Source organism: Tursiops truncatus, chromosome 2, assembly GCF_011762595.2.
Source record: "Tursiops truncatus isolate mTurTru1 chromosome 2, mTurTru1.mat.Y, whole genome shotgun sequence".
Classification (NCBI taxonomy): Eukaryota; Metazoa; Chordata; class Mammalia; order Artiodactyla; family Delphinidae; genus Tursiops; species Tursiops truncatus.
Window position 1 is genome coordinate 29,811,993 of NC_047035.1, and position 874,665 is coordinate 30,686,657.

The 874,665-nt window shown below is 42.9% G+C and overlaps 2 protein-coding genes, 3 long non-coding RNA genes and 1 pseudogene across 24 annotated transcripts in view; 4 read left to right on the forward strand and 2 right to left on the reverse strand.

Moving 5' to 3' along the window:
• Nucleotides 1–71,527: 71,527 nt before the first annotated feature.
• RGS6 (regulator of G protein signaling 6) lies at nucleotides 71,528–657,087 on the reverse strand. Of its 6 annotated transcripts, none has more exons than XM_073800295.1 (18): nucleotides 656,179–657,073; nucleotides 622,977–623,080; nucleotides 257,542–257,641; nucleotides 177,078–177,128; nucleotides 173,991–174,097; nucleotides 172,655–172,706; nucleotides 167,177–167,241; nucleotides 163,527–163,603; nucleotides 160,792–160,873; nucleotides 159,278–159,352; nucleotides 157,701–157,799; nucleotides 156,004–156,065; nucleotides 142,127–142,237; nucleotides 129,574–129,699; nucleotides 121,262–121,448; nucleotides 106,037–106,126; nucleotides 102,265–102,318; nucleotides 71,528–75,580 (listed from the first exon to the last, which is right to left on the reverse strand). In XM_073800295.1, the coding sequence occupies exons 2-18, from the start codon at nucleotides 623,058–623,060 to the stop codon at nucleotides 75,530–75,532; spliced, it is 1,473 nt and encodes a 490-aa protein (XP_073656396.1). In that variant the 5' UTR covers nucleotides 623,061–623,080; nucleotides 656,179–657,073; the 3' UTR covers nucleotides 71,528–75,529. The 6 variants fall into 6 exon arrangements, with proteins under 6 accessions (XP_073656396.1, XP_073656398.1, XP_073656394.1 ...); XM_073800293.1 differs by lacking the exon at nucleotides 71,528–75,580 and adding an exon at nucleotides 101,022–102,121 and having other exon boundaries at nucleotides 656,179–657,082; XM_073800297.1 differs by lacking the exon at nucleotides 102,265–102,318 and having other exon boundaries at nucleotides 656,179–657,071.
• LOC141277946 (uncharacterized) lies at nucleotides 102,049–106,592 on the forward strand. Its single transcript, XR_012329916.1, has 3 exons — nucleotides 102,049–102,138; nucleotides 105,979–106,063; nucleotides 106,333–106,592. It is a non-coding gene; the product is annotated as an uncharacterized lncRNA (long non-coding RNA).
• LOC141277945 (uncharacterized) lies at nucleotides 111,210–112,878 on the forward strand. The gene is made up of 3 exons (XR_012329915.1): nucleotides 111,210–111,345; nucleotides 112,327–112,436; nucleotides 112,645–112,878. It is a non-coding gene; the product is annotated as an uncharacterized lncRNA (long non-coding RNA).
• On the forward strand, nucleotides 172,988–200,954 carry LOC117311031 (uncharacterized). 2 transcript variants are annotated; one of them, XR_012329914.1, is made up of 3 exons: nucleotides 173,231–174,024; nucleotides 191,970–196,564; nucleotides 197,741–200,954. It is a non-coding gene; the product is annotated as an uncharacterized lncRNA (long non-coding RNA). The 2 variants fall into 2 exon arrangements; XR_012329913.1 differs by lacking the exon at nucleotides 197,741–200,954 and having other exon boundaries at nucleotides 172,988–174,024; nucleotides 191,970–197,383.
• Nucleotides 572,852–575,561, forward strand: LOC101337642 (protein phosphatase 1 regulatory subunit 14B pseudogene; annotated as a pseudogene).
• Nucleotides 657,088–837,843: 180,756 nt separating the features above from the next.
• SIPA1L1 (signal induced proliferation associated 1 like 1) overlaps nucleotides 837,844–874,665 on the reverse strand; it is a 522,661-nt gene continuing 485,839 nt past the window's right edge. For 12 of the 14 annotated variants that reach the window (XM_073800310.1, XM_073800301.1, XM_033850956.2 and 9 more), the window contains 7 exons: nucleotides 870,011–870,244; nucleotides 868,831–868,996; nucleotides 863,123–863,369; nucleotides 852,393–852,539; nucleotides 843,245–843,359; nucleotides 840,542–840,626; nucleotides 837,844–839,865 (listed from right to left, as the gene is read on the reverse strand). In XM_073800310.1, the coding sequence (XP_073656411.1) occupies nucleotides 839,722–839,865; nucleotides 840,542–840,626; nucleotides 843,245–843,359; nucleotides 852,393–852,539; nucleotides 863,123–863,369; nucleotides 868,831–868,996; nucleotides 870,011–870,244 (1,138 nt within the window). In that variant the 3' untranslated portion in view covers nucleotides 837,844–839,721. The remainder of the gene's footprint in view (nucleotides 839,866–840,541; nucleotides 840,627–843,244; nucleotides 843,360–852,392; nucleotides 852,540–863,122; nucleotides 863,370–868,830; nucleotides 868,997–870,010; nucleotides 870,245–874,665) is intronic. The other 2 variants (XM_073800311.1, XM_073800309.1) reach the window with 1 other exon arrangement.

Here is an 874,665-nt window from a genome sequence, read left to right on the forward strand (position 1 = left end):
TCATTTCACAATGAATAAATAATAGACCATATGCTAGTTCCACAGTTATTTGTATCTATTTTATTTATGTTTTCAGCACATACCTAGCAAGATAATTTTTTTTCTGGAGCTCTAATTTAATCAGTGATGTGGCTTAGCCTAGTCCAAATTAAATATTGGCAATGATGTAATGAAAAACTCTTTTAATAAGGATCATAATGTAAGAGACACATGTCATAGCCATTTGTAGATTTCTTTTTGCCCAGGGTTTGTTGAAAATGAACTGTGTTTCTCTCACTGTGCTGAGTATCTATAGCCTGACACTGACTGGTTAATGGCTCTGTTAGCTTCTAAGTCACAGTTGTAGTGTGAACTCAATCAACAAGGTATATTTAGATATTTTTGTCCCTAAAAGGTTGGAAATATCCATGTGTGTGGGCAGTTGTGTATGAGCATGTGTGGAAGTAGGCAGCTGTAAATATAAAACTAACGCTGGTTTTGCCTGGATATTCATCTGTGTGCCTTCTCACTCAAATACCGCGAACTCCTGTTCGCTGTCCCTGAACATTGTCAGTGTCTATGCACATGGGTTCTGGAAAGCCATGACGTGTATCCTTCAGGTGGCAAGGGGGCAATCCCTGCTTTCAGACGCCTGCCTTCTCTTTTTCACTGAGTTCAGTAGACTGCAATTTCATACATACCAACCTCATGAACAATCTTCTTTCTGAGAAGCGTCTCACATCCTGCTGGTTTCCCTTTTCTACCCAGCTGCTGAAATAGCACCCCAAAGCCAAATCTCTGTTGTCTGAAAGCCCTGTCCAGAAGTCAGGTCTCCGCACATGGTGGTCATGGGTTACATTTCCTGTTTCAACTTGTAGGGAAGATTGAGGTCCGTTTTGGAAGGGATTAGGGCTGGATTAAGAATGTCTCTTTACACCAAGTTCACCACTGGACCAACTGAACAAACGGGCAGAAGATTTATTGAACCCTCCTAATAGAACAAGTTTGGAGGAACACTCAGGAAGGACTTGGTTTTTAATGATCTAGCTGGGATGAATCATGCACACCACGCCACTTTCTAAATCCATTTTGGTAATTGAAATCTTATAAATGTCCTGTTGAATCATCTCACCCAGGGGACCCGGGAAGTGTTGTTTCCCCTTCACTCCATTGGGCTATTTAAATAGCAATGCAGGTATTCCTCACTTTAAGAAAACTGGATATATGGAAAATCTAGATTTCCAAGCAAGCACTTTAGAGAATGATGGTTAATTTTACAAAACAGATTAAGACAGGAATCTTTAAGTAGTGGGTGGCCATAAGTAAATTGCTTTACTGCCAAGGTGCCTCTTTATTTTCTACCACCCTTGAGTTGGAAAGACTATTATCCACTTACTTCCAAGGATTTTAGAAATTAGTTCTGGGCAAAAATAAGGACTTCTAGCAGTAAAACTTAGATATGGGCTTCTAGCACTTTCCTTAGCAACTTTTCCTTTTGTCCAACAGTATGCTTTATTCCAGTCATTTCCATGGTAGATAAGAAGTCTTATCCCTATAGTTTTATCTGGGAAATGACTTTTCCAGTTTGTAGAGAAAGGCAGCAGACAGGCAACGTGTTCTGGTGGCACAGAAAGGAGGACTTAGTTCTGGGCATAGTTTTTGCACCTGCTAATGGCAGCTTGGGTGACTTAACTCTTTGTGTCTCACCCTCCGCAGCTGAGAAGTTGCATCCCCTCCTTTCCTCTCCCACTTGAGTCTGAATTCTGAACTGAAGGAGCTCTGTAGCCAGAGCTGAGGCTAATCTTAGTCCTACATTTTACCTGGGGTGGAGGCTGTGTGAGCTTCGTTCCCTTCCTTTGGGTGTGAAGGTCTTTGGGGGGAGGCTGGTGACTTTCTCAAAACCGGAACACAGAGAAAGTCCATGGGATTTTTTGAGACACTTCCAACAGGATTTTCTCAAGCCCACTTGCTACTGTTCACTGGTCCAAAGCTATCCCAGAAAATGTCTTCAGTGGTCGAGAGGTCTTGAAAAGAGAGTTGGCTCTCAGTAAATATTTGGGGAGTGTTGTTGGCTTCATGAAGCATGCACCCCCCCCACCCTCACCCCCGGAGGCATCCAGAGGCCAGCTGTGGAGCTACATGTCACGCTCTGGAATGTGCTGACCTTCCTTCCCGGGGAAGGTGACACTGCTGAGGGTATTATTATTAGTAGGGCAACTTCTGCTCAGCTCTGTCAGCAGGCCCTCATTCAGGGTCCTTATCGAGCAATGACAAACTCATGAACCTTTGGCAGTCAACACCGCTGACCACCCTCTCCTTCTTGAAAGCTCTTCTCTGGGCCGCTGAGACCCATACTTGAACGGTTTGCATCTTACCTCTCTCCAGCCATCCTTCCAGTTTCCTCTGTTGGTCCTTTCTTTTGATCTTCAAATGGTTGAGTTACTCAAAGCTCAGTCCTAGACTTTTTTCTTTCTTCTTTCCTCTTCCTTTCTCTTTTTTCCCTTTTCCTAGATAATTTCATTAACTCTCATGGTTTCTATGACCACCTATTTAGCAAAACCTCCTAAATTTATGTCTAGTTCATATTTCTTTTGAGCGCTAAACCCCTATATTCGACCATCTGCTTGACATTTCCACCCAAAGTCTCACAGACTTCCCAAATTCAACATGCTCAAAACAGAGTTCTCCTCCCCCTCCCCCATTTGGTCCCTATATGCTTTCTGTAGTTCCTCATTTGAGTAAGTTTCACTGCAACCCACCTTGTTTCTTAGGTCGGAATCTTGAGACTATTTCTCATCATCTCTTTCCCACACTCCCAATGCTCAAATAATGGTCAAGTCCTGTCAATGATTTCTTTAATATTTCTCCAAGCTCCACCTCCACCATCCTTGTCTCTCTCCTAACAGCAACATCCACCTCCAAACTAGTTTCCTGGCAACAATTCTTACATCTCTACATTCCCTCTGCCCCCCGCCCCCAGTTCTTTCCTTAGACAGCAGCTCCTTCCTTCCTCCTTTCCTTTCCTTTCCTTTCCTTTCCCTTCTTCCCTCCCTCCCTTCTCCCTTTCCTTCCCTCCTTTTTGATGACTTAAATTTTTCTTTGTGTTTTCCTTATTTAAAAAGACCTTTTCAACTTTTTATATTGAAATAATTAGAGCTTCATAGAAAGTTACAAAATATATTACTGAGAGGTGCCATGCACTCTTCACCCAGTTTCCCCCAATGTAACATCTTCCGTAACCATAGTACACTATCAGAACCAGGCACCTGACACGATGCAATCACAGACCTTATCCATACGTTATTGGTTTTACATTCACACACATGTGTGTTTATGCATGTATGTGTACACTTCTATGCAATCTTATCAATACGTAACTCACTGCAATCAAGGTTCAGAACTGCTTCACCACCCAAAGATCCCTCGTGCTGAAGGAATGCTCCTTTAAAAACACAAGGCAATTCAGTCACTGCCTTGCTTAAAATGCTTTAATGATTTTAGAGCCCCAGATCCTTAAATGAGGGCCACAAGGGCCCATGTAACTTGTCTGTAGCTACCTCTCTGGGCACTTCTTGCCCTCCTCCTTTTGCTCGGCAAGCCTCTGCCTACTGGCCTTTCCCTTCCGTTGAATTTGCCAAGCTCCTCCACTGCTCAGAGCCTCTCCACGTGCTGTTCTCCTCACGTGGAATCCTCTCCCTCGCCCACTCAGCTAACTCCCCCTCATCTGCCAGGTATCAGCTTAAAGATCTTTCTCAGGGAAGGTTTCCTTGACATCTCAGACTAGATTTGATTCTCCTGTGATTTTTTTCATTGCCAATTGTGTTTTTTCTTTACAGTACTTACACAATTATAGGTAAATAGGTATGTGTGTAGTTTATTAATTTGAGTTCTCTCTGACCAGACTAGAAGGGTTTGGGGGTGGGGGTCTTGCCCACCACTGTATCTTTTCTGTCTAGTGCCATGGCTGGCCTAGCAGATGTTCAATAAACCCTAGTTCATGAACAATTACTGTAAGCTGGCTGGTTGTGGCTGGGTGTGCCCTAAGGCCGCAGAACAGGGCAACATCAACCTGCTGTTCTAGGTATATACTCCATGAATTCATCTTCAACCTTACCAGATGCCCTATCTGAGAACCTGGGCATCTATGGCCCAGACCACCCAGAATCTCAAACTGGTATTTTCTCTCCTATTCCCATCCCAGTGTTCTGTGTGAGAGATCAGAATAGGGAACAACCCTGGCTAGTGTTCTTCTTAGACAGATCTTTGAGATGCTGTCAGGAATATCAGCTGGATGTTCATCCAGGCTTTTAATGTAAGCCTTTGCTCTCCCCAGAGTCGCTGGCATGGTGTCACTTTGAGAGGGTTATTCAGAGCTGTGAGGGTCTAAGTTGCATGGCTCCTGAGAAGTCCTAGAAATGCTTTTAGATCAGTCCTCTCCTCAATGCTCCCACCTGCTATTTGCTAGGTGTCCCCAACTCCCCTCACCATGAGTCATTCTGTCCCCACTCTCACTCTCAGAGATAACTCAGTGTGGTTTGCATTGGTGGCGGCCCAGATCTGAAGGGTCCTTATAGTGACTGAATAGACAGTATTTCCCCCAAAGGACCATGATAGAACTCTGTGAGGGTTTGGAAAAGAAGAAATGGGGGCCTCCTGCTGGGATGTGGCTTTGCCAAGGAGTGGTGGTACCGCGTGGGATCTTGACTGTGGGGGACACTGGGTTGGACACTGTGTTGGTTGCCCCTAATTGGTGCCCCATCTATACTATCCTTCTTTAGAAGCTCACAATCCCTCATGTGAAAGAGGCGACACATGCACTATATGGTGGATTTGGCAGAATTGGGAGAAGGGTGAACCCCTAGCAATAGGCAAAACTATCAATTCTTTTGTGACAGAGTCAGTAAAGGGCTTTGCCCGGGGTGTCTGGGCAGATCCCTGTCTGATTCACAGCCCTGGGAAACCGGGGGTCATCATCCAAGTTTCCCTTCCCTGCCAAATAGGAGGTCAAGGTCTTCACGTTCTGTGGCTCACAGCTGTCCTCCTGCTGCTGGTGTCTCTCTTTTGAGTGGGCGGTGGCTGAGAGCAGAGCCCAGCCCCAGTGTAGGTCTGCTGGGGCTGGGTCCTCTTAGGTCACATTAATGTCCCTCCCTGCTCTTATTATTGGCTTGGCTAACGTGATACATAGGATGGAGAGAAGAGTTAGAGCCAGTGACGAGTCCTTTCAGGATAGACCTGGCTGTCGTGCTCCCTTGCAGTGGTGCTCCACTTCTTCACCCTCCCTGCCAGGCTGCTTCCCTCCATAGGGCCTGTTACTGTGCAGGGCGTGGACTTCTGCTTGTCCCCTGGGCGTGGGCATGGACACCTTAGGTGGCAGTGTAGTGCCTCCCAGTGCCCCCTGAGCTCTGTTCCTGGGAGCCTCACATGTTCCCTCTGATCTCCTCCCCGGTACCCTAAGGCAGTGTGCACAGCTTTGCAGGTCAGAAGGCTCAGCTGCAAATAGCCCATATGTGTTACCTCCCACCACAATCGATGCCGGGGAGGTAATGCTGCTGACTGTCACGGTGTCGCCTTGTGCTGTGCGATTTCCTTTCTCTTTCTCTCTGATCACCACTTTCTGTCCTCATCAACTGGTTACGTCTCTGGGGGAACATGGCTCTTAGGGCAAGAGGACTTGGATGACATCTCTCCTCAGCAAAAGGCTTAATACCTATTTCTCTCTTTGAGCATTGATCTGATGTAACTGTGGGTGGTGGTGAGGATGGTGGGTAGGGCTCCAGCCAGGCTCCCACTTTACTCCAAAACCCGTGCTACCCCACCCTCCCTCCAAGTTGGCCATGATGTTGTGGCATTGAGGGGTGACAGGCCAGACCCTCTGGCCCTAATGCTGCCATTTCTGCTTCCTCCAGGTCACCCCACCTGCCTGCAGTTCACCCTGAACATGACCGAGGCTGTCAAGACCTACAAGTGGCAGTGCATAGAGTGCAAATCCTGTATCCTCTGTGGGACCTCGGAGAATGATGTGAGTGTGGGGCTTCCCGCATGGGAGGGAGAAATACAAGGAGCTGGGAGTCCTTCGAGGATTGGAGAGGAAGGCAGGATTCTCATCACTGGACTCCTGGGGAAAATATCCATCAGGACCTCCTTCTTGACTTTTGCCCCGAGGACCCTTGGGACCCTTGTGCTCCAGGGACCTTGGGTACTCTTCGTGCCTGTGGAGAGAGGTGCAGGAAGTGATGGCCAGAGGCTGCCTTGCTGGCCGTTAGCCCTCAAGGGTTCATTGATAGACAATGGTGCCCACTGCTTACGGTCGGGATGTGCTTGGCTCTTTACACCACGTTCTGGAGTGTGTCATCTCACTTGGTCTAAATGTTAAGTATAATAGATGCAGAATTTAAAAAACCCACATTTTGTTATGGACAATTTCAAATATATACAAAGATAGAGAAAATAGTGAAACTGAGGTACCCCCATGACTAGCTTCAACAATGATCAATACATGTCCAATCCTGTTTTTGTAAATATTGCCACCTCTTTCTCCACGATATTATAGTCCTAGTCATAATATCATTTCACCTGTAAATACCATATGTGTCTAAAAATATAAGGATTTATGTTTTACAGCTTGTGAATATATTTATTTTCAAGTTAAAAAAAGAGATAAGGACTTACTTATTAACAAATATAACTAAAATATTAACAATAATATTTTAAAAAATCAATGATTCCTTAATATAATGAAACATCCAGTCAACATTCCTATTGCCTCAATTGTCTTAAACATTGTGTTAATAATCATAAATTGTTTTAAAACGTTTTTATTTACAATTTATTTGAATTGGGATTCAAATAAGACTCATACATTGCAATTAGTTGATATGTCTTTAAAGTTTCTTAATATATAGGGTTTCCTTCTATTTTGATCTTTTTTCCCTTGATTTTTTTTTGTGTTACGCGGGCCTCTCACTGTTGTGGTCTCTCCCATTGTGGAGCACAGGCTCTGGACGCGCAGGCTTAGCGGCCATGGCTCACGGGCCCAGCCGCTCCGCGGCATGTGGGATCTTCCCGGACCGGGGCACGAACCCATGTCCCCTGCATCGGTAGGCGGACTCTCAACCATTGCGCCACCAGGGAAGCCCTCCCTTGATGTTTTTGGTTGAAGAAATCAATTTATTTGTTCAATAGAGTTTCCCATGACTGTATTTTACTAACTGCATCCCTGTGGTGGTGTTTGACATCTTCCTCTGTCTCTTGTATTTCTTGTACATTGGTGCTTAGAGCTAGAGGCTTGATCACATCCAGGTTCTCTTTCTTTTTCTCTGTCTCTTTCTTTCTCTGTCTCTAAAATATATAAATAGCAAGACTACTTCATAAATAGTGAGGTATACTTTCATCAGGAGGTATGTAATACCTGGTGTCTCTCTTTTCATGATGGCAGCATCTTTGACTACACTGACTATTTCATTAGGGGTCGCAAATAGTGATATTCTTATTCCATAATTTCTTCTTTGTTTATTAGCTGGAATAATTCTATAAAGAGAAACTTTTCCAACCTCATATTTGGTTACCTTCATGTATAGATTATATAGAAGAGGCAGGATAAATACTAGATTCTTTCCCTTTATTTATCAGTTTTCAAAATAAGGGGTGGATTCAACATGTATTCATGATCAAACCCTCAAGAAAATAGAAATTGTGGGATATTTTCTTAACATGATAAACTTTTTACACCTTAGAACTAAAGCCGTTGTCTTATTTAATGGAGAAATAGTAGAGGCATTTCTGCTAAGATCAGGAACCAGGTAAGGATGCCCACTATCTCTATTACTATTCATAATTTTTCTAGAGATATTAGCTAATGCAATTAGGCAAGAGAAAACAATAAGTATAAGAATGGCAACAAAGTAGAAAGTTTTTCTCTATTTCATAACTTTAATAGTATATCTGGGCAAGTCTAGAGAATGAATAGTAAAGCTAACTCAAACATTAAAGGTAGCAGGATATAAAATTACCATACAAAAATTAATAGCTTTCATATGCACAAATAATAACCAGTTAGAAGACATTATGGTAGAGAAACTCCACTTACAGTAGCAACAAATAAGAAATATTTAGAAATAAACTTAACAGTAAGTATGTAAAACCTAAATAAAGAAAAATTTTAAATGCTTTTGAAAGGCATAGAAATAGATTTGAACAAATGAAAAGACATTGTGTGACCTTGGATAGAATGACTCAACATTGTAAAGATCTCAGTTCTTCCTAAGTTAATTTACAAATTTGATTCAAACCCAATAAAAGCACCAACATGCTTTTTAATGGAACAAGACAAGTGATACTAAAGTTCATATGGAAAAACAAACATGCAAGAATAGCCAAGGAAACACTGAAAGACAACAAATTATGGAGGGAGTCTAGCCCTGCTAGATATTAAAACATACTGTAATGCCTCTGAAACTAAAACAGTATGGACAAAAAGACCAGTGGAATGGAATAGAAAACCCACAAATTGACCCAACTACATATGGACATTTAGTATAAAATAAAGGTTGTATCTAAAATTACTGGATCAAAGATGGACATTTTCATGAACAGTGCTGGGACAACAGGGTAACCATTTGGGAAAAGATAAAATTAGGTCCATATCTCATGTAATATGTAAGAACAGCCTTCAAGTGGACTGGGAATATAAATATAAAAAATAAAACCATACTAGTAATAGAAGAAAACGTGGATGAATTTCTCTTTAAATATAAGGAAAGATTTTCTGTGACTCAAAATTCGGAAGGAATAAAAGAAAATGTTGACAAATCTGACCACATAAACATTTGCATAGTAAAAAACACAATAAAGTAAAAAGACAGCTGATAAAATGGGAGAAAATATTTGCATCATATACCACAGATAAAGGTGGCAATATATAAAGAACTCTTAAAATTTGAGGAACAAGGGACCATAAACCTGATAGAAAATGTGAAAAAGGTATCAAAAACAGTTCACAAAAGATATAAAAATGACCCTTACATATTTGCAAAAAAAAGTTTGAATGCACTCATAATTAAAGAAATTAAAATGTAAACAAAACTGAGATATCATTTCTTACCCATAAGAATGGGAAAGAAAAGTATGGCAGTGCATTCTGTTAATGAAGCTGTGGGAAAGGTGGCACCGTTATATATTGTCAGTGGGAATACAAAGTGGTACAACCCTTCTGGAGGGAAATTTAGCAATACCTAACACAGCTACTGTGCACTTGACTTTTGACTCAGCTATCTCACCTATAGGAATCTACCCTAAAGATATACCCACAACTCTATGAAAATACATATGCGTAAGGTTATTCATAGTCACACTGTTTATAATTGGAAAATATTGGAAATGACCTAAATGCTTATACACAAAATGGTTGAATAAAGGATGGCACAATGAAGTACTAGGCAGTTGTAAAACAACAACAACACGATGTAGATCTTTATGAATTAATATGGAGCGATTTCCAGAATTTGTTAAATAAAAAAGCACAGTAAAAATGATATCTACAGTAAGCTGCCATTCTTGCAAGAAAGGCATAAGAAAATATACATATATCTATTTACTTGTGTGAAAGAAATACAGGAAGGATAAGCAAAAAACTAAAGAGATTGGTCATCTACAGGGTAGGTGGGAATGGGGTAGAAAGAATGGGGAAATGGGGGTGGGATAGTAGGGATGGGGGGTAACACTTCTCTGAAAATACCTTTTGTATAGCTCTGACTCTTTGAACCAAGGTATTGTTTCACATACCCTCAAGATAAATACTGAAATTCAGCCAGGAGTTGGGGGAAGCGAAAATGGAATATGAACAGTAACAAATGAACTTAACTATAATATAAATAGTAACATGGCCATACTGAAGGGTAGGGAAGGAAAAAATTAACCTAGATAACTTTGGAAAGTAGTATTTGACTGTGTATTTTAAGGCTAAAGACAGAAATGACTATACACATATTATATGCTAGTTAGTAAATTTGTTTCTCACAGGCATGTGAGTTAGTCATTCTGAAACTACTTGATGTGTCTGCAGGTCTGAACTGATACATATATATTGTGAATAATGAGAGCCAGGTTTCCCAGTGTCCGAGAAAGAAAAATCAAATAAAGGGGGAAGGCTAGACTGAACCCTGTGGTCCTGGGTTGGAATAGGGGGTATCAGTATGAATTTATGCTTTTAAATATAATATATTTTGTTTATATATCTATAACTATTTATATGTACACACACATGTGGATAAATACAGAAATAAATATAGATGTGCACCTACACATACATTTATTTCCTAACTCTGTCGTAAGGGCCTAGAAGCAATGACAACCCAGAAGCAATGAGGACCTATAGCACCCAGATATTGGTTTCTAAATACCATTCTCCAGTAAAAGGAGTCAGGGATTCTTGGAGAAATAGCTGGAGCTGGGAAAATGTAAGAGGAGGCCGGAGCCTCCTGTGGTACTAGAAAGTAAGGAGGTGCTAAAAAATTGGTAAAGGACACAGGAACCAACTTGAAGGAATTCCTAATGGCCCAATCTGGAACAATTTGAGCAACAAAGTAAATAATGATAGTATTGGATTATAACCCAAAGACAAAATAAATATTCATATTAACATTTTAAAAATTGAATAAGTGAATGAATTAATGAATGAATGGGGAAGAGGTAAACTCTTCCTTAGAGCAGAATTACAATTAATAAATGTAGAGGGCAGAGGGAAATCACCAGTAGACAAACATCATGGTATGGTTGTTGTAAGCAAGAGTCATCAATTGATGCTAAAATTAGCAGGCAAAAGTATGATGAGAAGCAGAATATTTGCTTGATCTCAAAGTATCTCCCCTACCCGATTACTTATTAATATGTTACAAAGGGAAAAACCATAACTTTACCGTGGAAAAACTACACTACAGATACTATACTACCTTAACTATAGGATCAGAGTAACATTACTAGTAATAAGATACATTGGTGTCCGTGCCCCCCGATAAGGTGCACTGAGAAGATCTCCTCTTATGGAAGAAAGATCAGACAAACTCAGACTGAGTGACATTCTACAAAATCACTGGCCTGGACTCTTCGAAAGTGTCAAAGTCATGAAAGACAAAGAAATCAAGGAACTGTCACAGATTCAGGGCACTAAGAATACCTAACAACTAAATGGAATGTAGGATCCTGAATTGAATCCTGGAGAAAAGGACTTAAGTGGGAAAAAAAGCTGGTGAAATTCAAATGAGGTGAGGTCTGCAGATTAGTCAATAGTGTCATGCTAATGGCAATGGTGATTCCCTGCTTTTCATGATTGTGCTGTGGTAATGTAAGATGTTAACTTTAGGGGAAGCTCAGTAAAGTGTGCGCAGAAACTCTGTATCATTTTTGCAACTTTTCTCTAAGACTAAAATTATTTCAATATAATAAATTAAAAAATGATGGGATGTTTCCCTAGCATCTAACAAAAGTGACAAAGTTTTTAGAAAATAGTATCTATGGACTCGAGGATTTATACATACTTGATTTATTTCAATCCATTACAGTTAAAATTGTCCCATATTTGGGACAGTGTTCCCACTTTTGTTCCAGTGGGAACACAGTTTGGATCCTGAGTCCTTCTGACATGACCTCAGTAGTATTTGTTTTTTTAATATTTATTTATTTTTTGGCTGCGTCAGGTCTGCACACGGGATCTTTTGTTGCAGCGCGCAGGCTCTTTGTTGAGGTACAGGGGCTCCAGAGAGAGCGGGCTCAGTAATTGTGGCATGCAGGCTCAGTTGCCCCGCGGCACGTGGGATCTTAATTCCCCGACCAGGGATCGAACAGGCGTCCTCAGCATTGCAAGATGGATTCTTAACCGCTGGACCACCAGGGAAGTCCCTATCTCAGTAGTATTTGTTTCCTTGCTTTCCAATATGTAACGATACTTACACATTTCATGCTCCAGACCTGGAATCAGCCATTTATCCAATGACTCCTGGTTCCTTTTAGTGGGCAATGGTTTTTAGAAGATATAATATGGGTGATGGGGTGCTAAGTTTTACTGCATTAGTCATTGTTCGGGAGCATTTTCAATGGACAGAGCTAGAAAATAGGTTTTGCTTGTTTTAAAGATAAAATACACTGTGAATTTACACTGATACTTCCAATTCATTGCCAGAACTAATTATAGGGTTTTCACTTAACCTTATCACTCTTACATCTGTATTTTCTTTTAACCATGTCAAAATTTTTGCTACTCATTACCAACATAACCACTCATTTGATACACACATAGAATATCAATTCCACTATTAACAACACTAATATGATTGCTGAAAAGAAATATATATATATGTATGTATATGTATATGCATATTTGCACTTGTTTCTGTCCTTAAGATATATTTGACTGAGGAGGTACAGTCCAACTACTTGTTTCCAAGTCACTTGGAATAGTTTCTTTCTGTGTGGTTATGCCACCAACTAGTACGTGATTAGATTCATTTGTTTCATTTTTTTTTTTTTTTTGAGTGACAGTTACCCTGTGAATTTTGCTTTATGACCATGTAAAATATTTACTGGCTCCAGAGTCCAATTTTTAAAATAAACAGTATGTTCAAAGAAATCTAACTTCTATCCCTACCTCTTTTACACTCTGCTTATAGGACCATTTTAAAAAATTATGGTTTATCTTTCTATTGTGTTAAATGGAAACGTGTGTATGTGCACATGAATCCATAAGAAAGTGGATGCATTTTCTTAGAAAATGGTAGAAAGATATACCTGTTTTCTTTACTTTGCGTTTTCACTGAATATCCCGGAGGTTACTCCACAGCAATGTATAGACATGATCTTAACTCCTTCCTACAGTTGCATGGCTCTTCATTAGTTTATTCAACCAGTCCTTTATTGATGGACGTTTGGGTTGATTCTGGTCTTTGGCTTTACAAATAGTGTTAATGTAAAGGTTTTTTGTTGACTTGGCAGAACCTTAGGGGAGGAATCAAGGAGTGAGGCTGCTCGGGCAATAGGGGGTGCCTCTCACATAGCCAGGGATTTACCCTGCACATCCCAGAAAGGGATTCCCATTCTCCTGGAACTGTAGCCATAGGTGAATTCTGGTTCTTGACTACTTGGGAGTAAGATGTCCTGAAATTGTGTTTCTCATGGGGGTCCGCATGGGCTGGGGTTTTTTTGGTGGGTTTGGCTGGCAATTATCTGAGAAGCAAATGGAAAAGAAGAGAATATGGTGCTAGACAATGGTCAACCCATGAAAGAGACATTTAAACCCACAGATGCCTTGGTTTCCCTTTGGGAAAGTCCAATCCAGTATATTCTACCTCCTTGTATTTCTCGTGTCAGCACTAGAGTAGGAGTTATCAGTGTATTTCGGATATTAATAATACTGTTTCTCACAAGTCTCTCCCTGTTTTCTGTCCCTATCCTAACTGGTTTCTCCTTGTATTATCCCTAAATCATATTGTCATTTAGCTTATTTCAGCTCCAACAATAATGGTGTAACTCTTTTGGAATAAACCACACTGTTCTGGTTTTCATCCTACCTTTCTGACTGCTGTTTCTTAGTCTCTTTCTTCTCTGCCTGGGCCTTAGCTTTGGTGTTCCCCAAGGATCTATTCTTGGCCTTCTCCTCAGTAACTTTTTTGAGTCCTTGATTTTTCAGAAAATTCAACGAAAGCTATGGATTTACCCTTTGCTCAGAAAAATGTACCTCTGTACCTATACACAGAGCTGTGCATATAATTTCTAGGAGTTCACGAACACCCCTCCATGAGCACAAGTTCAAAGACATCTGCTCTCACGTACTCTGGACTTCCCTTCCCAGGACCTCCAGTGCCATCTCATCACCAGTGACTCCCCAGTCCATATCTTACGCCCAGGCCTCTCTCCCGACCTCTAGCTGCCTCCAGGCACCCTCACCAGGTGATCTGTAGACCTACAGATCATGTTCATAGCTGAGGTTGCCTTCTGCCTCCCACAGGTCTGCTCCTCTGCCCACGCCTTAGTGGATGGCTACATCGTTTGGCTTGCCGACCAAGCCACCACCTAGAAGACATCCTTGATTTCTTCCTTATCACTCTCTACATCTAATCAATGACACTCAGATGGAAGCAAGCCCCTTTTCTCTCCCCCAAGCCACAACCCTAGTTCAGGCCACCATCATAAGTTATCTCTTACCTGGACGACTGTAGTAGCCTCCTAAGTGGCCTTCCAGCCTCAAGAACCAATCTCTCTCCACCTGGATATCTTTTCTTATACAGCAGCTAGTGAGATCTTTCTATACTGCAAGGCTGACCATGTTATTCCTCTATTGCTAACTCTTCGGAAGCTTCCCGTTGTCCTATTGAAAGGTCTTAGCATGATATAAAAAAAAGATCATTCATGATCTCTCCTGCCCCATTGGCTTGCTCACAGGGGTTTTCAACTTCTATATCTACTTTTTCTAGGATCTCTACACTGGTGAGAGCCAAGGTGAGATTTGATACAGAACTTAACTTTGCAGACATCTTATAAGCCATCAAAGCAGGCCCAAAGGTCACTGAATAGAACAGGGCTGAACCTGGAGAATGGGGACCAGATCACAAACGCTTACTGAGTAGCTACTATGTGCAAGGAAGTTCTGAAGGAGATGCGGAGATGAGTAAGACAAGGTTCTGCCCCAAGGGCCTTGCAGTCTATAAAGGAGTGGACAAAAGAGGCATGTTCCCGATGGACTGGGTGTACATGTCTACCACATGCCAGGCTTTGTAGCATAAAGAAAAGTACAATTAAGTGTCCTAAGGAAGAGAAAGTACTATGAGGATGCAAGAGGGGTCAGAGAAATTCCATTTGACGAAGATTAGTGAAGCTTTGTGGAAGAGAAGTGTTTGAAGACTTGAAGGGTGGGTAGGGAATGGTCCAAAACAGAAGGGGTCAGGCACTGGGAGAGTCTCCAGGCAGAGGGAACTGCAGGAGCCAAGGTGCCTACTGTGTCCTTGGAAGTTAACCACAGCACTGGAGGGGACAGTTCTCACCTGGCTCCAGCCTCCAGCCCCCGAAGAGGCTTTTGAGAGCTGAAAGGTGGCATTGCATTTCTCTAAACTTGCATAATGAAACCCTGAAAAAGTTCTGACGTGTTACGGATGTTACCAGCAAGTATGGTTGCTGCCCGTTGCACAAATGGGAAGAGTGAGGTTGAGAGGAATTCAATTAAAATTTGCAAACATTGAAAGTACTTTCTAGGCACTAGGCAATCATCCTGGAGAACACAGAAATGCATGAAATTAGTTTTCCGCCCTTATGGAGGCAGAATTATTGGCTATGTGAGTTCAGAAGGATAAAGAATCCCTTTCAGCTTGGGTGTGAGGTGGTGGTCTAGGAAGGCTTCTTGGAGGAGCTATGATTTGAGCGGAACTCTTAAGTGGGAGTAGGATGCGCATAGTTTGGGAGACAGAGGGGGAAATTCCAGGTGTGGGCAAAGCACAAGGCATGTTCAAGGGACAGTGAGGACACTAAATGGGGCCTGGAAAGGGGCGTCCAGGGAAGTTGATCAATGGAAATAAGGCAGGCGGAGTAGGTGGGGGCCAGATGTTGGTTCTAAATAATTCAAACTTTCCCCCTCTCCTCCTACTCTGCATTCCACCAGGACCAGCTCCTCTTCTGTGATGACTGTGACCGCGGCTACCACATGTACTGTTTAAATCCCCCAGTGGCTGAGCCCCCAGAAGGTAATGGTGATGAAGTCAACAATAACAACAACAGCTACTTCTACCACTTACTGAGCCCTCACTAATGTGCAGGCCTTGTGCTAAGGGCTTTACGTGTCTTGTCTCATTTAGTCGTCACAACCCTACGGAGCAGGTATGACCACTCCCATTTTACAGATGATGAAACTGAGGCACAGCTCAACCAGCTGACATTTCAACTTGAGGGCCAAGGAGGTGTTTCCCAGACATATGGCTGAGAGGGCGGGGGAGGTGTGAGCTTCTAGAGGAAGTGGTCCAGACCCGGTGATGCTGGTTAAGAGGCACAGCCAAGGAGGGAGGGTCTTCACTGCAGTTCAACCAATCATCTCTGAGCACTTTCTGTTTCCCGAGCAGCTGAGCGACAGACTCAGAACTGGGACTCGGTCTCTGAATCGTGAAAGTCAAACTAAAACAGGGCTTACGAAAAGGTTAGGGTCGAGGGGTGGGGCTTGAGGGTCGGGGGCGGGGCTGCTAGTAATGCCATCTCATTTCTTGTAGGGAGCTGGAGCTGCCACTTATGCTGGGAACTGCTCAAAGAAAAAGCCTCAGCCTTCGGCTGCCAGGCCTAGGGCCCCAGGTCACAGAATGGGGCTTGCCGCCGGAGAGGCTGAAGCAGAGCCCAGTTCAGATCAGATCGAGCCCCTACTCCTGTATTTCCAGACAGACCAACTGTAAGGAACATCAGTAACCACAGAGGGCGTGGACACGTGGAACCGAGGGGGCGAGACATCTGCTTAACTCCTACACACAGGTTTCCGTTCTTCAGCCAGCCCCTCCTGTTTCTGCCAGAAAGATGGTAAACTTTTGAAGAAGGACCCCAGCCACAGCCCTGTGGACCCCCCTCACATTTACCCTAGCACTGCGGCCCTCTCACTGGTTCCCATGTAAGGAGCCACTGGTCCCATTTTGTGACCACCCATCAGTCACTCATGCGTGGTTTGGTGTTTCCTATCTATTGTGTTCCAAGAAATCTTCGCACAGCCTCCCTGCCCCCAGCTTAGCCTCTTCATCCTGAACCCAGCAGAGGAGCAAAGAGCTGTGGAGAAGTTTTTATTTATTACAAGTCCCGCTGGAAACTTCTAGACTCGGAACCTAGAGGCTCTCTAGACGATGGAGCCCTGAAATCCCTCCTTGTTCCTTGGTCCCCGTGAAGAGGAAGAGCTGCTTCCCCAGCAGATATCCAGTGGCATCCACAGCCAGGGCGATCTCTTGATGGGGCTGGGGGTGGGGGGGAGGCCCTGAGGGGTGGATGGAAATGTTGTGAAGATAATTCTGAGGCCCCGCCATAGCCAGTCAGTATTTGCTGTCCATCAGGAATGGCCTGGCAAGGCACCGGACCTTCAGAGCTGGGGCATCCTTGAGGAGAGACAGGCCACAGCCTGTGGCAGAGGAAGAGACCTAGACGCTGCCTTCCACTCAGCCTGGGTCTGGAGCTTTCCCTGGTGGGACTCAAGAACCAGGAAGGTGAGTGAAGGCTGCCAGGTCAAGAATCTGAAGGTTGGTCCCAAGGACTGCAGCTCTGAGAAACCCTTCAGTATTGATGTGACACTACGAATTCCTTTTCCCGAGTAATTCCTTCCTTCCACATAGTGTATGTTTGCCATTGTCTACTGAGACCTGACTCTTGAAATTTCAGGATGGGGGAGAAATGATTGTTCCCTAAACAAATAATTGGGGTGATGTGATTATTTATGACCAGGGCGACAATCACACAGAAGCTTCAGCTCGAGGGCTGCTCCTGTCTCCTAAGCTCCCCAGTACATGCTGGACTCTCCTTTTGAGAAGCCAGAGTTGGGGAGGCTCAGTTCCCAGAAGTCTGTGTTGGAAGTCAGCCCTGTGGGCTGGAGCGGACCGGGCTGCCTTTGACTCTCCGCAGCAGTGGCAACAGCAGCAACACACAAAAACTGACACATTTCTGGAAAAATCATTTGCCTAAAGGACAGGTCTCGGTGAGCAGGACCCTGGCGCACGCTCAGCTTCCTTGACATCAGCTCCATCTCTGTGGTCTGGCTGCTTACAACAAAGGCCCAAGTTATTTTTAGTCCTTCAGCTCCTGAAGAAGCCCCTGGAGCCCCAGAGGCTCTGGCCGCTTGGGCTACCTCTGCCGGGCTGCGGCCTTCTCGCCGAGACTTGGCAAGAGCCCTTCTTCCTGGCTAATTGCTCTTGGCCGGCAGACTCGGGGCAGCCTGGCACACAGCCGAGCTGTGCTGGTCTCCCCCAGGTCCTCTACGGGGTGACCTGTGGCCAATGACGGGAGTCAGTCTCCTGCAGGAGCCTGTGGCCTTGGAGGGGGTTCCATGCATACATAAGGACCTCGTTTAAAGGGCCTGACCAGATGAGATTTTCATCTTCCTCATGAGATATTTCCTTCCCCCTGCTGGTTGGTGAACCCGTTTTGGATTCCGGAGGCCCAGGGAGGGTCTGGGAAGTTGCTATGTGGTCTCATCGTCCATTTACCCCGGGCGGGTCATATCAGAGGGCCAGATTTCCTCTCCTGACCACTCCGGCTCTCTGTCCTCCCACAAAACCCAAAGTAAGCGTCCTCAAAGCCTGGTTATTGGTTTTGAAAAATCACCTTGATTTAATTTTAGGAAAAAAGTCATCAAAATGTTCTCAAAAGCCACAAATGGCTTAAAAGTTAAAAAAAAGCAAATCTGAAACCAAAATAGTGACCCTACAAGTGACAGACCCTCTTTGGAGTGTGTGCAAATCTGTTCCCCACCTCAACGCAGATGATGGGGTGGCTCTGTTCTCTCTCCAGCCACACTTGCCGCCACAGAAGCTGAGAGGGTAGGATTGGGTCTCGCAGACCAAGGACGGTGCTGTAACCTTCCACAGGGATGAGGGTGGCCAGGAGCCTGGACCAGACATCAGGAAGGCCCATAGTTCCCTTCCCAGTTTCACTCCCTGAAGGATGGGCCCAACCCCTTCTTCTTTGGAGACCTCAGTTTCCCCGTCTGGAAAATGGGGACAGCAAAGCCAGCTTGTGAGGTGGCACTTGCAGGACACTGCAAGCAAACAGAAGTCATGGTCACATTTATCAACTTCTGTGTTGAGAAAAGGAAAGTGTTGGTCAACAATTGCTCTTTCTTTGAGCCCCAGAGAATGAACTAGAATCACAGGGTGCACATGGATGGTCAGGGTTTTTGTTTTGCCCCTGCCATTGAGTAGCTGTGTGACCTTGGGCAAATCACTTATCATCTCTGAACCTCAGTTTGCCCAGCTGTGAAATGGAGAAAATACTTGTCCTGCCTGTCCCACAGTGACATCAGGAGTCTTAAAAAGCATAATGTTATATAAATCATCACTGGAGAGCTGGGCTTGTCAAGTAGGGACCCCAAATGATTTCTACACCCCCTTTCTTGTGTGAGTTAGCCAAGGTTAGACGCCTTCTTGGAATCTCCATTTTGACCAAAGGGGGTTTATGTTTTAAGGAAGAGGCTGCCTGTGGTCAGGGCCACTAGGTCAAGCTGTGACAAGAAAACTGTGACTGAGCATGGATCTGTGGTGGAAGGTGAGAGATCTATCCTGGGGCTGGGGATTTCAGAATGAAGATGCTCCCTTCTATAAGGGCAACACAGCCTAGAATGGGGTGCTAACTTCTGGAGACGGCTATAATTCAGCTCAGTGTAACAGTCACTTAAAAACTTTGGTTTAAAGCCCAGCTCTGTTAGTTTCTAGCTGGTTGACCTCAGGCAAATGACTTAACCTCTCTGAGCCTCATTTCCCACATCTGTGAGGCAGGGAGATATGGCTTCTCCGGCAGGGTTTTTGCGGGGACGAGAGGTAATGCTGCTGAAGGTCCGGGCATGGGCTCTGGCATGGGGAGGGACCCACACCTTGGTAGTTCTGGTCACTGGGTCCAGAGGCCACCACGTGGAGATAATGGTGCTGTTGCCTCACAGCTCAAACCCTGGGAACAGCCAGGGTGCCTTTCTTCTGCTTCACCCCGATGTTGTGGCTCCCGCCGACCAGAGAGGAGGTGAGGCTGCGGGATCCCAACCGGAAGTTGAAACCCTCTGTTTCCTGTGGGTATTTTTGAAACTGCTTTTCGGGCCTGTAGCAAATCCAGTTGGAGGCACTGGCGTGAGGAATTAGAGACAAGGCCCCTGCCAGGAGATTTACCTTCCGGCGGCTTTCCTTCTAAACCCCCCACTGGCTCAGAGCCCCTAAGGCAGGAGCCAGCAGGTCCCAATGAGCCCCTGCTCCTGTCATTGCCCCAGGGTCAGGTAGGGAGCCAGGCAGGCCTAGGAGAGCAGCTGCTTCCCCAGGCTCAGCGCAGGCCGTCTGGGACCATGTAGCCAGCCCGCGGGGGTGGGGAGGGAGGGAGGCCAGAGTCCTTCAGAGCTGGGGAAGATAACAGGTTTTAAGGTTGGGGGAGGGTTTGGGTTTCACGGTGATGGTTGCATGCTACCCTGGAGAGTTACACTCATGGTGCATCTTATTTAGTCTTTGTGCTTTGAACACAGCATGATTCCTTTTGGCCCTTCCCTTTAAAAGTTCAGATATTTTAAGGAAGAAAAATTAGAAGATTATTATTACTTTTCCTATGGGGGCAAGTTTAGGAGAGAGATCTGTGCTCTCGAAGAAAGATTATGGGCACACTTAGGCTTCCAGACTCAGAGAAGAGGGGCCCCTAGTATCCTCTTTGAGTCGTGTGTAGGGGGTTGGTGGGGAGCTCTGAGGACCACCCACCTTCCCTGCCCCTCAGGTGGTTCTCAGACTGAATGCAGGTGCTGGGACGGCAGCCTCCCTTCCTCTCTTGCTCCCCGACCCCCCAGCCTCTCCCCTGCTGCCCACCGTGGGCCCCTCCTTAGGGTGTGCCCGTGCCCAACCCAAGGGAGACATGGCTCCCGGGGGGCAGAGCCGCGCTCACACTCCCAGTGAGGATGCCCTGACCACCACGCCTGCCTCCTTTTCAGAGCTGGGCACCGCTGTCACCTGTGGTACGTTCCCATCCCTGGAGATGGGGGAGGAAGGGGCGGCCCTGAGGGAGGAGTGGGGAAGGTCAAAGATCTTTCAAGTAAGGTAAAGAGAAGTGAAGAGAAGTAAAAGGAGGGGGACCTGAGGAGGGGGCCAGAGACCTGGTTTCCACTCACAAAGAAGTCCTGCACCTAAATAACTAGAGGGCATGGAAAGGAAGAGTTATTATAACCCCACCCCCCCTCCCCGCCCTTTTCTTTCCTCAGGCCTGAGTTCCTGGCAACGTGCTTTTCTTTTTTTCCCCCAAAGGCCCAGCCTTTGTCAGTTCTGGACACCAGGACAGCTCTTCCTTTTTCAAGGCCCCCTGGCCTCTGGCTCCCCATTGGTTGGGGGGCTTCAGAGGGCAAAGCAGGCAGGAGTGGTGCCCCTCACCCAGCTGGAGGTGGGAGGTACAGAGGGTCTTCCGGTCGATGTGGATTTTCCCAACCCCACAGAAAAAGTGTCCTTCGAACTTAGTGAGATAAGCTGTTGAGGTCCTCCTGGTCTGGATGGAAGGACGGGGCTTGGTGGGGAAAGAGGTGGCAGCAAAGGACGGGCTAGATCACGGCCTGCAACCCTGGGAACAGAGGATTTCTAGGCGCTGCTTCCAGAGGGGTCGGGCCTGGGAGGCCCTCCCCATCCAGTCCCCGAGTCCAGGATGCCAGCATCTGGGACACCAAGAGAGGGGGCACCTGACCAGTCCTCCCCACCGCCCGGCAAAGTGGATGGGGTTCCTCCTACCCCTGCTGTGTACTCCCCTTTTTGCGATCTTACCCCCACCCCCACCCCCAAAGGATGCGGTTGGATTCCTCTGGATGTCAGGTGAGGAATGGGGAAGTGGTGGGAAGCACAGATACTTTCATTTGCCTCAGGCCTACAAGCCTCCCCACCTGGGCCCACAGCCCTGCTGGCTTCCTTGGGTCTCACTGGTCAGTGGTCAGAGGTGGGCTCTGCAGCTGTCAGTGGGTTGAGTTCCTGAACATTCCAGGGCTTGGGGGTCTGGTTATGATTCTCTGCAGCCACCAGCCCTGGGCGGGGCGGTGGGGGGGAGAAACAGCAGAACAGATGGGTTAGTTCAGGGCCTTTGAGGCAGCTAGAGCGGGGCTTTGACCCTGGGGAGCTGGGTCCCTTTCTAAGGAGGTGGGACAGCTGAGGTAATTGTTCTGAGAGGGAGGCCAGAGGGAGAGGAAGATGTCCCTGGGTGCTGCCTGCCCGGGTGCCCTGGCTGTGAGAGCAGGGACGCCCCCTGAGCCTCTCAGCAGCGGCTCCTGGGAAGCGTTGGCTGCGTGGCGCCTTCCCCAGGCTGCTGGGAAGAGAGGCCCAGGGAGCGCCTGCAGGGGACTGGGACTGGAAGGGTCTGGGCCTGCCCAGAAGGAACAGGGGCTCCCTGTGTGAGCGGAAAGCTTCGGAAGGGGCCGGGCTCCCGGAGGAGGCGCTCTGGGCTCTGAGTGAGCCCTGGTCGTGTCCCCTCAGATGGCTGAGGGGGCAGGACGGGGGTCAGAGGGCGCAGGGACGCCCCTGCTCACGGCCTGTGTTCCCAGCCCCCTCCCTGTCTTCGCTCCAGTGTTTTGAAAGAGGGTCATTGCAGGCTTTCCCCCTCTTTGGCCCCGCCAAGAGAAGGAAGTATTTGTGCTGATGGTGACATTTCCCAGGCAGGCCAGAGGAAGGCAGGGACCGGGACTGGCGGGCAGCCAGAACCCTCTTGGACAGGAGATACAATGACTAATCCTGACCTCTAGCCCAGGCAGCGAGCAGAGTGGCCATTCAGGATGGTACCAACCCAGTCTGGCAAAAAAGGCTGCTGTGGTGGGGAAATGAAGGGGTAAGTGGTCGCTGTAGGAAATGGGGGGGGAGGTGGGCCCCCAGGACCTCTCTTCTCCCTCAGCAACACGACCCCTCAAGTCTCCAGGTTATCTTCACACTCACTGCATCCCGTTTGCTTGCCTCTCTGCACCCCTATCATTCCTATCAATGTTATTAATATGGATGAGAACAGAGACGTGCACACACACACACACACACACACACACACACACACACACACACGCACGCACCCCTCGCATAACGAACTAAAGCGAACCTTATGTGTTGCTCCAGGACAAGAGGGAGAACTGCCAGTAACCAGGAGCTGCCAGACAAGATGCTTTCTTTCCCCCGGGTTCTCCCAGGCTGGCTCCCCCAGCTTCTAGCCCCTGCACAACCACAGGGAGTTGAAAAGGGAGCCTCGTGCTTGGAAAACCACTGGCTGCAAGGACTCTCTCATCTCTCCCCTTCACTCTCCCCTGCTTCTTTGGGGAAGACGTTTGGCAGTAGTTGGGAACCTGGAAAAAAAAGTCTCGATTCTGCTTTGTCTAAGGGATTGCAAAGATTTTATAGGTAGAACTGGGGCTGTGGGTTTTACTGACGTTGCCCTTTCATGATCATTCCCCACCGAGACCTTGGTTCTCCTCTTTCTTATCCAGCCTTCTCCCTTCCTGCACCTTCCCCCCCCCACCACCACCCCCGTCCCTCCTGCCATGCCGGATGTTGCAGGACTGGGTGGTGGTGGAAAGAAACAGTAGCACAAAAGAAAAAGAAAATAACCCCCCTGCACATTTTCACCACGTAGTTGAAGAGGCCCAAATTAGGTACTAGTAAAAAAGGAAAGAAACACAAATATGTGAGTGAGAGCATGAAAACAGAACAATCCCAGAGCAGAGGCGGTGGGGGCAGGTGGCTGGAGAGAGGCGGGGTAAGGAGGCAGAGTCCCAGCTCACCGATGCATCTGGTCCATGTGGCATTTGGGAAAGCAGAGAGTCACGCTTTGGCAAGAAATGCTCAGATGCTTAGGGAGCCTTTGTGCCTTGGACCGGGAAAGGGAGTGTGTCCATCCTCGCCCACCCCTCATGTGCCATGTTGGCCCACTCTGGGCATCTTTCCTCCAGAGGAAAATGAACACACTTCTTGCCTGCCATGATTGGTTGCTGGGCAGGCTGGTGCTGGCTAAAACACTTGGCCGGGTATTTCCCCAGATGTGCTGGGGAAATAAAGCACACCTCGGCCCAAAGTTGCTGCTTTTCAGCCCCCAAAATTACACTCCCCCAAGGGACCCTGGTCACCCTGGTGTGCCGTCAGGGGAGGTGTATGTGTGTCTGGGTCTCTCTGTTTGGGACCCATGTTCATCAGTAGAGGATGAGGCTTAGGTGTCCAGTTATTCTCACCCTCTGGGGGTTGGGGAGAAGAGAGCAGTTGACCTCAGCCTGGTTGCTTTTAAGTTTCCCAAGCACTGGCTGCCCTTGGAAGACGAGCATCCTTAACATGAACGGGAGTGAGACGATGAAGCCACCTGGGCTGGAGTATGTCACCAGCCAGAGGGACTCTGAGCCTGTGCCGCCAGATGCTGCCTTTCCACTCCTGGGACGGCGGGCAGGCAGGTGCGACTGGCAGGGCCTGATCAGAGGTAGAAAGTGACCCACGCAATGGTCTAGTCCAGTCCCCACTGGAGGAAGCAGAGATGAATAGTGGTGGGATGGGGGCCTCATGCATGGGTTGGGTGGACTCCCGTGGAGACCCCAGCCCGGCTGTCTCAGCTGTGCAGCGTTTCTGGCTTGGTGTGGGTGGGCGACGTGAAGGCATTTTCAGTAAATCTCCTATGCCCTCCTTTGGCCAGGTGTCCGTCAGATCCGAGTTTCATGCTCCGTTAGACTCCCGTTGTCTGTATTGACAGCACCAGAAATTGGCCATTTGCTCCAGCTCCCGCTTCCTCTGCACATGTCACAGCCAGATTCCAGCTGAGGAAGCCGCACCAAGTTGGCTCTCAGGCTGAGCGCCTGGGCTGGGGGAAGGCACATGTCTGCCTCCGGGTAGGTGTCAGCTCAGAGATGGCCTAAAGCAGCCTGCGCTTTCTCTTGGGGGCAGGCTCTTCCCTGGACGGCACGTGGCTCCCAGCAGGCGGTTTTGGTGATTTCTGTGGAGAGTCCAGGGACACGAGGCTTTCATGATGCCTGGCCGGGAGTCAGGTTTTAAAGTGCTTGAGAACCCGCAATGCATTCTGGAACTTGATCCATCCATCCATTTGAGAGCCTGTGGGCGAGGCTCTTCCAACTGACCCAGCTTCACCAGTCTCTTTTGCTGGCGGGAGGAGGGAGGGGAAGCCCATCTGACTTGGATCCCAACCAGGCCAGACTGGCAGCACGGCCCCCAGGCAGCTGGCCTTGGACCCTGAGCTCACAGCGCCCGCCCCCCACCCCCCGACCGGCCAAGGCTCCGTGAAGGGTGGACATCGCTGGCCCAGTGGGCTGAGCCTTAAGACGGTCTCCCCTCCACCTCCACTCGTTTGCTCTCAGGCTGCGAATCCAGTCTGCTCAGACCCCTTCCCAGCCTGATGCTGACCCACTGGACCAATTAGGAAATGGAGGCCTGGGGGAGAGGCTGTCCCATCCACGTCACACAGTCCACCAGCATGAGAGCCAGAACAAGTCCTCAGACAGGTCTGTGCCTCCCTTCCCAAATGTGTTTAGACTGAGGGCAATTTAAAAACCCGGTTTCGATAACATTCCCCTCTGAGAGCCAAAAAGTGGAACATCTCTGCCAGGAAGCCTAGAGAAATTGATTTTCTTCTCGTAGTTGCCTAAAGCCCCACTGTGTTTCTCCTCAGAGAGAGGCTGGTTCTGGCGGCTTTGGTGGGCTTCCTGGGGTTCCTCTGGGTGGGCTGTGGCCCCTGGGGTAGGAAGGCTGAAGGGGTCCCTCAGGAGGGGATGGCAGGAAGCTGAAGCCTCTGCAGGCTCCGGTTGAGTCAGAGCGTGAGGAACCTGGGAATGGGTCCGTTTAGCTTCCACACTGCCTGTCCCAGCCGGTGAATAGACCGTGGGTGCCTCGCAGCCTCAGGCATTTACTGTCCCCAGATTGCTTTGGGCTGTGGTTGGAAAGGGGACCCCTGGAGGAGATGTTCCAATGATCTCCAGTTGCTGAGGATGCATTTATATCTCTAGACCTGCAGATAAGATGCAAATTCGGGGTCATTTCTTGCAGGTGTGGGGACAAGAGAGGAAGCCATTTTCACAGTGTATCCCCGTCATTCCGAAATGCTTTCTTGTCTCTTTCACCGTGCCCATCCCCGCCCCCTGCCCCCCCGACCCCCGCCGCCTCAACCCTTTCTAAAACTCTTAGTCATAAAAGAATGGCCAAGAGAGTTGACCTCCAGCAATAGAAATGCCTGTTAACAAGGGTCTTCCTTGTTTGCTCCCTCGAACGCCCTCCCCACTGGACCTTGGGATCCAATACCCCATTTCCTCCCACTGATGAGACAGCTTAGAGTCGTCCAGCCCTGAGCTGCTCGGGTGCTCTGACAGTGTCCAGGGCTGAGGCAGACACAGCTTTCACAGGGTTAGAGAGACGGGCTCCAGACTTAGGGAGCTGTGTGTAATGGTCTGAAGGAGAGATCTCCGTTGGCTCCTGTAAAAAGCCACCACAGTGGGGCTTCCCTGGTGGCGCAGTGGTTGGGAGTCCGCCTGCCGATGCAGGGGGCGCGGGTTCGTGCCCCGGTCCGGGAGGATCCCGCGTGCCGTGGAGCGGCTGGGCCCGTGAGCCGTGGCTGCTGGGCCTGCGTGTCCGGAGCCTGTGCTCCGCGGCGGGAGAGGCTGCAGCGGTGAGAGGCCCGCGTACCGCAAAAAGAAAAAAAAAAAAGCAACAGACAAACAAAAGCCCCCATCCCCTGACGATTTCAGGTGATTGTCACCCCTGTAGGTGCGTGTGCTCCACTCTTCTCCTCTGCCTTCCGGGGCTGCTCCTTTCTCCTGTGTGTTAAGTTTCCACTCTTTTGTGGCTTCTGGTGTGAAAAGTGCTGTGACATTTCTGCCCTGTCTGAGGGATGTTTTGAGTCTCTCAGTGTTTCGGTATCGGAGATGAGGCTGTGCCACGTCTCCCAGTGTCCTGAGAGGACGCGAGGGTCCTGTGACTGCCCAGAGAGCGGGTGTACTGTGAGTCTCCAGGAGGATCTCCAGGTTGGAAACAGCCCACATCTGGATTTGGATCCATTGAGGAGAACTTGCCCAGAAGTGGAGTCCACTGCTTCCTTCAGAAGAGGGCTGGCTGGGAGGACTGCCCATGAACCAGGACCCCTCCCTCTGCCCCTGCCTTCCTCCTGTCCTGACCGGCTGCTGGGAGGGGCGCCTGGGAGATGTCAAGTCCCGTAGCCAAGTTGAAGTGGGCATCGAGCAGCCTTTATCTTGGGGACCCCTGGACCTCAGCCCCTCCGTGGAGCCCTTGCACGTCCACAAAGACTGAGTCGCAGGCCCTGCCCCTTCCTTGCTGTGGTTGTATCCTCGTTCTGTGGTTGGTTAGCAGTGTCGGTGATCTACGTAGCGAATCTTTTTGTCTGCAATTTAGAGAATGTGGAAACAAATAAAAGCCTTCAAAACTCCTGGCAACTTTTGGTTATTCTCTCCCCCCCACCCCCCGCCAACCCCATCTTTAAAAATCCATCGCAAAGGCACAGAGCCTGTGTGAGTAGAGCCCTTTCATTCTGTGGTGTCCAGTGGGGCTACACGTGTGAGCGCATGCGTGCATGTGCGTGTGTGTGAGCACACGTGCGCCTGTGTGTCAGGCTCCAGAGAAACACTGGAGCTTACATGTTTGCAAGGAGACCCGGAAAGCAACACATTCCAGGTCCCAGTGGCTCCTGCGGGTGCAATTCTGACCCCGTCAGACACAGGCTCCAGGGAGGCCACGCTCACGGCGGCTTTCGCGGGCACAGCAGGCAGCACCGCCATGAGCTTCATCTGAGGGGCCCTCTGGGACCAGGGCAGGGCATCCTGAAGAGAAGCCCCCGGAGCTTCTGGGGGAGGTGAGGCCGATGACTCACAGCTGAGGTGGGGACGCGGTGGGGGAAGGAGGGACCTCAGGACCCATCTAGAAGCCAGCTGAGTCATTGCCCCTCCTTCCATCAAAGGCAGTGAGGTGGCTGCCCAGGGTAAGGAGCAAGAGGCTTTGCAGGAGGCATATCTGCCCTGAGAGTCCCCAAGCCTGCTTAGCGACCTCCACAAAGGAACAGCCTCTGGGGGCAGGACTTCTGAACCATGTGGAAGTGGTTTCCGGAGGCTGCAAGTTGGGAGTCAGTTTCCCCCACACACATTTAAGGTAAATAAGTAAATAAAGCCTCTAGCATGTGCTGGGCACTCAGGATACAGCAGAGAAGCAAGACCCCACTCCCATGGGGCTTACGAACCACACAGGTAATAATGATACGACATCTGATGGACACAGCCCAGGGAGACATCCGGGGAGCCAGACCCCAACCAGGGACTTCTGGTCTCAGTCAGTGCGCTGTTAGTCAGAGTCTGCTTGTGCTTTTTTGAAGACACAGGTGGACATGGCAGCAGGGGAAGACGAGGTCTCTTTCAGTCCCTTTGCTGATTAAATGCTCCATTGTCCTTGAATAAGTCATCGTGTGCCTCCAGGCTTTCCCTTCCAAGCAGAGTGTAGGGCGGTTCTTTCTAGCAGAGGAGCTGTTGATTGTGGCTGCAGACATGGGCTGTCGAGCAGGTCGGTGGGCCGTCTCTGCGGAGGGAGTGATGTGCCCACCCAGGGGCCAGAGCAGAAAGGCCAGGCCTTCATCCGGTGTGGTGTCAGGTGGGAGCTGGGCTGGCAATGCTGAGTTGCTCATTCCAGCAGCGAGGGGACTCAGGCTTGTGACCAAGTTCAGGCAGGAAAAGATGGTACAAACACCCACGCACAGGCCTTTCATCCGCATGGGGGGCTGTGATGTTTCTGCTTTGACCCCAGGGAACCAGCTTTGCATCCCAGTCTCAATCCACAGTTGCTGAGAGAGGGCTTCAGGGGAGGCAATGGGTCTTGGGGCCTGGGAAAGTGATCTCACACAGACCAGACACTGATGTGGCTCTAGGGGGTCGCAGGGATGGAGGAGTGAAGGGGAAACCAGAGGGACCCAAATTGTGTTCAAGCAAATTCAGAGCAGAATGGATTTCCTTTGTTCTTTCCTTGGGGAGAGGAAAAAGCATGGGGCGGGGGTACTAAGGAGTGACCAGTGGGATAACCCCTCATGTTAGAGAGTCTAAGGGGGTGGCATTGTGACAGAGATAGTGTGAGTTCCCCTCCTTGGGGGAGCAGAAAGGAGTCGGAAGTTCTCAGTCTTGCGTTATCTCCCTGGGTGACCTTTTGTAGATACAGGCATGAGAGTCTATAAAGCCATTCCCAGACTCAGGCAGGCTTGGGTAAGGAGCCAACAGATCAGGTAGGTACCCGTGCAAGCATCCGTGCGTTCTCCTGGCCTGGGTCAGAGGCCCCGGGACGTCCAACAATGCCTGACTCCAAGCAGCCCCTGGGAAGGACATGATTTCATGCCAGACACAATGAAGCTGGAAGTCTAGGTCATTGTACAACACTCTTTCTCCAAGTGCAGAGGCCTAGGCTTCTGGAAGGGGCCTTAGAGATGTCCAGGGGCCTCAGGGGGCAGGGATGGATAAAAGGGTCCTAAGCCCCAAACCTGAACTCAGACGTTGACCAGCTCTGATTTCATGCATTTCATGTACTTCTGTTCAGCTGCTTTGAACACACACACACACAACAATGGGAAAACGCCTTTGGGCTTCATGGCAGGAGGGGCACGAGGGGTGTCCCCTGAGGCTGCGGGAGGCCGTCGTGGGCCCACCACCCTCTGCCTGGAGACAAATGGACACAGTCTCTGCTCCCAGCTTTCCCCAAAGTGGGCCTGACAGGCAGGGGCGCTTCTCCCTTGGGTTTCTCTTAAGCAGCGCGGAGGAACATCCTTCACGACCAGGAGGTTTCACTTCCTCCTCTGCTGGGGGTCCCTGCAGCCTGCAGCTCACACTACCCTCCCTTCCCCCGGCGCCCCGCGCCTCCCTCCCACCCTGGCCCGCACTGGCACTCTGTTGTCAGCTCCTCCGTCACATGCCTCAGCCCATCCATGCTCCAGCAGGGCCGGAACAACAGTGTGTTCCCAAGACGGGTGGGTTGAGAACGTTCCCGGGCTAAACTTTAGGTAATTAGCATTGTTAATGCTCGTTCTGTGATATTACAGCTTTGAGCCTCATTAAAGTGTTCTCCAGGGGGAGGCAAGCGGAGATCCAGGTGTCAGCTCTGCCGCTCACGCCATCGCCCGCCCATCTCCGAGCCTCTGCTCAGAAGCCCGGTTCAGCCCCGTCCCTCCCGCAGCGCCCCATCCCTGTCTGCTGGCATCTGGGCCGGGCCTGCCGCTCTCAGCTGGGACTCGCGCCTCCAGCCCCCTCTCCAGCGCAGCAAGTGCCGTGCCTGCTCTCTCTCCCTTCCACCAGAAGAGAAACGTGCCCCCAGGAGGGAGCAGAATGGCTGCTCTTGGTCCCTGTGGTCCCAACCCTGCTCTGAAAGAAAGGGGTCTGGCAGGAGCAGGCAATCGGAGCCTGCCCTCCGCGCCCCGGGGCTTTTTATCCAGAGCTGTTCCTTCCTTCACTTCCCACCCCCGCAGAGAAAACCCAAGGCGCTGTGCCCCCCACCTGCACCACCACCTCCTGGCTCGACTGGCATCTGCTGTGGCAGCCCCTCCTCGGAAAGAAACCCGAATCCCTCTGGCTTTAATTTCTGAGATTCCTGATTCCTGGGAGGGGAGGCAGGGGATGAACTATTTGCCAAACAGAGAAACATGAAACGCTTCTCAACCCCCTTGAAACCTTGAGGAGAATAATGCCGGCCCCTCCAGGGACTAAACACAGGCTCAACCCCAAACAGAGGAAAAACACAATTCCACAGAGCCTCCCTGGGGGCTGGGGGGGCTGAGGAGGGCCTGACACAAGGCCAGTCTCTCAGTCACCTCCCCTTTCTGATCCCCTCACACCTCTGCATGCTCTGTGTCCATGGAGATGCTCAGAGGGGTCATCTAAGCCAGTTTGATTAACGCAACTTGAACGTCTACTGTGGGCTGCAGCCTTGAGGGTCACGTAGAGCTCTGTATCAACAATAGAACCTTCCCATGGGAACAGCATGCCAGCGGAGGGGGCTGGCATGTGCACAGGTGGCTGTAATTCAGGATGGAATGAAGGATGTATAGTCCTGAGTGTACGCAGTGGGGGAGAACAGATGCAGAAAGCCTGGGTGCATTGGAGGAGAACAGAGAGGGATGTGCAGGACTTCGACAGCAGTGACCTGGAATTTGGGAGCGGGCCTTCCAAATGGAGAGGACGATGGGGGCAAAGACCCCCTGCCACTTTATTCTAGGGACACTGGGCTGGTCCAGGACCTGTGTCTTAGGCCCTGGGACCCAGGCTGCCTCCCAGATCTAGGGCAAACTCTTCCGTGGAGCCCTAGTTGCCATCAAGACTGCACAGAGGGCCTTCTTCTGCAGATGAGAGCTGGTGTTGGAGGCTCTGAGTCCTTAACCTGCGAGAGATGAGTCTGAGGTCTTCCAGCAGCTCTCCTGTCATTATGTTTGGAATGTGGGCTTGGATCCTTGCAACCTTTACGCCTTCTCCCCACCCTCCATGCACCCTCCTGAAGGACAGCTCCTTATCCTACTCTCAGCTCTTTACATCTTAGTCTCTATCCTCTCTAGGTGGTTTCTTACAATCCTCCCTTCCCACAGCTACTCAGAGCTTCTCCACCCTTCCATTCTGTCTTTGGTCAGTGTATCTGAATTGTGTTCTATCTAGAATGTCACTGTCCTCCACTCCCCACCCTCTTGCACTCATACTCTCTCCACCTGCAAACACTTTTAAGGCTCAACTCAGCCCTCTCCTTGTGGAACCTTTTCTGACTTGCCCGGGGAGCAGCCATCCTCAGAGGCTCCACCATGTTAGGTACACACCCCTCTGTAGCGCCTGGCACTCCTTGCCTCATTGGCGAGCTTTCTCGTTGGCACAGACTGTGTCTTATTCACGGTGGAATCCCAACTGCCCTGGTCTATATTCAATGAATGAATGGATAGATGGGTGGATATGTGAGTGAGTGAATGAATGAGCAAATCAGAGGAAATAAAATAGGGTGGGGTATGGAGCACAGTCCGCCTCTCAGACATAGGTCTTTTTCCTTCTGGGGAAAGGCCCTGGCAAAATTAGCAGCAGATCTGCCCTGGGCCTTGGGCCCTGTCGGGAGAAGGCGGCTCTGTTGGATGGGAAGGATTGGGTGGCTGGGCCTTTACTCATCTCTCTCGGCTGGGTGACTACAGCCCACTTAAAACCTGAATCCTTCAAGTCCCACTGCATTATGCACAGGATCTGTATTAAGTGGGCCACGCTGTGCTCCTCTTAAGGGAAATCCACTCTGCACTTAAAGAAATAATAAATTATGAAAATGATCTCTATGCTTCTCTGGGGTAAAAAGACCAGGGTTTTCCTTAAAGAGCTCATGAAGGACTGTGAAAAAATACGTTATTACATTAGTCCCTAAACAGACAACCACAAGCTAAAGCCATTGATAAAGAGCACCGAAAAGTACAAGGTTTAAAACTGGTGATTTGTAACTACTCTTTGATTTTAAAGGACTAGATAAGAATCAAGGCCCATCTTCCTCCAACTAGAACTGACTTTGGAGAGGAGTGGATGCAGCTTCTGGGGAGATCTTCTAGTTGTGCCTTTGTTGTTCAGTGGGTTGTGTAGGCTTCCTGGTGGAGGGGACTAGTGCCTGTGTTCTGGTGGATGAGGCTGGATCTTGTCTCTCTAGTGGGCAGGTCCACGTCTGGTGGTGTGTTTTGGGGTGTCTGTGGCCTTATTATGATTTTAGGCAGCCTCTCTGCTAATGGGTGGGGTTGTGTTCCTGTCTTGCTAGTTGTTTGGCATGGGGTGTCCAGCACTGTAGCTTGCTGGTCGTTGAGTGAAGCTGGGTGCTGGTGTTGAGATGGAGATCTCTGGGAGATTTTTGCCGTTTGATATTGTGTGGAGCGGGGAGGTCTCTTGTGGACCAGTGTCCTGAAGTTGGCTCTCCCACCTCAGAGGCACAGCACTGACTCCTGGCTGCAGCACGAAGAGCCTTTCATCCACACGGAAAAAGAGGAGAAGGGGAAAAAATCATAAATCTTGCTCTCGAAGTCCACCTCCTCAATTTGGGATGATTCGTTGTCTATTCAGGTATTCCACAGATGCAGGTACATCAAGTTGATTGTGGAACTTTAATCCGCTGCTTCTGAGGCTGCTGGGAGAGATTTCCCTTTCTCTTCTTTGTGTGCCTTTGTTGTGCCATAAAATCATCAGCTTTCCTCTAGTTATGCCATTTAAGAATATACACTGTAGTCCTGTATGCTTTCCGTTATGTCTTGAGGCCAAAATTATTATCCCTGGGAATACAGTTCCAATTACCTAATGGAAGTCAGGAAGAAAATACATTTCAATTACAAAAGTCACTGGACTCGGGACTTCTGGGGTTGCACAGTGGTTAAGAATCTGCCTGCCAATGCAGGGGACACAGGTTCAAGCCCTGGTCTGGGAAGATCCCACATGCTGCAGAGCAACTATGCCCGTGCACCACAACTACTGAGCCTGCGCTCTAGAGCCCACGTGCCACAAGTACTGAAGCCTACGTGCTCTAGGGCCCACGTGCTGCAACTACTGAGCCTGTGTGCTGCAACTACAGAGCCCATGTGCCTAGAGCCCATGCTCCACAACAGGAGAAGCCACCACAGTGAGAAGCCTATGCATTGCAACAAAGAGTAGCCCCTCGCTTGCCACAACTAGGGAAAGCCTGCGTGCAGCAATGAAGACCCAACACAGCCAAAAGAAAAAAAAGTCATTGGACGCTAACACTTGGGGGCCCATTTGTGGACTGGAGGGAGGCACCAGGAAAGCTCATTGCTGCCTCAGTGAACACTGTGAAACTTGAAATATTTGGTGGAGGGGTTTTGGAGCCTGAGAATGCTTGGAGGGAAGACTAGCACTGTCACTCACAGTCACTGTTGGCAAGCATGTTACATTACCTCTGGGAGCCTCAGTTCTCTCATCTGTAAAATGGGTATAATGACACCCACTTTGTAGAGTTGCTGTGAAGATTGAAGACAGTGGCATGTGTGTAGTGCCTGGCACATAGGGTCCTTCTCCTTTCTCCTCCTACCACCCTCTCTCCCACCATTTAATGACAGCTGTGACAAAAGCTTCCATCTAGGAGAAAAGGTGAATAAGATCTTGTCCCTTAAGAAACTTAGTCGGCACAATAGGGCCGAGGAAAGTACATGGCTGGGGAGTCAGAGAGATGTGGCTTTGCCTCTTTGTCTCTTAATGGAGATAATTACCTCTACGTTTTATCTTGCATTTGTAGGAAGGTGAAATGAAATGACTCAGGTAAAGCACTTGGCCTGTACCTGGCACTCAATAGATGCCCACTAAATAGTTGTATGGTCGCATATGGTCAAGGTTACTCACAGAAATGAGGGGAATGTGGCAGAGGCCACAGAGGCATCAGATAATGTGCCACGAGAGTTCAGGGGGAGAGGACTTCCAACTGGAGAGAAAGCTAGGAAGGCTTCAGAGAGGAGGTGGCATTTCAACTAATTGGGACATTAGGTGATGGGAGAGAGATTATTCCAGGCATGTGTGGAGACAAGAAAATGTGGCTGGCCGTCCATGCTGGCCAGTGTGGACAGGAGTTTTAGGAGCTGAGGCAGGAAAGCCTGGGGCTGCAGTCTGACCTAGAAAGCCTTCAGTGAGAGAACGGAGCTGGGAGCTTCGATGGAGAGCTTCTAAAGGGTCACGAGCAGGGGTTGCTGTGAACTGCGCTGAGCAGGCTGGATTTGAGGAGGGGCGAGGGAGGTCCCTGGCTCTCCAACCAGGGCCCTGTCAGTTAGAGCCTGCCGTTGACTTCAAGAGGACAGACCTCCTGGGCCAAGGCCAGATGCCAAGGGTGTGTGAGCGGGTGTGCCCAAGCCAGGGGGTTGGGGTTGAAAAGGAGGAGCGGGAGGCTGCAGCCCTTTGCCCCCCGCCCTGTCTACTGAGGGCCCCCCTCCCCTCCCTTCCTTTCCTCCCTTCCTCTTTCGTGGGGATTTTGCAGGCTGCGGGAGGGCTACAGATGAGTGCTGGGGAAACTGTGTCAGGAGCACAGGAGCAGACCTCCTGCCACGGGTGGGGATAGGAGAGGCTAGGGAGCTGGAACAGCCAGCGTGGGTGCAGTTGGCCTGGCCCCGTCCTCCTGTGAATCCTTCGGGGTCTGCAGCCCAGGGCAGGAGAGGTGTAGCTAGCGTGGTATCAGGGAGCTGGGCCCAGCCTCCGAGACTCAGAACTTGAGTGTGGTCAGGACCCTTGGATAACCTTTCTCTAGTCCGTGGATGGGCTTCCGACTTGGCTATAAAATTGCGTGTGTGCGTCTGTCTGCCTCAGGTTCTCAAAGGGATGGGTAGCATCCCCAGAGCTTAAACACCTCTTGTCCATGCAGCGCCTTCATTTCCCAGATGAGGAAACTGAGGCCTGGCGAGCGACAGTGACTCATTGGGTCCCACAGCCGGTTAACTGTCATCCAGGGCTAATTGCCTTTTCTTCTGAAAAGGATGTCTGTCAGGAGAACAGTGATGCTGGGAGCTGGCCCAGAAGTGGAAATAGAGAGGAGAGAGGGAGGGGGAAGGAAAGAAAGGAAAGCCCAGAATTGCCCAGGGATTAACCATCTGTGTGTTTTGTAGGGGCCAGTCCCCCCAGGATACCTGATCCCCTTCTCCAGGTATTGTTCAAGCTTTTTCCCAGGGAGGGACTGGGCTGGGCTGGGCGAGTGGGGAGGGAAGGGAGAGAGATTGAAGGCAGCAGTGAGTGAGAGTGTCTGTGTGTGTGTGGGCAGCAGCCAGGGAAAGAGAAGAGGACCCCGAGAGCACAGGAGGCGGGCAGGCCCTCCTCTGCCGCCATCTCGGGCTCAGAAGTCCTCCCAGGGCCTTGGGGCCTGGCTGACGTGGATGTAGGCTGAGGGCCTCCACCAGGATTTTCCTGAGGGCAGTTCCACAAACACGAACTTGAGGGCTGGCTGGCTGGTCTTGGGTGTTGCCGTTAGTTCAAATCCTCTTCGCCCCCCTCAGTCCCACTGTCTCTTCTTCCCCACACTCGCCGGGCAGCCTTTACTGGCTTTGAAATCACAGACTTGGGCAGCAGGGAGGGACCTTAGGGACCAGCCAGCCCAGTGGTTTTCTTTTTTTTTTTTTGGCTGCGTTGGGTCTTTGTTGCTGCACGCGGGCTTCTCTAGTTGCGGCGAGCAGGGGCTACTCTTCGTTGCGGTGTGTGGGCTTCTCTTGTTGCGGAGCACGGGCTCTAGGCGTGCGGGTTTCAGTAGTTGCTGCATGCGGGCTCGGTAGTTGTGGCTTGCGGGCTCTAGAGCGCAGGCTCAGTAGTTGTGGCGCACGGGCTTAGTTGCTCTGTAGCATGTGGGATCTTCCCGGACCAGGGCTTGAACCCACGTCCCCTGCACTGGCAGGTGGATTCTCAACCACTGCGCCACCAGGGAAGCCCCCAGTGGTTTTCAAAATGTGCTCTGACAGACCTGGGGGCTCTGTGAGATGAACAGGTCGGGGAGAGGCTGACGGACCCCCATCTCCCCCAATGCTGTGGCAGTCGGAGCAGCACAGCTGTGACTGATTGGCAGTCCATCTACATTTTTGTTGGGGAAGGAGCTCCTTGGCTAGGAACACAGATTCTAAGCTCCTTGCCCCCCTCCCCCACCTTATAGAAGGGGAAACTGAAGCTGAACTTTGCTCCAGGTGACAGGGAGTCCAATGGCCAAGCTGGGGCTCAGGTCAGGCCTCCCAACCTCAGGCCAATTGTCTGGTCTCTTCCTTCTCCCTGCGTTCCCAAGGGAAGGGAAGGCCTTGCAGAGGAGAAGCGATGGGCCTCGGTGGTTTTAGAGGCAGAGAAAGGGTGATGTCTGAGCCCCAGAAGGAGTGCGGCTCTCCCACCAGCAAAGCCTGGGCCCTGCGGCTCCTGCCCAACAGAGAAATGGGGGTGGGGGGGATGGGCCAGGGCCCGAAGGGAGGCCCCGGTTTCACACTGTGGAGGTTTAGACGCTATGCTCCTCCAGCCCAGGGGTGTTGGGATGATTCTGTGTCCTCGTCAACTTGGTGGGAAGCTCTGACAAGCTCGTCTCTCTACCTTCCAAGGCTGAGTAGACAGATGAAAGCAGCCCGAGCCGCTGAGCTGGGTGCTCCAAGCAGAGGTGGCTTCTGGGCAGCTGTGGAAGGCCTCATTTGCATATATGCAAACGATGCCTGGCTCCTCTCTTTTCCAGCATCATCCAGGCAGACCCAGGTGCTGTTGGAAGAGGCTCAGATCCTGCATCAAAATTAGCTTCTTGAATAGGTTTTTTGGTCTCCCAATGTGAAATTTCCTTTGAACTCCTTCTAAAACCCTGGGACCCTTCCCGGCCTCTAGGTTTACCCTGCTTCCAGTCATGTTAGCTTCTCAAACCCTAGGCATTAGAGCTGAAGAAAAAAAAAGGATTTGGAGGCAGCCAGATGTGGAAGGCAGAGTTCAACCCGGGGCAGCCAGGAGGTTCTAGGTGCTGATCCTGGCTCTGCCTCTGGTTCGGTGTTACCTGGGGTCAGCCTCCTAACATCTCTGCACCGCGATGCCTGGATGCGTAAACAAAGAAAGGGGCTGAAGGTCCCTTTCAGCTCCAACAGTCTGCAAATGTTTGTGAACATCTGTGTGTTAAGGCTCTTTGGTTGTAAATAACACACATACCAACTCAAGGTCACTACATTGAAATAGAGCAACATATTAGGAAGACACGTGGGTATCTCAAGAACACAGCAGTGGCAAGGGGGCAGGTTCAGAAGGGGAGGGGAAGAGAGGTGTGGCGAGCTGTCTGGTCCCTCCATCTCTTAGCTCCTTTCCGGGCAACGGCTTTAATCCTGTTTCTTGAGACCGATTATTCTCTGTTCCTCAGTGAGAATGAATGTCCCACAACACCAAGTCCAGGGAGAGTAACTCACAGAGACTGAGTCAAATATCTGTCAGGCATCAGATTCCAGATTGCTGGGAGAGAGCATCTTTTGGTCTGGCTTGAGTCAGGCGATCCCTGCTGGTCCGATCAGCCATGACCAGGAGGCCCGGGACATGGAGGAGAAACATGGCTGCCTGAGGCCCATAGTCTGACTCTGGGGGAAGGTTTCCAGGTGCTGGGCAGACACCCAAGGAGTCCACCACATCCTACTAAGTGTAAGGTGCTGAATTATAGTGAGAGCTACTGAGCCTTTACAATGAGACAGGCACTGGGCTAAACATATTTGCTACAAGATTTAACAAACCCATGAATTAGATGCTATTATTATCACATTTAATCCTCATGACTATCCCTCCAAGTGGGTTCCATTATTCTACCCATTTTACAGACGGGGAGTCTGACGATCGGTGAGGTTAAGTAACTTGCCTAAGGTCATGTAGTTAACACCAGGCAGAGCTGGGAGTCTCATCTGAGTCTCTCTGAGCATCAAATTTATCTTCTCTAAAACAGTAACTTCTATACAGTAGGACTGTTGTGAAGACTGGTCACGTAAGGTATGACAAGCGCTTAGCGCAGGTGCTTGGCAGGTAGTAACCACTCATTTAGGATGAAGTGGCTCATTGACCAATGCTTGAAGCCCTGTAGGGACTGGGGATTCAGTATCTTCAATAACAGGCAATTCTGCCTCTAGGCAGTCCTGACTATTAAAAAGTTCTTTATTTCCTGAACTTTTGGACTGGCCTGAAATTGCACTCTCAGTAACTTCTATCTGCTGGCCCTAACCCTACCAGTTAGGGGCTGCAGTAGGCAGAATCATGGCAACTCAAAGATGTCCATGTCCTGGTTCTCAGAATCTGTTATGTTACATGACAAAGAGAAATTGCAGAGGGAATTAAGGTTGCTAATCAGCTGACCTTAAAATAGAGATGGGCTTAATATAATCGCAAAGGTCCTTAAAAGATAGAAAAAGGAGGTAGAAGAGTCAGTTTCAAAGTGATGTGATATGAGAAAGACTCAACCAGCCATTCTTGGCTTTGAGGATAGAGGAAGGGGCCAAGAGTCATGGAAAGTGGGCGTCTCTAGAAACTGGAAAAGGCAAGGGAGTGGATTCTCTCATAGAGCCTCCAGAAAGGAATGCAGCCCTGCTGACACCTTGATGTTAGGACTTCTGACCCTCAGAACCCAAAGATAATAAACCTGTGTGGTTTTAAGGTACTATGTTTGTCACAGCTATAGAAAAACAAATGGAAATAGAATAGAAAATAGAACCATTGAACAGAAAAACGAATACAGGGGCATTCCAAGGAACTCAGATCCTTGAAGCCAGCATTCTGTTCACTTGAGTGTCTTCTCCTCTAGGCTGTATAATCCTGGTTCCTTCAAGTTCTCCCCACATGCATGTTTTAGAGTTCAAGCCATATCAAAACCAAGGAGAGATCATTAAGTTTAGCAATTATTGCTTCAGTGGTGACTTTCCACAGAGGCAAGCAAACTAAGCAGCACAGGATGGATGGATGGCGTCTCGACTGCAAGGGTTTGGGACTGTATGATGGCAGTGATGATGGAGGAGAGTAAATGCAGGTATAATTGATCACTTCTCAGCCACTCCCAACACCCTGCTAAATACCAGGGTAACCTTTAAAGAAGGCAAGAGGCCATCAATTAAATAAACAGATGCCTTGGTGGAGAATGAAAGTGTAAACACAGGCACCATCTCATAATTTACTGATGGTAAATCAGCCTATTCTTCAGTGGGCTGCTCTCCGTCTGCACTAAAGACAAAGGAAGAAATCCATCACAATGTTGTGAGGACCTTCATGAGACCTGCTAAGCAACAAAACAGATTACAGGAAAAGGTTGGACATCTTCCTGGGGTTAAAAATTATTTTAAACAAGTGGTTGCATATGACTTTGTCTGGAATGACTTATGCAATGCCTTTGGAGACGCAGGGGGATGCATTAGATGACCTTTGGACAGTGTATGTCATCTTTTAATTCTAGGATCAAAGGTTGTGATTTCGGCCTGCACATTTACACTCATGATTAAACCATATACACAGGTTGTTTGATACAGATGGAAAAACACACTGAACCATAGTTCCAGTGACCTGAGGATATGTATGACATATTTAGCAAAATCGGGCCAGGGATTAATATTGCTAAGGTCAGTGTGGTCGTTTTGGGCATGCAGTGGGTAATCTTTCATAAGGGTTCACTACTCTTCCGTAGAGTTCACCTATAATGGACTGGCAGAGAGAGGTGGTTATTAGAAAATAAAATGCACTTAGAGTTGCTCCATGAATCATTTATGAAAGACGCCATGCTTAGCAAAGACTACGAAAATATGGCTAGTAAGGGCAACTCAGTCACTATTTCTGGATGGCTTTCAAGCATGACTACTGACCAGAGAAATGTGCCTGGATGCACTGGAAGGATTTAGGGTGGAAGGGAAAATGTGTGGGTGGAGAATAAGCCCAAGGGGCCAGCCTTCAGGAGTCACCCTGTGGTGGTACCCACACTGTGAGTGTCCCTCACGTGAGAAGGTGTCCCTCGCCTTACAGTCCTTCATATTCCCACTCTAGGCCAGAGGAGGAGAGGCCAGCTGGAGAGGCAATTAATTCAACAAAACTGAGGTTTGGACAATTAACTCCTACATATGCAAGCAGCTCAGCAGAGGGAGGAAAGTGGTTTCTCCTTAACGCAGCCGGCGAAAGATGGTGTGATGTTATCAAGGCTTTTGGGTAACCAGCAAAAAGTTTTTCAGTCCCCACTCTGCCCACACTCAGAGTATCAGAGCCATGATACTCTTAACAATATGGGCCTCAGGAGCCCAAAGAAGGAGAGAATCAGCTCTCTGGGTCAACTATAAATAGAACTTGTTAAGATCTTTCTAGAAGGCTGGGGGAAGCAATCAGCTAACTGAAGAACTGTCAGGAGTGTGCCCAGGGGCACAGTTGGACCTAGGTTTTTTGTTTCCTTAACAGTCCATAACTAAGGGGAATTGCATTTGCTTCTTGCAGGTGTGTCTGAATCGCAGCGGGCCTCCTGCTGGGGAGGGGGTGTGGAGGGAGAAGAAGAGGACGGCTACACCTGGGGGCAGGAGGACCCTGCTTTGAATCTTTGCTCCACTGTACTGGAGTCGTTCACTTTACTTGCTCTGGGCGCCTCTATAAATTAAGGCGCAGATGCTGTCCTCACAAAAATCCTACCCTGTTTTGAGAATTGATAGATGGTTAATAAACACACACTATTTGGGGGGCTTGTAGGGAGACAAACTACTGTCTCGGGAAAGTTAGATCTTGGTCCCATCTCCAGTATTAACATGTTCCTTGATTATAGATCAAGTCCCTGGGTGACTCAGCTTCCCAGGGCCCTCTCCTGGAAGTTCTCCTTCAGAAGAGGTAGGGTGGGCTGGGGAATTTGTTTCTTATCACCAGACGTATTTGGGAAACACTGGATTAACTGACTGTCTCCTGAATGTATCAGATCATAACAGTTATAGGGTGGATGTAAAAATACAGACTTCTAGCACCTCTAGCAATGAAGCTTAGAAAGTTGCTTTTTTTTTTTTTTTTTGCGGTACGCGGGCCTGTCACTGTTGTGGCCTCTCCCGTTGTGGAGCACAAGCTCCGGAGGCGCAGGCTCAGCGGCCATGGCTCATGGGCCCAGCCGCTCCGCGGCATGTGGGATCTTCCCGGACCAGGGCACAAACCCGTGTCCCCTGCATCAGCAGGTGGACTCTCAACCACTGCGCCACCAGGGAAGCCCGAAACTTGCATTTTTAACCAGCACATGAGGTGATTCATATGATCAGGAATGTTTGGCAAATACTAATTAAATTGATCTCTAGGGTCAAAATCTAGGACTATTTCCACTCCAAGCTGACGTTCAGCTAAGGTGTACAGGTCAGGCCATATTGTGGGTCAAAATTGTAAACGCTTCCAACCGGGTGGTAATGGCTGCTGCCCCCGCCCCTGCCTAGTGTCCCAACCCAGTGTCCTTTCTTCCTCTCTCAGGGCCCTTGCCCACCTCTGCACAACCCAGTCACTAAAGGGTAACACCCGACACACAGGGGGTCTCCAGGAGCCTGTCTCATTGCCATGGCCCAGCATCTCTTCTGACTGATGGGTGCGTAACTGCTGTAAAATATTTTTACATCCCTGCTTACCCTCCTTAAAGCAATAATAAGTCCTAGACTGTTAAATTTTGTGAGGAGAAGCAGAAACCAAGAACAGCTCATGAGTTGCTTAATTTTTCCCTGCTTCGATCAGGTCTTGGTGGCTAGCTCTTTCTCTGCTGGTCGTGGTGCTGGCGGGGCATCTCATACCTTCCCAGATGTCTGTGTTACACTCTTGAGTGTGAGTAGTGGCCCCTTGGCTAATCTCGACACAGTAGAAGATCATTCCTACTGGTGACCACAGCCTCTGAGGTGTCCCCATGACTATCCACTACACTCTGCACAGGTCTGTCCAGATCACGGGGACCAGTGTCAGCAAGTCACTCACCGCAGTCACAGCTGAGCCTGGCTCTGCCCATCAGCCTACACTGGACGCCACTGCACTGGGTAAAAATGTAAAAAAAGAAATCCTTTCAGAACCATCTTTTTTAAAAAATGTTTCTGGCATAAAAATGCTTGTCTTCTAAGAAGGAACTCACTGTGAAGATACATGGAATAGACAGTGGCAGGATGGCAGTGTGGCTTCAGTGGTTAAAAGAACAGACTCCAGAATCAGGTTGTCGGGTTCAAATTCTCCATCACTACGTCTGACCTGGAGCAAACTGTTACTTAACCTTTGGAAGCCTTTGTTTCCTCATCTGTAAAATTCCGTTAGTGGGTGGACTGGATTAATCTCTCAGGGGCTTTGTGGGAGCTAAGTGAGATTTTTCAAGTAAAGCACTGAGAAGAGCATCTGGCATATAGGAAGAGCTCAATGATGTGTCACCTGAAGGCAAACTTTTTATGGAAAGCACCAGGGGGTAAATATTTCAGCCTTTATGGGTTATATGGTCTCTGTCGCAACCACTCAGATTTGTCATTGTGGTGTGAAAGCAGCCATAGAAAATATTGTAATCGAATGGGTGTGGCTGTGTTGCAATAAAACTTTATTTACTGCTACAGGTGGCAGGCTGGATTTGACCCACGGACCATAATTTGCTGATGCTTCCTCTGAAGGAAGACAGGTACCTCATAGGAAGGCAAGAACAGCTAAGTCGCTAGGCTTCCTGGGTATTGGAATATAGCTCAGGAACAGGCAGGCTCTGCTGGGCCTTTAGGACTGGATAGCGTAGGCTCTCCTCAGCAGCAAGAATTGTTGTCCTTTTGCCATTTTGGGGATCCAACTCCTGTTTCCACTTCCTGCAGCCGCCCCTGCCACTGCTAATCAACCAACTCACCCCCTGTTCACAGCCCTTTTCTCCTGTTATAACTTCTCCTTTCTCTGGTTTCTGCTTACTCTGCACCTGCATGGAAGCTTTTCTGGGTGTACCTTTTGGCTTCTACTCCCACACCTCGGTCTTGACTCTTGCCCTGTATTGGAGAGAATCCAGTTGAGCTGGTTAATCCCCATTGTCCCTGTTTGGATAGAAATTTTGTTTCAGATGTATGATGGTTGATTTTCTGTGTCAACTTGACTGAGCCAAGGGTGTCCAGACTTTGGTAGAACGTTCTGAGTGGGCCTGTGTTGGTGTCTTTGGATGAGATTAACATTTGAATGGGTAGACGGAGTAAAGCAGATTGCCCTCCCTAATGTGGGTGGGCCTCATCTAATCAGTTGAAGACCTGAATAGAACAAAAAGGCTGACTCAGTAAGAAACTTTGCCTGCCGGACTCCTTAAGCTGGGACACTGGTCTTTTCCTGCCCTTGGACTGGAACTTATACCACTGGATCTCCTGGGTCTCAAGCCTTTGGACTCAGACTGGAACTATACCACCAACCCTCCTGGGTGTCCAGCTTGCTGACTGCAGATCTTGGGCCTTCTCAGCCTCCATAATTGCAATTTATTTGCAATTTCTTATAATAAATCTCTCTAAATAAATATATCTATATCTATGTCTAATCTCATATTTGTTCTGTCTCTCTGGAGAACCCTAACTAATACAAGATCCCTTCATAGGCCTCTGACCCTTGGGTCAATCAACATAGTGGTTGGGGATGAGGGTCAAGGAGTCCTGGATCTGCTTCTCTCAGCAAAGGGCTGTGGGAAGGAGTGCTTTAGCAGGGGCCCGGATTCTGGGGCTTGGCCTACCTTGTCGTGGTAGAAAATTGGTTTTCTGGCATCACTCATAGAGCCATCAGCCAAGCATCCCATAGCCCCTTGCATTACATTGCCCATTAGAGTCACTGTCTAAGTATTTAACAATATGAGAGGCAGCCTGTTATGGTGGAAGGTAGATGGGCTCCACAGACAGACAATGACCAAGAGCAAGTCACTTAACTTCTGGATTCCCAGTGTCTCCTCTGCAGAATGGAGATGATGGTATTACTTTGCATAACAGTGGCAAAAATTAAATGAGAGGATGTGTGTAAAAGTTACTGGTGTGTGTAAAGTGCTCACCAAAATACTAGTTTCATTCTTATCTTCTTCCCCCTTACCCCCAAATTGTAATTCTATCCATGGTTCTTTCCTTTTGGTGCTGCTGGTAGAGCTGGTAGAATTTTCTGGACCTCCTGTCTTAGTACTACAGAATATCCAGGTCCTCAGAACAGTAATGGCTGCTCCAACGGCCTTACACCCTCCTTTGCAGGGTTCCCCACATTCACAATCCTCCTTACTTTCTCTGGGATCTCCTCTTCTCTCCCTTTGAATATTTCCATTAGCCAGCCCTTGCTCTATATAAAGGACCAGAACTGAGTTTAGCTATAAGGAGGGGCGATCTTTGGTTTTGGAGAAGCCATGGATTCCATGGCAGAGAGAGTGATAGGCTTTGAACAATCGAGATCCCTGAGATGTAAGTATAAAACAACGTTATTTTCATTTTCATTGTCCTTTTCAAATGCACTCATGGAGGAAAGTTCTTCCCTTACCCCGGAGGAGAACTCATGCCAGTTCCATGACTTTCCTGCTCCCTCTTAGATAATAAAAAGTCCTGCAGTCATGCTAAGTCACCAGACACTGTCTCAACTCAGAAATTAGAATGCCCAGGCCCATGTAATAACCCAAACTCCACACAACCCAATAGCTAGGGCTACTACAGGTGGGAAGCCTGTGGGTGGTGAAGGGGTGGGGACAGAGGGTCTCTTCTTTCTTTCTCAGTTCCTCCTCTTCTAACTCCCCAGTTGGACTTAAGGTCCTGAATTAGAGCAGGCAGGGGAAAAGAGAGGAGGGGGGCTTGGGCGCTCTTGCTTGACTAGCAGTAGGGAAGGTTGACATTCTTTCTTGGGTGTGGTTGGTCCATAGGAAGCTCTCCATCACTGGGACTGTTCCCTGCAGCTCTCTTGTCCAGGGTGGTCACTCTCCTCCAGCTCATCACAAAACTCTTCTCACAGGTCATAGGACCTGGAGATCATTTCAGCTTCTCCCTGTTGAGGACTGTTCACCCCTGAGGAAGCCCCTCTTGGACAGGGTCCAAGGTGACCACACCTACTCTCTCTTGCACCACTGGCTCACATCTGGTCCAAGGGAAGCATTCAGGTGCCCCTGCCCAGACACACTCTGGGAGTTCCTAGGTGAGTCCCAAAGCTGCAGCAGTATCTCCTTCCATCCACGGTGGGAGCAGCCAGCCAGCCCATGTCTCTCTGCCTTTTAGATTTCTGGGCAGGAATCCAACATGGGTCCACTCTGTCCCCCCCAATCACAGGGCACACTTACCAAGTTTTCTCAACGGTCTCCCTGAAGCCCCTTTCACTAGATTTGAGATGAGGAACAGGCCCCTCTCACCCTCCCTCTTGGTAGGGGTGAGGTTCACAGCACATCAATAATTTTTTTTCTAAATTAGTCTTCTCTACAAATCCTCTCCCTTGATCTCTAAAAGCCAGAGCATTTTATGCCTTCAATGTGAGTGTAGGTGAGAAATTTGAGTTCCATAACAAATTTTTGGACCTTCCCTTAAAAATGTGCGTCTTATTTTGGCACCAAATTGGAATGTCATGTCCATTGTGTCATGGTGCCTTCAGCAAAACTTTCCGTTTATCATCTTTTTATATTTACTTTGGTCTTAATGCAATTGCAGGTGGAGACAGAGACAGCCAAGGAACTTCTGAGGCTTGAAATACAGATACTAGGTATCCCTGTCCAGGCCATGCATTTCTTTTTGTTGACAGTCACTTGGGAGCCAATAACTGTGACTTACATCATCAGAAAGTCTTGTGGACACACTTGGCCAGAGAACACTGTTAACCTCTCAGCCTGCCCTTGGAGAGCATTTTCAGAGAGAGCTCTGGGTCCTCTTGATTTTCCTTCTTTCTGGCTTCTTGGTTTCTCCATGGGAAGACTGAGTAAGCCTAGCTCGCCTGGAGTCAAGTGTGGTTGGATGGTGAAGAATTCCAGGTGTTTGTTGCTATTCATCCTTATCTTGGATATTTGCAGGATGCTCACCTCCTGGGGCTGGGGAGGAGGGGGGACCTGGCTTCTGCAGAGTCTCTGTTGGAGGAGGGGAGAGGAAACCTGCCATCTAGGATTCCACCAAGGATACCCATCCCTCAGGCTAGATTGCTGTTTGTTGTAGCTCTAGGCACATTTTCCATCTGTTTTCACCTGTGGGTGTTTATTCTTTTCTGCAAACTGGTCTGCCACACAAGATCAGGCACCCCCTCCATTTGCAATACCCACTGAGCCCCTCCTGCAGGTCACAGGACACAGTAAGCACTGGATGAATGCTGGGTGGGTGACTGAAGCCAGTCGGCTCAATTAGAAGCAGTCACCAGAGAACCTCATTTGCATTTAGTTCTGTTAATGCCACAAGTCTGAGGGCCTTCAAAGTGTCAGCACCACCCCAGAGGCATTACATAGTTATTTTGGCCTGAAGCCAATGGAAGAGATCAAATTTACTTCTCCAGCCAAACCTGGATTAATATGCTTATTATGAAAAAAATATGTTGGGAAAAAAAGGAAAGATAAGACGAAAAAAAATCACCCGTATTCTACCATTAAGATAATTACTTTAATATTTTCCTAAATCTTTCCACTTTCATGCATATTGTTTTAAATAATCAAATTCATTTTTATGTGCAAATTTGTTTCTTTCACTTCATTTCCAATATCATTGAAAAGTTGTCCCTAAATGTCACTTTGATTCTTTATATAACATTTTTTTCTATTTATAAAAATACTGGATGCCTATTATAGAAAAATTGGAAATGGAAAAGTATAAAGACTAGGCTAAATAACATCATAAAACTTCCACCCAGATTTAGCTACTATATTTCCTTCAAGTCTTTTTTTTCTATGAATTTATTTGTATATATTTTACAATATTGGCAACCATATGCTGTGTATAGTTTAGTTAAATGTTTCTTTTTTTAATTTTGGTGAAGTAATATGTGAACATAGTTAAATAAAAATGGCAAGTGTAGAAGAGCTCAGGAGGAAAATCTGTCCCCAGTCCTGATCCACAGAGGCAGCTGCTTTTAGCCCTTCTGGTATTTTCTTCTGGTGGTTATGTCAGCCTGTATCTCCAGTTGACATGGGTCTACCGCTATTTCCTGCTTATCAGTGTTAGAAATTATCTGCTAGACTTCCTGCTCTTATGGTGTGGCCTCTCTGGCCTCGTCTCCTGCATGGTGGGAATTCCTCTGTGGGTTACTTTTTACTGTAAGCAACAAATATATCTTTTTATTCTTGTTCTATCAACTATATACAGTTATTTTGACCCTTCACTTTCTACAGGGAGGATATTAACCCCACACCCCGCCCCCTACCAAACACACAATACACACACACACACACACACACACACACACACACACACACCCCTTTTTCAGCTCTCCTCCACATATTCCATAGATCAACGTCTGTCTACAGTACTTTGGCTTTTCCCATGTCAACATGTACATGGTGGTCCACAACCATTAAGTTTTCCATCTTTCCTATAAATTCATCTGGAAAAGTAAGAATCAGTAAACAGTGGGTAAGGCATGGAGGCTATGTCACTGCGGTTCTCTGCAGAGCCAAGCAGTGCTCCAAGGGTACATTTGCTGCTTGGACAGCTCTCTGTTTTGCGTACGTTTTTGTTGTCAATTTCTTTACCAAGTTCTCTATCTCACCCCCACTTTTCCATCCAATCAGGTAATCTAAAGTTTGCTGTTTTGGAAGCTCTCTCTCATCCAGGGGCCGCTATCCTGCTCCAGTCTAGACTGACTGCCCCTGAGCCTGCTCCACGGCCCCAGCTGAGGCTTCCTGACACTCTTTTCCTGGCGTGGTTCCTCTTTTTCATGGATCGCATTCTTTCCTTTATTTAGGCTTCTGTTTGGGTACCATACATCAAGTAACTTCCAAAAACTTGGTGTGAAGGTGGTACATTTTTTGAGTCCTTGACTATTCTACCGTAACGCCAGATTGATTATTGTGTCAGGTATAGAATTCTAGGTTCAGGTAGTTTACTCTCAGAACATTGAAATCATTACCTACAGTGCTGGTGAGAAGTCAGAGGCCAGCCTGATTCTGATTCCTTTGCAGATGACTTTTTTTTTTTTACTCCCTGGAAGCTTTTAGCATTTTCTCTTCAAGCATAGTATTCTGAAAATTTACAATAATGTTCCAAGTAAAGGTCATTTTTCAGTCATTGTGCTAGGCATTTTGGGTCCTTTTATTCTATAGGTTCATGTCCTTCAGTTCTGGAAATTTTTCTTGTATTATTTCTTTGATCATTTCTTCTCTTTATTTTCTCCATTCTCCCTGGAACTCCTAATATTTGGATATGGAGTTTCTCAACTGAACCTTGATTTCCTTATCTTTTCTGTTTTTTAAAATTTTGATTTACTTTCTTAGAGGGTTCCTATAATTTTTTTGGGATTTTTTATATCGATCTCTCTCTCTCTGTCTCTTTCTGTGTGTGTGTGTGTGTGTGTGTGTGTGTGTGTGTGTGTGTGTGTGTTTAAGAGTCGAACATACTGATGTTTTATTGGGGGTGGCATAGGGGGCACTTGATTGCTTTCTGTGCCACAGCATGGTGGGGTATGAGAACAGACTGTTCCACCTACAGATATTCAGTTACTTCTTCTGCAGTCACCCCCTTGATTCATTCTTGCCCTTATTCACACCTGGCGTTTCTGAGTCCCCGTCCTTCTTCCTTTGGCCAAATCAACCAGTGAATGTGCTGTAGGTTGAGGGACACATCACCCTGCTGGGTCAGTTACCACTCCTCCATCAGATTTCCAACTTGACCACATCTTTTCGAAATTGGGTCCCCTACTTGCTCTTTTTTCTTTACTGTCATTTAGTGGGGACTTGGAAAGAATGCATGTAGTTAATGTGCCATTTTTTTTTTTTTTTTACTGGAAGTCTCTACTTACATTTTTTTAAACAAAAAAACTTCATTGAGATACAGTTAAATGAAATAAAATGCACGTCTTTTAAGCATATAGTTCATTGAGTTTTAACAAATGCTTCACAGTCAAGATATAGAACATTTCCATCTCCAAAAAATTCCTTTGTGTCCCTTCTCAGTCAATCCTTACATCCTCTTCCTTACCCAGCCCCAAGTAATTATGATTTTTGCTTGTCCTACAGTTTTATATAAAAGGAACGTACAGTAGTACACTTTTGTGTCTGGCTTCTTTTTCTTGGTGTAATGTTTGTGAGATTTTTGCAGGTTGTTGTACATATCAATACTGTATTCTTTTTATTTTATTTTATTATTTTTTCTTTTTTCATTACACAGGCCTCTCACTGTTGTGGCCTCTCCCATTGCAGAGCACAGGCTCTGGACGTGCAGGCTCAGCGGCCATGGCTCACGGGCCCAGCTGCTCCGCGGCATGTGGGATCTTCCTGGACCAGGGCACAAACCCGTGTCCCCTACATTGGCAGGCGGACTCTCAACCACTGCGCCACCAGGGAAGCCCTGTATTCTTTTTATTGCTGAGTAATATTCCTTTATATGTAAATGCCACAACTTGGTTATCCATTCACCTATTGGTGAACATTTGGGTTTTTGTCAGTTCTGATGAAGTGATGATGAGTGTTCCTGTTCAAGTGTTTTTTGTGGACATATACTTTAATTCTCTTGGTTAAATACCTAGTAGTGGGATTGCTAGGTTATGTGGTAAGAGTATGTTTAACTTTATGAGAATCTGACAAACTGCTCTCCAAAGCTGGACTATTTTTAACTCCTACCAGTAATAAATGAGATTTCCAGTTGCTCCACGTCTTTACAGTGTACTTAGTATTATGCATATTTTTAATGTTAGACATCCTAGTGGGTGTGTAGTAGTAACTCACTGGTTTAATTTGCATTTCTCTGATGATTACTGATGTTGAGCATCTTTTCATATGCTTATCGACCATTTGCATAACTTCCTTTGTGAAGTATCTTCAAACCTTTTGCCCACTTTTTAATTGGATTATCGTCTTATTTAGTTCTAAGATTTTATTTTTGGAGACAAGTCTTTTGTGAGATAGTCCCATGTGGTTTTGAACCCTGTGTTTTCCCAACTTAATATTGTAAGCAATTTTTCATGCAGCTACTTTCTTGGAAAACATACTTATTATTTGTTAATATTCTGCCATACAAATGTATCATTATTTATTAAATAGTTCTCTTTTTATTGGACATTTCTGTTTCAGCTTTTCTTTTGTGATTACTCTAATACATATCCTTTTACAGAAATCTGGTTTCTCCTTAGGATAGATTCCTAGAAGCAGAGTAACAAGGTCAAAAGTTAGAGCACATTAACGGCTTTTGATATCAAGTGCCAAACTGCTTCCCAAAAGTTTGCACCAATTTAAAGCGCCACCAGTGACAGGTGAAAACCACGCTTTATACCGCTGCTGCCAGCTCTCGATATCCTTATTTGATTTTTTTTTTTTTGCTAATTTAATGAGTGGTAATGGTGGCTAGTTTTAAGCTGCATTTCTTAAATTTTTCGTGTAGTTGGATATCTTTCCAAGTGTTTAGTAGTCATTTGGTTTTCCTCCAGTGTGAATTGTTTATTCATCTCTTTTGTTCTCAGATGTGTTTCTGAGTCACGTTTCCCAGCTCTGCAAAGAACTTGCAGGGGATGAGCGCTCGGCATTGGAGTCAGGGGAGGAGAGAATTGCCCTGGCAGCTGACCAGAGAGCAGGGCGCTGGCTCCATGGGGCACCCGGGACGCCCAGGGACCCTGCACACTCCTTCCTTCACACAGGGCAACTAGTTTGTGAAAGCTTGCATTTATTTCTGTAAATAGTAAGAGGGCAACATAGTCCCCAAAAAATGCAGCACAAAAGCTTGCCTTCTGAGAGTTAAATTGTAACTTTTTGCCTAATGGAGCACAACAGTGATATGCAAGGTCACCAGACAGGGTCAAAATGGCTCCCAGGCCAGCACGTTTTGATAGCAACCTCAACAAAAGAATTGCCAGACCTAAATAATAAGTTTGTCCCCCAGGAAGAGAGGGAAGGGGTTCTGTTCTCAGTAATCAAAATGAATGTCAAAATGCTCCCAGGCCTGTGGGTAAAAAGGTCACATGGGTCAAAATTCTCAAATTTCCCTGAATCCTGCCTCAAACTGACCATGCAGAGTGTCTAACCCCTGGGAAGGGCCCCCTGAATTTTTGGAGCCCAGGAGTGCCTCACATATTCTTACACTAGTTCCCCCACGTAGAGGTGGGAGTCCCCAGGGATGTGTCCCATGAGCTCATGAATGAAAGGCCCTCCCAGGTCTTTCTGGGAATCCCTAGGGCACGTCCCACATGTGCTTACAGTTGAGAGACCACTTGATGACATTTATGAGAGCCCCTGGGAAACCCCCATACATCAGTTCACAAACAAGTCTTCCCCAAGTATCTCTCGGAACTCCCAGGGGGGATCTCACAGGGTCTCACAGATAAGAGTTCCCCCAATATTATGGGGGTCCCCAGGTAGTGTCTCACCTCTGCACCCCAGCATGTTCCCCTGCCCAAATACCCCTGGGAGTCCCCAGGGAGCGTTGCATCTGAGCTCACAAATGAACCTCCCACTGCCAGCGCGGCCACTGCTCCAGCTCTGTGCCCCGTGAGCTCTAGAGCGTCCCACTGGCCATCGGATGGGGCACTGCCATCTCTTGGTGGGGGATGACACTCCCCTCTAGTGGAAGCCTTTGGAGCCTTTGGGAGGGCAGAGCTGCAGAATAATTTGAAGCCAAGCGGGGTAGCATCCATCTTTCTTCTCTGCTGGAGGGTAGTCAAGCTGGGCTGACTATGCCTCAGTGGTTTACATGGTTTTAGTCGACAGTTCTTTCTATTTTTACCAACAGTTTCGTTCTTAATGGGATTCAGATAGGAGTCTTGGTTTTGATGACAGAGGTTTTCTTGCTGGGTTAAGCTTATCACATGGCTGCTTCTCCCCCCAGGATGAACGCTTGCCAAGGAAAATCCACAGGCTTCCTTGTAACTGAGTGTATTGTTCAGTTGCTAGTTTAAGGATAAAGGGATGTATTAAAAGGTGTGGTGTCAGTTTTACCAAAGAGTCAGGAAACCACCCAGGAGAAACACCCAATGACCGTTGGAGCAGAAACTCACTGCTGGGCCTACTTGGACACACTTTTTTTTTTAATCACCGAGGCAGGGACCAGGGAGTAGGACTTCCACCACGGCTTTTCCAAAAATCCCAGCACCTCTGTCACCTAGTTCTGACCTCCCAGCACATGGCTGCCATCTCACATGCTCACTTCCATTTTCCGAATGTCTGGTGGAAAGTAGGTCACATGAGATCTAGAAATGGATGTGGTTTTCAGTTCTCAGTCTCTGCAGTGCAGGAAGGCATGGGAGAAGGGGTTTGGCATGAGTGTTAGGTGAGCCACAGTGAGTCTCTCATGAACACAGCCCACCAGCTTACCAGAAACACAGACACTGCTGACCCTCAGTTTATGTTAAACCCATGCTCAGGGATAACGGGCCATCATGGTTGCACACAGTCCCAACACTCTCTGGGAGCTGTTGCCCTGGAACGAGGATTCAATCTGTCCATTCCTTGTGGCTATCATATCCCTGTTGGGTGGATAAACCCCTTAAAGCATCTTGTTTTGGTGTAAAATAGACAACATTACTAACTTATTCTCTTAGTCTCATTGGTTGACCACTTGATTCATTCATCAGATATTTACTGAGTGCCTATTATGTGCCACATACTGTGGCAGTAGTGGGGGACAGTATAAAGAATATGATACAGTCTTTATTCTTAAGGGTCTCAGTTTGTCACAGGGAAGGGGAGCAAGGCATCAGGTCATTATGAGAGATCTGTGAACGCTGGGGTAAAGGGAAGACCACGATGACCTGGGGGTGGGGTGGGGGACTGTGGATGGATGGTGATGGGCCTATTATTTCAGGACAGAGTGAGCCCTGCAATGAGTTCTAAAGGTCAAAGAGGTAGAGATTGGAAAGGCTTTCCTGACCAAAGAGTCAGGTGTCCAAAGGGACACTTAGGAACCCTAAGTCATGAAGAAAGGCTGAAGATAATGTCCAGGTGTCGGGGGTGGGGAAAGAGGAGGACAGAGGCGTCAACAGGGGCCAGGTCCTGAAGGCTCTTGCGTTCTATGATCTGAAATTCAAATTTCATCCTGTAGAGAACTCAGATTGTATTCTGAAGATAGCTGCTGAAGGGTTTTAAACTGTAGAGTAACAGGCTCAGATCTGTCTCAGAAACATAGGACAGTCATGTGGCAGCCATGTGGAGAGGACCAGGGAAAGCAGATTGAAGACCTAGTCCAGGTGAGAAATTTTGAGACTTGGATTAGTGGCAAGGTGGAAGGAGAGAAGAGGATGGGTGGGAGAGATGTAGAGAAGGTAGACCCCCAGGACACGTCTCACCTTTAATGGAATGGTGGGGATGAGGCAAAAGAGAGAAGAAGTAGATGCTTTGATGTATCACCCTGACCCCTTCAGGACTGAAGGACTTATTCCTCCAGCTGTTGGGAGAACTGCTCTCGGCTGAAGACAGTTTGCCTTGTCCAAGTTCACTTTGCTTTCCTAGATAGCCTGCATCCAATGACAGGTCAACGTTAGGGTACAGAAGCGGCAACTCAGACCCACCTTGAGACAACTCTAAGGGCCTTCCCAGCGTCAGAGCTCCCTGAGGGGTTGGCTGAAACCTTGGTTGAGACTTCACTGCAGCTCAACATCTTCTTTTACCTAATCCTGCTTTTCTCCTTTCCCTTACACAGGTGGAGATCACAAGAGCTCTTTCTAGTACATCTCCTTATGCTAACCTTCATCTAAGAGTCTGCTTCATGGAAAATGCAAAACCTGCAGTGGATGATGTCCAGGCTCCCCGGTTGTGAGCAGTGTAGATGCAGACGTCATTCACTGGGATGTGGGCTTCAAAAAGAGGAGGTGATTTGAAGGGGATAGGACGGACCTCATGAGTTTAACTTTGGAAAAGTTGAGCTTGAACTTCCTGAGACTTTCAGGAAGTTGGGACTACATTTCAAAAGAAATGTGTACATTGCCAAGTATAGATTTGAGAGTCAGTAGTGTTCTGGGGTTAGTTAAGTCTTGGATTGATGCCTCCCAACAGGAGGCTTATACCAAATTTCCTGGAAGTGGAAGTGCCACGATCTTTGGATTTCTGCCTATTTGGCTTCACATCTGACTCATGACTGCACACTGAATTCCTGATCCATTGAATTATTCTGCCTTTCAGCCCTGCTTCCCTAGATTCTGACCCTGGGCTTGGTTCAACCCCGTCGTTCAGACATACCTCAGCTCTAGCCTCTCCTGTACTTGCCTACTTCCTTTGTAGCCTCAACCCAATGCCCCAAGACCTGGCTTTTCTCCCTGTCTCCACGATCCAATGCCAAGCCTACTCCCGATGTGAATCCCTCTAGAATTCTGAGTATCTCAATGGTGAATATTGTTGAGCTAGTCACTGTCAACCCCTGCCTTCTCCAGACTCTCTTGGCTGCACATGGTGATGTTTTCGACACAGGCCTATATCGGTTTCTGGACCCTTCCACTGTCAGCCAGAGGTTTACTTTCTGTAGGATCACCCATTGTCAGGATACTGTTATTCCAGCTGTCTTTGGGCATCAACCTGTCTCACCTTGAGCCTTCGCACTAGCTATTTCCTTGATGCCAATGCGGTTAGTTGGTTCCTCCTTCTCATTCAGACTATAGTTTCAAATGTCAGCTTTTCAGAGAGGACTCCCTTAGTCATCCAACCTAAAGTAGCCACCACTTACCCTCTATCACATCGCCCTTATTACTTATCTAACATTTTCTCATTTGTTTGTCTTTCTGTCTTCCCCTGACTGGAATGTAAGTCTCTAAAAAGCATAGCCCTTCTAGAAACAATAAATGGTGGAGAGGGTGTGGAGAAAAGGGAACCCTCTTGCATTGCTGGTGGGAATGTGAATTGGTACAGCCACTATGGAGAACAGTATGGAAGTTCCTTAAAAAACTACAAATTGAACTACCATATGACCCAGCAATCCCACTACTGGGCATATATAAGAGAAAACCATAATTCAAAAAGAGTCATGTACCAAAATGTTCATTGAAGCTCTATTTACAATAGCCCAGAGATGGAAACAACCTAAGTGTCCATCATCGGATGAATGGATAAAGAAGATGTGGCACATATATACAATGGAATATTACTCAGCCATAAAAAGAAACGAAATTGAGCTATTTGTAATGACGTGGATAGACCTAGAGTCTGTCATACAGAGTGAAGTAAGTCAGAAAGAGAAAGACAAATACCGTAACACATATATATGGAATCTAAGGGAAAAAAATGTCATGAAGAACCTAGGGGTAGACAGGAATAAAGACACAGACCTACTGGAGAACGGACTTGAGGATATGGGGAGGGGGAAGGGTAAGCTGTGACAAAGCGAGAGAGAGGCATGGACATATATACACTACCAAACGTAAGGTAGATAGCTAGTGGGAAGCAGCCGCATAGCACAGGGAGATCAGCTCGGTGCTTTGTGACCGTCTGGAGGGGTGGGATAAGGAGGGTGGGAGGGAGGGAGACGCAAGAGGGAAGAGATATGGGAACATATGTATATGTGTAACTGATTCATTTTGTTATGAAGCAGAAACTAACACACCATTGTAAAGCAATTATACTCCAATAAAGATGTAAAAAAATAAATAAAAAATAAAAAGTATGGCCCTTATGGTAATTATTTACCATACTGTCCCCAGACTCAGAATAGTGCCTGGCCCGTGGTAGGCGTTCAGTAAATGCCTGGCACATATTGGATAGTCAATAAACATTGAATGATTGGCTGATTGAGTCTGTTTTTGGCAGTTGTGGACGCTGATTAGCTTGAACGTCATACACTGAACACCCCTAGATACTGCCTCAACTGGAATTAAATCTAAAGATCCCCACACTGTGTCTCCAAGTTTCTGGCCTGCTCTGAAGCAAAGCCTGCCTGACATATGACCATTTATGTTATGGGAATCCAGACTCATCCCCTGCCTCCTTGGCTACCAGTTCATTTCACCTCTTGGATGATGATTCTGTCTCATTTTGTTTTCTCCTGCACCACTGTCTTGATTGGTGGTGATTAGCAGAGGGTAGTCCATTTATGTGAAGCACCTGTTTCCCACCTGTGTCCCCATGAGCAGTCAGCTTTGGACCCAGTGCAGGAAGCCAGTGGGTGTCCTTCATAGCTGAGTGGGCTTCCAGAATTTTCTCCAGGAGTCAGATCCAAACTGGCACCGTATGGGTGACCATCTGTAAGTCATTTTGCCAGCATTGTGTTGAAAACATCTGCCAGCTTATGAAAGAGACCTGGGGAGGCCTGGGGGCACCAAGGAGGATTGACAGAAAAACTGGCTCAAGAAAAAGCCTGAGCTAGACAGAGTAGCTTCTACTTTGTGAGTCAGGGTTTAACTCATTTGCCTTCACTTGTTCGTGAAACCAGCGAATACCAGCTCAGAAGACTGTGTTCTTGCATCCCTCCCATCAGCCCAATTGGATTAGAGTGGACAACTGCATCAAAGGTTATTTTACCCAACCCAGGGTTGAAAAGCACATGGCGGCACATCAGAGTCCCCATGGAAAGGGGACTATGTTGGGTGGAGGCTATGGTTATGCTCCTAGTCTTGGCATCACGGCTGAGTCATTCATGCCACACTAGTCAGCCTACACTACGTGCTAATTACCAAGTGTTATTCCTTGGTCAATGATAAGGCTCACAGAACCAAGAGTCAACACATTTGATTGGGTGGGTCTAGGGGGAATGCACCCATCAAAAGTGAGGGGAGACTTTGAGCTGAAGCTGAAGGTACCTCCTGTGAAAACATTTCTTAGTTCTGCACGTGTGATTTGCATGTGTGATTCTCCCATCTTAATCTCCAACTACACTCACCCCAAGCTATTGGCCCTTGGGATCACTGAATGACTTTCAACCTCTTCCATTATTTTATTTTACGAATGTCACCATTTGATGCTTTTGAAATGCTTTTTAAGTGTTACATGCTGTAATAGGCATAAGGGGTACAAAATTGACTACAACAGCATCCTTGCCCGGAAGGAGCCCATAGACAGGCAGGGGAGGGAGATGTGCATATCATATACTGTAACAAGTCCATATAAGAGGGACCTCTATCCCAAACTTGGGGGAAAAAGGGATCAGAGAAGACTCCTGGAGAGGGGGGAAACCTGAGCCTTCCCCTGAGCCAAGCTCTGAAGGAAGAATAGGATTTAGCCGAGTAAGGAGGAGAAGAGAAAGCACTCGAGGCAGAGGCGGCAGCATGTGCAAAGGCTGCTAGTGAGAGAAAGCAGACCTATTAGGTGAGCACTTTCAATACGGCTGCAGCATAGGCCGCGGAGGTAGAAAGAGTCAGATAAGGCGTTTGGACAACATCCTAAGGACGAGAGCTATGGAACATTGATCAGAGGTGTTGGAGGGTCAGACCTGAAATTTCTGGGAGATGATTCTGGCTGCAGTGTGGACAATGGCTTGGAGAGAGACAGAACTGCACGCAGAGGACCCGGGTAGGCTGCCGTGGTGGGAACCAGAAGCAACTGGAGTGGAAGTGGGGAGGAGGAGAGTGGTTGGGCTGAGAGATGTAAGGATAGAGTTGGTAACTGATTGTCTGTGGAGGAGGACGGTGGAGGGAATGAGCCTCAGACTTTAGGCTTGGAGAAATGGATGGCTGAGGGCGCTGTGAACGAAGAGAAGGACTCACGGAGGAGCAGGTGGGGACACGCTGTCCTCTTTCTTCAGCCTGAGAAGAAGTGGGCCTGGGCAGGAGGCTTCATCTACAGGGGACGCTGAGGACCCCTCTCTCATCAGGAGACCGTCCCTCGAAATGAGGCCGCTGTCGAGTCCCGTCGGGAAGCCTGAAGGGGCTGGGCTGGCCATCCTGGGCACAGGACGTTGCCCACAGAATGAGATCACCTGCCTGTGAACTGAAAAGAAGTACTTGTGAGCCCACAGGGTCTCTGGGCCCGGACTGGGCACGTGAGAAGGGCCACGTGGCTTGGACTTACTCTCACAGAGCGGTGGAAGAGGTAGAGGGCAGGGCTCTGGCTGGCAGGCCCTGATCCCTTTTGAAGGTCAGAGAAGTGTGCAGTCTGACTGTGGTTAGCAGGGGACCCGAGTCCTAGCTTCTTGGACGTGTAAGAAGCTGAAGAGCTACTTGAAAGAGATCATATGCATAGATTATACCAACACAGGCTCTGCTTTCTCTAGAAAGCAATATCAAAACGGCTTCATTCTCCACCTGCATTTGGCCAACAGCCTGATTATAGCCACACTAATAACCTTCAAACACTCTCGGGAGGGCCTTTCGCTCTGAAAGGTGCTGCCCCCCCCCCCCGCCCCCTCCTTGCTCCCTCCCTACTTCATGCTTCTCTGGGACTGCAGGGACAACAGCTGTTTATTTCTCCCAGGGCCCGAGTTACTTGGAGGAGAGGCAGATGGCTGTGGGCTCATTCCTGAAGTGCACTTCTGGGGATCGTTAGCCCCAGCTCCCCGGCTGACAGCCCGCACAGGGCTACAGGTCAGAGCATGAACAATTCCCATGAATACGGATGCCGAGGATGGAGGCCGATCGCTTCCGTCCTGCAGGGCAAAGCTTTCGCCCTGGGTGGGGATGGTATTTGTGCTGAGATACAGGGTCGGGGGAAGGGTTGTCCCCTAAGCCCCAAAGCAAGACATTTTAAGGCTTAGGATTATGGCTCCTTGGAGAAAGATGTCGCTATCAGGAGAGGCAGCACAGAGAGAGATCTGGGTCTGCTGCAGAGTCTCTCCATTCGGTGCCTTTCTGTCGTGCCCTGACAGCACCCGCTTAGGAGCCTAGGTGGTCGTGGTACTGCAGGAGGGTTTTGTGATGGCTGAGAATTTGGATGGGCGAGCATCAGGATGTCTTCCCGTTCTGAGGGGCTACGCGTCCAGGCTCATGCATTAGCCGATGGCGTTCCCCCAGGTTTGCTCTTTGTCTTTCTTTCTTACTGTCCCACTCCCACCCAACCTCCGTGGTTCAGCCCGTATCCCGCTCATCTACTCCTTGAACCCACCCCGATGACTCCAGCCCACACCGGTGACTTGACCGTCTGAAGAGCTCATTCCGCTATGCCCCGCAGTTGTCATATACTCACTTCGTTATACGCTGCCGTCTCACTTGGTTCTCTGCATGAGTCTCATCTATGCATTGAGATTGTGAGGACTTTGTGCTCAGGGACAATGTCCTATGACGTCTGTCTCTGGTCTCCTGTGGCACTTGGTTAGTGCTGAGCAGACAGCATTCTGAGGGATGAGTCTCCAGAGCTTCAGTGGTCATTGTCACTGGATAGCATCATCCTAGGGCTGTGGGAATGCCTCATCCCAAGAGAGATGCCACTGAAGACTGGTCCATGGGCTTCCTTTTAGTGTCTCTGGGCATCAGGGCTGGACATTTCCTCCTCTTCCTGCCCTTCCATAGCAGGAAGCTCTGTAGGAAGCGGGATGCGTCCTGAACTGGGTTTGTTATTTGGATGACGGGCTTCCCACCTGGTGGGACGTGCCGCACTCTGCCCTAATCTTGATGGTCTTCTGCTAAAGATGGTACATGTGGCACGTGACAGTGATGGCCAGGGACAATGATTGCCCATTTGGAGGCCTTGAATCATTCAGGGGCTTCCATATTTTTTTTGTGTGTGTGTGGTACGCGGGCCTCTCACTGTTGTGGCCTCTCCCATTGTGGAGCACAGGCTCCGGACGCGCAGGCTCAGCGGCCATGGCTCACGGGCCCAGCCGCTCCGCGGCACGTGGGATCTTCCCGGACCGGGGCACGAACCCGCATCCCCTGTATCGGCAGGCGGACTCTAAACCCCTGCGCCACCAGGGAAGCCCTGGCTTCCATAATTTGATGTCTTTGCCCGTCATTTCTTTTTCCTGAACGATCCCTCAGTGTCCCTTTCAGCAGTGTCCACTTGACAAATGCCTATTTACCCTCTACGCCTCAGCTCAAATGTCACCAGTCTTCTGTAGTTTCTTCTAATCCCTGGCTCCCAGAATTCCAAATGTTTTATAATTCCTTTCACTTGAGTGCTTTTCCCATGAAGCCACATTCATTTCAGTGCCCATCCCACTGGCAGACCCTGCAAATCCTTCCAGGCACAGACTCTACCTAGTTCACCTTTACATCCTCAGCACTAGGTTGACGCACCGTGAGTGCAAGGTACACATGTGCAGAATTGAACTGAGTGAATTCTGACGCCCATAGGGAGCCATCGAGGTGTTTGAGGCAGGAAGTGAATATACTGGGATGGCGCTGGAGGCCTTCGGTCGCAGACAGGGATGTGACTGCAAACAGCCACGTGCTGGACCTCAGCCCAGGCAGAGGCAGGGAGAGCACAGCGAAGCAGAAGTTACAGGATTCGATGTCAGGTGGGGCGTGGAGGCTGGAGGAGGGAGGGGGCATCAGAGGCTGACGGCCAGACGTTAGGAGGTGGGGTCCTTGGGTGTCGTCAAGAGAGGCATTTCACAGGGGAGGAAGAGGATGCGGGTGTGTCGCAGAAGATAGCGGAGGTCCTCCCAAGCCAAAGAAACATTCGAAAAGCTCTTCGCTTTCCAAATCAGTAAAATGTCTTTCAAATGAGGGAAGTTAAGTTCTAATGGTCAGAATGGTAGGTTGGCCGTTTGTGTTCTGGGCTGGAGAGAGGTGTGGACAAGCTCTGAGTCAGAACCCCGGTGTGAGGGGAGGGTAGCTAATTTCAGCCGCTTGCTGTAAGGGTCCGGTGGTTGCAAGTCAAGAGTTCTGACCCCTAGAGGGAGAGGAGAGGATTTTACCCCGTGCCAATTCCCAGGCCACTCATCCCGCCTCTGTGCTTCATTTGACGATGACACACTTCAACTTCTTCGATTTCAAGCAAGATATGATCGGGGGTTTGAAAGTAACGTTTCTCTGTTACCAGGGCTGATGGCCTGCCTTAGATCGCCACTAACCTGAGCTGTTTCTGTGTCCCTCAGACCTGGCAATAGCAGGTCGGTGACATGAGGAAGTGGCTTTCTCCTCTGGGGGCTGCCCTGGACTCCTTCCAAGGACACGGGGACACGTAAGTCACCTTTCAGCCTTGGGTGGTAGGTGGTGCTTCGGATGGCAAGGGTGCCTGCAGCTCCAGGGTCACAGTCTAGACAGGTGTGTGGTGTGAAATCACTTCTCCCACGGTGTGTTTTTATTATAGATGTGGGCAACCTAACCCAGCTTTCTTCAAATTATGCTGGCCTAGATGTTTCCTGGTGACATTTCAGCTACTGCCCTCTCACCGTAGGAACTGGAGCTGCACTAAATGTATGTGCTCCTCGGAGGTGGGGCTAAAAGGGGCCAGCTGTCGAGGGAGGCTGGGAGGGAGGGACAGAGGTAAGAGGTAGGTGCTAAGAGCTGGCGAATGCTACAGGAAGGTATAACCCTGGCCGTGTTTACATGCAGAGAACTTGGTTATCTCTTTAGGAGATTTTGTTCAGATGTCTGGAATTTAGTCACTGTAGACCACCCTTTCAAACTTGCCATGTATTTGCTCAGGAAATTTTCATATAGATATGAATTTCATATGCATATGAATATAGGATTCTGGGCAAGAGAAAATTACTGTTAGCCTTGGCATCGCTCTTGAGTTAGAGGCAGTTTAGGGCTCTGCTGTGAGTGTCAAATAATACCTCTGCCTGTTACAGCCCCATGTTGGGAACTTCAGTGCAGATATGCATGAAGGTGACCTTCACAGACAAAACAGGGGTCAGCCTCGTGACCCTGGAGGCCCTCTACCAGCAGCCTCACTCTTCAGATCACACCAATGGTTCCAGAAATAAAGGGAGGCGCTCTCTAAACCGAGGTCAGCGCTGTCACAAAGCCCATGTATTTATCTCACCTGAAAGGTATAAGGCATTTCAGAGCCTTAGGCTCTCAGATTAATATCACTAAGACATTTGCTTGATTTCAGATCTCCTCTGAAAATCATTCATTCTTCCCAAGGCATAGAGGACGGCAGGTTGGGGGCTGTTGGATCCACACTGCTGAGAAGCCCCGATTGACAGGAAGAGGAGAGGCGGGTTCCCGGTCTCCCAGCCTGCCTGCATCATGGGACCGCAGGATGCTCTAAGGACAGCCCTGCAGCACAAAGCTGTATGGTTACGGATACTCATTCTGATGACATTTCTGCAAATGAAACGAAATTTCTGGTCCAGATGGTTGAAACAAACAGACAAAAGGGTTTATGCTTCAAGGTGCCGAAAGCATCCTATGAAATGAAAGGCGTGTCCTAATCTGCTGCTTTGGGCGCATTAAAGGAATGGCGTTATTGTGCTGGAGACCCGGGTCCTTTTGCTATAAATTATCATCACTTTAGAAAAACGTTTATTGGAGTCTAGTTGATTTACAATGTTGTGTTAGTTTCAGGTGCACAGCAAAGTGAATCAGTTATACATATACATATATCCACTCTTTTTTGGATTCTCTTCCCATATAGGTCATCACAGAGTATTGAGTGAAGTTCCCTGTGCTATACAGTAGGTCCTTATTACTTATCTATTTTATATATAGAAGGGTGTAGATGCCAATCTCCCAATTTATCCCCCCGCCGCCCCTTCCCACCCATCATCACTTCTTTTCTTTCTGTTACAGATTACAGGGTGATGTTATTCAGTGAAAACTCTGTATGCACTCTTTGGGGAGGAGAACATTACGATCTTTTAGCTGTTGTTGTTGCCGGGAACCCCACATGTGGTGGGCCGTGTGCATAGATACCCACCTTTACGTGGCCAGAGACCTGGAGGAAATGCCTGGAACAGAAAAACTGGAAGAATAAAATGTGTGCTGCCTGTGTGGAAGAGAAAGCAAAAGGTGACAGGAGAACCTCAAACCAAGGGGACTCTTTCCTCAACTGTGTTCACGAGACTGAAACTGGGTATGAGGCAGTTCACCTTGAACCCTATGGAGGGGTCTAATGACTGAAAAGTCAAACGGATATCGTCACCAGACCGTCCCCCTGAGAGGCCGTCCCACCAGATGGCCCTTAAAGACCCGGATGGAGAGCCTTGAGCTGTCCGAGGACGCCTTCTCAGGGAGGAGCCGGGCAGATGGGAACGAAGTCCAGAGCAGAAGTCAGCCAGCCCAAGGACTGCTGTGTGCAGAGCATCACACGCGGCACTGGCTTCCCAAGGGGACCGGCTTTTATTTCCAGAAGTCATGGAGGTTGGGGAGGAAGGCTCAGCCCAGATGCACTTCTGAGGGCAATCCGGATGAAGCTGGAGGCTGGCATGCCCTTGCCCCCTTCACCGCTGCCTCCCAGCCACCCACCTGTGAACTCTGTCCCGGACCCTTCTCCTGCTGAAGGGACAGCAGGTGGCTATTCCATCATCGCCCCTCCTTAGTGCCCTCATCTGTGGACCTGCAGGTCACGTCTCCGGATTCCCTGAGGATGAGGACTCCAGTTCTCGACGCCCAGGCTCGCCCTCTACTGCACCTCCTGCGGTCATTCCAAGTGACCTCAACATCCCCTGGGATGACCCTTACCTCCACCCCGCTGTCCTTCCTGCTTCTCTCCAGTTCAGCTGCCTGACACCCCACGGCCACACCCTGGCTGCCTCAAAATTGCTCCACCTCTGATAGAATAAACTCGGAAAGGCCCTTCCTAAACACCACCTATTATCATTTCACCTCCCTCACGGCTTTTATTTCCAGGAAACCTGCTCCTAGCCTGGCCGCTCTGTCCTTGTGCCCTTTTGGATCATTCTTAGGTCTACTGACCCCACACCATTCTTCCCTGCTGACTCGAGCCCTCTGAAATATTCAATACCCACCTCTTGCTTTCCGACCCCCATATTCATTGAGTCACCAAGGGGCTCTATATACTACCACAGCGTCGTGTGAATCTGTCCCCTCCCTCCATCCTCACTGCCAGGCCCTACCCTGGTTTGAGGCATCATGATGTCTTTCTTTGGTGTCTAGCTCTGACCTTTCCTTTTCCTTCACACCCACTCCAGTCCTCCATACTCTGTATGCTCCAGTCATGGGGTCCACTCACTGCTCGCTGAACAGGTCAGCAATTTTCAATCTACCCCCTTCCTCATTTCTGCTCAGGTAGTATTAGTTGCTCCTTACAATGTGCGTTTTATTTGTACCTGTGCCCCTCTGCCTTGTGTCACATTTGGTTAGTTACATGTCTGTCTCTTCTACTAGAAGGTGTGGTCTTGGAGGACAGAACCCCCCTTTTTTTAATTTTTTTTTATTTTTGCGGTACGCGGGCCTCTCACTGCTGTGGCCTCTCCCATTGAGGAGCACAGGCTCCAGACGCGCAGGCTCAGCGGCCATGGCTCACGGGCCCAGCCGCTCCGCGGCATGTGGGATCCTCCCGGACCGGGGCACGAACCCGCGTCCCCTGCATCAGCAGGCGGACTCTCAACCACTGCGCCACCAGGGAAGCCCCAGAACCCCTTTTACTCAACTCTGTAAGCGTGGCAGCCAGCACCACACCTGTCACATGGCCAATCTCAGTAAATATTTATAGATGTAAATTTCCCAGGACATGCCTTCCATCAGAACTGGCTCCCTGGGTCCTTTATCAGGTCAGCCACCAAATCCTGTCTTAGGGCCACCTAACTTCTTTGGGGGAGACGCACTCCTGCCTTCCTTCTGCCAGATGCTCCCTTCCTCTGTGGTCATTCTGACTCTGCCAAACAAGAGGCTGGGCTGTGGAGGGGGCAGCAGGGACTGGGGATGGCACAGAACCCTGTGTGAGTGAACTGGCAGAAGTTCTGTGGGCTCGCCAGCTGGTACCATGGGGGAGAGCCAAAAGGAAAGTTCGTTTTTTCCTGCCCAAAGCTCAGAATCCTGAGTGCAGTCGCGAGTCTTAGTGCTAAAGGCTTAGGAGTGAGAAGTGTCAAGGTCACCTCTGCTTCGTGCCTGACCGGGGAGGGGGCTTGTGGATGCTCTGCGTGTGTGTGTGGGTGTTGCCAGCCACTGGGCATGTCCAGACAGCTAATAACATGCCTCCACAGCGCCGCGAGAATGAAAGCCACTGATCCAATTTGTAATTTATCTTTTGGTTTGATCCCAGTGTTTTCCCTTTGTTTCTGACTCGATGCATTCATCTTCAGGCTCAGTGAGTTCCCTCTGGCAAAGTCTTGCATGAATAGAAGCATTTAGCTACTCAGTAGATTAGTTCGTGGTCACGTGCGTGGATACGTGTGCGTGTGCATGTCTGTGTGTGTGTGTACATACATGGAGCATCCTTAATCCCTAAATGAGGGACTTTCCTTCCAGAAGGGGAACCCAGGATTGGTTGCTTCTGTGAGGTTGGCAAGCAGAGAGCCAGTAGAGGGGGGTTGGAGTCGGTTTAGGAAAATTCTAGGCGCAGCCAGACTGCAGTGTATGGACCTTCACCCTGGGGAAGATGGAGGTAAGCATCTTTGGTTAGAGAAGAGGTGGAGAGGATGTCTTTTCTGGACTTCAGTCAGATCTTCTTCCCTTACAGTTCTCAGGCTGAAAGAAAACATAGGAAGCATCTAGTCCGGTGGTTCCCATCTGAATATGTATCCGAATCACCTGGGATTACTTTTGTCCCTATTTTTATTGAGATTTAATTGACATATACCATTGTATTAGTTTAAGGTGTGCAGCAGAATGATTTTATATATGTATATATTGTGAAACAATCACCACAGTAAGTTTAGTTAACATCCATCACCTCAAATAGTTACAAATTTTTTCTTATGAGAACTTGTAAGATCTACTCTCCTAGAACTTTCAAATATGTAATACAGTGCTGTTAACGATAGTCTCCATGCTGTACATTAGATCCTCAGAACTTATTTATCTTATAATGGGAAGTTTGTACCTTTTGACCCCCTTCACCCCATTCCCCCCACTCCCTACCCCCACCTCTGGCAACCACCAATCTCTTCTCTGTATCTATGAGCTTGGGGGGTTTTTTTGTTTGTTTTTTTTTAGATTCCACATATAAGTGAGATTATACAGTATCTGTCGTTGCCTGACTTATTTCACTTAGCATAATGTTCTCAAGGTCCATCCATGTTGTCTAAAATAGTAGGATTTCTTTTTTTTATGGCTGAATAATATTCCATTATGTATATATACCACATTTTCTTTATTCATTCATTTATTGATGGACACTTAGGTTGTTCCCATGTCTTGGCTATTGTAAGTCATTTTGCGATGAACACGGGGGTGCATATACCTCTTTGAGATAGTGATTTCATTTCCTTTTGTTATATACCCTGAAGTGGAATTGCTGGATCATATGGTAGTTCTTTTAATTTTTCAAGGAAATGTCATACTGTTTTCTGTAGTGGCTGCACCAATTTACATTCCCACCAACAGTGCACAAGTGTTCCCTTTTCTCCACATCCTCACTAGCACTTGTTGTCTCTTATCTTCTTGATATTAGCCATTCTAACAGGTGTGAGGTGACATCTCACTGTGGTCTTGATTTGCATTTCCCTGATGATTAGTGATGTTGAGCGTCTTTTCATGTACCTGTTAGTCATTTGTGTGTCTTCTTTGGAAAAATGACCACTCCTCTGACTACTTTTTAATTGGATTATTTGTTTTCTGTTATTGAGCTGTATGAGCTCTTTACATATTTTGGATATTAATCCTTTATCAGATATATGATGTGCAAATGGGTCCTTCCATTCCATAGTTTGCCTTTTCATTTTGTTGATAGTTTCCTTTGCTGTGCAGATAGGATTACCTATGAAAAATGGAGATTCCTGGGGTTCTCAAAACTCCCCATTTGGAACCTCTGGAGGTGTGGCGTGGCAGTCTTTAACATTTGCCCTAAGGGGTGCTGGGCTACCATGAGCTGCCTAGGGCCACACAGCTAATGGTGGCAAATCCAAGGCTAGAACCCAAGTCTTCTGACTCCATCCAGGACGTTGCCTCTTACAGCCCGAATGTGTCAGGGGCTTAAAGCTTTGGGAAACAAGGCTCATATGGGATGCAGGGGAGTGTGTTGAGTGGATCGCTTATCCTGCAGACTGCTAATCTGCCTAATTTAATTAGTTCCCTACAAGGGGGCTTGAATTCTCAGAGCAGGCAGAGATGGCTGAAATGGACCACTCGCTCTGGGATGACCAGGCATCTGCTGACCTTGTCTTTGATACTAGGCAGGATTTCAAAGTCCTCTGTGGCTCCCTTCACCTGCTCTCTCTAGGGACCAGCTCTGTTCTCTTGGCTACTTAGAAAAACAGGCTTCGATTTCTTCCTGGTCTACAGCTATTGCACCTCCCTCCCTTCCTCCTTCCCTTCCTCTCCTCCCCACCAACTCCCCATCCCCCCACGTAGCTTTACTGGAATAGGACTCATATACCAAACAATTCACTCATTTAAAGTATACAGGTCAATCATTTTTAGTATAGTCACAGAGTTGTGCAAACATGACCACAATCAATTTTAGAACATTTCATTACCCCTAATAGAAGCCCATACCCATTAGCAGTGACCGACCGTCTAACCCTAAGCTATCACGAATCTACTTCCTGTCTCTATAGATCGGCCTGTTCTGTGCATTCCATCTAAGTGAAATTATACAATATACGGTCTTTGGCGACTGGCTTCTTTCACTCAGCATGTTTTCAAGGCTCATGCACGTTATATTAGGTATCAGTACTTCATTCCCTTTTAGAGCCAAATAATATTCCATTGTATGGATATATCATATTTTGTTTATGCATTTATCAGCTGACAGACATTTGTATTATTTCCATTTTTTGGTCATTACAAATAATGCTGCTATGAACATGAGTCTCCAAATTTTTGTACAGCCATATGTTTTCACGTGGGTACATACCTAGGCGTAGAATTGCTGGGTCATATGGTAACTCTACGTTTATCTCTTTGAGGAATTGCCAACGCCAGACTTTTCTAAAGCGGCAGCAACATTTTACATCCCACCAGCAGTGTATGAGGGCTTCAATTCCTGCGCATCCTCACCAACACTTGTTATTATCTGTCTCTTTAATTATAACCATCTTAGTGTGTGCAGAGTGGCTTCTCATTGTTTTTGATCTGCATTTCTCTGATGGCTAATGAGGTTGAGTTTTTCTTTTCATGTATCTGTCGACCGTTTGTCTATTGTCTTCGGAGCAACGTCTATATAGATCCTTTGCCTATTGGTGGGGGGTCTATAAAGCACTACTTGATAACGGAATAAATGATGCCTTGCTCCAATATGTACTATTGCTTCCCTTTGTTTCCAAGTAAGTTGCTTCTGTTACATAAGGAATCATGCATGGTCTTCAGTGTGCAGGTTCTGTGATCATGTGCCTCAAATAGGGGCTCATGGACTTTGGGGGATTCAAATGATAACTTTTTACTGAAGAGGTTGTGGCCAAGGGGCCTGAGGGGTGGGTGGCAGTGAGGACCTGGCCTCCAGACCTTGATATTCCACCTCCTCTCGGCCTTCCCCCTCTGGGCCTTAGTTTCTTTATGTATAAAAACAAAACACTGAGGAATGTACCACTGATGTAGGCAACAATGTGCACTGGGCTGAGAAGCCAGACTCTAGAGACCAATACTGTATGATCCCCTTTATGTGCCTTTCGGAAAAAGGCAGAACTACAGGATCAGACAACAGACCAATAACTGCCAGGAATGTGGATGGGGGAGGGGATTCACCATGAAAGGGCGCGAGGGAAATTTGGGGGGTGATAAAATTACTCTCTTGAGTTTTGGTTGGTGGTTACATCATTGTATAAGTTGGTCAAAATTCATATCTATATTGAAAAAGGGTGAATTTTACTGTATGTAAATTATACCTCAATAAACAAACAAATGTAAAACACACACACACACACACACACACACACACACACTCACAATTGGACTAGAAAATCTCTAAGGTCCTCCAGGGCTGATACTCACTGATTCTGTACTGCGGGTGTGGGCATGGGCAGGGCGGCAGCAAGAGATACCCAGGGCCTCCTCTAGTTCCTAATCTTTCCTTCCCTGATCCCTCCTCCTCTCCAACTCAACAGTCTTGGTGATGTAATGGAAGAAAGAGGGAAAACAGGCTTCCTTGGCTTGCTTGGTCATTTTAGGAATGAGGCCCTCCCTCCAAGAGGTAGCTGTGTCCATGTGGCTGACAGATGTTCTCTGAGGACGGTGGCCTTGCCCAGCTGCTCATCCTGGGTCCAAGGTCTGAGCAACTGGCCCCAAGTGGACTATTTCTGAACAAGAGCTCTGACTCCAGATCCTATGGAAGCAGCCCTGGAGGCTTGTCAGACAAATAGGAATGTGGACGGAGAGCTCACACTTCCTCCAGTTTCCGTCCGGGGTCCGCAGGAGGAACGCCACACGCACCGCCCCCGACTCTGCCCAGTTATTTACTGAGGCCTAACGTGGGATTATTGATCGAGTCCATCCAGGTTACACACAGTGAGGGAACCAGGCCCTTGCTGGGAAGACGAGAGCGAAGGCTTGTCACAGGCAAGAGAGAGACTGCTACCTGCGCAGGCAAACAAAACCCACACCTCCCGGCTGGCAGGGAGGGCTGGGAAAGCTGCCCAGCAGCGATTTGCAAACGTGCTGCACCTTCACCATCTGAGGGCCCCTCTCAGATGCAGCAACTGCTAACATCGGCACTTGTTTCGTGAGCACTTACTAGGTACCAGGCACAGGCTAAGCCCCCTCTATATGAATTCACAACCACCATACGATTCTGAAATTCCCACCCTTATCTTACAACGAAGGAAACGAGCGCTCAGACCGAGGTGTGCGGCCGAGCCACCGCCATCAGGGGCTGTCACTGGATTTGTCTGCTGAAAAAAGCCAGATCCGGCTGGGCCAGTGCCCAGGCTCTGAGAGGAATGAGCCCGTGCCTTAAGGGCAGTAGCATCACAGAGAGCTCCGCGCCAGACGGAGCTCCTGCCGGTGTACATGCCCTACCCCAAGGCCTCTTTAAAACAAACCAGAGCCTGCAGCCTCTCAATGGCCAGGGAGGCGGGCCCCTCGATGTGCAGGGTCTGGGACAGATCCTGTAACCACCACTGTGGGTGCTGACGGGCTGGGGGCAGGGAGGGGGCCCAGGCCCGGGCGTCAGAAATCCCAGTAAGGGGAGCCAGGAGTTCATGGGCAGAAGCACCCTTGGGAAAGCAGGTTGGGGGCAGGCATGCTCTGTGACCCAGCAGGGGACACGCCCTTCAGAGGGCCTCCAGGATGTTTCTCCAGGCCAGAGTCTGGAAGCCGTCACATCCTAGGAAGAGTCGGAGGATCGGAGACATCCATTTGAGGCCCTGAGCGATTGGGCGCTGCCACCAAGGTAAGGGACAGCCTCGTGCCCTTTCGGCCACAAGTCCCCAAGAGGAAGTGGGGAGAGAGGAAGCACACGGGGGGTTGTCAGACAATCGTGGGTGGGCAGAGCTCTTACTGTTAGAATGGGCAGCCCCAAATCTCCACCTCGGATCTGAAGCAGATCTCTGTCCTTGGTGGTCAGTGGGACCTTGTGCACAGTGACAGCTTGCTAAACACAGATCTGGAAATAAGCCAGAGAAGGAGCTGCAGACTCCCTGGAGGAGGTGGCCATGATCAAGGAGGACAAAGAAGTGCAGCTCTTTTGTGGTGGGGCCACGACCTGACAGTGGGCTATGCTACAGACTGGACACTTCAGCGGCTACTGCAGGTGTGATCTTGGTCTTGACCTCGTGAGGCAGGAGTTCTCGCTCTGGGAGATGGCCCAGGGGTTCGGAGGCAAGTTGGGTCCCATGCAAATGTGGCCGAAGACCCATTGCCACACTTCGGAGCTCACTCTTGCTTCCAGGAGCAGAATTTCTGCACTGAAGCAAACTGCTAGGGGCCGGCCTCATCGTTAACAGGATTGCGGTACCGTGGTGCCTTTTTACCTTGTTCTCTTTCTCCTCTTGTCAGCCTGACTTCCAGGCTCTCAGAGTCCCGCTGCTTTGGCGTGATTGGAAGATGAGATTGTCTGTCGCTCAGGAAACCAAGACTCCCCATAAAGAGCCCCGTCTGTGTGTAGCAGACTTCCATCTTGGGACTTTTATTTAAGAGTGTCAGAGTGGTGTCTGGCCACTGCTGATACCAGGCCACTGTGCTTTGTGGTGCCGCACAGAAAATGGGGCACAGACACCACCCGGCCAAGGACACCCTGGTAGTCAGGGGCATCAGCCTTCTGTGACACTGTTGTCCCAACCAACCAGGATGTATACCCCACCCCAGAGCTTTCCCAAGCTGCTCAGCATCCTGCTTAGGAGCGAGGGGGAAACAGGCTGTGTGTGTGTGTGTGTGTGTGTAATGGTGTGTGTGTGTGGTGTGTGTGTGTGTGAGTATGTCATGGGGCAGGGTAGGGAGTGGGGAGCGGGGATGGGTGATAGATTTTTTTCTAGTGGTAAATCCTACCCAACAGACCCCCCAAACCAAGGAGCCACACAGAGTGAGCTGGATTATAGTGGGTTCAAGTCATTTATTTTTAGATGGTACCAGCATGTTTGGTTCTGGAGTCCAATCCCCAAATTCCAGAAAAATAAACTAACGAGAACCACATGCACTATGTGAAGGCCATTCCGACGTGTCTGTGATCATGCGTCGAGTGGGCACAGAATACAGACCCGGAGCCCTTGGCGCGGCGCAGGGCCTCCCTCCTCGGACAGCTGACAGCCTCTGGCTCTGAGCCCTCATCTGGGACGGGGGAGAGGGCTGAGGCCCGGCCATGAGGACCCTGTCCCTTTACGGCCCTGGGCCCCTTATTGCTACATTTGCTACTTTGCTACTTTATGGCCCCTGGGCTGCGCCCAGGGGATGCCTTATCAGCGGGTGGTGCTAAGGAGTAGGCTGCTGGCATCTGCCATTGCCATGGTTACACGAACACAGACCTCTCTTCAGAGGGTCCTGAGGTGAGTTCTCGGGATCCATTTGGCCACTTTTTGACTGTGCCACACACGGTCCTTGCTACGTACTCAGCTCAGACGGCCCTTTTGGAGGCTGGTGGCATGTCACCTTCCCCCTCAGGACCTTCCAGCTCCTGGACTTTGCTGGAACACCTCCCTTCACTATGTTCTGCAAGGCCCAAAGACCAACAGCCCTCAACTCTTTCCAGCTGCTGGGAAAGCTTGCTAGTGGCGGTTTTTGAAGCCCATGCACTTGGAGCATAATGCGAGGGGTGCATTTTTAGAAAAACATCAACTTCTACAACTAGCCAAGGAGCTGGACGGGTGGCAGGCTGCTGCTTCATGCCCTGCTGGTGAGGTAGTTTGAACACAACAGGGACCCTACTACAGGGAAAGCCCCTGGAGCACGTCTCCATGTGTTCACTGGTCTAAGAAGCGACTCAGGGTGGTGAGAGGTCCCTCCTGGGTGCTGGCCTGTACCTGACCCCTGGGCAGGGGTTGGTCTTGAGCACGACGCAGCTGACTGCACCGGTGGGCTAGACCCTGCTGCATTCCTGGGGCACAGCAACCCAGAGTGTCCCTTCCTGGAAGGGCAGGAGCCCTCTCTCCAGCCCAGAGAGCCCCTGCTGCTCTGGCCAGGCTCTCTGGCTGCTGCTGGGCACTCACATGTGCCAACCTACAAGCCTTACTCTTCCCATGTAGGCAAAGTCTATGGCGGTCAGATGCCCAATGCCTGGTGCCTGTGTGTCTGCCCTGATGGGTGGGTGGTCACTTCTGAGACTGCCCTGATGCTTTGGCTGGGGGGCTGCCAACATGGTATTTGCCCTGTGCATCCTTATTGGGAAGAATCCCAGACCCAGAGACCATGCCCAGTCAGGGGAGCTAAGGCAGGACAGGGCAAAAAAGCAGTTTATTTCGCTACAGAATTGCCTTCGAAAGTCTAATCTGGTCTGAATTTTTGGCTGTGTCCACCAGGCCAATGGGGAACTGGCCGAGACCAGATTTTCCAAATGTACTTGCATTCTAAGGTCTGCATGGTAGACTGACCTTGGACTAGCCCGCTTGGGTGGAGCGATCCTGTTCTACCCCCCATTTCTGGGTGTGATCTGCTGGGGGGTACGTGGTGGCAGTCACAAGACCGAACACGCCTTAGTTGGGAGGCGGGACAAGGCGGGTTATTGCTCTGGGTTTGAATCCATTTGAAGCGCCCTTATGTCTGTCGAGCCGGCTGGATGTCCCCAGAGGTGTCTGGAAGCCTTCATCCTGCTCCATCTCAGGGCTGCAGTCCATCTGGCTCTGAGTGGGCCTTCTGGGGACCTCCAAGGTGGGTCAAGCCTCAGGAGCTGCAGCCAGGGGGACACAGAAGTCCTGGCCAGGGAGACTACCCCTGCCCCGGCTGCAGTCACAAGGAAGGACAGGAGGCAGCCAGCCCCTTGCTCTCGATAACTGAGGGCACAGAGGCACCTGCTGTCCTAGAACTGCCTTTGCCCACCGACCCTGTGTGTCAGTGTCAGCATAGCCTGGGCACCTCGGCAGGGAATAGCTTCCTCTGGGCAATGCTGGGTGCAGAGGAACACGATCGGGAATTTTGTTCTGAAACAAGAGGTCTGTGTGAAAAGCAAGGGGACAAAAAAAGGATGGGACGAGAAGAGGAGGGGTCAGAAGACCCCACACTATGGGAGCGGACTTCACCAAACTCATTTACTCATCAAGCAGTGGCCAGCTGTCTGCCAGGTGCCAGGTTCTGAGCCCAGGTTGTGTGGCATGAGGGGGAGGGAGTGTCTGCCCAGGATCTGGGTCTACAGCCCCCCCTTTGGAGGCACTCCGAGGACTCAGCATAATGTCTCTAATTTCCACTGTACCGAGAAGGGAGAGCAAACACTGCCATGGGGGAAACTGAGGCGCAGGGGTCAAGAACCCACCACGGTGCAACTGTAATCACGACTCCTCATGCCCTCGGTGGCCCCGCTGGGAGGGATGGAAGCTGGTGCCCCGGGGACAGGGCACGAAGGTGGGCTTGGAAAGATGGTCCTCGGGGAGCGCCCAGGAATCAGCGTCTGCAGACAAGCTTATGAGCCTCACCGGCTGGTGAAGTTGCCCACACAAGTATAGAAATACTGATTGCTGCTTTGCTTCTGTGTTTGCTGTTTATACACTCCCAGGGGAGATTTTTCACCTCCGGCCAGAATAGATCAAAGGAGGATGGTCATAGCAGGTGTGGAGGCGGGGGTGAGTGTCTGAATTCAAAAGCACGTTGCTTATACCGCTCTCTCGGAGGGCTCGTGGGAGTCACAACGATGACAGCGACAACAATGAGCCTAACAGCTACCATTTGCAAAACACCTACTACGCGCCAGGCACCCGACTCGGTGCCCCGTATCACTCCCTCACAGCCAGGTGGGCGGATGGTCGTTTGCACGTTGAGCTCTGTGCTGGCGTTGCCCTGTGATGATTGGCATTGTGGAGGGCATAGCCTTTGCTGGGCCATCAGAGGACCACTGGGCCCTGGCCTCGCTCTGGGCACAGATTCCGCCCCAGCTTCAGACACAACTGAGACCTGGCCGCAGGGGCCCAGCCACGCCTGGGACTGCCAGCCTGGGGCCCAGCCCCTCCATCTGGGACCCTCCCAGCTCCCACCTGGAGCTGTCGGAGGGGAGGATCCCAATGGCCCCCGAGTTCACCGCTGTGTTTATTTTGAGTAAGACACGCGGGGACACACCAAGGAGCAAGGGGCCACAGCAGAATAAATTACGAAATAATAAAACATGTAAAAGATGGTCAGAACCTTCACGGCTGTTAAACCACAAGCTCTTTCATCAACACCAGTGCTTCCTCTGGTGTTGGACCCTCGAGACGTGTGGCAGGATTAGAGGGCAGCCGTCAATGCCTGTGGAGACCTCCTTGAAAGGTGGCCTCCGAGGGGGTTGGAAGAACTTGAGGTGCTGCAGTGCAGGAGATGGCTCAGTGCTGACGATGTGATTGGGGCGCGTGGCGTGAGGGCAGCCTGGCCCCGGGTCCTTGCACGCAGCGGCCGCAGAGATGGGGGAGGCGGGAGGCGGGAGGTGGTCGGGACACAGTGGTGTAACTAGGGGGGTGCCGTGGGTGCACCAGAGAGGCGGTGGGGTGTAATACTGGATGTGCTCAGGGCCAGGGGTCCTCTTGAGTTTGCTGGAAGGCGTGATCCCCGGACGGCGGGAGGAGTGATGACAGCCAGAGTCTAACCTCAGCTGACAGTCACAACGGGAGTCCCTCCGGGTGCTCTGCCCTGAACGTGTTAGGGGCCAGGACCCCCTAGAGAGCGGGGTGTCGGCACACGACTATACAAGGAAGAGAGGGTTGTAAACAGGGGCCTCTACCTGGCTGACCCCAGGCTCCGTGGACTCGCCTTCTGGCCTCCCTCTGGATCACCCACCGCGTCTCCCCACCGTCGCCCATCACGGCCCTCACTCTTTCTCTTTCACAGTGACCAAATCTCCCCGCAGGGAAGCTCTGTCTGCAGATGTGGAGCGCGGCCGGCTGCCCGTGTGGTCCTCGGGCCCGGGCCCTGCGGGGGGCACTGTCAGGAGGACTGCATCAGGCCGGTGAGGCGCTTGCCCGCCAGCGACTTTCCCTGCAGAGACAGCGACACAGGGGCACCACAGGCGCACACACACAGAGGACAGACACAGAGAGTCAGACAGGTGGATTAATTGTTGGCATGAGCCACGAGGCCAAACGACTTAGCTCACCAACCCCTTTCATCTCTCGGTTTGGGCGCCTTAACCACAGACAACTGAACAACCGGGTCTTTGGGGCAGGTTAGGGGGTGAGGGTGTGTCGCTGGTACACTTTTGGGGGCGTGGGGATTTTACTTACTCCAAACCAGGCATTTTAACCTTTAGGTAGAGTGTCTCTTAATGCCCGTGGGCTGCCCCTGAACTTGATTTTATCCAAGTGAGGAAGGAAAGGTGGCCTGGGGACTAGTAAGATCACGGGGGGTGGGTTGACCCAAATAGATGATGGCTAAGAATCTGGGTGACTGGGAACTAAGGAATTAACTAGTCTGAAGAAGGCAGAAGACCTAGGAATCCTGTTTAAAATGCAGGATTGAGCTCTCCTTGGGTCTTCCCAACAACCTGTTCTGGGACTGGGAAGGTCTGGGGGCGCTGCCGAGGCTCGGAGCCTGGGCTGCAGGACACAGGGCAACGCACTCCTGTGTTCTTGGTCCCCATCTCTGGTACCCGGATGATTCCACATCAGGAAGTCTTACAAGCCCTTCGCTTACAAACTATGAAGCCGTTCTTGTCCTTTCAAAAACAAAAAGGATGAACTCTATCATGAGGCCTGGTACATGGGGCATAGAGGTCCTGAGAGAGGCCAGTTGCCCACATGCCCAGGAGGAGCCTCTGATGTGGGACTGGGCACCAACAGGAGGATGGAGAAGGCTCAGTCCTTTGCTTATTTCCCTATAGCCATAGTCTGCACCCATTCCCTGCTCACCCTCTTCAGAAATCCATAGCATTGGACAGGCGTCTAGAGGAGAGTATGGCTGGACCCAAGCAGATTGATCACTGTGCCTGAGAAAACACTCAGAACCCATCTTAATATTGACAGTGGGTCAGCGCCATCTGCCTAGGGTAGCACGCGGTCGCTCATCAGCACGGGCTGCAGCGTTTGGTAGCGTGAGGTTTCAAGGGCCAGCAATTCCTCATGTTCATTTCCAAGTGGGGTGTGAGGGCTCATCCTGTTTACTGGGCTTGGCTGCGAGTACGCTGGATGTAATTAAAGAAAATTGATCAGGTTTGTGATGCCTGGTAGGGTACTCAATAAACCTGCTGATTGATGAATTGATGGATAATGGGCATTTCCAACAAACGAACAACATGGGCTGTGAGTTTGCTGGATGCAGGACAATATGTCATCTGGCTTAGCTCTCCACGGAGGGACGTGCCAGCTTGACTTTGAGAATTCCGATGGCAGGGATGGGAGCTTGTCCAGAAATGCAAATGCTCTCGGGGCAGTTGGGAAGTCTGCATCTACCTCCCCTTTGCTCTGTTTTTCCCCTTTCATGCCTCATGCTAGTGAGATGAAACTTTTCATTTCTTTCTTCCCTACAGACACACACACACACACACACAATCTCCCCATCAGCAACCTTATCTGAATCTTCAGATACACTAAACTTCGCCTGCAGCCGGATACATTTATACTGGGCTACGAATTTTTTAATCAGATTTTTTTTTTTAATCCTAGAGGGTTTCAAGTGCCAGTCTTTGCAAGTCACTAAAAGCAGGATGGCTACTCCTCTGTGTGGAGTGAGTTAGGTACAACAGTAACTCACAGATGGCAGAGGCTGACGGCCGAGGACTCCCTCCAGCCCTGGTTTTAAGCACACATGGAGCCGGGACTTTTCCTTGACTGCCCTTTCTTACACGGAGCTGTAGGCATTTGTCATCCAGGGGGTGGACCTGGGAACGGGCCTTCTCCATGCAGTCTTGAAGGCAGGAAGCATGGGGAAATGTGGAGCTGATGAGTCTAGGGGCCTCCTGGTATGCGGGCTCTACCAAACCTCCCCCAGCTCCTTTCACCCTTTTCCATCCCTGCTCATGTGAAAGGCACCAAGGAAGGCTGCTTTCCTCCTGGGTACCGCTGTGGAAACCACGCACCAAGTACCAGCTCCTCCCCCCTCCTTCCATCGCTCCTCCACCAGGGCCACAAATTACACATGGTTTGCCCTACAATGGCATTTGGGGCTCTGATTTAGCTGGCGGGTGTGAAAGAAAAGGAATCACTAACGCTTCTAAATAACAGTCCGTTGCCAGCGCAGATGTTAAAAGCCCGGAGACAAAGAGGGTGAGGTTTACCAGGCATCCAAACCCTCATTACAGCTTCATTCTCATTAGTGAGGTCATTTTGGCTGGAGAAGGGGCTGTGGTTGAGGGAGGTTAGAGGTTCTGTTTCTGGGTGATTGTGTGTCTGTCTGTTTTAGGTGGATTTGGCCCTGAGGATCCCTGCCCTCCACACCTCCCAGTTCTGTAGAGCAGGCTGGGCTGGGAGGCGTTAATTAATCTCTTCCTGCCTAAGTCCCGGAGCTCAGCCTCACAGCTCTGACTGCAAAGACCTGTGGCCAGCCCATCAATCCTTCCCCTCCCCTCCCCCAGCTGCTTGCCGCGCTTCACAGTTGGGGGCGGGGCTGCAGCTGACAGCCCTGGGGGAGAACACACCCTGAGACTGTTCCCAACCTCGAAGCCATCCAGGTGGTACTCCTTGGCATTTCTGTCTCCCTCTCCCGCTCCTGCCCTCACACATTTACCAAATGCCAGTTCTGCTGCTAAAGGAGGTCATGATGGCTCAGGTCGGCTCAGGGGGCAGCTCAGCCCAGCCGCAATCTGTTCACTAGGCAGTGACCTCGTGGGTGAGGCTGGAAGGTGGTTACTCATGCAGGGTGCAGGCAAGGCTAGATGCTGGCCTCGGGCTTTGGGGAAGAAATCCTGCAAACACACTGGCTCAGCAGCTGCCTCTCTTCTGAAGAGCTGAGGCTCTTATAATTTTCAGGGATCAAAGTGAAACCTGACAGCAGAGGCTACCGGTGTTCAGAGATGAGCTGCCCCAAGGTGTGTGCTGCTAGGGGCTTGCTGGGAGCTCCTAGCTACTGCTCTGCGCACAGAGAGGGGAGCTCCCACCCTGCACCTTCTAGGGCTCTTTCCTTCCTCCTCTTCACCCCCATCCTCGCCTCCAGTTTGGACGGTTCTGCAGGAGACACTTAGGAAGGGGAGTGGTAATTCTGCCTTTGCCTGGCATCTTGCTTAGTTACAGGGAAAGGAATTTTTTCAGGGTGTGAATGTGTGCTGTTCCTCAATGCTGGTCAGTTGGGAACAGATCATGGTGCCAGGAAACTGTAGCCAGCTCAGCCTGAGGCCTTGGCGTAGCTGAGCGAAGCAGCTGAAGGTGGTTGAAAATGCTATTAGCAGGCAGCCTTTGTCCAAGTGAAAAAATATACAGTGATTAAGAACTGAGCTGCAGAAGGTACATTCCAGAGACAGCAAAGCTTTGCATTCAGACAAAGTACTTTTCACCTTCGAGACATTTGGCCAAGTTTAATCCAATAGAATTTGTGATCCTTCAATTTCATGGACCGCAGGCTCAGTGCTGGGTTCACAAACACCCACACGTTCAATTCCCACCCTCCACCCTGACTAATCATTTCAGCTCTGCAGCCATCCTGATGGCTAGAAGCCTGGAAGAAGGTGGTCACGGAATCCTTTGTTTCTAAAAGGAATGGCTCCCTTTTGTGAGGTGCTTCAGGAAAAATCGACATGCTGCTTGACATGCTGTGGCTCTGTGCATCGCACTTCCAGATATTAATCAACAAAGCATGCACCATCCGGGTTACCAAGAGCTTTCGCCACTCACTTACCTGAGAGACTGACGCTAACCTCTTTGGCTGAGAGAAGGGCTGTGGCTCAGAGGGTAGCCCTGGGGGTCACATGGCATACTGGGGGCAGCGGAGCCAAGCACTAGTGGCTCAGGCAGGACCTTTTTCAACTCTAAGAAAGTAGAGACATCTGAGCTGCTGATGAGATTTTCTTGCTAATTTGCTCAGATGACCTAAGACCAAAGTTACAGATCTCAAGTCCACTAAGTCTAAACACATGCTATGAGGGGGATGGAAATCAACCGTGGTTGTCTCTAGGGGAGAGAGATGGAATTGACTGGGAAGGGGCATAAGGGAACTTTATAGGGTGATGGGTGTAGGTTACACTGGTGCATACATTCGTCAGATTCGTCGAACCATACATTTCAGATCTATTCATTTTGCCATGGGTAATTATGTTTCAGAAGAAAAAAAAAAGATTAGAAAAAAATCCAGCTATCATATCTCTGCTTTGAAATGTCCCACCCCTTGCTCTTTTTCAGTTGCTGTCCCAGCAACTTTGCCTTTTGGCTAAATTCAAAGTTTCCCCCTCCAGTATAGGAGAAACCCAGATTCCTCTGCTAGGGGAACTAGAACTTGCAACAGAACTAATTTGGAACATGATTTCTAGTCTCCATAGATCCAAACGGATCGCCTTGTGGTGACACACAGGCATTTTTCATCCCTGCTAATGAAAATCGGTGTTCTGCTGAATAGGGCTCACCAGGTGCCCTCAGCAGGCAAGAAGTGGGAGGTCCCAGAGAGAAGCTGTCCTTTCAAGGAGGCTGAAAGTTCCCTATGAGTAGACGATGCTCAGGTTCATAAATGATGAGTGTGTGTGAACTCACAGGCCTGTAGGGGACTTGCTGGGGAGAGCCGTAAGCCCTAAGAGCCAGGGAGAAAGGAAAGGTCCCAGCTTGGGTTTGTTGGGAGGGGGAGGAGCCAGGGATTCCAGCCAAGTCAGGACTGCCTGACATCATGGCGTGACTTCCCTGGAGGTTGGTCCCCCTGGTGCCGCCTTCTCCACTGAGCAAAGCGAAAGGGATGATTTCAAAAGGAAGTGTAAGGTATTCCGTGGCATCTCCTTTCTCAACGATGTTTAAAATTGGAGAGAGAGTGCCATTTGCTTGGGATAGTTTAGAGGGCTAGAAGCTCTGGCAGGGGATGGTAGGAAAACCCATACTTGATAGAGAATAATTTGAAAACACTGCAACTCTCCTCTTTCATCATCAGCAAGATGGGCGGATGAGATGGGAACTAGGCAATGGTTACACATGGCTGATCCATGGCAGAGCTAGGCTGGAGCAGCAGCCAGGAAGCAGAGGCTGCTTCCGGCTTTGTCACGCTTCAGGGAAGGGGGAGGGGTGGGGGGGATGCCCTGTGACAAGATCCATTCCTGAGGTCTGTATTACTCCTGGGTCCTTGCCAAGCTTTCTGATCTCTCTCAGGAGCTGAAGGGCATTTTATTTGGTATTGAAATATTCTCTTTATTTGACTTTTTAAAAATAGGATACCACAGACATCCGAGACGCAGCCGGGCCGGTGACTCGGCTGTGGGTGGCGCCCCGGAGTCCGGGTAGGCAGCAAGGGATGCAGGACACTCTCCGAGGTCACCCCCGGGGAGAGCTGAGAGGCTGACATGGTCTTGGTGCTCCAGCCGGGTGTCAGGCCTGAGCCTCTGAGGTGGGAGAGCCGAGTTCAGGACATTGGTCCACCAGACACCTCCCGGCCCCACGTAATATCAATCGGCAAGAGCTCTCCCAGAGATCTCCGTCTCAAAGCTAAGACCCAGCTCCACTCAATGACCAGCAAGCTACAGTGCTGGACACCCCATGCCAAACAACTAGCAAGACAGGAACACAACCCCACCCATTAGCAGAGAGGCTGCCTAAAATCATACTAAGTTCACAGACACCCCAAAAACACACCACCGGACACAGTCCTGCCCACCAGAGAGACAAGATCCAGCCTCATCCATCAGAACACAGGTACCAGTCCCCTCCACCAGGAAGCCTACACAACCCACTGAACCAACCTTATCCACTGGGGGCAGGCACCAAAAACAACAGGAAGTATGAACCTGAAGCCTGCGAAAAGGAGACCCCAAACACAGTAAGTTAAGGAAAATGAGAAGACAGAGAAATACACAGCAGACGAAGGAGCAAGGTAAAGACCCACTAGACCAAACAAATGAAGAGGAAATAGGCAGTCTACCTGAAAAAGAATTCAGAGTAATGATAGTAAAGATGATCCAAAATCTTGGAAGTAGAATGGAGAAAATACAAGAAACGTTTAACAAGGACCTAGAAGAACTAAAGAGCAAACAAGTAACGATGAGCAACACAAAAAATGGAATTAAAAATTCTCTAGAAGGACTCAAGAGCAGAATAACTGAGCCAGAAGAACAGATAAGTGACCTGGAAGATAAAATAGTGGAAATAAATACCGCAGAGCAGAATAAAGATAAAAGAATGAAAAGAATTTAGGACAGTCTCAGAGACCTCTGGGACAACATTAAACACACCAACATTCAAATTATAGGGGTCCCAGAAGAAGAAGAGAAAAAGAAAGGGACTGAGAAAATATTTGAAGAGATTATAGTTGAAAACTTCCTTAATATGGGAAAGGAAATAATCAAGTCCAGGAAGCGCAGAGAGTCCCATACAGGATAAATCCAAGCAGAAACACGCCAAGACACATATTAATCAAACTATCAAAATTAAATACAAGGAAAAAATATTAAAAGCAGCAAGGGAAAAGCAACAAATAACACAAAAGGGAATCCCCATAAGGTTAACAGCTGATCTTTCAGCAGAAACTCTGCAAGCCAGAAAGGAGTGGCAGGACATATTTCAAGTGACGAAAGGGAAAAAACTACACCAAGATTACTCTACGCAGAGCTTCCCTGGCTACGCAGTGGTTAAGAATCTACCTGCCAGTGCAGGGGTTTAGGGTCCGAGCCCTGGTCCAGGAAGATCCCACATGACACAGAGCAGCTACGTCCGTGTGCCACAACTACTGAGCCTGTGAGCCACAACTACTGAAACCCGCATGCCTAGAGCCCATGCTCCACAACAAGAGAAGTCACTGCAACGAGAAGCCCGTGCACTGCAACACAGAGTAGCCCCCGCTTGCCACAACTAAAGAAAACCCGCTCACAGCAACAAAGACACAACACAGCCAAAAATAAATAAATAAATAAATAAATAAATGATTTAAAAAAAAAAAAAGATTACTCTACCCAGCAGGGATCTTATCCAGATTCGATGGAGAAATTAAAACCTTTACAGATAAGCAAAAGCTAAGAGAATTCAGCATGACCAACCAGCTTTACAACAAATGCTAAAGGAACTTCTCTAGGCCAGAAACACAAGAGAAGGAAAAGACCTACAATAACAATCCCAAAACAATTAAGAAAATGGTAATAGGAACATACATATCAATAACTACCTTAAATGTAAATGGATCAAATCCTCCAACCAAAGACATAGACTGGCTGAATGGATAAAAACACAAGACCCGTATATATGCTGTCTACAAGAGACCTACCTCAGACCTAGGGGCACATACAGACTGAAAGTGAGGGGATGGAAAAAGATATTCCATGCAAATGGAGATCAAAAGAAAGCTGGAGTAGCAATTCTCATATCAGACAAAATGGACTTTAAAATAAAGACTATTACAGGAGACAAAGAAGGACACTGCATAATGATCAAGGGATCAATCCAAGAAGAAGATATAACAATTGTAAATATTTATGCACCCAACATAGGAGCATCTCAATACATAAGGCAAATGCTAACAGCCATAAAAGGGGAAATCGACAGTAACACAATCATAGTAGGGGACTTTAACACCTCACTTTCACCAATGGACAGATCATCCAAAATGAAAATAAATAAGGAAACACAAGCTTTAAATGACACATTAAACAAGATGGACTTAATTGATATTTATAGGACATTCCATCCAAAAACAACAGAATACAGTTTCTTCTCAAGTGCTCATGGAACATTCTCCAAGACAGATCATATCTTGGGTCACAAATCAAGCCTTGGTAAATTTAAGAAAATTGAAATCGCATCAAGTATCTTTTCCAACCACAACACTAAGAGACTACATGTCTATTACAGGAAAAAATCTGTAAAAAATACAAACACATGGAGGCTAAACAATACATTACTAAATAACCAAGAGATCACTGAAGAAATCAAAGAGGAAATCAAAAAATACCTAGAAACAAATGACAATGAAAACACGATGACCCAAAACCTATGGGATGCAGCAAAAGCAGTTCTAAGAGGGAAGTTTATAGCAATACAATCCTACCTCAAGAAACATCTCAACTAAACAACCTAACTTTACACCTAAAGCAGTTAGAGAAAGAAGAACAAAAAAACCCAAAGCTAGCAGAAGGAAAGAACTCATAAAGATCAGATCAGAAATAAATGAAAAAGAAATGAAGGAAATGATAGCAAAGATCAATAAAACTAAAAGCTGGTTCTTTGAGAAGATAAACAAAATTGATAAACCATCAGCCAGACTCATCAAGAAAGAAAGGGAGAAGACTCAGATCAATAGACTTAGAAACGAAAAAGGAGAAGTCACAACCGACACTGCAGAAATACAAACATCATGAGAGATTACTACAAGAAATGATATACCAATAAAATGGAAACCTGGAAGAAATGGACTAATTCTTAGAAAAGCACAACCTTCTGAGACTGAACCAGGAAGAAATAGAAAATATAAAGAGACCAATCGCAAGCACTGAAATTGAAACTGTGATTTAAAATCTTCCAACGAACAAAAGCCCAGGACCAGATGGCCTCACAGGTGAATTCTATCAAACATTTAGAGAAGAGCTAACACCTATCCTTCTCAAATTCTTCCAAAATATAGCAGAGGGAGGGACACTCCCAAACTCATTCTATGAGGCCACCATCACCCTGATACCAAAACCAGACAAGGATGTCACAAAGGAAGAAAACTACAGGCCAATACCACTGATGAACATAGATGCAAAAATCCTCAACAAAATGCTAGCAAACAGAATCCAACAGCACATTAAAAGGATCATACGCCATGATCAAGTGGGGTTTATCCCAGGAATGCAAGGATTCTTCAATATATGCAAATCAATGTGATACACCATATTAACAAATTGAAGGATAAAAGCCATATGATAATCTCAATAGATGCAGAAGAAACTTCTGACAAAATTCAACACCCATTTATGATAAAAACGCTCCAGAAAGTAGGCATAGAGGGAACTTACCTCAACATAGTAAAGGCCATCATTCTCAATGGTGAGAAACTGAAACCATTTCCACTAAGATCAGGAACAAGACAAGGTTGCCTACTCCCACCATTATTATTCAACATAGTTTTGGACGTTTTAGTCACAGCAATCAGAGAATAAAATGAAATAAGAGGAAGCCAAATCGGAAAAGAGGAAGTAAAACTGTCACTGTTTGCAGATGACATGATACTATACATAGAGAATCCTAAAGATGCTACCAGAAAACTACTAGAGCTAATCAATGAATTCGGTAAAGTAGCAGGATACAAAATTAATGCACAGAAATCTCTTGCACTCCTATACACTAATGAAAAATCTGAAAAAGAAATTAAGGAAACACTCCCATTTACCATTGCAACAAAAAGAATAAATTACCTAGGAATAAACCTACCTAAGGAGACAAAAACCTGTATGCAGAAAACTATAAGACACTGATGAAAGAAATTAAAGATGATACAAAGAGATGGAGAGATATACCATGTTCTTGGATTGGAAGAATCAACATGGTGAAAATGACTATACTACCCAAAGCAATCTACAGATTCAATGCAATCCCTATCAAACTACCAAAGGCATTTTTCACAGAACTAGACCAAAAATTTCACAATTTGTATGGAAACACAAAAGACCCCAAATAGCAAAAGCAATCTTGAGAAAGAAAAACAGATCTGGAGGAATCAGGCTCCCTGACTTCAGACTATACTACAAAGCTACAGTAATCAAGACAATATGGTATATAGCTGATTCACTTTGTTATAAAGCAGAAAGTAACACACTATTGTAAAGCAATTATACTCCAATAAAGATGTTAAAAAAAAAAAAGACAGTATGGCACTGGCACAAAGACAGAAATATAGATCAGTGGAACAGGATAGAAAGCCCAGAGATAAACCCATGCATATATGGTCACCTTATCTTTGATAAAGGAGGCAAGAATATACAATGGAGTAAAGACAGCCTCTTCAATAAGTGGTGCTGGGAAAACTGGACAGCTACATGTAAAAGAATGAAATTAGAACACTCCCTAACACGATACACAAAAATTAACTCAAAATGGATTAAAGATCTAAGTGTAAGGCCAGACACTATCAAACTCTTAGAGGAAAACATAGGCAGAACACTCTATGACATAAATCACAGCAAGATCTTTTTGGACCCACCTCCTAGAGAAATGGAAATAAAAACAAAAATAAACAATGAACCCTAATAAACAATGGGACCTATTGAAACTTAAAAGCTTTTGCACAGCAAAGGAAACCATAAACAAGACGAAAAGACAACCCTCAGAATGGGAGAAAATATTTGCAAGTGAAGCAACTGACAAAGGATGAATCTCCAAAATATATAAGGAGCTCATGCAGCTCAATATCAAAAAAACAAACAACCCAATCCAAAAATGGGCAGAAGACCTAAACAGACATTTCTCCAAAGAAGATATACGGATTGCCAACAAACACATGAAAGGATGCTCAACATCACTAATCATTAGAGAAATGCAAGTCAAAACTACAGTGGGGTATCACCTCACACTGGTCAGGATGGCCAGCATCAAAAAAATCTACAAACAATAAATGCTGGAGAGGGTGTGGAGAAAAGGGAACCCTCTTGCACTTTTGGTGAGAATATAAATTTATACAGCCGCTATGGAGAACAGTATGGAGGTTCCTTAAAAAACTAAAACTAGAATTACCATATGACCCAGTAATCCCAATACTGGGCAAATACCCTGAGAAAACCATAATTCAAAAAGAGTCATGTACCACAATGTTCATTGTAGCACTATTTACAATAGCCAGGACATGGAAGCAACCTAAGTGTCCATCAACAGATGAATGGATAAAGAAGATGTGGTACATATATACAATGGAATATTACTCAGCCATAAAAAGAAATGAAATTGAGTTATCTGTAGTGAGGTGGATGGACCTAAAGACTGTCATACAGAGTGAAGTAAGTCAGAAAGAGAAAAACAAATACCGTATGCTAACACATATATATGGAATCTAAAAAAAAAAAAAAAAGGTCATGAAGAACCTAGGGGCAGGACAGGAATAAAGACACAGACGTAGAGAATGGACTTGAGGACACAGTAGGGGGAAAGGTAAGCTGGGACGAAGTGAGAGAGTGGCATGGACATATATACACTACAAAATGTAAAATAGATAGCTAGTGGGAAGCAGCCGCATAGCACAGGGAGGTCAGCTTGGTGCTTTGTGACCACCTAGAGGGGTGGGATAGGGAGGGTGGGAGGGAGGGAGATGCAAGAGGGAAGAGATATGGGGATATATGTATATGTATAGCTGATTCACTTCGTTATACAGCAGAAACTAACACACCATTGTAAAGCAATTATACTCCAATAAAGATGTTAAAAAAAAAATAGGGTACCACAAACATAAAACAAAGCTTCCCCCCCTCCAAATCAAGAGATAGGTGAAAATTGAATTATATTTAAAAAAAGCTCTCTGGATGAAGACTTAACATACACTAAACCTATGTAAAAAGTAAGGAGTATGGTCAAAATATAAACAGTGGATTCTTTTGCAATAGCCCACCATCTTATGTACAGTAATATAAACAATCAGGTTTTTCCACGTCAATCGTGGGTCTATGGAATCTGCCTGCAGTCGTGTCTGCTGAGAGCAATTCCCACAAAATGTTACTGGGATCATTAGCAGGTCCAGACACCTTACTCTAGCCTGGCAACTAGCAGTGCTTTTTTTTTTTTTTTTTTAATTTTTACTTAATTTTTTTTGTTTAATTTAGAAACGTTGAGTTTATCTGAACTAAATGTGAGAGGACCAACCTATATCCCCTATCTCCAGGGATTTTCTCTTTGAATTTCTTGTTCCTGCCCAACGGGGTGGCATCGTTATCTCATGCACCTTCCCTTCTCAAGTGCCCTCCTCTTCGACTCAACCAGACCTTGATGGTGGCAGTGTGGGGACGGTCCCCTTACCAGGGACACAGGTTAGCTGCCGAGGAAAGTTACTAACGGCCACCCATTGATTGAACATAGAACAGCGCACTAGACATTTGAGAGACACCTGTGCTAATGTCCACAGCATCCTTGCCAGTTAGGTATTCATTTAACCCTCACTGGACACATGAGGTTGAACCACTAGCCTGAGTGCACACAGCTGGTCAGTGGCCTTCATGGCCCATCCACCTTCTCCCTTGTACATGACTGTCACTCTCAAGGAAGGAGGCAGGTGGAAAAGCTCGGGACTAAGGATTCCTCCACATCTACCCACACCAGACTATCTCTCTGGGCGGTGCAGGGTGATTTTCTCAACCTCACTGAGAAAGATGCTTCAGCTCTTGGGCACACTTGAGACCATCCCAGGCATTTCTGTTCTGCCTAAGCTGCTTCCCTTCCTCACACTGGGGACTCCTGAGAAGGAAAAGCTGCTACCTTCTGGCTGTCAAGCCTGGCAAAGTGGGACTTTGGCTGTTGTGCTGAGCTGAGGTGCACGTCACCGCTGCTTGGCGCTCATGGGTTTAAAACGGTGGCTACTGGACCGGCCAGTGAAGCTGCCACTTCTGTTTGTGGCCCTGTGTTATTGGTGTCGATGCCGCTGGGATCTCCATAGCAACAGTCCCAGGGAGGAGAGAAGCAGGTGTGATGTTTACCTTCCTGAGGAAGGGGGGGCGGATGCTTTACTCCAATTAGAACCAACCCCAATTAGAACCACGTGCCCAAATCGAGCTGGCTGGGGAAGCCCTCCCCGGCTGCCCTTCCTCGCACTTCTGACTCCCGCCCCCTCATCGTGCTCGTCACTTATGGGGCTCTGTGCAAAGTCCGACCTCTACCTGTTAGTTTTGGTGGGTGATGGGAGACCTTCCTCCATGGTCCCCAGCTGTGCAGGGACAAATCTGGAACCGGGAAGGCATGCCGGATGCCGGGAGTGACAAGCGCTCAGCAGCTGTGCCCGACACTGGTGGCACAATGCCCAGTCCCCGACTCCCCAGCCTCCTGTCCAAGTTGTGCATTTCCATTTTCCCTGCTGCTTTTTTCACCTCATGCAGGAGAAATGCCCCCCTTTTATTACCGGATCTCTTATCTCCTTCCTCTCGTTCTGACTGAAAAACCCTGGTGCTCTTTCTGCACTCAGCCTGCAGCAAGTTCTTGGCGGACACAGGGGTGGAGCGGAGGTGGGTATCCTGTTCACAAGGCCCCCCGATGGCACGCCTTCCTTAGCCCACGCTGTGCTTGCCTCCTCTTCCTTAAATGTACTCTGGCATCTCTGCGCTGGTTCACCCCAAACTAGGCAAGGGACCAAAGACTCAAGGAAACAGGAACATGGCTGAGTTGCTATCGGCAACAACTCGATGCTGCTTTTTTTCCAACTAGGAAGTTCGAGTGACCCTTGACTAGGGCGACAGGGGAGAGCGCTGCTGAAGTCTAGTGGATGAGACAGCAGGAGGGATCACTTGCTCGGCAGTGTGTGAGATCCTTCTCAGGACCCAGGAGGACTCTAACCCCACCCTCCCAAGGGCACTTCTCATCTCCCGCGAACACGTTCACCCAGAACACATCCATGGCTTGGGGTCCTTGGTTAAGCCGGCTGCCAAGGCAGAGTTTCGAGGGCACAGGCTGCCAATATGCTGACTGTCCCCACCGCCCCAAAGCATAATCTTTCCGTGAATGTCCAAGTCCATTTGGATACACATTCAAAGAGGGCTGGCTCATTTCTCTTTTCTCCCTACTCTCAGGAATGCAGTTTGGCGGGCATTTATCAGACATGTATTTCTAACCTGAAAAAGTGCAGCAGGGGACAGGTCAAGCAGCAATTTTCAAGACATCTCTGGACAGAAACGTGGGCTGATGGAATTCTTAGCCACAGAGGACCTTCTTACTTCCCTACAAACCCTTTTCACATGTCGCTGCAATGCTCTCCATCCCTGTGACACAGGGGATGGGCGGTTCCCTAGCCCTCTTCTCCCCTGGTGGTCTAGCAGGTAGAAAGGTGAGATTTCCAAGTTTCCCACAGGACTTGGCCCTGGACCACAGAGGAAGAGCAATGGAAGCTGTAAGTGGGAGACTAAGCCTCAGGATGCTGCTGTTGGGTCTAAAAGCATCTTCAAAGATAGAGGGCATTTCTGCTAGGGGTCCAGGAGAAGCGAGTTACAGGATCAATACCTGAAGACATTATCTGTACATTGCCTCTGGGACAAGGCACTCATCTCCATGTCATTTCTAGACCCCTCAGCTTCTTGTTTCTTAGGAAGAAAAAACTATGGGTGTAAAAAAAAGAGGCAGGAGAAATGGGCACACTAAAAAATGGGTGCCACTGTCCATGGAACTAGGGTGTGAGAACAGGAGGGGCGGGCAGAGATGAGGCCACGGACAAACAGATCATCTCTTCCGGATTTGGAGCACCTTCTGGGCAGAAGGATCCCAAAGAAGGTTAGAGAGTTCGGACGCCGGGATCACTCACCCACTGCTGGAAGGAAGCCACCTCGGGGGTGAAATGCAGCGGCCATTCTGACTCTGCGCCAACAGCACTAGGCAATTGTGTTTTTAGGAAGGGAAGTGAAGAATAACTTATCCAGCTGAAACCGTGAAGACCTGTGGCTTTAGGGGAGCCCCTGCCCAGACACGCACACAGCAGCAGCGGGCAGGCGGTCCATGCGCAGAGGCACATGCAGGTCTGCAGCGTATGTTACACACGTACCATACACTGAACACGGAGGCGTGTTATCAGGCAGGTAGCACATGCACCTGTGTATGCAGCTGTGCACACGCTCATGTGAGTGTTTACACCACAGGCACTTGCAGAAGCATCTCATGCAAGGTTCACGAGCAACCACACGATTGGCTGTAGAGCTTCACGTCAGGCTCCTAAGATGCCAGTCTTTGACAGACACTGCAAACTTCAAGCATTTACCTTAAGATACATATATAAACCTGACTTTCCCCAGGAAAAAGCCATTCGTGTCAGTGGAAATGGCCTCTCTGCTTCTGTTTCTGTCAATACTGCAAGCAGTGGGAGCGTGCCGCCCAGGGGGCTGGCTTCCGAGGGATTTCAAAGCATCCCCTGCCACTTGGTTCTGACTCCTCCAACCACCCCACTTTGTAGCACGCAGTTAAAAACTAGAAGCCTCTGTTTATCTGGCAGATGGAGCAACCAGACTTGGTGAGGTTGTACTGCTCAGGGTGGCTCCAGGCAGGCAGACAGCTGCCAGGTGAGGGTTTCTGGGAACGAGGCTTCTGCGGTGCAGAGCGCTACGTCCGCAGGACTGGATTTCATGCTCTTATAGGGGAGAACCATCTCCGATCTGTGTCTGGAAGCAGGAGGCATCTTAGGGTCCCGCACCTCAGGAGTCGGGGCAAATGTCAGATCCTGACAACGTAGGCAGTGTTTCCTTGGTGGCCCTCCCCACGTCCTGGCACCGCACTGCTACAAGCCCCTAGCTCCTACAGCTTCCTGGGAAGTGCACAGGGGCCCTGAGAAATAGACCACAGGGCAGAAGCTGGTGTGCTGGGTACCACAGTCCCTCCATTCCTAGGGAAAGCAGAGAAACTGGCTCTCCGAGTTGACTTTCAAAATAAGACAGTAATAATAGCTACCATTTATCGAGTAGAGTCATGAGCCGGTTGCTGTAATAAACGAATGTGCTTTGCGCACAATTGTCGTATTTGAGATACACGTGTCACCATCCTCAACTGCAAAATAAATACAATAATACCTACCTTGCAGGACGTGGCTGGAAATCAGATAAGGTAATAAGAGCTAATGGGCTGCAGGTAACATCATAATAATGAAAATAATAATACAAAGAGTTATACTTAAGCATATATACTGCAAACACTACGCTAAGCACTTTATGTATTCTTTCCCTCTTAATCATTTACTCTTATCTTTTTTACAGATGAGGAAACTGAGGCTTGGAGTCTGAAACGCACAGTTAAGTGGTGGAGCTGGGGGAGAACCGAAGTCCCTCTCAGGCCAAGTTCTGCATGACACAGATGCCCACAGTGCGACAACGTGAGCGCCCAAGACATGGCAGCTGTCCTTGTTATGCCCTCATTTAGTGCCAACATCCACCCAGGGCAGCAGGCATCATTGTACCCATCAGGCAAGTGAGCGGCTTGCCCAGGGTCTTATACCAACTTCAGGTGGAGAAACAGGATTCAACGGGGGCTGCCCATCCCTGACCCTGAGCCCATTCTCTACATTCCGGTGGCCCCTAAAGGGATGTTGCTCTCAGGGGGCGGAGCCAGCAGGTCATCTTCGGTAGGGGACGAGGATGCAGTTGGGGGAAATATCACTGCCAGGTTTTTGACATTTGACCTCTCATAGGTAGTGCTGTTCAGTCACACCCAGATAGCTGGCTGAGGAGCAGTGAGGACAGCTCAGGGCAGGGCGAGGGGCCAGCTGGAGCCTCTCAAAACAAACTCCTGCCAGGGCAAGATGCACGTCGCTGTGCAGTCCTCCGTGCAGTCCTGGGGAGGATGGAAAGAAAGGGGACCCTGACATCAAACCTACACAAAGCTGCTGAAGGGCAAGCTGGGGGCCCTAGTGGCCACCACCCCAGCCGCACGCCTTCCTGGTGGCCCTCATAACGTCCTACACATCTAGGAAGAATTCAGCAACGCTCTGACTGAGGGCTAGCAAATGAGGGGCTCTGAAGCTGTGTCGTTACCAAGGAAACCGCCCTTGAGGACATGACCACAGGGCGGTGACCGCTCACAAATACTCATGGTTGAATCCTTTACATAGTTAGAATGATGGAAGCCCTGGAACCTTCCAGGATCATTCAGGACAGAGGACCCATCAGAACTTCCCCTCTACTTTTGCCACAGCTCACAAGGTTGGCTTGAGTTTTGTACTGGCGGCTCCACCTCCATTTCCCAACTTAGTATGCTATGAGGGAAAGGGCAGGCCCTCTACCCTTACTTGATGGTCTGTCTTCTCCCATTAGCTGTGGGGATTTGGATGCATGTGCTCTTGGTACAAATGAGAAAGGCCAGGGGCATGGTGTAAATCAGTTCTCCAACCCTGGGAAAGAGCATGGGCACCCCCTGGATCCCCATACCTCTCTCTGCCCTACCTCTTATATCCAGGCATCAGTCACGCCCAGCAGAGTTTTAAAGGCCTGTATGAGGGAACACAGTAACAATCAACTCTGACTGGGCTTTCTTTAGCTTCAAAAAATGTCCTATTAAAACTTTGCTGACTTTATCGGGATCACCATGTTTAATGAGAGGCCTCAAAGAATTTGAAAGCAAAAGATGAAGAGAGGAAAAAAGCCATAAGCTGTAATCACCATAATTATACAATCCCATGATGAGTTGAAGGCAGCCCTGGCAATGCCCGAGAGAGGAGGGAGTGTCATTTGCAATCAGGTTGGTCCTCGGGACAGCTGGCAAGAATGTGACACGAGAGCCCTTCCCTTCCCCTGAGTTGGGCTGAAGATGAGTCCTCACGGAAGGGCCCAGGAGGAGGGGGCCCACGAGCGCAGTTTCCCCGTGGTCTAAGGTATCAGGGGGCGTGTTCTGTTCCTGGCCAGGCTGAGACAGTTTGGGGGCCAGCTTGTCTGCCTGGAACCTGCACTGGCATCAGGTAAAAGGCAACTGGCTTGATCATCTTTTCTTTCAACAAAACACCCTTTCTGGATGGAAATGATGTCAGGCCAAGCCTTCTCCAGCATAAGGCCAGGGCACCCCGCACACGCCAACCCTGGCTGTGCTCAGCCTCCCTAAGCCAACGGGCACCGGAGTCCTCCGTGCACTGATTTCCTCCTGGGCATTCAGGCGAGAGAGGCCTGTTGCCCAGGGCTCAGCTGCAGCAGCAGCAGCGATTGGCTTAAAAAACCGAAAACAAAAGGCCAGGATGACGAGTGAAGGGCAGCAATTCCACTTCTTGACAGTGGCCTGGCCTTGCCTTCATCGTCATCTGGCTTTTCTCCCTCAAGGTAAAATCTAATCTTCTCCGGATCCCTCTCCTCCAGTCTCAGAAAACTCCCTCCATGTGATCTGTCCTCCTTTTCCGTAGCTTATTTATAAACCATATGATAAAATGCAGTAGTTCACAAATATTTAATGCATCCGAGGATGCCATTTGGAAGAGGTGATGGAATCCAGAGCAGAAACCTGCTCTACCATATCCTTGGCCACGCAGCTTCTGAACGTTTCCAGGGAGCTCCTGTTTTCCTTGGGGTGACATATTCCATCATTGGGAAGCTGCTACTGTTAGAATATTCTTAGAATGAGTGACCGTCCCCATGTCTTCTACGCATGGGTTCTAGCTTTGTCTGGAACAATCCAGAAATGTCCACTCACTCTGGGAGACGAACACACATATAGCTCTAGATGGTTATTGAATCTCTTTAGGGGCAGGACGCCTTTATCTCCTTCAGTCTCATCTGACATGGCTTCCAGAGTCCCCAGCTATTCTCTTCTGAATTTTCTCTAGTTTGTTGAAGTTCCCGATAAAGCGCAGGGGCTTAGAACCAAGATCAACACAGTCTAGAGCAACACAGAGAGCAGTGGAGCACTTCTTTTCTGACTGTTCCACTTTTGTTATTACAACCTAAAGTTGCTTAAAAAAAAAAAGTGATCGCATCCTGCTTTTGCTTCTATCAGGCTTGTAATCAATTGCAACCCCAGAATTTTTTAAACTTGAATTACAGTGAAGGCTAGGAATGCCACCCTGTAGTTGTGAGACTGAATTTTTTTTAACATAAATTTTATCTGGTTAAATTATACCTGGTTGTTTGGACCCATCATTCTACCTGAAGGAGATGGTTTTATGGTAATTCCATTACCTATCCAATGAGCAGTACCTTCCAGGTTTGCAACTTTGAGTGTGACTGACATGTTTGTCTCTCCATCTGAGTCATCAAAAAGGATGTGGATAGGACAGGTCTATGGCTGGACCCTTGTGGCCACAACTAGAAACTGCATTTCCCATGGACATAGATCTGTTAATTCACCATCTTATCAGCCATTAAGATGCGATGAATATACTTGCTTTCCCTAATGATGGGCAAACATAGAGGCAGCGGAGGTGGAGGGGGTACAGGGGACAGGAACCGATAGTATTTTCAACCTTATTGCACTGGTATCTGGTCACAAATAAATATTTTCTGGAGCAAGGGATGTAGTTATGACGGTCATCCATCTACAGTAAGCCAGGCTTGCAAGGAGGGTGTGGAAAGTTCCTGCACATATTACACCAATGAGGCCCATTCTTGTCTGGGGCTGTGGTACCATTGCTCAGGCCAAAATGAATCGACCGTGACCGGCGGGTGTGGCAGAACTCTTGCCATTTGGACGCTGCCACTGCCCGGGCAGCTATACACTCCCAACCCCGTCCCACCTTCCCATCTGTCAGGGAGCCAGCAAACAAACACTCAAGAGTCTTTCTCTCATTGGCCTTCAGGTAACATCACTAAACTGAAGATCCCACTGCTCCAAGCTCTTTTCAGCTCCCCTGCGGTGTCCCAGTTACCATTCTGCTTCATAGCAACATTTTAGAGATTGTTCCTTCCTACAGATTTGTATCCTGCCCTCCTTCCAGAATACCATGGTTCCCAAACTCGATTTGAACCAAAGATACTCATTTGCTGCTCAGAAACAGGGGAGACTCCCGCGTTGCTTTCACCAGGAGCTCATTCTGGGGGAATGCCGCGGCTGGCTTACTTCTCAGCCTTTGACCTTGAGCTCTCTGACTTCTAACCGTCCTTTGACCTTGAGCTCTCTGACTTCTAACCGTCCAGTCTGGACACAGGCAGAGTTGGGTCTCTTCTCCCTGACCTTGACATTGGCAGCTTTGTCTCCTTCCTAGGTTCCTGCTATTCCAAAGCCTGCCTAATGCCTGGAGGTTTGTCTCCTGCCCCTTGCGTGGTACCGCTGCTCCCCTGGCAGGTCCGAGGCGGATTCTGTCCTCTGGAGAAGCGGGCGTCCTGTCCCCTGCGTGGCCTGCACTCCCCGCCGTTCATCCCGCTGAGGGCCCTGTGGTCGGTCACCTTCACCCTCTGCCTTCTCCCTGGACAGATGGGAGCCCATGGCCGTTCTCACGTGGCTGCCTGGGGACATGAGCCAGAAATCTGACGGTACAAGCAACAGGGAACGGGCTGAAATCCCACAGCCCCATCAGCCACTTCTAAAGAGAGAGATCCTTCTAGAAGGACGTCTTTCCTGAGTGGGGGGTAGGAGGAAGGCTCTGTTACGGCAAAGGGCTGCAGGTCAGCTCCCGAAATAGCTTCCCACCTGGCACATCCATCCACAGTGTGCCCCCAGCCTGCCTCGCGGGAGACTGGCAGGGATGCGATCTGGATCGGAATCACTGGCTGTAAACACACAGCTGTGCCTTTCTGCCTCATGGGAGTTTTTCACTTGACTGCTCGGCACACTGGGGTCTGGGGAAGGCAGGAGAAGCCCGGGGCGGGGGAGAGGGAGGGCCGGCCAGAGGAGGAGGGAGTAGTTTTGCAGAGCCTAGCTGTCCCCTGGGTCAGGAGGCTGAGTCACTGCCGCATTTCTTCTCGAGTGGGCACTCCGTGGGGAGGGCGTTTTTGGCTGCTTTTGGTTGACAGGTTGAACCATCAGCTGGGGGTTCCTCCTTCCAAGAGGACTGGCAGTGTCAAAAATGACAACCTCTGACCCTTTTTGATAAATAAAAATCTCACCCTTCCCCAGAGTTTCAGAAAGAACCCCTCCCAACACCCCCTTGGAGAGCCGCTTTATCTCTTTGTCTTCTCTGTATCCTGCCAGCTAAGCTGATTCAGCTGTCTTACATTTGATCGTTGGTTTATAAAAAAAATAAACTTTTACATTTTCATTTTCCAGCTACAAAACTATAATATTAAACATGCTTTTTCAAACTTCACTTGGACCCTAGATGGAGAGAGAAGGATCGAGACCAGAGGAGACTTAACCTACCACTGACTATAACCAGGTTAACACGCCCTCTGTGCCCTCTTTTTGGGCATTAAGAGAGGACAGTGGAAAGCCGGCCCGGAGTTCTCCAGGGAACTAGAAAGTGTGGTAGCAGGAGAACAGCAGAGTGATGCTGAGGTCACCAGATACTCAGAGTCTATTTTTCCCACCCTCCCACAATGCACGGGGTGATGTGGCAGCAGCCACGCAGAGCCCATCCCTCTGCCCGACTGACCTCACCCCCACCTCCCGACACACATCCAGCTGGGCATCCTTCCTGGAATGGCGGGGACTGCGGCACCGGCAAGACTGACAGGGTGCGTGGTGCCTACCCTGCTCTTTGCGACCTCTCCCTCCCTGCCCTCCAGGGGTCACAGTGTACAGTGAGCCCTGAGCGATGGAGGGATGGGGCCTGTGCGTCAGGTGCCAGTCGCACTCAGTTCTGACGGTGCTTTATTGTCAAATCCCTGTCAAAGGATTTTAAATACATACCCAACTCAATTCCAAATATGGTTTCCTTCCCAGTGTCAAGGGCGGGCAGCCACTTCCCAGGCAGGAAGGCAGCTCCTCTCTCACTCTGAGGGACGATTAGCACGACTCGCAAATCTCAGGATAGAGAGAAGCACAGACCTATAGAACATTCCAGCTGAAAAGTCCACAGAGATGATCTAGTCCACACCATTGCTCACAGGAGAAAACCAGGGCTCAGAGAAGCACAGACCTATAGAACATTCCAGCTGAAGAGGTCCACAGAGATGATCTAGTCCACACCACTGCTCACAGGAGAAAACCAGGGCTCAGAGAGGGCAAGTGATAGGCCTGAGGCCACACTGTTAGCAAGCTGAGCCTGGAAGCAGGAGCCACCCTGCATGGAGCTGCTGAGGAGTTTCCCAGAGTCCCAGGGGAAGTCCTTGCTGCTCAGGACAGGCAGGTTTCATGTTTTCCCTCCCCAGCACTGCTATGGAATCCACCCCCATCTCTAGGCAGGCCCGGGTCTCACTGCTGCTGGATCTCAGCGCTCTGAGATGGGAGAGGCTGGCACTACAGTCTGCGACCCAGACGTCCCCATGGGGCCCAAGGACTGTTTGCAATCAGAATCAACTCTAAAGAATTTTTAGCCAATCGTTCCTTGCTGGAGGCCCCGAAAGGATTTTTTCAACTGAGGTCAAGGCCCTCTGGGGGTTCTGCTGAGTCTAGGTGTTTGAGAACTCATTGCAGCAGAGTGCACGGCTCTGCCCCTGACATGCTGAGGGGGAGGGGGAGACAGCCTCCCTGGGGAAGGAGCTGCTGTGGGGGGGGGGGGGTGGGCGGAGCACCCTGGCTGCCGGCCCTCTGCCTCGCCTGCCAAGGGTCTCAGCCTTCCACTTCTGGTTCAGCACCTGGGCCTGGGGCTGGAGCTGCCTGGAAGGTGGTGGGAGGTGAGCTGCAGACTTTTTAGCCCTCATTAGCTTTTCCTTGGCTTTTGGTTGGGGCGGGAGGAAAGGGAGAGGGAGGGAGGGTGACAGCTGGCTCCCAGAACTTCCTGGTCTCCATCTGACTTTCCCGCTGCATTCCTTGGCAGGCAGGACAGAAACGCTTGGAGATGCTGCTTGGCGCACGCCAAGGCTCCCTCAGCTCCCGGCCCTTGCTGCTTCAGTTCCAAGGAGCACCTCGACAAAGCCCAACTGTGATGCTCTCTTACGAGAGTGATGAACACCTGGCTCTCATCTCTGCTCTCCTCTGAGGCTTCCAGCGTAGCTCAGGCACCAGCGACCCCATTGCCCATCTCGGGAGCCCGAGGCTACAGCTGATGAGGCTCTCAAGAGGACACCTGGGGCTTTGGCTGAGCGCCCAGGCAAAGGTGTCCAGGGAGGCTGATGCCACCGTCACCCAGGGCTGCCACTTCTGCTAACTCAAGTGCTATCCCTCGCAGATACCATGCAGAGGACTTCTTCTAGCGTTTCCTCCCAGAGCTCCTCCTGTGGAGTTCTCACCAGATGGCTTTGGCCACCATGTGAAAAGGGCAATCAAATCGCTGCTGTTGAGCCTTGGCTAATGGCCCTTGGCTAATGGCCCTCCTCCCATGCATCCTTGCTGTCCTCTATGTCAGAGTCGCCCCTTGTGGGGCCCTCCCTACTTTGCGGTAGACCCTGAAGGAATGAGCACGCCTAAGAGAGAGCAGGGGGATGGACAGCCTTTCCGCTCTGGCCACCCTCATTGTCATCTGTCAGCCACAAAACCAGGAAGATGGTGGAGAATGGCAGACTGGTGGGCACTGAGCAGTAGCAAGCAGTCTCTAGTTAGAGAAGACCCTCCTCCCCCCCTGCCCCCCGTCAGCAGTGCCTGGGACCTCCCACCAGAGAGTCTGCAGAGGAGACGGAGGGTGATGCAAAGGCAACCCGCAGAAGTTTCCTACTGTGGCTTTCATATTCTACAGCCACTGTGAAAGGAAGCTTCCCAGTGGACAGGACTAGGGAGAGAGAGGCTCCATTCATTTGACCCGAGGCCACGTCTTAGGCCCCCTTTGAGAAGCCGCTATGGGTTACAGCTCTTCCTGGGCCTGGAGCTCTTGGGACCGGGGCCACCACGTTCAGTGATGTGAGTCATCCACTGCACAAGGGCAGCTGAGGGTCAAGGAGGGGCTGAAATCCAGCTGCGCGTTGCTTGGCCAGCTGGGCATCCGTGGGGCTGGGCTCATCAGAGACAGTCCTGTTTTCTGCTCTGAATAAAAATGCGATGTGGGCTGGCTGTGCCACGCCATGGACTTTGAGTGACGTCTGCTTCTGAACCTGGGCCTGCCCTGTCAAAAGCAGGCCATTATGCGAGCTCCGTGGCTCTAGGTGGCCCAGCTACACAATGCCTTGGCACAGCGTACCCCCCACTGGCTCTGATGTTCAAGCTCTGCGTGACTCAGAATGATGCTTCCATTGGAAGGAGCAGCTCACCCAGCAATGCCTCTGATGGGGATCGCAAGGTTCCTTCTGCACCCAAACCAGGGTGGCCCCAGCAGCTTCCGTGAACCACCATGAACTACTCCCGAGGATCTCACGTCAAAGGGGGCCTCTGGGGCCTTCAACAGATAATCCCTCCACATCATGATACACCTGAGTCTGGGAAAGAACGACCTGCTTTCTCCACATGTTCCTCCTTTACCAAGAAAAGAAAGGACACTGGCGTGGGAGAAATTCTGGACCCAGATTCAGTTTTGATAAGAAGTGAGCTGACTGAGATAACTAACCATCTGGGTCAACACTTCTTGCCACTAGTTAGTCCTAAATGGCAGCGGCCTCACATCCTTGGCGCACGGACTGCCCAGCTTCACCCCCTCATTTTCCCATTATTGGCTCCACGACATGGATGGTCTTTTTTACACATATTTCCCAGCACCATGAGAATGCTATTGAACAAGTCTTTCACTGAGTTTTATAGTTTGCAGTATGTAGCAGATGAAATATTCACGTAGACCTTCTCTTAAAGAAATCAAGCACTTTATGTATATTACATCCAGAAGATGGCCATTAAAGTGCAAGGCATTTTCGTTGGCTGGTTAATTGCGTTTGATTAGAACACTGGGCTGTGGAGACCACGTTCTCGGGTTCCAGCCTGGAGTACTCTGAGAGTTGCTACTATTCTACGGCCACGGGCAGTTTCCTCAAACTCAGCCTCACCTTGTTACCCCAAGGGGTGTTACCCCAAGAGCACAAGGAACAAGGATGGATCAATACAAATCCATCTCCACCTCCACCACCGGAAACAAAAACTCAGAACGCCCCACCCCTCAGAGTCTTCAGAGAAAACATAGCATGGCATTTAGGAAGTTTTTGGTTTTGAAGTTCGGGCCTTCTCTCATATAGATTCTAAAAATCTCAGGAACGTGGCAGAGTTTTCTCTTTCAGCCGGCCCTGAAACATCTCTGTAAGTTCTCCCATGTGCACACTTCAGACGCTTGGAAGGTGGTGTCTGATGCTTTCTCGTTCCAAACGCTTTGTTAACAGACCTTGGAGAACCACTGAACCAACACCACTTCTGGGATGAAGGAACATCAATAAATGCTCTTCACAGAGCTTCACTGAGATCATGCTTGCTTTCCCAATACCCACTTCTCATGAAGAGCAGCCTGGAGATGTTTGGATGCCTCATCCAAGTACCAGGCTTCCTCTCACACCCTCAGCCCACGCAGTCAACCTGAAGGGCCTCCGTGGGGCTGCAGGTGTTCTGCTTTCTCCACAGTATACTCTGGGTTTGTCAACAAAACCCCTAAACATCTTCCACCTACAGCCTCCGGGCCTCAAAAGAGAGGGAGGGGTGGGTTCCCACCACTCTCTATCAGCCATCGGGGGTGAAGGAATTCCTGTTGGCCTTGCCTCTAACAGCCCGTGGCAGCTTCTTGGTGTATGATGTTACGTGTCCGTGGCAAACCAGCCATGAAGACAGACAGGGGAACCACAGGTCTTACACTGTGCAAGTTCTGATTTCTCATGAGGAAAGGCCATGGGGAGAAAAGACCAAAGAAGAGATGGGATGAGCACGCCTATGTTAATTGCCACCTCCTAGAGTTCCTGTGATGTTTACATCTAGCAAATTCAAAATGATGTTTAAGTTCAGTTAAGATGCACCTAGCTATGACAGGTAAATGACCAGGTTTTTTTCAACCCAGAATTCTTAGACTTTTCATTAAAGGGATAAGATAACGATACTAATCACACAGTAGTCAGGTTTACAAGGACTCTCCTCTTCAATAGAGGGAGGAAAAAGGCAAGTTAGCATCAGTGGGTTTCCACCCTTGGGGAAGGGAAATTTGGCCAGTTCCACACGTGGGATCCCTGCTCCCTGGCTGCCATGTTGGTTCTCTCTGGTTTGACGTGAAGAGTGCAGGCTGGGCCCCATGAACTCAGCAGCTTGGTTTTGACGAGTGAGTGAATGAGCGGGACTGAGTGCTTCCTGTGCATCAAGCCCTATGCCCCTGCCTTACAGAGAACATCATGGAAAGGGGAGATGGGTCTGTGCTGTTCTACAGCTCATAGCCCAGAATCTCCACCAGGCACCGTGGGGAAGACCCTCCCACGGCCGCTCCACCCCATGGCTACTGCCCTCCTCTCCCTGTCACGCTGTGCAAAGAAGGCTGACAAGGGGCTGTCAGGGATGTGGGAACTCATGCAGAGGCCACTAACACACACACACACACGCGCCAGCTGTAGACCGCATCGCCACAACCCATGCAGCACGGCCGCCTTAGGCACACGCAAAAGCCGCCGACACAGCAGCAGCGGCAGCCGGCCTCGGGCACCCGCACGGTTGTCAGAGTCCACAGGGGGAAATTTGGATGTTGTTTTAGATGAGCTATGGTTCTGAGCCAATTTATTTTATGGTCCGGTTGGACGGCCTTCTCCCTGGGCTGCTGCAGAGGGTGCACCAACCGCGCAGCCCCGAGGGCAGGGGGGAGCTCCTCCCTCCTCAAGGCCACAGACAGAAGATCAAATGCCAGGCCGGAGGCTGGGCAGTTGCCCCGTGCACCGTCTGCAGAGGGAGCCGCCGGGCCTTTTGTCTTTTGCAGATCCATCCCTAGGAGAGAAGCCGCCGACCCTCGACCCTTGCAAAAGAAAACAGGTGGGTGTGTTGAGGGGAAAGCACTGGGCTCCCTCCCATCCCAAAGGAAACGACAACAATCACCACCGTACACACAGAAAACAAAACAGAGAAAAACAACCACCAAAGAAAACCAGCTGAACTTACCACACTGCGAGTGAACTTTTCTAAGGAAGTTCTACGACCTTGCTCACTTTCTGGCTTTAGGGGGGAAAAAAAAAAAAAAGATAGGGAGAAAAATACAGAAAAAAAAAAAAATCTTCAGCTTACACATCGTTCCCCAAGAGCAGCAGCGGCAGCTAGTGAACCAAAACAAAAGCAAGACAGGGCGGGGGGGAAAAAAAAACGGGACAAGAGAAGCAGCCAGAGCTGTGTGCAACAGTCAGTGGGAGAGACGGAAAACAGAGCCTCCCTGGAGCTGCGAGGAGAGAGGGGTGTTTGCTTCTAGGAGAGCCATTAATCGTGCTTCGGGGCTGAAGTAGGAGCCACCGGGCTGGGAGCCGAGCCCTCGGTCAGCAGTTTGGAACTGCTTGCTCACTGCTTTTGAGGGGTCGAGCCCACGCGCAGGAGCCAACTGGGGGCCCCAACGGGGGCCCCAAACCAGACGAGCTTCCAGGGCCAGCGGGGCCTGTGGGGGAATCCTGCTGAGACGGCCAAAGCGGCCGTGGGCGAGGTGAAGTCATCGAGTCCTCCATGAGTCTGGGTTAGGACTTTCTCTGAGATTTTTCTGCTCAGATGCAGCCAGGAAGTTTGTTAACTTCCTCAACATCCTCGTGGCCCCTAGTGACTCTCGTTCTGTGTCCTTAGACCAAGGAGGCTCTACCCAGGTCTTTTGCAACCACGAAGATCTTGGGCCTCAGAGGGAGCGTTCTGGACAGAAAATGCTCTTTCGGTACTCGGGCAGGTGACCCCTTCCAAGGTTTACTCACGGCAGGTGACAGCAGGCTCAGGAACCTCCCAGGGACTCCAGGCTGAGCGTCTCCCCACACAGGGGGAAGAGGAGGCAAAGCCCCTGGACGCTCCCCCCAGGCCTGGCCGTTCTCCTCTAGTGGAAGAGGAGGGGGTGTGGTGTGACCTGACCCTCTCCTCAACTTTCCTGCTTTTCCAAGGGGGGAGAATTACATCCCAAATACCTGCTAGTTTATCCCAGAGCCCAGTTCCAAGGTCCTGAATCCATGCCTGGGAAATCTGGAGAGCACACACACTCACGTGGACACACACACAGCAAATAATGGAAATTAGAGAGCTGAAGAAGCAGCCAGGTGTCTGTGGGTCTGCAGGATGTGCTGGAAGCAGAGGGGGCCAAAGGTAGCCACTGTGGGTGTGGACAAGGTCAGAGGGCTTCCTCGGCTGTCATGCCCCATCCCCTCAGCTGGCTGCCGGGAGACAGAGAGGACGCTGCAGAAGGAAGACACAGCACAAAGGACACACCGCCGCAGAGCCAGGCTGGTCTTTCTCCTTCAGGCACAGGGAACTGAAGGATCCGTGCTTGGCCTGGCACCATACTGAGTCTCCCCACTGGGGACGGCAGGACTCAGCTTCAACCCAGTGGGCAACCCGGGGGCTGTCTGTGCAGCTCAAGTCAGGCCAGTCCTAGGCCCCGCAGCTGGCATTCTGCGCCTGGCATTCTTTTCCCTTGGCTCCTGAGCTGTTGCCCACAGAGAGTGGCCACTGGCCTGACTTATTCAGGTTCCTCTGCCTTGCACAGGTCCTCCGAGCTGCCCTGGAAAACTGTACTTAAGTACTGGTACGTAAGTGTTCTGGAGGGGCCCCTCAAAACCCAGCGCACCTGTCCTTGAGACCCGGCTCATCAGAGCAACTACCCTGATCTCTGAAAATACTAGGATAGACGAGGAATTAGGGAGGAAGGACTGGACGGCTATGCCTCCAGACTCCATCAGGAGCCTTCCTGAGCAGAAAAGTGAGGCCGATTTACAGCCCTCCTCTTAGCTGGACCTCGTGGCTCACCTCCCTTCATGACCTGGACATGCAGATCGCATGGTAAGCCCATCCCTGACATCAGAAGACACTCTAGGCCTACCTGGAAGTGCCGAGTTACAAATCCAGTCCATGCCTGGAGACTCAGGGAGAAATGGAAGAAGAGGTAGGCTTGTCGCTGACTTTGGAAACAATTAACCCCTGGATATTGAAAGGGCTTTGGCATCTGCAAGAGCTTTCTGCCCCAAGGACACTCCTTGGTGTAGGGGCTGGAAGGATAATTCTAATGAACTTCATCTGGGACATTTTACGGGCAGGCCGTCCGTTCCTTCCTCATTCAAGTGACCTCCTCCGAGAAGCTTTCCTCGTACGGGAGGATCTGTGGAATCTCAGCCCCACTCCCTGTGCTGGGGTGCGTTTTCCCTTTGTGCTCAGACCCACAGGGAGACTGAATGGCCTCTGGCTTCTTCTGGGTGTGTGGACAGGCCCAGCTGGGTCAGACTGCTAGAGGCTCACAATTTCCCCACACCGGGATCAGTTCAGGGTCTTGAGCCGCAAGAAATAAGGAACAATTACTTTGCCTTCTCCCCTGAGATCTGGGCTGGAGGCACCAAAGGTCTCCACAACTTTTCTTGAGAAACTGGGTATCAGAGCCATTACTGGTGGGGATGTCCGCCAGCTGCATCAGGGCCTCTCCACCTCCACCCTCTGGCAAGGGAGCGGGCTGGAGGTCAGGCTTCACATTTTCCATCGTAGTAGTGACACCTGATGGAAGGGATGCAGGCCAACAAGAAAGCTGGGTTCCTCACACTCTGGGAGTCCCCAAAGTCTCCTTCTCTTTCTCAGGCTCTTGGGGATGTCCTCAGGGCTACCTAAGGGCAGGCAAGCAGGACATAAATGCTCTTCTAGACTCGGGAGTGCTGTGGGACCAGCCAGATATGGAGACAAGGATGCTGGCACGTGAGGTCACAGTACACAGAAAGAGGGGCTGTGTGGCTGAGAGAGGAAGCCCGACAGACAGCGTGTTGCTGGACAACCACAGGCTCAGGGACTGCTGCCGGGAGGCTGAGAGGGAGAAGAAAGGGATGCGCACAGTCCTAAGCGGCATGGCACGGGAGTCCCGGGACTTGGTGCAAGGAGAGCCCCATTAGCCACACGTGGGCCTCAGATGAGAACCAAGACGAGCAGAGCGTTTGCAGGCATACTGGAACCTTGAGCCGTCCCTCCTGCCTCCCCTTTTCCAGACCCCATGTCCCTCCTGGCTCTTCCTTCCCTCCTCCCATAAATCCAGCTGAGTTCATCCCTGCCTCAGTCACTCCCCACCACCCTGCATGCTGAGGGTCCCTGCACCCCCAAGTCCAGACACTGAGGGCCACAGGGAACGAGGACTTCATTCAGAGTGGAGGAGGAGGAAGGAGCTAGGATGCCATTACTTCTTGGTTAAAAGAAAAAGCAAATGCTGTGGGGCAGGTGAGGGAGAGGGAGGGGCAACCACCCCAGGAAGGACTTCAGATGCCAGATCGCCCCCTGGAAACCTATAAGCGTTTCTATCCAGAGGGGGGCGCCCCAATCCTTGCCTCATACTCGTCTCTGAGCCGGTTGGGGACAGAAAATCTGTGGGGAGGGGGCTGGACTCTTCAGTGGTTTCCTAAGGGATTGGCTGATGTCACTGCCAGCCCTGTACTCCTGGGCTGAGCCACTGCGGCCTCAGAATTTGGTCACACTCTCTGCTGTGGGCAGGACACGCAGATGGAGATGATGGGTCCAGGGAGACAGGATGCCACACCCTGGACCTTGTGGGGGGGCTGATGTGGTGACAATCCTAATTATATTCTATTGGAGTGGGACCAGGTACAGAAGGGAAAGAAGAAAAGAGAAAAGAAATAAAACCCAAGGGATGACATTCTCATTTCACACCGGCAGGAAGCAGCAGGCAGAGGTCAACAGTGCTAAGAAAGGCAAGGCTGCCCCTCGCAGGTACCTTCTTCCTGGCGAGCAGCAAGTCCTGGTAAGCATTTGACCGGAGGAAGCGGGCATAGCTGTCGCTCTTCATCAGCTTGTAGATGTGCTCCTGGAAAGGCGGGAGGTGGGAAGACACAAGAAAGAACTGTCAACCAGTGCTAAAGGGAACTGCGACCCAACTGGCCACTGTGTTAGGAAAGAAACAAACAAACCGAAATATGCTTGTCTGTACCTGGAAAAACATGTAACATGTTGGCTTTGTTTCGTTTTTTTCCCACTCAGAAAACACCAACCAAAACCTATTTTCTCTCACAGAGTGAAAGATCCCTGAGGATCATGTCGCAGAGGCTATGTAATTGGGCCTTGGGGCCACGTTGGGATGCAGTACTGCTTAATGATTAAAACCACGGCACAGCAATAAGAAGGAAGAAGTTACTGATGCACCCAACCACTTGGATGAATCTCAAAGGAATTATGATGAATGAAAAAAAGCCCCAGAAGGTTACATACTGTATGATTCCACTGGTATGACATTCTTGAAATGACAAATTATAGGAACAGACAACAGATTAGTGGTTGCCAGAGGTTAGGGACAGGAGAGTGGCAGGGAGGGGAGGGAGGTGTGGTTATAAAAGACAACAGGAAGGGTTTTTGTGGGGCTGGACTCGCTCTGTATCTTGACACATCTTACACATGTGATAGAGTTGTATAGGACTAAACAGATACACACACATACGAGTGCAAGTAAAATTGGGAAATCTGATAAACTCGGGGGATGTAGCAATGTCAACGTCACGGCCGTGATATTGTAGTATAGCTTTTGCAGATGTTACTGTTAGGAGAAACTGGATACATGGGATGTCTCTATATTATTTCTTATAACTGCTTGTGAAGCTAAAAGTATCTCAAAATAAAAAGTTTAATTAAAAAAAAAGTCTACAGGCAACGATGCAATTGGGTCAGTTTGTGCATGTCAGGGCCACCATCCCATCCTGGAAGGGGACCCTTAGAACCAGATCGTGGGGGCATCTGGGCAAATATGCCAGGCCTGAGTCTTCCATCCAGGAGGGGCAGATGCTGGGGCATAGTGCCTTCCTGGGCTCCTAGAGGCGTTACATTCTGGCCATGGCAACGGATTCTGCCCTTCACTTCCGGCTAATTCCTATAGCCTTGTGATCCCTTCCTAATAGATCTGTCCTCATTAAGGGCAGGGAAAGCCTGTTTCATTAAAAGACGGAGCTTGTCCGTTGAAAAAGGTTATTTATTAGTGGAAATGGATGGTAGCTCAGCTGCACAGGAAAGCCTGGCTGTCCCAAGAGAGGACCTGTTAGCAGGAGGGTGGGCTTTCCCTAGGGAGGGTGGAATCATCAGGCAGGGAAGCATCTTGCCTGATGTACACTCATTGTTCATCCCACGACGCTGGACAAGGGCCCCAGTGCTCAGGGGAATGGAGAGCTGGTCAGTGAAGAGAATGGTCAGCAAAGAGGCTGGACTGGTCATTAAGGACCTCTTCCTCGGGTACTCTTCCCAGGGGAGGAGGAAGGGGAGGTAGAGACTTCTCCTCAGCTGGGGGCACATTTAAGAAATACCTGGCCAGACTGCTGGTGCATCCCAGAGGAAGCTGGGTGATGACGATGGCTTGCCAAGACCCTCTTGCTACCCACCTCAAAAGAAAGTGAAGACAGAAAGCAAGAATCACCTTGCTGACATGTGGACCCCTCTCAGGCCATCCTCAGATGGACCATATGCAGACCTATTTGGGCACCAGCTTCATTCTTGCCCAGATGCCCCCATATTTATAAAAGCGGGTGCAGCCCTACTCGTGGGAATGGGGCCACTGAAAGGAACCCAGTGAAATGAAACACTGGCTTCAATCTGAATCTACTTTGATGATCCAGATGTGTTCTGAGTTAATAAACTTAGTGGGAACACATGTCGCTGAGTGTTTTTCTGCAAATTTCAGACAAAAACCCAGCCCACTCTAGTTTAAGCTCCTTGAGGGAACAATGTGTTTTTAATCTCTTATATGTGCATAGCGTCCAGCACAGGGTTAAATGTTAGCGGAATTTATGTTGCTTTTTGGTTCACTGAAATGCTGGTCTGAGTTTGCAAGTACTGAGCAAGTTTGCAGGCTCCATACTTGTTTTAGTTTATGATCAGATCCTGCTCTCTGTATGGAAGGAGAGTGGGGATCACACTCAACTCAAAGGAAGTCCCGATGTGGGCCACGTGGCTCAGCCCTAATGGCCTCAGGGCCTAGACCGAGGGACATCATGGTCTTTGCATTTGCTGTCCCTTTAAAGTGGTCTAACATTTACATCTTAGGTACAAATGTTAACCCAGAGAGAAACTATCTCGCTGTCTCCTTCTTCTTGTCTCAGGCATGGCTTCTGTCTGGCCCACGGAGCCAGGTTGCTCCTGAGTCATCTGGAAAGGCCTGGCCCTCAGGCCTGGCCCCTCTCCAAACCCCTCTCCAAGGCAACAGCCCCATGCTTCTTGTTCTGACTTCTCAGAGGAATCTAAATCCCCAAGTATATCTCACAAAATACCCCCTGCTCCCCCAAGAAGAGGAAGGAAGCCTTTCCCAGCCCAGCCCTCTGGCCTTGGCAACAAATTTCACCCCTGATCTAGCTAATTCCTCCAGCTCATCGTGGGCAGGAAAAGCCACTGAAAGAAAGAACTTGTCAATTGAGAAAGAATATAGGATAAAGCACATGCCTCAACATTTGATCCCCAGAATATTTGTTGAGCATCTCCTAGGTGCCAGGCACTGTGTCAGGCACTGAGATTCCGGCATCGCCAAGACAGAAGAGGTCCCCGCTGTCATAAAGCTTAGAGTTCACTGCATAAGGGCGTGCGTGACCAGCTGAGCTGAGGGATACAAGGAAGAAGAGCAGGTTCAGGGTGCTGTGAACGGGTATAACTGAGGATGACCTACCCTGTCCGAGGTGGGGAATGGCTGTCCCTCAACCAGAAAGAGCCTCATCAAGGTAGGAAGAGCTGAGTAGACAGGAATGTGTCTCCCAGTTCCTAGTCTGGTCAACCAGAGCAAGAAGGACAACCCAGGGCTGAGGAGTAGCAGGCAGTGGTGGTCCCCTCTCGGGGGTCGGGGGGGCAGTTGATGTGGGTCAGAGGGGCAGTTTGGGCACTGCTCTTGTCCTCTCTATGTCACATGCCAACTTGGCAATTCGTTGCCAAGGCCAGAGCCAAGGTGAGGACCTTGTGGGGAGAGAGTATGGCCTGTTGGATGTGGGCTGCATAAGGCAGTCTCACTCTGCCAACCTCGTTGCTAGCCCTTGGCCATCATTATGACCGTCTCAGATTACCCTGTAAGGAAACAACCACCAAAACAACACTAGCATGTGCAAGGCATGGTCTGAGCAAAACAGAATCCAAGAACCTCTGTAGATTGCTCATGCCCCCCACAGGGCCCGAGGCTCCAGGCCCCTCTGGGGCCTCCTCTCCCACAGCCTATGGATCCAGGACTCTCCTCTACCCTCCTCTCCTCCCCCAAGCAGAGAAGTGCAGCCTCTGATGTACCCAGTTATGGAACTCTGTGCCTTCTTCCTTGCCAGCTTTGTCTAAGAAACACAAAGACAGTAAACAGTGGGTGGGGGAATGGAGTGCTGAGGTTTTTCTGGGAATGAGAATTAAGATAGGACTCAGGGTCTTTGGCCAGTTCCCAAATGCAATGAGTTTATCACTGCCAGGGACAGCAAGTGTACAAAGCTCTTGGCAGTGACCCCTACTGATTTATGAGGGGTTCTGGTTTGTTTCCACTGCTTTGCAGACAATCAGTCTTAAGGAAAATGTATATCCAGAATCTGCAAGAAGCAGGAGAGCCACTGGCGAAACCAGCGAGCGCTCACCGACAGAATGAGAGAAAGCGCCAGAGAGAAAGAAGTTTGCATTTCTCTTCTTTGCTTTTTCTTGTCTTTTCTTGTTTTATTTCCTTCCCTCCCTCCCTCCCTCCCTCCCTCCCTTCCTTCCTTCCTTCCTCCCTTCTTTCCTTCCTTCCCCAGACCCCTCCCTCCCCTACTCCCTCTCTCTCTTTCTAAAAAACGGATGATTGAGTTGACTGTGAACAAGCAGAACTACCAGAGTCCACATCTGCCTTCCTGACACGTAGGGAGGCACCTGCTCCAGGGAGGGTGAGGATGGTTCTCCATAGGTAGGGAAACTGATGCCCTAAGGCCCTAAGTCATACTGGACATCTTAGCTACAATTCTCAGTGGCAGGAGGGAATCACACCCCATGGCGGTTGACAGTTACAGTACATGGATGTCACCCTGATGAGACACTCCATCCTCATCCAGGGCCAAGCCCAAGGTGGGAGCTTTGCTTACCTGGGACGCTAAGGCAGAAGCAAAACCAACTGGAACCATGGGCAAGATTTTATAATAACTTTAAATGGAATGTAATCTATAAAAATATCGAATGATATGTTGTACACCTGAAACTCATATAATATTGTAAATCAACCATACTTCAATAAAAAACATTCAGGAAAAAAAAAAAAAAAGCAATGGAGTGAAAGAAAAAAACCCTAAACCCAAAATGACTGGAATCAGTGGAGTCCGAGACATGCGGGAGGAGGAGGGAGTGAGCAGTGCAAGGTGTCTCAAAACCACACCTGCTACAAGTCAATGTTTTGCAGTGAGGGTCCTCATCTGGAAATCTCCTTTGGTTTTAGACAAGACACGGTGGGCCTCACAGCGCTGGGGAAGGTAATCAGATAAATGCCTGGGCCTTGGGCCCCAAGCACGCTGGAGCAGTTAGACTACTTCAGAACACCCTTACGTCCTCCTCTTTGCTGTGGGTTCCTGAAACAGCTACGATCTCATCCCCCAGCTTTAGAGCATCCTCCTGGAGTGGGAGGCCGCTCAGCTGGAGCACTGCACAGCTGCCAGGAGCTTTTCTTGGGATTTTCAAGTGTCCTGTTTTTCTTTTGCAGATGGATGTGTCTCTGTCCTCTGTCCTCTTGGGAACACCCAAGCTTCCTGGAACAACATCCAGCCTTTGGGAACTGTTGGGTCCCTTGTGGTCCCTTGAAGGAAGATGACGCTGTGGGGCAGGATGTGACATTGCCGTGTGAGACGCTGGAGGAGGGGCTGCGCTGGGGGCCAAAGGTTTGGATTCAGGTCCTGAGTCTGCCTTTTCCAGCCCCGCCGAGCACACAATTAACCGAGGAAATACAAGGGAACACATGACAAAAACTATACACATGTAAAGTAATGATGATAACTGGCCTTCATGTTGGGACTGTCCTTGCCAGGGATGACATGGGAAGGAGACCAAAGACCAGAAGGTTCCCGGGGAGGAGGAAAGGTGAGCGGAGTCCAGCTGTATTATTTCCATTGCTGTTGTTGTTTGCTCTGAATCAGTGCTTAGGTTTAAACAACCCCATTTTACAGACAAGGACACTAAAGCTCTACAAAGTTGAGTGACTCGCCCAAGCACAGAGCAAGGATTTGAGCCCAGGGTTCTGTGACCCCAAAGCTCACACTCTTCCCTTGGTACACGGTGCTGTTCATGGTCCTTGAGTTGGGGTTTTGAGGGAGTCAGGTTCTGTGGCTGAGACAAAGTCCTCAGCGTGTGGTTAGCAGAAGCGTCAGGGGCCTCCTTTCAATCTTTAATCTCAGTCATCCCAGGGGTAGATGCAACTGCCATTCACCATCCCCTTTCGGGAACTGTTCACCACCACGTTGTCAGTGACAGCAACGGCCAAGTCTCCCAGGGTGACACAGGCTCTCACCTCACAGGTCATGTACGACTTGCCTTCCGCACCAGAAGGAAGGGCCGAACTGGCAAAGCTCTGAGGGCTGGCCGGGCCTCTGGGAAGTCACAGGCAGTGAGTCTGTGTCACAGAAAGTCACCCAGAAGATGTATGAGTCTCACCTTTCAAGAGACTCTTGAATATCTTAAACCAAAGGTCTTCAGACCTTAGGCATGGTTAGCTGAAGCCTAAAGAAAATGAACACTTTTCTCATCATGGGTCCTTCAGGAGGACAGAGGGTGGGACTGCCCAGTGGTAGGGAATTGATGGGGATCCTAAGTCAGTATCTGCTTAATAAACGTAGAAAAGACTCACTTGAGTGCGTACAGACGCTCATCGGAGTGAAGGACAGTAGCTTGTCCTCGTGGATGCGGCTTCGGGTGACCATCCTAGGAGCCTGTGGATCTTTTCTTCCAGGTTTTTTCCTTCTTTTTTAAAATGAAATATAGTTGATTTACAATGTTGTGTTAATTTATGCTGTATAGCGAAGTGATTTAGTTTTATATATATATACATTTTAAAAAATATTCTAGGATCCCGTGGACCTTAAATGAGAAGCTCCCATTTGGATTTCTTTGTCCTTCTAAGTGGGACGTGGCGGACACTGTTTCCATGGAATGCAACATTCAAGTCATAAGAGAGTGTAAGAGTGAATTATCTTTTGCCTTTACATTGCAAAGCATCTGTATAAACACGTTCAATTTAACTGGCCAAAGGGCACGGTATTTTGATGCTGTTCAATCCCTATTCTTAGATAAGAGTAGCTTCAAAGACAGCTTTGCATATTTCCTTTCACCTACCCGAATACCACGGGTATTAACTTAGACAAATGTTTCCTTCTCCTCTTCAAGGTCATGGGGCTTGGTGCAAGAAATCTCTGCTCTGAAGCATCAACAAAGACATTTTGGAATTTAGTTCTCTGACGCCTTCTCTTCAAGAGCTACTCCTCTGTGTGGTAACAAACAGAAACCGCTCACAAACAACTGATTTGTTCTTTTCAAAATGCATCCCTCCCTCTGCCGTTCATTTCCCTAAAATAAAACCACCCACAGGATAAAATGAGTAATTCCTGGAGTAAGCATGCCACGGCATTTTTTATTAAGATATGTCTGGCATGGGAAGCCTACTAGGAAATGCCTCCAAACGAGGATTAATATCAGGAAACTTGGTGTAGTCTCGTGATACTGGCCCACGACGCCACCACCTCCACCACTGGGGCAAAGATTAACAGCCTTCACCAAGCTAGGAAGACATCTGCTTCTGAGTAATCTGGGGCAAATGTAAACGTGGGCTCCACTGGACTCTGGCTTTTGAACAAAGCAAATGTTAGAGGCCTTGCATTCCTTAATCAAGTTGCTTTTAAACATCTAAGTTTAGGTAAGAATAGAGACTGTTGACTAGAGGCTTCTTGTCTGCTCACTGTGGGTGTCACTCGATGGTGTATTTCTCAGCTCTTGTATCACCCTGACCTCATTTTGACCTCGAGGTTGCTCTTTGATCACTCCATGCATAGATGATGGCCAAGCGGAGGTTTGGTAACTTAGATTGGGGTCTGCTTAAGAGGAGAGCTTATGTATCTGTATATTCCCAGAGCCTAGAACATCTGGCCCTTAGTGGATATTCCAAGTTTTGCTGAATTGGCATGTTATAGAAATTGGATTTAACCAGTATTTATTGAGCACCTACTATATGTGCTCCTCAAGGTTGTGTGGCAAGATTTTTCAAAGTGGAAAACCAAGGGACAAATGGCCTTTTATTTATTTATTTTAAATGATAGGGACAGCTGAGGGTATTATTCTGGACTGAGTTGTCAAGGGAATTTTTTTATTTAAAACAAAACTGTGTGCAGAGCATTATTTTAATGTTGTAGGGATTTACAGAAGGTAAGGAAGGCCAGATGTCTGCTCCCAGCAAAGAACTTAAAATCCAGAGGCACTGGAGGCCAGACACTGCAGGTACAGGTCTGGATGGGGCATCTCAGCAGCTACTGCAGGTCAGGAAAGCAGGGTGGCTTGGACATGTAGGAAACCTACATGGGAACCTGCAGGGACCAAAGTCAACAGGCTGGATTGGTCCATCAGATTCAACTGTCAATCCCTTTGATGGACAGATTTCCAATCCAATCCAATCTCAGTGAAGTGGTTTCTTAGGCCTGTTTTGTTTTATTTGTAAAGAATGATGTGCTCGGGCTTCCCTGGTGGCACAGTGGTTGAGAGTCCGCCTGCCGATGCAGGGGACACGGGTTTGTGCCCCGGTCCGGGAAGATCCCACATGCCGTGGAGCAGCTGGGCCCGTGAGCCATGGCTGCTGAGCCTGCGCGTCCAGAGTCTGCTCCGCAACAGGAGAGGCCACAACAGTGAGAGGCCTGTGTACCGCAAAAAAAAAAAAAAAAAAAAAGAATGATGTGTTCTTGGATAAGCTGTGCCCAATGGCAAAAAGCCACCTGGGTCCTTAATATCCTTTGCAATTTCCCTCAGTGTAGAACTTCACAGCCCACAGGTCAAGGTCTCCCAACTCGAATGGGAGAATGAATGTTCATGAAATGGATGGATGGGGAGATAGACGAATGACTGAATGGATCCAGTGACACAGTCCTCGGAACATCCTAGGATACTCTGAGACTTTAAAAATTGAAGCCAGGCAGCCACTGCACCAGCCTGCTGACTCCAGTCTCCCTCCTGCAGCCTGTGGAGGCTCTGGAAAGAGATGAACGCCCTGAGAGGAGGTCTCAGGCTCGCGATACTTCCTGTGGTTTCATTCTCTCCTCCAAAAACCACCAGCAGAGCTTCGGACTCCATGCCCCGAGATTCAGATCTCTCTCAGCTTCAGCCTGCTCTGCTCATCACCATTTCACTCCTCCTCTTTCAGCTCTAAGCCTTCAATGTTTTCCTACTGTCTTCAGACTGAGAAAGTTCAAATTCCTTAGGAAGACACTCAAGGCCCCCCAGATTTGGCTCCTACATACTTTTTATTTTTGAATTCCCCCCCCCACCCAAGAATCCCTTCTAAGAGCAGACCCTTCTTGGGAGAACTCATTTTAGATCTAGCTTGGAATTTTGAGATCTCAGGGAATACTAAAGCCATTAATTTTTGTGAGTTCACACATATAAGTATATAGCACTTTACTTATTCAAAGAATTTTCAGTGCTATTAGCTCATCTGATTTCTAAAAAACCCTTAGACGGCTGTAGAGAAGACATCATCCCCATTTTACAGAGGAGAAAACTAGGGCACAAAAGGTCAAGATCCTTGCCTAAGACCACATAGCAAGTAGGTGGCAATGCAGATCCTGCGGATGCCCCAAGATGCAGAACAGAGAATTCAACCCCTAGCATAAAGAACTGAGCCCTTAAAAAAAAAAAACCATGGCTCATTTTTCTTGTTTTTTCTCCCCTCACGAGGCTAAATCTGTGAAACTGGAACAACACAGCAAACAGCTGAGGGCTATGGTCACAGCCCACAGATCTTTATGGAAGATTTGGTCTTGGCCCAAATTTTCAAAAAAGCCAAATGGATCGGCAAAACACAAGTGCAAATGCTGGGCCCATGCTGACGGGGCATCTTGTGAGATATTTCCACAGGAAGCAAACACAGGCAATTAACTTTGCTGTAACAATGCATGTGGTCAGATAAAAGACAAAACCGTCCGAGGGAGCCTGCACCCCACCCCCAGGCCCCATTTCAAATGAATGCATAAAGCTGGCTGAGCCTTCACTCCGGCTACTGACCCCTAATAGCTGGACATATACTCAACATGTCTATTGGCATTTTGACCACTGTTGGTTGGCTTCTGAGAACCATGTGACCGGCTGAGGAAGCCACCCCAGAGCTCCTGATCCCAATAGGGGGATGGAGGGGGGCATTCCAAAGGGCTTGGGTGTTACCATTCCCACTTTTCAGATGGGCAGACTGAGGAGAGCAAGCTTAAAGGACTTACAATCTTACAATCCTAGACAAAGCATATGGCTGAAACAGGATCAGAGCCTGCTCCCCAGCTTGGGGACCTTCTCTAGGGACCTGGAGTTTCTCCAGGTCTCTGCATGACAACCAAGCCCTCAGCTCTAATAACCCAGGGGCAGTGTGATCTGAGCTGCAGACTTGACCAGCAAGTTGGGAGATCGGAGAGCAAGTCCTGGCTGGGTCTTAGCCTCCTCTCCTTACCTGGAAACTTCTAAGTCACACCCGTGCAGCGGGTGCGGGCAGCATTGCTGGCCAGGAAGGGTAAGGCAGTGTGAAGATCATGGTACTGGCTGACTTCCCCTTGGTCGGTTGGCTCCGTAACTCTCGACCTTGATGCAGAAACATTCGCGGAGATTGGTGGGCTGCTGTTACTGCACCAACATGGTCTACTCTAACCTACTCTCCCATATAAATGAAAGATTAACCACTCCCAAGTCTCTCTATCTTCTATCTTTCTGATGTGTTGAAGTGTTTCAATGATTTTCATGATATATTGTTCAGCACAGTGGTCTCAAACTCTGTCTATTTCTTTATGTTATGTGAACTAAGAATGGTTTTTCTATTTTTAAGTGGCTGAAAAAAAATCAAAAGAAGAATAATATTTCATGAACAATGATAAGAAATTGAGCTTTCAGGGTCCATAAATAAAGTTTTTCAACACAACCATGCCCACTTATTTATGTATTTTACATCGTGACACTGTTACGGTGTAGCTGTTTTTATATGGCAGAATTGAGTCGTAGTGACGTAGATCACATGACCCACAAACCTCAAAATTTAAACTATCTGGCCCTTTACAGAAGAAATTTAGCCTTTTAAATGAACTCTTAGTTTAGTGTAAAAGGCAGGCTACAGAATCACCCTATTTGCATAAACACTCTTTACACATAAGTTGAGAGAAACAAAACACTAGAATAGGCGTTATCTCTGGGTACTAAGGTTATATGCAATTATTTGAATTCTTTCACCAAACTTCCTAAACATAAAAGTATAAGAAAAGAGTATTGATGACATTAAGGAAATAATATCATAAATATCTTATCTTACTGTGAGCCAGACACTGTTAGCTGTTGACATGCTTCATTTCACTTCATTCCCTTTCTACAGTATAGGTACCATTGTATCTGTGTTCTACAGATGAGGAAAAGAAGACTCAGGGAGTTGAAGTAACTTGCCCAAGGTCAGAGGGCTAGTGAGAAGCACTCTGTATATTTATGATGAAAACACACTTAAGAAACAAAAGGGGACAAGCTGAAAAGAAATTGGTTTAGGAAGAGTACTTTATTAGAATTCAGAGAGTCCCAGTCCTAGCAGACACTGAGGAGGTTAGAGATGCTTTGGGTATCCTCAGTAAGGTGATACAATATATTTGGAAGTATGTACCTGAAAAATGGCAGAGAACTGTGCTAATGAAGGCTGTGTATCCAGAAACATGTCACGGCACAATGTGCTGACCTCCCAAGTTTTCCCATCAACTATTTCTTGACTTAGTAATAACATAAATGTCAGGAAGAGAGGACTGGTTGACTAAACCATAGTACTTCCACACAATGGAATACTATGCAGCTATTAAAGAACCAGGCAATAACCACATCACTGCTGTTAGGTGGCACTGCGATTTTGAGACTGCTCTGTGGTGATGCAGGATAAAGCAAATAACGTGAAGTACTAATGCTATCATCTACGGCGTCCTTGAGAACCAGGATTCTCAGCATAGAGAAAGGTGACACAGACATAAGAAAGAAGTTAAATAGAATCCCCTGTAGTTTTGAGTTTGAATGCAAAGTATCAGTATGTACTCGTGATGTATTTTTATCAGAAATAACAACTACCTATTTCCTAGCTCTGGCCACTGGAAAGGCCTAAAAATGATGACCAACCCAGGAACAATGAGTGCCTCTAAGTGCCCAAATTATGGTCTCTAAAAACCATTTCCCCCTAAGAGGAACCAGTGATTCTTAGAGAACTAGCTGATGCCAGGTCTGGGGACTGGCCTGGATCATCTTAGTTTCCTTGGTGTTTGAATGACATAAAAGACTAGTAGGGTCATGTCAGAAGGAGCCAACAGGGCAGAGATGGCACGATCCAAGCATTGATAAAAATAATAAAATGGATAAAACACATCAAATATGTTTAAACCCACAGGTTTACAAGGATACGAAAAGACAGACACACAAAAAACCCCTCATTGGTCACCACTGGATGATGACAGTAAACCATTCATTATTTTTTAAATTGGCAAATAAAGGGACTGCATCCAACACACATTCCATCTTTCCTATGTGAACTGTATTACTAGATAATCAAATGGTAGATGCATTTGATTATTTGTATTTCAGTTAATAAATGAAGAAAGAATGATAGAATTAGAACAGCATTTTGTAACCCCTAATTAACTAATGGATTTAAGCAATAAGCATCAATAGCTGCTAAAACCACAAAGAGAGACAACTAGACATCATGTGCCTTCTGACAAGACAGCACAGCACAGTCTAGGAAGTAATTTTGCCCACAAAAATCAAACTTAAATCTGATTAAACACCTCAGTCAAATTACCAGTTTATAGGAAATGCAGATGGTAGAAGGACACGTTAAATAGTACCACAGCGTTGCAGTCAGAAAAATCCAGACATTGGAATCTCTCCAGCACAAAGGATCCAATTTCTTCATTAAGTAAATGGCAAGGGGTTGGGGGGGGTGAGTGGGGAGGACGTAAAAGGAACCCGTAGATTACGAGGCGCTTAAAAGACAAGGTGATCTACTGTGATGTGTGGGCCCTGTTTGGATTCTGATTTTGAATAACGATTTTAAAAAGGCATTTATGGAACTACCATAAATTTGAACACTTGCACGACATTTGATGATATTAAGAGATAACTGCTAATTTGTTAAGGCATTGTGGTAATGTTAAGACCAAAGGGTCAGTTTCTCTTAGAGAGATACACACCTAACTATTTACAGTGAAATGATACAGTCTTGGGTTTGCTTTAAAACAAAAGGTGAAAAAATAGGTGGGGACACAGATAAAAATGAGATCAGTCTTGTATAGACGATTGCTGAGTCTGGATGAGGGTCCACAAAGGTTTGTTTTTCCATTCCTTCTACTTTTCCGCATGTTTACAAGTTTCCATAATAAAACATGAAAATAAATCCTTCCTGATATCATGATCAGAGCAATAATACTGGGCAGGGAGCATCATGGTTCTGACCAGTCTCCCTTTTCTCGTGTTTCATGAATAATGGAGAGTTGAGCTTTGTGCTTCAGATTGTTCATCTGGGGAGTTTCTCCATCACCCATGGGGGTTCTCCATCACCCATGGAGCTTCTCCGTCACCCATGGAGCTTCTCCACTACCCATGGAGCTTCTCCATCATCCATGGAGCTTCTCTATCACCCATGGGGATTCTCCATCACCCATGGAGCTTCTCCATAACCCATGGAGCTTCTCCACTACCCATGGAGCTTCTCCATCACCCATGGGGGTTCTCCATCATCCATGGAGCTTCTCCATCACCCATGGAGCTTCTCTATCACCCATGGAGATTATCTACGACCCATGGAGCTTCTCTATCACCATGGGGTTTCTCCCCTACCCATGGAGCTTCTCCACTACCCATGGAGCTTCTCCATCACCAATGGGGGTTCTCCATCATCCATGGAGCTTCTCCATCAGCCATGGGGGTTCTCCATCATCCATGGAGCTTCTCCATAACCCATGGAGCTTCTCCACTACCCATGGAGCTTCTCTATCACCCATGGGGGTTCTCCATCACCCACGGAGCTTCTCCATCACCCATGGAGCTTCTCCACTACCCATGGAGCTTCTCCACTACCCATGGAGCTTCTCCATCACCCATGGGGGTTCTCCATCATCCATGGAGCTTCTCCATCACCCATGGGGGTTCTCCATCATCCATGGAGCTTCTCCACTACCCATGGAGCTTCTCTACACCCATGGGGATTCTCCATCAGCCATGGAGCTTCTCTGTCACCCATGGAGCTTCTCCATCACCCATGGAGCTTCTCTATCACCCATGGAGATTATCTACAACCCATGGAGCTTCTCCATCACCCATGGAGCTTCTCCATCACCCATGGAGCTTCTCCACTACCCATGGAGCTTCTCTACACCCATGGGGATTCTCCATCACCCATGGAGCTTCTCTATCACCCATGGAGATCTCTCCACCACCCACTGAGATTCTCTATCACCTGTGGAGATTCTCTACTACCCATGGAGCCTCTCCATTACCCACGGAGTTTCGCCATCACTCTCCTCACCACGATATGTCGCTATGTGCTTGGGACACATACACACACATACAAAAATCTATTGGAAAAAAAAAAGATTTCTCATGACTTAAATATTTTGCTTTGAAGGTGCAAAGGGTGCGAGGGACTTCATATAGCAAAGTCACTGAACTCTACAGAACCAAATCTACCTGGCACAGGTGTTCAGTGGAGCTCATGACCAGGGGGAGAGAAATGATAGTCGTGGTGTTGAGGTTGGTAGGTATTTCCATTCTGAAGTTCTGAGCAAATCTGGATGATGAGACACTGGCTGTGTTCTCATGCCATTACCTGCATCGGTGACTGTTTCCTAAATTATGTAACGTCTGTGGGAGGGCAATCTCGCTAAATTCTCACCTGGGGACCTTACAAGTGAGAGAAATGAAGAGGGTCGAGGGGACAAGAGCAAAACCTTAAGCCCTGTCATGGAGTGTAGGACGGCGGAAGGAAATAAACGTTAGGACCCAGGAAGTGAGAAATGGGTCTGATGCTCATCTCTAGAAATGGCCCCTCCCAGCCCTCAAGTTAAGCTTGCTGCTTAGGAGGCTTCTGTTTCTTTCGTCAGCCTCACCAGCAGTTGTGTGGTAACGGTGCTTAGCAGGGGTGTGTTTCCCTCCCCCAACCACCAACCATGGGTCCCTTAAACCCTAGAGCTCATCCTGTTGAAGCACTTCATTTACTGGTGACACTGCCCATTTCCTTGTCTGTCTCTCCCACTAGGCTTTAACTCCCTTGAGGGCAGGGGCTTTGGCCTGTTCCTCGTGGTATCTCATCACATGGCACAAAGCTCCCCAGTCACCACAGGGTTGGGAGTCACTGTGGAAGCAGGGCAGGGTGGTAGTTATGAGAGTGGGCTTGACCCCCGGCCCCGCCAGCTACTGTTCCCAGTTTGCCAATGTTGTGCTATGGTGTCCAGATTCTACTATGACTTATTACAGGACTTCAGGTTTTGTAAAACGCTCTGAGGTTTTCCTGGAAAAGATACCACGTGTAATGGTAAATTTCTATTTCTATTGAACAACGTAACTCATCTAGGAAAACAATCCTCCTGGAATTTTTCTGTGCACCTACCTGGAATGGTCTCCACTGATGGCCTTATAAATAACAAAACCTGAAATTGTGACTACATACAGCGCCTTGGATGTGTGTTAAAGGGTGGGGTGGTGGAGTGGAAAAGTGAACATCTTGGGACAGAACTATTCGACTAGACAAGCAAACCTGGGCATCTTCGAATGTGTATCTCCCTCCATCTTTGACGTTTTGACTGGTTATCTCGTAGCTGTGAGAATCCAGATTGATTGCACTTGGGGCTCCGGGGGCCAGAAACTCTTGCCAGATTTCTTCCACCCTCTTGGCCACATCTTGTAGGGGTTGTTTCTTGAGATCTTGGACAGCCAACCAGAACCTGAAATGGAAGCACAAAGACAGTCTGTTCCATGGGCTTAGTCAATAGCTGCTCTGCTGGACATGGTCCCAGAACTGACCTCCCATGGCATTCACTCTGCTGCATCCCCAAGCCTTCCCAGTGGCCACTTCACACATCACGAAGGCCGCAGGGCCTGCTGAGAATACAAAGGCGTTCCATTATTGCACTAAATGCATGTTAGAAGATCACTGTGCTCCTGATTACCAAAAAGAGATTTCTCTCCCTCTACATCAAGGTTTCTCAGCCTCGGCACTATTGCCATTTCGGGCTGGATAATTCTTTGTTGTGAGCGTTGCCTTGTTCATTGAAAGAGATTTAGCAGCAATCTTGGCTTCGACCCATAAGATGCCAGTGGCATCCCCTCCCCAGTTGTGACAACCAGAAAATTTCTGGACATTACCAAATGTCTTCTGGGAGATAAAATCACCCCGGCTGAGAACTACCGCTTGACATAGATGCCACGCCACAGACAATGTGAGTCCCTTTGCCATCTCTGGTTGGGATGTGGCGGCATCCAAATGAAGGAGAGGTCAAAGAAGCAGATAGAATCTGGGCATCATTAAGAATATTCGAGCTGGAAGGACCCAGTCATTCATATTATAGATGGAGAAACCGAGCCTGTTTGCAACACCAGTATCAGGCATGGTGCCTGGCATATAGTAGGTGCTCAATAAATGTCTGTTGGAATGCAGATGGGCTCATCTGGAACAAAGCTGAAGGGACATACGTGGGGAACCTCTCTACTAAAAGAGTCTCCAGGGATCACTGGAGAGAAAAACCTCGTGCTCACATCCATATTTGCCTCCCACAAATCCCTCAGCAGCAGCATGGTGTTAGAGAGGTGGGCGCGAGCTGTGAGCTCTTTTCTGCTGAGAGCAACAGTAGCCAGGGCCAAAGCTCGGACAACAGCTCCCTAGGTCATGAGGATGGTTCCCGAGGCATCCCTGGAGAGGGCTTTCAGCAGGACTCAGGTCTGGGTGGCACATTTCATGCCCTGTGAACAACAGAGTCCAGTTTCCCCATCAATGAGACATGAGGACAGGCTCCTGGCTATGTGGTTCCCACAGCCACGGGTATCACGCCTACTCAAGCCAACAAAAGGGCAGGGACAAGAGAAGCTGAACCACGACATGGAAGAAGGTGCATTCAATCTGTCATCGAATTTCACCCACAGTAAGATGTACTCTGTTTTTTAAAGGGTAAGCATATTTTTCTGTTGCTCTTCAGAGAAACGTCTGTGTAGTCAAGTGCATGGCCTAAAGGTGCCACCCAGTGGCCAACTCAGGTAATGCATCTCCATTTACACAAGGACAGAAGACTGGAGAGAGTGTGTGTGTATCCGTGTGTGACACAAGCTCTGTGAGCTCCAACTCTCCCCCTGATTTGCCATTAGTGATTCTAACGATCTCCCTGAAGAAAACCCTCATGGTTCCCTCGCTGGTCCTGAAGAGCGAGAGGCGGGGAAGGAGACAATCACTTCACTCGACCAGAAGATAAGGAAGTTCTCATCCCCGCTGTGCTGCTGTCTCGGAACTGCTGTATCTTTCTGGGCATCTCTCTCCTCATGGCACAGTGGGTACAAAGCAGGTGGAGGGGTACGTGAGACAGGTCTGGTCTGAGCACTTCCTATCTGGTGTAACTCTGAAATGCTTTCAGGCCCTGTGGGTGGGAGCCGTGGAGGGAACTGCAGGGCGGCCACAGGCTCAATCCTGGGCCACTCTGATCCCTCAGAGCTCACCTCTTCCTCGGGTGGCCTGGGTGGAAGGTGCCTGGGGTTCCTGCCACTGCCATCTGCCATCACCTGCCCTTCAACACCAGCCCTCTGTCTTTCTGCCCCAGGTCTTTGGTGCTCACGTCCTCTGGCTATGCAGGGAGAGGGAAACTAGTGGCTCTTTAACCGGAGTCTGGTGGGCAGGGGGTAGAGTTTGAAGGGGGCTGTTAACTGTCCAATTGTTCAGATGGGTCTTTGAAACTCAGCTGGGAGTGGGTCTCCTCCATCCCCCTGGACGTTCCCTAGGCTCCTCGGGTCTCTCTGTCCCCCTGCTAGGTCTGCCATGAAATGAAGGAGGTGGCCAAGTATTTAAAGGTGAAAATGGTCATCTGGCGATGACAGTACCTGTAAGGTTTTCTTCTCCTGGAGGACCGTGTTTGATGGGCAGGTGAAATTTAGGAAACCAGTCCTAAAGAAAGGAACTGGCGTTGGTTTTTCAGAGGACTGGAAGGAGGGCTAACGGCAGCTCGCTGAGTCCTCTGCAGCCCCAGGGAGCCACCTCGGGCTGAGGGCCGGGCTGGGAGCAACTTCTCCGGGCCAGTGTCCTTCCCAAGACCACCAGACCCGGCAATTTCTCACACAGATGACATCTGGGCGATTTCCTGCCCCCCTCGGTCACTGTCATGTGGGCGTCCCCTTCTGTCCCTTGTTCCAGTCTGCTCTGAGGAGCAGCTCTGGGGAGGCTCTGAGGCCCCGGCAGCTTCTGAGCGCTGCAGGCTCCCCGTGGCCCCTGAGGCCTCAGCGTCCCTTTGGCAGAATGACTTGGGAGCCACATTAATGCACATCGCTCAGCTGGGTATACAGAAGGTCTGGAAATTTCGGAATCAAATTTAATAAACTTTTACATAAAAAATTAAAAGGTTCCCTTTACCAGATAAAACCAAGAATAAAAAAAGCATAAAAAGAAACAACAGGCATGCTGGAGGACAGGAAAGAACAGGAAGGGGAGGGGCGGGGATGACATTCCCCAGACAGCAGCTTCCTCTCCCTGCGCGCACGGGGACCCGCTCAGCCCTCTGTCTGCCTTGGAGATGACCTGTCTCATCCCTCTCAGGCGACAGCAAAAATGCTATCACAGGGGCTTCCCTGGTGGCGCAGTGGTTGAGAGTCCGCCTGCCGATGCAGGGGACACGGGTTCGTGCCCCGGCCTGGGAAGATCCCACGTGCCGCGGAGCGGCTGGGCCCGTGAGCCATGGCTGCTGAGCCTGCGCATCCGGAGCCTGTGCTCCGCAACGGGAGAGGCCACGACAGTGAGAGGCCCGCATACCGCAAAAAAAAAAATGCTATCACAACAGCATCCTGACATCCCATATGTGTTTACCATCACTGGCTTCAAGGAACCTTTGTGTCAATTAGAAATTCAGAACAGGCTTGCTTTGTATTTGTCATCTCTGAGCCCACGGGCCTGAGCTGGGGGCTCTGATCCCCGGATGTCCCGTCCCCCACCCCTTGAAAGAGGCCCTGAAGCTCCCCTCCCCCATCTACTGAGGATGGGAGGCCCACCGAGGCCTGCACAGCTTCTGCTCTTATCAAAAGCCTGCAGGTACCGCTGCTCCTCCAGGACACCAGCAGGGAGGAGGGTGCCAGTGGCGGCGGATCAGTGCCCACCCTGCACTAAGCCTCCGTGGCTTCTTGCGGCAGAAGGGCTGTCATGACTGGTAGGCCACGAGGACACGTGGGTATCAGGGAGACCACCTGTCCTGCTTTGCGGGAGTCGGCAAGGTGGGGAAGCCAGCCCTATGCCAGCATGTGATCCGTGTCATTGGCTTAGGAATGCAGGTGGCAACTGGCCTTCGCGGGGAGGCAGTCTGGGCTCAGACACCCCCGGCGCCAAGCAGCAGGGGATGGGACTTGAGGGCGGTCAGGGGCTGCCTCAGGGGGCCTCCTATCTCCTGCAGGGCTGGGGTGCTGACAGGGAATGGGGTTTCCTCACCAAGGCTGGCTGCAACAAGGGGAACCACGCAGCAGCTGGACACTCTCCATCCTATCAGGAGGCCTGGGCAGCCCTTAGTTCCTCGTTTAGCTATCTTCTCATCAACTAAGATTTTCATGGATTAGAAAAAATCAGCTTTTAGTTCGTTCCCAGGGAAAAGCCAACTCCATGCAGAAGGAAGGGTTTCTGTGCCCTCTGCTGGTCAACAGACTCGGGCACAACGGACGCCACTTGACTTGGTCTCTGGTTGGGCTGGAACCCCACCACCAGCAGCACCACGGAAGCCGAGTGATATTCGCCAGGCAGTGGCTGAAATGCCACAGATTGTCCCAGTGTTGTGTGAACACCTCTGTTTCCATTAACCACGTGTTTGCTTCGTGGGGAACACTGCCAGGCCTGGCCAACCTTCCGAGGTCTTCCTATGACTCGGGGCAACTGTGGGAGATGGCAGCGCTCCAGGCCAACCTGGCGACTCTCCTGCGTGCTCTTTAATTGCTTCTCCCTTCAGCTGACACTGTGTGGAACAGGGGTAATCAATCTGCAGGTTAGAAGAACAACCACATTCTCTCAGGAGAGCTACAGCTCGTAAAAGATGTACGGGGGATGCATGCTCTTTGCGGCAGGTTTTGATTTTTAACTCGTGCCCTGCTGAGCGGCAGTGGGTGTCAAGCCAGGTAGGACAGAGATCTGTGCAGGGGAGATGGAGGGGGGCAAAGGTGGCAAGGGGCTCCTGTCACCCTTCTAGGAATACACACAGAGAAAAGAGAGGGACCAGGTCACTCTCTGGGACTCCCTGCTTCAGCACTGGGAGGCCCCACCTCGGAGGCATTCTAGAGGCCCTGAGCAAACAGCTGTCTCCAGGGGGGCCCACCGAACGGAGCCCCCGGCTCGGCCCAGGGTGCTGTAGAGAGCATACAATCACATGCTGTGCTGTCTGCAGCAAAATGCCCTGGTCGTGCCCCCTCAAGTGCCTGGAGATGCCGCCCCTCCCTCATCTCACAGGCTCACCCCAAAGAAAAATGATGAAAAGGGACGTCAACTTACACTGTATGATCACATATGTAAGGCATCTTTCCTTAAAGGATCCAGGGTGACCTTTCACTGTGGTGAGAGCAATACCTATGTCTCTTTGGAGCTCCTCTGCTCTGTATTCTGAAGCTCTGGTATAGTTTGAACCACTTGGTTACTTAACTGACAGAATTTTTCTAGGTGTCCTGCAGAAATGTCTTGCTCTAAATACCCCTTTCACTGGAGAGATGCAAGGGAGTGCGGGAGGACAGATGTGGAGAGGCCTTTGCAGTGTATCCAGTTGAGTTCTGGTCAGTCTCTTTTCCTCCCCTGCTCCAGTGCCAGATGCCTGGGCTTGGCCAGTCCTGGGGAGAAAGGACAACCCCGGGGTGGCCAACACCACAGATGAGCAGGGTCCTCATGTTGTGCCGCATGGCACGGCTCTAGGGACCGCCCTTCACAGGGACCAACAGCAGAGATGCACCTGCAGGGCTGCTCGTGGCCGCCCTGGACAAGGGGTGAAACGCATTCAGCTCTGTGCCCTCAGGACCTGAGTCACGGTGGGCGCCAGGCCAATATCTGTGGCTACAGGAACGACTGCAAAGGGAAGGGAGGGAGGTCCTGGTTCTGATGACCGAAGAGTCCTAACGTTGTGTGATTTCAAACCAAGCTTCCCCCCATATATCCAATTACGCTGAATATCATAAAAGTAGAGTCTGGGCTTCCAGAGAGGATTTTAGAAGCTCTTGGGCTATACTTTTTATCTCCAGCTGTTCTATTTCCTTTATCCGCTCTCCTGTCACGGATCAGAGGGGACCCTCTTTAAGTCTGGATTTATGCATCCACGCTGGGGGTGGAGATTAGTCCCTGGCACGCTCACGTGCGCTCACACGCATTCTCTCAGCCAGGACTGAACAGAGCCCTCCTGGCGCAGGAGCAAAAGGCGCTGGTGCAGGAGGTAAAGCAGGATGAGGTGCTGCACACCTGCCAGGGACACACTCCTCTGTGCACTCCCGGCCTGAAATGCACAGCGGATTTCGTGGCCCTGGATATGCTCGGACTGGGCGAGGCAGTGCTGAGTCAGCAGGTGCTCCCACCCTGGGGCCCCTCACGAGGACCAGCACCCTGTGGCCATCCCTCAAAGTCTCTGCAGTGGTGCAGGTGGCTGAGAAATAGTCAGGTAAAGGGGGCCTCTATACCGCTCCATCTTGGGGACCTGGGGGACAGGGATGAGAAGGGGACGTGGAAAGGGCTCCCAGGGGTTGCTCATGGGGACCAAGCTGGGGGTAGGACCTGGGGCTGAACTGGCCACACAGAGTCTGCCTGGGTGCATGATGGTGGCCACAGGGGGCGTGGCTTCCCACGCAGGACCCACCCGCAGGCACAGCCTGGGAGGCTGGTCTGAGCACCGTCCTGATAAAGAGTTTTAGAGTCAAGTCTACTGTCATGAATACTCAATAAGGAACTGAAGCGCAGCTCTGAGATGTGTTTAGTACAATGCCTCAGCACAAGGAGAGAACTCTTTTGTGTCATAACCTGAAATCAGATATTCAACCTTACCTGGTTTACAGCAGGCGCATGGCTGCCTGGAAAGTCATCGCTATTACGGTTAATCGGCATCTACACGTCCTCCCAGGACTTCGTGGTGTGGGAGGGTCCCCCTGCCACATCTTTGGTCTCAGGGTCTTCCAGCGTAGAACACTCCCCCTCCCTCTTTCTTGTCTATGTCAATATCTTGTACACTCTTCAAAGTCCAGCTTATGATTTGCCTACCCTGGTTTACACTCATCTGTCCCTTTTTAAAACACTTCCAGAATGGTTCTTAGAGGGCTTCCCTGAGGGCTTCCCTGGTGGCGCAGTTGTTGAGAACCTGCCTGCCAATGCAGGGGACACGGGTTCGAGCCCTGGTCTGGGAAGATCCCACATGCCGCGGAGCAACTAGGCCCGTGTGCCACAACTACTGAGCCTGCGCGTCTGGAGCCTGTGCTCTGCAACGAGAGGCTGCGACAGTGAGAGGCCCGCGCACCGCGATGAAGAATGGCCCCCGCTTGCCACAACTAGAGAAAACCCTCGCACAGAAACGAAGACCCAACACAGCCAAAAATAAAAAAAATGAATACATTAAAAGAAGGCTCAACATTTAAAAAAAAAAAAGGTTCTTAGAGTTTACACTCATTTATATTCATTTAATGACTTAAGAGTTTCTTGTGTCTTTTCCTCAAGGACCTACAAAGTCGTTGCAGGCAAAGATCACGCATCTTGACTTTCTCGCATCCCTTAGCAGACTCTTGGGGGCCGGGTACAGGATAGGTGTGTAATAAACATCATTTGATGGACGTACGGGACCGACATGGTCTCTAACCCTAAATAAATAACATGGAGTTTGCACATTGACACTGGAGCAGACAGTCCTTTGCCCACAGCATATGCTCTTTTTAAAGTAAAAAAATAAAAAAATTTATAAAGCCACTCTTTGGAAAAATGCCATTGGAAGATGGGAATTAAACTTGTATATAAAAGAGAGCTTGGGGCCAAGAAAACACTGAGATTTCCATCTAATCCACTGAGAAGCCAGCACTTGGCTAAGATCAGTAAGGGTCTTAGATAAGTCACATTTTCTATGTGTCTCTGTTTCGACATCTAATACACTGAAAGCCTGTAAACCACATTACCAGATTTTTCATGACCATGATATCTGCCCCTTTTAATGTGCTCCCTTTCCTTTCACTTACAGTGGGCCCCATGTTTTGAAAGTTTTCATTTTTTCTACTAAACAGTAACTGTAAGCACATTAGACGTTTCCCCTCATCTTGATTAGTCGTAGCCCAATAGAAACAATCAGATGTTCTCAAGGGCATCAAGTGACAAAAGTAACCACTACACGAAGTTGCTAGAATTCCTCCCAAAAGGAAAAGCATGTTTTAATTAGCTTTTACAGTTGTGTCTCCAGGTCTTGAATGATATTTACTTTGGCTTTCTGAAATGAGCCCGCTGACCATTCTTTCTTCTGGTTAGCCTGTCCAGTATTCAGGACCCTGGACTGGGAAGTTTTGAAGGGGATGGTCTCTGAACTGCCTTTCCACTGTGGATTTCCATGGTTTTATGGTTTTAGTTAATGGACAGCGTCATTAAATCCATTTGACCATTGACTTATCATTGGAGACATGTTTCCAATAACTTGAAAACATGACATCTGGACTTAAAGCACAACAAATGCTGGTATTGGTCACTGCTAATCTGCACATAAAGTTTGTTCTCTGTGTCAACCTCAGCCAGATTAACTGGAATTGGAATCTGAACCATAACATCTGATGGACAAAGGGAGGTGGAAAGAGGGATGCAAATTTCTTCATATACACTCTGCACACAACTCAAACCTTGGAGAGATTTACCTGAGGTTTTCGGAACTGAATTCCGACTCCAGAAATCGTAGAAACTGGTCCCGCCCCACCTGGTCCTTCAATATCTCGTCGAAAGAGAAGCCCCATCTCTTTACTTGGTGCTGGCTGGGCTCTTTGCTTTGGGAGGGGGAACAAAGGTTTAAAAGGTGATCAATACCAGGCAAAAATCTGTGTCATATTCTCTTCAGCAACTCAAATTTATTTTGCTGCCACGGGCCAAAGGGAAATGTCTCATATTTAAGGGACAGATTCCATAAAACCTGCACAAATCCCAAATGCAGACTTTTGTGCACCAGCACTAGCCAACAGTGAAAAGTCTCTTTAAAGAAGGTATTTGAAGGGGGCCACATTTAACTGACGGTCACCAGGATGCCCGCCAAGTGGCTGCTCTACAGGAACTACAACAACCCCACTGACTCGGCTTCCCTGGGCCACTCCTGTCAGTTCTAAGTCCAACTCTTAAGGCCATCATTTTTTTCACTTAAAAAAAAATAAAGAGGATGCCTTGTGAATCTGACCTTTCATCAAAGGTGTAGCCCCCCCCCCCCCCCCCCCGCCCCTTCCTCAACCCACAGGGGAAAAACAGAGTCCAGTTTAGATCCAGTCGGTCAGAAATGCATCCACTCATCCAGGATAAACCTTATTCAGTTGTTTAGAAGCAGATGCTGATGACGGCCTAGGTGTTGTTCCCAGCACTTCACATCTGTTAATTCACTGAGTCCTTGAAACTACTCTGAAAAAGGTACTAGTATTGTCCCCATTTTGCAGATAGGGAAACTGAGGCCTAGTGACAATTTGCCCAAAGACACACTAGGAAGGGATGGAGTGGAGACTCTAGGTCAGACAGTGTGGCTCCGGAGTGCAGCTCTTAGCTCTGCTGTGCTGCCTCACACCCATGGGACCCTCTCCAAACCAAAGCATGGGGGAGAGGGGGATGGGGAATTGCTCTTATTCATTTTGTGTTGGAAGATGAGAATATTTCCTTCAGCTTCTGTCCTTTCCATTTACAGTTCACTTGCTGTATTTATTCCTCTGACTCCTTCTAGCAGCAATAGGGTGCTAGGTCACAAGCTACACACTGCCATCTCCCTCTCACACGGTGGTCTGTGGACCAGCAGTGGAATCTCAGGCCCCACCTCAGACACGTGGAATTGGAATCCACAGCTTAACAAGATCCCTGGGTGATTTAAGTGCACATTAAACTCTGAGAAGCACTGGCCTAGCAATATTTATTTCCCCTCTTTTTTTGATATTCATTGATAAATTGATGTTTAATTTATGTCCAAAAAGAAGAGGAGGTTTGCAAGAATACAATTACTAAAACAAAACAATAACAAAAACCCAAAACTCTTAAATATAATAATAAGAACAAGTGATGACAAGTCATGGTAGGGGATGATTATTATACCAGAAAATCTAGGCTAGGGAAACTGCTGCAAGTGAACAAAAAAGTTTTGAGAGCTTCCTTGGAGCCAGGACAAAAAGAGATTTGAATGGATTACATAACTCTCAACATTCGAAAGAGCTAGCTTATGTTCGCCAGTAAAGACAACTTTTGCTCTGGTATTGAATTATAAGAGGAATTATCTCACAAGTCTTTAACATAAGAGGCACTGAAACACAATAAATGATGTTTCTGATACTTTTCTTACAACAAAAAGTGCAGGAAACTTTTACATACAGCTACTTTCAACAAAAGCCAGAAGCATAATTTTAAATTCTAGGGTGTGGTGAAGTTATTTTTATGGAGAGCCAAATAATGAAGTACATAGTTTCATTGTCATCCGGCTTGATACAAGAAAATTATAGAAACTGGAGGAGAAAATAGCATAATATTCCATTCATTTTCAATGGTCGCACTCAGGCTTTTTGCAGGAGCTCAACAGTAGCCGTCTCTCCGCTCCCCACAACCAAATTTGGGTTATTCTCCCAATGCAGCTCTGTTGCCAAGGACAGAAGGTGGAGATAGAAAGTGTGTAGGTGTGGAATGAAAGCTAGCCACATTGGTTCGCAAAGGCTCCTGCCCACAGGGCTCAGAATCACTGCACAGTAGCGTCAACAAATGATGCAAGGAAGGTACATTTCATCTGCAAACACGAGTGCTGTGAGCGCTGCTCTGTAGTGTAGGGTACAGTGATCACATCCAAGTATTCCCCCTCTTTTTAAAAATGGACACAAACTTTTTATTATCTCTAACAGACATTAAGTGAATAAAATGATGTTTCTTTGTGTTATGGAGTTGACATATTCTCAATATTTATCTCAGGAGACTACACTTAGTAAAAAAGGGGAAGAGAGCACATGTGTGGAAGGGTTTGGAAAACAAATAGCTCTAGACCAGTGCTACCTGATAGAACTTTCTGCAATGATGGAAGGATTCCATATCTGTGTTCCAATATGGTAGCCACCAGCCACATGTGGCTATTGAGTCCTTGAAATGTGGCTAGTGTGACTGTGGAACTGAATTTTAAATTTTACTTAATTTTAAATAATTACAGCTTAAATTTAAGGGGCTACCTGTGGCTAGTGGCTACTGTATTGGAAATCATAGTTCTGGAATGAAGTGATTCAAACCCATCTCTTCTATTTCTGCACCGTTAGGTGTAATCATTACCTGCAGGATCTTCTAATTCTGGGGCTTGTCCTCAGGGCTTGGGGAGGCTCTTGCGAATCTCTAGGGATAGCTCAATAGGGTGACAGTGGAAGACTAAGCCTACCAGGTCAAACAATGGGGAATTCCATGAAAGATCTCTTCCAAAGGGCCAGGCTGGGCCTTCTGCAACGAGCCAAGAAGACAGATCCTGAATTCTCTCAAACTCAAGCCACAGAACCAATCAAATTCAATAGCTTTCCAGGGCACAAAAAAATGCTGTTTATATAATAGAGAAATCCCCCCTGGGGTTGAGGCTAGCAGCAAATATAGGACCCAGAGAGTTGCAGGAAAGCATCTCTTTCTGCCAGTGTCATGCTGTGACCTGGAATGGGCTCAGCTATCTGCTCTTTGCCACCAAAGTTGCAGGGCTCTGCAGGGATGGTGCTGGTGGCAGCTGCACCCCAATCGAAGGCTGTGCCCAGAGAGCCAGGTGTGGAAAGTTGCTTGGTCACTGCAGTGACTGCCTTAAGGACACACACCTACCACTAGCGTCACCACTTTCTGGTACCCAAGCAGCGAGACCGCATTCATCCTGCCGGGTTCCTTGGTGGTGGCAGGAGTGGGATAAGGGCCATTTTGAGGGTAAGCCAGAAAGCTTGGGGTGTCACAGTAGAGGCAGAATCGGAGGCCTAGGACAGAGGTCGGGACATCCAGAAAGCTGCAAGCTCAGCCTTCAGCAGAAACAAGGAGGTCTGGAGAAACAGGATACCCTGGTGTGGTAGTTTCCTAGGGTGGCCACAACGAAGTACCAACAAACTGGGTGGCTTAAAATAGAAATTTATTCTCTCACAGTTCTGGAGGCTAGAAATCTGAAATCAAGGTGTTAACTGGGCCGCTCTCTCTCTGAAGGCTCTAGGGGAGAATATGTTCCATGCCTTCCTCTTAGCTTCTGATGTTGCCAGCAATCCTTGGCATTCCTTGGCTTGCTCATACATTACTCCAGTCTCTGCCTCCATTATCACATGGTGTTCTCCCTCTGTATCTGGTTTTTCATTAGACATTTACTGTGTGTGTGCCTGTGTCTTTGTTTTCTCTTTTTATAAAGACACCAGTCATATGGATTAAGAGCTTACTCTACCCGAGGATGACCTTGTCATCTTAACTAATTGCATCTTTAATGGTCCTGTTTCAAATAAAGTCACATTCTGGGATTGTGAATTTTTAGGTGACATTATTCAAACTAGTACATCTGGGTTCTTTCAATTATCCATTATTCACAATCCTATTTCTGTATCTGGACACTTCACATCTGCTCCTTTTCTTCTAGAACATCTGGTCATTGGGATCTATTCTATTAAAAGCTTCTTGGATACAACTTTTCTATATTTGTCTTTCTTGTATCGGTTATTTCCAAGCAACGTCCCTTTTAAGGTTTAAGATCAGATTTGAACATATTGCTACCACGGAATGGTCTCTGCAGTTATAAAATAATTCTGAAAAGTAAAATATCTCTGAACATCCATCCCCAGGTGACCAGGTCAATAATTTTCCCTTGGCCCAACTCAAACAAATAATCCATGGAACTCACAGCTCCTTTATTTCCATCCATGGTGTAGGAAGGCTTCCTTATGACATATTTCTAATTATGGTTTTATACCATCATTTAGCTTCTTAAGGGTTTATGTCATTGTCTCTCCAGGCTATCTTGTGAGCTCTCTGATGGAAGAGATCACATATCACGTGTCTTTGTATTCATCATAGTGCTTTTCACACAGCAAGTATTTAACGCTAAGAGGAAATCAATAGGATGTGTATAATGATGTGGATGGTGTGACCTTATACTGACAGTATTTTCTAATCGCTAGCTGGATGCTTTTTTCTAACTCTAATTTCTCTTCTGTGTCCATTGATCCTCATCAAATTCTGCCTCCCAGTGAGCGGCCCAAACCAACATATAGCAAAGACAGGTGGCTCTCCAAGGGAGTCTGTCATTCCAGTTGATCTCCCAACTAAAGAGCATGGAGGAAATCTCCCAAACTGAGAACAAGAAAGCCAGATTCACAAGAAGCAGCTATCTATAAAAACACTCAGCTATCTTCAAAAGATATTTGAGTTATCAGAAAAATTATGATACAAGGGATTGTTCCTTGACCCCATCTCAGGACCAGGGCGGTTGAAGGAACAATCGCAATTTTATTTAATGCCCCAAGAAAACCTGAGGGTCCTAAATACTTCAATGGGGAGTGGTCCTATTATTTGTTGCTGTGTAACAAACCATCTTCAAACTCAGTGGCTTAAAACAACAATTTATTCTTCTCTCTCAGTATCCCATGGGTTGACTGGGCTCAGCTGGGTGGTTCTCACTTGGGGTCTCTCAAGAGGTTGTAGTTGGATAGCAGCTGGGGTGGTGTCATCTGAAGGCTGGACTGGGTTGGACATCCACAATGGCTCATCACATGGCAGATGATGCTGGGTGTTGGCCAGGAGCTCAGCTGAGGCTATCAACCTCACGGTCTCCCTAATGGTTTGGGTTTCTCACGGCTTGGCCAACAGGTTCTAAGAAGGAGTGTCTTAAATGACCAAGGGCTGCTTTATGACCATTTTCTCAGAATGTTACTTCTGTCATACTCTGTTGGTTAAATAAGGCACCAAGGCCAGCCCAGATAAAAAGAGCAGGAGGTGTCCCATCCTGATGTTAGCAGCAGCCCAGGCATACCAAGAGAGAAGGCACCGACGGGGCCATATTCGGAGACTGACTGCCACAGTGAAGGAACTTGACTAATATCCTGGATGAACAGTTCTATTAAACTTGCTGGGCACGGGCAGCTCAGGGACGGTCTCTGCCTCTCAGCAGGTCAGGCTAGTTGGGAGTGGATGCCATTGGCCAAGCAGGATGAGCCGGCTTCCTTGTAGCTCTTTGCTCATGCACCTTTGCCCAGCATAGAGAGAAAGCCAAACGTATATCATGTGGTGAGAGCAAATCATGAACCACAATCCTGCAGGCAATGCCAGGTTCTTGTTAGATCCACTATCTGGCTGATGGCATATTCAGGAATACTTCCCAGAGACACTCTCCTGGTGGTGTTTAGACTACAGAGCTCTCTCCAACTGAGATCTGGCAATCTGGGGCTTTTTTTCCCTCAATGACGAGCCCTGGCAATCACTACTTTCTTTATCAAACCTTGATTTCTCAGAATTTCCATGAGATAGACTTGAGGCGCATCCTTTAAAAGGGCAGCCTTGTATTGCCCTCTGAACATGCCCTTTCTCATTCTTGGATTTCTAGATCTAAACGTTTGTCTGAGAAGGAGACAGGATTAAAGCACAATTTTCTATTATTTATGGTACAAGGTGCATCATCCTGCCAATGATTCTGTTAAACCCTGTCACCATCTTCCACTGGGTTGTCTGAAACCTCCACAAGGCAGAGACAGCATGTTCATCTCTGTGGAATCCAGACGTTCTCTGTGATGCCCTCCGCCCTGGACATCGTAAAGAGTCTGTACCCATTTGCTCATGCCCAGTAGAAATCACAGCCCACCTCAGATGAACACGAAGTCCAAAGGGACTCCTGCTCTCTCCCATGCTGCCTTGACTCTTCCACACACCTTCACCCATCTTTACCAAAAACCTCCTTCGCACAGTGTTTGGGAGGGTAGAGCCTTTACTGAAATTGGAGGGTCTTGAGAAGGGGGTACACATTGCCCCATCCAGCCGAAGGCAATTTAAAAAAATCACTGAGTCTATGCGCCAAGCGACATTAATGTCCTTTGCCAAATGAGGAGGAATCCTGAGGCCGGGAGGTAAGATAGCACGTTTATTCACCTCGCTACATGAGTATCTTGAGAGACCTTCTTGCTCAGAAGGTAGCACATAGTAGGTTCACAATACTATTTGTTGAATTAAACTGAAACTGAGAAAAAATAACCTTAGATTATTTTACTGGTCATGTTCAGCCTTTCTTTCACGGACAAAGGCTGTTTCATCTTTAGACTGAACCAGGATGTTGGCACTGATCCCCGACTCCGTGTCACCAAAGGCAGGTACCCAACCACTGCCAGCATCTGACTGGGTGGGAATGTCCTACTGGGAGAAGAAATCGGGCCTCACAGCTTCTCTTCATTTTCACTTGTATCTAAATAACTTGACTCTGCTTGAAGGTAGACAGAACACTGCCGGTGTTAGGTCAGGTGTTATGATTAGAGTAGAAGCCTGAGCAGTAAGAACAGAGCCAGAGCCTAGTTGTGGGGGCAGCTCATCCTTTGGGGACCAAGCTGATAGGCTGGGATAAACCAACAGGCCAGATGACTGCCATTTTCCCAAGCTATCACATGTTTTATTGCTGACTTTCAAGAAAGAAGGAGGAAATCCTGGTGTCATCATGGTGAATTCAATTCATGCCCTTACCTCTCCTCCTTTCCCAAATACCAACGAAATGGCCAACAGAATGGTCACTTCTCCACCTATCCTCCATCCAACCTATACCTTTTGAGTACCTACTATGTGCCAGACAGGGGTCAAGGCACTAAAATAATTTTAAGTCTTATCTAGAAAGAGAACCAGGGGGAGGATGGGATATAGAGTGACTGGATGGATGGGGTGACCACTACAGATTGAGTGGTCATAGAAGACCTTTCTTCTTTTTTTACATATACATGCATCTATTCTTCTTCAAATTCTTTTTCCATTTAGGAGAAGACCTTTCTGAGGAAGGGACACCAATGCTGAGTGAGACTTGAATGAGAAGGGAAGTCAGCTGTGTGACGGTCTGCGGAAGTGGTCCAGGAAGAGGGAACAGGCAAGAGCCTGGAGTTCCATGAAATACTAAAAAACAAGACAAAACATAGTGTGTAGAGGCAAAGAAATTTCCTACCAGCAGATGACAAACGCTGAGGAATTTCGTGAAGGTATGAAGCAGTTGGACTCACAGAACTGGTGACAAAGCTGATTGAGGGTCGCCTATGCTTCTAGTGGGGCCATCTGGGAATAAAGTAACTTAGTGTCCCCAGCATAAGTCTGGGAAAACCCCAAGCCCTGGGCAGCAGGACTGGACATAGAGGCAGTTGGTGGGCACTGAACAGGGGACACAGGGAATAAACTCAGAAATATGGGACACAGGCTCCCTGGGGCAGAGAGGGTCTCCTAAGTAAAGGGGGGTGTTTTCTGGCCAGCTTCTCATGTGGGCAGTAAAGCCAGAGGGTGATGCCTCTGTAACCTAGGGGTGGTACCTCTGTAACCTAGGGGTGGTACAGCAAATATGGATGGGAAAAACATCTCAGCAAGGCAGGGAGACTTCGAAAGATGCTGAGGTCTTCCCCTACTTCTCATAGGTTTCTGCAGATCTATCTAGGTGTCCCTAAGATCCCTCAGCAGAAGGGAGAAAGGGTGGCCTTCTTGGGAAGCACCATGGAGAGGAAACTAAAGAACTTCAGAAAACTAATCAGGGCCTGAAACACAGCAGCACGCTTGGCTGCAGGGACATTGGGCTAAGGAAAGTTGGGGCTCAACCACCCACGGACCCCCGCAGCCACCCATCCCACTTCCAGAGAGGACCCAGTCTTTCAGTCTGTTCTTGGACCGTATGTCCAGAACCCAGAGGAGAGCCCCGCCGATTTACCTGTGCCCTCCTCCTATTAATACACTCAGGTGAGGCCGTACAGCCACGTGACCAGAGGAGAGCCTGCCCCAGGTCAGGGGAACTCAGGAGCCACATCAGGATTTCTCAACCTGTGCTGTGCCTCAGAATCACTCAGAAGGCTTGCTAAAAATATAGGCACCCAGAACCACCCTGGGGCATCTGTATTTGAATGAGCACCTGCAGGTGATTCTGATGTACCCCGTGGTTTGAGAACCAGCCTCCCAAACAATTACTGAGGGAACCTCATCAGCTACTGGTATAGTCCATCTGGACCAGGGCTGTACATTAGCATAAAAGTAAGAAAAAAACGCCCCACTGCCAGAAATTCTGACTTAATTGACCTGGGGACGGGACTGGACATTGGTATTTTTTAAAATAAGCTCTCCAGGTGGTTCTAATGTATGGCAAAAGTTGAAAGTCAAGACCTTCATTTATGAAAACCAGCAGTACCCCAAATTTCTGGGTCTCTGAAAGGATTGATCTGCTCTGAACAGTGATTGGAGTAATGAGACAATGAACAGAAACAATGATTCTCTGATCGATGATACCCTGTGAAATAGACTAAGTGGTAGAAATAGAGGGAAGATATGAAAAAACATCTGTATCCCATCCTCAGGGCGATTCAAGAGGATAAACATCACTAGAACAGAGCAGGCTACTAAGAACAAGTAGTCCAAGAAATATTACAGATTCTTGGAAATAAAAAGCACGGTTGTCAACCACTCTTCTCAACACTTCGTAGGAAAAGAAAAACTCATTAAAGTATAAAATCACAGAATGGACACCACTGAAACTGGTGACTCTGAAGAGTAATTCAAGGAATTCTATCCTTGAATATAGAATAAAAAGACGAAGAGATGGAAAAATAGTAGAGAAAAGAGATAGGGCTGCTATACCCCACATGACCAGAATTCCTACAAAAGGATTTCCTGAAAAGAGAGGGGAGAATGGAGAAAAGTGTAGCAATAATTGAAAGAAAGAAAGGAAGGAAGGAAGAAGGAAGAAGGAAGCAAGGAAGGAAGCAAGGAAGGGAGGAAGGAAGGAAGCAAGCAAGGAAGGAAGCAAGGAAGGGAGGAAGAAAGGAAGGAAGGAAGGAAGGGGACCCAAGTTAAAGAAAGATTTAAGTTCTTGGATCCGATCAAAGGGACTACCGAGGGCATGTCAGAAATATTAGAAAGAAGATACCCATCTACATACTATATTCTTTTAATGTTGATTGAGAAATATGTCTCAAAGTGTTAGTTTCAAATATATCAGGTTGGGACTTCCCTGGTGGCGTAGTGGTTAAGAATCCGCCTGCCAGTGCAGGCGACATGGGTTTGATTCCTGGTCCGGGAAGATCCCACATGCTGCAGAGCAACTAAGCCCATGCGCCACAACTACTGAGCCTGTGCTCTAGAGTCCGTGTGCCACAACTACTGAAGCCTGTGTACCTAGAGCCCATGCTCTGTCACAAGAGAAGCCACCGCAACGAGTAGCCCATGCACCGCAGTGAAGAGTAGCCCCCGCTTGCCACAACTAGAGAAAACCCACACGCAGCAACAAACACCCAACGCAGACAAAAATAATGATTTTAAAAAAGAAGTATATATATCTATATCTTTATCTATATATATCTATATATCTATATATCAAGTTAACAAAGCTCTGGGGAAGAACGGGATTTGGAGGAGGTAAAGAAAAACTTCTAGTTTTCATTTTTTATACTTCATTATTATTTGCTTGAAGCAATGACATTTTAAAATAAACCCCTTAAAAGTATGACTAGACTAGAAACTAGAGTAACAAAAACTAATACAAAACTTGATTAATAAAGCAAAAGTCAAGGAATAGAAACAGAAACAAGAAGAAAAATTAGATTCAGAAAACATAAACTATCAGGAAAAAGATTAACTATATGATCCGAGTAAATGTGACTGTTTTCTATCCCAAAGTCTAAGGCAAAACATACTAGAAAAATGGGCAAAAAACACAAAAACAGGCAAGCCACGAAAGAAAAATGAGTATCTAGTAATCACGAGAAAAGATTCTCAAGTATGTTAACAAAGAAATAAAAGTAAAATATTTTTATTTTCATCTGTCAGATTTGCAGAGATAAAAAAACTTGATAATGCTTGGGTTGGTAAGGATGTGGGGAAATGGGCACTTTTAAGCTGAGGGCATGAAAAAGGTTGTTATTGTTTTGCTCCAGGGGAATCTAGCCATATGAACTAAAATTAAAATATGCATACCATTCTTAGCAATTCCAACACTGGACATTTATCCTGAAGAAATAATTGGACGTGTACATAAGGATGTTCCTTGTATCACTGTTTATGTTAACAACAACAAAAGGTTATAACCTAAATATTTTTTTTCCCAAACAGTGACAAACTTTATCATGGGGGGTTCCCACATGGGATCCCACCCTCTTAAATAAAAAGGTGCATAGAAAAGAAGGGATTTAGAAACCTTTGTACGATACCTACATCCTGGGCCCCAGGGCGAGAAGGGGGCAATTGCTGGGTGGGCTGCAGGGGTGGAGGCAGGGCACTTGCCACCTGCATGCCCACATCCGCCCTGAGCATGAGGGTGAGGGAGAGATGCTCTGGGAGGGACGAGGGCGCTCCCAAGTTTGGGGCAAGATGGCTGCGGGCGAAGTGTTATGACCTGGGCATTAGTTAAATAAATTACACTACAATTATGTAAGTGGACATGATGTAACTATTAAAAAGCATAGGCGGATCTATACGTGTTTACCTGGAAAGATTGCCATGGTATATTGTTAATTAAAAAATTACGGGACAATGTATATGTAAAGGACCTATTTATCCAAAAGAATATGATATTGTATATACAAATAGATCTAAAGGGATAGACAGTGAGTCAAAGGTTTTCACTCTTCCTTAGTTCATGGTGCTCTTAATGTCTCACTAAGTTTTTCATGGAGCCCCTGGGCCAAAACAACAACAAAAACCTTAACAGTTTTTTTTTTTTTTTCCTTAAAAAGTCAAAGAGCGTAATATGTATCTATGTCCTAACAACTTAATAGCTATTTGAAATACATATAAATTGAAAGAAAAAATAATATGTTTACTTCATTCCTAATGACCGCGTGTGTGCTGTGGAGTACTGCACATCTTCTCAAACTTTGGAATCAGACTGGACCTGCCCCCTCATTTCCTAGTCCATGTTGATTTTTGTCCAGTACTTGCTTTTTTTTTTTTTTTTGCTGTACGCGGGCCTCTCACTGCCGTGGCCTCTCCCGCTGCGGAGCACAGGCTCCGGACGCGCAGCCTCAGCGGCCATGGCTCACGGGTCCAGCCGCTCCGCAGCATGTGGGATCTTCCCAGACCGGGGCACGAACCCGCGTCCCCTGCATCAGCAGGCGGACTCTCAACCACTGCGCCACCAGGGAGGCCCCAGTACTTGCTTTTTATCACAACAACTGCCCTGAAAACCCAGATTTGCAAAGATATGACATCACATCACAAGAAGTGTCTATGACTTCTATTACTTCTTATAAGGTTTTCCATTTTAAGAAAAGAAGCCAGAAAAAGAGCAAGAATGAAAGTGAATGAGAGAGAGATAAAGAAATGAAGAACAAATAAAGAGTTGTCTCACCGAGGGGCAGAGGGTACAAAGGCACACCACACTGGGTTTCCTTTTGTAATCGTGAACGTGGTCTAAGTCTCCCTGGGCTTCGGTTCCTCAGCTACGAAGTAAACACACTAGTTTCTCTCATCGATAAGGAGCTATGGGATCGAACCATTGCTGCCCGCTATTCCAGAAGAGCAGAGTGATGAAAACCACAGCTCTGGAGCCCTCTGCCTGGGTTCTAATCCTAACTCTGCCACCTACTTGCTGTGTGACCTTGAGCAAGTTCACTAACTCCTCTGCGCTTCAGTTCCCCATCTGTTCAATTGTGAGAATAATAATGTTTACCTCTTGTGGGGATTCAGTGGAAGACACTTACTGTGTGGCCAGCACAGAGTAAGGGCTAGCTATTATTGTTGCTGCTGCTAATGTATAAAAGCTAAACTGACCCACAGATTCTTGCCCTCCAGCAATCAGAACTAGGAAATGTGAAGGACTGTCCCAGTTATCATGACATCTACAGGGTCATAGAGGGGTCAGAGGGAAGCCACAAAGGATCCATGTACAAAGCTATTAGGAGGCAGAAACCATGGGTAAGGAATCCAGTTGGGTGGTTACTTGAGGGGTTTCTGTTCTATTGATAAAAAGAGTCAAATTAAGATAGGGTGTAACATAATTTCACGATCTCATGCATTGCCCCCCGCACTCCCAAACATTAAAACATTTTTTTTTTTTACCTCATCTCTATGTCCCATAAAGCAATATCGTCACTGATCCAGGGATTGGACGGCTCAGCTGGCGTGACCAAAGGGTCATATTCCACATACTGTTCTGTGTAAGCAATTAAGCTGCAGGAGGGAAGCAGAGCCAAGAATGCCACTGATTTCCTATAAAAACGTGTATTCTGCTTTACACAAACATTTTATCAGTCTTCATATAATTCCAAGTTAAAGGGGAGAAAGTTTACCTTCACGGCCACTTCCAACAAATCCAACTGTTTTCATTTGTCCCTGCTCCCTTCTCATGATGAACATGCTGTTTTTGCATCATTGCAGTCACAGTACACATGTGCATTTTATATCTTTTTCCCACTTAACTCTTTTGCTGAACCTTGGTGCATCCTCCCACGGTTATGCTAGCTTTACTGATACACTGGTCCAAGCCTGCCTATGTCTCGTCCTCCCACATGGACTACAGATCTCAAGGCATCTGGGGCACACAAAGGATGCTACAGTTTTTCTAGGCTGCCAGTGCATCATTCTCAACTGGAGGACTTCTTTATTGTAAAGACTTTAAAATCCTGGCAGACCAAAAGGAGTTAACATATTATAAACATTTTCCAAAAAGCAACTTAGTTTTTCTAGTTAAACAGCCACAGAATTTAAATAGCCACATAATCTTTTTAAACAAAATTTCAATTTTATCAAAATGCATGTCGATAGTTAAAACAATAAAATAGTACTAAATGATTTCTTTTACAAAAAAGCAATAGCAGTGTTTTCTCCTAGCCCTTCTCACAGAGGCACTTACTTTCAGTCCTTATTTCTTTTAGCATTTACCTGTATATTTCTAAATTATATGTTTTTATAGCTGCTCTTGATTATCAATTTTAGACAAGGATTAACTTTTTACTCACCAGTCCCCCCGACTCCACCATTTCCTCCCATGATCCTCCAAATATAACACTTTTTGTTAAATCAACAGTCAGTGTCCACATTATTAAACTGGGTAAAGACTGTCTGCTGCTGAGCTAAGTAGCATATTACCTTTTCCAAGTGTTCTAACAAATCTGTAAAACATCTAGCAATAATGTTTCACAGCTTAAACACATCAGATAATCAAGCAGGGTTGTCTCCCTGTCTCCTGGAGGCCCTCTCCCCAAAGTCTGAAGTCCTCTCGCTCGAATCTGGACTGTTTGCTCTATAGGCTTGATGCAGAACCATCATCCTGGGCCTTCCTTCACGTCTATGTTACAGCCCCAGTTTCCTGGATTCCACGTCTGTCTATTGGTTTTACCTCCTGGTTGTGCTGAAGCACATCCTTTAGTAGTTCCTAAGAAAGGATGCATAAGAGCTAAATATTTTGAGTCCTTGCAGGTCTAAAAATGTTTTCTTTTTATCTTTACACTTGACTGACAGTGCTGGACATAGAACCCTAGGTTAAAAATCATTTTCTTTCACAATTTTGAAGGCATTGCTTTACATTTTTTGATATCCAGTGCTATGCTACTGTTGAGAAGTCTGAATCCATTTTAATTTTTGTTCTTTTGTTTAGTTTCTCTTCCCTCTGGAAGCTTAAAGTCCTCTCTTTATTGCTGTAATGCTCTCAAATTTCACCATGACCCTTGCCGGTAGTTTTTATTCACCTTGCCAGGCACAACGGACAATCCATAAGTAAAAAAACAAAATTCCCCAAAATCTTATGGTATTTCTTTGCTAATTTCATAACCTTCATTTCCTCTGTTTTCTCTTTTTATAATTTTTTAAATTAAATATTGGAATTGATAATCCAATATTCCTAAATTTTCCCTCCTAATTTTCATCCTCTTTTCTTTTTAGCTCATGGTTCTTCTGAACTTTGTCTTTATTTTTTTCAATTTGGACTATTATTTTCTTACGTTTCCAGAGCTCATTCTTTTTTTTTTTTAAAAGGGCTTCAAATGCTTGGCTTTTATTTATTTATTTTTGGCTGTGTTGGGTCTTCATTTCTGTGCTAGGGCTTACTCTAGTTGTGGCAAGCGGGGGGGTCACTCTTCATTGCGATGCGCGGGCCTCTCACTGTCGCAGCCTCTCTTGTTGCGGAGCACAGGCTCCAGACGCGCAGGCTCAGTAGTTGTGGCTCACAGGTCCAGCTGCTCCGCAGCACGTGGGATCTTCCCAGACCAGGGCTCGAACCTGTGTCCCCTGCATTAGCAGGCAGATTCTCAACCACTGCGCCACCAGGGAAGCCCCAGAGTTCACTCTTGTTTATCATAGTATCTAGTTCTTGTTTTATGGATGAAATACCTTCTCGTATCTCTGAGGATGTTAAATCTATATTTTTATTGTCAGTTTCTTTTGTTTTTTGAATAGTTTTTGGTTCCTCCAAGTCCCCTTTTCTGTTTGTTTGTTCTGATCACACTCCTTTGTGTTGGGGCTCCCTCCGAGAGTCTGGAACATCACTGGACATCCATTTGTGCTTAAAAGTGAGGGACTAAAACCTGCTTGGAGGCTTAGAGTGTGTGTGGAAAGGATCTGCCAACTGATGGGCTTCGTTGTTGGGTCAGGGCAGCTTGCCTGTCATTTCACTAAAGCTCCACATGAGAGATTTGGAGTCCTTCCTCGGGGGATATCTACTTTGCTCTAGAGCAGTGGTAGGCAAATATTTTTCTGCAAGACCCAGATAGTAAATATTTTAGGCTTGGCAGACCAGATGGTGTCTGTTGCAACTGTTCTGCTCTTCTGTTGTAGAACAAGAACAGCCATAGACAATCCATGAATAAATGCATGTGACTGTGTTTCAGTAAAACTTTATTTGCAAACATAGGGAGTGGCCCATTGGTTGTAGTTTGCCAGTCTCTTACCCATGGGCATCTACATCTGGCTCCTGGAGGGCTGAGAGCAGGACAGGGGAGTGGTAGAGGGTCCCACAGCTCAGTACACAGCTCGCTCAGGAATTCTCTTGCTTTCAGCTGGCCCTTCATAATATGATGTGCCTGAGTTCTGAGCTGATGTGACTCAGTTTCTCCGGAGAATAAAGTGCCCATCTCCCATGGTGGTGGTAAGAGGGGAGAGAGGGTCTCCTCATGCGGCACGGATCAAGGGATTCCAAAAGCTCCGGAGACAGACTACCCATTCCCCTGGGGTTATCCCCATGCCTCCTTCTTGCCTTCCATTGTCCCTGGTGCCTTCAAGAGCCAAAGCCAGATTTTGTTGGGCAAATTGGTTTTGTTATAATTCTCCCACCCCTAACATGGAGGTCATAATGTTTTTCACTCTGTCCCCATTCACTTTCTTTTTTATTAAATTTTGAAATATTTCTTGCATTCAGAAAGGCATAAAAACTGTAAGAGTATCACCCTTGTACTCACCACCCAATAAAAAGAAACAACATTACAAACAGAGACAGAGGTCTGCAGTCATGCTCCCCAATTCTTTATACTTTTGACCTTGGAAAAATGTGTGGAAACTGTTAATCCATCCATTTGTTGACCTTGTGACTTCATACCATTTTCATTCCTTTAGTGACATGTTACTTTTGGGAAGGGAGAGAAGACTAACGTACATCCACAATATTACCTTGAATGAATTTATTATAATTTATATAATAATTTGCTTTATATTGGACATAGACTTCTAATTTCTTTTTTTTAGTATATGTAGTGCTGGCTAGAGTAGAACACCATTGTTCAGAAAGGTTTTTCCATCTTTTGGGTTATTTATTTAGAATTAACATCCATAAGTGGAATTATTGGGCCCAAAGATATGAATATTTTTATGGTTATCGATCTACAATAAAACTTTTCCCTAAGCATCACCAGCTTGAGTGTCACCAGTTTCCTCTGCAATGGCAGATTCAGAGCCACAATTCCTGCTACTGAATTGCAAAGGGCAAGCATGGCCAAGTAGCTTACTTCTGAGAATGTGAAGAAATTCACTGGCAGCTCCATCTCACTGCTACTCAAAAGGTGGTCCACAAACCAGCAGCAGGGGCATCACCTGGGAGCTTGTAAGAAATGCAGAAGCTCAGGCCCCACCCAGACCTACAAGTCAGAATCTGCATTGGTAGTAAAATTGGCCAGGTAATTCATATGCACATTAATGTCTGCAAAGCACCACATCCCGTTCTTCAATTTTCTGAGAGGCTCAGGACACAGGATATTTTATTCATCAAATGAAGATGAAGGAGCCTGTGATACTTTTGGTTTTAAATTCGGTCGCAGGCTTCCTAACACCTCACAACGTTCTCACTGTCCCAGGCGTGGACCGTCCCCCTGCGGGGTGGGAGGAGCATTGGTCTAAGTTGAAAAACCTTGCTTCTAGCGGTGGGCTGAGCCATTGAACTGAACTTTGTCAGGTTCACCATATGTTACATAATGGCCTTGATGAGTACTCAGGACCATTTGACAAAAAATAATAGGAAAGCATTTCAAGAGTCTTCCAAGTACCCAAGAACTGTGAGACAGATGACTGCAACCACCACATGCAGCGCAGGCCCACCGTCCCGTAAATCTCCTGCTGGATGTGCATCTAGTGTGAGCGAGGCTTCATCCGTATGAGCCATACAGCATCTCAGGTAAGAGCGAAAGGGAAGGGAGCTCTAAGTGAGCACCGTGGCAGGAGGGATCAGGCAATAATTTGGTGCTGTGACAGCTCCAAGGGGAGTTACCCCTTGGCCACTTGGGCTAATTTCATTCTTCCTGAAAGAAATGGGTTTCCACATTAAGGAATATATCAGTTTCTTAGCGTTACTAGGAAACAAATTACCACAAAATTGGTGGTTTAAAACAACAGAAGTGTATTCTCTCACTTCTGGAGGCTAGAATTTTGAAATTGAGGCCACGTTTCCCTCTGAAGTCTCTAGGGGAGTATCTTCCTCGCCTCTTCCAGCTTCTGGCGGCTTTAGGTGACTGATCACTGGCTTGTGGCTGGATCACTACAATCTCTGCCTCTGTCTCCACACGGCCTTCTGTGAAGACATGTCTGTGTCTTCTCCCCTTCTCTCTCTTTATCAGCACACTTGTCATTAGATTTAGGATCTACCTGGATAATCCAGAATGATCTCATCTCAAGATCTTCTGCAAAGACTCTTTTCCTAAATAAGGTCACATTCATTCCCGGGTTCCGTGGGCTAGGGTTGCACATATCTTTTCTCTATTCAGTCCACTGCAAGGAATGTGAAAGCACCCGGATGTGAGGATGGGGAAGGCACAGTTGACACCTGACTCCTCTGTTCAGATGGACACAGTAACAAACCAGCAGCAGGTAACCTAAATCCTATTCAAGGGATGACAGGCTACACTGAGATGCTCCAGAGTGTCTGAGGCATGATGGGGTATTGGGAGCTTTCCTGATTATGAAGGATTCGGGCACCCACAGTGTTCTCAAAATCTGAGATGGAGTGTGTAGTCCATGGGGCTCTGCTCAGCTGTGACCCCTTTGTCCTCCCGGATGTCTGCCTCTGGCTGTTCCAGTGACCTCAGCCTCGGGTGACACTGTGTCTCTAATAAAGGACTTCTACTTGAGCAACCCAAGGCAAAGGCTGGGCCTTCATCTAACTAGTTAGTTACAAGTTATGAGGAAAAAACATTTCTTAACCAGAAGTGGATTTCCCAGAAGTAAAACGTAGGGATGGGAAAAAATTTTCCTCCCCATCTTCCCCCGCCCTGCCTCAGATTTCTGTGAGACAGGCTGGAGGTTTTCCCAGTAGACACCCCTGCACCCCCCAGCTTATGTTTTATTAGACCTTGCACGTGGCCAGGCCTCCTACCTGGGAAGCCAGGTCCAACCAGCCAGATCAGGTCCCGGACCCAGAAATGAGTGCCTGGGGCAAGGGGACAGCGGGGAGGCTCAGGAGGGGCTGGGAGAGTACAGTTGACCCCTGAACGACATGGGTTTGCACCACACTGGTCCACCTGTAGGCGGATTTTTTCAATAGTAGATACCACAGTACTACACGATTGGTTGAATTCACAGATGCAGAAATGGATGGCAAGAACAATGGATATGGAGGGCCAATTATACTTTATATAATTTTCAAGTGCATGATGGTCATATCCCTAACTCCCGAGTTACTCAGGAGTCAGCTGTACTCGGGCACTCGAGGAGACTGCACACGGCTGCCTTCTGCTGCAGGAGAGGCAATGAAGGCAGCGGTCCACTGCCCAGCCCACGGCAGCAGAGGCTGAAATGGCCAGAGAGCAGCTGTGAGCACCACAAGCCAGGTCTCTTTTAGAGAAATTTGGGGCTATTCAGAGGAGCGGTTGGAGGAGAGGTGGTGAGATTTAATAGAGATGTTAGTTCAAGAGAAGTGGTCAAGAGCCCGAGGTGGGATTTTGTAACCACACAGGGGCACAAGACATGACTATGTAATAGGCATTAAGCATGAATGAAGATGTTCCTATGACCTAGCCCTACGTCCTGCCTTCTCAGAGCAGGGTCCAGGCAGGTATCCAGGATATAAGTGGAGGACCACATGAAGAAAGAGCTAAGAACTTCCTGCAGAAACGCCCGACAGTCTGCACCAAGGCAGCAGCTCGTCAGTAGGGTCACCAATCAGTCAGCCAGTGCCAGTGGTAGCCAGTATTGGTCAGCAGGGAAATTTACTGTAGGAAGAGGAAAAGCTGTTTTGTTAAGGTACAGTTACATAAATAAAGTTGGTTAGAGGCTTTGTAAAGGAAACAGTAAAATTATATGGGCATATGTATTTTCAATGTTCTGTCTTATTGGTAGAATTAGGATGTATTGAATCATCAGAATTACTTATATACCTCTCAGGGGTATAACAGAAATTTTTGATCAGCAAGGGACTCGGAAATGCACACACTTTAGAAAGGAGGATGTGCAGTTCGATCTTCTTGAGATTCTAAGACAAAGGGAGAGATTCGGTACTGTATTAGTTTCTAATGGCTGCTGTAACAAATTGGCACATACTTAGTGGCTTAAAATGACACAAATGGATTACCTTCCAGTTCGAAGGGTCAGAAGCCTGAAGTGGGTTTTGCTGGGCTGAAATCAAGGTGTCAGCAGGACTGTGTTCCTTCTGGAGGCTTTAGGGGAGAATCCATTTCTTTGCCTTTTCTACCTTTCAGAAGCAGGCTGCATTCCTTGGCTCATGGCCCCCTCCCATCTCTAAACCCTGCAAACCCCATTCAATGTTTGGGTTTTGACCCCGGTCCCTGACACAGAGCTCCTGAAACCCTTGTAATCTCCTGAGTGATAGGAGTCTTTTGTTCTAATGAGGTGACTCTGGGTGGGCTTATGGATGGCTCCTGGATGGGGCCGGTCACCAGAAAGACCAAGCCATGATTAGAAGCTTGGAGCTTTTAGGCCCACACCCCATTCTCTTGAGAAGGGAGAAAGTCTGGACATGGAATTAATAATTGATCATGCCTACATGAGGAAGCCTCCAAACAATCCCCATAGTATGGGATCCAGGGAGCTTCCAGTTGGTGAACATATCTACATGGGGAGGGTGACGCACCCCAACTCCACAGGGGCAGAAGCTCCTGTGCTTGGGACCCTCCCAGACCTCACCCTGTGTATCTCTTTGTCTGGCTGTTCGTCTGTATCCTTTATCATATCCTTTAATAAACTGGTAAGTGTAAGTAAGTGTTTCCCTGAGTTCTGTGAGACACTCTACAGATTAATCAAACCCAAGGAACGGGTTGTGGGAACCTCTGATTTGTAGCCAAGTTGGACAGAAGTTGTGGGTAACCCAGGAACCTACTATGACTGGCATCTGAACTGAGTTGGGAGCTGTCTTACGGGATTGAGATCTTAACTTGTGGGATCTTACACTATTTCCAGGTAGAGTGTCAGAATTGAGTTAAATTGTAGGACACCCAGCTGGTGTCAGAGAATTGCCTGGCGTGAGGAGAAAAATCCCCACACATCTGGTGTCAGAAGTACTGTGACACACTGCTATATATAAGATAGATAACTAATAAGGACCTACTGTAGAGCACAGGGAACTCTACTCAATACTTCGTAATGGCCTATATGGGAAAAGAATCTAAAAAAGAGTGGATATATACACATGCTTAACTGATTCACTTTGCTGTACACCTGAAACTAACACAACATTGTAAATCAACTAGACTCCAATAAAAATTTTTCAAAAGTACTGTGAGTGTGGCAGTTTCAGAGTAAAGGAAAAACACAGGAAAAGGAAGACTGGAGTTTTCCCTACACAGCATCCCAAGAGTGAAGTATGTATGTGGGATCTGGTTTACAAGGCAGGTGAGGGGAAGATGGAAAGATACAGTTAGGCTCCAGGGAAAATGGGCAGTGAGGGACGGCTTGCAGCTGTGGGAAATGATTAGTCAAGGAAAACAAAGGCATGGGATACAAAGCCTTATGGGATAGTGACCATCATTCTTACTTTAGAAATACAACACAAATGTGCTACTGGATTCCTTAGGAAACTGGGGGCCTCTCAGCGGGAAGCAAACCTCGAGACTGAATGTGAGAAGGGGTGAAAAGGAGAGTGTGTTTGCACACCCTTTGATATATGCACTTTCTAAATGATGATGCACAAAAGGGAACCAGGTAGGAAGAGCATCTGATTAGGAAGGAATGAAAAGCAGAGCAGCACTTCAGACACGGAAGAAGAAAGTTTGGTTCTCATTAATTCATTCATCTATTTTTTTTCACGTTGGAGAAGATGGGGAGGAGAGACAATATGAAGAAATAATTCCTTAATTATGGGTCACCCAGAGAAAAGATATACAATAGAGAAACTCAGGATGAGGGAAGGGACACGGAGGTGAATTTAGCCCCTCAGAAAGAAGAGCATATACCAGGCCAGGTATTGCGACCCTTCTAGATCTTGGTCTGGATACAGTCACCCTGGCTACAGTGTTACCTCTGATGGTTTCTCTTCTATCACCTAACGTGAGAAGCAAGGACCCTGCGGTGTCTGGAATCACATAAAAGCAATGTCATAATGACCTCTTGGGTCCCTTTTATTCCTCCCTGAAACTATCATTAGACATTAAGTTCACGGACCTCTATCACCCTAGCATGTTTTTAATAGACCCTTAGGGTATGCAGTCCCTTGCTGTCTTATCTCATTTCATTAATTACATTTCATGATCACAGAGGGTCAGGAAGCAGAGGAGGAACCAGCTCCAATTTCAGGGTGCAGCAGTGATCTCTGACATGCTCAAGCAAGGTGATGGTAAAAATTCAATTCAGCAGTCAGCTGTGATGCACAAATGGCTCCCAGGGATGGGGTAAGGATGAGCCAAGTACAGGAGCAGCTATAAAATGACACAAAGCCATCTTTCCATGTGGGGCAGCACGATGTGATCCAGGCAGTGACCGGCTGGAGCTCAGTGCCACTAAGGGTGGGGAAACATAGCAAAATATAGAGACTTTTCGGACAATTTTGAACTAAAACATATAGATTTTTGCATTCTCAAAGTTGGTTTGTCCAGTGCTGTAAGGCTGGGGTGAATAAAAAGTGGACCCCTTGAGGACTCTTGCAAAGAAGACTAAGACCTCATCTATTTGGCAACTTCAACTACTGAGGAAACACAGGTAAGTGACCAAAAGGGGCTCTGAGCAGAGTCTACAATGAAATAAACTCTATGCCCCAAGGCTCACTGTCTGTTATTTGGAAGAGCACACCTCACGAAGACTCTTTCCTCTTGCTTTAGGATGGAGAGTAAAGAACTTGATTATTTGATTTCCTGGTGTGTGTAGATCAGTTTTAAAAATGGAGTCTATTTCCCCAGCTCTTGAATCTGATCTGAGATTGTGACTTGCTTTAGTCAATAAAATGCAGCACAAGTGTCAGAGTGCCACTTCCAAGCCTCAAGAAGCTTTGCATGCTTCTGCTCCCTCTTGGAATCCTACTATCCCCAGGTGAATAAGGTCAAACTAGCCTGCTGGAGGATGGGAGACCATGAGAAGGACTGCCCAATGGTCCCAGCTGAGGTCATCCTAAACCAGCTGAACCAAGCATGTGAGAGACCCCAGGCAAGATCAGTAGAGCAGCCAACCCAATCCATGGAGGCACGCAGACAAGAGGGTGGCCCAGTGGACACAGACATGTGCACATAGACGTGTGAGCACACAGACTGGCACATAAACATGTGACCAGTAGTAAATGCATATTGTTTGAAGACACTCAGTTTTCAGGCTTTTTTTTAGGCGGTTTGTTACTCAGCAATAGCTAACTGATACACCTGGCCTGGTACAGGTTGGAAACGGGAGTTGTTTAGCGAGGAAGAAGGGCTACTGGAGATAAGTCATGTTGACGGGAACAAGAAGACAAAGCAGCAACTAAAAAGCATAAACAGAGACTCAAAGAACATAATGGTCTGGGGCCGTTTAGGGGAAGGGAAGCATTTTGTGGCACTTGATTCTGATCACTGACTGAGTTTTAAAGCACAAAATAAGAACGCTGACCCTGAGTTATCCAGAAAACTTAACTGAAATGCAGTGTCCTTTCTTTAAGAAGGCAAGGGCATGTTTAAGAAATATTTTCATTCAACACAGTTAAAATGAAAAGCTTAAGGTGTTAAGCATTATTCATCTGGAAAATTCATCTGTGTGTGCAGGGACCATACTTTCTGAAGCAAAAATTGGGTGACATTTCAGACAGACTTTTGTGCTGCTTCCAGGAAATGTAGTTTGGTTGCCATGATGTTGCAATTTTGGGGACATTTGACCACTCATAGGGACAATGAGACAAAATAGGTGAAATCAGGATGACCCAAGCAAGTCTGTGCAGAAGAGCCAACCTCTTCACATAGGGCCCCTCCTTCCTCAAAGGTGCCGGGTTAATGGTGCCATAGGAGGCACCCAGGGGAGACACACAGATTGCAGGCTGCAGGGCCAGCCTTCGGCAGCCTGCGGGGCTCTCTGTGCTGGAGACTGCAAAGAGAGAGGGTGGGAAGAATTGCACTAACACAGAGCTGCCATCTGCGGGGCCAGCCTCATTCCTTGGCCTGCCCTCTGCTCCTCTGGACACCACACACCTAGTTCATGCAATTCCGCTCCTCGCCAAAGCACCACACTGGAAAATAATAACAATCGTTCACATTCATTGAATGCGCTGTGTCAAGCACTGGATCAAGCTCTTGCCGTGGATTCCCCCGTGAACCCTATTAGTTAAGTACTACTGCTCTCTCCCCTTTCAAGAGGTGGAACAGAGGCAGAGAGAGGTGAAGCAAATTGCCCAAGGTCGCACAGTTAGAAAATGGCAGAGGCAGAATCCACACCCAGATGACTGGCTCCGCACCCACCCCCTAAATTGTTCTGTTCTGCTCCTTCCGTTTGCAAAGTTTCCTTTTTCTCTTCCCAGCTGGGTCTGGCTGCACCCTTTGGCCCAGCCTTGACTCTTGCCTTTTTTAGAACTGGACCTTTATGATCACCAGCCCTCCTGCCCTCTCCCCAATTTCAGTTCTCAGGGAACTAAGTGAAAAACGATGTGCACCTGTTCTCAAGGGGCTGCGGTCCTTTGCCTGATGGCCTCTGGCTAATTACCACCATCACCTGGAGCGGGCCCAGGGAACCCAGATCCGTCAAGGGGAAGTGGCGCCCACCTGAGATAGCTCAGTTGTCACCTCTGGCGAGCAGAGCAGTCGCACCCAAGGCCAGCTGCCAGTGCCACCTCCCTGTCTCCACCCCTGCAGAGCTGCTGACAGAGAGCAAGGCTCCAGGCTGCTTTATCTCCTGCTAACACCCGTCTCCTCTCCCTCCTCCTCTATCTGGGGGTTTCCTTGTGGCTCTAATGAAAAACCCTTGTGTCACATTGAAAAGTTGCCAGTTATTGCTGCTGGGAATAAAGCGCAGTCTCTGCTGGGTGGGGACTCGTGAAAGCTTCGAGCTGCGGAGAGAGGAGCGCAGGGCTGGCATGAATAATCTCTTCAGTGTGAGCAGCCCCTGAAGCATAATTAGATGGTACCCCGTGGTAAACAAACCAACAATAGGCGCGTCCAGCTCCCCTCCCCCACCGCGGCTGTCTCCTTTCCCGCCTTGCACACCTGCACAGCTGGCCTCCCTCGTGCTGACTGGTTTGGGATCTTTCCTTATACCCCAAAGATAAGACCAAGCTGGGTGTCCCCTGTGAGGTGAGCTCTCAGGTCACTGTGGGTGGTGGGCAGTGGCTTCCCCAAATCCTCGGAGACCTGGTCAGTCCACCGCAGAGAATTCAAACTGCAGGTTCCTCGACCTACTCGGAATCACTGAATCCAATTCCCTAGCACTATGGCTTGGGAATCTCCATTCTTAACCCTCTCGTTCACCTGGATGATCACGCTCAAAACCACTGGCCCCAGCAGCCAGACCCAGGGAAAGATGCTCCCGCGTGCATGCTCTCCTAGGACTGCAAACTTTAAAGTGCCCTGGCAAGGCTAGTAGCTCTGACCCTCACAGTACCCCAGGACAGCCATTTCTGGCTGTCCCTTTTTCACAGAGAAAGAAGCTTGTAGTTCCTCACAGGCTATGACACCAATGGAATCAAGGTCCTCCCAGCTACCTCACTAACAAGCACTCTTCTGGGACAAAGGCAACCACAGTGAGATCTAAAAAGCAACCTGAGAGCCTGTACTCAGGAAGCCCCACATTATGATAATGGGGTGCGGTGGCTCCCCAGCCGCCAGGCTAAAACTTGTGACCCCAGAACACTCGCCTAGTTGTGAGCTGCAGCCATGGCAACGTTCTCAAGCACATGCATTGGGGAAAATGGGAATATCAGTGATTCTCAACGGGGTCGATTGTGTCCCCTCCTGGGGACATTTGGCAACGTCTGGAGACATTTTTGGTTGTCATAAACTGTGAGGTGGGGTTCTGGCACCTAGTGGGTAGAAGTCAGGGATGCTGCAAAACATCTTATCATGTACAGCGCAGCCTTCTGCGACAAACAAGTATTCGGCCCAGAATGTCAATCGTGACACTACTGAGAAGTCCTGGAAGAGACACAAGATGCCATTAAAGAGATGAGCCCATATCCAGGGATGTCCTTGGCCACCTGAGGGCAAAGTGTGAATTCCGGTTTGGCGTTGGGTGTGGAGTTTTCTTTGCCTCAATCTGCTGTTATTTATCTAGAAAGAAGATGTGATGAACCCAGGGGCCAGCAGAGACAGGCTTACAGGTTGAACACACAGCCAGCCCTCTGTGTGAGGTGGGCTTAAAGGACCCACTTTACTGTTATAGCCAATAAATACTAAGACCCGGCTTAAGCCCTTGAGCTTTCAGATATTGGTCATTGCTTTACCAGTAGCATCTGGATGAATAAACCTTCAGCTTCAGATTTATTCCGTACAGACTCCCCAGGTGGTCCCCCCTCTTCACGGAGAGTCCAAACACAGACCGTTTCGTTGACAAAATTGAGTTTCCCACGAGTGAAAAAGGTGCGACGAGCTCCTGGTGCAGATTGTAGCACAAATGCCCTGGCGGAAGCCAGGCTGGACGTCCCAAATATTTTCTTTACAGTTGAGTCCATGCAGTTGGCTGGTTGATGGTGTGTGGAGGTGGAACGCCTCCTGATGGACCGGTCCCCTCCTGTTTGCGCCGCCAGCACCTCAAAGGGCATACGTAATTTCTTTCCCCTTATAAAGTGAATCTGGGCATTTTATAGCCGAAAAGGGAGCAATTCCATTTGAATTAATCAAGAGGCTGAAGGTAAAAGTGCATTAGGTCGCTTTTAAGGACGTTCTTCCTTGATTGACAAGGTCCCTCGGCCACCCCCCTCAAAAGCTTTAGCAACAGAACATTTCTTGACATCACTCAGGGGAGGTCTGCTATCTCAGCTGTACCCACACAGGGTCTGTGGTTTTTTCACCCATCAGTTTAAGAAATGACTGTGGTCTGCCTCTTGGTACACGCTTGTTAGCCATAACACTGTAACATTTCTCCTTTGTTAAATTAGAAGAAAGTAGTAATATTATTAAGGGGAAACATACCTTTCAGCCACTTTGGACATTTTTAAACGATGTCTGTCAATCTGTGCATTCAAAAATGTTATCTGGGGAAAGGCAGAACCGAAGTGTTAAGACCAAACTGGAATTTCCCCCCTTCACCCCAGGAACCCAAAACCCGTATTTCTACCAAGATCCAAACACCTCCTCTGGACAGACTTCTCCAGCCCTCCAACTCGACACTCCAGCAACCATTTTGCCCTTTTGGAAATTCCTACCCCACTAAGAAACACACTCTACAATTTAGCCTACATCACATATTCTCCTGTGTTGTGTTACAGCTTAAGTTTTTTGTTTTTCTTAAATAGATCTTTATTGGAGTATAATTACTTCACAATACTGTGTTTCTGTTCTACGATAAAGTGAATCAGCCATATGCATACATAGATCCCCATATCTCTTCCCTCTTGTGTCTCCCTCCCTCCCACCCTCCCTATCCCACCCCTCTAGGTGGTCACAAAGCACCGAGTTGATCTCCCTGTGCTATGCTGCTGCTTCCCACTAGCCAACTATTTTACATTTGGTAGTGTATATATGTCCATGCCACTCTCTCACTTTGCCCCAGCCTCCCCCTCGCCCCACCCCGTGTCCTCAAGTCCATTCTCTATGTCTACGACTTTATTCCTGCCCTGCCACTAGGTTCATCAGTACCATTTTGTTTTTTAGATTCCATATCTATGTGTTAGCATACAGCATTTGTTTCTTTCTTTCTGACTTACTTCACTCTGTATGACAGACTCTAGGTCCATCCACCTCATTACAAATAACTCAATTTCGTTTCTTTTTATGGCTGAGTAATATTCCATTGCATATATGTGCCACATCTTCTTTACCCAGAAGTGAATGAAAACTTAAATATAGTACATATTCTACAAAGCTTAGCAACAGCATGGAGGTAACACATACACCATAAGGATCTGGTTTGGCTAATCTCCAGTGATCTCCTACCCAGCTTTCACACCTACCTCATGCCTATGTGCTTGGTGTACTTAACTGGCACTGAGTAGCTATTTTCCATACATCTGTTTCCTTTTCCCCACTCAATAATAAAGTTGTCAAGGGAAGGCACCTCACAGTTTATGCCTTTGGGTACCCCCTAGAAGTCAGTAAAGCATAATGTAAAGTCAAGTCACTTCATTACCAGTGAACCCCTGGAAAGCAGTAATGTAATTAGGCATTGTCTGTGACCTGGGTTGACCAGTTAACTCCTCATCATGAAGGAAGATAACATGGAACCAAATAATGCTGAAATGGCATCGTGGGTAGGGTTTGCTTTATCTGTCAACCTTTGTTTTGAATCAGAGCAATAAAGCTGGTGGTCCTGAGCTGGCTCACTCTGGAAGTGCAATACAATTTTAAGGACGCTGTGACACGAGTCCCTCCTGCCTCCAGCTCCCACAGCATCTTGGGGGAAACCCGACTACGGCAGTCAGCCCATGGTGTTGGGGTAACTCATTTATGTCCTTTTCTAGTAACTGCTGGAGTAACTTGGTGGAGAATTTGTCTTCTCGAGGCTCCGTGAATTATTCACACACAGTGCCCAAAGGTTCAAGTCACCCACAGCTGGGTTCCACTGTGCTCTCCAGGAACTCAAAGCTCACTCAGCCTCCAGAGGTGGACATTCAAAAGGTTTTCAAGCTGGCCACATCTCCTCCTTAGAGTGCAGTAGCACATTCATTCACCTGTTTCCGGATGTCCTCTTTTGTAGTTTTCCTGATTGGCTGACTGGGGACGTGCACTGGGCTTTGCGACTGGGATTCTTCAGTCACGCCGTACACTGACTAGAGAAGAAACAAGAATATTAAATCATGCACCCTCAGAGTTGAAGGGGGTCCGAAGGGTCAGCTAGCTCAAGCGCTCATCTGATGCTTCCAATCCCCTCCATGACATCCTGACAATAAGTGAGTGGCCTCTGCTTGAAATTCTCCAATAATGGGAACTCTGCCTCTTGAGGCAGCTGGTCCATCTTTGAGTTACCACTATTAGAAAATCCTTCCTTTCATTGAGCTTAAATGGTCTCCTTGTGTATCAGTGTTTCTCCAGATACAGTCCATAGACCATCTGCAAAGAGTTATCTTGGGTACTCGGTAAACAGGTACATTGCCGAGTTCTATCCAAGACCTCCTGAATCGGAATCTTCATGGGTGGGGTTCGGGAACCTGCGCTTTCATCAAATGCCCCAGGTGATTCTGAGACACAGGAAAGTTCAGGAACAATTCCTGAAGATTATGCAGGAAGATAAAGATCCCCTCTAGATTTTCTGTTTGTCAGCAGATGACATGCCTGTCTGGTACAAACTTGAGATGGCAGGGTTTCCAATTTTTTCCTTTTAAACTGACCAGTTTTCTGGACACAGATTTTCCACTTGCCCACAGCTATAGCTACTTTTTAATCTGTTCCTTTTGTTAGAGACAGAGTAAAGACCATCTTTGTTCTGGGAAAGAAATAAAACACTGAAGGGTGTGCAATTTATAGCTGAAATCTGTAAAATCAAGAAAGGCTCAGGGTGCATGTGGGCTCCATGAGATTCTGGAATATTAGAATTAGGGGGCCTTTAAAGACTAAATGGGGACATTTTAAGACGAACATTAAAGTATAATACAGTGGGCATCAATATCTCAAAGAAGAACAAAATATATAAGTAAATTCAAGAAGCTGATATATATGTCATGTCACATATATATTGATAGAGGAGAGAGAGCCACTGCCCCTTCCAGTATAGTGAAACACAAATGATCACTGGCTCATTCACATTTGGGTGAGATGGTGATTTGACTTTGGGAGATCTAGCTATACTAAAAGACTTGCATTTGTGTCAAAGTACCAAGCTGGCCTTCGCCTGTGGTGTTGCCCTACTTTTTGTTCCTTATGTTTCCCTTCCTCTCTGCTGTCTCCCCAGAGCCAACTGCTACTTACCCTTTAGACCTCTGCACCCTCGAGCCTGCTATGGAAACCCTTGGGAAGCCCCCGGTCTGGGGCACCCTCCTGGTCTTCCTGAACCATCCTGTACTTCCCACCGTTGCCTGCTGGCTGGCTTCATGCCTACCAGGCTGTGGGCTTTGTTAAGACTTGCCACTATATTTCCACAGCCAGAACGGTGCCAAGCACACGGCAGCCACTCCATAGATATTTGTAGAATGAATGATATGGTTTCAAAGGATGAAACGGGGAAGAACTACAAATAGTAAATTATTATTTGAACAGTACCGGAAATGGAAGGGTGATCCCAAGAATTTTTAATTCAGCTAAACTAGCGAACCTTTTTAACCTTTTGCGGGTTCTTCAAACGTCGACATTTTCTGATATCCATTTCTGTTGTGTTCACACAGCCTGGCTGAGAGAAAAAAATCATCATATAAATTACTAAGTGAACATCATACTTTCCAAGTTGGCTCAAGTGACACTATCAGAACCAATCTTTATCTTTTCCATTACAGATAATACATGACTACCCCCATTTTGCCATTTACAGTCTTTTTTTTTTTTTACAAAGGTGTTTCACCTTCAGTATGTGTTCCTCCACAGAGTTCTCATATGAATTAAAACAGCTTACCTCATATTACCTAAGGATGATAAATAGAGAGTACAGTGTACAGTTTATAAGCGTAAACTTATTATTTAAATTGGTGGATGGCTTCAGTCAGAGCCTTTGTTCTTTCATATACCTAACCATCTAAAACCACTCCACTATCAGGATAGGGAATTTTTTTTTTTTTTTTTTTGGTTTTGCTTTTAATCAGACTTGAGGAAGGCTGACATAGCTTATTCGTTTTAGTTCCATTTCATGAGGAAAATGTAAGACTTATTTTAGTAATACAAAATTAGAAATGCGTGAAACCTCATTATTCGTGGATTTTGTATTTGTGATTTTGCCTACGTGCTAAAATTTATTTATAACCCCCAAGTCAGGGCTTGTGGTGGCTTCATGGTCACTTGGGACGTGCGCAGAGCAGGAAACATGTTGAGTTGCCAGACCCGCGTGTTCCCGGTGAGGTGCCTTATTTCATCTCATGCTGCAAACAAGTGTCCTTTGCACAGTCTATTCAGCACCAGTTTTACACATTTTTGTGTTTTTGTTGGTGATTTTGCCCAAGCCCAGTGCTGATGTGCTGTCGAGCATTCCTAAGTGCAGGAAGGCTGGGACGTGCTTTATGGAGAAAATAGGTATGTTAGATAAGCTCCATCTAGGCGTGTGCTATAGCGCTCCTGGCTGCGAGTTCAATGCCAGGTGGTCAACAATACACATTAAATAAGGTGTCTTTAAACCGAAACACACTTCAAACAAGGTTATGCATTGATCAGTTGATGAAAATGTGACTGGAGGCTTGCAAGAACCTAACCCTGTATCTCTCCCAGGATAATGGTTCAGCATCCGCTAATTCAGTGCTCTCGGCGACTTCATAGAACATAACCACCGTAACAACAACGGTTGCATTTGAAAGAGAATATTCTAGAAGTTGGAATTGAATGACAGTAGAAATGGAAATTGCTTAACTTAGGACTGGAAACTTCAGGGCCCAAAGTTCCCCAGGTGGAATTCCCACAGCTCCCCATTTCCCATTCCATATTTTCATGGATGTATAATTTTTAAAAGGTGGAACTGACATATATTCCAGAAAATCTACTGAGATGATATGAATGGCAAAAACCAATTTCACAAAGCTTAGCAATTTTCTTAAAAGTGAGACGCCTGGTGGCTAAAGACAGTCTTTTCTTTTAAGCGAAGGAAGAGAGAAAACATAAAACTTAGAGAACTAAGCAGAGCTTCCTCACCACTGGCCTGTGGACATCCCAAAAGGCTCGTTCTTGACTATCCAAAATTTTCCTCTCTGTCTTGTCCTTTTTCCGATCAATCCTGAAAGAGTGAAAAAGGGGAAATCAGAGGCTTTTAATTCTGTTTTTCCTCCATGACCCACGTGTCAGCTCTGTTCTCCCTTTTTTAGGAGCTTTGCGTGCACAGGGCTCCTGGCACCTGCGTGGCCCCTGCTCTCTGCAGAGCTGTGCAATATGGGTGTATGGTTCCCTCGAGGAAGCCTCAAGAAGCCCACACAGGGTAAGAGAGCTTGTTATCAGCTAGGTTGCAAATGACCAATTATGTGTAATGAACAGGGTGAGCCTAATGAGGGTTCAGGAATGCAGCTGTCCATTTGAATTACTAAGAGCTGCATAAGTTGTTGACATGCCCCGCATCAAAGTGGCTACTATTGCATATTCAGATTATGGGAAGGAATATAACCATAGGCTTGTAGTGTTTCATCCTCAAACTTGAAATTTTGCTTTAGATTCAGAATCAGTAGAAATGTCTTCAAAATGCTGCAATTATGTGTTTTAAAAGTCACTTAAACCATCTGGCTTCCTAAAAGCAAAGTAATAACCCTCGTGTGTGACAAGATCCAGAAGGCAAATACCTCTGGCCTCAGCTGGGGGACGGACAAATTGCAAGACAGACAGACAGACAGATTCTTTATGTTGTGATCGCATAGATAAGAGTGTTTAAAAAAAAAAGCCTGTATTACTTCATATTATCTCTCTAAGTAAAAAGTAACTCGGATTAATTGCTTTGTAACTGCTGGTTCTTGGCTCTCTTGGGAGTACTTTCGTTTATTGGATTGACTGAAATAAAGTCATACTGTGATTTTTGTGAGAGTTACTGTGTACTTAAATGGCCCACAATTATAATGTAATCACAGAGTTCATCAAAAAAGTGAATCGAGAAATACCGTATAGGTACAAAGTGGCACTTTTCCCTCCTTTTATAACATTCGATGCCGTGTGATCCCGAAAGTGTAGATCAGCCCTCCTCTTCACTTCCCAGAGGCGTCTGAGTGCACTGGCTCAATCCTGCCTTCTTCTCACCTAGTCACCCACCCTCCTGCTTTCTCCTTCCTCAGGGGCCAAGGCTCTTCCTGATGCAGCTCAGCATCCAGTGTCTGGTGTCCACCACCCTCGGGGGTTTCTGGGAGAACCGGGGTGGTGGGCAGACCTGTGGATTCATGGGTGGGGAGTAGAGACTGCAGAGGGAGGGGGAGAGCGATGACACCATGAGGCCCACTGGACCCAGTGACTGTACCTGTGATCAATGTCACCCACACTGCCCAGAGAGGGCACAGGGGGTCCTCTGAAGACCCACGGGGGCTGCTCAGGTGCAAGCGGTGCCCAGAGAAAAGGTACTCACCTCCTCCCAGCTCAGCATCCCTTTCCCACCCCTCCTCTGTCCCATTTCTTCCATTATCACTTGAAGCTAAACAAGAGCCCGTTGCTAGAAAGGACAAGAGAGAACTGCACCTGAGCAAGTCCATTTCCCAGAATCAAAAGGATCTGGTTGATGACCATGTTTGTGGGGTGGGGGACATTTACAACCCACTTCTCCTGTTTCCTTAGAGAGGAAGAAATTTCCACTACACTCGCTGGGAAGGAAGAATATGGGAAAAACACTCCAACTTCCTCCTCCTTTCGTCTCTTGTAGACTTTAATTTACTGGCAGATTTGAAAGAAGAAAGCTGGGGCTTCCCTGGTAGCGCAGTGGTTAAGAATCCACCTGCCAACGCAGGGGACGAGGGTTCGAGCCCTAGACCAGGAAGATCCCACATGCCGCGAAGCAAGGAAGCCCATGCGCCACAACTACTGAGCCTGCGCTCTACAGCCCATGCTCCGCAACAAGAGAAGCCACCGCAATGAGAAGCCCGCGCACCGCAATGAAGAGTAGCCCCCGCTCGCCGCAACTACAGAAAGCCTGCGTGCAGCAGCGAAGACCCGACGCAGCCAAAATTAAATAAATTAAAAAAAAAAAAGAAATTTAGAAAAAGCTGAGGTCGGTCCTTCTGGGCCCTGTGTGGGTCAGCCTGTTCTCAGGACACCTGTTCTCTGCGTGCAGTAAACTCACAGGGCTGGACTCTTCCCTGAGGCGGGGACAGCCCTGCAGATACCCAGCTCTGCCCAGGATGTTTCATTCCAGGGTAAAGATCTGTGGTCACAGGTCCAAAATCATGTCCTATTACTAGTTCATCAGTAACAACCTGACATTTCAGACTCCAGATGTCTGACTTCTCTGCCTTAGTTTTGATTAGTTCTGAAACCCTCCCCCTGGGAGATACGGTGGAGGGGCCACTTGTTGGCCTGCCTAAAAACTCCAGTATGTTTTCCTATGAAGACGAACTCTCCAGACCGACAAGTAAAGTGGGTCTGATGGTTTCTAGTCTCTGAGCACAGAAGAAGGTTTGGAAATCCCCTTGGGAATTAGGTACATCTTCTCAGGACCAGAGCTCTACGTTTGGGAGGAACCCCATTGCCTGCTGAAACACACGCTTTGGGAATTGTTTTAGAGTGCCATGGGTGACAGAGATGCAACTTATCCATCCTGAACTTGATTTCTACTCAGTTGCTGTCATGAGAGAGACAGTGACTAACCAGAGCTGGCTGGCCATGGAAGGAACCCCCACTCTCACACCACCTCTGATTTCCAGAGAGTGTTTCTCTCTTTGCAAAGGGTCTCTATTAAGTTCACCTACTTTACTTGTGCTTCTGCTTGCATAAAGATGAATTCCCACTTCCTTGCAAAGGCCCTCTGGAGTCTTGCTAAGTTTTCCTAATGAGAAATGAAAATCAACAAGAAGGCATTAATCATCGTAAGTTTGCGCACCGACAGCTATGCTTATTACAAGGCAGCCATCTATTTCGGTTACTCCCAACAAAACAGTAGGGCCCCACTTTAAATCCACTGGATGTGAACCCCATCTGACTTTGCACCAGACCCTGCTGTACGGAGCAGAACTATTAATATTCATTTACGCACCCATTAAGTCTGACGTCTCTGTGGTTCCCGATTCCTCTTTCCTTGTGTGTTTTACAAGAACACGACTCACACAGCACTTATAAAGGCCACTGAAGATAGGGAGAATTGGTTGTGGTTGTTCACGCAGGATTTAGGGAAGGCATGAGGGGTGTTTTTGCAACTGATTGCAAAACCAAGAATGGATGTCTCAAGACTTGTCTTCCAGCAAGCAGAGGGCTAGGAAGGTGGCAGGAAAGGAGAACCCAGAGGACCTGGCATTAACAACTTGGAAAGTCCAGACTCAAAAGTGGGAAAGAAGGGAGTGTTTAGGTTTGTGATGGTCATGAAAGGAAAACCCCAAAACAAAAAGAAAGAAAAGGCATCCAGGGTCACATTTAGAGGAAGAGGGAAGAAGTCTTTTCTCAAAGCCTGTAGAGTAGCCTAGCAGCACAACAGGACGGTGCGGGGGGGGGGGGGGGGCGTTTGACAGGTTCCCTAATGACCCGCCTAATCCTGATGGAATGCGAGGCGAGAGCCCACATTATGCTGTGTATTTTCATAGAGCTCATGCCAACACTAACTGATTACCCTCATTAGTGGATTATTAACATGAAAGGAGCTTCAGGTGAAGACCAACACACACGTGAACTCAGTTATCACCAAGGCTTGCTGTACGAGTACCTCAAAAAAACTGTCCCTTAGATTTTCCCACTGTTCACAGGAAGCAAAGCTGGTAAAGCCTGAATGTCAGTCAACTGGGGAGCAGTCACATAAATGATGACACAGTCATACCATGGAGTACTAGGCAGCCATGAAAAGTGAGAATGTAGATGATTATTACTGATATGGAAAGATTCTCAACATCCTCACAGTATACAACTGGAAAAAGAAGCAGCTTACACTATAATGTTTGTGGTGTGATTCAAGTTTTCTTGTTAGAAAAAAAAATGTATGTACAGAAAAAAGCTTAGGAGAGAAGGATTGCAGGCTATTTTCTCTCCTTTCTTTGCTGTTTGAATTGTTTTTACAAAGGGACGATGTAATCAGAAAAAATTAATAAAATTAGTGAATTTTGAAAACAAAATGTCTTTTTAGTATCTAACCACTTTTAGACAGAACTTCAACCTGAAAGAACATCTTAACACCATATTCTTTACAGATACCAAAGCAGAATATTGTAGGGTAAGAGAAAAGAAAACAGAATAAAATATGTCAGGAGTTGGTGCTGTCTTGTTTCCGTTTAGGCGCTTTTTTAAACAAGGGAACTACAGGGAAGGGAGACACGGGATGGAGGGGCCACATGCTCCTGCCGTCTGGGTTCTTTCTGTAGGTCATATTCAGGAAGTGACGTAGTCATGCCAAAGTTAAAGCACTTTGCACTGTGCGCACAAAGAGTCAGACAGCAGTCTTCTAGAAGAGGGGTGATTGCTGGTGCACGAGGGCAGATAGGGCAGGGACTGGGTGCCTGAGATGCTCAGAGCCACAGAACCGCCATGCTAGGGATGCTGGGGAAAATTAGAACGTTCCAACAGATTTATGTTTCACGGCTCCCTTGGATAAGCAAACTTTAGCCAGGTCCTCACACTCCCAGTAAACTCTTGCACTGCAACCTGCACTGCCCATTCACAGGTCCTGTGATGCCAGTGGGATCAAAGAGGGTGGAGGGCCATGCACCGGTCCTGCTCTCTGATGGCATGCACATTCCATTTGGGCTGCAGAGAGGGGAACGGTGGCTCAGTGCATTGGTGGGCTTGGGTGTAGGTAACCGAGGGTGACAAGGTTTGGTAGAGTGGGGCCTCACACTTGGTTTGGAAGACTGAGACAGCAAAAGTGGGAGGGACATTGGGGAGGTGGGTGGATCTGAGGAGCTGTTCATGATGGATTATCCAGGGGAGGATTCTTCACTGCCCCTAACGTTGCCCCTCCTCCTAGCTGCCGGCTCTTCAGTCATTCCATGGCTCAGCAACACCTCCTCTGGAGGGTATAAGAAAAGTTGGCCAGTATCCTAGGTTTTCTGTGACCCATACAAAGTGTGGTTTCGGGGGAAGAGTCTGCAACCCCAAATTTTAAATATTTAAAACATTATCTGTGAATCTTCAAGTTCTCTGTGCCTTGGCTCTGTGAAATGGGAATGGATATGAGTGTGGCTGGGTCTCCAATTTCTGTAAGAAATCACACCTTGTAGAGAAGGTGGAGGCGGAGGAAAGCTGGGAGGGTACATTGCCATCCGGCATACATCTTATCTTCTGGATTGGATTTGGTCCTTAGATTTTGCATTTACTGCCAAGCACAGGTGAATCGGGTATGAAGATGCCATTAAAAAAAAACGATCATATATTAAACGAAAAAATTATCATACAATAAATGTGTTCTTTTCTTCTCGTGTATAGTACTATACATTTTAACACATGTATATATTCACGTAACCACCACCACAATCGGAATACAGAATGGTTCCACCACCCCCCAAAACTCCCTCCTGGAATCTCTTTATAGCTGCATCCTGGAAGCCACTGATCTGTTTTCCCTCGTGATAGTTTTGTATTTACAAAAGTGTCACATAAATGGAATCACACAGTTTGAAATCTTTTGAGATTGGCTTCTTTCCCTCAACATAATGTCTTTGATACTCATCCAAGTGGTTAGATTAATAGTTTATTCCTTTTCACTGAAGAGCAGTATTCCATTACATGGCTGTAGCATCGTCCATTTAGACATTCACCTGTTAAAGTGCATCTGAGTTGTTTTCAGCTTTGGGTTATCACACATAAATCTGCTATGGACATGAGTGTACAGGTTTTTGTGTGAACGTAAGTTCTGATTTCTCTAGGGTGTGTATGTAGGTATGTAAAAGTGGGATTACTTGGCTGTACAGTGTGTGTGTGTTGAACTTTATGAGGAACTGCCAAACCATTTTCCCGAGTGGCTGCACCATTTTGCACTCCCGCCAGCAATATAGGAGCGCTCCCGTTGTTCACCACATCCTCACCAGCACTTGGCATTACCAGTACTTTTAACTTCAGCCATTTTAATAGGTGTGTAACAGTATCTCACCATGGATTTAATCTGCATTTCTCTAATGGCTAATGATGTTGAACACCTTTGTCATCCTTATGTCCTCTTTGGTGAAGTGCCTGTTCTAGTCCTTTGCCAACTTTTAATTGAGTTGTTTTTTTTTACTGCTGAGTTTTGAGATTCCTTTATTTAAAGAAGCAATTTATTGTGATGGTAAGAGGAGCTGAGAACAAAAGAGGGAAAATAGAAGAGACTGTCTTTCCACTGTCTGAAGGGTTGGGGAGAGAAAAAGGGAAAAATACAAGCTGAGAAAGAACTGAAGGTATTTTATACTCTCCTCCCATACCTTTCCTGGAAAATAATCGTACTTACTGCTTCATAATCCGCCAGTTCCAGCCTTGCTTTATTCTGCATTGTCCTCTTACAGAGGTAGATGGCTGAAGGAAGAAGAGAAATTACAACATATACAAAACCAGCAGGGTGGTGGAATCGTAAATTCATCCACCCAGTTGTTCATCCACTCATCCAGTCAGCCATCCATCCATCCAGCCAGCCATCCATCCAGCCAGCCAGCCAGCCAGCCAGCCATTCCCCTCTATGTGCTCAACCCTGTGCAGTCAAGAATACGTTTCTGGGCTTCCCTGGTGGCGCAGTGGTTGAGAGTCCGCCTGTCGATGCAGGGGACGCGGGTTCGTGCCCCGGTCCAGGAAGATCCCACATGCCGCGGAGCGGCTGGGCCCGTGAGCCATGGCCGCTGAGCCTGTGCGTCCGGAGCCTGTGCTCCGTGACGGGAGAGGCCACAACAGTGAGAGGCCCGCGTACCGCAAAAAAAAAAAAAAAAAAGAATACGTTTCTATGTGGAAGCCATGACACCTGACCTCTGGGAATCTGTCAGATGAGGGCCCCCATCTTCCAATCCTGACAACCCCCTTCATCCTCCTCACTCTGTTTCACCCCAAGCAGGGCAGAGGCTGTGTCCTGCTCAGCACGAACCCCTGCACCTGGCACCAGGGCCTGGCCTGCCAGGTGGAATGAGTGGACAGTGGAAAGGGAGGACAATTTAGGTGTCTCTTCCCAGGCTCAGGAAGGGCTCTTAGCCCTCAGTTGCCAGGATATTCTTCCTCAAACATGGCCTTCATCACTTCCTCTCCTACCTCTGCTTCTTCGGTATCTCCTTCCTTCTCTAGTGCCAAGTAGAACGAGCCAGGGGAGATAACAGGTGAATGGTAGGAATGAACAATAGAATGACCAGGAGGCAAGGTCAGAGAGGACCAGGGCTGACCTGCTGTTTGACAACTTAATTATACCAGGAACTCTAGTCAACTCCTTGCTGGGTTAACCGACCTCCTCCATGTGGTCTGAAAAATTTCCTGATGCAGCCTACGATATGCTGGAGCCTTCTGGTAGCAGCCTACTCTGTATGCCCACACCTCTGCTCACACAGTCGAGTCTGTGGGTGAGAGTCAATTGTGTTTGTTCTCAAACCTGCTTATGTTAGGCATACTTGTTATTTTAATAATGTACATTCACTTAGTATTACACGCACTGGTGAAATTAATGTGAAAAGAGAGAGCGTTGTTGTTTCTATGACGATCCAGTTGAATGGCTTTTGAATAACCTGAGAAAGGAGAGTCAGCTAAGACAATTGCTGATGAATTTGGTATAAGTGAGAGAACTGAAAAAAACGTGAAAAAATAGTAGAAATCTGAGCGGGGCCAACATACAGTTGCTTTAAAAATATTTTCAAAATTCTTGATGCACTTTAAAGATGTCAAAACTGGGTGGTTTAAGTGTGGCTTATTTAAGAAAGAAACTCAAATTATGGGCAACAATAATCAAAGAGAATCTTTCATCCTACCTCAAAAGGCTGTTGAATGAATGTTTCTTTGTACATTTTACATTAATTTGAGGTCATTAAAGTATGTATGTATCACTTTTTCATACCAACTCACCAACTTTTCCAATGAACCAAACAGCTACAGCTCTGCACTGTGTCAGATAAAGGGGTATCTTCTCTATTACGAGGTACCTCCTTTGTCACCAACTAGGCAGCCTGTGGAATCGGGGCAACCTGCAGCAGAAAGCCTGGCATGTCACCAGCCCCAGCAGACCTGGTCCCAATGACCCAGGAGAGGTGGAGGTCAGCGTGGGTCGCAGCTGCTTTGACGACACTGCCTCAGACAGTATTTTGTATTGGCCAAATGTGAAACTCAGGAAAGTGTAACCCAGATTTGGTTTTTATTTAAGCAGAATCATCCCAAGAAATTTCCAACCCATCTGGGTCAAAATGGGCCAGCTAAGTTGAGAAGTAGAGTACCATGCGTGGAAGGCAAAGCCGGTACCTCTACTGATGACCACGAGCTACGTGATCAAATGCTGGTGGCCCCCTTCTTGTACAGCTAATGTCACACGTTGGGCAGTTGGTTCACCATAACCGGGAAGGCAGCAAGTAGCTATTGAGGGAAGCTTTCTCTTGGCACAGACCTTCCCTGGGGCTTGTCTGTCTGCACTTCCTTAGTGCCTCAACAGCGCTCCCTCTGACACCCAACTAATCACGTGACCACTGGCAACAAAGCCAAGTCCTCGAACAGGGCATCCAGGGGACTTGCTTTAAGCTCAGATGTTGGTTTTTCCTGGATGTGTAATTTCTCACTGAAAAATCTTTGTCTTCTTGCCCTCATGCTGGCATCTCATTGCCATCTCAATCTCACCAGCATCCTACCACGACAGAAACGGAACACAATTAAAAACTCTACAAAGTCAATAGATTCATGGGCTACATGTGCAATTAAACATTTACAAAGTATTGAACCTATCCTATGTCAATGACCTTAAAAAACTCACTCCCTTTCCAAGCTTTCTGTCTTTACTAGTGACATCGTAATTAACCTCAATCTCCTAAACTAGGGAACATATAAATCACTTATTTCTCCGTTGTCCTCATACCCTCTAACTACTCCTTAGAACAATGGATTCTTAGCATTGGAAGTAACCTCGGTGACCATCAAGTACAGACACCTCATTAACAGATGGAAAAATTAAAGGCTCAGAGAAGGGAAGTGATTTACCCACGGACTAGTTAGTGGTAGAGGTGGAACTAGAATTGAGGTCTAGTTCAGAGGAATGTCTCCACTATGACATTCACTGCCCCATTTACTCATTCATTGATTCATTCATTCACCCATTTAAAAATCTGAGTGCCTCTTATGTGCCAAGTAGTATTTTAGGTCTGGGGAAGTCACCACAACAGCAGAGCAGCTACCACATGTAGGGACGTCAGGCAGTGTTCTAGGGACTTTCCAAACGTCCACTTATTTATCCTCGTTATAACCTATGAAGTGAGTTCTGTTATTAGCCTCATTTCATAGATGAGGGAATTTTGCAGGTTATTCCCCATTGCTGGGGACCCACAATGGCTCTCTAAAGCTGCTGAACCTACTGTAAACGTCTCTCCTTGACTACGAAGACCTTTTAATAAACTTGCCCATTCCAAATTATTCAACCTTCGTAATCACTCTTCATCAACATAAGATCTCTGAGTACTCAGATCAGACTCCTCACCATCCTCTTCTTGCCCCCATCACGCTGCCTCTCCCAGCCCGGGATGCTTGGAGGGTAAGCCTATAACTCACTCAAATCTGTGACAGAGCAACTGACACAGAGTGGGTGGCCAGTACATGTTTGCTGAATGAGTGAAAGTTTCCTGGTTCTTCATCAATCCAAGCCATACCTATTCTGAACTCTTAGCTCTGGTGTCACATCCTTTCTGGCAAGAAGGCCACCACAGAACAAGTAAGATAGAACATCACGCTGGAGGTAATAATACCAACCACCACCATGGTTTTTATTGACTCCTTACTACATGCCATACACCTAAACTTATACACATTTCTAATTAACAAAACAACACTGAGAGACACGTACCATTATTATTCTGGTTTTAATATGAGATTTCCAAGGCACAGAGAGGTTAAGTAACTTGCCAAGATCACACAGCTAGTGGAGCCAGTCAACAATGGGCCCACTGTGCTGACATCTCTCTTGGTAAATTCTGATTTGCTGGCTAAACTGGAAATGGCGATGAGTAATTTGCATCCTGCACTCTAAGTTCTCCATCCGATTTGCCAAAATGGAGGTACAGGAATTCAAAATAATTTTGCTTTAGGGAGAGCCTGACGTTAATTGTTATTTTCATCCCTGTTCCTGCTGCACGACTAAAATTACAAAAATCTGTAGAGAAAGGGAAATTGTGCCCTGCTGTATGCAGGGTAAGACGGCTGATGGTTGTGGGTTTATATTCAAGTAAATATTTGAATCTTACTTGGCCTCAGTTTTCTGGTCCCACTATCCTCCCACGCTCTCCATTGCCTGAAAAAATACTGGTTTTCACATTCACAAGGGCACACGGCTGCTGCATGGAACTGAGCTACAATTATTCAAATTCCAAGTTGGGCTTTTGTGAGCAGTATTTCAGCCCCAGAAGCACTTATTTTATGAGCAGCCAAGTGCTGCTCCCGTTCTGAGCCAGAAACCTGGCTGGACCCACTTATCACATCATTTAGGGCACAGCACAGTTCCAGAGGGACCCGCACTGGTGCCTGCACACAGCTGATGAGACAGTCACAGGGACCTGTCCTCTGCATCAGGGCTGTGCTCCAGACTTGAAAACAGAACAACTGTAGCCTTGTAGGGCAATGACTTGCCAGGATTCTACCCTCAGGACTGTTCCCAATTGCCGGTTTCCCACCCCTCAGAAGTATAATCCGGAGGGTATAGCTTATCACAGGGTCTCAGGGACAGGCTCCCCAGAATACCACCCAGCTGCAGCTGGCTCTGCCTTCCTGTGAAAAGCATCCTGCAAAGAACCCACGGAGAAGGTGCAGGTCTCATCACGCGCACCAGTCCCAAGGAGAGCTGCTGTGGGCTGCCCCCAGCAGCTGAGTCGGTGATGAGGGCACTGTGCAGAGGGACAGAAGGAAACGAGCATCTGAGTTCAAATTCTGCTGTGTCTACTGAGTGTCTGTTAATCACCTTTAATAAAGAGTCAGAACGCTCAGCAAATATTTACCGAGTGCCAACTATGCCTCAGGCATGCACTGGGCACTGGATGATAAGAGAATGACCAGCCTGCCCTCATGGACCTTACAATTGACCAGGCATCCAGACGAGTAGCATACAGTGTGAGAGGTATGAGGAGGGGGCCTCTCTGGACCTCAGCTTTATCTGAAGTATCGGGATAATGTAACTTTAGAAGACTGACACGTAGATGTGTTAAACAGTCTTCACGGAGAGAATATGGCAAGAGACTAATAGATCCCTGCCTGGACAGAGGTAATTCCCTGCTTACCCAGCTCCCGGCTTCACCCACTCTGTTTTCTTAGGTAGGGTAACTTTTGTATACCCCTTCCACGGTCTGTTACACTTTCCCTCTAATGTCCGACTATCAAAAACACCAATGAATTATTAAAAAGTCTTAACAAGTCTGTGAGAAAGGAAATGGACAGGGGGAGGTGGCACCTTGATCCAGCCCTCCCTGAAACCCTGTCCCAGGAAGGAGTGGTCAATAGCCCCCAGCACAGTTCTCCATGGCCCCACAGAATGAGCATTAGCCACACTTGATAGAACTTTTCTTCCCTTCCCCTATTCCCTTCCAATGCCTGCACCTTTCAGCGTGCACTGTCTTTCATCATTATGTGGAACAGGAACCTTAGTACATGTCAACAATATGAGAAAGGGTTAAGCAGGGCAAAGACCCTCCTCCTCACGCACCATGGTTGCCCAGACAGCAAGGATTTGCCTTCTGCATTCCCAGGAGTAACACTAAGTGTGGGCCGTGGCTTCAGTGCTTACCGTAGTCAGTGTTTTCAGGCTCCCAGCAGTTCGAAGGCCAGAAGTATGGGGCCTGCAAAAGAGCACAGGTGTCAGGACTCAGAACGCTAGCACTTGCCCTCCCCTGCCTGGGGCCCAGGGGCAGCCCTCCCCTGCACCCAGTAAGGACCCCTCCCTATGACAGGCTCTGTCCACGTGCTGACACCACACCCTAACTCTCTCCTGTTCTTAATGCAGCGGAGGCCAGTCAACATTTTAATCTAGGTGTTGAGAAATGAAACCTGAGGTAAGCCAAATAAATGCAAAAACGAGAAACAGTTTACAGGGCAAAACCTTCTTATCCCGAGGTAACAGAAGTCTAATACAGAAGTCAGACAAGCACTGTTTGCTGGGGCACAAGCCCCAAGTTCCTTTGTCCCTTTGCCAAGGACTGAATGGTGTCCTCCTAAATTTCTATGATGAAGCCTTAACCCCCCGTGTGACTGTATGTGAAGTAAGGAAGTAATTAAGGTTAAATGAGATCATAGGGTGGGGCCCTGATCAGATAGGATTAGTGTCCCTATAAGAGGAAACACCAGAGAGCTAACAACCTCTCTCTCTCTCTCTCCACCCTGTGAGGACACAGTAAGAATCAACCATCTGAAAGCCAGGATGAAAGCTCTCCTCACAAACTGAACCCTACTTGAAAATCTTAGACTTCCAGCCGCCAGAACCGTGAGAAATACATTTCTGCTGTTTAAGCCACCCAGTCTGTGGTATTTTGTTATGGCAGCTGAGCAGACTTAGACATCCTTTGACTCTGTCTGAAGAACTCCACTCCTAAACCCTTAGGTTAGATCTTGACACAACCCCTTATCCTCTGCTCCAATTCACTGTGGGACAGGATCTGAGGAGTGGGAATGGCTGGGAAGTGTTAATAGGTAGTGAATAGAAACTTCACACCAGGAAGGCAGCATGATATAGTAGAAACATCAAGGACTCTGCTACCAGGCTGACCTAGGTTCAAATCAAGGCTGTCCCCTGGATTTACTCAATGCCCTGTTAATTCTCCAAGTACCTCAGTTTTGCCAACTGTAAAATGGGAGACACTAATCCCCCCAAAGTTTGTTCTTCAGAATAACTGAGGAGATAATGTGTAAAGCACACAGTGAATAGTAGGTTCTCCATGAGGGATTTTTACTACTATGCGGGTAGGGCAACAAATGGCCCAGACAAAAGTTCGCTTGGTTGTCCCAGTGCTGGGACAGTATTTAAGGGTTGCTCCCTTAAATACTGTCAGTTTTTTAGGTAGTTCTAATCTGAGATCAGACAATGATGAGCAGAAAAGTTTCTTCAGGAGGACAAGCTGCATCCCTACCTGGAAACGATAAAAGGTGCCATCGTCCTTCATGGTGAGAACGTGGTCCGAGATTGGGAAGACGTAGCCCTGGGCAGCCACGAGGCTTCCCAAGTGTATTGCTTCAACTTCAGGGACAGGGCAGAAGACAGAGAAGTAATTAGGAAGCTGTCAGAATGCAGGGCTACTTAGCTGAAATGTAATTGGGGCGGGGTGGGGGGAGCAGAAAGGCAACCGGAAGTCAACTATCATCACCCCCAGATCACTGCATGATTGGCTGATTGATAGCTTCCGATAGGGCTGCACTGGGCCGGCGGGGGGGAGATGTCAATGGTTGGGGAGGGCCACATGTGTCTGGATCCCCTGGGTCCCAGCTCTGACATTGTTAATGTCCCTAAAGCTTCCAGAAGAAAGTCCACCTTCCCAGTTAAGACCATGGGCTTTGGTGTGGATAAGCCTGTATTTAATTAAATGAGATGCTTCACATAAAGTGCTTAGCAGTCTGGTGCAGGGTAAGTGCTCAGTAAGTGCTGGCAGCCCTGATTCATATTTTTAGTTTCATCCTTTCTTTTTTTTTAAGTCACCACCAGCAACGAGCACGCAGCCCATAGAGTCTTCGGACTCACACTGCATTTCCGGACATGACAGTCCCGCCAGCGATGAGGAGTGTGTTACCCTTCTTTTACGGACATAGAGGGAAAGCTCAGTATCTTAGAGAATTGGAGGATGGGCAGGCAGTGCAGTGGGCAGTAGCCCAGGGAGGCCAACCTAATAGAAATACTTATATTTTTGCCACAATCAACCTGTTGTTTTGTTACTTTAGCACCAGCCATAAATAGATTCACATAAATGGTTACAAATTTCTATTTACTCTGAGCAGAGCTAAGAAAAAAGAAATCTAAATGGTTCTATCATACATGATAATCTTTCACAAATATAAAAGTACTCTAACTGATAAAAACTAATTTTTGGCTGTAGAAATTATTTGACACACTCAGGGAGACTCTAGGAATTATTAATTTCATAAGCTCTGAAGTTTTCAAAGTGACTTGTATTGGTTTTATTTGCAAACTCTTCAAGAGTCTTAGCAAATAATTAAACCTCAGGTGTGGATCAGGCAATGTAATTTTAAGAGCTGGCTCCAGAAGGCTGTTCCGTGACAATGCTACAACTTTCAAGACGTTGTATATAATCCAGACATTTTTCATATTTAGAACCTGCTCTTCTCCTCTGGAAGGAGCGTACACTTGTAACTGGGAGAATCAGAATGAATGGAATTGTATTTTACTTGCTTAGTGGTGACCAGTTGGCTTTTGAAGTCTATATGCTTCAAGAACCATGGGTCCAGCAGAAAAGGGAAGTTTCATCACCTGCAACTGCTCCTTCTCCAGGGAAGGAAGAGTACAATCCAGTAAGAAGGGGACTTTCATGTCACCAATCTAGGAGCTAGAAGTCTCACTTCATTCTTCAAAAGGCTTTCGCTTGGAGATGTGGCAGATGGGAAGGAAGAAGAGGTGTTGGATACCCACCTTCCCAGGGCTTTTGTTTGCCTCATTTCTGCTGGTGAATTGTTCTTAACTTCTCCTGCTCATCTACTTCTCAGAAGCCCAGACAGGTCCCAACACCTTCATGTCCTCCCAAGGGCATCAAAGTATAATAGACCGTCATAGATAAGACTCTTATCATTCGGGACCTTTCACAGAAGCTTCTCGTACCAGCACCAGTGGATTCCTGAAGCCTGTTCTACCACTAGGGGGTTCAGGGTTCTCTGAATATACCATTACTGCTGCTACTATCACCACTGATGATAACGATAAAATACTTGTCAGAAATAGGATGACTGTTTTAGAAGGGCAAAGAAAACAGTGCTCTTGGAAGAGAAGAGACCACCACGAAGAAGGGTGACTCGACATACATGTAAATGAACTGGTAGAGACTTATTCAGTCCAGTTTTCACAAGTGGACCATCAGAAGTCCAGGCTGTGTAAGGCAAACACGTAGGGTAGTTGATTTGGTTTTTTTTCCTTAAAAGGATTAGCATTCATAGTTTCCCCCTGAGGATTAAGAACTTGACTAGAATTAAGAATTTCCACTACTCATGAAAGTGGCCATTAATCATGATGGGGAAAAAGGCTAGTGTTCCGTTCATGACCTGCTTTTCTGGCACTCAGATTTCTGGCGCCTATGTTTAATTGAACTCTATGTAAGTTGTATTGTTTCATAGTCAATAGTCTATTAGGAGCATCAGATTAAAATATAGGAATGACCGAGCTGACATACTGACCCCGGCAAGGAATCACAGCTGAAGGTCAGACACCTAGAATGGGCACTTGAAAAAAATCTTTAAAAAGCATAGCAATTGAAGGGCATTCAATTTGAGGCAAATAGGTCTAATCCCCAAGAACATCAGAATACATTAGTGGATGTCTGTAAATACGACCTTCAGGCAGCAAGAATACTTAGTTAAGATGGGGAGTATATAATAAATTCAGAAAAGTTTTCTCATCTAGAATTTTCATTTTACTCTGGAACCCTGCATTTTCTAATTCTGCTATGAAAATAAATTTTACTGCTTATTTGCTGGTGGGAGGACAGATTTGGAAACCGTTTTACTGGCCAGGGTTTGCTGTTGCTTTCCTGGTGAGGTAATTGCATTGCACAATTAAAGTTGAAAAAAAAAAATCATTCCTTCACTTCTTGCAGAAGCAGAGAACAGAAGGAGTCTTAGCAAATAATTAAACCTCTTAATTGTGGATCAGGCAATCTAATTTTAAGAGCTGGCTCTAGAAGGCTGTTCCGTGACGACTGTGCTACAACTTATCTTTAATTGCTGTGGCTAACCAGAGTCCATCTCATTTCCCATGTTATTGTATTGGGCTCCCTGGCATTCTAAATAGTTGCTCATTTCCTCCGAGGGTGATTTAAATTTAAAGATAGGAATTCAGTGGAGAAAATAAATAATTCTATTTGTAAATAGAGGGATTCTACATCTTGGAATTCACGTGTATAAGCCCAGTTCTCAGGAGGGCAGGAGAATCTGGTTTGCAATTTGGTTGTGGGTTGGTCACTAATATCATGGGGGTAAAGTCAGGGTCAAGGGTCAGGTACCTGGGTCCTCAATGGAGAGGTTCTTCATAAGCCACTGCACAATGTCAGTACCTGCAAGGATAAAGCAATGTCAACTGAAGACCTCATGGATGTTTAACTCTGTGCCAGAAGAAACATGGTTACCCAAGAGACTCCTAATTCCAATTAGCACACACCTGGAGAGCTAGGTAATATTGACACTTTTGCAACCTAACCAACCCATTCCATCCATTAGTATGCTTCTGTAGTCACAGTCCCATTATTTCCCCCCCAAAGTCCACTTCTGATGACTCAGGATGGTCTTGTATCCACATTTCCCTAGGGAGCTTCTGGAGGGGCCTTCCTGAGAATACATATTTTGATGACAGGCTAGAGGAAGTCTTATCACGCCTGGCCCCAGACCATTTCCTGAGGGAGGAGGCTCCTTTTATCTCACTATCCTCAACTGACGAGGCCTGCCCAACACAGATGACCTCACAGGTTCCTGAAAAAAATCTCTAATTTCCTCTGGCCTGGGCTCATCCGGAATGAATAAGCCCCTGTGTCTGTGGGAGAAACTTCTATGTGTTCACCAGAATCTCTCTCCTCTATCCCCTGGGCCACAGCTAGATTACATTTCTAGACTCTCCTGCAGCTGGGTATGCACTGAGTTCTGACAATGGAATGTGAGTGGAAACGCCATAAGCAATTTCCAGACTCAGACCATAAAACTCCTGTGTGACCCTCCACACGCCACACCATTCATCTCCATCTGCTGGCTGAATGGAGAGAACTCCAGGGGCCATGGGGAGGGCAGAGCCATGTGTGGAAGGAGCCTGGGATCCTGAACAGACATGAAGATTGAGGCCCATTTGGGTGACCTGATTGAAAAATAACTTGGTCATGTTGAGCCCCGGATATTTGAGGGTTATCTGTTTTGGCATCTAGTAATGCCTTAACTAACATAAAATCTTAAGAATCAGAAGGGACTTTTAAAGCTTATCTACTCCAACCCTAGCCAATACACAAGCCCCACCCACGACACCCTGGACAAGAGGTGCTGTAATTTCCATTTGGAAAAACCCTAGTGCCTGGAAGCTCACAAATTTCCTGTTGGCCAACCTGTCCCAGTTAAATCATCTTCGATTTCTCTCAACAGAAATTTGCCCTTCTCTGAATTCCTCTCTTTGGTCTTAGTTTTGCCCCCTGATGACAGAAAAACGAACTCAGACCTCTCACTCTGTGAGACAATCCTTCAACTATTTGGACAGTCCGTCCAACGTATTATCAATGTTCTCCTTGAGTTTCCTCCCCTCCAGGTGAAACATGCCTGGATTCCTCAGCTGTTTCTTCTGATGACATGATCTGGGGTCCCTCCTCATTTTGTTCACAATTCTCAGAATATATTTGCTTTTGTTTGCCTCCCTTTAAATGTGGCACCTAGAGCCAGTGTTCTTAGGCCAGTGCAGTTCATGTGTGGGTAGAGGAGCCCAATTTTCTGGGAGGCTCTGAACTTCTGTGCAATCTACCTTTGTCACCCCAAAATCTCACTTTAAACCAGTTCAGATCTTCGAAGGTGGCTTTGTCACCTCAGGATGAAACGTTTGATGGAAAACAGCCTGAAAAGGGCAGCATTTCTAGATATCCGAGTCTTGTCATGGGTCTGAGGCATGGCGTGAGGGAGAGGGAGTGCCAGAAGCTCTCCTGGGATGGACTCCCAGCGAAAACACTGGAAACCCCAGCAGAGGGGTTGAACGAGTATTGCCCTTTTTCCAGGATTAAAATTGCTCAGAAATTTGACTGGGGTTCAGAAGTGAGACCAGTACAGGCCTGAGTACCTAGACATTTTGTTTCTCTCTGGCTCTCTGGAAGGTGAATGAACCCCACACAGTAGACTGTCCTGCCCTTTCTGTGCTGTCCCCCAATCCCAGGACTAGCCTCCACTGACATGGCCCTGCAAGTTCCCTGCATTTCAACCTCAAAAGCAAGACTTCTAAGCATTTCCCCACTCCTTCTCCCAGATGGCATCTATGAACTAAACTTTGGATCAAAAACACTCCTTTTCATTCACATTCTTAGAGAGAAAAGGAGAGTATGTTTCCGTGTGTGTGTGTGTGTGTGTGTGTGTGTGTGTCCACTTCCTCCAAATTATACAAGTTCAACATTTGTCCTAGGAAATGAAGAACAAAGCAGAAATCAAATACAAACTGTAATCCCAAGTTGGGGGTTGGGGGGAGAGACTCTAACCTGTTTTTCCCTCAAAAGAAAAACAGTCCTTTTTTTTGTGGGTTGCCTAGAAACGGAGAGGTTTCCAGCATCAGCAACAGCTCTCCCCCGGGCAAGAGGATTATCTTTCTGCTGAGCTTGCTGCACCATTATTTATCACCTGCCAAGATTGATTAGTCACCCTGGGACAATGACAGCCCTTCCTTTCCCCTGTTAATTACTGTCATCATTAATATCCATGTCACTAATTAGTATTCATTCACATTGAAACTCCTTCCTTGCTATCATATCCGCTCCCCCCTCCACCTCACCCCAGCCTTCGGTACCATTGTCTGGGTTTCTACCCCCTTTGGCTTTCTGCACTCATGTCCGGCCTAATTGTTCTTCCCAGTCCCCCAGGCTCCAGTTTGCATTCACAGAGCCGAAGATCACATGTAAGCATTTTTTTGGTAAAGAAGTGAAAGTCACAAAAGTTCCTGGCCTTCTCCCCTAGCACTGCGGGAACCACAGACCTGGGTTTCCTGTCGCTGGTGTAGCCACCATGACAGTCACTGTCTCATCTGGGGACGCGTGTAACCGTCCTCAGGCCCTAGTGGGGCTGGGCTGCTGCCCTTGGCTGTCCAGGCCACTGTCTTCAGTCTGTAGCAGCACCCACGCCACCGCCATCCCTGACACGCATGGGCACTGCTTGGGGGACCTGAGCACACACAACGATGTCTGCGGCTGTGGACAGTCTCATTCTCGTGGGCGTGGGGTATTTTAGGCTTCATTGGACTAATCCAGGAAGGGCCAGCCTCAGCCTTGTGAGCAGGCGGTAAGCCGTTGCAGGTTCAGCCTCAGGAACAAGTAAGGAAGGGAAATCTGTCATAATATTATGTCCTTTATAAGACCTACAATTATTACACTGTAGAACCAGGCAAGAATAGTCCAAATAACAATCAGGAGAAAACTTTTTTTTTTTTTTTGTGGCACGCGGGCCTCTCACTGTTGTGGCCTCTCCCGCTGTGGAGCACAGGCTCCGGACGCGCAGGCTCAGCGGCCATGGCTCATGGGCCCAGCTGCTCCGCGGCATCTGGGATCTTCCCGGACCCGGGCATGAACCCGTGTCCCCTGCATCGGCAGGCAGACTCTCAACCACTGCGCCACCAGGGAAGCCCAGGAGAAAACATTTTTATTCTTCTCTTTTCTCTTTCCTTTCTTCCTTCTTTCCTCCTTCTCCCAATCATTCTTTCCTTCTTATTCTAATAAGAATTTGCAGCAGACTTTTTTTTTCTGTTCTATCTAAAACTGATTGTTGCCTTTTGTTACTACTATTGGATTCTGGTTCTTATCTTTGCCAAGCTGCCCTGCCTGCCAAGGACTTAAAGCCAGTATAGAAACATTAAGAACAAGTGCACGATAGCTGCTCTTTATTCCCAAAGATCCCAAAACATTTGGCTGAAAGTTTTCTTTTTGAGGCTAATTTATCAACATTTATACTAGGAATATCCATGAAATACACCAGAGGGCACCTGAAACACTTCTTCACAACCTGCATGGATGGTTAATATAGTTCAGTGTATATTTATTATATGCAGGTATGCTTTATGTTTCTGTATGTGTTGTAAGCCCGTATTTCAATGACGTCTTATATATGTATATAATTATGTTTATTGGCAGGGCCTTTGGACACAACTTGGGGATTCAATACATAAATTATGGCTCATCCATACAACAAATATTTATTGAACACCTACCACATTAAATGAAAAAGCATATTGAGAACAGTGTATATCGTAAAATGACATTTTTACAATAGAAAATATATATTTATATTTGTATTCTATTACTTACGTATGTATAGAGATATACAAATGTGGAGGAGAAAAGTTCTGGAAGTATGTTTATTTATTTATTTGTTTTATTTATTTATTTCTGGCTGCATTGGGTCTTTGTTGCTGCATGTGGGCTTTCTCTAGTTGTGGTGAACGGGGGCTACTCTTCGTTGCAGTCTGCGGGCTTCTCGTTACGGTAGCTTCTCTTGTTGCGGAGCACGGGCTCTAGGTGCGCGGGCTTCAGTAATTGTGGCTCATGGGTCCTAGAGCACAGGATCAGTAATTGTGGCGCATGGGCTTAGTTGCTCCGCGGCATGTGGGATCTTCCCGGACCAGGGCTCGAACCCATGTCCCATGCATGGGCAGGCGGATTCTTAACCACTGTGCCACCAGGGAAGCCCTGGAAGTATATTTAAACTGTTAAATTTAGGTTATCTTGGGGAGAGGCGAGGGTCAAATTATGGGAAATTTCTGTTCTTTACATTTCCTTATTATTTGGAGTTCAGAGAACATTCATATATTACTTTTGCACTGAGAAAAATCCTTTTCTGTTAAGGAGCAGAGAGGGAAGAATTGGCCTCTGAGCCTGAAGTGGTGCGAACGTGGAGAGCCAGGGCTACAGACCCAAGTAGAGAGGCTATATGGAGCACAGCCTTCTGCTGCCCCAGGCCCTGTGCTCTCGCTCCACTCCGGGGAAAGGGCAGAGGGATGAAGGCAGGACTCGCAAAGCTGTCTTCCCTCCTGAGGAGTACAGAGCAGGCGGCTTGGTCATGGGCCTCAAACTGGTCGCCGTCTGGCCATCTGGCTGGCTCTGAGCCTCGGAGTGGCCTTCTGTAGACTCTAATAGGGCTGTTCACCACAGTCCTGGACAAAGGGTGACCCCCAGCACCGCTCCCTGGGGTTTGCTTACTTGTTTACTTGGGTAGAGTGAGACTCAGTGACCTCTTCCCAAGTTGTATTAACTCTAGATCAATATAAAGTGGATTTGAGTAAGCTGGTAAGATCTTCCGAGATTTTAGAAAGTTCTTTCTGGCTTGGGGGAGACCCTTACTATAAAAGTGTTCTATTCTGGGCTTGGCTTCTGGCGTTTTAAGCTCCCCTAAAGAATGAGGGATACCTGGATCTTCTTTTGAAGTAAGTCAAAACCCAAGCAGATCCTACTATGAAACTCTTCCTTCATTTTCCCCAAAGTTTTGTATCAATCTGAGCCCAAATTAGATTATGCAAACTTGACAAAAGATGGCTTCCAGTCACCTGCAAATTTCAAGTTACCTGCAACTTCGTAGCTTATATATCATGGTTCTGGTAACTGAAGCAATTGATAACTTACTCATCAGTCCTTCCCACTGGAGAAAGACACTTCCACTTGAGTAAACTATTTTTCTGGAGCTCAACCAAGGATAAGACAGTTCCTGGGCTTCCCTGGTGGCGCAGTGGTTGGGAGTCCGCCTGCCGATGCAGGGGACACAGGTTCGTGCCCCGGTCTGGGAGGGTCCTGTGTGCCGCGGAGCGGCTGGGCCCGTGAGCCGTGGCCGCTGGGCCTGTGCGTCCGGAGCCTGTGCTCCGCGGCGGGGGAGGCCACGGCGGTGAGAGGCCTCCGTACCTCAAAAAAAAAAAAAGACAGTTCCTGCCGTGAGCGAGCTCACAGTACTCCTTAGGCAAGGTTATGACTCTGTCCTCCATTGGATGTTCACGTATCTGCCAAGGTCTCTGCTGCACCTGTGAGTAGAGCGGGTAGCTTTGTGCCACCTCACCACGCATGCAGGTGCTACGTGCAGGCCAAAGCCCGCCAAGAAGGATGACATTCCCCAGTGCCCACTGTGCACCAGGCCACAGCTGGACACTTAACCCTGTTGTCACACAGCATCTTGACAATAACTATGTAAAATATAATAACTCTTATACCTGTTTTAAAGATTAGGCCCAGAGAGGCCCCAGGTCACATGCTAGTACCTAATAGAGCCAATCTTGGAATACAGGCAATCTCATGTGAAATATTATTTCCACTACACCATTCTGCCCCCCTTATCTCTGAATAACTTTCCTAGTACATAGAAGAATAATTGGAAAAGTTATCTTCTGTACTCTATTTCTTCCTTGAAGTACAGACACTAATTTAGTGATAATAATAATTATTACTGTCAGCTATTGAGCTAATAATTTATTGAGCACTTTCTATATTCCAGCCTTGGAATGATTCTACTATAATAATTATATGGTGTAAATAGATTATTATCTCCATTTTGCAGATGAATTGAAGGACACCCTAAGTAGGGAAGTTTTTAACAACTTTAGACCATTCTTTTATGACTTTGTTAAAAAACAATAAAAAATGCACAATTAGCTAGCAGAGAAAGCTTGTGAGCAAATGTTCAACTGGGTTTTGGGGGGGGGGCGGACACAACGAATAGCTGGCAGTAGATAGAAGGAAATACAGGTGGCAGAACTAGCGTGATAAAAAGTCTAGTGGCATTTTTTGAGAGGTATTGTTTGGCAATGGGCTTGAGTTTTTCCAAGGAAAATGGTGACAAATGTAACAGATATACACTTGCTTCCCAAGCATATGAAGCAATAAAGCACATTGTTTATAAAGTCAGGCAGATAGGAGCTCAACTCATGGTATGCCATTTCCAAGTTGTGTGATCCTGGGCAGGTCCTTTAATTACCACCCACCCCAATCTCCATTTTCATGGGTCACCCGGGGGAAATCCCACCTACTTCCAGGATAAAACAAGGTCATGTATACAAAACTCTCTCCAAAAGCCTGGCCCATGGTTTTGCTGAAATGGCCTGTTTATTATTAGGTAACCTACCTGCTCTGTGCCCTCATTTCCTCATATGAAAATGAGGACAGTAATAAAAGGACCTGCTGCTGAGGCTCTGGGGTTAAAGGAGATGCTGTATGCGCAATGCCAGCACAGCTCCTGGAACGTAGTAAGCAAAACACACATGAGCTACGGAGAGAGTCTGTGTTTTACATTCGTATTGGAGCCAAGTGTCTCACCAAGTCATCGGCGTGGCTCAGAGAAGCAGCAGCAACTTGAACTTCTTGTCATTTGCCTGCTTCTTCATTTTAGGCCTTAGAGAATCTCAAATGTCTTCTGATGCTTTTAGGAAGGGATCTGCTGATGGACAGCTTGTTGGACAGAAGGAGAAACAAAGGAGGCAGTTGCAGCAGGCAAACTTTAGGAGGCTGACAGGGCCTCGTGGAGGGGGTGGGACCCCCGCCTGACAGCTTTTGCGGCTTTGCTCCTCTGGAGGACATTTTCCAGGAAGCGAGCACCTTCTCTTGGAGCACTTATCTGGGTTTGGAACTAGACATCTACAGCGTGATGATTTGGTCAGTGTCTGCTTCCCTCTCTGTATCAGTTTCCTGGGACTGCCTAACAAAGTGCCACAAACTGAGCAGCTTAAACCACAGAAATTTATCTTCTCACAGTTCTGGAGACAGGAAGACCAAGATCCGGGTGTGGGCAGAGCTGGTTCCCCTGAGGGCTGTGAGGGAGTTGTCTCAGCCTCTCCCCTCACTTCTGATGCTTTGCTGACAGTCTTTGGTGTGCCTTGTCTTGTAGAAGCATTACCCCCATCTCTGCCTTCACCTTCACGTGGCGTTATCCCTGTATGTATGCCTCTGTGTCTAATTTCTCCTTTTCATAAGGGCATAGTGGATCATGGCCCACCCTAAACTAGTTTATCGTAACTAATTACACATGCAACAACCTTGTATCCAAATAAGGTCACATTCGGAGGTATCAGAGGTTAGGACCACAACATATAAATTTTGGGGATGACACAATTCAACCCATAACTATAGTTCTGAGAGAGCAGGACTCTGTTATACTGTTTATCTCTGGCACCAAGCAAAGACCTGGCATGAAGCTGGGGTTTCATAAACGCTCATTGATCAATAGTTATATTCAAATGGGCATCACATAATACATATCCATTCATATGCACATATTCATTACATTTAAAATTTTTTTCTCCATTTTTTATGGCCCATGGAAACTTCATCACAGACCAGCACCAACCTTGGTTGGGCCTTTTGCAACTACTGCTTTAGAGGAAAGGTTCAGGGTTTTCCACCCATTGACACTTTCTTTCAAAAACCACATCTCTCCTTGTAAAAAGAAGTCTCAACAAATGAATGCCTTAAAAAATATAAGGCAGGGCTTCCCTGGTGGCGCAGTGGTTGAGAGTCCGCCTGCCGATGCAGGGGACACGGGTTCGTGCCCCGGTCCGGGAAGATCCCACATGCCGCGGAGCGTCTGGGCCCGTGAGCCATGGCGGCTGAGCCTGCGCGTCCGGAGCCTGTGCTCCGCAACGGGAGAGGCCACAGCAGCGAGAGGCCCGCGTACCGCAAAAAAAAAAAAAAAAAAAATATATATATATATATATATAAGGCAAATATATAAACAACAAGGATTCACTGCATAGTACAGGGAATTATATTCAATATCTTGTAATAAACTTTAATGGAAAAGAATTTTAAAAGAATATATATATATATATGAATCACTTTGCTGTATGCCTGAAATTAACACAATATTGTAAATCAACTGTACTTCCAAAAAAAAAACAAAACAAAACCCATTAGGCAGCAATCTGAACTGCCTCCTCCCCGTTCAACCCTGGCTGGCACCTAAAGAGGACAACGAGTAGAAGGAGAGGTGAAGTCTTCAACTCTCTTCTCGAGGCAGAAAGACCTGGTGCCCCTTCCTCCTCTCACCTGTCCTTGCTGTTGGCCTCACTGGCTCCCAGGCTGCAGAGTTCAAACTGCCTGCGACTGGCTTTGATCCAGCCTGTGATTCTCCCTTCTAAATCGGAGGCTTTTGTGTCAGTCTGACTCAAACAGTTTGGAACAATTAAATCCAGACACACAAGACTGTCATTTTGAACCCAGTGATACCCAAGCATCACTGCCTTATCCTGTCCTAAAGCAGGGCAGGCCGGGCCCACCTCCCTGGGGTCTTCTTCCAGGCCAGGCACATCGGCTTGCCGGCCTCCGCGGGCACGTGGCAACTGCGCCCCTCAGCGACTCACAGCGTACACAGCAGGAAAGACAGCCAGCCCGGCGGACGGGAACCCCCTGGTGGACTTTCTTCCGCCAGCCACCCCCCCCCCCCCCCCCCCCCCCCCCGCTCAGACGGCACTTTCCCGCTTCCCCGCACATTATAAAAAATAATAGGGGGCAGGAGACTGGGCGAGGTTATTACCAACTCATAAATCAACTGGGAGGCTCTGAGTGTTGTGGCAAGGTGTCTGGGACGGGCTCCCCCGGTTTGTTATCTCACTCGGGCTCCCACGATTGATTCATAACCTCATAACCCTCCCGCGTCCGAATCCCAAGTCTTCTATCTAATTGTCAGCAGCCAAGTACATGATTTGCAAGAGGATGCAGCCAGCGGCAGACGTGAGGGTGGAGGAGAGATTAGTTTTGTCAATCAAAAGCGTCCAGCGCCGGGAGGAGCACACCCGGGATTTAGCTTATTAAAGGGGAGGTCGGATACGGCTACGCAGATGGGCCTCACGCAGGGAGATGGCGAGTCTCGGCCACTGTGGGTGTAGCCTCTGCTCCCGGCGGGTGGCTGCTCCCATGACCGCCTCGCGCTCAATCCAAAGGCAGAAATGAAAACCAAATAAGCAGATTTGCAGCTTCTGGGGAGAAGTGAGCGAATGCCAGGTGTCCTGAGCCTTTCCAGGAGGGCTGGAAGGTGTCGGGGCTTTACTGCCTTCCAGTGTTGTCTAACGGCCATCTCATTTGTGCACATTTGAACCTGAAATGTGGTTTGTGAACATTTGTATTTAAATTCATCTGAGGGGTTAAGGCTTTCTTGAGGGGAGTAGGAGAGGGAGCCTTTGTGACGCCCAGGTCTGCAGGCTGCAGTCACTTTACCTGGAATCTGACCCATCTAACCGCACTGTTAGGGAATAATGCTGACACACTTCCCCAGCGTGCTTTAAGGCTTAAGTCTGCAGAGCGTGCTGGACACCTGCCACCACCTTGGGACGGGCAAGGTGTGCATAGCAGGCAGTGTGAGCAGGCCAGGTTTTAAGCGGAGTCTGGGACACACAGGTGCTTGGACAAAGACTTGATTGGTGTTGCACTCATGCCAGCTCCGGTACCCTGGAGCTCTGGCTTCATGGAACACACTCGGCTTTTGTAAACAGACCTGGGTTCAAATCCCGCCCGGCTCTGCAACTTGCTAGTTCATCACCTTGGACGAGTTACTCAACCACCTTGAGCCCCAGTTTACCCACTTGCAAAATGGGTCGATCACAGAATCTACCTCAGACTGTGTTATGAGTATTTAAATAAGGAAATGGAGGTGGGCACTTAGCGTAGTCCTGGGTACCGACTGGGCACAATGCTCAATGGCCATTTTGGTTCCTTTCCACTTATAGGTGATGCACACCTCTATCAGCCCAGAGTGGAATGTGGCCTGGGACTGATCTCTTGAGCAGAGAGCCTCAAGTAGGAATCAAGTCTTTCTCCCAGCTCTTCCCTGGGCCTGTGCTGCAGGCCTAGACTAGACAGTTCAGAGCTGGCTCTAGCTTCGATCTCTCAAGCTTCTCTGTTTCATTGAGATGAATGAACCCATCCTTTTAAAAATTGGTCTGGGACCTTCTCTATCAGTAGGGGATCTACTCCCAGTTCAATTTCCAGTTCCTGAGGCAAAACGTCAGAAGAACCCCAAGGAACCCCAACATCTCTCCTTCTCCATCCCAGCTACAGCCAAGCCCTTAGCCTGGCATCTCCCACAGGAGTGGCCACGAGGCAAGCAGCCTGTGTCTGAATCCAGGTTTCCCCTCCCGCCAGCTCTGTGACCTTGGGGATGTGCCTTACTCTTGCTAAGCTTCAGTTTCTCTAAGATATGATAAAAGCACAGTCTGAGAGTGTGGGCATGGGATAATTCCTGTAAAAAGTTCAGCCCTGTGTCCTTCAGTGCAGAGCACATGACCAGCATGTGCTGGCTTTATCATCATCATTATTATTATTGCCATTACTACTGACTGGACCACTTTCATTCATTTATCTGCAGTGATGATTAAGACGGCTCTGTCCTTAAACAAAAAAGGGCACTGGCAGGCTGCAAGGGCTAGACTGGAGTGTTTGTGGGATGCTTTGGGCCACAGAAAGAGCATGTAATTCCAGCCCACCCAGTGTCGGGAGAAGGTTCACAGAGAAGGAGGTGCTTAGGATCAGTGAGAAACAGAAGATTGAGGAGGAAAGCACTGGATGTAGGGCCAAGAACAAAGCCATCCAAAGCAACCACACCAATGGCATCATGTGACAGCTAACATTGATTGCAGACTGGAACAGCAAGTCGCTGTGAAAGGGAAAAGAGTCCTAGAAGGGCAAAAGTCACAGCACGCTCCGGCGTCACTTAGGTGCAAAGCACTGAGCCAGTCACCAGGGGCTGAGAGTCAAGCATGAATCAGAAAAAGAATCAGGCTTAAAAGCTACAGGGAGATGACGTCAGAGCTGCCGGGGAATGAGCTCATGCCTTCCTGGCGTCAGGATGCTCGCCTTTCCCCCCATCCCTCCCTCAACCCGGGCCTCATGGCCACTGCCAGAAGTGCTGTGGTCCCTTCCTGCAGTTGGCCTTGGGAGGTGATGTAACTGCTTGGTCAGCCTGCATCCCCTACACCTCTGCTGCTGGCTACCGTCCCAGATCCCTGCTCAGCTGCCTTCAGCGAGGCGCCCCAAACCCAGAGGGGCTCATGTGCAGGACACCACCACTGTTTCCCCTCCCTGTCGTCCTTCAGGGGAGGGCGCGGCCTTGGGCTTCTCTGGGGCCTGCTGCCATCTTGCCTTCAAGGACACCTCCCCCTTGACCCCCACTCCCAGCAACGGCCTTGAGTCCTTGGGACTTGGCTGTCTGAAGGGGTGGACGTTGAGGACCACAAAACAGAAGCAGTGGCAGGAGAGACAGGAGCCGGTCAGAGGCCTGTGTGTCCTGACCTTGCTGAGGGCGGGGGCGGGACCCGGAAAACAAGTCATCAGTAGGAAACGGGGGCACAGCCCACGGGGGAGCAGGTGGCAGCCAAGCCACACCACCCGCCTTCCCTGCCGCACTCTCTCCTCCTGAAATCCCTAACTCCTTTTCTGTCTCCGGCATTTAGGTAAGAAAAAACAGTGCAATAGTGAAGACAAAATGGGGTGACGGAGAGAGGGGACTGGGGGCTGTGAAGACAGGGAGGTGAGTGAGGTGACATTTACACGGAGGCCTGAGCAGCAGGAAGGATGCAGCGGTGCATCTGGAGGAACAGCAGTGACGTGGGAACCTGCAGAAGGAAGGCACGGGCGCCTGGAAGGGAGATGGGAGACAGAGGGGTCGCACCCTCTGGAAGCCTCTGGAGGGCTGGAGTAGGGGAGGGTTTTGTGTGTTTTTAAATGATCTCTTTGGCTGCTGGGTGGAAAAGGGATTGCAGAGGGCCAAGAGAAGCAGGAGACCAGCCAGCAGCTGTTTTCAGTGGGTGAGAAATCTAATGCTGGCTGGGCTCTGTGGTGGCAGCGAGACGGAGAGGAGCAAATGGGTCCCGGGTCTGTCTCAGAGGCAGGGCTCCTGGTCCCCTCTAATGCACGGGACACGGAGTGTGAGAACAAGAGGAGTCTGGCTTGACTTCCGGCTTCTAGCTTGACTAATTGGATGCAGGGGGAGCTCAGCCTACCTGAGATGGGGAAGCAGGTTGGGGAGGAAACATGGGTTCATTATTGGCCGTGTTCTGTCTGAGACAGACGTATACTGTAGCCATCCAAGAGGAGATGTCAAGTCTGCCAGTGGACATAGGAGGCTGGGTTTTCAGGGAGAGAGCAGGCTGGAGATAGTATTTGGGTGTCACTGGTGTGTAGGAACGTCCCTTAAGCAGCGAGGCTGGGTGAGGTCACCCAAGGAGAACATGTTGACTGAGAAAAGAGAGCAGCATTGGAGCCAAGCCCTGGGCCTCGCAATGGCACAGCTGGCAGGGGACCCAAGCCTGCCCTCCCTCACTCTGGAATGCCTTCCGTTACCCTGAACGCCTGGGCTTCTCTCTTCTGTGACTTATCCTGCGATCCATTCCCCTTCCTTGGGATACAGCAAGAAAAATGAGCTCAAACCCTGGACCTTCCCCCAGGCCCTCTCGGAACCTGCCCTTCGAGCAACCTCCCTTTCTTGCTCACGTCAGGGAAAAATTGACACTTACCACCATGTACAGCACCTGACAGCTCTGCCCAGCGCCCAAGCCAAAGAGACAGCTAAGGGTTTCTGTGCTCTCTTCTGATTTATAACAAGTTTAAACTCGTTTTCTGGCTTTTCTGTCACTACGTTCCCTGAAAGCACCTTGTGGGACTGTGGAGCTGGCCCGTGGCCGAGCACTGCTGGGTGAACACAGCCTGGGACTGACTTCAAGCTCCAGATCCCACCCGGGTTAGAGGCTCTGGGGTGGAATGTCGTCTTTCTAACGTGCAAGCCTCATTTCATTCGCATCAACTCCAGACCAAGAGAAGCTGGCTTTTGTTCAGAGAACGTGTTGAGAATGTTTCAAATGGAGAAACCCTGTAACTAGGAAAAGGACAGACTAAATATAAAACCCATCATGAGTTTATGCTTTCTAGACCCATTTCTTCATCATCGCCCCCGCCCCGAGTGCCGGCTTCTTCCAAAATGGATTAGACTTGAGGCAGTGAATACTTAATGATATTGCTAGAATTAATAAAGAGAATATAAGATTCACACAACGAATGGGAGAGAGCCATATGAAGAATGCCAGGGAAGGACGGCTGCTCTAAGTGATCAGAGAATTTAGTTTATGGTTCCTGGAAATAATAAAACAGTAAAGGATAGTGCTCTCATTTCTTGGCCTGTCTCTCCATTAGCACATACAGGGTCCTTAAAGAGAGAGACCCCGTCCCCTCAGCTGTGCCTCCCTGACTCACTGCAGATTTTCAAGGAAGACCTGATGACTATAGTTAAGAATGGGGGCCACAATCAGTGATTTTCATTTTGGTGTCGTCACTGTGCTGCTTTTTCTTCCAGACGTTGGTTTTGCTGGAGCTGGTTACTCCTCAGGGTGGCTTCTGAATCTTGAGAGTAAAACAGGCCAGATCTTTGCGATGGAAAGTCAGCTTGCTGCTTGCTATTGCAGATCATTGACACGTATGTTAAAGAAGAGGGGTCAACACATGCCCCATTTTAAGGTATTCAGGACTAGAACTTGGTATGTCAGTAGCCCATTCCTGCCCACCCTGATTCTCCAGGTGGTATTACAGTCAAATACGGTCAAACCTTTGAAAGAATGTTAAAAGCCCAGATCAATGTTGAGGTTTGTACGGCTCAGCGTGCAGGCAGAACTAAAGGCTGGTGTCTGATCAGATAACACGATAAAAACACTGTCCGTTTTACTAAAATATTTTCTCAGCAAAGGTCATATTCATGCCATTGGGAGGGTAGTAGATTGAGAGACTCAGACTTGGAGTTTATTTATTTATTTTTTGACTTGGAGTTTATTAAGGAGTGAGTTGGGAATAGTTTCGAGGGATTGGGATTAGGTTCAGATGCACATTTTAGTAAAAAAAAAATAACAGCAGGGGCTTCCCTGGTGGCGCAGTGGTTGAGAGTCCACCTGCCGATGCAGGGGACATGGGTTCATGCCCCGGTCCGGGAGGATCCCACATGCTGCAGAGCGGCTGGGCCCGTAAGCCATGGCTGCTGAGCCTGTGCGTCCGGAGCCTGTGCTCCGCAATGGGAGAGGCCACAACAGTGAGAGGCCCACGTACCGCAAAAAAAAAAAAAAAAATAATAACAGTGGCTTAAACAAGATAGAAGTATATTTGGTAAAAGAAGTCTGGAGGTGGCTCCATGGGGTCCTCAGGAATCCATACTTTAATGTTTCTCTTCCATTTTCCAAGTGCTTGACTTTCACCCCGAAGGTCACCTTATGGTTCAAAATGTCTGCTGAAGCACCAGCCATCATGTCCCAGCTTCAGGCAGGAGGAAGAAGGAGAAGCAGAAGAGCTAAAGAATGCCTTTCCCAGGTGAGAAGCATATGAAGCGTATTTTCCGGAAGTTCCATATTCTATTCACATACTGTGACACACACAGTAACGGCTCCCCAAAGATGTCCATGTCCTCATACCCGGAACTGTGAGTATCTACTTTACATGGCACAAAGGACTTTGCAGGTAAGATTAAATTAAGGTCCTCAAGATGGAGAGATTAGCCTGGATTATCCAGGTGGGACCAATGTAATCACAAGGCGGTTTATGAGAGAGAGATAGGAGTGTCAGGGAGAGAAGGAGTAGTGAGGACAGAAGCAGAGGTGTGTGTGGGCTCCCACACGTGTGTGTATTCGAAGGAGCTCATGGGGAGGGGTGGAGGAAGAGAGAGGGGATGGGGTGGGGAGAGCGCTAGTTAGCTGCTGGCTTTGAAAACAGACGAAAGGACCACATGTCAAGGAATGCAGGCAACCTCTAGAAGCCAGAAAGGACAAGGAAACGGATTCTTCCCTAGAGGCTCAGAAGGAACATAGTTCTTCCAGGACCTTTACTCCTCTAAGGCCCGTTTCAGACTTTGGACCTCCAGCTCTGCAAGATAATACATTTGTATTGTATTGTTTTAAGCTGCTAAATTTGGAATTTGTTGTAGCTGCAACAGGACACGTATACTCACATGACTCAGACACCAGAATTCAGTCACTTGACCACACCTGGCTACAAGGAACTCTGGGAAATAATCTTATTGTGAGTCACAGGGTGCTTAGCCAAAAGTGGGGCAGTGTTACTGATGCGGAAAGGAAAAGTAGATGCTGGGGTCGGCACGGCAGACTGCCAGGCGGGGCTGTTACGCAAACGCAAGGCTCTCCAGTTAGCATAGCAGAAAAGTATTCTCCTCAAAACAGAACTGAATCCATAGTGAGGAAACATACCTAAGACGGTAGCATAAACAGCTTTAAAAGTATCGTGGCAACTGATTTAAAAGAGGATTCAAGTAATTCTTTAGGTAGAACATTCTCTCTAACGCCTATTTCAGCTGCAAGTTCCTAATCAGATATGCCTGAGTCCCGCTGTGAAGTCTGTAGTCTAAAACAGGGGTTTGAATTTGAGAGAAGCAACTCAGTTATCAGTAAGACTCTTGGTCTCCAAAATTTCTCTTGATAAAGTCAGACTGTAAGCAATTATAGCTTGAAATCTACCTTCTCTCTTTGTCCTAGCTAAATGCAAGGGCTGACACAGAAATTATAGATAGAACAACAAAAAAAGTACTTATAAAAAATACCTGGTATGTCACAGATGTTCAGCGGATTTTAATGACCAAAGGAGTAAATGAGCAAGTGAATAAACCTAGGAATTTGACGGATTTCAGTACGGTTTCATCCATTCATTCTATGTCCTAGGATTAAGTTAACTGCTGGGTGCAAAGCCCAGTAAGATCTTCCTATGATCAAGGAGCTCACAGCATCAGGGGAAGATGGACCAGTAAACCAACAACCGTACTTCAGTGCACTGAGTGCTATGACAGATACATTTGCAGGAACTGGGAACATGGATGAGGGAAACTACATCAGACCTGGCTGCCAGGAGCATTTTGCTGGAGGAGATGTTGCTTGAGCTGAATCTTGGAGGACAAGTTGGAATTAGCTAGTAAGTGGGGGGGACTGCATTCCAGGATGAGAGAACAACATAATCAAAGCCACAGAATCATGGCGAACAATATCAGCAAACATTTATATAGTGTTTACTCTGTGCCAGGCATGGTTCCAAGCACTGTATATATGTTAACTCATTTATATGCACAGCAGCCTGATGAAGCAGGTACTGTCATTATCCCATTTTACAGATGAAGAAAGTGAGGCAGAGAGAGGGTAGGTACTTGCCTGAGGTCACGTGGTCTGTAAAGTTAGGATTTGAACCCAGGCACTTTGGCTCCAGAGACATTGCTTAGAGTCAATCATTTGGCGTGGTTCCGGCTTTTCAAGCCAGAACTTAAAAGTTATAGGAGACCATTTAAGGATGAGCTTCCTCTAAATCCTACTTAAGATTCTCTCTTGCCGAAAAGACATTTATAGTTAGGCTTTTCTCGGTTCCCTGCACTACCCTTACCAAACTATAAGAAATATAGTGGCTAGTCCCCAAGCTGCCTAGGAGAGGGAAGTAATTTCTAGTTTCAACCTATGATCTGTTCACAGGCAAGGCAATTAGGACAGGTCACACAGAAAACAGGCAGAATGTGGCAAATTATTGGCATTACAGGAAACCTCTTTATCATATCTGACTTAATCTCAACCTTATAAACACCTCTTGCCAGTCTAGCTATGTGTGGTGAATTGGCAGGTACAAAGTTAAAGAAAAGAACGAGACAATCACTTATTATTATTACTGGCTGCACCGCATAGCTTACGGGATCTTAGTTCACCGACTGGAGATCGAACGTGGCCCCCGGCAGTGAAAGCACTGCCCTAACCACTGGACCGCCAGGGGATTCTGAAGACAATCACTTGTATTTCTAAGACTTCCATTCCCCAGATGCAGATGAGCTGGAGTGGAATGATGATCATTCTGACTGGGATGGGGAATGACACTCCCTTTCCAGAGTAACCCACTGGCTGCCATTAGTTGCAATTGTAGAATATGGCTAAATATTTCTTCCTTTTCAAGTGGTTACGCCTGGAAGCATGGTTCTGAGGTCACAGAAATTTTGTTAAAATAAACAACAACCCAAAACCCAGCAAAGGGAGCACATAGCTTATTTACCAGGATTACAGCTCTCACTCACCCACCCTCTCTGGAAGCAGAGGTGCTTTAACCAGAGTGAGATGGATACCTTTCTCCTGTTTTGCCCACCTGGAGAAGCTGGGAGGGACAGGAGCAAAGACAATGTGGGATCCTCAGGGATGTATTATGAGTTACTATACAAAGGAAAGAATAGTGTTTTCTGACGTGGACTAAAAATTATAAATAGATCTGGTTAAGGCAAATGATGCCAGGCCTTCCTTACCCTTGGATGTCTTATTTTCTCCACTATTTTTTCTCTTATGTACCATGGCCATGATCCCAGATCATAGCTGCCTATTTCTTGAGATACGTCTTACCTCAGAAAGGTGAGAGGTCAGGGACGAGGCTGTCTCCCTCTCATTAAATGACAACTCTCATGTCCTTGGACCATGTAGAGCTCTACAGAGCCTGCCACGGATGAAGACTGGAAAACAGGACCTGAGACAAGGCAACTGGAAAAGGCCCATCAACATGGCCCAGAAGAGGCTCTGGGGAGGAAATTCCTCTGTCCCTTATATCCCTGGCTCCTGAGTCAAAGTCTGCCAGGGGCACATCTGGTTGGCAGAGCCTGGAACACATCATATGTCCTGGCTGTACCGAGAGCTGGGCAAGAGAATGTCTAATATTTCCCGCTTCTGTAGTTGGGAGTGGTCTTTGCCCCCAATGACACTCATTATTTGGGAATTTCCTAATCAAAGCAAGACATTAAGATGTTGGATAGACAAAACGAATGACAAACATCCTTTATTCTTCCTCCTCTTAAACACAGAATGGGAAAATCCCAAGGCCAAGACCAGGGTGAGGTCTTAAGGGGAGGAAAGCAGAGATTTCCTGGACCACCACCAGCATAAAAGGAGAAAAGGTGGCCCAACTGGGATCACCACTGGAGAACAAGGCAGGCATTTGACTAGAGAGCCCCGCCCTGCCCACTGCCTCACCGTGCGAATCACTCAGGGACCTAGAAGTGGTGGCAGGAAGCTTGGAAAGCAGTTGGATGGATTCAAAGAGCTAACATCTGGTAGGGAGAAAGATAAATACAAAGATCTTTACAATACCATGAGAAATGTCATAGTAGGAGCACTAGACTGCAGAGAGATTAATCTGGATCAAAGAGAAGTAAACTTTCGGACCCCAAAATAATTTGGGGCAAGAGATTCTTAATAAGTAGGGTCAAATATTTTTTTTTCTTTTGCAGTACGCGGGCCTCTCACTGTTGTGGCCTCTCCTGTTGCGGAGCACAGGCTCTGGACACGCAGGCTCAGCGGCCATGGCTCATGGGACCAGCCGCTCCGCGGCATGTGGGATCTTCCCAGACCGGGGCGCGAACCTGCGTCCCCTGCATCGGCAGGCAGACTCTCAACCACTGTGCCACCAGGGAAGCCCTGGGTCAAATATTTTAATCCAAGTAGCTTGACCCTCTTAAGAGCCAAATGAATTACAAAGGCTACGGGTGCCAATAGCTGGGCCAGTCCTCCATAACATGACCTCAGCTACCTCTGTAGCTTTGTCTACTTCAGCCCATGACTAGACAAGCTGCTCAACACATCTGGGGTTTCCCGCCTCCAGGCCTTTGTTCCCGTGGCTCTCTCCACTTGGAATGCCCAGTGCCCACCTCCGAGAGAGGACATCAAGGGAGATTTATCCAATGACCATCATTTCCACGAAAGACCCTACCCCACAGAACCTTCTCCAGATTTGGGGTTGTCCCACAGGACATACGAACACTGTCACATGTGAGTCTCTCTTGTAATGATTACATCTGAAAGGTTTGGTCATGGCTCAACACAGAACAGGACGTTCACCTAGGATGCAAAGTCAGAAGAGAGCCCCAGGATTGCTAAGGCCAATTTCAAGAACAAACCAGGCCCCAGGGAGAGCTGAGAATGTTCAGTGGGGGGGCCCCCCTTGATCATCCACTGCTTACAACATGCTATGAGGGCCTGGGAGAGACCAAACCCTGCCAGAGTTCTCATAGAAACACCATCGTTCCAGGGTGAGGTGGAGCCTTCCAGAGATAAGTTCCCCCAGCTGTCCATCCATCCATCCATCCATCCATCCATCCTTCCATACAACAAACCCACAAATACGTACTAGATTACCTCTAGCTTGCGCTGTCAGAAATGTTGATACCAGCTAATTCCCCCTCATCCTTAGTCAGTGGGTAAAACCCAAGCGCCACTGGAGCCCCATTATTTCTCAGTTCATCTCCATGTTGCTTTGAGCTACCTCTTCCCTTAATTTGTCCCTGACCCATTCCCCATGCCCACATCTGGAACCTCTGTTCTCTGGCTCCATTGGTGAAAAAAGTTCCCGCGGGGCCTTCACCAATGCGCAGAAGGATCCGTCTACCTCCTGGTCTACACTGACCCTCCCCCTGCTGTTGTTTCCAGCGCCCTTTGTTCTTGTGCCACACACCACCCCCCGGCACCACCACCGAATTTGGGCCTAGGAGGGAAAGTAGGCATCATCTTGCCCATCATGATATTTCTCCTTTTTCCATGTAAAAATTCCTGATTATTTGAGGTTTATATATTCTACCAGTTTCCTCTCTACTCCTCCAGCCTATCGTCTCTTTATTTTTGTTAACTTCTCATTCATGGAAGACTTTGGCACCTGGATCACAATCTTGTTTTCCACCCTAAATCCTGCCACTCTCCTTGGTGACATCATTATCTATGTGTGGGACCCACTGACTATATGTCAGCTTCTCACTTCCCCGTCCTCTACTCCAGTGATCTTCAAGTTCAAATCATCTTACTCTTCCCGTTTGTAAGTTGCACAGAGATTCCATGTGGAGCCACAACTGAGTATGGTGACCAGGATTCTGTTCCAGAGCCCTAGAATTTAGAAAGTACTTTATCATGATTTTTAAAGGTTGTGCAAATACTTAAACATCTTTTTTCTCTTAGGAAATAGCATCTTCCTCAAACACATTCCAACCTCCAGCCAAGTGGGAGAAGTCCTATTTTTAACAGGTAATGTTCAGGACTCTTAGCAGGACCTACAGAAGGCCAAGCCTATACCCCCAGCCTCTCCCTGCCCACCCCTGGGCCTTTGCCCATGCTGGTCCATTGCTTACGGCACTTGGCCTCTGTATCTCCAACACTGCCTTCCGGGCCCAGCTCAGATGTTACTGCCCACCCCTGACTCCATGTGGTCCCACAGCCCATACATGTGCATCCCTATCAAACTGCTTGTCACACAGCATTGCTGTTGCCTGTCCAGCTATCTGTTCCTCTCACTATACATAAGCCATCTTCAGAAATGCACTGTTTTATCCATTTCTAAATCATCAGTGCCAAGCTCAGTGCCCACCACACGGTAGCCACGCGATAAACATTTGTGGAACAAATGAGCCTTTAAAACCCATAAAGTCCAAATGCTGGCGAACACAGATCTGACGCCCCTCCTCAGCGTCTTCCCCTGGTACTAACACAGTAGAACGGACTCGCGACCTTCCCCACCTCTCACTCCTACAGTCCTCGCATGTCTCAGCTGAGGGCTGCTCCATCCTTAGAGCTGCTTAGGCCCCAAATTTCAGAGTGATCCTTGAATTCTCTCTTCCTCTCACATTCCACATCCGATCAGTCAGGAAATCCATTCAGGCCGACCTTCCAAACTTAGAGTATGGCCTGAAATCTAGCGTTTCTCAGCACCTCCACTGTTGCCACCTAGGACTGAGCCTCTGTTTCCTGCCTGATTCCTAACTGGTCTCCCCGCCTCCATCCTTGATTTCCCATGGTGGCTCTCCACATGGCGAAAAAGTGAAGCTTTAAAAATGTCAGTCGGGGGCTTCCCTGGTGGCGCAGTGGTTGAGAGTCCGCCTGCCGATGCAGGGGACACGGGTTCGTGCCCCGGTCCGGGAAGATCCCACATGCCGCGGAGCGGCTGGGCCCGTGAGCCATGGCTGCTGAGCCTGTGCGTCCGGAGCCTGTGCTCCGCAACGGGAGGGGCCGCAACAGTAAGAGGCCCGCGTGCCGCAAAAAAAAAAAAAAAAAAAAAAAAAGTCAGTCAGGACAGATCTGCTCAAAACCCTAAAACGGCCAAAGTCCTCACAATGGCCGACAAGACAACATGATCTGACACCCCTACTCAGCGTCCTCCCCCAGGTACCAACAGGGCGGACTTACATCTTTGCTCAGATGGCACCTTCTCCTTGAGGCTTCTCTGACCACGCTGGTAATACAGCAAACTGCCCTAACCCTGCTCTCCTGATTCCCTTTCCCTGTTTTACCTTTTAAACTTTCAGAAGCATGTGTCCCCTTTTGCATACTAGATGCTACTTATTCATTATGCTTATTATCTAGTCTGCTCCCACCGTGAAATACGAACTCCACCGGGGCAAGGAGCCTCGTGGATTTTGTTTGCTGATACTCCCGAGCACCTGGGAAAAAATATCTGGCACATCGTAGGTGCTTAATAAATATGAATATATTTTTCACACAAAATTAATTTTAAAAGTGTGATTCAGTTCTTTGATGTATCAGTCTTTTATTGCTGTCTAACAAAATGCCCCCAAAATGGATGGCTCAAAATAATCATTTATTTTGCTCAGGGATCTGAAATTTGGGCAGAGCTTGGTGGGTTCAACTCACTTTGCACATTGCAGCATCAGCTGAGGTGGCTTGACTAGGGGCAGCTTTCAAGCTGAAAGTGAACTATGGCTGCAAGTTAGCTCTTGCTGATGGCTGGGAGTTCAGCCAAGGGTGTGAGTTGGGGGAATTCAGTTCCTTTCCAGGTGGGCCTCTCCATGGGCTCCTTGGGCTTCCTTACAGCATGGTGGCTGCATTCCAAGAGCAAACATCCCATGACAACAGGGCAGAAAGGCATGCAATTTTTATGACTTCGCCTTGGCTCACATGAAGTACCATGTTATGAAACGTTACCTCAGCCATACTCTATTGGCTCCACCTTTTGGGATGGAGAGGTGACAAAGTTCTAGAAGAGCATGTGGGATAGGACATATTATTCCAGACATCTTTGGAAATACAATCTGGCACACAGGGTTAATCCCAAAGCCTTGTTAATTTGTGACAACTATATTGAAAGGGCACTTAAGAGGGACTTAAGCCAATCACAAGCCTTCAGGAACACAATAGGACAGACTGAGAGATGTTAAGGAAATTAGAGCTTATTATGCCAAACTCAAGTGGACAGAGCAAGGGACTTGGACTAAAAGCATGTTTAAATCCCAACTTCCCCACTACTGTGTACAACCTTGGGAAAATCATGGAACATCTCTGAGCCTCAGCTTCCCCATCTGTAAAATGGGAATATTAAATTTATCTTGCCTGCTTGACACTAATAATTGAATAGGCTCATGCTTGGGTAAGTGTTCCCAAAACTACAAAACAGTTTGCTCTATACCTTCATGTAGACCAACAATGGTCTAATGGTCCTTTGGATTTTTGTTCTGAAGCAACAGACCACAGAGGAGGGAGCACTTACTGAGCTGTGGGTGTGGCACCCTGGACTTCACGCATCAACTGTGCGATATTAAACAGCCATTTACCTATTCTGAGTCTCAGTTTTGTCATGTGGAGGGATAAGGCCACCTGCCCTGCTTAACCCTGAGAATTATGGTAAGGACTTGATAGAGGTTAACTCAGGGGCTTACGGTAAGGTCTCAATAACATGGGTTATATCACTTGGTAGTAATCATATTATTATCTAAGCAGCCATAATTTTTTATTTTAGAAAAAAATACATTTTTGTGAATACAAAAGTAAAAGATTTTAATTCAATAAAAACTTTAGAAAAAACAACTAAGCATAAAGAAGAAAATAAAAATCACACAGAATCTCCCTCTTAGATTCTATCATCTCTTTCTCCTCTTTTTAAAAATAAATTTTTATAGTTTTATATTATATCTAGTTCCCTTCAAAGAAGTAGTTTCCCACTTTTGGTGGGGGGCAATGATAAGCAATAAAGCAATAAGCAGTTGCGACTTTTCATACCTCCTCTGACTGCCTTAAGACAAATCTCTACAGTTGAAATTTCTGCTGGGACGAAATGAGATAGTGACATGGACATATATGCACTACCAAATGTAAAATAGCTAGCTAGTGGGAAGCAGCCGCATAGCACAGGGAGGTCAGCTCGGTGCTCTGTGACCACCTAGAGGGGTGGGATAGGGAGGGTGGGAGGGAGACGCAAGAGGGAGGGATATGGGGATATATGTATATGTATAGCTGATTCACTTTGTTATAAAGCAGAAACTAACACACCATTGTAAAGCAATTACACACCAATAAAGATGTTAAAAAAAAAAGAAATTGAAATTTCTGGATCACTTTCAAGGCTTCAGAATCTATGGCATAATTGGCCTTCAGAATATGCTGAACCAAATTCTCCTCCCTCTGTAAGTGCACACTTATTCCTCTTTCCCTATAACCTAACCAGCATTCTTGTTTATCATTGCCAATCTGATTGGGAGAAATGATAGCCCATTTAAGAAAATCACTTTTTTTAAGTTTAAATGTTTCTAATACATTTATTCACCATACATATTTCTTCTGTTGGGGTACCCAACTTTTTATATTGATTAATAAGAACTCATTAAGTATTAAGGATATAACATTGTATCTGAAATTTGTGCTGCACAATTTTCCCTCCTCCAATTTGTCATTTACATTTAAGGTGCCCCTAGAGGTAGTGTTTTAAAATATTTTATGTTCACATCTATCAACTCTTTTCTTTATGGTTTCTGCCTTTGCTGTCATGCTTGCAATATTGTCTAGATTTTAAAGAGATGAGTTTTTATAAGTTTTTGTTGAATTCGTTTACTCATTCCTTCAACATATACTTACTGGATGCTTCCTACATGCCAGGCACTGTTTTAAGCACTGAAGCATCATCTAAAACATAGATCTGAACTCAAAATGAAAACATTTATCACGGAAGGGTTTATAAACTGAAATAAGCAAAACCCCAAACACATTCCACTCTATTCAAAGACCACTTGCACAGAAGGCTTTGGCCCTGAGCAGAGATTATAGCGATGCCACCCGGAACTCCAATTCCTGGCTCTCAGAGCGTTTTACAGTGAGTAGTGTCTATATAAGCATGATAATTGCTAAGGAGACAGCTATAAGAACATCTGTGAATGAGAAGGCCTGAAATGACACTAAAGAAAGGATTAATAGCATTTGTTCCACATCAAGGAATAATCATCAATGATATAATTTTTCATTTCCTTAGTAGGTTAAAGGCAGATATTATCTCTGCCTTAAGACCCTTTTTCGAATCTCTCTGAATCACAGAATCTTAGCGGGGGAAGAACTACCCTTCTTTCAAGAGTTTTCACTGCAAGAAGCTTATAAATAGCATTTCAGGTTTACTGCCCTTGGCTGGACCTCATCAACTCAAGAAAAGTCACCGTGTCCTTATTTGCCACCCCTAAACTGAACAAGCCTTGGATTATTTATTTGTTACACTTCACTTCTTTCTATTCCATATTTTTCTTTTGAAGTGAAACTTCATAAACCCGTAGAAAACTCACCCCAAAATTAGTGCCTTGCAAGAAATGTGAAGGACTTGAGCCCACAGTACTTGGGACATTCTAGCAAAGACAGTCCAGGACAGGGAGACACAGGCTTGTCTAGGTACAGACAAAGCACTGGGCCCTACCAGGAAAAGCCCCAAGCAGCCGGCCACCCAAGGAGACCTCACACCTTTGTTTACTGAAACCAACTCATGCCTGAAATGCCACCTGTGTGGCTTCACTGCCTGAGTAAATGTCGCCAGGAGACTGGAAACCACCTGCAGAGAGGGACAGGCTCCACTTTTGTTCACCATAACCCCAGTCCAGCGTGGAGTGAATGAATGGACGGGAATGAAGCTTTCAGCTAGTCTGAATCCTGGGGGGAGGGAGGCAGGGACCTTCACTCCTGACTTGTATGTGATAACGGATCTTGCAATGACTAAATTGATGTTATTTCTATTTCATATTATATCTTAGAATTAGGGGCCAGACATTTACTTTCGAGAGGAGAAAGCCAGCCTGAGGCCGTTCAGCATATGCATGAGAGACAGGCAAATATTACATGGAGGAAACATGGGTGGAAGAGAAAAGGCCCTATAAATGGGACAGATTTCTGCCTATTTCACAATCTGGTCTACAGCCAGCAGCCCCGACAATGGTTCCTGAAAGAATCCTTCCGAAGTTGTCTTTCTCACTCAAAACATTGCTGAAGGATTGCCTTCTGGAAGCCAGAAGCTTGAAACCAAAGTTTTGGCAGAGTTGGTTCTTTCTGGAGCCTGGGAGGGAAAGTCCGTTCCATGCCTCTCTCCTAGCTTCTGGTGGTTTCTGGCAATCCTCGGCATTCCTTGGCGTGTAGATGCATCTCTCCAACACTTATCCTCACGTGGCCTTTCTCTCAAGCCTCTTCATATTCTTAATAAGTGACTCCACTTGTATTTGACCTCCCACACCGATTGAATGGCAAATTCCTCCATGTATGACCCCAGTTTACCTGTCCCTTTGATACTCCTCAGTGTGACAATCCCACACCCTTATACGGGTACCCACTCCTGAGTACACAGGGCATTCCCATCCTCCTGGACTGGCCTACTGACCTGGAACTGAGTTCTCCTGAGAAAAATGAGATTTCTTTCTCTTACCCAACTCTAACCCGAGGGCCATCTTTCCACAGCAAACGGTGACTCCTCATTTCTCTAGATTTGGTTTTTCCAAGGAGGTAGACACTAACAAGAAATTACTAAGTTATTTCACTCCTTTATTATAATAGATAACAAAGATATGTATCTTTTATCTTTTATATTTATTTATATAGTATATCAGATATGAAGTTGCATATTACAATAACAACGATATAAGAATTTCATTCTCACACCCATTTAACTCTTGAAACGATTCTGTAAGGTCAACAGGGAGCGTTTTTCTCACTTTTCAGATGAGGAAACTGGAGCCCCGTGGCACGTGACGAGTAGTACTGTGTGCTCCAAGGGAGGAAACAGTGGGAGCTGTAGGCGTGGGCAGGCAGTTGGGGTGCATTGTCCACAGAGAATTTAAGAACAATAAAGACTATCAGTGATGAATATCGTCTCCCCTCTGATGCTGGGAATAGAACCCAGCCCTGGGGTTTCAGGTCCAGTGCTTCTCCTTTTCCACCACAGCCCCTCAGAGGTCAGGGCAAGGTGATTTCAGATGCAGCAAGAGGGGCGGCATCCACACACTGAGCTCACAGTCAGGAGAAACTAAATCCTTTCTCAAGTGGGTGTGGAGAGTCAGCTTGGGGTGGCAAGGCAGCCGCCAAAGGCATCAAACTATAGCAGGCAATTCTGGATTCTGGCGACAGCACTTCTCCATTCTGGGTTGCAAGATATTTCTGTGCAGCCTTTGATTTAGTTTAAAATACAAACGATTGCATGTTCCATAATTCTTACTACCAGGTAAACCTCACTCCATCCTCCCTGTACTCCCCGTCTCCCAGCCCATCCTGCCACTCCTCATCTCTGCACTGATCTTCCCTCCCACCTACCAGCTCACCCCTCTTTCCAATCGCATCCCTTCCACTCGCCCCACACTTTCAAATCATGGAAATGATTCCAACCCATCCATGTGGCTCTGTTTTTGTTCCTGGTTTCACAGGAATGAAAAAAGAAATCCTCTTCAAATTTTAAGACAGAATATCAGCTCAATAAAATCTAACTGAACTCATCTTTTTTGGGTACAAACATCCTGTTGATTTAAAGCAGAAGTTATTTGCTGGTGAATTGGGGTCCTCGCTTGAGGCCAGCATTTCTTCCCGCCTTGAGTTTTCAATTGCTCTGGGTTGCAATACACAGATTGGCCACACCGGGGCGCTGTTGCTCTTGAAAGCCACAATGCTTCCCAGGCTGCATCTCCGATTAGGAAAAAACGCCAGGATCCGGGATTATGAAATTGATTTTTAATTTCTTTTAAATTAATAACCATCGGTGTCCTGAATAACTGCTTAATTTCTTGCTTCCAGAGGTAAAGATCTGAAATCTGTTTGATGTCATTTATAGCACCTTCCAGAGGCAAATAATGAAGGCCAAGGGAAACCTATGGTTATAGCGAAAAGACACTTGTAAAGGCTTTTCACGAGTTTAAAAGTGTTCCTGGATCTTCCGGTTATACGGATTACATCAACATGCTAATTGTGGCGGTCCAAAAGATAAAAGGGAAAAAGTGAGGAGGCAGGAAAGAAAAGTTGTAGATTTACTAAAGGACAGTGGGAGGGGGCAGCAGAGTGAGCTGAGGCTCGCAGGAAGCGTTTTGCACCAGGCCTCGTAAATTATGCAGCAATGATGACCGGTTATTAAAGAAGTGTAACTGAGCCAGCGGTCTCAGTGGATCGGAGGCCCCGCTCCTTCAAAGTGTCTGCAGCAAACCCTGGGTCCTCAAATCCTCAGCTTCTCCCAATATATGTGGGTGCTGATCCTCATCTGCAATACTGGGTAGTATTTGGCTAAGACTAACTCCAAACACAGGCCATGTACTTGGAGACCCTCACAGAGAACGTGTAATTAAAAAGTGAAGCTTTTCTGGCCTTGTGAGATCCTTGTTACCCACATGTTTGCACTGGGTGGAGAGTACAAAGAAAATCTGGGGCAAGCCCTAGATTTGAGACTTAATTCTGCCACTAACTAAACCCTGCATTGTTCCAGGCACTTGGCCAAGTCTTGGGTCCATCATCTGTAAATTGAGGGGTCTGGCTAAGCTGACTTCTGAGTCCATTCTGATTCCGACCAATACCCCTCCTCCTTCCACCTGGCCCACTGCTGACAGCCTTCCTGGTCATCCGGTCCATCTCTCTGTCTCACAGCCACAGGCAGCCAAATTGGATCATTTACTGCACCCTGAACCAACCTCTTTGGCTCAACTTGCCCTGCCTGGAGGCTCCTTCCCTCCCTCCACTCCATTTCCAAGTTTTACTCCTATTTCAAGTCCTACCACAAAGGCCATCTCCTCCGAGAAGCCTTCCCTGATACCATGGGTGCAAAGAGTCTCCCCGCCCTTACTGAATTTGCAGTACTTTATCTATACTTCTCTTTAAGTATCTACCATTTTCTCTCTTGCGTTATAATGATTTGTGGAGACTGTTTGTACCAACTGGGTCTTTAGGGCCATACTTTGCATCTGATTCTTCCACCTCACAGAGTCCAGCCAAGTGCAGCACACAGCAGGAACCCAGGAGACAGGTGATTGAATTAACAGTCACATGTGCCCATACACACTGTATTTTGTGTAAAGGATCTGGACTTGACTTAAACACTCTGATGTCCAGCTGACAGGACTTGGTCTCTGGTGTCCTCATGCTGTCTCTCGCCTACAGCACAAGTGGGCTTACGGCATGGTTAGTGCCCAGTCTCTGGAGCCAGACTGCCCAAGTTCATAGCCTGGCTCTGCTACTAACAAGCTGTGTAAACTTGGGCAAGTTACAGGACTTCTCTGTGCACCTCCATTGCCTCACTCAGGTATTGAAGATAATGATAGCAGAGACTTTCTATGGATGCTGTGTGGATAAAACCAGCTAGTACTTGTAATGTACTTGAAAAAGTATGCCATGGAAAGCAAGCTGCTAATAAATGCTAGCTTTGAATAGTATTTGTATTATCACTAATTACAATACAAACACCCTATGACTTCTTGCCAATTAGCAGTGTCTTTCTTTCATGGTAAGAAAAAGAGCCCTTGTGTTTATTCCTATGCCTGCTCATCTGTCCAGCTAGCTTCACTGGTGTCCACTGCAGCGGGCTGGGAAATGCCATCTGAGCAGCCTGCTCCCTGGGTTGGCTCCAGCTTTGCGTCTTCAGAGAGAACCTCTGTTTGGCAAAAGCCTTGAGTGCATGGAAAACAGATTAACTCACTATCATTCCAGCCTGCCACCGGACATCTGCTAAATCGCACAATTTGATAATGGCAAGTGTTCCCCCCACCCCCTCCCAGGCCAGCCTAGGCGCCAGCCTGGGTCTTATCTATATGGAGTTGTGGCTGTCATTCATCTGACCACTTGTGACATGCATCTTCTCAGCAGATTTGTGCTTTTATCTGTTGGGATTCATGGACAGAAGAAGACAGTGAAAGGGATGAAGAGAGGTGAGAAAGAATGGCAGCCTGGCAGGATAAATAAGCTTCCAGTTGCCTTCTGAGAAGGGAGGTCTGGGACATTCTCTCTCAGCTGTGGGTGTGCCTCCTATCCTTGGGCCCGCTCAGTCTGCATCCTGGCTGCACTATTATTACAGAAAAACAAACAAACAATTTCCCTATCTTTCTGACCCTGCTCTAGTTTCCTTCTACCCCCCTTCCCAATTCTATTTCCTGGCAAAGAAGTTTCAGTTTAGACACTGGCATTAAAAGAGGAGGTTATATGTGCCCCATGGACGACTCCCACACTGCCTGGATCTATAAAAGGGCTTCTGCAGGGAGGTCCGGGCTGGGGGTGGGGGACAGAGGGAAGGAGGGATAACAGTGAAGCCCGGGCAGCCTCCAAGCTCCTGTACCTCCTCCTGGCTACCCTATAACCACCACCACGTTAAACTGAAAGCACAGCCTTAGATCTGCTGATCAGAAACCTGAGTACGAAAGGATGTGAAAGTATGCGGTCCATTTGCTTCTCATTACAGATGTGGAGACTGAGGCCCAAACAGGTGAAGGATAACAGTTAGCACCAACACAGCTCTGTGATGTGCCAGGCACCATGTGTGCTTTACACAGGTAACTCCCTAAGCCTCATAACAGCCGTTAGGTACTATCGTATGTGTATTTCATGTATATTTCGGTGGCGAGGAAACTGCAGTACAGATTTGCTAAGTCATTTGTCCAAGATCACCCAGCAAATGAGTGGCGGAACTGGAATTTGAACCCAGAACCAGCTCCATAGTCCATACTTCCCACGGAGTTATCCTGCCACCCCAGGGGTGATTTCTTTGTAGGAGCAGTGTTAATAGAGTGCCAGAGGGTCTAGAAATCTCCAAATCCAGGCTCCCTACGGTCTGGAAAAAATAAATAAACCCAAAATCTTCAGCCTGATTTTCTGCCCCTTCCCAGCCTAATGCCAAATCGCCTTTCCAGGCTCAGCTGCTGCCTTCACCCAAATGCACTGAACCCTGGTCAGCTGTTGGCTGAGTGAGGGACTGGATATGAATGAATACATGGAGGAGTTGAAGGGCTGAACCTTTCCAGGCTTACCGGCCTGCAGGTCTTTCCGTGGACCAGGAAAAATGTTTGACAATGTCATAATCCATATCTCAATAAATCTTTCCAGAGTCTGGTGCCTGTCATACAGTTCAGCTGGCAGGGAGCATTCCTGAAACCAGCACACTGGCTGTTGCAATCATTTCTTCCCTTGATGCAGATGTCAAAATCAGGATGCAGTGCTGATCCGTGCCTGAAGGGTTAAGTGCCTTTGTCCGTGCAGGCGGCAGCGGCAGCAGTAGTAATAGTGAAAGAAATTACCATGCTAGCAGCTAACATTTACTGAATGCTTATGTGCCAGGCACTGTTCTAAGCATTTTACATGTACCCATTAACCTGTCTAATCGTTACACTGTTATGGGGATATTCACATTATCATCGGACCCACTTTGTGGTTGAGGCACTGAGGAATTAAGAGGGTCACATAGCTAATGTCAGAGGCAGGATTCGAACCCAGGAAGCCTGTTGTCAAAGCCCTTACTCTTACCCACACCCTCTAGTTGCCTTGGAGTGTTCAAAGAGAGAGGTGCTTACATCTTCCCGAGCCTGGATCTGGGGATGAGTTCCCTATTTGCAGTGGGCAGCTCCTGACTCATGTTGTATTAGAACCAGAGCCTGAGGTCAGGGTCTACTACTATTTCCTTACAGCATCGTGGAGTCCACTAACAGGTCTAAGACTCTAAACAGAATGATTTAGGTTTAATCTTGGGCGGGGGGGGGGGGGTTCCCTTTATACTTTGGGGTTAACTTTATGAACTGAAAACACTTTGAGGAATTAAAATTAAGAGAATCAGATTCACTTACAAATCTGATGCCTTATGAGTTTGAGGCTTAATACGCAGTGCTGGCATATTTGCAAAACCCCCATTCAGAGCTGAGAACAGGTGACAAGAAGAAAAGGACACCAGCCTTAAAGCCTGTTGCTTGGGGTCTGCAGAGGATAGAAATATTCAGCTCAAGGTTTCTCAAAATTGAGTCATGTATCTAGAGCTCTCCTGGCGCTCCAGCACTGATTTACATGATTTTTATTTCAATGTTACAAACACTGAACTAGGCTTAAACTTTTTATGCTTTTAGTTCTTATACAAGTATACAACAAGTGAATGCACAACTAAGTACAGAGATACAGATGGGTAAAATTCAAATTAAGAATTTATTCTTGTGATGGAGGCTGTTGTGCTCTGAAGCCCAACCACACACAGCTGCCATTTCTGTAGGGCATAAATAACAGTGGCAAAGGATGAATTCATGTGTCTTATTTTTGCTGACTTCAGTCCTTGGACTCTGAACAACACAGACCCCCCTCACTGGAGTCTGCATTATTATTCCTGCTATTATTTTAAAATAATGTACTAGTTTTTACAGAACCAATCCAAGTGTACCCTGAAATACATGTTTAAAAACTTCGTTTCACAATCTCGTGGTTACCAAGGGGGATTAACAGACACACACTACTATATATAAAAAAATGAACATCGAGGACCTCCTGTAGAGCACAGGGAACTATACTATATTTGCTATCTAATGGAAAAGAATCTGAAAAAGCATATTTATATATGTTATATATATGTATATATCTGAGTCACTTTGCTGTACACCTGTAACTAACAGTACACTGTAACTTAACTATACTTGAATTGAAAAAAAACCAACTTTGTTTCATCAAAGTAAGAGTCTTTCTGTATTTGCTGCTAAAATGGCTATGTATCCAGATGGAACCCAGAAAAGATACCTGCTAGCAAGGTAAACCAGGGACGATGCCACAGGGCCAACTCCCTGTGATGACTCAATTCCCCCATCATTTTATCCTTCCAAATTACTGTGAAACTTCTGTTTGTTCAGCCTGCCATGACTTCATTTAGCAGAAATGTACCAATTACCTAATATGCCCTTTTCTGTCCCTTATCATTAGACTGTGACACTTCAAGTCGCATGTGACTGTGAGGGACTATGTCATTTCCATGATGCCAAATCGATCTATTAACTGCCCTAAGAAACTAAACTCCCGGTCTATAAAAATGTCATTTAACTGTACCTATCATGGCAAAAGGGAAGTTTCACCCGGTGATAGATTCCAACACAGTACAAAATGAGTACAAGACAGATGCTGTTAACCAAATGACAGCCAGATATGCCTTGCAAATATTTAAAGTTAAATGATGTTATTTTAGATGAAGTCTAGGTTACCTGCAGGACTGAGAACAGAGACATGGAAAACTCTCGGTAGTACTTAGTTGTTTAGGTGGTATTAGGTTATGTGTGTATATATATATATATATATATATATATATATATATATATATATATATTACATTAGGTTAGGGAATCATTTAGGTTATATATATATATATACACACATATATAGTTATAAAATTGAAAAGATCAGAAAAACTGAAAACAATTATCATAAAAAATAAAACCACAAAAATTTAAAAAACTTAATAGAATCTGCAAATCCTCAAGTCACCTGAGAGCCACTGGGGGTGGGGGCGGGTCTGTAGATCTTAGTATATAAATAGCCTGGATTCAATCTAAAAATGCTTAGTGCAAGTCTGTCTTCATGATGGAATGACAAAAAAGGACTCTCAACATTTCCTTTAAAAAGGTTATTAGTGGATTAACCAGCATGAATTGGTTTATTAAAACTTGATTTAAATACAACACTTTCGGAAGCATATCTTTTGCATAAAGCTTCTTCTCTCCGGTGGTGTAGAGGGGAAGACTGGCTGCTATCAGTAAGCAGAGCAATTCCTGTGGTTTAATTAGTTGGCTGTAACATTTCAAGTCTAGGGTCCCTGTTCCTACACTGGTCACCTCCTGGTGAACACAGACTGCAACAAATATTATGGTAACAGTGGAGCATAAGTTAAGAAAATGCCAATGGTAATGGTGTTTTTGATCTCTTGAGAGGCTGTGAGATGGTCCCTTCTCTTGAGCCTCAACTGCTGGGGGAATTTTAATGTCATCGCATTAGAAAGGTCACAGCATCTGTGTTTCCATACAAAGTCAGCTTCTAAAAGGAAGTAGTGTTTCTTGACACAGGGGGCTTTAAAAGGAGGCTATTCTAGATCACTGCCTGGAAGAGCACTGACTGTGCTGGGGTGAAACTGGCAGCTAAGGAATACAGCAGTCAGTGGAGGAACAGGGAATAGCAATGCCGGATGTCCTGGAGGCTTTCCACAGACAGTAACCAGTACAGACTCACTGCTGCAAGATGGTACCCTGCACAACTGCACAAGCAAAGACTAAGAGGGTCACACACACACACACACACACACACACACACACACACACAGAGGCACCCTAGCACAGGTGGCATGGGGCAATGCTGCATGGGACATATAGGAGAGGACCCAGATCATTCCAGAACTATCAGTGCTACGCCATATAAGTTAAAGGTGGTCACCAGTCTTTAAGAGAGCAAGACCTTGGGACTTGGTATTAGAATCTACAACACAATATGACACGATACAATACAAATCAATATAATTGATTATGAATAGTATATAACAACGTCAATGTAACAAAAGAAAATTGCATATAGTTTTCATTACCAAATGTGACCTTAGTCATCTTCGTGAGTTATTTTCATAGGTCTGAGTTCATGTTACCTGTAGATATCTGAACAGCATGGACCAGCCCATCTATGAAATCAAGACTGGATGCCTGTGTTGGGCAAATCCCAGGCGGCAGCTGCTGCCAGCCCGCCACCCTCCTTACCGAGGCTGATTTTCCTGAGGCTATTACCTGTAACCAACAGACACCTTCTTGTGTCGTTGGTTTGTGAGTCTTGGCCCTGAAATACTCAGGTAAAAATACCTCTATAGCTGCACCTCAACTACAAGGAAAGAACAGACATGTCAAACACAAAGAAAACACAAAATTGGAACTTGTCACTATAGATGGGGCTCTTTACATCTTTGGGATAAATCTGACAGCTGGTGATAGAAAAGAGCCCCAGCCTATACTCCACTCATAAACAATCAGCAGCCTCTGTGCCGTTCCAGTCCCCGGTCACCTACACCCACAGACAACTTCCTCTGTGTCAGTTTTCACAGCAAGAAAAACTCAGATGGCCACAATAAAGTGCTTGGCTGATGTTTTGCTGAGTAGCATTTTCTTTTGCAGTCAAAAGTCTTTTCCCCAGGCCTCTGCATACCTTTAAACCCTAACCCTAACCCGTTCCCCCCTCCCATTTACTGACTATAGTAACATTAAGACCTGGCATACATCCTCAGCAATCCAAGGACACCTGGAAAAGAGAGGGCCCTGCTGTACCAAGAAGACAGCAGCCCTGAGAAACTGAACAACATTCTGATTTTGGAAAGAAGCTACAAGGCAGAGACCACAACTGGAAGTGAAAGCTGATGACATGTCAGTAAGTAGAAAATTAAACCCCATCACCAAAGGACATCCCTGGCAGTGAATTCCTTCAGCTGGGGTTGAGGGGACGCAAGGAGACCCAGTGTCAATGGTGAGGTCGTGCTTCCCCAAAACTCTGGTCACTGGGAGCTTCAGTGAGTTTACATGTGGTGACATGAGGCTGCAGGGGTTAGAGGTGGTCACCATTTCTACATATTCACATCTGAATATATACATATACAAATATTGTCTATGTCATCGTGTGTAAGCTCTCAACAACCAACCTAAGTGGATGGGATAACTTTACCAAGAGGGAAGTTAAGACTTGGGTGACTGCCCAAGGTGACACAGTTAGTCATTGGTGGAGCCAGACACTGAACCCAGTTCTCCTGAAAGCGAGTTCTTTTGTCTTTGCTTTGTTAAAGTCCTTTCAGAAGTTTAAATAGCTAAACAAATGTAAATGATGATGATGATTGTTATTTAGTAGTCATTTTGGGTCAGTTTGCCACCCACCCTTCTAAGAGTAGACTGACTAGTCACTTTTTCAGGGAAAAGGAAAGGTGAAAATAACATGAGAAGGTCCTCTTCCCTCTCTTTTCCATGTTACCTTCCTACCGCCCCTCACTATTCAGAGGCTCATGAACAAGTGGATTGAAGGCAGTCAAGACCTTGCAGGGATAAATTCCAGCCTCTCTGACAGGTGTCATCCAGCTCTCTTCCCATATTCTCACTGTAGTGACCCCATCCCAAAGAGCTGCTGATTCCATTTGGAAACATGTCACATTGTCAAGGATTTTTTTCCTTACACTGATCTTAAAATCGGTTTCCCTGCAACCTCATCTCACTGAAGTTCAACTTCTTGTGAACCCCTTTCAGTTTTTCTCTTCTCTGGGGTCCCCATTTCCTTTCACTGGTCTTCATGTTGACAGATTTTTCTAGCCTCATCACTGCTGGTCACTCTCCCAGTGAGACGCCGAGATGCGTCATTGTTTTCTGAAAATGGATGCCTCGCCATATAGACAGCACTTCGGGTGTGCTTGCCCTGTCAGAATACAAGGAGACTGTCACTTCTCTTAACTTAGGCACTGTATTTCCACCTGTGGCAGCAATAGCAGAGGCAGCCCTGCCACTCTTTCAGCCTTCATTCTGGCTCATCTTCAGCATATGATAGACAAACTAGCTCCATAAACCATAAAATTCCATTCCATAACATTTCATTTAATTTGGTCCATCAGTTGAGATCTCTAAAAATTTTTTCATTTGGCCTATTTGTCATGCTTGCCCTATGGGACCACAAAGACAGAGTCCTGAGGCATGCAAGGCTGCTAGCAGCATCTCTGCATTCATGGGGACAGCTCTCACAGCATCCTGATTGGAGGCAGAGCGATGGGCGACAGGGGTTTCCCTGAGGGATGAAGAGCCATTCTTAGGATCCGGAATCTGGAGCTCAGAAGCAGTGCTCGTCCAACAGAGAAGGAACATTCTGGCTGTGATTCCATCCAATGCATATCAGACAAACTTCATCAAACACCTTCCCTCAAGCTTCAGGCAGTATTTTTCCATCTATCCAGAACTCCCACCCCTCCCATACCCTGAGGCATCTTAACTGAGTCACTCAGAATTGCTTTTCATTTCTTGCTTTGAATCAGTCATAACTCTGATATGAGTATACGTCTTCTACAAAAACGTGTGGGCCAGAGAGAGGATCCTGTGCCCTCTCTCCTCTATGCTATGTACACTTCACTGCTAGTTAACATTCACTGTGTGTTACTGTTCACCCGGGGTAGGCCCATCTTTACTGTACACCACCACTTCCCCAGCAATATTCCCGGCCAGACTGTGCAAGGTGCCATTGAATATTCTCCGGAAGTCAGATACTTGAGATCTTAAACATTCCTTCTAACTTCAGTAATTTTATCATAAATGCAACAATACACTATTTTGACCCTCTCTGGAAACTGAACATAAGTTTTTTCAGCACTCCTAGATAAAAATTCATATAGGCCCACAGACTGAGCGGGTTTGAAACGGGTAGGTGTTGGTTGACCGTCTTGATCATTTTGGCTTCATTTTGCCTTCAATCCTGTTCCTTCCTTACCAGTGAGATCATTGTCTCTGATAGAGAAGATAAACATGAAGTAGACACTGAATTCATCTGCTTTCTTATTGTCAAGTACTGTAACAACTCAACCTCTTTATGTAGTAAGTAATTCTGTCCCCTCTTTGTCCTTTTTGCTGGATGTCTTCAACTTGTCTCTCAGAATCACCACCTTTCTCCACCCTGCTCTGAGCCTGGAGAGGTTCCTGGATGGAGAGGATTCATGGGTCTTCTTGCCCTCTGGTTTCTGGTTTGGTTCAGCCAAAGGGAGGTAGCACCAGAGGGAGGTGGGGGAATGGAAAGGCAGTGGGATTAGCTCACTCCCTGCCTGATTCCATAGGTTGGCTGAGGTCCACCACTGAGAGCCACTGCTTCTGTCTTGAGTCCTCTCCCAAACAATTACTCTCAACAGGTTCCAACTTGCTCCATCCCTTGTTACTTTCTCTATACTCTTCCCATACCTTTAAAAAAACCCTTTCATTAAAATAGTCAGCCACTATGGAGAACAGTATCGAGATTCCTTAAAAAACTAAAAATAGAACTACCATATGACCCAGCAATCCCACTACTGGGCATATACCCTGAGAAAACCATAATTCAAAAAGAGTCATGTGCCACAATGTTCACTGCAGCTCTATCTACAATAGCCAGGACATGGAAGCAACCTAAGTGTCCATCGACAGATGAATGGATAAAGAAGATGTGGCACATATATACAATGGAATATTACTCAGCCATAAAAAGAAATGAAATTAAGTTATTTGTAGTGAGGTGGATGGACCTAGAGTCTGTCATACAGAGTGAAGTAAGTCAGAAAGAGAAAAACAAATACCGTATGCTACCACATATATATGGAATCTTAAAAAAAATTGTACTAATGAACCTAGTGGCAAGGCAGGAATAAAGGGGTAGACATAGGGAATGGACTTGAAGACACGGGGGGCGGAGTGGGAAGCTGGGGCGAGGAGAGAGTAGCGTCGACATATATACACTACCAAATGTAAAATAGATAGCTAGTAGGAAGCAGCCGCAGAGCACAGGGAGATCAGCTTGGTGCTTTGTGATGACCTAGAGGGGTGGGATGGGGAGGGTGGGAGCGAGGCTTAAGAGGGAGGGGATACGGGATTTATGTATACATATAGCTGATTCACTTTGTATACAGCAGAAACTAACACAACATTGTAAAGCAATTATACTCCAATAAAGATGTTAAGAAAATAGCCTCAAATATCATCAGTGAGCCATCAGCTTCCTCTGAGACCCTCATTCACCCTTCTTGTCACTCCAAATATGTCTCTTTTTGTTCTTGTTTTTGACCTCAGTATAGGTCACAAGACTCTAACCCTTCTCAGCATTAACCTAATATCATTCTTTCAGCTTTGGATACTCTACGTTTATTTCTCCTTACCTTCCTTGCTTTGTTACATTCATCCTTCTAATATTTGGGCCCTTCAGAAGGTTTCCTATGTAGCTTTCTGATTTATTTAGATATTTTTCCTTTTCTTTCTCATTCGAATCATTTGGAAATCCCAAACTGCCACGGAATCTCCAGGTTGGAAGTGTCCTGGGAGGTGACCTAGTCAATCTCTTCTCATCATCCTCTCATGTGGCAACATCTCACATATATAAAATCGTTTGTGAAATTGGCTCTTTATTTCTAGTAACAACATAGTTGTGATACCCTCACAAATGACTGAGTGGGTTGCAATAATGAGTCTTGTGAACCTTGCCAATTATCAAAGATTCTCCCATCTGCTTTGGAGCTCTTCAGAAGAACAAACCTGGGCTGGAAAAGCTTACAAGAGACGGAGTAGAAATTATTCTTCAGGAGTTGATCCAACATGACGCGGACAAGGAAAATTTAGTTAACATATCTTTCTATCCCTACTCCAGGAAACACATTATGGTTTGATTTTATATCAGGGGTTTGTGTTCATAATGGTATTTTAAAGAGTTAGACTGTTGGTAAAAATAAGATAGCAAAGACTGATCATAACGTTTCTCTAATTTACTGATACTTAATAAGCTGAACAATAATAACATCAAAATAGTGAAAACCAATCAAAATTTTTATCACCAGCAACCAAAAAGGGAAAGGGACATAATGCAATGTCACATGCTTCCAAGCTGGCAGCCAAGGCAGTTCTGCAGAGAAGCAGGAGAGGAAGCCTCAGCCTACAGCTGCCGCCCCAGCCCCGCCTTCCGCCTTAAAATCAAACCTGGGAGTTAGCATGATGGGGAAACTTTCCCTATGAATCTGGAAAGGAGAGAACTTTCCCTTCTCACGAGGCAGAATTGGAGAAGTATGTGGTGAGAGATGAATGTAAGAAGGTATGTAAAGGATGGGGCTGACTTTCCATGACAAAAGTTAATTTATAGTATCACCTCATTTTCATAAACGTGTTTTTGGCTATCTGTCTAGTATGCCAGACTTCTACCTATACATAAGCATCAAATGAGTTTGAATATAGAAACGATACTGAGCAATTATGAGACTTACGGCTAGTGAACAGAATCCGCACAATATCAAAACTGTAATTTAGGGCTTCCCTGGTGGTGCAGTGGTTGAGAGTCCGCCTGCCGATGCAGGGGACACGGCTTCGGGCCCCGGTCCGGGAGGATCCCACATGCCACGGAGTGGCTGGGCCCGTGAGCCATGGCCGCTGAGCCTGCGCGTCCGGAGCCTGTGCTCCGCAACGGGAGAGGCCACAACAGTAAGAGGCCCGTGTACCGCAAAAAAAAAAAAAAAAAAAAAAATTGTAATTTACTTTTTCCTCTCTATTAAAATGCAAGGATGATGATGGGTGAGAATTTTGTCTGTTTTGTCTACAGCTTATAGCTATTGGCCCAGCACCTTGAGAGGGCCTTGCACAAAGGAGACCCTCAGTGAACATATATTAAATGAAAAAATGAGAATAAACTACAAAAATTGGGAGGAGGGAGCTAGAGAAATGGGAAGAAGTTAATATCCTTCCATAGCAGGGGGTCGATTGATACTATATAAAACTGAACCATGTAGTTAATAAAAATTTTATGACTACAATGACTTTTATAATCATTTTTGTTAAGGCATGTTTAGGGAAACCATATGTTGGGTAGTAAAGAAACATATGAGTTTCAGAATTCTTCCAGAGTTAGTTCAGTTTCCTTTACTTCTGTACATAAGTAAAATCAATCTGAATATATATATATATTTAAATTTAAAAAGGGCCTGAGAGTATGATCCCAATTTTATACTTCGTCTATGTAACCAGCCAGCCAGCTTCTCTCTTTCTCTGTGTATCTGTGTATGTGTACACACACACACACACACACATGCACATACACACACACACTCTTTGAAAGAGTGTAAACTGATGTCTACCTAATGTTCAATGTTGCTATGTTTGGATGGTGAGATTTGGAAGATTATTTCTTTTCTTTGTACTTTTCTGCAACTGTTGAATTCTTTAGAAGGAGCACGTATGGTTTTTATAGAAACAAGACTGCAATTTTTCTTCAAGCTAAAAAAATGAGATAGTAAAAGTAGATACTGGTATAACATGTTATTGCCATAGATTGAAAATGTCCAATAATTTGATTTTGTTTGTTTTAGAAGAAATAATGATACTTATGAGGACAGAGTGTAGGTTGAATGTTGCTTTGTTAATTTACAAAAGTTTTCTAAATCTGATTCACCATTCCTACAGTCCTTTTTGAAGCAGGCTGTCACAGAGGCTCTGGGCTCCATTTTTAGGAGACCTAATTATTGGCTATTAAGGCTCTCCTGTAATTTATAGAATCATTGCAGAATGCATTCCACTGAACAATATATTCCTAGACTTGTCTCTTTTTCTTTTCTCTTCTCGTGCTATGGACATGGTAAATGAATCCGCTGGGTCTGCCAGCATTAGGATCACAGGGCCGTATGTGTTTGTCTATGTGCTTTAGGAGTTTGAATGAATGACTGAGCACTAATCTCACCACCTGTCTTCATAAATAACATATTTTCAAAATCATCACATTCTTAGGTCACAGGAGAGAATGTAGTTTTACTTTATGTTTGACCTCTAGAATATGGAAGGATACCCAATGGAAAGTGATGAGTTTCAGAGTTAGGAGACTTGGGTTCTATTCCTTGTGGCCCTGTTGGTCAACACACCTAACTTCTCTACAACTCAGCTTCATTATCTGGAAACAAGAGGACTGGAACCCTGGTTCTTGACCCTGATTGCATGTTAGAATCACCTGAGGAGATTTACCAACTTGTGATGCCTTGCCCCACCCCAAGCTCTGGGGAGCTTGGACATTGGAAAGGCTGTAAAGCTATACAGGTGATTCTAAGATACAGTCAGATTCAAGGACCACTGAGCTACTGATAACCAAAAATACCCATCTTACATCACAGAATATCCTGCTGCAGGCTCCGTCCTGGCTCCCTAACACTCTGAGAAAAGAGGTGGCCAAACTGTGTCAGATCCTCTCGTGGTGTGCAGCTTGGAGAGCCTCAGGCAGGAGAAGGTACAAAAACACCCTAGCTATCTGAGCAGACAAACCAAAGGTGGAATGATGTCAGACTCTTTGTTCCCAGGACACGTCACGTAGGGTTCGGTATTATCTTCAGAAGCCAGCCACTCTTTACTTGATTTGGCCATTAAGAGAGTCTCCCCGCTCCACTTGCTCTAGTTGTGATGGTGGGAGCTTGCACTGCTGCCAAACGGACTTGTAATGTTATTAGCTGCTGCTTCCCTATCTCTGCCTGTTGGCAGCTCACCTGGGAATTCCAAATTTTCCCCCCTACAACTGGCATGCAGAGTGGAGAGGTTACGAACCCTGAAAGTGCATACCTGACCCAGGAGACTAGGGTAGGAGCTGCCAGAGAGGAATGTGGAAGGCTTTGCGCACTCTCTCCACACTGTAGCCAGGCTGCCTGAGTAGCTTTGTAAAGCTTCATCTTGGCAAGGTTGAACCACCTTCCCCAGGCTGCCTTTCCCCAGAGTTTCCAGTTAGGGTGGGGCCACAAGGGACATTCCTGTGCCGAGAGCAGCCGTGAAGCAGCAGATAAGGACACGCATGTTGTCCATTATATGGGGGCTCATCTCATTGGGGGGTGGGCAGCATCCAGGCTTGCAACTGTCCCACATTCCCCTGGATTTTCCTTTGGATCTTCTGACTCCTGGACTGGGTGTGTGTTTATCTCTATGATGACGGGAGCATCGTCCAGCAGGACCACTGGATCATCAGGGAGGCAACAAGAACTGACATGGTTTCAGTCTTATAGGGTCCAGTGTGTGCATGTGGGTCCCAGCTATTCCTCACTCTCCCTACTTTACATCCATCTTCCCTTGCTGACTGCCCATCCTGTGGAGTACGAGCTCCATCAGGTGATCAGATGTGAAGGCAATACTCTTACAGAGACCGCTTATCCAGCAATCACAGTTGGGTAATGTCAACTCCCTGTAACAAACACATATATTCATATTTATACTTACAATGATATTCATAAACGTACACACAGTGCTATATCCTAGTGCTTCTGCTTCTCTGACTGAACCCTGAGCAACCTTTTCAAAATTCATATCTGATCACGTCATCCCTATATAAAACCTCCAGTGCTTTCCCACTGCTCTCAAGACCAAAGTCCCTATGCGCCCCTCCAGCCTCCCACCAGGCCACGCTCCTCTGCCTTCTTCTGTTCCCACCACGATCATCCTTTAGTCCCATGAGCTCGCTGTGCTCTCGCCCACAATAGGCATTTTGCACATGCGGTCTCCTCTGCCTGGCTCTCTATAGCCATCTTTACCTGGCTAACGCCAACTTATCTTTCATATCTCAGCTCGAATGTCAGCCTAGTGGAATTCTCCTGTGGTCATCTCTTACATCACTGTGTCCCCCTCCTCTGAGCATCATCACATGCCCAATAGTTCATTTATTTGTGGGATTTCTTGCCTCATGTTCCTGCCACCTGGATTATAAGCTCTGGAAGGGCAGGGTGGACTATTTTGCTTTCCATTGTGTGTTCCTTACACCTAATACCTTGCCTGGCATGCAATTAACTTTTCTTCCTGGCACAAGAAGTATCAGTGGAATAAATGAATAAATAAAAGATGCTAGACAGATGAAGAAGGTGGCAGAGGGGGCTTCCCTGGTGGCGCAATGGTTGAGACTGCGCCTGCTGATGCAGGGGACACGGGTTCGTGCCCCGGTCCGGGAGGATCCCACATGCCGCGCAGCGGCTGGGCGCGTGAGCCATGGCCGCTGAGCCTGCGCGTCCGGAGCCTGTGCTCCGCAACGGGAGGGGCCACAACAGTGAGGGGCCCGCGTACCGCAAAAAAAAAAAGAAGGTGTCAGAGGAGCAGGAGGAAATGACTAAGGGAACAAGAGGTAAAGGAAGGCAAGGAGCCCGGCCAGCCCTGGGGGTTCTTCAGGGTCAGCCACTGTGGCGAAGCCAGTCCTGATGGCACACGGTTAGGTGCTGTGCTTTTCTCCAACGCGAGGTAAGGAATTATTAACTCGTGTCAGATGGATGGTTGTTGGGAACTAAACGGATTTCCCTTTTTCACGGCCAGTTTTTGCTAATGATTTTTCAAAGTCATGAGCACTGATATCCTTAACTACTGAAGCAATCACAATACCAATACAGTGCTGAACTTTTTTTTCTCTTGAAGTCTGAATTTCTTTAAAGTAAAAGCAGAATATGGAAATGAAACGTATCATTCCCTTCAGAATAAATTAGTGAGTTTCCGTGGAAGAAAAAAACAATTATCACATTCATGAATTATGGTTAAGTGTTCACCTTTCTTTCCAATGGCAATTTAAATAAGAAAAGCTTTCTGCCCTGATTTCAGCTGATTTTTCCATGTGCTTGCATTTGCCAAAATGTTTGAATTTCACAGTCTCTCCCTTCAGCCAGGACAGCACCCTCCTCAGCTCTGGATACAACCCTGGCATATGAAGCCTGATAGGAAGGTTCTAGAAGATCGGTGCTTATCTGTGGCCCCAGAAAGAAGTCGCTACCAATCTGTGAGGGTCGGGGCTACATCTCAGCCCTGGACTGAGAGCCAGACGCCTGGTTTTAGTCCTTGATTACACCACTAACTCGTCACGAGACCTTGGAGAGTCCAGTTAGCCAACTTCTCTGCGTCCCGAGTTCCTTGCCTGTAAAATGAATCAATTGGGCCAGAAGATCACAAAGCACCTTTAAACTCTAGTATATTATGATTCTACACTTACACTTTCTGGCAGCTATCATGGTAAATGGCTTTTATTAGACAAATACGATGACTTTTGGGAAGACTGGTGTAATAGCTAAATTTATGAAATTAGTACTTATCTCTACCTTTCCCGTGACAATGGGGCTTATAATTGAAACGTTTTGCAACCGTCCCAACGTTCTCTTTCTTTTCCCCATTAAACCTCTTCCTCACATCCATACTTGGGACTTTTCCAGGCACTGATATAGCTGATGTGAAAGGCTTCACCCTCCACTGAGAACCACGGCTCCTTAAAATCTTCTGCTTTATTTGGCAATAGAGGTTTGGCATTCATCTCTTTTGAGGACCCATTTATTTTTTAAGAAAAACCTTTTGCAGTTTTCCTGCACTTTGCTGTTCCTACCATCTGTTATTGAGTCTTTAACTACGCAAGTATGTTTATTCAGCGTGTGCTCTCCTTGGACCCAAACTTTAAATTCTAGTTTGACTTTTACTGTTAATTTGAGGATGCACGAGTGACTCAGAAGAATTTATGAAAATTAATTCATTAGGCTCATTTCATTAACGTGACTCCAAGATTTTAATTCACATGAGATAGGCTTCAACTTCATTAATTTACACAGAGCATTCAAACTTGACTGTAAGCTATCCAAACAGTTCTGTTGTGGGATTTTTTTGCCCCCTGAGTCTCAAAAAACAGTTTGTGTCTAAATGACTAAAAAAACCAAATTAACCAGCCATAATTATTGGTGGACCTTGGGAAGTAAACAATTATACCACCGAGGAGGTTACAGCTCTCACAATCAGTTTCCAAATATTCCCTGGACCGTGTGTCAGGCTCTGGGGATCTGGTGGTGGGACACAGGTAACAGAGTTTCACGTTCGGATGTTGCAGGGACCTTTACAAAGTTTCCCTGGTGTTGTCTGGGAATATTTTGGTGCGTCAATTTAAAGGATTTTTGCCCCACCACACTTTCGTCACCCAGCGTGTGTCCTGCCCTTTGCCCCAGGGAGCAGTCAGAGAAATCTCACTTATTGCCTTGGGAGGGAGTGACTCAGCAAAACCAGTCGACCAAGAGTCATATCTCTGAGTCTGAGTCTCAACAGCCCATTCATTCTTTGAGGACCTCCCAGGAAAAGCAGTCTGTGTGTGGACTGCTGGCAAAGGAGAGAAGGGAAGGAAGCAGAGGGGCCGGGGTACCTAGCCGCACAGTTGCTACAACAAAGATTTGGGCATCTGGGACATAAATAATTTGCATCCCTCCACCTCCCAAGGGAAATACAGAGAGTCTGGGAAGTCCCACATCCCTCTGCACCCTAGTCTGCACAAGCTGTGTTCCCAGCATGATGTAGGGGCAGAAATAATGTGTCTGGCAGATGGGCCCAAGACTCCCAGTAGAGTTTTCACAGCTAACGGGTAAATCCAGTATTTTGTGTGCTTCCAAATAAAGGACCAATGAAGCACATGAAAGGTAACAAGAACAATACTACTGCTGATACTAATAATTGGAAACATTTTACAGAATATAGCTCTTACCATGGGGCAGACACTATTTTAAACACTGCTACACATTAACTCATTTAATTCTCCCCACAATCTTACAAAGTAGGTACTTTTATTATAAATACGTCTAATTTATACATGAGAAACTGAGGCACAGAGAGATATAGTAAAGTGGCCAGGACACACAGCCAGTAATAAGTAGAGCTGGGATTCAAATCCAGGGAGTCTAGCTCCGGAGTCAAAACCAAAGAGGTCTTAGAGTTGGGACAAAGAGGATGCAGCAGTGACACGTGTGGACAGGAGGACAAGTAGGCAGGAGGCTATGTACAGGATACCGTCCTGGAGGAATGACCACAGACTGGCAAAGGTCCAGAAGAGTTGCCCACCTTCCCTGCCGGAAACCACACCCCACGCCTGCCCCCACAAACTCACATGCAACTGAGAAAAGGAGTGTCACAGAGAAATCAAGTTCAGTCACAGAAGAATAAAGTTATAATTTTTGCACAGCCGTGTGCAAGGACTGTACGAGTTATGGCATCCGCGTGGAGCATAACGGATACAGTTTACAAGTTACAAATCATGGAGACCAATAAGGAGCACAGTCTACTGAGCTCGTCGGCACATATTTGGGTCTATAGATTACCTCTGCTGTATTTGAAAAAAAAATATGTATGTTTCTCCAACATATATTCTTTTTTTTTTTTTTTTTTTTTTTTTGCGGCACGCGGGCTTCTCACTGTTGTGGTCTCTCCCGTTGCGGAGCACAGGCTCCGGACGCGCAGGCTCAGCGGCCATGGCTCATGGGCCCAGCCACTCCGCGGCATGTGGGATCCTCTCGGACCGGGGCACGAACCCGTGTCCCCTGCATCGGCAGGCGGACTCTCAACCACTGCGCCACCAAGGAAGCCCCAACATATATTCTTTAAGTTATAAATACATGCTCCTGGTAAAGAAATTCAAATATCACCAAGGTGAGTAAATTAGTAAATAAAGAACCTCAGACACCATTCCTCATCTATCGTGGGCTGAACTGTGTCCTCTTCCTGCCAAATTCATATGTTGACGTCCTACCCCCAGAACCTCAGAATGTGACTTTATTTGGAGATAGGATCTTTAAAAAGGTAATTAACTTAAAATGAGGTAATTAGGGTGGGCTGTAATCCAATATGACTGATGTCCTTATAAGAAGAGATTGGAACACAGACACATACAGAAGGAGCTGATGTGAAGACACAGGGAGAGGATGACCATCTACAAGGCAAGGAGAGAAGCCTCCTGAGCTGGGACTTCCAGCCTCCAAACTGTGAGAAAATACATTTCTGTTGTTTAAACACCCAGTGTGTGGTACTCAGTTACGGCAGCCCGAGCAAACGAATATGCCATGTCTAACTGTTCTTACGCCCTATAGGTTTCCATGGATCAGACTTCTTTCTTCATTTCTGTATTTGGGGGGAGGGTAGAAAGAGATGTTGTGTATATTATATATATTTCTATTTAAAAAAATATTTTAAAATTTATAAAATTTTTATGCATAAAAATTATATGTGCAGTTGTATTGTAAATTCACTCCTGTAAGCATACTATTTGATGAACATTGGTAACTGTATACAACTGTATAACCACCATCACAATCAAGATAAAACAGTTCTCAAAACTAAAAGAGTTTCCCGGTGCCCCTTCATCGTGGATTCTCTTCCCAACCCCACCTGCAGCTCCAGGCAACCATTGATCTGCTTTCTGTCACGATAGTTTTGCTTTTTAGAGAATTTCAGATAAATGGAATGTTTGCTGTATCTTTGCGATTATCTTGTAAAAAGGCAATGCCACACCTTAGATTATTCAATTATACTTCTTATTTATAGGGAGCTAAAGATAAAATGTAAAAGGAAGCATGAGTTAGGGATCTGACAAACCTGTGCTCGAATCCCGGTGTTGCCCTTGTGACCTGCTGGGCAAAGACCTCTCGTCCGTAAGATGCTGCTGCCACGGCCTCCTCTTTGGGAGGATTGTGAGAGGACGGTCTTGATGTATATCCACAGTCTTCTCCATAAACGGTCGGTCTGTTTTCTTTATAATCATGGTGTGCCGAGGACTTAAAACCAGTTCCCTTCCTCTGAGTTTATCGGTGATCACAAATAGGGCAAGTTCCCTGGTATTTGCTGTTCACAAAGACATTGCCTCAAGAGGGCCACCCACGAGAACTCTTTGGAATTCAAAACCCGTGTGAAAAATGAAGACTCGGGCTTCCCTGGTGGCGCAGTGGTTGGGAGTCTGCCTGCCGATGCAGGGGATGCGGGTTTGTGCCCCGGTCCGGGAGGATCCCACGCGCCGCGGAGCGGCTGGGCCCGTGAGCCAAGGCCGCTGAGCCTGCGTGTCCGGAGCCTGTGCTCCGCAACGGGAGGGGCCACAACAGTGAGGGGCCCGCGTACTACAAAAAAAAAAAAAAAAAAAAAAAAGACTCACCCTATAGTTTAGGCTATGTAGTTTAGGATTATATGTATATTTATAGTTTTAGGCCAATTTTGAGACAACAATCAAGTTCCTTTCTTTTCTCATTATACAGGTGTGGGGGGAGGAGGACAGACCATAGGGGTGGGCGAAATGTTTTACTTGGGTCAGGAGTGACCCAGATGTTGCGTTCCGGAGTGGTAAGAGAGGCTTCCAATGATTCTGCCTTAGAGGTGGGCCCCAGTGGCAGTCATTTCATTTCCTGTAAAGAGAGATAGATGGCTCGGCTCCTTTCATAATGTCGGTGGAGATGGTGATAATGACCCCGGAGGCAGCTCTTGGTAAACACACTGTGCCGGGCTTGAAGGACACTTTCTCAGTTACTCTTCATGACAACTCTATGCATAGGTTCCATCGGCCTCCCCTTCCAGAAGTGGAAACAGGGCCACAGTCAGATACCCAGTGAGAGGCAGTGGTGAGGATCAGAGCCCCATCAGTATCACTGAATCCGGGCTCCTGCCCTCGTTGATATTATGTTGGCCCTTTGTTCATTGCCTTAGCTCATGTACAAGAGCTTCCCGATGCTCTGGGAAAATCCTCCCAATACTACTCACTACAAAAGTTGGCTGCCATCAGATATGCCTCTGCAAAGACTTTCAGATGGGAGGAAGTGAGACAAAAAGATGAGGGATGCCATCAGTGCCGGGACTGGAAATAGAAGGCAGGCAACCCCTGCTGCCCAAGATGCCAGTCAGCTTCCTTCGATCGCTTCCTGCTCGTGTGTGACCTAGTAAGAAAACCCCATGACTACTCTTGTAGGAGGGGAAACGCTTATCTGACAGCACCAAGTTCCGCAGCTTTGCCAAGCCCCTGGCACAAACGAGTTCTCTTTCAGCACATCCACGAGGAGCTTCTCTGTGGCAAAATGAAAGGTCAGCTTGTGACAGAAGCTTTCTCCACCCTCATTCGTGACTGAAAGAGTACAGGTTGAGAAGAGATTTTGGCCGTGTTTACAAATTAAAAGGCAGCTCAGGAAATGTGTTGCCTTCCCTACTTGTCCCGTTGGAATCCTTTGTCCAGCATCATGCTGAAGGTCAAAGCCAGCTCTAAATGCAGGACAGAGGAGGTGGCGGGGATGCCCGTGGCCGACTGCGTGAAAATCTCAGCCCACTGCCAGCCAGCCTGGGGTCCCACAGCAGAGCGAGTCAGCCCCGACCCCCAGCCTCACCTTCATCAAAAAGGGCTCCACACAGCGATGCATCACTTCATTGTTTGAAGTATTAAATAAGAAGACATATATCAAGTGCTGGTTCACCAGGAGCAAAGTCCCAACAGCAAGACTCTCCACTATGCGATCTAAGGAATACATCCCAATTGCCTGAAATTTCTTTCTCAACAGTTCTTTGGTAAGAAACACTGAGGAGACTTGGCTACTGGCTGTTGAAATCCCTCCAAATGTGCACACTGTCTGCTAACATTATCTTACAGCAGCAGTCTTCAGAAACTTTTCTTCCTCAAGTCATCATTTTGCAAAGCGAGCACCCCCTTACATATTTTTAGCATCTAAACATTTAGAAGGATACTGAAATGGCTGTAAGGATGTAATTGCAGGTGTAATGCATATGCCACCCAAGCTTGACATACATTTTTCACAAGGCCTTGGAGATCTGAATTAGTTTACAGAAAAGGACTACCGTATAAGCAAAACAGCGAGCAAGGTGTGTTCTCAGGTGGGCCACGTTTAGGAAAAGATGTGCAAGTTGAATATTCCCTTAAAAACACCAACCAAGTCCCCTCCAGTTAAAGCACCCCTCTTCCTCCTGCCCAAAACACTAGATTTCCCACTGACCTCCTGGGGAGCTGAAAGGAAAAGAGGATTCCAGAGTATACCTATGTATCTGATACCCAGGACAGATCATTTTTAACACCCTCTCCTTACTGACAATGACCAATAAGTGAACGTTAATAAAATGGAAACATTCACAAAAGGCACAATTGTGGCCAAATCGCCCCACTCAGTCACATAATGTGTCACTTCTTGATTTGTGTGTGTGTGTTTTACTTTTAAAACCAAAAAATGACCCAAAAGAGAATAAATTTAATCATGAAAACTATTTCTGAAGTTCAGTGACTGTTTCATGCATGAACTGAAACTTACATTTACCAAAGAAAAATATTACATTTTGCAGTTTTCACGGTTCTCACTGTTTTCAATTCCAGACACAAAATTTAAACTCCAAGTGGCCACACGGAATGGCAGAACTGACATAACTTAAGTTCTGTTTCTTCATCTTTACAATTACTTTGCTATCAGTGTTTATTTTCACCTGTTGTTTAAATAGTGCCATAGAGTTTTGAGACACAGACTGCACCTAATACCAAACGGTCATGCATTAACTCTCCCAGTGAATGCTTGCCACTAAGTATGCTGGGAGGCCCCTGAAACTCCTGGTCCTCTGAGTTGATGTCCGTGTAGAATATGAAGTGTTTTTTGTTTGTTTGTTTTTTATTTTGTTTTTGTTTGTTTTTTTGGCTATGCCACACGGCTTGTGGGATCTTAGTCCCCCGACCAGGGATGGAACCCAGGCCACAGCAGTGAAAGCGTCGAGTTCTAACTACTGGACTGCCAGGGAACTTGAATATGAGGTTTTTGAGGATAGGTAATGAAAATGTGCTAATTTGAAGCTTACATATATATTAATATGTATATTTTTATATATATATAATTTTATTCATTAGTAACTGTAGCAATTAAGAACTCAGACCAAAAGAATAATTTTGGGGGGAGGCATATGATAACACCAACATTATTTAGAATTGCGGATGATAACACAAAGAAGAATGATTTTTATTCAGTTTTATTATTATTTTAAAATTCTCTACAGACCGTGTCCCCCGCTTCCCCACACCCCCATCCTCAAGGCCTGCCTTTGGAGTGGATGGCTCCCACAGCCCTGCCCTTGGTTCTCCACTGGAGGATACATGACCTTCCTTGGGAAGCAATGAAACAGAAGGAATACGTTGAATTAATCTCATAGAATGAGGTGAGGAGTGATCTGTCTTTTTTCTATTGTTTCTAAGAGTTTATATAAGATTGAAGTTACTTGTTTCTTGAATGTTTGCCAGCCTATAAGCAAAAACCTGGGACTGGTATTTTATTTGTGGGGATATCTTTAAACAGTCATTAAAAGTTAAAGGAATATTCATAAAATTTTTTTCTTCAGTCCTTTTTGGTAATTTAGGATATTTTTCTAGAAATATGACCATTTCACATAAATTCTCAGTTTTTGGCATTAAGTTGTTTGAATCTCGTTTACACCTCTGGTTGTATCTCTTTTTCATTCTGATATTTATGTGGTCTGATAGACAATCTCTTTTTTCTATCTCTCTTGACTGATCTTGCCTGAGGTTGATCAATTTGGTCAGTCTTTCCAAAGGTGATTTGGGCCCTTTTGATCTATTTTTTCTGTCTTATTAATTTATCCTATCTTTAATTTCTCTCTCCTTTCTATGGGTTTATTGTTATTGTTTTTTATATTTCTCAAATTAGAATCATAGCCCATTTGTTTTCAGCTATTAGTTTCCAAGTACCATTTTATCCAGATCCAATAAGTTTCGATACCTAGTGTTTTCATTATTGTTTAGTTTTAAGTATTTACTAATTTCTATTATAATTTTCTCTGGTCTGAGGTATTTAGAAGTATGCTTTAAATTTCCAATCTTATTTGTTACTTATCTTTTTATTAGTAGTATTACCAGATTAATTACATTCCTGTAACAGAATATGGACCCTATAATATCAAATTTTTGAAATTTATTGAGACTTGTTTTATGGTCTGTTATTTGCTTAGTTTTTAATAAGTGTTCTGTGTGAATTCTGAGTTATTGGCTATGTTTTTAATATATATCCATTTAATTGAGCCTGCTAATTTTGCTGTTCAAATCTCCTGTATAGTACTTTTTCATTTACTCTTTGCTTATCTGTCAATTACAGAAACATGTATATTAAAATTTTCCATCATAATTAGGGATATGTTAATTTCTCTTTGTAGGTCTATCATTTTTGCTGTTTTATACATTGAGGCTATGTTATTAGGTATACACAAATTTAGAATTTTTATATCTTTTTGGTAAGTAAAACTTTATTTATATTTACTCACCTTTGTTTTCTCTAGTCATTTTTTTTTGTCCTAAATCCTATTTTTTTCTGATATTAATATACCCATGCCAGCTTTCTTTTATTAGTGTTTGGTCTATTTTTCTGTATTTTAGGAAAATCTCTTATAAATAGCATATAGTTTGATTTATAAAAAATGCAGTCTCACAATTTTGCTCTTTTAAATGCAGAGTTTACTATTTATATATATTGCAATTATCCATGTATTTAGACCAATTCTCACTAGCATATATTTTTCTTTGAGTTGCTTTTTCTGTTTGTTTATATATATGTACTTTCCTTTTTCATGCTTGTTGGATTGAGGTTTTTCTTCTCTCTCTGAGGAAAAAACGTTTACATTTTATTCCTGTTCTTCTAGAAGTTCCCTAGAAAATTTAAGATACAATGTGGTAGCTAGTAGAATAATGGTTCCCTCCCCTCCAAAAAAAAGATGTCAACATACTCTTCTCGGAATCTGTGACTATATTACCTTATATGACAAAAGAGACTTGGCATATGTAATTGGGGATCTTGAGATGGAGGGAGATTTTCCTGAATTATCTGGGGGGCCCAATGTAGTTACAAGGGTTCTTTAATGTGGAAGAGGGAGGCAGAAGACTCAGTGGCTGAGTCATGCAGCCTAAGAAGGGCTCAGCTAGGTGTTGCTGGATTGGAAGATGGGGGGGGGGGGTCATAAGTCAAGGAACATCGGCACCCTCTAGGAGGTGGAAAAGGCGAGAAACACATTCTTCCATAGAGCTTCCAGAAGGAACACAGCCCTGCCAATACCTTAATCTTAGCCTCATAAGACCCATTTTGAACTTCTGACCCTAGAACTGTAAGATAGTAAGTATGTGTTGATTTGGCAACTCTGCAGTAATTTGTTACAGCAGCAATAGGAAACTAATACATATATAAAGCTCAAAGTCCAGAGCAGTGCTATCCAAGAAACATTTCTGCAGTTATGGGAATGTTATACTTCTGTCCTGACCACAAATGGCTATGGAGTCCTTAGAATGAAACTAGTACAACTAGAGAACTGAATTGCTATATTTTATTTAACTTTAATTCTGATTTAAAAAGCTATATGCGGCTAGTAGCTACCATATTGGACAGTATCAGTCTAGAAATACTAAATGTCTTTATCCTGTTTCTAAACAATTACAGAAACTTTATACATGATAACTCATCAACCCCCTCTCAATTTGCATGCTTTTATTTTCCGGTATTTAAAAGTGATTTTGCCTTTCTATCAATTCCTTCACACGAGAGATTACTGGTTTTGGAGAGATTACTGGTTTTGCTTTATATAGCCCATGTTTGTTTAGATTAATCACCGTGTTCCTTACTTACAGTTCCCTTTTGCACCTTAGACTTTCCCTGGGCTAATTTTCCTTCTTCCTGAAATATATTCATAGAAATTCCTTTGGTAAATGTATGTTAATAATACATTCCCTTCATTCTTTGTGTAATTCTGCTCTCATTGAAAGATAGTTTCATTACATGTAGAACTTTAAGTGATTGTTACTTTCTCTAAACACTTGGAAGATTTTCTTACATTGCCCTGTAGCTTCCATTTTTACATATGAGAGGTCACCTGTCAGTCATTTTTTGGATAAGCAATCTGTCTTTTCTCTCGTTGTTTTGAAAATCTTCTTTTGGTGCTTCTCCAATTTGATGTCAATGTAGCTAGATATAAATTTGTTTTCATTTATCCTGTTTGGAATTTGTTTGAGTTTTGGAAGCTGAGGACTGATGTTTTTAATCAACTCTGGAAGTGTCAACTATTATATCTTCAAATCAAGAAGGAAGTAATAGAGCAAATGGGGATGAACTGCCCTTCCCATTTTTCTATTATTTCCTTCTCAACATTTGATTAGGTGTTACAATTTCTCACTTTTTTCTACAACCTTTCTTTCATATTATTTCTGTTTTTGCCCTTCCATACTATATTCTGTGAACTTTCATCTGCTCTATCTTCTAGTTTATTATTTCCCTTTTTAGCTAAGCCAAATCTTCTGTTGAACATTTCTGTTAAGTTTTTAATTTCAGTTATTATATTTTTCATTTCTAGAATTTTTGTTTGACTCCTTATCAAAGCTCTTAGTCCTTTTTGAGAGTATACAATGCTTACTCCTTCAAGATACTTCCAATACCCGCTCATTTCTTTAAAAATATTAGGTAAAATATATGAAATTGCAGATATTGACCAGTTTTGACTTGCAAAAATGACAATTTCATATACTCTGACCTAACAATTCATCTATATCTGTATGTGATAATTCCAACATCTGCAATCTTTATGGGTTGGATTCTTCCAGTTGTGCTTTCTGCTGACTTTCACTCATGCTGGTTTGTTCTCTTATATTTCTAGTGATTTGGGGGGTTTTTTTCTGGGAATTTTTGAGGTCCATATTTAAAATGTGTTCCTCCAGAGAGGCGATGTGTTTGCTTCTGCCAGGTACCTAGGGGTAGTACTGAAATGCAGAAACTTTATATTTTTTTGCTTGGCTTTTTTGGGCCACATGGAGTTTGGTGAGACACATTAGCTAGAGGAGATTTAGGATTTGAAATTAGAAATTATCTAGGGAGATATTTTTTCTCCTTTCTTTCACTCTAATAATAACCAAGGCTGAAATGATTATTCCTATCATCTCCTTTTCAGAGGCTCTTTATCCCTAGTTCACCCAATAATGGCATTGCCCCTCAGGGGTCTCTGAAGTGACCGTCTCCCTACTCAGTTTTGTTTCTTGACACCCACATGCATAGGCTCTTAAAATCCAGGTCCTGGACTACGTGGGATTGATAGATGTCCTCTGAGAAAAGGCTAATCCTATAATAGTTGACTTTTCTGGATTCTCACTTTCTACCTTATAGCCTCAAAAGATTTCTCTTACTTTCTTATCAGTTCAGTGTTCTGACCAAAGGGTGTTCTTCTGAAATCTAGTTGGCTATGTAACCAGAAATAGAAGCCCTGATTCTTTTTGTCACTAAGTATTATATCCAGTTTATGGCACAATCTGAACTTAATGAGGTACAAACATGAAATGATTTTACTTTTCTCTAATCACTGCCCTCAAACATGAAAAGTCAGATCTCCTTTGCCACTGTTTAATGGCATCTTGGGTAGACCCTTTAGCTTTCCGGTTACTTGCATTTACAATTTAATCCCAATTTAACTCATTTCTTTTCCTTCTTATTACTTTTATTATCTCTTATCACTTTTCAGGGGGACGTGTGGAATAGGGTGAGCTCTGATCCTTTATTTCTCCTCTTTCTACCTCTTTTTCAGTCTTCACAGAGATACTTCCTTGAGCCTCCAAGGGTCACAGGTATCCTGGGGGCCAGGTTCCTTATCTTTCTCCTTGCATATCATACCACACTATGGTCCCTATTTGCCTGTTGGTGTGGGCTGCCCCATCCAGCCTCTTAGCTTCAAGAAGCAGACATCACTCTTGGTTCACATACATCCACAAACTCAAAGAGATACCTGCCAAGCTTCCCATGAATTTTTCCACGTTTTCCTTCCTGCTGGCAGAAATAAGAAAGAACTATGGCTTAAAGAGCTCAGTAAGAATCTAGTTAGGGAGAGGATCCACTGTGCCCCTTCTGTGGCACTCCTAACCATCACTAGTGATTTTCCTGGAGCCCTCCTCACCTGGTTTAGAGGGAGAAATGCTCGGATTTAGGAAGTGTTGTTTAGAAAAACCTACAACAGTGACTCTGAAGAGGGGCCTCTTTGGACTCCCCAACCCACTCTCCATCTCAGCAGTTTGCCTACATACCTCAGGATAAAGGTGGGAGTGTTTCAGCCAATATAGATAGTCCACAAGTGCTAGCTATGATGAGCTCAACCAATATTGGGTGTCATCATTAGTGTTCAGGAAAATAATACTCTATGGGCATCATATCTGAAGAATCTATAGGGTAGAACCCTGTAGAAGATTCTGAGCCAATGATATGGTTCTTGGATCTAGAAAATGATGTCTTAGAGCCCAAAACTATTAGGTTAAGTGTCATAATCCAAGTTGGGCCTCTCACTGTTGTGGCCTCTCCCGATGCGGAGCACAGGCTCCGGACGTGCAGGCTCAGCGGCCATGGCTCACGGGCCCAGCCGCTCCGCGGCATGTGGGATCTTCCCGGACCGGGGCACGAACCCGTGTCCCCTGCATCGGCAGGCAGACTCTCAACCACTGCGCCACCAGGGAAGCCCTATAATCCAAGTTTTATATAAAAATAACTCCAAATTTCCTCTGGCCGCAACTGAGGGTAGAAGTAGGCTTTATCTGTGTAGAGAATGCCTTATTAATGTCAATGTGCTAAGGAAAAAAAAAAACCCTTTATGGATGATACAATGACAACTTCTAAATTCGGCTTAGATTTTTTTGAATACATAATACATGCCATAATTATTTTAATATGCCAGTACAAATGTTTTGTGTTTCCATAAATTAAAGTTTTATCTGGTACAACTGTCCTCAGTAGAACAGAATGACAAAATCAACTGCGAAAGCAGCTAAGCTGAAAGTTAATGGTCTACATGTTCACAATCTTTACATAGACTTCCTGCCAGCAATATGATTTGCTAGAGTCTTCCTACCAGCAACACATCCAGCCAATTTAGAGTATAGAATTCTGTGCTACAACAGTTGATTCCATGAATTCAATAGTCATTGTTGCTAACATACCACCCCTTGTTACAGGCACTGTGCCCATGATAGTTTCTGATTCTTTCTTTTAAAAAGACTCAGTGAGGGCTTCCCTGGTGGCACAGTGGTTGAGAGTCCGCCTGCCAATGCAGGGGACACGGGTTCGTGCCCCGGTCCAGGAAGATCCCACATGCCGTGGAGCAACCAGGACTGTGAGCCACAACTACTGAGCCTGCGCGTCTGGAGCCTGTGCTCCGCAACGAGAGGCCGCAATAGTGAGAGGCCCGCGCACCGCGATGAAGAGTGGCCCCCACTTGCCACAACTAGAGAAAGCTCTCGCACAGAAATGAAGACCCAACACAGCCAAAAATAAATAAATATTTAAAAAAAGACTCAGTGACCTCGGGTCATTTACAATAAATTTGGACTTCATTCTCTCAAATTTTATCTCACTCTGAAACAGACTTTTTAATAGAAGTGTTTAAAAAGAAATGTTAGAGTCCAAATTAGAGGACTGTGTGGTGTATTTTCACTTTTAATAAATGAGCTGTCTTTTCCTTTTTCATACCATTTCTTCTCGAAGGAAAAAAAAATCAAACAAGGAAAAATGTGAAAAGATGAATTAATATGACATTTAGAGTAAGATTTTAATGGCACTAAGGCCAAGAATATTATGCCTTTTGCTTTCACAATTACAACTTGACAGAATTTCAGGATGTTGTTGCTGAAGTGAACTTCAGAAGAAGAAAGTGAAAATGCATACATCGAAGCAAAATGTGTTACAGAAGAGTTATATTTGTTAAGACAAACACAGCATAGTCAATATTTAATTAAGCATTGTCTTTTTCAGAGCTGGCCCCTCAGAGCTTATACCCTCATTTCAAGCAGTACTGGCTTGAAATAAACAAATATTTTTGGAAATCCTCTTTGGAAATAAACTTATGCACCAGTTTCTAAGGACAGCAAGAAAACCCACTTCGTTCATTCAGTCATACCTTATTTAAACCAAAATAGGCACTCTGCCCTGGCAACTGGTCTTACCCAGACCTTATTCACCAAACTGACTTCAAACTACTTTTTAATAAAAAAGGAAAACCTTTTTTTTAATCATGAAATATTACATACAATATGTACTGTTTAAATTCTTTAAAGAAAACATTCATGTTACCATAACAGAGATTAAAGAAATTTCCCTAACATTCCAGGAGTTCCTTGAATGTCTTGCTCCAATCAATACCTGCCTGTAAGTAAAGAGTAGTCACTTCCATCCTTTTCCTATCACTTTTATTACTTATTATATATTCCTCAATGCTATCATTCCATAGTTTGGTTTTTGAATGTTATATAAATGAAATCATACAGTATATATCCTTCTGCATCTGCCTTCTTTTGCTCCATATCTTGTTTATTAGATGCATCTAAAGCAAAAGTAGGCAAACTATGGCCTGTGATCTATTTTTGTAAACAGTTTCATAGGAATACAGCCATGCCCACTCGTTGACATGTTATCTATGGCTGCTTGTGCATTACAATGGCAGAGGTGAATAATTGCAACAGAGACTGTGGCTCACAAAGTCTATAATATTTGCCACATGGCCTTTACAGAAAAAGTTTGCCGATTTAGATATAATACTTGATTCAATTTGCTAATAGTTTGTTTCAAAATTTTGCATTTATTTTTGTGAGAGACATTGTACTGTACTTTTCTTTTTTGTCATGTCTTGGTCTATTTTTGGTATCAGGATAATCTCAGCTTCATCAAATGAGCTGGGAAGTACTCTCACCTCAATGTAGAATGGGTATACTTCTTCCTTTGAATCTTTATGTAGGAAAGCAACTGGGACTATAGTTTTGTTTGTGGGGAAAATTGTACCTATAAATTCAATTCCTTTAAACAGGTATACTTCTACTAAGTTTTAAAATTCTTCATGAGTCAGTTTTGGTAATTTGTGTTTCAAGGAAGTGTTACATTTCATCTAGGCTGTTAAATTTGTTGATATAAGGATATTTTTGCTTTGTAAAGAATTTTAGATCAACAATTACTTGCTTTCAGCTTATTATCTTTCAGCTTCTACTGTTTCTCAAGAAAAGTAGCTGTCAGTCTAATTATTGCCTTTTTGAAGTTAGATCTGTCCTTTCTTCTCTTGCTGTCTTTACAGTTTTATCTTTGCCTTTGGTTTTCTGTAATTCTTCTACGATGTGTCTCAGTGTAGATTAATTTTTTCTGCTTGAGGATTGTTCGGCTTCCTGATTTTGTGGGCTGGTGTCTTCCATTAGTTTTGAAAAGATTCCCAATTTCTCCTCAAATATTGGTTCTGCCTTACTCCCTCTCTCTTCTACATATGACTCCATTAACCATTTGTTTAACTTTCTCATATTTCTATGTCTTTTACCCTCTCTTCTCAACTGCTCATCCTATTCATTTTCTGTCTTTATTCTGAATTATTTTCTGAGTTATCTTCCATTATAACAATTCTCTTTTCAGCCACATTTAATATGCCATTAAACCCATGCACCGAGTTCTTAACCTTGGTTATTAAAATTTTCTGATTCTAGAATTTCTATTAAAAATGTTATATGAGTATTTTTTTATGGTCTGTAGTTCTCTGCTGAAAGTTTCCTTTCTGCTTTCTATCTATGTCATGAACATAGTCATGACAGCTATTTTAAAGTTAGTGTCTTAATAAGTTCACTATCTGGAGTTCCTTTGAGTTTGTTTCAATCATCTATTGTTTCTACTAGTTCTCATTCCTGTTACTTTTCTCCTTATGTGCCTGGTATCTTTGATTGTTTACTGTCTTTATATTTGGAAAGTCATTGGTGGAAATGATTTGAGAACTAGAATAAAGTTATCTTCCTCTAGAAAATGTTTTTATCTGCTTCTCCGAAGTGCCCGGGGTACTAATGATCTGGAATCACTTTTCACCAATGTCAAGAATTTAGAATTTTCTGACCTATCCTGATTACTGAAAGTTGGTCTTCAGTCTGTATGAAGATTGAATATTTTCATTTCACTTTTCAGTCTTCCACAGTCTTGATCTAAAGTATGGTGAATTTCTCAGGGTCCTCATCTTCAGTGGTCTTCAGACTTCAGTTTTAGTTACCCTCATCCCATGATGTTATCAAAAGCACTGCTCAGCTCTGCAATTGCCTGTTTGGACTGTCAAATGTCCCCAGGGTAAAAACTGTCCCTAAATCGAAGATTACATCTATGGATTTTCATACTATTGTGAATCTTGGCCCAATAATTCTTTACTCTCTTATTAGGTCTCCAGTGATATCAAGTCAAAATTCCCGCCAGCATTTATAGTTGCTCTCAGCCAGATGGTTGGTTTGAGTAGGCTAGTCCCCTAGTTCCCAAAGCAGAAGTCTCAAAATCAATTATGACTATATATGTATATGTAGGTGTGTGTATATATACATAGATGGATTTATGGCTGTGCTTCTGCTGAGGACATTTTAACAAACTCTAGAAGCTTTAAAAGTTCTTATCAAAGAGAAATTCTGGAAATAATCAAATCAACTACAGTACTCTTGAGATAAATATGCAACTTTCCAAGGTGACTATTTGAAGGGAATAATACCTACATATGTATATATTCTGGCATGCTAATTAAAAATATTATATTTATATATTATTAACTGGTTGAATTTAATTCACCACGAATATAGGAATAGTAGGATTACTGAGGCTATCTGAAAGGTATGTTGCGCTACATTAGGACGTCGATAAATAAAATTTGTGTTATAGCATCATTAAACAATTTAGGCTTACTACTTGTGGAGTAATTATACCACATAGGTACGTCAATACAATTTGTTTTCAAGATTACTATTATAACATATTTTTCCACTAAAACTTTGAAAGAAACCATTTTAAACTTGTGCTTGTTTCTTTTTCAATTAATAACACCTTAATTTTCTACGATGTCATTTTCTTCACGCTACAATATGTGTGGTGCGATTTTGGCATTATACTAGCTCTCTGTGGCTGCTGTACAAATCACTACAAACTTTGTGACTTAAAACAACAGAAATTTATTCTATCACAGTTCTGAGCCAAAACCAAGGTGTTGGCAGGGCCACACTCCCTCTGGAGGCTCTAGGGGAGCTTCTGATGGCTTCTGGCACTCATTGGCTTGTGGCCACATTGCTCCAATCTCTTGTTTCTGTGGTCACATGGCCTTCTCCTCTTCTGTGTCAAATCTTTCTCTGACCCTCTTTTATAAGGATACATCTGAGGGCTTCCCTGGTGGCGCAGTGGTTAAGAATCCACCTGCCAATGCAGGGTACGCGGGTTCGAGCCCTGGTCTGGGAAGATCCCACATGCCACGGAGCAACTAAGCCTGTGCGCCACAGCTACTGAGGCTGCACTCTAGAGCCCATGAGCCACAACTACTGAGCCTACGCACTTAGAGTCTGTGCTCCGCAACAAGACAAGCCACCGCAATGAGAAGCCCGCACACTGCAACGAAGAGTAGCCCCCGCTCGCTGCAACTAGAGAAAGCCCTCGTAGAGAAGACCCAACACAGCCAAAAATAAGTAAATTTAAAAAAAAAAGGATACATCTGGTTGCATTTAGGGCCCACCTGAGTAATCTAGGATAATCTCCCTATCTCAAGATCCATAACTTAATCACACTTGCAAAGACCCTTTATCAATATAAGATAATATTTATAGGTTACAAGAATTGGGACCTGATATCCTTGGGGGCCACTCTTCGGTCTGCTACAGGCAACCAACAAATTATCCCTAAATTGAGTCATTTTTGTCAGTTCCTTTCACTTTCAATGATACAGAAGCAGAACGAGAATAACAAAGGTCAAGAATGTTGACCAATTTGGGGTAATGCTCCAGTTGCCTAACCCAGTTCTCTTGTTTTCTGATCTGACAGAATCACAGTTTAAGAGAAAACTGATGACTCGGATTAACCCAGGGATATATTCAATTAGACCATCTAGAGGAGTGAGTGAAAAGAACTAACTTCAGACAGGCCTTCCTACACATTCTTCATACACTGAAGAATCGCAAAAGGTCAGAGCCAGAATGGACCACAGATACTGCTTAATCCAAACCTATTAATTAACAGATGAGGAAACTGAGGCCCAAAAGGCTGATGACCAGGTCAATGGTCACACAAGCAGTTTATAGCCCTAGACTCTTTCACCCAGACTGCACTGCCAAGAATCCATAAGGAAAATACATTTAAATGCTTATGTCACCATAAAGCCATTAAAAAGAAATTTGTGGACTATGAAGAGATAGAAATATACACATGAAAAAATGTGTTGAGATAAACAGAATAAAAATCCATGTATACACCTAGCATTACAATCTGAAAATTACTGTATCATAAACATTTACAAGGAGAGCTATGTGGGGATATTTTTTTTATAATTCTTTTTAAAAATTGATTTTGGCCACACCTTGCAGCATGTGGGATCTTAGTTCCCCAACCAGGGATCGAACTCGTGCCCCCAGCAGTGGAAGCATGAAGTCCTAAGCACTGGACCGCCAGGAAGTCCCTATGTGGGTATACTTTTAATCACGTTCATTCCTCTGTTTCTTGATTGTGAGAGAGAAGTAGAATTGGGACTAATGGGTTGAAGCAACAGGGCTGGCTGTGGATAAGTTTCAGTTCACTATAAGAAGAAGTTTCTAAAGGTCAAAGTTGTCCAAAGTGGGAATGAGAGATGATGACATTCATCCCTGGAGGTTATTAAAGCTGAGGCTGCAGAGCACTTGGCAGGAATGTGGAAGTTGTACTGATTCCCAAATTCAAACAGGCTGTATTAGATAATCTGGGCAGATGCTAAAACCAGAGGTTCCTGAGACCAGGCACATAGGGATGTCCTTGGATGTGTACTCTTAATAAGCTACCCAAGTGATTCTCGTGTTTGGGGGGAATGCATCAGACACCTAAAAGGAACTGTTCCAATTCAAGAGTCTATAATTTTCCTCATAAGGTAATGGAAACAACACTGTAATTGTAGCAAGGAATCCAGATTCTTTCTTGGTTTGGTCCCTAGGAAGCTGTGTGATTTTTGAGCATATGACATCATGTCTGTGGGACTCGATTTTCCTGTCTGCAAAAATAAGTGAGACTAGATATATCTTATGGCTCTTAGATGGTAGGAAATTGTGTTTCTGAGGGTGGCCTGGAAGAAATTAATCTTCAAACTCCCTGGAAAATTCCTCATGACATTCAGATGACAGAGAGCTGTCCTGGAATGACTGCCTAAGACAGCTGGGCAAGGCCATGCGAGCTGGCTGTTTTCCTGGAGTTGGCAGGCATTAGGCCCAGGACATGTCTGTCACATGCAGGGCAGGTGGGGAGTGGAGAAGGCTGGCAGGCTGGAAGTTGGAAACTCAGAAACCTCCCCATTTTGGCTCCAACCACCATCTTTGTAATCTATTTACTGTTCAAAAAGGAGGGTCCAAGGAGGCTGATCTGCTGTCCTGAAAGGGAGTGATAAGGTGATCAGGAAGTGCCCTTTCTGTGGGCACCCTGCCCAGAAATAACTAAGCCTCTGGAAGGTGAGAGGGGTTGGCAACTATTTTTTCTTATGAATGAGCCTTCCCTCCCAAAAGGCAATGAGCCTTGGCTTTTGATCTAATACTAGGTTCTCTTTCTTCCCTACTTTCTTTCTCTAATTCTCCATCTGTGTTCCCTGAAGGTCATTTATTTGCTAAGCCTCACCCCTTATACCTCTTACTTTTTCACTATTGAGGGAGGAATTGTGTTCTAATGGCTATCTCTTGTGTTTGATCTTCCCCTAAATATACCCATTCTTTATCTCAGTACATTTACTCCCTGGGATGGCCTTCCTAACCCCGAGACATCTGATCCACAGATGAACCAATGGACATTCCTCTACTCTCTTCATTCTACCAAGGTCTGTGAATTAACCTATGAGTTCCTATCTGAGAGATGACGATGACTTCCTGATGTTGGCAGGGAAATTTCAAATCAAAATCATAGAAGATGGGAGTGGGTTAACAGATTATCTCAGGCTAAGTAAGGGACAGACTGGTACACAGCTTGCAGATGAAGATGTACAAATTTTAGTACCGAGTCATGTTCCTGGAAACCCCTGCCACTAAGGCTCTGATGACTCCCAAATCCATATCTCTTACAGAAAATGTTCTCTAGAACGTCGAAGTCCCTCATTTCCAGCACCACCTAAATGCCCATTTAAAACCTCCTACTCAGCATGACCAAGTCTGTTCCTGTGTCTTCTCTCCCACACCTAGAGCTTCCTCAAATTTTTATATTAGGTTAGGTCAATAAAGGTTATCGTTACTTTTGCTAAATTTATTTATTTAAATGTATTATGTTTATTTTTATAAAATATTTATTATTAATAAAGATCTGCCAGGACGTGGAAGCAACCTAAGTGTCCATCGACAGATGAATGGATAAAGAAGATGGGGCACATATATACAATGGAGTATTACTCAGCCATGAAAAGAAACGAAATTGAGTTATTAGTAGTGAGGTGGATGGACCTAGAGTCTGTCATACAGAGTGAAGTCAGAAAGAGAAAAACAAATACCGTATGCTAACACATAGATATGGAATCTAAAAAAAAAAAAAAAAAATGGTTCTGAAGAACCTAGGGGCAGGACAGGAATAAAGACGCAGATGTAGATAATGGACTTGAGGACATGGGGAGGGGGAAGGGTAAACTGGGACGAAGTGAGAGAGTAGCATTGATATATATACACTACCAAATGTAAAACAGATAGCTAGTGGGAAGCAGCTGCGTAGCACAGGGAGATCAGCTCGGCGCTTTGTGACCACCTAGAGGGGCGGGATAGGGAGGGTGGGAGGGAGGTGCAAGAGGGAGGGGATATGGGGATATATGTATACGTATAGCTGATTCACTTTGTGATACAGCAGAAACTAACACAACAATGTAAAGCAATTATACTCCAATAAAGATGTTAAAAAAATTAAAAAGATCTGCCCACTAAAGTTAGATCAGATATTTAAAGTCCAGCAGACAGAAAAGAAAATAACACGATGGGAAAAGGTTTTATTTTTAAGCATCAACAATCCAAATAGGTGTTTTCTATCCAGGCTCTGTATAGGTCCTGCAGGAATTCACCAGATAAATCTAATTTGTAAGGTAGAAGGTCAAGAAATGCCTACCATCTCTTATGTCACTGATTCCAACTGATATATACCAACACATTAGGAAGGTTATAAACAAATGTACCACAAAGCCTGCTTCAAAAGGGACTCATCTGAAAAAAACAACATGCACTCAACTCTGATCTTTTTGTGTCAGTGGGTTCCATGGGTCCCTTTGATGGCCACCTGTGAATTCTAGAAAACTTTCAGTGTTCTGCTCTTCTTACAGCTACATCTTTCCCCCACCTCTATGCTCATTTCTCAATAATTCTTTTTCTCAAAGTCCATATCGCCCAGGTTTTTTTTTTTTCTCAAATACATTCTTGTTCTGGGACCACCTTCTTTACTCTAAAACCTTCAGTTTGGAGTTTCTCACCCAGACTCACTCGTTTCATCCATTACAAATGTATACATCTGCATATTTCTGTGTATTATGTTTATTTGGTGTAGATCATTAACAGGTGCTTCTTCACTTTTTTAACCTTTGAGATGATTTGGGTAAGTTGGGGAGATGTTCAACTCAGCACAGTAGCTGGACAGCACAGAGGTGGGCCTCCCAGCAGGGCTACTTCCTGCAGATGAGTATGATTCTGATCTTTGATTTTTACCAGGCTGCTGAGAAAGTGGTGATCAGTAGCTTTGCAGGGCTTGTGTTAGTGAGGGCATCTTGAATGCACTGGGACACATGCTCCTCATCAATATAGTCTTTGGGAGGAATCTTGCACTTCTCAGCTTTCACCAGAGGTCCCTCACTGTTGTGTTGTCTCTTCTTCCTCACTGAAATCACTTTCAGTTTACTCAGGTGGTTGGCCACATGTAGGTATGGACAGTTTGTTGTCCAGCAGTGGAAGAGAGAAACACTGTGTTGGTTAAACCAGCCTCATTATGTCCATCATTCTTAACCTTTACGTCTCAATCTTTACTAAGGAAATGGGGTCCCAATACAGAAGAGATAAAGCTACTCCCAACTGCTGGTCACAGAGGGGAAACTCTGATGTTGGTGATAAAACTGCTGACATGTTTGAAAGGGTGTTTGCTGGTTTGTGATGGGAGACTGGCTACTTCACAAATGGTTAGAAAGATCGGTGGAGGCTGCTGAGGAGGAGCAAAGGCTGCGACGTAGGCCAATGACTGTTCTGTAGACACAGCTTCCACTGGCGCAGTAACAGAGCGGCCGCATATTCATGGATTTCTACTTGGGTTTGGTATGATGTCAGCGATCGAGATTTTCTCTGTATGTGGCTCTCTACTCTAGTGCCAGCAACTTTAGGAGGATGAAGAGGAACAATGATTTCCTGAAATACCGTCCCAGGGCTTTTCTCTCGGGGAGGTTGGTGGGGGTTAAGAGCTAAGGGCTGCTGTGCTGGTGCTAGCACTCTGGCTCTGGGTCTGAACATAATGCTCATGGGATTGGCTGCAACTGTGACTCATCCAAAAGCATTACAATGGAATTCTTCATTGGTGTAGACTGAAGTTCTTGGGTATTGGCTGGAGTTGCGAATGACTTTCCTGTGTTCTAATGGTTTTTTTTTCCTGTGCCACGGCAGGTGCTGGCTGCATGACATGTTTGATACTTTGAACAGGTTGAGCATGAGATTTCTCTTCTGTCATGGGCTTGACGAGCTACCTCAGCCCCCAGCCTGTGCTGTGCTGGTTGTATGGGACCGGATATTGCTGGACAGTAGACACTGAGTTAGTGTCTGGTTAAGCGGTGGTGGTTAATCAGAAGGTGAGTATGTTGGCAAAATGCATTCTAACTCAATAGAATGGTCTGCTGATGCTACTAGCATCCGAGTCTTTTGAGAACTCCATCATTTAAACAGAGTGGTTTCTTAGCTTTCCCCAATGACTGGTGATGGTTAAGCATGTCTCAGGGCTGTTGTTAGTTACCATTCATCCATATGCTTTTCAGATCTCTGAATTCTGTGGTTATTGTCTCTTGCGTTTGGAAACAATTCTCCATGGATCTCTCACACAGTGGTACATCTTGAGAGTGAGGCATTGCTTGCCCTTTATATTGGACTATGTTTTCAAGGACATTTAGTCCAAGGATGATGTTTACTTTCCATGTTCGATGATTATAATAACGGCCTCCAACTTCGGGATTACATCTTTTAAAAAATCCTTTATTATGATTTTGTGGCATTTCAGAAGAGAAAAGATGTATGTATTCAATCCATCATGTTAACTTGGATCCAATTTTGAATGAGTTACATTATGCCTCACATTAGTCACCAAGTCCTATCAATCTTATATTCTACCTTTTCCTCAGATGTCTGGTATCTTACTATTCTTTCACAGTGGGCCCTGGAGGCACAGGTCCTGCCACTGACAAGGTGTGTGACCAAGGAAAAGTAATGACTGCTCTTGAATTTGCAGTTTCCCCGATTATAAGATGGAAAAGATACCAGTTCTTCTCTTAAAGGATTTCTGTGAAGATTAAATTTGGTGTGGCTCTAAAGCTGTGGTTTCAGCTGATGCTGTGGTGGTTACTCCTTATTTTCTACTTAGACTCCCTCATCTAAAGCTTCCCTAAGTAGTCTCAGATTCCCTATCTCTTCCTGCTCGATCTTTCATCCACTTCTAACACATAGATATGATTTCTCCTCCTATTTAAAAACCTCTAATGGCAGCCCATTACCTTTGGGATACAATCCACAAGTCAAAGTTCATTTTTAATCTAATTATGGTGAAAACTCATATCCTTTTTATAAAAAAATATCTTTATTGGAGTATAATTGCTTTGCAATGTTACGTTAGTTTCTGCTGTATAATAAAGTGAATCAGCTATACATTTACATATATCCCCATATCCCCTCCCTCTTGCACCTCCCTCCCACCTTCCCTATCCCACCCCTCTAGGTGGTCACAAAGCACTGAGCTGATCTCCCTGTGAGATGCGGCTACTTCCCACTAGCTATCTATTTTACATTTGGTAGTGTATACATGTCCATGCCACTCTCTTTGTCCCAGATTACCCTTCTCCCTCCCCGTGTCCTCACCTCCATTCTCTACGTCTACGTCTTTATTCCTGTCCTGTCCCGAGGTTCGTCAGAACCTTTTTTTTTTTTAAGATTCCATATATATGTGTTAGCATACAGCATTTGTTTTTCTCTTTCTGACTTACTTCACTCTGTATGAGAGACTCTAGGTCCATCCAACTCACGACAAATAACTCAATTTTATTTCTTTTTATGGCTGAGTAATATTCCATTGTATATATGTGCCACGTCTTCTTTATCCATTCATCTGTCAATGGATACTTACGTTACTTCCATATCCTGGCTATTGTAAATAGTGCTGCAATGAACACTGTGTTACATGTCTCTTTTTGAATAATGGTTTTCTCAGGGTATATGCCCAGTAGTGGGATTGCTGGGTCATATGGTAGTTCTATTTTTAGTTTTTTAAGGAACCTCCATAATGTTCTCCATAGTGGCTGTATCAATTTACATTCCCACCAACAGTGCAAGAGGGTTCCCTTTCCCCCACACCCTCTCCAGGATTTATTACTTGTAGATTTTTTGATGATGGCCATTCTGACTGGTGTGAGGTGATACCTCATTGTAGTTTTGATTTGCATTTCTCTAATGATTAGTGATGTTGAGCATCCTTTCATGTGTTTGTTGGCAATCTGTATATCTTCTTTGGAGAAATGTCTATTTAGGTCTTCTGCCCATTTTTGGATTGGGTTGTTTGTTTTTTTGATATTGAGCTGCATGAGCTGCTTGTATATTTTGGAGATTAAATCTTTGTCAGTTGCTTTGTTTGCAAATATTTTCTCCCATTCTGAGGGTTGTCTTTTCGTTTTGTTTACGGTTTCCTTTGCTGTGCAAAAGATTTTAAGTTTCATTACGTCCCACTTGTTTATTTTTGTTTTTATTTCCATTTCTCTAGGACATGGGTCAAAAAGGATCTTGCTGTGATTTATGTCATAGAGTGTTCTGCCTATGTTTTCCTCTAAGAGTTTCATAGTTTCTATTCTTACATTTTGGTTTTTAACCCATTTTGAGTTTATTTTTGTGTATGGTGTTATGGAGTGTTCTAATGTCATTCTTTTACATGTAGCAGTCCAGGTTTCCTAGCACCACTTATTGAAGAGGCTGTCTTTTCTCCATTGTATATTCTTGCCTCCTTTATCAAAGATAAGGTAACTGTATGTGCGTGGGTTTATCTCTGTGTTTTCTATCCTGTTCCAGTGATCTATATTTCTGTTTTTGTGCCAGTACCATACTGTCTTGATTACTGTAGCTTTGTAGTATAGTCTGAAGTCCGGGAGCCTGATTCCTTCAGCTCCATTTTTCTTTCTCAAGATTGCTTTGGCTATTCGGGGTCTTTTGTGATTCCATACAAATTGTGAAATTTTTTGTTCTATTTCTGTGAAAAATGCCATTGGTAGTTTGATAGGGATTGCACTGAATCTGTAGACTGCTTTGGGTAGTAGAGTCATTTTCACAATGTTAATTCTTCCAATCCAAGAACATGGCATATCTCTCCATCTGTTTGTATCATCTTTAATTACTTTCATCAGTGTCTTATAGTTTTCTGCACATGGGTCTTTTGTCTCCTTAGGTACATTGATTCCTAGGTATTTTATGCTTTTTGTTGCAATGGTAAATGGGAGTGTTTCTTTAATTTCGCTTTCAGATTTTTCATCATTAGTGTATAGGCATGCAAGAGATTTCTGTGCATTAATTTTGTATCCTGCTACTTTACCAAATTCATGGATTAGCTCTAGTAGTTTTCTGGTAGCATCTTTAGGATTCTCTATGTATAGTATCATGTCATCTGCAAACAGTGACTGTTTTACTTCTTATTTTCCAATTTGGATTCCTTTAATTGCTTTTTTTTCTCTGATTGCTGTGGCTAAAACTTCCAAAACTATGTTGAATAACAGTGGTGAAAGTGGGCAACCTTGTCTTGTTCCTGATCTTAGTGGAAATGGTCTCAGTTTTTCACCACTGAGAATGCTGTTGGCTGTGGGTTTGTCATATATAGCCTTTATTTTGTGGAGGTAAGTTCCCTCTATGCCTACTTTCTGGAGGGTTTTTATCATAAATTCTTGTTGAATTTTGTCAAAAGCTTTTTCTGCCTCTATTGAGATGATCATATGGTTTTTCTCCTTCAATTTGTTAATGTGGTTTATTACATTGATTTGTGTCTATTGAAGTATCCTTGCATTCCAGGGATAAACCCCACTTGATCATGCTGTATGATCCTTTTAATGTGCTCTTGGATTCTGTTTGCTAGTATTTTGTTGAGGATTTTTGCATCTATGTTCATCAGTGATATTAGCCTGTAGTTTTCTTTTTTTGTGACATATTTGTCTGCTTTTGGTATCAGGGTGATGGTGGCCTCGTAGAATGAGTTTGGGAGTGTTCCTGCCTCTGCTATATTTTGGAAGAATTTGAGAAGGATAGGTGTTAGCTCTTCTCTAAATGTTTGATAGAATTCACCTGTGGAGCCATCTGGTCCTGGGCTTTTGTTTGTTGGAAGATTTTTAATCACAGTCTGAATTTCAGTGCTTGTGATTGGTCTATTTGTATTTTTCCTGGTTCAGTTACCTTGCTACTTCATCTGCTGTGTATTTCTCTGTCTTCTCATTTAGCTTAACTTACTGTGTTTGGGATCTCCTTTTCGCAGGCTGCAGGTTTGTAGTTCCTGTTGTTTTTGGTGTCTGCCCCTAGTGGGTGAGGTTGGCTCAGTGGGTTGTGTAGGCTTCCTGGTGGAGGGGACTGGTGCCTGTGTTCTGGTGGATGAGGCTGGATCTTGTCTTTCTGGCGGGCAGGACCACCTCTGGTGGTGTGTTTTGAGGTGTCTGTGAACTTAGTATGATTTTAGGCAGCCTCTCTGCTAATGGGTGGGGTTGTGTTCCTGTCTTGCTAGTTGTTTGGCATGGGGTGTCCAGCACTGGAGCTTGCTGGTGATTGAGTGGAGCTGGGTCTTAGCGTTGAAACGTAGATCTCTGGGAGAGCCCTCACCAAATGATATTACGTGGGGCTGGGAGGTCTCTGTTGGTCCAATGTCCTGAACTCAGCTCCCACATCAGAGGCTCAGGCCTGACACCCAGCCGGAGCACCAAGACCCTGTCAGCCACACGGTCTTCCCTCTTGCTGCTGGACTCTGTGTGGACCACCACCCTGTCCTCATCACAGAGGGATGCTTTCACGTAGGTAGTTGTGGAAGGAATGCGTCACACACTGGTGGAGAGGCGGGGTGTTGGACAACCCGACGGGCTCCAACAATGGGTGAAACTCTGTTAATCACTTTTTGTGTGGAATCCACAGCTGTAAGGATGAGAGGGACAGAACTTGAAGGGTATACAGCAGGTGCCTCGCTTGTGTCTTGCTGTCCCATAGGCTGTTAGCCGTCAGCTTTGGATTTCATTCCTTGTTGCCAAAAACACTTGTGGGTCCACATCCGGCGGTGGTTGGGGATCAGGGTCTCTCACGGAAGCCGTAGTCCCCTGAAAGCACAGCTACCGCATGGAAAGGAGTGCCACCTCAGCTCCTCGCCACTGGCCTCTCCACAGGGCTCCAGGGATTCTTAAAGTGGCATACTGCTTTTCACATGAGAAATAAGCATGTTTTTGAAGATCTGCTAGTATTGTAGGATCCTCTGTGGAGGTGGGGGGTGGCTGTGGCTCACTTCAGGGACAGACACTGGCAGCAGTAGTTCTGGGAAGCCTAAACTTCATATCCTTTTAATTCCTGTGGCTGCTCTGCCAGTGTGTTCCTCTCCTCAAACACATATATTACCGTATCTTAAACTCCAGCCACATAAACAAGCTCGTCCCTGCTGAAACCTGGCATAGGTTTCCTGTATTTGAGCCTCTGGAAATTCTATTTTCTCCACTTGAAATGACCTTCCTCCATTTCCTCCTCATGAGTAAGGCCTAGTTCTAAAATTATTTCCTGTGGTAGATCATTAGAATATTGACCTCCAATGAATCATGTCTCCCTATTGTCAATGTGACACTGCTACTCCTACACCAGGAGATGGAGTTGGTTTCTCCATCCTCTTCAATCTAGGCTGGTCTTGTGACTTTCCTTGAAGAATAGATTGTGGTGGACTTGACATTGTATGAGTTCTAGAGGCTGGGCCTTAAGAAGCCTTTCTGTTTTCATCCTCTGTCTCTTGGAACTCTGAAACCAACAGGCTGTGAAGCAGTCCAGTCTAGCCTACTGGGGGATACGAGGAGATGTGGAGGAGAACTGAAGCCTCAGCGAAGAGTAGGCACCACAACCAAGCAAGTGAGTGAGGCCATCATAGACCCTCTAGCCTCAGATGAACCATCGGATGGCTAGGGCCATATGGGTGAGACCAGCAGAACAACTGCCCCAATTGCTAATTCATGGAGTCATGATCGTGAAAAATGAAAACAATCATTATGGTTTGTGGTAGTTGGTTATACAGCAATAGATAACTGATACACATCCTCAGAGAAATATTCTAGATATACTCAAGAAAAACTCATGATTCTCTCCTCTGGGCTTTGTTTATTCTTCTAGTATAGTGCATAGCTCATATAACTATTGGTCTACCTGTATCTGTTTCTCTCACTACATTAATAGCTTTTGAAAAGCAGAGATCAGGTTTCTACTCAGCATCATGTCTCCTGTGCCCACCCTAGCGCGTGGTACAGAGAAACCATGTGGGTTTATCACCCAGGTCATATACTCACCATTTCCTGAAATGCTTTTACCTGCTCTCTGGAACACATGGTCAATCATAAGTAAGATTTTTTTTTAATATCCTCAACGTTTTCAGTTAATATTCCCTTTATCTTCTTCTTTTTTTTTTTTTTTTTTTTGCGGTACGCGGGCCTCTCACTGTTGTGGCCTCTCCCGTTGCGGAGCACAGGCTCCGGACGCGCAGGCTCAGCGGCCATGGACCACGGGCCCAGCCGCTCCGCGGCATGTGGGATCTTCCCGGACCGGGGCACGAACCTGTGTCCCCTGCATCGGCAGGCGGGCTCTCAACCATTGCGCCACCAGGGAAGTCCTCCCTTTAACTTCTTGTTCTTACCAAATAGGACTGCTTCCCTGTAGCCCTCTTAGGTGGTGCCTATCCTCCCTGCCCCATGCCTTATACCCCTCGGGGTTTGAAGGCAGGTAAGCAACCTCTTTGTTTCTCATGGCTTCATTCAGACTGTCTCCAATCCCTCTCTCTTCTCTAAAGAACACTCAGCTTCGACTCCCATGACATCGGGTTAAACCACCTGTACCCCTTGCTGTGAAAGTCACGTAGTGATACCTGGGTCCCAGCCTCTATTCCGTAAGGACTCACAAGCACCCTCTCTAACACTCCCCAGTAGTGATTTCAATATCCAGAGAGCTCAATCTTCCAAAATCATGACCTCTTAGAGTTCCTTGACCTCCATTCTATCTCACTTATTCCCATAGTCATACCTTCCATCTTGACACCACCAATATATTGCAACTCCTCTACAATCTCAATTTCAAACATCCACTATCTAATCACCACCTCATATATTTCCAGCCCTCTTTCTCTCACCTCCAGTTCCGAAATTCCTTTGTCATTGGAACCTACAAATTTATTGTACTCATTACTCTTCACTGTTCTTTACCATCTCATGTTCTCGCTTCCCTCCTTAGTCAGTTAAAATTTAATGGTCAGGAGGGAGGGAGACGCAAGAGGGAAGAGATATGGGAACATATGTATAACTGATTCACTTTGTTATAAAGCAGAAACTAACACACCATTGTAAAGCAATTATACCCCAATAAAGATGTTAAAAAAAAATTTAATGGTCAGGACTTCCCTGGTGGTACAGTGGTTAAGAATCTGCCTGCCAATGCAGGGGACATGGGTTCGAGCCCGGGTCCGGGAAGATCCCACATACCTTGGAGCAACTAAGCCCGTGCGCCACAGCTACTGAGCCTGTGAGCCACAGCTACTGAAGCCTGCACACCTAGAGCCCATGCTTAGCAACAAGAGAAGCCACCTCAATGAGAAGCTCATGCACCACAACGAAGAGTAGCCCCCACTCGCCGCAACTAGAGAAAGCCCGCATGCAGCAATGAAGACCCAATGCAGCCCAAAATTAATTAATTAATTAAAAAAATACAGTGAGTTAATGTTTAATAAAAAACTTAATGGTCAATCATTTTAGTTATTCTCTTGCCTCTCTTTTGATTTATAACACTCTCATACTTGCTTTAGCCTTTTAAGGACTTTTAATGAAGTCTAATTTTCTACCTGATACATGCCTGAAATCAAGGGAGCTAAATGCGGCTGGAGAAAGATTTGCCTCTCTTTAAATTCATAAATATTAATAATAACCAAGAGGGTCTTTAAGCTACCTAGAAGTCAAAACTCTGTTTCCCTAGTCCAATCTCTTTACTCTCCTAAATGACTAATTCATAGCTTCTAATCTCTTCCCAGTCCTTTAACATCTCTACTGTCTTTGCTGCCCATATTACTAAGAAAATTAAACAATTAGAAGAAAACTTCTACAAGCTCCCACCACCTCTTTATGCTTATTTGTACCTCTGTGCATTTACTATGCTTCCCTCCTCTTCCTATGAATACACTGTACATGTTTCTAGCTAAACCTACCCATGTACCTGTGCATCAGATTCAATCCCTTACCTCCTTGTCGAAATCAGTCCTTGAATTTTCCCTCTTTCTCCTGCACCATTTTTTCCTCTTTACTGAATCAGTCTCATCATCATACAAACATACTGTGACTTTCATATTAATTAGAAAACCTACATATTCTAATCTCATTTACCCATTTAGATACTACTGCACTTCTTTCTTTTAAGGAAAACTCCTACGAAGGCTAATAATATTCACTACCTCAACTCACTCTCCTCCCATTCTGACTTGAACCCACTCCAGTAAGGCTTTTTGCTCTCAATGCTTCACGGAACACGAACTTATCAAGGTCAGCAGTGAAGTCAATGTTGCTAAATTCAGTGGTCGATTCTCAGTCCTTATCTTACCTGACTATCAGTTACATTTGATATAGTAGATCAACTCTACTCTTCCTTGAAATACTTTCTAGAAAATGTGGCTTCCAAGAAACCATATATCCTCCTGATATTCCTTGTCTCCAGCTACTCTTTCTCAATTTGTTTTGCTGATTTCTTCTTTTCTCCATGTCCTCTATATACTAGCGTATCCCAAGTTTTAGGCCTTGGACTATGTTTTCTACCTACACTCACTCCTTTGGTGAGCTCATTAATTCCATGCTTTAAATACCATCCATATGCCAATGACTTATGTCCCAGCTCAAACTCTCCCTGAAAAATCTAGATCCACAAACCCAAGTGCCTACTTGTTATTTCCAGTTGAATGTATAATAGGTCCCTAAAATTTGACATGTCTAAAAATTAAGTTTTTACAAAAACAGACATATAGATGGAGCAGGTTAGAAAGCCCAGAAATAAACCCATGCACTTATGGTCAATTAATCTACAACAAAGCAGGCAAGGATATACAATGGAGAAAAGACAGTCTCTTCAATAAGTGGTGCTGGGAAAACTGAACAGCTACATGTAAAAGAGTGAAATTAGGACGTTCTCTAACACCATATACAAAAATAAACTCAAAATGGATTAAAGACCTAAATGTAAGACCAGATATTGTAAAACTCCTAGAAGAAAACATAGGCAGAACACTCTCTGACGTAAATTGCAGCAATAGCTTTTTGGATCCATCTCCTAGAATAATGGAAATAAAAATAAACAAATGATACCTAATTAAACTTAAAAGCTTTTGCATAGCAAAGAAAACCATAAACAAAATGAAAAGATAACCTACTGAATGGAGAAAATATTTGCAAATGATGCAACTGACAAGGGATTAATTTCCAAAATACACAAACAGCTCATACCTCTCAATATTAAAAAAACAAACAACCAAATCAAAAAATGTGCAGAAAATCGGAATAGGCATTTCTCCAAAGAAGACATACATATGGCCACGAGGCACATGAAAAGATGCTCAACATCACTAATTATTAGAAAAATGAAAATCAAAACTACAATGAGGTATCAACTCACACTGGGCAGAATGGCCATCATCAAAAAGTCTACAAATAATAAATGCTAGATAGGGTGTGGAGTAAAAGGAACCCTCCTATACTGCTGGTGGGAATGTAAATTGGTGCAGCCACTATGGAGAACAGTATGGAGGTTCCTTAAAAAACTAAAAATAGAGTTACCATATAATCCTGCAATCCTACTCCTGGGCATTTATCTGGATAAAACTATAACTCAAAAAGATACATGCACCCTAATATTCATTGCAGCACTATTTACAATTGTCAAGACATGGAAGCAACCTAAGTGTCCACTGACAGATGAATGGATAAAGAAGATATGGTATATATATATATATATATATACACGCACACATACACATACATACACAATGGAATATTACTCAGTCATAAAGAAGAATGAAATAATCATTTGCAGCATCATGGATGGACCCAGTGATTATCATACAAAGTGAAGTAAGCCAGACAGAGAAAGACAAATATCATATAATATTGCTTACATGTGGAATCTAAAAAAAAATGATACAAATGAACTTATTTACAAAACAGAAATAGACCCACAGACATAGAAAATAAACTTATGGTTACTAAAGGGGAAAGGGTGGGGAGAGATAAATTAGGAGTTTAAGATTAACATATATACACTACTATATATAAAATAGGTAACCAACAAGGACCTGCTGTATAGCACAGGGAACTCAATATTTTGTAATACCTCAATATTTTGTAATAATAATAAAATAATATACATATATATGTATAACTGAATCACGTTGCTGTACACCTGAAGCTAACACAACATTGTAAATCAACTGTACTTCAATTAAAAAATAAAAATGAAAATAAATTTTTTGATTTCTTACACTTCAGCTAAACCAACAAACAACCCCCCTGCCCCATTCACAGTCTTTGTCATTGAACTTAATGGCAACTCTGTTCTTCTAGTCACTCAAGCCCGAAAGTGTAGAGTCATCATCAATTCCTTTCTTTCTCTCATATTCTACATCAGATCTATCCGCAAATACTATTCTGCCTTTAAGCTTGAATTGGAATCTGACCACTTCACATATCTCCAATGCTGACAGCCTAGTCTGAGTCACCATTTTTACAATAGCCTCCTATCTGGTGCTTAACCTCCCAACTCCCCAGAGTACGTAGAAAGCAACAGAGTGATCCTGTTGAAATATAAGTCAAAGCATGTCACCCCATGCTCAAAGTCCTCCGGGGGCCTTATAATGACCAAGACGCTACACGATCTAGCTCACCATTATCACTCTGACTTCATCTCTATTATCCTTTCTTTTCTTCACTGTATTCTAGTTCCCTCTTCTTAGTTCCTCAAAACACCAGGAACATGCCTGCCTTGGAGTTTTAGCACTGGCTTTCGGGAATGTTTGTTCCCTCAATATCCACATAATGCAACCCCTCATCTCCGTCCACCTTTACTCAAATGTTACCTTCTCAGGAAGTTCTTGCTTGGCCACTAGTTCCAAAATTTTAACACTCCTATCCCCTTTTCATACTTATTTTCTTCATTGGTCTTTATCACTATGGAAATTCTGCAAATTTTCCTTATTTATTTTGTTATCTCCTCTACTAGAATCTAAATTCCATGAGAGCAGAAATTCTGACCTGTTTCATTTACTTCTGAATCCCCAGTGCCCAACAATGCTTAGAAAATGGTAAATACCCAGTAAATATTTGTTGAGTGAATGACCAGGTATACTGAAAGAAGAACCAGATGGAACTTTAATAAATAAAAATAGGATAATTGAAATAAACACCTGAAAGCTAGACTAAAGGTAAAATTATTTTTCAGAGAACACCACAATGTCAATGAAAGAGATATATGCCATTGTTCATCTTATGAAACTAGCATAAATTTGGTACTGAAACTAGCATAAATTTGGTACCCAAACCAGCAAGCAGGGTAAATAAGAAAACCAACAGACCAATCTTGCCCACGAAAATAGATACAAAATCCTGAACAACATTTTATCAAGCAAAATCCAGAAATGAGTGAAAAAATATAATATATACTAGCCAATATTAGGGTATAATTCCATTTATATAAATTTCAGAATGAGAGAATACTAAGAATGCAAGCATCTTTCATTACCCAAATCTACTTGGTACTTGAGTTCAGACAGTGACAGTCTGAATAATAAGTTGGGATACTTATGGGTATCTCAACTGAGTACATTTATTTTTTAAAGTAACATATAGTATATTGACTCTTTTGGGGTTTTTTTGGTGTGCTGTTCTATGAATCTTGACCTATGTATAGATTCATGTCACCAACACTAACCCAATCAGAATACAGAACTGTTACGTCACTCCAAAACTCCCCCAACTCCCAATCCCTGGCAACTATTGATCCATTCTCTATCACTATAGTTATTTTTTTTGGTTTATTTATTTTTTAGAATGTCCTACAAATGGATTCATATAGTATCTAACCTTCTGAGATGGATTTTTTTCATTCAGACAAATGACTTCAAGATTAATCCAAGTTGGTACATACATCAATAGTTCTCTCCTTTTTATTGCTGGATATGGATGTACCACAGTCTGTTTATTCATTCACCCACTGAAGGACATCTGGGTTGTTTCCAGTCTTTAGAGATGATGAATAAAGTTTCTACGAATATTGACAAGTTTTTGTCTGAAGGTAAGTTTTCATTTCTCTTGGATAAGTACCTAGGAGTGGGATTGCTGGGTCACATGGTAAGGATATGTTTAACTTTGTAAGAAACTTCCAGAGTAGCTGCATCATTTTACCTTCCCACCAACAGCATATGACAGTTCCAGTTGCTCCATAACCTCACTGACACTTGGTATTGTCAGCATTTTTATTTTAGCCATTCTATTGGTGTGCAGTAGAAACTTAGTCCTTTTGTTTCCCCCAAATGGGAAAGCAAATAGCTAGATTTTGATAGTTAGGGAATCATCTAAAATTTTATCTTAATTTATTTGGTTATTGGTTTGGATAGTAAAGGATACACACCTATGTGGAAAGATTGTGAGGAAAAGCAACAATTTGCTTAATATAAAAGTAGATAGTGGTTCCTCTGGTGGAAAAGGAGGTAGATGCCATCCACTACGTTCCCTAGAGGATCTAAGGTACGAGGATGTGTTCTTTATGAAGCAGCATGGTGGTACATGTGACCTGTTCTATTCTTCTTGAAACTATACGGATGTGTTTGATAGATTTCACAATTAACAATTTTTAAAGAGATATTTGAGCACAGAAAACACACAAAAACCCCGAAGTAATGCAGAAAAACATTTTAAAACCACTTCTTTCAAGAGTTCAAGTACAATGAGTTAAAACACTATAAAGCATTTTGTAGAATTTGAATATAAGACTTTTTTTTTTTTTTTTTTTTTTTTTTGCGGTACACGGGCCTCTCACTGTTGTGGCCTCTTGCATTGCGGAGCACAGGCTCCAGACGCGCAGGCTCAGTGGCCATGGTTGACGGGCCCAGCCGCTCCGTGGCATGTGGGATCTTCCCAGACCGGGGCACGAACCCGTGTCCCCTGCATCAGCAGGCGGACTCTCAACCACTGCGCCACCAGTGAAGCCCCATAAGACTTTTTTTTAAAGCTTGTTTAAAACTAAAATAATTTCTTTAATATTTCTGCGCTTGTGTACACCCCATAGGCCAAATGGCTGATGGGCTAGCCAGTTTATTAAGGAGTTTGTTTCTTTCCAGAAGCCTCAACCATAGGCTGGTCATGGTTAGACCATTCTTAATGACTGGCAAACAGTAGCTTCTTCCTAGAAACCAGGATCAGAGCTTGACTTTATATAAGAAGCACGGTGAACATATCATCTTTGCTATTCACAAACTATTAGACACCTCCCAGGTCACAGTCAAAGCTACACAACACTTCAGCAACACTTCCTTGTTGCCATCAACATCTTGTAAGGAGAACATTTACCTGTGACAACACTGGGGATCTTGGAGAGAAAGCTCTTGACTGTTCTGATAGGCACACCACCTGTCTTGTCATCTTGCATCTTTGTAATGATGTCTTCAATCTGAAAGAGAGGAAAGCAAAGAAGAGTTATTGTATCTCACAAAGTAATAGTAAACAGTACCTTTATAAACAGCCAAAATGTGGGCACATGGATGCCAATAAGAGGTATTAGGAAAAGACTCTGCCTCAGCCAGTAAACTTAGTAGCAGGATCTGCTATGGGCCAAGTGCTGGGGAGAGGGAGGCCAGGGGGTTATATATAATAGCATAAAGCATGGTCTGTAAGAACAACCGCTTGCTCCCAGTTCAGCAAGTAAGGAGAAAGAAATTCTTGACAGGATTGGATCCAACATGCAATTCAATATGTATGTGACGAAATTCCTCCTCTTTCCTGAATTGGGTTTATATATAGGTTGAACCATATGAAGTTTCCACATTCAACCTAAAAATGGCAATTTCCTATAGTTTAACCTAACATATTAACATGCTGCTGTTAGAAGTATAGGCGGGGCTGCCTCTGGGACCAGAGAAGGATTCAGCCAGAGTCACATCGGGGAAAAAATAAAAGAGTATAAATCAAGATATGCAAAGTGCTGATCTGGAGAAGTTGGAGGACAAGTGTCACGGTTGTGAGTGGTGGCACGAGGGGGGTCATCTTTAGCCAGGACTAAGATGGAACAAGAACAGGATCCTCGGGCTTCCCTGGTGGCGCAGTGTTGAGAGTCCACCTGCCGATGCAGGCGACACGGGTTCGTGTCCCAGTCTGGGAAGATCCCACATGCCGCAGAGCGGCTGGGCCCGTGAGCCATGGCTACTGAGCCTGCACGTCCGGAGCCTGTGCTCCGCAATGGGAGAGGCCACAACAGTGAGAGGCCCGCTTACTGAAGAAAAAAAAGAACAGGATCCTCTCCTTTTGGACTAGAGAAGACCACACTATCATGAGAAAGACCATGGTGGGCTACGGCTTGGAGCCAGGTGAAATTGTATTGACGAGACAAGATACTGTGTACATAGACTGAAAACAGAACAGAGAAGATGGACTACCAAGGAGGTAGGTGCCTAAACTGGGAAACCAATCTGTAGCTGAGAATTTACAAGCCAGATGCAATTTCCTGGGCAGAAATATTCGGAATAGGATACAGAGCAAACTGTAAAAAGGACATAGATCTTTTTGTTTGTTGAGTGGTAGGGAAGGGCAACTGGAAAAGGGAAGAAGATAGTGCTTAGTTTTATCACATATTTTGTTCCCCTGAGCAACAGAATGTATTTGAAACATCAGGATGGATTCTCTGAGTGCTTCCAGAGTAGAGTCACATAATTTTAAGTCTAGACATTTAAAGCTGGAGTTCACCTAGTCTAATGTACTAGCATAGCAATTTGTGAGTAAGTTTCTCAAATCACATGACTAACAACTTATTTGAAAGAAATAGGTAACTTGTTAGAGACAAAGTTAGCATAAGATATAACATAATAATAATGATAATATATAATAGCCAAAATATATTAAGAATGTATTATGTAGGTACGATTCTAAGTACTATAGATATATTATCCTATTTAATTCCCATGATTACTTCATAGCCTAGATTCCACTATTATCCCCATTTTCAGATAAAGAAGCTGAGATTTAGTGAGGTGTATCCATCAGGGTAGACTAAGTTAAGCTGTGGTAACAAATAACCCTCGAAATCACAATGGTTTAATGTAACCAAGTTTATTTTTCTCTCATGCTACAAGTCGATCGGAGATCACCAGCAGGACTCTGTTCAGTGTAGTTACCCTGGGACCGAGGCTGACGGAGTAGCCACCATCTCGAATGTTGTTGCTCATTGTGTTAGAGAGACAAGAGAGAATTCTGGAGACTCTTGCATGAGTTGTTGCATGTTATAGCCCAGACGTTACTATAATAATATCACATTTCTTTGGACAGGACGAGTCACCACCCAACCACAAAGGAACCAGGGGGTCCAGTCTTCTGGGTGCCAGGAAGAGAGGGGAGAGGACCATCTGTGAGCAGCATCAGTGACAGCACAGAGATTAAACCACCTTCCCAAGGTCACACAGCTACCCAGTGGTGGATCTGAGCTTGAACCCAGCCACACATCCCAGAGATCAGGCTTCTAAACCTGGGGTGCTCTGTCATCCAGTAAGAGTCTCAGAGGAGCAGCCAAGCAGGAAGACCATTCTCCCCTGGATATTTCTTGGTTTCCCAGAGAAGAACTGATAGTGAGAAGCAATCTTAAGCTCCCTGCCCTTAGACAGTGGTTGAATATATCACACCAGGAAAAAGGGTCATTCTCTGAAGACCTGTATTCTGTTAGATGACAGGATAAGGAGGAATTTCAACCACATTCTTGTTAATAGTCTCAGCTAGAGCCCCACCTTTTGTCCTCTAAACTCAACTCAACGATTCACAGTAGTTTGAGTATTTATTACTTACTGATAGTTAAGGAGAGTTATTCCTAGAAAAATGATCAGATTTTCAAAGTAATCTATGCTTTTGATCTAGTGTGCTATGTGAAACCAGAAGTATCAGTTACATTGCTGCTTTTTACGAAATGGCCAGAAAATCACTGGGAATTGGAGGAAAGCCAATATTTCAATTCAGTTAGACCCCTGACTTGACATTAGTTGGTAAAGGTTCCAGTCTGTTCTGATGTGGACTGGATTTAAAAACTGACAGAGGACATCTCCATGATTGTTTTTTCCTCTGCTCTGTTTAGTTGCTTTATCACACCATTGAATCTTAAAAGGACCTGTCTACTAAAGAAGAAGACCTATCCTCTTATGTTGGCCCACAATGTACCAAGAGGTAGATCACTCGTCAGAGGTTACAGCTAGATCCAAAGGACAATCTCCTTAAATGACCAGAGAGGGGATAACGTTCTAGCAATAGTTTACAGCATCAGAGGTGTAGAAAAATGTTTCATTGAACCCCAATTCTTGACTCCTTCCCAGCATTAATAGACACCCAGATCCTTGTTCTGGCCTCATGGTGGGTGGAAAGTCTGCTTCTTGACTTTGGGGCTTAGCCATGTGACTTGCCTGGCTAATGGGATGTTATTGAATGTGATGTGAGCAGAGGCTTTCAATGCACCTGGATGGTGATGCTTACCCGCTTCCCTGGCCCTCCTGCATCAGATAGTTGTTGTTCCAAGGAAGGTGAGAGACATCTAGAGCAGAAGGGACCCAACCCATAGCTAGACAGTCAAAACTCAGCTGACCTGCAGACTCATGAGCGAGAAACGCATGTTTATTGTTGTATGCCACTGAGTTTGGAGTGATTTGCTATGCAGAAAAATTGTGGCTCTAGCTGACTGATACACAGGGCTCTGAAAAAAATGCATTTGTCAAAATTGATGAAGCCACAACAAATAATAAGAATCAATAAACCTTAGAGGTAGGGCATCCTAGAATCCAACCCTTTTAAAGAATGCAGAAATTCCATCTACACCATTCACCATGTGCTTAAAAATTCTTAGGGTGTATTCTACCAATATTATGTCAGGCAAATTTGTGATAGCTGAGTTTGATTCCATAGCATGGTCCACTGTGACATCAGCTAATAATACTGTCTCTGAAATTTTTTTCATGGTTTCTGGCGAAATGCTAAGAGTACAGACCTACCAAAAGATCAAAAGTGGGCTCCCAGGAGCTTATATAAATTATAATGACAAACATTTTCAGAACATCTATGTTATGATCAATACTGTCCTAGGTATTTTAAATCAATTATCTGATACTTTTCTCAGTCTTAAAATTTATTTAACAAAGATATTGAAATTAAGGCTCAGAAAGGTTAAGTCATTTATCCAAGGACACACAGCTATTAAGTGGCAAAGCCAGGATTCTTACCCAAGTCTTCCTGTCTCCAATGCCCAAGCTCTGTCTATCAAATCTAAGGTTCATCTCTTATCCTCAACCAGTGCCTGCCAACATGCTTTTTAGATACAAGGCACTTAATACTGTTTGCATTAAAGGGAACGTTTAGTTCAGTCCTAAGAGGATAAAGGAGAAAAAAGAGAAATTGATCCAGATAATCAGATTCTCAACCATCTCAAGGTTTATTTTGGCCCAATGACTGTTGATGTCTGGTTGCTCAGCATTTTCTCTCTTTGTCCCAGGGGCTTGGTTGGACTTATCCTCTATTGGCAGATCACAGCTCCTGGGTTGGGAATGGGGAGATGGGAGGTATATACTTTTGTTTTCTTGACTGTTCAGTTCCATCTAACTTCTGGTACCTTTTGTTCCTGAGGAAGAGCAACATCAATTCCCTGAAGTTCTGTGTCATCAGGGAGCATGTTGGACCTAAGTTACACTGTGCCAATCAATAAGCAGGTGGCCCTTATCTGACAGCCAAGTGATGCGGAGAAACCACGTGGCCAGCTCGGCCAGTTCTGCCTGGATGGCTCACAACAACCAAATGCCCTTCTCTAAGGAGCTCAGAGCTCAGCACTGACAGGCAGGTAAAACATCCTTCCAAACAGCAGGAAAAGTGGAAAGCACTGTACCATAGAGTGGGTTTTCTTTGAAATGAGGAATATTATGAGGACAGTAGACATAATTCACTGCAAGAGCCATGGGGTATAAGAGAGGAGTGGGGAGAAGCAATCCTCCATTTACAAACTGAAGCCACAGAAGGACAGTAGGAAGAACACTGGTCTGAGGCCCGAGAGAAATGCCAGCCTCAGCTTCACTGTTTTGCTGTGTTGACCTTGGACAAGCTACTTAACCTCTCTGGACTTCACTTCCCTCATCTCTACAGCGATAGCTCTGGTTGCTAAACTAAGATTTCTATTTCTAAAGCATGAGAGACTCCTCTAACTTGACAAATGCAAAGCTGTGTCTGCAAGGAAGGAATAGGACCAGTAATCAGGCCCCTGGGTCACCATTCTGCCCGTCTGTCAGGTGGAACCATGCAGAACGCTTCCCAGTGCTGAGCAGTGCAAGGTGGGGGAAAGGTGCTGGGCAGGACCAAGGAGTTTTGATGTTTTTAGAAATCATTTCAGACAGATGGCATCAGAAGTCAGACAGAGACATGATCCAAAGAGGCCTTGACACTGGCGTTTCTTGCCCAGCTCCATCTCTGTTTGGATAGATGGCATGCCTAACAGAAATGACTAAGGGCCAATATTAGTTTTGTTTGTGTAAATTAATTATCTGATAACTAATTTATTTAGCTCCTCCAATCTTTCCTCAGTGGAAGATTAGAAAACATCAAGAATAGGCAAACTATGTTGCCATTATTAAAAAAAGAGTCCACCACTACTTCAGCAAAGAAGGCAGAGTATGCCTCAGGCATGAAGGTCTTTTTTATTGAAGCATTTCATCTTGACTTAGCAATCAGTTGCCTATTTCTAGCTACTAATGACTGTTACTTCATCTCCTGCATTCTTGAAAAACCCCTTCTGTTTTGGTGTCTGCAAATGAGTGAAAATGAATCTTTGGACACATCTTATCAGCCCAGAAGCAGGAATCAGAGCTGGTAAATGATAATCATATTTCTTAATCCAAAATGGGCATGCTTCACTGAGTATGGTCTGTCCCATATGTGTGCCATAAGATCAGGCCATTTCTCACTTTTATTTTTAAAAACACCGCACACTGCTATTCTCAACATTTAAATGTCCTCAGCTTCACCTACTGGTTTAGTGGACATTTAATGAGCATCTACAAAGTGCCAGGCACCGATTTAGTTTCTATGGTTACAAAAAGTAGGTAAAAGAGAGAATCTGTTCCTCTTCATCATGGACTATTAAATTTCAGAAAGACTCAGGGATGTAGGCTGTGTTGGAGACAGCAGAGCCAAGTATGAGTTCCAAAGAAGCTAGAAACACTAAGGAATACACTTTCAGAGACCCTCAGAGGGGGAACCATCAAGACTTCCGCCCTTTTCCTCCATCCCATTCAAAAGACTGATTTCAATGTCAGGAGCAGACTTTTGAGATTCCTTGTGCTATGACAATGATTGCAATGCCTGCTAATTTGTATTCAGTTAAACTTACTTTTGAATCACTGTATCAGCCTAGAATGCTTTTGACGGAAAGTTTTAAAAAATCCAAACTCAGAGCAGTATGGAGGTTCCTTAAAAAACTAAAAATAGAGCTACCATATGATCTTGCAATCCTACCCCTGGGCATATATCTGGATAAAACTATAATTTAAAAAGATACATGGTGCGGAAGGGGAGAGGCAGAACGTGAAAAGGTGGGCCTCTGGAGTGTGGAGTTCCGGAGTTTGCAGGTAAACTTATAAAGTAATATAAAAATATTGTCATATGAGATAGCCTCATCCACCAGAGGGGAGACAGCAGAAGCAAGAAGAACTACAATCCTACAGCCTGTGGAAAAAAATCCACATTCACAGAGAGATAGATAAGATGAAAAGGCAGAGGGCTATGTACCAGATGAAGGAACAAGATAAAACCCCAGAAAAACAATGAAATGAAGTGGAGATAGGCAACCTTCCAGAAAAATAATTCAGAATAATGATAGTGAAGATGATCCAGGACCTCAGAAAAAGAATGGCAGCAAAGATCAAGAAGATGCAAGAAATATTTAACAAAGACCTAGAAGAATTAAAGAACAAACAAACAGAGATGAACAATACAATGACTGAAATGAAAACTGCACTAGAAGGAATCAATAGCAGAATAACGGAGGCAGAAGAACGGATAAGTGACCTGGAAGACAGAAAGGTGGAATTCACCACCATGGAACAGAATAAAGAAAAAAGAATGTAAAGAAATGCAGACAGCCTAAGAGACCTCTGGGACAACATTAAACGCAACAACATTCGCATTATAGTGCTCCCAGAAGGAGAAGAGAGAGAGAAAGGGCCTGAGAAAATATTTGAAGAGATTATAGTCGAAAACTTCCCTAACATGGGAAAGGAAATAGCCACCAAGTCCAGGAAGCGCAGAGAGTCCCATAAAGGATAAACCCAAGGAGAAACATGCTGAGACACATAGCAATCAAACTGACAAAAATTAAAGACAAAGAAAAATTATTGAAAGCAACAAGGGAAAAATGACAAATAACATACAAGGGAACTCCCATAAGGTTAACAGCTGATTTCTCAGCAGAAACTCTACAAGCTAGAAGGGAGTGGCATGATATATTTAAAGTGATGAAAGGGAAGAATCTACAACCAAGATTACTCTACCTGGCAAGGATCTCATTCAGATTCAACAGAGAAATCAAAAGCTTTACAGACAAGCAAAAGCTAAGAGATTTCAGCACCACCAAACCAGCTCTACAACAAATGCTAAAGGAACTTCTCTAAATGGGAAACACAAGAGAAGAAAAGGACCTACAAAAACAAACCCATAACAATTAAGAAAATGGTAATAGGAACATACATATCAATAATTACCTTAAAGGTGAATGTATTAAATGCTCCAACCAAAAGACAGGGTTGCTGAATGGATACAAAAACAAGACCCATATATATGCTGTCTACAAGAGACCCACTTCAGACCTAGGGACACATACAGACTGAAAGTGAGGGGATAGAAAAGGATATTCCATTCAAATGGAAATTAAAAGAAAGCTGGAGTAGCAATACTCGTATCAGAGAAGATAGACTTTATAATAAAGAATGTTACAAGAGACAAGGAAGGACATTACATAATGATCAAGGAACCAATCCAAGAAGAAGATATAACAATTATAAATATATATGGACCCAACATAGGAGAACCTCAATACATAAGGCAACTGCTAACAGCTATAAAAGAGGAAATCAACAGTAACAGAATAATAGTGGGGGACTTTAACACCTCACTTACACCAGTGGACAGATCAACCAAACAGAAAATTAATAAAGAAACACAAGTTTTAAATGACACAATAGATCAGATAGATTTAATTGATATTTAGAGGACATTCCATCCAAAAATAGCAGATTACACTTTCTTCTCAAGTGTACATGGAACATTCTCCAGGATAGATCACATCTTGGGTCACAAATCAAGCCTCAGTAAATTTAAGAAAACTGAAATCCTATCAAGCATCTTTTCTGACCACAATGCTATGAGATCAGAAATCAATTACCGGGAAAAAAACGTAAAAAACACAAACACATGGGGGCTAAACAAAACGTTACTAAATAACCAAGAGATCACTGAAGAAATCAAAGAGGAAATCAAAAAATACCTAGAAACAAATGACAATGAAAACACGATGACCCCAAACCTATGGGATGCAGCAAAAGCAGTTCTAAGAGGGAAGTTTATAGCAATACAATCCTACCTCAAGAAACAAGAAACATCTCAACTAAACAACCTAACATTATACCTAAAGCAATTAGAGAAAGAAGAACAAAAAAACCCAAAAGTTAGCAAAAGGAAAGAAATCATAAAGATCAGATCAGAAATAAATGAAAAAGAAATGAAGGAAACGATAACAAAGATCAATAAAACTAAAAGCTGGTTCTTTGAGAAGATAAACAAAATTGATAAACCATTAGCCAGACTCATCAAGAAAAACAGGGAGAAGACTCAAATCAATAGAATTAAAAATGAAACAGGAGAAGTACCAACTGCCACTGAAGAAATACAAAGGATCATGAGATTACTACAAGCAACTATATGCCAATAAAATGGACAACCTGGAAGAAATGGACAAATTCTTAGAAAAGCTCAACCTTCCAAGACTGAACCAGGAAGAAATAGAAAATATAAACAGACCAATCATAAGCACTGAAATTGAAACTGTGATTAAAAATCTTCCAACAAACAAAAGCCCAGGACCAGATGGCTTCACAGGCGAACTCTATCAAACCTTTAGAGAAGAGCTAACACCTATCCTTCTCAAATTCTTCCAAAATATAGCAGAGGCAGGAACACTCCCAGACTTATTCTACAAGGCCACCATCACCCTGATACCAAAAGCAGGCAAAGATGTCACAAAAAAGAGAAAACTACTGGCCAATATCACTAATGAACATAGATGCAAATATCCTCAACAAAATACTAGCAAACACAATCCAACAGCACATTAAAAGGATCATATACCATGATCAAGTGGGGTTTATCCCAGGAATGCAAGGATACTTCAATATACACAAATCAATGTGATGTACCATATTAACAAATTGAAGGAGAAAAACCATATGATCATCTCAATAGATGCAGAGAAGGCTTTTGATAAAATTCAACACCCATTTATGATAAAAATCCTCCAGAAAGTAGGCATAGAGGGAACTCACCTCAACATAATAAAGGCCATATATGACAAACCCACAGCCAACATCATTCTCAATGGTGAAAAACTGAGACCATTTCCACTAAGATAAGGAACAAGACAAGGTTCTCCACTCTCACCACTATTATTCAACATAGTTTTGGAAGTTTCAGCCACGGCAAACAGGGAAGAAAAAGAAATTAAAGGAACCCAAATCAGAAAAGAAGACGTAAAACTGTCACTGTTTGCAGATGATATGATATTATACATAGAGAATCCTAAAGATGCTACCAGAAAACTACTAGAGCTAATAAATGAATTTGGTAAAGTAGCAGGATACAAAATTAATGCACAGAAATCTCTTGCATTCCTATACACTAATGATGAAAAATTTGAAAGAGAAATTCAGGAAACACTCCCATTTACCACTGCAACAAAAAGAATAAAATACCTAGGAATAAACCTAGTAAGGAGACAAAAGACCTGTATGCAGAAAATCATAAGACACTGATGAAAGTAATTAAAGATGATACAAACAGATGGAGAGATATACCATGTTCTTAGATTGGAAGAATCAACATTGTGAAAATGACTATACTACACAAAGTAATCTACAGATTCAGTGCAATCCCTATCAAACTACCAATGGCATTTTTCACAGAACTAGAACAAAAATTTTCACATGTTTTATGGAAACACAGAAGACCCCAAATAGCCAAAGCAATCTTGAGAAAGAAAAACAGATCTGGAGGAATCAGGCTCCCTGACTTCAGACTATACTACAAATCTACAGTAATCAAGACAGTATGGTACTGGCACAGAAACAGAAATATCGATCCATGGAACAGGATAGAAAGCCCAGAGATAAACCCATGCACATATGGTCACCTTATCTTTGATAAAGGAGGCAAGAATATACAATGGAAAAAAGAGAGCCTCTTCAATAAGTGGTGCTGGGAAAAACTGGACAGATACATGTAAAAGAATGACATTAGAACACTCTGTAACACCATACACAAAAATAAACTCAAAATGGATTAAAGACCTAAATGTAAGGCCAGACACTATAAAACTCTTAGAGGAAAACATAGGCAGAACACTCTATGACATAAATCACAGCAAGATCCTTTTGGACCCATCTCCCAGAGACAGGGAAATAAAAACAAAAATAAACAAATGGCACCTAATGAAACTTAAAAGCTTTTGCACAGCAAAAGAAAACATAAACAAGACGAAAAGACAACCCTCAGAATGGGAGAAAATATTTGCAAATGAAGCGACTGACAAAGGATTAATCTCCAATATATACAAGCAGCTCATGCAGCTCAATATCAAAAAAACAAACAACCCAATCCAAAAATGGGCAGAAGACCTAAACAGACATTTCTCCAAAGAAGATATACAGATTGCCAACAAACACATGGAAGGATGCTCAACATCATCAGTCATTAGAGAAATGCAAATCAGAACTACAGTGAGGTATCACCTCACACTAGTCAGAATGGCCATCCTCAAAAAATCTACAAACCATAAATGCTGGAGCGGGTATGGAGAAAAGGGAACCTTCCTGCACTGTTGGTGGGAATGTAAACTGATACAGCCACTATGGAGAACAGTATGGAGGTTCCTTAAAAAACTATTCTGATCTGCCACTGCCAAGCTCTAGAAGCACTTCTTGAGCCAAGGCCCTGGTCCCTTGGATTCACTTTCAGTTCTTAAAATGCAACTAAGTCAGCTTGGAATGGAAACCTATTAACCTATTACCTGTGGCCTCCCAGAAAGTGTTAGTCCATCAGATGAGCTAACTCTCACCAGAAAAAAACCCATAGAGCAGGGTCACCCTAAATGGCTGGGGACAGGGGGAGCTGGGGGTGTGGGAGGAGGGGTGGAGTCTGAGGCTTGAATTCTAAGGTGGGTAGGCCCGGGTGAGGGGCTGCGGGTGGAAGGGGTTGGGTGGGAGTGGGATGCAAGGGCCCCTCTAGAGCCAGGGGAAGCCTGAGATTGACAGGCCGCAGGGGGAGAGTGTCCGGGAGGGTGGGGAGATGCTTAATTGGGTGGGTGGGGCGGGCAGGGAGGTGAAGTTCTTATCTCAAAAAGCCTTCAGAGTGGCTTTTTTGCATGTGGTTCTTACCCTTGCTTTGTCACAAGGAAATCACGCCCCCTCTGAGGCTCTCAGTCGCCTTATAAATGAGCTAGGTGAGCTCCATCATGGAACACACTTTTGCAGAGAATGTTTAAGACAGACATCCCTCATTTTCCTGAAATCCAAGTGCCTCTGTGGGTTCTATTTGGATTTCTGGGTGTTTCCAGGCCAATCCAGACCAGGCGTCTTCCCTTCTGCCTTCAAGGTGAATGATGATTCCAAGGCGAGGGGTGGAGGAGTAGGGAAGGAGAAACACTCCCCGACTTGCCTACTGTGAGGGCTTCACCTCTGTGCCCTGCCTGCGGCTCCAGGTTAGTGCAGGGTTCAAATGAGCCATACGTGGACGCTCTTTCAAGAGCTGGGAGGAGGCGTTCTTGGCCCAGCTCCTAGGCCCCATTGCCCTGGAGAGAAGAGGGGTTCAGCCTGAGCCTCAGGGCAGGTGGGCTCTGGCATGGCTGGAGGGCTTTCCCACACTGGGCCTTATGGGGAAGGACAGCACCATTAAAAATATGGGTGAGTGGCCATAAAAAAAATGAAATCATGTCTTGTGCAACAACATGGATGGACCTAGAGATTATCGTACTAAGTGAAGTAAGCCAGAGAAAGACAAATATCATATGATATCACTTATATGTGGAATCTAAAAAATTGATACAAATGAACTTATTTACAAAACAGAAATAGACTCAGACACAGAAAAGAAACTTATGGTTACCAAAGGGGAAACATGGGTGGGGAGGGATAAATTAGGAGTTTGGGATTAACATATACACACTACTATATATAAAACAGATAATCAATAAGGACCTACTGTGTAGTACAGGGAACTCTACTCAGTGTTCTGTAATATGGGAAAAGAATCTGAAAAAGAATCTGAATCACTTTGCTGTATACCTGCTAATACAACATGGTAAATCAACTGTACTTCAATTAAATATTAAAAAAATATATGGGTGAGTGCCCTAGAAAATGTCCTTTTTGTCCCCCAGGGGCCTCCTTTTGGACACCAATTACATGCTGGTCTCAGACATTCTCCAGGGGCATTCAAGAGCCTGGGGTGTGGGGGAGGGGGGGAGGGTTTAGGGGCGGGGACTGGCAAGGAGAGAAAATGGTACCTGCATTTGTGATAATGTGTGTGCAGCGGAGAGAGAGAGAGAAAACTTCCATCTGACAATGAGTTCTGACAGATAAAAAGCCTTTGCCCACATGTAGGTCATTCTGGGGTGCCAAGATTTGATGGGAGTAGAAATCTGGTGTGTGTGTGTGTGTGTGTGTGTGTGTGTGTGTGTGTGTGTGTATGTGTGTGTGAACTTATTACCTTGCAGGGCTAGAAATAAAACTCAGCCAGTAGGTGTTTAGCTTTCAGTGCCTTCTCTGGCGGGGAGAGCACGAGAGCCCTCAGGGAGTATGATGGCAAAGGTGTCGCCTCCCCATGGTCACAAGGCACGTTGGGAAGGGCCCTTTCCTGGGTCTCTAGCACAGGGTGCGGCTGCTCTGTGGGAGCCCAAGCCAAAGCAGTCTGCGGTTTGAGCCCCTGACACCAGCAAAAGACAGTGTACAAATCAAGCAACACAGTGAGTGGCTGCGAGAAATATGATTTTGACAGCGGGAATTATCAATGAGGTAAATAGAGCAGCGGGGACTGTGTCCGGAGGACAGAAAGAAGCCACAGAGCTGCCTAGAAGTCTGAGCATCTGCAGAAGCAGGCGTGACAATGATCCCCATCCAACTGGGAGGCAACAGCATCCTCCCAATGACATACCGATTAGGTCCCCTCCCTTCCTTTGCCTCCCCCGGAGCTGCCCTATGGCTCAGGCAAGAGCTGGTTATATTCCCAACTGTTCAGAGTTGAAAAAGCTCAAGGACAAAGCATCAGCAAAGACCTTTATGTGACTCAATTTCATGATAATAAAGTAAATTATAATTTGCTACGAATAGAAGATGACTGTGCATCCTCTACGCCTATCCCATTCTGGGGGGGGGGGGTAGATGTGATGGGGGTGGGACTGGGGTCTGAGACCCACAATGGGTGGAACCCCCATGGACCAAGAGGCAGTATAGGCCTCCATGGTGAGGTTCACAGGAGGGGGCCATGCGGAACTCAGCCTTGCTCCTAGCGAGCTGTATAACCATGGGTGAGCCCGTGCCTCAGTTTCCTTCTGCAAATAAAAGCATTTCATGGCTTCCAAAATCCTCTCCAGCTCTATATAATCTCCTTCCTCCAAATCTTCAGCTTGACCCATCCCCTTAGGACCTGCAAGGAATGCTGCGTTCCCAGGCGAAGGCTCCCCTCCAGATGCCTCTGTCTTTTGCCACAGCCTCTACCCTCTCTCTTCTCCTGGGAGAGGGAGAAACTTACCTGAAAGATGGGTACAATAATCCCTCAGTATTTACACGGGACTGGCTCCAGGACCCCCACGGATAGCAAAATCTGAGGAGGCTGAAGTCCTTTACGTAAAAAAGCTGTATACGGTCAGCTCTCCATATCCGTGGGTTCAACCAACCTAGAACAGAAGTCCACTGACACGGAGGGCCGACTGTATGGGCCACAAAATTGGTCCCTGGCTGCTGCTTCTTGGGAGCCTGGTACTTACAGAAAATATGGCTCATCTCTGCTCCCTGCCCCAGGGTAAAAGGCGCCAGGATCCTGCCCCACGGGGTGAGGCTTATGGCTTCCTGCACCGGGTGAGGAAGTGTGCGTCCATCCTGGGGTTCATAGGATGTCCAGTGCCATTGTCCCCCATGTTCTCTGACAGGTCATTCAGTAATACAGGTGCTATTTTGAACTTCACCTGCCTCTACTCCTCTCTCTTTCCCTCTCGCATTGGTTCCAAATCCAGATGGGGACTGGTGGTGTTATTAAATGGACTCTCTGAAACCCCAACAATAATCCTTGAGTCCACAGTGTCAGGGCGAACCTACCACCCGGACTGAAACATTGCCAACTTCCTTTTTTGGAGAAGCTTTCGGGACTTTGCAAAGCTCCTCTGTAGTTTGCAAGCCATCTGGACCTTGTAGGAGCTAAGTTCAAGTTGTTCTCAAGGAGAGCTGGTGCTGGCAGCAGCCCGCAGTGTCTGTCAGATGGTTTCCGCAGCCAAGTGGAAGCTGGGGCCACAAACGGCACCTCCAAAGTAAGTCGGGTTGAACCGTGTCTAGCCGGATGCAGAGCCAAGAGCCCCTTTCCTTAAATAATTCACAGGCCGCCTCTGGGTATGTAAACACAGCCCCATCTAATGGGGGCTGACAGGTGATTTCATGCATCATTTAACTCTGCATTGCCGAGGAATGCAACAGCGATTAGACAATCAGAATAATTTCACATCTGCAAACGGCATTTTTCTCTAAGGAAGAAAATGTTGCAAACACGAATTGTAAAAGAAGCATTCATCTGGAGAGCCCATGGAGAAAAACAAAATTGGGTATTTGTTACAGTGATAAATTGGACACACTGCCCTTTTCTCTCCTCTGCCAGGGTTAGGGATGGGTGAGTAGCCCTAAGAGAGGTTCTCAAGGCCAGTGGGTGTACAGCTTGTGCTCTGCTCCAAAGAGAGTGCCAGAAGCCATCGAAGAAAAGGAAGGAGAAAGAGTGAGTAGAAAGGAGACAGAGAAAGAATGAGAACAAAAGAAAAGGGCAGACCACCCTTGACCTTGGAGCTTTGGTCTGAAAGGACGCTTGAAGCCCCAGGTCAGGCAGCCCCTGGAGGACACCAAGTGGAAATGCAGCTCTGTAGTCTGTCCTCCCAGACAATTGTCTCCAGGGATGACTTCATCCTATCCAGCCCTCTCCAGTAACGACTTTGCTAGGCAGGCCTATCTCACCAAGCAGAGGACATTAACAGACCCCTCAATACAGCCTGTTGGCCTCGTGTATATTCCTCGATTGCAAATAAAATCGGATGCCTGGTCACTTCTCTGACACACTGCTACACTCAGCTAGGAAAGTCGTCGAAGTCCATGGGCAAACAGCTCAATTTTCTTGAACAACAGGGTGGCTTTCAGCCTCTGGCGGTTTCCCACAGCAAGCCAGTGCAGGTGCACGTAACAGGTGGATCTATACCCCACCACCCCCACCCCCTCCTTGAGTCTTCCTGATCTTTGCTTTTGGCCAGGCAGCCTTCTCTCTGTGTCTAGCAGATTCCTGGGCCTGTTGGCTGCCTTCTCCAGAGTCACCCTCCAGATGGTCTCAGCTGAAAGCCCTTGCTGGCCTGGGCCAGCAGCCTGTCTGCATTGTCTATGAGAAATTGATTAATCGAGGGCAGGGGAAGCCCCGCTCCATGACAGACCACGGGCCTTGGAAAGCATGCGGACTGATGGAAACTCGAATGTCATCTGGGAAGACGGGACACACCAAAAACTTTTACATGTCATCTCAGAAGAAAAAATTCTTGCAGGTGTTCAGTTGAAAGCTGAGATGGAACCCATCACCCCCATCTGGTCAGGGGTCTCTAGGTCCCATGCAAGGCTGCTGCGAGAGGGTCTGGAATTCCTTCTGACAAGCAAGCATATTAAGTTTAGATGTGGGCCCTGTGGATGAGAAATTAGATATCCTGTCACTAACACGGGTTTTAAAATCCCACTCAGCTGAGGCATATGAAAAGTTAATGCCCTTGCAGATGAATCAAACTCAGAGAAAAATATGGCAGAAGCCTTGATTTTTCAACCTGCCAACAAACTCCCTGGCATGAGAGGGGAAAATATGCTAAGAGGGTATTCACCCCCCTTGGGTGCCCCATCTCCCCAGTTCATGATGCTGAGAGTGCTGCTGGCCTGAGGGATTCCCAAAGGCTCCCAAACATTCCTCCTTATTTACATCGACCCCTTACAGAGGAGAACACGGCAAGGTGCACTGAAATTACAGACGTGCCAAGCAAGGACAGAAGTGCAGTTCCTTCTGCGGGGCCACCCGAACACCCACTGGCTGTGTGTTACACGCACATGGTAGGCATTTAATACATGCACTTAATGCATTGTCCAGGGCTGGTAATGCATTCATACCAGTCCTGAACAAAGACTGGTAACTGGGGAGAAGTGGACTGGAAGGTTTAAAACCATCATCTGGGATAGGGAGCCTGACGGTAGATCCTGGAAAGGCTCCTGATGCTGGAGAAACATTTGCACCTACAGTATTGGTCCTGCACTAATGTTTACAGCACACCTGCTATGTCTGCTGCTGTGGAGAACACAAATTGTGTGATACCATCAAGAAGTTTATACTTCACCACGCAGGAAGGAGTCTTTCCTCCACTTACAAGTTTGATGTATTGGCCTCTGATGCTGGTTTTACTCTTCCTTGGTATTCTGGCTACAGTTAGTCCACGTGGCCACCGGTTCACTGGTGATAACTCTATCAGTCATGCTTACCCTCTTCAATTCATTTTCTACCACTAAATGGCTTGGGCCTGCAGTCATTTGAGTCATGGTTTCCTCCTCCATATTCATGTGTAAGGATTCTGAAGGTAGGAACCATTTCTTGGTCCTTGCACATAGTAGCTGTTTAATACTCTTCCAAAAATATTTGCTGAGTGCCTGGTATGTATCGGGTGCTTTTCTAGACAGACTGACTTTAATCCAGACAGCACGTCTGCGTGGTGGTTGTTCCCATTTTAAAGTGATGCTATGGAAGGGCAGAGAAGTAACAAAACATCTCCAGCGATAAATGGCCACCAAGTGGCAGTCAGGAGTGATGGAGGCAGGGTTTGAACCCAGGTATCTGAAACCCAAGGCCAGTACATAATTGTGTTTGGCAGCTTTAGTCCTTCAACCTTATTCTAGTGGTGCCAAGGACTGGTTAACACCTAGACTTGGCTCTTAAATAAACAGTGTTACTTTTACAGTGGGAAAGAATGCCTGACTGGTGATGTATACTGCTCTCCCTCTTACTTAATTGTGCCTAAGGAAGCCATATGTTTAAGCCATTCGTGTATTACAGAGAAAATTTAAAACACAGCAAAGCCCAATAATAGTGAAATTACTGCAACTTACTTTAATTCTCAGGGGAAAGAGGTGGAGGGCATTTACTAAACAATTACATGTAATTGGCAGGCTCTGTGCAGTCTGCGTTCCCATGATTATCTCATGTAGCTCTGATCGCAACCTGGGAGGGAGTACTGTGATCATGCCTGCTCCACAGAGAGGGAAAGCAGGGTATGATTTGCTCAAGGTGAAGATAGGAGACCGTAGGATTTGCACTGGGATTTAAATTAAGTCGATTAACCTTTTGAATAGGTAACACATATACAGGATACGAAATTTAACAGATAGAAAAGGGGCACATTAGAAAGGAAGTCTGCTTCTCAACACAGACCCCAGGTCACTCGAGTCCCCTCTCCAAGGCATTCACTGTTATCAGGTTCATGGGTATGCTTTCAGTGATGTTTTTTATTCATATGTAAGCATACATTTTATATATAATAATCATTATTACTATTATCGTTATTTTACAGCAGTGGTGTCTTACCCTGTAGTACTGTCAGCACTTTGTTTTTCTCAGAAAACATACTCATAAAGAATATAGGATTCCTTTGTATAGGTTGACCGGATCTTTGTGGTAATGAGTCTATATTGATCACCATTCAATTTATAATCTTTTGCTCTTAACAACGTGGCGATGACTAGTCTTATACATACCTCATTTCATACAAGTGCATGTACGCACAACTGCACACAGGTGCAATGTAAGGTAAACCCCTAGAGGTGGAATTTCTTAGTCAGAAGATACATGCAAATTATATTTTGGTAAATATTTGGCAATTTGTTCTGAATAAACATTGTAACAATTCATGGTCCCACCAAAAATCTATGAGGGCACCTTACTTCCCTAGTGTCACCAACAATATGTAACTAAGCTTTTTGATCCATGTCAATCTGAAATCTGGTAGGTTTTTGGGAAACTGGCAGTTTCTGTAGTCTTAATGTACAATTCTCTTCTTTTGAATGGGATTGGGCATTTTTCAACTGTTTCCATCATGAGTATTTCTTTTTGGGAAGTACCAACTTCATTCATTGTCCGTTTAATTCTATTTTTTTTTTAAAAAACAGCTTTTTTGAGGTATAATTGATACACAAAAAACTAGACATATTTAATGTATACAATTTGATAAGTTTGGAGATATGCCTCTGAACTGTGAAACTATCATCACCATCAAGTTAATAAACATATCCATCACCTCCAAAAGTTTCCTCCTGCTTCCTTTTATTCTTCTATTCTTTTCATGTGTGTATGCATGTGTGTGTGTGTGTGTGTGTGTGTTAAGAACACCTAACATGAGATCTACCCTCTTGACAAATATTTAAGTGTACAATACAGAACTGTAAACTAGCATTTTTAATATGTTAAGAAGAGAAGTCCTTTGCAAATTATTTTTCTCAGTAAGTCACTTTTTTATTTTGTTTATGGTGTGTTCTTCAACACAGCAATTTTTTATAGTAGATAGAATTTATTAATATTTCAACTTATGGTTTTCGCATTTTGTGTCTAAAATAGAAAGGTCTTCCCCAAAACAGGCTAATAAAATTTTTCCATTTTTTTATAGTGCCTTCATGATTTTCTTTTTTATATTTAAATATCTGAGTCATCTGACATTGCTTTTGGTGTAGGTTTTGAGGATGGAATCCAGCTTTATTTTTTTCCAAAAAGGTATCCAATTGTTTCAGTAGCAGTTTTTAATAGATTATCTTTTTTTTCCATTGATAGGTAACACGTCATCTATCACATGTAGTCTGGTTTATTTCTAAACAATCTTCCATTGGGCTTCCTGGTTATGCAGGTATGGTACTGTGTCTATATATCTATCTATCTGTCAATTTTTTTTAACTTCTGTAGCTTTACAATGTATTTTGTAAAATATGTGAAAAGCTAATCCCCACTCTTAGTTTTCTTTGTCAATTTCTCAGGCTGTGCTTATTTGTATTTGAGATTTAGAATCATCCTGTCTTCTCAGAACACCTATTAGTGTTTGATTCCACTAGTTTAGTTTAGCTAAGACATCTTTAGGTTAAATAGGGTATCTCTTTGCATTTGCTTAAATCATCTTTTATTCTCCTCAGTAGCATTAAAATATTTTATTTGGCACATTTCTTGTTAAATTTTTCTCAATTGTAAATGGGATCTTTTCAGTTATATTTTCTAACCAATTTCTGTTTGTATTGGAAGGTTTTTAGTAGTAGTATTTTTATACTCCATCAACTTAATGAGTTTCCTTATTGTTTATAACATTTTTTCCATGATTCTTTGTGTTTAACAGTATATAATATATTGTCTGCATATAATCATAACCTTAACTCCTGATTCCAATTTCTATGATTATTTCTTTCTCTCTTCTACTTGGGCTGGCTAATGTCTACTTGGGCTGGAGTAATGTTAACTAATGCTGTTGATTAAGGTATCTTTTCTTGTAGCTGACATTAATGGCACTGTTTCTACTTTTTCTCCAGTAGGTATGTTAGTAGCTTTGGGGACATATGTTGCTAAGTATGTGTGAGGGTGTATATGTGTGTCTGTGTGTGTAATGAAGTATTTTATTATGGGTTTTTCATCAAGAATGGAGACAAATTTTATCAAATGCCTCTTCAGTTATCTATTGAGATAATAAAAGTGATTCTTAATTTTGACAATATTATGCAAATTAAATTAAGATGGTTCTAGATTTTGAAACATTCTTACATTTTTAAAACAAAAAAATCCCACTTGGGAATATAAATTGGTATATTATATTGTTGAAACTAGTATGGAGTTTCCTCAAAAAACTAAAAATAGAACTACCCATACGATCCAGCAATTCTACTCCTGGGTATATATCCAAAAAACCAAGAACACTAATTCAAAAAGATACATACTCCCCAATGTTCATAGCAGCAGTATTTATAATAGCCAGGATATGGAAGCAACTTAAGTATCTATCAACAGAAGAATGGATAAAGATGTGGTATATGTGTGTGTGCGTGTGTGCATGTGTGTGTGTATATATATATACACACACACACACACATATAATGGAATATTATATATATATGTATTTATTTATAATGGAATATTACCCAGCAATGAAAAAGAATGCAATTTTACCATTTGCAACAACATGGATGGACCCGGAGGATATTATGCTTAGTGAAGTAGTCAGACAGATAAAGACAAATACTGGATGTTTTCATTATATGTGGAATCTAAAAAATAAAACAAACAATTATAACAAACAGAAACAGACTCACAGATACAGAGAACAAACTAGTGGTTACTAGTGGGGAGAGGGGTCAGGATCGGGGCAAGATGGGGAAGGGGATTAAGAGGTACAAACTATTAGGTATAAAACAAATAAGATAAAAGAATGTAATGTGCAGCACAGGGAATATAACCATTATTTTATGATAAGTTTAAATGGAGTATAATCTATAAAAATTTTGATCACTATGTTATATACCTGAAACTAATATAATATTGTAACAACTATCCTTCAATTAAAAAAGAAACCCACTTGGTCATAGTCAATTCTTGTCTTTGTAAGCTCTTGGATTTGTTTGCTAATATTTTAATTAGGATTTTTTTGCACCAACATTCATAAGCAATATTGGTCTTAACTTTCTTTTTTTGTTCTCTCTTTTTCAGGATACAATTGATGTATGCTAGCTTCTATTCTGCAAGAGTGTAAATAATATTGGACCTGTCTTTTCCTTAGAGGTTTGGTGGAAGTTATCTGTGAGATATTCTGGGCCTGGTGCTTTCTTTGGATAGGTTTGCTTTTTGTCCATGTTCTATATTTCTTGTTGCTAATTTAGATTCTTTTCCTTTCTATCAGGGGTCATGCTTGGGAATTTATATTTTCCGGGAAAATGATTTATCCATCCATCTTGGTTAGTTTACTAATGATTTATTGCTTTTTTCCTAAAGTTTATTTGTTCTTTTTTTCCCTAATTTATTGTTTCCTGCTTTAATCATTCATCTCTTCCTTATATTTTTCTTAGGTTAATTTTATTTTTCTTGTATTTAGCTTCATGAGTAGAAGACAATGGTTTGATTTCCTATCTTTGTTTATTAATTTAAGTACTTATGTCCATGAATTTTCCTTTGAGCAATGGCTTTAGCTGATCCCTTATAACCACATAGGTAATGTGGTTATAATCACTATCAATTTTAAATATTATATAATTTCAGATCAATTTTTTTTAGACTCAGAGTGATTAGAGGATAATATTTGGGAAATTTATTTGGGTTTTCTGTGGGGGCTAAAGAACAGTCAGTCTGGGGGAATCTTCTGTGGACATGGAAAAAAGGATGAAGTACTCTCAGTTTTTAGGGATTGTTTGATATATATAACTTTGTTATGTTATTTAGGCCATTTATATCATTACTTTCTTTTGGTCCATTTTATTTGTTAAACCTCCTATAACTAAGGTATTTCAATATTTTTCCTGTATTTTGTGTAGCTTTGCTTAATAACTTTCCATGCTACTTTTTAGTTGGTACAGAAATACTTATGACTGCTAGGTCTTCCTTGTGGAATATATACATTATCATACAAAGTATCTTTATTTTTCTTGCTTAATGCTTTTTGATCTAAATTCAACCTTGTTTTATACTAAGATCATGGCCTTTTGTTTCCTTTTTGTTGGCATTTGATGATATTCCTTTGTTCATCCTTCTACTTTCAAGTTTCTGAGTCACTTTGCTTTAGATATATGTCTGGTATATATAGCATATGGTTAAGTTTTATTTAATTACTCAATTGTGAGCTTAGTCTACATATTTATTGGTGTGACAGATGTGTTTACTCTTAATTCACAACATTTTGTGTCATGTTTTATGTTTCTATTGCTTTATTTTTTAAAAATCTTATACTTCTCAGTCTATATTTTCTTTGTTTTGTTTTTGCGACTGTTCCTTGTACTATCTGGGCAGGTTTGTGTTATGATTAATTTTTCCAGTGAGCCCTATTGTAAGTAAACTATTTAATTATTTAAATTCTCTATTTCTTGAAACACTAACTTTTAACTTCCCACTCTGAACAATAAAAACTGTTGTACACCTGTAACTTATATAATATTGTATATCAACTATACCTCAATTAAAAAAAAAACTGTTCTCCATTTTCTCTTCCATCACATGAATTTCATTTAAAATATATGCAGATATAGATATAGATAGATATATAATGCATATGTAATTACATATATGTCTATATATGTATGTATATATATAACTAAGCACATACGTATACAGTCTTACACTTTTTATATATTTAATATTCTTAAATATTCTTTATTTAATATTTTATTTAATATTTAATAAATATTTAATAAATAAATAAAAAAGTATTAAATAAATATTTAATAAATAAATAAAAAAGTATTAAATAAAATATTTAATACTTTATTTAATATTTAATATTCTTAAAGAGCAATTACTTGATTTATCATGTTTAAATGAGATCCTTTGATTTTCATCTATAAATGATGAAAAAAACAACATATACATCCTTCTGACTTCTCTATTCTTAATATTTTATTAATTATAATATCTATATATATTCAGAGCTTATACTTTTTTTCTGCAACCAAAATTTCCATATTTATTTTACTTTATTTATTTTTTTAAAGTTTTAAAATTAATTGTTTATTTTATTTTTGTCTGCATTGGGTCTTCGTTGCTGTGCGTGGGCTTCTCTCTAGTTGTGGCGAGTGGGGGCTACTCTTTGTTGCGGTGCGCGGGCTTCTCATTGTGGTGGCTTCTCTTGTTGCAGAGCACGGGCTCTAGGCTCACGGGCTTCAGTAGTTGTGGGGCGTGGGCTCAGTAGTTGTGGCTTGTGGGCTGTAGAGCACTGGCTCATTAGTTGTGGTACATGGGCTTAGTTGCTCCGCGGCATGTGGGATCTTCCCGGACCAGGGATCGAACCCGTGTTCCCTGCATTGACAGGCAGATTCTTAACCACTGCACCACCAGGGAAGTTCCCCATATTTATTTTAGATTTAATCCAAAAGCTAAATGGATTCAGTGTTTACTAGGAAGTTCTTTCGCCAGATTTTCTCCATTCATCTCTTAGTCAGCTACAGTCTTTCCTTTAATAGTTTTTTAAAAGAATGACTCATGAGAACTAACTTCTATGGGTTCTCAAATGTTGGACAAGTTTTATATACTGCCTTTATTTTGACTGACAGTTTGGCTGTGCATAAAATTCTTAGGCCACACACTTTTTTTTCTTTCATTGAGGGTTTCATAGGCATTATCTCTGCTATCTTTGAATGCTTCTGCAAGGAAACCTTAGGTTAGCCTGACTCTTAAAAAACTTTTGATCTTATAGAGGTTACTTGGTATTCCGGCCGGGCTGACCAAATGATTATTTATCTCTAAAGCTTATTAATACCCCTAAAATACAGCATAGTGTTGACAGCTCTTTAACAAATTTTCCTGGAACATGGTTGATCCTTTCAATCTATAAATTCTCATCATCTTTTATTTTTTCAAAGTTGTGTGGAATTATATCTTTGACTATTTCTTTGTGTTTCATTTTTTTAGTTCTTTTCTTCAGCGATATTTTATTAGGTATCTGTGGTGTCTTCTTTGTCAGCCAAATCTACCATTTTATCTCTAGTCCTTTAAAAATATTAGTTCCTTTTTACTTTATTTGCTTTGATAATCCTGCCCTTCAGATTCCCTTTTCTATTTTCAGCAGTGTGTATTTTGCTTTGTTTCTTCAAAGTCATCTTCATACCTGTGCTGCTTTTCCCACTTCACTTCTTTGGCCAGCTGTATCATTTGTTTCTTTTCTCCTCTCATTTCACCATATCATCCCTGACCTCTTCATCTGTTTTGAACTTGTCAGCGGTTTCTTTAATTTGTTTGAGTTCTTGATCACATATTTTTCAGTTGTCTGTTAGAATCACTAATAGTCAGTGTTCTCCATTCACCATTTGTTTTTCAGTTCTTTTTCTCATTTTCTATTGCAATAGTTTTGTGGTAGCAAGTAGTACGTTATAGCATCCTGGGCTGGTTCCTTTTTTATTGTGACTGTTCATCAAATGTGGAGAATTCTTCTCAATCCGGATACTTGAAAGAAGTTTGTATGGGTAGGAGGCAGGCTGTTGCTGTGTTGGTATAAATTTGCCGTGATTCACCATTAAATCTCATTATAAAGGTTTGTGTATTTATGAGTTATTTTAGCTGTGCTTCCTCTCAGCCAACAGGCTACAGCAATGCCTTACCAATCTACCTGCTCATTTCCTTTTTGGCTTCATCTGCTACTATGTGGTCTCAGGTAGGATCTAAGGAAGTTTTGCTTCCAGCTTTGTAATACTCTTGCCACTTTTCAAAGGGTTATTGGTTTCATCCTTTAGGGTATGCTTACTCTGTAGTGCCAACTTTGGAGCTATATTTTCCATTCGCTTCGTCAAAATCTATAGCCTGGTCACAGTCATTTTGTCTTAGCTCTTCCTGAAATCCTGCTCCATTGCATTTGACCAGCCCTATGTCACAGACTGTGGTTCATGGATACAGAATCTCCTAGCTTTACTGAAAATGGAATTTATACTTTTTACTCTTGTTTTTCTGTTTTATGATTTTCAAGAGTAAAATGGGAAGAGCTTTCTTTCTGATAAAATCTTAAAATTTAAAGGACACCATGCTGTTTTTACTATTCCAAAGTGGAGTGGGCAGGGAGACAGAACACCAATCAGTGGCCTCCTGAATACAAAAAGGGTTTATTATTTTTCTTGTGTAACAAGGATTCTAACATCAGGCAGGCTAGGGCTAGTGCAATTGGTCAAGAATGCCATGTGTGGGCTTCCCTGGTGGCGCAGTGGTTGAGAGTCCGCCTGCCGATGCAGGGGACACGGGTTCGTGCCCCGGTCCAGGAATATCCCACATGCCGTGGAGCGGCTGGGCCCGTGAGCCATGGCCACTGGGCCTGCGCATCCGGAGCCTGTGCTCCGCAACGGGAGAGGCCACAACAGTGAGAGGCCCGGGTACCGCAAAAAAAAAAAAAAAAAAAAAAAAAAAAAAAGAATGCCATGTGGTCAAGAAGAGTCACGTGGCTCTTCTTTCTGGTTTAGCGTTTAGAATCACTGTTCTACAAATCAACACAACATAGGGGACTAGAGTCAAAAGAAACCAAATCAAGTATTAAACTTTGAGGCCATAAGTGTGTCAGGAAGCAGCTGGCTAGAATATTTAGGTAAAGTAGCTAAGACCTTTGACAATGAAAATAAAGAGAAGGGACAAACAGATATTTTCACCATTCAGAGGCCCAAAGAACCTTCTCTAGGATGAGAAAATACCGACCTTTAAGAAAGATTGATTTAATTCTGGAAGGATACTAATGTTAGATTAAGTTTAAAAAGTACCATAACAGATGAATCCAGAGAGAGAAAATTAGAACACTTTTACCTTGGTTGTTATGTATTTCATAACTGTTCCCTCAAACTGTTATGTCTTGAATAATTCTACTATTATTATCAGCAACAATAATACTACCAACTGTGTGCATATTATGTGCCTGAGCCAGTGCTAAGTGCCCTGAAAATCCCTGCGAGGTGGGGCTATTATTATTCCCAATCATACATGAGAAACTGAGACTTAGCAAGTTAGCTGACTAGCTCAAGGTCACATAACCAATAAGTGCTATAGCCAGCACTAGAACCCAGGTTTACCTGACTACTACATCCTTTACTTTAATCACTATTAGTCATCAGTTATCTAACTTATATTATCATTTTAATGGAATTGCATTCTAATTCTAAGAGCAACATTGACTATACATATATGCAATCACCTTTCTCAGTTACCTCTGCCTCAGGAACAACTTATACACTAGGAGCTACACTTTGAGAAATGCAGGTGTATTAATTTGGCTGTAGGGGGCTGGAGAGGTGGGCAGGCAGACAGAACACCAATCCGTGGCCTCCTGGATACAATAAGAGATTATTATTTTCCTTGTGTAAGAAGGATTCTAACATCAAGCAGTCTAGGGTTAGTACAAGTGGTCAAGAATGCCATCAAGGACCTGGACTTCCTGTTATACCAACCTTAACTGCGCAACTTTCCTTCTCATGGTAAAGAGTAGCCACTGAATGCCTAGAGAGTGAATCTTCTTTTCCTGAGCAAAGGGCAAAAGGCAAAGAGGATTTACCTGTTGCGGGGGAGGGAAGCTTTCCCATGGAATTCCACCTACACATCATAGGACAGACTGTTTCTACTGGCTACCAAGCCAAGCCACAAGGAAGGCTGAGAATTGGAGGTTTCTGGTCTCTGTGGAGGGATTAGACAAGATAGAAGGGGCTCTAACAAGGGTCAAGTGAGCCAATCCATTGGGTCCCCCACACTGCCTGGGAAGTACTTTTATGAAGAAGTGGTGGAAAAAACTTTATTCCTTCCCAGCCGTGGTCTTGGACTACTTACACAGCCTCTCAGCGTCCTGGTTATTCATCGAGAGAGACAGAGCTGACAACTGTATAGTGTTGGGAGAGAATTTAATGATCCAATGCTTACACAATTGCCTAACCCAGTACCTAGCACATACATGGCAGTTCTTAAACATTGCCGCTAGGTTCAATAACATTCCAATCTGTCAAAATTCTTAATTAACTTAGGAGTATCAAACACCCTTGCTAAAAATAAAAGATTCCCCAGAAAAATGCAAGGGGGGTTATTTTGTCAACACTGAATTATGATTCTCTCCAGGGCAGCTATTATTCAGTTCACCTACAGATTTCATGAGTTATTCAATGTTTCAACTACTAACTAAATATTTAACAGGTGCTATACTTCCAATTTACTGCCAGGAGCATTTAAGAAAACACAACAAAAATTCCTCATACAACATTCCCCAGCTAAAAACAAAAAAAAAGCTGGCAATAATGTAATTTCAAGTATCTCCAACAGAAACATATTTACATTTCCAGATTCTGTTCTTTCTCTACCTTGGACTGAATTACTCAGTTAAGCTTCCCTGTTGTGGTAACTGCATGTGGTGATTACAGTGGAGAAATTCCATCGTGGCCTTTGTTTCTAATCTTCCAAACTGATATTTATGTATGTATTTTACTCTGGTCTTGCTTTAGGAAAGTGAGTTTAATAAATCACTAAGGGCATCCAAATATGATCTTCATATGTAAATAGTTCCTACCAAAAAACAAGATGGTTGTGATTTGAAGCAGGGTGGGAAGAGGGGCAGCTTAAGGCTGGAAGGGCACAGAGCCTGAAGCCATATCTCACACAATTTCTGTTATGTGTTTCCAAATATACATCAGCTAGTTCTATGAAACTTCAAACGCACAGGATTTCTCATGGGAGGAATAAATTCTCTGTATGCCACCTATCTCTCAGTTTTACATAACTTGGAGGAGTTTCACTCTGAGGAGACTTAAGGCAAGGCATAGTAAATGTATTCCCTGTTTTTAAATTTCCATAATGTGGAGTGACTTCTGTCTGCTCATTTCAGCAGGAAGTGGCCAAGTGGGTGGTGCTGAACACATTTTTAAAAGAAGTCCAATATGGCACAGTGGTAAAATCACTAAACTCAGGCTTGGAGGTCTTGGGTTCAGTCTCTGGCCTTGCCACTCTGTGTCACAGAGCCTACACTGTTGTGTGCTTCACCCAAGAGATGTCTTACCACCCTTCTCTCTCACCTTCAGTGTAAAGGCTGGAAAAGTAAACACCCTCTTTCTCAGCCTTTTATGTAGCTAAGAACTTCCAAGAGACATAGTTCTAAGCCATTGAGACATAAGCAGAGGATGCTTGAGAAAGTTTAACTTTCATGAGAAAAGGAAACAAGGTGGCTGATACTGCTCCTTCCCACATTTCTTCTTCTCTTGACCATGGCTGTGATGCCTGGAGTGAAAGCAGCCATCTTGTGACCTTGAAGCAAAGACCGTGAGAACTGCAGAAAGGAACCATGATGTCTGTGAGCTGCCCAGCCCCTCAGGCAGTGGTCTGCTTCCAAGACTCTTATTAAGAGGACCATCTCCCCACCAAATACAGACACAGTAATTCAGATTTTCTGCTATGTGGAGTCAAAATATTCCCAACTGACCCAGTAACTATGGAAGGTTACTTTATCTCCTCCTCTACAAAATGAAGAGGTAAGTAACATACCCAAACACACAGATATTGTGAATTCTGAATAAAACAATGCATAACAAAATACTTTTTTAATTATGAAGTTCCCAGACAAGGAAATCAAACCCTCAGAAACTGTGTGGTTGCTTTATTTCACGGAAATGGCTGAAAGTTGGGGAAACAAGTATAAGAAGTGACTTTACAGCTAATCTGAGTCAATTGTGCTTAGACAGAGGGTAGCAAAATGATATCCTCTGTGAAGTGCAGGCTTTTATTTTTTTCTAATACCATCATTTTCCTTTGTTCGTTTTCTTCACCTCAGTTTACCTTCTCCATCATTTCCTCCCCCTCCACCCATATATATATATATATATATATACACACACACACACACACGCACACGCACACGCACACACACACACACACATATATATATATACATATACACATATATATATGTATATAGAATATATATATTCTAGCCTCTTCTTATGTATCATGATGCTGTTATTTCTTTATTTTCTTGGGCTGCCTTTGAAAGTGCTTGGGAAATACAGACACAAGATAGGAAGGTTGTCTAGATAAGCTATCCTTTCTTAATCCTACCACCTGGCTCCCTAATTTCAGGGGCAGAAAGGAAGAAGCAGTTTAATCACCAGAGGGAACCATTCTAAGTGGGCTTGTCAGAGAAGTTGCAGTAGGAGGTTTAGGAGTGAAACCAACTCTTCCTAGGGATACATAGCTATAAAGGAAAGAAGAGAGAAAAGGAGAGAGGAAAAGAAAGAAAGCAGTAGTCTTTACTGACTGCCTATTACGTGGCAGGCTGCCACTGTACCAGGAACTGTGGCCAGAGCCAGGTTCACAGATGTGCCCTGCACAGTTGCACGGAACCCTGGGCTCAGAAGGACCCCATGCTTGGTTTAATGCTCTGCTGTCGCCATCTTGAAATTCTTAATAGTGTTCGAACAAGGGACCTTGCATTTTCATTTTGCACTGGGCCCTGCCAGTTAGGTAGCCTCTGTGACTGTGGCATCTGTGTCATCTCCTACGAGGGAGGCGGTATAATACCATCCCCAGTTGAAGAAACTGAGGCCCAAGGTATTGAGGAAGGTTGCCTGAGGTCATACTCAGTAAGTAAAAAGCTAGATTTCAAACTTAGCACCGAGGTCCTTCCAGCTCCAAGGCTGTTCTTTGCTGACAGCTGATTCCCTTTGATAGGAGAGCTAAACTCTGGCAAATGCCTGGAAGGCAGAAATGTGAGGATCCAAAAAAAGCCAAATCTCTGAAGTCAAAGAATATTAGCCTTATAGTGACGAATACTAGCACTGAAGTGAGGCCAGTTAGGTTCCTTGGCTTCGCATGGATGGAAGTTATAGAAGGGATCGTGGGGTAACACCTCCACCACTTGGTCTTCCAGCTGCCGTCTATAGGGTGCGATTCATGTGTCAGGGTCTCTTCTAAGCCCTTGGACATTCAATCCTCATAATCGCCTTGTTGCAGTGGCATTGTAACTCATTACCCTCCTGACACATGAGGAAATGCTATCTAAACATTTTAGAATTTTGCAAACACTTTCACATTTGTGATTTTACTTTATCCATACTACCATGCTATAGGTCAACTGGGGCAGGTATCATTGGGTCATCTGACAAATAGAGAAATTAATTCCCGGGAAGATTCAGACATTTGCATAAAGGAACACATTAAGTTAGAGGGCAGAGCTAAATCCAGAACCTGGCTTTTTCTTCTGAGACAGATCCTTCCCCCACTAAACACAAAAAGATGAAAAGGCAAAACAAACAGGAAAACACAAAAAACTTAATCGGCCACTTTACAGCTTTCTTCACTAACGTTTCTTGGCAAAATGATGAGTGACAACAGAACCACATGAGGATTTATCCCAGAGTTTTCAATGGGTGCATTTATCTCAAAGCTATGGAACAATATCTGCCAGAGAAAATTAGGGCTGAGGACCAAGAAAATATTTACCAGCCAAATAAAGCAACTCTATAAGCTTGTTGGAAGCTTCATAAGGAGCACCGGAATGCTCCACCCCCCCACAGAAACTCTGCAGGGGCCATTCTGTGCATGCGCAAACCGAACCCAGCGACTCCAGGCTGCCCCCAGAAGCCGGTGCCCTTTCATGAACATCACATAAGGTCCCCAACAACACTTGCTTCTTTTTTCAATTACTAGAGATTCTAGGGCTGGAGTTTTCTGCTGGGGCCTCTTCAGAATGCTGCCTAAAGAAAATGAAGAAATCGGGCTTCCCTGGTGGCGCAGTGGTTGAGAGTCCGCCTGCCGATGCAGGGGACACGGGTTCGTGCCCCGGTCCAGGAATATCCCACATGCCGCGGAGCGGCTAGTCCCGTGAGCCATGGCCGCTGAGCCAGCGCGTCTGGAGCCTGTGCTCCGCAACGGGAGAGGCCGCAGCGGTGAGAGGCCCGCGTACCACAAAAAAAAAGAAAAGAAAATGAAGAAATCGATCTTGACCCTTGTAACGTTTTGATTCGGCAGGAGAACCAGGAGCAGAACTCTTTGCAGTTTCCTCCTGCGTGGCTGAAGGTCATTCTTCCTTTTCTCACTGCTGAGTGATGACTTCCATCACTAGAGTTCTAAAACCAAGCCACAACTTTGTATGCAAATGAACTGTATGTATCAATGATGGTAATAAAACCCAACAGTGGTCCTTTGGAGTGACAATGAGAGAAGTACTTGGAAGGCATGGCATATTCCAGGGATGCTTTTCATCATCATCATTAGAAACAAAGAGGAAGAAGAAAGAGACAAACCACGTGAACAATACGTGGGAAATTGCCAGATTGCCAGGAAAGGTCTCTCCTGGGCTTGGCTGTAATACATTTATACTAGATTTATTTGAGTGAGAAAAACAGAACGGCTACAATCATGTTTTCTCTTCTATTTTTTGTTTAAAGCTCTCTTGACCTTCGGCAGCAGGATTATCCCACTTTGATGTGAGTGCATTAAACATTAACAATCTTCCCATGGTAGTCTCTCAGACCAAATCTTATTAGCATTTAGTTCTGGCATTGGTTCTTGCTGGTGAATTATTTTAAAAATATAAGAGTCTGAGGTTGTGTGATAAACATCACATAGCCACATAACAGAGATTATTAAAGGCCTTTGAAGATGTGAAATAAGCAAGACCAGTATCACATGAGGCTCTTATCCCTTGTTTTACTTTCATTAAAATATTTTGTGGAGCAAAGAACTGTTCGTTTTGTGATACAATCCTGAGCAAGGTTGGAAAAGCTTTAAGTACACGGTCCCTTGTAGGAGATTAGGACTAAAAGGATGGTCTTCCCTTCTCTCCCCACTCCTTGGCTAGAGTGAGCACACAAATCACTCCCCTGTTTTCTAGAATAATTCTAAGTCAAGTTTGCTGGATGCCTGGGACACAGCAGGGTCCTGTTTTCGTTATTCTGTCATGAATAACACCTGTTTTACCTTCTGGGAACTGGGAAGTAGACGTCTGGTTGTCTTTTCCTAAAATTACCCTGGGCCCTATGAATTCTGAATTCTCAGATATGAAATCTGATCATGATGGGATAAGCCAGTGAGATGAGTCCCTGGGAGGGTCTGGTTCTAACATTCTCTAAAGCAGCAGCCTGTGTCTTGCGAAGCTTCAGGGGAGGCTGGCTGTGGACATGCAGACGGAGCTCGGTGTGTGTAGATCACGCATACAGATGTGAAGGTGAACAGGTCCAGTGGGGCTCCAGCCTTCTCTGAGGAATCCTCAAGCAGAGAATCTGCTGCAGAAAGGCCACTCCATGGACATTATTCACCCAATCATCTTGTTAACATTTGTTTGAATAAGAAGGGGGGAAACAGAATCAGTTTCTTTTCTGCCGGTGCTTTTCTGCCAGTGTTTGCCCCCAGTAACTAAGCTAACAGCACACATTAGCCTCCTTTGTCCTGACCAAATAGAGAGGAAAGAAACCCACTCTAAGGGATAGGCAAATGATGTGTTGAAGTCGAGGTCAAGAGCCTAGGAATTGGTCCACTCCAGAAAGACAAAGCTCAGGACTTTATACCCAGGAGGTCTCTGAAAATGAACAGTTTAACCTTCTGCTTCCTAGAGAACAGACAAGAGAAACAAACCCTCCTGGGCACTGGCCACCACCGCCACCGCTGTTATATCTCTGGTGTCAGGCGTCCTCTCCGGCAGCAGGAAGAGAAAGGCGTCCTGGCATGCTCGGAGCAGCAGTCCTGGCCCCCCACCAGACCCTGCACCTGTCTCTGCTCAGCAGTGTACAAGGGCTTCGGGAACCCTGGGGTGGACAAGATGCCGAAGGGTCATCACTAATAGATGACCAACAGGGCGTGCGTGATGAGCCGGTGGAGGCGGAGGGAGGGGGAGGCAAGGAGAGGAGGAGCTGTCCTCTCACAAAACTCAATTTACACCAGTGCTGGGGGGAAGGAAGAGAGGAAGGAATGATCTGCCAGAAAATAAAGGCTGGGACAAACTAACGGTTGCAATACCCAGAATACATCTCCAATCTTTGAGTTAAGTACTGATCATACAATTTAGGTCAATCACAGATATGACGATACAGGTGACCTGTCATCGTGGGCTCTCTCCTCCACAGGCTGTGAGCAGAGATTCGAGGCACCAGTCTGCTGCCATCACCACCAGTGATTTTTTTCCTGAGCATGAAAGAAAGAAGCTCTTCACCAGAGCGTAGAGCTTAAAAGGATTTGCTGTTGCGTTCAGTGTGTGTGTTCTTTCAAATGCATGAATTAATAATAGAACCATATTGCACGAGGACCAGGTTAATAGAACTTTTCTAAACCAAGTGTAAACATACAAGCTGCCAACTTCAATCATATTGAAAAATTCGAAGAGCCTAGAGTGAATGTCGGGTTGTGATCCATCTCCTGTCGAGACGCAAGTGTGTTCACTCATTCACCATCCATTTAGTTGTTCATTCACTGAGCACACATTTATTAAGAGTCAAATGTGTGCCAGCCAGTGTGCTAGGTTCTAGCCACCAAATCATGGTTCCTGGCCTCGAGACACTTTCTTCCTATTACGACTTATAACCTGAGGAGTCAGGAAATCCAAGCTCCTACATCCCCGTCCCTGCGCCCATCCTCACTCAGGCCCTGAGGATGTGTGGGTGTCAGCAGGCTGATGACAGGTCCCTCAAAAGAACTCTGGCTCTGCATGAAACTTTTTATAGAGACTTACGAAGGGTGTGTGGATAGATCTCTGGTGTGAGGGGGTGGAGAGTAAGAGTGACCACATAACACAAAATATGGAGAAGCTAAAAATAGGAATTTAAAATCAAAAAGACATTCCACACCAGATAAAACCAATTGCACTTCACAAAGACAGCAAACACTGATATTGAGGTCATTCACTCTATTATCCCCAGTGAGAGAGGCTTTTTAGAGAAAAAGATTCTGAGGTGAAACCAAAAAGGCATGAAATGACTGGATGATTTATATTATTCGTCTAGATTTGGAGAACTGATCAAAGTTCAAAACTTCCCAGCTCTCCGGGTGCAAGTGGCTTTTTCCTTTCTATTTTATTCCCTCCGTAACAACTGAAAGGCACACCCTGCACCCTTTGTGGATGTGCTAAACATGAATATGTGTATTGTGTATTTTGTCAGCTGGATTTACGTTTACTACTCATGGCTAAGTGCTCTGTATGAGAATCTGCCATTTTATTTGAGCAGATGTTTAGAGTTTATTTGAGCAGATCTTCATATTAATTAATTAATTAATTAAGCAGCAGAGGGTTGAGCATTTGCTATGTGCAAGGCCCAATTCTGAGCACAGCTGGGTGGTTAGTCAAAGACCCTGCCTTCTCTAGCTTATAGAATTATAGGGGACTATAAAAGACAAGGGCACGAATAACTCTAAAACAGGATAAACAGTAGGAAAGGACACAGGGGAGGAAAACAGGAAGCTTGGAGGGGACAAAGACAGCTTTTTCTTGAGATGATCAAAATGGGGCTTTGGAAGAAGGAGGGTTTGGGTTAAGTCTTCAATGACAGCTGGATTTGCTCTATCCTGGTGCCTGGAACATAGTGGCTACTCTGTTGACATTTGGTGTCGGGAAACCATAGAAGCTGAAGTTAAGAATAAGATAAAGGTATCCTTTCTCCTTTACTCAGTGTTTTTCTGAAGGCCAACCCAAAATAGACAAGGGAAATAAATAACGACTATGAAAACTAAGAGCAAGGAAGTAAAATCATCATTATTTGGAGATGATATGACTGTATACCTGGGAAACTATTGTAAGTAATAAAAAATTTAATTAGATATCTAGGGGAAGTTCATATCTGGAAATCAGCAGACTTCATATTTGTAAATTACAACTAGTTAAAAAACCCCAAAGGAAGAAAAGACTATAGATATCTAGGAGTAAATGTAATGAAAAATGTGTAAAATCTGCATAAACTAAACTTTAAAACACTGTTCAGGAGCATAAAGACCTTTAAAGAAATAAAATGCCTATCACATCTTTTGAGGGGGAAACTCCATATCTTAAAGATTTAATTGTTCTTAATGTATGTTTCAAATAATCTCAACAAAAATAGAAATAGAATTTTTCCACAGAGTTTGTAGACAGGATGATTTTAGAGTTCATATGGGAAACAAAATAAGTATGAATAAGAAAAAGAAGACAGATGCAGATAGTAACAGACATTAATTGTATTAATATACATATACTCATATTATTAGATGAAGAGACAGATAGATCCATGGAGCAGAACACAGACCAGTCTCTTAGAATTTGATAAAGGGGACATTGCATGTTAGTCAAGAAAAGATGAATTACACCCAAATAGGTATTCAACTGAAAGAAGAAAAGTTGTGGATCTTTACCTTATACCTCACATCTGTATAGATGAATCAAAGATTTAAATGTAATCACTAAACCATTACAATCCACACAAAAACATCAGGAGAATTTCTTTATACAACAATAGAGTGGAGAAGACCTCACTGCGTGTGATCCAAAAAACAGAATCCATACAAGAAAATAAATTTAACAACATAAAGTAAAATAAAGGTCTGGACAACAAAATCTACAAAGTCAAATGATTAATGACAAGTTTTCAACTCCGTATTATAGAAAAAAGGGCTAATTTACTTTATATAGAAAAAGCTTACTCAGTCAGTAAGAAAAAGACCAGAAATATAAAAGAGCCTTAAGTATATGAAAAGATGCTTACACTCACTTCTAATAAGAAGAATATAAACTAAAAGCACAGCAACTTGACATTTTTCACTTATCATCTGGGCCAAGATTAGACAGTTTGATGACATCCTGGTTGACAAGGATGTGGGGAACAGGTTCTCAGAAGTGGCCTATGACAGTCTGAATTGCTATATATGTTTTATGAAGAGCAAGCTGGCTATGTGTCTCCAAATTTTAAATGTGCATAGTCTTTGACCCATACGTCAGCTTCTAAGAATTCACTCCTTCAGATGTGAGGTGACATTTGCTTAAGAAAATTTACTAAAGTGTCTGGCCTTACATTTAGGTCTTTAATCCATTTTGAGTTTATTTTTGTGTATGGTATTAGGAAGTGTTCTAATTTCATTCTCTCACCTGTAGCTGTCCAGTTTTCCCAGCACCACTTATTGAAGAGGCTGTCTTTTCTCCATTGCATATGCTTGCCTCCTTTATCAAAGATAAGGTGACCATATGTGCGTGGGTTTATCTCTGGGCTTTCTATCCTGTTCCAGTGACCTATATTTCTGTTTTTGTGCCAGTAACATATTGTCTTGATTACTTTACCTTTGTAGTACAGTCTGAAGTCAGGGAACCTGATTCCTCTAGCTCTGTTTTCCTTTCTCAAGATTGCTTTGGCTATTCGGGGTCTTTTTTGTTCCCATAAAAACTGTGAAATTTTTTGCTCTAGTTCTGTGAAAGATGCCATTGGTAGTTTGAAAGGGATTGCATTGAATTTGTAGATTGCTTTGGGTAGTATAGTCATTTTCATAATGTTGATTCTTTCAACCCAAGAACATGGTATATCTCTCCATCTGTTTGTATCATCTTTAATTTCTTTCATCAGTGTCTTATAGTTCCCTGCATACAGGTCTTTTGTCTCCTTAGGTAGGTTTACCCCTAGGTAATTTGTTCTTTTGGCTGCAATGGTAAATGGGACTGTTTCCTTAATTTCTCTTTCAGATTTTTCGTTGTTAGTGTATAGAAATGCAAGAGATTTCTGTGTATTAATTTTGTATCCTGCTACTTTACCAAATTCATTTATTAGCTCTAGTAGTTTTCTGGTAACTCTTAGAGGAAAACATAGGCAGAACACTCTATGACATAAATCACAGCAAGATCCTTTTGCACCCACCTCCTAGAGAAATGGAAATAAAAACAAAAATAAACAAATGGGACCTAATGAAACTTAAAGTTTTTGCACAGCAAAAGAAAACATAAAGAAGACAAAAAGACAACCCTCAGAATGGGAGAAAATATTTGTAAATGAAGCAACTGGCAAAGGATTAATCTCCAAAATTTACAAGCAGCTCATGCAGCTCAATATCAAAAAAAACAAACAACCCAATCCAAAAATGGACAGAAGCTCGAAATAGACATTTCTCCAAAGAAGATATACAGACTGCCAACAAACACATGAAAGGATGCTCAACATCACTAATCATTAGAGAAATGCAAATCAAAACCACAATGAGGTATCCCCTCACACCAGTCAGAATGGCCATCATCAAAAAATCTACAAACAATAAATGCTGGAGCGGGTGTGGAGAAAAGGGAACCCTCTTGCACTGTTGGTGGGAATGTAAATTGATACAGCCACTACGGAGAACAGTACGGAGGTTCCTTAAAAAACTAAAAATAGAACTACCATATGACCCAGCAAACCCACTACTGGGCATATACCCTGAGAAAACCATAATTCAAAGAGAGTCACATGGGGCTTCCCTGGTGGCGCAGTCGTTGAGAGTCTGCCTGCCAATGCAGGGGACACGGGTTTGAGCCCTGGTCTGGGAAGATCCCACATGCCGCAGAGCAACTGGGCCCATGAGCCACAACTACTGAGCCTGCATGTCTGGAGCCTGTGCTCCACAACAAGAGAGGCCGCGATAGTGAGAGGCCCATGCACCGCGGTGAAGAAGAGTGGTCCCCGCTCACCGCAACTGGAGAAAGCCCTCGCACAGAAATGAAGACCCAACACAGCCAAAAATAAATAAATAAATGAATAAATAAATTTATAAAAAAAAAAAAAAGGGCTTCCCTGGTGGCGCAGTGGTTGAGAGTCCACCTGCCAATGCAGGGGACACGGGTTCGTGCCCCGATCCGGGAAGATCCCACATGCCACGGAGCGGCTAGGCCCGTGAGCCATGGCCGCTGAGCCTGTGCGTCCGGAGTCTGCTCCGCAACGGGAGAGGCCACAACAGTGAGAGGTCTGCGTACCACACACACACAAAAAGAGTCGTGTACCACAGTGTTCATTGCAGCTCTATTTACAATAGCCAGGATATGGAAGCAACCTAAGTGTCCATCGACAGATGAATGGATAAAGAAGATGTGGCACATATATACAATGGAATATTACTCAGCCATAAAAAGAAATGAAATTGGGTTATTTGTAGTGAGGTGGATGGACCTAGAGTCTGTCACACAGAGTGAAGTAAATCAGGAAAAGAAAAACAAATGCCGTATGCTAACACATATATATGGAATCTAAAGAAAAAAAAAGGTTCTGATGAACGTAGGGGCAAGACAGGAATAAAGACGCAGACCTACTAGAGAATGGACTTGAGGATATGGGGAGGGGGAAGGGTAAGCTGTGACAAGTGAGAGAGTGGCATGGACATATATACACTACACCAAATGTAAAATAGATAGCTAGTGGGAAGCAGCTGCAGAGCACAGGGAGATCAGCTCGGTGCTTTGTGACCACCTAGTGGGGTGGGATAGGGAGGGTGGGAGGGAGATGCAAGAGGGAGGGGATATGGGGACATATGTATACATATAGCTGATCCACTTAGTTATACAGCAGAAACTAACACAACAATGTAAGGCAATTTTACTCCAATAAAGATGTTAAAAAAAAAAGAAAGAAAAAAAGAAAATTCACTAAAGCATTGCCCAAAGAATGAAACTAAATATCTGCCAATAGTGAACAAGATAAATAAGTTTGTATTTGTACTGTAGAACTTCTTGCAGCTGTTAAAAAGAATAAGATATTGCTCTATGTATAATATGGAATTGTTCTAATCGTCTCCTATTCACTCAGCTGGTGAGAGAGGGATCCCCTGCCCTCAATAGTAGGATGTGGCAGAACACACAATGCCCTTCACCCGACAGATGGGCTAGATGGCAGTGTATTAGACATATGTACTCAAAGCCTGGGGGAGGGGGCCACAGCACATCATGCAGGGCCCCATAGGGGATGCACTCCAGAGTAGAATGAACCAGTAGAGTGAAGACATTTCACAAATGATAGATGAATGGCCAATAAGTATTTGAAAAGGCAATCAACATCATTAGTTACAGAGAAATACAAATTAAAACTTCAATGAGATACTATAATATGCCCACTAGAAATTAAAAGGCTGATAGTATCAAGCACTGGCAAAAATGTTGCTAGTGAGTGTGCAAAATGGGGAATCATTTCAGAAAATTCTTTGACAATTTTTGAAAAAGATAAACATACATCTCCCCTATGATGCAGCAGTTCTACTCCTAGGTATTTATCCAAGAGAAGTGAAGACATATGTCCACAAAAAGCCTTGAACAAGAATTTTCAGAGCAGCTTTTTCAAAGCCAGACACTAGAAACATTCCAGGATTCATCAACAAGAGAATGGATAAACCACACTTTATTCATTCGCACAGTGGAACACTCCTTAGACATAAAAAGGAACTAGGTATTGATGTATGCTGAACATGGATGAATCTCAAAAATATTGTTAAGCGAAAGAAGCCAGACACAAAAGAATATTTGTTGCTGCAAATGGCAAAATCTCTTTCTTTTTTATGGCTAAGTAGTATTCCTTTGTGTATATACACCACATCTTCTTTATCCATCCATTTATTGATGGACACTTAGGTTGCTTCCATATCTTGGCTATTGTAAATGATGCTGCTATGAACATTGGGGTGCATGTTATCTATTCGAATTAGTGTTTTTGTTTTTGTTTTTTTTTTGGATATATACCCAGGAGTGGAATTGCTGGATCATATGATAGTTCTATCTTTAGTTGTTTTGAGAAACCACCATTCTTTTCCACAGTGGCTGCACCAATTTACACTCCCATCAAAAGTGTACAAGAGTTCCCTTCTCTCCACATCCTGGCCAACAAAAGTGTGTATTTAGATAATGTGGTGGATTACACAAGTTTATGCATTTTTTAACAGAAGATCAAACTGTGCTCTTAAAAGCTATGCATTTCATTTCATGTAAATATACCTCCATTAAACAAATAACTGAAAAAACTTCTATCGAGATGTTTATATGCCCAGCTGATGTGCTATTTCATTCACATGTAAACAGACACTAATAGCAGTTTCCTTTGTGCACTTATTTATTTATTTTGTGGTACGCGGGCCTCTCACTGTTGTGGCCTCTTCCGTTGCGGAGCAACAGGCTCCGGACGCGCAGGCTCAGTGGCCATGGCTCATGGGCGCAGCTGCTCGGCGGCACGTGGGATCTTCCCGGACCGGGGCACGAACTTGTGTCCCCTGCATCGGCAGGCGGACTCTTAACCACTGCGCCACCAGGGAAGCCCCGTGCACTTATTTTTATTTACTCTCTTCCCCCGGCTGCTTAGATCCAATAGAATGTCCAATACCAACATTATATTCAGCCTTCCAATTCTACATTAATCTCTATAAAATATTCTAAATATATATACAACAAAAAATGTTTAGAGTGGGGGAATTTGGAAGGAAACGGTGTTTTCTATCCACAAAAGCTGGTAGAAGATATTATTACCCCAAATTATTTCATTTCAGAGTGATAGCAGTGGCTTTCAAGTTGGCTCCCTGGAGGAGTTTCAGTGGCCACCTCTGGGCCAGGCAGGAGGCCAAGGAGGGTAATGAACAATGAGGACCACTCTTCATCTTCCCTTTCCAGTTGTCCCAGACACCTCCCCCTTTCTCAGTTACATACACTGGAGTTTCATATAAGATCTTATTTGAGAAAAGGATTCTGATGTTAAAATTTGAAAAAGCATGCTTTGTTTCCTCCTACTTTTAATATTCTACCATTCTAAGATAGAACTTGGTGGCCTAAATCACAATTTTTGGACAAGGAGAAACTTTTGGAAGGGATTCTGGTTTTGGCAATAACCAGTAACAAGATCCCTGTCTTAGCCTGTTTGGGCTGCTATAACAGAATACCATAAACTGGGTAGCTAATAAACAACAGAAATTTACTTCTCACCGTCCTGAAGGCTGGGAAGTCCAAGATCATGGTGCCGGCAGATTTGCTATCTGGTGAGAGCCCACTTCCTTGTTCACTGATGGCTATCTTTTTGCTGTGGCCTCACATGGCAGAAGGGACAAGGGAGCTTTCTCAAGCTTTTTAAATCTCATTCACAAGGGTTCCACTCTCATGACGGCATCATCTCCCAAAGGCCTCTAATACCACCTCCTGATACCATGACCCTGAGGGGTAGGTTTCAACATATGAATTTTGGAAGGACACAAATATTCAGACCACAGGAATCCCTAACCAAATGAACTCAGTTTCTTCAGCATTCCCCTTACCTGGGGTAACTGCCCAGTCTACATCTCCTCTGAAATTGCTCCCACCACCTACTCCCAGTCCCTAGGTGTGGGTCAAGGAAGCTATGTTTGAATCATGCGACCTTATCCTGAAATTTCAGTAACAGTTAATTAGATCCAAGGGTGACCTAAGCTTAATCCAGGAAAATCAGGTCCCTCTCCCTTCAATCTAGCATTGGGACAAAAAGCAATAGGTCAGTTGGCTGTTTGGAGGTAAGAGTGCAAATGCCTGAAATGAAAGGACCCATTGAGCCAGGGCTGGGGCAGACCCTGTGTAAGTAGAAGTGGGTGAGAGAATGAAAAAATAAAGAGAGGCAAGGATGGGAGGACCACTTGTAGTTCTGTGAGAGGAAACAGTTCCCACCTCCTATGCCACGTAACATGCTGTGCTATACTGTCTGTCCCCTCCATTCTTTTTGGACCCTCCATTGACTTGGGGATTGAATGGGTTTCCAATCCTTTCAGTCCAATGGTCCTAATGATGGCAGCCTCTTGTCTACCGTTTGGACAATAATTGTGTCTATAAAGAGTGATGTGGATACTAAAACAGAGGTAGTGAGATCCCACTTTTGAAAATAAAGCCCAGCAAACAAAGCAAAGTACTCAGCACTCCTGTTCCCCATTTGGCACCTTTTTGCAAATTAGGTGTGGTGGTTAATTTGATGTGTCAATTGAAGTGAGCCATGAAGTGTCCATATATTTGGTCAAACATTATTCTGGGAGTGTCTCTGAGGGTATTTCTGGATGAGGTTAACGTTTGAGTCCGTACACTGAGTAAAGCAGATTGCCCTCCCTGATGTGGATGGACCTCATCCAATAAGTTGAAGACCTGAATAGAACAAAAGGGCTGACTCTCCCATGAATAGGGGGAATTTTTCCTGCCTCCAGACTCAAAGCAAAACATTGGCTCCTCCTAGGTCTTGAGCCTGGTGGCCTTCAGACCAGAAATGAAACATAAGCTCTCCTGGTTCTCAGGCCTCTGGACTTGGATGGGAGCGACCCATCAACTCTTCTGGGTCTCCTGCTTGCTGACTCACCCTGCAGCTCTTGGGACTAGCCAGCTTCTATCATTGTGTGAGCCAATTCCTTATGATAAATCCTTTCTGTTTATATACATCATATTGGTTCTGTTTTTCTGGAGAACCCTGACTAATACATTAGGAAGGATGTTCCTTCTGGTTGGACGCAGCCTGTGAGCAGACGGCACCTTTGTGCAAATTAGAACAAGAGCCCCTTGCTGTCAGAGGTGGGGAGAAGCAGAGCATGGGTTGGATGTTGGGTCCCACTTGCCCCCTTGGTTGGGCTCCATCAGACAAAGCTCAGCCTCTGGGTCTGTCAGTAGTGGCCCTCCCATAGCTTGAGCCCAGGGGTTGGCAAACAAGAGCTCGCGGGCCAAATCCAGGCTGCCACCTAATTCCGTAAGTTTATTGGAACACAATCATGTCCATTTGTGGCTGCTTCTGCACTACAATAGCAAAGTTGAGTAGCTGCAACAAAGAGATCATATGGCCTACAAGCTGAAAATATTTATTATCTGGCCCTTTACAGAAAAAGTTCACCAACCCTTGGCATAGCCCATGTCTGATAATCATTTCCTTTAGATCCACGCTCCTAAATAATGAAATGAATCTATTACCGGGAACAGAATATACAACTCAAGTGCTGGAATTGAATGAGTACTTGGGTCACTTGGTCAACATTTGCTTAAAAACACAATGTAATGCTGGGATCCGATAGGAGTTCATTTTCCCCTATGAAAGGCTGAGGAGTGTATTCTCTGGCAGGATAAATCAGGCCTACTGATTATAAGAATACATACGATTCTGTTTCTATTTAAGCTTTGGGGAGAGAGAGAGAAGAGAAGCAAAACTCTAACCTATCAGAAGAAACTTTCAAAGTCTCACCCCAATCACAATTTGAGGAATGCTGTGTACCATTTCCACAGTTTTTTGAAAACGGGCCTCATCTGTTGCTTTTCTACTTTTCTGCGCTGCCTCAGTGATCTTCAACAGGCAGAGGGATCGTGAATAATAATTCGGGATGAAAACACAATTTTCTTGAACTTGTTACATGACAGTGGCTTAAAATGAACTAAAATAGATGGATGGTGGGGGTGTTCTGATGGGAATATCTAGTAAGAAAATACCTCTTTGCTGTAACTGTATGTAGGGTTTTGTTTAGAGTTTCTTTAAGAGGGAGTAAAAGAAACTAACAAATCCAGAGTGATTTTTTTTTTTTTTTTTGCAAAGGATGAGTTAAAAAGGGATGAAATTCTGACAGATGCAAAATAACCACACACACACAAAAAAAAACCCAGAGAAAAACCAGTATGCTTCAAAGATGAGAAAGAGCATTTCACAGGAGACTAAGAGCTGTCAGCAAAGTGACGTGTTCAGAAAATGCGACCATGCTCTCAATCCATCAACCTGTGTCAAGGTTCCTGTGTCACATCTTCAGAACCGCTCTGGGCCTCTCTCCCCTATTCAGGAGGAGGTGAGATTTTGAAATCCTGGTGGACCTTTACAAAGAAATCTGTTACAAGGATGAGAGTCCCTCCTTCCTTCCAGCCAGATGGGATGGCTCACTTTCATGCTCTTAAGAAGCTGAAGTTAGTAATATATTTCTTATATCAAGAAAGCTTTGGGTTCAGCCCATCCCGCAGAAGGAATTTCTAAACAAGTGGAGGGAGGCAAGTAAAGCCTGCAGAGCACTGTAGTTTTGGAAACAGCCTGTAGAGGGCACTATTAAAACAGTGTGATGGGGAAATGTCAGTAAACGGAACATAGGACCGGGAATGAAAGGTTTATTTTATTACCAGGACCAATTCCTTCCCCTCCAGTGTGCTGATAGGGATATCATTCTAAGAGTAGGGCCCCCCCTCGGCCATTTTAATTCCACTGTCCTCCTCGTCATGGCTCAGCCTTCATCCTGTTGGCCTGAGTCTCAACTTCTCTGCTTTCCCTGGCAGTGGGAGATGTGGCTGTCACTCCTCCTCTGTGCCTGTGGTCAGGGAAAGTTAAGTGTGGTGACATCGAGACACAGGTTCCAGCCACTGTGCCGGAAGAGACAAGAGCAGGGCAGATGGCAGTCAGAGCTGACCACGCTGAGGTGTCAAATCTGTGCTGGTGACTCGAATACAAATTTACTAAATATAAGGCTTGAAGCCCTGGCAGGGATTAACTTGATTCCATGCTGTTAGGGAAAAGCAATAAACTGGAGAAAGCAGTTTCCACACCTCCTGGGGTGAGGATCTCCACCCACAGCCTCTTTTGCTCAGGATGGTCTGAATCATCCTGGTCTGCAGAAATGGGTCCAATTGAGTTTCTGTGCTTGAGTCTCTCAGCCTTGGGTTCCTCTGGCATGTGCTACCTAACACTGGCTTTTTAAAAACAGATTGGAAAATATATATATATACACACACACACACACAGACACACATGCACATCTCCACATACAATACATACACATGTACACACACATACATATGTATACACATAATATATATGCACAACATACACACATGCATGTATACACATACACACATAAATATATACACATATACAAATATACAGTTACATATAGATACACACATATATACACACATACATACACATACACATAACACATGCATACACATACACATGTGCACACACAAATATGTATGCACATAAGATAATATACATACATATATGCATATATACACATATATGCACACACACATAAATACACACATATATACAAATATACACAGCTACATATAGATACACATATATATGCATATACACACATATACAATACACATAACACATACATGCATACACATACACATGTGCACACACAAATATGTATGCACATAATATAATATACATACATATATGCATATATACACATATAAATATACACATGTAGATACATATACACCATATATGTGTGCATACACACATGCACTCATGCATATACACACAATACACATGTGTACATATAACACATGTATATACATATACACATACATATATATACACACATGTATACACACACATATATATGCATGCATATACACACACCTGTGTGTGTGTGTGTGTTCGACTGGACATTCATGTACAACTATTTCAGGGTTAACAACAGAATGTACTTTGGGGCCTGCGATGAAAATCATTGGAAGATGATTAGCTCCTAAGGTACAAAAAGCATCTTCTCCTTCTTTTTGCGACTTCCTATTGTAGTCAACGTTTGGCCCTGTATACACGTGCACTCAATAGGCAGTACTGATGTACTCAGCCCTGACTTTCTTTTCAAACCTGCTATGGTGAAGTGATGAGGGTCCTAAAAGAAAATCTTTCTGAGAACAAGCTTTTCATCAGCCTTGCCCTTCACAACTTTAGAAAAGCTAATCTGCTCTTTCTGGCTCATCAGAAAGGTTGGCCTGCTGGTCTCAATCCAACAAACACTTTTCCACACTTGGTTTGTACAAAGAGCTCTCTTAGGTACTATGAGGTTACAGAGATGAATAAGATGAGGACCCAAACCCTTGAAAACTTTAAATTCAGTGGGAAGAAAAGTCACACAAATGCCTGTAATATAGACAGGACAAATGCGTGCTACAGTGCTGGTATAAGAGGAGTGCTTTAGGAGCATGACAAAAAGAACAATGAGCTCTTAGCAGGGACAGAAGGAAGTGGATGTGAACACAGATATGGAGAATTAACAGAATTTCCTAAGGGGAGGAAGAGAGAAAGGGCAGTTTGGTTGGAACAATGGCCTGGGAAGAGGGTACGGAAGAGACAACAAGCACTGCCGACTGTGGCTGGCCTCCTCAGCTCGTGGAACGACGTGGGGAAGGAGATGGACATGGGAGGTCTCGGAGGAATGCCATGCTAAGGGCTTGAATATAACAATGTAGGGAAGGAGTTGAAAAATTGGTGCCTGGGAGATCACAGAGAAAGAGCTGGCCACAGCCTGGCCAGGTCAGACAGGGAAGGGGAGAGCACAGCACAGGCAGAGGAGGAGACAGGGAGAGCGGAGAGGCACGGTCATCTGGGGAGAGCAGACACAGAGGAAAATTCACCCCCACTGCTTCTCCCTATCTTCTACCCTGAGATGCCGGCTCCCTGGAACCCGCAGATTGAAAGAACCTTCCTTCCGCCTTGGAAAGAACCCAGATTCAAACCATTCTCCCCTTTGTACATGTTTGGCAGCTGCAGAGAATTCAGCGCAGCCTTGAAGGTTTCACTGGTGGGAGCAGCGGCTTTTAATTAACTCATGTGAGGATCCGCTAAGATAGGTGCAAACTGAATGTCTTCCATACGACCCTCGATGAGGACCAATTTCTAATTAACACAGATTCTCTCACTGCAAGCCTAGCCTTCCACCTGCTTCTCTGGTGACAGAAGCAACACTGATGTATCAGCAAGTCAACCCTCAAAGACGGGGTCCTGTGAGTTCCAAGAACTTGTAAAAGTCTGAGACTCACAAAGGGGTTTTACTCAGCAAGGATCAGTTCAAAGGGACTTGCAAATACCTTCTGCTGAAGTTGGAGAAAGGGATGGAGCTGAGGGTCAGAGGGCCTGCCGACGGTCTGAAGTAAAACTTCCCACTTCCTAGGAGCGAAGCTAATGAAGGCATTAGGGAGTCACTTAGGAATGGGGAGGGCAAAACAAGAATGGCCTGCATTGCTGATGGCCTGTTGGTGGCCTGCATTGCTGGTGGACCAGGCGGGGGACGTGGGGATGACGTCACCTTCTTGAGAATGAACCCAAACGGTGCACAGATTGGGTGTCACTCTCAAACTTGGAGATCAGTCCAATCTTAGCCTTTATGCACCTGCAGAATTCTTTGCAAGAAGACTTCTACTATTTCCTCGTTTTAAGAGAGATTGAGCCTCCTTGGCTTTCTCTATCCCCTCTTTCTCATGTGTGATTTTCCATAGTACAATGAACTCTTCGTTCCTTTTTGAATGAAAAGTTCTATTTGGCTTGATGGTGAAGAATAAACACATTTGAAATGCCAATTTTCTTCATGCTTAATTTTTCTCTTTGTATCCAATCCGAGGAATGACAGGAAAAAACAGAGTTCTGACAAGAAGCAACCAATAACTTTCAGCAAATCCATCAATTAGGGTCATGTTTACACTTCCTGGAGTCAACGAAACATCTGCCTAAATAGGTTTTCTTAGTGTATAAAGTCATAACCATCTGTCCACATGAGATAATATGCTGCTTAGGTTTTATAAGGATGTGAGAACTGCAGGCTTACATTTTCTGTCGGAAGAGGGCTTTGGCTGCATAAAGAGTGTTGGACGTGGAATCAGATAACCTGGGCTGAGTCTCTCCTTTGACACTTGGTAGCGGAGAGGTCCTGGGCAAGTGACCTTTTGATCTAGCATTTGTGGTAACTATTTCCCAGGATGCAAAGATCCTGGGATGAATGTCTAGCTTCTATGATATTGGGCACTGAGTGATTAAACAATAATGTCCTAAGGAACTTTTGCTAAGAGTAGGGGTGGAGACTGAAACTTTAGCTGTACTGCCAGGAAGCAGCATGGCATCCGTGCTTCCGTGAAATGGGCAATTCATCAAAAGATTGGATTCTAAGTGATAGAGGGCTCATCCTGACAACAAGCTTTCAACCCTACAGCAGAAAAAGAGAAAATTCCGCAGGGAGAACACGGGAACCAAAGGACATAGAGAGGGAGAGCACGTTAAGGATCCTGGAACCAGCCATCACTTTCCAGATCAAGTGGGTAGAAAGCAATCACCAGACGGTAGACGAGATACAGAAATGAAGACCCACACTGGACTAGACAGATTCCCAGAGCAGCTGATTAAGGACTAACACAAATTCCCTGGTATGGAGAATTTAAAGACATATCAGAAAATGCTATATAATCCCTTCTAGTTTACGGTATATACATTGGTTATAATCCTCATTTCAAAATGTGCGTTTAGTGGCTCCACAGAGCCCTTCACCATCTTCACAGTATTACCATTTTTCAAGGACTCCCCTAGATACTGGCATTTAATAAATATGTAGGCCAAGTGGACCTCATCTAAGTCTCAGAATCAAGGTTCAGGTACCCAGAGAGAGCAAAGCCAGGGAAACTAACTCCCTTTAAAAACTGTCTTAGCAAGACATTTCTGGCAGGGTGAGCCATCCATGACAAAAGCAAGCTGATGTGTCACCTTCAAGGTGCTGTCCTTCTGCCAGGCACTCTTGCTCATGCTTCTAGAACTCTCAGGCTTCTTAAGTACCTGACCTTCTTTCCCCCAAGCCTCCCTCCCAACTTCATTCTCTGTATCTCCTCCGCCAGCAACCCTCACTACAGCCACCACCGCATACAAGACTTATCCCCTCTGCTCAACACGCATCCTCTCTCCCCAGATCATGACTCTGACCTCCCTCCAGCCTGCGGTTTCATCTTTCCACTTGGACTTTGCGACTCTGGAAGAACACTGGGGTTGTTCCTTTCCCACCCCAACCAGACCAATATGACCTTCTTTTCTGCTTATTACCCCTGGGGGCAGCCCCCCAGCTAACCTACCCTAGAATTTAACCTACCCGGTCAACTATCATGTCGATTTCCAGCAGGGGATCCCTTTCACTCAATAGTATCATGGAATGAATTTCAGTATTACGGTGTTACCTGAGAAGCCAAGACACCAGAATAATGGAAGAGTCCTAAAAGTAACAATTGAGTTTTCTAGTACCTTTTGAAGAACAGTTCTTGACTTATAAAATTGTACATATATAATATTTATGTTATCCTACCAGCTAAAGAGAAATTTTGGCTCATGTCTTAAACCAGGGGAAGCATAGGCTCGGGCAGAGCAGGTGGCCATCACTGCCTCTGTGTTCTATTCTGTCTTCCAACCCCTCTCCTAGTGGCAAGTTGTAGACTTGGAAATCCCAACTCTGTTACAGTCCCATATTAAGGCTTTCTGGCAATTTGGGCATTTCAAATGGTTTAATGAACCCTGTTACCTGAAGAGGGTAACACATTGACTATCTGTCACAGTGAATGAAAACCAATCGATGCTAATCTTCTGGTACCCAGTCACCAATCAGTGGACAGGGTCATATGAAGGTCAGCTATGTTTGATGGAAAGAAGTGACCAACGGGACCTTACTGCCATCACGTCCATGTCTTGTGGATGCCACAACTCAAAGGTCTGCACCCCAGCCAGGGTCCTAGCAGTCCTTACTGACGTCCTACAAGTTTCTCATTTTTGTCCTCATCTTTTCCATTTCAAATCTAGAATACAGGAGTGATCCAGAACACAATAATCTTTAAAAAGAGCTAAACGTCTAGAAGTGCCCTATGACTGATGATACCTTTATATCAGCTACAGTGATTTTTTTAAAACACAAATGGGATCATTTCAGTTCTGCATAAAATCTTTCAATAGCTTCCCTTGTACTGTGTATAACATTCAAGCCCCTCAGTGTGGGCTACACCACCCTGCAGGATCTGGCTCTTCTGTACCTTTCCAGATGCATGGGTTACCAGGTTGCTCAGCAACCTCCAGCCACTCTTCACTCTGTACCTCAAGCACATCATACTCATTCTGCCTCAGGGTCTTTGCACCTGCAATCCCTCTCCTACAACGGGCTTCCTCCAGATTTTCACATATTTGCCTCCTCAGGCCTGTCTCAAAAAGTCACCTGCTCACAGAGGTCTTGCCTGACCAACCTGTATAAAGAGGGCCCCTCCCCTAGTCACATGATCCCATCACCTCCTTTTATTTTCTTTACTGCCTTTATCACTCTAGTAGTAGAAACTCAGTATCATTTAAATTCATGAAATAAATGCATCTAGTTCCCAGTGGTCACTCCTGCCCCAAGAATCTGGTTTTACTTCTCACTTTTTAGCTTGCTACATATGCCTTACTCTCTGCGTTAATACACCAATAACTATGTCTGTATTAACAGCAACCAATAACTTTCAGCAAATCCAGTAAATCAGGATCAGTGTCATGCCTGCACTTCTTGTTATCGTCTAAACATCTGCCTAAGTAGGTTTTCTTAGTGTATAAAGTTATAACCATCTGTCCACATGAGATAAGGTACTCCACTTAAGTTTTGTAAGGTTGTGAGAACAGCTGGCTTACATTTTCTGTTGGAAGAGCCTTTGTGTAAAGAGTACTGCACACGAAGTCTGAAGACCTCAGCTGACATTTGGTAGCAGAGATCTCGGGCAAGTAACCTCCGTTTCAACATTTAGAAAAGGGAAATCATAAACACTTCCCAGGATGCAAGTGAATGTACAGCTTCTATTACGTTGGGCATTGAGCGATTAGGTAATAAATTACTGATTGATTTGCTTTGATCTGTCTCTTCTCACTACACCGTAAGCTCCGTGAGAGCAAGGACGTGGTCTCTGTCTTGGTAACTGTGTCCGCAGTGTGGGGAACAGCTCCTGGTATAGAGTTGCTGCTCACTACGTTTGCTGAGTAACTACATTAGCAGTTGGTCATTGCAATTGTTCTGGGAGACAAATACATCACCCCCACTTCACATGGGAAGAGCCTGAGGTTACAAAAGGCTGGTCAGGATGGCAAACCTGAGACGACTCCACCACGCACATTCTTTGTACCGTGATGTGATGGTTAATTTTATGGGTCAACTTGACTGGGCTACAAGGTACTCAGATGGCTTGTCAAACACTATGCTGGGTGTTTCTGTGAGGGTGCTCTTAGATGAGTTTAGCATTTAAATTGATAGACTGAATAAAGCAGATTGCCTTCTCTAATGTGGGTGGACCTCATCCAATCAGTTGAAGGACTGAATAGAGCCAAAGGCCAACCATCCCTCGATTAAGAGGGAACTCCTCCTGCCTGACTGCCCTTTGAGATAGGACATTTTTTTTTCCTGCCTTCAGACTTGAATGGAAACACTGGCTCATCCTGGCTCTTGAGCCTGCCGGTCACCGGACTGGAACTACACATTGGCTCTCCTGCGCCTCCTGCTGGCTGACTCACCCTGCAGATCCTGGAACCTGTCAGCCTCCACAATTGCCTGAGTCAATTCTTTCTAATGAATATCTTTGGCCCTTTATAGGTCTGTTTCTGGGCCATCGATTGTTCATCTCAGTCTGCTAATGGCTCCCATCTCCCTTGACCCAAGACACAATTTCTCTTTAGAGACTCTGGTGGCCTTGTAATGTGTCAACTTGGGTAGGCTCAACTACACTTAACAGAATTTCCTACTTTATATGCTTCTGACTAGAATGGGCCGTAAGAGGCCTTCATGTGTGAAATTTAGAGGGCAGAAGTGAAAGAGCAGCTTTACTAATATACCCTATATATCCATCGATGCCAGGAAAAATCCTCCTCATGCCTCAAGGCTGATTTTTTTAAAAATATTCATTCATTTATTTATTTGGCTGCATCGGGTCTTAGTCGCAGCACGCGGGATCTTTTCTTGCGGCATGCGAACTCTTTGTTGTGGCATATGGGATCTAGTTCCCTGATCAGGGATCGAACCTGGGCCCCCTGCATAGAGAGCACTGAGTCAGCCACTGGACCACCAGAGAAGTCACCTCAAGGCTGATTTTCTTTTTTGCTACTAGCCAGAGAAAACTCTCTTTTTTTTTCGGTACGGGGGCCTCTCACTGTTGTGGCCTCTCCCGATGCGGAGCACAGGCTCTGGACGTACAGGCTCAGCAGCCATGGCTCACAGGCCCAGCCGCTCCACGGCATGTGGGATCTTCCCAGACCGGGGCACGAACCCATGTCCCCTGCATTGGCAGGCGGACTCTCAACCACTGCGCCACCAGGGAAGCCCAAGAAAACTCTCTTCTTTTAAAGGGTTCATGTGATTAGGTCAAGCCCAGCCAAATAATCCCCCTGCCATAAAGTCTGTGTCACATAACATATCTGACCACAGAAGTAAAATTTATTATACTCAGAGATCCAGAGATTATGCAAAGGTGGTACAGCCTCGGAGGCTCTCTCAGAACTCTGCTTACTACAGTGCCCTTATTAAACTCATGACGATGTAGAAATCTACAGGCAAGACTCACTCTTATGCATTGTTCTTGGTAGACAGAGGAATTGCTTTCACTCATAGGGCTGCTCTTCTTCTACCTTCTCTTTGGGCAAACAACACTCATGTTCTCATTAATGATTAGGTAACACAGATTAGGGCCCTACAGAAATGACAAATTTCTCCTTTCCCTTAAAATTTTTATTTATTATATCATTTAATTGCAAAATTAATACATGCTCATTAAAGACATATTTAGAAAATCAGAACAGTAGAAGTAGTAATCCCACTATATCTAACTATAATCATCACACAAGACAAACAAACGTTTTGTTAATTGCTGCCCTGCCCACAGTTGAGGCTACAGTGCTTTTGGCATTTGCTGGAACCAGGGTGGCAAACTTTCACTCTGGTGGGTGAGAATAAATTTTCTGTTAAAGGAAACAGTTGTGTTCTTGTTAATTAACCCAGAAAGTGGTTAATCATGATGGCAGGGAACCAGGTAAGCTGCATTTGTTTCCTACTGTTGCTTTAACGAATCATTACAAACTTAGGGGCTTAAAGTAACACAAATTAATTCTCTTACAGTTCTGGATGTCAGAGGTCTAAAATGGGTGGCAGGGCTGTGTCCGTCCTGGAGGTTCTAGACTAAAATTCATTTCCTTGCTTTTTTTTTTTTTAGCTCTTAGAGGCTGCCTGCATTCTTTGGCTTGTGGCCCCTTCCTTCTTCAAAGCCAGCAGTAGCATCACTCTGACCTCTGCTTTCATCACTATAACACCTTCTCTGACTCCACCTCCTGTCATCCTCTTATTGACTACATTTGGCCTATGTGGATAATCTGGGGTAATCTCCCTACCTAAAGATCCTGAACTTACTTACATGTGCGAAGTCCCTTTTGCCATATAAAGTAATATATACAGAGGCTCTGGGCATACAGACGTGGACATCAATGAGGGCCATTATTCTGTCTGCTGTGTGAGCCTTGGGCCTAATGAGAACAAATTCCTATGGCCTTTGGTTTCACTCCTGGAGGAAATGGAAGGTCTAGGGTGGTGCCAGTGGTGAGGATTGAGCTGCCTTAATTGCGCGGTCACTTGATGGCAGGGAGCAGAACCCCCAAGCCCCAGATGCAACACTGATGGGGCCTTGGTTTGAGAGCTCATGAACATGCACCTGAGTTACAATCACACTGGTGGGAGATGAGAGACCAAGACGAATCGGACAGACTCAATCAAGTAGAGCATGACTCTACTTCTTAGGTCAGAGGAGAAAGACGTTTCTGCACCCAACGTGGATTGATGCTAGAAATACTCCTAATCCACTGTCTTTGCCACTAAAGGTTTGCCTGGAGGTAAATCCTCTCTGGGACACTCCTAACTGCGTGTAACGTGGGAAGGAATGACCCCCTCCCTCAGATCTCTAGGAATAATTTGGACATTGACCCCAGTTGTGTGAACTGTCCTAGTCCAATATTAGCACAGTTTCATAGGGAGGAAACATTGCTGTTCAGTAGCAATAAATGGTTCCAAATTGTTACATACTTGAGCGGAAAGTACTTGCCCTTTTGCAACTAGGCATGTTTCCATATACACTCCTGATGAAATTCCACTTCTATTTGCACATACCAGGGTCAAAGACGTCTTTTTTACACTTCTTCTTAAGCTGAATTGATGATTCTGTAAATGGATGCAACTCCATGTACCTGCCATACTTAATATATTCACGTCTCCCCACAGCCACCCAAAGTTATTCTTCGAGCAACTACAAAGGTGACATTTCCTAGGTGTCCTTTAGGCCCGCTCTGGGGGATAAAGGTCACCACGAGAGATTATACTTGAGGCATCAGAAGCCAGTAAGTGAAACTAACACCTTCGTAAGGCAGGGATGCTTATCAGCAGCTGGTAACCATATTTCCTCTCATCTTTTATTACTTTAAAGCTTAATGGGGCCCCTGCACTATTCCACAGCTTATCCACACTGGCTGCACAGTGCCACTTACTTCCTGTGTATATACCACTTGCTTCCTTGCCACCTATACTCCTGCTGCGTTAGCTGTTGACCCAATTTAATGCCTAGCTGGAAACTTCCCTTTCAGTTGTGATTAAAGGGAAAAAAGGAGAGAAGAGGTGATTCAGTTACTTGCATATGTACAGTTCTTTGATTAAAGGAAAAAAGGTAATGAAGGAGGAAGTTGTCTAATGACCCACATACGTACGCAGTGTTTCTTCTTAGGCTTGGGTTTCTTGCCCATAATGCAAGTTTCGAAAAGCAGAACCAACCTTCTCAAGTCACTCTAGAATCCTCACTTTCAATTACGTGTGACCTCATGCATCTCCAAGTCGATTTCCTTAAAGCCCTGTTTCAACTCTAGAGCCAGTTTTATCTCTAATTCACCTCATTCACTGGCATGACTCTTTTGGCATAATTTCCAGTTTAGGAAAAAAAGACTGGGGGCGGACACTGTGCATTACAGTCGTCAGGGGCAAGATGATGGGGCCGGCCCAGGACGGGGTAAAAGGGGTACAGAGTCTGAGCTGTAGGTAGACAACATTTTGTACACTAGCCTAGCATTCTGATGCTGTAGCGATGGCAGGACATTTTCAACAGGCCAGCCCTTCTCCGTGTTTGTACATTTGTTAGGGAAGAGCCATGGAGAGCTAGAAACTGAAAGGGGATTTGAGAACATCTAATTCACCACCTTCGTTTTAGAGAGGACGAAGTGGAAATCCAGAGAGGTCTGATGACTTGCCCACAGTCAGTTGGCAGTTTGTCTACAGAAGAGAAACCAAAATCTAAGTCTTTTGATTACCAGGCAAGTGCTATTCCCATATAACATGGTGCCCCTTCCTTTCCCTTTGGATCCGTAGCCCCAGTGGCACTGGGTAAGGTGAGATGAGGTCACTCTTGGCAAAACTCTCCTCTCACCTGGGCCCAAAGTGCATCTCCTTAGCCCTTACCCTCCTGTTCGCAATCTGTGGTTTTGGAGGATGGATGACAGTCTGTGATAGGCAGAATAATGCTCACCCCCCACTCATCAAATATGTCCATATCCTAAGCCCTAGAACCTGTGAATACGTTAGGTCATACGGCAAAAGGGAATTAAGGCTGTAGATGGAATTACGGTTGCCTGTCAGCTGTCCTTGAGGTAGGAAGATGATCCTGCACTATCCAGGTGAGCCCAAGGTAATCACAAGAATCCTTAAAAGTAGAAGGAGGCAAAAAAAGATGAGTGACGCTGTTTGAGAAGGACTCGACTCACTGTTGCTGGGTTTGAAGAGGGAAGAGGACCGCAAGCCAAGAAATGTGGGCAGCCTCTCAAAGCGGAAAAGGCAAAATTCCCCCTAGAGCCTCCAGAAGGAACATACCCTGTGAACACCTTGATCTTAACTCAGTGAGACCCATGTCAGACTTCTGACCCCCAGAACTGTAAGATAATAATTTGTGTTGTTTTAAGCCACTACTTTTGTGATAGTTTGTTATAGTAGCCATAGGAAACCAATACAAAGTTGGAATGACTCCACACAGATTGTTACACATTAAAATGTTCCATTCTCCAACCAGCTCCTTTTGACTCTTGACCAGGTGTGAACCTGGTCAGATCGACAATGGAAACAAGGGGGATGGATTCAACAGTTTCTCACTCTCTCAGAGACACAACCTCTCCTTCCCCTGATCTCCCAACACGTTGTTGGTGCTACTTCTCTTGCACCGTTAACAACCTGATTGATAGGCCTGGGCTTTCCAACAACAACTTTTTCATCCATCAACCAGCAGAACGCTTGGAAACACTAGGTAGCCTGTGAATGCTTGTAGAACTGAAATGCAGTCCTAAAGAGAATAGCTGAATTTTTTTCGCAGTTCTCAAAGAAGTAGGCACACAGCACATAAATAAAGGAAAGCGATTCTACCTAACTTTTGGTGTACTGAAGAGTTTATTTTGGCAGAATGAGGGCTGGGGTAAGGTGTGACTGCATGAAAGGGAGAATTCATGGCCTTTGATGTATTATAGAGTTCTTTAATGACTCATCCTCTCCAACTGCCCAAAAACAAATGAAGATGTATTTTGAGGCCTGGTTGACAGGCAGCATTGCAAGTCCAAACTATTGTTGCTGCAATGGGACAGCTTGTCACAGCAGCCTAATTTATTCTCTTTCTCTGAAAGCCTGGCACCAGCTCTGCAACTGAAACTGCTTTTGTCTGAGTCTCAACTATTACCACCAACCAAGCCAAAATGTGTACTCATTGTGCACTGTCTGGTTGCATGCTAATTGTGGCCGTGTCCTCGGGTGACATCTGAAAGGCTGGGCAGTTGACAATGAACAACACATCATAGTCTTTGCCCGCTCTCCTCTCTCTCACCCTTTCCCCATGGCAGCTCCTGGGATCAGGCCATTTCATTTCCTTTCTCTTTACATGTCTCCCTGCCTTGGAGAAGTCCATTTGTTCTGGCCGTCACCCAGTCATTCTTTTGCACGGACCAACACTGTGAGCATGAACCTCGTTTTAGATGACGGCCGAGTCCCAGAAAAGTTGCACAGGAGCTGACATCTTGCAAACTAGAGCATTTTGAAGGCAAAGAGGAGAATGTGGCAGAGGGAAACCTGATCTAAATTGTCCCCAGTCGCCTGGGTCTCCTCTTCCAGCCCCTCCTCCAGGAAGTCTCTCCAGATTTCTGCCGAGTGGTTTCCCCTGCATAGCATTTCACTTGCAACATTTTGGGGCACATGCAGCGAATTCTGGCTTTTTGTTTTCTTCTCCCTCCAAAGTGTAAACTTCCTGAGGGCAAGACATATACACCCTTTTACCTTTCCTATCCTCTAATAACACTACAGCATAGTTTACACAGTAGGGACTCAGCCCATATGTGGTGCATTAAATTAAAGGTGCACGGCACTTCATCGAGATAAAATGTGTATGTGTGGAGTCGGGGAGGGAAGAAAAGAGGGAGCGAGAGAGAGACAGAGTGCTCGAGCATGAGCTCTTTTTAATATGTATTTTCTCTTTAAAGTTAAGGAAGTGCTGCTCTGGAGGGAGAAAATATTCTGTCCTATTTTATATCACCCATAAAATCATATATTAAAACATACATTATTCAAAATTTCATACTAAAAGGGAAGTCAACCAATTCTTACTAAAATGTGGTGATTGTGACATTAAAACACATCTGTACTGAGTTTCTTATTAAAAATCTTGGGACTTCCCTGGTGGCACAGTGGTTAAGAATCTACCTGCCAATGCAGGGGACACTGGCTCAAACCCTGGTCCGGACAGATCCCACATGCCGCAAAGCAACTAAGCCCATGGGCCACAACTACTGAGCCTGTGCTCTACAGCCTGTGAGCCACAACTGCTGAGCCCATGTGCCACAACTACTGAAGCCCGCACACCTAGAGCCCCTGCTCCACAACAAGAGAAGCCACTGCAATGAGAAGCACATGCATAACCCCCGCTTGCAGCAACCAGAGAAAGCCCGCGTGCAGCAATGAAGACTCAACACAGCCAAAAATAAATAAATAAATTTATAAAAAAAAATCTTAAGGACAGGATCACACTCATTAGAAGTCCATCTAGATTTAAAACGTTTTTCAATATCTCGAATACCTTTACGTCTTTGAGGTTGTGGATTTAGGACACAGAAGGGTATTTCCTTTCCCATATACACTTAGCTCCAATCTTATGCAATAAGCAATAGCTTGTTAATGTTGATCAAACCAAGTTGGTATCTTAACATTTATCCCTTCATTCAAGATAGAGTTTGAACTTGGAAGCTCACAGGAATCCACAGAATCCTAAGATTTCCGGCATGAAGATCTCCAATGTAGTTCTAATATTTCTCGGTAGCCTGTCTTAATTGATCTCTGTGTGAAGTTAACTTTACCAAACAGAAGTGTCCATTGGTTAGGGTGATTGTGGATGCAGCTGTATGTGCATAGAAGTGTAGTGGCCTCTGATGTTGGCAATAGCAGCTGTTCTCTTAGAACGAATTTATCTAACAACGAACTTCAAACTAAGGGAGAGCTCAGCACTCAGTGTGATTTTGTCTTTAGTTGTGTCAACAAAGCATACTGACATGCAACTGAGTATAGAACATCACATCTTGGACGGTGAGGAAATAAACCAAGTAAAGGAAAAGTTAGGTCTGGTTTTCAGAGAGCTTGAGTCTTTGATACACATTCAGAAGAAGGGAACACAAACTAAGCAGTAGGTTCTTGTATTTAAGAAGAGGTATTTAACCTCAGTGGGACAAATGATATAACATTTTTGATGTGGAAAGAAGGGTAATGATTGTTTACTAACTTGCATAATTTATAGACAGGAAAGTTGATGACCAGAGAGATGACATCCACAGCCCAAGGACACCCCATATCTGCAAAACCCGTATCTGTGTCTCTGGGACACAGAAACAATTTTGCATCATGAGATCAGCCTTTGTAGTCACAGAATATCAAAGTCCAAATGGATGTCAGAAATCAGGGGCCAATTTCCTCCCCTGTAAATGCATTCTTCAGCTATTTCCTGAAATGAGCTGTTTTCTATCAAAATGATCATATAAAAATTAACCAGCAGAATAGTGAGCATCTGCAAAGAGCAGAGATGCTTGGATTTAAAGTCCTAAGATTGAATAATCCATTCATTTACCATTCAAGTTTATTGAGCATGTATTATGTGCCAGGAATTGTGAGAGGTACTAGGAACCCAGCACTGAATAAGACAGATAGAAGTCATGTCCTCATGGAGCTTACATTCTAGCAGGAGACAGACAATAAACAAATACATGAGTAAAATACGCAGTGTGCCAGATTATGAATAATACCATGGGGAAAAATAAAGTGCTGTGGAGGAAAGAGGAATTCTGGGTGTGGGGGGAGGGAGTGGGAAAGGTTTTTACACAGGATCATCATTAAAAAGGCATCGTTCCAGCAAAGACACAAAGAAGGTTAGACAGTAAATCATGCAGTTCCCTGGAACAAGAGTGTACCAGGCAGAGGGAAGAGCAAGTGCAAAGGCCCTGATTATTCAAGAGACAGCACGGAAACCAGTGTGACTGAAGTAGAGTGAGCAAGCGTGGACAATGATAGGCAGAGGGATAATGCGGGTAGGAGGCAGGTTGTAGCCCCCGTATAGACTTTTGCTTTTATTTGGAATGAAATGGGATTTCCAGTCAAGAGTCTGATCTGACTTATCTGCCTGTGTGCTGGAAATTGACTTTAGGGGAACAAGGGCAGAAGCAGTGAGACCAGGGACAAGGCTATCACAATGGTCCAGCAGAGAGATGATGCTGGCTGGGAACAGGGTGGGAGTGAAAGAGGTGATAGATTCTGGGTGTATTTTAACAGAGCAGTGGTTACCAGAGGGGAAAGGGGTGGGGGAAGGGCAAAATGGGGGAGGGGGTCAACAATATGGCAGTGGATGGAAAGTAGACTTTTGGTGGTGAGTATGATGTAGTGTATACAGAAGTCAAAATATAGTATTGTACACATCAAACTTATATGATGTTATAAACCAGTAAAAAAGAAAACAAAAAGAAAAGTGAAGCCAGCAGGAATTCACTGCTAGACTAAAAGAAGGATGCAAGAGAAATACAGGAGAGGTAGAATCACACCAAGGTGTTTAATATGAGCATTGCAGGACCATCTACTGAAGTGGAGAAGCCTGAAGGAGTATGTTTCGGCAGGAAGATCAGGTCTAATTACCAGCTGTATATCACTGGGCGAGTCGCTTAACCTCCCTGAACCTCCATGTCTCCCTCTGTATTCGGTAATGCCTGTTTACTCTACAGAATTGTTGTAAGATTCAGCCAGGATAATATGTAAGGTGGCATCTTTCCTGGTATAAAGTGTAACACTGAAGGATGTTATCACCTTGCGGGGAAGGATTTTCCTACAGCTGCCCTGCCTACCCATCTCCCCTCTCCCCACCATCCTTCCTCACCTGAAATCTTTCTCTCTCTGAGCCAAGGGTGAATGAATCACCCCTGCAAAGTCTATTAGAAATCACGAGTAGCTTACAGTAACCGGCGGATGAAGTCCTATTTTGGAGAAGAGTGACTGAGAAGTCACGTGCCACAGAGCCGTGGTTCAGCGCCGGGATGCAGCCTCTTTCTCGCTGATTTGTGATGCAGAGTAGGAGGCAGTCAGAGAAATATCATGGGTGTGCTATGCATTTCCCTCAGGTGGAAACCGCCCAGGAGAGAAAGTTCATTGCCTATCAAACAGTGAGGGGAGACTTTTAAAAAAACTGCTATGGAATTTAAAAGAAAGAAAAATAGCATAGAAGAGGCAAAGAGGAGAACAGGAAGTTCCCAATATGGTATCTTAGGGAAAAACTCACCTTTCGGTACCAGCTTGTCATTCTTATGTTAACAAGAGAGGGCCACCCAAGGCGGGCCGTATTCCAAAAGGTGAGCTCGCCAGGAGCTGGAGCGGCTATTCTGAATGAGTGTCTGCTACAACGTCCTGGACGCTAGACTAGCGTCGCTAGACTAACTTACCTGACAATCCTAAATGTCAGCAAATTTCAATATATAAAACATAAATACTTTATCTAAAAACCATGTGTAGAGTAATCGGGGGAAATGAGCACTCCTGAAAGCTAAGTCAGATTCTTCCGATCAATGTTCAGATGTAGTGTGCGTGAGTGTGTGAATATGTATGTCACTGAACCGTTAGTGGCTCCAGAAACTGAGATAATGACAGAAATAAACATATTCTACGCTTCAGGGTAGAAACTAATTGGCTATGGGGATGAAATAATTTTTATTCTTTTTCTTTTTGCTTGTCTTAAGAATCAGTAATACATAGTGGGCTGAAAGAAGAGATTCAAGTGTTAGGGATATTCTAGCAATAGCAGTCTTTCTTTCTTCTCCCAGTTCAATTAATGAGTGTCTTCTCCGACTTTTAATAAGTCATTGGCTCCATGGAGTTGGAATGACCCAAAATATACTTGTTGCCGATGCTCATGATGGTTTGCGTCTTTCTCCCTTGTCACATCAGAACCCAACCAACTCATGGGCTATATAAAAACAGGAGGTAGAATGGATTTGGCCTGCAGGCCACAGTTGCTGGCCCCTGGTCTAAGATACTATGACGTGGTGGGTAAAAGAGACTTCACTGAACCTGGCTCAGGCTTGATACGGTTGAACCCTGGGGAGAAAGAAAAGGGCCTCATATCCCCCAGCCTGTCATACCTGGGAAGAAATCTAGAAATGCCTATCAGCTCAGTTCTGAGCCCCCAATTTGTGAGATTAGAAGTATCCCTAAATCGTTCCCAAAAGCTCTGACACCTCTTCGAGAAAGTGGTTAGAGAGGGAAACTCTCTTTCCTTCAAGCCTTTTCATTTCAACTAGTATTTCTTGAATCCTGTCCTAAGTACCAAAGATTTATGAGACAATCTAATTTGGCGAAAGCAGCACAATACAGAAGAAGGTCGGGTGACAAAGAAGGCAAGTGTGAAGATTAAAGATGGTGGCCAACTCTGCTATACCACCCGTTAGGAGGTGGGGTCCAGGTTCTCTTCCCTTAAAGCTGGGAGGACTTTCTAACTGTGTGGCCATCAGAATATGGCAGAAGTGACTCTGGGCCCAGGCTTAGGACACCTGGAGCTTCCACTTCCTTTCTCTTGAAATGCTCCCTCTGGGGGAAGCCAGCTGCCATGCTATCAGTCTGAGACAACCAAGTGTAGGTGTGGGTGGTCCAGGGAACATCCAGCTGAGCACACCTTCCAGCCGCCCCACCAAGGCGCCAGGCACGTGAGTGAAGCCGTTTAGCATCCTCCAGGTCACCCATCTGCCAACTGAAACCACCAAGTGACCTCAATTGAGGTCCACAAGGAGCAAAGGAATTTGCTGAGCTCTGCCAGAATTCCTGATCCACAAACCCAGGAGACGTGATAAAATGTTCACTGTTTTTTTTTTGTTTTTTTTTTTTTTTTGCGGTACGCAGGCCTCTCACTGCTGTGGCCTCTCCCGCTGCGGAGCACAGGCTCCGGACGCGCAGGCTCAGTGGCCATGGCTCACGGGCCCAGCCACTCCGCGGCATGTGGGATCTTCCTGGACCGGGGCACGAACCCGTGTCCCCTGCATCGGCAGGCGGACTCTTAACCACTGTGCCACCAGGGAAGCCCCAAAATGTTTACTGTTTTAAGCCACTAAACTTTGGTGTAGTTAGATAGCATAGATAAGGAGAACAGCAAATATGAAGAGATGCGCTCCCTCTCCCTTACTGCCCCCAAAAGTGGCATGACTGAAATTCAGAGAAGGAAAAGATCAATATGGGATGGAGTAGGTAGGGAAAGCTATAGGAAGGAAAGAAACTGGAGACGGGGTTGAATCTGAAAGGGAGGCTCTGTATGGGCAGGTGGCTCCCAAGAGGTCTTCTCTGCCCTCCAGTGCATGGATCAGCACCTGGCAGGAAATTCTCCATTTGAACCACCAGGCCTGTGGCTGAACCAGGTGGCAGATTCTCCATGAAGTGGAGAGAAACATGGGGTCAAGCGGCTTGGACCTGAAGTGCCGTCTTGCTGCCAAAGATCCTTGGCGTTCCAATTTTCTGATACCTCATTTTCGCAAAGATGCTGAGTCCTGTGTCACCATCTTAACCAACCACATTTTCAAAAACAGCACTAGATTTATCAATCCCAAAGTGTTTCCCAGATCAGGGCATTGCCTATGCACATAGCCAACCCTAAACTCCTCATACGGAGTATTTGAAAAGTCAATTCCCACAATTCTAATAAGACAGCTGCCCCTAATTCCATTCTCCCATCTCCACGGCAGCACATATGTGATCATCTGGATTTACCAGAAGATGCTCTAAATCCTTCCTCCAGCTCCCTCCCGGCAGGCAGCAGAAAGAGGTGCAGCAAATTCACCCATGACAGTTGCCAGGCACCAGTGTGTAGCACTGAGAAGTTCTCGAAAACATGACATGCTGAAATACAGCAAAGACTCTTCGCTCTGACAGATGGGATAACAGAGACATCGTGACGGTAAATGGTTGACACAAGCTGCAGGAACATTAGCAAAACTCCAATCAATTTTGCCCTCTGCCTCTCCCTGGGAGAGACCAAGCATTGCAAACTTAAAAATTCTCTTGAACTTCACGGTTGCAAGTGGTAAACGAATTTATTTTTGGATGCTTGAATTGCTTTCGCTCCTGGTAAGGGTGTTCTCTAATTTCTGCGCTCAAAGACAAAGAAGATGTGGAACGTCCTTTGGTGAAAGCCCCACAAGGGGTTTGAAATAGAAAGTTACGAATGAGTTTCACGTTGACCTCATTTCACGTGGTAATAACCATTTTTGGTGAGAATGCTTTCCTCTCCCTGGATAGTAAGTAGTACTTTAAAAAAAAAAGAGTAAAAAAACCTTTTAATTTCAGGTATTGTGGCTTTCTAACTCTTTGCCCACCAGGAACCTCTCAAAGTGAAGATATCAGCACAAAATTGGTTTTTCTTTATAGTTATCTACCCCCCACAGATATACTCATATACTTGAAACACTGGAAGGTGCTGCTTTAAGTTCTTTAAGTTAAAATGTTTCATAAGTTTTAAATTTCATGGAGACCAGTCAGACCTACTGAGATTCCAACAGAGGTATTCACAAGTACCTACTATGTACAAGCAAATACAGGTCCAGAATCCTTGTTTACAAGGGATAAGAGGCCAGACAAGAAATTCAGGCAAGGCTTTATTGGGGTCCCTGCTGCAGCAGAGGGGAGCGAAAACAGGTAACAGCTTCCCTTGCTCACTCCCTGAGAGGGGGGTCCGAGCAGGTTCCTTATATGGGGTGAGGGTAGGGGTGTGTCCAGGGGTCAGGCCAAGGGGTGGCTTAGGTGGTCTGCCCACCCCTTTAGTGGTGTTGAGTTCAGGGGGCATGTGTAGTACCCTGCTTTTGCTCCCGACACCCTGTTTTTGCTCCCAGCTCTTCAGAAGTGGCAGTTGGGTTTTCGGTCTTTTTGTATCTTGTTGTCCATAATTTGCCCCAACTGCCCATGCACGCAGTTATATTTAGTCCCTCATAGTTTCTTTGTATTTTGTTGCTGGAGAAGTTTGGCCAGGTGCAAGCACTGCAGCAAAGGGTCCCAGGTCCCAGGTCCCAGCCTGTCTCACGGCTACTGTAGACTTTCTCTATTCCCACTTAGTGTCAACATTGACATGTTTCCCTGCAGAAATGTTAATGAGCTAGAATCTGGGTGCTGCCCCAGATCCTGCTAAGAGTGTCTATATAAAGAGCTATATCTGACTCCAAGCAGTTCAGATGGGGGATCAGGCACCTGCATCCACATGAGAGGGGCCACACAAGGTGTGCAGGAAAGAGCAGAGAAGAGTGGGGATGGGGGAGGAGGACAGAGATGCAGGCCATCCCTGTAGACAGCCTGCAGGTGGCAGGAAGTGGGAGCCACCCTCTGCTGATGGTGACAAGGCTGTGTAATCTGAAGGATCTGCAGAGAGACACCTGCAAAGGTCAACATGATGCCAACTGGCTTTCCAAAAGATTCTAACCACCTTAAAATAGAATCTCTTCAAATATGATTAAGACGAACTAATTTGAACCTTCCCTGAACTATCAATTACAAAATTATAAAAGTTAAAAAAGGACAAATAAATTGTCTCATCTCAGAAACTTAGAAGGGCAAGACCGTGGCATGTCCTACAGTTTAAACTGCCCAGAATCTTCTCTGTTTGAGAGCTGGGCCTCTCCCACCTGCAGGGGTCCAGGCCATCAGCAAGTATCCCTACCCCATGTCGGGGCAATCAGAGCTGATCCTTGGGAGAGAGCGTCCCTCCTTTCAAAGTCACAAACGTTAAGAACTGGGTCAGCCTGAAGCTGCCCCAGGTCACCGACACCACCACAGGGAGAGGACCTACCTGAGGAGGAAGCCAACGCAGTGGAAAATAGGGCTGGGGCAGAGGACAGACACATGACCACGTGAACCCTGGATGCAGCTGACATATTTGACCCTCAGCCATATGCTATGTGAGCCAAAAAATGTCCAGTTTTTCTTTGGCTAGTTTGAGCCGGGTTTCAGTCATGTGTAAAAGAAAATTCCACAGGCAGTTGGCTCTAGAAGTCTCCTAAATTTGAAATTTAAAAAAATGTTGTTTTAAGAAGTGTTAGCTTTAAGAAGAAAAAACTTTAAAAGAATCTCTTCCTCCCTCTCTGTTACGGACTGAAGTACATCCTCCCCAAATTCATATATTGAAGCCCTAAGCCCCAGTGTGACTGTATTTAGAGTTAGGGTCTTTAGGGAGGTAATTAAGGTTAAATGAGGTCATAGGGTGGAACCCTAATCCAACAGGACTGGTGTTTTGATAAGAAGAGGAAGAGAGACCAGAGCTTGTGGCTTGTGCCCTCTCTCTCTCTCCCTCTCCCTCTCCCTCTCTGCTTGCACAGAGAAGAGGCCATGTGAGGACACAGCAATAAAGTGGCCATGTACAAGCCAGGAAGTGATGTCTCATCAGAACCCAACCCCGATGACACCTTGATCTTGGACTTCTAATCTCTGGAATTATGAGAAAATAAATTTTTGTTATTTAAGCCACTTGGCCTGTGGTATTTTGTTATGGCAACCTGAGCCAGCTAATACACTCCCTATGAAGTTTCTGAGAGGGTCAACTCAACAGTTTGTCACTTTGCAAGGGTCACCCTCAGCCCTGCACGCTCTCCCACCAACACCTCCAAAAGGAAAAGCCACATGGAGGATAAACGGGAAACCAGAGTCTGCCTGGAAATGCTGGAAGGCACTGGTGAATAACACAATAATGGAAGCAGTCCAAGATGTTTTAGGTTAATTTCTTCACAGTTTCTACAAAACGTGAAGTTACAGTGATTTAATAATCTCATCTGAAATTACCATGACTGAAGATCAAAATCAAAATACCGTTTTTAACTATTACATATCATGACTCAAAAATTATCTCTAGAATAGATTCACCTTTGACACTAATTAAGCAAGACAACCAATTCAACTGTAAGAGAAAATATTTTCAAGAAAAGCCTAGAAGACTATGATTCTGACTTTTTGGTCACAAGAATTCAACTTTGAGCAAGAAACACTGCCACGAAAACCGGTTATAAAGCTGGTAAGAGAAGAGGCCTCCTTATGTGGAAAGATTCATATGAGAGTCTTGTCAAATAACATGAGTTCCATGGTGTTGGTTACTGGTTTATGGAATGGTGGGAATTTAAAGATATGGTTTCCCTTTTCTCTCACCACTATCTTCACATCTTCTGTTGCATGTTCTGTTGGAGCTGCCTTCCCTGAGGCTGGACAGCATCTCAGGAAGATCCCATTGTTTTTCAATCACTTTCACTCATAAGAACAGTCTTATCTGTGGAAACGAAGACTCACTCATTTATTGAAGGTCTAGTGATCTCATATCCAAACTTCACACTCAACCAATTCGAAGCTTCTCTCCTCCTTCCCCGTCTCCAAGACCTGGAGTGGGGAGGGGGCTCATGGCCTTCCCTTTTACTCTCCCACACCTCTTTCACTGCCCCCCACCACCCTGCTGCTTGTAGCTCCTCTAGGGTCAACACAAGGGGAAGTGACATCAGGGCAGAGGGGGGCTGCACATCTTCTTACATTAGTTTGTGCTGTTGGCAATTCTCTCTTGGCTATCAAAGTTGCTTGTGTGAGGCGACAGTCACATATTGATACATTCGAGGGGTGCATTTGTAGGTTCTTCAGAGGACCCGCATGGAACTCCCCCTGCCCAGTTCCCAAGGTGGTTGAAGAACCACTTGACCTCTGACCTCAGCATATACTTCACAGTCTGTGTCCACTGCCTGGGTCACCTCACCCCAAAAGGCCAGGACCTAGCAATAACGCTCAGACTCTCTGCCTTTCCCAGTGTTGCTTGACTCAAGGAGAACATACACGTCTTTCTCTGCCGAATGGTGGAAGGTGAGTTTGCCACTGCTGACACCCTCTCCTGACCTCACTTTCATGGGCTGCTTTAGCAACTTCCCAGCTACCAAACTCTCTATATGGGAAGCAGGCCTCTGTCTCTGTATTCACACACCCACAAAGTCTTCACCGTGCTCCACTCTGATGGGCCAGTGGCAGCTCAGCACGCATCTGCCTGGGGAGGGAAATGTCACCCTCTTATTGCTGCCATGACCCCAACCTCTAGTTTGGAGAACTTTTCCCTTGGCTTGGGGTGAGAGGAGAGCCCTCCTCTCCTTTCTCCATGGCAGTGGGAGGGGGAATGAAGCCCAGGACTCTTTACTGAGATGACTGTCTTCCTTCTCTTTCTGAATTGCTAGTCGTCTCTAATATCAGCTAGAACTTGGGAGCCGGTAGTCACGAGACCAATTTTGACATCTTTTATTAAACACTCCAGAGCCATGTCTAACACTGTGTTTCAGAATATTAGATAATTAAAACTCATTTTCAACTTTGGAGTATTAATTCTTTCTGATAATTGGAAAAGTCCCCTCAACATCCTCACTTCAAATTATGTTTCTGGAAAATTAGCAACTCGGTGCTGAGAGCACCACTAAATTTAATGAGTCTAGAAGCCACAAGTGAACCTTGACTTAAAATACCAACCTTACCGGGATTCCACTCTAATAGTAATGACTATTATAATCATATAATAGAGCCTAACAATCATACTTTATACATGTAAAACATGGCTTTGCTATAATACTGTTTTCTGATTAAAATATACAGCTATGTTTATGTAAAATTTTTTTAATTTTATTTTTAATTTAAAAAGTTTTAAAATTATAGTTGATATACAATGTTGTTAGTTTCTGCTGTACAGCAAAGTGAATCAGTTATACATATACATATATGCACTCTTTTTTAGATTCTTTTCCCATATAGGTCATGTAAAAATTCTTTAAAAAAATTTTATTTGATTAAAAAGCAAATGGAACAGATACTCTGGGTAAGCTACTTTCTAGCAGCAGTGTACTTTGGGAGGCACATGACTCTGTTGAAGTTCCATTAATTAGCTATTTCTCACTCTTGTTCATTTAAGCACTTTAACCCTCAGTGATGCGATTTCAATAACAATATTCTATACTTCCCTCGTAGTACAGTTTGTACAGTGTGCCAGCATTTTCCCATACATTTTCTCAGTCAGTCCTCTCAAAATAAAACATATTACTGAGCCTACAAAAAGGATTTTATAGAATAAGAGTCAGTAAATCAGATGCTCATGTTACCAAGCAGGTTATATAGGAACTGAGGCAGTAGGGAGTGGTAAGGACGGTGGCGATCCTGAAATCACAAACCACGTTAAAAAAAAAAATAAGCAGCTGCTACTCAGTGTCATCGACCTCTCATATGCAGCTCTGATGTTATCTGATCATCTGATTTTTTAAAAAAGAAAATCTAAAACTTCATCTATTGTGAAATCAACTGATTTTTTAAAATATGGGATCAAGTTTTTTGGACATCAAGCCAAATCAAAACAAATCAAAACCCCTACAAATGCTGGCATCTGGGCTGCCCGTTTGCAACCTCTCTCTGTAGCAGATATTGTTGGTTGCCTTACGCAGTGTCCCCTCTGTGCAGACCCTTGAGAGCAGTCTCCTTCAGTTAAGGTATCTGGAAGAGGAATATTTTTCCTAAATTTCTAGCATGTTGTTGATCTTGTGGACACGATGATGAAAGAGAATGATCAAACTTCCATTTTCTCCTGGGCTGCCAGGAAGCCCAGAAGCAAATTTGTGGCCTACTCCTAGCAAGCACACAGATCTAGACAGAAGGAACAACCCTTGGCCCTGTTTTATACTCCCCCGCTTCACCTTTTTCTTTCTCAGCTACTTCTAGTTTATGTCATCTTGCTGTATTTTATACAAACATATAGGTCCACACTAAATCCTCTTTGGAAAGCAGGGTATAAATGATTTTCACAACAACCCCTGTGAAATAGACACTATTGGTCCCATTGATAAGTGAATAAACTGAGGCTCCACAACGTTAACTGACTTGATCATTAATCAACGCCTGAATGAGGAAATGAGAAGACCCAGCCTATGTCTTCTGGCTCCAAGTCAAGTGCTCTACTGACTAGGAGAAACAAGGCAGTCACATAGCAAGGATCTCAAACTCAGATGCAACCCAGACTTGGATACTGCTGCAGAGGGCCTCGCTCAAAGCCACTATAGGGGCACAGTTCCCTAGAACACAATGTGATCACAATACAAATGGTGCCCCCTGGAGTTGTGTAGTGTATACTGCACACACTTTCTGAAGGCATTAAAACTCCCTGTGCTAATAACAACAAATTCATGGGCTGAAATGGAACCCCAGTTTGAGAACTGGGTTGCAGAACCTGACCAAATATAACAAGGGCACACAATAGATAAAGAACGCAATTCAAATACGTCTTGTGAAGATAAAGTGGTGTATCCCACAGTATGTCCTAGAGAGGACCTCGCTGCAATGTCCTCTCTCAAATCCAGGCCATGGGGCAGATTTATGGGTGAGAGAACACAAAGAAGGCCTTTGGATCTTTCTGTAACCAAATCCCTGGAGAGTACTCCAAAATGAATCTGCCGTGTACAAAACTCTGTTCTTTGCCTAGAATTGAATTACAGCGTGGTTCCAATGTATTTGTATTAAATTACAACTATAAGAGCACAGGATGTCCCTAGGTCTTAAGGAATTAGTTGTTCAAATTCAGTATTGTTCTTATTCTTAGTTTCTTTTCTCATAAGGAACGCTAGAACAGTGTTTTTAAACCTTTTAAGCAGTAGAACTGTTTCCTCCAAGCACTTCATGCGATGCCAGTGCTCTGTGGCTGGGTGATTATTGGGAGGGGGGCTTGTGGGCTGGGCCTGGGTGGGCTGCCCTTCTTGGACCAGAGCTGTTTTCAACACAGCCTGACCCTTCCCTCTCTCCTCTAGGGTAGCCAACCCTCAGGGCTCCTCAGCTATTATCTTATCATTGAGCCTGCTTTAATGTGGTATAAATGTTCAGAGGAATGTCTAAAGTAGTTTAAAAGAATCTTAGGGTTCCATAAAACATGGTTCCTGCTGGGTGATAATCTATGAGGGACATTACAACATCACTAAAACAAACAAAAACTATAGGACCAGCTAATTCTGGTTTCCACAGCAACTTCTACCATCACTGGCAAAACTCCCACTGAAGTAGAAAGCACCTTCATATGAATTTTTTACAAAAGCACTCCTCTTGCTGGTGTCAACCCACCTGTATAGCATGTTTTGGGGGTGCACATGTATGTTACAGAGTAGTATTACTGCAGGCCTTGCCCCCAACCCCAAGATCAGTAAGTTGACAGCTATTTGTAGTTATTAGTTACATTCAGATGAAATTCTAAAACTGAATAAAGCATAGTATAACACTGGGGGGGGCAACAAGTGGTTTATTTCACTGTTTAAATTTTAAAACACTTAACATGTGTCAAAAGATGTTGTATATTTCTGAAATCACAAAAGAAATTGCAAAGGAAAGCTACAAAAAAGGGAACCATTTTACTGACATATGAGCCAGGTAAAAATATACATATTTGAATAAGACCTTCCTTGTCAGTTATTACTTAGTTCTATCCCTACTGAATGTGAACAACTCATTCTAGTTTGTAAGGAGTGGTAGCAAAATGTGGAATGGAAATAAAAGTTTTCCAACTAAGTAAATGCTGTCTAGTGTACATGTTAAATGCTTATTATGAACATAAAGAAGTATGAAATATTTAGTAATAGAAAATCGGTTTCTTTGAAGCCTTCACTAAAAAGCATCAACTGAATAAAGAATGTTAGCGCCCCATTCACAGCTTGCCTGGCAGCTACACGGCTTTGTCCATCTCTGGGAACCAATGAGGAAATAAATTCAGAATCTTCGTCTAAACAAACACAGATTTCAGTCTAATACCCCACTAGTCTCACTCTTACTAGACATAGTAAGACTTCAGTTGATGGAATAATTGTGGCAGGCACAGGCCCCCAGCATTTTGGTATCTGTCCGAGGGGTACTATAGTTTTTTGGTGCTGTCCTCGCCCAGTTCTGAGGCTTTGGCCGAAGGCTGGTCAGTTCCCCTTCATTAGCAGTCAATTAAGTCCACAATCCCAACCACCTCCCTTACTGTCACTCACACTCCGGGCCACTGTGCACCCACCCTAACCGCCCTGGGGCCAGGTCCCAGACAACCAGGGTCAGCCCCTTTGCCCCAGAGTCTGCTGAAATTTTCCAAATCAGCCACTCCTAAACCTGCAGCTCTGCCTCACCCCTTCTTTCCTGTGGAAACCACAATAAATGGACTTGACCACTGCCTCTCCCACCCCTCCTGCCTGGTGACCGACCCCAGTGCTTCCCCAGAGTGGCCCTATGTGATGTGCTGTGTTCTCACAGGGAACTGTAAGTGACAAAACTGTAAAGCTCTTTCTGGTTTCTCTTTCTTGAGTACATCTGGCCTCACCATACCTCATCCAAGGTAATAGGATCAAAATGCTAGTCTATTACCTTTCACTCTAAACAAAAACTCTAAGACTAGGAGAGTTTGTAGGAGATGCTATAGGGAATGTCCAGAAAGCGTAAGCCACTGTCATGGCACCAATGAGCCCAACCCACCAGGACTGAATGTTCTCTGAGCAACAAAGCGATTCTGCCTTTTGTTTTGTGGCTCCATCTGGGAGGTATAGTTTGAGACACAAAGGGATTGATGCTTCTCTCTGATTTGTTCGCCCTTGGGCATAAAGAAGGCAAGCAAAGGCCCCTTGTGAATTGGGAATTTTCCAGAAATAACAATGGAGATCACAGAGCAGGTGCAGAGGGTTTCTGGCAAGTTTAAGCTGGACAACACGTTACACAGAGAAGCAATTAACCAGACCTCAGAGAGGAACAGGAACTGTGGAAAGGGCAGCTCTCACACACGCACTGCCGAGAAGCAGATAGGGCTCAACATGGAAAGGGGATAAGACAAAGGAGGCCACAGGTCCAAGCAGACGGTCACACAGTAGGCCTGGACCCGAGAGTGAGGAAGAAAGGCTGCTTCCGGTCATGTAAGGTGATGACTTCAATGAACTCACGTTTTTAATCGCCAAGCGTGAGTTTGATAATTAACCATTACACACCAGGGAAATGCAGGTATTGTGGCAGTCTCTGATTTGTGTTTTTTCGAAGGCCAGCCTTGTGAACAAAACTGCTAACAGATTTCATCCACCACAAATTTAACTTAAAAATTATTTCAGGTGAGTTCATACTTTTAAAAATATTCAAGAGCTCATTAAGTTAATTGATCTATTTATAAAAGATTTGAGGTTGTATTGGTTCAGTAGAACAATCCTTGCCACACACTGCTACCACAGTCAAAACATCATCTAAGTAAATTCTACCATTATGATCAACAACCCAAACATCGTAAAGAAGCAAGTAACTTAGAATGCCACATGGGGTCCAACTGGGATGGTAATGAGAAGAGAAGGGGTTCTCTAAAATCTCATGCCAGATAGACCTATAGCAGGAAAGATAAACAGTTATGCTATGGTACCAAACACCCCACAAATCTTAGTGATTTACAACAGTGAGGTTTATTTCTTAGTTATGCTACATATCCATCAGGGGCTGGCCATGCTCAGTTTTCTAATATTCTCTCCCAGGACTCAGGCTGACAGAGTAGCCACCACATGCACCAGATCTTAAAATGACTTGCATTCCACTAGCCAAAGCAAGTGTACACCCAACGTCAATGGTCACATCCAACTTTAAGGAGATAAGAAAATACAATCCTACAGCAGGGTTTGCAAACCATAGCTCACAGCCCAGCCAACTGTATTTATAAATAAAGTTTTGTTAGAACATAGCCACACCCATTTGTTTACATATGGTCCAAAGTTGTGCTCTCCATAGCATTGAGTAGCTGTGGCACAGACTACACATGGTCCACAAGCCTAAAGTATTTACCATCTGGTCCTTTAAGAAAAAGTGTGCAGATCTGTGACCTACTGTATTAGTTAGCTTTCACTAGGTTATGCCACAATAACAAACAGCCTCCCAATCACAGGGGCTTACAAAAACAAAGGTTTCTTTCTCATTCTCATTACATGTCAGTTGTGGGCAGGCTGTGGCTGTGATTTGGGTCTTCTGCACAGGCTGATCAAGTATTCCTTATTATAATACACCATTCCTGTGGCAGAGAGAAAAGAGCATGGCTGAATCTCACAATGACTCTTAAAGCTTAAGCATGGATGTACATAGTTACGTTACTTTTGCTCACATTTTATTGGCCAGTGAAAGTCACATGGCCCAGCCTTACATCATTGGATAGAGAAGTGAATGCCCTACCATAAGGAGGCACTGTGAGTTACCTGATTATATGCAGGGATGTGTAGTACTCTTACAGAGAAGGAACAATAATTGGGAACAATAACACAATTGACCGTCCCTACCAGGTGAGCAGTTTGGTGGGGACAGCACCAATGGCTGGCCAGGACCTTAAGAAATCCTGGTGTGCAGGCTTCCCTGGTGGCGCAGTGGTTAAGAATCCGCCTGCCAATGCAGGGAACACAGGTTCAAGCCCTGGTCCGGGAAGATCCCACATGCCGCGGAGCAGCTAAGCCCGTGTGCCACAACTACTGAGCCCACGTGCCACAACTACTGAAGCCCACGTGCCACAACTACTGGAGCCCACACGCCTACAGCCCATGCTCCGCAGCAAGAAAAGCCACTGCAATGAGAAGCCCGTGCACTGCAACAAAGAGTAGCCCCTCCTCACCACAACTAGAGAAAAGCCTGCACGCAACAATGAAGACCCAATGCAGCCGAAAATAAAAATAAATAAAATTTTTTAATTATTAAAAAAAAAAAGAAATCCTGGTGTGCAAAAGTCAGCTCAGCACTATGAAAAAACCCTTTAAAAGACCATGGATCAGGGGCTTCCCTGGTGGCACAGTAGTTGAGAGTCCGCCTGCCGATGCAGGGGACACGGGTTCGCGCCCCGGTCCAGGAAGATCCCACATGCCGCGGAGCGGCTGGGCCCGTGAGCCATGGCCGCTGAGCCTGCACGTCTGGAGCCTGTGCTCCGCAACGGGAGAGGCCACAACAGTGAGAGGCCTGCGTACCGCAAAAAAAAAAACAAAAAACAAAAAAAACATGGATCTAGAATAAGTCTCTCTCTGAATCTCAGAGTTGTCCTCTTATAAAATGAGGTAATCGAACTGCATCACTGTTTTCAACCTTTTCATGTCAACACATTTTGAGCATCAACCCCTCCCCCCACCATGACTATTGCTCCACTTTGAGTAACTACAGACTGAGAAAATGCATTTGGCTAAAACCACAACATTCATCAATTGCAAGCCACTGTTTACTATATCTAAAGGTTATCTTGAGATAATTATGAATGACAGTACTTCTCCCCTGTGATTGCTAATTAACACTTGAGCAGATTTATACAGGCTAACAGGGAGATGGGAGCAGACATGTTGGCTTTAAAGGCGGTTTTTCTAGAATTACAGACATTTATGCCATTACATAAATTTATACCACAGATAGCTATAAAGGGATTGGCACTAAATTCACTAGATGGCAATCATCCGTTAATCTGTGTGTCTCTGTGGCTTGGGGCTGTCTTCTTCAATACTGTATTCTAGGGACTTAGTACATAGTTGATGCTCATTAAATATTTCTGAACAATTTTAATATCAATTTCAGTATCAATTCCTTAACTGATAAAAGGAATCATGTGTTCCATAATGTTTTTAAATCATTTTTTATCTTTTCTGTCAATCAAGTCCATGCATACATTTGAAAAAGAAGGGCTGACATATGTATAGGTGAATCATATTACGTATTTAGTTTATAGATAATGCTTGATGCTTGGATGGATTTCCATTACTTGCAACTCTTAGCCCTCAGGGGTCTCTGGCCCATGAGTTGGGATCACTGCACCAAAGAAACACAGGTAAATCAGTCCTACGCTAGTGCAAAAACTAGACTAACACATTCCTTCTAATTTAGTTCGGAGCCTTTATTCCATTGGTGTTGCTCATCCAGGGAGTAAACTATAATTGAGTGACTAAAAAAAATTCTCCCCACCTTCAACAAGTTTCTCACTAAGGTTAACAATCAGCCTCTAAGGTCATAAAATACTTATGTGTTAAACAAGACTTGAGTCCAAATCTCCAGGTGGGCCTCTGCCCTGGATAAAGGCTAAATGAATAAATGATTGACTCTATCCACTTACAAACTATGTGTTTTGTTTGGTATCTGATCACATACTTGACAGTGTCATCTGTTCCTAATCCTCACTATGCATCAAAATCACCTCACCTGGGCTTCCCTGGTGGCACAGTGGTTGAGAGTCCGCCTGCCGATGCAGGGGACACGGGTTCGTGCCCCGGTCCGGGAAGATCCCACATGCCGCGGAGCGGCTGGGCCCGTGAGCCGCGACCACTGAGCCTGCGCGTCCGGAGCCTGTGCTCCGCAACGGGAGAGGCCACAGCAGTGAGAGGCCAGCGTACCGCAAAAAAAAAAAAAAAAAAAATCAATCACCTCGCCAAAACTTTAAAAATATAGGAGAGGTATCTGGCCCCTACCAGATTCTGTATCAATTACTCAGATTGTGAGAGGGGAATGAAAAAGGCAAACGATGTCCAGGTAATGTTATAAGAATCATTTGACCTCATGGAACCCCTGAAAAGGTCTCTGAGACTCCTGGGGAGGGTCCCTGGATCATACTTTGAGAACTGCTGGCCTAAGATAGGGGATGCAAATAAAGATGGTTTTCACTGACATAGCTTAGCGTCTGCTAACATCTCTTCAATGAGTACCTCTTCAGTGTTGTGCAAGGACCTGTCTTGGGGGTAAAGCCAGAAATTAACTGCTGCTATTGATTTTCCTTCTGTCCCCTCATGGGTCTTTAGAATGCACAGCTGAAGCAAGCTCTGTTTCCTTGAAGATAAGTGGTTGCATTTGGTCACCCAGATCAAGGTTTCATTTTCTGATAAAAAATGATCATATAAAATCATGAGAGTACAATGAAGTTTTTAAGGGTGGAGGAGTTGCTTTGGAAGGATTTGAGTTGGTGCTACAGAGCAGATATCTTGATCAATCAGATCTTTCCACTTAGTGTGTTGAGTGGGACACAAGAGAGGAAATAGGAGGCATAACCCAGGCTTTCAGGGCATTTACAACCTATTTCAGAAAAAAAAAATCTTAGAAACAAATCTAAGTTGGCAAACAACTGCATGCTACATCTTGTGGGAAACCATAGCATGGTAGAAGAATTCAGAGAAGAAAGAAAGGAGGTGGAATAATCGGCCAAGTCTTCACGGAAGAAGTAAAGTTTTTCCAGGTATTTACAGAGACATGAGGATGGGGAAGGGAGGGGCAGGAAGAGCCCGGGGTGGTGGGCACAGGGGCACAGCTGTCCCCAGAGTGGGTCTTAAGACCTCCCTCCTTGATACAACACAATTATCTTCAGAAATGATCCTAAAACGAGTAATAAATAAGGCTAGAAAACATAAAGAATTGTCTTCTATTAAGTTCTATACATATAATTAAGCCAGTAATTAATTATTACAACACAAAAAAGGAGGAAAAGTAATGGATTAATCATTTCAATTACATTAAAGTATTTGTTTGAAAGGCACAGAAAAGAAGCACTTCGAAAGGGGTAAACTCTACAAGGTTCAGAGACAGATTTGCACATAGAACTGCAGTAAGGCCAGCCTTGTTTCTGCGCCCTTACAGTTCTTGTGTTATCCTTGTTCATTTTGAATCCACTCTCGAAATACAGAAATATGTGGTGTTACAGGGTTTAGAGACACAAACTGTGCTGGAAGCAAACTCAAATTATTCCAAATCTTATGAACTTAACACTTTGTATTAGTCAGGATTCTCCAGAGAAACAGAACCCATAGGAGATTATAGATTGATTGTAATTATGGAGGCTGGGAAGTCCCATGATTTGTCACCTGCAAGCTGGAAACCCAGGCAAGCTAGTGAAAGCTAGTGGTATAATTCGGACTAAGTCCAAAGGCCTGAGAACCAGGGGAGCTGATGACATAGATCCTAGTCCAAGGGCAGAAGTAGATGCGATGAGATGTCCCAGCTCAGGCAATGATGCCTGCCTACATTGAGGAGGGTGATCTACTTTACTGAGCCCACTGATTCAAATACTAATCTCATCCAGAAACACCCTCACACAGACATACCCAGAAATAATGTTTAATCTGGGCACCTCATGGCCAGTCAAGTTGACACGTACAATTAACCAACACACACTTGATTGTATGTAGCTGAGTCCACATGTGTAGGGAGTCAAAGGACAAAACTGCGAGTTCCCCAAATTAACTTCCAAGTAGAATATAATATTTCTGAAAGAATAAGTCATAAATGTGCTACGTTATTATTATTAAGACTCAACAATCATTGCAGCAATTGTTTAGAACTTAGCTAACAGAAGAATTTTCTACCAATTATATTCCATTTAAAGTTATTATAAAGTATAATCAATAAAAATATCAAATCACTATGTTGTACTCTTGAAACTAATAAAATATTGTAAATCAACCATACTTCAATAAAAAAATTTTCATTAAAAAATAATTTTCTAGGGAGGAGTATTATTCATCATTTAGAATTGTTGGAACGTGGTGATAATAAAAAACAAATCAACGTTTAGTCAGCTTCATTAAAGTTTTTAAAATTTCCATGGACAATGCACTCCGTATTGCCTGCACCTGAGGCCAGGGGCACCCATGGCCTCACCCTGGTTCACCACCAAAAGCTTGAACATGGGAGGGAGGAGTAGGAATGTGGGGTGCTGGGATGGGGGAAGCTTGCTCTAGGTCCTGCACTAGCTCTCCCGCCATCCTTTTTCCCTTCAGTTACTTCATGACTCTAATTGGCTTCCTGGTGGGAGGGAAGGAGCCAGTGGCTGCCATGTGGGGACCGATTGTTCTTGGAGCAGCTTCCCAGTGGAGGCTCAACAGATGACAGCTATTCAGTATGGGACAAAGGTCATCAATAAGCCCTCCAGGAGAATTCCCAGCTTCCGCCCTATGCTTTTGTTTATTATCTATCTAGCTTTTCTTGGCGGGGGGGGGGGGGGGGTGGAGATGGGGGCAGGGTCGGGGGCAACACTACCTACCCACACTTCCTGAGCAAACTGCTACCAGGGGGATAATAGCTCCCACTGCTTTATGATCCTATCTATTCCTTATCCTGTGCTTCCCACTTTTCCCTCAGGGAGAAGGGGATTGGCTGTGAAACTGAGCAGGAGCCTGTGGGGCCCTCCCGGATACAAAAGCCCCTTCATGTCCCCCATTTATTGTTGGCAGAAAAAGGCTTTAGTTTCCCAGGTCTTCCCTGAGTTCCAAAGAGCAGACTCAAGCAGATATTAGTTAGGGAAGTGAGGGAATACAGAAACAAACAAACAAAAAAAACAGTCAAGCAAGAAAAGTAATCATAGCTTAAACTATAGTTCAGTGATAAAACACAGTCCTAGTTCCTTCTCAAGGGATATACATAACAATCTGACGCACATCTTTGAGTTGTTCTGCAAAACCTTAAGACCCCTCATTCAGACGGATGATGGTGACTATAGGCCAACCACAAGCATATAGACCCCAGACTAGTTGTGAGGCAGGAGATAGATGGGCTCCAGGTTAGACATTTACAGACAGCCTCCTGTTTACTCTTCCAGATAGAAACAACAACAGGGACAGGGTTAATAGCTGGACTTTGCCTTCGGTGGACACGTTAAGATATCAGTAACGGCAGGGGCAGAGAGGAGCTGAGCCCTGCCCAGATAAGTGATAAAGAGACTGAATATTTCTCATTCTTGAGGTCAAGAAGACCTTCCCGACTACACATGCACAGAAAGGCTCCTTGGGGGTCAAAAAGGGAGGGGGCGCCACCCCACAGTAAGTGATGTCAACCTACCCATAGGCCTCTTCACTAGAATCCATCTTGGCTAAGAGATGTGGGTGCACACAGGGAAGGATCCTGAGATAAACCAAACACAGACTCAGAACCAGGCAAAGCAAGATGATTGCCCAGAGGAAACCCAGAAGAAATGGTCCATATAAGTGATTCAAGCTACCATGAGGGTGCAACCTCTCTCTGAGTCTGCCTGTGTGTGTCTATTCACAGTACTCTTTTTCCTCCAAAGAAACACTTTGTTTCACTACTTTCCGTCTCTATGTGAAAATTCATTTCTACAAAGCCGACAGGGCAGGGTCTTGTCACTGGCCACTGTTCCTGGTGGTCTAGTGGCTAGGATTTAGCGCTCTCACTGCCATGGCCTGACTACAATCTCTGGCCACGGAACCGAAATCCTGCTTCAATCACTGCAGGCCGAGGCCACCACCTGAGATCAGTTGGAACCAGAAGGCTGATGATTAAGATACCAGAAACATCACCATGTCACTTCACCACCATCCAATCAGAAGAAAGTCCACGAGCTATGACCCTCACCCCAAATGTTGCCTTTAAAAACCCTTCCCTGAAAGCCATCAGGGAGTTCAGGTCTTTTGAACATGTGCTGCCCACTCTCTTAGCTTGGTGTCCTGCAAATAAACACCATACTTTCATTCACCACATTACGGTGTCTGTAGATTAGATTGGCTTTGCTCTGCTGCACACAAACCGACCCAAGTTTGGTTTGGTAACAGCTATACATGATCTCTTAGTGTCACCCCTTGATGAGCTTTCTTGCCTGGAGTTCCAGCTCTATTGTGTTCCCGGGGCTATTAAGTCATCAATATCTCTCAGGGTCTTCAGAGTCTCAGGTTTGCTCCCTATGTTTAGCTGTTCCTAGGGTAGACTGTGGGGATTTTTCCAACTTGCTAAATATGCTGTTTCTATCTTCTATATATAATTAGAGTCACTGGTTCAGACCAACGAAAATATGGAGGAATAAAATTTAAAGTAAAGCTCTAACAAACCTTTGGAGAGCAACATTTCTGGTCCCTGAGCTCCCAGGCTGTTATTTCTCTAACGGAGTGAATGGCATTCCCTTTACAGCTTCCTTATTGCTCTAGAAACTTGAAAGTCACTTTGTCCCAGACTGAATAGCTGAATTAGTGACACCAGGTACCAGGGTTATGAAGGTAAGAGAAAAAAAGGTGTTTTTCCTAGAGGAAACGTTTAAATACCCGTTGAAATGGGAAGGCGATGAATCTATGTGGCAAGTATGCAGTGAAGAGCCCAAAACGAATCACATGTATCATGTATAATGTTGAAGGGGAGCGGACTTTGTCACCCCAAACTATGCCACTTTGGCATGAGGATTATTTTGAGCTAAAGGCAATCAAACCCTAGCAGATTCAGGGAAGCTCTTTAACTCCCCTCAACTGCCTAAATTTACATTGGAAGGGGGGGGGGGCTATACCTAGAGAGAGCTATAATCAAAGATACCTTTTTGCCTAAGAAACTTCTGCATAACAGGGCAACCTTTGTTTTCCAAACATCTCCTCTGCCTTCCTGTGAATGACCCTCCTCCCCTTTGTAGCCCCAGACCCCTACGCATTTCCTTAGCTCAGGATGCTACATAAGCCTCACTTACGTGGCTGCCCTGCAGGTCTCATATTTTTATGGGGCTCTCATACATACAAAATTTGTTTTTCTCTGGTTAATCTGTCTGATATCAGTTTAATTATTAGACCAGCCAAAGAACCTTGAAGGGAGGAAGGGAAAATTTTTACATCCCTTCAATGTCATGAATAACGAGCCTTTGTTTTGCGGTATGAACCCATTTTCTTACTTGTCAAGCCTTCCGATTATGTCTCTCACACTGCATTATCCACAAAGCTACCACGGGATGGATGTTCAAATCAAGGCTTACTGCAAAAGTCAAGATTCAAGGAACTGAGATTTGCTTGAATAACATCTGTAGAACAAACTGTTTCCTGGATGAACATCAAAACGAGGAGAAACTAATTTAACTGTCCATCTCTGATATTTATGACTATTTATTCCAAACAGTGTCACTCAGAAGTTTTAAACACATCCCACGACTGAAAACTGAAATAAATGAACTCCAGCTAATACTGTATCAAGGGGTAGGTTAAAAATTCTTTGAAACCCACAACTACTATCCCTCCCCACCCCCATACACTAGAGTCAATTTTTGCCTAATTTTCTTCTGAAAGTAGTTGTCAGTTCCAAACAAATATATTCATATTTATGATAAAAAATTATCCTTGCAACCTTTCTTTCTTTCCCCCTTTTATCCTCCAATATCATCCCTCACAGGTAATTTTTATCTGTTTAAAATGCCATAAAACACCATTAATACTAAATCTCAGCATAACTCATGCTCGAAAATGTATCATTTAGCACATTTATTTGTGACATTAAAAAAATAAAAAGTGTGGGGACCCACTCAGACCCCCCAGTGTTAGTATAAAGATGATTTTAAAATGAAAACATTTGAGTTACAGAAGATATAGAAAGAAATCTTATCTAAACTTCCTTTATCTGACTAAAACAGAGCTTCCCAAAAATACAGCTGCTATTAACCTCCCTCTGAGGAACTTTCAGCAAATTCAGCTGCCATGGAGACAGACTGCCCCCTGCCATTAGCATCAAAAAAGCCCAAAAGAACATTCCATATTTTCCCACTGAAGCCCTAACACTCCTCCACCCCAACTTCCATGCCCTTTGTTAAGTTGGTATATAAACACTTATTTCTGGCTATTTAGTAAGTTACTCATTACCAAGTGGCTCTCTAGTGCATATGTAAGTAATGTTCACCTTTTCTCCTGTTAAACTGTCTACTGTCAGTTCATTTGCAGGACCCCAACCACTGAACCCAAGTTGGAAGAGGAAAATTTTTCTACCAACAAGAGCAAAGTAAAGCTTTGAAAAGAAATAGATCAGTATTTGATATCCCATTTTATTGAATTCATCAAGTTTCTGAATTTAAAAACTATTAAGTTAATAAGTGAAAATTGAAACCATGAGAGACCCACAGGGCCTTCCTGGTGACAGACCCATCCGTGTCCTCCATTTCTTGTTTGTAGAAAAAGGCTTTGTCTCTTAGGCCTCCCCTGAATTCCAAAGAGCAGACTCAAGCAGTTACTAATTAGGGAAGTGAGGGAATGCAGAAACAAACAAACAAAAGCAGTCAGGCAAGAAAAGTAATGATAGTTTAAACAGTAGTTCAATGATAAAACAGTCCTAGCTCCTCCTCTAGGGATATACATAACAATCTGATGCATATCTTTGAGTTGTTCTGAAGAAACTAAGACCCCCACCCAGGTGGAGGGTGGTGACGACATGCTGACCAAAAGGACATGGACCACAGACTGGCTGGAACCAGAAGGCTAGTGATAAATATTACTAAAACATCACTCTGTTATCTCACCACTGACCAATCAGAAGAAAATCCATGAGCTGATTACACATCCTACAACCCTCACCCCTAACATTGCCTTAAAAACTCTTCCCTGAAAGCAACTGGGGAGCTCATGTCTTTTGAGTATTAGCTGCCCATTCTCTTTGCTTGACACCCTGTCCTAAATGCTGTACTTTCCTTCACCACAAGCCCATGTCAGTAGATTGGCTTTGCTATGCTTGGGCAAGCAAACTCAAGTTTAGTTGGGTAACAATATGGTTATTAGCTTGTTAGATATATTAAGTGGTGTGGCTGCAGTGAACCAGGCATGCTGAAATGCTTCTAGTGGACAGGAAATTCAGACAATTTCCTGGATACAATTTCCTATATCAATTGCTCTTGATACAATTTTTCAACTTGTATCAAGAGCCTTAACAATGTTAATATCCCTAGACATGAAAATTTCTAGACATCTAGGAGGTAGTAAGAGATGCTCTCAAATATTTATTTAAAGAGCTACTCAGCACAATATATATTTATTTTTCAAGGACAAAAATTACAAACAACTTAAATGTCCAATAATAAAGAATAGCTAAATAAAATGTTAAGGGGTAAAATAAAGTTAAAAAAAATGCGTGTGATCTAAATTAAGTTTGGTATATATGCTTGGGAAGGCGTTTAGAAGGAAATACATAAAAATTCCAATAGTTGCTTTCTCTAATCTGGAGAATTATGGGTGATTTGTTGCTTCTTCTTAATAGAAGATAAAAAAATAAAAGACTAAGCTTTGGTAAAAGAACCAACCAAAAGGTACCATGATTACTTATGGACCCAATTAGCAAACATTGTCTGGAGAGTTGAATCAAGGAACAGGGAGGGATTTAAACCTTTCTCAAAAATAAAAACAAAATAAAGGACACAGTACTGTTAACTAAAGGCACTGTTTTTGTTGAAGGGGGTTCAGAATGAGCTTCCCCCAAATGTAACACTTTGGCATGTGGGTTATTTTGAACTAAAGATAATTGGGACCCTGCAGGCTCAACAGAAACTTCTGCCTCTCCCTTGACTATGTAGAAGAGTTTAAATTGGCAATATTTCTCAGAATGAGAATTACTACCAGGGATAAATTTTATCTGAGTGAACTATCTGCATGGCAAGGCAAACATCTAATTACTAAACATCTGCTCTTATTGTCCTATGAATTGCCCTTCTCCCCTTTGAAGTCCTAGGCCCCTTTCCCATTCCTTAGCTCAGGATGGTAATATGTACTTCTTTTTACCCTTCTGTCTTTGAACCTCTCATTATTTGGGTTCCCCATATGTATGAAATTAACTTTGTTTTTCTCCTGTTAATCTGTCTCATGTCGATTTGATTATTAGACCAGCTGAAAGAATCTTTGAAGGGTAGAGGAAAATTCGTTCTCCCCAATAGTATCAATATACAAACAGACTTGCTTACATTCATATTTGTTTAACACAGTTTGAGTTCCCACTGTACGCAAAATCCCACGCCACTCTTTTTCCTTTCCTTCTCTTGTAAAGGCATAATTCTAATTCTTGAAATGAACTACAAGTTATCACAGAATGGGTTAAACATTAAAATGCTAAACCACACAGGTAAGTATTATAGAAATTTCTGCTGCAAACCCCAAAAATAACATTTTAGTAAGGAAGGGAAATGCAATTAAAAACTCAATTCTCAAACCACTGCACCATCTTTCCAATGTAGAAAGTGCTGGAAATAAAATCACCAGACTCTTAGTATATTGATAAGGAAACTTAAATATTTATTATTTCTAATTTTAGTACGCAACTTAAAAAAATTCCCGGAGGAATTGCCTACCACCATAAATTTTTACCAACATAATTAATAGCAATAGTAGAGCCAAGAACTAATAATGAGGCTGTAAACTTAATTAACAGCAGCAGTTACAAAGCAAGTGGCACTTTAATAGCCTGCAGAGTCACTGGAAAGTGTTACGCTGCTGCTCAGATTCTGTTTTCCCTGAGTAAAAAAGCTTTCTGTCCAAATGAAGTCACTTCTGATAGCTAAGAACCATAATCAGAGCTGCATTTAAACACTAGACTTCCATTAAAAAATCCCCCAGGAACGAATTTCGGTAAATCCTTCCACTGGTTAACTCACAGTTGATTTGCCTGCTCACTGGTTTGCTGTCAATGAGGGTAGGAGGTGATAAGGGAAATTAGCATCAGGGCTGGAGCTGTAACAGCATTAAGTGTACAGGTAGAAAATCATACTAATGTAAAAGATTCCCTCAATCTGAAAACTAAAGATTCTTGTGGAGATGCCAGTTTTACAGGGACACTTTGGGGAAGGGGGCTATAGACCCTGTTAGGCTACATATTCCAGGGGTTTCCAAAGTAAGCAAAAAACATATGCCTACAAAAAGACTTATATAAGAATGTTCATAGCAGCTTTATTCATAATAACCCAAAACTAGAAATAGCCCAGGCAACCATCAACAGGTGAATGGATAAGCAAATTGTGGTCTCTCCACACAAAGCCATACTACTCAGTACTAAAAAGGGCAGCGATTACTGATATATGCAAAAAAAGATGATGAATCTCAAAAACATGCACTGAAAGACTTATGCAAAATAGTGTATACTCTATGTACTTATCCCCAATAGTATATACTCTATAATTCTAGAAGTGTATGAAGTTCTAGAAGAGGCTAAACTAATGCCTATTGAGAAAAATCAGATCATTGGGTACCCCTGTGTGACTGGCATTACACAGGTGTATGCATTTGTCAAAACTCACTGAATAGAAAATTTTAAACTTGTGTCACTGCATGTAAACTTTTACCTCAATAAAAACCATAAACACATATTAAACTCCAGATGATCACAGAAATGCTGAAGTCTTTAGGGCTGAAGTATACTGATTTCTGCATCTTACTTTAAAATGTATCAAAAATAAGATGAAGAGAGAAATGGACAGATGGATGGACGGTGACAAATATAGCAAAATGTTAACTGCAAAATATAGGTGGTGGGTACATGAGTACCAACTGTACAATTCCTTCAGATTTTCTGTTTGTTGAAAAGTATCCTAATAAAATGTTGGGAGGGTCCCTGACCACCCACCCTCCCCCCTTTTCGTTCTGCCAAGCAATTTTAAGACATTAAGAAAATGAAAGTGTGTGATACACGGTTTCTATAAGAACACATTTTTCTATGCGTCATGAAAATTGCATTGTCTGTAAATCTTGCTTGCTTTCTTTAATTATTGAAGAAGGTACAAAACGCTGGTAGTAAGTTAGCTCCATTTGATTTGGAACAAGATATTTTAATATCTTTTAAAAATATTTAGAGAAAATAACCCCACTTTCTAATATAATAAATACAGGCTAATTTATGTATCTGTATCAAAGGTGCATGGGGTTTGCAATACTGGACGTGAGGTAAAATTCTGTGGGTTTTTCACAGAATAAAATATGCAGAGTACATACATATGTCCATCAACCAGCTATTAACAACTAGGAAATTAGCAGACTATATAATCACATATAATATTAATAAGCCATATAATCACATCCTGGATTTGGGGTTACAAAAAGGCAACGCTGAGCCAATTTATTTTCTCTTAGATATTAATGTCTGAAATGCAGGGGACTGCTACCAGGTAAAGGGTGTCACCTTTGGATGTGACACTATAGATGGAAATACTTGAAATAAAAGTGATAAAGGAAGTAGAAAATGTAAATGATACATTGTTCCAGATATCATCTAAAAGATACTAAAAGCAGGACAAATTGTTTTCTTCTTTAGCATCAAAGTTTATTTCAATCACGCCCAAGAAAGGCCTTCAACATTCTTGTGTCACCGTGCGTCACCAGCTCCAGTCCCACCAGGCCAGCCTGGTTCTTTAAGAAGAGGTAGGAACACAAGTCACCCCAGAACACGCCCTGTCTTCACTTGATTTTCATTTGGCTCAGATACTCTTAGGTTTCCCTCCCTTCCATTGCCTCACCAAACTGAGATTAGGGTGTGACACCACGTCTTTAGAGCCCAACAGAACTGGAATTTACAGTCTGATCATTCATCCATCCAACGTACATTTATTCTGCCTGCACCTATGTTGTATCCCACACTGTTTCAGGTGCTGGGAACACGGTAGTGAATAAAACAATCCCACTCTTGTGAAGCTTACATTCTAATGGGAGAAACTGACAATAAACAAGCAACTAAATGACTCTACATAGGATGGCAATGGGAGCTCAGCATGACCTAGTTTACTCAGCTCTAAGATGGGGAAAATAATACCTTCTTTCGGGTGGGAGGTGAGGTTGATGGTACGGTGCCTCCCTGCTTTTCTTACCCTTCCCCATAAATCTGGAAACAAAACATCTTACAGCCATAAAACAAAAATAATGGACCGAAACAGTGATATGTAAAGACATCACAAAGAGAAAACATACTCTCAAAGACGACAACTTGACTCAAGGGCCAGTATTAAAATATCTAAAGAAAGCCTGTATCAGCCCAATTGGATGTCAGCCAGCATTGGAGACCCTGAAAGCAGAGATTGACAGAGGCTGGGCCTGGTGTCCCCTCACTGTGAAAGTAGCTGCGACATCCAGGCTCAGACCCTCACAGGTCTGTTACCCAGCCAGTAAGATCCCCTACCTCATCCAGCCTGTGCTGCTTCACACTCTGAAGTAACCTTAAGATCTTAAATTGTGTTATCATATAAACCTGCCTTCAGAGAGAATGCACCACTCAGAGAATACGTGTCTCTCGTTCTCTGGATTATTTTCTTTCTCACTGCAAGATAAGTGGCTGGCAGTCCTGTTTTTATACATCAGTCCCTTATGAGTCAGGATAGTGTGTGTCAGTCTCCTAAACACCCATTCACCTCCGGTTACAAACCAGAATTTTGAGCCTACCCAGCGGAGATCCAGACCTCAGAAAATGGTTAACCCCTTCGAGGTACAGTTATTGTGTGGGGTTCTGTCAGGGGGCCAGCCTGTCTTAACTGCTTGCCTTCCTCAAAGTGAAAATGGAATGATTGGAAAAATTAAGGCAAGTGTACGCTAAGTGCTTATCAAAACATGGAGCGCAACAGGTGTTCAATAACATATACAAGCCACGCAACACTATCAGGATTCAGCTCACACCCCTTCTGGACAGTGAACTTTGCTAAGCAAACCACAACTGTGCCTCTCCATCCCCTTAACCAACCCTAATCACAGCCACCACCCCTGAATGCTGTGGTTGAAATTCCCCTACACCACAGACACTCAGGAAAAACAACTAGCTGCTGAGTGCCTCACACCATCACCACAAAAACCCACGGCCCTGGAGACGGACTTGTCTTCCACAGAGCCCAGTCTAGCTGATGCTCTTGTCACAGGCGGCGAAGCTCACCGTACTGCCCCTGCCTGTAGCCTTCGGTTTGTCTCACATAAGCCTGTAACCCTTTCCCTTCCAGCTAACTGTGCAACCAGAGTAGAGGCACCACACTGTCCTTCCACTCACTCTGGAGGTTCATACAGAACCAGCCCTGCCAAAGATGCACTAAGAAATAGTTACTGAAAATGGTATTATAAGAACTGTACTAATTTCAAGGACACAAAGAATCAACCCAGATCCTTTGATGTGAATTTAAATTTAAGTGACATTTCATATGCAGACATTGTGGAAGCCACTGATCGCCATTCATTTTCTTTACTTAAAAAAAATTTTTAACATCTTTATTGGAGTATAATTGCTTTACAATGTTGTTAGTTTCTGCTGTATAATAAAGTGAATCAGCTATATGTATACATATATCCCCACATCCCCTCCCTCTTGTGTCTACCTCCCACCCTCCCTATCCCACCCCTCTACATGGTCACAAAGCACCGCGCTGAGCTGATCTCCCCGTGTGATGCAGCTGCTTCCCACCAGCTATCTATTTTACATTTGGTAGTGTATATATGTCAAAGCTACTCTCTCATTTTGTCCTGGCTTAACCTTCCCCCTTCCTATGTCCTCAAGTCCATTCTCTACGTTTATGTCTTTATTCCTGTCCTGTCCCTAGGTTCATCAGAACCTTTTTCTTTTTTTTTAGATTGCATATATATGTGTTAGCATATGGTATTTGTTTTTCTCCTTCTGACTTACTTCACTCTGTATGACAGACTCTAGGTCCATCCACCTCATTACAAATAACTCAATTTCATTTCTTTTTATGGCTGAGTAATATCTCATTGTATATATGTACCACATCTTCTTTATCCATTCATCTGTCGATGGACACTTAGGTTGCTTCCATGACCTGGCTATTGTAAATAGAGCTGCAATGAACATTGTGGTACATGACTCATTTTGAATTATGGTTTCTCAAGGTATATGCCCAGTAGTGGGATTGCTGGGTCATATGGTAGTTCTATTTTTAGTTTTTTCAGGAACCTCCACACTGTTCTCCATAGTGACTGTATCAATTTACATTCCCACCAACAGTGCAAGAGGGTTCCCTTTTCTCCATACCCGCTCCAGCATTTATTGTTTGTAGATTTTTTGATGATGGTCAGTCTGACCGGTGTGAGGTGATACCTCATTGTAGTTTAGATTTGCATTTCTCTAATGATTAATGATGTTGAGCATTATTTCATTTGTTTGTTGGCAATCTGTATATCTTCTCTGGAGAAATGTCTGTTTAGGTCTTCTGCCCATTTTTGGATTGGGTTGTTTGTTTTTTGATATTGAGCTGCATGAGCTGCTTATAAATTTTGGAGATTAATCCTTTGTCAGCTGCTTTGTTTGCAAATATTTTCTCCCATTCTGAGGGCTGTCTTTTGGTCTTGTTTATGGTTTCTTTTGCTGTGCAAAAGCTTTTAAGTTTCATTAGGTCCCATTTATTTATTTTTGTTTTTATTTCCATTTCTTTAGGAGGTGGGTCAAAAATGCTGTGATTTATGTCATAGAGTGTTCTGCCTATGTTTTCCTCTAAGAGTTTGATAGTGTCTGGCCTTACATTTAGGTCTTTAATCCATTTTGAGTTTATTTTTGTGTATGGTGTTAGGGAGTGTTCTAATTTCATTCTTTTACATGTAGCTGTCCAGTTTTCCCAGCACCACTCTTATTGAAGAGGCTGTCTTTTCTCCACTGTATATTCTTGCCTCCTTTATCAAAGATAAGGTGACCATATATGCGTGGGTTTATCTCTGGGCTTTCTATCCTGTTCCATTGATCTATATTTCTGTTTTTGTGCCAGTTCCATACTGTCTTGATTACTGTAGCTTTGTAGTACAGTCTTCCATCTCATTTTAACGGCACCAACAGCAATCAAGGTAGCCCAGCTGGAATCTTGGAAGTCTTTGTCTTTTTACTCTCCTTATCCTATCTCTTTGCTCTGTCCCTAATTCTTTCGCTTCTGCTTCTAGCATCCCTCTAAACTCAGTCCTACCACTGTTATTCCCACGTTCACTGTCTCATTACACAACTTTCTTGTTGATTTCCCTCCCTCTGACCTTACCTTGCTCTATTTCTGCGAATACCAGAATTATCTTTCTCAAATATAAATCTCATCGCGTCACTTCTCTGATTAAAATCCTCCAGTGGCTCCCTACTAACAGCAGGAGGAAGAACAGATTTATTAACATAGCAACCTATCTTTGTATGTTTATATTCATCCTCTCAGTTACTGTATGTGTTCTGTCCTCCTGGCTCCCCTGGGGACTCCTCCTTATCTAACAAGATTCAGTTCAAACATCCCTTCCACCGTTTGGCTTTCCTGGTACCCTCATACAAAATTAGGTGCCCTCTCTAATCCCAGGACACCTCTGTCTCTGTGATTATTGGAGCATGTATTGGTTTTCCCTCCTCCCCAATGAAGCACCTGGCATGCTCTAGGTGCTTATGAATAGTCTGATGAATGGCTGGTGTTGGGAAGGGGCTCAAAGCTTTTAAGATCACTGTCACACAAAATGCCAGGGGTTTGGTGAGCACCTTAATTCGCTCTTTTCTTCATTCTAATATTATATACTAGGGTATTTTTTCAATCTGGAAACACCTAATTTTACTATGAAAATAAAGTGAGAAATAAGGTTCACGCAATGGAAGTTTTTCTCTATATCAATTCGCTTGAACACATGCATTCCAACATTAAGGCACAAACAACACCTTCGTAGTTTAAGTCGCTTTACAAACGACTGCAAGAATCAATCCCTTTGAAAGAAATGCTACCTATCTAGTGGACAGCAGTGCATGGAGGTTGTGTGTGTATTTGCTTGTTCTGATTTACTGGGTGTCCTCTTCGGCAGTGCTTCTCAAACTTTAAAGCATACGGGAGTCACCTAAGGCTCTTGCTAAAATGAAGATTCTGATTCAGGAGGGGTAGGGTGGGACCCACGGTTCTATTCATCTAAGAAGCTCCTAGGTGGTGTTGATGCATGGTCCATGGACCACATTTTAAGAGGCTCTACAGTGCTTACATAAGTGGTGGCTCTGGAGCCCGCAAACATGACATCAAGCCAAAGCTAATAGAAAGGTTTCCCTTTCCTCCCATAGATCCATATTGACACATCCGCTTATGTGCCATGGTTTAGCTAGTTAGAAGACAGAAAAAATCATATTCTTTGTCTGGTACCCTTAGATAAGACATCTAAAGTCTAAAACTTTACCATCTGACATGAAATGCTAAACGTGAACATACCAATTAAAATGCTCCTTTCTTAAAAAATACCACTCTTGAAGGCCAATTCATAACTGGCTTTAGAAACTGCTAAATGCCTAATTAAAAATGATTCCAGTGGCATTTTCAGGGTTTTTTTTTCCCTTTGAAATTTCAGAGACAGAGGCTGATTACTTTCACGAGAGGGGTGGGCATTAGTTATAGATTTGGATTTTTAATTATTCTTAGTTTTCCAGAATAAAGTGAAAATTACATCTAGACAACACTTGACTCTGAGGAATTCTTTTTTTAAGCAAGGAAACTGGATTCGACAAAGCACTTGTTTCTTCAGAGACTTCGAGATGAGCCACAACAGCAGCAAGACTCCTAAACGTTAATGGGTGTAAAGCACAGAAAGATGTTAGAAAATCCAATTTACAGAATGAGCCTAAGCGTTCACTAATGGGCACTTGGTCAAATAAAGTATTTGCATAAATATTACAGAATACCAGCAGCCGGTAAACATAATAAAAGAGATGTATCTACCGATATAGATATTTGAGATATATTAAGGGAAGAAATCAGATTTGATTACACTAAATATAGTATGATCCTATATTTGAAAAAAAAGATATACAATGTATGCTAGAGTAACACACTCCAAAATAATATTAAGTGGTTTTGGCAGTGGTATTATAGGAGATTTGATTTTTGTTTTTTCCAAAGTGTATAGTTTTTTAAAAATCTTATTTATAATGGGCCCAGACTAAGCTATGGGCCATTTCCACATAGCCCTAGACTAAACCCTGAGATTGCAAAACCCAAACGCTAGAAAACACCATCTCCATTTATGGTAGCAAAATATAAATACAGAGGCCAAAACTGACAAGGAGCCCACAGTCCTCAGTGGGGAGGAAAAAAATGCATTAAACCTGCCTTTAATTATGGTTCCCACCAGGCCCCGATGAGCAAACGTGGGGAAATGTGGAACTTGCCACCCAAGATAGGTTAAGCCTCATATATTCCTGTGGAGGAGCAAATATTTTTTGTGGCAATTCTGACAGATCTGAAGGTCTGGGTCAAGGCCTTGAGGGACACTGAATTCCTCAGGTGGTTGTTATCTATTTCCTCCACATAAACCAGGCCCTTTTCCTTCTTGCCATGGCTGTGATGCGGGGAGCCAGCTGAGGGGATAGAGCAACTGACGGGTGATTTCGGCTCAGGTCTGAGGTTCCTTATCTGGGCTCCACGGATCAGTAGGGGGAGGTCTAAAAATCCGCCCCCACCCCAGAAATTAAATGTAAAACTTTATACATTTATGTACGTGCATTTGTGGAAATCAGAAGGCATGTCTTTTATCAGATTCTCAAAATGTCAAGTACCCTAGGAAAAGAAATGAATTACTGACACACAACTTTTCAGAAGTAGGAGAAAAAACTTCAGCACATCCATGTTTCTTGCATGTATAATAAAAAATAACAAAAACCCCACTATTTTATGCAGGTAACTCAAATACACACAACTAAACAAGACCACATAAAGCAGGAAAAGGAAAACCAAAAGCTCTAAAGGACAAAAAAATCCCCCAAAACATTACCAGGTAATTCTCATTACCTGCTGCAAATTTGACCCCTGCTCCCCTTCATAGCTTATATCAGTTATTTAGGGCAAAAACCCCAATAATAAATACAAGTTGAATGATTCCTCAATACTTTCTTACAAAATGTTCTGATGTCTTTGTTGCCTGTGAATTGCTTCTCTGTCTCTTCTTGCAGGCATCTTCTGTGGTGGTTCTCAATCTTTAGTGAGCCCCCAAATAATCTGAGGTGTTTATTAACCACACAGGTTCCTGGGTCCTACCCCAGAGGTCTGGAGTGTGGCCCAAGGGCTGATCTTTTTAATAAACATTCCAAATGATTCTGATGCAAGTGGTCTTCCCACCATATCTAGAGTAAAGCTGGCCTAATGTAAACCTTTGTTCCACTGCAAAACCCCCTCTGGATGGGATGAAGCAATTACCCTCTCCCTCTGGTGAGAACACCTTCTTTCCTGACTCCGGAAGATACAGCCTTCCAAACTGTCCTCCTCTATTACTACTAGATTGGATAGTGTCGCCTTTTCTCAGCTGTTCCAGTTAAACCTCCCAGACTATACCTGCATGAACAGCTTTTAAATGGGTCACACCACCCTGAACCACAACCAATATGTGTTCTAAGCAGAGACACCACTTAACACACTCATTAGAAGTTGAACACAAACAGATTTCTTCTTATCACTGACAGGGACTAATGACCGTAATGAATGAACACTTTAATTCAATCTATTAGGGGTGACAAGCAGGAGTACGATCAACACCCAATCAATGAATCTGCTAATTGAGCTTCACAGCTACATTACAGTTAGGTTTTAAATCATTATAAGAATCTCTTTAAGAGAGTGAGTTATCTGCAAGACGTTAAAACCAGAAGGCTAGGTTTCTATGCTGGTCTGTTACTGCCTTCTATAGTAAAAACTGGGAAGAATATCCCACAGTTTTTCTTTTTAGGGTTGATAGACTGATCATTTGTTTCCCAAGCTCATCATGAAGACAAATGAGAAAATTTCATCAACAAATCTGAACTCTTGAAGGGAAAGTCTGTATAGCATTCTAAGGAGTTTTAATTAGCGTGCAGCCAGACCTCACTAATTTGGATTCCACACATACAAAATTTGTTATAGTTTGTTAAAAAAACACACACAGTGAAATTGAATCTTTGTGGAAAGCCGTTTTAAGAAAATTAATGAGATAAATAAAACAGCTCAGGAAATATGTAACCTTAATGAGTACTCAGTTTTGGAACTGAAAGGAAACTTGAAGATCATTTTATTGAGGTGATTTATTCACAGTTGCACCCATACTAAACAAATTAGCACTTAGGGCTCCTCTCTTCCAGTCCAGAACTCTCTTCATCCTATTGATTATTATTGATAGGATCTCTATTAGTCAGATGTATATCTCTGTATACTCAGTAAATATTAGCCAGTTACCTAGAGCCCAGATTTCTTTTGCCAGGTCCTGATTCCAGAACCGATCTTTTTTTGTTTTTTCAAACTCACTCTACATTTCTGTGATTGGTATAATCCTGGTTATATCTGTCAAGAACCCTTAAACTGAATTATAGCTGATCAAAGTGATACCATTTTTTAGTGGTGAAGGTTCCGGATCCATCTTGACTCTATGAAGATAGAAACTGGATCCGTCCCACCCTGCACTGTATATTGGGTTCTCTTGGAGATGGAACAAATGTTACTGCTGAGATCTTTCATAAAGGAAATGTAACGCTCATGGCACTCATGACAGTTTTCAGGGTTCAAGTAGATGCTAAGGAGTATAGCAGAGGGAGATCCCCAGAAGGCAAGCAAGCTGGATGCTAGGATGGCTCAGAAAGTGCCATTTACCTGGAGAATTCCCTGGTCTGGGATCTGGCCCTCATCCTCCCAGACTCAAGACCTGGTTTATTACAGGCAGACCAGATCCATATCTTAGAGGCTGGGATGGAGGACTCAGATGAACTAAGCTCAGAGATGCTGATTCATGAAATCTTGTATTTAAATGTATTAACCAGGAATCAGACCACAAGGCTCACATCAGTAGTGCCTATCACTCTGTTATAAATTACACAAGGGTCAAATCTAACCAGCAGGTTGCTTGGCAGTCATGAAAGTAGATTAAGGATAATGAGTAATAAATTTTAATGGCATATTCACAATAGGGATAGAGTGGACGTTTTCCCTGCCTACTTCACATCCAAACTTCCCTTTCTTTTTCCTATCAGCACTTATCCCCCCATGGAGCTGCAAACAAGTAGGTTTAAAGGGATTGACCCCCCCCCTTCAAAGGGGGGGCCCTTAACTGGGCTAAACCAATTAGCACACAACACTTCTCTTGCCAAAGTAATTGGATACAGGGTTGGTATGGGATCGAAGCTGACCCAATCAGTGAAGCTCAGGGATTTTTTTTTTTAACTTTTTTAAGGGGGAAATAGATGGTTTCCAGCTGGCACACTAGCTACTCATGATTGTGTTTGGCTCGATGTAAAAGTAAATTCAATCAAACGATTTAGATAAATCAGGTTTCATTTTCCATCTCATTAAGTAATCAAGAAGAAAAGTTGAAAGTAACCACTGTCATTTGTTCAGGGGCTTAAAAAGGTCAGTTCTAAAGTCTTAGCAATTCTCCAGGCCTTTCCCTCATGAGCACAACGTGACTTCTACAGCTTCAGACATTACAACCACGTCCAGACAATAAATAGGAGAAAGGTACAAGAAGGAAGGGCAGCACTTTGGAAAGCAAAACTTTTAAAGAAATGATCAAAGCAAACTTACACTTGTGTCTCATTGGCTATGTCACTTGGCCATTCCTAGATGCTGAGACGTTTGGGAAATACAGTATTTCAGCTGAGTCATTTAAAAAACAGATGTTCCTGTAGTTACAAAGAAAATTAAGGTGTGTAATGGATAACACTATAAAGATTTTTGCAGATATGAACTAAAAAATCTTGTAATATTTTGGCATGTAAAAATTACAAGAGTAGCAATAACAGAAGAAATGTTTTTCTTCCAAGTTATGAGTTTATGATAAGCTCTCTGCGACATATTTGTATCTCATTTCAGAGAGATGAATGGAAGCAAATGAGGGGGATCATAGGAGTGGGTAATGAGGAATCGATATCCTCTTATAGGGAATTCCCTTTAAGAATTCCAGTGGTTAAGACTTGGCACCTTCACTGCCGTGGGCTTGGGTATGATCCCTGGTCAGGGAACTAAGATCCCACAAGCCACATGGCATGGCCAAAAAAAGAAAAGATCCTCTTACAGGGTTTTCAGGTGTGAGTGAGCTATGAGTCATCTGAATCCTCCCAGATGTCTCCATTTCAATTCTCAGGGTCCCATTCTTCTCATCCCAATGCCCTAACTTTCACGTAAGGAACCAGCAAGTCTGTGAATTCAGCCTATATTGTAATACAACAAACCACAGGATCAGAGCATATATTTGATACTCAGCTTCATCAACGTGGTGGCTCTAAGAGATGATATTCTTTTAGGTCAGACATAGACATTCCCTTGTTTTCTGAGCCTACATTGAGGTAAGAATTGAAAACCTGTTTCCTTTTTCTTTCTTTAAGCTCTCTAGCACACATATGTAACTAGTACGACCACATTCCTTTAGCATAGTATATGATGGCAGCCACTTGAGCCCACAGCAGCCTAGTGTCCTAGAGGCACTTCACTCCAATTAACCACAGCCAGTGTTTAAGAAAATGTTTCACTCTACATGCCTTCAAACCCAACTAAATTAAATAACTAATCCTAGATTCCCATTTCCTTAATAGTCTGTTATGTGAAAACACTTTCAGCACCACTTACTATTCTTTGCTGCAAAACTTAGTGGCCAAAACCAGAATCTACTTTAACCAGGCTAAGGAGAAAGAGATGAATAAAGGTAGCTCACAGAATCTCTAGGAGGGCCAAGGAACCAGACTTGCCTGCTGCAGATCCAGAAACAACCCAGAGAGAAAAAACACTCCACCACATCACACACTCACATTGATCCTCATTATGGGACACCAGTGCTGCTTGGTTCTAGATGCTAGGAAGTTTGTCTCAACCACCCCAGAAGAACCATATCAATGGAGAAATATGTCCACCACAGTCACTGTGCCTGAACGAGAAAGAATGTAGCCCTCATTCTTGCTGTTGGTAAACACCGTATGAATACGAGGAAAGCCAACCCTAGGTTAAGGTGACATTGAGGAAGGCTGAGCACAAATGGAAAGAAACCGGGTCTTTGAAATATCATTGGGCTACTAGATCAAAGATCAAAAGGCTGTTCTACCTTGAATTATTCAGTGAGGTGAGTGATTGAATTTGTTACTAGTTATGCCATTTGAATTTGGCTTTCTAATGTTTACAGCATGGGGTAGATTTAAGAGATACACCTAGCATGCAGACATTCAGATCATGTCTTTGAGCTAGGGTGTTATTTTTCCGGCACAGTGCTTGAATCAGTACTTCCAACTTGTGGCTTATCAGGTTTCTATCAGGTTTTTATCAACCATGGGCTGGTTGATCTTAATGAGGTTATGCTAATTCAAAATTTAAATGTAAATTATATCATAAAAATATTAGAACAAAAATTTGAAGTCTAGGTAATCTTGGAGGTATAACAAGATAGGAGACCTTAAATCACAAAAGGGAAACAGACATACTTGATTATTAAAAAACATGGCAAAGATACTCAAACTAAAAATAAGACAAGTAATGGAGTGGAAAACTATCTGCATAACATAGAACAAAGGGTTGACATCTCTAATAGACAAAGTTTCTATAAACTGATGAGAAAAAATAAGCCACTTAATAGGAAAAGTAGCAAAGTATATAAACATGTAAGTGGTCAAAGACTGCATGAAAATGTATAAGAAACACAAGAAAATACACTCAACCTCACTAGTAGTTAGCAACAAGGAAATATTTTTCACAAAAATTTCACAAGTATTTTAAAAATATAATTAATTAATTTGCTTGCTCCAGGTCTTAGTTCTTAGTTGTGGCAGGTGGGCTCCTTAGTTACAGCTCACCAGCTCGTTAGTTATGGCATGCAAATTCTTAGTTGTGGCATGCATGTGGGATCTATTTCCCTGACCAGGGATCAAACCCGGGCCCCCTGCATTGGGAGTGCAGAGTCTTAACCACTGCACCGCTAGGGAATTCCCTCACAAGTATTTTAAAAACAATAACATTCAGTGAAGATGAAGGATAGTGAGCATGACAAACACATTGCTGGTGGGAATATAGCCACCAGCGATATTATCATTTGTGGATTCCATATTTACAAATTCACTTACTTGCTAAAATTTATTTGTAACTCCAAAATCAATATTTGACGTGCTTTTGCAGTTACATGCAGTCATTTGTGGACATGTGCAGAACAGTAAAATTACAGAGTCATTCAATAGGTACATTTCCAACTGAGGTCAAGCAAGGTGATTTTCTGTTTTCTTCTTCAGCTCACATACTATAAACAAGTGTCCTTTTTACCATCTATTTAGTGAATGCTTCCTGCATTTTTTTTGCTTTCTGTAAAGTGACTTTGCTGTTTAAATAGCCTCTAAGCATAATGCTGAAGTGCCGTCTCACATTTCTAAAGACAAGAAGGCTGTGATGTGCTTTCAGAGAAAATATGTGTGTTAGATAAACTTGGTGCAGGCGTAAGTTATAGTGCTGTTGGCTGTGAGTTCAATGTTAATGAATCAATGATATATAATAAATAAGCCATCTTTAAATAGAAACACATAAAACAAGGTTACATATTGATTGGTTGACAAAAAATGTTGGGACCAAAGCTTGCAGGAACCTAACCTTGTATTTCCTCTAATGATTTAGTATCCACTACTTTAGGGTTCACAATGTTTTTCATAGGACGTCATTAAGTGGAATGATAATCAACTGCAATTTGCCTCAATCTTTTAGGAAAGTAATATCCCAATAATAATAAAATTAAGAATGAATTAAAAGGATCATACACCATGATTAAGTGGGATTTATCCCAGGGATGCAAGGATTCTTCAGTATATGTAAATTAATCAATGTGATACACCACATTAACAAACTGAAGAATAAAAACCATATGATCATCTCAATAGATTCAGACAAAGCTTTTGACAAAATTCAACACCCATTTATGATAAAAACTCTGTAATAGCAGCACTATTTACAGTAGACAGAACATGGAAGCAACCTAAATGTCCATCAACAGAGGAATGGATAAAGAAGATGTGGTACATATATACAATGGAATATTACTCAGTCATGAAAAAGAATGAAATAATGCCATTTGCAGCAATGTGGATGAACCTAGAGATTGTCATACTGAGTGAAGTAAGTCAGACACAGAAGGACAAATATCACAGGGTATCACTTATATGTGGAATCTAAAAAAAAATGGTACAAATAAACTTATTTACAAAACAGAAGTAGAGTCATGGTTATAGAAAACAAATTTATGGTTACCAGGGGATGGGGGGGGATAAACTGGGAGATTGGGATTGACATATACACACTACTGTATATAAAATGCATAACTAATAACAACCTGCTGTATAGCACAGGGAATTCTACTCAATACACTGTAATGGCCTATATGGGAAAAGAATCTTAAAAAAAGAAAAGTGATTATATGTATATGTGTAACTGATTCACTTTGCTGTACATCTGAAACTAACACAACATTGTAAATCAACTATACTCCAATAAAAATTAAAAAAAGAATGAATGTAGCTTTTGACCCAGAAATACCATTTCTGCAAATCTATCCTCCCAAAATAGGAGCATTAGTTGTAATGGCAACAAAATGAAATATAACAACATTAGAAAGTTACCTGAATGTTCACTGATGAGGAAATGCTTGAATATTTTAATACAGCCATACCATGGAAAAAAACGCAATGATTTTTAAGAATTTATGTATACAGTTCTTCCAAAGTTTTTTTCAACTTTTTCTTATGGTACTTGGTAACTGTTGTGCCAGTATTTAACCTTAGATGGAGTTTACCAAGTTAGATGGAGTTGATCTGCATTTCCAATCAAACTGACGTGTGCGTGTGTACATACCTATATACCTACGTACATGTTTTTCAACCTGAAGCGTTTTCTATTAAGACTTGAGAAATACAAATTTTAAAATAATATGTGTAACATGACCCAGTTTATAAAAATAAACAACAAAAGCAAAACAACAACAACGACCGCCACCACTTCTAAAACTGTATATATGTTTGAATGGGTATCGTGGAGAATGGGGTAGAAGGATGCTTACCGGCTACTAATATTGTTACCCCAGGGTAGAAAAAACAGAGGGGTCAGGTAAGATTTACTTTTCTTTTATCATGTTTTCAACCTTAGTTACAATAAACATATTTTTTAATTAAAGAGAAAATATCAAAAAGAAAATTCAATTGAATATATTAGATAAACAAAACGCCAATTATTTTATCCCACTCCAAATTTTCAGTGCTTGTGCAATGAAGCCCCAGAATCTTCATTTTCACAGGCACCTCAGGAGATTCTTAGGCTGGTGGTCTTCTCGCCACGCTGTGAGAACCCAGCTCTGGGCTAACATCACCCTTTTATGCACACAGTCTTCCTATGGGAATACAACCGATGAGGTTGTCACAGCTAAATGCAACCACCATCCAGTTCTACTTCCAAGAGATCGCTCCTGTATCACCTTGACTGGAGTTCTGGGTGTTTTCAAACTCTTCAACCATGCATTGATTGAAACTCTGTTACTTTCCCACCACAGATGGCTAATGGCATCCATTGTGTGTGGGTTTACCGCATTTAACCCTCAGGAGGCACCTTGATTTTCCTTCTCCAAGCTGTTAGGGGAAGGGGTCTGCTGCCAGCCCCACGAACCAACAAATTTGTCATTTTCCTTATGAGATCTGTATTGGGAGACGCCATCACCGTAAAACGAGAAACACCCCCTCCCTGTTCCCTATACAGACAAGGTACAGCCTTTCTCCATTGCTGAAGGAAGGACTTACCTATCTTCACCACAAAGTCAAAGTTCATTCTTTCTTTTCTACATTTACAAAGAAAATGTTTCTTCCCTCCAAAAGCAAATATATTCTCAGTCTATGTAATTATTAAAGAGAATTGTGACCTTGTTGCTCAATGTAAAAACTATGTATCTCATGAAAGATATAGAAAGAGGGAAGTAGAGAGTAAAAGCAAGAGAAAAGCAACAGCCAGAGAGAAAGGGGGAGAAGGAGGGGGAGGGGGATTAAGCCTGATTAACTATTCCATATTATTTGTACAGTTTCTTTACTTCAATTGATCTGTTCCCAGTCAGCAAGTATTATTTTGAACTTACTTTAATTACTGTTTCCTTAGTACCAAAATTGTGAGACCTGCAATTTAATGTGCATGTGTTCGTATTTTCCTTTACATGTTAGTGAAATGATGTTTAAATATCTTATTACATTTCACTTTTAAAGGGCCCGGAAAGAAATTTAGTCTATCTGAAAGGAGTCAGCTCTCCCCTCAATAACAAGACTGATAACTCCTTGTGTCAGGGCTGTGTCTTACACTTGTTTTGCTGCCCCCACAGTGGCTATTAGGAGAAGGTAAAATAAATGGCAAAGCCTGCATGCTCTAAATCCATCTGCGGTCCCTTCAGAATATACATGACATCTTTGCATTTAGAGATAGCGTGATCCGACAGCTAAAATATTGGGCAGCATCCAGTGAAGCTGGCTAGACTAAAGGCGGTACCTTGCTCCGATGAGGCACTGCACCTTACCAAGTGAGGCTTTGAGGATACCACTCAATCTCTTTGAAATGAAAATGCTATTTCCACGGAACAAACTAGATTTGTAGTCCATGTAATTCTCCAAATGGCTCCACCACCTAAGGTAGAATGTATGCTCATGTGTACTGTTTGTCATGAGATCCTATGACGATAGAACGGATATTGAGTGGAATACAGTACTATTTCAGTATCTAGGATACTCTCTGTCTTCTAGGACCTTCAGAAGTTCTGGGAAGTTGAGAGAGGAACACAGCATTCCCTCTCTTTCTAGCCCCACTTCTGTCAGCAAAGAGCAGCCCCCCACCAAGTACGCAGAGATAGATACAGCCCCAAAGAGATAATGGACAGAATGGATCTCCTGCCTCTGATTGGCTGCAAGTCAATCAATGAGCTCCTACATGCTTCAGTAAGAATGTTGACTGGGAAAGGAGGAGGGCATAGCAGCCCCTGGTGTTGAAGGCACAATTGAGGCAACAAGTTGCAGAGAGTCTGACAGTGAAATGAATAATAAAGTGCAAATATGGACTCTTCTCTGGACTTCAATACCAGAAACTCACAAGAGGGAGGGCTTCATGGCATGCTGGTGAGAGCCCTAGACTAGAAAACAGAATAACTTAGTTCAATCCTGGCTCCGCCTCTTACAAATCAGGTGATTTCATGCAAATCACAATTCTCAAATTTCATTTTTTCTCATACGTAAAATGGGAATAATTTCATTGCTCTTAAAGCCTCATGGCAAGATGGTTCTCTTCTGCTTTTACCTGCTTCTTTCCTTACCCCTTTCTGATAAAGGACTATACCTACATGTTCTTCCAGATATTATAGGTATAATTTTAAAATTATACTATTAATTGCTACTTAAAATTTTTTTTTTTGCTAACATTTCATGGGTCAGGGGTAAAAATAAGATGGCAGCCAGATGCCTGTATTATATCACAATAGCCTTTCAGAAAGTTAGCCCACATCATCTGATTCTCGTAGCTAATTTCTAAACATAAGAGTTGGTAATATATATATACATATACATACACATACACATATATGTACATACATAAAAGACAAACTCATATTTAGAAATTAGCCACAAGAGTTTTATATACGTATATGTATGTACATATATATGTGTGTGTGTGTATGTGTACATATATATACGTGTTAGATAGAAAGTGTGAACTCTGGTAGACAGTGTTTTAGTTTTGGGGTTTTTTTTCCTGGCCAAGTAAGAGGTCCCCATTATACCTGACCCAAATGAGCTCAATGTAACTCAAAAACACATGAAAGAAAAGGAGCTACTCTATCCCAGAAACACATCAGCTCCACTGTTACTGCCAGATAAGCCAACATCCCAGCACCGCTTTATCACCAACAACTACCTCTTGGGCACATCACCGTGATTCACAGTCTCAAGGAGCAAGCCAGGTCACTAAGAAAAGGTCATGTTCAGTAGACTCAGTATTAAAAAATATAACAGTGTCAAAGAAAAACAATTCCAGACTTAAAGAGAGAGTTTATTTTAAAAGACTGTTTCAAAAGGGGAGGGGAATTAGTGCAATGGGGACAAGGCTCAGACCCTAAGATCTAGAAGCCTCTTTCTGATCACAGGAGAGGCAGAAAGGGCCCTTGCAACAGAGAGGAATAAACAAGGCTGGGAGGAGCGGGGTGGGGTTGGGGGGTGAGCAGGGGGCATCATCTGCAGCCAGAAGATTCTCAGGAGGGGCCATTAAGGAGGGCTTGCTCTGTGTTCCAAAGCCTGCTCAACCTCAAGGGTGAGTGGAGGCCTCTGGCCTTAACTGAAGTTTAGTCATGTCAAATTAGCAGGCATTTTGTCCAGAGGTCAGTGGGGCACATTCGCTTAATCACGTATGAGATCGAGAATAGGCTTCTGGAGGGTCTGTGTCTGGCCTTGTCACAGGTAAAAGAGGGCGTCACCATGAATCTTATGTGAGTCATATGTGGGAGGTGACTGCAGCAAACTGTGTCCCAGACTGTTTTCCAGAATCACAGGCGAAGTTCAACACCATCAGTAGTTCAGAAACATGTTCATTTAAACCAAAAACCACTCTTGTTTGTGAATAAACCGTCACCTACCTGGAACTGTTTGCCATCTAGACTTTAGGCAACGGCAGCTGCCAATGTACCACGGTTTGGGTGCTAATCTAAAGGTCCGCCCTTACCCACTGTCTCTCGGGCCATTGTTCATGAGGATGTGATGATGATGCAAAGGTCTTTGGGAAGAAGGGCCTACTTTCCCACTAGACGGTGCTGGTACCCGGGGTGCTTCGTAGGACCCTCTGGCCAGCACGGGTGGATGACACGACAGAGTGCAGCCTGAGATGGGCAGGAGGACAGTATGTGACTCACCCTCCCATCCAGTCTGGATTTAGGGCCTCTCTCCTGACCCATTTCAGAACATCAAAGAGGCACTCACAGAAAGCCTGGAGCAGTCATCCTGCCCATTTCATAGCTTCTGAGCGGGAATATAAAGGAATCGTGGTAGGAACTGGGAAAGCAACACAAAGATGCTGGTGAGACTACTTTCCCCCAAGAAGAAACCTAGTTAACCACAGGCCTAACTCCTACGGGTTAAGTTCCTAGGGTTAACAAATCAACTATAAAATAACCCAGGGGAATGCTGGTCTCAGCAGCTTTGGTCTCTCTCTACCCCTTCCCACTTTACTCCTTTACCTAGGCGATGGAATACAATTAGTTTACAGGCCTGATAGGAGGGGCTTTCAAAAGGGATAGATGGTCAAGGACCTGTGTATGGTCCTGCCTTTGGACATTCTCTCTGTTCAGAAAATAATGTAAATTGGCAGGGAAGATGCTCTTGACCCTCTCTTGATATACAAGGTACCAACTGACATCCACTGGAACTTGACCTATCCCCCATCAGGGAAGTTGAATTCTTTTACTCTTGCATGAGCCTACAAAAGGGGTTATTTTGTGGGTTGGTGTCCAACAGAAAAAACTAAAGAATCACTCCTAGATGAGTGATTTGGGGTTTTCTTTTATCTTCCCAAATTAAGAACAGTGGTAAACATATACTGGGAAACAAACATTGATTAAGCATAAAGGAGAGAAATGTCACAGAATGCAAGAATAGAAAACTGTAAAAAATTATTAAATCTCTGTTTCACTGGAAAATTTCCAAAAGTAACATGCCTGCCAATTTTTGAAAAATCTCAGCCGTATCCAGCTACCCACAGCATCTATTCACAGCTCTTGCTGACACAAACACTACTGTCATGGTGCCACGTAAGTCGTAACACAATCTACCTCCAGTTTCCCTATTACCCTTCTCTCTGATAAATTGTTGGTGGCCAATACAGGCAATCAGCAAGGTCAGCTTGGCTGAAGTGAGTCTTTGATTAGGTTAAGCTATCAATATAACTATAAGATCAGACAGCTAATCATGGGTATTTAGCATAATTAGCATTGCCACATCCCCAAAGCACTGCCCGGTGATTCAAGCTTAGAAGTCTTGATGGCGAGGCCTCAAAATGGGCAGAAAGTGAGTGATGTACCATGGAGGTGTCAGGAGGATGCTACTCTTTGGTCACAGCTAATTTTATTTATTTTTTATTCCCGGTCTTTCCCAGGCAATAGATCTATGGCTCTAGGCGTTCTTCCCCAGCTAATATGTTGATTCTACACTGGTTTCTTTGATGATGGTTTTCACTATGTGCAAGTCCAACTTGAGATAAAACCTAGCTGCTTGGAGCTTCAAGATGGCAAAAGAGTAAGATGCGGAGATCACCTTCCTCCCCGCAAATATATCAGAAATACATCTACATGTGGAACAACTCCTACAGAACACCTACTGAACGCTGGCAGAAGACCTCAGACTTCCCAAAAGGCAAGGAACTACTCACGTACCTGGGTAGGGCAAAAGAAAAAAGAAAAAACAGAGACAAAAGGATAGGGACAGGACCTGCACCAGTGGGAGGGAGCTGTGAAGGAGGAAACTTTTCCACACACTAGAAGCCCCTTGGCGGGCGGAGACGGCGGGTGGCGGAGCGGGGGGGGAGCTTCGAAGCCGCGGAGGAGAGCACAGCAACAGGGGTGCGGAGGGCAAAGCGGAGAGATTCCCGCACAGAGGATCGGTGCCGACCAGCACTCACCAGCCCCCGAGAGGCTTGTCTGCTCACCCGCCGGGGCGGGCGGGCGAGCGGGCCTGGGAACTGAGGCTTGGGCTTCGGTCGGGGCGCAGGGAGAGGACTGGGGTTGGCGGCGTGAACACAGCCTGCAGGGGGTTAGTGCGCCACGGCTGGCCGGGAGGGAGTGCGGGAAAAAGTCTGGAGCTGTCTGAGGCAAGAGGCTTTTTCTTGCCTCTTTGTTTCCTGGTGCTCGAGGAGAGGGGATTAAGAGCGCTGCTTAAAGGAGCTCCAGAGACGGGCGCGAGTCGCGGCTAAAAGCGCGGACCCCAGGGATGGACATGAGACGCTAAGGCTGCTGCTGCCGCCACCAAGAAGCCTGTGTGCGAGCACAGGTCACTCTCCACACCTCCCCTCCCAGGAGCCTGTGCGGCCCGCCACTGCCAGGGTCCCGTGATCCAGGGACAACTTACCCGGGAAAACGCACGGCGCGCCTCAGGATGGTGCAACGTCACGCTGGCTTCTGCCACCACAGGCTCGCCCCGGACTCCGTGCCCCTCCCTCCCCCCAGCCTGAGTGAGCCAGAGCCCCCGAGTCAGCGGCTCCTTTAACCGCGTCCTATCTGAGAGAAGAACAAACGCCCTCAGGAGACCTACACGCAGAGGCGGGGCCAAATCCAAAGCGGAACCCCGGGAGCTGTGCGAACAAAGACGAGAAACGGAAATTTCTCCCAGCACCCTCAGGAGCAGCGGATTAAATCTCCACAATCAACTTGATGTACCCTGCATCTGTGGAATACCTGAATAGACAATGAATCATCCCAAATTGAGGAGGTGGACTTTGGGAGCAATGATATATATATATATTTTTCCCTTTTTGTCTTTTTGTGAGTGTGTATGTGATTTTGTCTGTATAGCTTTGCTTTTACCATTTATCCTAGGGTTCTGTTGGTCTGTTTTTTTTGTTTGTTTGTTTGTTTTTTAGTATAGTTTTTACCACTTGTTATCATTGGTGGATTTGTTTTTTGGTTTGGTTGCTCTCTTCTTTCTTCCTTTCCTTTTTCTTTCTTTTTCTTAATTACTTAAAAAAATTTTTTTAATAATTATTTTTTATTTTAATGACTTTATTTTATTTTATCTTCTTTCTTTTTTTTCTCCCTTTTATTCTGAGCCATGTGGATGACAGGCTCTTGGTACTCCAGCCAGGCATCAGGGCTGAGCCTCTGAGGTGGGAGAGCCAACTTCAGGACACTGGTCCACAAAAGACCTCCCAGCTCCACGTAATATGAAACGGCAAAAATCTTCCAGAGATCTCCATCTCAATACCAAGACCCAGCTTCACTCAACGACCAGCAAGCTACAGTGCTGGACACCCTATGCCAAACAACTAGCAAGACAGGAAGACAACCCAACCCATTAGCAGAGAGGCTGCCTAAAATCATAATAAGGCAACAAACACGCCAACACACACCACCAGATGTGGACCTGCCCAAGAGAAAGACATGATCCAGCCTCATCCACCAGAACACAGGCACCAGTCCCCTCCACCAGGAAGCCTACACAACCCACTGAACCAACATTAGCCACTGGGGACAGACACCAAAAACAGCAAGAACTACGAACCAGCAGCCTGCGAAAAGAAGACCCCAAACACAGTAAGTTAAGCAAAATGAGAAGACAGAGAAGCACACAGCAGATGAAAGAGCAAGGCAAAAACCCACCAGACCAAACAAATGAAGAAGAAATAGGCAGTCTACCTGAAAAAGAATTCAGAATAATGATAGTAAAGATGATCCAAAATCTTGGAAATAGAATGGAGAAAATACAAGAAATGTTTAACAAGGACCTATAAGAACTAAAGAGCAAACAAACAGTGATGAACGACACAATAAATGAAATTAAAAATGTTCTAGAAGGGATCAATAGCAGAATAACTGAGGCAGAAGAACGGATAAGTGCCTAGAAGATAAAACAGTGGAAATAACTACTGAAGAGCAGAATAAAGAAAACGAATGAAAAGAATTGAGGACAGTCTCAGAGACCTCTGGGACAACATTAAATGCACCAACATTCAAATAATAGGGGTCCAGGAAGAAGAAGAGAAAAAGAAAGAGTCTGAGAAAATATTTGAAGAGATTATAGTTTAAAACTTCCCTAATATGGGAAAGGAAATACTTAATCAAGTCCAAGAAGCACAGAGAGTCCCATACAGGATAAATCCAAGAAGAATCACGCCAAGACACATATTAATCAACATATCAAAATTAAATGCAAAGAAAAAATATTAAAAGCAGCAAGGGACCAATAACACACAAGGGAATCCCCATAAGGTTAATAGCTGATCTTTCAGCAGAAACTCAGCAAGCCAGAAGGGAGTGGCAGGACATATTTAAAGTGAGGAAGGAGAAAAACCTACAACGAACATTACTCTACCCAGCAAGAATCTCATTCAGATTTGACAGAGAAATTAAAACCTTTACAGACAAGCAAAAGCTAAGAGAATTCAGCACCACCAAACCAGCTTTATAACAAATGCTAAAGGAACTTCTCTAGGCAGGAAACACAAGAGAAGGAAAAGACCTACAATAACAAACCCAAAACAATTAAGAAAATGGTAATAGGAACATACATATCGATAATTACCTTAAATATAAATGGATTAAATGCTCCAACCAAAAGACACAGACTGGCTGAATGGATACAAAAACAAGACCCGTATATACGCTGTCTACAAGAGACCTACTTCAGACCTAGGGACACATACAGACTGAAAGTGAGGGGATGGAATAAGATATTCCATGCAAATGGAAATCAAAAGAAAGCTGGAGTAGCAATTCTCATATCAGATGAAATAGACTTTAAAATAAAGACAATTACAAGAGACAAAGAAGGACATTACATAATGATCAAGGGATCAATCCGAGAAGAAGACATAACAATTGTAAATATTTATGCACCCAACATAGAAGCACCTCAATACATAAGGCAAATACTAACAGTATTAAAAGGGGAAATTGACAGTAACACAATCATAGTAGGGGACTTTAACACCCCACTTTCACCAATGGACAGATCATGCAAAATGAAAATAAATAAGGAAACACAAGCTTTAAATGATACATTAAACAAGATGGACTTAATTGATATTTATAGGACATTCCATGCAAAAACAACAGAATACACTTTCTTCTCAAGTGCTCATGGAATATTCTCCAGGATAGATCATATCTTGGGTCACAAATCAAGCCTTGGTAAACTTAAGAAAATTGAAATCATATCAGGTATCTTTTCCAACCACACGCTATGAGACTAGATATCAATTACAGGAAAAAATCTGGAAAAAATACAAACACATGGAAGCTAAACAATACACTACTTAATAACCAAGAGATCACTGAAGAAATCAAAGAGGAAATCAAAAAATACCTAGAAACAAATGACAATGAAAACACGATGACCCAAAATCTACGGGATGCAGCAAAAGCAGTTCTAAGAGGGAAGTTTATAGCAATACAATCCCACCTTAGGAAACAAGAAACATCTCAAATAAACAACCTAACCTTACACCGAAAGCAAGTAGAGAAAGAAGAACAAAAAACCCCAAACTTAGCAGACGGAACGAAATCATAAAGATCAGATCAGAAATAAATGAGAAAGAAACGAAGCAAACTATAGCAAAGATCAATAAAACTAAAAACTGGGTCTTTGAAAAGATAAACAAAATTGATTAACCATTAGCCAGACTCATCAAGAAAAACAGGGAGAAGACTCAAATCAATAGAATTAGAAATGAAAAAGGAGAAGTAACAACTGCCACTGCAGAAATACAAAGGATCATGAGAGATTACTACAAGCAAGTCTATGCCAATAAAATGGACAACCTGGAAGAAACAGACAAACTCTTAGAAATGCACAACCTTCAGAGACTGAAAAAGGAAGAAATAGAAAATATGAACAGGCCAATCACAAGCACTGAAATTGAAACTGTGATTAAAAATCTTCCAACGAACAAAAGCCCAGGACCAGATTGCTTCACAGGCGAATTCTATCAAACATTTAGAGAAGAGCTAACACCTATCCTTTTCAAACTCTTCCAAAATATAGCAGAAGGAGGAACACGCCCAAACTCATTCTACAAGGCCACCATCACCCTGATACCAAAACCAGACAAGGATGTCACAAAGAAAGAAAACTACAGGCCAATATCACTGATGAACATAGATGCAAAAATCCTCAATAAAATACTAGCAAACAGAATCCAACAGCACATTAAAAGGATCATACACCATGATCAAGTGGGGTTTATTCCAGGAATGCAAGGATTCTTCAATATACGCAAATCAATCAATGTGATGCACCATATTAACAAATTGAAGGAGAAAAACCATATGATCATCTCAATAGATGCAGAGAAAGCTTTTGACAAAATTTAACACCCATTTATGATAAAAACCCTCCAGAAAGTAGGCATAGAGGGAACTTTCCTCAACATAATAAAGGCCATATATGACAAACCCACAGCCAACACCATCCTCAATGGTGATCAACTGAAACTATTTCCACTGAGAACAGGAACAAGACAAGGTTGCCCACTCTCACCAATACTATTCAACATAGTTTTGGAAGTTTTAGCCACAGCAATCAGAGAAGAAAAAGAAATAAAAGGAATCCAAATCAGAAAAGAAGAAGTAAGGCTGTCACTGTTTGCCGATGACATGATACTGTACATAGAGAATCCTAAAGATGCTACCAGAAAACTACTAGAGCTAATCAATGAATTTGGTAAAGTAGCAGGATACAAAATTAATGCACAGAAATCTCTTGCATACCTATACACTAATGATGAAAAATCTGAAAGTGAAATTCAGGAAACACTCCCATTTACCACTGCAACAAAAAGAATAAAATATCTAGGAATAAACCTACCTATGGAGACAAAAGACCTGTATGCAGAAAATCATAAGACACTGATGAACGAAATTAAAGATGATACAAATAGATGGAGAGATATACCATATTCTTGGATTGGAAGAATCAACATTGTGAAAATGTCTCTACTACCCAAAGCAATCTACAGGTTCAATGCAATCCCTGTCAAACTACCACTGCCATTTTTCACAGAACTAGGACAAAAAATTTCACAATTTGTATAGAAACACAAAATACCCCGAATAGCCAAAGCAATCGAGAAACAAAAACAGAGCTGGAGGAATCAGGCTCCCCAACTTCAGACTATACTACAAAGCTACAATAATCAAGACAGTATGGTACTGGCACAAAAACAGAAATATAGATCAATGGAACAGGATAGAAAGCCCAGGAATATACCCACGCACATATGGTCACCTTATCTTTGATAAAGAAGGCAAGAATATACAGTGGAGAAAAGACAGCCTCTTCAATAAATGGTGCTGGGAAAACTGGACAGCTACATGTAAGAGAATGAAATTAGAACACTGCCTAACACCATACACAAAAATAAACTCAAAATGGATTAAAGACCTAAATGTAAGGCCAGACACTATCAAACTCTTAGAGGCAAACATAGGCAAAACACTGTATGACATAAATCACAGCAAGATCCTTTTTGACCCACCTCCTAAAGAAATGGAAATAAAAACAAAAATAAATAAATGGGACCTAATGAAACTTCAAAGCTTTTGCACAGCAAAAGAAACCATAAACAAAACGAAAAGACAACCCTCAGAATGGGAAAAAATATTTGCAAATGAAGCAGCTGACAAAGGATTAATCTCCAAAATATACAAGCAGCTCAGGCAGCTCAATATGAAGGAAGCAAAAAACCCAATCCAAAAATGGGCAGAAGACCTGGGTAGACATTTCTCCAAAGAAGATATACAGACTGCCAACAAACACATGAAGGAATGCTCAACATTATTAATCATTAGAGAAATGCAAATCAAAACTATAATGAGATATCAACTCACACCGGTCAGAATGGCCATCATCAAAAAATCTACAAACAATATATGCTGGAGAGAGTGTGGAGAAAAGGGAACCCTCTTGCACTGTTGGTGGGAATGTAAATTGATACAGCCACTATGGAGAAGAGTATGGAGGTTCCTTAAAAAACTACAAATAGAACTACCATACAACCCAGCAATCCCACTACTGGGCATATACCCTGAGAAACCATAATTCAAAAAGATTCATGTACCACAATGCTCATTGCAGCTCTATTTACAATGGTCAGGACATGGAGTCAACCTGACTGTCCATCGACAGATGAATGGATAAAGAAGATGTGGTATATATATACAATGGAATATTACTCAGCCATAAAAAGAAATGAAATTGAGTTATTTGTAGTGAGGTGGATGGACCTAGAGTCTGTCATAGAGTGAGGTAAGTCAGAAAGAGAAAAATAAATACTGTATGCTAACACATATATGTGGAATCTAAGAAGAAAAAAAAAGGTCATGAAGAACCTAGGGGCAAGGTGGGAATAAAAACACAGACCTACTAGAGAATGGACTTGAGGATACGGGGAGGAGGAAGGGTAAGCTGGGACAAAGTGAGAGAGTGGCATGGACATATATACACTACCAAACATAAAATAGATAGCTAGTGGGAAGCAGCTAGTGGATAGCGCAGGGAGATTAGCTCAGTGCTTTGTGACCACCTAGAGGTGGGAGAGGGAGGGTGGGAGGGAGGGAGACGCAAGAGGGAAGAGATATGGGGACATATGTGTATGTATAACTGATTCACTTTGTTATAAAGCAGACACTAACATACCATTGTAAAGCAATTATACTCCAATAAAGATGTTAAAAATATATAAATAAAAAAATAAATAAAACCTAGCTGCTTGACCACCCCCCTCTCTCAGGTTATGGTAAAGCTGCATTGACCTGTAATGAATTTATTGTCCATGTCTAGTTTTTTATTTTAACCTTACGCATCCTCACTACCTGTTCCTCTCCTTAGTTTCCAAAGCTTGATTAATATTGAACATTAACTTTTTTCCTTAGAGTCAGAGTAGGAGCAAATGGTACCTCAGTCCTCTTCTTCCTCTCAAACTTCAGGGCAGGCTGGTGAACATCAGTCCTAAATTCAAAGGCCATCTGGAAATAGAGTCTTTCCCAGATGAACCTTGGACCTCAGGTCTATTTTAAGACAATTCTTGGGTTTGGGGTCATTGTGGATCTCAGGAACTTATTATCTATTGTATTATATCGTCTCTCTTGGCCTTTTAATTCAACCTCTCCCTTCCAGCTGAATCCTTCCCATCAGCTTTTAAACCTGTTCAAGTATTTCCCATCTAAAATAAAGTATTTCCTAGTGCTCAAGTCCCTGTATTCCTCCAGCTACCATCCTATTACTCTCTTCACAGCTAATTTGAAGGAAGCACCCATATCTACACATCAGTTTCCTTATCTTCTGCTCACTCCATCGCCTACCAATTTGACTTCAAGCCCCACAACTTCCCAGAAACAATGCTGCAAAAGTCACTAATTACTCCAAGTCTCTAAATCCGAACTATATTTTTCAGTTCTCTTTATACTTGATATTTTGACACTTTGACCACTTCCTCCTCCTTGAAACCCTACCCTTGGCTTCTGTGACACCTCAATATCCAAGTTTTCCTTATCTTTCTCGCCTTTGGAAATCCCCCAAATCTGTCTCTTGATGTCCTTTCTGAATAAGTCCAGGCTGGGGCCAAGGTCAGTATCAGTGTCCTCCTCTGTTCACATATATTTGTCTCCATTTCTTTGATATGTTTAGCATTTTCTTAGGAAATTAGGCTCTCCCATATTTGAAAGCAAAGGGTAAAAGGGACGGTTTTGATTTTAACAAAGGATGAAAAATGTGACACTGTTCATTTTCTATTGATATTTTGTTATTAATGTAGATTGAAAACATGCATACATACAAATAAAGGTTTATTATCCTTTATTGCTCATTTAAAGAACACTCGTTTGGGAGCTATCACTTTATAAGATGGTGAAAAATTAAAAAATAAACTAGGAAAGGACAGAAGAGAAGTACAGTCAATAGCGTAAGAAGAGTTCTGAGAGGGAGTACCTGGGGATTTAAGACAAAACAAGATGGAGAAAGGAAAAAGCAGAAGACCAAGTAGATCGATCCTAAAAGGGCATTCTACTGCTAAGGGTCATCTCGTTTTCCAGATTATAGGGTACAATGACTTGAAAGTGCTTCCCACCCCACCTAAGAATATTCTCACTGAGACAGAGTTTAAATAAGATTGAACCTGTTATCACGACAATGACCTGAAATGACAAAGTCACTTCAATTTGCCAGAACTGAAGTGACTCAAAACAAAACTCTTCTTTCTTTCAAATGACATAAAAATTATTTCCCTCAAAGATTTTCCACCTAAAATACTCATAATATGGTATCATGTCCTTCCCTGATTAGATACAAATAGGTGTTAAACTTATGGCAAATTTGAGGATAAAATGAAGGTTTGTGGAGCCCAAAACTATGTGAGAAAGGTACAAGCAATCTGATCTAGAAGACTCTGGAAACTCACCTTTCTGACAGAGAGAAAAAAACAAAACAAAACCAGGCACTAGAGGGAGTTGCCATTTCCCATCTTTCTCTGAATAACTTGCTTCTTTGGGGCTAAGAACTGTGTGCTCAGGCTGTCTATGGCTTTCACTAAATATTAATCCTTAACCTACATGCAGATAAATCACATTCTTCAACACTTTTCCAGATAAATTCCTCCATCCATCAAAATTCCCACTATAAAGGAAAAAGGTAATTCAAGAACAATTCAACTTGATTATCACTCCTTGCAGACAAGAGATCTACTGCATCCTAGGTATCTTTGTATTCCACAAAGTTTGGTCCATAGAGGGATGCTCTTTAAATATTTACTGAACAAATATAGCAATAATCAGTTTCAATAATTCTTAAGTACCCTTAGGCAGATAACTCAATGATTAATAACTGTATTTACTTGGTCAATATATTTCTATAGACTGCTTTATAAAGAGTAATTACACAAGAAAGAGCTGGGTTGTACTATAATCTGCATTCTTATTCTCTAAAGAACTAACCTGAAAAAATATAAGCTGCCCATATATAGAGAACAAGCATTATAATTTAGGTGTTCTTACTACTGTATGCTCTCTGAGCAAGAGAAGTCAGGGACAAAGTCAGTACAGAAAATCTTCTGGATTGAAGGTTGTTCAGTGTTTCTGTCCTGGACAATTGTCCCCAAACTGAATGTCACCACAATAAACTGGAAGCCTGGCGAGGGCAGAGGGTTTCCCGTGACCTTCCAATTGGCCTATATATAGCCAACCACATCACTTCCCTTAGCTAATTAAAGGACTAGATACAAGCACTTCACTTTCTGTTTCTTAGGGGATTCTGAATTGAAATGCTTCGCAATTGAAATGGCACACGTTAATGAAATCATTTATTTCAAAAACAGTAGTAATAGCTTATAAAACCTAGCGTCTTGAACTCCAAAGACTCAAATGATTGCTTCCTTTTAAAGAATAGAACTTGTGTGCTTTTTATCTGCTTTTTGTTTTTATCAGATGCCTGAAGATAGCTCATACTTTGTTCTTGTTTCATTAATAGAAAAAAATCACTCACTTGCAAAGTGATTACTTCATTATTTCATATTATTTCATTGATAGATAAAATCACTCCCCTACCATGGGAGAGCAGATAGGGAGAAAGAGCAATAAGCCTTTTTGATTAAATGACACAATGTAATGTAAAGTATTGTATGTATTACCCAGCTCCTAACAGGCATTCAGTAGTGTTAATTCTCTTCCCCTATGCTATATGTCAATCAGCAGAATTTTAAGCCTGGATAAACCAGCAGCATTGAACAGGTTCTGTTGAAACACTCAAGGTAGCCTCTGGGGTTATTTTATTCATTCAACAAATGCTTAGCCTCTAATATTCTCAAGCACTGCATTGGGGGCTGGAGATGCAAAGCTGAATAGGACTCAGGCCCTTTCCTCACAGGGCTTAAAATCTAACAAGGAGGAAAGACCGGTACGCAGAGTATTACACTGAGATATGACGTTGGTTAGACATGGGATACAAGTCTTGGAACTCTGGGTCACAAGGGACAGAAAATCCAGCCCTATGTGGTTTAAGCAAAAAGGGAATATTTAGGCTCAAATGACTGAAAAGAGCTGCTCAGGGGTGGTTTCATGAAAGGACCTCCACACGGTGTCACCAGGACACTAGTGCTTTCTCTACGCTGCTCTGCTTGCTTCTGTGCTGGCTCCGTGCAGCAGCAATAAGCCTGGCATACACTATGCTCAAGCCCAGAGAAGAAAAGAGAGGTTCTCTCCCTCAAAATCTAAAATTTTCATGATGACTCCTAATGGCTCAAACAGGGTTGTGTGTCCTCTTCTGAACCAATTACACAATCTAGGAGGAGGAGATTAACTGATCACCTTAGCTAATCAGGAATCTACCTCTAGAGCAGAAGGCCGAACCAATCTCCACCAAACCAGACCAGCTGAGTACAGAAGTGGTGACCAGCAACTGCAGCCACATACAGAGCCCTCACCATGTTTCTGGCACTTCCAAGCCCTGAGATATATTCATCTGCTTCCTCTAACTAATGACCTTAGGAAGTAGAGACTATTTTTATCCTATCAATAGATGATGAGCTTGAAGCACAAACTGATTTATAACCTTGCTCCAGGTCTCCACACATGATGAGCTGTTCTGTCAGGAAAAGGGAGCAAAAGCTCCCTTTTGCTGTTGGGTAGCAAAAGCAAGAGATGCCCAGGACCAAGGGTAAGCCCAAGGATGCTGTGGGAATCACAGAAGTGGTTGAATCAGAAATGGAGGAGTGGGCTTCCCTGGTGGCACAGTGGTTAGGAATCCGCCTGTCAATGCAGGGGACACGGGTTCGAGCCCTGGTCCGGGAAGATCCCACATGCCACAGAGCAACTAAGCCCATGCACCACAACTACTGAGCCTGCGCTCTAGAGCCCGCGAGCCACAACTACCAAGCCCGTGAGCCATAACCACTGAAGCACCTAGAGCCTGTGCTCCGCAACAAGAGAAGCCACTGCAATGAGAAGCCCCCACACCTCAATGAAGAGTAGCCCCTGCTTGCTGCAACTAGAGAAAGCCCACGCCCAGCAATGAAGACCCAACACAGCCAAAAATAAATAAAATTAATTTATTAAAAAAAAAAAAAGAAATGGAGGAGTAAGTAAGCCAGTGAGGTGGGAGGCTGACAGGAGTTGGAGGTAAAGGTGTTGCCCAAATGCTGGAGAATAAACATAAGCCAGAAAATGAGAGACCTTGTAGTCCATACAGGGACGGTAGACTTGTATCTTGAAGGCAATGGGAGGCCGTGGAAGATTTTATTCCAGACACTGACAGAGCTTAGGTATAGACTATGGGCAGTATGGACGTAGGGATGGACAAGCCTGAATGCAGGGAACCAGGTAACAGGCTCTTGCATTAAAAGTTTACCTTGCCCCATTTTTAATTCCTACTTCCCAGCAAACTCATGTACCTAAAAACCATAATATTATAACCATTAGATATATTATAATTTAATATCTACTGACACATAAATGTGTTGATTATGTAACACTTTGGGGAATAATCATGTTTATCGCATATTTTGAATTCAAATAAGATTACAAAAATGTCTATGTGGAAAAATTACATTTTTAAAAAATAGTACACGTGTAGAAAAAGGTACAGAAGATTCATGGTAATTGTATTTGGGTGGAGGGATTATAGACTTTTTTATGTTACTCTGTAATACGTTTGAAAGGTAATTTTTAAATTGTTTTATGAAAGTTATAAAAGCAATTTATGCTAATTGTAAAAAATACAAACAATATGCAAGTATATACAGTAAAGTGGGAAGCAACCTTCCCATCCTCTAGAAAATTCTATTCCTTTCCCAAGAGGAAGAGTAACTACTATCAACAGTTTGCTGTGTATCCTTCAAACAAATCTATGTGGGTATTCGTGTGTGTGTGTGTGTGTGTGTGTGTGTGTGTGTGTGTGTGTGTGAATGATATATCATATGTATGATTTCATATATCACATTCATATATACATAAAATCTCCTACAAAAGGGATCATACTGAGACACTGCTCTACTACTTAACTTCATCCAGACAACAAAATATTATGTCCATCTTCCTGTGTAGAGGCATATAAATCTGCTTCATTATTTTAACTGCTGCATGGTACTCCACAACAGAGGTACAGTGTAATTGATTTACCTGGTCTATTATTGATGAACATTTGAGCTGTTTCTAATTTTTTCCTATTGCAAACAGTACTGCAGTGAAACTCCTTGTATATGTGCCCTTTTGTATATGTGCAAGGATGATTTAAGATTAATTTCCAAAAATATAACTTCTGGGTCAAAGGGCACATACATTCTAAATTCTGATAGAAGCTGCCAATTTACCTCCATAGAGACGAGCCCAATTTATACTCCCAGCAGCAAACCGTCTATGACTGTGTCACCATATTCTCATCAACCCTAGAGATTAGCAATTTAATTTTGGTCAGTGGGCAAACAAATAGCATTTCATTCCACAGTCCACACTTCGGAAAACACCGCTCAATACTTATTTTTGGTTTTTGAGCATTAGCCAGTAAACTATTTTAATTTCAAATGTTTTTATTAGTCTTTGCAAAATACTTATCACTGGAAAACTTGGTACAGAATATTAATTTACTTCTTTGGCTTAAAAGTACAATTATCTGAATGGATTTGCAGCTGATTAGTTATGGATCTAAACGGATAGTCTCCTATAGGACTACAGAAGGAGAAGTACAAAGACACGCTGAATGTACGGTGAACCCAGAACTCACCTCTAAACTGGTGTGTGGAATGAACCCCTGACCTGTTTAGGATTGACCTGTGAGAGGGGACAAGAACGGAAATATATATTGCCATTTGGGAAATTTTTAAAGTATAGTTTTAAAAGCAGCCTGCTCGCTCATTGCATAATCCCATGTACAGAGCTGTAGAGGAACTGACTGCTTCTTATTTACTGCACAGGACAGCTCACCAGGAAAGACAGGAGATGCATTTGGGGAATTTGCATGGAAGGAAGAGAGTAAACCATAAATGGAAACAAGGAGAGCATCCTGGTGGTGAACATGAGTGACTGAGGGAGAGGGTGGACCAATTCCCAGAGGTGATACAATGGGAACATATGAGCTAACATTGTCCAGCCCAGGCTTCTTTAGAGGAAGCTCTGCTTCGCATAAACATTATACTATGAATATTTAGGGATCGTAGTCTGGATCTCCATGGCTCCTCTCATGCTGTCAGGGGTCTAAAGATGTGACAGTTACTGAATCATCATAGAGAACCCAAGAGGCTGTGCAGGAAGACACAGTCCAAGGTGGTCAAACTTCATGGCTCAAGGACATGCATTTTATCTCACGTTGATAGGCAGAAAGTTTGGTGGTTTTCCCCTCGGATTACAAGCACAGTTCTACAATGTAGATATCACGCTTGATTTACAAAGGATGGAACCGAGGCTTAGTAAGGTTAAGCCTAAGATCACATAGTTTCTATAGTAGTCAGCCTCTAAGATGCCCAAGGACACTCACCCTCCTGCTGTTCTCACCCTGTGTAATCCTCTTCCCATGAGTGTGGGCTGGATTTAGTGACTTGCTTCCAAGCAGTAGATTAGAAGTGATGGTATGCCACTTTTGAGATTAGGTTGTAAAAACATTAGAGCTTTGAGTTTTTGTTTGGGGTGATGAAAAATTTTGGAAATGGATAGTGGTGGTGGTTGTGAATGTACTCAATGCCACTGAACTGTACACTTAAAATGATACATATACACATATATATGTACACTTAAAATGATACATATACACATATATATGTATACGTATACATCCACAATTTTTAAAAGTTCAAAAAACAAAACAGAAACACTGTGGCTTCATCTTGGGTCTCTCTCTGAGATTCCTCTCTCTAGAGAAAGTCAGCTGCCATGTTGTTAGCAGCCCTTTGGAGAGGCCCAGGCGGCAAGGATCTGATGTTGCTGGCCAGCAGCCATTGAGGATCTGAGGCCTGCCAACAGCCACGTGGGTAAGGTTGGGAACGGGTCCTCCTCCAGTCAAGCCTTGAGATGACTGTGGCCTTGGGAAAGACCTTGAACCAGAGATACCCAGAGGAGTCATGCCCAGATTACTTATGAACAGAAACTGTGAGAGAAAAACTTAAGTTGCTAAATTTGGGTGTAATTTGTTATGTAGCAATAGATAAATGACAGCTACTAACTGGCAAAGCTGGGATTTAGATCCAATTTTGCCTGTCCTCAGAGTCTGAGTTCTTCACTCATTCATTAATTTATTCATTTACTCAAGTATGTATTTGTGCTGTGTACCTGGTATATACAATACATAATGTATTAACAGTCTACTTTTTCTAAACAAACAGGATCCCTTCTGCATAATCTCTGACTTCATATCAGGGTACTGACTTGCCATTCAAGCAGAAGTGGGCAGTCACAGCTGTACACACTTCCATCTACTACCCCTGTTAACACATTCCTGCTCTCCCCCTTTCCTTCCTTCCAGGGGCTGCATCTCTAGTCCGTGTGGAGAAATGCATTTCCAGCTTGCAGTAAAGCTAGAGGCAAAGACACCATGCAGGGACATGTGGGCACTCACCCTATTTCTTCTCCCCAGAGAGGAAGTGGCCTTGCTGATTCTGAGTTTGGCTACAAAACTAGGAGAATCAGTTGTTTAAAAATGTTCTGTGAAACACAGGGCACAGACTATTGTGTAAGTTCTCCCCTAAGTCCCCAAAAGAAAGGCCTGTGGAATGGGTGAGGACTGAGCTTCTCATTTCCAGAGAGAGGCCCTCTTACAGGACAAACTCTTTGCAGGCCCACTGTGGAATCTGGAAGACAGGGGAGACTTCATGAAATATGCTACATGTGCTCCTACTCTTAACACCTCTCTTCCAAAGATATTTTGTGCCTTCAGCTGACTATTTTAGCCCTCCCTTTAACTGTGCAATGGGGGTAACACCCGGTCTCTTTCCTTCTCACCTCAGCATCAGTGATTTGGGTACTATTACTCTCTCATTGGTAAAGATGACTTGCTTTATAAATGTATTTAGCAGTCCCTAATTTGAATAAATAGACACGTCAAAACAAGAGAGATTTAAAGTACATGAGTGCTAAACATTTCCTATGTTAATACTCGTCATAGAAAAGGTGGATATTTGATGTGAGTTTAAACCCAAATCTGTCTAGATTTCCAATCAATGTTAAAATGTACCAATGTACCAGTTCTTAAGTTGTTTCACCAGTCAGAGGTGCTGAATAATTTTACTCTTTACATTATATGGGTATCTAGAATAGTCTAGACCAAGGGTTGCCAAATTTTTTTCTGTGAAGGGTAAGATGGCAATTATTTTAGGTGTTACTGGCCACAGACTGTCTCTGTTCAAACTATTCAACTCAGCCATTGTAGCTCGAAAGCAGCTACAGACAACAGACACTATGTAAATGAATGGATCTGTCTGTGTTTCAGTAGAACTTTATTTATCAAAATAGGCAGCAGGAGGAACTTGGCCTCCTGTAGTTTGCCAACCTGTGATCTCGACTCTTTTATTCTAGCTCACCAAGTTTATTTGGCATGTGGGAATGGTGAGGATACATAGCAGAGAAGTTGTTATTTAATGAGCCACAATTTGAACATATCCAAATTCACTTCTTTAATTAAAAGTCTTGTAGATTCACTTGGAGTAGTGTTATCTAGCAAGCTAAACAGCTCAGGCTTCAGATGATCACTGCTGAATTTAAAAAGTCAAATTCAAAAAGATACATGCACCCCAATGTTCATTGCACACTATTTACAATAGTCAAGACATGGAAGCAACCAAAATGGCCATCAACAGGTGAATGGATAAAGATGTGGTATACATATACAATGGAATATTGCTCAGCCCTGGAAAAGAATGAAATAATGCCATTTGCAGCAACACGAATAGACCTAGAGATTATCATACTAAGTGGAGTAAGTCAGACAGACAAAGACAAATATATGATATCGCTTATATGTGGAATCTAAAAAAAAAAGAATGATATAAATGAATTTATATAGAAAACAGAAATAGAGCCACAGACATAGAAAACAAACTTGTGGTCACCAAGGGGGAAAGGGAGAGGGAAGGATAAATTGGGAGTTTGGGATTAACATATACACACTGCTATGTATAAAACAGATAACCAGCAAGGACCTACTGTATAGCACAGGGAACTATACTTAATATTTTGTAATAACCTATAAGGGAAAAGAATCTGAGAAACAATATATATATATTGTTTCTCAGACTCTTTATAAACAATATATATATACTATATATATAATATAAACTATATATATATAATATACTATATATACTATATATATTTGTATATAGTATATATATTTACTATATATAGTATATATATACTATATACAATATGTATACAATATAAACAATATATATGTATGTATAACTGAATCACTTTGCTGTACAGCTGAAACTAACACAACATTGTAAATCAACTATACTCCAAAAAATAAAAAATAAACCTACAATGAATGGAAGGCAAAAAAGTGTCAAATTCAGTGTAAAGGGAATGAGAGCAACACAGTATTAAGGGGAATTTTCCTAATTTCTCCAGCCTAAACTGCAATTATTCACAGATCCTCATTGGATCATGAGCTCCTCAAAGACAGGAAAACTTTACCACTGTGCCGAGTCTTTCGGTATACAGTAGGTGCTCAATAAATGTTAGTTGAAGAAACTCTTAGGAACATATGTGCCAAATTACTAGTTGCCAGAATAAGCAATTAATTGGCAGCAATCCTGACATATTTGGAGGTATTGCCATGGTAAGAACACAAAGCAGATGTAAAGAGATGACAGGATTCTTATCATTACATATTAAAAAACCAGGACCAAATGAGCACCTCAGTGGCCCCCTGCCTTTGCTTTTCAGTTGCTGGTGGAAAGAAGGAAAGAATGAAGTGAATGCCACTGAAGCACCATTTCTCTGCAAAGCTCACGGTGGCTGACCTAATCCTCAGAGGGTGGGCAATGCTTGCGCGATCAGGAGTGACCTGAGTTGGCTGAGACAGCTCCAGTGTCTTCCATTATTTTGGTTACTCACAACAACAATTTCTTCCTTCTAATTTCTCTAGCAAAGTATTTTCAGCAGTAGATAGCTTCTTTTAGGAACTGTCCTTAAATACTACAATACTCCATTAGACCTTTGATGATTTCCCTAGGCATGACTACGTAGGAAGTCATCTTCAGTCAAATGTCCCAAATAGCATTTGAATCTTCTGCTTTTTGTGTCAGTCTCAGGTGGTTCCATAAATAAGTCAAACACATTGAGAGAATTTATTTTTAAAGTCTGGGATCCTCCTGAAGATTTAGGGCTTTGAGGTCAGGGAGGCATAGACTCTGATCTTCACAGCAAACTCAGGATTCGATGCAGTGAACCATAGTCACTGAGGGGGCTTGGCCATTTTCAGGAAAATCTCTGTCCCCATCCTCTTTCCTTGGTGCTCCCCCCATCGTCCCACTCTTCCTCAGCACCTCTACTGTGGTCAAATCTTTAAGAGAGGCCAAAGCTTCTTATTCCACAGTTGGAATAAAAAAGCTTTAAGTGTGAACACGCTTAGAGGAACTAAGAAACGAACAAACTAAATGAATTTAAATGGAGATAAAAGTGAGGTGTCCGGGCCTTCCTTAATATGGCTGAGAGGCAAGAAAGAATCAAAGGGCACTGCGTCTCAAAGACGGTGAGAGAAAGACAGGGTGAAGGTGGGAGACGCAGCAAGGGAGGGCTGACAGATGGAAACACAAGCATTTAATTCACAGCTCAGCCTCAGGCCAGCTCCACCAGGTAGGTGTCCATGATTAAAGCAGCATCTCGCCAGCTTCCAATGTCCTATTTAAAGAAAGTGTTGGGTTGGCCAAAAAGTTTGTTAGGGTTTTTCTGTAACATCTTATGGAAAAACCTGAACAAACTTTTGGCCAACCCAATAGCAACTGATGTTGAGAATAGAGTAGATTCCCTCATTAGAGAAATCAAGGAATCTTACACAAAGCAACAACCATCTAGAATTTCCTAATTGCCCAAACAGGACAGATTAGTTAAGTCACTTTAGAGAATCAAACAAGTGAAATGTACGTAAGCTGAAAGCGCAGTGCAGAAATGATGGTATTTAGAAGGCGCACCCCAGGGGTCTGTCAGAGAGTAAAGATTTTAGGCTTTGCAGCCCGTAGGGTCTCTATTTCACAACTGCCACTATAGTGCGAAAGCAGCCACAAGCAATCTGTAAACAAATGGATGTGGCTAAAGTTCAATAAGATCTTATTTACAAAAACAGTCTGCGGTCAAATGGGGTCCTCGGGCTATAGCTTGCAGACCTCTAGCTTCCATCATGTGAAAGAGAAGACACACCTTTTCCCCTCTCAGACCTTGTACATCATAACATCTTACAAAGGATTAGGTTCTAAAGTTAGCAAATCAATAGTCAGAATTACCTCTTAGATTCTAGAATTGCCTGTAGGAACAGCCACTTACTGAGCGAAGAGCATATCACATGTCCCACACCAACTTCCTTATAAGTAATTCACTCTGACAGCCAAAGAGCTCATGCCACAGAAATTCTCTCTCATGCCAATAGATTCTCAACTTAAATATAAATATGGGGGCTTCCCTGGTGGCGCAGTGGTTGAGAGTCCGCCTGCCGATGCAGGGGGCACGGGTTCGTGCCCCGGTCCGGGAAGATCCCACATGCTGCGGAGCGGCTGGGCCCGTGAGCCATGGCCGCTGAGCCTGCGCGTCCGGAGCCTGTGCTCCGCAACGGGAGAGGCCACGACAGTGAGAGGCCCGCATACAGCAAAAAAAAAAAAAAAAAAAAATGTATATATATATATATATATATGTATATATATAAGTATGGAAGGAAGTCAGTGTACAACACCTTTGGATAAGGCATAGGTGCCTTTTAAAGGAAAGATAAAATCTCCTGGACCTTCAGCGTCATTTTAGATTACTTTTATTGAAGTGTTGCTTAAATATGCATAAAACTAACAAAATTCAATACCAAGTGCTTTTGCTTACAGCTCTTATGCAATCCTGAAACTAAAATAAACGTAAAAATTAAATACAAAGCCAGTAATGGTCCACTGCATTAAAATAATGCAATGGATCATGGTGTCCTGCTGCAGTGAAATCATGCCCTGCAATTTAAAAATGTCACTAACCGAGCCAATATCCCTGTGCCATGCGGCTGCTTCCCACTAGCTATCTACCTTACTGCGTTTGTTACTATGTATATGCCCATGACTCTCTCTCGCCCTGTCACAGCTCACCCTTCCCCCTCCCCATAACCTCAAGTCCGTTCTCTAAGAGGTCTGCGTCTTTATTCCTGCTTTACCCCTAGGTTCTTCATGACATTTTTTTCTTAAATTCCATATATATGTGTTAGCATGGATATTGGCTCGGTGCTTTGTGACAGCCTGGAGGGGTGGGATGGGGAGGGTGGGAGGGAGGGAGACGCAACAGGGAAGACATATGGGAACATATGTTTATGTATGACTGATTCACTTTGTTATAAAGCAGAAACTAACACACCATTGTGAAGCAATTGTACCCCAATAAAGATGTTAAAAAAAAAAAAAAAAAAAAAACCAAACAATCCAGTTAAAAAATAGGCAGAAGACCTAAATAGACATTTCACCAAGGAAGACATACAGATGGCCACGAGGCACGTGAAAAGAAGCTCAATGCTCAACATCACTAATTATAAGAGAAATGTACCTTAGACATAGAGAATGGACCTGAGGACACAGGGTGGGAGGGGGAAGCTGGGGCGAAGTGAGAGTAGCATCGACATATATACACTACCGAATGTAAAATAGCACAGGGAGATCAGCTTGGTGCTTTGTGATCACCTAGAGGGGTGGGATAGGGAGGGTGGGAGGGAGGCTCAAGAGGGAGGGGATATGGGGACATATGTATGCACATGGCTGATGCACTTTGTTATACAGCAGAAACTAACACAGTATTGTGAAGCAATTATACTCCAATAAAGATCTATTAAAAAAAAAAAAAAAAAAAAAAAAAAAATGTCACTAACCACCACAGCCCCGGACTATGGCAAAACATCATCGCGCCCTCCCTGGGCCTTTGCTTAGTGTGTACACATCATTTACAAATCAATGCCCCTTCCTTCACCGCCTTGTTGGCCGGGATAGTCTCATACCTGCTCATAGAAACCAGTGAAAACTCTGAAATTCAGCAGCAGATGATCAGAATGTATGCATAGTCACTGTTTCCAGAGAGGACTCAGGGTCCCCTGAGGATGGGCCTGAGCACCCCAGTTTGAGAACTGTTGCCATGGAGACTGGATTCCATAAACCTAGTCATGTTTCTGCAATCTTTCGAGCACGTATTATTTTCACCATTCAGGTGACACCAGGCATTCACTTTATTCTTTCCTTCTACATTGATCAGTGGCTCCTCCAGACTAGAGAACAAGGCAGGTGGACTATTCTCTAGACGCTCTGGTTCTAAGTTGAGTTATAACTGTATGCCTTCAGCAAAGTCACTTCTCTTCTCTGAGCCTCCATTTCTCCACCTGCAAATTAGGGGGTTGAACTCCAAGGGCCCTTCCATCTCTTATAGTCTCTATTGCTATGAGCTATAAAAGAGGGAACAAGACCAAAGCACAGTATTGGTAATCAGGTGTTCATAGATGCAAGCAAAATATGTCACATAGTAGGAACGCCATGGATACCTGTTCATTTGAAGAGAAACATCAGAGCAATAGGACATTACAACTAAATGGCCGTAGAGATCATTTAGCCTACAGTGCCTATTTTATAAATTAATTTATTTGAATGCCTGCTCTGGGCTGGGCCTTATGTTGGACGTGTAATAGCAAACAGGACAAAGTACTTGCTCTTATGGAGCAGAAATTACAGTGAGAGGGACTGAGATAAATCAGCAAGCAATTATAATAGTAAAAAGTTATATATATATACTAAAAAATAGTAAAAATTTTATATATATGTAAAAAACGTAAATTTTTAAAATATAAATTTTATATATGTAATTTTTACTACACATAGTATAGTTTTACTATAGATAATAGATGTATATAATATTATATATACAAATAGACATTGCTCTGGCTACTTTAGGAGCACTGGTGGGCACCTGACCCTGACCTGGAGGATCAAGGAAGGATTCTGGAAGAACATCACTCATCAGCGAATCCTATGTCTCCTTGGCACTATGGAGACAGCAAGGTGTGGTGGCGAGTGTGACCCTTGGGAAACACACACGCCCTGGGTTTTGAAGGACACCAACTCATCTCTAGCTGACATCTGCCAAGTGGAAATTGGGGCCCCAATGTGCCGTGTCTTCTGATTATTTGGATTAAAAAAAAATTTTAATTGAAGTATAGTTAATTTACAATATTGTGTTTGTTTCAAGTGTCAGCAAAGTGATTCGGTTATACATATATATATATATATATATATATATATATATATATAAATTCTTTTTTTTTGCGATTCTTTTCCGTTACAGTTTATTATAAGATATTGAATACAGTTCCCTGTGCTATACAGTAAAACCTTATTGTTTATCTATTTTATATATGGTAGTGTGCATCTGTTAATCCCATACTCCCAATTGATCGGGATTTGGGGGATTTATTGGATTTTTAAAATAAAAACCACTGATTTTTAAATTTTGGCACTTCATTTTAATGTTTCAAAGTACTATTAAATAAAGGCTTCATCCAGCCCATCTGTTGCCCCCTTGGAACTCTCTGCTCTTTACGCCCTGGTCCCCTGGGCCTTTTCTTCTTGCATCTGCAAAGTGTTCTGCCGGAGCGTCCATCACAGGATGGGAAGATGGTAGACACAGGACTCCTGCCTGAGACAGATATTTTTAATTTAAGTCTGAGACAGCACTCTGACATAGGTATTTGAACGAAATAATCAGAGAATGTTTGGAATTTAGTTCTCACACTGCTCCGACAGGAGGTCAGAATGTGCTTCATGAATGAAAGCGACTTGGGTTTCTAGGGAATTTATAGATTTTTTAAAGCATTCACCAAATTCTGTTTTGGGTTACTCCCCAACACTCAGCGTTAAGCTGCTCCATCAGCCTTGGGAAACTTCCATTTTGTATCAGAACAGGCACTTGTCAGGAGGACAGAAGCCCAGGATGGGAGAAGCAGAACCCAAGTCGTAGTTCCAAAGTAGAAAATTAAACTCTGATGTGCACTTGACAGATGCATGGAAATCAAACTCCAAGTAGTTGAAGAGGAAGGTTGCCATGGCGTTTTTGCAAAACACCACTACTGAGAATGAGAATTCTGTGGTACACATATTTTTTTCCTTTCCCTGCTTTCTCTCCATCAGGCAGAAAACATCTGAAGAGTTGTGGGAAGAGAAAATCTGGTGTCAAGGAAAGCCCTTCACAGCTGGGTTTCTGGGAGGGTGGTGGTGACATCCTATAATGACAGGGACTCTAGGTCCCCCTTCTTTCATGCACCACAGTGCTTGGGGGTCAGGGGCTCAGCACCTCTCCTCCCACCCCACAGGGGGCAGGCAATAGCATTAATCAGCCACTGCCTAATTACCAGCTAACTAATTAGTGAGGGGGATTGCTCCCAGGGCCCTGCAGGTGTCTTAATAATTAATCCATAAACTGGTTAATCTGTCAACCCCTTCCCTTGATCTCCCAGCAAAAATCCACGGTGAGCTCTACTCCCAGCCCCCGTCCCAAGTCACACAAGAGAAAAACCCTAGAGTTATCTTCCATCTTTCCTCTCTCCATATCCTCTTCCGATCGCTTACCAAACACCACCAGATCTACCTACTCGGTGTCTCTCTGACGTGTCCTCCCCTTTGCCTTCTCTCTGTTTCTCCTTTGGTTCAGTCCCCCCAACCCCCCCGCCCCCCATCTCATGCCTCAACTACTGAAACACTCTTCCTACCAGATCTCCCTACCAGGTCTTCCTATCACTCTTCTTCCCACTTCAACCCATCTTTCCTTCTGCTCCACAAAATATCTACATGAAATAGGCTTCCATATGTCACTCCCCAGCTTAAAAATCTTACCTTAATCCCCCCACCTATACAATTAAGTCCATAGACTTCTGTGTGGCAATCAGAGCCTCCATGATCTGTAACCAGCTGCACTGCCTTGCAGAATAAGCATTTACTCTTAAGTCAACCACATCAACACTGGCCAGCACGGAGGGCTCTCAGCCCTGGTGTTTCTGTGGACACACAGCGAGACGATACTTTCCATGATTCTAGGCACTGCAGTTAAATGGCAATAACATGGTGACTTAATTACTTGCAGCTCAAGAAGTAACCTGTAAAAAAGATCTCCACGTTCACTTCCCTGACCCATTCGCCACCTTACTTGACGCTTTGCAAATCGTTGATTGCTCCCTCCCTCTTCTTTCACTTATTTTTTCACACTCCTCATTTTTCTCCTGCCTTCCCAACTGCTACTTCAGGTCCTCCTTTGCTAACTCCTCCTTTCTTTCCTCCCCTTGGAGGACCCACTGGCCCTTGGCTCTCTTTTTAATCCCTACACCCATGCCCTTGGAGATGTCCTCTGGTCCCATGGCTTTAATTAAAAACCTTCCAGACTCTGATGACTCTGAAATTTACATCTGTAGCTCTGACCTCTCCCTCAAGCCCAGATATGAATATCCACCTACTTGATATCTTCACTAAGAGTCACCTCAATCTCAATACGTAAAGACAACAAATACAGTTGACCCTTGAACAATGCAGGGGTTAGGGGCACCTACCCTCCATGCAGCCAGAAATCCCCATATGACTTTACAGTCCACCCTCAGTATCCATGGTTCCATATCTATGGATGCAACCAACCATGGACCATGTAGTACTACAGTATGTAGTAGTTACTGAAAAACATCTGTGTGTAAGTGGACCCATGCAATTCAAACCTGTGTTATTCAAGGGTCAACTGTACTTGTTGACATCACTCTAACCTCCAACCTCCTCCCTCCTCTAGTTTTATTTGTTTATTCTTTTTAGACATCTCATTAAATAGCATCATCATCCGTCTAGCTACTCAGGCCAAAAACCTCGGTGACTTCTTAAGCAGACCTGCTCTAACTGCCCTAGTTAAAATTGCAACAGTTCCCCTCCCCAAGTGTCCCTCCTCTATTTTCCCTTTTTCCATAACATACATCATCTTCTGAACATGCAGTATAAGTTACTGTTTTTTACATTTATTTTCTGTTTCTTTCTTTCCCATGCTAGAAGGTAAGCTCTGCAAGGGCAGGAATCTCTGACTATTTTGTTCACTGGTATATCCAACCACATAGGACAATGGTTGGTCCCTGATGGGTGATCAATAAATATTTGTAAATGAACTAATAAGCCAGGCTTGGCTTGTCTCCTTCCTTCATAGCCCACATCTGGCCCAGCAGCAACTGTGAGTGAGCACTACCCTCAACACACACAAGGATCTGACCTCTTCTCATCACCTCCACTGCTAACACCCTGTTCCAAGCCACTTTCATCTTTTACTTGGATTATTCTAGTAGCCCCTCAACTGATCTCCCGACCCCACTCCTGTCTTGCTCCACTCATCCACTTTTCATTGCACACAGTAGCCAGAATGGCCTCTTTAAAGCATAAGTAAGACCATGACCCTCCCCTGCTCAAATCTCTCCAGTGATTTGAGAGACCTTCCATAACGGACCATGGTCTGCACAACAGCCCTCCTGCTTTGTCCCCTGCTCACATCTCTGGTCTCTCTTCCTTCTACTCTTCCCACGCTTCCCAGCCACAGTGGCCTCTTCCTGATTGTTGGATAATCACCCTTACTCTGGACTCAGAGCTTTACATGAGCTCTATACCTTGCCTGGTAAACTTTTCCCCAGACCTTTGTATGGCTCCCTCCTCCCATCACTCACGCCTCTGTTCAAATGTCACCTCTTCGGGAGGCCTTCCTTGACCACCCCATTTGCCACTTACTGCCAGCATCAAACATCATCCCTATTTGCCCTAATTCATTCTTCTCCATAGCACTTATTACTGAAAATAAAACTTACTTGATTACTTGTTCATTGACTGTTTCCCTCGCGAGAGTATAAACTCCAGGAGGACAGGGATCTTTGAGCTGTTCACTGCGCATCCCCAGGGTCCAAAAACTGCCAAGCACACAGCGGATGCTCAGTGTGTATTTGTTTAATGCATGAATAAATGAATGAAGGAATAGAAACCCATTGAGGTCACACCCAATCCTCTCCAAGGCCTGCACTCTCTGTGGGGGAAAGGATGTAGCCTTGCATTAGAGGGAGTGATAGCTACTAATGGAAGATTTCTCAGGCCTGACCTTGAACCACAGCAGCGTTCAGGCAGGAGTACAAACAGCAGCTGAGGTCTTCCACCAACGCCTAATGGAGACATTTGGACCCTGTGTTGGGTCCTTACTCTGATGAATACTTCAGTCTATGCTTAACTTCTGCAAAGGTCTGCCAAGCAAACAAGTCTAATAAGAGACAGTCCCTCTGTGGAAGCCGATTTAACTGGAAGGCTAATAAGAGAGCCAGTTCCAATTAAGCCTTTCATGGTAGAGAGGATAAAGTAAGCCTGAGAGAGGAACAAGAGAAAGAAAATTATATTCTACCAGGGGATACTTTTTATTGCCTTTTATTTATTATTTTATTGCCTTTTATTCACCGTGGAACTTATACCAAACCCTCAGCCTCTAAGAGCAGAGATATACAAATTGGATGTTCTAAGGGATTAGTGGGAAAAGGAGGTCTAGAAATTGGCAAGGCATTAATGCTAAGAAAAGGTTCCTAATCTCCTTTGTCCTTTTGCTGGAAAGTGAAAGGGGAATCTTCTCCAGTACTTTCCCCTGACAGATGGAGCCTAGGGAAGTAGAATGAGGACAAAACTCAGAGTCATACATCCAGGTAGGAGTTCTTGCTGTGCTACAGACTCCTGGACAAGTCAGCTCACCGCTCTGAGACTCATTTGCCTCATCTGTAGAGGGATGGCTTCATCTTTTTTTTTTTTTTAACCACCTTACGCCCTCCTCAAAAGCATTTGTTCGGCACAGCTATCAACAGAGGTCATGACACAACCTAATCTACCTGGCAGAGTTACTGTGAAGAGGCGAAAGAGCTCTGCAATGGTGAACAAGGTGAAGGTGTCACACCTACCACCAGGAAAACAACTATTTGAAGTTTCTGATCCAATATCATGGGGTTACACCAGAAGCACATGAGATAAACACCCATTAATTGTTCATTAATCATCAATGTGTGAGCCACTGTGCTATGAGAGTTACAAACGAACTCAGTCCTGCTCTCATGGAACTTACAACCAACTGGAGAAGTTAGATGTCAATAAACAAAATGTCTACTGGGCAAATGCTCTCAAGGAAGGGGACTCACTTCCATGAAAGCATACAGCAGAGGAGCCTGACCCTGAGAAGGGACACTTGAGTGAGCTCTGAAGGGTGAGCAGGAAGGCCAGCCCTGGGAGGTATCTGAAAGGGAACAACCTGTGCAAGGGCCTGGGGAGCGGGGGAGGAGGAGGGAGCATGGTGAGTTCCAGAAAGGTAAGTGTGAATGGAGAGAGGTAGAGCTGTGCAGTGAAGTCTGTGGTGGTGGCCTCTCAGAGACATCAAGAGTGTGGCTCAACAGAAACTATCAAACTCTTAGAGGAAAATATAGGCAGGACACTCTATGACATAAATCACAGCAAGATCCTTTTGGACCCACCTCCTAGAGAAATGGAAGTAAAAACAAAAATAAACAAATGGGACCTAATGAAACTTCAAAGCTTTTGCACAGCAAAGGAAACCATAAACAAGACCAAAAGACAACCCTCAGAATGGGAGAAAATATTTGCAAATGAAGCAACTGACAAAGGATTAATCTCCAAAATTTACAAGCAGCTCATGCAGCTTAATAACAAAAAAACAAACAACCCAATCCAAAAATGGGCAGAAAACCTAAACAGACATTTCTCCAAAGAAGATATACAGACTGCCAACAAACACATGAAATAATGCTCAACATCATTAATCATTAGAGAAATGCAAATCAAAACTACAATGAGGTATCACCTCACACCGGTCAGACTGACCATCATCAAAAAATCTACAAACAATAAATGCTGGAAAGGGTGTGGAGAAAAGGGAACCCTCTTGCACTGTTGGTGGGAATGTAAATTGATACAGCCACTGTGGAGAACAGTATGGACGGTCCTTAAAAAACTACAAATAGAACTACCATATGACCCAGCAATCCCACTACTGGGCATATACCCTGAGAAAACCATAATTCAAAATGAGTCATGTACCAAGATGTTCATTGCAGCTCTATTTACAATAGCCCGGAGATGGAAACAACCTATGTGTACATCATCGGATGAATGGATAAAGATGTGGTACATATATACAATGGAATATTACTCAGCCATAAAAAGAAACGAAATTGAGCTATTTGTAATGAGGTGAATAGACCTAGAGTCTGTCATACAGAGTAAAGTAAGTCAGAAAGAGAGAGACAAATACCGTATGCTAACACATATATATGGAATTTAAGAAAAAAAAATGTCATGAAGAACCTAGGGGTAAGACAGGAATAAAGACACAGACCTACTAGAGAATGGACTTGAGGATATGGGGAGGGGGAAGGGTAACCTGTGACAAAGCGAGAGAGAGGCATGGATATATATACACTACCAAACGTAAGGTAGATAGCTAGTGGGAAGCAGCTGCATAGCACAGGGAGATCAGCTCGGTGCTTTGTGACCGCCTGGAGGGGTGGGATAGGGAGGGTGGGAGGGAGGGAGACGCAAGAGGGAAGAGATATGGGAACATATGTATATATATATAACTGATTCATTTTGTTGTAAAGCAGAAACTAACACACCATTGTAAAGCAATTATACTCCAATAAAGATGTTAAAAAAATTGTAAATGCCAAAAAAACAAACAAACAAAAAAAATAGTGTGGCTCAAGACCTCATTTACAAACACAGATGTGAGCCATAGTTGCTTATTACATTTTTAGAAAACAATGCATTAAATATTTTTTATCTCAATTGCTGACTCTTTGGACACTCCCTTACATTGCACCCTGGCCCTGGCTCCACCACTGGGGAAATCACAAGGGGTTTAAAGAAAGGGAATCACATGATTGTTGTCCCCCTTTAAAAAATACTGCAGGGCTTCCCTGGTGGCGCAGTGGTTGGGAGTCCGCCTGCTGATACAGGGGACGCTGGTTTGTGCCCCGGTCCGGGAGAATCCCACATGCCACAGGGCGGCTGGGCCCATGGGCCATGGTCACTGGGCCTGTGCGTCTGGAGCCTGTGCTCCGCAGTGGGAGAGGCCACGGCGGTGAGAGGCCCGCGTACATAAAAAAAAAAAAAAAAAAAAAGAAAAGATACTGCAAAATTCACTTGGAATAATATTGATGAGATAACTTTTAAAATATGGTAGTGAGGAAGCCTTTTCATGGAAAACGAGCAAAGGGTAAAAAACCCACCAAGAAAAGAAAATAAGCATATTGCTATTGAGGAGAGAGAGATCTATTTCTACCGGATGCGCAGCAGTGCTTTGACAAGTTCACTATTTGGGAAAATTTACATTTCTAATCTCAAGGATTTACGGAGATTTCAAAAGCACTAATGTAAGGATTGAACAGCTCGAAAAGAGGCACAATCAGGAATTTCTGCATGTTAATAGTGTAATCCATGTTTTGATGGGCTGCACAGGCTGTTGGAAAGTTGAGATCACATTAACGGTAATAAACTGTACATCTCAAATTCTCAGTCCCTGCACTGCACCCCCTAGATTCTCCTCCACATACTTGTAGAAGTCTCTGGGCTTCTCCCACGTATCTGCATAAACACATCTCATCCCAGGAAGCCCATGCGGGTGCCCAGGCCCTGCCCCGGTGCAGCCTGTGGAAAGTTAGGGGGGGCCATTACCCCACTGACTCTCCATTGCCCTTGAAGTATCAGAGCTGCTGAGCAGTTGCTGTTGCCCTGAATCTTGCACATGTTTCAACCACAACGCATTTCTCCCTAGAAAGACCAATAATACAAAAAAATAAAATACTAAGGGAGCAGTTGATGCAAATAAGTCCAGCCCCAAGTCAGCAAACGAGGAGCTGGCAAGTTAAACCGTAAGAAAAAAGGGTGTTACATAAAAGGACCAAAAATCTGAATCCAGACGGCATGGTGGTTATATCTATGCATGAGAGTTAAGGGGTCATTTGTGGGATTACTAGTTCAAGGAAGACAGGTCCTTTTTTTTGGCCCTGGTTCAAGAACCAACTGACTGTTGAAAATCTATTAAGAGCTAGCATCTACTTACTGCTAGGCATGTACATCATTAAGTTCTTGTTGATAAAAATCACTTACTTCACAAAGAACAAGGCCCTACAATTTCAGTGAGCTTCTGACGGCAGCCTCAAGGTGCAGCTCCTTCCCTAAACTTAGTTCCTGAATCTCTGTATACAGTTTTATTGCCCATTCATTTCTTCCTTCATGGCATTTATCAACACAATTCATTGCACATTAATTTACACAGTTAAGATCTCTCTCTTCTCCTCCAGACTGTAAACTTCATAAGACATGGAAAATCTTGTTTTGCTACCCTTCCTGATGTTACTCCCAACCAGTATAAGACCTGACATATACTACAAGTTTTGTGGAGGGAATAGAGTCAATGAAGCAACTGCCCACTTTGGTGTTCAGACATTCTGTTTGGAATTGAACCTCAACTGTAAATAAGGTTTTATTGGAACACGGTCACACCCATGTGTTTAAGTATTATCTGTGCCTACTTTCTAGCCACAGTGTAGACTTGAGCAGTTGTGACAGAGACCATATGGCCCACAGCGTCTAACATAGTTACTATCTGGCCGTTTACAGAAAACCTTTACCATCCCTGAATTAGGCCAGCACTTTTACTAAGATTAGAATTACTCTTCCTTTGTACATCCTCAGCACCTTGTTCCACTGAATAATGTTCCAGACCCTCTGGCTTAAAACAGGTAGTTTTCCACTGGAGGTAAAAAAGATTGCATAATAAATTTTCCTGCTCAGTAAGAGTCTTCTCTCTATTACTAAGTTCTTTTTTTTTTTTTTTTTAACCATTAATCACAGAATTTTAAAGCTTCTCAGGGTCGTGAGAGATTAATCAGCCTCATACTGGAAAGGGACTACTCTTAAGTCATCCCAGGAAGAAAATGTTCAACACTTTCAGTCAACAAGACCAGGGAAATTAAGGCTGTGTCATAACACAGAATGGAGCGCATGACAGAACGGCAGGTGAAAAACAATTATTTGAGATTGTATTCATCTTAATGCACTTTTATCAAAATGTGAATAAGGAAGAACAAAAGCTGAAAGAAAGATGCAAAATGAAGCCAGGTGTTCAGATAAAACAGTGGAATTATTCTTTCTTTTCCCAGGTTTTAACTTATAACTATGGTGATAACAAGTGACAGCTGTACATGTGGTTACTGAGCACTGTACCAGTCGAACATGCATTTCATAGGCGTCATCTCACGTGATCCTTACACCAATCCTAAGAGGGAGGTATGGTCAGTTCTCATACTTGTGGTAAATATGGGCTATAAAGTTGCTGTGAACAACGGTGAATGTGAACAGTCAGTGAACACCACACCGCTGCTCCTATGAGAAATACAGGGTTAGGTTCCTGCCAGCCTCTGGTCACATTTTCATTAACCAATCAACACATAAACCTTGTTTTATGTGTGTTTCTGTTTAGAGACACCCTATTTAATGTATACTGTTAATTCACTAACACTTAACTCACAGCCAACAGCACTTGTGCCTGGACAAAGCTTATCTAACACACATGTTTTCTCCGTAAGGCATATCCCAGCCGTCTTGTGCTCAGGAACACTAGATAGCACTTCAGCACTAAGCTCGGGGGCCATTTTGAACAGTGAAATCAACCAAAAGCACAAAAATGTGAAAAATGTGGCACCAAAGAGAGTGTGGAAAGGACACTTGTTCACAATATGAGATAAAACAAGGTGACTAAGGGTCACCTTGTGACTCAAATTTTTCTCCACTCTGCGTGTGTCTGCAAATGAGCACAAAAGGGCTGCAAGTACTATTTATTTATTTGTTTTTTGGCCACAGCACGCAGCATGTGGGACCCCTGCCTTGGAGCTGCAGAGTCTTAACCACTGGACTGCCAGGGAAGTACCGTGCTACAAGTAGTGACTTTGGGGTTACACATAAGTTTTAGTGAGTAGTGGATTCATGAGTATGGAACCTGTGAATAAGGAGGATCGAATGTATTATTATTTTCCCCATTTTACAGATGGGGAGTCTCTGAAGAAAGAAAAGGAAAAGGTAACAGGAGAGGAGGGGCGGGAAGGGTGGAAAGGCTTGTAAGACCATTTTCTAAGGGATTTTTAAAATCAGGAAGATTTTTAAGGGATTTTTAAAATCAGGAAGACTTCCTAATGTTGAACTTGTTTGACTAAAATTTCGAGCCCTTTCCTTGCTTCTTTGCCTACTGCCAAGACCAAAAAAGACTGCTAATCTCTGTGCACTCAAGTCCACTGCCGACTTGGAAAGAATCCAACCTAAGGAACCAAGCCATACCTTTATGGCAGGACTAGTAACCGACTAGCACTAACTGACCACCCGTGTGCCCTGAGCATTTTAGGGTTGTAGAGTTCGCACGACACACTGGTAGCCACATGATAGGGGCATCTTCAAAAAAATGTCATCTTTGCGTCAACCAAGTTCTGCCTTTGTAATTGTTCACAGCAGTGTGGTTTCCCAATGTATTCAAGACATGTGTGGCAGCATTCTGTAAGGCGATGTTCATTTATTTAGGTTCAAGTTTCTTAATGTCAATTGCGTATTTTTTAAAAATCAATCCATGTGTCTGAATAAGCCAGGACATTTGCTTAGCCAAATAAAGACCATAAACCAACAATAATGGCTTTACATTTTCCAGGTCCATTAGAGCATTTGAGGCCTTTCCTCGCTCATTCTCTTTTTCTTGAGGCGTTTGCTATGATTACAAAGCAGAATATCCAAACGACCATTTCCTGACATTTTCCATTTCGGAAGGAACTGACCCTTCCACCTGAACGTGTAAGATCATTACACCAGCCTTTCTGCGTCTGCACACAGTCATCTCAAGGGCTCAAAAGGAGTTTCTGTTGCCCCAGAGACAAACACTATTCCCATGCATTTATGCAATCAGATCCCACGACTGCTTCCACTGCCTCACTGAAGGTGGGACACATGTATTCAGCAACTATTTAAATAGCACATTGCCATAGTAGCTAGGCACTTGGACAAGTTGGCTATTTTTGCAAGAAAACAGAAAAAACAATGCAGATGAAAAATAAAGAGGTCGGTGCTAAGGCCTGTCAGTGATCATCCTGCCTGGCGAGCAGAGCAGGAAGGTTAGAATCAGGTCAAACTGTCCCCAGTAAAAGGCGTCAGTCATCTGGAACGTTTTTGTTATCCCAGACAGAAATAGGTTGCCTCAGCATACTCCAAGTTGGCCAGTTAAAGTTCTTATGAAGGAAGAAATAAAGGGAGTAGATGTCAAGCAGAAGACCTCTCACCTCCCATAGGAGGTGGGCCAAAATTCCTGGGGGGAAAAACATATCAAAGCCTTTTACAGGAAATGTACCTCCTCCAACCAAGGGCAGCTTGCAGGCTCACGCTGGGCCCTGGGTGATGTGCTATGTGGTTCTTATGCAAACTCTGGCTGCATATGATCTCCGCTAGCGCCCAGCAAAATACGCTTAGAAAGAACCCAGGGCAGGAGAGCAGACAGATTTTACCTACACTGAGAAGGATTCTTGTGCCCCTCCTGGTTCAGAGAGAAAGAAATGGGATCAGGTGGTGACATCTGCTTTGGTACCTGAAAAAGCAGGGTGGTGGGCTTGACAGACATCTCCGGACATAGGCTTTGGAGTCAAAAGCATTGAACTAAAATTGCCAACACCCTCCTTACCAGCTGTCTAAACGCTAATCACCCCTTCGAGACTCATTTCTTCCATTTATAGAGGAGATAACCACCATACTCACAAGGGCTGTTTTGAGGATCAATGACATAATGCTTGGAAAGTGGTTGATACATCAGAAAATCATGTACAAATGCTAATTTTTATGATTTATAATGACTGCAATTTCTTTCCTGTAGAGTGTTTACATCTACTTCACAATCCAGTCCAAGTAATTCACACTCCACGCTATAACCACATCCTATCCTTCATTTACAGTACTGCCATTTTGAGGTAGTAAATACTGACGAAAATACATTTGTTATTGAGAGGACTTGGATATAATTATTACGGTTATCAGGAGTTTTCTGTGAGGGCATTTTAATAGGATTGGACCTGTCTCAAAACGAAGCATGTCCTTTACAGAAACACTCAGATAGGAATATACATATAATATGCTCAACAGAATTCTACACTTGTATAAACAATATTTTGTGTCAATAGGAGAAAAGTATGTATCTTCTTGGGCTTAGGAAAATAATAAACCTTGCCAAATGACAGAAAAGCAAACTTGGCATTTTCCCATCTACCCCATAAGAAACCCAAGGCTAACTATATAAAGCAATATAACCGAGTCCTCTTCTCCAGCCTATTGGCTCAAACAAAGCATTTCTAGGCTGGAGTACCTGTGATACGCATAGAAATGGTCACCCTTTATTTGTAGCTCTTACATAATGAGTACAATACATATTCAGAGGAAAGTGTAAATCAACTATAAACTCAATAACTAGCAACAATAATATCATTTTTTTGGTTTCCCTTAAGTGGTTTGTTAGATTGGGTAGTTTTGTGTGAGTGTAAAATACTTTTGTAACATGAACAGGTAATCGCTAAATGCTACTATTTTTATTGCTTTATTAACTCTCTTCAAGAAGTGTTTGTAAGCCTCAGAGACTCTTTGTAAATTGTATCATTCATTTATTCAATAAATAGTTGTGGTGAGCCTTGTGTAAGACAAAAAGATGAATGAGGTCCAGTTCCTGCCTATAAGAAGCTCCTTGAAAGAGAAACAACATTTGACCAGTGCCTCAAAGGGTGTGTAAGACTGGGTTATGTAGAGACAAGGCATAGGGACAATAAATTTCTTTTTAATTAGAAAACTATCAAAAGCAAAGTTCTCTCACTAATGGTACAGAAACTACAGAGGCTGCAAACTGGCAGGAAATACTTAAAACGTGTAGACAGCTAATAAACAGTCTCTAAAAAATGGCATATTATCAGGTTTTGGTCCACTGATCATCTAGAATACTTACCCATAGTTGAGCCAACACAAGCAAATACACCTTCCAGGAACGAAAAATCTTCTTTCTCATCACTTACCAAACCCCTCAATCCCCGGGGCACACACAGTCACGGAGAGGCAGCTCAGATTCACAGGAGAAGGAAAAAGAATTCTTCACATCTACTTTGAGATGCGAGCACATTTGCTGTGATATTTCTTCTCCTCTTTGTTTTTAAACTTCTCTGCAATCTCTTTCCGCACTTGCTGCATGCCCTCTCCCTATCCCCAGGTTTATATATCACTTATTCCCTTTAAACTACACTGTTGCCCCACCCCTATCCTACTGTAAATTGATGTACTATTTATGGGCCAAATTGGAACTGGGTGTCCTGCCTTGGGGTTGAAGATTAATAACTGTTCTCAGTGAATGAATGATAAAACCACTGCAGGACCAGACAGATATAAAAATGTACCTGCCATTATGCCTATATTATTATGATAATTTATAGACCTACAATGCAAAGAATAGGCCGGACCCAGAGTCCATTAATCACACAAATTATACAAGAGCCTACACTGGGTCTTAGATCTACATTCAGGATAAATGTAAGTCTGTGAATGTAAAAGATAGAAGAGTGGTTTGCAGGTACAGAGGCACTTCAGCCAGGTTTGAGCATTACAATGCAATTACCTAAGCCAGGCTTTCTTTGTCCCCTGCAGAAATGGAGGACTGCCACTGAATACTTGATATCTTACAGCACTTAGCTTGACCTCATATTAAGGAGACATAAAGTAAGGTTATCTTATCAGATTAAATTGAAGAGGATTTCTGAACTGTAATTAATAGCATACCTGAAGGCCAGGAAAAATATATTTCCAAAATCACAGCCCCAGAAGCATCTACTTTTGACCTGCATGGTCTCCATCAAATGTTACGGGGAATTTACCATGAAGGTGAAAAAGGTACTAGCTTAGGGTGGGCCATGCAGCATGAACTGACACGTTATTCTTTCTTTCACTCACATATCTCCTGAACAAGACACAGTATGAAAAAAAAAAATCATCAATGACCACAACACCAGATGTTTTTCTAAACTGTTTCAAAATACATTTTTTTTGGTAAAGTTCTGCTAAATCTTGCTCCTTCCAAACTTTGACCAAAAACAGTCATTGGGAGAGTTCCCCAGAATGGATTTTTCCCTCTTACACACTAGAAAATTGCTGTGGATCTTATCTAAAATAGTGGGTGTGCCCCCCTGATTTATTACTCGCTTCTCTGAAAACATCATCCATATTTTAATTTGCCCTCATCTGGACCATGTTTCCACTTGACTTTCGATGAGGATGGATGTTCCTTTTGGCAGTTTCCCAGAATAGCCCATCCACCATCTCTGTCTCAGGGAATTAAAAAGCCACAGTCAGCTGGACTGTACCCCCAGCATTTTAAAATTCGTGGGGTTTTTGGAGTTAATAGAAAATAGAGGCTGTACACTTTCTAAAGGAAAACGAAATTTGGAAAAAACTCAAACTGATATCATTATGTAAAAACAATTTTCATTTCTGAATTGTTGTGAAAATCCCAACTTAACCATAATGCAAAACAAGGAGCAGAAAGCAACAAATCTCAGTAATTTTCCTTCTTTTTTCTTGTAGTAAATTGGTCACTTAGTAATCTGTGAGTATACACACATTCAGCACTGACAACACTCTTATTGTTGCCACTGTATATGTGGATCATAAAGACAAACTGTTTGTAACTCAAATTAAGTGTAATGTGAGCTGCTCTTATAACCCGTATTAGGCACATAAAAGGCACTCCAATGTTGGTCAGAAAAAAAAAAAAAGAACTTCGTATTGTTAGTAGGACTATCAAAGAAACAGTTAGCTAGGTTTCAGGGTTAGAGAGAACCTGATTATTTTATCATATCATCAAGATATTTTTAAGAAAATTTCAAATCTGGTTGAAGAAAGGCCTTCACTCCACACAATGCAGATGGGTTTAATAATACAGTACATTATGCTGAAGGAATCAGCTTAGTCCTGCTAAGCCACATCCTATGGCACATACAGATTTCCCAAATCGCTGCACCTGGAGGCTCAAATCCCAGCAGTGTCAATTCAGCTTTTTATTCTTCAAAGGCAAACACATTTCAGTAACAAGCAATTTACTCTCTTGCAGAGCTCTGAATGATGGCAAAAAACGAGTGTCCTGTCAGCACCTCATGGTCAGGATGGATCTGGCTTTGAACACTGTCTGCACAGCAATTACAAGGGCCCAGATCAAAACATCAGGTAACTGAGCCTTACTTATCTCGTTGGCATGATGACCACCCGGCTTCTGCCCCTGCTACTCAGCTAGTCATGAAGGCCAAGGATGGGAAATCCCATTTCCCACACTGAACTAACCAAAAAGTCCCAACAGTGGCTTCCTAAGATGTGAGTCATTAAATGGGGACAAATAAAGCAGAGTGTTTTTAATTAAATCAACACTGTAGCGACACCAAAGGGCTGCATTACAATGTCAAGTTTCCATCTTCTGACCAGACCTTCCAGAATTGAGAGCACCTGAATACAAACAGAGGTAGAGAATTATGAGACAAGAGGCTTCTTACCTTCTGGTTACCCTGCCACTCAAGATACAGGGGGTGAATTTTCCATTCTTTTAAAACTGATGATGAACCAAAATATGCCTCAGGACAAGAGACTTTGGAGCATTTCTGAGACTGAATCTCCCATGACAGCCTGAGTCCATAATGACCTGAGATCAAGATTTTCTCAAGAGAATTAAAAAAGGTTATGGATCATGAAGGCTAAGATCAAAACTGCCATCATCTGTCTTTCATAAAGTTTGGAGTGAGCCACTCAAGCACTCATGCATTCTATTCAATTAAACGAATATCGATTGAACACCTCCAAAAACGGCGGCTACGTGGAGAAGTGCTTTTGTCTAGTCCAACTCAAGATTTCCGGTACTAAGATTTCATTTCCTGGGGGAGTCTGTTGCTTAAGTGCTAACACTCAACACGGTGACTAACAGGTAAGCAGAAGTGTAACACACCCAAGGGTCAACAGATCGCCTCAGTCCTTGACAGTTTTCATCACCACATAAGTAATGGAGAAGAAAAGAACTTGGCTTATGATTCTCCCCGCAGTAAAAGGCCAAACTTCCTTCTTAACCACCCATCCACGTCCCATCTCTAATTCTGAAAACCCAAGTAATTCTCAGTAGAGATGATCTGCCCGAGAACCAGGACAGAGAGCCCTTGATCCATTGGAACAAATGGGTTCAAAGTCGTGTTCTTCTGACGGTGATGCGGGATTACTGGTAGCAATGCTTATATGGCCGTGGTTCAGGAACTTGAATGTGCATTAGAATCATCTGGTGGGCTTGTTAAAACACTGATTGCTGGCTCCACCCCCAGAATGTTTGATTCAGTAGGTGGGGCTTGAGTACCTGCATTTCTAACAATTTCCCAGGTGATCTCGATCCTACTGGTTCAGGGACCAAACTTTGGGAATCACTGTTATATGAGAGGACTCAATTCAGGAATAACCTAAAAGTACAGCCACTTCAAATACGGTGTAAACAGCACACTGGCAGGGGTGGGGGGCGGGGGTTGTACAGATCCAGGTCCTGCAAAACTGGTGCTGCCAGGTGTCAGGGAAGATATTTGGCCTAGTATGCCTTGCTTCCTTGGTGACCAGAGACATGCTCTGTGTGTAGCAGGGGCTCAGAGAAGTCTTGCTTTTCCCGTCCTTGCTGTGGGGCTATGTTACTGCTAATTGCCAGTGCTGCTGCCTGTACCACTTGGAAATATCTGCTAGTTCATTCAACACCGGACCCACCATGTGCCAGGCACTGTTAGCCGAGCAGTGCCTGCCAGCCCAAGGTGGTTAGGCAGAGATTATTTAAACAATGAAAACATGAAACCCAGCCTGATAGCCTTCCTGAACCATGCCAGCTGGACTGAGGGATCCCAGCAGGCCCACCAACTTGGGACTGGCACTCATATGTAGATTAAGCATACATTTTTGCCCTAGAAAAGGAACTAAGGAGATAAACTTGCATAACAGGGAAAAAGATCTTTGCTTGCAGTTTTGGGAATAATCTGTTCCAGTGCTAGGGCTCATTTTTCATTTCTCAAAGCAGCATCTTATTTTTCCAAGAAACAGTCTTGGGCCAGATTTCTATTTTATAATTTTCTGATTATTTTTATGACTGAGCTTCTCTTACCTTTCACCAGATCAGACCTATGTGCTGGATTCCACATGACAAAATGTGGTATAAAAATGTTTCGAGACTATATTTACTGATAGTAACAAACTTAAGAGAGGGACTTACCCCAAGATCAGAGTATATCAATTTTTTCTTGATCTATGAGAGCACTGGCACAAGTGCTCTTTTATTAAATCTGAAATGTTGAATTATTTATAGAAATTATAAAGACCTTTTCCCTTTTAAAAATCCTGTTATTACCTGAGATGTTCACTATGAATATCCTGCTTGTTGCATATTCCTACAATTTAGGTAACTTGTCACCAGGTGGCGATAATACATCAGCACCTCAGCCTTGCATAGGGCTCTTGGCAAAACTACTTTCCACTTTCTCTTTATTCAGTATGAAGGGCTGTATATACTAGATACCAAACTAGAAACCAAGACTAGAAAGATGGACCGATACAGCCCTTACATTATCACAAATATATTTATTATAAATAGCTAAACTTCAACAAACAATAAACACAAGTTATAAAGATATTTTAATGCAGCTCTTGAAAGAAAGAACAAACTAGAACACAGTGAGGTCTAGAACTTCTCAGGTAGGAGGGGTCAGGAACAAGTGGCCTCTGGGGATACACCTATTCCCAGGACCAGGGTAGCCTGAGGAGAAAGGGAGTTTCCCTGCTTCAGGAGGTTGGTCTGTTGGAGTAGAGGAAGCATCCTGAGGTATCACAAGCATGGGCTCTACCCAGTAGGCTGTGAATTAACAACTAAGAGCCCCATATTATTTCTCCAGAGTCCCCTCCCATCTTGGCAGGAGGGTCATTTCACAGCCCCTGATGGGCATCGGAAAAGCTGAGGTTGACCTGTTTTCTCCAGTCCCTGAGCTGAAATGTGGAGGGAGAAGCTTTAAGATATAGGCGTGTCCTCTGGGGGATGCTGATTTTTTTGGTGATTTGACCCAAGTCAAGGCAGGAGAGCGAGGTCTGTGTGATGTCTAGGAGCGGGCAGGGACTGGGTATCAGAGATAGTTCAGTGTGTAAGGTGCTGGCTGCAGTGGCCATAACTGGAGTTACTTTGTGAATGGATGAATGAGTGAAAGAAAATGGTCCACTTCCTTACATCCATCCTGAGATGTGGTTTTCAGTGAGCGTGACAGAACAGCCAGTGAACCAGCCAGGAGCAGTGGCTGAATCAGTGAGAGAGGGGGAGGAAATGGACTAGCATCTGTGGTGGACAGCTGTCGGGGTCCAGAGTTCCCTGACAGGATACAAAAAGTGGGGGAAGAGGAGACAGGTTTAGCTACTTCCCATGAAGGACCAATGGCATATAGCTGGCCTGGACAAACAAGGAAAGTCCTAAGGATATATTTTCATATTCTTTTAATATCCAGGAATGGATGTTAAGACAACAGAAGAAAATAACTGGGCTTCTCTTAGTAATCTCCATGTGATTTTCTCTTACACTAGAATTGATCACTGACAACTAAGCTACTATTCATACACATATGAGCTGATGAGAGCTCACAGGTCATTTAGGGATCACCCTGAACAGCCTTCTTATTTACAAAAGAGAAAATAGGATCTGAGAGATCCTGTGATATGCCCAAGGTCAATTATTTTGCGTTGTGCTGATGGACAAAGCTAGAACGCAGACTAAAAATCTTCCAGTTTTTAAAATCTATCCTCTGTCATTTGACTCAGCTTTCCCTGAGCCTAGACATATTAAAAGCTGATTCCCAATGAGTCGTCCTCAGTCTCTGGTTAGATTGGCATCAGGTCTCCTCTGGGGGCTCTTTCCAGCACCTTCTCTTCTGGCCCTGCACTGCACAAGCCATTCACTTACCCTACTCACAACAGCCTTTTCAATCTCCCTGCTTTCAGACACCCTGTTTACTATCTTTGACCTCAGCAGAAGAACAGAACAGACCAGGTAGAAAGCTATACCTAGGCCTACCTTACAATGCATAATCCCAGTCTTATAGATATTTCCAAGAGAAATGAGTGCCTTTGTCCACTGAAAGACATGCACAGGGATATTCATAGCAGTTCCATTCAAAAGCACCAAAAATTGGAAACAATTCAAATTTCCATCAACAGGTGAATAAATAAGCAAATTGTGGTTTATTCATATGATGGGTTATACACAGAATTTAAAAAGAGAAGAAAATACTGATACATACAGCAACATTGAAAAATCTCATAAATATTCTGTTGAGGGTAAGAAGCCAGACACAAAAGAGTCCATATTACATGTGTTCATTTAGTGAAGTTCAAGAGTAAGAACAGGCCAAATTAATCAACGGTCATAGAAGTCAGAATAATGGTTACATTAGGGAGCTACTGACTGAAAAAGAGCACAAGGCACTCCATCTAGGGAGGTGGGAAATTCTATATCTTGACCCGAGTGAAGGTTATATAGGGGTGTGTGTGTGTGGGCGTGTATGTACGTGTGTAAAATTTCACTGTGACAGATAAGATTAGTGCACTTTATATTTTCAGCCTCTTCTATCTTAAAATGCTCTTAGTAAATTTTCAGGCAGATTCAAACTATTTCATTAACTTATCACTGTTCACAGCCCTAAACTGGCTCTTTCCCAGCCTCCTCCCCCCACTTCCTAGAGTCTGAATTCCCAGCAGATTTCAGGCTTACTCTTGGCACTTTCTTGGCTGCAAAGACAGAGAAAAGTCTGGTATGTGGGTAAAGGCACGTTAGTGGAAACAGGACACAGAACAGTTGCTTCACGGCCATGTCCTCAACTGGCTCCGTGTGCTGACTGGAATCCTTACCCCTTTGGTGGCATCTGTTTCTGTGGTCTTTTCTCCTTGCCCCAAAGGTACAAGAGCAGGTCTGCAGGCCCATTTTCAGCAAACCTAAGTTAGGGAGCAGAACGCCATTCTCCCCTTCTTGCAGAGACTGCTGACGTGATCTCCCTCACGGTGATCTCCCGCACTTCATCACCCTCGGCACGACTATAGCAGTTCATTTAGTAGTGCTAACCACCAGGCCACCCAGCAACACCTCAGTGCAGTCCCCACCCCTGAGGAGCCTCTGACCCAGTCTCGCTGACTGAAGCACCCATTTGACATTTGTGTGATGCCTTGTTTTATCCTAAACTACTGTCTCCCAGAAGAGTTTACAGTTTGCTAAGCCAATATCTAGTCTTTTCCATTCCACGCAGACTTGAGAGGAGTGTGTCTTATTTCATCTTCGTATTTCCCACGGGGCCAGCCCAGCCCCATGCCTAGACCATAATATACACTCAGTACAATTTTGTTGAATAAGTGAATGCATGCGTGCATAAACAAATGTAGCAAGTCATATAGATACGATAGGTTACAACCATCCTACTTTGCCTCTAATGTTTTTAAAAAGTTGTTGGTTATTGGCACAGAGACCGTGAAATATAACTATGACTAACTGAAAATTCTAAAAATCACAGCGTGTTCAGACATACGCTCTCTTGCCTTCTTTTGCTTCCTTTTTCTTGTGTTGGGATATTTAACCAGAGGCCAGGAGTTCCAGATGCATGGTATGAAAATGGCAAACAGAATGAGAGAATTATCCAGGGTTTTGAGAGGACAGAGAGGATGATTTGCTGGGGGCGGGGGGCGTGGCGGAGGAAGACTCTTGGTCAAAGCAGAGAAATTGCCAGGAAAACATTTAGTAATGTCAGTACCAAACAAAAAAAGCTCTGCTTCATGGATGGCCATTCCATGACATACAGTTAAGTCCCTCCACCATATCTGGAACAGCTCCAGGCAGGGTAAATCAATCCCTTACTGTATTACCCAGAGACAAGACCTGCCTGGGAGCCCTCCTGCCTCCTTTCCTTCCTCTGCAGCAATGGAAGGTCCTGTATCCCTTTCCATTTCCTATCCAGTGAGTAAAGGCGATAGGGTCCATCTTGCACAAGGGCCTCTGTGAGCGCTGCCAACGAAACTGCCATCTCCTGATGTCACTGTGACCCTCCGACTCACAGCTATGCCACCATCTGGTCAACCCTCTCTAATGGGTCACCTGAAGCTGTCTCCAGGTGACAAGTCACTCCAGATCTTCAGGCAGTGAGGAGGTCCTGAGCTGCAAGAGGGCTGAGGACCAGGACAGAAGCCTTAGCAAACAAACGGTCCCTGCACCCTACCAGGTCCACTTCATGTGAAATACTGAGACAGAAAGGAGGATTTCCCCAAGAACTGGATTCTGTGGAACATTTCGGGGAGTTTTTTCTGAGACCCTCTTTTCAAGTTTATTCCTGAAAACATCCTTGAGCTTCCTTGCCTTACTGCTGGGAGGCTCAGAGACTGTTCCCAAGAACGGCGGGAGACCAGGGCATCTGGTTCTGCCCCAGGCTGCTTAACAGTTCTGCAGGGTCTTCTGTCCGTCGGGAGCACTTGGGATGGTGGCACATCTCCAGGGAGGAGCCACCACGCTGGCCATCCCCCCACCCCCATCCCCCGCACACTCGGGGCAGGTAAGGGGCCTGCCCTTGTATGCTATGCACAGCATAAGAGGCTGGGGCCCTAGCAATCTAAAAGAGTATTTTTTCTTACAAGTGGCCTGAGCATCTTTTCAAATCACTCTGTGGATGGGAAATTCTAGCAGCTGAGGATCCAAAAGGGAGAAGTATGAAGTGCTGTTGAGAAAGAGGTGAACTTTTCCCTTACTTTTAGAGCAATAACCGTAACAAAGGTACTTCTATTTAACTATTATATTGAGGAGAGGGGGCAGGAGGTTGCCCATAGGTTTTGATTTCAAGAATCTCGGGCTCATGGAATATTTTTAAATAAAATCCATGTCAGATCCAAAGCCCAGATGACCAGCTCCTGTTGAAATGTCCGTCACCCGTTCAAGGAGCGAGGTTGATGGAGAAGAATGGGAAGACGTGCCGTGTCATGATGGCTCTCTCCCCGAACACGCATTTTATTCTAGAAGCTCCTTGGCAAGTCTAAGCATGAAGGTGGCGTGGCATCCTGGTGCCAAAACACTGAGGCTCGACAGAAAACAATGCTGTCACTGAGACAGGCTATGGCATAGGTTTTCCTGGGCCAGAAAAAGGGATTCCAGGCGGAAAGGAGTTTTATCTTTCCATGCTCACTTTGGGAGGTCTCCTGCACCCCTGAGCGTGGCTCTAGAATACCTGGACACTACTGATATCCTGAGCGCAAAAATTCTTTGTTGTCCTGTACATTGTAGAATGTTAGCCATACGCCCGGTCCCTACCCACCAGACACCAGCAGCATCCCCTCCCCCAGCTGTGACAATAAATACTGCCAAATGTCCCCTAGGATGCCAGGATCACCCCTGGTTGAAAACTGCTGCTTGAGAGCAAGAAAAGCCTCAGATAAGGTGAGAGCGGGGAAGAGCTGGGAGGCAGCCCTATGCCGAAATGTCATTGTAGCCCAGCCTACTTTGTTTTTCTTCAGAAGCACGCACCATCACCTGGCACCATCACCTGACAGTTGATGAATTTGTTTTCTCTTTGGCTCTGACCACTAGACAGTCAATTTCTCCAGTGCAGTGACTCTGTGAGTCACTGATGTAATGTCAGTGTCTGGCACACAGGCGGCACTCAGTAAATATCCACCAAGCACGTGAAAGGGATTCTAGGACACACTGTGAGAGTTAATGCCACGCTGCTAACTTTCCATGTACCTAAAACGCTGATGTTTTAAAGTCACGACAGGTGGTAGTTGCAAAGTATCAGAAGGATGCCAGCAGGGCACCACCTGAGTTATGTCCATAAATGCTGGGGAGTCCCCTCAATGCCACGGTTTTCAAACTGTAGGTTGTATCTCATTTGTAGGTCATGAAGTCAGCTTTGTGGGTCATAAGCAGCATTCTTCTCAGTGGAATAGAATGGAACAGAATGCTATACACCAAGGTATATCACATATACTAAGAGTGTTTCATGAAATGTTTGCATATATGTATGTGTGTATACATATGTAACACATGATCTAGAATAATAATATAGAATATTATATAGACAGTATATGCATGTAAGTATGTGAGTTCTCCACGGTACAAAAATAAACTTTAAAAACCACGAACTAATTTTTATAGTCCCCCAGATGGTAACTAAATACCACTCACTAAGCCTTAAGGGTGTTGTAAGGATAAGACAACATTTGTAAAATACGTTGGCTTCCTCCCCTGGAAGCATTACTAGCTTACACAGAAGACTATGACGTTATCTCAAAAGGACTGCTGAGTGAGGTTCTATGGAAATCTAAAATAGTTCAAATGCATCTTAAATCATCACAGTTCTTGATTTTTGCAAACTCGCACAGCCCGTTAGGAAGGGAATGAAATTGATTTTTTTGGAAGCCCCACCCTGCCAATGAGTCATTTTCATATCCCTGAGCAGTCTGAATCTTTGCAAAACTTCCACATTTAAGTGAGTTAGGCAGACCCAGAATCACAAAGCGCAAAGCCTCAGAGAGTGACCATGAGGCACGGGCAAGCTCCCATCTCCACAGTAGAGGAAGTTGATTAAGACCCCAGCTCCTACTTGCAGCAACATGGATGGACCTAGAGATTATCATACTAAGTGAAGTAAGTCGGACAGAGAAAGACAAATACCATATGATATCACTAATATGTGGAATCTGAAATATGGCACAAATGAACCTATCTATGAAATAGAAACAGACTACAGACAGAGAGAATAGACTTGTGGTTGCCAAGTGGGTGGGAGGGTTTGGGGAAGGATGGATTGAGAGTTTGGGGTTAGTAGATGCAAACTATTACATATAGAATGGATGAACAACAAGGTCCTACTGTACAGCACAGGGAACTATATCCAATATCCTGGGATAAACCATAATGGAAAAGAATATAAAAGAGAATGTAAATATGTTTATAACCGAATCATTTTGCTGTACAGCAGAAATTAACACAACATGTAAATGAACTATACTTCAAAAAAAAAAAAAATGAAAAAAGACCCTGGCTCCGGGAGACAGATGACCTGAGTTAGAATCCTAAGAGTCATTGGGTGGGTTACTTAACTTCTCTGTGCTTCAGTTTCCTCCTCTGTAAAATGATATAATGATGGTCTCCATTCTTAGGCTTGTTGTAAGAATTAAATGAGAAATGCACATACAGCACTTGTTAATAATTCAGAGTTCAATATAAAGGTCAGGCTACTTGAACTCACATTTTGTGGGTACTGTTACTGTTTCCCCTCCTCTGTCACTAAACATAATAATGATGAAGCCAAGGTGCGCTATCAGGCTATAAAGCCTTACCATAAAAACCACAGGACACGTGTTTCCTTTTCCTCTTGTTTCCGAAAGAGACATTTCACCCTTAAAAACAAAATCTCAGCACATATCACCCCCAAGATATTTTAGTTGAGAAGTGAAGGAAAGCTAAAATTTGGTAAAACCTCTATCACAGTGGTACCTAAGCTCTCCAACACCTTGACGGCCCCCTGCGCTGGGAAACACTGATCTATTGCTGGTGTAGACCAACTACAGAAAGCCTCAAAGAATCTTCTTTTCTCTACCGCTAGGCTTGTGGTTCTTGTATATTACATTTTTCTGCTTGGATTTTGACAACAGATGTCACTCCTCTCTACAACATTTGGCTGAAAAGAAAGAAGCTGAAGGAATTTGTGTGTCCATGCATGTGTGCATATGCATGCCTAGGCATGTGTGTGCATGCACGTGTGCACAAATTCTTTCAGCTTTTTTTTTGTCAGCATGTGTGTACGTGTAGGCATGAGAATGTGTATACATGCCTGCATGTAGATATATGTACATGCATGCCTCTGTGTGTGCACATATATGTGTTTAAGGAAATAATGAGGCTTAAACATGCTGGTGTTTTAATAATTTAGTTCTAGGTATAATGTAAGCCAATAAGCAAAAATTACCTAGATTTCTTAATTTAAAATGTATAAATATAGGGAGTTCTGATGAAGCTTTAAAATACTGACTCTGCCCAGTCCAACACAGACAGCTATTCATATGCACATCCAATGAACTCATCCATCTTGTGAATATCTTGCATCTCCAGCTCTATAGCAAAAAAATCAGTAAAACTCTTATTAACACTTTAGAGACTGATCTTTGGGGCTTTTTTCTACCTGTCATAGGTACAAGAGATTATTCTTTTTTTTTTTTTTTTTTTTTTGGCGGTACACGGGCCTTTCACTGCTGTGGCCTCGCCCGTTGCGGAGCACAGGCTCCGGATGCGCAGGCTCAGCGGCCATGGCTCACGGACCCAGCTGCTCCGCGGCATGTGGGATCTTCCCGGACCGGGGCACGAACCCTCATCCCTTGCATTCGCAGGCAGACTCCCAACCACTGCGCCACCAGGGAAGCCCGCAAGAGATTATTCTTGATCGGACTATTCTCTGTACTAGGAATGAATGAATAAATAGATGAACATATAAATAATTGTACCTTCATGGTAACAGAAAGATACCTTTTATCATTTTAACTTGTATAATTAAACTATAGAAAGCAATGTTGGCCTAAAGAAATTAAAGGCAGTCAAATGAAAATAAGATAATTGAACTAAGAGAAATGAAAATTTATATTCTTGAACCTGCATCTTCTTATCATTCGGCTTCCATGGGGATTTTGCGAAAGAGTGGCCTCCTCACCCATTCATGGAAGCAAGGGCAATTTTCACCCTTTAACTTTGGTGCTACTGGGAAGTGAAGGAGGCAGTTGATAAAAAAGGGTCGAAAGATGGGGAAGAGAGGAAAATTTACAAAATATATACAGGGCAAATGCAAATTTGCCGGTGTCTTGTAACTTTGGTGATTTCTAAAAATTATCCACAAGGGTTTCACTCGTGTCACTTCTTAAGGTCTACCTTGGTCTTTTATATTAAATAATTTGGATAATGGAGGTATAATGAGATCATTTTGGTGGGCAGAGCCTATTAGTAAGAAGGGGATACATTACAGGTGCACAAAGTTCTGCAAATACTCTGTGAGTATATTAGCCAGGGAAGGCTAACTGCTCTAACAAACAACCCCTGAATCTCAGTGGCTTAATACTAATAAAAGGTGATTTCTAGTACATGTACCAATCTAAGATGGCTGTTCCTAGGGGCCACTCTCCTGGGTGGCTCACCTCTAAGCACAAGGCAAGGACCCAAGCTTCTTCCATCAAGTGGCTCTGTCACCTCCTAGGACAGTATTTCTCAAATGTTAATATGCATAGGTATCACCTGGGGACCTTGCTAAAATGCATATTCTGAATCTCTCCCCTGGATACCCTGCATCTGCAGACAGAGGAAGATAAGGAGAAAGAGTAAATAACAGTATGGGCAGGAATCCATCCCTTTCACCAACACCCCACTGGCCAGTCTCAGTCACATGGTCACACCTAACTGCAAGGGAGGCTGGGTAATGTGAACCAGCTGTGTTCGGGAGGAAAAACAGTGTTATTAACAGTTAGCCACTCTCTGCCACAATAAGAAAAGAAGAAATAAACATCTAAATCATTCATCCTTCCTACTTGCAGCTCAAATCAAATTTATTCAGAAGCAAGAGGCACAATCCCCCTAAATAAGCCATTGTTTCTCTTGAAACTCTGAAACCTTAAGTCTAAATCATTTATTGTAAATTCTTAGAGCTGTCATACAGCAATATACCAGACACGTGAATTCCTTAAGCAAGTCATAAGGGACTGTCTACAGTTTCCTTCTCTAGAGATTGGATAAGTAGATTTTCTTCTTGGAAAATATGTGTATTGTAATCCAACAGAATTGATGTTAAAACATACAGCAGAATATTCACCCCTTGAATCCAAAAAAGTTATTCTGATCCTTATGTCATCACTCTACTAGAAGAATCAATTTGGAAAGATTAATGTGTTCTTCAAAGTAAAGGGAGAGGGAGGGAAGAGGCACAGAGCCTGCAAAAAATTGCTTAGTGATTGGATTCTGTCTTATCCAAACAATAACAGCTTCTCAAAAGATAATGGTTAATACATAACAATTTTACTTCCTGTGCTGGTGTATACATTGATTCAAAAGTAACTGTGATGTGGCAGTCGGGGATGGGAAGCCTATCTTGTTGCCTCAGGTAAAACCACCTGTGAGCAAAGGGAAGCGAGATTTGGAGGACATGTAGCCCTGAGAGGGTAGAGGACCAAATTAACGATGAACATCACCTTAAAGATAAGCCACCTCTGGGGAAAAGGGGGCCCTCCCTGCCTGGGACCCCAGGCTTTGGAGGGCTCTGCTCTGGCTCTTCCTCTTCTCAGCACAAGGAGCCCAAGGCACCACGGGCACGTGCCCTCGTAGGCCCGTTTCCTCCTTCTAGACCAGCACTGCCCAAGAGAAATGTCAGGGGAGCCACAAATGTGAGTTACATACCTAAGTTTAAAGTTGTTAGTAGCCACGTTAGAAAGTAAAAAAGAAACAGGCAAAATTATTAAATTTAATACTATTTGATACAATTATAAATTTATAAGTATTAATTTTATTAATATATTTTATTTAACCGAATATATGCAAAATATTATCATTTCAACATGTAATCAATGTGATGATATTAATGAGATATTTTACATTCTTCACCTTTCATGTTAAGTCCAGTGTGTGCTTTACACGTACAGCACGTGTCAGCCAGAGCTCCATGGCCGCCTGTAGGGACTGTGTCTGGCAGCATAGTCCTAGACCAGGCTCTGGGTCACGGGCCCCGGATTCTTGACAGGATCCTGTGTCCACTCGCAGGGCCTGGGGGAGCCTGTCCTGAGCTCATGCTCTGAGGTCTGAGGGGGACCACAGAGCAGCTGTTTGCAGGGGGTGTGGGTGGAGCTTCGACATGTAGCCTGGCTCCCATGCATGTGTGCCAGGCACCACACAATGAGGGCTGGGGCAGGGGTGCCAAAGGAAGGGGAGCAGGACTCAAGCTGGAGCGGGCTCTCTCCCAGCTCCGCCGTGTGCTGAAGGAAGAAACTGTCCTATTTACTGTTGGCTCTTTCTTTAAAAAGAACTATAAATCACATCACCACTAGCCCCTCTAACAGGGCTTAGACACTGGCACAGGCAATATTGGCTGCATTCCCTTTCTGTACATTACCAATATTATATATTGAGAAAGGGCTCAATGAGGGTTAGCTATTAATAAGAGAGTGATATTCAAGCTATATGTACTGGTACAGCTATACTGATTATTAAGTTATTAAAATATGTCTTTAATGGTGAGTATACAGAAATTGCCCTGAGCTCTCCCACAGTCCTCTATCACTGCCCCTCACACCCCTTCCCCAGAATCCCCACCAAAAATCTCCCACTATTCAGCAGCTGATGGGCTAACACCAGGCACAGGCAGGATCTTCCAGGCAAGTGCTTCAATAGGGCCAGTGGGGATCAAAATCCCCACTGGATAGGCTATTCATTATTCTAACCATCACCCCTAGCTATTCAATATTAGCTACTGTATTTTGCATATTCTGACCCACTCCTCCTTGTGATGATGTTTTAGTTTACCCACAATAAACAAATGGTCCTTATTTCTATTGACTATTAATTAAATTTCTGGAATAAGGATTCTGTTTTACCATTGATAGGCCCTGAAGTTTTGTTAGTTGTAATTATGGATGGGATAAGGAAAGATAAATGAAGGAGATCAGAGGTATCGTCTGGCATACAGCAAATTCTCTGCAGAGTACTGTTATATAGAAGTACAGAGATAATTAATATGAACTGTTCAGTGTTCATACAGCATAGTACAGAGTCTAGGATGGCCCTCAATAGTCCCCACCTCTTGGTATTCATACGCTCATGTAATGCTCATGTACACTCCCTTGAGTGTAGACAGGACCTGTGACTTGCTTCTAACCAACCGAATATGACAAAGGTGATGGGCTGTCACTTCTCTGACTACATCACATAGAATTGTAACTCCTGTCTTGCTAGCAGACTCCCTTCCTTGCTGGCTTTGAAGAGCCAAGTTGTCATGATAGGGAGGACCATTTGGTGAAGAACTAAGGGTGGTCTCTGGCCCACAGCCAGCTAGGACCTGAGGGACTTCAGTCCAACAGCCCAAAAGGAACTAAATCCTGCTAACAACTATATAAATGAGTTTAACGTGGCTCATCCCCAGGTAAGCTTTTAGATAGGACCCCAGTCCTGGACAATACCTTGATGGTAGCCTCATGAGAACCCCCTGAAGCAGAGGATTCAGTTTAGCCATGCTCAGATTCCTGACCCACAGATACTGTCAGATTATAAGTGTATGTAGTTTTAAGCATCTGTGTTTGTGGTACTTTGTTATACAGCAATATATAGCTAATGCAGTTAGCAAATACGGTGGAAATGTATAAAAATACATGTATACTCATATAAATGTGTGTATGTATAGAAAATTTTTAGAATAAGAAACTCTTAACAGGTATTACCGTGAGGGAAAGAGACTCAGATTCAGGAAGAGAAAAGGAAGATTTTACTGTGCTTGAATAATCTTTTGTATTACTTTAGTTTTGCTGCTGTGTTCATGTTTTATTTTTATAAATAAAAAACAGTACTAGCTTAAATGTACAATAGATTTGAGACCATTTTGTTCCAAGCATTATAGTGTATCCAAGAAAACACTATAATTTTTAGAACTTTAATCCTGTATTTCTAACCAGGATCAGATTGTTAAGCCAATAAAACATGAGTCCACTAGTTCTGATCCACTAGCTTTGCAAGAAAGGGACCTTGAAGGCACCAGCCTTGTTATCTCACAGGTGGGAACTCTGGCGGGTGGGGGCTGGTTGTGCCTAATTAAGGAACTCAAACTGAGTTGGGGAGGAGGTGCTAGGGTTCACCTCTTGCTTTTTCAGATGACGCTTTTAACCCCGACTTGACCCCTCTGAACGTCCCCTCCAAGAACAAGAAGCAGAAACTACAAACACACACTCTCCCTTTAAAAACAATTCTCCCTTCAAAAATTACTCATTCATCTGAAATGTGCAAGTGGGCTGGTAAGGAATTGAAAGAAGTTAAATTATTAAATCTAAACCTGTGCCCAACATTTGAAATAGCACCTGGCAAAAACCCACACAAAATGATCTGATAAACGAATGAAGAATAAATGAGTCCAGCTACCAGTCCTCAAAAGTTGCCACCAAAAATTAGGCAGGAAAAACATTCACAATAAATTGAGAACACGTGACAAGGAAGAAAATATGGAACGGTGGGTGTCTGGGGGATGATCACTGTGCCCCACCATCTGTGTGATATCTGCTGAAATCAGTAGGTCTAGAGAAAGGTGCATTTTTTTTCCTTACAGCATTTTCAAATTGTGAGATGAACCCACTGCTGCTGCCAATCATTTTTGACCTCGAACCTTAAGGATGGCTTCTATGCTTCCTTAGATTCCTCAAAACTCCTTCTATCTTTGGTCTATTTCTGAAGTCTGTCACAGACGGGCTTCCTTAATGCACTTAGCTGGCTAGGGTCGCCATATAGTAAAGTCTTCCCCATCCAGACAATTCCTGAATTGGGAAGCTCCTGAGTGGGTGAAACAACGTAATTCCCTACTCTCTCTTCCATATACGTTTACTAGTCTGCATTCAGGACTCACATTGAGAAAATATAGACACAGAGAAAGGAGCTTACAAATACAACAAATGATCAGAAGCCCTTGAATTCCACTCACCTACATGTTTTTGAAAGTTAAGAAATATAGTAAGAGAAAGAGAAAACTACAATGGAAGTGGAGATTTTGAAGTCAGGAGTAACAGAGAGGAGGGAGTTATCTGACCATCAGTTAAAAACCAGTAAGGTATGGTGGGGTCTGTCTATCTGTCTGTCTGTCTTTCTCTCAAAAATGGGGCCAGAAGGAGGAGTGGTTTGAAGGGACTTGCACAGGAAACACAAATTTTGAAACATTCAGATTAGTCACTGTTGATTAACTCTAAAATTTGTGCGAATATGTACTCTAAGGAGTTGGGATAAATTCACTAATACAGGGAGTTTATACAAAGGGGTTTTCTAGAACGTGTGACAAATTTATATCAGAGCATTATTACACTAAGCATAGCAGGAATTGCCAGAAAGGGTTTTAGCTTCCCAGATGACGGCATGTCAACAGAGGACAGGCCCTTTTTTGGAGTTTAGAGTGCCGGAGAAGCAGACGACATGAGCAGGCCCGTCACCAGGAAGAGCCGATGCCGGTGGCTGGTTGCCTGGCCTCAAACACACGGCTCAGCCCAGCACAGTTGCTCTTTTCAGCGGTATTTTCAGAAAACGAAGGGCTGGTATTCGTAAACATGCTGCTTGGTGGAAAGATGCCCATGCACTAAGCAAGCTGTAAAAACCCATGCGGGACATTGTGCCAGAACAAACTACGAGACCACGACAAATGAAAGCAGGGCCCCAAGGGAAACCCAGCAACACTCTTTTAAATCATGAGCTCAGGGACGGCTATTGGTTGTAAAGCAGAACTACTGGCAGCGGAGGTCCTGGGAGACCTGCTCATTATGGGTGAGGCCAGATTGCTAAAAAACTCCTTCACATCGTGTTTCCTCGTGGTGATGCAACCCCTGAACTGCTTATTCCTCCTCACACTCTGTTCCCCACAAGGGACTCTACCTATTCTATGTCCTTCGAAAGCTGTCCTTGCATCTCCAGGCCAGAGCACATACGTGTGATGTGATTCTTCCTTGCCTGAGTCTGACTCACCTTCTTGGCCTGGTGGGCAATGCAAGGCGAGTGCCCTGACTTCTTTGCTTTTCTATCCCAAGCACGGTTCCTGGCTCCTTGTCGGAACTCACAAAGCATGAGTTGAGCTACCACTGAAGTAGGTGCCCCTAAGACAGACCAGGTGGACCTATAAGGAGATCTCACACTCCTGGTCCCACCCCAGCTCTATCTGGCTGCTCACGCCCTGTCCTCTTTAGACATTTGCAAATTAACCCTGACTTTACCAATAGAAAATAAATGACAGCAGTCATGGTCATACACCACCTCATCAGGCCTGTTGGAAAATAACTTTCAAACATGTTATGTTTGTTAAAATTCTAGAACAAAAGATGGTTACAAATTGAAGTCATTATTTATTCAAAATGTACCTCTAGTGCTTAAGAGTTATCACCATTCACCTCAAGAGAGACAACAAAAAGGAAAGAAGGGAGGGAGGAAGGAAAGAAAAGGAATGAGGAAGGAATGAAGGGAGGGAGGGTTAAGTCATGAAATGCCCCACCCACTTCCGACCGAAGAGCCCTGGTTTTGAGTCCCACAACTGCACCATGCCACTTCATAACTAGGAGCTACTAGCTCAGTCAGATTGAACTGAGGTTCGGTCTCCTCACCCATAAAATGGAACATCATCCCTCTATCCAAGGGTCGTGTTGAGGATTTGAAGGGCTGATCACTCCAGGTGTCTGACACAGGGAAGATCTCCAACACTGAAATCCTGGTCCCGTTTTCTCCTTCCTCTCTCCTCCCCCTTCCTTTCTGTGCCCTCCCCCAGGGCTGCTCAGGCATGGAGCTGCAGGGAACATCCAGAGAGCAGCCGGATGAAATATTCCATCTGAGTTTTACTTGATACAGCGAGCAAAACAAACCACCTGCAAATCAAAGACTTAGTTTTCTTTTTATGACTCCAGAGTAGTACGGTTCTGAAACCCTGTGCCTGGAGACAGGTAATGCCTTCCCTCTCCTGGGCTGTCTTCTACTCTCATGAGAAATCTCTTTGCATAAAAAAATACAAAATGCCCTGGTGGCGCAGTGGTTAAGAATCTGCCTACCGGTGCAGGGGACACGGGTTCGAGCCCTGGTCTGGGAAGATCCCACATGCCAAGGAGCAACTAAGCCCATGCGCCACAACTACTGAGCCTGCGCTCCAGAGCCCACGAGCCACAACTACTGAGTCCGTGTGCCACAACTACTGAGCCCGCTAGCCTAGAGCCCATGCTCCACAACAAGAGAAGCCACCACAATGAGGAGTCCACGCTCTGCAACAAACAGTAGCCCCCGCTCGCCACAACTAGAGAAAGCCCGCGCGTAGCAACGAAGACACAAGGAAGACCCAACGCAGCCAAAAAACAAAATACAAAATGCTACAAATGAAAAGGCAGGCTATAGGCAAGGTGGGGTAGGGGAGGTTTGATCAATCAGCTTGCTGGCTAGAACAGGTCATTTTTTTTCTTTCCTAAAACCTTCTTAGGTGACCAACTACCAACACATGGAATGTTTTCATCTTATTTACCTCCTGCTTTGCACCCCTTCCTCCTGCCACTCCCCCCGGAAAAGAGGAACAGCCCATGTACTTGAGCAGAAAATTCCCTTCCCCTAGCTTCACAGCAGGGATTTCAAAGCTTCTACAACTGCAGTTTTGCTTAAACCCAAGTGTTTCTCACCTGGGTTTCTCCCAAGATCTCCAGCTTTCTGGGCATTACTATTCATTCATTCATATATTACACATTTATTTTTAATGGCTCAAACAAAACCCTCACCAATCTCACTTTCTTGTGGGAGTCCAGTGCCTTCTTCGAAAGTTCTGTGGATTCCTGGTGGATTTACAGTCTCTGTCATCTGTTGACTTGCATTTGTGGGCCGCACTGAATCTCATTTGCATTTCATCTCCTGTCAGTCTCTTTTACCACTTCAAACTAACTCAACGTAGAAACCGTCTGAGTTTTACTTTCTAAGAAACAAGTCCTTGGTATGTACAGTAGGCCTCTGTGAAGGTTTTGGGGAGTGCAGTGAACAGAGGTTACAGAATAGCAAAGCTCAGTAATATTAGGCATTACTGTTCCCTGCTGCTCCGTCCCCCACCTTAGGGACCATCTCCTGGCTGAGCTCCTCTGTCCCCTGCTCCAGACGTCATGTTGCCCAGTCCCACATTCTCATCGTATCCACCCCTCTTCTCTCCACTTCCCAGAACTCATAAACTTCTTCAGCTTCATTTTGCGGAGTAATTCGGCCTTATGTCTATTCTGCAGCGTCCTTCCAGACAGCACTGCAGGGAATGGAGGCAGGCTAGGGTCCACCACTTTCACACTCCAGAGAGTCCATCAACAGTATTTACCTAAATAACAACTTGAAATAAATCCAACCGTTCCCTCCAATGAGTAACAGAAGAGCAATCATTTCTCCTTCCCCATATAGCATATTTTTCCCTTTTTGCTGCACTCATTAGGCATTTTATGCTAGTTAATGTAAATGAACAATGTCAAGTGCATACAAGTCCCAATTATGGGCTAGACTGTAATCAAAGTTTTGATTCTTGAAATCTTGATAAAGAAATCACGTTGCTCAAATTTCATAGTGGAATTCTCTCTGCTATTAATCCTGCCCTTGAGTATATTATAAAAACACAGTGGAATAGATGAGAGAAAGAACAAAAGAGATGAAATGATTTGAAGTCAAATACCAATGATAGAATCTCTTACTTCCCATGGGTTTCCCACAGAACTTAAGAACGAGAGGAAAACAAAGAAAACAGAAGCCCCGTTGTACAGTGGAAGAAAGAACTCACATTTCGTTTTCCTCATTCATTATCCAGCACTCCGGTTGGTAGATATGGCCAAATAGTTTAATTCAAGTAAGGCTGGCCACAAACACAATTCTATGTGGAAGACATCACTGCTCAGCACTCCTGTAGTTTTGCTAATTGCAAAGGTTGGAGGGGGAGGGCCCATAATGACATGCAGAAACCTCATGGAAACAGAATATTTCAACAATGACTTCACAGTGTCTTTCTTGAGCCCCCAGTCCATGGCATCTGTGTGGAAGATCCCACTTGGCCCCTTTCAAGACTGGCTTTGGTGTGAGAATGGAAACAAACAAGCAAAATTCACAGACTCTTTCATAGTCCAGTGTGATACTTACAAAACTTCCATTAAACAAGAAAGGGTCTACATCACCTCTCCTTTTATTTTTTACATGCTCTTCTCCTTGGATCCTACAAAGGCTGCAGAGTAGGTGGTTTGCATTAGTTCGCTAGGGACGCCATAATAAAATACTACAGACAGAGTGGCTTCAACAACGGAAATGGATTTTTCATACTTCTGAAGGCTGCAAGTCTGAGATCAAGGTGTCGGTAGGTTTGGTTTCTTTGGAGGCATCTCCTCTCTCCTTGGCTTGCAGATGGCTGCCTTCTCACTGACTCCTAACGTGACCTTGCCTTTATACACACATCCCTGGTGTCACTCTATGTAGCCAAATTTCCTCTTCTTATAAGGACACCAGTCAGATTGGATTACGGCTCATCCTAATTTACACCTCTTTAATGGCCCTATCTCCAAATACATGCTGAGGTACTGGGGGTTAGGGCTTTCAACACATGAATTTGGAGAGGACAATTCAGCCCGTAACAGTGACCAAGGTAAATAATTTACCAACAGAACTGAGTCTGTCTTGACCCGACACCACCTCCATCCATCTTTGCCACATGCAATGAAACAACAGGAATCATTTGTAAAGCAAACAGTAGTCCTCTCCTATAGCATTTGATGACTCTTTCATATATTTATTCAGTTATAGATTGCTTTGATGTTCAAGGGAAAAAGAAATAGCTATAATTCTGCCTTTATTAAAGCACACTGGTTTTGTTAAAATTACTTCTACTCTTGTACCTGAATTCAAAGTGCTTTGAGGCGTAACATAGGCATTCCCAGTGGCCCAGGGAGGTGGTACAGATTATACCTAAGCTTTTGATTTGACTGAACATTTGTCATTTACTAACACCTACTATTTACTAGGCATTATTGAGTTCTGGCACAAAGTTAAGTAGGTCTTAGTGCTTACCCATGAGCTGGCTCATAACCTAATGGGTAAAAGACACATGCATAGAGAACTATACATACTTCATAAGATAAAAATAATTTTATAAAGCATTTTAAACTGAATTTAAAATTTTGAAATTAGCAAGATTGGACAACTTTACCGACATGTGCAAAGTTCCAAGTTGGCCATACATGGTCACATTAATGATGGCATCCTTCAGCCTTGCCTCATCACTAGGAGAATGCTGATTTCTCCCCGTTTATTTTCATTGTCCACGCTTGAGGATGCAATAAGAGGACCACACTTAGGAGAACAAGGAGAAAACTTTCCTGCTCCAGTGCATGGAGTGTACCATCGGGAGTCCTAGAAAAAATATCACAGGCTGTATGTTGAGCACTGGAAACATCATAAAACCCACACATGGAGGTCACCTGGCAGAGCCGGCATACGACGGGGAAATCTGAGGCAACTGGATTCCACTAAGCTAATACCAGAAACCATCACATTCAAAGATTGTCTTTACCATCAAACAGCCAAGAAGGGTTCAAAGTGCAGCTACCTGGACAGCATTACAACCCATGATGCACTGACCAAGAGGCACAGTTCTTTGAAATCCTTCTCCCCCAAAGATTGCCTCTCTGATCACTTCTCAGGAGCTTACATCCTTGTTCTGTCCCAAGGCCATCCTATAGTAGCTCACACTTTGGCCTCACCTTCCTGGGGAAAGCCCTGTCATTTTGGTGTTCTATTTCTCTTCTAATCGGCATCCTCAATAGTGAAATAAAATTTAGGAACACTGCCATATGCCCCGGGACAGTTCACTTAATGTCTTAGAGCCTCAGTCACTTCATCTGTAAAGTAGGACTAATTACTCTTACTCCACGGGGTTGTTTTAATGGCAAAGAAGAAAACAGGGATGTGCTTTGCAATTCATAAAACATTATAATAACAACAACAACAGTAATAGCTGCTGCATTTTTTGAAAGCTGACTATAGACAAGGCACTTTATGTGTATTAGCTCTCTTATCTTCTAATCAACCACATCAGACACGTGCTACTATTATGCCCATTATTCAGATGAAGAAAAAAATCAGAGAGAGTAAATAATTTGCCTAAGGTCACAGAGAGACAAAACGGCAGAGCTGGAATTCAACCCCAGGCAGACTGGCTCCAGAGCCCTTGTCGATGTTACATGGGATATTCTAAATGTTCTGTACTGTGTCACATGTCTTAGGTTCCTGAACTAGCTATCATACATTAGTACTTGTTTGTCATTGGTAAACAAATTCGTCCAGTAGTTCATTGGCTGCTATTTTCACTCCTCTTACGTAAAAGGAGTGCACATTTACAGAAATTATCTTAAAACACTGCTTTATTCAACCAAGTAATTCTAGTGATGGGATAACAGGAACCAAGAGATAATGAACATAATTTTGGGCATATGGTGGGTGGAGAAGGGGGTTGTTGGGTCTTGAAATACCTCTTAAGATAGCCTGTAATTACTAAGTGGACGGCCCTAAAAGAGAAGGTCTCCAAAAAGACTGGGTGTTATGGGCTGAATTATGTCCCTCCCCCAAATTCATATGTTGAAGTTCTAAACCCCCAGTGCCTCAGAATGTGACCATATTGAGAGATAAGGTCCTTACAGGGGTAATTAAATTAAAATAAGGTCATTAGGATAGGCCCTATTCCAATAAGACTGGTATCCTTACAAGAAGGAGAAATTTGGACAGAGACACACACACACAGAGGGAAGGCAATGAGAAGATGGCCATCAACAAGCCAAGTGGAGAGGCCCAGAACAGATCCTCCCTCATGGCCCTTAGAAGAAACCAACTATGCCAACACCTTGATCTCAGACTATCAGCCTCCAAAAGTGTGAGAAAATCAATTTCTGTTGTTTAAGCCACCCAGTCTGTGGTACTTTGCTATGGCAGCCCTAGCAAACTAATATACTGGTCAAGAGAATATTGTGTCCTGCTACATGTAAAAGAATGAAATTAGAACACTCCCTAACACCACACACAAAAATAAACTCAAAATGGATTAAAGACCTAAATGTAAGGCCAGACACTATCAAACTCTTAGAGGAAAACATAGGTGGAACACTCTATGACATAAATCACAGCAAGATCCTTTTTGACCCACCTCCTAGAGAAATGGAAATAAAAACAAAAATAAACAAATGGGACCTAATGAAACTTCAAAGCTTTTGCACAGCAAAAGAAACCATAAACAAGACAAAAAGACAACCCTCAGAATGGGAGAAAATATTTGCAAATGAAGCAAATGACAAAGGATTAATCTCCAAAATTTACAAGCAGCTCACACAGCTCAACATCAAAAAAACAAACAACCCAATCCAAAAATGGGCAGAATACATAAATAGACATTTCCCCAAAGAAGATATACAGATTGCCAACAAACACATGAAAGGATACTCAACATCACTAATCATTAGAGAAATGCAAATCAAAACTACAATGAGGTATCACCTCACACCAGTCAGAATAGCCATCATCAAAAAATCTACAAATAATAAATGCTGGAGAGGGTATGGAGAAAAGGGAACCCTCTTGCACTGTTGGTGGGAATGTAAATGGATACAGCCACTATGGAGAACAGTATGGAGGTTCCTTAAGAAACTAAAAATAGAACTACCATATGACCCAGCAATCCCACTACTGGGCATATATCCTGAGAAAACCATAATTCAAAAAAGAGTCATGTACCACAATGTTCATTGCAGCTCTATTTACAATAGCCAAGACATGGAAGCAACCTAAGTGTCCATCGACAGATGAATGGATAAAGAAGATGTGGCACATATATACAATGGAATATTACTCAGCCATAAAAAGAAACGAAATTGAGTTATTTGTAGTGAGGTGGATGGACCTAAAGACTGTCATACAGAGTGAAGTAAGTCAGAAGGAGAAAAACAAATACTGTATGCTAACACATATATATGGAATCTAAAGAAAAAAAATGCTTCTGAAGAACCTAGGAGCAGGACAGGAATAAAGACACAGACCTACTAGAGAATGGACTTGAGGATATGGGGAGGGGGAAGGGTAAGCTGGGACGAAGTGAGAGAGTGGCATGGACATATACACACTACCAAATTAAAATAGATAGCTAGTGGGGAGCAGCCACATAGCACAGGGAGATCAGCTCAGTGCTTTGTGACCACCTAGAGGGGTGATAGGGAGGGTGTGAGGGAGATGCAAGAGGGAGGAGATACGGGGATATATGTATATGTATAGCTGATTCACTTTGTTATAAAGCAGAAACCAACACACCATTGTAAAGCAAACATACTCTAATAAAGATGTTTAAAAAAAAAAAGAGAATATTGTGTCCCTGGGGGGCACCAGACCTCAGAGAAAGCAACAAGAATGGATTAAGGAATAGTAGTCCTGCATCTTCACATTCACTTATATCATTTCATCTACTCTTCACAACAAGCCAGCATTTAAGTATTATTACCCCCCACCTACACAAGGCTGCCAAGTGCATATTCCTAAAACATTTCTTTCAACATGTTGCTCACCTGGCCAAACACCTCCAGTAGCTCCCCACTGTCTCGAGGAAAAAGTTCAAATTCTTCCCGAGGCGTTCTGAAAAATCCCTTGTCATTTATAAGCCACAGAACAGGCAATATCCTCCCACAGTGGCACACATCCACAACATGGTAGTCAAGGAAACCTGGGTGCTCATCTCCCAGAACAAGGAGGAAGTTCTACACCCCCACTGACCACCTGTGCTGCCAAGGGATAAGAAGCAAGATTTTCTATACGAGAGACCTTCCCTAGTTTCAAGTGGGTTACAAACATACACACCTGGGAATCAAAAGATTCTCCAACTTCTAGTGCTTCAAATCCTGAGCTACATCCCTGTTTCAATTCGGCCAAATATCCAGCCTTCTCACGTCAAATCCTGGGCTTCTAGTTGCTAGGAGTCCACGTGGAGGTGGAGACTGAATGCTATGGTGCAGTGCTTAGGTAAATTGCATTTTCTTTCCTGTTTAGGCATAGTGTTCAAATGATCTTTCTTCTAAGGACTCCAGAGAGAGCTTTAAAGACATTACCTAATTCAACACTTCCGATATGACAGGTGAAGGGTGTCATATCGGCCTGGTTTGGGAGAGGAAATTACTTTCACAAGAAGACACAACCAAGAACATCATCTTTCCAGGCAGTCCTAATGACTGCCCTGATCATTACAACAGACTGAGAGCAATCTTTTTATCCCGAACTCCTCTGGTTCCAAGCCCATTTTTCTCTGACTGTCTCAGTCTTGGATGACACGAGAACTCTAGTTTTTGTTTTCCTGCAGGCTCAGCCTTGAGCCTGGAGATAAATGAAGAGCCCCGTCATCCAGCCAGAAGGCAGGCCCTGGAGTCAGCCTCACTGTCTATGAGAGCGGCAAGCCCGATGTGAGCATGACAAACAGGCTTCAGCCTTGTCCTCTGACCGCAGCTCGTGGACACAGCCCACACCACCTCCTTGTGTCCAAGGTCCTTATCTGAGCTTTTCCTTCTGGAACTGCAGATTCCATCTTATTTGCTAGAGAACTGTCAATCTGCCCCATCCTTGCATCACTCTAACCCTTAGCAGCCGCATCCTGTTCTTGTGCACTGTATAGTCATCAGCCTAATGAGTAAACATTCCCCCTGCAAACCCTGCTACTGCCTAATTAGACCTCTGGGGTGAAAACGCTCTTACATATCACAAGTCCATTTTAACCCCCCTCGGCCACCACCATTTGTACTGCTCTCCTAGACGGCCAGTCCCTTCAGTCACAGGTTCACAAGCCTGCCTGCACACTGGAATTATCCATGAGATGACAGAACTCCTGGGACCCAGGCTGCACCCCAGATAATTACATCAGAATTTCCAGGAGCGGGACCCATGCATCAGCATTTCTGTAAAGGTCCCCACGTGATTCTACTGCACAGTCAAGTCTGAGAACAAGGGCTCTAGGCCATTTCCCCAGTGGAACCGCATTACCTCACCGGCACAGAGCTGAGGTCCCAGCATGGCACAGGGCTGTACCCAGGTAGGTAAGGACAACATCAGAAAATAACACCAAAGCCAGAGAACGAAGATAAAGTGGTTCCCCAGCCATCGCAGTAGATGCAATGATCCAAACAGCTGACATTAGAAGGGGAAATTGCCAATTGTTGGGCGTTTGGCCGCTGTGCTGGTGAAAGTGGTTCAGAGCTTCATGTTATATTCAAAAAATGGCATGTAGTACATCATAATTGGTAATCAGAAAACCCATCATAAACTTAAAGAATCCAAACCACTAATAATTAAGGTCGGAAACCAGAGTAAACCTCCATCACAGCCCAGCTCATTACACTGGGTTTTACGACACCCTGGGGACAAGCCATTTCTCCTGAAATGACACAATTGCATCGAGCAACCACATACACTATTACTAATGTGCCACGAAGGAGGTTAGTTCCGGAAGATCATATCCTGGGTGGGAGGTTGAATAAGCTGACCTTTAAGATTCTCTTTAGTGCTGGCAAGTCTTTGATTCCAGGTGACAAGCCCCGAGGGTTCTAAAGAATGCTAGGAAGGAAAGGAATGACCTGTGGTCTGCCTGGGGACACTGCTCTGCTCCAGAGCTAAGCCAGGAGGCACAGAACGCCCTGCTGCTCAGACAATGTCACAGGTTGGATCTGGCACGGCTGCAAGACCTGAGCTGACTAGAGACAATCATTCCGGTTCCAGAAAGCCGGGGGCGTGACTCAAAGTGACAGCCAGGAGGACTGTGGGGCGGGGGGGGGGGGGGGGTGGCCTGCACTCCAAAGGGAACAATTCGTCTCTCCACCTTGTTTACTGGCTTCCCAGAAATCCAGTAATGAAGGCTGGTGAGCAAACTGTGCCACAGTGGAGATGCCTGCTTCGCTCTGATCACCTTCAGGTAGAGGGCCAAATTCCCTCAGGGCTTTTGTTCCTGCCCACTACCGAGGGCTGGGTCACCTCTCCTAGGCTTGCGGAGCACCTCTGAGAAGCGTTTCTCTTAGTGTGCAGCTTGGTAACCTGGTCATGTCCCTGTAACTCATCAGGGTTCCCTCGTGACCACCAGCCTCACCAGGGAGCGCCAACAGAGAAGGGATGCGGGGTCTTCCCACTGACTGGGAAAACAGCCATCAGAGCAAACAATGAAACAGCTGGAGAAAGGCATTTGCATAAGTAATTAATTAATTAAGGTAGGCAGAAGGAACATCTATGTAGAAAGGAAAGATTTGGAAACTTGAGTTAGCCAGGATGAAATTAATTACAAATTGCTTTCATGTCAGTTGGCTGGAGCCTGATGCCGAGGCCAAGGTCAGACATCGGACTTCCCACACTGCCTGCTTAGCGCTTTGCAGGGACATCGAACACCATGAACACAAACTACTTCCCTCGTCCCCATCAAATGGTCCCCCAACATCTCGTTGATAACAAGAGGGATAGACTGGGAAAACGGCTAAGTCTCCTTCTGAAAAGTGTGTCAGCATTCAGGCAAACGTGGTCCCCAGTGAAAAGGAGGTAAACTGCCTTCATGTCCCACCACTGTCTTTACGCTCCGCTTTAGGCCAGGCCCAGCCCACCTTCTTTTTGACACTAGGCTTTAAACTTGTGGTCCCAGGGAGTGCCAGGATGCAAGGCCCTGTAACCCAGCCCATCCTACACCAGAGGCTTCCAAATTATGCACCAAAAAGAACCCTCAGGGCCTGGTTCAGGGGTACCACCTGGGTTTCAACAAGGGGCCAGTTTTTCATACAGCCCGCCCGCCCTGTTGGCCCTTGGAGTGGGATAATTTCTTACTGTCTGGAACTCTCCTACTCTTTTCAGCACATTTTACAGCTCTAGTCCCCACCCCCAAAATGCCAGTAGAGCTCCCAGTCATCAGAGAAACCTAAATACGCCCCCATTCGTTTCTGAAAGGCCTGGGGTAAGGGTGACAATAATGCGCCTGGTAGAAAATGCTTCACAGGCCATCCCTACTTGTGTATGTCTTATTGGGGCATGTTTTCTGCTAAAGCTTCCTTCAAACCAGTGTTTATAGTTTACAAAGCAATGGAATGCTGGCCACTGCTCCCCAGGAAGCCAGAAGCCCCACTGCAGAGCTGACCCAGGTGGTCACCTCGCAGCGGCTCCCACACGGCAGCTGCTACAACTGCTCCAGTGACTAGGAAGGTACTGCCCTGTGAAGTAAGCCCAGGTCATCCCTGGACCATTCGCTAGAAAGTTCCACTGTGTATTGCACTGAAATTTCTCTCTCTCCAAGACTTCCGCCTGCTGGGCCTGCGTCTGACCTCTACAGGCCACAGGAAATAAGTTTATTACCTCTTCCACCCAGCTGTCCTCTAAATATTTGAAGAAAGCCGCCTTAAACTCTCCCAATTTAGCAAGGAGACTGACTCAATTCTTCTTACACAGTTTTATCATTTTGAGATCACTTACTATGTCTCAGTCACGTCACTGGTGTGATCTCTGATGATCACAAAACGCCATCAGGTAAGTTTACTATCCCCATTCCACGGAGGCAGAGCCATTAGCTTGAATCTCCACGAGAAGTAAAGGGCACAGCCTGTATTGTTTCCGAGTCCACACTCCTTTCATTACAAACCTGTGGTCCCCACACCTGACTCCCAGAATCCCGTGGCAAGGTCTATTTTACAAATAGAAACACACAGGTTCTCAAGCAGATTTAGTGAACCGGAACCAGATGATTCTGATAGAACTGATTCAGAGATCGGCATTTAAAAACTGCTGCCTCGGGTTCCCCGGGTGGCGCAGTGGTTGAGAGTCCGCCTGCCGAGGCAGGGGACACGGGTTCATGCCCCGGTCCGGGAAGATGCCACATGCCGCGGAGTGGCTGGGCCCGTAAGCCATGGCCGCTGAGCCTGCGCGTCCAGAGCCTGTGCTCCGCAACGGGAGAGGCCACAACAGTGAGAGACCCGCGTACCGCAAAAAAAACCTGCTGCCTCATGTGAGAGTTAACCTCCTCAGCTTCCAGTTTCTCTTTTTGGGGGAACAAACTTTATATTTTAAAAATCAACATTCTGCCTACAATGTGTAATCCAAATGGGGCCTGACCAGTACGCTCCAGAATAGACCCACGACTTCCCTTACTCTGAGCTGATGTGCCAACAGTGAAATCTGAGTTTGTATTCCATCACCTGGAAGAGTAGGGAAAACTCCACCCAAAGGCACGGCCACCACTACCTGCCGATGCTGGAGATGCAACAGGGCCACTCACCTCTGAGTCTGTCCCTGTGGCTGCCTTCTCTCCATGCTCACCTCTGTGAAGCACATCTCTTGAAGACAATTAAAATTACACAGTGCCCTGATTTCAATCCTCCTGTAACCATGCTGAATATTTTCCACTTAAAAAAAATTAAGTTTTAATTAAGTTTTCTCATCAAAACACCTGTCCTGCTGATAATGTCAGGAAGGTCTGAGAAAGTAATTACGTGCACAATCTGTTTTTGACATACTTCTTCTCCACTGGGACATTTCTTCTGTCTCCTTTACTTCATTAGCAATCCCCCATTGCCATAGGAAGGCCCGCTTTCTTCTCTATTTACCGTAATAGAGACAAAGAACCGGGCTCCTTCCTTTGTAGACAGCTGCAACTCCTGCACTGAATGAACTGTTAGGCATCAGGTTCCACCTGTGAGTCTTCCTTGGCCCATTTCCCTTCATGGTGACCATCTACCAGGGCAGATAAAAGGGCCACAGCCAGAGTTACATGAGGACACTTTGGTGGAGCCTATCACTACGTTTCATATCCCCTCTCCCAGGCCAACATATCTAGCTGTTACACTTAGAAATATGCTAGACTTCCTGATTTCCTGGAGGTAGAAGTGATAAAAATGATACCCAATTATGAACACATTCAAAATTGTTTGTTTGGCATTTGGCAAACTAACACCAACACTCTCAATGCCCGGCTCTAACTCCTGATGCTAGTTTCCTGGAGTTGCTGTTACAAATCATCACACGCTGGGTGACTTTAAAAAACCCAGAAATTTATTCTCTCAGTTCTGGCGGCCAGAAGTCTGAAATCAAGGTGTTGACAGGGTCACATTACCTCTAAAGGCTCTAGCGGAGTAACCTTCCTTGCCTCTTCCAGCTTCTGGTGGCTCCTGGCAATCTTTGGTTTATAGATGTGTAACTCCAATCCCTGCCTCTGTATTTTCACATGGACTTCTTCCCTCTGTCCCCGTGTCATTTCTCCTTTTCATAGAGGGACGTCAGTCACTGGACTTAGGCTCACCCTAAACTCAGGATGATTTCATCTTGAGATCCTTAACTAGTTCCATCTACAAAGATCCTATTTCCAAATAAGGTGACATTCTCAGGTTCCACGTGGACATGAACTTGTGGGGACATTATTCAACCCACTACACTTGCCCCGAGGCAGTCCTATTGAGGTAGTCCAAGAGTGAGATGGGAGGAATTTGAAGCCATAACCAGGAACAGAAAGACCAAGATTCCTGCAGTTAACCCACTAAGGGATAAAGGTGATCCACTCCCTGTTGGAACCACTCATGCATGTTTTGTGGGTTTTTTTGACTCATCTTTCCAACTGGCATAAGGCAAACAACAAACCCAAACGAAGAGAGATTTGAGCATGTCTTCAGTTTAAATTTGGAGACATATGATCCAAAATTTGTAGACTAGAACCAGAAAAAAAATTGGCATGAATCATTTCATCATCAATAGAGTTCTTCCTAACCCGTGCCAGTCACTGGACTGTTATCTCTACTTTTGATCTTTATTTAATAAATCTGAACCTGTACTCTTCTCTGACAGCTTGTTTCAGGGTTCAAAACAACGGATTTCAGGGAATTTGGGCTCCACCATAATTTGGTCCCAAACTTTCTTTTAACCTATATTTCCCCCCTACTCATGACCCCTCATGCATTCTCTAATTGGGTCAACAGCACTTCCATTGAATACAGTTTCTACTTTCCAGCTTCCAACTGTTCCCTCCAGCTGGAATGCTCTTTGCTTTCTTCTCTTCACCTCTCACCCCAAGTGGTGCTTTTAGAACATGTTGGCAAATTCTTCAAGGCTCCTCCCATCAAAAGGTGGACTCTAATTCCTCTCCCTTTGACCTGTGTCCCTACAGCCTGGCCTAGTGACTCACTTCTAACAAACAGAATGCAGTGGAAAGCAGAAGTAATGCTGATGACTTCCAAGGTGAGGGCACGGAAGGAGGTAGGACCCCTGCCTGGCTCTCTACTCTTGTGACACTCAGTGGAGCCCAGCCAACCAAGCTCTGAGAAGCCCAGCAGCCACAGGAAAAGGCCAGGGGTAGATGTTCTGGCCACAGCCCCAGCTAAGGTGCCAGCCAACAGCCAGTACCAACTGCCATAGAGTGAGGAAGCTTTCTGGTGATTCCAGCCCCCAGCCTTCAGGCTACCCCGGCCGACACCAAGCAGAGACGAGCTATCTGCAATTCTAAAATTCCTACCAAAATTCCAGACTCATGAGCAAAATCAATGTTGTTGTAAACCATAACTATTGGGTGTTTGTTACGCAACATTAAGTAACTGGAGCACTCTACCTCTGGCCATCTCGACCTTTCTAAAATCCTTTTTTTTCTTAGATTACATAACAAGAGCCTACTTTATGACACCATATAACAGGTCAAACTCAACATGTCCAAAGTAAAACTCAGCTTTCCCCCCCTAATCTTATTTTATCCCAGTTTTCTATCTCAGTGACTGGAACCACCATTCACCCTATGAGCAAGCTAGAAACCTAAGGGTCATGCTAACACCCCTCCTCCAAACCACAGTCAATCAATACCAAGTTCTATTGCTTCTGCCTCTTCCACATCTCCAGAATCCATTCACAGCTCCCTTCTCCATAATATGCATTTGAGATACTGTCATCTTTCACCTGGATGCACTAGTGCCCTAACTGCTCTTGCTACCACTCCACTCCAATGGCACTAGAGTGGTCTCTGCAAACCACAAATGGGTTCCCTTCACCTTCCCTGCTTAAAACCCTTCACTGATTTCCCACTGCTCTTAGGATCAAACCCCAAATCCTTAAAGTGGTTATAAGGTCTTACATGGTCTGGCCTCCACCTCCCACTCCAGATTCATCTCACCCTGAGATCCCCCTAGTTCTCTGGGCTCCAGCACCATAGCCGGTACCCTCTCTCAATTATGCTGTGCTATCCCTCACCACAGAACATGGGCACCAGCTGCTGCCTCTACCTGCAGTACAATTCTGCACCCCACTCCTTCCTGAGTGAATCTCTCCTCAGTCTTCCCTTAAATATCCCTTCTTCAGGGAAGCCCTTTGCCCCAGACATGAGATTCCTCTATTTTACATCTCATGTCGCACACTACACTAGTATTTGTGCGTGTGGTTTTTTGATTCAAGGGTGTCTCCTCTACTAGACTCAACTCCAAGAGGGCAGGAGTGGTGTCTTCTTTTGCTCTCCACTCTATTCCTAGTTCTTAACCACGTAGTGTGTGCACAACAAATATACACTAAGTGAGTGAACCATTTCCCCTCTCTTTAAATCTACCACAATATCTTGCTCCAAATAGATTTTCAATACATTATGAATGAGTGGAGAGGTTATTTCAAATCACTCCAAAGGGTTCTTGCAGCATAAAAAGCTTAGAAGAGAAAAAGTCGAAACTCAACGCTCAAAAATACAACCATCTTCCAGCTGTTGATCCATGAGTTCTCGAAAGAAAAGGTTCTCCTAGGGGTGAGGCAAGGGGGAAGCAGGTTAAAAACAGAAGATGTATCTTGCACACTTTTCCTTAAGGGCCTAATAGCTTTAGTATTTTGTCCCTTACAGACTCCCAAATTTTGTTAAGTGGGCAGTAGTTGTAAACAACACTACATGGAAAGAAATGGAAAGAGACTGGTGTCATGAATCCATGAAAATGAGACCAATTTATTATGGTTGTAATTTTTCTCTAATTTTTTAGGATAAAGGTTTTTTAGATTAAATATGCCAAGAAACATGATGGCTCTCTAAACGCATAATAGCCACATGGCCTGATCATGGGACATCATTGGCTCAAGATTCAGCAATAATCTTCCCAATTTTGCCAATGTCTCATCGATGGTTTTGAAACTCCCCAAAGATAAATCCAGTTGTTTCTTCAACTTCTTTGGTCTTCTTTACTTCACATCCCTAAAAGGTCTGTGACTGAAATGCTATTTACTAATCTGATGTTACCTTGGTCCTAATCTGGTGGCAATAAATATTACTGACATCAAACAAAGATTTTATTAAGCACTATCTTCCCTGCATTACTTTTTGTTACATACATTGTTTAAAAAAGAATGATTTAATAATCTAAACAAACCACCAAAAGAACTCTAAGTAAGTTAAAAATTTGGATTAAAAAGGCAAAAATATTAGACATTGGACCTTAAAGACACGTTCTGGCAGGAGAAAGGTCTATGGAAGGCTAAGTGAATATTCCCTTGGCTCATTCCCAGTTGCTAAAGGGTTCACTGCTTTCACCTTGACATTAATTACTCCCCAAAAGCTGTTAATAACGTTGGTAAAATGGGCCATATTAGAACCAATGACCTGCAATCCTCATCACTTTCATTTCCAACTTGAACAGTATAAGAGGCCAGTAGTTTCTCACTTACAATTCCGCAACAGAAATAAACGTTATTTAATCAACAACTGATCAAATAAAAGGCAAATGGAGGGCAGGGAGGAATAAACAGAGCCAGAAAATTTTCCCTCTCCACCCAGGCTTCCCCCCTCCTTTCTCTCAGGTACTTCCTGTGGTCTTTGAGGGCTATTTCTCTGCTACCAACTTCTTACACAATGACCACTGATTGTGTAAGAGCTTTGCTATAAGTCTGAGAGATGGGAAATAAGACTTCCTATAAATGACATTATTAATATTGACTTGTGTCCATCTGATACTGTGTTCGGCTCTTATTTCAGAGTGATAGACTTCAAGTTCCTCAGTGTATGAGCCCCTCCAGCAGTGTAAAGGACTCCTGAACCAACTGCCCCAGCACCTGCTCTTAACTGCCTCTACTAAATGAAGCCTCACCTGTGGATGAAAAAAGAGAAATGGAACCATCCTTGAACGTTAAATGCTGTAAATTGATTCTTGAAGGAACAAAACACAAGTTATATTAGGGGACCACAACTACTAAAACTAGTCTCGTGAAGAGCTGGACCCTGGGGCCCTATCTGACCATCAGCAATTGGCTGATGACTCTTCGGGGAAGAAAGAGTTCCTCTCTTCAAACCAATTGAAATGCCACTGCCCTTGATTCTCTCTGCTTTACATCAGAAAAACTCATGAAACAGAAGGAAGTGATCTCAGAGACCCACGGGACTTCCCTGAGCGATTTTCATGCAGGCCTCGTGAAGCCATGATGCAGAGAAGGGGACTGCATCAGTATATTTATTTTAATCACTGAAAAGTTTTCATTTATAATTCATAGGTACTTAGACTGCTTGGGATGCCTTATTAAACAGGAAGTCTTTTTTTTTTTTAACCTCTTTGTGACCACAGGAAAGAGAAACCTCTTCAGTGTCAATGTATAAGAATCAATTGTTACCAAAATAGAAGCTGGTGCCCACTAATTACAGTGCTATCCAACCGGCATTTATAAAATCATCATCACCGCTGTTTGAAGACAGGAACATGTAATTTAGCCTTAAGTGAGTACAATTAACAGGTTTTTAAAAACTCAGCAGTAACTATCTGATGACTGCTAAATATACCCATTCTTCTCTCTTAGAAAGTCTTATCTGAGTAGTTCCCCAAAGTAGGGAAGTTAATAGTAGGCATCAAGAGAGACATCAGAGGATAAAAAATTACTTGGATATATAGTTAATGGATTTCCCACTGTTAACAAGCATTTATTAAGGACCCAATGTGCTCCTGGATACTTTGGGGGATTTTTTGTTTAATGTAAAATCCGTCATCTAGGAATATAATTTGAGTCCATAGGGAACCCTATGGAACATGGGTACCTGAAGTTATTTATTTCTGGCACTAAAGTTTACAGTGAGTCCCAGGTCCTACGCAGGAATATACAAAGATGTGTTCAGTATTGACATGTTGGAGAAATCCAAGTGGGGACACAGACAATGAGAAGTGATGGGCTCTTGAAGGTACATCAGGGAGGGACCTCTTTGGAGAGTATGAGAAGTCGCCTGGAGACAAGGACTTTGGCCTGTGCCCTTCCTCGCTGTCCAGTGGAGAACAACCTCCAGGAGAACCACCATGATGACAACTACGAGACTTACAAGAGATTTCCGTCCCTTTGCACCTCTAGAGAGCTTAAGACATTTCCTAGAAAATCACCTCCTACAAAGAGGGGTAGAGAGTCAGAGCTGTCCCTACTGGGCCCACTGGGGCACTATGACTGGCCACTGACCAGAGAGAGGTCTGAGAAACATCAGCACTGGGAGAGGCGGATAGATGCAGCAGTTCCAGGGCTGTGGGCACAGAAGAGAGGGAGCCCTGGCGGAGCTGACGAGCAATATTCCCCAAATCAATCCTTAGGGAGATGGAATTTGCATGATGACCGGAGCTCCTGTGTCACAGCTCAGTCAGCAAAATGAGGAACGGGGCACTAAAGACCTGTGTTAATGCTCTTGAGCTAAGTGTTGTCCCCTCCCTGTGTCAATGTCCCCAACTACTGAGTGAGAAAATGGCTCCAGAAACTCCAGGTGAAGGCTTTGATCAATTGTACGGACTCAGAATATGCCCACGTCTCTGGATGCTGCCTTACAATGTAAATAGAGGACAGAGTGTTTGCTCTCATAAAACTTCCCAGATGCATGCAACAGTAAACGGTAAAGCACGTCCTGATACATGAAGTTTGTTATGTCTTGACAAGGTCCACTGCACATGTTACACGGAAGGAGTTAAAACGGTCCAATAACCTCTCTCAAGTCAAAGTAAAGGCAGCAGGGGTCAAGTCCATACTTATGAATGAAGGATGGAGACAGGCTTGCCAGACGCCCACCACAAAAAGTCTCATGCCTATCCCCGGGACCAAGGTCCAGCCCGCTGAAAAGCCCTGCTGCAACTCTCAGGCCAAGACAAGAAGCCAGTACAGATAGCCATTCTGGAAAGGGGTAGATTCAAATGTGACCTTCTTGGACGCTGGCCAGATGCTGGCTGTTATCACAGGTGCTTTTCCGCAGGTGCCTGTTTTGAGAAACAGTACTTTAATTTTGTAATGGACTTCTGTCAACATTTGTAACGATGTTTTTGTAAATCATTTCTCCCCTTCTAAATTGTAATAATAACAGTCACCAGCTCCTTCCTTCCACCCCACCCAGGCCTCTAAAAATGGAGAAAACAGCATGGTTCACCAGGCTGTGGAATAAGTCCTCTGCCATCAAACTGATGCTATCACCAGCTCTCCACCAATTAGCACCCTGTGTCACCACCAGCTAGCATCCTGTGTCAATTCCATCCCACTAAACACAGTTTTCTTAGACAAAGGTGCCCGTCATGTCACATCCAGGGCTTTGGAGAGAAACCACTAATGAAAATGATTATAAAGCCTTTTTCAACTCTAAAGATGTGATGTCTAACAGCTGAAACAGTAATAGGGCTCTAGTTCCTTTTTCGCCTACAAAAGATCTTACCCAGCACTCTAGCTAAATGTGAATTTGATTTACTTTTCAAGAAGCTGGTTATGGCCACTGGTGCCCACAAAGCTTCTCTCCACCTTGTTATAAAGACCATGCCCATTGCAGGGGGAGCAGCCTAGCACAGAGTGATACGGTTACTGGTAAACGATTACATAAGGCCAATTCCATCAAGAAATGTCAGGACCTTTTTAACTTGGAATTGGGGAGAGAATTTCTCATCTTTCCTTTGGAATGAATTAGTGGCATTTACAAATCTAAATGGTTTGAAATAACAGGGTCAAATGGGAGGAAAAGTCTGACCAATTTTTGTTGTGATTTTTGAATTATTATTTAAATATGCAAGTGTAGGCACAGAATACCCAGTGGTGGAAAAAAATCCGCCTGAGAAATGTGAAGTGCTCTCATAATGAATGTGAAAGATTTAAGCCTTTTGGGTTCCAATACTTGATTCAATATTTTTATCCTCTTGGTTGCTTTCTTTTCTCTTCTTCCTGGATTTCCCTAGTTCCTACTGTTGAATGGATAGGCAGAAACCATATGCAAATAAACCTCTGGAGCTTAGCTGAGACTCTACCTATCAAAAGATTTATTGCTTTGTATTTTAATGCTCAGTGCCAACAGTATTTCTTTGTCTTTGTTTTCTGCTTATTAAACGCAAACCAAAATAATCCTGCTTCCCCACAAGGAACAAGTTTTCAACAAAAAAGTTAAATTAATAGTGATGCATATGGACCACAGATATCACTAAACTGCCTGAGCAGAAGGTAGTTTATGCCAGGTGACTACACAAAGCCACATAATATCAAGTGACTGAATTACACAGGGTCACTGGTTGTGAGCAATAGAAATTCTGTCCAGCTACCTTCAACAGAAAAGGGATATATGGGAAAAACACTGAAGAATAGAGAATTGACAGAAGTGTTAGAAAACCAGGCAGAAACTACGGGTGGCTGCCCCAGGATCTAGCTGCCTCTGGCAGGGCAGCCAGCACCAGCACACCGGCCTGCAGGCTGCTTCCCACTGCCCAGCAACACTGCTGCCTTAAAACCTCTCTCAGGCGTCTCCTGGCCTCTACAATACCTTCCTCAGATCCAAAGTCCAGAATAAGAACACTGATTGGCCAAGCCTAAGTAACGTACCCCTGCTCTAGCCACCGGGAGGCAGGGAGATGGAGTATGCAGCCATCTCAGCTTCTGAGATAGAAGGGATCTCCCTCCAAGAAAGAAAATCCAGGTAAAGACCCGCTGCAGTGAAGTGTGTTTCCATCAGGGAGGATGCAAGTATAATTTGACCACAGGGAGAGTGACGAAGACACCATCCCTTCCTTTTAGGGTACTCGTATGTCCATTTGTGTGACGCTGCTGCAAAGGTATCAAACTTCTCCATCTCGGCAGAGGTCTCGGTCAGTTTTACACTTGCATTCTGGTTTTTAGTAACAGGTGACATAACTTACCTTCTCATTCAGAGTATCTAGCAGGCCCTTGGCACCTGAGGATTCCATATCTGTGTCTCCTATTCTTAGTGTGTAAACTTTACATGTAGAAATGCTTTACAATAGTATTCATACCTACCATATACATACAAAATAACCTATGCAAGGCCCCCGGCACAAATGTGAATGAAACTGGTGAGGAAATCCTGCTTGACACCTAGTGGTTGCACCTCAGTTTGTAGTGTTTGAGAATCTGGGGATCCTATAAAGTTTCAGCATGCCCCTCACCATGGCTTTTCTTCGTTGAAAAGTATGCAGGGTGGGGTTAGAAAGACAAAGGACCTAGAACATAAAAATGAGAGAAGTCATAGTCTAAGGTAACCTCTTTCCATTTCACGTAGAAACTACATGAGATAACATCTTAACATTTTTCAGGGGAATAGGTTCTTAAGTTAGCATGTAAGAAAACGTTACAAAAAAGGAAGGAAGGAAAGAAAGGAAGGTGGGAGGGAGGGAGGAGGGAGGGAGGGAGGGAAGGAAGGAAAGAAAATAGGTCAGCGTAACTGAATGTTTATATGATAACCCACTGAAGTGACAATTTGATGGGCAGCATATTCCAATGAACAAAGCAAAAAAAAAGTTCAAAGACAGCTTTCCTAAAGTAAGCTTGGTAAGTTTCACTTCCTCATACCTCAGTTCTCTCACAGTTACAGAATATTGAACACCTAACATAAACCATGTATTCGCTCTGCACTGGTGATACAAGGTCAGTTCCTTCTCTGTAGCTATCAATACAGAGAGTGTCTCCTTGCGGGGACAGTGGGAGCATGAATTGGATCCATCCAGATATGACATAATTCCTCAGGAGAAAGGCTGCATCAATCCACTGCATCTGTGACATGGGCAGACAAAGTCACTCCGGCAAGTGGGGGAGGCAGCTCCAGCAAAGCAGGATTTAGAAGAGGGAAATGTGATCATTGCCAGAAAAATGGTGCAATGAATTTCCTTGCATTCAAAATCAGATACACATCACTGTCCAAATTAGATGCTCAGAAACAATAAAAAAACTGAGATCATGCGAAAATGTTCTAGCTAGGTGTTTCCTCCTCCTTTTTCTATTTCCACAGTAGGTTTAACCCTAAATACTTAAGACATCCTACTATTCAGGAAAATAGATGTTATTTTAATAACCCTCCTAAAATGACACCATGTAACCATCTGTTATGAACCCTTGCAATCCTGCGTTCTCCACTCATCTCCGAATTATCAGTATCGCTACAGCCACCCACCCGTCCAACCACACCCCCCCAAAAAAATGTCGGGGGAAGAGAAGGAAAGAGAAGTTTGGCAGGAAGAAAAGGAATTAGGCTCCTCAGAATACATTTTTGTTTACTATTCCTCACCTCTTTCTCATCCTATAAACAGCTTTTAAAGTGGGGACAAATTCATAATATTAGATATGAAATACATGCCAGAAAGTGGAAGATACGGAACAGGGGAAAGGAGGACTCAGGGAGGTTTAGAGCTGGAAGGGAGCTTGCTGATGATTCCACCCTCACATTTCCCAGCTGAGAAAACTTGAGGCCTGTGTCTTTGGGTGAACCCCACAGTAGCAGCCACTCAGCACCGTGCCAGGTCTAGAACCAAGTGAATCTCTTGCTCCACAGGTAAGGAAGCTCAAGACACCAAAATACTGTGAAGTTTATAATATAAAAATGCTTAAGGCCAAGGTGATATCGTGTTAAATGTCACACAGAGCAAGACACTGATCCTACCCTAGTGGTTGGCAAACTCAAGGCATAAGACAGCAACTCAACCACTGCACGCATACAAAATTAAACTATTTTAAAAACATGTGGGAAGCATATTAAATGGCACATTCCCACTTTAATTTCTGTGCCCAGAGATCTAATTAAGGATTATGTTGTGTCCATAGAACCATGGAAAATGGAAATGTCTCTGTAGGATTAACTCTGAAGCCTCAACATTTTTGAAGTATTAGATATCATGCCAGGCAACTCTAAAACAACTAGGTGTGGTCTTCGGGGAAAGGAGATGTTCATACCATTTCTAACAGATGGGGCATTGGTCACCACATATGAGAAGACAGTAGCGACCAATCAAAGACAAAAACCTTAGTGAATGTGGGGTGTGTGCATAGACCTATGTGACACCTATCCTTCTAGAGATGGCCAACACACTCAAACGTAACTGGGTGCAGCAGGAAATCACCAGAGAGCTTCAATATATAGGTACTCAAGTCAAAGCTGACAATGGAAGAAAAACCATGGCAGCAATATAAATGTTAAACTCAAGGGGGCTGATACAAGTGATTAGGAAGCCAGCACACAGAATAATCTAGGCAAAGAAGACTAGCTGCTAGGGATGTCAAATGGGCTTCATTTTTTAATGACAACTCCAATCAATTGAAAGCGGTTGCCTAGAGATTTTTGTTGAGAAAGTCTATGTTGGGAAAGAGCATTATGATCTGCCATGGAGAAACCCACTTCTATGAAGAGTAGTTGATAAGATTACTGTAAGTATAGAAACACAGATTGAATATGAATGACACTCTCTAGAAGCAGCACTATGATGTCACCACCAATCACATAAGTGTGCATCCCATGAGATAAGAGACTGCTTAAGAGATAAGTGGACAGCTTACTACGTGCAAGCTTGGCTCATGGCAGAAGGTAGCCTTAGAAAGTAGAGGAGCCACACAATTAGGAACTTACCTAATGGTGGAGGAATGGACAACATCAGTTATGCCCATCCAATCAGACCCTGTGTTACCGTACAATACAGTATCTTCCCATCCTCTGAATGGAGGAAGCACTTGGAAAAGGCACATGTGGAAGGCATGGGCTTTTAAGGAGAAGAGGGTTATTGCAAACCTGGGAGAGGGGAAGTCTAGTAAATGCCCTGAAGGACAGAAGTTGGAACTATTAACAGACACCACTGTTCAGCATGGTCAGCATTTACTGATTTTCCTGCAGAAGCCTCAATATACTTATTTTAGGGGTTTCTCATATATAGCAAAGGATACCTAGTGGGAAACTCTGGACTCCTCAGTCTCTCAGTTCTAAGATTGGAGCCGGGTAACTAGATCGAGTACATCTTGAAATCTATAAAACATTAAACAAACAGCAGATTAGAGAGGATAAAAAACTGAGTGTTGGAAAAACTGAAGAGCAAAGTGAGGTAGGTAAAGGGTGTGAAGGAGAAATGCCACCAGAGATCTTGAAACTCTGATGAGAGATGACAGAAACACAGCCAGTGCAAGAGCTGAAAAGGAAACTTCAAGGTGATACAGGAACAGATAAATGGATGCTATCACTACTCAATAAGATAAACATGTCGTTTCTGCTTCTGCCACATCTCTGGTCTTCTGGGTTCCTTCTTTTTTTTTTTTTTTTTTGTGGTACGCAGGCCTCTCACTGTTGTGGCCTCTCCCGTTGTGGAGCACAGGCTCCGGACGCGCAGGCTCAGCGGCCATGGCTCATGGGCCCAGCCTCTCCGCGGCATGTGGGATCTTCCCGGACCCGGGCACGAACCCGTGTCCCCTGCATCGGCAGGCAGACTCTCAAACACTGCGTCACCAGGGAAGTCCCTGGGTTCCTTCTTTTAAGAGGAAGCCATTCCAGTGCATTTAAAAGTCAGTCACATTTTAAATAAACACCACAAAAATACATCTTTGAAAATAAACCACTGGGATATAAATGCCAATGGAGCACGTTTCCTTTAGTCCAATGCCAAACACCTTTTGACCGAATGTGCTCCATGAGCAAAACATTGCCAAAGATACTGAGATCAATGAGGCCAAGTCTCTGGCCTCATCAGAAGCTGTTGGTGCAGGTTGTTTCTGACAGAGACAAGTCTACAAAGCAGGTCTAACTTCCAAACCTTTGACTGGAGATGTGTTAACAAAGCTTCGAGAATATTTACCCACATTTGTAGTGAAGTAATTCTTCGAAACACCTGGATTTCTTAATTGTCAATAAGACAAAGAGTGCGTCAGGTGGATACTTCAGCTGCCAACTGCTTGACACATGCAACAAACACAGAGAATCAAAATGGCAACTTCCTTCATTTTTTGAAACATGGACCATATTCAATCCTGATACGTATCAGATGCTTAATTAAGGTGACTGGATAAAAGAATGATGTCAACGGTCTCCACCGCCGAGTTAATCAGGTCTGATAGGTATGACAGGTTGATAAACAAATAATTGCCAATAATTATTATACAAGACAATGTCTGAAGAGTTGTAGTCTAGCTGTGTAAAAAGTTATAAGGGGGTCGGCGGCCTCTCGCTCAGCCGGCAGCCCACCCCCGGACAGGAGGAAGGAGCCCTCGTGGGCAAAGCTGGTGTGGCTGGCATCAAAGGCAGCCGTGACCCCACATTCCTTCTCCTGCTGCTGTTTCCGCTCCAGGCAGGCCACAAAAGCACAGCCCACAGCATGGCTCAGTCTCTCGCCCAGTGGGAAGAGGTTGGGGCGGGCTTAGTGACATTGTGCAGTGCAGACCAGATGCCAGGAGCCCTGGGTTCCAGCAGCTGGATGCTGGGTGACCCCAGATGAGTCCCTTCACCTCTCTGGGCCTCAGTGCACATCTGCACAATGAGGGACAAATGCCAGAGACAAGAGTGTAATACTGTATGGCTCCATTTATTTTTTTTTTAAGATTTTTTTGATATGGATCTTTTTTTTTAAAGTCTTTATGGAGAGGGCGGAGTCAAGATGGCGGTGTGCAAAGAAACTGAGCTAGTGTCTCCCCACAACTAGGGCACCTGCCGGCTGCTGGTGGGGGACCCTGACACCCAAGGAGACGGGAGGAACCCCCGAGTGAGCCAGTAGGACGTTGGGGGACAGAGGGGGGAAGAGAAGTGGAGGCCAGACAGGATAGGTGCCCCTGAGGCTGGGGAAATCAGGAGAGGTAGATGGGAGGGGCCTCCCAGCAGGAGCAGGAAAGGAGCAGAGGGCGATCCCCCGGCCCACTCAGCCCAGAGAGCCTGCTGAGCTCCCAGGAAGGTCCCCTTCCCTCCAAGATCATCCCCTTACCCCTAGTCCTGGGGGCATGAGAAGAAAGCTGAGAGGAGAACAGGAGAGGCCATTGGGAGGGGCCCTCTGGGACAGGAGGAGCAGGAGAGGAGAAGAACGTGTTTGCCCCATCCACTCGAGCCCAGGAAGCCTGCTGGGTTCCCAGGTGAGGTCCCCCTCTCTCTGAGACCAGGGGTGGGGGACACACCTGGGCCCCTTCTGTTCCTTGAGCCTAAGCCCCAGCCCCACAGCTCCCAGGGCCTTTACCAGCCCTGTGGGTCCTAAGTATAGGCCCCAACCACCACCCAAACTTCGCCCTTACTTAGGCCCCACCCTCCACAGCCAAGGTCTTTTCCCCTTTTTTCTCTTCCTCTTTCCCCTCCTCCTCTTTTTTACTATTGTGGTACTGTTGTACCTTCCAGTTGTTGATTCATCTATATTTTTATTTTTATATTCTTTCTAACATATCTGTTAGTTTCCTAGTCTAATTTTATTTTTTACTTTACTATTGTTCTTTTTTGGGTTTTTCTGGCAACAACACGTGGCTTGCGGGATCTTGGTTCACGAGCCAGGGGTCAGGCCAAAGCTCCTGTGGTGGGAGCTCTGTGTCAAAACCACTGGACTAACAGAGAACCTCAGATCCCAGGGAATATTCATAGGAGTGAGGTCTCACGGAGGTCCTCATCTCAGCACCAGGACCCAGCTCTACCCAACAGCCTACAAACTCCAGTGTTTGAAGCCTCAGGCCAAAAACCAGTAAGACAGGAACAGAATCCCATTCATAAAAAAAAAAAAAAATGACACAGCAAAAAAATATGTCACAGATGAAGGAATAAGGTAAAAATCTACAAGACCAAATAAATGAAGAGGAAATAGGCAATCTACCTGAAACAGAATTCAGAGTAATGATAGTAAAGATGATCCAGAATCTCAGAAACAGAATGGAGGCATGGATTGAGAAAATATAAGAAATGTTTAACAAAGATCTAGAAGAACTAAAGAACAAACAAACAGATGAACAACACAATAACTGAAATGAAAAATACACTAGAAGGAATCAATAACAGAATAATTGAGGCAGAAGAACAAATAAGTGAGCTGGAAGACAAAATGGTGGAAGTAACTGTCAAGGAGGAGAATAAAGAAAAAAGAATGAAAAGAATTGAGGACAGTCTCAGAGACCCCTGGGATAACACTAAACACACCAACATTCGAATTATAGGGGTCCCAGAAGAAGAAGAGAAAAAGAAAGGGTCTGAGAAAATATTTGAAGAGATTCTAGTCGAAAACATCCCTAACATGGGAAAGGAAATAGTCACCCAGGTCCAGGAAGCACAGAGTCCCATATAGGATAAACCCTAGGAAAAACACACCAAGACACACATATATATATATATATATATATATATATATATATTTTGTAATTAATTTACTTTGGGCTGTGTTTGGTCTTCGTTTCTGTGCAAGGGCTTTCTCTAGTTGCGGTGAGCGGGGGCCACTCTTCATCGCGGTGCACAGGCCTCTCACTGTCGTGGCCTCTCTTGTTGTGGAGCACAAGATCCAGATGCACAGGCTCAGTACTTGTGGCTCACGGGCCCAGTTGCTCCACGGCATGTGGGATCTTCCCAGACCAGGGCTCAAACCCGTGTCCCCTGCATTAGCAGGCAGATTCTCAACCACTACGCCACCAGAGAAGCCCCAAGACACATATTAATCAAACTAACAAAAATTAAATTCAAAGAAAAAATATTAAAAGCAGTAAGGGAAAAACAAAAATAACATACCAAGAAATCCCCATAAGGTTATCAGCTGATTTTTCAGCAGAAACTCTGCAGGCCTGAAGGGAGTGGCAGGATATACTTAAAGTGATAAAAGAGAAAAACCTACAACCAAGATGACTCTACCCAGTAAAGATCTTATTCAGATTTGATGGAGAAAACAAAAGCTTTTCAGACAAGCAAAAGATAAGAAAATTCAGCACCACCAAACCAGCTTTACAACAAACGCTAAAGAAACTTCTCTAGGTGGGAAACACAAGAGAAGAAAAAGACCCACAAAAACAAACCCAAAATAATTAAGAAAATGGTAACAGGAACATACATATCAATAACAACCTTGAATGTAAATGGATTAAATGCCTCAACCAAAAGACACAGACTGGCTGAATGTATACAAAAACAAGACCCATATATATGCTGTCTACAAGAGACCCACTTCAGACCTAGGGACACATACAGACTAAAGGTGAAGCGATGGAAAAAGATATTCCATGCAAATGGAAATCAAAAGAAAGCTGGAGTAGCAATACTTGTATCCAATAAAATAGATTTTAAAATAAAGACTATTACCAGAGACAAAGAAGGACACTACATAATGATCGAAGAATCAATACAAGAAGAAGATATAACAATTATAAATGTTTATGCATCCAACATAGGAGCACCTCAATACATAAGGCAAATGCTAACAACCATGAAAGGACAAATTGACAGTAACACAATAATAGCAGGGGACTTTAACACGCCACTTAAACCAATAGACAGATCATCCAAACAGAAAATAAATAAGGAAACACAAGCTTTAAATGGCACAATAGACCAGATAGATTTAATTGATATTTATAGAACATTCCACCCAAAAAAACCAGAATACACTTTCTTCTCAAGTGCACATGGAACATTCTCCAGGATAGATCACATCTTGGGTCAAAAATCAAGCCTCAGAAAATTTAAGAAAATTGAAATCATATCAAGCATCTTTTCTGACCACAGTGCTATGAGACTGGAAATCAATTACCATAAAAAAACTGTAGAACACACAAATACATGGAGGCTAAACAGTGCACTACTAAACAACCAAGAGATCACTAAAGAAATCAAAGAAAAAATAAAAAAATACATAGAGGGTTTCCCTGGTGGCACAGTGGTTGAGAGTCCACATGCCAATGCAGGGGACATGGGTTCGTGTCCCGGTCCGGGAAGATCCCACATGCCGCTGAGCAGCTGGGCCCGTGAGCCATGGCCGCTGAGCCTGCGCGTCCAGAGCCTGTGCTCCGCAGTGGGAGAGGCCACAACAGTGAGAGGCCCACGTATGTACCGCAAAAAAAAAAAAACAAAAAAAAAAACCATAGAAACAAATGACAATGGAAACACGATGACCCAAAACCTATGGGATGCAGCAAAAGCAGATCTAAGAGGGAAGTTTATAGCAATTCAATCTCACCTCAAGAAACAAGAAAAATTTCAAATAAACAATCTAACCCTACACTTAAAACAACTAGAGAAAGAAGAACAAAGAAAACCCAAAGTCAGTGGAAGGGAAGAAATCATAAAAATCAGAGAAGAAATAAATGAAATAGAAATGAAGAAAACAATAGCAAAGATCAATAAAACTAAAAGCTGGTTCTTTTAGAAGATAAACAAAATTGATAAACTCTTAGCCAGATTCATCAAGAAAGAAAGGAAGAGGACGCAAATTAATAAAATTAGAAATGAAAAAGGAGAAATCACAACTGACACCACAGAAATATTAAGGATAATAAGAGACCACTAGAAACAACTATATGCCAATAAAATGGACAACCACGAAGAAATGAACAAATAGAAAGGTACAATTTTCCAAGACTGAATCAGGAAGAATTCGAAAATATAAACAGACCTATCACAAGTAATGAAATTGAAACCGTGATTAAAAATCTTCCAACAAACAGAAGTCCAGGACTACATGGCTTCACAGATGAATTCTATCCAACATTTAGAGAAGAGCTAACACCTATCCTTCTCAAACTCTTCCAAAAAATAGCAGAGGGAGGAACACTCCCAAACTCATTCTATGAAGCCACCATCACTCTGATACCAAAACCAGAAAAAGATATCACACAAAAAAAGAAAACTGTAGACCAATATCACTGATGAACATAGATGCAAAAATCCTCAACAAAATACTAGCAAACAGAATCCAACAACACAGTAAAAGGATCATACACCATGATCAAGTGGGGTTTATCCCAGGAATGCAAGGATTCTTCAATATATGCAAGTCAATCAATGTGATACACCACATTAACAAATTAAGGAATAAAAACTATATTATCCTCTCAATAGATGCAAAAAAGCTTTTGACAAAATTCAACATCCATTTATGATAAACACTCTCCAGAAAATGGGCATAGAGGGAACCTACCTCAACATAATAAAGGCCATATACGACAAACCCACAGCAAGCATCACACTCAATGGTGAAAAACTGAAAGCATTTCCACTAAGATCAGGAATAAGACATGGATGTCCACTCTAACCCCTCTTATTCAACATAGTTTTGAAAGTCCTAGCCATGGCAATCAGAGAAGAAAAAGAAATAAAAGGAATACAAATTGGAAAAGAAGTAAAACTGTCACTGTTTGCAGATAACATGATACTATATATAGAAAATCCTAAATATGCCACCAGAAAACTACTACAACTAATCAGTGAATTTGGTAAGGTTGCAGAATACAAAATTAATGCACAGAAATCTCTGGCATTCCTATCCACCACCAATGAAAAATCAGAAAGAGAAATTAAGGAAACACTCCCATTTACCACTGCAACAAAAAGAATAAAATACCTAGGAATAAACCTGCTTAAGGAAGCAAAAGACTTGTACTCAGAAAACTATAAAACATTGATGAAAGAAATCAAAGATGCCATAAACAGATGGAGAAATATACTATGGTCTTCGATTGGAAGAATCACTATTGTGAAAATGACTATACTACCCAAAGCAATCTACAGATTTGATGCAAGCCCTATCAAACTACCAATGGCATTCTTCACAGAATTAGAACAACAAATTTTACAATTCATATGGAAACATAAAAGACCCCGAATAGCCAAAGTAATCTTGAGAAAGAAAAACGGAGGTGGAGGAATCAAGACGTCTCCCTGACTTCAAACTATACCACAAAGCTACAGTAATCAAGACAGTATGGTACTAGCACAGAAACAGAAATATAGATCAATGGTACAGGATAGAATGCCCAGAGATAAACCCATATACATATGGTCACCTAATTTACGACAAGGGAGGGAAGAACGTACAATGGAAAAAGGACAGACTCTTCAATAAGTGGTGCTGGGAAAAATGGACAGCTACATGTAAAAGAATGAAATTAGAACACTTCCTAACACCATACACAAAAATAAACTCCAAATGGATTAAAGACCTAAATGTAAGACGAGACAGTATAAAACTCTTAGAGGAAAACACAGGAAAAACACTCTTTGACGTAAACCTCAGCAAGATCTTTTTTGACCCACCTCCTAGAGTAACAGAAATAAAAACAAAGCAAAAATTTTAAAATGGGACTTAATTAAACTTAAAAGCTTTTGCACAGCAAAGGAAACCATAAACAAGACAAAAAAACAACCCTCAGAATGGGAGAAAATATTTGCAAATGAAACAACAGACAAAGGATCTATCTCCAAAATATACAAACAGCTCATGGAGCTCAATATCAAAAAAACAAACAATCCAATTTTAAAAAAATGGGTGGAAGACCTAAATAGACATTTCACAAAGGAAAACATACAGATGACCAAAGAGGCATGTGAAAAGATGCTCAACATCACTAATTATTAGAGAAAAGCAAATGGCTCAGAATGGCTATTATCAAAATATCTAGAAACAATAAATGCTGGATACGGTGTGGTGAAAAGGGAACCCTCCTGCAGTGTTGGTAGGAAGGTAAATTGATACGGCCACCATGGAGAACATTATGGAGGTTCCTTAAAAAACTAAAAATAGAGCTACCATATGACCCAGCGATCCCACTACTGGGCATATACCCTGAGAAAACCATAATTCAAAAAGAGTCATGCCTCTTTTTGTTCCAGGCACTGGCCCTCATCCTGTCCTTCACTCAGATTGCTTCTGAGGAACATTCTGCCCACAGATTAAATCTTGTTACCTTCTCATTTGCCCCATGATGGCATTTTGGATAAATATCAAAGAATATGTTTTTCAGATCAGTGTTCCCAGCCTTTCTGAGTATGATTCCTTTTAACATCAGTCCTTTTTGTGCACTGCTTGTCTGCTAATTAGGAAAATGGCATAGTGGTCAATAGCCACGTGAGCTTTTAAATGGATTTATAATGTAGGTATCCACCCTAAGCACTCCTATCTAGAAATACAAAGGCTGCACACATACAGAAGACAGTACTCATTCCATCTACACCTCACACTTGATGTTCAAACAGATTTGCAGGCTTCTTGTGCCCTGAGAAGTCCTGGGCACAGAGACTGGAGATCCCCACTTTGATTTGCTTATTTTAGAATCACCATGTTCTTACTAGGTGACTGCTTATGGTGGTTTCTGTTTGTTTTACTGCTCTCTCCACTGTTCCTTTTTTTTTTTTTAATTATCACAAACTAATAAATCTCATGAACACTGGTGAGTAAAAAAAACAAAAATAGAGTCATGTACCACAATGTTCATTGCAGCACTATTTACAATAGCCAGGACATGGAAGAACCTAAGTGCCCACTGACAGATGAATGGATAAAGAAGATGTGGCACATATATACAATGGAATATTACTCGGCCATAAAAAGAAACAAAATTGAGTTATTTGTAGTGAGGTGGATGGACCTAGAGTCTGTCATACAGAGTGAAGTAAGTCAGAAAGAAAAAAACAAATATCATATTCTAACACATATATGTGGAATCTAAAAAAAAAAAAATGGTACTGATGAACGTAGTTGCAGGGCAGGAATAAAGAGGTAGACATAGAGAATGGACTTGAGGACACGGGGTGGGATGGGGAAGCTGGGGCGAAGTGATAGTAGCATCGACATATATACACTACTGAATGGAAATAGTTAGCTAGTGGGAAACAGCAGCATAGCCCAGGGAGATCAGTTCGGTGCTTTGCGATGACCTAGATGGGTGGGATAGGGAGGGTGGGAGGGAGGCTCAAGAGGGAGCGGATATGGGTACAAATGTATACATATGGCTGATTCACTTTGTTGTACAACAGAAACTAACACAGTATTGTGAAGAAATTATACTCCAATAAAGATCTATTTTAAAAAAATGTCATAAGGGGTAAGGATGAGAGAATGACCAATTCTGGAGAAGAATACCAGTCAGACTTTTAGGAGGTGGTGGCTTCTAGGATGGGTCTTAAAGACTGCCTAGGATTTTACCATACATTTTTTTAAAACTTACTTTATAACCATAACTCAAACTTCCATGGAGCCCAGACCAACAGTGAGCCCACAGTTAGCACCCAAATTAATTAATAGTATCAAATCTATAAAACAGAGTTACTTTTCTTTAATGTTTATTAAGAATGTAGAGGTAAGAGCTGAAATGATGGAGGAGGGGGATGCTTTAACCCTTGACATTGAAATTCTCTTCTCCATTTGATTCACCAAAATTGCCCCTTATTCAGTCTATCCTAATTAACTCCCCAGAGAATTATTTTCAAGGCACTGTTAGTTGGTTGTTGCCTGAGGCCAAACTCCAAGCTAGCTCTGGGATGTGGGAAAGATACAAATGTCTCTTGAGAATTTCAGTTACAAGGTGAGAGAGAAGGGGATAAAATTTTCTCATAAAGATTACTATTAAACTCAAAGGGTAGATGGAATTCATGTTGTAGGTTACCACTGGCAGATTATCAGAAAATGTCCCTTAAAAAATAAAACTCTAGATGCAGAGCATTAAGGATTTTTAAATATCTGAATGGAGACAATAAGGTTCTTCCCAAGACAAAGTGATGATATATAAACATATAAATATATATATATATATATATACACACACACACACACACACATAAATAAATAAATAAAATATACATACATATATATATAGCTTTGCTAATGTGGACAGGGAAATCCTCAAAAGACAAGACTCCAGCAAGAGACACCAGAGGAACCTCCAAGCTAGACGCAGTAAGACAATGATGTCCCAAAGCTGCAGTCAAACCCCAAAATAGCTTTTTAGCAAGATCGAACTTAAAAAAAAAAAAAAAGAAACATTTGAGAAGCCGGAATTAGATGACTGAGTTGAAGGCCTAGGAATCCGGCCCAAGAGAATAATCTGTGAGCAAAAGAAAACAGACAGACCAAAACTAGGAGGTCTGACTCAGGCTTGGGTGAACAGAAGACAAGGGTGAGGAAGGAAATGATGGACACAGTCAAGTTCAGGGAAACGAGAATCATTCGTTCTCTCCTCCAGGCAGAGCCTAGCAGACACGAGAGCTGGGGAGCTCAGGGAAGTCGTTGCCAAGGAACCACGACTGGGAATCAGAGTCCAACACCGAGATCTGTCACAGGGATTTCCCGTCGCCGTCCTCTCCCCACAGGCATATCAATTCAACAAGCTGCTTCTGAAAAATCCCTGTATGTGTCTGGCGTGTGTGCACGCGAGGCACAGCATCAGCTCTCTGGGAGCCTCTGCTCTAGTGACAATGAAGATACACAGTAGGGCCGTTTTCCAAGTGAATGATAGGAAAACAGTCACTTTCAAAATTCCATCCATTTTGCATCAGGTAACAGGCCAATTCGAGTTTGTGGAGGGCCATGTGGTGGATTAAGAGTGGCCATGAATTCTCTGTCATCACCCCTGTGGGATAATAAAATACATATTTTGTTTTTGTCCCAGTTCTGGTTCTTGGCACAGAGCGTCAAGAATTTCCTAAGTGATAGGAATGTCTTTGATCATGAACCCCTTTGGATTATACCTGAGTTTATGCTACCAAGGTGACTCAAGTTGGGCCCTTTGACAGTTTCAAGGCAGAGGCTGGCCACACCTGTGATTACACAGTGAGAACTTTCAGCTCTACCCCCTACTTACGGGGAGCAGGGAGGGGCTGGAGACTGAGTTCAGCCACCAATGGCTGATACTATATAATCGATCATGTCTTGACAAAGAATCCTTGACAAACACTCCTGAATAATAAGTTTTGGGGAGCTTCCTGTTGGTGAACATGATGTCCCAGGAGAGCAATGCACCCCTACTCCAAGGGGACACAGGCTCCTGCACTCAGCATCCTCTGGCCCTCACCCCATGTCTCTCTTCATCTGCTTGCTCATTTCTATCCTTTATAATCAACCATAATCCTAAATCTAGCACTTTCCTGAGTTCTATGAATTGTTCTAGTGAATTATGAAACCTGAGGTGGGGTTGTGGGAACCCCCAAATTCGCAGTGGCATGGGCAGAACAGTGCATAACTTGGGAATACCTCGCTTGTGGCTGAAGAAGGGGGGGACTGAGCCCTTAACCTGTAGGATCTGTGCTAACTCCAGGTAGAATCAGAATTGAATTGAACTGTAGGACACCCAGATGGTGTTAGAGATTGTTGGGGAATCACAGTGGAGCGCCATGAAGAGGTGGAGTTTACTTCCCTCCCTTTAAATCTGGGCTGGCCCCCATGACCGCTTAACTAAAAGAAGGTGGAAGAAGGGGCACACTGATAGCTCCAGGACTAAGCCTTTGAAAGGCCTGGCAGCTTCCACTTTTGTACTCAGGAGACCTGAGCCACCCCTTTAGAAGTTCAGCTCCTCTGCTGGAAAGTCCACATAAGGAGGAGAGGCCCTGAGACCCACCTGGAGAGAGAGAGAGGCCTGACATCCTGTAGCCAAGTGTAGCCTCCAGAAACTCCGGTCCCATTGCAAGAGGGACACCCAGGAAAACTGGGAGCCGAAACCAGCGAACCTCCAGAGCTGCTGTTGTCATAAGCCACTCTGTTTTGCAGTAGTTTGTTATGCAGCCATAGATACTCAACACAAACAACACAGTCAGGGCAAGGTGTACCGAACAGTCTGAGAAAGGCATGTTTAATATCAACATCAAAAATCATTTCAGTCGGTTTGTTCATCCCTTTGTTTATTTATGCATTACACATTTACTGAACCCTTCCTTGGGGCTAGGGTTTAAGTAGGTACTGAGGGCACAGATGAAAGACAATTCTTGCCTTCAGGGAGTTTCCAACCCAATCATCTCATTCACTTTTTTCCTTCTTCAATAAAGCTGTCAATTTTTATCCTCCGGAACTATTTTCTTCTTTAGATTCCCCACTTTCTAGGGCAAGCAAGACTCAACTCGTTTCCTTTTGTTCGTGAAGTTCTCCCAGACCCACCTGGTCTCTGTCTTTCAATTTCTCCAATTTTAAATAAGGTGCAAAGGGAGCTAACAATATTTCCAAAAGATTGTTATGAGGTAAAAGCAAAAATATTTTTTAAAAACTTTATACCTTGTAGGAAAACTTTCCTAAGCAGACAACATTTTACTGGCAGTTCAAAGATGTGTTTGCCTAGAAATCCTGTGAATTACATTAAAAGCAACATCAACAAATGACCATTAGGAGGAGCATCTGCTGGGCAGACAAGACGTCAGTCATCTGCTTCTCTGTCCCTGCCAGAGCTAACATGGAGCATACGCATATGCACACAGATACTTTGTGGGGTCCAAGGGGGAGCAGACAGGCTCCTTCTACTTCCTAGCAATGTAACCACATGTTTCTGAGCATACCTCAACGGATTACCTAGCATCCATCAATAAACTGTACACTTCATGGATTGAGCCTAGGCTGGCACTTCCGTTCATAATGGAATGTTTATTTAATTAAGCCTCATCATGAGAGACTCCAAGTGCATAAGGGTATGTAATGTTTTTAAAACATCCATCAACTGGGCTTGGCAGCAAAAATCAACACAATCACGTGCTTTCACATTGCCAGGTTGAACAAAAACAATGCAATGTGTGAGTAACGTTTAATAAAAGCAAATATTTCCAGTGTATGTTGAGCAATCATTTAGGTTGAGAGCAGAAATGAAAACATAGGCACAAATTGTATTGACTGACATTGGCCAATAATAAACTTAAGTTTGATTAAACACCGTAAACTACATTTATAGAATCAAGCTATTTTCAGCTAGATTGTCATAGTTTATAACACATGTTTTAGTCCTAAATGACTGTAAGCCTTTAATCTTACTCTCCTCAGCCCAATAAATACTCTGTAATAAGACATAGTCATAAGCATCTCTATAACTGTGTTTTTCAAAAGTCCTGATTATTTTTCTATAGAAGGCAAAAACTGCAAACAGCCCAGGTGTCCTTCAATGGTTGAATAGTTAAACTGTGGTATATCCACACCATGGAATAATACTCAGCAAGAAAAAGGAATGAACTGCTTACACATGTAATAACTTGGATAAATCATGAGGTAATTGTGTTGAGGAAAATAAAACTACCCTGAAATGTTTCATACTGTATGATTCCATTCTTGGAATGACAAATTATAGAAACAAAGAACAGATTTCCAGAGGTCAGATATTGGAGGGAGGGGGTATGATTATAAAAAGAAAACTTAGGGCTTCCCTGGTGGCGCAGTGGTTGAGAGTCTGCCTGCTGATGCAGGGGACATGGGTTCATGCCCCAATCCAGGAAGGTCCCACATGCCGCAGAGCGGCTGGGCCCGTGAGCCATGGCCGCTGAGCCTGCGCGTCCGGAGCCTGTGCTCTGCAACGGGAGAGGCCACAGCAGTGAGAGGCCCGCGTACCACACACACACACACAAAAAAAGAAAACTTAAAGGAGTCTTGTGTTAATGGAGCTGTTCTGTGCCCTTGCAGGACATCTGGTCCTGTTGAAAATGTCCAAGACATGTGGTCCACCAAAAAAGGTCCTTGATATCTGGTCACATTTGGTCCTGTTCAAAATGTCCATGGAAACATTTGTCCATACCAAAAGGTTCTTGATATTTGGTCCTGTCCAAAGCCATCTGGCATGGACATTTTGGATAGGACCAAATTTCAAGGACCTTTTGGTGTGGACCAAATGTTTTATGAATATTTGGGACAGGACCAAATGTCTGCTAACCATTCTGTACTTCATTGTATCAGTGTCAATCATCTGATTATCACACCTAGTTGTGATATTGTACTACAGTCTTGTAAGATGTTACCATGGTGGTGGGGGGGGAGGCAGGGTAAAGGGAAATATGGGATCTCTTTGTATTATTTCTTACAACTGTATGTGAATCTACAATTACCTCAAAATTAAAAGTTTAATTTTTTAAAAAGTCCTAGTTAATTGTGTCCTGTGCTAGAATTCTGCTGCATCTTTAAGTGAATACAATTTTTTCATTATCCTACATTTTAAAACCATTAATGTGTTCTATGAGAAAACAGTGTTCCCAAAGTAATGAAACCCATCTTAAGAATTAACGCTTGTTTTTAAATCACAGTTTAAGAAAAAATTAAACAATTAAATATTGAAATATATTCAGGCTGTACTCAGATCATATAAACCTCACAATTTAAAAATTAAAGATGAAAAATGGTATAGTAAACCAAATGCTCCTTTACATACCCTATTTTTACTTAACAGAAATTTTCACTTTAAAGAAACCTGTTGCATTTCTATACACCACCAACAAACTATCAGAAAGAGAAATTAAGAAAACAATCCCATTTACAATTTCATCAAAAAGAATAAAATACCTGGGAATAAATCTAAGGAGGTAAAAGACCTAGACTCAGAAAGCTATAAGACACTGATGAAAGAAATTGAAGACAACACAAATGAATTGAAAGATACACCGTGCTCACAGATTAGAAGAATTAATGTTGTGAAAATGACCATACCATCCAAGGCAATATACAGAATCAATGTAATCCCCATCAGAATACCATTGGCATTTTTCACAGAACTAGAAAAAATAATCCTAAAACTTGTATGAAACCCCAAATAGCCAAATAGCCAAAGCAATCTTGAGAAAAAAGAACAAAGCTGGAGGTATCACACTCTGATTTCAAACTATACTATAAAACTACAGTAATCAAAACAGTATGGTACTGGTACAAAAAACAGACACATAGATCATAACAGAATAGACAGCCAGAAATGAACCCACACTTATATAGCCAATTAATCTATGACAAAAGAGGCAAGACTATATGATGGGGAAAAGACAGCTTCTTTAATAAATGGGGTTGGGGAAACTGGACAGCTACATGCAAAAGAATGAAACTAGATCACTTTTTTATCCCATACACAAAAATAAACTCAAAGTGGATTAAAGACTTAAATGTAAGACCTGAAACCATAAAACTCCTAGAAGAAACCAAAAAACTCCTAGAAGAAAACATAGGCAGTAAGCTCTTTGTCATCAGTCTTAGCAATATTTTCTTGGATCTGTCTCCTCAGGCAAGGGAAACAAAAGCAAAAATAAACACATATATAAACATATATAAATATATATATATATATATATATATATAATGGAATATTATTCAGCCATAGAAAAGAAATGCCATTTGCAGCAACATGGATGGAGCTAGAGATTATCATACTAAGCTAAGTAAGTTGGACAGAGAAAGACAAATATCACATGATATCACTTTTATGTGGAATCTAAAAAAATGATACAAATGAACTTATTTACAAAACAGAAACAGACTCACAGACATAGAAAACAAAATTATGATTATCAAAGGGAAAGGGGTGGCAGGAGGGATAAATTAGCAGTTTGGGATTAACAGATACACACTACTGTACATAAAATAGATAAACAACAGGATTTACTATATAGCACAGGGTACTATATTCAGTGTCTTGTAATAACCTATAATGGAAAAGAATCCAAATATATATATATATATATATTTGAATCACTTTGCTATATACCAGGCACTGATACAACACTGTAAAACCACGGTACTTCAATTTAAAACAAAAAAACCCAGCCTCATGGAATTGGCTACATACAGTCAGCCACATCCAACGCCCTGATTTAAAGACTGCCACACACGAAACAGAGAGCTCAAGCCTTTCTATTTTCTTACTAAGAATTGCCTAACTAGCACCCACCCAAAAAGGCCAAAGTAATTAAAAGGTATCAGCTGACCAAATATACGATGAAACAAAAAATCTCACAATGCCCAAAGACTACCCATCATGGGTCTCCTTTTTGGAAAATGAGCACCACCCCTTTGCCAAAGGCCCTGTGTGAGCAGGGGAGCCCTGGAAAAGGCTTGAGACAACCATGACTGCACACAGCACATCTAAGGGGATGCCTTCCTGTGCTCTGCAGCCGGTGGCCAGAGACAGGAGGTTCCTGTGGGCTGCAGTCCACACGACTACACAGGAGCTTTGTCCCTCACCTGAGAGCTGCTAGGGGGTATGGCCACGTCACTGCACATTGGTCCCTGCTAGGAGATCAGCCAACCCCGGCAGGCAGCGCTTCCCTGGCACACCTGCCGCGAGTCTCTACTGACTGCAGACAAATGAACACGTAAGAAAAACGAGGACTTCCGTCTCTGAGACAGAAACGAAGAGGAAGAAAGAGTCTCACCCCAAACGTCTCAGAAAAGGATGCAAAAAGTAGCTGGATCCTACTTGTTCACTCTATGTGTCAGGCAGATCACCTCTGATATGTGAAAGTGGGATGGAGGTGGTGGGGAGGGCCTGGGGAGCACTGGGAAAGGTAAGGAGACAGCCCCCCTGCACGTGCTCAGCACACACCTTGCAATTCTGCAAACCCAAACCTAATACATAAAATTGATGATTTAGCATTTCTACAGCACAGCTGAGGAAGCATACAGTGCACCCTCAGTCATCCAGCCAGGTTAGCGCAGTCTGGGAAAGCTCTGTCCAGCACCTGATAAGGGTAAGTCCCCTTGGACGCCTCCCTTGAAACCAGGCAACGCTCGCTCTCCCAGGAGTTACTATGGCTCAGCCTGCAGTGCCCAAAAGGACCTCCCTCGCAGGAAACAAAGGTTGGAGCACTAATTCTATTACAAACATCTGGAGTCTGGAGGGGGTTGACAAAGTTTATATTTGTTGACTAGTGAAAGAGAACCTTTGAAGATGATTCCATTAAAAATCTTTGGAGGGCTTCCCTGGTGGCGCAGGGGTTGAGAATCTGCCTGCCAATGCAGGGGACACGTGTTCGAGCCCTGGTCTGGGAGGATCCCACATGCCGCGGAGCAACTAGGTCCCGTGAGCCACAACTACTGAGCCTGTGATCCGCAACAAGAGAGGCCACAATAGTAAGAGGCCCGCGCACTGTGATGAAGAGTGGGCCCCGCTTGCCACAACTAGAGAAAGCCCTCGCACAGAAACGAAGACCCAACACAGCAAAAATAAATTAATTAATTAATAAACTCCTACCCCCAACATCTTCTTTAAAAAAAAAAAAATCTTTGGAAAATGTCAACTGGTTTCTCTCCATTAGCTCAGAGAGCCTCATTCTTGCCCCTGGTGCAGTCACCTTCTCTTTTCACATCATTTCATCTGGCTTTTGGCCTTTACACTACTTAGTATTGGATAAGGGCCTGGGAGGTGGGGAGGGGAAAAAAAGCTTCAGTCTGAAGTTAGTCCTTAATACCTAGCATCTGTGTCACTGAACTGTTCCAGACACTTTTATGTAAACTGAGCAAGAAAAAGAGCCCTTTCTACAGTGAAAGTTATTATAGAAAGATAAACAATTTATAATTCAAAAATTATACAAAAGAAAATTACCTTTGTATATCTGTATCTATAACAATGGCCAGTTACTGCAAATGCTTTTCTATTTCTATTTTAAGGAATCCAGATTTTTTTTTCACCAGCAATGAATTGCTTAAAGCCTAGGGTAAACTGTTTATAGATTAAATTCTATTTCAAATGCCTAGCACACACTTGCTATTTGGAGGTGATTTTGGTGAAATCCTATGGTGATTTTTCTCATACAGGATTTAAGAATCCTATTGCAAAGCCCTTAATTTAAATATAGATTTTCATAGAGTAAGTCTTTACCTAGAATCCCAGGCTCATTTGTTGCTATGCTTTCTGGAGAAATGTGTTCATTATGAAGAAAAAAGTTTCATTAAGCCTATCTTGCCGGCAGTGGTTTGCTGCAAACTGTACAAAGCAGGTTAAATTGATGAGTTCCCTGGGAGTTTATAGGATGAAAAATGCAGCTGCAGACACAGTGACATTTTTATAACTCATATTGAAGGCTCTCATGGAATAAACAACATAGGAAAGCAAAAGAGACTGGATCAGCAAAGAGATTAAATGCCTGTTATTATTACTAGACAGTGAGTGAAAAAACTCAGTCCCAGGCTCTGGCTGCAGGAGACCATATAGCACATGTCACCCAGCTTCCATTGCAGGTCTTAATTAGTGCTTTGGCTAGCAGTTTAAGGGGAAGTTTTAAGTGGCTGCTATCTACGGTGATTCTGTATATTCTGTTACTTATTGATACTGTGGGGTCATTGCTGTCATTACTCAGAGGTATCAAACCCTGGCCAGCCTGGGATCAAGTTGGTCCTTGAGCAGATCAAGGACAGGGGACATCTATTATGGAGTCAAGAAGAGGGCATTTCCACTTCCATGTTTTTCATCTGAATGTTTTTCAAGGTTACCTATTTCCTTGAAGAATATTTATTTCCCAGTAAAGACACAGCACCCTTACTTTATATAAGGTTCTCGTGAAAGGTTTGGTGCAGGTCAAATTTTTGAAAATTGCATTGCTTAAAATTCAAACTTGGGTCTGTCATTTTAAAGAAGCCTCTTACTAATTCTTCAGCGTCATATGACAAACACTTTTTCATCACAAGAACAAAAGGTGACTCCTAATTTATCTGATTCTAGGTGATTTTTGCCACACCAGGTTTCCAAAGTGCCAGTCTTGTGTTCATTTTGAGCACACATTACACTTGATTGTACTGTATGTTTGGTCCTCTCATTAAAGCATGCAGAAACTGAAGCAGACTATCTGAGAAGGGAAGTATTCTTAGAGAAATAAGAAATATCTTCCCAAACCACACTCCGAGTTTAAAACTGTATTTCATGAGTTCTACCATTTGCATGAAATCTTACCTTTTCTGCTTTAGCAGTTTTTCTTAATTCCTACACCTTAATCTGTTGAATACTGGAGAGTTAAACAAAGAAAAATGGATATGTTACAATAAAAAAACTAGCCCTATCATCATAAATTTTAAGATCTAGAAGGAAAACTTATTTACCATTTTAGAAATGAGAGATTTCTACATGTCTTGCCCTTAGCCACATACAATGAGTAACCTAACTAAAAATGTTTGGTTTTCTATTTCTTTCCATTTTTTCCCCACATTTTAATTTTTACCTTAAATAAAAGAAAGATTCTTATGACGTGTACAGACTGAACAAAAAGATAAACTAGAACCCTGAGTGCTGGCCTGATTGGGAACTGAACAGGTGAAACTATAGCTTCTAACAAACGTGGTGGTACCTCTGTACTTATTTAAGAGACTAAGCCCTAGACCAAGATTCCTAGAGCATCTGTGCCAAGGGGAAACCAATTTTACTAGGGAGAGGTGGGAATTTTAATGAAATCCAAGAAAGTAAAAAGGAAACATGCATACTGACAAATGATGACTTTGGAAGCCAAAACACACTAGCTGTGTGGCCCTGGGCAAGTAAATTTAATCTGAGTTCATTCTTTCACCCACAGACCCCTTCTAAGCAGAGCAGGCAGATCTCCATGATGTGTATAAAAGCCTCTGTTCCTGGCTACAGATTAATGGGTGAGAAACCCAAAACTGAGTCAAGGCAATATTGAGAGATATTGAGAGTTATTCCAGTTTAGCAAGTAGCTACCGGACTCAGTCATACACACCCCCATCTCAAAGAGTTTGACCATGATGCCTAGAGAATCAAGAATGGTAACAGAAGCTGAGAGATTCATCATAATGGAAAGCACTGACCCAGCTCCGAGTAAATGATGATTCCATGATATTGTTGATTTGTTATCTTCCGTACAATAAAGTATATTCTCAATCAGGGTTTCTCAACCTTGGCACTATTGACATTTTGAGCTGGGTAATTTTTTTGTTGTGGAGAGCTATCCTGTATACTGTAAGATTATTAGCAGCATTCCTGGCCTCTACCCAGTATATGTCAATAAAAGCCTGCCCCCAGTTTTTGACAACCAAAAACATCTCCAGACATTGCAAAATATCCCCTGGGGTGATGGGGACAAAATAGCTCTTACTGAAGATCCACCTTTCCAGACTAAAGTGCTGTTGTTGGTTTCTGGAACACAAAGATGATAAAGATAGATAAAAGTTCTCAGTAGAGTGAGAGAGTCTGACATGAATGTGTGTGATACTGCGGATGGGAAACGCAGCCCGGCACACTCCAGGCAGAGACCATGAACAAAGGCTCAGGAGGGCAAAAAAGCTACATCCTCCTAAAGAGCAGTGAGCAACCCACTGGGGATCTCCCATGTTTCCATGAGCCAGAAGGCAGTAATGAATTCACACCTCCTCCCGCCTTCTCGAACGATGCTCTTCACATACACACCAATTAGCACAGCAGTGTGTGCCGCTTGGTTAGTGATCACTCATGGAGTTGAACTGCACATCTGTGCAGGTGAGCCTCTGGATATGCAAAAGCAAGGTGTGACTTGAGAGGTGGCCGTCCACCAATGTAGACAGGTCTTCAATGGAAGCCATCAATGTCTTCTCCCCCGCCCCATTGCCATCTAGCAAAAAATGGCTACGTCATACAAGCCCCCCCATAGCTGTGGAATAGAGCACTGTTTGTCAGTGGGTTGGCAATACAGGTGAAGCATGGTTTAAGAAAAGTGTGGCTGTGTTTGCCAGTTCTGGTCTCACTGTAGGAAAATTTTAAAAGCTGAGTCAGAAATTCTATAGTATGGTCAAGTTAATCCTTCTCAGCAGCAGTGAAGTTTGTGAGCTGGGGGAAGGGTGGTTGGGGGTGGCACTGAGTCAGTGTTGATACTGTGTTGGTGAAGAGGATACAGGAGTCTGAGGGAGAGGGATACGGTGAGAAGAACTGGACCAGGAATCCAGGAAACCTAAGCTCCAGCCACTAGTCTTTCTATGGGAACCGGGCAACTTTCCCTCTAAGGACCTTTGATAACTCAACTTTTACTAATTAAGGTACGATGAACATACAGTAAAATGCACACATCTTTGGCATTTTGTTTGATGAGCTTTGATGACTGAATACACAAATGTAACCATCATGCAAAGCAATATACAGAACACTTCCAAAACTCCAGAAAGTCCCTTTATGCCCCTTTTGAATCCATCCTCCTCCCTGTCACACAGGCAACCACTTTCTTTCTTTCTTTTTTAAAATAATGTGTATTCTATTTTTTTAATTTAATTTAATTTAATTTTATTTTTGGCTGCATTGGGTCTTCGTTGCTGCGTGCGGGCTTTTCTCCGGTTGCGGCGAGCGGGGGCTACTCTTCGTTGTGGTGTCCAGGCTTCTCATTGTGGTGGCTTCTGTTGTGGGAGCATGGGCTCTAGGCGCATGGGCTTCAGTAGTTGTGGCACACGGGCTTAGTTGCTCTGCGGCATGTGGGATCTTCCCGGATCAGGGCTTGAACCCATGTCTCCTGCATTGGCCAGGGAATTCTTAACCACTGCGCCACCAGGGAAGACCCAGGCAACCACTTTCTAATTCCTTACCCCACTGGTTACTTTTACAAGTTCTTGGATGTCATATATATGGAATTCAGAGAGTGCACACTCTTTTGTGTCATGCGTCTTTCACTTAATGTTTCTGAGATTCATCCATGCTGTTATGTGTATCAGGAGGGCACTCCTTTGACTCCTGAGTACTACACCATGTATGAGATAGACACCACAATTTGTCTATCTACTCTCCTGTTGATAGACATTTGGGTTGGGACCAGTTTTCAGCTGTTATAAATAAGGTAACACTATTGAACATGTCTTTTTGTAAACATTTGTTTCCATTTCCTTTGAGTTACTTCATCTTTAAAACGTCAGGTTGTGCCATGATTTTGAGCTTCCTCTGCAGGTAACTTGGGGATTGCTATATGGGTGAAGGGAGGAGAAAACAGCACATGCAAAACTCTTCCCATCATGTTTCCACCAGGACTGCCCTTCTAGCTGTTTTATAGACGAGGCATTTGTGTAAGATGTCATTTGTAGGAAGGGTTCCACACAATATTTGAAAACCACCTCAACAGATAATCGCTAATGTCCCTTTCAGTGCTAAGAATCTAGAATTCTTTAATAGTTTCAAGGAAAATATTTCATAGCTTATATCTAAATGATGCCGTCTAGATTTTCCACAACAATCTCCTCTTCACACTCCTCTAATGGATGCTGCATTGCATAGAAAATACAGAATGACTCCACTGGCAAGACCTTTACAACTACTCTCCAAGTCGGTTTGGATATTTATCAAGGACCACCTGCAATACTTCCACTTCTACCACTGCTCTAATCATAGGAATCTACTGTCTTCACAAAACAAAACAGGCAACACCTAGCTCTGCATATTTTCGCAAGCTCTTTCTGCTACAAGAATATTCTTGTCAATCTCTTCTGCCAAGGTCCCATCCTTTGCTGTTCAACCAGACTGAAATTTACACCCTCCTTGAGATCTTCCTAAACTCACTGTGATAGTTTGCATGTCCATTAGAACACATATGGAAGGGGAGACCTTCAAGACGGCAGAGGAGTAAGATGTGGAGATCACCTTCCTCCCCACAAATACATCAAAAATACATCTACATGTGGAACAACTCCTACAGAACACCTGCTGAATGCTGACAGAAGACCTCAGACTTCCCAAAAGGCAAGAAAATCCCCATACCTGGGTAGGGCAAAAGAAAAAAGACAAAACAGAGACAAAAGAATAGGGATGGGACTTGTACCTCTGGGAGGGAGCTGTGAAGGAGGAAAAGTTTCCATACACTAGGAAGCCCCTTCACTGGTGGAGATGGGGGTGGCAGGGGGAACCTTTGGAGCCATGGAGGAGAGCGCAGCAACAGGGGTGCAGAGGGCAAAGCGGAGAGATTCCCGCACAGAGGATCGGTGCCGACCAGCATTCACCAGCCTGAGAGGCTTGTCTGCTCACCCACCAGGGCTGGTGCGGGCTGGGAGCTGAGGCTCAGGCTTCAGAGGTCAGACCCCAGGGAGACGACTGGGGTTGGCTGTGTGAAGAAAGCCTAAAGGGGGCTAGTGGGGAGGGAGTCCGGGAAAAAGTCTGGACCTGCCGGAGAGGCAAGAGACCATTGTTTCGGGGTGCACGAGGAGAGGGGCTTCCTGCTCCGTGTGCCCACAGATGGCAGAGCACCACCTAAGTGACCTCCAGAGACAGGCATGAGCCTCGGCTATCATCTTGGATCCCAGAGACAGGCATGAAATGCTAACGCTGCTGCCTCTGCCGCCAAGAAGCCTGTGTGCAAGCGTAGGGCACTACCCATACCCCCACCCGCGGAGCCTGTTCCGCCCACCACTGCCAGGGTCCGATGATCCAGTGACAACTTCCCCGGAAGAACACACAGCACGCCTCAGACTGTTGCAGTGCATGCTGGCCTCTGCCAACACAGGCTTGCCCTGCATTCCAATTATGACTACTGTACCCCTCCCTCTCCCAGGCCTGAGTGAGCAAGAGAGCCCTAATCAGCTGCTTTAACCCCCTCTTGTCTGGGCACGGTACAGACACCTGAGGGTGGCCTACACACAGAGGTGGAGCCAAAACCAAAGCTGAACCCCAGGAGCTGTGCAAACAAAGAAGAGAAAGGGAATTTTCTCCACGCAGCCTTAGGAGCAGCAGATTAAATCCCCGCAATCAACTCGATAAACCCTGCATCTGTGGCACAACTGAATAGACAACGAATGTTCCCAACACTGAGGTGGTGGACTTCGGGAGCAACTGTAGACTTGGGGTTTGCCTTCTGCGTCTGATTTGTTTTGATTTTATGTTTATCTTAGTTGAGTTTTTAGCGCTTGTTATCATCAGTGGATTTGTTTATTCGTTTGGTTGCTCTCGTCCCTTTTTTTTGTTTTTTTCCTTTTTTCTCTTTTTGTGAGTGTGTGTGTATGTTTCTTTGTGTGATTTTGTCTGTTTAGTTTTGCTTTGACCATTTGTTTTGGGGTTCTCTCTGTTCATTATTTGCTTTTTTTTTTTCTTCCTTTCCTTCCAAGCCATGCAGCGGGCAGGGTCTTGGTGCTCTGGCTGGGTGTTGGACCTGAGCCTCCAAGGTGGGAGAGACAAGTCCAGGACACTGGACCACCACAGACCTCCCAGCCTCATGTAATATTAATTGGCGAGAGCTCTCCCAGAGATCTCCATCTCAACACTAAGACCCAGCTCCACCCAAAGGCCAGCAAGCTCCAGTGCTGGACGCCACAGGCCAAACAACTAGCAAGACAGGAACACAACCCCACCCATTAGCAGAGAGGTTGCCTAAAGTCACCCTAAGTTCACAAACACCCCAAAACACACCACTGGACATGGCACTGCCCACCAGAAGAATGAGATCCAGCCCCACCCACCAGAACACAGGCACCAGTCCCACCAACCAGGAAGCCTACACAAGCCACTGAACCAACCTCACCCACCGGGGACAGACACCAAAAATAACAGGACCTATGAACCTGCAGCCTGAGAAAAGGAGACCCCAAATACAGTAAGTTAAACAAAATGAGAAGGCAGAGAAATATGCACCAGATGACGGAGTAAGGTAAAAACCCACCAGACCAAACAAATGAAGAGGAAGTAGGCAGTCTACCTGAAAAAGAACGCAGAGTAATGACAGTAAAGATGAATCTCAGAAATAGAATGGAGAAAATATGAGAAACATTTAACAGGGACCTCGAAGAACTAAAGAAAAAACAAACAATGATGAACGACACAATAAATGAAATTAAAAATACGCTATAGAGGAATCAATAGCAGAATAGCAGAGGCAGGAGAACGAATAAGTGACCTGGAAGATAGAAGAGTAGAAATAACTGCCACAGAGCAGAATAAAGAAAAAAGAATGAAAAGAATTGAGGACAGTCCAGAGACCTCTGGGACAACATTAAACACACCAACATTCAAACTACAGTGGTCCCAGAAGAAGAAGAGAAAAACAAAGGGTCTGAGAAAGTATTTGAAGAGATTGTAGTTGAAAACTTCCCTAACATGGGAAAGGAAATAGTCAATCAAGTCCAGGAAGCATAGACAGTCTCATACAGGATAATTCAAAGGAGAAACATGCCAAGACACATATTAATCAAACTATCAAAAATTAAATACAAAGAAAAAAATATTAAAAGCAGCAAGGGAAAAGCAACAAATAACATACAAGGGAATCCCCATAAGGTTAACAGCTGATCTTTCAGCAGAAACTCTGAAAGCCAGAAGAGAGTGGCAGGGCATATTGAAAGTGATGAAAGAGAAAAACCTACAACCAAGATTACCCTACCCAGCAAGGATCTCATTCAGATTCAACAAAGAGATTAAAACCTTTACAGACAAGCAAAAGTTAAGAGAATTCAGCACCACCAAACCAGCTTTACAACAAATGCTAAAGGAACTTCTCTAGGCAGGAAATATAAGAGAAGAAAAAGACCTACAAAAACAAACCCAAAACAATTAAGAAAATGGTAATTGGAACATGCATATTGATAATTACCTTAAATGTAGATGGATTAAATGCCACAACCAAAAGACATAGATTGGCTGAATGGATACAACTACAAGACCCATATATATGCTGTCTATAAGAGACCCACTTCAGACCTAGGGACACAGACAGACTGAAAGTGGGGGGATGGAAAAAGATATTCCATGCAAATGGAAATCACCAGAAAACTGGAGTAGCAATACTCATATCAGACAAAATAGACTTTAAATAAAGACCATTGCAAGAGACAAGGACACTACATAATGATCAAGGGATCAATCCAAGAATAAGACATGACAATAGTAAATATTTATGCATCCAACATAGGAGCACCTTAACACATAAGGCAAATGCTAACAGCTGTAAAAGGGGAAATCGACAGTAACACAATCATAGTAGGGGACTTCAACACCCCACTTTCACCAATGGACAGATCATCCAAAATGAAAATAAATAAGGAAACACAAGCTTTACATGACACATTAAACAAGATAGACTTAATTGATATTTATAGGACATACCATCCAAAAACAACAGAATACACTTTCTTCTCAAGTGCTCATAGAACATTCTCCAGGAGAGATCATATCTTGGGTCACAAATCAAGCCTTGGTAAATTTAAGAAAATTGAAATCGAATCAAGAATCTTTTCCGACCACAACGCTATGAGGCTAGATATCGATTACAGTAAAAAAAAAAAAGGTGTAAAAAATACAAAAACATGTAAACAATATGCTACTAAATAACCAAGAGATCACTGAAGAAATCAAAGAGGAAATCAAAAATATCTAGAAACAAATGACAATGAAAACACAATGACCCAAAACCTATGGGATGCAACAAAAGCACTTCTAAGAGCAAAGTTTATAGCAATACAATCCTACATCAAGGAACAAGAAACACCTCAGATAAACAAGGTAACCTTAAACCTAAAGCAATTAGTGAAAGAAGAACAAAAAAAAAAACCCAATATTAGTAGAAGGAAAGAAATCATAAATATCAGATCAGAAATAAATAAAAAGAAATGAAGGAAACAATAGCAAAGATCAATAAAACTAAAAGCTGGTTCTTTGAGAAGATAAAATTGATAAACCATTAGCTAGACTCATCAAGAAAAGAAGGGAGAAGACTCAAATCAATAGAATTAGAAATGAAAAAGGAGAAGTAACAACTGACATTGCAGAAATACAAAGGATCATGAGAGATACCTACAAGCAAGTTACGCCAATAAAATGGACAACCACGAAGAAATGGAGAAATTCTTAGAAAAGCACAACCTTCTGAGACTGAACCAGGAAGAAACAGAAAATATAAACAGACCAATCACAAGCACTAAAATTGAAACTGTGATTAAAAATCTTCCAACAAACAAAAGCCCAGGACCAGATGGCTTCACAGGCGAATTCTATCAAACATTTAGAGAAGAGCTAACACTTATCTTTCTCAAACTCTTGCAAAATACAGCAGAGTGAGGAACACTCCCAAACTCATTTTATGAGGCCAACATCACCCAAATAGCAAAACCAGACAAAGAGGCCACAAAAAAAGAAACCTACAGGCCAATATCAGTGATGAACATAGATGCAAAAATACTCAACAAATACTAGCAAACAGAATTCAAGAGCACATTAAAAGGATCATACACCATGATCAAGTGGGGTTTATCCCAGGAATGCAAGGATTCTTCAATATACGCAAATCAATCAATTTGATACACCATATTACAAACTGAAGGATAAAAACCATATGATAATCTCCACAGATGCAGAAAAAGCTTCTAACAAAATTCAACATCGATTTATGATAAAAAGTCTCCAGAAAGTGGGCATAGAGGGAACCTACCTCAGCATAATAAAGGCCATATATTACAAACCCACAGCCAACATCGTTCTCAGCGGTGAAAAACTGAAACCATTTCCTCTAAGATCAGAAACAAGACAAGGTTGCCCACTCTCACCACTATTATTCAACATAGTTTTGGAAGTTTTAGCCATGGCAATCACAGAAGAAAAACAAATAAAAGGAATCCAAATCAGAAAAGAAAAAAGTAAAACTGTCACTGTTTTCAGATGACATGATACAATACATAGAGAATCCTAAAGATGCTACCAGAAAACTACTAGAGCTAATCAGTGAATCCGGTAAAGTAGCAGGATACAAAATTAATGCACAGAAATCTCTGGCATTCCTATATACTAACAACGAAAAATTTGAAAGAGAAATTAAGGAAACACTCCCATTTACCATTTCAACAAAAATAATAAAATACCTAGGAATAAACCTACCTAAGGAGAAGAAAGACCTGTATGCAGAAAACTGTAAGACACTGATAAAAGAAATTAAAGATGATCCAAACAGATGGTGAGATATACCATGTTCTTGGATTGGAAGAATCAACATTGTGAAAATGACTATACTACCCAAAGCAATCTACAGATTCAGTGCAATCCCTATCAAACCACCAATGGCATTTTTCACAGAACTAGATCAAAAAATCTTACAATTTGTATGGAAACACAGAAGACCCTGAATAGCCAAAGCAATCTTGAGACAGAAAAATGGAGCTGGAGAAATCAGGCTTCCTGACTTCAGACTATACTACAAAGCTACAGTAATCAAGAAAGTATGGTACTGGCACAAAAACAGAAATATAGGTCAATGGAACAGGATAGAAAGCCCAGAGATAAACCCATGCACATATGGTCACCTTATCTTTGATAAAGGAGGCAAGGATATACAATGGAGAAAAGACAGCCTCTTCAATAAGTGGTGCTGGGAAAACTGGACAGCTACATGTAAAAGAATGAAATTAGAACACTTCCTAACATCATACACAAAAATAAACTCAAAATGGATTAAAGACCTAAATGTAAGGCCAGAAACTATCAAACTCTTAGAGGAAAACATAGGCAGAACACTCTATTACATAAATCACAGCAAGAACCTTTTGGACCCACCTCCTAAAGAAATGGGAATAAAAACAAAAATAAACGAATAGGACCTAATGAAACTTAAAAGCTTTTGCATAGCAAAAGAAACCACAGACAAGACGAAAAGGCAACCCTCAGAATGGGAGAAAATATTTGCAAATGAAGCAACTGACAAAGGATTAATCTCCAAAATTTATAAGCAGCTCATGTAGCTCAATATCAAAAAAACAAACAACCCAATCCAAAAATGGGCAGAAGACCTAAACAGACATTTCTCCAAAGAAGATATACAGATTGCCAACAAACATATGAAAGGATGCTCAACATCACTAATCATTAGAGAAATGCAAATCAAAACTACTATGGGGCTTCCCTGGTGGCTCAGTGGTTGAGAGTCCGCCCTCTGATGCGGGGGACGCGGGTTTGTACCCCTGTCCGGGAAGATCCCACATGCTGCAGAGCGGCTGGGCCCCTGAGCCGTGGCCGCTGAGCCTGTGCGTCCGGAGCCTGTGCTCCGCAACGGGAGAGGCCACAACAGTGAGAGGCCCGCGTACCACCAAACAACAACAACAACAACAAAAAAACTACTATGAGGTATCACCTCACACCGGTCAGGATGGCCAGCATCAAAAAATCTAGAAACAATAAATGCTGCAGAGGGTGTGGAGAAAAGGGAACCCTCTTGCACTGTTGGTGGAAATGTAAATTGATACAGCCGCTATGGAGAACAGTATTGAGGTTCCTTAAAAAACTAAAAATGGAACTACCATATAACCCAGCAATCCCACTACTGGGCATATACCCTGAGAAAACCATTATTCAAAAAGAGTCATGCACCCCAATGTTCATTGCAGCTCTATTTACAATAGCCAGGACATGGAAGCAACCTAAGTGTCCATATACAGATGAATGGATAAAGAAGATATGGTACATATATACAATGGAATATTATTCAGTCGTAAAAAGAAATGAAACTGAGTTATTTGTTGTGAGGTGGATGGACCTAGAGTCTGTCATACAGAGTGAAGTTAACTCAGAAAGAGAAAAAAAAAATGCCATATGGTAACACATATATATGGAATCTAAAAAAAAAAAAAAAAAAGGTTTGAAGAACCTAGGGGCAGGACAGGAATAAAGATGCAGACGTAGAGAATGGACTTGAGGACATGGGGAGGGGGAAGGGAGGCTGTGACAAAGTGAGAGAGTGGCATGGACATATATACACTACCAAACGTAAAATAGCTAGCTAGTGGGAGCAGCCGCATAGCACAGGGAGATCAGCTCGATGCTTTGTGACCACCTAGAGGAGTGGGATAGGGAAGGTGAGAGGGAGACGCAAGAGGGAAGAGATATGAGAACATATGTATATGTATAACTGATTCACTTTGTTATAAAGCAGAAACCAACACTACATTGTAAAGCAATTATACTTCAATAAAGATGTTAAAAATATTTTTTTAATTAAAAAAAAAGAACACACATGCTCTCCATGTGTGTAGTATTGTAGCAACTTGTACACATACCTGCATCTTCACTTCCAAACCTCAAGAGCCAGAGACAGTCTCCCCTTCTCCCTTGCTCGCTCTCCTTTGATTCATGTATAGCACCAAAAATAGTCCTTGCTCGTACAAGGCTAAAATCAATACTGGCTGAATTTGATTTGTGAGTATGTATAGCTATTATTTTCCTAAATCTTTAAACCAAGTAAAACTTCAGGCTGTTCACAGAAGGAGCAAAAAACTTAAAGGACACCCATGGAACATTCACTCACAAGGCTATCTCCCTCAATGACCTGTCAAACACATGGTCATTTTGCAAATCCTGCCTCCCACAAAACTACCACTGGCACAAATGGCCCATGGAAAAACAGTGCTGATTTTCTTTTAGGACAACCAGGGTCTGATTTCCTGTCCAAGCCCAATAATATCTAATAAAAAATGCTTCCTAAGTGCCTGCAGTGCTAGCTTTTGCCATTGGTCTAAGTCAACTGCTATTTGGAACTGTGTTAAAAAGCTCATTCTGCTCCTATGTAGTCTTCAGCTCATATAATTCCTTCCTTAGCTTCAGATGCTGTTCCTTCCCTTTCTTTTTACATCTCCTCAGGAAAAGTGAAAGAAAGGCATCTGTATTCCTTAAACTACCTCCCCAAATCAATCTCATTACTCTACAGAATTATTTTGCATCAACCATATATCCTCCAACTTTTACGTGTCCTGGAAATCTTACAACATAACAGAAAATAGATAATATCCATCAAGAAAACATACATTGAAGCAAGAGAACGGATTAATGCCTTTTGGAAGATTCCACTGAAAGCTAGGCCAAATAATAAAATTTGGAGGAGTAACCTTTAGAGAAGCACTCCGGATGATCTATTTTTTCCTCAAGTAACTCTTTAAGCACCCAAACCACTCCTATTTCTTATCGCTTTAAATTAAAGTGTAACTAAAAAGTGTAACATTTTCCTGCACTGCTAGATAGACTATGCTGAGAAGACATCAATTTTATCTTGATGTCTCATGATCTTCATTGGGAAATCCATTGCCACGCTGGCCTGTCACACAAAGAAGCCCTCAGGATGACTTAGTTATGGTGGTGTCAGGGCTAGTGACCCTGTACTGACCTCAGGAAGACGTTTCTGAATCCTGGGTCTGCTGTCCTGCTCACAGGCTGTCAGATGCTACATGTCACCCCTGCCTGGAGCAGGGCTCTTCTTGGCATTTACTTTTCTGCTTCTACTCAGACAACCGGGTGTTTTCAAACAGGGTCCAAAATGAAAGTAAATCATTTTTCCAGGAAAGACAGAGTGACTCTTCTATGAGTAAAGAGCATGAATGCTCATGCTATGTAATTCAAATATAAACGGGCATAAAACCAGTAAAATCCTATGTAGGTATGGGGGTTGGGGAGGAGGGGGGAAGAGAGGTAGATGGAGAGAAATAACCTAGAGTAAAGGTATTTGGGTCAGAAAGAAAAGAATATTACAGGCAGTAGTCAGGTAGGAGATTTTCAGATTTTACCCAAATGCAAAATCTATGTGGGTCCTTCCCACTACCGCCTTAGGGAAAAGCTGATGTTTACCAAAGGCTGCAGAAGGCCTGTTTTTAAAAGTGGGGTAGGGGTGGGGCTTAGCACTTGAGCAAGGATGCTGATGTGTACACGCAAGGGCCAGAAACTCAAGTAGCCAGCATTTAAGAAATGTCAATGATGAAAGTGCTAGATTTCCAGGTCCAATTTTGATCACTGCCAGACACTGAGACTCAAAACTACCATTTGCTTATTAGGCGGAACAGCCAGCTGCAGGGTTATCATGGATAACAGGGGGTTATGCTGCAGGGGGTTATCATGGATCCCTGTAGGTCACTGGATGTAGGAAGTAGAGTACATGACGCTGCAGGACAATGAGGCATTTGTCTACCCCACACACAGTGGCCGCATGGTTCTTTTAAATAAATTAGATTACCTCATTCTCCTGATCAAATCTCTCCCATGACTTCCCTGAGTAGCCAGGTTTAAATGCAGGCTCCGTACCATGACCCCTGCAACAAAGCCCCCATGTCAAGCCCCCAACCCCACCGCATGCACTCCTCTCTCCCCTTCACATGTGCTCCAAGTCCCCTGACATTTCTGAACACCCCAAGCTCGTTCCCCCCCAGGGTCTGAGCACTGGCTCTTCCTTCTGCTTGAAGTACTTTGCCCCCAGATCTCTGAAGGACCACCTGCATCTCAAATCAAATGCCAATCCTCCACAAGGCCTTTCTCAACCCCCCCGAACATGGTCATGGAACCACGCAGTCCTAGTTTATACTCTCAATGTCACCTTGTAGTGTCCGAAAGTATCTCAGTGGTAACTATTATCTGTCCTTTCTCCTGAAACAGCAGTTCTCAACTAGGGGTGATTTCCCCCCCAGGGACATTTGACAGTGTCTAAAGACATTTTTGGTTGCCTCCACTTGGAGAGGAGTGAGTGGACTACTGGCCTCTGGTAGGCAGAGGTCAGCAACACTGTCTGACATTCTGCAATGAATAGACCAATGCCCACAACGAAGAATTACCCAGCCAACAATGTCAGTAGTGCCTTGGCTGTGATGACCTGGAATAGAACCTAAGCACCTTAGGGCCGACGCTGTTCTATTAACTGCTATATCCCCTGTGCCTTTAGCACTACCTGACACAGAGCAGGTGCTCAATCAACATTTGTTAACGACTAAGCTACTCTTGTTCCTGGATTTCACTGATGAGGCGTCATTGCTACACCATGTTATATCAATGGCGGTATATTATTTATAGCATATATGTGTTATAATATTCATATCCATTGATGTTTATGTACCTCCGCATCAGATATGACTATCAGTGCAGTGTGCTACACTGCATTACTGGTTTTTCTCAAATAATCCTTATGATGTCATTGCAAATTCAAGAGTTAAAAGATTCCCATCATGGGGAGAGGGATAAATTAGGAGTTTGGGATTAACAGATACACACTGCTATATATAAAATAGATAAACAACAAGGACCTACTGTATAGCACAGGGAACTATATTCAACGTCTTGTAATAACCTATAATGGAAAAGAATCAGGAAAAAATGTATATATGTATATAAAACTGAATCACTGTTCCGTACACCTGAAACTAACACATTGTAAATTAACTATACTTCAATTAAAAAAAATTTTAAAAAAGATTCCCACCAGGTAAGCAGATCCTTAACATGCAATACAGAACTGATGGTTGCATCTAACAGTCTAGAGCCCTAATTAGGCAAACTAGGTAAACAGTGGCCCTTACAAAATGGTGAACCAACAGGGATTATTCCAATTTGGGCGGGCCATGTGTGATCAATGGGCTTGTGAGACTAAGTGTAGTAGATTTGTATCGTGTTAACCTAGCTAAAGTGGAACTGTGTTTCCCAAACCTCCCTCTCCTATGGAGTTCCGGGTTGGCATGGACCACAAGAGGCATTCATTCTGTGTGTAGCTGAAAGAAGGAAGTACGGCGGCAGCTGTGGCACTTTTGCATTTGAAAGGTTGGTGCAGGGTGCCAGGGGCCACTGCAGCTCTTACGTTTATCATTTGTCTGTGGGCCACCTAGCTGTCAAGAGGCAGCCAATGAGCCTGTCCAGCCATTTGGGAACTCCTCCTTTACCTTCCCTGACTCCTGGCCAGGTGCTTGCTTGTCCCATGATGAAGGTCAGTCAGCTTCTGCTAGAGGTCAGCCCCATCCTGGAAGTTGCTTGAAGGCAGCAAGAGACCAATGTGCTTTCCAGCCCATCCTCCTGGAGTCCGGCTTATCCCCAAGGGTCCCAGTTCATCTTTGCTTCCTCCACTTCATGTCCATCTTTCCTTCCCACTGCCTGCCCTGCCAACCTCAGGCCCCAGGGTCAAATACAGAAGTAACAACCTTCTACTGACTGTTTAACCAGATCCCCCAACTGCCTAAGTGAAATCCAGATCATAAATGCTAGTGGCTCTGCTTCTCTGATCACACCCTGGCTGAGACACTGGGGTTGGCAATTTGGTGGCCTTCCCGCGTCCTTCTGTATTCAGAGACGTTCCACATTGATAAGATTGCCACATTACTGAGATCCAGGTAGATGGGATCTTACTAGAAGGAAATGAATTTTAGCATGTAGATACACTTAGTGTGGGCTCCAGATAATTAGAAAATGACTTGCTAAATCAGATAAAGTGGTCATACTTGCACAGTGCCTATGGTTATGATTCTTCCCATCTTTTTAAAAGTCATTGAAATTGATTTTGACTAAACAGAATGGATGCCTATCTTTTTGCATCACCTGATGATTTACTTGTTTTCCTTTATCATAATCACTTGTCCCACAAGGTAATCACCCTCCCACTCAGATGTCTGGTGAAGAGCCTTTGGATCACTTGGCACACATGACATGTGATGTTTAATGACTGTCACCCAAGTAATTAAACATACTGGGAAAAACAGCAGTAAGGAAGATGGGGAGATTTTGTCTGTCCCAAACCTCAGGAAGTAATTTTTATTTTGTGACTGTAATATTTTGCATCTGTCCTTATACACTCCTCATTGAGTCCATCTTCATAAATATCGTACTTGGTAACTCCTGCACCATGTTTACAATGATGAATTAGAATGCAGCTGGCATGTTGTGTTCAGGGCAGATTTCTCTCTGTTTGGCCTCTTAGCCATTTTTCTCGAACCACATTACAAAGAAGACAGAATTGAATGACCTTTGCAGAATCTGACAGTTTATGAAGGCAAATTAGCCAGTCTAGGGTCAGAAGGTACAAACCACCCAGGAATGGCTTTCAGCAGGTAAAGCTTACAGTACAGATGTGCAGCTGACACCAACCGAGGACACAGTGGCAGAGGAGGAACTGGATCTACAGACCAACTTACTGTGAATGTTGGGGGAGAGCAGGGGTGGGAGGGAAGGCGAAGCATAGAATAAAGCTTTCAGGTCAAACAAGGATGGAAACGGACAAGGTTGGTAGGCGAGGCACATCTGTACCGTGCATCTCTCTCTCCGTCCTTACACTAACACATATACACATTTAAACATCCCCTACCTGAGCAAGTTATGAAAAATAAGGACCACAACCAAAACTGGCAGCCACTCACAAGCAACATTCCTCAAGCCTGATGATCTCTGGGTACAAATCTCCTGTCCTTTACTACAAAGCCACCTCCAGCGGATCCTATAGGTACAGATGGCTTGAAGAACTTTCATTACTTTCCAATGTTGGCAGTGCAGTGATGATATTACAATTTGTGAATGTACCTGTGGTCGACTGCATTACTGGCCCCAACTCTTCAAGCCTCTCTGCATCCATGCCCTGGCCACGGCCTCACAGTGAGCCGTGAACTGCCCCACCCCTTGACTTTGGGCTTGGCCATGTGACTTGCTTCAGAAGAGACAGTAGGCCAGCCCCAAGCCTAAGTCTGGAAGATGTGTAAAACGTGCCCTGGTTGACCCACTGGTCCAGGAGAGATGAGAGGCCTGTGGAACAGAGCCATCCTGCTGGCTGACCCACACGCCTGCAACGAGAAGCAGAGCTGTCCCACTGCTGCAGCCTGCAGCACGGCAGCCTTGCACAGCCCAGCCAAACCCCCGCCAACCCACACGTGCATGCACGATAATAATAACTACATTTTGGTAGTGCTTTGTTACATCAAACTGAAAATGCAAGAACCCTTTTATAAATCGAAACCTCATACAGAGTCCTGTAAATCAACCAGATGAAGGTGGATCTGTAGGCAGGATGTAGGTCCTTGCGCCCCCCTGTCCCCACTCATCACCATAGCTTCTGAGGCACCTCCACATGCCACAGTTTGAAAGCAATGACTCCAACAGAAAGTGCACTCGATCAGAAAATAGAAGTCCTGAGTTCAAATCCAACTCGAGATCACTTAACCACCCTTGAGATCCGGTTCCTTCCTAGGTGAGGAAAAAGAGAATAATGCAGAATGCTTGGTCAACCAACCTCTGAGGCAGACCAAAGTCAGAATACGTGTAAAAATACAGGGCACACTGATGAAAGGCATCATTGCTGCCACCTCCACCACCCCTCCATAATCACCCACATGATGGGGTGGACCTGACAGAGGTACTCCCTTCACCATAATCTAAGTGAGAACTAAGGCGTGTTTGGGGGCTCAAGAGAACGGTAGCTGGGAGTTTTCAAACGTCCTTCTCAAGCTCCCCACTGACTTCAAGTGAGAAATGGGACAACACGTAAGAAAATTATTTTCTTACAATTATTTTAATTGGACACAGATGGGTTTTTTAAAATTTTATATTGGAGTATAGTTTAGGGAACTCTGCTCAGTATTATGTAACAACCTAAATGGGAAAAGAATTTGAAAAAGAATAGATACATGTATACGTATAACTGAATCACTATGCTGTACACCTGGAACAAACACGTTATTTTCTACAATTTGATTCAGGTATATGACAAGTTATATCTAGCTATCTAGCTATCTAGCTATCCATCTATCTATAAACATGTGCTTATTATCACTTCATGTGTTTTCTTATGCTCAAGGTAACAACAAATGATCTATAGAGTTTGGGCTTTGGTGAAACAAGAGAGACACACACAGATGAGGAGCTCCCAGACTGTAGTTTTTCTCAGATATTCAAGGCCCGTTTGTGCCAACAGGCAGTAAAGCATAGCAGACAACCAAAGGCTTTTTGGAATCAGATCAACTGGGGTTAAAGTCGGAGCTACTTACGAGTTGTGTGACCTGGTTGGCAAGTCTTCTAACTTCTGTGAACCTGTTTCCTCATCTGAAAATGGTGTTTGTATTTTCTAGGCATAGGACTGTTGGAAGGATTAACTGAAATAATATCTATAAAATGATTAGTGTAGTTTCTAAGAGTCCAATAAACAATTACTATTATAATTATTATTGGACAATGGACTATTTCACGTCCATTATTCTGCCCTCAGAGGACCGTTATTATTTCGATGACACGACAGGCTTTCTAATTAAGAGCCTGGGCTTTGGAGATTGATGAATGAGGCTTAGACCCTGCCTCACTGCTACTCAGCCGTTTGGTGACCTTGAGCATAGTGCAGAACCTCTTAACCCCTGAAGCAGAAGCCAGGTCCCTGCCCTTAAAGACTTGACAGCCTCGTAGGAGTATGCATCAGGACAGATTATCATCACCACCAACAACGGGTAACATGAAAGAAACACAAGCACAAGTGCTAATGAAACAGAAAGATGGAGCAGCTAACTACCTGCCGTGGTGTGTTGGAGGGGGTGGATGTGATGCTACCAGGAGGCCCTCCCGGCCCATCTGTGGCTGGGAGTGCAAACACTCCTCACCAATCAACATGGTAAATGCCACCATCTGCCCAGTGTCACAAGTACCATCAGAATAAACCTCATGCATTTTACAGCCATATTTCTCTAAGACCCGGAGCCTCGCCACTGGAGTCTGACCTCTCAGAGGGATTATACCAAAGACACAAGCAGCACGGCAGCTAACGAGGAGAGCAAAACTGAGAATTGGCAGTAGAAGCCGACCCATCTAGCTCCTTTAACGTTTTTGGTTAAAAAACATCCTAGACATGGATTAACTATCAGGTCACTAGTTGAAGCTGCCATCTGCCACTTTTTGTGGGCATACAATGATTTACGCAATTGGTCTGAATCCTCCTCCAAGGCTCCCTTTTTGAGTCCACGTTGAATGGCTATTTGAAGCTCCCTCAAGCCACATACCCCCCCTCACTCCACTCCATGGATGCTGCTGGCCACACACATGCAGATGTGGTCCTCCCCAGGTCTCTTGATATGTGTCAGCAGTACACTCTGTCAGGGAAAGGTATTTTATCAAAACCCTGTTGGGGGTGCCGTGAATAACACATAATGGTAACTGGAGGGGTTTTTTAAAATAAATGTATTTATTTTTTGGCTGCGTTGGGTCTTCATTGCTACATGTGGGCTTTCTCTAGTTGCGGCGAGCAGGGGCTACTCTTCGTTGTGGTGCGTGGGCTTCTCATTGCGGTGGCTTCTCTTGTTGCAGAGCACAGGCTCTAGGCCCGCGGGCTTCAGTAGTTGTGGCACACGGGCTCAAGTAGTTGTGGCTTGCGGGCTAGAGCGCAGGCTCAGTAGTTGTGGCACACGGGCTTAGTTGCTTCGCGGCATGTGGGATCTTCCCGGACCAGGGCTCGAACCCATGTCCCCTGCATTGGCAGGCAGATTCTTAACCACTGTGCCACCAGGGAAGTCCCTGGAATTTCTGAAGTCCTACTATGTTCTAGAAATTTTAACACTCCTTTTAACATATTTTTGTGGCTCTGTTATTCAAAGTGCATTTTAAAGAGATAAATGTAGACAGCATATATGACCCATCCTGTCTTCCCATTTGAGATTTCATTATCTTTGTAAGTGGCAAATCATATAGAAATGCTGTGCATTCTACTGGGAGGTATACTAATTTAGCCTGAGTTACTACTTGCCTTCCATACGAAATGGCCATTCACCAGTTAAATTTGTTTCTGATTATCCTGGAAGGAAAACAGCAAGAACATCCACCCACTCTTGAGATGGTATCTGTCAGCACTTTAGTACATTTTTTTCCATGTAAGGAGAGTTGGACGTAATTTACTTTAGCTAAAAAGAATCGATTTCTTTTTACAGTAACTGTGGAAAAGAAAATGTTACTCAGTAAAAGCAAAAGGGGGCAGAGAGAGGCAGCCTGGAAGGAAGAGAAGGATTACACACCATTATAACTCTAGCCCTCCTAGCAAAGAGCTCAGTGAAGCACACGGAGAGAAATTTGAAAGTCAAGCAGGAGTTTTAATTTGATTTCGGGAACAATGAGAAAGCATCAGTGGGTGCTGGGTAGGAAAGTGGCCTAGGGAAAGAAGCGTTCCGGGGCCTCAGTTGGTTACAGTGTTTGATGGATTTGAGAAGGATAAAGGTCAAGACAAGAAGACAAGTGCGGAAGCTACTGGATGTGACGAGTCCTGGAAGAGATGGAGGCCTGGCAACGTGTGGGCCATGCCTCCCGCTCCCCAGCCTCTCGTGGTCCTTGTGAGGCCTGGGCCAATGGATATAAAGGATTGGACACGAAGTTTTTTTCTTTAAACATTTCCGTTTTTAGTTATTGCTTATTCTACAGCCCTAGGCACCAAAGCAACAGGTTGTAAAGAGTTCAAGTAGAAATCTTACATAGAAAATGGCCCAAAAGTTGATATGTTGGCACGAGTAAGGAGCATGCACTGGATCTACACTCTGATGCTCAGTGAACTAACTGGCTGAGTAGGGAGGGAAACAGAAAGGAAAAGGGCAAGAAAACAAAAGCGGCCGCCTCCCTCCTACAAGACCTATTCAACAGGACAGACTCCCTCCCAAGATAATCATTCAGGGTAGTACTTCTCTCCTCTCCTGCATGTGCACGCACAGATGTGCACATATGTAGGGAGGGGGAGAGGTGGGGGGAATGAGGCACACAGACCGTGGTGTCCACAGTGATGATAAGAGAGGCTAGGAGGCTATTATCTGCTGCCCAGAACACTTTAAAAATAAAATAAGAAAGAGTTTATGTCCATAGACTCACAGTTTATTAGCAGGGTACTTCTGGGCGACATACTCCTCGTGTGTAAACCAGGCATGAGGATAATACTTTGCCAGGCGGTGCGGATTAGATAAAAACATGTATGCAAAGCAGCCGAGTCACTCAGTGAACCGTGATCGCCGTGTCGGCCTGAACAAAATAACTCTACAGTGAGAGCTGCCATGCTGATGGTTAAGAAAGGAGAATTCACAACATTCTTCAAAAAACAGCATACATTGCACATCAGGAAGTTTTAGTTTTGGCTAATAAACCCATCTTCTTGATACTTAGTGATGAGCTAGAAGGTGGAGGTGGAAGGGATCCTGGATTGGGGGGTTAAGGAAAGGCAGGCTTGAGGTCTAAATCTCAAAGCAGCTGTGTGACACTGGCCAAGTCATTTCCCACTCATTTTACTTCCCCACAACATCTCAGTGTGTGATTTTGGTATATGATGGGCCAGGTAGGCAAGGGTCCACATATTGTTAAAGCACTTAACATAGTAGCTGTTCATTGTAAGAAACTACAGAAATTTCTTAAGGTTATGAAGAAATAAATAAAGTATATGTCCTGAGAAGGAGACTAAACTGTGTTGATTAACCTACTTCTGCCCCAGATCTCACATACTTCTTTTTGTATTGTCATCATCATCCCTATTTGCTCCGTAATTGCGCAAGGCAAAGATACTGAGTTCACCCATCTCTGCGTAATAATCCATTACATTTTACAAGCCAATTCTTTCCATTACTTCTCATAATTACATTTAGAAATTTTTTGTCCCAGCTCCAAAACTGATATCTCTCTCAAGTCCAAAGTTCCATAATCATCATTTTAAAAACTGGGGGGTTCTAAGATGGCAGTGGTAGTAGTAACATAGTTCTTTGGATCTCTTGGAATCCCCACATATAAACATTCAGAGCAATTAAATAGAAAAATTCATTTAATTCATATAAAATGGACGGACACCATTTACAACAAAACTAGGTGACAAGGTATCCCCACAAACACCAAAATACAAGCAGGTATGGATAAACCCCCAACAGCTACATGACTAGCCAACTCCGACCCCCAGAACAGGGCCTCACATTGGAGAAAAAATACTGGGAGAAAAATCAAAATTAAGTAAAACAGAAATAACAAAGGTGAAAAACCAGAAGAGCCAGTTAACAGTGGGGAAGGGGAAGAAAAGACAGGAAACTTCAGACAGCAAGGTAAAAAAACAAAAATCAATACTACGTGAATTGAAGAGGGAGCTCTGTAAAGTTAGAAAAAGCTATATAGCATCAAGCCTCTTTCTTAAACTTCAAGAAAATGAGCAACAGAAAAGCACTGAGATCAAATTCCACACAATATTACTGTAAGAAATAAAGAGGGAAAAAGGAATAACAACTGTACAATGAAAGCACCCTAAGGAAAACAGCCTCAAATATCAGATCACGGCTATAATATGCAATTTCTAAACTTGCCAACAGATACCAAAAGAATATACTAGACACAAAGGAACAACAATTTCTTCTTAGGAGTTAGAACTAGAAAAAATTCAAAAATGAGGTGACAATAACAAAAAAACAAACAACCCAATCCAAAAATGGGCAGAAGACCTAAATAGACATTTCTCCAAAGAAGATATACAGATTGCCAACAAACACATGAAAGAATGCTCAACATCATTAATCATTAGAGAAATGCCAATCAAAACTACAATGAGATATCATCTCACACCAGTCAGAATGGCCATCATCAAAAAATCTAGAAACAATAAATGCTGGAGAGGGTGTGGAGAAAAGGGAAGACTCTTGCACTGCTGGTGGGAATGTGAATTGGTACAGCCACTATGGAGAACAGTATGCAGGTTCCTTAAAAAACTACAAATAGAACTACCATATGACCCAGCAATCCCACTAGTGGGCATATACCCTGAGAAAACCATAATTCAAAAAGAGTCATGTACCAAAATGTTCACTGCAGCTCTATTTACAATAGCCAAGACATGGAAGCAACATAAGTGGCCATCGACAGATGAATGGATAAAGAAGATGTGGCACATATATACAATGGAATATTACTCAGCCATAAAAAGAAACGAAATTGAGCTATTTGTAATGAGGTGGATGGACCTAGAGTCTGTCATACAGAGTGAAGTAAGTCAGAAAGAGAAAGACAAATACCGTATGCTAACACATATATATGGAATTTAAGAAAAAAAATGTCATGAAGAACCTAGGAGTAAGACAGGAATAAAGACACAGACCTACTAGAGAATGGACTTGATATGGGGAGGGAGAAGGGTAAGCTGTGACAAAGCAAGAGAGTGGCATGGACATATATACACTACCAAACGTAAAATAGCTAGCTAGTGGGAAGCAGCCGCATAGCACAAGGAGATCAGCTCGGTGCTTTGTGACCACCTAGAGGGGTGGGATAGGGAGGGTGGGAGGGAGGGAGATGCAAGAGGGAAGAGATATGGGAACATATGTATATGTATAACTGATTCACTTTGTTATAAAGCAGAAACTAACACACCATTGTAAAGCAATTATACTCCAATACAGATGTAAAAAAAAAATGAGGTGAAAAACTCGAAAGAATTATAAATTTTAGAAATAAAACCTTAACTAGAAAAAACTTAAGGGTGAATTTAAAAAATAATACCTTCAGATAAATAGAAGGGGAAAATAGAAAAATTTTTAAATCAAAAGAAATGAAGAAAGATGAAAATGTTTCAAGGAAAAGTGACAAATTTTGAAGACAGGCAAATAAGATGCAACATAAGGATAACAGAAGTCTCTGAAGAAAAAAACTAAAACAAGAGGACGTAACAAATTTTTTAAAACTTAGAGAAAATTTTCCTGAAATACAAAAACTTTAGAAACTACATGTTAATGTATAGTTAAAAAATAAACTACATACATGAGAATAATGACCCAGAACTACCAATCCCAAGACACATGCTACTAAAAATTATAAGACATTAAAGAAAAATTTAAAAATTCTTTGGGATTCTAGGCAAAAAGGAGAACATGTCTTATAAGAGAAGGAAAACTGGATTATCATCATATCATAGTTTTATGCCAGAAGAAAACTGAGTAACATATTTAGGGTACTCAAGAAAAGAAAATGTAAGCCAAGGATTTTATATCTAGCAAAACTGAACCATAACCTCTTCCTAAGGAATCTACCAGAGGATAAGATTCAGGAAACCAAATGACTAGAGAATTATTGATATAAAGATAGTGGTATTAAATATATAAAATTAAGAATTAACATTAAATGAGGGTTGAATGGGAGAGAGTAGATCATATAATAACTATTATCTGATAATACAGATTAGGTATTACAATAAAATATTAGGGGGAAATGGAACTAGCATATGCACAAAAAATTTTAAACTCTTTTTAGTAATGATAACTGGTGCTGGTAGTAATAATATTGTGTGTATAATGTGGAATAGAGCAAATGAGTAATTATGAGATATTTTAATCTAGCATTCTCTATGTCCTTGAGAATCAAGATTCTTGAGGTGGAAGAAGGGAGATACAAAAGAGGTTAGGTAAAAACCCATAGTTCTAAAGTGTAAATCTCAGAAAAAACGTAGGAGGTATTTTAACTTTATATACATTTAAATATATATTTAATTATAAAAGTATATAGATATACTATACCTATATATAGGTATAGAAAAAGATATGCATATAGTTATAAATATTTCCTAGCTCCATCATGGAAAAAATGCAGGAAAAAGGACCAAGGCAATAGCCAGGAGTGCCTAGTTTGTGGTTTTGACATACCATTTTCTTATTAAGAGACAGAGGTTTCTTGAAGAAATGGTCTGAGGCAAGAAATGTACAACATGAGCCTGGAACGCAGAAGGAATCAGAGTATACTAGAGTCATATCCAAAGGAATCAGGAAGCAGGTTGAAGGGGCTCCCACTGGCCAACGAATGGAACAATTTGAGATTTAATAAAGATAAGGTTTGCTATTGTTTGATACCCTTCCAATATGTTTAAACCTAGTAGTTCATAATGATATTTTTTAAAAAATTGATCATCTTCTGGACATGACAAGGAAAACAATTCACCATGTTGAAACTAGGTCGATAAAAGGAAAGATGAACATTTGATCTGCTTTCATGTACGAACCCTATCACTGAGAAGCCATCTAGTGATATAAATTTACTCCACAGAAATTATTCTAGCTAATAAGTGAAAATGAAATGGAAGAATATGCCAATATACACCTCCCAAAAGATCTAGGTATTGAGCATCTATGGTTGTTAATATCAAACAACAATAAAACTAGACATCATGTGCCTCCTGTTGAAAGAACTCAATACCACCTAGAGTCTGGGCAAAAGGATCAAGCTTGGGTTAGATAAAGCCTCTATATCCAGCTGCCAATATGCACGAAATGCAGAAGAACACACTGAACTGAACCGTGAGTATGCTATCAGCAAAATCCACACTCTGGGAAGGTCCAACAGGTCAAACAATCTAGGTTCTTCAACAGAAACACTGAATGATAAAGAAAGTGACAATGGAGGGAACCTGTAGATTAAAAGAAAAAAGTTAACATCAGTGGAAAAAACTAAACTATAACATCTGGGGATACGCAATTCAGTGATATAACTATAAAGAGACAAGTAAAAAATTACTGTAAAACTCAAGAGAGTGGTTTTCTCGGAAGGAGGAAGGAGCTATGGTTAGGAAGGGGCACATGAAAGGGCTTCTGAAGTGACTGGAAAAGTTCTAGTTCTTGACCTAGGTGGTAGTTTCCAAAAAAGTCTACCTTATAATAGTTCACCAAGCCAATGGTTCTCAAACTCAAGCATGAGTGGGAAACCTCTGTTTCAAGAGACCCCACCTCCATAGTTTGTGATTTAATGTCTCCACAGAAGCTCAAACATGTGTATTTCTAGCAAGTTCTAATATAATGCTGATGCTGATGATATGGAGTCCACACTCAAGAATCTTTGCATTAAGCTATATTTGTTTTATGTGGTTCTTTTCAGTCTGTATTTTATTTTTCAGTGAAAAGGTTAAGTGAATGATTGAATGGAAGGATAGGATGGATGGACAGACGGATGGATGGATGGGTGGATAAACGGATGGATGGATGAGATTGACGGGATGTATGCATGGGATGAGTGGATTGAGTTGGTTGGGTGGGTTGGGTGTGTGGATGGATTTGGTGGGTGGAAAGACAGGTAGACAGACAGACAGATCAACAGAACTAGGGAAAAATCATACTAATACCTTGAGAAGATTGCCTTACCATTCATATATTATACACCTGGTCTCTCTCTGTTCAGTGATGTGTTACACAACTTATCTCACTAGGATAAGTTGGGGTACCCACTAGGTATCCCACTGTGACCTCTGGACTGTTTTCTCCCAATCATTATCTGAAAGTTTCTCAATGCAAAAGACGAGTTGGAATGTACTTGGTGCCCACGTTGAAGACATCTAATAATGGTTTGTTGATAAAGTCGGACACTGTTTTCTTTTTCCTCACAGGAAAGATATTATATGTACAAAGCCTACATCTGGATATTTCTCTATAATCTTTTACTTTATTATTAAAGAAAAATTCATTCCATTGCATCTTCTGACAGCACTTCTCTTCAGAAGACTGCTATGGCACTATTTAGAAAAGATAAATCCTGGTCTCATAAATTATCAAGTATACATCTATAAGCATTTCTTATCCTCTCAACATTCATCAGATGAAAATAAAAGGCAAAGTGTACCTGAGAGCCGAGAATAAAAATGCGGTGTAAGTTCAAATATCAGAAACTAAGCTTTAGTCATTTAAGTTTTAGGAATATTTCCTAGAAAGAAAAGAAAAAAAAAAAGCAGAGTAGTAAATAAAATAACAAATGTCCTGAAATATAAAAGAGACAGCAAAATTCCTAGAATTTTAAGAAAATCAAGCCTTGGTTATGCAATATCAAAGGGCATTCACAAGATTTATCTAGCTCATAAATTCAATTCTACAACTGTTTATATGCCTGCTGTGTGAAAGTACAAAAATGAATAGAACATAATCCTTGCCCTCAGGACATTAAAATTGAAAAAGCTCCACCACATTTTAACCTCTAAGACCAGGCAAAATGTGAGTGGTCATATAAGAGAGGTACAACAACAAAAAAAGAGAGATTTGATTTATTAGAGGCAAAAACACAGTTGGCCTGTCCCTCTGGTAGAGGAGTCATCTATGAGTTATGTACGGAATATCCAGAGAAGGCTTCGTTCAAGCCTCATTTCCTCCTACATTACTGGCTGATGCCTGATACTCAATACACGCAGCTTCATACTTATGTTAGGATTTGATTCCTACAGGGACTGTAATAATAGTCTAATAACCTCACTGCATTCGTGTTTCAGCACAGTTATTCTTAGGTTGGGGACCATGGACAAATCCATAGACATGTGAACTTCCTCCTGACTCTTAAATGTTTGTATGTTTTGTTGAAATAGTAATCTAAAAAATATTGATAGAGGCATAATCAGAGCTTTGTACTCAAAGTGCTGTCCCTGGACCACAGCATAAGAATCGCCTGAGAGTTTATTGGAAATGCAGAATTCTGGGCCCTATCCCAGTCATTCCGAACCAGTCTGCATTTTACCAAGATCCTCTCGTGATTTATCTGCCCATTAAAATTGGAAAGGCACTAAATCAGATAGCCATCTGATAACCAAGCACTGCCAGGTGACTTCACTGTTCGTGTTTGTGTTTACATACAGTCAAGTCGATATCAAGTAGTGCTATTTTAATCACTGCAGGCTAAAGAGAAGGGACAGAGATGGACTTGATATCTAAATGATGCTCTCGTGCCAAACAAAGGTCTAATAATGTCACAGTACACTGTGTAATGGAGGGGTTTGCAGTCGTCTGAACAGAGAAAACTGAGAACCAAGGCATCAAAGGCCATGGCGGTTTGAAGTCAGGAATCGTTTTAGTAAAAACAACTTTGTCCGTCATGTTATGTTAGTGCCGTTACTTTGAAATTCTGAAGTTTTTCTTGCCTTTAACTTTTTAAAAAATTTCTATTGAAATATAGTAAATATATTCTATTTACAATGTTATGTTAGTTTCAGGTGTACAGTAGTGATTCAGTTATACAGATATATATAAATACATATATATATTCTTTTTTTACATTCTCTTCCATTATAGGTTATTACAAGATATTGAGTGTAGTTCCCTGTGCTATACAGTAGGTCCTTCTTTATCTATTTTATATATAGTAGTGTGTATATTTTAATCTCAAACTCCTGATTTATCCCTCCCCCGCCTTGCTTTTAATTTTTAAATCTTTTCATTTTCAAAGTTATTTTTTATTTTATGGATGCATGAAAGCTATACACAAGCATAATTAGCTTATATATAGCTTTATGTTTGTACATAGTTAAGTAACATTATAATAAAAATATAAATCCACACCTAACTTCACAAGACTGCTGGAAATATCGCTCACATTTGGTAAACACTACAATGGTGAGAACAAAGGATTGGAATTAATTTTGACAGAGAAGAAAGGAAAAAGCAGGAAGAAACAGGATACCTGGACGTCGGAGAACAGCACCACCTAGAAACATCTCTCCCCCCACACCTTTGCTTCCGGTGAGAGTATATCAGCCCTTAAATAACATTTTCCGGGTGAAGAGTCACTGCTGTTCCTCCCACACCATTTAAAAAAAAAAAAAAAGTAAAATTAAAGGATACTCAATAAGCTCTGGGTGAAATGTCTAGAGATAATAGTAGTAATATTAATAATAAGTAGCAAAATAGCAATTACTGGGTGCCAGGCATTCTTCTAAGCCCTTTACTTACATTAACTCACTTAACTCTATTAATAACCTCTGACAAAGCCATTCCTTAGGAGGGAGGGCATATGGGGACATATGTATACATATGGCTGATTCACTCTGATGTATAACAGAAACTAACACAGTACTGTGAAGCAATTGTACTCCAGCAAATATCTATTTAAAAAAATGGCCACACTCCTTCATTCATAGGTGGACTCTTGTTTCTCTACCCTTTGAATCTGGCTGGTCTTAATGAGTTGCTTTGACCAGTGGAACTCAGTGGAAGTGGAATGCGCCATTTCTGAGTCCAGGCTTCCAGTGGCCTTGCCTGCTTCTAGCAGACTCTCAGGAATCCTATCTCTACCATGGGAGCAAGCCCAGGCATATTCATTTCAACCTAGTAAAAACCTTTTCACAATTTGATTTTCTTTCCTCACTGGGCACAATATAAAAATGATTTTCTGTAAATGTTTTAGGGGCAAAGTTTTCTTCTATTCTTGTTTTTCCCTAAGTTGTTGGGAAACAACTAAGGGAAAACAAGTTCCAGGGAACAGGAAGAGGATAGACGTTAGCTTGCTGATTGATGCTATTGGGGAAAAAGGAAACACAATGAGAAGTGGTTTTCCTCCTGTATTTTCAAGAACTTGAATAAAATTACATAAAAGGTGTTTAGTTGCCACAGGTAAGACAGGAATTTTCCACCAAAATATTAAATTAGAAATCATTTCAAAGTGCTGAGTTTTTTGCTTTTCTTCCTAAGTGGTACTTAAATACAGTGCATGCCGCACTTGACACTCAGCCACATATTTGCAATTTGGAGACTTTTTAAAGACGATTCCTGATGGGAAAGGATGGCACTGGGCTGGCTGTAATGCATTTGTGAAGGGGCCTTGCTCGCGGAGAGACAGGTAAAGATTGCACAAGGGCTGAGAAATGGCTATTTCCTATGTCTTAAATACTAGCGCTCTCAAATTCCTCCTGAGATATTTTGTACACAGTGTTCAGCTCTGAACAGCGAGCCAAGCCTTTGGTTCTTCTTCTGAACCTTACGACAATCTTGTCATCTGGATTTTCTGGAACATTTCCTATTTTAAATATTCTCTTCCACTGTCAAGTCATGGGCCCTGAGTTCTGGGTTCAGAAAATAATACAGGATTTCCCAGGCCTTGTGATTTTAGGAACAAGTGGACTTTTAGGGGAAAAAAATAATGATCGAGAGACGGACATTAGGTTGCCAACTTTTAGCCAATAAAAGTATTTAAAAAATAATGAACACATTTCTAAAAGTTAATTGCATTTCTACCACTGACTCAATGTATAATCCTAGTAAATTACTTAAGCTCTCTGAGCCTCCATGCATTCCTCTATAAAATGGGGACTTTGGGGGCTTCCCTGGTGGCGCAGTGGTTGAGAGTCCGCCTGCCGATGCAGGGGACACGGCTTCGTGCCCCGGTCCGGGAAGATGCCACATGCCGCAGAGCGGCTGGGCCCGTGAGCCATGGCCGCTGAGCCTGCACATCCGGAGCCTGTGCTCCGCAACGGGAGAGGCCACAACAGTGAGAGGCCCGCATACCACAAAAAAAAAAAAAAAAAAAAAAAAAAAAGGGGAGTTTGAGAGTGTTTCCTACAACATCTGACACTGTATGTGCTCACAAAGTTAGCCATGACTGCTGTCGTGATTACCGCTATTATCACTTTCATAAAAAGGAACGAGTCCAAAGACAAATAATGCTAGCCAAAGCTATAGGGAAGAGAGAAGGCAAGTTCCTCACAAGACCAATGGCAGAGTCATCAATAGGTCTGGCTCAATCTTTTTCTAGGGCATCAATAGCTCCTAAAGAGAGCAACCCCAGAACTACTGAACCAATCAAGTGGAAAAAGGGTCTCCAAAGAAGGCAGAGAAAAATCAGTATTTCCCTGGGCAAACCAGCTGTGGCAGGATGGGGTTCTGATGTTTGGGACACAAATACCATATTAAAGCTGACGCTCTCAAATCAGTATTACCACCATCGTCTGACCTCTGCCCGCCTCTGCAGCCCTACTGTGTCTGTCTCCTAGACCCTTGGTTTAAGCCATACTTTTCACCTGACTCAACTATAGCTATGTCCCAGGGAAAGCATCCAATGACACTGCTCACAAATCATAGTAAGGCACCTACATCTACTTCTATCATACACTTACCACAGTGCTATTGTTCAATGTTTAAACGTATGTCATTTTCATAGTGAAAGTAATCACAAATTCATCATACTATTAGGCGTAATATAACAATCATTTTACATCCATAATTCCGCATTAACACAATAATTACATTTAGCTGTATTTCCTGCCTATTTTTTTCCCCCCAAGAACATTTACACAGTTTTGGTCACAGTGTACAATTGTTATCCTACTTTTAAATTATTTGAGCATTTTTCAAATTACTTCACAGTCTTTAAGATCATCATTTAATTGCTGCATAACATTCCATGAAGAAAATGTTTTTAACTTACATAAGCATATCTCTACTGAGGGACACATAGAGCATTTTTGGTTATTATATAAATAGAACCAAAATGAATAATTTCCATGCATATGGATTTTTCCATATTTTGAAATAGTTCCTAAAATTAGATTCCCAGAAGTTGTGAGGAATGAGGGCTCAGTGAGGAATGAGCGCTGATGGCGTTGGATATATTGTCAGATTATTTTAATGAGAATATAGATGTTTCTTGCGCATGAATATCCCTTTTCATCTCAGTCATTTTCCAATGTCATTTTGGACATTGGAAAATCATCCAATGATTTTCCAAGTCATTCTATCTACTCTCAGCATTCACTCTATTCGGCCACTGTGGTTTCCTTGCTGTCTACATACCGCCTGTAGAAGATCTACTGTATAGAGACATAAATTGTCCAGAGACACCCAGAATATCTTACCTTGGTCCAGAATGCCCCGCAAAAGTTGTGACTTAGGTGTACCTTGGGGTCCCCTCTTCTCTTCAGGGAGCTTTCTCATGGATGGGCTATTAAAATATGCCTATAACTCAGTGGACTAATGTATTTTAAAATGTGTTTTAGAAAGCATATTTGAAGCTCCTGAAAGTCTGATTGATAATACTCTGGATAATATAAAAATTACATACTTTTCAAATTCTCAAATATGTCCTAATACTGGTAATGTACAAGAGGACTCATTTTATTTTAGTTTTGCCAACGTTAGGAATCATTGATTTCTGTTTGTATTCTTGAGCATAGAACTGATGAAAAATGGTGCACTACAAGGTGAAGTTTCAAAAGAGTGATTTTTTGTTTATATGTCTGCCTGCCTCCACAAAACTAAGTCTTCTGAGAGCAGAAACCATCATATTTTTCCCTGACACATTAGCACTCAATAAAGATTTTGGCAGAGATGAAAAAGAGAGGCAAAAGAGAATAGGAAAAGCAGCAAATGAAGCAGGAGATGCTACATGAGAGGGAAGGGAAAACAAGAACCAGAGTCCTAAGCATGTAGGGCGTTTGCACTACAAGTAGGTAGCTTCAGAGAAAATATTCAAAGACATGATTAGGATTAAAGAGAGAACTAAAGCCCTCATTCTACTAGTATCTCACTACTAATTTCTCTTTTATATTCATGCCAAAAAAAGTTCATGGCTTCTGAGGGTCAATTCTATTGAATAGTTTAAACATTAGGAAACCCTCCCCCTGCCCAAGTGGAACTTTCTTCAGAGCAGACTACTTAACAACAACAAAAAACAGATCTGACTTTGTTGCTGAAAGTGGGGTCCGGCTGCTCCCCACTCTTAAACCAATACTAGAAAGGCAAGCTTGGTGGAAAGGAAGGTTTGCTTTATTTCTGAGGCCGGCAAGCAGTGGGGAGAGGACAGACTCGTGTCCAAATGCCGACTCCCCCCTTCCCACCCCCAAAAATCAGTGGGCAAAAAGCTTTTAAAGGGGCGTTTCAGGGGTGTATAGGTAGAGGGAGGGGGCTACGCTTAGAAACAGCACAGTCAGCTCTGGCAGTCATCTTGAAATTGGTCACGCGGTGGTCTGATCAGCGTCACCTTGATCGTTTTGGGGTACTATTAATAGTTAGTTCTAGGGTCGGTTTGCTCCCATTTCTTTGAGGCCAGGTCTCAGAACTGTGGCGGCTTATGTCACGGCTACAGTCTGGTCATCACGTGGTTAAGTTCTTCCACGTGATGGGGGTTTCAGCATCTACAGGACAGCTCACAGGATATGGCTCAGAATATTATCTACAGCCCTTGGGGAAGAACTAAAGGTCCTTGACTACGCTTAATGACTAAACTATTATTATTTGGTCTCGTTTGACTATTTTCCTTTGTTTCTGCATTTTTTCACTTCTCCGATTAAACTTATTCTTTGGCTAAAGTTTTTCTACAGACAAAAGGCAGGAGGAGGACATGGGTGGTGTGGGGAGGGCAGTAGGGAAGGACCAGAGGGTCCTGCTCCATTTCATGAGCACATTTAAATGCCCACAAAACAGCCATTTAAAGAAATTTATACTGTCCTGGAAATAAACCTTAAAGACGTGTAACTCTCGCCACCTGTGCCTGAGTCCAAAGCCAGGCTAGGCTACTTCCTGGCTGCGCGACCTGGTGTTTAAGCTATCAGTTTCTCATCTCGAAAATGGGGGTAATCAAAGCTCCTAGCTCAGAGGGGTGTTGGGAGATTAACGAGTTAATATGTGCTTAGAACAGTAACTAGTACACAGTAAGCGCTCAATAAAAAGGATGCTATTATGATCACTGTTAAATAAGCCAATTGATGAAAACACTCCAATTCGGAGGGATGCACAGAAGTCTTGATATGTCTTAAAATGTGTATAATATATAAGAAAGAAGTCCGCATGTAAGCTGTTCATATATCTTTTGTCAGCCTTGTGTATGTTAGGGCTTTTCGCACTTAGCCTCACAACAGCACATATAATTGGCATTTTCTAGAATAATTTATCCAAGAACCAGGCAGGTAACACAAATGGGAAAAGAGAGTGTGGGGTATAATTTTGTAGGAGGAGAAGGGAGGCTCATCTTCTGTCTGAAGAGGACAATGGCCACTTGGTTAGAAGCAATTACTGCTGATTGGGAATCAAGGTCCAGTTTTGCCAAGTCTCCCAAATTTTCAAGAGAAAACTACAACTCTGGATTCTTACGTGCAGTCTCCTGATGGTTAAATGCTGGCGACTCTTTCAACTGTTTCTAAATACCCTGTGCAGGTCAATCAAAATGTATCTGTGAGACAAATCTGGCTGAACCTGCTGATAGTTCGTACTCTTTAGCTTGAAGAAAAACTATGTCCCCAAACCGATGTCCCCCAGGCCACACCTTCCAAAGAACCAATTCCCACTAAGGGGAGGTGTGAAGGCGTGAAGTGTTAGTGCTCAGCTGATATCCACGCACTGCTGGGCTCCCAGGCAGTCAGGCGCAACTCCAGTGAGTGACTGCCACATATACACCCTACCTAGCCTTCAGGGGACAGAAAAAGAAGTGAGGATGGGCACTCACCTCTTAGCCAAGAGGCCAGACACATGCACGGGAAATGACAGCAAAAGTTAGGTTACCTGTAACTGCTCAATTGTGTGGTCTTCATTCAAGACGCCATCAGGATTTAGGGGAAGGGAGACTCCAAGGTTCTGGGGGCTCCAAGGGGACCACAAGGAGGCTGGCCTCCTGAACCAGACCACAAGGAAGGGGAGCCTTTGGAGGAGAGAGAGGGGTATATGCTCTAGTAAAGAGACTAAATGACCACCAGTATAACTGTCTCGGGTTATTATAACATCTCTTCCATCTTTGACATTGAAAAAGTGTGTATGGTCCAGTTTGTTGTTTTTCGCGTTTGTTTGTTTTGCTTTGGTCGGGGCAGGGTATAAGCCACTTAACACAATGGCTGCCGACCATCATAAAAATGACCTATATATCAGCGTAGCTGACTCTCTATTCTGCTTTCAAACTTTTCCCGAGCCCCTGAATACTATGCTTTCTTGACTGATGGCATTAGGCTAAGAGGGGGTCCCTGCCCGTTAGAAGCCACAATCCAGGGAGGGAGGTGCCTATACAGAGATAAGGCAACAGACATAGGGTTGCAGCTGTGGAGCAGCCTGTCCAGGGAGCTGAGGTGGCTTCATGCAGAAGGCACCAGCTGGGCTGCATCTGAGGGCGAGCAGAAGGCTGCCAGGCAAAGAATGGGGAGCAAGGGTGCTCCAGATGGCAGCAGCAACACAGGCAAGGCACAGAATGGTGGAAGCTAGTAGTTTATAGCAGCAAAGGTACCCGCCCTCTTTTCCACCTCTTCATTCTTAGTCTGTTTGTTAATTATGGACTTCCTGTGTCTCAGCAAGACAGGAATCTCTGAGGATCCCCACAGATTCTTCAAACTTGCTCTGCTTGTGCCATTCATTCACATGGAAAGGCAGCAAAGATGAAAAAAAATCACTAAAGGTCAAAATAAAGAGAATGATTTAAAGTGCCTATGTTACATGCAGATGTATTTAACTGTGTCCCTATAGTCTTGGCACAAAGAAAGATGATACTCTTCATAAAATCAATTTTGATCTCATTTATTTTGGACTAGAGTGTTCTCTGCTAGGCCTCCAATACAAGAGGAAATATTCACACATAAAAAATAGAAATTGTACATCAAAACACAGTTCAGGGTTGGTTTTGATTTGAGCTTGGGGTTGTCATAAGTTTTATGTTTCATTTGCAACTGTTAGTATTAAAAGAAAAAAATTTAAAGGTTAATGTTTGCTTCTTTTTCCTCTGAAAGGGAAAATTTTTTAAGGTATCAATATAAAGCTAAAGATTTCAACTCTACTCATAATTACCATTGTCATGTTCCAAGATGGCATGAAAAGGATACCCTCGGGTACCAGGACGGCAAATCTTAGCATCCTGGCTCCATTGCCTGCTACATGCAGCTGTATCCTCACCCTTTCCTTCTCTTTCTGGCTTCTGATGGTCCTTTCCATCCACAAGAGGAAAGGAAGGAGACTATGGTAGCTTGTCTCCAAAGATGGTCCCCAACTGACCATGCCGCATGCCCCGCCTTTGTCTGGGCTGTCCTTCATAACTAATGGAAGGTAGATGCTGCATGACTTTCAAGGTTGTAAGTCTTGCAGCATCTGCCTTGAATTCTTAGAACCTTTAAGTTCAGAATCCAGCCACCAGCCTGTGAGAAGCCCATGCCACATGAAGAGGCCACATGATGAGCCATCTTGGACGTCTAGCTCAGCCCAAGTTTTCCAATAACTCCAGCCCCAGCTGCCACTGGAGAGCCGGAGCATGAGCAGCTCCAGCTGAGCCCATCAACCCATGAAACTGTGGCTTATTACACAGCATGACATGACCAGAAGACAAATGTCAGGGAAGGAAAGGAAAGCCTGAAATTAGAAAACTTTTTTTACCCTGTGGCAACGTGGTGAATGAGATTGAACTTTGTGGCCCAATTTATTTTTTAATTGAATGTAGTTATTAATTATCTCTTGCTCCCCTTCCCTAGTGATCACCTGAAGATAATCAAGGCATAAAAGTATGCATTTTCCAAAAATATATGAAGAAGTAACCAGCTCCATTTCATGTCTATGTATCTTTCTTAATTATCTTCAAGGTCAGCAACAAAAAGGAAAAATAAAAGCAAAATCTTCTGAAACAAAGCAAGATCAGCTTGTCTCCACAAGCATCCTTTAGGCAGTAGAGTCAACAAGCAGATACACTGATGTGGGCAGTGCGCCAGATTTGCTATCTTTCGATTTTAACTATGGAACAGACATGACATAAATATGTAGTGGTTTTCCATTTTCATGATGATGGCATTCATTTTTATATTAAATGCTTAACTGCAAAACTCTCATGTGCGATGTATGATAGGTTGATGATTGGCAGTTAGTTGCCTTGTCAGTATCCATTCCCTGTGTGTTCCTTGTCAATGTCTTCCACTTTGTTTGAAGCTTTAATGTCTCAGCTAAATATTCAACTTTCTGAGCTTTCCTTGAAAGCAGAGCACCCACGTGACTCGGTTATGGCCATTTAGAATTAAGAGCAAGTCTGCTGGGGAGTTATGATGAAACTCTGCTATCCTGATAGAAGGGGAGAGCCATGGACAGCATCACCACTTCACATCTCCCTCCTAGAATATGGACGTGACACCTGCAGCAGCCATTTTGCAATCATGAGGCAATAAACGTAAGGATGAATGCTAACACATTAGGAAGAGCAGAACAGAAAGCACCAAAAAACCCAGATCTCTTATGGAATTTCCAAGCAGCTGAAGGAAGCCTAGAAATTGCCTATCATTTCTAGATTTGTCATGTGAGAAAAATAAACCCTACTTGTTATTCCAGTTTTCCATTACCTGCAGTCACATGCATTTCTTCTTGATAGTGCTAAGTCATTCATTAAAACCTAGTAAGCCCTTGTAAGATTGAGTTCAATTATAGCTCCTCAAATATAATTTTTCTTCAGACTATACTATGCTCCACGTGGTTGATGATGAGGTACATTTTTGCCCACTTCAACCACTCATTTACATAAGTGACATATTCACACTGAGAACTTGTTCTTTAAATAGCATTCTGCCATCAAGAGCCAACTACTCAGACTGACAATCAAAAAAAACATCAGATAAAAGAGCAATAGACTTTCAAAAGCACAGCGGTTTAGAAAAGTAGCAGAGTGATTTGTGGGAGGCTTTTTTTTTCTTGCTTATTGTGTAATAGCCATAATATTCCTGTTTTGGAATATACTTGCAGAAACAACTGTTGTGGTTATCAAACAGCTCAGCTTTGCTTTAGCATTTTATCACCCACAAAACCACATTTATTGTCTCTCTACTCCTCCATGGTTATCAGAATCCCATAATTAAGGCATAATGAAAGTAAACAGTGTCACAGAAAACTAGATGTCTTTACAAGGAGAGTAGTTAAGACAAGACAAATATTCCTAAAGATAGCAGTAGAGCCAAGTGGAATTGCTAAGTTCTGTTTGTGTGTGTGTTGGTGGTGATTAAAAAGAAGAATCATCATGTAAGTGAAGTATTTAGGGAACAAATTGCCTCTTGATGGATAATAAATTAATTTGGAAAATTCACATTGAAATCAAGCAAGCATGCCAGTACTGTAAGACCCCTACACAAACACCCCAAACCCCCAGAAAAGGAAGGCTATTCCATCCACGAAAAGCTAAAAATGGGGAGGACCAAAATGTTATCTTCCCTCTAAGATCTATACCTTAGTTACTTCCAAAATGATGTGGTATGTAAAACAAGGCAAATAAAAATAAAAGAAAACGCTTTAGTTAAAAAGCCAAAATGTAAATGTACTGAAGGTAACTGGGATGTGCCAGGCACCGCAGCTGGGCACTGTATTTAGATGTGAGATTCCTGGTAGTTAAGGCAAAAGGAGAAACCCTTTACTTTATATTGCTTCCAGGGCTTCCCTAGTGGCGCAGCGGTTAATAATCCACCTGCCGATGGAGGGGACACGGGTTCAAGCCCTGGTCCGTGAAGATCCCACATGCCACGGAGCAACTAAGTCCGTGCACCGCAGCTGCTGAGCCTGCGCTCTAGAGCCCGCGAGCCACAACTACTGAGCCAGCTCACCTAGAGCCTGTGCTCCACGGCAGGAGGAGAAGCCACTGCACCGCAATGAAGAGTAGCCCCCACTCGCACAACGGGGACCCAACACAGCCTACACACACACACACACACACACACACATATTGCTTCCATTGTTAGATAAAAGGAAGTACATAAATTCAATAAGAGAGTAGATTTTTCCTTGTAGGGAATTTTTATGGAAATTACAATATCAAGATAAAAATTACGGTTCACCATCTCTCAATAGCTCTAATCTTTTTTTCTGGCACACAACACTAATTATTGTTCTATATTTTTATAATACACCTATATAATTCATGTTTACCTTTAATTAAATCTTTAATGTGTTTCTCTTGCCAAATAATAACTGTAAACCCCATGAGGATGGAGGGATTATTTCTGTTCTGTTTACCTCCAGAGCCTAGTCCAGTTTCTGACCCATTTAGGTACTCAATCCATATTTATTGAATGAACGAATGAACTGTTTTGTCAAAGATAAAATCTGACACCCAGAAATCCTCCTGCCCCAAACCCCAAGGTAGAATGTATATGCATGAGCAGAAGGTGGGTCATTATGCACGTCTGCTCAGCACCGTCTGCAATGACCATGGCAACAACAAAAAGGAAAAAACCGAAACGTCCACCAACAAGAGAATGGATTCGTACAACAGCATGATTGAGAAATTAAATAAACTGGAGCAACATAGATCAAAATATTTTATGTAAAAAAATCAAATTATAGAACAAGGCTTACAGGATAACATTTCTATCACTTTAAAATATGCAAAACAACACTATATATAGTTGTTTCAAAGCATGTATGGGACAGAAACACCACATTTAAGATATTGGATGTCTTTTTTTTTTTTTATAAATTTATTTATTTACTTTTGGCTGCGTTGGGTCTTCGTTGCTGTATGCAGGCTTTCTCTAGTTGTGGTGAGCAGGGGCTACTCTTCGTTGCAGTGCACAGGCTTCTCATTGGGTGGCTTCTCTTGTTGTGGAGCACAGGCTCTAGGTACACGCGCTTCAGTAGCTGTGGCGCACGGGATTAGCTGCTCCATGGCATGTGGCATCTTCCTGGACCAGGGCTCAAACCTGCGTCCCCTGCGTTGGCAGGCGGATTCTTAACCACTGCACCACCAGGGAAGCACTAAGATATTGGATGTCTTTAGAGAGGAAAGCGGAATGGGGTGGAGTGGGGAACACCCAGAGCTTCAGTCATATCTAGTGTTTTCCTTCTGAGGCTGAACAGTCGTTATATTGGTGATATAAATGTATATATAAATACGCACACATTTTTTGAATGCCTGGAATATTTCTTGATAAAATATAAGGAAAGCCTGAGAAACTGTCATAGAAAAGTCTAAGGAGACATGGAGAGATGACAGCTAAGTGTACTATGGTCATCTGGATGAGATCCTAGAATAGAAAAAAGACATCAGGTAAACACTAAGGAACTATGGAAAAAGGAAGGACTGTAGTTGATAATGATATACCAATATTGGTGTGTTAACTGTAACAAACATTCTATTCTAATATAAGATGTTAACAATAGGCCAAATTGGATATAGGGTTTATGGGAACTCTCTGAACTATCTTCACAATTTTTCTGTAAGTCGAAAACCATTCAAAAATAATGTCTTTAAAAGAAGTAAACAGCACAAAAACATTCTGCAAGTGGACCTTTCTTACAGCAATCCTTCAAAAAAGGTATAAGATGTAGTGAACTTACTAAGTTTAGTAAGAATCTTCCTACAGGAAGCTAAGAAAATATGGTCCAAGTGTGTTGGGTTTTGATAAGCCAACTTAGAGAAAAGAATTTAGAGAGCAGTCAAGTTAATACATCCCCTAGACTGCTGTATTTCTCTCAGATATCAGATGGCTCCAGTTCGCCTTTTGCAAGAGCTGGACAGTAGTCAAACATGATGCCCTTCCCCTGGCATGAGTACCTCTGAGAACACGGGCTCAGGGCAAGTTGATCATTAACTGGCCTGGCTTCTCTCCTCTCCCCAGCTTCCCCTGTCCTTGTAGGTTCTCTACCCTGCTTCCTTAGGCCACTGTCATTGTCAAGTGCAGCCAAACTACATCCTCTTTAAAGTAAAATAGAGTTTAAAAAAAAAAAAAAAAGATTCCCTGGCAGATACTGACGTACCACATGGATTTCAATATATTTAAAAGGGATTGCATTCTTGAAGCCAACCTCAGAAGAGACAAAAAGTCACAGAAATGTAGAGTCAGAAAGAAGCATGGCACCCTGCTCCTGTGTCCTCCTTCTTTAAGGATGAATTAAGCAGGCTTTGAGGCAGTGAGGTAATCTGGTAAAGGTCCCCTCCTCCGCAATGCCCCATCAAAAACTACGAGCACATAACACCCTCCTCATGTGAGCAAGGGAAACATGACCTCAATAGTGACCGGGCATCCTCTGAGGGAGGCAATCACCTAAGTGAGCTAGGGGGACACTCAATACAACAGGGGGAAAGGCCCAAGGGCTCCACATGAGAGCAGGCAGGCGAGAGAAGGCCAGGAGAGCCCAAGAGATGGTAAGGGCTGAGTGGGAAGTGACCAGTAGAAAGTCCCCTCCTTGTTGCAGGGTGGCTGGGGGTCCTATTAAACCTGGTATTGACATTCCTGCCCTACTGCATTATAAACACTTGCGCCACCCCCATCTCCTCTGTTTTTAGTGAAGTCCACCACACTCACAGCTGCTCAGAGGAGGGGTCTATTTAGTGGAAGGCACTGGGGCAGAATTCCATGCCCAGGTGACCAAGAGAATGCCCCTGGGCATGAGAGACTGGGGAGGAAGGAGACTTTCACGGACTGTGGCAATGGACACATGAGCCCCACCCTACACAGATTTCAAGGGCACCAATAAAAGACAGCAGCAAGGCCAAGTTGAGTCCGGCTAACACTCTGTTCCACCAAGTACACTGGCCTGAAGGTCTCCAAAAAGAGAACTTTGTGGGGACTGCCCTACCTTCCCTTTAACCTTCTCTAAGAAGGACCTACTTTTCACTGGTCCATGCATGAGTCTGATCGCTTAAAGGAGAGCTGCCTGTAAAAAACAATTAACAAGGACCCAGAGCCAACAAGGACCCACAATATAAAAGAACTCTGAAGGCACTGTAAGAAATCTAAAGGGATTCAGGTTTAATGTCTAGCCACCATTAAAGCCTTTCAAAAAAATTTTGGGGGGAGGCGGTGGAGTGAGAGAAAAGAGGGCTCAAGACAGACAGAACCCAGAAGCAGCTCCAGGAAGAAGAATCTGTGATGAAGACTAAGAGAAAACAATAGATCTTCAGGAGGAGAATCAAGCAACGTCGGTATCAGCTTCACTGAGGAAGGGAGGTTGGTGCTCCGAGGGAATTCTCAACAACATCAAATGTAAAAAGAACTGCAGTAAGACGAAGTCTGAAAAGTGTCTGTTGGATTTTGTCTGTAGGAGATCATTGATGACCTTGCAAAAGCAGTGTTTGTTGGCCAAAGATAGTTGTACAAGTTGTTGACTGAAAAAGGACACCAGCCTGCACTGTGCTCATGAACTCATTCCCTGCAAGGAAGGGATACATTTTCCCTAATTGGGGCAAAGGTACCAAATGTGCTTGTGAAAAAATTGGTGGTTTCATTAGAGTGCAGGAGGCAAAATCCTACTGCAGTGAGTTGAAGACTAACCAAGAGGAGAGAAAGAGGGAGCATTCTAGGGTCTAAGCTCAGCCCTCCTATTGGGCAACTTCAAACTGACAGGATTTTTATTGTAGAGGGAAGAGATGAATCAGGGAGAGGGGTTAGAAGAACAAACGGAAGAGGAAAGGGAGAAGGAACTGTGGGAGAATACGGACCTGACTTCTATTGCTAATGAAACCTAGTGCTCATTCTGTTCATCCCTGTGTTTGCAGAGCTGCATGTGGGTTTCAAAGCTATTTCACGTTCCATGTGATTCTCAGAACAGCTTGGGAGGTAGACAATGCAGCACTGTTATCCCCTTCTGCAAGTGAGGAAACTAACATGCAAAAAGTCCAATTAAGTGATAGAGCCAGAGAATGAAATCTCTCGGAATGGACGGAGGATGGACCTTGCCTGCAAATTCATGTGCTTCTGCTAGCACTGTCACTTAGGAGTGAGTTGCATCAAACCACTGGGCCTCTGTTTGCCTGACTGTTAAATGGAACACGTAATATCTACATTATGGAGACATGAGGAGGAACTGGGACGAGATGTACACACAGCCAGGACGGAGCCAAGCACAGACAGTCAACACATATGAACTTTCTTTTCCTTACTTTTCTACCTAGAGCTCATATTCTGGTTCTGACTCCAGGTTGATAGTTATCAACTAGATGGCTACTATGTTCATGTACTCATTCATTCATTTTCAGATTTACGTAAGTTTTGGTTTAAAGAGAATCTAAGAGAGTTACTCTCTAGAAACAAAGTTCCTTAAAGAATTTTTATTGTTAATAAAATTTGGTGTGCTGTATTTACCTAACATCTGTGAAAGGAAAATCAAAATGGAGTTGCTATTGCTCAGAGAGCTCTCTAAAATGGAGCCAAGGGTAATTCCCTAGTGGTCCAGTGGTTAGGACTCCACGCTTCCACTGCAGGGGGCAAGTGTTCAGTCTCTGGTTGGGCACCTAAGACTCTCATATGGCACAGCCAAATAAATAAATAAGAAATAAAATGGAGCCGGGAGGCCACCACTGAGGACGTGTGACTTATGCACATCTTGGCCCAGGGGGAATCTGATCTTCTGACCAGTTATTGCCTTAATGCAGGCTTCCAGAACATCTGCCCAATGTTCCAGAAACTCAAGACTTATTGGACCCTTTCACCCTAAAACAATTCGTAATAGCCTATCCCTTAAGGACTAATCTTTCCTTTCTTATGTCAGGGTCTATCATGATGCTTGGACAACCTTGTGGCTTTTGCCTTTGGGGGCTTTCGCCCTGACTCTTCCTCTTCCCCAGAACACTCATTTGGTTTTACCAGAATCTGTGTCTCCCAAATTGCAATTCTTAAGACCCCCGCAAATAAAGGTCTTTGTTCTTTCCTTCCTCGATACCGATTATTGTTCAACACATCTTGCAATGTGCCTCATAAAAGTACCAGTTAACTATAAAGCTGTTTCCAAACTCCCTTCCCCTGAGTCCACTCGACTGGAGCCCTGGTGTGTAAATGGCAGTTGGTAAAGGGCGGTGGGCGGGGGTGGGGGGAAGAACTGTCCCATATGGAAGCCTGAGGAGCTGAACCATGAGCTGGTGACAGACAGGAAGTTCCAGACCTGGCCTGGGGAGAAGGCTGGGAGAAAGGATCAGAAAAAGGGAGTCATCCCTCAGAGGAATGTAGAAGCATTAGCACATGAAAAATGCATTAAATGATTTAATTATCTGGTTCTAGTAAATTTTTTTTTCCCACTAAACCATTTCCATCAAAAGATCAGGAAACAGGGCCAGGCAAGTCGCTTTTTAAATTCAACGATGATTTCTCAGCTGAGAAAACACAAATTGGATAGAGCAGATATCTTCATATCCCTAACAGAAAAGACACAGCGTAGACTAAATAACTCAGTTTTGATCATCAGAAAACAAATACATAGTGTGTGGGAATGTAAACTCAGATCATCTGACATCGGCCTAATTCTTTTGGCAATATTTATTTAAATGTACACTAGCAGGTTACAGCATCAATAAGTGTTGTTCAGCTGTGTGCACTTATTTTCTATTCTTCGTAATATTACTCTGGAAAAATGGAAAGGTTTCCCCCATGCTTGTTGGAAGTGATCTATGTCATAGACACACATAACAGTGATGTGTTCAGTTCTGCTTTCATGTCCTGAACACTTTCTATCTGCCAAACAGTGTTCTGGGCACCAGGAATGCAATGGGGAATCACTCAAGATTCCTCTTCCCCTCGTGGAAATTAATTCTCACTGGGCAACCATTAACACACCAGAATAACTTCAGAGATCAGTAAGGGCAATGAAGATAATATAAAGGTGCAATGAGACAGTGTCCCTGAATGGGGTGAGGGCGAGGGGCGGGCTCCTTTAGACACGGTGGCTCCCTTCTGAGAATGATGAGACTATGACAGTTTTGCAAAGGTCTGGAGCAGGAACATTCTAGGGAGGGGACAGCATGTGCAAAGGCCTTGAGGAGGGAATGAGCTCAGGGTGACTAAGAAAGAGAAGAAAGACCAGGGTAACAAGAACATAGGTGAACCATGCACAAAATGGCACAAGACAAGGCAGGGAACACAGGCAGGGGCCAGGTGGTGGTGAGCCCCACTAGCACATAATAAAATCACGGATGTTATTCTAAGGGCAATGGGAAACCACTGGAGAGTTTTTAAGCAAGAGAGTTATCTGGTCTAATTTAAGCCTTCTAAAGGTCATGGCGGCTGAGGACAGAAACGGGCTGGGAAGCAGAGCAGGGGGGGCTTGAAGGGAGCAGGGAAGCCTCACAGCTGTTCAGACAAAAGATGATGGTGACTTGATGTCAGTAACTGTTAAATGGGATGGTTCCCTTCCCCTCTGTGTAGCATTTCAATGCATCATTTCAAATGAAGTCTCACTTCTGTTTTGCCAAAGAGAGCAGAAGCCTTCATAGAAAGGTAGTGATATGTGGTGAGTGTTGAGGTGAGATACCCCCCCTCTCAGCCAGCACCTGTAAAGGGAAAGCACCTGCAGAATCAAGGAGCTGGTCACTCAGAAACACACTGTTGTGATCATGGGAAATAGGAGCTCATCACAGCTGGTAGCTTCTCCCTTGATTCAAATGAACAGCACCCACATTTATTTCTTAGGAACGAAATGTGCCCCACAGGTCAGTGATGAGCAAAACCATGCCATTTAATCAAAACTTTGCCACCAAAGGTAGCTCAGCTGCTGGCAACACAGAGGGCTGGTGCCTTTATTTTTAAGAACGAAGTTTCACCTTAAATGCAGAGAAAGAGATGATTCAAAAAGACGAGGTCTTTTCTCCGCTCAGCCCAGAGCACCAACTCCTCCTCACAGGTCCCTATCTATTGGCTTGCCCATTCTCACCTGGCCCCGTGGTCCCAAGATTTCTCTGACCTGTATTTCTGCCTTTAGTAGCTACAGGCCTGTTTGCTCTAACAAAGACTCCCTCCTTTCATTTACATTACTCTAGATGGTGGATCCAAAAAGATCTTGCTGTGATTTATGTCAGAGAGTGTTCTCCTATGTTTTCCTCTAAGAGTTTTATAGTGTCCAGTCTTACATTTAGGTGTTTAATCCATTTTGAGTTTATTTTTGTGTATGGTGTTAGAGAATGTTCTAATTTTCATTCTTTTACATGTAGCTGTCAGTTTTCCCAGTATTCTGTAATAACCTGCATGGGAAAAGAGTCTGAAAAAGAATGGATATATGTACATGTATAACTGAATCACTTTGCTGTACACCTGAAACTGACACAGCATTGTAAATCAAATATATCCCAATATAAAATAAAAATTAAAACAAACAAACAAGCAAAAAAACAAACTCTCTCCTTAACCAAACTTGAATCAGGCTCCTCGGACTCCTCTGGAGTCTTTCTGACTGGGCCTTGCCCTTGGGCTCTGTCCTTGGCCTGCTTATTCCAGTTCTAGCAAGAATCCTGCTAAGTCAGTTTAGTGAAAATCCCCTGCCCTTGGTATCTGATCACCCTCAATATCTGATCAAATTCCTCATCTCCCACCCATAGTATCTTGTCACCCTGGCCTGCCTTCAGCAAGAATCCTGTCAAGAGTTGGTCTAGGAAGAATCCTCCTAACCCCTGATATATCCCCTTAATAATTTCCCATCCACTGACCCCCTCACTCTGCTCCTTGGCTATAAATCCCCACTTGCCCTTGCTATATGCAGCAGAGGTGAGCCTGATCTCTCTACCCAACTATAAAACTCCATTGTAGTAGCCCCAGCCCCACCCCCAAATAAAGTCCTGCTTACTATCTTTAACAAGTATCTGAATAATTTTTTCCTTTAAACATTCTCTGAGGATAATAATTATAAATACAAAAAATAGAGTGCAGCAGAAACTTTAAAAATCTAAAATTTGGAATGGATGAGCTCATCCATGGGACCTATTTCAAAAGATCTTGGATGATCAGAACTGATTGCTCATAACCAGGAGAAACTATCATCATTGATCCATATGTGGGTCTTTAAAAAAACGTAAAAAACACAAACACATGGAGGCTAAACAATACGTTACTAGATAACCAAGAGATCACTGAAGAAATCAAAGAGGAAATCAAAAAATACCTAGAGACAAATTACAACAAAAACATGATGATCCAAAACCTACGGGATGCAGCAAAAGCAGTTCTAAGAGGGAAATTTATAGCAATACAAGCCTACTTCAAGAAACAAGAAAAATCTCAAATAAACAATCTAACCTTACACCTAAAGGAATTAGAGAAAGAAGAACAAACAAAACCCAAAGTTAGCAGAAGGAAAGAAATCATAAAGATCAGAGCAGAAATAAATGAAATAAAAGAGCAAAGATCAATAAAACTAAAAGCTGGTTCTTCAAGAAGATAAACAAAATTGATAAACCATTAGCCAGACTCATCAAGAAAAAGAGGGAGAGGACTCAAATCAATAAAATTAGAAATGAAAAAGGAGAAGTTACAAAGGACACCGCAGAAATACAAAGCATCATAAGACTCTACTACAAGCAACTCTATGCCAATAAAATGAACAACCTGGAAGAAATGGACAAATTCTTAGAAAGGTATAACCTTCCAAGATTGAACCAGGAAGAAACAGAAAATATGAACAGACCAATCACAAGTAATGAAATTGAAACTGTGATTAAGAATCTTCCAACAAACAAAAGCCCAGGACCAGATGGCTTCACAGGTGAATTCTACCAAATGTTTAGAGAAGAGCTAACACCCATCCTTCCAAAAATTGCAGAGGAAGGAACACTCCCAAACTCATTCTATGAGGCCACCATCACCCTGATACCAAAACCAGACAAAGATACTACAAAGAAAGAAAATTACAGACCAATATCACTGATGAATATAGATGCAAAAATCCTCAACAAAATACTAGCAAACAGAATCCAACAACACATTAAAAGGATCATACACCATGATCAAGTGGGATTTATCCCAGGGATGCAAGGATTCTTCAATATATGCAAATCAATCAATGTGATACACCATATTAACAATTTGAAGAATAAAAACCATATGATATCATCTCAATAGATGCAGAAAAAGCTTTTGACAGATTTCAACACCCAGTTATGATAAAAACTCTCCAGAAAGTGGGCGTAGTGGGAACCTACCTCAACATAATGAAGGCCATATACAACAAACCCACAGCAAACATCATTCTCAATGGTGAAAAACTGAAAGCATTTCCTCTAAGATCAAGAACAAGACAAGGATGTCCACTCTCACCACTATTATTCAACATAGTTTTGGAGGTCCTAGCCACAGCAATCAGAGAAGAAAAAGAAATAAAAGGAATACAAATTGGAAAGGAAGAAGAAAAACTGTCACTGTTTGCAGATGACATGATACTATACATAGAGAATCCTAAAGATGCTACCAGAAAACTACTACAGCTAATCAATGAATCTGGTAAAGTTGCAGGATACAAAATTAATGCACAGAAATCTGTTGCATTCCTATACACTAACAATGAAAAATCAGAAAGAGAAATTAAGGAAACAATCCCATTCACCACTGCAACAAAAAGTACCTAGGAATAAACCTACCTAAGGAGGTAAAAGACCTGTACTCAGAAAACTGTAACACACTGATGAAAGAAATCAAAGATGACACAAACAGATGGAGAGATATACCATGTTCTTGGGTTGGAAGAATCAATATTGTGAAAATGACTATACTACCCAAAGCAGTCTACAGATTCAATGCAATCCCTATCAAATTACCAGTGTCATTTTTTACAGAACTAGAACAAAAAATGTTAAAATTTGTATGGAGACACAAAAGACCCCGAATAGCCAAAGCAGTCTTGAGGGGAAAAAAGCAGAGCTGGAGGAATCAGACTTCCTGACTTCAGACTGTACTACAAAGCTACAGTAATCAAGACAACATGGTACTGGCACAAAAACAGAAATATAGATCAGTGGAACAGGATAGAAAGCCCAGAGATAAACCCATGCACATATGGTCAAGTAATCTATGACAAAGGAGGCAAGGATATACAATGGAGAAAAGACAGTCTCTTCAATAAGTGGTGCTGGGAAAACTGGACAGCTACATGTAAAAGAATGAAATTAGAACACTCCCTAACACCATACCCAAAAATAAACTCAAAATAGATTAGAGACCTAAATGTAAGACCGGACACTATAAAACTCTTAAAGAAAACATAGGAAGAACATTCTTTGCCATAAATCACAAGATCTTTTTTGATCTACCTCATAGAGTAATGGAAATAAGAACAAAAATAAACAAATGGGACCCTGAAACTTGAAAGCTTTTGCAAAGCAAAGGAAACTACCAACAAGACAAAAAGACAGCCCTCAGAATGGGAGAAAATACTTGCAAACGAATCAACAGACAAAGGATTAATCAGAAATGCTTTCCACCTGATCAGATATCTTAAAGGTTTTACAGCTTAGTTTATTATCTGAGAGCAACTCCAGCTTTGGGGAGACAAGTAGCCACAATCCTAGACACTGAGCTGCTGAAAATTAACTTTGGTCTTTTTGTTTTTTATGTATGCGCAAGCTTCAGCAGAAAAATCAATAAATGAGTTTTGACCAGATATACGCAGGCCTGACAGATTTCATCTGAGGAATTTCCCACTGATTGCTAAAAACAATAAAAGCAACAAGCAAATACTCGCAGTAGCTGCTATCACAATCATGCCTTCTCTTGAACTGAGAAAGGGATTTATTTTTCACCTGAGATGAGGGGAATTACAGGACCTGTTCAATCTTATAATTCAATTTCTTTATTTTATAGATGAGGTACCCAAAGCTGAAAACAGTCAAGTCGACCTGGGACTTGCAGAGGTCCCTTAACTGCTTAATCCAGAAGGTTCTAGTCTATTACTCCCAAAACCACCATGGTTTTAGCAGGAAAAAAAAGCAAAGACCTATGCATCATGGAATTTCGACACATGACCATTGCCATTGCCGACAATTCTCAACCCTGATGCTTTGAGGTGCAGATGCCAGTGAACTTCTCTGTGAAGCCTGAATAACCTCTCTGCGTGTTTTCCAGACAGTCCCCAAGTACAAGACAGATACGCAAGCTTGTCTAATTCAGGCCATTTCCCCCACGTGTCACTTCTTCTGGCTCCTGGTCAAGTAAATCACAGGCTCTTAGGTGTTTTTTTTTTAAAATAAGGACCTACTTACATTCATTAGAAAAATCTTTAGCAGAAAGCTTGGCAAACCACAAGACTGGGAATGAATTAGAGAATAGCATGAAATTCAATGCAGCCTGTTAATTTTTATTAATAGTCTGAAACCCACAGCTTTGAGCCATCCTTTCTGAACAGCTCAGGAGACCAGCCTCATCAGAGGGAACATCAGGGGTTTCAGTGGGCTCTCCTGGTGGTCTCTACGACACCCACCCATCCCCTCTTTAGCCCCATGCTTCAGTGGAAAATAGCCCTCTCCTCAGCTTCGAGGGGTAAAATTCTGATTCGTCTGTCAGGGTTTCTCAACCTCAACACCATTAACAGTTTGGGTTGGATAATTCTTCGTTGTGGGCCTGTCCTGTACCCTGTAGGATGTTTAGCAGCATCCCTGGCCTCCATCCACTAGATGCCAATAGTCCCCCTCGGCTGTGACAAGCAAAGTGATCTCCAGACATGGCCAAGTGCCCCCTGGGGGTAAAATCAGCTCTGCTTGGGAACAACTGGTCTATGTCAGTCAGGGGAATTCTATTTCTCTTACCATTGGTTTAAACATGCGAGTGAATTCTGAGTACTGAGACCCTGCAGGTGAATTTTCTAGGCGGACACATGAGGGCCTGGCCTGAGGTGAAGCCGAGTAGCCCTTGTTATTGGAATGGAACCATTTCTTTATTCTTTAAGCCAATTTGAGCCGGGGATTTTTGTAACTTTTAGCCAAAAGCATCCTAATACAATATCCTACTGTAATGTTCATTACAAATACTTATAAAACAATACTGACATTCAAGATTCAAGTTCCATGACACTGTAAAACATGCTTATTTTCTCCCTAAGACTTCTTTCTGCTGCTTCCAGCATTCCTTGCCATCATCCTCTAAATCACAAACAACTATCTAAGTACCATGAGAAAAAAACTGAATGGCTATAACTCCTGTCTTCTAGACAATATTTTTAAATATATTATATTTTTTAAAAAGGTTTGAAAAAAATATGACAAGAGGTTTATACTTAACTCTTGCTTGGACTAAATGAGAACTTACTGCATTCTTTTCTTTTTTTTTTTTTTAAGGTCAACAAATATAAGAAGAAAAAGTAGGTGTGGTAATAATTTTTTAAAGGAGACAAAGCTTCACTGACTTTACAACTTCAGTTCTCAGATTGAAAAGCTTTACTGAGTTGAAGACAGACTTCATTTTTAGAATAAGAAGTCTCAGAAATCCTACTCAGGCTTAATAAAAAAGTCACCTGGACATACTCTGGAGAAATTTCTTCAAGGACAAAAGGGGAAATTCTGCACTCTTCCACAGAGACAGAGCAAGTAACTTATAAAGGAAAAATAATTCCTGTAACATTGTACTTCTCATCTGCAATCCTGGATGACAGACAACAATGAAACAGGGTTTACACACCATGTGAAGGAAAAGAACTACAATCCAAAACCACAAGCTAAAGTACATATTTAAGGGAAAAAAATATTTTTGGAAACAAACTCAAAAAAGTATACAAACACTGGGCTCTAAGACAGCATCCTGATCAAATAAAAATTAAGCAAAAGCAAAGATCTCAAGGGGAAGATGAAGAGTATGAGAATTAGTGTTGAGCAGTACTTTTTTAGGGAAATAGGTTGAATATATGATAATGTAGTGAAGTAAAAGTAGATAATATAAACGTGTCTAGTGATATGTTTTAAAAGCTGTGATCCTTTAAACAATAGAAGCACACTGCAAAAAAATTACTGGGTTGGCCAAAAAGTTTGTTTGGGTTTTTCCCATAAGATCTGACAGCCAAACCCGAGAAAACTTTTTGCAACGCAATAAAAAGTTAATAGTATCTTTTTTTTTAACATCTTTATTAGAGTATAATTGCTTTACAATGGTGTGTTAGTTTCTGCTTTATAACAAAGTGAATCAGCTGTACACATACATATATCCCCATATCTCCTCCCTCTTGCGTCTCCCTCCCACCCTCCCTATCCCACCCCTCTAGGTGGTCACAAAACACTGAGCTGATCTCTCTGTGCTCTGCAGCTGCTTCCCACTAGCTATCTATTTTACATTTGGTAGTGTATATATGTCCATGCCACTCTCTCACTTCGTCCCACCTTACCTTTCCCTCTCCCCATGTCCTCAAGTCTATTCTCTATGTTTGCGTCTTTATTCCTGTCCTGCCCCTAGGTTCTTCAGAACCTTTTTTTTTCTTAGATTCCACATATATGTGTTAGAAAAGTTAATAGTATCTTAAAACTAAAATTCTAAATTAATTCAACTAGCCCCAGAATTTTCAAGGAAGAAATAGACGAAAAAATAATGACACAAAAGCCTTTTACAGGCCCTCAATTCAGGGAGAGTATGTGGGTTTAGAACATGGTAATAAACACTCCAGTTGGCAGAGGACATCTAAGATGTTCTTTAATTTTGGTGTATCTGTGGATACACCAAATATCCAAATATGGTCTGATATATGACTGTTAGAAACAGGAAGATGAGAATTGGCAAAATAGATGTATTTAATTGAATGAACAAATCAAAGTTAAAGGAGATTTACAAATTCTGATAAATCCAGTAAAAGTAGAAAAGGAGAAAGTAGAATATTTAAATAATAAACATAATAGAAGATGGAGGAAATAATTAAAGACATAAGCTACAACCACGATGGATGAATGAAGTTGGAGATACGGATGCAGAAGCATAAGGAAGGGTAAACTAACTGTAGCGCCAGGCTGACACTGTGGGAATGGGGGGCCGTCACAGGGTTCTAGGGGAGAGGAGTCCTGGTGCAGGGGGATTTGAGAATTTTGACACCCTCACTGAGAACTTGAAAAAAAAAAAACTTAAGGGGATAAAGACAGGCAATGCCTACAGGCTAGCTTAGATTGAAAGACTTAAAACTACAAAGATGCTGATTCTCCCATGAACTAGCTAACAATTTAATGTAATCTAAATACAAATAGCAAAGTTCTTGAAACTTTACTAAATGTTTAACAGTCATTTAAAAGAATAAACATTCAAGAGTAGGCTGAAAAAAAATTTTTATGAAGAGTAACAGGTGTATTTGCTGAACCCATATGGCTCTATATGTAGATACAAAATGGGTATCCTGCTGTAGTCACAATGGTAAGGAACAGGCATAGGAAAAGACAGGTTAAAGGAAGAATTAGAGGACTTCAGCGTAGAGCAAATTTTTCAAGAGCATTTAATAAATATGAAAAGTGGCATTTAACAGCATTTTCCAATAGCTTTATAACCTTGCGGTAGGAAGGGGCTTTCTACGCATGCCATCAAAGCTAGAAACAATGAAGAAAAAGACTGAAAGACAGGATTACATAAAAGTTAGCATTCTAGAAGGAAGAATAAAACTAAACTTAGGAAAACTGGGGCGAATATTTGTACTATGTAAAATAGGCAAAGACTAATTTTTTTAATGTTTTTATTATATACGGAGCCATTACAAACCAATAAGGAGAACAATTCAGTGAAAAAGTGAGCAAAATTATGATGAGGAAATTAATATACAAAAGTCTAAGAAAGCTATGGGAGGATCCTCAACTCTACCATTAAAAAATTATAAGTCAATACAGTTTTATTTATCTTAATTACAAAGCTTGAAAGGACTGTAAATAAGCAGTGTTGGCAAGGCTCTGGGAAAAGGAAATTGTAATGCCCTCTTGCAGGAATATAAATTGTCACAAGTCTTGTGGGATAATCTGGATATATATACATATATACAAACATATATGTTACATGTACACATTTTTTAATCCAGCAATCCTCCATCTAGAAACAAGTCCCAAGTGAAAGAATACTGATCATAGAGTTAATTAGAATATTGAAAAACTAAAAATAATTAAAATGTTATACAAGCAGTTGATTATATAAGGGGACGTCCGTACAAGAGAATATTATATAACTATTAAAAACTAGTTTTCCCCTTTCATTACTTTAAATATATGGTGCCACTCCCTTCTGGCCTGCAGTTTCTGCTGAAAAATCAGCTGATAGTCCTACGGCGATTCCCTTGTATGTTATTTGTTGCTTTTCCCTTGTTGCTTTTAATATTTTCTCTTTATCTTTAATTTTTGTCAATTTGAAGCCAGAAAGAGAAAGGCAAATATCATATGATACCGCTTATATGTGGAATCTAAGAAAACAAACAAACAAATGAACTTATATACGAAACAGAAATAGACCCACAGACATAGAAAACAAACTTGTGGTTACCAAACGGGAAAAGGGAGAGAGGGATAAATTAGGAGTTTGAGATTAACATATACACACTACAATATATAAAACAGATAATCAACAAGGACCTACTGTATAGCACAGGGAACTGTATTCAATATTTTGTAATAACCTATAAGGGAAATTATCTGAAAAAAATACATATATATGTATGTATAACTGAATCACTCTGCCATACACCTAAAACTATCACAACATTGTAAATCAACTATACTTCAATAAAAACATTTTTTAATAAAAAATAAAAATTAATTATATATATAAAAAAACTAGTAAGATTATCAATAAAGTTAGAGTGAGGAAGACAAAACAAGAACAGAAGAGGGTATGGCTCCAGCATACTTTATCCTCTCTTTACCCCCGTGGAGTGAAGCAGAAACCAGAATTTAACCGTGCGGTGTCAAGGTGTCTATGGAGGTTGCACAGTTAAGCATCACCTCCCAGCTGCTCTGGCAGTGCTCTGCTCTCCTGCTAGTAAGGGCTTTATAAAAAGAAGCAGCAAAATGCAAATGCTGTAAAGACAGAGGTAAATTCACACGTGCCCTAGCCAGGACCTCTTGGAGACAAGGTCTATAGGAGTTTGGGAGCATGTTGTCCTCCAAAGAAACCAAAGGTCTTCAAATGTTAAGAAGGAATTTGAGGACTGCATCAAAGTTACCTTGAGCCCTCTCTTGGGAAGAACTCCTGGGTATCACCGACTTCTTGTTCTTCCCACTGATTTTGGTCAGATGTGTATAAAGACAATCAATTAGGTTTTCACATATTCCCATCAGCCTGCCAGTTCCAACACTTGCACTGATGTCTGGAGGACACCCAAGGTACCCAGGACTGAACATGCTGCTACCTGCATAGGCTATGTGGGACTGGAACAACTATGGCAGCCTATGAATACACTGAGAAAAAGTCTGTAAAAGAAGGTGTCAGCCTGTGAATACACAGAAAAATTGATAAGAGTAAATAATAAAAACATTAACAATAGTTCTTACTTCTAGGTGGTGGGATCATAGGTAATTTTCTCTTTCTTTTATATACCTTTCTTAATTATCTCTCTTTTACAGTGAACATGCATTATGTTTATAATAAAAAGTAATCCATTCTACTTCGTGAGAAACAAAAGATAGGCTAGTTTATGGGAAAGACAAAATATAAAAGCCTGATTAGGATTTTATCTTCATCTTGTGTCTGTTCATATATTCAGACATGGTGTGTGTAGTGTGTGTGTGTGTGTGTGTGTGTGTGTGTGTGTGTGTGTGTATTCTTTTTTCCTAGACTGTAAAATCCTTAAGTTATCTTGTTGGGTATACAAATAATGAATAAATACATGAATTTACAAATTACCAAAACTGACTCTTTACAATGAGAACAAAGAAATTAAATAATATTTTATAAATGCTCTGATTAGCATGATGTCACAAGTCCTGGTTTACTTTTAAATACTATGGGCAAAATAGATAATTTTCTTAATGATAATGATATCTAATTGGAGATATCAGACTGTTACTATACAAAACTTGATTTAATTTCTTACCGCCCTCCAAATACTTTTGACAGAAAATATCCAACAACAGTAATAATTTTTTAATCAGTAGTATATTTAAAATAACAACAAATGTTTCCTTTGTGCCAGCCACTACTCTAAGCATTTTACAAACAGTTACTCATTTTATCCTCATGGCAACACTTTAAGATGGAGATACTGTCATCATCATCACCCCCATTTTCCACACTGACATTGTGAAACTTGCCAAGGTCACACATCTAGTGAGTGGCAGAGCCAGGATTTATTTGAACCTAGTTAGTCTGAATGCGGCACCCATATAATTAACTACTGTCAAGTAATCCTCAAATTTAAACACACATTAGAAGCACTGGGGGAGCTTTTAAAACTGCTGATGCCCCAGGCCACATCCAGACCAGATACATCAGGGTTTCTGGGAGTGACTCCTAAGGTGCAGTATTTTTAAAGCTCCCCATGGAGGTCCAACATACAGCCAAATTTGAGAACCACAGTGCAATGCCATATTGCTCTAATGATTACAAGACTCACCTTCACTCTAATGGGATGCTGCTTAATATATTTTGACATGAAAATTAACATCCATTTGAAACTAACTTAATCTGCAAATCACATATTAAGTTGCTAATTGAGTGGATGACGGGTGATTACCTGAAAGGACTGAACCACTGCTTTCTCAGAACAGAGCTTCTACCCCCTAATTTACAACACATCAAGCTTTCCAGACCTACATTTACTCTCTTCCCCCAAAAGCGCTGGGGGTGGGCATTAGATTAAAGGAGCAGATGCATGAATCCAGGCTGATAGGTTACAGTAGCATTAGAAGAACTAGTTATACTGCCCATCACTCTGACACCATTCTCTCTTTAAAATACTTCAGGTATCTACTAGCTACGTATATTTATATATATGTACATATATTTACATATATACCTATATCTCCACAGAGTCTCATACATGTACCTATCTCTACATAGTTTCATATATACATATATATATGCCTATATACACATAGCATCTCATACCTATATACACAGAGTCTCATATATATATCTACATGCATCCACATGCATGATTCCCGTGAAATAAGCTAAGCACTGAAGCTGGCTTTTGCTTGAGGTCACTTGTCTAATTCCAGGATCCCTGAGCTTTGGTTTAAGGCCCAACAGCAGGGCCACAGCAAACAGGGAAGTGCTGAAATCCAGCCTGTGCTCCCTTTTCCAGCTGCATGCCTACACGTAGAGGAGATCCTCCCAGCACCAGCACCAACACCACCACCACCACAAACAACACATAGATGAGTGCCAGGAGCCCTGCCTGTCTCACATCTTGGCCATGGATGCAAGAAGAAGAAAATAAAATCAACCCTAAAATTTCATTACGACAAACCAAAACCCATGCAAGTTTACAGCACAAATTCATACAACAATCAGGGTCCCAGAAAACTCTGAAGTAGAAAGTTTAATGTTCAGGGTCATACTTGGTAATACGTCAGGTACACAGCGCTTGAAAACACAGTTTTGGTTACTTGGTTGGTTGATTTTTAAGTCTGATACCAAGACTCTATAGGAGGCAAAACCTTACCTGAACTGGTATGAGGTTATTGTCATTTTTATCCCACTTTACGTGAGTATTCGTGTTTCACTGCAGAAATCCTAGTGTGTTTGATTAAAAAGTGCCACATCAGACCTTGCTAAAATCCAAAAACATCCTGAATTCCAAAATACATCTGCCCCGGAAGTTTTTGTGGTCTTTTTAAAAAACATTTGTCTCTAAAGTCTAAGAACACTGGGAACAGAGAAGAAAATGTAATTATTCAGTAGCATAATAATTATTCAGTCTCAAAAACTGTTTTTTTCAAGAAATTAAGTACTTAAGTAAAATCCCAAGTCACTACTCACTGGGGGTTTAAAATAACACTGACCTATTTCAGTTTTTAAGGGGATAGCCATCCTCCAGACAGAGCGATCTCCTTGGATATGCTTCTCTTTGAAAAGAGAGGGATGCCAAATTAGCTTAAGACCAGTTTAAAACAAAAAACAAACCCTCTTGATGAGATTAAATAAAATATATACATATAATGTAGTTTGTATGAAAGTGCTATTATCTTGCATATTTAAAGAAAACACAATCTCAGTGAAAACAAAATTTCCAGTTGCTGAGCTTGAAGTAGTAACATAACAGAGCTAAATACAGGCCTAAAAATCTGTAGAAAAAGATTGGCCCCTTATAGCGTTTTGCCAAACTGTTATCTACATTTGATTCTCAAGGCACTGAACCCGGAGAGACAAGACAGCAAAAGTAAAATCTCCAGTGACATGTTCCCCCCACAGTTAAACCACACACCTTCGCAGATGCAAAGTACATACTTCCAAGGCAGCAATAAAGTGGTCGCATCAGGCTTAGCTACATTTGTTCCTTTTGAGATCCCTGTGCATTTTATGGAGGACTTACAAACTTCACCTGTGAGGAGAGAAGACTTTCTCCCAAATGTTCAGAGCAGACACTCTGACCTCAGTCCATAACGTAAACAGTTAACATCCAATCAACAGGCAGAGACATGAGTTAATAATGAGGGCTACTTTCAAAAGCCACATGATGCACAAGTGCCTTCCACTCCCTGCTCCTTTTCAAATGGTGAGTTTGAAAACATTCACTGTCAGGAGAGGCTGGGTCAAAGGTTTGAAAATAAAGGAACACCCGGATGAGCCCAGTGACTTTTGAGGGTTTGTTATTGTTGTTCTAAGGACAATAAGAGTATGGCAATATAAGATAATTCTAAAAGGGAGAAATTCTACTGGGAAGTCAAAGATGGGTTAATTAAGCAATGCATAGCCTCGTCCTAACTCTACCAAATTAAACCAATGGTCATATTAAGACTAAAGGTATTGTGCACCATTCATTTACCCCAAAACATGTATTAATGCAGGAATCAATCTAAAACTATATCAATAGTTGTTGTCAGTATTTCTGGGATAAAGTCCCTGACACATCTAGGAATCTTGACCTGTAAACCATTTGATAACAACCAGTAATGCAGGGAAAACACAAAATTTGTAACCCTAACTCCCCTACCCCAACAGGATAAAATAAACAGGGAAGTTGAAAGCTAAAATAAAACCAATGCTAGATGCTGAGATAACGTTTTCTTTTTTTTTTTTGAGATAACATTTCCCAAGTGTGCCAGCTGGATATTTAATAAAAGTGAATTATCATATTTTGCTGTCAATTCAGAAGGCTCCACTTCTAGACAACATATGTTAATCATCAGTAGAATTTCTCCTAAAAACACAATGTATGTGAGAATGCTTACAGGAGCTTTTCAATAAATTGGAAATGAATCTGACTATTGTAATAGTTCTATGCCCAAGATACGGTAAAAAATAATGGCAAAATTCATCTGTGACATTAAATATATTTACATATATATAACAAACTTTACAATTGCCCTATCTTTGATGAGAACATCTTTATAATTCCAAAGAAAGTTTTTTTTATTCACTGATGCTTCACAAGATAAATACACATGACAACTCTTCAGGAGGGATATTTCTTTATGTGCTATTATTTAACAATTAAATAGATGACATCTATCCAATGATCTCTCATATGTGACACACCGAAGCTTCTATTGTTGTGTCAACCAAGACCTTATATTCCAATTTTATCTTCTATGTGAGGCTCAATGGCTTAACTGAAATGACATCCCTGCAATTCTAGCCTGTCAGTTAAACTGCAACAAAGCAGTGAAATTCAGCAGAATCCAACAATCACTAAGTATTCAGTTCTGCTTTCTCACTCATCTTCTTTTATGAGTGAAGACACAGAAATAGTTGCCTAATTTTCATAACTTGCCCAAGAATATCAGGGTGAATATCCTGATACAAAATGAGTTGAAGTCATATTTGAAAAATACATTTTTCCCCAGCCATGCAGCAAAAGTAAGTAATTTCTTAAATGTCTTCTTTTGGAGATTCAGCTTGAGGAAAGCTGCCAACTTTTTATTTCAGTGCATTTCCAGCTCATTCCCTCTAATGCCCCAACTTCAACACTTCAATGTCAGTGGCCCCGGAACCCACTGACTTGACCACCTCTTCACCGTCAATCACAGCCTCATGGCTTCACCTTCCTTGTCATCTCACCTGACCCATCACGCTACACAATAATCATGCCCCTGCGTTTGTCCCCAGTCCATCTCGGCCTCTTTCTGCTTCCACATTCTTCAGCTGGCAAAACTACAACCCTGATTAAATACAATTATCCTTGGATTCTCTCCCTATCCCAGAGAAACTGACACAATCCAGAGAAAATAAACAACTATACTGGCTGGTTTTGCTTTAAAGATCGGACACTAGGGCTTCCCTGGTGGTGCAGTGGTTGAGAGTCCGCCTGCAGATGCAGGGGATGCGAGTTCGTGCCCCGGTCCGGGAGGATCCCACGTGCCGCGGAGCGGCTGGGCCCGTGAGCCATGGCCGCTGAGCCTGCGCATCCGGAGCCTGTGCTCCGCAACGGGAGAGGCCACAACAGTGAGAGGCCCGCGTACCACAAAAAAAAAAAAAAAAAAGAAAACAAGAAAAAAGATCGGACACTACTCTCAAAAGGCTTTCAGCCTTACCTAATGACCTTACCACACTTCCCTGACCATCTTACACTATTACTGCTAGAAAACTATTTTATATTTTCTACCTCCTCCTCACACTCATCTGATGACCTGATTCTTATTTTTCTTAGAAAACAGGAGCATGCAAAAGATAACACTGCATCTTCCCACAACTATGTATACTCATCTATGTGAATCTGTACAAATCTAGAATATGCAATGCCTTAGCTTCATCCCCTCTTGCCTATTAAAGGAGACCTTCTGTCAATTCTTTCCTCTAAAACTCCCATCAGTTTTCAAATATATTACAGTAATTCCCATCTTTTAAAAAAATAAGCTAAATATTTCTGACCTCATATCCTATATAGCTATTTTCCCCCACTCCCCCCATAGAAAAAAAAATCTCTCAAGAACTATGTATCCTGTCCCTATTTCCTCATCTCTCATTTCTCACCTGAACCAATTCCAATCAGGCTTTTTCCCCCAATTAACTGCTGACAATGATACTGTTAATATCACCATGATCTCATGCTGCTACCTCCAATGCTCAAGTCATGGTCAAGGTCTTCAACCACTCAGTAACATTCCCATGGTTCTTCACTCCTCTCTCATTTTTTACACTCTCTTCTTGTAGCTTTGTGACACTTCACTTGCCTGACTGTCCTCCTGTCCTCAGGGGCTGTTCCTTCCCAGTCCTCTTTACTGGTTCCTCTTCAGCTCTTCAACCTCTAAATGCTGGACCCCAGGACTCGGTCTTCTGGCATCTTCTCTTGGCCCACTACAACTTACTCCTTTAGGGATCTCATCCAATCTTGTGGACTTAAATCCACCTACCAACTGAACACCCAACCTTATTCCCCCAGCCCTAACCTCTCCCCTGAACTCCAGGTTCATAGATGCAGTGGTCACCTTCTCTTGAATAGGTAACAGCATCTCAAACATTTTCCTCATCTAAGAAAATGGCATCATCATTCAGCCAGATGCTCAGGCCAAAGTCCACATACAGTCAGCAAATCCTAACAGCAGAAACTTTCAAAATATATACTGAGTCCAACCAGTTGGTTGTAAGAGATACAACCAACACTTGCTAGTTGCATCCAAGTCCCATCATCTCCCACCTGGACTCATGCATAAGCCTCCTAACCCATCTTCCTGTTTGTTCTCTTGCTCTCTATGGACTACTCTGGGGTCATCTGTTTAAAATATAAAGCAGATCATAGCTCTCCCACATTCAAAACCTGGATGGCTTCCCATCAGGTGTAGAAAAGGTCCAGAAAGCCCTGGATATCTGTCTCCTGATCACCTCTTTGGCTTTACCTCCCCCCAGCTTCTCCCTTGCTCACCTCTCCCTCACACCTCACACTAGCTTCCTTGCTACTCTCTAAATACTATGTCCCTGCCTTAGAGCCTTCACAATTGCTATTTCTGACACCTGGAATGCTTTTCCCCAGGGGATTCACAAGCTATCTGAAATCATGCACCTTACCATTCCTGATCCCCCTGCTTTAGTTGCCTCCACAGCATTCATTCACTGATATCATATTGTTTGTTATTTGTTTACTTCTTTATTCCCCAACTTCTTCACTAAAATGTAAGATTTATGAAGCTAGAGGCTCTGTTTTGTTCCTCACTGTACCCACAGCATCTAGAGCTGGGCTTGGTTTATACCAGATGCCCAATAAATGCTTACTGAATGAATTACCAATTTAACCAATTAATGAATTACCAATTTAACCAATATTAGCTATGAGTATGTGTAGTCAGGCAGGCTGTCCCCACATAACAAAAAGATAAAGTACAATTTTGATTAATAGATGCGATCAAAGCAAATGTGTATTGTTTTAAAGATTTTATTTCTATTTCCTAGGTAGATAATATCAAGATAGAAAGAACAACAGAGATATAACTCATAATTGGTTTTCTTACCCCCAGTTTCAGATTAAAGATATCATGCATCCACTAGCTAATTAACAGCAAATCTTAATCCCCTGCATAGGTGTTTTGATCAATTATGATCTGAAAGCATCATTAAAAAAAAGTTACTTTTCCTAGTTGAAATTAGGGTCTCAGGAATATGCTGAAAACTCAATCCTATGCTACAATCAACTTCCCTCTTGTTCAGTAATAAATGTGGTTAAATAAAAGGTATAGTGAAGTACCTAGTTCTTTCTTGATTATGCAAATGCATCTTCTCTGCCCAATTAGATCACAAGCTCCCTAAATATAAGGTTACTTCTTTGACCCCCTGTAATAGTCAGAATAGGTTAGGCTACACTGGGTATGCCAAATCTCAGTCCCTTATCCCAACAAAATGCCAACAAAATAACATTGCTTGAAACACATGTCTAATACAGGCCAGCTACAATTCAATTTATCATGGTCAATGAAGTACCCAGAAAGATACAACTTCCCTCCTAACACTTGCTTTCAAAATCACTTGGCAATGAATGTGGTAGATCATGTACCAGTTCCTTTTTTTTCTTCTCTCTGTTTTGAAGTACAGTTGATTTACAATGTTGTGTTAGTTTCTGGTATACAACGAAGTGATTTAGTTTTATATATGTGTACTGTATATGTGCTATAAAGTAGGAACTTATTGCTTATCTATTTTATATAAAATAGTTTGTATCTGCTAATGCCAAACTCCTAATTTATCCCTCCCCCACCCCCTTTCCCCTTTGGTAACCATAAGTTTGTTTCCTATGTCTGTGAGTCTGTTTCATAAATAAGTTCATTTGTGTCATATTTTAGATTCCACATATAAATGATATTATATGGTATCTGTCTGTCTCTGACTTACTTCACTTAGTATGGTGATCTCTAGGTCCATCCATGTTGTTGCAAATGGCATTACTTCATTCTTCTTTATGACCATGTAATTCCATTGTACATATGTACCACATCTTCTTTATCCATTCATCTGTTGATGGACATTTAGGTTGTTTCCATGTTGTGGCTATTGTAAATAGTGCTGCTATGAACATTGGGGTGTACATATCTTTTCGAATTAGAGTTCTCTCTGGACATACGCCCAGGAGTAGGATTCCTGGGTCATATGGCAACTCTATTTTTAGTTTTTTGAGGAACCTTCATGCTGTTTTCCATAGTGGCTGCACCAACTTACATTCCCACCAACAGTGCAGAAGGTTTCCCTTTTCTCCACACCTGCTCCAGCATTTGTTGTTTGTTGACTTTTTAATGATGGCCATTCTGACAGGTGTGAGGTGATACCTCATTGCAGTTTTGGTTCGCATTTCTCTAATCATTAGCGATATCGAGCATCTTTTCGTGTGCCTGCTGGCCATCTGTAAGTCTTCTTTGGAGAAATGTCTACTTAGGCCTTCTGTCCATTTTTTGATTGGGTTGTTTGTTTTTTGTTATTGACTTGTATGAGCTGTTTGTATATTTTGGAGACTAAGCCCTTGTTGGTTGCATTGTTTGCAAATATTTTCTCTCAGTCCATAGGTTGTATTTTCATATTGTTTACCGTTTCCTTGGCTGTGTAAAAGCTTATGAATTTGATTAGGTCCCATTTGTTTATTTTTGCTTTTATTTCTATTGCCTTGGGAGATTGATCTAACAAAACATTGCTATGATTTATGTCAGAGGATGTTTTGCCTATGTTCTCTTCTAGGAGTTTTATGGTGTCATGACTTATATTTAAGTTTTTAAGACATTTTGAGTTTATTTTTGTGTGTGATGTGAGGGAGTGTTCTAACTTCACTGACTTACATGGGCTGTCCAGCTTTCCCAACACCACTTGCTGAAGAGACTGTCTTTTCTCCATTGTATATTCTTGCCTTTCTTGTTGAAGATTAATTGACCATAGGTGTGTAGGTTTATTTCTGGGCTCTCTATTCTATTCCATTGATCCATATGTCTGTTTTTGTGAAAATACCATGCTATTTTGATTACTGTAGCTTTGTAGTATTTTCTGGAGTCTGGAAGGATTATGCCTCCAGCTTTGTTCTTTTTCCTCAGGATTGCTTTGGCAATTCTGCGTCTTTTATGTTCCCTATAAATTATAGGATTATTTCCTCTAGTTCTGTGAAAAAATGTCATGGGTAATTTGATAGGGATTGCATTAAATCTGTAGATTGCTTTGGATAGTATGGCCATTTTAACAATAATAATTCTTCCAATCCAAGAGCATTTCTTTCCATTTCTTTTACTCATCTTCAATTTCCTTTATCAGTGTTTTATAGTTCTCAGCACATAAGTCTTTCACCTCCTTGGTCAGGTTTATTTTTAATGTGATTTTAAAAGGGATGCTTTTCACTTTCCCTTTCTTATATTTCATTGTTATGTAAAGAAATGCAACCAATTTCCGTAGGTCAATCCTGCTACCTTGCTGAATTTGTTTATCAGTTCTAGTAGTTTCTGTGTGGAGTGTTTAGGGTTTTCTATATATAGTATCATGTCATCTGCATATAATGACAATTTGACCTCTTCTCCAAGTTGGATACCTTTTATTTCCTCTTCTTGACTGATTTCTGTGACTAGGACTTCTAATACTATGGTAAAGAGAAGTGGTGAGAGTGGGAATCCTTGTCTTGTTCCAGATTTTAGTGGGAAGGCTTTCAGCTTTTCACTGTTGAGCATTATGTTGACTGTTTTATTAAGCTGAAACATGTTCCCTCCATACCCACTTTGGTAAAAATTTTTATCATAAATGGATGTTGAATTTTACCAAAGGCTTTTTCTGCATCTATTGAGATGATCATGTAGTTCTTGTCTTTTCTTTTGTTGATGTGGTATATCACATTAATTAATTTGCGTATATTGAACTATCCTTGTGACCCTGGGAAGAATCCAACTCGATTGTGGTGTATGATTTTTTATATGTATTGATGGGTTTGGTTTGCTAATATTTTGTTGAGAATTTTTGCATCTATATTCATCAAAGATATTGGCTGGTAATTTTCTTTTTTGATATTGTCATTGTCTGATTTTGGTATCAGGGTGATGGTGGCTTCAAAGAATGTCTTTGGGAGTGTTCCCTCCTCTTCAAACTTTTGGAAGAGTTTGAGACGGATCAGTATAAGTTCTTCTTTGTATGTCTGGTAGAATTCTCCAGTGAAGTCATCTAGTCCTGGACCTTTGTTTGCAGGGAGTTTTTATATTACAGATTCTATTTCACTTCTAGTGATAAGTCTGTTCAAATTATGTATTTCTTCTTGATTCAGTTTTGGTGGACTGTATGTTTCTAGCAACTTGTCCATTTCTTCTAGGTTGTCCAATTTGTTGGCATATAATTGTTCATAGTATTCTCTTATGGTTTTTTTGAATTTCTGTGGTATCGGTTGTTACATCTTCTCTTTCATTTCTCATTTTGTTTATTTGCGTCCTCTCTCTTTTCTTCTTGGTGAGCCTGGCCAGAGGTTTGTTGATTTTGTTTACCCTTCTGAAGAACCAGCTCTTGGTTTTATTGATTTTTCCTGTTATTTTTTTAATCTCTATTTTATTTCCTCTCTGATCTTTATTATTTCCTTCCTTCTGCTAACGTTAGGTTTTGTTTGTTCTTCTTTTTCTAATTCTTTTAGGGATAGGTTAGGTTGTTTATTTGAGATTTTTCACATTTTTTGAGGAAGGCCTGTATCGCTATGAACTTCCCTCTAAGAACTGCTTTTGCTGCATCCCATAGATTTTGTATGGTTGTGTTTTCATTGTCAGTTGCCTCAAGGTATTTTTTAATTCCCTCCTTGATTTCATCATTCACCCATTGTTATTTTAGTATCATGTTGTTTGGTTTCCATGTAATCGTTTTTTCTCATTTCTCTTTCTGTAGTTGATTTCTTGTTTCATGCCATTGTGGCCAGAAAAGATACTTAAAATAATTTCTATCTTCTCAAATTTTTTGAGGCTTGTTTTGTATCCTAGTATGTGGTCAATCCTAGAAAATGTTCCATGTGCACTTGAAAAGAATGTATATTCCTATTTTTGGATGTAATGTCCTGAAAATATCAATTAAGTCTAAATGTTCTACTGTATCATTTAGGATTTCTGTGGCCTTATTGAGTTTGTCTGGAAAACCTATCCACTGATGTGAGTGGGGTGTTAATGTCTCCTACTATAGTCTCCTACTAGAGTGGGAATCCTTGTCTTGTTCCAGATTTTAGTGGGAAGGCTTTCAGCTTTTCACTGTTGAGCATTATGTTGACTGTTTTATTAAGCTGAAACATGTTCCCTCCATACCCACTTTGGTAAAGTATTATTGTATTGTATTATTGTATTGTATTGTATTATTGTATTATTGTATTATTGTATTCTCATCAAACTTTCCCTTCTTGTCTGTTAGTATTTGTTTTACGTATTTGGGTGCTCCTATATGGGGTGCATATATGTTAATGGGTGTAATATCCTCTTATTCTATTGATCCTTTTATCATTATATAGTGTCCCTCTTTATCTTTCTTTATGGCCTTCGTTTTAAAGTCTATTTTGTCTCATATGAGTATTGCTACCCCTGCTTTCTTGTCATTTCTGTTTGCATGAAATGTTTTTTTCCATCCCCTCACTTTCAGTCTATGTGTGTCCTTTGCCCTAAAATGGGTCTCTTGTAGGCAGCATACTGTAGGCTCTTGGTTTTTTAATCCAATCTCCCACTCCATGTCTTTTGATTGGAGCATTTAGTCCATTGATTTTTAAGGTAATTATTGATAGATATGTATTTGTTGCCATTTTAAACCTTGTTTTCCAGTTGATTTTGTATTTCTTCTTTGTTCCTTTATTTGTTTCTCCTATTGTGGTTTGATGGTTTCCCTTCACATTATGCTTATGTTTTCTTCTTTTTGGTTTTTGTGAATCTACTGCATGTTTATCATTTGTGGTTTTTCAAGTATGATCTACTTGCCATGCACCAGTTCTTAAAGGCTCCAACATTCTGTTCACATTTCATTGGCCAAAGAAATTCACATGGCTCCTTCCTATCTTCAAAGGAGGAGGGAAGATGAAATTCTACAATCCTGCCAGAATATTTGCAGCCTTTATGACTGCCACATTCCCCTCACAGAGCCTTGAATAATAACTTTTACAAAATAGCAGGTAAAGACCTTCCTGTTTATCTCATACATTCTACCCATTCACATATGTGAACACACAAATGACCTCCAATGGATAGCCCCAACCCCTGGTGGCAAAATCCCTGGAAAGAAGGAAGGAAGAATTCATATTTCAAAAATTAAAAGCAAAATTAAACAATGCTACACTTCCTAGCAGTTTCACAATAGCAACCCAAAGCTTCTATCACAAATGCATAAAATTTATTTGAGAATAAGACACAAGTGAACGAAACTCTGCTGAAGATTCCTTGGTAATGCTTCTAATTTTGTAGACACTTGACTTAAGATCTTTCTTGGCTATGATCCAGGTTTGCTGCACCCTATCTATTTGGAGAAAAACAAGCACTGACCTCAGATGATTTCAAATTCAGCTAAAGATGATCCAGAAGCCAAAGGAACAAGATAAGACTAATGAATAGGCAAAAAGTGTTGGCGTCTATGCAGAGATTTATATATGACAGACTAAGGACTCTTCATAAGAAAATGACAGATATTACAGGTGAAACGAAAAAGGAATATCTGCAGTATTCCAGTCTTTATAGCTCAGGTTACATAGAAGCATATGGATCATGGTTTTTAAAAAAAGTGTGTGTGGGGGGGGATGTGTAAAAGAATACTAAATATAAAGAAAAGATTATAAGCAATTATGGAAATGAAGAGTAAATACTTGCTGGAAACTATTTATATATAAAATAATTTTATTACAAAGCTTTCATGTTTTATACATCAACTGTGAACATTAACACTTGCCCAACCTCTTGATTCATCTAAGAGGAGATTTTAAATCACCAAAGACCTAATGGAAAGGTATGTGATGACTGATGCTCCTTTGAGTGCCTAGCCCAGTGTCCTCTCACAGCATAGGATGTTGGAGGATAAAGAGAAAATTCTCAATGCATCTGAACAGTCATGCTTTTTCCATCATGGAGACCTATTCAAAATGTGTAGGCAAACAGGGAAGTAGATGGCTGAACAACACACACTCCTGCAGAAGTGTCTTAATCTGCTCTGGCTGCCCTAATGAAATGCTACAGATTGGATGCTTTAAACAATGGAAATTTCTTTTTTCACAGTTCTGGAGGCTGGAAAGTCCAGATCAAGTTCTAGCAGGGTTCAGTTTCTGGTGAGAGTCCTCTTCCTGGCTTGCAGATGGCCTTCCTCTCACTGAGTCTTCACACGGTCTTTCCTCTGTGCTCAAATGGAGATCTCAATCTCCCTCTCCCTCTCTCTTGTCTCTCGCCGCCACCCCAGTCACCCCCTCATAAAGCCACTAATCCCATCATGAAGGCCCCACCCTATTGACCTAATCCAACCCATATCACCCCCCCAAAGGCCCCATCTCCAAAACCATCACAATGGGGGTTAAAGCTTCAACATTCCAATTGGTGACTGGAGTGGGGGCAGAGGGAGTTTGGGGTGGGGATGATACATTTAGTTCCTGAGAAGAGATAACACAAGCCATGACTGAGTGATAATGAAACATGGACTCTTCTCTGAAACAGTCTCTGAAGGTTTCTAAACACACTGCCAGGTTTAAAACAGTATGGTACCTTGTTTTAAGGGCCAGGGTACTTCACAGTTAAATGAATGTACACAAGTAAGAAGAAAGAAACTCATTCAGCTTTTCAGTGAACCAACACATAACAAGTTCTCATCAAACTCTCCCAAACAATGTCCCTGCTCTTCTTTCAGACTGAATCCTTCCAAACTGCATTAGGAGAATTTTAAATGATGGAACAGACACATAGATACAATGCTTCCAAAGACAATGTAAAAGCTGAAAAATTGTCATCCTGCTCTGGCTCCCAGAGTCCCTGAGGAAGAATATTGAAAATATAAATCCAGTTGTGAACTGCTAACATAAATTAACTACTTACTTGATGCTAGGCACTGGGTTGATTGCTATTTTAGATTCAGCTTAATATAATATTCACAATATTCCATTTTACAGATGAAAAAAACAGGGACCCAGAAATGTTAGATAACTTGTAAAAACATCACCCAGTCAAAAATATGAGAATCAGGTTACAATCAATGTGCTTTTATCCACAAAACCATCTTTGGGCTGGGAAACAATTTGTTGGGCCACTAACTAGCTATGGAGCCACAAGCAAGTGACTTCATGTCTTTGGAATTCAGTTTCTTCATTTGTAAAGTGAGAGAATTAGACTGGGTGATTGCTAATTAGGTTTTCCTTTCTCAAGTTTTACAATTATTTTTAAATAACACTTGGCAACAAAAACAAAAAAGACTTTTTATACCTACCTCACAGAGCCTGTTATAAAAGATAAATGAGTTAATGGATGCAAAAAAACATGCTTTTGATGATGAATAGCCATGTGATTTTAGAATTTGTCATCATCATTTCATGACCAAAGACGGACCTCTCTGCCAACTCTAACCAGCTCTCAAAATATTTAATGCCAGGAACACTGGAAAGAAAGTGAGGATGAGCATACACTCCCGCTAAAGGAAAATCACCTTGAAACACAGGCTCAAATGGCAGCTGTTTCACTGAATCAATTTCAGAAAAACTTTTCTGAAGATGGGTATTCTAACACAACTTTTTTTTTTTTTGCGTTACGCGGGCCTCTCACTGTTGTGGCCTCTCCCATTACGGAGCACAGGCTCCGGACGCGCAGGCTCAGCGGCCATGGCTCACGGGCCTAGCCGCTCCGTGGCATGTGGGATCTTCCCGGACCGGGGCACAAACCCGTGTCCCCTGCATCGGCAGGCGGACTCTCAACCACTGCGCCACCAGGGAAGCCCTAACACAACTTTTTAAGACCCTTGCTGAAGCTTCAGCATGTCTCAGAAGACTGGATTGACTATAGCCACGCCTTCTGCGTGTCAATGCCTGTGCTCTGGAAATACTCACATGAAAGATGACAAGCAAAAAACAGTCATGAACTGACAATATGATATGATAACTAGTATCGTCTACCAGGATAAGAAAACATTTTCATCACAGCAGATTTAGTGGCAGCTACTCACAGATACCATTGTGATCCTGGAGTAGAACCCAATGAAAATGTTAGCACATCCTTCAAGAGACTTGGAGAGAGTGTGCAGAACTAATCCAGCATTAATTTCCAAGCCAGGTGTAAATTCTACAAAGAATGAAATTCTAACTTTCTGAACATACTGAGAACTTGGAGAGATCACAGGTGACAGGAGTGTTTCTTGACCAGCTGACTCCGTACTACCAATGAGCACTAAGTAGAAGTACAAAATGACCCTCAGAAGGGCCTTGGAATAAGCCTTTAGGAAGTCATTTGAAAAGATGTCCTGGATAAATAAATGGATAAATAAACTGTGGTACATCCAGACAACAGAATATTATTCAGCACTAAAAATAAATGACCTGTCAAGCATGAAAAGACATGGAGGAACCTTAAATGCATATTACTAAGTGAAAGAAGCCAATCTGAAAAGGCTATATGTTGTATGAGTCCAACTATGACATTCTGAAAAAGATAAAAGAATGGAGACAATAAAAATATGAGTGATTGCCAGGGATTTGGGGGAGGACGGGATGAATAAGTGGAACACAGAGGATTTTTAGTATAATGAAACTATTTTGTATGAAACTATAATGGTGGACACATGTTGTTATACAGTTGTCAAAACCCATAGCGTGGGGGCTTCCCTAGTGGCGCAGTGGTTGAGAATCTGCCTGCCAAGGCAGGGGACACGGGTTCGAGCCCTGGTCTGGGAGGATCCCACGTGCCGCGGAGCAACTAGGCCCGTGAGCCACAATTACTGAGCCTGCGCGTTTGGAGCCTGTGCTCCGCAACAAGAGAGGCCGCGATAGCGAGAGGCCCGTGCACCGCGATGAAGAGTGGCCCCCACTTGCCGTAACTAGAGAAAGCCCTCGCACAGAAACGAAGACCCAACACAAACAAAAATAAATAAATTTTTAAAAAAACCCATAGCGTGTACAACACCAAGGCTGAACACAAATGTAAACTGTGGACTTTGGATGATAATGACATGTCAGTGTAGGTGTATTGAATGTACTACTGTGGCACAGGATGTTGATGGTGAGGAAGGCTGTGTCTGTGGCGGGGGGGTGGGGGGCAGGTGTCAAGGAGTATGCAGGTACTCTGTAAACATTCTGCTTGATTTTGCCATAAACCTAGGACTTACAAAAAATAAACTCTATTTAAAAAAAAGAAAAGAAAAGAAAAGAATTCACTGCCCATGCAACTCAATAGCAAAAACAAAAAACAATGCAATTTAAAAATGGGCAAAAGATCTGAATAAACATTTTTCCTAAGAAGATGTACAGATGGCCAACAGGTACCTGAAAAGAGGCTCAACATCACTACTCATCAAGGAAATGCAAATCAAAACCACAATGAGATATCACCTCACACCTGCTAGCATGGCTATTATCAAAAAGACAACAAATAACACGTATTGGTGAGGATGTGGAGAAAAGGGAACCCTTGTGCACTGTTGGTGGGAACGTAAACCTGTACAGCCACTATGGAAACCAGTATGGAGGTTCCTCAATAAATTAAAAACGAAAACTCCCATATGATCCAGCAATTCCACCTGTGAGAATTTATCTAAAGAAAACAAAAACAGTAACTCGAGAAGATACATGCACCCCCCATGTTCATTGCAGCAGTAGTCACAAGAGCCAAGATATGGAAACAACCTAAGTGTCCATCAACAGAAGAACAGATAAAGAAGATATGGGGTATGTATACAGAAGAATATAATTCAGCCATAAAAACGAAGGAAATGGTGCCATTTGAGACAACATGGATGTACCTTAAGGGCATTATGCTAAGTGAAATAAGCTGGACAGAGAAAGATAAATACTGTATCTCACTTATATATAGAATCTAAAGAACAAAAACAAAAGAAAAAACAGGCTCATAGATACAGAGAACAGTCTGGTGGTTGCCAGAGGCTGGGGCTCATGCAGGAGCATAACCACAGACCCTACGACACTGTTCTTAAAGAAGCACCAGATACAAACTAGAATACTCCCTCAATATATCACACAGTCCGGACACAGATATGCCCACAGTAGCAAACATTCTTTGCATACAAAGGATATATATCACAATGCCAACATATACGATGGCACTGCATTTATTACAGGTTAACACGAGAAGGAGATGTAATTACTGAGAGTGATTATGAGGTTTGCACGGCAAAATATGGACACAAACATCCTAATGATGTTTTCTTGACAAGCTACCATGTGCTCACAAATGGAATGGAAACTTCAATGCACACTGTGTTTCATGTAGATATACACAGCTGTATTACAGCCAGTCGCACGTGTAGTACAATATGAACGTAAATTAAAATACATAGGTCAAAGGCCCAGATTTCATGGTAAAGCCCTAATTTGGGGAGGAGAGCATGCACGGAATACAAGGTTTGAAAACGTGCACAGAAATATTTCCATCCACTTGTATGTGAGTTTAGAAAGAATTCTTAAAGTTGCAGGGAAGTCGGTGCCAACTAAAGCCACTATCAAAGGCCTAGTAAGAACAAAAATACAACACACCGATTTTTGCTTTTTCAACCTGTTTTTAATAAAGTCTTTATGTACAGTTTCCTCAGAAAACATAACCCACCTCAAAATCAAAATCAAGCGTCCTGAGCCAATGGCAGACAAGTAAACATTTTCAGCCTTATTGTTGGTTACCTGTGGGGACAGGCGCACCAGAGAGAGTCATTTATACATACGTCATGCTCAACGCTTTCCCTAAACAAAAAGCCAAATGCCATAAAGCCATGAAGTCACTCTGCCCCTCCAAAATCAGACACAGGCACCTGAATCAGACATCAGTCACTTTGACTGCCTGGCAGCCCCCAGCCTCTTTATTGGGACACATTCCCCCCTTTTCACAGGAAAACTGCTCCTTTCTCCCTTTGCACCATAAGGCTGACGATCGTAGTGCCCCACCTTCTGTGCAGCTAACTGATCCTGGGTCAGGCATGGAGCCAAAACCAAGCCAGAGCCTTCCCAGGGTGTACGCTCCGGAGCTGGGAAAGCGATGTACTCCTGTGCTGTGCAGGACAATGCAGCACTCCGGTCCAAAGGCACACCTGTCACTAAGCGGGAGAAGCCAGTCACAGAAGGACACCATGGTGCAGAAAGGAATAGAGGCTTGGGGTCCTGAGTGCTGACAGGTCCCTGAGCCCCAGCTGCACCCCACCCCGCTCTTTGTTAAACCCTTAAGCTCCCTTCTGCTTGCTCGCCTTGGTATCCTCTCCCTTGCAACCCAACGTGTCCCAAATAATCAAAACCCAGAGGTAACTGAAACTTAGACATGCAAGTCTCCAATGAAACATCTGCTCTTGGTTACAAACCTACAGAATGAGGCACACAGGGCAGCCCAGGGCCATGCCCAGAGTGTGGTCCACACGATGGTCCACAGGAATGAGGTGAATTTTGCTAGGACATTAAAGGTTATTTTTTGGGGGGTGGGAGGGAGAAGTGGGCCCAGACGAAAAAAAGAACAATTAAGTGTAGAGAAGATAACACACGTTCCAAACTCTGGCAGATTTCCCCACGTGCTGGGAGTCTTGTTGGAGGCGCGCTGGAAGTAGGGCTAAGGACAAACAGAGCAAAGGCTTGACCCCTCAGCAGCTGTGTGACCTGGTTCAGGTTTCTCAACTCCTCTGAGCTTCCTGTTTGTTCCCTCATCTGTAAATGAAAATCCGATCTAAACTGCAGGATTAGAAGGAGGGAGTTTTTCTCTAAGGGTGCTCCTGGACCAACCTGTGTCACCTTCACCTGACATCCTTGCCAGGATGTAGATTCCTGGGCTCAAACCCAGACCTTTGGCATCAAAGTCTGCATTGTAAAAAACAACCAAAAAAAAAAAAAAACAACGTCCCAGGAGAGTCTTATGTGCACTAAACTTTGAGATCCACAGTTGGAAGCATAAAATAAGCGATAAGCACAATTGATAGCCCATAATAACTTTCACTGAATGTGTCTACTATTTACTTCTACTGGCAACAGACACACACACATGTGCGCGCACACACACACACCCCCCCTCAAAGTTGGCTAAACGTAAAATTAGAAGCAGGAGAATGCTCCAAAGCAACACAAAATTTATACTTTAGAAAACTGAAAAAGTAATGGTATCAGACTGCCCTGAGCTTATACTTATTTTTCAAGATTTCTTTAATTGAAAGCAGTGATTCTCAACCTTGCTGGCACATTCAAACCTGCTGGGAGGCTTTTAAAACTCCTATGTTCAAGGCTGCACCCCAAATAAATCAGCCTCTGGAGGTGGGGTCTAGGCATTAGTACTTTTTAAAATTTCCCAAATGATTACATGTGCAGGCAAGGTTTTAATATTTTTAGCAAGTATGGGGGAAAAATGTCAACTACATATCGATATAACTGGGAGAAAAATGTGATGCCATTAAACTAAGCCAGCACTATCAGGTAATTGCTCACTAGCCAATATATATGAAGGGAACCAAATCGTATTCCCTGACTTTTTTCTAAGTGATGGACAAATTACTTTAAAAGTGTATCAGTAGATTCATACCCCAAAAATTAGCTAAATTAAATAAGTCTGAAGATGCAAAGGGTTGGTGAAGATCTGGATTAATAGAATCATTTCTGCACTGCTGCTGGGAGCATAAATTGATGCAATAACGTTGGAAAGCACTTTCATGTTATCTCGTAAAGTTGAACAATCTCACATCCTGCCACACAGCAGTAGCTGCTGTTCTACCTTTAGAAGAGAAACCTCAGCACAAGCATACCAGAGAGCAGCCCTGGTCATAGAAGCAAAAACTGGAAACACCCTAAATGCCCAATGACAGGAGTATGGATAAGTCATAGTATAAATTACACTATAATTTATGGATGAACTGAAGTATAATGACAAAATATTACACAGCAGGGGCTGCATGGATGAATCTCAGGAACATGATGTAGAGTGAAAAAGCAAGTCTCACTAGACTGTATAAGCCAGGGATGACACCTCTTCATAAAGTTCAAAGCCAGGCAAAATGAAACAATGTATCACTTAAGCATACATGTAGATAAAGAGGGGGTAAAGCAAGACAGCAACAATGTTCAGAATAGGGGTTACCTCTGGTGGCAGAAGGATGGAGAGGCAAAGGAATAAGAAAAGGAGAATTGTCAGGCTTCCCTGGTGGCGCAGTGGTTGAGAGTCCGCCTGCCGATGCAGGGGACGTGGGTTCGTGTCCCGGTCTGGGAAGATCCCACATGCCGCGGAGCGGCTGGGCCCGTGAGCCATGGCCGCCGAGCCTGCGCGTCTGGAGCCTGTGCTCCTCAACGGGAGAGGCCACAGCAGTGAGAGGCCTGCGTACCGCAAAAAAAAAAAGAAAGAAAGAAAAGAAAAGGAGAATTGCAGAGATGGATGTAACAAATTAACAATGTTCTGATTCTTAGATGAGGCAATGTGTTCACATTTAAAATGTCTTCATTTTTAAAATAAGTAAAATAATGAAAGAAGGCATGGACAGTTGGTGGTATGTCATGAACTAAGAATTAAGGTGGTTCTAATTCTGTGCACTAGAGTTCTAAAGAATGGAAGGAAAAGAAAATTCTATCAGTAAAGACAATAGAATCCAATCTAATAAGAAGGAAATTCAAAGGACTTTCAATGATTCTAAGTCAAATACTCATAAACTAGAATCACTCCATCTTGCAGGCTCCATCTCACTTTAGAAGCAAGAATCTCAAAGTTGTCAGGCCATGGTACCGAAATGTCATCTTGGAGCACAGGGGCACCTTCACCTTGCCAGCCAAAGGTGCCTCTGGTGTAGCTAATTGAGAATACCTAGGAAGGAAAAAAGTCTCACAGACCATACCAAAAAAAAAAAAAAAAAATACAATTATTAATGTAACAATTCCCAGTTTTTTAAGGGTTATATTCTTCATAATTCTATAAGAAATTAATGTAATTTACCTATGACACAGCAGGAATCCTAAGGTAGGACGGCTATATCTAATATTTATTGTGGCTTGGGGAGACAGGAGCTACTTATTTCACGATACCCTCACTCAAAAGGTAATTGATAGCAGTTATAGGAATTTTTATTCTTTTCTTCCTTCTGCTCTTGAGATGTAAAATTTATCTGAACTATTTTGTCTTATCTCAGTTTCTTCCTTTTAAAACCAAGTGACAGGCTCAGTTCTTTCCCATTAGAAACTTTGGAAAATATATTTTCACTTTCAGGAAGCATTTGAATACATAAGCCTAAGGTCAGCAATTCTGACAGGCAGCAGTCGGAGAGAGGACAGATTTGTCTAGCATTTGAGTCAGCAGGTCTTTTTAAGATCAATTTCATAGAGGAATTTTGAAGAGATGATTTCTCCTACACAACAAGGCTCTTATTAATTTAAAGACAGTGTTCCAGTTTTACCAAAAATAAATTTTAAAACTCCTACTTACGTATGACATAAAGTGAAAACAGAAAAATAGTTTTGCCTGCGGAAACATAATGGCCCTTAGCAGTTATTCTCAAATTTGGGATGCCTACAAACTTCCCGAGACCATGCTAAAATGCAAATTCCTAAGTATCACCTAACCTACTAAATCAGAAACTGCGGCATAGGACCAAGAGGCTAGACCGCAGACCACACCTTGTAGGAAACATTGTGTCACAACTTACAATGCAAATCTGAACACACGGTTTGTCCTGGACATCAGACACACTGAAAGAACCCTTGAGGGTCTGACACGTATCCACTCAATTTTATAAATACACTTAAAAAGATACTTTTGCAGCCTTTTAGAGTTAATGCCCTTGCAAAAATGTCTCAGCTTCCTTACCTATACAACCTGATAGCAATGCTTAAGGAACTAAACAAGAGCAAAAATACAGTGTTGGGCCAGTTCTAATCACTTGAAAAGGCTACTTTTCTTAGCTCTCCTGATGTTTGAATTCAAATAAATCATTGCCAAATAAGGGTATTTAAAAATCCAGTAAGAAAAATTCCTCCTGCTGGGGAATCTAGTTCCTTGAGATCCTTACGGACTAAGACACCAAAACAGGTACAGTTCTGCTCACTGATCTGCCCTATTTTCAGTCCATGTGTTGAAATACGTCTTGTATACCAGCTGGTATCAAGTCCAACCACAGTGAGCCTTCTTATCATTGCAGCCAGACACCACGGAGCAGGCACTCAACTAAGTTATTTCCTCTGTATTGATTTTACAAATGTTTCAAATCAGTAAATTATGAATAGTGTGTGTGGGGTGAGGGTAAGGAACTTCTACCACGCACGATCATTCTAGTTGTCCATTAATAAAGTCTTTTAAAGGTTTTTGATAAAACGATACGTTAACACGTTCTATGTTTAGTGCCAAATGTACTAAAAATATTTTTTGTCCAAAGATTGTAATAAGGTCACAATGCTATTTGATTAAAAGGTATAAACCAAGAGGCTTTAAAAATTTTTTTTAAAAAAAGTGCTCTTCTGGCTTGGATAGAGATTTCTCTTCCAAGTCTTTAGTGCTAGAAGAGCTTTCCCTGATGCTCAAAGCACATCTTTCTCAGTCTCCTGCCTGCTCCCCTTCCTCTTCCTGCTGACATTTGCACAGATACCAAGCCAACCTTCTTTTGCTCTCGATCTTCACTTGCATTAGAGGAAACGAGCCATGCCACTAAAATTGCTATATTGGCTAGAATCTATAGAAGCAGGAAGGGCATTAGGGTTGCATGGAGAAGAATGAAGGTCAATAGAATCACTTCTTCGTTGGGTCAGTCTTGCTTCTCAGTGACCTGGTGATAAGAGAATTTATAGCTTACATACTAAAAATCATGACAGTATCTTCTGATAGTACCTTTATCTCAAAGTTTTCAACTTCATGGAATTTTACCATGAGAAAATGTCACGGAAATAAAACTTTTCATTCCTTCTTCTAGAAAGTGCCTGAAACCTCTGAGTAGGATAAACTGCCTGTACACTTCTACACCTCCCACTCCCAAGAGCCTTGCCTTTCAAGATTCCTTTGTAGATGCAGACTTCTTTTTTTAAGTATATTCTGGTTTTGTATATGAAATTAAGCCACTTAACTGTTATTCTGATTTTCTATGTGCTTTCTCTTACCTTACAAATTCTTTTATCTGCAAACAATATTTGCTTCAGTGCTGTTTTTCCATATGTAAAGATCCATGACTGTACCAATTTCTTGGTGTAATAACTTTTACCATTAAAAAAATAATCCCCTCTTGTCCATTCATGCTTTTTGCCTTGAAATTGTCCCTGCTTTGTTTTTGCTTTCACTTGCCTAGATTCTGTGCCTGTCAATTTATTGTCAAACTTGGTGCCCTTTTGTTCAGGTACTTCTGTAACCAACACGGAGGCAGACTGTGCTTTTTTTTCATTGTATCTGAGACTCTGTGTCTTCTAATAGGGAAATTTAGTGAAGTTTTGCTAGTGTTATTTCCTATCACAGTTTCTTACAGATCATGTGTTTACCTTGTTTTTCTAATTTTGAATGATGTATATGGGTATTTCTTTTTAATGTGAACAAGGGCATGGAGTGAAAAGTATGAGCTTGCCTTGTCCCATATGCCTCTATAAACTTTAAGCAATTTATGCTGATTCCGTGCTATGAGAGAAAAAAGGCTTTAGGATACACTGCCTTTCCTTTTTGTCTCCTTCATGTACATATAATCTTTTATTGGCTACCTTAATCACATAATCATACACCTAAATCTCTATTTCTCTTCTTAGCAAGATTAGAGTACCATTCAACTACACATCATGAGGTAGGAGAAAATGTATGCCTTTATGCTTCCCTCTACCTGGTAGCCCCTTCTATTTCTTACATTTTAACACCTATATCATTATTTCACAATGTCAAGCTTTACGACATTTCCATTTTATTCAGTAAATATAATGTATCTTTCATGTTCTACAAATAGGTTAATTCTGAAAATTGAAAATAAAATGTTTCTAATATTACAATTAGGTATTTTTATTCAGTACAGATCCAGATATTGAGACTAGATCAGCTGAAGAAGATATAATCCTTTGTCACAATACTAGTTCCAAGAATCAAGTTCAAATGTATTCTTTTCTCTTTATACATCATCAATTACTCAGAATTCTGTCACATTTTAGTTTACTTCATAGTTGAATTGGGATTTCCTTTGCAAATTTTTGTTTTTCCAAGAATTTCTACTTGCCTTCCTTTTCTCTTGTTGACAGAATAAACATGTCTTTACTCCATCACCAAGATCACCTTAGCTGGTCAGTTTTAGACAGGACTACTGTTCAGCTATAGTTTTGGCTTTTTTAGTGTCATTTTTTGGTTTATTTGCTATATTTTCCACTTTGTTAAACTGATTTTTGATACAGAAAGTCATCAAAGAAATTTTCAGAGACAATGCATAGTACGTAAAATTGCAAGTCCTTTCCTGTCTGAAAAGTAGGGATGGGTCAACGGAAGATTTCCCTTTCAGAGTTTCAAGAAGAGAAACCCATCAGCAACTGAGGCAGATGACTGCCAGAGGACAAGGCTCAGAGACAAAGCTCCGACTATATTTAACTGCGATCACCAAGGGCATTTTGAGGGTGAATGTTGTAGCCAGCCACGCTGTGTTACCTGTTGCAGTGCCATGTTCAAACCCATTTGCTTGCTTCCGGCTGACTGCTCCTGACTCACCCACTCCTCCACTTTCTACTGGTGGGAACTTAGGGGGTTTGCAAAAGACTAGATCTGTTTTTACCATAGGAAAGTTGTAAGTATAAAGGTAGATTTCATAAGGGACTTAACACCATTTTGCTGAACTTTCCCAATATCCTGACCTGTGGTTTGAAGCCCCTCCTTCATTCTGAACCTAATGCCCTTGAGGAAAACAAGTAAAACCTGAGTCCAATGCCATGGCCAGCTCTCTGTGTTCCAAACGATAGCAATTTCCAAATTAACATCCGTCAAATTTGCCATTTTCCACTTATATATTTCTCCTGCTGTCACAGTGGCTCTCTCCTTAGGGGTTTTCCAAGGTTTTGCTGGGAAACAATTCTACTTATTTGTAAGAATGAATCAGGAAATCAGGAGTTAAAAACCTTTCTCTGTCTTGAAATTGGAACCACCCAATACAAATATAGAAAAAAATTTTTCATGGTTACATTTTTTTTGATCAACTTTCCAACTGAGAAAATAAAATCCTGACTTTCTATTGTGGCCATAATTTCAAATCTCTGTGAATTAGCTCTGGGCGATTATTTACAAATCATCATCATAATAAAAATAATATTAGTCTCTCAATATTTAATGAGTAGGCAACACGGAATACAATAGTTGCATAGGACTTGTGAGATGAATGAGGTCAGACCTCATCCCTGGGTATTGGAATTATAGAGGTTTTTATTTATTTTTTAGCTCTTCTCTATTAAAAACAAATGTCTACAACTGCCATGTATTGTTGGTGAAATTAAAAAGTTTAACAAATAAAACAGGAATGATGATGGTTTGGTCTGTTATTTTAGAGACTGAAGAAACTATTTTATATCTCTATTTCCTCTGCTTAAGAAAAAAAAAAGTATCCCTTTAACAAGGGACAGTCTAAAAATAAATAAATAAATAAATTTGTTTTTTAAAAAAAGCAAGGGACAATCTATATGGAGAGCAGACTAACCTCATTACTTGTGAGAACCAGTGGTAAGAGCACTGGTTGCCTGAAAACCTGTGAATATTTAATGACCACAAATCTCCATTCTGATGTAAAAGGAAAATCAGCCCAGAAGAGTCCCCCACCTCGTACTGCTGCATGATTCCCTTCCCTTTCTGTGGCCCTGCAGGGGAGAGAGAAGGCAGCAGGGTATCCAGGAAAATAGGTGCTTTGCACTAAAAAGGGTGTGAGAAGAAGGTAGTATGGACGCACCCGTGGCAAAGACAGGACTACAGGGGTTGTGATACCTGAAGAAATGGGTTGAGGGCCTCACTAATCCTAGAACAGACTAGGAAACAAAGGTATCGTTCTGAAACTTGACAGAAAATCAGAGTTAAAGTGCCACTGGGTAACTCCATTAAAGTGAAAACATTTAAAGCTGGGTGATAATTTAGCTACTATTTACCCTAGGATACACTGTGATGACCTGTTCTGAAATATGACTACATGGAAAAATCTGAATCAACATTCTCCTAGGTTCCCACTTTGCCCAGAGAATTCCTGGTTCACTTGAGATCCTCGTCCAGGTACCATGTCATGTGTCAGCTTAACTCAATAGTGGCTTCATACACATGAGATGATACCCCCCAGTCTGAAGTTTGCAAATTCAGACCATGATGGAAAGGCAAAGGCCAGATATCACATTTGGAATAAGCCTATTAAGCACTGTTGCTGCCACATCTGTTAGGCATCATCTCCAGTAACTCCAGACTCGCACTCCTATACGAATGAATCTTTCTCTGCTCTGTGTCCTCAGTCATCACTTACCTCTCCTTTGCCGCAGTCCCACGGCAGTCATGGGACTGGCTAAACAACCTAAAAAAGTATGTCTATAGGATGGAGCTAATAAATGTTAGTGGCTAGAACAGGACTTACTACCAGCTCTGCTTATTAGCTGTTTGACCTTTGGGTCTTCAAGTTCAAAGGGGGAATAATACCTCCCAAGTCTGTTGTGAGGATGAAACAAAATAAGGCACATGAAGCCCTTAGTGCAGGACCTGGCCCATGGTAAGTACTCACTGAGTAACAGCCATTTCTGTTGATTCCATCACTCTTTCCAGAAACAACACAGTTCAGTCATGGACTTCTATGGCTTAACAATCCAAGGCAGCTAGGCAGAAATTCGAGACACCAGAGTTTGCCAAAGTAGAATACTATCTGGGGCAGCCACAGCTCTTGTTATACATTATATTATAAGGTCATGGGAACAGCTGCCTACCCAAATTACTATTAGAGCTGGTATTTGGGGTAGAAAGCATCTACTGTAAAGAAAACAGGGATTTACTATTTGTCTGAACATCAATCCTCAGGCATTTTTCAGCGACTGGATCATCTAACAAAATCAGAGAACCATGAGACTAGGTGAATAAAGGTGTTATTATGTAGAATCAATTTTTATTATTTGTTAATATCAGGAGGCCATGAATTGTTCACTGTGGCTGAAAATGAGTATGATTTCAACAAAGGGAGATATATTTCTTCTACGTCTGAACTCAGAGTCTGATTCTATGTGACATTTCTCCTAGAATCCCCCTGTAATCAGCTACCACATTCTGAAATAATAATAATACCTGAAAAGTATAGTCATTAAGGGATATTTCTAATGCCAGCATAACTCCTTGGAGTGGGGGATAAGGAAAAGAAGGAGTAGGAAGAGGAGGAGAAGGATGAAGGGAGAGGGGAGCAACTGTTCACACACACACACGTGCACAGGCTACACAGGACATTGGAGCTTGTTAATCTCCTCTTCCCACATCAGCCAAAATAGGTTACTTACTCTTAAAACATAACACTAGGAGTTGGATCCTAGACTCTTCCTAATTGATGTCTTCATCACAAGCCATGTAAATGCTATACAATTAGAGAATTAAATTTAGAAATGAAATGCTTCAGGTTACCAAATATAAGATTAAAAATAGATACTGGACACGGGAACTTAAAAGCAATTAAAATAAAACGAGAGGTGTGCATATGCACAACACCTAAAAGTTCAACATTACAGTCATAATCAGGTAAGAAAAACAAAATTTATGGAGTGAATCTGTGCCTAACACTAGCCTGGCAATTTGAAAAGAAGAAAAAAAAAGATACTCCCCTGGAGAAACACCTACTAACATTTTCACCTGCGTAACCAAGAACAGATGATGTCATTGAGATTCTGGGGCACAAAAGGAGAGACCTAAGACCTCCAAGAACTTCATTGCCACCAGGCTCTTTGGAGAACAGTTTGAATTTCCCAATACCCGCCCACCAACACACACAGACACACACCCTCAAAGGTACACACACCACACACTCCAGGATATGCCCTAGAACCATGATGACCATAGATTAAAACAGCAGCACTTGCTTTCATTCTTTAGAGCAGCAAGACCTCTGAGAACATATCAAGATACTACGTGGATGAGCAGAAGCCAAGACAGAAGCAAGCTGGCAGCTCACACCAGAGCTGAGCACTAATCTCACAGACTTAAGCAGATAGAGTGGTCTGGTTTAAATTTAGGTATTATCCTTACAGGAGCTGCTGGGCAGGGCTGACTTTCCAAGTTCCACTGCTACTTTCTGGTCTCCCGTTTCATCTCTAGACCTGCTTCTGGGTTGTCTGTGTCTCACCTGCCCGCCTTCTGTTACCTGCTATCCACCTGCCTGCCTGAGTCTCACCCAGGGTCTGCCTGACTCTGGGCTCCTACAACCACATGTGCTGTTTGTGATTCTCCGTGTACCCACCAAGCAGTTCATGGGTTCAGAAACTTCACTGAAGGCTGGGGGTGGGGCCCACACAGAGGGTCATATTCCCTGCTACTGGGCACCCCCTCGGTCCCCTTGTCTCTCCTCTCCCCACTGCTTCAGAAGCCAATCAGCTCCTCTTCATCTTTCTGAGTCAGCCCTTTGGAGGTCCCATCTGCTACTTCAAACTGACTTACCAGCACATTTCTTCCAAACAAATAGATTAAATCTCCCTAAGAAGAAATCCTGTAATTAACATTGCTCTCCATATTTTTTTCTGAATTTTCTTCCATGTTTCTTGAGTGACTGCTCAAACATCATCTCCTAAGAGAGGCTTTTTCTGACCACCCTATCCCAAAGTTTCCTTCCTCCCCATTAACTACTCCCTCCCCTGCCCCTATCACTTTCAATCTCCTAACCAGGTATTCATGGCGTTTATTACTCTGTGATGCTATTTTATGTATGTGCTTATTGCCCCATGAGACAAGAACATTGTCTGATTCACACTCTCCCCAGAGGCTAAAACAGCGCCAGAACACTGTAGGTCTCAATAAGTAAATTGTCAAATGCCAATTATTTGATAGCCCATTGTACTATCAAATAATGCGTGTAACACAGAGATGAACTAGACCAACAGACAGTTCATGATTTAGTATAGAAAAAGAGACAGACACACATGTGCAGTAGATGGTGGGAATGTGTACCACAGAACCCAAAGAATGGCATATTAGTTTGGTATGGGTGAAGGAAATAAATAAGAATGGTCTTTCCATAGGAGAAGACTTTTTTTTTTTTTTTGGCTGCACAGCTTGTGGAATCTTAGTTCCCTGACCAGGGACTGAACCCGTGCCCTTGGCAGTGAGAGCATGAAGTCCTAACCATTGGACCACCAGGGAATTCCCAGGAGAAGACTTATGGACTGAATTGAAAGAGGCCCAGGATCTCAGTGGAGGAAATGAATTCTGGGTAGAGAATGCTGCCTGCACAAAGATATGGAAACGTGGCACCACCTGCACGATGGGAAGCTTCAAGTGGTGGGCACAGGGTGTGTGCAGGCAGGATGGCCAAAGAGAAGACTTTTCAGGATGGAACTTGGGGCACATGGCCAAGCTGGTATATCCCAGGCCCTGACTAAAAAGTTTTGTCTCACCAGGTCTTACCTGCCTGGACTTCTGTATCTTAGCCCTTAGACTTTCTCTTAAATATATTGAGATTCTGTTCTTCTTTCACTCGTATGGATTCCAATCAAGGCTGCCATGTTGCACGTCTCCAAGGGGCACAATTCGTGTGGTGGCTCTGATTCACTTCTCTTCCTCACTTCTTATCCCAAATACAGACCTCTTGTCTTGGATCCTCGTTTTCTCTCATTTTATATTTATGTTGTGTTTATTCTTGGTGCCTTTGCCTTCCTCTTCTACTATTTTATGGTTCCCTTTGCTCCGCCTCTACTGTCTCTGGTTGTCCTTTGATACCTTTGTACTATCAAAGGGTTGAGGGCTATCATATGTCCAGTTTCTTGGCATCACCCACTTTTATATTTTAACAGGGTCGCATAAGCTGGAGTCATGAGAGACTATTATATAACCCTGAGTTACTCTTCATTAGTTATGATTTAACTGTTCAGTTTGTACCAGAAACTTCTTCTCATGGTGTACAATTAAACTTTGACTACAAATAATAAGCCACACCCATTGTGCACCTCCAAAGCACTTTACATATATCACCTCTAATCCACAAAAGATTCCTGCAAGATTCTAAGAAAAATGGGGTTCTGAGAAGTTAAGTAAATACCCCAAGATCCTACAAAATTCAAACTTAGAACTTTCTGAATCCAAAGCCATGTTCTTTCTTCAACACCGAGTCACTTCCCAAAGCAAGTTTCTGGTCCAGGACTGAGGTAGCAGACAAGGGCCAAAATGCCCCCAAGTAACCTGAAAGTAGGGACAATTAGGATTGGGGCGAAAGGGGCAAAGTCTGGAGGGAAAGTTAAGGTGGTCAGAACCCCAGGTATGGTATCCCATGATTTATCGCTCTGCCTACTTTCCACCACCACCACCCTAGCCCTGTCTATGTCTTTGCCTTCCTCTCCCTCCATCCTCCTGTTCAATTACTATCCTCCGCTGGTCCTTCATGGGTGTTTTTCTGTTCCTCCAACACATCAAATTCTTTCCTTTGCCTTCACTGTTCCTTTGGTTGGGAACGATCTTTCGTGATCTTGAGATGCCTCCTTTGCATTATTCAAGTGGCTCAGGGTGGCCCCTTTAGGTGACCTTCCCCCAGTGACTACTGCTTCAGGAGCACCAATTCTAAGTCATTCTCTACTTCATTCCTTTTTTCTTTATCTTCTGCTTATCTTTCACCAAAATCATCTATTTGTTTATTTCTCCCACCCACCCATGCCCCCATCCCCGTCCAAGCCCCCCTCACCAGACACAAACCGGAATATGTGGTTCCAGAAACCACTAAAAGGTCTCACTTCCCCCTCTCTCCCCAGCAGTTGGCATAATGTCTGGCACAGTGTAAATACTCAGCAACTACTGGACTTTTATGCCTCCTGAGAAGTTGGATAAATATGCTGAATTTTCAATAAACTCATTTGGCAAAGAAAACTTCAAGTTTCTCTTAAATTTATATTTTAAAACTTGGTAATAGAACACCCAGCACCCAGATCTTAGTTTCTAAGACCATTCTCCAATAAAAGGAGCCAAAATTCCTTAAAGAAATGGTAGATTGCAGGGCTGGGCAGATAACATACAAGACGAACATGAGCATCTAATGCAGGAAAGTAAGGAAGTGCTCAACACACACACACACACACACACACACACACACACACACACACAATGATAGTGGTTTGTCAAAGGGACATAGAAGCCAACTGAAAGAACTCCCAGCTGGAACAACTGGAGCAACAAAAGAAAGTGGCATTGGAATTACAGCCCAAAGTAAAAAATAAATATTCATTTGTCCATACTGATATAAATAAATTGTTAAATAAATAAATGGTTGATAAATGGGGGAGGAGAGGCAAAGCTCCCATGCAGAAGATTTCCAATTAATTTATGTAGCTACTCTTCCCTTAAGGAGAGGGAACATAAATCTCCATTCCTTAAATGTGGGCAGCACATAATGATTTCCTTCCAAAGAGGACAGTATGAAGGGGGGGATAGAAGTGTAACTTTACAGTGGAGAAACCACTATCTCACTATATTTCTGCAAAGATGTTCATAGCCCCATATTTATAATAAGCTCCCAAAACAGAAATATGAGATATGGTTATATGGTCAAATAAGGTATTAGAACAATATGTAGCTACTGAAAAAAAATCACTAAATGCTTATCAAGAAAAAAAGTTCATTATATAAAGTCTGGTGATCAGAGAGTAAACAAAACTGTATACAAAAACATTTAAAGTTATATAATTTTGAACCCATCATACAGATACATACAAAATGTAAAAGAAATACTCCAAAATATTAATAGTTATTACTCAGGTTGAATGGGTTACAGATGATTTTTAGAGAGTAATTTTCTAATTATGAACTTAATGAATGCTTATAGTAATATATTATATGTAATACATACTTTTATAATAAATGTATATAAAGCTGTAAGCATTCATTAGATTCATAATTAGCAAAATACTAAAATTATTAAAGGAATTTTTTTTTACTATTAAAACTCTGAGAATACACAAAAAGTAAGCAATAAAGTCCTTCAGATTTTATAGTTTCAATAATATGATATTCTATTCTAGCACCATTTAAAATTTTTATAAGATAGCAGTAGTTCTACCATTAGTTACAGAAACAAACATGGAACCATATCTCCTGGCTTTCAATACAAACAACCTTTCCACTGCCCTACACTGATAGGTTTAAAATTTGATCTTCCTGGGAGGTGATGTCAGCAAGATGGCAGAAAAGGAAGCCCAAGATATTATTTCCCCATAGAGATACTGACTTATCAATGGTCCAAAAGCCTTTATGAGCTCTCCAGAAACAGTTAAGAAGTCACAGTACTCCAGGCAAACACAAAGCCAAGAATAGTCTCACCAAAATGGGTAAGAAAAAGCCATTGCATTTCACCCTCAATAGGCTTTCCCTGGCACAGATTAGTGTGGTCAGGAGAAAATACCCAAGTTGTGGTTCAGGAGGGAAAGAGAAGAGTAAAATGTAGATCCAACATTCTGAGTTTCCAGGGGGCTACTACTGAGCACTAATGGGGAACTAGCATAATTAGGATGCATGAGGGCTACCAAGAACAAAGGAGAGCTTGGTGGCTTCTTGCTGCACCAAAGAACTTGCATGATTGCAGAGAAACACCAAAGGGAGCAAGAGATAATGAGCTCTAGGAAAAGAAATTACAAATCTCTCTAATTGGGAAAGTATACACACAAGCCCAGAGAAGATGCATCCCAGAAAAGGTTGGAGGAGTCTCCAGATTCTCTAGCCAGACTGACTGGGGAAGATCTTCTCCTATATGAAGCCAGTCTGCAAAGACTAGGTGAGGTGGCTTTTTTTTTAATGGCAAGTCCCAGCAAAAATAAAAAGGCATAGGAAGAAGCAGGGAAACACAGCCCAATCAAAGGAACAAAATAAATCTCCAGAACTGATCTTAAAGAAATAGAGATATACTGACTACCTAAAAAAGAATTCAAAATTACCATAGCAAAAAAGTTCAATAAGCTAAAAGAGAACACAGACAGACAACCAAATGAGATAGAAAAATGATGAATGAACAAAATGAGAATACCAACAAAGAGGAAGAAACTATAAAAGAAGAACCAAACAGAAATTCTGAAGCTGAAAAATACAGTAACTGAATTGAAAAATGCACTAGAGGAGTTCAACAGCAGATTCAATCAAGTACAAGAAAGAAACAGCGAACTTGAAAATAGGTCATTTGTAAGTATCCAATCAGAGGAGCAGAATAATAAAATTTTTTTAAAAAGAAGAAGAAAAGTGAAGAGAACTTGAGGGGCTTATAGAACAACATCAGATGTACCGATAAACATATTATGGGAGTCCCAGAATGAGCAGATGGAAAGGGGCAGAGAGATTATTTGAAGAAATAATGGCCAAAAACTTCCCAAATTAGGAAGGGAATAGACATCCAAATTCAAGAAGCTTAATGGACTCGGATAAACCTAAAGAGCCCACTGAGACACATTATAATCAGCTATCAAAAATAAAAGACAAAGAGAGAATCTTGAAGACAGCAAGTCAGAAGTGACTCACCATGTACCAGGAAGCTCCTAAAAGATTATCAGTGAATTTTTAAGCAGAAACATAATAGGCCAGAAGAGAGTGGGATGACATATTCAAAGTGCTGAAAGACATGAATTGCCAACCAAGAATACTGTATCTGGCCAAACAGTTGTTTAAAAATAAAGAAGAAATGAATATTTTCCCAGGTAAACAAAGCTGAGGAGAAGTTCATCACCACTAGACCTGCCTTACAAAAAATGCTGAAGGGAGTCCTTCAAGTTGAAATGAAAGGATGCTAGACAGCAACATGAAAGCATATAAAAATATAAAGTTCTCTAAATATATTAACAAATATAGAATACTGTAATATATTAGAAGAAATAAATTAAGCAAAGTTGCAGGATACAAAAAGTAACATACAAAAATCAGCATGCAAAAATCAGTTGAGTGTCTATATACTAACAATGAACAATCTAAAAAAGGAAACTAAGAAAGCAATCCCAATTACAAGAGCATCAAAAGCAATCAAATACTTAGGAATAAACTTAACCAAGGAGGCAAAAAATGTATATACTGAAAGCTATAAAAGATTGCTGAAAGAAAGTAAAGACAATACAAATAATGTGAATACACTCCATGTTCATGAATTGGAAGACTTAAAATTGTTAAAATGTCTTATGACCTAAAGTGATCTATAGATTCAAAGCAATCTCTATCAAAATCCCAATGCCTATTTTTGCAGATGTAGAAAAAACAATCCTAAAAATTCATATGGACTCTCAAAGGAACTGAAATAGCCAAGATACTCTTGAGAAAGAAAAACAAAGCTGGAGGCTTCATACATCCCTATTTCAAAATCATTTTACATAGCTACAGTAATCAAAGCAATATGGTACTTGCATAAATACAGACATATAGACTAAAGTAACAGAATAGACAGGCCAGAAATAAACCCTATGGTACATGCTCAGGTGATTTTCAACATGGGTTCCATGACTACATAAAGGGTAAAGAATAGTCTCTTCAACAAATGGTGCTGGGAAAACTGGATATCCACATGAAAAAGAATAAAGCTGAACCATTACCTTATACCATGTACAACAATTAACTCAAAGTGGATTAAAGACCTAAATGTAAGAACTGAAACTATAAAATTTCTAGAAGAAGACACAAGGTAAAGCTTTACGACATTGGATATGACAATGATTTATTGGATATGACACCAAAATCACAGACCTCCAAAGCTAAAATCGACAAATAGGACTACATCAAACTTTAAAACTCTGTGCAGGAAAGGAAGTGATCAACAGAGTCAAAAGGCAACCTACCAAAATGGAAGAAAATATTTGCAAACCATGTATCTGATAAGAGGTTATCCAGAATATCCAGAATATATAAATAACTTCTAAAACTCAACAACAAACAAATAACCTGATTTAAAAATGGGCAAAAGGGCTTCCCTGGTGGCGCAGTGGTTGAGAGTCCGCCTGCCGATGCTGCCGATGCAGGGGACACGGGTTTGTGCCCCGGTCCGGGAAGATCCCACATGCCGCGGAGCGGCTGGGCCCGTGAGCCATGGCCGCTAAGCCTGTGCGTCCGGAGCCCGTGCTCCGCAACGGGAGAGGCCACAACAGTGAGAAGCCCACGTATCACAAAAAAATAAATAAATTAAAAAATAAATAAAAATGGGCAAAAGACTTGAATAGACATGTCTTCAAAGAAGACATGAAAATGGCCAACAAACATGAAAAGATGCTCAGCGTTACTAATCATCAGGAAATGCAAATCAAAACCACAATAAGGGGCTTCCCTGGCGGCGCAGTGGTTGAGAATCCGCCTGCCGATGCAGGGGACACGGGTTCGTGCCCCGGTCTGGGAGGATCCCGCATGTCGCGGAGCGGCTGGGCCCGTAAGCCATGGCCGCTGGGCCTACGCGTCCGGAGTCTGTGCTCCTCAACGGGAGAGGCCGCAACAGTGAGAGGCCCGCGTACCGCAAAAAAAAAAAAAAAACCACAATGAGAAGTCAGCACCCTTCAACCCATTAGGATGACCACTATCAAAAAAAAAAAAAAATTACCAGTGTTGGCAAGGAGGTAGAGAAATTGGAACTCTTATTCGCTGTTAGTGGGAACATAAAACAGTACAGCTGCTATGGAGGTTCCTCAAAAAATTAAAAATAGAATTACCATATGATTCAGCGATCACACCTCTATATATTTTGCACATATATCCAAATGATTTGAAAATAGAATCTTAAAGAGATATCTGCACACTTGTATTCATTACAGGATTATTCACAATAGCCTAGAGGTTAAAGCAAAATAAATGTCTATCAATGGATGAATTGATAAGGAAAATATATATATATATATATATGCAATAGAATATTATTCAGCCTTAAGAAAGAAGAAAATACTATCATATGCTACAATATGGATGAAACTTGAGGACATTATGCTAAGTGAAATAAGTCAGCCACAAAAAGACAATTACTGAATGATTATACTTACATGGGGTACCTAAAGTAGTCAAACGCTTAGAAACAGAAAGCAGAATGGTGGCTGTCCAGGGCTTGGCGGGGTGGGGGGAAAGGGTTCAATAGATACAGAGTTTTCATTTTGCAAGATGAAAAAGTTCTAGGAATCTGTTGCACAACAGTGTACATATAGTTAACACTTTTGTAGTGTATACTTTAAAATCATTAAGATGGTAAATTTTATGTTATGTGATTTTTACCACAAGAAAAGAAATGTATGAAAAATAGTCATATTGGTAATCAAAGATATGCCAATTAAAATGCTGAAAAAATGCTAAAATATTATTTATTTTGCCTTTCCATTTAGCAAAGAAAAATTCTCAATGATAGCAATAGGCAGTGAGTTGACTAACCCTGACAGACTGACACGTTCATTGCTTTAATCTTTTTGGAAAGCAATTTAACAATACACAGAAAAAGCTTTAATAATAGCTTTATCATTTTATCCTCTGATAAAACTCTTCCCTCTCTCCCAATTTATTCACTCCTTCAACAATGAATATTTAGCATTTATTATGTTCCAATTATGAAACTTACAGTATGGAGGCAGAAATTAAGTGCTACAAAGTAGGTATACAACAGGCCATTAAACTATATAACAGGGAAATTAATCTAGTCTGTAAGCTGTAAGAATTTAAGTACCCCAAAAGGGGGTAGGATGGAGGTATGATAACATACCAAAATGTTCATTTCAGCATTATTAATAAAATATTGGAATTGGAAACATAAATAGAAGGGCTAACTCTGTAAACTAAGTGTTCATAGGAATATTATCCCAATCATTTTTAAAAAGTGCTTTCAATGGCCATTTGGGGTAGTCATTAGAGCTTTTCCCAAATATTTTAGTTCTCTTCCTTCTGGACACATAGTAGGATTGCACTTGTTCACCTTCTTTGAAGTTAGCATGGCCATGTGACTTGCTTTGACCAATGAAATGTAAGCAAGTGGTGTTTCCTTTCTAGGAAGAAGATTTTAAAGCTAGTGAAGAGTGACCACACTCTCTTATTTTGCTTTGATGACTGCTAATGCTTGTGTCCAAATGGAGCCCCCATCAGAGTCATCATGGATCCCTGAATTCATCATGGATCCCTGAATTTGAATGAACAAAGTTTCCCTGTTGAACCACACTAGATACGTAACAAGAGCAAAAACTAAATCTTTGTTGTGTTAAGTCACTAAGATTTGAGGAGCTGTGTCACAACAGTATCTAGACTGATGTAGTAACCCTACTCCATAAGAAAAATGCTAATTACATTAAATTGTTAGTATAAAAGAACACAATAAAAACTATATATGCTATGAGTATACCTCTTCTTTATAAACACCGTATTCCTAGAAAAAAAGACTAAAAGTACACACACCCAAATATTTATAATGATTATCTTTTGATGGATATGTAGGAAATTCTTCCTACCTCTTTTTTTTTTTTAACATCTTTATTGGAGTATAATTGCTTTACAATGGTGTGTTAGTTTCTGGTTTATAACAAAGTGAATCAGCTATACGTATACATATCCCCATATCCCCTCCCTCTTGCATCTCCCTCCCACCCTCCCTATCCCACCCCTCTAAGTGGTCACAAAGCACCAAGCTGATCTCCCTGTGCTACGCAGCTGCTTCCCACAGCTATCTATTTTACATTTGGTAGTGTATGTATGTCAATGCTACGCTCTCACTTCATCCCAGCTTATCCTTCCCCCTCCCCGTGTCTTGAGGTCCATTCTCTACGTCTGCACCTTTATTCCTGTCCTGCCCCTAGGTTCATCAAACCATTTTTTTTGTTGTTAGTTTTTTAATAGCATGCATTCATATATGATCTCTAATGGGTAAAACAACATTCCTTAAAGAGCATGGAAGTCACAAAAAATGTTCAGAAGGAAACTTTATCATGTAAAATTTCCAAACTGAAAGTTTTCCAGTAAGAAGAGATTATCCCTTCATATGAACGTGCTGCCTTTAAAAATGGGAGCTATCTGGCCAATGCTTTAATCTATGGAGTATATATTTATGCTTATCCACAAATTTACAACCTAACACTGTGTGTCCTGTATCCTGTGTTAACTAATCTCAAACCCTAGAAGTTTTTTGTTGCCAAAGGTCTTATTTCTTATCCTTTCTAGATTCCCAGCTCAATACCCAAATCCTATTCAGGCCCCAGAATTCATATCAGCTACAAATGAGCCCAATTAAATCTTGCTTTATTTAGAGACCACCACTGACCTAAAAAATAAGATAAGTCACTGGTCAGGAAAGAAACAACTCTACTTTGGGCTGTAGAGCCTATTCCCCAGGGAATCTGATTTCTACTGTCTTCTCCCTGCCCCTTCAGCATTAAGACAATGATATTGTTAACACAAGATGTTTCCAATTAAATTACAGTGGCTTAAACAAATATTATGTTCCACTTATCTTACATAGTGGTACATAGTTTACATAATGGTTGAAAGACTCCTTCTGATGCAGTAAAAATCCTACATCTTTATCAAAAAGGAAAAGAAATTAGCTACAATTATAAAATATTTTCTATGAATCATAAAATTTGATCATTTTTTCTACCTACAAGAAACTCTGATTATGAAAACATACAACATAAAGCACAAATCCATACCATAATCAACCATGTCCATGATATGATCAACACTGATACCAAGCTACATCTACTTTCCTTGGGTTAGTATTTGCATATTATATTTTTCCATCTTTTTATTTTTCAAAATTTTATTTCTTTATCTTTTAAATATATCTCCTGAAAGTTTTTAAACTCTGACAGTCTTTGTCTTTTAATTGCAACATTCAGTCTACTTATAGGTAATATAATTACTGAAATATTTGGGTTTGTATCTACCATTGTGTGCAGTGCTTTTGTCCCAATGTTCAAATTCTCTTTCTCCTTCATTCCCATTGGCTTATTTATTTATTTTTTTTTTTTGCAGTATGCGAGCCTCTCACTGTCATGGCCTCTCCCGTTGTGGAGCACAGGCTCTGGACACGCAGGCTCAGCGGCCATGGCTCACAGGCCCAGGTGCTCCGCGGCATGCGGGATCCTCCCAGACTGGGGCACGAACCCGCGTCCCCTGCATTGGCAGGCGGACTCTCAACCACTGTGCCACCAGGGAGCCCCCCCATTGGCTTATTTTTTTTTTTTTTTTTTTTAAACATCTTTATTGGAGTATAATTGCTTTACAATGGTATGTTAGTTTCAGCTTCACAACAAAATGAATCAGTTATATATACACATATGTTCCCATATCTCTTCCCGCTTGCGTCTCCCTCCCTCCCACCCTCCCTATCCCACCCCTCCAGGCGGTCACAAAGCACCGAGCTGATCTCCCTGTGCTATGCGGCTGCTTCCCACTAGCTATCTACCTTACGTTTAGTAGTGTATATATGTCCATGCCTCTTTATCGCTTTGTCACCGTTTACCCTTCCCCCTCCCCATAGCCTCAAGTCCATTCTCTAGTAAGTCTGTGCCTTTATTCGTGTTTCACCCCTAGGTTTTTCATGACATTTTTTTTTTTCTTAAATTCCATATATATGTGTTAGCATACGGTATTTGTCTCTCTCTTTCTGACTTACTTCACTCTGTATGACAGACTCTAGGTCTATCCACCTCATTACAAATAGCTCAATTTCATCTCTTTTTATGGCTGAGTAATATTCCATTGTATATATGTGCCACATCTTCTTTATCCATTCATCCGATGATGGACACTTAGGTTGTTTCCATCTCTGGGCTATTGTAAATAGAGCTGCAATGAACATTTTGGTACATGACTCTTTTTGAATTATGGTTTTGTCAGGGTATATGCCCAGTAGTGGGATTGCTGGGTCATATGGTAGTTCTATTTGTAGCTTTTTAAGGAACCTCCATACTGTTCTCCACAGTGGCTGTATCAATTTACATTCCCACCAACAGTGTAAGAGGGTTCCCTTTTCTCCACACCCTCTCCAGCATTTGTTGTTTCTAGATTTTTTGATGATGGCCGTTCTGACTGGTGTGAGATGATATCTCATTGTCGTTTTGATTTGCATTTCTCTAATGATTAGTGATGTTGAGCATTCTTTCATGTGTTTGTTGGCACTATGTATATCTTCTTTGGAGAAATGTCTATTTAGGTCTTCTGCCCATTTTTGGATTGGGTTGTTTGTTTTTTTGTTATTAAGCTGCATGAGCTGCTTGTAAATTTTGGAGATTAATCCTTTGTCAGTTGCTTCATTTGCAAATATTTTCTCCCATTCTGAGGGTTGTCTTTTTGTCTTCTTTATGGTTTCCTTTGCTGTGCAAAAGCTTTTAAGTTTCATTAGGTCCCATTTGTTTACTTTTGTTTTTATTTCCATTTCTCTAGGAGGTGGGTCAAAAAGGACCTTGCTGTGATTTATGTCATAGAGTGTTCTGCCTATGTTTTCCTCTAAGAGTTTGATAGTTTCTGGCCTTACATTTAGGTCTTTAATCCATTTTGAGCTTATTTTTGTGTATGGTGTTAGGGAGTGATCTAATCTCATACTTTTACATGTAGCTGTCCAGTTTTCCCAGCACCACTTATTGAATAGGCTGTCCTTTCTCCACTGTACATTTCTGCCTCCTTTGTCAAAGATAAGGTGACCATATGTGCGTGGGTTTATCTCTGGGCTTTCTATCCTGTTCCATTGATCTATATTTCTGTTTTTGTGCCAGTACCATACTGTCTTGATTACTGTAGCTTTGTAGTATAGTCTGAAGTCAGGAAGCCTGATTCCTCCAGCTCCATTTTTCGTTCTCAAGATTGCTTTGGCTATTCGGGGTCTTTTGTGTTTCCATACAAATTGTGAAATTTTTTGTTCTAGTTCTGTGAAATATGCCAGTGGTAGTTTCATAGGGATTGCATTGAATCTGTAGATTGCTTTGGGTAGTAGAGTCATTTTCACAATGTTGATTCTTCCAATCCAAGAACATGGTATATCTCTCCATCTATTTGTATCATCTTTAATTTCTTTCATCAGTGTCTTATAATTTTCTGCATACAGGTCTTTTGTCTCCTTAGGTAGGTTTATTCCTAGGTATTTTATTCTTTTTGTTGCAATAGTAAATGGGAGTGTTTTCTTGATTTCACTTTCAGATTTTTCATCATTAGTATATAGGAATGCCAGAGATTTCTGTGCATTAATTTTGTATCCTGCCACTTTACCAAATTCATTGATTAGCTCTAGTAGTTTTCTGGTAGCATCTTTAGGGTTCTCTATGTATAGGATCATGTCATCTGCAAACAGTGACAGCTTTACTTCTTCTTTTCCGATTTGGATTCCTTTTATTTCCTTTTCTTCTCTGATTGCTGTGGCTAAAACTTCCAAAACTATGTTGAATAAGAGTGGTGAGAGTGGGCAACCTTGTCTTGTTCCTGATCTTAGTGGAAATGCTTTCAGTTTTTCACCATTGAGGATGATGTTTGCTGTGGGCTTGTCATATATGGCCTTTATTATGTTGAGGAAAGTTCCCTCTATGCCTACTTTCTGCAGGGTTTTTATCATAAATGGGTGTTGAATTTTGTCAAAAGCTTTCTCTGCATCTATTGAGATGATCATATGGTTTTTCTCCTTCAATTTGTTAATATGGTGTATCACGTTGATTGATTTGCGTATATTGAAGAATCCTTGCATTCCTGGAATAAACCCCACTTGATCATGGTGTATGATCCGTTTAATGTGCTGTTGGATTCTGTTTGCTAGTATTTTGTTGAGGATCTTTGCATCTATGTTCATCAGTGATATTGGCCTGTAGTTTTCTTTCTTTGTGACATCCTTGTCTGGTTTTGGTATCAGGGTGATGGTGGCCTCGTAGAATGAGTTTGGGAGTGTTCCTCCCTCTGCTATATTTTGGAAGAGTCTGAGAAGGATAGGTGATAGCTCTTCTCTAAATGTTTGATAGAATTCGCCTGTGAAGCCATCTGGTCCTGGGCTTTTGCTTGTTGGAAGATTTTTAATCACAGTTTCAATTTCAGTGCTTGTGATTGGTCTGTTCATATTTTCTATTTCTTCCTGATTCAGTCTTGGCAGGTTGTGCCTTTCTAAGAATTTGTCCATTTCTTCCAGGTTGTCCATTTTATTGGCATAGAGTTGCTTGTAGTAATCTCTCATGATCTTTTGTATTTCTGCAGTGTCAGTTGTTACTTCTCCTTTTTCATTTCTAATTCTATTGATTTGAGTCTTCTCCCTTTTTTTCTTGATGAGTCTAGCTAATGGTTTATCAATTTTGTTTATCCTTTCAAAGAACCAGCTTTTAGTTTTATTGATCTTTGCTATCGTTTCCTTCATTTCTTTTTCATTTATTTCTGATCTGATTTTTATGATTTCTTTCCTCCTGCTAACTTTGGGGTTTTTTTGTTCTTCTTTCTCTAATTGCTTGAGGTGCAAGGTTAGGTTGTTTATTCGAGATGTTTCCTGCTTCTTAAGGTGGGCTTGTATTGCTATAAACTTCCCCCTTAGAACTGCTTTTGCTGCATCCCACATGTTTTGGGTCGTTGTGTCACCATTGTCATTTGTTTCTAGGTATTTTTTGATTTCCTCTTTGATTTCTTCAGTGATCACTTCATTATTAAGTAGTGTGTTGTTTAGCCTCCATGTGTTTGTATTTTTTACAGATCTTTTCCTGTAATTGATATCTAGTCTCATGGCGTTGTGGTCAGAAAAGATACTTGATACAATTTCAATTTTCTTAAATTTACCAAGGCTTGATTTGTGACCTAAGATATGATCTATCCTGGAGAATGTTCCATGGGCACTTGAGAAAAACGTGTATTCTGTTGTTTTTGGATGGAGTGTCCTATAAATATCAATTAAGTCCATCTTGTTTAATGTATCATTTAAAGCTTGTGTTTCCTTATTTATTTTCATTTTGGATGATCTGTCCATGGGTGAAAGTGGGGTGTTTAAGTCCCCTACTATGAATGTGTTACTGTCGATTTCCCCTTTTATGGCTGTTAGCATTTGCCTTATGTATTGAGGTGCTCCTATGTTGGGTGCATAAATATTTACAATTGTTATATCTTCTTCTTGGATCGATCCCTTGATCATTATGTAGTGTCCTTCTTTGTCTCTTTTAATAGTCCTTATTTTAAAGTCTATTTTGTCTGATATGAGAATTGCTACTCCAGCTTTCTTTTGGTTTCCATTTGCATGGAATATCTTTTTCCATCCCCTTACTTTCAGTCTGTATGTGTCTCTAGGTCTGAAGTGGGTCTCTTGTAGACAGCATATATAAGGGTCTTGTTTTTGTATCCATTCAGCTAATCTGTGTCTTTTGGTGGGAGCATTTAGTCCATTTACATTTAAGGTAATTATTGATATGTATGTTCCTATTCCCATTTTCTAAATTGTTTTGGGTTCGTTATTATAGGTCTTTTCCTTCTCTTGTGTTTCTTGCCTAGAGAAGATCCTTTAGCATTTGTTGTAAAGCTGGTTTGGTGGTGCTGAACTCTCTCAGCTTTTGCTTGTCTGTAAAGGTTTTAATTTCTCCATCAAATCGGAATGAGATCCTTGCTGGGTAGAGTAGTCTTGGCTGCAGGTTTTTCTCCTTCATCACTTTCAGTATGTCCTGCCACTCCCTTCTGGCTTGTAGGGTTTCTGCTGAGAGATCAGCTGTTAACCTTATGGGGATTCCCTTATGTGTTATTTGTTGTTTTTCCCTTGCTGCTTTTAATATGTTTTCTTTGTATTTAATTTTTGACAGTTTGATTAATATGTGTCTTGGCGTATTTCTCCTTGGATTTATCCTGTATGGGACTCTCTGTGCTTCCTGGACTTGATTAACTATTTCCTTTCCCATATTAGGGAAGTTTTCAACTATAATCTCTTCAAAGATTTTCTCAGTCCCTTTCTTTTTCTCTTCTTCTTCTGGAACCCCTATAATTCGAATGTTGGTGCGTTTAATGTTGTCCCAGAGGTCTCTGAGACTGTCCTCAGTTCTTTTCATTCTTTTTTCTTTATTCTGCTCTGCATTGGTTATTTCCACTATTTTATCTTCCAGGTCACTTATCCGTTCTTCTGCCTCAGTTATTCTGCTATTGATCCCATCTAGAGTACTTTTAATTTCATTTATTGTGTTGTTCATAATTGCTTGTTTCAGCTTTAGTTCTTCTAGGTCCTTGTTAACTGATTCTTGCATTTTGTCCATTCTATTGTCCATTCTATCTCCAAGATTTCGGATCAACCTTACTATCATTATTCTGAATTCTTTTTCAGGTAGACTGCCTATTTCCTCTTCATTTGTTAGGTCTGGTGGGTTTTTATCTTGCTCCTTCATCTGCGGTGTGTTTTTCTGTCTTTTCATTTTGCTTATCTTACTGTGTTTGGGGTCTCCTTTTTTGCAGGCTGAAGGTTCGTAGTTCCTGTTGTTTTTTGTGTCTGTCCCCAGTGGCTAAGGTTGGTTCAGTGGGTTGTGTAGGCTTCCTGGTGGAGGGGACTAGGGCCTGTGTTCTGGTGGATGAGGCTGGATCTTGTCTTTCTGGTGGGCAGGTCCACGTCTGGTGATGTGTTTTGGGGTGTCTGTAGACTTATTATGATTTTGGGCAGCCTCTCTGCTAATGGGTGGGGTTGTGTTCCTGTCTTGCTAGTTGTTTGGCATAGGATGTCCAGCCCTGTGGCTTGCTGGTCGTTGAGTGAAGCTGGGTGCTGGCGTTGAGATGGAGATCTCTGGGAGATTTTTGCTGTTTGATATTATGTGCAGCTGGGAGGCCTCTTGTGGACCAGTGTCCTGAAGGTGGTTTTCCCACCTCAGAGGCACAGCACTGACTCCTGGCTGCAGCCCCAAGAGCCTTTCATCCACAGGGCTTCTTAATTTGGGATGATTCGTTGTCTATTCAGGTATTCCACAGATGCAGGGTATATCAAGTTGATTGTGGAGCTTTAATCCGCTGCTTCTGAGGCTGCTGGGAGAGATTTCCCTTTCTCTTCTTTGTTCTCACAGTTCCCAGGGGCTCAGCTTTGGATTTGGCCCCGCCTGTGCGTGTAGGTCGCCGGAGGGCGTCTGTTCTTTGCTCAGACAGGACGGGGTTAAAGGAGCCGCTGATTCGGAGGCTCTGGCTCACTCAGGCCAGGGGGTAGGGAGGGTCACGGAGTGTGGGGCGGGCCTGCGGCGGCAGAGGCCGGCGTGACGTTGCAGCCTGAGGCGCGCCGTGCGTTCTCCCGGGGGAGTTGTCCCTGGATCCCGGGACCCCGGCAGTGGCGGGCTGCACAGGCTCCCCGGAAGGGCGTGTGGCTAGTGACCTGTGTTCGCACACAGGCCTCCTGGTGGCGGCAGCAGCGGCCCTAGCGTCTCATGTCTGTCTCTGGGCTCCGCACTTCCAGCCGCGGCTAGCGCCCGTCCCTGGAGCTCTCTCAAGCAGCGTTCTTAATCCCCTCTCCTCGTGCACCAGGAAACAAAGAGGGACGTAAAAGTCTCTTGCCTCTTCGGCAGGTCCAGACCTTTCCCGGGACTCTCTCGCGGTGCACTAACGCCCTGCAGGCTGTGTTCACGCCGCCAACCCCAGTCCTCTCCCGGCGCTCCGACAAAAGCCGGAGCCTCAGCTCCCAGTCCCGCCCGCCCCGGCGGGTGAGCAGACAAGCCTCTCGGCTGGCGAGTTCCGGTCGGCCCGATCCTCTGCGCTGGAATCTGTCCGCTTTGCCCTCCGCACCCCTGCTGCTGTGCTCTCCTCCGCGGCTCCCAAGCTCCCCCACTCCGCCTCCCGAAGTCTCCACCCGCGAAGGGGCTTCCTAGTGTGTGGACACTTTTCCTCCTTCACAGCTCTCTCCCGCTGGTGCAGGACCCGTCCCTATCCTTTTGTCTCTGTTTAGTTTTTTCTTTTGCCCTAACCAGGTACGTGGGGGGTTCCTTGCCTTTTGGGAGGTCTGAGGTCTTCTGCCAGCGTTCAGTAGGTGCTCCGTAGGAGTTGTTCCACGTGTAGATGTATTTCTGGTGTATCTGTGGGGAGGAAGGTGATCTCCCTCCTTCCAATAATTCCCATTGGCTTATTTTTAATTATTTTGTTTTCAACCTGTTAGCATGGAAACTATACACTCTTACTATTCTTTAGGGGTTATTCTAACAATTACAATATATGTCATTAACTTATCAAAGACTAATACTGACTTATATTTATACTTCTTCCCAAACAATGCAAAGACCTTAGAACTCCTTATCTTTTAACCCTCTAGAATGACTGAGGGAGCAATAAACAAGATGAAGAATTAAAGGAAGAGAAAAGGCTAGATATTTTTGCCTGTAGCTGTATCTTTTTTTTTTTTTTTTTTTTTTTGTAGCTCTATCATTTGCGAGCAGACTGCTGGCCTCCTCAAGCAGGAAAAAAGAAAAATTCCATCACTACTTAGACTTCAACACAAGCGCCTAGTTTAAATTTGATACACAGCATTCACTTTCAGTTCTGTAATGAGCTAGTTCTCATCGCAGAAAGAATAAAACACTTGATCACCTTCTCCCCATCTTGAGGCCCAAGAACATCATTCTTTTCGTATCCAAAGCCCCTCTCTCTATCCAAAGAAAGAGAGAGAAATGCTTTTCATCACATGAAGTTGGAGGACCCTTCCATGAGGCACTGCATTGGAGCTTACTTATCACATCATACCACTAGTTAGCAGGAACCAGGAAACACATTTCCCACCACATCTGCGGTTTGGTTCAGTTCCTGAGCCTGCAGCAAAAGAGAGCACTTATGGGTGCTGGATGCAGACTGTGCAAGAGGAAGGGCCTCTCTGTAAGGATGAAACTTTAGAAACCCAGCAGAATAAACCTCAGGAACTTTCACAGTAGTTCACATTAGTGAGCATCAGGTGATCTTGATACCTCCGTAACCAAGAAACCCAGGAGTTGAATTATATTCAGAAGACACAGAGTCTGATATATATCAAAATACAATGATGGCTTCAGTTTTCTCACATGGCCAAGTGACAAGGTGAATATATATCAGTAATCAGCAAGGTCACTATTATACAATTTCTGGCAAGACCTACAGTCTTTGGGTGACAAGGATTATGCAGCTGCTGCTTCATTTGAAACTATACTGTAGGTCTCCATGATAGAGACCCAGCTAGTAATAACTGCAAGAGGGATCATGAAAAACTGGTTCCTGCTATAGATGACACTTAATAATGTTTAGAAGCACACTGTGACTCGCAAGCAATGTCCATATCCAACACGTTATCCATCCACTGTTGATTATTCCCAATGACAGGAGATTCTTAACAAATTATAATCCTGACTAACTTATCAATGGAACCCCAACATCAAGAGCCAGTACGATGCTAGAAACTGGCTCATATGTCATAGGGATTCCACTTTTTTTTTTTAAAACATGGCTTGTGGACTAAATTCAGCCTGTTTTCTTTTTAATTTATTAACTTATTTATTTTTATCTTTTGGCTGCATTGGGTCTCCGTTGCTGCACGCGGGCTTTCTCTAGTTGCGGTGCGCGGGGCTACTCTTCATTGCGGTGGGTGGGCTCCTCTTGTTGAGGAGCACGGGCTCTAGGCGCATGGGCTTCAGTAGTTGTGGCATGTGGGCTCAGTAGTTGTGGCTCGTGGGTTCTAGAATGCAGGCTCAGTAGTTGTGGCGCACGGGCTTAGTTGCTCCACGGCATGTGGCATCCTCCCGGACCAGGGCACGAACCCATGTCCCCTGCACTGGGAGGCAGATTCATAATCCCTGCACCACCAGGGAAGTCCGGGGATTCTACTTTTTATGACTCCAACCATTTAGGCTGTATTTCAACTACGACAGGACCTATAAATGAGGAACTGGCAGAAAGACTTCAAGAAGAGTACCTGTTTTTTGATTCACTAGAAGACCAAAAGCAACAATGAGAAGAGAGCGAGTCAACCCATGTTTATTTTTCAACTATACCGTCCGTCTGAGAATTTCACCAGAGCCACAAAGCCAAACAAATAAGTCTTCTTTCGCTAGTTCAGCTACCCACACTGAATCACACATAAGACTTCCACATCCATTACAGACATATTACAATGGAGCACAAACACAGCCTTAGAATAGGATCTCTCTGTGCTAATTTAAACAACACTACTTTAGCAATGTGTTCCAGAAGGATGCATGTCCTTTGAAACCATATTACGAGGATATTGCTCCAAAGGTTTATTCACTGCACCTTGAAGTGTAGCATTAGCAGTGCTATTACGATAACAAACGTTAAGTCACTATCCGCAGTATTTAGTATGTTTAAATAAATTCTCCTTTCAGAGATAACTATAAGATGTATTAGCTAAGAAGGAAGAATGATAAAGGGCTATGCTCTGGGCTCTACTAGTTCCTTGCTTGTCTTTTCATTTCCTGCTACTCAGTGTAACTGGTACTCAGGAATTCTACAAACAACTGCCAATCTAGTGAGGGAGTATCCACAAACCAGACTGCAATTCAAACGTGAATAAGCAAAACACATCCCCATGTGTCCAAGCAGTCTGGAGGTATGGCTGAAGGAAGGGGTTCAGAAGTTGGGGCTGATGAAAAGGAGAATGATTTCCATCTGAACTGGAGTTAATGCTTTTGGAAGAGCAAAGCAGCCAGGAATGAAAGAGCAGCCTACCCAGCCCCACAAAACTGCCAGGCTGGCCTTGTCATCACACAGCAGTGTAAATCCAATGGCTTTGTCAGCAAAAGCCAGCAGCACCCCGCACGCAGTCCCCCAGGGCAGGGGCAGTTCTCAAACAAAAACAATGAGCACGTGTGACATTCATCTCCTACAGCAATTGAAATCAGGCTTCACGAATTAACAAAAACACTCCCAGCAGAAGATGGTCAGGTGATCTCACTGAAGCAACAACTGTGTTAAGAGGAATAAAAACAGAGCATATGTCAGTCTTTTATGGGCATCTATCCCCTCTGTAAGAATGGTGATCAGGATAAATCCTATTTGAGAAACAGACATCGAGCTTCACACGTAAGGACTAAGAAAAACTGGCTAATGTATTTAGGAGTAGACCAACCCCAACTTGGACTTGGGCACGTTTCACAGTAGTTTGGGGCCTTACTCTGGCCCCAGCCTCCCCAGACTCTGTACCTGACACAATAGAGCAGCTTTATAATGAAGTGAATCATCTCTTAGACCTGTACTTTTTATATCACTGATTGCCTGTCACTGGACCCCATCAGTGGTAGAGAAATCACCCCACTTCTGGGACTCACAATGGGAAAGTGTGGGCAGGGGCAGCAGCACACAGTGGAGGGCATCCTGATTCACATGCTCAAGGGCATAAACACTGTGATAGACCTAAAGGACCTTCGAACCTAATTTCAGAACATGAGTGTGTACACACATGTGCAAACATGTGCACATCCTTTTTAAAGCAGAGGACGTGGTCCATTCCTGGGTAGTTTCCTGCTTTTCCATTACATTCGGAGCAAAATCCAAACTCCCAAAGCCCTGGAGAATCAGCCTCCTCTTCTCCTCCTTCCCAAAACACAGGGCGACCTCTCTTCCTCAGGGCCCCTTAAAAGCTCTAGGTCTAGATCTGCGCATGCCTGGACCCCTCTCAAATCATTCCAGTCTCTCCACAAACCTTCCCGCAACAAACAGGTTCTCCTGAGCTTTCCATTCCGTCATGCTCCTCTTACCTGTGCTATTTTCTCTGTAGCCAGACACTCCCTGACATGTGCCCTGACATGTGTACTTGCCTGTTTTGTCAAAGGACAATGAGAACACTACTCAGGATCTGAAATCAAACTACAAGGCTGAATTTATTGCTCAGATAATATGGAAGAGCTGTGCTGGCCAAAAGGTCTCTACAAGCAGAACAGGTGACGGATCTCATAGAGGGCTTTGGAAAGCGTGGAGCTCTGTGATTCACGGATGTTCAGAGTCATTCCTGGGCTGACAACAGGTGGGTGCTCAGGTAAGGCCGATGTTGATTGGCAGGTTTTCTGGAGCGCATCCATCCCTGATTGGCTGACTTTCAGAACTGGGGGGCCAACACTGGTTGGTTTCAAAACCAGCTTTCACTAAGACAAGTTGGTGCGGACCAAGTGAACAGATTTAAAATTGGTTCTGCTGGCTATTTGTTACCATAGCTATGGAACAATCAAGCTTTTCCTAAGTTTGAGAGAACTTTTATCCTATTATTCTCTAAAGGTAAACTTCACTCAATTTGGTTTGCCTGTTTCATTCATCCTGTATCCCCCGTATCTACTACACCTGGCACATTCATGTTGAATAAATCAGTCAATGGTTTGGGGCAGGGGGTTGCTAGATTACTGATAATGGGTGCTTTTATTTTAAGATTTGCCACTTTATTCTCACAGCACAAGATAGCTGTTAAGTGCACGGCTTTATAATCACACAGTCCTGGCTTTGAATTTTGGCTCTAACATTACCTAGCTTATGGCCTTCCTGAATCTCCATTTCATTAGTTGAAAGAAGGGTGGGAGGAAAGAATAACAGTATCTCCCAAGTCTCCTCTGAGGATTATGGAAACAATGCCCAGCTTCTAGCATGTTAAGTGTTTAAAAGCATAAATCATGTATATTACTACGTGGAAAATTTCTGAAAGGCTCAAAGAAGACATTCAAGACCATAAAGCCCAGGGTGAGCAGGCGCAGCCCTATGAAAAGGCATAGAGTGGGCTTCCCTGGGGGCACAGTGGTTGAGAGTCCGCCTGCCGATGCAGGGGACACAGGTTCGTGCCCCGGTCCAGGAAGATCCCACATGCCGCGGAGCGGCTGGGCCCGTGAGCCATGGCCGCTGAGCCTGCGCATCCGGAGCCTGTGCTCCACAACGGGAGAGGCCACAACAGTGAGAGGCCCGCGTACCGCAAAAAAAAAAAAAGGCACAGAGTAAGGTCTGAGATAAGAGACTTCAAGAGGCGCTCCTGACTCCAAATCCTCCCATTCCCCCTTTCCTCCAGCCCGCCCTTCACCTCGGCCCCCACTGTGATCTGGATTTCCACTCCCTTCTTCCCAACCCCCCACCCCGACCCCACAGGCCAATCACTCCTGATATTCCCAACATTAACATCCCCCATGCCTGGTGATGGTTAACTGAGTTAAATCATCTTCTCCCAAAAGAAACACTATTTAGCAAGTGCATTATATTGATCTATTTATTTGATTAACTTTGTACAGTTAATTGCAACTTATATAGCAGAAACCAGACAGTGAGACACAGGACAGGTAAGTTTCGGAGGGGGCACTCAGACATAAAGTCCATGTATTCTGTTGCTTTGCCCAACTCCAGTCCTGGCAAAAACGATCGTTTTCTAGGTCTTCATAGGACTTAACATGCTCGCTCTCGCTCTCTCCCTCTCGCTCGCTCTCTCTCTCCCTCTCGCTCTCTCTCTCTCTCCCTCTCACGCTCTCTCTCTCACACACACACACACACACACACACACACACACACACACACACACACGAGGACACATACAATCTCACTCAGCACCTCCATCCCCAGCTCTTGCCAATCAAAATCTCTAGTACCTTTAATTAGGTTTATGGGCACAAAGGAGGCTGAGTATTTTTTCCTTTGCCACTGTCTAAAACCTGACCAGAGCTGAGTATGTCTGCCCATACTGATGGTGAACTATACTCTTGTAAGACTTGGCTTCACAGGATGTGGATTTTGCTTTATCGTTATTAAAACAATAATCGTTATTATTATTGTTGTTGTCCCTGGACCTCAGACATACAGATACATGAAACTGCACTCACTCTATGTGAAATGCAATAAGAATCCCAGCAAGGACTGAGTGAAATGATGAGGATGATTTTAATTTTTGTGACTTTGTTTGAATTAAAAAAAAAAATCCCACAAGGACTCAGAGGCAAAAAATATACAAATCAATTTTCACTGCAAAGTAAAGGAGCTGTTACAGTGGAGGATTCCTGGACTGAATGTCAAAATTATGACATAGTGTGAGTGTGTTTCGTGTTTGGTAATTGCTATCACTGTTGCTTTTGTTGTGGCCACCCATTTACAGTGCTTTGTGTCAGTTTATTTATCTCTTATAAAAATAAAATACAGTGTGTATGTGTGTGGAAAAAAAAAAAAGAAGAATCCCAGTGAGGCCTGTGGGCAGCTGGCCCTGGGCTTGAGTCCTCTCTCCCATGGACTGGCTGTGTCACTCTGGGAAGGCTGCCTAAGCCTGCTGAGCTGCTATTCTGCTTTCTGCCCATCTTGTGGAACTGTTCTGAGAATGTGAACATATAAACCACAGGCACAGCGTAGGGACTCATCAGGCAGCAGCTTAAAGTAGGCAGGGGTGCCGCGCACTTCAACCCACAGGCTGCCAGTGCTGGGTGTGAAGCCATAAATGACTTTGGGGGAGAATTTCAGAGAAAATACAGGATCCATGGGAGTAGACGTTCTCCTGAAGAATAGGGGGTAATTGGGAACAACGGGAACCCACGTGACAGAGCACAGGCCTGGGGCGGAACTGGTCTCACATCCCAAAGTTTAGCCGTAAATGAAACCTTCTGAAAGGTTTTTGTGGGCCTCCTGTGAAACTGACTCCAAGTAAAGAAACTTGGTTCTAGCCACTTGTCTGAACTCTGCAGGCACATTCAACAGAGGAATAAGAAAGTGTGATGAATTGCTGGAGGGCACGCGCTCGGGTGAGGGTTCCGGGTGAGACCTAAGGCTTCTCTGAAGCCTTCCACCCAAGATTCAAGATCTCATTTGCTCCTGCTCTTAGGAAGGCACCACCTGGTGGCCGCTACCAGAAATGACAGCGCAGAATTAGCCTTAACCTCTTCCAGCAACAAAGTATTTTGTATTTATACACTCAGCAAATATGTATTGAGTCCTTACTAGGGGCCAGACAAGTGTTAAGTGCTGGATGTACATCGTGTATAGAATAAAATTCAGTGGCAGCTCTCAGCGAGCTCATTGTCGACACAACTGCTGAGTAGAGGAGTTGCACGTAACCAGAAGAGTGAAGAAGAACAAGGTCTTGATCCAGCTTGGACCAAGCCCTCTACTCCCCAGCCTCCCCCTCTATGCCATCCCCTCCCTTGCCTCTGGAGAATTATTTGCAAATAAATGGTATTCCTTTGCTCCAGGGTCCCTAGGTTTTTCTACCTCATTCCTCCTGCCTCTATACCCATCTTTCCAATTGCACCGGACCAGCTCTCATTCCATTTTCAGAATGAAATTTCCTGTTCCATCCTCCCCTAAGGAAGGCTTGGATTCAGGAGAAAATTTTGTTCCTTTTTTGTGAGTTTTAACTGTTTCCTGTGATTCCAACTGCCTCTGATTAGTTCCCCTTTTCCTTCCCATGCTTCCTTTTCTGCCTTTTCTTCCACTAAGAAGCGGGTAAGTGAGAGACAATGAATTAAGAAATAAGAGGAATATTCCAGTCCTGCTTTTCTCCTAGTTTCAGCCCCTGACATTTTAAACCAACATTTTCAGAACTCTTATTTCAGAATTTCCCAGGGCACATTCTAGTGAATATCTACTTTTAATCTCTTGAGGATGGATTTGATTTAGGAAAATTGTCTAATTTTAAATGGAGTCCCTACTGATGATTCAGATGGGTGAGTGAACTGGACTCGTGTCATCGTGGGTCCAAAAATGAGTCACAGTTATTAAAGAAGGAAATTGGCTTTCTTGGGTAGCTGTAAGGCAGTTTAGCAAAGGGGGCTCCTCCAAATGTGTTTTGAGCTCTGAGAAGGTTAAGTGAAATAAGTATGTATCTTCCAAGACTCTTACTTAGAAAGTTATACTCATTTTGGACATATACGTTTTCTCAATATTTTAGGATCACATGTGGGAAAGTACTAAGGAAATCAACGGGAATGGCCAGTTGAGGATCAGAACTAAGAGCTACAGGTGCTCAAAGGATGGCCCAGTGCATCCTATGACATCAGGATCGGCTTAAGACAGGCAGGACACTCCTAACTAGGTGGAGGCTGGAGGTAAAGATGGACACAAATGAAGGTAAGAGAGGATGCAGTGTGAGCTGGGGCGTGGAGAGTAGTTAACACAGAGGGGGTGAAAAAGCACCCACCTGTGAGCACAGGGGTAGCCGTGTTTGCCAACAGGACACATCTGTGTGTGCCCGGAAGAGGTTGTCACAGGAGAGAACTCAGATATAGAACGGGCAGACAGGTGAAGCGTGGTCCAGTTATGAAAGGCTTTGAAAACTATTTCAAAATGGTTGGACTTTCCCCCACAGATGATGGTAAGCATGAAAGATTTCTGAGCAAAGGAGCAATCAAAGCAGGGTCTTGATACACACAAGGGCAGGGTAGAGGCAGCTTGGGCTCCTGGCTAGAAGAGGCCTGTGGATTCAGTGGGACCTGAGTTCAAATTCTGACTTAACCACTTATTGGATCAGTGAGTGACCTTGAGGGAGTCTGTTTCCTCACCTGTAAAATGGGGATGATAATAATAATAATAAAGCTCCTATGGGGATCCAGTGCCCCACCTGGAATAAGCACTCAAACGACGGCGTGTATGTGCCAGCACTTGGGCGGTGACAGATAGGTGAGAAGAGAGGCTAGCAGCCCAGAGAGAACACTTAGGAGGCCTTTACGGTCATTCTAAAACAGACCGGCAAAGCGCTCAGCTGGCAGGGGTTTCCTTTTCACAAAGGCAGTGGAAGGGATGCCACAGAGATTTCCAAAGAAAGTCAATGAGGCCTGGCGATTGGTTGAGGAAAGAGGAGGGAAGGGTGGGGACTCAGGCCTAGAGGCTGAGGTCTGGGAGAAAGTGGTGCCATGAGCAGAGAGCAGAGAAGGGAGGGAGGGGCTCCCCATGCCACTGGCTCTGTCTGAGTCAGCAAGACCTGGGGAGAAGAAGATCTGAGGCCCAGTGGGCTTATTCCTTCATTTCCTTGGAGACTCTGTTCTCCCCCCGTCAGAGAGGCTTTCCCTGGCCAGCTCCTACACGCTTCTCCTTCAGAGCACGTGTGTAACTATCTGACATAGTATATGTTTGTTTACTGATGGGTTGTACTGTCTGGCTGTCTGCCTAATAAAACATGTGCTCCAGGAGGGACGACCTTTGTTTTGCTTGTTCCACATCCTCGGTGCCTAGGGCAGCGCCTGGCATACAGTAGACGCTCAGTAATATTAGTGTTGTTATTCAAGTGCTTTTAAAAGTGTCTCGCATATAAAACATGTTCAGGTAATATCAGCATTTATTGGTGAATATCTCAAAAAATTGTAAAGAGAAAGGCAGACGGGAAGTGCTGAACCTTGGAACACTCCCACGTACTCACCAGGAAAAGGAAGAATTAACAGACTCTCCAAGATTAGAAATTTGGGCCTCCTTTTAAGGCAGGGAAGAGAGGTGAGATGTGCCCCTGGGGAGGGCCACACCTTGCACCATGTGGCCAGAGGCTTTTTCAAGCGCTAATACTGAAAACAAAAAAAGGGAGGCAAAACCACTTCACCCACAGATGGGTCAGCAGCTATGAAAGGGGAAGAATGGGTATTTTGTGGCAACAGAAAAGGCAGGCGCTAGGGCTGAGTAAACTTCTGAAATATGAAATTAACTTGTAATGGCCTCTTTGGCCCAATCTTTCCCTTTCCTCTCGTCAGATCATTTGCAAATCCAGATTCTGGCAGAGTTCACAAGAGCTCACTTAGCTGGGAGACCAAACATCAAGCTAATTAGGAGATTCATAACTGACTGCTCCAGATATACAGGGACTGCAAGATCAGCTCCTCCAGCAAATATGCCTACTGTGCACTGGGAAAATTCTTGGCAAAGCCATTAACACAACTTCATAGTGAGACAGGTCTATGTTGCTGGTAGAATAGAACTTCTGCCACTTCTCAACCTCCCCCATGTAGAGGAGGGCTCAGAGAAGCCATGACTGCCCAAGCACCTCCTCTCAGGTAGCATCAGGTAACATACAGCGTTCCAGAATGCTCGTGCAAGCACCAAGCAAAAATCCCTAAGGCTACTTTTCAACTCAAATAAAGATTGTGCTGCTAAATTAGATTGTGAACAAGGTGAAGTGCCCTGGGGTCCATCCTCAGCCATTAACTGAGACTAAAACGTCAGCCACCTGCAACTCCTAATCACAAACTATAATGACCACTGACTACATCTTTGCAGAGGCCTTGATTTCAGAGGATGAGCAAATGAACCAAGAGGGGATATAAAAATTCACTTGTCTGTGGCCTTCCAGAAACTACATGCATGACAATACATCCTTAAAACATGTTTCAGCAGACTGGGAGTAAGGTACATTTCTCGAAAGTCAACATGGAAAACACTGGCTCGCTATTAATTCCCTGGAGCTCTACTGTGCTCAGAAGGAAGTGCACTCATGCTCCTTTTTGCAACTATTAATAGCCCCTAGGCAACTGCTTTTCAGATTTTTCTTTAATTTAAACTCACCCCAAACTGCAAATTCTCATAGACAAACACAATCACGATTCTATTCTGGATTACCAGGTGAGACAACTGTGTAAATATATTAGGAATATATTATATGAGATGGAAAATAGCATTGACCTTCACATTAGTCACCTTGAGAACGGGCACACTTCATACTTAGTGTTACTGATGTTCAGACCACTTAAGAGGAGGGAATGTCAGATAAAGCTAAGTTCCTTGCCTGGCTCTGCCCCTGACAAACTGCTAGGCCAGTTACTCAAGTTCTCCATTGGCAAAGAGTTATGGGGTCTTCGTAAGAATTACATGAGTTAATATCAGAGGACTCTGCATGCTGCCTAGTTCATGATTAGTTCGTTTAGGGATCCGATTTGGGGTTTTGCTTTCTGTTTTACTGGGTTTTGTTTTGCTGTTGGGTGTTGAATCCTGAAATTGCATTTAAATGGCGACCTCTCATTTCAGCAAGATGTTGAGCTAAGATGACATACACATCCAAACATTCCTGCTATAAGCACCTAGATATATCAGATACAATAATATTTTTTGAGTAACTATTATTGTCATCATTAATGCCATTTATTTTTTTTTAACATCTTTATTGGAGTGTAATTGCTTTACAATGGTGTGTTAGTTTCTGCTTTATAACAAAGTTAATTAGTTATACATATTCATATGTTTCCATATCTCTTCCCTCTTGCGTCTCCCTCCCTCCCACCCTCCCTATCCCACCCTTCTAGGCGGTCACAAACCACCTAGCTGATCTCCCTGTGCTATGCAGCTGCTTCCCATTAGCTATCTATTTTACATTTGGTAGTGTATATATGTCCATGCCACTCTCTCACTTTGTCACAGCTTACTCTTCCCCCTCCCCATATCCTCAAGTCCATCCTCTAGTAGGTCTGTGTCTTTATTCCTGTCTTACCCCTAGGTTCTTCATGACATTTTTTTTTCTTAAATTCCATATATATGTGTTAGCATACAGTATTTTTTTTCTCTTTCTGACTTACTTCACTCTGTATGACAGACTCTAGGTCCATCCACCTCACTACAAATATCTCAATTTCGTTTCTTTTTATGGCTGAGTAATATTCCATTGTATATATGTGCCACATCTTCTTTATCCATTCATCCAATGACGGACACTTAGGTTGCTTCCATGTCCTGGCTATTGTAAATAGAGCTGCAGTGAACATTTTGGTACATGACTCTTTTTGAATTATGGTTTTCTTAGGGTATATGCCCAGTAGTTATGAAAGAAATTTAAAGATGATACAAATAGATGGAGAGATATACCATGTTCTTGGATTGGAAGAATCAACATTGTGAAAATGACTCTACTACCCAAAGCAATCTACAGATTCAATGCAATCCCTATCAAACTACCACTGGCATTTTTCACAGAACTAGAACAAAACATTTCACAATTTGTATGGAAACACAAAAGACCCTGAATAGCCAAAGCAATCTTGAGAATGAAAAATGGAGCTGGAGGAATCAGGCTCCCTGAATTCAGACTATACTACAAAGCTACAGTAATCAAGACAGTATGGTACTGGCACAGAAACAGAAATATATATCAATGGAACAGGACAGAAAGCCCAGAGATAAACCCACGCACATATGGTCACCTTATCTTTGATAAAGGAGGCAAGAATATACAGTGGAGAAAAGACAGCCTCTTCAATAAGTGGTGCTGGGAAAACTGGACAGCTACATGTAAAAGAATGAAATTAGAACACTCCCTAACACCATACACAAAAATAAACTCAAAATGCATTAAAGACCTAAATGTAAGGCCAGACACTATCAAACTCTTAGAGGAAAACATAGGCAGAACACTCTATGACATAAATCACAGTAAGATCCTTTTTGACCCACCTCCTAGAGAAATGGAAATAAAAACAAAAATAAACAAATGGGACCTAATGAAACTTCAAAGCTTTTGCACAGCAAAGGAAACCATAAACAAGACCAAAAGACAACCCTCAGAATGGGAGAAAATATTTGCAAATGAAGCAACTGACAAAGGATTAATCTCCAAGATTTACAAGCAGCTCATGCAGCTCAATAACAAAAAAACAAACAACTCAATCCAAAAATGGGCAGAAGACCTAAATACACATTTCTCCAAAGAAGATATACAGATTGCCAGCAAACACATGAAGGAATGCTCAACATCATTAATCATTAGAGAAATGCAAATCAAAACTGCAATGAGATAACATCTCACACCAGTCAGAATGGCCATTATCAAAAAATCCAGATACAATAATTTTTTAAATGCATACTTGAACCTGCAATAAAGAATAGGAAATTACCAGGTGCCAGAAACAAAGCCTCAACTGAAAACCAGAAGTAAGCAGAGGAATCAACTGGGCAGCCACTCCTGGGGCTGAGGGGGACCACAGGGCAGAGGAAGGAATAGAATAAGCATTGATCCAGGGGAAGTAAGGGTGTAGATGTCAACTAGCACATGGGAACAGGAGGCTAAGCCCTTGAGTCCTGCCCGAGAGAGGAGGGTGCTGCCCAAAGCAAGGCCCTGCAAAGAGCTGCGACCCCAGGAAAAATGGGCTGAAAAGTATTTCCCTACCAGCTCAGCTAGCTTGTCTATCTCTGGCTTCAGGAGAGGAGAACTAAAAGCTTCCTGCAAAATTTGAACCTCATAACCTCTACCTCTGGAGCATTTGGGGTACAAATTTAGGCTACAGTCTGGAAATGCCCAACCTAAGAAATTAGCATAAAAATTGGTCCTGGGCCAACGATGGGCATGGGAAAAATGAGAGCAAAACTCCCACAACCCATGCTACAGACAATTAGAAAAGTCAGACCCAGGAAGCTCACAAGTGATAAAAGCACAGTGAACCAGAGGATTCCAGCCCCTAAGAACCGGAAATAATAGAAAACTCTGAAAGAGAATATAATTAGGTATGTTTAAAAGGAGAGAAAAACCAATCACAGATGCGAAAAACACATCTGATAAAACTCAACATTAATTTATGATTTCTTAAAAACAACAAAATTCGGCAAACAAGAAAACCTTTCTTACAAATCTAAGACTAGAAAGACATTTTCTTAACCCAATAAAGGGCACACGCTAACCAGCCCATGGATAGCATCATTCTTAATGGCACAGCACTATAAGCTCTCCTTTTAAAGTCAGTAATGAGACAAGAAAGGTTACTATCACTTCCTGTGTTCAACACTGTTGAGGGGGTTCACAAACTTTCTGTAAAGGGCCTGATAGCAAGTACTTTAGGCTTTGCAAACTAGAAAGTCTCTGTTCCAAGTAGTCAACTCTGCTGTTGTAATGCAAAAGGAACCAGAGACAATAAGAGTGTGGCTGTGTTTCAATAAAACTCTATTTACAAAAACAGGTATTAGAGTGGAAGTCCAAGCCAATACATTAATTCAAGAAAAATAAGTGAAAGTTACTGTGATATAATAAAATACATGTATCTGGTCTTCATCCCGGGTTCCTAGCACAGAGCTCCTAAAACCCCTGGAATTTCCTGAGTGATAGGGGTGAGACGAGTGTCTTTTGCTATTCATAAGTCCCTTTTAACCACAGGTGAATATATGCTAATGAGGTGACTCCTGGCAGATGAAGCTGGTTACCAGAGGAGAGGGGAGAGGGGCTGGAGATTGAGTTCAATCACCAATGGCCAAGAATTTAATCAATCATGCCTATGTAATGAAACCTCCATAAAAACCATAAAGGACAGGGTTTGGAGAGCTTCTGGGTAGGTGACCACATGGAGGTGCTGCGAGGGTGGCGTGCCTGGAGAGGGCATGGAAGCCCCGTGTCCCCCTCCCCCCATATCTTGCCCTATACGTCTCTTCCATTTGGCTGTTCCTAAGTTGTATCCCTATAATAAACCAGTGATAGCAAGTACAGTGCTTTCCTGAGATCTGCGCACCATTCTAGCAAATTACTGAACTCAGGAGGGGGTCATGGGAACCTACTAGTCAAAAGCACGGGAAGCCCAGACTTGTGATTGGCATCTGAAGAGGGAGCAGTCTTGAGGGGTCTGTGCTAACTCCAGGTCGATCATGCCAGAATTGAATTAAATTGTAGGCCATCCAGTTGGTCCACAGAAAACTGAAATGTGTGGAAAATCCACGCATGTGTTGTCAGTAGAAGAACGGTTTTCCTTTAGTCACACAAACTTAAAAAAAAAAACCTGTCATTATCAAAAAGTTATATATCCATATGCATAGGAAATGCAAGACTATCTAAAGATAAACCATGAAAATAAATGAGAGTTCAGTAAGATACACAAAAACAAGTAATGTTCCTATGCACTAGCAACAACAGGAAAACATAATAAAAAGATGCCATTAACAGTACAAACACAGGGGGGGTGACCAGGCCAGGGCCGGCCCGGGGGCTCCGCACGCTGCACCTGGCCCTGGGTGCCCCCTCCGCGGCCCTCTCCGCGGAGCCAGGCTGAGCCAAGCTCACGGGCTAAGCCGAGCCAGCAGCCTGTGGCCAGCCGGCGGCCCTCCTGGAGGTGGCGGCGCAGGAAGGGGACCGACACACACACATGGCTCCAGCGGCAGCCAGGCCTGACAGTGGCCCTGACGGGGGCGCGGCGTTGGCTGCTCCGGCCCCTGGACCGGGCAGTGGCGGCCCAGGGCCCAGCGTCTACTTTCGGAGACCCCTTGGGGCCGCAGGCGAGGGCCCGGGCACCACGGACGATGAGGGTCCAATGAGGCGCCGAGGGAAGGTCACGGTCAAGTAGGAACGCAAGGAGCTACGGAAGCGCCTCAACCTGGAGGAGTGGATCCTGGAGCAGCGGATCCTGGAGCAGCTCATTCGCCTGCCAGCAAGAGGAGATCCCGGAGCTGGAGACTGATGTGGATAACTCCTGGACGTGGAGGGCGATGACACCCAAGCTGCCAGGGTCAAGGAGCCGCTGATGGACTGTTACAAACCCACTGAGGTCTTCATCTCTGGCCTGCTGGACAAGATTCGGGGCATGCAGAAGCTGAGCGCACCCCAGAAGAAGTAAGGGTCCTTGACCCAGGTGAACGATGGCTCCCACAGGACAATCGCTGACCCCCAACCTCATAGCAACAGCAATACCGGGGGGCCCTGCAGCCAGGCCTGCTGCCATGAGCACAGCTCCCCATGCCCCTGGCCCAGGGGCCTCTTCCCTGCCCCCTCAGTTTTCCATTTTGGGTTTTTTTTATTATTATTAAACTGATGGGAGTTTTTGTGTTTTTATACTGACTGCGGCACGGACTCTTTAATAAAGCTAGGATACGCCTCTGGTGCAGTTAAAAAAAAAAAAAAGCAACAGAAATACAGGGTATGGGATACTTAAGAATTCCCTCAATAAAGATAGGTAAGAAAAGTATATCAAAAATTGGGAAATTCTATTGAAGGACATTAAAAAAGAACTAAATAAACACAGTATAACATGTTTGTGGGTGAGAAGACCCATTATCATAAGAAGACAAATTTTCATAATGTATCTGTAAAACGTCTGAGTAATTCCAAAAAAGCAAAACAGGGCTGCACATTCCTGAAACATATTTTAAAGTGTAAAGAGCCTGGTATGGCCAAAACAATTCTGAAGGTGAAATACTACAGAGCAGTTAAACAAATCGACATGGATAAACATACAGTATAATACAATTCATGTCCATGTTAAAACACTCCCTCCAAAAGGCCGAGACACACCTGGGATTGGCAGAGGTGTGACTACAGAGGGAGGGTGGGTGCAGATGGGCATGGGGCAGGGTAGGGTTTTAGGAATACCTAAAATGTATTTTTTTGGAGAAAGAAGAAAGAACACATGCCAACAAATAGCAAATAGCATCCGATCACAAATATGAATATCTAAAATTTTCTATATAATTTGGAAATTAGGTAAAAATTGAGTTTTTTGCCCGTATTTTAATGAAGAATTAAATTTATGCCCAGCTTGTTTGGGAGGCATACAAGTCTTAAAAAAAAAAAAAAAAAAACTCCCTGCTGAGCCAGAGAATGCAAACTCAGTCACCTGGATTCCTTTCTTCCAGTGCAACACTGACCCAGGCACAGCTGGGATCATCTTCACATCTGGTTTGTGGTCTGAGCTGGTTAATGTTTTTTTTTTTTTTTTGCGTTACGCGGGCCTCTCACTGTTGTGGCCTCTCCCGTTGCGGAGCACAGGCTCCGGACGCGCAGGCTCAGCGGCCATGGCTCACGGGCCCAGCCGCTCTGCGGCATGTGGGATCTTCCCGGACCGGGGCACGAACCCGTGTCCCCTGCATCGGCAGGCGGACTCTCAACCACTGCGCCACCAGGGAAGCCCTAAGCTGGTTAATGTTTAACCTGCATCGTTTAAGCCTAAGCTCACACCATAGTCTTCATTACACAAACTAATTCGCTTGGGGAAAAACAAAAGTTAGCATCCATTTAAACACCAGTGCTGGAAATACACCTGTCTGTCATACAGAGTCCCATAGTGTTCTACAGGCTTGATATGTTTATAATTTGAAACATTATTTTTAAAAGAAACACTGTTCAGAACAAAAATCATACCAGTCTTATGACACAATGAAAAGACGTCTAAAATCCTACGTTGCCTTGGACAGGACCAGTGCTCCCTGGTCCCATCACCCACCTCAGCTGCTGGACTCAATGCCAGTGATTCTTTCCCTTTTCCAAAAATCAAAGCCTCCTACAAAGAATGAATATTTGTCAGACTTGAAAATATTCCCAAGAATATGCCATAGGCTCAGAAGACAACTTAAAAAAAGGATTCCAGAAATGTTTGGGGCCATAGCAACATCGATGGAAGCATCGAAGGATTACATCTATCCCAAGGTCACTAGTTTGAAGAGAGCAAAATCCATTTATACTGTAAATCTGATTTTTCTTTAATTCAGCAGCGGCAACTAAAGTCACTCCTCTCCTGACTGTCAGTGTCATCTAGTATGGGAGTCAACACACTGCACAGCTAGGAGCGATGTTGGAACCAGCATTAAAAATGACACCACACCCTTACAAAGAGCGTGCCATTCAACACAGGGCTCATGCAGTGGTTGTAAATTACCGCAGATTCTCGCAGCATCCGGGTGGATTTACCTAGGTGTTTGGCTCAGAACTTGGAAACTTGTTAATCAAACGCTGAACCCCATGGGTCAGTAGAAAGGAAACACTATTTTCACAGTGAGATCAGATCCAGCAGCTGCGATAAGGGCAGGGCACCACGAGGGAATGGCAGAGGAATCAGAGCCTGATCGGCTTAGAGGGAGGCATGTCCAAGTAGCAAACATTGCCTGCATGGTTTCTGAAGCTGCTCACCCTCAAGTCCAATAAAAATCAGAAGAAAAGCCTGCAAGACCCATCCCACTCTGTGGACAAGAGTTCCCTTGTCCATCATCAGTTCATCACACAAAGCCTGCATTATGTGTACAACTTACAATCAACAACGCATAGACATGTTTGTTCACAAATGTGTATTTAGTTCACGAGTATTTACTGAGTGCCTTCCATGGCCGAGTGCAGGACTGGTATACAAACGGTGACCTGAAACAGCCGCGTCCCTGCCCTCATCAAGTGTGGGTAAATTAAGTATGCTGTTCACAAAACCAATGACAAAGTTCTTCTAAGAAGGCTTTAATTCTCCCCTCATTTGTCGCCGTAGGAATCTGCCTACAAAAGGGCTCCAACTCACCTTTTAAATGTGCAAGATTACACACTATCCCTATAAACTCCCACATGTTGAGATTGCCGTGTTCTTGGCTCCTGGCCATTTAAACTGGTAAAACAGAGTCTTTAATACATAATTCATCTTACTGAAGAACGTATCCACGCTTCATTTTACAGGAGCTATTTGATGATTAACCTTGCTTACTCGACAAGGGACTCGACTGGCAATAAAGGCTAAAGTTTCTTGTTTGCTAACCCTATGCCAGGCACTGTTAAGTATTTCCCACGTACTAACTCATTTAGTCTTCACAACGATACAGCCATGTGGGTATTACTTTTATCCTCAATTTACAGATGAGGGTAAATGAGACATTCCCAGGTTCACAAACCTGCCCAAAGTCACACAGCTGGTAAATGGTTGAGTCACAATTCAAATTGTGGTCCAAGCTCTTTACCACTCACAAAACTGCCTCCGAGACAAAAAAGGGGGAGGTAAAACCTGATGGCCACACACTAATTCTTATACACATGGACCTCATCCAAAAAGGAAGACGGCAGAAGCTGACAACTGTAAAGCAATAAAAAAAATACTTTAGAAAGGTCAACCATCTGCGTGGGGTGGCAGGGTGGAGGGTTAACAGACTTGGTCACTAAAATACCTTGGAGGGCATTTCAGAGTGGAAAGGGCATCTCAGAGTGGAAAGTGTTTTAAGTGGGAAGCAGGAGATGGGTGATGAGGAAGTTGAAGGCTGCCAGCACAAGGGACTGATCGTAAGCGTGGCAGGAGAGTAAAGGAAACGCACAGAAGTCCAGCTCCGAGTGAAAGCAAGTCTAAGGAAAAGGATGGCTGTTCTATTTAGTGTTGGAGAAACCTGAGCATCCTTATAGAAACTGGTAGGAAGAGGAAGAAATGCAGGCATGAAAAGCAGAAAAACAGATGACGTGTTCAAGAAGAGGGAGGACGGGCTGGAGAGGGGACCTTTTGAAAGAAGGATAGACGAGTTTTTGATAAAAGAGGAGGAAAGTTTTCTAATTAGGTGGAAAGGAGATCACATGAGAGAGGTCCTATTAGATCACCTTGAAATTATCAGGAAAACAGGAATCAAGGTCATCTGCTAAGACTGAAGGAGATTTGAAGAGAGGGAAACGTTCTGATAATGACCACAGGAATCAATACGGTTGTGTGTGTGTGTGTGCGTGTGTGTGTGCATGCACACATACCCACACACGAGAACAGACACACCCTTTGATTAAAATACTTCTCTAAGAAACTGTAAATAACTCCTCAAGGAAGTCTACTTCTAGTATATATTTTAGGTTTTTCTCCCACATCAAAGCTATGGTTTCTATCTTCGTATATAAGTCTATTTTGAGATACTGTGCAGAGGAGGGGACAATATGAAACAAGAAAAGTTCATTTGTCTCAACTTCTATGGAGGCAATAATATGATAAACAGGCAAGGCTCAGTAGAGAAATGTTAGTATCTTATAAGGCCCTGAAACATCTGTTAATTAATTTTTCAGAAGGAAGGTTTTATTTCAATGGTAAGAATAGTTATCATCACCAAGGCATAGGAGAGAGAAAAAAAATCAGGGAAACTAAGAAGTGAGGAACAGAGACGAAGCATGGTCTGACGGCCACATACTACTTCTCATACATGTGGACGTCATCCAGAAAGGAAGATGGCAGAAGTGACAACTGTAAGGCAGGCGGCTGCCTCTGGGACTGGTTCTTCCAGACAAAGGAACAGGAAGGGAAGCCTCCTTCCTTATACCGACCCAGGATCGCGGTTTCCCGCAAAGCAGCCAGATGGGCTATAAAATTCTTCAAAGGTAGAAATATCAATTCACTCAACAAATATTTCTCTAACACCTATGTTCCAGGCACTAAGCTAAATGCTGGGGAGAGAGAAATGACGGGCTTCCGGTATTAGTTTATCTACGGCTGTGAGGATTAAAACCACTCTAAAACTCAGTGGCTTAAAATAACAAAACAATTGTTATCTCACAGTTTCAGAGGAGGTGGCTCTGGCTCAGGGTCTCTGTGTTGGGGGTCCCCCAGGGTCAGTGACCGCTGGAATGAGGCACAGGACTCACATGTGGTATTATTTATAGCTCTGATTCATTACAGCAAAATCAGCAACGGGTGCCTGGAGTGAAGTCCGCAGGAAACCAGGCACGAGCTGCCCAGAGTCCTCTCCCTACCAAGTCACACAGGACAGGTTTAACTCCCCAGCATCGTATTGTGACTACAATTTGTGAAATGTTCTCTACCAGGGAAGCTCATCAGAGACTCAGTGCCCGAGGTTTTTATTGGTGGCTGTTCACATACCCACCCTCTGTCTAGCACATACCAAAATTCCAGACTTCCAGATAGAAGCAGGTGTTCAGGATAAAAATACTGCTTGCACAGTTTAGGGACAGTCAACCACTCTCACCATCAGTTAGAGAATGGTGAGAACCCTCCCTAAATCCAAGCTCCCAGATGCCAGCCAAGAGCCAATCTTGCAAGCAGGACTTCCTACGGATGGCAGTTTCAGGCCTGCTATGTGAATTCTTTTCTATGCAATGTCCCATGAGGTTGTAGTCAAGGTGTCAGCTGGGGCTCCTTCATCGGAAGCCTTGACTAGAGCTAGAGGTACGCTCCTAAGAAAGCTCTCGCATGCAGCTACAGGCTGGAAGTTCTTCCCTGTGCAGGGCTCTCCACGTGGCTGCCTGCACATCCTCAACATATGGCAGCTGGCATTCCCCCACGGCAAGTCATCCAAGAGAGTAAGAGATCAAGAACATGCCCCAGATGGAAGCCACAGTCTCTAATACGCTAATCTCCAAGTGACATACCATCACTTCCACTGCTGGTCACAAAGACCAACTCTAGTACAATGTGGGAAGAGGAGGGGATGCCAAGAGTCAGGGGTCATGGTGGGCTGTCTTGGAGGGTGCCTACCACAGCCTACCCTCTGGCTCCCAATGATTCAAATCCCTCCTACATGCAACATACACTAACCCCTCCCACGGCCCCTAAAAGTCTCATCCCATCACAGCATCCGTTCCACGTCTAGACGCTTGTCATCTAGATCATGTCTAAGTACAGATGAGACTTCTTCGGTATAGTCTCTGATGTATGGCTCCTCTCAATCTGTAGACACCTGTCACTCCAGCGACACACACTCAACACGCAATGGTGGGACAAGCAGAGGATAACTGCTATAAACACTCCTGCTCGCAAAGGGGGTGATGAGGAGCACGTAGGGGCAGCAATTCCAAAATCCTGCCGAGCAGATGTTCCTTGATTTGGTCTAGAGGTGAGGTCTGAGAATAGTTCTCTGTGACCCTAATGCCACCCTGCGGGCTCCTGGTTTTGGCCTCTCCATCATCTTTCCGTTTTCATGAAGGGTAAAACACCTTTGCAGAGGCGTAGTTTCCACAGCTTGCCTCCTACTTGTTGATGCCTGGGGGTCCAAAGACCTCTCTTCATTTTGTTCTATGTTCCTTTCATTTCAAGCTGATGGCGCCACTCCAAGTACGACTCTTAAGAACTCTGAAGGTCTTCTGTGACTCCTTTTAGGATTCATTCCATTAGACCAAAGCCCCACCCACCAACCCCTGTGCATTTGGTCCTTCCTCACCCTGGGCTTTTGCTGGGGTACCATGTCCTTGAGCCTCCAAGAAGCGCTCTTGTTTGATCAAGTGGATCTGTGAAGACAAACCCTTAATCTCTTCCGAGGGCTTTTTGGCTGGCTGCTTGGTACTCTGAGACACCATCTTTGATTTTGTGAGATCCTAAGATTTTACAGTCACACCCGTGGCTTCACGTTTGGAGCCTGTTTTCCTAAAAGGGGCCCCAATTTGATCTTTGCTTAGAAGCCATTTCTTGCTGCAAATCTTCAAAGACAGCTAGTCCTGGCTCTTTTGTGCTGACTGCTTCTGCCCTCAGCTTCTCTCCTCCTGCAATTTTACTATAAGCAACAGGAAAAAAACAGAAGGCACTTTCAACACCTCGGTTAGAAATCTCCTTAACTGTATCACCTAGTTCATTAGGTACATTTTTTATTTTCCACATTACTGCAGGCACCAGTATGGCTAAATATTTTGCCACCACATAACAGACTCTCCCTTTCCCAGCTCCCAGTATTATTTTCCTGTAAGCTTTCACTGGCAGCCTCCTGAAAGTCCAAGCTTCTATAGACAGTGTATTCAAGGTGCGTTAAGCTTTTATTAACCTGTTCCTCAAAGTCCTTACAGCTTTTTCCACTGCACACTGCCAAGATGCAAGGCCACTACCACATTTTAGTGTTTCGTTACATCAGCACCCCACTTCTACTACCAAAATCTTATTAGTTACCTATTGCTGTGTCATACGCCATCCTGATGAAAACAATAAGCGTCTATTGTCTCACATGCTTTCTGAGGGTCAGAAATTGGGAGCCTAAATTTAGACGGATTGGTTTCAGCTCAGGGTCTCCCGTGAGTTGCAATCAAGCTGATGGGCAGAGTCTGTAACAGCTGAAGGCTCAACAAGGGGAAGATCTGCTTCTAAACTCACTCACATGGTTGTTGCCAGCCGCCCGTTTTTTATTAGCTGCTGCCACGTGACTGAGTCTCTCTCCATGCGTTGCCTATTTTCCCAGCCCAGCAGCTGGCTTTCCATAGAATGTGGTCCAAGAGAAAGAGCCCAACATGGAAACCTCAGTCACTTATAACCTAATCTTGGACATGAAAAACCATCACTTCTGTAGTAATCTATTTTCAAAGGCGTGAATACCAGGAGGTGAGGATCACTGGGGCCCATCTTGGTGGATGGCTACCACGTTTCCTACCTGGAAGTCTAATGGAATGATAGCCATCAACAACTACTTACAATAAAATTTAATAAGGGCCATAAAAAACACATGGGAGAAGTTATCACCAGCTTACCCTGAGGAGTCAAGTTGGTGTGACAGAGGAGGTGATGTGTATGTAATTTAGGGCCCTGAAGGGATGAATGAGATTTGTCAGACACGTGGAAGAGCCTCGGCCTGCCGGAAGCTTCCCACGCATTTCTCTTTTTGCATATCCTACCTGCCTGGTAAATTCAATAACCCCAAAGCTCTTCCTAAGAGCAACTATGGAATGACTTAATTTAATATCAGTGTTTCTGGAGGACACATTACCGTTTAATAGCTGAATCAAAAGCATAATGGTAGATGACAAACGCTATGCTTGGAAATGTCTCATGTAAAGGTCAAACTTAAGGGGGAAAAATGACAGATGAATAAAGCAAAAATACACTGTTTGATAACAAATGTCAAAGTCAGAATAAATGCCCCTAATTTGATAAAGCACACAACTCTTCAACACATAATAGTGATTATTTAAATAAGAAGGCAAGAAGAAAGATGGAGATGGAGAAAGAAATGCTAACCAAAGGACCTCCACGTGAAACAGATGCAAAGCACAGTTTAAAGAGTAGGTAGAAAACTAGGTTAGGCAAGCACACTGGAGTATGAAAGCTAATTTTTCATTTCTTATTATAAGTAATAAAATCTTTTTATAAAAATCTGTAAATAAGCATAAGAAAGAAAGTAAGATTCACCCATAACCTTAAATTCTAGGGATAACCACTAACGGATTATAGACTATACCCTTGTAGACTGCTGGATAGATAGGTAGAGATACATATATACCACACACACATATATGTATGTATATATATGCATGTATGTATGTATAGTGTGTGTAATTTTGGAAATATGTCATTTTTGGAAACGGCTCCATGTTTTTCATGAACACAAAATTAACATACAAATATTAAATTCACTTATGGGTAATGCATTCTAAAGTCTAAATATTATGGAGAGGTATGAGGGAGAGTAAAATTCACCTGTACTTCTTTTACTCAGGGGGAAAAACACTTTACTGTTAACATCTAGTATTCTCCTTATAGACATATTCAATGCAAATATGATTTTAATGCAAAAATAGGCTCATGCTGTTTTAAGTGCTTCTCTCACTTAAAAGTACATGGTAGCTACCTTCCTCCATGAACACGTGTACACCTACAGTATTTTTAATGCCTATATAGTTCCAGAATAGGTATGTACCATAACTTATTTAACCAGTCCCTACTGATGAGCATTTATGCTGCTCCCAATTTTCCATCATTGTCAACAAGCCTCAGCATTGATACCTTTGTGCACACGTCTTTGCACACTTACTGGTTACTTTGTCAGGATAAACTTCCAGAGTTAGGTTGGTTATGTCAAAAGACAGTCACTTTTTTTTTTAATTTTATTTATTTATTTATTTATTTTCGGCTGTGTTGGGTCTTCGTTGCTGAGCGAGGGCTTTCTCTAGTTGCGGCAAGCGGGGGCTACTCTTCGTTGCGGTGCGCGGGCTTCTCATTGAGGTGGCTTCTCTTGTTACAAAGCACAGGCTCTAGGCGCGCAGGCTTCAGTAGTTGTGGCACGTGGGCTCAGTAGCTGTGGCTTGCGGGCTCTAGAGCGCAGGCTCAGTAGTTGTGGCGCACGGGCTTAGTTGCTCCACAGCATGTGGGATCTTCCCAGACCAGGGCTCAAACCCATGTCCTCTGCACTGACAGGCAGATTCTTAACCAGTGTGCCACCAGGGAAGCCCAAGACGTTCAGTTTTAAAGAACTTCTATGCGTATTGCTGCATGTCCCACCATAAATGTTATACCAATGTATACCCACACCAAGAGTATAGAAATGTCTCCGGCCACCACCTTCACCATTACTGAGTACTATAAGCATATACAGTCTTAATTTTCATTTCTTCAGACATGAATGATAATATATTAAGACAATACACTTTAAAATGTTTAAAGAGCATTTAAACTTCTTCTCTGTGAATTACACATCCTTGTTTTTTACCAAATTTTCATGGAAGTGTTCACTCTTTTCGTATTCATTTGTTAAGTGCCCTCCCACCCAAATGCACACCCATTCACATGTTTAACACCCTGGCAGCAAAGTGTTATCAGTAGAACACAAATAAGAACTCACAGGGTTAGGAAAATGTTGAGCCACGTTCAAATCTTCCTGACTCCAAAACTCAGCCATTTCCCACAGCAGTGCAGACTATGCTTACGCCTCTTCAGGACTAAGAGCCGGCATTCCCAAAACGCTGTTCATTTCAAACTCCTGACACCCGCTTCTCACCCCACACCGGTTTAAGCAGGCATAGCATTTTTGAGGATGCCCAGGTGATTCAGTGGGCAGCAACGTTTGGAACCACTGACCAAAGATTCCATCCCCCAGCTGCTGGGAATGCTGCTGGCTCACAGCCCTCGGCTGTCAGCCCTCTCTCAAATTGCCCTTGGTTGATAAGAGTTAACTAATTTAAGCTCATGTCCCTTCTTGGGCCTGCTGCCTCCTACGACTGGAGGATATGAAGATACAATGACCCATCCTTGGGACTTCCTTGGCGGTCCAGTGCTTAAGACTCTGTGCTTCCACTGCAGGGGGCACGGGTTCTATCCCTGGTCGGGGAACTAAGATCCCACATGCTGCGCAGCACAGCCAAAAAAAAAAAAAGACCCATCCTTGTTGCCCTACCTCAGAAAATCCCAGTTCCAGAATTCCCACTGGGTAGGAGGCCTCATGACTGCAGTGAAGCCCATCTTCTCCTTCTGCCCAATTCTGCCTCCTCCCCCTCCCCCCAAGTGCTGACCCTGAGAGATTCCCTAACAATGTCCTACACACTCATCACAGAGGCTGCTTCCTGAGGGCAACCAGCCTGTGTCATGACTACATGGAGCTTCCCCTAAAAGAATAAACTTCCTCTAAAAGAAGAAACTAAACAAAATCTTCCTCAAAAGCCTTACATACAGCTAAAGGTAGTTACCAAAGCATAGTCAGAAATCCTTTCAGGTGGAGTTATTGTTTAATGAGAGTTTCTGTTTGGGGTGATGAAAAACTTTTGAAAATAGTGGTGAAGGTTGCACGAAATTATGAAGGTAACGGATTAATGCCACCGAATTGTACATTAAAAAGTTAAAAAGGCAAATTTTATGTTATATACATTTTACCATAATTTTCAAAAAGTAATAACATAATATACCCCAAATCATTAAATTGTATACTTTAAATGGGTAAATTGTTCAGTAAAGTTGCAGGATACAAAATTAATATACAGAAATCTGTAGCATTTCTACACATTCATAATGAACTATCAGAAAGAGAAATTTTTAAAACCACCTCATTTACAATTGCATCAAAAGGAAATGCCTACGAATAAATTTAATGGCTGAGTTTTGGAGTCAGGAAGATTTGAACGTGGCTCAACATTTTCCTAACCCTGTGAGTTCTTATTTATGTTCTGCTGATAACACTTTGCTGCCAGGGTGTTAAACATGTGAATGGGTGTGCATTTGGGTGGGAGGGCACTTAACAAATGAATACGAAAAGAGTGAACACTTCCATGAAAATTTGGTAAAAAACAAGGATGTGTAGTTCACAAAACCCATGTTACAATTGCATCAAAAGGAAATGCCTAGGAATAAAATGCCTAGGAATAAATTTAACCAGGAAGGTGAAACACCTGTACTCTGAAAACTGTAAGACTTAGAGGAAAGAAATTAAAGATGACACGTATAAATGAAAAGCTACACCATGCTCATGAATTGGAAGAATTAATATTGTTAAAATGTCCATACTACCCAAAGCAATCTACAGATTCAATGCAATTCTTATCAAAATATCCATGGCATTTTTCACAGAACTAGAAAAAATAATCCTAAAATTTGTATGGAACCACAACAGACCCTCAATAGCAAAAGCAAACTTGAGAAAGAAGAGCAAAGATGGAGGTATCATGCTCCCTGGCTTCAAACTATACTACAAAGCTACAGTAATCAAAACAGTATGGTACTGGCACAAAAAGAGACACACAGATCAGTGGAACAGAACAGAAATCCAAGAAATAAACCCACACTTACATGGTCAATCAATCTACGACAAAGGAGGCAAGACTACACAATGGAAAAGACAGCCCCTTAAATAAATGGTGGTGGGAAAACTGGACAGCTACATGCAAAAGAATGAAATTAGATCACTTTCCTACCCCATATACAAAAATAAACTCAAAATGGATTAAAGACTTATATGTAAGATCTGAAACCATAAAACTCCTAGAAGAAAACATAGGCAGTATGCTCTTTGACATTGGTCTTAGCAATATTTTTTGGATCTGAATCCTCAGACAAGGGAAACAAATGCAAAAATAAACAAACGGGACTACATAAAACTAAAAAAGCTTTTGCACAGTGAAGGAAACCATCAACAAAACGAAAAGACAACCTACTGAATGGGAGAAGATATATGCAAATGATATGTCCAACTGTTACCTAATGCAAGTCCATGTGCCCGACACACAGTGAGGTCAAACAATACCAAAACGTCAGAGTTTGAAGCAGAGAAAAGTTGATTGCAGGGTTATGCAAGGATATGGGTGGCTCATGCCTTAAAACCCCCCGAACTCCCCGAAAGCTATCAGCAAAGCCCTTTTATAGGAAAGGTGAGGGAGGGATGTGGTTAGTTGTTGCAAACTTCTTGGTGTCAGATCCTTTGTTCTTGAGGTCAGGTCACGTGTTGGTCACAATGTTCCTGTAACCCTCCACCAAAACACATGTTATTCTTTGTTCTGACAAAAAAAGGGCAAGGTCCCAAGGCTCAACTTTCACCCTCTGAGGTTTAGGCCCTGGCTAAGAGGAGGGGATCCCTGAGCAGCTGGATACCCTGGCCTGGGAGTGTTCGTCCAGTACCCAGTCTGGGCCCTCCCACCAGTGCCCAGGCCTGGCTGAGGAGGCAGATCTCAGCTAGCGGCGCCCTCATGGCCAGATTCCCAGCCCCTCCCCAGCCATCATTACTGAGGGAGCCAGGCACCCAGGACCCAGCCGACCCTCAGGCTTTTCATTTAAACTGGAGAGAACCATTTGTATAGGATCAATAGGAATAAACGTTGTAGCAAATACCCATCAGGTGAATTCCCAGCTCACAACAGCTGCCCTTCTTTGAGAATAGCCCCAGCCACAGAGGTGGACCTGAAGTAATGATGTGCAGTGTCCTTACACCTTAACCCCGACCTCTGGCCACCTCCTAGGGGGAGACAGCTAATCTAAGCTGGACTAATTTTTGAAACTTGAAAGGAGAGACTGAAGCTGGTTGAAGATGTTACCTTAATGGCAGTGTCCATATATTCCAGTTGCTGAGACCTCCACGGACTGCGACCCACACAGACTGCTGCAGGCATTAGGTCACAGAGGAAGGGATGTGGGAGAGGTTCGCTGCTTCTTCAAGGCCTGGGCCCGGCCAATGGGAGGCCTTGGTAAGAGCTCTGGAACCACTGCAGGACACAGCCCCCAGCCTGTCCCCGGGCCCCCCAGCTCACCCGCTGGCCCCGAGGCTGGAGGGACTGGAGGCCCCCGGGGAGAAGGCCCTGATCTGCCTCTCACTGAACTTTCTGCCGTGAGGACCACTGCAAGGCTGACCATTGGTGCTATGGGTCTCGTGCTAATGGCTGCATGCCCTCCCCATGCCTATTACAAAACAAGGGGTTAATATCCAAACTACATAAAGAACTCATACAACTCAATATTAAAAAAAAAAAATCCGATTAAGAAATAGAGGAACTGAACAGAAATTTTTCCAAAGAAGACATACAGATGGCCAAGAGGCACATGAAAAGATGCTCGACCTCACTAATCATCAAGGAAATGCAAATCAAACCCCCAATGAGATACAACTCACACCTGTCAGATGGCTACTATCAAAAAGACAACAAATAACAAATGTTAGCAAGGATGTGGAGAAAAGGGAACCCTTGTACACTGTTTCTGGGAATGTAAACTGGCACAGCCACTGTGGAAAACAGTATGCAGCTTCCTAAAAATAAAACTACTGTATGATCCAGCAATTCTACTTCTGGGTATTTATCCAAAGAAAATGAAAACACTAATTCAGAAAGATATGTGCACCCTAACATTCATTATAGCATTATTTACAACAGCCAAAGTATGGAAGCAACCTAAGTGCCCAGCAATATATATATATATATGTGTGTGTGTGTGTGTGTGTGTATATATATACACATATATATATGTATATATACACATGTATACATATATATATATACATATATATACACAAAATATAATGGAATATTACTCAGCCATAAAAAAAGAGAAAGAAATATTGCCATTTGTGAGAACTTGGCTGGACCTAGAGGGCATTATGCTAAGTGAAATAAATCAAACAAAAATATCATATGATTTCACTTATATGTGGAATCTAAACAAACAAAACAAGACAGCAACAGACTCATAGATAAAGAGAAAAAACTGGTGTTTGCCAGAGGGGAGCGGGGTGGGGAAGACTAGGTGAAATAGGTGAAGGGGATTAAGAAGTATAAAACTTCCAGTTAGGGCTTCCCTGGTGGCGCAGTGGTTGAGAGTCCGCCTGCCGATGCAGGGGACACGGGTTCGTGCCCTGGTCCGGGAAGATCCCACATGCCGCAGAGCGGCTGGGCCCGTGAGCCATGGCCGCCGGGCCTGTGCATCCGGAGCCTGTGCTCCGCAACGGGAGAGGCCGCAACAGTGAGAGGTCCACGTGCCACAAAGAATAATAATAATAATAATAATATTGAAATAATCTTATATGGTTTAAGATAGTAACGGCATACAATGGTGAGCATTTCATAATGTACAAAAATATAGAATCACTATGTTGTACACTTGAAACTAATATTGCAAGCCAATTTTACTTAAAAAAAATAAGGTAAACCACTTGTTCTCCACAAAAGAATATAATTAAAAAATAAATGGGTGAATCACCGATATGTGAATTATACCTCAATAAAGCTGTTAAAAAAAAACCCTTTCCGTGCAGTGTAAAGACATGGTGGTCAACAAATGAATAAAATAGCAGCCTCAGCTCCATTAATCCATAAAACACTGACAATATTTTTAAGCCCTCATCCAGCGGTTTTCTTTCACTCACTATCTCATTCCCTAACATACAGAAACAAAACGCTCATTGATTTGTACTTTACCTATCTTTGGTCAGCAGTAATTCAGGATTTATATGCTGAGTGGTACAGGAAAAAGAATAAGCTATTGCTTGGACCAGCTCCCAGGGTTAAGAATATTTAAAGACTATTGAGAGCTAAGATATTGGCAACATTACTAAATTCAGTTTTGCGGTAGCACGTGTTTAATTTAACTAAAGCACAAGTTCACACGTACAGAAAACCATCATGAAGCTAGACAACAGACCATTTCTAAAAGAGAAGCAAAACAGGCTTATTTATAAAACCAGAGTGCGCCAAAAGCAGCAGTGCCCAAAGAATATCAGATGCAAAAATCTCTCCCCAGTACACAGTCCACTGCCACTACTCCAGGATTTATAAAGTACTTCACATTTGCCAACTCCTCCATAATCATTATCATTAGCCATCCCCAAGGAGCCCAGAAGTTTCCAATTTTTAAAAGACTGGCAAACCTCTTGTATCAATGTATACCTTCCCTTAACAAAAGACCTCCATTCAATAAAGGCCAAGCCTCCAATAAGAGTAACTGTCATTTAAAGTCTGTGGTTTCTTGCTCCTGGCCCTCCACAATCAATGTACTACCAGAAACCATGATGTTTTACAAAGCTTATACACTGAAGTGCTTAAGAATGAAAGAAAATGCTAATGTCAAAAATGCCACCCAAAGCATAATGGAAAAAATAATGAGGGACTTTCCTGGCGGTGCAGTGGTTAAGAATCCGCCTGCCAATGCAGGGGACACAGGTTCTAGCCCTGATCCGGGAAGATCCCACATGCCGTGGAGCAACTAAGCCCACACACCACAACTACTGAACCTGCACTCTAGAGCCTGCGAGCCACAACTACTGAGCCCGCGCGCCTAGAGCTCATGCTGCGCAACAAAGAGAAGCCACCGCAGTGAGAAGCCCGTGCACCACAACAAAGAGTAGCCCTGGCTAGCCGCAACTAGAGAAAACCCGCACGCAGCAATGAAGACCCAACACAGCCAAAAATTAATTAATTAATTTTTAAAAAAAAGAAAAAGTAATGAATTTGGAGCTGGGAAACGACCTTCAGTCTTGAATCTGCTGCTCACAACCTGTGTGACCATGGGCTAGTGAATTAACCACTGGGAATCTCAGTTCCTTTATCTTCAATAATGGGCTTAATGATCATACTTGCACTGCCTATCACACAGACTGCTGTGAGGTCAAATGAGATTAATGGCTATCTAAACATTTCAACAACTAAAGTTCTATAAAAACATGCAAGAGTACTATAACACTTCTAAATCTCTAAAGAGCTCTGGAGAAACAGAGCTCAGGGCCATTTAAGTATAACACAGCTGTTTAAATATGAGAGTGAGGAAGTGAATTCCACTGAGGGAAAAATATTAATCCAAGTTACCTCTTCTTACATCCATTTCATAACTCATTTGAGACCAAGCTGATTATGTTGTAGAAGCCACAGACGGAGGTGTGAAAGGAAATAAGAGTTAGAATATGCCCTTGATGTAGACTGATGAGATCATTTCCATCTGAAACTCTAGAGTTGTCTGGCTTGTTGTTTGTTGTTGTGTGTGTTGTTTTTGTTTATGATCACAGAAATGTAAAATATTCCGTTCCTTTGGGGTTTGGGCATACTTACGTTTTTCTAGAAAAAACCCTGGAGAGACTAAATTTTCACAACCTGGTGTACCCATTCTCTAGTAGAGTTTAAAGGAATCCTGTGAGGTGAGACAGAAATCATCGATATGCTGATTTCATATTCTGCAAATGTATAACCTCTGAAATTTCAAAGTCAGGGACTGATTTCTTCCCGCCGAGTGGAGACTGAGATGGGAACTAGTACGTGTTCCAAATGTAGGGGAGCCACACGGCTTTGAGCAGTCGCCCAACTGCTCACATTTGTGTCCCACCTCACAGGTTGCCAGGAGAGGCCACCGGCAGAGCCAAAGGCATCGTCAAGTCAGACACAAGCAATGGACCAAAGAATGAATCCTGAAATCCAGATCTAGATGATGCTCCTCTTTCCACCCACTGTGGTGGGGAGGGGAGAAATCAGGAGACATCCTGACACGCAAAGTCACACGTGGTATTTAGGCACTGAAGAATTAGTCAACTTCAAAACAAAAATTTCAAGCTACTGTCTTCTCTTCTCTTTCCTTTCTGTATCAAACTCTTCATGAGATGGTCCCCAGCCTTCTGTCTCCACTGACTCACCCCACTCTACACAGCCTTCTCAGGGGCCACGCAATGCAATGGTGGGATCACCACGTCCAGTGGCCCCTGGTGAATTCTTCTCCACCTCCTGTGGCATGCTACACTGCTGGCCAGTCCTTCCACTGAGAACAGCTCTTCCTCTCGACTCCTCTGATACAACACCCATCCTGGCATTCCACCTACTCCTCCCATTCCATTTGCTTATCCCTGTCCCTCTCCTGGTTCTTGAGGACCTAAGTCCTCTGGATTCTGCTTTGGGCATCGTCCACTATCCACACTCCCTCAGAGATCTGAGCTCTTCTGTGGCTCTCTATCCAGCTGTACGTGACAATTCCCAACCACCTCTCTTGTCAAGATCAAGGCCATATTTCCAATCACTGCTCCATGTTTCCATTTATCCCCTCAGCACTTTATATCCAACATGAAACCTTTCCTACAAAAACAAGCTGATTTTGCCCTGACTTCTGACTCTGACTTCCCCAGGGTGGGGGGAAGAGGGGTGATGGGAGTGATGAGAATAGGCAGGACCAAGAACACACTCTCTGCATTAAGGGGCAGCCCCTCAGTCTGGCCAATTATCGCCACGCAGTAATGAGGGTCTGATGTTCCCAGATCTGTTTTTCAAAAAACGGCAGATATCCAAAGTTTTAAAAATTGGGGATGAGGAAAGGGAAGGATCACAGAACGCTTTCACCAGAGGGACTGAAAGGAATACAATAACAGTAACTGAGATGAGATTAAGAGGGAGGAAGAGGTTTGGAAGGGAAACCCTGTGTATCCAGTTTTGACCTGCTGAGTTGCCAGTGCTAAAGCTGCTAAGAGGGATGTCAGAGCTCTGAGGCTGGAGCTGTGGACGAGAGGTGCAGATGACCGAGAAGACTCTGGCTACTTTGTTATCTGGCCACCCCACCTCAGCCCTCAGTTCCACCTAGAACAGGAGGAAAAACACTGTTAAACACCCCATCTTGTTTGTCCTGAGGATGGTGAAAACACCAGGCTGGTGTCAGTTTCCTGAGGCTGCCGTAACAGTATCACAAACTGACTGACAGAAATGTACTGTCTCACAGCTCTGGAGGCTAGAAGTCTGAGATCAAGGTGTCAGCAGGCTCCTGTTTCTTCTGAATGCTCTAGGGAAGCAGTAGCTCGAGGCTATTCTCCTAACTTCTCGTAGCTCCTTGGTCTGTGGCAGCATAACTCCAGTCTTTACATGGTGTTCTCTCTATGTGTGTCTGTGTCCAAATATTCCTTTTTGTAAGGACACCAGTTGTACTGGATTAGGGGCCCCACTTTACTCCACTATGACCTCATCTTAACTAATTATATCTACAATGACTCTATTTCCAAATAAGGTCACAATGTGAGGCAAAGAGGATTGGGACTTCAAGGTATGGTTATGGGGGGAGACACAATTCAACCTGTAACAAAGCTCTAAACCGCAGTTTCCTTTCTTCCAGAGTTGGGATCTCTAAGAACAGGATTAAGGCATGCCATCATTTATTTATAGAAAATTACTATGTTTAAGAAACCATGTAAGTCCTACAGGGAATATAAAAATGAATTTGATCCCATTTCTCAAGGACCTTCCAATGGAGCTGGAGGGAGAGGACATGCACAAAAACTATACTACAAATAAGTAGGTTATAATTGACTTGAAAATAATATAAATACTGTAAGAATCAAATAGGGGGAAAGAAGGCACTTTTGTCTGTAAAAATCAGGAGTTGATCCTTAGATAGAGTTTTATTACAGGATTGAAGGAGGCCCATAATTCTGACAGATGGAGACTTGTGGTTGGGACAGAGAAACTGAAGACATTCCAAGTAGATAGAACAGGTTGAGCAAAGAAAAGAGAAAATACAAGCTGTGTTTGGGTTGGGTCTGTTTGCCCAGAGAATTGGGTATGTATTGTGGAGTCATGTGATAGAAGACTAAAATTATAGTTTGGGAAACCTTAATTGGCAGGAAAAGGAGTTTTGTATCTAAATTAGTAGGCATCTGGAAGTAATTTAGGTGGCCAAGAAAAGTAGTTCCTCTAATACTGGCTGAACACTTCTCCATCTGGGGAGATATAAGGACATCCACGTATATGATGTCCTAGGTCCCCAATCAGATTCAACTCAAAAATGACTTCATGGAAACACACTATAACCACCAAAAACCAGAGACAAAGAGAGAATTTTGAAAGCAGCAAGTGAAAAGGATTCATCACATAAAAGGGAACTCTCATAAGGCTATCAGTGGATTTCTCAGTAGAAACCTTGCAGACCAGGAGAGAGTGGGATAAGATAGTCAAGGTGCAGAAAGAAAAAAACTACCAAACAAGTATACTTTATCCAGCAAAGCTGTCCTTTTGAATGAAGGATAAAGATTTCTCAAACAAAAGCTGAAGGAGTTTATCACCACTAGGAATACCTTAAGAGAAATGCTAAAGACAGTTCTCAAGCAGAAATGAAAAGATGTTAATTAACAGCATAAAAACATACGAAAGTATATAACTCCCTGGTAAAAGAAGTTATATAGTCAAATTCAAAATACTCTAATACTACAAAGGTGATGTGTAAATCACTTAATTCCAGTATAAAAATTAAAAGAAAAAAGGGATTTAAAATAACTACAGGTACAATAATTTGGATATGGATACACAATGTAAAAAGATGTAAATTGTAACATCAAAAACATAAAATGTGTGGGGTGGGTAGTAAAAGGTAGAGAGTGAAAGGGTATGTGATTGAAGTTACCACCATAAAACAGATTGTTATAACTGTAAGATGTTTTATGTAAGTCTTATGGTAACCTCAAGGCAAAAAACTATTACAGACACACAAAAGAGAAAGAGAAAGAAATCTAAATATAACACTAAAGACAAATCATTAAATCACAAGGGAAGAAAGCAAGAGAGGAACAAAGGAACTACTAAACAGCCAGAAAACAATTACAAGATGGCAATAGTAAGTCCTTACCTATCAATAATTGCTTTAAATGTAAATGGATTAAATTCTCCAATCAAAAGACACAGAGTAGCTAAATGGATTAAAAAAAAAAAAAAGAAGACCCAACGAAATACTGCCTACCAGAGACTCATGTCAGCTTTAAGAATGCACATAGGCTGAAAGTGAAGGGATGGAAAAAGATATTCCATGAAAATGGAAACCAGAAGGGAGCAGGTGTAGCTGCACTTAGACAAAATAGACTTTAAGTCAAAGATCATAATGAGAGACAAAGAAGGTCATTATATAATAACAAAGGGATCAGTTCATCAAGAGTATATAATAATTGTAAATGCATGTGCACCCAACATCAAGCACGTGAATATATTAAGCAAATACTAAGAGATCTGAAGGGAGTAATAGACAACAATACAGTAATAGTAGGGGACTTCAGTACTCCACTTTCAACAATGGACAGATCATACAGACAGAAAACCAATAACGAAACACTGAACTTAAACTACACATTGGATAAAACAGACCTAAAGTACATATACATTCTAGCCAGCAGCAGCAGAATACACATCCTTCTCAAGTGCTTAGAGAATATTCTCAAATGTAAATCATATCTTAGGCTACAAACAGGTCTTAAGAAATTTAAGAAGATTACTATCATATCAAGTATCTATTCCAACAATAAAGGTATGAAACTAGAAATCAATAACAGGTGGAAAGGTGGAAAATTCACAAATATGTGGAAATTAAAACACTTCTGAATGGCCAATGGGCCACAGAAGAAATCAAAAGGGATTTTTAAAAAATCTTTGAAATAAACAAAAATGGAAATACAACATATCAAAACCTATGGGATGTAGCAAAAGGAGTTCTAAGAGGGAAGTTTATAGAAACAAACACCTATATTAAGAAACTAGAGGGCTCAGCCATAAAAAGAAACAAAATTGAGTTATTTGCAGTGAGGTGGATGGACCTAGAGTCTGTCATACAGAGCGAAGTAAGTCAGAAAGAGAAAAACAAATACCATATGCTAACACATATATATGGAATCCTAAAAAAAAAAAAATGGTCATGAAGAACCTAGGGGCAAGACAGAGATAAAGACACAGACCTACTAGAGAATGGACTTGAGGATACGGGGAGCGGGAAGGGTAAGCTGGGACAAAGTGAGACACTGGCATGGCCATATATACCCTACCAAATGTAAAATAGATAGCTCGTGGGAAGCAGCCGCATAGCACAGGGAGATCAGCTCGGTGCTTTGTGACCACCTAGAGCGGTGAGATAGGGAGGGTGGGAGGGAGGGAGATGCAAGAGGGAAGAGATATGGGGATATATGTATATGTATAACTGATTCACTTTGTTATAAAGCAGAAACTAACACACCATTGTAAAGCAATTATACTCCAATAAAGATGTTAAAAAAAAAAAAGAAAAACTAGAGGGACTTCCCTGGGTGGCACAGTGGTTAAGAATCTACCTGCCAATGCAGGGGACACGGGTTCGAGCCTTGGTCCAGAAGATCCTACATGCCATGGAGCAACAAAGCCTGTGCACCACAACTACTGAGCCTGCACTCCAGAGCCCGTGAGCCACAACTACTGAGCCCATGTGCCCCAACTACTGAAGCCTGCGTGCCTAGAGCCTGTGTTCTGTAACAAGAGAAGCCACCGCAGTGAGAAGCCCACGCACCACAATGAAGAGTAACCCCCACTCGCCACAACTAGAGAAAGCCTGCACACAGCAAAAAGGCCCAATGCAGCCAAAAAAAATTTTTTTAAAAAACTAGAAAGATTTAAAACAAACAACTTAACTTTACACCTCAAGGAAACAGAAAAAGAATAACTAAGCCCAAAGTTAGGAGAAAGGGAATAACAAAGATCAGAATGGATGTAAATGAAATAGAGACTATATAAATAATAGAAAAGATAAACAAAATTAAAAGCTGGGGGGCTTCCCTGGTGGCGCAGTGGTTAAGAGTCCGCCTGCCGATGCAGGGGACACGGGTTCGTGCCCCAGTCCGGGAAGATCCCACATGCCGCAGAGCGGCTGGGCCCGTGAACCATGGCCGCTGAGCCTGCGCGTCCGGAGCCTGTGCTCCGCAACGGGAGAGGCCACAACAGTGAGAGGCCCGAGTACCGCAAGAAAAAAAAAAAAAAGCTGGTTCTTTGAAAAGATAAACAAAGCAGACAAAGCTTTAGCAAGACTAAAAAAAAAACGGAGAGGAGACAAAGAAGTAAAATCAGAAATGAAAGCGGAAACATTATAACTGATACTACAGAAACAAAAGGATCGTAAGAGACTACTATGAACAGTTATATACCAAAAAGGTGAATAACCAAGAAGTATTAGATAAATTCATACAAACATACAACATTCCAAGACTGAGTCATGAAAAAACAGAAAATCTGAGGAGACCAATAATGAGTCAGGATATTGAATCAGTAATCAAAAACCTCCCAACAAAGAAAAGCCCATGATCAGATGATTTCACTGGTGAATTCTACCAAACATTTAAAGAATTAACATCAATCTTTCTTAAACTCTTCCAGAAAACTGAAGAGGAGGGGACACTCCCAAACTTAATTTACAAGGGCTGCATTACCCTGATATCAAAGGCAGACAGACAAGTACACTGCAAGAAAAGAAAATTGCAAGCCAAAATGCCTGAAGAACATAGATGCAAAAGTCCTCAACAAAATACTAGCAAACTGAATTCAAAAGCACATTAAAAGAATCATATGCCATAATCAAGTGTGATTTATCCTTGGGATGCAAGGATGGTTTAACATATGCAAATAAATAAATGTGATACAACACATTAACAGAATGAAGGATAAAAATCATAGGATCATTTTCAACATCACTAATTATTACAGAAATGCAAATAAAAACTACAATGAGGTATCACCTCACACCAGGTAGGATGGCCATCATCAAAAAGTCTACAAACGATAAATGCTGAGAGGGTGTGGAGAAAAGGGAACCCTCCTACACTGTTGGTGGGAATGTAAATTGGTACAGCAACTATGGAGAACAGTATGGAGGTTCCTTAAAAAACTAAAGACAGAGCTACATATGATCCAGCAATCCCACTCTTGGGCATATATCCAGAGAAAACCATAATTTGAGAAGATACATGCACCCCAGTGTTTATTGCAGCACTATTTACAACAGCCAGGACATGGAAGCAACCTAAATGTCCATCAACAGAGGAATGAATAAAGAAGATGTGGTACATATATACAATGGAATACTACTCAGCCATTAAAAAGAAAGAAACAGGGCTTCCCTGGTGGTGCAGTGGTTGGGGGTCTGCCCACCGATGCAGGGGACACGGGTTCGTGCCCTGGTCCAGGAGGATCCCGCGTGCTGCGGAGCGACTGGGCCCGTGGGCCGTGGCCGCTGGGCCTGCGCATCGGAGCCTGTGCTCCACAATGGGAGAGGCCACGGCAGTGAGAGGCCCGCGTACCACAAAAAAAAAAAAAAGAAAAAGAAAAAAAAGAAAAGAAAAAAAGAAAGAAAGAATGCCATTTGCAGCAACATAGATGGACCTAGAGATTGACATACTGAGTGAAGTAAGTCAGAAAGAGAAAAACAAGTATCATATGATACCACTTGTATGTGGAACCTTAAAAAAAGTTACGAATGAAATTACCTACAAAACAGAAATAGAGTTAGAGATGTAGAAAACAAATTTATGGTTACCAGGGGGTAAGGAGGGGGGTGGGATAAATTAGGAGACTGGGATTGACATATACACACTACTATATATAAAACAGATAATTAATAAGGATCTTCTGTATAGCACAGGAAACTCTACTCATTACTCTGTAATGACCTAAATAGGAAAATAATCTAAAAACGAATGAATATATATATATATATATATATATATGTATAACTGATTCACTCTGCTGTACACCTGAAACTAACACAACATTGTAAATCAACTAAACTCTAATAAAAAAATTTTTTTAAATCATAGAATCATTTTAATAGATGCAGAAGAAGCATTTGACAAAATTCAACATTCATTTCTGATTAAAAAAAAAAAAAACTCTCAACAAACTAGGTGTAAAAGAAACATATTTCAACATAATAAAGGCCCTATGTGACAAGCCCATAGCTAACATCATACTCACCAATGAAAAGCTGAAAGCACTCCTTCTAAGGTCAGGAAAAAGACAAGAATCTATTCAACACGGTACTGGAGGTCCTAACCAGAACAATTAGGCAAGAAAAAGAAATAAAAGGCAGCCACATTAGAAAGGAAAAAGTAAATATCTTTATTTTCAGATGACACAATCTTATACATAGAGAACTCTAAAGACTCCACCAAAAAAACTGTTAGAATTAATAAAAACATTCAGAGAAGTTGCAGAATATAAAATCAACATACAAAAATCAGTTGCATTTCTATGCACTAAAACTGAACTATTTGAAAGAGAAATTAAGAAAACAAACCCATTTATGGTAGCATCAAAAACAATAAAATACTTAGTAATAAATTTAACCAAGGAAGTAAAAGATCTGTACCCTGAAGACTATAAGACATTGATGAAAGAAAATGAAGAAGACACGAATAAATGGAAAGATATCCTATGTTCATAGATTGGAAAAATTTACACTGTTAAAATATACATACTACCCAAAACGATTTACAGATTCAATGCAATCTCTATCAAAATTCCAGTGGTATTTTCCATAGAATTGGTAAAAAACAATCCTAAAATTCATATGGAAGCACAAAAGACCCAGAATAGTCAAAGCAATCTTGAGAAGGAAGAAAAAACTGGAGGCACCACAATTCCTGATTTCAAACTATATTACAAAGCTATAGTAATCAGAACAGTATGGTACTGGCATTAAAAACAGACACACAGACTAACGGAACAAAACAGAGAGCCCAGAAATAAACCCACAAATATATGGTCACCTAATCATTGACAAGGGCACCAAGAACATACAATGGGTAAATAATAATCTCTTCAATAAACAGTGTTGGGGAAACTGGAATCTATATCCAAAGAATGATACTGGACCCCTCTCTTACACCACTCACAAAAATTAAATGGAAATGGATTAAATATTTAAATATAAGACCTGAAACTGTAAAACTCCCAGAAGAAAACGTAGGGAAAAAGCTCTTTGACATTGGTCTAGGCAACAATTTTTTTGGATATGACACCAAAAGCACAGTCAACAACAGCAAAAATAAATGAGTGGGACTACAACCAACTAAAAACCTTCTGTACACCAAGGGAAACAGTCAACAAAGTGAAAAGGTAACCTACAGAATAGGAAAAATTATTTACAAACTATATCTCATAAGGGGTTAATATCTAAAATATATAAGGAACCCATATAACTCAATAGCAATAATAATAATAATCCAATTTAAAAATGGACAAAGAACCTAAATAGACATTTACCAAAGAAAACAATCAAATGGCCAATGGGTATATGAAAAGATGCTCAACATCACTAATCATCAGGGAAATGCAAATCGAAACCACAATGAGGTATTACCTAACACCTGTCAGAATGGCTATCATCAAAAAGTGTTGAAAAGGATGTGGAGAAAATGAAACCCTTGTACATTGTTAGTGGGAATGCACATTGGTACAGCCATTATGGAAAACGGTATGAAGGTTCTCCAAAAAATTAAAAATAGAACTACCATATGGTCCAGCAAGGTCACTTCTGGATACAGATCCAAAAGAAATAAAATCAGTATCTTGAAGAGATATCTGTACCCCCGTTCATTACAACATTATTCACAATAGCCAAGACATGGAAACAATCCAAGTGTCCACAGATGGATTAATGGATAAAGAAGCTGATATATATACAAAACAGAATATTATTCAGCCATAAAAAAAGAAGGAAATCCTGCCATTTGTGACAACATAAATGAACTGGAGGACATTACACTTAGGAAATAAGCTAGACACAGAAAGACAAATATTGTACGATATCACTTATATATGGAATCTGAAAAAAAAAAAAAAAGTTGAACTCATGGAACTAGAAAATAGAATGGTGGTTGCCAGGGGCTGGGGAATGGGGAAAGTGAAGAGACACTGGTCAAAGGGTACAAACTTTGTTATAAAATAACTAAGTTCTGGAGATCTAATGTATAGCATAGTGACTATAGTTAATCATACTGTATTGTACACCTAAAATTTGCTCACAGAGCACATCTCAAGCATTCTCATCACACAAAAAAAGTAACTACTACATGAGGTGACAGATGTCTTAATTAAATTTACTGTGGCAAGTATTTCATAATGTAAACCTATATCAAATGATCATGTTGTGATTTTTATACACAATTTTGTCAATTATACTTCAATAAAACTAGAACAAAAGAAGTGGTTCTTCTGTCCTAGTGCCTAGGATGCCTTACTATTACACCTTTTCCCCGTCAGAGACCCTCTTCTAATTTGATGGTCCTCAAGAGAAGCCCAAGATAGAATATATTGAAGCAGCTACCCTTTGGGCTCTTTAAATCTAATAAAGCACCAAAACTCTGATCTTTGTAAGAGCATAGGTTCTGTCTTAGTTGATCCTAGTGCTGTCTTAGTCTCGCAGTGCTAACCCCAGCTTTTACAATCAAGATATTTGCCATGCATGCTCACACTGTTTAAGTAAACATATACCCCCCCCCCCCCAGCATGCTTTTAGAATAAGCCTGTAAGACTCAGAACAGTACAGCATCGGGGTTGAAGTCAAACTCCAGTATTTACCATCTGTATAGCCACAGCAAGCCACTTAACTTTTTGGTGTCTCAATTTCTTCATGTATAAACGAGGGGTAATAACAATAGCCACAACCTAGGATTACTGTGTAGATCAGATTACATAATACAAAGCATTTAGCATTGTGGCTGGAATACAGTAAGTGATCTGTAGATAGTAACTGTTAATTTTACTATTTTTATTACTGTTATTATTATACAATTATGGGTCTACACCCATTAATTCATCTAGACTCTCCACAATACACTGGTTAATGAAAACCACTCTCTAAAAAAATATATTGTCAAGGTGTGTGCTGTTCATGGCAGCTAAGATGTGTTGCCATGGCCACAGCAAAGTAGTAGTTCCAATTAAAGAACACAAACCCTAGTGACTTAAGAGATGGAAACTAAAGGAACAAGTTCCCCAGAAGAAATAAGTTCTCTCTTAACTTACAGATTTTTTTGGTTTTTTTCTGTTTTTTAAATTCCAGAAGTCTGACGGGTGCTATTATGTTAAAAACAGGATACTTTTCTCTTTAATTCTTTTCAAATGTAAAGACAATATTGCTTTAAAGTAAACAGGCTATTTTCATAACAAGCAAGGTAACATTAACACCAAAGGAGTCCCTTATTTGAAAGGCTCCAACAAATCAATAGAAGAGACAAATGATCTTAAAGAATAATGAGGAAAAGACATGAATGAAAAATTCACTTAAGAAGACATATAGGGAAGGGATAAATTAGGAGTTGAGATTAACATATACAAATTACTATATATAAAGTAGATAACCAACAAGGACCTAGTGTATAGCACAGGGAACTATACTCAATATTTTATAATAACTTATAAGGGAAAAGATTCTGATAAAAAGATATATATGTATGTATAACTGAATCACTTCGCTGTATACCTAAAACTCACACATTGTAAATCAACTATACTTCAATTTTAAAAAATATAGATGAGAAATATGCATAAGATTAGTGTTTATCTGTATTTATAATTTTTAATGTGATTTAAAACAATGAGGTTTGATTTACCTATTACCACAAAGGTTTAAGAGTCCCCACTATAGGCAAGGGTGTGAAGAACAAAAAGCCCTGTTATATACAACCTGAGAAACGGACATCAAATCAACCTGGCAACATAGATCAAAAGCCTTAAAATGCACTTGTTATTTTAATTCTAGGAATTTATCCTAAGGAAATAACCACCAATATGCATAAAAACATAATGAGTGGTTAAGAGCTTGGCCTCTCAAAATCAAACAAATTTAAATTCTGTCTTTTCAACTTGCCATCTAAAGTGAGGCCAATTACCTACCTGTTCTTTATCTGAGTTTCTTCATCTGTTAAATAAAAAGAATGATACCTACACTTCACAGGGTTATAGGCAGGAAAAGAAAGTACATAGAGCAAACCCAGAAAAGTGCCAAGGTCAGCATAAGGCCTCAAACAACAGTAGCTATTATTCTGATTGGTTAAGTAAATCATGATATATGGATAAAGTAGAATACTGTTTAGCCATTAAAAATGATATTCCAGAGCAAACATAGGCAAACTAGAGTCAAACCTATGAGCCAAACTTGGCCCACTGTCTGTTCTTGTAAATAGCTTTATTGGAACATGGTCATGATCATTCATTTACATATTATCTACACTTTTGCACTATAACAGCAGTATGTCCCACAAAGCCTAAAATGTTCACTATCTGGCTCTTTACAGAAAAAGTTTGCCAACCCCTGATCTAGATGAATATTTAAATCATGGGAGAATGTTCTCAATCTATTTAGTGAAAAGAAGTTTCCTAACAGCAAGAATAGAAAGTCTCCATTTTTATTAAAATATGCAAATAGGAAAAAAGGTATGGAAGTAGGTACTTCAAAAGTTATCTCTGGGGCTTCCCTGGTGGCGCAGTGGTTGAGAGTGCGCCTGCCGATGCAGGAGACACGGGTTCGTGCCCCCGTACGGGAAGATCTCACGTGCCACAGAGCAGCTGGGCCCGTGAGCCATGGCTGCTGAGCCTGCGCGTCCGGAGCCTGTGCTCTGCAACGGGAGAGGCCACAACAGTGAGAGGCCCGTGTACCGGTAAAAGTTATCTCTGAGTAAGAGGTGGAGCTTTACACATTTTATTTTCTTCTTTGTGTTTTTATCTATAATTTCTGGGTTTTCTTTTTACAATAAATGGGAACTATTTCTGCAATAATAAAAAAAAACTAAAAGAAAGAAACTAAGCTGTTTTAATTATGACACAGAGAGAAGACAACACACGTAATGGTAAAACGGATATTTTTAACTGGTGAGAGAAATACGGATTTGTATTCTCGTCTTCATTTCTTCTTATTCTCTCTCACAGACAGGAATGTGAAAGATGGGGGAGAGGGAAGAAAGAAAGCAAGGAGGGAAATGTGACAGCAGAATTGTTACATGACGTGGAGAGCAGCCAAGCCCTGTCATTCCTAAGATAAATAAGTTTGCAAAGCTTGGAGAGTTGCTACCAATCTTTGAACCAAAGACTGAGTTACACGATCCATCCTGTAAAAGAAGTCATGTGGCCCCAAATCTCATCTGGGAAAGATAATGGGATATATTTCAGGAATGCTTAATCAACAGGTCTGTTCAGCAAACATTTATTTAGTGCCTACTTGGTGCCAAGCGTTTACAGTATCATAGGGAGACAGACACAGAATGTGACACATACAAAAATTAAAATATTTACTTGGCACAGAGGGGTGAGTGAGGTTCGTGTCAAGGAGAATCAAATTCAGGTTTTTTACTCAGATGCTAGCTGGGGAATGATGCTCCCACTGAACTGCAGAGGGAGAAGTTTCAGGAGGGCAAACAAATATTTATGTTCTACCAGTTGAGTCTGCAGTAAGTGAGGAGAATTCAAACAGAGATGCCCTTTTGGTAGCTGGATGCAGGTGTTTGGAATTTGGAGGGGGGATAGCAATTTCAGGATCGACAGATCAGTATATGAGTACAGGAGTTTGCCCCCAGACCACATGCATATGAGAAGGAAGCCAAGGATTCCTGGGGCGGGCGGAGGAAGTTACTCCAGTGACAAACACTGAGAGGGAATGTGCAAGATTGGGGCGAAACCAGGACAGAGTGTTTGTTATACATGCTTAAGTTGGATCTTCTCCAGTATTTAAAATTTGCCTAAGATGAAATTTGTTCAGCAGTAAGCGGCAGTTCTGATTAATGATATATTCCTGTGTCTTCAAGAATGCAAACCTTCTTTGAAGCTGCATTTCCCTATGATTTTTCAGCCTTTTTCTGAGCAGAACACATGCATTATGCCATGTGGTAAGGACCACGTAAATGGGAATCCATTTCTGGTTTTGTTCTGTTTTGTTTGGCCTAAACCACAAGCAACAGATGTGGTAAATGAGGAAGAGAAAGGGATTCAGACATACACTGTATTCAACAGAGCCACAATTTTAAAGTAATGTCCAAAGACAGCTAGGATGTGAAATTTGTCTTTGGAGGCCGGTTGGTGACCACCAATGAGGATGAAGATGAGCCACCACTGACGGTGAGCCTAGACAGTAGCATGGTCCTTGGCTAAGATCAGTTTGAGTGACACGGTCAGGCCAGCCCTGCCTCATAGAGAAACAATGGGAAGTAATGTAAAGGGCACCAGACCCCAGGTCAGAAGGTCTGGCTCTGCCACTAAAAGCTAGTTGACCCTAGACAAGTCTCTTAACCTCTCTGAGCCTCAGTTTCCTGATCCACAAAGTAGAAATAAATAATACCTCAGGACTGTCATGAACATAATGTAAAGGATATGGAAGGAACTATAAAGGGGAAGTTAGTTTTCTTCCTGATTCACTGAGGTATAATTGACAAATTTGTATATATTTAAAGTGTACAACATGATAATTTGACATAACATATAAGTTGTGAAATATTTGCCACAAAAAAGTTAATGAACACACCCATCACCTCACATAGTTACGTGTGTGTGTGTGTGGTGAGAATGCTTAAGATCTACTCTCTTAGCAAATTTCATACACAATACAGTCTGATTAACTACAGTCATCATGCTGTACATTAGATCCTCAGAACTTACTCATCTTATAGCTGAACATTTGTTCCCTTTGACCAACATCTCCCCATTTCCTGCCGGCCATCCCACCACCCAGCCCCTGGCAGTTCTGACTCTACTCCACCATTCTACTCTTTGGTTCTATGAGTTCAACTTCTTTTTTAGATTCCACATATAAGTGAGATCATACAGAATCTGTCTTTCTCTTCCCGGCTTATTTATCTTAGCATAACATCCTCCAGGTTCATGCATATTGTGTCGCAAATGGCAGGATTTCCCTTGTGGTTCATGGCTGAATAATATTCCATTGTACACACATACCATATTTGTTTATCCATTCATCCACTGACAAACACGTAGGTTGTTTCCATATTTGGCTATCGTGAATACAAATCAAAACCACAATGAGAGTAATAACCTAAATGGGAGAAGAATTTGAAAAAGAATGGACACTTGTATGGGTATAACTGAATTACACTGCTGTACACCTGTAACTAACACATCATTATTAATCAACTGTACTCCAATATAAAATAGAAATTTTTTTAAAACCACAATGAGATATCACCTCACACCTGTTAGGATGGCCATCATCAAAAAGACAAGAGACAAGTATTGACAAGGATGTGAAGAAAAGGGAACACTTGCTCATTGCTGGTGAATGTAAGTGGGTACAGCTAATATTAAAAAAACAGTATGGAGGTTCCTCAAAAAATTAAAAAGTAGAACTACCATATGATCCAGCAAGCCCACTTTGGGGTATATATACAAAGAAAACAAAATTAGGATCTCAGAGAGACACCTGCACTCGCATGTCTGTTGCAGCATTCTTCACAACAGCCAAGACACAGAAACAACCTAAGTGTCTGTTGATGGTACTTAATATTATTCCTGAATACTATATCTCAGTGATTGGGACATTTTGCTTATGAGCTTGTGATAGCCCTGCTATCCTAGATTAAAGACCAGAATTAAGCAGCTTCCCAGGTGGTTGGACTGTTCCTTCCAGGTCTTATGAAAAGAGCCTGGTCTGTGAAGAAATGGCTTCACACCTTGAGTGGAACCCCAGGCATGAGCTTACCCACCAGAAGCCCCTCTCCTCGCAGGCAGAGTGGGAATAACAGCAGTGAACTTGCAGAGGTGCTATCAGTGTGAGCAATCACGTGCCAAGCCCTGGCCAGATACCCAGACAAAGTGGGTCCTGGAGGCAGGAGAGCCATTTGGATGCTGCATCTGAAACGTAGGTAGCTAGTGCTTTTCCTACCAGGAGGACATTTCAGAACACACAGCCCAACACTTCCAACGGCTCAATATGGTCTTTTTCATTAAAAAAAACAAACAACCAGACAAACAAAATCTCTTCTGTAAAGCACTGGTACAAACTCTGTGACCCCTCAGTAAAGGGGAACATACCCTTCCAGGGTGGAATGACAGGACCTGTGTGTTATTTATAGCACATGAATGCACCCTGGTCCCCGAGTTATCTCGTATGCCCATCCTGCAGTTAAGTTCTCTCCTTTGCCCATCCTGCAGTTAGACTCTCCGTGGGTTCCTGGAAATGAGCCAACACTATGCAGAATCACTGGGTCTTGGTTCCTATGGAAATATTGTCCCAACAAGGACGTTGGCAGATGCTTCTTCAGTCTCTTCCAAATCCCCTAAACAGAGACTGCAAACGGCTCTGTAAAGGGCCAGTTTGTAAATATTTTAGGTTCTGCCAGTCATATGGTCAGTGTCTTGTCATAAGCACTCAACTCCTCCACGGTGGCACAACAAAGGCCACAGACAACTGGTGAAGCAATGGCGTGGCTTTGTTTCCATAAAACGTGATTTACAAACACTGACATTTGAATTTCACATAATTTTCACACATCATGGAATGTTGCTCCTCTTTTGATTCCTCCCAACCATTTCAAAATGGAAAAACCATCCTTAGCTGGAGTGCCATACAAAAACTGGGCCGGTGATGGATTTGGTCCCAGGACAAGTAGTTTGCCGACCACTGTCCTAAAGTTGTAATGTGTCATCAGCAGCAGTAGCTTGTTTGTTTTCACCTACTGACCACTTCTTCCCAGGAAGGCAGTGAACTTAATGATATTAATAACTTCTTGGAGAAAAAGCTCACTCCAATCCCTTGCTGGCAGTTAGGCTCTACCATATGCTTCCTTGACTAGCTCCCTGGAGGGGCTCATCTACCTTGAATCCTTCTAGCAGCCAGGGTCATGCTCTTCCTGGGCAGTTTTACTGCCAATACTAGCACTTGTGTGCCTTTTGTTGGCCATTACATGTCACAACTCCTCGCCAGCGCATGAAAAAGGGTGGAAAGAGGGGGCTCAGGAAAGGCAACAAGCAGACTGCCATTCCTCTCAGGCTAAGGCGAGTGCCTTTTTTTTTTTTTAACATCTTTATTGGAGTATAATTGCTTTACAATGGTGTGTTAGTTTCTGCTTTATAACAAAGTGAATCAGGTATACATATACATATGTTCCCATATCTCTTCTCTCTTGTGTCTCCCTCCCTCCCACCCTCCCTATCCCACCCCTCTAGGTGGTCACAAAGAACGGAGCTGATCTCCCTGTGCGATGCGGCTGCTTCCCACTAGCTATCTATTTTACATTTGGTAGTGCCTTTTGACAGCACTCTCTCTTATCGCTTAAAAAAAAATGTAAGGTCATGGTCTTCTACTGTACTGGCTGGCCAGCCATGGGGAAAGTGTTTATTAATTATATTGCTCAGTACCATAATTTGTATAGATTCTAAAATATAAAATAACTGGAGACAAACAGTCCTAAAAGGAAGCCACACGATATGGGGCTACAGTAAAGGAGGTTTTCCTTCATTTATTCTGAATGCACCTGCTCGGTCATTTCCCTTCAACGGCAAGGGCTTGCTTGTGTCCTGAGCAGGGCCTAATAAGGGCACCCAGTGAAGAGGAAGGAAGGTCTTTAACTGAAACACCCTCCCATCCTCACTGCCGGTTGCTGAAAGGCTTCTCTTTTCTGCCCTCAGATGGACTTGGCCCAATACAAATGGATATCCCAGACTTAATTTAGGTTGTATCTACCAAACACTGAAAGGAATACCAATCCTTCAGCACACACCCTCCCCAGCTATGAAAAAAAGATAAAATTCCAAAATTATTTTTCCTTCCCTTTCCAAAGATAGACAGTGTGACCGGCAGAATAAATGCCCCTTCCAAAGACGTCCACAACCTAGTCCCTAAAACCTGTGAATATGCTACCTTCCATGGCACAAGGGACTTTGCAAGTGTGATTAAGTTAAGGGTTCTGAGATGAGGAGGTTATTCTGGGGTATCTGGGTGGGCTTCATGTAATCACAGTTTCCTGTGAGAGAGAGGCAGGAGGGTCAGTCAGAGAAAGTGACACAGTGACTGAAGCAGAGGTCAGAGTGATAAGCGGTCCTGAGTTGAGGAATGTGGGCAGCCTCCAGAGAAAGGAAGGAAATGGATTCTCCCCCAGAGCCTCCAGAAGGAATGCAGCCCGGCCAAATCATTTTCAACTTCTGACCTCCAGAACTCTAAGAGAATAAATCTGTTTCGTTTCAAATTGTGGTAATCTGTTACAGCAGCAGTAGAAAACTAATACAGGCATCTGCTAAAAATGTGCCAGATAAAGTATCGTTTCTAACAAGTCAGCCGCTTTGTCTCATGACACCTAACCCTGGAGGATGAAAGGAAAGTTCTAGCCCTCTCTCAGGCAGGGTCCCTAAACTCCAGAACCACTAAACATTTAAATAAAATGAGATATAAGATGGCAGGTTGAAAGGGGCGAGTGGGCAGTTCGAGAACACTGTAGTCATGTATGAAAAGCGTTATCCAAGAGGACTGCAAAGGATGAGATAGAAATGGAATGTGACTTATTTATAGCAAAGCCTGCCTCCCCTCCCCAGTGGGTGACAGAAGGGCTGTTTTAAAGTTTTATTCTTCAAACTTGGCTGCAGGACTTGGCTGCTTCTCAGGACTGTGCTTTTGTATTGAGCTTTAAAATATAAGAAGCAACCCCACGGTTAAACTATAGGCAGGGGTGGTGAGGCAGGAAAAATGCTGTGGGGAGTGAGGAGAGGCTGAGCTGTTATTCTTACTTAGTTAGTTGCTTAAGATAAACAAATAGAGGACACAATAGCAAATGGCTTGGAAAGGTTCCAGGTTGAAAGTGTCTGAATCCCCCAGCATTGAGGCTCCCGAGACAAGGCGAAGCAGCTGGTGTAGAGGTTGAGAGTGAAGCAGACACTGGCCCTGAGTATTAGAAATCCCCTCACTCTCTTTCTCTGCAGTCTGCTGACACAGAACTTTACCCAGGGAAACGTAGTCTATCCATGCAAAAACCAAGATTGACCCTCTAGAAAAAAAAAGTGTGTGTGGGTGTGGGTGTGGGTATCAGGAGTTACAATACAGTTTACGCCTTTTGACCTAGGAATTCTAAATTCTGCTATTAATTAGGAGATACTACAAAATTAAATTATGGGACATAATCCACTTAGGATATCAAGCAACCTTCAAAACTATGATAATGATAATGTATTGTGGCACAGATTAATGCTTAGGATATGATAGGGAAACATCAAATTGTACATACACTATGATTACCCATTAGGTTAATGTATTATATATACACTGCTGATACAAATTAAAAAACTGGGAGGAAACAGACCAAAATGTTACTGTAGTCATATCTGCATGGTAGGAATATGTGAGATTTTTTTTTTCTATAGTTCATGCTTCGATTCTTTCAAAATGCAATTATAACTTTTAAAATGGAAAACAAATTGTTTCTTAAGAGGAAAGGGAGAAAGAAAATCAGTTGGTGGAAACCAATATCTTGCCATGTGAGTTTCAGAACTAAAAATATTTTATGATTTCATGCTTCAGGGTCTCCATACAAAGAATGAGGCTATTATTACATCAGGCACAGCTCCTAGATTTAGTATTACAAAATATACTATCTCCTAAATACATCTTATGTTCGATTTATTTATGTATGTATGTATATATGTATGTATGGCTGTGTTGGGTCTTCGTTGCTGCGCACAGACTTTCTCTAGTTGCGGTGAGAGGGGGCTACTCTTCATTGCGGTGCGCGGGCTTCTCATTGCGGTGGCTTCTCTAGTTGCGGAGCATGGGCTCTAAGCACACAGTCTTCAGTAGCTGTGGCAGGCAGGCTCAGTAGTTGTGGCTTGCCAGCTCTAGAGTGCAGGCTCATTAGTTGTGGCGCACAGACTTAGTTGCTCTGTGGCATGTGGGATCTTCCAGGACCAGGGCTTGAACCCATGTCCCCTGCATTGGCAGGTGGATTCTTAACCACTGTGCCTCCAGGGAAGTCCTATCATCTTATGTTTTCTTAACATCTCATATTTTTCTCAGATAGCACCCATCACCTAGAATCATTTCTTGACTCTCTTTCTACCAGACTGAATCCTATCCTTTCTTAAAGATGCAATTCACGTCATTTCTCTTCAAATTTCTTTTCCTCTGGATGCCTACCCTGTGCACACCAACTCTCCTGTAATTAATTATAAACAGCCTTGAAATTTCCTTTTTTTTTCTTTTTTTATGTAATTCAACTTATTTTTAAAAACCACATGCTTTAAAATAAAGCAAGCCCAGATTCAAATACCCATACCAGTTGTTTAACCCTTCTGAAACTCAGTTTCCTTATCTGAATTATAGGGTGACCACCACCTACCTAACAAGCTATTCTAATGATTAAATGATTCAGTGTATGTTCAGCACCCAGGACAGCGTCTGGTATACACTGGGTAGCTAATAAATGCTTATTTTCTTCCTTAGTCTTGCACCACCCCTGGTCTCCCCAACTGGGGAGATTGTCTAGGACAATCTAAAATTGTCTAGGACAGGGACCATGTGGTACCCTACTTTTTATTCCCCCACACAAAAGTGGGGGGGGGGAATAAATTACAGTGCCTTACCAGAAGCAGATGTTCAATAAATATACCACTTGTTGGGGCTTTCCTGGTGGTGCGGTGGTTAAGAATCCGTCTGCCAGCACAGGGGACACAGGTTCAAGCCCTGGTCCGGGAAGATCCTACATGCCACGGAGCAACTAAGCCCGTGTGCCACAACTACTGAGCCTGTGCTCTAGAGCCCATGAGCCACAACTACTGAAGCCTGTGCACCTAGAGCCGGTGTTCCACAACAAGAGAAGTCACCACAATGAGAGGCCCGCGCACCACAACGAAGAGTAGCCCCCACTCGCCGCAACCAGAGAAAAGCCGGCACACAGCAACGAAGACACAACGCAGCCAAAAACAATAAATAAATAAAATAATAAAATAAATAAATTTATTAAAATATATACTACTTGTTGATTTGTTTTTTGCAAGGAGCGCTAAGCTTCAGGCAGAGAAAAATTAGAAACTATTACAGGTTGAATTGTGTCCCCCCAAAAGACATGTTGAGGTCCTAACCCCTGATACCTGTGTATGTGACCTTATTTGGAAATGGGACCTTTGCAGATGTAATTAGTTAAGTGAATATCAGATCTGAATTGGACTGGATTAGGGTGGGTCCTAAATCCAATGACCTTATAAGAAGGCCATGTGAAGACACAGAAGCAGAAGGCCATGTGAAGGTGGAAGTAAAATGGGATTTATGCAGCCATAATCCAAGGAACACCAAGGAATACTGGCAGCCACAAGAAGGTAGGAAGAGGCAAGGAAGGATTCTTCCTTAGAGCATTCAGAGGGAGCACAGCCCTGCTGACACCTTGATTTCATACGTCTAGCCTCCTGAACTGTGATAGAATAAATTTCTATTATTTTAAGCCGCACAGTTTGTGGCAATTTGTAATCGCAGCCCTAGGAAACAAATACAAAAATGTTCAGAAGTGTCATACTGACAGGTATAAACTACGTCCTGTTTTCTAGACCAAAAAGCTCTTTAGAGCCAGGTAAGATTTCCTTTAGATAAAGCTTCTTTTCAGGCCCATTTCCTATTAGAGTTATTTGCCTGACATAGTCCCCCTTTCTAGAGTTCTGTAGAACTAGGTTGGGGTGAATAAATGTCATTTGGGTACTGTGGTGATATTACACTTTAGAGTCATCTTCCTCCTCCTACTTACTCCAGTGACTGGTGCCACCAGTCACCCAACTACCCAGGCCCAAATCCTAGTCATCAGCCCCGAATTCTTCTCTCTCACCCTCCAAGTCAATTCTACTTTCTAAATATACTGAAAGTCTCTCATGTTCTTCATCTCTACCACTGCCACCCTAAACCAATAAACCACTCAGGAAATGTCTTTTCTAAAACATTTTAAGAGCAAACTGAGGCTATCAGGGACAGATCTATCTTCCTTCAAAGCCAATGTTCTAAGGTTCTACTTCTGGCACTGGCTAAGTAAATGTTTCAGGAAAACCCTCCTGCTGAGAGTAACCAGAGAGACTGAAAAATGTTTTGTTAAATTTGTCTGAAGGCATTGGAACGCTACAAAGGCAGTAAGAACTTTAGACCAAGATCTGAAAAAGAAGAGAGCTAAGAAGATGAGCCTGGCAACTGGAGTTTCTTTTTCCTCTCAGGACACTGCCAATTTCTTAAGCAAAAGGCATGACAGAGAAGATGATCTGTGCTTTCAGAAGTCTCATGGAGCTCAAGGGACAACAACTGAAGGTCAGAGTCACCAAGGATGAGGAAACTGAGCAAACATCCAGGGGTTTTGTTGGAACCAGAAGAGCTTGCACCCAAGAGTAAAGGTGATCTAGAAATATACTAGCCCTAACAAGAACTAAAATCCTGCTACATATACTCTCTGTATCTGATTAGATTAAGGTAGTCTGCCCCTTGCCTAACTGATAGAAAAAAGAAACAGAACTAAGTACCCTCTGGAGTAAGATAACATTCCCCCAGAGCCTTAAAAATTATCTCTCAATGTTAGTTGTATAAACAATGTGCAGAACTTAAGAAAAAAATAACTAGAAGAAAAATTGAAGACAATATAAACAATCAAGCAAGTGATATCGATTTTGAAGTATCAGGTACTAACTTAATAACTATGATTAATATGTTTAAGGAATTAAATGACAAAATAGAGAATTTTAGCAGGAAACTAGAAACTATAAAAAGGAATTCAATGGAAATTTTAGAACTTAAATAGTAATAACTAATGTTATAAATTCAATTGGATGGATTTAACCACAGATTAGATACAGTTAAGGAAAAAATTTGTAAACTGGAGGTTAGGTCAGTAGAAAACATCCATATTGAAACACTGAGGAATAAAAAACACAGAAAAGAGCACAAAGAACATGAAACACAGAGAAAAAGTCATACTATATGAACTAAATCCCAAGAAGAGTAAAAAGAGAAAACTAGACATAAACAATACTTGAGAAGATGATGGCTGAGAATTTTCCAAACACCAATCAAATAAAAAGAACTGCTATTAACTTTAAGAAGAATAAGTAAAAAGAAAATAACAGCTCATAGTAAAATTGCTAAAACCAAAGTGAAAGAAATCCTAAAAGCAGTCAAAGATTAAAAAAAGAGATGACATTCAACAAAGTAACAAAACTGACAGATAACTTCACAACAAAAACCATAGAAGCCAAGAGACAAAGAAAGTTATCATTAAAGTGTGGAAAGAAAATAACTGACAATCTAGAATTCCATATGTAGGAAAAGCACCCTCCAAAAAATGAAGATGAAACAAAGACATTTTTAGAAAAAGAGAAACTGAGAGAATTTATGTCCAGCAGACCTGCACTACAGAAGACACTGAAGGTAGTTCTTCAGACAAAAGAAAAATGACTCCAGATGTAAACACAGAGGTGCAGAAAATAATTAAGAATAATGGAAACAATAGTTTTTAATACATCTACATAACCATTATATTTAGCAAGTAAAAGAAAAAGGATAAAGTCTTATAGGGTTTTAAAAATAAAGAACAGTCAATCTGACCATATCCCCGGATGTCAGTAACCATCACCCTTTCAAAGCAATTATTAGGTCTACCAGAACAGAAGTTCAGTAACCTAACTGTGGGATCATCCCAAATATGAATAATTAATTAATTAATTCCCTTTCAAGAGACATTTGATTTATTTCCATCTTTGGATATTATTCACCAAAGAGTATGGATATTCTTTTGGAATGGGTGTATGTCTATATCTGTATTTATATCTTTGTATATTTCTTCCATTCCCTCATTGCCTTTTTTCAATTTTGATTTGTATTTGCAAACTAACAGATTTTTTAAAAATAACCCTCCTACCCCCCCCAATGATTTAACACATTTATTTTCCTTTCACAGACATTTATTAACTTTTAGTTTTTCTTGTTCAAAAAAAAAATCCTGAGAATGGGGAATCCCCTCAGTGGCCACTCAGGTTCTCCATAGTACAAGGATACAGGAGTATCAATAGCTAGAGTAATAAACTGTCTGCCAAAGTGTAAAATCTTAGACTCTTTGAAATGAAATGAGGGGAAAAAATTGAAAAAATGAAATGAAGCCTTAAATACACCAAAGGCTTTCAAACTAGAAAGTTATATTCAGGCAAACACATCATATTAAACCACACTGAGCTATTCTCCACACTAAAAATACCATCCCTTTCATCTGTGGACACTGATAGCACTGGTCTGGAACTTGCCTGCACTCCTGTCTCCTGCCAACCAAGATAATGGGATGGGAAGCATTTCCCCTCACAAGTTTAATCCTAGGGGAAATGGAAAACAGAACAGTTTTTTCCTAAGGCAATTAAGAACCTTCAAAATATTTAACGAAAGGAATCTTAAAAAGCAGACTGAACGATTAAATTAGTTACCCAGAACACTCTCTGTAGTTTGTCCTTGGGAATTTTATTTAATGTTAAAAAAAAAAAGACAAGAAAATGAAAGACAGCCAAGACCAGAAAGTATTTGTTTTAAACATACTGACATCCCGGTGTTTTAAAATTTTACTTGGGTTAACTTTTTAAAGAAAATTAAAAAGAAAGCAAAGGAGGCTATGAAAGAATAAGCATAATAAAATGTGGATTTCTTTATTACGGATCATTAAAGCCCTGGGATGTCAGAATTGAAAGTGCTTTTGAGATCACTCAGCCTAGTTAACACTTCATTTCACAAATGACAAAACTGGACTTCATAAAACATAGAAACAACTTGTGCAGGGCCAAAAGTGAACTAGCGGGGCAGTGACAATAAGTAGCCAGATATCCTGGTCCAGTTACAGCCTCTTTCCATGACCCTCTTGATTTATCTACATACAAGAAGAGGGGAAGGCAATCCAGTTCCATTGTTATTTGGTTCAAAATTTTGTTGCCCCAGAGACCTTCAGGCAACTCCTAGGTATAACCTAGTTAGAGGAACCCTCTCATTCCCTCTCGTTACCATCAGATCTTCCCTGCATCGTATCAGTCACCAAATCCTGTAGATTCTACCTCCTAAACAGCTCTCAAGCACTTCTCTTCATCTACATTATCACTGCCACTGAGTTGGACATCATTTTTTCCTCCCGTGAATTCCTGTAAAGTCACCAAACTATTCTTCTGCTTACTAATCCTACCATTTCTCTTACAGCCTCCCTCCGCAATCCCATCCTGAACACTGAACGACTTCCCTGATTTAAATCCTTTTGTGGAGAATTTCATTGCGAAGAGAAACGGGATCTCAGTGGATTCTCTTTGCTTCGGGGATTAGACCTGTATGAGTCAGAGGCTTATCGGCAAACAGATGGCAAATAAAATATAGGACAATTCAAGGAAGGTTTATTTCAGAAAGGATCAAGTATAAAGAAGTAGCAGGGCATAGGGGAACCATGAGGGAACATTCAGGAACCTCTGACTTGTGGAAGTAGAACCCTATGGTAAATGGCTTCTGAAGTGGCCCATGATGATCTCCGCCTCTGGGTATTTGTGCCCTTGTATAAACCCCTCACCTTGACTGAGGGCTAGACCTGGAGACTTGCCCCTAATGATAGGGATGGAGTGTTACAGCCAAGATTAGGTTATAAAATAGTATGACTCCCATTGCCAACCCCCCCACCCTCCACCTCTTCCTTGCTTACTCTGATAAAACAGGCTTCTATGTTGTGACCTACCCTATAGAGAGACACATATGGAAAGGAACTGAGAGTAACAGACAACAGACAGTGAGGAACCGAGGCGATCATTCAATAACCCTCAAGGAATTGAATCCCACCAAGAACCACATGAGTGAGCCTGGATGTGGGCCTTTCCCCAGTTGAACTTTCAGATGAACCTGCAATTCCAGCCAACATCTTGACTGTAGCTTGTGAGAGATCCTGAGCCAGAGGACCCAACTAATCTGCACTTGGATTACGGACCCACAGAAACTGTGGCAATAAATGTCGTGTTTAAGCCATTGAGTTGGGGGGTGATGTGTTATACTGCAATAGATTACTAATACAAACTGGAACCACCACCCCAAGGCCCAAAAGGATGAGTCGAAGAAAAGGGTATCTGGACCCAGAGGAGGAGAGCAGTCTGCCTAGAGAGGAGCAATGACCTTCAGTCAAGGGACACAGCCAGTGTGAGACCTTGCCAAGAGGGGGCCAGGGGAAGAAATACCCTGACCTTGCTCTTCTTCCCAGCCCCCCACCTCTCCTCAGGCTCCCATGGACCAAATTCAGTTGAAAGCCAGAGGTCACAGGAGCCCTGTAGATGCAGTCCACATGGTACAGTGCGCAGCATATAGAGCAGGGGAGTGTGGGCGCAGAGACAGAAAGAGAAGATACCTGCACAGCATCCAAACTCCTTGCCTGATGTATAAGATCTTTCATAATCTGGCCCTAATCTACCTAACCAGCTTTATTTCTCAACCTTCATCACAGAAACCGAGCTCCAGGAAAACAGCCACTGGAAGTTTCCAGAACTCAGTATACATTACAACTCTGTCCCTTTGCATGTGCTAGTCCTTCTGCCTCCACAGTTTTTCTCCCATTCTCTGCAAGGTTAATTCTTATTTGTCTTTCAAGAATTAAGGCAGGCCAAACCCTCTGGATGTCTTCTATGACATCATCATCCTCTCTCCTGATATGGACCTCCCAACCCTTCTATCTCCTCCCAGACCCCTCAATGTACCTCTATGTGCATTGCAATTGCCTAGTTATCCCATCTCTGCCCCACTGGCCAATGGGTTCTTTCAGGGAATAGTATCCATCTTGCCTTCCTAGCATCTAACACTGTCTGGCACACAAATGACACTAGATACATATTTGCTAATTAAAGAGTTTCTAATCCTCATCACGCCTTGGTCATCAGGGTCTGCAGGTTCCCTGACTCGCAACTGCACTGGCCTCTACAACTGCCGTCAATGCATTCCAAAACAATGTCCTGCTGCTAGCTTTCTCAAAATCACTGCAGAGAAGTTCTGTGCACATTATTTAGTCCAATCCCCATCACTTTACATAAGAGGAAATGAAGCCAAAACAGTATTTTATTTATTGAGTTTATTAAGTTTACCCTGTGAGTAAACAGGGTTAATTGTATCATGCTTCTTTCTATTTTATGTAGACACTAAATACATACATATTTTTTGTAAGAAGTGTTCCTTAGTTGGGAAGGAGGAAGGCAAAATAAGAAACAGAGCCAGGAAGATGAAGTTCCCCATCGAGAGAACCAAAGCAGTAAGCGATCCAGGGCTCTTGGCTCCTTGTTTGGCATCTTCCATCACATCGTACCACCTCCTGACCCTAGCCCGGGTCACGGTAAGCTACAATTTTCTCTGTCCACCTACCATTTAATTTCCCAGAGTTCTACCAAATAACATTGCCAGTCCAGGTGGAAATTTGTCAGGAGACATTACCAACACCTCTCAGAGAACCAGATAAAATCAGAAAGCAACCTACTCTTACTCAAAAGAATTCCTAGCTATAAAAGAAAGTAAACATTTCAGAACATCTTCACCCAGGAAACAAGAGCACTAGCAAGAAGAATGAAACTTGAGCATTACAAATGTTCAAAGGTAACCCAAGTCACACCTCTGAGAATAACCTCGAAAACCAAAGATCTGCCACGTGGTATTTTCATTTATTTAATTTAACCAATGGCTTTCAGCCCCAACAATGTAGTAGTAATGTTAGTTTGTGATTGATAACATAACAGGAGAGAGGACACCAATTGGGCTGTCGAGTTACCTGGACGCAATCAGCGGTTCACTGGGAAATTGCCAAGTAACTTTCAGCAAGTTATGCATCTTCCCCGTACTTTAATTTTCCCATCTATAAGATGAGGGTATTGACTAGAAAATCTCTAAGATGAAGCTACTAAAATTCCTCAATTCTAACTCTTTAAGAGCCTGGTTTTTCTACATCTTGAAAGATCTGCAAATAATTACAAAATCAAAAACCCAATTCAAGACACCAACTTCCCCATGACTTTACACTGCATACTCCACCTGGATATTTTAAAAGACACTAAATAAATGTGTTTCAAACTTAGCTGGGCATCAGATTCTCTTGAGAACACTTAAAACTCAGATTCCTAGGACCCAGCTCAGACATATTAAACACAAACAACTTGGGGGTTCTTTGAGGACCAGCATCTTTATAAAGTACCCCTAAATGATCTGATGTATAGCCAGGTTCAAATATCATCATTACATTGGGCAATTCAATGACCCCAGGATCTTTTGGATCCAGGATTAAAAAAAAAAAAAAGAAAAAGAAAAAAAGGTTAACAGGTCTAGATGACAATGAATAATTAAGGCTTTCTTTTAAGTAGACTTTTAATGTGACCAATACATTTTTCATGCACACCTCCAATCCAAAATGTGAATAGGAAGGATAAAAAAAACTAAATTAGAAAGTCTGCTCAAGTCAATAAATAAATCATGCCTTGGGAAAGGATAACTTCTCATAGTTAATGACATAGAACACATGAAAAGAAAATAAAGAGTATTCTGAAAAGTATAGGCTTAAGAAACCCACCCATCATTACTCATATGTCAGAAGGTTACCATCCTAAATGGCATTTAAAAGTCACAACAACATTATGGACACTTATTAGTCGGAGGTTTACTCAAAAGTTTCATTTCTCTAGATTTAGCTTTTTAAATGTCAGCATCTGAATCAACACAACATAGTCCAAGCAAAAATTTCACACTGAAAACATCTGACAAGAGAAAGAAATAACAAGCAAGAGAAAGAAAATTAAAATGAAAGCACTATTTCCACATTTTTAATGTAAATTTTTGCTGTAGAACTCTGAGAAAAGGTTTGATTTTATAGCTATGACCTTGAATAAATCATTATACAAGAGGACTTCCATAGAAAACATTTTGGATCAACCTTGGTTTCAAGATTCAATCTTTACCTATACCTTGAGGATAGTGTCCTGCAGTAGGTAAGTCTCGGTCATAGGCAGTGGTCAGTCTACAGCAGAAAACTAGGTGAATATCCCATGTTTCAAACACAACCAGGGCCTAAGTTAGTCAAACTAACTAGGTTTAAATGATTCCAGGTCCTGGACCCATACGGGGCAATAAGTGTGCCTGCTTTCTTTCTAATAGATGGCACAGATCCAATGTCCCTTTTATACCAATTAACTAACATAGCAAATAACATGAACACATACATACCCCCCACAGATTTATCATGAGGAAGCAAGACAGATTTCCAATATAGAAACCAAATAACTAATAGTCATTTCTCTAAACAATTACAGCATTTTACAACTTTGTAGCTAAATTAAAATCTAAAAATGAAGAGCCCCCTGATACCACCTAAAAAGTAAAAATCAAGTTCCCACAAACCTGTAGGAAGTTTTGCCTTTCAACATAATACCAAACATTCTTGTGGGAAGATGTTTGTATTACATGACCTTTACATTTCTTATTAACCTTTAATAATCCATTAATTTGCAATCTCCTGAATAAAATAAAAATATCTGCCTTGTTTTCCTGTGTCATAAAAAGCAACTCACTGTATAAATGCACTTTAATCACCTTATTAACAGCACCAACATTTATATATTTTATAATTTATTTCCTCTCCAAGTGTTACTATCGCTACAAGACCGAAAGATAAAAAAAAAAAAGAAGCATTAATCATGGACCACTTCTATACCAAGCAGGATGTAAGATGCTTTAATTACTTTATTCAAATGAATCTTCACAGTAACTCCTGGAGGTACTATCCTTTCTCCCACCTTTTCCCCCTTTTCTGGATGAAGAAACAGAGACTCACAGAAGTTAAATAACCAACTCCAGGTCACACCACTAGGAAGTGGCGGAGTTGCAATTTTAACCCAGATCTGACCCCAAACCCCATGTTCCTATGTGCTTGGCAGAGGGTCTCCTAGTTTGAGGTGGGTTAAGAAGGTAACGAATAAACGTGTCTATATTATTCTATATGCCTCACAACTTGGTTAGCCCCACTAATCTTTTTTTTCTTTACTACAACTTAATAAACATCTCTCTTAGGGATGGGTTATCTAAGCATTCTTTTTCAAAGCAAAGGATTAAGGAATTTGGTACTAAAAGCAAGATTAGTTTGAGAGCTCTGTTTTTACAAGGAAAAAAGAAAAATTCACCATATTGTTCATCCAGGAATATCTAGTTCAACATTGCACATATGATTAACATAGACAGAACACAGACTCTTGCAGAATACACAGAACTCAGCAGACAACTCAAATATTTAGCGAAATGAATGAGATGAACTCATTTTCCTTATTAATATATGATACAGTTAGGCTACATTTTTACAAACATGCAGACATCAAAAAGGTGTATGAGAAGCAGCAACTGTTGCCTCAAATTCAGCAATGCACAAATAAAACTTATGTACTATATTTCCTTCCTTTAAAACATATGCTTCCCAATATTCCTATTTGAATTAATAGCACCAATGCCTTTCTATCACCCAAGGTCAAAAACCCAGTTATCTCTGACTCTTTATTCACCTTCTAATTTCATATTCATTCCGTTTCCAAGTCATTGCTAATTCAGACTCTTTAATCTCTCTGCTCAGTCCTGCTCCTTCCTGAGGGGCATTTTCCCTGCTAGATTAGGGTCCTCCTTACCTTTCTCACAGATACGGAAGCGCCCCACCAAAGCCTCCAACCCACCCTCGATAACAGTCCACTTGGCACACTGGCGCAAGGCTCATAATCCCAAAGAAATGTTGATCTTACAACTCCTGGCACTGAAGTTTTTGATGATTAAATTGCCTATGATTCAACATTCTAAAATCTGGCTCCATCCCAGACTCTCTTCCCCAAATCTCTCCTCCATTTACTCCATTTACTTGTAATTCATCCTCTGCCCAAGCTAACTGGTTCTGGTTGCCCTTCACTTCCTCTAGCTCTTTGCCTTTGCTGAATGCATCTCACTGCCTTGAATGTTGCTCTTCACTTCTATTTTCCACAGAAGGGAATCCTACAGATCCTTTAAAACTGAGTTCAAAGGCCTCTCCTCCACAGCCCATCCCAGATCTCAGAGGCTGGAAGTAATCGCCCCCTCCCCTGAGATTATGTAACACTCTACTTGCACTTCTCTTTTGGAAATTAACACTTGGACGCTGTAACAGTTATCTGTGTACATCTTATGTCTCCTACCAGCTGCAAACTGTCTAATACATACACACCTCTGTGTCCCTCCCACAGTATCTAGACCAGATCTTATCTGTACTACGGGTTTGAACACATTCAATTAATTAATGTTACACTAAGGCCTTTACACAAAATGACAACACGTGTCTATCTGCATTGTTCAGGCAATCTTTGGTTTAAAGAAAACTAAGCCATAGAGTGTTTTTCAAGTGTTCAATAACGAGGATGACAAGACCTAACTTCCTTGAATTTTAAAATTCGGGAATCAGAGGATATGAGAAGAAAATTATTCATTCAACAGTCAAGGCCGTTTAGGCAGAAAACATTTGTGGAGCCATCAACCATCAGTCAACCCTACACAGAACACAGACACGTACACGGCAGCACCCCCAGCGTTTAACCAGATGCCTTACTTTGCGGTAGACTATCATATTTGGAGAACTCTCCTCTGGGTCTGCAATCCCCACTGTTCTTTGATCCCCGGATCCCTGAGCCATCCTGGGTGTCTTCACTCACACTGTGAAAATAAATAAATAGACCATTAAGACAGGAAAGAATTACATAAAGAAATGCCATGCAAAGAACTAAGTATCTTTTGTCAGGTGGCATGGAAACAAAACGTGATGTAATTTCTTTTTTTCCTCATTACTTTAAGCAGTATTTTTTTAGGTTGGGGATAACTGTAGTCTCATTATCCACATACATTCTTCTAATTTCAAAGCAACGTGTGTTTTATTTTCAGCCCAGAATCATTCACTCTAGGGGAGATCATACCCCAATCTTAAATAATCTCCTGGAGATAGACGAAGCCACTCATTTTCATGTTGATTTTGTCTTATCAAAGCTCATTTTATGATTAATTCTATGCATTAAAATATGAATATTTTATCAAGGAATTGCAAATCAAAACCACAAGGAGATACCACTTTATACCCACTAGGATGGTTATAATAATTTTTTTAACTCAAATAAGCATTGACAAGGATGTAGGGAAATCAGAACCCTTGTACATTGTTGGTAGGAATATAAAATGGTTCAGTCACCATGGAAAACAGTTTGCTGGCTCCTCAAAAAGTTAGAATTTACCACAGAATAGAATTTACCATATAACCTTGAAATTCTACTCTTAATAACTAAAAACAGGTATTCAAACCAATATTTGAACACTAATGTCTGTCAGAGCAGCACTATTCACCGAAAAATGGAAATAACTCAATGTCCATCAACTGATGAATGGCTAAAAAAAATATGGTCTCTCTCTACCATGGAATGTAATTCAGCCATCCAAAGTAATAAAGTACTGGGGGGGAGCTTCAAGATGGCGGAAGAGTAAGATGTGGAGATCACCTTCCTCCCACAAATACACCAGAAACACATCTACATGTGGAACAACTCCTACAGAACACCTACTGAATGCTGGCAGAAGACCTCAGACCTCCCAAAAGGCAAGAAACTCCCCACGTACCTGGGTAGGGCAAAAGAAAAAAGGAAAAACAGAGACAAGAATACAGACGGGACCTGCTCCAGTGGGCGGGAGCTGTGAAGGAGGAAAGATTTCCACACACTAGGAAGCCCCCTCGCGGGCGGAGACTGCGGGTGGCGGAGGGGGGCAGTTTCGGAGCCGCGGAGGAGAGCACAGCAACGGGTGAGGAGGGCAAAGCGCAGAGATTCCCGTACAGAGGATCGGTGCCGACCGGCACTCACCAGCTCGAGAGGCTTGTCTGCTCACCCACCAGGGCGGGCGGGGCTGGGAGGTGAGGCTCCGGCTTCGGTCGGATCCCAGGGAGAGGACTGGGGTTGGCAGCGTGAACACAGCCTGAAAGGGCTAGTGCGCCCCAGCTAGACAGGAGGGAGTCGGGGAAAAAGTCTGGAGCCGCCGAAGAGGCAAGAGACATTTTCTTCCCTCTTTGTTTCCTGGTGCGCGAGGAGAGGGAATTAAGAGCGCCGCTTAAAGGAGCTCCAGAGACGGGCGCGAGCCAAGGCTAAAAGCGCAGACCCCAGAGCCGGGCTTGAGACGATAAGGCCGCTGCTGCCGCCACCAAGAAACCTGTGTGCGAGCACAGGTCACTCTCCACACCTCCCTTCCGGGGAGCCTGTGCAGCCCACCACTGCCAGGGTCCCGGGATCCAGGGACAACTTCCCCGGGAGAACGCACGGCACGCCACAGGCTGCTGCAACGTCACGCCGGCCTCTGCCGCCACAGGCTCGCCCCGCCCTCCGTGCCCCTCCCTCCCCCGCGGCCTGAGTGAGCCAGAGCCCCCGAGTCAGCGGCTCGGCTCCTTTAACCCCGTCCTGCCTGAGCGGAAAAACAGACGCCCTCCAGCGACCTACATGCAGAGGCGGGGCCAAATCCAAAGCTGAGCCCCCGGGAGCTGTGAGAACAAAGAAGACAAAGGGAAACCTCTCCCAGCAGCCTCAGGAGCAGGGGATTAAATCTCCACAATCAACTTGATGTACCCTGAACCTGTGGGATACCTGAATAGACAACAAATCATCCCAAACTGAGGCGGTGGACTATTGGGAGCAACGATATAGATATATATTTCTCCCTTTTTCTCTTTTTGTGAATGTGTATGTGTATGCTTTTGTATGTAATTTTGTCTGTATACCTTTGCTTTCACCATTTGTCCTACGGTTCTGTCTGTCCATTTTATTTATTTATTTTTTTTAAGTATAGTTTTTAGCACTTGTTATCATTGGTGGATTTGTTTTTTGGTTTGCTTCCTCTGTTCTTTATTTTTATTACTTTTTAAAAAAAATTTTAATAATTATTCTTTATCTTAGTAACTTTATTTTATTCTATTTTACCTTCTTTCTTTCTTTCCTTTTTTTCTCCCTTTTATTCTGAGCTGTGTGGCTGACAGGATCTTGGTGCTCCAGCCGGTTGTCAGGACTGTGCCTCTGAGGTGGGAGAGCCGAGTTCAGGACACTGGTCCACAAGAGACATCCCAGCTCCACATAATATCAAACGGTGAACATCTCCCAGAGATCTCCATCTCACCACCAAGACCCAGCTCAACTCAACGACCAGCAACCTACAGTGCTGGACACCCTATGCCAAACAACTAGCAAGACAGGAACACAACACCATCCATTAGCACAGAGGCTGCCTAAACCCATAATAAGCCTACAGACACCCCAAAACACACCACCAGACGTGCACCTGCCCACCAGAAAGACAAGATCCAGCCTTATCCACCAGAACACAGGCACTCCTCCACCAGAAAGCCTACACAACCCACTGAACCAACCTTAGCCACTGGGTACAGACAGCAAAAACAATGGGAACTACGAACCTGCAGCCTGTGAAAAGGAGACCCCAAACACAGTAAGTTAAGCAAAATAAGAATACAAAGAAACACACAGCAGATGAAGGAGCAAGGCAAAAACCCACCAGATCTAACAAATGAAGAGGAAATAGGCAGACTACCTGAAAAAGAATTCAAAATAATGATAGTAAAGATGTCCAAACTCTTTGAAATAGAATGGAGAAAATACAAAAAACGTTTAACAATGACCTAGAAGAACTAAGGAGCAAACAATGATGCACAACACAATAAATGAAACTAAAAATTCTCTAGAAGGGATCAATAGCAGAATAACTGAGGCATAAGAATGGATAAGTGACCTGGAAGATAAAATAGTGGAAATAATTACTGCAGAGCAGAATAAAGAAAAAAGAACAAAAAGAATTGAGGACAGTCTCAGAGACCTCTGGGACAATATTAACACGCACCAACATTCGAATTCTAGGGGTCCCAGAAGAAGAAGAGAAAAAGAAAGGGACTGACAAAACATTTGAAGAGATTATAGTTAAAAACTGCCCTAATATGGGAAAGGAAATAGTTATTCAAGTCCAGGAAGCACAGAGAGTCCAATACAGGATAAATCCAAGGAGAAACACGCCAAGACACATATTAATCAAACTATCAAAAATTAAATACAAAGAACAAATATTAAAAGCAGCAAGGGAAAAACAACAAATAACACACAAGGGAATCCCCATAAGGTTAACAGCTGATCTTTCAGCAGAAATTCTGCAAGCCAGAAGGGAGTGGCAGGACATATTTAAAGTATTAAAGGAGAAAAACCTACTACACAGATGACTCTACCCAGCAAGGATCTCATTCAGATTTGACGGAGAAATTAAAACCTTTACAGACAAACAAAACCTAAGAGAATTCAGCACCACCAAACCAGCTTTACAGCAAATGGTAAAGGAACTTCTCTAGGCAGGAAACACAAAAGAAGGAAAAGACCTACAATAATAAACCCAAAACAATTAAGAAAATGGTAATAGGAACATACATATCGATAATTACCTTAAATGTAAATGAATTAAATGCCGCAACCAAAAGACATAGACTGGCTAAATGGGTACAAAAACAAGACCCATATATATGCTGTCTACAAGAGACCCACCTCAGACCTAGGGACACATACAGACTGAAAGTGAGGGGATGGAAAAAGATATTCCATGCAAATGGAAATCAAAAGAAAGCTGGAGTAGCAATTCTCATATCAGACAAAATAGACTTTAAAACAAAGACAATTACAAGAGAAAAGGGCACTGCATAATGATCAAGGGATCAATCCAAGAAGAAGATATAACAATTGTAAATATTTATGAACCCAACACAGGAGCACCTCAAAACATAAGGCAAGTACTAACAGCCATAAAAGGGGAAATTGACAGTAACACAATCATAGTAGGGGACTTTAACACCACAATTTCACCAATGGACAGATCATCCAAAACGAAAATAAATAAGGAAACACAAGCTTTAAATGATACATTAAACAAGATGGACTTAATTGATATTTATAGGACATTCCATCCAAAAACAACAGAATACACATTCTTCTCAAGTGCTCATGGAACACTCTCCAGGATAGATCGTATCTTGGGTCACAAATCAAGCCTTCGTAAATTTAAGAAAATTGAAATCATATCAAGTATCTTTTCCAACCACAACATATGAGACTAGATATCAATTACAGGAAAAAATCTGTAAAAAATACAAACACATGGAGGCTAAACAATACACTACTTAATAACCAAGAGATCACTGAAGAAATCAAAGAAGAAATCAAAAAATACCTAGAAACAAATGATAATGAAAACATGACGATCCAAAACCTATGGGATGCAGCAAAAGCAGTTCTAAGAGGGAACTTTATAGCAATACAATCCCACCTTAAGAAACAAGATACATCTCAAATAAATAACCTAACCTTACACCTAAAGCAATTAGAGAAAGAAGAACAACAAAATCCCAAAGTTAGCAGAAGGAAAGAAATCATAAAGATCAGATCAGAAATAAATGAAAAAGAAATTAAGGAAACTATAGCAAAGATCAATAAAACTAAAAGCTGGTTCCTTGAGAAGATAAACAAAATTGATAAACCATAAGCCAGACTCATCAAGAAAAAGTGGGAGAAGACTCAAATCAATAGAATTAGAAATGAAAAAGGAGAAGTAACAACTGACATTGCAGAAATACAAAGGATCATGAGAGACTACTATAAGCAACTATATGCCAATAAAATGGACAACCGGGAAGAAATGGACAAATTCTTAGAAATGCACAACCTTCAGAGACTGAACAAGGAAGAAATAGAAAATATGAACAGACCAATCACAAGCAATGAAATTGAAACAGTGATTAAAAATATTCCAACAAACAAAAGCCCAGGACCACATGGCTTCACAGGCAAATTCTATCAAACATTTACAGAACAGCTAACACCTATCCTTCTCAAACTCTTCCAGAATATAGCAGAGGGAGGGACACTCCCAAACTCATTCTACGAGGCCACCATCACCCTGATACCAAAACCAGACAAAGATGTCACAAAGAGGAAAACTACAGGCCAATATCAGTGATGAACATAGATGCAAAAATCCTCAACAAAATACTAGCAAACAGAATGCAACAGCACATTAAAAGGATCATATATCATGATCAAGTGGGGTTTATCCCAGGAATGCAAGGATTCTCCAATATATGCAAATAAATCAATGTGATACACCATATTAACAAAGTGAAGGAGAAAAACCATATGATCATCTCAATAGATGCAGAGAAAGCTTTTGACAAAATTCAACACCCATTTATGATAAAAACCCTCCAGAAAGTAGGCATAGAGGGAACTTTCCTCAACATAATAAAGGCCATATATGACAACCCCACAGCCAACATTGTCCTCAATGGCGAAAACCTGAAAGCATTTCCACTAAGATCAGGAACAAGACAAGGTTGTTCACTCTCACCACTATTATTCAACATAGTTTTAGAAGTTTTAGCCACAGCAATCAGAGAAGAAAAACAAATAAAAGGAATCCAAATCGGAAAAGAAGAAGTAAAGCTGTCACCATTTGCAAATGACATGATATTATACATAGAGAATCCTAAAGATGCTACCAGAAAACTACTAGAGCTAATCAATGAATTTGGTAAAGTAGCAGGATACAAAATTAATGCACAGAAATCTCTTGCATTCCTATATACTAATGATGAAAAATCTGAAAGTGAAATTAAGAAAACACTTCCACTTAACCATTGCAACAAAAAGAATAAAATATCTAGCAATAAACCTACTTAAGTAGACAAAAGAACTGTATGCAGAAAATTGTAAGACACTGATGAAAAAAATAAAAATGATACAAATAGATGGAGAGACATACCATGCTCTTAGATTGGAAGAATCAACATTGTGAAAATGACTCTATTACCCAAAGCAATCTATAGATTCAATGCAATCCCTATCAAACTACCACTGGCATTTTTCACAGAACTAGAACAAAACATTTCACAATTTGTATGGAAACACAAAAGACCCCGAATAGCCAAAGCAATCTTGAGAACGAAAAACGGAGCTGGAGGAATCAGGCTCCCTGACTTCAGACTATATTACAAAGCTACAATAATCAAGACAGTATGGTACTGGCACAAAAAAAGAAATATAGATCAATGGAACAGATAGAAAGCCTGGAGATAAACACACACACATATGGTCACCTTATCTTTGATAAAGGAGGCAAGAATATACAGTGGAAAAAAGATAGCCTCTTCAATAAGTGGTGCTGGGAAAACTGGACAGCTAGATGTAAAAGAATGAAATTAGAACACTCCCTAACACCATACACAAAAATAAACTCAAAATGGATTAAAGACCTAAATGTAAGGCCAGACACTATCAAACTCTTAGAGGAAAACAGGCAGAACACTCTATGACATAAATCACAGCAAGATCCTTTTTGATCCACCTTCTAGGGAAAGGGAAATAAAAACAAAAATAAACAAATGGGACCTAATGAAACTTAAAAGGTTTTGCACAGCAAAGGAAACCATAAATAAGGTGAAAAGACAACCCTCAGAATTGGAGAAAATATTTGCAAATGAAGCAACTGACAAAGGATTAATCTCCAAAATTTACAAGCAGCTCATGCAGCTCAGTATGAGAAAAACAAACAACCCAATCCAAAAATGGGCAGAAGACCTAAACAGACATTTCTCCAAAGAAGATATACAGATGGCCAACAAACACATGAAAGGATGCTCAACATCACTAATCATTAGAGAAATGCAAATCAAAACTACAATGAGATATCATCTCACACCGGTCAGAATGGCCATGATTAAAAACTCTACAAACAATAATTGCTGGAGAGGGTGTGGAGAAAAGGGAACCCTCTTGCACTGTTGGTGGGAATGTAAATTGATACAGCCACTATGGAGAATAGTATGGAGGTTCCTTAAAAAACTACAAATAGAACTACCATACAACCCAGCAATCCCACTACTGGACATATGCCCTGAGAAAACCATAATTCAAAAAGAGTCACATACCAAAATGTTCACTGCAGCTCTATTTACAATAGCCAGGACATGGGAGCAACCTAAGTGTCCATCAATAGATGAATGGATAAAGAAGATGTGGCACATATATACAATGGAATATTACTCAGCCATAAAAAGAAATGAAATTGAGTTATTTGTAGTGAGGTGGCTGGACCTAGAGTCTGTCACACAGAGTGAAGTAAGTCAGAGAGAGAAAAACAAATACCGTATGCTAACACATATATATGGAATCTAAGAAAAAAAAATGTCATGAAGAACCTAGAGATAAGGCGGGAATAAAGACACAGACCTAGGCTTCGCTGGTGGCGCAGTGGTTGATAGTCCGCCTGCCAATGCAGGGGACACGGGTTTGTGCCCCGGTCCGGGAAGATCCCACATGCCACAGAGCGGCTGGGCCTGTGAGCCATGGCCGCTGAGCCTGCGTGTCCGGAGCCTGTGCTCTGCAATGGGAGAGGCCACAACAGTGAGAGGCCCGTGTACCGCAAAAAAAAAAAAAAAAAAAAAAGACATAGACCTACTAGAGAATGGACTTGAGGATACGGAGAGGGGGAAGGGTAAGCTGTGACAAAGCGAGAGAGTGGCATGGACATATATACGCTACCAAACATACAAAAGACGACTAGTGGGAAGCAGCCACATAGCACAGGGAGATCAGCTCGGTGGTTTGTGACCACCTAGAGGGGTGGGATAGGGAGATTGGGAGGTAGGGAGATGCAAGAGGGAAGAGATGGGAACATATGTATATGTATAACTGATTCACTTTGTTATAAAGCAGAAACCAGCACACTATTGTAAAGCAATTATACTCCAATAAAGATGTTTAAAAAAACTAAAAATAGAACTACCATGCGACCCAGCAATCCCACTACTGGGCATATACCCTGAGAAAACCATAATTCAAAAAGAGTCATGTACCAAAATGTTCACTGCAGCTCTATTTACAATAGCCAGGACATGGAAGCAACCTAAGTGTACATCAACAGATGAATGGATAAAGAAGATGTGGCACATATATACAATGGAATATTACTCAGCCATAAAAAGAAACAAAATTGAATTATTTGTAGTGTTGTGGCTGGACCTAGAGTCTGTCATACAGAGTGAAGTAAGTCAGAAAGAGAAAAACAAATACCGTATGCTAACACATATATATGGAATCTAAGAAAAAAAAAAAAAGGTTATTAAGAACCTAGGGGCAGGCTTCCCTGATGGCTCAGTGGTTGAGAGTCCGCCTGCCAATGCAGGGGACATGGGTTCGTGCCCCGGTCCGGGAAGATCCCACATGCCGCGGAGCAGCTGGGCCCGTGAGCCATGGCCACTGAGCCTGCGCATCCGGAGCCTGTGCTCCGCAACGGGAGAGGCCACAACAGTGAGAGGCCCGTGTACTGCAAAAAAAAAAGAAAAAAAAAGAACCTAGTGGCAAGACAGGAATAAAGACATAGACCTACTAGAGAATGGACTTGAGCATACGGGGAGGGGGAAGGGTAAGCTGGGACAAAGTGAGAGAGTGGCATGGACACATATACACTACCAAACGTAAAATAGATAGCTAGTGGAAAACAGCCACAGAGCACAGGGAGATCAGCTCGGTGCTTTGTGACCACCTAGAGGGGTGGGATAGGGAGGGTTGGAGGGAGGGAGACGCAACAGGAAAGAGATACGGGGACATATATATGTGTGTAACTGATTCACTTTGTTACAAAGCAGAAACTAACACATCACTGTAAAGCAATTATACTCCAATAAAGATTTTTAAAAAACAAACAAAGTACTGATACACACTACAACATAGATCAACCTTGAAAACATTATACTAAGTAAAAGAAACCAGACACAAAAGGTCACTGCTAAGGACTGAATATTTATGTCCCCTTAAAATTTATATGTTGAAGTCCTAACCCCAAATCTGATGGTAGTAGGAGGTAGAGCCTTTGGGATTTGATTAGATCATGAGGGCAGAGCCCTCATGACTGGGATTTGTGTCCTTATAAAAGAGATCCGAGAGAGCTCCCTTCTACCGTGTGAGGACACAGTGAGAAGAAAGCCATCTATGAACGAGGAGGTGGGTTCTCACCACACACCAAATCTGCTTAAGCCTTGATCTTGGACTTCCCAGTCTCTAGAATGGTGACAAATAAATTTCTGTTGTTTATAAGCCGCTCAGTCTATGGTATTCTATTATAGCAGCCTGAGTGGACTAAGACAGTCCTATATTGTACAATTCCATTTACATGAAATATCTAGAATAGAGAAATCTATAGAGACAGAGAGCAGATTCGTAGTTAACAGCAGCTGGGGGTGGGGAGGAAGGAATGGAATGGCTGCTTAATGGATATGGGGTCTCCTTTAGGGATTATGAAAACATTTTTGAACTAGATAGAGGTGATGTCTGCAGAACATTGTGAATGTACTAAATGCCACTGAAATGTATGCTTTAAAATTAATTTTAAGTTATGTGAATTTCATCTCAATTAATAAGAATGAATTTTTCTAATTTGACCTTTTTTTTTAACAGCCTGAAAAGACAGCAGTGAGACAATGACACCATATGGAATTTTTGAGTTAAAGAAGCAAGTTCAATTCTTGGTATGATGCACTATTTGCTGGGTGACCTCGAACAAGTTAAATAACCTGTTGGGTTCCCTTTGTTACCATCCTTTTAAAGTGAACATGTTGAATGCCTGCTATGTGCCCAGAACCATGCCAAGTCACCTTCCCCTACATTGCTCTCATCAGTAAAATGTGAATTCCACTGAGTACTCACAGGTAAGGGTCAAATAAATCGAGTGTAAAGTATTATATAAAGCCATTAAAGTCCTATACAAATGTTATCACTAATCTAAGAGCCTGCCTGGGTTATTTGCACAAAATTCAGAGGCTTTTCATCAAAGAAACCTCTATAAATACCATACTTGACAGAAAAGGCCATTTCAATTTAAAATAAAAACTCAGGAAACATTTTATTATAAAATAAGTTGGTACCAAAGGTCATCCTGTAAAAACAGATTTCAGCGGAAGATGGGGAAGAAACAGGAATTTATAATTTAAGCTAAGAATTTAATTGCCCCAAGTATCCCATTTGAATAATGTTGCTTGTTTTCTTCATCATTTATGAATCAGGGTGCATTTTAAAAGTTAGATTACAAGTAGAAATAAAGAGCGTCATTCTATTATCTCTACCCACTGTAATATCAGTATTTCTATGAATATTGTACTACATGAAAACACTCATTATTATTCTAGTCAGTAGCTTTTCAAGTTAAATGAACAACACACTGTTTCATTTTTAAACAACTACTTATTTACCTACTCTTTTGCCTGAACACAGAATATGACACAGCGTGAAAAAAAAAACTGAGTCCATTTATGTATCTCATTTATCTGTGTAACAGAGTCATCTTGTGTTTCTATTGCTTTATTTTAAAACGAACACTTTCACTTTAATGAGCATATTATCTTCCACCCAGAAAACTGTGCAATGATAGCAAGTTTGGAAATGAAACAATCGTGAAACAATCGTGTCAGCCCTCCTTTCGCCTTTCCCTGGCCACCCCTCCACCCCCAAGAGCAACATTCCTGTGTGTTGAAACAGGCTGGTGTCCCAGGCTCTGGACTTTAGACTGCTCAGTGAATGTACATAGCCTCTATGTTTGGAACTTTAGTGAGTCTAATATGTAGTAGAAAAGCTTCTATTTTTGGTTCCTCTATCAACTCATTTTGAAATTCAGACAAGTCATTTAACTTTTCTGTGTCTAGAAAGAAGCATTTCTAAAATAGTTATGCAACCACTTTCTAGTCTACATGTCAACAGATGTTAGAGAGTACTAGATGTGAAACCTACACAGGTAAGTATGTTCTAATTAAATCATTGACTATAGAGTTGGGTTCCTAAAATTAAAGAACTAGATTTTCGTTCACTACAACATAGTATAAATATTTATTTTTAAATGAAGTACAATAAAAATGAAGGAGTATTTTTAATTTAGTGGTAGAGAAAAACAAAACCTTCTTTAGGTTACTTAGATATACATGTATATACATACAGTAAATAATATAGGGACTTTTAGTATTTGTGAATTTTTTCTGAATACACACAACTACATTTCAATAGAAAGAAAACACGTTAGTAATAATCTTTTTCTCTAGTCGCTTTCAACTAACAGAAGAGGAAAACTGCAAATGTGTTACAACCACGCATTTCACGATCTCCGAGACATGACAGCTAGTGGCGACAAGCTGGCCTCTCTCATCAGACAGATCTATGTCTCTTATGTCTCAATCCAGGCTCCACTCACTAGCTGTGTGGTCTGGGGCAAGTTACTTCACGTCTCTGTGCCTTTGTTTCCTTATCTGTCACAAACCGCAGTCCCAGCATAGTTGAAAACCCTCTGAACTGAGAAGCCTGGATCCCCCACCTGATCTGCAACTAACTAGCTGTTGGAACCAGGTCAAGCCACAGCCCCAGGGGACGTTAGCTATACATCCTTAGTATTCCAGCTCTGTCCTAGAACCTCAGAATTTCAAATTTCTAACTTTTCTTCAGAGACTCACCAGAATGTTCCATGCCACCTCTCTTCCATCATCACTGCTTATATGCTAACTCTTCTCCTCTAATCATGACGATGTTCATGCCAAACTTCTCAAAGAATCACCAAACTGCTAAGCTAGAGCATCCCCTCCCAGACTCGGCATCCCTCCCCATGGAGCAATTCCTGTAATACTACCACCCACCACTAGGTGCCGCGGGACTCAACGTTTAATCTTGGAGCAAACACTGAGAATCCCATGCTTTGTGCTGGAGACATAAAGATAAATCAGACACAGATCGTCTCTCCTTAAAATGTTCAGAGTCCAGGAGGGGTGACACATGTCCAAAAATGCAGGACTCTGTAATATGTGGGTGCTCAGTTATGACAGCACAGAGCAGGAAGAGGCGGCAACTACCATCAAAGCAGAAGGATGAACAGGAGGGGGAGGCAGAAGAGGCCCTTGCAGCCTGCGTCCCAAATGAACATCTGAAGCCGCAGAAGTGGTAGACACCCGGGAGGAAAAACACATGACGATGATCTGATCTCAAGGAGATTAAGTGGAAGACAGTCAAATGAGGAGAGTGAAATAACAGGGATTTGCACCTAGCTGAATTCATATGACTTTGCTCACTTGTTTATCAGGGACCTCTGCTGCTAGAGAGCCAGTTCTGCCTGGGCAGAGTCTTTGTCAGTTGGGTTTACCCCTCTATTCCTGGCACCTAGAAGGTACTCAAACTTTTTTTTTAATTAATTAATTTATTTTTGGCTGCGTTGGGTCTTTGTTGCTGCGCGCAGGCTTTCTCTAGTTGCGGCGAGCGGGGGCTACTCTTCGCTGTGGTGTGCAAGTTTCTCATTGCGGTAGCTTCTCTTATTGCACAGCATGGGCTGTAGGCGCATAGGCTTCAATAGTTGTGGCGCACGGGCTCAGTAGCTGTGGCTCGCGGGCTTAGCTGCACCACAGCATGTGGGATCTTTCCGGACCAGGGCTTGAACCAGTGTCTCCTGCACTGGCAGGCAGATTCTTAATATTTTTAATGAATGACAGAACTGATAAGATTTCACTAAGATACAGTGTACTCCGTCTAGAACACTCATCTGGTTAACGAGCCATTAAAACTGCTCAGCAAAGAAGGCTCTTTATCCACAAAGACCTAGGGATGGAATCACACAAGAAGATTTCCCCCAGGGTTTATTGACATGGACCAGCCCTGAACTCAGGAATCCACTTTTGGAATCCATGAGCAAGTTAGATCAGAAGGAATATGTGGGAGGGTGGAAAGTATAGTGAGGAGGGACCCTGTGAATAACAGAACAATTGAGCATCTATGACTCTGATTAGTAAATCTTTTGAAAGTCAGGACTGCAGTTCACTCCAAACTTACATTGCATTTGTAGCTTCGGTTACAACAAATGCCAGCTGTTTTCATTTGTAATGCCAGCCCCTCAGCAAGCAAAGCCTAGGGTCCAGCAGATAATGATGCTGAGCAGGGCAGGTGGGAAGGACCTCGATGATGTGGAAAAGGGAGGGGCTTTGAAGTCAGACCAGGAATCACATCTCAGCTCTGGCCGCACCAAGGCTGCTGTGTGGCCTTTGGTAATTGATTCCTCCACCCTAAGCTTCCAGCTCTTCACCTGGAAGCAGAGAACCCTCTACTTTGCAAGGTTGCTTTTGAAGAGGGAATAAAACAAGTCACACGAATTTCCTTGGCACTGAATGAATTGTTGCAACTGACCAGCAGTCTTATTTTTGGCCAGTGTTTGGCCAAGTGAAATTTCCAGGCCACTGACATCAGAATCACTGGAGAAAGACTTCCTCCTCCTCAGGTATTCTGACTCCGTGCATCTGAGATGGAGCCATTAGCAGTTTCACAAGCTTCTCGGGTGACCCTGATACACAACTAAGCAGCAGACCACTACAGTTACACTACAACGCCACTAAAACCAGCATCACACACAGCAAGAAGCCCTACACATCATGCTCGCCACTTCTAGCGTCCAGCCCTTGAAACCCGATTCAGGGAAATACCTTTCAGGAGAGGCAACCAAACCCTGCTTGTAATATAGTCTGAATATTTATGCTGCCACATAAGAATTTCTGTTGGTGCTATTTCCTCCCCTCCGTGTTATATCCAATTCACATAGTTTGCCTCAGCCCATTAAAACCCAGTGGATTTTTTTTCTGACATCAGCAATGTTAAGTACTTCAGAAAAAAAAGAAAATTTACAGATTGTGTGCTAGCTCAGTAGTACAAGCTTGTTTATACAGCTCTAATCTGACTGAGTGGGCAGGAACCTCAAGAGGGAGGAAAGAAGAGCAATAGCTCTAAAGAACAAATAACTCTTTCTATTACTGCAGAGTCTGCCAACTTGACGTCTCCTATATACTCAAAGTTCAGATGCTCCATGACAGCTCAAGTGTGTTTCAAGTAATGCACCAAAGATCTGAAAACAAGGCACTGGAGCTCAGCCCCTAGGGGCAATGCTGCTGGCAATGCCAGGCACCCAGTATTTTACTAGACTGTAATCTCTTGATCATTTTTGGACTTCAGTTAGAACTCAGGGGTTCCCAAAAGCTGGTCCAAGGACCTGAACCAGACTAGGAGACTCAGAATCACTGGAGAGGGGGTCAGATTATAAAGATACATGTTCTTGGTTCCCACGCTCCAGAAATCCTGATCCAGTAGGCCCAGGATGGTCCGTGGAGATTTCTAAATGAAACGTTCCCCAGGCGATTTGGAAGAACGGTCAGGTTTGGGAACTAGTGACCTAGATTCCATGGAGCCTGCCTTCTCTTCGCCTGATCCCTTCATCCCACCCCATGCTGCCGACAGTCTGGGCAGCCACACTGAAGGGGAGGCTCCTTTAGCTTCCCTTGAATTTGGCCAGAAAGTCACTGTGATGGATAAAGCCTGGGTCCTGAGGTCCTGAGAACCGGCTGTCAGTCCCGGCCATGCCACTTAAGAGCTGTGTGACCATGAACAGCACATTGCTAAGCTTATTTAGCCTCTCCGAGCCTTGGTTTCCTCATCCATAAAATGGAACAAAGACTCATCACCTGTACCAGTGGTTCTCCGCCTTGCCTACTCATTAGAATCACCCAGACGATGACAGAAACTCTAACGGGTGGAGGTTATCACTCCCACGCTACAGATGAGAAAACTGAAGCTTCAGAACATAGGTCACTTGCCCAAAGTATCAATAGAACAGCTTGTCAGCCAAGAATCTAGAATTCAAATCCAGGACTGACGGCAATACCCACAGAGTTTCCAGTAGGGCAGCTTGGTCTCCAGTGGAATCACTGATACACAGTAGTTAAAACAAAATTTTGTAAATATACAAATTTCAGTATATACTTAAATATACAGTATTTTGCACCTAGAGACTAATTATAGCATACTCAGTAGCAGGTACTTCTGGTACATAGTACAACTGGTACATAGTAGGTTCTCAACTAATTAATGGGTCTTTCCTTCTTCTTGCTAGTGTATCGGTGAAGCTGACATCCCCATACCAATCCTACCTGAAGACATATGAATAAATACAATCTTCCCTAAGTTGCTTGGCTGCCTGACAGCCTAAACAAACTAATCTACCAAAGCTACTTGTAAAGAAAATTATTTTTGCAATCCTTCTATTAAACAAAAGTCCTAAAAATAATTCAGCTGGGAGGGAGACGTGGAAAGTTCTTCACATACCAGGATGTGCTGGCTGTGTGATGTGCCTCACTGTTCTATTAGTGCAGTCGCCGCTTGAAGTTCAGGTCCACTAGGAATCCTCTCTTACCAGGGGCTTTGAACTCCACACAGCTCTGGACACGCAGAGCCCGCCAGCTCCTCACTGACTCCTTCTGCCTTCTGAATTCTTCTTCTGTAAACAGCATGCCCACTACATCCTTCCACCTCCTCTCTGAACTCCGACCTTCTGTGACCTTCTTGGAAACCTGGCTTGCCCCAAAGACATCCCCTCCCTGAAACCTACCTGTCTTCACCCCACCTATCTCAAGACCAAGAAGTAAAGCAAGCATCCGCCTGGTTCTCCACTGCTGCTTCAAATGATTTCCCTCCCGTCTTCCTACACAAACCCCTGCCCTCATGAGATTCAGACCATCTGGCCATGCCACTGTCTACCCATTCTCACTGCTATTTCCTACCTCTCTCCTGTTAAGCCTTTTCATTTCCTAAAGATTCCAGCTTCGAGGTCTCAGAGGTTTTCTCCATCCCTTGGTCAACCTCAGTGACTTTAACATTAGAGCCAAAGCTGGTTTCTCCACCCTTTTCTTTCCTCATCTGAACCCTTTTCCTCCATCCCTCCTCCTCAGCTACCACCTTGCATAGCCACATGCTGAACCTTGCCATCGCTGGGGACTGTACCACCTCAAATCCCAACACAAGCTGAGAAGGTACACTCTGTCCACTGCCCCTCTTTCCAGATCACTTACTGAACATTCTCTACAAATATTCAATCCATTTCAACCACACCTTTGGTACTATTCATTACTGCGCCTCACTCTGCCTTCACTTTCCTCTCTCCCTGGCTCCATCGTTATAATCACTCCTCATCAGTCCTTCGCAAATATCCTCAACTTCCTCACCTCCCCCTTTCTGTGTCATATTTCCTGACAAATCTCCAACGCCGGGGGAACCCGACTCTCTGCCATACGATATCCAAGCTCACATCCGAGCAGGTGAATGCTTTGGGGTGGGGAGGAAATCACTCACACCAGGCTGACAAGCTGCATTTTAAATTCATGAGTACAAACTTTAAGTGAGTTAGCCATAAATAAATAAGTAAATTAGTTAGTTCGTCAACACTGCCCACCAAACCTAAAAGGTTTTCCTGTCAAGCTTGCTCTCTCCCCTTCCGAGTTGGCTCTCTCATAACTTCTTGTTTGAGCTTCACACACGGTCTCAGTTGATGGGCTCGCTTCAAAATCTGTGGAAGAAATGGAAGGCAGCAGAAGGCAAGTCTCTCATCTTGAGACACCCTCACCTAAACCACCATGTTCTTGGTCTTCCTTCCACTGCAGTAGGGGAAGTGCTGCTGCATTTACAGAAGGGAAGTCGCTCCACTTTTGCCCTTAATTGGAAGGTGATAGAACATTGTTCCTCCTCTACACCCTCCCACCACACCGACAGGCTCTGGTATAATAACAGTGGATTACAGCTCAAAGACCTCCAAGACACTGTCTCTGAAGAGCACATAGGGAAGCCTTAATTTAAGAGAGAAGGCATAAACAAGAACACCAGGGGAATCTGAAGCTTCTCGCACTTACAACTACAACAAACATTGAGCACAGCCCAACTCCTGACCAAATTAAATAAAACCTCACGTGAAAGGCCTGGTTACTTCAGTTCCTATTACCAGATACACTGTGTTTGGCTTTCAGCAAAAACTCATGAGCCATGCTAACAGGCAAGGAAAAAACACAATCTGAAGAGACAAGCAGTCATGAAAACAAGATACGACACGGATTTTGAAATTATCAGATAGGAAATTTAAAATAACTGTGATTAAATATGTTGAAGGTTCTAATGGAAAAAATAGATGGCAATGAAAGCAGAGATAGAAACTCTTTTTTAAAAAAAAAATCCTTAAAAAGGAAATGCTAAAAGTCAAAAACACTGTAACAAATGAAGAATGCCTCAGTGGACTCATTGGTGGACTCCAAATGGCCACGGAAAAATTCAGTGAGCTTGAGGTCAATAGAAACTTCCCAAACTGAAAAAAAGGGAGAAAAAAATTTTTAATGGAACAGAACATCCAAAGACTATGGTACATATCAAAAGGCATTAAGTGTAATTGGAGTACCAGAAGGAAAAGAAAGGGAAAGGAGAAGAAGAAATATTTGTAGGAATAATGACTGAGAATTTTCCAAAGTTAATGACATACACCAAAACACAGATCCAGAAAGATCAGAGACCACCAATCAGTATACATTAAAACAGAACAAAACAGATCACTACACCTAGACATACTGTATTCAAAGTGCAGAAAATCAAAGAGAAAATCTTGAAAGAAACCAGAAGAAAAACCTTAACTATGTAAAAACAAGGATAAGAACTACAGGGGGCTTCTCACCAGAAATCATACAAATGAGAGTACAGTCAAATACTTAAAATGTTGGGTTTTTTTAAACATCTCTATTGGAGTATAATTGCTTTACAATGGTGTGTTAGTTTCTAAATACTTAAAATGTTGAAAGAAAAAAAACACCAACCTGGAATTCTACATCTAGTGAAATGATCCTTCGAAAGTGAAGGAAAACTAAATTTTCTCAGATCAATACTGAGTGAGTTCATCACTAACTGACTTGCCTGCAAGAAATGCTAGGAGTTCTTCAGGCAGAGGAAAATCATATAGGTCAGAAACTTAGATGTACCAAATGAAACAGCAAATGTCAGGGAAGAAATAAAGGGAAATAAAACCTTTTATTTTCTTATTCTAAATTGATCTAAGAGAAAGGAATAAGATTCTTCTGAACAGTGTTCGTGGGACAGAAAAAAAATATTTTTAAAAAGATTAGCACATCAATGCCTAACACAGAGCTCTAAAATAACCCTTGACAATCAGCTAGTTCAAGGGTTGGCAAAGTAGGGCCCTTGGGACAAACCTAGCCTGCTGCCTGTTTTGCTTTTCAATGTTTTTTTATTGCGGTAAAAGTCACATAATATAAAACATACTACTTTAACCATATTTAACTGTACAGTTCAGTGGCACTAAGTACATCCACATTGTTGTGCAACTCTCACCACCATCCATCTCCCGAGTTTTTCACCTTCCTAAAGTGAACCTCTGTCCCCATTAAACACTAACTCCCCATTCCCCCTCTCCACCCCGACCCGTGCCTGTTTTTGTGTGGTCTGTTAGCTAAGAATGATTTTTACCTTTTCAGATGGTTGAAAAAAGTTAAAAGAGGGTTTCCCGGGTTTCCCTGGTGGCGCAGTGTTTGAGAGTCCGCCTGCCGATGCAGGGGACACGGCTTCGTGCCCCGGTCTGGGAAAATCCCACATGCCGCGGAGCGGCTGGGCCCGTGAGCCATGGCCGCTGAGCCTGCGCGTCCGGAGCCTGTGCTCCGCAACGGGAGAAGCCACAACAGTGAGAGGCCCGCGTACCGTAAAAAAAAAAAAAAAAAACGTTAAAAGAAGAAGAATATTTTATGACACATGAAAACTGTATAGAAATCGAAGTTCTCGGCCCATAAACAAAGTTCTATAAACGCCCATCTGTTTCCTTATTGCCTTGGCTGCTTTTGTACTACAAGGGCAGAGCTGAGTAGCTGCAGCAGAGACCATGCGGCCCACAAAGCTCAAAGCACTTCCTCTTTGATCCTTTACACAAAATTTTTTCTGTTCCCTGAACACGCCCAATCACTTAATTTTTCAGAGGCTGAAACCAAGGCTTGGGAGATAGAGTTACACTAGCATGTCATCTTCCTGGTCAGTAACAAAGCAGCATGAAAATGCAGGTCTTCGTATCCCAAGTGCCTGTCCTCTCACATTAGAGGACTTATATAAGTATGGATTCTAAGATCACGGTGTCTAATACTACTGACTAATAGTGACTAATATAACTGACTCTGGGGACTGCAGAATTAACATTTTATTATTCTCTTATTTCACATGAAAGGTGGCATGACTGCTACAGGAGAAATAGGAGTGATAGGGAAGCTTTGCCAGTTTCTATGCACAAGAATATGGGATGACTAAGAGATGAAGAGGACGGCATGTTCCCAGGGGACCAAGATGAAAAGTACTTGGATTGGCTTTTTTTTTAAGAATGTCAGTTTTATTCCTTGGGATTTTGTTTTTTTCTTTCTTCTTCTTTTAATTGTAAGAACAGGTAAAAATCAGTATCTTTAAAACTGGGCACTTAAATACGGGGTCCAGCTCTTTTATGACTCTACAGTGCATACGTGTGAAGTTGCAGTAGTAGGTTTTTCCCCTTCTGGAGATAGCAACACTTGACAAAAGAAAGATCTATTCATAAAGCTCACCAGGCAGGAGCAATATAGGTAAAGAAATAACAGCTGAATAGGTTCCTGAGGGTATGATTTTACTCATATTATGTAGATAGAAGACAAAAATAGTTCAACTTAGAATGTACCATATCCAACCCCTGAGAACAACTAGAAAAGTTGGATAAAATTTTAAAAGAAGTGCTCCCAAGGCAATGAGGACACATGAAGAAAAGGGAAGTGCAGAGGAGAACAGACATTCCATGAAACATTGCTTTAAGGTATCTTCTCAAATCCAACATCCACTCATGAAAATACTCTGAGCAAATTTTGAATGTAAGGGAACTTGCTTAATTTGATAAGGGGTATTTTAAAAACACATACAGTGACTCTGGAAGCTTTCCCACTGACATTAGGAATGAGACAATGATGCCCACTATGACCACTTCTATTCACCATTATATTAGAGGTCTCAGCCAATGCAACAGGCAAGAAAAAGAAATAAAAGGCACAATGACTGCAAAGGAAAAAGCAAAAACTTTTTTTTGCAGGTAATTGGATTGTGTACATGGAAAAGCCATAATAATCTACCTATCAGACCTGTTAGGATTAACAGGTGAATTTAGCAAAGTCACTGGATACAAGGTCAATATATATAAACCAACTGCATTTCCATATACCCACAACAAGCAATCAGAAAATGATATTTTTAAAAGATACCATTTATAATAGCATCAAATACCTTCAAAAACTGGGAATACATCTAAAGAAAAACATGTGATACATTTACAACATAGAGAGATACAAAATACTAACAGAAATGAAAGCTCTAAATAAATGAAGGGATTACCATATTAATACATTGAAACAGTCAACATTCTAAAGACATTAATTTTCTCCCAATTTGGGTTAGGGATTTAATGCAATCAAAATCCCATCAAAAGGGCTTCCGTGGTGGCGCAGTGGTTGAGAGTCCGCCTGCCCGTGCACGGGACATGGGTTCGTGCCCCGGTCCGGGAAGATCCCACATGCCGCAGAGCGGCTGGGCCCGTGAGCCATGGCCACTGAGCCTGCACGTCCAGAGCCTGTGCTCCGCAACGGGAGAGGCCACATCAGTGAGAGGCCCACGTACCGCAAAAAACAAAAAAAAAAAAAAAAAAAAATCCCATCAAAAGATGATTTTAAAATTTAAATAATTTAAAATAATGCAAATGGCTAAGAATAACCAAACTATTCTTAAAATAACAACAAAGCTGGAGGAGACATACTAATGGATATCAAGATTTATTATTAAGCCATATTAGTTAAGAGTGTGATATAAGAATAGACAAATAGAACAATGGAAGGGGCTAGAAAGCAGAGAGAGATCCACGATCCATGTATAAATGATCACCTGATTTATAACAAAGATGGCACTTCAGAGCAGTGGAAAAGAAGAGACTTTTCAATATGTAGTGCTGGGTTAACTGGATATACTTACGGAAAGCAAAGTAGATCTTTTTCTTATGCCATAGATTTTTTGCCTAAAGATAAAAGGCAAAACAACAGGGCTTCTATAAATTAAAGTGGGAAAATAGCTTCATGACCCTTAGGGTAGGCAAAACTTTCTTAAGCAGGCACAGAAAACAATAACCATAAAGGAAGAAACTGATAAATTGGATTATTAAAAGTAAGATCTCCTATTCATCAAAAGAGAGTCAAGTGGAAAGCCACAAAATAGGAAAAGACACTTCAAATACAAATAACCGGTAAAAATATTTGTATTCAGAATTTGTTTTTAAAAAAACCCTCCAAATCAATAAGATAGATAATCCAACAGAAAAATAGGCAATAAACTTGAAGAGGGAACACAAAAGATTAAGTAAAAGCAACAAAAAATTACTAGCAAGGCACAATAATCATTAGTCACCAGAGCAAACTGAAACCACAATGAGGCACCACCACCCACCCACCATAATGGCTAAAATTCAAACATTTGACAATCCCAAGTGTTGACAAGTATGTGGAGAAACTGAAACACTCATAAACTGATGATAGGAGTATAAACTGGTACAACCACTTAGGAAATCTCTTTGTAAGGCCCTCCTAAAGTTGAACATTATGTCCCCATGTCCCAGCAATCCAGTCGTAGGTGCATACTAAACAGAAACACATTCATACGTGCACCAAAAAACACACTAGAAAAAATTACAGCCGTATTATTCACAGTAGCCCTAAACTGGCAATGTCCCAAATGCCCATCAACAGTAGATGAATAAACCGTTTGTGAAATGTTACAGAGTAGGCTGCTATACAGCAGTAAAAATAAACTATGGCTACATACCACATCATGAATAAATCTCTCAAACAGTACTGTGCATAAGAAGCCACAAAAAAGAGAGTATATACATTAAGTGTAATTCCATATATATTTCACATATTTCAAAAATGAGAGTGCTATGGTGTTAGAAATCTGGTTAGTGGTCACCACTGGGGAAAGGGGGGTATGTAGTCCCACTGGGAGGGTGCATGCAGTAGTTTCTGGGGGAATGGTAATAAATATTCTCTTACTTAACCTAGGAGTGACAATATAGATGTATTTACTCTTTGAAAATTCAGTGAGCAATGAGTTGTGTACTTTTCTGGAAAGAGTACCAATATTCTGGGAAAAGGATATAGGACAGAGTATCTCTGATTCTCATGGTGGCACTTGAGCCATCTCAGGTACAGCCATGAAAAAGTGATGTAGGGCTTCCCTGGTGGCGCAGTGGTTGAGGGTCCACCTGCTGATGCAGGGGACACGGGTTTGTACCCCGGTCCGGGGAGATCCCACATGCCGCGGAGCGGCTGGGTCCGTGAGCCATGGCCTCCGAGCCTGCACGTCTGGAGCCTGTGCTCCACAATGGGAGAGGCCACAACAGTGAGAGGCCCGCGCAGGGAGATCAGCTCCGTGCTTTGTGACCGCCTGGAGGGGTGGGATAGGGAGGGTGGGAGGGAGGGAGACGCAAGAGATATGGGAACATATGTATATGTATAACTGATTCACTTTTTTATAAAGCAGAAACTAACACACCATTGTAAAGCAATTATACTCCAATAAAGATGTAAAAAAAGAAAAAGTGATGTAATTGCAGAGATACAGTTGCAGGGATGGTGGAGGAGCCAGAGGTTGTATCTGTCACCACTATATACATACACACTTACCCCAATGTTTGTGTGTAGGCGTAGACCAGGAGCAATAATCACTGAACGAGAGAGCTGGTATAGAAGTGAAACAAGATTAGAAACACACAACTGAAGGAATGCTTCACATTATCCAAAAGCTTTATTTTGGGTATTGAAAGTCTTCCAACTCACAAAATATCTCAGAACTTCCAAAGAGTAGTTGAAATACTCTGCACTTGCTCTTAATAACTTTCTACTCCCCAGCAAATAAAATCCAAAGTCTTCCAGCCAGGTTAGAAGATTGAGGCAGTTACTGTATCTTCTTGCCCAGTGTATGTGTATGTGTGTGTGTGTGTGTGTGTGTGTGTATGTATACATATATATATGTGTATATAAATACACACACATATATATGTGTGTATATATATGTATATATATTTGCTGTTAAATTTACTTCTTCTGATACAGAAAGATGGGCTTGTAAACTGTCCTCAGCAGAATATGCCAAATCACTGGGCACACTGATTGGACCAAGATAGATATGTGATTCTAACCAGGACCAATCAGGGTCCTTCCTTGAGACTGAGATAAGAATACTGGAAGAAAGAAGGCCCATTCCCTGTGAGGGATTAGGCTGAAAGGATATGAGGGGAGGGAGATTAATGACCATCTTCTTTTTTTCTAGTGTCACAGAAGAAGGATATCAAGACGATGAGGTGTAAGAAGTGCTGATGATATCACTTAAGTCCCTGGATCCAGCCATGCCTGAATTCCCAGATATATTAGTCAGATAAATTCCTTTTTTGCTTGAGTTGGTTTGAATTTTGTTTTAGTGCAGTCGTTTTGTTTTTTGTCTACATCCAAGAGAGCTCTGAATCACCATTAACATCATCACCTTCATCATATATATGTGGCATTTAATCCCTTCAACAGACTGGCCCCAATTTGCATTTCTAGTCTTATCAATCACTATTCATCTTCATATAACCAACAACATGACCAATCTCAACCACAGGAAACATTCCGCAACTAAGAATTACCAATAAGTAAAGTTCAACTTAAAACAACCTACTTCCAAACACACTTTTGATAGCCAACTGGTCATTCCTGTTAAGGACAATTAGAAAATATAAGAAACTGGGGATTCGAAATGGATTTTTTTTAAGTGGGGGAGTATGGCAGATGGCAGGCTGAAGAAGTGGTTTTTGCAGAGAAGCTTTTGAAAGCTAAAGGAAGCCAAAGAAACGAAAACCTAGAATTAACAGCATATGCTTTGGCATGAAGTGAAATACCCTATGCGTTGGGGTGAGACATCGGAGAACTTCCTAATCGGCCATGCCAAGCAAGTTAAATAAAGTTTAGCCCAAGATGTATCCACTTTAACCTTAAGCCATAGGAAGATCTGGGAGTCAGTGGTCAACCTCTCAGTCTGAAAGTCTAAAAGGCATTGAACATTTGGACAGAGATCCTGACATCGTGGGGAAAAATGCCCATTCGCATGGGAATTGTTCATTGACTATAATAAAGCAAAACCAGTTACAAGCATTTCACTGCAAGGGAGCAATCTCCTGAATAACAGTAAGAAGTAACTAGAAATTCATTGTGACATACCCTCTATTATCAACATAAGGTGAGGAAAATGTCACTCAATCTACTTTGTTTTCTCATTTTACTTTCAGTAAACGTAAATTTAGATTGCCCCATCCCTGTTTCCCCTTAAATTCTAAGTTCTTTAAAATGAACTTCCCTGCCTGAAAGGTCTTTGAGGACGGGACTCTCAGTATAGAGGTATTAAAAATCCTTTGCACACTTTGTCACTTCTATCCTTTCACTTACACTGAAATGCCTCAAGCACACTTTGACCACCTCTGTCCCCTGCCGCATCACTGCAGATCCCCAACTCTGCAGGTCCTCCAACATCCAATTCATCCATTCAACCTCTTCAGTGAAATCTCCCAGTGGGAAGTAATCCCTCCCCCATTCCATGTATACATGCCTGTCTTACCACATTCTGTTTCTCCATCTTTTTCCCCTCAACAGAATTTTAAACTTCTTGAAAACAGAAGCCATATCTGATTAATCATCATCTAGAAAAGGCCCTTCCGTAGTGGGACCACTGTCATCACGAACAAGGAGCAGAGACCTTAGACTAACTGTCGCCTGGGGTAGGAACACCCCCTCCCCTTCCCCCATCCTCCCCCACCCCCAAACTAAGAGTGACTAAGGGCTTCCCTGGTGGCGCAGTGGTTGAGAGTCTGCCTGCCGATGCAGGGGACACGGGTTCGTGCCCCGGTCCGGGAAGATCCCACATGCCGCAGAGCGGCTGGGCCCGTGAGCCATGGTCGTTGAGCCTGTGCATCCGGAGCCTGTGCTCCGCAACGGGAGAGGCCACAACAGTGAGAGGCCCGCGTACAGCTAAAAAAAAAAAGCGTGACTAAACCTCAGATTTCCAGGAATACTCTCTCTTACAGGAATGCCTGCGAAGCAATCACAGTTTCTCAGCCCTATTCTGCACCTGGGGAGAGCACAGATCAATAGCATTAAGCTGCTCTGTCTAACGTCACAAACCCCTGGCTACAGGCAGGAACCAGCAGCCAAGTCCCTAAACCACCTGCCATTCTGAAAGTTAAAAGTGCCTTCCCCTTAAAAAAAAACTCCAGTATAATCAATAAATGTATCTTTTGTGAATGCATCCTTTCTATTCTGACCAGCTGCTGAATCAGTCTTTGTTTTAGGATGTATGGTCAGCAAAATAATATAACGGCAGCTTCCTGCTAGGTTTGGAATCTAAATGCTCTAGCACTTACATAGTGGCTCCAGGGAAATATACACAGTATACTGTTTTTAAAGTTGTTGTCTTTCTTCTCCAGAGGTCACAAGAAGAAAAAGCACTGACAGCTCAAACAAGCGTTTTGTTTGGATTGGGCATTGTAGATCCCTGTAATATTTTTCTAATTAGAATTAGTTGCTAATGACTAAAATGGATTAAAAATGGATGACAACAGCTTTCTGAGCAGCACATACCCTTTGCTTTAACACAGTCCTTACCTGCCCCTAATGCTTCCCAACCCTGAGGTCCAGCACCAGATGCCATTCATCGTCACACATGGGTGGCTGTTTGGCTTTTAGAAAAAAAGAAAGTGTTATTTGGTACCCATGTCTCTTTCAAAAATGGGGCAGAGGGCCCCATGTTTCAAGAAACTGGGGATAAACACATTTCTTTCTGAGAGTAAAAACTTTCTACATGTTTTACACACAAACAGAGCATGGTTTTGATGAAAAAATACAACTTAAGTTACCACTGTGAAAGAAACCTCACTCCAATAAAGATGTTTAAAAAAAAAGAAACCTCACTTGTTTCACTCATCTGTTTTACCTAACTGGCTCTGTGTTTGAGTGTGCAGCCCATTTTCTAAGGCTTTTCCCTTCCTTCATTCATTTCACAAACAGCTCTCAAGCAATTACTATGAATCAGAAACTGACAGATGTTGAAGCTACAAGAGGGAATAAAACAGAGTCCCTGCTCTCAGGGAGTGTACATGTTAGCGGACAGAGACAGACAAAATACAAATAAAAACATATAGTGCAATGTCATGGTGGTAAAGCTCTAAAGAAAACTGGAGCAGATAAGGCAATACAGAGCACTGTTGAGGCAGGAGTTAATTATTTTAGCTACGCTGGTCTGGGATGACTCTGATGATGAAGATTTTACATTAGTTTTTACTCTGAAAGCAAACAATAATTGGTTTAATTATTATTATTATTAACACCTCTTATCTGAAAAGATTGCTGTTATCCCCTCTCTTCACCTATGAAATTTCTGCCTATTTCCCAAAGCCTCTCTTCCAGGTCTGATTATACAGTGTTCTCTCTCTGAACTGGACTGTACTTACTGTCTTCATCATCTATTTGCTACCCAATCTGACTTATAAAATTCCGTGCATTATTTTCCTAAACTGTCACTGAACATCCTTTGTTCATTTTCTGTTTATTTCTATTTCTCTCCAAAACGACTGAAATGAACTCAAGGGAAGGGTTTCTGTTCATCCCTGACCTTGTGATATATCAGAGAGACTTGGGATCTTAGGGTCGGATAAGATCTGGATTTAAATCTTGGTTTTAATAACTCAAAAACTACCTGACCTAGGGCAAGTGGCTGAACCTCTTCTTCAGCTTCAGTTTCTTCATCTGTAAAATGGGAGTGATACCACCTAATTCTTGTTAAACTCTTTGATCTACAACAGGCTTTACATCTGCTAATTCTAAGGTCAGTCCACTGCTGTATGACAGATCCGTAGCTCTGTAGGCTGGGCAACTTCTGGCTCAGGAAACCAACTTCTCTCAAGCATTTACTATGAGTGTTGCCTCATGGTGGGGGCAGGATAAAATTATGGTTAAAAAAAAAAAAGACCACAGCCTAGTGGGAGAGACAAACATGGACGTATAATTACAAACTAGGACGAGGACCTCACTATACCATGGATCTCAGGTGGATCTAGCCAAGCAGAATCAAGCAAACAATAAGAATGGGGGTTAGAACCATTTGCACCTTGCATATTCACCTGTAACTGCCCATGCGCCTGTACCCAGACCAGTCCATGCACCCACATCTGGTCCAGTCTGCACATCTGCACCAGTATTTGTCCATCCTTCCTTCCATTTTCACCCACCCATAGATGTCACTCTGCAAGTCAGTAACTCAGCAAATATTTACCAAACCCCTACCATGTGCCAAGCACTATAAGAGATACCAAGAAAAGAGAGGAAAATAGCACAGGGCCTTGTCTGGGTGTGGGTCACGGTCTGGCCCAAGAGATATCAATGTAGCCGCAGCCCCTATTTTTCACTTCTCTTCCTGCTGGTGACTAATGGCCTTTAGGCTCATGGAAACAGATCTCTGGCTGCCACAGAAGAAGATCATCCTCACTCCACCCTTTCCACTTCCAGTGTTTGGGCCACTTGCTTTCTTACATCAAGTGTCAGAACTATGGAGTAAGATTCTCCAAGGAACTTAGGAGTTCCTCAGCTGCTAGGCTGATGGAGCAAGTCCTCAGGAATAGAAGAAAGTTGGAAACGATTGCCCTGAAATACTTAGTATTTCCCAACAGACTCAGGCTGGAGGAGGTCACAGAGAGGATGTGGCTTCCAGTTGACCTGCAAGTTGAATCCCGGCACTCAGGAGGCTCCTCACTCCTCCCCCATGCTTGGAATGTACATTCTGCCCACCATCCCCCTGGGGAGCATGTGCAAGGATGCAGCCTTGAGAGAGAGAGAGAGAGAAAGGTGTTGTTGAGACCATCTGGACTGAGGACTTGACTGAGCCCAGTTAAAGCCTCAGAGTAGAAACACAGGCCTGAAAAACATAAATTTTTAAGGTTCTGGATGGTGGGTACAGAGATCTACCCCCCAGGCCCTGTGGAAGACAAGCCTCTTATGTAAGTTTCCTTGCTTATTACATCTTTCACCTACCAACCTGGAGGTCTCCCTCTTTCTTCCTTCTCCTCCCCTTCCATGTGTGGGGACCAGTTTCAGATTTCATTCAGGGAACAACCAGGGTTGTAACTCATTATCAAAATTCTTAGAAAACAGGAAGTATGGTGTAACAGGGCCCATCTTCTCCAGCTACTGGGCCTCCTCTGCCCTTCTCCTCACAGCCACACATACTCAAGGGGTATACTTTTTATTTTTATTTTACAGACGAGGACATTGAGGTTCAGAAACACAATGAACAGGGTTTAAAATGCCTGTTGTGCTACTTAAAGAGCTATGGATGGTAGCTCTGTGGGAGCTCGGGGCTGGCCTGGATTGAACGCAATACAGGCGCCTGGGGACCTCTGAGGGCTGCCACCACCCATCCACGTTCATACAGGACACTCTCATCTCAGGAGCCTCTGATGAACGTGTGCTTTCCCCTGTGCAAGAAAATAGCCTCTAAGGGTAGGGCAGACAGCAGTGGACAAGGGAGCTCTACCATGTCAAAACTTGAAGGTGGCTTTTTCCTTTGATGGTTTTACCAAAGTATTTCGAAAAGCCCAGACAGCTGTCTCCACCACAACTCATTTGAATAGCCTCACTCACGGGAGCATCTACTCTGCTCATATTCAAATATTTACACATTTTTCAGTTTCCATCTGTAAAAATGGGTGTCCTCTGCACCCTGTGTTTCTAACACCAAAGTGGAAGGAAGGGATTCATTTTCTAGCCACAAAGTAGCCACACAAGGAAGACCAACAAGTTCTGAGTGTGGCGTTTCAGCCAGCTGGAACCTCCTAGCTAGCAAATGCACTCACTCCGCGCCCTCTTCCCTTGTTTCCTGGGTCATAAGATGCAGTCCTCCCTCGGAGACTGGTCAGGATGCTCTAAGGAGCACTGTTCTGCCTTTTGGGGGGATGGGGGCGGAGTCTGGGCCACTGCTTGCTTTGTGGGCTGCCTTGGTAGTTGGGATAATTAATAGTGAATTTCCTCCCCCTTACTGGAATGTGCATGTGGTAGAAAAAGAATTGCCTCTTACAGGTCTCAGGGAGGCAGCTGTGAAGCATTGGAGAGGCTTCCTGGTTTGTAACATCTCAAGCACCTACTCTGAGTTGTTACTTGATGTAACTCACTTGGTTTAATGTGCACTTTATCTGCCTACTTATGAGCAGTTTTGCTGTCTCTACAGTTGGAAGAACTGGGTTTCATGACTGATTATTATTCTTATTACAGATTTAATGGTTCCAAATTGTGGACGATGATCTCTTTTATCCTGACCACTTCGGAAAGTTTTTTTCCCCATGGAGAAAACTGATAGCAGTTTGAACAAAGTTTACTGGGCACTTACTGGCAGTTACATTCCTAGGCATGGGGCAGAGGGATGCAAAGAAAAGTGCAACAGTGTTTCTGCCCCCAAGGAACTTACCATCTAGTTCTCAGGGTGGTCCCCAGACCAGCAGAATCAGCGGGACCATCATGCTAGAAATATAAATGCTCAGGCCCCATTCCAGACCAACTGAGTCCAAAACTCTGGGGGTAACCCCCAGCCATCTGTGTTTGAAAAAACCTGCTTCAAACAAAGATCATCCTCATCAAAGGTCAAAACGACAAGTATGTGGTTAGCTTATTGAGCTAAATCTAAAAGTATGTGGTTAGCTTATTGAGCTAAATCTAAAAGTGTCATTTGTCCTTTGAGGAAACAGGCCCAGAGCCCAAAAGCCACATGAGGAGTTGGTGGAGAAACTGAAACCAGAACTCAGGTCTCCCACCACCACCCCCAGCCCTGCATGGCCAAGGTTCTTTCTGTTTCTTTTCTGTTGCTTTAAATCCTAAATCTTATGGGGAGCCAAGTTTTGCCAATCCAAAGTGCAAACACTGGTTTTCAAAGACAACAGAGAAACTGGTCACTTTGAAAATAAAGACCACTAACAAAAATTAAAACCTGATATATCAAAGCCATCCAGCAAACTTGCAGTAATTTCCCAAACCTTTAACACACATCCAAGTTTCATTTACAATTTGAAAATTGCGGGGGGCAGGGGGGGCGGGATAGGGAGAAGGGTAAAAATACAAGGAATAATGTGATCAGAATATAGTCTAGAAAAATATATAGTATGCGGAAATGTCAACAGTGGTTCACCTTCTATGGGAGAATTACAAACGATCTTCCATTTTTTCCTTTGTATTTTCCTGAATTTTTCCCAATGGTTATTTATTACTTTGGTATCAAGAAAAAAGTAAAACCACTTTTTTGAAATGTTACATCCATAATCACGCAACATAAAGGTTTATTTTGTAATTCTATTTCTTTCCATACAGCAGGATAGTGTGTGTGTAGTAATTATTTATATCATGCCATATGTTACAATGAAGATGAAATTTGGTAAATATATTCCATCCAGCTGGCACTGAAAATGAAGAGGTTAAATGCTTTCCTAGGTTCAAAGCACTATGAATTAAGACGAGCTAACTGTGAAGCTAAAGGAAAAATTAATCCCAGTGTTGAGATCTCTGAGAGCAGCTCTTTTGAAAAACATTGATGTGACACATAGCTCCTTACTCATATCTCCCTGATGTTGAACCCCTGGCACAATACAGAAGGTTTGGCAATTCCTGGCAAAGTCTTAGGAGTTCAGGGGATAAAATGCATGGGAGAATATCAGAGAAATAAGAAAGAAAATGATCCTATTTTTATATAAAAGTCTGTTCCTGTGGACAGTAAGACATCCAAAATTACTGACAAATTTCATTGTCCTAAATAGCCTTTAAAATTTTTTTCTTTCTCAAGAAATGTTTGCTCATTTAAAAAAATATCTATATTTGCCATCTCATTCCACAAATCATAAATAAATAAATAAATAAGGACTGTCTCATTTAAAGAGATCTTTCTGCCACAGAAGCATTGTTGCAATGCTTCACTTGATAAGATAAATTTGTGCTGGAAGAAAACCTAGCATTGTTTTACTGAAACTCTCAGCAATATAAATTCCGTGCGTGTTAATTAAAGTTTCTTAAAGGAGACAGGGAAGTAAAGTTAAGAACAAATGTAATTACTTACTATGGAAAAGAAAACGCCAGTGGCTACCTACTTCAGAAAAATACCTCACAGAAGCTGACATTTCTAGAATTTCCAGACACTTTCAGAAAAGGACAAATTATTTGGGGTAAAAAAATATATATAGTAATACATCAACATTTATAGTACATAAGCTCACCAGATCTACACCACAGTTCAGCTTAGTAATATCAGAGAACGCAGGAAGAATTTACAAATTTACCATCCTGGTTTTCGCTGTTCAGCATGTGAGCGTTTCCTTACAAAGGTAAATCTCTGAAGAGTCTCCAATTTCCCTCAGTCCTCTACTTGCTTTCTCTCACAGGGCAGTCCCACCCATTACAAAAATAACAAATTAATAAAAAAGAAGAAAGAATATAACGACTATACCACTCACAGAAAGTTTCTCACCAACCCCCCAGTGCCCACTCCATATAATTACCTATCCACCTGGGAAAACTGGTCCATAAAAGCCTTACCTATTGAGCCAAATCTGACAGTTTCCTTTCAGTTTAACACTTTTTGACAACACACACAAACCTGTGGCTCAGACTCTAACTCCATCCGGACACTTATAAGCCCATTTCTTATTCTTCCATCTCTCATGAGCCCCCTCTGCTAAGAAAAAGGGTCCAACCCTTTTGGGACCCTAGGAAAGTAGGTCCCAGTTTACCTATTACTGCTTATTTTTGCAGTTTTACTTTTGGACTGCTAAAAGGTATTGATCAGAAACTATCTGCAGATCCAGCTGCTAAGCACTAATAATACTGAGGGAACAATTCCAAGCCAAGAACAATACCCAAAATATCTTAAGTTTGTAGCGTGGAAATGCCACTCGTCTCAACAAGAGAGAAGGAAACAACGTTCCTACTCCATCAAAATAAAAAATAATAAGTAGAAGATTCATCGTCTTCCATTCTGAACAAAATTAAATTTTCTGGGTCACTTTCCTTTCCTGTCTCACTGGGCCACTTCTTACGCAGCCTGACAGTGACGGTAAACACGGTCCTTCACACGACCCTTTCAGCTGTCATCCTCACGGAGCAAATACCCACCCGTCCCTTTCCTGCCGCGGTCCCCAAACAACAGACCTCGCCACCCACCCCTGCCCTCCACACCTCGCCTGTCGCTTGCTTTTCTTCCAAACCACAAATGGGTGAGCTTATTCAGAGAAAAAGTTAATGAACATCTGCTTTTGAGGTAAAACTGCCCTACCTGTGATCACGGAATCAGAAGATTGGAAGTACCTAAAAGCACGCACCCTCTGCCAGCTCGCCCCGGCCGGCCGGTGAGTGCCTCACACCCAGAAACCCAGGAACATGATTTATATGCAGACCTGCACCCGTCCCACACAACTCCACACGCCAGCTTGCCTAACCACTTATGTAAGCTCGTGCCTCTATAGTCCCAAACTGCACACACACACACACACACACACACCCCGACACCTGTCACGTATCTGCAATGGACAAGCATCTGCACCCAGGAAATTAAATGAAATCAACACACATGAACTGGAAGGGTGAAGGGCATACCGTTTTAAAACATCTTTTCCCCCATTTGTTTCTTGCTCATTTCTGTAACAACTACAATTACCTTAGCAACCAAAGAATTGCGTTGACTCCCCCTCCGGTTTCTGAATTTCTCCTAAAGACAAGCTTGCGCCAGGTTCATGGTAAAGCTAGAGGAGTCCAGGGATCAAGGGGCCGGCAGCTTCTTGGGGGCGAAGGGGACGCCTGGGTGAGTCTCCGCGCGGCTCTCCAACGTCTCGCCTGGTCTTCCCGAGTTTCCGCGGTGGAGAGCGCGGGGTCTCAGCGAGCGGACCGCGAAGCCCGAGGCCGGCGCGGAGGCGCGGTGGGTCGCATGGTGTCAAGGGCGCAGGTCGGTCGGGTGTCTCCAGCGCGCTGGGGGATGGCCCCGCTCTCCGCGCTCCTGGGCGCTCCCCGCTCGCCCGCCTCTGTCGTCCCAGGCCGGCGGGGTCCGTAGAGCTCGGTCCGCCCCCTCGGCGCCCGCCCGCCTGCTCCCGCAGCTTCGGGAATCCGGCGCCTGGGAGGAGCTCTCGCCGCCGAGCAAGGCCGAGCGCAGGAGCTGCCCCAAGTCGCGAAGGTGCTCAGCTCCGCCGCTCGGGAGCTGCCGCAGCGGCGCCCGCTGTCGGGTGTCGAGCGAAGCTGCAGCCGGCGGCGTGCGCACCTGGGCTCTCGCACCTGGACCCCGACAGGCGCGGGGCGGGGCGGGGCGGCGGCCCGGGCGGGGCCGAGGCACCTGAGCAGAGCCTAAGGGCGCCGCTGCCCGGCTCACCTGTTCCCAGCGTCGCGGAAGGTGCAGATGGAGATTTGCCCGAGAAAGGGGGAAAAAAACCTAGAAATTCCTGACACTTGAGCTCCGGCGAGAAAACTGGCAGAGCGACTCAGCGGGGCGGAGGCTCCTTCCGTCAATTCCGAGAGCTGGCTGCGACTGGAAACTTTGGTGGCGTCAGGGTTGTCTTGGGGATTCCTGGTCCGGAGTGGATTGCCCGGTAGTTCTTGAATCCCTCGCTGACGTGTAGCTGGCGCCCTCTAAATTAAAACGGGCCACCGCGATCCTCAGGGATAGTGTTACTCACGTCGTCATTTTTATTGTTTCAACCTTTACACCACATGCTGTATTTGGAGTGTTTTATGAGCCTTCTTATCGAGTACACCACAAAAGAACTTTCAAGAAAATTTAACTCTGCAAATAATCTTGGAGAAGAAGAGAAAAAGTAGGAGACAGAAAATGAGAAAGGGTAACTTGAATTGACGGCCTTCTTTAATGTGGGAGCTTTGAAATTTGATGCTTAGTTAAGGATTCAGGAAGCTGCAGGTGGAAATAGAACAAGATTGTTGGTGCTGGACGGTAACCATGGGACTGATGTGCAATACCGATGTTATCAACATCAAGGATAAATTCAAGATTTATTCTTATATTGTATTGTGTCACCAGGAAAAAAAAAAAAAAAACCTTGCAAATAAATATCTAGGTTCCATTAAGGATGGATAACCTGGACTCCCTTCATCCATATGGGTCCAGAGGTGAAAATCTAAGGTCTCCTTCCCAACATACATCTCCTTTCCCGCCATTCTACATTGATTAATGGGTGTATTCATTCTTTCATCCAATAAACAATAATTAGCATATACCTTGTGTTAGACCGTCCGCTAAGCACTAGAAATGGATGGCAGAACAGTCTCTGCCATCCAGGCCCCCGACCTAACAGTGCACAAGATATGTGTATTACCGTGGGCTAAGTCCTTGAGAACTAGAGAGAAACATGCAACCGAAAGAAACCACACCCAACCTAGTGAGTTAAAATATAATTTCAATAAATTCCCCAGTTATTTCACTTATTAAGTTGAAATGTAAAGTCTTTCCTTCCCCAGGTTTAGCATCTGGCTTAAGCGTGGCTGAGAAGCTGGCTGTGGCTCCACCCTTAGAGCATAGCCTGCTTACTGAGAAATAGGGGGTGACAGGGGGCTCTTCCTCTGTGGGGAGCTCTGAATATCTGAGACCAGCAGCTTCGTGAGGGTCAGGCATGAGGGAACAACCACGTGGAAGTATGAGCAAAGGGATCCAGGTGTATCTGAAGAAAGGCCTTTCTGTGGACTTCCCTTAATACAGTAGCATCAAAAATAATAAAAATAATTAGGAATAAATTTAACCAAGGAGGTGAAAGATCTGTACACTGACAATTACAAGATATTGAAGAAAGAAATTGAAGATGACATAAATAAATGGAAAGGTATCCCGAGTTCATGGATTGGATAAATTGATATTGTTAAAATATTTGTACTACCCAAAGTCATTTATAGATTTCATGCAATCCCTTTCAAAATTCCAATGGCATTTTTCACAGAAATAGAAACAAAACCCTAAAATTTATATTGACTCACAAAAGACCCTGAATAGCCAAAGCAGTCTGGAGCAAGAAGCACAAAGCTGGAGATGTCACAATACCTGATTTCAAATTATATTACAAAGCTATAGTAATCAAGACTGTATAATACCAGTGTAAAAACTGAAAAAGAGACCAATGGAACAGAATAGAGAGCCCAGAAATAAACCCATGCATATACAGTCAACTAATATTTAACAAGGGAGCCAAGAACACTCAGTAAGGAAAGGATAGTCCCTTCAATAAATGGTGTTTATTGAAAACTGGATATTCATAAGCAAAAGAATGAAATTGGACCCCTATCTTACATCACGCACAAAAATTAACTCCAGATGGATTAAAGACTTAAATGTAAGACCCCAAACTGTAAAACTACTAGAAGAAAACATAAGGAAAATCTCTTTGACATTCGTCTTGGCAACAATTTTTTAATCTGATGCCAAAAGCACAAGCAACAAAGCAAAAATAAATAGGTGAGACTGCATCAAACTAAAAAGCTTCTACACAGCAAAAGAAACCATCAGCTAAATGAAAAAGCAACCTACAGAATGACAGAAAATATTTTCAAACCAGCTATCTGATAAAAAGTTAATATTCAAAATATATAAGCACTCATACAACTCAATAGCAAAAAAAATCTGATTAAAAAATAGACAAAGGACTTGAATATAATTTCTTATATATGTATGGAAAATATCTGATTTTTCATAAAATGTTTGATTACACATATGTACATATGTATCACACAATACACATATATACATACTACACATATTTTAATAATGATATATAATTTTTATTTATATAATTTATATATTTATATTATAAATATAATTTATATATAATGATAAAAATAACTAACTTAATAGGGGCAGACCACACTTTTTCCTGGCATGGCCAAGAGATTGGTTTACATACTGGGAAACTGAGCAAACAAGTAAATATATCAAGGATATTGAGAGGCAGGTTTCTCACTGTTGGAGGAGGGAATTACAGATATAAAAAGGGGAAAGATTAGAATAAACTCAGTGAAGTGGCTTGAAAATACAGGTGATAGTATGAAATGATTTTTAATTTAGGTAGATAGAAAGACATATATACTTATGTATGTGTATATATACATTGATCTATTTCCTAGCTCTGTCCACCAAGAAATCCTGAAAGCAATAGCACCCAGTATAGTGAACACACTTAGAACTCAGATTTGTTTCTAAATACCATTCTCCACCAAGAGGAGCTATGGTTCCATGTGTAGTGGGTGAAACTGGACTTTGTTGAGCAAAAAAATAAGAAGGTACTTAAAGAATTATGGAGATGTGGCAAAAGAATATAGGAGCCAGTTTGAAGGGGTCCCCACAGGCCAAATCTAGGACCATTTAAGCATCAAAATAAATAATGACAGCAGCAGGTTGCAACCTTTGCATAAAATAGGAATCAACGAGTCCATGCTGATAGAAAAAGAGAAAAAAAAAAGAGAGAAAGGAAGTTCTACTGGTAGAATGCAAAAAATAGATGAAGAAAGAAAGGTAGAATTAGAAAATCACCATTTTGCAACCATTATCATAATAATTGATTCAGGTCAGAATCATCAATGGATACTAAAATTAGTGGGTAAAAGTTTGATGAGGGACAGGATATTTATAGTCTCAAAGCATGTGCCTAAAAAATTCATTAATTCTCATTAATATATTATTATTTATTAATAAACACAACATACTTATTAATTAACAATCACAGCTATAATACTTGGGAGATACCATCTTAATCAACCGGCAAAAGTTTACGTAAATAAAGAACAGTAATGGGAAAAATCACCCTTGTGTTGTGTCCTGATACAATATATAATCTTTAAAGTAAAGATTGTTCCAGACTGGAGGATGCTAAAGGGACAGCTAAATGCAGGAGATGATCTTGAATGGAATCCAAGATCTATAAATGACATTAATGGCATAATCAGCGAAACTTCAAAGCATTCTGTTGAATTAAATTGGATCAATGTTATTTTCCTGATGTTGAGATTGTACTTTATTTAGGATAGTTTCCTCATTTTTAGAAAGTACACACTGAAGTATGAGGGGGCAAACGGGGCATCACATCTTCAACTTAATCTCAGATGGTTCAGAAATGTTAACAACTCGAAGGGTATACGGGAGCTCTTTGAATTATTTTTGCAACTTTTTTGTAATTTAAAATGATTTCAAAATAGATTTTTTAAGAAGATACATTACCCAAAAAACCATCTTCTCTTTTCAAAAAATGTTCACCATGGGTTTTCTTTAAGAATCAACTCCCTGTGAGCTGTATTGAAAATACGATTTGGTCTACTACTTCGGGAATGTATACAATGTGATTCAGCCCAACATTTCATTCATTCACTCAGCAGTTATTTCTTAAGGGCGTGCTGCATATAAGGATCTTTCCCAAAACTCATCTAAAGTATAAAATAAAATAAGTTTATAGTTAAAATCTTGAATCCTTTTATTACTTCATTATCAATTCCTGATTCATAATCAGGAGTTGCAGAAAAGTATGTAATAGAATTGATTGTGGTATAGCTCTCAAACTGTGTGACAAATCAAACAGAAGAATGAAAATGAGTTGACAATTTAGTTTCAATAATTGTATTGGCAGGAGAAGGTAGGAAAATATGGTTAGTGTCAATGCATTTGGTGCATGAGTTTACGGCAGTGGATTTGGGGAGGATAAGGAGTCTGGTATCGTGTGGCCTATTTTCCAGGACTGTGAAATTGTGACACTTGACGGCCGATGCTGCTTTTCCTCAAGCCCCCACCTTTCCTTTTTCTCACTCTTTAATGTTGTCTTTTTTTCTGAGAATTAAGAGCTGTTTTCTTTGCACTTTGGCAATTAAAGGAAAAAAAGATTCTGAGTTAGGTTTTTCCCCCTGTTAAAGCCTGAAAGAAAATTAATTTCCTGTTTAGATATTTTAGAAAGAGGGCTTTCTCAAAAGGGTCTTTCTTGAAGGCCACAGCATCTGTATCACCTGCAGTACTTATGAAAACTTAGCAGTAAAGATTTTCAAGTACCTCCTCAGATCTGCTGACTTGAAATTTCTAGTGATGGGACCTGGGAATCTGCCTTTGAACAAATATTTGCGTTGGTTTGAAAACTGGCACCATACACGGAGGGCAGGGAGAGACTGAAGAAAGAGACAGACCCCTCCAGATTGGCAGGTGGCAGTTTTAACAAGCAAGGAAACTTACATAAGAGGCTTGCCTTGGGCAGCTGTAAGGCAAGTAGATTTCCATGCCCCGCCAGAATCTTAAAAGTTTACATAGAGGCCTTACCTGGGTTTAGTCACGTATACCCTCCAGATGGTCTCAACAACACCTTGCCTCAGTAAAGCGACGGTCTTGGAACACTGTGAGAATGTGGTCAGAATGTACATTCCAAGGACGGGGAGGCAGTGAGGGGCCTCTGATTGCCCAGGTTCAGCTCAGAAGTCAACCGGAGGTCACATCTTCTCCATGACATCCTCCAACAACTTGTGACCAACCCGTAGCCTGCCCACATTTCTGTTACTACTAATTGCATAACCTCCTTCTCAGGAGGGGTCTATGACAGGCAAGCGAAGTACAATATAAAGGGGATTTTTTTCTCTTTCCAGCACAGTTAATACAGTTTAGTACTCGATTTGCAGCTTTGAAAATCACGTGTCTGGGAATGGATGTGTTTATATCTTGGGGCTGTAATGGTAATGTTTTGAAACTCAGGAGTAATGTTACTCAGATTGGAATGCATATTTACAAAGTCCCAGTGCTTAAAAATCAAGATGCAGGAATAGGTATGTGTACAACCAGTGCACATGGGAGAAAATTTACATCAACAATAACAAGTTTTTAAAAACCTACACCAGCCCCAAACGAGCCATGGGATTCTCTTCACACCCATTTTTCAGACCAAGCTTCTTCATCAGATCACCTCCTAGGCATTATTTCAGGCACTGCCATCCAGGATCTTCTGGTTAGAATCATCACAGAATAGGCAGCTGTTTGTGTGATGTGCCTTGAAATATTGGACACGTCACCTCAGCCAAAGATATTTGTTCCTCACCTCTACCCTGTCCCCCTGAATTCCTAGGTTCTGGGATTCCCTCGGTTTTTGATAACCAGTTACAGGCAAGTTTGATTAGGACCATGGTAAATAGTCAGGGATGTACTTCTACTAGAAAATTCCTTTATTGAGGCAAAATCTGTCAGTTACAAACAGGTAGCCCCCCCAAACTGAACACATAACACCCTCTGTAAAACGTGGCAAAGCTTTCGTCCTAATAGAACTGTATTTTAATTAATTTATGAGCTTTTGCAAATATTTAAGAACCAGAGCTCAGCTCATAGGGTATTCTCAGCCCTCTGCACAGTCTTGTGTTTGCCAACACCTAACTGATGTTCCAAAGAACACGGAAATGAAATTTGCACCATTTGCCCAAACCAAAGCCTAGGTCGATGAGTCCTTCTCAAGACAACAGAACTGTACCCTATGCTCGAAAAGAACTTTCCCACAATGTCATGTCCTTTTGTTCCTTTTCATGCCATCACCCAAGACCCAATAATTGTTTTCTCTTTAATCTGTAGAACATTTTCATCAGCCCCAAAAGTTCCCTCATACCGCTTTGCATCCAATCACTTCCCTCCACCCTCACTGGGCAGCCACTTACCTGTCTTCTGTCCCTATGATTGTGCCTTTTCTAGAATGTCATATAATTGAAAACATACAGTACACAGTTGTTTGTCAGGCTTCTTTTGATTGGCATAATGCCTTTGAGATTCATCTATGATGTTGCATGTACCAGCAGTCCATTCATTTTGAGTGCCTGTAGTGTTTCATTGTATAGATATACCAGTTTGTTTATCCACACCAGCCATCTTTTGATAAATATCGCACTTCTGATATGTTATTCTCCTAGGAGGCCATGACCCATTCAAACATTACTGGTACACAGAATATAAAAATAGACTCTGTAACAGACATTGTTGTCTACCAAACCCATTCCCTGCCCGGTCCCCATCCCTGATGCCCCTCAGTTTCCTCCTTCATCTTTGTTGGCTTCTCCCCCTTCTAGTAGCATGAGTCAGGGAAGAGGACCCAGTCCCACTTTCACCAGAGTGAATCTTCATTGGATTAAGCTAATCATAGTGATTCCATTTCTATGGCCATGTTATATAACCAATGGAACTTGATGGAAAATCTGCTGGGAGCTTCTGGTAAAAAGCTTCTTGGGTCTTAATCCCTGCTCTCCTGATCCCCTCAGCCTCCACAATCTCCTACTTAATGTGACTAAGTTCCTGCTCTCATAGGAGCCCGCGGAAGGTAAGCTATAGCAAAATTTTCAATGGGTGCTGGGGTTCCCTTTTGTTGGTTTCCTATCACATTGGTTTTTGTGGCAAACAAATAGAAAGAGCATGGTAGTGCATTCTCCAAAATGCCTGACCAGTGCTGCTCAAAACCGTCAAGGTCAACAAAGAGAAAATGAGATAGATTGGAGGAGCCTAAAGAGAAAATGGCATAGATCGGAGGAGACTAAAGACACTTGGTGACTAAATGCAATGTAGTATCCTGCACTGGATCTGCAATACAGCAGAGACATTAGTGGAAAAACGGGTGATACCTAAATGAAGTCTGTAGTTCAGTTAACCGTATTGCAGCTGTGCTAATTCCTCAGCTTTGATAAATGTACCATGGTTATGTAAGATGTTAACATTAGGGAAATCTGGGTGAAGGATATGTAAACACTCTGTACTATCATTGTAACTTCTCTGTAAGTCTAAAAATTATTCCAAAAATTTTTTTTAAGTTTTAAGGCCATAGAATATTTTGAAAGGTATAAGGCTTTTGTGATTTATTGCTTAAAGTGTAGCACCTCAACTGCTTAGGATGGTTTTGAGAGTTTCTTACTTCATTTAACAAATATTTACTGAGTTCTTACTAAATGTCAGGCACAGTTTAGGTGCTAGGAATATACCATGTACAAAACAGATGAAAAGCCTGTCCTCGTAGAGCTTACGTTGTAGTTTGGAAGGTTAAAAGAGAAAGAAAGAATAGAATAAATGTATTGTCGGATAATAATAATGTCATAAGGAAAATAAAGCTGGATAACGTTATTTTAGAGCAGGAGGTTACAGAAGGCTTTTATGATAAGCGATATTTGAGCATAGACTGAAGGTGGGGGAGACGAGCCATGCAGATATCTAGATTAAATCCTTCTGAGACAGAAGCAACAACTTCTGCAAAGGCTCTGAGGTGAGAATGAGCTTGGCATGTTAAAGAACAGCAGAATATACAAGGAAGAAAGAGTAGAAGGACGCACTACTATATATAAAATAGATAACTAATAAGTAGCATAGGGAATGCTACTCAATACTCTGTAATGGCCTATATGGGAAAAGAATTTTAAAAAGAGTGGATGTATGGATATGTAAAACAGATTCACCTTATTGAAGACCTGAAACTAACACAACATTGTAAATTAACTATACTGCAATAAAATTTTTTTAAAAAAAAGAGGAGGAGATATGTTCAGAGAAATGCCTGGGGTTCAGATCACAGCAGACCTTGAGACCCTGATACTTTGGATGTTATTTTAAGTGCAATGGAAAGCTGTTGGGGGGCTTTGAGTAGGAGAATAACACAATCATGTTTATTATTTAAATTCTAGCTGCTGTGTTTAGAATAGACTATGAAGGAGGAAGCACAGAGACTGTGGCTATTGTAGTAAACCAGCATGGCAAGGGAGGATGGTGTTTTGTCTTGGATTAGAGCGATAGAGGTGAGAGTAATAAGCAGTGGTTGAGGTTCAGGATATGATTTAGCTAATAAGACTTGCTGATAGGTTGGATAAAGATTGTGAGAAAAAGAGAGGAGTCAAGAATGATTCTAACCTTGAAAACGAGGAAAAAGGATAGTACCATTTACCAAGGTGAAAAACAATGAGATGCAACAGGTGTGCTGGAGACCAGCACTCAGTCTGGGGCCGTGTTGTTTTGACATGTCTGTTGGGAAGCTGTATGTTCATCTCGGTCCTTTGAGGGAGAAATGAGGGCTGCAGATATAAAACAGGTGGGATTTAAAGTCATGGAACTTAGATGATTTCCTATAGCAATGACAGTGTCTGCAGAAAGTAAAACAGGGTCAAAAAGCTTGAAAGAATCCTCGAAGCAAATAATTTGTGTTAATTACACATACTCTCACACACACAGATATCCTGATACATGCCCATGGGCCTTCCTCTCCCACTGAAATTCACTGTTCTAGTCTCTCTTATGAGGCATCCAACTGGGACATCAGACTCTAATGCATTTTAACCTGCATTTCAGCAAGATATAAGTACGTCTATTAGGATTAATATACACATGAGCAGGCAATTAGCATTTAAAATACCCTAATCAGAAATGCTGTTCTAAGGGTGATTGCCCCATGTTGATCTTTTCACAATTTGCAAGAAAGAATTATAAAAAAAGGTTTTGAGTTCATTTTAATGAACTCAAAACACTTTCTTATTCCTATTTTTTTCCCATTCTGGCCTCTTTTTCAGATTAAGTCTTTATTTCCTACCTCTTTCTCTTCGGTAGACTTCAGCTCCATCATGTACACTCAACCCTCAGCTCTCCTCAGCAGCCCTCACCCTCAGTGGTTCAGTTTTGGGGTTTTCCTTCCATCTTGACCCTCCTCACACTGTTGACATTACAGCTCTCCTCGTTTATAAGGAACATGATTATTCCACAGCAAACTGTGAACCCAGCAGCAACCAAAAGTAAATCCTCGATATTGGGGTCTGGATGATAAGGTTGCTGAGCTGTCTTGAGTACGGGTACCTTAGGCTCATCTTCTTCTCATCCCTATGGGCAACAGATCTCGAAGACCTGGGTCTGCATTAACAGGTGTTATGGATTTGCCTGAACCTATGACAATTCGTATACCCTGTTCATGCAAGGGAAGGCTGTCTGTAGTATTTCTAAGCCTACCTACATATCTTGAACCCCTCTCATTTCACAATGAAAAAATATTTCTAACGTGCATTGTGCTAATTAACCAATCCTCTGTGATAGGAGATAAAGATAATTGAAGCTGCGTTTAGTAAGCACCCAACCCCCTCCCCCAACACACATGGGCTTTAGATGAGAGTCACTATGAACTCCCTAACTCCTCCTGGAATAGGCATTCCTCTAGGATAGTTCAGATATTAACTAACGGCCTGCTTATCTGTCCACCTATACATCTAACTAACATATACATCTTGTTGACGTGCGGGTTAAAATGCAGGTTCGTCATCCCCAAAGTTCTGCTGAATCAGAATCTCCAGCAATGGGAGCTGAAAGTCAGCAATGTACCAAGCTCTGTGATTAATTCAGGTAGTTCTGACACCCTAGAGTTTGAGGATTCCTGCTGTAGAGAGAAAGAGAAGAGGCTTCCTGCACTGGCCCCAACGTGCATTTACTCTGGAAAACTCTGAGCAAGCCAAGGGAGGAACCAACCTTCATTCTTCTTCCCTTCAGAGGCTGAAACTGTGCAAGAAGCTGTGGAGAAGTTGGGAGCAACTCTGGAGGATTTATGAGCTGCAGATGACAGAACCCACTCTTTATCCGGAATTTCCCAAGATTCTCCAGGCACATGACCGTAAAGGAAATGGGCCCTTGTCTCTTTTCTATGTACCCCAGCACGAGGGTGGATCATATATAATTTGATAAGGAATATCTCTTTCTGAGAAAAAGAAAACGTATTCTTTAACCAAGAAGAGGAGAAGAATTAAATACTTTAAATGCAACTACCTAGAAACCACAGCTGTTCTGTACCTCAGGTGGGTTTCAAACAAATCTTTATTGTAGTAATTAGTAACACCCTGGCTGTTTGCCATGTATTATATTTGATTTTCATTTAAATGTATATCTTATAGTAAAATTATACTATTCCTAAAAAATAGAACAACTGACTAAGATGAAGATTAAAAACTAATCCCCAAGGAGTATCCAACAACAGATGAATGGATAAAGAAGATGTGGTATATATATCACATATATATGTGGGTATATATATGCATATGTATATATACAATAAAATACTGCTCAGCCATAAAAAAGAATGAAATTTTGCCATTTGCAACAACATGGATAGGCTTAGAAGGTATGAGTCAGACAGAGAAAGACAAATACTGCATGATATCGCTTATATGTGGAATCTAAAAAATAAAACAAACTAGTGAATATAACAAAGAAGAAACAGACTCACAGATATAGAGAACTAACTAGTGATTACCAATGGGGAGAGGGTAGAGGGAAGGGCAAGATAGGGGTAAGAGATTGAGAGGTACAAACTACTATGTATAAAATAGATAAGCTACATGGATATATTGTACAGCATACGGAGTATAGCCAATATTTTATAATAACTATAAATGGAATATAACCTTTAAAAATTGTGAATCACTATGTTGTACACCTGAAACTTACATCAACTATACCTCAATAAAAATGTTTTTCGAGTACGATTATATACCAGTAGTAATGATACTGTAGGTTTAACATGACCAAATGGAATTCATTCCCACAGGAATTCGACACTAACTTCACAAATCAGCTTACTGCAGAGGCAGTTTCTTTAGGCACTGATCGATACCCAAAATAATACAGTTGTTGTCAAGAAAGTAAATTTGGTGCGACTCAGAATCGATAAATATTTTACAGACTTAATCCCCAAGGAAATTATCAGAGTGCTTGGTTTTGAGGACGATAGATAGGTTGTTTAACAGAATTGCAGACCAAGAATGAAAACGACTTCACGTAATGGAAAAAGATCGAGGTTTAGGAAACTATGCACACATAAATATTTACACCAAGGGAATATTTTTAAGTTGGAGACTGTTTTTTAACTACTGAAGCAACTCACATGGGAACACAAAATTATTTGGGGGAAAACTAGATCTTTGGTTGTATCTCTTTCCTCTGAATTAATGAAGAATTTCAGCCATAAAATCCCAATCCCAATAAACTATGCATTTTCATTCCCTTGGGAGGTCTCTAAAATTAGGCAACCTTAAGAGAAGGAATCTATTAGCTAATCCTTTCGTGGGATCAAGCATTTAGCAACTGATTTAATGTAGCAAGTGGAAACAAACCTGTGAATGGTACGTGCAGCCTCCTCCTTTAATTTCACTGTGTGGATAAATATGAGAAGTATTGTCCAAATGAGATAAACTCAAGCTGAAAAGTCTAAGGACCACCAATATAAAATGGACACTTAGAGCATTCTTCCAGGTCGGCCTTGTATTAGAGAGGCTTAAATTGACAAGGAAACACGTAACACTAGAAGCCCTAGATGTTAATTTTGCCATGAATTCCTGCTACTTATTTTGCCGATGAACAAAGGGGCCCAGAAAGAACCATGGGACGCCAAATGATTACAGTTGGAACAGAGCTCCATCCTCCTGGTTCCAGCCCTGCGTTCTTCCTAATGGTGCTTGTTAATGTTTTCCCTGCCGTTCGTATTTGCGTTGTTGTTTTAGCTGAAGAACACTCAGAACTCAAATAATGATGGGGGAGCAGCTGGCCCACATGGGGTTCTGCTGCCTAGGCCATGACCTCTACTAACCTTGACGGCTCACAGGGTCACGGGTAGAAACCACTCTGGTTCCCACCTCCCCAGACTCCCTGTTGCTTGGCCTTCTGGAAATCTAATAATTCCATGCTTCTGCCTTGCTTTGTAAATAGTGGGGGTAAAAATCTTTTCCCTGCCCAACTGCTGTATGTATACTTTTTAAAGCAGCAGCAGGAAAATAGGTTGCATGACCTCAACCCAGGAGCCAGTCTGTGATGAGGTCTGTCACAAGGACCATGTGACCCTGATACAGGCCAGGGAGCTCTGGCGGTATCGGAGCCAGTATGCCCGTCGCCCTGCCTCTCCACACCTCAAAGCTGGCAGGGCGATCCAATGAGGGACAAGTGTCGAAGGTCATTAGTGACACTAAAGGTGGTCCTCATATCAGAAGCATTGGTAATTAACTCAAAAGGATTTTAAGATCTTAAGCCAGCCTGACCCAGAGTGGTAACCTGTGGCATCCTATTTCTGCATCTGCTAGAACCCTGACCCTGGACTTTCTGCCACCTGTTTTCAGCCATTCTCCTGTAACAACCGGACTAAGATTCCTCAGCTTAACCCTCTGCACGCTCTAAGGTGTGGGTTCTCAAATGGTACTCACCTAAACTTTGGCTGGGATGCTTTTTGAAATGCCTGTTTCCAGGCTGTGCACCCAGGGGTTCTGATTCAGTGACTTTGGTATCTGTCCTGGGAATCTGCATTTTAACAGTGTGACTGTGGATCACTGGTTCTCCACCCTTGGCCCAGCACTGCTGACCAGGACACAGACAAGCCTCCTGATTGGGCCAGCAGGATCCTCCATGGCCACTCTGCCAGGCTCACCCCAGCCTTTGATGCCCTAATTGCCTGGTCCTTTCAGGCGCCTGCTAGGCTGGTCCCCTCAGAGACCCCATGCCTTGGCTGCATCTGACTGGGTGTGGCCTCAGCCTCTGAAGAATTCCTAAACCATTTTTATCTCCCAGGCCTGCGGCTCTAAGCTTGAAATCAGGCTAATTTTCTTTTCAACCCTCAAAACACAAAGGATCCATTTTCCTCCCTTTCTTGGGCAATAAACTTATTTGCCTTGAGGAACCTAGACTTATGAAACATATAGGACTATTTACTAAAATTTCTTGAGAGCAGCTTCTCCCTCAGCCTATGGCATCCGTCTGTGCGGCCCTTTGAGTGGCTGCTAATGGAAAATTCAATCAACAATAAAGAGATCTCTTGGCCTAGGTCACTGGAAGGTCCAGAGCCAGGTCAGGCCTCAAGCCTGTCTTGATTCAGTTTCTTTTTTTTTAAAATTTATTATTTATCTTTGGCTGCATTGGGTCTTTGTTGCTGGGCACAGGCTTTCTCTAGTTGTGGTGAGTGGGGGCTACCCTTCGTTGCGGAGCACGGGCTCTAGGCACATGGGCTTCAGTAGTTGCAGCATGCAGGCTCAGTAGTTGTGGCTCGTGGGCTCTAGAGCGCAGGCTCAGTAGTTGTGGTGCATGGGCTTAGTTGTTCCGCAGCATGTGGGATCTTCCCGGACCAGGGATCGAACCTGTGTCCCCTGAATTGGCAGGCGGATTCTTAACCACTGCGCCACCAGGGAAGCCCTCGGTTTCTTTCCATCTGCTTTTTTTGTTCTGTTTTCAATCTCTCTTTTGCCTTCCAGAGTGTAGGCAGCACCCAACTCCATAGCCACGTACCACAGAGGGAGAGAGACCGTGTCTGCCACAACAGTCCAGGCAAAGTAATCCTGCGATTCCTCCCGACTAGGCATATCTGTCCCGTGCTTGCCCTAAGCCAGTGACCACAGACTGCTGGTTGACTTACTCCCACGTGCCCAGTAACATAGGCTGGATGGCCGGGGTGGACACTGGGCCCTTGAGGGTGGGGGAAGGGAGGGACAGGATGCGAGGTAGTCATGACAACAGCCGAATCAGCTACTGCTGGCCCAGAGTTCACCCAGGGGATTCTCGGACTAAAAGCAGCAGGAACCAGGCACAAAGTAAGCCTTTAGTGGTTAATCTGCTCCATGTGAATACAGGAGAGGGAGCCGTGAGGGGTAATGGAAAGGGTAGGGTTCCCATCAAATGAGGAAAGGGTTGACCTGACACACAAGTTTCTCTCCTTTACTAACCCTTTCCTCCAGGTTGAATCTTGAAGTTTTCCCCAGATAAAAGTCGCTTCACATTTCATGGCTCTTATTCCTTAAGTAACTTTGCATCACTTAAAAAATCTGACATATCTCCTCCTAAAGGCATGGTGCCTATTTTCTTTGTAAGCTTAAAAATATGCTTAAGCAGAGGAACAAATTGAGGTAAAACGTTTTTAACCATGAAAACAGTAGTTTGTACATCTAGATTTTTTTCCTTTGAAGAAATTGGTATCCCATTGTTTTTTTGTTTGTTTGTTTTTAAACTACACCTGTTTTATAATTTGCAGGGGTGGATTAAGGACCCAGAAACAAAAAAGATCCAATTCTTTTAAGAGAAGCCAACTGATAACATTAAAGAATCACTTGTCAGCTAGGAGGGATCTGAGTGAGTTAAGGCTCAAAACCAAGTTAGAAGGGGGAAAAAAGATCAGTTAGGGCTCTCAGAGATTCTAGGTAGAAAACGAGCTCACCAGGGTCCATGAAAGATCTCCAAGAAGAGGGAAAATAAGAAAAGCGACACTTGGCGCTTGGTATGGGTTCCCCAAATCTATTCCACCCAAATGTAGCCCATGAAGATCTTATGTTCCCATTGGCAGAGAATGACTTAGGAAAGGATGGAAAATGAATTATCACTAGCAAAGAAGCTTTCCTCACTTCTCTGAAGAGACACAGGGATGGACAAGTCCTCTTCTTCCACTGGGGACGTGGTCTTGTTGGGACGTGGTGCCTAGAACTTGGCAGTCAGCTGGCCTGAGGACCAAAGTCACCAGGGAGAGCAGAATAGGAGAGTCTCAGAGAAGCAGAGCCAGGGCATGCCTGCCACCTAAAGCCTGTCCTGACTCTGTGCTTCCTGCCACATGAGGTGATAAACTTCCCTATATTAAGCCAGTTGGAGTAAGGACTTTGAATTACTTGCAGCAGAAAGTTTTCTTATGCAAAGTTTTTTGGTAACTATGGGTTCCAACACTTACATTCTAGCAGGTAAACTCGATAATACTGATAATTTTAACTATTGGTATAGGATGCTTTGGGCTGCAAAGTAGGGAATACATGACAAACAGGCTATAAACAATAAGGATATTTCTCTATCTCGCTTAACGAGAAATAGGGAGGTAGAAACTTCCAGGCTATCCTTTTGTTCTTGCATGTCCCTGCTTTTTTCAGCAAAGAAAATTGTTCCTAGAAGCCCCTTAGCATGTTTTCCCTTGGCCATAACTGGGTAGGTTACATGGCCATCCTCCCTTCAAGCAAGTACCTAGCCTTTCCAGCATCTCATGGAGCTGGCTCTGCCAGGCAGGAGGATGTAGGAGGGGAATGACTGGTGGGTAGGAGACCCTATCCCCTTAGCCAAATCCCCCCAGTCCAACAAAAGTGAGAGGCCCGCGTACCCCAAAAAAAAAAAAAAAAAAAAAAAACAGATAATCAACAAGGACCTACTGGATAGCACAGAGAACTCTACTCAATATTCCACAATAACCTATATGGGAAAAGAATCTGAAAAAGAATGGATATATGTATATGTATAACTAAATCTCTTTGCTGTACACCTGAAACGAATACAACATTGTAAATCAACTATACTCCAATATAAAATAAAATTTTTTTAAAAAAGTGTCACTGCCTTAAATAGAAAACTATCATGAGTTGCCAATGATAATCAAAATAAACATAGAACTATTAAAATAGAAGAATATTCTTATGTTTAACTACAAGAATCATCTCACAGGCCACCAGTGGTCCATGTATCTCACTCTAGAAACATTGCTCTAGGAGGGGGGCTTTTCTCTCCTCCCAGGAGTTGAGTTAGCATTTAAAATGCTCTGATCAAAAATGTTTATTCTAAGGGCAATTGCGCTAAGTTGATAGGTTCACAATTTGCAAGAATTAAAAGAAAGATTTTCAATGCACTCAGAATGCTTTCTTATTCCTATTTTTCTCCATTCTGGCCTCTTTTTCAGATTAAGTCTTTATTTCCTACCTCTTTCTCTTCGGTAGACTTCAGCTCCATCATGTACACTCAACCCTCAGCTCTCCTCTGCAGCCCCCACCCTCAGTGGTTCAGTTTTGGGGTTTTCCTTCCATCTTGACCCTCCCCACACTGTTGACATTACAGCTCTCCTCGTTTATAAGGAACATGATTATTCCACAGCAAACTGTGAACCCAGCAGCAACCAAAAGTAAATCCTCGATATTGGGGTCTGGATGATAAGGTTGCTGAGCTGTCTTGAGTACGGGTACCTTAGGCTCATCTTCTTCTCAGCCCTATGGGCAACAGATCTCGAAGACCTGGGTCTGCATTAACAGGTGTTACAGGTTTGCCTAAACCTATGACAATTCCTATACCCTGTTCATGCAAGGGGGTAGAGCTCCCTATGTAATATTTCTTAGCCTACCTACGAACCCCACTCATTTCACCAATGAAAAACAGGATTTTTCTGTGATCCAATGGGACTCTCAATTCTGACTGAAAATGGATGTTTAGGCCACCCTGGCAAATGAGAACGGAGGAGCGATTTAATAAGGTTTAGAAAAATAAAGGTGTGTGATGTTTCTTGGATTGGACTGTTGCAGGGCAAAGTAATACATTTTAGTCTCATAGGAATTAATCCATCTTGGTCAGGAGGACAGGCAGTGATACTGGCAATTTCACAGAGAAATCTGCTGGATGCTGGATCACAATGGAAAGCAGCTGCTCACACTGCCCACTTATAAGCTAAATGTAATGGTGACTCTGCTTTTTACACTTTGCGGTTCCCTGGAGACATAAATATTTACATTTGTGAAGACATTTACAAAGTATTTTCACATATACCTTTTCTTTGAGACCTCAGATCAAGCCAGGACAGGCAGTACATCTTATGGACAAAGAGACCTTGGGAGATCAGACGAGGTCATACCAACAGAGCTGGGGGAAAAAACTCAGGCATAATTGCCTCAAACCCTGTCACTTGGTCATGCAGGCCCCAGGGAATACAGTTCCAAAATAAATTCATGTTTCCCCAAATTGCATCTTTCCTCTTGGGTTTGAGTGGCGCCACGACCCAGTCATCCAAGCTGGAAAGTTTGGCATCTTCCTCTACATCACCCACTCTCTCATCATCACATCCTTCTTAATACGTCTCAGATCTGTCCCTTCCCTCTTTACCCACTGCTGCCCTCATCCTCTCTCACCTGGACCCTTGTAATTGAGTTTTAACTGGTCTCTTTGCCTGTACTTTGGAAACACCCTCCAACCCAATTATCCACTACCCAGCTGCCTGAATGAATTCTCAGTATGTAACTCTGAACGATCACCCCCTTGCTTAAAAGATTTCGATAGCTCCTTCTTGAATAGAGACTATAGTCTAATATTTCTCTCTCTCTGTCTTTCTCTCTCTCTCTCTCTCTCTCTCTCTCTCTCTCTCTCTCTCTCTCTCTCTCACACACACACACACACACACACACACACACAGAGGTAACTGTATGTTCCACCCCTACTAAATTGCATTCACTTTTCAGCTTTATTGAGTATGCCAGATAATCTTCTAACTGTGTTTATTCTCCCTGGCAGGGCATTTTGTCCTGCACTGCCCATTCAGCAAGCCAGCACTGGCTTATAGTCAAGACCCAACTTATAAATCATGTTACTTCCCCTAGGAAGTTTTGCCTCCATAGAGCTGACACTCGCTCTCCTGTGGCCACATTGTACACTAGAGACACTTCTGCTTTGAGGCCTGAACATGCCTTATCATGTTCACCTATTTATTTTCTGTCTCCTCCTAAACTTGAGCTCCTAGAGGGTAGAGAAGTGTCTTGATTATGTTCACATATCCAATGACTAGCATGGAATAAAGCATCATGCATTGTAAATAAGTGAACTAATTAATTTCTATAGCAAATAATGATTACTCACAATAATAGTCAAACCAGATTTTCTCTTCTCTATTAGATGAAGCTGAATGAAGACCATCCCCCCAGGGGCGGGGGGCACTCAGAAATTTGTCTAGTAGATTTGCCCAGTAAATGGGTAACCCTCTTTTTAAAGGGAAAAAAATAACCCACGAATGACCAGTCCCTCAACTCTTTACACTTGACCATCAAACAAACAAGTGCCAACCCAAAGGCTTTTCTTGGCCAACTTGTCAAGGGTAGCTTGTCCAGCCAATCGGTGCTTTCTTCTTAGGTCAGAGTTCCTCTCTCCTTAGTAACTTATTGATTCTAGATGAAGGGAATAGCATGCATACACTGTCTACAAGGAGCAACAAGAACTCTGATGTGGCCAAACTTGAGGTTTTCTTTTAGGAAGCCATGGGAAATAAGGCTGGGTAGGTAAGGCCAGATGTGAACAATAATATGTTAGCACTGCAAGAGAGCTTAGAAATCAGCTTGTCCAGAGTCTCCCAGAGTGGGGTCTACATATCATCATAGTGGAATGTAATTTGAGATAGATAGATAGACAGATAGATAAATATTTTTAATTCTGTGTTTATTTATGTGTGTTAAGGAAGAAAGTCATTATCACATCAGTCCCACAATTTCATATACATTATAGCCAAGACTTTTTTTTTAAAAAAAAGGGACTGATATAAACGAATGTGTCAATTTAAAGGGAAAAAATGTTAAAAAGTCATAATGTAAGTGAAAAGTCATCATGGCAAGTATGCTAAGAGTGATGCCTGAATGACTGAAGGTGGAGAAATGCCAAGCTGGTACAACACCTCTTCATGTCTTGGGCAACGGAATCAAGACCCAGAGAGGCTAAATAACACGTCCCAGGTTAAGCCCATGGAGGGCCTGGAATTCCACAGCAATAGTTCAGGCACTGACTGTTCTATATAACTTCAACATAACTAATTTTAAAACGCTTTTACTATTGTTAAATAAAAATATTAAAAATAACTTTAAATCCAGGAACTGCTTGAGGGCAGAGAGGAAAGGTAGAAAAGGATGAGGGGTAAACCCTACCTACATCACATGGCCTGACCCCAAAGCCACCATCGCCTCCTGTTCCTGCTTCAAAGACAAGGGAAAATGCCAACATTGGAAACTCTCGCTAGAAGACATCCCGAGATGATCAGTCATTCTGTGCTGTCCCCACCCTTCCGCTTCATCACACTTGAAGTTTTGCCGGCTGGGATTTTTGCTGCCTTGGCAAACATGGTGATGGTGTCAAGCCTAATGTTTCCTGAATTTTTGCAGAAATGCTGAGAAGACTTCCATGGGGCCCTACTGTCAATTATCTGGGGAAAAGAGAAGTTTGCAGACATTAGCAACAAGAACTGTGTGAGGTGAGGCTCTGGATTTTAATGAGGATTCAAATTAGAATGTCGGCTATTTCCTAGAGCTTACTAAAAATAACCTGGGAGCCTGCTTCCTCCCCTAGCACTTCATTTGCAGTGCTTGCTCATGCCAAAGATGCACGAGGGCTGGAAAATCCTCTTTGAGATCAGCACCGGAGCTGTTTGTTCAGATAAATGTAATTTAGCTGTGACCTGCTCTCTCATGCACCAATGGGCATGCTACCTTCAGGCTCCTGTCAGATTTACACTTGAGGAAGCTTGAAGTTGATAAGGGGAACACACACACCAAGCCCTGTTGATTTTGCCTCTAAAATCTCTCTTCCCGTCACTGCCGCTAACTTAGCCCAAGCTACCATCATTTCTTGCCTGGGCTACTACAAGAGCCCCCCGGCCTCTTCTTTCTACCTTGAATCTACCACCCCCAGCAACCTATCACATTGTAGCCAAAACAATCTTTTCCAACAAGAATCTGAACACATCCTCCGCCACGACTGTGCCCACCACCACCAATTAAAATGGTTCAATGGCTTTTCATTGCTTGTATGATAAAGACGAGAATCCTCAACATGGTCTACAAGCAAGGTGCTCCCTGATCAGTGCCATAGAACCTCTCCAGCCTCAGCCCCTCCCCCATTTGCTCTCCCAACTCCAATCCACTGTCCTTACTCTAGGGCCTTCTGCTCAGCAGGCCCCCATGGGCCCCCAGCTCCAGCCCCATCCTTCCTCCTTTAGCTGCCTAGTTCTTAGTCATCATTCAGCTCTCAACCCAGTCATCACTTTCTTAGGAAAGCTTTTCCTGACCCCTCAGAATAGGTCAAATCCTCTCTCAAATTGCCTCTCCTAGCCTGACAAACCTCTCCTTAGCAGCTCCTACCACTGCTTCATGTGCACATTTATTTAGTGATCAATTGATTACTAGCATTACCCCTCCCAACACACACTCTAGCTCCGTGGAGGCAGGAACCATGTCTCTTTATCCATCCTTGTATCCTCCACATCCAATACTGTGCCTGGCACACTCAATACTTGTTGAAGGATGTAAACATTCATCCCCTGGAGGGTCCAAGCCTCCCTCTCTTGCAGAGGTCCTTCCCGAGAGAAAGGAAAGGGTCACCCCATCTAACTACAGTGCTTCCTCTACCTCAGTCCGCCCCACAAACTCTGGTTTCCTATCCCTTACTGTCCTCACCTTAGTCCTTTTGACGGGAAATATTCTGTATAAGATAGATTTGTGGGGAGGTCCCTGAATTTCCCCAAAAGTGCTGACATCTGCCTGGATCTTCTGGAAGAATGGTCCCTAAATATACCACATTGCCTTTCTCAATTCTCAGTTTCTCGATTAAAATGGAAGAGCTCATATATCATTTTCCTCCTTAGGTTAAAAATACATTTTTTAATATCTCATTGCAGAGTCTTAGGCACTCACTTGTACTGTGGAGGAGATTTAGGGAAGGAAGGGCAGAGAGGGAGAATTAATGGTGTAAGCAGAGGTGACCCAGAGTTTTTTACATGAAGTTTTAAGGAATCTGTCTCCGTTGAGGGCAGGGCGGGGGTGGGGGGGAAGGTGAGGGGTGGGACGACAGGGATGGTTAGATAAGCAGCAGGACCTGGAAAGCAAAGAAAGGTTAAGAAAAACTGATGTAAAAGGTGAGATTTCCTTCCTCGCCCACTCATCCCACACCCACATCTCCCTGACCTGAAGTGGACCAGGTCTGTGGTTTGGAGTGAGATGGACCTGGGGGCCAGGGCGAGGTCAGTGCCTTCAACAGGGCATCTCCTGGTACCCTGCTCAATGTCTTTCCTGGAGGAGCAGCATTCAGCATCTGGAGCTCTGCAAATCCAGTCCAGCCTGTGATGACAGAGTTATTATTGGCATGTTCTTGAATTTTATTGGGTGTTTTTAAACAGCGATTACTGCGAGGACATGCACAAGTCCAGGAGAAGTCTGTAAACGCTGGGAAATTTATCTGCTTGCTCTGTGACAGCTGGGCCAGCTTCCACATGACAAATGTTTGGGGCAGGGTCAGATCAGGACTACAGATGGTCGCCGGCAGGGAGCTACTATTCTGGGGGCACAGGTCATGGGAAAGGCTCACAGTTCAAAGTTGGTTTCTGTGACTGTCCCATAACCTTTCCTGCAGCCTCATGTATCACAATCAACAGTCCCATCAAGTTTGAGGTAATCATTGGATATTTTTGTTTAAAGACCCTGATATGGTGCTGCCGTACAAGCCCCTAATATAAGTGGGCTCATTTTACAGAAGAAGGGGCAGGCAGCCTCAGACCTCCCTTGCCTCTTCATAGAAGGGGGAAGAAAAAGGAAAACATTTAAATATCTTGTTATGTTCTATTTACGTACATGTTTTCCAATTTCTGAGGCAGGCTGAGTTTTAGGAATTCTGTGCCCCTTGCAAAAAGTACAGCTGCAAAAAGTACAGAAGACTAGACATCAGTGCACTTTGTTAGGAAACATAAATTCAGATTTCCAAAGGGCAAAGAGCTGAGTTTTGAGATAGTTCATGTGGGAAAACTTTCCCAGCTACGTGAATGAGAGAGAAAGATGAGGGTCACACCGGCCAATGGGAAGTCCAGGTAGCTCTTCTGTTTCTCATTCACTTTCTATCCATGGATGGGAAAAGAAACTGATCAAAGGCAGAGAGTGACCTAAGGGTTTTGGGGGAAGAGCAGAAAGCAATTACAGATCATGGTCTAGGGCTAGGACTCTGGTTTTCAAATGCTAGTGCATGACAGAACCACTTGGGAGCATTTTAAAAATGCAGATTGTCCAACCTTCACAGTATCTGCAGTTCCAATGGGCATCTCATGATTTCAAAACAGTCTGAGGAAAAACTGTGCTAGGATACCAAAAATCACAATGGAGGGTGCAGGGAAGGATAATGATATCCAGAAGTCACTATCATTGTTAAAAGCTCAGAGATAAAAGACAAATATTATGGGCTTCCCTGGTGGCGCAGTGGTTGAGAGTCCGCCTGCCGATGCAGGGGACACGGGTTCGTGCCCCGGTCCGGGAAGATCCCACATGCCGCGGAGCGGCTGGGCCCGTGAGCCATGGCCGCTGAGCCTGCGCGTCTGGAGCCTGTGCTCCGCAACGGGAGAGATCACAACAGTGAGAAGCCCGTGTACCACAAAGAAAAAAAATAAAAGACAAATATTAGGTAAAGTATAAATCCAAGAAAAATTTAGGATGTTAAAGAGGTGAGCTCCATTCAAACTTCAAACAAGACTAAGGTTAGCTTAGCAGTCATTGAAAGTATCTGCAAATTAGTGAATTTGTTACAAAAGTTTGGTTGTTAAGAGAAAGCCCAACTCAAAACGGCTTAAGCAAAAAATCAAGAATCTATTGGTCCATGTAAATGGAAGGTATAGAGGTATATCTGGTCTCCAGGGATTCAGGGCTCAAACATCACCAAAACCCAGTCTGTCTTTGCCTCTTGAATGTTACATTTCTTCTGTCTTGGTTTTCTTTTCATAGGCCCTCCTCTTGTGGAGAGGATATCTGCCTGAATTTCCAAACTTTCATACTTGATTCCAAGCCTGTAAAAAAGAGAACTCCTCTTTCCAAGTTATTCCAGGAAAAAAAAAAAACAATCCCAGGATTTTTTCTGCTTGGACTAGCTTGGGTCACATGACTACAATCTCTCTGGTCAGGGATTAAAATATACTGCTTACACCTGGATAATTTCTCCATGCCTAGATCTGGGGAGGGGAGGGCAGTGGATGAAAAGTCCAGGGGGAAGAGGAGATGTTATCCTGAGAAAAAACTCAGGATGTTCTTCCCAGAAAAAGTGGAAATAGAGTTTGGGTAGCAGAAGCCACAATTGTCTGCTACAGCAGCTGAGAAATATGGTCATCTGTTTAGCTACACAAAAATGTTACTATCAGTTAATAGTCACTTATTTTAATATTAAGTATGGAGGTATATATTTGAATATGGGTGTTACATTATTATAAAGGCTTGTTTTGTTATTAATATTCCCCAGTGGATTATAACCCCTATGAGGGCAGAGAAACTGTGCTTATCTTGTTTATCCATGTGGACAAGCAGTCTCCAAAGTGAGATGTGTACAAAAGTTTGGTGCACAAAAATAATAGTAGAATTTCTACTTATTTTTCTTACTAACTTTTTTAGGACAAAAGGAAGCTTTATTAACATTTTGTATATTGATGTATGGATTGGCAACGACACCCTCACTATGTTCAGATCTCCATGGTAATGGTAATAAGGGGCTCCAAGAGAACAGTGTGAACTCCACTGGCTAATTTGCTCCTCTGGCTCCTGGCCTCCCACTCTCCACTCCATCTCTTCCTCTCACGCAGCACCTTTTAGATTCACTACCTGATGCAAGACCTCTCACTCAGGAGCTGCCCTCATCCAAGTGGGAGCCCCACCTTCTTTCCCACCCCAGGAGGTCAGACACTAGCAGTACAACCTGTTAATCCCTATCAATCTTTATCTAGAGCTTCAGTAGTAATGAACACAACCTTTCAAAATGTGGATTGGAGATCAGGTTGACCTCAATTGTCAACCATCTAGGATTTATCGAACATCTACTATGTCCAGAGCACCATGACAGGAAGAGGGAGATAAGGAGATTCATGAGGGAAGGGCCTTGCCCTCAAGGAGCTCAACCATGTAACTATAGAGATTGCTGACATGTAGAGAGAGGAGGATGGTGATAATACGGTCTTTCTTCAAAAGGCATCATTCCCCTTCTGCTGTTTTACAGGGAACACTGCTGTTAATATGGCCACGACTTACTGCATTCCAGCTCTTTTCAACATAGTGTTGGACTCCACCCTGCCATGCCTAGACAAATATCATTAAATCTTCCCTAGGTCGAAACAAAGGAAGCTGGAAATGTACCTGATTTATCCAGTGAGAAAGGAAATTAGCCTGTGGACAGAAACTAAGGAGTAAAGATTTAATTCTCAGATTAGGAATCAGATACATGGCTTCCTCAGGGCTCATTCCAACAAGGTAAACAGACTGGCTGCATTATTTATCAATCTACAATGGCTGCAGGCAATATCACCAATGCCTAATTTTCTGTTTCATTAAGATTTCAATTAATCTCTTCCTCATTTAGTCTGGGAGAGGGATTGATCTGCCTTTAGGTAAATGCCACACAATCTTTTCCTTTCAAAAGGCAAATAAGTTTATATGTTTGATGTATTTCCTTTGTCATAATATGGTTCAGAAGCAGCATCTATTCTTTCTATTTCTTTAACTATATTGACTTTGCCGGAAGTTGTAGTTTCAAAAATAGTTCTTTCTGCCCCTAAGAAGAGAATTTTTCTCTCTCTGAATCTTGTATTTCCAAACAATTTCTCTCCTCTCTGAGGAACTTACCTCAGAAGAAAACTACTGTTTGTGAGCATTCAGACTTTTTGAAACTGTATTGATGAAGTAAAATGTCCCAAGAGATCCCCAAAGTTCTCTCTGAGGTACCCAAGCCTCCACATCTAACAGGAAGCAAAGGTTTTACTTTTTCTTTAAGCCTGACAAGATCTGGTTATCACTCAAAAATATGAAATATATGAAAATGGTTGCCAAAAGAACCTTTTGGTAATTATTTTTTCTACAAAATGAGTGGAGCTATTCATGTTCTTCCACAGCCTGATTCTCTCTGAACAAAAAGAAAAACATCTAAGAGGAGAAAATAGGTTATTCATATCTCATAGGTGAATCACTGATGTAAGCAACAGAACACTCTAAATGGCTTGAACGCTAAAGGGATTTAATCTACTATACAGCAAGTCGTCCTGAAGCAGGTTGGTTTCCAGTTGTTCAACAATGTCATCAAGAACCAGGTTCTTGGGCTTCCCTGGTGGCACAGTGGTTGAGAGTCCACCTGCCGATGCAGGGGACACGGGTTCGTGCCCCGGTTCAGGAAGATCCCACATGCCGCTTAGCGGCTAGGCCCGTGAGCCATGGCCGCTGAGCCTGCGCGTCCGGAGCCTGTGCTCCGCAGCGGGAGAGGCCACAGCAGTGAGAGGCCCGCTGACTCTCATCTCGGGCTTGACACATTATGATAAAATGATGACTGTAGCCACCTCAAGCATCATGTGTTCATATATCAACACCCCAAGGCTGGAGGACAAAATGTCCCATCCCTATTTGCCTATTTGCCTTTTAAGAGGGGAACAGTTTTCTTTTCCAGAAGCCCTGCAAAAACAAACAAACAAACAAACAAACAAAAAGGCTTTCCTCACATTGCATTGACTAGAATTGTATTACACACTCACATTCCCCAACCAGGAGAGAAAATTTTATATTGCAGAATTCCCAGCAAAAGGCTCAAGCTACAAGTTGATTGGATCACCTATGAGTCAATCTTTGTGGCTAAGGGAATAGCACAGATCATTCTAGGCCTACATTGCTTGAACCAATCAGTTGAGCAAGAGGAAATGGGATTACCTGGATTCGTTTTTGCCACATAGCGCCCATCTCTAAAACTGAGGGGTTGGGTCAATCCCACCCAAACAATATAGTTTTTACTTATCGTGAAAGAGGTAAAATCAATGCTGGGGAAGCAATGACGGTTTCTTTTTTTTTTTTTTTTAATTTATTTTTATTTTTGGCTGCGTTGGGTCTTGGTTGCTGCGTGCGGGCTTCCTCTAGTTGCGGCTCTTCCTTGTGGTACGTGGGCTTCTCCTTGCAGTGGCCTCTCCTCCTGTGGAGCACGGGCTCTAGGTGCACTGGCTTCAGTAGTTGTGGCACGTGGGCTCTAGAGCGCAGGCTCAGTAGTTGTGACGCAGGGGCTTAGTTGTTCCGTGGCATGTGGGATCTTCCCGGCCCAGGGCTCGAACCCATGTCCCCTGCATTGGCAGGAGGATTCTTAACCACTGCGTCACCAGGGAAGTCCCAATGACAGGTTCTCGAGAGTGTTTTCTTAGAGCCGGAAAGTGGGGGAAATTTGCAAAAGGGATTCTGTTTACAAAAATACTCACTGAAACATAAAACCCTGCTATCGTTCCAGGGAGGAGAAAGTATGACCAATGAAGATTTTTCCTGGTAAAGTCTATAAAGGAAAGGGTAAGTACAAATTCAGTCTTGAGCGGTTGGATTCTGGGTGGAGTTTACATTTTTAAATTATTTTTGCTATCTGTATTTCTTATTTTTTTCTACAGTCAACTTGAGATATTTTCAAATTTTTTTAAAGCCCACTTTGAAAGAGGGAATGAGAGGGTGCTTTACTGACAAGTACTTGGAAAGCCAGCCCAGAGGACATCACCAGCATATGGGTTTTCCCACATTAGCATTATTAAAGGAAATCAGATTTTAAAAAATAATGTTGGAGATATTCTTAGAATTAGAAGAGAATTCATCACAGGGTGAATGTTCCTAATGTATTTAAAATATAACATAATTGATAAATATGTGTCTTCATATTTTTAGGAACATTTCTATTGCTTTTACCCCATGACAATTCCATAGGACACCCTGGCTCACAGATGCTAAGGGACTCAGCTGAAAGTATATCCACTAGATTGTACTAAACCCCAGTGACCAGTGATCATCTAAAAAAGAAATTTCTATAACCCTCAAAAAGATAAAGACTTTACGTTATATGCTAAGCCCCTGGTTTTTCCTTCAAGAAAAAAATTGTTTTAACGTGCATTCCTCGCTTGAAAGGAGTCCTCTCTTGCTGTAACCATTCTTTAACAAAACCTAACAATAGGTAGATGAGACCAGCAGCAGGTATCACTCTATTTCCTTCATGTTCCCAGTCCTTATAGGCACTTAACAGTGTATCTGATTCAAACTTTAACAACCAGGTGAGTAAATTTTATAATCACCACATTATAGAAGAGGAAATTGCAGCTTTGAGAGATTAAGCAATTTGCTAAGACCTCTCAACTCCTAAGTAGATCAAGATTCAAACCCAATTCTTCCTTATTCCAGAACCCACATTCTCTTTACTTCACTAATGCTGTCTTGCTGGCAGATAAGCAGAGTATTCATTCACTCCTTCATTCAATAAATAATTATTGAGCACCTACTATGTGCCTGGCTCCATGATAGACAGTATAGAGAGACATATTCTTTGGTCTTCATGAACTATGGACACTGAGCGGGATGGCAGAGAGACAATAAACAAATGAACAAACTAATAAATATATAATCTGAATGGCAACAAATACGATGAGGGAAAAGAAGAGGATGTAGAGTATAGAGATGTAGTGAGCTTACCTAATGCAGTCCAGCCCTTCACAGGTGCGTGGTATCAAGAAGACAATCTCTGCCTAATAGCCGCACCTGCTTATAGGTAGCTGAAGCAGTAATAAAAGCCAGGTCAGACCAATTTTTGCTACACATACTGAGAAAGAAAAATTGTCCCTGAATGGAGGCAGAACTCTGTGGTCTGATGTGAGTTAGCTGCTCCTTTGGAGAGGTAATTTCCATTTCTGATAAATTGCATAAGCTATTTTCTGATAGACTTCAGTGAGCTCAAGAGGTCTTTCCAGAAAATTTCCTGCGCTGGGTCTTCTGTTTTCCACCCGCCACCAGCTCCACTCTGCACCTCTCATCACGCTCATGAGCCCTAGAAGCTAGCTTGTATGGACTGCATTCCTGGGCTCCCTGGCCTTCCAGCTTGGGATGGGTTTGGCCAGTGAGAAGCACCAGCAGGAGACTGGAGGGTAAAGGGCAGGAGGAAAGTGAGGTTGGGTATACACGCCCTGGCTCTCTCCCTGCAAAGACACCGTGGGTTGGCTAGACCCCTCTCCTGAAGGCCTCTGTTCCTGGGAGATGGTGCTTTCTGTGTAGCTCTCTTCTTCCGGTCTAGTGCCGGCTCCCTTCCCTTGGCCCTTCAGGTAAGAGTAGCAATGGCTCCCACTGCTGCCAGCTCTGAGGTGCACACCCCTTGTTAGTATCCCCAAACCCCACATGCACACCACAACAAACAACCTCTCTCCAACCGTCTTCACATTACCCATTTTGAGTGAACCATTTGCTTTCTACCAAGACCTAGACTAACACATCCACTATCAACCTCAAGAGTTGTCTAGCAACCTATGACCAGTCTCCTAGGGTGTCTAATGATCTTTAGACATTCTTTTTTATTTTATTTTTTAAATTAATTTTTATTGGAGTATAGGTGATTTACAGTGTTGTGTTAGTTTCTGCTGTACAGCAAAGTGAATCAGTTATACATATACATATATCCACTCTTTTTTAGATTCTTTTCCCATATACATCATTACAGAGTATTGAGTAGAGTTTCCTGTGCTATATGGTAGGTCCTTATTAGTTATCTATTTTATATATAGCAGTGTGTATATGTCAATCCCAATCTCCCAATTAATCCCTCCCCCCCTTGCCCTCTTGGTAACCATAAGTTTGTTTTCTACATCTGTGACTGTATTTCTGTTTTGTATCAATAGATAAGTTCATTTGTACCATTTTTTGAGATTCCACATATAAGCGGTATCATATGATATTTGTCTTTCTCTGTCTGACTTACTTCACTTGGTATGACAATCTCTAGGTCCATCCATGTCGCTGCAATGACATTATTTCGTTTTTTTTATGGCTGAATAATATTCCATTGTATATATGTACCACATCTTCTTTATCCATTCCTCCATCGATGGACATTTAGGTTGCTTCCATGTCCCGGCTATTGTAAATAGTGCTGCATTGGGGTACATGTATAAACATTCTTTTTTAAAAAATACAGCCTAGTAGTGATTATCTAAACAATTTTTCCCCTACAAAATATGTGTCAATTAAGAAATATTGAAGTTAGTGTGCTCATAAACCTCTTCCCTGGCAGTGGGTTTGAAAAATACCTTTGAGATATACTTGCAATTAATTTGCCTGAGTAGTTACTTTAACACATAAACAGAAAAAGAGTCATACATTCTATTCCATAAACAACGCAGTCCCAGCTTTCTGTCCTTTTGGGTGCTGGGAAAGAATCTTTCATGAAAAGTTTACTTAAAGCAAATGTGGTAATACTCTAGCAGCAGATTCAGTTGCCAAGTCAAAGCAGGGTCACAAAAATTCTCTAATCAGCATTTGAGTCCAAGGCAAATTTGTAATCAAATCCTAGAGAGACGTATGGGCCTTGCTAAATCCTCACACCCTGTTTATGTAAAGGTAAGAGAGCCCAAACAATATTTCTAGCAAGTCCACACATTTGAAGACCACTCACCTCATCGGTGGCAGAATTCTAACATCCACTATATTCATCCGAGTCTCTAGTGTGGATCACAGTTAAGGAATGCTGAGGTCCCTCTACTGTCAACTGTCTCTGGAGTATAGACTTTATTCAGAACTTTCAAATGCTAGCTAATTATCCCTTTGGTGTATAATTTCTGATTAGAATACTTCAAATATTAACTAACTGCCTCTGGAGTGTAGATAAAAGCCAACTAATACAGATTTCACTGTTTACACGGAAGTGTTTTGAATTACAAACAGTATAACAGATAAATGCCCTTGGACAGAACACTGCCATCCCATGAGGCTGGCTCAGGTCACTTATTCATCTGTATGTAGAGCACATTATTATTGCCTTGTCACACAATTTCTATAAGAAAAAACTGCATACTCAACATTGATAAAAAATCATCATGAAAAGCCATAAAATGCCATTGTATTACAGAAACCATATTGTGTGTTAAAATCCCTAACAATCCCCTGTCTTATATAAACTACATTTAATTTCTAAGGAGGCATTCATAGTTTATTGAATAGCCCTATTGCCATCTCAGTGATGTGCTATCCTTCTAAATTTACCACTTCCTTTTGCTCTGGATAACAGTTTACATAGTTTGCAAATCCGAGGCCACACACTGGACGTGCTCAGTGTGACATGCTCAGGTTATACTGTGACACTCCCTCTTCACTGGCACCATCCCTCTTCAGAATTTCCCCCTACAGGAGAAAAAGCCATTCCTCCATCCTTACTCCAGTAATAGAAGTGGGTGGCATCCATCATCCTGTCAATCTTAGTTCATTCATTATTAAGAAGCTAATGTGAGCATAATTCTCAGCTGACCCAGGAAGACTGAAAAGGAAAATTTAAAGTGATTGTAGGAAGGCTGTATCCATCTGGCTGAAGATTACTGGCAATTATTCCATTTTTAAGGCAGGGAAGAATCTATTTTTATGAGGCTTATTGGTGGCTAATTGCTTGAAAATATTCAACAGAATACAATTTCTCAGGCGTCCAAACAGCTCCCAGTAGCTTTATTTTTCTAACATGGGTCCAATCCACTACAACTGTTTCCAAAGGGCTGTCCATAGTATTTTATCATGAAGGAATTTCATTGTGTTGAGATAGAAGGCCAATTAGATACTAAGATGAAAAAGACTCTTCACTGAAATGATGTGTATTGTAATAAGATTCATGTGCAATGTAGTCATGTGAAAGATCGTTCAAAAAATGAGCTATTGTATTAAAATCTCCGCTTTGTTACTAATATAAAAATACATTTTATGACAGGCATTCTACGCACAAGTTAGGAATCCATCAACCGATTAGAACCAATTCAGTTAGAAAGTCCTTAAAATTGAAGATGAGATACCTAAGGTGATTTGTCCAAATAGAGAGAAAGAAAACGAAGAAAAGTGTGACAAGGAGGTCCTGGGGAAAAGCTGGAGAAGACAGTCTACTAATTGGATATCCTGATGCTAACAGAATTTGACATGAACTTGTTAAGAATCTCTAGAAACGTCCTCAGAGACATCTTAAGGCTGGCTGTAAAGGATTATAACAGTTTGGTTTTTTTTTAATGGTGGCAAATTATCTGGTATTCCTCTCATCAAGAGTGGGTCTCTGCCTTCTCCCTTGAGTGTGGGCAGACCTCTGACTGTATCACCCAGTACAGTCACCATGTGACTTTTGAGACTGGGTTGGAAATGGCCATATAGCTTCCACCTGGTTTTGTTGGAATGTTTGCTCCATGTTGGAAGCCAGCTGCTGACTACTCACAGACTGCCCTGCTGAAGAGGGCACCTGTGGACACTCTTGTCAGCCCACAGGGAGCATCAGCTGCCCCCCATGTGATGAGCCATCTTGCACGTCCAGCCCAGTCAAACCTTTGGATGATTGCAGCCCCAGTACACATCTGACTGCGATTACATGCTAAGAACTAAGTGAGAACTTCCCAGCTGAGTCCTTCAGAATTTCTGGCCCTGGGACAGTTGGACTTATAGCAACGGTAACCAAAATGAGGACTGATTTGTTGACCTACAGGAGATTTGTGTGTGCATTTTACAGACAGAATATTCTGGGACTGCATTAGGCAAACTTAAAAAAAAAAAAAGTCAATGTGTTGGCTGATTCTGGCAAACTGTCCTAATAACTGTGGTACCTTCTTTTCTTTCCAGATCAAGAAAAGTGCCCCTTGTCTACAGACACTATATAAAACTCAAACAAGGGGCTTCCCTGGTGGCGCAGTGGTTGAGAGTCCACCTGCCGACGCAGGGGACACGGGTTCGTGCCCCGGTTCAGGAAGATCCCACATGCCGTGGAGCGGCTAGGCCCGTGAGCCATGGCCGCTGAGCCTGCGCGTCCGGAGCCTGTGCTCTGCAATGGGAGAGGCCACAACAGTGAGAGGCCCGCGTACCGCAAAAAAAAAAAAAAAAAAAAAAACTCAAACAAATTACCTTTCACTCCAGAATCCATTTTCTCATATTTTATTTTACTAGAAATCCCGCTGAGTACTGAAATATTTTCTCAAATCATATAGATTTGAGATATAAAGACAAAATTCTTTTTTTTAAAGTGTCTTGTTTTTAAGCCCAAACTGAATCAAATCCTTCTGAACTAAGCCTTTTTCACTAATAACAGCTTTATTCTTAAAGGTTTCACTAGCTCTGAATCAAGGTCTGTTGTGACTCATGTGGTGTGTGGGTAGCAGTTAAAGACTTTCTGGAAGGGTAAGTTACTCCAGCAAAAACATCCCGAGTGAATTTTAAAAATACGTTGTAACAGTTATAAAACATCTATGGCAGGATCTGCAGGCAGCCCTAGAATTAACTGCCTGGAGGATTAGCAGCAGGTGCATGGTTAGAAATGGAATAGTCTGGAAAATAACCTTTTAAAGAATGGGTTAGAATAAAGGTCTACGCTCACCAAAATAACATCTGACAATTGGCTTAACGGGAAGACGGATGCCCCAGAATTATGAGGCGTTAGAATGAAACACGAAATGCAGTCAGAGACTAGTTCAGCCTCTAGACAAGATCTCCTTCTCATTCACATGCACACACACACCCCCTGGAAAATAGTCTTACAACCATACAAATCAGACCGCTACTTACTGTAGTTCTTCATGGCAGACCCTCCTGCACTGATTTTGCCTCTCACATCGCGTCGAAAGGACCCAACATGAAGCACGCTGACCAGATCTCTTGGTCTGCTCACAGCCAAAACGTGGCAAAACGACAAAACAGAAAAATTATGTTCATTGCCCTCTTGCTTTTCCTTTCTGTACTTTACACCCCCTAAGTGCACTGCCCCGTAGACCTACCCCACTTCACTATCCCCTCTCTGACCAAGTAGGTGTGGCCTATTTGGTTGAGGGTCCTTGATAAAGTCCACAATGGGGCTTTTCCAACTCCCCTTCCCCCGCCCACCAAAAGTTGCCCCTCCAGTTTCCCATTCTCGGAATGCTAACGTCCCTCTGTGGCATCTCCAAGGCCTTTGGGGGAAAAAAATCAAACTCCCTATCTTAGTGTTTAAGAATATCCACAATTTAAGATCCAACCTCTCTTGACAGCTATATTTCTCACCCTTCCCTTCTCCAGACAAAGGTAGTTATTCATTGCTTCTCCTTCTTCTTCTGGTTGCTGTTCACCATGTACTTTCCCACAAAGACCATACCTTTGCTCCTTGCCTCCAACCCAGAATGCCCTCCTCCCACTCCAAGCATACTGAAGTCCCCCTTTCTTTTAAGACCCAGATCAAATCTGACCATCTTCATGAAGCCTTCTCCTCTACCCAAGCCCTGGTGATAATGTCCTCCTCTGATTTCTTTATCACTCACTTCACCCTTAGCATGGGTGGTGTCGAAATGCTGTTCATTTGTTTATGTTTCTCTTTCTCAATGTGGAGCAGTGACAGTGTCGTGTCTCTTTGGTCCCTCTGAGGCACCGTGCTCCACACTCAACTTATATTAGATGACACGCACGCTGCTGTGAAGAGAAAATCTACGTCACATGCTCCTGGCTTGGTACTCTTCCCAGGGAGGTAATATAGCTCAGTATTGCCGTTGTCATTGCTTTCAACGATGCAGTAACTTTCAGGAATAAATGTAAAGGTATATATTTTTAGCTCCTTAGGATCCAAATGGAGACGATATATTGAGGCAGTTCAGCTGACCCTTTAGACCAAAGTAGGTCTTCCTGCACACTTACCATCCCATCCCAGCCTGCGTGTCCTGGTAATTAAGTCAGACACCTGCGCACTCTCTCAAATTCCCTTGCCCACCTCCTTCCTTTTCTGTCCCGATGGGTGTCCTCCCTGTGCCAAGTCACCCCTCCACTTGGGGACTTAAACATCCAATTGCAGAGCATGGGATCTGGCCAGTCTGAGCAGCTGTTGAGGGACCAGCTGGTGATGCTGGAAGGAAGGGAGCATTTGCTTCCTATGGGGTGAACCTTGACCAATGAGAAATAGGAAATGGGAGGACCAAGGCTGATCAATTCTTCCTCACCTTTATCACCTGTTAGCTACTTCCGGTGGGGTTCCTTCCTTGTAACCTGTCTGGGCAAAGTGCTGCGTATGCTGAGTGAACACACCTGCTGAGCAGCCTGTTATGTCCCTTGTCTCTTTGTGGCTCATTGTGAAGTGGTGACTAGTGTGTAACGTAATGCAATCGCATTGCTTCCCGTCATCCGTGGCCATTTCTCTTTTTCCTTTTACTCTCCCTGCTTTGGGCTTGTACCTCCCTAAAAAAGGGTTAGCACCTTAATCCTTGCCTCAGTCTCTGGAGTACCCAGGCTGAGACAGTTCCCTTTATAATCATCCCATTTTAGTATTGTGACCTGGAGTTCCACTTCACAGAATGGAGTACAAATAACAGCTTTCCAGGAGTATCTCTAAGTTCAAGACTTGAGCTCCCATCTCCCCACTTTATAGAAAGTCTGCCATTCTTGCTGGAATCTTCCTCCTCTTATACTCCAAAACTTACTAATTTACAGAAAGCCAGACCTGCATATTCTTGAATCACTAATGGAATCAGAATAGCCCCTCGAGGCTGGAAGACTTCCAGGTCCTGCTTTTAAAAGAACTAGTACATGCATCTCTGGCCCTTTTCTCCTTCATTCTGGCTAAGAGCTGAAGACAACTGGGGTAGCATCCTTGTCTTGAGATGGAAACCACAAGTTGGGAATGAAAGAGTAGTTCAAATAGCCCTGGACAGCTTATCGCTGGAATGCTACATATGAGGGGGAATTTTTCCATTTTGCTCAGGCCACTGTGTTTGAGGTCTCTTTTATTATAGCAGCCGAACATGTTCCCTGTTTTCTCTGATTGCTCCGGGACCCTGCTGTCATCACACTGAGAGATGTCTCTGATGGACCATGTCACCGCTTTTGCTGCTGGTGCTGGAATCTGTTGTCACCGCCTGCTGAAACCCCAGCATTCTGAAGATGTATTCTCCTGTGTGACTCACAAAGTTCTTGTTTCCAGTCACTAACCCACAGTCAGGCCAGCTCAGTCTATCTGAACAAGTTCAGGAGGAAAGAAGTCATCTGTGGAAGGCTGTTCATTGCTATTAGTTTCCTGATATTTGTTCTTCCCCTTCTCCTTACTAATGGAAACCTGCTTTTGTAATGGAGTAGCATTTGCCGTCCTTCCACCCCAATACAGCTTTTGCCCAAGGTAATGAAAAGATACAGTTCCCCAACTCTTTGTGTCTGAGGCTGCCCACAAGACACAGTTTTGGAAGAAGTGACTTCAAGGAAGATTTAAATTTCCTGTTGCACCTTGTCCCTTCCTCTCCTTCTTAGTGAATGGAGAGCGAGTATCAGACCCAAGGTGGAACGGCCGTTTTGCAGCCTTGCGGAGGAGAGTCTGATGCTTGGGATGGCAGAGCAGGGGGATGGAAAGATCTTGAAACACTGACCACATCATGGAACCACCTGTTTGCTATATGAGGAAAAATAAACCCCAATTTGGTTAAGCTCCCGCAGTCGGGACTCTATCATATGCAGGCAAAAGCAATCTCTAACGGATATGCCCCACCAGAAAGCCCTGGGTTTCTTCCAAGCATTTGTCAAAGTGTATCCAGCAGCCTTCAAGTTATACCTCAATTGTTTTCCTCCAAAACAAACAAACAAACAAAATTAAAGTACTACCTTACAAAAAGTGCAATACACTGAAATTACTTGTATATTTCTTGTGTTTTCTGCTAGACTCTAAGCTCCATGAAGGCAGGAGCCAGGGAGTTCTTGTTCATTGCCTTAGCCTCAGTGCCCAGCACACTGCCTGGCATATGTCTCCAGATAGGTACTGGATAGAATGATTACTAAATGAGAGAATGCAAACATTATTATCTACTAACTTAGACGACTCATTATTGGAATGCAACTCATTCATACATTTATTCATTCATTCATTTAACCAATTTTAATCACCTACTCCAAGATGTGCACAGTGATTTTTTATTTTTTTTTTTTGCGGTACGCAGGCCTCTCACTCTTATGGCCTCTCCCGCTGCGGAGCACAGGCTCCGGATGCGCAGGCTCAGCGGCCATGGCTCACGGGCCCAGCCGCTCCGCGGCATGTGGGATCTTCCCGGACCGGGGCACGAACCTGTGTCCCCCGCATCGGCAGGCGGACTCTCAACTGCTGCGCCACCAGGGAAGCCCCAACAGTGATTTTTTTTAACATACTTTATTGGAGTATAATTGCTTTACAATGGTGTGTTAGTTTCTGCTGTATAACAAAGTGAATCAGCTATACATATACATATATCCCCATATCTCCTCCCTCTTGTGCACAGTGATTTTAACTGAGGATCTTTTTGCCGTGCGTAAGGCAAAGTCACTGCCCTCGATGAGCTTAACTTCTAGTAGGAGGGACAATCAACTCTTAAACAGAAATATAAGAGATTCAGATAGTGATAAGTATGGTAGGCAAAAAAGCTACTTTACCTGGCTTATTCCTGGAAGACCATATGTAAGCATAATTTATTGTCAGTATATCAGCATGGCTTAAACCTTAGTCACATCAATCTAAACAGTCCAAGCCCTGGGACTTCCCTGGTGGCACAGTGGTTAAGAATCCGCCTGCCAATGCAGGGGACTCAGGTTCGAGCCCTGGTCTGGGAAGATCCCACATACCGCAGAGCAACTAAGCCCATGCGCCACAACTACTGAGCCTGCACTCTAGAGCCCATGAGCCACAACTACTGAGCCCATGAGCCACAACTACTGAAGCCTGCGCACCTAGAGCCTGCGCTCTGCAACAAGAGAAGCCAGTGCAATGAGAAGCCCGCGCGCCGCAATGAAAACCCAACGCCTCCAATAAATAGATAAATAAATAAATAAATTTATTTAAAAAAAAAAAGGAAAGAAAATCATTAAACAGTTCAAGTCCTGAGAACTAATTGTTTTCTAATGACTAGCAAGGGATGAGATGGTCTATTTTCTTCTTTGAATTTAGTATCACATGCATTTCTGAAGAAAATAAAGACAGAGAAAGGAAGGGAGGGAGGAGAGAGAGGGAGGGAGGAGGGAAGGAGGGAGGGAGGGAGATGGAGGAAAGGGAAAGGGTGGGAGAGGAGGGAGGGAGGGAGAGAGGAAGGGAAGCAGGAATTTTATCCCCTTATTAAACAGCCTTCCTCTTCTCTGGCCAAAGACTACATGGGAGAGAAACAAGGCCAAAGGGGAGGTCATCTCTGAAAGTAGCAGCGCTGGAAAGAATTGCCAGTATCCCACAGGAACAGCCTTTGAACTCTCCTATGCGCAAAAGAATGTACTGTGTTATTAATTTTGCAGCTCTTGTTTGTGTTTCAAACCCTCTGACAGCCTCAATCATTGTTACCCCTCAAATCCCCGCTGGTTCTCTGATGTGATTACTGACTCCCCAAGCGAACGCTCTTGAAATCCGAGGAGGACCACTAAGACTTTCCCCATGTGCTCTGCCCTCCTTCCACCATGTGAGCTCCAAAAGCAGAGCGAGCTGCCTCTTTAAGAATTTGCTCTTGTAAGAACTGGAGTGAAGAATAATTTTAATGTCTAAAGTCTAGAGATGGCTATAATATCCCCTAGCTCAGGCATCCTAGGAATTAATGTCACATGTCTTTATTACTGAGTTAGTTTGGCAACTTTATGAAGGAAAAAAAATTAACGTGGTTATGTTAGTTAGAATTGTTTGTTTGTTTTAGTGCTGGTTAAATTATTTGTTTACAATTTAAATACAATTGTCTGTTTCAATAGGCAAGTTAGAAGAATGGCTGGGGGGGGAGAAAGCTATCTGCACCCAGCTGAAGGTCATATTGAGGGAGGGAGATTGTACTGGAGAGGAAGTTTCTAGTTTAGCAGTGCTGTCGCTTCCTAGGATGGGAATAGATAGGGTGAGGCAAGTGAGGCATCTTGGGTGCTGACCCTGCACTCGGACAACACTGAGAGGGAGGCCTCCTTATTTTTTAAAGTCTTTATTGAATTTGTTACAATATTGCTTCTGTTTTATATTTTGGTTACGGGATTTTAGTTCCCCGACCAGGGATTGAACCTTCACCCCCTGCATTGGAAGGCGAAGTCTTAACCACTGGACGGCCCGGGAAGTCCCAGAGGCTTCCTTACATTTTGTAAGGAACCCACTCACTGCATCTGGTTCCTAGTTCTGGCCCTGGGGAATTGAGCTCTGTGGGGCTACAAGACATTGAGGGAATCCAGACATAAATTCTCCTAGTAGTGACAAATGGGCATGCAAAGGTGGAAAACAGGATCGGTGAAAAGTTGACAGATTTAACTACTAGAAAATAGAGACCTCATTCTCTGTCCGAGAAGAACAAAAGTGTGTCTTGGCTTAGAAGAGAGAGTCACTTTCCTAAGGTAAGAAGAGGTGCTGGTTACAAATATCCAACCTGTCACTTTGACCCCCTCCTGCCCCTTCATGTTCTTCTTTCATTTCCACACCCTGCCTATCACTGAACTAAAATAATAAACAGGCACAAGTCATGAAATGAACTAGAGTAGGGAAATATACATCACAACTGTTCAAAGAGAGAGCAGGATTCTCCATAAGAAATGAAGACTCCAATCAAGGATAAGGTTTCTTGACCAAAGAAGTGGTGTGAGAGTTGGAAAAAAAAAACCAACTTCCAAATATCCTGTTCCAGGGAGACATCTGAAGGGTTGAACAAGTCCAGAAAACAAACACCGTTGGAGACTCTTTGGGAAGCAGAGCAAGATAGACCAAGAAGCCGAAACCATCCTTATTAAAAGTATACAGATTTTCTAGTTTTTTCACAACCTCTGTTAAACCTGCTACAATATGCCACAAGGCATGAACTGTAATCTTGGCATTCACTTTGTTTCCTCCTGGGCAGAAACCATCTGCATTGCAATTGAACAACAATCATTTGTAATTCTGATGATTTTCAATATACTAAAATACATAGAGTTGTAAAATAACTGAATCAATCATAAATAGGAAATAAAAAACAGGTAAACATCCCTAGAAAATCATCTCCACGCAGGGTAGACTGTTAAACAGCACCCAGCACTGCACTGAAAGGACATCCAGTCATCCTTTTTGCCTGTGTCCAAGTTTGGAATCATTTTTCATAGCAAACCACACCTTTTTAATGTGCTGTCCAGAAAACAGGGACTCGGATATCTGCACATCGATGTTCATAGCGGTATTACTCACAATAGCCAAAAGGTGGACCCAAATGTCCATTGATAGATGAATGACTAAACAAGAAGTGGTATATCCATACAACGGAATATTATTCGGCCATTAAAAGGAATGAAATGTTGACACATGCTACAACACGAGGAAACTTGAGGATGTTATGCTAACTGAAATAAGCCAGACACAAAAGGACAAATAGTGTATGATTCCACTTATATGAGGTACTTAGAATAGTCAAATTCATAGAGACAGAAAGTGGAATAGTGGTTACCAGAGGCTAGGGGGGAGGAGGGAATGGGGAGTTAGTATGATAGGTACAGAGTTTGAGATGATGAAAAGTTCTGGAGATGGGTAGTGGTGATGTTTGCACAACAATGTGAATATACTTAATGCCACTGAGTTGTACACTTAAATTTTATGGTGTGCATTATTTTACCACAATCAAAAGGAAGGAAGACAGGAAGGAAAGAAGGGAGGGAGGAGGGACGAAGGGAAGAGGGAGGAAGGAAAGAAAAAAGTGCTGTCCAGTTGTTGGACTCACCTTTAGTTTTGGGGGTTTGTGATTTTGTCTGCTACTGTGTGTCAGGCTCTGTGCTAAGCAACTCATTTAATCTTCAGAGCACTGTGAGGAGTTATCCGCTTATCTGATAGATGACCTACAGAGATTCAGAGAGGGTAATTCAGTTCCCTTAAGTCACACAGCAGAGCCAGTTCTGTCTCCATTCAAAGCCTGTGCTCTTAAACACTCCTCTCTACTGCCTCTTCTTTCCAGGCAAATCTTTCACTTGTGAATAAAGCAAATTTTAGAATTACCTGTTACATCTCCAAGCTCTTTCGTCTTTTGCTTTCGAAGAAGGGGAATGAAAATATCTTTCTCCCATAAATCCACAGTGAGTTTTTGGCCTGTGAGCTCCTACAACTTTGAAGCCCAGTTTTTTCTCCCTTTTCATGAGCCTCGGGCTCAGAATTAGGAACCCAGACAACGGGTGTGTGTAGGGCAGAAAGCGAATAAACTGTGAAGTGGACGACATCCAGAAAAACTATGCCCAAAATGTCTGACTAAATGTCACAAAACCAGACACAGAAGCAAAGGTTTGGTGGGACTCTAAGAACTAGACTTCTAAATCAGCATCCCTCAATGAAGGGAGCTGTGGCTAGGATAAAACAAACTGAATTAAAAACAAAAACAAACAAACAAAAAACTCATTTCTATTAGGTTTTGGAGTATATTTTCTACATTCACACATACTATCTCTTCAATTATTGCTAGGTTCTACCCAATTACAGCATGCGATTCAAAACTCCCTTTAAGACCATGAAAACCCTGGGGCTTTCACACAAAAGGAATGATTAGAGACCTCAGGGTCCACAGCAGCCCGTGAGCACCCCTTAAGCCAGATTAGGGTCCAGGAGCAGAAAATAAAGCATTTTAGTGAGCTGGAGAGAAAAGAAATCATTCCCCTCTCCGTCCAATCAGAGAATCCAGCCGTGCCACTCAGATCACGGAAACCTAATCCTGGGAAGTTGTGCGCACCACGGGCGAGAGGGTGGGATTGTCAGTGGGAGAAGGAAGCCCTGAGTCACCAAATGGATTCTTCTTTTATCCAATCCTGTGGGCGGAAGTGTGGCAAACTGCTCGTTTTTAAGGAGTGGGGGTGGTATTGTGTTCACTTGTAATTAGAACCGAATAAACCTCAGTCAAAGACAGAGCCAGAGCCCTGCTGGGCGGCTGCCCACGGGCTGCTCCCAGCAAAGCTCTCAAGGAGGGATGCCTGCCTTCCTGCTCCCTCCCCACCCGGCTCATCTGCCCACCCCGTCCGCCCCCGCGCAGGTCAAGCTCAAATCTGCTGCCCCAGGAAATCGTTGTTGGAGGTCTGGATGTAAGTGGGTGATAGGACACAGTGAAAGATGCTCCAGGGAGATTTGCCCGACAGCAAGGTGAGGAAATGAGCTGGAGAGGAAAGAATGCTGTTGGCTAAGTCCCCTGACAGTAACTCAGGTGTGAGGTGATGGAGACCTGGGTCAGGGCGATGGGAACAGCAAACAGGAAGGGGAAGAAGGAAATCACCTGACCTCGATGGCCATGCGAATGTGGTGGGTGAAGGAGACGGTGTTCAGAGAGCAGCACATCCAGGTTTTGAGCTTGTTGGTGACGCCCGGGGCTCAGGAGCAACCACACGAGACGGTCTCTAGGTGGTCAGGAGGAGAGACGGGTTTGGAGGAGTCCACAGAGGTGATGTTTGAGGAGTGGGCTTCTTGGGAATTAGCTCTCAGAGGGAAAAAAATCAAGGCAAAAAGCTAAAGACCAAACCTTGGGAACACACAGCATACGGTGTGAAGGAGGGCAAAGAGTCACCGAGTGCAGACAGGAGGAAAGAACACAGAAGTTATTCAGAGTCTAGCAAGAAAAGGATATGGGAGTCTTAGGCAGGCAGTCTGGCTTCTATCAACCAGTTCTACAGCCTGTGCTGGTCTCCATTTTTAGGAGTGGAAGGTTCTGGGGGAAATACTCTGGCTTGGGACTTTCCCTCCATTCCCTTTTCCCTGACGTCACCATTAAAGTTACCCTGTGCTCACTCACCAACTACCTCCTCAGCCCTGAGGACGCACATTCCTCAGGAAGAGGGTCTCAGCGCAGGAAGCTTTCTCTGCGCTGTTGCATTCTGATCCGGAGGTCAGCAGGCACCCTGGGGGCTGGGAAAGCCTCAGCAGGATGGCTGGGGCAGCTGTTTGACTTCTCCCCTGCCCCCACCTCACTACTGTCATTATCCCTCTTCCCAGGAGGACTTGTATACAGCCTGTACCACCTCACAGAAGTACAAGCATCAAACTATGTCCACCTTGCACAGTGACCCAGGTGGGAGGCCCGAGGCCACTTAATAAGGCTGACTTCTCCCTTAACGCAGCGCTTAGCTGGGCCATCTCTGTGGACAGTCCTGGCACCCTGGGAACACACGGGAGAGGGCAGGACCCTGGCTGCTGCTTCCCCTGGGCTGCGGGTCGGCCTTGCTGCCTGCATGTGGCCTCCCTCCAGATGTTCTGGAGGGGCTACAGGAACTGGGCGGTGACAGCAGCCAGGCCCCCTAGTCTTGGAATTCTTTGGGGGACTCTCGGCAGCCTTGGTGTCCTTCCTGGACACCAAGCCGGTATCACACACAGCGGTGCCTGACTCAGTGAGGAAGGTACAAACCCCCCAAAGCTACCCTCACTCTGGGTGAATTCTCAGACGCCCCAGATGTCTTTAGCATCAACCCCTTAAACTACTTCTTTGGATACCCTGATAGTGCTCAGGGGTCATCTGCAAACTTCGCCCCCTACCCTTGCTCCTGAACAGCCTCGAGCATCTCCTAGGGAGGATGTGCGTTTGCCTTTCACTAACACTGAAGCTCTCCATTCTATTTTCTTTCCGCACTGGAGGTGAATCAGACTGGTGTCATTGTTATCCTGGCTCTACTCAACTTTCTTTAGCTTAGTTGCAAAGGGACGAATAGTTGAATGAGGAAAAAAAAAAAAAAGCTAAAAATCAGTAGGGATGGTTTTGCCTTTTGTCATACAGGATCGGTCACGGTGTGCTTCCAAAAGGAATTGACTGGGTGATGCTCCGAAGACCTTGGCCTGGAGTTGAGCAGCTCATTCTTCTGGTAAACCACACTGTGTCAAGTTTTGATATGCTGATCCAGTGGTTTGCGGCTTTTAGCCACAGGTTTGTCTCATTTCCTTAGGAGGCATTCTATAGTTGGAACACTGTGCTTCCTTTCAAAATGGACATTTTAATTTAGCATACTGGAAGATAAGTCATTTTCCTTTGTTGGGAAAGCTTGTCAGTTTCAGTTTTAGTCTCTGTAGGGACCATAGCAACAATGTCTGGAGAGCACTTTTGTTTCCCCAATGCCTGTCATTTCCACCTAACTCCATTTGCAAAGTGAAGGACAGTCTCCCTGCCTTCGCTTGGGAAAGTTCCCCTGGAATCGCAGTCCAGCCCTGGTAGGCACAGTGGGGTTGGAGTCTGACAGCCTGTCTGACTCTGCTTTCTCCTGGCAGACAGTGGGCACTTGGTATATCGCACGCCTCTAGCTAACGGCATCTTCAGCGCTAACACTCACACTATTCGAGTCGATTCTCAAGGCAAATCTGGCACAGAAACCAGAGAAGGAGTATTTTGAAAATCAAGGCAGGTTTGCACACCTGTCCCTGTCTGAGTTCCCCAGAAGCAGAGCCTGAGGCAAAGACTAATATACTACTCCTTATTAAAGAGTACGATCCCAGGGAAGTGGGTGTGAGGGGGAAGAGAGCTGAGGCAGGGAAGGAGGGCATGTTGGTGTCGGGTGCGACTGGCTACTCAGTCTCAAATGCTCCCCTTCCAAGGGGTGCTGTAAACTGCAGTTCAGGGCAGCCTGTCCCTGGAGGAAAGGAGGATGTATCCATTTCTCATTGGGTGACCACTCTTGGATCATTCCTTGGGACCCCAGCAGACCTCAGGGCAGAGTCGTGGCTCCCCACCAACAGGGATGCCCCAGGGCAGGAGTTAGGAGTCTAGTAGAGCAAAAGGCCAAGAGGCTATGGAATTGGGCCCTCCTGAAGGTGACTGGGGTCCTTGAGAAAATGTTTCCTGGAGCAGTCAAATGATCAAGGGTACCCGGGACAGGTGAGATCAAAAGGATCAGAAATGGTTCCTGAAGTGTACCACACATTGGCTTTCTAGAACTTTCTTCCATACCTGTGCTATGTGACCACCTCATTGCAAGATCCTGTCCAGCCGTCGGGATGGCATATCATTTGGCTTGAAACAGTATAGTCAATTGGACAATTTTTTTGAAAAGGAATATATATAATTGGTTTAAAAAGGGGGAATCCCACACTGGAGTGGAAACACAAAATGGGCCTGGTTTTCCAGTGCCAGCTCTCCACTGGGCTCTGTGGAACACCCTTTCCCACAGGAGGAGTGAGCTTCCTTAATGACATTTCTGTTGAATCCCATAGCTCCTCAATTACCTTCAGTTATCAAAGTCATCTCATTTTAGGGGCTTCCCTGGTGGCACAGTGGTTAAGAATCCACCTGCCAATGCAGGGGACATCGGTTCGAATCCTGGTCCGGGAAGATCCCACATGCCGTGGAGCAACTAAGCCCGTGCACCACAACTGCTGAGCCTGTGCTCTAGAGCCCACAAGCCACAATTACTGAGCCTGTGTGCCACAACTACTGAAGCCCGCGCACCTAGAGCCCGTGCTCCACAACAAGAGAAGCCACCACGATGAGAAGCCCGCGCAGCAATGAAAACTCAACGCAGCCAAAAATTAGTAAATTAATTTTTTCTTAAAAGTCATCTCATTTTAGTCCTTGAAGTTCAGTCTTGTTTGTTTGAAACTTTCCATTTCAAATTCATTTCAAAGCTCCCCATCCTCCCCACCTCCCACCAAGCCCAGGCTAGTTTTCTATGGTCTGGATATGGATGGGTGATTAGGTGCTGGTCTCAACAAGCTTCAGTGATGTGAGACAGTTTCCCAAGGAGTCTAGGATCCCTAAAGACAAGTGATCTCATCCTCAGGATGACCCCACAGGCAATCTAAGCTATATTCATGCAAGGCCTAGGCTCTTTGCTATTTGCTATGACGTTCCCTAGTTAGCCCTATCCCAACCTCATCAGTTCAAGGAGGCTCATAATTGTGGAATCGGCCGACACAAGAGGAATCTACTTTCTGTATTTCTAGGAGTGAAACATATAGAGCAATGGTCCTTGTTCCCACCTGATCTGGACATCTCTTATCATCTCTCCCAGGGCTCTTTCTTTAGTCTTAACCAGAAGATGAGATGTCAGCCTGCCCTTCTTGAAGACACTCCCAAGTTGTACAAATGTGATTCTCCCCAGGTCCTGCCCCTTTCACTTGTCCTGGAGCTTATTCCCTCTCCCCATGAGGGGCACAAGAAAAAGGAGACATCGCTGTTCTTCATAATATTTTCCTGCTTAAAAAACCATTTCCCTCCCCCAAAGTCCTATACTGGGAGATGGTGTGGGCGTTTAGGATGGGGTCAGAGGGATACTGGGAGGATGGAGTTTGTGGTGGTGTGGGACCTGCTGAAAGTATTGCCTCTCAGCAAGTCATTTTGGAAAGCTGCCATCCCTATGGCTGGCCATTCTCTGCGCTTACAGTGTGGGGAAACTTGAGGTTTTGTTTTCAGCAGTTAAGTTAGTTATCAGTTCCAACCAAGATGAGAAAACACTCCCACTTGGCACCTAGCTTCATCCTGTTACAAAAATATCTCCAGTTGCTGACTTTTTAAGTATTAACAATTCTAGTGCCTTTGGGGGTGATTCTGCAGCCTCTACAAATCTTTGTCTGTTTCTCTAAATATTTTCATGTTTTGGTGAGGGAGGTTTGCTGTTTTTTCCTAAATTGTTTAGTTCATTTTCAGTCAGTTATCCCTGGCCTTAACACTTGGAGTGTCGGCCATCGTATCCAAGTTCAGGCAGAGGACAGAAGATGAGAAGGGCAAGGGCCCACTCCATCCCTTTTAAGGAAATGTTCTGTAAGGATCACATAGCCCCTCTGCTAAGGTCAGATCCCAGTCCCAAGGCCCATGCAGCTACAGGGGAGGCTGGGAGAGGCAGCCCTCTGGCTGAGTGCACTGCTGCCTGATGATGGTGCAGGCAGCTGCAAGTCTCCATCACATCCCCAAAGCATGAAAATTCCAGATCATTCTCTTATAGTTTACTTTATTAAGGAAGTTTCTAAAATTATTTTTCTTACTAAAAAGGCAATGGATGTTCATTAAAAGGAAAAAAATAGAACATAGGCAGCTATAAAGAATTCCCATATCAATCCACCTATTAAAAAAATCACCAAAGCATACATCTTCCAGATTTTTTCTGTGCGTGTCCATACGTCTTTTCTACAAGAATGGGTTACACGTTTATATCCCTTAGGTCTGAGTCTTGATACATAGCTAATTTGGGGGATAGCTGGGGATTTTCATACTTCTTTGAAACATGCTATAACATGTTTAAGCAATCTACCTATTGTTGGACATGGAGTTTATTTCAACTAGTTTTCTTTCGCTCAGCATTTAAAATGTTTCTAACTTTTCATTATCATATACAGTGCAGAGCTGGAATACATCTTTGAAAATTAATTCCAAACGTAAAATATCCAAAGAATAAGGAAAAAACTCACTGCACTTAAAAAAGGCAGGGAGAGGAGACAAAAAATGCCCAAACAATACATTAAGGGTTGCAAAACCTCCCTCCTAGTCTGCCAAAATGATTAATACATGAAAAATCCATGATCAAGAAGCATTCATTTTTGACCCAAATTATCTTATTGTCCAAATTATATTCGACCAAATTGCTTTTGCTCAAACTGCTTTCAACCAAATCACCTGCACCTGAGTTAAATAAATGAACTCTCTTGGAAGGCACAAGGGCGCCCCACTTAACCTGCACTCTTTTCTTTAGGGAAGTGTTGGAGTGAAGCTGGCAGAATGCACTAGTGCCCTTTCAAACAGAAAAGAGAAGGTAGACTTTTCTTTTTATATCCTAATCCCTTGGGTTTTTAATTTTATTTATTTATTTTTTATACAGCAGGTTCTTATTAGTTATCCATTTTATACATATTAGTGTATATATGTCAATCCCAATTCATCCCACCCCCCACCCCCACCCCCAACCCCCTTGCCGCTTTCCCCCCTTGGTGTCCACATGTTTGTTCTCTATATCTGTGTCTCTATTTCTGCCCTGCAAACCGGTTCATCTGTACCATTTTTCTGGATTCCACATATATGCGTTAATATACGATATTTGTTTTTCTCTTTCTGACTTACTTCACTCTGTATGACAGTCTCTAGATCCATCCACGTCTCTACAAATGACCCAGTTTTGATCCGTTTTATGGCTGAGTAATACTCCACTGTATATATGTGCCACATCTTCTTTATCCATTCATCTGTCAATAGGCATTTAGGTTGCTTCCATGACCTGGCTATTGTAAATAGTGCTGCAATGAACATTGGGGGGGGGGTGTGTCTTTTTGAGTTATGGTTTTCTCTGGGTATATGCCCAGTAGTGGGATTGCTGGATCATATGGTAATTCTATTTTTAGTTTTTTAAGGAACCTCCATACTGTTCTCCATAGTGGCTGTATCAGTTTACATTCCCACCAACAGTGCAAGAGGGTTCCCTTTTCTCTGCACCCTCTCCAGCATTTGTTGTCTGTAGATTTTCTGATGATGGCCATTCTGACTGGTGTGAGGTGATACCTCATTGTAGTTTTGATTGGCATTTCTCTAATAATTAGTGATGTTGAGCAGCTTTTCACGTGCTTCTTGGCCATCTGTATGTCTTCTTTGGATAAATGTCTGTTTAGGTCTTCTGCCCATTTTTGGATTGGGTTGTTTGGTTTTTTTAATATTGAGCTGCATGAGCTCATCCCTTGGGTTTTGCTCAAACAAGAGTCCCCCAAAATTAGAGCACCTCCAGAATATTTAATTAGAGATTTCCTGACATTCTTCAGATATAAAGAGGACGCCCAGCAGACCCATCTGGCCCTGATTTATGAGAAATGAGGAGGCTTTCACATGCATCCTTTTGATTCCTGGGCCAACAAGAGAACATACCACTGCTTTCCTACAGTTTTTCTCAGGATTTCTCTGAAACAAAATTAAATGTAACTGCTCGTGCTTACATGCGTGGATTCATTCTGCCAAGGGCCTCTTTCCTTGCAAGGCACTAAAATAACATCTTATGCCAATATAGCCTGGCTCCTTTGTCCTTTTCTGCCTTTACCTCGTTCACTCCAGCGATAAGGCCGTCTCCAAAAGGAACCAGAAGCCAGTATGTGATAAAAGGACCAACCTGGGTCATATCCATCAGGTAGATACAGGGAGTTCACGTGAAAAGAATGGGTGATTCTGAGCTGAGCACAGCCTGTGTACCCAGGATCCCCTTGGGACTGGGTTCTGTGGAAAGCTCAGTGCCCTGAAGATCTGAGAGGGCACCTTTGTAAATATCAACATTTTTGTTTCTCTTTTAGTCATTTGAGATGGTAATCTTTTTCAAAATACAGTTTACACTTTCCAGCTCTCTAAACAGAATTTTAAAAATATAATTAAGCCCTTTCTTGATGGGGGTCACCTTATGGAACATCATTTTAAACATTTATTGAGAGCCAGTTTTTGTTCCAGGCACTGTGACCAGGGCATACAAACATAAATAAGACAAAAACCCCACTGCCAAGAACTCACAGTCTAGTGGGAGAGACAGAGAACTACACAACTACTTACAAAACTTCCTGATAATTAATTGGATTGTGAAAAGGATGGTTTGGAAACACGGAAAGTAACACCTAATTCTTACTGACTTTCAGAAAGGGAAATGTTTAGAGGTAAGTTGATGTCAAGGATTAAGTCAGAAATGCTTCATTTGGTTCAAAAATGGTGACAATGATGGAAGAACATTCCAGGCAGAAAGGAGCACATGCAAAAACCCAGGGTTTGAGGACGTGTTTGGGGGAAACTTCCAATGGTTTGGGATATCCAGGAGGTAGTGTGCATAGGTGAATGGTAGAAATGTGGACCAAGTCTTAGAGAGGCTAATGTATCATGATAAAAGATCCAGTTATGACCCTTGAATGTCTCTCACAGAGATAAAATAGATAAGCTTGTGATACTCTTGGAGGATTTTAAAAATCTCATGTCATTTATATATGGTATAAGATAAAGAAATATTTTTGAGTTAAAAAATATTTTTAGGTTAGTAGATTACAGATTATATTACAAGATTCAGTTTTTAATAACTGTTTAATAGTATTTATTTAAACAGACAAATTTCTTCTTTGTTCCATTAATAGGCAACACATGCTCCTTAATTTACTTCGTTAATTACATAAGGAAAAGCATTGTTTCTTGTCCAGTACATTTACCATTAACATCTTGTATTGTGGGTGTATTTTGAGATTGAGCACACCTAATATAGAATGATTTTGACTACACTTTACAGTAGCAAAATAGATTAAATCTATTTGCTACTTTACAGTAGATTAAAATAGATTAAAACTGCTTTTATGACCTAATATTGGAATGCTTGCCTTTGCTATGAAAAAAAATACCAACTGGTTTACTTTTGAAACATTAGTGTTTGTTTCTAAGTGATGAAATTAGGAAAGGGCTTCGGACTGCTCTTTCCCAGCTCTTCTAGCCGAGAACACTTTGTAGGTATTAACAGGCTTTATACCCTATAAACCGGACACCAGATTACATGTAACAGTCACAAGTATCAGAGATCCCTTGATATACTATATAACAAGTGTTGTTAATAGGTGCAATTTCTAGATCTGATGAAATTATCTTGAAGAGATTTAGAGAATGTTCTTTCTTATGTTTTTTCATTCTTTTGTTGCATTTTGATGTGAGTACCTAAATGTGTCCCGTCTTTAGCCATTAATTCCTTACGGGTATAAATTTTAAAATACATAACCAAAAACGCAAACAACTTAAAATAGTGTACCGGCTAAAACCCCACTGTGCTTATCAGTGGTCCCCTGATAACCCAGCTGAGTAATTGCTTCAAGAGGGTTTTCCTTCTTCCCATCTGATTAACCACCGTGCAGGCCCACTCAAGAGGGGAGCAAATGCTTGGGCTTTCACAGGTGGGAATAATTAAGTAATTCTAACATTCCTATTTCAAGTTCAGAAAAATAGAATCTGAAACAGGAAATCAAAAAAAAAAAATTTTTTAAGGGCATACACCCCCTAGGACATCTGGGACATTCCCTGGCTGAGAAATACTGCTACTGAAGGATATTAAGCATAATTTGGTTTGCATGTTAAAATGATCTCTCTGGCAACAGCAGTGGGGACGAATTAAGGAGAGGTGAGCATGATGCTAAAGAGGCCTGATAAAGTGGCTGCTATACCTGGGCAACAACGGTGCGCAGTGGATTACCACATTGGTTCAAGAGCAGGGATCTAGAAGTTAGAACAGTTCATCTACAATTCTATAAACACTGACCCATTGGGACCATCTGAAGTGTGTAGTGCTATTTGTCCTAAACTAAATGGTCTCCATCTGCTGTGGGTACCAATAACCATGTCTGCTTATTTTTGTTCTTCCAGTTTTATTGAGATATAATGGACACACAGCACTGCATAAGTTTAAGGTGTACAGCAGAATGGTCTGACTTAACATACCTCATGAAATGATTATCACAATAAGTTTAGCAAGCAACCATCATCTCATATAGATATAAAATTTTTTCAAAAGAAAATTTTTTTCCTTGTGATGAGAACTCTTAGGATTTCCTCTTAACAACTTTCACAGATAACGTTCATCAGTGTTCATTATATTTATCATGTTGTCCGTTACATCCCTAGTACTTATAACTGGGAGTTTATACCGATTGACCACCTTCATCCAGTTCCCCCTCGCCCATGCCACCCCGTCTCTGGTTACCACAAGTCTGATCTCTTTTTCTGTGAGTTTGTTTTTGAAGTATAATTGACCTACACCACTATGTTAGTTCCTGCTACACAACATAGTGATTCGATATTTCTATACATTATAAAATGGTCACCACCGTAAAGCTAGTTACCATCTGCCGCCCTAGAAAGATATGACATAATTATGGACTACGTTCCCCACACTGTACATTTCATTGCCATGACTCATTTATTTTGTAACTGGAAGTTTGTACCTCAATCTCCCTCACCTGTTTCTCTCATTCCCCAGCCCCCTTCCATCTGGCAGCCACCTGTTTGTTCTCTGTATCTGTGACTGCTTATTTTTTCAATCATGTTTTTACCCTTCCCTTGTATTCAGTTTTTAGTTCCTGCTCTGCCTTCCTGTAGCATAAAACTACTCCCTTCTAATTTTTTACTTCCAATCTGTTCTGGATTTAGAAAACAGATATCTAAGTGTGTTAGAATTGACATGAAGCAATAATACCTTAGCCGTTAGTGTGAGACTCAGGAGCATCTCAAAAAAAAAAAAGCATGAAATAGTGATGTCTTCTTTGTCTGCTTATACGTGCTGTTCCTCATAGTACTGTCATTTGGGACCTGTCTTAGTTTGGGTTCCCTCAGAAGCAGATCCTAAGACAAGGACTCTAGGATAACTAGTCTTTTGGGGAGGTGAAGGGAACACCGGTGGGGGGCAAGCATGTGTTCTTGAGGCAGCCGCCATGGTGGATGCCTGGAGCTTATCCCCCAGGGGAGACTCTGGCAGCCAGCATACAGGGTATGCCTCGGATTTACTCCACACAAGGGGCCATTTCTACACCAGTTCGCATAAGTCGTTGCTTGAGGGCTGCTCCTAGGGAGCATTAATTCCCTGGTACTTCTGCCTGGCGGTGTGAGCAGCTAAGTGGGCTCCAGCAGCAAGAGAAGGTCCGCACACAAAGAAATGCAGGTGCTGACAATGAGAGACATGTTGGGTACACGCTCAAGCGGTAAGAGCGAGAAACCTGTTGGGTACACGCTCAAGTGGTAAGAGCGAGGGGCTTGGGCCAGAAATCCAGTGACTGCAGAGGGATTTAGGTCGTCACGTTTACAGAGGGCTGGAAGTCTGTATGTTTCTTTATTCTTATTTGTGTTGTTGTTGTTGTTATTATTATTGCCACTGTATGTTATCACTTTAGAGACCCCCAAATGCTCTCAGAGCTCACCTCCCATTGCTGTGGTCAAAAGCTAAATAAATGCAGGTCATGATGGTTAATTTTATACCTCACGTTGACTAGTCTAAGAGATGCCCAGATCGCTGGGAAATCATTATTTCTGGGTGCACCTGTGAGGGTGTTTCTGAAAGAGATTAGCATTTGAAGTGGCAGATTGGTAGCCTCATCAGCACAGCTGGGCATCATCAGCTCCCCTGAGGGCGTGAAAAGGACCAAAAGGTGGAGGAGGGGTGAGTTTGCGCTCTGCCTGAGCCGGGACGTTTACTTCCTCTCGCTTTGGGAGCTCAGTACTCCTGGTTCTCAGGCCTTCAGACTCGGACTGACCTATACCACCGGCTTCCCTTGTTCCCCAGTTTCCAGATGGCAAATCGTGGGACTTCTTCATCTCCATAATCACGTGAGTCAATTTCTATTTTTTTATATATGTACATTTATTTGTTTACATTGATTTATTGTATTTATTTGTTTACAAATATCCGATTGGTTTTGTTTCTCCGGAGAACCCTGACTAATACACATATATATTTCCATATTTTACTTATCACCACATATGGGCCATCACAGCAATACAGTGGGAGGGTAAAGATTAGAGCTAAAAACACAGCTGAAAAGGAGAGGCCTAGTTGGGGAAGAGAGCAAAACCGTGAGACAGTTTTTCCAGGTAACAGCATTAACAGACCCTTGAGGAGGGAGTTCAGGAAGATAGCAACAAAGGACAGTGCTGAAAACACCTGTGTCCCTCCCAAAGGCTGGGGCGTCTCTACAGTGGAGAGGAAATGGTGGAGATATTCCAAGTGCCACAGAAGTGGGTCGGTGGAAGAGCTACCGGAAGCCTTTGCTCCCCCCAGTGTGTGCAAATCGTGAGTGATGACCGAGCCTTTAGCCCCAACTGCTGGGCAGTCCTACGTCATCTGCAAGCCTGGAAACTACCATATGGGTCCTCAGCTCAATCAAGACCTAGTCAACGTGGAGGTACAACTTGTAATTCTTCCTGGAAGCTTCCAGGAACGGAAGACACTTTTTATTCTCAAATCCTGACAGACTGGAGAGGATCTTTTCTTAGTCAGACTGAGAGTCCTCCTGGTAAAGCGATTCTTACTGAGGCGGAGTTGTTCTCCACAGCTTATTCAACCAGATAATCCCCCTGAAAGACAAATGCTTCTCTGGGCTATTGCAAACTGCCTTTCTGCCCACCCTTCCTCATGAAATCAAATTAACCCTCTCTCCCATGGGAGAATCTATTGCAGAAACTACTAGCTGAATACCCAACATCCATTTCCTCTCCTTCATTAGTAACAGAATTCTGATCTTATCCTGGACTGCATTGGGCCCAGCTAAAAAACTACATTTCCCAACCTCCCTTGCAGATAGAGATAGCCATGTAACCAAGGTCTGGCCACTGAGAGGAAGCACACATGCACCGCCAAACAAAACTCCTTGAACGGACTTAACTCAGTTGGAAGTTTTTTGCATATCCTCCCCTTCATCTTTCTTGTTCCCCTGGAAGGTAAACAGAACAGTTGGAGATCCATCAGCTATGGCCCATGAGGTGACCCAGAGGATGTAGGCTATATGCTAAGGATGGAGGAGCAGAAAAATGGAAGGTTGGGTCCCTATTGTGTTTAAGTTGCTGTGGTTAAAACAGCTCCTGACTGAAATGCAAATGAGTTCTAATAAGGTTAGAATGACGACTTACTCTTTTTCCACATGTTTCTTGTTTCACATGTTAGAGAAAATGACTGTTTCAATGATAAATTAAACACCTATTCTTTCCCCTCTATTATCCTATTATCTTTAAAGTATTTGAGATTGTTTTACCCAAATTTGTAGTATTAGAAGCAATTAAATTAAATACAGATGAATCTGTCTTTAGTGTTTTCCTTAGGAACTGCTCAATAAGACTAAGAGCTATAAGAATCTTGAGAGGTCATTTAGTCCAATATCTAATTCTTAGGGTTTTCAGAAATTATTTCAGAAAAGTAAATGTCTATTATTATTAAAGATTCAAATGTTATTTTTTAAGTTAACATGTGATGTACATACAGCTCTATGGATTTTAACACATGTATTGATTTCTGTAACTACCACCACAGTCTGAATGCAAAATAGTTCTGTCACCCCAAAAAAGTGTCTCCTGTTATCTTCATAATCTCACCTTCACACCACCCCTAATCTGTTCTCTGGCACTATGCTTCAGTCCTTTCAAAAATGTTGTATAATACAGTGTATAACCTTTTGAGAATGGCTTTTTTATCATTTAGCATAATGCCTTGAAGAAAATCCAGGTTGTTACATGTATCAGTAGTTCAGTTCTTTCTATTGCTGAGTAAAATTCCATTCTATGGACATATCACAGTTTGTATTTATTCATCTTTTGGTGGACATTTGGGTTATTTCCAGTTTTGGTTGATTTTCAATAGAGCTGCATGAACAAAAGTTTTTATTTCCCTAGGGAAAATACCTAACAGGGTGATTGCTGGATCAATCCTTCTCCTCCCATTAAATATTGAGAGCTTTTTATATACTGTGCATACAAGACCTTTGATATGTGATTTATACATATTTTATCCAAGAGTGTAGTATGTATTTCATTCTGTTAACAATATCTTTATCAGAGCAAAAGTTTTTAACTTTGTTGAAGTCTAATTTACCAATATTTTCTGTTGTGAATCATACTTTTAGTGTCTTATCTAAGAATTCTTTGCCTAATCAAGATCAAGAAGATTTTCCCCTATGTTTTTCTGTAAAAGTTCTATATTTTTATCTTTTACAATTAGATCTATGATCTATTTGAATTAAGTTTTGTGTAGATGTGAAAATTAGGTTGTTTTGGGTTTTTTTTACATATGGATATCCAGTTGTTCCAACACTATTTGTTGAAAAGATAATCCTTTCTCCATTGAATTGCCTTTGAACCTCTATGGAACATCAATTGGTCATATCTGTGTAGGTCTATTTCTGGTCTCTCTATGCTGTCTCATTGGTCTATGGTTTGTTCCTTCACCAATACCACACTGTCTTGATTTCTTTATTTTTTTAACATCTTTATTGGAGTATAATTGCTTTTCATTGTTGTGTTAGTTGCTACTCTATAACAAAGTGAATCAGCTATACGTATACATATATCCCCATATCCTGTCCCTCTTGCGTCTCCCTCCCACCCTCCCTATCCCACCCCTCTAGGTGGTCACAAAGCATCAAGCTGATCTCCCTGTGCTATGCGGCTGCTTCCCACTAGCTATCTATTTTACATTTGGTAGTGTATATATGTCCATCCCACTCTCTAACTTCATCCCAGCTTACCCTTCCCCCTCCCCATGTCCTCAAGTCCATTCTCTACATCTGCTTCTTTATTCCTGTCCTACCCCTAGATTCTTCAGAACAGATTTTTTTCTTTTTTAGATTCCATATATATGTGTTAGCATACGGTATTTGTTTTTCTCTTTCTGACTTACTTCACTCTCTATGACAGACTCTAGGTCCAGCCACCTCAGTACAAATAACTCAATTTCGTCTCTTTATATGGCTGAGTAATATTCCATTGTATATATGTGCCACATCTTCTTTATCCATTCATCTATTGAAGGACACTTAGGTTGCTCCCATGTCCTGGCTATTGTAAACAGTGCTGCAATAAACATTGTGCTACATTTGTCTTTTTGATTTATGGTTTTCTCAGGGTATATGCCCAGCAGTGGGATTGCTGGGTCATATGGCAGTTCCATTTTTAGTTTCTTAAGGAACCTCCATAATGTTCTCCATAGTGGCTGTATCAATTTACATTCCCACCAACAGTGCAAGAGGGTCCCCTTTTCTCCACACCCTCTCCAGCATTTATTGTTTGTAGATTTTTTGATGCTGGCCATCCTGACCGGTGTGAGGTGATACCTCATTGTAGTTTTGATTTGCATTTCTCTAATGATTAGTGATGTTGAGCATTCTTTCATGTGTTTCTTGGGAATCTGTATATCTTCTTTGGAGAAATGTCTGTTTAGGTCTTCTGCCCATTTTTGGATTGGGTTGTTTGTTTTTTTGATATTGAGCTGCATGAGCTGCTTGTAAATTTTGGAGATTAATCCTTTGTCAGTTGCTTCATTTGAAAATATTTTCTCCAATTCTGAGGGTTGTTTCTTCGTCTTGTTTATGGTTTCCTTTGCTGTGCAAAAGTTGTAAGTTTCATTAGGTCCCATTTCTTTATTTTTGTTTTTATTTCCATTTCTCTAGGAGGTGGGTCCAAAATGATCTTGCTGTGATTTATGTCATAGAGTGTTCTGCCTATGTTCTCCTCTAAGAGTTTTATAGTGTCTGGCCTTACATTTAGGTCTTTAATCCATTTTGAGTTTATTTTTGTGTATGATGTTAGGGAGTGTTCTAATTTCATTCTTTTACATGTAGCTGTCCAGTTGTCCCAGCACCACTTATTGAAGAGACTGTCTTTTCTCCACAGTATATTCTTCCCTCCTTTATCAAAAATAAGGTGACCATATGTGCATGGGTTTATCTCTGGGATTTCTATCCTGTTCCATTGATCTATATTTCTGCTTTTGTTCCAGTACCATACTGTCTTGATTACTGTAGCTTTGTAGTATAGTCTGAAGTCAGGGAGCCTGATTCCTCCAGCTCTGTTTTTCTTTCTCAAGATTGCTTTGTCTATTCCGGGTCATTTTCGTTTCCATACAAATTGTGAAATGTTTTGTTCTAGTTCTGTGAAAAATGCCAGTGGTAGTTTGATCGGGATTGCATTGAATCTGTAGATTGCTTTGGATAGTATATTCATTTACACAATGTTGATTCTTCCAATCCAAGAACATGATATATCTCTCCTTCTGTTTGTATCATCTTTAATTTCTTTCATCAGTGTCTTATAGTTTTCTGCATACAGGTCTTTTGTCTCCCTAGGTAGGTTTATTCCTAGGTATTTTATTCTTTTTGTTGCAATGGTATATGGGAGTGTTTCCTTAATTTCTCTTTCAGATTTTTCATCATTAGTGTATAGGAATGCAAGAGATTGCAGTGCATTAATTTTGTATCCTGCTACTTTACCAAATTCATTGATTAGCTCTAGTAGTTTTCTGGTAGCATGTTTAAGATTCTCTTTGTATAGTATCATGTCATCTGCAAACAGTGACAGTTTGACTTCTTCTTTTCCAATTTCGATTCCTTTTATTTGTTTTTCTTCTCTGATTGCCGTGGCTAAAACTTCCAAAACTATGTTGAATAATAGTGGTGAGAGTGGGCAACCTTGTCTTGTTCCTGATCTTAGTGGAAATGGTTTCAGATTTCCCACCATTGAGAACGATGTTGGCTGTGGGTTTGTCATATATGGCCTCTATTATGTTGAGATAAGTTCCCTCTATGCCTACTTTCTGGAGGGTTTTTATCATAAATCGGTGTTGAATTTTGTCAAAAGCTTTTTCTGCGTCTCTTGAGGTGATCATATGGTGTTTATTCTTCAGTTTGTTAATATGGTGTATCACATTGATTGATTTGCATATATTGAAGAATCCTTTCATTCCTGGGTTAATCCCCCTTGATCATGGTGTATTATCCTTTTAATGTGCTGTTGGTTTCTGTTTGCTAGCATTTTGTTGAGGATTTTTGTATCTATGTTCATCAGTGATATTGGCCTGTAGTTTTCTTTCTTTGTGATATCTTTTTCTGGTTTTGGTATCAGCATGATGGTTACCTCGCAGAATGAGTTTGGGAGTGTTCCTCCCTCTGCTATATTTTGGAAGAGTGTGAGAAGGATAGGTGTTAGAAGGATAGCTCTTCTCTAAATGTTTGATAGAATTCTCCTGTGAGTCCATCTGGTCCTGGGCTTTTGTTTGTTGGAAGATTTTTAACCACAGTTTCAATTTCAGTGCTTGTGATTGGTCTGTTCATATTTTCTATTTCTTCCTGGTTCAGTCTCGGAAGGTTGTGCTTTTCTACGAATTTGTCCATTTCTTCCAGGTTGTCCATTTTATTGACATATCGTTGCTTATAGTAGTCTCTCATGATCCTTTGTATTTCTGCAGTGTCAGTTGTTACTTCTTTTTCATTTCAAATTCTGTTGATTTGAGTCTTCTCCCTTTTTTTCTTGATGAGTCTGGCTAATGGTTTATCAATTTTGTTTATGTTCTCAGAGAACCAACTTTTGCTATTGTTTCCATCATTTCTTTTTCATTTATTTCTGATCTGATCTTTATGATTTCTTTCCTTCTGCTAACTTTGGGGTTTTTTTGTTCTTCTTTCTCTAATTGCTTTACATGTAAGATTAGGTTGTTTAAGATTTTTCTTGTTTCCTGAGGTATGATTGTATTTATGTAAATTTCCCTCTTAGAACTGCTTTTGCTGCATCCCATAGGTTTTGGGCCATTGTGTTTTCATTATCATTTGTTTCTAGGTATTTTTTGATTTCTTCTTTGATTTCTTCAGTGATCTGTTGGTTATTTAGTAGCATATTGTTTAACCTCCATGTGTTTGTATTTTTTAGTTTTTTTCCTTTAATTGATATCTAGTCTCATAGCATTGTGGTCAGAAAAGATGCTTGATATGATTTCAATATTCTTAAATTTATCCAGACTTGATTTGTGATCCAAGATATGATCTATTCTGCAGAATTTTTCATGAGCACTTGAGAAGAATGTGTATTCTGTTGTTTTTGCATGGAATGTCCTATAAATATCAATTAAGGCCATCTTGTTTAATGTATCATTTAAAGCTTGTGTTTCCTTACTTATTTTCATTTTGGTTGATCTGTCCATTGGTGAAAGTAGGGTGTTAAAGTCCCCTACTGTTATTGTGTTACTGTCGATTTCCCCTTTTATGGCTGTTAACATTTGACTCATGTGTTGAGGTACTCCTATGTTGGGTGCATAAATATTTACAATTGTTATATCTTCTTCTTGGATTGATCGCTTGATCATTATGTAGTGTCCTTCTTTGTCTCCTGTAATAGTCTTTATTTTAAAGTCTATTTTGTCTGATATGAGAATTGCTGCTCCAGCTTTCTTTTGATCTCCATTTGCATGGAATATCTTTTTCCATTCCCTCACTTTGTCTATGTGTGTCCCTAGGTCTGAAGTGGGTCTCTTGAAGACAACGTATATATGGATCTTGTTTTTGTATCCATTCAGCCAGTCTATGTCTTTTGGTTGCGGCATTTAACCATTTACATTTAAGGTAGTTAGCGATATGTATGTTCCTATTACCATTTTCTTTATTGTTTTGGGTTTGTTATTGTAGGTCTTTTCCTTCTCTTGTGTTTCCTTCCTGGAGAAGTTCCTTTAGCATTTGTTGTAAAGCTGGTTTGGTGGTGCTGAGTTCTCTTAACTTTTGCTTGTCTGTAAAGGTTTTAATTTCTCCATTGAATCTGAATGAGATCTTTGCTGGGTAGAGTAATCTTGGTTGTAGGTTTTTCCCTTTCATCACTTTGAATTTGTCCTGCCTGTCCCTTCTGGCTTGCAGAGTTTCTGCTGAAAGATCAGCTGTTAACTGTATGGGAATTCCCTTGTATGTTATTTGTTACTTTTCCCTTGTTGCTTTTAATATTTTTTCTTTGTATTTAATTTTTGATATGTTGATTAATATGTGTCTTGGCATGTTTCTCCTTGGATTTATCCTGTATGGGACTCTCTGTGCTTCCTGGTCTTGATTGACTATTTCCTTTCCCATATTAAGGAGGTGTTCAACTATAATCTCTTCAAATATTTTCTCAGTTCCTTTCTTTTTCTCTTCTTCTTCTGGGACCCCTGTAATTCGAATGCTGGTGTGTTTAATGTTGTCCCAGAGGTCTCTGAGACTGTCCTCAATTCTTTTCATTCTTTTTTCTTTATTCTGCTCTGTGGTAGCTAAATTTCCACTATTTTATCTTCCAGGTCACTTATCTGGTTTTCTGCCTCAGTTATTCTGCTTTTGATTCCTTCTAGAGAATTTTTCATTTCATTTATTGTGTTGTTCATCATTGTTTGTTTGCTCTTTAGTTCTTCTAGATCCTTGTTAAATGTTTCTTGTGTTTTCTCAATTCTATTTCCAAGATTGTGGATCATCTTTACTTTCATTACTCTGAATTGTTTTTCAGGTAGACTGCCTATTTCCTCTTCATTTGTTTGGTCTGGTGGGCTTTTACCTTGCTTCTTCATCTGCTGTGTGTTTCTCTGTCTTCTCGTTTTGCTTAACTTACTGGGTTTGGGATCTCCTTTTTGAAGGCTGCATGTTTGTAATTCCCATTGTTTCTGATGTCTGCCCCAGTAGGTAAGGTTGGTTCAGTGGGTTGTGTAGACTTCCTGGTGGAGGGGACTGGTACCTGTATTCTGGTGAATGAGGCAGGATCTTGTCTTTCTTATAGGCAGGACCGCCTCCAGTGGTGTGCTTTGGGGTGTCTGTGGCCTTATTATGATTTTAGGCAGCCTCTCTGCTAATAGGTGAGGTTGTGTTCCTGTCTTGTTAGTTGTTTGGCATAGGGTGTCCAGCACTGTAGCTTGCAGGTTGTTGAGTGAAGCTGGGTCTTGGCGTTGAGACAGAGATCTCTAGGAGAGCTCTCGCCAATTGATATTACATGGGGCTGGGAGGTCTCTGGTGGTCCAATGTCCTGAACTCAGCTCTCCCATGTCAGAGGCTCAGGCCTGACACCTGGCCAGAGCACTAAGACTGTGTCAGCCACATGGCCAGGTACGTGGGGAGTTTCTTGCCTTTTGCAAAGTCTGAAGTCTTCTGCCAGCGTTCAGTAGGTGTTCTGTAGGAGTTCTTCCACATGTAGATGTATTTGTGGAAAGGAAGGTGATCTCCACTTCTTTCTCCTCCTCCATCTTGAAGGTCCTCCTGTATTGATTTCTGTAGCTGTATAGTACGTCTTAAAGTTTGAGGAACCAAGCTATACAATTTTATTTATTTTTATTGAAGTATATTTGATTTACAATGTTGTGTTAGTTTCTGGTGTACAACAAAGTGATATATATCTTCCATGAGACCTCATTTCTCACGAGCTGCCTTCCCTCTGATGTAGGTGAAGAGAGGAAGTCTTTTTTTTTTAATATCAGTTATTTTTTTATTGAAGTATAGTTAATTTGCAATGTTGTATTAGTTTCAAGTGTACAGCAAAGTGATTCAGTTTTACATATACATATTCTTTTTCTGATTGTTTTGTAGTTTATTACAAGATTTTAAACATAGTTTATTATAAGATATTAAATATAGTTCCTTGTGCTATACAGTAGGACCTTGTTTATCTATTTTATATGTAGCAGTGTGTATATGTTAATCCCAAACTCCTAATCTATCCCTCCCATACCCCTTTCCCTTTTGTGACCATAAGATTTTTTCTATGTCTGTGAGTCTGTTTCTCTTTTGTAAATAAGTTCATTTGTATCATTTTTTAGATTCCACATATAAGTGATATCATATGATATTTATCTTTCTCTGTCTGACTTCACTTAGTATGATAATCTCTAGGTCCATCCATGTTGTTGCAAATGGTCATTTCATTCTTTTTTATGGCTGAGTGACATTCCATTGTGTGTATATATATATATATATATATATATATATATATATATACACACACACACACCACATATTCTGTATTCATTCACCTGTTGATGGACATTTAGGTTGCTTCCATGTCTTGGCTATTGTAAATAGTGCTGCTATGCATATTGGGGTGCATGTATCTTTTCCAATTAGAGTTTTTTCTGAAGATATTCCCAGGAGTAGGATTGCTAGGTCATATGGTAGTTCTATTTTTAGTTTTTTAAGGAACCTCCATACTGCTTTCCATAGTGGCTGTACCAATTTACATTCCCACCAACAGTGTAGGAGAGTTCCCTTTTCTCCACACCCTCTCCAGCATTTATTATTTGTAGACTTTTTGATGATGGCCACTCTGACCAGTGTGAGGTGATACCTCATTTGTAGTTTTGATTTGCACCTCTCTAATAATTAGCGATGTTGAGCATCTGTTCATGTGCCTGTTGGACATCTGGATGTCTTCTTTGGAGAAATGGCTATTTAGATCTTCTGCCCATTTATTGATTGGGTTGTTTTGTTGTTGTTATTAAGTTGTATGAGCTGTTTGTATATTTTGGATATTAAGCCCTGTTGGTCACATCATTTGCAAATATTTTCTCCCGGTCCGTAGGCTGTCTTTTTGTTTTGTTTAGGTTTCCTTTGCTGTGCAAAAGCTTATAAGTTCGATTAGGTCCCATTGGTTTACTTTTGCTTTTATTTCTATTTCCTTGGGAGACTGACCTAAGAAAACATTACTATCATTTATGTGAGAGAATGTTTTGCCTATGTTCTCTTCTAGGAGTTTTATGGTGTCATGTTTTAAACTTACGTCTTTAAGCCATTTTGAGTTTATTTTTGTATATGGTGTGAGGGAGTGTTCTAACTTCATTGATTTACATGCGGCTGTCCATCTTTCCCAACACCACTTGCTGAAGAGACTGTCATTTTCCATTGTATATTCTTGACTCCTTTGTCGAAGATTAATTGACCATATGTGTGTAGATTTATTTCTGGGCTCTCTGTTCTGTTTCATTGATCCATGTGATGGTTTGGGGCCAATATCACACTGTTTTGATTACCGTAGCTTTGTAGTATTATCTGAAGTCTGGGAAAGTATGCCTCAGCTTTATTCTTTTTCCTCAAGATTTCTTTGGCACTTCTGGGTCTTCTATTGTTCAATATAAATTTTAGGATTATTTGTTTTAGTTCTGTGAAAAATGCCATGGATGATTTGATAGGGATCGGGTTAAATCTGTAGGTTGCTTTGGGTAATGTGGCCATTTTAAAAATATTAATTCTTCCAATCCAAGAGCATGGAATATCTTTCCATTTCTTTGAATCATCTTCAGTTTCCTTTATCAATGTTTTATAGTTCTCATCATATAAGTCTTTAACCCCTTGGTCAGGCTTATTCCTAAGTATTTTATTTTTTGATACAATTTTAAAAGGGACTTTTTAATTAACTTTCCCTCTCTGAATTTCATTCTTAGTGTAAATAAATGCAGCAGATTTCTGTATGTTAATCTTGTATCCTGCTATCTTACTGAATTTGTTTATCAATTCTAGTAGTTTTTGTGTTGAGTCTTTAGGGTAAAACTTTATTTTTTTTGAAAAATTTTTTTGGCTATTCTAGTTTCTTTGCCATTCCATATGAGTTTTAGAATAAGCTGTCCACATCAACAAAAAGTTCTTCTGGAATTTGTATTGGAATTGTATTAAACTTGTAGGTTAATTTGTGGTGAACTAACATGTTTACTCTTTTGAGACTTCCAACTCACAAGGTTTACATCTGCATTTTTCAAGGTATTCTTTGCTTTCTTTCATGAGTTTTGTAGTTTTCAGCATATAGAACCTATACATGTTTTGTTAGATTTATATGTCAATATTTCTTTCTCTCTGTTTTTGGGGGGTCTATTGTATTTGTATTAAATTTGAGGTTCTAATTGTTCATGCTAGTATATAACAAATACAGCTGATACTGTGAATTGACCTTGAATTCTGCTCTGTCAGTGAACTCATTTATTGTTCTGGGAGGGTTTTGTTTTTGTTTTTTGTAGATTCCTTGTGATTTTCTTAAAATCATCCCTATTCACAGGTAATATGATTATTTCTTTCTTTCTAATATGTATGCCTTTTTTTCTTGCCTTATTGCACTAGCTAGACTTCAATACCATGTTGACTAGGAGTGAGGAGAGTAGATATCCCAGTCTTGTTTCTGATCTTAGAAGAAACACATTCATTTTTTCATCATTAAGTATGATGTTAGCTGTACATTTTTTGTAGATGCTTTTTATTGGGTTGAGAATGTTACCTTCTATTTCTAGTTCACCAAAAATTTGTATCATGATTAAATGCTGAATTGTGAAAAGCTTATTCTGTACCACTTGGTAAGATCATGTCATTTTTCTTCTTTAGATTGTTAATATGGTGGATAACATTGATTGTTATTTGAAAATTGAGCCAGTCTTCTTGCATCACCAGGATAAGATGCACTTGTTCATGGTGAGATAGCTAGGTAGGTAGATGGATGGGTGGGTGAGTGGATGGATGGATAGACAGGTAGGTAGGTAGAAAGGAAGGAATGTAGAAAGGAAGGAACGTAGAAAGGAAGGAAGGTACAAAGGAAGGAAGGAAACAAGAAAGGAAGAGCTGGATTTAATTCGGTAATACCTCATTGAAAATTTTTGCACCTATGTTCATGAGGGTTATTGGGCTGTGGTTTTCTTCTAATCTCTTTTCTGGTTCTGGTATCAGAGTAATTAAGTAATCAAATAACAAGATGGGAAATATTCCTTCCTATTCTATTTTTTTGCAAGAGATTATAAGGAATTTGTGCTATTTCTTCTTTAAATGATTAGTAGAATTTGCCAGTGAAACCATTTGGGCCTGGAGAGTTCTTTTACAGGAGGTTGTTAACTATGAATTCAATTTCTTTAGTACTTATCAAGTTATTCAGGTTGTCTATTTCATCTTGGGTGGGTTTTTATAATTTGTGGTTTTCAAAGAAACAGTCCATTTCATCAGGATTGGTTGACTTTCTGTGTGTAGAGTTGTTTTTAGTATTTCCTTTTTATCCTCTGCAGGTCTGTAGTGAAATTTTTTCCATCCCTGGGTAATTTGTTGTAGGGTGACCAACCATCCCAGATTGCTCAGGAATGGGGGATTTCCTGGGATGCAGGACTTTCAGTGCTAAAACTAAAAGAGAGTGGTTACTCTCCTCTTTCTTCTCCGTCTCCTTTGGCAGTCTTGCTACAAGTTTATTGACTGAAAAAAATGTACAACCTAAAAGTTGAAAATTATGTCTTATACAATGGACTTACTGAGGATTTTAACCAGAGAGACAGCCTCTCAGATAGCTCTGAGGGACTATTCCGAAGAGGTAGGGGAGGAGCCAGGTATATAGAAGTTTTTGCAAAAAAAAAACCCCAGGTAGTCAGAACATCAAAAGATTACTGCTAATTAAAGAAAACCAGACATCTCAAGTTAATGAACTTAATACCTTTCTATGTATGGGAAGATGCAAGAGTCTGGATTTATTGTAATTATTCCTTTGATATGCACCTTAACCGTCTAAGGCCAGTATCCTGTCTTCCTCCACCCTGAGTCCCCTCAGGGTGCACCACTGGGGATGGCTGCACTGGCTGATGGATTGATGGCCTCAACATCCTTTGTTTACTGATATGGCAGGTGACAGGCTTTGTCCACAAGTTTATCAATATTTATCAAAACCAGCTGTTTATTATTTTTTTTTTCCTGTTTTCAGTTCAGTTAACTTCTACCTTTATCTTTCTTTATGCTTGCTTGGGGCTTATTTTGCTCTTCTTTTTCTAGTTCCTTAAGATGGGAGTTGAGATTATTAATCTGAAACACTTATTTTCTAATATAAGCATTTAATGCCATAAATTTCCCTTTAAGCACTGCCTTAGTGGCATTCCACAAATCTTAATATGTTCTATTTTCATTTTCATACAGTTCAAAGTATTTTCTTTGAGACTTATTTTTTGACACATGTATTATTTAGCAGTGTGTTTGATTTTTTTCAAACGTTTCGGAATTTTCCTGTTCTTTTGTTATTGATTTCTGTTTTAATTCCATTATGATTAGAGTACGTAATTGTATGACTTGAATTATTTTGGTTAGGGTTTCTTTTATGATCCAGGACATGATCTATCCTGGTAAATGTTCCAAGTGCACTTAAAAAGATATCTAAGCTCCAGTGCCTGCCTACCACTGAGCTAGCAATGAGACATCTGGTAAATTGCCCCATCTCACGTGGCCCTCTGTTTTCATGTCTGTAAAATGAGAAGAGTGAATTACATAATCCCTAAAAGTTCCCCTCTGTCTTTAATATGTACCCCTCATGTCCATGAGTAAACAGGAATTAGACAACTTCCATTTGCCACGAGTAACAAAACAATTTTATTTTATCTGCTCCTGAATGAATGGACATAGAAAACACAGCCTGCTTGTAAAGCCCTGTCTTTAATTACCCAGAAGCCATGGGTAATTTGAGGAAGTGCATAAAAAAAAACTCCGTCCTAAAAGGCAATTTCCACAACCTTAATTATATTAAGGAGGGCGTATGAACCTGTCAGTTTTTCCTCAACTTGAAAAGATAGTGCAAGTTCCTCAATCTCTTGCCAGTCAAACTAGTGGTACAATTTCTATCTATTCTGGGATCTATTCTGTTCTGGGATCACAGAAATGATTCAACAACCTCCTTGTAAAGCAACCAGCACCTAGCCCTTTATCTCTTCCTGATCCATCTTAAATAGTCATTTCACCGCTATCACATCCATGAAGCCTAAGATTAAATAAAAGCAGAAAGGATGGGATTTCAGAAATATATCCCAGAACATCTCCATGAGTAGAAAACTGAAGAAATCAGAGAAGTGAGAATGAAATGGAGGGCATCAGCTCCAGGGGGAAGCTTATGAATCCTCGTCCCCATAACATGAACTTCAGAGGCAGGGTTTTATGTAGCTTGTATCTCCCCATATGCCATTTTTGAGCATTCATGGTGCCTTGAAAAAAGCAAACATCAAGAATTTTAGAATAGAAGGGACACTCACTTATCAAACATCATCTGAAATCAAGAAACAGATCTCTCCCTGAAAACGTTCAGTAGAGAGAGCTTACAACCAGGACCCTTTGACATGGTGGAACGCTTAACCTGAGGCACACACCATGGCAGGGGCCAGCAGAGGGCAGCATCACGGCAGGAATATGGAGGCAGGTCTGGAGTATATGGATGAGGCCAGTGAAAACTCTGCTAACAGAAAACCATTGTGCTCTGCTCTTGGAAGAGCTTAATCATGAGCTGGAGCCTCACAAAATAATCAAGGTGGGAAATTTCTTGAAGTTAAAATTTTAAAAAGCTTTTTATTATGAAAATGTTCACACACATGTGCACACACATACACACACACAGAAGTAGAGAGAAAAATATAGTGAATCCATGTATCCATTCTCCAGATTCATCATTTATCAGTATTCTGCCACACTTCCTTACCTATACCTATTTTCTTTCTTATGTTAGAGACAGTTGGAGTTTAAAATTCTAGGATGCATGTTTTTTATTTTTTTAAATAAATTTATTTTTGTCTGCACTGTGTCTTCGTTGCTGTGCACAGGCTTTCTCTAGTTGCGGTGAACGGGGGCTACTCTTAGTCGCGGTGCATGGGCTTCTCATTGCATTGGCTTCTCCTGTTGCGGAGCACGGGCTCTAGGCGCATAGGCTTCAGTAGTTGTGGCGCATGGGCTTAGTTGCTCCGCGGCACGTGGGATCTTCCCGGACCAGGGCTGGAACCTGTGTCCCCTGAATTGGCAAGCGGATTCTTAACCACTGTGCCACCAGGGAAGCCCGGATGTATGTTCTTTAAAGGTGAAATTCTGTGGGTAGTCCAGTCTTGGTACAGTCCCACATTGCCACTGAGGACCAAGGTTTCTATCCTTCTGCCCTGACACCCTTAGGTTGTAGGCTAATCCTCAGGATGGCAAGATGGCTGCTCTACCTCTAGGAATCGTGTCAACATTCCAGGCAGGAAGAAGGTCCAGGTTAAGAGATACATGCTAAAGGGCCACTTTTTGCATTGGAGATGAAGACAGGATACCGGGGGAACAGTAAAATTTGAGGTCCAAAAGTAAGCTTTACAAACCACATAAGAAATAAGGGAGAATACAAAGAAGTCCAACTCAGAAAAAATGCATTTATTGATTACTTCTTACAGCTCCAAATGAGACCAAGCCTTTATACAAATTATCTCATTAAATCTTCACAGCAATCCAATTGAGTAGGTGAAATAATTTTACAGATGATGAAATGAGACCTTGAGAAACTTAATAGCTTTCTCAAGGCTACAGAGCTGATAAATGGTGGCTCCAAAGCCATCTCCTTTTGCTGTTCTCATTTCCTTATTACTGATCTTCTCAGAGTTACAGTAAATGTCACTCACTGAAAAATCTGTAATCTTCACCATCAAAAGCCACTGTTGTATACGTATGATTCCAAACCCAGGATCACGGAAGTGCACATTCTTCATGTGTCCACTGCAGAATACTGCCCACCAGGCTGCAGGCCTGGCTGTGCCTGCACCACAGGGGCCTCTGGGTGAGGGTCTGTGCTACCTCTGGGCCGAGGCCCTGTGCCCAGGCTCAGATGCATCTGCTTAAAGAAATGGAGTCAAAACCTCCATAAAGTTATTGTTTTTCTGTTCTTTCCAATAAAAGAAAATGCATGTAGCTCCACCAGGTCTCAAAGTGACCTTCTGTCAAGGGCCTCTGAACTGTCTTCAAAGAAGGGAAGGTATTGCTTTGTGCATAGCTCTTGGGATGGTTTAATCATGAACTGCACATAAAAGCAAAGATAAGAGATTTGATGAAGTCCTAAATTCTTTTTTAACTTTTTATTATGAAAGTTGTCAAAAGCACACAAAAGAGGAGAGAATAATATAATGAACCCATGTGCTCATCCCCTGATTCGACCATTATTTACTTTCTGTGCCACTTGCTTCATCTGTTCCTTTTTATGTGTCTTCTTTTTTGGTGAATATTTTTTCAAGCCAATTCCCATGGTCAGGTCATTTTGCCCCTAAATCTTTCCATGTATATCTCTAATAAGTAGGCATTTTCTTATATAAACACAAAACCATTTTCACTACCAGTGGTATTAACACCCACTCTATGTTCAAATTTTCTAATTGTCTCAAAAATATCTTTTAAGACTTGGTTTCTTTAAAACAGGATCTAGACAGAATCGAGTCACTGCTTTTGACTGTTATGTTGCTTAAATTTCTTCTAACCTAGAGTAGTGTTAACATCAGAACAACACCGACAAGGTCTTCAACTTCTTGGGTTCCTCAAACACCTCTCCCTCACCTCCGGGCCTTTGCACTTACTGTGCTTTCTGCCTGAAAGATGTCCCCAGGCCCCACACGTCACCTGGAAATCTCCTACTTGTCCAGCTTTCAGATCAGATGTTTTTCCTTCTATGAAGTGGCCCCCTACCAGAGCTTCTCTTATTAAATATAGACTCTGATTTAACAGTTCCGGGGTGGGGTATGAGATTCTGCATTGCTAACAAGCTCCGTGGTTATAACAATGCTGCTGGTCTGAGGACCATACTTGGAGTAGCGAGGGACTAGATTATTCCCCACTTACTCTATCAGAGCACTTATCACACTGTATCGTAATGGCCCCTTTGAATATCTGTCTTCCCTCTAGACCAGGGTTTGGCAAACTACTGGAGCTGTAGGAACACAGCCATATCCTTTCATCTAGGTCTCATATGTGGCTGCTTTTAAGCTATAACACAAAATTGAGTAGTTGTGAGAGAGGCAGTATGTCCCACAAAGCCTAAAATACTTACCTTCCGGCCCTTCGTGGAAAAACTTTGCTGACTTTCCTCTAGACTGCAGTGCAGGGATGATGGCTTTTTCACTAGAGCATCACAGAACCTAGTCCAGGGCTTTGTATATAGTGGGTACTCCCCAAGTAGTCATTAGATGATGAATAACGATAGTAGCCGACAGTAACTGAGAGCTTACCACATGCCAGGAGCTGTACTAAATGCTTTACATGCACCATCTTGTTTAATTTCCACAATAACCCTATGTAGGGGGTAGAGTGTTCTCACATTTCAGATGAAGAAACAGAGGGTTAGAGGTCCCTGTCCTGCCAGGTTTAAAGTACTAACAAACTCATGTAATCTGACTAATACACTTTAAAGAAGTGATTGAAAAAGGTGGCTACGGAAAGCCAGGCAAAGCTATTTATCCTGGGCCCATTTGGGGCAGCCTGGGTCATTGTCTCTGTAAAAGTGGCTACCAAAGGGACTGGCTAAAAATTCAAAACATTCTTAGTGTTTACATCCAAATACACTAGGTCAGTTGAATATATGCACAAGCACATAAAAGCGCCTTCTTCATAATAAATACTATCCAATTATAAAGGGCCCTAGCAGCTCTTCTAAGAGCTCAAAGCAAAATCTGCATTTAAGAGAGTAGCACTGGAAGATCAAAAACTACCTGGGGGCTCCTTTTCCTTGGTAGCTCTTTCCTCCCCACAACCCACCCCAAAACCTCCCCCAGTATAGCACATTCCCTAGCCCTAAGCCCCTGCAGGCATTTAATGAGAGACCGCCTACAGGGAAGGATTAAACAGATAAAATCTGTTAACCTTGAGAAACCTTATCTACAACTGTATTACCTAGCACCAGGATTTCCATCATATAGAGAGGTGGCAACTAATTTAACCTTTATATTATTATTTTGTTTAAAGTCAGTGGGTTGAAGTGACATAGCCAGTGTTTCATGGGCATAGTAATAATTCTAGGAATAGAGTGTACATGTCTTGTGTCCCAATGTCGTAAGAAAGAGGAATTGAAAGAGAGACAGAAAGAATGAGAGAGAAAGGGAGAGAATCACAGAGAATGGAGGGTGAAGGGGAGAAGAACATGTACGAGACAGATAATAGCCTGCCAGTGAAGCTGAGCCAGCCTGGAAGCAGTGGTGAGAACTAGGGGGGAAAACAACCTTTGCTTATGATCCTAATTTGTATATTTTATTATTATTTATTTTTTATTTTTTTGCCGTACGCGGGCCTCTCACTGTTGTGGCCTCTCCCGTTGCGGAGCACAGGCTCCGGACGCATAGGCTCAGTGGCCATGGCTCACGGGCCCAGCTGCTCCGTGGCACATGGGATCTTCCCGGACCGGGGCATGAACCCGTGTCCCCTGCACCGGCAGGCGGACTCTCAACCACTGCACCACCAGGGAAGCCCCTAATTTGTATATTTTAAATTTTATTTTATTTTTCATAATTTGTATATTAATAGATATATGTGTTAAGACTTTTTGAATCTTATTAAAAAAACTGGAGTACACATTAAAGAAACTCGAGTCGTATTGATTATAATCATTGAAGAAACTTTGATGTAAAAAAATTAGTCCTATTCTTAATCCCAACTCATTCTACAAGGCCAGCATCACTCTGATACCAAAACCCAGAGAGATTTCAATTTTCAAAAACTAAGGATATTAAAACATCCTATATGTTCAAAGAGTTAGATAGACACATGGAAGAAATAAAATGACCCAAATTGAACTTTTATACAAAAAAACCTATAATGTCTAAGGTGAAAAAAAAAAACTGGATAGAATTAATGGCATATTAGACATTTCAGAAGAAAAGATTAGTGAACTTAAACACAACAGTAGAACCTACCAAATGAAATAGAGAAAAATGAATTTTAAAAATGAGCTGTGAGGGCTTCCCTGGTGGCGCAGTGGTTGAGAGTCCGCCTGCCGATGCAGGGGATGCGGGTTCGTGCCCCGGTCCGGGAGGATCCCGCATGCCGCGGAGCGGCTGGGCCCGTGGGCCGTGGCCGCTGGGCCTGCGCGTCCGGAGCCTGTGCTCCGCAACGGGAGAGGCCACGACAGTGAGAGGCCCGCATACTGCAAAAAAAAAAAGAAAGCTGAAGTGATTAGATTAATATCAGTGACATTCAGAGAAAAGCATATTACCAGTGGTAAAGAAGGTCATTTCATAATGATGAAGAGATCAATTCATCAAGAGGGCATAACCATAATAATGGTTTATTCATCAAATTAAAACTTCAAGGAGAAATAGACAAATTCGTAACTATAGTCAGAGATCGTAAAGCCCCTTTCTCAATACCTAGTAGAACAAATAGTGATAAAAATCAGTAAAAATAGAAAAGACTTGAACAACATAGTCAACCAACTTGACCTGACTGACACTCCACCCGACAATAGCAGTATTCACACCCTTTTCAAGTGCACAAGGAAAATTTACCACACTAGACTAAATTCTGGGCCATAAGATACATCTCAGTAAATTTAAAAGGATTCAAGTCATATAAAGAGTGCTCTCTGACCGCAGTAAAATTAAATTACCAATATCTCTGAAAAATCTCCAATTATTTGAACATTAAATAACATGAATACTTCTAAATAATCCATGAGTCAGAGAAGAAATCAAAAGGGAAGTTAGAAAGTATTTTGAACTGAACAAAAATGAAAGTACAGCGTATCCAAATTTGGGGAATGCTACAAAAACGTTACTTAGGGGGAAATTTATAGCTTTAAATGCCTAAAGTAGAAAAGAATAAAGGTATCTTACCAGTGGCCTGTTTTCAGCTTAAACTAGGGAAAAAAAATAGAAGAAATGAAACAATAAAGATTGAAATAAAAATCAGTGAAATAGGTAATAGAAGCACAATAGAGAAAATCTGTAAAACTAAAAGCTAATCCTATGATATGAACAATAAAACTGATAAACCCCTAGCCAGACTGATCAGGAAAGAAAACACAAATTACCAATATCAAGAATGAGAATGGCTATTTCACTATACATTCTACAGATAGTAAACAAATAGTAAGGAAATATAATTCACAACTCTATGATAATGAACTTGGTAATTTAGATAAAATGGACCAACACCAAACCCACGCAAAAAGAAATAGACAAACTGAATAGCTCTATATCTATTAAAAAGAAAAAAAGAAAAGAAAAACTTGACTTGTTGTTAAATACCTTCCCAAAAAGAAAACTCCAGGCCCAGATGGCTTCCCTGAATATTTAAGTTCTACTGAATATTTAAGGAATATTACAGGAAGTTCTACTTGATATTTAATGAAGAAGTAATATCAATACTACACAAACTCTTCCACAAATGTGAAGAGGAAGGAATACATCCCAACTCATTCTACAAGGTCAGCATTACCCTGATACCAAAACCCAGAGAGATTACCAGTTTTAAAAACTACACAGATCAAAATCTCTCATGAACATACATGCAAACATTCTAAACAAAATTTTATCAAACTGAATCCAACAGTATATAAAAAGTGCAATACAGGATGACCAAATAGAATTCATTCCACGTACGTAAGATTGGCTTAACACTGGAAAATTAATTGATGTAATTCAGCCTATTAAACTTTTTAAAAGGTTGTTAAAAAGAAAAAACATGATCATTTTAATAGATGCAGAGAAAGCACTGACAAAGTCCAACATTCGTTTCTATTTTTTAAAAAAACCCTCAGCAAACTGGAAATAGAAGGGAACTTTCTCAGCCAGATACTAGTAATCTAGAAACACTTAATGTTAACATCATACTTAATGGTGAAAGACTGAATGTTTTTCTCCTAAGATCTAGAACAAAGATGTCTGCTCTCACCCAGTCTATTCAACATTGTACTGGGGGTTCTAGTCAGTACCTCAAGGGAGGAATAGGAAATAAAAGTCATCCAGATTGGAAAGAGAGAAGTAAAATTGTCTTTATAGACAACATTGGGTACAATTGTTTAGAAAATCTGTTGGAATCTATTTTTAAAAGCTACTAGAATTAATAAGTGAATTTAGCAAGGTTGTAGTATGTAAGATCCACATTAGAAATCAGTAATATTTCTATTTACTAGCAAGGAACATTCAAAAATTGGAATTTTAAAAATTATGATAGTATCAAACATGAAATACCTAGGAGTAAATCTGACAGATATTAAAAAACATATACATTGAAATCTATAAAATTAGCTGTGGAAATGAATAAGTCAAATGAATAAGTCAGTAAGTCAAATGAATAGAGATATATGCTTTGTTCATGGGTTGAAAGACTAAAAGTTGTTAAGATGTCAGTCCTCCCCAAATTGTTCTTTAGATTCAAGGCAGTTCCTATTCACATCCCAGCAGGGTTTTTTTGTTGTTGAAATTCACAAGCTGATTTTAAACTTGATATAGTAGCAAGCAAATGTCCTAGACTAGCCAAAAATAACTTTGAAAAAGACAAGTTTGGAAGGCTAATACTACCTGATTTCAAGACTTATTATAAAGCTACAATAATCAAGACAATAAGCCATTAGTATAAATATTAGAAAAATAAATGAAAGGCAGAGAATAGAGCTCAGAAATAGGCCCACACATATATGGATAATTGTGTTTTGAAAAAGTTGCAAAGACAATTCAGTGGAGAATGGATAGTCTTTTCAACAAATGATACTGGAACAATTGGATATCCATAAACCAAAATATAGAACTCCTGTCCAATCCTCCACCATATACAAAAATTAAGTTAAAATGGATTACAGACCCAAATACAAAAACCAAAACTGTAAAAATTTCTAGAAGAAAACATAGGAGAAAATCTTTGTGCCTTTGGTTTAGACAAAGCTTTCATGGATATGATACCAAAAGCAAAAATTGGTAAATTGCACTTCATCTAAGTTAAAAACTTCTTTTCTTTGGAAGACATTGTTAAGAGAACAGAAAGACTGAGAAAAAAATATTTGCAAAGCATATATTTGATATCCTTATATCCAGGATATATAAAGAACTCTCAAAACTCAAAAATAAGAAAAAACCCAATTTTTTAATGGGAAAAGGAGTTGAATAGACACATCACCAAAGAAGATATACAGATGGCAATTAAGCACATGAAAAGACCTTCAACATCATCAGTCATTAGGGAAATACAAATTAAAACCTCAAGGAAACCCTACTACACATGATTAGAATGACTGAAATTAAACGGTATGACCATACCAAATGTTGGCAAGGATGCAGAGAAACTGGGATTCTCATACACTGCTGGTGGGAGTGTAAAATGATACAATCACTTTGGAAAATTGTTAGACAGTTTCTTAAAAAGTTAAAATACTCCTACAATATGACTCAGTCGTTCTAGCCCTTGATACTTACCCAAAAGAACTCAAATCATACGTCCACACAGAGACTTATACAGAATTATCCATGAATGTTCATACCAGCTTTATTTGTAATAGCCCAAAATGGGAAACAATCCAAATATACATCAACAGATAAATGAATAAACAAAATGGGGCATATCCATACAATGAAATAAAAAAGTAATGAACTATTCATACATGCAACATGGATGAATCTCAAAATAATTACGCCAAATGAAAGGAATACATACAGTATAATTCTCTGTATAGAAAAATTCAAGAAAATGCAAACTAATGTAGAGTGATAGAAAGCAAATCAGCTAACAGAACATTGTAAATCAGCTATACTTCAATAAAAATTTTTTAAAAAGATAAACACCTCCCCCCAAAAAAGAAAGCCAATCAGTAGTTGCCTAGAGGGAAAGGATGGGAAGGGGCAAGAGGAAGGATTTACAAAGAGGCAAGAAGAAAGGTTTTTTTGGGGGGTGGTTATGTTCATTATCTTGACTGTGGTGATAATTTCGCAGGTGTATTCAAATTTTATTTTAATAAAATTTAAAGTGCCTATGTGCAGTTTATCATATGCCAATTATATTTCAGCAAAACTGTCTTTTAAAAAAAATCTTTTATTTCAAATTAATAGAGTAGGACAGAGGTATGTGCAGCTCATTAAACAAAGCTGAACGAAGTAGATAAACTTGTCCCAGGAAACATTGTGAACAAGATGCAACTTCTATGAAGCTTTCCTTCCTGCCTACACAGGGCTCTCTTTCTCCTTCCCTGACATTCTGTGGCATTTCCTGCTTGCCTGGTACTCAGGATTCTCCATCCCATTCCCAAGAAGGATCTGTCTGAGAGTAACTCTTCCCTCTTGTCTTTTTTCTTTTCCTTCTTATGGAGCCTATTCTTAACTTATCTGTCAGTTTGGGAAGGAGATGCTTTACTAAGTCACACAAACTTTTGAAAAGAAAATGGAACAAAGGAACATTAGCAGCAGCTCATCATGCTGTCTCCTTAGCTCTGCCTCCTTCATCCCCTGATGATATTTGCATTTCAAAAGAGGCAATTGCTTTTATCCAAAATGTTACAAGTGGAATTTGAGGCAAATACTTTGGGGTACAGGGGATTTGCTGGCATCCGTTTCATACTTTAAAGCAATCTCTGTATAAATAATATTCCCTATGCCCTCTTCTCATTGGTTAAAACAAATTTATTTGGAACCTGCCAAAAGGATTATTTCATAGCTTTGGCCACTTTTTTTTTCTCATAAATATACATGACTTTGCATTTTAGGTTCCAGATGTTACTGGAATCTGTGAGGTCAAAACACCACAAGAAATGCTTTCCTAACTTCATAAAGCAAAAATCCCAGAAATCTCATCTCCTGAGGCCTGTTCTCAGGAGAATGCTAACCTAATTTTCAGATAGCGAATTAAATCTTGGATGTGAGCCCTATACAGTGTCTGAAGTGTTCATAAGATATTCCAAATTCTCAGAGACCATGTGCCTAGACAGAGAACTACGTCTCTAAGATGCCAGTTTTTCTTCTGGGACTGAAATAGTTAAACATTTACTGAAGAACTGTTATGTGCCAAGCCCCAGTTGTGGAGCAATAAGGACCCAACTGTGAATAAGACAGTCAGTATTCCTGGCCTTATTGAGTTGAAAGTCCATAAGAAAAGACATATCGCCAACAAGCATGATAATTTCTAGTTCCAAGCATGGTGAGTGTTAGAGAATCCTATGAGCATGTAAGGCAGGAGAATCTCACCAAGGAGTATCAGAGAAGCCTTCCTGGAGGAGGAAATGTTCGAGATTTAAAACATGATGAGGTAAAAATAGAGAGGAAGAGTGTTTCAGACCTAGGGTGAGTATGTGTCATGTTCTTAGAGAAGGAGAAACCATATTATATTTGAAAATCTTAGAGGTGAGCAGTATGAATGAGGTAGACCAAGGGGCAAAGTAGCTCAAAATGAGGCTCAGGCAATAAGCAGGATCTAAATCTTACAGGAACAGGTAAAGAATTTTGGTCTTTAACCTAAGAACCATGACAAGCCATTTAAAAGGTTTGAGCTGTCAAGTGTCACGATCAGATTTGCGTATCCAGTTCAGAATGTAACAATTGACTTGAGATCACTACATCACGTGTGGACCTAGTGGTTCAGAGGTGGGCTCCTAAGCATCACTGCTGGGTTCATGTTCTGCCTCTCTCCTCTGTTAGCTCTGCAAGTAATTTAACTTCTCTGAGCCTCAGTTTCCCATCTATGAAAGAGAATAACAATGTTATCCTCCTCATAGGGCTGCTACAAATATTAAATCTGTTAGTACATGTAAAGTAATTGGGATTGTGCTTGTCATATAGAAGATGTTCAAAAACTTATCTCCACTTGTATTTGTACAGCTCTTGGGAATCTCCAGCATAACATGTATACATCTGAGTTCTGGTTCATCTCCCCTCCCCCTGGATGCTATTCCTCTTTTAGCTTTCTTCATCTCAAAATAATGTGGCATCTACCATTTTTAGAGCCAGAACCCCCAAATAACTACATTATTAGTATAAGATTGAGCCATCCTGCCCCAATCGGGAGACCATAAGGAGAATCAAGTGTCTTGAACCTTGGCACCAAGTGAAGGGGAGAAAAGTCACAAGGACTATGACCAGGGACATTTTGTAAAGATAGAAGTATTAGTTCAGCAGGAAGACATAATAATCCTAAATTATTATGTACCTCATAATAGAGTTTCAAAATGCAGGATGCAAATTTGACAAAACTAAAAGGAGAAATAGACAAATTTGCAATCATAGTTGGAAGCGTTAGCACTTCTCTTTCAATGACAGATAGGCCAAGTAGATTTTTAAAAATCAGTAAGAATACAGAAAATATGAACACTACCAACCAATGCAACCTAATTACCATTTATAGAACACAATGGCCCAAAGTGGCAGAACATGCTCTGAAGTGCCCATGGAACATCCTCCAAAATAGACCGCCTCCTGGGCCATGAAATAATCAAAAATGTTCAAAATATTGTAATCATACAGAGTGTGTGTTCTGAACAGAGTGGAGTTCAATTAGAAATCAGTAAGGTATTACAAAAAGATCCACAGTTTAAAATATTGTCCAGCATACTTCTTAATGACCCATGAGTCAAAGAAGAAATCTTAAAAGAAACAAGAAAATATTTTGAGTTGAATAGTATTGAAAATACAATAAAATTTGTAAGATGCCCCTAAAGCACTGCTTAAAGGAAACTGTATAATTATAAATGTAGATCTTTAAAAGAAAAGAAACGTTTAATATAATGATCTAAGGTTAAGAGCTAAATGAAGAACAGCAAACTAAACCCAAAACAAGTAACAGGAGGGAAATGATAAAGAGCAGTAATTTAAAAATGGGGAATAGAAAAACAGCAATGAACAATTTTAAAGTCAGAAGTTGGTTCTTTGTAAGATTAGAGTTATTTTTTCCTTAAACGTTTGATACAATTCATCAGTAAATCCATCTAAGCCTAACATTTTCTTTATGGAAAGGTTTTTAATTACAAAAACTCTCAAATAGGGCTTCCCTGGTGGCGCAGTGGTTGAGAGTCCGCCTGCCGATGCAGGGGACATAGGTTCGTGCCCCGGTCCGGGAAGATCCCACGTGCCGCGGAGCGGCTGGGCCCGTGAGCCATGGCCACTGAGCCTGCGCGTCCGGAGCCTGTGCTCCGCAACGGGAGAGGCCACAACAGTGAGAGGCCCGCGTACCACCCCCCCCCCCAAAAAAAAAACTCTCAATAATAGAATAAATTTCCCAAATTGTTTTATGAGGACAACATAGCTATAGCAAAACTAACAAAGATGTAAAAAGGAAGAGAAATTACAGAGCAATACAACTCCTGAATATCAATATAGTAAAATGGTAATCCTCCATGAACAAGTGGGTTTTAACCAAAATAGTTTGATGGAACATTCTAAAACAAATCAGTATGGTTTATTAAATTAATAGAATAAATTAATTATGGTTTATTAAATTAATAGAATAAAAGAAAAACATACAATTATCTCACAGATGCAGAAAAAATAACAAAATAACATATCTCACAGATGCAGAAAAAATAACAAAATAAAATTCGACACATTTATGATAAAAACTCTCAGCAAACCCGGAAAAATGGACAGTTCCTCAGTCTTACAGAGGGCAGCTACAAAAAAATCTATAGCAATGGTGATTACACACGATATGGATGTGAATGCCATTGAACTGTACAGTGACAAATGGGTAAAATGGTAAAGTTTGCATCCGAATCCTTGTCTCTGCTCTGCTCTTAGAGAACCCAACTTAAGACAAACTATAATAATATCACATCAATAGACTTTAAGACACACATGCTTACTTGAGATAAAGAGGGTCACTTCATAATTTTTTAAAAGATTCAATTTACCAGGGAGCTCTAAAAATATTAAATTCGTATGCATCCAATAATACAGCCTCAAAATAATTAAGGAAAAAATTGACAGAACTGTAAGGAGAAATATACAAGTACACTATGTTAATAATTGATAAACTAAAGATACAGAAGATTTGAACAACACTTTTTAGTTGGTCAGTTGTTTAGCTTCTGTTCTTGCCTCATTCCAGGCACTCTGAGCACTGCTTTGTCTCAAAACAGGCTTGAACCCTACAAAGTACATTTTCCATACTCCTTTGTCAGTTGGCTTCAGTTTATACACTTCCAATGAGAGGCACTTGTCAGAGGTTATAAGGCAGAAGGAAAGGAGAAGCCTTTTTTCTTTTTTTTTTTCTGTTTCTGATGGCACCTCCAGCAACCGCAGCAGCAATCCATGTGACTTCCGGTTGCTGGGCTCCTACATCATCCGTCACCATGCTTTGCTTGCACAAAGCAGCAGCGATGGTTCTAGTAACAGCAGTCGGTGCTTGAGCACCCTCAGATGTGCAATGATTCTGGGCTCTGGATAAAGTCATTCTAACTTTTTCTCCTGGGGGGAGGAGGTTGCTAATTGCTTTGTGCATTTACTAAGCTCCCTTTGTTTTGCTCTTCTAGCCCTTCTAAGAAATTTGTAACCAATTTCCTGTATTAAATTTTTTCTGTTTGAAATACCTAGCATGGTTTCCATTTCCCTGAGAGGATACTAACTGATAAAATAATAAAGTATAACATTGCACTCAACACTGCAGAATACATTTTATTTTCAAGCACACACTTTACTAGCATTGACCCTTTACTGGGTCATACAGTTGAAATCATACAGAAAGTGTTCTCTTTGTAATCACAATGCAATAAAACTAGAAATAAATTATGATGGATAAGTAGAAAAAAAGGTTGGAAAGCAAGGAATGATAACAAATGAGTCAAAGAAGAAGTAACAGCTAACTAATAGCAGCTTGCACATATGTTGCTCCAACTGTGTGCCAGGTTCTATTTAATCTGCACAAAAATCCACCTGAGGATTCCACAAAAATTCCACACATAATCAAAATGCTATACTGTTTCTCATCATAAAAGAAATTAGAACTATTTAAAGTTGAAAAATCATAAAAATAACACTATATGTGAAAACTTGAGGTATAAGGCAAAACAGAACTTACAGGGATATGCTTTACATGCTTATAAATATGAAAAGATTAAAAGTTGGAAATTATTGAGCTATAGTTAGAAAATGAGATAAAGATTTAGAAAAAGGTTAGCATCTCAAAGGCAATGGAAGGAAGAAAATAACAAAAATAAAAACAGACATTGATGGAATAGTAGATAGGACCCAAACCACAAGCTGATTTCTTGAAGACTTACAATATTGAAAAAGAATCTCTTGAAAGATTCCTAAGGAAAGGCAAAATAAACAATATTAGGAATAAAAAGGGAGATATACTCCAGATGATGCAGTCATTTAAAAGATAATGAGGGACTTCCCTGGTGGTGCAGTGGTTAAGAATCCGCCTGCCAATGTTGGGGACACAGGTTTGATCCCTGATCTGGGAAGATCCCACATGCTGTGGAGCAACTAAGCCCTGTGCTCTAGAGCCCGCGAGCCACAACTACTGAGCCCACATGCCACAACTACTGAAGCCCGTGCACCCTAGAGCCCGCACACTGCAACTACTGAGCCCATGTGCCGCAACTACTGAAGCCCACGTGCTCTAGGGTCCGCATGCCAGAACTACTGAGCCCACGTGCCTAGAGCCCATGTTCCGCAACAAGAGAAGCCACCGCAACGAGAAGCCTGTGCACTGCAGTGAAGAGTAGCCCCCGCTCGCCACAACTAGAGAAAGCCCATGCACAGCAACGAAGACCCAATGCAGCCAAAAATAAAAAGATAAAAATAAAAAAGATAATGAGGATATTACAAACAACTTTGTGCCAATACATTTGGAAATTTAGATGAGTAAATATTTAGAAAAATATGACTTACCAAAATTGAATCAAGAAGAAATAGAAAATCTAAATGTTCTAAAACCATTTAAAAAATTAAACAGTTTTTTAAATCCTACAAAGAAAATTTGAGTCCCAGATGGCTTCCTAGCTAGTTCTAGTAAAGAAATTTAAATACAAATAAAATAACAATCTTATGCAAGCCATTACAAGGTATAGAAAAAGGAAGAATCTTGAAACCAAAACCCAACATGAAAAATACAAGAAAATTACAAGTCAATCTTTCTCATGAACAAAGATGGAACAAAATCAAAATATTAGCAAACCAAATCCAGCACAGCATAAAATTGAGACTATCTCATAAACAAGTTTGGTTTATCCCAGGAATGCAGTTCTGGGTTGACACTTATTTTCTTTCAGCACTTTGAAAATGCTGTTTCACTTCTTACTGGTGCCCATGATTTCTGTTAATTATGACCCATTTGGACATAGATTTCTTTGGTATTTTTTTTGAGATTCACTGAGCTTCTTGAATCTGTAGGTTTATGTCTTCTGAGAAATTTGGGAAATTTTCAGCCACTATTTCTTCACTTATTTTTTTCTGTACCACATGCTTTCTCCGCATGTTCCAGGACTCTGATGCCACAAATGTTAGACTTTTGGTATTGTCCCCTAGGCCTCTGATGCTCTGTTAATTTTCCCCCCAATCTTTTTCTCTCTCTGGTTTATGTTGGATAATTTCTATTGGTCTGTCTGCAAGTTCACTGACTTTTACCTTTGTCATCACCATTCTGCTATTGAATCCATCCAATGGAATTCTTATTTCACATTTTGTATTTTTTAGTTCTAAAATTTCCATTTGTATTTTCCTTATATCTTCTGGGATTTTTGACTGAAACTTTCTATCTTTCCATTCTTTAAGAGAGTATTCACCCTTACTTCTTTTTTTTAACCATTTTATTTATTTATTAAATTAATTTTTATTGGAATACAGTTGCTTTACACACCCTTACTTCTTGAAGCAATGTGTAATAGCTACTTTAAAGTCCTTGTCAGATAATCTCCACATCTATGTCGTTTCGACAGTTGGTGTCTGTTGATTGTCTTTTTCTATACAAATTGAGATCTGTCTGGTTGGACATTTTGGATATTCTGTCATGAGACTCCAAGTCTTGTTTAAATCCTGTAGAGAACGTTGACATTTTTGTTTTGCCAGGATATAGACCTGTTTGGGTTCAGGCAGCAAGTTCTGACCAGTCTTCCATAGACTGTAATTCCAGCGTCAATTATGTTTTCAAAGCATTTCCTGTGCTATTCATATCTGTCTGTCGTGTGTGCCACCTAGTGGCCAGTCTGGGACTTAGGTGTTAGCCTACCCAGTACTTCATTTTCAAGTTTGTAGTATTCTCTTGGGCCCATGTATGCGCAATTTCCAGGAGAACCCAATAGATTTATGGGTTTTTTTTCCCCCAATAACCCCCTCTATGTGATATTTCTGCTACTTTCTGACTCTCTGGGGCTCCCCTTTATGGTCCTTTGGCCAGAAAACTGGGACTTGTTAATTGAGCCCTGTTGTATATATTTCCTGCACCGTTTATAACAGAGGCCAAATGGTAGAAAGACAGAGAGACAAACCAAAATAGAGGTTTATTTTACCCTTTTGGGACCTCAGCACCTCTGATCAGAGAGAAAATTCCCATCCCTCAGTTTTAGGCACCTGCGGGTGCCACTACTGCCGCTGTCATTGCTGTTGCCACCACCATCACAGGATTGTCAGGGCTAGGGCGTAAGAGAATGGAGAAAACAAAGAGAAGTGGAGGATTTCCCAACTTGTTAGGAGTCCCCTTTCCCACTTTTCAAGCCAGAACTAGAGGACTTCTCCTGCCTTGGTGCTTACTTCCTGGTTTCAGGCTGCCTTGAGTCCAGGCTGGGGGAAAACAGAGGAAGAAAGTTGGGGAGGGAGAGGAATTCATCACTGATCTGGTGATTCTTCGAATTCTGGTCTTCTTCCCATCTTCCTGCTATAATTTACTTTTTAGAGTCCTCAAATATCAGTTCCAAGGATTCTGTCCAGGTTTTAGAACTGCATTCAGTGGGAGAGACAAGATACAGTGTCTACTCCATCTTACCGGGAACTGGAACTTTGGCCCCTTCCACCTTGCTCTTCACCATCCTCAATGGTCCAAGGTGGTTGCCAACATTCCAGTTCTCACGTCTACATTCCAGCCAACATGAAGGAGGAAGAGACAAGAGTGCATCCCCTCTCTTTAAGGATACTTCCTAGAATCTCATGGGACCTTCCCTCTTTTATCTTATTCAACAGAACTTTGCCATAAGACCTCAACAAACTACAGACGGGGTTTTATTTTAGGTGACCATTTGCTTATATAAGAAATGGTGTCTGTGTTAAAAAGGAAGAGAGAATTAATGTATTGGGGAGTAAGTAGCAGCTTCTGTTGCAAGTGGCGAGTTTTAGCTCTTTCTAATTTCCTGTTTTAATCCTCAACTCTTAAAAATGTCTCAAGTGTAGATAGAACTGAAGTCAGTCTAACTCAATTATAGAAGACGGAGGATTACTGTAAAATAATCCAGGCTGCTCTGCATTGTCTTCTAGTCTCTCTGCAGTACCCCGTGAGGGGCGTCAGGGCAGCTGAGATTTGGGAGTCAGAGAACAGGACTATTTTTGGCACCCCTCCCACCTATCCCCATAGGCTTCAGTCAATCTGCAGAGCTCTTTGGATTTCATCTGAGTTTGATTAGAAGATGTTGGCGTATGCTGGCCCTTTAACCACACTTTTTAACTTTTATTTCCCTGAAACTTCTAGCTCTGGTTTCCTGTCTTGCTGAGAACCTCAACCTAAAATAATTGGCAAGCCTGTTGACATTCTGCTGGCCCTGAGGAGACCTGGGAAAAACATGGCAGTTACTCTGATTCTTTTCCGTGGTAATGAGTAGGATGTCATATAAAATCAAAGAAAGGAACTGATAGGGAAAAAATAGAGTGTAAAAGAAGAATTGAAAACCAAAGGCGGGGGGGCTTCCCTGGTGGCGCAGTGATTGAGAGTCTGCCTGCCAATGCGGGGGACGCGGGTTCGTGCCCCCGTCCGGGAGGACACCGCATGCCGCCGAGCGGCTGGGCCCGTGAGCCATGGCCGCTGGGCCTGCGCTTCCCGAGCCTGGGCTCTGCAACGGGAGAGGCCGCCGTGGTGGGAGGCCCGCGTACGGCAGACAATCTCTCTAAATAATCTATATTTCTGCCTCTGGCACTCATTTGTGATGTGTGTGTGTGAGTGTGTGTGTGTGTGTGTGTAGTTTACATGTTTTAATAATTGTCAGAAGTACAACCTCTTTAAGTTTGGCCCTAAGCTAGTCCTACCCTCCTGTAAGACCCGCGTACGGCAGACAATCTCTCTAAATAATCTATATTTCTGCCTCTGGCACTCATTTGTGATGTGTGTGTGTGAGTGTGTGTGTGTGTGTGTGTAGTTTACATGTTTTAATAATTGTCAGAAGTACAACCTCTTTAAGTTTGGCCCTAAGCTAGTCCTACCCTCCTGTAAGACCTTGTATGGTATGCTGTTGCCAACATGCACATAACTAGTTGCCTGTGACAAATGTATCCTCACACTTTCTTCCTCTTCCCATAATCTGGATCTTCATTTTGTAAGCCCTGTGTTTTTCATTGCATTTCATGTATACCAAGCTTCCCTTCCTGCCTTACCTGGAATCTTTTCGAGGACAGAGAGCTTGCATGTCATTGCTTGAAGATGGGCTGGTTGCGTCTCAGAAGGTAAAGTTTCCATGTAGTCATCTGAGCCTGAGAAGGAGAGCCACGTCTCCTATGAAGCCAGTCTTGGTCAAGTGACCCAACCTAGACTTTCTGGAATTCAGTTTTGCAAATCTCTGGAGCAGTTGCTGTCAGCTACTGCACATAAAAATCACCTGAGTCTGATGTAATTGTTATACCAGACACTGTTACATCAGAAACCGTAGGGACGGGATTCAAGTATTAGTGACTTTTTTCCAGCTTCAGTGAGATATGACTGACAAATGAAAAATTTTATATATTTAAGGTATACAATGTGATGTTTTGATATATATACATTGTGACGTGATTGCCACAAAAACTAAATTACATACCTATCACCTCACAAAGTTACCTTTTTCTTCCTTCTAGTGAGAACAGTTGAAATTGAGTATATAATACATTATTATTATCTGTAGCTACTATGCTGTACATTAGGTATCCAGAACTTATTTATGTTTTTTTTAATTGAAGTGTAGTAGATTTACAATATTGTGTAAGTTTCAGGTGTACAACATAGTGATTCAGTTATACACACACGCATATTCTTTTGCAGATTCTTTTCCCTTATAGGTTCTTACATAATATTGATTATAGTTCCCTGTGCTGTACTGTAGGTCCTTGTTGTTATTATATACATAGTAGTGTGTATATGTTAATTGCAGCCTCCTAATTTATTCCTCCCTCACCCCACCTTTCCCCTTTGGTAACCATAAGTTTGTTTTCTGTGTCTGTGAGTCTCTTTCTGTTTTGGAAATAAGCTCATTTCAGTCTTTTTTTTTTCCTTGTAGATTCCACATGTAAGCGGTATCATATGATATTTGTCTTTCTCTGTCTGGCTTACTTCACTTAGTATGATAATCTCTAGGTCCATGTCCCAGAACTTATTTACCTTATAACTGAAAGTTTGTGCCCTTTAACAGACATTTCCCCTTTTTCCCTATCTCCCAGTCCCTGATAACACCATTCTATTTTTTGGTACTATAAATTTGACTTCCTTTTTAGATTTAAAATATAAGTGAGATTATGTAGTACTTGTTTTTCTGTGTCTGGCTTCTTTCACTTAGCATAACGCCCTCCAGGTTCATCCACGTCACACATGGCAGGATTTCCTTCTTTTTCGGGGCTGAATAATATTCCGTTACATTTTTTTTTCACATTTTCTTCATCCATTCATCTGTCAAAGAATACTTAGCTTGTTTCCATATCTTGGCTGCTATGAGGAATACTTCAGCAAACATGAGAGTACAGATATCTCTTCAAGACAGTGATTTCATTTCCTTTGGATATATATACCCAGAAGTGGGATTGCTGGATCATTCAGTAGTTCTATTTTTAATTTTTTTGAGGAACCTCCATGCTATTTTCCATAGTTGCTATACCAGTTTACATTTCCACCAACAGTGAATAAAGGTTCCCTTTTCTCCACATCCTAACACTTGTAATCTTTTGACTTTCTGATAATAGGCATCCTAACAAGTGTGAGGTGATATTTCATTGTGGTTTTGATTTGCGTTTCCCTGGTAATTAGTGATATTAAGCATCTTTCATATACCTGTTGGCTGTTTGTATCTGTTTCCATCTTCTTTGGAAAAATGTCTATTCAGGTCTTTTGCCCATTTTTTAATCAAGTTATTTAGGGTTTTTTGCTATTGAATTGTATGAGTTACTTATATATTTGGGATATTAATTCCTTATCAGATATATGGTTTGCAAATATTTTCTCCCATTCTATAAGTTGCCTTTTCATTTTGTTGGTTGTTGCCTTTCCTGGTACCCCCAAATTCCATGGGCTTTCTTCACTCTTTTTCATTCGTTTTGTTCCTCTAACTGGGTAATTTCAAATGACCTACCATTTAGTTTGCAGATTTTTTCTTTCGCTTGATCAAATCTGCTACTGATGCTCTCTATCACACTTTTATTTCATTCATTGTATCCTTCAGCTCCGGGATTTCTGTTTGGTTCTTTTTTTGTGATTTCTATCTCTTTGTTGAACTTCTTTTGTTCATATATTGTTTTCCTGATTTCATTGTGTTGTCTGTGTTTTCTTGTAGTTCACTGAGCTTCCTTAAAACAATTATTTTCAATTATTTGTCCAGCAATTTGTAAATCTTCATTTCTTTGGAGTCATTTAGTGGAAAATTATTGTGTACCTTTGGTGGTGTCATATTACCTTGACTTTTCATATTTCTTGTAGCCTTGTTTTAATGTATACATCTGATGTAGCACTCACCTCTACCAGACTCTATGGACTGGTTTCAGTGGGGAAAGACTTCACCTATGAGTGTGTCCAAGGGCATTGGCTGGGTGGGGTGTGGCAGCTCCTGCTTCATGGAGGACACAGTGGTATAGTCTCTGTGCTTGGCCATCACCTGAGGTCAGCCTTTGCAAAGATTACAGGGGTCCTCGGCAGCCATTGTGATAAGTGACCACAGCAGTGGTGAGAGCTGTTGGGGTCTTTTATGGCAAAGGTTCTGGGCTTTTCCTGGTATCTTTTTCTCCTACGGGGGAAGTTATGGCCAAGGGAATCCCTCTTGGCACCAGGTCTGGTTTTTGGATGTACTCCCAGTGGTGGTGGCACCAGTGCTGACGTACACGCACCCATGGGGCAGCCATGGAACCAGTGTCTGGAGCACGGAATGTGCAGAGTTATAGCTGGTCTGGGTCCTGCTGTAGGTGATGCCAGTGCCCTTGGCGTGGGCACTCACAGAGCAGCTGCTGAGCCAGTGTTCTGAGCACAGATGTGTGCTATATTTACAGATGGCTCTGGGGTCCAGGACACAGACGTGCCCGTTGAGGTGGTGGCCTAGTGTCCTCGGCACAGGTACTCACAGAGTGACTGTGGAGCCAGAAGCCAGAGCACGGGTATGAGCAGAGTGACTGTGGCTCCGTGGTCCCCAGTGCAGATGCACGTGCTGCAGCTGTGCCTCTAATTTCCACCGTGCTCACAAGGGGCCACAGAGCTGGGATGCAGAACTAGGCCAGGGCACAGGTTAGTCCACAGTGACAGTGGCTCTGGTCACTGAGGCACAGGGATACACAGACCAGCCATCGCTCTTGGGTCCAAGGCATGTATGGAGGCGGGGGATGGGGTGTGTCAGCCCTGATCCCGGGATGGCACAACAGCGGCTCCTTCTTGGGACAAGAGCACAGCAGCATCTCCCTCTCCAGGGGCGTCCATGGCTGCGATGACTGTTGGTTAGCTAGTAAGGTGGAGGTTACCTAGCAAGGTGGAGGTTGCCTAGCAAGGAGTCCTCTGTGGAGCAGGCTGCTGGGGTTGGTGCCAACACACACGGTGGGGTCCTTCCTCTGCTGTGAAAGCTTCAGGGAGTCTGTGGCCATTGCAGAGGCTGTTGAGGTCTTCAGAGGCAAAGGATGTGAAGGTCCGTCACAGGGCAGGCTGCTAGGAAACAGCGTATCAGCGGGTATCACTGATAGTCCCCAGGCTTCTTCTTTGTTCTCAGCCATCTCCAGATACCTCAGCTATGCAGATCTCCCCAGCAATCCCTTCCGTGCAGTTATTCTTCATTTGCTGTTGTTGTTGATGTTCTGGGTGTCCCATTGTGTTGCTGCAGGTTCTTAATTGGACTTGAGTCCTCCCAGAGCTATTTTTGTTCACGAATAGCTGTCTAACTGTTGTTTTATGTGGGGGGACTGAAGGCTGGTATCTCCTACTCCACCATCTTGCTGATGACACCTTTCCAGGTATTAGTGATTTTTAAAGCTCCCAGGCAGAAGTGGTGTAGTGGTCGTGTTTAACAACCAGCTCTCCAAAAGAAAAAAATCAGTATGCATATAACTACATAAGCTTATTAGAAATTTTAGTGACATAAAAGACGTGTAGCACATAATTTACATATAAAAATAAAACATAATGGTCTTTATTGTAAATTCCATTTAACCAATTGATTCTCACAAAATGCTTCCATTTATTTATCTTTTATTTTTTATTTTTTTGTGGTACGCGGGCTTCTCACTGCTGTGGCCTCTCCCGTTGCGGAGCACAGGCTCCAGACGCTCAGGCTCAGCGGCCATGGCTCACGGGCCCAGCCGCTCCGCGGCATGTGGGATCTTCCCGGACCGGGGCACGAACCCGTGTCCCCTGCATCAGCAGGCGGACTCTCAACCACTGCGCCACCAGGGAAGCCCCCATTTATTTTTACTGAACTCTTTTATTCATAGTTAACGTACAGTTGTAACTGACACATGAGCGTAGTTCAGACATGAATGTTGATTGATATTCTCATTTATGTTAATGAGGAAAATGAAAGTGAAACACGTAAAAGTAGGTCAGATTTTCCTCAGTTGTCCATAACATGAGTAACTTCTTTATTTAAACAGATAATAATGTTGAAGTCTGGAGGAATATTTCCTCAAATTTTTGTCTTATTCACAGTGTAACTGTTATAAACAGGACATACTTTTAAGTTTAATCTGAATTATTGACATTTTTTTCTATCATTTCATTAAGTCTTAGACAATCAACAAGACAATAGATCAAGCCCAGATTAAAACACTTACCAGTTTTCGTGGTGCAAATACTCCCATGATGGTCACTTTTAAGCTTACAGTGAGACATCACTGAGCACAGGAGTTGGGAAGAGATGACTGGTTACATACCATCATGTAGGGCTTCCGCCCTACACATACAATAGATGTAAACAACCTCAAGAGCATAGAGAGGAGTAAAATAATTAGGGAGTGATGGGCTTTGTTTTAAATATCATGTAGCTAATTATATTTTCATATAATTAATTTTTAATAATGGGTCTTTCAACCAGTAGTTCACAAAATTTCTGAAATTTTCTGATTGGTTTTCATGAGCTAGTATATACAAACTCCAAAACATCACTTCTTCCAGATGGGTCCAACGGGCTGCCAGGATTGGAAGCACTAACACAGAGGAAAATGGGACAGGATTCTGTTGCTCTGACGTCTGACGCCACAGGCTGATCCACATGGCTTTCTCAATGTCCAGGCTGGCTTAGCTTTACTTCCCTTTTCTCCTTGTGTTTGCTCTTTTCTTTTAATAACTTCTTTTTTTTAAAAAAATATTTATTTATGTATTTATTTATTTGGTTGCGCCGGGTCTTAGTTGTGGCAGGTGGGCTCCTTAGTTGTGGCTCACCAGCTCCTTAGCTGCGGCACGTGGGCTCCTTAGTTGCAGCAGGCGGGCTCCTTAGTTGAGGCTCATAGGCTGCTTAATTGCGGCATGCGGACTCTTAGTTGTGGCATGCATGTGGGATCTAGTTCCCTGACCAGGGATCAAACCCAGGCCCCCTGTATTGGGAGTGTGGAGTCTTAACCACTGCACCACCAGGGAAGTCCCTCCTTGTGTTTGCTCGTGAGCTAGAAAAGCCTCTATGGATAACCAAAGGGGCAAGTTCCACATTAGAGGGTATCTGTCAAAAAAAACCCTGCCTTTATTTTGGACATTCAGACCAGTGGTGAGTGTTCAGAGCTGTCCATTCCCCTGGATGGGAGAGGGGGGCAGGTTTCACCTGGAGCTGGAGAAACCATTCTGTTAGCAGAGCCAAACGTGCTCTATTCCAAGGGGACCGTCCCCACATCAACTCAAAAAAAAAACAGTAATGATGCTCACCACTGCCTTTCTGAGCCCCCATCAGGCCAGTTGAGAGAGAGTTTCTAGAACCAGTCTCTGTTTCTATAGCAGCCTCCACTGCCACCCAGAAACAAACCAGGCCTCTTCTGACTTGTCACCACCCGGAAGTCAGTGACCTTCCTCCCACTCCAGGGCTCCCTGGGAATTACTGACCACAGATAAACAGTTTCTAGCCAGTTCATCTTCCCACAGCCCGGAACCCACTGCTCCACAGTCCATTTCCTCATAATATGTTATTTGCAAAAGCACGATTCTGCATGGTAATTGCTGAGGCCCTTGCACTTGAAGATAATCTAGTTAATAACGGAGACTCAGTTCACTTCATCATTCTTGTTGTTTGTCCTGTGGCTCTAAATATATTAAAAATGTCCGGTTGGGCTTCCCTGGTGGCGCAGTGGTTGAGAGTCCGTCTGCCGATGCAGGGGACACGGGTTCGTGCCCCAGTCCGGGAAGATCCCACATGCCGCGGAGTGGCTGGGCCCGTGAGCCATGGCCGCTGGGACTGCGCGTCCGGAGCCTGTGCTCCGCGGCGGGAGAGGCCACGGCAGTGAGAGGCCCGCATACCGCAAAAAAAAAAAAAAAAAAAAAAAATGTCCGGTTTCCTTTGGTCTTCAAGACCTTTGATGGTTTAATTATATCTGCTGTCTTGCTTCCTTTTTCCCTCTCAGAAATCTCCCGTGGTTTTGTTTTTTGTTTGTCATTATTGTTGTTTTCTGCCTTTCCTCACTCTTAGAAAAACTGCTAGCTCCAAGTATTTAAAACACTTTGCATCTCCTTGGACCCTAGATTTTAGCTACTTCAGCATGTATCTCATTCGCCCCCTGCAATTTCCACGGCAAGATTAGCCCCTGGAGGGTTGACGGCCTCTGTCAGATCCATCCAGAGAGGCAGCCTCATCACTTTGCCGCCCTTCTGGCTTAAAACAATTTCCTTACGTTGAGTCAAAGTCTGCCTTTCTATAACTTCAGCCCATAAATCCTAGTTTTCACCACTGTAACAACACTGCCTCATATAAGATAGCATTTCCCAACATTTTCTGATATAAAGAACTTCCTGAGGTGCTTGTTAAAAAACAAACCAAAACAAACAACAGAAAAAACAGATTCTCTAGTCCTACTATGTACCCAATGTATCAAAGGTCAGGGAAGAGCCTGGGGTTCCATGTTTTTAACAAGCTCCTCAGGTGATTCGTATGATAAAAACACTTTTCTACAAGATTAAACTGCTTATATTGGAAGGCTTATATTGGAAGGCTTATATTGGAAGGCTATTAAACTGCTTATATTGGAAGGCTATTAATTTCCAAACTTTTCTCTTTTCCAAAATGAAATATCCCTTGTTCCTACAACCAAACCTTCCAAGAAACAGTCTCCAGACCTCCATCCAACCTGTTTATTCTCCAGTGCAAACAACAGACACTATTGATTTCCCTATTCAAATATGACACTCATGTGTGAAAACAGTCTTCACTGATTGATGTATTTATTCTCTTAACAAACGCTTATGAGCACATGTTAATGACAGGCACTGCGTTGAAGATAAAGAACAAGATTATCACAGTTCCTTTACTCCCAAAGCTTATAGTAAGAGAGAGAAGGAGAAAGGAAGGGAAGGAGGAAGAAATGAGGGAAGGAAGGAAGAAAGGAAGGAGAAAGAGAAGGGAAGAAGCTGTCGATAAAAATTAATCAATAGTCAATCTAAGAAAGAAATAGAAAATTTTATTCGAGTCAACCTGAGGATGATAACCTGGGGGACAGCCTTTCAGAAAGCTGAAGCACAGTTATATACGTTCTTGAGACAAAGGGTTAGACATCAAATGATGAACTGACAGTTTACATGATCCAGATCTGTGCGTACAAAGAAGGTATCTCCTAAGGAGGTCCAGTTAATGCAGATGCGTAATATACACTAAAGGGGAGGAAGGAGGCCCAAACAAGCAGAGAAACATTTTATATTTAAAATTTTTATTGTCTTGCACTAAAATATGAATTCTATTTCATCAAAGGGAAAGAGACAAATAATTACAAAATGTATGACGTACTATGAAAGGAGCAAGTATAGGGAAGGAAAAATAAATTTCCCCCTACCTTCTGAGTTCTTAGCTGAGACCCCTGTAGTAAAAGCCAGATTAAGAAAATAAAAACAAACGAAAGTTTATTATCATGTATACCTTTTGTATACACGAGAGATACCCAGGAAGACTGAGTAACTCTCCAAGGTGGCTCAGAATTCAGGGTTAAATAGCATCTTAGTAGGGAGAGGGAAGGAGGGATGTAGGCCTGTTAGGGGAGAGTAAATGGTTGCCAGGAAAGATGAAGGGGCCTTTAGCAGAATAGATGGGAGGTATGATGGTGACAAAGTCTGTACGTGTGGAGTCCACCTCTAGTCTCCCTCCACTTGGTAAGAGTCTCGATCTTCCCTGGTTGATGAAACCCCCCTTCCCCAGGTAGGCAGTTTAAGACAGGTGAGTTCCTTTTGGAGAGTCTGTTTCTTTTTTTTTTTTTTTTTTTTTTTTTTGCTGTACGCGGGCTTCTCACTGTTGTGGCCTCTCCCGTTGAGGAGCACAGGTTCTGGACGCGCAGGCTCAGCGGCCATGGCTCACGGGCCCAGCCGCTCCGCGGCATGTGGGATCTTCCCAGACCGGGGCACGAACCCGTGTCCGCTGCATCGGCAGGCGGACTCTCAACCACTGCGCCACCAGGGAAGCCCAGAGAATCTGTCTTTTGACAAATAAGGGGAGTTCAGAGACAGCCTCTCCCTGCATTTACTGTTTTTCAAGAGTCTAAAGCTCAAAATAATCAATATAGCAAAGTGGCCTATTTTGGGGTGGCATGTTTTGCTACCCTTCACAAGCAAGGGGCTGGAATAGGACGGCAAGGGAAGGTACCTCTGAAGATGTGTTATTTACACTCAGACCTATAAAATGAGAAGGAGCTGTTAAAGTAACAAATGCTGAAGCCGTAGGGGGCAGGGCAAAGGGAGTGTTTAGTGGACAGAGACCCTTAGTGAGCAACAACCTGGCATGTTCTAAGGAGTCCCAGAAAATCAATGTGGCTGGAACATGGTGTGTAGGAGAGAGATTTAAGGTGAGATTGGAAAGCGGAACAGAGACTAGACCACAAACAAGACTTACTAGTACAAAGGAATGTGGATTTTATTCTATGTGAAATGCAAAGCCACCAAAAAATTTCAAGCTGGGAAGATAGGATCTGGTTTTTATTTTAAGAAGGTCATTCCTTACACACTACTATATATGAAATAGATAAACAACAAGGACCTATTGTATAAAACAGGGAACTACATTTAATATCTTATAAAAACCTATAATGGAAAAAAATCTGGAAAGTATATATATAATTGAATCACTTTGCTGTACACCTGATACTAACTCAACATTGTAAATCAACTACACTTCCATTTCTAAAAAAAGAAAGTCATTCTTCAGAACATCTGATATAAACAAACTTATGCAAATCAGTATCTTTTCCCTTCTCCTGGAAAACATACAGAAGCAATAAAGAAAATAAAAACCCACAAATTCAGTTTTAGCTATACTAGGAGACAAATAAAATTTACAGGCCTTCAAAATATGCTAAAAGATGCCCCCAAACAGTTAAAATAGGGTAGAAAGTGAAGACAAGAAGTATAGAGAATTGCAGGAGGGTTCAGTGGTATCATATCTACGAAAGTGTCATAAAATACTCTTCCCGAAAGTGACAGATTTACCCAAGGTGCAAAACTGTCTCTTCCTTACAATACAAGTATGGAACCTGAGATGAGCAGGGCTGGTGACAGGTGACCTCCTTGGTCTGGCTTGCATCAGAGAAGCAGTGGGGATGGACCGTTCAAAGAATCACCAAGTGAGCCATATTTTCAGAAGACTGTCTCTGAGGCAGCTGATAGCAGAGAGCCTTTGAATTCTGAAGCCTTGCAGGTTACTTGCTGCCCTAGCCCAAAGGAATCTCCTGCAAAGAGCTTCCCCCAAATGCTTCTCACTCAAAGGTGAGTGATCATAAAGAAGCTGACACAATATTGATACAAAGATATCATAAGAAAAAAATGGTGGAAAAGAGCAGTAAAACCTACCAAGAGATATAATTGCTACCAGAACAATGAAATGGATGGAAATCCTGAGCAAATTTTTTTTAATTTTATTTTTTTATTGGCGTACAATTGCTTTACAATGTTGTGTTTCTGCTGTACAATGAAGCAAATCAGCTAGATGGATACATATCTCCCCTCCCCCCTGGACCCCCGCTCCTGTCACAGAGTGCTGAGCGGAGCTCCCTGTGCTATACAGTAGGTTCCCACTAGCTATCTGTTTTACACATGGTAGTGCATTTATGTCAAACCTAATCTCCCAGTTCGTCCCACCCTCCCCTTACCCCGTGCCGCGTCCACATGTCCGTTCTCTACATCTACGTCTCTATTCCTTCCCTGCAAATAGGTTCATCTGTATCGTTTTTCTAGATTCCAAAAATATGCGTTAATATATGATATTTGGTTTTCTCTTTCTGTCTTATTTGCTAAGAATTAAAATAACCTAATGAGGTAATTGCTTCTATAAAGGAAAAACCACAAAGCAAAGATGTAAGAAATCAAGGAAGAGATGGCAAACTTCAGGAGGAGATAAAACTTGACCTAGAATACCTCGATTTTAAAAAATTGTACATCAACCATACCTCAATTCAAAAAAAAAAAAAACCTTGAACTAGAAAAACTCAGGAAAATTAACACAACGTTGTAAATCAACTATACTTCAATTTAAAAAAAACTCAGGAAACTATAAAAGGAAAAGTAAAATTTGGAAGGAGCACAGGGTACATAGGCATTTCAGAAAAACATAAGGTACACAAGGTAGAAATAAAACAAAGACTAAAACGAAATGGCAACAAAGGAAAAACTAAAAAGGACTAGAGAAAACAGTGATAAATATGGAGAATGGATGAAAAAGAAACCCAACATACCTTTAGCTGTAAGAAGGAAGAAAACCAAGACAATGTAAAAGAAGAACATTCAAAGGTAAAATTCAAGAGATTGTTCCTTCTTAAATTTGCATATTAAAATGATACACCTTATGTCAGGGAAGCTTATTCTTGACCGTGTAAAAATTATACAATAAAAAATGGGAGAGAAAGAGAGAAAGTTGTTAGGCAATAGAATAAATTCAGAGGTGGTCTCATCTGTAAAAACAAGAGCCAAAGATATCATTTAAAACAAATTAACAAGTAATCAAAGTATAAGTACATATAATGGTTCAAAAGAAATGCTAAAAAATATTGACAAAAATCAGGTGAAGAAGGAAAAGAAGGAGAGGGTGTTACCGAGTCCAAGCTCACTCTGCTTGCTGCACGACAGGCCAATAAATCAGAGGCGAGGTACTGAGGCAAGGAATACGACTTTATTCAGAAGGCTGGCAGACCGAGAATACGGCAGACTAAAGTCTCAAAATAACCATCTTATCGGGGTTTGGATGCCAGTTTCTTTTATAGCACGGAGGAGATGAGGACGTAAAGTAAAAAGGCCATAAGTTTTGCAAATATCACCTGGAATGGCCAGCCTCCAGGAGGGGATGTGTTTATTTCTTCTTTCTTGTGGCCATCCACAGGCGGAACAGGGTCCAATGTTTCCCTGAACAAAGGCACTTTAACATTCAGGCAGAGGGGCAGAGTTTCCCAAGGCAGGCCATTATGTACAGGCAGTATCCTTTTAGTGAACAAAAGCCACGGAAAGCAAAGGTTAAAGTAAAGCAGATCCAACACGTAGTCCGATTTGGCTCTTCCCTGTTACAAGGTGAGTAAAAAGAAACATGTTAACTTTATCACTTCTCTTATTAAGGAATTAATGGTTATTTTCTAAAGAAACAAAGGACTAAGGGCATTAAGTGAAATTACATTTAAGTTGTTATTTATTAACAGAACAAAAATAGATACCTTTCTAAATATCAGAAGTACTGCCCCAGAGAACCACACACAAAGGAAACAGACTATAAGTTTTTAAAAAACTTTTCTAAATTCAGGAAACATACTATAAATTAAAATAATAGAACTGAAACCAAACATATTTGTTACATCAGTTAATATAAATGGCTTACCTTATCTATTAAATAAGAAGATTTTCAGGTTGGATCTCAAAGCAAAAACTACCTCTATGCAGCACACAAAATAGACACCCGAAAAAGAAAAGTTGTGTAGCAAGGTTGGAAACAGAAGTTTATGTTGAGACGTACTAGGCAAATGCAAATAAACAATCCAAACAAAACAGAGGTCATGGTCTCAAATATAAGGTAAGGTAAAATTTAAGCCAAAAAACATTAAGTCGAGCAAAGAATAAACAAGATATAGAATACCTAAATAATGAATAAGGTGTATATCTAAACTGATATACATCAAACTGTGTATCCTAAAAATAATTTAAAATATGCCTTCTTGACTTCCCCGGTAATCAGTGGTTAAGACCCCGTGCTTCCACTTCAGGGGGCACAGGTTCAATCCCTGTTAGGGGAAGTTCGACATGCCACGTGGGGTGGCCAAAAAATTAATTAATTAAATATGCCTTCTTTTTGGGTACCTAGAGAACTTTCTCAAAAATTGACCATACATTAAATCATTAAATTCACAAAGGGAACCTCAATAAATTTCAAATAGTAGAAACAGTACAAACAATATTTTCTGGTCAAAGTCAATAAAATTAGAAGTTAATAACAAGCAGAAAACATTTTCCATCTGCAAATTTTAAAAACTCTTAAACAACTTTAGGGTCTAAAAGGAAATATAAACAGAAATTGCAGACTTCCTAGAAAGGAAAAAAAAATCATAAAGATGTATCAGAAGCTACAGAAAACTTCTAAAGTCATACACAGAGGAAAGTATTTAACCTTAAAAATACTTACAAAAATAAACATGAAAGAAAAAAACATCCGAATTAGGCATCTGGCTCAAAAAGTTAAGAAGTGAACAACAAAATAAGGTGAAAGAAGACAGAAGAAATTAATACGGGTAAAAGCAGAAATTAATGTTAAAAAAAAACAGCAGAGGCAATAAATAAGTCAAAAAGTAGAATCTTCAAGAAGTAAAAAGTTGATAAACCATGTGGGGGACACTGATTTCCCCAGTTCTTGAAAACTTGTTGCTTCAGCTGTCAGTGGCTTTGAGGATTGTGTCAGCCGCAGAGAGTCACCTCACTCAGGTCATACCCCTTCTGGAGCAAGTGGTCTATATCCACTATCTCTTCAAAGCAGGAAAAGAGGCCTGGCCGTGTGGCCCATTGGGGGACAACTCTGAAGGCCATTCTAGCTCCAGAGCTGCCCAAGAAGTCACCAGAGGTTAGCATTGGACCTGGATCTCTTCTCTCTCTGACCACTTCTGCTTCCTACCCCTGCCTTCCACAAATCTTGATTCCAGCAGCATTCCCTAACAAACATCTGATTCACTCACCTCTGCCTCATGGTCTACTCCCCTGAAAACCCAACTCACAGCAAAGCACTAGCTAGCCCAGTCAGGAGAGAAAGGGCAAAAGTACATAGATACAGAATGATGGATCGTTAAAGGACAATAATCATAGATACAGAGGAAATTAAGGGAATTACAGCATGTTAATATGAATGAAATGGACATTTCTCTAGGAAAATATAACTAAATAAAACTAACTCAGAAGAAAGAGAAAATCAAAACAGCCCTTTTCTATAGGCAAAAGAGAGAAAGTTCAAAGAGATGACCCCCTAGATGGCATCAGGGAGTTTCACGTGGGAATTCCACCAAAACCTCAAAGAATTGATAATTCTAATGCTCTCTTTTAGAGCATGGAAAAAAAAAGAAAATGTTCAAATTCCTTTTACGAAACCAGTATAATAATAATAACAAATCTGTCAAAGCTTGTACTAAACAAACCTACTATAGATCATTCTCATGTAAGGATATCAATTCTAAATTCAACAGTTTATTTAAAACTGAAACATCATGGGGCTTCCCTGGTGGTGCAGTGGTTGAGAGTCCACCTGCTGATGCAGGGGACACGGGTTCGTGCCCCGGTCCGGGAAGATCCCACATGCCACGGAGCGGCTGGGCCCGTAAGCCATGGCCGCTGAGCCTGCACGTCCGGAGCCTGTGCTCCGCAACAGGAGAGGCCACAACGGTGAGAGGTCCGCGTACAGAAAAAAAAAAAAAACTGAAACATCATGACCAAGTGGAATTTATTCCAAGAATGTCCAAATGATTCAATATTAGCAAAACTATTAATATAATTTATCATGTCAATGGCTCTCAGGAGAATATCATGTTCACAGATGCCGAAATGCCATTTGACAAAATCAATAAACCAATCTTGATCATAACACACAATAAAGTAGGTGTATGTGATTACTTCTCAACATGATACATCTATTTCATGCCTGAGGTAAAGTTAATAGGGACTATGAGAGGCAGTCCCACTAAAGTCAGGAAGAAGCAAGTGAGCTGGTTATCACCACCATTGTTCAATATTAACCTCGAGGTACCAACCAACACAGTCAAAAGAGAGTGAGAAATTACAAGCATAAAAAATATAAAAGGAGAGGCTAAAATTATCATTGAAGATATTAGTCTGTATCTGTAAAACCCAAGAAAATCAACTGAAAATTCACTGCTAACAGTAAGAGTTCCGTACCATAGAGGGATACAGAATAAACAGTTAAATCAGTAGTTTTCACACCACACACACACACACACACACACACATACACACATAGACACACACACATATATATAAACAGCAACTAGTTAATAGATATAGTGGAAAAATCTTTTTAAGTAGCAATAAAAAGATAAAATAGCAATAAGCATAACAAAAAATATACAAGGATATATGAAGAAAATGTTTAAAAGTTACTAAAAGACTACATATAGAATGGATAAAAAATAAGGTCCTGCTGTATAGCACAGGGAACTACATTCAATATCCTGGGATAAACCATAATGGAAAAGAATATTAAAAAGAATGGAAAAAGAAATAAAAGGAATACAAATTGGAAAAGAAGTGAAACTGTCACTGTTTGCAGATGACATGATACTATACATAGAGAATTCTAAAGATGCTACCAGAAAACTACTAGAGCTAATCAATGAATTTGGTAAAGTGGCAGGATACAAAATTAATGCACAGAAATCTCTGGCATTCCTATATACTAATGATGAAAAATCTGAAAGTGAAATCAAGAAAACACTCCCATTTACCATTGCAACAAAAACAATAAAATATCTAGGAATAAACCTACCTAAGGAGACAAAAGACCTGTATGCAGAAAATTATAAGACACTGATGAAAGAAATTAAAGATGATACAAATAGATGGAGAGATATACCATGTTCTTGGATTGGAAGAATCAACATTGTGAAAATGACTCTACTACCCAAAGCAATCTATAGATTCAATGCAATCTCTATCAAACTACCACTGGCATTTTTCACAGAACTAGAACAAAAAATTTTGCAATTTGTATGGAAACACAAAAGACCCCGAATAGCCAAAGCAATCTTGAGAACGAAAAAAGGAACTGGAGGAATCAGGCTCCCTGACTTCAGACTATACTACAAAGCTACAGTTATCAAGACGGTATGGTACTGGCACAAAAACAGAAAGATAGATCAATGGTACAGGATAGAAAGCCCAGAGATAAACCCACGCACATATGGACACCTTATCTTTGATAAAGGAGGCAGGAATGTACAGTGGAGAAAGGACAGCCGCTTCAATAAGTGGTGCTGGGAAAACTGGACAGGTACATGTAAAAATATGAGATTAGATCACTCCCTAACACCATACACAAAAATAAGCTCAAAATGGATAAAAGACCTAAATGTAAGGCCAGAAACTATCAAACTCTTAGAGGAAAACATAGGCAGAACACTCTATGACATAAATCACAGCAAGATCCTTTCTGACCCACCTCCTAGAGTAATGGAAATAAAAACAAAAATAAACAAATGGGACCTAATGAAACTTCAAAGCTTTTGCACAGCAAAGGAAACCATAAACAAGACCAAAAGACAACCCTCAGAATGGGAGAAAATATTTGCAAATGAAGCAACTGACAAAGGATTAATCTCCAAAATTTACAAGCAGCTCATGCAGCTCAATAACAAAAAAACAAACAACCCAATCCAAAAATGGGCAGAAGACCTAAATAGACATTTCTCCAAAGAAGATATACAGACTGCCAACAAACACATGAAAGAATGCTTAACATCATTAATCATTAGAGAAATGCAAATCAAAACTACAATGAGATATCATCTGACACCAGTCAGAATGGCCATCATCAAAAAATCTAGAAATAATAAATGCTGGAGAGGGTGTGGAGAAAAGGGAACACTCTTGCACTGCTGGTGGGAATATGAATTGGTTCAGCCACTATGGAGAACAGTATGGAGGTTCCTTAAAAAACTACAAATAGAACTATCATATGACCCAGCAATCCCACTACTGGGCATATACCCTGAGAAAACCAAAATTCAAAAAGAGTCATGTACCAAAATGTTCATTGCAGCTCTATTTACAATAGCCCGGAGATGGAAACAACCTAAGTGCCCATCATCGGATGAATGGATAAAGAAGATGTGGCACATATATACAATGGAATATTACTCAGGCATAAAAAGAAACGAAATTGAGCTATTTGTAATGAGGTGGATAGACCTAGAGTCTGTCATACAGAGTGAAGTAAGTCAGAAAGAGAAAGACAAATACCGTATGCTAACACATATATATGGAATTTAAGAAAAAAAAATGTCATGAAGAACCTAGGGGTAAGGCAGGAATAAAGACGCAGACCTCCTAGAGAACGGACTTGAGGTTATGGGGAGGGGGAAGGGTGAGCTGTGACAAGGCGAGAGAGAGTCATGGACATATACACACTAACAAACGTAGTAAGGTAGATAGCTAGTGGGAAGCAGCCGCATGGCACAGGGATATTGGCTCGGTGCTTTGTGACAGCCTGGAGGGGTGGGATAGGGAGGGTGGGAGGGAGGGAGACGCAAGAGCGAAGAGATATAGGAACATATGTATATGTATAACTGATTCACTTTGTTATAAAGCAGAAACTAACACACCATTGTAAAGCAATTATACCCCAATAAAGATGTTAAAAAAATAAAATAAAATAAAATAAAATAAATTAAAAAAAAAACTGAGGGCTGCCTGGGCAGGATAGGGGGCTGGGGTGCAGGAAGGGACATGTATTATGTTCACCATCAACACAGTTTCTCTTCTCTTTGTGTCATAATATTTATAAACACATAATATTTATAAACATAATATTTATGTAAATAAATTTACTTATTTACATAAATATAATGGCTTCAACTTTATTTTTTTTTAACAACTCAAACAAACATCACAGTAATGGCTGAGGAGACATGCCAGAATTATACTAAGAGGTACATAGCGCAAGGTTTTCAGGCTACTGAAACTCAGCTGTTGCAAACTTAGCAAATATATCTTTGTTAAGAGGTCAGGTCGCTCATGTCACATTTTGTTTTGAAGGAGCCTCTATCAGGCTCAACAACCCCAGGACATATTCATTAAGTGGCTTTTTCCGCGATAAAAGGTCACTGCCAATGTTGTTCTTTATTTTACCAATGGGGCTGTGATTTTGGATGCCAGGTAAACAGAGAGTCTTAAATGATTCACTGTCCTCACAATCAACTGTCTTTATCCAACTCTCAAACTTCATTTTTATTTGTGATCAAGTCACGTGCAATTTAAAATATTTATTTTCACCTTTGTGTTGAATGAGCATACGCAGTCAGTCATGAAAAAGAATATCTGCTGCAAAAAGGCAACTTTGTGAGTCACTTTTCATCATCAAGGTCAACAATAAAATCCTTTGCCCGTTCACGCTTTTACCTTTGCCTCAAGGTCTCATTTTCTCCAAAAAGACAAACAACCATTTAATTCTTTGCCTGAAAATTTTAATGAGCGCCTTCTCCCAGCTGAAATCGCATATAGATACGTGTTAGCACAAGCTTTCAGCTTCCTCTGGAAAGGTCAGTATTCAAACCACTGATCTTTACACAGTTTACATCCTATTTTTTTACCAGTGAGTAAACTGAGAACGCGGATGCCACTGAAAAGATCAAGACTCAGGCTCCGTGATGGTTAGTTTTCAGTGTCAACTTGACTGGGGTAAGGGATGCCTGGATGGCTGGTAAAACATTATTTCTGGGTGTATCTGTGAGGGTGTTTCCAGGAGAGATTAGCATTGGACTGAATCCAGTATTTATCAGCAGACTGAATAAGGAAGAGTTTCCTCACCCATGCAGGTGGGTGTTATCCAATCTGTTGAGGGTCTGAATAGAACAAAAAGGCAGAGGAAAGGCGACTTTGCTCTCTGCCTAGACCAGGACATCCATCTTCTCCTGCCCTTGGACATCAGCGCTCCTGATTCTGAGGCCTTTGGACTCAGATGGGGACTTACATCAGCTCCATTGGTTCTCAGAGCTTTAGGTTCAGACTAGAATTATACACCACTGGCTTTCCTAAGACTTCAGCTTGCAGGCAGCAGATGGTGGGATTTAGCCTACGTAATTGCCTGAGCCAATTCCTAATAATAACTCTCTTTCTACGTATCTGTATATTTACTATTGGTCCTGTTTCTCGGGAGAACCCTGATACAGACCTTTGAGGAAAGGTGATCTAAACAATTGTGGTGTCACGGTGCATGGCTGTGGCTTCAGTGTGCACTGCTTTTCCTGAGTGTTGCTCTCATGTGGACATGAGTGTACATATATGCTAGCTGAATGCATGCTCACTACCTCTTAGGTACAATCTTATAAAAAAGAAGATGGTACTTCCAAAACCATAACAAGTAAGCTGTGGGCAGTTTTTAAAGTGTAGGAGGTATTTAGATGCTTATGTTAAACCTGGGCTTTATAATTGTGGAGATGCAAATGAGCACAAACTTTCATATGATAAAACTCCTGTGTGATAAAACTGATCAATAAAGAACCGTTGTTGCAGTGTCATTGAAAATTCAATTATGCAATTTTGAATGAGTCTCAGGAATTCTTGTGGCTAACAAGAAACCTGTCTGGGCTAGAAATAAGACGATGGAGACAAATAAAATTGCTTGAAGCTTCTTTCAATATTTCAGAATCATTTAATAGGAGAAAACTTGGTAGAGATCTGGGTTGTGGATTTGGGTTTAGGCTCAAGAAGAGACGGCCAAGCTGAAAGGATGCATTTTTGCACGTTCAAAAGATGTCCCTGAACTCTGACTGAAAGACTAAAGTCAACCCCATTTTTACTTCTGATTGGACTAAAGCCATGAATGAATTTGACATTTTATTGTGCTTGTTTTGCTCCATTTTAAATGATGTGTGGGTGAAAATCTGTTGGTTTGCAAACTCCTTTCGGTCAAGTTAAAGAAATTTTTAATGAGCTCCATGAACCACTTGCGTGGATGTGGTACTGCTGTCTTTGCTAGTCTATGCTGGTCCTTCACTGTGGAGCCTCAGACTGCATCAAATCTGCTGTAATTATCATTCACTTCAGTGTGTTCTGAATGTCCTTCATTGTCACATGGACATCAAAGCTTGCATGCTCTTAAATGGTTTTTAGCCATCTATCTGTGCTCCCAGTTGAAAATCTGAAAATTAAATTTAAAAATTATTCCACTTAAAAATAGAATGACATTAAGATCCCTCTCCCTCCCTGTCCCTCTGGCCCTCTCTCTCTCTCTCCCTCTCTCTCTCCCTCTCTCTCTCCCTCTCCCTCTCTCTTTCCCTCTCCCACTCTCTCTCTCTCTGTCTCTCTCTGTCTCTGTCTCTGTCTCTCTCTCTCTCTCTCTCTCTCACACTCACACACACACACACACACACACACACACACACACGGAATTTTCCATACTTTTGTCTGGAAACACACAAGGTGTGTTTCCTTGTAGGTTGATTTTGGAGGGAACTCAATCCGTCTTTGGCTGACGGAGCATCTAACCTGAACTGGATTAGGAAACCACATCATGTCCCATAACCACATTTTCCTTCCATGTCCAGTTTGACCCTCTGCTGCCCCTCTGCTTCCACACACATCTAGAGTCAGCAAAGGCAAACCTCCACTAGGCTCCTGTTGAAGTCCAAGTGGTTTGAGTTTGCAGGACACAGGAGTATGGAGTCAGGACTTCTTTATTATGTAGGAAGGAACGAAGATCTCTAGGAGGGTTGGAAATTGCCAGACAGGAAAGACTGGGGAATGGCTGTGTGTTTGTGTGTGTGTGTGTGTGTGTGTGTGTGTGTGTAAAGCCAAAGGAAGGACCTGAAATAGGGAGATAGAGGGCAATGAAGCTGGGAGGAGTTAAGCACACTGGAAGCCGAAGAGACAAGACCATCAGATAGAGCAAGGAAATGAGTTAACTGAAAAGAATGACAACCTCTAGACCTCTGAGTCTGTAGTTCTTTGGGATGTTTATTTGAGCCCTTCAGAGAGGGAAGGTTTAATGCTCGTTGCAAGACCCAGCAGCAAGGGCAGGTAAGAATCATGGGAATTGGAGGCGGATGACATAAGAGCCAATATTCAGCTCACGAATCACTTGGTTTATTGTACACAATTAGCACATAACACAGGTTAGTTAAAGTAGGGAAAAGAGGGGAATGAACCACCTCAAGGAGAGTCTGGAAGGAGGCATCTCAGCGTGAGCAGCAGTTTCCAGTCTGGAAATTGGTCTTGTGACAAGCATGAGTCAGGACAAGCTCCGACAGGGCAGCAGTGTGGAGTCAGGTCCCCCAGCAAAGAGCCTTCAAGCCACTCAGCTTAGTGGTTTCTTTTTAAGAAGTAACGATTACCCTAGGGAAGGGATCTTGACTATCAGTCACTCTTTCTGTTCCAGGGACGTACATTGCCCATCATACTTCTTATCTAAAGTAACACTCTTAGTTTACACCCTAAGACACTCGCAGTCCTACAGCAGACATTTCAAAATAACAATTATGAAAATTCCCATTGGCCACTGGGACTCCATTTAGAACTACTTAACATATCTTAACATAGCTTAAATCGTGTAAGTTTCACATAAGATGAGTAGGAACCATAACACAAATAAATCACATCATAACGCTTCATCATCCAAGTCTAACACGTGTTAGAAGGAAGGGTGAGCTGGCCCTCAGCAGGTGCACTGCAGTCATCCCCTGTGGTCCCTCGAGCATCTCAAGGTCCCCAAATAACTCCCAGCCTGGGTCCCCAAGGCTCCTTCCCCTGCCCTCCCAGTGCAATTTCCTGCTGGGACCCTGCCTCACCGGTTACAAGTAGTTTGCCTCTATAGGGAGAGACACCTGTGGAAAAGAGGGGGTACAAATCCCTGAAGCCCTCCTCATCCCCAATTACAGCCCCCGTTACAACAATCCCTGCTTAGTTTGAAATGCATTTCTCTTTCCAAGGAGCATGGCCTCTTCGTGACAATGGCCAACATGAGATGCTGCTGTTTTCCAAGCACTTTAACGGATCTCTTTTTGGCCTTCACAACAGTCACGTGAGCAAGTGTCAGGTGGAGTTCTGTGCTACAGGTGAGGAGGGTCAGGGTCTGACTTGGACTCCAAATCCAGTGTGCATCTCACTACACTGTATCTTTGAGAAACATCTAATTCTGGGCCTTCTGTGGCATAAACCAGATTGTTGGACCTATCCCTGACACTATTTCTCCTTTTTCCTCTCCCCCTCCTCTGTGCCCCAAAAAACGTTCTCTGAAATGTTTTTAACAGAAAAGATACTTCAGTGGGTTTCAGGAAGCCCAGGTACAACACAGATGAAAAATTCGCTGAGCTTTTGCCAAACAAACCTCTTGCAACCTAATCACATTTGACCCCTTCCGCAACCTTTTGCATATTATTATTATTAATATTATTTTTTTGGCTGTGTTGGGTCTTCACTGCTGTGCACAGGCTTTCTCTAGTTGCGGTGAGCGGGGGCTACTCTTCACTGCGGTGCGCGGGCTTCTCATTGCAGTGGCTTGTCTTGTTGCAGAGCACGGGCTCTAGGCGCACGGGCTCAGTAGTTGTAGCGAACAGGCTTAGTTACTCCACGACACGTGGGATCTTCCCGGACCAGGGCTCGAACCCGTGTCCCCTGCATTGGCAGGCGGATTCTTAACCACTGCGCCACCAGGGAAATCCCCAACTTTTTGCATATTGAAAAGAACTGGTTTGTGCTGTTTACCAGCTGAATCACAACAGAGCTCTTTGTTGTAATTTTTTACCGTTGCTTCCAGAATTAGACATCACCCTATGAAGAGAATGCAAATGGGCACAAATGGATTTGTTTTGCTTCTATTTCATTGTTAATTATCTTTTGTTCACTGAAGATACCCTGAATGAAACCATAATCAGGGCATGCCCTTGAGAACTGTGTTTCTGGTGCTGGGCTTCCTGAGTTCTTCCCTCCCTAACTGAAACAGTCATTTTAGCTTATTAAACATATATGGGAAGCATCGCATCTTTTTCAATGCCATCCCAGTTTTAAGTTTAAGGGAAATTTTAGTATTTGGATAAATACAGGGAAAAATAGTATGGGCAAGGGTGAGGAGAGAAAAAAAGGGAGGTGAGAAAAATACAGACTAGTACTCTATGTTTCTCTGGGGGTCATTTTATAATGGAAGATGGGCTAACACCAGTCAAGAAATCTAACACAGAAGGTTAGAGCTGGAAGGGTCTCTAGATATCATTTACTCCATCTATTCCAGCCTCATTTTTCTAGATAAGGAAGGTAAGGCTCAGAGAGGTTAAGGGGGTTTGCCCCAGGTCACACAATAAGTTATGGAGTAACCAGGGATGATATGATCATATCACAGCCCTGGGAAGCCTCAAAGGCAATATCTTCCCCACTGGATACCAGCTTTCTCAGGAGTTACTCCCGGGAAGTCAGTCTTCCAAGAACCAAAGGCCAAGCTCAGTTTATTTCAGAGCCAAGGCACAAGAACGTGGACCAGGATATCCTATTTCAAATAAGCCGCTTTTTTGGTTTTGTGCCAGTAAGAATTTTCAAGCAGTCGCACTCCTGAAGTCACTGTGACTACCTGAGAGTTTTGCCCTTTGGTTGTTGTCTCCTTTCTGGATTATGAGCCAGAGCTCAACGACTGCAAATATTTACTATCTCCATCTCTCCACTTCCCAGTCCCTCCCTCCATATTCCCTCCCCATATAAACACACAGTCTGGCCTAAATTAACCAGATAATCTATATGAAATACATCTGTTTCCTCTGCTTAACTTATAATTGCAGCTGTGCAATTCGTCTAAGGGTATGCCTAAATTAAGCTAAAAGTAACCATTGTGAACATTAGAAATCTAACTTCCTGCTATGGCAGCCCTCAACCCCACAATGCTTCTTGCCCTGGGACTTTGCTCAATATCATAGAAATGTAAAATAAATGTAAATCTATTACGGACCTCAAAAAAGGGGAGTTTGTCGGTAAAGTGTCAAAGAAGCTTGTTATACCAGGATGTTAAAAGGGCGCTCAGTCTGAGTTTGGCTGAGCCCCAAGACTAGCTAGCAAGTAGTCACTCTAAAGGACTTGCTCAGGAGTTTGTTAAAAACCAGTTTTGTACTTATGCAATGCAGCTAAGTAGTGCTTAAAGGAAATCCATGGCTATAAACACCTACATAAAAAAGAAGAATAGGGCTTCCCTGGTGGCGCAGTGATTGAGAGTCCGCCTGCCGATGCAGGGGACGCAGGTTCATGCCCCGGTCTGGGAAAGATCCCACATGCCACGGAGTGCCTGGGCCCGTAAGCCATGGCCGCTGAGCCTGCATGTCCAGACCCTGTGCTCTGCAACGGAAGAGGCCACAACAGTGAGAGGCCTGCGTACCGCAAAAAAAAAAAAAAAAGAAGAATAAATAAATATACATGAGTCCTACTGATACAAATAAGTTACTGAATAAACCAATAAATCACAGATATCCTATGTAGAAAAATTGCAAATAAATTATGTAGCTACTCCACTCTAAAAGAGGGGGAGCATGACTCCCTGTTCCTTAAGTGTGGGCTGCGTATAATGACTGCATTCCAAAGAGTACAGCATGGGGAGGAGATAAACAAGAGTCATTTTAGGGCTTTCCTGGTGGCGCAGTGGTTGAGAGTCTGCCTGCCGATGCAGGGGACACGGGTTCGTTCCCTGGTCCGGGAGGATCCCACATGCCGCGGAGCGGCTGGGCCCGTGAGCCGTGGCCACTGAGCATGTGCGTCCAGAACCTGTGCTCCGCAACAGGAGAAACCACAGCGGTGAGAGACCCATGTACCAAAAAAGAGTCATTTTACAGTAGAGAAATCTGCCAAACACTGCTTCAGCCAGGTAATCAAGTTCAACATCAGCAGTTATAAATCAAGTTGGTAGTATATACCCTTAATATGCTGTGATAAAAATGACACTTTACCTCTTTTATTTTCCTCCTAAAAATTCATAGCCCCAGTGTAATCATGACCAATACCTAAGACAAGTTCTAATCAAGGGACATCCTACAATATACCTGATCAGTACTCCTCAAACTGTCAAGATCATCCAAAACAAGGAAAGTCTAAGAAACTGTCATAGCCAAGAGGAGCCTAAGGAGAATTGACAAGTATAATGTGGTATATACTAGATGGGATCCTAGAACCTGAAAAGGACATTAGGTCAAGAGAATGAGAAGACAAACTACAGAGTGGGAGAAAATATTTGCGAAAGACACATCTGATAAGGGACAATTATCCAAAACATACCAAAAACTCTTTGTTGGGTCTTCACTGCTTTCTCTAGTTGCGGCGAGTGAGGGCAACTTAAAAAGTGGGCCTTAAAAAGTGGGCCAAAGGCCATACTCAATAGACATCTCACCAAAGAAGACATACAGATGGCAAATAAGCATATAAAAAATGCTCCACGTCCTATGTCTTCGGGAAATGTAAATTAAATCACCAATGAGATACCACTACACATCTATTAGAATGGCCAAAATCCAGAACGTTGACAACACCAAATGTTGATGAAATGTTGGTAAAATGATACAGCCACTTCAAAAGACAGTTGGCCATTTCTTACAAAACATACACTTACCATATGATCCAGCAATTGCATTCTTGGTATTTACCTAAAGGAGTTAAAAACTTACATCCATATAAATTAAGAGTTTGGGATTAACATATATACACTACTGTATAAAAAATAGATAACCAACAAGGACCTACTATATAGCACAGGGAACTCTACTCAATATTCTGTAATAACGTAAATAGGAAAAGAATTTGAAAAAGAATGGATCTATGTATATGTATAACTGAATCACTTTGCTATATACCTGAAACTAACACAACATTGTAAATCAACTATACATCAAAAAACCCTGAAAATATTAAAAAAAACATGTCTGCACAAAAAACTTACAGATGTTTATAGCAATTTTATTCGTAATTGTCCAAACTTGGAAGAAACCAAGATATCCTTCAGGTGGGTGGATAAATAAATTCTCGTACATCCAGACAATGGAATATTATTCAGCACTAAAATAAATGCACTATCAAGCTATGAAAAGTCATGGAGGAAACTTAAGTACATATTACTAAGTGAAAAAAGCCAATCTGAAAGGTTGCATACTATATAATTCCAACTATATGACATTCTGGAAAAGGCAAAACTATGAGACAGAAAATCAGTGGTTTCCAAGGGCTGAGAGTTGGAGGGAAGGGTGAATATGCAGGACACAGAGGATTTTTAGGGCAGTGAATTATTCTGTAAAATACTGTAATGATGGGTACATGGCATTATACATTTGTCAGACCCATAGAATGGACAACACCAAGAAAGAACGCTAATGTGACCTGTGGGCTTTGGATGATTATGGTGTGTTAATGTAGGCTCATTAATTGCAATAAAGGCACCACTCCGATAGGGGATGTTGATAATGGGGGAGGTTATACATGTGTGAGGGCAGGGGTTATATGGGAAACTTCTGTACCTTCCTCTCAATTTTGCTGTGAACCTAAAATTACTCTAAAAAGATAGTCTTTTCATAAATTTTTATTTTGTCTTAAATTAAAATTTTAAAAGGACATTAGGTTAAAATTAAGAAAATCTAAATAAACTAAGGACCTTAGTTACTAATAATGGTGGGTTCAAGGTACTTGTTTTTCAGGAAAGGTTGTGGGCACCTGACAGCCGCTCAGGTGGGGCTTAGACCCTGCCAAGAGCTGCAGATAAGGGTGGAAGTGTCCTGTGGGATGTCTAAAGGTGAGGGGAAGAATGAGTGTGTAGAGACAGGCTATATGCACCTGCAGTATGGGAGCCATGCAGGTGACAGTCACGTTGAAACAACTGCCTAGCCCACCTTCCAACACAGCGTCAGCCCTGGCTGGGATTAGGGCAACGGGAGCAGGACACTTAGGGTGGGCACAAAATTTAAGGGGACACCAAAAAACTCAGTAATCAAGATAAATAATATTTTGATACAGTATTTTTTAAAATCAAAATTAATGGTAAAACATTCATGATGAACAAAGTATTAATATTTTAAATAAAGGCAGGATTGGTAACAGTGCCGCAGCAAGCCATACGGGAGCCTGAAGTGAAAGGAAAGACGTGTGCTCTCTACATACTTTTTTTTTTTTTTTTGCGGTACGCGGGCCTCTCACTGCTGTGGCCTCTCCCGCTGCGGAGCACAGGCTCCGGACACACAGGCTCAGCGGCCCTGGCTCACGGGCCCAGCCGCTCCGCGGCATGTGGGATCTTCCTGGAAGGGGGCGCAAACCTGTGTCCCCTGCATCGGCAGGCGTTCTCTCAACCACTGCACCACCAGGGAAGCCCCTACATACATTTTTTAATGTATCTTTTTAATGGTTAATTTTTTCCCAGAACATTAACATAGTTGAAAAAATACTGAGAAATTGAAAAATATTTTGAAACCACATTACTTTAAATTTAAATATTTTATCTATAACCCTAACAGATTTGCTATTATTTTAATTTCCTGGCTTTAATGGACACAAACTCATCAATAACATTTTCAGAATCAACTTTTTTACTTATCTCATTTTCATTTGAGAGAATTGCTGTGTTTGACAATTTCTCTTGTGTAAGTGAGCATTGGAAATACTTTTTTTTTTTTTTTTTTTTGCGGTATGTGGACCTCTCACTGTTGTGGCCTCTTCTGTTGCGGAGCACAGGCTCCGGACGCGCAGGCTCAGCGGCCATGGCTCACGGGCCCAGCCGCTCCGCGGCATGTGGGATCTTCCCGGCAGGTGGACTCTCAACCACTTCCAGGGAAGCCCCTGGAAATATTTTTTAAATTAATTTCAGCTTATCCTGTCTTTAAAAAACATTGACATGTTGTTCATTAGGGATTCTTGCATTAGTTTTTTTTAAATGTGGGATTAAAATACTATTTATCTTGATTGCTAATTTGGGGAGCCCCTTAAATTTTATGTCCTAATCCCAGCCCTGGTGACAGCCATGTCTGTACCTGTCAGGTAAGACCTCTCCCTACTTCTCCTCCCTCTCCCCTGCTTCCTGGAAGGATTAGAAAGTCTGTGGTCAGCACACGGAGAAAGGAGGATGGGAGCGCTGGTGTAAGTGCTAGATTGGGAAATCTTGAAGAATCCAATCAGGCCTCCTTTTCCTGGGGCAGCCTGACTTAAAGGAGAAAAGAACTTGTAACTCTAAATGTACTTGGAGTTTTAACTATTTCGTGCAACCAAATATCCTAATTACTGAAATGAGACTGATTTTGTGACTTCAGGTGACCAGAAGATTTTTCCTTATCTGAGGGTTACCAAGACAGTCTGGGCTTGCCCTAGACCTCACCAGGGAGTCAGGAAAAGGAGCTGCACAGAGCAGATCTGAACCAGGACCTAGGGGTGGAGGCACCAGTAAGGTTGTTTGAGGCTGCACCTTAGAGGTCAATCATTTTTGTTCATTGCATTGGTTATGGAAGGTTATCACTCCCGAAGGAAGTCTCATATACGAAAGAGAGGAGGACGTGATCAGAGCGACTCCCTAGGACTTTTATGTTTTCATGTTTCTCCAGACCCTGAATTTAAGTAGGTCAGATTCGTTGTCAGAAAGACGTGCCTGTTTTCCAGCACTCTTTGCGCCACTGCAAGAAAACCTTTACTCTTCTTTCTCCTTTGAAATGAGTGATCTGTAATGTTACTTCTGCCCATATGAAAGTCTGAAATATTCATTTCTTCTCCCAACCTTTTAATCAAAAACTAAGAGTAGGGCCTATTCTAAACTGACTATCTTTTTAATAGAATGAATTTTAAAATCAAGAAATCCCTTCAACTACCCTCTTTACCCCTCTCCCCAGTTACAGTGTTTCCTTTTCAATCTTATTCAACATACTCTTGATTTTAATATCTTCCCCTTTCAACTGTACTACACAGTAATTTCCTAAGGGAGGGCTGAGTCTTCTTATTACATATCTCTATTAGCTTTTAAGTCTCTCATGGCCATGAACACTTATAGTGCAATAACCCAATTTCAAGGGAGATTGGAAAGGGAAAAAGTACCAGTGCAGACAATTATGTTTGTGTGAAGTGGAGTTAGTGGGACTGGCTTGAAAGTTTTGTGAGAAAGGAGGGCCTTAGGGAAGAAGCTAAAGAGAGAACTGCTAAAGTTTGTAAAGCTCACCCACCTCCCCTGCCATGAGCATTTCAGTGGGTTACAGCACGCTGACACTCATTGTCAGGGAGCCACACATAAGGATCTATTCCCAAGCACAGCTGACCCAGGGGTTGCATATTCACAAGCCAGCAGAAACCCCAGAGGCCAAGTCAATGAATGGTGCTGTCTGGGTCTAAGAAAACCCTGCATGTTAAAAACTTAGGAACAGCCTTTATTTCTGCATAGAAATATGCCCTCTTTTATTTCTTGAAAACTGCCACTCCCTTGGTTTTTTGTTTTTCCATTTTTTGCTAGAATTATGATGCTGCTTCTTAATGCTACTATAAGAAAAATAACAAGGTGAGTGTGAGGATAAACAGCAACGGACACTCAAGTTCAGGTAGACATAGGGGATGATGGGGACTGTGGTTTGAAGAGTACAAGCCCCATCTAGTGGGGAAACTATTGTCACCATGTCATACTGGTTGTGTAGCCAGGCATTCCTTAAAGAAATCTAGATATTTACATGCTACCTTCCTACTCCTAAATGTTCGTTGCTCTTTTCTTAACACTACATGGGCCGATACTAATGGGCTAAACTAATCCCATCTACAGGCTGGATTTTACCAGAGTAGGACAGTTTTACAACGTCTACAGTACATACTCAGAAGTTTTGTCAAGCCCAGCTAAATATTTTTGTAAACAAACAAAAACTAAAGGAACTTCTGTTTCTTTTCAATTGGAAAGATATATACATATACATGCGCACACGTATATACACATATCATATATACAGTAAATAAATTCTGGTTAACCCAGTATCATGCTGAAGAATCACTAAGCATCATTTATTCATCCATCTCTGGCTGCCCTGGACCCAGGTATATGCTCATGAGAAAAGCAGCTCAGTTGCAAATCAACACCTGTAATTCAAGGTGAGTTTTGATTTGAAACCATTGCTTGTTTTCTCTGTTTACAGCATCTTAATACATAGAGTAGATTACTTCTGACCAGAGGCCATTTGGGCTTCCAGTAATATCTGAGATTCTGCTTCTCTTAAGTGTGATTCCCAGGACCCTCCAAAGTAAAATTTGGGCATATCACATAACTTTTTTTTAAACCACCCAAGCACACCCACTAAATTTTATATTCACATGAAGTATTAAAAGACACTCCAAATCAGGAGTTTCCTGGCAGTCCATTGGTTAGGACTCTGAACTTCCACTGCAGGGGTCATAGGTTTGATTCCTGGTCGGGGAGTTAAGATCCTGCATGCTGCGTGGTGCGTCCTAATTAAATAAATAAATAAACAAAACCAGTCCTTAAAAAAAAAAAAAAAAAAAAAGACCGAGACTGGAGGGCATCTTTTCCCTGTATTAAAAAAAAAGAAAGACACCCCAAAACTCATTATCTTAAAAAGCTTTATATTGGACTTCCCTGGATGCAGGGGGCGCAGGTTCGATTCCTGGTTGGGGAATTAAGATCCCACATGCTGCACGGTGCAGCCAATAAATAAATCTATTAAAAAAAAAAAAAAAAAAGCTTTGTATTGAAGTCTCTTCCACAGAAGAATACTGCCATCGTAAGGCTAGCTGTATCCAACTGGGGGACCAGCTCCCTGGGAAGAACTGCGCCCTGCCTCAGAGGTCTATAAGGCAATCAGCATTTGGGGGGTGTTTTTCCTGGATGAGAGGGTGGAGAAGGCGGCAGCCACTCCCAGATCCTGCCCAGAGGCTGACCTACATGTTACAGGAGAAGGCCATGTGATGGAAAGACCTCTGGGATTAAGTGACCACAGAACCGGACAAAGCTCTGAGATATCCATACAGAATCCAAACAGATGTCATTAAGTATCTATAAGAGTTATGGCCTGGGCAGGGAGAAACAGGAACAAAGGGAAAAGCTTCAGAACACAATAATGCAGTAAACAGATTAGCAGAATCCAATCCAGTTGCAAAGCAGGCTTGCAGAGTGGAAAGGAAATGAAGATACAAATGAAAAGAGAGAGGTATCATTTCAAACCAGAGAACCCGGACTGCAAGACCACACTATTGGTGCAACAGTTTTAAAGGGGTTCAAAATGTAGTGCATATCCAGGGATGACTCCTCTACCTACCTGCCACTCTAGGCTGCTCATTACAGCCAAATCCTTCACAGTCTTTGGTTCACTGAAATGATACCCTCAGTCTGGGGATGGAGTAATGGCTTCCTTTACCCCTGGGAAAGATTTAGACTTAAGGAGATGGTGAAGTACGTCAGTTCCATAGACTTAATACTTTTCTATTCAGTTTAAGAAAAGATTTTGTGAACATTGGGACAATCTGTATATTTGATGCTTAAAGTGTCTAAAATGTTTAAGAGAATTTGGAATATTAGGGAATAAAACACTGTCTTGTGGTTCCAACTTAAAAAGTAAGATGGAGTAGTTAATTTTAGTTTGTGATTTTTAAGTTCATAAGTGTTAAGAGAATTTTACAGGTTTACTGGAGCATTTAAGATCGATAATCACTGATGATTCTACTAGATTTATTAGATTTGTTAGTGTTGTTTAAGTATTTAGGAAAGTTACTTATTAATTCAGACATTTAAAAACTTTTTTAAATGAAAATGGAATATATTACCTTTATAATCGTGTTGAATAGATTTAAAAGAATTTTATTAACTGGATTAAATAGGGCTATTTGATAAATAAAAATATAAGACATAAGTTGAATGTAAAAGTTGAGAGAAAAATTACACTTTTGAATTTATAACATTAATAAATCAACTATTTATTTTAAGGACCACCTCCCACCCCAAATAGCCCTAAATAGTCCTCAAAGAGGCAGAAATGTTGCTCTGGATATGCAGAAGCTTCAGGAAGCTTTCATTCTAATGCTCTTCCATCGTTGGCTGTGTGACCTTGACTAAGTCATTCTGTCTCTCTGGTCCTTAAGCTTTTCCTCATTTATAAAATAAGGGAGATTGTCTAGCTGGTCCCTAAAGCCCCTTCTAGATCGAATATTCTAGAATTCCAGGACTACTTGTTCCATTTGCAATCCATTTCGACAGGCCAAGGATTTTACTGGTTGCTCAGGAAGCCTGCCATTCCTTGGTAACAATCCCGTTTGGCTGTTCTCCAAGGACTCCGTTTAGTTTATGGCTTTTGATAGCATCCTACTTACTTATTTATTTTTAAACCTTAGGAAAATGTTTCCTTCCTCAACTCAGCTAGGACAATAGGACAAACCATAAACAGGGAAGGCCTCATGATCTGCAAGACATTCTGACTCTTCTTAACCACATCTTGACATAGGCTTTTTGGATCTTAGTGTTGATTGTTTATTCCCCTTTGTCCACACAATGCCAAAACATCTGGTCAAGAAGGTCAGTTACATTCCCAGATTGGTTGGATGAAAGAAGCTGAACAATTACAACAGTTTTACAAGACTCTATCTTATAGGTGAATCAACCAGTTGCTTGTCTTTTTGGCCAGTTATTAGCAGAGCCAACTCTTCCAATGTGTTGGATTGACCATGGGCAAAATTATGATATTGGAGAGGTTGTTCCCATGTGCGGGTAGCATCTCCCACTTCCCGGGGTAGGAGGGGTGGTTCTCTTGAATCCCTTCTGGAATTCTCTTTCCCCTCCACCAGTCCCTCTGCCTGTGTTTCCATCTGACTCTATTTGTTCTGGGTCAGCTCTCAGTGGCACCATGTATGAACTCTGTGAGCAACTGACTAGGTCATGCACCGCCTACTCCATGGTCTGCGATGTCAGTCCCCCCAGCGACCCCCAGTGATGTGCAGTGACCCTGTGTGTAATCTTGGACAGGTTATTGACTCTCTGGTCTCCAGTTTCTTCATCTGTAAAAAGATGTAATAATACCTACATCGTGTGATAGCTTTGAGGATTTAATTAATATAAGTAAAATACTTAGTGTGAAGCCTAGCACAAAGTAAGCACCTAGAAGATAGTGTCTCTTTTAATAATTATTATTAAGAACTCTTGAATGGGAAAGACCTTCAACACATACGTGGAATTCCCATCAGAAGACCCAGCCCACTTCCCATCCACCAAGTCCAGTCCCAAGACAGCATTGTGGGGGGAAGGAGTTGAGTCATCAGTGCCTAGGAAGACACTAAGGTTGACAAATGGGGACCCACGGTGCCTCTCTGGATAGTGGAAGTAGGGTCATTAGATCTTAACTTGCCACAGCTTCTTAACCATGACACAGAAATAATTATAATATTGGTTTTTGAGTTGGCCTAAAGATTGAATAATTACATAAAATATCTCTCCCAGAGCCTGGTACATTGAAAGATCTTGATAAATGTTGACAGTGCTTAGAGTGTAAGCTCCTTCGATTCTCTCTTGTCTGCTCATGCAATCCTAGTGTCCAGCTCGGTGCTTGGTTCAATATAGGAGCTCAATAAACACTTGTTGAATTAATGAATACTATTAATAGTGTCATTGTTTCCTGTAGAAAATTAAACGAGAAAAATCAATTCCTAATGAATAAGATTGTATATCCACTTGGGCAAAGTGCTCCGGAATCCTTAGGTCAAAACAGGGGCTTGGTAAACTCTAACTGGGGAGTGAGAATGCAATCCCAGAAGATGTCCAGAAAGGTGGAACCTTCCTTGGCACACACCACAGTGTAAATTAAGAAAGTGTTGCTAGCGGGGGCGTTGGTAGTTTTAATGAAACCTATGAAGTTGAGGCAGATGTGACTGTGTATCTGGACCAGAGGAGACTTCAACCCTTCCTGGCAGGTGTGTGGAATAGAAACAGATACATCAGGCTTTTACAGTTTGATGACACTAAACATTGAGCTCAACCAACTAACTCCCTTGTCCTGAAATTGGCTCTCAAAGCAGCCTTCTGGTTTTAATTTAATGAGCAGTTGCAAATGTGAAGTGTGTAGGCATGTTTGGCTTATACAGTGGGTTTTAAAACTTTTAAAAATTAATTGCTAATATTTATAAATCAGGAAAATTCTTATGCAACTCTGTATCTCAACTTTTAAAAAATCAGAAATTCTGCACATACCACCCCCTGAACAGCAACAACTGGGTGGAGATCATATTGGCTGCATAGTTTAGAAAGGGAATAGGGTCCCCTGTTCAGCACAATTCCCATGTCTCCTTTTGACCTCACATCTGGTCAATTCATTTCTTTGCCTGCCTGGCCCCACAGGCATCGGAGTTTCCCATCCCTCCAGAGAGCCAACATGCTGACCAGCTGACACAGTACGTCAACTGTTAAGTTTCTTGCTAAAAATTAATGAATCGTCAGTTGGGCTTTTGCATCTGCCTCTTATGCATTTGGTTAGTGTGAGTCAGCCCCTTGGGTCAGCTCACCTTGAAACACACACACACCAAAATCAAATGTGTAGGTTTGCTCAGGGTGAGGCTCAGATTCCCCAGAGGGGTCCTGCCTCAGCTGACACCAACTGTTCTCTGAACATCATTCTTCAACTTACCAAATATCTTCAAGAATTCCTCAAAGCCCAGAGAGCAGACTGCCAGACCATCGTTCACCAGCTGAGTTGCAAATAAGTCACTGACCAAGTTAATCTATGAGCCTACTACAGATGCTTGAAGAAGCTCTGTTTGGTTTTGACTGCCCTTGAAGAACTCAGCCTTAGATGTCACCTAATTGTCTTGTGCATAACAAAAGCAGATGGCAAATTGCTATTGACAGACTCATTTCTTCTTGGTTCCGTTGACATCTCTTGGTGGCTTCCTTCATTAGCTCTTCATTCCTCTCAGAGAAAGCCCATGACCTTGGAGGCTCTTGCCTTTCCCTTCTGAATCTGCATCACCCCTATAATGGAGTGAAGGTGTCTTTCTGCTACCCTAGGATCTAGAGTCAAACAGAGACCACACGTGCCCTCTCAGCTTGCAGCCTATCCTTCTTTGTTTCATCTCAGCAGGAAAAAGGTCTTTGCAATCCCACGCTTTTTTTTTTTCTCTCTCTCATCACATCAGAGCAAAAGCAAACAATAATTTAAATAACATCTTTTTATAATAAGAAAAACCTTCGGCTTCCAACACAACTGGAAAAGAAGCCATTTGTCGCTGCCTGGAATGAGCTGTCCGCATGCACTTGGCATTACTTCCCCACTGAGGGTGATGGATACACACTGAGCCATCTGTACTTCTTAATCAGTTCTCATGACCAACATGAGGCATTTGCAAGTCACGTGAGGAGAATAATTTGTGGTCAGACATTGAAACTAACAGGCTGAAGTATGGACTAAACCCTTGGCTTCATTCCTGTTGCTCCAGTCACTGAAGTAACCAGCCCAGACTTCCACGGATTCTCACAGGCAAAATACCTCAGTCACTTTTCTTTTTCTTTACAGTAAGGAAATAGGTATTGAAAAATACATTCTCTCCTTTGAGAATGTATAGAAAATAGCCTTGTATTCTACACACAGGAAGCAGGATGTCTGCAGTGTCTAGTGCTATGTTAATGGATTCTTCTGGAAATATCAAGGTTGATGATCTACCCAGGGGGTATGGTCCATTAATACACTTGCCACCCAGAGAATCCTAAGAATAAAGGGAGCTTGAAGAAAGCAGTTCTTGACAGCCTCCAGGAACTAGTTACACTTTCGTCCCTAGATCACTTACATTTCTATGGCTTACTTACTGAATCTCCAACATTTGTGGAATCTTTATTCCTCAGATATGCTGAGAAAATAAGCCATCACCTTATTTGCTCCAAAGTCTCAGGACCAAGAGAATAATAGTAAGTCAAGAGGCTGGAGTTTGAAGGAAGTCGGAATTTTCTCTGAGCTTGTGTGACCTTGAGATGCACAAAGAAATTAAAGGTTTGCCCTCCTGGAAGGTAGGAGTTTAAATGTCTTCACGTCTGAAAATTAGATGCCCCTTCCTAGTTTTTCATAAGTGAAGTAACTCCACAGGTGCGGACAACTCTAAAGAGAACGAATATGTGTTTCCCTTCTCTTCAGTATATCCACACAAAGTTCTTGCTCCATGGTTTAAGATTTCTAAAAACTTTACCTTTCGGGCTCAAAGTCAGTCTGATCAGAGTATCCGAAACAATGAAGAGTCTGGGCAGGGCAATTCAGAACTGATCACCATTTTCCAGGATAAGACAAGGGAACATTCCTTAGTGCTGGAAAGAGCTGGTTCAGTAGCTAATACAAGATTTAAACTCTAAAAATATAGTAGGTGCTGAAACCAATGAGAACAAGTGAATAACTGAAATAATAACCAGGCAAACTAACAAACCAATGAACAGATGAACTTGTGGAATTCCTGATCCCAGCAGGAGAGGTGGGCTGAAAACCATAAGTCTCAAAAGGGTTTTCATCTTTATTTTAAGTTTATTTATTTATTATTTATTTATTTATTTTTGGCTGCGTTGGGTCTTTGTTGCTGCGCGCAGGCTTTCTCTAGTTGCAGCGAGCGGGGGCTACTCTTCATTGCGGTGTGAGGGATTCTCATTGCAGTGGCTTCTCTCGTTGCAGAGCATGGGCACTAGGTGCACAGGCTTCAGTAGTTGTGGCTCACAGGCTCTGGAGCGCAGACTCAGTAGTTGTGGTGCACGGGCTTAGTTGCTCCCCAGCATGTGGGATCTTCCCGGACCAGGGCTCGAACCCATGTCCCCTGCATTGGCAGGCAGATTCTTAACCACTGCGTCACCAGGGAAGTCCTGGGTTTTCATCTTTTGTCCCCCACACTCAAGACTCCTGTATAGATGAACAGCCTTAGGCATCTTATCATTCCCATTTCTATTGCTAATTCTGAGCCCATCCCTTTGTCTCCTGTGCAAGAAAACTCACTTCTGAGCTGCTCTAAGGGTTGTCAGGACTGGCCAGGATCCAGCCCTCCCTGCCCTGCCACATCCCAGCCTTACCTGCTTCCCCCCGCACATTTGTGAGGCCAGTAGAGCACCAGATGAATAGCAAGACATACATCCTCTCTCCTCCTAGATTCCTAACCATCAAGGGGTCTTTCCCCTGGACTCAGCCCCCAGAGAGAAGGGATGGGGCAAGAACACAGGGCCACAAGCCAGCACCTTGGCTATCGTCTTCCTCCCCAACTCTCACCCTTGATCAGGCTTAGGACAAGAGGACTGACTGTTACAACATCGGTCTTCCTTCCCAGGCCTATTGCATATGGCACGAATGTTGGCTTTGGTACTCAAAAGCTGGGTGTGCTCCCAACTGGAAATGTAAATGTCCATTTGGAAATTCCAAACCCAAGAAATATGTAGGTTTTTACTTTGCCCTTTGCACTTCACTCTGACAACTCTATCTTGAGAACAAAATCTGACCGATGCTAACAAGAGTGTAGGGACCAAGAGGAGTTATGGAAAAGAAAACCATCACCCCACTGCACTTGCTCATCCAAGAAGCTTCTGGAAATCCAAGAATACAACTACGCTGCCCTTTTATAAAAGGCTTCTCCACTCATTATTTTATTGCACCTAGGATGTTTCTCCCTGCTGCCAGCACTCGCGCTGCATCTCTCTCCAAGGCACCCAATAGAGCACATCTTCATTGTGCTGGCCTTACACACAGGATCTGTCCCCTCCGCTGCTGTTCCCAAGCCACGTGCCAGACCCCTCACATGTTCTGCTTCTCTACCTCCAGGGGCAAGGAACCAAGGAGAGGTGGCCTCCAGACAGATGACAGGTTGTTGGCATAGCCCCCTTGCCCTGGTCACAGCCCCCTGAACCCCTTTGATTTCCTCCCCCGTCTTCCCCACTCACCCCAGAACCCCTCCCTGACAGTTCACTTTGGATGAATTTCACCCTCCAACTTCCTGTCAAGGGGAACATCTGACTTTCTTTTCCTTCCTGGGATAAGGAATAATCAAGAGGCTTAGGATGTGAACAGGAAGAAATTCAAAGATGTTTGATTTGGCTTCAAGGCTGCTACGTGGCCCCCAGTCTTTCCTTTGGTAGAAAGAGAGCCCAAGTCTTTAGCAGGGCTTAGCCCTTTCAGCCCTGAAATTTGTTTTCAGCGCTTAGCTTAAAGATGTGATCCTGGGGGCTTCCCGGGTGGCGCAGTGGTTGAGAGCCCGGGTGGCGCAGTGGTTGAGAGTCCGCCTGCCGATGCAGGGGACATGGGTTCGTGCCCCGGTCCGGGAAGATCCCACATGCCGCGGAGCGGCTGGGCCTGTGAGCCATGGCCGCTGAGCCTGCGCGTCCGGAGCCTGTGCTCCGCAGCGGGAGAGGCCACAGCAGTGAGAGGCCCGCGTGCCGCAAAAAAAAATAATAATAATAAGATTTGAGCACACAAAGGTGAATGCAGATAAACATCGATGATTATATTACCAAACGTCCAACTCCAGAGGCTTAAGACATCACATAAATATTACTTGCCATGAAAGATATTATTTTCAGAGTCAAGTGTATGAGTTGGAGAAACCATTTTTATTCATTTATCTCTTGTGTTATGACAATTTTTTTCATCCATATGAAATTTAAAGGCCGTTGGCCTATTCAGACAAAAATTTTCCTACTCTGGAGGCCACCTTAAGTAGCGGTTACTTAGTAAGATAATCATTACCTCTCAAAATTCTCTGTAAAGAGGTTTTAATTAGAGTTCTCCAGTGCCTCTGGTTATGAGTTGTTTTGGTTTGGTTTGGTTTGACTCTTGCATCTAAATGATTGATATCAACCTATTCCCTCCTGTCCCCCAGGAGAACCATTCCCAACAGGCAAAAGCAAAGTCAGCTCCAAGGGCAGATCTGGGGTTTTCAGTCTGCTGTGAAGAATAACCCTCTGGTTCTAGGGGTGTTATAAATGTATCTGTCTTCAGGGACCGGTAAGAACAAACCCATATAAATAGGAAGGGGGTGTGTGTCTGTAAGGTGTGTTTGTGTTCTACAACTGCAAATTAGCAATAGGTGAGAGTTTACTAGTAGGAGGTTAAGCACGCCAGGAAAATACAGGTGTCATCCCTGTGGGCTGGAGCAGAAGCGATCCAAGGCAGACATCGGAGGACACAGTTGGACCAATGCCAGATTCTTCCCCATGACTGCCAGGGATGACAAGGGTTAGTTATTAGGCAGAAGGTATTTGGAATTAATCCAAAAGTGGATCTGGCCTCAGATTAGTAGTGCAAAGAAATGACCATTTAAGAGAGTCCAGATTTAGAGAGAAGCAGCTGAGACAGAAACCAGTGCCAGCTGTGAGGAGTCTGGGGGAAAGGGCAATTTCCAAACTGAATTGCAAGAGGGAGGAAAGCCAGAAAGAACTTTGTTCTCATCTAGAATGGGGGTCATCAAGAAGTGTAGTGGGTCAAGCTTCAGCAGCTGAGGACTTCAGATGAAAAGCCAAACCTTTCTGTGAAGTTAGCACTACTTGTAAAACTGCCCATGAGTCACATTTGACACTCACAGTGAAGAATAAGGGACTTACCCTCTGACGAGAGGGGTTTCATGGATTGGGATGAGTTCATATGGAGGAGAGAAAAGGATCTTGGCAGTGTGGCCTAGAAGACAGAGCGATAAACTGACACAGGCCCATCCCAGCTCCACCCACCATTAACTAGAAGAGGACCACGGGCATGTCATTCAAAGGTCTGGGACCTCAGTTTTCTCATCTGGAAGAGAATCAGCCAGTCCGTTCATTAGGGAGGCAACACACGTAATTGAGCCGGGACCCATGCTAGGTCCAGAAGAAGCCTGCAAGCGTTTCACAGTCGAGGGTACAACTAAGTCATCTCTAAGTTCCCTTCCAGCTCTAAAATGTAACCTGCTATGGAGAAAAGAGCTTAGGTTTGGGATGCCTTGCTGCCCAATTTGATTCCCAGCCCTGACAATTACTAGTTGTGAATTAGGGAAAGTTACTTAACCTACCTAAGGCTCAGGAAGCTGTCTAAAATAGGCATAATAATAAGCATCCTGTCAGTCACTATAAGAAATAAATAAGGCAATTCCCCTCCCATAGCACGGTGCTGCTACTAAGAGGCCACAGTGTTCCCAGCCCCTCAGCATCCAGGTCTGACCAGGTGAATAGGTGACTAGTTCTTGCCAATTGAATGCAGCACTACAGATGTGAGTCATGTGCAAGCCAAGTCTTACCAAAACCTGTTTACTTTCTTCCATTTCCATCAGCAGATTAGGATGGAGTTAGTCTGACTCCATTACCCACTTATTTTTCCATATGAATTTTGTCACCAGTTTGTCCATTTCTCAATAATATCCAGTTAATATTTCTTTTTAAACGAGGATCGTGGCATAAATCATCTTAGATAAAATTGATGTCTTTAGTTTTCTTATATGGAAATAGTTTGTCTTTTCCATTTGTTCAAGTCTTGTATATGTCCCCACAGAGGAATTTTTAAGTTTCTTAAGTTTATTCCTTTGTACTTCGCCTTAATCACCTGGACTATTACAGCAATTTAATCAGTTTATAAAAATGCGCTGAGGGAATGGAGAATTAAAATGCTTAAGAAAGTTATAGGGGACTTCCGTGGTGACTCAGTGGTTAAGAATCCGCCTGCCAATGCAGGGGACACGGGTTCGAGCCCTGGTCCAGGAAGATCCCATGTGCTGCGGAGCAACTAAGCCCGTGTGCCACAACTACTGAGCCCATGTGCCACAACTACTGAGCCTGCAGGCCTAGAGCCTGTGCTCCGCAACAAGAGAAGCCCTCACTCTTGCAACTAGAGAAAGCCCGCGCGCAGCAACGAAAACCCAGTGCAGCCAAAAATAAATTAATTAATTAATTAAAAATTTTTTTAAAAAGAAAACAGCTATAGGAATTCTTTTTTTTTTTTTTTTAATTTGACTACACCAGGTCTTAGTTGCAACATGGGGGAATCTTCATTGCAGCATGCGGGATCTTTTTTTTAGTTGCACCATATGGGATCTTTAGTTGCAGCATGTAGGATCTTTAGTTGCGACACGCAGGATATTTTAGTTTTGGCATGTGGGATCTGGTTCCCTGACCAGGGATCGAACCCGGGCCCCCTGCATTGGAAGCATGGAGTCTCAACCACTGGACCACCAGGGAAGTTCCAAGAAAGTTACAAGAATTCTATACTAGGAGGATGGCAACTAGAAAGGAGCTGGAGGTGTGAAAAACAGAGACTGCAAGATGGTGGGGAGAAAGAGAAAAGAGGGGGAGAGAATGAATCTCTATACAGCGCCTTCCCCTATGTTGCCCTCTTCCCCCACTTTTTCCCCTTTTTCTTCCAAATATCAAGCACTCCCTACCAAAATAATCCATTTTAATCTCATCAGTCCCTTCTGCAAATGTTCGTGTCTCAGTCTCATCAGTCCCTTCTGCAAATGTTTGTGTCTCAGTCTCATCAGTCCCTTCTGCAAATGTTTGTGTCTCAGTCTCATCAGTCCCTTCTGCAAATGTTCGTATCTCAGTCTTATTTTTTTCCCCCTCCACCCAATACTGGCAGGGCAGCAGCAGTTGGGATGGATTTGTGCCATGATGTCTGCTGGCAAGGGTTCTAGTCCCATGGATGAGGTTGACAATGACTGGTTCTTTCCTAGACAAATTGTATCCATGAGTGTATTATAATCTGCATGAAACGGAAAGCCAACCAGTAGTGACTTAAACACCTAGGTTTCTTTTCTTACACAAGAGGTCCAGGTGCATGGTCACCAACGTTAGTTGAGAGGCTTCAGGATTTTAGGACTAAGGTCTCCTCTATTCACTTGGCCTTTCCCTTTTGGTCTCAAGGTTGTGCTTCATCTTTAGCCATCAAGTCCATATTCTGATCAAGAAGAAGAAGGAAAGGAAACTCCAGAATCTCTATCTAAGAAGCAAAGGTTTCCCGAAATACCAAGCTTATGCTTCAAAGACCAGAAGTGGATCACGTGGCTCCACTTTATACAAGGGAGGTGAAGAAAACAGCCTTTTTTTCACAATCGCATCCCCCATATCCCCAAAATGGGGATTCTTCTGGAAAGGGAGACAGTGAGGATGGGTATTGATTGAGTAAGCAACTAGAAGTTTCTACTACGAATGTAAAATCAAATGCATCGCCCACCTCCATGATGCATTTTCCTCTGAGCACTCCCACGTGTCTGGAAGCGTGTGGCAGAGATTGCTATCTGCCTACCTCCTCATCCATTCTCCCCTTCTCCTGGGAATCAGAACCTGGATTCAGAGCCGCCATGTATTTCCCAGCCTCCTTTGTGCCTAGAGTGGCCGTGGGACTACGTCCTGGACTATGAGATGTGAGCAGGAAAGTTGGGTAGGACTTCCTGGAGGGTTCCTTTAAACAGAGAGAGCACCTTTTAGTCCTTTCCACCTTCCTTCTTCCTGCTGCCTGGATATATAGAGATATATGGATAGAATATAGTCTTACAATGTGTGGGTTGTAGCTCCAATATCCAGCCTGGTCACTAGAATTAACATGTTACCCCATTTAATACTGATAACAACCTATGAGATAGGTACGGGTATAAACATCTGCTCGTTAAGGATGAGGTAGATGAGACTTAAAGAGCCTAAGTAACTTGCTGTGGACCAACTCTTAAGTAGCAGGTCCAGGATTTGAACTCAGGCCATCTGACTCCATAGTTTACTTTCACCCCATACCACTCTGCTCACTGCCCCAGCCTTTCTGATAACCAGCAGAGGTGAGGTATGGAAGGAAGCAGCACAGGTACATAATCTGAAGTCTGCGTGTCCTTCACGTGTCTGTCCATCCATGTGACCAGAGGCTCCTCACTAGCTGCATTGCCCTGGACTAATTACTAACTTCTCCGTGTCTCAGTTTCCTCGTGTAATGTGGAGATGTTCAGAGATGATCACGGCGAGATTGTGAGGATTAATGAGTTAGCATGTGTAGTCCTTGGAACAGGGCCTCACACCTAGAGAGCACTCAGGCAAGGTTAGCTCTTATTGTTGTCATTGACCAATGTAACAAAGCCCATCTGGGCATCACTCTTTCCCCAGCGTAAACCAGGACTTGTCTATCATGAAGATCACTCCAGCTACAACAGGCGTCCTGGGAATGAGGAGAGGAAAGGAGCAATACATGAGCTCAAGAAACCAGAAGCCCCTAGAGGACCCCGAGACCCAATGTTTTATCCCCCAGAAACCCTATAGCTGCAACATGTCTGGGGCAGGATGTCTCTCCAGCCACCCCCCCACCCCAAACTGTGCCCGTGGCTTCTATCTTCTCTGTTCCTGTAGGCAGGGCCCAGGAGCAGCTAAAAGAGGCCTCAGGGCCAGAGGTCACTTGTTCCAGGGTCAGCCTGGAGACTTATATAGCCCCTTAGGAACCTCCTAGGCCCCTGACCCAGGGAGGAAGGGGGATCACAGAGCCCACAGCACCTCAGACCTCTGAAACCTGTCTGTCTCTATTTTTCACAGATTAAGATTGGGTGACCAGTCAGTCTGCTTCCTCAGTATCAACCCCTTTGGCCAACAACCATATTGTCTTATAAGAGTCTGGCCCTTGGGTCTTCCCCTCTTTTGGCTTACCCCCTTCTTCAACCCCTTTTCTTTCCATAACTGCCAGACATGGCCCTTATTTGGCCCCTTAACTCCATCTTTTCCCTTCAGACATGGTATATGGTATATATAAGCAGCTAAAATCTTTATCCCACCTCTCACAATACTTCCCCATCCCACCCCCATCCAGGCATGGAAGAAGGTTAGGCATATCTTCTTCTTGGAAACCTCTGTCTCTGTTAACTCATCTGGCAGACTCCGAGCCCAGGACACATTGTTGAGAGTGCCTCACAATGCCCAGGTTTATCACATAATGACAACAAAATTGCAAAGTGTCTCAAATGGCTGTGGCTACCTCAGTAGGATTCCACATGCAAGGTCTCAGAGGAACCTCCTTTGTGCAGGTAAGAGGACATGATTCCCCTGGCAAAATTCAGGAATTAGACAGGTTCCAGGCAATTCATTCAGCAGCAGGGAAGCTTGCATTAACCACCTCTTGGTTTCCCTTAACTTCCCTTGTTCCCTTGTCCTGTAAATGAACACACTTCTCAGGACTCCTCTGACCGAGGGTGGTAATGAAGGAGGGAGCCTGACTCACACTTCTCCTGACAAAATGACCCTGGTTGCAACCCTGCATTTTAATAGATTTCAGATCTAAGTGGTTACGATAACCCAGTCCCTCTGATGGTGGCCTAGGAGAGACCTCTTTTGTCTCTTCCTTCTTGTTCTTCAGAAGGATTTCCAGAAAAGCAAAGGAATAGAATTATGGTAGCCTTGTCTTCCATTGCTTCTCCTTTTATGTTTGAACCACTTCTCTGTGACTCCTGCAATCCATGGGCATAAATCTCTGACCACAAGGTAACAGTCCCAGCTCAGCCAGGTGGCCTGCCATTGCCCCCAGGAACCATGTCTCCCACACCCAAAATGACCTAACTGATCCCTTTGACTATTTCAAAATGGCAGTAAGAAGCTGAATGTTCTCCATGTTGGGCCTCACCTGTGGAATGTGGATGAAGGAATATACTACCTGTGACAGGGTGTAGATACAAAGCAGAATTTGGGAGTAAACTTACAAGCAGTCAGAGGAGACATGCGTCCCCCACCACCAAGCTCTCATTATCCGAAGGAAAGTTCAGGAGCCAAGGCACAGAAGGGTGTACCTTGCCCTGTGCTCCATCTGGAAACTTTCCCTCTGTTGCTTTGCATTTTTATAGGGTAGCCAGAGAACAGCCTCACAAACAGGAGAAAAGAGTCTGAGCATAAGCTCCAACTGTCCAGGGAGTTTGCAGACCTATGCGGATAGCACCTGGAGACCTTGTGGGAAGTCCAGGCTGTGTGCAGCCCCTTATACTGATCCCAGGTGGCTTGTTGCCAGGCAACCTGCAGAGACTATCTGGGGTCATTCAGTGGACAATCTTGTTTGTCGAGCACTAACATCCCGATCTTGGGATGCTAAGTGCTAGCAACGTGTTTTAGGGGATACAGAGCTGTGGGCATTGTGATACAGATTTTTAAAATTTATCTCTTTTCTAATGGTAGTTGAATAAAGACAACTCAAATGCTTAGTATGAATTTACACATTTAGAGATGTGTGCAGTGTCTCAGTGTGCAATTTCTTTCTGAATAGCCTTACCATCAAATAGACTTTTCCCATCACAAAGTTATTTGGCTACAAAACTTTCCTAAAACACTACTGTTTTGTTTTGTGTTTTACTTTGTATTATGAAAATTTTCAAATATATACAAAAATAGAAAGAATAGTGTAATGAAACCCCATTACCAGTCACTGAGATTCAGCAATTTTCAACACACTGCCAATCTTGACATATCCATACCTCCTACCACTTGCTGGTTATTTTTTAAACAGTTTTATTGAAGTATAATTTCCATACCATTAAATTCAGTCATTATACTTATATAGGTCAATGCCTTTAACTAAATTTATAGATCTGTGTAACCGTCACAAAAATTCAATTTTAAAACATTTCCAACACTACGAAAGTTCACTCATTCCACTTGTAGTCAATACCTATTCCCACCTCCAGCCCCAGGCAAACACTGATCTATTTCCTGTCTCTACAGATTTGCTTACAAGTCTTTGTGTGGACATACTGCTTTCATTTCTTTTGAGTAAATACCTAGGAATGGAATAAATGAGCCATATGGAAAGTATATACTTAGCTTTTTAAGAAATCACCAAACTGCTTTTCAAAATAGTTGTAACATTTTACATTCCCACTAGCATTATATTAAGGTTCCAGCTTCTCCACATCCTTACTAATGTCTGTTACTCAAATATTGTGGTTATTTGAGTGGCTAATTCACTGTGGTTTTGATTTGCATTGCTCAGATGGCCAGTGATGTTGAATATCTTTTCATACGCTTATTAGCCATTTATATATCTTCTTTGGACAAATATCTATTTAGATCTTTTGCCCATTTTTAAATTGGGTTATTACTGAGTTGTAAGAATCCTTTCTATATTCTGAATACAAAACTCCTTTCAGATACATGATTTCCTAAAGTTTTCTCTCATTCTATAGATTTTTTCACTTTCTTAATGATGTCCTTTGATGAATGCAAGTTTTCAATTTTGATAATGTCCAATATATGCATTTTTTCTTTTGTTATTTGTGCCTTTGGTGTCATATCTAAGAAGCCATTGCCTAATCGAAGGTCATGAAGATTTATGCCTATGTTTACTTCTAAGAATATTATAGTTTTGGCTTTTCCTAAAATGGTCTTGTTCCATTTGGAATTAATTTTTCCATGTGGTGTGAGGTAGGTATCCAAACATGTGGATATCCAGTTTTCCCAGCACCATTTATTGAAAAGATCATTCTTTACTCATTGAATTGCCTTGGTAACCTTGTTGAAAATCTGTTGACTATAACTGTGACAAACATTCCCTCATTTCCATTCTGTTGACCACTATGTCTATCTTTATCAGTACTTCACTGTCTCGATTACTATAGCTTTATAGTAAGTTTTGAAATCAGAAACTGTCAAACTTTGTTCTTTTTTGCTATTCCGGACCCTTTGAATTTCCATACATATTTTAAAATCAGCTTGTCAATTTTTGCAAAGAAGCTGGCTGGGATTTTGATAAGGATTGCATTGAATCTGTAGATCAATTTGAGGAGTACTGCCATCTGAGCATTATTAAATCTTCTGATCCATGAACATGGAATGTCTTTCCACTTGTTTGGGTCTCCTTTTAATTTCTTTCAATAATGTTTTGTAATTTTCAGAGCATAAGTTTTGCACTCTTTTTATGACATTTATTCCTAAATATTTTAATATTTTAATGCCATTGTAAATGAAATTGCATTCTTAATTATATTTTTGGATTGTTCAATGCAAGTATATAGAAATATAATTGACTTTTTATATTGATCTTATATCCTGCAACATTGATGAACTAATTTATTAATTCACATAGTTTTTTAAGTGGATTCTTTAGGATTTTCTATATAGAAGATCATGTTGTCTGCAAATAGAGATGGTTTTACTCCTTTCTTTCCAATCTGGATGCCCTTAATTTATTTTTCTTGCCTAATTGCTCTTGCTAGAACCTCTGGTACAATGTTGAATAGCGGCAAGATAGAATATCCTTGTTTTGTTCCTCATCTTAGAGGAAAAGCATCCAGTCTTTCACCATTGAGTAAGATGTTAGTTGTTAGATTTGCCCAACTCCTCACTCCACCATGCTAAAAAGTCCCATGTCCAGCACAATTGGCTATTCTAGGTCCTTTGCATTACCATATGAATTTTAGGATCAGCTTGTCTATTTATGCAGAAAAGGCAGCTGGGATTTTAATAGAGATTGTGTTGAATCTGTACATCAATTAGGTGAGTATTGTCATCTTAAAGACATTAAGTTTTTTGATCCATAAACTTGGTGTATGTTCTAAAGTAGGTATCTGTCCATCTCTTAGGTATGGACCTCTAGAGAGCCTTCAGTTCCTTAGCACCATAAATAATGCTCTAATAAACATTCTCATAAATAAGTATGTCTCCTTATGAACCTATGTGAGAATTATTTTGGAAAATGTAACCAGGAGTAGATCGCCTATACATATGGTGTGAATTTATATTTAAATTTACCAAATAGTGCTAGACTACTCAGAAAAATGGCTATGCCAGTCTACCATCCCACCAGCAATGCATGAGTATTTCTATATTCCCAAACTTTATGCTAATAATTGGCATTATCAGTCTTCCTAATTTTTGACACCCTGATATATGTAAAATAATATTCTGTTATTGTTTTAATTTGCATTTATCTTATAATTAATGACTTTTTTCATATGTTTGATGGCCTTTTGGGTTTTCTCTTTAAATCATATTCTCATGACCATTGTCCATTTTGTATTAGGGTTTCTGTCATTTTCTTGATGGTTTGGAAGTTTTTTATATACTCTAGATCCTTGTTATTCAGAAGCATTGGCATCAACTGGGAGCTTGTTAAAAGTACAGAATTCAGGGCCCCACCCCAGACCTACAGAATCAGAATCTGCAGTTTAACAAAATCCCCCAAGGAATTAGAATCCCTATTAAAATTTGACAGCAATGTTCTAGATATTAATCCCTTTTCAGTTTTAAACACTGCAGATATCTTCTGTCATTCTATCAAAAGACATCCATGATTTATTTTGTTGAAAATAAATACTTAATTTTTATTTAGACAAATAAAATTTTTGTCTTATGGTTTATGCTCTTAGTTCAAACAATATTGTTGACATTTTTTCCTGTTAATTATATAACCTTTTATATTTAGTTATTTTTTTCCATCTTGAGTGTATCTTTTCATGTGGTGTTAGGTAGGCATCCAGTGTATTTTCACCGTATAGTTGTTATTTTTCTCAGTACCATTTGACAGACAAGCCAGTCAGTCCTCATTGATATGTGGTTCCATGTTTATCTCATATTAAGTTCTCCTATACCTTTGGGTCTTGCTGAGCTCTCTCTTCTGTTTCAATAGTCCATTTGACTGTGCTTGTGTCAATATCACACTGTTTATGGGTTTTTTGTTGTTGTTGTTTTTGTTATAACTCTGTGATGTGTTCTGTATTTGGTACGGCAAGTATCCCTCTTTATGCTTCTTTTTTAAAACTATCTTACCTATTTGTAGACTTTGACTTTTTTCCATATAAATTTTATCATAAGTTTATCAATATTCTCAAAAAGTTCAAATTGAATCTTCATTTTGATAATAGCAAATTTTTAGATAACTGGGGAATGGATTGTTGTCCCATTCTAGAACATAGGATATCTCTCCATTTATTGGATCTTCCCTTATAGCCCTTATAGATGACTTGGTATTCTTGGTTAATTTTTAGAAACTTTTTATTTTTGATACTATTGTAGATAGCATGCTTTGTTGTTGTTGTTGTTCTTACATTTTCTAGTTAATTGTTGGTGGTATAAAAACTGGTATTGGTTTTTTCATTGATCTTTAATCCAGCAATATTTCTGTGGTGAGTTATAAATTTGTCCACATATTCCTTGATCTTCCTTTCAAGAAGTGGAACCTATCCTTCTCCCCTTGAGTGTAGATTCAGTGACCCATGTCTAACAAATAGAATGTGGTGATGGTGTGTGTGACTTCTGAGACTTTAAATCATAAAATTTAATTCAGTTTCCTCTATTTTCTTTCAGGGCATTTGCTGTTTGAGGAGCCACCTGCCATATCGTGAGGACACTCCAGCAGTCTTATGGAGAGGTCTGCGTGGTGAGGAACTGAGACCTTCTGCCAATGGTCATGTGAGTGAGCCAACTTTCAAGTGAATCCTCCAGGTACAGTCAAGTCTTCAGGCTGATAACTGTAGGCCTCAGCCAACATCTTTACTGCAATTTCATGAGAGACCCTTAACCAGACCACTTATCTAAGTCACCAGTGACCACATATTATATGATTCCATTCATAGGAAATGTACAAAATAAGTAAGCCTATAAAGACAGAAAGTAGATTAGCAGTTGATTGGGACTGGGGGAGAATGGGATGATAGCTAAGGAGTATGGGGTTTCTTTTTGAGATAAGAAAAATGTTCCAAAGTTGACTGTGGCGATTGTTGTGCATATCTGTGCGTATATGAAAATTCATTGAATTGTATACGTTAGATGGTGAATTGTATGCTGTTAATGGGCTGAATGTTTGTGTCCCCCACCCAAATTCACATGTTGAAGCCCTAACCCCCAACGTAATAGTATTTGGAGGTGGGCCTTTGGGAGATAATTAGGTTTAAATTAGGTTATGAGCATGGGACCCTCATGATGGGACTAGTGCCCTTATAAGGAAGATTGAGAGATCCCCTCTCCACATGCATGCACTCAGGAAAGGCCATGTGAGCATACAGCAAGAAGGTTCTGTATACAAGCCAGGAAGAGGCCCTCACCAAGAAGTAAATCTGCCAGCACCTTGACCTTGTTCTTCCTAACCTCCAGAACTGTGAAAAATAAATACCTGTTATTTAAGCTACCCATCTATCTTGTTATATCAGCCCAAGCAAACTAAGACATATGGCGTGTGAATTCTATCTCAATAAAGATTAAAAAAAAAAAGAAAGAAAGAAGGCAAACAGAAGGACTATTGCATCAGTTTATTTCCTCCTTGGAAATCAATTCTGCATAACATGGGATAAGGTAGCTTTTTCTAGGACCCTTGAAAAGCTCAGGAATCTTGTTATCCTTAACTCTAGATTCATGAGGCCAACCTTCTTCATATTTACATAACTAAGAGGGACTCACAAGAGAATGATTTTTCTCAATTAAATAAAAACACACCAAGCTACGCTTGTCAATAAATTGTCAATAAAAATCCAAAGAAAACTACAATAACATTTTTATATGAATCAAAAAAGTTTTTGATATAAATACAAAGGAGAAATAAAATCTTGTATGTTATTCCCTTACTTTTACTGCTTTGTATATAACACTGTTGATAGGAAGTGCCCACACACATCTTTCCCAAAACACATATAATCCACTGTGGGAATGGACTAAACATCTGTATATATTTGATGTTGGCCCAAACTACCTAAGTGATTCCCAAGCTGATACCTCATTTCCCTAGTAATTAGTAAGAAGAGTTATTAAAAATTGTGTTGCTGGGCTTCCCTGGTGGTGCAGTGGTTGAGAGTCCACCTGCCAGTGCAGGGGACATGGGTTCATGCCCCGGTCCGGGAGGATCCCGCGTGCCGCGTAGCGGCTGGGCCCGTGAGCCATGGCCGCTGGGCCTGCGCGTCCGGAGCCTGTGCTCCGCAACGGGAGAGGCCACAGCAGTAAGAGACCCGCGCACCGCAAAAAAAAAAAAAAAAAAAAAAATTGTGTTGCTTTACAAAATAAGCCAAATTCCTTCTGTGTTAAATTCCTTGGAAGACTCTATTTTAATTCCTAATCCAGCTCAGTCTGGAAAGGCTGACTGCTCAGCTCATGGTGCTAAACTATACTGTTGTGCTGTATTTAAGATGTTTAAGGTAAATTAATTCAGAGTCTCTGCTAAGTGTGAGCTCATCAATAAAAGCACAACAAATCAGATTTTTCCCCTGTAAGTGGTTTCAACAGCTGTCTTTTCACCCTCCCTGGTCCCCCTCCCCCTCTTCCATGCTTGTTATCTCTTTAAGAAATCAGCTTCCTCCAGAGCCAGGAGTTTCACCTTCTCTTTTGCTTCTTGCTGTATCTCCTCACCCTCCCCAATACCTAATCCAAGCACGGGGGTGATAGATGCAGGAATCACCCAGCAGAGTAGATCACTGTGGCTGTCATGTCTATGCTCTAAACCCAGGCTCTGGATTCTTTAAAAGCGCTTCTCAATCAATCAGAATCTTTTTACTGTTTTTTTAACACATAGTTATGACAGTGATAGCTACCTGGTTTTCTTGCCCCCAAAATACAAGAGGTAGCAAACTGGTGGTTGGAGGTTAGCCCCAATCAGATACCATAAGCATCAGATCACAGAAAGGAAGAAGGTAGAAAACCCTGAACTTGAAAATCACAGCCATCACTTAATGCAGATGCAAGAAAACTTACATCTCAATAGCCACTTGGGAGTTTATTGTTCTGTAGAAACAGAATTCCTGAGACTTGGAAAGATTATGCCACGCTCAAGAGAGTCTCTTGGGTTGGCCAAAAAGTTCGTTCGGGTTTTTCTGTAAGATCTGGAAAAATCCGAACTAAAATTTTGGCCAACCCAGTATTTCAAAAAGCAGAGAAATAATATAATAAAGTTATATATGTAGGTACGTATGGAAAAGTTTCATTCAAAAAAGTAAAGAAAGTTTTAGGGCTTTCCTTGTGGTGCAGTGGTTGAGGGTCCGCCTGCCGATGCAGGGGACGCGGGTTCGTGCCCTGGTCCGGGAAGATCCCACATGCCGCGGAGCGGCTAGGCCCCTGAACCACAGCCGCTGAGCCTGCGCGTCCGGAGCCTGTGCTCCGCAACGGGAGAGGCCACAACAGTGAGCGGCCCGCGTACCGCAAAAATAAATAGATAAATAAAAATTTAAAAAGGTAAAGAAAGTTTTAAAACATTGGCACTTGGAGAAGAAAATTTTGTTATGTAAGAGTTAGCCTTTTTAAAACAGCCCATTCCTGGTTACTCTGGATTAATAAAGGTGAACCTGATATAGAAAACAGCTAAGAGCAAAGAGTGAGTTGCTAACATTAGCAATTCTCACATAGTAATATTCGGTGAAATTCCAGAGTCCCCTCCTTAAACAAATGTTGAATACCTAGGATGTGCCAGATGCTGAGTTAGGTAACACGAGGAAATCAGATATGGTACCTGACCCAGAGAGCCTGGGCCCGGTGAGCAGGGCGTCTGGATCAAGAAATAATTACCACACAGTGTGGTACTATTGTAAAGTGGTTCAGAGCCGTAAAGGGAGAAGTGTATTCTGCTTGGAAAGAATAAGAAAGGCTTGAAATAAGGTGTACATTTTGGGATGTGTTTTATTGGGGTTTTAAGGGTGATAGTAAACCTCATTCATCCCCTTGGAGTTTGAACCAACTGAGAAATAGAATAGGGAGTAAATGTCGCATATAAAACTGGATCCGAGAATGAGGCTTGGGGCCATGGGTGGAAAACATCTTCCCATTTCTCTCATAGTCTAGACTTCAGTACCTGCACACAGGGAGTTCATGAGAAAACCAGGTGAGCAGGGCAGACTCTGAGCCAGCCGCAGGCTGGGTTGTGAAGTGTGGCACAAAAGCTGAACGCAGAGGAGAGAGAAAGGCCACGTGTAGGGGCGATTTTAGCCTGTTAGCCTCACTGAATAGAGAAATACAACTTTTCTCCAATGGTCCGGTCAAAGAAATCATGCCTCCTTCCATAAGGAGATACAGTCAAGAGGAAAAGAGAGGGGCCAGTGGTGTTTCTGCAGCACTGTTTTCTCCTGGTGAGTGTAGCAAGTGTACCCTCCTCTCAACCTCAAAATGATCAGCAGTGATAAGCATCACATGCCACACGTCTTGAAGGACAGAGACTCAACGGGTGGATGAGAGGGAGCGTTCCAAGTAGAGAAAAAACAACGGCAAAGCAGGGCAGTTTCAGTATCCAAAGTGCCTTGGGAAATGGGGAGTAGTCATAGGGAGTTTGTGAAATATGTCAGTTTTCTAAACAAAGGTGGTCAATGCCCCAGAATAAATATTTCTATTTCTCTAAGTCTAAGCCCTTATTTCTTACTGTACTCAGTTCAGGATCTAAAAACAGCACAGAAGGGCACCACAAGTTTGTATTTATCTTGCTTGGGGTTTGCTGAGCTTCCTGAATCTGTGGGAGGGAATCTGTCTTTCATCAGTTTGGGAAATTTTTAAGCATAACCCCTTTAACTATTGTTTCTTTCCATTCCCTCTTTCTCTCCTTCTGAGACTCCAGTGAGCCCACATGCCACACTGTTGATGTTTATGTTTTCATATTTTTCTTCTGTATATTTATTTTAAATATTTTCTAGTAGGCTGTCTTCCAACTAGTTGGTAAATTATGTTCACAATCTGACATTAAACCCATTCATTGAGTTCTCAAGTTGAAATATTCTATTTTCCAGTTCTGGAATGTCCATTTGATTCTTTTTTTATAGATTCTATTCCAAATGTCTGGTGAAATTCTCTATTCTGTCATCTCTTTTGTCCATCCTTTTCTCTACTTTCTTGAGTATATTAACATAGCTATTTAAAAGTTCTTATCTGTTACTATCTGGACCATCTATGGGTTTATTTCTATTGTCTAGGTTTTTAATTTAGTTATCTGTGGTACAATGTTGCTTTTCACGTGTTTGGTAATTTTTTATTAGATGCCAGACATTTTGATGAAAGACGTGTAAAGGCTCCAAATGATGTTATCTTCCCCTTTTCCTCTGTTAGGCATCAGGAAGGAGACTGTCCATCAGAGATTGAGCTGAATCAGGCCTTGGATGAGATTTTGGTAAGAGCTTTGGCAAGGCTCGGTCTACCTGCAGCTTACCCTGTGCCTAGGGTGTGACTCTGCAGTTTTCAGTTAGAGCCTGGCAGGTCTTTGGCTCCTTCACCTGAAGACCACAGGAGAGCTCTGCCCTTCACAGGTTTTCAGCTTAGCTTTTTTAACATCTCACCTCATACAGATTCAAAATTTAGTACATGTCCTGAGAGGGAGCCCAGCCATCTGTCTGAAGTCCCCTAGTCTTCAGTTGTATCACCTCAGTTTCTCCTAAATATCATAAGCCCTCCACCTCTAGCTGCAGACTTAGAGGCAAGCCTCAACTCCCAGGCTCTAGCAGCTTCCAGAATTCATAAGTGACCCCAGGTAAAAAGGGCCTATGGAATCTCAGTGTCAGTGTACCCCTCTCCCTATAGCTTTCATCAGTTGCCTTTTTGTTTTCAGTTCATTTCCACCTGGCCATTTTAGTTTCTTCAGCACCCCTAGACCATAGGATATTTCACTCTGCCTTTTAAAACTTGTCACCTAACTCTTTTGTCACCCTCACAGCCTCAGATTCAGAAAAGTTTCTTGGGGGGAGCTAGCCATGAGTTGGAGACTCCTAAAACCCCCGCTCTGAGCAGTGCAACCCCGCAGGGCCCCCGAGAGTTTTGCTACTCCCTCCTTTGCGTGGTGCTCAGCCCAGCAGAGAATCAGAAAATGACCCAGGGAAATAAAGGGCAGCCAACTGTCCACTCAGCTCCAGACAGTTCTCCCCTTTCTGAAATTTTAGTCCATTTATCCTTGTGGCTTCCTCAACTCTTTGATGCCATTAAAAATATGACTTTTGTAATTTATCCAGTTTTTTCTGCTCTTTGTCAGTAAGTGAGCTGGTATGCCATGACCTACTCTAGCCTACCCAGAAGCAGAACTCAGCTTCACAAGTTTGTCTATGCCCTCAGCTAAACCGCTACTCACCGTGCCCCACCCATCAAATGTGAACCCTCAATATGCCCTTCATTCTGCAGTCTTTCTCCTCATTGGACTCTTCACTTCTATAAATACTGGTGGCAAGCCCCGGTCACCAAGTTTTCACCCCCCCCTACAGCCCTGGTCTCCGTGATCACCACAGCCGTGGTCTCCCCTGTCCACCACAGCCCTCCACTAAGGATCTGCACTCAGTGTGGGGAGAGGTGTTAGAGTGCTGAACCCCCGTGTCTGGTGAGGCATAGCTCACAGACTGAGCTGTGGGACTAAAAAGGCTCTGATGCTTCTCACACTCCTGGGTCATCATCCTGCCTGAAGGGGAGTGCATGCCTTTAGGAATGGAATAAGAAAAGAGTTTTTAAAAGCAAAGTGTGTGGGTTTCCCTGGTGGCGCAGTGGTTGAGAGTCCGCTTGCCGGTGCAGGGGACACGGGCCCGTGCCCCGGTCCGGGAAGATCCCACATGCTGCGGAGCGGCTGGGACCGTGAGCCATGGCCGCTGAGCCTACGCGCCCGGAGCCTGTGCTTTGCAACGGGAGAGGCCACAGCAGTGAGAAGTCTGCAAACCGCAGAAAAAAAAAAAAGCAAAGTCTGCTTAGAAAAGATTTAAGCAAAGGGTCATGATTCAAATTTTGGCCCTCATGTGTCCCAAGGGAAGGAAAAACATTTGCGTAAAAATATTTTTATTTTATTTTTTGAAGAAAAATAAGCAAATTTTAAAAATGTATTTATTTTTAAATTCTCTATTAGAGTATATCTGAGTTACAATATTGTGTTAGTTTCAGGTGTATAAGAAAGTGATTTAGTTATATATACACATGTATCTACTCTTTTTTTAATATTTATGTATGTATCTATTTATTTGGCTGCACTGGGTGTTAGATGGTGGCATACGGGATCTTCACTGTGGCATGAGGCATCTTTAGTCGTGACATGCAGGATCTACTTCCCTGACCAGCGATTAAACCCAGGATCCCTGCGTTGGGAGCAGAGTCTTAACCACTGGACCACCAGGGAAGTCCCTACATATATCTATTCTTTTTCAGCTTATTTCCCCATATAGGTTATTACAGAGTATTGAGTAGAGTTCCCTGTGCTATATAGTAGGTCCTTGTTGATTATTTTATATATAGTAGAGTGTATATTAAAATTGGGAGATTTACACACACACACACACACACACACACACACACACACACACACACACACCCCTAGATTCCTGTTGCTTCTTTAAAAACCAAGTGATCTGGTAACTGGGCTCATAGTATCAGAAGCAAATGCTGTCCTGAGGCAGGACATGCCCCTCCAGCAGAGCCTGGAGTGGGGTCAGTGGGTTGCTTAGTGTAAGCAGGGGCTACGAGTGCAGAGCCAGCATTTGTATCATCACCCAGAGAGTGAATGCCTCCTTACATTTTCACCCCAATGTCTCACTCTCCTCACCTACCTCACTCCAGTCTGGTCCTGCCCTCCAGTGCCTCACCTGCCTCCTTCCTCGTTCAGGTAGCTCGCCTGGCCCCCGTGTGCATGGAGGAGGCTGCATGAGCAACTCCGGCTCCTGTAAGGACTAAACCAACCATCACCCTCACACACACACCTCTTCTCTTGTCACAACAGCAGACACAGCAACCCAGAGAAGCTCATTCTGACTACTCAGCCACAAAAAGAATGAAATAATGCCATGTGCAGCAACATGGGTGGACCCAGAGATTATCATACTAAGTCAGTCAGACAGAGAAAGACAAATATCACATAACGCTTATATGTGGAATCTAAAATATGACACAAAGGAACTTATTTACAAAAAACAGAAACAGACTAACAGACATAGAAAACAAACTTATGTTTACCAAAGGGGGAAGGGGGGGAGGGATAAATTAGGAGTAACATATATACACTACTGCATATAAAAGAGATATACAACAAGGACCTACTGTATAATACAGGAAACCATATCTTGTAATAAACCATAATGGAAGAGAATTTTTATAAAGAAAAGGAAAGCTTATTCCGAAAACTCTCCCTCTTTCCTTCACGACTCCTTAAATGGAATGTTTGTATTAATTACAAACAACTTCATTATCCGGTGGGAAAGCGAATCTGTGGCCCTTCACAGTGTTCCGAGTCCCTGCACAGCTCGAACGTGCCTCAGACGAGAAGCCAGTTGCTAGGAGACCAGCAGGCAAAATTCAAGAGTTGAGTGGTTTCTACTCTTTTTCTCTGAAGTTCTCTATCCAATCCCAGCCGAGCCCAGCCTATCAGTACATTAAGAAAAATAAAAATGGCAAGCACGCACACACACTCTCCCTTCCACAGCTTCAAAGAAGACTTTGTGTTATCAGAGAAATAACAAAACTTTTTATTTAGAGTTTATTAATATAGAGTAAAATATAGTCTCAGCTTTCTAAGTTTTAGCTGGAACTGTGCTGTCTGCTTCCTTTAGGATATCAGCATGCTGTGCTGCTATAGTCACCCCTATGAAGTTGCAAGGGCTTTTTTCTTTTTCTTTTTATGTTCCTTCTTCTAGAAATATGAAGGTGATGGGTTGGACCACAGAAAGAAACCTAAAAATATAAAAGAACTAGGAAACTCTTCTACATTGAATTTGCAATGTAAAGACAACTTTGTTGATCAAATAACTTGGATCCCTTAGAAGATAGGTGAATCCAGTTAAATGATAAAAGTCCTAAAATATTCACAACGAAAATATGCGGCACCGATAAGAGATTATTAAATATCACGTGCCACAGACATGTCTAATTTTGTCCTTCCAGCGGCAGATGGTGAACAGGATGTTGAGAAATTGAGGTCGGGGTCTCCGAGTCTGCAGGAGCCCTTAACGGGGCTCATTTGTAAACAGGAACTCTTTTAGGCATCCTGGGCTGGGGATCCTGTGATCTCTTTCAGCATTTCCTAAAGTTTTCCGTCTGGGACAGGCTGACCCCAATACTATGCTGGAACCTATCCTTTATGCCTGAAAGAGCTGGAAGGATTGCAAGCACAGTCTAACCTAGAGACACTAAAATATTTACTAATATATACTATTATGTGTGCATCTCTGCTTTCAATGAATGCCTAAAATTTAAACTTTTTTTAGTTCTTCACTTAGAACAAGAATATTATCTTTTACAATATTTGTAAAACCAGTTAAAAACATTCATTAACTTCAACGTCCTTGTTTTCTTCTGGCAACTCAATGATATGTATAAAAATGTTAGTTATGCACCATGATTTTGTCCCTCCTTAGTACAATCTAGTTGAATTGGATATATGTATTTTTTTTGTTTTTTTTTGGTTTTTTTTTTTTACAGTACGCGGGCCTCTCACTGCTGTGGCCTCTCCCGTTGCGGAGCAACAGGCTCTGGACGCGCAGGCTCAGCGGCCATGGCTCACGGGCCCAGCCGCTCCGCGGCATGTGGGGTCTTCCCGGACCGGGGCACGAACCCGTGTCCGCTGCAACGGCAGGCGGACTCTCAACCACTGCGCCACCAGGGAAGCCCCTGTATGTTTTTTTGACTTTATTACTCATAAATTAATGATCTCATTTTGAATTCTCCATCCTAGGGAGGGATTAATTCTTTCATTTTTATCCAAACTACATATTTCGGCCATTATAGCATCACAGTTCAAAATCATTTCTGTTAAACTTAAAAATTACCTATTGTTTTCTATAAATATTGCACTGTTAGTGCCATCAAAAGCATCATTATATTTGGCTAAATATTGGACGTATAATATTTCAAGTCTTAACACATATCTCCTTGTCATTGTTGAATATCTTGACTGTTGGCTGCTTATCTAGTCTTCTGTCCATTTTCATAACGACATGAGTGCATTTTGACATGCAAACCTGCTCACTTTCAGCATTTCCTGTGTCTAAAAAATGTAAGCAGTCCATTTCTCTAAAGATTTTCTATTTCTTTTCTCTTTTCAGCCTTTTTGCTGATTTCCTCTGTCAGATTTTCTATTTTTTCATCATCCTGATTTGTTCTCCTATTTTCAAGGACCTGGAGAAATTAAAGGGAATTGTATCCCAAATGCACACAATTTTAATATCTATTTATCAAAAATGTAAATTACCATAAATGTAAACATTAAAATGATTTGGTAGATTACTTCAAATATGTTACCCCTAGACCTTTACATACACAGGCTGAAGAGTAATATGAAATGTTTAATAGCACAAAATGGTCCTCAGCCGCCATATGCACCTGTCGTGAATGTCACAGAATTGGGACCATGAACTGGAACATGAAGAGAAGCTAGAAAATGGACACTTCGAACCATGGAGAAACAACACTTTGCTGTGCACAAAGCTATGCCTTTGATGCTACTTAAGAGGATGCATTTGACAAGCTAACGTGTTTTTCCTCCACCCTAGACACTCTCGGTGCTCAACTCCTCCCCACATTTCACAGTGGTATCCAGCTCCTTTCAAGCATTCTGTCTCCACCACCTTTTAGTTTGAAGCCACAGAGCAAAAGACAAGGGCAGGCATTTCTCTGAGGCCTGATAGGTTTTAGTAAGGCGACTGTTTAGGGTTTATAGGTGAGTCTGTGCCAGCACTGGGGGTTGTGTCCTGAGTGAGTGTGTGTGTGTGTGTGCGTGTGCGTGTGTGTGTGTGTATAGTGTGCGTACATGCATGATTTGTGGGCCCTGTATAGCGTGGCACCCCTCTTGCCCAGGTTTAAAGGTTGGTGCTGAGAGTGAGGGGCCATTTGGGGCTTACCGCTGCCTCAAGCTCTGCTGGGCACGGAGAAACAGGAAGACTGGAATGAGATTCTGGGAGCTTCCCCCATGTCCGGAAAGGGGACGGGAGTACTTAGGTTCTGAGCACAGCATCCCTAGGATGTGGCAGAACCTCGAGGAGAATATCTGCTGGAACACAGCTGGGGCTGTGACCTGGGGAGTGACCTCCATGCCCTGGCTCAGCAGATAAGAGCAGCAGGATATGGTGACCAGAAGACCTGGGACCTCCCTGCTAGGACTCCTGGGACCTTTATATGACCGTGGGAGGGCAGGTGAGAGCTTTGGTCATTACCAAGATGGAATTCCCTTTCAATCTAGCCAGATTAGAGCAGATAGGATAGATTTGGATTGGGAAGAAAGGAAAGAAATGTGACATTTCTTACACGCCGTTTTATTCAATAAAGTCATGATCCACTCCATAAGTAAGTTGGGTGAATCCTGACACTCTTCTCCTCCTTTTATCTCTTGAAGTGGGGGGAGCTCATGGTCTGGGGAAGGGTGGACTCCAGGGCCTTCCCTGCTGGACAATCTTGACATTTCTGGAACTTGCTTTAGGGGAAAAATAAAATATCTGGGTACTTAGCAATCACTTTGTGGAGAATTCCTGGTCAGAGAAATCAGGGCCCCCGCAGCTCACCCCACCCCACTCCCTAGTTCTTTCCAGGTGCTCTGGCTCCCCAGGACTTTGCAGGTGCTGGTGAGGGGAGGTTATAGGTGGTAGGAGGTTTTCCCATCAGTCTGAGGGGAGGAAAATGGAAACCACGTGGAACCACCAACAGAAGTTTTCTGTCTTCTGAACACCTTCTGGGTTGAAGCAATGCCATTTTTTAAATTGAAGTATAGTTGATGTATGATATTATATAAGTTTCAGGTGTACAACATAGTGATTCACAATTTTTAAAGGTTATACTCCCTTTACAGTTATTATTAAATATTGGCCATATTCCCTGTGTTTACAGCATATCCCTGTAGCTTATTTATTTTATGCATAGTAGTTGGTACCCCTTCATCCCCTACCCCATCTCACCTCTCCCCCTTCCTTCTACCCCCTGGTAACCACTACTTTGTTCTCTATATCTGTGAGTCTATTTCTTTTTTGTCATATTCACTATGTTTCTTAAAAAAAATTTTAGATATAAGTGATATAATGCAGTATTTGTCTTTCTTTGTCTGACTTATTTCATTTAGCTTAATACACTCTAAGTCTATCCATGTTGTTGCAAATGGAAAAATTTCATTTTTTATGGCTGAGTAATATTCCATTGTGTGTACACACCACATCTTCTTTATCCATTCATCTGCTGATGGACACTTAGGTTGCTTCCATATCTTGGCAATTGTAAATAATGCTGCTATAAACATTGGGGTGCGAGTATCATTTAAATTAGTGTTTTTGGTTATTTTGGATATATACCCAGGAATGAAATTTCTGGGTAATATGGTAGTTTTGTTTTTGTTTGTTTGTTTCTTTGTTTGTTTTGGCTGTGTTTTGTCTTTGTTGCTGCTCTAGTTGCAGCGAGCAGGGACTACTCCTCAGTGCGGTGCACGGACCTCTCATTGTGGTAGCTTCTCTTGTTGTGGAGCACGGGCTCTAGGTGTGCAGGCTTCAGTAGTTGTGCCTCGTGGGCTCTAGAGTGCAGGCTCAGTAGTTGTGGCTCACAGGCTTAGTTGCTCCGCGGCATGTGGGATCTTCCCGGACCAGTGCTCAAACCCGTGTCCCCTGCATTGGCGGGTGGATTCTCAGCTACTGCACCACCAGGGAAGTCCTTATGGTAGTTTTATTTTTGGTTTTTTGAGAAACCTCCATACTGTTTCCCATAGTGGCTGCACCAATTTACATTCCCACCAACAGTGTACAAGGGTTCCCTTTTCTCCACATCCTTGCCAACATTTGTTATTCTTAGACTTTTTGATGATGGCCATTCTGACAGGTGTGAGGTGACATCTCATTGTGGTTTTTTTATACATCTTTATTGGAGTATAGTTGCTTCTCAATGCTGTGTTAGTTTCTGTTGTACAACAAAATGCATCAGCTATATGTATACACATGTCCCCATATCCCCTCCCTCTTGAGCCTCCCTCCCACCCTCCCTATCCCACCCCTCTAGGTGGTCACAAAGCACCGAGCTGATCTCCCTGTGCTATGCGGCTGCTTCCCACTAGCTATCTATTTTACATTTGGTAGTGTATATATGCCCATGCTACTCTCACTTCACACCAGCTTCCCCTCCCCAAACCATGTCCTCAAGTCCATTCTCAACGTCTGCGTCTTTATTCTGCCCTGCCCCTAGGTTCATCAGTACCATTTTTTTTAGATTCCATATATATGTATTAGCATACAGTATTTGTTTTTCTCTTTCTGACTTACTTCACTCTGTATGACAGACTCTAGGTCCATCTACCTCACCACAAATAGTTCAATTTCGTTTCTTTTTATGGCTGAGTAATATTGCATTGTATATATGTGCCACATCTTCTTTATCCATTCATCTGTCAATGGACACTTAGGTTGCTTCCATGTCCTGGCTATTGTACATAGAGCTGCAATGAACATTGGGTTGCATGACTCTTTTTGAATTATGGTTTTCTCAGGGTATATGCCCAGTAGTGGGATTGCTGGGTCATATGGTAGTTCTATTTTTAGTTTTTTAAGGAACCTCCATACTGTTCTCCATAGTGGCTGTATCCATTTACATTCCCACCAACGGTGCAGGAGGGTCCCCTTTTCTCCACACCCTGTCCAGCATGTTTGTAGATTTTTTGATGATGGCCATTCTGACCAGTGATACCTCACTGTGGTTTTGATTTGCATTTCTCTAATGATTAGTGATGTTGAGCATCTTTTCATGTGCCTGTTGGCCATCTGTATGTCTTCTTTGGAGAAATGTCTGTTCAGGTTGAAGCAACGTCTTTATCATTTGCTCAGTGCTCTGTGGATACCTTTGCCTTTACAAACTGCGTCTTCACTGCCACCCCAGGTACCCAGAAAAGTCCTTGAAAGAAATTGTGCTCCAAAGGCCACCGGTCAATGAGTGGGTCACTCCCAGCCCCACCCATTAGCTCAGACAGTGGCTGTGGGTCCTGCTCAAATTCAGATCAGCGGCTATCCCAGTCCTTCGAGAGCCGCCCGAGAGTCTGAGCCGAGTCTTCGTGCCCTCAGATTTTCTCCTGGCACAGCTCTGCTTCTCTTGAAGCAAGACTTAAAAGCATCCAGCAGAGGGCGCCAGCAGCCTGCCGTTGGCTTTCAGGCCAGGCTTCTGAAGCGTAGTAAGTATTCCAAGGGCTTGTTGGCTCTTCCCCCTGGAACTGGAGCGCCCCGGAAAACACACATTGACTTAAGTGAATGCCTCCCGAGGGCCCGCTGTGGTTTCCTTCCAAATTCATCACCTGTGTCGCTCTCCCATGTCAACCCGTCTTTTCACAGCCGCTGTGTTACTAGCAGGTGGAAATACAGCTTGTCTAGTAAGGCTCATTTTTCTCAGATTTACAGAGGGAATTTACCTTCTTTTCTGATTCTTTTGCAGTAGACAGTCCCTTCCCTCTCCCTAGAACTTAAATGTGTGCCTTTCCCTCTGGTCCTCTTTGAATGGCTAACCTGTGGACACCTGGAAAAGCGTTGGGGGCGTTTTCTGTCTCTGAGGACCCCGAATCGTTTATAAGAAGCACCTTTTGGTAATGAAGCTAATCAACTCCTGAGCCAACTATCTGATACCTGATTTTAAACAGGTGCTGTTCAAGTAAGGACCCCTGCACTTTGTTCTACAAAGAGGGGCTGAACCCAATCAGCAAAGCCCAGGTGAAGCGCCTCTTGAGGAAAATGGAAAGCCGCAGAGGCAGCCTCTCTCCACCTCCGTCTCCACCGGGAGCCCGTGGGCTCCGCCAGGCCAGAACCCCTCTTTTCCTTCCCTCCTTCCTTCCTTCTGCTGAGAATTCCTTGCATCTCCCACACAGGGTCCCCACAGACCTTGAGGGGCAGGTGCTGTAAGTTTCTTGAGATCAGGGCTCACAGTTGGACTCTGGGTTTCAGAAACGCCTCCGCTTTCACCTTCCAGGACAGCTGCCTTCCCTTCCTCAGCCTCGTCCACCACTGGGGCTACCTGGTTATTTTACTCTTTTTTTTTTTTTTGCGGTGCGCGGGGCTCTCACCGTTGTGGTCTCTCCCACTGCGGAGCACAGGCTCCGGACGTGCAGGCTCAGCGGCCATGGCTCAAGGGCCCAGCCGCTCCGCGGCATGCGGGACCCTCCCGGACCGGGGCACGAACCCGTGTCCCCTGCATCTGCAGGCGGACTCTCAACCACGGCGCCACCAGGGAAGCCCTACCTGGTTATTTTAAAAGGTCCCGGTTGCCTGCACGCTGATCTTCCCCGGAGCATCACAGAGGTCTCTGCTCCACAACTTTGAACTGCTGTCGGGAGACTCCGCAGAAAAACATTGACAGCTTCATGACTCGGGGCAGATATTGATGATGTTTAACAAAGAAATGGAAGTCTGTCACTGTCTTGCTCAGACATTCCAAGAATCCTGGCGCCTAAAGGGCCAGGAGCCAGCAGTGGAGATCAGGAGGAAACCTGGAAGGAGACGGGTGAGTACGGGGGGTGGGATTGGGTGGTGGATTCATCTGGCTGACCGGTGCTTCCCAAGGGGCCCTGTTTAAAATCAGTGGATCCCAGACTGGATGTGGTGTGTGGTGGCCACAGGCCATGTCCTCAGCCAGTCAGCACTGTCATCAGTGTCCTTTGTGAGGCCACATGTGCGCATGACACGCTTTGAGGGGTAGCGTGTGTGCTAAATGACAGAATCGGCATTGTTAAAATTATTCAAGAGACTGAAACAGTCAATCAAATCTAACAAGACAAAATTTGATCGAGATAAATGTGAAATTCTGAACGCGGAAGGAATACCCTAAAATGCCGCGTGTGAACGAGTATCAGGTGTTGGAGCTTCCTCTGTGCTCCTGTGGGATAGGGAGGCCAAAAAAAGGTAATCTTCGGCCGCATCACAGGGCATCTGGGATCCAGAAGTGGAGAGGTGGTTACTAATACTGCAGGGTTGTGTCCATTTCTACCTGTTGCCCTCTGAAGGGAGCCCAGGCAAACAAGTGACCAGGATGGTGAGGGGACTGAGGCCAAGGCTGCTAAGTGGCAATGAGAAGCCCAAGGATGCTTGGTCTAGGAGAAAAGACTGGTGTAGAGAGGCCTAGAGAAAGAGGGGTGATGCTTTTCCTTGGGGTTTCAGAGGATAGAACCAGGCCCAACAGGCTGGGAGGAACATTGGTCCAGGGCATCCCACAAACCTGTGTTCAAACCCGGCTAAGTGACTCAGTGATCTCCTCAGCCCACTGAACCTTGAACCTCAGGTGTAAAGCAGGGATGCTGGTATGTCTGGATGGGACAACGGCCACAAAGCGCTCAGCAGAGTGCCGGAAGCATTGTAAGGCCTGGATAAAGTGCACTTGTAGTTACTATTAGGGTGTACTTAGAGGGGGATAATTTTGGGTTTAGTGCAAAAGAATCTTCTAGCACTTGGAGCTTCCCCTCCACAGAGTGCAATTTGGGGAGGTTAGGAACATTCAGGAGGTTATAATACTGAGAATGTGTGTACTTTGCTGCCCCAGCTAGATTGATTACAAGTATGGCTCTTGGTGTCAAGGGAGAAGTTAGCCCTGCTTTTAAAAAAAGAACTGTGTTTGGCCCATCCTGCCACTGTGCTGCAGAACAGCTAGTCAAAGGACAGGGCTGGAGATGTCCCCACATCTGGACATGGGGAAGCTGTCCCAAACCTAGGGCAGTGGTTCATCGCACCCCCATTAAGTGAGGCTTAGAGGCCGCGAAGACAGAGACTGGCTGGACGTGGCTGGAAAGTTGAAAGGCATTTAGGTGCCAGGGGGAGGTGGATATCCCTTGCTCCTCCGAGGGCATCTTTCATGAAGAGTCACGTGACATGGGATGGGTGGGGCTCACTGCGCCCCAGCTGAGGGTTTTCCTTGATTCCACTTCCTGCGTGGTCAGTTCTCTGGCGGGTTAAGCATTGGGGCCCATCAGGCAGGCCGTGCGACTTGCAGGAGGGAGCTGTTTAGGGGATTACGCTGACAGATCTCCCACAGGAAGCTCACCGGCTTGAGGTGCAGGAAACAGGGCTGCCAGGCCGCTTCCCATGCCTCTAGACAGCAGGCAGAGGGCGTCGCAGCCCTGCACACCGGCATTCTGGCGCATCGCTTCCCTGGCAGCAGGAGGGAGGCCCTCGCTGGAGCTGCAGAAGCAGCAAGGGGACTTTCCCTAGAGCTTCGGCCCCTGGCTCCCTGCCTGCTGGCTGGGGCTCCCCACACTGTACCACTTCCTACCAGCCACCTCCAGACTGTTGTGCTTACCTTTGTCCCTCTGGTAGCCCTTAAATGGCCTTTGGGTCCTAAGGGCTGCCCCAAATATATAGTAAATCCTGAGTTCTCAGGAAGGTGGTGATGACCTAGGGAGCCAGCTCTTTCTTGGTCCTTCAGAGTTGGGGGCCTCTCAGGCCCCACAGCAACTGTCGACCTTGGGTGGACAGGGTGTTTGGATGGAGACTCTCAGGCTTAGTGGGAAGGGGGCTGGGGTGAGGGTTGACCATCTCTTCTTCTGCCGGTCTCTTCTGATGGCATGCCATGGCACTCAGACCAAGCTGGGGTAGAAAATAAAAGGTGTGTTTATCAACTGGTGAACCTCAGACCTGCTGATGGGAGTGGTGGTGAAAGGGGTGAGGGGCAGTGGGGCCTCTCTGTCCAGCAAAGACATTGAAAAGCACCTGCCCTTCCCCCCCATGACCACGTGAGGAATGAGGTAATTGTCCACAGGTGAAATCAGCATTCATGTTTCTTACGGCTCCTGATGAAACTTCTGGTATTCTAGTCTTTTTATGTTAATTGAAAAATAATTGACCATATAATACTGTATTAGTTTCAGGTGTACAGTATAATGATTCAATATTTGTATATTGCAGAATGACCACCACAGTAAGTCTAGTTAACATGCATCACCACACAATTTTCTTCCTGTGATGAGAACTTTTAAGATCTACTTTTAGCAACTTTCAAATACTGAAGGCAGTGTTACTAACTGTTGTCACCAGGCTGTACACTACCTCTCCGTGACTTATTTATTATGTAACTGGAAGTACGGATCTCTTGACCCCCTTCACCCATTGCACCCACCCCCCAAGCCCCCACCTCTGGCAACCACCAATCTGTTCTCTGTATCTCTAAATTCAGCCTTGGGGGAGAGCTTTTTTGTTGTTATTTTTAAGATTCTATATGTAAGTGAGATATTACAGTATTTGTCCTTCTCTTTCTGACTTATTTCACTCAGCATAATGCCTTCAAAGTCCCTCCATGTTGTCTCAAATGGCAAGATTTCCTTCCTTTTTATGGCTGGGTAATATTCCTCTGTGTGTGTGTGTGTGTGTGTGTGTGTGTGTGTGTGTGTGTGTACACACACACACAACACTTTTTCTTTATCCATTCATCCATCCATGGATACTCGGGTTGTTTCTGCATCTTGGTTATTGTAAATAATGCTGCATTGAACATGGGGGTGCATATATCTTTTCAAGTGAGTGTTTTTTATTTCTTTGATTAAATACCAAGAAGTGGAATTGCTGGATCACAGGGTAATTCTATTTTTAATTTTTTGAGGAGCTTCCATACTGTTTTCCATAGTGGCTGTACAATTTACATTCCCACTAACAATGAACATTCTTGCCAACACTTCTTGTTTGTCTTTTTTTTTTTTTCTTTTTTTTGCGGTATGCGGGCCTGTCACTGTTGTGGCCTCTCCCATTGCGGAGCACAGGCTCCGGACACGCAGGCTCAGCGGCCATGGCTCACGGGCCCAGTCGCTCCGCGTCATGTGGGATCTTCCTGGACCGGGGCACGAACCCGTGTCCCCTGCATCGGCAGGCGGACTCTCAACCACTGCGCCACCAGGGAAGCCCTTGTCGTCTTTTTGATAATAGCCATTCTGACAGGTGTGAGGTAACACCTCATTATAGCTTTGATTTGCATTTCTTCGATGACTGGTGATGTTGAGCACATTGTCATGTACCTCTTGGCCATTTGTATTTCTTCTTTGGAGAAATGTCTATTCATATCCTCTGCCCATATTTTTTAATTGAGATACCATTGGTATTTAACATTATATAAGTTTCATATGTACAACATCATAGTTCTACTTCTGTATACACTACAGTAGATCACCACCAAAAATTTAGTTTCCGTTCATCACCATACAGTTGACCCCCTTTACCAATTTCACCCTTAACTTCTGCTTACCAGTGCTGTTTTCTGTATCTACATGCTTGTTTGGTTTGGCTTGTTTATTTATTTATTGTGTTTGTTTTTTATATTGCATATATGAGCAAAATCATACGAAATTTGTCTTTCTCCATCTGACTTAGTTTACTTAGCATAGTACCCTCAAGGTCCATCCATGTTGTTGCAAATGCCAAGATTTCATTTTTTATGGCTGAGTAATATTCCATCTTCCTTATCCATTCATCTATTGATGGGTGCTTAGGCTGTTTCTCTATCTTGACTACAGTAAATAATGATTCAATAAACATGTGGCTGCAGATATCTTTTCAGGTTAGTGTTTTCATACTCTTTGGATAAATACCCAGAAGTGGGATAGCTGGATCATATGGTAGTCTATCCTATTCTTTTTTTGAGGAACCTCCATACTGTTTTCCACAGTGGCTGCACTAATTTACATTCTCACCAACAGTGCACGAGGGTTCCCTTTTCTCCACATCCTCACCAACACTTGTTATTTCTTGGCTTTTTGATAATAGCCAGTCTAGCAGAGATGAGGTAATATTGTGGTTTTGATTTGCATTTCCCTAATAATTAGTCATGTTGAACATTACATTCATGTGTGTGTTGGCCATCTGTATATCTTTGGGAAAATTGTCTATTCAGATTCTCTGCCCATTTTTTAATTGGGTTGTTTTTGTTGTTGTTGAATTGTATGAGTTCCTTATATACTTTGGATATTAATCTTTATCAGATATATGATTTGCAAATATTTTCTCCGCTTGGCTAGGCGGCATTTTCATTTTGTTGATGGTTTCCTTTGCTGTGCAGAGCTTTTTAGTTTGATGTGGTACCACTTGTTCAGTTTTGCTTTTGTTGCTTTTGGTGTCAGATCCAAAAAATCATCACCAAGACTGATGTCAAGTTGCTTACCGTGTATGTCTTCTTCTAGGAGTTTTATGATTTCAGGTCTTACATTCAAGTCTTTAATCCATTATGAGTTAACTTTTGTGTATGGTGTAAAATAGTGGTCCAGATTCATTCTTTTGCATGTGACTGTCCAGTTTTCCTAACACCACTTACTAAGGAGACTGTCCTTCCCCATTATACGTTCTTGCCTCCTTTATCATAAATTAACCATATATGTGTGGGTTTATTTCTGGGCTCTCTATTCTGTTCCATTGGTGTGTGTGTCTGTTTTTATGCCAATACCATACTGTTTTATTGTACCTCTGTAATAAAATTTGAAATCAGGAAGCATGATACCTCCAGTTTTTTGGTTCTTTATCAACATTGATTTTTGGCTATTCAAGGTCTCTTGTGGTTCCATACAAATTTTAGGATTCTCTATTCTATTCCTGTGAAAAATGCCATGGGAATTTAATAGGGATTGCTTTGAATATGTAGATTGCTTTGGGTGGTATGGAAATTTTAACAATATTCTTCTAATCCATGAGCATTGATTATCTTTTGTGTCTTCTTCAATTTCTTTCATTAATGTCTTGTACTTTTCAGCGTACACGTCGTTTACCTCCCTGGTTAAATTTATTCCTAGACATTTTATTCTGTTTGATTCAACTGTATACGGGATTGTTTTCTTAATATCTCCTTTTGATAGTTTGTTATTAGTGTTATTAGAAACAAAATTTTTGTGTCTTGGTTTGTGTCTTCCAACTTTACTGAATTTATTGATTAGTTCTAATAGTTTTTTGGTGAAGTCTTTAGGGTTTTCTGTATATAATATCATGGTGTTTGCAAATAGTGACAGTTTTACTCCTTCCTTTCCAATTTGGATGCCTTTTGTTTCTTTTTCTTGCCTAATTGGTCTAGCTAGGACTTCCAATACTGTGTTAAATAAAAGTGGTGAGAGTGGGCATCCTTGTTTTTTTCCTGAACTTAGAGGAAATCTTTCAGCTTTTCAAAGTTGAGTATGTGGGCTTGTCATATGTGGCCTTTATTATGTTGAGGTATGTCCTCTCCATACCCACATGCTGAAAGTTTTTATCATAAATGAATGTTGAAAACTTCAACGGCTTTTTCTGCATCTATTAAGATGATCATATTATTTTTGTCTTGCATTTTGTTAATGTGGTGCATCACAATTATTGGCAGATTGTGGTGTATCACATTTTTTTTTTATTGGAGTATAGTTGCTTTACAATGTTGTCTTAGATTCTGCTGTGCAACAAGGTGAATCAGCTATATGTATACATATACATATGTTGTATATGTATACATATACATGTATAATACATGTATAATACGTGTATACATGTATACGTGTATTATACATGTATACATATATTGACCTCCCTCCCACTCCCCCCTCCCAATCCCATCTAGGTCATCACAGAGCACCGAGCTGAGCTTCCTGTGCTATACAGCAGGTTCCCACTAGTTATCTATTTTACACATGGTAGTGTATATATGTCAATCCTATGCTCCCAATTCGTCCCACCCTCCCCTTCCCCCACTGTGTCCACATGTCCATTCTCTACTTCTCTGTCTCTATTCCTGCCCTGCAAATAGGTTCATCTGTACCATTTTTCTAGATTCCACATATATGCATTAATATACGATATTTGTTTTTCTCTTTCTGACTTACTTCACTCTGTATGATAGACTCTAGGTCCATTCACATCTCTACAAAAACACATCTCTGTTCCTTTTTATGGCTGAGTAATATTCCATTGTATATATGTACCACATCTTTATCCATTCATCTGTCAATGGGCATTTAGGTTATTTCCTTGTCCTGGCTACTGTAAATAGTGCTGCAGTGAACATTGGGGTATATGTGCCTTTTTGAATTATGGTTTTCTCAGGGTATATGCCCAGTAGTGGGATTGCTGGGCCATATGGTAATTCTATTTTTAGTTTTTTAAGGAACCTCCATACGGTTCTCCATAGTGGCTGTATCAATTTACATTCCCACCAACAGTGCAAGAGGGTTCCCTTTTCTCCACTCCCTCTCCAGAACTTATTGTTTGTAGATTTTTTGATGATGGCCATTCTGACTGGTGTGAGGTTATACGTCATTATAGTTTTGATTTGCATTAAAATTAGTGATGTTGAGCATCTTTTCATGTGCCTCTTGGCCATCTGTAAGTCTTCTTTGGAGAAATATCTGTTTAGGTCTTCCGCCCATTTTTTGATTGGGTTGTTTGTTTTTTGATATTGAGCTGCATGAGCTGTTTGTATATTTTGGAGATTAATCCTTTGTCAGTTGCTTCATTTGCATAGATTTTCTCCCATTCTGAGGGTTGTCTTTTGGTCTTGTTTATGGTTTCCTTTGCTGTGCAAAAGCTCTGAGGTTTCATTAGGTCCCATTTCTTTATTTTTGTTTTTATTTCCATTTCTCTAGGAGGTGGATCAAAAAGGATCTTGCTGTGATTTATGTCATAGAGTGTTCTGCCTACGTTTTCCTCTAAGAGTTTTATAGTGTCTGGCCTTACATTTAGGTCTTTAATCCATTTTGAGTTTATTTTTATGTATGGTGTTAGGCAGTGTTCTAATTTCTTTCTTTTACATGTAACTGTCCAGTTTTCCCAGCACCTCTTATTGAAGAGACTGTCCTTTCTCCATTGTATATTCTTGCCTCCTTTGTCATAGATTAGGTGACCATAGGTGCATGGGTTTATCTCATAGGTGCGTGGGCTTTCTATCCTGTACCATTGATCTATCTTTCTGTTTTTGTGCCAGTCCCATACTGTCTTGATTACTGTAGCTTTGTAGTATAATCTGAAGTCAGGGAGTCTGATTCCTCCAGCTCCGTTTTTCTTTCTCAAGATTGCTTTGGCTATTCAGCGTCTTTTGTGTTTCCATACAAATTGTGAAATTTTTTGTTCTAATTCTGTGAAAAATGCCATTGGTAATTTGATAGGGATTGCACTGGATCTGTAGATTGCTTTGGGTAGTATAGTCATTTTCACAATATTGATTCTTCCAATCCAAAAACATGGGATAACTCTCCATCTGTTTGTGTCATCTTTGATTTCTTTCATCAGTGTTTTATAGTTTTCCAAGTACAGGTGTTTTACCTCCTTAAGTAGGTTTATTCCTAGGTATTTTTTTCTTTTTCTTGTGATGCTAAATGGGATTGTTTCCTTAACTTCTCTTTCTGATATTTCATTATTAGTGTATAGGAATGCAAGAGATTTCTATGCATTAATTTTGTATCCTGCAACTTTACCAAATTCATTGATTAGCTCTAGTAGTTTTCTGGTGGCATCTTTAGGATTTTCTATGTATAGTATCATGTCATCTGCAAATAGTGACAGTTTTACTTCTTCTTTTCCAATTTGGATTCCTTTAATTTCTTCTCTGATTGCTGTGGCTAGGAATTCCAAAACTACGTTGAATAATAGTGGCAAGAGTGGACATCCTTGTCTTGTTCCTGATCTTAGAGGAAATGCTTTCAGTTTTTCATCATTGAGAATTATGTTTGCTGTGGGTTAGTTGTATATGGCCTTTATTATGTTAAGGTTCCCTCTATACCCACTTTCTGGAGAGTTTTTATCATAAATGGGTGTTGGATTTTGTCAAAAGCTTTTTCTGCATCTATTGAGATGATCATATGGTTTTTTATTCTTTAATTTGCTAATATGTTGTATCACACTGATTGATTTGCGTATATTGAAGAATCCTTGCATCCCTGGGTTAAATCCCACTTGATCATGATGTATGACCCGTTTAATGTGTTGTTGGATTCTATTTGCTAGAAGTTTGTTGAGGATTTTTGCGTCTATGTTCATCAGTGATATTGGTGTCTAATTTGTGTGTGTGTGTGTGATATCTTTGTCTGGTTTTGGTATCAGGGTGATGGTGGCTTCATAGAACGAGTTTGGGAGTGTTCCTCCCTCTGCAGTTTTTTGGAAGAGTTTGAGAAGGATAGGTGAACTCTTCTCAAGTGTTTGATAGAATTCGCCTGTGAAGCCATCTGGTCCTGGATTTTTATTTGCTGGAAGATTTTTAATTGCAGTTTCAATTTCATTACTTGTGATTGGTCTGTTTATGTTTTCTAATTATTCCTGTTTGAGTCCTGGAAGTTGTATCTTTCCAACAATTTATCTATTTCTTTCAGATTGTCCATTTTATTGGCATATAGTTGCTTGTAGCAGTCTCTTAATGACCCTTTGTATTTCTGCGTGTCAGTTGTAATTTCTCCTTTTTCACTTCTAATTTTATTGATTTGAATCCTCTCCCTTTTTTTCTTGATGAGTCTGGCTAAATGTTTATCAGTTTCGTTTATCTTCTCAAAGAACCAACTTTTAGTTTCATTGACCTTTGCTATTGTTTTCTTCATTTCTATTTCATTTATTTCTTCTCTGATATTCATGATTTCTTTCCTTCTACTAACATTGGGGTTTTTGTTGTTGTTGTTCTTCTTCTTCTTCTTCTTTCTCTAGTTGCTTTAAGTGTTGGGTTAGATTATTTGAGATTTTTCTTGTTTCCTGAGGTGAGGTTGAACTGCTATAAACTTCCCTCTTAGAACTGCTTTGCTGCATCCCATAGGTTTTGTGTTGTCATGTTTTTGTTGTCATTTGTTTCTACGTATTTTTTCATTTCCTCTTTGATTTCTTCAGTGATCTCTTGGTTATTTAGTAGGATATTGTTTAGCCTCCATTTGTTTGTGTTTTTCACAGTTTTCTTTCCCTGTAATTGATTTCTAATTTCATAGCATTGTGGTCAGAAAAATGCTTGATACAATTTCAGTTTTCTTAAATTTTCCGAGGCTTGATTTGAGACCCAGTATGTGATCTATCCTGGAGAATGTTCCACGTGCACCTGAGAAGAAAGTGTATTCTGCCACTTTCAGGTGGAATGTCCTATAAATATCAATTAAATCTATCCGGTCTATTGTGTCATTTAAAGCTTGTGTTTCCTGGGACTTTCTTGGTGGTCCAGTGGTAAAGAATCCACCTTCCAATGCAGGGGACCCAAGTTTGAGCCCTTGTCTGGGAAGATCCCACATGCTGCCGAGCAACCAAGCCTGTGCGCCACAACTACTGAGCCTGTGCTCTAGAGCCCACGAGCCACAACTACTGAAGGCCATGTGCCACAACTACTGAAGCCCGCATGACTAGAGCCCATGCTCCATAACAAGAGAAGCCACTGCAGTGAGAAGCCCGCACACCTCAACAATGGGTAGCCCCCGTTTGCTGCAACTAGAGAAAGCCCATGTGCAGCAACGAAGACCCAATGCAGGCAAATATATATATATATATATAAATGAAACAACAACAACAAGGCAAAACAGAACTACAACAGCAAAAGGAAAGAAAAGAAAAGAAAACGGCTGGAAAAGGCCTTGGTAGGGGGCCAGGGTTTAGCTGGGGGGCAAGGCCTATGCTCAGGACCTCCATGGCCGGAAAAGGCCCTGGGGGTGTGGGGGGCGGGGCTTAGGCGCAACACGGATGGAGGGGGCCCCTGAGGGCTGAGGTTTAGGCCCGGGACCTAAGTAGGCTTGCTGGGGACTGAGCAGGCGGGGGAGATGCTAGCCTCCTTCCCCTCTGATCCCCCAATACCCTGAAGGTCTCTCCCTATCCCCACTGATCCCTGCTCTGTGGGTGGGCCCCTCAGATCGTGGGAACCCCTCCCCTCCCCCAGCCGTCCCTTGGGGTGCCAGTCCCATCCTGTCTCCTCTCCTCCTTCCCCCTGCCACATCCTACCCAGTTGCTTGGGGATTCCTCCCATCCCTTTAGGTGCCCGAGGCCCCCAAACAACACCTGGTAGGTGCCCTAATTTTGAGGAAACTCGAACTCCACATCTTCCTACTCCACCATCTTGACTCCTCCCCGCTGTATCACATTGTTGAACCATACTTTCATTCCTGGAATAACTCCCACTTGATCAGATGTATTATCCTTTTAATGTGTTGTTGAATTTGGTTTTCAAATATTTTGTTGAATTTTTTGCATCTATGTTTACCTGGGACATTGGCCTGTAGTATTCTTTTCTTATGGTGTCCTTTTCTTTCTGTCTTAGTACCTTTTGGTATTAAGGTAATGCTAGCCTCAAAGAATAATTTGGAAGAGTTCCCTCCTCTTCTATTTTTTGGGATATTGAGAAGGAAGCTGTCTGGTCCTGGACTTTTGTATGTTGGGATGTTGGTAGTTGCTGATTCAATCTCCTCCCTAGTAATTCATCTGTTCAGTTTTCTATTTCTTCTTGATTCAGTCTTGGTAGGTTGTATGTTTTTATGAATTTATCCATTTCTTCTAGGTGTCCAATTTTTTGGGTGTATAACTGTTCACAGTAGTCTTTTATGAGCCTTTTTTATTTCTGTGGTATCAGTTATAATATTTCCTCTTTCATTTCTGATTTTGAGTCCTCTCTTTTTCTTGGTGTGTCTAGCTGAAGGTTTGTCAATTATGTTTATCTTTTCAAAGAAGCAGCTCTTACTTTTGTTGATTTTTTTCTATTGTCTTTTTAGTCTCTATTTCATTTATTTCTTCTCTGATTTTGTTTCCTTCCTTCTACTAACTTTGCTCTTTATTTGTTCTTCTTTTTCTAGTTTCTGGCAGCGTAAAGTGAGGTTGTTTATTTGAGATCTTTCTTGTTTCTTGATGTAGTCCTTATTGCTATGAACTTCCCTCTTAGAATTGCTTTTGTTGCATCTTACAAATTTTGGTATGTTGTGTTTCCATTTTCACTTGTCTCAAGGTATTTTTTAATTTCTCCTTTGATTTCATCTTAGACCCTTTGGTTGTTCATTAGCATGTTGTTTACTCTCCACCTATTTGAATTTTCTGGTTTTCTTCTTATAATTGATTTCTAGTTTCATACCATTGTAGTTGGAAAAGATGCATGATATGATTTCAGTATTCTTTTTTTTTTTTTTTGCGGTGCGCGGACTTCTCACTGTTGTGGCCTCTCCCATTGTGGAGAACAGGCTCTGGACACGCAGGCCCAGTGGCCATGGCTCACGGTTCCAGCCGCTCCGCGGCATGTGGGATCTTCCCAGACCGGAGCACGAACCTGTGTCCCCTGCAACGGCAGGCGGACTCTCAACCACTGTGCCACCAGGGAAGCCCGATTTCAGTATTCTTAAATTTATTAAGACTTCTTTTGTGGCCCAACGTGTGATCTATCCTGGAGAATGTTCCATGTTCACTTGAGAGAATGTGCATTCTTTTGCTTTTGAATGAATTCTTATGTATCTGTTAAGTCCATCTGGACTAAGGTATCATTTAAGGTTGATGTTTTCATTTTTTCTTTTTTCTTTTTTTTCCTGGTACGCAGGCCTCTCACTGTTGTGGCCTCTCCCGTTGCAGAGCACAGGCCCCAGACGCATAGGCCCAGCGGCCATGGCTCATGGGCCCAGCCGCTCCAAGGCATGTGGGATCCTCCCAGACTGGGGCACGAACCCACGTCCCCTGCATCAGCAGGTGGACTCCCAACCACTGCTCCACCAGGGAAGCCCTTGATGTTTTCTTATTAATTTTCTGTCTAGATGATCTATTCAATGATGTAAGTGGGGTTTTAAAATTTCTACTATTATTGTACTGCTATCTATTTCTCTTTTTAAGTCTGTTAATATTTGCTTTATATATTTAGGTGTTGCTGTATTAGGTGCATAAATATTAACAAATGTTATATCATATTGTAGAATTGACCCCTTTAGAATTATGTCATGATCTTTTTTGTCTGTTATTACAGTTTGTCTTAAAATCTAATTTGTCTGATTTAAGTATTGCTACCACACCCAACTTTCTTTTGGTTTCCATTTGCATGGAGTATTTTTTCCCATCCCTTCCCATTTAGTCTGTTTCCTTACATCTGAAGTGAGACTCTTAGAGGCAGCATAGAGATTGGTCTTGTCTTTTTATCCATTCAGCCACTCAATGTCTTTTGCTTGGAGAATTTATTCCATTAACATTTAAAGTAATCATTGATGTGTATGTACTTATTATCATTTTGTTAATTGTTTTCTAGCTGTTTTGTAATTCCTTTTTTTTTTTTTACTGAAATGGAATGTAAAATTAACTTTACTTGTTAGAAAATGAAGATTTTTCCATAAAAGTTTACATCTTTCTACATTTACATCACTTTCATCTTTTTTATTTACATCTTTATTAGAGTATAAATGCTTTACAATGGTGTGTTTACAATGCTTTATCAATGCTTTATAACAAAGTCAATCAGTTATACATATACATATGTTCCCATATCTCTTCCCTCCTGCATCTCCCTCCTCCCACCCTCCCTATCCCACCCCTCCAGGTGGGCACAAAGCACCGAGCTGATCTCCCTGTGCTACGTGGCTGCTTCCCACTAGCTATCTACCTTACATTTGGTAGTGTATATATGTCCATGCCTCTCTCTCGCTTTGTCACAGCTTACCCTTCCCCCTCCCCATATCCTCAAGTCCATTCTCTAGTAGGTCTGTGTCTTTATTCCTGTCTTACCACTAGGTTCTTCATGACATTTTTTCCCTTAAATTCCATGTATACGTGTTAGCATACGGTATTTGTCTTTCTCTTTCTGACTTACTTCACTCTGTATGACAGACTCTAGGTCTATCCACCTCATTACAAATAGCTCAATTTCGTTTCTTTTTATGGCTGAGTAATATTCCATTGTATATATGTGCCACATCATCTTTATTCATTCATCCGATGATGGATACATAGGTTGTTTCCATCTCCAGGCTATTGTAAATAGAGCTTCAATGAACATTTTGGTACATGACTCTTTTTGAATTATGGTTTTCTCAGGGTATATGCCCAGTAGTGGGATTGCTGGGTCATATGGTAGTTCTATTTGTAGCTTTTTAAGGAACCTCCAAACTGTTCTCCATAGTGGCTGTACCAATTCACATTCCCACCAACAGTGCAGGAGTGTTCCCTTTTCTCCACACCCTCTCCAGCATTTATTGTTTCTAGATTTTTTGATGATGGCCATTCTGACCGGTGTGAGATGATATCTCATTGTAGTTTTGATTTGCATTTCCCTAATGATTAATGATGCTGAGCATTCTTTCATGTGTTTGTTGGCAGTCTGTATATTTTCTAGCAGAAATGTCTATTTAGGTCTTCTGCCCATTTTTGGATTGGGGTGTTTGTTTTTTTCATATTGAACTGCATGAGCTGCTTGTATATTTTGGAGATTCATCTTTTGTCAGTTGCTTCACTTGCAAATATTTTCTCCCATTCTGAGGGTTGTCTTTTCATCTTGCTTATGGTTTCCTTTGCTGTGCAACTGCTTTGAAGTTTCATTAGGTCCCATTTGTTTATTTTTGTTTTTATTTCCATTTCTCTAGGAGATGGGTCGAAAAGGATCTTGCTGTGATTTATGTCATAGAGTGTTCTGCCTATGTTTTCCTCTAAGAGTTTGATAGTTTCTGGCCTTACATTTAGTTCTTTAATCCATTTTGAGCTTATTTTTTTGTATGGTGTTAGGAAGTGATCTAATCTCATACTTTGATATGTACCTGTCCAGTTTTCCCAGCACCACTTATTGAAGAGACTGTCCTTTCTCCACTGTACATTCCTGCCTCCTTTATCAAAGATAAGGTGACCATTTGTGCGTGGGTTTAGCTCTGGGCTTTCTGTCCTGTTCCATTGATCTATCTTTCTGTTTTTGTGCCAGTACCATACTGTCTTGATTACTGTAGCTTTGTAGTATAGTCTGAAGTCAGGAGCCTGATCCCTCCAGCTCCGTTTTTCGTTCTCAAGATTGCTTTGGCTATTCGGGGTCTTTTGTGTTTCCATACAAATTGTGAAATTTTTTGTTCTAGTTCTGTGAAAAATACGAGTGGAAGTTTGATAGGGATTGCATTGAATCTGTAGATTGCTTTCGGTAGTAGAGTCGTTTTCACAATGTTGATTCTTCCAGTCCAAGAACATGGTATATCTCTCCATCTATTTGTATCATCTTTAATTTCTTTCATCAGTGTCTTATAATTTTCTGCATACAGGTCTTTTGTCTCCTTAGGTAGGTTTATTCCTAGATATTTTATTCTTTTTGCTGCAGTGGTAAATGGGAGTGTTTTCTTGATTTCACTTTCAGATTTTTCATCATTAGTGTATAGGAATGCCAGAGATTTCTGTGCATTAATTTTGTATCCTGCCATTTTACCAAATTCATTGATTAGCTCTAGTAGTTTTCTGGTAGCATCTTTAGGATTCTCTATGTATAGTATCATGTCATCTGCAAACAGTGACAGCTTCTTATCCAATTTGGATTCCTTTTATTTCCTTTTCTTCTTTGATTGCTGTGGCTAAAACTTCCAAAACTATGTTGAATAAGAGTGGTGAGAGTGGGCAACATTGTCTTTTTCCTGATCTTCGTGGAAATGCTTTCAGTTTTTCACCATTGAGGATGATGTTGCCTGTGGGTTTGTCCTATATGGCCTTTATTATGTTGAGGAAAGTTCCCTCTATGCCTACTTTCTGCAGGGTTTTTATCATAAATGGGTGTTGAATTTTGTCAAAAGCTTTCTCTGCATCTATTGAGATGATCATATGGTTTTTCTCCTTCAATTTGTTAATATGGTTTATCACATTGATTGATTTGCGTATATTGAAGAATCCTTGCATTCCTGGAATAAACCCCACTTGATCATGGTGTATGATCCGTTTAATGTGCTGTTGGATTCTGTTTGCTAGTATTTTGTTGAGGATTTTTGCATCTATGTTCATCAGTGATATTGGCCTGTAGTTTTCTTTCTTTGTGACATCCTTGTCTGGTTTTGGTATCAAGATGATGGTGGCCTTGTAGAATGAGTTTGGGAGTGTTCCTCCCTCTGCTATATTTTGGAAGAGTTTGAGAAGGATAGGTGTTAGCTCTTCTCTAAATATTTGGAAGAATTCGCCTGTGAAGCCATCTGGTCCTGGGCTTTTGTTTGTTGGAAGATTTTTAATCACAGTTTCAATTTCAGTGCTTGTGATTGGTCTGTTCATATTTTCTATTTCTTCTTGACTCAGTCTTGGTAGGTTGTGCATTTCTAAGAATTTGTCCATTTCTTCCAGGTTGTCCATTTTATTGGCATAGACTTGCTTGTAGTAATCTCTCTGCAGTGTCAGTTGTTACTTCTCCTTTTTCATTTCTAATTCTATTGATTTGAGTCTTCTCCCTTTTTTTCTTCATGCATCTGGCTAATGTTTGATCAATTTTGTTTATCTTCTCAAAGAGCCAGCTTTTAGTTTTATTGATCTTTCCTATCGTTTCCTTCATTTCTTTTTCATTTATTTCTGATCTGATTTTTATGATTTCTTTCCTTCTGCTAACTTTGGGGTTTTTTGGTTCTTCTTTCTCTAATTGCTTTAGGTGCAAGGTTAGGTTGTTTATTCGAGATGTTTCCTGTTTCTTAAGATAGGATTGTGTTGCTATTAACTTCCCTCTTAGAACTGCTTTTGCTGCATCCCATAGGTTTTGGGTCGTCGTGTCTCCATTGTTATTTGTTTCTACGTATTTCTTTATTTCCTCTTTGATTTCTTCAGTGATCACTTCATTATTAAGTAGTGTATTGTTTAGCCTCCATGTGTTTGTATTTTTTTTACAGATCTTTTCCTATAATTGATATCTAGTCTCATAGCGTTGTGGTTGGAAAAGATACTTGATACAATTTCAATTTTCTTAAATTTACCAAGGCTTGATTTGTGACCCAAGATATGATCTATCCTGGAGAATGTTCCATGAGCACTTGAGAAAAATGTGTATTCTGTTGTTTCTGGATGGAATGTCCTATAAATATCAATTAAGTCCATCTTGTTTAATGTATCATTTAAAGCTTGTGTTTCCTTATTTATTTTCATTTTGGATGATCTGTCCATTGGTGAAAGTGGGGTGTTAAAGTCCCCTAATATGAATGTGTTACTGTTGATTTCCCCTTTTTTGGCTGTTACTATTTGCCTTATGTACTATGGTGCTCCTATGTTGGGTGCATAAATATTTACAATTGTTATATCTTCTTCTTGTATCGATTCCTTGATCATTATGTAGTGTCCTTCTTCTTCTCTTCTAATAGTCTTTATTTTAAAGTCTATTGTGTCTGATATGAGAATTGCTACTCCAGCTTTCTTTTGGTTTCCATTTGCATGGAATATCTTATTCCATCCCCTTACTTTCAGTCTGTATGTGCCTCTAGGTCTGAAGTGGGTCTCTTGTAAACAGCATATATATGGGTCTTGTTTTTGTATCCATTCAGCCAATCTGTGTCTTTTGGTGGGAGCATTTAGTCCATTTACATTTAAGGTAATTATCGATATGTATGTTCCTTTTCCCATTTTCTTAATATTTTGGGGTTTGTTATTGTAGGTTTTTACTTCTCTTGTGTTTCTTGCCTAGAGAAGTTCCTTTAGCATTTGTTGTAAAGCTGGTTTGGTGGTGCTGAACTGTCTCAGGTTTGCTTGTCTGTAAAGGTTTTAATTTCTCCATCAAATCTGAATGAGATCCTTGCTGGGTAGAGTAATCTTGGTTGCAGGTTTTTCTCCTTCATCACTTTAAATATGTCCTGCCACTCCCTTCTGGCTTGCAGAGTTTCTGCTGAAAGATCAGCTGTTAACTTTATGGGGATTCCCTGTGTGTTATTGTTGTTTTTCCCTTGCTGCTTTTAATATGTTTTCTTTGTATTTAATTTTTGACAGTTTGATTAATATGTGTCTTGGTGTATTTCTCCTTGGATTTATCCTGTATGGGACTCTGTGCTTCCTGGACTTGATTAACTATTTCCTTTCCCACATTAGGGAACTTTTCAACTATAATCTCTTCAAATATTTTCTCAGTCCCTTTCTTTTTCTCTTCTTCTTCTGGAACCCCTATAATTTGACTGTTGGTGCTTTTAATGTTGTCCCAGAGGTCTCTGAGACTGTCCTCAGTTCTTTTCATTCTTTTCTCTTTATTCTGCTCTGCAGTAGTTATTTCCACTATTTTATCTTCCAGGTCACTTATCCGTTCTTCTGTCTCAGTTATTCTGCTATTGATCCCATCTAGAGTATTTTTCATTTCATTTATTGTGTTGTTCATCATTGCTTGTTTCATCTTTAGTTCTCCTAGGTCCTTGTTAAATGTTTCTTGCATTTTGTCTATTCTATTTCCAAGATTTTGGATCATCTTTACTATCATTATTCTGAATTCTTTTTCAGGTAGACTACGTATTTCCTCCTCATTTGTTAGCTCTGGTGGGTTTTTATCTTGCTCCTTCATCTGCTGTGTGTTTTTCTGTCTTCTCATTTTGCTTATCTTACTGTGTTTGGGGGCTCCTTTTTGCAGGCTGCAGGTTCGTAGTTCCCGTTGTTTTTGGTGTCTGTCCCCAGTGGCTAAGGTTGTTTCAGTGGGTTGTGTAGGCTTCCTGGTGGAGGGGACTAGTGCCTGTGTTTTGGTGGATGAGGCTGGATCTTGTCTTTCTGGTGGTGTATTTTGGGGTGTCTGTGGACTTATTATGATTTTAGTTAGCCTCTCTGCTAATGGGTGGGGTTGTGTTCCTGTCTTGCTATTTTTTTGGCATAGGTTGTCCAGCACTGTAGCTTGCTAGTCATTGAGTGAAGCTGGGTGCTGGTGTTGAGATGGAGATCTCTTGGTGATTTTTGCCATTTGGTATTATGTGGAGCTGGGAGGTCTCTTGTGGACCAGTGTCCTTAAGTTGGCTCTCCCACGTCAGAGGCACAGCACTGACTCCTGGCTGTAGCACCAAGAGCCTTTCATCCACACGGCTGTTTTATCTGACAGTCCAGCAGCTCCGTGTTCATTGCCAGCAATGTGCTCCTGTATTTATCCCACATAGTCTGTGTTAAGAAGAGCCTTATTGGAAGAAATTCAGCACAATGAAAAAGAACACAGGCTCTGGGATCACATCCTGACTCAGCCAATTGTAGTTTGTGTCACCTTGGACAGACAACTCACTCCCTCGGCCTCCATTTTCTCATCTTACTTTTCTTGTATCTGCTGTTCCTTGGGGAAATTGGTAGTTGACAAGGAGATTATCTCTTTATAGAGGGATATCAGCAGGTAGTTACAGCAGCCCTCAGCATTCCACCGGATTTCCTACAGGTGTGCTCGCACTCACAGACCTGGCCTAGCCAACTAGGCACTGACCTGTCTCATTACGGCGAGCGCCTGTAATTCCTCTTTTTCTTCCTTTTTCTGTTGCTCTCTTCCTTTGTAATTTGATGATTTTCTGTAGTGGTATGCTTAGATTCATTTCTTTGTATCATTTGTGTATACTCTCTAGGTTTTTTGATTTGTGGTTAAAAAAAAAAAGCCATGAGGCTTATTAGATTCCACATATAAGTGATAACATACACTATTTTTCTTTTTCTGTCTGACTTATTTCACTAAGCATGATACCCTCCAGGTCTACTCATGTGGGTACAAATAGCAGAATTTTATTCTTTTTTATGGCTGTTTGGGTTCATCTTGTTTGGGACTCTCTGTGGTTTCTGTACCTTGATATCTGTTTCCTTCTTCAGGTTTAGGAAGTTTTTAGCTGTAATTTCATGAAATCCATTTTTGACCCATTTTTCTCTCTCTTCTCCTTCTGGGACCCCTATAATGTGAATGGTGGTATGCTTGATGTTGTCTCAGAGATCCTTTAAACTGTTCTCATTTTTTAAAATTTATTTTTCTTTTTGTTGTTCTGATTGGGTGATTTTCATTATTCTGTCTTCCAGATCACTTGTGCATTCTTCTGCATCACCTAGTCTGCTCTTAATTCCTTCTAGCGTATTTTTCATTTCAGGTATTGTATTCTTCAGTTCTGACTGGTTCTTTTTTTTTTTTTTTTGTGGTACGCGGGCCTCTCACTGTTGTGGCCTCTCCCGTTGCAGAGCACAGGCTCTGGACGCACAGGCTCAGCGGCCATGGCTCACGGGCCCAGCCGCTCTGTGGCATGTGGGATCTTCCCAGCCTGGGACACGAACCCATGTCCCCTGCATCAGCAGGCAGACTCTCAACCACTGCGCCACCAGGGAAGCCCTTGTTCATCTATTATTTTCCCTAATTCAGTTAGTATTCTTATTACTAATGCCTTGAATTCTTTATCTGATAAATTATTTATTTCTGTTTTGCTAGTTGTTTTGTGAGGGGTTTTCTCTTGTTCTTTCAATTGAAACAAATTCCTCTGTCTTCTCATTTTGCTTAACTTTCTCTGTCTCTGAAATTGGGTGAAACATTTACCCATCCCAGTCTTGAAGGGGTATCCTTGTGTGGGAGCATCCTTGTACAATCTGTATGTGGCCAGTGGCTTTGGTGAGCTAGATCTGGCATGAGCATGAGTCACATCTTCCTCAGGGTGTTCTGGCAGCTATCACCTTGGTAGGAGATGGAGCTGGAGATGGAAGGGCTATGGCCAGAGCCAGGTGTGAGCTGTGTCTTCTCCTCTGCTCAGTGGCCAGCATCACCCTATTGGTTGTGGGGTCAGGTGTCAAGTCGCTGGAGCAGAAGCACTGAGGGCCAGGTTCAAGTTGGCTTTATTCCCTCTAAGTGTGTGCTCTCCTGCATCGTTAGCACTGGCACCCTCACCTCAGAGGGAAGCACGGATGGAGCAAGAGGAATCAGAGTGGGTGCTTGACATGGGTGTGGGTGCAGGCTCTGGCAGTCCCAGTACCAATAAGAGTTCTGGACTACTCCCAATCCTCTGCCTCTGTGAGCACCAGCAATGGCCATCCTCACTCTGTTCAGATGCTGTGCCAGGTCTGAGCTGGTTTCTTCTCTCACAAATGGGCACTCCCCTCAGCTGCAGCAGGCCTTGCCCCAGCGTGGAGCTGCAGCACAGAGCAAGAGGGAGCTGTAATGGGTGATCAGCTCAAGCGGGGCTGTGTGCTGGGGTAGTCACAGGAAACCCACAGGAAACTGGCAGAGTCCTGGGCAGTTTGTCTTCTTCCTCTGCCTTCTTTTGGCAGTAAGCAAGTATGTGCATGCTTTTCACAAGCGGAGTCTAGGTTTCTTACAGCCCTTCTATCAGTCCCTCTGCTTTTCAAACCAGCGTGGGGACTTTTCCTCCCTGGTGACAGACTGCAGGTTTGGGGTGCCCAATATGTGGATCAAACGGCTCACTCCCCAGGGAGGAGATAAAGGTCATGCTTCCCCTTCTAGGAGTGCAGGAGCTGGCATGATTGCTTCTCTTCCCTTCCTGTTTCCTTGTGGATCTTTCTTACAGCCTTGGTTGTATGTGTCTCTCTGCCAGTCTCCAGTTTGTTTTCAGTGAGAATTACTCCACATGTAGACGAATTTTTGATGTGTTCATGGTAGGGGGCGGGCAGTAAGCTCTGCCATCTTGATCTCCCTCCCTCTTTTTTCTTAACTTTTGACACTTTATAATGTGTCTTGGTGTGGGTTTCTTTGGGTTCATCTTATTTGAGACTCTCTGAGCTTTCTGGATCTGGATGTGTGTTTCCTTCCCCAGGTTAGGGAAATTCTCTGCCATTATTTCTTCAAATAAGTTTTCTGCCTCTCTCCCTCTTCGCCTTCTGGGGCTCTTATAATGCAAATGTTGGTCCATTTGATGTTGACCCATACGTCAATCCCTTAAGCTATTTGTATTTTTTGCTGCTCTGATTGGGTGAGTTCTACTGCTCTGTCTCCGAGTTCAGTGATACTTTCCTCTGCATCTTCAGGTGTGTTGAACCCCTCTACTGTATCTCTCAGTTCAGTTACTGTATTCTTTGGCTCTGTGACTTCTGCTTGGTATTTCTTTCTTTCTTTTTTTTTTTTTAACATCTTTATTGGGGTATAATTGCTTTACAATGGTGTGTTAGTTTCTGCTTTATAACAAAGTGAATCAGTTATACATATACATATGTTCCCATATCTCTTCCCTCTTGCATCTCCCTCCCTCCCACCCTCCCTATCCCACCCCTCCAGGCGGTCACAAAGCACCGAGCTGATCTCCCTGTGCTGTGCTGCTGCTTCCCACTCGCTATCTAACTTACGTTTGGTAGTGTGTATCTGTCCATGCCTCTCTCTCGCTTTGTCACAGCTTACCCTTCCCCCTCTGCATATCCTCAAGTCCATTCTCTAGTAGGTCTGTGTCTTTATTCCTGTCTTACCACTAGGTTCTTCATGACATTTTTTTTCTTAAATTCCATATATACGTGTTAGCATATGGTATTTGTCTTTCTCTTTCTGACTTACTTCACTCTGTATGACAGACTCTAGGTCTATCCACCTTATTACAAATAGCTCAATTTCGTTTCTTTTTATGGCTGAGTAATATTCCATTGTATATATGTGCCCCATCTTCTTTATCCATTCATTCGATGATGGACACTTAGGTTGTTTCCATCTCCTGGCTATTGTAAATAGAGCTGCAATGAATATTTTGGTACATGACTCTTTTTGAATTATGGTTTTCTCAGGGTATATGCCCAGTAGTGGGATTGATGGGTCATATGGTAGTTTTATTTGTAGTTTTTTAAGGAAGCACCATACTGTTCTCCATAGTGGCTGTACCAATTCACATTCCCACCAGCAGTGCAAGAGTGTTCGCTTTTCTCCACACCTTCTCCAGCATTTATTGTTTCTAGATTTTTTGATGATGGCCATTCTGACTGGTGTCAGATGATATCTCATTGTAGTTTTGATTGGCATTTCTCTAATGATTAATGATGTTGAGCATTCTTTCATGTGTTTGTTGGCAATCTGTATATCTTCTTTCGAGAAATGTCTATTTAGGTCTTTTGCCCATTTTTGGATTGGGTTGTTTGTTTTTTTGTTATTGAGCTGCATGAGTTGCTTATAAATTTTGGAGATTAATCCTTTGTCAGTTGCTTCATCTGCAAATATTTTCTCCCATTCTGAGGGTTGTCTTTTGGTCTTGTTTATGGTTTCCTTTGCTGTGCAAAAGCTTTGAGGTTTCATTAGGTCTCATTTGTTTATTTTTGTTTTTATTTCCATTTCTCTAGGAGGTGGGTCAAAAAGGATCTTGCTGTGATTTATGTCATAGAGTGTTCTGCCTATGTTTTCCTCTAAGAGTTTGATAGTGTCTGGCCTTACATTTAGGTCTTTTATCCATTTTGAGCTTATTTTTGTGTATGGTATTAGGAAATGATCTAATCTCATACTTTGACATGTACCGGTCCAGTCTTCCCAGCACCACTTATTGAAGAGGCTGTCCTTTCTCCACTGTGCATTCCTGCCTCCTTTATCAAAGATAAGGTGACCATATGTGCGTGGGTTTATCTCTGGGCTTTCCACCCTGTTCCATTGATCTATATTTCTGTTTTTGTGCCAGTATGCTTGGTATTTCTTATATGTTCCGTCTCATCGTTGAAATTCTCACTCTGTTCATGCATTCTTTTCTCAAGCTTAATAAGCATCTTTATCACCATGTATTTGAAGTCTGTATCAGGCAGATCACCTACCTCCATTTCATTAAGGTCTTTTTCTGAGGTTTTATCTTCTTTTTCATTTTGAACATTTTCCTTTGTTTCTTCATCTTCCTTGACTGTGCTGGGTTTCTATGCATTAGATAAAGCAGCCACCTCTTCCAGTCTTTAAGCAGTGGCCTCGTCTAGGAGATGAAACTTATCATTCTACCCTGCCCTAGTTTTCAGAACAAACCTTTGTGATCGTTCAAGCTGCTTATTTTATATTTAATAGCCCCTAGTAGTTGAAGATGTGAAAAGACCTGTCAGTATCCTAAAGGGGAGGATTTCAGTCAACACCTAGACTCTGTCTAATTGGAAGCCAGACCTTCAGGCAGTACCTTTTAAATGATGCAAATATACCTCTCTCAGGGGAAGACTGGGAGATGAGCATTTCTCCCTGTGCTGAGACTTGAGAGCTAGTTATGAACTGTGTTTTTCTTTGCTACTAACCCATTGAACTCATGAATACAAGTCCCACTAGCCATTAGAGCCAGGTGATCAAGGGGCATCCCCTGGGTGGCAGCCATAAAAACAGGGTACCAGACATAAAAACTGGGGCACCAGATACAGGCTCCATTCCAGGAGATAATGGTGTTCTGGAGAACAGCAGAGGGAGAGTGTGAAGATAATGCCTGTCCTCCAGGTCTCCGGAGAGGATTACAGTTGGCCGTTAAATGTGTGTTTCATTAGAAGCCACCCCTCAGGCTACAACTAGGAAGACAAGCTAATAGGTTTCTTTTGCAGAAAGACTGGGCACTTCCATCTGTTGCCCCTCTGCCGTGTCCTGCAAATGATAGCCAGTTAAGATTGTGGTACCTGTGAACATAAACTCCACTGGCCACCCAAGCCAGGAGATCTAGAGGTGTCCCCTAGGCAGCAGCCACAAAACTTGGGGTACCAGACAAGGGTGTAAACTCCTTTCTGGGAGATACTAACAAGCTGGGGCAAGGCAGAGGGAGAACTCAAACACAGCAACTTCTGGCTGCATCTTTGGAGAGTACTCCAGTAGAGCCCTAGATGTATGTTAAATTAGATGCCTGCTCCTCTGGCCATTGCCTTAAGATAAGCTAAAATCCTCTTTCACAGCAAGTCTGGGGCCTTTTCATTTGGCAGCCTCTGGATTGGTGAGTCTGCACATGAGCCCTTTAAGGACTGCTTCTTAGTTCACTATAGCCTTGTGGGTCTCATGGACACAAGCCTCACTGGCTTTCAATGTTAGACGTTTGGGGGATTCATCTCTCAGGTGGTCTTAAAAGTTGGGGTGCAAAAGTGGGGTCCAAACCCTTTGCTGTTCAGGGAGAAGCTCAGCTTTGTGAGTTTCCCCTGATCCTGTGCTGGCGGCTGGGTTTATAGTGAGATTGTGCCCCAGCCTCTCCTTCCCACTTTGATGTGGGATTTTCTCCTTTGCCTGATGTGTAGGAGTCACTCATCTAGTTTTGGGGTTTGGGATTTGGGGTGTTCATGGGAAGAAGTGAGTTCAGGATTCTCCTACATCGCCATCTGGAACTGGAGCCTTGTATTCCGCTCTTAAGGATTTAGCGGTCTGTGAAGGGAGAATGGCTCTGAACCCATGGGAACCAGAGGAGAGGCTGGCTCTGGGAGATAAAGACGGTGCATATTCTTTGACAAGCCTCTCTTTAAAAGGTATTTCCCCTCCCCACGACTCTGGGCCTGACGAAACACGAGAAGTGACACTAAGCCATTTTGGGGCCTACCTTTTAAGAAGACTGGCCATGTCCACCTTGGTCTCTTGGAGCCCTGAGTACCCTGTTAGCACAGCCCAACCACGGTGCTAGGAAGAATGCAGGTAGAAGCTCTGAGACTGTAGAGAGAGGGGAATGGGCCCTGCTGGGCTCAACCTTCCACTGTTCCTACTGAGGGGCAGCAACATGAGTGAAGTCATCTTGGACTTTCCAAACCAGTCCAGCTGAATACCACTGAGTCACCCGTTAATGTCACATGGAATCGAAGAATCACACAGCTGAGTCCTGCCCAAATTCCTGACATGTGAGATTGTGCATAATGCAATGGTGGTGGTTTAAACAACCAAGTATGAAGTAGTTTAAGTGGCCGTCGATAACCAGAACACTGGCTGAAGGAAGAGGTCCTGGCCAGGAACACTGGCTCCAGCTGTCCTGCTGTAGCCTTGGCAGGCAGTCGGGAGGCATTTGGACTTTTGCCTGGGTTTATACTTGGGAGCTGGGCTTGTTTTGCTCCTCTCAGCCTGTTGCTTTAGCAGGCAGACTGCAAGCACCTTGGGCATGGTTTTCCAACAGATGGGTTTCGAAGTATAAGCTGGAAGTCTCTTTGTCTTTCTATTTGCTAAAAACAGGGACCAGCTTTGAAATCTATGACTTCTATCTGCTCACTAGTAATGATACAGAGCTGGTAGCAGGTTATTACAGCAACATCAGTAATGAGATCTGATTAGATCAGGGTGTAAAATTAACATTGTTGCAGTTTATCCTAAGGAGGGAAGAGTGTTAGATACAATATTTAGAAGTTGGTTTTAAAATAACAATTTTAATTGGCTTCCACTTAAGCAACTACTTCTTGTTTTAAAAAAAGGAAAACCGAGCTTCCCTGGTGGCGCAGTGGTTGAGAGTCCACCTGCCGATGCAGGGGACATGGGTTCATGCCCCGGTCCGGGAAGATCCCACATGCCGCGGAGCGGCTGGGCCCGTGAGCCATGGCCGCTGAGCCTGTGCGTCCGGAGCCTGTGCTCCGCAATGGGAGAGGCCACAACAGTGAGATGCCCGTGTACTGCAAAAATAAAAAATAAAATAAAAAATTTAAAAAATAATAAAAAAAGGAAAACCTGGGAGTAGGGTGAGGTGAAGCTGAGAATTCTCAGCCACTGTATAAATGGCTGCTCAGAGGGTAATTCTACCCTTCTGTCACCAAGAACCCTGGCTGGCCAGCAGGGCCCAGGCTGCCATTCTCCACCTACTGGGGGAGCAGCAAGGCATCCAGGTATCTCAAGCCAGATGACCACTTGGCCTACAACACCTTGCCTTAACACACCATTCCCTTATTCAGAAGAGCTGGCCAAGAGTTTTTGAAAGCTTAGGGCAGAGTTTCTCAGAGAGTGGTTCAGGAGCCATCCATGCCATAAATATTTGGGATGCTTATTAAAGTGAAGCTTCCACAGCTCCACCCAGACCTAATAATAGCTCTCCAGGTGGTACTGATGCATTTTTTTTTTTTTTTGAATGCAAAGACTATAACTTTTTTTTTAACATCTTTGTTTTTTTTTTTTTTTTTTTTTTTTTTTTGCAGTACGCAGGCCTCTCACTGCTGTGGCCTCTCCCGTTGCGGAGCGCAGGCTCCGGACGCGCAGGCTCAGCGGCCATGGCTCACGGGCCCAGCCGCTCCGCGGCATGTGGGATCTTCCCGGACCGGGTTACGAACCCGCGTCCCCTGCATCGGCAGGCAGACTCTCAACCACTGCGCCACCAGGGAAGCCATTTTGTAACATCTTTATTGGAGTATAATTGCTTTACAATGGTGTGTTAGTTTCTGCTTTATAACAAAGTGAATCAGTTATACATATACATATATTCCCATATCTCTTCCCTCTTGCATCTCCCTCCCTCCCACCCTCCCTATCCCACCCCTCTAGTTGGTCACAAAGCACCAAGCTGATCTTCCTGTGCTATGCGGCTGCTTCCCACTAGCTATCTATTTTACGTTTGGTAGTGTATATATGTCCATGACACTCTCTCACTTTGTCACATCTTACCCTTCCCCCTCCCCACATCCTCAAGTCCATGCTCTAGTAGGTCTGTGTCTTTATTCCCGCCTTACCCCTAGGTTCTTCATGACCTTTTTTTTTTTTTAGATTCCATATATATGTGTTAGCATACGGTATTTGTTTTTCTCTTTCTGACTTACTTTACTCTGTATGACAGACTCTAGGTCCATCTACCTCACTACAAATAACTCAATTTTGTTTCTTTTTATGGCTGAGTAATATTCCATTGTACATATGTGCCACATCTTGCGCTGCTGGTGGGAGTGTGAATTGGTACAGCCACTATGGAGAACAGTATGGAGGTTCCTTAAAAAACTACAAAGAGAACTACTATACGACCCAGCAATCCCACTACTGGGCATATACCCTGAAAAATCCATAATTCAAAAAGAGTCATGTACTACAGTGTTCACTGCAGCTCTATTTACAATAGCCAGGACATGATGCATTCTTAAGTCTAGGAACCATTGGCTTGAGCTTCTCAAAGCCTCTTTACTTCCAGAGTTGGCCTGCGATCGGACAGAGATGTTTTCTTGAATTGATATTTGTAGGGAGAATATCTATATTGTATCAAAGAAAATGTTGAAGCACTTTAAAGTTTCCTCTCTGCTAAAGGGTCCCCAGAAGAGATGGTTTCCTCTTAGTCCTCCAGCCTTTAGGGACACTTTGTTGTCTTCCCTGGCTCTCAGCCCCACCCCATTTATGGCCCAGTGTCTGTGATGCTGTCTAGATCCCTTTGGTAAGGATCCATGCAACCAGGCTGTGAAGGGGGCCCATAAGTTGAAACCAATACAATTGAGAAAGTACAGATTAAGTATTGGCTCTGAAATCAGAGGGCTGGGTTTGAATCCCAGCTTTACCATTCACCAGCAGTTTTACTGCAGACAAATTACTCGATCTTTCCAGGTCTCAGTTTCTTGTTTTTGTAAAGTGCGGACAAAACAAGCACCCTCCTCACAGGGCTGTTATAAGTATTCAAAGAGCAAATGCATATAAAGCAATTGTGTCTTTAATTCATATTATGTGTGATTAGATTATGCAGGGGAAGGGATTGGAAACCATGACACACGAGGACAAGTTGAGAGAATAGAGAATTCTTATCCTGGGGAAGAAATAATATTGGGAAGACTTGATATTTCCCAACATATTGATGGTTATTACCTGGGAAGGGAAATTTATATTTGTGTAATTTAAAATGGTAGGACTGGGAGTAGTTACAAAAATTAAAGGAAAATGGATTTTCTCTGAATAAAAGGATGTACTTTTTAAAAAGGAGTAAATATAAAGATAAAATGTGCTGTCTCAGGAAGTAGTGAGCTCCCCATCACTGGATGTATTCAAACCCCAGGTGCCTGAACTTGTGGCTGGGTGATGAAGGGAGACTGACTCGTGGGAAAGGAGGTAGAACCGTAATGTTGAAGGTTCCTTTCCATCCTGAGTCTGTAACTCATGACTCCAAGTTTATTTAAACAGGGCAGAGTCCACAAGAAAAGGTGATGAGTAGCATCTTTGCAAAGTGGTTCCTGACCTAACTTAATTCTTGGCTTCAAGTCCAGGAAACCACCCAATCAGACATAATATGTTTCCTGTAACTTGTATCCACTGGTCCCAGTTTTGTCTCTAGAACCACAGAGATCAAGGCTGCTTTCTCCTTCACACCATGGTGTGTCAAATACTTAAAGATAGTGATCAGTAGTTCCATATCCCTGAACCCCTCCTACCCTCTACTGAGTCTTTTCTCTTTGGGGGTAGAATTGCTCGTTCCCAGTGCCTGTAAGTGAAATTCAAGTTTTTACTCCAGCTGGAATCTTTAATATTAAGGTAGATTGCATTGACAGCACATGTTTTAATAGGCATAGCCTCATTAATTTGATATGTGCCTACATTGGGCTGAACGTATCTTTGTAACAACTCCTGCAAAAGAGTTTGCTAAACGTATTCTTTGCCTTAAGATTGTAGAGCAGTGTTTAAGCTTCTTAAGAGAAGTAACTGTGTTCAAATACCCCTAAGCTCTTTAGAAAAATTACTAGGTCACTTACAAATCCATTCCCAGCTCTTCACTAAGACAAGGGACAGAAGGACCGCCTCCAGGCAATTTTATTAGTTACTTCTAGCTTGCTATTTGAACTTGAATAAAACTCCTTTCTTAAATGTATTTTCTCAGAGCTTTCACTCCCAGGAACACAGAGCAGGTGGAGTCGGGGTGGAGTGGGAATGTCTGTGCATAACGGGGCGGGGCGGGGTGGGTTGGCGGAAGTGCCTCCCTGGGTTTGGCCTGGGGATCTGGACACCCACTCAAATGTCTTCCTACCAGTCTAGTTACATAAATGTGTGCAGCGAGTTGGGGGTAGGTAGGGCAATAGGGAGTAGAAGTGTCAGTGCTGAGTGGGAGAACCCACACCCTCCCAGTCATTTATACTTTTGCCAAGGGAAATGGATTTGACTGGTGGATAGCCATTTAGTGATTCTGTTCTTACATGCTGAATTACAGAAATGTGTAGGAGAGGTACGGCTGGGTGCGCTCATTAGAGATTCAGGGAGTGTTCTCATATCTAAAAAAATGTGTACAGAGGTGGGTCCCTTTAAGAGAACAGAGCATTCTGGTTAAGGACAGGAAGTGATGGGTGCATCCCTAGAACATGTGATGAGATCCCTTAAGGAAAGTATTTAAAAACAGAGTAAAATGCCCAAAGTTTAGGGGATTTTGCCTGGGAGATCATTCAGGTTGAAAATGGGTCACGAGGGATACAACTTGCAGGATAACATGCGCTGCATGTATTTGCAGGTGGGGCTGTCCTGGCAGAGGAGCCCTTTAAGGGGTATAGTAACGTGTGCTCATTTAGAAGTAATGGGAGGACATGTGAGACAGGCATGACCAAAGGCAAGTGCGGTGAAGGTGTATAATGAGAGGTGTAATGAGAGACAGGGAAGGTGAAAGCTCTCTTGGGTTTCAGGTATGATGACTTGGATGCGCTAAGGCATGAGAGGGGGAGATGCTTGGATATTTAAGGATGGAGGACCGGAGGGGCTCAGCTGACAAGGAAACAGAGGAGCACGACACTGGCCGACTCTTCTGGGGAGAGGTGGGAGACCCGAGGAAAGGAGAGCAGGAAGGGGACAAAGCAGCAGCAAATTAAACCATGGTTATAAAGATCTCCAAAAAGACAGCCAGTGTCTTCAAGCCTGAGCTGCGGCTTATCTAAAGGATATAGAGGATCAGCAATGCTTTCCTTCTCTCTGGACAGTGGCACAGAAAATGGGCTGTGATGCAGCATGAGGATAGATTTCTTAAGTTTGGAGCAGGTATGAGGGCAGTCGGGAAATCTGCTTGTCTAGTAACTTTGAGGGTTGATAGGTTCTTGGAGAGTAGGGTAAACAGGACGGGCTGAATTTGGAAATTAGTGACTGGAATTCAATGCTCCCAGCCTGGGACCTAGTCTCCCGGGGTTTGCACTCCTGTGAAGCCGCGCACTGTGGGCCTGGTTGAGGGCTCTTCACTGGCTCCCAAACTGTTAGCCCCTCAAGGTCACCAGGGTCATTCCTTGCTGACCTGGTAACTAGTGTCATACCATTAGTGGTAGTTAAGGACAATCCAGTCACATCCAGGTAACACAAGAATTTAAAAGTCAAGTGGCAGAAAATTTCATGCAAAGGGGTCTCTAAATTACCTTTTTAGTAAAAAAGAAAAAAAAAGTTATTTTGCCTAAGCTCTCTTTAGCCATAATTTAAGCCTGTTTCCTCCGGCAAGGTGCTCTGTGGTTAGCCAACCTGTCAAAATAATACTCAGGTTTCTGGACATGGTCAAGAGCCTCGCATCATAACATCTATTTCTTTCAATTACTAATGGGCATGGCTATCCTCTTGTTATCTCTATTCTTCAAAGTCCTGCTTCTAAATCATCACCTGCGAAGTTGGAGAAAATACGAAGTTCCCACCCCAGGCCTGCCCAATTACAGATCCTGGGGATGCAACCCAGTGACCCAGGGTTTTAACCAACCCTCCAGGTGATTGTCATGCAAACTCAAGTTTGAGTCACTGTTCTAAAATACACGGCAAAGGGTGAAAAGCCCCGGGCGGATATTAGGCAGAGTGGACGAGCTCATTCTGGCTCTTCCATCCCCCTCTCCTATTAATATGTCAGGACTCCTAGAAAAACAACATCAAAGCCCTAACATATTGGAGGTGGAAGACAAGGAAAGACACATAATTATTGAGTGCCTTGAATTTGCCAGTTACCGGCTTTACACATATGATCCCACTTAATTCTTAAAACAGTATGAGCCTGTTGCTGTTTCACCAGATAGGAAACGAAACGCATTAGGTAATGTACCTAAAGACACAGCCATTACACAATTGGATGGGATTTGAGTCCAAGTCAAATGCCTTTTTTATTAGAGTATGTTGATTCCTTATGGACAGGTCCGTAGTGGCATAATTCATACAGGGAAAAGGTATTACTGTGCTCTCATTCTTTTAAAATAACACAGTTCATCTTTAACAATGCCCACATCTTTACTGTTTAAGTGCATTTCTGACCAAGGTGTGCCACCTTGCACTTTAATCTCGATTTTGTTCGTTCTGGGGAAACAGCACCAGGTGGCTACCTATATCTACTGTGAGGTTGTAATCTGCTCAGGTCATTGCTCTGCATTTAACTGGAGGCAAATGGCTTAAGCTTGCTGGGCCTATTTCCTTTGCCCTTGTACTACCATTTTTATCCCCATCTACAGAGTCAGTAATCCAACACAACCCAATCTGTTTATCACCTGCAGCAGACTTGCAGTGCAACCAATTGGCCCCTCCAGTCAGCTCATGGATGAAGATCCTCCATCAATGTAGGTGGCGCCTTCTCCCAGGAACTCACAACCCACGTCCAAGCCCTTCGGAAACCCTCTAAACCAGGTAAAAATCATGGTCTAAACAGACTCTTTAGCTTGCTAATCAGAGTATCTTGTGGCATCCGGTCTTAGCCCGTCTTGTAATTCTAGAATTTGTAGAAGTGCTGAACCAAATAAAAGGAAGAAACTATACTGTCAGCTCTCAATTAGCTCCACCACTGGAGAGGAACAGTGACATGGTAGATTTAAAAAATTTGGTTCCATTTGGCTCTGGAATGCATTGTGATTTTTTTCAGTAGATTAACTTTCCTAATTACATTTTGCACAGCCTAATATTAACAGGCATTTGTATTCCCTCAACATACGACATCTAACATTGACAGTTGGGGAGATGCTGTAGAGGAGTCCAAAATGTGCTGGTCTCAGGGAATGAGTGTTGTTACGGACAGTCCACACACGGGTAATGAAGAGGGTGCTAATTATAAAGTGCTCTGCAAATATTAAATCGTAAGCAGAGAGGGCAAATTAGGAATTCTCTATGGACGTGAACAGACAGTATAAAAGCTTATTAAAATTCTAAAAGGGACAAAGTTTCAAGGATCATCTTGGGTGTTAATGGAGTCTGATGGAAAAATAAGGATACAAGGAGGGTCAATGAGTTACTGGGTGGTCTTTCAAATAAGAAAGAGAATGGACTTGAGGACATGGGGAGGGGGAAGGGTAAACTGGGATGAAGTGAGAGAGTGGCAATGGACATAGACACACTACCAAATGTAAAACAGATAGCTAGTGGGAAGCAGCCGCATAGCACAGGGAGATCAGCTCGGTGCTCTGTGACCACCCAGAGGGGTGGGATGGGAAGGGTGGGGGGGCGCGGGGCACGGGAGGGAGGAGATATGGGGGTGTATGTGTGTGTATAGCTGATTCGCTTTGTTGTGTAGCGGAGGCTAAGAGACCACTGTGGAGCGGTTGTGCTCCAGTAAAGATGTTAAGAAAAGAGAAGAAAGGAAAAGAAAAAAATAAATAAATAAGAAAACCTCAAGCAATAATACCAAAGTGTTTTAAAAGAGTGTTTAAAATGAATTTTATTTGAATTTTACAAGTAGTCTTTAAAGGCTTCAAACAAGAACTCTGTTGCAAAACTCTAATAAATAGCTTGCCCCAAATCCCCAAACAAAATGTAAAACAAAATAAAAACTAAACTCAGAAGGATAAGCAAGACTTCAGAATGCTTGGATGTTAGCAGTATTTCTCATTTACAAAGAGATATCAGGCAATGTACAATCTCCTTCATACAAGTCAAAGAGAGAAAGAGACAGACAATTGAGATCTTTACAGAGCACTCCGAAATCTTCCTATTTCCATGACAGAAATGTCACCAGAAAAAAAAAAAAAATCCCATGGAGAAATCACAATCTGAACGAAACTGTAGCATAAAAGTCTAGTGATGGGGGTGCGGGGGAGAAGAGAGGAAAATCCATCCCGTTTCTTTCAGGGATGGAGAGAGGAATGGGCTGAGATTACTTGGGGCAGGGAACTTCTGAGCAGGTGCCACTGGATAGCTGAACGTTCCCTTAGACCAGAGTTACCACTGAAGGGGCACAGGTGGTAATTTAGTGACAATTGTGAAGGCAAGAAACAAGGCCACCAGGAGCTCCCCTGGGGCCTCTCAGCACTAGTGACCCAGTTTCTCTGTTCTGTGCAGGACTGAGAGCCTTGGAACAATGGCCAGGTGCCCAAAGCAGCTGCATCACTAGACAGGAAAAATAGCACATCAATCATTTCTGCAGCAGAATCCTTTGGATGCCACACAAGGATGCAGAAAATGCTGGGCTGAAATTGTACACTGGGACATGCAGGTCTCAAAAGGCCATTCCATGATCACAGTCATTGCTCCTAACAAGTAAGTATTAAAGTTCACAATTTAACATTCACTTTTCCTAGTTACAAATACTGGTGAAGTCTTGCTTTGGAGAGAAGGATTTACTAATTTATTAATCAGATCATTTTGAGCAAGCTAAAAATACAATTTTGCCACATTGTTATCTTTAAAAATCTCAAACAAAAACTCTACTTTTGACCAAAATGCATATAAATCATATGATTTTTAGTTTGGAGGAATTCTGAAACCAATTACTGTTTGGAGCCAGGAGGCTACAGAAAGGCTGATCCCACTTTAGAGGGACTGACTTAAGCCAAACAAACAAAAAGGGCTCCAGCTCAGAGGAGCACACAGCACCTGGGACCATTTTCCCAGGGAAAGGAAGAAGTAGTGATGTCATAATGCAGGATGGGAAAGGGGTGTGGCCCACAGCCTCCGTCTCTGCCTCTCTCTGGTTCACTGATTTGTTATTGACAAGTAACCCCGTTCCTGCTCATCTCTGTAAGATAGGGACAGACATCACTAGCTCATGCACAAGCCATTCGAGGGAGGTAGGCATTTTCTCAAAGCACCTCCCTCCCCAGGCATTTTAGGAACGAAGGTAAGAAAATCCCCCTCCCCAAATAAACAGTTTTTAAAAACTTTATTTTCTTCCTAGGAATAATGACATTTGTCAGGATACTGAGGGAAAGCTTGGGTTACCTGAAATAGATAAGAAAGAGCTGATGGAAATAGAGGCAGATGGGCCAGTGGGGGGAACCCTGGTCCTAGCCCCAGTTTCTTTTTAAATACATAACAGATAAAGATAGATATTGTGCAAAAAAATAAAGACATTCACATTTTAGCAGTTAAACTTTTATTTTACTTTTTAAAATTTTTATTTACCTTTTTCTTTTTCTTTTCTACAAAAGGCAGATAATGATTGTTGATCTGCAATTGTTGTGTTGTGCGCTCCCCTAAAGGGGGCAAAGTTGGGAGCTGGGGCGGGAGCTCGGAGGATGCCTTCCTGGCGGCACTAAGGGGCGCGCACCCCTGGGGCCCCCCCCCCCCCCGGCCTAGCTCATGTCGATGGTGTTGAAGACCCACTCTGTGAACTTCTTCAGCTTGTCGGAGGCGTTCTGGGATTCCTCCTGCAGCCTCAGGTTGTCCTCTCGCAAGTGCTGAACCTCCGCCTGAAGGTGAGCTTTGTCTTCTTTTTCCTGGGAGGGCGAGCAGAGCAGGAAAGAACTAAGAGGGTGGCCTCCCCCTGCCCAGCCGTGAGGAGTGGCTGTGGATCTGCGTGCGCCCTTCACCCACTTCCCTCCTTCATTCCACTGAAGAGCTGTCTATGTGGCCTGGTGCTGGGCCTTAAGATGCTCTCACCCAGGGAACGGGACTCCCAGAGGCATCCGCTACAGGCTGATTTTGGAATGTAAATACATGACTGAGTAGTTTAATGTCTTTGTTAAGTTGCAAGGAATAAGGGCTGTCTTACATTTTAGACGATTGTTCTGGGGGCTCCTGTGTTAATATAAAGCCACTCAAGAAACAAACAAATAGCATCTAATTCTTTTGGTGCAAGAGCCTGAATAGCAGTGAGGACACGTGGGTCTGGGCTATGGACCAGGAGTGCGGAGGCTGGGAGAGGGCTGGCTGAGGTCTAAAGGCGTTCACAAAAAAGGGAACGCTTTTTCTGTGCGTGTGGCAATGAAGGCTTTCTTGCACTATGTGTGTCAGTGGGAACCAAGCTCTAAGCAGCTCCCTAAACATGTGTACGGAGAAAGTAGGGAAAACAACCACATCTTATTCCACTAACAAACACTGCTGACAAAGGGCTCTCACGGTTCAAGGGCAGCTTGCATGGACTGGGTGACCTGCTTTGAGAATATGGTTTACCTTCTTCAGATCTTCTCGAAGCAACTTCAGCATACCTTCCAGCTGGTCCACTTTAGAAGCCAGAGTGGGAGAGGAATTTTTACTGCTGGGAACAAGAAACAAAAGACCTTGCTGGCAGGACCCTCCATGGCTGGCTTTGTTTGGCATTTTTTTTTTAAGGAGGCGCCTGAATTAATTTACAAAATGGTTTTCAATGTCAAATTACTCAGGATGGTGACACAACCGTGCATTTTCATTTTAAAAAAGAAAATGGCAGTCTTAACAAAAGGTAATACAAGTGTGAACTACAGCCAATCAATGGCTTCCTTTGTTTAAGATGCTGCATCTTTGTGACAATATAGGACAATAAGTGAAAATGGTCTCTTTGGCAGCGCAAGAACAACTTTCTGGCAGACACAACTGTCAAACAGTGAAATGAGTATCTCTTTAGAGGCTCTAAGAAGAGGAGAGTTACTCCTCTGTGTGTGCATGTTGGCTGGGGGAGGGTTGGGGCAGGCTCTACGTTGGGGCAACCCAAGTAAGTAAAGCCTGTGGCCGCTCACCCGGTGGCGACTAAGTCATCGGGCCCACGTCTTAACTTAGACTAGTTTAAATATCTTCAAATATTAAAAAAATAAGGCTACATCTTTCAGAAGCTTCTCAGTCCAACCTTAATGTCTTAAGCTCTTCGCTATTATGATCAGCAAACTCTACGGCCCACAATTTTCTTATTTTCTCCCATTTCATTTAAGTGCTAAAAATGGCCATGCCAGTGGAGCATCAGAAGGAAGGGGAGGCAGAGGACGAGAGGCCATGCAACCAGCTGGACAGAGGACACGGCTTGGCGGGGGCTGAAGACCTGTCAACTCTCCCTCCCAGACTCTCCTCGACTTGAATTCAAGCTCCAAAACGTTTCCAGGTGAGTTCTAGCCAGAAACACAACCTCAGCCTCACACAACCAAAACTCTGAAGGCTTCCATGGAACCAACTGGCAGCTGCTTCTTTCCAGAGGTCAAGGGGAAGAGGTGGTGACTCTGAACTCTTGGCGTCATGAAATAAAAGGTATTCTTTACTTTAAAAATCAAAGTTCAAGTTGGAATTCCTGACCTAAAATAAGCTGTGTCAACGTCTTCTGCTAATTCTAGGTCCACAGCAAGCCCACAGTGGCATGGAGTGTCCCAAGGCTGTAAATAAAATGGAATGATAATGACCTCCTCACTTCTAAGAAAGACAGGACGACCAATCAAAAGCTGACAGTGAATGGATTTTAAAAGGGAAGTGGTCAGCTGCAATCCACCGCACCTCACAAGTAGGTCAGGTTTGGATGGGTTGAAGGCCAAGGATGTGACAGAATAAGAGTGGTGTTGAACAGAAAACAGAGGCTGGGGATGGGGGCAGGGCTGTCCTTCACAAGCCGTTGAGTCCACAGTCCCCGCTCCTGGCAGGGCTGACGCAGCCACTGCAGGCTGTTAGTAACTCTCTGTGGCGTATCTTGACTTCTGAAGGTCTGCAAAATGAATTCTGTGACTGTGAGTGCACTGATAATCTTTAAGAACATATTTAACCCCACTTGCATTTGCTCATCCACACCGAACAAAGACCCAATCATCATCCTCATCTTAAGCTTCTACAGGTTCTACAAAGATTTAGGAGCCGCTTAATAATCCTTTCTCAGGAGAACTGTCTTTGCTCACTCAGACTTCTCTTCATCCTAAAAAGGGACATTTGGGGCTCTCCCCTAGACTCTGCAATTTTTAAAAAAGTTCTCAACAGCCAAACTCACTGCCTCTTTCCTTCCCCAACTGTCCCAACAGTAGGATAAATGCAGCATCTGTTACACTCACAACAAACAACCCATTGCTCTTCTACTTCCTCTTGAAGAGGGTTTCCTTACAGACTTGCTTCAGAAGTCTTCAAGCACAAGTCGCCGGTATATCTGTGCAAACCTATGCCAACCTCACTCTTCCCGTTACTGGCTGTTTCTGACCAAGTTTTCTAGATACCTGGATTCTTATCCATCATCAAAAGGTTTTAAGAGATTTCAAGTTGATGAAATTATTCTCCATTAGGGAGGGCTCACTGTGTGTCCACGGCTGACTGCTGGGATGCTTTAATATATAGGAACGTCACACATTTATCCAACAACCTCACCATTTGACACTGCGGGGGAAATGGAAGAGTCAGCCTCTACATAGCTAAGCAGAAGTCAGAGTCCATGCCCTTCACTCAGCTACTGCTTTTAACGTCTTAGTTTACATAGATCTTACCTATCCCGGTGGCCCAGTTCTAACGTAGGTCTGAAGCAGAACGCTGGGGGCTGCTAAGATGCAGGCACATTTACAAGCATGACCAACTGACAGCTTCAAAACTGGCAGACTCAAAACCCAGACTCAAGGACTAAACGCATAGGAGTCCGAGGATGTTCAGCACACATGATTTCTCTTACCTTACCTAATAAACCCTGAGGATAGAAATGTACGACGGCATTAAATAATAACGAATATTCACAATGATGACCTTTAAGCCATCAAGAACAGTTTCATGGTGTTTAGAGTATTTGGTTACAAAGCATTCGAACGAAAAGTGACGTGTCTGGCACCAGAGTGATGACCTTCATTCAGCTGATACGTGTGGCCTCCATCGCCTCTTCCCCACACCTGCGGTCTGTCACTAATGGAGGTGATGTGTGGTGTGGAGTGGTACCCTCGCCACTGGATGACTAACCTGCTGTAAGACTTCATCTGGGCCAGAGCCTGCTCTTCAAGCTGGTCATTGTTGGATGCAGCACTCAGAGGGCGATGGTTTTCATCACTAGCAGCAAAGAACGAGGCTCTCTGGACTGAAACGGAGAGAAGAAACCATTCAGTATTTTGGAACTGGATCCTGGGCCCTCTCTATGGGGGCCCTCCATTTCTAAAAGAAATGGCCTACACGCACAGTCAGATCTAATCAAGGGGCAGGAATGCATCGGAAACCTTACCTCCCAACCCTTGTAGGAAAATTTTTTTACTGTTTTAGCTGGAAGAGGATAGTAACATTGTAATTTCTCTTTTAAAAACAGTTGCTGTGACTCAGCTTCGATTCCAGCTTTTCCCTTGCTCATAAAAGTACCATTCTATTGTTTCCCTGGAAACAGGCCTCGTGCCAAATTTCCAGACCGATGCTTTCCACTCAGTGACAACATAAAGCGCATTAAGGAGCTAGTACTAAGCTTCCTGAGGCTTCCTCAAGTATGTTTTCCCTAAGACTCCTGGCCACCTTGGTGGGCTTTAGCCTAGGCCCACACCACCTCTGTTTCAAAATACACAGACTTCAGGCTTGAGCCAAGAAACAAAATCAAATTAAAAAAAAAAATCTCCCATTGAAAAACCAAAACTTCTTTGCAGCAACATGGATGGACCTAGAGATTGTCATCCTGAGTGAAGTAAGTCAGAGAAAGACAAATATCATGTGATATCACTTATATGTCGAATCTAAAAAAAGGGTACTAATAAACTTATCTACAAAACAGAAGTAGAGTTGCAGATGTAGAAAACAAACTTATGGAGGGAGAACGAGGGGAAGATGGCGGAAGAGTAAGACACGGAGACCACCTTCCTCCCCACAGATACACCAGAAATACATCTCCATGTGGAACAACTACGGAACACCTACTGAATGCTGGCAGAAGACCTCAGACCTCCCAAAAGGCAAGAAACTCCCCACGTACCTGGGTAGGGTAAAAGATAAAAAAACAGAGACAAAAGAATAGGGATGGGACCTGCACCAGTGGGAGGGAGCTGTGAAGGAGGAAAGGTTTCCACATACTAGAAGCCCCTTTGCGGGCGGAGACTGTGGGTTGCGGTGGGGGGTGGGGCGGGGGGGGGGGAGCTTCGAAGCCGCGGAGGAGAGTGCAGCAACGGGTGAGGAGGGCAAAGCACAGAAACTCCCGCACAGAGGATCGGTGCCGACCAGCCCGAGAAGCTTGTCTGCTCACCCACCAGGGCGGGTGGGGCTGCGAGCTGAGGCTCAGGCTTTGGTCGGAGCGCCGGGAGAGGACTGGGGTTGGCGGCGTGAACACAGCCTGAAAGGGATAGTGCACCACGGCTAGCCGGGAGGGAGTCCGGGAAAAGGTCTGGAGCTGCCGAAGAGGCAAGAGACTTTTTCTTCCCTCTTTGTTTCCTGGTGCGCGAGGAGAGGGGATTAAGAGCGCTGCTTAAAGGAGCTCCAGAGACGGGCACGAGCCGCGGCTATCAGCGCGGACCCCAGAGCCGGGCATGAGACGTTAAGGCCGCTGCTGCCGCCACCAAGAAACCTGTGTGCGAGCATGGGTCACTATCCACAGCCCCCTTCCAGGGAGCCTGTGCAGCCCGCCACTGCTGGGTTCCCGGGATCCAGAGACAACTTCCCCGGGAGAACGCACGGCCAGCCTCAGGCTGGTGCAACGTCATGCTGGCCTCTGCCGCCGCAGGCCCACCCCGCACTCTGTGCCCCTCCCTCCCCCCCTGGCCTGAGTGAGCCAGAGCCCCCGAAGCAGCGGCTCCTTTAACCCCGTCCTGTCTGAGCGAAAAACAGACGCCCTCCAGTGACCTACACGCAGAGGCGGGGCCAAATTCAAAGCTGAGCCCCCGGGAGCTGTGAGAGCAAAGAAGAGAAAGGGAAATCTCTCCCAGCAGCCTCAGGAGCAGCGGATTAAAGCTCCACAATCAACCTGATGTACCTGCATCTGTGGAATACATGAATAGACAACGAAAAATCCCAAATTGAGGAGGTGGACTTTGAGAGCAAGATTTATGATTTTTTCCCCTTTTCCTCTTTTTGTGTGTATGTGTATGATTCTGTGGGAGATTTTGTCTGTATAGCTTTTCTTAGACCATTTGTCCTAAGGTTCTATCCGTCCTTTTTTAAAAAAATTTTTTTAATAATTTTTTTAAATTTAATAACTTTATTATATTTTACTCTATTTTATTTTATCTTCCTTCTTTCTTTTTTCCTTCCTTCCCTCCTTTCTTCCTTCCTTCCTTCCTCCCACCATCCCTCCCTCCCTCCTTCCTTCCTTTCTTTCTTCCTACTTCTAATTCTCTACTTTTTCTCCCTTTTATTCTGAGCCGTGTGGAGGAAAGGCTCTTGGTGCTGCAGCCAGGAGTCAGTGCTGTGCCTCTGATGTGGGAGAGCCAACTGCAGGACACTGGTCCACAAGAGACCTCCGAGCTCCACATGATATCAAACAGCAAAAGTCTCCCAGAGATCTCCATCTCAACGCCAGCACCCAGCTTCACTCAACGACCAGCAAGCGACAGTGCTGGAAACCCTATGCCAAAAAAATAGCAAGACAGGAACACAACCCACCCATTAGCAGAGAGGCTGCCTAAAATCATAATAAGGCCACAGACACCCCAAAACACACCACCAGACGTGGACCTGCCCACCAGAAAGACAAGATCCAGCCTCACTCACCAGAACACAGGCACTAGTCCCCTCCACCAGGAAGCCTACACAACCCACTGAACAACAACCTTAGGCACTGGAGACAGACACCAAAAACAACGGGAACTACGAACCTGCAGCCTGCGAAAAGGAGACCCCAAACACAGTAAGATAAGCAAAATAAGACAGAAAAACACACCGCGGATGAAGGAGCAAGATAAAAACCCACCAGACCTAACAAATGAAGAGGAAATAGGCAGTCTGCCTGAAAAAGAATTCAGAATAGTGATAGTAAAGATGATCCAAAATCTCGGAAATAAAATAGACAAAATGCAAGAAACATTTAACAAGGACCTAGAAGAACTAAAGATGAAACAAGCAACGATGAACAACACAATGAATGAAATGAAAAATACTCTATGGGATCAATAGCAGAATAACTGAGACAGAAGAACGGATAAGTGACCTGGAAGATAAAATAGTGGAAATAACTACTGCAGAGCAGAATAAAGAAAAAAGAATGAAAAGAACTGAGGACAGTCTCAGAGACCTCTGGGACAACATTAAACTCACCAACATTCGAATAATAGGGGTTCCAGAAGAAGAAGAGAAAAAGAAAGGGACTGAGAAAATATTTGAAGAGATTATAGTTGAAAACTTCCCTAATGTGGGAAAGGAAATAGTTAATCAAGTCCAGGAAGCACAGAGAGTCCCATACAGGATAAATCCAAGGAGAAAGACACATATTAATCAAACTGTCAAATACAAAGAAAACATTTTAAAAGCAGCAAGGGGAAAACAACAAATAACACACAAGGGAATCCCCATAAGGTTAACAGCTGATCTTTCAGCAGAAACTCTGCAAGCCAGAAGGAAGTGGCAGGACATATTTAAAGTGATGAAGGAGAAAAACCTGCAACCAAGATTACTCTACCCAGCAAGGATCTCATTCAGATTCAATGGAGAAATTAAAACCTTTACAGACAAGCAAAAGTTGAGAGAGTTCAGCACCACCAAACCAGCTTTAAAACAAATGCTAAAGGAACTTCTCTAGGCAAGAAGCACAAGAAAAGGAAAAGACCTACAATAATGAACCCAAAACAATTTAGAAAATGGAAATAGGAACATACATATCGATAATTACCTTAAATGTAAATGGGTTAAATGCTCCAACCAAAAGACACAGATTGGCTGAATGGATACAAAAACAAGACCCATATATATGCTGTCTACAAGAGACCCACTTCAGAGCTAGAGACACATACAGACTGAAAGTAAGGGGATGGAAAAAGATATTCCAAGCAAATGGAAACCAAAAGAAAGCTGGAGTAGCAATTCTCATATCAGACAAAATAGATTTTAAAATAAAGACGATTAGAAGAGACAAAGAAGGACACTACATAATGATCAAGGGATCTATCCAAGAAGAAGATATAACAATTGTAAATATTTATGCACCCAACATAGGAGCACCTCAATACATAAGGCAAATACTAACAGCCATAAAAGGGGAAATCGACAGTAACACAATCATAGTAGGGGACTTTAACAGCCCACTTTCACCAATGGACAGATCATCCAAAATGCAAATAAATAAGGATACACAAGCTTTAAATGATACATTAAACAAGATGAACTTAATTGATATTTATAGGACACTCCATCCAAAAACAACAGAATACACATTTTTCTCAAGTGCTCATGTAACATTCTCCAGGATAGATCATATCGTAGGTCACAAATCTGGTCTTGGTAAATTAAAAAAAATTGAAATTGTATCAAGTATCTTTTCCAACCACAACGCTATGAGACTAGATATCAATTACAGGAAAAGATCTGTAAAAAATACAAACACATGGAGGCTAAACAATACACTACCTAATAACGAAGTGATCACTGAAGAAATCAAAGAGGAAATAAAAAAATACCTAGAAACAAATGACAGTGGAGACACGACGACCCAAAACCTATGGGATGCAGCAAAAGCAGTTCTAAGAGGGAAGTTAATAGCAATACAAGCCCACCTTAAGAAACAGGAAACATCTCAAATAAACAACCTAACCCTGCACCTAAAGCAATTAGAGAAAGAAGAACAAAAAAAACCCAAAGTTAGCAGAAGCAAAGAAATCATAAAAATCAGATAAGGAATAAATGAAAAAGAAATGAAGGAAACAATATCAAAGATCAATAAAACTAAAAGCTGGTTCTCTGAGAACATAAACAAAATCGATAAACCATTAGCCAGACTCATGAAGAAAAAAAGGGAGAAGACTCAAATCAATAGAATTAGAAATGAAAAAGGAGAAGTAACAACTGACACTGCAGAAATACAAAAGATCGTGAGAGATTACTACAAGCAACTCTATGCCAATAAAATGGACAACCTGGAAGAAACGGACAAATTCTTAGAAATGCACAACCTGCCAAGACTGAATCAGGAAGAAATAGAAAATATGAACAGACCAATCACAAGCACTGAAATTGAAACTGTGATTAAAAATCTTCCAACAAACAAAAGCCCAGGACTAGATGGCTTCACAGGCGAATTCTATCAAACATTAGGAGAAGAGCTAACACCTATCCTTCTCAAACTCTTCCAAAATATAGCAGAGGGAGGAACACTCCCAAATTCATTCTACAAGGCCACCATCACCTTGATACCAAAACCAGACAAGGACGTCACAAAGAAAGAAAACTACAGGCCAATATCACTGATGAACATAGATGCAAAAACCCTCAACAAAATACTAGCAAACAGAATCCAACAGCACATTAAAAGGATCATACACCATGATCAAGTGGTGTATGCAAGGATTCTTCAAAATACACAAATCAATAAACGTGATACACCATATTAACAAACTGAAGGAGAAAAACCATATGATCATCTCAATAGATGCAGAGAAAGCTTTCGACAAAATTCAACACCCATTTATGATAAAAACCCTGCAGAAAGTAGGCATAGAGGGAACTTTCCTCAACATAATAAAGGCCATATAGGACAAACCCACAGGCAACATCATCCTCAATGGTGAAAAACTGAAAGCATTTCCACTAAGATCAGGAACAAGACAAAGTTGCCCACTCTCACCACTCTTATTCAACATAGTTTTGGAAGTTTTAGCCACAGCAATCAGAGAAGAAAAGGAAATAAAAGGAATCCAAATCGGAAAAGAAGAAGTAAAGCTGTCACTGTTTGCAGATAACATGGTACTATACAAAGAGAATCCTAAAGATGCTACCAGAAAACTACTAGAGCTAATCAATGAATTTGGTAAAGTTGCAGGATACAAAATTAATGCACAGAAATCTCTTGCATTCCTATACACTAATGATGAAAAATCTGAAAGTGAAATCAAGAAAACACTCCCATTTACCATTGCAACAGAAAGAATAAAATATCTAGGAATAAACCTACCTAAGGAGACAAAAGACCTGTATGCAGAAAATTATAAGACACTGATGAAAGAAATTAAAGATGATACAAACAGATGGAGAGATATACCATGTTCTTGGATTGGAAGAATCAACATTGTGAAAATGACTCTACTACCCATAGCAATCTACCGATTCAATACAATCCCTATCAAACTACCACTGGCATTCTTTTCAGAAGTAGAACAAAAAGTTTCACAATTTGTATGGAAACACAAAAGACCCCGAATAGCCAAAGCAATCTTGAGAAAGAAAAACGGAGCTGGAGGGATCAGGCTCCCTGACTTCAGAGTATACTACAAAGCTACAGTAATCAGGACAGTATGGTACTGGCACAAAAACAGAAACATAGATCAATGGAACAGGATAGAAAGCCCAGAGATAAACCCACGCACATATGGTCACCTTATCTTTGATAAAGGAGGCAGGAATGTACAGTGGAGAAAGGACAGCCTCTTCAATATTGGTGCTAGGAAAACTGGACAGCTACATGTAAAAGTATGAGATTAGATCACTCCCTAACACCATACACAAAAATAAGCTCAAAAGGATAAAAGACCTAAATGTAAGGCCAGAAACTATCAAACTCTTAGAGGAAAACATAGGCAGAACAGTCTATGACATAAATCACAGCAAGATCCTTTTTGACCCACCTCCTAGAGAAATGGAAATAAAAACAAAAATAAAGAAATGGGACCTAATGAAACCTCAAAGCTTTTGCAGAGCAAAGGAAACCATAATCAAGACCAAAAGACAACCCTCAGAATGGGAGAAAATGTTTGCAAATGAAGCAACTGACAAAGGATTAATTCCCAAAATTTACAAGCAGCTCATGCAACTCAATAACAAAAAAACAAACAACTCAATCCAAAAATGGGCAGAAGACCTAAATAGACATTTCTCCAAAGAAGATGTACAGACTGCCAACAAACACACGAAAGAATGCTCAACATCATTAATCATTAGGGAAATGCAAATCAAAACTACAATGAGATATCATCTGACACCAGTCAGAATGGCCATCATCAAAAAATCTAGAAACAATAAATGCTGGAGAGGGTGTGGAGAAAAGAGAACACTCCTGCACTGCTGGTGGGAATGTAAATTGATACAGCCACTATGGAGAACAGTATGGATGTTCCTTAAAAAACTACAAATAGAACTACCATATGACCCAGCAATCCCACTACTGGGCATATACCCTGAGAAAACCAAAATTCAAAAAGAGTCATGTACCACAATGTTCATTGCAGCTCTATTTACAATAGCCCGGAAATGGAAACAATCTAAGTGTCCATCATCGGATGAATGGATAAAGAAGATGTGGCACATATATACAATGGAATATTACTCAGCCATAAAAAGAAATGAAATTGAGCTATTTGTAATGAGGTGGATAGACCTAGAGTCTGTCATACAGAGTGAAGTAAGTCAGAAAGAGAAAGACAAATACCGTATGCTAACACATATATATGGAATTTAAGGAAAAAAAATGTCATGAAGAACCTAGGGGTAAGACAGGAATAAAGCCACAGACCTACTAGAGAACGGACATGAGGATATGGGGAGGGGGAATGGTGAGCTGTGACAAAGCAAGAGAGAGGCATGGACATATATATACTACCAAACGTAAGGTAGATAGCTAGTGGGAAGCAGCTGCATAGCACAGGGAGATCAGCTCGGTGCTTTGTGACCGCCTTGAGGGGTGGGATAGGGAGGGTGGGAGGGAGGGAGACGCAAGAGGAAAGAGATATGGGAACATATGTATATGTATAACTGATTCACTTTGTTATAAAGCAGAAACTAACACACCACTGTAAAGCAATTATACCCCAATAAAGATGTTAAAGAAAAAAAAAAAGAAAACAAACTTATGGTTACCAGGGGGTAAGGGGGGGAGGGATAAATTGGGAGATTGGGATTGACATGTACACACTACTATATTTAAAACAGATAACTAATAAGGACCTACTGTATAGCACAGGGAACTCAATACTCTGTAATGTCCTATATGGGAAAAGAATCAAAAAAAGAATGGGTATATGTATATGTAGAACTGATTCACTTTGCTGTATACCTGAAACTAACACAACACTGTAAATCAACTAGACTCCAATAAAAATTAAAACAAAAAACAGAACTGTGATTTTATATGAAGGAGAGTGACCAACACATTGAAACTGACAATCAAGTTAGTCCTGGGGAATTGCCATCAGCTAAAATGGGGATTCACTGTTCACTGCTCTGTGGTTGTCTGACTGCTGAATTCCATGGCCTAGGCAATTGGCTCCCCCAAACTGGAGCTTGACTGAAGAGCAACTTTCAATCCTTCCAAGTAAGGGCAATAAAACAAAACCTCAAAACCAATCATCTGCTAGCACCATCATTTTACAAAGACCATTTTAGCATCAAAAAATCGGGAAGGGCAACCTCAGAGTCAGTCTATCAAAAAAAGACCTCTGACAACCTCATGTCAACACACACAGCAATACTTTTAGTTTTTTTCTATTTCAGCAGAGCAGGTCAGCACTAGTCTAAGGGCCTGCACTGAAGAACCACTGGCTTAACGCAAGCACACAGCAAGTAGGTTGACGTAGGAACGAAGCAGGCAGAAAGCACATCTGCTACCACACACCCGAGAGATGAGTGAGAAGAGCAGAGGAAGGAGCCTGGGGCCGGGCCAAGCAGGCCAAGCATCCTAACAGATCCAACTGTGCGTTGAGCAGTGACGTCTTCACGACGTGATAAAAAACTCTCCCAGACACGTGCTGTTTTCATTCACGTGACAGTTGGGATTCCCCTGCACTCTGCCCTTCTCAGGTACAGGGAGGCGAGGCATCCGTGTGACGAATTCCTATGTAGAGGAAACACTGGGTTCCACCTGATTAAATCTGACAGTGGGGGCCCCTACCAAGTGCTCAAGGACTGTTAGCTCAGCTGGTTTCTGGCTGTGATGGTAAGATGTGTGTCCAGAGCACTCACACTGCCCAGGACCTCAGTGTGGCCCAGCCCGGACCGTCAGTAGACTCACCCTCATATGCCTTGGCGGCGTCCACCAGGTTGGACCAATCCAGATCCGCAGCAGCGTCGGGCAGGGGCATGAGGCCGGGGTCGGGAATGGGCGGCCTTTGGGTCTCCTGGATGTCATTGAGGGAGCTGTCCGAGGCCGAGAACTCTCCTGCAGGAAGGGACAAGGGAAAAGCTGCTTCTCATGCCCACAGGAGAACCACTCGAAGTTTTACCCATTTTCTGTTACAATATATTTGTCAGTCATTTGTTACCTGGAATCAGTTTCTAGTCTAACAGGCCGTTAATGGTCATTCTAAAGCTGAGTCGAACTGGGAACTGACTTCCTCCAACCTTAATTCACTTTTGTATAACCTCCCACTGTCCCATTTCTAGTGGGGTGAGTCTTGGAAAAGTCAGTCCTGCACCGAGGCAATGTGTCTGCTTTGGCAGGAGCTGCTCGTCTACAGTGGGACCCAGGGCAGCTCCTCGTGTTTCCTCGCAGAGTCGAGAGATTCAGGCTGGGGTGAAGGGACCTACTTCAAGAGAGGTGGGTTTTGCGGCCAGGCCAGGGAGGCTTGGTGATGCTTGTTTGAGGGGATAGTAAAGCTTATTTTTAACTGCACTGGAACCTGGGATCTGACTGCCCTCCATGTGGACTCCCTGCATCCCTGGCCCACGTCTGTTCTGTATCCCAGGAACGGCCCACTGGTTTCTGCAGTTGGATGTATCCAGGGTGGTGTGAGAACCAAATAAGAGCACGTGACAGTGAGTGCTGGGTCACCCAGCAGAGTTAACACAGGTTAACTGGTGTTGGCTCCTCCTCCTTCCCAAGGACACGCTAAGCAACTCTTGGCATCAGTTTTGTTTTTGTTTTTTTAACGCACATCTTATAATCTTAAGTTCTTATTTGAGAATGTAAAAATACAAGGTACGATAGACTTCGGCAGTCTTAGTTGAGTGCCAAGAATAATATAGAAAAGGAAGATAGTTGATAAATGAGTTTATAGGGTTATAATCTTAAGTGTAAAAATGTAGAAAGACAAAAAGAAATGGTCCACATCAAAAAAACTTAAAAAAAATTCAATTATGTAAACTTACGACTAAATAAATCATATTTTGAAAAGATGGTACTCAAGACCCATCACTGGTTGATTACATTTCTTTGCTATTTTCTATGTTGTGGAGGTATCTATATGGTGGAAACTCTATACAGAAGTGTATCTGTATACATCTCTTCCCAGTTTGCTTTCAGTGACATCACTTTGGTAACCTGAAATCAGCTGAGGTAGGAGTATATCTACACCACAATAACTGACAAGTGCTGCAAGTCGGGGCCTGTGCCTCCTTCCAGGAGCTGATTGTTAAACGTTTACCAGCACAACAAGAACCATACTTCCAGTGAGGACAAAAAGACACTGAGAGATACTCAGCTGGGAAGTGATGTAGTAAACTTTGTTCATTGGGAAGATCATTTTGTTTTTTTTTTAATTGAAACAGAAAGTCACAGAAATTATAATCATCCTCATCAGTTCACTCAGTCCCAGGTGATTAATTTTCTTTTTCATCTTGATCTTTTGTTAGCACTCTTATGAATTCATCAGTTTTCCATTAGAGTTCTGAAAATGCTTCTTCATTCAGTTCAGCAATATAGTCAATTACCAGAAACCTGTACAGTTTTCGATTTACAGCAGCCCAACATCCCAAGCCCCTTCTAAGGTGACAATTTTTTAAAATACAAATATTAAACTACAGTAACAGCTCATCTCTGCTTATCCTGGGGACGGGACGAATGGGTGAAATGAGCCCCTCTGTGCAGTGGAGGGCGTGCTGCTACCGCTCAGGTTCATATACGTGGAGGAGAGAGGGAAACGTAGCTCAGGAAACGAAGATGCTCTCGATGGGGCAGAAACGAGAGCAGAGCATGTGTCTCCATGAGAAGGGTCACCCGCACAATGTGACTGTAACACTAAAACTCATGCAAACACAAAGCTGAAAGTGAACTTCTCAGTTAAAATCTCTAAGCGACCCTGGAAATAACTGTGAATTAAAAAGTTTTGTCAATTATCATAGCCTATAAACCAGAGAACATTTAGTGCTTGCTTTCCCTTTCAAATTACGTAAAGAACTGGTCTGAAGTGCAGTTACTAGTTATTAATGTGCTTAACATTAGCAAAATTATGAGTAAATGGACATCAACAAATGTTACCTGATATTAAAGGCTCAGTTGTATTTAAACTTGCTCCCACCAAGGGTAAGTAGTTGGAATGATTTACAATGTTGGGTTAGTTTCTGATGTACAGCAAAGTGATTCAGTACATATATATATTTTTTTCGTTTTCAGATTCTTTGGAACAGACAATTTTGTGTGTTACACACAACCACCCTTCTGCCCTTTTATCTCTGGGGCCCAAATTTCCACTTGGAAAAAAAGAAGTCGCCCATTCCCCAAACACATCTCAGTATCTCAGTGGTGGTCACACCAACGAGGCCAAGGCGTAGGGATCAGCCCCCCAAGGACTGCTCAGTTTAGGGCGTTGGATCACTGTGGCTGCTGCCTGACTTTTAGGAAAGCAAGAAGAGGTGATGGAAGGAGCTGGGAGAGGGTGGCCCGCTCCTCCCCTCCCTCAGTGCCAGGCCTTCAGCCACAGGCTTCACAGGGAAGGTGTGAGGGGGGCAGATTTCCAGGCTGTTCTCTTAGTATGTGAGCTTCCAGAAGGCAGGGCCTACTGTGACATGACACATGCAGACAGGCTTTCACAGAGGGTTTATTTTTATCCCTATAAAGGTTAAAAAAAATGGGGAAGTGAAAGAAACATTCAAGGTAGGCAGGAAGTACTTGTAAGAGGAATGGAGTGCAGGGAGAGTGGTCCCAATGCAGGGAGAGAAGGGGAGGAAAAAAGTCTACTATTTAGGGCACAACTAGGAGGTGGTTTCTAGAGTCCAGATGGTAAAAAGTGGTCATTTCACGTGTCAGCTTTGGTTCATAGACAGTGACCTTTCAGGGCAAAGAGAAATCAGGTTCAAGCCACAGTTGGACCTCTTATAAAGAGGGAGGAGGGGGAAGCTGATGTGATTCTTGAGTGATGTCTGCCACAGGGGAGAAGGGGAGAAGGGAACTGTGTAGGAAGCAGGATGGAGATGATGGAGCAACAGTCATGGGAGTGGGTTGAAAGCTCAGAAAAGATGCAGGGAGAAAGCAAACTAGGAAGGCAGGAGATTTAAAGAAAACACTGCTTCAGAGAAGAAGCAGAAGGAAAAGAAATTGGGTATAAATGGACATAGAGATAAAGCGGCAGAGTTCCCTGAAGGAAAAAGGGCAGAAGGGAGGTGGGGTTACAGCCACCTGCATGATAAGCAGGCAGACAGCTTCCATAATAGGTATCTGCTGTGCTGGGCAACAGTGGGAGGGTAGCTGCAGAACCCGGGAATGCAGCTGGACAGAGGAGAAAGAAAAAAGGCAATTTTTTTTGGTCCCTGAATATGGCCCTTAATAAAACTGGGATCAAGTAAGGTGATGGAGGAACAAGGCATTTATGAATCAAAGGGAAGAATACGGAGGTGCCCGGCATCAATAAGCCTTTTCCTAAATAATACTCATTCACTCAATGAATGAATGAGTCAACGAGTGACTGGCCGACACCACAGCTAATATTCTCATAGCTGGGAAAGACAGAACAATGCTGTGGCTCAAGGAAGCCAGTGGATAACATTCTCTAAGAAATAACTAATCTGGTGTTAGCCAAATGTGCCCAATCCTAACAGCAGCTGGGATGTTTGGTAAAAAACACAATACAAACCAGACTTTTGTATTCAAATTCAGCAGGTCTTGCGTGAGGTCTGCAAATCTCTATTTTGAACAAGCAGCCCAAGGGAGAGCTTTTACCACATCAGGAGCCCCAGTTTTGTGGCTGCTGCACAGTGGCTGCCCCTTGGGCTCTGGAGCCCAAGAGGAGCTCATGTTTCTGGGTCCCATGGGACTCTAACACCTGAAGAGGCAGCTCTTGGCAGGCTACCACCCCCCCAGGGCACTGCCAGGCAGCAGACTGAAACACACCCCAGTCTTTCTGTGAAAGAGTCCTATTCGCTAGTCCTGGAGCTTTGGCCACAGGCATAGCCTTCTGTTCTGGCACATTTAGAGGCCTACGAGATGCTCTCAGGGAACAGAGGCCTGTGGACGCAATCTTTGTGTTCTCCATCTGCCTCACTCCAGCTCATAGGCATCTCCAGAAAGGCGCTTATACATACATGTGGTGTCCCAGTACTTATGACTGCCACCCGGCAGACACCTCCAGGTCACTGGTGGTGGTGGTGGGGGGTGGTGCTTATACTTGTGGTCCCATAGGACTGTACATACGTGCATACTTTAAAAGCTGCTGCCTGAGATTCCGGTTTCCAATCTAAGTGATGACTGAGACCTAAGTGATGACTGAATCTAAGTGATGACTGAGATCCATCCCTTGGAGACACTGACAGGTCTTGTCACACCCTCAGCTACGGGAGGCTCTTAAAAATAAACTAGGCTGCTTGGACAATCACAAAAGTTTGAGAGACAACCAAGAGCTAGGGCAGGGTAGGAAGACACGGTTCATCCTCTACATGAGGCCACGCCATCAAAGCTGGGAGAGGTGGCTGTTCTACCTAATATGCAGAAACAAACACAGCATCGAGGAAGATGAAGAAACAAAGGAAAATGTTCCAAATGAAAAACACAAGAAAAATCTCAGGAAAAATTCTCAATGAAATGAAGATAAGTAACTTACCAGATAAAGAGTTAAAAATGATGGCCATAAAGATGTTCACGAAGCTTGAGACAAGAAAGGATGAACACGGTGAGAACTTCCACAAAGACACAGAACGTAACAGAGAGTACCAAACAGAAGTCACAGAGCTGAAGAATATAGTAACTGAACTGAAAAATACACTAGAGGGGCTCAACAGCAGACTAGATGAAGCAGAAGAAAGGATTGGTGAAGTCTAACATAGGGTAGAGAATTCAGTCAATCAGAGAGGCAAAAAGAAAAAAGAATGAAAAACAGGGAAGAAACATCAAGAGTACCAACATTCACATTATAGGGGTCCCAGGAGGAGAAGAGAGAAAGGGCAGAAAACTTATTTGAAGAAATAATGGCTGAAAACTTCCCTAACCAAGGGAAGGAAACAGATATCTAGATCCATGAAGTCCAGAGAGTTCCAAAAAAGATGAACCCGAAGAAAACCACACCAAAACACATAATTAAAATGCCAACAGTTAAAGAGAAGGAGAGGGACTTCCCTGGTGGTGCAGTGGTTAAGAATCTGCCTGTCAATGCAGGGGACACGGGTTCGAGCCCTGGTCTGGGAAGATCCCACATGTCGCGGAGCAACTAAGCCCGTGTGCCACAACTACTGAGCCTGCGAGCCACAACCACTGAAGCCCGTGTGCCTAGAGGCTGTGCTCTGCAGCAAGCACCACAATGAGAAGCCCGTGCACCGCAACTAGAGAAAGCCCGCACGCAGCAACAAAAACCCAACCTAACCAAAAATAAATAAATTAATTAATTAAAAAAAAAAGAGAAGGAGAGAATCTTAAAAGCAGGAAGAAAAGAACAACTTGTTACACAGAAGGGAACCCCCCCGTTAGACTATCAGCACATTTTTCAGGAGGAACTTTGCAAGCCAGAGGGGAGCCGCATGATATATTCAAAGTGCTGAAAGGAAAAAACTGCCAACAAAGAATACTCTACCTGGCAAAGCTGTCAATTCAGAATTGAAGGAGAAATAAGAGTTTTTCAGATAAGCAAAAGCTAAGGAAGTTCATTACTACACTGGTCTTACAAGAATAGTTAAAGGGACTTCTTTAGAGAAAGAGTGCTAATTAGTAATAAGAAAACATATTAAAGTATGTATCTCACTGGAAAAGGTAAATATATACTAAAGGTGGTCAACTGACCACTTGTAAAGCTAGTATGAAGGTTAAAAGACAAAAGTAGTAAAAATAACTATAACTGTAATAAATCAAGGGATACGCAAGATAAAAAGATGTAAATTTTACATAAAAACATGAAATGGGGTGGGGAGGAAAAGTTAGAGCTTTAGAATGTGTTCAAATTTAAGTTGTTCTCAACTTAAAACAGACTGTTATAAGTTGTTTTAAGTAAGCCTCATGGTAACCATAAACCAAAACTCTATAGTACATACACAAAAGATAAAGAGAAAGAAACCAAAGCATGCCACTAAAGAAAGTCATCAAACCACAAAGGAAGACAGTAAAGAAGAAGAAAGGATCAGAGGAACTACAGGCATCCAGAAAACAACAAAATGGTACAAGTACATAGTTACCGATAATTACTTTAAATGTAAACAAACTAAATTCTTCAATTAAAAGATACAGAGTGAAAAAATATATATCTAATTGTTGCTTCAAGAGATTCACTTCACATGTAAGGACACACACAAAGGGATGGAAAAAGATATTCCATGCAGAAGGAAACCAGAAGAAAGCTGGGGTAGCTATACTTACATCAGATGAAATAGACTTTAAGACAAAGACTGTAGTAAGAGACAAAGATCATGACATAATACTAAAGTGGTTATTCAACAACAGAATATAACATTTGTAAATATTTGTGCACATAACCTAGGAGCACCTAATTATATAAAGCAAATATTAATAGACCTCAAGGGAGAATAGACAGGAATACAACAACAACAGGGAACTTTAATACATCACTTTCAACAAATGACAGATCACCCAGACAAAAAAACAATAAAGAAACATTGGCCTTAAATGACATGTTAGACTGATGGTCTTAACAGAAATACAGAACGTTCCATTCAAAAGCAACAGAAGGCACATTCTTCTCAGGTGCATATGGGATATTCTCCAGGATAGACCATATGTTAGGCCACAGCAAGTCTTACTAAATTTAAAAAGATTAAAACCGTATCAAACATCTCTTCTGACCACAGTGGTATGTACCAGAAATTGATTACAGGAGAAAACTGGAAAATTCACAAATAGGTAGAGATTAAACAAACAACATGCTACTGAACAACCGATGGATCTAAGAAGAAAGCAAGAGAAACTTAAAAAATACTTTCAGACAATTGAAAATGGAAATACAACATACCAAATTATGGGATGCAGCAAAAGCAATTCTAAGAGGGAAGTTCATAACAATAAATGCCTACATCAAGGAATGAGAATGGTCTCAAAATACCAAATTTTACCTCTCAAGAAACTAGGAAAAGAAGAATTGAAGCCCACAATTAGTAGAAGGAAGGAAATAACAAAGATCAGAGCAAAATAAATGAAAGACTAAAAAGAGAACAGAAAATGTCAATGAAACTAGGAGCTGGTTCTTTGAAAAAAAAAAATAAACGAAATTGATAAACCTTTAGCTACACTCAGGAAAAGAAGGACTCAAAATCAGAAATCAAAGAGGAGATGTTACATCTGATACCACAGAAATACAAGGGATCGTAAGATACTACTATAAACAGTCATATGCCAACAAACTGGACAACTTCAAAGAAATGGAACACACAACTACCAAGACTGAATCATGAAGAAATAGAAGATCTGAACAGACAAATTACTAGTAAGGAGATGGAATCAGTAATCATAAATCTCCCAACAATGGAAGTTACTGATGAATTCTACCAAACATTCAAAGGAGATTTAATACCATTCCTTCTCAAACTCTTCCAGAAAAATAGAAGAGGAGGGAACCCTTCCAAACACATTTTACAAGGCCAGCATTACCCTGATATGGAAACCAGACAAGGATGCCACAAGAAAAGAAAATTATAGGCCAATATCCCTAAAAACATGGATGAAAAACCCCTCAACAAAATATTAGCAAACCTAATTCAACAATATGTTAAGAGGATCATACACCATGTTCAAGTGGGTTTCATTCCAGGGATGTAAGGATGGTTCATCAATGTGAAAAACCACATTAACAGAATGAAATATAAAAATCATATAATCATCTCAGTAGATGCAGAAAAAGCATTTTACATTTTCAACATCCATTTATGATAAAAACTCTGAACAAAGTGAGTATTGAGGGAACATACCTCATCATAATAAAAACCATATATCACAAGCCCACAGGTGATGCCATACTCAAGTTTGAAAAGCTGAAAGCTCTAAGGTCAGGAACAAGACAGGATGCCCACTCTCACCACTTTTGTTCAACAAAGTATTGGAAGTCCTACCCAGAGCAGTTAGGCAAGAAAAATAAATAAAAGGCATCCAAATCAGAAAAGGAGTAAAACTGTCACTATTTGCAGATAACATGTCATATATAGAAAACCTTAAAGACTCCACCAAAAAACTATTAGAACTAATCAAAGAATTCAGGAAAGTTGTAAGACACACAATCAATACAAAAAAACCTGTTGTTTCTATTCACTAACAACAAGCTATCAAAAGGATATATTAAGAAAATCCCATATACAAAAAAGAATAAAACACCTAGGAATAAATTTAACCAAGGAGGTAAAAGACCTGTACACTGAAAAATACAAGACATTAATGGAAAAACTGACGAAGACACAAATAAATGAAGACATTCAATGCTCACGGATTAGAAGAATACTGTTAAAATGTCCATACCACCGAAGCCATCAACATATTCAAAGCAATCCCTATCAAAATTCCCATGGCATATTTTACAGAAATAGAATAAACAATCCTAACATTTGTACGGAACCACAAGAGACCCTGAATAGCCAAATCAGTGTTGAGAAGAACCAAAAAACTGGAGGCATCATGCTTCCTGATTTCAAATTTTATTACAGAGGTACAATAAAACAGTATGGTATTGGCATAAAAATAGACACATAGATCAATGGAACAGAATAGAGAGCCCAGAAATAAACCCACACATATATGATCAATAAATTTATGACAAAGGAGGAAAGAATATACAATGGGGAAAGGACAATCTTTTTAATAAATGGTGTTGGGAAAACTGGACAGCTACATGCAAAAGAATGAATGTGGACCACTATTTTACACCATATGCAAAAGTTAACTCATAATGTATTAAAGACTTGAGTGTAACACCTGAAACCATAAAAATCCTAGAAGAAAACATACATGGTAAGCTCCTTGACATAAGTCTCGGTGATGATTTTTTGGTTCTGACACCAAAAGCAACAAAAGGAAAAATAAACAAGTGGTACTACATCAAACTAGAAAGCTTCTGTGCAGCAAAGGAAGCCATCAAAAAAATGAAAAGGCTACCTACCGAATGGGAGAAGATATTTGCAAATCACATATCTGATAAGGGGTTAATATCCAAAATATGTAAAGAACTCATACAACTCAATAGCAAAAAAGCAAACAATCCGAGTAAAAAATGGGTAGAAGATTTGAATAGACGTGTTCCCAAAGAAGACATACAGATGGCCAACAGGTATATGAAAAGATGGTCAACATCACTCATCATCCAGGAAATGCAAATCGAAACCTATTGAGATGTTATCTCATAACTGTTGAATGGCTATTATCAAAAAGACAACAAATAACAATTGTTGGTAAGAATGTAGAGAAAAGGGAGCCCTTGTGCACTGTTCATGGGAATGTAAATTGGTGCAACCACTATGGAAAACAGTATGGAGGGTCCTCAAAAAATTAAAAATAGAATTACCATATGATCCACCAATTCTACTTCTGGGTATTTAACCAAGGAAATAGAAAACACTAACTCAAAAAGATATGTGCACCCCCATGTTCACTGCAGCATATTTACAATAGCCAAGACATGGAAGCCACCTTAGTGTCCACTGATGGACGAATGGATAAAGAAAATGTGGACACACACACAATGGAATATTACTCTGCCATAAGAAAGGAATGAAAATTTAGAGTCATAGATGTAGAAAACAAACTTATGATTACCAGGGGGAAAAGGAGGAAGAGGGATAAATTGGGAGATTGGGATTGACATATACATACTACTATATATAAAACAGATAACTACTAAGAACCTATTGTATAGCACGGGGAACTCTATCCAATACTCTGTAATGACCTATATGGGAAAATAATCTAAAAAAGAGTGGATACATGTATATGTAGAACTGATTCACTTTGCTGTACAGCAGAAACTAACCCAACATTGTAAATTAACTATGCTCCAATATAAATTAATTTAAAAAAGAATGAAATGTTGCCATTTGCAACAACATGGCTGGACCTTGAGGGCACTGTGCTAATTGAAAAATGTGAGAGAAAGACAAATACTGTATGATCCATCTCACTTATATGTGAAATCTAAAAAAAAAAAAAATTTGAGCTCATAGATACAGATAACAGACTGGTGGTTGCCAGAAGTAGGGTGGGGGTAGTGAAAGATGCTGGAGGGAGTCAAAGGTACAAATTTCCAGTTATAAAATAAATGAGTCATGGGGATATACAGCATGGCGACTATTGTTAATACTGTACTGCATATTTGAAAGCTGCTACAAAAGTAAATCTTAATCTGAAACTAATATAATGTTATATGTCAATTACACCTCAACTGGAAAAAAATAAACCAAGCATCCTAGATGACTCTTGCGGTCTGGTGAGGCTCAATGCCTGTGGTCTGGGATTCCAGGTGAGAGGCTGAATGAGGGAGGGGTGGTGAGCCCAGATAATCGGAGCAAGCAAGCAGGACTTCCTGTAATTCTCATTCTTGAGCAAACCGAGTGGCAAGTGTCTGCGGACACTGGCCATCATCAGCAGGGCTGTTCAGCTGCAGCTGAAGACACACTTACCGTGCAACGACTTCATTCCCAAGGTGTAAGAAGGCCTCCGCAATGGAAGAGACTTGGGGAGAGAAGGGTAGGTGCTACTGAAGAGGACATCGTTGGGCAGGGCTTGGTCCAGAAGCGAAGCCCTTGAGGTGAAAAAGTGCTCCCTCTGGCCGCTGTAAATACTCTCATCGGACAGCGTTCTGTGCAAGGCCCGCCTTGAGGTGGGAGTGGTGGGAAAGGGAGACTGAGGAGAGGAGAGCGCGTGGAACTGAAAAACAGAGTCAAGACAACAGAAAGTCAATCTTCTGGGTCACACACCCAAGACCGGGGGCGGAGGATGGGTGCGTTAACAAAATCACTCTGGTAGACACAACCTTTCAGATCCTGGAGCCCAACAGGGAAGCCTCAAGGTCCACCATCATTGTCTACATCCTTAAGGGCTAAAACAGGAGTTCCGGGCGCCGCATCCTCACAGCCCAGCATGCTGGCTGCAGCTGATCAGTGCTCAGTACAAAATCCAGATGTGGGATTAAGCAGATTCATCACTATCGTGTCATGGTTAACAAGACTTTAGGATCAGACAAATATGGGTTTTATTTGAATCCCGTGTCTTTGACCAAATCATGTTATTGCTCTGAGCCCAGTTCCTCGTCTATGAAATGGGGTTCACCTCTCAGGATTATTATGAGGATTCCATGAAACACTGGACTGAGCACAACAGTACGTTATCAGTGGTGTTACGAAATAATGTTACGGTCCCCAGCGAAACAGCCATGGTGCCGGGAAGGTATCCTCAGAAGCTTGTCAAGCGATTGCATGTTTGCCAGGCAACAAGAGCCTTTGATCATCACAATATATTCACCCAAATAATAGGTGGCTTTTGAAAGCATTAACTACTAATATTATATTTAATGAGCTTGGGAGATAATTTATTTTTTTAGATGGATTTCTATTCGTGAAATAAAAATAGGGAAGTCATCTTTATAAGTGATAAGTATTTATACAGTTATATATAAATGACAAAAGCTCTAATAGCTGTATCTCTTGTTAATGTCTTTTGCCTTTGTGACCAGATTTGAGTTTTATTTGAGATTTTTCTACAAATAGCAAGCTTTTGAGAATTCCATTCATGGAGAAAAAACAGACACGTTAACGATATTGAAATATCCAGCATCCTGCAAGCCAACAGAGTATGCGGTCCATTAACAGAGTTATCCTGGGGCTTCCCTGGTGGCGCAGTGGTTGAGAGTCTGCCTGCCGATGCAGGGGATGCGGGTTCGTGCCCCGGTCCGGGAAGATCCCACATACTGCGGAGCGGCTGGGCCCGTGAGCCATGGCCACTGAGCCTGCGTGTCCGGAGCCTGTGCTCCGCAACGGGAGAGGCCACAACAGTGAGAGGCCCGCGTACCGCAAAAAAACAAAACAAAAACAACAACAACAAAAAACAGAGTTATCCTTATTTAGTTCTTCTTAGTTAACGGTTCACCTTGGCAGGGAGAACAATTTGGAGAACAGGTGAGGATGTGAGTAGGAGGGCTGAGTCACTGCTGGCAGGAAGCCACTGTGAAACTTTCCATGACACTTTGAAGGGATAGAGAGAGAATGATATGGCAATGCCTCCATCTAGGAGGCTGAGAACAGATCTGATGCTCAGACTCATTCATGGGTTCTGAGGTCTAACATGCTTCCGGTCCAACAAGCCAAGGGTTGATCAAGTCAAAGCTACCCACAGTGTGGTATGCACAGCTGCAGCATAAATATGAAAAAATTACTAATCAAATGCATTGTAAATGAGCCCCAGGTGTAGCCAACTGTGTTCACTTTTTAAAATTCACAATGAGTTAAGCCCAAAGTACATACGTGCTTACCTTGAAAACTAAGCTGTTGTGATAAATGCTTTGTGAGTCTTTAAGTGGGAGGCGACTTGGTATGGAAATGATTTCCCTTCTCACTTCACACAGAAGAGTGGGCATTAGAGAGGTTAAATGGCTTGCTAATTGTAAATTTAAAAAAAAAAAAAAAAAGGGCTTCCCTGGTGGCGCAGTCGTTGAGAGTCCGCCTGCCGATGCAGGGGACGCGGGTTCGTGCCCCGGTCCGGGAGGATCCCACGTGCCGCGGAGCGGCTGGGCCCGTGAGCCATGGCCGCTGAGCCTGTGTGTCTGGAGCCTGTGCTCCGCAACGGGAGAGGCCACAACAGTGAGAGGCCCGCGTACCACAAAAAAAGTCACCTCCCTCCACCTGCAAGGTTCTAGGACTGTCACATAAGGCTCCTGCCTACTAGACCAGATTTCAGATCTCTCTATTCAAAAACTGCTCTCAATCATTTTTAGCACATCTGGGTTTGGCAAAGGGACTTCCTTTTCCAGTGACTATCCCCACCCTGATGGTTTTACAGGAGAGAGATTTTCCACCAGTTCTAGTTTCAGCCTCTTTGGGAAATGTTAATATACTTCAAGGTAGTAAACAGCTACCTTGAAGAGATCCTTTGAGCAGTGAGATTTATTCAGTTATAACATCCTGCACTAAAGGGAGGCAGGGGAGGAGAAGGAAGGAAGCAATCTACCTAGATGCTTTCTATCCGTTAAAAAATAGTAGGACCTAGCCTGGGCCAAGCACGTTGGGACGGCTCCTGACCGCAGCCCTCTTCAACTCCAGTCTTAAAGGTATGTGCACCTATCCAGTCCCCTAGGGCACCCTCTGTCTTCCTTGCAGGTCATACCTGAGATCGCTGAGTGGTGCTGCCCTGTGCTGCCACACCCTGGGAAAGAACCACAATACGATGGGTGGCAGACTTGGAAGGGATTTTAGAGCACCAGGAAGGGGATCTCAACCGTGTTCCAAGGAGCCCTAAGGGCTCCTCCCAGCATCACTGCCTGGGGAGAGGAGATGTTCAGGTGGGACCCAAGAGCCCAAGGCACCCCACCCCTCCCCTTGGAGAAGTTCTGCTTTCTTAGTTCTACATGTTGGGCTGCCATGTGTAACTAACTGTATTAGGAAGACAAGGGTTCCTGAACTTTAAAATCATTTGGGCACCATTGATCTAGTCTGGTCTTTTGTTTCAAAGCTGAGAAGCAAGGCCTAGAGAGGGGGCGTCTTGCTTCAGGTCCGTCTCCTTCCCCTCCTCACTCTTTTCACTCCTCCTGGCTCTCAGTGAAACGGGTTACCTGCACTTGCAATAAGCGAGTATCGGCTCTTCCTAAACACTAGAGCCGCATGAAGCCTCTTCCTTTGGTCTGTATCTGAGAGTACTGGCTGGAGAGCAAGGCTCTCAGTTTGCACTACTTACTGTCTGTTCACTTGCCAGACTCATGCAGCCCTCGGGGAGAATACAGTGATCCCAGCTCTGCCTGCCAATGAGGGTTCATACAACGTTAATAGCTCTGCCCTTTTCCTTGAGATACGAGTTCCACAGCAGCTGCGCGGGGCCCTGCAGCCACCCACCTCTCAGCTCCAGCCTGCCCAGCAGAGCCCTGCCACGTCCTGCAGCAGATATCTCACTCTGCTGGCAAACGAGCCGGGGAATAACCCCGTCATTTGCTATTCATGATGGCTCACTGGTAGCACTTGCTATCTGAGAAAGCCAATGTGGCGTGAGTGGTTTCCAAGTATCACAGCCCGAAGCAAGCTACTCCTTGTACCCTGAAGCCTGATGCAGTGGCTCGGAGCCTTGAGCCAGGCATGGCCTGGAAGACCTCGCAAGGGCATGTTAGCCTTACTGACACAGCAGAGGCACAGCCATTCAGATGATGAGTCTCACAAGACACACAGAGCTACTTAGCTGAACTCATCTGAAACCAAACCAAAAAGGATGAAACGAGAGAGAAAACAGAGCATATTTCCAGCTCCTGCTTCCAGCCTTTTCACCATAATAGTTTAGCCAGCAGAAGCATTTTCTTTGCAGAGGGTCTCACGGTAATATAGTCACAACATAAAGAATGTGCATTCCTATTTCAAAAAGGAATGTTAAAGTAATTCACTTTGGAAATAAAAGCCAAGGCCTGAATAAGGGCAAGACAGACATTTGCTTTCAATTATTTCCACTGCATGAGTAAATCAAAAGGATGAAAGCTCTGAGCTTGCTCCTTTCCAAAAATGTTAAACTAAGAATTGGTGGAAAGATTCCTTTCAGGGCAGGTTTTATTTTCCTCTAACCTCAAAGGAAAAATCTGAAATAATTTTTGTTTTGAAACTGGTAGTTAAAAATTTTAATATACCTCTTTGGTTTTTGATGGATAAAGAAAGAAGTTTCAAGTACTATCTTTTGCAAGGTTGCTAAGGAAACCATTTGTGCCCTGGGTGATGAGTCAGAACTGTCAAGCGCTGGCTTATAAAATAGAAATTACAGAAGTCCAGAATGGCAAGTCTTTAAAATGATTTATGATGTTAATGTTTATAACTCATTGATTTCTCAGCAAAACTCCAGAATGGTCTCTGGAGCACATCTCATCTCTGTAAATGTTGATTTGTAAGTTTAGGAGGTATATCTGACCTGTCTGAAGGAAGATGCACACACACGTGTGGCACACGCATACACAGAGGCATGTACGTGTGCACATAAACTAGAATGGTGACGAGAAAGCCTGGATGAGACAAGGCCACACAGCTCATCCAGCTGAGCGTGTCTCTCACCCTCTGATCACAGTCTGAGGATGGTGAGTGGTTAAGGGAATAGGTCAGCTTCCATTTTCAATCAGTTCTCAAAGGTCTTCTTAAATTAAGCTTTCTAGTCACTTCCAAGAGACTACAAATCATTTAACTAAGAACACAGAGAACAGAAAACATTAAAGTTTGTAGCCATGACCTTCTGGGGGGTGGACTCCCTTCTCTTGGGGCCACCCGGTACACTGCAGACAGGAATACCAAACGCTTGGCGTGAAATACCTTTGGGCCCAGCTAAGCCAACACTAGCTCTGAGCCTGGGAGCGTGAGACTGCACATTTTAGAGGACAAGAAAGCAGAGAGCCTTAGGTGGGCTTCAAGGGTCCCCAAGCTGAGGGGAGCAGAACAAACCCTTCCTCGTGGTCATGCAGGAGTCTGGCCACCAACATACCCACCAACTCTGAGCAAGTTCTCGGGACTTGACGGGGAGGGTGGCTGGGTTCCAGAGAAGGCATTTCTAGTCTGGAATTCTGAGAGTGGAGAGAAGGCTTTACGAAGTGAAGAGAATCTGGGAAGTTCTGAAGGTAAACGTGCAGACTTATGTTTGCTGGACTAAACAGCATGCAGTGTGTGGCTGGTAGGTCTGCCTGGCCAGGGGCAGGGGGCAGAGGCAAGGCCAGAGTGCAGGGTGCCGTGGACACACCCAGGGCAGGAAACACACTGGGGGCTACTGTGGAAGGAGGACGAGGACCCTTCGGACAGAAAGCGCTAAAGCCCTTTCAGAAAACTTTCTGTCTGACAAGGGAGCCATGGGTGTCTCTGCAGAGTTCTGAGAAGCAATGTCATCTGAGTAATAATGTCAAGAAAGTGTAGCCTGTGCACTGTAAGTAGGATACACTGGAAGAAAAAAGCCATGGGGGTAGGGACAGGTTAATATAAACACGACTCAAGAGATGTGGCTGCAGCGACAGAGCATCTGGAAAACATGTGAACCAATTACTGGGACAGTCAGCTGATGGCGGGAAGTGGGGTCTGATGAAGAGGAGCCTGGAACCACCACTTCCTGGAGGGTGCAACTGCCCCGTTTGGTCTCTCTCTAACTGCTATTTACCCCAAGTTCTACCCTGTACCTTAAAGTTCTTCTGGGATTCAGGAGTTGGGCTTTCCAGATTGATGAGTTTCTTGAGATCCTCCTCAATGGTGGACTTGGAGGTTGGCTTTGGGGATGCCCGGAGGTCCCTGGTTGAGGCACGCAGCCTGGTGTGGGCTATTTCATTGCCATCACTCTGATGACGCCTTGAAAGAAGAGGAAGAGAGGGTAGAAGTTAAGTCGACAAGGTTGACTCAAGGGCACGATGGGCTCTGAAAGAGGTAAGTCAATGGACAGCTATTAAAGGAGAGAAAAGGAGAATCACTTCTGTTCAATTACATTAGAATCTACTCAGATAAATGCTTGTTAGAGAAACAAGACCAATTTGAAATACAAAATAAAAAGCCTGAAGAATAAATCACTCTTTCATAGGAAACTATTAACTACATTAAGTCAAAATTAGCGACAGACTTATTAATAAAAGCCCACAGGGTATGAAGCCCAAATGCAATCCTGGTACAAACAAAAACAAAGTCATTGACTGAATCGTTTATTTTTTTTGTCAAAAAGTTCTTTATGTTCAGAGGTGGTCACTTACTTTCTAACAGTCCCTCTGGTGCCTCCTGGCCCATTTAGGAATTGCATGGGAAGGCTGTGATTAATAGCATCAAAGGGACAAGTGTGGTCTTAGCACCAGAGGGACGATTATTCTGAAGTTTGTTCTTCAGACATACTCTTTCCTAGGAGACTTAAGATTCTCAAATCTGAATGTTTTGCAATCTATCTTATTTAAGGAATGTGTCAGAGAAACAATTTAAGACAAGTTTCACTTAGGGGAAAAAAAAAAAAATCTCCCTACCAAACCACCCTCTTCCTAGCCCCTAGCCCGGCCTCCTCTCTTGTAGGAAATTGCCCCAAGCTTTTCTGTTCTCTGTCATGTTAAAAGCAAAATACCCAGCAAGAGGGCTTCCCTGGTGGCACAGTGGGTGAGAGTCCGCCTGCCGATGCAGGGGACACGGGTTCGTGCCCCGGTCCGGGAGGATCCCACATGCCGTGGAGCGGCTGGGCCCGTGAGCCATGGCCGCTGAGCCTGCGCTTCCGGAGCCTGTGCTCCGCAATGGGAGGGGCCACAACAGTGAGAGGCCCGCGTACCGCAAAAAACAAAACAAAAAACAAAACAAACAAAAAAAACCCAGCAAGAGAAGCAAAAGAATCCTTACTTTCTTGTGTCCATAAATCCCACAGAGTTTATGGTTCCTTCGGGTTTCTTCCATCCAATTAGGTACTTGCTAGTAGCGCCCTGGCGAGGGTAGAAAGTCCTAGGACCGGAGGAGGAGGAAGATGAGAAGGGAGGAACGAGCTGCGAGGAGGTGGCAGGATGCAGTTCTTCTTTTGGTGAACTTCTGGCACTGGTGAAGACAACTGGGCTGGCAGAGTGTCGGGAGCTCAGGGTACTGAAGAGAAGCAGGACAGAGACAAAACGGCGCGTGTGCGTGTGTGCATCCTGGGGTCAGTATGTCAGCTATAAACGCGTCGTCCAGGACAGGGGTTATGGCCAGGTTAAAGAACAATGAATATTTCATAAAATATTAATGGGGCTGGCTGGCCTTCCTTGCTTTCTCGCTTTAATTTAAATGTCTGCTGTCAAAGTGAAAGATGGTGACTGGGGCTTATTCTGCACTTTAAGTGGAAAAGTAAAAACAGTTAAGACAGTCAGGGACACTTTGAAGTATGCTAGCACCGCTGAAGTTTGTGACGGTGAAGTCTAGAAGGGGCAGGTCGTAGAGGGGAGCCGGCAGTAAAAGGTCTGGAGGTATCAAGGGCTCTCTGTCCTCCCTTCCTCAGAACTAAGGGTCACGGTGACATTCCCCAGGCCCGAGCTGAAGAGGGGAGACAAGACTAGATCAGCCATAGAGCTCTCTACACACTCACGTCCAAGGCCAAAGGGGCACCTTGGGGTCTCCTTCCCCATGGCATCTATCAGTAACATTGACTCTCTACAAAGCTGTTTATCAGATTAACCTGGACCATTACCTTACAACATACACAAAAGTTAACTCATGATGGATTAAAGACTTGAATGTAAGACCTGAAACCGTAAAACTCCTAGCTAGAAGAAAACATAGGCAAGTAAGCTCCTTGACAGTGATTTTTTGGATTTGACACCAAAAGCAAAGGCAACAAAAGCAAAAATAAACAAGAGGGACTACATCAAACCAAAAAGCTTCTGTGTAGCAAAGGAAACCATCAATAAAATAAAAAGGCAACTTACTTGCAGCGGACACGGGTTCGAGCCCTGGTCCAGGAAGATCCCACGTACCGCGGAGCGACTGGGCCTGTGAGCCACAACTACTGAGCCTGCGCGTCTGGAGCCTGTGCTCCGCAGCAAGAGAGGCCACGACAGTGAGAGGCCCGCGCACTGCGATGAAGAGTGGCCCCCGCTTGCCACAACTAGAGAAAGCCCTTGCACAGAAACGAAGACCCAACGCAGCCACAAATAAATAAATAAATAAATAAATAAATAAATTTATATTAAAAAAAAAAAGGCAACTTACTGAACAGGAGAAAATATGTGCAAATCATGTATCTGATAAGGGGTTAATATCCAAAATATATAAAGAGCTCATACAACTTAGTAACAAAAAAAGCAAACAATCCGAATAAAAAAATTGGGGAGAAAATTTGAATAGACATTTTCCCAAAGAAGACATACAGATGGCCAACAGGTATATGAAAAGATGCTCAACATCACTCAACATCAAGGAAATGCAAATCTAAACTATAATGAGACCTCACACCTGTTAGAATAGCTATTATCAAAAAGATAAGAAATAACAAGTGTGAGCAAAGATGTGGAAAACAGGGAACCCTCGTGCACTGTTGGTAGGAATGTAAATTGGTGCAGCCACTATGGGAAACAGTATGGAGGTTCCTCAAAAAATTAGAAAACCAAACTCCTAGATACAGAGTAGTTGTCAAAGGTGGAGGCTGGAGGGTGGGTGAAATGGCTAAAGAGGGTTCAAAAGGTACAAACTTCTAGTTATAAGATAAGTAAGTCCTGGGGATGTAATATTAGGCATGGTGATTAAAAATAAAAAACTATTCATCACCAAAGTATTTTAAACTTTGGTTAGAAATTACAAAACTAAAGTCCTGTAGGACTCAAGGAGAAGACTACTCATTGTACCTTTAAAACTCAGACAGAATTTTAAATAAACTAGAGATGAGAGTTTAAGCTAACAACAAACCTAGAGGGCCTTTAACTGCAGGATTTCCATTCTTTCTTCCCAGTGATCTCATGGGACCTACGGTCACACCACTTGAGCCCTGCTGAGTTTTCCAGCTTAGGCTGAGACCAAAGACAGGTCACTCCAGGGGACTTTGTTACTGAAGGTTAAGTTAACAGGATGTGGTCTCAAAGCATGCCTCACTAGCACTTCCACTGGTCAAAATCTAATGGTCCTGCTCTGAATAAAGTATGGATTTTAGTTCGTAAGAATGTATCAACATTGATTCCTTAGCTATGACAAAAGTATTATAGTGACATAAGATGATGAGAACAGGAAAAATGGGTAAAGCGTACATGGGAACTCTCTGTACTATCTTTGCAACTTTTCTGGAAATCAAAAACTATTCTAATAGAAAAGTTCATTATAAAAAAATAAGCAAAAACCAAAACAAGATACAACAAAAAATAAAACCCAATGGTCTAGAGATTATATATGAGTGTGTGCATACATACACGTACAATATATATACACACACACGTACATACATACATACACACACACATATACACACATCTGAAAATGAATCTTGAACTCCACCTCAAACCTTACATAAAAATCAATTCCAGATGGGCTGTATATTTAAATGTAGATCTAAAGATTCTGGAGTGTAACATGGAAGAACATCTTTATGATAGAGGCAGAGGTTTCTTTAATAGGATCGTAAAGGAAATGATTGAACCCCATTAAAATTAAGCACCATTCATCAAAAGACAAAGAGAATATATGTAAAACATATATGCAACAAGGGGCTCCTCTCCATACATAACTAACTTCTACAAATTAACAAGACAGACAACCCAACAGAAAAATGGGCAAAGATCTGGAAAGGAAGTTCACAAAAGAGGATATCTAAAAACCATTAAACATTGGTGCTCGACATTATCAGTTACCAAGAAAATGCAAATTAAAGCCACAAAGAGGGACCACTATACGCCTACCAGAACAGCTAAAATTAAAAAGACAATATCAAGTGCTAGAAAGGATGGGAAGCAACTCATCCATTGCAGGTGGGTACTTGTTACAACCACTTTGGTAAACTGGTTCACAGTCTCTGCTAAAGTTGAATATGTGTAAATCCTATGCAAGCAATTTCACTCCTAGGTATATACTGAAAAGAAGTGCATATATACATGTACCAAAGGACATGTACAAGAACTTGTATTATCTCCAAACTGGAAATACTCCAATGCTCATCAACAGTAGAGTGGATAAACAAATTGTGGTGTGTTCTCACAATGGAAATATAATACAGCAATGAAATAAACGAATGCTACTTACTTGCAACACACAGATGAATCTCCCCAACATAACGTCGACTTAAGGACACCAGACACAGAGTAATACATATGGGATGATTCCACTTACACAAAGCCCCCAAACAGGCAAAATGAGTGTATGGCTTAGGATTCAGGATTGTGTTCACCTGGGGAGGAGGGGGAGGTGACTGGGTGGGCGGGCATGTAGGAGGAATGGTGTCTGGATGCTGGTCAGGTTCCAGGTCTTGATCTGGGTAGCGATGACATGGGAAGTTCACTTTGAGAAAACCCAACCCAATGTATATTTATGACCTGTGCCTTTTTTTGTACGCATGTTATACTTTAATGAAAACACACCCACAAAAACAAAGCAAAAATAGATGACCTGAAAGAAGGCCATGTCAGTCCCTGAGGCTTTGCAAAAACTGGAGAGACGGGGACAGAGTGTCGGGGGAGGAACAGGACACAGGGCAAAGGTGATCTCGAGGGTTTTCCACACTAACTGGGTCTTAACACTTCCGATGAAATATAACCATTTCCTTTATTTCTGTAACTAAGAAGGAGGAACCAGGTTCAAACTTCATAGAAAATATAACTTAAAAAATGACTAGCCATACCCTAATAATCCCTGTAACAATTTTCCCCCAAAGATTTTTCTATCTAGGGAAAAGGGGAAAGAAAAGACCCCCTCACAAAACCTCAAAGGGCAACATCACTTTAAAGGCAATGCGATCTCATTTAGTTTTTACCCCTTGATAACAGATATCCCATTTGTTTGCTTTGAAAATTAAGGGAATGGGACTTCCCTGGCGGTCCAGTAGTTAAGACTCCCCACTTCCACTACAGGGTACGCGGGGGCAATCCCTGGTTGGGGAACTAGGATCCCACCTGCCGCGGGGCGACGCCAACAAAATCAATAAATAAAATTAAGGGAATGCAAAACTCTTCCATTAGTGTAGTCAATTATTGATAAATCAATAAGAACAAAATAATAGTAGGTCTCTGTTACGGAAAAGAGACTAAAAGTGGAAAGGTGAACCAAAAAGAAAAAAGCAGGGAGAGACACATAAAGATAGAGGCAGACAAGCCCACAGACGGTAACACCAGAGACCCAGGTTAACAGCAAATGCGTTATCAGCACAGGGGGCATCAACCCAGAGAAGCTTCTGAAATACTAAGAGTGCAGCCTTTGGGATACTTTAAAAGCATATGACAGGTGTGCAGCTATTTGTTACTTAGCGACAAGACCTAATCTTTAGTTTGCAGATTTTTTTCACCCAGCTATACCTACCTCACACACATTTGTAGCCCAGATGTGGAGATGTCTCA

Excerpts from the sequence above, each read along its gene's own strand:
- RGS6 (XM_073800293.1), bottom strand. The coding sequence starts at position 623,060 with ATGGCTCAGGGATCCGGGGATCAAAGAACAGTGGGGATTGCAGACCCA. Across the intron at positions 167,242-172,654 it reads GCCTGAAAACACTGACTACG|CCATCTACCTCTGTAAGAGG; the intron begins GTAAGCACTGAA and ends TTCTTCCTTCAG. Across the intron at positions 157,800-159,277 it reads ACCCGCAAAAGGTTAAAAAG|TCAGTGTACGGCGTGACTGA; the intron begins GTTCGCTAGTTT and ends TTTCTTCTCTAG.